This window comes from Podarcis filfolensis, assembly GCF_964270895.1.
Source record: "Podarcis filfolensis genome assembly, chromosome: 4".
NCBI lineage: Eukaryota > Metazoa > Chordata > Lepidosauria > Squamata > Lacertidae > Podarcis > Podarcis filfolensis.
In genome coordinates, this window is record NC_139607.1 from 26,471,991 (window position 1) to 27,394,559 (window position 922,569).

Below are 922,569 nucleotides of genomic sequence, written 5' to 3' on the forward strand. Positions count from 1 at the left end.
CAGACTGGTTGTTTTCATCCTCACATCAAGCCTGAGGACAGAAGCCTTAGGTTTTGTTAAAAGGTTTATGGTAAACCCAACTGGTTCTATTAACATACCTTGATCAGAAATTGTCTGGATTGTTGCTGTGTGGCACCAGAGGGACTGCCTGGTATTAGACCAATTTTGTTTCTTTTATATATGTAAAAGAAAAAAAAATCCCAGTGTAGATGATTTTAATTTTTGTTGACTTCTTGGAGAAATGGACAAAAAACAGGGCTGACAGCATGACTTTACTGTGAAAATACTTTAATCTCTGCCTGTCGTCTTGGGGCACAAACCACAGAAGCTGTGCAAGAGCACAAAAGTGCTTCCAAGCATACCCCATCATTTTAAGGGGACTTAGACAGAATAATATTCCAATGTAGCCGACCCCTGAAATCTAATTTTCAGGACTCTTCCTGATTTGGTGTCAGAGACATTTTACAGGGCTGGACCTAAACATCCCTGTAATTACACTTTATGATCAGCAGTTCACCTGATCAGCAAAGAGAGAACGTCCTTTCTCCTGCAGAGGCACTGGTGTATTTTTGCTAATAAAAGCATCTGCAGCCATTGTTTGCTTAGCTGATTAGTTTAGCTATGTTCCTATGAATACTTACTTGGGAATAAGTCCTACTTTCTTCAGAGTAAACAGCAAAGAACTTTCTTCTGAGCCAATGTGCATAGGGCAGGGCAGTAATTCATAAACTGTGTGATTCTGAGTAACCATGCGTAAGATTGCACTGTTCAATCCACATGCTTTAAAACCTGATTCATTTGTATATGTTCTGAATACTGTACTGAAAAATGGTTAAAGCGGCAGCCTTACATACACTTATGCGGGAGTCAGAAGGACTTAATTCTGGATAAACATGTTAGGCTCCTTTAATAATAATAATAATAATAATAATAATAATAATAATAATAATAATAATAATAATAATTTATTTCTACTCCGCCCATCTGGCTGGGTTTCCCCAGCCACTCTGGGCAGCTTTCAACAGAACATTAAAAACAGAATAAAACATCAAACATCAAAAACCTCCTTAAACATGGCTGCCTTCAGATGTCTTCTAAAAGTCAGATAGTTGTTTATTTCCTTGACATCTGATGGGAGGGCATTCCACCATAGCTGTCAACGTTTCCCTTTTTTAAAGGGAAATTCACTTATTCCAAATAGGATTCCTCGCAAGAAAAGGGAAAAGTTGACAGCTATGGCATTCCACAGGGCAGACACCACTACCAAGAAGGTCCTCTGCCTGGTTCCCTGTAACTTTGCTTCTCGCAGTGAGGGAACTGCCAGAAGGCACTCATTTCTGGACCTCAGTGTCCGGGCTGAACAATGAGGGTGGAGACACTCCTTCAGGTATAATCATCCTTTGTAAACATCAGAAGAAAAGCCATATTTAATATATATTTTTACCACACTGGAGCAAAATCAAATTTAAAGGGTGCTTTTAACTCTCAGTTCCATCAATTAATCAGCTAACCCTATAGGTCATTAATCTAAAACTATCTGAATCTTCAAATTATTTGGAGGTTATTGTCTCATGGAAAAGACAGTCTCACAGCTTAGCATTTCTGATTGCTGTATTATGAATGCTGCTACCTTTGATCCTGTGAACAACTGAGAGGAGGGTGAACTCTGGCAGGCTGATGGGCTTTTTCCTTCTCTAGTTCTAATGCAACTTCAAAAATTTGTTTCCTGGAACTGAGCATTTCAAGTCAAGTCAAGTGCCTCTTTGATCTTGTCTGTATCTTCCACTGCCTGGAGGGACAGTGTGATTGGATCCTCTTTTATATGACATTTTTCACTGGCTTAAGGTAGAGTCCAGCTCATATGTCTTTGAAGCAACTGGGCTTCTTTTTTTGGTTGCTTCCTCTTATCAGTTCTGCTACATGAACAGTGAGACTAATGTAAATATGTCACGGTAGGGCAAAGAAAATAAATTAGGCACGCCCCTGTGCTCATGCACGCAAAGTTTATTTTCCTCTGCTCTCTGTTTCAAAGTGATTCGTGATTTTATCATGGTCCCATATTGGTTGTATAATGTTGTTTTCAGTGGGATTTTATTTGTATTATTCCCCGTTAGCCATCCAGGAATGTTGGCTACAGGGCAGCCTATAAATTGCATGCATGCATGAATGACAGCAGTTTTACCCTGCTCCTTCCTCCCATTGTTTCCCCAAATATATAAATTTTAAATAAGTCTTATGCTGATTAATCAAGTGAGTCTTAATGCATACATTTTAGTACAACTCAAGCAATAGCTTTGAAGGAGAAGAAAAGCATGCTTTCTCTTGGTTCTTCATATATATATATATATGTCATGCAGTATGTTCCATTTGGGGATAAATCTGTTACTTGCACAGAAATCTGTTACTTATGAAAGAAATATGCCAAATGTTGTGTGACATGCAGCATGAGCCTTTACTGAACTATTGGACCACACCCAACTGTTCCCTACTGTTAAAATAGCCATCTTTAGAGCACTTTCCCTCCCAGTTACAACATGCACAAGTAAACAGTCCTTCAGCACTTTGTGCTGGGTGAAAACATGGCTACATTTGACAGTGAGTGGAGATCAATTGTCTGGCTTGTGTTTGTTCGTTGCCCATAAAGAAAAGTTGAAGAACTACTCCAAGAACAAATTTATAGAAGAAGTTATTGACTGATGTGGCCAAGACCTTCAAGGATTCCAGATTTTGTTTAAAGAATGACCCACTTTGTGTATTATTCTCCTTTATGTAACGTACAGACAAGCATTTGTTGTTGTTGTTTAGTCATGTCCGACTCTTTGTGACCCCATGGACCAGAGCACGCCAGGCACTCCTGTCTTCCACTGCCTCCCGCAGTTTGGTCAAAGTCATGCTGGTAGCTTCGAGAACACTGTCCAAGCATTAACTCCCCCCCCCCAAAAAAGTTAATCAATCCAAGACAGATTCTGTGTAAAAGGTGTGAAATTCAGTTTTTAATTTGACTTAGTATTGTTGTTCAATGGACAAATTGTCTTTCTAGCGCCTTACTCTGTTGTTGCGAAATGGACAAATAAATCAAGTTGTTAGAAGTTAGTTCTGAAATGTACAATCCCATGCAATGCAGTAAATCACAAACAACACATTTCTCATTGCCTCATTGCTTCTCTTTGGCACCATGTTATAGCATGAGGGGTTCAGTCATATAAACTGCAAATAGTCAACAACCTGTAGTTACAAGTAATAGACCTTACCTGCCTGCACTGGACTTTTGGGTGGGGACACTCATACTATGTAGACTGCATTCCAGTAACCCAGGACTGATGTAACTAAGAAATGTCTTACTGTAGCCATGTCTTACTTTCTCAGGCATGTGTGCAATGGGCACAGCAACCAGGCAGAGGGACTTCTTGGTAGTGGCGCCTGCCCTGTGGAACGCCCTCCCACCAGATGTCAAGGAAATAACTAACTAACTGACTTTTAGAAGACATCTGAAGGCAACCCTGTTTAGGGAAGTTTTAAATGTTTGATGTTTTATTGTGCTTTTAATATTCTGCTGGAACCCAGCCACATGGGCGGGGTATTATTATTATTAATAATAATAATAATAATTACTTGAACTGAGCAGAGGAACTCTTGTTCTGACCTCTGTTGCCACCTGGTTATCTCTGTGTAAATCTGATTCCAGAACATTCCCAAACTGATAACATGTTTTTCCCCCCACACCATCCAAACCAGATTGACTCTGGAAAAGGGTCTCAATCTTCCTCATTCTTGTCTGTTTTTTGTTTTGGAAAGTTTATCTTCAATCTCATTTTATAATGTATATAAAACAGAGGAAACAATTCTAACAACAAACAAAAAAACCACAAAAGTATAAAATAGGCAGGTAGAATGAGTACAGTTGCACATGGGTTAAAATAACAAAGTCCAAGTAAAGACTATCAATGTTATCAGATTCTTATCTGTTTGAACTTCAGTTTGTTAGCAGTAATCCAGATCATTAACACCTTCAGGTGGTGGTTAGAACCCCAAAAGCTTTATTTGTCCCTGATGTAAAAGAGAATTAGAATGGTGTGACATCTGTATATTGATGCATCTGCATAGTAGGCAGATGCCCTGAAAACAGAAGGGATTCTAAAGGTATTTCTGAGAGGCAAAAATCTCGCTCGGTTTTTAGATTGTCATATTTGAGGATCTGTTGTTACTGGCTGGAATGCTGAAGGCATATAAGCCCCGAAGATGCATTTCTAAAATGCATTGCATTACATTGAATCAAGTCACTGAATGACAAAGGGGAAGTAATTGTCTGGAGCAGAAAGAAGATGCATTTCTGCTTCCCATACTCAGTGAGGATTCTTCCTGAGTAAATGTGAAAGGATCAGGCTTCTGAGTACTGTAGGTGGTGGTGGGGAAAGAGATTTGCAACAGCAGCAACAACAACAAAAAGGAATTAAACTACCACAGCACTGAGCATGTATGAAGAAGACTCAGCCAATCATGACTTATACAACTTGCCCATCAAACTGGGTTTTTCAGGACTGATTCCGTGGGGGTTTAACACTTCACCGGAGGGGTCAACTTGCTTTCAGCCCCTTCTGAAACCTAAGGCAGCTCAGGCAAATCACAAGTGCATCAACATTGTCAGTGTGAGGCTCTAGATCCAAATAGAAATGACAAAAACTGTTATGGTGAGGTTTGTTGGCAGCAGAGAGGGGGTGGGAAATCTAATAATAATTCTGATTTTGAAATCATGGCTGTGAATCTGCACAAGTTCAGAGGCACTCTTTTCATACTGCTTCATATTTTTCCTGCGTTAAGCTGGATACACAGAGAATTGTCTTACTCTGTGCTGGACCAGAAGCTGTGGCTTGGGATTTCCATGGATGCCTAACAAGGAGAAAAGATCTGTTAGGGTATTAATGCTGTGAGCTCTTCCATCCTATGCTCAGGTTGTATATATGTGTAATAAAAACCACATGCCCTAAAGACACCACAGTCTCTATTGACCTTCATTCCAAGCAATCCGAACCCTGGCTGAAACTCCTGGAGTCTCTCACTGCTCTGAGAGTGGTTGCACACAACAGTGTTTACATAAACTGAAGGAAGACAAATCAGTGACTTATATTTCCACATGACTTCCTCTGTGCTGCCTTTCTTTGGCAATCAAGCAGCTCTGTGCGATACAGTGATATTATTAGTAATATGTATCCACACACTGTTTATTTTCATGGTTAATCCTTTGAAACCAGAATCACTTTGTGTTATTCTTTCCAATATGCTTGCTGAGAAAGTGTTTGTTTTGTACCATGTGCATGGTAGCTTGAGTGTCCTTTTTCATCATGAATATCTGGACTGGAGAGTTGATTCATACATCAGCTTGCCATATAGTTCTACTGTAGCATCTTGTGGTGTAATCTACTGGGCAAGTGGTGGCATTTGCGTTTTTATATAATCGTTTATTAGTACTGCCAAGTGACTGAAAGTTTTTGAATCAATTAACAGACTTGCATTTGATAAATTTGTTCAATTAAATCAAAACGTTGTGGTTTCTCATAACGGAGAACATTTATGGAATCTTTTGTCATGTAATCGCTTAAATTTATATAAATAAACAGCCAGGATAAAAATAAAAAACCTTTTTGAGAAACCAGTCAATCCAATTGCCTATGAAGTGTATCTAAATTGACAGTATCTGCATTACTGTTAAACTGATACTTTAAGAGAATCAGCTCTGGTTTAAAATCCTAGCAAAAAGATAAAACCCCCACAAAGATTAATAAACCCACCTATGCCTTCAAGTACAATTGTTTACTCACATGGGGCAAATGCTATAGGCTCTGAAAGACAACCCATTCATTCTGAAAGGCTGGTAGATTCCAGGACCGTGTCTGAAAACTCCCCCACCCCATCTTCCTATTATTTATACTGAAAGTGTATTGATTTCTTAAAATTAAAATTGCAGATGTGGAGGGTGTAATGGCACCTGGAATGGGACATAAAAGCAGTGGTTCGAGAAGGAAATGAGGCTAAGCAGATGCTTATGAAAGCCCATGTTTGATTACAAAAGTGGAGGTTCTTATTTGTCCTTATTACCACAGTTGCTGGATCCACTTCCAGAAATAATGTGCCTTCAGACATTCCAAGGCATTGCACCTCTCACCAGTCCTCTTTCCCATCTGCAGTACGTAACAGGTCCCTAATCTTTGCCCCAGCAAAACAAGTAGAAACCCTGGGAAACATTTGAGTATACCCACAGAAGTTTGAGGGACAAGCTTCTAGAATAGCGTTTCTCAGATAGTGGGAACGACCACTGGGGTTCAGGGCACTTTCAGGTTTTGCACCACAGCCAGCACAGTGCCTCTTCAGAAGAAATGCTGGGTACCTGCGTCATTCACCACCACATCCTCTTTAAAAAATGTCCTTCCTTCCCTTCTGGTTAATGTAGATGTCTGAAGCTGTGTGTTGTTATTGTGAGGACTCTCTGAGAGAAGAAGGGAGAAATATTCAAGTAGTAACCGGCTGCTCTCCTACTCTAGAGGAAGATTAAGATTCCTTTCCCATTGTGGCTGATGAGGGCTGGTGGTGCATATATTTATTAGCTTGTAAATTCTCAGAAGTTGGCTCCTGTAATATATGTACCACATTATTGTTTTCCTGTTCTAGAAATCTACAAGGCCGCCAAGACAGTCTTCTCTGCCCTGGAGTTCCCAGGAGGCTCAAAAGCTTTCTAGCAGCACCTCACCTCTGATGCTCTCTCCAGGGGCTCCAGCTGCAACCTAGGCAGCCGTCACCTAGCTACTGCTACCTCTGTGGTGGCGAGGGGAGTGATCTCAGGAAACAAACGGAAACGGCCTGTTGGCAGCAGGTCCCCTTCTTTATAGCCACGCTTCCCTGGCCATTTTCTCAGATCTGCAACACATGAAGCCTTTCTCGTCTTCTGTGCATAATTCCCCCTACCATCAGCGCATATACGTTCCTGGAGTGGCAGTTTGGACGGAAGTTGTTGCGGGGATTGTTTCTCCGCCCCCACTAAACGCCCCCACTGGCCGAGCCAACAAAACAAAAAGCAGCTCTCACAGCTTCCTTGTAGAAGACACAGGGCACAAAAAGGCTTTTGATGCTCTCCATTTATTGCAACACACACACACACACACCGGCGGATGTGGAACAGCTCATCCTTTCCTTCTCGCCTCTCCACCTTTTTTTAATTTTTGCTTGGCCGGGTGACTTCTGTACGGAGCGAAGCCCAGGCTCAAGCTTCAGGTAATGCGCTCAACGTTGAGCGCGCCCGTGTGCAAAATACATACATTACAAAGAGAGAGGGGAGGGAGGCGTAAAGGGGTGTGTGTTGTTGTATTGGACAAGTTCGGAGCGCGCATGCTCGCCCGCACCGTATGACGTGAGCTGACTGGCTAAGCAAGGGAAAGATCAAAGCGCGAGTGAGAAGAACCCGAGGCTCTCGGGGAGCTCGCCACACGGAGAGCCATTGCGCGGGCAGCAGCCGGGCTTAGGGGCCAAGTTTCCTGAAGCACTGAAGCGCGGGGGGGAGCCGGCCTTGCCGCCCCGCTACCTGCGCAAGTCTCCGAGCAAAGTTGCCTTTTGTCCCCCCCCCCATAATCCTCCTCCTCCTGCTGCTGCTCCTCCTCCTCCTCCTCCACCGCCGCCTTTTCGGAGCGAGCTGCCGGGGACGGCTGGCTGGCTGGCTGGCTGAGCGCACATGGGCAGAGGCAAGCGAGGCGCCCCAGCCTGGCGCACGCATGACTGAGCGGAAGAATCGCCCGCCAAGAATCCCCGGCAGGTCAAGGCAGGGCAGGGATGTGGCCGCGGCTGCCATGAGACAGAAACTCCGGCGTGGTGGTGGATGTAGGAAGTAGCAGAGCGGCGGCGGCGACCGAGAGGCAGAGAGAGAAGCTCCCCCTGGCTGGAGTCTCCCGCCTGTAGCAGAAGGAGCAGGCGGCGCAGGAGGAGGCTGAGAGCCGCCTGAGCAGCTGCCCGTCGCCTCGCCATGGATTGCAGCCGCCTCAGGACTCTTATTAATAGATACGTGAGTATCCGGGCAGGGGTCGGCGCTGCCTGCCGTCGCCAAGGCGTCCTGCCGAGCGCGCCAAAGCAAAAGAAATGGGAAATCTTGCCTGGCTTTTGCTCATAGCGTGGAAGCGCTCCCTTGCGCGCAGGCATGGCGCGCTGGCACCCGAGCCTAGCGAAGATGTCGCTTTCTTTAATTTCAGGGCATCGCAGACCCGAAGGGAGCAAAGCCCAGCGCGTCCCTCTTCGTTTCATCTCTCTGTCTGTGAAATGTTGATCCCCGGAGACAAATGATCCGCCGCTCCCCTTAGATTTTCCTAGAGATAAAAAGGAAGGGTTGAAGCCCTCGATGATGCGTCTCCTCCTTCCCATTCATAGATGTGCCTGATCTACGGTTGATAGTCCTATTACACTTGAGTGCAGTTTGCTTCTAAATAGGTGAATTTAGGAAATCGGCCTCCCACCTGCTTTTAAACACATTTACCTGGAAGGCTCAGTGGCGCTGGCTTACCTGCAGCCTGATGCTGGGCATGGCTTAAACCTAAATAAATGGGTTTGGGATCACTGTTTTGCAGCCTGGTTCTATGTGCATTTTTTTGGCAGTAGATCCCACTCCTTGCACTCCTTGCTTACTACCAAGTTACATGTAATAGGATTACTTTGTGCAGTGCTTTTTCTGGGGGGACGCAGGGGTACACATACCCCTAAACATTTTGTGAATCTAAATTTGGCCTCATTGAGGGGCAGTATTTCAAAATGAGTAGGAAAATGAGAGTACCCCTAAGCATATATATTTTTTTAGGGAAAAAGCACTGCTTTTGTGTAAACAAGCATAGGCACAACCATCATCTCTTTTTCAACTTTCTAATTTACTTTTTTAAAATTATGCTTTATACAGCATTAAAGTCTTACAAATAATATAACTGGGATCTGTAGAAAGAACCTTATGGTCTGAAAATAGAGATGCTGTATATACTTTTGCAACCCAAGAAAATCTCTAATAAAAGCAATTAAAAAATATATATATTTCACTGCTGGCAGCACAGCTTCCTTCTCTTGGCAACTGGAGGCTGAAAACTATTTGGAACTGATCAAATAACATTAGATTACCCTTCTACTTGGCCGGGCAGTGTGTGGCCATGAACATTTCAGTCCAGCATATGATTTGCTTGCTGTAATTCATACTTGGGGAAAGCTAATAGGCCAGCAACACTCAAAATTAATTGACATGTGTTGCCAGCGCTTTCTTAAGCCTCTTTAAATCGAATTAAGAAAATGGTTCTCAACAGTTGCCTCTGAAGGTCAGCAACAGATGACAATTGGTTGGATAGCTGCACTAAACCATCGCACTAATCCTAAATACTACTTGCATCATATACTCCAGTGGAGTTTACTTTCAGAAAATTGACTGCCTACAGTAACTGAAGTTACTTCCAATTACCATATTTTATCCGTTATAAGACTAGGTTTCCCCCCTAAAAATTAATGTAAAAAATTAGGGGGCATCTTATACACAGATAGTGCCGAGGGTGGATTTTCTTAAATCTGAGTTCCCAAAAATAGGGGGTGTCTCATACATGGGGGCATCTTATAGTCAGGAAAATATGGTAAATATGTTTGGTTTGAGGTGTGTATGGATGTAGTGGGAAATTAGTTCAGCTGAAAGCCAATGGTAAGCATTGTAGAAATGGGGTGCCAGTTTGTATTTGATCCTGTACTTCATTAGGAGTCCTGTGGAGAGAGAGAGAGAAAACCTCTTGCTACAGTCAACGTTTTGAAAAACCACAATGTAAACAGATTGACAGAAATGCACATTTTATGATGCTCGTATATGTAATAAGGCTCTGGAGCCTGTCTGTTTACAAGCTCCCCTTCTTTCTGAAGCTTTCCAGTAAGTGATCTGTCATGAGTCTGATAGTCTCATGATTTGCGCTGAGGTCAGAACAAAAAGCCCTTGAGGCATATTATACATTATTGTCTCCAGCAGGCAGCCATTGCTTAGTTGTTTGCGTTTTCCTGAGCATGCTGATACAATGTGTGCCTTCTTATCAAAGAAAGTGGAGGGAAACCCATGTAAAATAGTGTGTGTTGGTTGGTTTTAGTCCGCAATCCAATGCATGCTTACCCATTGAGTTCAGTGGGTCTTCTGAGCACACATTTGCAGGACTGCTTTGTTACTTACTTTGTTTGGAAATGCTGAAGAACGGTAATGTGGTAGGTCAAGATGAGCATCAAGTAGCTAATTGTATATTATTTAGGATTTTGGAAGGGCTGTGGTCGTATCAGTTGTTTCTTGAGTTGCTAGCCTATAGAGCAGGCAAAGTTGTGTGCATACTCCATTCTAAATAAATAAAGACACAGAAATTTTGTGCCAAGAAAGTCTTAAGTGTATAAACTATGGAAATGATGCCAAAAAATGCACTTGGAGTGGACCCATTGAAATTAATAAAACTTTGTTAGTCATGCCTATTAACTTCAGTGGATCTATTCTGAGTAGGGCTAGCATTTGCTACAACCCATAATTTGTTACTGTTTTGGGTAAATTTTATTCTAGTTTTACCACTTCCGTGACTGGTAAAAGGATTTCCCAACCATTGTAAATCTTATTCAGGCATTCTTTTGGCTTCTGGGTTGTCAGCACAGTGGTGAACTTCGGGCTCTCAAATTTCAGTGGTGTCCTATGCGAGACTAACATTTGGTGGCCTCCGCCTCTCGTGCTTCATTCCACAATCCACAGCGTTGTTCTGGTGCCCCCTGCAGTGCGGTACCCAGGGTGGCTGAAATGGTCTCGCTACCCTAAAATTGCCTCTGTTAAGCAGGTGCTGCCCATACACTGCCCAGTGTATCTTGACAACATAAGGGCCAGATATGAGATTATTGGGAAGCTGAGTTGTTCACCCATTACAGCATCTCTGCAGGCTGAGCACTCCTGTAGATTTGCTGTAGCTCTGAATATGCGTTAATGCTCGCCAATTTGCCCTCTTCTTACAAAACAACCACTTCCACAATCCTCTGTTGTCACAGATAAGGATAATAACATGCTGCCATATCTATCTCCCACCCACAATCAGGCAAGTAGAAACGTTTTCTTGGTGGGCTAGCATCCACACATACACACACATACCCTGCACACTTGAGTGCGAGGTGGAAATAAAAGAGACTTGCTGAACACAACAAAGGGTATAATCTTAAAAGACATCATACACACGTTTTTAATAATAAACAATGTAAGGTAGGGCTATGGTTTTCCCAGTAGTGATGTATGGAAGTGAGAGCTGGACCACAAAGAAGGCTGATCACCATAGAATTGAAGCTTTTGAATTATGGTGCTGGAGGAGACTCTTTAGAGTCCCATGGACTGCAAGAAGATCAAACCTATCCATTCTGAAGGAAATCAGCCCTGAGTGCTCACCGGAAGGACACATCCTGAAGCTGAGGCTCGAATACTTTGGCCACCTCATGAGAAGAGAAGACTCCCTGGAAAAGACCCTGATGTTGGGAAAGATTGAGGGCACAAGGAAAAGGGGACAACAGAGGACGAGATGGTTGGACAGTGTTCTCGAAGCTACCAACATGAGTTTGACCAAACTGCGGGAGGCAGTGGAAGACAGGAGTGCCTGGCGTGCTCTGGTCCATGGGGTCACGAAGAGTTGGACACGACTAAACGACTAAACAACAACAGTACACACACACACACACACACACATGCATATGCATATACATATACACACCAGGATCAATTCCCAGGCTCCAGTGGGACACTCAGGCTTTCTTTGTTTCTGTGAAGATGCACAGTGCCACAGCCTTATCGTAAAGAAAACCCTCTGATTCTTCATCTTAATGCGCGCGCACACACACACATACACACACACTTTTCACCAGTAGTCAAGCACACTTCATTCAGTATACCAGGTGTGTGTAGAACCTTTGCCCCCTCCCCCCGAATTTGCTGAGCTACAACTCCCACAATCCCTAGCCATAGGCCATGTTTGCTGGGGCTGATGGGAATTGTAGTTTATCAACGTTTGGCAGGCCCAAGGCTCCCCAGCCCTGCTGTGCAATGAGCTTCCAGGTGCTGTGGCCAAACTTAACAATGCTGCAGGTTTTGTGGTGCAAGCTATGTACTTGAGCACTTTTAATTTCCAAAGGATTTGCACCCTGTTCAGCCCCATCCTGTATTTGAGTGAATTGAAATGGGCTTAAAATCAAATAAGTTGCCTAGAAGAGCAACCAAATAGAAACAAAAGCATTTAAAAAGGCTTGTGAAGAAATTTACAAGCTGGCGTTTAGACCTTTTAGATAGCTTTCCAAGTAAAAACTAGGATGAGGTAAATGGCATATTTATTGAGCCGATACACTGATGGGCCTGTGTAAATAATGTATGTGTTGGCTTACCAAGTTACGTAGGAAAAAGTAGACAGATACAAGCCTCCAAATATCTTACAATTCAATAGAGACAACTGGGAAGAGAACACAGGCAGGAAATAGAGAACTTTGTGGCTAGGTTGCTTGTGGGCAGAAAACTCCTGCCAGCATATATAACACCATGTTTGTGGGATTTGAACTGGCTACTGATCTGTTACTGGGCCAAGTTCAAAGTTTTGGTGCTGTTAATGTTCTTATTTAATATAAGGCAGTCCTCCTCGCTTTGTAAGCCCAGACAAAGTCAGTTTATTGATGAACACAGCTGTGTAGGAAAATGAAAGTAGCTGCAGGAACAAGCTAAAAGGTGGAGTCTTCACTACAACCTATAATAACTGGAGACAGTGTTTAATTTTGTCATTAGAAGAAGAAGAAGAGTTTGGATTTGATATCCCGCTTTATCACTACCAGAAGGAGTCTCAAAGCGGCTAACATTCTCCTTTCCCTTCCCCTCCCACAACAAACACTCTGTGAGGTGAGTGGGGCTGAGAGACTTCAGAGAAGTGTGACTGGCGCAAGGTCACCCAGCAGCTGCATGTGGAGGAGCGGAGACGCAAACCCGGTTCACCAGATTACGAATCTACCGCTCTTATCCACTACACCACACTAGTGTAGTCATTACTACAGATACTAACTTATAAGGCCCTGTACAGCTCAGGCTTGAAAGATCGCCTTATCTCTTCTGCAGGAGAGTTACACCTTCAAGCCCTTAAAATATCAGAGGCCTGGTAACTCAGAGCAGGCCTTTCTTTCAGTGTGGCTGCCCATGTTTTGTGGATCAGCATCCCTGTGGAGATAAGTCAGGCACCCCACTCTATATTTTCCAGAAACAATTGAAGACATTTTTTGTTTTTCACAAGCTTTTCCAGCTGGATAAAAATGTATGCTCTGTTTTTAAACCCATCTTTAGTTGTTTTTGTATTGTTTGTAAAACTATTTTTGGCTGTTTTTATGGAATGTATGTAAATTTCATTGAGATGGATATAAAAGGCAATTCATAAATAAGTAAATTATTTTAAAAACATGGGCAAATGCAGTGCACCACATTTGTATCCCAAGTCAACAAGGATGGATCCGTTTCCATTTTATCCTAGCAGCAAACCTATAAAGTACCGGTAGGTTGGGTGGAGAGACAAGGATTGGTCCCCGTAAGCCTCATGCTTGAAAGGAGACTTGAACTCAGGTTTCCCTGCATAAGTGCAAAACTCTAGCCTGGAAACAAATGTTGAGAAGAAGTAACTAGAAAAGAAAATACTTGGGGTATAAACAGGGTCTGTAGATAATGTCTCATGTAGGAAATTTCCTTGCATGTGTAGAGTAGGGAACTTGAATGCACTTATGCATACTAATCTTCATTAACTGCAATACTGAAAAAGGAATAACAGCTGAAGACAATGCAGGTCTCTGTCCAAACAGATCAAGTAACAGGATCAGGTATATGGGCTTATTTAATAATTGTGCCTACATAGGGAAGTGTTTCAGAGGGCCAAATGGAGAGAAGTATATGAAATGCAATTAATGATGGCAGATCAGGTTCATCAATAAAAAAATAACTGTGGATGGGATTCACCTAACTAGCCCCATCAGCAGAAGCCCTGTGCAAGGGCGTTTGAGGGAACATTAGGGCTTTCCCTTCTTTACCCCATGCTCCCTGAAATTGGCTTTGAGGCGGTTGGGAGAACCCCCTCTCTAAGAGCAGAGGGAGGACTGTTATGTATGGCAAGGTGAAATGCTTTTTCAGATGGAAGGTATGTCATAGCATAGCTTTGAATTCCAGCCTGTGTGTATAGAAATTTGTGCTATGACTTCAAAACTATGCAAACTTTGTGTTGTGTTTTATGGGGGTGACGTCCTATGGAAAAAGAACTTGGGCTGTTCCACCCATGAGCTATCACCATCTTTGAAACTGTGGTTGTTCTAGACATGAAAAGGAATTTAGTATTGTAATCTTACACTTATAGAATGCAGCAGTTTTATAGCCTGGATTGTAAAATGTCCATTCAGTTGCTCCAAATCACCCTGTGCTTTAAGGCTGAACAGGTATCTTCAAACACCAGTTTCACATTTAGTTTTTGAATCCCTGTGTTTGCTACTACGCCATTAGGGCGAGCGTAATAGGATGATCTAAATTTACAACTGCTGGCTCCTATTTGTATGTGCTATGGAGAAACCAGAAATGCAGGGCTGAAGGCTTGGGACACTTCTGTAGATACACAGGGACAGTGCTGTACCTGCTAGAAGCTGTACATGTGATATGCAGTACATGCAACTACCTTGCTCGTGTGGCCTGTCCAAAGATGAACTTGAGATAGAATTGCCGTTGTAGTTAATTGGTGTACATAGTGCTATAAAGCACAGGCAAAAAAAGGACATGTTTCTATTCCCTGCAAGGAGTGGGCAATATAAAGTTTGTTAGCTGGGGAAAGTAAATGTCACAGAAACTACTAAGACTTTGATGCGGGTAGGATGTAGGGTGGGTGGCCAGAGGGCTGCTGCACCTTTAGTTGTTGTGTGGAAGAGGGAATCTAACAGTTATTGCAGCAGGTATCTTCACACAACAATAGCAGAAGGCCTGCCTTCTTCTGCATCTCTGGCCATGTTTGCAGGATGAAAGGAGATGCTGTCAATAAAAATGGACATCCAGGTGTCCACTAACATGAAATTGGGTGGGAGGTATAACAGGGAAAGTTTTTAGGAGACCTTGTGTCTTTAAAGATTAAAACCCAGTCCAGAATTTCTTAACTAGCTGTTCGTTTGTAATTAACCTCCTTTCTTTTCATTGTCTGCAGTTGGCTTGGGAAAAATGTGAATATGTTACACAGAATAAAGGAGGGACGTGGGGAAGAGCTAATGGCGACTGTGGTGGGGGAAAGTTGTTGGCTAGGCTTATAAAACAAAAGGGGGGAAAGCCCTTAAATTGAATATTAATTACATTGTTTGTTTCAGCCACTGGCCACAATAATACAGTGATTAACATAAGGACAATAGGCATAAGATAACATAGAAATAATTTTACAAGCATATAACCAGTCAGCTGAAGTATAAAACTGCTTAATTAAAACAGAATAACAGCTGAACAGATGAACTTGAGGAATGACGATTGCCGAGTCAGAAAACCAAACAAGCAACAAGAATAACAGTTGAGTATACAACTGAGATAGCAACGTTTTCTGGAATTGTCAGAAGGTGCAGTAGCGCTGATGTGAAACGCAGTAGGGTGCTCACCCCCCCCTCCTGTAACCAATTTATTGGAATTCTGAGAGCTTTTTCCTGATGTTTCTCATCAGAAGCTCCTATCCTTCATCTGTTGCGCTCACTGGAGCTCTTGTGATTGAAGCAACATATGAGTAATATGAGATAAGAACAGTTGGTTATAGCCAATGCTAAAGTGAACATTCTGTCAGTGCAAGGATTTCTGCTTGTGCAGTGATATGTTCCCCTCCCCCTCTGATCCCCCATGTACCCCCAAATCTGTTCTGGGGGTTGCACCCAATGCTATGGAGCAGGTTTGTGGACAGCACATATATTCTTGATGAAAGACGCAATGGCAGGTTCAATGAGTGAAGAGCAAATAGAAATCCCCGCTTACAGGAGCTGCCGTTGTGTGTTGCATACATAAGCTTGCATGAATATAACACTCAGGTGAGCAGTTACTTGCACACAGTGGAACTACGTCAGAACATGTGAATTTAGTCTCTGGTTTTTGGATGATGATAAATAATGGAAGATCTTTATATTATGCATTATTCAGGTCGTGGAGGTAAAGTATAAAATTACATGAGGAGGTCATGGGTCTTTGAAGTGTCCTTAAGATTTTGGTCTGAAACTGCTAGGGCATACTGAATTTAAAACATTTTTGTTTCCTTGTACTTAACTACACTTGAAGTAATAAAAACAAACATTTGTTGTAGTTTCCTTGAAAATGTCTGTATTACGACACTGGAGCTATAATGTTGTATTTAGCTACATTATTCACTTTTAACATTTTAAATTGAAATATAATAGGGTTGGGTTGTTTTTTTTAAAAAAGCATATATTTATTATGTAATTTCCAATGTTTCTGCACAGTTGCAATGCTCTTTGGAGCTCTTTATTATATGCTAAAGCCTGTTTTGTTTTGTATGTAATTTATCCCACAGTGAAACAGTCCAGGTGCAATTGCTGATTGCTTCTCAAATGTGCAAAAGCAGCAGCACAATTTTTTAAAATGTGCAGCAGGAAGTATTTTGTCATCAGGAAGTATTCTGCAATTTTTTAATGACTAGCAGTCATTGCAGAACAATTTGATTTTGTATTGTCAGAATGACTTTGGCCTAGAAAAAAAATACTGTATGCCTATACCATTTAAGCTACTAAAAGTAACATTGACTTTCAGAATTCAAAGTCACAGTTTCCCTTCCCACCCTAATGGGTGGCTCTAGTGTCAAAGAAGAGCTGACAAGATACATTTGTGAAACACATTTGCAAAAATGGCCCGACTTAATCTCACTGGGCAATTTCTGTTTGTGGCAAGGTGTAGAAAGAAGCAGTGGTTTTCACGAACTGAATCCCTCTAAACATCAGGAGTAAACATCTGACTAAACATCAGGAAAAACCTTCTGACAATAAGAGCTGTTTGACAGTGGAACAGTCTCCCTTGGGAGGTGGTGGTCTCTCCCTCCTTCCTTGGTGGTTTTTAAGCAGAGGTTGGATGGCCATCTGTCATGGATGCTTTAGCTAAGATTCCTGCATTGCAGGGGGTTGGACTAGATGACCCTTGGATCCCCTTCCAACTCTACAATTCTATGATTCTAGAATTTTGGATAATGCGTCTTTCAAATACTTATCTGAGTACATTGCCTTCTGCTTCAGTAGACTACTTCCATGAAAGTCATGTGAGAATGGCAGGCAGATCTGTCTCAGTTTCAAACCCAAAGTGTTATAAAAATGTAGAAAACTGTACTGTTGTTTTAAGGGGGACTGATCAAAACAGTTCTACTATACAAGATCTATATGGGATTGGGAAATAATATGTCTTCAGTTACTTAAATACCAGATACAGGTTTTGTTTTTGTTTTGGAGGAGAATATGTTGCCTTCACTGCAGCCTTTTGCTTTAATATATATGGAAATATTTATTCAGTAGGGATTGCAGCCTAAATTGACTTCCTTTTAATCATTTATAAAGTGGTTCACTGCTAATGTATTCTTGCTAAGCTGCACTTGCTTTCAAAAGCAAAATATGCAAATACTGATATTTGTGGGGAAAATGACTTTTACTCAGAGCATAGCTACTAATTTTATTTTATTTTTATTTTGTTGTTTTCATTATGCAGTTGGAAAATGGGCTTATGCAGCAATATATGGATGAGATTTTTTTGTTGTTGGCCGTGAGCTTTTTGTGTTGGAGCAGCAGTGAAGTACACACTTTTTCCTTCTGATAAGTAGCTTCCACTTTAATTCAGTCAACAATAACCTGTTAGTATTGAGAGCTGAGCACGAGAACTCCTTCAGTCAATTTTGTTTGGTTTTCCAAATCTTAAGTTAAAACTTTTATCACGAATCTTTCCTTTTGTTCTGTTCTTTCATGGATAAGTTTGAGAGTCTTTAAGACAGGAAAGATACTTCAAAGTACTCCTTTAGTACTTAAATAAACAATACTTGAACATTCGCATGGGTAAGAACAAAAAAAATCTCTCCAGTTCACAGTCAGGTCCATGTGTGCTACAGGTCAGCTTGAAAGATGGGTCTGAGTTGCTAGTTGCCTTGGGCATTTAATGACTTATGCTCAGAAGTACCAAATGTTTACCTCCAAGCTGACATTTGGAAAATGTGCTAAATTGGATGGTCAATATTAGAATGCTCCTAGTGTTGTTACTAATTCATATTGCCAGGAGGAATTTCTGATTAAATTTCATCAACAACTTTCCTTCTGTAGAATGGGCTACTACTGTAACACTGTGAATATCTGCTTTGCATACAGTTTTAACAATGAAAAGTTCATTTATGGTAGGTCAACTGCTTTTTGCTAAGGTGCCGGGATTCCATCACACAGGGGCTAGTTAGTGATGAGTTAATATCCACATTTTGTTCTGGTTTTAAAATATAGCTTGATATTTTCTGCCATAGATGTCAAACACTATATCCGTATAGTATAGTCTGTGACCAAACATTGTATGCGGAATATGGAGCAGTTTAAATATGCAGTTGTTTGCTGTTTCGGGCAGTCTGAAAGATATGTCCCTTGCAGCATGCAATGATTCCAGCATTAAGTGGTCACTAAACTCCTTTGCAGCCAGTGGCAATTGCCTGTTCTGCCTGAATAGGACAGCTGGCTCTTCTCTGTTTAGAATGACTTGGCAGTTGTAGACCTTTGACAAGTTCATGGCTTCTGAAGTCTTCTATGTCTTTTGGAGATACGTTCTGCTGACATACTGATGCTTTGTGTTATTATGGGGCCAGGCATTTTGATCTCATGTGAGATCTGTTCCTTTTAATAATTCATCAGTTGTCGTTGTCGTTTAGTCGTGTCCGACTCTTCGTGACCCCATGGACCAGAGCACGCCAGGCACGCCTGTTTTCCATTGCCTCCCGCAGTTTGGTCAAACTCATGCTGGTAGCTTCGAGAACACTATCCAGCCATCTCTTCCTCTGTCGTCCCCTTCTCCTTGTGCCCTCCATCTTTCCCAACATCAGGGTCTTTTCCAGGGAGTCTTCTCTTCTCATGAGGTGGCCAAAGTATTGGAGCCTCAGCTTCAGGATCTGTTCTTCCAGTGAGCACTCAGGGCTGATTTCCTTACGAATGGATAATTCATCAGTAACATGTGTTTAGAAATTGGTCTCTTGCTTTCCAATCTTAAACGTCAGCCTGCAAATGGTCCTTTTTATTGTCATTAGCATTTACTTCGAAATAAGCTTATTTGGGTGTGCGTCTGATTGTTTTAAATGCACCCATATCCTACTTTGACCTAAAACTTCCCAGTGTCTGTTTGCTGGAATACTTTAAAATTTCAAGAAGGTAAAAAATTATAATAAGTGTGTAATCTTCCCAGTACAGTAGAAGTGATTTGAAAACACAGCTATGAATGGGAAAGATGATAGAGATTGCTACAATAATGATTACAAAAGGAAATGTACATAAGCCTGAAATACTCGCTTTTTAAAATCTAGAATTAATTCTGATTTCCTTTTGGGGTAGTTAAAGCCAATTATGAGCCAATTAAGTGTTTTCACATATTGCTTTAGGGAAAGTGCAATTAACACCCCATCTGCTTGTCTCAAAAATAATACTTCTGCTGTCAAGGGTTTTGTTTGTTAACACTTAACTAGAAGAAAAAGAAAAATCATGACCAACTTACAATTGGTTAAGCAACAACTCCACAGTTTGGGGTAATTCTTCTTGCCCAAGTGGATATCTATGCCCTGAGCTATCCCACACTGTTCAGGAGGGTTTGTAGCTTCCAGAGAAGTTGTTACTGGTGGTGCAGAGGCTATAGCAGATATGGAACTGTGGCTGTATAAGCCAGTTACAGAAAGCTCTAGCCAGTTGCATTCTACAGTCCAATTGCTATTGGTTGCAAGATGCTGCTCTGCTGCATTTTGTCTTAAATATACTATAATGTTCAAACCTTTTTTTTTAAGAAAAGAGACATTCATTAGATTTAATTTTTAAGTTGCAAAACTGTTAACACAAAGCTTTTTTTTAAAAAAAATGTGCAAACATGTTTACATTGATGTCTTACTCATAAGCACTAGATGATGTTATTCAGATGATGGGAGTTAGGAGTAAGTCTCTTTGTATTCAATAGGGCTTACTCTCAGGTAAGTTTGTACAGGCTTATAACCTAAGAAAATTTGGTGGGGGGGGGATATTTCTGGAGCTGGGACATTATAGTGTTGCATTTGAGGTAAAAATATGCCCAGGTCATTATTTTTCCTGCACTAGTAATTTATACTTTGAAGGCGAAAGAAAGAATAAGATTTTGCTTTTATTCTAGTTATGCTATAGGTTTTATTTCTCTCTCTCTCTTGCATGCATACACTCAAGAGATACTGTGGACTAGCACATCAAATTGTAGTTAAAACAATTCAGAAATGCTAGAACTGCTAAAATGTTCTTAACTAGAATGAATATGATGAACGTTTGAGGGAATTTTTGTGATACTGTAGTTATTGGGGTGGTGGACGCTTCCTGTGTGTGTGTTTTATGAAAGAGCAGAACCATGTTGCAATCAACAGGAATGACTGAGAAAATAATGGCATTATATCTTATCATATTGACTTTAGCTCAAATATAATTGGTGCTCTGAGCTGAGAGGTTAGCTCCCTCACATGCCAGCATATCTCCTCTATCTTGGCTCAGCTGGTACCCGGTTGGCTGAGCTGAGCCCTGCATATTTTAAGCCAGCATAATCCCTGAAGAAAGGGGAGTTCTGGGGGCATGTTCAGTAGGTATGCCAGGTCAGGAGCATCCTAGCTTCTGCGAGCTCAGGGCCCAAACCTGAGATCTAACAGCAGCCCTTGGTGATGTCATGGGGAGGCCCCTGTTGTTACGGTATTGGAGATGGAGGTTAATTGGGAGACGGGAAGGAAGAAGGGCAGACAATGCTATAATTTGCAGCCAGCACCTGCTGGGCTGAAGCTTGCATGCTGCATGTAAAGGGTAAAGGAACCCCTGACCATTAGATCCAGTTGTGGCCAACTCTGGGGTTGCAGCGCTCATCTCGCTTTATTGGCTGAGGGAGCCGGTGTACAGCTTCCAGGTCATGTGGCCAGCATGACTAAGCCGCTTCTGGCGAACCAGAGCAGCACATGGAAATGCCGTTTACCTTCCCGCCTGAGTGGTACCTATTTATCTACTTGCACTTTGATGTGCTTTTGAACTGCTAGGTTGGCAGGAGCAGGGACCGAGAAATGGGAGCTCACCCCATCACGGGGATTCGAACCGTCGACCTTCTGATTGGCAAGTCCTAGGCTCTGTGGTTTAACCCACAGCGCCACCCGCATCCCTATGCTGCATGTGCAGTGTCCTTAATAATTTCAAGCATTATGATTAAAGGCACTCTCACCCATGTGGAGATTCAAGCTCTTTACCTGCCACACGGAGAGGGCCAGACAAACCTGGAAACCTAATGACCAGAGAGGGGGGACTTAGGTGGAATCCTAAACCCATGCAGCTTCATCACTTGACTAGGCAACCTGGTGTAAAATAAGCCAGCAAAAAGAGTCAAAGACTATTTTAAAGGCTTGTTTTCCCATTGCCACACTTAGGACAGCTCAGCCAGCTGTAGGGCTGTAGCTGAGTAGAGTTTGGATCTGGTTTAACTTTACACCAGTTTGATTTACACCAGCTGCTTGTGCATAGGATTGCTCCCTAAGTCTTGTTGATTTAAGAGGCACGGACACTGAATTGCCGGTATATCAGCCTGCAGCAGCCTTGTACCTTTTACTCAACATTACTTTGTTGAAGTATTGCCTCCGATGATAAAGAAACAGGAAGCTGTAATGTTTCTATTGTTATAATTGTCAAGTGAAAACTCGGCTGAAGTTCAGCCTGAACTAGAAGGCAGAAGAACACAACAATACAGTTATCTCTCCTGCTTTAATTGCCATGGCAACAAATTCAGCGTAGATTAGATAAAACAAAGGCTTTTTTCTCTTTACACTGCACAGACACCAGTTTCTTATCTTAATCTCGATTATCCAAGCTTTGATTTAGTGGTATAGCCTTCAAAGATTGTTAAAGAGCTTACCTTACAAGTGTGTTTCTGTGTTTATTTTAAGCTGCATACACATTCATTATCTGTATTTCTTTTTTCTTTTTTTAGTTCTATCAGAAAACATGAATGAATTTGCCTTGTCCTTAGTTTCACAAGATTGTATGCAGTGTTCTCTCTGTTAGGACTAGCTGGGCTGGTTATAGTATATTGCCTTGAAGCAGCAGATGTTGATCTAAGAAGGCTGTACTGCCAACATTGAGGCGTAAGCATTAGCTTCTTCAAAGGGTATAAGTAATGCAGTTGCCTTTCCTCACTTGCAATTATCTAAATCTTATCCAAAGTCTATTGCCGGTTAACTTTGGATTTTTCACATTCTCAATAGCTGAGTAATTAAATTGCAAAGCAGTGGCGATTCTGTTGCCTGATGTCATTGAGTAATCTTCCTGCTTTGCTCAAAAGAGGATTTCATCTAACCTATTTTAACTAGAGGATTAAGGACAATTAGGTTCTTCCACTGCATTGTTGCTAAGATATGATGTTTTGAAATCCTCTGAAATGCACTTCTGCTAAAGCTCTAGAGATCTCTTACTCAAATTAATTAGCAACATTTTCTTTAAAAAAAATTTTTTTAGAAGTTGCATACTGGCAAGATATATCTTAAATAGATAGAAAAGTCTTCTCTTCATGCTTTTTAAGTACTATATTTGAATATAAACGCAGGGAAATAATTATGCATCATAAATGCATAATTTTATTGTTTCTGTGTAGAAAGCCAGTCTCATCGTAATAATCTCAAGCACGGTGTTAAATACCAGCTTCAAATGCAAGCCTTGTGATCTTTTAAGGATAGCTTCCAGAATGTGGGAGGTGGCACAGATTTGTGGTAATAGCTATTTATTGCTTATGCCTCCTTAATGCTTTGTTCCTCTGTACACACTTGGCAAATGATGAAGTAGACAGTCCACAAAAGCTCAATGCAGAACAAATCTATTAATCGTTAAGGTGCTGTTAGATTGTTGTTTTTCTTGCAGCAGACAAAATCAAAGCTCAGCAATTGGTGTAACTGTTTTTTGGATTTCCTCTTTGGACTGAGGTGACCAATTCAGTTTTGAAAAAAGCTCAGGTATATTTTGGAAGTAGCTGTCTATAGGCTATGCAACCATGTTTACTGAAAGTGGTGAAGGATTTGAGGGAACAGAACTTGGGCCTAGGCTTTAAGTTATATCTTCACTTTTTCCACCATTAGCCAGCAAATAAGTTGACTTTTTGCTTAAGTGGTAACAAGGATGTAACAGAGGTATTACTCCTGTCTGCTCAAATCCCTAAATGCTGTTTGCTAGCACTCCAGATCATTAAACTGGTTTCTATTACTCCCCAAAACACAGGTGTTGTTTGTCTAATAACTGAAACAGCCAAATAGCTTCCCAAGCAGAACCAGCCAGAAAGCAGACTTTTTTTGTGCAACGTAATGGCAGCACTAACTAGTGTTTTCTTTCTGCTTGCCTCCCCCGCCCCGCCCCCAGTAATGGACTTAAGTACTTACAGTACACTGCAAGTATATCTGACCAGAATGACACATGTGCTTTGGGAAACCAATGGCACATTATTTACAAATGAGATTAAATATACCAATCATTCATAGAAGAAATATTGCATATTGGGTGTGTTTGAGTTCCAGTCTTCTTCAAGATCAGCGTCCTTTAGAGCCTTAAGGTGTGTGTGAGGGGGAGCTTCTCTTTAGCAATCTCGAATTTTCGGCGTTGCTTTTTTTTGTTCTCCACTTTCTCATACTTCAGACAGCTCCCATGTCCTTTTGTTTTCTTTCCTTCTCCTCAACCTCGGTTGTCTCCTTTTAATGGCCTGTTTTTGTTTTTGCATCAGAGCCATTGAATGTCTCCGGTGCAAATCTTGCTCTCCTGTTTTGTTCATTATAAATTCATGCTTTCCTCCTACTCATCTGCCCTATTTTCTGCCAAGCAAGCTTGCGTATCTCATCTTACCCTTCTCGTATTCAATATCCATTTGCTACTTTAAAAAAAAAACCCAACCCATCTTTCTTCAGTCCTCCTTCAATTTATTCAGATAGTATTTTCCCATATTTTGTTGATAAAATTTCTCCCTGTTCATTACTTCCTGCATTTTGATCTGTTTCTTCCTTCCTACCAAATCCTCTTACTTTTTCATGTTCTTCCTCTCCCCTTGGTTTCTGCCTCTGACAGTGCCTCCCTTCTTTCTTCAGCTACGTAAATCTACCATTTGGACTCTTCATGTCATTTCCTCTTGCCTCTTAACAAACACGGTCCTGCTTTTTTCTTCCTCACTTGATCTTTGAGATTATGCAGTCCTTTCTTGCTTTAAACCTGCTTGTGACAGCCACTTCTCAGTCACTCCGGGTCCTGTGCCATCTGAAGGAAAGGAATTCTTGGCTCACAGAGAGTGTACCCCTCTCCTCAGTCCACCCTTCCCCTTGCTGCCACCAAACAGGTAAAGGTAAAGGGACCACTGACCATTAGGTCCAGTCGTGGCCGACTCTGGGGTTGCGGCACTCATCTTGCTGTATAGGCCGAGGGAGCCGGCGTACAGCTTCCGGGTCATGTGGCCAGCATGACTAAGCCGCTTCTGGCGAACCAGAGTAGCACACGGAAACGCCGTTGACCTTCCCGCCGGAGCGGTACCTATTTATCTACTTGCACTTTGACATGCTTTCAAACTGCTAGGTTGGCAGGAGCAGGGACCGAGCAACGGGAGCTCACCCTGTCGCGGGGATTCGAACCGCCGACCTTCTGATCGGCAAGTCCTAGGCTCTGTGGTTTAACCCACAGCGCCACCCGCGTCCCTGCCACCCGACAAGGGGTTAATTATTTCCACAAAGCTTCCCCCTTGCTAGTCAGCCTCCCAAGTTTCTCTGGGGGTCTCCCTGAAGCTTCTTAAAGAAGTGTGTTATTGTAGCTTCTGAAGCGTGAGGGTGTTACGCAGGTTTAAGAAACAAACAAAGATTTTAATAAGATGGGGGGGGGGGTGGAATAAAAAGAAATATATGCAGAGTATACAGAAATCCAAGCTATCCCCACTGGAATAAAATAGAAAACTGAAGTAAGTTAAAACACCAGCCACTTTCACTGGACTGAACAGTCCCGAATCTCACCAGGATCTTACTCTTGAGAAGTAGCCCTTTGTTTGCCCATCTCCCAGACTTTCAGAGCTTTCCCTTATCACCCTCCAGGCTTGGTACCTGTTGATGTGGATTCTGTCCCTAAGTAGGCTGAAACCTTTGAAACAGGAGACATGGGCCTTTCCAACATCTATAATTTCACTACCTCTGTCCTGGCTCCCACTCTCAGACACAGTACTTGAACTGTTGGGTTGAGAATTCCTGAAAGTTTATTCCAAAAAAGTCAGCTCACAGTTTAAACATAGGAAGATACAGGTTACACAGTCAATAGTTCAGAAGCAGAGTTCTAAGATACAGTCCAGGCTATGTCTGCTCAGCTGACTTACTACCCGGAACAGGGTCACATGTTTCTTCAGCTGCCGAAACAACTTTGCTATCAGTAGGTGGGCTGATGGCTGACTCACACGATACTCCCTTCTCTGCTGGGGCAGCCAAAGCAACTGGCTGTGGAAGTCTCCTGGAGGGTTTCTGGAACCATCCCCACCAACAGTCTCAGGCGTCTCTCCTCACATTCGTCCTCTCCCTCTGACAGATCCTGCCAAGTCAGTTCCTCCTTGCTTGTTGCCATGGGGTGAGTCAGGGCAGTCTTGATAGTAGGGTATTTGCTAGGTTTCCAAGTTAACACTGTAATCCCAAGTGGACAAACAAGAAAGATATGTAACATACAGTACAAGTAAAATATGCATTCCCACATACCATATGCGACAGTCTATACAAGTAGCCCGGGACAACCGTACCCAATGCCTTCACACTGCTATTGTTTTCCCAATTTATTTTTTAAAAAAGCTTCTTCAGATCCCTACCTCCTTTCCAAACCATCACATTCTTTCTTTCGTTTCATCTATGTGAACAGTTTGTCTATCAATATGTCAGTTGCCTGTTTTTTAATTCTTCTTTTGACCTCCTTCAGTCTCATTTTTTTAAGCTCCCCATGCTACTGAGACTGCTTTGTGTAAATGGTGTAATGGATTTTTTTTATAGGCTAAGTCACAAGGGCTAAATCCATTCTTCATTTCCCTTGATCTTTCTTCAGTTTAGGATGCAGCTGGTTATTCTGGTTCTTGATTCTAATTCTTTGGGATTTTGTGGCATTTGCTGGTTGGTTTCACTCCTAACAAAGAGTTCTCTTAAAGTTTGTATCAATGACTCTTTTTCTTCTTGGGACAAACCCACAGAATACTTTTAAAGTAAGCATCCGCCCTCCAGGGTAATGGGTGTAAAGGGTGCTGGGAATTGTTGCTCTGTGAAGGGGAAACTATGGTTCCCAGAATGCTTTGGGGGGAAAGTCATGTGTTTTAAATGTATGGTGCAGATCTGCTCAGAGTAGAAAAAAAATAATGTAATTGTCAGAAAAACCCTGAAAGAACTCTTTGTAAGAGTGAAACCAAGGAATGTCATCAAATCCCAAATAGTGAGAATTGGGGCAGGCTGTCTTCTTCTCTTCCTCCCATGATGAGAAGGGCTACTCCTGTTTTAGGCAGAGGAGGGTTTTGTGACCATCTCCTGAAGAGCAATAACAGGCATAGGCAAACTCGGTCCTCCAGATGTTTTGGGACTACAACTCCCATCATCCCTGACCACTGGTCCTGTTAGCCAAGGATGATGGGAGTTGTAGTCCCAAAACATCTGGAGGGCCGAGTTTGCCTATGCCTGAGCAAGAAACTTGGGAAAAGCTTAGAGGGGGCTGGAGCCAACATTAGAGTGTACAGATTCCTATTTAATCCACTTCTTGCACTTTTCAGAAAGAGGCAAAGTGAAAAGGTTTTGTTTTTTAAAAAGGTTCCCCCCACCAAGCTAAAATTAGCGATTTGGATTAGTATCCTATTATATTCCTAATTCTGTTGTTGTTTTTAAATTGTTTCTGGAAGAGCCATTACTTTTAGCGGAGGTAGGCTGTGAAAGCTATCGCATGTCAAACTGTCATTCAGCCTTAATGTGAAATGAGCCCCCACCCTCTAGAAAAATGCACTTTATTGGACATACAATACATAAATGGGAACAGAACTGCAAATCTAGAGATCTAAGATGTTTAACTTAATTATTCTCATAGTTTTAGCATTTTCAGTAGTAATATTATTATACTGCAGTTAGCAGTTTCAGGTCAGATTTAGGCCCACAGTTTGCTTTTCAGTAGAGCAGATAATGTAGACTGTTATGAGCTCATTTGTGTATAACCAGGTGGCAGAATAGTGAAATAAAATGGCCTCCTTGCATATTAGAATGTTTTTCCTTTTTTTTTTTTTGGTAACATTGTTACAAATTGCACAGATGTGTCAATCATTAAAAGGAGACCTGAACCAAATATTTTACGAATTTTCAGTTGTAGGGCTTGTTAAACCAAAAATAATACTAAAATTTTGAGGTTCTTGTCCTGACTTCACCAATAAATTCTGGATTGTTTTCATTGTTGCTGTTCCACTTGTGCAACAGAATTTCTCTTGCACCACAGAATAATAATAATAATATATTTGTACCCCGCCCATCTGGCTGGGTTTCCCCAGCCACTCTGGGCGGCTTCCACAAAGACCAAAAATACACTAAAATGTTACACATTAAAAATTTCCCTGAACAGGGCTGCCTTAAGATGTCTTCTGAATGTCAGGTAGTTGTTTATCACTTTGACATCTGATGGGAGGGCGTTCCACAGGGCAGGCGCCACTACCGAGAAGGTCCTCTGCCTGGTTCCCTGTAGCTTTGCTTCTCGCAATGAGGGAACCGCCAGAAGGCCCTCGGCGCTAGACCTCAGCGTCTGGGCAGAACAATGGGGGTGGAGACGCTCCTTTCAGCCTCCTCTGCTATCCACTGCAGCTCCCCTCCATGCACCCTCAAAATCTGCTCCAGAGGGTTGGGGAATCCTCCAGAGCAGTTTTTTTTTTGAAGCATGTGAAGAGAAAGGTGGAGGGGCATTAGATGAGCAAAACGTCCAAGCACTCTTAGATACAATGCTCTCTCAAAACTGGCTATGTCCTTAAACCTGCTCTCAGAGTTGGGTGCGTATCAGTTGCATTTTTTTAAACCTGAGTAGCTGGAGTGCAAGATTGTCCATTTTTAAAAGAAAAGGACAACTGATAGCTGGGGACATTTAAGGGAGACAGAGAGAGAGAGAGAGAGAGAGAGAGAGAGAGAGAGAGACAGACAGAGAGAGAGAGAGAGAGCTAAACTTGCTGAAATGCTATGTACTGAATAATGTTCCAAAACTTACATAGAGTTCCTGTAAAGCAGGAAGCAAGCGACGGATATGGGTCCTGGCCGTTTCCTCCAAACTTTTATTAAAAGGACAATGCTACATTATTTTTAGCTGCCAAAGTGGTCCATGGGAGGGGTTTGAACCCCTGGATTTGGCTGTTGTTTATGCTGATGAGCAGTGAAATAATATAGCAACAGAGAACACATACCATTCCTGCTCTCCCCTCCCTGCAATTTAACACATGGAGTGAAGAATGAAGTACACACAATGGATAAAGTCTAGTGCAGGTTCAGATGAGCCTGGAAGAATACAAGATAAAAATTTAAGCTTTGCAGCACAAACTTCTAGCACGTCTGCCATACACAATGTCTGGTGAAGAATCATCAGCCTGAATTGCAAACAAATCCACAGGTCTGTACATACCTGTGTGTCACACTGACATTTAAAGATAGAGACAAAGAACCTGTTCTTACCCAGTTTACAAAATCTTCCCTATCTGGTCACCTAGTGTCTGTTCTCAGCAGATGCAAATAGGTGAGAATACAATTTGCATGGTTGGAATAAATGAGTGCAGCATCTCATTCCATTGCAATGAAACATGGATGTGTTGCAACTGAAGAGCGTGCGTGGATATAAGCCAGATCTGTGGAGTGTGTCCTTCATTAAGTGCTTTTGGTCAAGTCTTTATGGCTCTCAAGTACCAAGCGCAAGAATAGATTGAACTTGAGAAAATAGATCAGCTCTTTAGGCGCTCAGCAGTTCCTCTTTCACATGCATTATATCATGTTTTATTGAGAGAGGGGGATTTCTACCAGTAGTGCATCAGGACTGTATTACCATCCATACTTTCAAAAATGCGCTTTAGGTTCTTCCAGCGGTTTCCTGGATAGTCACCAGGGACTTTGAAAAAAGATTTATTTACTTTAATATTGATGCCAAATGCAAGAGGATCTAGCTGTGTAGCATCCAAATAACTCCCATATTGCATAGGAGTCTCTGACTGGCGTAGCTTAGGGAGTGGTGTGTACTCCCCCCCCCCCACTTGAGCTATGCCAGCTTGAGCAATGGACCCTGACCGATAAAACGATTTGTGTAAAACGCACAGAAAGAGGCCAAAATGTGAAGATCTCATAAAAAAATGTGAAGATCTCATAAAAGAACTTGAGGCCTAGTTTACATAAGTTATTTCACAGCGAATCAGAATTAATTGTCAGAATGTAGAAGGCACACCTGGTAATCTATCTATCAGGTGTGGTAATGAGAACTTGTGGCCCAACGTCTGGACCAAGTACTGTACCGAAGTGTAACAAAATGTTGCTTGCTACTTGATTGACAGGCTTCCTTAAGTTGTTACATACATACCATGGAAGAAGGTGGGTTTTTTTGGATGCATTTCATTTGAATTGCAGTCTTTTCTAGTACCTTGATGTGGAACAATTACTTCTGCCACTTCGGTGGAAGTGTAACTTCAATGGAAAACAAATCAGAAGTTGTCAAAAGTGTGAACAAGTGTGGGAGTATTATACCTGATCCCAGTCATTTCCTTCTAACATCAAATAACAGTAACAAAAATGCAACTTTTTTTTATATGGGTGTACTCAGCTTTTTTTTTTTTTTAAAAAAAATAACAGGTCTAAATCAACTTAGGGCTTAGGGCCCTCGTATCTACGGGACCGCCTCTCCGGGTATGCCCTGCAGAGGACCTTGAATAACCATAGTTTAGAAGTCCCAGGCCCTAAGGAAGTCAGACTATCTTCCACCAGGGCCTTTTCAGTGATGGCTCCGACTTGGTGGAATGCTCCGTCCCATGAGACTAGGGCCCTTCAGGATTTAATCTCCTTCCGTCGGGCCTGTAAGACAGAGCTATTCCGCCTGGCCTTTAATATGAATTCAGCCTGATCTTTTATTTCCCTTCTCTTCTCTCCCCCTCCCCTTTTATGAAGATCACCCACTCTGAGACCCCACAGCTAATTCTCCCCTGACCTCCTCGCTGGCCCAAGTAGGACCAATTCAGCCAGCTAGCCCTGGGGATTATCTAATTGATTTTTGATTTTTGAATTTTATTGTTATTCATGTTTTTATACTGTATTTTTTGCTGCTTTTATAATTAAGTGTTTTAAAGTGTTTTAAATTTGTTGTTAGCCGCCCTGAGCCCGGTTTTTGAACCAGAAAGGGTGGGGTATAAATAAAAATTTATTATTATTGTTAACTTTCCCCCCAAAGGAACTTTTGTGAAAACACTTGCAATTAACAGAAAACAAACTAGTTCTTCCACTTCGCAGGTGTCATAGTATTGTCTCAAATGATATGCATATAAAAGTTGGAAAAAGGCTTGATAACTTTCCTCTGACCATATTGGTTATAAGTTACTGAAGTCTGAACAGTGATTATACTGTAGCACGAATAATCCATGATCAAGTCTTAAGTGCTCAGCAAAAGTTCCTGGTTCCCAATTCCTGTCACACATTCATGGCCTGTAAATTGCTAGTTGGGTTTGATCAGGGTTGGACAGTGTTTGGAGAAGGGGAGAAATATTGCCCATATGGAATTATTATGGTGGCAAGTTCTAGGACACGAGTGGGCAGCTCACGGCCTACGATGTGGATTACAGAAGAAGAACAGGTAGCGAAAGACAACAACACCATGAACAAAATAGTCATTAAAATATAAGTAGTATATCTAAACAGCAGGCGGCAGCAGCAGCAGTCCCCCACAAATGCTTGGGTTTTCAGCTGGCGTTAAAAAGTAGACCGTAACGGTTCCGGTTGTAACTTGTGTTGCAGCACAACCAGGATTCTACAGCCAAGAATGCCTGCACTGAGAAGGGTTTGTCCCAGACCACTTGCCTTATTGCTGGGACCATCAGTCGGGTGTCTCGCACTGATTTCCATACACGAGCACGCTAATTCCTTTCAAGGATTCTGATTAATCTGAGCCACAATTATTCCCCATTTGCTTCTGTGGAAGGGGCTTATGCAAACTTCTGCACAGAGCAAACGCCCATCAGTTGAAGTGAATGGGAAACCATGCCAGTGCAGGAGGTTTGGGTGTGCACCGTAGCGCAAACAGGGCTTTGCGTCCTGGCAAATTGTCTAAAACAAGTTAAAAGTTTTGCAGTAAAAGTGAAACATAACCGTGGCTGGCTTCTTTTCTGCAAGCTGGAATGTCCAGTGTTTGCGTGGCGTTGGCAAACAATTATTGATTCGCTAACAGTTTACTATCTAAATGTATTTTATTTTATTTTATTTCTAAAGTGTAACATTTGTACGCTGTGTATTTTTTGCAAGGAAGTCAGAACAACAATATGGTAAATATTTAATAATCGTGGTAAAGACTCCTTGCTCTCAGCAGGCAAAGGTCCAGATCTAGAGAAGAGGAAATAGATTTCTAAATTATTTATAAAATGCTGCATGTAACAAGATTTCTGACTTTATGACTTTCCCTTATGTGGAAACATAGTAAATCTATGTGCTCATTTGTGAGGGATGCTGTTGATGAGACTACCTGAAGATGAATTAACAACAGCTGCAGAACAGCCCAATTTCAGGGTTTTGTTTTGTTTATTCAAATGGGGGGGGGGCGAGAGAACTAGGGATTGGATTGGCTGATTCTGCATTGTGATGTGGTCCATTAAAAGTCCCTTCCTAGCTGTGCCCATGCACTTCCCAGTTTTCCCCTGACCTTCTTTTACAAGGAAGCTCTCTCCATCTTTTGTCTGAATGTGGTACCTTCCTCTTTTCTTTTCGGTATCCAATTTTCTTTTCAGTGTACACTTTGCCTGAAGAGTTTGCTATGTAATGTAATGTGGCAGATCATAATCTAATAGCACACATCACGTGGCCTCATTGTTATGGCAATATAGAATCCTTTATACTATGTCTAGCATGGTGTTTATGTATGTCTTCTTTTCCAGTGGATTTGTAACTCTAACCTGACAAAATAATTCCCTACACGTTTTCCAGGATAACCGTCACTACCGAATTTTTGTTAGGTTCCTCACTACTAATTAAAGGACTAGATCTGGGAAGCAGTAAAGATAAGGTTATTATAGAGGAGTGTATCCATCTCTGGTGCAGATAAATGATAATCTTTCTGACAACCCTCTTTAATCTTCTTCTTTGCCATCCATTGTGTCAAAGCAGAAAAACAAACAAGACAAAATGGTGGTAATAGTCTACCCATCAGTCACCTTCTCTAAATTCATTGCAAACAGAGATGACATGGTTTCAAATGTTATAGCTGGAAGACAGGCTGCCGAGAGTGACAGGCTGCTCTTAAATATCTTGTATTTCAAGTTCTTTAAGAACACATGTACCGTATTTTTCGCACCATAGGGCGCACCGGACCATAGGGCGCACCCAGTTTTTAGGGGGGGGGGAATCAAGAAAAAAAATCTCCCCCCCCAGCCCCAAAGAGCAGCGTACAGGCTGCGCACAACCTCTCCCTGCCGGAGGGGTTGCGTGTGGCTATGGCACAAGCCAAGGCAGGGAGCAGGATGGATCCCGCTCGCTGTTTTGGCTTCCTCTTTAGCCCCGTGCAGCCGCTCCCTGCCGGAGGGGTTGCGCGCGGCTGTGGCACAAGCCTAGGCAGGGAGCAGGATGAATCCTGCTCCCTGTTTTGGCTTTCCCTTTAGCCCCGTGCAGCCTCTCCCTCCCGGGAGAGGCTGCATGGGGCTAAAGAATCCATAGCCCCGTGCAGCCTCTCCTTGCCGGAGGGGTTGCACGCAGCTATGGAGCAAGCCAAGGCAGCCCGCTTGCTGTTTTGGCTTCCCCTTTAGCCCCGTGCAGCCTCTCCTTGCCAGGAGACGCTGCGCAGGGCTAAAGAATCCATAGCCTCGTGTAGCCTCTCCTTGCCGGAGGGGTTGTGTGCAGCTATGGAGCAAGCCAAGGCAGCGAGCGGGATGGCTCCCGCTCGCTGTTTTGGCTTCCCCTTTAGCCCCGTGCAGCCTCTCCTTGCCGGGAGAAACTGTGCAGGGCTTTCCTGGCTTTCCTGGGAGGTGGGGGGATTCCCTCACCTCTCCCAAAAGCCCGCAGAAGCCGCACAACCCCTTTAAAGAGATCGCGGCTTCTCCTGGCTTTTCTGGGAGGTGGGAGAAGGGACTGATGCGGCCAGTCAGTCCCTTCTCCCTCCTGTGGAAAAGCCCGCAAGAGTGCACGGAGCTTGTGTGCGGCTCTTGGGGGCTTTTCCCGCCTGCCTCCCCCCCCTGCATTCGCTCCATAGGACGCACACACATTTCCCCTTGCTTTTTAGGAGGGAAAAAGTGCGTCCTATGGTGCGAAAAATACGGTAATCTGTGTTATCAGAGCAGATACCGTGGATCTGAAGCACTAAAATGCCTCAGTCTCCCACCGCATTGTAAGGCCTGTCCTACGCATATTATTGACATTATCTATATACTGCCTTTCATTTCAAGAAAGAGATGTCGAACAAACACCTACAGCAAAATAACAAAAAATAAAATCAATTATACCTGTAATTAAAATGCATTGTATAACAGCCACATTAAAGCACCCATAATTGAAATAAAAGAAACAGGCCCATAAAAATGGCATAACAGTTAAAATAACAATCGGAGCAGGAGATTCGTGCCAGGAGATCAGGGGCATGCTTGCCTAAATAGACGCATCTTCAGTTGCACCCTCCTCTGTCGTCATCTCTCCATCCTTACCTTAGAATTACCGTTGTAATCTGCAGCCCACCTAGGAATCCTAAATGAAGAGGGAGGAGCAAAGAGAATTCAGGATATTTGTGATTTACCTTGCCTCCAAGGGGTTAAGGGGGATCTCTTCAGATTAGATGAGATAGGTACAGGCATGTCCAACGGGTAGATCATGATCTACCAGTAGATCACCGGACGTCTGTGGTAGATGACTGGCTCCCCCCAGCAACTTTGACTCCCCTGAAAAAACGGGCTTTCCTCCTCCCCCAAAAAGCTCAACAACTTTGACCTGAACCCCCAAAAAGGGGGTAGATAACTGCCAGTTTTTAACTAGATCGCAGTCCCTTGGGAGTTGGCCACCCCAGGGCTATTCAGTGGCCTCTGCTGAGAGACCATCTGTCTTTGACTTTCCCTCAACTGTTACCAAGGGACAGCCATTCCACCTTGCTATCTGAAGTGTTTCCATCCCCAATAGTGACTTTGAGAACTCCCCTTCTTCTTCTGTCTCGTTACTTTTAGGTTGTAAACCCAAGAGCAGGAACTTAATAAGCTTCAATACACTATGCTTTCAACAATCCTGTGGTGTAGGTTAGGCTGAGAAAATAATCGCACCATTGCACTTCATGGTTAAGCAGGGACTTAAACCCTGTTCTCTGTGGTCTAAGTCCAGCACGTCTCTTGTCTGCTAGATTGCAGAAGGGCTCAAGAAGGTAACTTGCAATGATGCCTGCAGTGAAAATCAATCCAGTGGAGCTGACAAATATGCCTGAGCATTAAGTCAGGCCAGAATTCTTCACAGGAGAGTGAATAATACTAATGTTTTCTTTTGACTGCTGCTCTATTATATCATGACAAACAACCTTAGGTTTTATGGTGAGTTTTTATTGCTTCCCCCCCGTATGGTTCATTTTTATGTACTGTGTTTTGAAATGCTAATGATTAAGTGGAATATAAATGTCTTAAAAGAATAAATGAAACCTGTTAGTGTTTTATCTTAAAGTTAAGACACCATGTCTTGAAAAGAGGAATCTTAAAATCCTTTCATCTCTCAGTAGATCTCACAGTCCATTGACATTCTGTTTAATTGTCTATTTATTTTTAATTGTCCTTTAACATTCATACATATGTACATTCTTGGAGCTGTGCCATGTGGTAGATTGCATATATTGAATCCTCCCTAAATTTAAAACAAAACAAAACTGCTGCTGAGAAGATAGCATTTTGGGGAAAATATGGTATACAGTGGTACCTCGGGTTAAATACTTAATTCGTTCCGGAGGTCCGTACTTAACCTGAAACTGTTCTTAACCTGAAGCACCACTTTAGCTAATGGAGCCTCCTGTTGCTGCTGCGCCGCCGGAGCACATTTTCTGTTCTCATCCTGAAGCAAAGTTCTTAACCTGAAGCAATATTTCTGCGTTAGCGGAGTCTGTAACCTGAAGCGTATGTAACCTGAAGCGTATGTAACCCAAGGTACCACTGTATATAAAAAGAATCTTCCTTTGTTTTTTAACTCAAGGCTGTTCAAACACCCATCCTACCCTCCAGGTTCTGAAGTGATACAGTCCTATTTTTAAAACGTGTAGATCAGCTTGAACATACTACCATTTCAAGAAAGATTATTAAAGGCTATGAGGCACTAGAATCACGCCCACTTGAAGGTCACATAGCATTATCATAAATGATGCTATCTCATCTGAGTCTCTCTTTACAGAAATTATAGCCTTCATTTCCTGAGCTTTGCTATAATCCCTGTGGCCTCTAGCGACAATAGGCATTTGATTGCATTAAATGGTATAATAGAAAAAAATGTTGACTTGCATTGTTTCCTGTGGGTAGCATTGTTTGCTTTTCCCCATTACAACATTTCCTGAAATTACTGGACCTTCATGCTGCAGAGCATTCTGAATTTGGAACTGAAGTGCTACTCACTTAAATCTGCCATCTTAAATTAAATATATGAGCATCCAAATCTAGCTAAGGGATAGGTACATGCATAAATTGCTGGAGCAAGAGCTGAGGATCTAAACTGGATGCGTGTTTACTGCGGCTGCTTTGTGCATTCCATTCCATGAGATGCATCTTCAAACGTACATTTCAAATGTGCGTCTACATCCTGGTGCAACTATTTATTTAGAAAATTTATAAACCGCTTGATCAAAAAATTCTCCAAGCGGTGAACAGCTATGATTATGTATGAAACTTGGCTGAAATCCACGAGCCAATTAAAATCACATATCCTTGCTAAAGTGAAGATGAAATCGATAAAACAAATATAAGTAACTAAATTGTGTCCAGATAGTGGTAATGGGTGGGGTGGGGTAGCAGCGCTCATCTGGCCTCCTGACAGCTTGTCCATTGCTGCTTATAGGGAGGGGTAGGGAGATAAGTAAGGTGTAAACACATAGTCAGAGCCAACCCAGTGCTCTTGCTGCTGTGTTTGCACCACAACAACCTCTCTGCTGCCGCACTTTCCCAAACAGAAAAGCTTTCGGCATGTGTCTGCAACAATATAGTGTGTGTGCCTTCCCAACTAGTCACACCTTTTAAAAGTGCAGCTGAATTTAGATTGAGATAAAGATGTGTTCACTCTATAACTGTGTAAAGGTAAAGGGACCCCTGACCATTAGGTCTAGTCGTGACCGACTCTGGGGTTGCGGCACTCATCTTGCTTTATTGGCTGAGGGAGCTGGCGTACAGCTTCTGGGTCATGTGGCCAGCATGACTAAGCTGCTTCTGGCGAACCACAGCAGCACATGGAAACACCATTTACCTTCCCGCCGGAGCGGTACCTATTTATCTACTTGCACTTTGACATGCTTTCGAACTGCTAGGTAGGCAGGAGCAGGGACAGAGCAACGGGAGCTCACCCCGTCGCGGGGATTCGAACCGCCGACCTTCTGATCGGCAAGTCCTAGGCTCTGTGGCTTAACCCACAGCACCACCCTCTATAACTGTGTACGTATATTAAATTTACTTCATTCAGGCTGTCTTTGCCCCCTAAACCCTTCTTGATTCCTAGAATATACTCCAAAGCAGTGAAGCTGCTTTTGTAAAATAGTTCTCAGTATGCGAACCAGTGCTAGAGACTACTGTTTTCCAAGGTGATTTGTGCACTAGTTGCAAGTTGCACCCCATTCATTCTATGTTAGAGCTATGCTGGGATCAGGTCAAGCAGGTAGCTCAGAATCCCCTTCCCACGGTGGCGACCCAGATGCCTTTGTGAGGCCCTCGAGAAGGTCATGAGCAAAATGGCACTCCCTAGCTCATGTTCCGCAGCATCTGATATTCAGAGGCATCTGCTTGTGTTAATCTTGGTAACAGGATGGCATAGCCCCAGTGCTGAGCATGTCAGAGGCCTTTTTTCATCACTAATCAGCTTGCCTTTCACGTTGGAAGACTTGTCTTTAGCTGAGCCGCGATCATTTGGTGGTGCAGCGACATGCTATAAATTTAAGGTATCAGATGAAAGGCTTATTGAATATTCTGCCTTGTGTGCAATCAGCTAGCCAGAGGTAACCTGAAATTTACCTGCATGCCAGACATATTTTCTCGCCTATTCTAGATTATGGACAACTGACTCATATGTGCTGCTTAATGCCTTTAACCTTTAAAACCTCCTTTAAAATGCGCTTTTAGCCTGCTTATAACCTCTGGGTGGTATCCAGCATTACTCATACGCAAAGTCAGGCTGCACAGAGCTTGTCTGAGCCCAGGGCGGGAGGCCCTGATCAGCTTGGAGGTCCAGGGTCTTATTGGCATGACAGTGTTAGTTCGGCAGGCCCCTGGCAGGGCTGCCTAGCCAGCTTAACTTTCCAAGACCCTGGGCAAGTGTACCTGGATGTCCCCTCCCTTTGCACAGGCCTGCTCAAAGTATACTATTGAAATAACTGGTCAGTGTTGGTGCTGACCTTCAAAGTCCTAAATGGCCTCGGCCCAGTATACCTTAAGAAGTGTCTCCACCCCCAGCGTTCTGCCCGGACACTGAGATTCAGCTCCGAGGGCCTTTTGGCAGTTTCCTAACTGCAAGAAGTGAGGTTACAGGGAACCAGATAGAGGACCTTCTTGGTAGTGGCATCCGCCCTGTGGAATGCCCTCCCAACAGATGTCAAGGAAATAAACAACTATCTGACTTTTAGAAGACACCTGTTTAGGGAAGTTTTTAATGTTTGATGTTTTATTGTGTTTTTATTAAATTATTATTATTATTATTTAAGTGTACCAATTCCAGTGGATCTTCAGCTATCTTCCTCTAATTTTTGCAGACAGAAGCACTGTGTTTAAACTTAATTTATTTTCACTACAAATCAAGACCTATCCATTCCTATGAAAGTAAATTCTAGTTGGGTGGAGTGTCAGTATTAGTTATGTACCTCTCAGCTCTAGATACGAAGTAGACTACAAATCATTTTAAAGCCTCTTTTACACATGTATGATTCTAAAATAAAAACAAGCACACACAACTTCAGTTTGCAAAGGTCTACAAATTCACTCATGTACTAAAAAGCAAGGCGATTGAAAGGTAGAGTTCTTACTGTAACTTCTGAGCCACGTAAACAGTAAACACATTCTGTGGTCTTACATGAATAGTAGATTTAGTAGTAATTGCCAGATTTCATTTAGTTTGGGAAAGGAAAACCCACAGTTGAGGCTATTTCTAGTCTTTGTAATTTTGGAGCTAGCTCATCATATGCCTAATAAAAAAAAAATTTTTTTTCTTTCCAGTAGCACTTTAAAGACCAACTAAGTTAGTTCTTGGTATGAGCTTTCGTGTGCATGCACACTTCGTCAGATACACTGAAATAGAAGTATCTGACGAAGTGTGCATGCACACGAAAGCTCATACCAAGAACTAACTTAGTTGGTCTTTAAAGTGCTACTGGAAAGAAAAAAAATTTTTTTTTTTTGTTTTGACTATGGCAGACCAACACGGCTACCTTTCTGTAACTGGAACATATGCCTAATAGAAATTGAAAAACTAATAGTGTCTGACATAATTCCCTAAACCTGATGCTAGGAGCCATTAACCAATGAGAGTAATTTGTGATATATAGACTTGTGTTCACAGTAAATGTACCTATTTCACTAAGTAGAGTATCTCTTTGATAATTGCGTTGCATTTTAAGCCTTGGCAGAAAAAACGAACTTTTTTGAATGGGTTAATATGACTTGTGTAGGAGTTTCCGGTACTCTGTATTAAAAAACGAAAGGAAGCTTTGAGTGTCTGATTACTACAAAGTGGCTGAGGTTAACATTTAGAGTGCAAAGTTCCATGTATTTCTTTTCTCACTAGACCTATTGGCTGATCTTGTGTGCTAGAGTTCACATTTAATAACTGTGCTTGGACCCCTTTGCCTTCATGACCCAAACATCTTCTTTAGTGGGTATTCATCATGATTTGTGTTCATGATGTTACTAGGATGGTTTCAATGCCATTTTCATCTGCAGGAGATTTGGAGCGGTCATATAGCTTGCTTTGCAATAGGTTCATCTCCTATATATAGCCTTCTACTAAAATCCTTCAAATGTTCATGCCACAAATGTTCTGGGTGTGCGCGCGCGCGTTATCCTGCTTTTGTTGTGCTGTACAACAAAAGTTATCCTCCAGATGGCAATAACAAGGAGTGCAACTGCGCCAACTAGCCAAACCCTAGACATTGCACATACTGGCTTGCCCTATCCCTGGGGTTCACTCATTCAGTGCAAATGTCTGCAGGAGGAAGTCTTTGTATGTACTGCTATGTGTGCGAGGTTTCGTCCCTGCAGATTTGTGTGCTGCATGCATGGGTACCAGTGTGTGGGCCAAGCTGGTGAAGAAGAAGAAGAGTTTGGATTTGATATCCTGCTTTATCACTACCCAAGGGAGTCTCAAAGGGGCTAACATTCTCCTTTCCCTTCCTCTCCCACAACAAACACTCTGTGAGGTGAGTGGGGCTGAGAGACTTCAGAGAAGTGTGACTAGCCCAAGGTCACCCAGCAGCTACATGTGGAGGAGCGGAGACGCAAACCCGGTTCACCAGATTACAAGTCTACCGCTCTTAACCACAACACCACACTGGCTCTCATCTTTGGAATTACTTCCTGCAGTATTTACATATTAACTGAATGTGTGATTATTAGTTTGGGGTAGGACTTTATAGATGTAAAAAATAATGCTTTCTGGGTTGCAAGTAAAGGCCAATATTTTTCAAAATACTTTGATAAAGCATGTCTAAGGGTAGACACATGAGGTGTCTATGCAGTGGAAATTGTAAATGCAGCGGAAATTCATAGATATAAAATAAATATGTCTTTCTCAGGCACTTGTTGTTGGCATTTGTCTGTCTTGGGAGACAGTGGAAGAGTGTGCCTTCAGGGCTCGAGTCAAACTATTGGAGTTACAGTTCCTTCTGTGGCTGTAGAGACTGATATTGGAGAGACATGTTTTATTGCAGGTGGGCAGATTTTGCTGCTACAGGTGCGCCATGGTGTTTCTTCTGTCTGTGCTCCTCCCAGCAGTCATTCCTCCTCTGGCCACTGGCGAATATGATACAAGGAGCCAAGTAAAATACTTGAAATCTGCAGAATAGTAAACTGCTGCATTGGTGAGCAGTTTGATGGCATTTTTAACACTGCATTTGGAGACTTACCAGTGTTTAATTCTTCTGACATTCTCTTTAATGCTGAACCTTTGGAGCAAATAATAATTTCCCTTTCTTCAACATAACTGAATGTGCTTGCTTGACCTCAAGGAAATGTTTCTTTTTTTCATGAAGGCCTTGTTAGCTTGTGAGCAGTGGGCACTTGCAGAAATAGCTTATGACAGGATTAAGATTGCAGAGGGCAAGAACAGGTTTGCCTGTAGGGAATATCACTTATTAGGGTTGAAACAGATGTAACACAGACCACAGGTTAAAAAGAAGCCCATGCAGGCATACAGATGCAAACTGTAACATTTAAGTGCAATTATTGCATGTGACGGCCTATTTGCATGTAGTCTTGCACAGCTGCTTATGCTTGCCTACATGTCAGGCTTGAGTTCTCGGCAGTGGTCTGAGGTGATCCGGCAATGAGGAGCTGTGCCAGAAGGTCAGAGTCAAAGAACAAAGCCAGAAATCAGGACCAAAGGACACACCGCTTGATCCTTGTGCCTCTCACTTGCACCAGGGGAGAAGCGAAGTGAAAGTAATCAGGTAGTACACATCAGCCAGAAAACTTGGCTTGGCATTAAATATGAACATGGCCTTTATCCCTTGTGAGGCTACAGATAATAGATAGTTCCACCCTTGGGAACATCATTGAAATGCTTTATTCTGGACTTGTCTCTGGTATCTCATATCACCAGTGAAGGTTGCACTCTGGACTGGTGAGTTTGCTACAAGGCAGGTGTACTGCAGAGAGGGAAAACATATTTTTTCGGACGTGTGGCCAGAAAACAAATGGGACTTTACAATGAGCCTGATTATGATCCAATCCAATAGCCCCCAACATTCACCTCCCCCATCTCCTTCAACTGTTTTGTGTTATCAAACAATCTCTGGGCTTCTCTGTCCTTCTGACTCTGCCAAGCCTGAAAGCAGATACAATTTTAAAGTCTTTTTCCTCTAACTTCCAAAACTTGGCAAATTCCTTAGTTAGAAATTCAATAAAATTATCTTCTTCCACCTCTGGTATTGACCGTATCCTCAAGTTGGTCTCCCTGTTTCGCAGTTCTGTCATCAAAAAGTAAATCTGATGTTCTCCAACTTGTTTGCTGAGTGGTCTTACTTCTTTCTCAAGTTCTTCCAATCTTTGACTAGTATCTTCAGCCAGTTTACGATTTTCACCTACAGCCTCCTTTAATTCTCCAATAGACTGGGCATTCTGTGCAACTTGTCCAGTCAGCTTATTCAAGCTTTCTGTGTTCTGTTCAATTTTAGCTGTATGCAAATCAGCCTTCTTGTCCAGAGCCTCCAGTTTCTCCAAAATTTTCTCCAAGACAGAGCTACTTGTCCCTGAAGCCATATCTCCCAGGTGCAGCTCCTCTGTCTCACCCTCCCCTGCCTGTGTTAGGGAGGCCGCCTCTATGTCTGGAGGCAAAGTGGAAGGCAAGGCCGGCACAGAAGATCTACGCTGTGAGGCTGCAGATAAAGTTAGAGTTGTTTGTTTAGTCCTTCCTCTTCTCCTTGCGCCACTCATTCCAAAGTTATCTGTAATCCAAGGTCAATCCAAGTTGTTCCCATGAGAAAGCAGAGTCCCAGATGCAATAGTCAAACAGAGGCCGGGAAAGGGAAAGTAAAACAAAGTCACTGCTGTAAGTCCAAAATCCTCTAGAGGGAGCTTAATACGTCTTCAGGGAAAAGATCAAATCCAAGTTAAACTTATAAATTTAAATCCATGTCTATCGCCTCCACAATGTATTATTTTTAGCAGAGTAAAACTTAAAGCAAAACAGTGTTTCTTACAGTGCCTTGACTGCAACAGTTTCAAAATATCCAGTTCCAACTCAGAATGTTTCAAAATCTGAATTCAATGTATCCAAAGTTGCAAACTGGTGCTCATCCAGGCAGCTCCAGCACCAGAGATTCTTATTTATTTTATAATCCACTGGTGCCACAGAAGAAGGATATCAGTGCACCCCGAATATAACCAGCAAAAGTCAATAGCTCAAAGTCTTTCACTCAGAAAACTGCTTTAACAGGGTGCCAGCATTTAGTTAACGCATAACTTTTTGTCTCCACTCCTCCTGCTCTTTGCTTAAAGTTCAGTATAGCGGGAGATGGGCTTCCTGCTTATCCTCACTCCGTTTTCAGCCAGATTTCAACTTTTTTAAAAAAGTTTTAAAAGTTTCATAAAGTTCTCAAAAAGTTTCAGAAAGTTGACAAAAGTTTCAGAAAGTTTTCAATGTCCAAATTTACTCACGGGTTGTAGTTTCCAAAGTTCAGAAAAGTTGCAGGAAGAAAGGACAGCGCTGACCGGCAACAGCAATGCGGCTTCACTTCGCTGTTTGCGCAACGACCCACAGCGCCGCTACCCCCTCCGCGATCCGGAGCCCCTTACGGGGTCCCTTCAACGTTTTGGGGGCTGCTTCTGGCGCCCGCCGGGTCCCGAGACCACAGGCTTCTGCCACCTGTGGTTTTCCTGAATGGGTCTCCGCTTCGCCGTAGCGGACGACCCGTTTACAGCGGAGCTCCCTTCTCCTTACTCGGAGAAGGCAGCCATTACCGGTCGCGCCGCCTCCGGAAGTCCCCCCTCCTTCAACTGTTTTGGCTATGGCAGGTGAGCATTAAACACAGACATAATTTCCAAAGACGGCATCTACTGTCATTTTGGCTTGTGGAGATGTTCAAGCAACAGCCTGATTCTTATTTTTGAAGTCCCCAATATTCATAGTTACTGACTTAAGGATACAGAAACTTTGTTCCATTCAATTATTAAATGCTTATATGCGCAACAGCCAAAGCATTGTTAACATTGTCTGTTACTGTGTGGCTGTAGGAACACAAGGTTCAGCTTCCCTTCCCCATGCTTTGGGCTATTTATAGCAAATGTAATATCATAATCCTGTTACTAAGCATTGTGCTTGTTTGCTAAGCACTGAAAAAATCCCATGATGGATCAACTCTATGTTTTGAGGGGACAGTCATGAGCTATATACTGTAATAATGGTGACTTAGGATCTTTCTGCTTGTTATTTAATTGAGGAGTTTTATTACCATACAAGGAAGCACAGGAGAGCGCTGCCTTCTTCTCTTTCCTATGTTTTTATTCAAATCCTTATTTTCAGATAGATTTCATCTAGTTCATAAACTTGTGTCGGGTGCAGTACCAATTGCTGAAGACCTTAGGGACCCTTCCTGAGACATTTGCTGATTCTGCACCATCAGTCTATTGTCCCTTAGGGTGTACTTTCTGAGAAGGTTAAGAATATAGGTAGCTGCCTTACTTTGGGTCAGGCCATTGCTCCATCTAGCTCAGTATCATCTACATTGACTAGAAGCTGCTCTTCAAGGTTTCTTCAGGTGTTCTCCATCATTACCTAGAGAGGTCATAGGTTGAACATGGCACCTTTTTTGTTCAAAGGAAGTAATGCAGAATATGGACTTTTAGAGTTTCCAAGTACCTGAGGAGACCCTCTAATGTGTGTGGGAAAGAGAAATGTCGTAGCTTGAGCTGCTATCTGTTTTCTGTTTGCACACCAGTTGCTGCTTCTCCTTTTATTCCCTCAAAAAGGGGGGGGGAAGGTTCTTTCGAGGGAGGATGGAGAATCTGCTGCCCTCCAGATGTTATTGGTAGACAACTCCCACCACCCCTGGTGCTTGCCCCTGCTGGTTGGGGCTGATGGGAGTCCAATACCACCTGGCAGACCACAGGCTCCCCACCCTCACAGAGACTTACGAAGTGACTTACAAGTGGTTCTCAGGTGGTCTCCCTAATGGAACAAAGCCACAACTGAACAGCAGCATCTCATGACTTCAGAACATTCTATATCACGTGGCCTGCATGAAGCTTATTGCTTTATAAAGCAGTGATAATGTTAACCATCATGGCCTCCTTTCCCCCCTTCTCGCACACCCCCTGGCAGTAAATCAGAGCCCTGTAGTACACGCCACCTTGTGCACTGTTCTTGTTGAATAGAAAGCTGTGGTTTGAAAAGGTTAGGCAACCTTTCAATGTATCACTGAACAGCAGAGACATCTGGCAGTTGTGATTGCCCTTATCTTCCCACCCAGAAGCAACTTAAACAATTTCCCCATGGCATTTGCTATCAAGCTCAGCTCAGCGCAGAATGCATTAATCTATTATAAAATACGTCCCCCTGCTTATTAACGTGAAAGAAAAATAATTCCACAAGAGTATCTCTGCTTACCTAGATCTAGGGTCATAGCAGAGGCTTTCAGCTATCAAATGTACTTGAAATGCAAACCTTTATTCTCTTTACCAGTAGGTAGATAATTTATAACATTATTTGCCTCAATTTATTTTTGGTACATCGTTTCTAGTTGGGCGAGGACGTGTCTCTTTTACCACCCAACTAAAAAAGTGGTTCTATAGTACTGACCTTTTGGATTTAAATTGCAAATAAAAACATAGGCAGCACCACTTTGGTGATGGGGTATTTGGTTAACCATGTAGAAACTTTCTCGATGAAACTCTTTTTCTTTCATCTATCTGTATTGTACTTTGATGAGTCTGGAGTTTTTATCATTATGTTATTTATCTTTAATTTTATTATGTCTGCTTGTTTTTAAGGGTTTGTTGATTGTATAGGTATCTTTAATGAAAATGCCATACTATTTTGTGCAAGCTGCATATATAGAATTAAGTGGTCTATAAGTGATGTTAAATAAATAAAAATTAATTTTCTGCAGTATCCCTGTGTGATACTATGTCAAGGCTGCTCCAGAGCATTACAGTGGTATCTCTGGTTAAGAACTTAATTCGTTCTGGAGGTCCGTTCTTAACCTGAAACTGCTCTTAACTTGAGGTACCACCTTAGCTAATGGGACCTCCCGCTGCCACCGCGCGATTTCTGTTCTCATCCTGAAGCAAAGTTCTTAACATGAGGTAATATTTCTGGGTTAGCGGAGTCTGTAACCTGAAGCGTCTGTAACCTGAAGCATCTGTAACCCGAGGTACCACTGTATAGGAAGTTTTAAACGTGTGTTCCAAGGTGCCCAGTGTTCATCAGGGCTGTATTTTTGCTTCCCCTTTCCCATGGCAGGTAAGCTCACCAGGGTTTACTGGAGATGGACGCACAGTGTTTGAGGGGACTCATCAGAGAGCACTATGCCGACATCCCCCCCAAACTTCAATTGGCTCTGATTTATCTGTTGCTTCAGGCTTTCTGATAATCAAATCTTGCTTATGGCGCAGCATAACACTTCTTATTAAATTTGAAGAAGAAGAAGAAGAAGAGTTTGGATTTGATATCCCGCCTTTCACTCCTTTTTAAGGAGTCTCAAATTTGAGACTTGTGTGGCGTCATGTTTCATACGAAAGAAGTTCTGCAAGTAAAAGTTTTGCAATTCGAAATTGCTGTTCCCCATGTCTTGCTTCCTTGTCCTTTTTACCAAGGGGACGCATTGTTCTTTCGGATTTGCACGAGCTCCTCAAGTGAGAGTCCTGGCTCATGAAGCAGATCGGAGCCTAATGGGGTTGCTGTCTGTATGTGATGAAAAGATATGGGTCACAAGAAACTTCAAAAATAATCCTGTTCAAGTACCTGCAATGAGTTAGCATTAACTGAACCTAAACCCTTTTAGCCAGATGCTTGTGTTAGTCTCTTCTAAAAAAAAAAAAAAAAGCCTTCCAGAAGAGTGATTTTATTATTTTTCAAGGTATTTGCATGATTGGATGACCTTTTCCATATCTATACTGACTTTCTTCTGACCAGGCTTTCACGAAGGTTAAACCCACTGCTGGGCTTGATATTGGTTTACCTACTTGCACTTTCATAAAGTTGTTTATTTGCTATTTTGAAGAGGAGGTGGTCAGACCTTGCAGCCTGGCTAAATACTGCACTGCTTCTTCTTCTTCTTTGGCGATCACTCGTAGCCGAGTAAGATTGTCTTCCATAAACACGGTTTTAACAATGAGTCCGTAAGTGACTGTGGAGGTCAATTCTGGATCCACATGCCCTTCCACAGTGGGGACATTGGTTTCCGGGTGGGAGTTGATCACTGTGTGGATTTGCCAAGCGTGCCTTCCTCTTAGCACGTTTCTTCCTTGTGTCCTGAGTTCGAGTGTCTTCAAAGCCCATGACACCTTTGGTAAAGGCTGTTCTCCAACTGGACCGCTCACAGGCCAGTGTTTCCCAGTTGTCAGTGCTTATACTACATTTTTTTTAGATTTGCCTTGAGACAGTTTTTAAACCTCTTTTGTTGACCACCAGCATTACACTTTCCATTTTTAAGTTCGGAATAGAGTAGTTGCTTTGGAACACGATCATCAGGCATCCACACAACATGACCAGTCCAACGAGGTTGATGTTGAAAAATCATTGCTTCAACCTGGTGATCTTTGCTTCTTGCCAGTACACTGATAATAGTTTGCCTGTCTGTGCTGTGTAAAAATTTTCAGAGACACTGTTGATGGAATCTTTCGAGGAGTTGGAGATGGCGTTTATAAGTGGTCCATGTTTCAAAAGCATACAGTAAGGTTGGTAGTACAATAGCTTTGTAAACAAGCATTTTGGTTTCCCTGCGAATGTCTGCATGTAGCCTTTGAAAAAGTTAGAGCTATGGTTTCACAAGCCTCTAGGCAAAACACATTGGGTGTGATGGCGGGCGAGATTTCCAGAGTCTTTTTGTGTGTGTGTGGATGCCCACACTCTTTATTTATTTGTATCTTTTTGCCAAGTGTGCAAAGCTGAATGTGTAAGTTGCTGGCTAGTTATATTACGCTGATTATATGTGAGGAAGCAGTGGGAGATTGAGTTGATGAAATTATGGAATTAGGGGATAGGTTGTGAAATGATCCTGAGAGATAGAAGGAGCATGCGAATTCACTCGAAACAATGACTTAACCCTGAGTGGTGCAGCATCACTGTGGGAGGAGAGCATCAGCTGCAGGCTTTGCTGTGGGAACTTTTTTCTCATTCACACCAAATCATGGTTTTGCTCAGCATTATGTGCTGAGGTCCCAGTCTTTTAATTTTCACGTAGTAGCTGTGAAGTTGTGCATTTGGGAAACAATTTCCATTTCTTTTTATAATCTTGCTGAGTGTTCCCTTTGAGGTCTTTGAGCATCATTGGGATAAGCTGTTATCCTCTGAAATAATATTTTTTATACATAACTTATTGTGCAATGTTTACTGTGCTATTTTGAAAAGGAAATAAGATTCAATAGATATTCAGGACACCAAAGGAGTTTCTGAAGATGGAGCAATACAATACATGTATTCCCTTAATTTTGGGGCAGGGGGAGAGACTTTCTTCCTCTTCCACACAATGCAACACTGAAGCTACAATTTGAAGATCAGTGTGTGGGGAGACAGTGTGTCTTAATACTTTCCTTTTGTGCTGTTTTCCCACTGAAAATTATCTCCCCTGCCCCAGCCTCCTTTTATGCCCGCCAGGTAGAAGATCCAGGTATTCGGAGAAATACAAACCAGCTCTGTGTATGTATTATTTTCAGTGTAAAAATGATACAAGAGGGAAATGTTAAGAAACCACTCCCTGCTGCCTCCAATTTACTTCAAATTGTAGCACAAATAACTACATTCTGTCCTTCTCATAGAAGCCTAGATGACCCTCGGGGTCCCTTCCCACTCTACAGTTCTATGATTCTAAGCCAGTTATACCTTATTTTACAAACAAACTGGTGGTTGCTTAGAATTCAGTCCTGTTCTCTGCTATGCTTATGCCACGAGAGCAGTGTATCCGGGCTAAGGGATTAAGTACATTATTCTTTCCTACTCCCCTTCCTGTTAGCCCCTGGTCAAACAAGTGTATGCATAGAATCTTAGAGTTGGAAGACTCTACAGTACGGGAATCTCAGCTAAATCATCCATCCAACCTCTGCCATCCAATCTCTGCTTAAAAACCTCCAAGGAAGGACAGTCCAGCATCTTCTGAGGGAGCCTGTTCTACTTTTCTTAGCAAATCCCAGACCGCAGCCACTCTCACTAGTTCCTCAGCAGTTGTTTATTTATTATTATTTTTATCGTGTTCATATCCCACTTTTTTCTTCAAGATGCTCAAGGTGATGGATATGGTCCCCCCCCCCAATTCATCCCCACAAAACCCTGTGAGGTAGGTTAGGCTGAGAGGCAGTGACTGGCCCCCAAGGTCACCCAGTGACCTGGCTGAGCGGGGATTTGAACCCTGGTCCTAGACCAACACTGTAACCACTACACTAAACCGCACCACCAAAATGCCTAAACTATTAACTAAAAGCACAACTGGTGCTGTTGCAATAAAAGTGTGCTATTGTTCTCACAGTGCTCTGTTGACTACAGCCTATAAGATTACTGAAATATTGTTTGCTTCAGAGATGGTGGTGGTGAGGTGAGCATTCTTTGTTTAGCCATAATTGTGTTAATTATAGAATCATAGAATTGTAGAGTTGGAAGGGCAATATAGTCCAACCCCTGCAGTGCAGGAATCTCAACATGACTTCTCCCATCCAGTCTGAACCCATACTGGACCCTGCTTAGCTTTGCAAATGTGCTGGCAGCTTTATTGCTGCACACGTTCTAATCTTTTCCACAGGAAAACATGTAAAATGATTCAGTTAGGCAGCCGTGTTGGTCTGACGCAGTCGAAATAAATTAATAAATTAAAAAATTGTCCAGTAGCACCTTAGAGACCAACTAAGTTTGTTCTGGGTATAAGCTTTTATCTGCATGCGTATCGTGTGTTTCTGAAGAAGTGTGCATGCAAACGAAAGCTTATACCCAGAACAAACTTAGTTGGTCTCTAAGGTGCTACTGGACTACTTATTTATTTATTTTTAATTTTTATTTTGACATGTAAAATAGCGTAAAGCAATGTCTTCATCATTTCAAGGTTTTTTAAAAAAACCTTTTGCATAATCTTGGCCCCCTTAGGAGTGATATTGATTAGACCAATATCCAATATATTAAGATAGCCAAGTCAAGTTTACTCCCCCATTGACTTCTGTGGAACTAATGGAAGGGACTGCTGCTTGGAATTGTTGAAGAACAGGCAGCAGCTAGTCATCCATTTCTCCAGTTCCAGTGAATGAATAGACTTTATTTGCGTAGCCAACAGGCCATAGCATCAAAGGACAAACACCGACAAAAATACATTACGAATATAGTTACCATAAAATCTTATAACCTATTAAAACCCTAGGTAGAAGCTGGATTATCATTCATCCATGACCCTCTGTCCCATGGGCGGCGGCCTTTTCTCTGGTAGATTGTTCCAGGTCGGTTAAGTGAATAGACCAGCCAAATTGAAAGAAAGGGATGGTCAGGACAGGGAGAAAGATAATAATAACGAGATACAGATAAATTAATAATCTCAGCACTTAAAACTTGGCAGAGGTAATAAAATAATAATAATAAAGCGTAATGATAATAATAATAAGATCCTAGGCGAGGAATCCGGGTGACGACACTGATGTCATTCAGATAGCAGCTCTCAGTCTCATTGCTCTCTCGATAAATTTGGCAACCTTCTCTGTTGTCGAGCTGTTCTGGTCGGCTAGGAGTGAGAACAATTTGGCTTCACAAGAGCGGCCCAGGATGGCAGATGGGAGCGGCGTGATGGTCTCGTCCCTGAGATCTTTATATAGGGAGCAAGACAAGAGAACGTGTGACACAGTCTCTACGTAGCCAGCTCCACAGGGGCAGAGCCGGTTCTCAAATGAAATTTTTTGATATCTACCTTCAAGAACAGCTGAGGGTAACATATTTAGTCTGGCCAGTGTAAAGGCCCGTCTGAGTTTTGGAATGGTTAAGGTAGACAAATAAGGTGCCCGAAAATCAAAGTGGGAGGGGGGCAGATAAGCGTACCAAGCACTAAATTTCTTAATATAGGCCAAATTATTCTGCTGCTCAATATCCTTCATGCGCTGGTCAATAAAGGTTTTTGCCTTGGGGAGACCCATTTTCAGAAGATGCTGTGCTCTCCAGTTCCAGTTTTTTTGCCATGGTGCTGCTAATACTGGGTTAGGGATATTTCTATAGTAATGCTAAGGGACAAGTGTTTCCCACTGTGGGAGTGAAGTGGTGCAGTGGATTTTGTACCTAAGACAGAATAATTAATTCTCTACTCCTCAGTGCAGGGAAACCTCCAGAAAAGTCAAATGCTGTTGCAGATTTAGCCTGAGACTTCTCCCAAGAATCACACATTACAAAACCCAGGCTTTGGGATAAACAGCCTGGAGGCACAAGCTATTTCACTTTGGAGAAACATGAAGACATCACTTTCCAGGTTTCCATGGTTATGTGCACTTGCAGGCTCATCAGCGACCCAGTTAAACTAAAGTACTCACATTTAAGCTTATTTAGTTGCACGAGAGAGTCAGGGAGGCTAAGGTTCGCTTAAACCAAAGTACTCTGACTCCACTTAGCTGTGGAATGCCTTCGGAGCAATAAATGCAAATTAAATCCATCCTCACAATGGAGGTCTGAGGATTTTCAAGAATGCATACATAGAAAAAGAGTGAGTCAGAGCGACAGGGCAACTCAGCCCTATGGTCCCATTACAAGCTGTAGTCCTACACACACTTCCTTGAGAGATGGCTTTATCGATCCCAGTGGAACTTACTCCTTTGTAAACACGCATAAGATAAACCTGGTGGTAGTTACTTTGGCTCTGCTTGTGATGGTTCAGCTGTACCCTGTTCCGCTCAGCTCTAACAACAGTGAAATGACAATAAGGAAATCTCCACTAGTGACAAGTTATTCTCATAGCAACAGCACAGCTACCCCAACCAATCTCATTGCCACGTGTGGACGACTCCCCTAGGACCTACGCATGGAAGAAACCAGTTGCTATGCAGCAATGTCATGACAGAACAGTAGGCAAATATTAATTTGTTCCTTCTGGTCTCACCTGCTCTGTGACTAGTGATGTTTGCGGAGACAGAAGATAGCAGTTTTCTCTCTTGGAGAACCATAAACGCTGATAACATACAGCAGTGGTTAGGAATGCTGCAGCATAAGTAACTTGGAGACTCGAGTTGTTTGCTTGCTTATGCAGCGTGATCAGTGTGCATGGCACCTCACAGAGTACAGCTTCCCGCTCGAAGGAGTGAGTTCAGATCCTGCTTCAGGTATATGGAAGATGGTGCTATTTTTCTTCTTTCATGTCTATCAGGTTTCTATGTCAGTACCTCTCTAGCTACATCTAGTCAGTACCCAATGTTGCATCACATTCCACATGACCCAGAAAGGGAACCTAAGTGTGGAGAGAGAGAGAGAGAGAGAGAGAGAACTTTTCCATTCTCAGTGGCCCCAAGGGCACGGAACAACCTTAATCTTCACCCAACGTCTTCTCCTACATGCACCCATTTACTCTCATCCTTTTAGGTAAGTGAATGATTGCCATTCATTTCTGAGTAAACAAGTTAAGAGCTCCAGGGGCGTACCTAGGGGGTTGGCTAGATTGGCCTCTGCCAAAGGTGCAGGCCCATGGAGGCACAAAAATTGCCCCTCTCCACTCTGGCTAGGAACCTGATCTCCCGTCCATGTGCTCAGGCCAATGGACCGATGGAAGAGGAGAAGGGGAGGCAGAGCAAAACAGACCCAACTGCAATGGCTGTGGAGGAAGTCACTGGCAGAGTATGAAAGACGCCGAAAAGCAAACTTTTTGAGTTTCTGGTCCGTGGTCTCTCCCGGCTTCAGAGTCACTGCTACATCTCCTTGCCAAGGATGCAAGGGAGCCTAGGTAGGCCTCTCAAGATCTGTACTTGGGGACACTGCTATAATATGGGAAAGCTTCCCTCTCACTCCTGATACTTCAGAAATATGTAGAGCAAAAAGAAACACACTTTCCCAAAGGCCCTTGCCACTTTTCAGCTCTCCTTAGATATACAGTGGTACCTCGGGTTACAGACGCTTCAGCTTACAGACTCCGCTAACCCAGAAATAGTACCTCGGGTTAAGAACTTTGCTTCAGGATGAGAACAGAAATCGCTTGGCTGCGGTGCGGCAGCAGCAGGAGGCCCCATTGGCTAAAGTGGTACCTCAGGTTAAGAACAGACCTCCAGAACAAATTAAGTTCTTAACTCGAGGTACCACTGTACACAAACCACCATGATGAATGACACTTTGCTTAAAATAAAATAAAAAAAACTAATTTAGGTGTGAGTGTGTGTGTTTCACTAACACTGTAATGTTTGAGAAGGTGTCTATGAACATTTGTATAATATTTATTACAGTGATCAGCTCTGCAAACATTTGAGTTTCTTGCTGCTGTGCATCTTTCGTTTTGCTCCAAGAAATGCTCTTTTTACACACTTCAGTTTCACCTTTTGTTAAATTTTGAGTGCAGGAGGAGCCCGGCAGTCACGTTTTATATTTAAGTAAAAACACAGAGCAGCCAAATATTATGTGTCTCATGTATAGTTACGGCTTCCGCATGCCCTGTTCATGCCAGTCTGAATTCTCATGTATCTTGGCTGGGCTTCAAGATGACAAGTGATATATCATGGCAGCAACTTCTCCTTCTCTGCCAGGGGAAACAAACACCAGCGCTTTCTTTGCTTCTAGTAATCTGCCATAGTGGAAATATAAGACAGTCGAATAGTATGAGGCTAATACGATATATGTTTATTGAGGTGATGTTGAAAACGTGCATGCTTGGACTGCATGATTCTGCTGTGCTACTTAAAAAGTTATTTTGATGATTCTTTCCCTTATCCCTAGAAAAAATATTGTGGTGCACTGCATAGGGAGTCTTGTCTGGATGTGATGCATGATTGATGCAAAAACATGGTGTTTTTGATTCTGATTCTTTTATCTTATAAACTAGTTTGATGGCCTTTTGGACATAAAAGTGGCTAAAAACACAAAGACGACCAAGTACAAGGTTTCCTTTATGTCATTTTCATAAAATAATCCAAAACAGCAATTTTCCATGTTGCAAGTTAGTTTTGTTACAACCCTTTAATTTGTAGCATATATAAAGAAGCAGATTATGACCAATGTGAATTTATGTCATCTAAGATGCCTAGAACTGTTAATATTAGGTGTTAAAATCCATGGATACTACAAAAAAATGCATTAGCTCTCATAGTTTTATTTTAATTGCATATAATAATTCAAACATTTCAGTGTTTGTTCGGCTTCTCCAACAGACACTCTCCAAATATCTGCTTTCCTATTTTTACACAGAACAGAAGTACAGTGGTACCTCGGTTTACGAATTTAATTCGTTCTGGAAGTCTGTTCTTAAACTGAAACCGTTCTTAAACCAAGGCGCACTTTCCCTAGAGGCCTCCCACCGCCAGTGCCCTTCCGCCATTCAGCTTCCGTTTGTAGACCGAGGTAAAGTTCACTAACCGGAACACTACTTCCGGTTTTACGGAGTTCGTATATCAAATAGTTCGTAAACAGGGCTGTTCTTAAACCGAGGTACCACTTTAACTGTTGTTTCTTTTCTTTTCTTTTCCTTTACAAAATGATATAATAGCTAGCTAGCATTGAATTAGTTGCACTTCTTTAATGAGCTGCGGTTACCTACGCTTGTAAGAATTCTCATTCAATTGTTGGTTTTGCTCTGAAAGCAAATATAAAAGTTCAGGAGCAAACAATTACGGGTTGCAAGGTGGGAGGCGTAAAAGGCAGGGAAGAAAAAAAAGATAAGGAACATTACCATCTCGCAATAGAGCAGAATAGCTTTATAAAGCTTAGATGCTAAACCTTTCAAGTGACAGACTTGCCGGTTCTAACCTGAGCAGTAACTAACCCCTGTGCACACAGTATGTACCCGTTTCTGTCGAGACCTTAATATTTTTCCACTCCATGACTCTTTAAGGATCTAGGGCCCTAGCTCAGCTCCAGAGTGTGCAGAAATTCCCCGATTCAGCCCCTGACATCTCCAGCTATAGCTGGGAAAAACACCTCCCTGAAACTCTGAGAGTGCCCTTGCCAGTAAGTGGAGACAGTTCTGAGTTTGATGAACCAGTTGTATGGTTCTAGTAAATCCCTTCCCCGCACCTGTGACAGTTCAGTGCCCCTCGCGAGATGGATCCCTTAGAACTACGTTTTCCAAAATTGGGCTTCCAGCTGTTTTTGGACTACAGTTCCCATCATCCCTGACCACTGGTCCTGCTAGCTAGGGATGATAGGATTTGTAGTCCAAAAACAGCTGGAGACCCAAGTATGAGAAACTCTGCCCTAGAAGCATAAAGGATCCCGGAAATAAATAGAAATCGGGGGCAGAGGGCACATGCTATCATTCCTCCAGTGGCAGCTGTTAGGCTGTAGAGTCAGCAAAAATTAAGTGTCCTGTCACCAGACAGAGTTAGTGCCTGCGCTCTGCAGTCATGTTGCCAGGATTCCATAACAGCATATTGGGAGCTTGAATGTGCAGTCTCCTGCCTCCCTATTTTGCAGTGGAGGAGGCATTTGTCCCCTTCTTGTGGCGAATTGAGAAACCACTGTGTTCCCCACCATCACCTGCATAATCTCCAGTTGTGCAGAAAGTTCCGTCTTTTTCTGAGCGTCCCCTTTTTGTTGCCTTGTAGGGAGGGGGGACACTGGCTCGAGGGGGACCCCCACTTGGCTATTAGATGAAATAATTTGAAATTCCCTACGTACCTTTCTCTGTCTAAGTAGTGACAGGGATAGGGAACATTTTGAATGGCTATAGGAATAGTTATCGATCCTAAGTTCACCTGATCTGACTCCTGGAGACGCAATTGTCTCCCATCCTCAGCTAGCCTGTAAGCTTCACAGTTATAACAATCAGAAGCCTAGCATGACGAGACAGGACAGCAGCACCTAATGGGTAAATGAGATGTCATTCTTTGAACGTTAAATCAAAACAGGCCTCTTCGTTTCCTACACAGTGAGCTGCATCTGCTTTTAAGCAGTGAGTGTGCTCTCTTTGGTTGCAGATGAATCCGATGAGAACAAATGTAGAGGAGGGAGGAATGGTGTAGCATTCATACCGAGGGCAATGTGTGATTTTCTACATTGGCTGTACGGATTTTAGATGCTTAGAAGAGCAGGGGCTGCCGGTCTATTTCTGTGAAGTGACAGAACAACACGGTTTCAAGTGCAATCTGAAAAGCAGCGATAATTGCTTCATCAAGGTCAGAATTCTGCAGCATTTTTACAGAACTCCCATCATGTCTGCAAGCCAAGTGTTGTTATCTCATATCTGAGTATCTCAATGTATGGCATATCCTTGTGCCGGTCGCGTTGAATAGTAAACCGAGAGACGTTCATTCAGAGCTAGGCCAGGCACAGCTTTCAGTCAGCTTACCATCTGCCTATGTTCTTCCCTCTCCCCTTGAGCAAATGTTCAACAGTATAATGCAGGGTTATGCTGGTGAAAGGCTGGATTTCTAGGGTATCTGTTAGCATAGTGGCTGTGAGCCAGAAATTCTCTGGTTTGAAGCCATGAACTCATTGTATGGCAATAGTCAGGCTACTGTTCTCCAGTCGGTAAGATGATGCAGGGATACCTTTTCAAGCTGTATTGTGAAGCATTCAGAACACTCTCGATATATTCTTTAAAAATTATTATGGTCTTATTAACAATTTGGGAAAATACTCTCATTTTCAGATCTTAATCATAATTAACCCGATATTTGATTAGCTTGATCACATATTTTTGGCAATTTACAAAGCAGAATGCCTGATTTATGATTTTAAAAATTAATGGGAAGAAGATTTGCCTATTCAAGCTATTCGAATATTGCACTAAGGCAAATCTTCTTTCCATTAATTTTTAAAATCATAAATCAGGCATTCTGCTTTGTAAATTGCCAAAGATATGTGATCTTTGCAAAATCAGCAATGCACCCCCCCCACTAATGTGCGACATTATCCTGACAGATGAGAACAAGAGTGATATTTCAGTATCATATGGATGTGTGAGATGAAAATGGCATAATAATAACTGGCTCACTTTAGTGAGGCATAGATAGTGGCCCTGCTAGCACTTTGAAGGTTATAGTCTTTGTTAATTCTTTGTTAGTGCATATATGGTATTCCAGACAAACCAACTGTAAGAGATCCTGTCCGGCACAGGAAAAGGGAGACCGTTTTGGTGAGGCATGGTGCTCAGCTCCCACACTCATTGCAGCCATGGCTGATGGGAGAATGCTAGGCATTGCTGGGTACAGGGCAGGTTCAGGCTCTCAGACCATATCTCAGTGGCTGAGAGGAGATAGAGAAGGATGGGAAGCCAACACCATCCGTTCATCCCTTGGAATATTGTCTGATGGTTGTTCAAAACCACCAGCTGTGCCTAAGGACTAGACCAGAAATGATGAAACAAATGGCCAGCCAGATGACGCTGCACTCCCAACACCCATTAGCTCCAGCCTATATGGCCAATGGTTGGAGTTGGGTCCTCAATCTGTTTCCAGACATTAAGTCCACCTGGAAGAGATGTTCTCGCAGCCCAGTGCTGGACTCTGGGCTTGCATTGCCTGCGCATGCAGCATGCATGTAGCAGAGCCACAGGACTGCTGGATACCAGGTTGAGAATCATGCAGGAGCCATTCCCTGCTTCTGCACATGTGTGGTCTGCTGATTATATGATGACCCATCTGTTGGGAATTCCATTCCTCCCGTGCTGCAGATATGTGGGATTGTTACATGTCACATGTCTGTTTACATTCCAGCACTGATTATTGGAGTCTTGTGAGAGGAAAGTGAGATACAGTGGTACCTCGGGTTACATACACTTCAGGTTACATACACTTCAGGTTACACACTCCACTAATCCAGAAATAGTGCTTCAGGATAAGAACAGAAATCGGGCTCTGGCGGCATGGCAGCAGCAGGAGGCCCCATTAGCTCAAGTGGTGCTTCAGGTTAAGAACAGTTTCAGGTTAAGAACGGACCTCCGGAACGAATTAAGTACTTAACCTGAGGTACCACTGTATGCTGTTTCTGCTCTGTATAGCTTTTGCTTTTGCAGTTCTCTGTCCAAGGAAGAAAGACAAAAAGAGAAGCCATGTTTTGCTTTGTTCTGTTACGTTTGATCTAATTTGCAATAAATTAGGCTTAGATGTTACTCCTCTCTCTTTTTTTTATTCAAAATTATAACAAGACATATTATCCAAAAACATATCATCCTTGTTTCCCCCACCCCATTTTTCCTCCCCCACCCCCACCCCCACCCCACCCCAACTTCCCTCAGTTCCAGTCTTTGGTTTCTCTAAGAATGCTGTTTTCTGCATGTTACAAAGTTGTATAGATCGTCAAACTATTTAGCTGATTATTATCAATAAAAAGTTTGTGAATGTTTATTCAAAACCTGCCAAGGAGTCCAGTTCGCTTTGTTGCGTCTTCAGATACTTTGCAAAGCGAACTGGACTCCTTGGCAGGTTTTGATGTTACTCCTCAAGGCTAAGCTTCTGTTTGAACTCTGCTTGTCGTGTGCTCATGTCCCTGGACATGGGTCATATCAGCGTGATGGGAGACCAGAGTGATGAATTCTGGGCGATGCTGCGTTGGGGGGAGGCACCAGGCCTCGGCGTTATCACCCAGCACCATTGTATGATCTGATGGAAAACTCCATATATGTGTTGCTCATAAGGTTTTATATATGGGAACCAGCAGTTCCCTGTTCCCTGTATCTTTCCACATCACGCCATCCTCTTCCAAATGCATGACAAGATCATACTTTTAGTAACCCAGCAGAGTTAAGGCCATTGGCCATTCTTCTCTCAGTACCGTATTTTGATGGTCATTTAGCCCCTTTCCCCACCCCATCCATTTCATCACCTAAACTTAGCCGACACCATACCATCTACTGCAGAGAGCAAAAAGAATCAAAGCACCAGCTTAGAAATACTTCTAGAACAATTCATAAGATAAAAGCAAATGGGCATAAGATAAATTCATAAGATAAAAACAAATGGGCTTTTCATGTTAACAGGCGAGGTTTTATGCCAGTCTTATCTGGAGGACAGCTGGGATATTTCTTGACCTAATGTAAGTTAAGCAACTAAGCAAAATTGTTTGAGCCCCTTCAGGCTTGTTTCCTTTTTTAAATAATGTTTTTTTAGTACCTTGCCAGATAAACAATTGTGAGTCAAGGGACAGAGTATGAGCCCTGAACGCCCATCCTAGCTCATGCATTGAGCAAGTTGTTATAAACTTCTCAGACTTGTTTCTCAGAATGTAAAATGGCAATGCTTGTAACCTACCATATACAGGTTTTCCTGTGAGGATGCAAATGTGGACTTTGAATTCTGACAGCTGTAGCACCAGTGAGGTTAAATGTTAACTAATTTAGTGTACCATAAGATTTTGTAGACTTGCCCATTAAAGTTTATGCCACAAAAGCCTTAAGGTATCACAGGGTTTCTCTCCCCCCGCCCCCATTTTTTCCTGTTTGGGCTACAGCAAATCAATGTAGCTTTTCCCCTTGAATGGGATAATGGGGTAGTTATTCCATTGCTTGCATTTTCTTTTTCTTTTTAAAGAAACATTATTCTTCAGAAAACTGAATACTTCACTGAGTTATTTGTGAGTACTTCACGCCCCATTTTTAAATTTATTTTTAAAAAGTTTTCTATTATGTTAAAAGTTTCATGACCTTAAACTGAGACACAGAGTTGTATTTAAATCATCATTCAAAGTTGATGAAGCTAGGAGTCTTGAATATGACCTTTTGTATTTATTAAATTTGTATACCGTTCTTTATCCAAAGGTCCCAGGAAGTATACAATATTAAAAACATATTTTACATAGCATAATAATAATAAACAATATAACAATCTCAGAAATAATAACAACAGGTCCACCACATTTAAAAGGTCATAGGTTGTTTAATGGCTGAAGACCTGGATAAAGAGGAATGTTTTCACCTGGCACCTAAAGACATGAAATGATGGCGCCTGGCAAACTACGGTACTTTGAAGAGAACATTCCACAAATGGAAAGCCCTCACAGAAAAGGCCTATTCTCGTGTTGTCGCCCTCCGAGGGTGAGCAACCTGACCGTCGAATTTTGCTTGAGCTGAAGTTTCTGAACCGTCTTCAGAGGCACCTCCATGTATAACACACTGAAGTAATCTAACCTAGAGATTACCAGATCGTAGGACACAGAAGTGAGGCTATGCTTGTTTGATAGCAGCATAGCTGGGCCACCAGCTGAAGCTGACAGAAGGCACTCTATGTCATCAATACCACCTTTGCCTCCAGTGACAGCAATGGGTCCAGGAGCACCCTCAAGCTGCGTACCAGCTCATTTAGAGGGAATGCAATCCCCTCAAGAGCAGGCAGTCTTCCATCCACCCAGTCTAGGGAACCACCCACTAACAGTGTCTCAGTCTTAACTGGATTGGCTCTCACCCAGTCCAGTACCGAGGCCAGACATCTACTTCCATACCTGTAGATGTAAAGGGAAATAGAGCTGTGTGTCATCAGCATATTGCTGACAACAGACTCCAAAACTCCTGATGACCCCACTCAGCGGCTTCATACAGATATTAAACAGTGTGGGGGGGATATAATTGAACCCTGAGTGTGCCCACATTGAAGGCAAAGCAGTGTCCCTCACCCCCACCCACTTGGATAGGCTCCCCAGGAGGATACTGTGGTCTGTGGTATGTGAAGTAAAGACAGCATAATGGATCTTCCACCAGTTTTTGGGTTCTGCATTTGCTGACAGGGCTGAAGCAAGAAAAGTAATGCTTCATCATTGATGTGCCAATGGAATAGGGTTTCGGTACATTGAGCTTTAAGTTATTATTAGAAACTCATAATGCTTAGGTTTATTTATGGTTTCTTGGATGTACCTTTTAATGGGCTTAAGTAATAGCATATAAAGCAGTGGATACACTTCACTGCTCTTCCTACTTCGCTGCAGTACTTTTTCCTTTCCTTGCAGGGATATCAGTGTCATGGTCCAAAGGAAATCTAATACAGAGTGGTAGTTTGATGGGGGGGCGGGGAGTGCTGTCTTGGGGTGTTGTTTTTTTGGTAGACATAATAGCTGTTCGTATATAGTATATTTTATATCGATTATTGGCAATAAGCAGTATAAGAGAGCCTTTTTGTTCTACTGTCCTCTAAACTATGTAGCACCCTCATGAGAAGAATCAAGTTCTGTTGAATAATGCCTTTAATAATGCATGACTGCTTTTGTTATTCAGTATTACTTTTGTTGAACAAGGCACAGGTTGCCTTCTCTGTTCTTGAGCATGTGGTGTAAATTTCTTAAATCTGCATTTTGGAATACTTTGTCCCCCCCCCCCAAAAAAAAAACCGTTCTTCGTTCATGTTTTGTTATATTCTTATGATAAACTGCAGAACATGAAGTCTTTAGCAAAAAAATTTCAACAGGCTTATACAATCATCTATTTTTCCTAATGTGTTCTTTGGCCATTAATGATTGTCCCCTATGACATCATTGAGAGTTTGACAAGATCTGAACCCTGCCCTTACCTCTGTTCTGACCAGTTCACACCAGAAGGCAGGATGGTGGGTACAGCACCTTGGAGAACTCCAATTGAACAACTCAATCATACGAAGATGGACTGAGTTTTCAGGATGAGGCCCTCCCTCCAGCCTGCCGCTTCTCCCCTCCTCTTTCTTAGAAATGTGAAATCTTAAAGGACCTGGCTTTAAGGGGTGTGCTTTTTCTTTCTATGGCTTCCCATCTGGTGCAATCTCTACAAGACTGTCAGGAGCCAGAGTCAGCAATAAAAAAACACCAGTGTCAGTGAAGTTAACTATTCAGAGAAACCAAAACAGCACAGGCCTAGGGATCACAACAACTCTTCCCAGTAGGTCTTGCCCCAATGAGACAGTCGCGAGGACTGAAGGTCCCTGCCTCTCCTGGTTCCTTCCCCAGCAGCCTAAGGCTCCTTCGCCTTGTGCCTCATTCTGGGAAACCAGCGGGAAAAGGAGCTGGTCACAGCAGAAATGGGAGAGCCTGGCTTCCTTACCAGCCTGACTTATTGCTGCCTCTTGGCCCCCTTCCACTCCAGCCTCCACTTCTGCCTCTGATTCTGGACTGCTCTCTGTCCCAGCCTCTTCCTGGTCACTAAACCCATCCTCTGAATCGAGAGTTTGAGGCTAGGGCCATTACAACTTCCTTTTAAAAAAACACCATTTAAAATAAATTGAATATAAAGTCTTAACAACTCTTTCCTTAACAAGTCCTACTAATTCCATACATCCAAAATAATAATGCGTAGAATCATGTATACTTCTGTACATATGTATTTTAGAAGATTTCAGATAAAGGCCTTCTACCTTTTGTCCTCATATTAGGGTTCGCCATCCATACTTTATGGTTTTCATAATCTTTTGTAATCTGCCATGGCAGGAGTTTGCACCCCCGCCCCCAAGAAAGGCAGCATATAAATCTTTTGAATAAATAAATGTGTTACACTCCCCAAGTAAGCAGGGCTTCATAGCCAACCCCTCTTTCTAGAAGCAGTGCTGCAGCTATTTGTCGCATAGCTTCAAAACTTGGAAGAACTGCACAAGTGGCCCCTCAGCTTTGCAGTTTGCAGAGAAAACCCAAATATGCGCAAGCCCTGGCAGTCTCCTGAAATAGCTCCTTGGATTACAGTGCACATGATTAGGGAAATATGCTCAATATGTATTCAGAGAGCTGGGATGTGTCAGTGTGCATGCCTTTTCTTTTCTTCTTAGAGTAATATGAGGACAAAATATAAAACTCGCCATTTAGAGTAACAGATTTGAATTGTGTGGGTTTGCCTTTATTGCTCCAGGGGTAAGGGACTTGCTGAAGGCAATTAAAGGCAGGATTTTGACAGCTCACTCCTATGTGTCATCTAAGTATCGCTCAGGAGAAGATAGGCAAAGACTTTGGGGGGGTGGGGGCGTTAAGATTTTGACAGCTATTAGAGAATGAAGGATCAACTGATGCCAAGAGACGGGGCTATCCAGTTCAGTGTATGACTCATGTCTATGCAGAACTACAGACTGAACTAAAATGACACATTCTTTTTTCCACAGTGTGCTGGAGAAGAGAATTGGGTGGACAATCGGACTATTTATGTTGGGCATCGTGAACCCCCTGCAGGCACTGAAGCGTACATTCCACAGAGGTATCCGGATAACAGAATAGTCTCCTCAAAGGTAGAGTGTGTGTTTGCATAATTTGCCTAATGCTTTTGACTCTGCTCTGTCAGCTTCCTTTTTCTTTTTTCCACCAACAATTTTATTTTTTGCTTCCTGAGCTACCTTTGTTTACCAGCAGCTGCTCGGAAAGGAACTATAATAAAAAGTAGATGTTGCTTCCCGCCATTAAAATTTGCTTGCAGTCAAATTGTCACTAGTCTGTGGTCTTACAAGATGGTGCTGATCTGTTCTTATGATACACAGTCATAACAGACATTTTTCAGAAATATCTAGCAGGGCAGTTTCCAGAGGACCAGAAGAACAGTTTGCCGCTAGGCTGCTTTACCTGCGGCAAGTTGTAATTATCACTGCGTGAACAGCTGAATGACAAACGACACCTTCCAGTCTCTTCCCTTCCTATCATAATCACAGCATTCTTAACCCAGTGTCAGGACCCTGTGGGGTCAGGCCTGCAAGCAGTCAGTGGGAAGTGCTGGGTGACTTCAAATCAGTTAATTAAATCAAACAAGTCAGGATTGGGTACATCGTCAGGTCAGGCAGAAGTCCAGAGCAGCAAATAGAAATCAAAAGGATGAGAGGTGGGTGGGTGCGGTCAAAGGGTCAAGCAAAAGTTGGGAATCCAGGGAAAGGAAAAGGAAGCAAGGGAAGGCACAGGAATGTGCATGTCTAATCTGTGATGAGTGACCTCTGGCAGGGTCCTAGATCCCTCCCACCTCCTGTCCAAAGGTTGGAACGTGCTAACAAGGCTTTGGGAAGGAGGTGAGAGGAATCTAGGACCTCATGTCTCCTTCTCATCTAGACCTCCTTCCCATCTAGACCTCATGCCTCCTTCCCAAATCCCAGTGCCTCACTTACCTTGCTTTCGGAAGGCAACAGCACCGCAAAGGCTGATCACCAGATGTTGTTGAGGGCCCATTAAAAAAGGCCTTGAGGACATGCATTGGACTACCCTGTGCGAACACTGCCAGTTGAACCCATAAGAATAATAGACTCCCATGTTACATTTTATAGTTAATTTATCATTCTATCTGAATTTCCTATTAGCTATATTTAAAAGGACACTTTGCTTTAAGGGCCGTTCTCTGTATGTGTCAGAAGAGCTGTCTGATTGTGTTACTGTCTTAATATTTCGTGGAAATGCCACCTGCAGGTCGTATTGGAGCTCACTTGCTCAGAGGCATGTCAGTAGTGGCTAGCCAGCTGCAGATAGAATATTAATAATAGCTTTCTGGAATTTTGTTGCTAGCATTTGTGTGATATTGACAGATGTCACCCCCATTGTGAATCTTATCACTTAACCTGGTAGTTTCAAGTAGAGACATCTACTGCTGATGGAAGGTGAATGAAGAAGCAAGCATGAGTAGGAGGTATAGCAGGAATTGAGGATCGTGGGAAGGAAATATATTATCACCCAGGACCAATATGAGAAGAGAAGTCATTGGCCTATTCCTCTAGAATTAGATCTGACCAGAGGAGGAATAGCATGAAGTTCAGCAGATGGTTTCCCTTGATCCAGGCCTGGGTCTGCTGGAAAGCTCCCAATCTCATAGGTAACCATTTCTAGAAAGAGTCACAGGTGAATTCCCCTTGAATCTCCAGCAGATTTTCTCAGTCTTCTCCAACAGGATGGCAGCTACACCCGTGAGCCATTCAACCATGTAAAAAATTATTAAATTATTAAATTCCCTACTCAAAACAGATGTTCCTCCCCCAGCCAGGACATCTGTTATTTCCTTCTGGGTCCCATGCTCATTTGTGGTGTTAATTCTTGGTACATCATTTGCTGCTGGAGTAGACCATCCAAGTATGGTGTTCATTCTGCTACACCTTCCAAAGTTGCTCCATGAATTCCTTCTAATACTCTGCCCATCTTCCTCAAATAACTGTCAAATTCAAAAAGGTGAAGTTCATCCCTTCTGAAAAGCAGGGATTTGATATGTCAGTCTGCTTAATAATGCCAACTGCTTGCCTCAAGTTATGCAATTTACTTAAATTAATAATAATATTTGCAGATATGTTTTGTGTTTACTTAGAGCAGTTAAGTTTATATATGCCATTGATCCAGGCAAAGTTAATTCTGCCAAAGTTCTGTGTAAATCAAGATTTAAGCTTGATTAACTTTCTCAGAACTGGGATCTATATATAATTGATTCCCCCGCCCTTTTAAAGAAGCCATTAGTTCCTAATGTATACCATTTGATAAATTTGAGAGCACAGCATGTCATCAACAGTCCATTTCTGCCTCTCTTTTTCTTTTAGTACACTTTTTGGAACTTTGTCCCAAAGAATTTATTTGAGCAGTTCCGAAGAATAGCTAACTTTTATTTTCTCATCATTTTTCTTGTACAGGTAAGATATACACATTTCTTTCTTTAGTTCTTTCATTTAAAACAGGATATACATATTTGATATGGATGTCTAAAATTAAATATTTTGAGTCTTCAGCTATGTTTTATTTTTATAGGGGTAGAAAGGGAATTTGTCATAAAGTGTTTTTGTCTTTACAGTTACTTACATGTTTTATGTTGTGAACCACCCTGAGACTTGCAGGTATAGGGCAGTATACTACTACTACTAGTAGTAGTAATATCAGCCTGCCTTTCAGGAATGTACATCCCATATCCTCAATGTGCATTTAAAGTGCTATTATACCACTTTAACAGTCATGGCTTCCTGCCAAAAACACTGGGAACTGTAGTTAAGAGAGCTGAGAGTTGCTAGACTCTCACAGACCCCTCACTACAGTTTCCTGGGTGGTTTAACAACCAGGGAACTCTGGGAATGGAGCTCTGTGAAGAGGATAGGGAGGGTCTCCTAACAGCTCTTAACTACAGTTCCCAGGATTCTTTGGGGGAAGCCATGACTATTAAAGAGGTATAATAGCACTTAAAATATATGGTGTGGATGTGGGCTTAGCTATACATAGGTTAAATTAGAAAATGATAGGGGGGAGGGAACCATGTTACCTAATCAATGCAACGTACAATGGACTATGCAACAAGTAAGATGCTTTTCCAAGAGGCTAAATGGTATTCCACTGCAAGTGGAAAATTGAATACTTAACATTCCCCTTTCCAGGTACTGTATACGGTTCTGCTTAAGCTGTGTTGGTATTCTTTGTGTTGCTGTGGCTCAAGGTCACTTTATACTCTGCTGTGTGTACAGAAAACATATGTTTGCAAACAGTTGAATTGTGCAGGCTTATTGGAGGTCTGTGATTAATTTCAGATCCCTGTCAAGTGTACGCTCAGTGGTAAGCCAGATTTGCCTCAGGGAAAGCACAGCATTCCCCTGTTGTTTCTCCTTAATATCTAGTATTTTGAGGTATACCGCGTCCATAATATGTGGCGTAGCCGCCAGTACCATGCCTTCTGATAAGTTAATTAAGTTGAATTAGTCAACGTGGCCAAACTCTTCTAAGATGTTATGGAAGTGATGTGTAAATCACTGGTTATCATCTTAATGTTCAGATGGTTCAGTTTTAATGATTGCAGAGTACTTTATCAAAGGCTGCTAATAAGGCCATTTTTTAAAAAATGCTGTTCTTTAGAAAATGTATGCTAATTCTTTTTTCCGCCCCTAGTTAATTATTGACACACCAACTAGCCCAGTGACAAGTGGGCTTCCACTTTTCTTTGTCATCACTGTAACAGCTATTAAACAGGTAAGAGCATTGTCTGTTAAAAGTGAAAATAGTATAAATTCTGCATGTTTTTTTTTTAAAAAAAATTTTTTTTAAATTCATTTCCTGAGATATTGTTTTTCTGGATACCAGAAGTGTGAGTGCAACACCAACCAGGCAACCATCAGCAGTATGGTAACTTTGCACCTGATACACCATGGGTAGGCAAACTAAGGCCTGGGGGCCAGATCCGGCCCAGTTGCCTTCTAAATCCGGCCCACGGACGTTCCGAGAATCAGCATGTTTTTACATGAGTAGAATGTACTTTCATTTAAAATGCATCTCTGGGTTATTTGTGGGGCATAGGAATTTGTTCATGTTTTCCCTTCAAAATATAGTCCGGCCCCCCACAAAGTCTGAGGGACAGTGGACCGGCCCCCTGCTGAAAAGGTTTGCTGACCCCTGTGATACACCATTATGATCAGGAGCGGATGCGAATTGAGTTGGAGTCATGTCATTTTTAAAAAAGGAAGTCAGCAAGCAATCATCATAATTTTCGAACTCCTTCTCTGTTCCCCACCTCCGCCTCTTCCCCACCTTACACTTTTGAAATTACAGTTTCTCCAACAATGTTGTACAAGTCTAATACAAATGATAAACGGTTACCTTTTTGGGGAATTATAAATATTTAATTGGCTATTTCATTTAGGGCTATGAAGATTGGCTTCGTCACAAAGCCGACAATGCAATGAACCAGTGTCCTGTTCATTTTATTCGACATGGCAAACTGGTTAGAAAGCAGAGCCGCAAACTCAGAGTGAGTGCCATGTATTATTCAATATATTTCTTGGATGGAGATTACTTGAGTTGGTGTGTCAGAAAGAGAGAGAGTTGGATACAATTCTCCATGATATATACTCCATGAGTATAACTTTCTTCATTTCATAAATATTGTTTCTGCCTGCCTTTAAAAGAAAAATTAGTCCCATGTATCAGGTGGGCTACGGTAGAACACAGCAGAGTCTTTTATGACCCAGGGTGAAGACTTTGCTTCAAAAAGAGGATCAGGATGCAAATAGAGAAATAGTTATTTTGGGATCCTCATCTGTCACTAAAAATATGCAACAGTGGTGGCGGGAGCTAGGTGACCCATAAGAGAGCAGCATCACTTGTGGCCTTTTAGTGGTTGATGCTAAGTACTGAGTACAAAGGTGTATACCTTTAAAATTGGTTACTAAAAATCCAGCAGTGGCAGTGGCATGAGTGATAACCACCTTGGAAATGACATCTCATGTAGAGTGCCACAACTGCAGTTGGCAAAGTTTTAGTCAGAGGTTAGTCCTTCTTTAAATGGGGGAGGGACACTGAACAGATCTTAAGCTATCAAGCTTAATTGTATTAAGAAGTATAGGGTATTCCATATGTTTAAAAAATTCCACTTCCACATAGGAATTTCTGCCTTTCATTTCTGTAATTCAGAAATTGTCAGGAAACCCAAAGCAGAAAATGACAGCAACCCTAAAATAGCTCATTGAGTACTGAGTATGCTTAGTGAGCATGGAATGCTAACTAACTGTTGGAGTGGGAAAAATGAAAAACAAGGGCTGAGCAGGGAATAAAATGCACTTTTCTAGATGAGTGCATAGCTTGATGGCTGCCTGAAACCCTTGTTTTATTTTAGTTCTTGAAAGCACAGCATTCCCCTGTTGTTTCTCCTTAATATCTAGTATTTTGAGATATACTGCGTCCAAACATGGGTGCTCGTTAGTTGCCATGGCTAGGAAAAGAATTGATCACATCTTTGTAAATTATGTCATTTAAAATTCTTTGGAAGGTTATTTTGTTTGCCAAGTAGGTCAATGAGAAGGCTGTGCCAGATGATTCTGTCTCATTCCTCTGGAGAGAGAGAGAGAGAGAGTGTTTTGCATATTATTTTACTCCAACAAGAACATGAAAAATGACTGTATTTTTGGTAGAAATGTGCTCACATTTTTCATCCTGCTCTAGTTTAAGCAGAGCTTAAACACACACACACACACACCCACCCCCGCATAGAAGTACCTTGTTCTGAAATAATGCAATAGGATAATTTTGGACATTTGGTTGTTGTTTTTTTAAAAAAGCAACCTTTTCTTTTCTTTTTGCAGTCCTAAAAATGATAGTTTGTTGAAAGGTTACCTATGTTCATATAATCCACAGAAGGGTATACTAATTATGTTACAGCATGGATAACTTCTTATGCATTTGTAATTAATAGCTGTTGTTAACTCCCTTTTAACCTCTGTAGGTAGACTTGATAGCCATAGCCTTAGTAGGAACTGGCAGTGAATGTTTACTTGGAAGCAAGTCTTACCGCATCAAAGAGCACTTATTCTCATACAAGATGTATGGGATTGCTGCCTCAGTCCCTGAGGCACAGGCAACTGCAAGAAAGACAGAAACAACAGTGGATTTTCATTTTTTAAGACACTTGGGATTGACAACTTAAAATTCTTTCTTAAACATTGACTGATTACACTCTTCTCTTCCAGGTTGGAGATATTGTAATGGTGAAAGAAGACGAAACATTCCCTTGTGACTTAATATTTTTGTCCAGTAGTCGGGCAGATGGAACATGTTTTGTTACGACAGCAAGTTTGGATGGTGAATCCAGTCATAAGGTGAACAGCATTTGATGAAATGTCAATATAAGGGTTAAAGATAGGCACTGAAGGCTTCTGCACTAAATGATGTACATATGACTATTAGAGTGAATAGCTTAAACTTGTTATCCTTATACTGTTGTACCTTGGATCTCAAATGCCTGAACAAATCGGCTCCCGAACGATCGAAATCCGGAAGTGAGTGATCCGGTTTTTGAATGATTTTTGGAAGCGGAACATCTGACGTGGCTTCCAATTGGCTGCAGGACCTTCCTGCAGCCAATCAGAAGCCATGCTTTGGTTTCCGAACGTTTTGGAAGTCTAACAGACTTCCGGAACAGATTCTATTTGACTTCCAAGGTACGACTAGTGAATTTTATTTTGTAGGGTTGTAGATTTTGTCATTGTAAAAGAATATAAAACATTCCCCTGTGGCTTTACAGTTTTATCAAGGGCAAATAGAATATATTCTGTTAATAAACAAAACAATCACATTTGGGAACACGCTTGAAAAATTTGATTGCTCCTGTTTGTAAATATGGGCTGCTGCAACAGTTTAAAACTTGGTAATTGTAGTTTTCTATTAAGATTTGACTCACTTTGCAATGTGCTATGGAAACCTCGTAATAATTTAGAATTGCAGAATTTTACAATAGTTGACCATTGCACTCATGACAGAAGTTGGTTTGTATCCCCCCCCTTCATTTTCAAAATTCTCACTTCAGTTTCATAAACACCTTGACTTGATACTGAACTATACTTTCTTGTCCTTTCTAGACGTATTATGCTGTCCAAGATACAAAAGCCTTTCAAAGCGAACAGGATATCGACACATTGCATGCTACCATTGAATGTGAACAACCTCAGCCTGATCTTTATAAGTAAGAACATGTGGTAATTATTTTCCTGAATTGTCAATTGTCCCATAATTATGTATACTGTGTTATTTATATGATGTTAGCCGCTCTGAGCCTGGCTCTGGCCGGGGAGGGCGGGGTACAAAGAAAATTTGTTGTTGTTGTTGTTATCTAAGCAGCATATTTAGTACAGTTGAGTTGGTTCCTGTCTCTTTCCTTCTTTCTCTTCCTTTGGAGAACTCTGTGTGTGTGTCTCCGGACTCCCAGCTTAGTGCTGGCAGGCATAAAGAAAACACCTTAATTCTCACAGGTGAATGTGTGTCTATAACTGATAATTAGGTGAGAATGCTTTGAGTGACATTGTAATTGAGATAGATTGAGCAAAGGTGTGTAGAGCCAGGAACATCAACAACTACTTGCAGGTACCAGTTTTACCAGATGCCAACTAGAAAAAGAAACAGGAAGTGCCTCAAAGAAAAAGTGACTGCTTGCAGGCTGGAGCTGTTGTTGTTGTATGGTTGCTGCTGTCTCTCTGATACTCCATTTGATCAGCAGCGGGGTGGCGTTCGGAATCAGCAGAATGGTGGTTGTTGTTGTTTAAATAGTAATACAGTCATACCTCGGGTTGAAGTAGCTTCGGGATAAGTATTTTCGGGTTGCGCACTGCGGCGATCCGGAAGTAACGGAGCGCGTTACTTCCAGGTTTTGTCACTCACGCATGCGCAGACGGTCAAAATGACGTCACACGCATGCACAGAAGCGGTGAGTTGCGACCCACGCAGAAGCAGGTTGTGTTTGGTTCTGGATGCGAACGGGGCTCTGGAACGGATCCCGCTCGCATCCAGAGGTACCACTGTAATATTTTTGAGCAAAAGGGGATACAGTGGTACCTCGGGTTACAAACATTTCGGGTTACAGACTCTGCTAACCCGGAAGTAATACCTCGGGTTAAGAACTTTACCTCAGGATAAGAACAGAAATTGCGATGCTGCGGTGTGGCGGCAGCAGGAGGCCCCTTAGCTAAAGTGGTACCTCAGGTTAAGAACAGTTTCAGGTTAAGAACGGACCTCCAGAATGAATTAAGTTCTTAACCCAAGGTACCACTGTATATAAAATTCATAATGAAGAAATATTCCCATATAATTGCAGGTGTTAGGTTGAATCGGATCACAAGGCCTCAGCAATCTCTGAGGGGAAAACCCTACCTGGAAGCAGTCATAGGAACTCAGGCTTACCTTTCTCCTAGTATCTCTCTCCAGAATCTTACTCCATTGTCCCTGCGTAATGTCAGTGCACCCTTAGAGATAATCGCCGTTCACCATCCTGAAATTTTGATTTTCAACATCTTGTCACAGTATGTGGAATTAGAAGTCAGGATATGAATACAGTACTCCAAATGAAAGAAAACCCCTACTTTGACTGTAATCTTATAAACTGCTTTGAGGTTTTCTACAATCAAGCGGTATATAAATGCTATGAAGTAAACAAGTATATGATGAAACGAGGGAAATAGGTTTTGGGTGAAAGGGCAAGTTCATTTATTGTGGTGTTCCGTTTTGCGTTTGCATTGAGGCATCCAGGGACAGCTAAGGATACAAGCTGTAGAAGTTTTGCATTGAAGCAGGGGTTGGAATGCAATGCGTTTCAAAGGTGCATTTGTGATTCATCTCCCTAGATGCAATAGCTGAACTTATTTGCATGCAAGGCTGTACAATTACTGGAATACTCTTCTCTGCATTCCTACAGGCATAATGATATTGAGGTATTTCCTAATCTGTTTTTCCTCTTGCAGATTTGTTGGTCGGATAAATGTTTACCATGACAGAGATGAGCCTGTTGCAAGGTAGGACTTAAAATATGCAATGCCTGGGTTATTCAATCCTTACCATAAGCAAATACTATAGGACAACCTGCCAGGCAGTTTTTTTCCTCCACCCTTAAAAAGTTTTTAAGACCTGATGGTGTTTGATTTTATTGCTTAATTTGTGCTGCAATATATTGCATTTTAAGAACTTTTATCAGTGTCACCCAAAGAACTTTGGTATTGGGGTTGCGTAGAAATATTGTTTTTAAAAAAGCAGTGCATGCATGTGCACCTGTCAGGGCTAGTTAAATTCGGAATATATGCAACAAAACAAGTGAAACCGTGGCATGTTGTAGCAGAGAAAAGTAGATGCGAAGAATGGGCATGAAGACTATCAGGAGCATTGAGTTTTCTTTGAGATGGTGGCTTCATTATCCTGAAAAAGCTGGGCCAAGAGCCTGATGCGAATCCCTTTCTGCCCACCCATTATTATTTTTTGTTCATCAGTATCAGGGAGCAGATCATCAGGGAATGAAAGGCACATAGTTGAGAATGACACAAAAAGTACTTGATTATGTATGGCTGGGCACTGTGTATGGGGACAAAACTCTATGCGGCTTCCATTGAAGCTGCCAGTGGAGGAACAGATGCTAAAATTTTGGCAGCTAAATACAAGGTTAGATGATAGGATTGGTGAACATCCTTGTCTTGCTTTTACCAGAATGAAATTGTGGCTAATAATCTGCCCCCATCCTACTCCAACCCTCAAGTGCAACCAACCATAAAAATGAGTATACTCTAAGTGAGTCCTTTTTAAAAAGCCTTTAATGTGCTGTTCTTAGAATGCGCAGAAGTTCTTTTTTAGCTGGTTAACCGCACTACTTGAGTTTATAGAACATTTTGGTTTTTAAAGCACTGATGGTCTTAGATTAAAATCTTCTGCTAAGGTTGCCAGTGCTTAAGTGCTGAAATGCTAAAGAAAGATTAATGCCATCCATATTGAGTTCACGTGGCATTTCCTTTTAATATTTTATGGGTTTATACGCTGGTTGTAGTCTTCCTACTGATGTCATGCTGTTTTATTATGCATTTGTATGCTTTTTTAAAATGCCACCCTGAACAATTTTTATTAAAATACAGCTAATAAGGCTTGTACGTAAAAATAAGTATATTTTTTAATCCTCACATTTATGAGTAAAGCTCTTATCCTACTTTACTGGAAAGGACTTTTTAATAAGAAGTTTCGGGTTTGTACCAATTGCATGACCTGCTTTTAGCATTGAAGAAAACATATAACTTCCGTACAGGTGAATCAGGATGAATACTCAATATAAATGTCATCTGGAGGTGCCCGCCATTTCAGAAATGTGAACTTATTTTCTTTTCTAAACTTAACCTTATTTATTTTGTGTTTAAAACACTGCCTTCATGCTGCCACTTCAGACAGTTAATTAATATTATTACCTTTGTAGGCCATTGGGATCTGAAAATGTGCTTCTTAGAGGAGCTACGTTGAAGAACACAGAGAAAATATTTGGTAAATTACTATAAAAGCAGTAACAGTCCTAATTCAGAGATATAAATGAGAAGATTTAAGTTTCAGCAGCATCTTCTGATGTCGTACAGAGGATATTCTGCTAAAAAAATAAGAAGTGGGGAAAAACAACCCATTGAAAAGGACTGTTATCTGTTTTGATGGTGGTGGTGATGGTTTAATTTCTATAACACTTAATATATTAATATATATTATATTTGGGGGCTGAAAATAGTGTTCTTGAAATCAAATCATTCCTGAATAACCACTTAATTCTGCAAATATTCACTGCTTGTTGTTGTTCTTTCCCTGCTTTTTTAGTCTGTTGCCATTTTTCTGGGTTGTCTTTCCCCCAGATTTCGTCACACTGGCCATCTCATCAAATTGGGAGATGTCATACAGTAATTATGGCATTGCATTATGTAGCCAATCCGATTTGGTAATATGATTATGGAGGGAAAACAGATGATTCCTGCATCAGCATTGCCCTCAGTCTGAATGGATGAACATTTTTTGTGCCCTTCTGGAATAAATCTGCTAAAATGCTAGATGTGTTTTATTGCCCTAACCCCCCCCCTAAAAACTTGAACAAATATTTCAGTTTCAACTGAGCCCCGCAGCTGAATGTATGCAGTTGTTAATGCATCCATTAACAGACTCACTAAATCAGGCCCACAGCTGTGTCTCCTACACAATCCTATCCTTTTTAATAGAATTTGTAATTAGCTGCATTAGCTAGCGGTTGTGTGTAATATTACATAATATGCACATGCACCCACATCCATATTTTTTTGATGAAATAGTATTTCTGTTTGTTCCAGGTGTTGCTATCTACACTGGCATGGAAACAAAAATGGCATTGAACTACCAATCAAAATCTCAGAAACGATCTGCTGTGGAAAAGTAAAGCTATGAGTGCTTCTAATATGCAAATATGTGTGGGCAAGATCAGTGGGAAGCAGGAAAGGAAAGGAAATGTCTGCATGTTGTGAAGCAGTGAAAAACCCCTATCAGTGTTTGTTTGTTTTGGAAATAACTAATCGTGTCGTAAGCCTGCTATGAAGGTTTTGTTCTTCTGTTGTTTGTTCGTACACATTGGGATACAGTCATCACTTGATTGCCAGTTTAAAACTGCTAGCTTTGAAAAGGTTCTGATCCGTGCTATTTTTCTAGAAAAAGAGATGCCGGAACTCACCTTCCTTGTTCTCTTATGATGGCAATGGCACCAAACTGAGAGGTCCCGGAACTCAGTTCCAGCGAGTTCTAGCTGGGGAAAAAAGCCCTGCTTCTGATGCCATTCCTGTTTGTACTTGTCTTGTTCTTTTAGACAAGCATGAGTTTGTTTCATACATTATACTGGAAAATATTTGGGCTTATTTCTGAACCAGTCAAAATTGGATCCACTTCATATCCACCAATCCCCACAAACCCCTTCCCTTAAACCAGGGCTGCCCCAACTTTTTTCAAAGAGGGCCAGATTTGATGAAGTGAACCGACCTTTTTTTACGACTTTACCCCAAAGTTATTTTTTTTTAGGATTTGACCCCAATAAATAAACTGCCACAGGAGGGGTCAGATAAAACCGTCTGGGGGGCTGAATTAGGCCCCCCAAAAGGACTTTGGACTTGCCTGCCTTAAACCTTACTTAATAGGGTACTGGCACAGCCAATGGCAGCAATAAGCTATAGGGAGAAGAAAAGGAGGGGCATTCTGCTCTTGGGTGGTCTGCCATGCTGCAGTGTAGCACATGCCATTCTTCAAAGCCCCTAGTATCCCAAGGAATGGACAGTTTCCCCATAGGGCTCCTGGGTGCTGCATTGCAGCATACCAGTCTGTTAGAGAAGGGAGTGGGGAGGGAGAATCCTTTCCCAGTGACTTACCATCTGCAAGGAACTACCACTGCATCTGAGCTGGAGAAGAATTGGGGGAACAAAATGCTTGCTTCTTCGTAGCAGTCATGATTTCCCATCATCGGAGTACAAGTTTGGTGGCACCTCTTAACTATACTGGGTGATCAATGCTTGCCATTAACCACACAGTGGTTTATGCAAAATGCATGTAATATGACACAACTCTGAAAGGCCCACCAGTTCCTCCTCCATTGGTTTGCTTCTGGAAACAGCCAAATGTACAAATTTAAAACACCTTTCTGGATTGTTAGATCTGGACCGGGGAAATCAGATTATCGTTCAGTCTTGCAGCATATTGCATATTCATTTATGTACTTTCCGCTTAACCTCACCTGTAGGCTTGTTGTGAGAATGAAATAGTGGCAGTCCTATGTAAGAAACCACTCCCATGTTCCTGAGAAGAAAAGTGGGAGTGTAAATGCTTTGGAAATGCCTTTGCATGCACATGTTAGTACTGTTCAGACAAAGATTATGGTTTTGGTCATGGCAATTTCACAACTAGCCCTGTCATTCCAGAAGAATGAGCTGATCATAACTGGTGTTGAACCGAGGATGTAGAAAGTTTGGTTTATAGTGCGTAGCCTGAGGGATATTTGCCCATTTGTCCACTTATCAAAACCAAAATAATACATGTGGGTCATGATTCATCAAAAGCACTGATAACCTTTGTAATATGCACTGTGCAATCCTTTATTCCCTATTATGAATTGCAAATGCCTTTTCTGCAAAAGGTCTTTTGCTGCATTTGTTAGATATGTCAAATTTACATGGAGGGTGGGGAAGGCTTAGACTAAATCAAAAGCATGCTAACATATATATTTAAAAAAATCTCTTTTTTTACTTAAGCTAAACAGCTTTTCCTCTCATTTGTTTCAGATCCATGAATGTATTTCTTATTGTATACCTCTGTATTCTGATCAGTAAATCACTAATAAATACTGTCCTGAAATACGTGTGGCAAAGTGAGCAGTTTCGTGATGAGCCTTGGTATAATGAGAAAACAGAACTGGAACGGAAAAGAAATGTGGTATGTGAATGACTTGAGGTTTAATAAAAGATTTAACAGTTTTGCGCAATAGTGTCACTACAGCTGATGATAAGGTTTCTGTCAGTAGAATGGGAAAAGAAGTGATTTTCAGTTATTTCCCCCTCCCTCAGTGCCTCACTAAATTTGCTCTAAAAGATTTCCCATACCCTCTGTGGAGGAGGGAGGAATTGCTGAAAATGGCTGTTCTCCCTTGTTCCATTGATGGAAGCCTTACTGTCACCTATGTGGCAGTGCTGGATGCAACTTATGGCAGATGATGATGATGATGCAGTTTTGCTATATTTCTGCCCTTACATATCTCCAATAACTACATTGCTTGGTAATGCCTTCAAGAGTGTTCTTCCTTTGCAAATAATATGGAACATTCTTTGCTCCGCCACCCTTCCAATCCTACAGGATAATCTGAATAAAGAAGTTTTTTCTTTCTGTGTATCTTCTTTGGGGCTTCTGGTAGTTAAAAGCAAGTACTGGCAAAGTGCATGTGAATTGGGCTGCTCAAAAAACCACAGTTTTTTTAGCATATGAACAAGGGATGAACTGGAAAGAAGGAAATGCTCAAACCAGTTTCCTGCTTGGGAAGTTGTGAGAAACTAGTTTAAGAAACATAGAAGTCATGTCTGCAGCTCTGCACACAAAGGAACAGAAGGTTAGGCAAGGAGGAGAATGTGTTTGAACTTGTCAATTCTTCATGCACCAACAAGCAGTCGTTTATCAGAGTAAGCCCATTATGGCTGCACTGGGCCTAAGCTAACTACTTGCTTTTTCTTCATGATACACCTACAGTTTAAAAATATGTATTTTAGAATATAAACAATATAATAAATATAAAGATTTTGTAGAGCAGATCAGTGAATATTTTGGATGAGGCAGAATTTTATGCTGGGATAAAAGAGAGGGAGTTAAGTTCTATATCTCAAATGTCTAACAGTGCAGTCATTAATATGACTTATTCTGCAGTAAATGTACTTAGGATTGCAACCTAAGAGTGCAATCCTATGCATGTTTGATAGAAGTCGATCCAACTGCTTGATTGCACCTAAGATTCTTGCTGTTACTGTATATCCAAATAAATTCTTTGCTTTTGTCTCCCCAACCCTTACCCCGCCGCCTTGGCAGTTTATTACAGCATTTACAGATTTCCTTGCCTTCATGGTTCTTTTCAACTACATCATTCCTGTATCCATGTACGTCACAGTAGAAATGCAGAAGTTTCTTGGTTCTTATTTTCTTACCTGGGATGAAGAAATGTTTGATGAAGAAACAGGCGAAGGGCCACTGGTGAATACGTCTGACCTCAATGAAGAGTTGGGGCAGGTAACAAGTCACGTACAAATTATCCTACAAATCTTGTAGCTGTTTCTGATATTTAGATTCTTGCAGATATTGAGAAGACCATTTTATTTGGAAATACATCTTCCTGAATGGCTAGCTCTCTGTACAATGGGACAAGAAAAGGCAGTGTGTCATAGAATCATAGAACTGTGGAATTGGAAGGGACCCCGGAGGTCATCTCAACAAAAGCATCCATGACAGATGACCACCCAACCTCAAGCCAGTGTGGTGTAGTGGTTAAGAGTGGTAGACTCATAATCTGGGGAACCGGGTTCGCGTCTCCGCTCCTCCACATGCAGCTGCTGGGTGACCTTGGGCTAGTCACACTTCTCTGAAGTCTCTCAGCCCCACTCACCTCACAGAGTGTTTGTTGTGGGGGAGGAAGGGAAAGGAAAATGTTAGCCGCTTTGAGACTCCTTCGGGTAGTGATAAAGCGGGATATCAAATCCAAACTCCTCCTCCTCCTCCTCCTCCTCCTCCTCCTCCTCCTCCTCTTCTTCTTCTTCTTCTTCTTCTTCTCTGCTTAAAAACCTCCAAGGAAGGAGAGTCCACAACTTCCTGAGGGAGTTTGTTCCAATGTCGAGCAGCTCTTACTGTCAGAAAGTTATTCCTGATGTTTAGTCAGAATCTCCTTTCTTGTAATTTGAATCCATTGGATCAAGCCCTACTCTCCGGAGTAGGAGAAGACAAGCTTGCTCCATCTTCCATGTGACAGCCATCTGAAGATGGCTATTATATCTCTCAAATTCTTCTTTCCCAGGCTAAGCATTCCCAACTCCCTCAACCATTCCTCATAAGGCATGGTTTCCAGACCCTTGGCCATCTTGGTCGCCCTCCTCTGCACATTTTCCAGCTTGTCAATCTCCTTCTTAAGTGGTGGTGCCCAGAAATGGACATATTTCAGTGTCATATGGATAATGCCGAGAACTGAATAAAGAGTTCTGGTGAACCAGGTTAAGCCCATGGGCTGGAGGTTCCTATGCCTCACCTGGAAAAGACAAGTACTGCATGCTTTTTCAAGGACAGAGGAGAAAAAAGTATCACATAAAACCTTCATCTATTGAAATATCTGACTTCCTCTGCCTTGCCCCCCAGCTCTGTTATTGTTGTTTTAATTCTAAATTGTTCTATGTGTTTCTCTTCAGGTTGAATATGTCTTCACAGATAAAACAGGGACCTTAACAGAGAACAATATGGAGTTCATAGAATGCTGCATTGAGGGCCATGTGTATGTTCCTCATGTCATCTGTAATGGCCAAATTCTCCCCGATTCTGCTGGTATTGATATGATTGATTCTTCCCCAGGAGGAAGTGGCAAAGTACGAAAATTTTATTACTGTTGTTGTTGTTGTTGTTAAATACTGAAAACATGACAGTTGGGGGGCTCAGTTAAATAAAGTAGCTTTTTGTCAGGTAGGAATTTTGCTTTCAGAATGTTTCATTCCCCCTCCTTTGTTAATACGACATTCCTGCTTTGCTATAACTCAAGAACTGTTGCTCATAATATTTACAAATAATAGTTTGCAAAGCTGAAGGATACCCTTGCTCCAAACAAGCTAGCGAAGACAAAAACACTTCAAATTAAAGTAGCTTACAGCAATTTATCTATTCAGTATGCTAAATCATTTGCAATCCTTTTCTATTCCAATGGTAGCTTCTTAATAAAGTCACTGTTGTTCCAAGATGAACTGGTTTGAAACATAAATGAGAGTCCAGAGATAGGGAGGACTCTAGGGTACTAAGGGGAGACAGCAGCATCCTGCATTGCTTAGGAGGGTCCCACTTAGTCTGTAAAGGTAAAGGGTAAAGGGACCCCTGACCATTAGGTCCAGTCGTGGCCGACTCTGGGGTTGCAGCGCTCATCTCGCTTTACTGGCCGAGGGAGCCGGCGTACAGCTTCCGGGTCATGTGGCCAGCATGACTAAGCCACTTCTGGTGAACCAGAGCAGCGCACGGAAACGCCGTTTACCTTCCCACCGGAGCGGTACCTATTTATCTACTTGTACTTTGACTTTCGAACTGCTAGGTTGGCAGGAGCAGAGACTGAGCAACGGGAGCTCACCCCATCACGGGGATTCGAACCACCGACCTTCTGATCGGCAAGTCCTAGGCTCTGTGGTTTAATCCACAGTGCCACCCGCGTCCCTAACTTAGTCCGTAGAGGCCTTTAAAGCATCTCAGGTGACGCCAGAGTGTAGGATGGGCAACTTTCCTCCCACAAACAACCTTAACTTACCAAAAGAATTTAGTGTGTGAACTTAAATAATGCATGGCAATCTAGTCTGTTCAGCTGCTACTGTTACATGTGCAAAGTATTAAATGTGGTTGCTAATTCCCTTGGAGTTGGAAATCTGTGTTAGCAGCATTCTTCTTGGGAGCCAGCGTGGTGTGGTGGTTAAGAGCGGTGGACTCGTAATCTGGTGAAGCTGGTTCGCTTCCCCGCTCCTCCACATGCAGCTGCTGGGTGACCTTGGGCTAGTCACACTTCTCTGAAGTCTCTCAGCCCCACTCACCTCACAGAGTGTTTGTTGTGGGGGAGGAAGGGAAAGGAGATTGTTAGCTGCTTTGAGACTCCTTAACGGGAGTGAAAGGTGGGATATCAAGTCCAAACTCCTCTTCTTCTTTATTAGGACAGAGAAGAACTCTTTTTCCGTGCTCTGTGCCTTTGTCACACCGTTCAAGTGAAGGAAGATGACAATGTGGATGGGTTGAAGAAAGCACAGCTGTCGGGGAGGTCTGCCGTGTATATTTCATCGTCCCCTGATGAAGTTGCTTTAGTTGAAGGGATTCAGAGGTATGGACCATAATGCCTTTTTTCAGCTTGTGTGAGAGCTGAGACACTTTTCCTTTGATAGTAACTCCAAAGGCAGCCATTGAGGAGAAATATCTTTGTGAAGGTGTCCCTGAAGTGAGAGACGTGCTGAGGGTAAAATGAAAGTAAGGAGGACACAGGAAATGGAGAGAGGGGGAGAGGTCAGGCCTTGCTGCGTGGGAGGTGTTGTTTGAATGTCTCTGTTGAAAAATAAACTTTTCTTCTGCTTTCTCAAACCCGGTTACTGTTCCTGAAGAGAACTTGTGTGGCTCAGAGCTAGTAGAACTGTTAACATTAGTGGAAGGGGGAGGCATGCAGGGCGACAGAGGCGGTAGAGAGAGCATGGACAAGAAACAGAAAGGTAGAATTTCATTACAAGGTACAGCACAACAGCTGTACAGCTTTACAGGCCATATGTGTAATGGGACACTAAGGACTACTCTGCTATTCCTGCCAGCACAATATTAGAGCAGGTGGTCAAAGTGAGGGAGTGTTTTGCCTTAAGAGCTTTGAAGCAGGTATGTTTTGCAATGGGAACATCCTGGATTGGGGCAGGGATGATAACTTATCATATGGGGATAATCTACTTGTTATGAAGCAGGCTTTAATCAGGTCCAGGTGTCTGTAGGTCTAGGTACTTCTGTGCCCATATATTTTGGGGAGGAAAAGATTAATACCATCCTCATCGTATACTTACTTGATTGTTGTCATTTGGGTGTGGTGAACATGCCACAGGTGAGGTACTTAGGTGTGTCTGTATGTCCATGCAAGAGTACGGGGGAGCCAAAAGTACAGTGTTTTCGGAAAGCGGTGGAAAGTAATGGTCCTGAACTGTGGGAGCAGCTTATGTGGTAGGATTGTTCTCAAAACATTGAAATGAGAAACAGAACCACAGAGAAATCTTGAGCCAGCTTGAGCAAATAATAACTTGTGTGATCTGTAAATGAAATTTAGAGAAGTTTGTTTCTAGTAATACACAACCCGCCACACAGTTCAGTCTACTGTAAACTTGGTGGCATGCAGTTAGTTGTTGTAACTTCTGATGTGTATCTACGGTTGAATTTCAGGCTTGGTTACACCTATTTAAGACTGAAGGACAATTTTATGGAAATCTTGAATCGAGAAAATGATATTGAAAGGTAAGTTGTGCACTGTTGTCCTGTACATAAGTATGTTTTGTCTTTAATGCCTTCTAAAAAGTTAACTTTGAGAAAAACACTTTGCTTAGTTAAGTGTATGGTTTATTACGGGGGTGATTTGCAAGTCTGTCAGTTTGGATTTTGAGCCAAGGGTATGGAGTTTAATGAAACGCTTTGTTTATCTCACAGGGACCATGGATTTACATCTGTTTTACTCCCTGTGTGTGTGTGTGTGTGTGTGTGTGTGTGTATGGATATAAAAAAATACGTTATTACAACATGTCCTTGTTTTTTCCCCTTTAGGTTTGAACTATTGGAAATCCTTAGTTTTGATTCTGTAAGGAGACGAATGAGTGTGATAGTCAAATCGGCAAAAGGTACTTAAAGAAAAGAGAAAGTCTAGTCCCTAAGCTCTTGGGAACTTGGTTTAAGTCTGAAATCTATTATTTATTTATTTAATTTATATACGGCCCTTCATCCGAAGATCACAGGGCGCTTTATCAAATAAAAATACAAAATGAAAACACAAATACCTATCATAACAACAACAACAACAACTAATACCACTCCCCTCCCACAGACACATTTAAACGGCCATAGACTTTTTTATCAGCCAAAGACCTGGCTACAGAGGAACGTTTTTGCTCCTCACATAAAGATATGTAGCGAAGGCGCTAGGCAAAGCTCCCTGGGGAGAGCATTCCACAAGCGGGGAGCCCCTGCCAAAAAGGCCCCGTTCTCACCCTCCAGACCTATTGTGGAACATGTACATGAAGAAGGGCCTCAGATTATCACAAATCTTTAGCCTGTCTTGATTTTTGCCGTTTTCTACTGTTCCGTCATATTTTCGAATCCTTTCCGGAAGTCCGTTCGACTTCCAAAACATTGAGAAACCAAAGCATGGCTTTTGATTGGCTGCAGGAAGGTCCTGCAGCCAATCGGAAGACGCAGAAGCCCCGTCGGACGTTCGGCTTCCAAAAATAATTCGCAAACTGGAACAGTCACTTCTGGGTTTGCAGTGTTCGGGAGCCAAAACTAAGCTGTTAGAAAACCAAGGTACGACTGTAGTATGCTTGTAATTTTGACTCCGTTTGAGTCCATTTAATATAGAGTGTTATAATTCCAAAAAGCTGTTTCATAAGAAGACTTTTTAAAATATTTTGGTGGCAAGGGTTCTGAACCATAGGCCCAAAGAGGAGGGATCATGGGAGTGGTTGAGTGCAAGGATACCAAACAGTGATCAGTTCTAGTTTTTTTTATTAAGGAAGGCTTACAGCAAAGCAGCCTGCTAGGTCTCCTAGCCTTTGCAGACCCGGGGCAGACAAGCCATCTCCTTGCTGCATTGTCTGTCCTGCGTCTGCAGAGGCTAGGAGACCTGCCAGGCTACTTTGCTGTAAGTCTTTTAATAATACTAGAGCTAATCACACTGGTGTTTTTGACATCCTTCTTTGATATCCCTGTACCCAGCCACTCCCCCGTGCTATCCTTTGAACCTGTGGTTCAGAACAGCAAGGGCTTTATCTGCATTTAACCCACTTTTAAAATTTTGTTTTGCTTACATTTCCAGGAGAAATATTTCTGTTTTGTAAAGGAGCAGATTCGTCTATTTTCCCCAGAGTTGCAGAAGGCAAAATAGACCAGATTAGATCAAGAGTTGAGCGCAATGCAGTGGTAAGATCCAGCATTTGGCATTTATTATGTGCAAATTGTGTGCATTCAAGGCAGAAAGATGCAAAAGTCAGTTTGTAAGGACAAACTTGCCTAAATAAGGGAATGATAGCAAAGTGTAGTCATCGTTGTGTTGACTTCCATTCTCCTTCAGTGCATTTTTTGTGAAAGGCCACACACACATAGCATAAATTTTTAGAGATACCCAAGAATCTTGTAGTTCTGCTTGTCACATATGGGTTTTTGATGGAAGCCATAGTGGTTTGCCCACCTCTATCAACAGTATTTTCTTTCTTTCTTTTCCCCAAACTGTTGAGAAGTTGGTTTTTCAGCTTTCTCATAGCCTTCTCCAGAGGCAACATTCAAGTTAACCAAATTGTTGCCTTGCTCAAGGCAGTTGATAAACTTGCATGCTAACCTCATCAATTAAACCACTACACGAGGCAGAAACCTAAATTATAACCTGCAGAATTGAAAATCTCCAGAAGACTTTCAGTGAACACGTCTCTGTGCTTTTAAAATACTTTCCTTTAGGAGGGTCTGCGAACGTTATGTGTAGCGTATAAGAAATTCACCTGTGAAGAATACGAGAATGTGCAGAAGCATTTGCAGGAGGCCAAACTGGCTCTTCGGGATCGGGAGAAGAAACTGGCTGAGGCATATGAGCAGATAGAAAAGGGACTTATCCTGCTTGGTGCTACAGCAGTTGAAGACCGGTTAGTGCACTTCTTTTAATTTAAAGCATATATATATATATATATATATATATATATATATATATATATATTTATTAAATTTTCCATTTTAACAATCCAATAAAAACCACTCTTCAATGCCTCTTCGCTATATGTGCCTCCTAAATCTTTTCTGCGGTTTCCCCCTACCCTCTGGAGCAGATTTGGGGATAGCACGAGGGTAGGAGAGACAGGGAAGTCCCCTGGTGTTAACTCAAAAATGTATTTGAATACCTCCCTATCTAATAAACTACAGTTTCCCATTTTGGTTACTATGTTCAGACCACACCAGGATCATGAACATAGTTTGAAAACTGGTTTAAGGTCCTGGTTTCCTCAACACCTGTTAACCACAGTTTTCTGATTTGAACAATACAGACTTCCTTATCAAGGGAATGAGAGCTGCATGCAAGGGCAAAAGGCTCATACGTGTCTCAGTGAGACACATTGTCTGTAGTGTCTGTAGAGAGCCCAATTTATTTATTGTTTGTTTGTTTAGATTTATGGGCTGTGTTTCTACCACAACAGCGGTCAAACCGACATGCAGCCAATACACAAGAATGTAAACGTTTCCTAAAATAGATTTAAAACCAGTTAACAAACCAGAATTTGGAATCAAAGGGGGGGGGGGTGGTACAGAGCTGAAAGAAAAGAAACCCTGTACTTGTCTAATCCTTCTTAATGGATTTTTGCAAGTGTCCTTTCTCCCCCTCTCCTAATGGGGGAGCATCCTTTCTGGCCCACCCCCACCCCACTGCCCTGCCAGACCCATTAATCTCTTCTTAGCACATCTGACTCAATAACGGTCTTGTGGAAGCATTTAGAAGCAGTATTATAACAATTAGTAGTTTACAATGTGGCCACACAGTAATTAGCAGCACTACGAGCTGTTTCCACAACAGAAACTAATTGTACTGTGAAATGACAAAAACCTCAGAATGCATTGCACTGGGACAAAAGAATCTCTAAACATTATGATAATTATAATATATGCATATTTATTTAATATCCCACCTTTTCCCTGACAGCAAGTTTTCTGGTCCCAGTTATTAAAAATAACAACCTACTCACAACTCAATAAAAATGAAAGCAGGGAAATAAAAGACTATCCCACGCAAACTGGGCAAGACTTCCCACTCGTACATTGCATCAAAATGTTCCCACTTTCACCATGTGTATTTGCCTCAATAAAACACCAGGGCTCAGATGTTATTACATACTGTAAAAGAAACAAGGGTGCATTGCAAATAGGTAGCCCCACTGTCTCTCTGGCATTTAACCTTCACTGGAAATGGGGGGGGGTCATTAAAGTCCATTTCCATTGCTCTCCTGCGGCCACACAAAATTTGGTTGAGCTTCCTAAGAATACTTGTAATGTGCACTCAGTTTCTGAGTCAAACTGTGTCCACCCATCACTACTACTGCCTGCTGCATGGGGTGAAGACAGGAAGTCAAGTCCATGGTTAGTAATCGTAGGAGCAAGGAAGAGTCGTTATTGATATCACTCCTCCTTCTGCTTCTTCATAGTTGCAGCCACTGCCATCATCATTATTGAGCGGTCTCCATACACATTGTGATTTACAGAGCTCTGTAAGCAGTAAAGGTCCTGTTATGTACTGAAGTTCTCACCCTGGGCCAGCAGGGGGATACTGTAGATAGTTTTCACTCAGGTCCACATATGCAAATAAGGGATTGAAAGTGACGTTCAGTGATTGGATAGTTACAGAAAATGGTTACTGTTACGTTCTAGTGGAGCTCTATATAAGCAGGCTGGCTGAACCCTTCAGTTCAGTTCTGTTCTGGCCTGTGAATAAACAAGAGCTGTTTGAAGAATCGCTGTGTCGTCTGATATGTTCACCCACAACTTAACAGGTCCCTGACCTGAAAAGCTTGCAGTCTAAATTTGAATAGGAAAGGAGAGAGAAGGCTACAAAAGGATGATTACGAACAAGTGCAGTTGTTGTGTTTGCTCAGGTTTGGTTTTGTAGACCAGCCCTTAGTACAAAGTTCCTTTTCATTGTTTCAGGCCTCTTTTGCTGTAGTCAAGCTAAACTCAGCCTAATGGGAATAGAAACATATTGTTCAACCTGGAATGTATAGACTTAGCTTGCTTTCTATCTCTCTTCCTCACTCCCCCTTTCTTAGACTGGTCCTAATTTTTATATTTCTGGAGCCACCAGGTTTGAACCTGGGAATATGCTGATTAGCTGAAAACTGCAACAAGAAATGGCTTCTTTCCTACCAATTACCTTGCTATCAGTGCAGCTAGAAGTGTAGAATAAAAAATTTATTTATGTTCATGTGTGGGGTTCAGGAAACGCCCACGAATACTTTTCAGTGGACAAGACATCCAATTTTTATTATTTGCCTACCTAAGCCTTGTATATTTTTAATTATTTTACTGGCAAAGCAGATGAAAAACAAGTTTTTCTGTTTTTGTTAAGTTACTACGGAGACCAACTTAAAGCCAGTATGACATAGACAGTGTTAGTATCTGTTGGTTTGAAGCCTAAAATATACTAAGATTCTAACAAAAAATTTAATTCTTTTTCAAACTTCACAACATGAGACTGAGTTGTGAGCAATTCAAAGGCTTGCTGTATCTTGCCAGTTTAACTAAAAATGGCGTAAATTGCTGTGAAGCATGATTATACAGTATGTGCTTTAAATCAGACAGGTAAAGGGCACTAAAATACACTGCAGCTCCTCTGGACTGCAGCATCTGAACCCTTTAAATCAACGGAGAGAAAACTATTGACTAAATAAATAAATAAAATATTGCATGACAGCAAAGGCTTCTTAAGTCCAAACTCCTTTTTACCGTCATGTTTTCCAATATGATAGAAACCTTTTAGTAAGTGCCCTAAATTTTTAATTTAAAGTTTGTCAATAATTATTTGTGATTGGTATCTCAAAGATTACAGGAAAAGGCTGCTGATACAATCGAATCCCTGCAAAAAGCTGGCATAAAGGTTTGGGTTCTGACGGGAGACAAAATGGAGACTGCCGCAGCTGCCTGCTACGCCTGCAAACTATTCAGAAGAAATACTCAAATACTTGAGTTAACTACCAAGAAAATAGAGGAGCAGAGCTTGCATGATGTGTTGTTTGATTTAAGCAAGACTGTCCTAAGGCACAGCGGCAGTTTAACAAGGGACACCTTCTCAGGGTATGTATAAAGTACAAATTCAACCAAAGTCAAAATTTGCATCCTTTTTTTGGCATTGGTTCAGTAGCAGAATTGGAAACAGCTTTAAAAAAAAAATATAGATATACCGTATTTTTCCATGTATAAGACGTCCCCTATTTTGGGGGATTCCGATTTAAGAAAATGGGGGGGGGGGAGATGGCCCCCCATGGATAAGACACACCCAAATTTTGGACATTATTTTTTTGGAGGGGGGAACCTAGTCTTATACGCAGAAAAATACACAGAAAAACACAGTATGTATAGGTACACAGTCATTAGCTACCTAATCATTATCGTGTGTGATAAATACACAGATGAAATCAACAAAATTTAAAAGCCGATTTTAAATTATATAACTACGTAGGCTTTTAGAAGGCATCTGTAGGTCTCTATCTATCATCTATCTATCTATCTATCTATCTATCTATCTATCTATCTATCTATCTATCCTATCTATCTATCGAGGGACCTTTCTAATGTTAATAGGCAGGGATTTCCAGAACATGGGTGCTGCCATTCTGAAAGATCAACTCCTGACAGAAATGGAGCGAAACATGATCCATGTTGTCGGCTAGAAGGTCAGAAATCCTGGCCACTGGGTCACAGCTAACTCTAGTGCTCATCTTGGTCCCATTGGAGTCCTTGCCTCCCCTCCCCCAATACATTTTAAAATGGCATTGGATGTCAGTCAGCCACAGAGGCCTGGTTGAAGAATATTTTCGCCTGGCACCTAAGGGTGTATAATGAAGTTGCCAGCCAAACCTCCCTGGGGGAGAGCAGTCCTCAAACGGGGAACCACTGCAGAAAAGGCCCTCATGTTGCCACCCTCTGGACCTCACGTGGAGGAGGCACACAAAAAAAGGCCCCAGAGGATGATCTTAGGGTCTGGGTAGGTTCATATAGAGAGAGGCGGCAGATTACCCCACAAAATGTAAAAATAGCTTAGCTTTATCCTGGACACAGGTGGCGCTATGGGATGCGGGTGGCGCTGTGGGTTAAACCACAGAGCCTAGGACTTGCCGATCAGAAGGTCGGCGGTTCGAATCCCCACAACGGGGTGAGCTCCCATTCTTCGGTCCCTGCTCCTGCCAACTTAGCAGTTCGAAAGCACGTCAAAGTGCAAGTAGATAAATAGGTACCGCTCCAGTGGGAAGGTAAACGGCGTTTCTGTGCACTGCTCTGGTTCGACAGAAGCGGCTTAGTCATGCTGGCCACATGACCCGGAAGCTGTACGTTGGCTCCCTCGGCCAATAAAGCGAGATGAGCGCCGCAACCCCAGAGTCGGCCACGGCTGGACCTAATGGTCAGGGGTCCCTTTACCTTTACCTTTTATCCTGTGCAACAAAATTGGAAATTGAGGGAATAGATTTCTTGTGAGAGTATCCTAGTGCGTAGAGGGAATAAAAACCTAGTCGTGGGGTTTCTACTCTCCACGGGGGTAATTTGAGGCAAAAACAAGATTGCTGTATCAAGTTAGTTACTTCAAATGGCAAGAAATCTAAAAGACGGTATTCAGCCAAATTATCCTGTCAGCGCAAGGAATGGGACTTTCTCCCCTCTCCTCCCCCTGCATGCCTCCCTCCTCTGTCCCCAAATCTTCTCCGGAGGGTTGGGCTAACAGAGAGAAGAGAATTAGGATGCACAAGGGGGAACAAAAGGGGAAGACTGTTCCATTGCACACTGATAAATCCTTGAGCTGAAGGAACTGTAGCCTTAGCCCTATGTTACATGCAACCCAAAATACCCTGAGTGTGCTGCATTTCAGCATGTCTTTTGAAGTGACTGCTGTATAAAACACGGTTGGTTAAACTGCAAAACCAGCATTAATTTGTGTATTTTTGTCACTCAATAGGCTTTCAGCTGAAATGCAAGATTATGGTTTAATTATTGATGGAGCAGCATTATCATTAATAATGAAACCGCGGGAAGATGGGAGCTCTGGTAACTACAGAGAGATCTTCCTCGAAATCTGTAGGAACTGCAGCGCGGTTCTATGCTGTCGCATGGCTCCTTTGCAAAAAGCACAGGTTTGTGTTTCGCGTCTTCAATTACATGACAAATGTATATTTATATAAATATTGAAAGTCTCCGTGTAATGTGTTGTGTTTAAATACCCACCTTCCAGTGATTGATAATGGAAGCTAAAAATGAAAAAAAAACAAGGAGAAATGAGTGAAAGAATTTCTGAAAGAAAGCAATTAGTTAATGGTACATTAAAATGGCACCCTGCTGTGCCACTGATTTATGTGTGTTTCAAGCAGTTTTCAGGGATTGACATGCTACTTGGAAAAGAGCTCTTTTAACTAAGGAAAAGTGCTGTATTTTCAGCTGATGCTACATTGTGAGGCTACACATTAACCTCACATGGAAAGCTGTTATTTCTATTTCCTTGTGTTTTTGTGTTTAGGAAATAAGAATAGGTGTGTGTTGGAAATTCTTTTGATTAGGCTTTTATCAGAAGATAATTGGAATAACACTGGATAAAGATATAAGGATGACAGAAAGAAAACAACTAGGCCCATCTTGGGGCCTGTTCAGCCGTTACTTTCCTGTAGAAAAGCGAAATCTGCCTCTTCCTCTTGCTGTGGAAAAGAAGTATTAAGTGAACTGGGTTATGTTGCCAAATGAAATATTTCCCTGACTGCCTAATTTTTTATCAGCAAGAATAGAGATTTTCTGCCAAGTAGCTGTGGAGATTATCTGTTCAAATAAACATCATACAGTTATATCTTTGGTTGTTATTTTCTCTCCATGGTCAAGGAAGGGGAATTCTGAGTTTCCTTAGAAAGTAATATGTGAACAGGCCCAAATGCCGGCCTGTCTGTTTCACTACTGCCTGGAAAATAGTAGATTCCGTGAAGTGAATGTCCTTTCTCCTTACTTGGTTCAGTTTCCACCACCGCCAAAATATCTAGCAAGTGGAACATTGAGCATAATGGTGCAGTTTAAAAACATGTATGTAACATTTGCACCTTTTCCCCCTTCCAGATTGTAAAATTAATTAAATGGTCAAAGGAGCATCCAATCACGTTAGCAATTGGTGATGGAGCAAATGATGTCAGTATGATCTTAGAAGCACACGTTGGCATTGGTAAGTGGATTGTTATGGTCAAGTTTAAAGTTATTGTCATCATAATGTAATATTGAGTCACTGGTTATTATGGTCCTAGTACTTTGTATCATTGCCATTGTTTCCTTCAATCTATTGTGGAGGAGTATATACCGTATTTTTTGCCCAAAAGACTCACCTTTTCCCTCCTAAAAAGTAAGGGGAAATGTGTGTGCGTCTTATGGAGCGAATGCAGACTGCACAGCTATCCCAGGAGCCAGAACAGCAAGAGGGATTGCTGCTTTCACTGCGCAGTGATCCCTCTTGCTGTTCTGGCTTCTGAGATTCAGAATATTTTTTTTCTTGTTTTCCTCCTCCAAAAACTAGGTGTGTCTTGTGGTCTGGTGCGTCTTATAGAGCGAAAAATACGGTATTTTTCCCATCAGTAGCTAAGTCTCCATTTCACTGTTGGGTGGAAGATACTTTGTGAGCAGCAGAAACATCCTAAACATTGGGAGCAAATGATTCTTCCTCAGTTTATGATGATGGAGAGAGAAGATACTGGCTTGCTCTGAGCCTGCTAACCATAGTTTCCCAGTTCAAACGAAATCTAATGATAAGTATCACCAGTTCAGTTTCACTGCATCGTTTCACTTTCTGCCATTTTGTTTTTCTTCCAGGCCTTATTGGAAAAGAAGGCCGCCAAGCTGCAAGAAACAGCGACTATGCAATACCCAAATTTAAACATTTGAAAAAAATGTTGCTTGTTCATGGGCATTTTTATTATGTCAGGATATCTGAACTTGTGCAATACTTCTTTTATAAGGTATATTGGGGCTTTTGTATTATGGTTGTTAACAGTTTAGACGGAGGCAGATTATTTTGAAGCTTCTTGTCTTGGATTCCACCGTGTGACCATCATCCTTCCAGACCTCCATTCTTCCAGTTTAACTTTAGATTCCTCCTACTCTGCCTCCTAGATATGGGGAAAACCTGTTTTCTAAAACCACTTGCTTCCAGAATGTCCAGTAATGTAGTAAGTAAAAGAGCAAGTGGTTTGATGCCTGCAAATGTGAATCAGCTTCTAATTTCAGTTGACCAAGCTGAATGGAAGAATGATGGATTTGTTTTTATGTTTACACTGATAGCTGGATCATATTAGTGATAACTTTCGCCAGTGCATGCTTACAACAACAGAGTCTCTTGTGTTGTAAATCTAAAATGCCAACCTCAGGTGTTTTATAACAACAGATCAGCACATTAGGCATATGTATTTTGTTTCCTTCGGGGAGTAGCTCATCTCAGCACTACAGGAAGCCAAATCCTGTTTATTTCACCTTTTTGTTGCTTTGACATACTAATCAATGCACCAATTCACTGGTAAAATAAGATAGCCAAATTCACCAAGGACATCTAGCATCAACACCCCATAGGGCATAATAAGTATTACAAAGACATATAAATGTGTACCAATGTGAAGGATTTATTTCTGCCATGGGAACATGTTTACGTTCCGCTTCTAGCATAGTGTTGAATAACCATTTGAACTAGCCGAAACTCTGCAGCAATGCACTGCTCTCATAACATCAAGGCTTAGTGCAACTTTCATCTGTAAATAATCTGATGAGTAAGCTCAAATGTAGCAATAAAACTTATAAACTATTGAAATCTCTTAGTCCGAAGCGTATACTCTACTACGCAGGAAAAGAAAGAGCGGGGAGTAGTTCCTGGTTCCGAGCCAGTTTATTTGTGTATCGGTGTCTCCATGTTTCCTCCATTGTATCCTGAATATGTACAAGTGTAGAGAGACAGCTACACAGCATTTCAGGAATTCATGCCATTGCAGCGTCTCTACTTGGACCTGAAGTAATCTCAGGGCTCAGTCTAGAAAGCATGGTTCTGAGCAGTTTTCCCTTTGCCCTGCCACTTTCCTCCGGAAAACCTGCTCTTTATAGGGATAAATCAGAGCAAACGTATTTCTGGAGAAACCTGATTGATAAATTTGCTGTGATTCAGCGGTAAAGATATGGCAGGGCAAGGGGAAGTCTGGATGAGCTCTCGGTGACTGCAGTTCATTTCTTCAACCATCCAGTACTGCTTCTGCCTCCTCTTCCTGAGGACTGCATTTTTTGCCTTCTTTTTTGTGCTTGCTTCCGTATCACCAACAGCCATTTCTGCGACTGTTGTCCAAATCCTCCTCACCTTCCTTTTGCAGACTGTACTTTATGTTCCCCAGACGTTACCTTTAGACATGTATTTATTTCCCTAGAACCCTTTTTGCTCTTATCTCCATTTCCAGGGTGTGGGCAAGAATGCACAAACAAAAATCAAAGCATCGACATATTTTAATTGCTTGCCACTTTAAAACAACAGCTTTTCTACACTGCCATAATCAATGTAGTACTGAAGAAGGTGCCCTTTTATCAAGTTTTGTTTTTTTCAAAAGCTAAATTCTGTGTTCAGTTGAACTTAGATATGTGCTTAAATTTGTGTAGCTGCCAGTTCATTTTTATACTATGATAATGTTGTGCAACATATCTTGCTTTTGTCTTCCAGAATGTCTGTTTCATTTTTCCTCAGTTTTTATACCAGTTCTTCTGTGGGTTTTCACAGCAGGTATCTCAGAAAACTTTCCCCCCTTTATCATTAAACCAAGTTAATATTTTGAAACATGTTCTTTATTGGTCCAGTAGAATTTTAAATGTATCTTGATCAATTTATCTTGCTTTGCATGGTGTTGAATGAAAAAGTATAGCATTTTCTGGTTTATCGGAAGCGCAGATAATGAGATATGCTCCCTGAAGCATGCAGATTTTAAGTAGAACCCACAGTTGCAGTTAGCTTACAATTCAGCATAAAAACACACACACAGCTGTGAGTAAGTGACATGACCCTAAAATCTTTAAAATTCATTGCCCTTGTGAGTAAGGTTATAAGCAGTGTTAGCTTAAAGAGCACCTGAGAGGACAGGTCTTATTTCAACCAGCTGACCGCTGTCTCTTGTGCTCTTTTATTTACCTGAGATGAGAGACAGTGACCAATAATGACTCATCGTGTGATGTTTGACTTATAACAATTTCATGTTTTGAGGTTATCAAGTAGCAAGACGTATTTGTTGAACCTGTGAATTTGCCCTCAAGAGCTGACTTCATCCAGCACTTTTACATCCTGTGGGATTCAGTGGAAGAGGGAAGCAGGTTCTTAAACTTTCCCAATGGGAAATCAGTGTGGATCTAAGAACACTTACTATTGGTTGGATTGTGTCCTTCTGGACTATAACAATGTGCAGCGGCGGAGGAAGACGCCCGGGCGCCTGGGGTGGTGTGCCCAGGGGTGGGGCGAACTGTGGGCCCCCCAGAGTCTGCCTGCCTCCTCCCACTCAGCCGCCCTACAGCTGGGGGGGGAGGGAGCGGGCGGACCGTTTGGGCAGCATGGAGCCTGCGTGCATCCAAGCCACTGCATCTCTCCCAGAAGAGACGTGTGGCCCGGGTGTGTGGCAGGCCCCACGGTGAATGCCGCCCAGCATTTTGTCATCCCCCTCAGTGGTGACACCCGGGCCGGCCCGCATCCACCGCGCCCCCTTCCTCCGCCCCTGACAATATGACCAGTGTCCTTTTCACAAAATTTGCTAATTTAATGTTTTATCACTGGACACGCTGTTCTCCTTGAGGTGCTACATCAGGGTTTCCCAAACTTGGGTCTTCAGCAGTGTCAGATTACCAAATAGGCAGAGTAGGCACTGGCCTATGCCACCAATGCCTTTTAGGGGCCCTGCAACAACGGATCAAAATAATATTGATTTGATCTTGAAAGGAAAGGTCAAAGAAAAATGTATTAGGAGATAATTTGTGAGCCCCCTCCCCCCAATTTCAGTTGCAAAGGGGCCTCCATGGGGTTTAATCCAGCACTGGTCTCCAGCTATTTCTGGACAGCAATTCCCATCATGCCTGGCCACTGGTCCTGCTACCTAGGGATGATAGGAGTTGTATCCCATTATTACATATTTTTACATGGCTGTTTATTTGTATATATTTTAAAATTTTACATATGGATGTTTTATGATGGCCTATATTTGTAATGCCTAATAAAGGTTTGGCAAAGTAAGCGGTAAATATTCCAGAAACAGCTGGTCACCAAAATTTAGGAAATAGAGGAGTATGCAGTCACAGTGAATTTGGATAGCTGGGAAATACATACAGGACAGTGGACATGGCATTAAACAGGGTTACTTGCTTATTTCCCTACTTTAAATCTTTGCTATTACAGTACCGTAAAATTAAATTATAGCCGGTTAATATAATCTGTTTTTTCCCCCATCTGCAGCCTTTATATGATACTGCGTATCTTACCCTGTACAATATCAGCTTCACTTCACTTCCTATCCTGCTGTATAGTCTCATGGAGCAACATGTCAGTTCAGATACACTCAAGAGAGACCCTACACTGTACAGGTTAGAGTTCATAACATTCTTTGAATAGACAGTGGTGACCAGTTAGTGCCACTCTGCTCAACTTCCCTCTTCAGGGCATGGGGAAACAATGAGATGCTGAAGTAGGTCAGGGATGGGGGGAACCTTTTGCATTCCAAAGACTGCATTATCAGTCAGGCAAAAGAAGCTGTGGGGCAGCGGGGGTGGGGGGGGAGAGGCTGGGGGGACTCCTGAGGACCAGTGAGAGATACAGTGGTACCTCAGGTTGAGGACTTAATTCATTCTGGAGGTCCGTTCTTAAAATTATTCTTAACCTGAGGTACCACTTTAGCTAATGGGGCCTCCTGCTGCCACCGCGCCGCCACTGCACGATTTCTGTTCTCATCCTGAAACAAAGTTCTTAACCCGAGGTAATGTTTCTGGGTTAGCGGAGTCTGTAACCTGAAGTGTATGTAACCTGAAGCGTATGTAACCCGAGGTACCACTGTACCTTGAACAGGGCTTTTGCAGTGGGGTGTTTTGTAATCAGGAACATTTTCTTTGGTCTTTTAAGAAACAAGGGGAACGTACCATGTATTTTCAGTGAAAAATTATCTCGAGTAGTAAAATAAACGTACCAACACCAAAATAACATTAATACAGTGGTATCTCGGGTTACAGACACTTCAGGTTACAGGTGCTTCAGGTTACAGACTCCACTAACCCACAAATAGTACCTCGGGTTAAGAACTTTGCTTCAGGATGAGAACAGAAATCGCGCAGCAGCAGCAGCGGGAGGCCCCATTAGCCAAAGTGGTACCTCAGGTTAAGAACAGTTTCAGGTTAAGAACGAACCTCCAGAACGAATTAAGTTCTTAACCTGAGCTACCACTGTACATGTGAGCCTATTCACACATTGGTCTCTTTGTGACAAAGTGCATTAAGCAATTTTTTTTTATTTGCTGCCACCACTACCATTGGATATAGTATGTTGTGTTCCACAGGCGACCAAGAAAGGCAGCAAGATTTGATACCTGCATCTGTTCAACCGTCACAATAGCAACACCTTCCTGCATTTCCTCATTAAGGGGTTACTGTGTAAATCTGCTTTAAATGTCTTGTGGGAAAGCATTTCTACAAAGGGACTTTTTATGGACGTTGCCAACTTGCGTGTATGCAAAAATTGTAGCAATACCATTATACAGCATATATATAAGTGAAAATGTAAGTTAGTAGTTAATGTGTCAGATTAGGACCAGGAACACATGGGTTCAAAAAACTGTTCAGCCACAAGGCTTACTAGGCTATCTAGGGCCTATGTCACTATATCTCAGCCTAACTTTCCTCACAGGGTTGAACCGAACAAGATCACTAATGAGTAAATGACCTCATTAACGTAACTGATGCATGTCTCCTCAGGTTCAATGCTAAATGTAAAAGTAGTGTGTTTTTTAAAAATGCCAACAACGTGAAGCTTATTTCAGTTTACAAAAACCAGCCTCTTGAAACGAAAGCAAATCTTCTGGAGACCTCTAGTGTTACGTTTTATTATTTAAAATGAGGTCAACATTCGTGACAATATTGATTCTTCCCGTCTAAAAGGACTTGGGATTATAATTGAAGAGCTTTATGGTACACCTAAGTATTGGACATCCGTTTAGGAATACAGAGAGATGCATTATTGACAGGTCACCTTTAAACACTAGAACATTCCTGTCACTTAAGAAAGCATTGTGCAATTTCACATTTCTCTATTTCAACATGTCAGAATTAATAACTTTGTCGTTATTCAGGGACGTTGCCAAGAATGCTCACCTTCGCTGGCGTGTATTCATTTACTGGACATTCTTGGGAGTATTTGATGCTGTGGTTTTTTTCTTTGGTGCCTATTTCCTGTTTGACAGCTCAACTGTGACCAGCAATGGACAGGTGAGTATCTAGTTTGATTAAAGCTGCTCTACTAACATCAAGAAATGATGTGTCAATAATCTTAAGTGTTGCTTATGCCTTTTCCCCTTTTCACTAAGTATGATCCAGTATTTCATAACCTAGCTCCCATTAAAATGGTTATTTAGAAACAGGAAAGGTTTGTGGTTCTTATGGGGTGTTTGACAGGAAAATCTAATTTTGAATGTCAAGAAGCTGTAGTAAGTTGTTATGGTACCATTAAGGAGAAAAAAGTTTCTTTTATGAACCATTATATTGTTAATGTGGTTCATTTTGCCATTGATGCATATTTTATATTTTGGAATTGCTTGATTTATTCATAACTTCCATTTTAAGAAATGTGCATTCAGATATCATAGTAATAAACACCATGGTTAATTTGAAAAGAACAACATACATCCATTCAAAGCATTTCTATTTGTACTTGTTAAGTGACGTTAGATATAATTTTAAGGTCCTTCTGCTTTTTATTTGCATGTTGACATTTATGTGGTCTATTTGTGTCTTGCTTTTTTTCCTTTTTTGCTACTTGCTTCTCTTCCTATCCTCAGCTAATGACAGCCAACACCCACATGGTAAGACTACTGTAGTTTTGTCATGATGTGAGTTTTCCTTTTTCCCTATCCAACTTCAGTACAGATCAGATATTTCTGTTTAAAACCCAAAGTTTAAAATTTCTGTTTATTCCCTTCCTCCTGTGCTGAAATCATAATAAAGCAGCTTTTTTTTAATTTGCATTTTAAAAGTAAAGAACTTTAGGCTACAGGTTTTTAATATATACATATCTTGCTTCTTATAAGTGTGTACCTGCTTTTCTAGTTACTTTCTCTTCCTGCGCAGCTAATTCTTTATGTTTATTTAATTTTACACAAATTATATTAATCGATTTCTGGGTGGGCTTTTTTAAAAGTTTGGTGTTCAGAAATAAACAAACAAATGTACTGTTTATCTGAAGTCAGCTTCGGAAAATACATCACGGGAATGAGGTAGGTAGCAGAAAGAATATCAGAGAAGAGGAGAGGCGATGGGAAGGCAGATATCTGAGGCTTATTCCAGCTCATTCAAACTTGTACAAATTAGGGTAGACATGATTTAGTGCAGGGGTGGTGAACTGGCGGTCTGTGGACCAATTCTGGCCCATGGGATGTCCCATGCAGCTTTTAGGTGATGGGAATCGCCTCTCCATGTGCTGCAGCCCCACACCCTGCAAACCACAGCTCCTTGTACTGCAATTAGGCTTGAAAACAGGCTCCTATTGGTTGGGAACGGACCACAGCACAGTGATAGAGTATCTACACACTGCAAAGAAAGTCCAGTCCCTGGAATTTCCATGTAGGGACGGCAATGTCTCCTCTTATCCTTCTTTTTTCCAGGTTGCCCCATCTCTTCTTAGCTTCCTTGCGAGATGGCCTGACTTCCATATGCCCCTGAAATAACTCTCTGTTCTTGTTTACCTGAATGTAAAGGCAGGGAGGCCAAAGATATAACCTTGGTTTGCTACATAGTCATTGCAGAATATATTCTTCATTGCATATATTTTTTCTTGCTGTAATTGTCATGGGCACAGATTGTTACAGCTGCAGAGTCATCCTCATGCTACAAGCTCTCGTGAGGCAAGGTCATGCTAGATTATAAATAATTGGCTACCACAGGGGAGCTTAGTTTGTTTGTGGTGATGCAGGAAAAAACAGTTCAAGACTTAAGATGTTTGCATACTCTTTACGGATGCTTACCTATTTAAATAATTATAAAAGGGTTATCAGCTAATATGCTTCTCTTTAGGAAACGTAGGAATACAGAATGTTTTTTTATAGTAGCACATCTAGGCTATGAAAGGAGTGGGGTCAGTAATAAATTCAAGACCCATCAGTATTCTTACATTTCAAAGCCTAAATAAGTTTTCAGCTGACGACTGATAGTTTCAGGTGGCTGTGGTTCCTAATATTATAGTAAAAGCAATAAAAGGCAAATAGCAAAGGAATTGTTATCTTTAGGTTGTTTTTTCAAGTTTCTCCAAATAACTAAATATGTTAACTAGAAAGTCAAATTTTAATCTTTGTTTACAGTTATAATGGATATTATTATATTAACTGACAACAATTTGAAGCCCTAACTTATAAATAATAATACATATAATGTGATGGAACAATTTACAATGGTTAATTAAATAACTGAACAGTTTGTCTACAAGATTCAGGATCATCTTTCTACTTCTTCCATGAGCACTTAATAATATGATTTCCCCCCCCCCCCAACAGTGAAGGTCATGGAAAGAAGTAATAAGCTTCAACTTATAGGCAGTCGGTTAATTTTCATGTCAATCAATATGAATTACATATAATTCATTTTCCTAAATGGAGTGAATGGCAACTAGCTGGCGAATGTCTGTTTGTGGAATAATTTATCCCAAATGTGTAGAACTTTCAGCCATCAAGAATATTGTTACAGACTATAAAAAGACTGGACTCTCCCTACCTTGGTTCTACCCCAGCAAATATGTGTTCTTACTGATTTCCTGTTCTTCCAACTATCTTGGATATTCTGGGTTTAACAAGTGGAATGCCACAATCTGGTGGCATTTCTCTTTACCTGTGTGTCTTCCATGTATCCAGCTAAAGTGCTCAGGTCTTTTCTCAATCAAAGGGAGGACAGGGTAGTCGGGAGATACCTTGGATATAATTGTGTTTGGCTATGGCTATGCGCTTCAGGATATTACAAGTAGGTCCTACTGATAATAGTGCACTGTTATTGTTACTGGGTGTTGTTGTTTATTTAACTTAAGTAAATAAAAGAAAACACGGCACAGTATATCAGCACATCTCAAGTTTTCAAAGCTCTTTCTATATGTTACAGCAACCCTTTAAGGCTGGACAGTATGATTGTCCCTGTGTTACAAATCTAGTTGCTACTTTTTTGCGTTATTTTTTGAAGTTAGCATCAGGGGTACACCCTGGCTTAGTTGTCCTAGAATGTTCTATAGCAGGCATCAAGTTATCTTGATAAGATAGTTGTTGTTGTTTAGTTGATTAGTCATGTCCAACTCTTCGTGACCCCATGGACCAGAGCACGCCAGGCACTCCTGTCTTCCACTGTCTCTTGCAGTTTGGTCAGACTCATGTTGGTAGCTTTGAGAACACTATCCAACCATCTCATCCTCTGTCGTCCCCTTCTCCTTGGACCCTCAATCTTTCCCAACATCAGGGTCTTTTCCAGGGAGTCTTCTCTTCTCATGAGGTGGCCAAAGTATTGGAGCCTCAGCTTCAGGATCTGTCCTTCCAGTGAGTACTCAGGGCTGATTTCCTTCAGAATGGATAGGTTTGATCTTCTTGCAGTCCATGGGACTCTCAAGAGTCTCCTCCAGCACTATAATTCAAAAGCATCAATTCTTCGGCGATCAGCCTTCTTTATGGTCCAGCTCTCACTTCCATAGTAGTTCTCTGTAAAAGTGGGAAGGGGGAAGGGAAGATCAGCTTGTGTGATGGAGTTTGATTTTGTTAGTCCTGTTTTCATGGCTTTTTACAAAATCAGAATGTCTCATAGTTTTATAGTCAAGAAGGATGTACAGCCACAAAATAGCATTTTTCTTGTCCCTAGCATTAAAATACCTACGCAATGATAAATACTGCATTTTTGTTTGTTTTTATTATAACACTTTTACCTTGTGAGATCTGTGTTATATGTAAATTTAGTTTCCTCTAATATAGAAATTAGACTAATTTTATTTTTATTCATTACACAAAACACCAGCTTTGTGAGCCTTAGCTTGTTATAAATACAGGATTTTGAAGAATAAGGCATGATTTTGTGGCTTATATTCACTTTTAAAATGTTGACTCTTGTCATTATCAGCCACCAACCTTTTGATAACACCATGAAAAATAGAAGTAACTGAACTTAAATGATTGCCTTTTGCTTAGCAGAATGCTTTGGCTTATTCAGTAAACAGAAATTTCCTGAGATTTCATCCTGTACCCTTGTTTCTAATTTCAGTTTCTAATTCTTTCCAATTTTTGATGCTAATAGTACTATGGAAATTTTCTGGAAAAGGCAAGGTTTTGGAAGATTAAATATGAAAAGTCTGCTTGCCCAATTACTCCCAATTTTTACCTTCTCACTTTGGCCCCCATACTACATCCTAGAGGGACCCGTGGCCCTCAGGTAGAGTAGAGGGAGCTCTTAAAGGTAAAGGTACCCCTGCCCGTACGGGCCAGTCGTGTCCGACTCTGGGGTTGCGCGCCCATCTCGCTTAAGAGGCTGGGGGCCAGCGCTGTCTGAAGACACTTCTGGGTCAGGTGGCCAGCGTGACAAGCTGCATCTGGCGAGCCAGCGCAGCACACGGAAACGCCGTTTACCTTCCCGCTAGTAAGCGGTCCCTATTTATCTACTTGTGCCCGGGGGTGCTTTCGAACTGCTAGGTTGGCAGGCGCTGGGACCGAGCAACGGGAGCGCACCTCGCCGCGGGGATTCGAACCGCCGACCTGACGATCGGCAAGTCCTAGGCGCTGAGGTTTTACCCACAGCGCCACCCGCGGAGGGAGCTCTTACATGAGTGTAATTCCATTTGTGGTTTCTGGATCCAACTCTGTGGCTGAACAAAAGAGGTTGTGTTGGAATTGGCGGCCCATGAAATTGTATGAAATTTGTATAATTGCAGTTGTATAAGACTGCAGTCTAAACTTTCCCCCACTTTTTATTTATTTGTTTAAAGTATTTTTTATTTTATCCATACAACCCAGATAACAAAAGAGAACCTCACGAGACAAGCACATCATGACTATACAATAAAAATGTCCATTGCTCCCCTTTGTTGTTATGGCAGAATGATTGATCTCTTCATCTCATTTTTTTAAAAAGTCTGTAGTTTTTAAGATGCTTTCAGCAAGAGATCTAGTGGAGAGCAAATGGTAAGAGTATTCTGAAGGTGATGAAGGTGCAAGGGAGAATATATTAGTGGCACATTCACTATGCTTATGTTTCTTGCTATTTGAAAAAAAATGGGACCTCTGGCAAACAGGTTGCAGTGTGGAGTGTTCCTCTTCAGGTTTCCCCCTGCATTCCCCTTCCATGTGGTTTTCTGCCCCCTCCCCGCAGTCAATCAGCATTCTGTATCCACTAAGTATACTCAGTACCCATCATCCCCTCCACCCAATGTTAGGATTCCTACCCCCTCCCCATTTTTTATGTCTACAAACCTCAGAGTTTCTGCGAGCCTATGACTCCCTCTGTCTTGTGCATAGATGAGGCCATTTTGGCTACCTGAAAATCTCCCCTTGAATAATTGGGTTAATTCCCAGGAAAGTTTTAAATGTGTACACGTCCACATTTTTCGTGCATTACACAATACTAAACGAAACTCGCTATACTAGACTGTATAACCTGAAACTTTTTTTTCTTGTGAATGTTTTCCTTATAGATGTTTGGAAACTGGACCTTTGGGACACTGGTATTCACTGTGCTAGTATTCACTGTTACCTTGAAGGTATGATCTCCTACATGTGTGTTGAAACCAAATTGGCACCACTTCCTGAAGCATGTTCAAATATGGAGGAAAGCTAAAAAGTTTGGGACTTCCTCATTCCTAAATGGCCTCGGTCCAGCATACCTGAAGGAGTGTCTCCACCCCCATCGTTCTGCCCAGATACTGAGGTCCGGTGCCGAGGGCCTTCTTGCGGTTCCTTCACTGCGAGAAGCCAAGTTACAGGGAACCAGGCAGAGGGCCTTCTCGGTAGTGGCACCTGCCCTGTGGAACGCCCTCCCACCAGATGTCAAAGAGAAAAACAACTACCAGAATTTTAGAAGGCATCTGAAGGCAGCCCTGTTTAGGGAAGCTTTTAATGTCTAACAGATGATTGTATTTTAATATTTTGTTGGAAGCCACCCAGAGTGGCTGGGGAAACCCCACCAGATGGGTGGGGTATAAATTATTATTATTATTATTATTATTATTATTATTATTATTATTAATAATTCAGAAAAAAGACGGAGGTTTATAAGCTTATGGATTATATGGAAAACTGAATAGAGAAAGGTTCTTTCCCCTTCCTTCTCTTATAATAGCGGAATTTGAAAATATCCAGTGAAATATATTGGCAGTCAATTCAGGACAAAAACAAATATGGGTGAACTGAAAACAAAAATGTTTTCAGTTGTTTTCAGAGAGTACAAGTGGTGGTTGCTTGTCATGCTGTGAGAGAAATGCTGTTCCATAGAACAGGGGCCGCCACACAGAAAGCCCTTCTCTGCACTACTGTGGAGCAGGCTTCTGATATTTTAGAGACTTGGAAAAAACCCCTCTCCTGCTGAATGCACTGACATAGTGAGTAAATAAGCAATAAGGTGGTCTCTCAAGTAATCTGGTCCAGGGCTGTATGGGGCCTGGTATGTTAGCACCAAAACTTTAATCTTTGCCTGTTAGCAGATTGGGAGTAGTCTTCCCTCACAAGCAATCTAGCCACCATGTTCTGTACTAGCTGCAGCCTCCAGATTAACCTCAAAGGTAGCCCCACAGTGTGCATTGCAGAAATCCAACCTTGAAGTTACCAATACATGGAAAACTTGTGAAGCCACCCTGATCCAGGAACAGCTGCCATTGTCTTCCAGCTGAAGATGGTAGAAAACTTTCCTAGCCATTGAGATCCACTGCATCTCCAGTGACTGAGTTGGGTCTGGGAGCCCTCGCAGACTTTGTGCCTTCTCTATCAGGCAGAGTGTGACACCATGCAATTAATGATACTAAGGAACTTGGTGGACTTATGGGCCGGAGATGTGTCTGTTCTGTCCTATTCCCTTGTATAAGGATGGTTTGGAACCTTTACAGTAGCTAGTGCAGAATATGGTGTCCCACCTATTGACAGGTGTGGACCAGATTTTGTGTATCTCCCCTGTACTTCAAAGCCCTAAACAGAAGGAGAGAGCTTTCTGTATGTGTTTGGCTGGGTCACTGCTGAAAGCAGAATTCTGGATTAGACATTTGGACTGATCTAGCAGTTCTCTTCTTATTTCCCCCTGTCCCTGTTTCTCAGAAATATCTTCTCTTCACAGAGAATCTCGATAAAAGCAGCCACCTGCCTTAACCCATCTGCTTGAATAGCTTGTGGTGCACTTTTAGTTACTGTTGAATAAAGAACCAGCAATACTGCCCCTTGGGACTTGTTACTTATTGCACAAGAAACAGTCAATGTGTATTTCTACCAGGGCTTGATTTGAGGCAAGGTTCAGCCTATGGCCTGCTTTTCATTCATATGAACTACATGTGAAAACAAAAACACCTCTTAGCATCTGTTCTTACCAGCTTCTACGCATATATAATTACAGTGGTGCCTCGGGTTACACACGCTTCAGGTTACATACGCTTCAGGTTACACACTCCGCTAACCCAGAAATAATAATAACCCAGAAACCCAGGTTAAGAACTTTGCTTCAGGATAAGAACAGAAATCGGGCTCCGGCGGCGCGGTGGCAGCAGGAGGCCCCATTAGCTAAAGTGGTGCTTCAGGTTAAGAACAGTTTCAGGTTAAGAACAGACCTCTGGAACAAATTAAGTACTTAACCCGAGGTACCACTGTAAAGAGTAGAACTATCTGGCCAAAGCATTATTGTGTAGTTTCCAGGAAAACTTAATTCTGGCTTAATTTTGCTTAGGAAAAAACTGATCAATAGTTATCTCAATGGATGGATTATGGTCCCAAAATTGTTTTACGTAAGTGACACCTGAGAATTGAATTAAAGAAGAGCCATGGTTCAGTGGTAGAACATCTGCTTTGCTTGCATAAAATCCCTGATTCAGTCTCTGGAATAGCCAGGTAGGGCTAAGAATGTCTCTGTCTGAAACCCTGGAGAGCCTTACGTAGAACGCCGTGAAAGGAAGTCTGTTCCTAGCATATAAAGGAGATTGTCAGCTTTGTTGACTTGTTTAAGAGTTAATTTTCAGTGGTTGCCCATCACGTTTGTTTTGTATGTTTAAAGGTTATAGGAGGTACATGTCATGTCGAGTCCAACATGTTAAATGTATGTGTGAAACTGAATACACACATATTCATATTGCCATCTATCCTCAGGTGATGATCTAAATATATATATATACATTTTTACAGCTTGCACTGGATACACACTACTGGACTTGGATCAATCACTTTGTGATCTGGGGATCACTGCTTTTCTACATTGTCTTTTCCCTTCTCTGGGGAGGGATCATCTGGTAAGAAACACCTGTGAAGCATAATTGAAAATGCCACTTCTGGAATCGCATACAAGGGATGGCAGACTATTTATTTATGTTAAAATATTAATAACCCACACTTCAGGCAGCGTAGCCCTAGCCACGATGCCTCTAATCTGCCTCTGCTGTCTGAGACAATATGCTTCTTAATTCCAGTTGCCGAGAGTCACAAGGGGGCAGAGTGCTGTTGCACTTAGGTTCTGCTTTTGGGTGACCTGTAGAACAGCAGGATGGACTAGCTAGGCTTGACCCAGCAGGCTCTTCTAATGTTCTTGATGCAAAGAGAAATTTTATGAAACACTAATACCTTGAACCTAGCCACAATTTCACAGTGAGGTAAGAATAAGAATAAGAATGGCCACCGAGACCATATAACACTGGTCCTGAAAGATCTACATTGGCTCCCAGTACATTTCTGAGCACAAGTCAAAGTGTTGGTGCTGACCTTTAAAGCCCTAAATGGCTTCGGCTCAGTATACCTGAAGGAGCGTCTCCACCCCCATCGTTCTGCGCCGGACCTTGAGGTCCAGCTCCAAGGCCCTTCTGGCGGTCCTCTTTACTGCGACAAGTGAGGTTACAGGGAACCAGGCAGAGGGCCTTCTCGGTGGTGGCGCCTGCCCTGTGGAACGCCCTCCCATCAGATGTCAAGGAAATAAACAACTCTCTGACTTTTAGAAGACATCTGAAGGCAGCCCTGTTTAGGGAAGTTTTTAATGTTTTATGTTTTATCGTGTTTTAAATATTCTGTTGGGTGCTGCCCAGAGTGGCTGGGGAAACCCAGCCAGATGAGTGGTGTATAAATAAATAAACATCATCATCATCATCATCATCATCATCATCATTATTATTATTATATGCTGAAACCATCTATATTTTGAGTTCGACTTCATTTATCCACCATGGTTGTGTTCTGTTTTTCTTCTGCCCAATTAGGCCTTTTCTCAATTACCAGAGGATGTACTATGTGTTCATGCAAATGTTGTCTAGCGGTCCTGCATGGCTGGGTATTATTATGCTCATAACGGTGAGCCTTCTTCCAGATGTTCTGAAGAAAATATTATGCAGGCAATTATGGCCTACAGCAACAGAAAGAATCCAGGTAAACATCCCATAGTCTTGATAATTGATGATGGAAGTCTAATCTTAGATTTATAGCCCAATCTCAGAGAAGTCTGCTCAGTTCCACCGAGGTCAAAAGGGACTTATTTTTCCAAACAAGTGTGGCTGGATTTGCACGCTTAGGGTTAGTACTAGTGCCCCGCTGAAAACCTGCCCTCTAAGTCTCTTTTCCTCACCACCAAAATGGCTTCCATTTTTCTCTCGCGTTTTCAGAATTATTTATAATTTCAGTGAGTTCTGGTGTGAGCATACCTGATGGTTGTGAGGTGGCCAAGGGTGGTGTGTGAGGTTTGCTTTCCAATAAATTTGTATTTATTTATTTTACTCAGTTTATATCCTGCCCCCCCCAAAAAAACCCCATTTCGCTATCACCCTGCAGCATGCTTCCAGATATGAAACAGCCCCAAGATACGAGTTAACACAGACATTTAAAACTCACATAACCTCCGTTCTAAAACAGCTGCACTGGTTTGTTTCTAGTCCGAATTTAGGGTGCTCACATTAGTGTTTAAAAGCCCTAAATGTCTTAGCTTTCAAATGTCTGAAAGACAATCTCCTTCTCTACAGATGCCCTATTCAGATTAGCAGAGGTGCGGGCCACATGACAGTGAGAGCGGTCTTTTCCCTGTAGCAGCCTCTAAGCTGTGCTATTCCCACCCCCCGCAAACACATAGAGGTGCACCTAACACTATGCAGGCACCCTAATTTTCTGATTGTAAATTGCTTAACTGATTTTATTGTATTTTCATATTGTTGTAACCCTCCTTGGATAGGTGGATAAGAAAGTATAATAATTTAAGTATCTGGGAAAAGTGCAAGTTCAAACAGATGCGGGGCTGATATCTGTTATTTTTTTAATAACCTCCCCCCCCCCAAAAAAGTCCCCTTACTGTTACTTTCAGTGGCACAAAACAACATGAAACTGTTCAGCAGCCTGTTTTAAACTTGGTTAACTTATAATGGTAACCTATGCAAATTAGCATTGATAGCTTCAGCTCCCCCCTTCCAAACAACTCCACTAAGTTTTATATCCTACATTTATGTATCACTTTATTGCCCATTGTATTTGAAGAAGCTTTCAATCTAGAATACTGGCTTAGAATATAACAAACATGATTAAAAAATGAGAGGAAGCAAATTCAGGTATGCAAAGTGTTTTTAGTCAAAATAAATAAAAAAATCATTCATTAAAGATAATAACTGGAACCATCAGTACAATTTAGTACGTTGTCAATTTAGAAATTATAGTGAACTTTGAAGGATAACGTGTGTTGCATGTTTAACTAGAACACTGAAGCTGCTTGTTTCTGAAGCCTAGTTTCTAGAAAGATTGTCCTGAAATTTCAACAGATGCTTTTCTTATTAAAGACATTGTTTAATGAAAACTGCATCATATTTCTGTTAGCAATATTTCATCTCCTTCATTAATCTGTTGTTTCTTTAATTCCCTCTGTTTGATGAATAGCTAAAAATATTCTTGAATTTCAAATATCTGTGTAGATACATGATGAAGCGTCAAATTAGTTTCATACACCTGTGGCTTCTCTTCTTGTGTTGATAATTTGAAAATGAAAGTCTACCTGGTTTGGGCACTATTCTCACTTACCACTTCCTTATGTGCTGTGGGAGAAAATAAGATCACTCACCAAGTGCTCCTGTTCTAGCAGAATTTAGATACCCCTTTCCTGAATAAACTGTAGCCTTTGAGGAGGATGTACGCATGTAAAATCCAACTTGTGTGGTCCTAAATCAAGCAGATAATTCCTGGGCTTTTGAAGAGGAAATCAATTGCACAATTTGCATTTATATACATTGGATTTGCCTGTGTATAGCCTATTCAATTTGCATGGATCTCTAGTGGTGTTGGAGGCAAGGCAGACATACCTGACTGCTGGGTTGAAAGATGCAATTTAATTCCTCTTCTGTGTGTAAAGAGAGGTAGGAGAGAAGGACTAGGCCAATTAATTGTTCGCAAAGAATTGAAGATACAAAGCTTTTGCAGCACTGAAACAAACACTGCCATCAGTTAGCCGGTGGTTATACATAGTAAATAAATTGCAAGCCAGGATGTTTAAGATTAGTAGGCTTGCCATACGTCAGGAAAATTCCTGACATGTCCTTTATGGAAAAAGAAACAGCTCTGAAAGCTAAAAATCACTAGCTCAACAACTTTGTGGGTGTCAGAAATTTTACTTTTTGAAATATGGCGACCCTAAGATCAGAGTTCTTAGCCAGATTAAAATACCAGTATTTGGAGAGGGTTTGGGGGGCAAGGGAAGGTATTCTGATATCAAAATTTGGGATAAATGTTTCCATGCTATTCAGTAGTAGCAGACAACATGGTGGACCACAGCCACTCGCTTGGACTTCAATCATCTGTGTCACTGCTACTTACCAACACAATACGAACACACTGGTGGTGTAAATCTGCCGCTCCGACTGGTGTATTTGCACCACTCTGGCCTTGCCCCTTCCCCTCCTGAATATCATTGCATTTCTCCAAAGCAGCCTGACTTGCAAGGCAAAAACCTGACACTGGAATTTAAGCAAAAATGTAATTCCAGATATAGTTGCAAGTTGAACCATGGTTGTTCAGCAGAAGCCACTGGATCAGTCTATGTGTTAATTTAACACGTTCACCAAATTTGCCCTGCCAAAATCATCCCCACCCAGTATTGAATGCCTTGAGTGAGTTGCCTTCTTGTTAATCCCCAGCTGATGATTTTAGAGAGATCATCAATATTTAGATATTATGTAAAAGAAGTATTATGCTCGCCTGTATAATCCACATCGTACTGACTCTTATGTAATAATCTGAATGACCTAATTTTTAGTAATCATAACTGGACCATGGGAATAGCTTGAAGTTCAAAGCGAAGAACCAAATTAGCGTACTGTAGCCTGTAAAAAAAAATACAGGAATAGTATGGAAATAATTCAGTATGATTAGGAAGCTGAACAATCCCTTAGCATTTTGACAGTTGCCCTTAGAGTTATGGTAGTCACCTAACAGAAGCTGGTAAAAACTATTAACACACTGGATGTCTGTCTACTTGAGCAAGACATCTAGAAAAGGGCATAGTAAGGGAACTATGTGCTGTGATTTTAAGCAGTCTGGTATTGCAAGTTTTAAGTGACAACTCTAATGGGTGGAATAAGAACTGTCTAGTATTTCCTTCCTAGGCAACTTGTTGCTTGTATTTGTAATATGCACTAGAAAGCCTTTAGCGTTTAATCAGATTTATTCCTTGTGTTTCTTCTCTTCCCTCTCCCAATATGCTCCTGTCTTCCAACCTCCTTTTCCTAAATAACTGCTACCTTGCTTTAAACTGTAAATGATGTACACGGGTACTTTCTTCAACCTTCTGGGGGAAATCAGACTAAACATCAGTGCCTTTCTGTTGAGCAGTCCACCATCTTTATGCTTTCTCAGACTTCAAGCAGTCTAAGTTTCTAATGGAGCAAAAGGTGATTTTCCCCCCTCCCTTTCTGCATGCTTGGCCATTTCGTTCAGAGGACTTTAGAAAGTGTGTCCACAGTTCATATGACGTTAGTCATACTTCATATCCAAACTGTACGTTAAACCTCTTGGTACTTACAACACGTTCTGTCGACATTCCCTCTCTTCGCTTTTCTAAAAGTATCTGTATACCATAAATAGTTATGTGCACTTAACTGGTCATTCCTTGTATGTGAATAGCATAATATGCATTGCAAGAACTGTTCATTTTAAGTAATGATGGTTCTTGATAGATCAATGCACATTGTGCTTGCATTGTGAGTTGCAATCACCTCAGTGGACTGTTTGTCAGACACAAGTGTGATGGGAGCTCCTGAGCAATTGGGTAGTTCAGATGTACACAAGTCTGGTTAGATCTTGAGGCTTGTGTACACCATCATTACACATGTCATTTTGCTGTTTTATTTCCTGGTCTGAGGCAAACCAAAGTTTGAGACTTCATTCACACCTGCAAACTATGGTTTGTGCTTTTCCTGCAAACCCAGATCAGAAACCAGGGTAGTTTGTACATGACCTGGTTTGAACTTAGAAATTTAACTGTATTCTTCAGCTTTTCTCTTTCCATTTTAACAAACTCCCAATTCATTGTGTTTCTCGCTTTATATTCCTCTATCACCTCTATGTGGTGAGCAAGATCACTGTTTCATGACTCTGCAGGGTGTGGTTTTTTTAAAAAAAACAACCCCTGACTTTTTAAAGTCTTCTTTTGCTGTTGGTGTTTTCAGAATGTTTAATATTGGTATTTGTGCAAACTGCTTTGGGATATTATAATCAATGAATCTGCAAAAGCTTTGGAGGAATCTGTCTCTTTTGGTAAACTACAAGCCAAATCTTGTTTCTGTTTTCTGTTTCAAGAGTCATGACCCCAGTCACAATATTCATCTAATTTGAATATTTAGCTGGTGATAAGGCATGCATTCTTTCATTTCAGCGTATGCCTACTATACATAATTATCCTTATTTTGAATTACAGATTTGTTTTTATGTGTTAACTTTTCTACTTAATTCTTCTTTCCTCCTCTTTAACATTAAGACTCTTAGTGTAAACTTGATGCCAGTTTCAAACTTTCATACTTGAAGAACACTGAGTTGCTATGCCCTTTCCTCATTTACATGAATCTGCTAAAAACCTCAGAACGTTTTCCTTTAATTAAAATGTCAAGCAGTAAATATGAAACAATGTGATAAGAGTTTAAATCCTGTGATGGTGGTAGTTAAATGATACATATAGGGTGACCTTCATATTGGCCTTTACACGGACATATTAGAAGATTACCTCCTACTTAAGAAGTTAACTTCTCCAGAAGTAGAAAGGGACAGTCCATTTGCAACTGGGACAAATGTTGTAGGACTTTAAGGCTGTTGCAAACAATAATCTCAAATGCACTTTCCCCCCATTTCCACTGTAAATAGGACACGGGGGGTCTGAAATAATATACATCTGCTAGTAAACTCTAATACAATAACTGCTTCTTGTTCGTTTGTTCATTTCTTATTAACAGTGTTGATGATTTGGCATATGTTAGCCATCCTAACACTGCAGTTGTTATTTTCCTCTCCAATACCGCGAGATGTCCATATTGAGCAATAGTCTCAGTGTTTTTCCTCATCCTTGCAGAAGAGTACGAAACATAAAACTGCCCTTAATGCACTGGCGAACAACGATGGGCCACTCCTTGAAGGACCCCTTTCTGCTTCCGAGGCATAATTAGATCATTGATAGGTAACAGTATTGCACGTGTTACCGTTTGGTAATTTCTGTTGGTGTGCTGTGGTGTTTTCAAAGAGAAAACTTCTTCCTCCAGAGTTTTTGCTGTGCCTTATTAAATTAAATACAATCACTACAGTTTTTGATATCGTAGTCTGTTCTCAATGCATTTCAGAGCACAGGTAAGTTTTGGGGTTTTTTTTGTGTAGTATTTTGGGTGTGTCTTCAGGGAAGGTTGAGATTTAGAAGCTGCATGTTTTGTTCTGATTATTTATTTTTTTACTCTGATTCTAATAGGATTTATGTGCATGGTTGCAGCTTTAATTAAATATGAATTGTAAGCTGTTTTGTGTCAATCGCTATTCTTCAAATGAGATTCAGTGACTAAGCATAAGCCACAAGTATTTGGATTCAGATTAAATTAGTAACATTGGTTTGAGCAGAATTCAGAATCCCATTTGCCCCCCTCGAATATATCTGCATAATTTCCAAATATCATGAATCCATGATATTGGGTCCTGCCTTCTCAGTGCCCTGTCTTTTACCTTTGGATGTGGAAATATGATAAAGCAAAATTTCAAACGGCATCAGCTTTTAGCCTGGCTAAACAAATGTAAGGCAAAGGCTACAGACTCCCAAAAATTGGGGGAAAGCAGATGCACAAGGGCACATATATCTGCTAGAGTCTTCATATCTCCCCACAGGGAACATTTGCAACTTGGTTTTTTACAAGTCACAAGTATTAGCAAGAAGCAAAAGTATTTCATCTCAGCCACACATTTATTCAAAGATAAAAACAGCCCTCAGAAAAGGAAGTGCTTTAATTTCCAAAGTGACACAAATGCCCAGATGATTGGGATTCCTAAAATAGCTTCTATAAAGTAACACGCTCCATGGAGATCAGGAGAGTGTATTCAAATTCCCATCTGTTCTGGTGCAGAATAGCCTTCCGGACATTTCCTAAATACAGGCTAGGAACAGTAAGGACAGTATAAATTAACTTATCAATTTAAATTTATCTGCTAGCTACTGAGAAAAATATCAACCATATCAGTCATTCCAAATATCAAAAGATTATCAGACATCCAAAAGGCAGGATAAAAAGTGGTTCATATCCGAGTATCTTATTTCTCCTAAGCAAAATGTTAACAAAAAGTTGTTCTGTATGTAAAAGAAGACGAAATTGTGAATTAAAATAAATTGAAATTATTCCTCTGTTGAGGCTGTGTCTGCATTTTTAAATGAGCCAAACAGTGGCGCTCTATTGGCAATTTATATGTCTCCATCTGGCCATATTGCCCCTATGCTAGGTACCACCTTAAAGCCTTTCAGTTAATTACTATGATGACAGCTTCATAACCTATTACTTGTTTTCTTGGCAGAATAAATCAAGCCATGGTCGGGACCATTTTTCAGAATTCACACCTCTTGCCTCTCTGAAGAGTCCAAGATACAGGAGCAATGACTGCAGAAATACCCCAGCAAGAAGGTCTAGTTCTCATTCTAAAAAAACAATGTTTACGCATTGGAGAAACTATGATTATTCAGTACTCCCTTCCATCTTTGGCTATTCCAATAATAAGCGTTGTGATTCCAGTGCCAGGTACTACCACAGGGGTTCAGGTCTGGAAACATCCCTATGAGAGATCACCAACTCAAGCCTTTAAGAACTAGCAACTATTCCTCCCTCTCATTCCAACCCCCGCTCCTACTACATCTGCAAATGACCATTTAACAGCACTGATTGAAATTTTGCTGGCTTTAACTGTCCGATGTAATAGTCTGACAAACTGGATCAAAGAGCATGGAGTACAAATCTTTCCCAGGAGTCTTGCCCTTCCTTATTATGTTCTAAACTGTTGAAGCAATGGATTTTTCTACACAGTCTGGCACTGTGAGGATGAACAGCACTGTAATTTCACTCCATCCTGTCAAAAACCTTTATATGTTTATTGACTCCCATCATCTCTTTTCCTTTATTACTTGAAAGAGTCCTGCTTTAGTCAAACGTCCTCTTCTGAGATCAGTGGTTGAAATTTTGTCAGCCCTCTAACTAAGCAACGGTCTCAGACCCCCAGTGAAAGTCGCTGAGAACATATTTCATAGGTGCTGTTTCTGACTGGTGTTTGTCTTTTCTTTGCTCTCTCTGTAGAACAAACTGGTGTTTCCTCTGTGCAAATCTGCTTTCAAGAAACACTCTCTAATATCCATTTTATTGTAAGTCACCAAGTAGGCCGTCTATGTGTGATTTTAAGACCCAGCACCCTTCCCCACACTTTAGACCAATACAGTTTTACTTAGACTGCCTACAGACCTTTGGGAAGTCAAGCTGGCTAGCAAACGAGTGAAGTGGCCACTGTAGGTATTGAGTTGAAAATAATTACTGAATTTAAGAATTTAGTCTTAGAAATTTAAAGAACGAACCAGTATTCTACCATTCTGCTACCTCTAAAGTAGAGTACGGATGTATTAGGAAGTGCTTTGCTACCCGAAGTTTTTTTTGTTTTTTCCCCCTGTTGTGGAAAGGAAGTAATTGCTTCCATAACAGCTCAACTAGATAATACTGTATTTTAAATGCTGGTTTTTAATTTTTGATTTGAACTTTGAAAGGGAGACGGAGACAGAATGTTTAACAGAATGTCTACTTAGTGACTACTTATATTTGGTAATGACCACTAGGTTAAGTTTCCCCCTTCCTCCTCTTTGAATGTGAATGCAACCATTCTTCAGAAAAGAAAAAATATGTGCATGATTATGCAAACGCTTTATCTGTCGTTTTAAATCATTACAGCCAGCTTGTACTTCGGCTCTATTCGTGGCTCTAGTTTTGCTGTGTACTGGTTTTGATAATAGCATACACAGATCAGTTCTGTTTCTTTTCTCCCAGTGTTTTATTTAGGGTGTCAACTTTGCCGAAGGATTACTTGATAGGGAAAAAAAGTTTGTGTGTGGAAGAAAATGCACAGGTTCTCTCTCTCGCCTTCCCTGAACAGAGATTTGGGGGAGATGGGAACATAATGCTTTGAAAGGCAAATTGTGAACATTTTATTATACCAAAGATTACAGAGACAGAGAATCTGATGGTAGTTCCCATACTTCTCAAGTCTCACCCCCCCTCATAACGCACAACATCTCAGCATTTGTCATTTAAAATGAAGCACTTTCCATTTCCAGTGTTGTTCACATACTGATAGTAATATACCGGAAGTTAATATTTATTTGACATTACATACTTGAATGTCTAGTAGAAATGTCCCCTACATAAAACACTGGTTACAAATATATATTTTTAAAAAATTAACTTGATGTGAGTATTGATTTTATATCTGTAGTAGTGACAAATCTCCTGTTCGGGTGTAGTTAACAAAATTATTTTTAATGGGTTTTTTAGAAATCTTAAAATTGCCTTTGCACTGAAATATTTTTCAATACTGTAGCTATTTATATATCTGTTATATGCATACATTTGTTAACACAACATTTCTATTGTTTTTTAATTGTATGTTTTAGAGAGTTTTTTTATACCTATGAGTTTTGGATCAGAGTTTAGCTTATAGTGGAATTGTGGTTGAATGTTGAAATTCTGATGAATGTTAAAATTAGAAATAGGTTTGTTGTTTCAGAATCATCCAAAGCTACTGATTTTTTTAATAAAAAGTTTGCTTTTTTTGCTTTTGCTTGTGAATAATAGCTTTTAATGTGTTACATTCTGCTTACAACCAGCTGCTGCTATCTACTATTCTTACATTTTTATTCCATGAAGCTTTCTACAAGTTCCTTGTTTTTGTTTTGTTCATTTCCATCTTTTTAGCCTTAAGTAAGAAGACCCTTTGCTTGATGATTTGAAAATGCTGCATTCCTGCTCTGCCTACTAACAAAAATGGTTTACTGCAATATTCTTGCATCTCAACTGTTTCCTAAAAAGTGAATGATCTTTCAACAGGCTGAAATATTTAATGGTAGTTTTTTTTTTTAAAGAAAACAAACACTTATGATTGATTGTATTGCATTAGAAGGAGAAATCATAGAAACATAGAATTGTACAGTTGGAAGGGACCCTAAGGCTTGTCTAGTCCAACCCCTTGTAATGCAGGAATCTCAACACCCATCCAGTTTGAAACCATACCAGACCCTGCTTAGCTCTGCAAATGTGCTAGCAGTTTTATTGCTGCACCACTAGGAGGATATTTTTGAATTTAAAGGAGGAATTCTGCTTCCATTAAGCAATCAGAGCTTTAAAAATACACTGTTTAAATGGGGGGAAAAGAAAGGCTCTATAGGCCTTCATTTTCTTTCTGCAATAGATGTACAGGTGTAATACAGAAGCTAAACTAGTAGGCCTTAGATATTCTTGTGCATAGCAATTTGGTGCAGACATGCTGCAAAGGATGAGAAAACCTAGGACCTTCCAGATGTTGCTGGAACGCAACTTCCGTTATTCCTGAACATTGGCTATGCTCATTGGGACTGATGGGAGCTGGAGTCTCAACCACATCCGAAGGGCCACAGGCTGGTCACTCCTGTTCTACATATGAGGATTTGCCCAGCTGAATAAATGACTGATGCTGTCAGTGGTGAGGCATAACCTAGATTTACTCCATTACCCTTGGAAGATCAGAGTGTCTGAACTGTCGGAATTTGATCATCTGTTCAGCAATGTGCTTGTGTCACTGTTGGTGATGGATGCAGAGGGTTTTTCATGTGCATTTGGGGACCAAGTGAGAGAGGAGGAAATAATTCTAGAAGGATGATCAATGTACAGAAACATATTTCCATGCACCCAGCTGGATTAGGAGAATTAGTCAGGCGCAACAACCAACAATCAATAGTAGCGTTGCGACCCGAGTCAAAAATGTAAAATTGATAGAAATTTATATGAAATGGAAAACTCCATTCCGTGTCACACAAATGGCCTTGTCTGAATTGTTCAACCTCTAATGTGAAAACGTTTCAGATGCTTTCATAAATGTGTTGGAACTGGAGGGCATCAACCAAATATTCATTAAGACTAAAACATATACATCCATTGAAACTACTTATTCTTTAGAGTAGCTAGCAGTAATATTCAGATAATTTTGATGGCCCTCAGTAATTATTAATTTATTCATCTCTTTAATATACAGTATACCATTTATTCACTTGCTTGCATCAGCCTATTTATTCCACTGTAATGCAAGTATCAAACGAAGGAAACTGCACTTGTTGGTGATATCAGCGAGATCATGTTGAGAAGCTTTAATGGAATTCTGTCAAAGTATTATAAGAGAGAAATGTGTACATGATTGTACATTGCACAATTGCACACTTCAGTTTATACAGCTTTACCTTTGTCGAAAGAAGTACGGAATTTTAATTGTACATTGTGTCTGAACAAAATTCTGTCTTGTATGCACTATCAATATTCTTTCAGTCTGTAATGTGTAATTGGCAAAAACAAACAAACAGCTTTTTGGGAATGGTGGATCATAGTTATCAGTGCATTAATCATTAAAATATCTTTACTCATCAGCACCAAATACTGACATGTATTTTAAATGGTATAATGATAGGTGCACTTATCTGATGATAATTCAGCCTTCAAAACTACTGTTTAGACTAAGCTATAACACTTCATTAACTGGATCAAAGCAGTCTCAAATACTAAGAATATAAATAAATATAAATATATATGATATACATGTGCATTACTGTAAAGTTTATTTTCAGTGCTGTTTTTAAACTTTCTTTTCCGTAAATACCTAAACATGAATTCTTTATATTAATATTTTTGAACTTTCTGTAGATTGTATAAAGCAGTAGATGTTTAAATCTGCTTGCAATAAAATAAAATTTGCATATTTGTTTTGGAGTGTGTGCTTGTTTTTACTGAGCAAGGTAAGTCATTTAGAGGAGAAGAGGGAAATATATTCAATTCAAAATGAAAATGTTGCATTCAACAGACATTTCGATTTCTAATTGCAGTTTTGCCCATTTGTTTATACACTGCAGGCATATAGTTCCACATAGAGAGTTTCTGTTAGTGCACCAACTATGGGAGCTTTCAGTTAGTCACATTAAATCTCAAAACGGTGTGTACAGTGCTAGATTATTTTAATTCCCCATGGTGGTTGCTTTTTAACCAGTGAAGATGTGAGAATGCTAATTCCTGCACAGGGCAAACTTTCCTATACGGACTCACACATTATAGCAGGATTTTCAGGACCCAAAATCAGCCCTAACTTTGGATGAAGAAACTCAGAGAGAAGATGTAGGTGTTATGAACAGACTGAAAGAAGAACTACTTTAAGCTTCATATATAGAAACACTTCTGTTGTCATAACAATGAAATTTAGTTCCTCTTGATGTTCTTGTATGGACTAAAATCATAGCATGTCAAGAAAACAGCCCACTGCCGTATGTTAGATTGTGATACCTTAAAATCTAGCCGCTTGGGGGGACATGGAATTTGTTTTTTTTATCTGTGACATGACAGGGAGTGGCTGCCTCCATTTAAAGAATGGCAATTTGTATTAAGAACAGGAACAATGTAAAGAGCAGAAACCCTCTGAAAAAATTCAGTGAACAATGCAAGGTGAACAATGCACAATGAAAGCATCCTCTGCAAGAGCCCCAAAAGGCTGCTCACTCAAGACGTTCCCTTCGTGAGGGCGGGTTTTTCATGATCACGAGCACCCAATAATTGATGCTGAAAAAACAACCACCTGTAACACCTCCATCATTCTGCCCGGACACTGAGGTCCAGCACCGAGGGCCTTTTGGCAGTTCCCTCGCTGCGAGAAGCCAAGTTACAGGGAACCAGGCAGAGGGCCTTCTCGGTAGTGGCACCTGCCCTGTGGAACGCCCTCCCACCAGATGTCAAAGAGAAAAATAACTACCAAACTTTTAGTAGACATCTGAAGGCAGCCCTGTTTAGAGAAGCTTTTAATGTTTAATAGGTTATTATATTTTAGTGTTTTGTTGAAAGCCGCCCAGAGTGGCTGGGGAAACCCAGCTAGATGGGCGGGGTATAAATAATAAATTATTCTTATTATATAACCTTTGAAGAGGTAGAATTTTGTATTATCGTCTTGAGTTAAGACTCCATGCCTTGAACTTTCCTTTGTTCTGCTTTTCAGTATCAGTTGTACTCTATGCAGCCAGCAATAAAGAAGCATGTTGGTTTGTCTGAAGTGAGAAGTAAGAATTAATTCATTCTGCAGTTGTGATTAGCAGAGCAGGATTGGGTGCTTATTGCTAAAAGGGGAAATAAAGCGATAAAGTGATCTGAAAAAATATTTACCATAAGTTACCCTTTATTCTTTTACATTACTCACATAGTGGCTCCCCCCCCCCCTTATTTTTCATGAGTATTTGATGGCAAAGGATGAAAACAGCCCTAGAGGAACAGAAACACTGCTTTGTGTACACTACTTTGTGTACACTAGATGGTTCGCCATCTAGGCTTTAACTCTGGTCTAATTTCTGATTTTATCAGTGTGCACGGCTCAGCATGAAACCTTTTCAGGCTTTCTGGGCAGAAAATCAAACCAGCAACCAGTAAAACATTTTTTCCAAATGCTTTCCACAATTAGTTTCCAGATGCTTCTATAACAACCAGTTAAAAAGCTTTCCATTGGTTGTCGAACAGGAAGTAAAATCTAAAGGTCAGAAACAAGACTAGCAAGAGGGTCCTTCAAGGATGAGTTAACAAACACATCCTAAAGTATTTATTTTGTCTCTTCCCTACTTTTAGGGGACAAGAAAGCTTGCTTTGTTCTGCATATAGTTCTCAGCATCACTTCTCCTAAACACTTGACTATAGTCACATTGTCATCTGTTCTTACTCTATCTAACCCTTATTTCCCCCCCGAATCTATGGTGTCAATGACACATGGGTAAAACAGACTTTTGAGAAAGCAAGCTCTGCACTAGTTTTTAACTAGTGTAAACTGTTTTATTTGTTCTCATCCGCTTGTGCACTGTATCCTTATTCTTTCCCCCTGGTGTTCACACTATTTTTTGTGTTGTTAATTTGACCTTTATATAGCTCATTATGTACATTAACACACACTTTGCATGGTGAAGGCTAGAATTGGAAGGTCGCTGCCTTTCCATCCCTCTGGTCTGGACCTCACATTCTCTCTCCTAGTTTTTTTTTGGGGGGGTGAAATTGTCTGGTGTATTGTTTCCCTCTCTGCTCACCCCGAAATAAGCCACCTAGACATGTGGCTGACAAGGAAGGCTAACTGCAGTATGAATTGGACACAAGTTACCATATAGCACTTGTTAAGTTGTGGGTGAACATATCAGATGACACAGCGATTCTTCAAACAGCTCTTGTTTATTCACAGGCCAGAACAGAACTGAACTGAAGGGTTCAGCCAGCCTGCTTATATAGAGCTCCACTAGAACGCAACAGTAACCATTTTCTGTAACTATCCAATCACTGAACGTCACTTTCAATCCCTTATTTGCATATGTGGACCTGAGTGAAAACTAACTACAGTACCCCCAAGCTGGCCCAGGGTGAGAACTTCAGTATATAACAGCACTCTTGCAGCCAGGCAAGCTCACTGGAAGACACTTTTGCCCACACATCCCCTCAAACCACTGTGGCTTCAGGCAAGAACTCAGCTCTTGACAAAAACTTTATTTTGTTTCAGAGACATAGAGACGGATATATTCAGAGTAGACGTGTCATGTAAAGTGTTATGTTGAGATAGTGTGTGTCTGCACACATATGCATGCACACAACTCTCCATTTACACAGCACAGTCCTTACCATTGTGATAGGCATTTTGAGGTCTTAGATATATGGTAATGTTCATAAGTGTACCAACCAAGCACATACATAGATCAGCACAGGAAGACTGACCTGGAACCATTTTGATTCCTAAACTGAGCAAATGTTTTCTCTGCAGGGTCAAAGTGGGAAACCTCCCCATTGTCTCTTTCTTCACAAATCCTGTCTTAAGGGCACATTTAATATATGAATAGGGTGTGAGCCTGTGACCTGGCCCAGGAACGAAGTATTTATCATTACCAAAGACTGGCCAGGCTCCTCAGGAAATCAAATCAAGTAACCTGCCAGACAGGAGACAAACAATGACAGGAGAAAAACAACATTCAAATTTCTGTTTTAGGCCGCCTTTTTTGTGATGTAGGTGTGATGTATATTGAGGGTGGTCTTAGGTTACACCCCTTCTGTGATGTATGTATGATGTTTCTGGGGGTGGTCTTGATCTACAGGGTGGGAATTTCAAAAGTCTTGGCCTTGCACGCCATTGTTCTGGGTTCCTCCTCCTTTCCTGCGGGTGAGGGAGCACCCTGTTGCAACAGATCAATAAAGATCAAGCTTACTAGCTGCTTTGCTTCTCAATATTCTCTAGTTGGCCCCTGTTATTTTCTTGGACAGATGGAGAACCTACAAAGGACACTATAAGGGCTCTTGTGTTCCCCATAAGGGGAAAGGGCAATTTTTGTTTACAACACCATGTTTACTCAGAAGAAAGCTCTGTTGAATTCAGCTCCCAGGTAAACTGAGGTTTGGCAGGGCTGATGCTACACCTTCGGAACCGAGGCTTTGTGAGCGCAAAAGAGCAGCAGCTGCCCAGACGGAAAGCGGGAGGGAAGCTAGAATAACGGGTAAGAAAGAAGCAGAAGCAAGACCGAGATGTTATTCAGGTCTGCTCAGAAGTACGCGCGGCTGAGTCCAGCGGGGCTTACTCCCGGGGGCGGGGAGCAGGTACCAGGACTGCAGCCGCCTAAGCCTGACTCCATCCTGCAAAAGGAGAAACAACAGGGAGGGAAGAGCCGACGAGCCGAGCACAGGGCTACTTCCGTTTTCCCACCCGCTCAGGTCCCTTTTTTTGCTCAGTGCAGCGCATCCTCCTCCTCCTCTTCCCCCACCGGCAACAAAGGAGCCCTGGGCACCCCGCTCCCCTTCCTGCCCGGAATAGCGGTGGGCTGGAAGGAGTGGGCGGCGCTCGGCTTGCATGCAGGCAAGGCTGAGGAGGTGAGGGGCGCCGCCGCCGTCGGTGCTGCTACCGCTTTCCCGCTCGCGCCAACTCCACGCGGCGTCCCGGGCTGCCCCGGAGAAAGAAGGCAGGTCCTCCCCGCGCCGTAGGCTGGAGAGGAACTTGCGGCTGAAGGAGGGCGCGGCGAAAGAGGAAGACTGGTAGGCGAGGAGGGAGCACCTGGCCGGGGAGCGTCGCAGCCCTCAGAAAAAGCAGCAGCAGCAGCAGCTGCATCCCGGCCCTGGAGGTGAGCGCGAGTCATGTGCTTTGTGTGTTTGTTTGGGTTCAGGCGGCTCCTCCTTGTCAAGCGGTAGCCGGGGGGTGGGTGGGTGCGTAGGGGAATGATTTGAATCCCGGCTGCTCCCGCCTTTACCGGCTCTCCTGCTCAGTGCACGTTAGTCTGGGGGTGGGTGGGTGCTGTGTTTGTTTCCTCGCCCTCCTTTGCTGCGAAAGAAAGGTGAGGAGAGGTTAGCTGCAAAGCGGCTCTTCCCGCGCCCTCACGCCCCGCCGGTTCCTTTGTGAGTTTGGAGAGACTCCCAGTTTTGCTTCCAGAGCACCGGCTCGTCGATGGGGATTGGAGGCAAGGGCCGTAGCCCTGGGGTAAGAGAGGGCTTTGCCTTGCATGCAAAAGGGGCCGGGTTAAATTCCCTCAGGCTCTGTCTTTCCGTAGGCCTGGGGGAAACTCTTGCCTTGAAACCCCTAGATTGCTCCTGGCGGTCTGCAGAGACAATATTGGTCTGGCGTGGTATATGGCGACTTGCTATGCACCTCTTTCATCCGCTTGCTCGTAAGTCCCACTAAGTTTAAAAGGGACTTTCCTACCTTAGTAACTGTGAAAAGACTGCTTCCTGAAAGCAAGAGTGAGTTGTCCACCTGTAATGTCCATTGTTGTGTATTGGAGGGAATTAGACCAGGTGTGTCTTGCCATGTCATAGATGTTGGTGCTGCCGTGAGAAAAGATGCACTTGCTGAAATTCCTTTTGCTTACACAGCAGCTGAAAGGCACAAGGACAGACACCTTGGACTCTGTTGTGTGTTGCCCTTCCTCTTTCACATTTATTTATTAGCCATATCCCGCACTTCATCATAAGATCTCAGGACGGTTCCCAAGATATGTTTTTTCTATCAACTTTAATGTCCCAGCTGCAAGTGGGAATATGAGAATGTATTTTAACAAGTTTATATAACTATGTTAGAAACTGAGCTGGGAGCTAAATGGCATCTTAAACCTAGGTTACCGGCGCAACGATGAAATGTCTAGGCGAGCTTTTTTTATAACAAGAATACAGAGCTGAAAATGAATGAACTGCAGCTAAAATATTATGTTCATTTTTCACATGGTCTAGTCCTTCCCCTGCCCACCCCCTTAATATCCTTAGGGGGGTCTTTTCCCCAGTCTTCAGAGAGTAGCTGGAAGTGGGGAGGCAGAAAAAGCTCCTTTCCTTCCACTCTGAAGGTTTAATCTGAAATCTTAGGCACAGTACTGCATTCAGGAACTGCTCACGCTAATGAAATTCCCTGTTGCAAAATGCGCCTAGAACAATGGGAGTTTCGAACACTGTTAGATACTGCTTAGTCATCAACACGAACAAGCTGTTTACATGAAACAGACATTAAAATTGCCAGGAAAATCAGATGTTAAAAAAACTTAGGGAACCTTAAAAAAAATCAGAATAGAAATTAAATTAGTAGTTTCAAAAATGCACATTATAAAATAAAATTACATATTAAAATACACATCAGATATACATGTCTGAGTAGGCCTAATTAGAGTTGCATGCTTCAGTTATTGCATATTGGTATAAATTTGCGGTGGCTGGTGTCCATTGGAACTGGGAATATGGAAGGTAGAGAAGCCAAGAACAGGTCTTGGGAACTTCCTAAAAAATGTTCAGCAACTTTCGGGGTGTTCTGGTTTTTACTTTTTGAAATATGGCAACCCTAAATCAGAGTCAACAAATGGCAATCTGGGGAGCAGTGGAATGGGATGAAGCGTGTACAGCCATTGCTGCATAAAAAGCCTTCAATACCTGTCAGCCAGGTATAAGTTGTATACAGCACCTACCTGGATGGCATTCTTGGGCAGCCTTCTTGCCGCTGAAGCACCTTGTTTCAGGATCCTCTAATGGCAGTAGCATTGTCTCTTCTGTACTTTTTACTGGGTCCTTACCCTCCCCAGAGACATAGGGTGGATATTAGCACCACAGCCTAAAAATATAATTTATAACCATGGATAGTGAAAAAGCCCAAACCTATGTTATGTTGCAAGTTAAGTTCCACTGTATTTAACAGAGTTTACTCCCAGATAAGGTGTGCAGCCAGGCATACTTACTTGCGAGTAAATTCCATTAAGCACAACGGTGCATACAATATAACCCCATTAAATTTAAGCAATTGTTGAATTGATTATCTTGGTCTTGTATTAAAAAATGTACATTATATTTAAAGAAAGAGTCCTGTATTAAAAATCTATTTTTTTCTTCTTTCATAGAAGTAAATATTACAAAGAGATGGCAACCAGTAGGGTGAAGAGATATCATGTAATAACAATCTCTTTCAGGTTAATTGCTCCCTTTTTTCCTGTGTGGTTGGGAAAAAATGCCATGTCTCAATTTAATTCGCAATTACATTTTGCTTCGAGCTACTGAAGTTCTCTTGAATTGTTCCACTGGAAATTGTATACACTTTTCCATGTGTTTTCCAAATATGTGACTTTTTAGTAAGGTGCACAATAATGCAGGCTGGGGGAAGGTATAAACTTGATATCTTTAAATATTAAAGTATATTTCATACCCCTTAAAATTCATATCCATTTAATTTTTACAAAATTATGTGGTTTAGTTTGGTTGGATTTGTGAAGCCTTTGTAGTTCCTCAGAACCCTTTGGACAGCTCACAACATATAACATCAGTACCCATAACCATAAAAATACAGTATTTCAACAGCTAAAAACGAGAATCCCCAAACCTTAAAATAATCTGCAAGCAGCAAGCCAACAGCAGAATAGCCTTGTTCCATATATGCCCTCTGGAAGAATTTTTAGTTTTATTTGTCAACTAGATGAATAAAGTATTCATAGTAAACAGCCTGCCAGACTTTCCTGGGGGGAGAGTTCTAGATGATGGTGCTGCTACTGGAAATGCCCTTGGCTATATATGGCTTTTAGTTTGTCACCTGGTTAAAAATGGATGAAAACAGGGAATTTAATGCATTTTAAATGTCTTCTGTCTTGGGCAAAATTCATCTCTGCCGAGAATTTGTGCAATATGGGTATGTTATCGCTTTCTTGGTTTTGGAGCTGTTGCTTTTGAGACACAGGCTGCCAGAATGCTGAAAGACCCAGGATTTCTTTTAAAAAAACTTTTATTTATTTTAAAAAGCCTCCTGCCCTCAGCCTGATGACAAGTTTCTGAAAGGAAACCAAAAATAAAAAAGTACTCTGACTGGTAAATCATTATCCTTTTTTCATTTATTCAGAAGTAAACCCTATTCAGTTCAGTAGGATTTACTCGCAGGGAAGCAGACATAGGATTGTGGCCTCTGTGACTTTTGGCCTGATAATTCTTCAGAAAATTGAACATTTAGGCTAATCATTGCCAGCTATCTCTATAATCCTGGCAGGTTCAGCTTGTGAGAGGTGATTTGATGCTTCTCCATATGCCAGAAATCATTTTCTGAGAAGGAATGTTACATTATGAGATAATATATACAGAATTACAAAGGGCAAAATTATCAGCAGCTTGGTCTTTTGTCTAAAAACATTTGCACATATTAAATATTTGTTAGGCCTACAGAATACGCAAAATCTGTATTCCAGTTTTTTAAACAGTCCCTACAAAGTGGCCTCCAGTTTAGAATTAGGTGATGTGTTGTACTTTACAAGTTGCAGAAGACCTGGGGACATGAGCATGCTTGTGGAAGAAACTTTTTTTTCTTTTTAAATTGTAGGAATTGAAGTAAGATACTTTCATGTCTAATTACTGGAGGTTTGTCCTGTGTAAAGAAAATGGAAGTTGCAGCTGTTTTTCAAAAGACAATCAGCCTAATGAAGGGAAAGAAGATATGGATCACCACATTGTGGTATCGGACATCATCCGGCTTGTGCAAGATAAGCAGAAGATGCTGGCAGTACAGCCAGGTAAGGCAATCTGTGCTACACCTTAGAAACACTTTACAATAAAGCCAGTCTTCCTCTGTGTCATATATAAAGTCACAAAGAAAATGGGCAAAGGAGGGAATACATTTTTTAAAATGTTGCTAGGAAACTCAGTTCCTTTCCTCCCACATCTTTGACCCTGTGGCCTCTCACACTCACCTCTATATTCCTATTTCTCCTATTCATATAGAACCGGCACAGGAGAGGGGTGTTTATGACAGAAAAAGTGTTAAGAGCAGGAAGGAGGTAATTTGTTAACAAATGTGTGATGCTGTGCCAATAGCTTTTCAGCCTGCGTGTAATATGTGCTCTCTCACCTGTGTTCTCTCACTTCTGTGTCTCCAATCAGCACATCCATTTCCTGCTTCTGCAAAATGTTTTGTGATAAACTTATCTTTAGATTAGCATTTGCATCTTTTCATTGCATCTTAGAACTTCAGAACTTGCTTTCAATACGGTTATTCAGCTAATGTTTGATACTTTATAGCTAGGGTAATTAATTTGGCGTGCAGTAGACATGTTTCTGGAAAAATAGTGAGTCTCCCCCCTCCCAGTTGTCTACCACTTTGCAGATGTTTCCTCCCCCCCCTCCATTTATGCCATACACTGCAACTAGCTACTTAGAGCAAAAGGGTTGTCTGGTTTATTCAATGTAAGCAGATTTTAGTTTCCTGAAATCCACCATGAACATTCTGATTGTGAGCTGACAATAATACTGTCCAGAAACTCTAGGATGTTAACGTTGAATCAGACTCAAAACTGGAAGTATTGCACAAGGACACTAGCCAGGTTAATAAACTGTTTGAAAACAACTGAATTAAAATATCCTGGGATATTTTGCACACGTACCTACCCGCCCCGCCCCCAAATGATAAGTGGCTAAATTTGGAAAAAAATGCTTTAGGGAATCTGCTTAGTTATCTTGATTGCACAAACAGGCTTTTGAGTTTGCTGCAATTCCTGTACAGTTCAGAAATACTTGGTGGTGAAAATAGCTAGCAATGGATGGATACCATATACTGGAAGGACGTTATAGGATTCTGGTGAATAAAGTCATCTACATTTGACGATGTAAATTTGCAAGAGAAAAATCCATTTCCAGGTACCAAATGTTCAGGTGCAGAGTGAATGCACATGGGGGCCAGAGGGATCAGGTTCACATCCCAACCTAAAAACCCAAATGAAATAATAATTAAACCTTTACTCATTAGAAAGCCTCCGTAGGAAGCCTCTGTACTGAACATGGATATAAACATTTCTTTTTCATCACTGCAGATATTTAATTAGAAAAGGAATAATAATAATAATAATAATAATAATAATAATAATAATAATAATATATTTATACCCCACCCATCTGGCTGGGTTTCCCCAGCCACTCTGGGTGGCTTCCAACAAAATATTAAAATACAATAGTCGGTGTGACATTAAAAGCTTCCCTAAACAGGGCTGATTTCAGATGTCTTCTAAAAGTCTGGTAGTTTTTCTCTTTGACATCTGGTGGGAGGGCGTTGCACAGGGTGGGTGCCACTACCGGGAAGGCCCTCTGCCTGGTTCCCTGTAACTTGGCTTCTCGCAGCGCGGGAACTGCCAGAAGGCCCTCGGCACTGGACCTCAGTGTCTGGGCGGAACGATGGAGGTGGAGACGCTCCTTCAGGTATACTGGACCAAGGTCATTTAGGGCTTTAAAGGAATGCCTTGCTAAATGTACAAAAATAAGAAGATGTTTTGTGATTGGGAAACAAAACAGTTAAAAATTGATAATAGGATATTAATTGGGCTTATGATGGAAATACACCAAGAAAAATGAGAGCATATCAATCTGTAATAGCTGCAGTTAGATGTCACAATATAACCATGGTTTATTTTGATGGGAAGGAGCCTCTGTGAGCCTCGGGCTTGGGTGCCTCCTCCCCTCCTCCGTGGCATGACCCCAAGGAGGACTTCAGAAGCTTTTGCTTCTGTTTTTGATTAGCTGCAGCTTGTCATTTCACCCATACCTGACAAACTGTGGTTAATCTTAAACTATTGCCAAACCATGGTTCTGAAGCTACGTTGTTTCAATAAACCATAGTTCAGATTAACCACAGGTCAGGTTGTGTATAATGCTAAGTTGGAGTTATTAAAAAGGAAAGTAAAAGCTTCAGCTGCACTGAGGAGAAAATACAGGGGGGAGAATATGGTTTATCATGTCCAAACACAGCCAGTATGTGTGTCAGTTGTTCAACTTGTTTTAAAAATGCAAATTGTCACTTTATACATTTATGTAAATTTCATTTCACAGCTGCTATGTTCACAGGCTCTATAAATCTTGAGCAATTATATTTATGAGTGGGGGGGGGTGAAGACAGTCATCAGGCAAGCTGGGTTAAGATTGGGGGGGAAGTTCCCCTCAGTTTGACATCCAGCAGAGCTTTCTTCAGCAGCACACTGCTAGAAATGGTAATTCTGCACTCCAGCAGGTGTTCTTTAATTATCTTGGAACAGATTCAACTTAGCTTATTATCAATATAGTAGTCATTTTAATAATGTGGAAATTCAAATGAGAAAGGAAATCACACACCCTGGCAGAAAGTCGTCTGTTATGCATTACACATTTTGCTAAATCCAGTTATCAAGTACAGGCTTCATTCATTAATCCCATACTGCCTCCTGAAAATCAGGAGTATATCACAGAATCTTAGAATTGTAGGGTTGGAAGGGACACAGAGGGTCATCTAGTCCAACCCCCTGCAGGTGCAGAACTTGGATTTTCATTTTTTTGTGAACTAGTGATACGTAAGTAGTAATGCTTCCCATTTAAGTTACCCAAGATACAGGTTTTTATTTCCTAAAATAATTAAATGGAAGGCAGCTCGGATGAAAATTGTAGTTTTCATTGTTTTTAGTTAACTGCTTTGACCATCACCACTTAATTTTACCCTTAAAGGGTGTACTTAAGTAAGTGGAAAGTTTTACTGCTACATTTTGTGCTGATAATCAAATCTTTAGGATAGCCTGGCTCAACATAATAAATATGAAGTGAGGTATTCAAAAAATATTTTATGTTGTGTTTACTGCCAGCTTATATCAAGTTACGTGACCTTTTTTTTAGGAACTGACAGTAATTTCCCTGAGGAGACTTGCTTTACTTGATACTACCTTGGAATTAACCTTGGCTTTATTTAGTATTAGATTAGCTAACTATACTTCAAAGGAGAACCCCGCAGTACTTTTTAAAATGTGGTTTTTAATCCACATTTATATGCTGCAGTACCAGTTAGCCCAGTATACTAACTGGAGTATGCACACCATGGCTTAAACGATTGGGGTGTGTGTGAATTTGGACAATCGGAAGAAAGCTTTCCTCAACCAGATGAATGTAGACCAAGAATGTGAAAACATAGGTTTCTGTTAACTTCAACACACACGGTTCAGGTATTTTTTGGAACTGACATTAATTGACCTGAGCAATCTTTACCTGGAGATGCAAGTGATCTTGGTGGCTAGGAGTACAGTGGTACCTCGGGTTACATATGCTTCAGGTTGCTTACGCTTCAGGTTACAGACTCCGCTAACCCAGAAATAATACCTCGGGTTAAGAACTTTGCTTCAGGATGAGAACAGAAATCATGCTCCGGCGGCATGGCGGCAGCAGGAGGCCCCATTAGCTAAAGTGGTGCTTTAGGTTAAGAACAGTTTCAGGTTAAGAATGGACCTCCGGAACGAATTAAGTATTTAACCCGAGGTACCACTGTACCTATTTCTAGCTATGGCTCCTGTTGGGCAGGTATTACTTGGTTACTGTATTCTGTACTTTGCATGGCTTCTAGATTGCAACATACTCTACCTGGGGCTGCCCTTGAAAGCAATTCGGAAACTTCCAACTGGTCCAGAATGCAGCAGCTAGCTTGTGGTCTGTGGTTCCATTTAGAATTTACTTAACCCCTTTTTCTAAAACATTTGCACCGGCTGCAGTTCTTTTCTGGATCCAGTTCAAGGCACTGACATTAGTGTTTAAAGCTTCAAATATCTGAGGTTTCCCTACAAACTCTCAAAGTGTTCAGAGGGACCTTTCTTGATAGTTCCACCTTTCTTGGAGTGCTGGAAATGTTGCCCTGGGAGAGGTTTTTCTCTGTGGGCGCCCCTAAATTGTGTATTTCCATCCCTGCAGAGGTGCATCTAGCGCTTCTGCTGTATGCAGAAGATAGGCCTCTTTACTCCCCTTGGCCTTTGATACTTTCCTCTTCATTTTAAAAGCAAATTCAGTGGCTGAAATTGGTAGCTTATCTCCCTCATCTGATTCCTGGTGAGAGGTCTCTGCACAGACATGCTTCAAAGAAATTAGAGCAGTGATGCTTTTATAGCCATTGATTAAAATGTCTGTTTTGTGTCTGTCTGAGGTAATTTGGCAGCTTCTGGGTTCTTCTTGGTTTTGTGGATTTATGTCACTGGTATTTTGTGCAAGCCTTTTGTGGAGAGGGGAGATTTTCATTGGGGTTTGGGCTGTGGCAATGGGGAGGCTAATCACCCTGCCTTTGTCGTTCTGATTTGGGTTGGCAGGCTCTTGAGTTCCTGAGCTTTTTTGTGTAAAAAAACCCAAAACAACTATTCACAAAGGACTCGTCGGAAATGGATTGCTATTTTATGGCTTTGAAAGAAAAATAAATTGAACTTGGATACAAAACAGAAACTGTTACATTGACATAATCAAAGACCTAGAAGTCGGGTATTTTCAGATAATAAAGTGGACAGAGCACAGAAGGTCTGGAAGGTGCATTTCCCCCCGCTTCTGTCAAAGGAATTGTTTTCTTTATTTTTATTTCCACATAGGCCTTAAAATCTATGTGGACAGAATGTTTCTTACCATAGGCCTTGATGGCTAATTCCATGTTTTCACCAGTCGACACTGCCCCATGTATTTCCAGTTTATGTTTATAAAAACATAACGCAGAATCCTAATTCTTATAAACCCTGATTCGTGCAGGGGCTGCGTTCTAGGTCATCACTCACAACAACAGAGCATACATAAATTCCCTCACACATGAAAGTCGCATATCAAGGGAATGTCTAGGCTAGCTGGAATCCTTCTCCCTTCCGTCAGGAAAATATGGAAGATTGTGTGGAGGAAGTTCCATGATTTGAGCCCCCACCCGCAGTTTTAAGTGGTACAGTCAAGACCAGGGTTTTCGAACTTGTGACCCTTCAAATTTTGTTGGACTCCAACTCCCATAATTCTTGCTGGCTAGAGCTGAAGGATGCTGAAGACGCAACAAGTTCTGAGGACTACGGTTCCCCAACCCTGGTTTAGAACAGAAGGCTCAGCACACAATATCTGGTTTTGGTGAGAACCAGCCCAAATAATCAACCATGGAAGGATTAAAACATATTGGTTGTGTACATTTTATTTCAATGACTGTTTTAGAAATTGTATGGCGGTTTTCTTAGTGCCATCTAACCCACCAACACAGATGAGATGGTGAGATATTTGGTGTATGAACCCTTACTCCCCAGTAGGTGTTGCTGTTGAACCAATGTCGCAGGCTTGATGATGGAGACATGACTGGGAGTTTAAAACAGGAGGGAAAGGAGGACTTTAATTACTTATAGGAGTTGGCAGTGATTGTCAAAGCAGTGTATATACCACCTAGGGGGAGACAGAAAGCCTGGTGAGCAAGTCCTTTCCCCTTTAACTCTCCCTCTTTCGCCATCTGAGCAACAGACAAACGAAAAACATGCAACAAATCATATGACTTCTAAACGTAATACGTAAAATAGAATTGAGCCATCAGCACTTTTGAACAAACTGGATGTTACTTCCCGAAGTGAAATATGCCTGGTTATTAAAGTGTCCAGTAAATCTCTTTTGAGTGAATGAGGATTTCACTGTGTGAACTCCCTCCTCTGTGTTCTGTTTCCAAGGAAACCACTGCACTGCAAAGGGACTGCATGAAGTTGAATCTGTCAGTTATGCTGCTTGTTGGTTATGTGACTGCAGGTTTGGGATTTAGTACTTGCACTTGCACTTTTTCTTTTCCTGCTTTAGTCATGTGGTGGATGATACCTTCCTTAAACTTTATGAAGTAAATCTCTGTGGTGAAATAGGATTGCGCTTTTGAAGAAAGCTTCAGGAAAGGTTAGTCTGATTTCCTGGGGCAAGTGTTGGTTGAAAATACACACTCCTCTAATTCCCCCTTATAAATAATGGAAAGTTAATGTTGTTAGTATATAGAACCTGAGTTTGGAGAGTTATTGCATTTGCCTCTTAAAAGGGTTTTGATAGGTAACATCAAATGTTGGGATGGGATAGAGATTCGTGTTTATTGTGATTTTTAGCTTCCACGTCAATGTTTCCTGAACTTGCAGTTGCTCCTTAAGATTCAATCTAACCCTGTGTGAATGATAGCCAAATTAAAGCTTTTGAAGAAGATTAATAGCATGGACTTTTTATTAGCAGTATTAAAAAATTCTGTGGAGAATCATTATTATTACAGCATGTGGCACTTTAAGGAGTGTTGTAATCCAACAAAAACACAAGTCCCTGCCTCAGGGGAGTGTTTAATCTGAAATCAACAGTGAAGAAAACAATGTCAGGGCAGAGAGAGTGAGAGAGAGAGAAAAGATAGCAAGGGATGGATGTGAACAGTTTCATGTAGATGAAGTTGGTTACAGATGGGAGGAATTAATACATGTGTGTCTGTTTTAGTAATATTCTGTGTGATACTTTTGTCATGAAAGGACTCAGAACTTATATTTATGTACTTACCTTTATTAAAGTAATTTTTATAATGTAATTGTAAAATATACCACTGTTCTAGTGGCAAAGTGTGGAGATTTTCTACGTTTCATTCATAAAAGGCAATTTTAAAGGCTTGGGTAATCTACCCTGGCTTGTTTTCCAAGTAGGATCATGGCCTTAATGACCCTCTGCCCATTAAGACAGAGAGACAGACAGCAGATAACTCCATCGTCCATTCCTTTTAAAGTCTTAATCAAAGTCACCTGCATAAGACTTAGAAGAAGGATGGTCAGAGTTTGCCTGTCTAAGCTGTGCTGATCTAGACCTTGTAGGCCCCTGTATTCTGAACATGAATCTCACATTCTCTTTGCATTGAATGAGGATGCAGAACAGCAAAATGGGCATAGGGATTGAAAGTGCAGAATTCTCCCTTCCCATGGCCTCTCTATCCAAGCATTCTTCTCCCAGGTGCTCACACTTCCAGTATGAGGAGGCAAGTACTTGTGCGAGGGCAGACAGTGCCTGAAGGTAGAGAACCTATAGGTGATAAGGGGAGCAGTCTATACTGTTTACATTCAATACTTCTGGTGTTTAAAATTGAGATACACATCCCTTTCTATGTGATGGGAGTAGAGCTGGGCAATAACTAGTTTTCAACATTGCAGTAGTCTAGAACATTGTGATATACTGTGATACATCACAGTGCCTGATATGTCTGTATATTGCTATGTACAGTGGTACCTCAGGTTACATACGCTTCAGGTTACAGACTCCGCTAACCCAGAAATAGTGCTTCAGGTTGCTTCAGGATGAGAACAGAAATCGGGCTCCGGCGGAGCGGCAGCAGCAGGAGGCCCCATTAGTAAAGTGGTGCTTCAGGTTAAGAACAGTTTCAGGTTAAGAACAGACTTCCAGAACGAATTAAGTTCTTAACCCGAGGTACCACTGTAGAGGCATTGGCTGGCTTCACAGTTTTTTCTGCATCGTGCCTGCTCTTGTGAATCCCTGCCCCATTGCACGAGGCAGGGAACACCTGAACTGGCAGAGTTAACCAGGACTGCAGGAATCAAGAGAAGCATTGGCTTCACGGTTTTCCCATCATTTTGATTTTTGCATAGTGCACATACACAAAATGGTAGGCAGTTATCCTATAGAAATAAAAGTACAGATCTATTTATGCTCTTTTCCCATAAAACATCCTAAAGTGATTTAGAAAACCCCATCAGCAATTAAAAAAACAGATATAAAACAATTTCAAGTCCAATACAAATGCCAGTCTGGGATAAAAATAGCCAATTAAATAAAGAGAGGTAATGACTAAAGGGAGACAGTTGGGTGGACACCCCATGAGTTTCTATCTAGTTGCCCTTCACTAACATTAATGATAAGGGGACTATAGGAATGACTTCTTGCATTTTTGCTTCTGGTGTGTGATTGGGCAGAGCTACTGTATGTGGGATTATGAATGAATGCCTTTAAATTGAAAGCCCCTTTAAATGTAACTGTAGGTGTTTCAGTAGTAATCTTGCTTGGTTACACGAGGAATTGCAGATGTGAACACATTCCTGTTTTATTTATTTGAAATGGAATCTGAGAATATTCCCTCAGGAAGCGAGACCCAGATCTCCCAGATCCCCGTTTAATTCTGTCCAGTGACCACCAGTAGCCTTGTTAAAACATTGATTGAACCAGTAAATTCCATGGGCTCTCTTATATAATATGTCAGGGAACTGAACACAGAGGGGAAAAACTACCCTATAAGGCACACCGGCCCTAGGACGCACCTAGTTTTCAGGGGGGGAAATCAAGGGAAAAAATATGATTTCCCCCCCACAGCTCTGGGAGCAGCGGACAGGCGGAATTCCCCCACCTCATAGAAAAGCCCGCAGAAGCCGTGCACCCTTTAAAGAGTGTGCGGCTCCTGCGGGCTTTTCGACCCAGCTTGTGGGGCTGGCGATGGGGGGAAGCGCTGCTTTCCGCCACCGCCAGCCTCCAAACCAGGTCGGAGAGTAGCGCGAAGGCGTTGCGCGCCACCCTGCTGCCCCCTGATCCTCTGGGGCTGGCGATGGGGGGAAGCACTGCTTTCCCCCACCGCCAGCCTCAAAGAGCAGACTCTCCTGGCTTCAGCGAAAGCAACGCGAAGCCTCCGGAGCGCAGGCTTCAGAGGCTTCACGTTGCTATCGCTGAAGCCAAGGAGCCTGCATTCGCCCCATGGGACGCACACACATTTCCCCTTCATTTTTGGAGGGGAAAAAGTGTGTCCTATAGGGCAAAAAATATGGTAGATGCAATTGAGTTCTTTCAAAATCAAATGTATCATTTGATAGTCCCAAATTTTTTTCCCAGTATTCACACATCAAAGCTCTTCATTTTTTATAAAAGCTAAGATTATTTAAGGTTTTGACAGTTTTTGTAAATGTTTTAAAGAAAGGAGGAAAACTTAACTATATTGCTGGTATGATATAATGAGTTGCTTTCCTCCTCAAGGGTGATTTTTCCTTTTCTTTGATATGTACTCAAACTGACAAGGTACCAGTGATGTACTCTTGTTCGGTCCTAAAATACCTTTTGGGATTAATGCTATGTGATGATTAAATGTGGCATTTTATTAAAATGCCATTTGCTGCATTTGTTAAGATTAGCCTGACTTGCTCTCAAATGAATGCTCTTGATTTGTATGTTTAATCTCTTTACATGGGAGTCATAAGGAGTGTGGATTAAGAGAGCTTTATATCATCAAAGTTAATTTTAAAATGTACATGACTGCAGTTATTATATTAACAAAAAAACAACAACCTCGCAACCCTGCCGTTGTTGCTTTGTGATAAATATTAAGGATTAAAACTTAGTTTGCCTTTATTCAGTCTCTTTATAATTCTGTTATAAATAAAATTACCCCCTTCTGATGCCTTTAAATAAAGACTATACTCAATTATGAATCATAACTTTCAAGTTTCATTGGGATTGGAGGCAGTTCAGGAGCATATCATTATTTTCTAGACTTGGTGGTATCATTATCACTTCTTTGTGTTCACCATACTTGACTTGCAAAATAAACACTCCAAGTTATGTGCATCTTTGAGCAGAGTGGGGAGTCTACCTCTTCCAGCTACAGGAATTGAATATTGGGTCAAGATTTAGATTCCAGGTGTTCAATTTCTGTTCTAGGAAACCTTTGTTTCTCATCTCAAGAAAAACCTCAGTAATGGTGTACAGGCTACTCTAAAAGAAAGATTGCCCACCATTGATCTCCATTATGTTGTGTGTAGCAACAAGAAAGTTAGGTTTGCGTTAGGCTACATTGTGGTTAAGCTAAGCCAACATGGACCAATATGTTCTACAGATGCTTCTGCAACACTAACCGAACGTGTATTTTGGAACATGACCTTGAGTCCAATGTGCAGATGTTCCTTGACAGACAAACGGATAGACCAAATCTGAAAACAGGCATAAGGCAATTGTTCCACCCAACCCAAATCTAAGGCCCAATTTGCCACAGAGCTGGTATCTGCAATTATGAAGTGGAATAGTTTGTGTGGTCTGGGAGAGCTGGTGTACAGGTGCAGTAGTGTAGATTACTCATTTTAAATTGGGTAGAGGGCCTTTTTGACTCCCAAGGGCCATCTACCTATCAATTGCATGTTGTCATTATGATGTCAAATGAGTGACAGGTGGGCAGGGCTACCTCTCAGAATTCCTTGTGCTTTGCAAGTCTCCACACTCTTCCCTTTTTCAGTTTCTCAGATTAAGGACATGAAGGGGGGAGACTTCCAAGAGGCTTTAAGACAACCACTGCCCTTCTGTGTGAGCATGTGGGGGACTGGAAGTTCTTTTAAATTTAGGGGGAGAAACAGTGACCCATGCAGTGGGAGTCTTCTGTAGAGTCACGTAGAAACATACATAATTCTTTGGAAATAAACTTCTCTTTTTTGCAGTATATGGGGTATAACACTGGTCAACAACAAATTTGTTGTCTGCGTTTTTTCAGTTGATTTAGGACAAATCTGATGTGCTGAATCCAAAAAACACATCGGTTTTGCTCAATCAGGTCAAGTTTTTGAGCTATGGCCACATGCCTTTTTTATGTTTTTGTTCACATGTACGCTTGTGTGGAGCATTTTAGAAGAAGCTGGTGGGGGTAAAATGCCATGTCGAATAATTGTTTTGATTGGAAATTATTATTTTAATGATAAGAAGTATTCAGGTCCGATAGTTCTGGGTGATTATGTCGAAAAGGGATCAGTTTGAAGTCATAAAACCTCAAAATCTTCCATAAATTGGTGCGGCAAAGCATAAAGTTGCTTACCATGCTTATTTTGGTATTAAACTTGGTGACCAGGATAAAGCTTGGGCACCACACATGGTGTGCAAGGCATGCACCGAGACTCTACGTGGGTAGACCAATGGCAAGAGGAGTCTGAACTTTGGAATTCCCCTGGTTTGGAGGGAGCCGGCAAACCATGTCACTGACTGCTACTTCTGCGCTATTGATGTGACTGGGATCAACAGAAAGAACCGGAGCAGCCTCAAGTATCCTGATCTTCAATCAGCATGTCGTCCTGTAGCTCATTGTGATGAAATTCCAGTGCCTATCTTCGGAGAACTTCCTGACATTAGTGACGAAGATGCTTCCAGTGTTGAAGGACATGAAGAAGAAGAAGTGGTTCCTGAAGATGATGCTCCACATCCATTTTCCCAAAAGGAGTTGAATGATCTAGTTCGCGACCTCAGCTTGTCAAAGGACTCTGCTGAACTGTTGGCATCCAGATTGAAGGAAAAAAACCTCCTCTCTGACAGTGCTCGCATCAGCTTCTTCCGCAATAGGCATCAAGAGTACCTCCGTTTTTTCTCGGAAGAGAAGGACTTGGTGTACTGTGCAGATATTGCGCAGCATCTGCTCAAGCTTGGAGTGCCACAGTACGAACCCAAAGATTGGAGACTGTTCATTGACAGCAGCAAGCGATCACTGAAATGTGTTCTGCTACACAACGGCAACCAGTTTGCCTCTATACCCCTGGCTCACTCGACTACACTGAAGGAGAACTATGAAGCGGTGAAGTATGTGCTGGACAAAATTGGTTATGATCAGCATAAGTGGCTTATTTGTGTTGACCTGAAGATGGTGAACTTTTTGTTGGGACAACAGTCTGGCTTCACCAAGTACCCATGTTTTCTGTGCATGTGGGATAGTAGGGACCGTGCTCAGCATTACACGAAGAAGGACTGGCCTGTGCGGGAGGAATTGGTGCCTTGCAAAGAAAGGAACGTCATCAACGACCCTCTGGTGGACAGAGACAGAATATTCTTCCCACCGCTGCACATCAAGCTCCGCTTAATCAAGCAGTTCACCAAGGCTCTGGACGAGGATGGTGACTGCTTCACTTACTTGTGCCAGGCTTTTCCAGGATTGACCATGGAGAAGTTGAAAGCTGGCATCTTTGATGGTCCTCAGATCCGTCAGCTCATCAGAGATCCAGAGTTTGGAAACTCAATGGACGAAGTGGAACTGGAAGCATGGCAGTCATTTGTTCTGGTAGTGAAGAACTTTCTTGGCAACAATAAGGCCAGAAACTACACAGAACTTGTCAACAACATGCTGACTGCTTTCAGAAACCTGGGCTGCAACATGAGTGTCAAGATGCACTACCTATTTTCACATATGGACCGGTTTCCTGAGAACCTGGGTTCAGTGAGTGACGAGCAGGGGGAGAGATTCCATCAGGACATGAAAGAGATGGAGACCAGGTATCAGGGTCGGTGGGACGCAGTCATGATGGCTGACTACTGTTGGACTCTGAAGAGAGACCTCCCTGCCGCTGAGCATTCCAGGAGTTCCAAGAAACGGAAGTTCAAGCCCTGAAGTTTGAAAAATGGTGAAGCAGCATGCAATTTACGAGTACTTACCTTTATCAATGCCCACCATTCAGTTTATAGTAATCAATGTTTCTATCAGGTAATCAATATATGTTGTTGGAAAAACATTTTTTTCTCTTAAAAACATATTTAGGATGATATGTGTTGACAAAAATCAGCTGATAATGCCACAAAAATGTAATCGATTTTGTCACAAGATCTGATTTTTTTCAAATCAACATAGCACAAAAACCTGACCTGATGGAGAGAAACGGATGCCATTTCCTGATTCAGCAGTGCAAAAATACCCTAAATCAATTGTAGAAATCTAGACAACATTCAAAAAGTAAAAAATTGTTGCCCAGTGTAATCATTCATGGATTTTAGAATGCTGAACTCTTCTAATGTAATTTTCTGCAGCAGGTTGAGCAAAAGAAGCAACCCTATTTGTTGTGATAATGGCTTCCTCAACATTTATCAACTGGCCAAAAAAAAAAAAATGCTAGAAAAATACTACCTGTGCTGCTGATAGAAGTAGTGCGACTCATGCAACACGTTGGCGATTAATATACAAAGAACAATAATTATACATACTTTATCAACCTTCTGAGAAAAATACAAAACATTAAACAAAGCCACAAAGACTTGCGAACTACCCAGCCTAAGGCTAAGCAAATCAGTCTCTTAAGCTTAAACCAAGAAAGAGTATTCTCTATAAGATTGAATATCAATATAAATATCAAGACTTTGAGATTAGATCGCTGAAGAAGGCCGGAAAACTACCTTGGGAATGTGTACCTGCAAGCCCCAGTTAAAGGGCCCCATCAGGGGCGAACAGCGGCCTTTTGATTACTTGGAGTGCCAGAGCGAAACAGGTGCAAAACGCCAGCACCCTGTCGTCTACAACTTCATTGTCTACAACTTTATTAACATCTATCTACAACTCTACTAGCATCTCTTGGTATTGTGAATACAGTGATACCTCTAGATACGAACGGGATCCGTTCCGGAGCCCCGTTCGCATCTAGAAGCAAACGTAACTAGTGACGGCACGTCTGCACACACGCACATCGCTTTTCGCCGCTTCTGCGCATGCATGTGACGTCATTTTGAGTGTCTGCACATGCGCAAGCGGCGAAACCCAGAAGTAACGTGCTCTGTTACTTCTGGGTTGCCGCGGAGCGCAACTCGAACGCACTCAACCCGAAGCACATTCAACCCGAGGTATGACTGTATCACCGAACTTAGCTTTTGTTGGTATCTTCATGAACTTATCTAATAGACTGAGTTAAGCAGTTGAAAAATCCATTGAAACCAGACATTATAAGTTCATTTTAGTCTGGGTACTTCGCAAGTCTTTGTGGCTTTGTTTAATGTTGTGTATTTTTCTCAGAAACAAAGAAAAAATCTTCTATTCTCACCCTGGATAAATTTTATTATATTATACACATAGGAGAACTCAAAAGGTATACAGTATACCATGTACATACTTTGGTTGGATATAATATTACTGCTGATTTTGGGATAGGGTGGGGCTTTCAAATGGTTTTCTTAATACTCAGGCTGCAACCCTAGACAGAGGGTCAGACTTGACTACAGGGGATCTGAGGTTCAAAAAGCTGTAGATCATAAATGTAGCTGCCTTCTGGGTTGTGATCCAAGCAGGACCACTGGTAAGGCCATAATCTTTTAAATCATCACTTCGTTGTTTGACATGTCTTTTGCAGAGTAAAAATCTGGACTTGAATACCAAGTGGTATTGAGTTTTCTTCTATTCGCTACTTACTGCATCAGATTAATTTTCTTAAAAGGGAAAAAATAGCTAAGGCTAAAAAGGAAATAAATTTCCTGGGACTTAAAATAGTTGAGGCACATAAATAAAACTAATAGTGTGCTGTGAATTATGGATTCTGCCATCAGACCAGTTGAAAAATCCCACAGTTCAACTGCCTCTGGGTACTTCAAGTTTGTGTTATTTGTTGTAACTTCTGCTACAGTAAATGGAGAGTTCATTACTTAAAAGCAGTAAGGCTTTACTCTTGGGTTAATTTAACTACCGTGAAAGGGAAAATGTGGGTTTGGGTATCTTAAGAGGTTTCCTGGTGAGATTGCTGCCTTCGGGAAGTGGAATTTGTTAAGAACATGTTATTTATAGGAAGTACTCTGTTCTGCAAGAACTAAGATTAACATATCCTAGTAACCCATAAGGACAACAACAAAAATGCCTCATTAACGTTTGCAGTGTTAATCCTCACACTATTTGTGATGCAGGGACCGGGGCTCAAGAAATAATTAGTGGATATTTGAGCAAATCAGGCCAGCCTTCCAAAATTTTCGATCCAAATAGCTATTGAAGACACAGGTCTTGCACTTAGTCTGCATTCCTGCATGTGTGCTATCTCTAGTTCAAGGAAAGCCCATAATGCAGGACCCACACCATGCAGGGCTCCAGGCAACCTACAAAGGGTTGCGTATTTTTGTGGTTCCTCGTCACAGCCTTCCCACACATGGGAGCAAAAATCAGCTTGCATTCTGGTTTTGTAGAGGAAGGGTAGGTTGTTGTTGTTGTTTAGTCGTGTCCGACTCTTCGTGACCCCATGGACCAGAGCACGCCAGGCACTCCTGTCTTCCACTGCCTCCCGCAGTTTGGTCAAACTCATGCTGGTAGCTTCGAGAACACTGTCCAACCATCTCGTCCTCTGTCGTCCCCTTCTCCTTGTGCCCTCCATCTTTCCCAACATCAGGGTCTTTTCCAGGGAGTCTTCTCTTCTCATGAGGTGGCCAAAGTATTGGAGCCTCAGCTTCAGGATCTGTCCTTCCAGTGAGCACTCAGGGCTGATTTCCTTCAGAATGGATAGGTTTGATCTTCTTGCAGTCCATGGGACTCTCAAGAGTCTCCTCCAGCACCATAATTCAAGGGTAGGTTACTCACCCATAATTCATACTGAGTTGCCCTACAGCTTTCATAATTCCTGTTGGCTATTATGTGCTAATGGGAGGTGGAATCCAACAACTTCTGGAGTTCACCATGTTGTCTACCTCCTGGTTTATGCAGCACTTGACTGCTTAATCTCAGTCAATTGATTTCAATTTTCTAATGTTCATAAATCCAAAACTAACATAGTAAAAAATGGCTTCTAAGCAAGGTATTTTATTTAAAATGTAGTACTTTAAATTGTTGTGACTCTCCTTGGGACCTTAGGGTGAAGGGCAGGTAATAAATCAAATTATCATCATTATTAATAATAATAATTTAAAATGTGGCTTTTGTCTTAACTAAATAGTGCTCATCTGAAACAACATGGCTGTTTTTTTCTTTTTTGCAAAGATCATAACACTTCCGTCTTCCATTGCCCATCTCAAACTATAAATTTTCACCAGCACTGGGCCAAACTGCCTAGGTCAAGTAAGGCCTTTGCTTGTGGGAGTTTCTAATGTGAAGAAGAGGGAACCATGGAGTCCCTGGGGAATTTATTTTATTTTTATTTAATTCTAATTAGATTAATTAAATGCTGTTTTGTATTAAAACATTTTTTTACCACCCTCCACGAAAAATTCAAGCTTGTGTCATAGCAATATTAATGGCCAAGGGATTATGTCCAGGGAAACACACAAGCTTTAAGAAGGAGGTGGAATCTGTTGTCTATGTTCTGTGAAAAGAGCAAGGCTGAGAAAGAGATCTTTGTCCTCAGTAAATCAGAAAAATTGAGCCCAGGTCTCATTCTAAATCACAGGCTCTTCCCCAGTCCTTCCCAATCTTTTTACGGTTTAGCATGCTGAGTTCCAGTGGAAGGAGTGAGAAGAGTATATGTGGCCAGCGTTGTACCTTGTTAAGACCATCACAGGACTATGCCTACTTGAGTCCACCATGGCTTTTGACCTGATCTTACTGACTCAATGGCTGAGACTCTCTCAGCTCAGTAAACTTGAAGCCGTTCTTAAACTGAAGGCAGGGTTCGAAATTAGCAGGGCGCCAGGCGTATTTTGCTCCTAAAGATTATTCATTGCGAGCACTTCCAAAAGTCTGGGTGCCATATTTTGAGCCTAGCTGACACTCAAGTATTACTCAAATGTACAGTCATACCTCGGGTTGAAGTAGCTTCAGGTTAAGAATTTTCGGGTTGCGCTCTGCGGCAACCCGGAAGTAACGGACCGCGTTACTTCCGGGTTTCGTTGCATGCGCAGACGCTCAAAATGACGTCACGCGCATGCACAGAAGGAGCTAATTGCAACGCGCGGACGTGGGTTGTGTTTGCTTCAGGATGCGAACGGGGCTCCGGAACGGATCCTGTTCGCATCCAGAGGTACCTCTGTATGTGCTTTGAAGCCTCGAAGTACAGTGGTACCTCAGGTTAAGAACTTAATTCATTCTGGAGGTCTGTTCTTAACCTGAAACTGTTCTTAGCCTGAAGCACCCCTGTAGCTAATGGGGCCTCCTGCTGCTTCTGCACGATTTCTGTTCTCATCCTGAAGCAAAGTTCTTAACCCAAGGTACTATTTCTGGGTTAGCGGAGTGTGTAACCTGAAGCGTATGTAACCCGAGGTAGCACTGTATATGTTAAGGATAGACAATACGTTAGGGAGTTTTAACAATAAAGAGTAGAGTGTTTTGAAAACTGAAGTACGGTACCAATATGTTTTATTGTAAACACCCAGTGAAACATGTATTAACAATTTCTGCTAAAAATGTGGTATTAACAGTGTGTCACTTACGTGAATTGCATATTAATTCATGCTTATTAAAATAATAAATAAAAAGTGTTGCTGACTGTCTCCCCCCTCCCCCAGTGATGACTAGACAGTCTATTTATCCTTTTAGATTTGTCAGCAGCCTTTGACATGGTCGATCATGATCTTCTGGACCACCGCCTCGCAGACGTGGGGATACAGGGCATAGCCCATAACTGGCTGTGCTCTTTTATCTCTGGTCGGGGACAGAGGGTGGCACTAGGGAGGGAAATGTCGTCGCGCCACTCCTTGGTGTGTGGAGTGCCGCAGGGCGCAATTCTCTCCCCGATGCTTTTTAACATCTTTATGCGCCCCCTTGCCCAGATTATCCGGAGCTTTGGGCTGGGCTGTCACCAATATGCTGATGACACTCAGCTCTATCTGCTGATGGATGGCCACACCGACTCGGCCCCGAACACACTGACCAGATGCGTGGAAGCTGTGGCTGGATGGTTTCGTGGGAGCCGATTGAAACTAAATCCTTCGAAGACAGAGGTCCTATGGCTAGGTCGGGATGGCATGGGGATGAGGGACCAACTCCCTTCTCTTGCGGGGGCCCAATTAGTGCCATTGCCTTCCGTTAAGAGTTTGGGTGTAATCCTTGATGCCTCCCTGTCCATGGAGGCGCAAGTTACAGCAACAGCCAAGGCGACATTTTTTCCACCTTCGCCGCATCAAGCAGTTGGTCCCTTACCTTTCCCGCCCCGACCTGGCCACAGTGATCCATGTGACGGTCATCTCCAGGCTTGACTACTTTAATTCGCTCTACGCGGGGCTGCCCTTGAAGCTGTCCCAGAAACTCCAGCGGGTACAGAATGCTGCAGCGAGGCTCCTCACGGGGTCTCTGCCATGGGAGCATATTCACCCAGTGCTTTTCAAGCTGCACTGGCTCCCGGTGGAGTACAGGGTCAGATTTAAGGTGCTGCTTTTGACCTTTAAAGCCCTTCACGGCCTAGGACCCTCGTACCTACGGGACCGCCTCTCCTGGTATGCCCCACGGAGAGCCTCAAGGTCCATAAATAACAACACTCTAGTGGTCCCAGGCCCTAAGGAAGTTAGATTGGCCTCAACCAGAGCCAGGGCCTTTTCAACTCTGGCCTGGTGGAACGCCCTGCCTCATGAGACCAGGGCCCTGCAGGATCTGATTTCTTTCCGCAGGGCCTGTAAGACAGAGTTGTTCCGCCTGGCCTTTGGCTTGGAGCCAATTTGATTCCCTCCCTCTCTTTCTTTTTTCTTTTCCTTCTCCTCCTGCGATGAGGCTACATTTTAATATTTTAATGTTCAATTATTTTAATGTTGTATTTTATTTTTGTTTTTAAGTTGTAATCATTCATCTTGTTTTTATTATTGCTTGTAAGCCGCTCTGAGCCCGGCCTTGGCTGGGGAGGGCGGGGTATAAATAAATAATAATAATAATAATAATAATAATAATTATTATTATTATTATTATTATTATTATTATTATTATTATGGCTCCCACAACCCAGGTCCCAGAAGCCATTTGGCTCCTAGCTTTTCTATCCCAGTTTCCAACACTGATTAAAAGACTTAAGGGATACAGTACAACCAAATGTCAATAGCACTTGACCCACTGGATTTATGTTTTCATTCATTTCATTTTATTTTAAAAAGCCCAACCAGGCAGAAATTTAAAAACAACAAGTATTTCATCTAAACTAGGCTTCCTTGGCTGCTTCCAATGGAAGGGAAATTCTGTGTCCTCCCCTTTTTCTGTTCAGAGCTGTATTATCTTTCAAAGCTGTGTTAGCTTTCCTCTTTTTAAGGAAACAGCAGGCAGCATCAGTATAGATGTGCTGCTAAAGCAGAGCAACGCTGGGATGTGCTTTAACTCTTCCAGCGAGGGAGAGCTGGCTAATGAAAGCGTCGTGTTAATTCTGACATCTAATAGCGATTCAGCGTGGGAGCAAGGCTGGGTGGTGGGGTTGCTTCATGGAGGAGGGGATAACTTTTTTTTTTTAAGCGATATTGATGTAATTATCATTCGTGACTCTGCCTCTCCACAGCATCCCTCCTGTCTGTGCATTGCGGAGGAAGGGTTCCTGCACCTCCTTTTGAGCTAATATGGAGAAGGAGGGTGGGGGGTGTCTGTGTGCAGTAACTGAAATGCAGTGCTGTTGAAGCAGTGCTGTAGGTCCCCCCCATAATGTTTCTACTTGATGATGGGGAGAAGAATGCTTTCCTGTGCATTGCCTTTGTTAGAGAATGAGATGCTGGCTAAAAACTGAAGAAATGGCTTTGGAAGAATTGGACTGGAGATTGTATGCTGTTTCTCAGCACACTGGTAGGAGGAGCTGCAGGTCTTAAATACTGTAATGTGTTTTTGACACTTGGTGTTTCTAATAAGATTTTTTAAAAAAAAACCTGGTTGTAATTGGCATGATAATTACATATGTCTGTTGATGGAAACTTTATCTGCTGATTGATGCTAGGACCTGACCTTGCCTTGAACAGTCTTTGTTAGCAAATGAAGGTCTGTATTGAAGCATCCAGGGGAAATGTACACTTGTTCATAGATGGCTCCTAGAGATCAGGTACAAACCATCGCGATTCTCCCAAGATTGCTTTCTAAAAATACAACCTTGAAATTACTTGTGCGACAGAGGGACGCTGTGAGCTAATTTTAGCCTGGCTTCAGACCGGCTTTTTAAATAATGTTTTATTGCAGGACTTGTTTTCTGAATCAGGAAGACAGTCATAGATTCTTGAAAAACCTAATGTTGTTTAAGGAATTTTATCATTGTTTAATAGCTGCTTAGTTGTGTCGGAAGTTCCAGAAGTTCCCCTATGCATCTTTCATGAAACAATTAAATGGGCAGGTGCTACACTAACGTGTGTCGTGTGTAGTTTTGCATATCTGAAACTGAAGAGAAGATGTTGCTTAATTTGAAAACAAGTTTGCATTTCCCCCTGTATGTTCTTCACAAGCAATCCAGGGCTCTGGAACAAGAGTTGCAGTCCAATCCATGCAATGGGAAAGGAGCTCCATCTTATTTCAGTGGAAGAAGCTCCTTTCCAGTAATTGAATCGTCCGTGCGTTACCATTTTGCATAAAGATTTGACTCCGTACCAAAAATGCTTTACATATATTAGCCAAGTAATCCTTTAAACAAGCCTATTAAGTAGGCTAGTATTTGTCTTCCTGTTAATACACTACGTTGGGGAGGCAGCAGAGAGACAGCAGCCTGCCTAAGGCAAACTAGTGAGTTCATTGCTGAGCTGAAATTTGAACTACTGACTTGTTTGCCCGTGTTCTAACTACTACCATGGACCAGAGAGCATAGCAAGGATGGATGATGAAAGGGACTTTGTCACATTCATCCTTTCTCTCTAGGTTTACCCCCTGCATCAAACATGGTAATCTGTGATGCTTTTCAGTAGCACAGGAAACAGTAACATCACCCAGAAAGAAGGTTGGATACTGTACAGATTTTCTTACACCGATTTCTCCCCGTCCTTTGCTGTGTGAATAGGTATAAATGCCATACTGTAATAATATCCCCAGAGCCCTCCTCATATGTGCTATTAGCATAAGGACATAAAAACATCCTACTTCCTTGTCATTCCGTGCTATTAATGTTGTTTCCTTTCTGCCGGGGTTCCGAACTGTCCTTTCATTTTTTTCACGAAGTATCTGAGATAATTAACAAAATGGCTGATGATAGTAGAGCTGTACTGATTAGATGTATTAAGGATTTGCTTAAAATGAGCAAATGGCTGATAATCTTCGTCTGGTTTCTCTGCTGAACGTTTTCTGTTTCTTATTGCTTTGTTGCTGTTAGATTTTATTTGTTATTTTTTCTTGGATTGTTTTCATATTGTTGTAAACCACTCTGAGCTCTGTGAGTGCATTGAAAGGTTCTTCCTAATAAAAACATTTCTTAACCAAGTATGTTCTTAAGTGTTATACATTATTTATTAGTGCTAAGGTAGGGTTGTGTGTGCACACTGTGATGTGGTTTCTACTCTTAATTTTTGATGGTGCTTTCTATCTCTGGGTGCACAAAAATTGAACATTAAACTTCATCTGTGACTTGCTGTGCCTCGTAATACAGGTTTTGTGCTTCCTACTATGTAATATATTTTAAGCTCCCATAAAATATGTTGTGAAATGGGAATTTTGCTTTTATTTATAAATTTCTATTTCCTTTTTTTATTATTAAGGTTACTTGAGCAGTACATGTTGAATGAATTAGATACTTAACAGAGTTCTTTGGGAGGAAAGTGTGTCTGTTCCAGGAATGCAAATATTGCAATAGGACTAAATCTAAGGACATAGTCAAGGTCAAAAGAGTTTTGCTTTTAACTTCTGCAAGACCTGCTACATAGATAATGCTAGAAGTCAGTGTGATAATTTTTAAAAAGGCTTAGGTTTTTGGTATAGGCAATATGTTTATAATAGGACAGTTATTCGTCAAATTCATAACACTACATATTCATATAAGCTCCAGAAACCTGCATTTCATAAAATGTTATAGTGCTAATTATGCAGAAATGAGTGTAATTTATCGGGGGGGGGGGTGTACATACCCAGTACACTGAATGTCAGGCATGGGCAGACTTGGCCCTCCAGATGTTTTGGGACTACAACTCCCATCATCTGGAGGGGCGAGTTTACCTGTGCCTGCTGTATGTAGATTGGGCCCTCTGAACCACTCACAAAAGAGGTCTCAGATTTGCATGGGCTTTGTGCCATATGCAGATTTGTGTCCTCTTTTGTGGGCAGAGTGGTGTGCTCAAAAAATAAATAGTACAAAAGTCTTACTCTGTTGAATTTCTGCCCTCCACACAGCTGTTATAAGGGTGCATGAACCCCATAGGGCAATTCTAGGCTGAGGTAGTAATGGTTGCTGACATACCTGGCAGTAGGGCCTATTACACACAAACATACTTCTGAGCAGACATGTACAGAGAGAGAAGCCATTTTGTGTATGACCAAGACACACAGGACTGCTAACACGCATGCCACTTTCGGCCCCGGTATAGGACAGAATCAGCTTACACACAACCACTGATGAACGCATTGACCTGGAACACAACCCCCATGCAAACAGGGAGTTGCTTGTATATCATTGTACTTAGTAAAATGTCAACTGTACAATGGTCTTTAGCACCTACAATAGAAAGAGCCATAGCCATGTCTGCTGCTAAGTTTTCAGTTTGCATTTCCCATTGGCTGGGAGCAGGGAAGAATACTTTACATCCACCTGCCGTTGTGTAGTAGTATTTGCAGAAAATTACTATATTTACCACACAGTTCGCTGTAACAATGCATATTGGAGTTACTGGGTGAAATTTCTCTGCTGTTTTGTCTCCCGACAACTCTTGAAACTTATTGTGAAGTCATCAAAGCAATGATCATGTGCATGTATACAGTCTCTGAGTATACTTAGTAAAATACCAGTACTGATTTAACAGCCTTTTAAAAGGTTTGTGCATATTAAATATTTCAAAACAAATGAACCATTCTTAATAGGAAGGGAGAAATCCAGCTTTTCCCTATATATCTGATTTTAATGACATTTCCCTCTTTCTCAATAATGACCACACCGCTCCAAATTAATACAGACATAGCGAGTTTTCATTTTTTCCAGTAGTTTTACCTCTGCCCAACCGCTAGTCACCTTAACACATGTCAGTAACTTGAAGGATTGGAAGGGAGGGGAGCACATGCAGAATAGAGCCTTACAGTGGTACCTCGGGTTACAAACGCTTCGGGTTACAAACACTTCAGGTTGCAGACTCCGCTATCCCGGAAGTAGTACCATGGGTTAAGAACTTTACCTCAGGATGAGAACAGAAATCATGCGCTGGCGACGCGGCGGCAGCAGGAGGCCCCATTAGCTAAAGTGGGTACCTCAGGTTAAAAACAGTTTCAGGTTAAGAATGGACCTCCGGAAAGTATTAAGTTCTTAAGCAGAGATACCACTGTATTGATATGCCCAGTAGCACCAAACTATAATGGGGAAGGATGCTTTTCCTCCTATTGTAAAAATCTCCAACTTTTCAATCAACAATATCACACAGATTCCCATCGTCAGCTCCCAAACTGAATAGTAGCTGGCCCCTTCTGGAGTTAAAGCTACTGCAGTGAAGTTCAGCATAGAATCTAGTTGATAGTGCAGTGGTTTTAACAATGTGAAAATTGCTGCTGCTGCTGCTCCGTGGTCCCTATGCTTCTGGGACAGACATCCCAATTAGTTAACAGATGTAAATTACCCAAAGGGGGAGGGAAACGATGATTCCATCAGGGAGTGGGATTTACATAAGCTCATCTCTGCTTCCAGTAAAATGCCTTGTGGAAGTTATATTTAAAAACCCATCCACATTTCACAATTTAACAAGTGGGATCTGCAACCAAAGGTTGCTTTAGACCCCCAGCTTTAACAGAAGTTCTCCTGTTCAAGGTTCAGCCTACCCACCAGCCAGCCTGCCTTTTCCAGGGGGAGCAGAGGAAGGCAAGCTAGGTGGGCAACTGGCTCTATCTGTTGTTGTTTAGTCGTTAGGTCGTGTCCGACTCCTCATGACCCCATGGACCAGAACATGCCAGCACTTCTGTCTTCCACTGCCTCCCGCAGTTTGGTCAAACTCATCTTCGTAGCTTCGAGAACACTGTCCAACCATTTCATCCTCTGTCGTCCCCTTCTCCTTGTGCCCTCAATCTTTCCCAACATCAGGGTCTTTTCCAGGGAGTCTTCTCTTCTCATGAGGTGGCCAAAGTATTGGAGCCTCAGTTTCACGATCTGTCCTTCCAGTGAGCACTCAGGGCTGATTTCCTTAAGAATGGATAGCTTTGATCTTCTTGCAGTCCATGGGACTCTCAAGAGTTTCCTCCAGCACCGTAATTCAAAAGCATCGATTTTTTGGCGATCAGCTTTCTTTATGGCTCTATCTAGTGTGCAACAATTCCTACTGCAGTGATGAACTCAGATGGTTGGGTAGAGGCAAGGAAGGATGATTGGGTGGAGATGTTAAGAGTGGGGAGTGCCAAGTGAAATGGGTGATGGGCCTGAGCAAGCAGGCAGTTCAAGTGGTCTGTTTTGCACCACCTTGAGCCTCTGGACCAGGCTGAAGGATAGCCGCCCACAGATCACATTCCAGTAATCAAATCTTGAGGTTACCAGTGCATGGATCACTGTGGCCAGAATATTCCTGTCCAAGGTCGTCTGTAATTGACATATCAGCTGTAGCTGGTAAAATTCTAGGAGATTTGTAGTGATTTCTTCATTGACTTCTAATGTACTAAGCTGTCTATGATAATTTAAGATCTAAGACTGTTTTTAGACTAGTAATGTTTGGCGAGTTTCGCTGCCCTGGAGCAATGTTCAGGTTCTGGTTCCTGTGAAATCTCACCTTTTGTAGCACTACACTGACTATAAATATAACTTGTTAAAGCATATTTTCTCTTGGAAGACCCAAGTCATCGACCATATTAAAACCTCTAAGGCTGGAAGGCTAACCGTTCCCTTGGATTGGCTTTTAAGGTATCAAACAATTTCAGATTTACTCTTGATCTCATTTTAACACCTTGAACAACTGGAGTTGCTTGCATCTGTTTTCATTGGCTGCTCTTCTGCATATTTTAATTTTAATGTAACTGTGCAATTCTTATTCATTCTGACACTGGCAATCTCTCATGAGAATATCTATTTGTGTACATTCTCTGTTTTAAAAATTGCTGTGAGGATTGAAATAGGTTTTTTGTGCCTAAAGGGTGATTGGAAGCAATGGGAACTGAAGTGCTCAAAGGTGTATTTTTGTACACGATGATCTATTATTAATTTGGGATCTAATTCAGCCAATTCCTGGTCAGTGCACCAATGTTAAATGGCTCTTCCATTCAGGGTTCAGATTTGGTAATTTGCAGCCCAAAGAGATGGAGAGAAATTCATAGATTAAACACTGTAACTGAAACAAATCAAGTGGTTTATTAGTGTCCAGTGTTTCAGTTTAAGGCTTATTGTTATCTGCATATTACTGTGAAATCTGGAAAGGATAGCAACATAACACAATGGAATTGGGAAATATAAGTTCCTATGGTTTAAAAATGGTGTAAGAATTGCATTACAGTTGAGTTGACAAAGCAATCACAATTTTCTGTTTCAATCCCATCCTAACTGAAGATTTGGCCTTCCTTCCTCCAGCCCATCTTGTTGAGAATTTCAAAGTTCCCTAGCATTTTGGAATAAAGTTCATAGTTAATCCATCCAGGGCTGTGAGCCAGGATCTTGTGGCCTTCAGCAGATGAAGCTGAGTTGAATAGAGAGCAAGGAAAAGAGAGAAGAAATAATCCTTTGAACACCCTTTATACTGATCAGGAACTGAGCCAGGAGGATGGAATTTCCCATCTTCTCCCCTAATTTAATTACTAATGTAGGTGAACTCACATAAAAGATAGACTGTGGTTTACCACAATCTATCTGGGGGGAATGTATAATTGCGACCCTTGCTTTTCCAGCACATTCTTTGAAACATTTCATCAATATTTATAATTCCTTATGCATTATCATGCTGCTGTTGTTGTTTTTTTCTCCTTGTCTGCTTTGGTATATTTCCAAAGGACTCATGCCAACCTATTTATGCTGATAAATACAGTGTTGTATTCAGGCTCATCATCAAAGCAATTTGCCAAAAAAGTGTCACAGAACTTGTCATCCATTTTGGTCCTTCATGGATGTTCTGCTACTTGTTGCAGATAATGGTTCTGCAGTACTTAGCAGGGTCCAGATTAATATCTATTGTTAAATTGCTGGGAGTTTGTAAACAGTTGCTTCAAGTCACTTGGAGATGTACCAGTCAGATCCACCACCTTCTGCCTGCTGGGGGCATATTTGACTACTTAGTTTTGAGTTTTGTACACCTGATTGAATATCTATACCTCATTTTGTATAGCATAGTTGACTGTGGTGCATCCTAATGTATTTTGGCGTGTTTCCTTCTGTGCTTTTAAAAAGCATGGCTTGGCTTGAACTTTGTAGTCAGGGAAGAGCCATGTTTGGCATTGACAAATGCATTTGAAGTTGTTGCCATCTGGTATTGTTTTCTGTAACCTTGGGGAGCTAAGACCTTGCTTTTCCCTTCCTTTTATTTGGGAATTTTCCATTACTATATTTCCCATTTCTAAAAAATGCAATTTTTGCTAAATGTGACATAATGAATTGCTACACCACCAACTTGGGTGATTTCAAAGCTGTTATTACAACTTTTAAGAGAGTGGGGTCATATGCTCTCCCTTGCTTGCTTTGTTTGTAAAATAGGGAAAGGAGTGAATTCAAACCGTAAATTTGTGTTGCCTAAACATGCTGAATTCAGATTCGAAACCATGTAAGACATTGGAAAATGTTTGATTAGAAATGTTCAATTACAGTCTCACTGGGACTGTAAAGGATTCTGCATTTGCATGTCATGCTAAACTATGGTTTGTTTTGATTTGTTTTGGATGTTTGTATGTGATGCCAATAAAAGGTTTAGCATTTACAAGAACGAACTGCAATAAGCCTTTTGCTCTCTGCCCTTTCTTCCTCTGGTAAGGCCATGATGAGATTGGAACAATAAGATTTTCTGTTAGTTTGCCATTACGTCTGAACCATAAGCTGTAGCTACTTTGAAAGCGGCTTTGTGAATAAGCTCACTTGTAACCCATGGTTTGAAGGTGCCTTGTTTCAGCAAACCATAGTTAAAATTACCCAAAAGTTTGCCCATGGTTAGAAATCGTGGCAAGCTTCTGTTAATGAAAAGCAGAAACAAAAGTTTCCCAACTTCTCCTTATGGGCTTGCTGGGGAACAAATGGGGAGAGGGAGCCCATGAGCTGAAGGCTCTCTATGGCTTCTCTTTTTAATACTAAACTGTGACTAAGTGTTTCATGCAAGCAGGACCAGAATGTGACCAAATGTTGCAGGTTTCCTTTTTCTGTTCTAGTTTGAGTCTTTGCCTGTAACATGTTACTTCTTCTCCTTGCCTCACGACTGCAGGCAAGCAACATATTTGATCCCCGATTCTATTTCGAAAATGTCTCACCTGTGAGGACCAGGCATCCTATTGGTAGTTGCAGATCTGTTGCAGTATATCTAATAGCAGTGAAAATGTTCTCTGGACACTCCCTTACACGTCAGGCAGTGCCCAAATGACTTCAGACTTAAGAAAGCAACCACATTGGATTTTAGCGGCTTGACTTTGACCTGGGGTGGGATTGGAGACACGTCTCATTTTCTGCATTATTATTTATTAGATTTATATGCCTCCCTTCATCCTGGAGATCACACGGCAGTTTACAACATAAAAAACCCAAGATACACAACATAATTGGGGGGGGGGGGATCTGTGCAGAATCTGACTGGAGTGGTTGTTGAATATTGACGTGGATATGTGTGACTGCACAGAACACAGTCGTACCTTGGTTTTTTAATTTAATTTGTTCCAACGGGGGTCCATTTTACTCCTGGAACAATTTGAAAACCAAGGCACGGCTTCTGATTGGCTGCAGGGGCGTTCTGCAGCCAATCGGAAGCCACACTGGACATTCAACTTCTGAAAATCGTTCGAAAACCGGAACAATTACAGTTTCAATCATTCAGGAGCTGAAACGTTCGAGTTCAAAGGCGTTCGGCTTCTGAGGTTCCACTGTATTCTATCATATCTAAGGACCAACAGGCTAACTTGGGGCGGGGGTCTCAGGGGGAATGCAATGGTGGTATGTGAGGGGGTACTACCATAACTACTGCCTGAGGTAGCTTCCTCTGTCTAATTATAGGACTAGTTCTGATGTGGTTCAGCTGCAAGCAATGTTATTAAGAGATGAAAGATCCCAACAACTTTACTGATGTTTCCTCTTACATAATTTATCGTTATTTGTGATTGAGCGTTTGAATTGACCAGATCGCCTGAGAATAATCGTGAAGAGACAAAACAAAATATTTCTTCACTTTGCTTATCAATTGATGAACGATAAGGCTACAGTGGTACCTCGGGTTACAGATGCTTCAGGTTACAGACGCTTCAGCTTACAGACTCAGCTAGTCCAGAAATAGTACCTCAGGTTAAGAACTTTGCTTCAGGATTAGAACAGAAATTGCGCGGCGGCGGCAGGAGGCCCCATTAGCTAAAGTGGTGCTTCAGGTTAAGAACAGTTTCAGGTTAAGAACGGACCTCGGGAACGAATTAAGTTCTTAATAATAATAATAATAATAATAATAATAATAATTTTATTATTTATACCCCGCCCATCTGGCTGAGTTTCCCCAGCCACTCTGGGCGGCTCCCAATCAAATGTTAAAAACAGTACAGCATTAAATATTAAAAACTTCCTTAAACAGGGCTGCTTTCAGATGTCTTTTAAAGATAGGATAGCTGCTTATTTCCTTCACATCTAAAGGGAGGGTGTTCCACAGGGCAGGCGCCACTACCGAGAAGGCCCTCTGTCTGGTTCCCTGTTACCTCACTTCTCGCAATGAGGGAACCGCCAGAAGGCCCTCGGCGCTGGATCTTCTTAACCCAAGGTACCACTGTATCTTTGGCTACTAGCTGTTATGGCTGTCTTCTTGTTCCACCGTTCCACGTAGCCAGGCATTGGGTGCATTTTGCACCTGGCTTTTGACCACTTCTGCCCAAGTGGAGATGCCTGGGTGCGAGGATGACGCCTGACATCTCCACCATCTGGGGATCATTGGTTCTAGTCTGTTTTCCCAAACTAATGCCCCACCCTGTAGAATTCTATCCGTTACATTTCATCTGCACAATCGGAATGAATTTCTGGAACCAAAAATGCTTTTTCTGTGCAGCCTGAGTGGGTGCAGGAATGTCCCCGGATCAAGTGACTTTTCTCCTGTAAGTTCCCAGAGCTCTTAATCCAGTTCAAGGTTGTCATATGAACTAGCCAGGTGTTTTAACTGATAACCAATCACAGTCAGTCCATCCTTTGAAAAAATAAGGCTTTAGAGTTGTCTTGCCCAAATATGGTAACTAGACATTCCATTTTGGCAGTTGCAACCTTGGTTTAAGGAGCCATTTGGCACCTAGCTTATATATTTGAGTTTCTAACACTGGAGGTAGTATATACCACATAATACCAATTGCTAGGAACTGCAGCTGGGAAGAGGGCTGTTGCAGTCAGATCCAGTGGGCATTTGGTTGGCCACTGTGAAAACAAGAATACTAGGGCTAGAATGTGCCTTTGGTCTGATCCTGCAGGGCTCACCTTACGTTTTTATGATTCATCTATGCACATTCTTTTTTCTTCTGATTCTTCTTTGAACTAGAGAAGAGGATTCGCGGGATATTGCTTATAAAGCTCTGCTGTCGATGCAGAGGCATATTATTTTAAAATGTGGTTTTGCCAAACAGAGGCAGTCCCAGCAGTCCTTGACCGTAAGCTAGCTGAATGAAAGTCACTTTGGCTTCTCCTTGTACAACTTGAATGAAAACCAGCTCCTTTAAACTATGTAGACATAATGTCTGGTTCTCACCTAATCAGAACTGCCATTTATTTTTAGACACCTTTCTCACCCAAAGCTTTTTTTGCTTCTGTTTGCTTTGCTTTCCTCTGAGGAAATGGCTTCTGTATCCTCCTCCTTTGTTATAGGATTCTCTGCTTAACTAATCAAGTTAAAACAAATGCAGGTTTCATTTGAAATTTTCCGACTGGGTTTTTAATTTTTTTTAAAAAATAGCTTTATCACTGTGTGCCCCTATTTTGAGACTTCTTTGGGGATGTAGACTGACACATTCAATCTTGATTCTCAACTGTGTGATGTGGTAGTGCTTTCTGTTGCATTTAATGATGTACAAAAGGCCATAGAAATTCAATGCTGGTTTGTTTTTTATGTTAAAAAGAAATAAACTTGACCTGCCTTTGTGCAGCTGAGATGTTTTGCTAACTTTGCAGAACGATTGTGTGGGAAAAGTCATATTTATTTTAAAGACTTTATGCCATTTTTCTAAATATCAAAGCAGCTTAAGGAATATAAGTAAGAAAGTAATGTATATACCATAAAACAAATACCAAAGACGTAAGTAGCATCAACTGAATCAACAAAACACCTAACAACTAGCTTTTCAGGCAAAAAAAGCACCTTGCTACCTTTTCTGAAAGCAAGTAAAAAGACTTTCACTTTACAATGGGAAAATCCTACATTCAGCTGTCTGCCAAATAGGGTATTAAAATGATGGTGTAAAACAAATTTACTGTGAAGGTGGTTTTCTCACCTAGAACAAAAAGTGAGTAATAATTGTTACATTCATGATGTTTTGCAGTGTGGCAGATTTTGTTCTTTTTTAAATCCTGTGATATTTAAGGAAGAAAATACAGCCTATTCTGAAATATACTTTGTATTTCTGGCTTGCTGTTTTAAGCGAACAAAGTATTTTGTTCTAATGCCTCCTTAATCAATAGTGGGAGGGAATATGCTTTAGGGGGAAAAAAGAGTTTTCACAATAGCAAATGTTCTGGAAGGTGTATAGTAGTCTTCAAAATGGTGGATATAACATTTAAAAAGAGTTTTCAATTCTGTTGCTTTGTAGTATTGAACTAACGGTTCTATAAAATCTCTTACGGAAAAGACACTTTTTAAATTTCACACTCTGTAACATGACATAGGTTAGTTTTCTATGGTTTACATTGAAGAAATGGCTTTGGAGGCCTGAAAGTGAAACATTGCCAGCTAGCACTTCTAAACTGATCCTTCTTATGCTTGTCTACTGAAGTGGCATGTGTGATTTACTTTTCATGCAAATCTTCAGTTTAGGACTAATCATAGATGACTAAACTAATTTTTACTTAGAACAAAAAGCATATTTGATTAAATTAAGTCAGCTAGAGCTGAACCAGGCATGCCAATTTTGCCTTGAAATTTTTGGTAGAAAAAACTGGGATTTCTCAAATCAAATATACAGTGGTACCTTGGGTTAAGTACTTAATTCGTTCCGGAGGTCTGTACTTAAACTGAAACTGTATTTAACCTGAAGCACCACTTTAGCTAATGGGGCCTCCTGCTGCTGCTGCGCCGCCAGAGCACAATTTCTGTTCTCATCCTGAAGCAAAGTTCTTAACCTGAAGCACTATTTCTGGGTTAGCGGAGTCTGTAACGTGAAGCGTATGTAACCCGAGGTACCACTGTATATCATTTGCATCTTCAGAAAAAAAGGCCTGCTTGTATGTAGCATGGTAATTTTAAATTGAAGGAGATGCCTGTTATTGAGTATATAAAAGAAAATCAATATGCACAGATCGTTCCATGTGAAAATCAATTGTCTGAAGAACTAGCCTTCCAAGTGGCATTTTATATACAGGCCAATTCAGAGAATTAGGAGAACAGGCTGCAGAGAGCTTTAGGCTCATGAAATGAACCACTCTTGTTCAAGCTTATTTTTATTTCATTTTAAAAAACCAATTATCTTCTCAAAAGAACATGAAAAGTGCATTTTAAATGGAATTGAGACTTTTATTGAAAGGGTAAAAAAAAAAAAAAGGCTTTTTCCTACTGTAGCTTGGTCCTTCAATATCCTTGTTGGTTTAAGTCTTAAACCGACTCTCCCCTTTGCACAGGGGACAGATAAGATCAGGTGCAGTTTGCTTAGCATTTCCAATTAACACAGTAGGATACTGCTGTCTTTCAAGCTGCTAATTGGCTTGGTGGTGGTTGGGCAGAGACTGAAAAAGAAATCCTGAGTGGATATATTTTTGAACAGTAGGAATCAGCAGCCAGAAAAATATTTATTTTTCCCCCCTTGATGTTGTCACACCATCTGTTTCCTTCAGATTTCTGAGCAGGCACAATCATTGTTGCGACAAATTTCTTTGCACCTCAGAACTCTTGAGTACATGAAATGAAATGTACGGCCAATTTGCATCATCACTATAGTTTAATGTTATGCTTTTTTCCAAAGCATGCCAGTAGGTCATCTTCTTGTGGAAACTAAAGTATTCTGTAATCTTGCATTTTGATTATCTGTGTTTTTAAGCTAACCACGTTTGTACCATAGAGATTAAAAAAAAAAAAAGTTCTCACTTCTCCTGCCTGTGTTCAGGAATCACCAGCAGGCCTAGGTTACACACACACACACACACACACACACACACACACACCGCCCCTGCCCATTGTATTTTGGGTTGCTTTCTTACAGTGCTGCACACAGCAGAGACTGGTTGGGGATGTCTTCACCTGATGCCCATTACCTGATTTGTTTTCCCATGCCAAGCTCCAGTTCACTGAATCTGTCACCACTGCATGTGCCATCATCTGCACATGCTCAGACCAGCTGCCTGAAATGTACACACCTCAGCTTAACTGCAGCTTCCATCCTCTAATAGGCTGGAAGCTGGTTTGAGGGGGAAGCACATCTAATAGGAGTATTTCTCAAGCAGCTACACGATATGTATGGATTGTGGCTAGCGTTTTGTGTACTCCACTCCAAACACCAGCAGTCAAAGTGAACTGAAGCCAGAGTAAATGGCATTGTGTACATAGCCCTAGTGTGAATCAATGTAGAAATCTGCTTTATACAACACTATTGACCCATCCACACCGTGGTCTAATCAGCAACAGATTGCCAGAGTGTCAGGCAGAGCTCTTCCCCAACTTTACCTGGAGATGCCAAAAACTGAACTTGAACCTGGCACCTAATAGGAAGTTGCTACTAACGTGGAAAGTACACTTACCTGCAAGGTTTTACAAATAGCAACACATCAGTTTGCAAGGGTTCCATATATGTGTTTGACTGTATCGCAAATATGTTGTGATAAGTAGTTCCTGAACTACTTGCCTCTTTGTGTTTCCAACACTGAGTGATCCTATGTGCAGTTTGTAGAGCCATCTGTACTCTTCTAGCCAGGAAAAACATGTTGTACATAGGGATCATGAAACTGAAAAATAAGTTATATCTCAGCCACAATGCATCTCATGTTAATAACCGGAACTAAACCTTGGTCCTTACTTGAATTATTTGTGTCAACTTGTTGTTTTGTAATTCAGTAAGATACTACTAACCAGATGTGCAAGGTTTGTTGGTTGGTTTATTATTTTGCTTTAATTTAGACAATAACAGGCCAATCACGGTGATTTGCTATTGTGAGTAAATTCTGTTTATATGTCATATTTATCTAACTTTTCATTTCGTTATACCATAATCTTCGTTTTTAAAGTGGGGGGGGGGAGAGGTAGAAGAGTCGAGCAACCAAGTTCAGTTAGCGAGAAACCATTTTAAAGATTTGTATTGGAATATTGGAAGTGTTTTCAAGCTGGACCACGATGGATATTTAAGAACAGCAGTAGGAACAAAGTGACTTTTTAAAAAAACTGCTTTTAACTACTTTCTGCGATAAGTCTTGTGTTGAGGAACACTTGCTTAATATTCTCTGACGAAGAGTGTTATTACATTCCAAAGAGCTTCATTTAGTTGACTTTGATTGTGTGTGGACCATACGATCCAAAAAATACCTTGGACTCTGTAAACCACAAAGAAACAGCTGAGTTGCTTCGTGCATTGTGGTTTTCCTGTTACTAATTGTGATGAAAAAGTTTCATACATATTACAAAGCGTGAGGATTGTGTTTCTCAAATTGTTAGTGTTCGCTCCTGAGTCCAGTGTGTTGTTGGACCTGCACATACTTCTCTGAAAATCACACTGCACAGTAGTTGCAAGGATCGGTGTGCTGTTGTGGGAAAATACGAGTTATCTGAACACACCCACAGTTAAATTAGCCAAGTGTCTCTCATAGAAAGGGGTTCTTGCCAAGTAAAGCAACATAATCAGTTTCCCGCCCCCCCTCTCTCTTCTGTATTAAATAAGATGAAGAGACAATGCAGAACTTCCTGGTATGGTTTAAGACAGCAGTGGTCTCCCTCCCTTCCTTCCCACTGTAATTTGTGTGTTATTTGAATTTCCTTGGGAAGTGTCCTCTTAGCTTTTTCCCTTTTGAATGCTTTGAGGAAAAAGCCATTCTGACTTTGAAGAGCTCAGCTGCAGCATATCTTCAGTTTCTTGGGGCTCCAGCAGCAGTTAAAAAGAGGACCTGTTACAGGAAAGGTGCATAATTTGTTTATAGCATCCTACTTAGCATTGCTATTTTATTCTGCCCTGTTGAAAGCAGTGGAACAGTGCAAACTTCAAGGAGAGGGAAGAGATAAACCTGATGGGGCAGATGTGGGAGCTGAAAGTTTAGCAATTTAAGCAATAGATTTCTGCCTGGCTGGCTGCTGACATGAATCTATGAAGAGAAACTCCATGTGCCCTTCTACAGTGGAAGCCTAAGACGTTGCTTGGTAATTGCAGAATACCCCTGGGCATTAAGAAGGAGGTTGCAAATATGTAAATAATGGTAGAGGCGATTTGGAAATGAAGGAAAACTCCCTAATATTGTGGGAGAGCTATGTGGCAAGGAGATGGACTATAAAACTGGTTATGACCTTTTCTAAAAATGATGGGTTCTGACTGAAAACACACCTGGATCCAAGAACAGAAGTTAGCTACTCAGAAATTTCTGTACAGTATTATTTCTCATGTAGATTTCTGGCTTTACATGACAGCTACCTAAGAGGAGAGGCAGTGAATGTGTTCCGTGCATCAATATATTAGTTACATTTTGTAAAATATATTTAGAAGTATACAGTGTAATTTAGGTTCATCAAGAAATTGTCGCTGCCATCAAAACCGGAGTGAATTATCTACAGTTAAATCCACCAAGTGTTTTATTGTTTTGTTTATTAATGAGAAGTGAAATACAAAGAGTTACCCTTCATCTCCAAATGCTAAAGTCCTGGACAACTTTTTAAAAATGCTACCTTTTTAAGTAGCACTGGAGTGAACATTAAAGGCTACAAGAAAAAGATATTGTGGGTTCTCTTTGCATGAAACATTTAAAAAAAGTTTCATGTGGCAATAGCACAATGTCGCAACGTGTATATGCAAGAGAAGGACAAGAAAATCCTTTCCGAATTCTGCGCAGAGTGAACCACGTCTTTCACAGTGTTTCTTCAGCAGTACAGCGGTCTCTGACAAAGAGGCATGGGCGAAATTACCCACGCCACGCCTATTCTGGTAAGATTTGATTTCAGAATAATCATTTGTAATCTTTTAACCAATGTTCCAGAGTATCGGTGTCTGACTCACATGCCAATTCTTGTATGTGCCAGACACTTCACTTTTACTACATTACTCTTTTATTTTCTTTTAAGAAGCTCTCAAAATACGGCAACACCTTCCTCAGTTTTAGTGCACTTGTAATAGCACAACCTTATTTAATGGTCCCAAGTGATGCTGACAAATAAAAAATATGTAGTTTTTAAACAAGTGAGTGTTCAGTATAATATATATTTTAGAGTTTGTAGGTATCGGATCAGGTTTTTCTAACCTTTTAATCCTAGTGATTGAAATGGCATTTCAATGGGCTTCAATGGATATCAAAATATTCCACCTATACGTTTAGTCACGGTATTATGAGCAATGAATGTCACCCTTTATGTAGCATGTAAACTATGCATTGTATAAATAATTCTTGTTTAGAAAGTAATTGTTTGTGACAATGTACATTTCACAGTCTGGAAAAAAGTACATGCAATTAACCCCACCCAACCTTTCTACAAATGTCAGATATTGTACGTGTCCTGCAATATAACAGGAGTGCTTTTTAGGTTTCATATTTGAGGTGTGTGTAAGTAAGTGTCCATCCAAATACACCTTAACTTGTGTTTAGTACTTAATTGCCTTAAAGGCTTACAATAATTGGTGTAGAGACAAAGCCACCAGGAGCATTTAATTTAGAGGCTGAATGGCAGAGATAAAAATCCATCATTTGCTTCCAGTTCTGAGTTGCAATCTTGTTTACAAAACCGGGTTCACAAGTGACCGTGATTTACATCTAGGACTACAATCTGGGTAGGGTTTTGTTCAAAATACTTGAACTGTCTTTGCTCAGTGACCTGCTTGGGGGTGTGGGGAGGAAATACACACATACATATTGGCCTGGTTTTGTCAGCTGACAAGGGTATGGTGGCTGTAAATAGACCTTGGACAAATTTCCAACCTAGGATTTGTTTTAATGAATTTGACTTTTTGCACCACTAATGAAATCACATTCTGCTATGAAAGACGAAGCCCTATTTTAATAGGCACTGCCTCATATGTTTAGCAGTAATTTTAGACCGTGAAAATCAGAATTATTATTTTTTTATTCAGTCAGGATCATCCCCACCCCCTCACTATTAATTTTATAATAGGCTTTTGAGAAGCACCTGTTGATCTTGCTCAGGAGTGAATTAAGTCAACCTCAATCTCAAGTATTGAATAGAGATTAACAGCTGCTCCTTTTAACCTCTGTTTTAGAGTAGGCCTGAGGTTCAGAGGCTGTTTCATGAGGTTGTGTAAGGTATCCAATTCAGTAGACTCCTTTTGTTGCTTTCAAGATAATGGCCTTATTTCACCTGTCTCTTGCAAATGCGTATTATTAGTCCCTGAGTGTGTTTAAATCTCACATGGCTGGACAGCAGGTACCTTGGAATAATAAAATATCTACTCAACAAATTTGGCTGTGGTTTTGGCTAAGGGCATAATAAAACACAGCCAAGTAATCTTGAAGGTGCATGTGATTCATTTCATACTAGTATTGGTGTGTCTGTCATTCTGTAATTTCTTACCAAAAAAAAATGGAGAATATAGTGCTTGCACATTTTGTCTCATATTTCAGGTTCTACAAATGCTAGAAACTTCCTTTCTATCAAAAAACAAAAGGTGGGAATCAGGAGTATGAGTCATTGGTGGGTGAGCTACCCCCACCCCCGTTGAACTCTTATGCATGTTTAACATTGTTTTGGCTGCATAACCACACTCAATGCCTGCAGGTTGGAAAAGGAAGGGATTCTTTTTCTTGCAATATATTTTAATGATAGTTCTTTCAGTTCTAGCGTTTTATACATCTTCCTCCATCATGAAAAAAAACAGTCGTTGCTGCATAATTACAGTTCAATAAAAGCAATTAATTTACATATTGTCATTATATTTTTCCAAAGGTTCAGAAAGACACTCACGTATTTCCTGAGTAATAAATATGGTTTGCCACCAGGTAACCTGCCTCACCCTTTGCAAACTCGGCAAATTACATTTGATAACTCTATTCACATTGGCAGCAAGTGCTCCCCTAGGACAAATGTGTTTCTATTGAAAACATATTTTCCTGTCTGTGTTAGAGTTTACACAAGATCACTGAGCTGCAATGTATTGACATTAGGCAGAAGCCCTTGTGATATTATTTTAGGTGCCTGCTGAAAAGGTTTTTGTGCTGGCAAATCTACCCAGACACATACTTTAGTTACCTATATTTGTTTTAAATAATAATAATAATAATAATAATAATAATAATAATAATAATAATTATTATTATTATTATTATTATTTATTATTTATACCCCGCCCATCTGGCTGGGCCTCCCCAGCCACTCTGGGCGGCTTCCATAAAAACCAAAAATACAGTAAAATATCACACGTTAAAAACTTCCCTGAACAGGGCTGCCTTAAGATGTCTTCTGAATGTCAGGTAGTTGTTTATCGCTTTGACATCTGCTGGAAGGGCGTTCCACAGGGCGGGCGCCACTACCGAGAAGGCCCTCTGCCTGGTTCCCTGTAGCTTTGCTTCTCGCAAGGAGGGAACCGCCAGAAGGCCCTCAGCGCTGGACCTCAGCGTCCGGGCAGAATGATGGGGGTGGAGACGCTCCTTCAGGTATACAAAGTGTTACTGATTCTTTAAATCTTTGTTTCAGTGATGTTAGTTCTATGTATATCTGTTTTTTAAATTGTTTTGTAGTTTGTAGCTGTATTTTATCTGCAAATTTGTTTGTGTACTGCCCGGAGAGCTATTTAAGTGGTTCATACATTTTCTAGATTAGGTAAAGCCAAAAATATCAGTATCTTGTACTATTTCAGATCTGAAGCCTGTCCTGAAGTTTTAAAGGCCTGGTTTGTAGTAACCCGGTTGTTAGGTACCTCTGCTTTATGTAAACATCCTGGGTGACTGTAGACAATTTTATAACTAAAGAGAAAATAGCAGACAACAACGATGGGTGGTGGTGATGGAATTGCATAGTAACTTTGTCCAACTTCTGATAATAAAAGGAACAAAGGTCATTCCACACACAAAAAGTAAAGCCAGATCAAATAAGCATGATCTGTTGGAAGAGGAAATATTTCGCTCCTTGTTAGATTGGGTGAAGATGCATTGTATTGCAATTTCAGTTAAAGAAATGGAAAGCTATAGTGTTTTTTTGAGTTGCAGCTCCTGGTTAGTTTCTATGGCTCAAGGTAAGTAAAAGAAATTTGATTTTGTAGTAGAATGTGAGGACTGAAGTGTTTATATCACTTAGACTTGCTTATATGGCAGGTAACAGGGCAGATACTTGTAGCTTCTGGCATTTGCGGAGGTGAATTTTTACCATACAATTTTCTGCCAATCCCACTCTTCTAATAATTTACAGAGGCTTCATTAATTTTGCCAGAGTACAAGACCAGAGGTTACAGGTGACTATTTTTAAAGGGGTTCCAGTCACCACAGGCCATGCTGGCGCAAACCTTAATTTGAGATGGCATTTTTGTGTGATTCAAGGAACTATTGTGCCCGCCAAGTATCTGTTTGGGGAGTATAAATCCATCTAAACCCCTTCACTCTGCAATTGGGTTCTTTATTAATTAGAAATAATGTTTTCATTCTTTGAAATATAGTTTGCAAGGGAGTACCACAGGCTTAGTCCATAAGCTTAATAATGCCATAATTGCTTTGCTGGGTTCTAGATAAGAGCCAAACACACCTCAATAATGAGTTGGGATGAGAATCTGTACTACTGACTTGGTATTGCTGCTTTTCACTCCTCTGCAAAGGAGCAGTTTCTATGTATCTTCTGGGAAGAAGCACAAGTCAAATTTGCTCTTGTGTGCATGCACTTTCATGTGTGTTCCTGCAACTTGCCTCTGTACCAGCTTGCTTAAAACAATTTAATGCAGTGTGCTGTGATGTCGGTTTTCTAGGAAATTTTCAATCTGTCCCAGGAAATTTTCTGATGCCCTAGAGCAGGGGTGCTGTAACTTCTGCCCATTGAGATGTTGTTGTCCTGCAATTCCCTTCGTCCCCAGTCACCATGTCCAGTGGTGAATGATGTAGTCGAGCAACACCTGATGAGCCACAGGTTCCCCACCCCTTACTTAGAGAGTGATGTAATTGAGCATGTTATTTTATTTGTATTTAGCAAACAAATCTATAAACTTTGAAACTTCCATGCTGCTTTCAACTACTGTCTCTATTTTTTTCAGTGCTCAGGAACACCCAACCCTATTTTGACTATACAGTGGTACCTTGCAAGACGAAATTAATGCGTTCTGCGAGTTTTTTCGTCTTGCGAATTTTTCATCTTGCGAAGCACGGATTCCCATAGGAATGCATTGAGGAAACAAACTTGCAAGACGTTTTCGTCTTGCGAAGCAAGCCCATAGGGAAATTCGTCTTGCGAAGCAACTCAAAAAACGAAAAACTCTTTCGTCTTGCGAGTTTTTCGTCTTGCGAGGCATTCGTATTGCGAGGTACCACTGTACCTTTACCTCTTACTGCATAGGGTGGTGCTGTTAAATAGAACTGCAATGTCCCTTTCTCACAAGGTTGGAAGTTACTGCTGCAATATTGCAGTATAGGGTGCGGCTGGGAGAAGGCTGCAAGCTGCTATGTCTTTTTGCTTGCGTCGAGCCTAGAGAGCACCAGACTGCACAATGCTGGTTTCTTGCTACATCAGTGGCAGCCAACATGGTGCCTTCCAGATGTTATGGACTACAACTACCATCAGCCCCTGCCAGCATGATGTAATTGTCAGGGGTAATAAGACCACAACATTTTAAGGACAGCATGTTTGCTATCCCTGCACCACATATTGATCACAGGAGTAAGGGGAACAAAATTAATTGGTCCTTGAATCTCTTTCAAGTAGCACAGCTACGTACAGTGGTACCTTGGGTTAAGTACTTAATTTGTTCCAGAGGTCCGTTCTTAACCTGAAGCACCACTTTAGCTAATGGGGCCTCCTGCTGCCACTGCTCCGCCGGACCACGATTTCTGTTCTCATCCTGAAGCAAAGTTCTTAACCCAAGGTACTATTTCTGGGTTAGCAGAGTCTATAACCTGAAGCGTCTGTAACCCAAGGTACCACTGTATAGGAATACAGTCATACCTCGGGTTGAAGTAGCTTCAGGTTAAGTTTTTTTGGGTTGCGCTCCACAGTGACCCAGAAGTAACAGAGCACGTTACTTCTGGTTTTCACCGCTCACGTATGTGCAGTCAAAATTACGTCACGCGCATGCGCGGAAGCGGCGAATCACGCACACGGGTTGCGTTCGCTTCAGGATGCGAACGGGGCTCCAGAACAGATCCTGTTCACATCCAGAGGTACCACTGTATTGGAAACTGGGTAGGATTATTAGTCCATATTGTCTGTTCTTTCTGGCAGCAGCTCTTTCAGTTCTAGGTCAGGGGTGTCACATTACAGTCTACCTTTGTCTTTAAAAAAGAAAGAAAGGAGCCAAGGTATTGAGCCTGGGACATTCTACATGCAAAGTGTGCTCTGTCACTGATTCCATCCCCCAGACTGTACCAAGCAAAGCCATGGAAGGGAAGAAAGAAAGGAATGCAGTTAAGATATGGGTGCAAATGGAAAAATGTCATGGAGGGAAGAAAGGAATAATGTTGGTTCCATGCCTTACCCAAGACTGGAAAACCCATCAGAAGACTGGAGTTAAAATGGACCCCAAAGAGCACTGGGGGTATAAAAAAACAAATCACGGATGGGTTTCGGGACAGCTAGAACAAATGACAACCAATAGACATTCACAGTGAAAAGTAAGAGACAAACCAGAGAAGGAATGGAAATGGACTCCTAGTAGAAGCTGCAAACCTAACAAGGCAAATAATCATAAATGAAAAGATTTGGGTGCATAATGGGCTAGGAATTCCTCTGCCTCTGTATTGTATGCCTTGAATATTTGATGCTGCAAATGATTTTGAATGGCTGAAGACTGGTGTACTACTTATGGCTACGGAGGGCGTACTACTCTAAAATGACAATAGTGGAATATGACATGTAGGAGACTAAAGCAAAATGCCTTTTCCAAACAAGATCATTTCCTGTTGCGTTTTCTTTTAATGTTTGTGTTACCCCACCCATACTCAGTATGAAAGTACATAAAGAAGCAGCAGTGTAAACAACAATGTGGAAAGGGTTGGCTCTTGTTCCTGCACACCCATTACTTGCATGCAGAACTAAAACAGGAAGCACCTTAGGAAAGTCAAAACTAAAAAAAAGAATAGCCATTGTTCTAAAGTTTGGGATCGAAACAGAATATTAGAGGTAAGATTATGCTTCCTTTTGGATTAACAGAGTAGACAAGTATACTGCCATGCTGCTATGCATATTTTATGACCGGTGAGACGTTTTGTAGGCTTATATTTTTCAAGTGCATAGTTAACATATAGATTTAATTACTTTCAGATTATAGCTTTACATGCTCAGTCTTTATTTAGTGGGTTTAAGTACCAGAGTTTATTTCCTTTACACAATGTAGCTGGCAACAGCTGATTTAGGGGCCATGTTTTCCATTCATAATTTGGTGTAAAACAAACCCCACCCCAATTCTGTAAGGAATGCATCATAGCATTTTTCTGGAGCTCCCAGAAAAATGTTTAAGTGAAAGTTTGTGGGGTTTATGGGGGGGGGGGTTAATGTACACTGAAGTGTCTTGTTCCATTCCTGTTCCATGGTGAAGAGCAGGAGGTAGCTTGCCTTCATTCTTGTGACAACTTTCCCCAGCCATGGTTGGATTTGTTGTTGAATTACGACTTGCATCATCCCAGATCATTGGCTAGGCAGGCTGGGAGCTGTGAATGCAAACAACAACTGGAGAGGCATTGATTCCCTGTCCCCTTTCTGTGCAGTCTTACCACCTTAATCAGAGGCAGCAATCCTTCTGAAAACCAGTTGGTGGAAACTGGAGGAGGGAACAGTGCTGTTGAACTCAGATCCTGAATGCCAGCTTCCTGTAGGCATCTGATTGGCTACCACGAGAACAGGATGCTGGACTAAATGGGCCACTGGCCTGATCCAGCAGCCTCTTCTCATGTATTATGTTGGGTGTAATACAAATCAGTCCCTCCCTGCTTCGCACAGTTGTTTCATTGGGGAGCGGCCTGGACAATTTGATCCGTGGCATAAATGCTGGCGTGAGTGCAGATTAATTTCAACCCCTCTTTGCCATACGTCACGCCACCCATGTACATCAGGACTTGGTGGGCCAAATCAGAACCACAAGCTAAATCTCCACCCTGATGTCCTAGAAAAGAATCCAGGAAATTTGCATTGTTTTGAATAGGAACCGACTTTACAAATGTTTACAACATTAAAAAACAAATCACACTTGTCAGAGCTGCCCAAGGTCCCAGCTCACAAAGGACCAACGCCGCTTCGTTGTTAAGTACGAAAGTCTTTATTGAAGTTCAGTTTCACTTCCAGAGCCGCAGCGTGCAGCTCTACGTCTCAAACTCTAGATCGCTGATGCTGCGTCTGAATCTCCTCCCCCCAGACACCAGTTTAAGACTCTAGCCTTGCTCCACCTCTTCCTCTGTTCTTTCCGCCTCTGGTTCCGCCTGTCCGTCGGGGTCTCGCCCTTTCTAGACTCTTCTGACGCTGAATCCCCTGAGCCTTCCCCCTCCCTCCGGTGGGCTTTAGGAGCTGGTTCCCAATCCGGGTCTCCTGCTGTCCCCCGCGCCTGTACATTTGAACTTGGCGCACGTGCCCAGCCAGCAACTTTCCTCCTGACCGTTTCACTGCTGCTGTCACTGCTTCCCCCTTCGGGGGGGCTAGCTGCAACTGACCTCCCCTCCATTCCCCCACTCTCCGATGGAGGCGTGGTCAGCCCTGACTCATCTTCTCTCCCCGCTGGAGGAGACGCTGGTCCTGACACATGTGACTTTTCCCCCCCACTACGCTCTGGTGGGGAAACTGGTCCTGATCCCCCGCTGCTGTTTTGGGGGTCCCCGCTGGCTCCTTGTTTCTGGTGCGTCCCCCCTGGGACCCCCCTTGCCCTGACCATCGGCGCCCCCTTCTGGGAATCTTCTGATTCGCTGGAGAAGCTCATGGAATCTCTCGGGTCACTGTCATACTCCCCTACGCTACCCTCGGATTCTTCCCCTTCGCTCTCCATTTCCTCTCTCCCCTGTGCTCCTGCTCCCGAGCCCCTGACAACACTGAAAAGTTATATTGATGCTTCTGTTTGCTATTTTATAGTAAGGTCAAATATCTGTCTTAAGCATTTAGGCTAACCACATGGGTATTTGAGTAAATCCCACAGCATTGGATTTCTAGCCTTATTTGACACTGAGCAAATGCTACAATGCTTCCGGAGGGAGGCAGCACACACGGCAGTGTAGCCACATCTATCATAGCACAGCAGAAGTACAAATGAGAGAGAGAAAAGAAAATGGCCTAAAATCAACCATACACAGCATTTACATATTCTTTTAAAGAGCTGGAAAGAAACCCAGTGCCTGATTTTCTCTTAACTTATACAAACTACCGTATTTTTCGCCCCATAGGACGCACTTTTTCCCCTCCAAAAATGAAGGGGCCCTGAAGCAGAGAGTCCCGCACACCAGACAGACATCCGCAGCGTGTTGGAGCCCTGTGTGAGTTCCCGCAGGGCTCCCTACGCTGCGGATAGCAGCCTGCCGCCCGGCGCGAGGCGCACCCTGAAGCAGAGCGCCCCTCGCACCGGGCAAACATCCGCAGCGTGTTGAAGCCCTGCGGGAGTTCCCACAGGGCTCCGTACACTGCGGGTAGCATCCTGGCGCGTGGGGCGCCCCGAAGCAGAGCGCCCCGCGCGCTGGACAGACATCGGCCAGCCCCACAAGCTCGGGGAACAGCAAGGAGGCGCAGCGCTGCCATCCCGCTGTTCCTCGACCTGGTTCGGTTTCCCCGACCTGGTTTTGGGGGGGAAATAAAGGGGAAAAAAATTCCTTTGTTTCCCCCCAAAAAAACTAGGTGCGTCCTATGGGACGGAGCGTCCTATGGGACGAAAAATATGGTATATTAATGGTTTGTGGGGGTTCAACAGTGTGCTTAATAACCTCTAAGGAAGGCGAGTCCTTTCTTTCTCTTCTTTCCAAGTGTACAACCCATGGACGAGCTGTAGTGTCAGTGGACATTGGACACAACCCCAAATAGTGGGTTGGATGTACCATACTTTTCCGTCTGCAAGATGATGTTTTTTTACCCTAAAACAAAGCTTGAAAATTGGGGTCGTCTTATACATGGGGGGGACAGTGGAAATGATTTCTGTCTTGAGTAGTAGATTGTCACTGGCATTATTGCGGGTGATAGGCTGCTGCGGCAATGTCCATTTGTGATTGGGCACTGCTGCGGCAATGTCCTCTTGCGATTGGTTGCTCCTGTGAGAATGTCCGCTGGCGATTGGGCGCTGCTGCAACAATGGCTGTTGGTGATTGGGCCCTGCTGCGGCAATTGGGTCTGTGATTGGCGGCTGCTGGTGTCGATCAGAAATAAGATAGGAGGCTTCTGTGTTGCGTTAGATCGCAAGCATTTGGAATTTGGGTGATTTTTTTTCCAGCATTCCTCCCATTCTGGACAATCTCCTCCCCATTTTCTTAATATTGAGTCCCCAAAATTATGGGGCCCCCATGGGGGCGTCTTATAGATGAAAAAGTACGGTATGTTGTTTGACTAGAAATTAAGAGGGACTTGGCTGCTTGCAAAGAGGCTTCACTTTTACAGAGGAATTAGAGAACATGCAAGTGAGTGATGTCACATGTGAATGAGTCTCATGAGGACCATGGGAGGTGTGCAGGCACCATGTTCCAGTAAGGACTGGGCTTTTGCAAACTTTCAGCTTGTCAGGCAGGGCTTCTAAGAAAGGTCTCAAGGATATGTCATAGGAGGTACTGTGGATGGCAGGTAGACTGCCTTCTGTGCAGAATTTAAAGAACTTTAAACATTTGCTGGTTGATACATTATTGTCTACCACAAGTCGTACAATTCTGGGCTCTCTTCTTCTTAGCCGCAGGTGAGTTATATAGCCTTTGGCAAGGTGTTTCATCTGTTCATCTCTATTAAGTTTCTATGTGAAGCATGGAACATAATGAGAAGGTTTCCTGTTGGTTTCCTGAAGTCTTTAGACAAGCCCTTCTACAACAGTAAGGATAAAGACAACCATAATATGATAACAATGGATTGTCAGCTGAACTGTCAGGTGTGCATTCTGTGGTCTTATCTCTCCCCCACTATGTTTCAGGTGGGCTGCCTGAAACATCATCTGTCTCCCTTCTGCTGTCACTGATGCCCCCTCCTTCAGTTATAGAAAATTAAGCATCAGAAATGGGAAGCTCACTCATTCCCTGCAGTTCTTTTTGTGCTTTTTTGTTACCAAATTTATATTATCCAAGCAAATTCCTCATGGCATTAAAAGTAGCTTTGTTGGGTAAGTTGTTCATGAATATAACTAGGTAGAATTTATACTTAATGTGATTCTTACAAATTTGTACATGATTTGTGCACATAGTGGAATGCTTTTCCAGATATAAATGTACAATGAAGAAGAAACCTTACTGTTACTGTTTGAATAGTTGTAATTATAAATCCTTGAGTTATCCACCATGTTTTCATTTCTTGACCTTCTGGTGACTTTGGAAAGGCAGAGGTCTTCTCCAATAGCAGAGGGGAAACAGTGTGTTATATTCTTTGAGTCATTTAACAGTTGCTTCTGTCACTTTCATTTACTGTCCTGTTTATCTGTATTACAGAATTTGAGATTGCTAGTAAGTAATCTTGAGGTCACTAATTAACAGGTAATCTGCCCTGCAGCAATTACCTAAAAGGATCAAGTGAAGTAAGACTTTGCTTAACGTTTAATGGGTGAAAGTTCATAGGCATACTTGAACTGTATAAACCTTGGGCATCTTTTTAAAAAGTCCTTTTACACATATCACTACAATTTATTTTATTGTGTTTTGTTTTATTTATATCCCACCTTTTTCTCCAAGGAAGTCAAGGTGGTGTACATGCTTCTCCTCTTCCTCATTTAATCCCTACGACAGCCCTGTGAGGTAGGTCAAGCTGAGAGGCAGTGACTGGCCCAAGGTCACCCAGTGAGCTTTATGGCTGAATGGCGATTTGAACCCTGGTCTCTCAGGTCTTCATCTGGCATTCTAATTTCACATTGCCTGTTGTAATATTACTGATCTGCATGTATAACCTAAGCTTTATGGATTGACTATTCTGCCCTATTGTGTACAGTCTCTGAAAGTGTATAGCAAGTGCATTTTTTTTAAAACAGATGTGTGGATATCTGTTACTTTGAGAAAAGACAAAAAACCTAGCACAGGGATAGCTCAGCTGGTAGAGCTCAAGACTCTTAATCTCAGCATTGGGTTCGAGCCCCATGTTGGATGAAAGATTCCTGCAATGCAGCCGGTTGGACTAGATAATCCTTGTGGTCCCTCCCGACTTTACAATTCTATGATTCTAAGAAATGTAGCTGTCATTTAAAAAAATAAGAAACAAATCTACATTCATTTAAGGGTTTTTTTTAAACCACATGCAAAATTCTCAAGAGAATTGCCTTGGGCATATAAAACATGTTCTGGAGTACATGCATTTTAAATAAGTTTTATTATTCTAGCTGAAGAAAAGTTTTATCAAGCTCAGGAATGCACACATATTGGTGAAGATTTCAATTAAAGAGTGAATTGTCTTTTTCTGCACCTTTCCAGAAAAAAAAGTGAAAATAGGGATTTCCCCCCCAAAAACAAATGTGCAATTTCCCATTCCATTTCAAGGAATTGTCTCATTAGAGAGCTCTTTGAGAGAAGCAGCTGTCAGCTGACCAGTGTTGTTCCTTTCAGGCTAAAAAGAGATGGCTTTACTTGATAGGTTACCATTTGCTAAAGTAGGGTTCCTTAAGGGAGGCTTTTGACATGCCACTCCAGGAGAGTTTAGAAATTAATTTGTTTTAAAAACATGTTTTGTTTTTAACTGAATTTGCTCAGTTACTGTCTTTTACGTTCTGGGTAAATAAACTTAGTGTGCTGCATGTGAGTTCTCTGTACCATAAAATGAAAACGAGAAGTTTCCAGTCTTTCGCTAACCCTTTTGTGGACCTCTGATCCTGTTGAAAGACACACTGGCTTTGCATGTAACTTGAAGAAAGGTATTGTGTCCCATTCAGCTTGGCTTTTACTGTGAAAGGTGAAGTTTTGAGCTTTCCTTGTATGTTGAACGGCACTTTAAAGACAGAGGTCACCATCTACTGAGCAACTCTTCACAAAATTGATTTGTGGCAATATGACCTTAAGTCTGATCTCCTTGCTGTACAAGGATATTGCAGAACTGTGGTATCTTCTGAAGAAAAGAACAGGTGCGTCTACCTTTCATGTTTTCTTCCCTTCCCTTTCTTGTTTCCACTTCCAGTGACTTTGCTGAACTGAAATGACTGGTGCAATCTAGTAGTTCTTGAATGTTGTATTAAGGACCTGTTAGGGATCTTCCGGTCCGCTGCGCAATTCACACATTTGTATTTTTCATTTCCAGAGTGTCTATTATTACGTCAGTGCCACGTACATGTTCTTTGTGAGCTTTATCACACAGAATGTTTGTAGAATATATTTACTAAAGGATCACGAATGCTTCCTTGTTGTACCTACCGGTAGCTCCTTTAGAAACTGTTCCTTGTATCTTGCGAAGTGCTGTTTGACTGTCACTCTCCCTCCAAGGCATTTTATTACCTTTGTGAGAAGGCTAGGGCAAAGGAGGGGATTCCGCTACTACATCTTCTTCCAAAACTGTCAGTAGCAAAGCTTCGCTGTCATATCTTTTCTTACAATTTCTTTTAATTCAGAGCTTTCCACAGTAATCTCGCTTTATTCTGATAGGGTATGAATGATGCATTGGAGGCAGTCTTTGCTGTAAATAGTGAAGCTACAGTCCACTGTGAAACTGAAAGCTTGTTTTTGTGGAAATTGGGGAAGGGGAGGGGGAGAGAGAGAAACCAAATGCTGCTGATTCAGTTCACGTTGCCTGTCTTGTGTTCTGTTTGGTATGCATGACTGCTATAGAGGAATACCGGATGAACAGCAGTGACATGTGAGGTTGGTGATTTGTATTCTACCACTTCGGTCTCTGAAATGATACTTATTTAATGTTGAGTTTTAAGTGTTGGCGTGTATTAGGAGATGAGATGTTTTCCATTTAAAGTAAGTTTTATCAAAGGCTCTGGGTGTGCCTGCAGCATCACTGTGCATTCAGGAGAATTGTGCTAGGCTTTTTGTGGCTTTGTGTACTGCTGGAGACAAGAAGGAATGCAAGGTTGAAGTTAAAAAGCATTTAAGGAAACAGAATGATAACAACTAGAAAATTCAAGTCGCCCCTCCCTGCATTTTCTGCCATTGTGCATGAAATGTTTTGCTTGATACTATTATTAAAACCACTTTGTTTAAGCGAATGCTATTTGGGGGAAATGTACTTCTATGCTAGCTGCCAGATAGTGTTGTATGAATTGTTTTAAATATAGTTTAACTTAGGGTAATAGTAAGAATCCTTGTGTTTTTTGGGTAGTCCAACTTGTCTGATATTAAGCAACGGTAGCTCCTGGCCTAGAAACAAAAGTGTTGGCCTTTTTTGCCCATCAGCCTGCAGTTCATCAGCAGGTACTTGGGGCATGGAGATAAGTTTTCAGCTGCTGCTGCTGCTGCTGCTGCTGCTGCTGCTGCTGCTGCTAGAGGTATTGGGACATCAATGTGCAAAGAAGTATGCAATCTGAGGTAAATTCTGAGATTAGGTTTGGCTGCCTGTAAAACTGAGCAGTCCGGTCACTACACACATGCAAATAAAATGTGGACATGCTCTTACTCATCTCTGAAATTGCTTCCTGGTGGTAATTCATTCATTCCATGTCATGTGGAAGAAGATACTAGTTTTATGCAATTAAGATGCAATTAAGGGATGGGGAACCTTTGGCCATCCAAATGGTGGTGGTCTCCCAATTCCTATGAACCCTATCCAGCATAGCCAGTGGACAGGGAAGATAAGAACTGTTGTGAATAATATTGGCTTGCAGGTTCCCAATCCTTGGTGTGATTGATTGGCTTGAATGGAACTGTGAAGTAGGGATGGATATTGGATTTAGGCAAATCCTGGTGTGAAGTGGGATACATTGGAGGTATTTAGGACTTGTCAAAGTGGGATCTTTGTAAGGTGGCACAAGCTGAAGCAGAAATCCCTGAAACACTTTGCGACACCTCAGTGGTGCAGATATAAAAATAATGTTGCAGACAGGCATCTGTTGAAAGTGAAAGTAATGTGTCTAAGCTTACTATAAAGCCAAAAGGCCAAGATGGAATGATATTGGGGAGGAAGAGAAAACACCAGGGCACAGAGAAAGAGCACCATTGCGACTGATGGGTCTAGCTGGGTTATCGGAGGGATTAATTTTGCCAGTGCTCTCCATCCTGGGTTCTGTAGGAGAGGGAGCAACTTTGCAAGTGGAACGTATGTGTCTAAACTTAAGAGAGGTGTCAGAATTGGATTGGGAGAGGTTTTTTTGCAACTAACAATTCTAGCTTATAATCGACCAGACCGCCCTGCCCCCCCCCACAAAAATCCTATGTTGTTGCTCCCCAAAATGAACTGTAAAGGTCCCTAGACCTAAAGCCTAGGCATCTATTTGTGTACAGCTGGCCAGGTTTCTCTCTCATGCTTCTAATTTTCAGTCCAATTGCCCAGACAACATAAGGTGAGGTTAAGGGATTCCTTTTTCTGCCCACCACAAAATTGCAATGGCTGCTCTTGCATGAAAATCACTGCAACTTTTCTTCTGAAAGTGGACAGATTTATGCCCTCAGAATAAGCGACCTTGCCTACAAATTTCAGCCAATTCTGACCAAAAAATTTTAAAAAGAGGGCATTACTTTTTATAGTGATCTGCAAAAAGAAAAGTCACATAAGAATCAGCTGTACTTCCTGGATTAACTCTTTACGTAGATTGCTATACAGAGAGAAAAATAGCAAACCTGAACCAATGTTTCAGCATTCCCATCTCCACATGGACTTTTAGGAATTTGGAGTGGAATTCTCTTTAAAAGACCTTCAAGTACTGCTGAAGGCAGTATATTCAGTTATGCACTTCAGCAAACTCTCATACATTTTGTTAGATCCTACATCAGGAGGACCAGTTGGAAAACAGTCATACCAGGGGCATAGTTTCCTTACTGCGGACAGATTGCTCTGTTGTTCAGTATCAAAAAGACTTTGGTTCAGTAGGTATTTTGCTTCACTGGGACCTCAGTTTAATAAGTATTGTACTGGATGGCAAGGGAAGCATAACCTTAAGTTAATGTCTTTTATCCAACTGCTTTTGTGCAAATGAATCAGAGCTGATGGAAGAAAATTAGTTGGGGGTAAATTCAACTGGAGCCAATAGTTAAATGCAGTGCTTTTTTCTGGGGGGACGCAGGGGTATGCATACCCCTAAACATTTTGTGAATCTATATTTGGCCTCATTGAGGGGTAGTATTTCAATACGAGTAGGAAAATGAGAGTACCCCTAAACATTTTTTTTTTAAGAAAAAAAAGCACTGGTTAAATGTCCTGATTAATTTGTAGTGTATACAGTTCAAGCAAAACCATGCACACATTATATCAATGAAGGTTCTGTACTAGGGTCCCACTAAGACCCATTTCAGGGTCTTATTCTTCCCTTGCATTTCGTTTCCTACTTCTGGGGTCCTGCAGCTCTTTGTGTGGAGAGGGCACACCACAGTCTTGAAATTCAGTACCCTAGGTGGTAAGTTGCTTTGAAAGAGACAGCTGAAGTTGGCAGAAAGAGACCTCTTGCAGTTCTTGAACTATACTGACCTTAATAGTTATATGTGCTAACAGTCCAGTCCCATGCATGTTTACTCAGAAATAAGTCTTTGCTGCATTGGGAGCAATGCGTGGTGTAGTGGTTAAGAGTGGTAGACTCGTAATCTGGTGAACCGGGTTCACTTCCCTGCTCCTCCACATGCAGCTGCTGGGTGACCTTGGGCTAGTCACCCTTCTCAGAAGTCTCTCAGCCTCACTCACCTCACATAGTGTTTGTTGTGGGGGAGGAAGGGAAAGGAGATTGTTAGCCGCTTTGAGACTCCTTAAGGGGAGTGAAAGGCGGGATATCAAGTCCAAACTCTTCCTCTTCCTCCTCCTCCTCCTCCTCCTCCTCTTCTTCTTCTTCTTCTTCTTCTTCTTCTTCTTTGAGGCTTACTCACATGTAAGAGTACATGACATTGCAGCCTAAGTTCATTTGTTGAAGCAGCACTTGGTCAGGAAATTTTGATCGAGATCTGCTGAGTTGAATGACCAAAATGTTGCATTGTGGATGTGGGGTGATGGATCTGTTAGCATGTGGCGAAGCTGTTAAGCAACTGCCTCATTTGCATCCACTGCACAACTCAGATCTGAATCCAGTTTAACTGTGCTGACACTCTGTCTTTTTTTTTAGTAGCTTGATGGTGACTCAAGTAGACAGGAGTGGAACTGTAGGGTGGTGCAGGGCAATGGCACAGCGTTGCTTTGCCTGTATATAGAACGCCTCGGAGATCATCTCCAATTGCTAATTTTGTATTATTCATCGACCCTTGGTTTGGATGTTTAACTTACAACAAAGAAGCATGCTAGCAGCTATATAGGATCTTGTTGGTTTATTACAGTTAGTAAAGCGAAATTAGCATTGCTCTGACTGCATCTTGAAGAAGGAATGTTAAAGGAGCTTGCGTTTCCATTTCACTTCTCGTGTGTTTGGGCTGAAAGGTGGAGGTTGGTTTCTCTTTCGGCTGCAGCCTTCCCACCCCCGCCTGCTTCACTCAGTGCTTTACATCGTATAAAAATTAACCTGAAGTGAAAGGTATTCAGAGTTGTGAGATGCATTCAAAGCTGAGGTATGGGGTCAGCTCTGGTCACTGAACATACTTGCTACAGCTTATCCACATGCTCGTTTGTTGTGCTCTTTCAAGTGAGAGAAATTTGTAAAGATCAGCTACTGCAGACTTTATATTGTGAGCATACCTGGCTAGGCTTTGCCCAGTTGCTTGTAGCATCATATGCAGTGGTGCATTCAGTAGTAACTTCCAGTTTCTTATTGCCTGCCTTGCATGTGATGTGATTTCGGGGAAGAGTTATCCTTACCACTTGATCCCAGTGTTACACACACCCCAATATTTGAGCAGTGAGGGGTTCCAACAGAAACTTTGGTTTGGGTCCCTTACGATGTAGGTCATTGGAGGCTTATGACATTGCTGTGATACAAGGTTTATTTCCAAACACATAAATATGAGATGGAAGGCTCACCGCATTAACTCCCAACAGAACCTGTTTCCCCAGTAGGTTCTAGGGAAGCCCTCAAATGCCACAGCTTTGGTTTCTCAAAGACAGCAAGCCTTTTCCATCCCAGTTGCAAGGCTTACATTGTCTTTTCTTCCATTTCATGATACACTGATTACAATGCCACCAGCCAGAGGAAGGAGAGCATAGACATTCTGCTGTCCAGAAGGATCTCTGACCGCTAACCTGTGTGGCAACAAACCACCTATACTTGGTCAACTTTTTAGTCATAGGCTAGTAACTTGGACAAGCTTAACCTGGCAGATTTGTTGGGTCTTGTCCTAAGCTACTTCATAAACTAACAAAAATGCTTCCATTAGCGAGTACGTTCAGGAGAAAACCCTTTCTGCCATATTAAAAAAATTGAGGTACACAACTTAAGTCACCAACATTAGACACTGATAAAGCCCATTGATTTTTAAGCCTGTTCTTAACTATCCTGCAGAAATCATGTCTTTAGTTTTCAGGTACAATGTTTTGAAATGGTTACTGAAAATACTGAGGAAATCTCAGTTACTGTAGTGCTTTAACTGCGAAATCATCCTTCCAGGTTACAGATTAACCCAAGATACAAGTAATATATTGCAAGGAGGAGGAATGGAGCATGGAGTGCTCAAACTGCTTGTCCTTTCCTCTGGATTTCCTTGTGGGGCTAATAAAACTTATGTGTTATACAGAGTGTGTTTTTAAATGTCGTCATTTTCTGTTTCTTCTTGAATCTGTTAACTTGTTGAAGTGAGCTTCTAAGCTAAGAGGTCCGAAATGACAGCTGTTTCTTCAGTTAGTTAACAGTGGCGTGCAGTCATCTTCCGCATAAAGGGCCCCACAGTCTAATCTCTTTGTAATTCCAATCTTCTTACTGATGGAGCTGGACAGGCTATTGGTAGGGGGCAAGATAAAGACCCCAAAGGGATGAAGAATTAAGGATTTGCTTCAGGGTTACAACTCCCACTTGTAACTGATGAATGACATTAATGTCTATATTAGTCATAATACAGGGAATGTCTTCTTCTTCTTTTAGTGAAGATATCTGTTGGTAGACTACAATACATTCACTTGTGTTTTGTGAGTAGTAATTCACTTCCCAGACATAATTAATTTTGTATTTTGTGCACTTAAAATAGAGCATCTATAGCTCAAGCATTTTCTTTCGAATGCACCTATTTATATCATTAAGGATTTCTAAATTTAAAATTGCTGCTGAAGTGTAGAAGAAAGAGCAATTGCCCTCATTCTTAGTTTTCAAAAAATGGTTGTCAGTCATAATAATCACCATAATAACAAAATGTTGCAAGTAGTAGTGATTTACCCTTTAAATACTTCCACATTAACAGCAGTGGAGAAATCCATGAATACTATGGGTCAAAATGTATCAAAAGACTCAAAGCCCATGTGAGAGGCACTTCTTTTTAACCTGTTAAAACGAGGTCTGGGCGATATCAGCTTTTCAACATTGAGGTGTATCGCCAGCCAAACATGGTTTGGTGGAATACCGCAATATATAATAATAATAAATAATAATAATAATAATAATAATTTATTATTTATATCCCGCCCATCTGGCTGAGTTTCCCCAGCCACTCTGGGCGGCTTCCAATCAAGTGTTAAAAACAATACAGCATTAAATATTAAAAACTTCCCTAAACAGGGCTGCCTTCAGATGTCATTTAAAAAGAAGATAGCTGCTTATTTCCTTCACATCTGAAGGGAGGGCGTTCCACAGGGTGGGCGCCACTACCGAGAAGGCCCTCTGTCTGGTTCCCTGTAACCTCACTTCTCACAATGAGGGAACCGCCAGAAAGCCCTCGGTGCTGGATCTCAGTGTCCGGGCTGAACGACGGGGGTGGAGACGCTCCTTCAGGTATACAGGACCGAGGCCGTTTAGGGCTTTAAAGGTCAGCACCAACACTTTGAATTGTGCTTGGAAACGTACTGGGAGCCAATGCAGATCTCTCAGGACCGGTGTGATGTGGTCCCGGCGGCCACTCCCAGTCACCAGTCTAGCTGCCGCATTCTGGATTAATTGCAGTTTCCGGGTCACCTTCAAAGGTAGCCCCACGTAGAGCGCATTGCAATGTTGAAAAAAACGAGGTGCATTGGGTGAAGCTTCCCCAGCTCTTACCTCAAGAGCTGAGGCGGTTTCACCCAGGCACGAAGGCTGGGACAATGCAGCTTGTTTGTACCACTCAGCTGGGGGGGAGATAACCCCCCCCCCAGCTGAGACAGCCCCGGTGCTCTCACCGCTTGTTCATGAGCAGGTGGAGCCTCGGGGCTCCTTGCTTGCTGTGGCAACTGCACTCCCCTCAGCCGAGCAGTTTCACAGAGCCCCCCACCCCACCACCAGCTTGCAGGAGCCAGCGCCAAGTTGGGGGCTCCTTTAACTTCTCAACTGAGGCAAGGGCAGCTGCACACTCCTCAGTTGAGCAGTTTAAAGATGCAGAGGGAGGATCAAGCTGTATCTCCCTCTCCATCGTATGAGGCCAGAGTGGGATGGCGGCTTCACTCAGTGATGTATCTCTGGTGGAACCGCCACTGCTCTTGAGTCCCTCTGCTAGCAACACCTGCTGGAGGAAGGAACTCTTGGCACCCTCCAAGGGACGCTGCTAGCAGAAGGACTCAGGTGCAGTGGCAGTTTCACCAGCGATATACCGCTGAGTGAAACCGACATCGCAGTCTGCTCGTTATACTGGTCCTGGGCGATATATCGCCCAGGCCAAGTTAAAACAAATACATCAAGACTTCTACTGTGCTTTGTAATTTGCCTGTCAAATATTGCCTGTGTTGCTGTTAATACCAATGGATATTATTAGTTGTGTCCTTTACTAAACTGTTAATAGCAGTTTCATCATACCACACTCTAGCAAACTGCGGTTGGCTATTGATTTTCAAGTTAGTTATTAATTCAGGTATTCATATACTACTAAATATTCAGAATTACTAAAACAGAGGGACACTCCACACATGCCTTCATATATAATGCCTTCATTTAAAACATCAACTGCTGCCGAATACGATGAGTGTACAAGTCTTTTTTATTCTTTTTTTGCATTTACATTCCCAGGCAGACCTGATAGAGGGAAGAATTGCTGGGTGCCCATGTGGTGAAAGGTGCTCATGTGCTTGTCCTGTGTGACAAGGGTGCAAAATTTCCTTTATGAAAATGATGTCCTTGTAGGAAATGTGAAAGATGGTGCTGTCCATGGTACACTGTTGGTACGCTTGGTGGAAATGAGATGATCACTTAGATCTGGTTTATGCTTTTTAAACCTATCTTTGATTATGCTGAAGTAATTCTGCTGTTCTTGGTACTCCCTGCAGACTCAAATCCTGCATATATGATGTATGTATGTATGGTAGTAAACCTGGTTAATAGATGTTCTTTTCCATTGGTACCAATTTTCACATATGATGAGGATCAAGTAAGATTTGAAGGCTCCTCATGTACAGCTTAGAGATCAGAGGAGCACATTGGGTTATTAACATATGAATGTACGGTCAATATATGCCTACTTGTTCTACCCATTGCCTGCCTACATGCAAGACACATGCTCTTTCCAATGTTAGGCCAGATGTGGCCCATGAAGGCAGTCCTGCTTGTTCGTTTGTTTGCTGATTACACATATGTAGCATGTGCATTCCTGTGGTCTTCTCATACAGATACACATTAATAAAAAATAAAGGCAGATAATTGATGGGAAAATATGGTTATCCCAATTATGAAGCTGTCAGTCAAAATTCAGCTTAAGTTTTTTTCCTGTGCACCCAGCCCCTGTAAAAATGGACTTTCCTCCTTTTCTTTTATTGTTCTTCCCCTGATGCCCATAGGCTTCTCACATGGTGAACTTGTGACACAACAGTTCTGCTTCTTAATTTGATTTGTACATCAGCTACTTTCACTTGCTTTTCATCAACATTCCATCTTTTCTACACAGCCCAGTTCATAGCAGTAAATGCCAGAGGTAAAAGAAAAGGTGTCTCAAACTGTTATACAACAGGTTCAGTGGCAAAACCATATAGGCATTAATTTACTAGATAATACCTTCCAGTACCAGGAAAAAAATGTGTTTGGAAGAACCCAGAGTGGCATTCTACTTATTTAAAAGTTTCTTCCTATTTACTAAAATGCTCTTCTAATTAGGCTGATTGCCTAAGCATTTGGGGAACTTTATAAGAGAATAATGCTTTAATTTATGCATCTGAGCTGCCAAAATGTGTTCTAATATTTCCCAAATGTAACCTCAGAATCTGAATCTTGCTTATTTTATAAATCATTATATTGTTGTTTTGAGTTTTAATGTTCATGGCTTTGGTTTTTTTTATAGTGGTTGGATGAAATGTTTTTAATTAACGTTGAGTGCAGTCGTGAAATGGTGGCACATAAATGTTTTCAGTAAATAAAAATTGTGTGAGCCGAGCATTTCTACATGGGAGTTGTAACGAATTGTTTGTTGGGGGGATCTGTTTCAGATGAAATCATGCATCAAGATATTGTTCCCCTCTGTGCTGCAGAAATTGAGGACGAGCTAAGGAAGAAGTTTGCCTATCTATCAGGTAAGGGCTTGAATGTTTACATTAGATTTTTATTTTTTTTTAAAAGGAACGAAGTGTTGGCCAATTCACTTCTTATTCTGTGTATGAACCCTATAGTATATTTCTTTCCATGGTTCGTTTTGTACATGTTGATTTCTTGAATGGTACCAAATGAATACCGCACAAATGAAATGTTAATTCTAAGAACAGAAGGCCAGCCATTTAATAATAGCAGTTGAACATAAGCTACCTTATACTTAATGAGACCATTGGCCAATTTAGCTCAGTACAGTGGTATCTCTGGTTACGAACTTTATTCTTTCCAGAGGTCCGTTCTTAACCTGAAACCGTTCTTAACCTGAGGTACCACTTTAGCTAATGGGGCTTCCCGCTGCTGCCACACGATTTCAGTTCTCATCCTGGGGCAAAGTTCTTAATCCAAGGTACTGCTTCCGAGTTATCGGAGTCTGTAACCCGAAGTGTTTGTAACCTGAGGTGTTTGTAACCCGATGTACCACTGTATTGCTTACACCCGAATGACAACAGCTTTCCAGGATGCCAGCCGTGCCTGGAGTACCTCATAGCTGATATCAAAAGGTAGCCCAGGAATAGTCTTTTCAGGTTTGGATCTTTGAGATGGAACATCTTCACTCCTGTTACATGCTTAAAGAAGGAAAGTTGTCCTTGTTTGTCGAAAGGTACAACAATTAAGAGTAATTCCCTCCCCCAAGCAAAAGTGGGGTGCTTTTGAAAACGGATTACATAAAAGTGTGAAATTGAGTTCCAGGTTCTTTAATCCCTCCTACCCTTATTAGTTTAACACATCCACAAGCATAATGGGCATTCATCCACAGCCCAGTGGAGCATAACAGAAACAGCCCTCTCTCATTCCATTTTGTTTAATTTATAGTTAACTCTTTTGATTCTGTGGTGAGTAGATCTTATCATTTTATAAGTAAATGATGCTACACACACACACACACACACACACACACACACTGTATTATCTTTCTCTACCTCCGCCCCCCATATTGTTTTTTCCCCACTCTTGTCTATCAACATACAAGATAAACGCCAACTTCAGTGATATTACACTGCAGTGTGCCCTTGCAACATTTGAGCAGAATTTAATTGTCTGCCACGGGATTTATGTAGCAAATTACTTGCAGTTTTGATTCTGCTGATGTTCCAGTTTGGGTGTTCCTGCTGTCAGTTGTTATTCTGCACTTTTCTTAAGGGTTGCTGACACTGTAGTTTCAGGATAAACTAAAATGGATGTTGATTTAAAAACACAGCTTTGTTATTAAGTTAACTTTAAAATGTTATGCTGAGAGCAGTCAACCTGGTCAGAAGAACGTGATGTTGAAAGGCATTGGAGTCTCCTCTCCCAGAAGTCATAAAGATAATTAAGAATAGGGTTGGTTTAATGACCCATATAGTGCTGTAGAAGGAAGTGAGGGGCAGATGGGGCTCATCAACCTGGGAAGGTAGCCCACCTAGGAGAAGGAAAACTGATCCTAAACCTCCTCTGCCTTGAGGGACAGAAAAGGCTAAGGAGTAAACCAAACCCTACGCAAATCTGAAGTCCCTAAGATGGTTGGATGGTGCCTTGCACACCCCCTTCCCACAACTCCTGCAGCTAGGGTGGTGACAAATGCATTGCTCTGCTTTTCTTTGGACCATAACAGTAAGGCCAACAGGGGAGTTGTCTTGTCTGGACAGCTAAGGACCTCCATATACACTACCCAGTCATGTGCCCCAAGGAGGTTACTTGGGTTTGACTTTATCCTCAGAAGTGCACTCCATTCTCTCTCTCTCAACAGACAGATACCAACAACAACAATAGTGCAATACGTTGACTGTGGGGCTAAAAAAGTGAATGGGCTTGTTGCATTCTCCCATATTTACTCTTGAGGTTTTTGAAAACTTACCAGTCTTACTTATCACATAGCGTTAAGCTAAGGAATTCATTCCTGCAAGAGGCACTGATGGCTTTAAAAGAGGATTAGACAAATTTGTGGAAGGATAGGGCTTTCAGTGGCTGCTGACCCATATGGCTATGCTGTGCTTCTGAATACCTGTTGATGGAAACTTCAGGAGGAGATATTGCTGTTGTGGTCAGATTCTACTTTTGGGCTTTCCATAGGCATCTGGTTGGCCATCGTAAGAACAGGATGCTAGATGAGATGACCTGACCCAGGAAGCTCTTTCTTATGTTCACAGCTGGTTATCTACTCCTTGAAATTATCTCACTGGTGCAATTTCTTTTTTTAAGAACTTGGAGAACAAGCAGTCTTTCTAGAAGGCAGCTTGGGAGTATTCTGTTCTTACTGTTGTAATCCTGATTGTACTCATGCTCAAATAGTCAGAGAAAATGCAGAGATAAACAATCACATTATCTGGAAAGGTCATTTCCTAATTCACATTGGAAGGACGTTTTAAGTATTTCCAGGGACACAAGCGAGAGCGGCTCATCAAATCCAATGGAGAAAATCAAGATTTTACTCTACTAGTGTGTCCACAAAACCCCTTCCCTGTCCACCCAAAAAAATCCCCAAACCTCAATAATAGCAGAAAATAGAAGAGTTCCTGATTTTTATAACTCCATTCTTATTTAAAGTGAAACATAAAATAAATAAATAAATAAATAAATAAATAAATGCCATTCCTTGTCCCCATGGTACAGGTTACAGAGAGAGTGGCTTATGACAGCCCTGCAATGTAGTTCACACTGAATACTGCTGTTCCAAGTTCCGAACGGTTTACAAAAACCCTGCAGTTTTGTCTAGAGATATTAGGCCCCCATTGCAGGTTTGCAGTTCTATGTTGACAAGAGGGTAGCTTGCAAGTAAAGGCTTTGTACTTACCCAGCTTTTGAAATGCACGGAAGTCATATTTTCAAAGTTTGCTTTTGTACATTGCCTGTGTTTTCCTATGTTGTTTATTTCATCCATAGACAATTATCACAAACTGTATACATGTCCATAGTCCACACTTAATATTGTAGGGCAGAGGTGACGCCAGTTTGAATTTCCAATTTCAAAAAAATCCCATACTTTCTAGGTTGCAATAAAGGTTAAGTCATTCAACTTAAATTGCTCCTTCAGACCTCCCCCTAGGCCAAATCAAGCATGAAGAAATTTCATGCTCCACTGACTTGCATGCAGACTGGTTGTGCTTCTAAAATCTAAAGTATTTTTTTTCAGATGAAATAAGCACCAAGTTAGAGCATGGGCTCCTGTCTTTAAACTCTGCTGCTTTAACCCCCCTCAGCCAGAGCCTGAGGTAAAAAGTGTTGGACATCAGGGATATACTTATGTTGTGAGGCCCTACCTGTGTATTCTAAGTCTGATTCAAGTCTGATTCTATTGCACACGTAGCCAAAGTGTTATAACCCTCTTATGAAAATGCAGGTATCAGTATGCTCAGAGGAACCCTGAGGTTTGCAGAAAGAAAAAAATAATGGGGGAACCTGCTCAGAGAGAATTGAGCATGGAATAATGAATTTCTAACTTATGGTTGTGAGGAAAAACTGTAAGGCGGAGATAAAATATTCCCCAAAAGGGCATGGCTGCCTGGAACCTTAAACAGGACCATTCCATGCTGCAAAACTGTATTGTTAACCCCACATCTTACTGTTGTTTTGTATCTTCTGGAGCTGAGCATTGAAAAAAAAAACTCCAGAAATTGTGTTTTGGGAAGCTGTGGATCAAACCAAAAGGGAGTAGGAACAAGGAAGGAGGCACCTAGCAGTTTGCATGCACATGGGAGGGTAAATCTACTTCCTTGTCTCCTTATCAAGCTGTACATCTATTCGGCAGTTTTTGAGTTGCCGCTGGCACATGGACTTTTGCTTCCCAAGCCTAATTTTTTTCCAAGCTCAGCTGCATCACAAATTGTTGTTGCATTATTGCATAGTAGGTGGTTCCATTGGGTTCACTTTGTTTTGGGCTTGTTTATATTTAGCATTTCCGTTACCTGCAGCTGCATTACAGTTTAAATAAATCAAAGCACTCTGACTACTAGCAATTCCTCAGCCTCCTTTTTTGAGCAGCTTTCTCATTATCAGGCTCATAAGTAAATCACGTCAGATATTTGATATCTTAACTGATCTGTTTTCAAGTCTGAAAGTGATGTAGCAATTATAGCTTCTTTGTGAGGAATGAGTGGTGAGTAAATAATTTTCTGTGTTTCTTGCCAGGTGGGCGAGGAAAAGATGGCTGCCCTGTCATCACTTTTCCAGAGTGCTCAACGTTTAGCGAAATTCCAGAAAAGGAGTTTCAGAGTGTTCTGACATACCTCACTAACATCCCCAGGTAAGACGTGCGCTCAAGGAAATGAGAATGCTTATCAAATTAACGTTAATGCTTCGTTAGGTACATCACACACATAAGGAAGAGAGTTGGCAGATTGTAAACCGTTTAATAAAGAAAAGAACGTTATGGATATAAAGCAGGGATTGAAAAAGCATATTGCTGCTTTTAAGGAGAAATGAGCCTTTGGAACACCTTGAAGTATAAATTTTGGGTTCAAAGACCCCTTTTTATGTTTCTCTGCAGCTCTGAACATGCAAACATTCAGCTCTGCTCCACAGTCCTTAAGCAATAGTCCCACATACTCTCCATTCCAGTACTGCTAAATTCTTTGTCCTTTCCCCCATTCCTGCCAGGTGAAAACAGGGATTGGGGGAGTCAGTTCCTTAGGCCACTTCATGACCCAGACAGGAGTGAAATCTTTGAGGCCCTTTGTAAAGAACGATGGTAACTTAGTCACTGAGTGTTCTTTCAGTTGAATGCATATTTTATCAACCTTGTTTGCAATCTTGTGATACAGTTATTTTCTTGTGAAATATGAATACCATATTGGCCTGAATATAAGCCTCACTTCCCCCCCAAATTCCGACCGTGAAAAGTTAAAGTGCGGCTTATATTCGCGACCTTACGGTATGCAGCCAGGAGCATGGCAAAGCGGCGCCTGCCCCGCGTGTAGTCCCCCGTCCTCTCCCCCAAGGCCGGGAAGGGAGAGAGTGAGGAAGGGAAAAGACCTCCTGCAACACAGTGCAGCTCCCCACCCCCAGTATGCAGTGAGGAGTAACGAAGAATGGTGCAGCTTATATTCGGGTATTTTTTCTTTTTTCTTTCTTTCCCACTCTCCAATTTTAAAGGTGCGCCTTATATTCAGGTGCGGCTTACATTCGGGCCAATACAGTATGTATGAAATGGTAAATTTATCAAGAAGTTCCATGTTTATATGGTTCAGTGATGAACACGGACAGGTAGAGAATTAGCGGCAAAGGACTGGAACCCCACTTTCTGTGCATGTTCTGTTTTCACAAGAGCAAGCTGCAATTTATACATGTGTGCTTCCTCCATGACTGTTGTGGCATAAATTCTGTTCTTGTAATTGGGTTTCCAAATCCAAAACACAGGGTCTGCCCATGGAGTATCAACAAGACATTATAAGCATGCTGACAAAGCAACACGTCATCCAAACATCTTTCGTTACTGAAGTTTTGGCCTATTCCTGAATAAGTTGTGGCTCTTAAGCCAGTGTTTGTAGGAACCCATGTGGCTTAGCTGTGTTCAGCTATACACCCCAGCTCCCTTGAAAAAAAAGAGGATTACACTGAAACCATCTGAATCTCAGGGACATTGCTTCACACAACTGCTTCAAGCTGTTCAACTCATGCAACTATTGAACATAGCAAATCAGTCATCAGGCTTTGCTCCCTAGCACTCATCTGACATAGAAACATTACCAAGTGATCTCTACTTTTAATAAAGAAAGTGCATTTTGGCAAAAAGCCAGTGCTATTAAAGGCTCTTGCGGTATAGCTTTGTGAACTGTTGGATTTGCAAAGCTATATCGTAAGAGCCTTTTTAATATGCATCCATGAGTCTCAAGTTTGCCTTTTAATAGAAATGAAAATTGATCTCCGTGAGAGTGGTGTTGGGAGTATTTGCTTTGACGTGCCAAAGGGTATAGTCCTTGTAAATTACTTTGCAGTATCTGGTCTTGTGCGCTTTAAAAGCCTTTATTTCTAAATCTTCATGGCATGGTACACTGAACTGCTTAATTGTATGGCAGAGTCTTGTATCGTCTCTGCCCTTAGTCAACAATGTCATGTAAACTAGCCTTATTGGAAACTGCAGTGCTTAACCCAGTTTTACCACATAACTCCTCCATAAATCAGGAAGTAAAATAATCAAGACAGAAAGAACACTGCAGTTTCATACGCAGGGAAATTTCTTCAGAACTAGAATGCTTTGGTCAGCTGCTGAAAAGCTTCCTGTTCAGTTTTGTACAGATTCCTCCCCCTTAAAAAAAAAAAACAACCATTCACACATTAACAACAGCAACACTACTTAATTCTTGGAATTTCAAAACCGTTGGCTTGAGGTTAGAAGAAATAAGGATACGAATTATAAAGCAGAGCAGGGAAGGAGGAGAGCAGCAGAACCACCTGTCTGGTGGATAGATTGGAGGATTTTCAACGAAATGATGAATTATCCCTGGATGAATTTTCCTGCGGCTCCCTAAATGAAACACCAACAGAAAGCTTCCCATCAGTGCATACAGTGCATATAGTATGCAGGCCGATTTTAATGCTGAGGAAGGGATAACATGCTGAAACGTGAATACTGGTAACCCATGTCTAGCCGAGCAATATTGGACTCACAAAACTTCCCTTCCACTCTGGAGTATTGATCTTCTTCCGCTACCCTGTGTTGAGAAAGAGAGAGAGAGAGAATTTCATGTATATTATGTCCTGTGTTCACTGCATGGTATTTACCCAATGACTGAGCATACATTGTACAAAAGAGCAGGCAGCAGAAACATGAGCAGCAACAATCTGTGCCACAAAACGATAACTCGGCTACTCTTGTCAGCACAACTTAAAAATGTGGTGGAATACAGAAACACAAAGCAGCCAGGTACTGAAAGGAAAGGTGGTGAGCCTGCAGCCCACAGGCCAGATCTAGCATAGCAAGCTGCGGAAAGTGGCCTGCCGGCCCTGAAACGTTATCTCCAGATCCACTCCATCCAGTTTTTAGAGCAATCTCTAAAAGAACAGGGTACTTTACCTTCTGATCTCAGGAAGAGCCTATGGCTCATGGTAGAGCATCTACTTTGCATGTAGAAGGTCTCAGGTTCAAACTTCAGTAGACCAGGACATGTGTCTTGGCTTGAAATCCCAGGGAGTCAGTGCAGATACTACTGAGATAGATGAACCAATAGTCTGATTTGTAATAAGGCAGCTTCCTCTAACCATCCAGTGCCATTCTGTTGACAGTGCTGGGAAAAGCAGCATTGTGAAGGTGACAGGCTATGTTTGGGGAGCCTGGGAACTTCCTTCTTGAAGACATCCCTCATTTTATCCAAACCTATCTGCATTAATATAGCTACAAATCCTAGCTCATACTACCAAGCAGGCCTCCTATCTGTAAGCCATGTGTGAGGTTTACACAGCTTCCTTTCTCCTTGGAACTTCCTTTCCTCATTATTCTCTGTTCATCATCCAGTCAGGATGCTGTGAGTTTCAGAGGAACTACATCATTATATCCTGCCCACCTAGCTGTTTGAAAGCACGTCAAAGTGCAAGTAGATAAATAGGTACCACTCTGGCGGGAAGGTAAACGGTGTTTCCGTGCACTGCTCTGGTTCGCCAGAAGCGGTTTAGTCATGCTGGCCACATGACCCGGAAGCTGTACCCTCGGCCAATAAAGCGAGATGAGTGCCGCAACCCCAGAGTCGGCCACGACTGGACCTAATGGTCGGGGTCCCTTTACCTTTACATCATTATAAGTAACAACACAGAACAGCAGCTCTGGGTGAAATTCCATGATCAGAAATAATAAAAGAGAAGAGACTTCTAGAGGTGAAATGTTGAAGGCACACAGTGCCAACAACAAAGAAAAATGGGAGGCACCTAAGGAAACTGCTGTGGCTGCATAAGGAGCTTGCAGATGAGCTGAGATGTTAGAAGGACATATATAAGAAATGGAAGAAAGAAGAAATTGTGAAGAAAGAGTATGCACTAGTATCCAGCAGTTGGAGGGAGAAGGTCTGGTGGGCCAAAGCTCAGAATGAGCTCAGTCTTGCAAGAGAGGTTAAATATAATTTTTAAAAAAGTATCTTTGGCTATATTTGAAGCAAGAGGAAGAACAAGCCAGCAGTAGGTCCTCTGCATGGAGAAGAAGGAGATGATATTGGGTGACAGAGATGACTTTCAGGGTCCCTTGCAGCTCTACAATTCTATGATTCTGTGATCCAACCTCGCTTCATAAAATGTGATTGCATATACTATAGCTTGCATCCTGCATGATGCTGAGCATTTTCCCACCCTTGCTCCACATCATTGGCTCTTCCTGACAGGGAAACATGGCTGCTGCATCTGGATGCATGAAGCTCATGCGCATCTCTGTTTATTAAGCTGAGATTTCGACCATCTATACTCAGCCACTACTAGGACATTGGCTCAGTTGTGCTGTGTAGGATGTGGGGTGGAATTTGTCATAGGGTTTCCATTTTTGATGGCTAGGAATCTGTCAGTTACTCTTTGTCTCATTTTTCCATTCCTAATTTCATTTCTCCACATTTCTACATCAGCATGCCCGCCCCCAATATTTTTGTAAGGGCTTTTCCCTACCGGTACAGTCGTACCTTGGTTGTCGAACGGAATCCGTTCTGGAAGCCGGTTTGACTTCCAAAAAGATTCAACAACCAAGGCGCGGCTTCCAATTGGCTGCAGGAGCTTCCTGCACTAGACGTTCGGCTTCCAAAGAACATTCACAAACCAGAACACTCACTTCCGGGCTTGTGGCGTTCGGGATCCAGAACGTTCGAGTCACAAGGCATTCGGGATCCAATGTATGATCGTATGCATTTTTTGTTATTTTCAGAGACTATTGTTTGGTTGGAGAACTGCATATAGCACAATTCAGAGAAATGCAAAATTTGAAGGATAGCTGCATTGTGTTCCATGTACAGTGTTTTCTTTTTACAATCAAGCAGTGTATACATTTTATGAAGTAAATAAATAAATGAATTGTTTCTGGAAATGCGAATTACGTAGGTTTGCATTAAAATGCAAGCTGAACCAAATTTATCCCCCATCCCTGTGAGTGGCACCCAGTATTTTTGTTCATTTATCATTCTTCCCTAATTTTCTCAATGTTGTGAGTTTTTTCACTATTTTGGGATTCAGTTTTTGCATAAACCACTAGAGGTTGCTACAGAATGGTGAATATCCTTAGAATTTCCCTACCAATCTTTTTTTTTTTTAATTGCTGTCTCTTCTTTTTCATTCATGTTGGCATCCATCTGTCTCAGGAGACAATGTTGAATGTTCTAGTAATACTGTGAAAAGCATTGAGATTTAATTATTTTTAATTCTACAGGGCAGTTTAGGAGTTATTCGTAGGATTCAGAGGATTCTTTTTGTCCTTGGTAATGGATTATAAAAAGTAGATGGTGTTCATATTACTATTACAGTATCGTAAGAGTCATTAGGAATAGTTTGCTTAGCTTGTTCCAGTCAGACTAAGAAAAATGTTACTATAAAATAGCATACTTTTTATTTTAAAAATCCACAGAAGAAGGTAAGGTATCATATAATTGTCATGTACAAGTTATGGCAGTCAAGACAAATATAGCCTCAATTCAAGAATTATTGCTTGCAATAAATAACATTTTCTGCTGACTTGACTAGTTGACATGCTCCTTCAATAACGAGCAGGGCCACTTCTGCATGTGGCCACTTACAAAGCAACAAATCATACCGTTTCCCCTATAACTATCTCAATGAATAATTGTCATAAAGAATAATTTATTATAACTAGAAATGTTGTTCCTTTGGCATGATCTAAAGCAGGCATAGGCAACCTCGGCCCACCAGATGTTTTGGGACTACAACTCCCATGATCCCTAGCTAACAGGACTAGTGGTCAGGGATGATGGGAATTGTAGTCCCAAAACATCTGGTGGGCCAAGGTTGCCTATGCCTGATCTAAAGGTCCATTTGCCCAGACATTTTGTGGATATTTGAATATTTTACATCTCCCTGCTTTTGCTCTCCAACTCGGAATCAGCCTCTGGCTACGATTCCGTGCTTACTTAATATGTGAATGAGTTCAATTAAACTCACTGGGGAAAAGTGTAAGATTGCAGTCATATGGAGAGCAGCTGGAGGAGGAGGAGAGGTCAGATGGCGAAGAAAGAGTTGTGGGTGGAGGGTAGACTCTTTCCCCAGCTTCTGGACCCCTTGGGAAACACAACAAACCTGGTGTGCCTGGAATTGGAGAATGCAGCTGAATGGGGCACAGCGGTGGGCAGCCTGAGGAAGTAGCATCCTTCTTGGTCCTGACCATAAAAATCAAGTCTAGAGAGAGAGGACAACTAGGGTGATGTCCTCAGTTTCCAGAAACTCTTTTCAGTGCGAGACTTTTCTGGGTGAGCTGAGTTTGTCTGGATCCTGGGTGAAAACCCGGAGGCTGAGCGGGAGGGTGCGTCAGGAGGAAAATGAATTGATATTGAGATGATAGATAGATAGATAGATAGATAGACAGACAGACAGACAGACAGACAGACAGACAGATGTAACTTTGTATTAATGTAACTTTTTATATGTAACTGTGTAAGATTTTGTTGTAATTTGTCTGTTTTCTTGTTTTTTAATATATTAAGCGGTATACAAATCAAATAATATATTAGCCTGTCCTGGTGCTATATTTCTCTCTCTTTTTCTTTTTAATTACAGGGATTCTGTGTTCACTTACCTAAAGTTTGTTTGATTTATTAGACTGTTCATTTATTTAAAACATTTATATTCACCTTTCAGTTTAGAAAACATCCACAAGGGCTTGCAGATGCAAAAATAATAGTTCAATTTGAAGCGATACAAATGCATAATCTACAAAGCATCTTTTTTTAAAAATAGCACATCAGCTAAATAACCAAGCAGGAAAATAAATGCATCAGCACGTAAGCATTTTAAAAAGGCTTGGCTAAATAAAAATGTACTTGCTTAAAAGCCTAAAATGCATCCATTTTGTTACATGACAAAATATTGGCCCCTTAATTATGGAACTCCCTGCTTGACTCTACAGGCTTTACCTCCCAGCAGCCATTGCCACCATAAAAATGGGTGTTTGTGGGCTATTGGGGAAGGGTTGGAAGGCCGGATCTGACTGGTGGCCCCCTGACCTTGGTTTATACACTGAAAATGGGATATTCTAGTTGCAGGTGTGTGGAACCTCTAGATCAGGGGTCAGCAAACTTTTTCAGTCCACTGTCCCTCAGACCTTGTGGGGAGCCGGACCATATTTTGCAAAAAAATAAATGAACGAATTCCTATGCCCCACAAATAACCCAGAGATGCATTTTAAATAAAAGGACACATTCTACTCATGTAAAAACACGCTGATTCCTGGACCGTCCACGGTCCGGATTTAGGTGATTGGGCCGGATCTGGCCCCTGGGCCTTAGTTTGCCTACCCAGGCAACATCTAGAACAGGCTTCTTCAACCTCAGCCCTCCAGATGTTTTGAGACTACAATTCCTAGCATCCCTGACCACTGGTCTTGCTAGCTAGGGATCATGGGAGTTGTAGGCCAAAAACATCTGGAGGGCCGAGGTTGAACTACAACTCCACACATCCCAGGGCATTGGCCATGCTTGCTGGGACTTGCAGTTCATCAACATGTGGAAGGCCAAAAGTTCCACACACCTGTTCTGATACCGTCTCTCTTTTTCCTCTCCTCCAACTGAAAACCAAGTTGCCAGTTAAACTATCAAAATAACTTGATAGCTGACCAAGCCTCCAGCATGACGGTAGTAAAGCCTACTGTGCTGAGGCAAGCGTTCATAAGATTTCCACCCATTTCTGTTCATTAATCAGAATAATACAGCATTAGCTATTTTCTAATAAATATATAGAAACCATTGAACGTGACATTAGGCAGGCAGATATTTATTTGCTTCAACCGTATTGACAACAGCTTAACAGCAAGGAGTTGGGTTCTTTTTTTAGATTTGGATGATTGTACATTACTTTTTGTATGCTATATAATGTGGAAAATGTCCATCATAAGTTCTATAGCCTGTTCAGTGACTAATTTTTATTTTATTTTATTATCACGGTCATTTATAAACAGCTGTGTCCTCAGACAGCTGACCTCACTGACAATAGCACAGGAGCAGAATATGGCTTCAAGATATTGTTGTTCTCTGTCGAAACAGCTAAAACTCAGGTTATTTTTGTACCAAGATGGCATTCTTACTTACTAGAAGAGAATGACTCACGCTGTTTGCTTTTAGGGTATGCTGTGCCGACGTAGATTTGAACTGAAAGTTCTAGTACGTGACACAATTGGTATCTTGGTTGGGGATTTGTTATATAATAACATAAGATATAAGAGGCTGTTAGTGGCAAAAATGAACAGAACACAGAGTTATGGTATAGAATATAGGTTTAAATGAACATGGGTCATTTTTAATAAAACTCTGAGGCCATCTTAGGAAACTGCCTTATAGGCAGGACATTGGTCCTCCTATCTCAATGCTGTATTGCCTATACCAGAGTTTCCAAGACTTGGATCTCCAACTATTTTTGGACTACTATTCCCATCATCCCTGACCACTGGTCCTGTTAACTAGGGATGATGGGAGTTGTAGTCCCAAAACAGCTGGAGCCCCAATACAGCCCCAAACATCTGGAGACACAAGTTTGGGAAACCCTGGTCTACACAATTTGTTGGACTACACAATATATTGTTGGACTACAACTCCCATAACCCTCAGACAGCATGGCCAATGAATAGGGAAGATTGATGTTTTAATCCAGGAACATCTAGATGGCCACAGATTTCCCAGCTTGAACCACACCCACTGACAGTGGTCCTCCAGTTTTCCCTAGCCATACCTGAAAGGATTCAACCTGGAACATTAAGAGATGGTGCTGATGTTACATTTCAAAATATTTCCCCCTTCTTTTTCTTTTGAAAAGAAAAAAAGAGTCTCAAGTGCATGGGTAGGCAAACTAAGGCCCGGGTGCCGGATCCGGCCCAATTGCCTTCTAAATCCGGCCTGTGGACGGTCTAGGAATCAGTGTGTTTTTACATGAGTAGAATGTGTCCTTTTATTTAAAATGCATCTCTGGGTTATTTGTGGGCCATAGGAATTTGTTCATCCCCCCCCCCCAAAATATAGTCTGGCCCCCCACAAGGTCTGAGGGACAGTGGACCGGCCCCCTCTGAAAACGTTTGCTGACCCCTGCTCAAATGGGATATTGCAAAATATCTCAGTAGCAACCTTAATGATTAGAGATACTTATATTTTGTGATTTTTTTTCTAATTTCAAATGTAGCTGCCTAAATCTTTCTAGAGTCCCCACTCTGGCTGCTACTCATGGGACAAAGCTACACTCTCATATAGTCAGTCTCATTTAACTGGTGAGTAAATACTAAGGCAGCACAGCTATATTTGCGCAGGTAGATTAAAATGTAACTTCAACGGAGCAGAAATATAGGAAAGTGTTTTATTTCGTTGAGTTGTACTATACGGTATTTTGCTGGAAGTGTGTTTTGAGCTAGGTGTGCATTCTTGAACTCACAGTACTAGTGTTTGGGATTCCTAATGTGAAGGTTTCTACTCAGCCAGGATCACCCATATGGTGGAGGCGGCTTGCAGCAGAGAGCAGTGTTGGATAAAATACTCTTACATAATATTCTGTCAGAAGAAATATTTTTATTTAAAGGTGCCTTCATTGACCTTTTATTAAACACACACACACACACACACACACACACACAAGCTTGGCGAGATTATTCAAGAATTATCTGCAGTTATAGGAGATAAAATTCTTTTTAAAGGGAGGAATGAAGAAGAAACTATACTCATACCAGAAAAAATACTTAACTCATGATTTATATAGCATTTACCACCACCCATCCCTTCGAGGATGCAGTGATCTTCAAAATGACTAACAGATCATTCCTTCCACTCACCCTTTGGGAAAGTTGCTTGTTAAAATCCCCTGCATTATAAACTCCCACCCCTTCCCCTAGGTGCATGAGATCATTTGACTGTCTTCTCAATAAAAGGTCAAATGATATGATGTCTGTGGTACTGTTTGAGATCTGGGAAGCGTTTCAATACACCAAAACTGCTCGAGAGAATTTTTTGCTGTGGTGTGTTTTCGTCACAAAATATAGTATGGTATGGGGCTTATTTGAATATTTGCAAATTCATGTGTTTATTTTTTGGTCTATCCGCCCTGCTCTTTCTTGCCTAACTTATCCTTATTGCTTTATTTACATTGATATTAATCTTTAGTAGCTTTGCACTAGCATACTGTTTCTCAAACGTGGGTCTTCAGCTGTTTTCGGACTACAATTCCTACCATCCATGATCACTGCTCTTGCTAGCCAAGGATGATGGGAGTTGTAGTCCAAAAACAGCTAGAGACCCAAGTTTGGGATAGCACTGCACTAGCAGAAAGAATCTCTTCACATGCAAGACAAGGAGAACATAGCCCTTGTGGCCTGCAGCTGCTGATAACCTTGTCATCATGAATTTGTCTAATCCTCTGTGAGCAAATTCTATAGTGCAACTTTGTGCTGGGCAAAGTATCTTCTTCTTGTTTCTGTCCTGAATATTCTTACATTCAACTTCACTGTATGGCCTGACCATACACTGTAGGATCCCTGACCATTAGGTCCAGTCGTGACCAACTCTGGGGTTGCGGCGCTCATCTCGCTTTATTGGCTGAGGGAGCCAGCGTACAGCTTCCGGGTCATGTGGCCAGCATGACTAGGCCTCTTCTGGCGAACCAGAGCAGTGCATGGAAACACTGTTTACCTTCCCGCCGGAGTGGTACCTATTTATCTACTTGCAGTTTGACGTGCTTTCGAACTGCTAGGTTGGCAGGAGCAGGGAGCAAACAATGGGAGCTCACCCCGTCGCAGGGATTCGAACCACCGACCTTCTGATTGGCACGTCCTAGGCTCTGTGGTTTAACCCACAGCGCCACCCGCATCCCTTTCTAAACTAAGAAGCCCAAATATTGTACCCTTTCCTTGTTGCGGGGGGGGGGGGGGTTCTGATCAAAGGCTTGAAGCAACTTCCCAAACAGTCCCTTAAGAACTGAACAGCACATAATGTTGAGAGGAGAAAAGCCGATAGCTGGGTGGGTTGCAAAATGGAATTGGGAAAAAAGGTAAGAGAAACAATGGTTTTAAAAGGGCTCAAAAGAACTACCTTACCTTCTTGCAGTTACTTCCTGGTTCACATTGAAAATCTGTTTTGAAATGTCCCCATCTTGGAACAGAAAGTGACCCTTGGATTTGACATAACTTAGGGTGGTCTGTTCCCAGATACTAATGGAGTCTAAGTGATTCCTGAATGTTCTGGAATTTTCTTGGCACTTAAGGGTGGCAAGCTCTTAATGGTTCTTCAGAGTTTGCCCATGTTTAGCATTAACCAGCCCAGTGTAAATGCTAACACACAGTAATCTATAGTTTCTGTTTATTCTTTTTTTTCCTTTTGGGCATTGTTTAGGTACATATTCTGAATCTCAGCTACATCTAATGCTTTAGTTCTTAATGTTACTGGAAAGATTTGACAAAATGTTACAAATCACAGTAGAACATGGGTATTATGACAGGTTAGAAATGTAAATAAATGATAGTGTTGAGCACAGATATGCACTTGGAAAACTGCAGATGGGATAACAGAGTGCTTATATAGAATTGTGATAGTGAAAAGACCTAATGTATTTGATTTGGAATCGTCGTAATAGGAAATGCTGTTTTAGAAAGTAGCATTTACATATATGGCCAATTCAGTCACATACTTGTCACCATGTGAAATGCTATAAGCGAAAACAAATATGATGTCTGCTTCTGTAATCGGGAATATGCAGGGATCCTTGCACATATGTCTGTCGATTGCTATTATTAATATAATCCACGGTTTTGTTTACAGTAATGTAATGGGGATTAATATATATAAACTGCTCCAACATACACAAAACAAATAGAAATTCAAGTCATTCTGGCTTATAGTTGCCTGTCATTTCCATTACGTTGTAATTGGCTAGCAGTCAGCTGCCAGCATTACACAACTGGTTTGTATGTGAAAGTATAAAACAGGAGTGGAGCTCTTTATTTATACTCTGCGACTGTAACACATGCAGCTGAACAGAGCAAGAACACAACGATTCTCCTCCCAGTCCCCAGACGGATGCAAGCTTGTGTGCTGTCACAGAAACTCCCGTTGTAGAAACTGCCTCTTTTCTCACCTTTCTGATATATGACGTGGGGAAAATTCTGCTTTGGTTTACACAATTCCTCGAAGAGCAGCTCACGGAAATGCAGAAGACTAGAGAAATCTCAGGTTCCTTAGGATTAAAGTGATGCCTGGAATCTGGAACCTAAGAGCTTACATTTCAAGGGATGGAAACATATATATTGATGGAATAAAACCAGTGTACCGGCAAGAAAATGTTAAGAGGAAGAAAAATATTTTTCTCCTTCTGGAGTGACCCTTATTGACCCTTACTTAAAGGATGGATTATCACTGTACTACAGAAAACAGCAAGACAGATTCTGAAAGAATGAAGTGGAAGCATATTTGCATATCAAATTAATAAAGCCTTGCTACCTGTGGAGAAGGGTAATGGATGTTTTGACCAGCTGAAGCTATGTGTAATCCATTTGAGAATGTCTCTTTCTTCTAATGGTTGTGCATATTGCATTTGAGTTTCATCGGCATATTGATTTCAGCAGACTGATAACTTAGTCTCTGGTAGGAAAAGGTTCATTCCTGACAGTAAAATAATTGCTTGAGAATTTCAACCACTTGTATCATTTCCCATAATTGCTTCTTCCTTTTCTTTTCCCCCAATTAGTTCACAAGATGCTGGAATTGGATTTATACTTGTCATAGACCGCAGGCAAGACAAATGGACTTCAGTGCAAGCCTCTATTCTTCGAATTGCGGTGAGCTGTTATGCAATTAAGTCTTTCGACTCTCTTAACAATCCTACACGAATTTCATTCACCAAAGTATTTGCATGTTATCCCTTTGTCAGGCTGCTTTATATAATAATTGTCTGCTTCTGATTTCAACTCAGGTCACAGTATGTGCAGTGGTTTACAATGCTATATATGGCATAGCAATAGAGGCAGAAATGATCTGTGCCAATAGAAAAATATACAATGCACTAAAAATGGGATGCTTGTAGAACCTGCTGCTTTATGATGTGGTGATCGAGTGAATCCAGTCCTTTAGGGTTATGCTGATTTAAGGAGGGTGGGCTTCAAACGGTCTTGTGATTTTTAATTGTGTATGTGATTGTAGGGAAGTTGGGGGAAGGTCTATTTTATGATGCCCACAGGATCACTTGCTTCTAACAATGTAGCCCCCAAAAATGACAAATTAGCAGGTTTCAGTTAAAGCGCAATTGGTATTTCACATGAAAACCTTGAAGTATTGCAATTGTAGCATTTATTAGCTAGGCGTGTAGTTCATATCAAATAATACAAAACAGTAAATGGATTGATAAGCATTTACTTTATTATATTATATATACCAGGCATGGCCAAACTTGGCCCTCCAGATGTTTTGGGACTACAACTCCCATCATCCCTGGCTAACAGGACCAGTGGTCAGGGATTATGGGAATTGTAGTCTCAAAATATCTGGAGAGCCGAGTTTGCCTATGCCTGATACACACAGCAACAACCTTCTGGCTCTAAAATATACTGGCCATGTTTTCTCTTTTTGTTCTTACACCTAAGAAAGACAACACCAAAATAAGTAAACACAGAATACGTTACCGTAATCGTAAAATGTTCCATTACAAAGACTCAGTGTCCTTGTGTTAAAAGTATAAAAAGGTAAAGGGACCCCTGACCATTAGGTCCAGTCGTAGCCGACTCTAGGGTTGCAGTGCTCATCTCACTTTATTGGCCGAGGGAGCCGGCGTACAGTTTCCGGATCATGTGGCTAGCATGACCAAGCCGCTTCTGGCGGACCAGAGCTGCGCACGGAAACGCCGTTTACCTTCCCGCCGGAGCGGTACCTATTTATCTACTTGCACTTTGATGTGCTTTCAAACTGCTAGGTTGGCAGGAGCAGGGACTGAGCAACGGGAGCTTACCCCATCGCGGGGATTCGAACCGCCAACCTTCTGATCGGCAAGCCCTAGACTCTGTGGTTTAACCCACAGCGCCACCCGTGTCCCTAGTTGTTAAAAGTATATCATCATCTAAAACAGTAAATGATTTCCACTTCCCTAGAGCCAATTTGACAAACCATTTGCAGTTAATACAAAAGTGTGATCAGGTGTGTGTTCATAAGGCCACATTGTTGTTCCTGGAAGCAAAAAAAGCCAATACATATAAAAATTAGTGGCATTTCTCAGTTTGGCAGGGCAGAGCCTACTTCCTCAAGGCTTCCCCTATTTGATAACCAACCAGTGATTCCCCCCCCCCCTTAAATAACTGAAAGAGGTGTTACTTCTACAGTAGAGTTTTTTAGATGCTAGCTATTTAACTTGTGAGAAGTTGAACTTTTCAATCACCTGTTTATAGAAAGAACCTTGGATCCACAACTTAATTTATTATAGTTAACAAGCCTGAGTTGGCCAACGTTGACACCCTTGAGGATTTCCTTTTGCACCAACAAAGCCTCCAAGCCACCAAGGTTGCCACAGAGTATGCCAATTTTTGGTTGTGAAGACAGAGACCACAGCTGTCAAGTATGCAGTGCAGTGCCAACAGGATGGTTTATGAAGTATTGTCCTGTAGCATTATTTCGTGGTCAGGTGGGCATCTGGTTGTTTGGGTCTGCCCAGCTTCTGACCAAATTGCTGAAGTCCGCACCTCCAAGAAGATACTGATCCTTCCCTTTCTTGGAGCATCCAAACTTAACTAATGTTTATTCTGCAGAAGGGAGTTGGAGATTCATCCCTGAATTCGAAACAAAACAAACACAGATTGCAATATTGAAAGCGCTTATTGTATACTACAGTGGGTGGATCTCGTGTGGCCATCTGCTTCTCCACCTTTCACAGCTGCTAGTGTTGCTGCTGCTGCAGTCCTCCTTAGCTTCTTGCATCAAGCATCTCTTTGCTGCTGTAGATATGTTTAGGTTCATTGAAAGAAGGGGCTTGTGTTAATAGATGGAGCCAATAGTTTGGATGGTCCCTGTGACTAAATGCTCGTAGCAGGTAGTCCAAATGCCACTTATTTTGTTCTTTCACTCCTGCTAAACTTGTGCTTACCTTATCAGAGCTTCGAGGGTTCATCAGTTGAGAGGAACCAGTTGTGTTGTATTGCATTAATATTGTAAATAAGTTTGTGTTGCCTTTGAGGAAGTCACCATTTCCTAGAGGATCTGATGTATGACGATCACTTTCTGGTTAAGCTTCCGCAAGGGAAGAAAGTGCAGGGATGTTTGACCAATAGTGCTAATGGGAGGAGTGTTTTGTGTTTGTCCACAGCCGCCAGTACCTGTCTCCTCTTCAGTGAGTGCTGGGAGCTTATTTGTGGCTTATTTCCCAAATGGGTCTCCTGTCGTGCTCTGTGCTTGCTTACCATGTGTTGTCTTCCAAGAAGTCTGCCAGTTTCCTTTACTTTGGTGATGGTAGTGGGGATTCTGAATGGTCAGTGGTGGTGTACTGCCCCATACCCCAGTGTTTTCCAACCTTGGTCTCTGAATAATGTTGGACTATAACTCCCATCATCCCAAGCCAGCTTGACCCAACGTTCAAGAATGATGGGCGTTGTAGTCCCATTATAACTGGGGACACAAGGTTAAAAGAACACTGTCATTCTGTTCTGGGAATATACATTGTGGGGAGGAGATGGTTGGTCTTTGTGAACTTAGTTCTCTCATCTAATGTTGCTTATTCTTGTATCATTTTTAAGGTAATGGTAGTAGCTGATTGAAGGGACGCGGGTGGCGCTGTGGGTTAAACCACAGAGCCTAGGACTTGCCAATCAGAAGGTTGGCGGTTCGAATCCCCGTGACAGGGTGAGCTCCCGTTGCTCGGTCCCTGCTCCTGCCTACCTAGCAGTTCGAAAGCATGTTAAAGTGCAAGTAGATAAATAGGTACCGCTCCGGCGGGAAGGTAAACGGTGTTTCCGTGTGCTGCTCTGGTTCATCAGAAGCGGCTTAGTCATACTGGCCACATGACCCGGAAGCTGTACGCCGGCTCCCTCGGCCAATAAAGCGAGATGAGCGCCGCAACCCCAGAGTCGGCCACGACTGGACCTAATGGTTAGGGGTCCCTTTACCTTTACCTAGTAGCCGATTGACTTTTAAATCTTTTGGAAGTAGCAAATTGGATACCACACAAGAGAGATGCCAACATGCTTCCTCCAGCTCCCATTATCCCTAACTATTGTCCCGACTGTCTGGGGCTGATGGGAATTGGAGTCCAACAACGTCAGGAGGGTAACACGTTGGCTGCCTCTGCAGTACAACTCCTTGGGGGCAATATAACTTGATGAACCGAGAAATATCCAGCTGTGAAGAAAATGGAGAATGTGTCCTTCCAATTGGCAGTGCTTCCTGTATTTATTTTGGAACCCATCAGCTCATTATTTGCTCCGCATCTTTGTGTGACATGACAGTGTCCATAGCATGCCAATGTATTATGTATTGGAAACATGAACCGTGTGTTTTTTGCAGTTCAGAAGGCAGCAATTTGGTTTCTACTTTCTGCCTGCAACAAAGTTTTAAGTGTTTAGGGGTTTAGCGAGCAGAATGAAAGGCAATCCTGTAGGCAGCAGAAGCAGGGCTTAGTGAGCAAACGTAACACAGTGCTGTAGCTTGTTGCCTGGGGTGAAACATTGAGACAGAATCCCAGCAGCCTTGCACAGGTCTAAATGTGGAATCCATCTGTGTTGGGTTGGTCTGGAGATGGAATTGAGTGGAAATGTAGAGGCAAGGTCCAGGTCAATGTCTGTCTGTTCACTTAAGGTATTGTATACAGCTTACAAATTGTTTGATGTTATGTTTTTATATGTATTGGAAGCCGCCCAGAATGGCTAGGGCAGAACAGCTAGATAGGTTGGGTATAAATAATGAAATTATCATAATCATCATCATCATCATTAATATTATTACAAAAGACTTTAGAAGAAGAAAACAGCTTTGCTACCTGGATTTAAAGCAGGGTGTTTTCCCCCCTCTCTGCCAGACATCCATCTGTGGTAACGGTTCAATACCCACTTCAGACTTGAGTCCTAATAGCTGGAAGAACAACCATATTTACTGTGGATTTAGGCAGAATGCAACAAAATTAACTTACATTATCAGTTTAGAAACATTAATAATTCAACCTATGTCACAGTTGTCATCTCAAAATGGTTTGCATTAATAATATTGTGTCATTAATAAATACCAGCAGCTCAAGTTTACATATCACACCAATCCATGAATTGCACCAAACCACAAACTACTGTATGAGCTTCCAGACATAGACAAACGATGCTCTGAAGCTGCTTATCTGTTTTCAGTTCTATAGCGCAGGGGAAATGGCTGTAGCCATGGCCTGCCATCCTAAAATCATGTCAAACCATGGTTAGCACAAACCATGATTTGCCAATCCACTTAAATTCAAACAATGGTTTCTCTCCTTTCCTGATGGGATTTTACAGAAAGCTGGAACACTGCTTCACTGCTTTTGGCAAAAATCCATGAAGAGATCATTCCATTTTAATATAACATTCTTTTATTTCCCCATGGTTTTCGCAGGCATCGTTTCCTGGAAATTTGCAGCTAGTTCTGGTTTTGAGACCAACAGGATTCTTTCACAGGACCATTTTCGACATTGCATTCAAATTTCATAGAGATGAGTATAAGATGAAGCTGCCGGTTAGTGCTTAATTCATTTACTTCTGTTTGTGATTTGTTATTTGGGTAGACTTGGTAATATTACAGCTTGGGTCACTATTCTGGTTTTGGAAGACCTGAATTATAATAGTTCTTCACAATTGGCATGTGATATTTGCAAATTAACAACTGTATGAAAAAGATTGGTGAGTGAGATCCAATCTTTTTTGTATTTGGTAAATCCAAAACTCTCTTTCTGTGGGGGAAGCTCTGTTGTATCCATAGGTTTTATTCCTATGCATAGCATTTCAAGTTTAATTCTCCGGCCTTTTATCTCCATGTTGTCCCATTTATGTAGTGGGAGCTAACAGAAGGTATGAGTAACACATCCAGTGCTGTCCCAGGGGTTTAAATCTGTATTATGTCCTACATCCATTGCACAGTGGGTCGTTGACACTTTAATCAGCTCATCTTTTGTTTCCCATTCCAATAATAGTTTGTACATTTTAGACAATAGTTTTTCCATGTTCATCAATAGCAATTTTTGAAATTGTGAGCGTTGGTTTAAAATAATGTTTTTTAAATCTAATTCAAACATATCACATAATTGCTGATACTGTAGTCAATCCATAATTTAGCTCCTTCTTCCATTGGTTTCAATCAGTTCGCTCCCTGAAAAATCAAATAAATCTCTATAGGTTGCTCACCATCTATCCATGTTAATTCTCTTGATCGTTATTGTTTCAATTGGCGATAACCATACGGGTGTTTTTCCCCCAACAAGTTTTTATGTTTCTCCCAGACACTATACAAATTTCTCCTGATAGCATGGTTCATAAAACTCTTATATATTTTAGCTTTCCCATACCAAAGACATGCACGCCAGCCAAACTTCATATTGTGGCCTTCCAGATCTAAAATGTGTGCATCCTCCAGTACAACCCATTCCCTTAGCCAACACAAGCAAGCTGCCTCATAATACAATTGTAAGTCTGATAGGGCAAAGCCTCCTCTTTGGTTTGTATCAGACAATTTTTTGTGTTTAATTCACGGCTTTCTCCCCGCCAGACAAATTTTAAAATACCCTTTTTCCCATTCCTTGAGGCAACTTTATTTATCCATGATCAGGATTGATTGGAATAAGAACAGCATTTTTCTGAGCACATTAATTTTGATAGCTGAGATTCTCCCTAGTAGGGAAAGCTTCATCCTTCCCCCTAGGGCCAGCATTCCAGACTGCTATATCATGCACCACCACCCACCTCACCACTAAAAATGAAGTGACCCACAAGTGTGTTTTCTGAAGATCTTAGGCAGCCAGATGTGAGCATGCATGGTATGTGTGTATTGGAACCAACACCAATTTGTGAAGACATGAACCAATGGTATTAATCATTTCGTTGTCATTTGTTGATGCCTATGCAGGGGGTCGCGTTGCCTACACTAGGTGTGCATGAACCCCTCATGTTTTTGCTTGGTGACAGTAGCCACAAAGGGCAGCGTGACAACCAGCCTCCCCCTTTATCCTTGGACTAGGGGAAAAATACATTGTACTCCATGTCTGAATGAATAATACATTGCATATTTTATTAAAAAATCACTACAACTTATCTTTATGTATACATTTTGGTTATGCCTTTTGACTTAAGCAATTATTATTTTTTCTGTTACTGTCCCATGCAAAAGGAAGCATCGTGGCTTGATTGAAATGAAATTAAATGATTGCAAACTTCCAAAGCTGTCAAAATTTTTTTCCTAAAATAACCTTTTTTTCTTTTTTTGCTCCTGCTGCTTCTGTGCTATAGATCATAATGCTGAGCTCACTAGCAGAATTAAATAGCTACATTGACAGAACACAACTAACAGAAGATCTTGGAGGAACTCTAGATTACTGTCATAATAGGTGGCTGACACATCGCACTGTAAGTCATTTTCCTTTAACTGGTTGTATCAATGGTCCTTCTGTTGAACGATCTGTCACTGTGGGCATAGCCTTATGAATACAAATTGAAGTAGCGTATATGAGAAGATGTTTCAGAAGAACTTGGCCATCCCAGAGAGATATACAATGATTAATGAATTTGGAGTTGTGACTTTAAAGTTTAGGAATTAACAATATATTGTTAAAAGAGGGTGGCTTTTTTTGGTGATAACTCACGAGACAGGAAATAGGAAACAACTAAAGTGCTTTTAAAAGAAAAATTTAGATCCCTTAGGTGATATCCATCATTAGTCATAACTGGAGTAGACCTGGGTATCATCCACTGAAGTTTCAAACTATATTGAAAAATTCTCTTTTAGGCACTTAATGAGGTGAATAATGGTGGAGACATCGTATTTATAGTTTTTGACATTTAGTTTTAATGCAGCCTTTTAATTTTTGTAAGTGATATTTCTAAAAATGTCAAATGATATCTAACAATAGTCAAACAGAAATCAACGAATTTAAGTAACTTAGGTTCACTGATGTTAGTGGGTCTGCTCTTGAGTTTGACTTAGTTGGGTTTGACCCACTGATATGTCACTTTTTATTTATGCTTCTCTCTGTGTGTGTGTTTATATTCAATGGCATTTGACTCCTGAGTTTGACTGTGTGTAATGCCTTCATTAATCCCAAAGGCTATAGAGAACTTTGCTCAAATGGTTAAGCAGACTGCTAAAAACCTTCGATCCTTCGGGACTGAACTGGCAGAAACAGAGCTACCAAACGATGTGCAATCCACCAGTGCCCTTCTTACAGCACATACTGAAAACAAAGACAAAATGAAGGTATTCTAGCTGTGTTGTTATATGTGGTGTTAGCAATATCTGAGGACATTTTATTGAATACAGTGGTACCTCTGGTTACGAACTTAGTTGGTTCTAGAGGTCCGTCCTTAAGCTGAAACCATTCTTATCCCGAGGTGCGCTTTCGCTAATGGGGCCTCCTGCTGCACGCGCAATTTCTGTTCGCATCCTGGGGCAAAGTTCGCGGAGCTCGTAACCTGAAGCGTTCGTAACCTGAAGTGTTCGTAACCAGAGGTACCACTGTAGTTCAAGTAACAGAGCTTTAACTTGGTTTGCCATGCTTTTGCCAGATAGAATTCATGCTGCCTTTAAAATGCTTTGGGCCATCCTCTCCCCAGTTACCAGTACCAGCAAAAAGAATAGTAGCAATGTAAGATTTTAAAGTAGCTTGATTGTATTTTATCATTTCTTACGACAGCATTTCTTTCTTTCATCTCTTTCCCCCACAAAATCCCGAATCGGTGTTTGGATAATTAATTATTGATTAATTAGGAGAATTTTGCTCAGGAATTTTTCACTTTCAAGCAATGTGGTAAGAGAAGTTTTTCGGCACAAAGCTAGAGAAAGAGAAAGTCAATGAGTCAGAATAAAAAAAAGACACACTAAAATCAACTTATTGCAAATCTAAGTGATTGTATTGAATGTGATATGTTAAACAAAATAATTGCTAGATGTTTTGCTTTTTAAAAAAACAACAACAACGTAGTGTTGGTTGTGCTAGGATTTTGCCAGTGACTGTTTTCAAAATATACTTTGAAGTGTTTAACCCTAAGTGTTGGGCTGTAGGGAACAGCAGAACTTCAGTTGAAACTCAGAAGTCTAGCTTGGAGAAGAAAGGCAAGCTAGGTAGGAGCAGGATGGGGTGAGCACTGTTGACACTAATGATGCTGCTTTGGTTCCAAAGGAGATTCGGTTGTTTATTTTGGAGCCAGCCGAGGTCCCAAATCTCTAAAGTCTCTGTATGTATGTATTCGTATGTATCACCTGCCTTTGGGGATAAGTTTTGTGAGGATACTTAAGCGGTGGTGACCAGGGTTCAGGCTTTTCCTTCTCAGACAGTGGAAGGTGAACAAGGCATCCTTTTAATGATGCAGTTAGAGTGGCTTAGATGGTACAACAATAGACTACTCATCTCCAATCTCAGTTTTCGCAAAGCTTGAAGATACAGCCTGGTGGAATTCTTAGCGGGGGAAATTCATAGCGTTTTTAACTTTTCTACAGGAGGATCTGAGGATAGCATTAATACAAGGACAAGATATTCTCAAAAGTATTAGAAAACCGGTTTTTGAAAACTCAGAGTACAACATGAATCCGGATCAGCTAGAAAATCAGACGACTGTGGAAAGGTGAGGTAAACCTGGTGCTTGTAACATGTATGCTGTGTTGCATGCTTGTTTCCCCCCAAAATATAATCAGATAAGCAGCCAGAATTAATTTGTTTCCAAAATAAATGTAAATGTTCTATTTCACTTACAGTGTGCTGGATAGAGTTATTGTCCTTTTCTCTTTTAGGCTTCTAGCTCAGCTAGATGAAACGGAAGCAGCCTTTGATGATTTTTGGTCTAAACATCAACAGAAGCTTGAGCAGTGCTTGCAACTTAGACATTTTGAACTGGAGTTCAAAGAGGTGATGACTTTTAAATATACATTTAGAGAGAAAGAGACAGACAGAGGAACATAGAATTGCAAAGTTGGAAGAGACCACAACTGTCATCTAATCCAATCCTCTGCAATGCAGGAATCTTTAGCTCAACATGGGGCTTGAACCCATGAACCTGAGATTGAGTCTCATGCTCTACTGGCTGAGCTATCCTCAATGCAATTCAAAGTCAACACCCAGTAATATTTTGTGTGTTGTATTACTTTGCTATTGTCTTGCTCTCTCTCCTCTGCCATTCACTAAATTAATTTTGCCTTATGTAGTACTATCAAAAAATATGTCTGATTTCTTTCTTTCTTTCTTTCTTTCTTTCTTTCTTTATTTATTTATTGGTGTTCATAAGCTGCCATACGTTATAACAATCTCAGGGCAGGGTAGAATAAAACTAAATGTAAACCATAGCAATTCCAGTGTTGTAACTGAGATTACAGATGAATCAATATCTACAGACTATTATATGTACAATAATAAATTACATTTGTGACCTTCCGTAAAGTATGTCATTCACCATCTAAATATTGTTGATTTAAGTCCTACAGCTTCACAGCTTTGACTTCACAGAATCCCTTCTCAAAGTTTCAAATCAACGTTCTGTGATTTAAATATATTTGACACAAGAAAGCTGTACAGCATCAAAAAGACACCCTTTATAGTTCAAAGTATACAAGTTTCCATGATTATTACTCTCAGTGAATGAGATGACTGGTAGCTTTGCTTTGTTGGTGTGACTAAAGAAAATGAAGACCTTGTTATATAACTGACGATTTATGAAAGAGGTGAAACTTGTTCCCTCAGGTGTGTAAAATTCCACATTTTCATTTACATGTAGCTATCTCTCATTTCAGGTCAAAGCAGCTCTTGATAGTGTATCTGAGAGGTTGTCACATTTCACAGAAGTGGGAAATAGCTGTTCACATGTGGAGCACATTCTGAAAGATCTCACCAGCTCTGAAGAGAAATCGCATGTAAAGATTTGAAGTTTCTTCGTATGTCATTTTTTTTCCCCAGTAGGCTGCTCTTGTAAAAATGTTACAACTTATGCTTTCATGTCTTAACCAATTACTTTCATAGGAGATTTTGGGAAGGGCCAAGATGCTGATCTCTAAAGGTGACCAGTTTATACAAAACAACCATTATGCTGTGGACTCCATTCTCCCAAAGTGCAACGAACTCCAACATCACTGTGATGCCATTGCCACCGCAGTGAATAAAATCAGGGCTTTCTTGAACCAGTCGCATGAGTTGCACAGCCGGCTGGAGAAGGTAGGCCCAGCTTTACTGATTTTGCTCATCAAATTGCAGGCACGTGATGACCCTTCCTGGGGCAGTCACTGTTGACTACTGTAACACAGAAGGAGTAGCTCCCCACAACAATGGGGACCAAACTATCCAACCAAAGAGTGGGACAACTTCATTTATTAGAGTGACAGGCAACAGAAACATAGGAAGATGTGTTATACTGAAACAGACAATTGATCCATTTGCCTCCCCTTCAGCTAGTGGATCAGGACCCACTACAGTCATACCTCAAGTTGCGTCCACTTCAGGTTATGTGTTTTCGTGTTGCGTCCTGCGGCAACCCAGAAGTACTGGAATGGGTTACATCTGGGTTTCGCTGTATGTGCAGAAGCGCTAAATTGCGCTGCATGCATGTGCAGACACACGCTTTGGCTTGCGTCAGTTCCGTGTTACAGACAGGCCTCCAGAATGGATCCCGTCCATAACACGAGGTTCCACTGTACTGAGTTGCAGCAGTCCTGCCACCATACAGATCTAGATCTGAAAAGGTCTAAGATTACTGGTCTACACTGACTGCAGAATAGAGGTTGAGGCATGGAAATGGGGGTGATCTGTGTGCAAGGGAGAGTTCAGAACAGTAAAGAAGGAGGCTACAGGGGGAAATGGAATGAAGGTGAAAACGGGAGTGCAAAATGGGTTGCAAGAAAAGGGAGTAGGAGGCATGGGAATTGGGTTGAAAGTGAAAGCAGGGGTGTGAAAGGGTCTGAAGAAGTGGAGGGGATGCTGGCTTCATAAGTGTCACATGGTGAAGAGGCTGCTTGGTAGTTGCAATGTGTGGGAGGAGAAAGATGCAAGAAGTTACCATGGGGGTAGTTTCTGTGCAAGAGAAGGGTTGCGCAAAAGGAGGTGGAGGAGCCATGGGCATGGCGTGAAGGTGAAAACAGTTGCAAAGTGGGGCTGTGGAAACAGAAAAGAGAAGCGGCTTTGGAAATTGGGTTGGAGAGATGAAGCTCTAGGCGGTTCATATGGGGTGAATAGCAGGCAGAGTGAGTAGGGGTGCAAGCCTGGGTGTGCATGTGTATTACTAGATCTTTTTCCAGTTCAAGGATGTTTGCTGATGTGCCTTTTCTGCCTGCCTCCTTTGTACATTTACAGTCCATGAAGTGGTGTGATGAAGGAATTTTCCTGCTGGCTTCACAGCCTGTGGACAAATGCCAGTCCCAAGATGGAGCAGAATCCGCTTTACAGGAGATCGAGAAGTTTTTGGAGACGGGTGGAGACAACAAGCTCATGGGACTGAATTACTTGTTCAGAGAATATGAAGCCATCCTTAGTGGGGAATTAATGGTACTCTTAATGCCAGAACTTAATAATGAATGGAGTATTCAGTTATCATGCCAAGATAGCTTTACTTTCTCCCGAAACCTGTTTGTTTGAAGGAGCCAAAACCCGTGTCTTGCCCCATCATGAGGCACAGGTAGTCCAAGTCTGTGCCTAAATTAAAGCTGAGGTGTTAAAATACTTCTGCAAGCGTATCAAGACAGCTACAAACATGTGCATATGTATTAGAGCCAGAATATTGTGGATTCCCACTCACATACACTGGCTAACTCTGTCTGAGCAGAAGCACCTGGTCACATGGGATGACCAGTCACTGGTTGCTTTTTCTGCTTGGTGAGTGCCTAATCCTCCAGCGCACGAAAAGCTGTTCATGGGACACTCCAGAGCAGCATGTGGGGCTGCCGCTATGGGGAATTTCAGCTGCATATCTCTGTATGAAAGTAGGATAGAAGACTAAATGCAAGACAAATGAGTATCTTGCTATACGATTTTTTTGGACAACGAATAGGCATGCAGCTGAACTACAGAATCGGAATTCAGTTGCTTAGAGTATTGTCCTAAGAATCTTAAATGTGTGCAATGTGTGAAAATGTTATTTAATTTTAAACCCTTCGTTACCCATTTTTGTATTAAAAAAACAAAACGTTATTGTTCCAAATCATTATTGAATTACTGAAAATTAGTGCACTATCAACTGAGTTGTGTGTTGACAATGCAGGATTAAAGCAGTTCAATTTAAAAATAAATAAGCACCATGGACATGGTTTAAAACGATGGTTTAATTTTGGCTTCTACCACAGGAGCACATACAAAAAGTTCTTCAGAAGCAGGAAAGCATGGAAGAAATGTTTCAAAAGAGGCGCGTCAGCCTTAAGAAACTGGCAGCTAAGCAGATGCGTCCAGTTCAGCCCGTGGCCCCTAGACCAGAGAACTCTCTAAAGTCACCTTGTCCTTCTCCAGGTAAGCAGCTGGCTTGCTCAGAACCTGTTGAATCCAAAAGTAACCAAACTTATGACTTGACTGGCTTTCAATGGTTGGATTTGTTTTGCATACCAGGCCTTCAAAGAGACACTGAAGATTCGTCCAGCCCTGACAGTCTCATGGTTCGAGGAATGTACTTGAGAAGAATCAAGGTAGGTGTGTTTGTGTGGCTGCCCATGTGTGTTTTTAAGCATGTGTAGATGTATCAGGGATGGGGAATCCTCAGGCCTGGGGGTCAAATACAGCCCTCCAGACCTCTGTCTGACCCTCAAGACCATAGCCCCTCTCCCCAAGACATATCTCTCATCAGCCCTGCCCTGCACCCTCTTTGTATGTCTCTGGGTGGAAGGTGTCTTTGAACTCTGATTACGCTGGATGGAAGATATAGAGGGGGTGCATGTAGAAACTAACCTAACGCACAGAACTAGCATTCACATCCATTGCTCTGCTCCCTTTTGTCTCTGGCTCCACCTACTATAGGAATGTGGCCCCATTGTTTAACATGCAAGAAAGCAGTCCAGAATTGAGTGCAATCCAAAGGGCATAGCAGCTGAGTGCAGGTCCCAAGAGTCAGTCATGGGCAGAGAAGTTAAGTCAAGTTGCAACAGTCTGGGAGATGAAAGTCCTGTATTGTTCCAAGAACTACCAAACTAAACCGAAGGCTTACATAGTCTGGTCTTGGCAAATCCCACTCAAGACCAGCTACAAGGATTGAATTGTGCTCTTTGCTTCCCAAGAGCACCTTCCTTGAAAGTTGCTCTGTTCCCTTGGGCTTTCACAAGGCTGCCGTAGCTAGGACTTTCTGGTGTCTGTGCTGTCCGGGTCTGGGAGGCAGCTCTTTTGCCACAGATGAATCAAGTATCTGCCCTGAGGATCTTTCCAAGGAGCCAGCCTTGTGAAGTATCTCCCTAGATGCTGGGCATCAGTAGTGGGGCTAGAGGATTCCTGGCTCTCTAAGGTCTGAGTCTTGGTTGGAGGATGAATAGTCAGGGTCAGATCAGGGCCTGAAACAGCGTAGATCATTTTATTATTAAAAACATTTTAATACAGTTTTTCAGAGGATCAGTAAACAGATACAGTCATACCTTGGAAGTCGAACGGAATCCATTCCGGAAGTCTGTTCCACTTCTAAAACATTCAAAAACCAAAGCGCGGCTTCTCATTGGCTGCAGGAAGCTCCGGCAACCAATCAGAAGCCCCGTCGGACGTTTGGCTTCCCAGAATAGATCGCAAACTGGAACACTCACTTCCAGGTTTGCGCTGTTTGGGAGCCAAATCGTTCGCAAACTAAGTTGTTCGAAAACCAAGATACGGCCGTATAAAGATTTTTTTTCCTATTTTAAATCAGGAAACAATCTATTCCCATCGGAAAGCAGGAAAAGCATTTAATTTCAGTGCATCCTTGGTCCTTCTCCTTGTGCAAAAAGATTCCACAAGCCCACAATTTTCCCAGCAAAAATCAAACGCCATCATACTTGATTCACCCAGGCCGTGCAATACATTTTGTGTGTGTTCCATGTGAAGTAATACAAAGTGAGAACATCAAAACATTTGACCAAGTTTTGCAACTTTTGTATACCTGCTTGAGCCTCCACCTCTGCCTGTGTTTCTCAGTGCCAAACTAGATGTGGTGGCAGAAGATATATCTCTTTAAATATGGGTCTTCCCATTCACATACTTCGTAAAGGAGAGTGATTGCCAGTGTACCTGTAGCCATGTTAACCTGCTGGCTGCTCTTTTGTTCAAAAGTGTCCTCTGGAAAAGTGATTTGCAGTAGAGAAGCAGGACCGGGGGCACCATTCCTGCGCACCACTTCCCCCCTGAAACATTAAACACCTCTACTGTTGTGTTCTTGTGTTTTCAACTCCCAATGGAATTTCAAGACCATTCTTGCCTTTGCAAGTTTGGAACACCACATGAGAGAAAGTATCTGAGGAATGGCATTTAGAGTAAGATTGGCAGGTAGGCATAGGATGGAGAGAGTTAAAGACAAACATATTCACGCCCTACCTACTCTGTTGCAAATCTCCCTCCCAAAGGTACTTTGGAGAGGAGACAAGAGCATCAGGTTAATAATAATAATAATAATAAAATTTATACCCCACCCATCTGGCTGGTTGCAATGTTCCTTCTGGTTTGACCCTAAATGTAGATTTGTTGCTTTATCTATGGTGCTGTTGACTTTGAAAAAAAAATATATTTTCAGAGAGAAATCAGTGAAATCCATCAAAACAGAGGTGGATCTGTGATGGATGATGAAGAAAATCTAGCCGTGTTAAGGAAGTAAGTACTTTACATACCAGAGCAATACTGTACAGAGTCGGACACGACTAAATGACTAAACAACAACAAAGCCAGGGGTCAGCAAACCTTTTCAGCAGGGGCCAATCCACTGTCCCTCAGACCTTGTTGGGGGCCGGACTATATTGGGGGGGGGGGATGAACGAATTCCTATTCCCCACAAATAACCCAGAGATGCGTTTTAAATAAAAGCACACATTCTACTCATGTAAAAACATGCTGATTCCCAGACCGTCCACGGTCCAGATTTGGAAGGTGATTTGGCTGGATCCGGCCCCCGGGCCTTAGTTTGCCTACCCATGATCTAAGCAAATTCCCTGAACGCATCCCTGTATAACGCGGCAGCAACGTTTAGGTAGGGTGTTATTTGGTTTTGGTGGTACTAAGCTGCTAAAATACCATTACAGTTCTTTCATTTTTAGGAACTCCATGCAGCTCCTATGTAGTTGCTTGTATGTATCAGAGACTTACTCATGATCTCTATTGTCAGTAATCTAAGAAACACATGAAGACTGATTCGAGCAGCCACCTCTTGACTAATCTGATTCCTGTGTTCATAGACATGTAATGAATGAACTTCTTGAAACAGAACGAGCGTATGTGGAAGAACTTCTCTGCGTTCTTGAGGTAGGCATTTCAGCCCCATTGCAGTGCTACATTTAACTACAACCCTTGAGCAAATTTGCTATGCAGTGCACATTCCAAAACTGTATGTATGAGTACCAAATGGTATGAAAGGTAAAGGGACCCCTGACCATTAGGTCCAGTCGTGACCGACTCTGGGGTTGCGGCGCTCATCTCGCTTTATTGGCCGAGGGAGCCAGCGTACAGCTTCTGGGTCATGTGGCCAGCATGACTAAGCCGCTTCTGGCAAACCAGAGCAGCGCACGGAAACGCCGTTTACCTTCCCGCCGGAGCGGTACCTATTTATCTACTTGCACTTTGACGTGCTTTCGGACTGCTAGGTTGGTAGGAGCAGGGACCGAACAACGGGAGTTCACCCCGTCGTGGGGATTTGAACCGCCAACCTTCTGATCAGCAAGTCCTAGGCTCTGTGGTTTAACCCACAGCACCACCCGCGTCCCCCACCAAATGGTATTAGGATTGAGTTAATGAGGGGAGGGGGTTGTGGGATTTTTACAGTGAAAGGTTTTCCATGCTCCCCTAGAAAGAACACCCTTTTGTTGTGGAATTGGGACCTTCCTCCGCTCTCTTGACAAAGCACTTAAAAGAGGAGGAATCTTCTACCCAGTCAGCTTTACAAATTCCTTCACATGGTCATCCTTGAATGGCTTCTGCAGCCCCTTAAAGAGAGGCAGTCTGCACCTCTGTTTGGATCACCTCTGAGTGGTGCTTGTTAAAAATTGGTTTGGCTCTCATGCTTTACTTCACCTTCACCTTCACCTGCACAGCTTCCGAGTGCAGACCTGATCCTCCTTCCTGCCATAATATTTGGAAATACTTCCCATATAGGGCCATCACATTTTGCATCTCCCAAGTTCCTGGTGACGAAGGATGCGGAGGCAGAATGGCTTTCGTCCATGTACCTCCTAATGTTGTGGTATGGAAGGGAGATCAAAATGTTGTTTTCATCAGTGTGCCTGGTGACATAATGCATTCTATTGCATTTCTGCCTTGTTTCGCTTTCCAAGCCAAGTTCTTTATATGAACCCAGGCTAAAGGAAAATCTTGCCTAGCTGTACCGAAGGAAGAGCACATGAGTACTTAGAAGTGCAAATTAAAACAAGTTTGTGCATCTTTCCTGCTGTGTGGAAGTGCTAAAGAATAGATCTGGCTTTGTTGCCTAGAGCAGATGTCATAAACAGGAACTTAGGTCAGGAAGGAAGAAGAACAATTGGCTGGAAAGGTCACGATATGGGTATCCATAGTCATTGTGGTGAGCTCAGGAACCAAAACGCTGGAATTATCAGTTGGATGGATTTTTATAAATAGTCTTGAATTTACATGCATTTCAAAAATACATTCTGATTTTTGTAAACTTCCTTTTTAACTAGAATATTCTCCAAAACTGTTTATAAGGCGGCAAATATGTGTGTTTTTGTGGGGGTTTTTTTGTTTTTGCAGAACTGGGCTTGAATTAAAAGGGAGAGCTGCTGTACTGGACATTGAATAGTCTCTCCCCCTCACAATGATGTTGAAATATTGCTGTGTGTTTATCAGCTTTGAGCAGACGAGACTTGCTGAAGAAAGAGAGAGAGATGTTGGAACTAACTGCAAGCAATTAATCTGCTTGCCTTTTGTATTACAGGGCTATGCTGCAGAAATGGACAGCCCCTTAATGGCACATCTCATTTTACCAGGGCTGCAAAATAAGAAAGATGTCTTGTTTGGAAACATGGAAGAAATCTATCACTTTCACAACAGGTTAAGATTTGTGGCCCATGCAGTAATTTCTAGTCATATTAACAAAAAATTAAAACTAACACATTAGAATATATTCTTTGTGATTTTAAAAAAATCACATTGAAACCCCCAAATTATTTGGTTTTGCAGAGTCACAGTGGTTAAGCTCCTTTTTAAAGCAGTAGTCCACAAATCCATTGCTTCAGCTTTTTTGCATATTGGTTCTTTGTGAAAACCCCGTGGAAATTACTATAGGGTTTGCACCCAGTCTCTCTTGTGTAAGTACTTACTGTGGTTTGTCCCATTCCTTTTGCTGAAGCTTATTCATGTTGTACTAAACTATGGTTTAGTATGCTATGCAAATGTAACCATAGATTCCTGCAGGGTCTTCTTTATGTAGTGGCCAATGTATTTAAGTGTGAAATATGTAAAAAAAAGTAAGCAGTAATGCTACTTTGAACTTGGTGCTGTTTTAGATTCATCTTTGTTTAGTTTCACGTAAGGATACTACAGCTCCCTGCTTCTGAGATTTCAGACAGTACAGTGGTACCTCGGTTTACAAACTTAATGCATTCCAGAAGTCCATTTTTAAACTGAAACCATTCTTAAACTTAAACACAGCGACACAGGTGGCGCTGTGGGTTAAACCACAGAGCCTAGAACTTGCTGATCAGAAGGTCAGCGGTTCGAATCCCCGTGATGGGGTGAGCTCCCGTCGCTCGGTCCCTGCTCCTGCCAACCTAGCAGTTCGAAAGCACATCAAAGTGCAAGTAGATAAATAGGTACCGCTCCAGCGGGAAGGTAAACGGCGTTTCCGTGTGCTGCTCTGGTTCGCCAGAAGCAGCTTAGTCATGCTGGCCACATGACCTGGAAGCTGTCTGCGGACAAACGCCGGCTCCCTCAGCCAGTAAAGCGAGATGAACGCCGCAACCCCAGAGTCGGTCACGACTGGACCTAATGGCCAGGGGTCCCTTTACCTTTTATTCTTAAACTGAGGTGCGCTTTCCCTAATGCGGCCTCCTGCCGCCGGTGCCCTTCCACCGTGCGGATTCCATTCTTAGACCGAGGTAAAGTTCTCAAACCGGGACACTGTTTCCGGTTTTGTGGAGTTTGTAAACCGAATCATTCTTAAACAGGACTGTTCTTAAACCAAGGTACCACTGTATATATTAAAAGGTAGAGGAGCTGTAGATATTTATCGATTGTTTCTCCATATTTTTCAAATAAATTAAAATTATTTTCTTTGCAGAATATTCTTAAGAGAACTAGAAAATTACATAGAATATCCAGAGCTGGTAGGAAGGTGTTTCCTTGAAAGGGTAAGTAGTACGAAAGCGAGCGTCATAGTTATTGTGTTTGACCTTTCATTGGCAGAATAGTTTTCATTCTGGCACCAGCAATATGAGGAGAAATTAAGCCATGGTTGCAAGTTCCTAATTCAATCAAGAATAAAGCTGGTACATATAGTTAACGATGAAAGTCTTACGATGAATGTGACAAAAATCATGCGTGCACAACCTGTTTTAAGTAGTCTGTTGCAGGGGTGGGATCAGGATCTAGTGGAAAATTGCTGAATGACTTGCAGTAGATCCACAAAAGTTTTCGGCTCCCAGTTATGCTGAGCCACTATTTCGCATCTGTCTCTGGTTGGTGAACCTTGGGAGTTCTCATGAAAAGCGAAATAGATTCAACAAGCCTGAAGTATGCCCATCCCCTGATCGAGAGCATAGTTGTTTTGCTAACTTGATCTTTCTTCCTCAGTAATGTCTGCATTGCAAATGTCTACCAGTGGTTCCCAACCTTTTTGTGGCCATGCCGCACCTAAGCATCTCTAAAATCCTGATCCCCCACCCCCTGTAACATATAATCCTTATTATTAAAAAAGTGAACTCCTATTCACTTGGAGGAAGCCTAAAAGGCCATTAACATGGTCTAAGTCATTCTCAAATTGCCCCCCTTAAAAATCAAATTGCCCCCCTGTGGGGCGTGTGCCCCACGTTGGGAACCACAGGTCTAGGCCTTTGTGCTGAAACAAATGCATATAAGAGAGGAAGATTAGAATTCTGAGTTCTGCTAGCTTCTAGGAAATTACAGTCATATCAGACTTACCCAGTTGAGTTTCGCTGTTGTGGGTCATGTTGTGTAGTACCAGTCCAGTTCAAGGTGCTAGTGCTGGCAAACATAGCCCTAAACAGCTTGGGACCCAAGTACAGTGGTACCTCGGGTTAAGAACTTAATTCCGGAGGTCCGTTCTTAACCTGAAACTGTTCTTAACCTGAGGTACCACTTTAGCTAATGGGGCCTCCCGCCACGCAATTTCTGTTCTCATCCTGAAGCAAAGTTCTTAACCCGAGGTACTATTTCTGGGTTAGCGGAGTCTGTAACCTGAAGCGTATGTAACCTGAAGCGTATGTAACCCGAAGTACCACTGTACCTGAAAGAGCGCCTTCCCTAGTGTCAACCATCTTGGGCCCTACAATCAGCAGAGAATGCCCTGTTGGAAGTGCCACTGCCGGGTGCTGCCTGGTTGGCATTATTATGAGGCAGGGCCTTCTCAGTGGAGATTCCCTGTTTGTGGAACGTCTCTTCTGTGGTGAAGTGTATCTTCCCCCTCTTTATAACCTTTCAGGACGGATTTTAAAACATTCCTGTTTACCCAGACATTGGATGGCTAAAAATTTTCCTGGCAACATTTAAATGATTGTGAGAACATGTTGTTTTTTAAAAGACATTTTAGATATGTTATTTTACTTTTCATTGTATTCTTTTAACAGTGATGTGCTTACCAGCTGAGGCTCCTCAGGGAGGAAGGGTGGAGTATAGATATTAAATAAATAATACAGGGGTTTTTTTTGGAGTTCCCACAGGAACAAAGACATGAATTAATGGGGGGGGGGTGGAGAGTTACTTTGTGTGATCTAACGTCAACTCAGTTTTAGCCAATCGGAACAGCCATACATATTTCAACAGTCCGTTAATAAGAATGGTTGTTATTGAAGCTTTCCTCAAGAGTAGACCCATTAAAAGCAATTGACTTAACTTAGCCATCTTCTTTCATTTTAGTGGGTCTCCTCTGAGTAAAACTTAGTCGAATGCCCATTGTAAGTGTGATAGTTTACTTCATAATTGCATGAAAACTTAAAACTTTTGTAATAATTATTTTCTCTCATTCAGATGGAAGACTTTCAGATTTATGAAAAATACTGTCAAAATAAACCTCGATCTGAAAGTCTGTGGAGGCAGTTCTCAGACTCTGTATTCTTTCAGGTATTCTTTATCTTACTGTAAACACATAATTAGTTGATTACTATCTTTCTCATTGCATTTCATGGAAGGATTTTTTCAGTTCTTTATTCATTTATATTTATAGGAGTGTCAGAGAAAACTTGACCACAAGCTGAGTTTGGATTCCTATTTACTGAAACCTGTTCAAAGAATAACCAAATATCAGCTTTTGCTAAAGGTAAGGAGTATAATAATATTTTAACTATGCCTTTAGTTAATTTCTAAGTGACCTTGTTTGGAGGTTCTAGCAGAATGGAAGAAATTTAATGACTATTTAGCTAAATACATGAAGTTAAATTAATTGGAAAAAGCTTGCAATTACCAGCTAGGCCTAGGATTTAAATAAGTAATGCGAGGAATTATTATGTTTAATGCTGAATTGTGAAGAATGACTGATGTTAAGTGATTAAGTTAAGATTTTAAGAACTTTGATTTGGAAAACCGTTAAAATGATATTCATTGAAATCCAACTAGGGGGATATGAGGAAGTCACTTAACAATGTTGAGAAGATTCGTTTTAATAAGGTTATGATTTATGTTTGTATGTTTATTTGTTAGTGTGTTTTTTTATTTTGTGAAAACCAATAAAAAAATTTTGGGCGAAAAATATTCTAAGTGACTGTGATTTAGAGCAACTGACCGCTATGAGTAATTCCATAGTTTATAGCTTTGACAGTGTTTGCAATTTGCAGCATGCTTTACAGTCTTCCATTATAGTTGCCTTCAGCAAGATTGCAATGAAGTGAATTATTATGAGCTGACAAGCTGAGTCTGGTAGATAATGGGCAGGTTCCCAAATAATGCTGAGCTGTGGTTTGAGGTTATATGCATGAACCCCTTGAACTGGAGTATTCCCCTTTCTTCTTTTCTTCTCTTAGCACAGCTGGGAGGGGCATCAAAATGAGATTCAGTTTCTATTTCTCAATTTCCTGGTTTGCCGTTGCATCTAAACCAAGAATCGTGGTTCAGAATAAATTCTAGTTTAAGCAAGCACACATCACAACCCAGATTTTAGAGTTAACTTTGTTTTGCAGTTGACTAAAGTTTATTTTAAACCACAATTTCTGACTTGTCACCAGCCAACAATCCTAGAAAGAGATATTAAATTGTGGTTTATTCCTTCTTCTACTGCATGAGAGGTTCATGTAACATGTACAGATTAGGTTAATCATTGCATGTGAACCAGCCCAATGTCTTTACTAAGGTCATATTAGAAGTACTGAGAAAATACGGTACTTGAATTAAGGTCTTCCATCTTCACTGTCTCCAGTTCTGTCCTTCTCAGATTGTAACCTTATATTTTATATTGCAGTCTCCATTTACCGTATTTTTCGCCCTATAGGACGCACTTTTTCCTCTCCAAAAATGAAGGGGTGCGCACCGACCCCTCTCACTCTCCAGGCTTCAGGAAGCTATCCGCAAGCCTTGGGAGCCCGCGGGAGTTCCCGCCGGGCTCCCAAGGCTTGCGGACAGCAGCCTGCAGCCCAAAACCTGGGGAGTGCAGCGGAGCGCACCCTGGGCTTCGGGCAGCTCTCTGCAAGCCTTGGGAGCCCGGCGTGACTTCCCACCGGGCTCCTAGGCTTGTGGATAGCAGCCTGCATCCCGAAGCCTGGGACACGCTGAGCAGCGCGCCCCGGGCTTCGGGCAGATATCCACAAGCCTGGGGAGCCCGGTGGAAGTTCCCGCCGGGCTCCCAAGGCTTGCAGATAGCAGCCTGTTCTGGGGGCTGGGGGGGGGAATAAATATTTTTTTCTTTATGCCCCCCCCCCAAAAAAACTAGGTGCGCCCTATGGGCCGGTGCGCTCTATAGGGCGAAAAATACAATATTTTATGGCATATAGTAGTAGCTCCCCAGTTGTATCTAGAGAATTTTGTTGCTCTTGAGATTCATAAGGTGCTATATACTTACTTTTTTCACAGGAAATGCTAAAATACAGTAAAAATTGTGAAGGAGCAGAAGATCTTCAAGAGGCACTGACATCAATACTGGGAATTCTTAAAGCAGTTAATGATTCCATGCACCAAATTGCAATCACTGGCTATGATGTAAGTAGTAGCATTAAAATTTCACATTTTAGTGATACATAATGCAAGCAGTAGTGGCAATATTTTCTGCAACAGTTTTCCATACCACCACCACCACTACTTATCTAAAATGATGGTTAAAACTAATGAAAGAATGCAGAAAGAAGAAGCCAGTTATCAAAAATGCTATCCTACAAGATTTGCTCCACCTCAGTGCATTTCAGACTACAGCTTCCTTCTTTAGAAGGAATCTTAAAAGTTTCCACATATATACATACACACACACACACACACACACACACACACACCGTATTTTTCGCTCTATAAGATGCACCAGACCACAAAACGGACCTAGTTTTTGGAGGAGGAAAACAAGAAAAAAAATATTCTGAATCTCAGAAGCCAGAACAGCAAGAGGGATCACTGCGCAGTGAAAGCAGCAATCCCTCTTGCTGTTCTGGCTTCTGGGATAGCTGCGCAGCCTGCATTCGCTCCATAAGATGCACACACATTTCCCCTTACTTTTTAGGAGGGAAAAAGTGAGTCTTATAGAGCAAAAAATACGGTATATAGAATAGTTGCAGCAGCTCAAACATATATTTTTGCCCTGTCTTGCACTTTTACTAACAGTATTAGATGAGCTGCAATATGTGTCGAAGCTCCTTCTGCTGTTCTACAGAGTTCGAAAGTTTTGAGGTTGCTGCTGAAGAAGGAACTTGTTTCAAAACACATTGAGCTGCAGTATATTCTGTTAGTTGGCACTTACGAGAAAATGTTTTCCCTTCTTACATTATTTCTGGTGGCATGTCACTTAGCCTGTGTTTAGTGTGTGTCACTCGCCCACAGAAAGAGATATACACATTGATTGAATTTTAGAATGGAATAGAAAGCTGCAGGGTGGTGTTGCTGAGAGGACTTATATAAAATAGGTTTTTCTTCTCTCTACCGTCCCACACCTTAATTCTGGTTCCTGTCTTTTAACATTTAACTTTTGCCATCCACAGCCCTGAGAGAAGGGTAGACTAAAACTCTGAAACATTTTTGGTTAGTTCATGAGACCCAGCAGCCTTATGTAACAAGTCCAGACTTTGGATGTTCTCCATTTCTTCAGGAAGGGACTGTTCACTGGACTTAAGAGGCAAGACCATAGAACCAACCCACCCAGTTGCAGGAGAATAATGCAGGCTTAGGACCAGCTTCAACTAAATTGTTCCACCTGCACAAGCCAACATAACTTCTTCTTCTTTGGCGATCACTTGTAGCCGAGTAAGATTGTCTTCCATAAACACGGTTTTAACAATGAGTCCGTAAGTGACTTTGGAGGCAAATTCTGGATCCACACATCCTTCCACAGTGAGGACATTTGTTTCCAGGCAGGAGTTGATCACAGTGTGGATTTGCCAAGCATGCCTTCCTCTTAGCACGTTTCTCCCTTGCGCCCTGAGTTTGAGTGTCTTCAAAGTACATGACACCTTTGGTAAAGGCTGTTCTCCAATTGGAGCGCTCGCAGGCAAGTGTTTCCCAGTTGCCGGTGTTTATACTACATTTTTTTAGATTTGCCTTGAGAGAGTCTTTAAACCTCTTTTGTTGACCGCCAGCATTACACTTTCCATTTTTAAGTTCGGAATAGAGTAGTTGCTTTGGAAGACGATAATCAGGCATCTGCACAACATGACCAGTCCAGCAAAGTTGATGTTGAAGAATCATTGCTTTGACACTGGTGATATTTGCTTCTTCCAGTACACTGGTATTAGTTCGCCTAGTGCCCCTGGTGCAACAGGACTTTCTCCGCTTCTCTACCTCACCTATGTGCATCCCCAACACCTTCCCCAAATTTACTCAGGAGGATCAAGGGAACCCTGAGAACAGCATGTTGGGGGAAGGGGAGGGGAGATTGTTCTATCTGGCAAGTAGAAATGAAGGCACATTCTCCTTAGCACAACATTTAATTCTACTCATGGTGCTGCTCCCATTGCTGGTCTTCCTTTCTAAATATTATTAACAAAGTGTAAACAGTCTGCTTTTTTTTTTGTTTTAAGGGAAACCTGAATGAACTTGGCAAGCTTTTGATGCAGGGATCTTTCAGTGTATGGACCGATCACAAAAAGGGGCACTCGAAAGTAAAGGACCTGGCACGTTTCAAGCCAATGCAGAGGCACCTCTTCCTTCACGAGAAGGCAATACTGTTCTGTAAAAAGAGAGAAGAAAACGGAGAAGGATATGAGAAAGCACCCTCATACAGCTTTAAGAATTCCTTAAATGTAAGATACGGTTTTTTTAAAAAAATATAAACATTTTAATAAATAGTAGAGCAAAAATAATACCATTTTGGCTGCAGCAGCAACACACACACACACACACACACACAGCAAGGGTGTCATGCAGGATGTCAATTTAACATTCCTTTTGTTTTCAGATGACTGCTGTTGGAATAACAGAGAACGTTAAAGGTGACGCTAAAAAATTTGAAATCTGGTATAATGCAAGGGAAGAAGTGTATATAATACAGGTAACCCCCCCCCCCAAATTAAGCATTGTGCTGCCTTTTAAAGGCAGTTTTATGAAGGTGTAGATGTTTACTTTGAAAACATTGGTCCTGCCTGTCTCATTTCGAAATGGCGTAATTTGTGGCAACTAGTTGGCTGAATTTCTGCCTTTTTCTTTTTGATGCAGGCTCCAACCCCAGAAGTCAAAGCCACCTGGGTAAATGAAATTAGGAAAGTACTGACCAGTCAGTTACAGGCATGCAGGCGTAAGTCTTTTCCTTCTCCCTAATATCTGCCCATAGCAATGTGGCTATCAGTATGATGGCTGCATTTAGTTTCCCTTACAGACACAAGCGCCTTCCATTGTATTTTGTGTGGGGAGATTAAAGATGCTGCAATCGAGGATGGATGCAAAACTTTCCACCCTGTCCTAATGTTGGGGTTGCTGCTAATTTGCTCCCAGCTTGGAACCAAAGTCCCACAGTTACTGTCAAAGAGTTCTGTTCATGCTTAGTTTGTTGTAGTGTAACAGAAGCCTTATAATTTGTTCCCCTTCTGTATTTAGTGAGAGCTCCAAACTTTGCACAGAACTTCCAAAATCTGAACCAAAAGTTTGCAGCTTGCCTGAGGTGCTTTGATAGACAGGCTTTTTCTCTCTCTCTTTTCCTTACAGAAGCTAGCCAGCATAGAGTTCTAGAACATACACACAGTCTCCCTTTACCTGCATCGTCTAATAATACCAGGTAAGCTGCTATCTGTTCCACTAATTACTTTATAAAACATTGATTCATCAAATACGCTTCCGATTTCAGTGTTTTCTGCTTTGCCTGTCTCTAAAACCATTTATTTGCTTTTAACTTACTTGCTAAATATTGCAGTGTGCGAGTTTAAATGCCTTCTTAATCTACGTATAGCACCTTCTATATGGGTGCTTTTACAAACAGTAGAGAACGATGATGACCCCAACTCTTTTACACATGCATTTTTAGAAACTTTCAGGTTACCTACACCTTTACCTACCTCACAGGCAGGCAACCTGAAACATTCCCTGCAAGTCTCAGCTTAAAAATAACTGTGTCAGGTACAAATTTGTCCCTTCATTTTTGTTCTGAAATATTTATTGTAGATATGGAACGAGCTAGGCAAACACAGTACCATAGTGTGCAGTGTAGAACATCTCTCCCCGTACCCATTAAGTGGGAAAGTATGTCTAATTTGTAAGGTTGTGTCTTGCTTAAAAAAAAGAAAGGAAAAGAAAAAGTTTGTTTTACTTGCTCTGAGATTGTTGTGGTTATCTTGTAATGGGAACAAGTGAATTGGCCCTTAGTGTAGTCTTATATTTCTTCCATGAACAGTCCTTCAAGAAATGAGGCAAGGAACATCAGAAAACAGGAGGAGAGAAGTGCTGGTGTTGTAAGTCCTGATGGATGTATAACCTCAGTAGCATCAAAGTATCCTGAAAAAGGCAAAGGTAAATTTGAAGTACCCTTTGGTTATTAATGTGCATCAATTACTATAAAGTGGAATAATTTGTTGCATAAAAGGAGTTGTAACCATATTTTGGTCGTGTGATCATATTTTGTAATGTCAACTCTTGTCATAGATAAAACCAACAGGTGTGCAATTTTTTTTTATTTAATTTAGGTAGGTATAGAACAAATATTAGCTAGTTGGTTCTGTTTAATATCTGTTCAATAGCATGCCTGTCTTAAATCCCGTAGAAGAACCACACTGATTTATTTGCAGGAACCTATTTGTCTCCATAGGGTGATTTTTCATTACTAAATTATGATTCAAGCCCTTTAAAAAAATTAAATGATTCTAAAAGTGTAGTAATCATGTGGGAGATTCTGTTAATTTGTTCCAATTTCAATAATTAATTATTCATAAATGCCTTACTTTTCTGGCACAACCTTCTGGTTTACCTTTGACTCCTCTGTTCTTTCCCTCTGTCCTTTTCCTCTCTGTCTTCATTTTATTGAAGATACTATCTCAGATTTCTCAGTTCTCTCTCTCTCTCTCTCTCTCTCTCTCTCTCTCTCTCTCTCTCTCTCTCACACACACACACACACACACACACACGCACACGCACACACACACACACACACACAGTAATGTACAGTATTACTAATCCCCAAAGCCAGAAAGGTAAATTTTACAAAACTAGCTGGTTTATTTTTGTTCAGTTACACATTGTAGTTGCCACTGATTGTATGTGTAGAAATATTGGCTTGAATCCCAGGAAGAGGCCTATATGCACCATTCCAAAGAGTCCTTACACCCTCTAGATCAGGTTTTTGCAGGGAGTTGGCATTGAATGCACAGGAATTAAAAGACTTGGAAACTTTGCCCACAGTACTTAGGATTCAAACCATTAGGATTTGTGTATTTCCAAAATGGTTCTTGTAACTTCAAAGCCTTAACTCTTGATTTTTCAAAGCCCCAATTAAGGACTTGAAAAATTCGAAAGGACAGCTGTCAGGCCTTGAGCCGTGAAGCTAATGTAAAATATGAGGCTAAATAGAAGGATTGAAATGATTTTTGTTGACAAGATAAAGTTGCTTTAGCATCTTTTCATTAGAGCTCCCAGCCATAAATCACCCAATCTATTGCCTTTCTGTTCAGAAAGCTGTTGCCTTTCTGTTCAGATAGGAAGACCTTGCTCCTTACTCTCTTTTTCAAAATACTCTGTAGCAGGAGACCTGGAGCTGGGAGGGAGCTCCACAAAAATTGTAAGATGTGTTGCACACCAACCAGAATGCTTTTCTGTGAACAATGAATGTTCAAACTTCATTTGTGGTGGGGATTGGGGGGTGGGGGGCAGTATTAATCAATCAATCAATCAAGTCCTTCCTGGTTATTAAGGACTGAGATTGTACTTGGAGATAAACGCAGTGTCTAGGAAAGTAAGGTTCAAGCTCTATAAGTTGGAATTGGCTTAATTTTTGCCAGATAGTTGGAGGCAATTAATTCAGTTTTGGGATCACTGTCACGATGTGTTCCCAGTGGACAACTCCTTCCACTCTTTTCTCATGTTCCATGCTGTGTTCTGTCATTTCTAAAAACTTACCTGGGAAACCCAGCCAGATGGGCAGGTATAAATAATAAAATAAAATCATCATTAACTGAGTTTGTTACTGGAGAAGGAATGCACTTGCTTCCTTCAAGAAAGCTTTCTATCAAGATGAGCTGTTTTTTTAAAAAAAGAGACCCTTTTGAAATGTTATTTTCACAGGTCCCTAAGGAAAAGAGGTTGTGTGTTTTTCCACCACAGAAGGTGGGCTTAGTCTTGCTCTCAGAGCTGTTATCTCTGATAGCATTTTCCTTTGTACCATTTTACATGAAAGCGTTTTTAAGCCCTGCCCTGTCCTGGGCTGCTTTAAATTATTATTACAGTGCTTTGGTTGTGGGAGCCATGTGCACACCTATATGAATGCACAGTGGTTCCATGCTGATAGTGAATAACTTATCTAAATTATCCAGGAAGACATGTTGATATGTCATTCACACTATAACTATGGAACTATTATGAGATTGAAAGGAGTGACCAACATTATGCATCCATCGCGCTGATGAAAAAAGTCTCTTTTTTCTCTCTCTCTCCTTCTCTTTAACAACCCCATTACCTTTGAGTTCTTTCTGGAGAAACTGCCAATGAGTGCAGCCAGCTACTTAAAGTTCATATCGGTAAGCACTAATATTCCATGCTTGCCTTGACAGAAACAGCGTCTCCTACCGCTAAAAGCCAGACTTTGCCAATGATCCTTCTTTCACGACCAGGTATTGATCCAGGATTTAGTTTCATTGGAATAAAATGATATATGAATACAGAAAATAAAGAAAATTGCAAATTAATTATAACTTTGCTACCAGCTTTTTAATATTTGTACATATAACCATAAATATGCACTTTTTGATTATTCCTAGATTTTTAAAATGTTTTTTTCTTGCTTTCATGAATACCAGTTAAAAGTATGAGATTCTATTTTTGTTTTCCAGTCTAAACTCAAAGGTAATTTGCATGCAACCCACCTATTATTTCTCTCTCTCGAATTCTTCAATATCTCTTTCTTGTCTCTCTGTCTTTTTTTGCCTGTTTGCCTGCTGCAGCTTCTCCTACCAGCCCAGACAAAAACACTAAACGACATGAAGTAAAGAGTGATCCAACTCCTTTGGGTTTGAGAGGTAGAGTGGAGCCAACTTTCCAAACTCGAAATCGCAGAATCCTAACAGTAGCATGCACTTCGCTTTGACTGAAATTGCCACACCTGGTAGCCAAAAAAGCAATGCAATTTTCTGTACCTTCACTTAAGTTCAGGGACAAATGTGCCAGGAAACCTCATTGTGTGAAAAGCTGAGAGATGAGAACCTAGGAGTAGAGCTGGGGCTGATAGGTTGTTGCAACATAATCTGATAAAAAGATAGCAAAAATTAGGAAGGGTGGGGGAGAGAAATGATAAATAGAGCAAGGCTATTTCATTTTAATTATGATTGAGTGGAATCTAGTTTCCAGTTTCAAGCTCAGGGTGGAAGGTGGTATCACGGCAACAGCGTAATGCACTGGGAATATTTATTATTCAGTTCTTTCACAGATGCAAGTTCTGTGTTAACTTGGAACAGGGCCAAGTGGGTCAGCACTACTTATCTTTTACTAGCAGCCCAGCGCAGGCAAGGTAACGTATCTCTTCTGGGGCCACATGGACTTTGTGCATGGTGTGATGTGTGCTGTGACTTGTGGCTGCTTTTAAGGGCTTGCTTTGGCTTTCCTCTAACATCTTATACTGTCACGGATGACACGAAGCACAAGTCTTGCAGGAACTGCCCAAAAACTGAAAGCCTCATTTCGGGGAGGGGGGTGGTTGTTCCATTTTACTCATTTTTAGCTAGAATTGGGAATTGTTCCTTCTTTTTAAATTGGTTTTCAATCTGCCTAGAATCTTATTTGTATGCCATCCTTCCTCCAAAAAGCTCAGGACAGTGTCCATCCTGGTAGTCCCTCCCCATTCCATTGTGTGGGTTAATTCCACTGAGGACTGAGTAGGATAAAATCAGAGTTTCCAGCATTGTCCAAAAAGCAGCATGATTTAGGCTGGGGCCAGGGATCCTCTCCCCCCAAATATTGTGCCTACCTTTCCCTCCATGACTAATAGCAGCTATGGGGATGAGAGAAGGGTAACTTGCTTTGCAGAATCATAAAGGTAAAGGGACCCCTGACCATTAGGTCCAGTCACGGACGACTCTGGGGTTGTGGCACTCATCTTGCTTTATTGGCCAAGCAAACGTCCCAATGACCTTCTTTGGGAAGAGCAGATTCTGATCCACCCCAAAGAGTCTTGCCAACCGCTGCTCATTTAATTTGCCTAATTGTAATTAATGGAAGGCATTGACAATCAGACTTGTTTTAATCTGCAGAGCAGCACTGTAGATTTCATATCTTGCTCACACTAGGGGAATGTGACACAGAGAGAGTGCAGGGAACTCATACAGTATCCTTGTAGCTGTGTTGAAGTGGGTTGTTTTTCAATAAACAGATTTGGAAATCTGTTGTACGAGTTTTATTTGGGATTATTTATTTAGAAGATGAGATACTCAGAAATAACAGTAGCTTTTAGTCTACTCTCAGTGAGAAATATAAGTGTACCATTGCCAACACGTGCATGATTTGTTATTGTGTCCATTGTTGTATCCTGTTGTGATGATGATGTATGATACAAAAAGCACAAATGAAGAGATTTTTCTCATTGCAAGCTATTTGGGAGGCAGAGAGGGAGAATTGGTAATTTTTTGCAGTATAGAATTGTTCAGCTTTAAACTCAAGCAAGTATGCACACACCATATCTATGCTAGCTCATAGGCGTGAAAAAAGAAAAACAAAGACAAGAAGAGATCAAATTATATGCTGCTTTGTTGCGACATGGTAAACTAAATACATGTTTTATTCATTGGAATGGATATTCATGACCTTCCAAGGGATACTTTAGTGATCAACATGAAAGCATGGAGTTCCCAACCTGACGAACCACTAGCGGACCATTAATCTGTGTGAAAGTTCTTATCCTAAATTGCACTTGGGAGTAAAGTGTCGTATTCCATTGCATTTTGAGCCAGATAGACTTGGCAGATTAAAAAGTGTACCAGTTGGAAGCACATTGTGATGTGTTTGACTAATCACATCTGTCTCCCACTGTTTGAGTTACCGTTTGTGAAATAAATAGCAGGACCTTTTTCTTTTTTGGGAGGCCTTTTGTTTTCTTACCTTGTAAGTTTTTGTCACCTAACAAGACTTTGAGGAGTCATCAGAATGAGTTATCTATGCTAGCAGTGCCATAAAAAAAAAGGCTGAGGTTAATCACCAACAACCTGGAGTGGCTAACCCTTTTTGGCCCAAAGATTGCATTAATCCTTGTCTAGCGCTCCAGGGAAGCATGGCATCTGTGAATGTCACTCCTTGAACACTCTCATAGCCTCCCTGATCTATGCAGATCATTGCCCCCTCCCTGCTCATCAAATGAGCAATCGGATGACTTGAAACAAATTGCATCCCCATAAGGATGTTGGGATGAAGTGTTTTAAACCCTTCTGTTCACCCCAATTCTATATCTACATTGTGGGATTTTTAATTTTTTCTTGCAACCCCAAAATCAGTGGGGTTTCAGAGAACCAGAAAAATTTTCTTGAGATACCTGATACCTAAGGTTAGCCATCTCTTATTTATAGGATCTAATAAATTTAATAATACAGTCATACCTCGGGTTGAAATAGCTTCGGGATAAGTATTTTTGGGTTGCGCTCTGCGGCAACCCGGAAGTAACGGAGCACATTACTTCCGGGTTTCTCCGCTCGCACATTCGCAGAGGGTCAAAATGTTGTCACGCGCATGTGCGGAAGCGGCGAACCGCGACCTGCAGGCGCGCAGGCATGGGTTGCATTCGCTTCTGGATACGAACAGGGCTCCGGAACAGATCCCGTTCACATCCAGAGGTACCACTGTAGTTCGGCTTGGGGAAAAACATTGGATTGGATCCAGACTCATGGATTGAAATCAATGGGACTTAGTAATGGCAAACCTAACTTAAGTCCCATTGATTTCAGTGGGTTTACTCTAAGCTTGATTTAAGTCTGGATCAAACCATTGTTTTTTGGTTAGGTTCTCATTTCTTACCTGGCTGCAGTTGTTGATCTCACTAGCTGCCTATTAGCACCAAGACGGCATATCACTTAGTACAATTGAATTGGTTCAAAGGATATCTAGCGTTTTGTTGTAGCTGTTTGAAGTGTATCCCCCCGTTTTATATAGAAGTCGCAACTAAATGTCAAATAAATAAATAATACTTTCTTGAGTATTTTAAAAAACCCCTTCATAGCTATTATATCAAAACAGTTCAGTACTTGCTTGAGAAGCTTCAATAACAGTTGCTTGTTTGTTTATTAAGGATGGTCTAAAACATCTCAGTCACTTGATGCTTCTGAAGAAAATGATGGCTGGTCCAGTGCAGAGGATCCACTTAATTCCTCAGATGCAGAAGAAGAAGTAAAAGTAGAGAAGAAGCTGGTAACTAATATATTTTCATGTTTATAGGAGGGAGGAAGATATAATGTATGAACCTGGCCACAGTGACTAATCTCCCATAGACCCCTTGGAGATGGTGTCTTTGGAAATAGGTTGTCAGTCAGAATGTATGGTATGCGGCAGATGACAACCTTTTGTTTTATCTGTAAGCCCCCTTGAGTCCCTGTCAGAGGAAAAAAGGTGGGGTATAAATATATTAAAAGGGACGCGGGTGGCGCTGTGGGTAAAACCTCAGTGCCTAGGGCTTGCCGATCGCATGGTCGGCGGTTCGAATCCCCGCAGCGGGGTGAGCTCCCATCTTTCGGTCCCAGCTCCTGCCCACCTAGCAGTTCGAAAGCACCCCTAAGTGCAAGTAGATAAATAGGGACCGCTTACTAGCGGGAAGGTAAACGGCGTTTCCGTGTGCTGCACTGGTGCAGGATCGCCATAGCAGCTTCGTCACGCTGGCTACGTGACCCGGAAGTGTCTCCGGACAGCGCTGGCCCCCGGCCTCTTAAGTGATATGGGCGCACAACCCTAGAGTCGGACACGACTGGCCCGTATGGGCAGGGGTACCTTTATAAATATATTATTATTATTATTATTATTACTACTACTACTACTACTACTATTCCTATTCCTATTCCTATTCAGTGACACTGGTAGAATGAACAGTGAGTGAGTTGATAATAGTTTTGCAGCACTTATTCTAATGTAGCCTAACTCTGTAATTGGTATCTACAGTATGTTGTTATGGCGGGGGTGGCATGGGAGGGAAATGAACAGGGTGCACTTTGGTGTATCATTGGAGAAAGGCTAAACCAGAGAGAGTTAATGTGGTGCCCTCTAAACTTCAACTCCCACCATCCCTAACAATTGACCAGGCTGGTTGAGACTGATAGGAGTTGTAGTGGGCACCACGTTGGCTAATCATGGGCCAAACTGACACAGTTAAGTCCCATGGAATGCTGGTGAAATAATTCAGAACTCCATAACCCTTTCCCTGTTCTATTTCTTGGTTGTACAGGACTGTGACAATCCTGGAAAATGTATTTTAAATAAGGTTTTTTTATACGCATAGTCAGTCTAGAGGATGTGATTCTGCTTCTCAGTTATGAGGGAGAAATGCTCCACATAAGTCACATTTTTAAAAACTGATTTAGCTTTGGCACTTAGATCACCATAAAATCTGCCTCAGAGTTAATAGCTATTTGATTATTTCTCATTAAACCAATTGTATCTTCTACTGTGTATGTTTAGACTCCTGGTAAATACACTGTTGTGGCCGATCATGACAGAGGAGGCCCTGAAGACCTGGCGCTGAAAAGTGGAGAGTTAGTTCAGCTGATGCATGAAGGAGAAGATGGACTTTGGTATGAAGACCGATATTTTAAGACACAATGTCCGCAAAACCACCTTGGCCTGGTGCAATGTCCAGATGTGTAACTATAGTTAAGAGATTTGGAAAGGACAGTGAAATTGTTCAGTTCCCATTGCTGATTTCTCAGTATTCTTTCTGACCACTTTCAGTTCCTGAAACTGGTTTGCAAACCATGGATACGGTTGATAAGAAAGTATTCCCTTAACCATGGCTAAAGGTATCAGATGGATGGGTGGAATTCACTAGAAAAGGGGACTTCATGTGGAACTCTCTATAACTCTAACCTGGAATGTTGTTAATTTAGAGCAGAGTTTCCCAAACTCGGGTTTCCAGCTGTTGTTGGACTACAACTCTCATCATTCCTAGCTAGCAGGACCGGTGGTCAGGGATGATGGGAATTGTAGTCCAAAAACAGCTGGATTTTGGGAAACCCTGATTTTAGAGTATTACAATATGCATCAGAAGAAATACAAAAAAAATGTTGACTGCCTCCAAACAAGGGCTACTTTGCTTCCAAATGAGGCCTAATATTTTGATGCTATAATTTTTTTAATAGTTTAAAAGCAAAAAAAATAATAATTGTTCCCTAGGTATGTAAAGAATCTGACCACAAGCAAAGAAGGTTGGGTTCCAGTCAACAGTTTGTTGGTGCTGCTTGGCAACTCAAAATCTGCTATATCTCTGAGCAGCTCAGGTATGATTTTCATTGTAAATGCTTTGGTTTACCAGAGCGGCACTTAATTTGTCAAAGAGCCCAGTACCAAATTAGCTACAAATATACGTAAAGGGATCCCTGACCATTAGGTCCAATCGTGGCTGACTCTGGCATTGCGGCGCTCATCTCGCTTTATTGGCCGAGGGAGCCAGCGTACAGCTTCCAGGTCATGTGGCCGGCATAACTAAGCCGCTTCTGGCGAACCAGAGCAGCACACGGAAACGCTGTTTACCTTCCTGCCGGTGCAGTACCTATTTATCTACTTGCACTTTGATGTGCTTTCGAACTGCTAGGTTGGCAGGAGCAGGGACCGAGCAACGGGAGCTCACCCCGTCGCGGGGATTCGAACCGCCGACCTTCTGATCAGCAAGTCCTAGGCTGTGTGGTTTAACCCACAGCGCCACCCGTGTCCCAATAGCTACAAATATATTTCTCTGTATATTTGTGTTCCTTCCATCCAGAGTCTGCAGCTGGTTCCAGTACACTGAGCTCATCTTCAAGCTACAGTGAGAGTTGCAACGTCAGCAGCATCAGCTTCTCGGACATAAAGGGCTAACCTGTTAAAACCTCCATGAAGACTCTTGCGAAACTGTCGAACTTCTAATGCAAATGCTGGATGTTAAATGAAACAGAGAAGCTACCATCACTTGCATCTGTCTCCATTCCCCAACACACACACACACACACACACACACACACATATGTCTCAGTGGTAGCTTACAAAATCTTTTTTATTAAAAAAAAAAGACATTGAATAATAAAAAAATAAAATTTTATATAAAAAAATAAAAAGACATTGAATGAAGATGTAAAGGATTGCCAGCAGTATGGAGTAGAAGAAGTGCGCCATGTTGGGAAGAGAATCTTCTGGAAGGTGCATTATCATTTTCCTAGAAAAAAATGAACCTGGACAGGGATAATGTGGGAGAATACTTTGAAGAAACCAGGTTGTGTCCATTGGTGTGAATCTGTACAGTAAAACAATGAATATATGTTAATATATAATTAATATGAAGTTAATTGATCATGTAGAAGGAAACAGAAATGTGATCTTTACAGGTCATTTTACGTGAAATCCTCCTTGAGGCAATGTGTTAATATGCAGGAAATCTCTTACAGCATCAGGGGAATCCGTTTTGATCTGGCTGTGGTTTCTGGCTTAGTTTTTTTGAACCACTGTGCTTTATCTAGCCATGAGCTTGTTCGTAATCTTTGCTTCAAAAGAAATAGCAATTCCACTTCAACAGAGACTATCCCCTTTCCTTTCCTTTCCTTTCCTTTCCTTTCCTTTCCTTTCCTTTTTTTACACAATCTGTGGCGATAGCCCTTTTGAGGTATTTTTACCATCAAGGACAATTGTTTACAAGAATGCTGGTAATTTCATAAGTTGTTTGGTAAAACAAACCCCATTTTTTAATTATCAAGTAAATACCGGAACATGTTTTATATGGGTTGAACTTCCAGAAATTAAACATTCTATAATAGCAGGCAATTGTCTTTTACTGTTAGAAGATGCCTACAATTCTTCTAAATGAAACCTTTCTAAATCCTTCCTGGTGCTTAATTTTCTATGAAATGCATGAGTATGTCATTTGAGCAGGGAAAAATCATTGTGGACATGGTTTTAAAATAAACGAAGATGAAAACCATACGCATTTCATTTAACACGTGTGAAATAGAGCGATGCTGTGTAAACTGCTATTCCCCCTCAAGATACGATTTATAAATCTGCCTTACCAAAGGCTAGTAGTATGTAAACTGATGTATAAACAACATTGGATTCATCCATACACCTGAATTAACTTACAGCTCATAGCGTATGTACCTCATTCATATATTATTGAAGAAGTGAATGTTTGGTGGTCAGCACTTAATGAATACTAGGCAATTAGAATCTGGCAAGATAAAACTAATTTGGATTTTGCTTTTTTCTGAAGTATAAATAGCATCTCAGATTGTTGTTTCAAATGTCAGGAACAAATTCTGGCTTATAGTTAACAGTCAGACTGTGACTGGCTCTGGTCAGTGCAGAATTTTATATCTATTTGTATATGTTCATATTTATATATATATATTTGTGTGTGTATGTGTATTAATGTAAAATATGTATTTATACACTTCCGGCTGCTAAAGATGGCCTCTGTATGTCCTAAATTTCTTAATAAGGCAGCAATGTAAAGGTTGTACAAGGCTTTACTATATATATTTTCCAGCACAGAAAAGTGCATCTCTTGAAAGCATCTTAAACAAACGAGATTGTGCCAGCCAAGGCACTGTCTGTTCTGTTGTGGTCATAAAATAGCAATAGTCTTTTGTAATTTATTTTGTAAATAGGAGTTTGGGAGTGGGGACCCCTCTATTGCAAAATCATCCTAGAAGGAAGGATACAATTATGATGCATCCACAGGCCTTCATCATCATTAACACAAACAAACACACACACCACACCCCTTCCTCTGTCAGTGGCCCTAGCTTGGGATACTGCCAAAAAATCAATGACTTTTCTTGCATAGAATTAATAAATTGGTTTATTGCTTCTCTGGCTCAAGTGAGAGGAGTTATTATGGGGAACGAAAACCACAGAAAAAGCCCTTATATTAGAAGCTGTCTCTTTTTACATTGTCCCTGACAATGCCTTTTCCTTGTTCATGTGGTTGTACATATACCATTGCACTTTAATATGACCCACGTTTCAATTTTCTACTGCTGTTGTAAATTACAATTACAGAATCCGATGTCTTTATTGTATATGTATGAAACTTTGAATAAAATTCAGCATTTCTTGCTGGGTCTCCTCAACATCATGGCGATTTCTATTTTGTGTGGGTGTGTTAACATGGTACCACAGTGTGTCAGAAGTTGATGCAGCAAGTCTTAAGGGACGAATCCTATGTACAAGAAGCTGGCGTAAAGCAAAACATTTGTAAATTAAGCCAGCAGAAAGCTACACCAGATCCAAACCCCACTCAGCTTAGGCTTTTGCCTAAGCCTAACAGAGGGGAAACAAGATTTTCAAATAATATTCTGCATTGGGTTGCCAGATCATGTGACTGAGCCGAACTGGTTCAGGATCCAACCTAAATCCTCCCTTTCTGGTCCCAACTCCAGACCCCAGATTCTTTGCTCAGCACCAGCATATCTCTGGCTGAGCTAGAGATCCGGTGTATCCTCAGCTTCTCAATCTGGCAGATCTTGTTATGGGAGTGCTCCTTGAAGTGTGCCTGTCCTCTGTTTAATATATATATATATATATATATATATTTGTGTGCACTGGGCATCCTAAACACTAGCAGTAATATCCCTATCCCAGAAAAACTTTGGGGTTGCTTTTTGTTGTGAAAGATACCAAGTCATTGAATCCACGGCAAGTCAGGATTGAATTTGCTAAAGTGTACATTGCAGATGGAAAGGGACTTGATGGATAGCATTGGATAGACTGTTGAAGGCAGTGCTTTTTTTCTGGGGGTACGCATACCCCCAAAATTTTGTGGATCTAAGTTTGGCCTCATTGAGGGGCAGTATTTCAATATGAGTAGAAAAGTGAGAGTACCCCTAAACATTTTTTTAAAGAAAAAAAAAGCACTGGTTGCAGGCATCAGGCGAAATTATTTCAAGCCTCAACTTCTAACCAATATCAATGTGTTTTAACAAATTCTGGCAGAAAAGGGTTCTAAATAATAAAGGGGGGTTACCCTTCCATGCACATCCTCTTCCTCAGCTTGGGTTGACGATTCAATACTATTCAAATGGCATTCTTGCAGACCCAGCAATGAGCGCAAACAGAGCGCAAATAATGTCTCTTGCAAAGGGCCTGAGGTTAGCTTCACTCAGATGGCTCTCTTCATTCCAAGCTGCCTGTTTAAGGGCAGCCAATAAGCTCTCTATTACAGCTTTTAAATGGCTTTTGCACATTGAACATGGAAAGGATGCAAACCTTTAGCTAGTGGGTCTGTTTGGTTTTCTGTCTGCCTGGTAATCTTAGGCCAAGTAGAGGCTAGTGCTGGATGTTTAAGAGGAAATGCTTCGAATTTGTGGCCACCCAACTTTCAGCAATCTGCGTTGCTGAAACATGCAGGAAGGCATCTTTAACTGACCCATTTTCATTGGCAGCCATGGGGTGGGGTGGGGGGGAGAGACTGGCTTAGGATCCCAGTGCTCTGAAGGCAGCCCTGTACAGGGAAGTTTTTTTATGTTTGATGTTTTACTGTGTTTGATGTTTTGATTTGCTGGAAGCTAGCCAGAGTGGCTGGGACAACCCAGTCAGATGGGCAGCATATAAAAAATGAAATTGTTGTTGTTGTTGTTGCAGTCGGCAGGGAGATGCTGTTTTCCAGATTTAAATGCCCCTCTCTGCTGCTGTTCTGTCAAACTGGCAGTGATTTTTCCTGATAGGCTACACATCTGTATGTGTTTTAATAGGGGAAATGACATGATCTGATTATTATTACTACTTTTCATAAATAAAAACTGTCAGCATATTGTTATCCCAATCCAGTTCATGTTTTGCCAGATAGCTGCTATCGGGAGACCCTAATTGTATATTGTTCGCATGGAATCTAATTTGGTCCTTGAAGACCAAAGAAGTGGTTTGCAACCTGCATAGACTTCTGCCATCATCTCTATAATATCATCTCAGATGAAGAAAAAACATTGACCACCGCCACTATAACATTTCTCAATTCTCTTAACCCTACGGTCTCCAAAACTTCCTCTCGTCTCCTCTCTTGCAGAAATTCCCTCCCTCCCACTTCCTTTGTGCATTGTATTTTTAACCACCAATATCACAGACTAAACCCACAGTATTCTGCCACTGTATCCCAAGTTACTGCAGTACATTATAGATCTCCCATGTTGAGGCATGTTCATATTACCACTTGCTCCACATCCAATGCGCTCTCACTGGTAGTTTTTTGAAACCACATTCACATAGCATTAGTCACCATTCATATTGACCCTATCGTTTCTTGACAAATACTGCTGTTTGGTGGATTTTTCTCTTACACCAACTTCAATCTGACTAGAAAACTGGATGTGAAGTAAGTGGTAATGTGGACATTTGAGGCAGCCATCACAGCTTGTGCAGATCACAGCTTCATGACAGTAGGGTTGCAGGGTGCAGAAACACCCCCCCAAAAGGTTGTGTGTGTGTGTGGTGAAGAAATCCCCCTTGCCACCTCTTGATGTGAACAATTCTGTGCTAATCTGTCTGGAAACACAGTGGAGAAGAATAACCTCACTGCATTTTAAGCCACTGTTGTCAACATAACCTTGCACTTCTGTAGCTGTCTCCTGCACATTACAAATATGCTCCTTGTCCCAACTTTCAGAAGCATAGCCATGTTAATCTGTTTAGCAGCAAAATCAGCAAGGTACCGAAGCATCTTAAAGACAAGTGGATGAAAGATTGCATAACCTTCATAACCTTTTGTGGACTAACATTAACTTCATTGGGGGGGGGGAGATACTCCTGGTACCAGACAACCAAAGCATAGTCTGTACTTAACATTGCCTGGTGCAAGGAATGTATTTCGTACCAGGAATAGGAATTTGAGATAAGGAAAGGCCAGTTCATACTGTCCACCTAGAAAATTCCAGTAGTAGAATGGAAACATTCTTTGGTTTATGCTTCATTAGAGCTGTAGAACAAGTCTAAGGATTAATCATTCATTTGATAAACTCAAAGTGCATGGGTATTACGGGGTTTGTGTTAGAGGATCTGCAATGAATACAAAAAAAAAACCCAAGCGTCTATGTTTTCCAAGGACAGTGCCAGATTTACAAAAGCTGTCTCTGTTTCTGATTTGATCCCATAATGTCCCACTTTTCCTTAGGACGTCCCTATATTCATCAGAAAAATGTTGGAGGGTATGGAGTTATGTGACACCCCCCCCCCGACATAACAGCCCTGCATAGGGAAGGTTTTTTTTTTAATGTTTAATGTTCTATTGTGTTTTTATATATGTTGGAAACCGCCCCAAGTGACTGGGGAAACCCAATCAGCTTTGTGGGGTATTATTATTATTATTTATATTATTGAATAGGGCATTCCTATTTCCATCAGAGAAATGTTGGAGCATATCTCATCATCACAAAATTGCAAGGTTCAAAAATACTGTCCAGGTAGGTCCCCCACATCTGACCACCAAGAAAGACACGTCGATGACCCAATTAGTTATAATGGTGATACAGAAAAGCAAGTACAAATTGGGGTTGTTCTTATCATTGGCAGCCCCTCATTTCCTCCTAGATTAAGGTGACAGCGTTCACCAAGGTCAGTGTCAGACCCTGTTGAAAATGGGCTCCCCAAAATTCACCGTCCTATTTATGAGTGGCAAAATGAGGGAGGCGGTGAAGATTCTCCAAATATTCCTGGGGGAGGGACGGGTGGCAGAATTATCCCAACAGTTTCAGTATGACTGAAAAAAAGAAATTTCTCCACACACACACACACACACACAAGAGCGCCTCTCGGTGAAACGTTATAATTAGTTTGTAGCAGAGGACAAAGGAAGCTTATAGCCTAAGAAAGGACTGGAAGGAGTAAGGCTAAATAAGGGAAGGGAAGCAGTGTGGCCTTCATGAGGCGTACCCTTTTTGTCCATTTCTTAACAGACCTGCCAACCCCTTCCATGCGCTAGGGCTTGCTTGTTTTTATCCTGCGGGCCAGTCCTCTGGGAGTGCAGTGGAGAGGACAAAGTGAAGGAGCCGCTCTTCCCCTTCACAATAAGAGGACATGACTGGAGTCCCACCCAAATCTGAAGTGTTTTTGGTGGAGACATGCGAGAGGCCTTCTCAGGGCTGTATACCATATTTTCTGTGGGGAGGCCGCATGCTTGCTTTCCTTTTGTGAGGAGGCTTGTTTTATCTTTCTCATCTGCCGCCTAAGAGGTTTTAACGGTTTGGTGTCCTGCGATTTTCTTAAGACTCTTCTAATTTTACTTTACATACAGTGCCAGATTACCAAATAGGCCCTGCGATCAAACGCATCAAAACAATAACTGATTTGATCCCGAGAGGAAAATGTAATCGAGTATTAGGATATATATTCAGCTTCCTAGAATTTAATTCCAGCACCGTTTACGCACTTTAGATACTTTTATTTTCTTCATTGTGTTTTGCTGGTTCTGTTGTCAGCTGGCTTTCACACTGTGTAGAAAAGCGGGCCTTTATTCAGGGATAGTGTCGTAAACAAAAAATCTGCCCTTATTTCCTTATGGGGAACACAAGAGCCCTCATAGAGTCCTTTGTAAGTTCTCCATCGGTTGGAGGAAAAAAACAGGCCAACCAGAGAATATTGAGAAGCAAAGCAGCTAGTAAGCTTGATCTGTTGCAAAAGGGTGCTTCCCTCACCCACAGGAGAGGAGGAGGAACCCAGAACAATGGCGCGCAAGGCCTTATAAAGACTTTTGAAATTGCCACCCTGTAGATCAAGACCACCCCCAGAAACATCATACATACATCACAGAAGGGGTGTAATCTAAGACCACCCCTCAGATACATCATACCTACATCACAGAAAAGGCAGTCTAAAACAGAAATTTGAATGTTGTTTTTCTCCTGTCTGGCAGGTTACTTGATTGGATTGCCTGGGGAGCCTGGCCAGTCTTTTGTAATGATAAATAGTTCCTGGGCCATATCACAGGATCACACCTTATTCATATCTTAAATGTGCCCTTAAGACAGGATTTGTGAAGGAAAAGACAATGGGGAGGATTTTCCATTTGACCTTGCAGAGAAAACACCTGGTCAGCCTGGGAGTCAAAATGGCTCCATGGCTGCTCTCCCATGCAGCTTCAGACATGTGGCCTATATATCCATGTACCTGTTTGCCTGGTACATTTATGAACCTTTATTATATACATAAGACCTTAATTTATTTATTTCAGTAGGAAACCTCATGGTCAGAGGCTGAATGCAGCTGTCCAGGACACTGCCCTCGACCCTCTTCCTAGACCATTCATTCCCCTTCCCAGTCCACACACCCTTTTCCCAGACAAAAACCCTCAGCGGTCGGGCTCTGCAGTCTCCTCAACTGCTTTTTTTCTGGCTGGAATGTGTCCTCGAACTACGACAAAACCTCTTTTTGGAGGAATGAGAGATACGTATGGGATGTTAATATATGTAGAAATATATTGGCTTTTTGGTGTGCAAAGGCAAGAGTCACACCTGTTGCTCCACAACCTTTGCCCCTCTCCCCACTTTTCACCAGCATGTGGCCCCCAGAAGGTTTCTGATGAGCGACGGCGGCCCTTGGGTTGAAAAAAGTTTCTCCACCCCTGGTATAAACAGAAATAAATGAACTTAAATCTGATCTTTCTTGTTTGTCCAGCTTTCCGCCCATGAAAATTGGTTTGTTACGGCTTCAGTTTTCTCTCTTCCAGTGTTTCTGTTCCCCCTCCTATGAATGGAGCAATTGCAGCAGAACTTTGGTCACCGTGATCTTGCTGAAATATCAGCACACAATTTGGGACACAAGCATTTTGGTTTCATCATGATTTCCTGCCACTTCAGCATTTGGGTTTTCTTCCTTTTCCTGGTGTATCCGCTTTCACCGGCTGCAGGTATGACTCAATGAAAAACTGTCATAATGTATAAACTTGAAATGTTTCCTTTTCTTGTAATTTTCTTATTGAAAGTGCAGGGCAATTTTGAGAAAGGATTCCAATGCTTCTATATCTTCCTAAAACCAAACTGTTTTGTGTGACACAGCTGCTCATGTGATTACCATAATGATTTAGAAAAATCTGCTGCTAAGCTTAATGGTTAACCAAATTCCCCAGTGCCTCACAGATAGATCAAAAACCAGGTTTTAAACTGAGAGGTCAAAAAGGCAGCAAATCTGACCAACTCCTTTTTATGTATTTCTAAAACCACCATTATCAATTATTGCATCCATGTAGTTTTCTCTTTGTTGGTTATTGTTATTGTTTTTGTTTTGTTTAAACGGAACCTATAGAATAATATCATGAAGAGAGAAACCTATATCACTGTGTTGTCTCCACATTTAAGAATTCAGAATTTTACCAAAATTACTGAAAGGGGTGTGTGGGTGTGGGTGTTTTTGGGGGGGGGGGCAAATTTTCTGGCATTCACAAAGCTAAAGAGGAAAGGCCGTAATCACAAAAAATTGTGATTCTTTACATTTTGTAAATTATTAGTAAACAAGTTGTGTGAACTGTCCATTGGCTCAAGTAAGTGATATGTGAGTCTAGCTATAGACTAAACTTCTTTACAATCATAATCTGTAATTATTCAAACTTATGTATTATTTGTGATACACATCATTTGAAAATAGAGGTGAAGTTATTCTTTACTGGAAGGATAAAATGTGACTAAAGCTAAACATGGTAAATATTTGTTCCAGGTTTTTGTTTTTTTTGCTTAATCCTAAAATACAATTTAGTTACTAAACTATTTGAATGCAACATAACAGGAATAATATTTCTTGATAGAGTCAGCTCGTTATTTGACACAGAGTCAGCTTTCAGAGTGCACATTCTTTGTCAGACAGATGTTTGTTTAGGGGAAAAAGAAAAAGAAACCTTATGAAATATAGATATGCTGGGTTGTATCTGACAAGTCATGCTCAGAGTAGACCCACTGAAATACAGGGACTTGACTTACTTAAGTCCATTTATTTTGGTGGGGCTACTATGAGAATGACTTACTTAACTATCAGTCCCCACTATATTTAAGCCCACTATTCATGACTTTGAATTAATGAAGTAAATTTGAACACTTGCACTCAAGTGAGGAGCTAATCTTAAAAAGATAGACTTGGGGGGAAATTGCATGCTCACAAAGATGCACATGCCTCTTAATTAACAGTTGCTTGGATGCAAGGAGCTATGTTAACTTTGTTAATTTTAATTATATTTAATAATAATAATAATAATTTTTTATTTATACCCCGCCCTCCCCAGCCAAGGCCGGGCTCAGAGCGGCTTACAAGTAATAATAAAAACAAGATGAATGATTACAACTTAAAAACAAAAATAAAATACAACATTAAAATAATGGAACATTAAAATATTAAAATGTAGCCTCATCACAGGAGGAGAAGGAAAAGAAAAAAGAAAGAGAGGGAGGGAGGGAATCAAACTGGCTCCAAGCCAAAGGCCAGGTGGAACAACTCTGTCTTACAGGCCCTGCGGAAAGAAATCAGATCCTGCAGGGCCCTGGTCTCATGAGGCAGAGCGTTCCACCAGGCCGGAGCCAGAGTTGAAAAGGCCCTGGCTCTGGTTGAAGCCAATCTAACTTCCTTAGGGCCTGGGACCACAAGGGTGTTGTTATTTATGGACCTTGAGGCTCTCCGTGGGGCATACCAGGAGAGGCGGTCCCGTAGGTACGAGGGTCCTAGGCCGTGAAGGGCTTTAAAGGTCAAAAGCAGCACCTTAAATCTGACCCTGTACTCCACCGGGAGCCAGTGCAGCTTGAAAAGCACTGGGTGAATATGCTCCCATGGCAGAGACCCCGTGAGGAGCCTCACTGCAGCATTCTGTACCCGCTGGAGTTTCTGGGACAGCTTCAAGCATTTCCAATGAAACATTTCTTGAAACTGCATTCGAATCTGATGGGGAGTAGTTTCTCTGTGGGCTGGACAGAGAGGGTTGTTTTGTAACTCAAAAGAAAATTACAATGCCCCATAAGACAATGAACAGTGAAGTATTTTTCTGGCTTGAAGCATTTCTACTAGGACTGTGCTAAGTATTCCTCAATTTTGATGTTTACTGTATTTTGAAATTGCTCAAAACAAATTTCACCTACACTGCCCTCAGCCTCATTTCCCCTCACATCTGTTTCACCTGGTTGGTTGTGGTGATCGCATGATGTATATGAGCAGGGCTTTTTTTTTTTTAGTCAGAATGCCCCCAATAGTCAGGGGAGAGACCAGACCAGCCTCATCAAAGCCCTGCTGTGCCTCTGGTTCACAAGGAGCCCGAAGGGGACATCCTCTACAAGGATCCGGAGAGGGTCTCTGAAATATACTCGGAGTCGAGTGTGGATTTCATGCTCTTTATTCAGCTCATAGTAGTGAGGAATGAAAGTTTCCCCAAAATATCTGCTTTATATACATTATTTACACAATGGGTCGCACGTGATTGGCTAATTCCGGGATTCTCCTGTAGGCCAATCAGGTTGCGGATTCACTTCCACCTGGAGCTGGATTGGGTGGCTCCTGCGGACCAATCAGACTGCTGAATTCTGAATCCTATTGTTCTAGGACCAATCAGACTGCTGAATTCTGAATCCTATTGTTCTAGGACCAATCAGACTGCTGCATTTTGGATCCTATTGTTCTAGGACCAATCAGACTGCTGCATTTTGGATCCTATTCAACTCAGCACATAACAGTCTCCTTGTGAACCAGAGGTGTAGCAGGGCTTTTCTGAGGCTCTTCAGCCACCCAACAAACAGCTGACATGTGGGAAAGCTGTGCTTCAGCTGAGCAAGCCCCAGATGCTCTGGCTCACGTGAGCCCGAGAGGCGCAGTGGGGGCTCATTAAGCTGCTCATCTGAGGCATGGAAGGCTCCCCATGCCTCAGCTGAGCAGCCTCAACATGCCTCTACCTTTTTGTCTTGGAAAAAAGCACAGTTTACCAACATAGCTTTATGATACCCTTGACAAAAGTCATATGCGTTGCTACCACCAGTAAGGTGAAATAGCAGTGAAAGCAAATGAGGGCAAGAAGGAATTGTTGGGCTGAGAAACGGCAACCTGGAGACCAGGGGACACTGATCCACACAAAATCCCCCACAGAATGAATTTTATACTCTCCAAAATGGACATAAAATACAGTAATCTCGGTTTAGTTCCATTCCCTGCTTTTCTCATCTGTGGAGATATCCCTAATAACTGGTTTGCGGAGGCAGAAAGCCAATGATTTTTTTGTTTGTTTTTAAAGTCTTCTTAAAGCATGAGGAAGCAAGCAGTGTGCTACAAAGGAATAAGAGAGCCAACACCATCTTTGAAGAGTTGAAAGTGGGATCACTGGAACGAGAATGCATGGAAGAGAAATGTTCATTTGAGGAAGCCAGAGAAATCTACAAAGATAGTGAAAGGACTGTAAGTAATGTGAAGTAATGGAAGGGCATCCTCCCATTTTGATGACATTTGCCAAATCTATATTAGAATCAATGGTTTATAACAAACTGAACCATGGTTTGACATTACATGAGGAACCACTGGCTTCATGCTTTTCCTCCCTAATCCCCTTGCTCACTCCAATTCCTTCCCAAATCCAAACCAGCAAACTGTGGGTTGTGCTCACCCTCCAAACCAGAACTGCAGACCCTGATTGCAAGTACAAAGTGTAGCTTGCCAATTGAATGTGATTTGCAACTTCTTGTTTGGAGGAGAATCTGCCAGTTCTGATACTGTATAATAGCAAAAAGGTTCAGTCTGGTTCTTGTGTCTGGTAAAATACCTGTTCTGCCTTTGGTGAGAGATGTTTGGTTTTGGAGATGACTTGTTTTAAATGCATTAGTGGGAGTTGATAGATCTGAGATTCTTCAGTCTTTGCCAGGCCTTGGGGATAGATCTCTGAAGTGCATCATATCTCTTGTACAAACACACATAAATGTAATAAATGTACATACAGTACATGAACAACATGTGGTGTTCAACGTCCCATTTCCTATGTTGCATCTGATGGGACTCAATTTGAAATACTGGGCACGGCATTTATAATTTCCTTGTGAAACATTAAGCAAAAGAACACACGCCCAATTGGCTTTTGCATCACCAAAAAAGAACCTATTGCAGGTGAAATTAACAGAGCAGACAGAAAAGCCCCATCTGTGATACTGGGGAGTGTCTGAGTGGGATCAGCCAATTTAAGAAGCAATTTTTGGTTCAAAAATAGGGAAGTTACAAGTAAACCCAGAAGTAAACTAGTATTTTGAAGGTTATCATGATAGTAGATGACTTTTCCCAAACTGTTATAGTGTAGATGCTGTTTTACTTAGATATTGCTGTTTTTATGCTCATTTTGATTATTTCTCCTGTATCTCTGTCCTTTTCTACTCAGATGGAATTCTGGAAACAATACACAGGTAAGCCGACTCATGCTAAAAGAAAATTTGCTATTGGAGCTCTTCCTAGAATTTTTGCTGACACCTGAGTGTTTTCATAGATGCTAATGAGTGTGACTCCAACCCTTGTCAAAATGGTGGGACTTGCCATGATGAGTACAAGAAGTACAATTGTTACTGTCCTGAAGATTATGAGGGCAGAAACTGTGAAATTGGTAAGATATTCCTATCATCTGTCCGTCTGTCTGTCTGTCTGTCTGTCTGTCTGTCTCTATAACATTTAGAATATAATTCTGCAGGTCTTTTGCAAGGCATTTGGTGAATTAATATGTTCTAATATATTTAGGCCCAGAAACCAGACTGAAGTGCATTTATGACAACGGCAACTGTGAGCATTATTGCACTGATATCCCAAATGCAGTACGACAGTGTTTCTGTGCAGAGGGATATAGGCTGGGAAGTGATAAAGAATCTTGTATCCCAGAAGGTAAGGTATAGAACGCATCACCACACCAATTGTATTTCAGGTTACATCCATGTCCTGATAGATGCCAGAGAATATTTAAAAATCTTTTTTTAAAAAATAATCTTGCAATTTTAATTTAAAATAAAATGGTAGGCTAAAATATGATGGCAGAAAAAAAGATTCCTTGCTATTCCCCATTCAGATAAAATTGTTCTTTCCCACTTAGCAGTTGTATCTTTACTAGTTTACAAACTGAAATATTTACTTTAGGGCTTCAAATACTAATCCAGCTAAACCAATTTTAACGTCATTGTTCCCAGGATCTAACTACTGGCAGTGCAAGGAAAATGCTTTATGCTGAGTCAGACCATTGGTTCACATAGCTCAATAGTGTCCACACAGACTGGCAGCAGCTCTCCAGGATTTCAGATGGGCCTTTCTCCTTCTTGGAGATGTTGGGGATTAAACATGGCAGGTGCTCTACTGTCCTGTTCTCCATTTTCAGTAACGATACTGCATGGATACAAACGTGTATCTGTCATGCCGCAGCAGTGCAGGGTCATCAATTTGTGGCTGGCTGGAGCCCAGATTGTGACTTTGCTGGGATATATGCATCAGTTTCAGTCCATCTACTCCCGCTTAACTGGTTTGTTGACTAGGCCAGATGTGACTGTAACAGCCTGTTGGGAATGAGGCACAGACCTTAAAAAAAAGAATTGCATGTCACACTCTTTGAATGCTTTCAATCAGTGGATTTAAAGGATTTCACAATACAAAACTCCCACCTGAGAATGAGCTTTTTAAATAGGAAAGGTAAAGGTAAAGGGACCCCTGATCATTAAGTCCAGTTGCAAACGACTCTGGGGTTGCAGCGCTTATCTCGCTTTACAGGCCGAGGGAGCTGGCGTTTGTCCACTTCTGCAGACAGTTTTTCCGGGTCATGTGGCCAGCATACCGGTAACTAAGCCACTTCTGATGAAACCAGAGCAGAACATGGAAACGCCGTTTACTGCCAGAGTAGTACCTGTTTATCTACTTGCACTGTGTGCTTTTGAACTGCTAGGTTGGCAGGAGCTGGGACTAAACGACGGGAGCTCACCCCGTTACAGGGATTCGAACCGCTGACCTTTCAAACGGCAAGCCCAAGTGGCACAGTGGTTTAACCCACAGCGCCACCCACGTCCCATGTTTTTCATAGTAGTTAATAACAGAAGATTGGAAAGTTGCGCTAAAAAACATGGTCACAGTATTATAGTCTGAAAGCTCAACTGTATGTTTCAAAATATTATTTACTGGTGTTTCATGATACAGACCAAACTCAGAAGTGGGGAAGGGCTCATATCATGTTTCACGCATAACAAAAGCTACATCTTTTTGCAGTTGATTATCCTTGTGGGAAAATACCACTTCTGGCCAAAAAAAGGGAGGACCGACAGGGAAGAATCGTAGGTGGTTATACCTGTCCTCCAGGTGAATGCCCATGGCAAGTGAGTCTTCAAATAACTTTAGTACAATTCTCTGTCTGTCTGTCTTTGCATCAGAAACACTGAATTTTTTTGGGGGGGGGCACAACAGGTTCCTCTTGACTTTCCATACACTGCATGGTGCATTAGGGGGAAAGAAAACTGTGCCAGATCCCTACATTTCAAAAGAGACAAAACAATATCCAAACAAAACCTCCAACATAACATTCACAAAGTGGTAAAACATTGCAAGGTGTTCAGTGCAGACAGGAGAAGCTTGTCTTGTTTTTTAAATGGCTAGACAACCATTCCTATACTAAAAAAAAAAATCATTTTTGGAAAAGTTATAAAAATTAGACTGATAATAGGAATAGTTACAACACATTTTTTGCACTGCAATCAAACAGCACACCTATTCATGAGGTGTGGGCAGGGGTAAGAAACATGAGCAAGAAGTTGTATTTTGAATGTTGGGAAGCGCAACTGTCAGGGCTACCCTAGGTCCCAGCTCACAAAGGACCAACGCTGCTTCGTTGTTAAGTATAAAAGCCTTTATTGAAGTTCAGTTTCACTTCCAGAGCCGCAGCGCGCAGCCCCACGTCTAAAGTGTCAGACCACTGATGCTCCGTCTGAGTCTCCTCCCCCTTGACACCAATTTAAGAGTCTAGCCTTGCTCCACCTTCTCCGCTGCTCCTTCCTCCTCTGGGTCCGCCTGCCCGCCGGGGTTCCGCCCTTTCTAGCCTCTTCTCCCGCTGATTCCCCTGAGCCTTCTCCCTCCCTCCGGCGGGCTTTAGGAGCTGGTTCCCCATCCGGGTCTCCTGCTGTTCCGCGCGCCTGCACATTTGAACTTGGCGCGCGCGCCCAGCCAGCAACTTTCCTCCTGACCGTTCCACTGCTGCTGTCACTGCTTCCCCCATCGGGGGGGCTAGCTGCAACTGACCTCCCCTCCGTTGGAGGCGTGGTCAGCCCTGACTCCCTCTCTGGAGGAGACACTGCTCCTGACACATGTGACTCCTCCCCCCCACTACGCTCTGGTGGGGAAACTGGTCCTGATCCTCCACTGCTGCTTTGGGGTTCCCCTCTGGCTCCTTGTTTCTGGTGCGTCCCCCCTGGGACCCCCCTTGCCCTGACCATCGGCGCCCCCTTCTGGGAATCTTCTGATTCGCTGGAGAAGCTCATGGAATCTCTCGGGCCACTGTCATACTCCCCTACGCTGCCCTCGGATTCTTCCCCTTCGCTCTCCCAATCCTCTCTCCCCAGTGCTCCTGCTCCTGATTCCCTGACATCCATCCCCCCCCTCGAAGCCCCCCCTTCCCCCCTCCCCCTCTTCGGGTGTGGGTTCCGGGTGCTCCAGTCCAGTGGGTGTGAGTGCGGGATACCATTCTTCCCCCCTGGTGTGTAGCCGGTCCACTGGATCCGGCCCAACCGCAACGGGCTCGTCGACGTCGATTTCCTCTGCTTCCATCTCTCTGCTGATGTGCTCGAATCCAGGATCCTCCCCCAACACGTCCATGTCCTCCCCTCCCCCGGGTACCTCTGGTGAGACAGCTTGCAAAGGTCCCCGCAGCAGCTCCCTGCGCCACCCCACCTCCGGTTGAGTGTCCCACCAATAGGAGCGGTCTGTGGCAAACCCCGAGAGAGACCCCTCCGAGGAGCTAGTGTCTGGCGTCGTCTCTTCAGCTGATGAAAAACCCTGGAACGTACTGGCTGACAGTGTGGGCGTGAAGAGCCAGTCGTCGAAATACTCTGCCGGCATAGGTCTGTGTGGGAAGAGTGCATGGAACTCGTCTTTAAGATAGTGCTCCTCCACGGCATAGCACGGTACCCACCTGTTGGCACTGGCTGGGGTACCTTCCCTGGCGAGGAGGTATTCCACCCCCTCTTCCCCCCACCTCGAGTCCAAAATCTCCGTGACCTCGTTGAGTGGCGTCGCCCTCCGTGACCCCTCCCTCTTCGGAGATTCACTAAGTGTGTCTGGCGCGTTCCCTGTCGCCTGAAACCTGTGGGGTTCCCTGTAGGGTGTGAGCACTGACCTATGAAAGACTGGGTGCATTCTGGAGCCCTCCGGGAGTGTCAACCGGAAGGCCACTGGATTGATTTGCGCCGCGACCTGGTAAGGTCCCAGCTGCTTGTGCTTGAGCTTCCTCTTAGCTAGCGTCCTGGCCGGCACTGCCTGGGCTGCTAACCAGACCCAGTCCCCCACCTGGATGTCCTCCCCGACCCTCCTGTGCTTGTCTGCCTGCATTTTGTAGGCGTGTTTCGCCAGTTCCAATTGCCTGCGGAGTTGCTCGTGGACCTCCTGTAACTCTGCTGCTAAGTGCTCCGCTCCCCTTGGCTCCCCCTCCCCCTTCGTCTCTAACCCTGGGAAAGTTCTGGGATGCCGCCCATTATTGGCGAAGAACGGTGTCACTCCCGTAGACCCGTGCTTCGTGTTGTTGTAGGCAAACTCGGCCAGCGGTAGGTAGTCCACCCAGGTCGAGGGTTGTTGATTGGCGTAGCATCGCAGGTACTGCTGCATGATGGCGTTGACCCTCTCCGCTTGTCCGTTGGTCTGCGGGTGTCGTGCCGACGCTAAGTTGATCTTGACGTTCAGGATGCCCAGCAGCTTCTGCCAGAAGCTCGAGACGAATTGGCGACCCCGGTCGGACAGGATGGACCGCGGCAAGCCGTGAGCTTTGAACACGTGGTCTATGAACAGCTTGGCGGTCTGTTCCGCTGTGGCCACCTTCGCGCACGGAATAAAGTGTGCCATCTTGGTGAACATGTCTACGACCACGAGCACCGCTGTTTTGCCTCGCGAGCTGGGCAGATCTGTGACAAAGTCCAGGGCCACTCTCTCCCACGGTTCGAGCGGCGTCTGTAGGGGTTCTAGTAGACCCGCTGGCTTCCTGTGTACTGGCTTGGCCCTTTGGCAGGTGTCACACCTGGAGACGTAATCCGCGACTTCTCCCCTCACCTTGGGCCACCAAAAGTCTCTGGTTACTAATTCCGCCGTTTTGTCCTTGCCGAAGTGCCCAGCGCTGGGCGCGTCGTGTAGCTGCTGCAAGACTTTCGCGCGGAGGTCGTCTCCGGGCACGTAGAGAGCCCCTTTGCGGATGAGCAGTCCGTCTCGTATCTGGAACTCGTCGTCCTTCGCTGTGCCTCTTCGCACCTCCTCCATCTTGGATTGTGCGAACGAATCCGTCTGCAGCGCTCGACGCACCGCGTCCAGGTCCACGGCAGCTGAAGCGCACGCCCACGCTTTCGGTGCGAAAATGTGCTTGGCCGCCACCGGCGCCGCTTCCTCGAGATACTGCGGCTTCCTGGATAGTGCATCCGCCATGACGTTGTTGTCTCCCGGGATGTATTCTATCCGGAAATCGAAATCCGCAAAGAACTCCGCCCAGCGGATGTGTCTCTGGTTCAGGAACCGCGCCGTGCGCCAGTACTCCAGGTTCTTATGGTCCGTGCGGACTTGCACTGTGTGTCTGGCTCCAACGAGGAAGTGCCGCCACGCCCTGAAAGCTGCATGAATGGCCAGCAACTCCCTGTCCCAGATGGTGTAGTTCTGTTCCGCCTTGCTGAGTTTCCTGGAGTAGAATGCGCACGGCCTCCATTCCCCTTGCGGATCTTGCTGCAACAGGACGGCCCCCACTGCTCTGTCTGAGGCGTCCGTCTCAACCCTCATTGGTCTGCTGGGGTTTACATGTAGCAGCTGTTCTTCGGACGCGAAGAGACGCTTGAGTCTCCGAAAGGACTGCTCCGCCTGGTCCGTCCAGGTGAACTTCTTCTTCTTGGAGCTGAGGGTGTCCGTGATGGCCGCCGTCTCCTTCGCGAACCCTTTGATGAACTTGCGATAAAAGTTGGCGAAGCCGACGAACCTCTGGACCTCCTTCCGATTGCGCGGGCTCTTCCAGTCCAACACCGCGCGGACCTTGGCGCTGTCCATGGCGAGTCCCTTGTCGGACAGCTTGTAGCCCAAAAAATCCACCTCCGTCATGTCGAACTGGCACTTCTCTAATTTGGCGTAAAGTCTGTGCTCCCGTAGCCTCTGCAGGACCTCCTTGACGTCCCTCTCGTGAGCCTCCTGCGATTCCGAGAAGATCAGGATATCGTCCAGGAAGCAGACGCACTTCTTGTAGAGGAGTCCCGCTAACACGTGATGCATGAAAGCTTGGAAGGTATGGGAGCCATTTTGCAGACCAAAAGGCATTACGCGATATTCATAGGTGCCTAAAGGTGTAAACATGGCTGTCTTCCACTCATCGCCCTCCCGCATGCGTATAAGGTTGTACGCCCCTCGTAGATCCAACTTGGTGAAGATCCGTCCCTTCCTCACCGTCGCGAGCAGGTCGTCGATCTTGGGCATGGGGAATGCTGCGGGCTTTGTTTTGGAATTTATGGTCCTAAAATCAACTATGAGTCTCCGTTGGGGCGTGTCCTTCTTCTTCACGAAAAACACGGGACTGCCCCCCACTGCTTTAGATTCTTGGATGAACCCCCGCTTCAAGTTGTGATCTATGAACTCCCTGAGTTCTTGCAGTTCATCTTCAGACATGGAATACAGTTTCCCAGTCGGCAGCGTCGCTCCCGGCAGGAGGTCAATCTTGCAGTCGTAAGGCCTGTGGGGAGGCAGCTTATCCGCTTCCCTCTCGCAGAAGACCTCCAAAAACTCCTTGTACTTGTTGGGTACCGCTTGCACCATGCCTAGGTGTAGCTGCGGTTCATCCTCTTGCCCCTCCTCCTCCTGGCGGGTCTGGATGCAGTGTTCTGCGCAGTAGGAGGAACAGAAGGTCAACTGCCGCTGGTACCATGCCAATGCCGGGCTGTGCCTATCCAGCCAACTCATACCCAACACTATGGGCGTGTCCGACAGGTGGGTGACGTTGAAGCTGATGACTTCGCGGTGGTTTCCAATTTGCATCACCATCGGTGGTGTTTGCTGTACCACCTCTCCTCCCAGTAGCTTCCTGCCATCGACCGTGACGACGTTTAGGGGCATCGTGGCTGGCATGAGTGCTATGCGATGTTGCTTGATAAAGTCCACTCCAATAAAGTCTGCGTTGCTCCCAGAGTCAATGGTTATTGGTACTTGCATGGTGTGCCCATTGGGCAACTGGAGCGATGCGGTGAGTTGCACCACTGGTTTGGGTGGGAGGGGGTCTGTGGGCTGTAAAATCTCTGGGGACTGCTTCACTGACTTGCCTGGTTGGGCCCCAGTGGCTCTGTTTCCAACCAGGCTTCTTCTTCCCCCTGCAGCTGTTTCAGCTGCTCACCTGTTCCCTTTACTGTTGCTGAGGCTGCAGTGTGCTTCTGGAGCCTCTGGGGACACTCTTTGGCCATGTGCTGTGCACTGTCGCAGATGTAACACTTCCTGGTCCCTCTAGGAGCCTTCCCCTTGACTGCTCCCGGTGTTTGGGCTCTGCTGGCAGTCTGAGCCCTTGCACCACCAATCTCCATCGGCTCTTCTCCCCTTCCCAAAGGAGGCATGGACAGCGCCCGCCCCGCCTCTCTGGGAAAGAAAGGGGTTGTCCTGGCTGGGGTGCTTCCCTTACGTCCTTCCAGGCGCACACCAATTGCCAACGCTCTTTGGGCAACTTCTTGGGTATTTTGGGGTCTTTCTCCTCTTGCCAGTTCATCTTTCACCTCTCCACTTAGCCCCTCCCAGAACAGGTCTCTGACAGCAATGGAGTCCTTCTCCCAGCCCAGCACGTTCAGTAAGGCAAAAAAGCGCGAGTGATACTGCCTCACCGTCGCTTTCCCTTGCTGTAGTCCATGCATTTCCCTCCGAGCAATATCTACATCTACCGTAGATTTAAAGCAAGCGTCCATAGCTTTGATAAATGCATCGGAATCTTTGAGGGCAGGGTCCTTTTCGCGCCACAAATTCCGCAGCCACGCTTTTGCTTCCCCATGCAAATGAGTGATTATGAAGCCCACCTTCTCTTCCTCATCTCTAAAGTCTTTCCGAAGCAAATTGAGCGCGTAAACCACGTCAGCTCTGAAGTTAGGGTATTGCTGCAGGTTCCCATCAAAGTGCGCCACCAGGCTGCCCCCCCTCTTCCCGAGGTCAACTCCCTCCGGTTTGGGTCCTGGCAGCCCCTCTTTCCCCCAACGGTCCCACCTGGCTTGCAGATCCCGGCAGAGCGCTACTGCTTCTTCTTCTCTTTTCCTGGATGCTGCTACTTCCGCGTAAAGCGTCGTGACTGCTTCTTGCAGTTCTTTCACCTGGCTCTCTGTAGTCATCTTTGCCTATCTTCGTGAGCTCGCAAAACACCAAGTCTTGCCCCTCGCTGCACCAACTCACGCTGCGAGGTTTTTATGTGGGACGGAGCATACTGTCAGGGCTACCCTAGGTCCCAGCTCACAAAGGACCAACGCTGCTTCGTTGTTAAGTATAAAAGCCTTTATTGAAGTTCAGTTTCACTTCCAGAGCCGCAGCGCGCAGCCCCACGTCTAAAGTGTCAGACCACTGATGCTCCGTCTGAGTCTCCTCCCCCTTGACACCAATTTAAGAGTCTAGCCTTGCTCCACCTTCTCCGCTGCTCCTTCCTCCTCTGGGTCCGCCTGCCCGCCGGGGTTCCGCCCTTTCTAGCCTCTTCTCCCGCTGATTCCCCTGAGCCTTCTCCCTCCCTCCGGCGGGCTTTAGGAGCTGGTTCCCCATCCGGGTCTCCTGCTGTTCCGCGCGCCTGCACATTTGAACTTGGCGCGCGCGCCCAGCCAGCAACTTTCCTCCTGACCGTTCCACTGCTGCTGTCACTGCTTCCCCCATCGGGGGGGCTAGCTGCAACTGACCTCCCCTCCGTTGGAGGCGTGGTCAGCCCTGACTCCCTCTCTGGAGGAGACACTGCTCCTGACACATGTGACTCCTCCCCCCCACTACGCTCTGGTGGGGAAACTGGTCCTGATCCTCCACTGCTGCTTTGGGGTTCCCCTCTGGCTCCTTGTTTCTGGTGCGTCCCCCCTGGGACCCCCCTTGCCCTGACCATCGGCGCCCCCTTCTGGGAATCTTCTGATTCGCTGGAGAAGCTCATGGAATCTCTCGGGCCACTGTCATACTCCCCTACGCTGCCCTCGGATTCTTCCCCTTCGCTCTCCCAATCCTCTCTCCCCAGTGCTCCTGCTCCTGATTCCCTGACAGCAACCTTGAGGGAGAACATGCACAAGTGTGCTTTTTTTTGCACAGGAACAGAAAAGCCCAACGTGTAATGTGCTTGAATGGAGGTCAAACCCAAAGTTATGTGTGCTGTTTGTTTTGCTTTTGATATTCGGTGTGTAGTTCCCTGGGAAAGAATTCTTAACTTTGCACCTTTCCACAGTGTAAACCACCTCTCACCTCCCACTGTCCAAAGCTGCTAATAGCTTTGGGGGCAGAAAAAAGACAGGCATAGACGCTATTCACTCAGCTCTCCCTCTATGTACTAAGTTTTGTAACCACTCTTAGGATGCCTAGACCCTTGCCTTTGCTTTGGTATCTCAGGTGCTCTCCTTGGCCATAAGGACATAAGAGCCCTGCTGGGTCAGAACAAAGCCTGTCAGCTTCAGCACCCTATTTCCTGCAGTGGCCGACCAGATGCCCCTGGAAGCCCACAAGCTAGAGATGAGAGCAACAAGATGTTTTCCTGCAGTTATCTCCAAGCAAGTTAGTATTCAGAGGTGGTGAAAACATCTGATTCTGGTGGTAGTACATAGCTCTCACAATTTATCTTTCAGGAGTTCGTCTAAGCTCATTTTAAAGATGCCTAAATTGGTGGCCATCACTACATGTTCTGTCGGCAAATTCCGTAGTTTAACTATGCTGAATCGCCCTTTAAAGCTGTTTTTAAAGGACTATTATTTTTTTTGCCTGCCTTAAATCTCCTGCCATCCAACTTCATTTGATGCTCCTAGGGTTCTAGCATTATGAGAGAAAGAGAGATAGAAACATCTTTCTCCCTGCTTTTTCCACACCTTACATACATTTGTAGTCAGTCACACCCCTCCTTACTCATCTGTTTGTTTCCCACAAACATTGTAATTTTCCCTCATTTGGAGAAGTTGCTACAGCCTTCTGATTATTTCAGTTCCCCAAAATTTTAAGTGTCATTTAAACAACCTAACCATTCCACTCAGTTGAACACATTACTGGTAGATGTGTTGACGGGTCCTTCATAAATGCCAAGTAAATCATGTTTTTTGTAAAGGGTTTTGCAGTGATGGTTGTTGTATTTTCAGGCTCTCATGATAGAAGGTCAAAGGCAGAGGTGTGGAGGTGTTCTGATTGCTCCGTCATGGGTAGTTACTGCAGCCCACTGCTTCTCACAAACACGTCGCGAAACACTCAGGATAAAGCTGGGTGAGTACAGTCCTCAGTGGAATTGAGAAGATAAACTTAGTAAAGAGAGGCTTGCAATTATGATGTGCTGAAACTACATAGCGCTTGATCCATATGGTTGGACAGTTGGAACAAGCTTCCCTGGTAAAATGTGGAGAACGAGGTACAAGGTTTTAAAAAACAAAACAAAATAAACATTATTGTGTGCTATGCCATGCAGGGAGATCAAATGGCCAATAACTGGATCACTAGATATGTAGATCAAGTAAGACTGTCAGCATAAATAACTGGACATCAGAATCTGATCAGTGTGACACATTCCGCTTCTAGAAACACAGCCTGTAATATGAATCCATCTGTGAGGAGACCAGGGCATTCCATTATGCCCTTCCTTTCCTTGACATAACATCCAAACTCTCAGTAAAGTAGCTTAAACTAAATAAAATTTTACGCAGGTAGAATGCCAGCAGGGGCATCAAGGTTCCTGGCTCCCTGGGAATGTATTTGTTCCATTGAGACCAAAGTGGCAGACCTGGAAAAGCTAAAAGATGCAGAGAAGCTGGCAGATAAGGCCTTCAGGGATGTTACAGCTGTGTCCCATTCCCACAGTGATAGGTCCCCTGCTGTCAGGGAGAATGAGGTCCCAGGGAAGGAAATAATTGCTCTGGGGAAGAGTACCTGCTGGGAAATTATTCTGCCATGCAACAAGAAAATAATCGAAAACATAACCATTGACGATCATGCAGTGCTTCCAGACAACCTGTTTGTTGAGAGGTCATCCTGATTTGTTTCCAGGGAGATTAGACAGTGTTGGCTACAGAATAACAAATTCTGATTAGTTTGCATGGAAATTGGATGATGATGATGCATCAAAACTAACGTTATTCCACACATTCCAGCGCATTTTCCTGTGGCTTTACAAAATGTCCAGTCTTGGGAAAGTGGGTTCTTTGATGCAAAACCTCCCAATCAACTATAATTGCACAACCTAACTTTGCCAGTGTGTGACCCCAAAATAAGGACAGTCTTTGTGCTATTAATCCTCTCTGAATATGAGCCTAAAGACCTGGCTCGACTCTGCGATCTGTGCTATTAAGAAACCTGATACCTGTTGCTTAACAAATGTTCCTGCTTTTCCAGGTAAATACAGGATAGACCAGGAAGAAGAAGGTGAACAGGAAAGAAGAGTTGCTAAAATCATAATCCATGAAAAGTATTCTCCCAAAAAAGTTGAAAATGACATTGCCTTGTTGCAGTTAGCGACACCTGTCAATTTCACAGATTATGTGGTGCCCATATGCTTGCCTCAGCAGCGGTTTGCTGCAGATGTGCTGAGCTTCATTGAATACTCCACAGTGAGTGGATGGGGGCGTCTCTTAGAAGGCGGGGCTACGTCAGCCACACTTATGCAAGTGAGACTCGTCAAAATGCATAGAAAAGAATGTGCTCAGCACACTAACTTAAACATTACAAAGAACATGTTCTGCGCAGGATACCTTGATGGGAGTCGAGACTCTTGTGAAGGTGACAGTGGTGGGCCTCACGCCACTGAGTACAGGAACACATGGTTTCTAACAGGGATCGTGAGCTGGGGTAAAGGCTGTGCGGCAATGGGCACATACGGAGTTTACACCAATGTCGTAGAATACATTGGGTGGCTAAACAATCACATGCAGAATACCTCTAGCACGGCAGTTGTACATACACCCTCTCAGAATTAAGGCCTATTGAGTTCAATGGGATTTAATCACAGATAAATGTATACAGCATTGCAGCCTTCGTTAGCACTTTCCTTGTTGTTGTTTTTTGACACTTGTTTTTCAGCATTCTTCAAGCATTGTATATCAATTAAAGGCTATATACTGAATTAACACTTCCTTTTATACATTTTCACAAGTTTATTCTTCAGTATTATTTTTAACATTGCGACCAGAAAGGGAGCATACGCTGTTTATAATTGTAGTGTAATCTTTAACATTTTTCACTTACAACAAGAAAAATAAGAATTTGATTTGATTCTTGCAGTCTTAAAAGTTTCAGTACAAAAAAAGAGTGGACATGCTTAATTCAGTTTGCATAAGGCAAAGTATTTAAAGTGATAGGAGATGCTGTCTCGGCTTTGTTCCTTTCTCTCTACACGGTTTGTGAATGCTATGTACATTCCCATCCCCGCTCTTACGCTTTCAACAACTCTCCGAAATAGGTTAGACTGAGTTAACCCATATGCACATAGAGCTGAGCAACCAAAATGATCAGAGGATCACCTTGGGGCCACCTTCCTAATGAGGAGTACGGATGAAAGGATATGTCAATTATGGTTCTCTCCGTTGCTTACTTTTCCAATCTTAAATTCAGTTCTCCACGTTTCTGCAACAGCTTGCAATTTTTTTAAAAAAACATGAAAATTATTCAGCATTTTAGTGCAAATACCTCCTAGTAACCATGCTTTCGTGTGCAGTTTTGACCTAAGGTGCGCATTTTTGCAAGCATGTTTGAATATTATTTTCACTAACGTAATTCATTTTTAGGCACCTTCACCCCTAATATATGCATTTCACTTCTCTCTTACTTTCTTGTTCAAATACTGGAAAAGGGACACCCATGACAAAATGTTTTTGGAAAGGGGAAGGGGGGGGAGAGACTTCATTAGGAACAAATTGCCCAAATGGGTTTGTTTTGAATTTTGTTGTGAACAGAGGGCTTATTTCCGTAAATGTAATCAGCTTTTGACTTACAGACACACTTCCTCTGTGCCTGTCTGAGCAGAAAAGCAAGGGAAGCTGCTTTTTGAAACATCCAAGGCACCACTTTGCCTTTACTCTGCCTCTTATGACCTTACTTGGAAAAGACCAGGATGTCTTATCATTCAGCACAATAATTTGGAGAATCCTCATCCAAACACAACCCCGTTTGTTATGTGTGATAAGAGGTGCAGCCCAGCAACAGGAAGTGTGCTGTTTGAACCTTATTCACGACTAGCCCCTGCAGTAGAACAGTGTGTTGTTTTTCCACCGATAGGCACCATGGCTAGCCAGCTGTTCCTCATTCTGATTCTCACTTCTCTGTCAAGTTTCCTGAAGGCAGAAAGAAATGGTAAGAGAGCCTTAAATAATTTCTCTGTCTCTCCTTGCAATTGCTTTCATTTATTTCTTATAAGAATTATTATTTTTCCTTTGTGTGTAGGAAGAAAGTAAGGGTCACAAATTAGGAGAAGTCTTCTCCACTGAAAGGGTCTCAGTATAATGCATCTTGTTTGCCTGTGTATGGTGTGGGAATTAATTTCTAGGCTGCATATGCACCATACTTTTAAAGCACTCCCCCCCTCAATAGTCCTGGAAACTATAGATTACCCACTACAGAGCTACAATGCATTGAGGAACTACAGTTCCCAAAATTATTTTTTGGGGGGTGTTGCTTTCAATGTGATTTAAATGGTATGGGAAAGCACCCTGGAATGTAGTTCTGTCTGTGAGATGGTAAAAATACCTTCTCTTTCAGCTACAGGGGTGATGGGAGAGAAAATGATATACATGACAAGGGAAAGAGCCCTTCATATAGCAAATAAATGTTTCGGATGAGGAAGGCAGAAACATATATCTAATATTGTTCCCAGAAAAATAAAAAGTGTGACACAGAAGGAGTTAATAAACAAGAAACGGTGAGAATGATAGTGGAAGTAATGTTTCTATGAAATGAAGAAATGCACCTGGTTTTAGTTGGGGGGGGGATCATAACATTTCACAGATCAATGAAGTTGTGGCAATAAATTTAATATGTTTGTTCTCTCAAACACACCAATGCTGCTATGAACAGAATAACTTCATAAAAACTTCACATACAATATAACAAGACCCCACTGGCAATCTGGAACGATATTTTTAAACAAGTAGCTGGCTTTGGTGTTTTAAATTCCTTTTTATGTCATCAGCATAAGCAATATAGGCTTTATGAATGTTAACACCCTGTTAGTAAACACTTGGTTGGGCATGGAAGCAAGCCATGTTAATTTAACTGTAACCCACTGTTGAGTACGGTTGCTTAGGATTATAATGTACATCACATGCAATTGGTCCAGTCGAATGATGATCTGTATTTCTTCATGTGCTTTGGCTACAATGGGAACTGAAGTGGCCGATATGGGATGGGACTAGGGGCACGGAAGCAATAGCATCTAGTGAAAAAGTGTTGCTGCCCCATTTTGGGTCTTCTCTTCTCAGGAGTCCTCAGTGGTTGGCAGAGAATAGATCAGGCAAAAGGTAGTATTTATTCGCACCACAGGTAGTTAAATTTATGGAATTTGCTGCCACACACAATGTAGTGATGGCCACCAGTTTAGGGAACCAAGCAACATGATGTTAAGTGCACCTTTGCACTTGATGTGCAACTTAAATGCTGGGGGAGGTGGCTGATAATTATTAGCATAACAGCAGATGTGGAGGCAAAATAAGCCTTTCCTCACCTACCTGCCTCCTCCTCCACGCAATTGAAAACATTAGAGGAGGAATTTTCAGGGTGATTGGAGAAGTGAATAATTTGGGCAGTAGAAATTGAGGGATAGAGTTGAAAGGAACAAGGTATGAAAGGTGTAAGCCATAGAAAACAGCTGGAACAGTCAAGGTGGGAGATGACCAGAGCATGCAGCTGAGGTTTTAGCTGAGATTTTGCAGATGAATCGGTAGATTTCTGCAATGATTTGGGGAGGTGGGGAAAGAGGAAGAACCAAAGATAAGGCCAGAGCTTTGTGTTTGGCCATCAGACTTTAGAGGCAGAGCCCAGGGAGTTGGTGAGAGAGAGTCAACAGAGCACCAACAGACTACAGACCCTGAAAGGAGCAAATGACAAAAAGATGGAGTGTGTGCAATTTTGAAAGCAACAAGGTGATGCCTGCAGAAAGCGACTGCTTACAAGATGTGCAGAGTGGCAATCCCAGAATGCTGGATTTTACTTCCACATCTTCATGGCATGTAGTGAAATCCAATATGGTGGTCTAAGTAGGAATTTTGAGAATTCCTGAGACATAGACCAGGGAAGTCTCCTGATGCCTGTGTTAGCCACCCACCCTGCAACTACAGGCTATTATGCCACCTGTTTCTTCACCCCATGCTGTATGGAAAGAGAGCATCCAATGATCGTGGGAGGTTTCAGAGGGACTTTACTGCTGTGGGAGCAACTAAAGCTGTGTACACATTGCTGTTTCCTCTGGTTCCAGTGCACCCACACCACCTCCCTTTTTGATCCATGTACACATGGCATTACCTGCGATGCAGAGTTATCCTGTAGGTTCTTGAGCAGTCCTGCTCTTTGATGTGTTCTCCCTCAAACCAGCTTCATTTCAAAAGGAAAACTTAAACCACGTTCAAAGCTAAGCTGAGGTGTGTGGATTTGAGACAGCCATTGCTCATGCAAGGATTACAGCACATGCACAGATGGGGAGCAGGTTGCAAGGGGTGCAAAAACCCAACAGGTAGTGTGCATCAAGTGAATACATTCCCTCCTCCCACTCTGCTGTGTACAACAATTGCGAATGCCACTTGAATTGCAGTGGGTGGGCTGGGGAGGGGATGAGCTTGCTGTTTTCAGCTGCAAAATGGGAGTGGCTTTCTCCTTTCCCCCCAAGTGAAATATGAGAAGGCTGGAAGCGAAGTAAGTCAACCTCCTCTAGGGAGCAGCAGCCACCACAAGCACTGGGTGGTTTATCTTCACTCCATAGGCAAACATATGAGCCAGGCGGTCTAGCCTAAGAACTGAATCACTGTTGCCCTGTGGATACATGCACATGAGCTGTGGATATATGCACATGACCTCATACAACATGCACATGAGCCGGAAAGAGACAGAGAAAGAACCATGGTGTGCTTTCTATCACAAGCAGAGATGTGAAACCATGTGCAACATTTATCTATAAATGCAAAACAGTTTTCTGTAATGTGTTTTGAAATTTGCAAACGAGACATGAGTTGTTTGTTTGTTGTTGTTGTTGTTTTTCTTTAGTTTTTCTACAGGATAAAAAGGCAAACAATTTTTTGGAACGAGTAAAGCGGGCCAATTCTCCTTTTGAGGAGTTTAGGCAGGGAAACATTGAAAGGGAGTGCATGGAAGAGCGATGCTCCAAGGAAGAAGCCAGAGAAGCCTTTGAAAACCAAGAGAAAACTGTAAGAACAAAGCTGTCCAGTGTGTTTGCTTTGCCTTAATATGACTACTGGTTTCTGTCCTCTGTCCTCCAGAGCAAGATCAAAACAGGGCCGACAGCTATGTTCTACCAGCCGTGCCTTCACAGTGGAACTGTCAGCTGCATTTAACAGCTTCCTACTCCTGCAAATAGGGACGCGGGTGGCGCTGTGGGTTAAACCACAGAGCCTAGGACTTGCCAACCAGAAGGTTGGCGGTTCGAATCCCCGCAATGGGGTGAGCTCCCCTTGCTCGGTCCCTGCTCCTGCCAACCTAGCAGTTCGAAAGCATGTCAAAGTGCAAGTAGATAAATAGGTACCGCTCCAGCGGGAAGGTAAACTGCGTTTCCGTGTGCTGCTCTGGTTCGCCAGAAGCGGCTTAGTCATGCTGGCCTATGACCTGTACGCTGTACGTCGGCTCCCTCAGCCAATAAAGCGAGATAAGCGCCACAACCCCAGAGTCGGTCACGACTGGACCTAATGGTCAGGGGTCCCTTTACCTTTTTGCTCCTGCAATACCCTAGCGTTCTCTCCATGTGTTACTATTTTCCCTTCTTCCCTACTATTGCTTCTTCCAGCTGTAGAACAAACTGGAACCCAGCCATATCTCTCCATATCTCTCTCCCTAAGCCAGGAATGGGGAATCTGTGACTGTACAGACGTTGTTGGAATCCAACTCCCATTAGTCCCAGCCAGCAAAGTCAAGGGTAAGAGATGATGGGAATTGTAGTCCATTGACATCATTCTGCAGGCTCCCCATCCCTGTCCTAGACAAAGCAGAGGAGGGGGGAATTGTGGGTAATAATAATGAAAAAGGGAGTGGACAAGCAGGAAGGGTCAAGACTGTCTGTTGATTAATACCACTCTGACAACTCTGTTGTGAAGGTGCACTCAGTAGTGTGTGGTTGGCCCTGTTTTTATATTGCATCTTAAATGATACTTTCCCCATGCTTACATATATGTGTGCAACAGCTTTATTAATATTTTATTAACGTATTTCTATTATTTTTATTACTGTACAAAAAGAGCTGAGATACAGTGGTTCTTCATAAGATATAGAACGGTCAAGACCAAAAACATAAGCCATTAAAATCATTAGAAATATTTAGAATGTTAACAGTGTAGGTAACAAGGTATTAAGGACACTTAAGGCATCAAAGCTATGGTAAGTTAAGAAAAACAGAAACTTAAAACTGATGTGGCATATTTATTAGAAATATTAAAGTGTTACAAACATTACAGTGATGAAACAAAATTAACAATACAGCAGCTACCTTCTTTCTTGCAACACATCATCTCCTTGTTTAGTTACGTGCCAATTCTGCTATTCTGCTATGAAAGGAGAATCATAGAATCATAGCATTGGAAGAAAGGGTTTCTGTTTATCAAAAGAGAAATAAAAGAAAAACACCTTTACATTGCATTTCTCTTCTTCCCCTCTAATACTTTATGCTCCTCTCACACTTCATAATAAACTCAAATATTTTGTTTAACGCACTGAATGGCCAGAAACCATTTATTTAATTCCACCCCCTTATAATTCTCAGACTCTTTCATGAGTGGTCTGCTTCACCCTTACCTATCATAAATTATGGCCATCTGCTCAACAAGCCAGAAAGACAAGAGTAAAGGTAATAAAGGAATTCCACAGGTAGGAAAGAGGGGAATCTGCAAGTGATAAAGGGGGAACTCTGAAACAGCAATCCTCCCTCAAGTTGCCTTAGTCCAGGTAGTGCAATATTGTCTCTCAGTTAGCTAATGCTTCTTTTCCTTTAGTATTAATAATGGCAGTCAACTGCCATTACTAAATACTAAAATTAAACCAATTAAATTAAATACAATTAAATATTAATTGTACATTAATTTAATACTTTAATTAATACATTAATTAATTAATACATTAATTAAATGTACATTAATTTAAATGCAATTAAACCAAATGCAATTATTTTTTGCAAATACTCCCAGATCTGTTTGAAGTTGTGAATATATGCACAGCTCTTGTTGATACTTGACATAGTATTCTTCTTAATCTACCCGCCCTCCCACCTAAGGTCCCAAGGTGGGTTACATTACAACACAACATTAGTACTGTTTGCTAGGTCAGTTCAGGTGGCTTAAGCAGTTCCATTATGCTAGGGGGCATGCCGTAGCAGAAGTTGGCAGAGGACTGAAAGATGTCCTTAATTGGCAGACTCTGTCTATACTGTTGGCCAGTCTATACTGTTCCTCAGTTGGATCACAGCCTGACCTAAGGTGGATCACAAAAGCGGCACTGCTGCCCAGTGAATATGTGGTCTGAAAATTAACAAGTGGGTCTACATTTCTTGATGGGTTCTGCTGAGTCTGTTTGAAGACTCACTGGGGTGAGTAAGGATCCAAAGTAACAGGTACACCTGTGCTTGTGGGACAGCGGTCACAGCTAGAGTGAAGTATGGCATCGGAGCTCTAACATGGCCAAATTATGGGAAGAGCTACTGCTGCTGTTGGAAGAACTGCTATATTGTTGTAAATAAAATCTGCTGTTTTCTTATTAGGAGGAGTTCTGGAATGTGTATGTAGGTAAGAGATGCGTATGCTTTTTTCAACCAAGTCTTTCTTTAAAATACTGTTGATATCTATTAGATAAGAAATAAATTAGTTGATTCATTGGGTAATATCCAACTAAGGCAATAATCCGAGTAGATTTGAGTTGCTTGCCCTCTATGAGTCTACTCACAGTATGACTAATGTAGGATATACATCATCATCATCATCATCATCATCATTATTATTATTATTATTTCAGATTCAATTACACTTTTTAGCTAGGACAGTTTTTAGTTGTTCCAGGTTAATGTGAACTACTTTGATTGTGATAAAGGAACTGTAGCTCCATGTTTTAATGCTCCCCAGCCTGTATCTTAGTAGAAAACATGTTCAGAGATGCTAAATTGTGTGTTTCCACTCTCCCATGGCTGCATAAAACGGATAAAGGAAGACCCTATGCCACATATGGACTGATTGGTGCTTCAACATATATATATTTGAAACAACAGAAGCAAAGCCTGCTGGAAGAGTTTTACATTTTGGTGGGGGTGAGAGTGAGAGAGCCAAAGCAAACAAGGGATTACAATCCACGTTTGCAAAGGTGGCTTCCTATTTTCAAAGGATGGCAGCAACTCTTAGAGCTGTGAGCAGCTGTGTCAAGAGCTTATGATCAGCATTTTGCAATAGGAATGAAAGCTGAACCCTTAGCTCTTAATCTATATGTCCCACACATCGACAATAGGTGTGCTTATAAGACCCCAGTCCAACAGCAAGTTCTATTAATTTCAGTGGAACTTACTTCAATATAATGTGCAGGATTTAGGCACAGGAGCTGTAGCAACAGTGGAGCAGACCACCTTAGAAGCTGGTGGACTCTCCTTTGTAAGAGATTTCAAAGCAGAGGCTGACTGGCCACCTATCAGAGATATCATAGTGGTAGATGCCCTGTGCTGACAGGAAGTTGGACTAGATGAACTTTGGAGAGCCAGTATTAAAAGTGACACCGGGTAACCTCATATTCTTAACACATTCTTAACTCATTCTTAACACATTCATTAATACCTTGGATAACAAGAAATTATATTACAAAAATATATATATTTTCCAAATGCTAGATGGGGATCAGTGTGCTTCAAACCCTTGCCATGACCGTGGAACGTGCAAAGATGGCATTAATAAATATACCTGCACATGTTTGGATGGCTATGATGGGCCGAACTGTGATAGTGGTAAGTTGTGTTTCAGTTGCAAAATAGCAGTGGCTCTCTTATTTGTTGGTTTATTTCACTACATTCTCTGGCGGTGGGCTCCATACAGCTCCATACAAACATCCTAGGCTGAGACGATACGGAACAGCATTTCTAAATATGTTGTTATGAATGTGGGAACTGCCAATGCCATTTCTCTTTCTCTGTCTCTGCTAGTTTTCCTTCCGGCTCGAAGGTTGTTGGTCTTCCTCCCTCCATTTTCTACTTCAGGTGCACGTTGCTCCCAGGCCTTCTCTTCATGAAACACAGATCCCATTTTTAACAGGCCACCCCAATCCCTGCCGAACTGTGGTCTTTGTCCTCGACCAGAGTCTGTGTTCCTTTGGAGAACTGAAGACATGGCAGAGGCTGTCGTAGCTTTAAGAAATAGGATTTATTCACATATTTACACATGAATTTAGGTGGAGGAACTACAGATCTTACAGCATGTTCATCTCAAGAGGGACTTGTCCCTCACAACAGTACAGTATTCGAGTCCAAGGCATCTCTCCCAGCCAGCCAACCTAAATCGTCCTGCATTTTTCAGCTATTCCAAGCTTTGTGAAAGGCCCCTAAACGCTCCCTGTCTCATTACATCCAGTTACCCCGGCAACTTGTCTCTCTTCACACTGGAAACTTAGGAGCCAACTCCTGGCGTTCGTGGGGACTTGAGCCTCACAAAGTTGATGGACATTCCCATTCAAATGCTGTGTGTGCACTGCGTCATGTGATAGATTATGTGGGGCAAGGCTTACCCGGGCCCCGACAATATTTTATTCATGTTGGCACCCCGACAGTTCTCTTGCATTGCCAATAGCCCTCAGTGGCTCTACATTGTTTTGTAACAGCCCATGCTTGGCCAGGTACTTTTGCATAGGCTAGGCCAGGATTTACTTTGCAGCTTGTATTTCTCCCTTCATATCCCAAAATCTTACCATTTATTAATTTATTGGTTTAGGGGACTCTCCCCCCACCTAGGGACGCGGGTGGCGCTGTGGGTTAAACCACAGAGCCTAGGGCTTGCCGATCAGAAGGTCGGCGGTTTGAATCCCCGCGAAGGGGTGAGCTCCCGTTGCTCGGTCCCTGCTCCTGCCAACCTAGCAGTTCAAAAGCACGTCAAAGTGCAAGTAGATAAATAGGTACTGCTCCGGCGGGAAGGTAAATGGCGTTTCCGTGCGCTGCTCTGGTTCGCCAGAAGTGGTTTAGTCATGCTGGCCACATGACCCGGAAGCTGTACACCCGCTCCCTCGGCCAGTAAAGCGAGATGAGCACTGCAACCCTAGAGTCAGCCACGACTGGACCTAATGGTCAGGGGTCCCTTTACCTTTACCCCACCCACCCACATAAATAATATGCTGCACAGCACCAGCTGGGAACTAGAGGCAGACATCACCTATCATTTCAGTTCCCTGATCCTTTTAAATGTTCCCTACGGTGAGATCCTAAGGAAGGGGAGAGCTTATGCATCAGACTGCAGGGTTGAAGAAAAAGTTCCTCTTTAAATGTAACTTGAGCAAAACAGGATTCCCATATGTATTAGATACCGTATTTTTCGCTCTATAAGACGCACCAGACCGCAAGACGCACCTAGTTTTTGGAGGAGGAAAACAAGAAAAAAAATATTCTGAATCTCAGAAGCCAGAACAGCAAGAGGGATTGCTGTGCAGTGAAAGCAGCAATCCCTCTTGCTGTTCTGGCTTCTGGGATAGCTGCGCAGCCTGCATTCGCTCCATAAGACGCACACACATTTCCCCTTACTTTATAGGAGGGGAAAAGTGAGTCTTATAGAGCAAAAAATACGGTAAGTATTTAAGAATGCTTCTCATGGCCATCTTGCTGATCACTGAGAATAAGATGCTGGTATGATCCAGCAGGTTTGATTCTTTCATCCCTATGCATTTATGGTATCCACACAATGGTTGCATTTGCTCATAATGGTAGCTTGACTATCTGGCTTATTGTGTTTTATTGTGAATGAGCAACTCCTGCCAAATTGTTCCTACTCCGCTCCTCCAGGGATTGTGGTTTCTTTCTCCCTAGCAAACCACGATAGCTAGCCAGTCCTGACCCACGATTTGTTGTTCTTTTGTTGGCTTGCTGATCGTGGCTTGTTAGGGAACAACAAACCATGATTTCTGGTTCAAACATAAACGAGGCTTCCTGTTTTGTTTCTCCCACTGGAGCAAAGCACATAGTTTTCAAAATTGCTGCTACGTCTTGGAGGACGTTATGCTCAGGCTTGCGGTTATGAAATGGCTAGACTACAAACCAATTTTTCTGAAAAGCAGTTGGCTTTTCAGTGACCCTCAACAATTGCCCCATTTGTCCATTGATAGAGCTTTAGCTTAAACAGTAGAGAACACAAATATAACCCAGTGCAAAAAAAAAATGCCTTGAAGAATTTGCAACCTAGAGGAAAATGGCTCTGGCTCTAAGTAACATTTTAACCATTGCCTGAAGAATGTGTGTTAATTTATTCTTCAGCACTCATGTATTTGTCTTTTATATAGTCATACAAAGATCCTGCAAAGTGCAGAATGGTGGCTGTAAGCAGTTCTGCAAGCTTGTAGAAAACAATATTGAATGCTTTTGTGCCAATGGATATATTCTGGAAAACAATGGACAATCCTGCATTCCTACAGGTATGAAGCCATTTGTTTGGTTGAAGCAACTTGTTATAATTATATATTCTTATTTTGGGGGTGCATTTTTGAATGCATTGTCTTTTTTAATGCTACCAACAATTTAATTTTGAATTTGCTTTTCCCCTTTTTACAAGGATATTCTCAAACTTTCTTATCTCCATTTTTTCTCTTCATGTTCTGAAATAAATCCATAAATTTCAGGATTCTTCCCCCGTCTAAAGTTGTTGTGTCTTCTATTCACAAAATAAGTGAAAGCAGAGGAAGAGGGATATGGGCTGGCATATTGATGCTGACAACGTTTTCTGGCTACTGCAAAATTAAAGTCCTGCATGCATGAAGAGCACCCATATCACAATAAATAGCCATTCGGAAGCACCCATAGAATTTGTTCTTTTGACTTCTACCTTAAAATAAATCATAGTACCCCAAAAAATATATGTTAAGACAGACATTGGAGGGACTATTTTTCCCCCTCGTTTTTTCCTCACCCAACAATATCAGTGTTTGTTTTTTTAAAGGATTAGTTACCATTAGCCACAAAAGATGCATTTTAAAGTTAAACCCTAATTTCATATCTAAACCTCTGTGATGTTCCTCATTTATTTATTTATTTATTTATTTATTTATTTATTTATTTATTTCGATTTGATTTGATTTATATACCGCCCTATGCCCGCAGGTCTAAGAGCAGTTCACAGGATAAAATCAGAATATAAAAGCACAAAATACTTCTATCTACACTTTGCGTTCTGCATCCTTTATTATTGATATATACAGTGGTACCTCGGGTTACAGACACTTCAGGTTACAGACGCTTCAGACTCTGCTAACCTAGAAATAGTACCTCAGGTTAAGAACTTTGCTTCAGGATGAGAACAGAAATTGTGCGGCGGCAGCAGGAGGCCCCATTAGCTAAAGTGGTACCTCAAGAACAGCTTCAGGTTAAGAACGGACCTCCAGAAGGAATTAAGTTCTTAACCCGAGGTACCACTGTAGTTTGTTTCTAACTGTGAGTGCACAGATTCTGATGTGGTTTAAGGGTCTGAGAAAAGATTTTTTTTATCAAAAAGAATTTGATTTGACTATTAAATCTGAAGGTCCTTTAGCTGATATTTTCCTTTTAAGGTGACCTATGTCTTTCCTCTGTGCTTTTTAAATTTCATCATATTTGAAAGGTGCAATGAAAAGATAGTTGGTCACAGGAAAATTAAGTAATCATAGGTTGGTAAGGCACTCTTATGAATGTTTATTCAAAAATAATGCTCCATTGAGTTCAACGGGTCTTTGTCTTCTGACTTCCCTTCTTTACCTACTTTGTCCACCTTTCATCTTCCTGGATCCGAGTCACATCTGGAGCCAGTTTCTTGACCCAGGGCTGGTTACAGGGAGCATATGACTCCCTTTTTCAAACAGCTCCACTGGCGACCAATCTGTTTCTGGGCACAATTCAAAGTGTTAGTTACGGCTAAGAAAGCCCTAAACAGCTTTCGGTCAAAGCTGTCTGAAGGACTTATACGAACCTGCTTGGGCTTTGAGAACTTTGGGAGAGGCCCTTCTCTAGCTCCCGCCACCCTCACAGATATGCTTGGTAGGGATGTGGGACAGGGCCTTTTCGGTGGCTGCTCCCAAACTTTGGAATTCCTTCCCTAGAGAAGCTGGACTGGCTCCTTCCTTGTAAAACAGGTGAAAGCATTCTTGTTCCAACAGCCTTTGGAAACTGGCTGCTTTTAATGAGGGGGCTTGTGCCATGCTTTTTTTCTAATTTTTTGTAAAATTTTAATAGATGTGTGTGAGAGAGAGGGAGAGAGAGATTTAATTCTATAGATTCTAATTTTTAATTATTTTTTCTATGGTTTTAGTGCTTCTTATTTTTATCTGTAAGCTGTCTTGAGTATCGTCAGGGGAAAAGGCAGGGCATAAATAAATATAATAATAAAAAGAATATTTCAGCCCTCCGAAGGAAAAGGCATATTTTAAAAGATTGACTTTTTTGTTTCATTGGCGCAAGTTGGCTTGGTTGTGTTGCCTAATTTAAAATGCCGGTTTTGCAGTTCCATATCCATGTGGTCGGATTCAGAAAAAGAAGGTGGCAAAGAGAGAGGCAAGTTATTTAGAAGAGTTGGATTATAATGACACACAGATTTTCCCAAGCCCTGATCCCCAAGATGAAGAGCCATTGTATGGGGTCGAAGAAGATCCTGACGAGGACCGTGGTGTCAGAATAGTTAACGGAGAGGATTGTAAACTGGGCCAGTGTCCTTGGCAGGTAAGTTACTCTGTCATGTATCTTGTATAACTATTATATACTCACTTATTATCCATATTTAACAATGGACACTGATTCTATCATTTTTAACTGCTCCCATATTGTATTAAAGTGGGGAACAGCAAGGATCCCCACTCCAGGCTGTGGCTGGCTGGATTACCTGTTCTTAAACTTTTTTTTTTTTTAAGACAATAAATAGCTTTTACAAGAAGAGATTCAGGGCTATGGGCCTGCAACCTTCAGCCTCATCAGGTTTCCCACAGGACTTCAGATTCTGAAGTAGATTATGTAGCTCATGTTCCATCCTGACTGAATCTCTTTTGGAATTGAAGTTTGGCGATTCCTTAACCAACCCTGGGCTCTTCCCATCAAGGCATTTTGCTGCCTGAGGCAAAGGGCAAGATGGCATCTCCTCCATTCTCTGTTCATAAACTCTTACTTCAGCCTTAGTTGATGGGGCAGAGTTCGTCGCTACACCTGCAGGCAGCAGGCTGAGTTATGGGGCTCAGGCCAGGCTGTATGGCCCTCACAGCTTTTCCCACTCCTTGCCCCTTAGTTTTCCCCTGCTGCCTGAGAAAGCTGCCTCACTCTGCCTAATGGTAGATCCGGCCCTGCTTCCCATTAAACCCCTGACAGAAATGCACCACGTCACTCAGGCACTTAAAAGTTGCTTTTGTAAATCTCCTCTTTTCTTTTCTTCCCTGTCTTTGTATGTCCTTGTTTGGTTTCCCCCTCAATTTGGCTCTGCCTTATTTTGATTCCTACAGGTGTTCTAGAAAGAAGACTTAATACATCCTACGGTGTCATTTCTCCCTCAGAAAGAAAAAGCTACTTCCTCACGCAATCCTGATTTTTGTACCTGTTTCTTTTTTCAGGCACTTCTGATAGATGATGCGGGAGAAGGGTTTTGTGGAGGGACCATTTTGACCCCAATCTATGTGCTTACCGCGGCTCATTGTATAAATCAGACAAAAACGCTGAAAGTTGTTGTTGGTGAGTATTTTCGATTTTTGTCACCTTTTCAAATATCCTAAATTGTAACACACACACAAAAAAAATTCGTAGGTGAGGTACACTGAGGTAATCACTAATAGTCTTTAGTATCTTGCTCAATATCTCACCAAAATTCATGTTTTGTAAATAAGCCTTTGGATGTGAGCTGTGGCAGGGTGTGTGTGTGTGTGTGTGTGTGTGTGTTACTGATCTCATGTGGGATTTTTAAAAAAAGAAATCAGAAGTGGGCAGGTGGTGTGAATGAATTGGGTATGAACTGTGGTGCTCAAAGGAAGGTGTTTTTCCCCGTGGGGCAACTTGCAGCTTTGGAATATCAGTGGTAATTGAGAAAATACACTGGCGGGGGGTGGGGAGGATTAGCACCCACCTACAGAAGATGCCTGGGACTAAACCACAGAGCCTAGGACTTGCCGATCAGAAGGTCGGCGGTTTGAATCCCCGCAGCGGGCTGAGTTCCTGTTGCTCGGTCCCAGCTCCTGCCAATCTAGCAGTTCGAAAGCACATCAAAGTGCAAGCAGATGAATAGGTACCACTCCGGTGGGAAACGGCGTCTCCTTGTGCTGCTCTGGTACGCCAGAAGCGGCTTAGTCATGCTGGCCACATGACCCGGAAGCTGTACACCGGCTCCCTCGGACAATAAAGCGAGATGAGCGCCGCAACCCCAGAGTCGTCTGCAACTGGACCTAATGGTTAGGGGTCCCCTTTACCCTTTGCCTTTACAGAAAGTGCAAATCCCAATCATGAAACGTCTAGGGCCAGCCTGTCTGAGTCAGAGCTGCAAATGGTGAGCATATCAAGGAGCATAATACCCAAGCTGGACAAATTATTCTGTCACCTGAGAGAGCAAATCCCACAAGTACTTCCTCCCTTTCCTGGCAGGAAAAATGCAACAATAATACATTGCCATTGGTTTCCAACCTTTGAGTGACTGCCGAAATAAGCTGCCCTCGCTATGCGTATTGGGAAGACTGGTCCCAGAAATATTCCCAGTAGCAGACTACTGCAGTTCCCAGAATTCTTTGAATGAAAGAATGCACTTCAAATGCCCTTCAAATATTTAGCAGGAAGTGTATAGTGTGTACACAGACTTAGAGAAAATGCAGATCATCTTGAAGATACCTGGCGGGGCTTCCTTACCTTTCTGGCAATTCAGGAGGTGTGCGCAACCCCTGCTTACCTCTGGCAGCTGCCACAGAATCTCAGAAAATATTGCCGTTTTCATCCCCCTTCTCTGTTCTTCGTTTTTTCTTCCATTGAATTTTTTAAAAATCTATTTGTTAATTTGGTTAAATGTATTATCAGGTGTCAAATAATAGGTGTCAAAATTATTATCATTGCACATCCAGAAGTTGGGGTTCTGAGAGGGTGGAAAGACATAGTTTTATGAGCAAGGACTGGATGAGTTGGGAAGAGATCAGCAATTCTGGATCAAATGTCATGGACAAGTGTTGTTGTTTTTATTACCGTATTTTTCGCTCTATAAGACGCACCAGACCACAAGACGCACCTAGTTTTTGGAGGAGGAAAACAAGAAAAAAGATATTCTGAATCTCAGAAGCCAGACCAGCAAGAGGGATCGCTGCGCAGTGAAAGCAGCAATCCCTCTTGCCGTTCTGGCTTCTGGGATAGCTGCGCAGCCTGCATTCGCTCCATAAGATGCACACACATTTCCCCTTACTTTATAGGAGGGGGAAAGTGCGTCTTATAGAGCAAAAAAATACGGTATATTCTAACTCGGGGGGGGGGGGAGAGATTAATAACAACACCACCCAGTTTGAATACCAATGCACCTCGTATTTATATCACATAATAATTATACTGTGTTGTTCTCACACAGGGGAAGTGAACACAACGGTGAGCGCAAGAACAGGGACTGTTCATACAGTGGAGAAGATATACGTACATCAAAAATTTGTTTTGGCAACCTATGATTACGATATAGCCCTCATTCAGCTGAAGACCCCTATCCAGTTTTCCGAAAACGTGATCCCTGCATGCCTTCCCACTGCCGACTTTGCAAATCAAGTCCTGATGAGAGCAGGAAAGGGTATGATCAGTGGCTTTGGCCGCCTCCACGAAAGAGGCCGAGTATCCGCCACGCTCAAAAAAATTGATGTCCCCTATGTCGAGAGGCATATCTGCAAGCTGTCCAGCAATTTCCCGATCACTGAAAATATGTTCTGTGCTGGTTACCATACCGTAGCCCAAGACGCATGTCAGGGAGACAGCGGAGGCCCACATGTCACTCAATACTGGGACACTTATTTTGTGACAGGTGTAATCAGCTGGGGGGAAGGGTGTGCAAGGGAGGGGAAATATGGGATTTATAGCAAGGTGTCGAGATTCATAGGTTGGCTGAGGAGAATAATGCGTCCAAAGCTGTAACACGGTGGAGCGTGAGAGGACAACCATTGTCTCCCTGATCATGGTTTCTTGTCGTGTTTCACACAGGCATTTCCACGGGTGAATTAAATAAGTCGCTTTGCCTAAGACTTAAACCAGCCTCTGCCAACCAGGATTATTTTTGGACTGTAACTCCCATCAGCCTCAGCCAGCACAGCTATGCTGGTTGGCGTTGATGGGAATTGTAGTACAAAACATCCCGAGGGCACCAGCTTGGTGAGGCATGACTTACACTATGTTACTTTAATGGCCTCTTCATTTCAAAAGCCTTGTTCAGGTGTTCTTCCAGAACAAGAAAGATCAATATAGTATGTACTTTTGCCTAATGCAATGCATTTTTGTATGTTATTTTCATTTATATGTACTCTGTGCCCACCTAGTACATGCATTTTTGTGCACATTTACTTGTCTGGAGAACTGGATTGCAAAATTCGGAGAAGTGCAAGTTTTGAAGGATGTTTTGCTTCATGTATTCTTTATAGAAGCACAAATTCCATGTTAGCCTTTAAATGCTAACTGAACTGAATTTCTTCCCCTGTCCCTATAATGCCATAATAAAAGAAAGTGTTAACGTTTATCTGATGGGAAAACGCTATGCTGTTATACATCATTTTCAACAACGCATCCTTTACAGTAGCAACAAATTATATGCCTTGTGGACGGTGCTGGGTTTGTTTTGTTTTTTGAAAGCATGTTATCAGGCCATGCGAGTTGAGAGCTGCCACAGAAAGTTAGTATTCCAACCTGTTCAGAAATCACAAATCATCTGCTAGCCTGCATCTGAATGGGCCAACCTCCCTGTTTTTATCTGGCTAGAGAATGTACATAGCTAATACTTGATGATCTTTGTTTCATTCCATACACTGAATTGTAGCCCCATTTTCTAGTGACTCACAATCTCCCAGTCTATAGCTTGGCAGAAAGCCTGTCCACAATCTCCCAGTCTATAGCTTGGCAGAAAGCCTGTCCAAATTGTGTGTGTTCTCCCTCTTGTGGCCGCAAAGTACCAATGCAGAAACAGTGCTAGAAATGTGTATTCCCCTCCCAAAAAGTGCTACAGATGAGGGATTTTGATTCAATAGAATAATGTTCAGCATTTTCCAGCTTCCTAAAATCCTAACATCTATAAGCCAAATGCAAATCGTACACATATTTACAGTAATTACGCTCTTAAACATCTCAATTCCTAAAAACCATTTGGGTGGAACAAATTGCAAAACTGTAATCGCAACTGAATGTATGCAATCTGTTTTGGATTAGGGCAGACAAGTAGCTTCATGTGTCCTAGTTCACTGACAGAGTCCCAAAAGATCCATACAACAGGCTGGCGTGATGAAGTTCTAGGGTATTTCAATGTCCTCGTCCGTTTACAGAACCCAATTTGCTTTCAGCTGCTGAGGGAAGCGGGGGGGGGGGGGGTTGAGTGGGCTGAAATATCTTGCCACAACACGGAGTAAGTTTTGGTCAGTTGTAGAGATACCCTGGAATGCTTCCTGCCACTTGTTTTCTGTTTCTGTAGGGAAGAAGTCCTTTCTTTCAGAGCTCCCATTTGTAAACATTAGGTCCTGCCATTGCCCTTTTGTTTTCTTACTGGGTTCTTGAACTTTAAACTTTAGTCATTCAGTAACTTCACCCAAGAGCTAACTGCTAAACAGGCAAAATCCAATTAACTGTTCCAAGGGAACCAAAATGGGAACTCACAACAACTGGACAATATGGTTTCTCTTCCTTGCATTCATTTTTCATCAGGCAGAATCGAAAGGTATGGTGTTTTGTCCACAACAGTGTTAATTTGCCATATATATATATATATATATATATATATATATATGAGAGAGAGAGAACATGGGAGTCGGGGGCTTTTAGAATTGTCATTTAATCTGTACCTTTGAGAGTTACTCCCCTCCAAAACAGTCTTCTTCAGTTAATGTTTAGGTGAAAACTTAGTTGGTTTGACTCACATGGCAGATTCCATGATTTATATAGATGCAGTTTATTTGGTAGTGAAATTTGATTTGGTTCACATTTTTAATGCCAAGTTGACCAAATTTGCACTTTCTGAAATAATACGCATGTATATATGTGAGCTCTCAGCAACAGAGTCTGCTTCATCAGATGCAACCAAAATTAGTGGTTTGGTCACATGGTCTGTGAAATACATTTCAAAGTTCTGGAACACTTTTGCCTGTGGCACTACCCACCACTAGCACAACCTACTCAAAAGGGTGCCTGGAAAGGTTAAACAAGTTCCCCCAGCTTGACTCTACAGAAAGCTATTCTGATCCCTCCATGCATAGGAAGCGAAATGCACATGGAGAGAGATTGCTCCCGGTAGGTTTGTGGGCAAAATCTATTTGCTCCCCTCCACCTTTCCCCTCTTTTCAGTGTTTCTGTCGGCCGGGGATGCAAATCAAGTTGTTGCAAGGTCTAAGCGTGCCAGATTCATGTATTTCGAAGAGTTCCTCCAAGGTAATTTGGAAAGAGAATGCCTTGAAGAAAGGTGCACATATGAAGAGGCTAGAGAAGTATTTGAAGACACTGAGAAAACTGTATGTATTCTAAACTTTTCCTTTACGGGCATATCAATCAAGCTGTAGTCCCGGCAATGAAATCCAATTCATGACGCAATCATTGCTGAACCAATGATAAATTCTTAAGATATAATCATTCTTGCACTATTTTTCACAACAACCCTGTGGGGTAGGTTAGGCTGAGTGGAGATTAGAAATCTGGTTTCCCAATTCTTAGTACGGCACTCTAACCACTGTACCACATTGGTTCTCACCCCTTACTATTAAGGATCTTTTAAGCAGCCTTTCTGACCCCATTAACTTTTTCTGTCCAAAATCACACAGAGAAATCAGGTGGTAATCCTATATTTGGTACAATATGTTGCTGGGGGTGGGGGAGAGAGAGAGAGAAATGGTCCACTGTTAAAAACAAAAAACATTACATTTTTTTTCCCCAGGACAAGTTTTGGAATGGCTACTTTGGTAAGTAGTTTTTCATATTTCATTTTTTTTAATTGGATATTATATTAAAAACTAAGGGATTTATTGGAGTTGCTCATTATACTAAAGGAATTCTGTTGATAATAGAGTATATGTTATGAGGCTAATATAGCACTTCCTTTTGCTCTTTTGTTTTGTGGCAAGGAAAATACATAAATAACAAGTCCATTCAATTCCTCCAGCTCTCCTCTACTCTTGGACTTGCCTCATGAACTGGATGATCACAGAAGTAGGGTGTGAGCCAAATTATTGCAGAAAATTTGCCCTTGAAATAAGTGATGAGGCAAACCACTCCAGTTAGGCTTTGGTCCAATTAGTAATTTGGTCTAGAAAACCCAATTATTCTGTTTCAAACTTGGGAAGTGTTTAGATTTATTCCAAGTCCACTTATGAGCCAAATTGACTTATCTGGTACTTGGCACTCTGCTACAGCTGTGAAACAGATGCCAGAAGTGCGGGAAAATAGAGTTCGCACGTTTTTGCCGGGAAAGCTGAATTTCCCAGCATTCCTGGCACCTGGGCTGTAGCCACACCTGCATTCCAAGTGTCAGAGGGCCATAGCTCACTGGCAAATAAACTGCTTTGCATGCAGAAGGTCTCAGGTTCAATCTTTGGCATCTCCAGGTAGGAGATGTTCCCTGTACAAAACCCTGGTGAGCCGCTGCCAGTCGGCATAGACAACTGAGGTGGACCATCAAAGCTGCTTCCTATGTTGCAAAGGGTATAAATTTCCGCCCTTCCCACTGCAGGAGCAGCAGCAAGCAAGCAGGCAGAAAAATTGGGTTCAGAAGCAGTTTGGATACAGATTAACTTGATGGCATAATGCCTTCCACCCACAGTGGCGCTGTGGGTTAAGCCACAGAGCCTAGGACTTGCTGATCAGAAGGTCGGTGGTTCGAATCCCCGTGATGGGGTGAGCTCCCATTGCTCAGTCCCTGCTCCTGCCAACCTAGCAGTTCGAAAGCACATCAAAGTGCAAGTAGATAAATAGGTACCGCTTCGGAGGGAAGGTAAACTGCGTTTCCGTGTGCTGCTCTGGTTCGCCAGAAGCGGCTTAGTCATGCTGGCCACATGACCCGGAAGCTGTACGCTGGCTCCCTCGGCCAATAAAGCAAGATGAGCGCCGCAACCCCAGAGTCGGTCACAACTGGACCTAATGGTCAGGGGTCCCTTTACCTTTATAATGCCTTCCAAGAGTTGCCAAGATTCACATTCTGAAATCAGGACTACCGAAACTGGGCAACACCCCTTATTGAAATGTGGGTTTTTAGAGGGGAGGGAATGGGGTTCACAAAAACAATTTTGATGCAGCAGCAGAAGAGCAGCAGGAAATATTCTCACTATTCTATATGTACTTACTAATAATATTTCCTCTCTCCCACCGGCCCTAGAAGGTGCACCATGTTCCTCTAACCCCTGCCTGCATAATGGTGTATGCAAGGACAGCATCCGAAGCTACACATGTGATTGTAAAGATGGCTTTGAAGGAGCCAACTGTGCTTTTGGTAAATGGCAATGTTTATTTATAAAAAGGCATGTGCCACATCATTTCCTAGAATCTCCCTAAATATAACACTGTGCCAGCAGACGGCGATGTGGAATCCCATTTTTCTCTACCTGTTTTCCCTGTTTAAATTTACAATGCTTTAACCTGAAACGCTTCTTTGGTGTGTCTAGATCCAGCTTATGTCAAGTAATATCTTTATTAATTACTCATTACTAATCTCTGTCTTCCAACAATAGCTAACTAGGCGACATAGGAAAATTCACAGGGCGTTGTACACAATTGTCCCCGTTTCTGTCTGACAAGTGAGATATTACATATTTGATCCTTTTGCGGATGGAACTGAGATATAGGCAGATGCTTCTGCTTTAAAACAGATGGTGATGGGAGGTGATTTCTTTCTCTCTCTTTTTGGATGACAAATTCTTTATTGAAATTCATTAATGTTATTACAGATTTAACTTTATATATACACATACTGTACATATATATATATATATATATATATATATATATATATATTCTTAAATTAGTTTAACTTAGAATGTTAATTTGACCTTCTAATCTGACCTTAGATATCAGCTAAGCTAAAATCATATAATGGTACATAAAATAAAATAAAACAACAACAACAATCTGAAGTAAAATAAATATAGACTTCCCATCATTTCCTGATATAGTTGACATTCGTTATTTTGATGGGAGGTGATTTCCACCAATCGCCGCCTTCCTCCTACAGCTTCTCATGCCACCTCCATGCTGCTTGTGGGAGGATCTTAACAACCACATCCATGCATGGAGGGCTTCAGAGAGAATAAATTGATGAATCACCTCTTCCCTCCAGCTCTCTAATAAGAATATCCCATGGGTGCAGTTCTGAACCTAACTCGCCATTTCTGATCATAAAGGCAGTTGTTCTTTGGGCAAATGATAGATGTGTGAATTACTTTGTTTTTTGTTTTGTTTTAAATTTATTCCCAAGATAAATGGTAAACTCTTTACTTCCATAGTCAAAAGTGAAATCTAACTGTTACAGCTGGATTACAGCTTTAGTCTTTGCTGGAAAACATTGCTGCCAGGAATTAATGGATGCTGCAAGTGTCATGTATCTCACACAAAAATAGGGACTAGTGGTTAAGCCTGTAGATGCTGGAAAAATAATTGAGCATCAAAGAACAAATAAATAAATATTAGAGAAAGGGAGCCCATGTTAATTTTCACAAGATAATTTCAGCTGATTGCTAATTTGGGGTGAGATCTGCTATACCGTAGTACAAGCTGGCATCTGCTTGTGCAACATGACTTCTCCTTCACCTCTCCCTCCTGAAGTCCCCCAAAACTGCTTTGAAGTTTTGAAGAAGCCCTTAGATTAGATTTTGCGAGGTACACCAGAGGCTACAGCAGAGAGAAGTGAAACCAGAAGTCCTGTTGTGCCAGGATATTTCCTCTGCATAAGTGAGTGGACATCACTGGACATTGTCCTTTGTTTAAATGCTTGTTCTATAGTTTTAAATGTGGTTTTTCCCCCTGTAGCTAAAAATGAGTGCCGCCATGAAATAAACGAGGGCTGCCAGCACTTCTGCTATCCAGAACTGACGTCGTACCGCTGTTCGTGTGCAAAAGCCTATGAACTTGGGAAAGATGCTAAATCATGCCTTCCCCAAGGTAAGTCTAGAAAATGGAAAAGAAAATAATTATTTTAGGAGGCAACAATACCGACCAGTGTGCCATAGTAGTTAAGAAAATGAACTGTGATTCAAGTCATCGCATCAGTCATGAAATCCAGTGGCTGCTCTTGGCAAGGCTCTGGCTGCCTCATTCTTCCCCTTCTGTGAAACGGGGATAGCTGCCTCTCTTAGTGGGTTGCTAAGAATTACAGGGATCCCCCCCCCGAAAGCCCTTATGTACATTTGGTGATCACACAGGGTCCCCGGACGTTTCACTGTTTATTGATCCCTGTGCCACCACTTTATTTCTCGCTGCCACCACCCAGGCCCTGCCTGGTACAATACTGAGTCCAGTCAGGGTTAAATTGGAACATAAACTTCTGTTTATTTATTGCACTTTAACAAGCGTGTGGTTTCATAAACGGTATCGGTCAATTACAATCATGGGGTGCCGTTCCAGACCTATAACTTCTGCTATCTGCTCTCACTCACTAAACCACCGCTCAGATATTTACTTGTCTTCCTAGCTCCTAACTGTTCCTGACTCAGCTTATTTCGCTACACTAACTCAACCTACCCACAGACTCTATCTCAATTCACTCCCACTCCAACCAACCACCCAACTCCCAACGAACTCCTCCCTTCGCCCTCCCAGAGCTGGTTTTATTTCTCCATATTTTTACCTACCATTGTTAGATCAGTGTGCATGCGGCAGACATAAAGACCACTTACCAGTGCAGCTGGATGCAACCGAAACAACCCAGAGGGGATTCCCTTGGCAGGTATGTGAAATGTTGAACACAGCCTTTATCTAGACTTGCTGTAAATATGTGCCTTAGGCAGGTCTGCCCCCATTTTCCTTGCTCAGACCACACCTCGCTCTCTTCCCTCCCCTCAACTGCCCCTCTAAACTTTTGCCCAATTTGCAGTGCACTCAACATGCTTTTGACTGGTTGTGGTTACACCAGAAATGAGCTTTTCTTCTGTAATGGTGTGTTCCCTGACGCTGTGCTCTGAGCAGCAATGGGATGCAGAACAACGTACCCTGCCCTATGGACTTAAAATTACTAAATTAAAGGCATGTACTGTCTTCCGTGCTCTCAAGGTCCTGCTTTTAAACTCAGAAGGAGAATGGTTCTGTGGTGGTGTTCTACTGAAAACTAACTTTGTCCTGACTACAGCTGAATGTGCACGGCTGACTCCCGTCATCGCTGTGATTGGTAGGTAGCCAAATGATCCTTTTGTCAGTTTGCATTTCTTAGTACATAAAGTATTGATCTGATGTGTAGAGATCTTTCCTATTCTACTTAATTCAAAAGGGTTCTGGAAGCTTCTCTGTGTGAAAGAAACAAGCAGAAGGTTCATGATGTTTGGCTTATTCCTTCAGAGAAGTTGAGTACAGCTGGTTTAAACTGGTTCTGTTATCTCTTTCTGTCAAGGTCATGCTGACTATAATAATAGGCCAGATGGAGCCTGGGTTTCACACTTTCTCTATCTTTTCCTTCTGGTGTGGTGTTCTGTACATAGTATGCTTTGTGTTAAGTTTTAGACTTATTGCAAGTTATTGTAAGTTTGAGTTAAGTCTGCTGCAACTGGATTTCTTATAGACAGTGCCAATCCTGAAATGTACTGGATTTGTGACCATTATGCACATTTGCCTTCAGTAGCAGTAAAGCTCTGCTGAATGAAATGCCTCTGTTCTATTTTTGGGGAATCCTGCAAGGTGTTTCAATTTTTACTCTGCTAACTATACATTGGAATCTACTCTGGATCAATACTGAGTAGAATTTCAATGACATCTTTATCTCCGTTTTGAAAGCTCACAGCCATCTCAGGCATGTCTCCTCTTTGCAATGCAAAAACGCATGAAGGTACCTTTTCTGCACTTCCCGTACATTTCACACTGGGGGTTGTGCAGGAACTATTATTAACAAGACTGCAACCACTTTGGTTCAGGCAATTGGTGTAGATAACGAAGAAAAGATTACACTTCACCATTGCATTCCAAGATAAGCAGGCGACTGTGACACATACCCAACCTTACCAAATCCGTATTAAGAGTTGTAAGAATTCTAGAGAACTTTCCTAGCTTTGCAAAGTCAACCCACTCAGGATTTGACCTGGGCAAGAGTAAATGACATTTTTAACAACAGTATGGGACGCAGGTGGCACTGTGGGTTAAACCACAGAGCCTAGGACTTGCTGATCAGAAGGTCGGCGGTTCGAATCCCTGCGACGGGGTGAGCTCCTGTTGCTCGGTTCCTGCTCCTGCCAACCTAGCAGTTCGAAAGCACATCAAAGTGCAAGTAGATAAATAGGTACCGCTCCGGCGGGAAGGTAAATGGTGTTTCCGTGCGCTGCTCTGGTTCGCCAGAAGCGGCTTAGTCATGCTGGCCACATGACCCGGAAGCTGTACGCTGGCTCCTTTGGCCAACAAAGCGAGATGAGCACCGCAACCCCAGAGTCGGCCACAACTAGACCTAATGGTCAGGGGTCCCTTTACCTTTAAGGTTGTAGCATTCTGTGGTTTCTCTTCTTTCTGCCCCTATAAAAATTGGGGTGAAAGGGCTGTAATCATACACATGAATTACTGCGAGTTCCATATCAAATGTTTGCTCTTCTCACCAAAAAAGGATTTGCTGACAGTCCAGATGCATTTGGAAACTAACAGTATCGCCCAAGTATAACATCATTAAGGCCTATTGAGAAATGGCTATGTTCTTATTACAATTCAAGGCACTATTGCTATAATACAGTGGTACCTTGGGTTACAGACACTTCAGGTTACAGACTCCGCTAACCCAGAAATAGTACCTCGGGTTAAGAACTTTGCTTCAGGATGAGAACAGAAATCGTGCTGTGGCGGCAGTGGGAGGCCCCGTTAGCTAAAGTAGTGCTTCAGGTTAAGAACAGTTTCAGGTTAAGAACAGACCTCCGGAACGAATTAAGTTCTTAACCCAAGGTACCACTGTAACTGTTTGCCAGTGTGAGCCTATTCCAAGCAAATGCTATTGCAACAACTAATGGGTACATCATTACTTGCACAGGAATCAACAGGCTGCAAAGAGCTAGGCAAGAAATACCTGTGAAACAGATAAATATACACATCCGCTATGATAGCGACACCGGTGAGAACAACTTGGCTTTGCTTGAACTTGAACAGCACATTGGCTGCAGCAGCCACCACCTGCCCATATGCATTCCAGAAAGGGATTTTGCGGAGCATGTATTGATTTCAGAACGGGAGGCTACTCTCAGTGGCTGGAAAGCCGATGGAAATAACTCCACAGGTTCAACGGCGGAGCTGTCGGTTTCGTACCTCAAAGGAGACGAATGCAAGCAAATCCTCAACAGGACACTGATAACAAGGGAATTCTGTGGCTATAGCCGCGAAGTATCGGGAGAACTACTGGCTGGAGGTAGCTTTAGCGCTGTTGACTATAAAGGCACTTGGTTTCTGACGGGTGTTTTAGAACCATGGGCAACAGAAGCAACTAAGTGGGAAACACTTATATTCACTAAGACGACACGATACATGATGTGGTTTAAGCAAAAAATGGACTAACTGAAAGCAAGGGCAGAGGAATATGTGGAATGGCAAGGCCCGGCATTTGTATGTATTTGTGTAGAAGTCAGTTGTAAAAATTATGTGCGCTTAACTGTTGACAATAAAACTTTTTGCCCTGACCTATGCATTTTAACAGAACACATTACTAACATCATTTAAAAAATAATAATAATGTAGCTTTATTTACACAGTACTAGCTGGTCCTGAGATATTGCAACTGGTTGGTGCCTTTTGATTTTCATAGCTACATTTGCATGAGTTTTAGCAAGCAGGGGTGTGCCTGTATGACAGGATTTCAGACAACACTTCAAGACATTGTCCTACATGCAATCTTGCAGGGGCAATGAAAGCTCATCTGCGTATAAATGTCACCTGCATAGATTGATAAAACCATGGTGTAAAATCTGACTATAAATTTATGTGAAAGACATTCTTCTTATTCACCACTGTAGTCTCTTCAGTGGGAATTATCGCATTTATTTCTGTGACTCCTGGGATACACACTGCAGAAAGGAATCGGAATGCTTAACAAAATGGAGCTATGCAACTATTTTACAAAACCAGACCAACTATTATTCTTTGTAAATTCAATGTCTTTTTTTTTTTTTTTGCAGTCAACTATTTCAAAAGATGCTAAACGGAAGTCGCACACAGTGCATGAAGAAAGCAAACAAGCCACACCAAAGCATTTTAAAAACGTCCAATTAAATAAAGTTTCAATCCTCTCAGAAAAAAATGAGGATTTTCTAGCCCTTCTCTGTCGTTTGAACACACAAATACCACAAGATAAATGTTTACTGTTATTCAGTATTTAGTCAACCAGATACAAATGGTTGCAAAACACATTTTCAACTGTTCCAGCTACAGTAACATTTAACCAAAGGGTGTCAAAAGAAGACACAACTTTACAAAAACAATTTTTAAAAAAAGTTTTCTACAAGGCTTGGATCCAGCACAGTTCCACAAGGCAGCCTTGCCAGATTCTCCCGTTTTCCCTAGCCTCTGCCTGCCTGCTGTTTGAAAAGTTCCTATGACAGTGCAGAGTGGGTTTGGGTTGGAGGAATAAGTAGGAAAGCCCCATTTCATTATAGTAGTCTCTTAAATAGTCATGAGTACTCCCAACAGATTTGGTCTAAATTTACGGCCAGTTCCATCGTGCTCCAACAGCAACCAGCGTCGATGGACAGCACATCTCCATTTAGGTCACAGCAGATTCAACAGACGGTAGACAATGGAGGAAACGGGTTTTGCTTGCTGACAACAAGCTTTTGGTGCTGGTGCGATATATAGCCTTTGATGTGACCCTGGAACAGGAAAACGAATATTAGCATTGCAAAGGTGAAACCCTTTATAGACTTTTGCTGGAATGAGATATGTATTCAGTAAAGTGCACAGGGCTTCCAAATAATATCACGTTATAAAAGCAATGGTTTTTCATTTGCTACTTAAATGGGATGCTGTGTAGTTAACAGTGGATGAAAAGCCAGAAAAATGGCAAACCTTTTTCATTTTTTACAGAAAAGAAATTGGGCAATGTGAGAGGCATGCACAGGATAATAGACATCCTTTTGTACACGTATCGTGGTAGTATGTAAAACCACTGCTAAGAAAATGCCCCTTGCTTAATACTTTAATATTAGATTTATAAACTATTTGCACTGAATATGCACAAGTCTATGCATGCCACCATATATGCAAATAACTTGCCAGTGTTCATTAATGAATTGAGAGTTGGTTTTATATAGGCCTGGTACGACAACAACATGTTTCTGCAGAATGGTTTCATTTGTTCATGATGAATGAAAAACCACGATGCTCACCATATATATGAGGTTAGCTAGAATGCACTGGACTTCATCTGTATCCACATCATTAACTTTCATGAATTTCAGGGCAACCAGAAAGGCATCTAAAGACAGTTGGTGAGTTTTGAGTAACAAATACCTGAAAGAAGAACAAGTACACCTCAGTTACTGTAGCAAACCTAGATGGGAGTCCCACCATCTCTATCCTGTAAGTACCAATTCATATTTCTGTAAATGGGGGAGTACAAAATACTTTCTCTATCTGGGGAAACCATATTTGAGCCCCACCTAAAGGCCAGGCCATGCTAATCCAACCAATTTTTTTTTCCTCAGCAGAGAGTCAAAGCTGGGTGCGACCTGTTATAATACATGGACAAAGATTTAAGGGGGAAATAAACCTCACTTAGTCACTAAAATCTCAAGCTTAGCTGCATCCATTGCATCCTCCTTTATTTTTGAGGTGGGACAGAAACCTAAGGCTGTACTGCAAGCACAGGGTTAGGGGCCAAAATAATCTAGTTATGCCAGTTGTTCCTGAATCTGTCAACTTCTTTACCTTTTAAAAAAGGAAAGAAAACAAAGTTAACACAATGTAATTCACTTTTACTTCTTGCCCCTAACTTGATTTCTACAAGTTTTGTTCATATTCAGTGAAATGTTCCTAGAAATTTTTCCAAGGTAACTAGCATCATGGCTACCAAAAGGGAGAGTCGCCTAACAAAACGAACAAACAAACATGGCAGCCGGCTGAATCTTCGTATGCCAGCAGAACCAGAAGCAGAGTCAAGAGAAAGGGGTCAGAGTCAGTCTTTCCCCCATCCTGGACGGTCTTCCCTTTTCAGGTAAAACTTCCCAGGTCTTCAAACCAAATCTTAACAGGTAAATCTCAAACCAAGAAATGGATTTGAAAAGCAATAATGGCTATTACATTAACAACTGCTTCCAGGAATATCTGGCAAAGGTGTAAATCTAGGCCTACAAACAGGAAAATACATTTTTAATCAGCACTCTTACAGTTAGGAAGAAGAGAAGTTTGGATTTGATATCCCGCTTTATCACTACCTGAAGGAGTCTCAAAGAGGCTAACATTCTCCTTTCCCTTCCTCCCCCACAACAAACACTCTGTGAGGTGAGTGAGGCTGAGAGACTTCAGAGAAGCGTGACTAGCCCAAGGTCACCCAGCAGTTGCATGTGGAGGAGCAGAGACGCAAACTTGGTTCACCAGATTACAAGTTTACCGCTCTTAACCACTACACCACACTGGCTCTCTATTATTAGGCCCTAGGTGTAAGAGGAACCAATTGCTGTGAAGGAAAAACTTCAGCTTGTTTATTTTTGCCATTCAAAATGTCACAGGACTCTTTTTGTTAACGAAAATGGCAAGAACAAAAGAGGTAACATGATTTAAGCCAAGAAGGCTTTTCCCTATATTTAACACCAGAAATTATTATAATAACTCTAAGTACATATTCATCACAGACTGCCTTTTCAGACAACACGAGTGATACTCTTCTTACACTTTCTTGAAGAGATTCCTGTAGGTGATGATTTTCAGCTTCTCGAGAATAAGGAAGATACCACAGCGGATGAAGAATGTCTCATGTTTCGCCAGAGCCTCGTTCAATAAAAGAAGGTTCCCTTCACTAGAGGAATTTAAGATTAAGAAGCGTTTTGAAAAGGCTTGTTTTAAGGCAGACACATACAGCATGTCCTTCCTACATATGGTACATAGACATAGGGAAGGAGGTGGATGGGCAGGGAAAAGGAGAACTGTTTCTTCTGGACACAGTAGTTTTCTATGCAGTAGGGAAGGTTTATGGGGAGACGGAAGGAAGCTGAAGCCCTGTTGTGAATGTGGAAATCAGCTCATAAAAGGTCAGATTCTATCAAAGAAATGAAACTTACCTCACAGCCTTTGTAACTTCAGCAAACTGCATGAGGTCATATTTTTTTAAAAGCTGGATCATTGGCATGTGGCCCTGAAATCAAAGCACAGTCAGAAGTTGATTTGACAGCTTTAGGACACCCTGCTCTTGAAGAAGTCTAGCCCTCTGTTCTGGAATGGTTCTCAGCAGAGTTCCAACTGAGCCATTCTGCAATTTTCGCCATTGACTTGGTGATTCACCAAGCCAAGCATAAACTACCAGGCACTGAATACACCTCTTGGTTTTGCTGCGAACTAGGAACTTTAAATGCTGATTAGTTATCAAGCATGTGGCTGGATTTCTCCATGGGTGGTGGCGGCACACGTTCAGCTTGAGAGGTTACATGTTGTGCAGGTTCACCCTAGCCTATACTTGTCTGAACAGCCTGGTAAACACAGATCGTAGTTACAAAGCGCTGGCGTATGCCAAAAGGATTCTGATATGTTCAGATGCCACTCACCAGTAACATTTTCACAGGCAGCAAATAAATTAAAATCATCCTTTTGTTTTTCTGGCTGGAGCGGTGGCAGTGCTCAAAGGCAAAAGACAGATACTCTTCCGCTGAAAACACAGAAAGAAGGTTAATGCCATGGCTGAAACAGATACCCATATTTACCAATGGTAAGGAAACACTTTTTAGAATAATGGCGTCAAAGCTACCTGGAAAAGGTTCACGGCTTTTTGTCCTTTATTTTACAGTTTTGCAAGTATTCACACTGAAATAAAACCAGCCCCCGCCACTCCTTCCCCCACCCAAACCAAGTATTTATCATCATATTTGAGTGCAGCTTGTATATAGTCAAGCTTAATAGCATTTATTTCCACACTCACTGTGAGCTCTGTGGTATCAGCTTTCCTGAAGTGTAATAATAATAATTTATTATATATACCCCGCCCATCTGGCTGGGTTTCCCCAGCCACTCTGGGTGGCTTCCAAAGGAACACTAAAATACAATAAGCTATTAAACATTAAAAGCTTCCCTAAACAGGGCTGCCTTCAGATGTCTTCTAAAATAAGCTTTTGCCTTCCAATGTTTGCCAGAAACCCAAGTATTTGGGAAAGCAAAAGACTCTGATACACTGTTTTGGTTTTTTTAAGTATGCGACCTAAGTTGACTGAGAGCCATTTCACTTATTTTCAGGTCATTTCATTCCCCCGCCCCAACAGATATAACTGAGGCTGGCTTAATGTGAAGCCAAACTATCTCTTTTTTCCCCTCCTACTTTGAACACTGAAAGTAGTATATCAATAAAACTAGAGAAAGAAAAATATATATTTAAAATACCTACAATATTAATGCAACTCCACCCACTTTAGTTTCAGGTAGACATTACCACAGAACTAGATTTAGGACATCAGCAGTGCTTTGGGGCTTGTGCATTCTCCCTTCCTTGGCTCTCTCCTGGACAATCCCCTTTTCTTCTTTCAGCTTCAGGGCTAACTATGGGCAGTGTTACATCAACACAAACCACAGTACCCATTTCTAACCATGGCTGCCATTAACTATGGTTAATGAAACCACGCTGTAACCACCAGATGTAATACTAGCCATAGTTTCATCTGAAACTGAAAGGTTGGGGGGGGGGGAGATTATGTCAGTTTGCATTTCTTAGTACAGAAAGTCTTAATATGATGTGTAGAGATCTTTCCTATTCTACTTAATTCAAGAGGGTTCTGGAAGCTTCTCTGTGTGAAATAAACAAGCAGAAGGTTCATGTTGTTTGGGTTATTCCTTCAGAAAAGCTGAGTACAGCTGGTTTAAACTGGTTGTGTTATCTCTTTCTGTCAAGGTCATGCTGACTATAATAATAGGCCAGATGGAGCCTGGGTTTCATTCTCTCTCTTTCTATCTCTTTTCCTTCTGGTGTGGTGTTCTATATGTAGTGTTAAGATTTAGTCAAATTATAAGTTACTGCAAGTTTAAGTCTGCTGCAACTGGATTTCTTATGGACAGTGCCAACCCTGAATGTACTGGATTTGTGACCATTATGCTCATTTGCCTTCAGTAGCAGTAAAGCTCTGCTGGATGAAATGCCTCTGTGGTCTTTTGGGGGGGGGATCCTGCAATGTGTTTAAGTTATTACTCTGCTAACTATACATTGGAATCTACTCTGGATCAATACTGAGTAGAATTCAAATGACAGATTATAGATAGGAAAGAGTCGTGCGCCCCCACAACACTCTTAAATGGGCAGCAGTGCATCTGCAGAGAGATTTAGCTAACAAGGCTAACTAACCTACTCCTAGAACTTGTGGCTTGAAGATAGTTTGTACCTTCACCTTAAGCGCTATGTCACCAGTGCAACACATCACATCACAATGGCATTACAGATAAATGCACCAACACAAACTGCTTAAAACTGCACAAAACCACATCAATGCGCAGAACACTTTTGGCAAAAAACAAATAAACCAATATAGTACCTTGTTTAAAGTCACTGTCAAACATGGCTTTCCGTCCAACATAGTATCTGTATGTAACCCTCTGTGCCATACTGTATTCATCTTTAAGATTTGAGCTATCAATTGCTCTTATCAGCGGTTTGCACAGATGAAGCTTGTTGATCTGGAAACGAGCCTGACGTTAGCAGAGGGAAATCAACACAAAACGGCAGGATTGCTTTAGGAGTTTGGTTCAAGGCCGTACCTTAAAATAAATCTTGAACAGCTGATTCACCAGAAACAACATGCCCCACTTCTTGGAATCCTCAATGCCAGCTCGACTATAAAAAAAGTTTAAAATGCATCAGGATCAGATTGTATTTTAAAAGGCAGGATATTGTTTTAAACCTTTTTTAAAATACAAAGAAAATCCTCTAAGCCTCTGATGCACTTTTCTGCAACCCAACAAAAACAACAGAACCTAACCAAGCTGCCACCTATATACATATACACATATATACAGACACACACAGGCTATTCCTGGTCCAATTTAAACAGCGTATTCACTTACGTGTCACTGGCACATACTCGAAAACAGCTCATAAGGAGTTCTGCTGCTTTTTCCAACATGTCGCCAACTTTGCCTTTGCCTTTCTTCGCCAGCTGCTGGTCAGCCTATCGTGACACAAAGCAACCGAGAATCACAGTCATACTCCTACTGGCAGGCTTTTGTCTTTTCCTAACAGTAACCAACACAAAGTGTAGAACTCAAACATGCATTCGAAAAGAATGAATCAAAACCTCCCCCCGCCTTCCTGCCTGTTGCAAACACACGGCTGCACAATCAAGGGTCTAACCATTTTGCTCTGAGCAGCAGACATCTTCAACATGTCATTAAACACACCGTAAGCCAGTTCTCTCCTCCCAACCCCACGACCAACAAAATTAGATTGGCTGCAGTCAGAACAACTGCCCTGTAGGAAATGTCCTGCTTACACTGCAAACAAGACCCCAAGAACAATTTCTTTAACCAAATTTATATATTGCTTGAGTGTAACAAAACCTCAAAGCAATATGCAGAGCAAGCGCTCCCAAGGCAAGGCAAGTCTCAGGATGAGCACAGAAAAACCCCAAGGTTCTCCCCAGATCAGCTAGGCCTTCACCACCACGCCCAGCAACCTCATTGGCACCCAGTAACTTAGTCACTAGGGACGCGGGTAGCGCTGTGGGTTAAACCACAGAGCCTAGGACTTGCTGATCAGAAGGTCGGCGGTTCGAATCCCTGCGACGGGGTGAGCTCCCATTCTTCGGTCCCTGCTCCTGCCAACCTAGCAGTTAGAAAGCACATCAAAGTGCAAGTAGATAAATAGGTACCACTCAGGCGGGAAGGTAAACGGCGTTTCCGTGCGCTGCTCTGGTTCGCCAGAAGTGGCTTAGTCATGCTGGCCACATGACCCGGAAGCTGTACGCCGGCTCCCTCGGCCAGTAAAGCAAGATGAGCGCCGCAACCCCAGAGTCGGCCACGACTGGACCTAATGGTCAGGGGACCCTTTACCTTAGTCACTAAAGATACTACTTACACTATTAGCAAAAATTCGAAGATCAAGGGCAACCGCATACATAATAGGCAAAGCCCTGGAAAAAAATAATATACAACATAATGATGAATACAACATATCCCAAGTCTAACAGCTTACGGGGCAGTTTTAAGTTTGCCCGCAAGGGCATATAGCCTTCAGAGATACCCCTTTCATGGTACTGTTTGATACCAGCTCCCCTACACCATGCTCCATCTTCTCTCTTCACATTTGTCCTTTCAATCCTTCTTGCTTCATGATTTCTAATAGCCTTAGTTGGCCCTATGCACAACTAATGATGAAACATTTAGAGATGGCTTTAAATGCAATGGCATTTTTACCATCAACAGAAGAAATGGCATTTGCCTCTAGGTGTAAAATCCATTCTATTTAGCAACGGCATAGTTCTCATTAAACGTTTACCAGATACTTACCAGTTTTCTTCTTTGTGCGCTTGAAAGGCTCTCAGGAAAGATGTGCAAGGGTTAAGGAAAATTAATACATGGTGATTTATACAATGATGTGTTATTAAAGCAAACACAGACAACAATAACGGCAACAGCGACTGGGCAGCCTCATGGACCATGTATTTCAGTAATTCACTACAAATGTTTACCAGAGGGTAGCTGCCAGTAGCCAGGTTGTCTGTATCCAGGCTGAAGCTACCACACCACCAGAAGCTGGCAAGTCACTCCATGCCACCGATATCACTTAGATATCTAAAGCAAGGGATGGATATAACAGCACTACTAAACAACAAATGTGGTTTTTAAGGAGAAAAGCAATTCCATCCACAATGGGGTGGCAATTATGCAGGTACCTCGAAGTTAGGTGCATCCTTCCCTAACTTGAAGCTCTTCAGATGATGCTGGACTACAAATCCCATTAGTTGATGAGAGTAATGGGAGTTGTAGCCCACCAACATCTGGAGAAAACCAGGCTGGTGGGGGAATATTGTTCATCCAGTCAGCAACACAAATGTCCTATTTGTCCAGTTATCTAACGAAAGCCCAGCATCTCTCCATATCCTTCAGTTCAACATTATCTTCTCCTGGGAATGCAGCCAGCAGCCCATATTGTCATAACACAGACTTGTTTATTCCTTAGGCCATGCTGAAGGTTCTGAACTCAGAATTCCACAGCAGACTTTTAATGGAGTGAATCATAAAGGATATTGTACTATAACTGTCTGGCACTTGTAAGCTTCTACAAAATCGTGGTTGGCAACTGCGTAAGTACATCTATCAAGAGGAGAGACAAAGATTAAGATTCATGAGACAATAGCAAAGCTTTATACTATTTACTTTAGCTAGATTGATAAGTGCAATTCTTTGCCTATTTGCTCAGCAAACCCCCCCCCCCATATCTACCCAGAGTGCTTACTTGCAAGTACGTTTGTTTCAGCACTGAAGTGAAAAATTTGTATTTGGCAACAGAAGAAGAAGAAGAGTTTGGATTTGATATCCCGCCTTTCACTCCCTTTAAGGAGTCTCAAAGCGGCTAACATTCTCCTTTCCCTTCCTCCCCCACAACAAACACTCTGTGAGGTGAGTGGGGCTGAGAGACTTCAAAGAAGTGTGACTGGCCCAAGATCACCCAGCAGCTGCATGTGGAGGAGCGGAGACGCGAACCCGGTTCCCCAGATTACGAGACTACCGCTCTTAACCACTACACCACACTGGCTCTCAGGTAATACTTGTCTACACTAAAAAGATATTTGAGCTGAATATGAAAGGGTAACACATGTTATTTTTTACTTTCCAGCTTACAGACTGCAATCTTGTACAGACTGAATAAAGCAGGACTGATTTTCAAGTGAGCATACACTTAACATTATACAGAGCACTGGGGCTCCTCTTACGGTTTTTCTGATTTTACTATCACTGCTTCCAATGCTTATGTCCCTCCATTCTGCACTGCACAAAGTTCAATGGGTCTTACTCCTAGGTAAAATATGCATAGAACTTGTAGCCTGAATCTTCAAGAATTCAAGCCATAACCCCCAAAAAAGTTTTACCTTAAGTGGGCAGCAAACATTTCATCATAGGGTGGTTCCAGCACTTGCTGACATTTTTCTTCTGGAGATGAAAGCTAATAATAAATTAAATGCAATGAGAAATGTGATACCTTGTTACATGCAAAAGAAAGTAACAAAAAGGGCTAGATTTAGGGGAAAGAAACCACCAGGGGAACAGGGCTTGTTGGACACTGTGCAATCTATTACTGACTCAACAGCGTGAAAAAACAACAGCAACAGTTCTTAATTCACAAAGCTTGCAATAGTGGCCTGTGTGGCCAATTGGCCTACTGCGCTAACATTTTAAAATTGGCCTATTGAGCTAACATTTTTAAAATTATCTGTGAGAAAATTTAAAACGTCAGTGCATATTCAATAAATGGTGTGCATATGAGGGAAAGTGATCAGATCCATGCAAACACATTTATTATAATATGTGACAAGAAAAAATATGCATGTAAATCAAGTTCATAAAGTACAATAAAAGACAATGTATTCAAGAGCTGAACATAATGGGCAGGGCTGCTGAAGATCTTACTATTTGGTCTATGGCTTGCCTTAGTAATTAAGGTTTTATTTTGGTGGTTCTTATTTAAATACAATACTTAGATTCGTTTTTAATTATCTTGCTTAAAATGTGGAATTGTTATTAGTAGTAATATTAGTGGTACTGTTTGGTACTGAATGCAGAATTTGCATTATACCAATTCCTTTTTGTTGGGATAAGTAAACCATTTGGTTGAAATATGAAGCCGGTTATAAATTAACTAACCAAAATAACGTAACAGAATGCAATTATTTTACACTGGAAATGGTTACAACAGAAATTACCTTTTCAGTACAAATACAGCAGAGCAGTTGAGTTCCCTTAATGTAAATGCTAAAGATTTTCATGCTTATACATGTTTACTCAGAATAAATGCCCACCATGAACAGTGGGGCTTACTCCATAGTGGCACTGTGGTCTAAACCACTGAGCCTCTTGGGCTTGCCGATTAGAAGGTGGCCGGTTAGAATCTGTGCAACGGGTTGATCTCCCATTGCTCTGTCCCAGCTCCTTCCAACCTGGCAGTTCAAAAGCATGCCAATGCGAGTAGATAAATAGGTACTGCTGCGGCAGGAAGGTAAACGGCATTTCTGTGCGCTCTGGTTTCCGTCACTGTGTCCTGTTCTGCCAGAAGCGGTTTAGTCATGCTGGCCACATGACCCAGAAAACTGTCTGCGGACAAACGCCGGCTCCCTCAACCTGAAGCAAGATGAGTGCCACAGCCCATAGTCAAGTTTGACAGGGCTTAACTGTCCAGGGTTCCTTTACCTTTATAGTCTTACTCCATAGTAAACATATTTAATAAGCCCCATTCAGTTCCGCTAGTCTTACTTGCAGATAAAGTGTATACAGGATTGCAACCCAAATCTCTTACCTGAAGTCTAGGATTTGCAACATGAGGATGTTTAAATGACACCAACTCTGCACAAAACAGTCCATCTCTGCTGTCAATAGATTCTAACACCTGTAATAGGAACACACACAAAAAATATTATAGAACAAATTTCCTAACCATACCCACAGAAGCAGTAAGAAATATTCTCATTCCTTGTTTTGTCAATTGCCATTTTGGTGAAAAGGCTAGGGAGGAGAACCTGGTACTCTCAAGTTGTTGTTGGACTTCAGCTCAGATTATCCCTGGCCAGCAGTCATGCTGCCAGCAACTGACGGTAATTTGAGTCGAACAACATCTGGAGAGTGACAATTTCCCTCAACATCTGGAAAGTGACAATTTCCTGGTGCAAGAGTGGGGAAAGCTCCAAGTTTCACTGCAAGGCAATGTGACATTCATTCTTGCACCAATGCAGAGACCAGCCTTCTATATCCCCTGCAACTAAAAGAATACCAGTGAGCAATGGGTGATTTTAGTGAGGCAAAGAAAGGTAAAAATTTGAAGAGACTTTGTGCCCAGTCAATTAGTTACTTTCTAATAAGAGTTTTAATGGCTAGCTCAGTTGATTAGAGTGTGGTGCTGATAAGGCCAAGGTAGACTTGTCTACTCAGAAGTAAGCACCACTGAGTTCAATGGCACTTGCTTCCAAATAAGGATGTGTAAGATTCACCACAAAATTGTATCACTTACCTGTTGCAGATACTGATTTATACTGATATGTGCCATTGAAAGGGTGTTGCTCCAAAGCAAGTAAGCACCTTATACTGAAAACAAAACAAAAAAAACACTATGAATCATGATGACAAAATAGTTATTCTGTGGACCAGACTGGGGAAACTATCGTCAACCCTCCTCAAATGTTTGAAAGCTTGGGTAAAAAGGGGTGGGATAATGGATGTGACTCTTGCCTTTGCACAGCAGGCTATGTTCCAGCTAAATTAGAAGTCAGATGTTGCTATACACATAAGACTTCTAGATAGAAAGAAAAAGCAAAGAAACTGCAGAGAATATGATCCACCCCAGGATGTGATAATCTATCTGACGTGGAAGCTAGAACCACAACATTCCAAAAAGGAACTCTGCACATGCTCAGAAGTACATTCAGAAAGGAAGGAAGGTCTGGGGCACTTGAAAGGCTCAGACATTTATTACGAGAGAAGCTTTGTAAAGAAAAGGCCTTGCGGGTTTCAGGGTTGGAGAGCGACGAGCTTTCTTGCCTGATCCCGACGTGCAGCGCCCCAGAAGTCCTCCACGCTGCACACCGGGCATGCGCAGAACAACCACTCCATCGGACCCCTCCCCCGCGAGCCCCTTGTTGACGACCTACCGCCGAGTTTCAGCACACGCAACTCCTAGACGCGTCGCTTCGGCGGTTCGCGAGGAAGCCCAGCAGTGAAGAGTCGCACCGACAACGATGCGTTAGCTTAGAAAAAAAAAGAACTTCCTTTCCGCCGAGATCTTACCCCTTCGCGGATTGGCTATCGCCACCTCAAGGCTCCACCTACTCCCTCTGCTCACGTGACATGTTCGGCCATACAACCTGCGTCGCGGCTCCTCGCGAGGCCGGCAGAGGAGGGTGGGCGGGGCCTCCGCTCGCCGTTCACCTTAGATTGAAGGGGGCGGGGCCTCAGCAAAGCCTCCTATTTAAATCGCAACCGGCGCAGGGTTCGTCTTAGGGGCGGGGAAGGATTTTGTCCGATTTAAGGCGATATAGATGACAGGATCAGGGGTGCTAAATTCATCCCGTTCTGTTGTTCAATTTTTGTTGTTGCTGTTCCGCCCTACCTTCTAGGCGTTTGCATATAATCTTTATATGTACGTAGAAAATCACGTGTCATCTCTATACCTATTTATACAGTAGAATTGCAATTTGCAACAACCAGTGGCCCAGACTCTCGAGCGAACTATCCAAACCCGTGTTCAGCCTGTCAGAGTCTCATGCAAACCTGACTACAGTCCGCATGTAATCATCTAATAATATTTATTTATATGCCGCCCATCTGTCTGGGTTACCCCAACCACTCTGGGCCGCTTCCAACAAATCAAAACACAAATGTGGAAAGCAGCAAATGTGGTGGTGCATGTTTACCAGAAGTTAAGTCCAACTGATTTCAATATGACTTGCCCCCTTCAAAGGGCAGCCCTACATGCTGCACAAGTAATGAGTGAAGTTGCAAGCTGATGGAATACTTGAACCCAGTTGGTCTTCTTAATAAATGGGCCTTTCTTTTTAATAAAGGGGCCTAGACATTGTGCCAAGTGGGGATCATTAACAGATATGAATGTCTTACTTTGTGTTCAAACATATACTATCAACATAGTTCTAGCCCAGCTAAAAGGCCCTACCCCTTGTAAGCAACTGTGAAGTTGTGTACATTTGAGCAGTGTATACATATATATTATTTATACACTGAAATAGTAGTGACTGACAGGGAAAGAGATATTTGAGTTGTGCTAGATAGCTCAGTGAAAATGCTGACAGCTGTTCTGCAGCTGCAAAATGGCAAACCCCATGTTAGGAAAAGAACTGAAAATAAACTGTCAATGTCATGGCTTCATTATCTTTGCTCACTGTGAATGGTGCATCTGTAAACCACCCTGAGACATCTGGATATAGGGTGGTATATAAATTCATTTAATAATAATAATAATCTGCAGCAGCACATCCCAGAGGCTTCCACCTGCCCCGGCTGCAACAAAACATGTCTCTCCCCTATGGGTAGCTCTACAGCAGGCATAGGCAAACTCAGCCCTCCAGATGTTTTGGGACTAAACTCCCAGCGCTTTTTGTCTTCACCCCACTTCTCCTCCATTGTCTCCCGAGGCAGACAGAATGCCAACCTCGCAGCTTCTTCTGCTTGGTCTTGAGACTTGTAAATCCGGGGACTGTCCCCGGGAAACGAGGGCGTCTGGTGACCTTACTATACAGTATCAGCTTGTTCCCACGACGAATAAACCTGGCTTCTCTTTCTCTACTCAGAATGAACTTGCGTAGAGTTCAAAGGAGATGGGGGGTGGTTTGTTTGTTTGATTTATTTGTTTGACTGATTGATTTGTCGTTCCGTTTAATTCACAATGCAAAGAATCACACGGCGCCCTTTCACTGTGCAAAAAACCACACAACGTAAGAGCAAAACAAAGCAGAAATAGCGCCTCCCTCGCCCGCGCACCGCCCACCCCTTAGGTAAGTGGATATAGGATTGCGGCCTTGGCCTGCCTAACGCCGAGCTGCTGCTGTGGAAACGGCGGCGGTGTCGGAGGTGCTGCTTCGCCAGTTGCCTCCCACCACCCCCTCGCCTGGCCCCTGCCCGAGTCCCGTGACAGCAGGCTAGAGCCCTCCTCCGGGCCGAGGAAGTCGTAGGTATCTGCCCCGGCGAGGCGCATCCGCCGCCGCCGCCGCCGCCGCTTCGGCCTTGCTTTCAGCAGCCGCCCCGACCCGCGGCGGAGGCAGCAGCAGCTTCGGCCTTCACCCGAGTGGACCAAAGGAGCCATTTTGTGAGGCGGCATCGGGGGCGTCGTCGTCTGCTGCTTGCCGCTTCTTCGCTGTTCCCACACGCCGAGTCCAGCGGCCGGAAAGGGGGCTCCGCTCCGGCCTTTTCCTTCTTCGCTTTCCGTGCGCCCCTCATGGAAGCGCCTGGGTCGCTGAGGCGGCGCCCTGTTGGCGGCGAGGATCTTTACCGTTGTTGTTATTACCGTCGCCCCCTTTTGAGAGCCGTCGCTCAAAACTGAGAGGAAAGCCGGAGGGAAGGAGGGAGGGGCACCAAGGGAAATCTACACCCCACCCACCCCCGGGATTGCTGGGTCGAACATGGCCGGCGAGCCCCAGAAGAAGCAGCACTTGTCGGCGCTGGTGGGGCACACCAACGGCTTCACCAAGCCCGCTTCCCTGGCAGCTGTGGCCGGCGTCCGAAGCGGGCCGGCCGGCTCTGGAGCTGCCGGTGGAGGGGCCACGTCCAAGAAATTAGTGATCAAGAACTTCAGAGGTGGGTGTGCAAGCGCACCGAGGATGCTGGAGGTGGAAGGAGATGTTCGCGTGTGGGACTCGGCTCCCCTGTTGGTTTGGGTTTTGTTTTTTTGCAAGTGAACGTGTCGCGCTCATCAACACCCTCATTTCAAGCGTTTTGTTCTGATTTCTTTTTCGTCCCCATTTGAATAGCTCGTTTCGAAATGCAACCTGGTTTTGTTTTTGTTTCCCACCCCTTTGCAGATGTTGTCAGATTCAAAGGCGGGATTCTAAAAATGGTGTAAAAGTGGGTTTTCCTTGGGTGACGAGTTAGGGATACAAAATGGTTTCTCCTACACTGTCGGTTTGGGGTTTTTGTTTGTTTGTTTTTAATGTTACTGACCTGCCTTGTTGTGCACCTGGGGATATTAGGCGGTCAACATCACAAATGTGGATAGGGTTGTTGTTGTTCATTGAATTTATATACCGCTCTGTACCCCAGGGGTTCTCTCTTAATATCCTTGAAACCTGCCTTTCAGTGCAAGCCTACACACACACACACACACACACACACACACACACTCAGAAGTAAGCCCCACTGACTTCAGTAGGACTTCCTCCCAGGTAAGTATGCATAGGCTTGCAACCCTGGTTGCATTTGAGGATGGGGTTAAAGACAGAAGCTTAATTTCTTGTCCCCAAGCCTCCTGCTATGTTCTTATGGGTGAACCTGCAATTATGATGATGGGATGGGGCTCTCTAAAAAATTATGTGGAGTAAAAGGGTGTGATCTTGTGAATGTAGCTCAGAACATTTTCACATGTGGCATTAAAAGTGACATTTGACCTAACAGACAGCAAGCAATTTTAAAACTGATTGGTGAAAACAGTCTTACTTCTCTGTATCTTTAAGATTCGAATATTTTGATCGTAATGCTGTTGACTTATTAATATGAGTCAGCAGAATTCCAGAAGTGTTCCTTGATTTTAAAAAACTATTCAGCACACAAGAGTGTGAGTATGTGTGTTTGCTTGCATACCTACAAGCTTGCTTGTAAACATGCCTGAATGCAGGAAACTTGATATTTACCATACAGATGTACTTGCTGTCATCTTAAGCCTGGCTGGGGAGGGGTTGCTCTTTGTCAGGCAGACCAAGGACTCTAAGCAACTTTTCCTTGTTTGACATGCAGGAGTATAAGAGTGTTTGGCACTTTGCCTGGTCAGATCAGTCACTGGCAGCCAATCAGGAGCACAGGCCCCTTGGCTTGTGTTGACGTGTGACATCCATTGCCCTTTCCTCACTTTACTGTCCACATGGGACCTCTCTATAAGAGTGAAACTAGATTTTGTTACTGTTATCACAGAGGCAGTTTTAAGTCTCATATTTCCTTCATCTGTTGCTTGGTGTCCTGCTGCATTGTCTGAAGGTCCACCAAATGACAGCAAGCTGCTGTGTACTGCATGTTGTTTAATTTTGTCTAACCGCTATCCACTGCTTTCATACTCTTATCATTAACAAATTAGAATCTGTAGACATCACCTGAAATGTTGAGGAAGTTAAAGTATGCTAAGGAACAACTAATCCTTTCAATCTGAAGTATACACTCTCAAGCATCTATACCTCTCGTGCCCGGTTAAACATCTCCAAAAGAGAGATTTCACTCCTATGAAGCTGAGCTTTGTATTTTTTTCACAAAACATTATGTTACTTGCCTAAGCTTAGTTAGCCAAACCCTTCTTTCTCACCCTTGCCCACTTTAATGCTGCATAACAAATTCAGGAACATATACGTACATGACAGTTCATTTTAGAATATATGTGCAGCAACAGCTATTACACGTACAGGGGAATCCTATGCATATTTTCACAGAAACAAGTCCCAATATGTTCAGTGGGATTCACTCTCAAGTAAGTTTGCACAGAATTGCAGCCTTCATTTGTTAATAGCTTGTTCCAGTAGTAAAATTTTGGTGTTCCTCGTTCATGTGTGTTCCCTCATAATGTGAATTTTTGACCTTAAGAAAAAAATGCTGAATACTGGCTGTTGCATCCAAAGACAGATCCATAATTTTGCAGGTATTAAAAGAATAGCAGCAGAGAACATATGCAAGGTTAGAAACAATCCATTCCACATCCTCACATTTTGAAATTAGCTGAAAAAATTGGGTGATTGTGATGAATGGATACAGATGCACAAATTCACCTTCAACTTTTTTGCATAAGAAAAAACGACTCTAAAAATGAAAGGGCTGGAATAAAGGGCACAATGAAATGTTGGTCCAAATTAGTTATGAGGAAGCCAATATCCTTTTAATAAAGTACTGACTATTAACATGTAGAAGTGGAGCACTAATCACCGTCAATCAAGTGACAGGAAATGGGATAAAGTACAAATTACACCTGTTCCTTGTACTACATATGCAGCCTAATCCTATGCATGTTTAGTTGAGAGTAAATCCCTTTCAGTTCAGTGGGGCTTACTTCCAAGCATACATAGGACTGAAGTCTTTGTGTGAAAGAGTGATGCACAGAATACTCTCAATGCAGATCATGAGTATATAAGGGTACCCTTTTCTGCACATTTGACGTAGTAGTTGAATGACTGCTGATATGGTGGATTTTTGTATTTTTTCAGTGCGTGTTTATATGGAATGGTGTTTCATATAAAGTTTAAAAGGTGTGTGATCTTTTATTACACTGTTATTTCCTTTTAAAAAAGCACTTTCTTCATGTTGCCTGTTACAAAAGGTCGTAACCTCCAAATAAAAATAGAAAATGCTTTATTTATCGATTAAGAAACCACACTCAAAATTATAAAGTTGTGAAAGAATATACTATTCCTCACCCCTTGTTCTTTGTCTGTTTAACGCAGAGAGACCCACTTTGCCTGATAACTACACTCAGGACACATGGCAGAAGCTTCATGAAGCAGTCAGAGCAATTCAAAGCAGTACATCTATTAAATATAATCTTGAAGAGCTCTACCAAGTAAGAGTTTCGAGGTTTTTTAAAACACTTGTATGAATAAAATGGATATTTTAGAAGTAGCGATTTGGGAGAGTTTCTGTCTGTAACAAAGAATACATCATGTGGAAAACCTGTTCTTGGACATTTCTAATGCCCTGATGCCTGGATTTCTCCCTGCCTAGATTTCTGTGTGCATGGGGTGCATTCAGGTATTTTATCCTTTACCCTGCATCAACGCCCCAACTTTTTCCTAACTAAATTCAGAACATTAAATTCCATCCCTCACCCCCTGCTCTCATCACCCTCACTGCCCCCTCGCGCCACTCACTCTCACCCAGTGTTCTGGCGATCAGGAGAGTCATGCCACAGTGCTGGATGGGAAGGCGCTTTGGTGTGACACTGCTGACAATCACCAGAGTGAGTGTCTATTGGTCCAGTGCTTGAACCAGAGCACCAGACCAAAAAACAGAACATTCCAGGATCAAAACAGAAGACGGAATTGGCTTCTGTCATCTGCGATGTCCCAGTAGAAATGGAACAGTTGGGGGATCTGCCTGCAGTGTTGGACCTATGGCAAGAAGCTAAAAAATGAATCTTACTAAAATGTCAGGAGTGGTGTGTTATTATAGATTTTATAAATATACAAGGGGAGCCTGCAAGAAAAGAATGCATTGTGGAAGGCATTGTTGAGTCCAGCTAGTCAGGCAGCCATGCCTTCTCCCAGGACACTCCATTTCCCCCATTGCACCCAGTATTCTCATTTGGATCTTCTTGGATTAATTTTCTTTTGAACTGTCTGTTTTGGAGCATTTTCTCCATATTATTTTCAGTGCTTGAATAAACTGCTAGTATTCTGTCTGGTGAAGCAGTTGCCCAGAAATCTTCCCATAAGTTGAACTGTTCCAAGAATATAGTTAAGTAAGACAAAATAGGTTTACCTGGAAGAGGACGGGGAGATCTGTTGTCTCTCCCTGGGATATCTCTTCCAGAAGTATTCTATCCCTCCTTAAAAATTAAAAATAAAAAGGATCTGAAACCTGGGGGAGGGGAAGGAGGTGATGGTAGCTACCTTGATGATGTTGAACTCTTTCTTTCTCTGTCCTCATATCCCAGGCTGTTGAAAATGTCTGTTCTTATAAAGCATCACCTATGCTGTATAAACAGCTAAGACAAGTCTGTGAAGACCACGTGAAAGCCCAAATACTTCAGTTTAGAGAATATCCTTTTTATATACAAAAAACGCAGCTAAACAGTTATTAATAGTTTTAGTGTTCATAAAGTATACATTATGGTCTCACCAAAGTAAAAATGCTTCACAAAGAATGTAGTTGGAATCTGAAAAGTAAAGTCTTGTTTATGGTTTAGGTTTGTAGCATGTTGGCATCTTTTCACAGTGATATTGAAGTTAACAAGGCCACCTGCATTCTTAATTTCCCCAGAGTCTTGCTTAGGTCTTGCTTGATTTAGATTGTGTTCTAGAGTGGAGAATCTATTGCTGACAGTTCTTGAAGATTTGGGGTATGATTAATCATCAGTGCAATAATTTCCTTCGTTCAACTATACTAAGAATCATATATTTCCCCTCTTGGATGCTTGCAGGGAGACTCCAGATTCTTAAAGACTTGATGTGGTTGTCACTGTAAAAGTCTAGAAATTCTTCTAATCTGAAGCTTTAATTTCTTTCAGAAATGATAGCTCCAAATTCAGGCTAGAATCCCAATCTATTTTAATCTGTAGAGAGTAACCACTGATATATTGACTAAAAAAAAAAAAGATAGCTTCCCTTAACCTTTCTAGCACAGATTCTCTCGACAGTCTCCTGTTTTTAAAGAAAATAAACAGATGCTGGCAAGATCACTGCAGACAAATGGTAAGTTATATGTAGTTCATAATGCATATTTCTATTTTTATTTTTTTAAAAGTTGTATCTCGCACATTTCTTTAAGCAGTTCAAAATGATATACATCAGGAATAGGAAACCTGGTATATTTGGACTAAAAGTCCCATCCATTCCAGCCAGGATGGTCTGGGGTCTCAGGGGTGATAGGATTTGTATTCCAACAACATCTGGAGGTCTACAGGTTTCCCATCGCTAATGTATATGATTCTCATTTTTAGCCTCATAACAGTCCTATGAGGTAGGATAGACTGAGAGATGATTGTTGCCCCATGATCACCCAGTGAACTTTGTGGCTTAGTGTGGAATTTCAACCAGGACCCCCTAGTCATAGTCAATGACACTAGCTACTGTGCAACACAGTTAGCTCATAGAAGCAATTCAGGTTCACATCTGTTGCTTGACCCCATTAATAAAATTAAGGAAAATTTGTATTTGCTTGGCTCAACTCTTAGATTCTTTGTTAAATTAACTAAATGATATATGTATTTATGACTTGAAAAGGTTTTACAAAAACTGATTGAGAAAGCTGAAGCCAATTACATTCCTTTGGATATATAAACTTTGATCTTTGTAGCACTTTAGCAGCTTCTGACTGCTTGAAAAGCTATTGGTTAGCTCTTAATTCTGTTACTACAAAAACAGTTTATCACCAAGTTCCTATGAAATTAAGCATCTGCTTTTGAAAAATAGTTTGTAGCATGATTGTATGGGCAAACAAGAGTTTGGTGTTCTTTGCAAAACTGGTCATTATTTTGGTTTCTCTCTTTTTGTGTTGTGAGAGTTTGAAAGACTTTGAAGTTCACTTCAACTTCGTTTCCTAGCTGCATCCCTGCTTTTTTGCTTTTTCTTTTTCCAGAGCAAAGAGTGCTTGAGCTGCTACCTCGTTTCACAAATATGAAGTTGCATAACACATTTGAAGCTCGCTGGCTTCAAATTTAATTGCACATTGGTGCAGCTCATTAGGAACTAGCTATTTGACTATGGGGAATGTGTGAAATCCCCTTAAGTATTTGAATTACATAAAGTTGCCTTTTTCACCCAAGCAATAACGTTTTGACAAAACTGCAGGAAGTGAGTGGGTTCAAGCTTTGATGTTCCATTATGTTTTAAGTAACTTATCAAGTTTCTTGGACCAGAGATTGGCCCTTAAAAAAACAAAACTCAGTACAGCTGGCACAGACAAATCACAAGCTTTTTTGCTAACTCTCCTAAGAAAACTATTGGCTGGGAAAAGAAAAATTAATTAGGAAAATTAGAATGACTGTGTCATCACCAATTAATGCTATTTTGGATTATCTTATATATATTTTGGCTTTATATTAGCTAGAAATATTCATTTAACAAAATTTATATACTGTTTGATTATATATAAATTTTCACATTTAATGGTCATTTGGCCCTATGCATTAATGCCACCCCATATTTGATATGTTTTATGTTAAACTTTTTTAGCAGTCGTGTTCATAAAATATCAAGCTAAGATTATTAATTTTGGATTAGTAACACATTAATGTTGACTAAGATTAAGAAGTTATTGGGAATTGACTATGCAGTCACAACTGCTTCTGAACTGCTGATACTGGCTAAGATAAGCAATATTACTTCTATGCTGGCCCTATTTTACTGCTTTTCACTCCAAATTATTACAACTTTAGGAAACATATATACGTTTAAGAAAACTCCTTAAAATTCTTATTTGTTGGTGATCATATACTGTATAAATTCTTTCTTGGCTTGTAGATTCTCGTGATGAAACTTCAAGATATATTCTGAATGTATAATAACCCTAGGTATTGATGAGGATAGGAAATCAGGAAATGTGACATATATGGCAGAGGTAATGCATAAGCAAAGAAGATTAATTCTTTCTTTATGGGTTGTTTTTTTGCAGATCATGATTAGAAGCATTTTTTTGTTTTTGGACCGTACTTATGTTCTTCAGAATTCAATGCTACCTTCTATATGGTAGGTACAGTATTTAAGTAGTATGTATGTTGGTAGTGTGTGGATCTCTTATCACAGTGTTGGCCATTATGCACCTGCAGTGTGTAATGTGGATATATGGGCTGTAAAATTGCTAGTAAAACGTAAAATTGCTAGTAAAGGAGTCTTTGTACCTTTACACAGGAACTTGTGGCCCTTCATATGTTGCTGGATTGCTAATCCCACCAGCTCCAGTCAGCATGTGCAATGTTCAGGAATGATTAGAATTGCAGTCCAACATCTGGAGGGCCCTAGGTTCCACAAGCATATACTACTGTCTCTGCAAAAATAAGAATTTTAGCAGGTGATTTCTGCTCCCATTTAACTGATAACCTGCACCCTTAAAATTCTCTTAGAACTTTAATAGCTATGTAGACAGGGCTTCTGTTATGCCCCTTCTGGTTTCATAATCCTAAAACTGCAAGTAATGCATTTCTGCCAATCTAAATTTCAGCAAAAGGAATGGTTGTTACAGTGGTAACCAGTTCTCAAGCCATGCAAGCATCTATAGTTGAAATTATACTAGGAAGCAAACTCGGAGCCTTCACACTGTGGAATAGAAGCATAATATGATTTTAGGTCTATAAGAACATGTAATGTTATATAAAATCAAATTGTAATTAACCTGTTATAATTTTACAGGGATATGGGATTAGAACTTTTTAGAAGCCATATTATTAATGATAAATTAGTTCAAACAAAAACAATTGATGGAATCCTGCTGTTGATTGAACGAGAACGGAATGGTGAAGCTGTAGATAGAAGCTTGTTACGAAGTCTGTTAAGTATGCTGTCTGATTTGCAAGTAAGTATAAAAGCCAAATATGTACAATGCTACAGGCAAGTAAACAGACTCCTTTTTGTTCTGCTTTTCTGGATGGGAATGTGTAGAAAGTTGAGGCCTTCCTGTCAGTTTGCATTTCTTAGTGCAGAACGTATTGATCTGGTGTGTAGAGATCTTTCCTATTCTACTTAATTCAAGAGGGTGCTGGAAGCTTCTCTGTGTGAAATAAACAAGCAGAAGGTTCATGTTGTTTGGGTTATTCCTTCAGAGAAGCTGATTACAGCTGGTTTAAACTGGTTGCGTTATCTCTTTCTGTCAAGGTCGTGCTGACTATAAGAATAGGCCAGATGGAGCCTGGGTTTCACACTTTCTCTTTCAGTATCTTTTACTTCTGGTGTGGTGTTCTGTACATAGTATGCTTAGTGTTAAGTTTTAGACTTATTGTAAGTTTGAGTTAAGTCTGCTGTAACTGGATTTCTTCTAGACAATGCCAATCCTGAATGTACTGGATTTGTGACCATTATGCTCATTTGCCTTCAATAGTAGTAAAGCTCTGCTGGATGAAATGCCTCTGCTCTATTTTTTGGGAATCCTGCAACGTGTTTAAGTTGTTACTCTGCTAACCATACACTGGAATCTTCTCTGGATCAATATTGAGTAGACTTTCAATGACACTTTCCTCCTCCCACCCCAAACTCTCAGCAAAAGCTCACAGAAAAGAGCTGAAATTTCCAACTTGGCATGGTATTTGTAGTGGTGCTGATATGAAAAGACATACCATATCACATGACCTGCTCAATTAAGGAGCAACTTGCTTCATAATGGGCATTCCTATCATCTCATTATGCAGCGGCTAGACTGGTGACTGGGAGCAGCCGCTGAGACCATATAACAGCAGTCCTCAAAGACCTCCATAGGCTCCCAGTACATTTCTGAGCACAATTCAATGTGTTTGCGCTGACCTGTAAAACCCTAAACAGCCTTGGCCCTGTATACTTGAAGGAGCATTTCCACCCCCATCGTTCAGCCCAGATACTGAGGTCCTCCTCCAAGGATCTTCTGCTGGTTCCCTCACTGCAAGAAGCGAAGTTAGAGGGGAACCAGGCAGAGGGCCTTCTCGGAAGTGGCGCCCATCCTGTGGAATGCCTGCCCATAAGATATTAAGGAGATGAGTAATTATACAGCATTTAGGAAGGCGGCCCTGTAAATCTTTTTAAGATTTGATGTTTTACTATGTTTTTATATATGCTGGAAGTCACCCAGAGTGGCTGGGGCAGCCCAGTCAGATGGGCAGGATACAAATAATAAATTATTATTATTATTATCACTAAGGCAGTGTTTTGAGGTGGGAATGAAAGTCTTTTTGAACACAGGCAACCTCCCATTTACATGGAGGTTACGTTCCAAGGCACCCCATTCCGCCCCTTTTTGTGACTTTTTGGATCACTTCCGGGTTTGGCTCGATGCACATTTGCACGGTAGCGCACATATTGAAGCTTTCTTTAAACTAAGCATAACGTTAACCATGGTTCTGGGTTTCGACAGCACATCATACCATGAGCTCCTTCACTTGGGAGAGGTAAGGGGGGAGCATGCAAGGCTGAGAGTCGTCGTGGCTTGTTCTTCCTTAGGCATGTCACCCTAAATCATATCTTAGTGTGATTTGTGAATAACACGTTATATCCAAACCTGGAGAAACTCTGGAACAAACCAACTTCAAATAGCGTAGACTGTGCTTTCTGATCTCATACTGTTTTCTTAAACCATAGTTAAAATTAACCACAGTTTCAGATTAGAATGTAGCAGCAAACCTCAATTAGTAGAAAGAGGAAGTGAAAACTTTTGATTTTCTCTTTGTGCCCATACTGAAGGAGAATGAAAAAAGGAAATGCAATAATTTTGTAAAACTAGCTCAAGTGATATTCCTTCACTATTAGTTCCCTAATTGTAAGTAGGAATATTTCCTATGCCACAGGGTTGTTTGAAGAATGGATGAAATTAGTCTGCATCTATATTGGAACTATTTTTCTTGTAAAAACAATGTAAACATTTAAGATGTGGAATTGTTTTTAACACTTCAGTTGTTTTATGGTTGTACCTATTTTATTTGTTTTGTAACTATATTTTATTGTTGTAACCTGTCCTGGGATCTTATTGTAAATGGTGGGTAATCTAAATGAATGAATGAATGAATAAAACAGCCTGCAGTTAGAAGAAAATTGCATAGGAGCTACGTTTTATCTTTTACTGACAAATTGCTGTACAATTTAGGCACTAATCTGATAAACTACATTAATGTGTCTCTTAAATAGGTTTACAAAGATGCATTTGAACAAAGGTTTTTGGAAGATACAAATCGTTTATATACTGCAGAAGGCCAAAGATTAATGCAAGAAAGAGAGGTATGAAGTTAAACAAAATGTACTAGGAATTGTTCCCAATATGAGTTCAAATGGTTGAGTGGGAGTTGTATTTGGCAGAATTGTTCAATAACTCTATGCATATGAACAAAAAATGCATAGCAATTACCTTTTGAAACAGTTTTGTTGTTAAATATATGCTGTATATATAAACATGGGATTTTTGTATATTTGAGGGATTACAGGCAAAGGAAAGCAGTAAAATAGCATAAAAATTATTATATAAAGAGCTAATAATCTGGCTTCCACGTGACTGTGTTTGAGAACTTAGCTGTTTCCAATTCCATGCAAAGAAAATCTCACCTCGGTATATAGAGAGACATTTCTAAATATTTATTTATTTACAAATATTTATAAATGTGATTCTGAAGTTGTGTACAAAATTTATAAAACATGCAGTATTTTGTACCTCTCGTAAGAGAAGCTGAAGTAATCATGAATGTGAGTACTGAGATAGCATGGCTGAAGGCAAAAACCTCTCCAGAGAGAGGCTTCTTGTTGACATCATGGATGCCAGGTCAAGGTCAGCCGTGCTGTCCACAGCCTGCTTCTGCTGCAAACTTGCAGAGCTACCGTATTTTTCGCACCATAGGGCGCACCTAGTTTTGGGAGGCGGAAAACAAAAAATTATTCTGAACCCCAGAAGCCAGAACAGCAAGAGGGATCTGGCTTCTGGGATACCGTGTGGCTGTTCTGGCTTCTGGGGTAACCACGCCAAGCCTCCTCAGGGCAGCGGGATGAAGGCTCCCCCTGCCCAAAGAGGCTGCGCAGGGCTAAAGCAGAAGCCAGGACAGACGCGTCGCTGAAGGGGCACTGCGCCTTCTCTCTCTCTGCGCAGCGCCCCTCCTTCACAGGAGAGGTGCTGCGCAGAGAGGGAGAAGGTGCAGCGCCCTTCAGCGAAGCTGGAGAAGGAACAGAAGGAGACCCTTCTGTTCCTCCTCCGGCTTCCAGGACAGGCGCCTCGCCGCGAAGCCAAGGAGCCTGCATTCGCTCCATAGGACGCACACACATTTCCCTTTCATTTTTGGAGGGGAAAAAGTGCGTCCTATAGAGCGAAAAATACGGTATTTTTCTGAGAATTCAACCCTGCAGATGTGTCTGGACTGAAAGCAGTGTGTGCATTTCTGGATTGTTCCTACTGCTGTAAAAATATTAATATCTCCTCAATTCTCTCTTTTGGAGGGGTGGGGTGAGTATCTGGCAGGTTAGATTAAAACTGCCATTTGTGTATTTTGAGAATCCTTGCTGCAATAATTGCTTTTGGTTCATAGAAAAAGGACTGAAATCACAATGAATAGCAGTTTTACTTTCTCTTGTTATTACTGCCTGCCTGTTGTGATCGAAAGCTGGGGTGCGATAAAAGAATTACGACAAATAAATGAGCAGAGCCATCAATGCATATAGTTATCTATATGATTACATGAGCATATGGTCATGCTGTTTTACTCTTTAGTAACTTTTAGACACTGCTTGTCCTTTTGTAGAACAAAATTCCCTTCGATATATCTTTTTTTTTTATTTGACAGGTCCCAGAATACCTTCACCATGTTAACAAACGTTTAGAAGAAGAAGCAGATCGAGTAGTGACATATTTAGACCACAGCACACAGTGAGTACCTCTTACCTTTTTTCTTTAATACAAGGTTTCTGTTTGCTTTAAAAGTTGGTTGTATAGAAAACTGTACAACACTCTTTATATCTAAAGGGGTAGTGGTGACACCTTTTATAAATTATATTTAAATTATGTTCTTGAAATTATGCTCTTGAAATAGAAGCAAAAGGTATTTGGGTAAGCTTAGCAATGTTTGGAGTTTTGGAATTCTGTCTATTACATAACACTCAATTTAGATTATCTGTTCATTAATAATTAACTTTAATGATAACATCTGTAATTGTAGTTACAGATAGGGGAAGAGCTGTAGCTTAGTAGTAGTGTCTGCTTCCATGCATGGCATCTCCAGGATGGGAGAGAGAACCTTGTCTAAAATCTTAGGCAACTGCTGCCAGTCATTGTAGACAATACTAAGTTAGATGGACCTATGTCTGACAGTGTAAGGCAGCTCTGTGTGTTCCTAATTATCACCTGGTTTTGTTCTGAAAGTTACAAGAGGAGCTTTGGCTTACTGCAGCTGCAAGATAACATTTTGCTTTTTGCAATGCAAGTCTGAATTACACCTCCTTGTGTTTTTCAAATGAGGAATGTGAACAATTTGGTTGCAGCACCAGTTCCGGGGAGCTAGTTAGGGCAGTAAATATAATGCAGCCGAATATGGGGAGCCGTCAGCACCAGTGGAAAAGCATCAAGGTAGCAAGCAAGTTAGAAAGCTGTTTACCCTGGCCTCCTTACTGTGTTGTCAGGCTATTCCCGCACCACTTTTCAACTCCAGAAATCTGAAGCTCCATAGTAAATTACTCAGTAAACAACAGTAACAAGTATACAGGTAGAAAGCCAGCAGAGATTTGACTTATACACTGTATTGTACCAAATGTCACATGTAGAACTATATACCTGTTGGCAGGAATTGTGTTTGTGTGCTTGGTGCAATCAATGCATTCCTGGCACCCATGGGACAAGTTTATTCCCTAGAGGCCAACCAAGGTGGCTGCTCTAGACAAGCTGAGAGGTTAATAGATAAGGCCTTTGGGAACATCTGGCAGTGGCAGATTTTAAAGAACCAGGGTGGCTGCACCTCCGCTATCATGGAAGATGAGCGTCTTTGGCATGGAAGATGGGCTTGTGGGCTTCCCACAGACATCTGATTGCCCACTGTGAGAACTGGATGCTAGACTAGATGGGCTTTTGTTCTGATGCAGAAGGACTCTTCTTACGTTTGTGTATCCTTTTTGACTTTCCCCAAGATCTTTATTAATGAATGCTCATTACTGAAGCGTTGTATATCATCATTTCTTTTCATACTTAATTTGCTGGTCTGATTACTGTCAGTATGGCAGTGAAATGGGGCCAACTATAAATAAGGTACTGGTTTCTGCATACTTGAGAGTTATTCAGAAGTATACTCGTTTGTAAATTTCACAGAAAAAAGAAAACACAGCTGCTATCTTTGCTCAGTGGCTTCTAGAGCCTATGGAATGTTGAAGGTGTAATTTGGTCAAGGATTGACCTGCTTGAACTCCTAAAATCTTTTAGAAGCTTGAGATAGGGATTACAACTGATGTGCATCTCTCCTCTCTGCACTGCATGGGCAGTTTTCTGGAAGGAGGAAAGGAAAAAAGGACACACACACACACCCTCGTTTTTTATTTAGAAACTCTTCTATTACTTTACAACAATAATGTGTTCAGGTTTGAGCCTGGTATCCTGAACCTGAGCCCTTTAACACAGTAAAGGAAGGTTTCAGGAACATGGGACAGGGGAAAAGAAATACTTGCTATCCTGAAACTTTTCCTCTTCATAAATAATAGTAGGCTAGAGTGCTCCTGTAGGGAGCCAAGAATATACTGGGGATAAACTAACGTTCTGTAGCATATTGGAGTTCTCTGATGGTTCCCTCTCATGGTGAAGCAGAGCGCCATTATTACTAGTAGGGCAGCAAAATGGGGCCGCCCACAGACAAGGCAAATCTGCAGGTATTCAAGAAAAAGTACACAGGTGAAAAGAGAACTCCACAGCATAATTCAGGTGTAAGCCCTTGATGTGGCAGATGTCCACTTGTTGTCCTTCAACCTGCTGGACAGTTAATCTAGATTCTGTACACACTTTTCATGGGTGCTTTAAGTAGACAGCATAACACCACCTACAGAACTTTATAGTTATCCTGCTAAGTTCTATATATGTTTAGGATTAATACATAACAGTCAGTGCCTTCTTTCTCCTATTTAAGTTTCTCCTTTTGATTAGTGTAAAGATCACGTTGATGATTCTACATCAAGAATGGCTGGGTTGTTAACTGAATACTTTTGTTCTGCTATACTGTCCCTCTGTGTATGTAGTTAAACATAGAGTTGGTGAACCTAAGATTTGTATTTTACCTACAATTGTATGCGCAACCAAGAGTATACACTTGCACACCTTTTGAAGGCTCTTCCTCCTAAATTGTACAGGTATTCATAGATTCTTTTTCTTGCCTTAAACAGGAAGCCACTCATTGCTTGTGTGGAGAGGCAGCTTTTAGGAGAGCACTTATCAGCTGTTTTGCAAAAAGGTACTTTTTCTAATTAGCTTTTTTTTTATAAGCTGCATAATCTGCTCGCATTTTATGGGAAACTGAAAACAGATTGTACAGCTGCCTCTTTGGCCTGGGAAAAGCCACTGGAACAAACAAGTATTCTTAAAATACGATGGCCAATACACATTCCCACACACAACTGGCAACAAATAATGTAAGCAAAGCCATTTCAGAGCAATAAAAGTTAAGGGATATGTATAAATTTTCATAAAATTGTTCATAAAACTGGCTAACATTGTATGTGAAGGAATTGCCAGGAATGCTGGGTCACGGATAGTTCTCTGAAAACTGCTTATTTAATCGCAGACCTCTATAACTGACAGAGCTCTTTCTTGGTGCTATAGCAATAACAGGCCTGTATTTTTCCATGAACTAAAATCCTCTGAAATATTTTAAATTCAACAGGCTGATAGTTTTGTTAGGACAAGCTGTTGCAAATCTAGCCCATTAGAATTCCACAGCCAATCCATTTCGATATAGTATCTTAAAAATCTCTGTATATGAGAGACAGAAACTCAGTTTGTATATAAAGCACTTGTCAATCATATATTCTTTACAGGGAGGGAAAGTTGCATTGTTTGCAACCACCATAATGTCTAGTTGCTGTTGCTTTAAACTCACAGAAAGTTCTGTTCCATTTTCTAACAATACCACCTTATTTAACGTGTTAATGATTCTCGTTTTAAGGACTTGATAATTTGCTTGATGAAAACAGAATATCAGATCTCACCCAGATGTGCCAGCTTTTCAGCCGTGTGAAAACCGGACAACAGCTCCTATTGCAGCACTGGAGTGAATACATCAAGGTATTTAGAAACATGCTGTTTTGTTGAACTTTTTTTTAAAAAGTCAAAAATGATTTGCTTGATCTAGATTCTGAGTAACTTAGAATTTCAACCAATTCATAATAAATCCCCTTTTTATTGAATAAACAAAAAGATTGATCAGATACTGAAAGCAAGGCAACTCCTTGAGAAAGTGAAACTTTGCTTCATTTCAGTTTTCTCTACTGTTCAGCAGCAGTCCTATCGAAGTTGAATATGTTAGTGTACTTTGCATGTGGAAAAATATACCACAGGATAAGAAGAAAAAATCCTTCTTTGAACCATGGCTACTATATTTTGCAGTATTTGCAGTAATCCACTTACCATATTTTTCGCCCTATAGGACGCACTTTTTCCCCTCCAAAAATGAAGGGGAAATGTGTGTGCGTCCTATGGGGCGAATGCAGGCTTTCGCTGAAGCCTGGAGAGCGAGAGGGGTCGGTGTGCACCGACACCTCTCGCTCTACAGGCTTCGCGGACCTATCCGCAAGCAGCGGGAGCGCTCCCGCTGCTTGCGGAGAGTTGCCTGCATGCTGAAGCCTGCGCGCGCTGAGCTCAGCGCGTCCAGGCTTCACGGACCTCTCAGCAAGCAGCGGGAGCCAGCGCTGGGCTCCCACGGCTTGCAGAGAGCTGCCTGTTTGGGGGCTGGGGTCGGGGGAAGCTCGGGTCTCCCCCGCCCCAGCCCCGCGCCTGGGGGGGAAAATATTTTTTCCCCTTTATTTCCCCCCAAAAAAACTAGGTGCGCCTTATGGGACGGTGCGTCCTATAGGGCGAAAAATACGGTATAAGCAACAAACAGTTTGTGTGGCAGCCACCTACTTCTAGAAGTGCTATTACTGCCTGCAATCCATCCTCAGGAAGGCCACATTTGCATATTGAGAGGGAATACAAAAGAACCATGGGAGTAGTAAGCACAATTTTTCTTTTAGAAAATTGTATTTCTGGTGTTTGGAGTGTGGTTTAGCTTCGCAAAGAAGATCTGCCTGAGGAAAACCTAAACCACCTCATATTTATAAAGAACCTAGGAGTGGTAGAATTCTTTGAGGGCTTTCTCCTGATTGGTAGCTAGAATCACAGAGGCTGAATTCACAGATATTAAAAGACCAGAAGAATTACCAGGTTGAGAAGTGGATCACTCATTATGGAAGGCTAAAGCTGACAGTATGTTACCTCTGAATTTATGTTGTCAGCTTAACGTAGTGATTATTTAGGAGAAAGAAAAATTAAGTGGTGGGATAAGGATGGTGGGGTTTTTTTTGTTTTTTGTTTTGTATAATTACATTGCTATCTATTATCTTTAAGTCTGCAGTATTTTAGCATTGAGACATGCTGTCTAAACCACTGAGCCTCTTGGGCTCGCCCATCATAAGGTTGGCAGTTCTAATTTGTGTGGCGGGATGAGCTCCCGTTGCTTTGGCCCAGCTCCTGCCAACCTAGCAGTTCGAAAGCATACCAGCACGAGTAGATAAACATGTACCATTGTGCTGGCAAGGTAAACGGCGTTTCCATGCACTCTGGCACTTGTTACGGTGTTCTGTGCTCCAGAAGCAGTTTAGTCATGCTGGTCACATGACCTGGAAAAGCTGTCTGCCGACAAAGGTCGTATCTCTCAACCTGAAAGTGGAGATGAGCGCAGCACCCCATAGTCAAATTTGACAGGACTTAACTGTCAGGGGTCCTTTATCTTTTACCTTACCATTTTAGAATTAAAGAAATAAACAAAATGTTCAAAAATATTCTCAATTCAATAGTGGCTTGAGGTCTAAGACTGGAAACTTTTGAGAGCAATGTAACAAAAACCATCTTTGACCAATATTATTTTAATTGCTATCACTCCTCCTAACAGCAAACTGGTGGTGATTGCTGCTGGTGACAGGCAAAGCTGAGCCACCGAGAAATAAGAGGGAAGTGTTAGCAGGCTTGGAGGAACCCCAAAATTTGCAGACATACAAGAGCTATTTTTTAAAATGGGAACCTTCCAGCCTCTTTCCAGGATTGACCATACACAGTAGCCACAGAATATTTAGTGTCAGGAAAGAAAAATGAAAAGTGTGTGTTGTGTGTATATGTAATGCCTTGCTTGAGCTCCTTACATTTTAGTATCCCATAGGTGGATACTATAGAAGCACTTCAGCTAGGAAATGAGGTATACTGCAGCATGTTGTCATATAGCAATTCTTATTAATCAACAGCAGAATTATTAGATGTTCTGAATATTTAAGCTGCATTTGCCTAAAATGATGTGTCCCCTGTGTATATTTCCCTTCTCATACATGACTTACAAAGACTTCACAGTCTGGGAGTGTTGCTATTTTTTAAAGTTTCTTTTGCAGTTAAAGGTATGTTTAGAAGCCGCACCCCCCCAACACACCACAGCGTACTATTTTTCTGAATGTTCCCTAAACATATTTTGCCTTTTCATATTATATAGCAATGATCTGTGGCTGTATTCAGACATGCTGTGTGGCCACGAGGAGGCAATAAAATACTTCAGTTTCCAGTTTAGAGTAATCTTGGTTTAACATGTTATCTGACTCTCTGGACAATGGTTAATCTTGGCTATGGTTAGTGGAAGCAAACTAGCTTCATAGTTAAGCTAAGCACAGTTTTTTTGGGATTTGGATAGCCCTAGCAAATTGCAGTTAAATCAGAAACTGAAGCACAAGCTTCCAAACTCTTTCCTGTGGTTATGCTAAGGAAGTGGGGTTGGGGGGAATATGCAAGACTGCCAGAAGAGAAGACTTGTTCTTGTATTACTAAACTATAGTTTTGTATTGTGCCTAAACTAGTACTGTACAAAAAGATTTTCTGTGTCAATTAGCATCACATGCTGGAAAAACACTTAATAAGTGTCTATTTTTTTTAAAAAAAATGTAGTGCGATTTTCATGTTTTGGTGTTTTTAATGTTTCAGGTGCATTAAAGCAACTGTGATTTAAATGATTTTATTATCAGTGTAAATGGTGGGGGAATATTAGGAAATAAGAGAGGTAAGTACTATTGACTCGTTTGATCAAAAGTGTTTGTTTTGCAGAACTATGGGACAACAATAGTGGTAAACCCTGAAAAAGACAAGGATATGGTGCAAGAGCTGCTAGATTTTAAGGACAAAGTGGATCATATAATAGAAGTGTGTTTTCAGAAAAATGAGAAATGTATAAACTTGATGAAAGAATCTTTTGAAACGTTTATCAACAAGAGACCAAATAAACCAGCAGAACTTATAGGTATAACTATCTTTCTGCAAAAATATTGTTTCTAAAACTTATACTGTCTAGGATTAAGTTGCTAAATATGCCAGTGTCCAGCAGTACAATATCTATTCCATGAAAATATTTGCTTGTGTGTGTATTCTGATAAGGATGTTGCCTGCATTCTTAAGAGACATGATTGTTTCCTCTCCTTGTGCATCTTTGCTTTTTTTTTATTCTGACGTGACTGCGGTGCCATTTGCTCAGAAAACTGCATGGAAATTAGAGTGCTGTTACAACATAGTTTTATTTAAGGAAGCTCCAAAAGAGGCAGAGTTAACTTTGGTTGTGTTGCTTATTATTGGGGTGATCTGATGAAAGAGAGAAGCTAGGGCTATCTAAAGCAGTGGTCTTTCCTAAGGCCTCCAAAGTAAAGGCCTCAGGGGTCCAAAGCAAACACACCCAAACACATGCGCACGTCCAAAGAACACAAACCATAAAGCAGAGATGATTCATCCATGTGTTGCTGGACTCCAAATCCCATCAGCTTCAGCCAGCATGGCTAGTGGTGATGAGAGTTGAAGTCGACATCAGGAGAGCCACAGATTTCCTATCCCTGCCGTAGAAGTTGTGCCATTGTCCTCTAACATGGGGGGGGGACCACAGCCGCCTTAATATTGATTGGAAGTGGGACATAGAAGGTCTGGTTAAATTCTGGATTTGGCATGAGTTTGTATTCCCAAAAGCAGTGGATATAACAACAGGTAAAATTCTGGGAAGAGAGAGTTCAATGGGGAGTAGGCATGCAGACACTTCCTCCAGTATCTCTAACACCAGTGCTCTTGCAGTCCTTATCACATGCGGAATGGATTTTTTGGGCGGGGGGGGGGGCAGGAGATAAAATTCAAAAGTTTTAATGTTTAACCAGTTTCCCTTTTTGAAATAAATATGATCTAATTCTGATTTTACTCTTACTTTTATTTACCCTGCTATTTGGTAATATACTCTTGATTGGCTAACTAGCTTGGGTTAGTTGGGTGGGTGAAGTCTGTGGATGACCTCCATTCTGCAGTTTGATGTGGATGTTAAATAGCATCTGCTGAGTAGCAGGTTCCTGCTTTCTTTAATTGACCCTCGAGGCAGGAGCAGAACAACTGAAAAACTATCCCTGCAGTCCTTAACCTGGCTATCCTACTGCAGAAGTCTTGTGGGACATAGACTTCAGCTGATAAGCTTTTGTAATTTGGCCACATCCTGCATTTATTTATTTTCTTACTTAATCATGAACATTTTAAACCTGCCCCTTATCAACAAGCAGTCGCAGGTCAGAGTACAATAAAACAAGTTAAACATAATGGTTACATAAAAAGTGAATCACAGGGCAGATGAAAGCCATTGACAACCAAACAACATTAAAACAGCAGTAGAAGCAAACACAGACTACATAGCTGACTTTCCCCAAAGAATCCTGGAAACTAGTTTTTAAGGATGTTGGGAATTATATCTCTGTGAAGCATAAAGTACAGTTTCTAGGATTCTTTGGAGGAAGTAATGTGTTTTAAATGTTTACCATCTGCTCAGCATATGCCTGTTCAAACAAGTGTGTTTTTAGCTGCCTGCCAAAGATTCAACAGAGATGGTGCCAGTTATATATTTAGCATTTACACAACCAGGGTGTCACCATAGAGAAGGCCCTCTCCTGAGTTACCATCTAACAAATCTCATTTAGCTGCCCTACCGTCAAAAGAACCTGCACTTATTTTGCAGCTGCTGTTAGTTTCTGCATAAAGCATTCAGAAGGAAACTGTTGTGTCACAATTTATATCTAGATTGAGATCTGTGTAGAAATCTCTTAAGAGCTCTGTAATAAGGAGTGGAAAATTCTATTATTTGCTTTATTATGTGCACACCCTGCGCTTTCCCACGGGTTCAGGGATTTTGCATGGCTTATAAGAACTTCATTAGTATATTTAAAAACAGCTTGGTGCTATCTATATCAAGGGGCTTTTGGATCTGCTTTTACAGTGACTGCCTCTAACAACCATGAGTAAGGAAAGGGAGTGAAAGAATGAGTCCTCACCTTTTAATTCTTCCTTTTCATTCATTCTGCTTCTAATTGGAAGAGATGGTCTTTTTATCTTCAGATTCATGGTGTAATCCTGGGGGCTTTTTTTGGCTATCAAGCCATTGGAAATATTTTAAGCCATTACAATAGCTTAGAGTAAAAAATTAAAGAAGTTTAGGTCTTTCATGTAGTATGTTAATGTTGAAAAATTCCCTAACTTAATAAGTAGTGCGTAAATATATTAGTGCTTTTTATATAAATATTGAAGCTTTACAAAAATTCAGATTACATGGGTGGGTGGGTGGGTGTATACATATTCCACTGTACAGTAAAGAAAGGTACAGAAAGAGGAAATACTATTTCATAGTTTTGGTGAATGTGGGCATATTTTAAATTTCCCTCTTTTTAAATTTCTCTCTTTCACACTCTCTTCATCAGTTCCCCATATCTGCCAGTTTACTGCCTCTGTTCACTACTATTTTAATTTTATCACGGCACCTAACCTGTAATATTTTTAACTGGTTTTCCTGCTTCACACTGAACGCTTCAGATTTTTGTTCTCAATTCTGCTACTTGTATTATTATTATTATTATTATTATTATTACTTTTATTATTACTTGCCTCTCTGATAATATCATTCTTATTATCACTATCACTGGCTTTCTGTAGATTTGTATATTAATTTCAAACTGTTTATTTTTACTGTTAATTTTTAGCTTTGTCTTCATCATCATCATCATCATCACCATAGTTCTACTATCTCTGCCACTCTTTGCCCATAAGTTTCCCTTCTCATATTTCCCTCCTCTGAGTCTGGCACGGATTTGGATTTTTTAAAACCCTGTAAATATTGCAGTTTTATGCACAGACCGGATTAATCTCACTGAAGTCAATGAAATGCAAGCAGCCTACTTGTTTGCAGCATTATAACAGGAAAACAGCCACTGCTTCTTTTTTTGGCTTTTCCTTCATTTTTTGTGTCATATTTTTATTAGACTATACGTTTTTGGCATTGAGTGGTTTCTTTCAACTTTTATAAAACTCGTAGTGTAGTTTTAGATGTGTTAAAACTAATATGTGGAAACCAAGTGATCCTTCCCCCCCCCCTGCCCCCCAAGATTAGTTTTAAGCTGTTTATTTTTAATTATTTTTTAGCAAAACATGTGGACTCAAAGCTAAGAGCTGGCAATAAGGAAGCAACAGATGAAGAGCTGGAAAGAATCCTTGACAAAATTATGATAATATTTAGATTTATTCATGGTAAGGAATCTCTTTTTAAACAACTGTTTAAAGTGTATCATACATTTCTGCACTGCTGAGTTTTTAACCAAAATACCAAAGGCTTGATGCATGTTGCAGTAAATGACACCACACAGTGGTTTCATGCAGATGCTAGAAGGATAAGATTGAACTCTATAGAACTGCACAATGAAGGATTCACCCAGTGGTATTTTATAGCTAAAGGAATAGGAATTGTGGCTCCCTCTACAAACATTGCACTTATGACAAGATCTTTAGCTTCAATTTTTCTTTCAGCTATGCACAACACAATTTTCTGCTACTTGTTTTCAATAGAAATGGGGCGGAAGCATTGTTATAACTTCTGAGAAACCCAACAGACATGTAGGTTCTGCAACAAGTCTACATAAAGCACATTGGTACTTTTCACCAGAATGGGAAAGAAATATATATGTTATCTTAATAATTGGGGAGGAAGAGTCAAATTTTATATTTCCAGCACTTTGAAACTTGCTATATCTGTGGCAATTTTATCAGCTCAGTTTGAAATTTGGCACTTTCACAGGTAGAATGTGTAGGTCAAGTTTTAAGTTATTTACTGAACAAGTGCCATTTGTATAAGCTGTAGTATTTTGAGGTCTATAGTGACAGAGTCCCATGGACTGCAAGAAGATCAAACCTATCCATTCTTAAGGAAATCAGCCCTGAGTTCTCACTGGAAGGACAGATCCTGAAGCTGAGGTTCCAATACTTTGGCCACCTCATGAGAAGAGAAGACTCCCTGGAAAAGACCCTGATGATGGGAAAGATGGGGGCACAAGGAGAAGGGGATGGCATAGGACGAGATGGTTGGACAGTGTTCTCAAAGCTACGAACATGAGTTTGACCAAACTGCGGGAGGCAGTGGAAGACAGGAGTGCCTGGCGTGCTCCGGTCCATGGGGTCACGAAGAGTTGGACACGACTAAACAACAACGAAGTGACAGAATCTTGCTTCTGCTACTTCCTTTAAATATAGGATTATTCCTATGCTTTCTCACAGACAGACAGACACATATATATTTTCTTAGTTAATTTTTTTCTACTGTGGCTCAAAAAAAATATCACAGCACGTGCTTTAGTGATGTTTTTTCTCATCCTCAACATTGTCCATGCAGGTAAAGATGTATTTGAAGCATTTTATAAAAAGGATCTGGCCAAAAGACTTCTGGTTGGGAAAAGCGCTTCAGTAGATGCTGAGAAATCGATGTTGTCTAAGCTTAAGCATGGTAAGCATTTGTGAATTTGGTTCCTTCAGTTACAAGTTTGCGCCCTTATATAGGGGGAAATGGAACAGGTTAGTCCTTTTGGAAATCTATGATGCCAAACAAATGCACATTTTTAAAAAAAATCTCATGTTTGGTTTGCTTTACTCCTTCTGAAGAGTTTGTTACCTTCACTGTGTGCCTAAATTGACAGTTCAAGTTACTGCATCCATATTACTTTTTCTTGTTTTATATAACAGAATGTGGTGCTGCTTTCACCAGTAAACTGGAAGGAATGTTTAAGGATATGGAACTTTCAAAAGATGTTATGGTTCAGTTTAAACAGGTAAGATTTCACTTCAGTTGGATAGTTCAGTGAAATTTTGAGCTGGTTTGATATGACTAGTTTCAGACCTGATAAATGATGGTTTAGCATAACAGAAATGAGCTGCAATGAACATTGGACTTGCACACTCCCCACCCCCACCCAAGACGTCTGGCACAGCCATGAGTAGATCAGAAGCTTTCATTTTTCGTTAGCTGCAGTTTAGTGTTTGATATGAACCCTAAACTGTGGTTAATTTTAACTGTAGCTTCATAGCTCTTGATTTGAAGTTGGCTTGTGTCAAACAAATCACAGTTAAAATTGACTACATTTTCCCTATGTTTGGACAAAACTATAAGCAAAATATTCTGAACTCATCCTTGCAGCTGTGCTGAAAGAAGAGAGAGGAGCATTTGCAAATATAGTGGGTTATTTTGTCGTTTTAAAATCCACGCTAATTACTAATTTATGGAATATGCTGCCATAAGATTTGTCAATCAGTTGAATTCACTTTAACTGACACAGATATATCCTAATGTATTATTAGGAACTGGAAATGTTGCATTATTTAAAAACGTAGATGCATCAAACTTTGATTTTGAAATTTAATACTTCAGTAGGTAAAAATGCAGGTCAGAATTAGGAAACTACTCACACCTCAACATCAGCTCTAAATATTATTTTAAGCTCCTTATTTTCAGATTGTTTTGAGTTTTAATAACATTACCGTGCAAGTAGAGTATCACTGAATTCAACCTTTGTTAAATAACAGTTTTAAGTCATTGTTTCAATGATTAAATTCAATTTTGCTGTAAATATTGGTGGAAATTGCTACACTATTTGAATAAAGTTGACATTTTTGTAGAAAATAATAATAATTAGCAGCAGCAGTAGTGATTTCTTTCCTCCTTCCTTCTTTGTTCCCTGGCAAAACCTCTTAACTCATTAACATGACTGAAAATCCTTTTCTTCCTTTTTTTATCATAGTACATACAGAATCAAAAGGACCCAGGGAATATAGACTTAACAGTAAATATACTTACAATGGGATACTGGCCAACTTATACACCTATGGATGTCCTTTTGCCTCCAGAGGTAAGTCTTCAACTATACTTGACGTGTTGGGACATCCCCCCCATATTATTGATGTTCGTTGGTTTGTTGGATTTGATCTCTGGAAGCTCATACATTGGGATTTACACATGCACAAACCAGAGCACAGAAGCTTTCAGTGATTTTTGGTGAAAGCTGTTCCGTGTCATTAGATCAGGTATTCAGTCTTGCATGCATGTGCTGACGGACAAGCACTTTTCCATATGGGGCCCCGAGAAGTGACTCTAGTCCACATTGCTTAAAATTTTTGGGTATAGGAGGCCCAATTTGAGTAGCACAACTCAAATGGGTTAATTTTTTGTTGTATATATTTCAACAATCCCGAAGTCGTGAGAGTCAGTAGCACAGATGTTGTAAAGGTGTGGTGATCTGTCGTGGAATAACACCATTGGAGAAGATAGCCATGGTTACTCAGACCTCATTGCTGGTTTCCTCATGCTTCAGGGCCCCCAAACAGTAGCTTCACCACTGCTCATAAGAAAGCGTGTAGCTCCTGTAGATGCTATTAATTCCACCACCGGGGTGACCAGAGGTGTTTTGGCACATGAGGCAAAGCATCCCACAATGCAGGGACTGGGAGCAACCTCCGTAAGGACTCCTCTGTGAGATGCCCTTGCAGGGTCTCCCCTGCCATGGTGGCGGTGAGATCCTTTCTGGATTTCTCCCTCCCACCTGGCAGCGAGGCTTTACCCCAGCTTCTCCAGGTGGGGGTGGGAAAATCTCCCTCGCCCGCCCAGCAGCCAAGCTGGATGGTGGAATGCCTGCTCCCTCGCCAACTCTGGAGGAGGGGGTAACGTTCCTCAAAGATTGCTGCTGGTCCCTCTCTGCCCCAGAAGCCAAGGAGACTGGCTGCAAAGATGACCAGCGGAACAAGCACGCCACCCCTTGGGGGTGCCGCTTGGGGTGGTCGCCTCATCCCACCTTAGGGTTGGGTCAGGTCAGGTCTGCCCCAGTCTGCTTTCTCCCGAATGAAGTGAAGAGTGTTTGAGGACTGGGATATTCGCAGGGAAACCAAAATGCTTGCTTACAAAGCTATTGTACTACCAACCTTACTGTATGCTTGTGGAAACATGAGCCACTTATAAACGACATCTGCAACTCCTTGAAAGATTCCATCAGTGGTGTCTCTGAAAAATTATACATTTCACTTGGGAAAGCAGGCGAACAAATGCCAGTGTACTGGAAGAAGCAAAGATCACCAATGTCGAAGCAATGATTCTTCAACATCAACTTTGTTGGACTGGTCATGTTGTTGACCAGGATGCCTGATTATCACCTTCCAAAGCAGCTACTGTATTCCAAACTTAAAAATGGAAAGCATAATGCTGGTGGTCAACAAAAGAGGTTTAAAGACTCTCTCAAGGCAAATCTTAAAAAATGTAGTATAAACACCCGACAATTGGGAAACACTGGCCAGTAGTGCAGGGAATGCACATGGTAATTCTTCCTAGGATGCAATAACTTCAGACTGCAGGGGGAGAGGTTGAATACATGAATGTACTCTCATGTCGAAAGCTTCCTGAATGTGAAAACTATTCTATCTGGCCTATAATACCTTGTTCCTGAAACTTCTTGACATGGGAGCATGCACATACTCGCACATCATGAATCCTAAAGTGAAGTATCCCCAGAAGTAATGGGTTGTGTGTTTTGGCTGAATGCAGTAGTTCTGCATGAAATATAGGGGTGCTATGACAAAATATACCTTTCAGTATACTTTTATCTACTTACTTCCACTCCTTAGAACAGGGGTTCACAACCTATGGCCCTCCAGATATTTCTAGACTACAACTCCCATCAGCCCCAACCAGCATAGCCAGTGATCAGAGATGGTGGGAGGTGTAGTTCAACAACATCTGGAGGGCTGCAGGTTGTGCACCCCTGCCTTAGAGCCTACTCAATTCTGATTTAACAATTTTTAAAGCCAAATGTAACATCCTGGATAAATGCAGTGTATCTGCACGTTTTCCAAAACTGATTAAGGGCTGTTGAGTTCTTCTCCCCTAGTCATTCATATTAATGGGATGTTCAAGGAGAGTATTCATTTCTGTGCCACAAGCCGATATCCTGCAGTTGGAACAAATCATGCAAATTGTACAAATTTGCATTCTTTGCTTGGTTTTCTGCTTTACTTATAGACACGAATGAATACATGGAATGTTACTTGTATTTAGCTGCCATTTATGCCTGGATTTGTGTTTGCCTGGGTTTATTTTTCTTATTATTTCTTGTATTTCAGATGGTTAAACTTCAAGAAGTATTTAAGACTTTTTATCTTGGAAAGCATAGTGGTCGAAAACTTCAGTGGCAAACTAGTTTAGGACATGCTGTCCTGAAAGCAGAATTTAAAGAGGTGTGTTTGAATAACTTAATCTTTGCTCTTCTACCCCCGCTCCCATTTACAGCTTTCCCAAACCCTCCATTTCCCTTACACATAGCAGCCCAAGGGGTGGTGTCTGTGTGACTCTCTTGCTCTTCTGGTTTACCAGTACCCCAAGTTGCTGCTGCTTATTGAGAAGAAGTACAAGGCACAAGGAACTCAGTGCAGTGAATCAGGGTCATTTAGGTGTGAAAGAGTACTTGCACGTAATCTATGGAACGTAAACACTGGTTGTTTGGTGAACATTGGAGCATTCACGTTAAGCAACATTCTATGAGATTTTTTTATCAGTCCATATATATTATGCTGCAGCTTAGAGTCTGATTCTACTGTGCAAGCAAAAATATACTGGTAGTCTTCTTCTGATTCACGTGATATTTTTTTATCTTTTCTCTATGCATGGTGCGGGAATCAGATTGTGCCTTCTTGCCATGAAACTTGCCTATCTTTCTTGTGCAGACATTTAGAGTTCAGCATTTAGAATTGGATACATGTAGATCTGAAGCTTATGGTCATTCCAGAGATTCATTTGAGAAAAAATTAGCCATAGATTTAATGTCATTTTATCCTATTAAAATACTCCATCTGTGCACAGATGTTGAGAAGTGTCAGGTGGAATCTTGCTCCTTTGTTGCACATAGAGTGAGTCAGGGAGTGTATTGTTTGAACTGGGCCAATGACTTTTGGCATTCTGTTTGGAACTAAGGATGGAAAACAATTCTGGAAATAGCAGAGGTGGGTTTTGGAAATTCCTAGGCTGAATTTCACTTTAGCTCAGAATGGTTTAATGCCAAACCTGTCATCCATCAGTTTCCTTCTTCCTGCCTTTCTAACACAAAGGGAGCAACTCAAACCCAAGATCCTCCTGAATGAGGGGAGTTTAGAATAGTTGGCTCTCCAACATAGAGCCTGCTCATCTGGAGATACGTTGGCGTAAGTCCTTTATCCTGGCATAGCCAAGGCCAGAGTAAGTCCCCCTAAAGATATGGTAGAGTATGGCAGGTAACTTAACCCATTCCAGTGTTCAGCATATGTATATGATTTGTTTGTAATCGTTCTATCCAGCTGCAGATAAATGACCTTTGGTAAAGAACAGGGGACAGCCTCATTAACAGTTAAGCTAGTGTGTGTGTGTGTATGTGTGTAATGTTATAAATATAAATACTTTGTTTGTTTTAGGGCAAGAAGGAGTTTCAGGTGTCACTCTTCCAAACCTTAGTGCTTTTGATGTTCAATGAAGGAGATGAATTCAGTTTTGAAGAAATTAAAATGGCCACTGGTATAGGTATGTAATAGTTTTTGAGAAGACAGGTGTCTTGTGGATTTGATCTGGCATAAATGTGATCGGATTAAAATACAGTGGTACCTCTGGTTGCAGACGGGATCCATTCCGGAGCTCCGGTCAGATCCCGAGGTTTCTGCAACCGGAAGAGCCTGTTTTGCACACACATGCGGCGCAGTAGAGCGCTTCTGCGCATGCGTGCCTGGCGAAACCCAGAAAAATACTTCGGGGTTCGCCGCGTACGTGTCCTGAAGGTTACATAACCGGAGGTGAACGTAAGTAGGTACCACTGTACAGGATAATGACTTGTTAAAAGAGCTTTATTAATAAAGGTAAACATGAATACAAAGAGATACCAGTACTACATGTTACTACTGTTGTTTCAGAACATATTGTGGAACACATTTAGGCTGCAAATAGCAGTTTTTCCAATAACTGCCTATGACATACAGGATGTAGTTGACCCTGGGCTCTGAGCTGAATGGAGCTCTGAACTGAATATTGTGCCTATGGATTGCTTTCAATTATGGTAGCTGGCAATTCCCTCATGCTTTTTTCTATACTTAAGCATAGAAGAAAAGCCGGGGAGGCACACGGATCCACAATAGTACTGCTGTGTTTCCCCAAGCAAACTACTATGGTAGTTGTACAGTGGTACCTCCGGCTGCAGACGGGATCCGTTTCGGAGCTCCAGTCGGATCCCGAGGTTTCATCAACTGGAGGGACTGCTTCTGCACATGTGGCGGCAGACTGCTTCTGTGCATGCTTGTGGTGTAGCAGAGCGTTTCTGCTCATGTGCGCAGGGTGAAACACTTCCAGGTTTGCCACTTTCGCTACCCGAAGTTTACGTTACCCGAGGGTAACGTAAGCCGAGGTGCTACTGTACTTGTATATGGCAGGCTTGTATTTCCCAGTCTTCTGCACCATAGCAGAAGGGAGGGGGACAGAAGCAGTTTGTAATATCCTGTTTAATATCCTGATCTCCTAGGATATTGTTAACTCCCCTAAGCAAGTAGATACGTGGAAATTTTCAGGACTGAACTAGAGCAATCTCCACCTGCCCCTATCTCAACACTTTTCCAGCTCATTTCCTCTTCAGTCTGTGCTTTATGGCAATTGATACAGCAATTGTAAACAGTTTTCTATTGTGTGTTTGCATTTTAAACCCCTTTCACAGAGGACAGCGAATTAAAAAGAACCTTGCAGTCTCTGGCCTGTGGTAAAGCAAGAGTACTGAATAAAAGTCCAAGAGGAAAGGATGTAGAAGATGGAGACAAATTTGCCTTTAATGGTGATTTTAAGCATAAATTGTTCAGAATAAAGATCAATCAAATCCAGATGAAAGAAACGGTATGTATTCGATGCGGACAGCTCTTTGGAATAGTCTGTCTATAGTGTGGTGGTGTTTGGATTTAACCAAGAGAGGTTAAGACATGTATGAAAAATGTGCTGTATTCTCAGCTCTGAATAAAAGTGCTTTTGTTCCGGGCTCGACCAAGTATTGTAGTATTAGACTCAGAGAGGGGGGTTGTTTTGAGGGGTGAAAACTAAACATTTGACATGGTTATGGATTCAGCCAGTTAAATTTGTAGATAATTTGTAAATATTTATCTGACCTTTATTTCAGTCATACCCTGTGCTGCCTTTCCTTTCTGAGAGGAAAATTTACATGATGCAACCATTAGTTGACTTTTGTTTCACTCCTGCCTAATCCCCAAAAGCTGGCCATGCCATAGCATCAATACCAATTATTTTGATATAGATCCTCTCTCCATACTATCAATTTATTTTAATTAACCAAATAATATACATGTATGTATGCACATGTGTGTGTTTGTGTGTCAGGGTAATTGATGCATATTTTTCAAACTTGCCTTACAGGTCGAAGAGCAAGTCAGCACAACTGAAAGGGTGTTTCAAGATAGACAGTATCAGATTGATGCAGCTATAGTACGAATAATGAAGATGAGGAAGACACTCAGTCACAATCTTCTTGTTTCAGAGTTATATAATCAGCTAAAATTTCCAGTAAAGGTGGGTGAAATATTAATGTATAATACAGTAAGGGAGAGGCGAAATTGGGAGCACAATTATGGTAAAATTACTGTGATCACAGAATACATTATTGTTTTCAGAGTGTTGTCTCCATCTGTCTGTCTCTCTCTAGTATTTTATTTCCTTTGTCCTTACATTGCTAAACAGTGTCAACTTATTCTCTTATTACAGCCTGGAGACTTGAAAAAGCGGATTGAATCTCTCATAGACAGAGACTATATGGAGAGAGACAAAGATAACCCTAATCAGTACCACTATGTTGCATGATGAGGAGGAAACTGTTTTTATAAAACAGAAGGACATTAGCTTCCCAACAATGGATACTTGTGTTGTTCCCAAACCTTACTTTTAGCAGAACTGGGAATGATGTTCATTAAGCAGCTGCATGTACTGCTGATACTTGAAACATCCTTGCCTAGAATCTGTGGTGGTATTCAGAGACAATTATTTTTAGATCTGCTTCTTGATTTCTTTCAGAATTCTGTTCAAAATTTATTTTGGAGTTGGAGTGAATGGTAATTGTCCTCTGTATGATATAATTCTTTTGCCTGAAGAGTGGTTGTGTGTGTTTGACAGCACATCATAAAAATACTTTACGCTGCCATTTTTCGCTTCAAGAATTATTTGAGTTTCTTTTAAACACTGTTGAAGAACAATCAGTGGTCTCGGGGTACACTGAAGTTTTAACTATGCACCAAGAATTCTAGTTTGTTCTGTTAGATTTTTGTTTTGTTTTTTTGTTTTCTATACCTTATCCCTGTTTAGATGGATCAAGTGCCAAGAGGATAACTGCATTAAAAACAATAGATGAGCTTTCTAATGAGCTCAGATATTCATTGGTGAAATATATTTTCTTCTTGGCCACATGAAGGTGAACCAAATAAGCACTTTCTAGCTCTGGGATAATTGTTTATAACCTTTCGTGTAAAAAAAATGAAACTACAGGATAATATAGTTTTATTCTAAAAGTTACACACAGGGTAATTACAGTGGCATGATCTTAGAAAATTTCAAAATATTTTTTTAAGGCTTTTTTGCCCTGTAACGAAAACAATCCAGCTCCTCTTCGGATCATACTTGCTGAAACATGAGAAAACACGAGAAAATATTCCTATTGTGGTAGCTTTCCTCCCTTGTATCCCATACTGTGCATTCATTTGCAAAGTTTCTCTGGACTTTCTGCACGCAGGAAGATATGATTGTTCTCATAGTTTTACCTTGACAGATGAGGTAGCTTGTTTCATATCATTTACATGGAAATTCACCGAACTTTGAAGAAAGAAAGCTATGTTAACAGACAGTTGTAACTGCTGGCTTTACAGGATACGCATAATGATGTATGTTTAAAAGAAACCAAAGGGAGTTTGACCTTTTGTGTCATTAATGTTAGTAGTATCTTTATTAAAATGCTTTGCATAAAATTAGTAACTTGGTTTATTATATAAACTCCCTTGTATTATTTTGACTTCTGCAAATTAAAATCCTTTTCTCATCTGCATTACTATGAGTTAGTGATGAATCCAACATTCATTGAATTTTTCTTCGCATTTTCCTGTTTCAAGAAAAAATAATCATCTTAAGCAAATAGAAACTTTTAAATCTGATTTTTACTTAAAGCAGATCTCGTACATAGTAACTGCTTTTCCACTGTATGAATGTGACAATCTCTTTCCTATTTGCAATAGCCTGGAGTATTGTCTATCCAATATTAGTAAAATTGTGTTGCTACCTTTTTAATACTATAATGAGTATACCTCTTTCTAAAAGACAGGACCTTCATGACGATTCATACAAGGGATTAGTTCAATGTTTCAGTATTTTTACAAAGTACATCCTCATTTTTCTTTTCTTGTCTCCAGTACTGCTTTATTTCCTGAAACACTTGTTCAGTTTGGAAGCTTGCACAGAAGGCTGTTAACCAAGTTATGGGCAATATCTCTACAATAAATATAGCTACATTATTATTTAGACTGGAAAACAAAATAATAAACCAAAACAACATATATCAGTAACCAGGATCCTACTTCAGTTTACTAGTCAAAACTATTGATTGCTTGAAAAAGTATAAAGGAGAAAAATAAAAATATAAAAGTTAATAACATGCATTTTATAAATTGTCAACGCTACAATTTTAAATAAACATAGTAATTCTCCCAGTTAGTACTAGATTTTTGCTTGCACATCTGCCTATACTGATGGCCTGAAAATGGTTCAGTTTACAGCTTTCCAGTGTTCTGTGCCTGGTCATTTGGATGTGGGAGACAACTGCATTAGAGATGCATTTATAGAGAGATAAAGGGAAATATTCGACTCCAATAGTCAATCAAGGGATGGGAGAGGGGGAACTCAAAAGACTGCCTCCTGTTTGCAATCACTGATGCCAAGCTCATTTTCATATCTACCCTCTTCCGTTACAGTCCCTCTCTTGGCCTCTTTTTTGTTAGCGTCCTTTTTCTTTTTAAAGGCAGTAATGACCAGTGACAGCAGTAGCCATTTTAGTGAGGTTTCGTGGCATTGGTAGGTTGTCACCTCCATTTGCTGCAGGTGGCTTTAGAAGCCAGAGCAGGTCTTAAAACTTTCAGCTCAACGTAAAGCAACTTCAAACTTACGCAGCTTGTGTTTAGGTTTCTGCTGTCTCACTGGCATGTTATGTGACTTTCCCTGCCCCTCGCCCTAAAATGTCTGTAGTTGAAATGCCTATCGAGTCGCATTTGTGGCGACAGTACAACCGACAAGCCCGCATTTGTTAGGGGCTCTCTTGCTTTTCCTGAGAACCTTCCAGTAGAGGATTTATGCTTCGGATATGATTTGTTTTCCCTCTCCGCCCACACAATAATAAAATTTCTTTTAAAAACGTGACTCTATCGCGAGAGCTCTCATGTGACATCGGAGTCATTTCCTTGGCACAGAACCCGGAGCAGCTTCCCAAAGGAAACGAAACTCCTGCCACCAGCCGACCTCCTCGGACGACGCACGGGAAGAGCGTCGTATTCCCAGCCAGGATGGGCTGCGGGCCTAATAGCGATTATAATCGCCACAAGCTGATTCGAGCTTCCCGTATACAGTGGTACCTCGGGTTAAGAACTTAATTTCGTTCTGGAGGTCCGTTCTTAACCTGAAACTGTTCTTAACCTGAAGCACCACTTTAGCTAATGGGGCCTCCCGCTGCCGCCGCACGATTTCTGTTCTTATCCTGAACCAAAGTTCTTAACCTGAGGTACTATTTCTGGGTTAGCGGAGTCTGTAGCCTGAAGCACCTGTAACCCGAGGTACCACTGTATTTCGCTTTTAGCTGTTCAGCCCCGTGACGTGAGAACGAACAGAAATCGGTTAAAAAGCTACGGTTAAAAAAAGGGGGGGGCGAAAGCCCCTCAACGGCCTCAGCCTATGGCCTGCTTCTCTCCGTTCTCGCGAGATCACGGCTCTGGTTCTTCCCGTCTTTTCTCTCTGCCCCCCTCCCCACTCTTTATTAAAGAGGCCGGGCGTGGTTTATTAAGATCAGGTGACGGAGGTAAAAAAAAAAAAAAGCGGTGGGAGAGGCGGGGTGGGCCGACGGCGGCGACTACGTCGATCACGTGACCGCGCCTCTCGGCGTTATTCGGTGCTGCCGACGCCGACGTTCCTCAGTCTGCGTTCCCCGCTCAGCTTCGCGTTCTTCTGTCTGTCTCCCGTCTCGGCCCGCTCCTGTCATGGCGTCTCGGTACAGCTGGGGGTTTCTCCTGGCGGCGGCCCTGCTGGGTGAGTATCCGCGGCGGCTTCCTTTCGCAGGCCTCTCGCGGGTCTCCGCCGCTTCCCTGAGGAGGGAAGGAGCGCCCTGCCTGCCGCCGCCGCCCCTTGCCCTCCGCTCGAGGCCCTGTGCGTGGAAGCCCCGCGGCGAGGAAAAAGGCGGCGGCGGCGGCCTCCTCCCGTGTGGCGCTGGGCTGGCACCGCGCCTCTCCCTGGAGCCGAGCCCGGGCCGCCGGGTCGCCGCAGCCGCTTCCTTTCCCCGGCACCTGGGAAGTTAGCGGGCCAGGTGTCCGCGCCGAAGGGCAGGCGGGCCTCCCACGCGGCCCTGAGGGCAGAGCAGCCTCTACGCCTTAGGGAGAAGCAAGAGGACTGTTTTCCGCCGTGGGAAACGGTGGCGCAGGACACGGTGTACTTTAATGCAGTGCAACCGCTAACGCGGATTTCAGCATTTAAAGGAGCTGCCTCTCCTCCTCAGTTAGGCAGGTGTGAATTGGCTGTATACCGAAACCCATGTCGTCCCCCATCCTTCTCCCCTTATGTGCTGGAAGTCGCCCAGCTAGGGAAACCCAGCCAGATGGGTGGAGTATAAATAATAAAATTATTATTATTAATCACGGAGCTTTATCTAAAGAGCTGACCATCTACTTTTCCTCCAGGTCACTGTATTGTGAGGCAGTGACTAGTTGCTGCTGTAGCTTTGCTCCAACCTTTGCCTAGCTTGCACACCCAGGGTGTGGATGGCTTTGTAACCTTAAACCTTGACGCCTAATTCCTTTTGGCTGCAGCTGCATATCTTAAGAAACATACTGCCACTTTATTGTTCTCCTTCCAAGGCAACTGTGTTTTGAAGGCTGCTCAAATCCTGTGTCCCTATGTTCTGTTTTTCCCCCAGCAGCTCTGCAAACAACTTTTTTTTTTTTTTTTGGCGGAAGCGCCCTCTTCTAGCAACGACAGGTGTGAGCAAGAGAACTTGTTTGCCTTCTTGTGCTTGAGGCCTCGCATGCTGCTAATTTGAAATAGATAACTTTCACTGTTGGTATATTGGTGCAGAGAGCACTGAGAGTTTCCTCTCTGCTTGATTGTACCAACAAAACTGGCAATGCTCTCTTGAGGCCACTCTGGCTGACCCTCACTGCGCTGCTTTGCAGCCTTCTTGTGAGTATTTGGCTAAATTCTGATAAGTCGTCTTGTTTCTCTGGATGGAGGATAGGAAGGCTTGTTTGAGAGTGAGAGTGAACAAACCAACAAAGGTGAAATTTACATTTGTTGTTCTGCCCACTTTTACCTCTGGCCCCACCCATGTGGTTTAGGAAGGCTTCTCAGAAGGGAATGTGTCCTCCCATCTAAAAGAGGTTCTGTATCCCTGCTGTTTTGCAAGGCATTCCCCGTCTTCCCAAACTTGTTTTTTTGTGGAAACTAGATGTAGCAAATGTGAAGGAACTTAGAATGTAATAGGTGACCCAGCTGAAGGTGAAATTCTTCTCTCCTGATAGTAGTTGTCTTCTGCTGGTTTTTTTTCTCCCAAGTGGCATTGTCTAGTTTCAGTACCTTTATCACTGGCTGTATAACACTGGTGATATGAAGCTGTTATCTTGCAGAGATTTCTACAGGTTCTCTTGCACTCAGTGGGACTTTATCCCCCAAGTAAATATTCATAGGATTAGGCTGTAAATCATACAATCTTTCTCATTATAGCATGAGGTCAATGAGAAAACCTGGGCATCCCAGTAATGTAGGCCAGAGTATAGAATTTAGAACAAGTATGACTCATGAATTTGTGTCCTTCTGTGCTGCTTTGACTTGATAGAGTATGGATTTGTATGTGATTATTAGTCTGCAATCACTGGTCTGCCTTATTCCATCCCAACTCAGTACATGGTGGCTATGTATATCCTGAAGTGTTTTCCCCCAGGATTCCTTTTCTCACTTTTGTCATTAAAGTTAGCCTTGCCATTATAGGCTGAAGTATTTGGGCCTATTGTAAAAAAGCAGAGGTATGTTAGAAGTAAAAAGCTACATACCGTATAGCAAATTCAAGAGTGGTTTATTTACAATGTTTTAAAGGCATTATAACACAAATATTAGGAAAACCAGAGACAAACCTGGGACTAAGACTAGTCTCCCCTTTTACTGCAAAATAATGAATACTTATTTTACTTTAACTAATTATGTGTACTTGGTGTGTGTTTTTAATGGTTTTGAACTTGGATTCTTTAAAGATACATTCATGGATTTGATTGTCAGTGGATTTTATTCTGGGTGTGATACCTGCTTTTTCCTGAAATTCAACTTTAGTTTGCTTATATGATGCTCCCTCAAGTTTCACTTTGCAGTTTCCTGCTGTGCACCAAAATAAAGGTTTTAAAAGGACAGGAGAGTATGTTCTTTTACTGCCTACAAACAATATTTGTTGTTGGATGATTTAGTACTCTTTGGTCAACTGTTGTCTTCTCTTGAACTCTCATTCATGCCCATGTCTTCAAAAGACTTATGGGTGCTCAGTGAAATATAATATTAAACTTGTTAACTGATATCTAATTGTGTAGGAGCTGTAACTTTGACTGGTGGCTTCTTTTGAACTTGATTATTTCAGGACTTTGGAATAAATTTCCATAAGCAACTATAAACTTAGTACATCTTTGCCTACAAGAAAATGGCTGGCTTTCTTAAACTTTCCAGATCAGCTGTCAACTACAGTTGGTTGAACTAGAATCAGCTTTATGGCATGAGATGAGGTTTCTATAACAATTTGAAACTTTGGGCAGTTTGAATGGATTTGCATGGTAAGGAATCCTTGTGCATATGCACAATAATTCAGCTAACTGCAAGGCCTGGTAGATATCTCTCCAGAACTGCCAGACTCGTTGATTTACTAGGAGCAAACAAATAAGATAAACAAGGGCTGTAAAAGGAATGATAATCCTTCCAGTGCCCTAAATGAGGCTGAGGGCTCTGGATATGTAGATAATTGTTGGAGGGTTTTAACTCCCTTCTGCAGTGGACTTGTCCAGTTTAGGTGTTAAGAAGCTGTATTTGGAAAACATAGCAGGTGTTTCTTGCTTTAAATTAATGGCCACCAATTCAGCTTTTGAAAATTGCACAGATAGTGTTTTTAGAAAAGTGTGTCAAGTCTGAACACTGCAGTGCTGCCAAACTCTTGATATGCAAGTTAGGATCTTCCTAGTGCAGTGTTGGCCCAAAGTCCTTGCATATATTACAGAGTTGCTGACAAATTGGTGTCATCTAATCTCTTTCTAAAAGGCACTAACTTAAAAGGGCTCATGACGGAGGACGGAGGTGCCTTTATCAGATGAAAAGCAGTGGGGGAGTTCCTTTTTAAAATGGCTGCTTTATTGGAAGGGTAATATTCATTCCATAGGTTTATCTGCAGTTGCCCCATAGTCCCAAGGAAGCAACCTACATTGGTGAATAAACACTAGAAACATCTCTTTGTACCAGCTCATTTCACATACATATAATCCAAAACATGAAGCTTACAAATGACTTTCCACTAAAACTTGTGTTTTATGTTTATCCGTAGCATAGAATTGCTTACTCAGGAAGAGCTGATGCAGCATGAAATCTGGGCCGGGACAACTGTTTAGCAGGAAGCTGTAATATATTGTCTTGCATAACCAGGAACTTTTCCAGGAAGATTTACTATTAAATGATCCACTGAAACTTAACCTAGCCTTACTCTTAAGTTAAGATGGGGTGCACAATCCTAATGTGAACTGCTTTCCCGCATAGGTGCTCTTCACTCAAGTTGACGAGGTATCTCCATGGTTCAGATTCTCATTGCATGAAACATGTAGCTACCATTCTACTACTCTGAGCATGACAAACTTATCATAGAGTAGAGCGTGATTCAGGCTGCCCTGGAGTCTTCCTGTCTCTGCTCTTATCCACTGCATAAAGGGTTGGAACAGCCATTCTCCCATAGTGCGGTACAGTATTGTGAAATGCACAGGTGGGGCTACAGCCAGACTAGTGCCCTAGTTTGCTGCCTGCCTGCAGATCTTAAATGTGCTCGCAAATACAAAGAAACTTTCCATGGATCCCACAGGTTAAAAATTTCATTAGTCCACACAGTGTATTTAAAATGCCTCTTGCACCCTATTAATATGGTGTTGAGTGAGTAAGGCAGGTGTGTCTTCTTTTGATTTATATAGTCATCTTGTTAGGTTGCATATTGTAAAGCAGCTATCCTTTTCCTAATAAGCAGTTCCAGCTCTGTATTGCATAATGCTGATAGCTTCAAACCTGTGTGAATTGGCCAATAAAAAGGATCTATTTAAAAAGGGCCTTCGTGTTTTTTGGTTCTGGTGCATATCTTTATAAAACCAAGCAAGCATTTTGGTTAAAATATTATTTGCATAGGGTATGAATATTCAATGACAAGTCTTTAAAGAAACCTGGCATTGAAAATACACTGGCAGAGCAATCCGAACCCTGGTTGGGCAGCAGAAACACATAGAGCAGCGGAGCTTATACAACGTCTGCAGCTCTATTGCTCTCATTGCCAGGGTGCAGGGCAGGCAAAATTCTGCTTCTGGAGCTATTGTAGGGATGGAGCCTGGATCTTAGGCCAGCTTAGCCCCTTCCCATCCCACAGAGGCTGGTGAAACTGTTTGGCACATCAGGAGTTTGGATTGTGCACTAAGTGATTTAAAACTGCTTGAAACACCTGTTCTCAAAGTTGGATAAGCTAGACTAGTCTCTTGTGGAGAATATGTTCTATTTGTTGGATGCTGTTTTGGAAGTGTAGCTCATTGGTTTCTTTCTGAGTCTGCCATACAATTCAAACAATTCAGAGATGTAGCAGTGTGTTTGCAATGCAGACTTCTGTAGCAGTTTTCTTTCATTTTAGAGGAATCCCTCCATGGTATATACTCCCAATTAAATGTTAGGAGACCTCTGACAACAAATGGAACACAATTCTACTGCAGTAAAACTTGTCATCCAGAAGTACAAACAGCTTACAGCCTTCCTGCATTTTTAAGTAGAAGAGGAAAACATTGCAGTGGACTTTGCCCTTCTCTCTGCATTAAGCAGTTCCTGGGAGAAAAAACTTGTATGAATGCACTTTCATAATGGGCTTGAATTGCTGCCACTCCAGCATGTTCAAAAATGACAAAATCAACAAAATGATGGGGTATAATCAGGCTGTGAAACTTGCTCAATTTTTGTGTCTTCCAACAATGCTGCTTCATTGGCAGGTCACTACTTGGTATTCCAAGATAGTTGTTTGTGTTTTTGGAGAGGGAAGAAAGTCGCTACAGTTTGGAAGGAAAGGGGAAGCACTGGGGTTTTATTTCAATAGTATTAAGGCTGTCGGACAATTAAACATACCTATTAATGGTTTGGCTCTATAGCAATTGAAAACAAATTCATGTGCTGCATAACTTTTCAGTAGTCTCACAGCTTGCACATGGTTGTTGTGGAAGAGGACAAAGAAGCACAAATCAGTCATAGGCAATGGAAAGTTTCAGCAACATACAGCCAGTCTTAAATTCACAGTACATCATGTTTGTTCTCAAGTCAAATCCACTGGAGAAAAGTTAAGACATGCTGGTTGGGTGGCCTTTGGAGAGAGGACAAGAAGCTTGGTATACCAGACTCTGTGCCTGTTGAACAGTTGACTGAATGGTATCTTAGCCTGAATCATGCAATTGTAGAGTTGGAAGGGATCCTGAGGGTCATCTAGTCCAACCCACTTGCATATTGCTAGGCAAACCTGTATTCATTCAGTTCACTTCACAGAGAGTTGTTTAGTTTGCCTATCCAGTCCCCGTCCCCCCCGGCCTAGCTCCTCCCTAACCCTTTCCTGTCCTCCCCTCTGACAAAACATGTCACTGTTGTAGAAAAAGCCTAACAATGTACTCGTGTAAATCTAGAGGGGAAGCATATAAGATTCTAGCTTAAATTAGGGGGTGGGGTCCTGTTGAGACTACACACGTGTTATAGTTGCACAGTTTTAAAAAGGTGGAGGTTTAAAAAATTGTCCTTTGTGCAGATCTTCATATGTTGGTGCAATTTGAGTAAATCATTAGCTCCTGCAGGTGGTACTGTAGCAACTAGAACCTTATTAATGAAGACATCTGATAGCTGACGTCAACTTAATATTGCCTGACCACATTTTAAAAATACTGATCCCTGCCAGAGGTAGAATATACTCAAACACCTTTGTGGGGTGGGGATTTCTACATTCCTTTAATTTTCAGTAAAATGGGAGTGATTATTTAGATAGTATTTTTGTGTGTGTCGTACAGTCTTAATGTAAGCCATGGCTCAATTATTAAAAAGCTGTCTTGTACACTTGAGTATTGGTATTGTATTTATGAAAATATATACCACCCATTCATATAAACAATTAAAAGTATAAAAAATGGAAATGTGAGTTTTCTACTTTTGTATATTTTCAAATGAAAATGATTCTTTAGCATGTAGATAAAACTTGTTAGCTTGTGTTTCTCACATGACAAATTTAACAAGAATGTTTGGTAGTTTTGTAACAGGGCTCTTTATCAGTGTGTTATCAAGAGGACTAGATACAAATAAAGCCAGTGGAGATACAATGAACCATTTTGCAAACAAAGGTTGTGATTCTGGTTGGCATAAATTGACTTTCCTTAAATCATTCTCATGGTTGCTTAAGAGTTTTTCATCCCTTTGGAACATGCTTTGTATGAATGTAGGAACGCACTAATACATAATAGGTTCTTAAATATTGTGTGTTTTATAATACTGTAATGGCTTAGATTATCTTCACAATAAAATGTGTTGCGAGCAAGAGTTGCTACAGGGGAATCCTCGCTTATGCGGGGGTTCTGTTCTTGTTGGCTGCATGGGGGTCCCTTCTACCCCACCCCCTTTGACACCAAAATCATTTGTGTGCGAGTGGGGAGGTGCCTGTACTGAGTAAGTGTGGGCTTTCTAAAAGCAATCATATTCTGCTTCCACAAAAGTCATCTGGCCCAGTGAAGCCCATCGTTACATATGGATGTTGCATATATTCTTCAAAGCTGTCTATCGGCATTGCAATTCTTGATATTTATTGTTTTCTGTTTGCAGGATTTTTACAAGCATCTTCAGCGTTTGAAGTAAGAGATGGGAAAAACAAAACCTGCATATTAGCCAATTTTTCTGTGCTATTTACAGTGGAATACAACACAAAAACCAGTAAAGAGGTGAGGATGCTGAAGCTTAAATGAGTGGTGGGCCAGAAAGCTGCTTACAGAGACATAACTTTTAAGGTGCTATGTTGTGTGGCTAAAGATGCTGTTTAAATAAGATGCTGAAGCTGCTTATTTTGCACTCATGGTTGAGTCTGTTTGAAGAAATTTTGGATTTCTATATTTGATTGGGAGCGGCAGTTAAACCTTGGTCTCTGATTTGTTAGTATGTGTATATGTTCATCCTATCCACATGGTAGGAAAATAATTTTAAATGTACGCCATGAAAGTGATGCATGAATTGGCTCAAAACTCACTCAGACACTTTCCTGAAGTGTTTGTGGTCAACTGAAGGCAGAGCTTGATGGAAAACAAGTTTGTAATATCATTTACTGGTGGGAGATGAGGGTAAAATTTAGTTATACATAAAATTATGTCCTAACCCAATTCCCTGGGATCAGTAATAATGCCTCAAAGCAAATATAGGATTAAAAATAGCCCTGTTTATAAGGCACACAATGCTTACTTCACTTTTATAGCTGCTGAAACAACCGTATCCACCATGTGCTCCTTAATGGTCTCTGCATCAACCTTGAGCAGAGTTTCCCAGACTTAGGTCTTCAGCTGTTTTTGGTCTATAACTCCCATCATCCCTAGCTAGTGGTCACGGATGATGAGTATCGAGTCCAAAACAGCTGGAGACCCAAATTTGGGAAACCCTGACCTAGAGGAAGGTCCTGAGTGAAGTACTGCAAAGATCTGTCTGAGGCCCTGTGCCTTTTAACATCTTTATAAATCCCTTGGATGAGGGTATAGAGGATATGCTTATCAAATTTGTAGATGACAGGAAGCTTGGAAGAAGACAGAATCAAGACTCAAAGTGATTATCACTGGCTAAAACATGGTACCCAAACCAGCAAGATAAAATTGAACAGTGAGAAATTGTAAAGTTCTATGTTTACAAAATCAAGGCCACATGTGTAAAAATAGGGGAGACCTGCTTTGAAGCAATACATGTGAAAAATAGGTATCTTTAGTAACTAAAGGTTTGTTGGTCACAAATTAAACTCGAGCCACCGGCGCAGCTACTAAAAAAAAGCCAATGAAAGTTTAGGCTGCATTGGTAGCAGCACTGTGTCCAGAATCATACCATGTGAAGTAATAGTTCCACTCCATTCTGCACTAGTCAGGCTACAGCTGTGTACTGTTGTGGGCATCACATTTTGAAGAAGACACTGAAAGAGAAGAGTGTGCCTCGAGAAGAGTGACCCAAGTGCAGAGGAGTCTGGAAACCAAATTCATGAGGAATGGTTGAAAAAGCTGGGCGTGTTTAGCCTGAGACGAGAAGATGGGGTGTGGGCACAATAGCAGTTTTCAAAAATAGCATGCAGAAAATGGAGCTGATAGAGGGCAGAACTGGAGCTAATGGATAGAAATTGCAGGAAAGGAGATTCAGCTAAATTTTACAATTTTTATCCTGCCTTCCCTCCAAGAAGCTAAAGCCCCATTTTATTCTTGTAATACCCCTGCAAAGTAATTCAGGCTGAGAGACAATGACTGGCACAGTGTCACAAAATTGGCTTCATAGCTGTGTTAGGATTTGAGCCTGAATCTCCCTTGTTCTAGTCCAGCATTCTAATCGGTACGCCATTGGTTCTGTCACTATTGTTTTGCTAACTTTCTGTTGCTACGTATGCCTGCCTGGTTTAGGAATAGAGACAGAAACGAAATGTGGTAAGCCCCAACCTACTCTGTGCCAAATCCTTTCTAAAACATAGGGAGGGATTATTCTTTCCCCAACGCACACCCCACCTGCCTAACCTTTAGTTAATAAATAAAAAACAAGCAAAACACATTTTTACTTGGCATGGGATCCTTCCTTCCCACACTTCACTCTAAAGCCTTATCCTACATTGTAGAAATTAAACGGCAATTTGATCCTGACCCAAAGGTGCACCACTACAACTTACGTAGGTTTACTTTGTATTCCCACCCCCCACCCCCAAAAATCTACTATGGTTATTGAGTGCCTTGAAGCATTTTACTTACTTTTGATTGTTTGATGTTTACAACAGTTCTGATGCTCCCTATAACAGCAATACTGTTTTTTTCTGTTAGGTCAAGGTCTTTTCACTTCCTTCTAATGCTGTGGTACTGCCAGAAAGCACATGTGGCAAGCCAAACGACACTTCAGAAGTTCTTGCAATTGGATTTAGCAACAATAACTCATTAAAGATGGCATTTGTAAGAAATGCAGATGTCTACGTTGTCAGGAGTCTGACTTTCACCTACAACTTGTCAGATGCCAGACTTTTCCCCAACTCAAATGAAAGTAAGTGTTTTGAGGCTTTGCAAAGTACAGTATGATGAAGGTAGCTGGGTTGGTGGTACATAGGATGGTTGCCATATTTATGGAGAAATTATCTGAAGACCATCACACACTAATACAATTGCACACTTTTCTGCAGCTGGAGCAAGAAATGTGTCCAAAGACACTGATATTCGAGCGGGCTTAAGGACAACATATACATGTCACAGCAACAACACCATAATAAGCATGAAAAATGTGACTGTCCTTCTCAGCAACGTTACGCTTGAAGCATACCTTGTAAACAACACCTTCAGTGGAAAAGGTAAGCATTGTATTCTCAAAAAGCTTATGGCATGCCAACTCTTCCCACTGGAACTAGTCATACCCCAGGGACTCTCATTTTCTCTGTAGGTCTGGGGTTGTGCTGAAAGATTGCTATTTTGTAATGGTTTATGTAAAATGAGTTCCTGATTGGGGAAAGCCAAAACAGTCTTTGTACAGCATAGGATTTGAATGGCCAACAACTTACCATGCAGAAAGCCGAAGGGTATTGTTAATAAGTTGGGAAGTAGTAAGTATTACTGGCAAATGCAGCTGAAGCCTAGTTGGAAAGGACAAGAGAAGAGCAAACTGGGAGAACCTTCCTCCCAGTTCTCTCTTTCACTGGTCTTTCCGACAGTATTGTGTTTTGGAAGAACAGGAGGAGCCCTCTTTGCTGTGTGCAATTTGTGAAACGGCAATGGAGCAGCAAATGAATGAATTTTATCATGGCTTTTGAAATGGCCCGTTTCCAGGAAGCAAATTGCTATCACACTGAGGAGCCTGGCACCCAAGTTTAGTTTGAGACACAGCTTCCTTCAAAATACAAGGGTGAATTTGGAACAGCAGTGCCACAGGTAGGACAGCAGGAGATCTGTTTTGCCATCTGGTCTCTGCTCCTCACTGCTACCACACAAAAAACCCGGCTGGGGGCGGGAGCACCAGCTGCCACCATCCCTGCTATGAGACTCACATCAGTCCTCACAGCTGATAGAATTTGCTGAGAAAGGCCAAGAGCCTTCAAGCAAGGGTGTGTGTTTTGTTGTGCCAATGTCAGTGGAGGGGGTAGTATGAGGGAGATGGCTACCCTATTAACCTTTTAAGGGAGCAATTTAGTGAAGGAGTCATTTCTGAGAAGCTAGATGGTGCCTAGAGTTAAAGAAGGGAGAAGGTTTGTTGGCCATTTAGCTATTACTAACTGGGTGTTTGGGTTCACTGAGTCTTGGTGGAAATTTATCTAGTCTTTTGTGGGGGGGGGTGAAGTAACAGTTAATATCTGGTGGGTGGGTGTTCCTATCAAAGTGTTCTTTGAAATGGAGATTGAAAAGAAATGTTGACTGATGATGATTTATGCCTGTTTCCTCACACCTTTTACTTTTAGTGCAGTGCCTTAGGTGGGCTCCATAACACTGTCTGGTCCAATTTATTGCTTGGAGTTTCAATTAATGAGGTCTGAGGGTAGTGACATGGCTCTGGACTAGTTTGACCAACCACTTGTGTTAGGAAGGGGCTGTCTGCCTGGATCCAGGAGAATGTAAATTCATCACTGTGAGAGGGAGTGGATCCAAGCTATACAGCACCTGAGTGAGACAGGAACTTTGCCTAGGCTTAGCTGCTCCAAGCTCTCTTGGATGGCTCTGATTTTCTAGACCCACATTAGTGAGGCATTAGGACTGGGTTTGGAACAGAACAGAAACTGCCTGTGTTTCCCTATGAGATGGTCTCTGCCAAGACAGGTGAAGAGTGTGACCTAATTGATTCTCTTACCTGTCAGCATCATAGGCCCAGCCATTGCCAAACCAGTGTCCTCTAGATATTTTGTACTGTGGCTCAGGCTCCTCCAACTACAGCACAGTCATATTGGCTGCAGTTGATCATAGTCCAAAACATGTGAAGGACAAAAAGTTAGCTTGTGGGTGCTTCTAGATCCAGCACTCCGCTGCCCCCCTCCCCATGAGGTTTAGGTGGTCCAGTGATTTGGAGCACCTTTTATCAGTTTTGGCTGACCTAACTATGACTCAACAAAGCTCCTGGTTAGAATACAGCATTGTGCCCTTGAAAATTATCTAGAAACTTGAGTTGGTCCAAAATAAGAGTGGTCAGACTACTGATGGGGATTGGCAAATAAAATCATATTGCACATGTGCAGTAGCTTCCAGCCCATTTTCTGGGCCCAATCCAAAGTGTTGGTTTTAACCTTTAAAGCCCTAAATGGCTTGGGGTCAGGCTGCTTGAATGAGTATATTTTCTCATATATTTCTGCCCTGGGGCCTTAAGATTTTCATTGGCCCTTCCCCACATTTCCACACCTAATGTGGTAAGGTGAGTGGCTACCATGGAGAGGGTCTTTTTGATGGTGGCACCCCATTTATGTAATGCTCTGCAAAAAGGCTCACCTGTTGCCTATGCTATTGTCTTCCTGAGTTTTGTGGTAAATTTGCCCCTGCAAGCTTCATGCTGATGCTTAAATATTTAGCTCCTGTGTTCATCATATGTTTCGTATTGTTGGGCTTTTTAACGATTGCATTATCAGTAAACGTCTTTGTTTTTGAGCTTAACAAACTATGAATTGCCTTGAAGAACACAGTTGTACAAGGGATAGTAAAATATGTTTTCAAAAACGAAAAGGGGCTAAGTACACATTTTGTAGTTGGGAGCAAAGCGGGAGAAAAGACTGGACAAAGTGAAAAAATGAAGGTTGTCTGGGTGTTAATTGACTACTTTCCATGCTATGATTTGTGATCACTGCCTTCCAGAAACTGTCTGTAGTGAAGACAAAGGGTCTACAACCGCCGTTCCCACAACTACAAGTGTGGCACCAACTGCAGCACCAACAGCAGCCCCCAAAACTCCAGACGTTGGACGATACAATTTGACTGGCTGTTTGCTTGCTTCTATGGGCCTGCAGCTTAATATTACCTACACCACCAAAAACCAGGTAACTTCCATATTTATTATTTATACATAGCAATACATAGAGATATATGGGAAGCTAATGCACCTTAGACCAGACTAGTAGGCTTATTAAATCCAGGCTCTTCACCACCAGCAGCCACACAATAATGTGTTTCAAGGAGGTTAGTGTTGTCCATCCGTGCACTATGTCCTGCACACTTGGCCAGGATCTCTTATTCTTGCACAACTGCCAGTTAAATTTAGATTAATCATAAACATGGCAAAATCTGGAAAAGTTGATCTTTTCCTGAGCACCCCCACGGCACTATGGTTGTTACTGAAAAGGAGCCCAGCAAAACAATTAAAAATAGCTAAAATTTAAAAGCAATCAAGGAGATAACACTGCTGTGCACCAAAGGCTTTTTAATAATGCCCATTTCAATATCCATACAGATCATAGCCTGTACAGTAAAGTCATTCAATTTAACCCTATTGAGTACTGCTAGGAAAGTTGCTTTCCTGTTTCTGCGCACTGTTCCCAAAGCTGTTTACACAAAATTTACTGAAAGTGCATACATTATTGCTTGATCTCCAGTGAGAAGGCTTTTTAAAAAGAAAATGTCATGAACTTTTGTTTTTCTGTTTCCAAGACTAAGAAGTGGGAATTGTTGAATCTTCCAGCAAATACAACTTTCTCTGGGAATTGTGGGGATTCCACAGTTACTCTGAACTTGACTTCTGGGAGCACTGACCTGGTTTTTTATTTTGAGCAGGTAAGCATAGTTTGATGCGACACTTACAGAATGCTGATGTACTCCATATGGTATTGGTTTATGCCCCTCATTGTCCTTGACTTTTGGTTATGCTAGCTCGAGCCAGTGAAGTTGGGAGGACACCACATTGACTGCTTCTGATTGACAGGCAGAGCTGTGTTTGACATGTATAGATCATGCAAATATTACTCTATTTATGAGCATAACACTGCTTCTACCAGTAATTGGGAAGATCATGGATCAGGGCACAATAGGTTATGTGCAGAACTTCAGTAGCTTTAGACTGTTTTTAGAAGGTTTCTTTAGAGGTTTTCATTATGTTACTATTGGTGCGTTTATCACCCTAAAGGAAGGTGGTGCAAATTAGTAAATAAGTAAATGGCACTTATTAAAAAATAAAATGGCAATTTTAGATGACTTGTAATTTTGTGAATGAGCAGATTGGCATGATAGCCATTTTGTATTTTTCAATTTATTTACTTGAGCTTATGAAACAGCCTCACTATTTTAAAATCACCAATAATTCCAGTGGGATCTGGAGTTCACACCCTTAAAATAGGGCATTTCTTCTTCAGTGTTGTCTTTAGTGTTTAAACCATGGTTCTTGATCTGTAGTTGCCAGTGCTTGTGGGTTTTTTCCCTGGCTCAACAAAGGGAGTGAAGCAGGAGTGATTCAGCAGCATGTGCATGCACATAAGCCATGTTTTAATTATGGCTTGTCATGATATACAGATGTATACACTATGTATGTTGTCTCTTTCTATTAACAACTGCAGCATATTTTACCAGTGATATGGTGTCCCTGTAGCATGCATAGGCTAGCCTTTTAAAAGAAACCCAACCAGTGACTAAGATTTATCTTTCTTTTTAAGAACTCAACCACTGACAAGTATTTTCTGCACCGCATCTCTGTGAGCACAAGTCTGCCTCCTGAATCTATAAGTAAGTAATATATATATATGTATTTTAAAATGACTTTAATAGCTTAGATTTTGAAGGATACAAAGAATGTTCAAAATAGCAAAGAGTTCAAAGAAGATAAAGAGATGCAAGTATTCACAAACTGTGTTAATTGCCAGGGTTATTCATTCTTTAGCTTTCAGAAGGCTCACTAGGAGATAAGAGATAAAGCCATGAACCTTGAAGTACAGTCAACTGGTTTGATTGACATCCACACCATGATTTCAGGGTCCTCAAGCCCAGGAAAGCAAATAGCCTATAAAAGTTTGGTGCAATAGCTTGTCCAAGACAACGCTGTACTGACAGCAGGAAAGGGGTCCTGACTTTTGTTACTGCTCATCAGTAACTTCACACCACCACCTATAAAGACATGGTGGCAAAATGGGCTGGTGCCTTTACAAAAGAGTGTGGTCCTACTTAATCTCATCTGTGTTTTTTTTTAATACAGAAAGAACATTTAAAGCTGACAACGATAGCCTGAGTGCTCTCAAAGCGACAGTTGGAAAATCGTACAAGTGTTTTTCAGAAGAGAGTATTTGGATCTCGAATGAAACTTCTCTCAATATATTCAATGCTCAAGTCCAGGCTTTCAAGATCACAGGAAACACATTTGGAACACGTAAGCTGTATAACTACATAAACTTTGTTCTTTCAGAGCAATAGTAACTTGATGATTAGCTTGGCCATACTCAGTGGTGTCACCTGTACATATTTATAGGTTTGTTTCCCTACATTACTGTGGGTGAGCACATGATCTGTGACTTAACCAGTTAAATGTAGATTAATTTGTTCATCACAACCTCAGGGGTAAGTTTTATTATACGGTGGCTCATCTTCGCTCTGCCCAAACACTGAAAGTAGTTAAAAGAAGCTTAAATAAGTTTCAGAAGGAAGACTATCATTGATTCCTAGTCTGTCGTACCAGAACACTTCACAATAAGCATTCTTCTTCCTGTAGCCTCACTAATTTAAAGTTGACTCCCAACTGGTAAAGGAAAATTGCCATTTTTGCAGTTTCAAAGGGGGGGAGTCGGCACAGAGCAAGATGCCATATACAAAATGGTTTAAATTCACTTTCTGATAGTCAATGTAGATACCCTGACAGATAATTGAAGAGTAGGATAGATTGGGTCCTGGAATGATTATTTGGTGTTTGGCCTGGTTCCTTGCTATTTTTCTAACAGAATTTTAGGATTAAAGCTGCTTAATAGAATTGTTTTTTCTTTCTTTCAGCGGAAGAATGCCCAATGGATGAAAACAATATGTTGATCCCAATCATAGTTGGTGCAGCCCTTGCTGGACTTGTCCTTATAGTGTTGATTGCATATTTAATTGGCAGAAAACGTAGCCATGCTGGCTATCAAACAATTTAATGATTTGCACTTCCTTAAACCAGTGTGGGAGAACAGCAGTTGCAAGAAGCAGATACATCAATTCCCCCCATTTCCCCATCTTCCCCTCAAATAGATGAGGGAGCACAATCTCTTCCTTACCAACTGTTTCTTGCAGTGCCTGCTTTTACTAAATGTGAAATCCATCTCGTGGCATTTAACTATGCACAAAGGATAACTTCTATAATTCTGTTTAATTTTGCTAATGGGTTAAGTATTCACCCACATAGAAACAGGCTGAAGTTTTAAGAATGCTTTTCTGAATTGGCATGGTTTTTAATGTCAACTACTCTAAATGGATGTGATGTAGTTAATTCACATTCATTCACTTAAAATTCAGATTAATTATATCTAACAAAGGGAAATTTCCACTTTTCTGATACTACCACCCTGTGCTGAATTTAAACTGCTTAGGTGCAGTAACTACAGTAATGACTGACCAATCAAACAAACTTACACAATTCCCACTTTGTCTCTACCTAGGTATGTATCATTAATAAGCTTTAAATGCTAAGCCTGGTATATGCAAGGTGTGGAGATACAATTTGGCTGACTTCTAAGGTATTTTTGGTCTGTCAGCTTGGTAGGAGCTGGCCCTTTTTTACATAAAAAAAAATGGGTGTTACTTTATTTTTTGTAAAGTGAATTTCAGTCTCTTCTGTTGAAGTTCAAAGGAGGTCCTTTTTCTGCACACGTGTACAATAATAGACTTCAGTCTGCTAATTCTTGCTTTGATCTTGGCTGGGACTGTACACTGCAAGGATCAGTTATGGATGCATTGCCTGTAACAATGCTAATAAAGACTTTTCTGTATGTTTTGTCAGTGTCCAGTTGAGCAGTTGCGACATCTTTGTGTAAAGAGAAGTGGAAGGGGGAAGCGCTGCAAAACCCAAGCAGCAAATTTTGCCTGCCACCTTCATTTCCCTAGTCTGCCTCTGTGCCCTAGAGCAGCTCAGAAGCAGTTTCAGAAGATGAAAGAGCAGTTGGGTTTGCAGTGGCCAAGGTACCTACAGACAAGGGAATATGTGGTGGGCTGTTGTGTAAATGCCTGGCAGCCAATGCCAGCACAGCGTACCTCACTCCTGCTGTGCTGGCGGCAAGCTACCACCTGCCTTCCCCCTGCCCTTCTGGCTTGCGGAAGCCAGAGCTGTATGGTGGCTTACTCAGCTGTGGGGTTGGAGGCTTCCTGCCCCTTAGCTGAGCATTTTAAGGAAGCCCCCCCCCCTCTTATGCAAGGGGGGGCACGGAAAGCTGCCCACTCCTCAACTGATCAAGCCCCCATACTGCTCTTGCTCACGTGAGCCACAGCGGGCAGGGCAATGTATCTTGGCTGCTGCTTCTTCCCCTAAGGTGGTGAGGAAGCAACAGCCGAGACACATTTCAGACATCGTGATATCAGTAAATCATGGCATTTAGGTGCTGATACATCACAATGTTAATGACCATATATTGCCCAGCCTTACTTAACAGGTAGACCCTATCTCATAAAGTCACAACAGGACAAAGCGCACACAAGTTAAAGTTCAGAGGTGCAAACTGAAGCTGTGCGTGTTCTAGTAGCCATTCATTCGAAGATCTGTATACCAGATGGCTCCTAAACATCTAAGCCATGGCCAAATCATACAATTGATTCCCAGAGGAAATGCCTGGTCTACAACACAAGCAATTTATTTCAAGAGTCAGCCTACTCCTGGGGGGGGGTGGATACAGCAAAACCTCCCTGTGATCAATACATAGAACAAATTGGATTTCTTTAAGGTCAGAAGCATACTGAATATTTCCAGCTGCTGACGATTCATCTTAAATACTTCCGCTAGAGGTCTTAGGCCCATTCTACTATGCAAATTCAAGAAAAGGGGATTTCAAAATAGAATTTATTTTGCATTTTTATGCTGATACTTATAAATCTATGTATTTAAATATTACAAAATCTTCTGAAGGTATGCAGTGCATTTGTTCCAAACAAACAAAAAAGTTACCGCCACAGTGACCACATTTTATTCTCACATAACTTAAAGTTTTGTTTTTACAAAAAATAAAAAAAATCAAATTACCCAGTTCAACACTTACTTGAAAGGCTGGAGAGAATTGGTCATGTCAATCAACACCAATGAAAACTGAAGAAATGGTGTATCAGTGGAATTAAGTGAAGAAATGTGCCCAGTTTTTTTGCAGCATTTTGTCTATTTTAAATATTGTCCATTTATGTCTGAGCAATCAGATTTGCTCTACAAGTTTCTCGTAGTTTCTCTATTGTAGCCATCCTCAGACTTCCAGGCTCTGTAAATATTTTCTAGAATTAAGAATTTAGAAGTTGTTAGTGTAAGTCAGGACACACTCATTCTTTTTACAAGTGGTTTCTTCTTTTTACATCCTTGAGTATTCCCATCATTATAATGGATCTTTCCCTTGGACAACATCAGCAAGGCTGGGGAGCCCAGGACCACCTCCATACACACTGCCCAGGCTTGTCCCCCAGGCTGGTCACTTCAGTGCTGCAAACCATGGGTCAGATTCAGACTTGCACTTCTGTGAGCAGAAGGGAAGAAGATCCAGTGAAAACTCCCACCAGAGCAAAGATGGCGTCTCTGGTGCTGCTCCACAGGATCCCTTGAACATCTATCTGACAGCAGCTTTACAGGAGATTAGAGAGAGCATCAGCAAAAAATTGCCTCAAATTCCTCTCTCTAGTGGTGTGTCCTATAGTGCTCAACCCACTGTTAGTTATATCCAACCAACCCAAGTTCAAGAGCACCATGAAAAAGCACATTGAAGCAATACAGTTGTACCTTGGAAGTCTACTTGACTTCCAAAATGTTCGAAAACCAAAGTGTGGCTTCTGATTGGCTGCAGGAAGCCACACACTCTGGTTTCGATCGGGAGCCAAAACATTAGAGAACTAGGCTGTTCGACATTTCAAGGTACGACTGTGTGCAGAAAAGCAACAGCAAATAAAACTGAAGGCTGCCAATGCTCAGCGTTTCTAGCCAGTTTATAATTCTCTACAACATGGGACGCCTACCTGCATGAAAGTGTGACACTCAGTTACAAATGGTCCTTTGGTGATCTCTTTAAATCTATCACAGATATCTGGGAAGTTGGTGGCTTCCAAAATGAAAGCTTGGTGGTGCTTGATTAGTGTTAAGGCCACACGAAATATTATTTTTGATCCCTCGTAGAACAAGCAGTCCCAAATTCGAAGTACAGTCTGTAGGAGAGAGGATTTTGTTTAAAGGCATCACTAAAGCATGCATATAGCCTATGTCATTAACAAAAACAAAACCCACACAGCTAAAAATACCATCAAGTTCTCACTTGCCTCTACTGGAAGAATGTCAATGAACAAACATATAAACCAACGCGATACCAGCAAAGTCCACATGATGCCATGTTTCTCCATTAATTCTGCAACGGCAGGAACTTTCATTTTCACAAGCTCTCCAAGAACTTCTTGATCTGTTTTCAGACCCATCATTTCTGGACTATAATAATCTTTAAGAGGGGGGGGAGGGGGGAAACAAAAGCTAATCACCAAAATGATCAATTGCTATCATTCATTGAAAAGAAAAACAGTATATGGGGAAGGGAAAGAGCTCATTTTTCAAAAGGTAAAATTGCAGCATGTCTTTCTACTTCAAGAGTAAAGGGCTTAACTCCACATATTGTGACAGCTGTTAAGAGGGCTCAGATTGCGCTATAACTAGAAGAGGCTGTCAAAGTGCCCTGTGTTCCATGACTTGAGCAGACCCAACTCTAGATACACAAATGCACAGTTGACAGATAAACAGCTGTGTGTGACTATATGTGGTACCTTTTGGGATTTATCCTTCAAAGCATCTCAGGCCCTACCTATAACATGTGGGTCCACAAAACGTTTGAAGGCCACATGCAATTGTCAGAGTTATTTCAACACAAAAAGGTCTCAGTACGGCTCCATAAATTAGCACCAGCCTTAGTATGATTTGTCACCAACAAGGACCACATAGTACAATAGCTCCTCTCGCCTATTAAGTTCTGCAAGACTCTCCAAAAACTCTGGGGAAGGGAGGGTTCTTACTTTGTGCACAGTGATCAGGGGCAGCTGGTTGCAAGACTGGTTTTGTGAGCACTGGTAGTCATCAGAAACTACATTTGTGGGTCCCTGGGTCTCATTCTGGATGGGATACTGCCTGATAAGCCCTAGAGAAACTGCTCCAAACTAATTCCCAGTCCATCACAGGCACCTGAAAATATAAAGTTGCTAAATGTAATTCAAGACTACAGAAACTGCTGTTGGCACCGTAATAGGCTTGGGGGGAGGTGGCAAAAAAGTCAGATAGGCAACCAAGTAACCTCCCCCCCCCTTTTTTTTACATAAACTCAGTATTTAAAAGCAATACAGAAAATAAACATTTTCTTAAGGAAGTCTCCAGAGGGCGCTCTGTAACTTGGCATAAGTCACTGTGCATCATGTTCAACATTAATCACTTGATCTGTGGACAGGGAACAGCAGTTGCTGCTTTCAGTCTTCAGAGCAGAAAACGAATGGTAAAGCTCCCACAAGGCTAGCAGGGCACCTTTCCAATGTGCTAAAAAACTAGACTGAGGCTAGGCGTGCCATTATTGAGTTACTGGGCTTTCATGATCAGAAAAGACTAGAACCAACTGAGCACAGAGGTCAACTAGAAATTAAAAGTTTTCCAAGCCTGTGCCCCAGTGTTATATGGATTCTCTCTGGCATCACTGTGCCACGCAGTGTGCGCCTTATTGCACATGGAATATTACCATCCAGGCACAAAATAGAAAGAGGGAGGGCTCTTTCTGCAAAACAGAAACATATTTAAAACCAAACCACAAAAATAAAAAACAGCAAAACTTGAGATAATAGTACAGTGGAACCTGTACTATTACAAAAGGACATGGGTGGCACTGTGGTCTAAACCACAGAGCCTAGGACTTGCCGATCAGAAGGTCGGCGGTTCAAATCCCCGCGACAGGGTGAGCTCCCGTCGCTCGGTCCCTGCTCCTGCCAACCTAACAGTTCGAAAGCACATCAGAGTGCAAGTAGATAAATAGGTACCGCTCCGGTGGGAAGGTAAACGGCGTTTCCGTGCGCTGCTCTGGTTCGCCAGAAGCGGCTTAGTCATGCTGGCCACATGACCCAGAAGCTGTACGCCGGCTCCCTCGGCCAATAAAGCGAGATGAGCGCCGCAACCCCAGAGTCGGCCACGACTGGACCTAATGGTCAGGGATCCCTTTACCTTTACCTTGGTTTACAAACAGTCTGGTTTGCATATGTTTTGGATTAGAAACATGTCAAACCCGGAAGTGCATTTGCAAACTTTTTTTGTATTACAACCCATTTTTTTGGATTACAAACAAATTTGTTTGGAGGCCCCATTGGCGAAAGCGTGCCTTGGGTTACAACCTGTTTTGGTTTACAAATGGACTGCCAGAACGGATTATGGTTGTAAACCAAGGTACCACTGTACTGGAACTCGCAAGAGCCATTTAAATACTACCGAGCAGGGGTAGGGGTAGGCAGGCCTCACCCTGCAGAATTGATCACAAGACACAGTGCATGCACACCATTTGAATGGCAATGCCCATCAACTTTAGGGATGCCTGACCCCCAATATATTTTACTGGGGGCAGGTGAAGGGCCCTTGGCGTCTAGGAGTTGGCTCCTAGGGTACCAAGGAAAAGCCCAAAAATGAAGAATTGCTTTTACTTAGTGTTGGAAGATGATCAAGTAGAGCAGCAACAAAGATAAGGAGAGACATTTCCATAGTCAAGGCGCCACTATTAAGAGAGCCTTACACCCAGTAGCTACCTATTTAAAGAATCAAAACCTGTGAGTCAAGCCTATGATCAATGTTAGAAACAGATATGAAAGCTAGGAGCTAAATGGCACCTTAAACCTTGGTTATGGATGCAACAACAATATGCCTAGGTGTGCTTTTTTATAACAAGAATACAAAGCTGAAAATGAATGAACTGCTGCTAAAACATTACGTTCATTTTTCACATAGTCTGGTCCTTCCCCTGCCCACCCCCCTAATATTCTTAAGAGGGTCTCTTCCCCAGTCTTCAGAGAGTAGCTGGAAGTGAGGAGGCAGAAAAAGGTCCTCCTTTCTTACACTTTGCAGTTTTAATCCGAAATCTTAAGACGCAGTACTGCGCCCAGAGCTCAGAAACTGCCCACGCTAATTAAATTCCCTGTCACAAAATGCACCTAGAACAATAGGAGTTCTGAACACTGCCTATGATGGAGATCTTTACCAGTTGAGGCAGGCTCAGAAATGGTATAGGTGGTCCACTAAAAGACTATTATAGCACATCCAATTCTATGGAGTGGCTTAAGCTACAGAGACATTAACTTCTGCTAAGCATCAAACCATCCTGTGTGCATGGACTAGGTAAAAACTCAAAGGGAATTATTTTCATGGCATATGCCAGGCTTCCTCAACCTCTGCCCTACAGATGTTTTGTGACTACAATTCTCATCATCCCTGACCACTGGCCCTGCTAGCTAGGGATCATGGGAGTTGTAGGCCAAAAACATCTGGAAGACCAAGTCTGAGGAAGCCTGGCATATGTTGTCACCTACTGCAGCTCAGTGATTGGGGGAGGAGAGAGACTGATTCACAGCGGAGATAAAAAATTAACTGTGTCCTGTTTTTAACAATTATAAGCATCCTAGGTTAACTTGATTTATCCAGTTCATCAGTCAAATATGAACATGTTTGAGATTTATCCAACGTCCTGTATTACCTGCATCTTTCCCTTCTATCTCGTCATTACTTTGCTTGCCATTCCCACAATTTCAAATATCACCTAATATAATCAAATATGACCAATTAAAATATGACGCATCCACACCGGCCCTGTGACATTCAAGCTCCTTTGATTGTGAACAGATTTAGAATGTCCAGTTCTTGGAGCAACCAGCCTTTGAAGTCATGAAATAGCTGGAAGACTTGAGGTAGCAGGTTTTGTCATAGACCAAGTGAGTTGTATTAGGCACTACAAAAAACAACAACACAAAATACACAGCTGCAATAGAGACAAAGGAAAGCTAGCTCACTTAAGTACCAAACCTGTATTTTACTGAAATGGTTTTAGTATTTGTGTATCAGTTTGTTGCAGTGTGATGTTGACGTGTTACTTAACCAATTGTATTAACTGCATTAACTTGCAATTACCAGGTGAAAACCAATGTTTTCACCTGGAAGAGTTCAATAGCTTTTGAGCCTCTCTCTCATGCAATTTATGATATAGTGCAAAGATATCCTTGTGAGACATAGGCATAAGAAATTAAAATGAGTGCTGGTCATTGTAGGTTTGCACTGGCATTACAAAACAGTTGAAGCTCGATATGTGTTTGCTTCCTTTTTAAAAAATGGGTAAAAGTGCTCTAAGAGAGTATGTTCCCTATCCAAGTTGGGGAGAGAGAGAGCGAGAGCACTGCTTTTCTCAATGTGCTGGACAAGGTATGCTTTATACTGCTTCCTCTTAACTCACAATATATACCTCTGATTCAGACAACAGCTGAAAACTGCATCTGCTGCAGTACTAACAGAGGAAAAAGGCATGCGAGATCCCTATAGGGTTATAATGATGCTCAGGTTTGTGCATGCATTTCCCTCATAACTGGGACTCGGTATTTTCACACACACAGTGGCTTTTAGGGCTCACAGTTCAACAGAATTCTGCTTGCCAGATTTGCCTGAGTCTTGATATTACAATCTTTAATAAAGCATCAATGCAGTTGCAGCTGCTTTCTTGTCATATGGGAGAGCCAGTGTGGTGTAGTGGTTAAGAGCGGTGGACTCGTAATCTGGTGAACCGGGTTCGCGTCCCCACTCCTCCACATGCAGCTGCTGGGTGACCTTGGGCTAGTCACACTTCTCTGAAGTCTCTCAGCCCCACTCACGTCACAGAGTGTTTGTTGTGGGGGAGGAAGGGAAAGGAGATTGTTAGCCGCTTTGAGACCCCTTAGGGTAGTGATAAAGCGAGATATCAAATCCAAACTCTTCTTCCAAACTCTTCTATGGACCAGTAATGAGATTTGCAGGGGATAAGGAATAAAGATTATAACGGCTATTGTGGACTTGTTCTCTGCCACAAATGGATTAAAAAGAATATCCAGAAATAGAGCATGGTGCAGACCTTTTCTACTTTTAAATCTCCATCTTCAGATCAACAATGCAAAGAAGCTGAAGAATCATCTTTTAGACTTCAACACAAGGTTTCTGTACCCATTTTTGCAATAAAGTTTTAGAAAAACTTTGGATTTTTAACTGGGAAAAGATAGCCCAAATACTTAACAAAGAAGTCAAAATGAAAACTGGCAAGTTGCAGTCTATATTTGGAAGATTCTAGCCCTCCAACATCATCCCCCAAACACACCTCTTCATTTTCTACAACGTCAGTGTGTAGTGATTATTCACTCTTGTGAAGAAGAGATTAAGTGCTGCACTTGATGACATGGGGGGGGGGGTATTCCCCAATACTTGGCAGCCCACCCAACTTATGAAAGATGTGCATTTATTCAAACATTTTTTAAAGGAGAAAGAATCAAGGCTATGCTTGCTTTCACACTTTTAGGAGCATTTGTTTAAAGGCATCTTTAAAGGCATCTTCTCAGAACTCTCAAAACCCCAAAAGCACCTCAATTGTCCTGTCCACTACTGAGGAACTGGTCAAATTTCAAGGATGGTGCAAATAGATCTGCACCACGCTTGAAAAAGAAAAAAGGAAAGAATAAAAAAAAAAATACTTAAAACAGGAAGGCGCATTCAGATCCAGCAACTTTTAACTCTCTGCGAGGTTGTAGTTACACATTTTCACTGTGAATTGCTTCTTGTTGGGTAGAGCAGAAAGAGGGAAGAGAGAACGCTATCTGGTGTCATTATCTTTGGGATAATGGTTAAAAGACTATTTTCAGAAAACAAAAACAAGGGATGTAGCAAAAATAATTCAAAAGCAAACAAGACTTTCAAGGTGTCACAGGTTTTGTACCCAAGGCCTTCCTTCTAAAGACATGCTCTTAAAAAAAATCTAGCAGTTCCAGTTCCAGTCAATGGAAGATGAATTAACCACTAAAGATTCCATTTCCTTTTTAAGAAGCATGCTTTAGAAGTTCCTATTGTACTACACCTTAACTATTTTAATTAACATGCAAATGAACAGAGGCCTGCTGAAGTGCTCTGGTTCAATTTCGCAGATTCTTTTTATGTAGGTTTTTCCTTTCCTTGCTGCCTGCCTGCCTTTTGTAAAGGATGAGAAGTATAGCAAAACACCAACTATGTCTATGTCCAGACTGCAGCACTTTATATTGCAGGTGGGAGCTCACATGATGGAATGATGTACCATGAAGAAGACACTCCTCATTCACAGACAGACAGCATGTCAGAAAAGGCTAGGTGAGAAACATCTTCCAGGTTTTCTCTGTGGTACATGCTTTTTGGTATAGAGCAGTGGTTCCCAATTAGGGGCCCGTGGACCCTTGGGGGGCCACGGCCCCACCCCTTGCCACCCACCGCAACTATTTTGGGGGGCATTTTTGCATGGGAATATCACAAATTCTATGGTTTGTTTTAGCTCTGTGCAACTTTTCAATATATATCACTATCACTCTCTCTCTCTGTGTATATATATATATATATAGTGTGTGTATATATAGTATAGGATTATGTTGTGATAGGACGTACGGCCTCTTATGGAAGGAAATAACCCAAATGCCAAAACATGCTATGCTATGTGCTCACAGATAGTAAAAAGAGAAGAATATATCAACATGTATTTTGCTACGTATACAAAAGGAAAGTGTAAATAGAATGAATAGAGGAATGTGATTGCTATTTCCTACAGAGAACTGCTTTCAATGTAGTAATTGGGTAATTCCCTGGAGTTACAATATTATATGATTAGACTGCCCATTGGATAGTCACTCTTACTTAGCACTTAGCTCAAATACAGGAAATGATCTGTGACACAAAGATAGAAAAGGTGGGAGTTTGACCTACCAGGCAATATTCGACCAATGAGAGCATCTAATAACCAAAAGGATTCCTCTTCATTCCTTGTGATAAGAATCAGATAGCCTGCTATGAAATTCATGCCCTAAAACACAAAGGAACAATTTATCTAACAAGCTTGATATAATGTTGACAAAAGTAATCTTAAAAGGAGCCAAGATAATAAATGCAAGGGGCAGAGGGAGGACCTAATGGTAATTCATGCTTATCAAAAGTCAGTTTTAAAAGTGTTGTGAGCAATTTCTTGCTGCAGATGCAAGAGTAAAACACTTCAATTTCCGAGGCTACGTTAAAAGGAAAATAATGTTTGGGCCACTGGGACTTTAAAATCCCACAGACTAAGTCTCCATTTATAGTTGTGCGAAGTCTAGAATTCCACTGCCTTGAATAATGAAGGACGAAAACTGTTTGAATCACCACAAATGAATGCATAAAACAAAAGAAGTATTCAGGGACATGAATAAGCCCCATTTTCATTTATTGTTATTTATTAATTTATATACCGCTTACACGACAAAATGACTTCCAGTTGTGTTTTTCATTGAGTCTTCAACCCAAGCACACTCCTTTACTTTGAGCCAATGATAATACTCAAACCTTTCCCAGAGTAATTAGGTGTGTTTTTTTTAAATACCTGTTAGGAATTCTACAGCTGACTCCAGAATTACAGCCTGTTCACAGCTTGGCTATTTGAAGTATAACACACAAAAGCAACACAGGAAATACAACTGCATTGTTTGGTTTTTGCATCGTAAGATGTAACGTTGTTTTATTTTTGTTTCCTTACATTTATGCCCTACCTTTCTTTCATCACAGAACCAAAGGCAGGATGCATGTGGTCCCCAAGCATTCAGCCATGGACCAGAACCAGCTGAGTGCATCATCGCAAGCATTGTAAGGTTTTTTTTACACATATATTTTGAGTTAAGTAGCGAAATGGCAATTAACTCAATGATTTATGATGTGGCTAATTGGCATGGAGAAGAAAGAGCAGACAAAAGACAGTCTCTGTGCAAGAAATGCATTTTCAATGCTGTCTGTGTGGTGGGGAAGAGTAGGACTGCGTCAAGTTCATCATAATATTAGCTCACATTTGACGGCAACCCTAACCCTATTTACCTGGGAGTTAGCCACCAATGGATTCAATAAGACTTACTTCTGAGTAGACATGGATAGGGTTGTGCTGTTATTTCTATTTCTGCAACACACACACACACACACACACACACACACACAACCCGCCATGAATTTCTTTTGCAGCCATCCTAGTCACACTCACAGCAATTGCTAGTCCCCAAGTCTGAAGTATACAAGCTGTAAGATCGTTTTAAAACATTCATGGACACTAGTATCAATTGCAGTCTGTCAGATCCGGCCTTTGAATGCACCTCCTGTTTCATCTCTTTCTTTTGAAACCTCCCTGAACCTTTCACCAATCACTCTTCTTTACCATCTTCTTCCATGGAAAAGAACGGAGCGCTCTCATTTTTATTTCATAAACAATGCATCTGGTTTCAAGGAGAAAGATGGGGGGGACGACTCCTGGATAAATGAAGAGTTGTCCCACAACTAGTAGCTCAGTTAATCCAAAATAGGTCCAATTGTTTTGCTTTTTAATTCCAAGAATTCATAACCATCTGCTTGTGCCTAATGGGCATGGTTCAAAAACGTTTGTTTCCAATTTCCCCCGAAATGTAAAAAAGCTAACAGATGTTGTAAACAGCAACAACAAAACCCTCTATTCTACTTTATGGGGGTATTTGCCCTCCAATTGTGAGGGTACGTTTTCAGCCCTCAGACTGCCAGCTTGCTCAACAATAGCAACCATGGTGACAGAGGGTTATTTGGCACTGCAACAAAAGAGTGCCCCTCAACAGACATTCATGGAGCAAACTAAATTGTACATGCCAGCATAAAAGCTCATGCACTGAAGCATAGTACTGCAGCATACAATAGCAAGGCAACACTAACTTCAGAGTTCACAGTGATGTTTCTCAGGGAGTTAACTGTCAGGCACATTAACATTACAAGCATTAGGAAGGTCTTGTTGAAACACAAACTCGGGTGCCCCAGGTTCGCAAGCATTGTCCCACACTTGGTGGCTGTTTGAAAGGACTCAAAGCAATCTGCCCCCACCCCCCGGCGCGCTGTTTTCAGCAAGCAATCTTTTACCTTGCTGAAAAGGATTTGCCTTCTTTTAAAGAAACGTCTAATTTTTGCTTTAAAAAGGTCTGCCAACCAATGTTGAGGTTTACAGTGCATTTTAGAGAACAGTAGCAACTCACTTTATACCTACGGCAGTTTGATATGCAATGATGGTGTAAGTTCGATAGGTATTGTTCGCATGTGAGGTGGTGCGAGGGTCTCTGAGCACCAGTCACAAGAGGCTGTTTTGGATAGGGCTGGGAAGTTCCAAATAAAGGAACAAACTGGAAAGTACTAAACTATGGCAAATTTAAGATATTGACTAAGGACTAAAATAGAAGGGTGGGAAGGTTAAGTGCATGAAATCTACATTTCTCAAATGTTGCATTGCCATCAAGGCCACCCAAGTTGTAAATGCTTCGCTTTAAAAGAAGCTCACGATTGCATTCCGAATGTCACATACCTGGCAGTATCCCACAGACTGATTATGGTGCCCATATGCCACTAATACGTTGTAGAGTGTCTTCTGTAAGCAGGGATCAGCCGTTTTGCGGAACCTTACATTATCCGGAAATGTCCTATTCATGTCTAAAATGTAAAAAAAGGAAACAGCAAAAATTTAAAATGTATCTATAAAGCAATATGATTCATGGACCAAAGTCTTGGTATCTGAAGTTGCCTTCTCACCCATGAACTCAATAGTTGACAGCATGTTATCTATCTGGGATTCCCTGACTGATCAACAATACGTTTCAGCTGTCCTATTGAAAGGATCGAAACAGCCTTATGGATGCATGACTTGTGTGTGTAGGGGATGCTCAAATACAGATCTGAACAAGCAGAACAGGGTCATGATTTTAGCCCTGTCCTCAATATTAGGTTGTTGTTTTTAAACATCTGCACATTGAACATGGTTTTCGGTATGGGAAGAAGATCTGCATTACAGGCTTTAAGAAACCTTTTATTCTTCAGCAATGCAGGCAAAATGCTATATGTCTATAAACAGGGAAGGTTGACTCTAAACAACTCTGAAATAGACTGTAATTCACAACAGCTCATGCCATAATAAATTTGTTGTGTCTTTAAAGGTGCCACAACTGTGTGTCTATTTCGTCTGCCGACTGTCCATGGATTTAACATTATCCCATCTCCCTCAGGACTGCAGAGAAGTCTTTTATTGTTTCTTTGCATTCCAGGGATTATCCTTTACAAGATTCCAACGACCTTGAATAATCACCATAGTTGCTTGCCTAGAACATTAACTATGTGGTGGTATCGCTGCAGTCATCTTAATGTTTGTACTGCATTGCTTTTAAAGGGTTGCTGTACACTGCCCTGAAATTCTGAGAGGCTTGTTATACTTGCAGAAACTGGCATTTTATTCTAGAATCAACAGAGAAAGAGTATTCCCCCCCTATATAATCCACACATAATCTAGATCTCATTCATTCATTCATTCATTCATTCATTTATTTATTTATTGCCCCTGAAAAGCATTGCTTGTGAAATTGGTTTCACTCCAACAAGAAAAGTTCATTGCAGATCAGTTCTCTGTAACCCCTCAGTGTGAAAGCCAATGTGAGCAGTTCCAGCAATGGGATCAGGGAGGTACCCACACCAGGCCCAATGATGTTGTGGGTGAGCATCACCGCTTCCTTCTTCATTCACCTGTGGTGTGCACAGGGAGGGAAAGGCATGACTGATAAAGGGGAGAGTTTTAAAATGCATAGCCAGTAACCCTTGTGGACTACAGGATCTAGCAACAATCTAAACTGAAAGCAGCATGTTGAGGACAACCATGAATAATTCTGGACTGAGAAAAACTACATTTCTGTGCTATGGATGGGTCAGCGTATACACAACCTCACTTGAGACCTGTGGAGATACTGCTGGTACCAGTCTGGCAGACTATCAAGCCAAATAATCCATTTGAGAAGGAAAAGATATATACCAGTATATATATTTTTACACACACACACAGTACCTTGGGTTAAGAACTTAATTCGTTCTGGAGGTCTGTTCTTAACCTGAAACTGTTCTTAACCTGAAGTACCGCTTTAGCTAATGGGGCCTCCTGCTGCCGCCGTGCGATTTCTGTTCTCATCCTGAAGCAAAGTTCTTAACCCGAGGCAATATTTCTGGGTTAGCGGAATCTGTAACCTGAAGCGTATGTAACCTGAAGCGTATGTAACCCGAGGTACCACTGTATATGCATAGGAATTGCCAAGAGAATGTCCCACACTGAACACAAACACCATTGCTTCTGCGAAGGGTCAGGTTTTCATTTGTCTCCAAAACCAAGGCACAAGTCCACAAAGGCACCAGGCAAAAACGCTTCTCTATAAGCCAAGCCTTTGATTGATTAACATTCTATGGCATTTTAAATGCATTTGTGGGAGGGGTGTTACTGGTTTGTTTGTTTGTTTGTTTGATTACGTATTTTGTGTCCTGATTTTGTATATTTATGTTGTGAACCACCCTGTGGTCTTCAGATGAAATACAATATACAAACAAACAAATTCCCACACTTGTCTCTCTATCCACGGGATACTTGGCTACAGGCTCCTTGGTAAACAGCAGACTAGATTGAACAACCACATATGTTTAGATGCTAACCTGTCTTAATTGTGTCCACGAGTTTGTCATTTTTGTCTCCCTCAAGTAATTTCTGGTAGTATCCAGGGTTTTGTTCCATGTGGGACTGAGCACCACTCACCACCATCCAAACCAGTGCACGGTGCTCATTTGGAATGCCTTTCCTGATATAGCGTTTTACTGCAAAAGAAAAAGCACACCGGTTGATATTTCAAGCATTATTTTTTGGATACTTAAAATACAAAAAAAAAACCTCAAAGGGAAGTAAAAGGACATCAAGGTAATTAGTGTGGCAAGGACAACCCAGTCACTGATGGGCGGGGTACAAATGAAATTATTATTATTATTAACCAGCAATTGCTGATCATTCCACAAATAAGAGCTTGAAAGTGCAGAACCAACATTTGTGTGACCTTAGTAAGAAAGGTAGGAAACTTCAGTGACAAGAGGAAAACACAAAAAGCAGTCAAGTGCCTTTTTCAGATGACCACAAAAATCCTGAGAGAGAGGGAGTTTGTGTGTATCATGGAGGACGGCAAAAAGAAGGTGATTTGTTTATTTATTCCCATCTTTTTCTACCTTCCTTTATTTATACCCGCCATGGAAGGAGCACTTGTTTCAACTTGGGCTATTAGTACAACCAAACACTCCTGGGTTTTCCAGGTTAATCGGTTTTTAAGTTGATTAGTATACCTTCTGTTTTAATACTTTTTAGCTTTCCAAAACATTTTACAGATTCTAAATGATTGTACCCGCACCCTATTTGTGCTGATCTATGACCGTAATAAATATTTGATTGACTGAATTAAGTCGATTAGGAATATGAAAATCTTCCTACTGTTCTAAAATAAATTAAAAATCTGGCTCAAAAAAAAGCTGCCAATATTCCAATAGCCAAATGATTCCCATCTACAAAAAAAGGATTGGGTGGAGAATCTATTCATGCATTTTTGTGTGTGTATGGATATTACAGTATGTGGATATTTATAGTTAAGCAAAGCACCATATTTGAATATTGTTTCCATATTGTCTCTTGCATTTGCAGCTAACCCTTTCCCATCATGGCTATTGATTTTAAAAGTAAAGCCAGCTTAAAACACAGCTCAATCAGATGCTGCAATCGGATATAGCCTCATGACTTTGGTAGACAGTGGAAGGGGAATGCAACCCTGAGGTTACATTATTCTTTAATGTTGTTGTTGTTGACAGCAAAGCCACGAGTCCAGGGCCGGCCATACCATGATGTAGAGTGAGGTAGCTGCCTCAGGTGGCAAATTCAGAGAGCTGGACATTGGCTAAAAAGGTGTGCCATGTGGTCTGCCCTGCAGCCTCTAAGCTAGCTTCCTGCCCTAGCATGGCTGGCACACCAGTGACACAACCCGCCTCAGGCGGCATGCTCCTCCCACCCCACCAGGGCGTGGGTCTGGATCTGTGGTGATGGGGAAGAATCCATGGCATGCTTCAGGTGCCAGAAGGCCTTGGGCCAGCCCTGCAGAGGCCTATAATGAGGAAAAGTAAATTTAAGTTATGGAGGCCATGCATTCCTTTCTCAGATACTGTCCTTCATCTGAACATCACAAGGTTGAGAGAGAAAATGTCTATAAACCACAGCAACTCCCCCTTCCCAGCCCTCAAGTCTGCCCTGACGCTGCACTGAGTATCCAGGTGGGCACAGCTGTGTGAGACCAACTGCTCACCTACCCAGGTTTCAGTGATACGGACCAGACCAGCTTCCTCATCTACAATCAGAGCATGGAAGAGGGATGAGGGAGGTCTTACTCAGAGCCAGCCTGGCATTCAGCAACAGAAGTCATAGACCTAAGGGCTGGCTGAAGGGACAACAGCAATTCCCCAGGTTAGAGGAAGGGCTAGCACACAGCACAGTCACCAGTGGCCTGTGCTGTGTGCCTCTTACCTGGCCTGCCCCACTTCCCCGTACCCTGAACCACTGTGACTGGAGGCCCCTGTGTTCTCTCCAGTTCCTCTCCTCCCAGACACATCTGACTTCCCTCAATAAAAACAAACAACAAAAACAAACCCACACAAATTTAAAACAGTTAAAACAATTGTTAATTGTAGCAGTCTCTGCTTTTGAAGCTGGTGCTGCAGCCGGGAGACATACTATTGTATACCTCTATAATCTATCTTTTCAGGGTGCTTTTTAAAAAAAGAAAAATGTGTGTATACGTAGGGGAGAGCAGAAGAACCCAAAACACCTCTCAAACTGTTCTATTTTGGGTTTGAGCCAACTTCTACCTACACCCATTAAGGATTACAAAATTAAAACTTTATCAATAATCTTTTAAGGAGATGGTTGTTTTTTTACTTTCAGTTTAAATGGAAACCAAGTTTCACAAATTTAGCTCAGTGCTGGGGCAATGCCACCTGGGGTGCCTAGAATATTGTGCTGGAATTTAGAAAAGATGTGTAGAGCCAGCACCTAAAGAGACACAGGCGCAGAAAATATTTAAATATTTTGCCAGCTCTGATTAGCTTAATCACTTTCCAGTTTGGCAATAAGCCAGTGGTTGGGCCTAATTATGATAAACAGCCACTAATAATCAGTGGCATCTTACTCGCCCAACTGGTTATAGCAGTTTCGTATGTACAGGAAAACTGTATAATTGCAAGTTACTTGTTACCATTCCAGCAGTAAGCTGCAATTGTTGTGCAAACACCGAGTCATGAACTCGCCCAGTTCTCTTCACAGAGGAATAAGTTACGCATACCTGACTGTGAAATTCCCCTTTTCCTATTCAGCCCATGAAGGCTTTGAATATGCAAACGTGAAAATATTTTAATTAGCTTCAGTGTCATGATTCGTCCTCAAACTTTGTCCTACTCACTAAACTCACTAAATGAGTTTGATCTCATTAGCTTGGATTCCACCTTCATGACCAGAGTCCTGTTCCAAGGAATGGGGCCCTTTCATATCCTCTTCCTGCTGAATGCCCTATGTATTTCCTGAAAATCTGCCCCCAAGTGTTGGGGAACCTTCTAGAACAGTATGAGATGCAGCACAGGGGGAATCTGCAACAACCACCACCACCACCACCACCACCCACCAACAACAACAACCATAGACTAAGAAGAAGTGCCTTGTTGTTCATCTTGGAGGAACTTTGGAATCAATAGATATTCGGAATGATTAATTAATTAAACTTGATTTTAATGCTTCAGCTTCAGTAATGTACATTTAAAGGAACAAGCTTCTATACTTCGTTTCAGCATTTACATTTGCTTTTATAATGACGCATTTGAAAACCTACATTTCCAAACATGCCATCTTTAAAACATGGTGAGGGAACAGAGACGTTGGAGAGAAAAAGAGTGTTTCTATTCACGGCAACTCACTGTGCTGCATTTGCAACAAGTAGCTGCTGCTACCAAACATCCGTAGTAGCCGACAGATTATTTCTTACAAGGACAGAATTTACGTAGAAATGAAAGCAATTAATCAGCGATCAACTGTCAAAAACATGGGTTACCCTCCTTGCAGTTTCCCCATAAACTCTATTCATTTGGGCTGTAATTTGTATGCCCGCTTACCTGGGAGTAAGCCCTATTGGACTCACTAGAACAGGCTTCCTCAACCTCAGCCCTCCAGAGGTTTTGAGACTACAATTCCCATCATCCCTGACCACTGGTCCTGCTAGCTGGGAATCATGGGAGTTGTAGGCCAAAAACATCCGGAGGGTCAAGTTTGAGGAAGCCGGCACTAGAATATACTTCAGAGTAGATTTGTATAGGATCGCACTGTTTGTCCTGAAAGAATTAAAGTAGTAGAAGAAGAAGAGTTTGGATTTGATATCCCGCTTTATCACTACCCGAAGGAGTAGTCTCAAAGCGGCTAACATTCTCCTTTCCCTTCCTCCCCCACAACAAACACTCTGTGAGGTGAGTGGGGCTGAGAGACTTCAGAGAAGTGTGACTAGCCCAAGGTCACCCAGCAGCTGCATGTGGAGGAGCGGAGACGCGAACCCGGTTCCCCAGATTACGAATCTACCGCTCTTAACCACTACACTACACTGGCTCTCACGAGTAAGTGTGGTCTGAAGTGTGGTAGGTATAAGACATTGGCACTACAATAAATGTGAAGACAATGTCCACCTCCCCCTATTAAAAAGTCCTATTGAAAAGATTCAAGCAAGATTTCATACACGAGAAGGAAACAAGGAACAGCATCATATTGGAATATTACCTTTTAAGCTTTTCGGTACACCGCGGTTACCCTTTAAAAGCTTGGACCATTTAATTGCTCTCCTAGTGAGTATCACTAGGTATCTAGAAAAAAAATCTTCATACGATGTATAGTCAAAGTTTGCTGGCCTTTCAAACCCATATGGATCCACTCTGAAACAGAAGGGAAATCATTGTACACACATATTAGTTTTATGTAGTTATATAAACTTCACATACCTAAATTAAAACTCCCCCCCCCCCCCAGAAATGCAGCTTAGAGGGAGGAAAAACTGGACTTTAAAATGTCAGAATGAAAAATGTTTATCGACTGCAAATGCCAGAATGGGCTCAATAAACCTTCCGGAAGTTTAGAAGAAGAGTCTGCTTTTGTAGACACCCAGCTAACACCCATTAGCTTTGGTGGTGCTAATTAGGACTGATAGGGAAGAAGACAAAGAGGCCAACAGTAGGTGGAGCCAGAACAAATGACAGAAAGAGCAAATTTAGTTTTGCCCCCATCATCCTCCCTGCTAAGTCTGCAATAGCAACACTAAGGAGGAAGGTTACAGTTGGTTCTACACTGAGGGATAACCAGCCTCATATAACCAACATGCTTAAGTCTAATTAATGCGTGAAAGGGTTAATGCCATAGAGTAAGTGGTCTTGCCAGGCTTAGATAGGTCACTCCCACTCCCCTTGGGAGGAAGATAATTGGGCCTACTGCTGTACCTAAGTAGACCCCAGAAGCACAACATGCAAGGTCTGAGCTGGTTGCTCCAAGATCAGACCACATGGCTCTAGTAAGCCTCTTTTGAGTTCCCATACCAGTGATTTAGGAACTTTCAGCAGTGTAACTAAGCCAAGTTTAACTGCCTATGCTTTCTAAATGCTGTGTGGAAAAGAACATGAACCTAACCTTTGGAGAGTTTAACTTACCAAGTTTGTGGACTTTTTCTATGCTAAGGGAAGAGGGGGACTTTGGAAGGAACTTAGAAGGACATATTTTAATGATCTATTTCACACTTTACTTTGCTGCGTATTTTGTGATTTTTATGTCTGCTGGAGTTCTCTCACCAAAGAGTACTTGTCCCAAACCTGGATCTTGGCATCCAAGGAATTCTTTACATACTTACTTTTTCCTTCCAAGTAACACTTTCAACCTATCTTATAGGGCTGTTGTAAAGATTACACTGTACATAAAGCACATTATAACCTGGTAATTATTTTTATCTAACCAGGACATTAATGGACCATTTATACAGAGTAATATCATTGCATGTTTTGTAATTTTAATCCTGATCATTTTTCTTTTTATTAGTACTTGTTACAAATCAATGATCTTTTCACTGACCAGAGTTTTACCTCAGTTTTACAGTCATGGTTTACTCAGGCAAGTGATAGCACACTCTTGCAGAGAGTAGACAAGGCCTTTTTCAGGTCACTTGTGTGTTTTGCATTAAATTCTGAACCTCATCAAGCTCTTTATAATGGGACCAATATTGATTTACATGGTTGCTTATCTAAATGCATACATAAGGCAGGTCAATCAATCCATTTTCCGCTCCCTTTAGCCTCTGGCTATTAGCTGCTTGAAAACAGACAAACGAGAGAATAAAGTATCACCGCTTAAGACATTTCCAATAAATAATATCAGTTTCACCATGTACTTATAAAAGGAAATGTTCAGCTACAGGGACATGTGCTTAAGTGCCATTGGTTTCGACTGAACTTAAGCATGCGTAACTGTGCAGATTTAATCACTGCAAAAGTTCAGGAAAGCTCAGCGCTTCAGCACAAACAAGTTGTATATTTAGCATTCAAACGCAAAAGGCACAACTTTCTCAAGCCTCCCAGAAAAGCATACATGGGACTTGGATAATAACGTAATCCTTAAAAAGTACTCTTCCAAAAGAGATGGCTACAATACCTCCCAATTGCTCAACCGCAATTTATACATAGAGCAGTGTGGGTGAGAAAGCCTTTCCTGGACTGTACTACTAATACAATATGTTTCTATGCTGCACCGTTAAAAAAAAAAAGTATCGCACTGTGTTTCCTTGTAACTTAAGACTTCATGTTTCCACATTCCATTAGGTCTTTTCAGCCCTGCTGGGAGGATGGCATTCAAACAAGCCAGGTTCCAACTAGAACCCCATCGTTCTGCCCAAACACTGAGGTCCAGCGCTGAGGGCCTTCTGGCGGTTCCCTCCCTGCGAGAAGCAAAGCTACAGGGAACCAGGCAGAGGGCCTTCTCGGTAGTGGCACCCGCCCTGTGAAACGCCTTCCCATCAGATGTCAAAGAGATAAACAACTACCTGACATTTAGAAGACATATGAAGGCAGCCCTGTTTAGGGAAGTTTTTAATGTGTGACATTTTAATGTATTTTTAATCTTTGTTGGAAGCCCCCCAGAGTGGCTGGGGAAACCCAGCCAGATGGGCAGGATACAAATAATAAATTATCATTATAGAATCTGAAGTGGTACAGGAGAAAAGCTTTTATTACTGTCAGTGCTTGGGGTGTCAAATTAAAAAATTCAGTGCCTCTCATGCTCCATTCTAAATCGCAGCTATGGCGTCCCCAAGGCTGCACGCCTAACTGGTTGCGCTCTCCTAAATCTGCCTCTGCTACTGTATTGTATAAACCGGCTGTGCCTGATAATATGCACCAGGACAAAGAATACTGCAGTGGCAGTGTTACTCTGAATCCCAATTGCTAGGATTCACAAGTGGGGAAAGTGTGCTGGTGCACTCAAGTCCTGCTTGTGGACTCCCCATAAGCCTCTGGTTGGCCACTGTTGAGAACAGGAAGTGGAACAATTATGGATCTTTCATCTGATCCAGCAGGGCGGCTCTTCTTATGCTACATCCTTGCATAGCCATTAGCCACTGTCAGGTGATAAACAGGGAAATGCTGGTCAGGCCATCCTTGATGTCTCATTTATCTCTCTGTAGAAATTCCACTGAGCCTTTTTTCCAGCTACAAGGAAATTTATAAACATAACTTCCATCTAGACAGTATTCAGCCTTTCCATATTCTCCAGGGATTACCAACCTCTGCGCTCTTATTTATAATACTTCTGTATTTATAGAGCACTACAATACACAAATTGTTTTGATATTCCTTATAGTAACAAGGGCTTCTTGTTTAAAGTATTTTAGACTGCCTTTCTGGACAGAGTCTTTTATAGTTTTAACTTCTATTTTACAAATTAAGCGTTTACCTAAAGTTCTATGTGGCAATAACAATGGGGGTGATGGGGGGGGTGTTGGGGAGAGATTTCAAAGAATAATTAAATCTGCTATTTTATGAAGTTAAGATGCCGCTGAGTGTAAAGAACTGAAATAAATTAATTTTCAAGTGGATTGGTTTGAAAGCAGAAAGAAAAGTTCATTCTTTCCATGTAACCTTCCAAAGGTAGTAGGTGTTTACTGTGGCAGCTGTAAACGACTAATAATCCTGGCAGTGAAAGGTTAGTTTTATTACAAGAAAACCTGAAAGAGAGTGACAAAAAAAGATCTTTGGTAACAGGGTTTTGAAAGTTTAATTATGGGGAGCGGGAGCAGAATCAATGTAGTTAGCTTAATTAACTTATCCACTGAATTAAACAGCCATACCAACACTGCCAACTGAAACCTGAAGGGAAGAAACAACTGCCCCACTGTGTACTCAGTAACCAAAGGGGAATTCATGCGATACAAACTTTAGCTGAAAACCACACGCAAGAAGAGCTTTCAGTAGGGAATGGGGCACTCCCAGCATCGATTTACCCCAAACGTAAATAAGTTTTCTGGGTTGCCTTTCTTAAGCAAATCCTGCTGCTGCTACTGTTTTTGTTGGTTTTTTTAACTTCCTGTTGTATCACAGATACACCTGAGGGGCCACTTAACACCAACCCAGGAAGATGTGTGTGTGTGTGTGTGTGTGTGTGTGTGTATATATATATATATATATATATATATATATATATATATACACACACACACGTTTGTGCATGATATATATAGAGAATATTACTATATAGACTATTAAAGGCACACACACAAAAAGCAGGAGGGCAAGCCAAGAGCGCTCTCCATTATTCTGCAAGGGCGCAACCTACCTGTGGACGTTGCTCTCGCGGTTCTCGCGCTTCGCCCGCCGCTCTTCCTCCCCGTCCATGGGAAGGGAGTACGCCGGGTTCCTCCAGCACAGAATGGTCGAACCCCCGCCCGGCCCGGCGCGGCCTCGCCGCTGCTGCCTCCTCCTCCTCCTCCTCCTCCTCTTCCTCCTCCCCTTGCTGGAGACGAGTCAAAGTCCCACCACTCTTATCAAAGGAGAGCGCGCCTCCTCCCTCTTCTCACGCTCCGAAGTTGTCTGCGAAAAGAAGTGCCTTTGGCGAGGTGGGAGGGAAGGGAGCGGGCGGTTTCCAGAGCAGGGCAGCCTGCAGTAGAAAATGTGTTCACATTGGAGGGGGGTGGGAGGAAAAAGAAGCGTCCCCAAAGTTCCACAGCGTCGCCCTTCAAGGACAGGGAACAGAGCGGCGCACGGAGCTTATCCCTTTCTGTCTGCGCTTTTTCGGACCAGTCTGTTTTCTCCCCCCGCGCCTGTGAGGGAGAGTGTAGCTTATTTGTGGCTGCCACCGCCAGCCGCGTTGGGAATTGCGCCTCCTTAAGGACAGCGCCCGGGCAAACGGCTCCTGAAGTAGGGCGATTTAGGAGCGCAGCTGAGAAGCCTCCCTTTCCCCGGGTGGCTGAGCGCGCGACTGGCTCCTCCTCAACCTGCTGCTTCGCTCCTTCTTCGCCTCGGGTTGCGCGCGCACTTCCCCAGAAAAAACCTTGGGGAGGAGAAGGAATCCTCTCCCCACGTTCCTCTTGCTGCTCGTGTTGCCGGCAGAGGAGGCGGCGAGCCAAGCGGGGAGGGCAGCGTTTCAGTTTGCGGCAAGGCGGAGGGCCGGGACTCGTTTTCCGTTTTGGAGCAGGTGCAGTGGGAATAAAAGGAAGCAGCAGCGTGCATTCCTCTCGTGGGTCAGCGCAGCCGGTCCACGCACGTGCCGCTGGGAAATCCAGAGCAAAGGGTGTGACCTCAGCTCCCTAATTCCCATGCACGCCCTACTGTAACACAGCTTTATAACCAAGTCTGAGCGCATGCAAACAACTGCACCTTTGCTTTCATGTTTACCCCTGCCTCACTTCCTCCAGCTGTTTGTTTTAGACTGTAAGCTCCTAGGGGCAAGGACCTGTGCTCTTAAAGCAACACACACCCTAGGGACACTATAAACAACAAACCCGTCGACATCTACGCCCCTGGAAGTAAGCCCCATTGAAATGAAGGGGGCGTGGTTTGAGGCATTTACTTCTGTGTAGGAATTGGATGGAAACCTGTGTTGGTCTGTTCCTACATGCCAGATTCCTTGTTGGGGACTCTGCTGGTGTGATTTTATTTTATTTAGTTAGTTATTAAATTTGTATTTCACACTATAACCGTAGATCTCAGGCAGTTCACAACATAAATCGTCATACACTTGTTGGCTATGGTGGCATGTGAGGGTTTTCTGCAGATTTTAAACAGAGGTAATTTGGTACACTCGCCGTTAAGAAAGATGGCAAAATGGTTCAGTGCATCTGGCTGTTAACCAGAAAGTTGGTGGTTTGAGCCAACCCAGAACAGGATTCCTATACAGATAGGTAGCCGTGTTGGTCTGCCATAGTCAAAACAAAAAAATTTTTTTCCTTCCAGTAGCACCTTAAAGACCAACTAAGTTAGTTCTTGGTATGAGCTTTCGTGTGCATGCACACTTCTTCAGATACCTATATTCCTATATTCCTATATTCCTATATTGCATATATATATATATATATATTGCATATATAGGATTCCTATATTGCAAGGGGTTGGTCCCTTCCAACTCTACACTTCTATGGAAGATGAGCGCTCTATGAAAGAAGCTTACATCAGTGGCTACTCACCTGAGAGGCGTAACTTAAGAATATTGAGTGTATCTGCTTCCTTGAACAGACTGAGCTGCAAAGGTGCAATTATCTGTGAGTACCCCCTTTCTGATGTTACGTTGCTCATCCGAATAGGCTGCTTACTAATGCAGTTGCCACCTAACAGCTAGCTCCAGGCCAGATAGGGATTCAATTGTTTTGGGGACCAGTTAGTAGAAAGGCCAATCCCTGGTGGGATTTGAACACAGGACTTTGCCTCTCCGAAGCCAACATCCCACAGAGTCACAAGTGCTTCAGATAAGAAGCAGAAGCTGAAGGAAGTGGCTGCTTGGAATGGTTGCTGTGCCTGTAGTCTGAACCCGAGATGCTGCCTGCGGAGTAGAAGATACAGATCCCACTAAAGAAATTCATTCAACAGAAAACCCATTTTCCACTTCCTCCTCCTTTTGTGAGTCATTGACCCAGTAGATGCTGAACTGTACTGCTTTGGGGTTTTTTGTATCCAAGTTTCATGCTTCTGGCAGTGTCGGCTCCAGGGTTCTTGCCCAAATCACATGGGATTAGGTTGATCAGGGAGTGTCTCAAGATCAGTAAGAGCTAAGATCGTTTTTTTAAGTAGCTTAAGAATTCCCCCGGCTCTAAAATAGATGACCTCTAAATAACAGCATTTCACTAACACTAAAAGCATAGCCGCTTAAGCTTCTGTGGGGCAAGTTAAGGACCCTGAGCTATGTTTCTGTGCGAGGGTTTACACACTCAGAACGGTCTGTACGATAACAAGGATTAATGAGATCTCTACTATTGCCTTTTTTTTTTAAGTGAAATCAAAATGTGACTTAACGTTTTGACTTGCACGCTTTCCTTTGTCAAGCTCAATTAAAAACTCTTGCATTGACGGTCTGTTATAACTCTTATTTTCTGCTGTTAATTGCAGATAATTATTGATAGACACACACCTTGTGAACGATACGGCTTTTGAAAGTGCTGGTTTCCTAGATAAAAATATATAGCCAAATTAGAGGTCTAATTTGCAAGACTGCATCATATATTGTTTCTGCTGTGTTCCCACATTGTGCACAATAAAGTGAATTAAATGCTTTAAAGTCCCACTGATTTCACTGGGAGAGGTAAATACATTATTATTATTACTATTACTCATTATTATATATTTATTTCTATCCTGCCTTTTTTCGTTGGCAGGGAAGGTGGGGTACTGGTAAGATAGGAACAGCTAAAAAATAAAGCGAAAACTGAATTAAAAAACAATTAAACATTAATAGAATTAAAACTCTGTCTGTATATAAAAGATCTAATAAACGCATACAGATAATTAACAATAAATGCAACACAGCATTTATTCATTAAAAGCAGTCAGTTCCCCAAATCCTGTTGGAATAAGAAAGCCAGAAGGAAAACAACAACATGGTTAACACAGCTGTACCATGCATGTTTATTCAGAAATCTCACTGTATTCAGTGGCACTTACTCCCAGGTAAACGTGCTTCCAATTGGATGTGCTATTGAATGTGCAGCTCCATCCATGGCACAACTAGTCATACACAAAGGGTTGTATCCCATGGCGGCTTTTCACTGGTGCAACTAGGGCTGGACCCTGGGGACAAAAGTTCAGGATCCTATACCCCTGGGGCTTCCCAGACAACCCTCCGAGGAATGGCAGGTGATGATGGACAGTGACATGCAGGCCTCATGGTCAGAATCCTGCATGCCACGAGCAGTGCTATTTTTCTAGAAAAAGAGGTGCCGGGACTCGTTAACACCTCCCTTGTTCTCTTATAATGGCAATGGCGCCCAGCTGACAGGTGCCAGAATTGAGTTCTGGATGAAAAAAAAGGCACCATGGGACCCATCAGGGCTGATGCTGGCCAATGCAGCATCCTTGCTTTCTTATTTTTTTGTGAAGGGAATAATAATAATAATAATAATTTATTATTTGTACCCCGCCCATCTGGCTGGGTCTCCCCAGCCACTCTGGGCGGCTTCCAACAAAGATTAAAAATTCTAAGCAGGCGTTTAGACATTCCCTTTTCAGACATTCACCCACTTATTCTTGAGGAACTCAGGACAGCGGAAGCAAACCCCATTTTATAACACTGTAAGAAGGGCATTTTATTTCTGCAGTCATGGTGATGCCATGGCTACTGTTTTTTTAGTGAGCTTAAAATGCATTTCTTTCTTTTTATCAGAGTTGGCAAATTTTCTTTTCTTTTTTACCCTAAGGAATACAGTTTGTAAAAGAATGAAATGGCTGGGGCAAGGGTTTTGAGGCAGAAGAGAAATGTCAGTTGCATGCTTTACAATTGAAGTATTACCCCATGGGCAGCTGTAAAAGTCTATGGTCTTGCTGTACCACCATGAACTGGCAGTACTGGCCAACAGCTTCTACCTGTCAGAAAGCATATCCGCTTGTTCAGGTGGGTTGGGCACCTGATGTTATTTTTACCCTTCTCCCCCTGCCTACTGCAGCCTCTTGCAGTGTCCTTGCCCCCAACCCTCAGGAGCAGCTTTGCATGGGGTACAAGGGGTTGCACTGGGTTAAGCAAATTAGCAGCAATCAGGTGTTTTGCACAGGAAGATGTCCTTTCTGCTAAAGCAGGAGTAGAGAGCCTCTGCCCTGTGGCCCAATCTTGCCTTACCAGGGAGTTCAGTCTGGCCTAGGAAGCCATTTCACCCAAACCACACCCATCAGCTGTTGTCACTCGAGCAGAGGGTTAAATCCTGCTCACTTTGGCTGCACATGCCCCTTCCCTTTATATAACATGCTCTCTGAGCTGAGCATCCGGCTTGGGGACTAGCAAGTGGTGATAGGAAAGGCCACCAAAAGATTCTCCAAGCACAGAAATAAACAAATATATATTTCTTTTTTGTTGTTTTTTGTTGCTTTTGTTTTGCTATTGGGCACTTCTGATCTCCAGTCTTTGATGTCTGAAATGTGAATGGCCAAAAGCAAAAATAGCCCTCAAAAATAGAGAGCAGATGTTGTTGCTGTCAGATTATGTATTGCATTTCCTTTTAATGGCTGCTTCATTGATGAAGGCATGTTTTTTAAAAAAAGAACTTGCCCATGCTAGCATGCTTAACAAGATGGAAGTAAATCTGTTTCTCTTTTCTCTGTAAAAGTTGCATACAAAAAGAGCACATATTAATGTTTCTATTCCTCTGTCCCTGCAGTTTGCAGAGCTGACAAATCAAATAATACTTCAACATAGACACACCGACTGTAGCAAGTAGGTGGATAGTAGGCCAATCCAATTCCTCTATATTCCCCCCCAAAAAGCATGGTGCTAGCAAGTCCAATGGCCCCACCTTTGTCTTTGCTATGTTACCCTGGAGGGGACAAGTAATCTCAGGGAGACCCTTGGGATTGCCAGTTGCTGAACTCTAAGCAGATATGTGTTTGCTCCCTTATAATTTTCAGCCATCACCCGAGAAGGAGAAAGCAGTAAGATAGTTTCCAGACTTGTCACCTGATGCAATATACTACGAATTTCCTAATTACTGTAAAACATTGAGAAGAAGAAACACGCAGCCAAACCTCAGTTCCAAAACGCCTCCATTTTGGAACGCTTTGCCTCCCGAACCCAAAAACCCGGAAGTAACTGCTTCCGGTTTTCAAACAATTTTCGGAAGCTGAACATGCTATGCGGCTTCTGTTTTTGAGTTTACCTATTGTATTGAGTCTTCCACTTTCAGTTTTCGGTTGTCAAACATTTTGGAAGTCAAACGGTCTTCCGGAACGGATTACGTTTGACGACCAAGGTTTGACTGTAATGTGTTTTGGGAGAAGAAATGCTGGGAAAAACCCAGCTTTAAAAAATGGGGAGAAGCTTGAATAGTCTGTGCCATTCTCTATATGAAGATTAAAGGAAGCTGGCATGAATGAAAAAAGCACAACTGCACCCAAGTTCCTCCCGCCTTATCAATATTGATATGTTTTGCATGCAATACACACAGTTTACCTAGAACAAAATAGCAAACATAGCCAGAAGTACAGTGCAGTTATGCTGAACTTCCCACAGAGAAAATTCAGAAGTGGTAGCACCACTTCATTACACCACTGTATTAGCCTAATTACACTGCATTGTGAGTATTTATTGACTTAACTCTGCAGAGAAGTTCCCAGGCAAAGAGGGAGTATTCAATATTTTTCTCATGAACTTCAAGTTCATGAAGGGGACCATTGTTTGCAAAATGTCTTGGACATGACAGATAAAAGGGTTTTCTGTTCTCTGGATCAACACTAAATGAAAATATTAGACTCCCCTCTGGCCTCCGCCCCCACAAGCACTTACGTGAATAAAACCAGGCAGGGGGCCTTTTCGGTAGTTGTGCCCAACCTGTGGAACGCCCTCCCAGCAGATGTCAAACAGATAAACAGTATGTGATTTTTAAAAGACATCTGAAAGCAGCCCTGTTCAGGGAAGTTTTCAGAGTGTGACATTGCATTGTGCTTTTATTGGTTTTTTTTTGTTGGGATCAGCCCAGAGTGGCTGGGGCAACCTAGTCAGATGGGTGACATATAAATTGTTGTTGTTAACACTGAGACTTCTGTGTGACCACAACACCTTTTTTTATGCATTCAAGAAATCAAAGGCAAGAGAGAGACCCAGAACACATCTCACAAATTAAAACCCAACTTTCTTTCATCTATGTCACAGTGGGGAACAGTTTTTAGCCCGGGGGCCGCATTGGCTTCCTGGCAACCTTACAAAGGGCCACATTCCTGTGGTGGGTAGGGCCAGAGGCAAAAGTGGTTGGAACGATGAAAGTAAATTTTACCTTGGTACATGAGGCTCGTTTCTGCCCAATATTCAATCCAGGCAAACAAAATAAGGTTACCAGATTTTTTTGAAAGAATCCGGGGGCACTTTTCAACTTCAGTGGATTTTGTATGGGGTAAAGGTAAAGGGACCCCTGACCATTAGGTCCAGTTGTGGCCGACTCTGGGGTTGTGGCACTCATCTCACTTTATTGGCCAAGGGAGCTGGCGTACAGCTTCCGGGTCATGTGGCCAGCATGACTAAGCCGCTTCTGGCGAACCAGAACAGCACACGGAAACGCCGTTTACCTTCTCGCCAAAGCGGTACCTATTGATCTACTTACACTTTGACGTGCTTGACTAACGTGTAAATCCGGGGACTGTCCCTTAAAACAAAATGCATTCAAAGGCACATTCCAGCCATTTGGGGTGAGAGGCAGGTCTGTGTTCCCCACCCCTGATCTATATATTTGCTATATCCAGGGAATGAGAATTATCAACGTAACTTTGAAAGCTGCTACTGAAAAATACTTCCGATTCCGCAATTTAGTTTAATCTCCATGTGACTTAGAGCTTCAAAGATTCCTAATGTACTGTGGCATATATAAGGTTGTTCTGGAATCAAGGAATAGCCTGGGGCATCAACATTACTCTAATAATTCTATGTAGAAAAGAAGATTGCATATAAAGGCGGCTCTTTTTTAAAAAACAACAACACGTTGGGACGGTAAGAAAGGAAGCGGAAGATGAGGCGAATACTGTCACTGTTAAGTAAGCCACGTTGAGCTTACTTAATATGCATACAATAATAGTGTAAGATGGTAAACAGAGCCATTCAATGGACTTCAACTCTTTGTATCACTTGCAAGGGAAGGGATAAAATTAGTTTCTATTTGTCTTCATGCTAGAGATGAGGCCTGGCCAGGGCGGCTTTCGTTTTATACCTTCTGGGCTTGATGAGACATGCGACCCTCACCTCCTCCCCAAGCTAGCGAGCCCCACCTGGGCTAGTGAGCCCCACTTGGGTCCTTGCCTGCCTTAGCCTTCGAGTGTAACTTCTATTGCTCAGAGGTCACTTTGTTCTGGCCTGAGACCAGTAGCTGTGAGTTGCGCTGGACCTGCCTCCTGCCTGGTAGGCTGACCAGTTCCATCTGGCTCAGGAGGACAGTGTCTTGGCAGACCACAGTTACGAAAGACTGTGACCAAGGCTGGTCAGCACCTGAGGGGGGCAGGGCCCGGACAGACTGTTTGACAGCAGCTGAGGCCCTGACTGATGGATGAAGTACAGCTGAAACACCTGAATGGACCTTGGGCTTGGGGTATGCTAGGGCAGGTTCCAGCACAGTTCCAGCAGAGAATGGCTGGGGCAGGTTTCACAGCGGGGGAATGCATCAGGAGACCCAGTCTCAGTGACCCCAGGCAGGAAGAGGAGTTACGCTATGACCAGACCATGTCATTACCAAGGAGGCAAGTTTAGTCGTTGTCTGAGTCTGGTCCTGACGAGAAGGATACATATCAACAAAGGTGTCCCACATGACCTTAAGGTGCTGCGGTGCAATGCTAGGTCAATGATTCACAAGACCACCGCCATCCATGACTTGGTCGAAGACGGATGAATTGACCTGGCATGTGTAACAGAAGACTTGGTTGGGCATGGCAGATGGGCCTGTTCTTGCCGCTGCCTGTCCACCAGATTTCCCTTACACACTGCAACCCTGGGCATGTGGGCAGGGAGGCAAGGTTGCCGTGATTTTCAAGAAGTCCTATTAGAGAAACCCAGTTTTCTGAGTGCATGTTCTGGAAGTTGGGCAAAAGGGGCAGTACAGGATTCCTATTGGTGTACTGACCACCCTGCTACGCCAATGATTCCCTGCCTGAGCTGCTTTAGGTTTTTTTGCCCTTGTGAACCCAGCTTGAATGTCAGTTTCTCAGTGTGGGGGGCCACGCAGAAGGCAGGGCTTATAACATAAAACAGCACTGAAACAGCATGCCTCTTTGGCACCAGTTTGGAGACAATTGGACAAGGTTGGGTTTGGGGGTGTCCCTATGGCCCCCAGTTTGATTGTCAATGACTCAGTTTAGGGGGCAGCACAAAACGTGGGGTTTGCAGCACAAAACTTTGGCACCTGTTTGGAGTCCATCAGACAAGGTTGTATTTTTTTGCATTAACTTGTGACCCCGATTTGCTTTGCCAGTTACGTGGTTTGGGGGCGGAGGCACAAAATACGGGGTTCACAGCACGAAACATCATAAAACCAGCACAAAACTTTGGCATCAGTTTTGGGGGGCAGGATCCAGAATTTCAGGGTCATATGTTAATGAAGCTGTACCAGAGTGAGAGGAGGAATAGGAAAACATGGCATAGCTTGAAGACGGGGAGAACCAAGTACAGTACTACACTAGGAGACATTTTTGTCCAAACAGTGTTGGACATCTCAACAGAACAGGGAGAGCCACCTGCCCCAGCCCCTGTTGCTTTGAACCTGAAATACACAAATGACATGCGCAAAGGGGGCATGTCAGGCGTTGAGACAGCATCTTAGCTTGTGCCAACCATGTACCTTAGAGCTCTGCTTTGAACTCTTGAACCCTGTAATCAGTAATCTGATCTATGTTTAAACTGTGTAGTGATTCTTAGAATAAAGCCATCTGGAATAATTGAGCTGAGAGTCCATATCCATGAGTGGGAGCTAGGGCAGGTCCTAAGAGTGTGCATGTGTTGAAGGGGGCATCTTTTATTTTAAGATGATTTCATAGGCAGAACTTAGAAGACACAATACAGTTTCCCTGAGCATAAGCAAGCAAGTTCTGTCTATGGATCATCACATAGGAAAGTCTCCCCACCCGCCAATTTCATACACATCCTATGGAACCTATGGGCAGAGTTTTTCTTGGAGCAAGTTATTGCGTCCTTATTGCATCCTTGAGGTTGAAGGAACAGCACATGTTCAGCTGGGAGCAGGACATACAAGAGGGTGAATGGTCATACAATAGGAGACAGTCCTTTAACATGTGATCTGACTTGGGTCTAATTGTGACCTTTAGCTGTTCAGTTTCATACGTCAGAAGAAGAATTTTATTTCAGCAATATTGATTTCAACTGGAATCAGTGGCAAATTTTATTTTTGCTAGATTTAAGAGACCATAAGAAGAGCCTAGATCAGGCCAGTTGTCCATCTAGTCTGGCATTCTGTTCTCCCAGTGGCCAACTAGATGCCTATGGGAAGACCCCAAGCAAGATCTGAACACGAGAGCACTCTCCCCTCCTGTGGTTTTCCAACAACTGGCATTCAGAAGCTTACTGCCTCCGAACATTTTCTCATCAGAGAGAAATGGTGGATGTTGTACATGATATGAAAAATAGGAGGGTGTGTGGGTGTGGGTGTGTAAAGCAGGCATAGGCAAACTCAGCCTTTTGAGACTACAATTCCCACCATCCCTGACCACAGGTCCTGTTAGCTAGGGATGATGGGAGTTGTAGTCCCAAAACATCTGGAGGGCCGAGGTTGCCTATGCCTGGTGTAAAGACAAGGCCTTGTCTGGTTGGCTTGCCATTTTGAAGACTGAGAATTTTGTTCTAGTGTGGCTGATTTCCTGCAGTGAAAATGGGCAATGCAATCAGATGGGTGTTTACCCTGAAGCAACTTACAAATGTGCCGGGGGTGTGTGTGTGTGGTTACCTCATATAAGCGTGCCTAGGATTGCAGCCTCAGTATAGGTTAAATGCAGAACATGTTCCTGGCTGTGTGTACAGCTGACCACCAAGAATACAGGAAGCAACTGCCTGGACCACAGTCTAGACAGTGCTATGAAGATGTGGATTTTGGAGGGGGGTTGTTATTGACCACTGCACAGACACCTTTGTTTTTAGCACATGTTGATGTTGTTGTGACTAGATATGGTACTTCACAGCTTCCCTCCTTTTATTTATTTCTCTCTTTTTTTGCAGCGAGTTCCCAGGAGATTACGGTAGTCAAAATGGCCTTTCAGTGTATTTATGTAAGCTTATGCATGATGAGTTGGAGTTGTGCAACACTGCTATCTGCTTTAATGCCCCAAGTCTGGTGTTAGTTTGTTTTTTTTTTTAATTACTATGCTCACCTTGGAGACTATAGAGGCTGATGTTTGCATCGGAGCAGTAGTCACCCCCTTCAGGCTCTTGCAGTAGCAAGTACTGTAAGGCTAGTTATTCCAGTCTGGTGGTAGCATATCGTGCTTGAGAAAGAAGATCTGTAGCTCATCCTAAGAATCCAGAGAAATTAAAAGATGCATTCAAGAAGATCTAGTTCATAGGGAATGTTTAATAATAAGAATAATGTATATAAGAATAATGACTGCATTGAGATGAAGTGCAACAAACACCTTTACCTGAATCCCATACTACGCTGCATCTGTTATTAGATGTAATGTGTTCCTGTGCAATTTTATGAATTGTGTGTATGTGGTCCTGTGACATTCCACTGTGGAATGTTTGTGGCATTCGCTCCTTTTTTTTTAATGACTGGTTTGCTAAGTACTTGCAGGCAATATGCAAAAGCGTAATTGGGTAACTACATTGTTAAGGAAAGTGGCATCCGGTAATAATTTCACAGGAAGAGGAAGAGGAGGAATGGAATGGATAAAGTGGGAAATACAAAAGGAGAAGGGAAACTCATTAGGATATTTATTTATTTTTTTGAAACGCTTGCTAAGAGTATTTATTTATAAAGTATTATTTTCCCTGTTCTTCAACCAAAAAGGGCCCTCAGAAGAGCTTGCAAATGTTAATGACAGGACAGTAGATTTGCCGTGTAAAATGCTATTTTAGATCCCACCTTTCTTCCATTCATGAATCAAGGTGGTATACAAGATGGGGTTGCCAGAGAGCCTCCCGTTCAGGCACTGATCAGAAATTGAGCTGCTCAAGGCTTTTTTTTTTCCATCTGGAACTCACTGGAAATAAGTTCCGTCACCTCTCAGGTGGCCACCATTGCCATTACAAGACAAGAAGGGAGGCGTTCACAGTGAGTTCCTGCACCTCTTTTCCTAGAAAAACAGCACTGGACCTGTTTATCTTTAGCAAGGTTGTTGTATTGTTTACCTTCTAGCCATGTCTTGAGACTGGGGCATAAACCAAATATTCAACACCCGTTGTTGCTGTTTTTCTACTCTGCTTGAACTCATTAGTGTCTGTTCAAACCTGTCTGGTTGTTCTTTGGTCACAAACATTTTAAAAATCAAATATAATTGTATAATTGGACGCGGGTGGCGCTGTGGGTTAAACCACAGAGCCTAGGACTTGCCGATCAGAAGGTCGGCGGTTCGAATCCCCATGACGGGGTGAGCTCCCGTTGCTCGGTCCCTGCTCCTGCCAACCTAGCAGTTCGAAAGCACGTCAAAGTGCAAGTAAATAAATAGGTACCGCTCCGGCGGGAGGTAAACGGCGTTTCCATGCACTACTCTGGTTTGCCAGAAGCGGCTTAGTCATGCTGGCCACATGACCCAGAAGCTGTACGCTGGCTCCCTCGGCCAATAAAGCGAGATGAGTGCCGCAACCCCAGAGTCGGTCACGACTGGACCTAATGGTCAGGGTCCCTTTACCTTTACCTTTATGTGGGAGGGCTGCAGAACCGGCATCACACAGAAGGTAACAGAGCCATGCAACATCAAGCAAGTGTGGATTAGCTTCTGGTATCCATAAAAGGAAGCAGGCCTTCTGCCTGTCCCTGGTCAAGAAAGTCATGTTTTCTTCTTTCTGGGCTCCAGGGCTCAATTCCTAGTTCAAGACACTGACCTCATGAGTCACTGACTCAAGAGTCTGGAGACCCTTCAGGGCTAGATTTTGATACTAGCCTGACCTTGGCATTCTGCTAGCTAGCTATAGTTGCATCTACTAAATATAACAAACTTTTGTGTTAACACATCTCTGTGATCGTGGTTTTCAGGTGGTCCAAATACCTAAAAATGAGATCGCTCAAAGCTAAAAAATATTTGACAATGCATCTCTCTGTGTATCTACATACTCAGAGATGTATATATGCACATATGCACACACACACACATATCTGGATAGCATCTGTCAAAATGAACCTTGCGTCATGGTTCAGAGATCACAGCACATGTTTTCAGAGAATGTAGTGAGGTGGAATAATTGAATCAATAGCCTAGATGCTACATGTATGACAGGTCTCTTTTTAGAGCTGGTATCTCAACTTTAACCAGCTGGAACAGACAGCTTAGTTGCAGCTACATTGTAGAGTACAGCTGTGCTGTGCTAACTGGTTCTGAACCTAGGCTTGCCAACAGCAGGGAAATGATAACATGCTTGAAAAATTCATATTGTGCAATTATTTCTTTTTCTTTACCTATATGCAAATGTTCTAAGGAACTTAGATACCCTGTGATGCGTCTTTCCTGCTCTACACCCAGATTGTTCTGCTAAATGGAAAATGCACCATCTAGAGGCAGAAAATTACACTGCAGGGGAAAAAACAGTCTGCCTACAAAAGAAAAAAGGACGCCACCCATTCAAAGGTTAAGTGATTTATTGTAGTACGGTACTTCCAGCAGTAAGGCAGAATAAGAGAAATCTAGAGAAAATGAAAGCCCCTCCCCCCCAGTTCCTTTCAGCATTGCCTAAATTTTATGTCTAAGTTTTCCTATTAGCATTATATATACACCAACCTCCTAAATCCCGCTTTCTAACATATTTGCCCCCACAGTATTCCAGTTTTTAGCTATTACAGTCCTAGCTGCTGTAAGCTGGAACAGTTTGAATAGCCCATCAGAAATCATATGTAACGTCAATTGAAGGCTTGGCAGAATCGTTTGCTTATCTTATTTATTTCTCCGAAAACAGTTCGCTGGTACTCTGCAGTTTCCTTGCATGACCACCACATGTGGAGAAAAGTATTCTGCTTCCCACACCCTCTCCAGCAATTTGCTAGATTTTATGGTTTTGATGCAAGCTGTGGGGACAGGAGGGCTTTGCCCTGAAAGGAGGCGTTTACCTTTAAAACAAACAAATAATTATGCAAAAACTCCATAGAAGCTGCAGTTTTGTCTGGGAGTGAGACAGACCGGGAGAGAATCGGAGAGAGGATGGAAATGAGCAAGATGCTCCTTTTGTGTATGTGGGGGGTGCTTCTCTCTGTTGGGGGGGGAGGCAATGGATTTGGCTCCTATTGGAGTGTCGTAGCCTTTCTCTACCTGTGGGTCCCCAGATGTTGTTGAACTACAACTCCCATCACCCCTAGCTAGCAAGGCCTATCCTCCCATCAGGGATGATGGGAGTTGTAGTCCAACAACATCTGGGGACCCACAGGTTGAGAACGACGGGAAGCCATGCCTCAAATACAGAAAACACAATAAGCCTTCAGTGACCTCTTGAAGATGACTTAGAAACTTCAGCTGGTTCAAAATGCAGCAGCCAGATTACAGATTACAACTCAGAACTCCTATAACCCCTGTTCTAAAACAGCTGCATTTGTTGCCAGGTCTTTTCCAGGTCTGGTTCAAGGTGCTTACATTTGTGTTTCAAGCCCTAAACAAGGCAGGCCCCAAATCTCTCTAAGACTGCCTTCTTCCCTACAGATCCCCTCAGGTGTTAAGATCAGCAGGTCTTGCCTACCTCTTGGTAGTTCCACCATCCTCAGAAGTTTGGAGGGTTCGTGTGACAGCCTGGAAGAGGGCATCTTCAGCGGCAGCTACTAAGTTGAGGAATCTCCTCTTCCTGGAAGTGCGCCTGGTACCTTCGTCGTGCAGTTTCTATTGCAAGCTGAAGATCTACTTATTTACTGTATTCTTTGACACATTGCATATAATTGTTGGCATCCGTCTGTCCCTACAGACAGTGGAAGAGTGCGCCTTCAGGGGTAAAGGCAAACTGTTGGAAAGTTACTGTACCTGCTGTGACTGTAGAGAGGAATACAGTGTTTTATCGCAGCAGGGGTAGATGAATAGATCCTGTTTTCCTGCTACAGGTGCACCGTGGTGTTTTTCTTCTCTCTGCAGTCATCCCTCCTCTGGTCACTGCTGTGGGGATATGTATATGTATATGTATATGTATATGTATATGTATATGTATGCACCCACCCACCCCTATTCTTTCAATTGCATTTGTTTTAAACCGATTTGAATATTGCATTTTTAAATTGCTGGAACCACCCACAGAACATCGAGGTAAACGGCTGGTAAGAAATCAACCAGACAAGCAAACAAAGTGAAATTTAAGATTGCATATTCACTGAGGTGGCAAACCGGTGTCAGGACTTTACCATGCCTAGATAAATGAGCCTCCTTACATAATCCATACAGGAATCCTTGCATGTAAAAACGAACAAAACAAAAAAACAGTGATCAGCAGAATGGGTTCCAGGCTTGCCTAGCCTGCTCCCTGATACCAAGTCACCTGTGTGCAAGCATCTATTTTTTACTCTGAAGAGGAGCATATGAGCTACCCAAAGTGGTACAACACTGACACAGTTGTTACCGCCCTTTTGAGAAGTGGACCTGAGTCAAATGATGTTGGGAAGTAGCGGAGCTCATCCATGCTTCTGCTTGCCTTGCCTCTTCTCCGCCAAGGGGACCTGATCTTTAGCACTGAATCAGAGAAAACGCCAATTGGGTTTTCTCTGGATTGACGTTTGCTCCGATTTAGTGCCAAAACAGCAGGGCAAAGGCAAAACCGCTAGATACAGCACTGGCCAAGTGGCAAACTGCTTGGAACCATGCTTTCTAGGCACAGAACATGTGGAATTATGAAAGAGCCCTCTGCTCTATTAAAAGATAAAGGGACCCCTAACCATTAGGTCCAGTTGTGGCCGACTCTGGGGTTGCGGCGCTCATCTCGCTTTACTGGCCGAAGGAGCCGGTGTACAGCTTCCGGGTCATGTGGCCAGCATGACTAAGCCGCTCCTGGCGAACCAGAGCAGCGCACGGAAACACCGTTTACCTTCCCGCCGGAGCAGTACCTATTTATCTACTTGCACTTTGACATGCTTTCGATCTGCTAGGTTCGTAGGAGCAGGGACCGAGCAACGGGAGCTCACCCCGTCGCAGGGATTCGAACCGCCAACCTTCAGGTTGACAAGTCCTAGGCTCTGTGTCTTAGACTGCAGCGCCACCCGCGTCCCTTCTGCTCTATTAGAAACTCCCAATTCAGACACATTCAAAGTTTTATTATAAGCATAGCTGTGCACATAGGAAAATAAGAATGCTAGCTCGTTATTTATGTTTTTTAAAAAAAAGTATAGACCAGCTTTCACTAAAAGCAACTCGATGTGTTCCCCCACCCCACAATCAAGATTTGTACCTCTGGGATTTGAACGTCTTAATTACATGTAGTTGCTAATTTCCATTATTGCCTTATATCCTGCAATATAAATGAAGCCACATGATGGAGCCTCCCCACTGCAGCTGATAGTTCCTGTACATAGCAAAAAAAAAGGGGGGGGGGATGACTGCTTTTACTAATAATACCCACTGGTATCTGTTACAGTTTCTGTGGAACTGAAACGCGAAAGGTTAAACCTGTAAACAGCAAAGGTATCTTCGGTGCTGGAGTCAGTGTGGTGGTTTAACGGATAGCTTGTGTTGTTAATAGGCAAGGAGACTCAGCAATGGAGCTTGTTGCGTGGCATTTGACAAATTGCTATAGCCTGGCCTACCTTGTTAGGTTGGGAATAACCTTAGGGGAAGTCACTGGAGGAAGAGAGGAATGCAAATGGAAGAAATAAATAATACTGTTTTCCTTATCAACAGTGGACGCATTGTGTGTAGAAATGCACAATTATGATCATAACAATAATTTTATTTTATTACCGCCCTTCATCAAAAGATGTCAAGTTAAAACACAAGATAAAAGCACAAATAAATAGTTAAAACAGAAACAACAAAACACTAATGCCCCCACCTACAAACACATTTAAAAGGCTGTAGAATATTAATTGGCCAAAGGTCTAGGACGTTTTCACCTGGCACCTAAAGATATACAATGAAGGCACCAGACAAACCTCCCTGGGGAGAGTATTGCACAAATGGGGAGCCACTGCAGAAAAGGCCCTTTCTTGTGTTGCCACCCTCCGGACCTCAAGTGGACGAGGCACACAACAAAGGGGCTCAGATGATGAATGCAGAGTCCAGGTCAGTTTATATGGGGAGAGACGGTCCCTTGAGGCATTGTGGTCCTGGGACATTTAAGGTTTTATAGGTCAAAACCAGTGCTTTGAATTGGGCCTGGGAGCTAATTGGCAGCTAGTGCAGTCAGGCCAGGATCGGTGTAATATACTCAAACTGTCTTGCCCTGGTAAGGCACTGAGAAGTCAAGGAGAATTAACAAAGGCATATTTTCCCTGTCTCTCTCCCAACAAAGAACATCATGGAGGGCAACAAAAGCAGTTTACCGTATTTTTTGCTCTATAAGACTCACTTTTTCCCTCCTAAAAAGTAAGTGGAAATGTGTGTGCATCTTATGGAGTGAATGCAGGCTGCACAGCTATCACAGAAGCCAGAACAGCAAGAGAGATTGCTGCTTTCATTGCGCAGCGATCCCTCTTGCTGTTCTGGCTTCTGAGATTCAGAATATTCTTTTTCTTGTTTTCCTCCTCCAAAAACTGCGTCTTGTGGTCTGGTGCGTCTTATAGAGCGAAAAATACGGTAATTGCCAAAATCAGGTCAAGACCCCGATTGAAATGGCTCTAGAAAATGAGTTTTTAATGAAACATTTGTTAGGAAAACCTTTATAGAGAAATTTGAGTACAGTACAGTATGCATAAATTAGTTTAGTTATCTTCACTTACAACTTTAATTCTTTCAGAAAACTACAGCAGAAAAACAACAACACTTTCCTTTAGGTCAATGCTTTAGCAGTTCTTCAAATCCTGGAACTGTGCAACAAAACTTGTTGCATTTATTATAATTATTTATTGCTTAACACATTGACACTCCGCTTTTCCCGAAGGTTCAAATCTCCTAACCAGGATGCACAAAATGCAACCGCAAGAACGATGAACAAAAATAAGTAAAACAAAACAAAACAAAACAAAACACATCTAATATTTGCTTCAAAACAACGAGAAACATTAAAACCAACAGCTGGAGTTACAGGCAGTGAGTAAAATCAGTCTTGGAGTAAAACAACAACAATAAAACAGCTGCAATAAAATCGAAAGGCAAAAGTTGAAGGTCTTCCTAAAATGGAAGGCTAATTCAGAGGAAGACCTCCCTGAGAAGGAGCAGTCTAGCCCCCTCTTCTTGTTTTGAGACCTGTATACTCTGCTTGAATATTTTTGCCTGGATGGAATGTGTCCTTGAATTGTTACAATGCCACATGCATGCCTGGATGGAGACAGAGGAAGAGAGAGAGAGGCAGCGACTTCTGTCTTTCCATGGCTGGAATGTCAGCAGCACTACAAAGATAAGAGTCACATCCATTTGCCGTGCCTGCTGCACTGGCCCACATCTGCCATGGTCATTTGCCCATGTGGCCCTTGGGATGGAAATGTCCCCTCTCCCTGGCCCTAGTGGTAGAACTGGAACATGGTCTTTCAGGTGCCATGTAAATAAAAGTTGCTCAATTCTCTGGTCTGAACACTCTTTCTAGCAGAAATATAGGTAGAGGGCCTTCTTGGTAGTGGAATGCCCTCCCATCAGATGTTAAGGAGATGAGTAACTATATCACTTTTAGAAGACATTTGAAGGCAGCCCTGTACAGTACAGTACAGCTTTTAAATGTTTTATTATGTTTTTATATATACTGGAAGCCATATGCTGGGGCAACCCAGTCAGATGGACAGGATACAAAAAATTAAAAAAAATTATTATTTAAAAACAGCTAAATGCAGCCTTTTTTTAAAAAAGGCCTATGTCTCACCTGCAGTCTGCTGTTTGGACAGAAATAAGGAACCTGGGGAACTGAATCTGCTCCCTTCCTTAATAGCCAGTAAATCAGATTTTATCTTTTAAAAAATAAATTCCTATAACACTGGGATCCAGGGAGAGGAGCCTTATACAATGCATATTTGTTTGTGTTGTGTATTTAACAAAGAGCATATTGTCCCATATTGTATATTTGCATTTTTTAAAAAAAGGATAAATATGAGACACTGTCTTAGTGACTAGTCCATGGATAGGCAAACTAAGGCCCAGGGGCCGGATCCGGCCCAATCGCCTTCTAAATCCGGCCCGCGGGAGAGAGAGAGAGAGAAATTTATTACGGCCATAGGCCCATACAGGTAAAAACAACACCTAAATAACAGCTTGTGCCATAGGGAAATAAAAAACAATCGCTAAAACACCACTATAACAATAAAATACTATAAAATGGAAAGGCATACTACGCCTTAATTTGCTTGTAGTGCTCCTTGGCGTCGCTTTTGGGAAAGGACAGCAACTAGGAACCTAGCCACCTTCAGGGTCGTGTGGGTATCCTTGCCCTGCAAGATTTGGGCAAGGTGGAATTTTGGTGGGGTACCCTCTAGTTTCTGTATGATTGATCCCAACAAATTTGCCCGTGGCACATTGAACAAGGGGCAAGTGAACATAATGTGCTGGAGCGACTCCGGCGTCACCTTATCACATTCGCACATTCTCAAAATTTCTCCGGCCCGCGGGCGGTCCGGGAATCAGCGTGTTTTTACATGTGTAGAATGTGTCCTTTTATTTAAAATGCATCTCTGGGTTATTTGTGGGACATAAGAATTCGTTCACCCCCCCAAAAAAAATAGTCTGCCCCCCCACAAGGTCTGAGGAACAGTGGACCAGCCCCCTGCTAAAAAAGTTTGCTTTCTAGTCCTTTTATGTCAGCTTATTTTGCTAGAGTCACTTCCAGGTAACTTGCTATCCCTGGTGTAGAGAGTTGCAGCTGAATAAAATTAGCTGAGAGGTGCTGAACTCAGAGCACAGGTCTCCCTCTACCCCCCCCCCCAATCCTGATCTATGGCTGTGGTTATTCCATAGGGTTAGGAAGGCACTCTGCACATGTGGTACTCCCAGCCTGTGGGGAGGTGGGCAGGGGTGGGGGGAGAATTGGCAGTACAGTGGTACCTTGGGTTAAGTACTTAATTCATTCTGGAGGTCTGTACTTAACCTGAAACTGTTCTTAAGCTGAAGCACCACTTTAGCTAATGGGGCCTCCTGCTGCCGCCACGCCGCCGGAGCATGATTTCTGTTCTCATCCTGAAGCAAAGTTCTTAACCTGAAGCACTATTTCTGGGTTAGCGGAGTCTGTAACCTGAAGCGTATGTAACCCAAGGTACCACTGTATAAATGCTGGAGTATGAAACAGATTTTGAAGTCTGACACTTGTGAGCCTTGAAACTAAGTAATTGTTGTATTCTACTATAGTGTAGTTCTAGCTATGGCAAGATGGAGAATACCGGTATATAACATTCCCCTTAGTAGGAACCAACAACCAAAGCGATGGGTATATATTAGAAGATGTAGTGAATACCTTTAAAAGAGGCTTAAACCAAGTCATGGTGAGTACAGCTATCAGTGGAACAAATACAGTGGAACAGATTCCCTCAGGTGGTTGTGGACTGTCCTTCATTGGAAGTTTTTAAGCAGAGGCTGGAGGGCCATCTGTCATGGATGCTTTAGTCGAGATTCGTGCATTGCAGAGAGTTGGAATAGACGATCCTCAGGGTCACTTCCAATGCTACAGTTCTATGATTCTATCAATATTTTAATGAGGAATGGCAAATCTGTGTGCCAAAAACAAACAAACCAAGACGCACAACGAGGCAGAAAGCTCTGCATACTGATATATTACAGCTAAAATTGTGGAGCGGTGGGAGAGAGAGGACAGAAATATTTTCAGAGCACTTGGGATTGTTACGCTTCTTTATCCTTCACAATAATGGCAGCAAGGTTGTCAACACAGATCATCTTCTTTAACCACAAATAAAAGGGATTTATCCCTTTGGCATACATACCTTCTAGCAAAGCTCATTTTAACTGTTGGCGACAATAGTGTGTACAACAGATGAGCTATACTCCCGCCTTAAATACCCAAGGCACAGAACCTCTATCCATTTTTAAGAAGTACCAAACTTAGGAAATAACTTTATCTCTAGATAATCCAGTGGATCAATATTCTGGCTTCATATATTCAGGTTTTGCCGCTTGGCATTGGACCTAGATCCTAAGGCTACTGTCCCAGTGAGCCCTGTTTTAAATTAAGCCCGTGTTTATGAGATGTGTAGGCCAGGGGAGGGGAATGTTTTTCTGATGCCAGGAAGACCTGCTAATCCCCCGACTTTGAAAAAAAATGTAAAACTGACGCCTTACTTAATGTCCCAGGGAACAACGTGTGCTGTGTCATGTCTTCAGTATTCCTGTCTTGTCTGTCCAAGAGCTGTAATACATATATGTAACTGCTCTTTCGGTCTTTGATCAAGGGTGAATCTGATAAACTTTTCCACCTTTTGACAGTGGCTGTCCCAATATTTTGAACAATAACAACAACAAGCTAATAAAAGACTGCAGATTTCATTTGATTGTATGCACCATTGGCAAAAAATACTGAACTCTGGCAAAGACTGCATAGATCTTGGTCTGATCCAGCAATGGATATTTATATCCTTAAAGGTAAAGGAAAAGGGACCACTGACCGTTAAGTCCAGTCGCGGACGACTCTGGGGTTGCGGCACGCATCTCGCTCTATAGGCCGAGGGAGCCGGCATTTGTTCGCAGACAGCTTCCAGGTCATGTGGCCAGCATGACTAAGTCACTTCTGGCGAACCAGAGCAGCGCATGGAAACACCATTTACCTTCCTGCCAGAGCGGTACCTATTTATCTACTTGCACTTTGACGTGCTTTTGAACTGCTAGGTTGGCAGCAGCAGAGACCGAACAACAGGAGCTCACCCCGTTGCGGGGATTTGCTGTGGTTTAGACCTTAGATCCTTATTTATAGTATAAAAAAGGTGACAAAAATTAAGAATTACTCTTTCCTATAAGTAAATTATTTTACTTATTTATTTGCTGTACCTTGTGGCTGTCTAAGGGTACACCTTTGTTAAGCTTGTTATGAACCACCCTCCCAATCTCTTTGCACTCATGCACCTGCCCTTCATGAAAAACATCTGAAACATCACATAACACCATGGGGCCCTCACTGAGGTGGTTTATTGTGATGATCTGCAAAATGGTGGACTGTGTCACGGCATTAAAAAAAAAAAGTTCAAATGTGATTCCCACAAGAACCCATTGTTATCTAGGCCTGGGTGGCTATGAAATAAACTTCAGAATAAATAAATAAATTCCTATTCAACAAAACCACATACAAAGATAAATCATTACAGTACTATATAAAATGGGGATTTTAAAAAATACAATAAATAATACAATAAAATGAGAAATATTTGTGTTTCAAGACAAATTATAAAGTCTGACACATGTAATAGTCTGATTCCAAACTACACAAACAAGTTGTGCAAAAGACTTACAATTAAATACATTACACGAGTCCAGATTTATAACATAATTCATACAAAACTTGCTGTCCACAATAGTATCTGCTTTGAGCTTACTGTCGTGTTCTTCAGAAATACTTCCAGTTGAGACTGTAGTCGTGCAGAGATTCTCCATGAACAGAAAGAAGTCCGTCTCCTTCTCATCAGTGTTGAAAAACAGTATCTAAACATAAGTACCTACTTTGATATAGCATTATAAAATGAATTACAGTATGTGGTTGTCTCCAGTTGGTTTCTCAAAGACCCTCCATAGTAGTTTCCTGAAGACTGGTTCAAAGATCATTGCTCCACCCCACGTACGAAATACAGATAGCTGAAAAAATTTGCATTGCCACCTAGAAACATTTTCAGTGACATCCAAGTATAATGGAATGAGCCCTAAGCCTTATACTCAACTAGCAATTCCAAATAATTCATACAAATAACCATCACAGCAAAGTCCTAGGATTTCCCAGAGAACATTTACCAGAGAGGTAGCAAAAGAATATCGGTGCACAAACGTTGCATTATATTATCAGTAGTAAATGCTTCAGGGCCAAACTAAAAGGAACATTAATCACATATTTAATGACCTGGCCACTTTTATTTTATTTTGTAAGACTCCAATCCTGAAAACAGTTTACTAAAACAGCCCCTAAAACAGTTTACTGCTATTCGATCTCAAAGGTGTAGTTTACAGTAATCAGCACTTTTTGGGGGGGGTGCAGAAAGCAGCCAGAAGGGACCAATTTTCAGCCGAAAATTGTCAACCCCCCACCCCTGAATTGCATGCATATTGTGGATCGGTGCCCCTGTTTCCCCCGCCCCAAAGTAAAAGCAATGTGGTTAACTACAGGGCTTTTTTTCAGCTGGAACTTACAGGAACTCAGTTCCAGCGCCTTTCAGGTGGGTGCAGTTGACATGATGAGAGAACAAGGAAGACATTCATGATGAGTTCCGGCACCTCTCTTTCTAGAAAAATAGCACTGGTTAACTATATGTTTAAACATATGACTAACATCACATCTAGATTTGCCCCACAGACTGCCAATAAGCAATCTGTGAGTCTCCGTCCAGCACTCAACTTATTTACTAGGGTGAAAGTTCCACGGAGTTTAATGGTTTTATTTCCTTCTAGGCACGCACAGAAGTCCACTGCAGCCTTAGACTTATTACCTGGCAGCAAATTTAACTGAAATCAGTGCAGTATATTCCTGCTCTAAGAGACATTGTGATATCTGACAATAATATCTGAAAAGATAAAAGCAAACAGAACCTTCCAGAACTTGACAAAATGTATTTCTTTGGACAGGGGTTACAGGTGTTTGCTTTTTGAATTGTGAAAGTCACCTTCTTTTAAGACAGTTCAGAGATCCTGGTTGCTTATTATGTAGTATCAAGTTTCATTTTGTAGACCAGAATTCTGTTGCTGTAAGTCTTGACCTTAATGTGACACCTGGGTCCTGTCTTGGATTTTTATCCTTCTGGTATGTTCACATTACAGAAGTATCTCAGGGAAAGTGGGCCTATTTCTTCTCCTAAACAAGACACTCTCCCTTTGTCGACAAAGAAGTTGGAAGAAGGGAGACCAAGAAGATGATCCTTTATTCTGTCCCATAATTTTAGGCAGTGGATTCAGGCGCTTTTTCTTGTTCCAGATTTCACAATAATGACTTTCATTATTTTCTGCAGCGCCTTTTCTGCATATTCCAGGCAGTGCTAGGATCTGGCATGCTTACAACATTCCAAATCTTTATTAATAAGTTGATCACAATGAGGAATGTAATAAACGTTGAAAGATAAAGCTATACAGGAATCTGAATGCATTGAACACATGGAAGATACCCAATTACCTCTGCAAGAGATTTGATCGATATTTTCCCCGTGATAAAATATATTTCATTCAGGATTTTACTGTATCATCCTGTAGAGATGTATTTGTAATTTAATTGTCACAAAGAGCCTTTAATTACAATACTCAAAAATGACTTGCGGTTTATTACATTTTGTAGCATTGTTAAGACCTTCTTACAGGCCTCTTCTATCTTTATATGCTTGTCTTATTTATGCACACTATTACGCATCACTGTTTTCACTCTTTTTTTGTTGGGAAAACAATTAAAACACACACACAAATATATATACAGGCATGATTTCAGTGGCTGCATAGCCTGCAATGTCCAAAGCCTTCCAGAAGCACTAATAAATAGCATTATATTAGAATGAGTAATGAGTAATTAGAATGAGAAAGTGCACTCTCAAAAGGGTCACTTTAGTTAGTTATACACTAACCTCAGCCTTTAGCAGAGAAACAAACTTTGGGTACGATGCAGCTGAAGTTAAGCACTTTTTATGCCCCACTGGTTTCGCACCCAAGACCTGTCTAACCCACCATCCTGTTTCCAAGAGTAAGATGCCAGCTGCCTCTCACAAAAAGTGAGAGACTGGGAGAAAAGAAAGCAAAGTCCTAAGGACAGATCTTCTAAGCTGTCATCCATCATGATTAATCCCAGAAAGCTATCTGGCAAAGACTTGTGAAACCTTAAAGTCTGGCACCTTTTATTATAGAATCATACAATTTCAGAGTTGGAAAAAGGATCTTAGAGGTCTAATCTCCTGCTCAGTCTTGTCTAATCCCCTAATGAGGGCAGAACCTACAATGCAACCATGACAGAAATATGTGGCCCTCCAGGTAGTATTGGACATGAACTACCATAAACCCTATAATTATAATAATTATAACATTTGTTTGTTTGTTTGTTTGTTTGTTTCCTGCCCATCTGGCTGGGTTTCCCCAGCCACTCTGGGCGGCTTTCAACACAATACTAAAAATAAACAGATGTCTTCTAAAAGTCAGATAGTTGTTTATTTCCTTGACATCTGATGGGAGGGCATTCCACAGGATGGGTGCCACTACTGAGAAGGCCCTCTGCCTTGTTCCCTGTAACTTTGCTTGCACGCAGCATGGCCAGTGGTCTGGGGTGATTTGTAGTCTGGCAATATCCACAGGTTCCCAACGAACTGCTGCAACCTTGACAGATTCAGCCTCTGTTGAAAAACCTCCACTGAAATATTTTACAAAGAATAACAATTATAATTACTACTTTGTCAGCTCCACCTTATCTAAGGATGCTTGTTTATGTTGTAACATTGTCTCCTTCCTGCATTCACTCTGTATTCTGTTTTGTGTTTCTTCTGTAGTTTTATGGTTTTGACCTGTAATATACCCTCGCAAAAAAACGCAACAAAAAACCCAACCCCTTCATTGAAGGAAATCATCTCCCAAGGCAGCCCACGTCAGTCAGACAGCTTATTGTTATGAAGTGTCTTCTAATCTGCTTCCTTGCTATTTCCACCCATTTGTTGTCGCCCTGCCCTCTGGAGCAACAGAAAGAAGTTGTGGCTTTCATGGAAATGCCTCAATAAACTGGTTGCTCTTTAAGGTGCCGCAATACTTTGTTGTTTTTACTGTTTAAGTCTCTCCCATTAAAAGTGCTTAATTTTGGCTGAGGGTTCCCATACAGCAGAAACAGGAGGCAGCATATTGAGGAGGCAGCGTAAACACAATCACTTCCATCTTCCAGGCGAGGGGCACAGTTTTAGTAAGCTTTCCTCTGTTAAGCATATCTGGAAGAAAGGTTCTAGTCTAGTCTTTGCCTCCTGTGCTGCTTATCTGTTTATTTCTAACATAAATAAGTGTTATGGTGGCATGAGGCCACTTTATTCTGCCACATATCTTGACCGGGCCTTTGTTCCCATAGTTATTACATCTAAGAGTTACCATACACAAATCATTGGCTTCTGATTATTTTGGGTTGACATGTAATATACTTGAGGTTCCAGGTGGCACCAATTTTAATGACTGCTAAAATCCAAAACTGATCAATGGACAGCCAACTCAGTGTGATTTCAATGCCATCATTTAAAGCTCTGAAGTAAAGCAGTGGCCAGAGGATGAAATATTCAGGTCTATATTCCAGTCAATTGAGCTGCATTTAGTTATCAAGCTTAATTGTATCAATCACACGAACAACCATTGGTTTAATAGACAAAGGTACTAGTTCTTCACTGTAGCTTTCTGCTATGTATTTTTCCAAGGCTAGCGATCTAGCTTTCTGACTTACTGCATCAGCCCCGAGCTTTTGAGATTCCCCTCTTCCTTGCTCTGATAGCACATTTGCTGACAGAGTTTGGTACTTGCCAGGAGGACTACGCTGTGGTTTTCTCTGTTCTGCAGGACATGTCTTGTTCGGTGAGCCCAATTTGGGACCAGTATCAGTCTCACATAGTGTTTTCTTCTTTTGCACGGTCCTATCGTGACTTGAAAGTGGAGCCAAGGAACCCTTCCTTTCACTAGCATTCTTTTCATGCACTCCCAGTTCATCTGAGGCAGGAAGACGATACTTCTCAGATTTATGATGCGTATGCTTTCCATCTCTTATACTAGATTTAGGCTTGACATAATCTTTTGGTGGTTGTGGTTGCTGCTGCTGTTTCCCTGCTGTGACGCTATATTGATGGCTCTCCTGTTTCACATCTGATAAGGGTAGCTGCTGGTTCTTAGAATTCCATGAAGCCTGTTTTTCATTCTTAGCAATATCCTCATGGTTTCTAGAGTCATTCAAGGATGGTTTCTGCGGCTCCCCTGCTGCAAGATTTACTGGCTCAGTCTTTGATTCATTTGGTGCTGGTATCTGATGTTCCTTAAGGTTGCGCAAAGTACCTCTCTCCCTTACAGTAGTCTCTTTGCTCTTTGGAAGTTCATTTCTAGAGTCACCTAATGATGGTTTCTGTGACTTCTCTGCTGCAGGTTTCAGTGGCTCAACCTTTTTATTCTTTGCAAGTTCATTTTCCAAAGGTAACTGGTTTTGCCCAGAATGACTAGTCTTCTCTTTTGTCTTCCCCAATTTGCTTACAGTTGTCTCTTTACTCTTTGGAAGTCCATTTCTAGAGTCATCTAAAGATGGTTTCTGTGACTTCTCTGCTGCAGGTGTCATTGGCTCAGCCTTTTTACTCTTTGGAAGTTCATTTTCCAAAGGTAACTGGTTTTGCCCAGAATTACTAGTCTTCTCTTTTGTCTTCCCCAATTTGCTTTCAGGTTTCACTTTCTTGCCAGATAATGGTATTTTGTCACTCTTAGTCTTAAGGCTATCCTGGGCATTTCTTTGGTTAGCATTATCATCACATTTCACTGGTTCTTTGAGTGTGGAGAGCTGGTGTTTTGCAGTGTTTTCATCTTTTGATGCAACAGTTCCACCTTTTTCTGGATCTCTTGATGGTGTTTGACATTTTGAGTTATCTGGGGAATGTAACACTCCCGGCCTGCTAGGTTTATGCTTTGGTGGGGTCAGATGCTGTGATCCTGCTCTTTCACCACCACCCTCTGCAAGGTCACTTTTTATTAATTTCTGGGGCATATTGGAGTTATGCACCAAATTCTTACCTCCCACTATAGAGTTTTTCTCTTCTGTTACCTTGTCATCTTGCTCCTTTCTGTCAACAGATGGTGGAATTAGACATTGTACTTCTTTCAGTAGATTTCTTTCTCCTCCTTCACTGTTCCCCTGCTTCGCTGTTTCATTTGGGGAGGGAAATCCGCTTTTCTCAGGCTTTACTTCTGCCATCACTTTCGTGCTTTCATGCTTCCCAGTTTTGTTTCCAAAGGGCACCTGCTGCTTCTCCACATTGTGGAGAATTGCCTCCCCTACAGGACTAATTTCACGCTTTCTAGTCTCCTTTGTTGAGGCTGGTTGATACTTCCCGGTCTGGGGACTCATACCCTCAACTTCTACAGCATGGTTTTCACTCTTAATTAAATCATTGCACAAATTGCTTGTTGTTGGTTTGCTGTCTTGCCCAGGTGCCCCCTTGGGCTTCAGCAATTCAGCTGGAGAAGGGAAGTGGTGTTTCTCAGAATTAGGACTGGCTGCATTATCTCTTACAATACAGCTCTCTTTCTTTTTCACTGCATTTGATGTTGGGCTATGGAGGTTTCCGACACTGCACCAAGGTCTGTCGACTTCTGGAGTATCGCCTTCTGGATTTGCTGAGTGGGTCAGTGAGGATGAGTGAGATTTTTGAGAAGGAGGTGCAGGATTCTTTTCCAGATTGCCAGTTTCGTGGCTGATGAATTCTTCCAGCAGCCTCTGAGAGGTATCCAAATGGCTCAAGCTACTCTTTCCCTTTTTGCTCTTGTTTTCAGAATTTGTCTTTTCATTATCTGAGTGCAGTTCGGCTTTGCTAGTATTCTCTGCTGCTCTAACGCAGCTGGATTTATCTAAATCGCCAGTCAAAGGGCAAAGCTCTTTTTCAGAATCATTTCCTTTTACATCATTGTTGTCTTTCTGGCTCCTATTTGAAGTAGGAGTTTGGTGTGGTTGATCTATAGTCTGTTTTGATATGTTTGAGCTAGGGTTATTTTGTTGGCTCAGCTTTGGTTGTGCTTGTGGCTCCTTGGGCAAATGCTCACTTTCTGCCTGATGATCAGATGGCTCACCTTGGCTTCTCGATGGCTGTTGCACTCCCTTTTTTGCTTTACCCGCATGGTCGCTTTTATTAAATAGTTCCTCTTTATCAGGCAGCTTTTCTTTGTTCTGAACCGTGTCAGAAAACGTGCTCCCCAAACTTTGTGCGTTATCTTGACTTGGCTTAAGCGGAGGCATTTTGTGAACAGCTGCAGGTTCAACACTTGATTGCTGGTCCTTTACTGGAGGCTCTCTGTTACAAGATGCCTGAGCTACAGGAGAGAGAAATGGTGGAATATTTTCCAACACTTTCTTTTCAGAGAAACATTTTTGGCTGGTGAATGGGGGATCTTTTATAGGCTCTGCTAATTCTATTTCTGTCTCCTTTGGCCTGAACATGCCTTCTGGTATGCCAGGAATCCCATCCTCTTTCATTTCCTGGTGACTATGTACATGAACTCCTTCAGCTGGATTAGAAGAGAGGTCGTTAGTAGGTATGTTTTCTCTGCTCATGATTTTTGCTGCATTTTTGTCTCTGGACCTGGAAAAGGTGTCATCCACAGGCGGTATGATGTTCTCTTTGTGATCTAAGCTGTCCTTAGATAAAGGAGGAATGCAATCAACAAGGGACGCATTTTCACGTGAAGGAAGAACACTGTCTTGATTAGAACCTGGGCTTGTAGGAGTTACATTACTCTCGACAATGTCCTTTTTGTCAGCCACAACCTTAGGCATTTCATGATGCTTGTTTTGCAACTGTCCTCCTAGTTGCCCTTTAGGTGCCATGCTTTCTGGTATCCTGCTGTCATGAGACCCAATGCCAGGTGCTTTCTGGATGTCTTTTGGTCTCCCCACTTCAGAAGGCTGAGTGGCGGACTTGGCATTTGTAGCCCAGCTCCAAGGGTGACTAATTTCAGTAGCAACACAGAATTTAGGTGTAGGGACAGTTGTGCATACCAGCTGTTGAGGCTGAGGGCTATTGACAATTGTGGTTGTCCTCAGTTTCCTTTCAAGCACTCTGATTTCAGGTTTGCAAATCTTTTTTCTCTCTGGGCCCTTTTTGCTCTTTTTCTCGCCTTTGCACGGCAGCAAAGATTTCACCTCAATGGCTGAACAGATATTACTGCTTTGTTCAAACTTTTCTTTCAGTTTGGACAAGACAGAGTTTTTGTTGATTATCTTGGGCAGGTTATCGTTTGGTGTCTTCTTTTTTGGAGCCACCTGCTTTTCTCTTTCTTTAGCTTCTTTTTCCTCAGCAACTAAGAATTTCTTCAGGATATTCTTCACAGTATTTTTCCCAGTTGAGCAGACCCATTTGACTTTATCGTGGGGTGTTATCTCTGGGCTTTCTCCTTCCTTTGAGGAGCTTTTGTCCAGCTTGCTTACAATGGAGTTTAGCCCGTTTCTGTTCTGCTTTTCTTTAACGACCAGCTTGCCAACCTCTCTCGACCTTTTCCTGTAGGCCTCGCGGTTGTTGTTCATGAACCTCGATTGCAGAAGCTGGAATTTGGTGGGACGAATGCCGCCATGTGCGCTATGGCATTCCCGCCTCAAGTTCACCTTGTTCTCTATCCCTTCGAGCCATTTGGCCTTCTTGCTCTCGACCTGGGGTCGGCTGGATAGGAGGTCTGTGAGGTAAAGTAGAAGGCTGCTGAGGACAGCAAATGCACCTAGTTCTGTGGACATCTTACTGAGCTTCTTCTTCAGCACTATGGGGTCAACCAGCAACTTATCACTGCCCAGCTTTGTACCTTTACTTCTGCTGCATAAAAGAAAACGAATGTTGTTGTTTTTGTCCAGGGAAAGTCATCAACATTGCTTTTACTTCCTTACTGGTTTTAATGTGTTTATATTTATTAAACAAGATTATATACCACTTTATTTTTTATTTTTACACAGGAACCTGTCTGAGTCAGGCAATAAGTCCATCTAGCTCAGGACTGTCAACACTGGCAGGAAATGGCTGTTCAGAATTTTAGGCAAGGGTGTCTCTCAGCCCTATCTGGAGTTGCCAGGAATTGACCTTGAGACCTTCTGCATGAAATACAGGTGCTTTACCACTGAGCTACAGTCCTCCTCCTTAAAAACACACACACACACTATAAAATACTCATATTACCAAGAAAAGTAAACTTAAAAACAGGTAGACATAATAATGTGTATCAAGATATAAATAAAATCAACAGGTTTTTTTTAAAAAAGTGAAAAACCACAATATATGCGTAATAAAAAATGATCAATAATTTTAGAAGTAAAATTACATCGGCACTCCTCTTAATGTGCCAGGCACATTTATCCAGTGCAGAAGATGATATACAACAGTTGTCTTAGCCATGACTGTTATTAACAGATGATTGCTGATACCTGTCCAGGAATGGCTGTTATGAACAGTAAGCATACATAGTATTAGCACAGAGTGTTTTTTTACTTTCTTTGAAACACAGGACGCACCTCTGCAGGCACATCCCAAATAATGACATAGTGGCTTAACATACAGCTGAAGTACCAGAAAACAAAATATGACTATGTGTCATGTCTGGAGCATGACACTATGTAGTGCAAGGTTCTGTCTGTATTTTTTTTTTTTTTAATCGTGTGCATTTCTGAAAGGGGCAGAAACCAGAGAGGAACAGGATACTAGCAAAAGATTACATAGTTCATTCATTCAGTGGGGTTTAAAAAACAAAACAAAAAAAACTTATTTTATTTCAACCGACTCTCATGCCATACTAGAAATTGCTATTGAAACCCTCAGTTTCTAATGCAGTTTGTCATCTGAGAGTAGGATGTGATGAAGAAACTGTTTGAGAAATGAAAGCCCAAATCCTACTTTTTAATGCACAGAACCCTTTGGAGCCTGGCCTGCTCTCTTTCTACAGGGAGCTAGCAAAGTTTGAAAGCTTGCAGCATTCCACTGTGTAATAAAATCCATCTAGTCCTAAGCGAAAATCTGATCTGCTTTCCCATCAATTATGTGGGGAAATGTTCTCTTAAAATCCCTTTTCTGAATCCCAGTGAAACCAGGAAAGCCAGAGATAAAAGCATTGTATGCCATGATATCCAACACAATATCAATTGACCTCTCTATCCTTTCATTTATTAACATGGGTAGAGATAGAAGTCTGGCAGGGTTATAAGCCTACTTCTGTTTGAAGAATTAGGCCTACAGGCAGCTGAGGATTTAGGAAATGCATTAACTGGTGAGGATCAGTTACTAAATAAAATAGTGAACTCAGTGTGAAAGCTACATGGTGAAGTCAACAGTAATAGACAATAGCCCAGAGGGGGGGAAAATGCACCAGAGGTTTCAACTTTCTAGCACCATAAAAAAACTTGGAAGGTTAATTCACGTAATAATAAAGTAGTATGTGAATGGGATTCAGACTGCATACCAGGACAGTATTAAGTTTTTATACCTCTTCATATACAAGCAAAAGCAAGACAACAAATCGCCTTGGGATGAAATCCTGGCACTGGTGAATGCAAGGGCAAATGCCAGCTTTGATTCCAGCAGATCAGGAGTTCACCCTTACCACGTAAGATGCCCAGACCATACAATGAAGGTGCTTTTCTGATTTCGAGAAGCAACATAAGCTGCTAAATTCAGATAGATTCTGCCATCCACATAAGAGAGTCAACCATTTATTTATTTTTTTATTTCTCAACAAGCTGTGGCATTTTATGAAGAGTTGTTGTTTCTTTGTGGTTTTTTAAAAAAGGTACTTCTAATGGTCATGTCCTATCAACAGGGGTGCCAGCTCAAGTTTGAAGGAGGGAGGAGCAGAAAGAGATTTCACAGCAAGAATCAAAAGACTGCTTTTTGGAGAGATAGATCTTCAGACACGAATACAACAACATTGCATTGCACATGTTATGGTCCCTTTTTTATACCTCACAATAACCAGAAATATAGATGTTCCTGAAGAACAGTACCACATGGAAGTGGCAAGACTGCCCCTCACCCCTCTGCTTGTAAATGAAGATGGCAAAATCTAGGCCTCAGAGCTTTTCTCACAGGTAAACATTGCACACAAGAACATCTGAATGAAACAGTTGTGCTCAACATCACAGGTTCTGCTTATAATTACCATTGTCATAATGGGGGGGAAAAGACAACAAAGCAATGAAAACTTTGACAGTTGGCCAGCACTGAATACAACAAACAATATGCAGCATATGAGGATAAGGATGAGCAGCTAGATGTCACCGTGTTTTGGGGTTTTCCCCATTGCAAGACAACACATGTATACAACACTATTTATAAAAAGCAGCTTCTGCTGAGGCCATGCCTGACGCACACATGAAAGAATGGATAACGTCACTGATTCGAGGGTTGGATTTATTGGAACCGGTGTTAATCTCAAGCCATGTCACTCACTGGATTCTCTTCCCATTACCGAAGTATGAATTCAAGGATGAATATTAAATATACCCGATGATTTAAAAAAATTGCCTTTTCAAGTTATAGGAGTCTTCAGATGGGAAGAGCACATCAAGAGTTTTATTTCAAACAAAGACTATGATGCATTTATAAATCTAGCTTCGGGAATGAAGGGGAAATATCTGTTCCCCATTTCTTCAATCCCTCCCCCATATGATATCCTTGTTTCATCAATGCCCACACAAAAAAGGTATATTCAGGAGGTCTTGAAACCAACATTGTGGGCCAGTGCCTCATTTAATTGTCTTCTGGTGTCACGAGGCAGAAGATTTCAATCTTAAACAAAGAACTCACACTGTGGGTCAGAGTCCATAGGAACCACTTAAGTATTACCTCAGCGGTGAGGAAACTCTTTCCTATGGTGCTGTGGTAACATAAGAACCCAAAGATCACATTAGAGATTTGCTAATGATAAGGCAAATTCCTTTTTCTTTCCTGGCCAGAATTAAATCAGTGTCTTGTCATGAATGACCTGTTTGTATGTTTCAGCACTTATATTCTTCACTTTAGCAGCTTCAACAAATGAAGGCAAATTGCATATACTCTTAGGGCAACTAAGTATAGCTGCTGACAAAGTTAGGAATAGGTATTCTATGGAAAGAATTAAAGTTATGTGTTAGGAATGCAATCCTATGCATGATTACTAGGAAGTAAAGTCTCACTGAACTGTGGTGGCTACTTCTTAGTAAAAGTACAAAGGAAAGGGGACTGAGGCACAAAGTTGATATCAGAAATCAATCGGACTTCAAAGCGGTTTACTCAGAAAGTTAAAATAGATTGGGGGCGAATAAACTGCCCAAGGCACTGCTTTGAAACCAAGGTAATAATATAAAACAGCAAATGGGGCTCCATAATTTGGATCATATTATACAGAGATTGTTTTGTAGGCTGCCTCAGTCACTATTCATAGTTACAAGGTTACTGTTACAACTTACAAGGTGACTGTTTAAGAGAGTACGTTCAACATGGAGAATGAGAAAGAGGCCAGCAGTGTATTTTCATTTGGGAGTCAACCTCTGACTGGCCCCAAAACCCCCCAAAACCCTTAAAATTTCAGGAGAGTGAAGGACCTGGCCACAGTGAAGAACTAAGGTGGGAGATGGCAGTGTATGTCAAAATTTACACAAAGGGCTGGCCCAATACATTTTGGCACCTGAGGCAAACCACAAAATGGCATCCCTCTTACCACCAGGGAAGAAGGGGTGAGTGAAGATCTACATCAGGAGCAACGGAGGGAATAAAAATCTACACAAGGATCTGCTGCCTTGGTTGTATCTAGACTAGGTTAGGCTGCAATCCATCCTACTCACCTGGAACTTGTAAGCCCAATTGAATAGGACTTACTTCTGAGTAGACATGGTAAGACTTGCACTGTTTAGGTAGTATTCAACTAGAGTCAACTCCAGGTAGACCGATTGAAATTAATGAACATGACTAAGCGAGGCCCATTCATTTCAGTGGGTCTACTCTTAGTAAGACTTAGTTGAGTGCCAACCTTGGTCACACTTTAAGTCCAATGGAAATCAGTAGGACTTAAATTAGTCATGACTAACTTTTTATATTGATTTTAACAGAATCTAAATGCTCTTAACTTATACCACAACTACCAGCCATCTCCATATTTACTCAGAAGAAAACCACACTGAAATCAACAGAACTTACTCCAAGTTGAATGTATGTAAGATTGCTGCCTCAGTCTGGATCCAACCCACTAACTTTAAAACTCTTTATCTGCCACTATATATCCTACATCTTTCTACACCAGAACAACACTTTCTAGATTTCGTAGTAGAAGAGATTCTCAGCACCAAGAAACTCACTGTAACCTTGACCAACAATGACTTAGTGACAACTGCAAGCAAGAATTCCAGCAATGACACAGTAACATGCAATGCACACAATGTCAAAATAATGAATGATGCTTATGAAGAGGCATAAGATTAATTTATTTACAAGTATTTTAGCCACCCAAATCATTAAAAAGTTTGTAAAGGTTTTGGGGGGGGAATCACCAAAAAAAAATATAGGAAGCCAGGAATAGTTGTAGAGTTGTGTGTTTTGAATGTTATATATTTGTGTTCTGCTAAATCTCAGATAACTTCCTAGAATATTTAGGCACTACAGTTCTGAAAAAGGATATACATTTAATTGATTTTTCAGTTAGGTGATATCACAGAAAAGTCGATATTACGGAGTTGAGAGGAAACCGGAAAGAGTGCATAAAAATGGACTGAAAAAATAGAATCTCAGACATACTTCCTTCAAAGGGTTATAAAATTAGTTTGCCTTAAATAGGTGTGCAGACAGCATTAGTTTTGCATATATATTATTGGCATATGTGTACATGCAGTCACATTTTGATGTGATGCAGAATTTTATAACAAAAATGAGTTCTTAGACTGCTTCATCCCCCAAAAATTTATAATGCCAAGGTGCTATAATTAAAGTAGTATGATTAATATTAATTAATATTAGAAGACATTCTTAAGTATTGAATACTGACAGAATTTAAATACCCTTAATCTATTTTATTTACTATACCCTTTCCTTCAAATAAATTATTGGAGTGGCTTACAATAAATTTAATAGTATAATTCTACTATTCTACCTCTGCACAGCATTTTATAATGCTGCCTGCAACAATATTGGCATAGTTTGGGAGTTTTCCACACATTACATGGAAATATAGATTTGCAACCCAATGTACACTTAGCTGCCGCTGATTCTGTCCCTATATTTGCTAACACTTGTCTCATTCATACATTACATTTTTAGGGGTCCATTAAAAAAACTCAGATGTACCCAAAAATGTAATGTGTGGACTGGCCCTTGGGTCGGGTCAAGAAACTCCTAGCTGTGGAGTAGTGGGAGTACTTCAGAGTAAATGAATAAAATAACATCATGTTAAAGACAGTGTGACTTCACTGAGACTTAGGGGCACACAATTCTTTTCCTGAATTGTTACAAATCTGTTTAGAGTTGCTTCTTAGGAATTTGGCTGCAGGGTATAATATAATCTTTTTAAAAATAAAATGAAATGGCAAAAACATCTTTACTTTTCCTCTGAAGACAGTCGGAAGAGAGCCTCTCCCAAGTTTTCTAGCTTCTCCCTCTGTTCAAGATCCTGGTACAAGCCTTTAGGAACCTTGTTGAGACCATAAAGCAAGCCATACAAACAGCCAGCAATAGTTCCAGTTGCTGCACTCTCACCTGTAAAATAAAGCAGAAACGAGAACCCAGTTGCATGCCCTTTTAGCTTCTCCGTGAAATAATATCATCTATATTAAGAGCAATCTCAGTTCTCTGAGCGCTGGTCCAAATTGGCACCACCAAGAGACAAGTATCAGGTTGGCAGAAACATTTTAAAAAGTCACGGGGGGGGGGGGGACAACTCTAAGGTGGAAACAGCCCAAAGAAGACACGCCCTATCACCATGCTGACAATTGGTCTTTCATGTCACAATTACATCATACATTTAAAGCACTCTTAGGCTACTTTAGCAGTCATGACTTCTCCTAAAGAATTATGGGAACCACAGCTTGTTAAGGCCAGTGCCTTTAACAAAATTTGCCCATCATCTCCTTCTTGAAACACCCCTGCTGTAAAACTAGTTGTGAAACATAGGTGTAGACCATATAAGCTTTCGTAGATTAAAAAAAACACCTCACAATTCCTGTGGCTTAACTTTTCTTTGATAGTAGGATTGCCATTTCCTTTATGGGAATAAGAAATGAAGCTTTTCCCAACCAGCACAAGATTACTGCAATAATTACTAGTTGGAAAGTACAGCAAGTGCTTTAGATGCAAGATACTTCAATGGATGTAGTAAGTGGAAAGAGCTAGAATTATTAGTGAGTCACCTAATGTAGCCAAACTGACCCTAATCAAAAATTATAATGGTCTGTATGCCGTATATAGGAACTACTAGATTACTCACCACCATGGAACATTGCCCGGTTGCAAAGCTCGGTCCAATCACTACCACATCCTAAGAGAGCATCATATGCAATCATGGGAGCATCATGACCTCTCCTTCCACCACGACCTTCAGAACTCCATCTCCTGTAAGTCTGAATGGATAATTAATGAGTTTGGTTGGGTGAATTTGATGGCAAGGCAACCCAGAATATACAGATTTAAATGCCACTCTTTTACTTTGCCTCTTTTCTTTTTCTTTTCATAGCATGGCACAGAAACATGAGGTAAATTGCAGATTGTGCTTTAAAATACTCCCTTTCTTGTTTCTTTTTAAAAACATTGGAGCTACATTTGCTCATTGCTTATTTCTGTGTGTAGTCAAACCTTGCTTTAGCATACATTAAATATTTCTTTAAAAAAAATTAATCTGAAACAAGACAGAAACGGCCTTTCTTGGCTTTGGGGGAACCACACTAAGGCAATCTCTTAGACAGTTCATCTTTCTTGGGTTCCTTCACAAAAAAGGATTCCATTTGCCTCCATCAGTTTATCTGAGATTATGATGAAGATGGTGGTGATGGTGATGATGATGTCATTTGCTTCTCTGACATAACCCTGATGGCATGTGCAACACTGCCTATGCGTTTTCAGAACTTGCCTACAGTTTATCACCTAAGTCTATAAAAATGTGGAATCCCACAAGGTTTCTTCCTCAGAGAGGGAACTGCATGTTACCGTTTTTGTTGTTCTTGGCAAACCTTTTTATTTCATTCACTGACCGTTGAACACTTTCTGTAAAGAGGTGGAGAAAATAGAGAGACAGAGAGACAGTGTGTGATCCAGAAAGTTTTAACCGGAACTTGTCCTATCTGCTGATTGAAGGTCCTTATTGCACAGATGATGTTTTCCTGCATGGGTATCACATTATACTGAGCATACATGTATATTTCTACAGAAGGTCACAGTTAGCCAACGTTTTTTGAAAGCTGTAGCCTTCACAGAATGAGCAGCAAAGGCTATATAGAAGATCTTAATGTCCTATAAGTGGTGCCCCAAGTAAACAAGCGAACAAACATCCTGACCGCTAAGCAATTGTCACATCTACATGCAGTAATGATACTGGAATTCTTAGTACAGTAATAGTTTTTCTAACAGCAGCTTCTGCTGTATTGCAACTTCGTGAAATGCTGAAATGTAAGTAGATACTACTATAATGTTCTTGGCAAAAAGTGCTGTTGCCTTTTACTTGGGTGCAATCTGTTTGGGGCAAGTCTCCAAGTAACAGAATGGATTGTGCATATTGTAACTTCATATGGAATACTGGTGAGGAAAGGGCTTGCATGAGTGACAAGAGAGCCATTTCACGAGGTAGGTCACCTGATCTCGTGGAGAGTCTTTGTACACCGGGATAATGCATTAAAGAATACTGGCATTGTAATGAAGACTTTCTATGCAACCCAGATGAGACAGGTGGTGAGGGGGTTTCAAATGTCAGAGGCACCCTGTAGAGTCATTGTCATGCAGGAGTACGATAGTCATAGCATTTGAATCAGCTCTCAGTTAAGAAAATAAAGAGAGCACAGCAGCGCACGGGTCTGAAGAAACTGCAGCTTTCATAGAGTGCCTGGGATATATAACTGGAGCCACCAGCAAGCAGACATTGACATCTTACCTCTTGTGCCACCAACTTAGCATGTCTGCTGAAAGAGTGGTAGGCAGAATTAGATTGCTAGAGGCACGTTGACAGTCCTTGCTACCCAACCTCAGCATCTGCTTGGTGACCTGGGCAGCTAATTCAGTTCCATCTGACCCTATAAAACCTCAGCTTTGTTAAATTCTGCTCCCCAATCTAAGCATATTGTTTTTCTGTTGAGAAGACTGCCATAATGTCTGCTTTCCACCATTTCCCACATTCTACCTCTGTAACCTGATCTTTTTCCTGCTTTGAACTGCAATGTTTGTCATTCTAGTCCATCTGCACATTAGCTGCCACATCTGGAACCCAATATTATGACCGCCTTAAGCTACACTGCTGGCTCTTCCCTTCACCTCCAGCTGCAATGGTGTGACCTTGGATCTCCTATTCCCCTTCTCACATGGAATATGAAGTTGATCCAGCAACTTCAAGAGCTGCTGGATCCCAACTTCCATCATCCCTGGCCAATGTCTATAATGGGGCTGATGGGAATTGGAGTGCAATCATATCTAGAAGCCCACCCCTACACTCAACCTAGCACCAATCTAATATTTGTCCCATAGGCTTGAGACATTCAGTAAACTTATACTACTACCATGTTATGGTACTTGGTTGCAATTGTTTCTAAATTAAAGAAAATAGGACCCTCTTTCAGATGGAAAAGTATCAGTTCATATTTGTCCCCAATACTTTTAGAATTTTTGGTTGAAGAGTTTACCTTTTCTCTTTCCTCAGCATCATAATTGTCAGGAAAGTTGGGTTTATTCTGGTTGTCTTCATTGATTTCTCTCTCCTCCAAGTAAAATTGCCATTTTGCTTCAAAGTAAAACCAATGCTCCTGATATTCTGAATGAAAAACAAATTAATTATGGTACATTTAATCTTGAATAGGTTCTTTCAGTGCAACAGCATGAATGACAAAATCCAATTCACAGAACTCTCATGAAGAAACTTAAATAAAACCTGTCCAACTATTCTTAGCCTCTCAACAATACTAATTAGCTTATCTTCACAATGTAGAAAGGGGGGGATAGATTTTAATTTTCTATTGTAAATACAAATAATTAGGGCCACCAAACACACATTTTGGAAAGCCAGAATGTAGATCACAGTGTCTATTAAACATACAAACAAACTTTTACTGTAGTCCATTCAGCAATTACTACGGGGTCCTGAATACTGAGCAAAAGCATAAGAAGCCCTCCCAAGTCTCAACAGGAGCTATTTTGAGTGCAGGCTGTATGCTACCTGATAAGGCAGCTGGCAGTAACACCTTTTTTTTTTTTGCAGTATGATCTTCAGAAGGCAGCCTCTGCAAATAAACTAAGATGGGCATCTCTACCCATTTGTGCAGCTTTTTCCGAGTATGCACCCAAAAGATGCTTAAAAGTAGAGAGGGTGCACTTTGTAAACTGGTGATGCTTCACATGAAACATTTTCCTACAGGAAGCAACATCCCTGCCACTTCTGCAGCATCCATTGCTGTAGCTTTGTTTCCACCACCACTATTCAGCATACCTTCCTGAACCACTGTATCTGTAGCAAAACAAACATTTGCAGCACAGTTTATATAGTGAGTCTAGAGCAGCTGTTCTCAACCTTTGGTCCTCATATGTTGTTGGAATACAACTCCCATCATCCTTAAACTAGTAGGACCAGTGAACAGGGAAGCTGGGAGCTGTAGTCCCAAAACATCTGGAGACTCAAGGTTGAGAAAGGCTGGTCTGGAGGAAAACTTTTTTCCCCTAAACACGAGATTGCTGCTGATTATGAAAAAGTCATTTGTGAAGTTGCTTCAGTTTAAGAAAGGCAGGCTATGCTCATTTTCTCAGTATGTGTACCACTTGCACTTTGAAGACAGGAACAAAAACATAATTTTCTTATCCCCCTGCAAATAGCTTACTGATCCCTGCTGACTGAAAAGTTACTTTATCTCTTGTTGCAATCTGGAGGGAGCCAGGGATACCTTAGGTCTTTTAAGTACGTGAAACTCTGATGTCGCACATTCTGTATCACAGCTGATCCTGGAAATCCTTGACCTGCCAGTCATTTTCATCCACCTACCTGACTATTTGCTCAGTCAGGATCTTCCCTCCCAACACCTGTTCCCTCACAATCACATTGCTCAGCTTTCTGCATTTGGGGTCCCCCCCAAAGGCACTTGAGAGATGCTTCTTACTAGCCTCTTGTTATTTACCTACGGCCTTAGACATGTGGTTTTCCTCCCCATCTTTCCCTTGCTTCATTACCCTTCCTTTCTTCTTTACAGCCCTGAAACCCTTTGCACTATGCTGTCCCTGAGCAGAAGGCTGACTTTTGTCAAAGGAGTACTACACATCATCTTCTGCAGCATATAGCAAACATCTGTCTATACTTAGTGCTACCACAGGTGATCACTTGTGGCTACCTAGCAGTAAAGCTGCCTCTGAGAACTACAGGGTGAGAATATGCAGAACAGGGAACATTAAATGAATGTGCTTTTGCTTTTTTTTTAGAAAAGAAAAACAAAAGAAATTGACTGAATAATTCAAAAGGAGAAATCCCTTGAGAAAAGGGGCTCACATTTGTTTCAGGCAGGGTTTTTAAAATGTCGTCCCCTTTATTTATTTCTAAAATAGCATTGCACTTCACTCCATAATGACAGATGCATGCTTTAGGAGTCTTGCATATTTTAATCGTGCAAGAAGAGTGACAGCATCCTTCTGTCAAAAGCAGACCAGACCTATACAACTTAATCCTGCACCTGGTCTAGTCAGGAGGAGGAGGAGGAGGAGGAGAAGAAGAAGAAGAACTTCAGCTAAAAGCCAGAGAACTTCTGAGAAAGAACACAGGGCCTATTATTTGTCAGTAGTCGCCTGCATCACTATCCAAATATGGGTTTCGTTTTTTAAAATTGTGCATATAGGTATATTCCTAGAGCAAGGATTCAGAGAAGAGGGACAGGTAGCAAATTGACAAACACAAACACCTTTACTGGCATTATGAGTTAAAACATTTCAAAACACTAGGATACATTTAAAAGGGACAGGAGTGAGGCTGTTGAGGATCAGAAGGCACTTGATTGTTCTTCTTCACCCTGTCTATTCCCTAGAGGGGTGATGCATTAAGAACCCTTTCGGGTAAGATGGAGATTAAAAAGGAAGCCACTGGGGCAGTAACGTCCTTGTCCCTATCCGCTCATTTGACAGGTAGCATCTCTCTTTCTCTAGGCTCATGATAAAACCTTCTGAGTTCAAGACTGAAACAGACACCTGAAATGGCAGTTAGGGAAATTAAGCTACCAGAGCATAAACACTTCAGTTATGCAATTTGCAATTGCATATTGTGCAATGTTACCTGCCATGTGCCGAATCGTCTTCTTGCAGTATTCTTCAGCCATTGGGACAACCTTCATCATTTCTCTTCCCCACTGCACCAGTGGCTTTCCTTGTATTGCATATGAAACAAACAGAGCTGTGCACAGTGATCCTAAAAACCCTGAAAGGAGCATAGAAAAATGGTGATGACGATGGCACCAAGTAGCACCAAAAAGGAGGAGAAATCAGCGTACCGATGCATAAGAAACTACGTTTATTAAGCTCAAAGAAAGACAACATGCACACATTTCAAGTTATATGCCTTTCTTCAGGAATATTTTTTTGTTCCCTATAAAACAGGTATTAAACTTCAAATAGCATTACTGTATGTGTATATAACTGACTGGTGCAATGCCTACTCAGAAGTCCTGTTGAACCCAGAAGGGTTTATTCTTAGGTCAAGTGGAGTTGGGATTGTAGCCTTCATCACTACTTTCAACCCCTGACCAAAGAGAGGCGTTCCAGAGAGGGTGCCACTACCGAGAAGGCCCTCTGCCTGATTCTTTTACAGAGGGTATGTGTGGAGGTTTCTCCTCACTTGGGTAGGTTCTTTTTCTATTTGCTTATTTTAAATGGGGATTTTTAGTTGGAGGTTTCCCCTATGAAATGCTGGTCAAGTGTTGGTGGCACTGCTTCGGACAATTACTTTTCCTTTTTGATTCTGGCATTGATGTCCTCCAAAGAATGAGCGATTTGGCTGTTGTGTTAATTACAATGTGCCTGTTATTTTAGTGATGTATCGTGTTGAGATACTGTGCCTTTATAACACAGAAACCTTTTTCATGTGAGCCTTTTTTCCACCATTTAATCTCCACTGGAGGAGATGCTTCATCTACTCTATTCCTGAGAGCTAGACTGCCAATAAAAGCACATGAGTTTAAAAAAATAAATAAGGTGACAATTCTGATAGATTTACTGAATCCAATTAATCACTGTCATCCTTAGCATTCAATACAGATCCTTCATGCAGTGTCCCAAACACTTAAAAGTCACATAGTCTGCAACTTTATTTTGCCGTTTTAAAACCTAGAAAACAAGCAAGACTGTGTGAGCATTATCATTTAAAGTAATTCAACTACATTGGGGCAGACTGGCATAATGGAATACTTCAGCAAATACCGTACGTATGACTTACAACTTGTGTCTCTACTTAGGAGGGAGCCATCTGATATGTGATGATTGTTGGCTGAGATTAACATTCCAGGGTGATGACTTCTTTTACATGTCTATATCCAATTGATCTTAATGAGGATAACATTAGAATGGTGCATAGGTTTAAAACAACTGCTTTTATGGCCCTTAGAGCTACCGAAAATGAAAATAATGAAAACGAACTGCTGAAAAATAAAAGGAATTCATAATATGTTGCATGTTGAACTCTGTATGAACAGCCCTAAAACAGATGGATCAGAAGTTTAACCATAACAGTTTCTTGCTCTGATTAACCAGCGGTTTTGCACGGTGTGACTGTTTTCATGTCAGACTGGACTACAGCCTAACCTGGTCTCAGAATGCAACTGTTTCTGGTTATTGCTTCTACTGACCTACAGTAATTTTGCAATTCTGATGGTGGGCATATTGCATTGTTTCCCCCCCAGACTGATGGCAGGTGAAGCTGCAGAACAGATGTGTGCCCCAAGCAATGGCTCTCAGATTGCAAACCACTGCTGTTCCACTTAGCAGGCTAGTGGATAGAGAAAGAGGAAGAGTCATAAATGAGTGTGGCTGGCTGGCTGGCTGGCTGGGAGAAACAACATTTCCTCATCCCCCCCAGATCTCAGAAGTAGGAGATATAGTCAAGCTGAGGTTTTTCTTTACTGCCAGTGGTTCTCCAACCTGATCCTTCTTCTTCCTATTGGTCCAGCCATCCCATTAGCACTTTTCTTGTCTTTCCTCCTCCCCCTTTTTTCCTCCAGTGCTCCCACCCCTATTCCCATCTTCATGCATCAAGAATTGCAGTTGGCTGGTGTGTGCTTTTAGTGCAGAACTTGAATCTGACATATTGCAATTGTGATATGGCACACTGCAGAATCCTTGCAAGAAAGAGCCCCCAAGCACTTATGCAGGCTAAGCTCCAGCCACAACTGCCCTGAGCAAAAAGCACCTTAAGTTTGCTACAGGCCTATGTATGCTAATTTGAGAGTTATGCCCACTGAAACAATAGGAGCTTCTAAGTGAACATGTTAAATTTGTTGTGTATGTACACGCATTTCTTTCCCGTTTCATACTTGAACACTATATTAGGTTTCCTCTGTCAAAATGGTACTGCAATCCACCCACCCCCAGCCCCTTGACTGGGCTTCCTTCCAGTTTAGGAGCCCAGATGAGGACAAGGAACTATTAAAAACTACACAGGGCCACTTGCAAGGGGAAAGTGAAGGGCAGAGAAGGGTTAAACACCTCTCCCCACCCACAAGCTTTCCCCTGCAAGTGTCTCTTCACCCCTGCATTATGAGGAGAACACAGGGTAAGTGTGGTTTATTGAATACAATTTAGTTTATTGAATTTATGTGTTGCTTCCCACCATCAAAGAAGTCTTGAAGCAACTTGCAAAAGAAAGAAAGACATGTCCATTTAAAACAATGCAACATACTAAATGTGTTCACCTACAATAATCACTTGCAAGCAACCATACCACCCAAGAATGGTCCCAAAAGAAATAGCTGCTAAAAGCCAGACTGTTATTGTTGGGTAAATGCCAGAAAAATAAATACATCTTCTCCTGGTGCTGAAAAGATGACAATGTTAGCAGCAGACAAGCTTTCAAGAGGAGAGTGTCCCATAAGCATAGGACTACCACAGAAAATATCTGTTTTCCTATTGCCGCCCTCTGAACATCTTTGCAGGGAACATACAGAGATTCCCTTCTTCAAATCGAGGTAGATTCATATGGAGAAAGGTCGTCCTCGAGATACTGGGCTCCCAATCCATGCAATACTTTGAAAAGTCAAAACCAGTACTTTGAATTTGACTTGGAAACAAATTGGCAATTAGTGCAGGTAAGGTAAAAAGATAAAGGACCCCTGGCTGGCTAAGTCCAGTCAAGTGCGACTATGGGGTTGCGGCACTCATCTCGCTGAGGGAGCTGGTATTTGTCCACAGACAGCTTTCCTGGCCTGTGTGGCCAGCATGACTAAAAAGCTACTGGCACAATGGGACACCTTGAGTGCCAGAGTGGACGGAAACACTGTTTGCCTTCCTGCTGCAGTGGCACCTATTTATCTACTTGCACTGGCATGCTTTTGAACTGCTAGGTTGGCAGGAACTGGGACAGAGCAACGGGAGCTCACCATGACTGATGTTTTATGTTGAGATTGCCCTGTCTCTGTCAACAACTTGGCGACTGCGTTCTGTGCTACTTGCATTTTTTTCAATTGTCTTTGTGCTGGTCCCGGGGGGAGGTTACCGTGGGGCGAGGTCCAGGACCTGGGTTGAGGGTCAGTAGACTGTCCTCCACGGGCGAAGCGGGGTCCAAAGCGAGGAGCCGGGCAAGGACAGGAACTCTGGAGGAACAGGACTGGGTGCTGGCCGAAACAGCTCTTCAACGACGTTGCTCCCGCAACCTGGGACCAGGCTGACTGGCCTTTATCTTCTCTGAGGCCAGGGGCGGTCCCGGCCCCCAGGTGACCCGCCTCTCCTGGCCTTAAGGCGAGCTCTCCTCCTGGGAGAAACCAGTTCCCTCTGCCTCTCTGCCCTGAGCCTCTGCAGCTCAGGAGAGGCCGGAGGGTTACTGGACCCAGGGGGAGACTCACCTTCCCCTGACAGGGCTGGGAGAGGCACACCTGTAGGCAATGCGTCCTCAATCGCCTCCGGAGCCAGAGTGGATTCACCTGGTGCCTGATCCTGAGGATCCGGCACAGGTGCAGGCGCTTCAGAATCAGGGCCCTGCCCCAGCTCAGCCGGCCCTGGAGGCGGGGACTCCTGTGCAGGCTGGGATTCCTCCAGTTCAGCCTCTGAATCGGATTCCCAGGCCGTCACAGTCTTCAAATGCTGTTAATTAGACCTCAAGCCGCACACACAGATCGACCAGGGCTTTGGCAGGAGTGCCAGTCTTGCAAGGGCAGGGCAACCCAGAGTCAATACATCCTAACCAAAATAGGTCGATTTGCCTAGACGTTACCTGTAGGATGGTTATGAGTCATTCGTCCAACTTCAATGCTCACTTCAATGAGAGTTTCCAGCCTGTCAGGCTTCCAGTATTTCATCCCTAAGCACATGGCCTTTGTGGCTGCTCCAAATCCTGAACCTATTGTCAACAGCAACAAAAAGGCAAATGAGTCATGAACAATAATTTGAATCACGTTTGATTGTAGCTGATGATGTTAGTGAATTTTGAAAATGATGGTAGTGAATTTTCAAAAGAACACCACTTGGCGTCAAAACCTATCTGAGATCCTGGTTAGATACACCCTACCGGAGTTTAATATTCTCAAACTGTGGAGCCCGGACAAAGTTTGGGAATGGATCCTGGAGAGAGACGCTCTGTTAGATATCACAAAAATACAGAACCCAGGGTCCTCCCACTGGCTTCCCCGACTGAAAACAGTCAAAACCTGCGCCAATTATTAGGCGAATATCACCAACCCCACCCTTCAGAGAGCTTTCACCATGGCCCGTTTTCAAACCATTCCTACGGCCTATTTGTCAGGCAGATATGCAAAAATCTCAGTAGAGCAGCGTATATGTCCTTGTCATATGAGAACCAAAGAGGATCTCACACATTACATGTTGTATTGTCCCATCTATTCGGCCTTCAGGGATGCGATGTTACAAACTATTCCCAAATCAATAGCCAACTCTGAGGACCAAATAAAGTTTTTACTGGTGGACGCTGATCCACGGATTTCTCACGTGGTAGCGGTCTTTGTGGTGAAGGCTATGAAAACTAGGGTATGGTTCCTGGAGGAAATGGTGAGGTTCCTCCCATTGCTCTCCTAACCTGTTGCTGTATCTTCTTTCCTGAATGGCGAGGTTCTTTGGGTAGTTTCCTTGCTGGGACAGCAAGGCATGAATTTTAGCTTATTTTTATAATTTTATTGTTTATCTTTTAATAATGTTTTATGGTATTTTGTGTAAAGGCATGGACCTCACAAATCTAATAATAAACTTTGACTTTGACTTTGACTTTTGACTTTGAAGTGGTGTGGGAGCCAGAAGGCTGCTGGGAAGTTGATAGTTAGAGTCCAAGAACTCTGAGGGTGGGAGGCAGGCCCGTGAAGAGGGATGGGGGAAGACAGGTACACTTGCCCCAGACCTCACGGGGCTAAGCTGACCAGGGCCCCTCCACCAGGGGCACGCCAGACTTAAATTGTCATGTCAAGAATGCCCCATACCTCCCAACCACCCTGGACCTGAGAGAAGCGCTGCACGGCCCAGGGGCAACAGGTGGCTCATCGCTAAGCTGGGAGGAAGATAGTAATTATAATTCAGTATACATACGTATATAGGGTGTGGTAATCCAAAATGACACACCTTTTAAGTCCTGCTGATGTTAACATGAGAGCTAAGGGTGTGACCAGGCCCGTGCAGAGCTTGTCTGAGGCCCTAGTTGGGAGTCTTCTTAGAATAAAGTTATAAACTCCCAGTACGTTTCCAAGCACAATTCAAAGTGTTGGTGCTGAACTTTAAAGCCCTAAATGGCCTCGGTCCTGTATACCTGAAGGAGCGTCTCCACCCCCATCGTTCAGCCCGGACACTGAGGTCCAGCGCCGAGGGCCTTCTGGCGGTTCCCTCATTGCGAGAAGTGAGGTTGTAACGAACCAGACAGAGGGCCTTCTCGGTGGTGGCGCCCACCCTGTGGAACACCCTCCCTTCAGATATGAAGGAAATAAGCAGCTATCCTATCTTTAAAAGACATCTGAAGGCAGCCCTGTTCAGGGAAGTTTTTAATATTTAATGCAGTACTGTTTTTAACATTTGATTGGGAGCCACCCAGAGTGGCTGGGGAAATTCAGCCAGATGGGCGAGGTATAAATAATAAATTATTATTATTATTAACTCAAACAAAAAAGCAGCCGGTCCCTTGGCAGGCCAAACTACCCTGCCCCCCCCCGGCCAGCCAAGCCCTCCAAGGCCCAGGGCTAATGTACCTAGCTGCCCCCACCCTGCTCTGCATAGGCCTGGGTGTGACTATATATTTCTGTACCCCACTTATTTGGGAGTAAGTCCCAACAAACTCAGTGGGACTTGCTTCTCAGTAGACATGTTCAGTGTTCTCCCTAATGAAATCAATTCAAGAAAACATTCACTTTCGCTGGATTGTTATATATGTAATATATTTTGAGTGCATTTCTGCTTATATCCCATTTTTTCCCATTGAAGTAACTTACAATATTTTGAAAGAATTATAAAAGCTGGAGGTTGCTGATTTGGGGTCTCAGAGGGAAGGAAAACAACAACTTTTACACCAAGCCTAGAAACAACTCCTAGCAGTGAGTTCCCTCTCCCCAAGCACCAACGTCCATTGCTTAGGCCGCAGCAGGGAAGGCAATCACACCCCTCCATTATCCAGCTGTATTGCTACCCAGACTATTATTATTATTATTATTATTATTATTATTATTATTATTATTATTATTACATTAATTGAAGTGAGTTTTATCTTGATATTGTTAGATGACCTTTTGCAAGCCACCTTGGAGGTGTTTAAAAGGCAGGAATGTGGAAATATAAGTTAAAACAATAATAAAGACATAAAAGCCAGGCTGAATCTACACACATATATTTTAAAAATGCTGTGAAAGTGCTTAAAAAAAAGGTTTAAAAATATATGTGGAATTTGCCATTAGCTCACTAGAGCCATCTAGTGTCACATTTGTAGAATGCACTTAAAACATTACATTTGCAGCCATATAGCTGAGTCCCCAATCAAAAAAACATCAATTAATAAACAGCAGATTAAACAACAACAATAAAAAGCATCCACAATAAGCAACACCATACAAAAATCCCACAAAATCCAAATACTCATGTAGGCCACCTCTTAACACAATATAGCTTCCATCATATAAAGTCGCAAGATAAGCAAAACATTTAAAAAATTGTAACAGCAGCATTGAAAACAGTGGTAAGAATAAATAACAATAAAATAATTAGCTGTCTATAGGAAAGCACTGTCAGTGCCAAGCAGCCCTCTTTAAGGAGGATTTTCCAAAGACCCAGGACCATGACAGAAGAGGCCCTGACTGTCTCCCTTCACCACTCACAGTATCTCAAAAGGCCAGGCGTCTGAAGCAAGGCCTCTGATGACAACTCAAGTGTCGTCAACCTAAGTTCATACAGGGGTAAATAGCCATTCATTGTTATACATAAAGAAAACAAGTAGCAGAGTTCATTTCCATACCAGAGATACAGAGACAAGGTTTCCAGGCCGGAGAATAAGGTTGCCAGGATAACCTGAAACCCTGACCCTTTTCAAAATTCAGCACTAGGCCTATGAGGCCTTTTTCTCCATAGAAACCGTGGCTGCCAGCCGTTTTTAGGAGTTTGGAATGCCAACTGTGCTGTGTCCAGCTTGTCAGGCACAGGAACGTGCTTCAACCCTAGTAGTGGAACTTAGTCCTGGTATTTGCTTATTAGTTTAATGCTTCACACCCGACTGAATGGCTTGGTGCATGTTAAGCTATGAATAAGATTAAGCTGTTAGAGCCTCATAGTCTGTTGTCACCTCAAAAGGGAGAGGCAGGGACTAGGTAAAAAGCTTGTTGTTATTACTATAATATCCCCTAGCCAATGTAACCTTTAATTACATTTTAACAATAGTCTTTTCTATATTTTTAGCTTGTTTTATTATCATATCGTATCATATCGTATTTAAGCCTGGGGCTACACAAAAGGCGTCTGGCTGTTGAATTGGTTGCCCCCACCCATTTATATATGTGGTAGTATGACATGAAGCTGGAAAGAGAGGGAGGGGCAGAGGCTGACTTTTTAAGGGACAAAGCCTCTAAACCCAAGTCTCCCATAGTCCATGCTTTATAGAAATAGAAATTACCAACCAAATGTCTGCTAGCATTCTAGTGGCTATGAATATAGCCATTTCTCATTTCACATGTCTTCATATACATCATTTAAGAAAGCAATTCCAGAAGACAGCCACCTTTACGGCACCATTCCTACAGCCTGGCTTATATGGGTTTAGTTGTTCTCACCTTATATACGTGGAATCTCAAATAGCTATTGTGATTTTGCTTTGAGAGATACACATACTTCCTCAAAACACTTTCTAAGGTTTCTATTCAATCTATGCATGAATGAGAGCAGCGTTCTTGGAACTGCTTCAATACCAACCTGCTATTCATTCCTGGAATGGGGCCAGAGGGGGGAAAGTGAGCTAAAACTGCCGGGTACTGGTATTTTTCTTTTCTCTTCCAGAAATTGCCATGAGAAGGACATAGTGGGGAGAGAGGCAGCAGCACTGTCAAACGAGGTTGATTGCAGAGAGACAAAAATAATCATCGTATTGCATTACAATGTTTATGCCATGAAGTTGCATCAATATATGATGCTGGTGTTGAGTGGTTCTATATTCCAGTGATATAGTGTCACATCAACACAGTGCTGGGCCTGGAATCTGCACTTTCCTTGTGAGGCCATTCGCAGCCAGTGAAGAAGACGTACAATGCCTCTTCTAAATGGTTAGTACTAAAGACTGGAAAGTGATCTCTCTGCAGAATGTACGGTATATGTTGCATTTGAAGCCTGAATAATACAATAACTACCACAGTGAAGTTGCGTCTCGGCCCATACTCTGAGAGGCATCACATATGCCTCGTTTTGCTCCCTGGGCAATTCGGTTTAAATAGATTACTTTACATCATGGGTAGGCAGACTAAAGCCCGGGGGCCGGATGCGGCCCAATCACCTTCTCAATCCAGCCTGCAGATGGTCCAGGAATCCAGCATGTTTTTACATGAATGGAATGTGTCCTTTTATTTAAAATGCATCTCTGGGTTATTTGTGGGGCATAGGAATTCGTTCATCCCCCCCCCCAATATAGTCTGGCCCCTCACAAGGTCCGAGGGACAGTGGACCAGCCCCCTGCTGAAAAAGTTTGCTGACACCTGCTTTACATGGACAAAATGTCCAGGTTAGTGCAGGCCCTTAAAAGGATCCACGACAGATTGTACTCCTGAAAAGAAACACAAATTCCAGAACAAAAAAATCTGGACCAGAAGGCATCGTGCCAAGAGCAAAGACGCTTTAAATAGACATTTAAACTGGACAGAGATAACTTACAAAAGGACGCAGTGCCCTACAAAAGGAATTCCTGGCAGCTTGCTTTTCGCATCCCAGGCAAATATGGAATTGCTGAAAAACTATACAATGAGTACAATCTTTCCCCACATGGTCATAGTGCCCATACAAGGAAGAAACCTGCCCTTACGCATCAACACGTGTAACTATAGGCAACTTATAAAGCATGTAAAGAATCAAAATAATTATATACTTCATTACTGAGCGAGGCATTATTGTCAGAAGTAGATTAAATGAGAATGTAGGGGGAGGATCATAGAATATCTATTTTGCAATGCAGAAGGAATCCTACACGCAGAAGTAAACCCACTGAATTCAGCAGCCCCCCTAGCCTCTGCCCTCAAGTGCAGCACAGGAGTAGGATTTTAAAGCATAGGTTGAATGGCCATCTGCCATAGATGCTTTAGCTGGGATTCCAGCATTGTAGGGGGTTGGACTAGATGACTCTTGGGGTCCCTTCCAACTCTACAATTCTATGAGTCTACCAGTCAGATTGGCTTCTGTGTATGCATTTGGTGAGGGGGCTGCCACCTTGTCCTTTGCCTCAGGCAGTAAAATGTCTTGAGCTGGCCCTGACTTTATTGTTCCTTACCAATCCACTGTAGGTTACTTTAAAGTACAATGATGTAGGATAAGTTTCAACTCAGAAAAACCACCACCTTACCTTTCTCATTAAATGGTGTGTGCCAAGCCAGGAGATAGTTGTCTGGCTTCAGTTGGGAGCAGCCTTCGATAGTAGCAGGATCTGACCGTCTCCCAGGAAGTTTGTCAATAGCATCCACATAACGTTTTACAAGTTCCCGATATAGGTCTTCTAAACACCAGTAATCTGTTCAGGGGAAGAAAAGTGTTATATAGTCAGATGAAGCAGCAGGGAATGTTCTAAAGGAGAAAAGGAAATCACTCCTCCTCCTGCTTTTTCATTTGCCAAGGTTGCTAAAGGTGGATCAGTGACACCTTAACACCCTTGAACTACTCTGTCGTCAGTGCTATTTTTCTAGAAAAACGAGGTGCTGGAACTCACCATAAGCGCCTCCCTTGTTCTCTTATAATGGCAATGGCACCTGAGAAGTGCCGGAACTGAGTTGTGGTGAGTTCCAGCTTGGGGGGGGGGGGGAACCTGCCCATCACAAACACAATTAGGAGGTTAAATAATGTATAGTGCAATTCTATGCATGTTTACTTAGAGGTGTCAGGTGAGAGAAAAGCTGGAGCTGGGGCATATATATTTACATCCTACCTTTCTAGGCAAAATGCCCACTCTGTGTGGCTTACACAACAACATAAAGCAGGGGTAGCTAACATAATACCATCAAACACAATACCATAAAATTTAACAAAAGCAGAAGAGCAAAAATTATAATCAGAGGGAAATTAACCTTTAAAACAGTTGAAATAATATACAGTGGTACCTTGGTTCTCAAACGCCTTGGTACCCAAACAACTTGGAACCCAAACACTACAAACCTGGAACTAAGTGTTCCGGTTTGCGAACTTTTTTTCGGAAGCCGAACATGCTCTGTTTTGAGTGTTAATGAGAGCGCACCTTGGTTTTGAAACGCTTTGGTTTTGGAACGGACTTCCAGAACGGATTACCACTGTAGCTTTTATTGCAAGGCAATGAGGGGACAACTGTAACTCTTTGGGGTTCTTACTCCATAAACTGGATACCATGGTGGAAAAAAACTCTGTATATGAACAGGGGCACTTTTGGGATCTCTGTATCCAAAAAAATTTGTAGAAAATGGAGTGGCTGAAACAGGGATGCAGTTTTATATATTCATCCTGGTGTATTTCCAGAGAGACTAGATAACGACGACATTGGTTATTTAATGAGCTTTCATCCTGATGTGTTTGTAGGGATGTTAAATGACCTTTCACCAAACAAGTGCTGTCCTGTGTGTTCCAATGCATTTCCCTATCACTTTCCTTATTAAAGAAGTGGGTTTGTTGCACAAGACCTCTCCATCAGCTATAAAGGTACAACCTGAATTAGTCCATATGTGCTTAAAACCCACTCCAAAATAGCACCAGTCTGGAATCGCCCTGCAAAGCCATTTTTAAATGTTCCAACAAACAGAACTGAGAGATACATATAGAAAACAATGAATAAATAAATAAAAATTAATGTAGCTAGCACTGGGCATCACCCATCCCTCTCCCAACCCTATCCAAAAGTAGTCATGTTGAGAAAGAACTCTACCTCGCCCCCCCCCCCCATGCAAATTCCATAGCAAATGTAGCCCATTATCCCATATTGCAGGTTGAAAAGAACTCTGGCTGGGAGAGATTGATTTATGTCAGCACGGCAGAGTATTGTACACTGAATACTTCAGGTCAGGCTCTAAGTCACTTATAACAAACTTGCAATGTTGGACCACTATCACATTTTCGAATGAAGCTGAGAGAGTAGTTTACAGTCAGAATGCATTGTTTTTCCATTGGTTTTATTCCCACATTGCAGGTTGGGGTGAGATACAACAACCCTGCAGTGGTTCATTGTTATAACAAGGAAAGGTAAGTCGGGATAAGCTCTAAGTATTTTGCCCTGGCATTAACATTCCTCACCCTGCGGTGAAGTGTTAGGTAAGTTAGGACGCTCCTCTATTTATAGTCCTGATTTTAGGTTCCATTACGTCTTCCATAAAGAAAACTTCCCTTCGTTTCCCTACTTTATTCACGTGAGCCATATTATTGCTTGGTACTATCCTATGTGAATATTAAGAGGCAGCGAAGAACGGTGAGGATGGAAAGATCAGGAGATTAAAGGTTTGTTAAGCCATTCCTAATTCATCTCTAGTCAAGATGCGAACATCTTTGCACAGGGTAAAAACACCCTCAACCTGGTCGACACTTCTGGATGTGTACACAAACAGAAACAAATCCAATGGAGCCAGGCTGATGGGAATAGCTTGGGGGCAGAGCGCTGTGAAACATTCTGGCTGGGAAGGGGGGAGAAACAACTTTACTGCACTCTAAAATTTCCCAGACATAGCCAAGATTCACCCATCAAAAATGGTGTCTGGGTGGAATTTTCAGCAATCACTTGAAACGTCTTTTTCTTTTAGATTCTGGAAGGAAAAAAAAAGGCTTTTGTGTCCAGATTTTCACTTTTAGTATAGGGCACATTTTGGATAACATCATGTGACCGCAGGATAAAAGCCCAGCACTGGAAATGCACTGAATGCATAGTAAAAGTAAAGGGACCCCTGCCCATTAGGTCCAGTCGTGGCTGACTCTGGGGTTGCGGCGCTCATCTCGCTTTATTGGCCGAGGGAGCCGGCGTACAGCTTCCGGGTCATGTGGCCAGCATGACTAAGCCGCTTCTGGTGAACCAGAGCAGCGCACGGAAACACCGTTTACCTTCCCGCTGGAGTGGTACCTATTTATCTACTTGCACTTCGTGCTTTCAAACTGCTAGGTTGGCAGGAGCACAGACCGAGAAACGGAAGCTCATCCCTTCGCGGGGATTCGAAACTTTTGATCAGTTGACCTTTTGATCAGGAAACCCTAGGCTCTGTGGTTTAGACCACAGTGCCACCCGTGTCCCGAGTGCATAGTAAACAGTAGTATAAACACAGCCAAAATAAGAAGGGGTACACAGACTTAACAGTTTCCAGTTCTGTTTTTCTGTTAACTCGATATATGTGCCTGAATACAGAAATGCTGGAGGTAGCTTCCAGGAGGTTCCCAGGGCATGGCTATCAGCTTCAACCATATGTGTGCACCTACTGCCAATATAAGGAGGCAGCCACAAGTTTTTGAGCTTGCGTGAGCAGCTGCTTTCATAGTGTGCAAATTGCAGCTAAAAGGTTCACAACCATGTTCACTGGTGCTTTATCTACTAGCTGGGCCTTGAACTTTCTCATCATCAGAACTGATGCAGTGCTAACGCTGAAAAGAGCCAAACCCTTGGAGATTCAGACAGAATTGTATTGGCCATGATGGGGGAATATGCAGACCTGTTTGGCCTCCTGCAACTTGTTATATTTGTAATTTCAAGGCAGCCCATCTCACTACAGCCCTTCTGCCCATTGCACTTGTTGATTTAGGTCACACTGAATCCTGCAGTATGAATACAGATACACCTGATGCACACCACCTGGTCAATGGCTCCAATAGCATCATAGGTCCTGGGCCACTCTGCCATGAATGCCAGTGGTCCATATGCCTTGACGTAGGAGAAACAGATGATCACATGTCTACATATTGTTGCACGCCACCACAATCTCTCAGTGACGTGAGATTCCAGGGGCTCCAGGCGCTAACCCAGGGTTGTTTCCTTTTGGAACGAGGCACAGTGCAGACTATGGTTCCTTTATACGGTTTATTTATACGTACATACAACCTGAGCCTACAATGGATGGGTTTGCAGCATTAGCAACCCTAGAGGGTTTTGTTTCTCCCATAGCTGCAGCCTTGAATTCAAACAGAAATCAAACATTGATCTGACTCTCTCCCCAGCTTGCTGTTTTCCTTCTAGGTCACATCTCAACTCTGCTTTTCCTTCTAACCATCCCTTTCCCATCTCACATATACCTCTTTCCTTTGTTTCCTTTAACGGCCCATCACCCAGGCAATCACCTCACCAGGAAGCTAGCTTGGCTTATATTATAACACTTGTGGGATCCAGGGGTTAGGAAGGTCTCTGCATACATCTTACTTTTTTACCTTACCCCCACCACAAAGCCATAATACTATCCTGGCCAAGAGATGGCACAATTGTTTTGATCAATGGCAGCTATATATTCAACTTTATGGTCTAGACACTATTGATTTTTCACATTTGGAAAATGGTAAGGATATGCAAGGAAATAATATTGTATAGCTGCTTTAAGGAGGGAGGCAACTGAAAAGTGCTGTTACCTGCTCTAGAAAACATTAGGACTGTGAAGCTGCAGAAGCAGCCACTCTGCAGTCCAGCCTGAGATTTTTATGTTCTGGTTTCAACAACCCTAAAAGATAAGTTATGGTAAATCAATTTAGAGATCACCAAAGGACAAAGGAAGATAGGGTTCAGATAGATGCCTTACACTTAAGATAAAACCAGATGCCATTATTAGATTTCAAATTATCTTTCATTCAGTGCTCAGTCCAGTAGACACAAAAGGTGATACAGGCAACCTCCATTTACGGAGGGGAGGGTTACATGAAATTGTGTATATTTGAAACACAATTGGAAAAGCCTGCAAAAACCCTGTTCTGCCCCCCCCCACCCCTTTTCGTGATGTTTTTGGGTCACTTCCAGACAATCATGCACATATCGAACATGCGTAAAAGGGGGCTTGTACTATCTCGACCCATGATGAGCAAGTTAAGGTGCATTTTGCTTTTCAAAATGGGAAAGCATGTATTGTCTTAAATGGCTAGAAACTGATTTTATCATGTTCCTATGTCTAAAACAGGAAGACCATGCAGCATACATGTATTATAACAACCGGTGCTTGCAATTGCAATTGGTGGAATTCAGACAGAAGTTCAAAAACGAGATTTAGAAACAGCAGCTACCCTGCTGTATACGCTATAGGCAGAGGGATATGTATGTAGCTTGCTTTTGTACAGCTAAAAATGGTTGCAAAGCAGCTTGATAAGCCTTGCAGATAACATTTATGCTCATACAGAGGTCAAGAAGCAGGAAACATGTGACATGCATTTAATCACTGACTATATTCAGAAGTATGTTAGTCATCCTTTTCCATGATAGGTTGACATCTTGCCATTATCTTTAGGGTATTAGCTCCTGCTCACATCATTGGCTAACCAGTAGCTAGACACGAAATATCCCAGATTCTCTTCAACAGGCCTCTGGTGGCTAAATTTAGAGCATCTCAGCAGCAGTCAGATAAGAGTGGAATGTCAGAGAAATTTCATTGACTTTCCCGATTCTAGAAAACACACTGAGAAGTGCAACACATTTGGAGAGCATTTGTCTTCAGTGAAGATACAGATGTTTTGTTCAGCAGTTATCTTGAAAGTATCATAAAAACAATACATAAATTGGGTTGTAAGATACCGTTGCATTCAAAAACTTGACAATATTGGATGCTTTTTATGCAAAGGGAGTTGATACTTACTATGATGGGCAGCTGTCTATATACCAGTCAGGAACAGGCAACTCTGATAAAGGAAAATGGCTTAAGGTTTTCTTTTCCCCATCCATGTTTCATTCAAGGCAAGTTTATGCCAATGCATCCAGTGAAAGAAAAATGTGTTCTAATAAATTTTATATAACCAACGAAGAGACTATGTAACCTTCTTACTGTGAATGGAAATCATATTCATTCTCATATATATATATATAGTGTGAGAACATTGAGACTCAATTATTCTCAGTAATAAGGTAGACCAGTATTCTCTTCTCCATATTGAAATAGAAAGATGAGAAATAGTTGGCCACCTAGCAAGCTCACACTTCAGGTGGTATTTGAAGGGAAGACTCCTTGTATCATTTACATTCTCAGCAACCATGCTAGTTATATGGCAAAACCAAGTTATCATTTGCATTGATAACTGAAGGTAGCATGAATTTCTGCACAAACTGGCTGCTTAGGTAACAGAACACAATAATTACAGCTGTTCTCCAGTTTTAGCCTTCCCCTCCCAGCTTGCATACAACCTGAAGTTTTTCCTACCTGTGACGAGAGCCTCAGCTGTAGCCATGTGCATAAGAGTATTATCACTGATTGGCCATTTGTCAGATGACAGGACCAGGTTCTCGAGTCCTCCAATTTCTTTCAGTTCCCCTTGAATCTTTGCACCTAATGCATTATTTTCCCGCGTGAAATTTCGATAGCCCAGAGCGTCTCCTACCCCTGCCAGCAACAGAGCAGCTTTAAATTTATCCATCATAAGGGGACTTCAATGCTTCTTTGGTTCTCAAAAACTGTCACTTGTTGTTTCTTTGTTCCTTTGCCTTCCAAGCTCAGGTCAAGCAACACTTTATATCGGAGCCATTGTGTCATTGCACAGAGCTGTCTGTATAAGGCAAGCCTTTCCTTTTCTGGCTTTGCAGATGCCACCACTTGTCCGACATCCAATGAAGGGATAGAAATTGCTAGTCCAAGAATTTTCTGACTTATTTTTAAGCTGCAAGCTCCCAAAGTGTGCAATGCACTAGTCCATGCAAGTAGCAAAAATCAAAAACCCTCCTAACAATCCTGGACAAAGCAAGCCAAGAAATATTTTGGCTATCCAGTTCAAGTAACTCTACACTTAGAAAAACACATGCTGTAATCAGGAGGTTTATTTTTACAGCTGTGCAAATGAGCATATTTTTCTTTGACTTTTGTAGTACTGTATTCAGTTACTTTGGGGGGGGGGGACTGAGAAAAACACAAAACAAGGACAGTGATTATAGACACCAGAGGAAGAAGACCATAAAGGTGAGAAGGAAGCTAGCAATAAAAAGTAGAAAATGGGAAGCCAATTCATCAATGAACTGAGCTGGCTTTAAGTTTGCTTGCTGCCCTGCAGCACACTCATAAATGTTTTATTGCAGTGAAACAACACTGGGCTATACAGAAGTAGTTGAACAGTGTTTCCTTCCTAGTGTTCCTGCATGAGAATCACATTATGTATACACATAGTTACCGTATGTTTTGCTCTATAAGACTCACTTTTTCCCTCCCAAAAAGTAAGGGGAAATGTGTGTGCGTCTTATGGAGTGAATACAGGCTGCGCAGCTATCCCAGAAGCCAAAACAGCAAGAGGGATCACTGCACAGCAATCCCTCTTGCTGTTCTGGCTTCTGAGATTCAGAATATGACTTTTTCTTGTTTTCCTCCTCCAAAAACTAGGTGTGTCTTATGGTCTGGTGCGTCTTATAGAGCGAAAAATACGGTAGGTTATTCTGGGGCAACTAGGCATTCCCCAAAGGATGCTTAGCTTTGGTTTCTATTTCCAGCATAATTCAAGGTTCTCTCTCATTAAAAAAATCTCTGGCAGGATTCACACTTGAGCATGTAGGTAGGAAAATACTTTTACATTTTATCCACTGTGGGAAAATACAGAAGTGTAAACTTTGAACAATTTGTTTTAAATAAAATGTGACACAAAATTTCACAGGCCTGTGAAGGAAAGGGGTAGTTCTGTAAGGCAACTCACAAGCTAACAAAAAGGTGCTACTCATTGCTAAAAGGAAAGGCCATCTTTTAATATTCTCTTCATTCCACCTCTGAGAATATAAAATTATTTCCTAATATATTAGTACAAAAACAGCTTTACAAGCCAAACAAGATGATGATCCATCGGTATTTTGGTAGATCCATATTTAAAAATATGAATTAGTTATGGCAACTGACCACTTCCTGTTTTAATTCCCTGAAGTGCATTGGGTTAGAAGAAAAAAATCTGGCAGTTTTAACAAAGCATGGGTTACATTTGTGTAAGATAGTCCCAAAACTTATTTTCAGAGATTACAGTAATCTTCATTCATACATTTTCTGCAGAGAATTTAGCACTCAAACAAAATTTTGGTGTTACTAATTAAATGAACTTATTTCATCAGGTAGTAATATCTCTTTTGCCATCAAGATTGCTGTTACTCAGTTGCACAACTGTCATGTACATACTAGAGAGTCCAACTGACACTACTGATAAATCAGCTGCATTTGCTTTGTACACCTGAGTTCGGAGTCGTTGTTTGTTCTTGAGCAAGCCTTTTTCATTCCAGCTTATGTTCCTGTTACATGTACTGGAAATTATAACCTGATTCAAAAGTTTGCTGTGATTTGAAAATATTGTTATATTGTGTTTTGTGCTTATTGCCTTTAATGTATAAATCCACCCCCCGTTTTATGACTTGTTAACTATCATTTTTGGTGCACAATAACAAGTATTTTGTTGGCTCTTATGAATGGAGACAGTGCTCTCAATCATCATTCTCTTCATTGCAGTTTTAAGGTTAACCGAACACTAGATGTTGCAGAAAATTTTGCAGCGTATATTTAGGAATTTGGCCACCATTAATTAAAATCTTGTCCCTCGATCAACTCTGGGATCCCCATGAAGTTCCAGAATTCTCAATGTACCAGGGATATGTTAAATTTTGCAAATAATGCCCATCATACAAAACTGTATTAAAGACATATATCCTCAAAATATAAGAACAGGAGAACGTAAGGGTTGTGATAACCATCTGCATGCTCAAATACATTAAGCTGCTAGTTAAATTCTAATACAAAGTATCTACATGCTGCTAAGATTTTCATGTTTAACCTGCAATACATGTCTGTATCCAATATCACATTTTAGCTGTTTAACACTTAGATTAAGAAGCAGTAGACGAATGTAACTGGTCATTAGAAAAAAGCAAGGGTTTAACATTTAAAGTCAAAGCATTTCTATCCCACTGATCTTGCAAGGACAGTTTCAAACCTAGTGCAACCTGTTAGGGTCTTTTTTTTTGCTGTAGATCACAGATAGCTAATCTGTGGCACTCCATATGGACTCTTAACTACTATCAGCCTCAGGCAGCATGGCCAAGACTCAAGGATGATGAGAATTCTAGTCCAGGAACATCTAGAGAGCCACAGATTAGGAAGGTCTGCTGTAGACCCCATCTGAAGACATTTAATGTCCAGATACATTTCTGGGCAAATGCATTAAGGTAGTTGAATGACGTTTTGAGAATACTGTTCCTGACTTTTTCACAGTTCCTAGCCTAACCACCTGGCTAGAAAAGTAAGAGATATCTAAAAGCTGTCATACTGGCATCTAGTGGTGAAATGAAAGATAGGCAACATTCAATTCACTACTGTTGTTTGTAGTTTCTATTTTCCTTACTGAAGTTTCACCTTAGCAGAACACAGCGGATGATGTTAACCTAGTCTAAAAGTGAAACAGGTCACCTTGTACTACATAGCTTGACATTACCCTCTATTGGCTCTTTTGTAACTCAAAAGGAAGGCTTCTGAAATCCACCACTTTACATGCTTTCAACCTTATCAGATGCAACATGGGACCCAATTTAATTTATTTACTTTATTTATTGCAAATGTTCACCTTCCTCTATTTCTTTCTAGGATAACAAGTTACAAGGAAGAGATGGGCTCCTGGAACTTCGACTGCTATACAGAGAGGAAATTTAAGAAGGGAAGTCATGCAGGCTGAGAAAGATATGTCTGCTGAAATCACTCCTTCTACATAGGAGGCACAACAGTCCTGTCTTCGTTTGCATCTATATTATTAAAAAAAGATAAAATGATGCTGGTACCATTTGTGGAACCCACTTTAGGTCGAGGCGCAATGCATTTCTCGGTCCTTAATCTATGAGTTGACAATCAATACACCTTGAGTTCTTGGCCACGATTTGGCAATCACTCAGTATCAGACTGCTGCATATATAACGACATAATCAAATGAACTTAAGCACTTTTTAAGTGACTTTGATTTCAGTGGGAGAATTAAGCATGTGTATGCCTTGCTTCCACTAATATCAGAGGAACTTAAAATGGTCTTGAGCCAGATCGTATACATAATATACTTAGAAAATTCAATAGGCAATCATGAAATATCAAATGATTCTTGAATGTTTCCTCTACATTCAAAATATTAACAATAGCCACAATACAGATACTTGGTTGCCTCATTATTGATCAAGTAGAAACAAATTCCCATAAGGTCAGTGTGGAATGAGGAAATCAATTTTAAAAAATGGTTCAGCTTGGCCTTTCCATAAATTTAGAATCGTGGCACCATGCTGAAGAGATGTGTCAATAAACATTTCACTGCATTCTTTCATCAGCTTTAACTTCATATAAAAATACCACATACCACATACTTTATTTAGGGATTTAATTTATATACCACAAATACTGCTTTTTAATATAAGTACAATATAATACAGTTGTAATTATGTAACTGCTGGTGTTCATGAACTGAATGGCATGCTGTGCTGTCAAAACTTTTACTAAAATGGCCTCTAGTTAAACTTCTCCAAAGTATAAAATCATGCAAAATCTACATCCTATATGATACAACCAGTACAATAATTGAAGCCAATATCCTACAAACAGCCTGGGGCTATCTTCTGAATTTCTTCTTGCAGTGTCCATGAGTCAGCCATCATTTTCTTGAAGCAGAAGTAGTGATTCCTGTTTCGTCAGTGGCATCCCACCACGACTATCGAAACCAGTGACAGTGCGCACAGTTATTGGCCAAAATGTCTTCATTACCTGATGCAGTTCAGACTGCAAACTTATTAAGTCCACTGAGAAGAGTCTATGGTTAGGAAGCTTTACGTTTTCCTCCTGTGACTACTGGTCGTGCGTATTCCACAAAATCGTCTATTAGAACTGGCCATGCTCCTAAAAATAAAAAAAAAGTTAAACAGCTTTGAGTCAAAACCTCTGAATGTTTAAAAAGCGATGCATTTATCTTTGCACACATGCTCACAACTCAGATTTTATTCATATGAAATCCTCCAGAGGGAAGCCAAGTTGAATAGCCAAGTGCAAATTACAAAATGCTTCAGCTACATTTTAGGGTCAACATTATTTTGCAGCACACACACACACACACACTTCGCCTAGTGGACACACAGGGCGAATGTTTATGGACAGTATTACTTCAGCACCACTCCATTTAAATTTGAACACCCACATCAGTTACCTTCTTCGTCGTAGTTTGACATATCATCTGCAATCATATTTCCAAAGTCTAAAAGAAGATTCCAAGTATCTTTGGGGATTGATCTTTTATGATGCTCCTACACAAGAAAAATAAGCTGGTATAACCTATTTTTAGATTTTGTCACAAATTTTGTAAAATCTCAACTGGGCACAACATCTGAGTAAAAAGTCATAAGGTCAGCAGATCAATCCCAAACCTGGCTTGGGAGCAGCAGATCCACTGCTGCACCCAAAAGCCCTGCTGCTCATGTCCAAGATGGTGGAAGGGAGGGCATGTTTATCCTCCCTTTTTTGCTTTGCCAGATCTGACGTGCCCAAGGACCAGGCCCCTTAGGGGATCCAGGGGGCTTTAGATCAAGTGCATCCAAAGCTACTAATGCCTCTCTCACACGTATGAGGGTTTTCTGCTGCCAACCTCCAGAAGGAGCTTATCACCTGCTTGGAGAAAGCTGACATATTCACTGCGACAGAACCCCTGCCAGCAGCATTCTTTTCTGCCAGGACACTAACACACCATCCTGAACCCCCTTCCCCATCGGGGAGAGTAGGACTGAGCTCTAAGTTTGTTGCGCTGTAAATGCTTAATATGCAAAGGTAAAGACTTCAGATGCCTCTATGGACTTCCGATATTGTACTTACCAATAAAAATTTATTCCAAAGATCTAGAAATTTAAATCTCCCTGATAAAACTAAATTCCAATATGCGATTGCCATTTCTAGATCTGAAATACATAAGCATAACATACAATATATAATCATATGAAAGATGTTGCACTCTAAGCCAATATAGAATGAGTAATTTTTTAACCAAGTTAAAAAAAAAATTACCAATATAGGTTTGTAGAGACCCTTTCGTGATTCTACAGTAAAGCCTTGCTGTTTGTATGTGTGTGGCACTAGTCCTAAACATGGAAGACTTGCTTTTAAAAACACTTTTTTTGGTATTCATTGTTTACCACTTTAAGTTTTGAAAGAATAAAGTACCTCTGGCATAAGAACAAGGCAATACAACTCATTGAGGGGGAAAATGTTGAAAGATTTCAAGTTATTAACTTTTAGCAAAACACATAATTATCCCGTACTAATTTCCAAATGTGATTTTAACCTGTGACTCCGAGTGATTATACCAAAATAATGTGCGTGGCCAGGAGAATAACCTTGTTTGAACATCAATGATGTTTCAGTTTATGTAAGATGCAAAGGCAACAATTCTTCATTTATAATTCTTATAAACCAATCTTATGTATGTTTACTCAGAAAAATTTCCCATTGAACTAAGAAACAGAAACAGGATTGTAGCTTTATCTTGGGCTTTGTTACAACTAGGTTTATCAGAGGTCAATGACATTTTGATGCAAATGATCAGTGTGGTCATAGATAGCCAGGAGTTTGGCTGCTTCCAAATCTCATTTATGGAGTAAGTTAGGCTCCCTCCATTTAAACCTATTTTCCCCTCCATACCAGCATCCACTAAGACAACATGAGAACCGAATTTAATTCTGTACTATATTTGCTTCTAATATTGCTTCTTCTGAGGTTTATATTACTAATTCTAGCTTTGACCATTTCCAGTTTTGGTTACAAGAAAGGCTGGGTTAGCAACAACAAAACTACAGTTTTGGTTCTCAGAGCATGAACACAAATATTTCCTTCTCGAGATAGTACACATTATCGTGTTTGCCCTCCAGTATACGATCTTCACAGCTACTGTGTCTGAGCCGCAAAGATAAAACTAGCATTCCTTTGGTGTGGTAGATAAATTTAAAGACACATTAAAACAAAACTTAGAACCAGACTATCTTCATTCATGTGTACTCATGATAATGGTGAAATACAGAAAAGTAAAGTATATAAGTCATAGTAAAGCATATAAGTCATATTTAGAAAAGACTATTGCAACCCACATTTAACTTCTTATTCAAATGTGCTACACTATTGTTCTGACAACATTAAACATAAAATAGTTGTTGAAGATTCTGCATTCCCCTGTAGACCTGCAGGTATAGGGAGATATATAAATTTAATTAATTAATTAATTAATTAATAATAGTATAATCCACATCCAGGAGCACACCTAGTAAATAAATTTGCTCACACCAATGTGTGTTCTCCCTCCCAAAACAATTTGGATATGGAAACACACACCTAGCAAAATTTGAAAAAAGGTTGCCAACGTTGGCAAGTCTAGCCTCCTAAGTGTAGATGAGGTACAGTCATAGCTCATGTTACGTTTTTTCAGGTTGCTCTCGTGGCGACCCAGAAGTACCGGAAAGGGTTACTTTCGGGTTTCACCACTCGAGCATTCGCAGTAGTGCTAAATCGTGCTTCGCGCATGCGCACAAGCGCCAAATCACACTGCGCACCTCCGGAAGAGATCCCATTAGCAACCAGAGGTACCACTGTATCTGTATTAGCAATAACAACAGAATAACACTTTCTGGAGATTGTGCAATAGCTACAATCAATTTGGGGTATGATTGTGTACGAACATCCTTTGAAACATTCCTGTATCTCTGAAAAATTACCCTCATATGCTACTCTAATGGAGCATATGAACAACTGCAGTTCTAAGATGATTCTTGGCATATAATGTCATTTTTCAATAAACTAATGTGGTCATGAACACATTAGTCTTATTGTTCAAAAGTGTCTTAATGTACACATCTCCCATTTGTGTTAATTAGAACAAAAATTTTTTTTCAGGCTTACTTCCTTACTTAAAGGTTTCTTAGATAGCAGTTTACTACTACTACTATTGCTGGCAGTGACCATTTTAGGTGTGTCTGATATGTGCGTGACAGCACAGATGTGCATTGCACCGAACCTGGAAGTGTCCCCAAAAGATTCTCAGGCAACCTTTTCCTGAAATTGTTTGCAGAGAGTAGTTGCAACGAAACTGTACAGTGGTACCTCGGGTTACATATGCTTCAAGTTACAGACTCCGCTAAGCCAGAAATAATACCTCGGGTTAAGAACTTTGCTTCAGGATGAGAACAGAAATCGTGCTCCGACGGCGCGGCAGCAGCGGGAGGCCCCATTAGCTAAAGTGGTGCTTCAGGTTAAGAACGGACCTCTGGAACGAATTAAGTACGTAACCAGAGGTACCACTGTAATCTAAAGATAATGCTACTTAAATTGAAGCCACAACTGTACATCTGAACTTTCCAGCTGAAGATGAAAACTTGGGGAAGGGAACTGATTACAGAAAGAACATTGATTTTTATCTTCAACTTAAAAAAACCGCACAACATAACTCACCTAAACCTTTTTGTCCAGGGTTCTTAGCAAAGTTAAAGGTAAACTGATAAAAATCTTTAAACTTCATTGGATCCTTTAATTCTTGTTCCAGCCTTGGCAAAAGAGTTTTTAGCTTGTCTGTAGTATCACACCTGGTGAAAATATTACATTCTTTTTATAACAAAAAACCCTACAGTTTAAATACACCAACATAAACATGACAAATATGCTCCCACTGTTCAAGATAAAATACATTCTTTATTAAAAGAGTGTAATCATCTTCATTAAAAAGTTTTTATATACAAGGCAAGGATCAGCGTAAGACTAACTGGCATGATAATTTAAGATTTTAACAGAACTAATGACTATGAATTATTCCACAATTCTTCATTAAAGTGCTGTGGCTGGGATGCAAAAAAACCTGCACAACTGCTTTATTTATTTTCATTTTCACCCTGCCTCTAGGCCACAAAATATGCATTTAAAACAGCTAAAAATCAATAAAATGTTATTAAATCCATTTAAAACTACATGAACACCAATCAGCATTTACCATGGTAACATGAATATTGGATTGAAACATTTGTACAGGAAAAAAATGGCAGACAGAGGAATGTTTAAATATTCTCTTGAGCCTGCTAGTTGTCTCCAAGTCCACATTAGCATTCTGAGACAAATACTTGGTTAACTTTATATATTATTTTTACCACACATTTCATCATCATCATCATCTTGTATGCCACTTTTGAACAAAATTGTGCCCTGAGTAGTCTCCGATGTATCAAATGAGTGATAAGAAAAACAATTTTTTAAAAAACCCTATCGGGTAGAATCATAATGTTTCTAAATAAATACCAAAATATTCATTCAACAATATATAAAAGTATAAATAAAATAAGCTGACAGCTTAAAAACACAAACAGGAGAAATAATACCTAACATAGACATAAAACAGTAGTACTTTACTACTATTTTCAGCGCAGGGAGACTCAAAGTGGCATATGAGATTAAAAATAAAACACAAAAACAACCCAGCAATTTAATACAGCAGCAGATAAAAAGCATTCAGCTATTCTCCACCTAAGCTATTTTTGGTGATGGTTAAGCTCAGCCTTCCTTGGCAAAGCCCAAGCAAAGGTTTGCTACAGCACTGATAAAAACTGATGTCAAATTGGCAACCCTCCTCCAGCAGGCTACTTGACTTAAGCCAGAATTTTTAGGTCCAATAGGACTAACTTAGCAGCATGAATGTCTAATTGAAACAGCTCTACTAGGAACAATCAGCAATATACAAGTCTGGGGAAAGGCTACACCCAGAGCCTTCACCCCTTTGTCATCAGGCACTACAGACACCCTAGCTGTCCATGTGCGGAGATACTGTCTTCCAGCACCTCTAAAAGGTAAAAGGTATAGGACCCCTGACAGTTGTCCAGTCGCAGACAACTCTGGGGTTGCGGTGCTCATCTTGCTTTACAGGCCAAGGGAGCTGGCGTTTGTCCGCAGACAGTTTCTTCCGGGTCATGTGGTCAGCATGACTAAGCCGCTTCTGGCGCAACGGAACACTGAAACCAGAGCAGCACACGGAAACGCCGTTTACCTTCCTGCCGCAGCAGTACCTATTTATCTACTTGCACTTTTTTGGCGTGCTTTCAAACTGCTAGGTTGGCTACTTCCTCCTAATTCTTTCATTCATTTCTGCTTCATTCTTGCACCATGCGTAGAATATCTACTTCATGTATTATAATTCTGTATTTATTTTAACTCCTGTTTTAAATGTTAAATTCTACATCTGTGGGGAAGTGGGAGAGCTCAAAAACCATTCAAGGTCTCACTGCCCCAGGGCAACAGAGGAAAATAAATTCAAGCAGGCCTTATGAAGAAAATATAAAATCTAATTACTGAACAAAACAAAAACATCAAATTTTGTCCATCTTGTGATAAACTAATTGCATGGGTAAGAATGGGAGAATTTTTGACCTTTTTTTGTCAACAAAGCCAAATATATGTTTAGTGACTTCAAATGACATTTTAAAAAACATTTGGTCACATGTTTGAAAGAGGCAAGAGGACATTAGAATCATTGTAAGAAGATGAGGAGGATGAAAGCACATGCTAGTGAGCAAGTACTGAGAGAAGCATGTGCTACTGAGAAAGATGAGCCTGAGCATTGTCATCTTAGACATTTTTATGTGTTACATAACAGGAAGAAATGAACTGTCTTGCTCTGGTTCTGTGGAGGAGCCAATGGAGCAAGGCAGTTGTCACAGCACCATGGAGAGCTCCTAGTGAGCAATGTATTTCAAAAGGGGTTGAAAGTGAACTGGGACGTTTGGGGCGTCTGTTTCCAGCCACCTCTCCTAGGCTCCACCCTGTTTTGGAAAACTATACAGAATCATAGATTTGTAGAGTTGGAAGGGACTCCGAAGAACATCTAGTCCAACTCCTTGCAATGCAGGATTCACAGCACGAGGTTCCTCCATCCAAACTGAAACCATAAGGGACCCTGCTTAGCTTTTCAAATGTGCTAGTATTTTTATTGCTGCAGCACTAAAGGACCAACTCTTAAATGGGTCACACCTCTAGTTGGAGGTCTTCTGTGTCCCACAACACTTCAACTAAATCCAAAAGAGCCATAAATATGGTCTTCTTAACTGAAGGGAACAGACTAGAAGGACTGGGGAACGAAATTGTCCCTACTAGGAAAAGCTCCAACTCTAGAAATTCACATACATCTAATGAAACCATGTGCATGGCTAAGAGCATCTTTGGGTAGTTTTTACTAGGACAGTTCCCACAGTGAACTAGCAAAGCCAATGTTCGATTTTAAAAGTGTCTACAGTTAGCTATAGGAGATTGAGCAGCAAATGAATGCTACGCAAAAAGCTCTGGATACATGCACAGTTTGTCTGATAACAAATAGTTTCTCTGGACCGCAACTCAGGTTATATGTGTGATAATACAATTGTTCAGTATGCACATCTTTGAAATATTTCAGAAAGTTCCTTTTGGTCTACTAAGAACATTTTGAAGTCCTATTAAAGAAAGGCATACTCACCCCAGTTCTGTCATGCCATCTACGAATTCTTTTTTGCTGAATTCACACTGCGTGGCTGCCCTAAATTTCCATGCTATGACCAAAACACTGATACTAGCAGGGTCCAAGCTTAAATCATCACAAAACTGTTGAATCCCATCAATGCCAATTTTATTCTCATCTTGCGGATCTGTATATAGGGGAGGAAAGAATGTTATATTTTTTCATGAAGAATCACAGTTCAAAGAATTGCAGCTCTTTAACCATCAGAAAACATCCTGCTATTCCATTTTTCACAAAACCGAGGGGGCCGGGGCTCATGCACACCATGGGGCGTGGTGACGTTGCACGGCCACGGCCCCCTCAATCATGAGGGCAGAGCAGAGCACCTGCCTAGATCTGCAATCCACAAAGTTTTTAAGTTAAAGCACTTGAAGCCAAGTGGTCAAAAACCTTAAATCCAACTACTCTAGCTTAGCCCACCTACAGATGCGGCTGTAAACACACAGCTTTAATCCAAGAAACTTCCAGACATACTTCTGTTTCCTGTGTCTGATATGAAAGCAATTTCAGACTTTAAAGAAGCTCACTCCTGTTGTCTTCTTTACACTTAAATGTTTCATATGACAGAATGGAATTATATGAAGTTACAAAATTCAACTGGGTTGTGAATCTAAACCAGGTATCCTCCATCTGAACAACATGATGTCCTCCAGACATTGTTTTACCAGGACTCTCATAATCCTTGGCCTGCCTGGAACTGATGGGAGTTGTAATACAACAGCTAGAGGGCACTACATTTTTTCTATCCAATCTAAACTACACACCTTAACCTTACTAACCAACAAGACCATCCTCTCTGATTTTCTTTAAAATTGAGTTCCAAAATTTAAATAAATAGTATGTCAACATTTTATAGTACAGTATATGTTGAAATTTCAAAGAAAGACAGTCTTACTTTTAAAATTCCAACTGAAGAGTTGTAATGATATTTAAAATAGACCTTTGTACTGGATGTGTTTCACATCTCCACAAATCTCTTAAGGGCTTGAAAAACAGATGATTGCTGTAAGAGGTTATTAGACAATCATACACACAAGAACAGATTTTCTAACTTAAATTCTATGGATCACTCTAGTCTTTCATCCATCTCTCTGAGAGCCTGCTTTTGAAGCAGTTAACTACAGGTGCAAATGAAATGTCCTCTTCAAGTCTGCTTCTGTTTAAAGTCCTTATAATAAAGGACAATAAGCTACCTTGAGCTCTCCAATTTTCTGTATATGCTTAGTGGAAATGTGATCTACAACTCTGCCATTTGTGACATAGTTGTTTTTTTTTAACAAGTAAAACTAATAACGTCTTTCAGACACCAACATATTATTATAACACATTTCATTGGAGCTGTCAGCTGATTAAAGTATTTTGGTTTGTTAACAATCTGTCTTTTAACCAATTGCTTAAGTAAATTTGCATATTACCCAAACATCAGTACGTTCAGAGATAAAGTTTAGCAAATGATTGCTTACTGAAGACTGAGTAAGCTACCAAGCAATTTAGAAGAAAAGACCATATTCAATCTCTTACAATAGTACAATAGAAGTGTTAACACCAGACATTTAAATCCCAGAATCCTGGAAATTGTAGTTTGTTACAGGTGCTGAGAGTTGTTAGACCTCTATTCCCTTCTCAGAACTAAAATTCCCAGAGTTCCATGGGAAGAGGGATTGAGCGCTGTTCCTCTGCTAACAGGGAGGTTTAACAATCAGATTGCATCCATAGTACTGGGGGACACGAGTAAACTTTAAAGCACAAACACTGATAAACATTACACTGAAAGTGGCAAGGATTCAAGGCTGAGTGAAAAATCTTACAGATTTGAACCTTCAAAGGACAGTGACTGATTTATTTTTATTTTTTAAAAAGCTTTATAGGGACAAACCTATGGCAAGATGTGCCACTTATGATACAGATCTCCTGCTCAGTCAGGTTGAGATGGCATAAAGTCCCCAACCCTGGTTCAGTCAAGATACACTGGTGTAGCTTGCACATCCCAGCTCAGCCAGTTGAGCTATGGCTGGTATACATCCCCAAAAAGGGGTGTTATGGGGCTAAGCTCACTGAAGTGCAGCAGGAGCAGGAATGAGGGAGCAATGCAGCCATGATCTCCTCTGCAGGAGCTTGCACACTGGGCCATGTTTTAGCTTTGTATTACTTGTGAAAGAGAGCACAGAATATAAATCCAAGCAAATTACAGATTTAAATATAAATAATTCAACAGTGATGGTCTCACATATAACTGCAAAAAATTAAGTAAGTTTTCACTCCTTCACTGGATACTAAGCCTTTTTAAGAAATTCATATTGTTCTACCTCCCAATTTGCGTGCATCCAATTGACATGCGACTGGATGCACTGCATCGACCCGGAAAACAGAATGAACCGGGGTGTAACGTGCTTATGTGCACTCTGCCATTGTGCACGATTACCCAGAATGCAACACCCATGTAAATTGGGGGTTGCTTGTACAATAATAAAATACAGACAACCCCAAGTGTGCACGGGGGTTGTGTTCTGGGTGATCACGCATGTTAGCAGAGTGCACATAAGCCCCACCCCTACTTTCAAAGGAGTTGTTGGCACCTGTCCTTCTCAAGGGACAATGGAGTGCAACTCCAAGGGTGGAGTCAAATCACTGTGTTAACAGCACCGGTGACTTCCCCAGGGTGCAAGCCTGAGCAGTGTGTATGGAGGCCCTGGGCTGCCCAGATGACAGGACCCACTCAGCCTCGCAGATGTGGTCCAAAGGGAAGCGGAGCAATACATTTGGCAACAGCCTGGCTGCAGGAGTTGCCCGAAGGAGGTGTACAAGATGCCATCTAACCATTTTAGGGACTCTGCTCTGGATTTGTGTAGGGTTTGCTCCTTAGCTTTTTCTTCTCTTGAAGATATTTAGCATGGCAGCCGAGGTTTAGGATCAGCTTTCTTCTAGATGGGCTACCTTCCCAGGTTCACAAGTCCCATCTGCCTCTCACTTCCCTCTAGCATGGGTAGGCAAAATAAGGCCTGGGGGCCGGATCCGGGCCAATTGCCTTCTAAATCTGGCCAGTGAACGGTCCGGGAATCAGCGTGTTTTTACATGAGTAGAATGTGTGCTTTTATTCAAAATGCATCTCTGGGTTATTTGTGGGGCATAGGAATTCGTTCATCTCCCCCCCCCCAAATCTAGTCCGCCCCCCCCACAAGGGCTGAGGGACAGTGGACTGGCCCCCTGCTGAAAAAGTTTGCTGACCCCTGCTCTATAGCATGTGCAGAATCTGCCTTCTTGACCAGTGGACCCAATATTGTCTCGTCCGTTCAATCCACCAGAGCCTGTCTTCCTATGCAACGGAAGTCCCTAACTCACCAGGGTTTGAGACCCATCGGCTACCCTCACCTGGTTTCAAAGGAGTATATACTTATATAACCATCAACATATGCATTCCAATGTGAATGAGAATGCACATTAGAACACACATTCTATGGAAAACAATGCAGGGAGTATAAAAGCACCTCCATTCTTACGCCCGTAACACCAGCAAGTGATTGACAATAGAAACTGGATCAGGGTGATGCAATTTAATTATAAAAAGTCTTCAGTTCATGTGTAATGAATCAGATACTACAAGATCCACACAGTCTGTAGTGGCTGACAGGGTAGTGTGGGTGGGGCTGCATTGCGCTCCCGTTTTTCCAATTTGCTCTGCAACATGAGGGGGCAGAATTGGGATCATTGGATTGACCCTGCAGCTGCACCCAAAACGTGCTGATTATCTCACTACGTTACCCCTCCCACCCTTGGTAACCAGCAATGACCTGTTGCACTGGGAAGGCCAGAGAGCAACACATATGACCCTGCTAGCTACAGCTATATATAGCACTTAATATACTGCTAGTACATCTCACACATACAAATTTAAGCAGCTAGATTGCTCTTCCTTAGCACGCATGCTGGATTTGCACTTACAGTGTTTTCAATTTTAAAATAGAATTATGTCATATTGAATGGCAAAGATAAAGCAGGGGGGAGCGCTTTATACTTGGAGGTTGTGATTATTACAGTAGTATATACAGAGATCATTAGAACAGAATTCTACATTCACATTTAGTTTACAGCCTGATACTATACCCAGAACCAAATGCACTGAATTCAATGGATGTTGCTTCCAAGTAGATATGTTCAGGATTACAGATTCCCCAAACCCCAAAGATTTAGGCAAAAGCTGAAACCAAGTCCAAATGAAATAATGAAAAAGTAAACCTTACCTTTGTACCTGTTATACAATTGTTCTAATTTCTTTCTGTCTATTGAAATTTTCATGGATTCTTTGTAGTACAAGTCTGGGTTCTGGAAGTAGTTGTCTGTTGCCACTTCTAGTTTCCACTCATTCTGCATTAAACAGTATATAGCAGTCCTTTCACCAGCCTGGGTAACTGCCATAAACTGGCGGACCTTGTCCTTCTGAGACGATTTAAGTTTATGCTTTGGGATGCAAAAGAAGCAGGAAAGCCAATGAAGCTAATCCAGTCGTTTGTTTCAGAATTCTACTATAACTGCCTATCTTTTAAAAGGGTTTACTTTTCTTGTTGGGTAACAAATTTCACTCCAGAATAACCCAAAGAAATCCTTGTTCTTCTGTAGTTAAAGACAGCACTCTCTTCTGAAAACTGAAATGACAGCATCTATATGTACATTTTTAACAAACAAACAAAATTCTGAGTGCAATTCCTTTCAGTCTTAGCATTACAATTCTAGATACATCAGCTTTCCTCATTAGAATATCCAGTTTTATCTTCACAGTAGCTATTCATTAAGGGCGCCAAATCCTTAGTCAAGTAACTTTTAAGTAGTGGTGTTATGATAAACCTAAGAACAAAACTGTGCCCTTATAAAGCATGAAACGACATGTAATTACACTACCATATATTCAAGGGTCTAAAAACACTGAAGATACAATCCTTTACACATTTACTTGGGAGTTAAGTTCCATTAAAATGAATGAGCTACTTGAAAGCAAACATGCATATGATTGCACTTAGTTGCAATATCAGTGGAGATACATAATCATGATAAAAATCAGAAGCCGGCATTCTAAAAGTATTGTTTCAGGTTAGAAACCAAAATAAATAATAAATAAATGTGTCATCCAAAAACACAGTAACATGAAGTCACTTTAACAGTACATTCCTATTGCATTAATGTTTCATTTGCATTTCTTTACTGCCAGTACAGTCTTGAATTATCTCTCAGTAAGATGAACGCAGTTGTGATATTTTGTGTCACCATTCACGATGGCATTTTCTTTATAAAATCCTCTTAGCGTACGAAACTGCACGACCAAAACTACAGCAAGACTTCTCTCCTATTCTAAAGAAGCCCCATGTAAAAAAATGTTTGTGAAAGAGTCCAGAGAACCACCACATTGGAAAATAAATTCAAGTAAAACATGGCTCCTGTATCCTTACTTGCCAGCCAATTTCAAGATCCAGGAATTCAAGGTTTTATCATTGAAGTAAAGAGAGGCTTGCTTGTTTTGATTCATCATTCACTTTTGGGGATAATGTGAGTTGAGCTTTCACAGGCAAGAATAATGAATAAAATATAAATAAGTAAGCAAGCAAGCAGTTTATTGAACTTCCTGAATCAGGGTTTTTTATTTTTTAAATACATTTATTCTGATTCTAATTTGAGATCCTCATTTAAACTCAGCTTTCTCTCCAAATAAACCACTCATTATTATACCTAGCAGGAGACAAATGAGGGGAAATTGAGCGATGCCAGATCCTAACGGAGTGTGTGTGGGAACGATTTAGTCTCAGAAGCGCAAAAAGGAAGGAGGGAAGAGCACCTTAGCGGCTCACGGGCAACTCATTCACCTGCGGCTCCTTGCCCCCCGCGGGACAGCTCACCCCGGCCTATATCCCCCCTATAAAAACCCCTCTCCCCAGAGCCGCTCACAGAACAGGTCGAGGCAGTGCGGGTGGGAAGAGAGGGAAGAAAGGCAAAGAGAGAAGTATAGCTTTGGGGGCCGGTCTGTAAGAAGCGGGACAAAATCGGTGTGTGTGTGTGAGAGAGAGAGAGGTCGTCAGGCTGCAGCACCCTGCCAGCTTCTCCCCTGCCCAAAAAAGGGAAAGGTACGTGGTGGAGTTAGTGGTGGTGAGAGCCCGTCAGCCAGCCGTGGTGGCAGTAAGTCCTGTACTTGCGGTGCTTCTGCTATTAGCTTCGCCTCAAGAATCCCATTACACGCACGCACAAAAGAACAACCTCCCTTTCATTCACACGAGACGCACACCCGTGTGTCCGGCTTAGTGTTACAGGATCGCCTCGGGGCTTGGAGAGCTTCAATGACGGGGAAGGAGAGAGGGGGGAGAGAGGAAGGCAGACAGGGTTAAGTCTCAAAAGAGCCTTTGCCCCCCCCCTCTCAAAAAAAAAAAAAGCCGGCCGCCTCGTGACCTTCCTTGACTGAGGCGCCAGCAGACGGGAGAGACCTAAAGGGGAAAGAGAGCAAGGTCGCTGGCTAACACTGCACTTTGCCCTTAGGCGGCAGCCCGGCGGGAGGAGCTTTTATTCCGCTGCTTCCTCCTCCGCCTGCTTCCCAGCTCGCGGAAGCGGGAAGGTGGGGGGCTGTTATTAACAACCGGCGCAGTTTTTCCTCTCTCCTCTCCCTCCCCCCCCCCCCCGCGCGCAACCTACCATTTTATCAGCGGCGCTTTCAACCAACTTCACTATCCAGCGCCAGCGCTGCTGCTGCTGCTGCCGCCGCCGCTACGGCGTCCTCCTGCGCACGCGCGTACCGGGCCGACTCCCCCCCCCCCGCTCCCTCACGACCCTCAACCGCCTGCCATCGCCTAGGATCTTCTTCGGAAACTCCCGCCCCCGAGTTGTGTTCTTCCCCGCGGTTCCAATGTTGAAAGGTGCGACGCTACCGCGCCCGTGAGGTAGCGCTGGGGGGAATCATGCAAGGCCCGACAAGAGCGAGAAGGGGAAGGAGGAACTACGTTACCCATGGTGCACTCCGCTATCAACCGGCTGCTGCCATAGATGTGTAATTGTAGACTCGTGCGTAGCGTCTCACTTCTGGGCTAACTTTTTTGTTTGCTTGCTTCGAGCGTCACAAGGGGGACAAAAAGCTGGAGAAACTCGAGATTTCCCGTCCCCTGTAACTGGGCAACAGCAAGCCCTCTACAAAGGATTTATTGTCTTTTTAGCGCTGGTCTTGCCATTTCTTTTTAAAGTTATTAACCATTTTAAAGTGAGCAATGCACTCGTATGCAGCTTGTTGAAGCACAAGACTTCTGCACGCAGTTCAGTGCTGGATTTGGGCTGAGAGGAGATCTAAGGTGGGGACTCTTTTTTTTTTTGCCGTAACCTGGAAAGATGCAGCCTCCTTTTTTAACTTGCAGTATTATAGATGGGGATGCTGAAGCCAGTTTGCATTACAGCCTCAAAAATATCCCTCGTACAAAAACATCATGTTGCAACAAGGTAATCCCGCCCTCAGCTCAGTTCAGCGCAGAACTGCATGTAGAAGCACAGATTTGAAGGAGGATACGACGGCTGTTCTGGTACAGTCAATGCAATTCTAAGCATTCCCACCCACATTTCCCACACAAAATAAGAGCCGAGTCGAAAATAACATGCCCTTTGCTGTTACCTTCTGTTTCTGGCTAGGCATACTGCTGCTCAGGAGCAGCTATACCCAAATACTGCCTTTCCCCATTGTTTTTCTACCGACGCCTTCCCCTTCCGTCATATAGTGAAGCGGCAAAAAAGAGCGTCAAAGGAAACCAGGAAGTCCCACCTCCATTCTATTGTAGCTCTATAAATATCTTACCTCTATGGCCGATGCGAGCTTGGGAGGGGTGGTGTGGGAATTCTATACTTCCCACAATGCACCGCAACGGAGGCGGTTGCGATTACTGTACTCCTCTCTATATATACTGTACATGTACATATAAACAATCCCGTTCACTACATTTCCCACAGTCCACTAGGAGGACTACATTTCCCACAAGGCGTTAAAAAAAGAAACGAAAACGCCGGCGAGTCGCTCCGCTGTGCTCCTTCACGCTGAGAGAAGCCGAGTGGTTGTTTTTGACGGGTGAGGTAATGGCAGGGGGTTCGTTATGGAGAGGGGGCGGAGCCCTCCGTTCTGGTTGGCTGAGGGCGGGGCGCGAGCTTGGCTAGGCGGCTCCTCCGAGGGATTCTATTGGTCACCTGAGAGAACGAGGAAGGGAGGCGGCGTGGAGGTGAGGAGGATGGGGACGTGGCTCGGCTTCTCCGGCGGTGGCTCGGCTGCGGTGGGACCTTCCCGTGCAGGTGAGGCGATGCGAGGTGGGGTAGAGTGGGGGGGGGCGGGAGAGAGAGGAAGTGCTATGTCGTTCGCCACTCCCCCCCCCGCTTCTTTCCCTCACTTTCCTGTCGGCCCTGACGAGACTGAGGGATCCAGGTTTGAAATGAAAGAAGGAAGAGGCTCCGAAACTGGATCCTTCGGCGGCCCACCCTCACGCGTGACCTCATGACACGGTGCATGCGCACGATTTGAGTGGCAGTGTCCATCAACTTCAGAGCCGGGGGCCCTTTAGACCCATAGGGCTGGACCCCCCCCCCAAAAAAAATCACGTAAATAAATAAAATAACTGACCAGTTGCGGCACAGATAACTTGGTTCTGCCTCCCCTAACATCATGCCTGCCCCCCCAAAATAAATCATGGTTACACCCAAGCCTGGACCCCTCCAATGTTTTATTGGGCGGGGGCCCTGAAGTGACCTCAGCCCCAGGAGTTGGCTCCTAAAGTGGCGTCATAAAGGAGGCAGTGCTGGACCTGCGTTTGTTATTTTGAGTATGGGACCAAAGGGTGGTGGTTAGCGAGTTGGATCCTTCCCCCCCAAAAGAGGGGTGGTGTGGTGGTGGCGGCGACGGCTTCTTCGTCTCCCTCCCTCCTCCCCACCAAATCTCCACCATTTGTTACATCTTTAGCACCAAGGGAATAATGGTGTGTCTTGCTTCTCTCTCTTCTGCTGGACGTGCCCTGCCCTTTAAAGCAAGCGGGGTTGGGAGTTTGGGAAGTGGACGCCGCTTCAGAATTTCTTCCTTCCAATGGATGGAAAGGATATACACCTTTATGCACCTTGGTCAGGGCAGATGTAAATGGTCTGCTATAACTAGTGTTTAATGACCGTTTCATAAACGCCTTTCCTGGGACTAGATGTTCTCCCATATATATGTAAGTAGTTGGTGGCAGCAGCAGCAATCAAGGTCATCAGACTACTCCCTGGGGTCCATAGATGTTTGAAGGGGATGCTGAATTGAGCCATAGCTCCAGCACAATCTTTAATCTACCCTTCTTCCTCTTTTCCCAGTATTTAGTGAATTAAGTATTATGGAAGTAAGGAATGTGATCTTACTGAGGAAGAAGTCTTGCTTGGGAGTACCTGAAAACCTGGAGCTATCCTTGACAGGATTGATGGATCTGAAGTCTTAATGGCTATCCACTGCTGTTTAGCACACTTGGCAGGGCACTTGAGCAAAAATATGTGTGTCCTTATTTTATATGTATAGATGCCTCTGGGAAATTAAGACAGTGGGTACATTGGGATCTCACCAACACGATGATCAAAGTAAAACAACAACAGTTTTTTTGGGAAGAGCAAAGAGCAGGAGATCAAGAAGCTGCCCCAGAGTTCCAAAACTCAGGTCTCCAGACCACTCCATAACAGGATTTGCAGCATCACATATTCCTGGTTATTGTGCAGAAGAAAGCCATGCCACAGCCCTTGACTTTAATGGGTTTACGATCTATGTTAACCAGAGAGATTTGGAAAGGTAGAGGTCAGGGAAATGTTCACTATTGTTGACTGCAAGAAGGAAGTTGCTTGATAAGTAGAGAGCATGAGGTGTTGCAGGCAAAAGGAGGAGCACAATAACCAAAGCAATGGAGGTGGGAGAAGTCAAAGGGAGGGAAAGTAACTGATGATTTATGTGGAAGACATGGTAACTTGTAAGAATTAGAAGCTTTAATGTGTATATGGCTCTAAGGAAGGACATTGTGGTGGTAGAGAAAGATGAGAGAAGAGAAGCAGGAAGGGCCCTGGGATTATATGGTGCCGTTTCTTCATATTGTTTTTTTTGTACACAGCTAAGTTAGTTAATAGGAAATTAAAATATTGTAATCAATTGTACTTTATTTTATTAATTTAACATTTAAATACTGCTTGATTGTAATATAAAAAAGTAAGTAGCCATTTTACTTTTTTTTTTTTAATGCAGAGTTGGGATCATCATTTATTGTCCATATAAGAAGATCAAGCAACCATTCCATTAGTGAAAATTAACTGAAGAGTATTTGATATAATTCAAGGAAAATATATTAAAATATTTTTCAGTAGAACCTCTTTCCATCTTGATAGATGTTAGCTAGTGCTATGTTTTGGACAAAAAGCAGACCAAGAAAGAAGATGTTTTTCATAAAAAGCAATGTAACCTTGAAGAAAGAAGAATGTGCAATGCTTAAGGTATTTTCATCTCCTGGCTTCTGGAATTTGAATTCATATTTGTTTCAGTGGTTCAGCAGTATACTAAGAATGACAGCTAATTTTTATTAATTGATCACACTGCATATATATTTGAGATGCAAAAAGCATATGATGGAAAGTTTGGGATAATTTCTGACTGCTTTCCTATGATTGGTAATAATTGGACCATGAAGGTAACTGGATTTATTTCCTTATGGGTGTTGGCTTCATTGTTTTGCTGTCAACTAATAACACCTGTGGAACATGAGGATATAGTGAAACATGCAATAAAACTGCATCGTGGTAGAGGAGTTGCTGCTACACAGAAGAAACAATGGCTTGTAGAAAACTGCAGAAAGCTATCTGGACTCCTGCGTCAAAAGAATGTGGTTCTCAACAAACTAAAAAGTGCAATAAGAGCAGTAGAAAAGGACTCGGCACTGTCACTTGCAGAAAGAACTTTTCAAGTCCACACATTTGAAATTTTTCAAAAGGAGCTGAATGAAAGTGAAAACTCTGTATTTCAAGCAATCTACGGACTCCAAAGAGCTTTACAAGGTGATTATAAAGATGTTGTGAACATGAAGGAAAGTAGTCGGCAGAGACTGGAAGCTTTGAGGGAAGCAGCAATAAAGGTTAGTTCTCTGTACAGTTGAAAAATTACGGTAATGTTCTAGAAACTAAAGGATGTCAAGGTAGCTACTGCCTATAGACAGGTTTCAACAAAGTATTAGGTTGGTTTCAACAAACTTGCCAGCTGTGCTTGGTGGTGGAGGGGGAATCACACCCATCACATTAATTTTGAGATAATGCTTTGCATAGGGCAGGCTTCCTCAACCTCGACCCTCCAGATGTTTTTGGCCTACAACTCCCATGACCCCTAGCTAGCAGGACCAGTGATCAGGGAATTGTAGTCTTGAAACATCTGGAGGGCCGAGGTTGAGGAAGCCTGACTTAGGGCAATATCTGGTGTTAGTTATACTCTGAGTAGACCTATTAAGTCTGTTTATTTCAATGGCTCAATTCTGAGTATGATCAACATTGGATATCATTCTTAGGGCCAAAGTTGCAAAAAAAGCCAATGCGTGTAGAAGTTCCCATATTATCAGTGGTCATATTTGGGCCATAGATGCTTTGCAAATGGCACATCTATGTATGATGCCCAGAGACAGGACAGGGACTCATGACTGATTGGGCAGGCTGCTGCATACTCCACAACCAAAAATACCCAGTAACTGACCCATAGTGAGTTCTGACATTCAGTAGTAAGAACTACTCTTCTGCTTTCAAAAGCATTATTATACTCTCTAAGTTCTTGTTCCGTCTGTCCAAATAGGAGACAAAATATTTCTCAAACGTGTTCAGTTCTATCATTTGTTATGCTCATAAGCCTTTGATAGGAGCAAACTTCATTAGCTCTTGACAAGGTGGCCAAAGCCCCTACGTTAAATCATCCAGAATTAAAAATCTGTTACTTCCGCTGTTGCTGGGCAAGGAGATGCCTTTCTTAAGTAAGGAAGGAAGAAGTGCATGCATGCCCATAAAGGTTGCCATGTCAGCAGAGGATATACAATCAGTGACACTGCTCTTTTTTCATTGTAACTCCTTTTCCAGCAGTGTGGTCATCAGAAGGGGTGGCTGCAGAATGACAATAACCACATAATGAAATGAGAAGAGAAATATTGGCTTGCATTTTTATACCTAGAGAGATGTTACGTTGTACCCCATAGTTCCCCATAAAATCACTGGTGATGTTGAGTAAATTGCTATATTTCACCCTTAAAACATATATGTCATCTTGTACTTTGTGGGTGAAAAGTGGGATATAAATACAGTTAATAAATAATGGCTACTGAAAGGAGTAAACATTCTGCATATGTTAACTGTCCTTATTATAAAATGGCCTTTTAAAGGATTTCACTCCAGCTTCATTGAGGATCTAGAGCTGAAAGGCAATTCAAGGACCTCAGGAAGCTTTGTATGAAGTATTTGTTCTGCAGCTTTTAAAAAGTTTTGTAAGAACTTTGACAAAATGAAATGTTCAACTTGTGAATTTCAGCTTTGAAAAAAATCTGATTTTTTTTAATGAATTCTAACAGGAAGAAACAGAATATGTTGAACTTCTAGCAGCAGAGAAACACCAGGCTGAAGCCCTGAAAAACATGCAGCATCAAAATAAAAGTTTATCCATTCTTGATGAGATTCTTGAAGATGTAAGAAAAGCAGCTGATAGGCTTGAAGAGGAAATAGGAGAGCATGCCTTTGATGACAACAAGTCAGTAAGTTTATCTAGAGAGGGATTTTTATAGCTATTGAGTTCTACTACTTACTATCTTATATAACAATTTATCAAAAGTATTCTTAAGTAGTTTTATGTTATGTTCTCCAGTTAAGTGGCATATTGGCAGAATAAATAAGAAGACTTTCATTTCTTCTAGTTGCAATATAAATTCTAATTTGAAATCCAATGCAATGGGGAGGATTCCAAGACAGCAACTGCAAGTTTTCTTCAGTGGTGAGAGGCGAGAAATACATAGTAGCTTGTATGTAACCCACATAACTGCAGAAATTAAAAGTAGCAAAACTAGAAACTTTTAGAATAAAAAATGGCAATGTAACAGATACACAAGATTGATATCGCTGACCTGGAGGTTATTAAGGCAATACAAACAATTTATAAAAATTGAAATCCTGGTGTTGTAAGAACAGCTTGGATTACTGCAACGCGTTATATGCAGGGCTGCCTCTGAAGACTGTTTGGTAGCTTCAGCTGGTGCAGAATTCAGCAGCTAGGTTGCTCACTGGGGCAAAATGGTTTTAGCATATTAAACCGATCCTGGCTTCTGGGCCCAATTCAAAGTGTTGGGTTTGACCTATAATGCCTTAAACAGCTCAGGACTACAATACTTCAAGGACCATGTTTCCCCATATAAAACCACATTGGAGAGGTACCAATGGACGTTTCTTCAGCCACAATCAGAAGGCTTCCAGGGCCAGATCTCTGCCCACAGAGAGGGAGGTCCACACTGTTCTGTGACCTGAGGATACCTTCTGAGACCATAGGATTGCTTGCTCATTATTATTATTTCCTTTTGAACCCTAAAAACAAAGAAAAAATGGCATAATTAATAGATGACAATAATGAAAAACCTTTGCTTCCTTGATAGGTGAGGGGAGTGAATTTTGAAGCTGTTTTAAGAGTAGAAGAAGATGAAGCAGATACTAAAAGAAATATTTCAAAACGGGTAGTAGAAGATGATTTGGGTCTAAGCATGCTTATTGATTCACAAAACAATCAGTACATACTTACTAAGCCCAGAGACTCTACCATTCCACGTGCGGATCATCATTTTATAAAGGTAATGTATAAAAATAGGGCTGAGCATATTAATAAAACTTAAATTAAAAGTGAGTATTGTCTGTATACTTACATTTCAAAGACAGAAATATAAACAACAATTATGAACATATCAAAGTTATTTGCCAATACCAGTTTGTAATCGTGTTATATCCGGGTGTCAGGAACCTTTTATTGCTGTCATATCTTAAAATACTACTGGGTTTTCCCAAATTAAAAATGCTGGTATTGAAACCTGGCAAAAATGGCAGAAAATAATGAATATTAATTTCCTCTATTTCTGAGAATTAAAAATTGTGACTTTAGGTGCTACATTGGACTGCACTAGCTTATATGATTATCTCAAGATCATTCTTTTATCTGAAATACTGTGAAGCATCTTCTTAGACTTTGACTTGGATGGTTGTTATAGACATTATTCAACCACAAACTTGTGTTTGCCACCAGCAATACCCTCAACAGGATGATAATTGCCATATACAATGTAGCTATTTCATGTAGATATCACTCTGCCTTAACTGAAAGAGACTTCTAGGTAGGCTCCATTATTAAACACGTCAACCTTTTTACAGTCCCATTATATATATATATGAGATGTCTGAGTTCTGGTACTAAAAGTAGTATAAAATACTACTATGATCCCTCCATCTGCTTTTAATGCAGAAAAAATTCTAGGTTGGATCTATGGCTCCAAGTCAAAGCTCTTTCCCATCCCATCACCCTAATTTTTGCAGAAGCTGAGTTTATTTTTGAGTTGCCCTTGACCAGGCATAGGCAACCTCGGCCCTCCAGATTTTTTGGGACTACAATTCCCATCATCCCTGACCACTGGCCCTGTTAGCTAGGGACCATGGGAGTTGTAGTCCAAAAACATCTGGAGGGCCGAGGTTACCTATGCCTCCCCTTGACACTAAAGGCAGCAGGGAGGTCCTTGCTCATATAGGAGCTCCTGCGTATGCAAGAGCTTCCGATCTGAGCTCTGTGCGCCATAACTACAGCAGCTGTTCTTATAGAGCTGTACTGGGTTAGATTTTAGTGACAGCTGGTATAAAAAATGAATGTAGAATTTGTGATCTGATTCCATTCACAGCTATGGGAAAAAAATTAAACCCAAATAAGAATGTGATATGCCCCATGAATGTCATTGCATCCTGGGCTGCTCATCCAGCTCACAAATGAAACGGAATTGTTGTGAAACCAGTACCAACAAAGGGCAATATTAGTAGTGGTTTTTTTCCTAGAGAGAAAGGTGTCGGAATGCACATCCCTCAGCAGAACCCACCTCAGAGATCCTCTTGGGGGTGGAGATCTCCTTCCCAGCCAGAGGCTTGTTGAGGCGGCTCACCTGAGGCAAGGGGAGCTTTCCACACCGCAGCTGACCAGCTTAATGGCCCCCCTCCCCATGCACCTCTCCGGCTCAGCTGAAGTGTGGAGAGGCTTCTGTGCCTCAGCTGACCAGCTTAATGAGCAACCCCCCACCCATATGTCTCTCTGACTAGTGTGAGCCAGAGCAGCTCGGGGCTTGCTCAGCTGAGGCATGGCTTTCCCACACATCAGCTGTTAGCCAGGAGGCTGAAGAGCCTCAGCAAAGCCCTGCTGTGCCTCCAGCTCACAAGGAGACCCTCTCCAGAGCCCTCATATTCAGGCTCTGGGGAGGATGTCCTCATGAGCTGGGGGTGCAGTGAGGCTTTGCTGGTCAAGCCTCTCCCCCAACTTCTGGGGCCCAGCTGAGAGGTGACAGAACGCTGTTCCGTTAGGGGGAAAAGCCTTGAATATTAGTATTAGGAGTTAGCCTGAACAAACGAAAATCAACACTTATAAGGACTAATGACAAAAACACAGTATTTTGTTGTTTTAAAAATGTTGGTATAAGCATTTTCCAACTGATATTAACACCAGCTTTATCTCCATTTCATGTTTCATATGCATAATGAGTGATAGTTTTTTAATCTCTCCCAAGAGGTTTCACTCTCTTGGAGAAAGAGCAGAGGGAAAGCATGTGAGCCCAAGGCTTGCTCCTCGTCCCACTCAACTCCAGGTAGTGTTTCAGGAATGCAGTGTTCCATGAAAAGGCCCAGTGACGATCCATGAAACCTCTTCCTTCCTGGATCAGTAGTATGTTCCCTTGCTTTGCATGTTGACATATGTGTGTGGAACATTTTTATTTTATTTTTGTTTTATTTATTAGGATATTGTCACCATAGGAATGCTATCTTTGCCTTGTGGATGGTTATGTACAACAATAGGATTACCAACTATGTTTGGATACATTATTTGTGGAGTACTCTTGGGACCATCAGGATTAAACAGCATTAAGGTAAGATTTTGGAGAGGTACAATGCTACATAAGCTGATATTAATTTATGCACCAGGGCTACTCCCCCCTCCCAGTCCTGTACAGCCCCAAAATCTGCTCTGGAGAAGTAAGGGAATTAAGGGGTTTATGTATGCTTTCCTTATTGTGGAAGTAAGATGTAAGCAGATACTGTATGTATAGCATGACTGAACTTCTAGTTACTACTTTTGCAGAAGCTGACTATATTTTGAGACAATTAAAAAGACTTACCTGTGGCAACTGAACAAACTTGTGTTTTTCAGTCAATTGTGCAAGTAGAGACATTGGGAGAATTTGGTGTGTTCTACACACTGTTCCTCGTTGGCTTGGAGTTTTCCCCGGAAAGATTAAGAAAGGTATTGCTCCATACAATGTATGTGCATCGGCATTGCAAATAATCCAAGAGAAAAACAGCATTTTGGATTGTTCAAATTTGCATGATTTTTAAAAAAATGTTGCTTGACTAGACATTTTGTTTTAAGAATTTTTTGTTTGTTCTTTTAACACCTCTTTTTAAAAGACTTCTACAGTTTCTGGAGGGTTATTTTTTTGAAAATAAACACGTGTTCTCCTAGAATACAAAGACACAGAGGCCTAGTTCTCACTGAGGTGGCAGATTTGTGTCTGGGTTATACCACTTCAGATGGCACATGTGGGCTCAGATGCTCTTCTGTCCAAATTAAAATCCTTGCACGTGGAAAGCTAGCATGCTGAGGAGAACACTGTGATAGAGCCATAGTCTGAAGTGGGTAGGACTCATATTTAGGGCATGATTGGCCCCCAGGTGCAAAGGCTGCAGCCACCTAGGGACAAAAAACAGAGCTAGAGACTGAGAAAAGAGAGGCTATTGCGACTGCATCATAACTAGGCAAGTCAGAAGAGCAGTAAGGTGGATGCTACAGAAACAGCTCTGAATGGGAAAGTACCTCCAGGGCAGTGCAAGAGTCTTGAAAGTCTGAAAGTGGGATAGGCAGAGTGGGTGGTGTTAACCTGGCAATTTAATATTGCTCTTCTGCCTGGGTTCTCACCGAGGTGGCAAACCTGTTTGTACCATTTTTCTTTCTTCTCAATTACTCCTTTTTACATTCTCTTTCCGCTGACCTTCCAGCTTGCACTCAGCTTTTAATTCTTTCCAAGCTTCTTTGCTAGAGCATAGCTGTGTTCATCACAGCCCCTTTAACACTTCGTTGGGTTGTCATTCCACATCTTGCTTTGCCTCTGGACTCCACTTTGGGAGCTGTGAGCTGAAAGAGTCCATCAAGCTACTATAAATAAATTTTATATGGGAATGCTTGCATGCTAAAGAGTTATTGCCTTACTGACAGCTTATTTACTGTTTGAACACAAGTTAACAATTTACTCAGTAGTGTAGGATTGTTTGTTTTCTGCTTGTAATAATATATATCCTAGCACTTTTTTCAGTTAAACATCGAGGACAAGGGTTGCATTAAGCAGGAGTGAGTTTCCCAGTTCATAATCTATAGCATAATATAATCTATTTGCCGGGGAGGGGGAACTCTTATTTTTTTGGAATTCATATTGTTAAATAGATCCAGAAACAAAGTTTTGGTTGTCTAAAGAACTCTCAGGATCTATATATTCTGAAGGTGTATTGCATAAAAATTTAGCATAATATTTAAAGGATAAATACAGTTGCAATGTTGAAATAGTATTATGCTAATCTAAGTGACCATTATTCTCAAAGGTGTGGAAGATATCATTGCAAGGACCCTGTTACATGACATTCCTGATGATTGCATTTGGCTTGCTGTGGGGACACTTGCTACAAATTAGAGCAACACAGAGCGTTTTCATTGCTACTTGTTTATCATTATCAAGCACACCATTGGTATCCAGATTCCTTGCAGGGAGTGCTCGGGGAGATAAAGAAGGTAGGTGGATCCTTAACCTACTGAATTCTTCCATTTAATTTTAGCCCAGACACATGGGCAAAAAGAACTAACCTTAAAAGGTACTGATGAACTTTTAATTGTCGTAGAAGGGTGCTCTTAACTATCAGTTAACTTCCAGTTAAATAATGAGAGTTTCGCATAGTGATGGTCCTGACCTGAGTTCTTTACCCATTAAGTATTGTATTGATCTTTATTACGGCCATTGGCCCATCACACGACAGTTTCCCATACCAACATAATGTACTTAAACCTCCAAATTTAAAACCGCCAAAACTTACAAACAACAGACAAAAACCAAAGCAAAACAAAAACAAAAGACCAACACCATACATTACGATAAATTTGTAACATAAACATCGCCCTCTGCTCATAAATTAGTAGAAGACATCAATGGTGATATCACCTAATTACAACCTAAAACATAGATCATAGTTTAAAGGGATTATCCGAGCTGCACAGGAGTCCGTTTCTCTTCTTTAGGGATAGGACGCTGATCAAGAATCTGGCAACCATGAGTGATCTTAGGGGGTCATCATCATTTAATAGATATCTCAGTTTGGCTTCATTCGATTACCCATTAAGTTATAGAATCCATTTATTTTTGCCGAATTTTCGGATTGCCCTTCACTTTTCATCATATTCTCCAACCTGGTACCCTCCAAATGTTTTCAACTACAACTTCCATCAACCTTGGTAAGAATGACCAATGGTCAGGAATTGTAGGAGTTGTAGTCCAAAGCGTCTGGAAGGCTAGGTTTGAGATCCAGTGCCTTCCATGCAGTTAATAATTTCTGAAGATTCTATCCCTAGTTTCTCAGCCGATATCTGAGTTAACAAAACTTATCCTGCAGCATATCTAATCACAGCACTCCATAATGCTTTCTGTGCGAGATAAGTTGGTTTCTATGAAATGCAAGCCTCAAGAGACATGTATTGTAATAGACTTCTAGAAAAGCATAGATGCAGGCTTAGATATAATCTACTGAAAATATAAAAGCTTGAGAATAAGACATCTTAATAGAATCCTGTTAATACACCTACACGTGTAGCTTTATATTTTCAATGATATTTTGTCATCTGCCTGGTATGATGAATGGGCTAATTATGGAACTGAATCATGAGTTGCGTACAGCTGTTGCAGATGAGAGCTAGAGGAGTTTTTCTTCCTCTCCCATAATACTACAAACTGAATTGTAGGAGATTCAGGACACCCAACAGGAAACAATAATTTACACAGCACATAGTTAAACTATGGAATTCATTGCCACAAGAGTGTGGATGGTCACCAACTTAGATGGCTTTTAGAGGAAATTAGACAAATTCATGGGGGTTAAGACTATAAATTCCTACTAGTCATGGAGATATGCTACAGCGCCGGACTTAGGGTGGTGTGGGCAGTTCCCCTGCACAGGGCACTGAGCCAAGGGGGCACTAATAATAATAATAATAATAATAATAATAATAATAATAATAATAAATTAATAATTAATAATTAATAATTAATAAAAAACAAATCAATATTTATGCTGGTACCTACTCAAAGTTAGGCCCTGGTCAGGCAGGTGATTGAATTTCTGCAACTATGATGTAGTGCACTTGAGAGCAAAATGGAAGGCAAGAGGGGGGAGGGCACCAAATAAATATTTAGGGAGCCAAATTTTGTCCTTGCTCAGGGCACCATATTACCAAAGTCCACCCCTGTATGCTAACTCCAGGTTCAGAGAAAAGACAGCATGCCTCTGAATGTAAGCTGCTGGGGAACTACTGGATTTGTAAAATTTCCAGGAATTTTGAAGCTGCAAAGAAACCCATACCTTTTAGGGAGTGGGGGTGAGGAATGGACATTTTCAGAAAAAAATGCAATACATTTTAACAGTACTCTTTACATATTGAAAGTCAGTTTGATACTTTAGGAACATAAAATACATTATGCATAGCTTGGTTTACCACAGAAATATGACTGGTATTTTAAAAGAAGATTTTATTCAGACAATAATTACTAATTTGTTTTTTAAAGTCTTTGTTCCAAATGGAGTTACAAGCTGCTCGACTGTAAGGAAGTTCATCTCTATGATTTTGCAAGCTTATGTGGAGCAGGCAAAAATAAGAAGAAAAACCATCAAAATTATTGTGAAACAAATGACTATTCTGAAAACTATTACGTCTTCTCCAGTCCTCCACAGTGTTAAGCAGACATAAAAAGAGCTGAGAAAAAGAGGGGAGGAGGAACAAAACTTACTGAACCCCACGTGAAATTTAGTCTTTATTCTATCAATAAGTTTCAGTTTCTTCATATTTCCCATCATATTTATCATGGACTTCTAAAAACAGAAGGTTTGCCCAAGCTGAAACAAGCTTCTACCCTTCCACATGTCAGTTTATTTCTTGTTTTGGTGTGTTTCAAAACATAGACCAGCTTCTTTCATGTGCTACAGAAGAGGGAGGAATCTGAAGTCGGTAAGAGACAAGAGATGTCAGAGGCTGTACAGTGGACACTCGGGTTGCAAACATGATCCATGTGGGATGCAAATTCACAACCCGCATCTGCGCATGTGCGGGTTGCGATTCAGTGCTTCTGAGCGTGCGCAAAGCGCGATTTAGCGCTTCTGTGCGTGCGTGACTGCCAAAACCCAGAAGTAACCCGTTCTGGTACTTCCATGTTTCGGCAGTCTGCAACCCGTAAAAACGCAATCTGAAGCGGCTATAACCCGAGGTATGACTGTATTGTGTATAGGTCTTGCCACTATGTTGCAGGAAGGTTACACTTGGCAGAATCCCAGGTGCTCTGTCGAATATGTTGGCCCACTAGGTTCTGTACTCTGCAGAAAGAAAGCTTTCCTCATCAGACCCTAATTGTGCTGCTTGTTTTGTAATGGAGTCAAACACAGAAGCAGTGCGGTCATCACCTACATTTCTGCCCTTGAATCTTGGATCCAGCAGATATGCAGCAGCATAAATTGCATGGCAACAAAATTATGTTGGAACTTGGCTTGTATTTTTATTGTACTGGCTTGTATTTTGGGGCTCAAAATGACCTTCCCATTGATTTGCCATTCAATAATAGATATTCTGAAAGTCATGCCTTCTTGCGCACATTTTCTTAGACACTCATTTTATTTTTCTTTCTGTAATACTTTCACATGTATGACTTCGGTCCAAATAGATATTATCTAACAAGTTCATGATAAGTGGCAAATCATTATCAAGGAAACGGACGCTATTAATACTGTATTGCAGTTCTTGAACATATTTAACATCTGTCTCTCTTTTTTTTAATCTCCCAGGAGATATTGATTACAGCAGTGTTCTGCTTGCAATGTTGGTTATGCAGGATGTACAGCTTGGCTTGTTTATAGCTGTTATGCCAACTCTTATTCAAGCGGGTGTTGGCACACATTCCAGGTAACAAAGTTCATTTGTTTGCTTTTATTCATTACATTTTTAGCCAGCCTTTTCTCTAAGGATTTCAGGACTGCGTCCGTGGTATGTTTATTTTCCTTCATGCTGCATGTCTCTTAAAGTGTGAATGCAATGAAGTGTTTGATCATACATACTGTTGACATATGGTACCTAATTACTGGCTTTCCATGCTGCAGTTCAGAGGTGCAAATGAACTGGAACTGTAAATACATTGGAGTTTCTGTGTCAACTTTCTTTTCATTAGTCTGGCTCTTCTACCTTCAAACTGCTCTTTGAATTTCACTGAGTTTGATCTGTAAGTTCCTGAAGAGGGTACTGGCCAATAAATTGGTGCATGCTATCAATTGTACATGCATAGGGCTTAAATCTTAAATACATCCTAATACTATTTATATTGTGTCTCAGATGTCAATTTAATTAGGTTATTAATATTTTTCGTAGCTCATTTAGTAGCTCATTTTTAGTAGCAGTTTTGAATGGTTCAGTATATCAGCTGGATCAAAATGGTGTCCGGTGGTATCCAAATATAGACCAAATTCAACATGGGAACTGTCATGCTGAATTGGGCAACAGTAACTTCAGTGACGTCCAAACTGGTGCAATTTATACAGTTCATCCTGACATCTGGATTCTAAACGGCACGTGACAGTATCCAAATGCAGGCCAAAGCACACTCCTCATTCTCTGGAACCATTATGCCAAAGTGGGCAGTGATATTTTCCTATCCTTTGGCACTGGTGCAGTGTGGAACATTTTGGTTCATCATCTTGATTCAAAATGGTGGCCAGTGCTAAACATAGACAAAAAACTGGCTCCTCCTCCTCAGGAACTTCCACATGATATCTCAAGAGGCATTCAAATGCTTAGAGGGCAAACAGACACAACACTTTCAAAAATATTTATTAGATAAGGCTCAACTTTTATTCTAGCTTAAATATTCCCCAAGTCTGCTTTTTTTTTAAAAAAAAAAAGACCAGGTGTGGCTAACCTGTGGTTCTCCAGATGCTGTTAGACTCCAACTTCCATTAGACCCCTTCAGTGTGGCCAGTGATTAGGAATGATGGGAGTTGTACTCTAACATTTGCAGGAATTGCGGGTTAGCAAATTGTAAATGACAGATACAGATTTATGCACACATTTTCCTGTTTAACAAGAAAAATCATTTTAAGAGGGCTTTTAGAATGACACTGAACGTGACTTTTTCTTCTTTTTCCCTAGCACCATCAAGGAAATACTGAGAATATTGATGCTGATTGGACAAATTCTCTTTTCTTTGGCTGCTGTCTTGCTTATATGTCTTGTTTTAAAGACTTATCTAATAGGACCATACTACCGCAAGTTGCATACGGAAAGCAAAGGAAATAAGGAAATTCTAGTTCTGGGAATATCTGCTTTTATGTTCCTTATGTTAATGGTAATTTTCCCAAATATTTCTTTATTTTTAACTTGCATGTGATATGGTGATATATTAATTTTGAAAATAACTCCAGGAGAAAATGTAGATTTCATTCATGGAAGCTGGCTTCATAGGTGAATATGTAAATTACATAAAAAATTTATGTCAACAAATTTAATAACCAATTTAATAACCAGTTTTAAAGGAATATTGGAGCAGTCAGAAAGCTGGCTGCTCATAAAAATGCTTGTGCATAGCTTAAAATGCTTATGCGTACATAGTTCCTTCATTGTATAGCTGAAGTTCCACCCATATAGCTGCCATTATTGCAGACATCATGGCCTGCCATGTCTGAGTCAAAATCTGTTATCTGGGTTGTCTTTGGGAAGTTATGTCAACTTGATGAGAAGGAGATTCATTAAATCTCCTGGTCCCCCCCCCCCCCCCAGTGTTGGCTGGTACCCATTTGGGCCAGTAGGACAGATGACAGGGAGGTCAACAGCAGGTGGCGCTAGAGCCAATGACAGGCAGAGCCAACTTATTTTCTGTTGGGTTTTACAGCTAAGACTAAGGAGGAGGAAGCTGATAAGCAGTGCTACCTCTCCTTCCTGGATTGGCTATAAGAAGCCAGGCAAGTGGGGTTGGAAGGTAACTGCAGGGTAGAAGAGAAGAGCCAAATGTTAACTGATTCCATGTAGACTAGTCCTTCCATGCAACCAGGCAGATTGAAGAAATGCGTGAGGAAGAGGCATAGAAAGGTACAGAATATAAGCAAATACTTTGATGCTTTGACTGGATCTTATGTTCATTTTTACTCTTCAGTTATTTGACATGCATTAGATCAGAAGGTGTATCTAATCATTTTGCATTGCCTTTGGCCTCCCTTTCTTAGAAAATTATTGTTCTCTCTGAATTCATAACATATTGTCCATTTAGACAGTTACATCATGCATCTGAGAAAGTGCATTGTTGCTCAGGAAAGCACATGCCACAATAAACTAGCCTTTTAGATGCAGGAAGACTCTTTGTCCTTGCTGCTACAGATTTACACAGCAACCTCTCTGTAATATAAAACAAGCTCAGTGCGGGATGCAAGTCTGTGCTTCTGAGCATGAGCAAAGCGCAATTTAGCGCTTTTGCGCATGTGTGACCACCGAAACCCGGAAGTAACCCGTTCCGGTACTTCCGGGTTTCGGTGGTCCTTAACCCGAAAAAACGCAACCTGAAGCGTCTGTAACCTGAGGTATGACTACATTTCTTAAAATCAAGTGTGCATGGCCACTTGCAGTTAGATCATTGCATTGCCATCCTAAATCATTAATATGGTAAGTTTCCTTTGTTTGTATTTAATGAGAGGCGCTAGTGTGACTAGTTTGGATTTCAAGTGGATTTACTACAGTGAAATTGTGTTTAGGAACTGGGCTAACAGGTAATCAAGGATGGTAGAGACCATTTTATAACTCACAAAAAGATTACAATTTTAGAAGTCTTAAAATTGCTTATTTCCTCTATCTTTAATTATTGAAATTATAGTGCTTTCATTAAATAAGGATAGTGTTCTAAAAGATCTGCATGTAATATTTAATTTTTAAGCAAGGTGGTTAATGAAAAGTTAATTAATAGACACAAAATAGTAATAAAAATCTTTTCCACCCCCTAACAGATCACAGAGCTATTGGATGTTTCAATGGAATTGGGATGTTTTCTAGCAGGAGCACTTATATCTTCTCAGGGTCATATGGTTACTGAAGAAATTATGTCCTGTATTGAACCAATACGTGACTTTCTTGCCATCATATTCTTTGCATCTATAGGTAACTTATTACAAAAACATATAAAAATGATTATTATTTTTACCAGCATAGCAGCCAGAGGGAAAGGAATGTACATTTGTAATAACTAGGATAAATTTCAATTGCATTGTGCTTGTGAAGCCTATTGGCATCAACTGGTGATGGTGTGAAGGCACAGAATGTTTATGAGTATACTAACTATTCAGGTAGACAAAACTATTGGACTAGACTCCGAAGAACTATGGATCTTCCAAAGTCATTAGGCTTATTCTTGATCTGTAACCACCATGATACATGACAAACTACCTATGAAATTAAAGTGACTTTCAAGCAGTTTGTGATATAGCATGTGGAACTGTATAAAAAGAAAAGGAATTGAAGAGCTGGATTGATAAAAGTTCCTTATGTGAACCTAAGTAGCTCTTTATGTCCCAGAGTGTTTGCAGTTCACATTCTCTGAGGGAAAGGGGAGTTGTCAGTTTGTAACTGAACTGAAATATCACACAGCTCAGGGACTGGAAAGAAGTCCCAATAGTTACAGGAGCGAAGGTGACACGGTATCTAGGAGCAAGGTAGATCAAGAAATTGGAACCTATGTAACATCCCTCAAATCAGCTTCTATACCTGAGGACTGGAAAGTGGCCAATGCACCACCAATTTTTAAAAAGGGCGATCTTGGAAATTTGGGCTGGTTAGCTTTATGCATGTCCCAGGAAAACTTGTGGAAAGTATTCTTAAATATATAATGGCCAAGTAGATAAAAGAGCAAGTTGTTGCTAAAGCAAAACCAGCACGGCTTATGCAAGGGTACACCCCATCCCATTAACCTATTACTTAGAGTGTCAACAAGTATATAGACATATATGATCCAGTTGCCAGAGTGCATCTGAACTTTTAAAATGCTTTTGGCAAGGTACTGTACCTCATGAAAGACTCCTGAGTAAGCTTAGCAGTCATTGACTAAAAGGCAAGGTCCTCTTGTGGCTCAGGAACTGGTTAAATAACAGGAAGCAGAGAGTACGAATATATGGATAGTTGTCCTGATTGACGAATGTGGGAAGTGGAGTCCTCCCAAGGATCTGTATTGGGCCATGTTCACAAGCAATGTAGAGTTAGAGGTGAGCAGTGAGGTGGGCAAGTTTGCTGATGATTCAACACTGTTTGGGGTCGGTTCAAAGGGATTGTGAAATGCTTCAAAGGGATCTCTTTAATGAGTGAATGGGTGGTAAAATGGCAAATGCAGTTCAATATAAACAAGTGTGCAGTGATGCATGTAGGGGCAAAAATATCTTAATTTCACATATGCGCTCGTGAGGTCTGTGCTGGCAGTAACTGACCAAAAGTGAGATCTTGGGTCACAGTTGACCCACAGCTCAGTGAAGATAGTCACCTAGTAACATCACTGACAGGATTTTTTTTTTTTACCTAATTCAGGAACAACCAGCTAGTAAGCATCACTACTATGCTTTAGAGACAGCATCTACAGCAGACTCTGTAGGCTGAAATACTGCATCTGGTGGATGGTACTTCCACCTGAATTATGCAACCTCTCTAATATCGTGGGTAAAATGAAAACATCTAAAATATTATTCTTTAATATGGCATGCTTAACTCAGCAACAAGCTTTAAGAAAGATTCCTGTCAGTATTTCATCACTGTGCTCTTTTATAAATATTGCAATGTTTAGAAAAAAGTCACAATAGCTGTAAGATGCTTCTTTTTCTCTTGCAGGCCTTCATGTTTTCCCTACATTTGTAATATATGAACTCACAGTCTTGCTGTTCCTTACATTTTCAGTGGTAATAATGAAGGTATATATATATATTCAGTACTTTAGAATAAAATTGAATGAGGTTGATATTTTGTATTATGTTACTATGGTGACTGCAACCCCACTCCCTGCAACTGGTATTCTGTGGCTTAAGAATGCTAGATGATGATTTTTTCCCCACAAGAACCTAACCACAGGTTTCTATTTTACAATGCAATCCTATCCATGTCTACTCAAAAGTCCTAATGAATTCAGTGGGGTTTACTCCCAGTTTTGTCAAATTAGGACTGCAGCCTTGGCTCTGGTTCAGGCTGCTGAATGCAGATTGTGAGAATGCAGTAGTAATTTATTAATCATTACTACAGTGGTACCTCGTGTTATGTACCTAATCCGTTCCGGAGATCCGTTCGTAACCGGAAACCTCTCATAACATGAGGTGCGCTTTCACTAATGGCACCTCCCGCTGCCACCACGCTGCCAGAGTACGACTTCCGCTTGCATTCCGGGGCAAAGTTCGCAACAAGGGGCATCTACTTCCGGGTTAGCGGAGTGCGTATCCCAAAGCATTTCGTAAGGGGGGGGGGCAGTACGTAACACGAGGTACCACTGTATCTGTATTAGTCAAAGAAACAACAACAGTAAGATACCAATGTGAGATATATAGGCTGAAATTCTATATTAAACAATATAATATTTAAAATGTTATCAGATTCAGTTATCAGAACAATTGCCCAACTACAGAAGATTACTCAGATAAAATGTCAGCAATGACAGCAGGAAAATTAGCAACTAAAAGTCTGGGAACAGAGAAATATATTCACGTAGTACTGAAAATATATCTGTATCGGTGCCAGGCAAGCCTCCCTAATATATTATGTTTAATATATTGTTTTGATCTCTAATGTTAGTATAAAGCCCTAGATTGGCTTAAAATCTAGAGAACAAAGAGAAGCTATATTTAATCCCATCAGAAGTGTACAAACTGCTGAAAGAATTGCAACTCACAAGCCAGTAAGCTTTTTCTCTTATTTCATATACATTTGAAGAGGGTTTTTTTTACCAGACGGAAACTTTTCCAGAACTATAAAATTTAAGCAGGCATTCTGAGTTAAAGCCCATGTTTATTGGAATTAATGAGAAAGAATTGTGTCCAGTTTTTCAGGAGTTGTTCCACTTAAGCAATAACTTTCTTATGAAGTCTTCACTACTGTTGCCACCAGCATTGCAAAAAGCTTCTCCTGGAAGCTGGAATGTGGTGCAGGAGTTGCAGTGGAATGGGAAAATTTGTTTGGAATCTCCCCAGTTTTCACTAATTCCCCTGCACCACATTCCTGGTCTCACCTGTGGGACGCCTTGCCCCTCAGCAGAGGCTCTGGAAGGCACAGTGTGTCTGCAGTGGGAAAAAAGGACAGCCTTATTGTGTGAGCAGCTTTCTCATTGTTACAAAGCTGAGATACAACCCTAAACACTTTAAATTTAATCTAGTATGCTGTGTAAAGATCACCTAGATTACAATCTGACCTGTTCTGTTCTGCTAATCAGTATAAACTAGATAACTGTGGTTAATTAAATAACTTCTTAACCTTATTTTATTTTAAGCAACATAAACTTTCCTGTTTTTTCCACTGCATTGTTAAAAACACTCTCTCTCAGTTTTTCCTGGCAGTGCTTGTCCTTTCTATGATTCTTCCAAAGAGCAGTCAGTACATCAAATGGATTGTATCTGCAGGCTTGGCTCAAGTCAGTGAATTTTCCTTTGTCTTGGGAAGCAGAGCACGCAGAGCGGGTATAATTTCTCGAGAGGTAAGCTATGACATCATAAAGCCATATCATGGAGAGCCAGGCTGGTGGTGTGGCACCAGACTTAGGGGTGAGGAGAGACCACAGTTCAAATCTCCACACAGCCATAAAGCCATTTCACACTTTGAAGCATGTAATAAAACCATATGGTAAAATGGTCAACTTAAGGGATGTTGAGACTGGGTGCTATATACGCAGTTGTCGGTAGTTTCTTTAAGCTTTTTTCCCTTTTTAAACAGAAACAGCTTTGGAGTCTTAATGCTTCATTAGTAGAAGAAAGGGAGGGGGAAGAGCTGGTTAACGTTTTGCCTCCATTCTATTTCCTTTTCAAATCCACCCAGCTGCTTTCCCCCTTGCAAAATAGTGGCCTGCATTCCCCACCCATGGGTAGAAACAAAAACTTCAGAAGGGAGAAGAGATTCTAGTTCCTGCATTTGTTTTACCTTGCAACCTCCCAAGGCGGTTTGGGGGTTCATTCGTCTTTAATGGGAAATTTGCACAAAAGTTGCATTAGGCCATGTCAAATACATGTATTCCAAAAGCTGGACTCCACCAGCCTCAATTCTAGTAGCATTTTAGCTGTAGATTGACAAATATTAAAGGGCATGTTGGATGGGTAATAAAGGAATAAGGAGGTTGCCATAAAATGCTGCTTGTTGCATATTGAGCTTGGTTGTGCTATCTTCCAAGTCCTGGTAATAGAGCAATAATGACAATCCTTTTAAGCATTGTGTGGTGATCTACTTGTGGGGTTGAATAAGTATCTGCTGCATAAGTGGAGTGGTAGGTTACGTTGTCTATAGTGGTAGGTTACTATTGTCTTAGTTACCTTCATGCTGTAGCATCAGAAGCAGCCTAATGTTTCTGTGAGTGAGACGCCTAAGGATGGGTCCCAGATAGATGAAGAGGACTGCTGAGATCTTAAGAGTTTTCATTCTGAGGTCCGTAAGCAACCTCTGGTAAATGAAACTATATTAATAATGCTGGCAGATAATGGGCAACCCAGTGGAGCAGTTTCAGAGCCACTTGATAAAAAAGGGATTAAAAAAATATAGAGCGAAGACTGTCAGATGGCCTGTTACACTTCATTACTCCAGTAATATTTACTTCTTCACTTGATCTCTCAAACTCTTTTGTTGATGTTGATCTGTCTGTGCGTTTGGGTAGGTAAAGATGTCATGGCTCCTCCAGATGGAACTTTTATGACCTGCCAGTTCTGAGTATTATTTTAGTACAAGAAAAATTTCCACCCATTTAAGTGATGCCTTTGAAAAGTATTGTGGCAAAATTATTCAAAGGCTACAACATGGCAAATGTCATGATTTTGAAAAAAAAATGGATTAAGACTATCACAAGTGTGCAAATATAATTACGTCATATAATGTACTTTGCATGCACAGGAGCATGGCTGGGAAAGACCTTTGCCCAAGACCCTAGCCTAGAGCCACTGTCAGAATAGAAGACACTGGCCTTGGTGGAAGGATCTCTTTGAATACTTTAGTGGGTTTCTGCTAAGATTGTTTTTCTTCACAGAAATAACACATTTTGCTTCCCAATTTTTAGGTCTACCTCCTTATATTGAGTGTGACTACTCTAAGCCAATTGCTCGCACCAGCACTCTGGAGAGCTGCTATTATGAAATGCGTACCAAGACCTGAAAGACGATTAATTTCCTAAAGTTACTTAGTACAAATATTTCATGAAGAAAGCATCCTTATAATCAACAAATGCAGAATTTCCCACACTACATAGCCTGAATTTGGGAGGAAGATCCTGTGTGTCCGCCCCCACAAAAAAGCTTTATTTCTTTTACAAAAAGTCTGCAATTCCAATAACTGACTGGTGTGCCTTTTTGTGAGAATCAGGCAGAATCCTGCACTGCACAAGAAAGACACTAATCACACAACGGGATTTCACCAACCTTTCTTTCCCCCTATGCTCCACCCCAATCATTCCTGGAGCAGATTTTGAGGTACACAGGGGCCTGCGGGAGAGGAAAGTGAAGTCCCATAGTGTGAGCAGAAGTCTATTCCACTTGCACATGTGTGGTGCTGGATACAACCTGTTATTTACAGTCAGTGTAGTAAGTTTAATTAACATTTATAGTGCCTGTGGCACTGTTAAAGAACTATGTCATAAGTTAGTATCCAAATCTAACGGCCACAGTATATATATATATATATTTTCAGTGCTATACAAACTTTAATTTTTTTCATTCAAATATAAGCTTGAAAACTACTACAGCTATCAAAGGACTGAAAGTTAATATGCCTAAATTTACACTTAATTGATGCATTTTAAATAATGTAGTTATTTGTAACATTGATCTGTCTCACATTTTTTTGACAAAAATGTTTGTTGTGATCAGAAATGACTTTTTAGTATGAATAGCAAGAATTTATTGTGTTGATCATGTTAATAGTTCAAAACCAAAACATAGACATTGAAACTAAATTAAAACTATTTTTGGAAGATATATTTAGGTTTGTGTTGCTTCACTGGATAAATCATCTTCTATATAGCAAGAAGGAAAAACTCAGAATCTAGTCACATTGAATAAATACCAGAAAGTCCATGTCTTTAATTCTTATAGACACATACTAAATGGTGAACTATTCCACCTTATTTGATTCCAAGTCTAATATTTAAAATGTGATTCTTTAACAATCTCTGTGGTATTCTATATGTAGCTATAGTGGCTCTGAGCAGGTTCCAAAAATCCATACTTTGTTGCTGCATGTGCTGTGTGGCCAGTGGTGTAGCAAAGTCAGGTGGTACCCGGTGCGGAAAATTTGTGTCCCCCCAACTGAAATTATTAAAAGAAGGCAAAATAAGGTACTTACCGTTGCAAGTTTTATTTTCTGGTTTATTTACCTAACATTGTGAGCATAAGCACTTAAAACCTTCTTTCCTAACTTTATTCTCTGCAAATTTTGAAATCACATCATCAAAATCAATTCCTTTCACTACTTTTGGCGGAAAGAAACACCCCCTGTGATTTAGTTGGCTTTTAACCACTGTCCTAGAACCTACTAATGCCCAGAGAGATAAAGATGTCTGTCCCCTTGCTCACAACCTGTGCAGAAGGTGGCCTGGGCGGCGGGCCAGCTTCCTCCTCCTCCTCCTCCTCCTCTTCCTCTCCAGCCCCAGGTTTGCTTTTGTGCTGCTCTGCTGCTCACCAGGGCTTCCCTCCTGCTCTGTCTGCTACATACCTCATTGAGGGAGTCCCCAAAACTGTCGAGTGTAGACAAGGGAGCTCTGTGACGAAGATCACGGCAACTGCGGATGAAGAGGGAGAAGTAATTTGTGTGCCATATAACAGCTCTTTCCAAAATATAAAAACCAGTATCATGAACATTAAAATGCAAAAGACAAGCAATTAAAAAACACAACCAAACATTAAAACTCAAGGCACCCATAACTGAAACAATATAACATCGGCATAGCTAGCTGCTCAGGTGCCCGGTGCAAGGCTTGCATCCTGTGGAAGGGGGGGCGCTGCGTGGAGCCTCTCCGCCGCCTCCCCCTCAGCTCTAGGGTAGCTGAGGGAGAGGCGGTGGGCAGACACAAGCCCCACGCTGCCGTTTCAGGCAGCATTGAGCTTGCAAGCACCCAAACCACCACATCACTCCCAGGAGAACAGTGTGGTTCAGGCGCGCTGCAGGCCCCGCAATAAGTGCCAGCCCCTGCAGTGTGGCGCCCAGTGCCAGCCGCATTTCGTTACGTTAGTTGATGCAATTAAAAAGTTTTGTGAGCCCAATTTAATTGTCTTTTTTAACTCCGCTTTTTGCCATGTTGCCACCCCCTCAATGATGACACCCTGGGTACCCCACACCCTCCCTTTCTCTGCCACTGCAACAGAATAAAATAAGGACTTCATGGAGAAGCAATATCTGTTGGGTTGTAGATCCTCTTCTCAGGTTGTACTTGTGCATATAAAACCATGCATCCTGAAGACAACCACGGTCTCCACTGACCTTCATTCCAAGGAAACTGAACCTGCGTCTGCAACTGGAACCCTTCACATTCACATCTTTGCATTTATTTGTGGATGTGTGGAAACCATAACTGAAGCAAGAAGTGAAATCATTCTCCATTTTTTTGACCTTATAATAACTTATATTATTAGTTCTCACTCCTGAATGTGGAGCGATGGCTTGTGTTTCCATTTAAATTTCATTCCTTATTCCTAAATCTATGGATACCGGGGATCCTGCTTGGGGGTTCCCCCTTTGGGCATCTCGCTGGCCACAGTGAGAACAGGATTCTGGACTAGGTGGGCCATTGGCCTGGGTGTCCGTTTTGTTACTTTTTGAAATATGGCAACCCTATTTAAGGGCCCACCGCCTCAAATTTATGCGCCTCTTCCAGGCCACTCCTGGAGGGGCCCCTCTTCCTCTTCCATTTCCTGAAGCTGTGGGATAAAAACAAAACAAAAATAGCAACACAAGAAATATGAAGGACAGAGCAGGCCAAGATGTCCTCAGAGGATCTCTATTTCCTAAATAACTCGTAGGAAAGATCTGCCTAGTCCAGCCTCATGTTTCTCACATTATATAACCTCTTCCCTCCTCATTCCTCTTTCCTTTTGTGTTGCATCTTTCAGTTTGACAGGCTGAGGGCAGGGGAAGTGTATTGCATTTTACTGAGCTGCAAGCTGCTCTGGGAGCCTTTTTACTGAAGAGGGGGGTAGAAGTGATTATCGTGGTAGTATTAATTAATAAATTAATATAACCGTGGGGAGGGGGAGAGGTCGCCTTTGAAAGGCCTCCAGCTGCCTTCCATTCTGCAGTTGATATGCCGCCTCCCCTTCTGCCAATCACGCCTTAGGCCGCTGCCACCTACCCATTCAGGACTGAGCAAATCTGTACACTGGGGTCTCGGGGTCTCCTCCTTGCCTTTGCCTTCCTCCTCCAGGGGGCTACCTGGCTCTTCCTTTGACTTGTCCTCCTTGCCAGCCACTTTGTTGCTGGGATCTCTGTCCTCAGAGGATGACTGTTGGCATGGACAGGATGGAGGAACCAGCCCAGAGGTGGTGGCAGTGGTGGTGGGGAGAGGGGAGATAGACAGCAGCCCAAAATGAGACAGGCAGGAACCCAGAAGCCAAACTCTCCTGCCCGCTTTGAACCACTTTCCAGGGAAGCCCTAAAGCCCTGGCGCCATGGGGGGCTGGTCCACCAGGACGAGTGGGGCAGCAAGCACAGCACATTAACTCTCAAAGAACCCAGAATTGAAACAACAGAAGAGCAGCATAACTAGCTGCTCGGGTGCCCAGTGCATTTTGGGGGTCCTGCGGGCGGGGGGCGCTGCATGGAGCCTCTCCGCCGCCTCCCCCTCAGCTGTAGGGTGGCTGAGGGAGAGGCAGTGGGCAGACGCAAGCCCCATGCTTCTGTTTCAGGCAGCACCAAGCCTGCAGACATCCAAGCCACCACATCACTCCCAGGAGAGACGCGTGGCTCGGGTGCACTTACCCCATGGTAAGTGCTGGCCCCCGCCATGTGGTGCCCAGTGCCAGCCGCGTTTGTTGACTGAACTAAAAAGTTTCATGAGCCCAATTTTATTATATTTTTAAACTCGTATTTTTGTCATTTTGCCACCCCCCTCAGTGATGACACCTGGGGCGGCCCCCAACCCCCGCACCCCCTTCCTTTGCCACTGCAACAGAATAAAAGAAGGACTCAAAACTCCCTTAGCAATTTCCTGTTGGTCCCCTCACCATTTTCCCAGACATTAATCTTCAGACTTTGCTGATTGTCACTCCCGCTTTCTCGCTGTCTAATATGTCGTGATTTTTAAAATAAAATAAGCCCCCCGTTTTTCCGATTCTGTCGCAGCTAAGCCACCCAAAGGCTGTTGAGCCAAGGCTGGGTTGGCCTCAACTGCCAAGTGAGGTTGGGATTCTGAGCTGATGTCACAGACAGGTTCCGATCAGTCCATATCCTGTAAAGGGGGGGGACCTGTTTTCCCTTAGGGTGACCGCTTAACACACCACCCAAGAGAAAAAGGAGAAAAGTGGATAAATCTTTTAGTTCTGTAGCAAGAAAGAATGAGTGCCAGGAGTTTTGTTTCCCCTGCCCTCCTCCATTGCAACACATGTTATTTATGTAATAGCAAGGGGGCTAACATCCTTCTGTCTAATTTGTAGGATGTCCTGTTAAGCCCATCCTAACCTTAAAACTGGTATGGGAATAAAGATAATTAAGATCAGTAATCTCTTGTCAATATTTGTAGCATGAGGTACTATTATTAGCTCAAATGAAACATACATTGAAGGGGCGGCTGACCCCCTCCCCCACCCATCTTCTTTGTACAGTATTTGCTTTACCACTTAGCTGATGTATACTGTAGTTGCTTTGGACAACTGTCCACCCACTTTCAAAATAGTTTGTTCCCTTCCCCACCCCATGTAAGTGAACCATCTCTGTTCTCTCATGTCCAAGTATGTCTCGTACATGCTTTACAAAGTGACTTTTACACAGCTCGTTATGCATGCTTACTGGCAGCAAATAAAGGTGGAGAAACATCATTCTGTGCAAAAACATGCATACTGTGTGAGCTCAATGCAGCGGCTCATTTCTGCAAAGGAATAAAAAATGGGTTTAGATGGGGGGGAGGCGAGATAGGTCGTTATACAGAACACTTTTTACTGCCTGTATTATGGGCACGAATTATACATTTCCCCCATGGGAATGGCGGGAAGAGTGACGCAAAAGCGGAAGCCGTGAGGTCCCCGAGGGCGGCTCAACGGCCGGTCTCGCGCTGCAGCTTCCCGCGCTCTCAAGGCCCCGGGAGGAGCAAGGCGTGAAGGGAATCCCGAAGGCGCGAAAACCTCGCGCATGCGCGGGCCTTTCGCCTGCGACAGCCCAGTAGGCCGGCCGAAGCGAGCGAGCGTGCGGCAGAGCGGCGATGGGATGTGGGAGGGAGCTCGCTCGCCGCCCCGCGTGTGCCTATGTGGGGCACGTTACAGCCCCGTGACGTCAGCGCGCAGCGTCACGCCGGGAGGGACGCACGAAAGTGTAAGTTTCAATTTTTTTCCCTCCCCCTTGCCTTCCTTCTGTGCCAACCGCCAAAAAGCCGAGAACCGCGGGACCGCCGGCGGAGGGGGGGAGGGCGAGCGGAGGCAGCGGCGAGCCCCGTTCCTCCCCATCCGCCCCATTCCGTGCAAGGAGCGCGAACAGGTGTGAGAAGGGGGTCAAACCTGCGGGTCGGCGCCGGGGAACCTCCAAGCTTTGGGGTTGGGGGGAGGAGGCAGCAAAGCGAGGCAGGAAGGAGAGCGCGGCTTGGCTGGGTGAGCTTTGGCAGGGGCAGGGAATGATGGCGCTTTCGCGAGGAGGAGGAGCAGGAGGGGTTGTTGCCTGCAACCCGATCCCGTGCATGTTTACCCGAAAGTAAGCGGAGGGAGAGGGGGGGCTTGCTTCCAAGTAATCAGCAATTGTGCATCGGATCGCAGCTCTGCACCTCGAGTACGGTAGAAGAAGAAAGAGCGGCTAATTTTAAGTGCGATTTACTCCCAGGTAAAAGCTTTGTTTAGGATTGCGGCCGATCCTTTATTATTATTATTATTATTATTATTATTATTATTATTATTTTGCATGTCTGCTTTTTTATCCAATAAGCATGCAAAAGTCTCGCTGGAGCTTGCTTACAAGTAAGCCTGCACACGGCTGCAGCATTAAGGGATGGCTGAAATGTACTCGTGTTGTGGGGGGGGGACGACGACACCCCCCCAAAAAAGTGTTCCCTCCTTTGCTTCAGGAAAACTTCACACTTTCTGGAAACTGTTGGAACCAAGAAAAGAAAAGAGGCTTGCAAAGCGAGGGGTTGGGGTGGAGAGGCGCTGGAAGGGGTGAAAAGACGTGTGGGAAGGGGGGCAACTTCTTCTTATCATTTCCCATGCACACTTAGGTCGCTTCATAATTATTGGCAGAGTTCATTCTGGTGCAGTTGAACGAGTGTGTGTATGTTTGTGGCCGGAGGTTGTGTTGGGGGGGGAGCAGAAAGGTGCCCCCCCTCAACCTTATCTCCCCACAAACACAGCTGCTTTGCCTTGCAAGGGGAGGAGGAGGAGGAAGCCTAGAGGTGATGGTGTTGCTCCTCGGCTGCTTCTCCCCACCCCCGAGGGGGTTTTGAGGAGGGCCGTGCATTGCACATGTGCAGTTGGCATCTCTCTCTCTCTCTCTCTTTCCGTGCAAGAGCGGCGCTGTGGGTGGGGGATTGCTCGGGAGTGTGTTGTGGGGGATGGAGTTTGCTCCCTGCTTCTCCTCCTCTAGTTCCTCAGGTACCGTCGGCGCCTTGGGCAGGGGAGTGGGTTGCAGGGACCGAAAAGGAAGACAGGTGGGAGACGACGAGGAGGAGGAGGCAGCGGCGGTGGGAAGCGCTTAGGCGGGACGGTTTAAGGCGAGGATCCTCTTCCTCCTTCCTCCCCTCTCTCCTTCTACCCCGGTCTCTTCCCTCCCCCCTTCCCCGGGGCGGGCGGGCGAGGAGGAGGGTCTGCTGAGGGTGAGGTTGGTGCCTGGGTGGCCCCCCGTCTCTTCCCTCCAGCCTCAGACTCCCCGGGCTCTGGTCGGGCTTCTGAGGCCCTGGAGAGGGGGCGGGAAGGTGCAGGAGGCGGGGGCTGGCGGGAGTTGTTCTGTGGAGCGCAGATGCTGCTTCGCCTGGTTTTCACAGGGACTCTCAGGACCAGTTTCCTCCCCCCGCCCCCGAAGCAGCATGTAAATTTCCAGGGCCTGCTTGCATGTTCGCATGGAGAAGCAGTGTGTGTTTTGTTCAGCGTTGGGGGGGGGGAGTGTAGTAGGGGGTTGGGCCCCTGAGGCCTAGCAACTGTTCTGCAGTTAATGGGTCAGGAGCAAAGCCCCCCACCCCGCTCCCCCTTCTTCTTGGAAGGGGGTTGCGTGCAGATTTATGCAGGAGGCATATTTATGCTTTTCAGTCATCCAGCGCATAGCTGGACAGGGTGCAACTCCCCATCCCCACCTCTATGATCCTGTCAGTTCAGGCCATCTTGCCTTTATATTCTCAGAAGATGAGGGGCCAAACGCTTTGGAGACGGACCTGCTCTTAATTTATGAAGGCTTTAAGTTGGGTCTTTCAGGCTGTAACTTACTTTTACAACCCCGTGCTGAAAGTCAAGGAAATGTAGCCATCTCAATTTTAAAATGTGTTTCCCTGCAATAACCAAGTTCTTTTCTTTTAATTTATCGTTTTTAGAATACAGTGCTACTGTTCCTGTACCTGTGGGAATCAAGCAAGTAAAGAACTGATTTCTTGGGTTAAGTAACATGGCAAAAGATGTAAGTATATTTGTAAGTAATGGTCCTACAGATAATGTTTTTGTTTATTGTATTTGTATCCCACCTTTTTTTCTCCAAGGAGCTCAAGGTGATGTATATGGTAATCCCCACAACTACCCGGTGAGGTGGGTTAGCTGAGAGGCAGTGACTGGCCCAAGGTAACACTAGCATTAATAAATATAGGAATTCACTGTTACCCTATGTATTCATGTAGCTGCATCTACACAGCAAATAAGCAGGTGTTTATCCAGCTGCATTGACTCCATCCTGTGCCGCATAATGGCAGTGCAGCATATCAGTAGGAGCATATCACAAATATGTGTGGCTACATCCCCATCATTTAGGCTAAGATGCTTTTAGCATAGTGTCATAGAGATGACAAGTCATCATCTCTTCTAATGATGAGTAGTGTTGAATCTGGTATATTGTAGTGGTGGTATATATGCACATAGTAGCAGCATCCTATACTGCTGTACTAGGGTAGCATGAAACACTTAGCAGAATTCCGTAAGTCACTATGTTGTGTTCTCACTTTATTCCAAACTAGGGAAGGCCAGTTACATGTTTGTGGATCAGAATCAGTTTTATTTGAGTCAGCAGCCCCCAAATAATTATGAAGGTATAATTTTTTTTTGCCCACCATTTCACATGTGAATAAACTAGGGAAGGCTTCTACCTTTCAGGATGTTTATTGCTAGCCGACTGGCTCCTAGTATAGCTCCAATAATAGCTTAACACTTGCTTTGCTTTGCTTTCTTAAAAGCAATATAAGTAGAAGGTTTACACTAAAAAGTTATAGGCTTGAGGATCTGTAATAAGCTGTTTGTCCATCATATGATTTTGTGTGATGCTGACTTTGATCATCTATGGCATGAATGAAAAAAATCTTTTTAGTGTTGTCTTTTTAAGTATGATGCAGTGAATTCTTACTGCTTTTGTTAGTACTCTACTTTCCATTATATTGCCTGGCTGAAATAGAAGGTACACCTTTATCCTTCTATTAATCTAGCCCTCTTCTAGCAGAACCACACCTTCAGCATTGAAAAGCATATGACAGTTTGGTTGTTTCTTTGTGCCCTATTCTTAAAAAAAATAGAGTTGTTGAATTTCCTATTAAGGTATTTATCATAGACTCAGATCGTGACCTAAAATTGAAATTGCAAAAAAACTAGCTACTGGAATCTATAATTTCCTCCCGTTGTTGTAATTGTCCTGCAAACTAGAACAGTCAGTTCAGTTTCATCAATGAGCATAAGTTTAATCAGTATGGGTAATCCCATTGATTTAGAGCAGGCTTCCACAACTTATAACACATCAAGCTAAACAATTCATCAACCATGTATTGTAGGCTGGTGTGTACTTAACAAACCCTGTTTTACAATATCACTCGGATATCACAAACAGACAGAGGGCTGTGCTTAGTTTGGCAGGTCCCAAATTCTGCAGTTAATTTAAATTAGGCAATTAGTGCAAAGAAAAGACAGAAAAATATTTGTTTTAAATCAAGTTTCCCATTTTGAATTTTTTCCCCTGAACAACTATGCATGCTAACTAGTTAACGACAACAAAACATGTTGGTTGGCAACTAAATTGAGCCATCATAAATGCTATAAGTAAAATGGAGAGCTTTTGTGGTCTTGCAGCCCATATCCACTGCAAAAATAATGTGGGATTAGAGACAAGTAACAGATCTTTGTTTGGATCTCTGTAGAGATACAGAAACACCAAGGAAGGTCACTTACAGTCATGGGAAAAAGAAAGTGACCTTCTTTGAATTCTGTGGTTTTACATATCAGGACATAATAGCAATCATTTGTTTCTTAGCAGGTCTTTAAATTAGGTAAATACAACTTCAAATGAATAAAAGTACATGACGTATTACACCGTGTTATGATTTATTTAACAGAAATAAAGTCAAAATGGAAAAGCCATATGTGAAAAACTAAGTACACCTTATGATTCAATAGCTTGTAGAACCACCATTAGCAGCAATAACATTAAGTAATTGTTTTCTGTAGGACTTTATCCATCTGTCACATCATTGTAGAGGAATTTTGACCCAGTCTTCTTTACAACGTTGCTTCAGTTCATTGAGGTTTGCTGGCATTTGTTTATGCATAGCTCTCTTAAGGTCCCAGACAGCATTTCAGTTGGGTTGAGGTCTGGATTTTGACAGGGCCATTGCAACACCTTGATTCTGTTCTTTTTCAGTCACTCTGTTGTAGATTTGCTGGTGTGTTTCCTTGTCCTGTTGCATGCCCCAATTTCAACCAAGCTTCAGCTGTTGGGAGATGGCCACACATTTGACTGTAGAATACTTTGGTATACAGAGGAGTTCATGGCCAACTCAATGACTGCAAGGTTCCCAGGTCCTGTGGCTGCAAAACAAGCCCAAATCATCACCCTTCCACCACCGAGCTTGACAGTTGGTATGAGGTGCTTGTGCTGATATGCTGTGTTTGATTTTTGCTAAATGTGCTGTGCATTATGGCCAAACATCTCCACTTTGCTCTCATCTGTCCAAAGAACGTGGTTCCAGAAGTCTTGTGGTTTGTTCAGATGCAACTTTGCAATCCAAAGTTATGCTGCCATGTTCTTTTTAGAGAAACCAGGCTTTCATCTGAAAACCCTTCCAAACCATACTTGTTTAGTCTTTTTCTCTGGGTACCATCATGAATTTTAAAATTTAACATTCTAACAGAGACCTTTAGAGCCTGAGATGTAACTCTTGGGATTTTTGCAATTTCTTTGAGTGTTGCATGGTCTGACCTTGGGGTGAATTTGCTGGGTCGTCCACTCCTGGCAAGATTGGAAATGGTCTTGAATGTTTTCCACTTTTGAATAACCTTTTCCGCTGTAGAACATTGGTTGGAGATGGCCTTGGAACCCTTCCAGTTTTATGGGCAGTAGCACTTGCTTCTCTAAGAGTGTTATCTTTCCTCCTTGGCATTGTGTTAAAACACACCTGAATGCTCCAGACCGGCAAGCTACTAAAACTTTGGCTTTTATGGAGGTGGGCACACTTGCTGATGATCAATTAAGCAAGGGTATTTGATTAGCAGCCCCTGTCTGCTACTTATCCTCTTAATTCCTATGGAGCAGTAAGGGTGTACTTAGTTTTTCACATATAATTTCTCCATCTTGAATACAAGATCACCTATATGGACTCTGGATCATCCTGATGAGATGCAAGATGGCATCTCTAGAATACTACAGTATCTGTGAAAACTTGCTGCTTCCTGGATCCAGTAGGCATCAACAACAATAAATTCAGTATATTGCTTTTATGATACTTAAAACTAAGAAGTCATATTTTCCTCTATGGGTCTAACTAAATCTGTTTGATAAACTGTTGTGATTGAGTTTAAGAGGTAAGTGTGGACTTAACACTTTTGTCTTAAATTCAGATTTCCTTTATAAACATACACAATTACAAAGTCTTTTATACTGCAATTTCTTCCTGCCATGTTTAGGGCCTCGGGATATTACATGTAAATGCAGAGAAATATGAGGCTTGTTTTTCTTTTGAAAGTACATTGCAAATTCTAAAATGTATTGCTGATATCCGTGTTCAACTTAAGATTTGTTTTTAAAATTACAGTCCCATTTGGTTTTCGAACGTTTTGGAAGTCGAACGGACTTCCGGAACGGATTCCGTTCAACTTCCAAGGTACGACTGTAGTGACGCTGTGGGACTCAGCCCTATGGCAATTATACCATGGGGTCCTGCAGGGATCTGTGCTATTTAAGATCTGCATAAAGCTGTTGGGAGCCATTATCAGGGGAATTGAGGTGACACATCATCAGTACACTGATTGTACCTTGCCTCATCTCTTACGTCTATTGGAATCGGGAGCTGAAGGGATAGATGCAGGCCAGTAAGCTGAAATTGAATCTAGAGAAGACACGGGCCCTATGGATTGGTTTCTGGGTCCAGAAATTAGGATTGGAGTGCAGTTGCACTCCCCCTAAAGGAGCAATTGTGTGATCCAGGGGCACTCCTAAATTTCACCTTATTGTTGGAGACTCAGATCACCAGATACACCCGATTCCCTAGCTGTTGCCATTCCTGGATAAGGATAGCTGGAATTTTGATGACTCTACATTGGGCCTCCTTTGGAGGTCGCAGCTGTTGCCTGGGTGCTGTTGAGTTTAGGTGCCCCAAGCATATTGAACCAGCTCTGAGGCAACTTCACCGGCTGGCTATTTGTCAAGGTGTTGAGTTTAATATATGAAGCTCAAATGGCTTGGGGCCCACCTACCTGGAATAGCACCTTCCCAGGATCATCCTGCCTCTGAATTGAGATCTGCGGAAGATTCCTTATTGGTTGTGCCATCAGTGACAGAAGTAGGTTTAGTTGACCCAGAGCAGGGCCTTCTTGGAAGTAGCACCTTGACTTCAGAGCTGTCTTTCCCCTTGGATCAGGCCAGCTCCCACTCTCATTTGGTTTTAGTGGCAGGTTAAGACATTTTAGTTCTGCCAGGCCTTTGTGTTGTTTTCAGGCAATTTTTGTTTTGGATGAAGTGTATTTTAACGGCTTTTTATTCAGTGATATATGCCATATGATGTTGTGGCCCACCCTGTGACCTTCAAGTAGAGGGTATAGAATAAATGCCCACAAATGAAATACACAATATTTGATACACAATATTTCAGTTTACCCATACGTTTATTTTAAGTGAATTTGCAATATGTTAATCTTGTAAGAAGGGACGCGGGTGAAAGCCTAGGACTTGCCAATCAGAAGGGCGGCGGTTCGAATCCCTGCAACGGGGTGAGCTCCCATTGCTTGGTCCCTGCTCCTGCCAACCTAGCAGTTCAAAAGCACGTCAAGTGCAAGTAGATAAATAGGTACCGCTCCGGTGGGAAGGTAAACGGCGTTTCCGTGCACTGCTCTGGTTCGCCAGAAGCAGCTTAGTCATGCTGGCCACATGACCCGGAAGCTGTACGCCGGCTCCCTCGGCCAATAAAGCGAGATGAGCGCCGCAACCCCAGAGTCGGTCACGACTGGACCTAATGGTCAGGGGTCCCTTTACCTTTACCTAATCTTGTAAGAAGGAGTTCTGTATCCTCTGAGAAAGCAGTACCTTGCACAGTTTATAGTTTCTTGCTTTTGTACACTTACGTTTCGTGTGGCCAGGTTCCAAAGAGCTGCTCAAGTAATCAGTGTGCAGTAGGAGTCTTTGCAGTTCTATTCTTTGAGTAATAGCGCACATCCTTTGCAGCATGGCAGATTCCTTTGAAACTGAGGGCACTTTCCTAAGGAGGTTGTGTGTGGCATTGGTTGGTGGTGGTTTAAAGTAAGAACATCCCAAGTCCTATGACATACTTAAAATAGCTTTTGAATGGTTGCTGCTATGACCGACGGGAGCAGAACTGACATTGCTATATGTCTCTGAAGATAGAGAAGGGGGTGAAGGTGCCAGTCCGATTGACAAAGAGGCAGTGTAATTAAAGGAAGTGTGTCAAAGTGGGCAACGGACTGACAGAAACTGAAAAAAAATAATTTCTGATGGATCTGTGATGATAGGAAAAGCCAAGGAGATTGTAGGGTTGAGGGACAGCCTCAGTAAGGCCCAGGAACAGAATAAACGATGCGCTATTGGCAGGAAGGAATTTGGTGGGGGCAGTAATCCAGGAAGTCAAGGGGGGTCAATTTGCTACCTCTACAGCCTAAACTTTGCTAGCACTATTGTACTTTTGAGTTTCGTAAAAGAGGACTCAGTTTTAAGGTAGCAAAGAGTGGCAAGTTGTGGGGGCAGTCTGAGGACACTGAGGTCCAGCGCCGAGGGCCTTCTGGCGGTTCCCTCATTGCGAGATGCGAGGTTACAGGGAACCAGGCAGAGGGCCTTCTCGGTAGTGGCGCCTTCCCTGTGGAACGCCCTCCCTTCAGATGTGAAGGAAATAAGCAGCTATCTTATCTTTAAAAGACATCTGAAGGCAGCCCTGTTTAGGGAAGTTTTTAATATTTAATGCTGTATTGTTTTTAACACTCGATTGGAAGCCACCCAGAGTGGCTGGGGAAACTCATCCAGATGGGTGGGGTATAAATAAAAAATTATTATTATTATTATTATTATTTATTATTTAGTTCAAATCAATATGTTAACTACCGTATTTTTCCGTGTATAACACGCCCCCTATTTTGGGCGACTCCAAATTAAGAAAATGGGGGGGGGATTTCCAAGAGTTGTTAAGCTTTTCTTGGGGAGGATGGCCCAGAGTTGTTAAGCTTTTGGGGGGGGGGATGATTGCCGAAAATCACTTACCTGCCGCTAAAAATCGTATGCATCGTTGAAGCCCCGCAGCTGCCAATCAACCGCCCTATTGCCACAGCAGCAGCCAATCACCATCAACCCTTGCAGCAGAGAATCTCCCGCTTGCTGCTGCAACAAATCAGCCAACCCCCTCTGCACTACCTGTGTATAAGACGAGCCCCAATTTTAAACCTAATTTTTTGGTAAAAAATCCTCGTCTTGTACACAGAAAAATACGGTAATTAAATACATCATTTATAGAGTTATTATTGTTGGCAATTCTTTGTTGCTCAGCCAGGCTATAGAGTTCAACTGTGTGCTGTTATATAATTATGCCTTGTGTTACCCTGAAGTAAAAGGGCTTTTTGAAATGTTGCAAGTTCTCTAGTGCAAAGAGATTGTACTCTCTCAGAGAGGGCTGCATACTCTGCTTATGCTGCTTATATTATCGAGTTATAAAGTAACAATTGAAACTAAATAATTACGAGAATCATTGGAAACAAAATAATTTAAAATCATGGCTAGCCATTATGTCCAAACTGGGAAACATGGTTTGTTTCTTTCAAATCATGATCAGTATGTCAAGAACAAACATTTGCAGGAGTGGAACAAGCCACAATCCCCAGTTCTGATGCAGCGCTAAGTTGTTGCTTCCGCTCACTGGCGAGGAAGAGCAAAGTGAGAGTAATCTGCATATTCATGTTAAAATATTACTCCTGGCTTACTATGGGGTGTGAATGCAGTCACTGTGTGCTGAGAAGACTTGAGTTAAATGTAAGGGACATAATGTATATTGGCGTATGTGTTTTAGTATCCCCATAGCAGTGCATGTATCTGTGGCCAAGAATGTGTAGTACTTAACAAAAAGCATAGATTCTTTCTGTATGTAGCTTAATTGAATTTACCATTAAAGTATATAGAATTTCAAGCAATGTGGGTTGGGTTATCACTCAAACATTTTTTTGTTGTTGCTTTCTACATCTAGCTCCAAGCAAAGCACGGCAAATAGCATTTTTTTTTTGCAATTGGAAAATAGATGCATTCAATAAATGTCTGTGGAGTAATTTGTTTGTTTATGCAGCTTCTAGAGAATTATGTTCCATATCTAACTGGTATATCAGACTTCTGAGGGAATTCAGCTGGTTTCCTGATTTTGATAGAAAATATTTGTACAGATCAAGTCTTTTCTTAAAATTACATCAAAGCATTCTTTTTTTATTCCAGTTAATTAGCCTTTCTTAAAGGAAGGTTATACCAATGTTAAGAAATTTGGGAGGTGGGGGTTATACATTGAAGATTTTGCATTCTGGATTTGGGCGCTGTTCAGTCATATCTGCTTGAGGAGAAGGGCAAGTTAGAAGACACTGCATGAAAGATGTGAATGCAACTAACTGCTCAAGTTTTCGTGTAATTTCTCACCCTGCTGGAGCGAGTGCAACTTTTAGCCTGAAATGATTCGGTGGGAGAGGGGCTTTATCTTACAGCAGGAGTGGTAAATTCAGATTTCTTTAGAAGTGTTTTATATGCCTAATGGGTCATGTTTAAGATACTTGGTTCATTATCTGTTGTTGCATTTTGTGGAGTTCAACTAATGAAGGACACTTCACATATTGATACAAAGGACGTCTAACCCCCTGTTCTCTTTCCCTCAGTCTCAATCATTGCAGATAATTTATTTGTGTTGAGGGAATTTCATTTCATTTATTATATTTCCATGCCACTTTTTACTCACATGAGATAAAAAAATTAAAATTTTAGATTTAAACTTACTTTTGATCATTCAACAAGTGTACAAAATATGAACAAAATTGGATGACATGAGGTAAAAAAGTTGGATCACTTGATATGGAATGACCCACTGGTAAATGATAATATTCAGCTAGTCTGTAGTATTGCATTCTTGAGTGAGGCGATTTAGCATTCAGTGCCAATGTTCTTCGTTGAGCTGGATTCTCCAGATTCATTTCAATCTAACTTTGTCTGCTTGTTGAATGGAGATAACTTTCTCTACCCTAGTGCACCTGGAACTGGATATGGGGATGTGTGTCCCTGAAGTGTCTCTAGCCCAGGGGTTGGCAACCTAAGGCCCGGGGGCCGGATGTGGCCCAATCACCTTCTAAATCCGGCCCGTGGACGGTCCAGGAATCAGCATGTTTTTACATGAGTAGAATGTGTCCTTTTATTTAAAATGCATCTCTGGGTTACTTGTGGGGCATAGGAATTAGTTCATCCCCCCCCCCAATATAGTCCTGCCCACCACATGGTCTGAGAGACGGTGGACCGGCCCACGGCCGAAAAAGGTTGCTGACCCCTGCGAGTCTAGTCCTTCTTGGAGATGTAGTTCCAGAAGGTGGTGTTGGGGATGGGGGTGACTCCTGCTGGACATTTTGACCGTAGTGTCCTTCAAGGTTCTGTCTTGTACCACATGCTGTTTAACAGCTACATGAAATTGCTGAGAATGCTCAGGGTTGCGAAGTTTAGTCCCATTAATATGCTGATTAAACCTGGCTCTCTCTCCTTTCCATGTAAATCCAAGAGAGCTGTTTCAAGTTTTGATTGGTGCCAAGCATCAGTAACCAAAGTGAAATACCTTCTTAGTTCTTTTGCATGCCTAAAAATGGTAAAACTTCTCATTTACTAAGCCATCAAATTTCTTATTTTAGTGGCTTTCTATCCTTTAATCTGGGCTCCATCTTTGCCGTTAACATGTTGACTTATTCCAAATGGTATTGTTAACTAAATCATTTTATTCCGTTTCTGGTTGCCATAAGGAGCTTTGACTTTTAAAAAATCTCCAATGCTAATTTAAAAAGTGCGGAAATTGTTGCCCTAGGGAACCACAATAAAAGTCCCACCTTTGAAAAATGATGGGGTTTTTTTGGGGGGGGTAAGGTAAGAAAATACAAGAAGTTGATAAAAATTTATTCCCTTGTGCTTACAGTACTTTTAATTTTTGCTCTGCTTGTAAGCGTGCTAAGGGTTGAATATGTAGAACTTTATAATGCAGGCTGCTGGCTTATTTTAAAGATATGCTTCTCTTTATTATACCTACATTTTGTTTGATTCAGTCCTAAGAGTTCACAGCAGTCCTGTCTTGGAGAAATAATTCCCTAGTTGCTTTGCTCATGTGCTAGTCAACAAGAAGCAAAATTGGTGAGTTGGCTGGCAGTGCACTCTAGGGTACAGGGTAGGCCTATAAAGAGCTAGTAAACAACTGTGTGTACTTCAGATTTCCAGTGCACCTGCTGTGAAGTTCTGGTGATGGCAGTCAAATCCTGGTCTGACCCCCAGGCTGAATTCCTATGAGGTTTTATGGCAACTGTATTCCTTGTGAAATGCAGCTTTGATGACATTTTAAAATGGTTTGCTTTCCTAAGTTGAAAAAGAAACTTTGAGCTAAAACTCCAAAACTCACTTTAGGGCCAGAGGGAGGCATTTGAAAGGAAAATGTATGTGATAGTTTAACTCCTTTGGTGTAGGTTGCTGATAGAAGCCCATGACCCTGGTAAAGAGGACAAATGTCAACCATGTATTGATCAGAGCAGTCTACATAGTTGCTTGCTTCTGCAGTGTGTATGTGTGTGTGTGTGTGTGTGTGTGTGTGTGTGTGTGTGTGTAATGGGTCGGAATATTGCATATTTTGTTCTTACTAAGAGCTGGGTTACACAATTGCCAGCTGATAAGTCTGTATGCATAATGGGGCATTGGGAGTGTGTATGTGCCTATGTGCAAGTTCCCCAACTCCTTAGGACAAAACAAGGTGCGGCCTGAACTAAGGGGGAAGGCTAATGGGGATTTTGTGTATAGCTATATGCATATAGGTAGACCTGGAGCAGAGTTCTATGATAAGCCTGCACAGTAAACATCACAGATCTGGTGCTTGCCAGGACCACAAAAAAATCCAAGGCACAGACCCTCATGGATCTTAATTATTTTTTTATAGAGAGTGACAACAGTACCACCAACAAATCACAGAATACATTTGTGGACACAAAGGCAACCTATAACTTGATGATGGATTTGGATGGTCCCTTGCAAAACCTATTGGGACCTGGGAATGTAATTTGTTTGCAAAGTACTTTACATCTAAATAAAATGTGTCTTCTCTTGTAGGCTGGTCTAATTGAAGCTAATGGAGAATTAAAGGTTTTTATAGACCAAAATCTTAGTCCTGGAAAAGGTAAGAAACTCTTGTTGTCATTGGCCTTCATATTTAATGAAGTAAGACTTCTGTGTGTGTAGTAAGGCTGGCTTCAAGTTTGAGGAGTATCCTCTGGTGGGTCTCATTCCTCTTATCTGAAGACTCTGGTAGGCTCAACTTGGCTGCAGTGGCTGTTTTCTTAGCCACACTTGACACCTGGGCCTAGTCTTTCTCACAGTGACCCAGATCTATTAGTACTTTGTAAATTTCTTTAAAATTTCACAGATGAAAGGCAGCATGTACAAATTTTAATCAGAAAATATATCCTAGGCATGTAATGCTACCTGCACAATGGTGTTTGTTGTAGAAGAAAGCATGCATATTGACCATTCAGTCTTTCTTACTTATAGGTTTTCACTGAATTTTTGAAAGAAATACTTTATACAAAAACAATACAATAAACAACAATAATTTTTTTAAAGTGCACATGATCAGTGGCAGCCAATACTGTAATCAACCATTGCCTGTTACACAAATGAATTTGTGTAGGGAGTCCGTGTGCCCAATAATTTTCCATTTTCCCCTTGTGGAAAAGGCATCTTCTCATAGGGGGTGGCTGGTTTATTTGGTCCATTGTATGATTAGGGAGAGGATCTCTCCTTCCATTGTTGGATTATTATGTGTTTAGCTATCAAGAGTGTCCACAGCAGCCAGTCACATTGTACCTCACTCAGATTCCAGAATGGTATGTAGTTCATCAGCAACATCTTTGAATCCCATGGATGCATCTAAGGCCTTATTTATGCAGCTGTTTATCTTTGACCCAAAGGGTGCAGCTTCTGAGCAGGACCATGTTGTGTGACATAGAGTTGCTTGAGGGGAGCCATAGCGGCAACCTATATCTGTTTCATACTTGTTTATGAAAGAGACAGTGTGTTACTCGGTACTCTCTGAAAGTGAGGCTTTGGAGTCTAAAGTCTTTAATTGAAGTGACCGAAAGGGATAGTACCCACTCAAAAATCCTAATGTGCCATAGGCCTATAAAAAGGTTGTGACCCCTGTTTTAACAAATAAAGCTTCAATTTATTTACTAATTAATGTGTTTGTATCCCAGATTTTTAATAAAATTATTTTTTATGGGACAGGGCATCCAAATGTGAGTAAGAATACGTTTGAGGCTGATACAGTTATTTCTCAGCAGAACCATTCCACTTTCGTTCCGAGCACAATTCAGAGTGTTGGAGCTGACTTTTAAAGCCCTAAAATGCTTTGCCCCAGTATACCTGAAGGAGCGTCTCCACCCCCATCACTCAGCCCAGACACAGGTCCTCCTCCGAGGGTCTTCTGCTGGTTCCCTCACTGCGAGAAGTGAAGTTACAGTGAACCAGGCAGAGGGCCTTCTGAGTGTTGGAGCTCAGTTCCCTCTGGAACGCCCTCCCTTCAGATGTCAAGGAGATAAAAGAATTATACAACTTTTAGAAGACATCTGAATGCAGCCCTGTATCGGGAGGTTTTTAAAGTTTAATGTTTTTATTATGTTTTTAGATATGCTGAAAGCCGCCCAGAGTGGCTGGGGAAACCCAGCCAGATGGGCGGTGATAACAACAACAACTATTATTATTATTATTATTATTATTATTATTATTATTATTATTACAACAACAACAACTATTATTACTTTAGTTCCCTGAATCAACTTATTGACTTATATGACAAACATTTCATCAGGATTTGATTGCGGCTGCAATTTTCTAGTTCTCAAAAAAGGCGTATTATGCCATCTGGACAAAAGAAAGACAATCAACTAGGCTATACCGGTGTCTCATAAAGATCACGCTTCTAAAAAGTTGCACACTAGAATAGTTAATGTTAAAAATCTCTTCCAATCTCAAATGCTACTTGCCAGAAACTGATTGGTATTTTCTTATTTCCTTTAGTCATCAAATCCCTCCTGAATTATTTCAGACAACACTGCATTTAACTCTTTAGAAGGGTGGGTGGGTAATTGGCTGAATATACACCATCCTAATATTCAAGTGAATAGAATATGTTTTCACTTTACTTTCTACCATTCTAAAATTTTACTTCTATAAAATATTTTGTACCACAGGGTGGCAGCATTTATACAGAAATGCATATAGAACTTTTAAAAACTTCTGTCTTCATGACAGCTTGGAGACACAGGCTGCAGTTCTGTGTATGTTTCACACTGACTGTTTCCAAGTAAAAATGGATGTGATTGTAAAGAGATGTGGAAGCTTTCTTCATACTGACTTGTGGCCGTCAAGATTTATCCAGAACCTTGGTAGGGAACCTATGACCCTCCGGTTGGCATGGAAAAGGATGATGGGAGTTCAGTCAGTAGATTTTATGGTTTATAGCTAATGGCCATCACAATACAGTATGAGCACAGATCACACAACTACAAAATGAAAGGCATTACTAAAGGATGATGGGAGTTGAAGTTCAGAAATATCACGAAGGTCATAGATTCTCCAGCCTGATTTAGAAGTTAATCTTCAAGCAAAGCAGATGTTTCTGGTAGTAGTTTAAGTCAGTATGTCAGATAAATTATAGTGAGGGATTCTAATCTTGGCACGTTGATTTCTCTGTCTTCAGAGAATTAAATCGAGCTATTATGTTTGAGCTCAATGGTTTATCTCGAGGACTTCATCCTAACATTTGCTCAAGTAAAGAATGTCTCCCGGTCTCACATATTTAAAAGCATTTTAACTTGGATGTGTGCAACAGAATTAGGTTAAATATTAGACTGACCTCTTTAGTTTGCCTAGTCAGATTCTAATTGTGTTGCCAGTTATTTGTTACCATTTTGTAACTTTTCAATTTGTGTATTTTAGGTGTTGTTTCATTAGTAGCCGTTCACCCTTCCGCAGTAAATACACTTGGAAAACAACTCCTACCGAAAACATTTGGACAATCTAATGTCAACATTGCACAACAAATGGTAAGAGGCCTGTTGGGGAACCTACTGATTCATTTGTGATATGTAACTTGTAGATTTTGAGGTGCCACATTAATCCTTTGCTGGGGTCAACCCCAACATTGGGACGCATTCTTAGAAAACATGCATAAGATTGTTCTACGTCAGGGGTGACTAAACTGTGACCCTACAGACGTTGGTGTGCTGCAGCTTTTATCAGCCTCTGCTAACGCACCCAGTGATGAGGGATGGTGGGAGTTTTATTTGGAAACATCTAAAGCACCACCTCTGTTGTACATTAGAAATTTTTGAGATCTACATAGGAACCATGGGGTTCACTTAAATTGGCAGCTTTCAATGGAGAAGAGCACCATTAGATGAGGTTCTTTCAGAAGCATGCCTATATACAGTGGTACCTTGGGTTACATACACTTCAGGTTACAGACTCTGCTAACCTAGAAATAGTACCTCGGGTTAAGAACTTTGCTTCAGGATGAGAATAGAAATCGTCCTCCGGCAGTGCGGCAGCAGTAGGAGGCCCCATTAGCTAAAGTGGTGCTTCAGGTTAAGAACAGTTTCAGGTTAAGAACGGACCTCCGGAACGAATTAAGTACGTAACCAGAGGTACCACTGTAATGTAAGTTAGAGTTTGATTCCAACTTAAGAGTTTCCTGCTTGGGCAAAATATCCACTAAAAATGTAAATTGCGGTTTGACTTTTAAAAATGTATCTAGTATAAAATTATGGCTTCCATACTAAGGAAGCTAATATAATTAAAGTGTTACCTCAGTTTTTGAACGTCTCAGAAGCCGAACGTTTCGGTTTTTGAACGCTGAAAACCCGGAAGTAAATGCTTCTGTTTTCGAGTGTGCCTTGGAAGTCAAATGGCTTCTGCTGAGTTTTTTTCAGTTTTCTCCATTGAATTTGCAGACCGCCCTTTGCGCCTCGGTTTTCAAACATTTCAGAAGTCGAACGGTCTTCCGGAACGGATTATGTTCGAAATCCGAGGTACCACTGTAATCTGAATAGGAGTGGCATTAACTGACATTTTGTATTAACTGTAGGTTATTGGTACACCTCAGAGACCTTCAGCCCCCAATACTATTCTGGTATCAAGTCCACATACACCCAACACACACTTCGTACCGCAGAACCAGACTGCAGATTCTTCGCCTTGGTCTGCTGGGTGAGTAAAATTTAGTTAGGTTACAACATATTCACAGGAAAACGTTACAACATATTCACAGGAAAACGCATGCCCCAAAAGCTTTATTCTTGGTAACTAAAGTTGGGCCTCATATCCAGCTAGTTAGCTAATAGCTGAAAAATATTGGGCCGAATCCAGTGATATCCCTGGAGGCTTATGTTAGCAGAATCGGGGAAAGAGGTAAGTTTTTGCCAGTTTCCCTGACAACTCCCCATGTGATCCAGATACTTGGAAGACCCTTCATAACACCATGGGAGGTGATGGAAGGAGCTACAGGGGAGGGGGAGGTTAGTGACAATCACCTCACTCCCTGTCCTGCTAGCAGAAGCCTCCCCTGGACCAAAGCCCTTTCCATCCACTCAAGGACATAATTGCATTCAGTTCTCTTAAACTTTAGTTCATTTCTTCCTCACATAAAGGTTGGTATCTGAAGGTAGATATGGTGTGTATTTCTATAGAGTTTCCTTTGAATGACGTTATAAACAAATCCAAAATGTTTTGTGTAATGGGAGTGTATGCCTATTGTCATAAAAGGCCTTCTCGGTAGTGGCACCCTCCCTGTGGCACGCACTTAGATGTCAAGGAAATAAACAACTATCTGACTTTTAGAAGACATCTGAAGGCAGCCCTGTTTAGGGAAGTTTTTTAGGATTGATATTTTTAGATATGTTGTAAGCCACCCAGAGTGGCTGGGGAAACCCAGCCAGATGGGCAGGGTATTATTATTATTATTATTATTATTATTATTATTATTATTATCCTCATATTTTAACTGTGTGTGTCTAGGTCAGACGTGGGTGTCCAAACCCAACAAATTACGTTCATTAAAACAATTTCTTCAGTGCCTTTGCATTTCTTAAAAAATACTGTTTTGAGGCGTTCTGCTTCAGTTTTTGGCTGTTTTTGCATATATTTTATAATTTTATATATGGACATTTTATGAAGGCCTTTATTTGTAATGCCTAATAAAGGTTTGGCTAAGTAAATCTTCTATGCAGACAAATTCCTAAAGGCAGTGGGCCAACACTGCCACCATTAGAACATATTTTATCATTGATGAAGCCTTCTTTTGCACAAGGTTTAATGAAACAAGTGATTTGGGGTATCGGTTCTCTTAAAAAAAGAAACCCACCCTAAAGTCGTCTCATTGGTTTTGGGGATTTGTGTGTGTGTGTAACTCATTGTATCTGTATTTACAGGAAGCGCAACAAAAAGGGTGAGAAGAATGGCAAGGGTTTGCGGCACTTCTCTATGAAAGTTTGTGAGAAGGTTCAGAGGAAAGGAACGACCTCATACAATGAGGTAGCAGATGAGTTAGTTGCAGAGTTTAGTACCGCAGATGCACACATCTCACCAAATGAATCGGTAAATATATCCATGTTCTGAATTTAGTAGAGACAACAAACCCATTTCCTGCATGCTACAAATACCTACATGCAGACACAGTCCCTTTCTTTTTGCTTTCTCTCTTAGGGATCATTCCAGTGTGTGTAATTGTGCGTTATGAAAAATTCAAGTTCTTGTTTTCAAGATTAGAAATTCTACTCTGTTAACCGACAAAGTTGTGATATTACCTCAGCTGTTCCATGACTGGATAAAATCTTTAAAATAGTTTAATCAGAGATGTTCTAATACTCTTAATTCAACAGCAGGCTTATGATCAGAAGAATATTAGACGACGTGTCTATGATGCCTTAAATGTCCTTATGGCCATGAACATTATTTCCAAGGAGAAGAAAGAAATAAAATGGATTGGCCTACCTACTAATTCAGCTCAGGAATGTCAGAATTTAGAGGTAAAATGCGGTGTACTTTTCTCATTTGCAGCATTTCTTTAATCTTGTTTTCTGATTACTCGGGAGGAACAGATTCCCTCACTTCCGTTCCAAGATGGTGGCATGCCTTCGGTTCCACACAGCGTTTCATTCTGGTTGGAGACCTAGATTTTGGAGTGGTGGAAAAATTCATTCTGCACATGTGGCTTTCAAAATCATAACTTTCATTACTTGTGCATTTGCAAAATTTCATAAGTAAAAATAAATCTGCAGGTAAAGAGCCTCCCAAGTGCTGGCGGAAGACAGAGGGAGTAGACAGTTGACAATTCCTCCCAAGTTCTGGAAATATTCCAGAACACTGTAACTAATAATGAAAATTTGAGTTCCACTTTAGGGAATATTTACAGTGAAGTAGAACCTTGGAATCTAATAGGGTCAGATTCCATAAGCACCTCTGTTTAATACCCCTTCAGTCTATTAATGACATCACTGTATGAAACAGATACATTTTTGGTTGAATTATTTTGATTGTCTTTTAAATAATCTCTGAACAGGCTTATGTATCATTTGATGGTAGTTAGATCTGGGTGGGTGTTCAAGATTTTCTTGTATGCAGAGAGAGGGTTTATGGCTGTTGCCACACTGTCGTTGTTGTTTAAGAACAGCAAATGATGTTTGGAATTCATTTCAGCAGATATGAAATCTTGGATATTAAAAAAAAATCTAAAACAGCCGATTCTCATGCCGCCTTGTGAACTGCTTTGGAATCTTGCCTATGTTTCAAATGTATAGGGTGCTGCTTTTTGAGAACCAAGTATAAAGCCCCCTTAGATTCACAGAATGAACTTCTTGGTTCCTTGGTGTGATGGGATGATGAGCTGCTTGTGCGTAAAATCCTGATCCCTCAGAGTTTGGCTAAGTTCCCAAACCTCTGTCTGTGATGGAGCTCCTTAAGCGTGGCTCCATCAATCGCTCGTTGAATCGGACAGTGGGCGTTTACGGAACTTCTTCCAGCATAAAAGCTCCTTAACGGAAACACGTCTTCTGGACTCTCGGCGTGACAGTTTCCGCCGAGGAGTGGGTGTTCCTAGGGGAGGTCCTGAAACCCCCCCACTGTTCTCGCTAGAAGTATCTCTGAGCTCTCCCTCCGACTCACTTTCCCTTGGAACTCCACTTCTCCCCCTGCTGGTCCCCTCCTCCGCTGAGTGGTCTCTCTCACCCTCCATGAGCCCTTTCACCTCCTTCGTCTCAGATGACAGTTCCCTGACATCCACCTCCCCTCCAGGGCCCCCTTCACCCCCTTCCCTCCCCTCCTCTGCGGGAGGCGAGGGAGCAAAACCCCTGAAGGAACCTCCCTCATCTTCCGAAGTTTCGAACACTTCCCTCCACCTTTTGCTGTTCCCGGTTTCCAAGTACTCCTCCTCCTCGGAGTCGGTACCTCCTTCCAACTCCGATTCCCTGAATCCCTCCAGTTCCTCCTCATCGTCGGTGGTGCCAAAGTACTCCCTTCGGAACCTCGCTACTGGCTGAGGTTTCCTGGGGAACCTTTGGTGGAACGTTTCGATCAAGACCTCGTCATGGATCTCCTCTGCCTTCACCCAGGTGTTTTCTGACTCTGGTTCCCCTTCCCACGCGACCAAATACTCCACCTGATTCCCCTTCCACCTGGAGTCGATGATTTCCGCCACATAGTTGCGGCTTTCCCTTTCTTCTATGGCTGGCCCCCGTGTGGATACCCCTTCACCTTCCCCCCGGTATGGTGACAGTAATGACCTGTGGAATACTGGGTGCAGTTTCATGTGGTTCGGTAACCGGAGTCTGAAAGCCACTGGGTTGATCTGTTGGATGACCTCAAATGGTCCCAATCTTTTGGGTCTCAATTTCTTGCAACCCCCCTTGTACGGCAACCCTTGGGTTGATAGCCAGACCCGACTCCCCACCCTAATTGTTTCACCTTCCCTTCTGCTCTTGTCTGCCTGCCTCTTATATTCTTCTTTGGCCCTTTCTAAGTGGTGTTGGAGTTGACGATGGATCGCTTCCATTTCTTCTACAAAAAGTTCAGCGGCCGGAACACTCCATCTCTCTCCTCCTTCCCCTGGAAACGCCCTGGGGTGGCACCCATAATTAGCCAAAAATGGGCTCATCCCGGTGGACACATTCTCTGCATTATTGTAAGCAAATTCCGCTAGTGCCAACTTTTCGACCCAATCGTTTTCTCTGTCATTGACATAGCACCTCAGGTATTGTTGAAGGATACCGTTTGCCCTCTCCGCCTGCCCATTGGTCTCAGGGTGCCTGGCAGTCGAAAAGTTGACCTCTACGTGCAACAAGCTCATAAGCTTCCTCCAGAATCTGGACGTGAACTGTTTCCCTCTGTCGGACACCAGCCTCAAGGGGGCGCCATGCAGCCTAAAAATATGTTCTACAAACAATTTCGCTGTCTCTTCCGCCGTGACTGCATGTGAGCAAGCTACAAAGTGACCCATCTTAGTTAACTGGTCTACTACGACTAGTATGGCGGTTTTCCCCTGGGATTTGGGCAGATCAGTCATAAAATCTATCGACACCGCCTCCCACGGTCTTTCTGGTGTGGGTAACGGTTCTAATAAACCCGCTGGTGCCCGCCTTTCTCCTTTGGCTCTCTGGCATTGGTCACACCTTCTCACATACTCCCGTACATCCTCCCTCACCTTGGGCCACCAAAACTCCCTGGTCACCAACCACATGGTCTTGTGTTGCCCAAAATGCCCCGCTGTGGGATTGTCGTGCAACTGTTTGAGTACTCTCCCCCTCAATTCCCCTTCGGGTATATATAGTGCCCCTTTGTAATACAATGCCCCGTTTCTTTCTTCAAAACCTCCGGGGTCTTCTCCCTCTCTCCTTAAACCTCTGAGCTTATCCTGGGCGTACTCATCATTGACCGTCCCCTCTACCAGTTCTCTTTGCCCCACCCAGGCCGCACCACACACCCAGTGGTCCTCTGGGATAATATGTCTCTCTTCTGGCGCTCCCTCCCCCTCCAAATATTCAGGTTTGCGAGAGAGAGCGTCCGCTCTGATGTTTTCTGGACCTGGCACGTAGCAGATTTCAAAATGGAATTTGGAGAACTCCTGGGCCCATCTCACTTGTCGTTGGTTGAGCACTCGTGCTGTTCTCCAATACTCCAAATTCTTGTGGTCCGTACACACTTGCACCTTATGCTGTGCGCCAATTAGTAAGTGTCTCCATCTCCGGAACGCTTCGTGAATGGCGAGTAGTTCTCGGTCATATACCGTGTAGTTCCTCTCGGATTTGTTCAGCTTACGCGAAAAGAAGGCACACGGTCTCCATTCCGACTTATTGCTCCCTGGCTGAAGCAGCACTGCCCCCACCGCCCGGTCTGAGGCATCAGTTTCCACTCTCATGGGTTTTTGTAAATCCACATGCAGGAGCTGTTCTTCCGAAGCGAATGCCTTTTTCAATTCCTCAAAAGCGTGCTCCGCCTCTGCCGTCCAAACGAATTTCTTCTTGCTGCTTAGACAGTCCGTGATGGGAGCCGTTAAGTGGGCAAAGTTCTTGATGAATTTACGGTAAAAGTTCCCAAACCCTAAGAACCTTTGCACATCTTTTTTGGTTTTCGGTGTCTTCCATTCCAGCACCGCCTGGACCTTGCCTGGATCCATGGCTAATCCCTTGTCTGATAAGCGGTACCCCAGGAATTCCACCTCCTTGGTGTGGAACTGACACTTCTCCAATTTCACCCACAACTGGTTTGCTTGCAGCTGGCTCAGCACTTCCCTGACATCCTTCACATGCTGCTCCTCATTCTCCGAATATATCAGCACGTCATCGAGGAATGCCACGCAATTCTTGTAGAGCAAAGGTCCCAGTACATGGTTCATGAGCGATTGAAAACAGGCGGAGCCTGATTGCAATCCGAATGGCATAACGCGATATTCGAAAGCCCCTAGGGGGGTGAACATCGTTGTCTTCCATTCATCCCCCTTCTTTATTCGTATCAGGTTGTACGCTCCTCTCAAGTCCAGTTTCGTGAATATCTTTCCCTTCCTCACCCTGGTCAAAATGTCATCAATCCTGGGCATGGGGAAAGTCACTGGTTCTGACACGGCATTCAGGGCCCGGTAGTCCACGACCAATCTCGGTTTATCCGTGTTTTTTTTGTCCACAAAAAACACTGGACTGCCCCCCACCGCTCTGGACTCTCTGATGAAACCTCTCTTCAGGTTTTTGTCAATAAACTCCCTCAACTCCTGCATTTCCCTGTCTGACATGGCGTACAGCTTGCCCACGGGTAGCTGGGCCCCAGGGACCAGGTTAATCTGGCAGTCAAAGTCTCTATGCGGTGGTAGTTTATCTGCTTCCCTTTCGCTGAAGACCTTGCTCAGGTCAGCGTATTGTTTGGGCACCTTCCCTTTGTTCGCCACTTCCGTCCCTGCTATGGAGGCTTTTGCCCCTTCTGGCACCTTTCCCTCTTTGCAGTGTTCCAGGCAATGTCCTGACCCAAAGGACACCACTCTCTGATGCCAGCCCACTAGCGGGTCATGCAACGCTAGCCAGCTCATTCCCAAAATGACTGGCGCCCCTCCCAGGGTGGCTACATTGAACGCTATCCTTTCGGTGTGCCTTGCCACCCTCATAACCATTGGGACGGTCTGTAGGCTAACTTCTCCCCCCAACAGCTCCCTCCCATCGATCGTGGTGACCTGCAGGGGGTTGCTTAAAGGGATTGTCTGTATCTGGTGTTCCGCTGCAAACTCCTTGCTCATAAAATTACAGGAGCTGCCTGAGTCTAACAGCGCCTTGGTCTTTAGTGGGTATCCGTTTGCCAGCTCTAGCAACACCTCTATTACTAGGGCTGGTCTTGGAGGTTCCGGAGTGGGCACTTTTACTGCTCCTTGGCCTGTCTGCAGTGCCCTGACAGAGGCAGACAGGCGTTGGCTTTTACTGGCTCCTGGACTTCCTCCTCCTTCCCCCCAACAGCCCCTGCCATCCCTTGCCATTCCTTTCTTTGCGGGCAGACTCTGGCAAAGTGACCTGGCTGCTGGCAGAGGTAACATTTCTTGGCGCTCTTTCCCTCCTTCTTCCTCCCTTCACTGGGATTTGAAACTGCGCGCGCGCGCGCTGTTCCAACTTCCATCGGCTCTCCGGGCGGGAAACTTGGCTCTGGAATCTCTGGAATGCGGAAATCCCTCCAACGCTCTCCTTTCCCCTCCCGCTTCTCCAAGGCTCTTGCCTCCTGGCGCGCTCCAATGGTCAGCGCTGATTTGGTCAGCTGGTCCATAGACTCCGCCCTGGGCGCCCGGGAAAGTTCGTCTTTCACCGCCGAAGAAAGCCCCTCTTCAAATAGCATTTGAATGGGTTCCGCCGATAGGTCCCACCCCAATCTATGTATCAACATTGTAAACTCAGTCCAGTACTCACGAACCGATCGGCTCCCCTGTTTGCAAGCCATCAATTGTCTGCGTACCAGTCCCTGTTCAATCTCGCTGGAAAACATCAAATCCATGGCGCGAAAAAACTTCCTCGCGTCCTTCAGCATGTCACTATTCCCTGCCATCAGGGGCCTGACCCAGTCTCTCGCCCCTCCTTCGAGATGGCCAATCACAAACGCCACTCGCGACGCCTCATCGGGAAAGTCATTAAACTGCAGTTCAAGAGCATACTGCATCTCTGTCCTAAAGGCTTGGTAGTTCCTGGGGTCCCCCCCAAACTTCTGCACCATTCCTGGCATCTTTCTTGCTAGTGTAGCGCCTTTTGCCTTTTCTGCATCCTGCGCCCTCCTTTCTTCTAGCCTCGCCGTTTGCATTGCTAGCTGGAGTTCCAACATTCTGTACCTTTCTTCCAGAGTTGGACCTCCTCCAGCTCCTCCTGCTCCTCCGGCTCCGGCTGGGTCACTCATGATGCCTCTCTGCACAAGCTGCTTTCAGGGACTGTCCGATTGCTGTGATGGGATGATGAGCTGCTTGTGCGTAAAATCCTGATCCCTCAGAGTTTGGCTAAGTTCCCAAACCTCTGTCTGTGATGGAGCTCCTTAAGCGTGGCTCCATCAATCGCTCGTTGAATCGGACAGTGGGCGTTTACGGAACTTCTTCCAGCATAAAAGCTCCTTAACGGAAACACGTCTTCTGGACTCTCGGCGTGACAGTTTCCGCCGAGGAGTGGGTGTTCCTAGGGGAGGTCCTGAAACCCCCCCACTGTTCTCGCTAGAAGTATCTCTGAGCTCTCCCTCTGACTCACTTTCCCTTGGAACTCCACTTCTCCCCCTGCTGGTCCCCTCCTCCGCTGAGTGGTCTCTCTCACCCTCCATGAGCCCTTTCACCTCCTTCGTCTCAGATGACAGTTCCCTGACACTTGGATTTTACCCCACATACAGAGCAATATGTATCTATGGTTCCTTCTCAAACTCACCCAGCTCCTCTCTAAAACTAACAAAGTTTCTTTTCTTAAGGTGGAGCGACAAAGAAGACTTGAAAGAATAAAGCAAAAACAGTCACAACTACAAGAGCTAATACTTCAGGTATTTTTGGAACAGTTGTTTGCCTTACCAAATCACTTTATATTTATTTATCAATTGTCTAATGCATTAAGATGAGCCGGTTTCCCCCTGAAGAACTTTATCCTACATAAGTAAATGACATGACTGGTAATAACAGGAGAATGGGCTGGACAAGTCAACTAAGCAGGTGGGCTAGCAGAAGCCAGGGCAAGGGCTCCTGCTACTGCAAAGGTGCTCCCCCCCTTTTTTTTTATCTGCCTCAGATCAACTCTGGAGGGTTGGGAGAACTCCCCAGAACAGTGCATGGGGATTGGAGAGGGGAGATTTTTCCATCTGGCAAGGCAAAATGATTTCCTCCCAATGGTTTTAATTCACTTTAGCAATAAGGCATTACACAATTTTCGTTCTTGATTATTGTAGGCACCTATATGCAACTTCATCTGATTCTGTCCTGTATGCTTTGTGTCTCCTATTTTTATTTTAGGCCTGCCCTAAAAGATAGAGTAGAATTAAATAATAGAATAAAAATAATTAACTGGAACAACCTCAGGGGTGTTTATTAGACAGTCTTCGTTGCATTTTTCTGGGGTTTCAAGAACAGCAGCCTTTTTACTTCTGGAAAGTACTTCCTCTTGGTAACCAGGCAGTATCTGCATATATGAAATGGCACCAAGGGAATAGGCTTTTCTTCAGCTTCCTGGTCAACCCTACCTGATTAGGCAGATTTTTCTCTTCCCTAACCCCCCACTGTCTTTCCTCATCTTATTTTACTTCTATTTTACGGATGATCTTATGTTTAAAAAGTTTGTGCAGAGTTTATTCACTTTGTAGAAGTTAGATTTTTTCCCATGTTCTGGACTCTGTTTTGGAGCTGGAGGAAAACCTTCCACTTGGGGGTGTGTGTGTGTGTGTGTGTGTGTTTGTTTGTTTGTTTGTGTGTGTAGACTTAAACACATACCACCTAGTAACCAAAAAGGAGGCATTTCTCAAAACTTTAGAGTGCCTAATCCAGAAATGCTTGGTTATAGATACTATTGTTACTTGTTTAATTATTCTTAAATATTCTTATTTAAGAATTAATGCCAAACATGCCTTCACAATTGTTTTCCTATTCTTAAAGAAAATGAAGTTGTTTATATTTAAATCCCTTAACAGCAAATTGCCTTCAAGAATCTTGTTCAGCGAAATCGTCAAGCAGAACAGCAAGCAAACAGACCACCAGCTTCTAATTCTGTCATTCATTTGCCATTTATCATTGTGAACACCAGCAAGAAGACTGTGATTGACTGCAGTATTTCTAATGACAAGTAGGTTGCTAGTAGGGAAACGGGTGTATTCTTCTGTCCTTGCGAATACACTGGCTGCATTTGCATGATAAACTATAATAAGCGATTGGCTCGTGCTTTTCTCCTCCCTCTAGTAAGCATGGGAGCAACAAGCCATGGTACTTGTCTTAGCATTATATATGAACTGGGGAACATGGTTTGTTTTGCTCAAACCAATGTCCGGTAAGCAAAGAAGAAATCTTGCCCTTCATGTTGTGGTTTATTTGAAGCAAAACAAACCAGGACCCCCAATTCGATCATAAGACAGTAAGCCAGGGAACATAGTTTCATTGCTCATGTTCTTGCAAGGGGAGAGCAAAGCTGCAACCCGCTGCACATGTTCATGGAGCTAGCTTGAAATTTATGCAGGAAAATGGACTAATCTCTTAAATACTGACAAAGTTGGGGTTGCAAATTCTGGTTTTATTATTTTCTATTTATATACCACCTAATTGCCTAAGTGGTTTCGAAGTGGCTTACATGTATAAAAACCAATAGAAAAAATACAAATGCACGTAATGAAAATCCACACTAAAACAGTTCATTCAAAATGTTAAAATAAAAACTCGCAGTTAAAAATGTACAATAAAGTAAGCCCATTAAAGCAGCACAGAGGTTAAAACAGGAGGTTCAGTTCAGGAGATTGGGCGTGCGGCTCCTGTGGGATTCCCCCACCTCCCGCAAAAGCAGGGAGAAGGTCTGGGAGAAGCAGACAGGCTGTGCGCAGCCTGTCCGCTGCTCCCAGAGCTTGGTGGGGGGTCATATTTTTTCCCTTGATTTCTCCCTCTGAAAACTAGGTGTGCCCTATGGTCAGGTGCTCCCTATGGAGCGAAAAATATGGTATCTTACTAATATATGAAATATTGAAATATTTGAGACTGCTGCTTCCTGATAGTGTTGGAATTGTATAACAGCATCAAAATGTGCTGTATCTTTTAAAAGTTGCGTATTAGTAGAAGATACACTTGGAAGAAAATTTTATAACCCTATGTGCATAGTTTTTTGACCAGTTTCTACCCATTTTCTGTAGGTTTGAATATCTATTTAATTTTGACAATGCATTTGAAATACACGATGATATAGAAGTGTTAAAGCGCATGGGAATGGCTTTTGGGCTAGAATCTGGAAGTTGCTCAGCAGAGGACCTAAAAAATGCAAGGAGCTTGGTTCCTAAAGCTCTTGAACCATATGTGACAGGTAAGGTTCTGTGAAAGATTTCCTTATATTTAAAACGTGCATGGAAAAGAAACCAAACTGTCATTGGAACTTGACACAACTGCAATATGCAGCGCTATAGGATACAAGTAGTTTGCAAAGCCTTTTATCAGTACAGTTGTCTAAGCAAAGCATTTTCTGAGTGAAAAGTTCTTAAGAACTTCCCTGCTCCAAATGATGGAAGTAAAAGTTCTAATAGTGCAGTAACTTCCAAATCAATGTGGAGTTAGCTTCACCAACATAGAGGTGGATTATCAAGCAGTTGATTGTGAAATTTTAGGTGCCAGGCCAATCCTAGACATCATTGCAGAAAGGAACTGTTTGTAAAGTGCTATGGTGCTATCCTCAGTTGGTGTCAAAAAGAACAGCAGAACATCAGAATTAACAAGGCTGTCCTTGAAATAATTGTTAACTGGATTGGAGTGCATTCTAGGAGAGCTCTGGCAGCCACAACACTATATGGCTGTTTCGTTCTCCACTGCTGGCCTCCATTGATCATGCAGAACGAAAAGCAATGGCTGGCTTGATAAATATGTACTTGTCAGCTATTAGAACAAATTTGAACCAAGTCTGATTTTGTTTTAGCACGTTTTCCCATACTTTTAAATGTAGCAGTTATGAATGATCAATATTTTCATAGGAAAAGTAAGCTGTCATATTCATCCTTGCCTCTGCTGTTCTGTAGAATTGGTTTTATTTACTAAAATACAATGGGGTGTTTTAATGATACACTTAATTTTGTATGCTGTGGAATCCCTTTAGAGAATTAGGCTTTGTACACCCAAACTTATTCCCCCGCCCCCATTTTTCTTCTGCTTTGTATGCACTTCAGAGATTATTCAGTGCTCTTATATTTTAGTGGGAACTTTAATAGGCCGTGTAACTTCTTTTTTTTCCTTTTTTTAAAAAAAATTGTAATGGGCACTTTGTACAAAATTTCACTACATGTAAAAAATATTTGGATTAGATTTGTGTTTGGTACAGAATCAATGCTGCAGAATTCATAATGCTTTCTTCCTTTACAGAAATGGCTCAGGGATCAATAAGCAGTGTGTATGTCTCATCCTCATCAGGTTCAGCTTCAAATGGGACAAGATTTTCAAACAGGTTAGATGGGATTTCTCTTTAAATACTGATAAACCTGGCAAATGGCAAGCACCGTCATTTTTAGAACCCACCCCATTGATTTTAAGGCAGAGCAAAACTGTATTACATACGGCGATATAGGGAAAAACAAAAAGAAACCATAGGGATGAAAGGTGGCAGAAATCACATATATTAACAGTTCACATTCACATAACTAAACAAAAGTTAACTCAAAAGTCCAGATTTCCTGGGAAGCTGGTGTAAGTTGTTGTAAGTGGTGTTCATTTGTATACAAAATAAAATCCCGCTTGACTGGATAGAAGGTATCCGATGTGGCTGTGCTTTGCAAAGTTCAAAGATGGTGTGTAACTTCTTCCGAAACGGCAATATTCCAATTTCTGTATGGTGGGCAAGCGTGCAGTAGCCCAGGCATAGGCAAACTCGGCCCTCCAGATATTTTTGAGACTACAATTCCCATCATCCCTGACCACTGGTCCTGTTAGTTAGGGATGATGGGCGTTGTAGTCCCAAAACATCTGGAGGGCTGAGTTTGCCTATGCCTGCAGTAGCCAATAAAATATATAACGAAATCTTTTAATATAATCATCTTATTGTCATGCCCAAAAATAGGAGAGCAAGAAGAGGGTGTAATTAAGTTGACTGCTTAGTTCCATTAAAAACCAGGGACCAAAAATGTATATACCTACAAATGCTTTCACCAGAGGTAGAAGTATGTTCCCCTAGCACCACAGCTTTGTCAACGTGAGAGGCCTGTGACATTTGCCCTGCGGTCCTTATACCACGTATGATACAGCTTAAAAGTGTGGTTTCCTTGATATGGACCAAAATCGACTTTATTGCCAAATAGAGCATATTACTGTATTGGACCGAACATAAGCCTCACCCGAATATAAGCCACACCTTTAAAATTCGAGGGGGGGAAAAGAAAAAAAGACAATATCCGAATATAAACCACTCCCTTAAAATTCCACAGGCACTCACACCCGTTCCGTTTTACCGTATGTCTGTTTCAGCTGCGATACCGTAAAAGCCATTTTTTTAAGGTCGTGAATTTAAGCCGCACTTTAACTTTTCATGGTTGGAATTTTTTTTGGGGGGGTGAGGCTTATATTCAGGCCAATACAGTACATTCCAAATATCACCACCTGTATTCTCCCCAATATCTCCCTCCCCAGAATTTTTAAACCAACTTAGAGCCTGCAGTGCAGGTTGATAATTGCTTATATGAAGCTGCAACCCAAGCTTTTACCATAGAGGAACAGGGTTTTTGTAAGAGGTCTAGTGACCTGTGCGCGGGTGTGGATCAGCCAGAAAACATGTTACCCAATAAAAATGCAACCAGCCGATGTCCTTGATGTGGGAGGCTTGCTTGGTAGCGGGTGATGGATTCTGGTGGGTTGGATTTTGTTGTTAGCCAGATAAAATCTTAACAGCAGCTGCTGAGACTTCCTAAGGAAAGTGCTTCTTTCATCAAAGTGCACATTTCGCTTTTTGTTTTGCCTAATAGTTTCGCTACGGGACGCAGGTGGCGCTGTGGGTTAAACCACAGAGCCTAGGACTTGCCAATCAGATGGTCGGCAGTTCAAATCCCTGTGATGGGGTGAGCTCCCGTTGTTCGGTCCCAGCTCCTGCCAACCTAGCAGTTCGAAAGCACATCAAAGTGCAAGTAGATAAATAGGTACCGCTCTGGTGGGAAGGTAAACGGCGTTTCCGTGAGCTGCTCTGGTTCGCCAGAAGTGGCTTAGTCATGCTGGCCACCTGACCGGAAGCTGTACGCCGGCTCCCTCGGCCAATAAAGCGAGATGAGCACCGCAATCCCAGAGTCGGCCACGACTGGACCTAATGGTCGGGGGTCCCTTTACCTTTAATAGTTTCCCTAATAGGCATTTTGAAGGAGTTAAAGCCCAAAGGGCGATAATGGTGTAGAGCAGCCATAGGGAAGTGTTGAGAAGTTGGTCCCAATTCATACCCACGAAGGTTTTTTCTTTTCTTTTGCCATTGTGTCCAGGAAGGCACAGCAATTGATCCTGGCATCCTGAGCCAAAGATACGAGCAAAGTCCCTGCGGTCCAGTAGCAACCTTGCATAACTTCAGTTAAAAAAATTTTTTAGGCACATTCCTTTTCTCACCCTTCCTCCTGCATAGTTGTGTTGTAAAAACTTAATGCATTAATGGAAAACCAGTTAAAAGTATTGATCCTAATTTGCTTTTGTTTCAGTGACTACTCAAATGGAGGGGATGGAATGTTAGCTACAAGTTCCAATGGATCTCAATACAGCGGCTCTAGAGTAGAGACACCAGTGTCTTATGTTGGAGATGATGACGATGACGATGACGAGGACTTTAATGAAAATGACGATGACGACTGATATTTTTTGCGTGTAGACTTTTTTAAATGTTAAAATTCAGCAAGCTTCAGGAATAATTCTAGGAAGAGAATTGTCATAAAATTGCCCCATCAAGGAGATACTGGTAAGAGTCCTGAATTTAGAAAATGCTCCTCCAGTAAAGTAAAAAGAATTGTTTGTTTTATGTAGATTTTTTTACATGTGGTGAGGATGTGTGTGTTGATACCAGTGTGTTAATGCAGAACCTTTATTTACTCTTTGCTTAGAATTTTTAACTTGAAGGAAAATGCATTTTGCCCCTAAGTGTTGTTGCTAAGTTTGAAAATGTAGCCACATTTAATGGAAAATAAAATCTGTCCACCTGTCAAAAATGCATACACTGAATGGCATTTTATTTAGAGTGCATTTAGTTGACACTTCGTACTGAAGCATAGCAAACAAATGTTATATTTTGCTGATCATGCAGAGTCCAAAGAAACAAACAAAAGAGCCTCTTTTTAAATGTTAGTTTGCGGAAATTGTGTGAATTTATTTCCCTTTTAAAAATTATTCTGATCATTGTAATTCCATCAAATTTATATATTGTGTTTGCTGAATGTTAGGACATATGAAATACAATTTTTGGCAAATGTTTACTGCCAAGCTGGCACAGCTGTGTAAATGTCTTGAAGGTTTGGGATGAGTTTTGCTTATGATAAAAATTTGCCTGATTTCTTACAGGCAGATTTTGAAAACAATTTGTTATATAGTTGTTTACATACCTATAAGTCTATCATATAAAAGACATGTACTGAAACAAATGTTTATATTTGTTTCTTAAACATCTTCCAGTAATCTATTATAAAGTTGAAATTAAATATAGAGAATGTTTTATGTTTAACTCAAAATTTGTCAATCACTTTTAATACTTCATTTTTTTATAAAAGAAATTTCAGGGCAGGTGGTAGTCTTTTAAAATTTATTCACAAAGAATTAACTGCACAAATACTGTCAGCTGCCTGTTCTAAGACAGTAGTCTTTTTATTGAAACACAAATAAACTTTTCTGTAATATTTTATGGAATATAAGCAGTTTGTTTTACTTGTTTAATTGTGGCACTATTAGTTTTTATTAATAAAAAGCGCGTGGGCATTTTTAACAAGTTCTTTGTTTCTCTAATCAAGATTATTTTCACCTTCTGCTTTGTTGTGTTTTGACTTGTGATATAGTTCTTCAGTTTGGAAGAGTTTCAGAGCTCTTTAAATGGGTAAGTAGGTAGGTATTTATATCTCTACATAAATTGTGAGACAGACTTTAACAGCACTGCATTCACAAGCAATTAATCCCTAGGATAGTGCCTCCGATCATAGAAATGTATAAGTGGATAAATGATTGAGATATGCCTGAAATAAAAGGGAGCTTTAGTAAAATGTGTTGGCTTCTGTTTTCATCAGTAAATAAAAAAATTGCCATTTTTTAAAATGGTTAGTTAGAATAGTATTTATTCTGATGCATCTGATTTGATAAAAATTGTGTATTCTTGTGGTGCCTCTCAGTACCATATCCTCACTGAGATTGCTCTCTCCTGCTTGGCTTTTGTAAAGGGAGGAGGTACAGTGGTACCTTGGAAATTGAACGGAATCCATTCCGGAAGTCTGTTCGACTTCCAAAACATTTGGGAACCAAGGCATGGCTTCCGAAAGCTCCTGCAGCTGTTTGGGAACCAAGGCGCGGGTGCACGGAAGTCATGTCGGATGTTCGGGTTCCAAAGAACATTCGAAAACCGGAACAATCACTTCCGGTTTTCGATTGTTCGGGAGCCAAAATGTTCGACTCCCAAGGCGTTTGAAAACCAAGGTACAACTGTACTTGTATATCTATTCTAAGCTTCCTGGTGATTCCCATGCCTAGGAATTCAGTGCACTTCTGTTGGAATAGATTTTCACTCTTTTCTCTTTCTCACCTGCCACTACTCTGGGTCTTTTAACCTCTGGAGTTTTGGTGGGGGTGGGATTGCAGCAACTAGAGTCACTAACAGAGTCAGCCCTCCAATGTTTGCAAGGATATGCTTTCCATCTGCACAGGGTTATTTTTTTCATTAATTCCTTTTGTTTATTTAAAACACCTTTGCAGTTTGAGGCATCTTTTTTTTATAAAAAAACAACAACCACAATTTAAAAGAGCGAAAATGTCGATGTAATGAAACACTAATCAAAATAATCAGTGGCATACAGTGCTTAAAATTACAAAAATTGGCGGTCGCAAACATCACCCTGGTAACGTAGCTCACCATTAGGCCTGTTGTTGCAGATGTAATAGGCTAGCTTGCTTGTCGAAGCATGCACAGGCAGAGACAGTCAGACAGTGTAGACCCACATCACTATTAGAGTTTGTAAGCTGTGACCTTGCTTAAGGCCACTAATCATTATTAAGAGAGACTTCCACTGTGAACCTTCTGGCTCACAGTGTGCAATTTAGTATTGGTTTTAATATAAATTATAAAACTAGAATGTTTACTGTTGCAAGTTTGTAGAAGCTTTTCTTAGTGCAAAAGATAGTTTCATGTTCTAATTAACTTTTTTGTGCTCAAAAGCACTGCACCAGATGCAGCTTTTAAAATACGCTAAGGAGCCATCCGCTCTTCAGCTCCTAATAGGATTCTATTGATGGACTGGCCACCTTCAAAATAAAACTAAAACATAAACTACTAAAAGATCCCAAGAGCCCATACCACTTGTTCTGCAAGCCCACCGGTGGCTTTAGATTCATGTTCCAACAGCAGCTTTTTTTTCTCCTCTACTCCATGACAGATCAAATATGTGTTATGCATGGCTTTTTTTTCAGCCGGAACTCAATTCCAGCACCTTTCAAGTAAGGTACCATTGCCATTTTAAGAGAACCAGGGAGTTCTAGAAAATAGCACTGGTGTTATGATGCAATTTGCAATGGGACTTTCCCCTGTTTTCAAATTTTAAACTCAAAAACCCCACATTGTGTGTCCAAAGTAGCTTTCAACCTGTACCAAAGTGTATTGCATGAACAGTGCCACAAATAATAGTTTTATTACTATTTAATTTTTTTGCATCACACACATTTACATTAGGTAGTTTTAAACGTATCTATTGAAATGACACCAACATGTTTTCATTAGGTAACATTTCTTACATTGTGTTTAGTAAATTTAGTATCCAGCTTGGCCTTTTCAGGGAGTGAGTGGAAATCACATTAGCATCTGCGATAAAGCATTTGTATGCAACAGACATTGAAAGTAAGTTTTGTACAGTTGAATATTACAGTAGTGACTTGTTTTCGAATGGCTTTGCGTCTTCCAAAAGTTTTTACGTAGTTGCCCTCTGTCAGTACACAATAGAAGTTTTGTATCAAACTGCAGACATTCAAATGGAAACCATACACTAAAATATTATACAGCGTGTTAATGACTGTTCAAGCAATTATTAAATTATTTGTTTGTATCAATTCAACAAATACAAAACAAAAATGAACTTTTTTTAAAAAAAGCTTTTGAGTGGGAAAAGGGGGAGAGGTGTGGATTAGCATTCATAGGTTTTGTTCGTTTTTCAAATTACAGGTGTATAATAAACAGTTACGCATAAGCGTTGGTGTAGACTTGCCATACGACTTGTTAGCATCTGGGTCATGTATTACGAGTGAGGAATTGAGTTGAGTAATCCATTGCTGGAATTCTGGATTGTTCATTTTTCTGCTGTCGTAAAACAATAATACATTTGACAACCAACAGTGTGACTTAATCCATTTCTGCTGTCCTGGATGAAGGTTCCAAACAACAAGGAGTTATCCTCAACGAGCTCGGCACTCGCGTTGCTCAATTTTGTATCCTGACTTTGAATTCCACTTTTCCTTCGTACGGGTCGTGAGGGTTATCTGAAGTAATTCCAGTACCATTAACTCTACATACAATGACTACTTCTTTGTTTATGGGCATTTTGAGAAGCTTCACTGCCACCAATGGATTGCTGTAGGTAGGCTAAAATGAAAGTGTACAGCGTTAGATCCTTCCATTTAAAGTATCTGTGAAAGTCAAAGTGAACATGGTCAAAAAAACCATACCTGTGCTTTCAGTCCATAATATGGGAAGTAGTGAAGGGCAAAAGTACCATTTGTAGGATAATAATCTACCTCCAGCGGACTGGCATCATCCTGTTGATCATAGGCAAGGCAAGTGTTAGGACTAGCACTTTCTCTCTAATTACAAGTTGCTTTGTGCTTTAGGTATGTTACGTAGCCATACTTCACTAGTGCAGTTTGCATGTTGTGAGCGTAAGAGCACTACTTGAAAATAAGATTCAGTCTGAGGTGAAAGTAGGAACTCCCTCCACCGTTATTAGATGACAACATAGAATTATAGAATTGGAAGGGACGCTGAGGGTTATCTCTAGCCCCAACCACCTGCAGTGTAGGAATATGCAGCTGTCCCATATAGGCCTTGAACCTGCAACTTTGGTATTATCAACACCACGCTCTAACCAATTGAGCTATCCAGGCATAATATCAAAATGTTTAGCTTCAGTTCTTCGACTGATTCTCAGACATTGGCAAGTACAGAATGGCTTCCAAATGTTTCATTGAGGGACATAACGGAAGCCCTAGCTATGTGTTTGTAAAGTAAATATGTTTTTGAAACCTTATGAGGTTTTTGACCTCGTGGCTCAGGTGATGATAGGGAAGCAGGGTAACAGTGAAGCACTCTTCTCCAAATTGCCTCCATCCTGAAATGGCTTTGGGTAGCAGAAAAAGAAGAAACCACTGGCATTTTGGTAACGTGCTTCTCTGTATAACATGAAGTTGGAGCCGTAAGACTGTGGCCCTTTGCAAGCTTGAGCCGTTGAGCTCTAGTAAGACTTCTGGATAGACGTACATACCGTATTTTTCGTCCCATAGGACGCACCTAGTTTTTTTGGGGGGAAATAAAGAAAAAAATTTCCCTTTATTTCCCCCCCAAAACCAGGTCGGGGAACAGCAGTATGGTGGCGCTCCGCCTCCCCGCTGTCCCCCGAGCTTCTCCCTAGCGCCAGCCTCCAAACCAGGTCGAGGAACAGCGGGATGGCGGCGCTGCGCCTCCCCGCTGTCCCCCGAGCTTGTGGGGCTGTCCGATGTCTGCTTCAGGGCGCCCTGCGCGCCGGGCGGCAGGCTGCTATCCGCAGGGCTCCCCACGCTGCGGATATCTGCCCGGCGCGCGGGGTGCTCTGCTTCAGGGCGCCCTGCGTGCCGAGCGGCAGGCTACTATCCGCAGCCTAGGGAGCCCTGCGGGAACTCCTGCGGGCTCCCCAGGCTTGCTGATAGCTTCCTGAAGCCTGGAGAGCGAGAGGGGTCGGTGCGCACCGACCCCTCTTGCTCTCCAAGCTTCAGCGAAAGCCTGTATTCGCCCCATAGGACGCACACAGATTTCCCCTTCATTTTTGGAGTGGAAAAAGTGCGTCCTATAGGGCGAAAAATACGGTACATTTTTACTGTGTATTAGCTAAATGGAAATAATTTCAATACAAGAACATTGGGCAATATATTCTTACCAGTGTTGTGCAGTTCACTCTTGGTGCAGTGCCATTGCCAGGGAGAAAATTTATAATCTGTGAGGTAATAATTTTTCATGTTAACCACCGAAACAAAAGTAGCTTTGAATTTTTTTTAATTTATTTGTCATGGACCTGGAAAGTTCAGGTGCAGGGATGGAAAAGAAGATCCCACTTGCGCTGGGATGCTTGTCTCAGCTGTTGGTTTAAGTCCTTGTGCTATACCAGTTATAACTATCCTGCTTTCTTACACTTGGCACCTTATTCCCAATCTTGTTTTCCTTTCCCTAGGATATTGGGAGTCGTCTTCTTGGGTGGGCAATACTTTTTATTAGGACCAGCTAAACAACTTTTGTGAATAAGAGTTCTGAAGAACACGAAAACTTCCCAGTATTTCATGACATTTCAGTTGGTATTTCCCAACTGTCAATTTTAAGACTTCCTTTCCCTTATGGGTCAACAAAGCTACATTTGTGTTTCTTTATATCCCTTGTTGGATGAGATTCTGCTGTTAAAATAAGACCTTTTCAGTTCATGCCTATTAGTCCTTCAGAACACTACAGATCAAATAAGGCTTCAGGTAGTTATAAGTTGCCTCCCTTTGTTTCCAGGTTTGAACTCAATAATGTTTGAGATAATAAATTATTCTTTTAAATACCTGTTTAAGTACTTACTCTGTTCATTTTTATTATTAAGCAAGGGCTTCCTTCTGGAAAACCAAAATTAGAATCCGCCAGACCAGAGCAGTTTTGAAGCATATCTTGTGTAAATTTGCAGGAATATTTTGTGTGGTGTGGAGCATCAAAAGATTCTTGAAAATAGTATTTTCCCTTAGTACAGTTCTCGTTGGCATGCTGTGCAGTTTCGTTGTAAGCTGTATATTATTGATAGAAAAAGTAGGGGGGAAATCAATTTCTATTGCTTTCTTTTGGAGCACCTTCTGTTCCAGGTTACCTCTTGCCATTGTTTTTGTAAGAGAATAATTGTGCTTTCTTCTTAAAATAACATTGCCTCTAATGATTGTACAATCCTGCTGTCTCTTGATATTGTTTAGAGAAACTTGGAAAATGTTTCCTAGTTCATCCAGAAATACATACAAGAGTTACCTTTCTGCATTCAAACCCAACTCAAGGTGACCCCATGCAACTCTATTTCAAAGTGATGTCCTTCTACTGTACTTCAGGCCACCTTTATTGTGATATTTTCCCACATACTTTACCTGAAAGAAAGCTGTGAAGAGTTTTAACATAACGTTCCCAGGAGTCCGGGTCAGAAATATTGTAATAAATTTCCAGTCCTTTTTCTCCATACACATCTGGTCGTAATGTCACGCCTTCATGGAGAGTGCAGTTTAATATACAGGTGAGGAAGAGAGAAGGATCCCATTACAGGCAGTTTATCTCAGTTTAGTTTTAATAATTGAAGTAATAAGTATAAATTGAAAGTCTCCATTTCCAACAATCAGGTTACTAGAAATCAGAAATGTTTGACCTCAGTTACATTAGTCCTGTAGTGAGCCTATTTGTGACATTTCTTGGTTTGAGAACCGAATCTTAGCAAAGAGTTCTTTGTCATCTCAGAGGGTCCCCCCCCCCCCCGCACACACTTTAATCCTCAATTGGGAAAAGGGGATGGTTAAAGTTATGCATTCAAGGGCAAACCACATGATTCATTTAACTGGTTGTTAGGGCCTTACTTGCTGCTTAAACAAAATATAACCTGGGATTAAAGGAAGGAAAACTCAGATATAAGCTTCAATTCTGTGGCTTCTGTGCCATGGTATATTGTCAAGAAAAGTAAGCTTCTATAAGCTACCATATTTACTCAAATGTAACACGCACCTCTTTTGGCAAAATTACGTCACGAAAATCAGGGTGCACATTAGATTTGATGGCGCGTTAAATTTGAGTAAATACAGTACAGTCATACCTTGGAAGTTGAATGGAATCCATTCCGCAAGTCTGTTCATCTTCCAAAATGTTTGAAAACCAAATTGCAGCTTCTGATTGGCTGTAGGAAGCTCCTGCAGCCACTGAGAAGCCCTGCCGGGCATTCGGGTTCAAAAAGAACATTTGCAAACCGGAACAATCACCTCCGGGTTTGTGGCATTTGGGAGCCAAAACATCCAAGGTACAACTATATCATTCCATCAGTTTTACCTCTAAAACAAATGAAGCTGTAGCCTTCCAAGTGGTAGCCATTAACCATCCTAGCTAGCGCTAAAGGGAGTTAAAGTTCAGCAACAACTAGAGTACCACAGATTCCCCATCCCTGCTCCTAAAACTCTTAAGCACCAGGCTATACTTCATTAGAACTCAAACCATCATGTTATGTGTCGATAAGTTGATTTATGCAGTGAGTGTGTATAGCACAACTTGTAACAGAATGGGCAGGAATGTGTTAAGTACCTGGTGATTTTAATCGATCTTGGTAGTCCGGTGTATACGGATTGAGTGTCTTCATTAAAGAATATATAGCAAGTGCAAACAGCCCAGTCATTACCACATAGAATGCAACATAGTAAAGACTGATCCAAACTATTAAGGGAAAAAAATTAAGTTAAACTTTTTAAAAGCATGATATTCATTACTCTTATGAGGCAACCTGTTCTGGTTCAGTAACTAATCATAGCAGCAACCAAGTACATGACAACAGTTAGGTGAAATATTTATAATAGTAGTTTTAAGGCATTTCAGCACAGGAGCTTCTTAATCTCCCGGTTAAGCATTCTAGTGCTAGAAAAGGAGCACAGATTTTTGTAGCACTGTGATTCAGGAGAATGCTACACTCAACGGGGTGATTTGGGGAAGCTGACTACAGTTGCTGCTTTGAAGATCATCAGTAGAAGCTGGAAATTCAATACCATTTGGCTTTCATAGGGTTGGATGCACTGAAATAAATATCCCAGCACTGAAATTACGAGTTGAGAACTTTCTAAATTTCCCATAATAAGAATTACAACGTATACCGCACAACTAAAGTTAATTGCGTCAACTACCGAGTAAGGATGTTGTGGAGGTCTTCAGTGCAAACTTACAGAGAAATGTACTGTTTAAAATTTATACTCTCAAAAGAATAAAGGGACAATGAGTATGTCGCTGTTGAAGTCTAATGGGCAAAAATGCAATTTGCTGTTTCACATCACAAAGTAAAAACGCATGTTGAGCTGGAGCATAAATTTTGTGTGCACACACGTGTGTGTGCACCAGGCTTATCCACACTTTAGCGGTGCTCTTTCCAGGTCCAGTTCTGCACTTAAAAGCTCTGTGTCCAAAGTTTTTTTTTGCCCTGGAGCTTTTCCCGTGAAAATCTGCTTTTTAGCTCTCAATTGGAGCAAACATCCATTCAAGTTTACCATGAATTGCATTTTGGTCCAATTGAGCTTTAAAGAGGGAGTTTTCATGGGCAAAGCTCTGGAGAAGAAGAAAAAAGGTAATTGGACACTGAGCACAAGTCATGCCTGGGAAGAATGGAGGAGAAAGGAAAGTGTGGATAAGCCCACCTACGAAATCTAATGAAATACAAGTAGCATATATTGAAATTAGTCACAGAATAATAACCAATAAATTGAACATCTTATCAATGGCATTTGTAAGCTGCTGTGGCTTATGATTGAAGAAAGGGATAAAGGTGTTTGAAATTAAATTTTCCATTAGCTGTACTTCAGAGACTTTTAAAAATACATATATATATATGTAACGGCACCCTCTGAAGACAGACCAGATCCAGTGAGCTAATTTAGGTGCGTCTAACCCATTGCATGCACTTTGAACACAATCTTAGCAGCTTTCCGTTGAAGAGCAGACCCCTGTGCCATATTACAAACCGCTTTTGAAACTCCCCTTAGTTTCTTAAAGAGGTTTGCACCCAGCACTCAGGGCTGCTGTGGAAAAACTCCCTTGGATTCACAGAACTAGTTATGTGGTTCTTTGGATCCACATCAAAAAGAATAAAAGTCATGTTCCTTCTATTGTTTCTGCCACAAACTGGCATTTCTGTGCTTGTCTAGTAGGAGTTCTGGGTTTTGTTAGTCTGTTGCAGAGCAAATTGCTTCCTTGTAAGCTATTTTAAATAAAAGGGAAATGAGTGTTTCATGCTAAAGTCAACAAATTTGCAAATCGGTATTTTTAAAAAAGTAGTTTGTGGATTCTCCAGGCTTGTAGCAAGTAACACAGTTATATAGGAAGCATCTTGTCAACTTAAGACGTTTAATCATACAGAAATAATGCAAATTACCAAATCCCAACAGCACAAAAATGCCTGAACGACATTCTCTTCTGTGTGTTTGGCCACATACCCCAGTTAATCAAGGTTCTTCCCATTAACTGCCCTGTTTCCGGATTCCATAAGAAACGCTGGAAGTTCTCCATTCTTTGGCTGCATGTCTTCTTTTCATTTAAAGTTGCCATCTTTGCTGAAAACCAGGAGCTCCTTCAGAAAACAAGCTGTTCAGCTGCTGCCCAAAGAGTTGATCAGGTAACCATTTTGGTTTTATACCCTTTTAGCCTGAAGGTTACACAGATTAATATCCATCATCATCAGAAGCTGATAACGGCATATATTCACCCCCAGTAACTATCGTTCTGTTAAAACAACTGTTGATAAGCAAAACGTTCAGTTGGGCATGGAAAACGTAATTATCAAATGTCCTTTTCTCTCCCTCCTTGGTGTTGCGTATTTTGCACAGAACTTGTGGTACGTTCAACACGATAGACGTTATCGCAGCGGATAAAATTTCACTGCCCTTGATAACCCACAACGTTGTGGTTGCTCTGCTTGAGCTCCTCCTTCCTCGGTCAACAGGTTTGTGCAGGTGCTACTAGGCTGGACAAGCATTACAATGATTATTCAGTTTCATTTGCAGCCTCAGAAACAGATGGGCCTTTTTCTGCCTCCCAGTGGGTTGGATCCTGAGAAAAGTGCAGAAAGAGACCAGTGGAAACGCATTCTCAGACTTCCCAGGCACCCAACACACTTAAAAGCTCCCCTAAGAATTGGGAAACCCAGTTGAATGAGGCAAGCTGAGGGTGAAGGCAGATCTCCAAAATAGAGCAGAGGCAACATCTGTGAGTTAGAAGTTCCATTCACAGAAGTTGCATCGGCCTGAACCTCAGAGACATTATAGGTTCAGGCCGATGCAACTTCTGTGAATGGAACTTCTAACTCACAGATGTTGCCTCAAGTGTACCTTTCATAAGAAACCAGAGGCCTTTCTCCTGGGCATGGTGGGCCAATTGGTGTCAAGGAAAGACAGGACGTTCTTTATGTATGCTACAACAGCAGCAAGAGTTCTTTTAGCAAAGTATTGGAAGACACAAGAACTACCCACGCTGGTAGAGTGGCAGACGAAGGTGATAGATAGTGGCAGACGAAGGTGATAGACTATATGGGACTGGCTGAGATGACTGGCAGAATCCGCGACCAAGGGAAAGAGACGGTGGAAGAAGATTGGAAGAAATTTAAAGTTTATCTTAAGAACTGTTGTAAAATTAATGAGTGCTAAAATGTCATGGGTAATGTAAAACAGAATTGCAGTGATAAATAATTGGGTAAGAGAAAAAGGATTAAAGAAAGTGAATTATAAGTAGTTGAAATTAGGGGTTGCTGGAAAAGTTTAAAACAGGGATGCAGAAAAGGGAGGTATGGGGAAGTCGTTGAAACAAGGTTTAAGGAAAAGAGGCTATGAAATTATACGTGTTTATATGTTTGTTTGTTTATGTGTTGTCAGTTGTATTGTGTTTTAATATATGTTGGAAAATTAATAAAAATTTATTTTAAAAAAAAAGAACCTCAGAGACATCATAGCCCAGGGTCCCCTAACCCCCCACGAGAAGCGTCTTTTGGAGGAAGAAGGCAGTTAGGACAACTTTTTTTTAGGATTTCACAGATGTTGCTTTTGTGGGTCTTTCTCAGGGTCCAACCCAAAGCCAATCAAGTGAGAGACTGGCAAAAATATGTATTTGCTATACAACCAATAAGGATTTAATTCTGTGCTTTAATGGGTCAAGAAATCAGGTCTCAATGAAATGCATGTGTGAGTTCATAGGAAAGCCTGGTTCCACTTCAACAGATGGTTCAAAGGGGCAAGTAAATCACAGTAACCAGACACTGTTTATTTTGGGGTAGCAGCCTGTGCCCTTCACCAGTGTTTACTTAAGCATTTGACATTGGACTTCTCTTTCTACCAGAACATCCAGGGCAGCAGCAGACTTCCAGCAGCCTGTTAATAACTGCCCAGTATTCTCCAAGCCAGAGAGATGAAATAACCTTGAAGCACAGGGGCAAACAGATGCAACTTGATGTTAGGCGTCTCTGACCCACCTTGTTCTGGTGACTGTAATCCTGGCATAGGCAAACTCAGCCCTCCAGATGTTTTGGGGCTACAATTCCCATCATCCCTGACTACTGGTCCTGCTAGCTAGGGATGATGGAAGTTGTAGTCCCAAAACATCTGGAGGGCCGAGTTTGCCTATGTCTGCTGTAATCTGTTTTAACTGTTTTCAGTATTGTATTTCTACATAGTTGGAACCCACCAAGAGACCTCATTGTCAAAGGTGGATGAGAACCCGAAATATCTTGGATGTAGGGCTGCATTCCCTTTCAAAAATAATTTGTAGGGTTGTGCAATCGCACTAAGGTGGAATAGCATGACTTAACATTTTTTTAAAAAGACATGCATGACCACAGATTCAAAATTGGTGTTACATACACACACACAATGTTAAAATGGTTGTGAAAAGCACCTGTTTCAAAATGAGATGAGGGGAACTATGAAGAGTCACGGAAGGGGAAGGGACAACATTGGCCACTAGACTATATTTTGCCCGCCAGGTGGATAAGACAGCAAGATGCCCACACTATATCCCTGTGAATGGGAATTCTGCTTTTACCTTATGGAGGTAAAAGGTAAAGGGACCCCTGACCATTAGGTCCAGTTGTGGCCGACTCTGGGGTTGCGGCGCTCATCTCGCTTTATTGGCTGAGGGAGCCGGCATACAGCTTCCGGGTCATGTGGCCAGCATGACTAAGCCGCTTCTGGCGAACCAGAGCAGTGCCCAGAAACGCTGTCTACCTTCCCGCTGGAGCGGTACCTATTTATCTACTTGCACTTTTGACATGCTTTCGAACTGCTAGGTGGGCAGGAGCAGGGACCGAGCAACGGGAGCTCACCCCGTCGTGGGGATTCGAACCGCCGACCAAACACACTTCCATCTCATGTTCCATAGAAGTATTTGGGCTGCATACTACCTGCACATCTTTTACTGTAGTGTAGAGATGTAGCATGGGCGAATCTCTGTGGTAATGTGTCAATAGAAAAGACCTCTGGGGTTCTCTCTATCTCTGGCAAGTATTTGCCCTGTTGTTGGTTCCACTGTATAGTCAAAGTAATTGCAGGACCCTGGAATATATTTATTCTGTCTCTTGTTAGACTCTGCCCCTGGTATTCTTCAGTATATAAAGACCCTTTTTCTAAACTTGTGGTCTTCCTCATTCAGTGTTGCTCTTCCAACTTCAGTCCTCATTTGAACTGTTTGTTGTCCTTCCATGAGAGTTTCAGTTCTGCTTCTTGCCTAAGAGGAAAATATCTTGTGTGTGCACACTCAAAGACTCATGGCTCTTAGGTGTTTTGCACACAATATTTCTTTGTTGTACTTTTAAAATTATTTGAACATGCTGTTTACTTTCCAGGTGGCTTTATTGCCCTTGGGCTCACCAGTGAGATGAAGGACAGCCAAACCTCCCTTTTGAAGGTTAACACAGGGATTCTAGGAGATGAGAGAAGGTAAAAAATAAATAAATCGCTAAATAAACTAATCTAATATTTGCTCCTGCTAGATTTTCCTAGTGTTGCAAAATCAGAACGGTACATGGGTGAGTGTGATCATATTGTCTCAGTCATTCCTACCACCTGAACTGGGTCCAAGACACGCATCAATGTTGTAACTTACCCCCAGGGAACAAATGAAGACCCTCTTTGTACGCCCTCTGTGAAGATTAAGGCAGCTGTCAGCACTGCTATGTAAAAATAACAGGAACATCAATGTAGTGCCAGCCAGACAAGCCTTTCCAGGAATGTCATTCCATAACCAGAGCACCAATACTGCAAAGAGTTGACAACATTTGCCTGCACGAGCCAGAGAAGAGTCTCTGATGGACATCTTAAAAGGTCAGGCAAGTAGGTATGGGAAGAGACAATCCTTCAGGCAACCTGGCCCCAAAGAGTTTGGGGATTTAAAGGTTGTTGTTGTTTAGTCGTTTAGTCGTGTCCGACTCTTCGTGACCCCATGGACCAGAGCACGCCAGGCACCCCTGTCTTCCACTGCCTCCCGCAGCTCGGTCAGACTCAGCACTTTGAATTGCTCCGGGGCCTGGAAACTGTTCAGACACAGATGCAGAAGACAGAGCAGCTGTACTTTTCCAAATTGCTTTCCAAGGCAGCCCCGTGTATAGAAAAATGGTAGTAGAACCAAGTTCTAGCAGAAACCCAGTACAAAGTTTGCCTAAGTCAGGACGGAAGGCAGTGCTTTTCCAAACACCAGGCAAGTTTGGCTTCCATTGTTTTTTCTGCGTAGTGCATCATGTAACAATCTCCTGCTTTGCTAATATATAAAAGACTACCATGCTTTTCCTTCTGCTCTCTCCTACAACACCTTGTGGCGAATTTCAGCTGGTGCTAGAGACAAATCTGAAGGACGACTGGCAGTCATATTTCCAACAGGTTCCTGGTACCAGCAAGCTTTAGTAAAAACCTGTTGAGTCTATAAAAAATAAAAAATAAAAAAATCTGAATCTTAAGACTGTAACAATTGCAGATGGGACATTAGTATAACCTACTGGCAACCATATATTTTTTCTCAACACGTTACTTGTCAGAGGCAATAGCGCTTCTGAATATCAATTGCTGGAAACGGCAGGAGGGGAGAGTTCTTGTGTCTTCCAGATTTCACACAGGTATTTGTGGTTGGCCATTGTGAGAACAGGATGCTGGACTAAATGGGCCATAGGCCTCATCCAGCGGGCTCTTCCTATACGCCCCCCCCCGGATGTGTTCTTATATGTTCCCACCCCACCCCCCGGATGTGTGTATGTTGACCATCAAACCTGAGGAAAACTGTGAAATTCAGAAGTTCACTGTTTTGTGAGTTTTATGGGGGGGGGGTTGTATATACAGTGGTACCTCATGTTACATATGCTTCAGGTTACAGATACTTCAGGTTACAGACTCCGCTAACCCAGAAATAGAGCTTCAGGTTAAGAACTTTGCTTCAGGATGAGAACAGAAATCGTGCTCCGGTGGTGCAGCAGCAGCAGGAGGCCCCATTAGCTAAAGTGGTGCTTCAGCTTAAGAACAGTTTCAGGTTAAGTACGGACCTCTGGAATGAATTAAGTACTTAACCCGAGGTACCACTGTAATTTTTTAGTTAAAAATTTCAAACCATTTCACAATAACCTTGAAATCAAGTAAGTACATTGTTTCATAAATTGACTTCCCACCCTCACTTCCACCGTGTTTTTTTTACTCAAACCTTTTCTACTGCATTATATTTTATCTACCACAAAAAGTTTATCTGTTACAGTTATTTGTCATTTTTCTCCCGCTTCTTTTATCTTGAGTTCTGTCCGCAATTTCATTTGAATGTAATATTTTTTTTTAAATAGTCCATGGAAGGCCTCCATTCTTCTATAAAAAGTTCATCATTTTTATCTCTTAATTTCACTGTCAGCTTTCCCATTTCTGCATAGTCCACTACTACTGTTTTGTGAGTTTTAGTTCATACATAATTATGTTATATTAGATGTTTCCGGTTAGAATTTCAATAGAAAATGGAGATTGCCCTTTCTTCCTAATTTATTCCCCACTATTTATTTATTTGTATAAATTTATAAACTCGATGAGATCTCTCTCTTTAAAATGCTTCTTTAAAGCAGCTATAACGGAATAGGGAAGCGAGATCTGGAGTGTGGTGCTTGGGGAGCGTCTTTCTTGTTGTATACCCCCACCCCAAAGCAGCTGTTTTACTCTCTTTGGGGGAGACATATAGATGTGTTTTTCTAAACAAGGCAAACAGCAGCTTGTAAAGGTTACACTGGGGAAAATAGTTCAAGGAAAATGGCTTCCCCTCTTTCTCCAGTGCCACAGCCTCATTTCCAATTTTAATTAAATGAACAAGATGAAAGATCCAACTGGGTACCCTAACTCATCTTTTCAGAGCGTGTATCGAAAGTGGAAACACAATGGATTAATGCAGCTGCTGCTTTTGAACTTCCCTTATTCCCTTGATTACAAAAACATTAAACTGAACTATCTTCCTCCTACCAGTATAGTAGTATATAGTGCCCCCTTGTGGGTGACAGGAATACATACAGGGATGTGGATCTTCGATTTTCCATGCACGTATATTACAGTGGTACCTCGGGTTACAGACGCTTCAGGTTACAGATGCTTCAGGTTACAGACGCTTCAGGTTACAGACTCCGCTAACCCAGAAATAGTACCTCGGGTTAAGAACTTTGCTTCAGGATGAGAACCGAAATCGTGCTCCGGTGGCACAGCGGCAGCTGGAGGCCCCATTAGCTTAAGTGGTGCTTCAGGTTAAGAACAGTTTCAGGTTAAGAACGGACCTCCAGAACAAATTAAGTTCTTAACCTGAGGTACCACTATATTAGCAAAGCACTTACTACACAGCACTAGTTGGCAAACATTTTATTAAAAACATTTATTTTTTTGCCACCATTCATGGTCTAACGGTTATAGATACAGATAAATAGGCATTGTTTTAACCCAACTGTTTTGAAATCAAGAATGCAATAGGCAATAAGCCTTGAATTAAAAAAATAAAATCTTATTACTCTCTGTGCCCTGAACCTTGGTGTACTCTGAGGTGGTGGCAACACTAGTCAAAATGGTCAAATGCCAGTCCAGGCCCGATACAGTGAGCAAGGTCCCAAGTCATTGTGCAGGTTAAGTTTCTGCTTCTGTAGAAGATTCAGAGTTAGGGTCAGTCCTGGAGTCACAGTCAAAAAGTGTTATTTATGTATGCCACTACTGCGGCTCGTGTTTCATTAGCCCCACAAAGGAAAACGAGCGAGGTCCCAACCAAAGAAGAATGGCAACTTAAAACTGATGGAATATGCGCAGCTTGCGGTCCTAACATGTAGAATAAGAGGACATATGTTTAAAGAAGATTGGAAAATATCTATTGAATATACGGGGGGCGGGGGCGGAAACTATGTACACTTGAAAACAATGGCAGCATTAAGATAAATTCAACAGTGTAAATAAATTTGCATGGATGTAATAATGGAATACTGAATGGTTTAATTTTATGCAAAATATGCAGGGGTTTATGTTACGCAAAATGAACCATGGAAAGAAGAAGGGAAGTCAATGACATTTTAAGGTTGTTTAAAGAAGATTCTGGGACGCGGGTGGTGCTGTGGGTTAAACCACAGAGCCTAGGACTTGCCGATCAGAGGGTTGGTGTTTCGAATCCCTGTGATGGGGTGAGCTCCTGTTGCTCGGTCCCTGCTCCTGCCAACCTAGCAGTTCGAAAGCACGTCAAAGTGCAAGTAAATAAATAGGTACCGCTCCGGCGGGAAGGTAAACGGCGTTTCCGTGCGCTGCTCTGGTTCGCCAGAAGCGCCTTAGTCATGCTGGCCACATGACCCGGACGCTGTACACCAGCTCCCTCGGCCAGTAAAGCGAGATGAGCGCCACAACCCCAGAGTCGGTCATGACTGGACCTAATGGTCAGCGGTCCCTTTACCTTTACCTTTAAAGAAGATTCTAAACTGTAAAACAGAGAATTTAATGAAAATTATATTAAAAACCCAGAAAAAAAGTCATGAAGTCACAGTCCAGTAGAATTTGCAAAGCAGCCAAGCCATGGTCCGTCAACAGAGAAAGTTGAGCAGACACAAGAGTTTCTGCCTTGCTTCCCTGTTATCCTTCCCAATATTGATTGTTGCCCCAGAGTTTGCTCCAGCGGAGCAGCTGCGTCTCTCCCCTTAACGGAACATGTGATCCTCACCTGCCTTGAACTTAATCCAGCCGAGTGACCACAAACCTCCTCCTCCCAGACCTAATGAGCCCCATGATCTTCACCTGGTCAACTAGTGAGCTGGGCTGTGTTCCCTTGCCTGCCTCAGTGTCATGGCGGTGCACTTCCTGCTGTTCCGGATGCCTCAGACCCTGCCGTGTCTGTGGAGACAGGTGCATCTTCAGTTCTGGCAATATGTCCCCTTCCCCTGGCTTCTTTGGTGTCCTCTGATGTGCTGTGAGTACCTCCTATGTCTCCAACCTCTCCTTCCCCCTCTTCAGCTTGTCCTTGTTTATACCAATCGCGGTTCCCTCAGTGTCCTGCTAGTTCATGGAGAGTTGGCATCAGGAGAGCTGGAATGAAGTGTTGTCAATATGTAGATGACAACCAGCTCCGTATCTTTGTTTCATCTGAAAGGTAAAAGTGCTTGGAAGCAGAGGTGGGGAGGATTAACATATTGGAGCCGCCCTTAAAGATGAATCGGAACCTTCAATTAGAACAGAATACAGTCGCAAGAACATTAACCAGTGCAGCTGGATGGAATTTCATTACATGGGTTCTAGAGAATTAATGTGTGTTTCACTGAGCCCACAAATGGATTGGGACCCAGATACATAGAGGAGATTGCCTCCTTATAGCTCCTTATAGCTTGGTCTGCTAGGGGATTGGGCCTTCTCTGTGGTGGCTCCCTGCTTGTGAAATATGACAGGCACAGATGTTAGCACTTCATTGTCAAGTCAAAACCTGCCTGTTTAACCCAAGCATTTTAAGTGGTGTTTCAGCTTTCTCTGTTGTTGTTTTTAGCTACTTTTGGTTATTTTTATGTGCTTTTTCCTAACATTTCATCCTTGTTTAAATGTCCCTTGTACCCTGCCCTGATATCTGTACTGATGAAAGATGGGCTGTGAATATTTTGACATAAATATGGCTACTCAAAAGTAAGTGCTATTGATTTCAATGGGGCTCACTCCCGGGTATATATATGTGCAGTGCAGGACTGTAGCAGAAGACATGATTTAAACAGAGATGTTTCGTCCTTGGTAAGCATCATAGGGCACCCAAATGTTTGTTTGCATACCCTGGCATCTTCCACTCCCCCAGCTTGAGGATACTGGCATTTAACTGGGGGGGGGGGAGCGCTATTTTACTGTGATTGCAAATCAGGGCTTCATCTACTGTAAACATTTGCAGTAAATTAAATCTTTGCATTGTTCAGACCATTGCCTTCAGTGAGATTAATTAGTTTCAAACGGCGGCGGCTGGCAATTTTCTAGTTTGGAGGAGGCACAGAGGAGCAGAATTCTGTGTCTGATTTACAACTCATAAAAGTGAAGGTTGGTCTTCTAAGTGCAATAATGATTGCCTGACCCATCCAGCAAAGGGATATTGGCTTCCTGATGAATTATGACTTTATTATCTACAGCTACACGCAAAAAAAGCAGAGTCAGTATGTAGCATTTCATGTCTGTGTGACAGTATATTTGTGTTCCAGGAGGCTGCAATACCAATATTAAGTAACTGATAGGCTGTCACTGCTTCAATGAGCTTCACTAATTCCCATCTTCCAGTACAATCACTCCTATTTTCTTGGATTGTACTTTCTTGTCATATGAAGAAGTATGAGATGAGGTGAGCTGGTGTACCAGGCTGGCAAGTCCTTGCTTTCTATCCTACAAAGCAGGAATCTGCTTTGGCCAGATATGTTCAGAGAATATTTAGTTAGTTAGTTCTATTGCTAGTTTAGATGGCTGTTCAACTTAGGGTGGTTTTTAAAATTGTGTTTTAATGTGGATGAAGAAAGGTTGTGAAGATCTTTTTGTAAACACCTATCCGTCCTGGTTCCTGCCAACCTAGCAGTTCGAAAGCACATCAAAGTGCAAGTAGATAAATAGGTACCACTGTGGCAGGAAGATAAATGGTGTTTCCGTGCGCTGCTCTGGTCTGCCAGAAGCGGCTTAGTCATGCTGGCTACATGACCCGGAAGCTGTCTGCGGACAAACGCCGGCTCCCTCGGCCAATAAAGCAAGATGAGCGCTGCAACCCCAGAGTCGGTCATGACTGGACCTAATGATCAGGGGTCTCTTTACCTTTACCTATCCGTCCTGGTAGATCTCCTTGATTCCCCCCCCCCCCCCCGCCTCCCAAATGCAAGTGGTGGATATCAAGCCTCCATCGTGTTTTTTGTAATGCCTTTATTTATTACATTTATATCCTGCCTTAAAAAAAAAATAATTCAAGCCAGTTTACATGCTTCTCTTTGCTGTGTTATCTTCACAACAACCCTGTAAAGTAGGCTAGGCTAACAGTGACCGGCCCAATGTCACACAAGGCGGTATTGAACCATTCATAATACAGTGGTACCTCAGGTTACATACACTTCAGGTTACAGACTCCGCTAACCCAGAAATAGTACCTCGGGTTAAGAACTTTGCTTCAGGATGAGAACAGAAATCCGAGGTACCACTGTATCAGAGGTGGTTTTAGGGTGGCATGAGCGGTGCAGTTGTACTGGGCGCCACACTGCAGGGGGCACCAAAACAATACTGTAGAATGGAAGCACGAAAAGCCAGGGTGAATTTTAGCATTGCACAGGCTGATGCTGAAATTTGATCACCCAAAATCTGCCACTGATGTCAGGATGTACAGTATATGAAGAGCTGCCCCATTCATTCACTAATGGGCCTGTAAACAAAACAAAACAACCCACCATTTTGGGCCAAGAAAAGCTACTTTGCATCCTATAAAAAGGATGCAGCTAGATAATATTTGCTTGCTTTCATTTTGCTTCTGCAATGAACTGTGGCTCTGGAAGACTCTCTTCACCTCAAGTGGTATACCTAATGAAAACCAGAAACAGGACTCCTCAAGAAAGGGGAATAGAGAGCTGAACTCCCCTTTGAACACTGCCCTGCCAGGCTACGAGGTTCCATAGACTTAATCACTGGAAAACTTATTCTGGTGCCCATTTATTTGTTTATTTGTCTCCTGCTCCCAAAGGATTCCAGGGCAGCAAACCAGTGATTGCAAAAACATCTTAGTTCAGTTTGTTAGAGTCTGCTGCTGATAATGCCAAGGTCACAGGTTAAATCCCCGTACGGGCTGCCTGCATAATCCTGCATTGCAAAGGGGTTGCACTAGATGACCCTCGAGTTCCCTTTCCAACTCGACAATTCTAAGACAACTTGCGCGCGTTCTTACGAAATCTTAATTCCAATACAGATCCAGACTGGGAAAGATCTCAGCTTAAAAGACTTGATGAAAGAGAAAGGTATTTAAGGCAACAGAGATGCTGCCTGTCTATAATATTCAGAGGACGGGAGTTGTTTTGTTTGTTATTATTATGTGTTTTTTACACTGTAAATTGCCCTGTGATCCTCAGATGAAGGGTGGTGTGCAAATTCAATAATTAAATAAAATAGATAACACTCCAAAGCGTAGGTGCCACAACACTCTAGGCCCGGTTCTTAATATTGTGCAGGACAAGGGCCTCTTGATACGACGGTATTCTGCAGGAAGCCCTCACCTGCACAGCAGTGATTTGACTGACTGGAGGTATAATTTCCAGGCATATCATTACTAAAACTCTACCTATTAAAAGCAAGTTAGCAAGATGATATTCTGAGGAATCTGAACTCCGTATACAATTACTGACCTTTAAAGCCCTACATCATGCTTGGGTGCATGAAATAACATCTCCCACACTGACCTGCCTCTGTCCTGAGACCATCTTTGTACGTTCTCCCTGCCCCTTCCGCCTACTCTGGCAGTCTGAGATGAGGCAGGTAGCAAATGCGGGGGGGGGGGGGTTATTGCCATCTCACTTACAGAAGTCCCTCCCCAGCAAGGATCACATGATGCCTATACTATTATCTTTCTACTACCACATAGACCTATTTTAAAGGTGTCCAGGGGCCTTTTTTAACACCTGAGAACTTCTTAATGCTGCTGCTGCTTTATAGATTGTTGCTTTACTGTGTACTGTATTTATTCCTGTGTTGTTGTTTTTTATTGTGCCTTGTGTTTGTGACCTGCCCTGGAAATATCTGTCAAGCCGGTGGTACATATATAGCTTTATATACCATATATGCTATGATATAACATGCCTCTCTTTTCTTCTTCTTCTTCTATGTAAGCAAATACGGTTACACGTTCTTAAATATTAAATTTGGTTGGAGATAGAGACCTAAGAAGTTAAGCCATAAGTTTAGTGGAAAGGCTTTTGGTGAGGATTTGAAGAGCATATGACTGATTTCCCTTGCTTTTCCTTCACTAACTGGATACGTCTCTTTCTACTTACACTTTCAGAAGCACAACAATTGAGAGGCTAAATGATAAAGATGCGGTTGTAATATTAGGCAGCATATGTCAAGTGCTAATTCAATATAAAGGCACAATTACATGAGCAGAAAGTATCCCATTGGGAGCTGATATTAACAGCATTGCAGACGTCAAACTAAATAGAGACTGGCACTAAGAAATTTCCTCAGACATGCTGCTGTTATGAATATTATTGCATACCCCTGGATTTTTCCTCAACATTTTGGGTTTAACAGATACTGCCCTAAGCTATATATATATATTGTACAATCTACAGTAATGAATCTTAAGTTAAGCTTGATTCACAGTATAAATTGCAATTCTTTTCTTAATTTTGAGATCTGTTTTTCCCCCCCTGCAGCCAAGACAAAAGTTGCCATGTCACTTGTGTAATGAGCACTCGGTAGTCACAAATACCCCAGTGGAGTTTCACTTTACTGATTTCAGAAGGTAATTAGATAAATAATTAAAGTGGTCGTGCTCTCTGGTCGTGGGATTTCTGGCTACATACTGTTGAAGTAAACTGAGCAACATCTGTTCTCGGTGGCTCATTCTAAATTAAAAATGGTGAGTCATGGCCAATCCTAATTTCCCTAAACATCCTAACTTCAGCATTTTAGAACATGGCCTACACTTATTAGCTGCCTTTCCACATCTATTTTCCCCCACTTTCATTATCAGGTGAATTGGAGATTAGTCTAAATCCCATTCTTCTCCTCTCTAAGCTCCCTCCTCCTTGCAAGATAAGGTAGTTATAGAAAATTATGGTCCAAGTGCAAGTTGGAGCAACTTCCCACAGGTAGTTTAAACTTTGGGATTCAATTATTGGTCCTGGATTTGTGGAGACACAGCTAGGTATCTTGGATGTCTTGTGATAACTTACGTAGGATCATCTGGAGATCATGCAATAACAAAAGCTGCCATGTGTTCTGTAGAACCATCTTGCCCATTACTTCTGCCTCTGAAAATGGTGCGCCTCATTTTGTGTCTTCTAGAAACGCTCTTGGGAGATAAGCTATGTAGTTGCATTGTAACAGGTTTTGTAATGGTTTCTCAAATGAATAATTGCTGCAGTATGAGTCTTTCTTATCTACTTGCAGGACATCAATACCAGGGAAGATTCTGGAGCAGATCATTAAGCAAACAGTCTGTGAGCACCTAGAAAGGAATGCTGTGATCACCAATAGTCAGCATGGATTTCTGAAAAATATGTCAGACTAACCTGATCTCGTTTTTTGACAGAATTACAAGCCTGGTAGATGAAGGGAACGCAGTGGATGTAGCCTACCTTGATTTGAGCAAGGCATTTGACAAGGTGCCCCATGATATTCTTGTAAAGAAGCTGGTAAAATGCAGTCTTGACTATGCTACCACTCAGTGGATTTGTAACTGGCTGACTGACCGAACCCAAAGGGTGCTCATCAATGGTTCCTCTTCATCCTGGAGAAGAGTGACTAGTGGGATGCCACAGGGTTCTGTCTTGGGCCCAGTCTTATTCAACATCTTTATCAACGACTTGGATGATGGACTCAAGGGCATCCTGATCAAATTTGCAGATGACACCAAACTGGGAGGGGTGGCTAACACCCCAGAGGACAGGATCACACTTCAAAACGACCTTGACAGATTAGAGAACTGGGCCAAAACAAACAAGATGTATTTTAACAGGGAGAAATGTAAAGTATTGCACTTGGGCAAAAAAAAATGAGAGGCACAAATACAAGATGGGTGACACCTGGCTTGAGAGCAGTACATGTGAAAAGGATCTAGGAGTCTTGGTTGACCACAAACTTGACATGAGCCAACAGTGTGACGCGGCAGCTAAAAAAGCCAATGCAATTCTGGGCTGCATCAATAGGGGTATAGCATCTAGATCAAGGGAAGTAATAGTGCCACTGTATTCTGCTCTGGTCAGACCTCACCTGGAGTACTGTGTCCAGTTCTGGGCACCACAGTTCAAGAAGGACTCTGGCAAACTAGAACGTGTCCAGAGGAGGGCAACCAAAATGGTCAAAGGCCTGGAAACGATGCCTTATGAGGAACGGCTAAGGGAGCTGGGCATGTTTAGCCTGGAGAAGAGGAGGTTAAGGGGTGATATGATAGCCATGTTCAAATATATAAAAGGATGTCACATAGAGGAGGGAGAAAGGCTGTTTTCTGCTGCTCCAGAGAAGCGGAAACGGAGCAATGGATCCAAACTACAAGAAAGAAGATTCCACCTAAACATTAGGAAGAACTTCCTGACAGTAAGAGCTGTTTGACAGTGGAATTTGCTGCCAAGGAGTGTGGTGGAGTCTCCTTCTTTGGAAGTCTTTAAGCAGAGGCTTGACAACCATATGTCAGGAGTGCTCTGATGGTGTTTCCTGCTTGGCAGGGGGTTGGACTCGATGGCCCTTGTGGTCTCTTCCAACTCTATGATTCTATGAAAAAACAACAACAACTGGAAGTCAGTACAAGAAAACACGATGGCTGTTCAACTTAGCTAGAAATTAAACAAATGATGAATTGTGTTTCAACATGTGATAAAAATAACTCAGCTATCTTTGTGAGCTATTATACAAATGTACATTTCTTCTCGGAAAGACTTTCCTGTTGTCTGTTTCACCCCTGATTTATATGAAGATTAGTAATATTACACCACACAACCATCAGCAGTGAATATCTGATCTTATTATGGAAGGTGCCTGTATGGGAGAGCTTGGTTAATTTTAAAATAAATAGTGTCACAAATTCATAATGATTTTTTTTTTATTTTTTTACTTCTTGTTATAGCAAATTCAGGTGGCTAAATGCCTATTATTTTTGAAACAGATCAAACCCAAAATAAGGAAGTGGTTCCTTGGAACTTTCTAGATATGCTGAATTACAGAAGTTTGTTAATTAAAAGCCAGAAGGAGCTGTTGCTTTTAAAAAAAACAACAAACGGTCTGATGGGGACCTGTGAGGACAGAAAGTCACTGATGGCAGAAAGATAAGAAAACCCTGGAGTACCTACCGTATTTTTCCATATATAAGACGTCCCCATGTATAAGATGCCCCCTACTTTTGGGGACCCCAAATTTAGAAAATGGTCATGTGCACTTTCCGTGTATAAGACACCTCCAGATTTTAAACCTTATTTTAAAAGTCAAAAAACCTAGTCTTATACATGGAAAAGTACGGTAACTTCATGTCTACAACTAAGCCTGTAACACAAGTACCCAACAGTAAGCAAAATCATGTATTATTTCACTGTTTATCCTGCCTTCGCTATGTTATTTACCCTATGTCAGATTTTAGATTGTATACTCCTCAGGGCAGGGATCTATCCTGCTCCATCATGCATACTAATGGTAAAATATAAAGGAAGTGTATCTTCCAGGTTCACATCGAGCAGCAAAGACAGAACTGTCTTGTGCTGCCACCTTTGGGTGGGGGTGCAGCATGACAACCAGTCACAGGTCCACTAAAATCCTGCCTTTTTCTACGGGCAACTCTTGCTTCCAACCTGTGTTATGTGTGAAAAACAGGAGGTTTAATGAAACTCAAAGTCTGACAGACTGTTAAGTACCAATTTAGGCTGTTTACACATTACTGCATGGGTAGGCAAACTAAGGCCTGGGGGGCCGGATCCGGCCCAATTGCCTTCTCAATCCGGCCCGTGGACGGTCAGGGAATCAGCATGTTTAAAATGAACCTCTGGATTGTTTGTGGGTCCTGCCTGGTGTTTTTACATGAGTCGAATGTGTGCTTTTATTTAAAATGCATCTCTGGGCTCTTTGTGGGGCATAGGAATTTGTTCATCCCCCCCCAAAAAAAATATAGTCCGGCCCCCGACAAGGTCTGAGGGACAGTACACCGGCCCCCTGCAGAAGGAAAAAGGTTTCTCATTTCCTTCTTCTCCTAACCCTGCCCCTCTTCCTTTTGAGAAGCGCTACAAGATTCCTGTTCCTGGCTGGCGGTGGGGTGGGAGATATACTGCAACATTTTGTTGCAGGTTGCAACGATATGTGTCTTATTTTAGATACAGATCTCAAAAAGATCTTGGGTTTGAAACTATGGCTGAACAATTACACTGTGATAAGTGAGGGGGGAGTAAGGCAAGATTGGGGAGTGTAGAAAAATTAAGACATATGATTCTGAGATATCAAGGAGAAGTGAAGGGGGAGGAGTAATTCAATTTAAAAAAACCATCTCTAGACAACCATAGCAGAACCCCTGTTATGTAACCTACAAGGAAGTTGGGACAAAGGGTTATAAATTGCCATTATAAGAGTGATGAATGTCGTGTCTCTAATTCTTTTTAAAGTTGGCTCTTACATCAGCTCAGTTGGTACTGGAGAGGCTGTGAAAAGATCACAGGGGTCACCTTTCGAATCCTTCCTTGAGATTTTCTGGTATAACCACAACATCACAATTAATAAATAATAACTACTTTGTATGCAAGCTTTAATGACTCAAGCCCTGCCCCCTTTTTCTTTCCCCTCAGCAATCTCCTTGTGCCCCATTTTCCCCCTCCCTCAATGTTATTTTCATAATGAAAGCCTCCAACTTGTATTTCTCCCATAGGAAGGAATAGGTAGTAGCCTGGCCACAAAGAAGGATGGCAGTAATTTTGCTACACACAGGTTTATGTTAAATATCTGCAGAGAGAAATTATCAGCACCATTCAGATTTGTGTTCATTCTGATCCTTAATTGGAAAAAAGTCAGCAAGTGTCTAACATTGATATGCTTTACAAATCCCATTGAGCTTATTCCATGGGAACTCATGAAATCATATAATTGTAGAGTTGGAAAGGGACCACCAAGGGTCATCTAGTCCAACCCCTTGAAATGCAGGAATCTTAACTTAAAGCATCCATGACAAGCGGCCATCCAAACTCTGCTTAAAAGGAAGGGGAGTCCACAACCTCCCAAGGGAGACAAACCACAAGCTTACAACTAATTTTTAAAGTTACTAAAAACATTTGCACACAAATTGTGGATGAAAAGAGAAATTATAAATTAACAGAACAATAACCTCCCCAAATAAATATTTATTGTTCAGGACCTTAATCTCATTTGCTGCCATTATGGGTGAAGCATATTATTTTCTTTGCATTATGGAACACTTTATTTTACAAACTGTGTATTTAACTCCCCCCGCCCCTTTCTGCTGGAGCTAATCCAACCTCAGGATTAATATATTGATTTCAGTTTCCTTGATCGTACATTCTCTATTTTGTAAAGGATGAACGTGAGGTCCCCAAAAGTTCCAGTTGTTGGATACTTTGAATGACCAGTGCACCAGAGTTACTCTGAGCATTCAAAACTGCATTCTGGACCAGAGATGGAAGAAAGAAAAAGTTCCCACCAGAAAGGAATAGCAGACCAAACTGATGGACTATGCAGAGATGGCGAAAATGACAGGGGGGAATCAGAAACCAGGAAGAACAGAATTTCAATAAAGAACGGGGAAAATTAATAGCTTACCTTGGAGACCACTGTAAACAGTTGAGCTCTTTAGCAGGATTTGAGTCACACTTGTAACAAGAACTAGGGATACATGGGGTATTTAAAAATTGGAGTGACTTACAATATGAAGAGGACTAGTGACGGGACCCTTGGAGGGGTGGGAGGGAAGTCCAGAGATTTGGCTGAATCTTTGTTTGCTTATTTTTATTATTATTCATGATTTTGAATATACATTTTAATTTGTAAAATTAAAAAAGAATGCAGTTTTTAAACTGCATTCTGGAGTCAGTTGCAAACTAACAGTGCATTAATCTGTGTCAAACTATACTTAACTATACTGACCTGAAAATAAAATCAATCTACAACGCCTATCATAAAATAAGCATGCATTGGTATATTCACAAGTTCAGAGAACTTCCAATGAGCATAAGAAATTAATCTAGCTGGCCAAAGAAGCTTTGCTCAGGTAAGCATGTTCATGCAAATTATAGGGAAATATCTTCTGTGTACTGGAAGGTAGAGGCAGCTTCCTCCAAAAGTTAATTCAAAAGGCTGCCGTAGTCTGATGGTCCTGAAGTTATGCTTTCTTACGGTATTTATTTCATAGACAGATTTCTGTTCTATGCCAAATCCCTCAATCCACTCCAAGCTAGTTCACATAAAGTCAAGTCCCAATTAGAAGCAAGTAATAAGGACTGCATTCATTGAACATATAGCTGTTTGTATACCTGGCAGAAGGGACGCGGGTGGCGCTGTGGGTTAAACCACAGAGCCTAGGACTTGCCGATCAGAAGGTCGGTGATTCGAATTCCCGCAACAGGGTGAGCTCCCGTTGCTCAGTCCCTGCTCCTGCCAACCTAGCAGTTTGAAAGCACGTCAAAGTGCAAGTAGATAAATAGGTACCGCTCTGGTGGGAAGGTAAATGGCGTTTCCGTGCGCTGCTCTGGTTCGCCAGAAGCGGCTTTGTCATGCTGGCCACATGACCCCTCAGCCAATAAAGCGAGATGAGCGCCGCAACCCCAGAGTCGGCCACGACTGGACCTAATGGTCAGGGGTCCCTTTTACTTTTATACATGGCAGAACAGGCTTGTATAAGAAGATTTAAAAATATATACATTCACCATATGCGAGAGCTTTAAGATCTTTATTACCCCTGCTGCTGTACAGAATAGTAAGGAAATATTTTCAACAGCAAGTTTCTTTTCTCTTTTTTTTTAATGTTCACATGAATGCTCATATTATGAACAGAAAAAGATGGTGGCCAGAGCACATTGCCAGCCAAACTGAATGGCTGCAATACAGACAGTGCTGTTTCTTAGACAAATGATATGCTTAACCAAGCAGCCAGAATTGCTGGTATTGGGTTACATTAATATATGCATGTGTGCTTCCATTAGCATTTTAACAAGTACAGCAGATACAGTTTAAATATTTGTCAGGTACGGTATATTTTTCTCCCGTTTATCACCCTGCACAATAAAAAGCTGTCTCATTTCATCTAACAAAATTGGTAACGTAGGACGAGATAACTTATCTATGATCTTCATAGTTCTTATTTGTCTTTTTTGCCCAGTGTGTAAATTTGTTCGTCCATAAGGTACCACAATAGTTGTTTTTGCTGCAACATTGTAACACAATGATTCCCTCCTAACATTCTGTGTAATCTTTGGAAATTGCCCCCTCCCCTCTCTCATACACATCCATTTCGTATCCCCCTTTTGCAAAATTTATCTGTGGTGATGCTAGACAATTCTGCTTATACCACACAAGACTGAGCCAGGTAAATAAATTATTCTCCCCCCACCCCGGACCTTTTCAGATGATCTGTTTTTAAAGCAATAAATGCAAAGTCAACTATTTGTTGTTTTCAGTTCACATAACTCCTTCAAGACTGAGCAAAAATATACCACCCCAAACCATGGCTGTTCTCTGTTTACCTGGGAAAGTGCAACTCTTTCTAATGGGATATTTAACATGGTATCTAAATAGCAATAATAAAAAAATATCTACAGGGATGTTCCAAAGTTTTAATTGCTATAGTTTCTGAACTAGGACTGTGATAATCTCCTGTACTTCCCTTTAGTCATGCAAAAACTGCATTTGCCAGAGGTGGATAACTTGATCAGTAGAGCATGAGACGCTTAATCTCAAGGTCGTGGGTTCGAGCCCCATGTTGGGCAAAGGATTCCTGTATTGCAGGGGGCTGGACTAGATGACCCTCGTGATCCCTTCCAACTCTACGAGTCGTATCATTGTAGACAGATGACACGAATAGCTCACAATCATCATAATGGAACAGATGCTTTTATAAGCCCACTGTAAAAATTAAATTTCAAGGGACACCCCTTCCTCGATTAGCTTCCATTGGCAGATGAAGACAGTATCATTCCTGGTATCTGATCACTGATGGCTGGCATATATTTTATGCGTGAATTTTCATTTTTGTTGGTTGTTTTGGGTTAGCATGATAAATAGGTTATGTTTTAGCTCTATGTTTTGCATAGTCTTAAGTACCTTCTGGTGGTGAACACAGCTGATAAATACAATAAAATTAATCTTGTGGTGATAAGGTTCCACAAATCTAATTTGTAACCTGCCATTTTAGTTGTGTTGCGAAGTGGAAATTATTACGGAACAAAACTGCCAACACTGTTCTTTTACCTGTTAATATTCTTCAACTCTAACCCTTATGGTTGTGTTGTGTTTCCTCTTTATCTGTGTTTCTTCTAATGACAAACAAGCTTGTAAGCAGAAACTTATAGATGATAACTAATAGATGATCACTACTCACAGATTTTAGGAAAAAAAGTTGCCCCATAGCTGTTGAAAATTTGGAAGTTGTAGAAAAAGGTTCTGGCTATAACCATTGCTTTCTGTTTGCCTTTATCTCTGCTAACAGCTGCTGTTACTTTTATGCTTAATTAATTATGCCTTTTTTAAAAAAGAGCAACAGGCAGGGATGGAGAAGGGCAAGTAGGAGCACTTTTTCTCTACTGCGAAAATGGTCAAAGGATAAGCTGACATTTTATTTTTTATGATTCAGAAGAGCTTCTGTAGAAATGAAATGTCACCCCTAACTTCAGTGCCTTCTAGGCCACATCCGCAGAGGAACTATTCTAGAATAGGACTGGCCTAGAACATGGCTTGTTGGGTACCATATTCATTTGTTCCTGGGAGCTTTTATGTCTAAAGGAGGGATGGGGAACTTGTGGGCCTCCAAAAGTTGGACTCTCAAGTTCCATCAGCTCCAACCAACATGGCCAGTGGTCTGGAGTGATGAGAGACTTGTAGTTCCACAACTTCTGGGAGATCACAGTTTACCTCCCCCAGTCTAAACCAAGATACTTGGTAGTTGGTTGTGATTATTTATGACTTTTGATACAGGATATTAAGTGCACTTGTGAGCTTTTCTCTCATTTTCCCACAGTTACATTTTATTGTTTCAACGTTTTTTAACATATACAACCAGAATGCAAAATCAAAATTTTGTCTTTTCTCTTACTTTTGGCGACTTCCCACCCCAATTTCCATGGAGTTGTTGTTTCTCCCCTCCTGCTGTGCCCTGTCTTCTTATCTATCAAATCACAGTCATGATATTATAATTTAATCTCTTCGGTTGCCCATAGCTCAAATCTTGCTCGTGAGTTCATCATACTTCTTAATACTTCTTAAGGGATCCAAAAAAGGAATCCATTCTCCCATAAGGGATGGAAGCACTGAAGTCTTGCGAGCTTTTCTCATGCTGCTTGTGTGGAGGTTGTTAATGCAGGACAGAAAATGAAAAGGGTGGCTTAAGAATCCTAGGCAATCTAAATACTATATTTGCCTTTTGGATGAAGGAAAAGCAAAAAAGGGGGGAAATATTGTTCGGTTTTCACATGGAGACTAAAATGTACTCTTAATTAAGCTGAGGTCAACTGCATGTGGAATATAGTAGTGTGGGAAGGGGTATTGGGTCGTTGCTACTGCTTAGAGAGAAATGGTGGTTAACTATTTCTGCCTGCTTCTTTGTCTTCTGTCTGGACACAGTTGCCAATACAGTGCCCTCCATGCTGAAGTTCCTTCAGACCCAGCCAGCAGAGCCAATGATCAGGGAATGATGGGAATTGTAGCCCAACCACATGGACTACCCGTCACAGAGAGCTGGTCATGGAAGGAGAAGCCAGATCTCTCTCACACACCTGTGCTTTCTTTCTGGATAGCATGATCATGATTGGATCATGTTGAATGATCTTGTTGGATTGGATCCAGCAAGTCCGTTCCTCCACACCACATGGCCCAGTGAGAGAGGCTAGGCAGACACCTGTTTTTTCTTGTTTTCTCCCCACAAAAGGGTGTGGGGAGAGGGCAGGTGAGTGATCAGAGACCACCTCTTGCTCAACCAGGAGATGAAATGCTGGGTGATGCTGTGGATGGCCAAACTTGGCCATCCAGATGTTTTGGGACTACAACTCCCATCTAGCTAACAGGACCAGTGGTCAGGGATGATGGGAATTGTAGTCCCAATACATCTGGAGGGCCAAGATTGGCCATGCCCGCGTGTGGAGGCGGCCACCATGCCCTCTTGGGTGGCACAGCAGGTTCACCCAGTTGAGCCTCCACTGCTGGAAACCCCTCAAAGGGAGAATCCAGGAGTTCAAGAGAGAGAGAGAGAGGATGAGGTGGCTGCTCCTTGCATGACCCGTGACCAACCATGTTATACCACCCAGAGCAAGGTCGGGGAGCCATTTTCAGTGCAAGGGGCCCACTCCCATCCGGGCAACCAAAACGCATTGCTCAGGTCCAAGGACGAATATACTCGCGTGGAAAAGCAGCACTAGTGCGGGATGTGACCCAGGCACTCCATTCCTTTTGTTCCATCCCGCTTGCTGCTGCATCTTCTCTGCCCCACAAGAAAAGGCGGGAAGTTGACCGGCGGCTGCCTCTCCCCTTTGCACCAGTTTAGAGGCGAGCGGGCTGCCCCTGAGCCCTCAGCCGCCGCCCTCCTGGCAGCCTGGAGAGGCGGGATCTCTCCCACTCCCCCTCCAGTGGCGCCCAAGGACCCCGGGGAGAGCGACTGGCTCGCTCGCTCCTCCTCCCTCGGGCTCCGGCGCCGCCTCTGGTCCTGCCCTCCGGCGGCGGCGGCGGCGGCGCCTGCCTCCCAGCTAGCCTCCTTTCCTTGGGGCCAGTTTATTCCCGAGGCGAGCCGTGCATGCTGCCCTCCCGTGTGGCGAAGAGCGCGGCGCTCGGAGGATGCAGCCTCCCGCTGCTCCGGTTTCCATGACTGACCCTTTGGCCGTGCTGGACCCCACAGGTAAGTCCTGCGGGCTGAGGGCGAGCAGAGCCGGAGAAGCAGGTGGGTTTTTTATTCCGCCTTCTTTCTGTACCCGGCACAATTTTACACCCTGGGGAAACATATCTGCATCTGCCGTTTTTGCTTCGAGTAGTTTCAGAGGGAGACGTACTACCTCGCATGCACATGGATAAGTGAGAAGGGAATATAAGATTTTCTTTCCCGCTCCAATTGGGGGGTGGGGGTGGGGGGGAGGAGACTGCATTTTTCTCCCCTTCACAAATATTGGATCCTCTCGAGCCCAGCTCACTCGTGTTCTGCCTGCTGTGAACTTCTAGAATGGGGGTGTCTCCCCACCCCCTGAGTTGGGCACAGGGCAGATTTCACACGACCAAGAAGACACGAGTTCAGAAGAACTTGCGCGTTGAGCTCTGGAGGGAGAAACCAACGGAGCCAAAGAGTCAAGGTAATTACGCCAAACCTTCTTCCACTTTGGAGAGACTAACAAGTGTTTGCAAAAAAAACAAAAACACCTCCCACCGGAGTTTCTAAGAGCTCTCCATGTTCTTAGGAAGGGCGATTCATTCTGCACAGTGAAGGTTCCCTAATGCCATTCATGTCTTTGAGCTCATTCCTCCTAGGCACGTCTGCTGCAGCCCAACGTGGGAAGCTGACTTAAAGCGAGTTAGACCTTGAGTCCATGTGGCTTAGTATTGTTAGCGTTGACTGGCAGTGGCCTTCCAGGATTTTAGGCAGGGAAGCAGGGCATTCCCACGCTTGCCTGGAAATGCCAGTGAATGATTTTGGGGACCTTCATCACCCAAAGCAGATATTGTATAATCTGAGCTACAACCCTTTCCTCAAAGACACGTTCAAGTAGACTGAATTTTTAGTACGTCTTTAGTATGTCTTGTTCTCCTCCCCCAACCCCAATATCATAGAGATATATACAATGCTGTTTTTCTAGAAGAAGAGATGCCAGAGCTCACCATGAACTTCCTTGTTCTCTTAGAGATAGACAGATGATAGGTAGATGATAGATAGATAGATAGATAGATAGATAGATAGATATGGGGATGGGACGGGACTGGGCGGCGATCTGAGTTTCTCTGCAAGGATCTGTTGTCTGCCTCCCTGTCCTGACTAAGGAGACTCCAGTGCGCAATCAAGCTGTTAACTTTTTCCCGCCCCCTGAGAGGACTGCAGTGTACATAAATCTATTCTTAAATATATATATATAAATAGATAAAAACAAGGCCACGGAATCATGCTGCATGCTTTCATCTGAAAATTAGTAGTCATTAAATGTATGTAATTACTTTCGAAATCTTGTGTAGACATGGTGCTTGTTTTACTGCCTATTATCATATGTCTTTAAACAGCAAATTGGGGCAAGCAGCTTATTACCGAAGAGTCCCATGTTATGCTTCTCAGTGACAGAGTTTGCCCAGCGATGAAAGAAAGAACTTGCATACAGAAAAGAGATGATATCCCACAGGCGTCCCATCCATGCAGATTCATACATGTGAATTTCACTCCAGGAATACATACTGTTGACCAGGCACCCCCAAACTCAGCCCTCCAGATGTTTTTGGACTACAATTCCCATCATCCCTGACAACTGGTCCTGCTAGCTAGGGATGATGGGAGTTGTAGTCCCAAAACATCTGGAGGGCCGGGTTTGGGGATGCCTGCTGTTGACCAAGGTCATGTGGAATTTTTGCTGTGTTAACATACACACAGGTGTTTTTTAAAAGGAATTTTGTCACGAGGTAGCCCTCAGATACTGATTGGCGTTAGATAAAATGAAGAGTGGCAATATGATTCATGGTTTCTCTCATAATTTTTCCACACGTTGTCCAAAAAGCCTGGAGTTTGGGAGAGCATTTCTCTGTCCAGGACAGATACACTCCCACTCCTTTAGGAACAATTCATATACAGAAAACCACATTATGTCGAAGCCTGCCCATCTATGGAGACTTATGCATTTTCCGGCATTGAAATCATGGTACAAAGGGTTATGAAGTAGCAAAAGAATAGGAGTGCCTTTGAAAATGTGAAGAATGCATTTCGTTCACCACTGAGTACCCACGCCTATATAGAAGGAAATATTTGTCCTTTCTGGGCAGCTTCTCCCATCTCTTTGAAAAAGAAATTTAGGGAGCCTAATTGGATTTAAAGAAAAGATCAGGGAAGCCCTGTGTGGAATTTAACTTTTGCAGTAAAGTTTCTAATAATATGCACACTTACCTAGGAATCTTAAAACAAGAAGAATGAATTTCCAATGAAGGAAAGCAATTAATTGGAATCGTCCCTCTGATTGCAACCGACATGTGTGAGCACATCTTGTATTTTAGTTTTAGCCGTGTCTTAAAGAACACTGTTCTGACTTAAAATTGTAGTGTGTTGAATTGTCCTACCTTTGGGAAACACTATTCCATACATTATTTTACGTGGAATAGCTATTGTATCCTGATTCTGTCCTCATTGTTTCAAATATAAGACTAGAACTGTAATAAATAGATACGTTGACAACATTTATAGCCCATGGTTTTGCCGCTCTTTAATCATCCTGATTGTGTGGGCAAACGGAAGCTAAATGATGTTTAGATAGATGTAGCTGCACATTGTTTACTGGGGGGAATGGAGGTTCAGAAGACCACATTTCAGATCTTTCTAAAAAAAATTTTTTTGGTACATAATTTGCAGAATGGACAAAAATCTGGCAAGGGAGCTTATAGCGATGCATGAGACTAAAATAGTGGGAGGCAAGCAACTTGTTCTGGATCCTATGGTTGATTGTTATTGATTGCCATGCATACGTTTTTTTAAAGCCCAATTACAACTCCCTTTAAGTATTTTTAAGTCTCATTGATTACAGTGAGAGAATTCTGTACTTCGAGCTTCTTTATTGGAATTCCAAAGGGACCACTGGATCATGCCTTTTTTATTTTTGCCCTTTTCCTGCTAATCCACTTGAATGGTAATGTTGCATATTTACTAGTTCATTTGTGCAGTGCTGCTGGTGGCTGCAGTTAATTCAATTACTGCATGCATAGAGGAGTCCTAGCTTATCACCTTGTTCAATAGCAAACTGGAAAACATGATACAATGTGCTTCTGAGAACCTTAAGGGAAGAGACTGTTTGGAATGTAAAGGTTCTCTTTTAGAATCCTATTGAAGTCTGTTTCAAGCTATGATATTTACAATCAACTTCCATTTTACCAGCAGAATTTCCTTGCAGTTTACCTTTATTTGGAAGATATGTGCTAGTGATTTCAGTCAAATTTCCTTCTAAGGAAGCACACTTAGGGCTGGGACATCATTGTATTTGGAACAAGGAAGAAAGAGTTTAAAATAAGAATAGGGTGATAGAACTGTTACCGTGCAGCCATTCAGAGTTATGGCCCGCTATTTCAAATATATTAGTTTCCTGTCTTTCCAACATCTTTTTACGCTGAATTGAATCTCTCAGTTCTTTTGACAAAAGCAATGCCAGCATCCAATGATGTCCTTCTGCTCATGCAACAGAGATCAGCTTGTGCAATGGGACTTCCAGGTTCTCTTTCTCCTTCCTCCAGCTCTCCCATGTGCCCAAAAGTCTGCTCTGGAAGGTCCGCTTATGCCATAGAATAGATAGATAGACTGATACTAGCCTTTCGGTAAAAATACCAGGCTCTTCAGGCTCTTTAGGTCTTTAGGACTGTTTGTTTAGACCATGCAAAGCGGGGCATGAACAAATGTTGCATTGTGGATTTCCTCTTCAGGACCTAAGCCAGCCATGTCTGATTCCAGGAACTCCATTCAATTCCCTTTCCAACCAGGTCCCTTCCCTCAGCAGACACTATTATCTGGCTACTGAGCATTAGACTGATTACTTTTTGGCCCATTAGCTTTCCCACCTAAATAATTGCACTTCTGCAAACTTTGGGGTTCCTTTGAGCATGCTGGTATATCCTTCTTAATTTTCAGTGGTCGTGTTTTAGCTACAAACATGTTAGCACTCACCATCTAAGTTCTTACACTGATGTATAAAGTGTTAGGTCTCTTCTGTTTGCAAGAGGGTTTTTAATAGATGCAAGGGTTTTTTTTAATTTAAAAAACCTCTGTCTTTCCTGATTACCACAGTTGTGCTATTCACATGACAACTGGATTTATGTTTCCATTTTAGACATCCCAGATTACCTATTTGATAAAATATTTTTCACTTGCCTTTTTTCTGCCCTTAACTTGTATTCTCATAAAGTAATATAAATGGCACATAAAAGTCAGATCCAATACTTTATTGCTTCCATAACATTCATTAAAACCTGTACAATGTAAAATATCTGTACTGTATACTGATTTTTGTTTGAATAGTATGAGGTAAGCTATTCTTGCCATCATGACACACAATAAAAAATACATAAAACAAATATTTCCTGTTAATTTTGTTGTTGTCTTATCCACTTGACTTTGGGTGGCATAATTAAAAACACTACCACTCAGAGAGATTTTCATTAAAACTTTGAAATAAAGACAAATGAGGATTCTGTTACCTTAACCAGTCATTAAATTATTTATTGGAGAAGTAATTGATACCAAAGCAATGGAGTCAACATTAATACTGTATTACTATAGCTAAATTATTGAGAACATAAAATCAGGGTTTCTCTCCCCTCTTCTCTTAAATTCAATGAGCTAAGGATCTGCATATATAATACACACAACCAGGTTCTACCACGTAAATTCGTAATAGCCTGTCTTGGGGTTTGCAATAGCACCTATTTATTAGTTTCTCTACGTGCTGGACAAATCAAATATTTTTTTCCAGAGGAAGCAATTGCCAAAAGCATATTGTGGACTATGCACATTAAGCCATCACATATAGTATGAGGATGCAATGTATAATGCACCATTCTTTAAATTTACCTGTACAACTTGCCTCCCCCCCATGGACAAATACAATTCTTTAAATGTTGGTGTTGCTACCAAATATTTGGATGCTGAATGTCATGGTACTGATAGTATTCTCTCTGTGTACATATTTTTTCTTTTAATAGCTGGTTCACCGTGTTAAATGTTTAGAACATTTTTTGTAACACCATGCAATTTAGAAAGCTGTATAGTCTTATTCTCAAGTGGAATAATCCTTACTTATCTAAGTAATACCTACTTTCTGTAACTCACTGTGCATGGCGTTTGTATATGCTAGGGAGTCCAGTCCTATGCATGCTTACCCAGATGTGAGTTTCACTGAATTAGTCTAACGGCTTAGTCTAAGGTGAATGATATAGGATTGCAGCCATTGTTGTTCAGGTATCACAATGCCCTAGACAGCATTGTAGGCTTGGTTTTGAACCCTTTACATCTGTTGGTATGAAGGAACTCCTCATTTTCAAGAGGTTGAAATGCGACAAAAAACAAGACAGCAATACAATTAAAAACCATATAGCATCTATCACAGAATATTACAGGTATCTAGCACAACATACAACAGATGGGGGGACGGGACATTTAGTAGTTGGCCAAGACCCTCAGCAATTTTCAAGTGGTCCATGGGGAACCTCTGTACTAAATAATTTCCCAAGGCAGTAAATGACATGAGAAATTCCACTTTTTGTTAACTAACTACTTTAGCTATTCAGTTTCCTACCTCTTGGCTGGGCTATGAAACAGACCAGGTAGTCAGCTATACTTGCTGAAATTTTCCACTTCTTCACAACTATTTGCAGGAGCCCTGTCCCCCTTTCCATCTAGAAACCATAATCAGGCAAGGGGTGGGTACTCTCTGATAGAACAGTCCTATGCAATTTAAACAACTCTTGGTGTGTTCAGTTGGGTTTACTCACACGGGATTGCAGCCCTAATCTCTCTTTTCCCTTCTCATGGATACATCAAATTACTATTTGAGGTGTGGTCAAACACTCCTGAGACAAGGAACTTGTAGTGCACAGCACAACAGTTGAGATGGGACAGAACTGTTTATTGAAAGAAACTGCACGACTCCGATGAGAAAAGAGAACAATCCCAAAATGTGTATTGCATAACATGCAAACTGAACCATGATGAACACACTATGTTGGCCAGAGTGTTCTAATGTGTCCTTATCTGACTTATAATAAACTCAAATCAGTAGTTGTGGTGGCAAAATTATTTGCCTTCTAAATTTGTGATATGGCGACTTTCAGTGAGCTATTCAAGTGCTACTATTACCTTGCCAACCAAAGTAGCCAAGCAAAATTTATAAGTTCACTGTAATGGGTCAAGAACTCGTTTTTCCTAGGTTTTTCTTGATTTATCATAGAGCTGAAAGTGCCTTACAAATGTTGCAAGTAGTAACTTAAGTAGCAAATTATGAACATTACAGGGTTGCGATGATAGGCAAATTTGTGAGTTCCGGGTGGGTGGCTACTCTTTAAGGCGAGTGGGTAGTAATGCTTTTATGAAGAACAATACACACATGCATCTATCCTACTCTTTGCCAAAGAAAATGCACAAATCTTTTTTTTAAAGCAAGCTGCTTCAAGTTGGTGATAACATGGGCTTTAGCCTGCAGGAACTCACCACAACTATCTTTTTCTGGACATGCTGAAAACATGCAGAACAATTGTTTTACAGTAGAATCCATCATACTGAGTTTTGTGGGGTTTATTGGAGGGGATTGCAGCTTGAATTCCCTTGCTCTTTGTACATGCAAGGTGTTGGAGATGATTTCAAGGCAACTGTGCCACAGAACGTTAACTTCTGTCATTTCAGATACCTGAGTGACTTTTGAAATCCAGCGTCCCACTTTTGTACCTTTCACTCACATTTAGTCACGGGTTTGTAGATGCTTAGATTTCTGCTGATGTAAATCCAGCAGATGTTTTCTTTAAAAACATCTCTTCAGTAAATCCAATAGAACTTATACTAAAACTTATTTCTTAGAGCTTACAAACACATTTTTTCTCTCTAAGTAGGTGGTGTACAGGGACTTGTGCATTATAAAATACTGTAAGCCTGGATGTAAAATATTGTAATACTGGACTTAACCAAATATGAATGTAGTGGTTTCTAGAAGCATATTGAATCTGGAGAGATAGCAGGAGGAGGAAGAAACTCTTCCTATTTTCTGGTGTGGTTCTTCTTTCCTTAGCACACTCTTCTCTTGTGTGTGAAGGATTACAAATTCAAAGCACTAGCCTGGACCTTTAAAATGCCTGACACTTGGAGTTATGCTTCAGTTCTGCTGGTCCTTTGAACAGAAATGTCATTCCTTTTTAATAGTATCATCCATTGAAAACCCTGTGCTAGAGAAGGAGACGGGGAGAGAGAATATGAGATACCAAAGAGACCTTTTTCAGATTACTCTTGAATCATGGCTGCTCTTGCGTGCAGTTTGTCTTTCTAGAGAGCCTAACTAAATGTTCCATGCAGATGCAGGCAATAAAATCCTAATGGTCAATTCAAAGAGGGGGGGGGGGAAGAGGAGAGAAAGCGAAGATAATTTGTAGAGGGGGTAAGCAGCTGGGAAGACAAAATGCTTTAGCCTAGCCCTTTCCTGTGCCTTCTGATTCTCTTCTTCAGATCACTCTCCCCAGCTGCCCTCCCTCCCCAGTTAGAAATGCATGGGTGGATTGGTGGAAGTGAAATCATCAGTATTCCTGGTGGTGCCCTTGTGGAAAGCACCATCAGGCTGGGGCTGAGCCAGCTTGGGATCTGTTGGATCCTGAGGTGGATTTGGAGCCTGCTCCAGGCTGGTGCAGCAATTTGTCTCGCTCCCCTTACACTCACTTCTCCAAATGGTCTACAAAAGCATGCACAAATAAATCTTAATAAAAGTTTAAGCACAGAATAAAAAAAACCCAGAGTTTTAATTACCTTTAAACTGTGCAAAATATTACTAGAAATGATCATGAGCTAATCAGGAGCATACCAAATATAGACCCCAATACAGACCAGCCATAAAAAGATAACAGCCACTTAAAGATGGAGGGATGTAACCTCTCTAAGCTCATGAAGAATCGAGAAGGCCCTATTTCAATATATTTTTTTTCATAACAGACTAACAGTGTCTGTGTGTACATGCTTTAGTGGAACTCTGAACATTGTCTACTTGAAAAGCTCTGTCTAAGAGTTATTGGTTCTTTGGTTTTTCTGCTTTGAGAGGGTTGGTGAGTAGACAGAACCTAAACGATGTGATTCAAGAGAACTTTGCGCATTAGCCCCTCCTCAGCTAATATCATCTTCAGAAGGGTAATTTAAGCTGGGAAACAATGAAAGGGGACAGTTCTAAGGCCCCCAACAAAACAGCTCTTCACCAGACTCTGATCATGGCTCTCTGGCACATTTTGTTTGACCCTGGAGTGTTGGGCTTGGCTATTGGGTTTTGAGCTGAAAGCCATGCTCACCTACAGGGTCAGCCTACCCATGTCGCATGGTAAAGTGGTCGTCTCAGGTGGCAGATCTGGACTCCTCCTCCGTGGGCATGCCACACTGCTCCTGCCACTACTTTAGATGCCCCTGAAGTAGATGTGTGCCCACAGGAGGCAGTAGTGTGGTGGGGGCAGAATATTTTGCCTCAAGCAGCAAAATATCCTTAGCCAGCCCTGCTCACCTATAAAACCAGGGCTGGCCCTACCATTAGGAAGAGTGAAACAGGTGCTTCAAGTAGCCAGTGCTGGGATGCGGGAAGTGGCAGTAGGATGTTGGACAGCACATCTTTCTTTGCCTTGCAGACTGCTCTGCATTTTAAGCTGGCTGTTCTCAGGTACCCTGGAGAAAGCTGTCCTGCCACTCATGTTGAAATAAGATTTAGTTGTCAGTCCAGTTATCTTCTGCACACAGAATCATAAAATTGTGGAGTTGGAAGGGACCTCAATGGTCATCTGGTTCAGCCCCCTGCAACGCAGAAATCTCAGCTAAAGCATCCATGATAGATGGCCATCCAATCTCTGCTTAAAGACCTCCAAGGAAGGAGAGTCCACAACCTCCCAGGGGAGTCCATTCTATTGTCAAACATCTCTTACTGTCAGAAAGTTTTCCCTGATGTTTAATGGGAATTTCCTTTCTTGTAACTTGAAGCCCTTGGTTTGAGTCCTACCTTCCATAGCAGGAGAAAAGACGCTTACTCCATCTTCCATTTGAAAGCCCTTGAGATATTTAAAGAAAGCTATCATATCTCCTCTTAGTCTCCTCTTTTCCAGGCTAAACATACCCAGCTCCTTCAACCGTTCCTCATAAGGCTTGGTTTCCAGACACTTGATCATCTTGGTAGCCCTCCTCTGCACACGTTCCACCTTGTCAACACCCTCCCTAAATTGTGGTGCCCAGAATTGGAGACAGTATTCCAGGAGTGGTCTGGCAAAGGCAGAATAGAGTGGTACTATTTCTTCCCTTGATCTGGACACTATACTTCTGTTGATGCATGGAATGGGGGAGGGGGTGCCACCTAGCCCTTTGGATCAGGCAGCAAAATGCCTTGATCTGTCCCTGTTCGAAACTCACTGGAAAGCCTTAGGTAAGCTGCTGTTTCTTAGCCTACGCGACAGGGTTGATTATAAGGTTAATTCACCATTTTTAGTTCCTTTGTGGGAGAGTAGTGTTATGTACTGAAGTTCTCACCCTAGGCCAGCAGGGGGATACTGTAGATAGTTTTCACTCAGGTCCACATATGCAAATAAGGGATTGAAAGTGACGTTCAGTGATTGGATAGTTACAGAAAATGGTTACTGTTGCGTTCTAGTGGAGCTCTATATAAGCAGGCTGGCTGAACCCTTCAGTTCAGTTCTGTTCTGGCCTGTGAATAAACAAGAGCTGTTTGAAGAATCGCTGTGTTGTCTCATATGTTCACCCACAACTTAACAAGTAGGATACAGGTGTAGCACATTGCTGCCGCCTTGGGATTTGTGCATATGTACTGTGGTGCTTATAATAACATTTCCCTCCCCTCGCTCCACAGGGCACTTTGCAAAAAGGAAGAAAACTTCTCTATGGTTCACAATCGCCCTCTTGATAGTGTCTGTTTTCATACTGACCATAGGCCTTGCAGCTACCACCAGAACAGAAAATGTAACTGTGGGCGGTTATTATCCAGGAATAATCGTAAGTAGGAATTATATTTTAGGGTTTCAAGTATTTACAGTGCTGTGTGCCATGCAATGAAGTAACCACTGTGCAGAATTATCTGCCCAACAAAGCTTTTTTGTGGAATTTGACAGCTCAAGCAATGTTAACCTGATTGTGTGTGTACGTACGTATGTTTGTGTGTGTATGTGTGAAAGCGAAGACAAGCAAGCTAACACATCCTGAGTAGATTAGAACAAGATACTGGTAGATGGATACAGGGCTCCACTGCAAGTATTGTTTGGAATATTAATAACCCATCTATCTTCAGTTCTGAATCTCTGTCATGAGTAATATTTCATGGAGAGAGCTGCCTAAATGTCCAATATTTCCTACTGTGTTTCACATACATAGATGCATGTTGCACAGACTTGGGGAGTATAGAACAAGCTCAGATTGATATATATGTGTTGGAAGATAAGGTCTTACGTGCAGCAGCACGTAAAATGCTAAAATCCAAAATGCAAGGTTGGAACAACCATACTTGTGAGAAATTTTAATCGGGAAGTAAATTCTGTACTCCTGCCTCATTTTCCGCTGTTTCCAGAATTTTAGATATTTTATTTACAGTAATTAGTAAACGTTTCTTCCTTCCTATATAGTTTATATATTAATAGCTGCAGTTGCCATAAGCCTTGAACCTGTACATACTGCTCAGTTGCCTGGAACAACTGTAAAACAAGATAGAATCCCAGGCTATGTGTGATCTCCGATATGATTTTAAACGTTGTTTGTATTTTTAAACCTGTAATGTGCAATCTTTAACCACATTTAAGCTGCTGGACCGGGTTTACACATAGTGATAGCATGGTTTAATAAATGATCGTTAAACAAACCATGGTTTAACATGGTGTGAAAACCAGAACACTATCTTATATACACAGCTAAGTTGACCTGCTGTTTCTTTGTTCTTCGCCACAGCTTGGTTTTGGGTCCTTCCTAGGGATTATCGGTATCCATCTTGTAGAGAACCGGAAGCAAATGGTAAGCACATAATATATTTAAATGTTGTTTTAAAAAATCTATAAGATTAAATATGTTATTGCAGACCTCAGACATTTCATTCTCCAGGTATCCTTCAACAGTCAAGTGGTCAGTTCACCTGTTGTGTTTCAACTCTCCCCTCTCCTGCGTTTCAACTTTTTAAAGGGGTATACGAGATCCCTCCCATTATTCACCATGAGACCAGCATTTTACCTAGGCATGTTTTGGTTTCTGGTTTGCTTTTTCTCCCGTTGTTTTTCCTCCTGTAACTGATACCCCAATGCTTTTTTGTGTAAAATAATAAAAAGTTAACTATCGTGTATCTCACCAACTTTTATGTTACTATTCTTTTGTCATGGGATACTAAAGCATTTTAATGCAGTTTAATAAATTAAACTGTTTATATTTTGAAATCAAATCATCCCCAGCTACATCTTCAAAGGGCTCAGCTGGACTCTGACAGCTACTCTGAAAACAAGTGGTTTTGGGGGGGGTTAAAAAGCTTACCAAATTCGCAACGTTGCCTTCTCCAAACAATGAGGGTTAAATCCTGCAGTGCTTTTGTTGTTCTGTATATATATAAAAAATCTATTGATATCCAGAAAAGGTTCAAATTAATCAGAGCTGCAAAAACCAAGTCATTGATTTTGTCAGCCTGCCTCACCTAATTATGATTTTAAAAGCTCACTCTTCATACTGAGCTTGAGTAATATTTCAAATGATGCCCGAGTATATATTTTTTTAAGAAGCATATCTGTGGAGAGTCATGAGCTCAGTATATGCACCTCTCGGAACTGGGGGAATATCTACAGAGGATGCTGCTGCCCTAAGTGCTCCATCAGCTTCAACCACACACAGCCCTTGTAGAGAGATTAGTAAATCATTGTGCCTGCCTGCTCACACATTCTTTAAAAGGTTAGCTCTTGCACGCAGAGAGCTACAAAGCCACCTTAGCAATACCAAAGCAACTTGCACGCTCTTGTTTAAAATTCATACTGATGCTTCCCTGAGGTTTGTCCAGCTCAGGCCTCCTACACAATGTGTCACCTACCAAATATAAAAGCAGCCTGCCGGTTTCATATGTGGTGCTTGGCAAACCCCATCCCCTTCATTTGCAGTCCTAGGCTGGTGAAAACTGGAAGTTTATTTAGACTTGCTGGTGAGCAGACATAAATGGCGGGCCTTGCTTCATGATTCATTGTTAGTCGTTTAGTTGTGTCCTACTCTTCGTGATCCCATGGACCAGAGCACGCCAGGCACTTCTGTCTTCCACTGCCTCCTGCAGTTTGGTCAAACTCATGCTGGTAGCTTCGAGAACACTGTCCAACCATCTCGTCCTCTGTCGTCCCCTTCTCCTTGTGCCCTCAATCTTTCCCAACATCAGGGTCTTTTCCAGGGAGTCTTCTCTTCTCATGAAGTGGCCAAAGTATTGGAGCCTCGGCTTCAGTTCCAGTGAGCACTCAGGGCTGATTTTCTTAAGAATGGATAGGTTTGATCTTCTTGCAGTCCATGGGACTCTCAAGGGTCTCCTCCAGCACCACAATTCAAAAGCATCAATTCTTCATGATTCATAGCAGGTGGGGAATCTCAGGCCCAGCAATCCTTCAGCTCTCTGCATCTGGCCTTTGACATTTTCTACAAGTGCACCAAGGTGAGCAAGACCTGACAAGCATTTCATAGGTTTCCAGCTACTAGAGATCTTCCATTGCTTTGGCGAATTCTGAACTGTTTTGAGTCTGAAGTAGCTGCAGTTGCTTAAAGCAACAACTCAACAGCAAATCCATCTGTGTGGATTTTGGCATTGCGATGGATGCTCATGACTGAGTAGTTAATCTAGCTGACCAGCCTCCCTATTGTATACAGTAGTTGAATCAAAAGTCAGCTATTTGTGGGACTGGATTGTTATCTAGCTTTGTTACATCGTATTTGGTATTGATTTTGAAATATTAATGTTGTATTTTCACCAGCAGGTCTCAGTGCAGGTTACAACAATGTAAAGTTCAAAATTCAGAACATTCAAAACAGATCACAATCACAGAAATAGGGTGGGCTCTGAAAACACACATCTCAGGTGCCGAAAGCCAGGGCAAAGATACATACTTGTTCACATCCTAGTAACTAGACTTTGATAATATTTGTACTCCAGGTTAGGCTTTTGCTGTTCTTCAGGTTTTCTCCCCCATGTTTAGGGCAGGGGTAGCCAGTGTGGTTCCCCCAGATGTTGTTGGGTTATAGCTCCCATCTTACATTTATAGTCCATTTTTCTTCTTTCGTGTTTCATAAAATTTTAAAATCACATTATTATTATTATTATTATTATTATTATTATTATTATTATTATTGTTATTGTTATTGTTATTGTTATTATTATTACTATTATTATACACCTCAGAGCAATAGAACCCAAAGCAATAATCCATCCAGACACTGACCAGACCTAGATCTGCTTAACTTTAGCAAAGTGGTGGTAGTGTTATGTTCCTTCAAATCATACCCATTCTGGCCACTGACCATGTTGGCTGGGCCTTATGGGAGTTGGGGTTCAACAGCATTTAGAGGGTACTTCATTGACTACCCTCAACTCATGGGGTTATTCTTATTTTTTAAGGTCCCCAAACCTACAAATGGCCTCCCACTCAACAACACTACCGTTCCCTGTTGCTCAGAGCATGCGAAAAAGATCAAGGCTACATTTGTGTGCCTTTTCTACGTGTTATAATAGATTGCCTCAACTTTTCGGAAATGGAGAACTTGATGAATTTTTTATCTGCACCACTGAGTTAAAACATAGCAATGCAGTGATGGTCACTTGCCTGCCTGTGCAATTATACAGTGCACGTGCAGTTTTATTCCTGCAGATGTTAGATTTTTGTAGGAGGCACAGATGGTGAATCTCACACTTTAAGCTACAAACCCAACCCTTCATAAAATATTTTGATGGGTAATATGCTCTTCATAAAGTGCTGATACCAAACAATTTGAAGAACCAAAATATGGCCATGATTTATTGTTCTGATTCAGTGGTATCGACTAAGGAAGCTGAACTATGTTGTTTGGTGATGCTTCAGGTACTCTTTGGGCATTTTCACAAGTGTCTGTGAGAGCTAGGGACTGACTGTGGTGGGCACCCCCAAACCTCAGAGCATGCAACAGTCCTCCCTTATACCAGAAGACAGGCCTTAGAACAGGCCTTAATCCCACCTCTTGGATCTAAGAAACCCAGCCGATCGTAAGATAGGTAACACGAGAAGACATGCTCCAACTCTTCTATAGAGCTGTTTCTGGAGCACAGGATGGGTCGGAAAAAGAGGAGGAAGATGCAGGTCAGGCAAGTGAAGGACCAGGTGCTTCCCCACCCTCTCCTGCACCAGTGTCTCCCAGAATCAGGAGGGAACTGAAGAGGGATGAGCAGAGAAAGATTCCACGCAGGCATAGTCTCCGACTGCGTGCACGCAGCCCGTCGGGGGGGGGGGGTACAGAAACTGGTGGAGGGGGAGTGACCCCCTGCTGCTGCAACTGCTCCAGAGAACGCAGACCTGGGAATAGTTGCCTGGACGCTAAACTGGGATGCGGGTGGCTCTGTGGGTTAAACCACAGAGCCTAGGAATCAGAAGGTCGGTGGTTCGAATCCCCGCGACAGAGTGAGCTCCCGTTTCTCGGTCCCTGCTCCTGCCAACCTAGCCGTTCGAAAGCACGTCAAAGTGCAAGTAGATAAATAGGTACCACTCCGGCGGGAAGGTAAACGGCGTTTCCGTGTGCTGCTCTGGTTCGCCAGAAGCAGCTTAGTCATGCTGGCCACATGACCCGGAAGCTGTACGCCAGCTCCCTCGGCCAATAAAGCTAGATGAGTGTCGCAACCCCAGAGTCGGTCACGACTGGACCTAATGGTCAGGGGTCCCTTTACCTTTACCTGTCTGCTGTTTGCGTTGTTTTGGCTGGGGAACACCCTTCACAATATATATCAGCAAAATAAATTAATATTATTATTATTAACAACACATGAGATCTGATTAGGGCAGTTAAAGTCTTGTACTCTCCAACTCTAAGTAGCTCAGCCTGCGTTTTTCCTTCCCTTCGGCGGCATTTTCTGCTGAAATAGCAGTACTCTGAACTACAGCCATGATGACCTCTGACAATGGAACTGGCAGGCTGTAGCGGGATGTTACACTCTCCTGCTGCTGTTGTATAGTGGGGTCTTAAGATGACGCTATTAGTTAAAATAGACTGGCTGTTTTAAAAAGTGAATAAGCGCCCATTATGATAGACTCCCATATTACGTCAATTGGAAAAATGCCTGCAATTGATAGCACCTTTGGGGGTTGGGACAAGGCTGGATTAACCATTAAGCAAAATAATCACATGCTTAGAGCTTCAAGGGAAGGGAGGGGCACCACAGAAACTTTCCATTGCCAGATTTACCATGAACCAGCAACTCCACTTTTCAGTTTACAAATTCTGAGATAAAATCCGTCTATATTAATTAAAGCACAAAAGCACAAGATTCAGCTGTAAGCTAGTAATTAAATAGTTCATCTCATGGAATTAAGTGGAAGTATACGAAAATAAGCATCGTTTTCCATCTCACTGTAGGTTCTCTTTCATTTTGAAAAAGAGGTTTTCATTTTATGGCTTATTATTTTGTTTGTGTGTGTGTGCGTGCGTATATATCCCATATACATACATATATATATATATATATATATATATATATATATACACACACACACACACACATATATATATATATATATATATGTACCCCTGCCCATACGGGCCAGTCTTGCCAGACTCTAGGGTTGTGCGCTCATCTCACTCTAGAGGCCGGGAGCCAGCGCTGTCCGCAGACACTTCCGGGTTACGTGGCCAGCGTGACAAGCTGCATCTGGCAAGCCAGCACAGCACACGGAACGCCATTTACCTTCCCGCTGGTAAGCGGTCCCTATTTATCTACTTGCACCCGGGGGTGCTTTCGAACTGCTAGGTTGGCAGGCGCTGGGACCGAACGACGGGAGCGCACCCCGCCGCGGGGATTCGAACCGCCGACCATACGATCGGCAAGCCCTAGGCGCTGAGGTTTTACCCACAGCGCCACTGCATCCCCCCATATATATATATATATGGGATCAAAATCTTTTAAGTGTATAGGGCCTCTAAAGTTCTTAATCCGACCTCTAGGTTGGGGGCAAAAGGACCACCTCCTGGTCCATGTGTTAAGACAGGCAGGGGAACATGTTTTCTAATGACTTCGACATTCCCAGTTGCTGGCTTTCAGAAAACAGACACTCAGCTGCTGCAGCATAGTAGTGGTGATGTGCCTCATCCGCTGGCTTTAAGGCCAGTTAGTCCCTACACCCTCTGAAGCAGTGGTGGGCTTTGGGCCCTCAAATTTCAGCTGCGCCCTGTGCGATGCTAAAATTCAGCCTCCTGCCTATTGTGCTCTGTTCTGCAGCATTGTTGTGGCTGCACTGGTTGCCTAAAACCACCTCTGCTGTGAAGTTGCCTTTCTTATTAGTTGTTCTAACATGACTGCCCTTGAACCTTGAAGTTGTGTTGGGCGTTCAGGTTCCAAAGAACATTTGCAAACCGTCGTTTGGGAGCCAAAACGTTCGACTCGCAAGGTGTTCAGGATCCAAGGCTGTATTTTAAAAGAGTAAACAATAGAATTTATCAACTTTGCTTTTCCTTTTTAACTGCCAAAGGCCTGTGCAGAGAGCAGCAGGTGATACCCCTGCCTGAAGCCCTGGAGAGTGTTTGCCAGTCAGAGTAAACATTTCTGAGCTAAACAGATAAGCCTTCTAACTTTTCTGGAAGGGCACCTTGGAGGAACACTGACAGACCGCTTTAGGAATGCCGTTCTAAAGCTTTTGAGCTTCGATTCAGAAGGGATTGCTCTTTCCGACAACAGTTTACAGTACAACCCTAACCATGCTGGACAGTCAGTGTGATTTAGTGATTAGTGTGTTGAACTAGGATCTGGAAGCCCAGAGTTCGAATCCCCACTCAGCCGCGAAGCTTGGGCCAGTCACGGTCTCTCAGCTTAATTTACCTCACAGGGTAGGTTGTGAGGATAAAATGGAGAGGGACAAGAACCTCCTACACCACCTTGATATCCTTTGAGTAATGGTGGGATAAATATAACAATTTAAGTGTCTACTCAGAAATAAGTCCTATTGAATGCAATGGGGCTAGCTCCAAAGTAAGTGGGGGTTAAGTTTGTAGTCTCTCATAAGGGGAAGGCTTTTGGCCACATGACCTGGAAAAACTGTCTGAGGACAAACGTCAGCTCCCTCAGCCAATAAAGCGAGATGAGCGCCGCAACCCCAGAGTCGTTCGCGACTGGACTTAACTGTCAGGGGTCCTTACCTTTACCTTTTCAGGAAAGGCTTGCTTATGTGATAAGGTTTATTTGAAGAGACCAGGTTAGTTTGGGGGAATTTGTGACTCCTATCCAGATTTCCCTAATCCTGAGAGCGGAGGAAAATAACCTCATCTTTCTTTTGTGTACATTGTGAGACAAATATATGGCAGAATTCCCGAACAGGTTTCGTGTGCCATCTCCATCCACAATGCACAAAAATTGTGACATTTGTTACTATGGCAACTAAACAGCAAAATAGATTTAATATCCTGGTAAAAGGGTATTCAGTGATTGAAATTCATCACATTCTGCCTGAGTGGTTGCTGTTGGTGTTGAGGCACCTGTATTGTCAGCTAGTGACAGGGTGGTGAAACAGGATCAATAATTATCATCCTGTGGATACCATGCCATGTCTTGCATGCAGCAAACTCCCCGTCCCCATTCACAACTGTGTTGAAATGTGGACTCCACCTCTGCAGTAATTTTTATTTTTTTAAAACACGAGTTCTTGCAAGGGTGCTCAGTCCTCGGTCATTAAGGCATCTTATCGCTGCAGTAAGCAGCAAGCCTCACAATTTATGCCCTGTCAACCTATTCTTTCCAAAGGTCGGTGCCTCCGTAATAGCGCTGCTGTAATTGAGACGACACTCGAGGACTGTCACACTAGAGGAGATATGATTATGTCATGGGTACTGGGTGTTCATTATTCATTCATGTCTATTCTAGCTGTCGCACTTGCTACAATTACAATGGCTCTCTAATGAGAAAAGGGTTTTGTAGCTACCCAACTATAGAATCTCTTCCTAGGGAGGGGAGGGGGGAAAAGCTATTCATAAAGATCTCTTAATGAGTTTCTCTTTAAAGTCCTTGAAGCATCCCCTTGTTCACATGGTCACCAAGACGGGTAAAGAATTATTTCCTTTCCGCCATTCAAAACAACACTAAAAGAGCAAAGTGCTATAGTTTATCATTACATATAGTCAGGTGGTGAAGGTGCCAAAACAGACAAAAATTAAGATGACACTGGGATGACAATACATTGGAAATGGTGAGAATGGGGGAATCAGTGTGCCTATTGCATATGACTAAACAATTTTGATTTTACAAACAAAGCAGAATCATTTATTGTTGTTGTTTAGTCGATTAGTTGTGTCCGACTCTTCATGACCCCATGGACCAGAGCACGCCAGGCATTCCTGTCTTCCACTGCCTCCCACAGTTTGTTCAAACTCATGTTTGTAGCTTCGAGAACACTGTCCAACCATCTCATCCTCTGTCATCCCCTTCTCCTTGTGCCCTCAACCTTACCCAACATCAGAGTTTTTTCCAGGGAGTCTTCTCTTCTCATGAGGTGGCCAAAGTATTGGAGCCTCAGCTTCACGATCTGTCCTTCCAGTGAGCACTCAGGGCTGATTTCCTTAAGAATGGATAGGTTTGATCTTCTTGCAGTCCATGGGACTCTCAAGGGTCTCCTCCAGCACCACAATTCAAAAGCATCAATTCTCTGACAATCAGCCTTCTTTGTGGTCCAGCTCTCACTTCCATACATCACTACTGGGAAAACCATAGCTTTAACTATACGGATCTTTGTCGGCAAGGTGATGTCTCTGCTTTTTGAGATGCTGTCTAGGTTTGTTATCGCTTTTCTCCCAAGCAGCAGGCATCTTTTAATTTCGTGACTGCTGCCACCATCTGCTGTGATCATGGAGCCCAAGAAGGTAAAATCTGTTGCTGCCTCCATTTCTTCCCCTTCTGTTTGCCAGGAGGTGATGGGACCAGTGGCCATGATGAAGCTGAGGAAATGGTGCAGCTCTTGGGTTAGTGTTAGGCTGCCAAATGGTCTCTCCTTTTCCCACTCACACTTCCATTGTAAAGCTTTATCTCTCCTCCCATGGGCTCATTCCTGTTTGGTATATGATGAATGTTTTGAGCTGCAGCACTTAATAATAAATACAGGGGTTTTTCATTATAGATGTACAGTACTTATCATCAACAAGTGAGAGTTTGGCTATGCAGAGCAGTAACAGCAGAACTGCTTGAGAATTTTTCATTATTATTCAGTATCATAAGTAGCGATAAGCTTAGGAAAAGATAAGCTTAGCAATGAAGGTGAGTTTATGAAGAGAGAAGCGTATCATTTCATAACTATGATCACTGCAAAGTGAGCTGGTAAAATAGGCTATGCCACTTCTGGCTGGCACGTGGGACATGGCACTTTTTAAATTAAAACAAACCAAACCAAACAAAGCTACTTGCAAGTAACGTACACATTGTTGAAAGAGCATCTGCTTCAGCCAATTTGCTGCTGTGATTGTTTTCTTATTTGTAGGGATATTTTTAGGTGGGAAAGTGTTACAAAGACTGGTCCTCTACCTGCAGCCTGAAATAGTTCAGTCTGTCTTACCTCCTTGTAGTCTATTACTTTATTTCCACCTCATGCGTGCATTCTCAGCTAATTAGTTCTTAGCTAATTGTGTGAAGTGGCCCTAGAGCAGGTGCAGGCAAACTCGGCCCTCCAGATGTTTTGCGACAACAATTCCCATCATTCCCGACCACTGGTCCTGTTATCTAGGGATGATGGGAGTTGTAGTCCCAAAACATCTGGAGGGCCGAGGTTGCCTATGCCTGCCCTAGAGCTAATATGGGAGTTAGCATTCTGTTCTCATAGTAGCTGTATGAGGTAGGTCCTTACTGTTCCCATTTTATAGAATGGGCAATTGCAGCTGAAGAAACCACCCAGGATCATTCCCTACAATGGAAGTCCCCCAGGTGCACCTACAACAAATTTATCCTATTAAATGTTTTAAATACCCCAGTGCATTGGTGTGGTGCGGGAAAAGGTTGCTAGCCCTTTTGAAGTGCTGAATGGCCTGTTTGCTATTTATTGGCACAGACCATTTACAGATTTAAACGATTCCCTGGTACGCATCTCTGTGGTGTTTGCTTAGCCATCCACAGGCTTTATTTATTTTTATTACTTTTAAAATTTATTTTAAAATATTCATAGACCACTTAAACATCAAAATGTGTCAAACTGGTGCACAAGTGAACGAAGGGCACCTGAGGCCAACAGCTAACAATAAAAGAGCATTAAATACAAAAATACTGTAGTAGTATTAGTTTTATATAGCATGGTTTGAAGAGATATTCTGACACGTTGGATTAAATGCCTGTTCAAAAACATTTGGAGCTTCCTAGGGAGTCAACTTGAAACAGTGCAATTTGGATGACCAAGTGTTTCATAATCAGGTTTCAGTAACTGTGTGAATATATAATAATCTAAGTCCACTTTTCTCTTTCTAGTTGATAGCGTCCATTGTGTTCATCAGCTTTGGAGTGGTAGCAGCTTTCTGTTGTGCAATCGTTGATGGTGTGTTTGCAGCCCGACATATAGTAAGTATGCCTTTTTAATATTCCTCTCTCCCCTGGTTAGCTTTTAATTTGTGCCTACTAAGCCATTTCTGGTTGTGGTGAAGATCTAGTGATCCACTTCAGGTTCAGCGTGTGAGTGGTGTACTTGGACCATTAGCAGTTATGGAACACGCACTTCCATGTGTTTAGTGTGGTTCGCATGTTAGGATCATTAGGAAAGGGACCGAAAATAAAACTGCCTATATGATAGTGCTTGCTTTGCAATTTTCTGGTGCAGCAACACTGCCTATGGTTATGGACACCACAACTCAAAAAGGATATTGTATAGCTGGGAAAGATGCAGAAAAGGGTAACCAAAACGATTAAACGAGGGTAACCAAAACGAAAAGCTTACAACACATGGGTTTTTAGTTTGGAAAAATGGTCTGTAAGGGCATTGGGGAACATGACAGGAGTATATATAGGGCAGCAGTTAAGGGCAGCATTCGAAACTCCCATTGCTCTAGGCGCATTTTGCGACAGGGAATTTCATCAGTGTGAGCAGTTTCTGATTTCTGGGTGCAGTACTGCGCCTAAGATTTCAGATTAAAACCACGGAGTGGAAGGAAAGGAGGACCTTTTTCTGCCTCCCCACTTCCAGCTACTCTCTGAAGACTGGAGAAGAGACCATTTTAAGAATATTAGGGTGGGCGGGCAGGGGAAGCATGCCTTTGGGTTTTTTTGCAGTCTTCAGATGGGGACTAGAACCGTGTGAAAAATGAACATAGGATTTTAGCTGCAGTTCATTCATTTTCAGCTTTGTATTCTCATTATAAAGAAAAGCGCGCCCTGGCATTCCCTTGTTGCACCCATAACCTAGGTTTAAGGTGCAACTGAGCCCCTAGCTCTCATATCTCAGTTTCTATCACTGGATAGCTGGTGAGCTGACTGAATTGCATTCCACCATTATAAAATTATGTGTGGTATGGAAAAAGTGGCGAGAGAGAGTTGTTTCCTTCTCTCTCTTTCATAATGATAGAAAACAGGGCCATTCAATGAAACTAGAAATGCTGGACGGTTCAGGACAGTACAAAATAAATGACTTCAGCGTGCAACACATGAGTGGGGAAATGCCTACTGTGCTCATAATAAAATAATAATAATGAATTTTATTTATACCCCGCCCTCCCCAGCCAAGAAGCCATGTCATGCTTGCAGGCTTCTCATACGCATTTGTTTGGCTGCTGTAAGACTAGGATGCTGGGGTTTTGGTATAATCCAGCACGGCTCTTCCTATGTTCTTATTATTTCAGAAATGTGTGCAGGGAAGTCAGTACTCTCCTGTACAGCAGACAGGGGTCTGAGGCAAAGTGATGTTCGATACCTAGGTAGGTTACTTCCTGAGTTTATGTCAAAACTTGAACTAGAGTAGGCTTTCCCAAACTTGGGTCCCCAGCTTTTTTTTTTTTTTACTACAGTTCCCATCATCCCTGACCACTGGTTCTGCTAGTTAGGGATGGTGGGAGTTGTAGTCCAAAAACAAACACAAGTTTGGGAAACCCTGAACTAGAGTCTTCCTGGTTCATAGTCTTGGTCCCTTGGTGCTCTGAAACTGTTGGGGAATTTAGTGAATCTGAGGGGGTGAAAGATGTGGAGATAATAAAAATTATATATAAAAAAATATAGAGCTGGAAGAGAGAAGTTAATTTCAAGGTACAGAAGTTTCACATACAAGTGTTGTTTTTTTCTTTTTTGAAAGTTAATGAATATATGGAAATATGGAAGAAAATAATAATTATTATTATACTCACTTCTTGAGGCTCCATAATTCCCCCCCCCAAAAAATGGGTCAGTATTGTGAGGAAACCACAGTATAAAAATATATGAAGTGACAGGATTGTGTGATGGAGTACTATTCATGTCAAATATAACTTAACCACCCTTGATCACAGTGAAATATATAATGTGGCATCTTATTTTTATTTCAATCATGTTTTCATTAGAAAGAGATGGCAATCGTTTATAAGAAATAATGCACAATCTTTTTCACTGTGTGCCTGTTTTCTTTTCTTTTTTGCCTGTTTTCTTAATGCAGATAATTTATTTCTTTCCTGCTTTTCTTAAAAAGTCATGAGCAAAATAATGAAAGTTAGCTATGTTCTGCCTTTCACAAAGTACCTCCAGCTTTTTAAAAAATAAAGGAGGGGGGGATCCATTGTTATCACATGTGAAGATGGCATAAATTTGGCACAAACACTACTGAAGAAAAATGTATTTCAGGATATATAGCTCCACATGATTTGCCCCATTCAGAGGAAAAAAACACTTCACTTAATAGAAAGCTCTATAGAAAAGCACTTACAAAAATTAGAAGCTGATGTAAAAGGGACTTGATTTAAAGTACCCCTGTCTCGTGTGAGAAACCGTAATACAGATGTCGTTTGCTTTGTTCACATTCATCCCAGCGTTTGTGTATTCAAAACCACTATTCACCTCCCCCCCCCCCATTTTTAAAAAAAGTGGAATGCCTGGATCAACTGAAACAAATAAAGGTGGAAGTAGTTTGTAATGATGTTAGTTCGGGGCAGGGCGGGGGGAATACAGATATTACAGGAATCCATTATCTGTGAATCATGTTTGTTGGCGGTATATTGTTACACAGCAGTAGAGCTGGCCCTTGCATGTAACTTAATATCCTTTCAAAACAACAAAACAACCTTTTCACCAGGCATGTAGAAGACAGTTGCTCCCCCTTGTGATTCTATAGCTTGGTGGGGGGCGGGGGTGAGGACAAACTTTCAAGGCAGGTCTCTTCATCCAAATACAGTGGTACTTCAGGTTACATACGCTTCAGGTTACATACGCTTCAGGTTACAGACTCCGCTAACCCAGAAATAGTAACTTGGGTTAAGAACTTTGCTTCAGGATGAGAACAGAAATCGTGCTCCGGTGGCAGCGGGAGGCCCCATTAGCTAAAGTGGTGCTTCAGGTTAAGAACAGTTTCAGGTTAAGAACAGACCTCCCGAACAAATTAAGTACTTAACCCGAGGTACCACTGTACTTAAAAGGGAATGGTGTGGGTTGGGAGGATAAGGTATTTATTTTGCAATGCGCTTCTCCAACCAAAACATGTCTAAACAAATGTGAATATTAGTGGGGAGGTGTGCATAAAATGTATCTATTAGTGAAAATAACATACAAAATGCATTCTATTAGGGACGTTGCTTGGGGGAAAAGTGCACGTTAGGGAAAGAGTGCACACACACAAAAATGTATTTTTGAAGAAATTTATACTATAAAGTGCTGATGAATGCTGAGGATTACCGGTAATTGCAATCTAATGATGGCATGTGAGCAGAATTTAAGACTGGGAAAATGAGAACCTGAGGGAAGTCAGATTTGACAGTCAAATTCAGTGTAGTTTGCTTCTGAGTAAGTGTCATAGGATTGTACTGTTAGGTACTTTTCCTTCTGGGATATGGGTGGCGAGGTCTAAACCACTGAGCCTCATGGACTTGCCAATCAGAAGGCTGGCAGTTCGAATGTGCACAATGGGGTGAGCTCCCATTGCTCTGGCCCAGCTTCTGCCAACCTAGCAGTTCAAAAGCACGCCAGTGCAAGTAGATAAATAGGTACCACTGCGGCGGGAAGGTAAATGGCATTTCCTTGCGCTTTGGTTTCCTTCACGGCGTTCCGTTGCACCAGAAGCGGTTTAGTCATGCTGGCCACATGACCCAGAACGCTGTCTGTGGACAAACGCTGGCTCCCTCAGCCTGAAAGCGAAATGAGCGCTGCACCCCATAGTCGCCATTGACTGGACTTAACTGTCCAGGGATCCTTTACCTTTACCTTTTACCTTTACTTCTCCTTCTCCTTCATCAAATAGTAATCAGTATCAGTTAATTTTTAAGAGTCTGGCAAAATCCTGAGTGGGGAGGCCCTTACTAAAAGTTTAACCTCTTTCATTATGGATCCTTTTTTTAGGAATTTGTGAATTCCATGGTGCCATCTGGTGGCTTTTTTCCGGAACAGGAGGGCATTTCTGCGAAGAACCTCATCCTGTTCCATAAAAACCACAGTATCATACATAGAACATGCTATAAAATGAAGATTTGGGACAGCATGATGCATGAATCATGCTAATTTTAGTGCCAGGGAGCTTTTGACGCTAAAAATCCCACAGGGCTGACTTTGTTAGTCTGTTGCCTTAGAAACAAACAAAGAATCCTGTGACACCACAGAGACTGATAAATTTGTTATGGCATAAATGGTTGTGGACCTCAGGCCATTTCAAATAACCAGAATGGCGCCTCTTGTTCACACATGTCTACACTTTCTCCACTTAACCGTATTGACATAGTTTTTGGAAAAACCAATGCTACCAGTAAAATTCATTCTATTTATTGGCTCTCTGTAAAAATAGAAGCAATTCTGTTGATAAATGGCAAGGCAGTAGGAAACCGAACTCAAATAATATGCAATGCCTCCCCACAATTAAATTAGCCAATCGCTTTGAAGGAAAACGTTAGGCCTATTTTTCCTTCTCCATGGTGGTGCAAGATGCAAAATCATAACTAATTACCTTTAATATCATTTCCTGAGTGAGTCATTAACGTAATTGCACAGCTCATATGGTAATTTCTTTTATAAAAAAATTAAATTAGCATTCATCATTCCGAATGGGAAAGTAACTTTAATTCACTTCTTGGGTTTAGATTTTCTTTGTGTTTAAAGCTCTGCGGCCTATTTTATAGCTTTGTTTTATTTTTCTCAAGAGCTTTTACATGATTGGTGATGATTAGTTGAAGGGACAAAGAACTTGCAGCTGTCCAAATGTTTTTTAACTACAACTCCCACCAACCCTAGCATAGCCAAAGCTCAGGGGTAATGGTACTTGTATGCCAACAACATCTGGAAGGCTGTAGGTTCTCCTTTCCTGATTGAAAGCAAATATCTGGGTGTTTTCCTAGAGATGGTATGAAATGTATATGCAATTTTCCTGGTATTTCTGTATTTTGAAAATGTGTCTCAGGCTACGCGGTTTGCTGCAACTTTTATGCCATTAATTCCTTTCTTCCAAATGGGGCTGTGCTTACAAGGCTGTAGCCTGGACCCAGATTGTGACCTAAGTGCAAACAGTTTCTCAGGTTGCCAGCAGGACCATTTCAATTAGCAACAAGCCATCAATAACATGATGGAAAACTGGACTTTTCTCAGGCAATAAGCATGTTGATACAGTTGTAAGGTGTAGCTTCCAACTTACTGGAAAACAAAGTTGCCCATAGGACACAAAGGCTTAAAACTACAGTGGTACCTCGGGTTAAGTACTTAATTCGTTCCGGAGGTCTGTTCTTAACCTGAAACTGTTCTTAACCTGAAGCACCACTTTAGCTACTGCCGCGCCGCCGGAGCCCTATTTCTGTTCTTATCCCGAAGCAAAGTTCTTAACCTGAAGCACTATTTCTGGGTTAGCGGAGTCTGTAACCTGAAGCGTATGTAACCTGAGGTACCACTGTACATATTAAGAGTCTTGGTTAAGGCTCTTTTTGTCTAGGGAGACACATTAGAACTTTCCATACAGAAGCACAAGATTGGTTGCTGAGGTGTTTGAACACCTTGTTTATTACTCTTATATTTTAATATTGTATTGTGAGTGACACGTGTATTGTTTAAGCGCTACGTGCTTTTCTGTGAATTTGACAATTGTTTATTTTGCACCAGAAAAATAGTAGCATCCCTTTTTAAGAGGGGTGAAAGAGATTAATATATTTTTTGGATATGCAAGTAGGAAAAATCCAAGTCTGAGTGGCGTTAGAATATATCACCATGGCATCACTGTTTGTTTGAAAACTGGCTTGAAAATAGTGCTGTGTTTTTCAACCCAGGAACATATGTTCCATGTCATCATAAAATCAAGCAAAGTTGAGTTGGCAGAAATTACTTCACAAGGACTTTACAGCAAGGTGCTTTATTTTAACGCTATTTGTAGTGATGTTACAAATGTGGATTTTTTTTTTATGCAGTGCCATGACAACAAATGTATAGCAGATAAACAAAAAAAGTGCTTGGCCCAAAAAAAGCTACGGAGAACATGGAAGCATTCATAATTCTTATAAATATATCTGATCACTTACCTCTCCTGATTTTTGCAGTAATCACAGTGATCTGCCTGGCTTAGAGCTTCAACTTACTGGCCTTAGTATTTTATCTCAAAACTGCTGAAGAAGTGTAACTTAGACATATGTTTAGAAGTTTCGCTATATAGAGGGGTATCTGCCAGGAGCTACTAATTTCATAGTCAGCAGCAGAGAGTAAAAATAGAAAAATGCAGATACTGCAAAGGAAAGATGAATTCTCTGCCTGGCAGCATATAGAATCCCAAGCTCAAGACAAAGTATACCCCAAATACATTATAGGTTTTGTGGCATTGTCTCATAAGTTCAGATCCACTGTGAGCACATTCAAATCTAAATAAAGGGGATATAATTTTTTTGCACGTGAGAACAAATTCTGCCAACCTGCTGAACTATTGGGTAGTTATGGGCTGTAACCAAGGTTGCTTCTCAGATACTTGTAAGAAGTACCAGTTGCTTTGTCTTGCTTTTAAAATATCAAATTATTTTGTTCTGTTTTTAAAAATATACATTAGTGCCCTTGGGGTGTTAGAGGAGCAGTAGTACCTGTGATGGGGGACACATTGTGCTCCTTCTGGGGTCGTTTGTCCACCTTTGGTCCCCACCCAGCTCTCACCTGTGGCTCCTAGAAGCTGTCAGCATGCAACAACAGCCAGACCCCGAGAAATGGCTTCGACTGACTGGCAAAACTGGGTGAGGCCAGCTGATGGGTCTCAGACTCTTGGTGAATTAGGGACTTCACCCAGCATGCAAAGGCAGGATCCAGCAGATTTAGCATAGTGGGTCCAACGGTCAAGGAGCCAGTTTCTGCATGTGCTGTAGAGGGAAGTGAGGGTGAAATATACTCAGAGTCGCAAAGTGATTTCATGCTCTTTATTCAGCTCATAGTGGTGAGGAGGAATGAATGAAAGTCCCCTCAAAGTATCTGCTTTATATACATTATTTACACAATGGGCTGCACATGATTGGCTAATTCCGGAATTCTACTGTAAGCCAATCAAGTTGTGGATTCACTTCTATCTGGAGCATGATTGGGTGGTTCCTGCCAACCAATCATACTGCTGCATTGTTCTAGGACCAATCAGACTGCTGCATTCTGAATCCTATTGTTCTAGGACCAATCAGACTGCTGCAGTTTGGATCCTATTCAACTCAGTACATAACACCGGGGCAGATGGGACTCATCAATCTGGAAAGGTAGCCCGTCTAGGAAAAGGAAGCTTTGTTCCCAAACTTCTGTTGCCTTGTGGGATATCTTCAGGAGAAGAAAAGGCTAAGGAGTAAACCGTATACCGTACAAATCCAGAGTGGAGTCCCTAAGGTGGTTGGATGGTGTCTTGTATTCCTCCTTCTGGCAACTCCTGCAGCCCAGCTGGTGCCAAATGTATTGCTCTGCTTTCTTTTGGACCACATGAGCGAAGCCGATGGTCTTGTTGTCTGGGCATCCCAGGACCTCCATACACACAGCCCAGGCTTGTGCCCCAAAGAAATCACTTGGGTGCTGCTAACACAGCAGTTTGGCATCACCCACAGAAGCACACTCTGTTGTTTGAGGCAGATGGATGGCTTTCAATCATATTCTCAGGGCAGTTGAATTGTCAGTTGGTTTTGGATTTCTAGCTCACTCAGTCTCAAACATGGGCAGTGAATGAAAACATTTAAGCTCGGGGTAGGGAGCCTTTTGTTAGATTCCATGTGCAATCAGATGAAAGTCTGATGGATCATGCAATGTGTGTCCTTGCTTTGGAAAGCTAGTGTAAGCTTTAAAAGATCTGTAGCTTGTGCTTTCTGATTTCACACTTTCTATGAGTTGTACATAGAACTCTAGCTACATTCCTCTAGAGGGCGCACATGCTCTTCCTAATATTGGAAACTTTTATTTTAAAAAAGTAGTTCAGCATTCTGTTCTCACAATTGCCAACTAGATGCCCATGGGATGCTGACAAGCAGAATGTAAGTGCAGTAGGAGTCTATCATTCTGAACTGATGTTCAGGGGTCACTGAACATGACTAGTAGTCTCTGAAGGCCATATCCACCATGAATTTGTCAAATCCCCTTTTAGAGCTGTTCAGACGGCCAACCATCACTACATGTTCTAGTGGTGAATCCCAGTTGTTATTATGGATCTATGTCAGAGGATCAGAGACCCTTGTATATAAGTCAGCAATCAGGATTTTCACCTAAGTCTATACACAAATGAATACTGGGGGCTATTGAAAACTCTCCCAACACAGAGGTTTTGGACATTTATCATTGCAGGGCAATGACATGAAGTGAGATTCTCTTGCACCATTCTGCAGGTTGTGGAAAGCTTGTGGTCATTACTGTGGGTGTCTATGTGAGTTTTGATGACACAGTATAAGAGATATTCTGCTTATGCACACGTTGAAATAAATGATTTGTGGACGTAGCATGTGTTGGACAGCAGTTAGCAAATAAAGCTGTCCAGTGAGTTCTTTATAGACAGTTCAGTAGCAGTATTATTCTAGCTTTTAGATTTGGTCCATTTCACTTTTCCATTAGATTTGGTCCATTTCACCTTGCTGCTGTTAAGCAATTATAATGCCTATAGATATGCACTGTTTGTATTACTCAGGGTAAAGGGTGTGATTCCATGTGATTTATGAGCTACTTAAAATAAAATCAGGTTTCGTCTCATTTTGATTCCTTATCTGGGGGAAGGGGTTTGTTAGAAAGCTCCATTTACAAGCAAAGCTTCCCACACTGATTTTTTAAAAAGTAATCTAGTTTGGAATCTCTGCAAGTTTGATTCACAGAGTTAAGCTTGAATTTAAGCTAACCACCAAAAGCAACAACTTTAAGCATGGTTTGTGGCACAGTAACCAAATTCTGCATGGTTTGTGTGTGTAGCAAGACAAGATAGAGTGTTTGGTGGGGAACAAAGTTGATTTGATTGTAATTGGAAAACTGGTTTGGGATATCCTACTTTTCCTGAAGACTCAGGCTGTGTTCACACATAGACTCTGAAATGCACAGGGGTCATTTCCCCCCCGTGTTATTTTGTACATAGATGTTTGCGGTTGTACACACCTTCATCTAAAGCAGCAGCTACTCTCTGCGTTGTCTGTACCCACAGATGGTGATGTTTTAAACTAGTGTGCAATTGTGTTTTCTATTCCTCTCTCCTCAATTAGTGTTTCCCCATATTTTTTATTTTTTTTAAAAGCCAGTCTTTTGAAAGGTGCTGGAAACTTGTATGTTGATATACAAATGATATATATCAGTATAAAGAAGCAGCTAAGTTACTGTACTGCTTCCTGTTTGCCTATTTCATTCATAGGCAAGTCAAACATACATTCCCGGCACAAGATGGATTATAACTGTTCATTTAGACTGACAGTGTCAGTCAAAGATGACATGGGGATGGCATGTGTACAGCACACCCAAAAGGTGCCTGCCTCCATCACTGAATGCATATTGCCATGCGGGGTATGCACAACCTCAGGCTTGCAGTCTTGAGTCAGCGCTTGGATCCTGCAATGCTCCTGAATGCACAAGAACTTTGATCAAACAAAGAATTCGTTAAGCATGTAACTGGATAAAAGAGGAGGGAATGCCCAAGCACAGAGTTTATTTCCAATATTCCTGACTATGCTTTGGAGGATGACATGTAGGAACTGTTAGGATTCTTGCTTCGTGTTTGCAGTCATGAGATTGTTGTCTATCACATGACGGTGTATGTTTTCATTCCACAGTGTGGGAAGTGATGGAGACAGGATGTTTTGATGTTACCGTGTTACTGTGGCACTATTGCGCTTTGTTTCTTTCTCTCTTTGCTGTCTGGTAAGAAAGAGGAAGGAGCTAAAGCAGAATGCTCTGAGTGTTATTATATGTAAATAAAGTAGATTAGCCAAAATGCTGTGCTGCTGAGCTTTGTTACGCGAACTGCCAATACTCTGCAGGATCGTAAGTGTGCTGGTGCCTCTTGGTATCAGTTGCTGTGATGTTTGGGCTGAAGAAAGCTTTTGAAGCTCCCGAACGACCAGGAGGGAGAGAACATGCCAGTCGGGCATGTGTCTCTACCAGGGTCCCACATGAGAGTAGGATGATCCTAACGGGAACTAGTTTTCGTTACTGCCCAACTGCTCTTGATATTAGGAATTGTTTTAGGAGATCCTATCTAAATCCTATCTAAATGTTTATTTCTATAACTTAAACCTTCAAAATTGCAGTGTATGAATTGCCACCAGGGTAGAATCAAGCCTTGCATATGCATCAGTAAGGATGATTATATTTTCCCAACACACATTACCCTCCTTGCTGAACATAACCACTTATGTCTTGCTTCCAAGCCAACAATTGTGTGTTAGAAAGGAAACACGTGGCAAAGTGTTCCTTGGCTATCTAATTATCTAAATGGACTTAACAACTTTACAAAATTGATCCAGTTTGTCTGGGAGATAATTGCAATAATGTATCTCAAAGCCTTATCTTTTTTCCTCTTCTTTTTTGCAGGAACCCAGGCCTTTATATAATAAACGGTGCCAGTATTATTCAAGTGGAGTTGGATTCTTATATGATGTTTACCAGACCGAGGTAAGCTATTATAGTGTAGTTTTTGTAGCTTTATGAATGGGGAAAGCCACTTCCAAGATGACTAGGAGTATAAATGTTTTGCAGTCAAAGCACTCAGCCACTTTGGATTTATTTTCCAGACTTAAAACACACTATCATATTTGTAACAAGAATATTTTCTTTGGAATCAGAGCTATTCTCATTCCATTCTTGTTGCTTAATGGTCCCTTGGAATGCATTCCTTAGACATAACTCGTTTTTTTCTTCTTTCTCTTTTTTACTGAGTGGCATATTGTCATATATACCCAAGTTCAAGTTAATAGGTTTATACTGGCCCCAAACTACTGGCCCCAAACTACAACTCCACAGTGTAATAGTCTGACACGGTCCAACAATGTCTGCATTTCGTATTCAGATTTATTTTGGGTTGTGGTTCTGCAGCCAAGTACAGGAGCAGTTGTGGGCAAATGGACTTTTGACTAAAACCTTACACTGAATACATATTATTTTTGGTCTGTGTTACTGTATGTTTTATGCCTAGCGTATATATGTTGGCAAGTTCTGAACAAAAGGCCCATCTATTGTTTTGCAAGCAGGACAAGGAACAGAAACAAAATCGGCCCCAAGGAAAGATGAATTCTGTAAAATAAAACAGAACAAGGCTACCTAACGAAGTGGAAGGGGATTTGAGCAGCCATTTTGCTCATGGGGATTTGTTTCCAAAACAGCTCCTTGATAGATCAGGGCGAAGCACACTTCTAATTTCTGACCACAGTGCATGGTGTAAACTTAGTGGACAGAACTTCAAGTCTCCCAAATGAAGATTTGCTGCCTCCTCTTTCTTCAGGTGACATGTTACACCTTAAACAGCAAGTGTCAGCTGAAAGTGAAGAGTAACACATGCTACTGCTGCGATTTGTACAATTGTGAAAAGTAAGTACCTGTGGACAGCAGGTTTGAAGGACTTCTGTCAGTCAGAGCCTCTTCAGCCACAATCTGTTGTAACCCAATGGATGCTGCAATCTGTAGTCTTATAAAGCAGACACGTATCTTCCTGCAAAAGTCACTATTATAGGAGGAGCCTATTCATTTGTTTTTTCAGCCAGGCATGTGTTTATAATGTTAGTCATAAAATCTGGGGAGAAACTTTGCTTCTCAGTAGCATTACCTGGCTCTCTAATACAAACCCACTCAGAATGAATGACGCAGTAGAATACATCAGCCAGGCCTCTTTTACTCCAGTTCTGATGATCTGCTATTAAACACAAGTTCAGTGGGGAATGGGCAAATGACTAGGTTTTCCCCCTGTGATTATTATTATTCCACTCATCTGACTGGGTTACTCCAACCACTCTGGGTGACTTCCAACAAATTAAAACACAGTAAGACTTCAAACATTTAAAACTTCCCTATGCAGGGCTGACTTTAGATTTCTTCTAAAAGTCAAGATAGTTGTTTATTTCCTTGATCCAAAACACCCTCCTTTACTAATATGCATGTTAGCACTTGTAGAAGAAAATGCCATGTTTTTGTGAGAGACCAAAGTAGAGTGGGCAGAAGGGGAACCCAGTTGGAAAGTAGCTTGTAGATTTTGTAACTAATAGACAGAGGGCCTTCTCGGTAGTGGCGACCGCCCTGTGGAATGCCCTCCCATCAGATGTCAAAGAAATAAGCAGCTATCCTATTTTTAAAAAAACACCTGAAGGCAGCCCTCTTTAGGGAAGTTTTTAATGTTTAATGCTGTGTTGTTTTTAACACTCGATTGGGAGCTGCCCAGAGTGGCTGGGGAAACTCATCCAGATGGGTGGGGTATAAATATGTTGTTGTTGTTGTTGTTGTTGTTGTTGTTGTTGTTGTTGTTGTTATATAAACAGATTCATTTATTCTGCCTGCCCCAAGCAGTGGCTTTAATTTCTTTGTATGCTTTCTATCCAGAATTTACTTAGGTTACTCTCTTTGCTTGGGCCACTTCCTGCTCAGATGCAAACATTAGGATGACTTTCAGACATTTTTGTTTTCATTTTTTTTTGTTTTCAAATTTCTAGTCTACCCTATACCTAACCACAGCCATTCAAAAAAAAATAATAAAATCTAGCCACCCTCCAGAAGTAGTACACATTGGAAAATTCCTTCCATCACAATGTCTGGCGAACTGCTATATTTTCAATATCAGAAATGTCATCAGTTTTTCATTGTTTGAATGAGAGGACGAAGGGAAAAGTAGGTGCATTCTGGGACATCTGTGTGCAAAAGTCCACACGGATGTGCTCTGGGTTTTCTTTTTGTAAATTGCTGCTGATGTGATGTTCTTCCCTCCCGCCCCACCCCCTTCTCACCAGCTCAGAACACTCTACCAGCTATTACGAGTTCCTTGGCGTGAACAGCTGTCAGGATGTGGTCCACTTGTACCGGTTGCTCTGGTCCTCCACTGTCTTGAACATCATCGGGTTGTTTCTTGGCATAGTCACAGCAGCCATACTTGGGGCATTTAAAGATGTGGTAAGTCTCAAAATGCTAGAGGCATTTTATACCGATGGGAGTCTACGCAGTAGGCCTCGGCCTTCCATGCAGAACATGTGGTTGGGGCTATTGCACAAGGAATGTCTGGAGGGAGGGGATTAACTCTTTTGTTGTCAAAAGTACATTTACAAGTTAGGAAAAGGCATGTCCCCCAGACCAATGTGCCTCGGCTGTTGCTGTAACTGCCTTATCGGGTGCACACCTAGGAGTAGCAGAGAGACCCGAGCTGTGGATGAGCAGGAGAAAGATTATGCCTGCATGTAACCTGTTTCTGCTCCTCCCTGTTCAGTCCTCCCCTGGTCCTGTGGGAGGCAGTAGAGCAGGAGAGGTGGGGACAGCAGGAGAAGATGTGGAAGCCCTTGACTTTACACCAGCCTGACCTCTCTCTCCTTTCTCTTGCACATGTTTTCCACTCTCCAATCCTACAGCTTCTCCTGCTTCTGCCTCTTGTCTCCTGGCTGTTAATGTCTCTTCCAGATCACAGATCCCTTCTCCCAGTGCCCACTCATCAAAATTCAGCCACCACCCCTCAGTGTCCAAACAGTCCCTGACATCTTGTATTTTGATGTTGTTGCAGCCTAGCCTAGAACTTTATGTGAAAGGGCAAGTAATAAAAATAATGTTTGGAGGTGCTAGGTGTGGAGTGCTAGGTTTACCCAGAGATTCCAGGGTGTCTGTAAGTCTTTGCTTGTGCAGCTGTATGTGTGAAGTCCCCACCCCTATAGATGTTTGCACTGTACATGCAGACACCATGGGGTGAGGCAGGGACTTCTTGACACATGTAGCATCAGGGGTCGTGATATTTCGTACAGCTCTGCTCCCATGTTGTTAGAACACCTGAAGGCTAGCATATCGTCACCTTGACACATCAAAGGTGCCCTGCACATGCAGATGTCTAGCTGCATGAGGAACTGCACATAAAGTTCCTGAGTCTTAAAGCAGCCTTCTTCAACATGATGCCCCCCAGATGTTTAGGACTACAACCCCCTAAGCCAAGAGTTGTAGCAAGAAACGTCTGGAGGACACCAGCTTGGTAAAGGTTGCATTTATCGTTATGGTTCCATGAGTGCTGCTGCAGTAAGGTGTTTTTGTTTTTGTTTTGCCATAATTATTTTTTGACTGCCGGACCCAGTCTTCTGCCCCCTCTCCCCTCAAATGGCTGATGTCATTGCCCAAAATCTGTCTATTTACACCACAGATGATGGGTTAAAGTTGGGATTAGGGTACATGCATGTTCAGCAGCCCACTGATACTGAACGTCCAGAGCTGCTCTGTGCAGTGAGGCCTTGAAAACCCATGGATTTAAACAGAATTTAAGCAGCCTAATTTTGTACAGGATTTTTTGCACTTTGCCATTTTTTGTACTTATTTTAATGACGAAAGTTGTCTTGGTTTAGTCTCCCCCAAGCTGCGTATCTGCATTTCATGCAGCTGGTTGATACATTACTCTCTGAGATGCTCTTGATTCCTCAAAAGACAGGCAGACGCTTTCTAAATTATTCATTTAAGGCATACATGTTCTTTTGTGACCTAGATGCCTGAAAATATTGGTTGGAACAGTAATCTTTAGGATGGAAGCCACATGCAGGATAAATAGAACTTCCTTAGTTCTCTGCTTGTTGTGCTCATGCTGGATTTCCATGCATCTATTAGCCGAGGATGATGCCTGAATATGCCAGCACCTTTGAAAGTCACACTGAATTTGGAGGACCTGTGTATGCACCAAATATCACGTAGTGTAAAGTTTCACGTTGAGCTAGCATTTGCCATCTTGCAGTTTAATGTCAGGTGAAAGAAAGGCAATTTGAACCAGTAAATCTTTTCAGAGTTTCAAATCCTTATTCCTGGATTTGGTTTTTATGAATACAATCCAGCTGGAGACGACTGGCACAAGGTCCAAACAGTGCTATTTCCAAATCCTACTTAAGTTGTTAATAGGGAGCAATTTCAGTTTCCCACAATGCATATTTTGTCATGGTGCCTTCCTGCTCCTCAGGCCACAAAGAGAATCGTAACCATTTTTTAATTTGAAGTTTGCATGCCAGTTCATTACAGCTTGCTCAAAGTATTGTTAGAGATTTCGTTGAGGTTAGCATTCAAGTCCCAAAGCAAATGGCAAGGAAATAAATTGTGTCAGTTGTATTTCACTAGCGAGTGAAAAGTACGGATAAATGGTTTCTTGAGGCTAAATTCCTGGTATCTACTTTGCTTCTGGATTTCCATGTTTGTTTGTGTGAAGTAAACTGCTAATAGATTTGAGTCACTTCCCCTCTCCTCCCTTGAGCAGTGTCAAGGGTCAGCACTGGACTGGGAGAAGACATTAAATAGAGCAGGGGCAGGCATCCAAGAAGAATGCAGGGAAGTAAGAATAAGTGAGGGGAAACGGAATTGTTCTTCTAAATGTCATCATCCCCTAAAGCTCTTAAAAATAGCTCTTGAATTTATGAGCTTGGCATGATAGTTAAAAACTGTGCACATGAGTAAAAAATTGCTGCATGTTCTTTGAAAATTTGACATTGAGAGGCTGGAGAAGGGGTGGCCCTTACGCTGGCCTGGGGTCTTACTGTGGAGGAATCATAACACTCAATGCACATTTGAAAAGAAGAACTACCGTATTTTTTGCTCTATAAGACTCACTTTTTCCCTCCTAAAAAGTAAGGGGAAATGTGTGTGCGTCTTATGGAGCAAATGCAGGCTGCGCAGCTATCCCAGAAGCCAGAACAGCAAGAGGGATTGCTGCTTTCACTGCACAGAGATCCCTCTTGCTGTTCTGGCTTCTGAGATTCAGAATATTTTTTTTCTTGTTTTCCTCCTCCAAAAACTAGGTGCGTCTTATGGTCTGGTGCGTCTTATGGAGCGAAAAATACGGTATTTACAGGAAGCCCCACTATGCTTCCTTCCCATCTCAAGCACTCTTGACTAGTGTGTGGTCTCTGAAAAAATGTTGAATTTGGTGTGTTACCATTTGCACTGCATTCTGCTACCGGGCTGCTTTTCTCGGGTAGTCACAGCAGTCAGACGAAATAGAGAGAATGCTCGGTGAAATAATTTCCCCCAAACAACATGCCTTTTAAAAAGAGGAGCTTGGTGCATTTGTTCCACAGATGCATTTGGACTTCCACAGAGACATTTTTGTAACTATTTGTAGTCCTTCAGAGAAAGGCATTTTCCTTACACCGGCAGCTGTGTGCTCCTTGAAATGTGTAAAAGTGGAAAGCTATTCCTATTACACACATTCTGGTCTACGTTGAAAGTTGGGCAGGGGACACAATGCATTCTAGTGTGTTAAGGTCACAAGCAGGGGATGTGCCTGACTCAGCTCCCTTCCTTAAAAGTGTTTTGCAAGGAACAAATAGAAGCAGGTTTGGCACCAAAGTGTTTTGACATTTTTCTAAGGTAAAAGGTGTGGGAGGCAGTGGAGGACAGGAGTGCTTGGCGTGCTCTGGTCCATGGGGTCACAAAGAGTCAGACACGACTAAACAACAACAAGGTAAAAGGAAGAGATGGGAGTTTTATCTTGTAAAAAAGTCTTCTGCAGGTGTGGGATAGCATTTTGCCTCAACTTATGCTGCTTACGAAGGTGTCATTCAATGGATATGGAAAAAGTAGTTGATGAATATAAAAATTAAATGTGGGGCATAAGCAAAATGTACTGATCTAGCTGTCTTCCACAGGTGCCTCTCTCACAAATTGCCTTCAGCTCTGGCCCTCCACCACAGATTCTTTACAATCCAGCTCAGCAGATTCTGACATATGCTGGGTTTTGCCCTTCTGCAGCAACTGTTCCTCATTACGCTTCCTACCATCTACCCCTTCAGGTACAGTAGAGGAAGAGTTCCACGTCTTTTAACTGTAAATCAGATGCACTGTTATGGTGCTGCTAGACTGTGTTCGTGGTGGGTGTTTGTGTATGCGTGTGGGGGTATGTATCAGACTAGCACTGAAAGTAGTTTTCAGCACTTTTAAAATAATTCTTCACAAATCAAGTGCTATATTGTTTGTTTCTACTACAATTTAATAAGTTATATTGCCAGTATCGTAGGTGCTCTGCTGAGAACACAGAACCAAAATTGGAAAGACAAGCCAGAGCTGCAGGAATGACATACGAGCCGACAATTTGTGTGTGGCTGGGTGTACACAGCAGTGATAGGGAACCTGTGGCCCTCTAGAAATTGCTGAGCACAACTCCCATCAACCCTGACCACTCAACCATGCTGATTGAGGGTGATGGGAACTGGAGCTCAATGTTGGAGGGCCACAATTTCACCTCGTATTCAGTGTTGGTGAATTAGGCCACAGAATCATAGTGTTGGAAGGGACCATGAGGGTCATAGAGTCCACCCCACTGCAATGCAGGAATCTTTTTGCCTGAAGTGCGGCTTGAACCCATGACCCAGATATTAAGAATCTTATGATGTACTAACTGGGCTATCCCATTGTGAGTCTCTCTGTGTATACCAGGGGTCAGCAACCTTTTTCAGCCATGGGCTGGTCCACCATCCCTCAGACCATGTGGTGGGCCAGACTATATTTGGGGGGGTGGGGAATGAACGAATTCCTATGCCCCACAAATAACCCAGAGATGCATTTTAAATGAAAGCACACATTCTACTCGTGTAAAAACACGCTGATTCCCGGACCGTCCGTGGGCCGGATTGAGAAGGCGACTAGGCTGCATCTGGCCCACAGGCCTTAGGTTGCCTACCCCGATGTATACCACCTTTTTCTGTGTATAAGACATCCCCATGTATAAGATACCCCCTATTTTTAGGGACTCCAATTTAAGAAAATAGGGGGGGCGATTGCCCCGTGTATAAGATGACCCACAGTTTCCCACATAATTTTAAAGTAAAAAAGCCTAGTCTTATACATGGAAAAATATGGTGTATTACTGCAATTATGCATAAGTGATGGGTTTTTAGTTGTTGTTTTTTTACATATGTTTATATATATGCCTAATGCTCTTTTGAAGTCCAGTTAGCAGCTAATCACCGAAAACCTTTTGTTTTGCTACAGCCTACCAATAATTTCCCCACAGCATCATCTACTGATATTTCTTTATCCGACGACACTCAGCCGCCATCTCAGTCCAGCTCTAACTATGGCTTGCCTCCCAATGCTCCTCCATTATATACACCATATTTCCTGTCGGGTGAAAAGCCTCCACCGTACGTACCATAGCCAAGACACCAATATCAACAGGTAGCAGGTTTAAAAACAAAAGCCTTGGCAGAAATGTGTGCTAACTAGCTAGTGGTCTTTCAGGAGTGTCATATTGTGTGGCATGTTATTCATCAGCTTTAAATCCAAATAACATGTTAACAAGATAATGATTGCAAAACCAGGCAGGCATCACAGACAGTTGATTGATCAGTCAAATATTGCATGCAGTCCTTTTCAACCTACCTTTTAAACTAACATGCATCCCCCTGCACCTACAAAGCAACTATTATTTTTAAAACAGAGCTAAGATCTAGGTAGCCACATACAGCCTGCATTTGGATATTAATGATAAATCTGGTTTATCGTAATGGAAATGAATTAGGTGAGCCTTGGGTTCGTGACAGTCCTCATCCTCTTCTAATGCAGCTGCAATGAGAAGTTTATGGTTTTGTTTCCGTTTCCAGTTAACACAGTTTAGTGTTGTCTGAACCCTAAAGTATGGTTAATCTTAATCATGGCTTACTGAAAAAAGCCCCCCAAAAGCCCCAGTTAAGACTAACCACAGTTTGTTTGCAATTGCACGTAACACTACTATGATTTGTCAAATACAGAAGCAAGTTTTTGATATCCTTCTCACCGTCATACTGATTATGTGGGGACACATGAACTAGAAGCTTACCTAGATTTGTTCCTGAAACAGTTTATGGTTATGTCTGAATGCAGGCGTTGTGTGCTTGGTGGCCCAAGATACTAGATGCAAATAAACAGCCTTTATATTGCAAGGGGATGTTCATCTCTACCCAGAGAGAATAGCTATGCAGATACACATCTGAGCTGCATGTGCAGCAGTTCACTGCACAGCGGCAAAGCCACTTTGTATGTAAATCACTTCACAAAGCTGCAAAACTCTGGCTTCTTAGTTTTATTTCCTTATTCATAATAGTTGGGTTTACCTCCAGTTTAGAATCTAAAAGGGAAAGATACTGTTATCTTTCTTTCATAGCATTAATATCTTCTTTTGGGTGGATAGGTCTTCCAGAAGACTGTGACGGTTATTTTACAATAAAATATATTGTGTGTAATATATTTGTACTTTTAGTCTATGCATGTTATAGATGAGATTAAATATCATAATTTAATATGAACTGTTTTTCCAAAGGGTTAAAATATACTGAAGGAGCAAAGTATTTTAAAATATTTGGATTTATTCTCTTGTCTCAACAGTTGTACTGTGCAGTAGTTACTACTACTAAAAATAAAGTTATCTTTTCCATATGCTACAGATTCAACAAGCGATGCAGTATTTAATGTTGGCACATAACAAAGGGGGGGCTGTATTAAAAGCTTCTGTTGCTATTTACAGGGAGGCAACCTTTGGCAGAGGTTTGGAATGAGACAGGGAGTGGCTTTGGTTTCAGGATTTATCTCAGGATGGAGTCCACAGGCTACCCATTTCTAGCTAGTTTTTCGCATTATGTAGAATGAGACAGCGGGGTGGGTGGAGCATAATGATGAAGAAAACTTGGGAACAGAGAGGAGGAAGGAGGAATAGAAAGCAAGCAGGACATGGAGGCGGTTTATACCAGGGATGTGGAACCTGTGGCCCTTGAGATGACATGGGACTCCCATCAACCACAGGCAACATATATCTGGACAACCACAGGTTTCTGAATACGGTTGATGAAATAGAACAGGCAAATATAATAAATGGGATTTTTAATGAAAAGTTCAGAATTCAATGTAAAGAAAGGAAATGCACACTTTTTTTGGTTGGGGAGCTGTAACATAAAATTTGCTAATTTTGGGAAGTATTAATTAGATATGCTCACATTAAAACACAAACCAAACTGAATTTCTCACCCATCCCTAACTATGAGCAAATTGGAAGCAAGTGGGGTGAGCATTAAAAGGGGAATAAGTGCCAGGGCCAGCCCAAGATATTTTGCTGCCTAGGGCACAGCAGCCACCCCCAGTGTCATGGCGCATAGGGACCCTGTACCCCTGTTCCATACTTACCTCACTACAGAAGAGAGTTTGTGTGACAGACTATAACAGCTAGAGGAGAGAGGGCAGGCACTGGGGATAAGTAGAAGTCTTTATTCTCCATGCTCCATATGTAGAAGTTTTGCATGTAGTGAGAGGGTGGGGGAGGGATAAAGTGCTCTGTTCCATTGCTATTTTTGCACCCATGCTGAAAATGCAAACCATCTGTCTCCAATACTCCTAAGTGGGAGGAAAAGCCTTGTCATTTCCACTGGGGAGAGTAGAACATACCAAACATTGTGCGTATGGATGTGCTAGAGAATACATAAAGTGAAGCAAACTATTTCATAACAGAGACTAGCACCACCCAAAGGACTTAATGCAAGAGAGCAAAGTATTCCCACCCCACACAAACAACAACAACCACTCCTGCAACATATAGAGACAGTTCCAGTTTGTAGTGATCTATTCTGCCGTGATTGATAGCACTTGCTTCTGGTTTAAATGCCAACAGCTCCATTGCTCATGAATTCTTAAAAGTCCATCTTCCCCCAATAACTGCTATCACTCTTTGCCTTTTCAAAAAGCCTCAGACAAGTTTTTCTGCCTAGATTCATTAGAAAAAGACACAACCTAGTTGCCGAATATCATCAGCCAACAAAGTAACCAAGCTTTGATATAAAACTCTAATATTGCTCCAAATCAACATGAATAAAGTAAAATTCCATCCAGAACACAGACCATCATTGCTTCAGCTAAGTCCAAAAAAAGTTCTTATATTTTATTCTTTCATATTTCATTAAGTCAGTAAGCAGCATTTGGTAATAAAAAAATACAGAACTATTTTTTAATCTTCCAGTCCACTCAGAATATATTACCAGTTGCCACATGGCAGGTATGACCTGCCTCTTAACAACTCACCTTCGGCAATAATTTGCAGCTTTGGGTTATTAATATCAGTTTTCTCAACTATTTACAAATATATTACATCTTTGAAACCCTCCCAAGCGAAGAAATATTTCAATAATTAATCTGACACACGAGTTTCAGTAGCTCCTACATAACTTCAGTGTTCAAGAGAACTATACACGCAGTGCTGGAAGTCTGAATAATTTATATCTTATTTATATTTATATTTATATATTTATATATATAAAGGAAAGCATTGAAATGGGACTTTTCTGAATATAAAACGTTTGTGTGTGTTGCAGTGGCATCTATTGACCAGTCTCTATTGGAGGACAAGAATGAGATGTGATGTCATTGGACTTGTAGACAGCTTCATCTAGATCCACAGCTTGCTTGTTAACTTTCACTGTCATGCAGCCACGGTAGAAAGCGGTGACTGGAGTTGAAGTGACAGGAACATCTGTATGTTTTGTTTTGTTTTTTTTTAAAAAAAGAGAAGGAAAACATATTCAATAAAGGTTACCACCAAGTTCCTTATTCTTGTTAATTCTAAAACAAAACATTTTTTTTCCATTTAACATTCTAAGCTGTATGTGGGGCTATGACTAACACAGGCTATGGGAATAGCTAAGCTGCAAAATTCAGGGAAGCTTTTGCAGAAGGAACTTGTTTCTGCATACAAAGAATTAGAAATTGTTCTGGGATGTAGTGTTTCACTGCTTCTTCTCTTTCTCGAATTTTGTCCTTGTCTTCCTTTCCAAGGTCTTCTGTTCAATTGCAAGATAAGTTTTGGCACCAAGGCAAGTTTAGCCTGCAGGCCTCTTCCCCTCAGGACAATCTGCACTGATAACAGCTTAGGGTTCTGTCTGGAAAAAGCTCCCCCTTGTAACTTAACTCCTAGACAAAAGGTCTGGATTAATCATTACATAATTTAGGACAGAGGCGACTTCTGATGAAGTGTACTTATCTGATAATCTCATTCTGTGGAAGATGTTCTCATCCCGCTTGCCATTCAGTTTTGAATTATCTACAGCTCAGCACAAGCTGGCTGATGTTATCTGAAGGTATGGATGTGTTCCCAGGGCTTGGGGTATGGTCCAAAGGAGATGGCGGTCACCACCTTCCTGAAGCTAAGTAGGTTTGTGGTTGGTCAGTGCTAGGATGGGAAACTGCCTGGGAACTACATATACACCACCTTGGGCTCCATGGTGGAAGAAGTGGGCACTCATTCCAGTAGACGGTGGCTAAGTGCACATGTAGCATTGTGTGGTGAGGATGCAGGCAGAGTAGTACAGGAACCGAGATAAAGATTTAGCAAATGACTATGTGCCTAGTCATATGTGCCTAGTGCTGTTTGATAGAGGGATGACCACCCTGTCAGGCACAGAACATGCAGATAGGCTATGGAAATATTTTCCTTACTATTATTGGGAATCAGCCAAATATTTTTTTTTTTTTAGTAAAAGGGGGAAAGGCAAGCTGCACTAGAGATGTTTAAGATAATATATCTGTCATACACCTTTGATCACAGCTGTGTTGGAATTGGTAAAAATCTTTTATTAGATGCCTACCAGTATCCATGTAAACACTGAAGCAGGAAGAGAGAGACAGGATTTTAGTATAAGCCAATACATGAAGAAATCAGCTTATATTAACATTACTGCTATGTCTAATTTATAATCCACCTGCAATTTAATCTGCAGAGAATCATTCTCTCACTCACATTTGCACGCACACACCATGGTTCAGTTTTTGACCTAACAACCTCTGTGGCCGTTCCTGTGTAGCCTTGCCTGTAACACAAGCTCGATCTGCAGGAATTAACAGTGAACCTTTTGTGGCAAAGAGAAACACAGTCTGCAAATTCCTGCAGAGCAGGGTTCTGTTAAAGACACAACTACAAGACTTTGATCAAAAGTTGGCAAACGTAAAATTTGCAAAAAAAAGTAAGTATCGTGCTCTGGAGGTCATGTAAAAAACAAACAAATAAACAAGCTATGCATTGACATCTAATGTAACAAAAATTGGCTTAAACAAAGTGCTTCTGTGGAGGAAACAAAAAAAAACGCATTGATTTAAGAAAACCACATGACACTTTTTGCAGCAATACCTTTAGCATTCTAGAAAAGTAAATTTGGGGGGAATTTTAAGGTATGATTAGGTAAAGATTTATCAGTGGGGTTGTAATTTGCCTCTTAACTATCCCTTTTTGAAGAAGAAAAACTACTTTAGGAAAAGACTTTGCAACCAACAAAGGGGCCACTGCAGGAAAAAGACAAAAAATATAAAAAGGAAGAGCTGATGAGATGAAGGATCCCTGTGTGCACATTGTACTAAGCTGAGCTACCATTGTAGAAAAACTGAACAGATAAGTAGTATTTATTAAATATATTCTACTATTCAAATTATGCTGCTGTCATATTCCCTAAAGCACCACCAATGGACAATAGTTAAAACCGAAAAAATAACCTATTGGGAAAGATCCATCTACTTTGCATGCTTACAGCCTTCCAGATTTGCATGCACTGAGAGACTTTCCATAGACATTTATTAATTTATGTTTCTTGCTCTTCAATATTGAATAATAAAACCAGCTAAATAAAACCAAAACAAACAGCATTAAAGCTGTTTGAAACCAGAGCCTAGAATGATTAAAAAACCTATCAAAATAAACATCTAAAAGGCCCGGGCACAAAGAGAAAAAGGAGAAGGGTCTTCAGTTGCCAAGCAAGCCTTCCTGGAGATGACAAGCCAGGGCACCAACACTAATACATCCTCTTTCTTATCACTGCTTCCCTCACTTCCAAAGGCCTGTAGAAGGGCCTCTGAAGAAGATCTCAACATCAGAGCAGGAATATCAATCCTTTAACCTTTGCTGGTCCTAAACTATGTGGGACTTTAAAGACCAGCACTTGGAACTGTGCCTGAAAATGGAAGCATCCTTTACAATCCATGCCTTCTCTCGCTGAAGTTATTGCTTAGGGCTTGGTTGATGTCCAGAAAAAAAAAGTCAGGAAGAACTTTGCACTCCTCAAAAAGACACCGGCTACTTGGGAGAAAAATAACCGAAGCATAAAATATTTTTGGTGGGGTGGGGCAGGAAACATTCCTGCAGATGCAGACATCTGGTGGTATTTCCATTCCACTCCCCCAGTACACTAGAATTTCTCTGCAAACCAAAACATTTTAACCCTTGTGTCTCTAAAAGCAGACACCCAGATTTTATCACTCCGAAAACAGAACAAAGGGTGATGCCTGATCATGTTTCCACACTGAGGAAGTCTCTTATTCCAACACTATTTTGTATGAATAGACCAGATTTAATTCATCAACATGAATGGGACTATACCTTTGCATTCAAAGTGCCTGGAAGCAGCCAGACTGGATTGTTAGCTTTCACTCCTGTCACATTAGAATCATAGGGAGGATCTGCTGGCCTTTAAAGGGAGATCTATATAACACCAATCTTTAAGTAGTATAATCTTTCTAGGAACATTTCTCTGGCCTTTCATGAACATAAAATGTATGTTACCTTCTTTTTCAATAGTTCTATGTGGCCCCTTATCTAAGCAACCCTCACTTACTACAATGGAATGCAATTTAGAATAATGATCACATTTGTGATTTCTGCTTGGGAACATACTATTTTCCTTTCCCATCCTTTCCTGATAAAAAACACCCCGCAGGTTCAGTTGTGCTTCATTCTCCAAACAGGCAAAATTTCAAATGGCAGGCTATAGATGTCACAACAAGTCATGCTTTATTGTGACAGGAACAAGTTGCAGCAAACCTCAGGCTCACAGAAACCCCTCTTTTCTCATCTGCAGCCAGGAAGACAACTTCAGAAGTTTTTGATTTCAGTTTGCGTTAACCTGTGGTTTGTTGTGTTATCTGGCACAATGAACCGCTTAACACAAACCAACATACTATGGTTGGTTTAACAAGCAGCCAACTTCAAACCAAAACAAACCACAGTCCCTAGTTTGGACGCATCACCAAGACAGGGATCATAGTATGTTACTCCTGTATGTACTAGATAAGAAGCAAAGTGAGAGTCACCTGTGGATTCATTGTAAACTATTAACCACAGTTTACTGTGACATGTGAATGCTGTCCAAGCAGAAGGAGAACATGGTCACTTCTAGTGACTGTTTGGCAGTCTACATTCTGGACTGCAACATTTGATACTCACCTGGCAATCCTCCCACATAGGTCTTCACAGATGATTGCAGGTAATTATCCAAGAGAGACAAATTTTCTTCTAGCTGTGAATGGCTTAGTTCACTCTGTCCTGCAGTGCCATCCACAGTCATCAATATTTGACCTCTGTCAATGGAGATGTCAATCAAGTGTTCCTGTTCATCACAAATGCTTACTGCCAGTCTGCACACCACTGTGTTCTTCACTGCCAAGACAACGAACTGAATAGCAAGAAAGAATAAGGAACGAGATGGAAAATGGAAGTTATAGGTATTTATAGGAAAAGATAGCACCAACACACCCTGTTACCTTAGAAATATTTGAGGAACTTAAGATACTATTACCAAATGCAAGGATTGTTCAAAATTGTAGTGGACAACCGCTCCCAAATACACTGTTATCCCCACTCAGCAGAAAAGGCTTTGGGAAGGTTTGCTTTGAAACTAGCCGACAACTAACTCTGTTTGAATTCAAATGTTTCTCCTCAGTACATTAACCACATGAACTGCTTTGCTGGGTAGGTCCTAGCACTGCAGTGGCTATCTAGCTATTTCTGGAAAACCCATAAGCAAGACATTAAGCTAGTAGCCAACAAACACAGCTTGTTCTGCAGAATGTGGTTAACCAGTGGTGTACTACATCTGAACATGGGACATGCCACTTTAGCTATTATGGTGATAAGAAATGGGCAAGAAGGGACCTGCATAATTATGGTGGGTGAAGTGACCAAAGAAAAGCAAGCTGAGGAGGTGGATGTTATCTTTCACTTTTTTACCTCTTCCACCATCACTGTCTAGGTCTGTGAAACGCTACTGGCTAAGAATTTATTTCTTGTTATAAAACATTTAATACTAGTGTCAAGGAATGCCCTCCCATCAATGCACAATCCAGTGCCTGTTTACTCAGAGGTAAGCCCCACTACATTCAATGAAGGTTGTAGTCTTACAATATAATCCTGTACATCTCTACTCAGAAAAAAGCCCCATTGAATTCAGGCAAGAGGGTATAGAATCACTGACTGTATGATTACTAAAAGTAGATTCCACTGAATTCTGTGAAATCCAGTGCCTAGCACAGCCTTAACCACTCTATTCAGTTAATTATCATAGCCCTGAGTTCTGTTCCCACTACTTTAGTATTCTGCTTTGTGAAACTTCATTGTTAATGGATATAAATCTCTGGCCATCAATTAAATTTATGTATATATTATGTTGTGGGCATAGTTGGAAATCTGCTGGTACAATTTCAGTATCTCTCTTGAGTTCAATAAAACCATTCACAACGAATCAAAAGAGAAAATGGAACAAAAAGGCATAGGTTGCAACTCAGTGAATTAGATTATGGGGCCTTAAGCTCAGTGATAGAGCATCTGCTTTGCATGCCTATGTTCCAGGTTCAATCCCCAATGGCATCCCCAGTAGGGCTGGGAATGCCCCCTGCCTGGAATCCTGGAGAAGGCCCTTCCAGTCACTGCAGAAGACAATACTGAGCTACATAGAAGAAAGGTCTGGCCCAGTATGAAGGCAGCTTTCTATGTGTCTACCCATAGAATTCTATTGTGATGCATCTGACAGTGTGGACTCCATGGCCTATGAAAACCTGCTGTTGCTTTGCAGCAGTTCCTCACCACAGCAATGTGACTCCTTATTTGTGTTATTCTCAACTCTAACGGCATCAGGTAACATCTAGCAAAATAAACTTTCATGCCTGATTTGTTGGGAGTATTTAAGTGGGGGACATCAAGTCTGAGGTGGGGAACCTCAGGCCTGGGGAACAAATGTGGCCCTCCAATCCTTGCTATATAGCCCTCTGGACTCTCCCCAGAACACACCCACTCCCTCCGTGCCACATCTTTCACTAACGCTACCTCATACCCTTTTTTTTTAGTGTTTTTGGCTGGAATGGGTCCTTTGAACCCTGATAATGCCTCTTGGATGCCTGGATGGAGGATAGAGAAAGATGATGCTGTGTGTGTGTGTGTGTGTGTGTGTGTGTGTGTGTGTAGAAAACATAACTATTGGAATTGCATCTTTAGTCTGGCATGCTGCCTTCTCATCCTGGTCCTAAAAACCTCAGCCATACACCAAATGAAAACAAAAAACTAAAATAATACGTATTTACCTGTTGTTTAAGTTTCTTGGTGGAATGATAGTCAATCAGAGCCACCGATAACGGGACTGTTGCTTCACTGCTGATGAGGGCAAAGAGCACCCCAGTATCTGTGGCTGGTCGAATCAGAATATTTACTTTTACTTCCCATTGCTTCACTGTTTCATTGGTGTCAAGTGGTTGGGCTACAGAAAGAAAAACAGAACTTAGGTACATAAAAGTTTCAAATAGTCAAGCACAGATAAGATTTCCTCATCTGAGGGGGGGGGGGGGACGGGACAGATAGCTACATATTATTAAATCACCAGTATAAAGGAGAGTGCCATTCTATACGAAACTATTTTAACTGCTCTGTTTCATCCATCTTACAGAAAGTGCTATGGCCCTGTAGATTGCTTGAAGCCAAGGTTAAGCTTTTTAATCAGCAGGGAGACTTCTGATTGCCAGAGGCTATCAACCCGCTGTACTTGGGGATCCTTCAGTGTGAGTCATCCAGCTTCTGCATCAGCCGTGAGCTTTAGGAAGTAATTGAGTGATCTGATATCAACGAACCCAAGGGGAAAACAAGATGACTTTCACAAAACTCACAGCAATATAAATGTATAAATAGAATGTGGTCCGCATGACCTAATCGTAGCCCCAGGTTCTGTTCTCACTTATTTCAGTGTTATGCTTTGTGAATGGATGCAAACTAGCACAATTTGTTTTGTTTCTTAAAATGTCAATTATTAAACTGGGAGCAGAACGCCTTTTGCGGGGCTATTATTTGCAGCACATTTTAATCTTCCTTGTTGTTGTGGCACAATTCACCATGGAAAATTTGTGGTGCTCGCTGCTGATAATTCCTGCTATAAAGCGTCATGGGGACAGGATGAGTCAAATCACCCAGCACACCTGGGATTGTGTCTGACTGATACCTGTCTGCACGTACAACAAAGGAGAGACAGATCAGGGAACTGGCTTGGAGACAGGTCAATATCACAAAGATTCACCAGTATGTTTTATAACCCCAAAGGAAGGGCCTTCTCTGGATAATAAATAATAATAATAAAAATCTGTCAACTGATCATCTATCCTCTATAAAATTAGTTTGTTAATTTCCTTAATAGGGCATCTGGCGCCCTATTTTTTTTAAAAAAAAAACCTGGCAGAAAAACGTATTGATAGCTTTTTATTTTTTTATTTGAATTCCTATCCCATCCTTGCTTTCAAAAGAGCCTAGGGGGTTGATGGCATATGTATACAATATATTGAATTAACTTTTTTTTGTACTTTGCATTGCTAAATTTAGGGAGAATTCAAAACGACCTGTTTAAAGATGCAACTGCTACACAGAAAGAAATGATCCCGTACAACAATTAGATATTTTAAACTGCTTTTTAAAGCCTTCTATATCTTTCCTTCCATCTATCCATGCACACAAGTATTTATGAATGCATATATTAACATCTGATTTTAAATGCCAAGGTTTCGCTTGACCCATTAATTCTAGATAGTCTTTTTGGGTATGCACTTCCGCATTAGACTTTCTTCTTGTGAGTAACACTGAAATAACACAATATAGTATATGTTCAGGGAGTAAATGCCAATTTCAATCTTGGCTGAAACGGATGTGTATGTAAATCACCTTCCTAAAGGCCTCTACTGTGTTCAGTCTGTGCAGGATTATTAGTCTCAACTCGGCACATGTCACTGAGAAGGTGACCACATTGACTCTCAGTGTAATTAACATTGCCAGAGGGGCAGAAATGACCCTCACCATTGCATTTTAACCCATAGGGAATGTTTCACCAGATAACAAATCATGGAAGGCTTTGACCTGACCAACAAAAGTCCGAAGTGAAATATAAAAACACACTGTGAAGTGCAAGCAGCAAAAAGTAAAGCAGAGTTTTCTATATTGTGCGGGGTTTAATATACCTAACATTTTTTCTCTTTTACTACTTGAACCTCTATTTCAGGTTGAGCTTTTTTTATGAAGAGGATATGGCAATTTTAAGACAGCACTCCTCAACTGATTCTCTTTCTCTGCAAAATTTAAATGCGTATTTTCTGCAGCATAATACTACCAGACACTTACCATAGCTGAAATTAAACACAGCAAAACCATTGCCAGGGTAGAAGGAGCCTCTTCCTGCCACCGCAAAGCACTGCATCTTATCATTCACTCTCACTGTCTCTTGGATGGTCATATCCTCGCCATTCAGCCAATTCCAGCCCCTCATGCACCCGTCCATTCGTGGGTTAATCTAACAAGATTAAGTGCATGGCTTTACTTTCAGTTTTTTGCTGAATTTGTAATGAGGGATATGGGTTAAAAACATTTTATAAATTATTTTTTAAAGACTTGAATACCTCTCTTAAATATAAATATTTCCAAGGTAGGGCACAGAAAAGCAATAAATTCATAAAGTAACAGCAAATCCAAAAAGTCAGGTTATGTCTTTCAAAGATACTGAGATGGCCTTATGTTAAAACGAATCATTATATAAATCTGTGGTACAGCCGCACTAGGAACACTGTGTAGAATCCATGTCAACCTATCTCAAACAGGGTATCACAGTAATGGAAAAAAATTATGGCAGCTTCCCTATGATAAAAGGCTAAAACACAAGAGGCTTTTTAGTTTAGGAGGGAAAGACAATGAGGAGAGGGGCTAATAGATGTTTGTAGACGTTAATGGGAATTCATCCCTTACTGAACACTGACATCTGGAGGGCACCAAGTTGGGGAAAGGCTAATCCATAAAGGAGGACTCCACTGTCCCGAACACCTGAGCCCAGGAATACCCACAACACAACATACAAAATCAAAAAGAGAATTGGAACATTTTATCTTATGAGAGAAATTGGGCATCTCATCACTGCTTAAATACAAATTCAATAAGAATGCCAGAAACCAAATGAATTTGATTCAGAGTCTGGATCTGACCTATGGGCTGCCAGCTGACCACCTCACACCAGTGGATTACTCCCTATATATACTTAACAGTAGTACTTACAGGCTGGACAAGATCTTTAGTCTTAAAAGGAACACCTCCCACTGTTAGGTTCAGCTGATAAAGTCCTCTGTCCAGAGTAAACAAATCTCCTGAGACAGCTATCTTCATAACTGCATCCTTATTGACTTTTATAACCAAACTTCTCTCCAGCTCTTCCACAGATATCTGAAGGAGAAGGTGGGGGGGGGGGAGAGATACAAACAGGTTCAGAAGTTTGGTTTAGTTCAGAAGTTTAGTACCTGCATGATACAAAAGGCATCCACAAAAGAAAAGGGAAAAAAGGTGAGGGAGCTAACATCACATCATCAGGTAGTAACAAAGCATTCTTGTCTCTCCAGAAACTTAGGACAGAGTTCACATAGCTATGATCAAGCCTCCTTTGACTTTTCATGTACAATAAGCAAGCCCAATTTATGTGCAAAAGTGAAGGCAGTATTACAGAATGCTATGGCAGTTTTATATTTGCATCTTGACTATGATGCAAAGGAAGAAGACCATATAGTTCGTAGTTTCCAACACTATTGCAAGGTAAGTCCTTAATCCCTTTATCCTGGGAACCAGCCCCATCCTCTGCACCTGAGAGAGTACAATGGGTTATGGAGGCAGAGTTCTGTGTCATATCTTATAGGAAGGTATGCACCATGTAGTCTTGCACCATGTAGGCGCTGTGGCATGTGTGAGGAATATGGCTTCTCTTTTAGGATGAAATCCTGTTTGATGGCCATCTGATTGCTCCAGTGCATTCCTTTGATTTCTCTGCCACAGCACAAGATCCCTGCTTTGCTGCTGCCCTCAAATAGGAAAACAAACCATGGAATGGCAGGCTTAGTGTTAAGTCTGAACCAATGGTTCAGGCTTGTTTCTTTCCAGACAAACCATGATCTGAATCCAAGATTTGTTCTTGACTTCCTGAGAATGGTTTGTTTGGGAGAAACAAATCACATGTGCTGGTTCAAGCGTAAGCACCAAGGCAGCTGCAGCAAGGTGGTTTCCCTGTTTGGCTAACAAAGAAGCAAAGTGGAAATGTTCAGCCTGCATGTACCAGGAAGCAGCCCATGTAGAAGCTTGCTTGCTTATTGATTTCCTGCCCTATCTCCCAAAGGAGCCCAAGCAGCAAACACTAGACTATGTTACACAGGAATGAGGATCATATGAAACATGGCAAGTGGAGATGGTAACATTTTTAAAGACACACACACAATGGGAAGAAGGGGAGGGGACACCTGAAGGACTGCATAACTCCAAAATGTTTTAAAAGGGAAAGGCGTTTGGAGAAAGACCTCAAACTCACAAATACAGTAGTTTTAGGGGAAGCTTTGGGAGCAATCCAAGTCAACGAATTCTAGCTGGATGAATGCAACCGACTGCCAAGAACTGTTCCTTTTTCTTCTAACAGCATATAGGTAGATATTTACAAATTTGCTCTGGCTTTTTATTTTTGTTCTTAACACCTGATCCTATTTACCAAAAAACCCCAAGAAGATATACCAAGCCTCATGGGCATCAACATTTATACATCACTTGTGGAGTTTTTTGCTTGATCGTTTTTATGCAGAACTATGAGGAAGAACATGAATTACAAGTCATCAAGTACAACAGTGCAACTAAAGGAACAATTTTTGGCAGAGTAAAGAAGATTAACAGGGATTAAAACTACTTCCTAGTCAGAAAAGCTCTTGCAATTACATCAAATTACAAAATAATTGCATTTGCCAGTCCACATTTCTTCCATCCAGTACTAAAAGCACCGGATTCTACACACACAACCACAATGATATCATACAAATTCATCGCTTTACCAATCAATGCAGTAAAAATCTGGAATTAATTTTGATAAATGCAATGTTTTCTTTTTTGGTTTTGTAGGCTGGCATTACTTTACAATGAGGTTTTTTTGGTCAAGATGTTCATTATGTAACCCAGAAATTCTGGTTTTACTGCTGCAGCTGACAAGCCTGTGCATGTTAGCTGCATTACAGTAAGTCTAAACTATTTATAAACAAAAAAACATTTAACTAATCCATCATTTTACATGCGTGAGAGCACTCTATACTGTTAAGGTATTATTCCCCCCCCTCATTTTGGGCCAGATTTAATTAACTGGTCCTGCTAGTTGAAGCCCGTGCAAGCACATCCACTAGTGCAGTAAGGCTTCCTCCCCTTTTCCTCCTGGTCCTTTGGTTCTGGGCAGCGTTGGGAGAACCCTAGAACCGCATGCAGAGAGATGGTTCTGCTGGGCAAGCAGAAATCTTGGCACTGATAGAACATTTCTAACAGCATGGCGATGAATTCCTCCTATAATGCATACACACAAACAAACAAACTATATTCAGTTTGCTCCACTGAATGGAGGAAACTGTTTGTTTTGATGGTAGTTCAGGAACTGAACCAGACATGAATGGGCGTAACTGGAATTATGAGGAAAGCACTGCAAAGGATGTGTTTTATCCATTAGTTCCTTAACAAATAAGGAGTCTCTCTCTCTTGCACACAATAATATTCAAGAATCCTTCCAATTTTTTAAAAAAGCAATGCTTTTAGTATTTCTTAAAGTGTCCTTTAAGGGTTAGCAATTGACACCATGTTATAGAAAAATAAAACAATACTCTGCATTAAAATATTAGGTGTCAGAATTCATCATTTGAGAAATACAGAGAGCTCTAAATAAACAGTTGGGAGGTGTGGGATTGAAAGAGTTATAAGGCATGAGAACAGCAGCCTGTACTATACCCACTGTCTGCCACATTCCATGGTTGATCATTGGTCCACTGCTGGTCACACGGCCTATTCCATTGTACTTCAGCTGCAACTCTAGCCGTCCATTGCGCAAAGCCAAGACGATCCACGTACTGTCTCGATGGCCTCCAGCAAAGAAAAGGATGCCTTCAGGATCAAAGGTTCTAAAGTCGAATTCAGCCACAAGTCTGGCCACAAGGATACAAGAAATAAAAATCAGTTATTTATGCAGTGTTTCAGGAAGCAGGAAACATAGTGTGCTTTCCATCTAAATGATTCATTTCAGAGATGCAGGTACTGACTATAAAGGATATATAATCACATTGTCAATGACAGCTGCCATTCGTAAGTGCACACACATACAAGGGTGCAGACATCATCCAAAGGCATGCCAAGAAATGGTAGGGGTTTGTCCACTTAGGTGACAAACATGACTGCAGAATCCTCTAGTACCTTAAAGACAGGGATAGGGAAATCTGTTGTCCTCCAGGTATTACTGGACTCCAACTCCCATCAATCTTATGCAGTATGGCCGATAGTCAGGTATGTGGAATCTTTAGTCCAGAAAATATCTGAGAAGCCACAGGCTCCCCATGTCTGCTTATGAACACTATGTTATTGTGACATGGGACTGCAAGTGTCATGACTGCTGCCTACAAAAGACCATACAGTCATACCTCATGTTACGTTTGCTTTCAATTTGCATCCTGCGGCGACCCAGAACTACCAGAAAGGGTTATGTCAGGGAACTGCCATCGGAACTAGAGGAGGAGGCGAGGCTCCACAGCGATGCTGGAGAGGGGCCAAGCAGGGAGAGAGGCAGGTCTCCGGCTGGGGAAGAAAATCAGCGCAACACCAGGGATAGAGGGGGGCCGATGGGGGAAGCAGAGAGGAGGCTCCAGGACTCTTCGCAGGAGACCAGCGAGGAGAGCACAGGTCCTCCGCTGCCCACACCCACCCTGCGCAGAAGACTTCCGCGCAGGGAAAGTAGGCGGCGACTTGGCGTCAAAGAACTTCTTTGCTGGAAGAGGTTCAAGAAATGCCCACTGACGGATTCTGCTAGCGACTGAACAGCCACAGAGTGGATGGTTGTCCAGACAGAAACGGTTTAACCAGGCAACTAGCCCAGAGCGGCGGTAACTTACGCACAAGCAACCCCTAAAGCCGTTACAGGTTACTTCCAGGCTTTGCCGCTCACGCATGCACAGACGCACAAAATGACGTCACACACATGCGCAGAAGCGGCGAATCACAACCCAAACGCACACATGTTGCGTTCTGCTCATGTTGCAAACGGGGCTCTGGAACAGATCCTGTTTGCAACCAGAGGTACCACTGTACTGTCTGTCTGTAGCCACAAATACTTTTCTAGAATTCAGTCTACAATAGTGACAGCAAGTTATTGATCATAGAAAGATAATCTGTTTTAACCCATACCTATCCTTCAGTTTAGCATGTGTTTAGAAAAGACCTTTCCTCTTTAATTAAAAATGGATTCTCACCGCGTTGGCTGTTTTCTTTTAAAACGTAGTCTGATAACAGGTGTGCCACTAAACATTCTTCCAAGATAGAGGGATTTAACGCTTTTTGCAGCAGCGAAAGATACACAGGGCAAAATGTCCTGCAGGAAGAAAAGCAAATCACACATATACAGACATAAAACTTTAAGACAAGGTTTAGAAACAGTGATTTTCTTTGATTTCTTTTATCTTCAAAACACTGATAATTCAATGCCACTGCAACTGTCCAATAGTAACCAGGGGACTACAGTCACACAGGTGGAATCTACACACATATAAAAAATGCTGTGAAAATACTTTTTTAAAAAAATGTTTTGAAAAATATATATTGACTTTGCCATAGTTCACCATTGCTATCTAGTGTCATATTTGTATATCACACTTTACAACACACCTAAAACGTTTTATTTGCAGCTGTATAGCTGAGTCCACTCCCAACAATCCCTCCTCATTCCAGTTAGCAACTGCAGATTAAGCGGTCACCTACTTCCACACTGAGTTTGGGCATAGAAATGTATGTTTAGACACAGCTAAAGAAGAATAAGTTGATTATGATGCAGCTCAGTGAGCGGGCACAAGCAGATGGTCCCAGGTTCAAACCCTGGCATGTCCGGTGAAAACCCTGGAGAGCTGCTCTCAAGCAGAATAGACAATTATAAGCTAGATAAACAAACAGCATGCCCTGAAAAAAGGCAGCTTCCTATGTTCCTATTTAATATTTCCTTTTGAGAACTAAGGGGAGGGAGGAGAAAGCAGGCAACAAATACCAAGTTAATTACATTCCTGGAACTGAAATCCACTGTAGGCACACACTGTTTTTGAAGTTATGCTGGTCTTTTAATGGGTTTGCCTCCAGTCTTAAGGAGTCTGAGCCAGTTGGACTATTTCCCTTTGTAAAGAGTTGTTTCAAAGCTTTGGGACTGCATTCTTTCGTTCTTATCTCGTTGAACAGAAGTAAGAAAGCTACCTCACAGGTGTTCATGTTCTTGGAAAGTTTTACTCCACCTCTTCCATTGCAGTGGCAGCTGTAACTTCCTGGCAAATTGACGCATGCTTGCTCACAATATTTCTGTTCACACTCGTCCACATCTATACTCCAGCAACAATGGAGAAAGCAGAGACGCAGATTCTTACATTCCTTTTTAATATGCTAGGCTTAAAAACAACAATAACAACTGTTGTCCAAAAGTAATATCTAGCATGTCTTATTCCCTCTGGGGCAGGTGGAGGGGAACATAGGGCACTCAAGGTGCTCTGCTTTAATATCATCAATAATTTCATATATTACAGACAGCATTTTGGGGGGACTTTGGAGTTGCAATGAGTATTACAATTCTGAATGGAGTCAAGGGTCTGGTGGATTGCGAAAGGACAATTTGGGGCGGTGACAAAGTGGGTGATCTGGTGCCTATAAAGCCAACACTCCCTCTTCTTTCCCAATTTTGTTGACAGTTGTTCACCTGTTAGGGGTATGACATTGTCATAAAAGTCCCTAATTCTATATAATCTCACACTTCTCCAATGAATCATTTGGTTGGGTCCTGCCTGTACTGTAAAATTGTGGATGAAACATAAAGGGATCAGAGGTGAGACTAGGGATACTAATTTTGAGATCCAGGAATGAATGCCACATCCAAGATCAGTGCTAGAAAATGGGTTAGTGAAAGCATAGAAAGCATGGCCAGGATGTTAATATGATTCAGTTTGTCCTATTCCATGTCTATCTACTGATCTCTGAAATTGCGTAGTACGTTTATGACATTATGCAAAAGGGATTGCTTCATAATACCAAGTTCTCCCTAGTCACCCTAGTTCCACCCTAGTGGAAGGTGTTCCACTGAGATTGCTGAAAATTTTTTGGGCTAAAATTGGTTGTTAATTTTGTCCACCAGGGGAACCTTCCAAGACTCATTGTTGGTTATGTATTTTTTTATTTTAAAAAAAAGATATTTATTGAAGTTTTACAAAAACATAAGTTTACAAAATGAAAAAAGGTCATATAAAAAGAAAAAGATACAAAAAAGAGAACATAGAAAAATACATGAAAAAGAAAAAAGAGGAATAAAAATACAAAATACAAAAGACAAATAGCTAAAAAAGAATTAAAAACAAATCCGTTTTTTGTAACTTTGAACTCATTAGCTTATTTCCTTGGCCTCCTCACACCTCCCCTTTTTGTATTCCCATTTAAATAATCCAATCAGCAAATCCTTACCCTCTTTCGTTTATCTTAACTCTGTATCTTAACATATTATAACTCTATATTTTCATCCATTATCAATTCATTTTTGCATATTCTTATTAACTTTGTTGCTAATCCCACTTATTTTCAATCCAACATCATTTTAACATTCATTAATTTTACAGTATTTCTGAAGATAGTCTTTAAATTTCTTCCAGTCTTCTTCCACCAACTCTTCTCCCAGGTCTCGGATTCTGCCAGTCATTTCCGCCAATTCCATATAATCCGTCACCTTCATCTGCCACTCTTCCAGGGTAGGTAGCTCTTGTGTCTTCCAATACTTTGCAATAAGTATTCTTGCTGCTGTTGTTGCATACATAATGAAAGTTCTATCCTTCTTTGGCACCAATTGGCCGACTATGCCCAGGAGAAAGGCCTCTGGTTTCTTCAGGAAGGTATATTTAAATACCTTTTCCATTTCATTATAGATCATCTCCCAGAAAGCCTTAATCTTTGGGCACGTCCACCAAAGGTGAAAGAATGTACCTTCATTTTCTTTACATTTCCAACATTTATTATCGGGCAAATGCATTGTTGGTTATGTATTGGCATTCTGCAAGGGGAAGACTCAGACTACTGCATCTTTAGGGGTATTATGAGGCAACCTGTTTGCAGCATTATCAGCGCTGCATTGATGATGCTAAAAAATGTTCAAAAGATAGCAGCTCTCTAGAACAAGGGTTCCCAAACTGTAGTTCACGGACAACTGATTCATACAGGTGGTACGCAGCACTGTCCGCACTACATATTCACATGGATTTTAAACTGTATTTCAATGGTCTTTTATTTCTTATATTGCATTTTATTATATTAGTTTGAATTCTTTGGAATGCAAACTGTAATATAAAAAATGCAACATATGAAATAAAAGAAGCAATACAAAGAGAATTAAAAATCATGCCACATCTTGCACCCCACATTATGATTGCTACAAAGGGCAAAAATCTTTAAGAGGTTCAGCAAGACCACCAGAAATTTTCAAGTGGTCGAGGGTGAGGGAGGAATTTGGGAATCACTGCCCTAAAGACTATCGGGGTGGGGGGACTTTACGACAGCAATCTATCAAGCCTCAGAATTATCTTTGTGGAATTAATTCCTTCTACTAACCTTCACAAACCTTTCTGACATCATCATAAACATAGCCATCATCACAGACACACGAATAAGAGCTTATCACGTTTTTACACTGAGCTTCTCCACAGATGCCTGGTGATACTGTGCATTCATCTATATCTGAAAAGGAACAAAAATCAACAGCAATAATCAGAATGTCAACATTCTTTCAATGCCTATCGTTCCCAAGTTCCATCTTGGTCCGGAGTCAATTCTCATTCCATTGTTACAACTAAATAATAGAAGTAGGAAATGACTTCAGTCTTCCCAGAAACCAGAAGCTGCTGTTTTGTAAGCCGTATAGCACCTTGGGTAAAATGCTACCACATTATTGAGAGAGGAAACATCGAAAAAAATCACAGGAAAAATGTGACAGCAATATAAAGTAAGGTCAGAATTTGTGGGACAAAAAGGATCACAGAATTAGGAAATGACAAACTGTTTGTTTTGCTGAGGAAAAAATTAAAACATATTTTCAAAGCCTTTTCAATCCAGTAACACACACACACACACACACACACACACGCACGCACACACACACACACACACACACACACGGGAGGATGCTTCTGCATGTGATTCTATTGATGGAATCATGCGCACAGATCTTGAGCAGATTTATATCCAAATTCGCTATTGCATACTAATGTGAACGAGAACATGAAGCATATATGACCTTTGTTTGCAAAGCAGGGTGTGAAAAATGATGTCACCTGCACCCCCTTCTACTCTCTTGGTCTGGATTTTAAAATGTGTGTTTAATAGAGCTGATCCTGGAACTGCAGAGCCCCAGCTAGCGTGGTCAATGGCCAGGGATGGTGGGAGTTGTAGTTTGGCAACAACTAGAAGGCACCAAGTGAAACTTACGCTATAGGACAACCTTCCCCAACCTAGTACCTCCAGATATTTTGGGCTACAAATCCCAGTAGCTTGAGCCACCATGTCCAAGAGTAAGGGTTGATGGGAATTGTAGATATATGTGTGCATGTGTGTGCTTATCTATCTGATAGGCACCAGGTTAGAAAGGCTGCCAAAAGAGAATGCGTACGGGGCAGGGTTTTTCCCGTATGCAGACTACAACAGCATTACTCTGTTGAAAAGACAGAAGTCTTACATAGTTTACTAAAAACACAGGCAGGAAAGAAACCCCCAGTCTTACAGCTACTTAGCCACTGTTCACTATTTCTTGAATAAGTCTAAGGAAGATTCTCACCAAATATTGTTGAAATATTCATACATTTCCAAACTCAACTCTATTTCATGAGCTAATGCAACGCAATATATAGAAAAACTTTAAAAATCCACACTTCACAAGGTACTATTTTTCAGAGTCAAAGTAGGCTGGTTAGCTGGGGCACGCTGGCACAACCCAACATGCAAATCCTTTGTGAATCACCACTTTGCTATGGTGCTGGACAGTTCTGTGGTATAACTACAGACATGCCTAGACATGCACACTTGGCTTTTCGTACTGGAATCTTAAGCCATAGTTGTAAGAAACTAAGAAGTATTAGCAACAGTTCAATTTAATTTAGCCGTCAGTGGCAACATGCTAATAAAGAGAACGGAGTGTCCTGTGGCACCAAGACTGGTAAATGTATTGTTGATTTGTCTTTCATGGATTAGAACCCATTTTATCAGATGCAAAAGAGTTCACTTGAACAGCTTGTGCAGAATAAAATTGTCTTTAAAAAAATATTCAAAAGTTAGAATACAGTTACAATACAATACATTTTCAATCAATATATGCCCTCCCCTGTCTTATCTCATCACCTTCCCCCACTCTCCCTATTTTTACTACGACAGGCCAACACGGCTGTGCCTCTCGGGAGCAATCGTCATATAATGTTGATGTTATCGAGCTTTCACTCATTCCAATGGTGTTTGTGCAGTAGGCTTCTGGAAAAGCACTGGAGTCATGACTAACAACAAAATGAAATAATAATAGCCCCATAGTACATAAGGGTGTGGGATGTTAACATCCAAAATGCACATCACATGTAAAGGGTTAATTGTAAGAGCTGTAGAACTCTGTGATGTCATACGCTCTGTGGCAGTTATGGCAGTTGGTTCAGTTATGGCAGTTACTTGTTGCAGACTACTATACCCCGAGGCAGAAAGCAGCACAACATAGCATAGCTGCTGTAACAGTTAAAGACTGTTCAACTGTTACAGCAGCTATGCTATGTTGTGCTGCTTTCTGCCTCGGGGTATAGTAGTCTGTAACAGTTTATGCACCCTGTATTAGCAATTTAAGAAATATCCACCTGCACAGTATATTTAATCTGTATCTGCAACTACACTAAGTAAAAGTTATTTGTTCTTTAAACTTTAAGAGTCTTGTGCAGTTTTTACAGGAGGGAACAAATTAAAGGGTCAAACAACCCAGGGCTCTCTTCTGCAAAACTCTGCTAAATGTTCAGTTCCCACAAAAGGGAGCTTAAATCATTGGGGCAGTTCAGTCGTAACACATGCTTCCTCCTCTTCCGCTTGCTTCCTTGCTCCTGGCATTCCTCCTTCCCTGGTTTGATGCAAATCCTAGTTTGGCATTTCTTCTGAATCAGCGAACTATCGGTTTGCTTTAAATCAGCAAAGGAGTGAATGAACCAACATGCATGAAGAAGTTCACGTAAGTGGTTTAAGCTTTACTCTGTACTCACATCTTACCTTTGCAACTTTTATTGTCATCCATGAGTTCAAACCCATTATTACAAGCACAGCGATAGCTGCCAAGTGTGTTGTAACAGATATGTCTACAGCCACCATTCCGCTCGGCACATTCGTTAATATCTGGAAATAAAGAAAGGATAAATATTGGGTATATTCACTTTGGTGCTGCAAACACAGTAGATGGCTGTTTTCAAACTTCACTGTCATGTGGGAAAGGGGGGTTTTCAGCAGAAAAGTTGGAGTGCATGAGAGGGGAGGGTAAACTTATCCCACCCCAGCTGTAGACACTCATCTCCAAAACTCACCCTGCACCATAGAAAAAAGCCTCCTTTTGGTGTCCATGAAAGGTTGTTTTCAGGCCCAATTTCTGTGCAGGGTAAGGAGAAGCCACGGGGACTGCATCTGTCACATGGGAGATGGATTCACTACCCCTGATTTACACCGACTGGCAGCAACTCTCAAGGATTTCAGAGTGGAGTCTTTTCCACCACTACCTACAGATGCATTTCCAAGCATGATTCAAAGTGTAGGTGCTGACCTTTAAAGCCCTAAACAGCTTTGGCCCAGTATACCTGAAGGAGCATTTCAACCCTCATCATGCAGCCTGGAAACTGAGATTCAGCTCCGAGGGCCTTCTGGCAGTTCCCTCATTGCGAGAAGTGAGGTTATAGGGAACCAGGCAGAGGGCCTTCTTGGTAGTGGCGCCCGCTCTGTGGAAAGCCCTCCCACCAGATGCCAAGGAAATTAACAGCTGTACCTGTCTTTTAGAAGACATCTGAAGGCAGCCCTATATCAGAAAGTTTTTAATGTTTGATGTTTTACTATGTTTGATGTTTAAATTTGCTGGAAGCCGCCCAGAGTGGCTGGGGCAACCCAGTCAGGTGGGTAGCATATAAATAAATAAATTATTATTATCAGTAGTCGTAGTAGCAGTAGTAGTAGTATTGACCCTGGGAATCTTTGCATGCAAAGCATATGCACTGAGCCACAACCATTCCCCATCTCATTATCCTCATTGTAAACACAGAGCCACAAGCAGCACAGAACAAGACTTACCTTCATTGCATCTTTCTCCTTGCCAACCTGGTTTGCAGCGGCAAAGGAATCCGCCTTTCAAGTCGTCACATGTTTTCGTACCGTCTTTATGACACGGACTAGGCAAACACTGATCTGGCAAATCTGGGGGTGGAGGGAAGGGTTGAAAACACAACACATAAAACTTTTACCCTGGAATCAAATTATTTAAGACAATATTGCTATTACCATTCAAACAAATTCTGGAGGTGGCAAATGCACTGTTTGCCTCTATAAACAAAAACTGATGGAGAAAGGAGGCAGTTATTAGTTTTGTAAAGAAAGATGGCAGCATTGGCGCAAGACACTGTTTTTTAGGCCAGAGGTTTTCAACCTTTTGGAGTCCGCGGTTCATTTGACCAACTGCATACTTTCTGCAGCACCCCTGTGGGACTCAGGAGCCCAGTTATGTCACCCCTTGTCTGCAGAGCTGGCAGCCTCTCACCCTTTTTCAAGCACCCTCCCTTGTGGAGGGTTTCCTCAGCCTCCTCTCCCCTCTCCTTGGGAGTCCTCTGGGCAGCCGCCGCCACTGCCCCTGGTCTCTGAGCTGCCCTTCTTGCCCCAAAGAGAGCTGCTTCCTTACACTGCCTTACACGGGCCTGGGAAGAGGATGCCCCCAGCCTTAGTGGCCCAGTGGAGAGTGGCCAAAGGTGAATGTGAGGCTAGGACCTTACTTTGGGAGGCAGCAGTGGGCACTGCTGGGCCTGCATGGTGGAAAGGCTCCCTTTCAGGACTGGGCACTCAGCTCCCTGGCAGGCATTGCACACAGCAAGCACAAGAAAGGCCCGCACAGTGCCTGCCTGCCTACGTGTCCATTCCCAAAAGCAAGGGCTGGCAGACTAGCTGGTTTGGCTCCCTCACCCACTTGCTTGCTTACTCCCAAGGCCACCTCAGCTCCTAGCAACCAGCACCCCCTGGCCAGTCCCAGAGGCACCATTTGCTTGGGAAGCTTGCAGCCAGGGCAGCTGCAACAAACAACTGTGCAAGCCTTTAGGAGGCAGAGACGTGAGAGGGCATCAGAGGAAGGAGGGAAGGAAAGAGGGGAAGAGAGTTGCCCATGGCACCCCTAACCATCCTTCAAGGCACCCCAGGGTGCCACGGCACACTGGTTGAAAACCACTGTTCTAGGCAATTTGCTCAATTACAGAAAAGCTAATACACTTGCCAAGCTAAATGAATTATTGTCCTGGAGAGCTCACTCTTTAAAGAAAAAAATGTGGCAACCATTTACTTTGCCCATTCTGACTTGACATCATTCCATTCTGACTTCCAGACATCATTCTGGAAGAAAAAACATTAATTGCAGAAATGGTATACAATCATTACCGTATTTTTCGCCCCATAGGACGCACTTTTCCCCCTCCAAAAATGAAGGGGAAATGTGTGTGGGTCCTATGGGGCGAATGCAGGCTTCCACTGACGCCTGGAGAGCGAGAGGCATCGGTGCGCACTGACCCCTCTCGCTCTCCAGGCTTCAGGAAGCTATCCGCAAGCCTTGCAAGCCCGGTGGGAGTTCCCGCGGGCTCACAAGGCTTGCGGGCAGCAGCCTGCAGCCCCGGCGGGCGCGCGAAGCCTGCCGCCCAAAGCACGCGGAGCCCTCCGGAGGGTGCCCCGTGCTTCGGGCAGGTGTGCGCAAGGCTTGGGGCGGCAGCCACGGCTGGGGGGGAAAATATTTTTTTTTTATTCATTTCCCCCCCCCCAAAAAAAAACGTCCTATGGGCCGGTGCGCCCTATAGGACGAAAAATACGGTATATATGTTATGTCCTAAGCCTAACAAGACAGAGCTCCAGGAATTCTTCTTCTGGAGATAGGAACTTATCTTGAGTTGTAGCAGAATGTTCTGTTGTAAGAAAGGGAGGAAAGAACGCTTAATTCTTAAGGAGTGGCATGTGACTATCCTCTGCCAAAGGGAAGCATACCTATAATATTCGCTAAAATCTTGAAAGCCATAAACTGTACGTCTCTACAATAAGACTGTTAAACACTAAAACAAAAGAAGCCTTACTGAAGGCACAGACAATCCCCATCACAAAGTCTTCTAAGTATGTAATAGTAAGCAAGACCTTGAAGAAAGATATAGTTGGAGGCAGGATACAGGAGCACTCCCAAACCGCACATTTGAGCTTTCTCTAGTGAAGCCTTCGTGAATTATCACAGTCTCTCTAATCAGTGGAATGCAACTCGGCAGCCACAGGTCTGCACTGTAATGCAGCAAATACCTGTATCATCAAGATGCAGACAAGACAGTAGAGCAGTGACGTAACATGGTATTCAAATATTTCAGGTGAAATGTTGCTAATAGTGCTTACTTGTCTAAACCATTTGAGATATTCACAAAGTCATATTGAAAACAGCCAATGCAGCAAAACAGATCCCACAGAAGCACACAAAAATCCTTTGGCTGCAGTAAAATTAAACCAAGCTAAGCTGCCACCTCCACTTTGCCAAGTCAGTACTCATTTGAAGAGTATTATGTTGTTTCCTGTTCAGTTGCACTTTACTCTCCTCTTAAAGTAAGTATCCCACATAAATCAGAAAGCCAGGAGTTCTATACTATTCTATGTAACTCTATGGCACAGGCATAGCAAGGAACCCTAACTTTTCCTCTTGACTAATTATCATGCCTACCACCTCCCATAATTCATTTCAGGCATAAATCTTACCATGGGTGAGATCTGTGTGTCAGCTATGCCAGTGTTAAGAACAATAGTAGCAGAGGACAAGGGATTCTAATCATCCTTTTACTATGATGCCCACACCAGTCCTCAGTCTGTCTCTTTTCCTTGTATAAATCTGTTAGCCAAGAATGCATGCTGCGAGGTTTCTTGTTTGTACCCTGTGAACTCAATATGTTGCCTTAGGCAGGCTTGCTATCTCTCAGGCACAGCATAAGCTTTTCTAAGTAAGAGGTTCCCTGCCAGGATTTGAGAGACAACAGATTGCCTTAGGCAACCTAGTGAGTTCATAGCTTTACATACCCAACTTTACAGGTGGTTGTTGTTAAGATAAATGTTATGTGAAGCATTTTTCACGCACAGGAAAAACACTGCATCTGTTCTATTCTTCTTCCCTCTTGCTCAGCAGATGGCATTCTTTAAACCATGCTTTCCATTGCTCGGTCACCACTCCCATTCTTAGCCTCATTTCCAAACAATATGTGCCCATTGTTGTCCTCTGAACAGAGACATTTTGCACATGGGCAGTGTTAAACTCCCATAGTTCTAGGTGCATTTTGCGACACAGATTTCTGAGCTCTGGGTGCAGTACTGCGCCTAAGATTTCAGATTAAAACTCCAGAGTGGAAGGAAAGGAGGACCTTTTTCTGCCTCCTTACTTCTAGCTACTTTCTGAAGACTGTAGAAGAGACCCTCTGATGAATAGTAGGGGCGTGGGCAGGGAAAGGACTAGACCATGTGGTAAATGAACATATTATTTTCGCTGCAGTTCATTCATTTTCAGCTTTGTATTCTTGTTATAAAATCCCCCGCACCTAGACAATCCGTTGCTGCACCCAAAAACTAGGTTTAAGGTGCCATTTAGCTCCTAGCTTTCATATCTCAGTTTCTAACACTGCACATAGCTAGTCAAAAAGTTAGCATGCTACAGGCCTTCCATATCCAATCATCTCACCTTTCTCTTACCTTCCAAAGGATTTCTTTCCACAGTGCTTTGGATATCTTTGCTTTCACTGCTTCACTCTTACTTTCAACGGTGAAGGTGACCACCATACCAAGAGAGCTCACTCTCATTATCCCAGCCTCTCCAGCAATGTGTTTAATGTCCTTAGCACACACATACAAGAAACTTCTAGTAGTGCTAACTAGGGCTGGGCGATGTTGGGTTTTCAACATCACAGTGTATCGCCAGCCAAAAGCTGCATTGGCCCCAGCCAGCGAGATGCTGGGTGAAACCACCTCAGCTCTCATCGTGGGAGCTGAGGTGGTTTCACTCCAGCGCCTCATAGGCTGTGGCCAATACGGCTGGCCCCAGCCTGCTGCTCAACCAGGGGGTGGAAAGGCTCCTGGCCCCAGCTGAGCGAGCCCTGACGCCCCATGGCCAGGCTCCGCTGCAGGGCAGGAGAGCTCCTGCCCCCAATGGAGCCAGCCCTGAGCCCCCTGTCACTTGTGGTGGAGCAGCAAGGACCTTGGGACTCCTTGGCCAAGCTCCCTCTGCCTTTGCTGGCATGGGGAGCGGGCGAGCTACCTTGCCCGCTTGCCCCCCACTCCCCGAAGATGGACCAAGCGGCAGTAGCCAAGCACCTCGCTGATTCAGCTTGATTCTCCCTCTGCCGGGGAAGAATATGATGGCATATCGCTGGTGAAAGCGCCGCTGCTCGAGTCCCTCTGCCTCCAGCTCTCAACTAGTTTGTTTCTTCCTCAGTGCGCTGGAGGCAGAGGGACTCAAGAGTGGTGACAGTTTCACCAGCGATATACTGCTGAGTGAAGCTGTCATTGCGGTCTGCCCCGTCATACCAGTCCTGGGCAATATATCAATATACATCAATATACCAATATATCACCCAGGCCTAGTGCTAACCACACCTTGAAATACTATGAAAGAATATTGGACCCTAGTACCAGAAATGGACAGTGGGGTGGGGTCATGTTGCTTTCCTGATCTCTGCTGCTGTTGTATATCACAATGGAATGGCGGGAGGAGCAAGGCAACAGTGAGGTCAGTGCAGTGCAAACATGCCAGCATTCTAGCCAGCCCATTTGCACTGCACTGACCTCACTGCCACCTCATTGTTCCCCATCCCAATATGCAGCAATGCCCTGAACTGCAGGACGGCTCATGGGAGTGTTTGGGTGCAGGGATACCAAAGAAGGATGTCAAAAACATCAGAGTGATCAAGTTCTAGTGCTTTATTAAGAGAAAGGTGTATACTTACAGCAAATCAGCCTGCCAAGTCTCCCAGCCTTTACAAACACGGGACGGATACTGCAGCAAGGAGATGGCTTGCCCACACCCAAGCAAATGTTCAAACATTCTTTATACACAAAGCAGTGTGTGCCACTTTGGCCAGGACTCACCATCACTTCACCTGGCCAGATGAGCGCATAGGTGGCAAAGAGCCACATCTTACAGATAGCTCTCCTTTCTGGGCTCAGAGCCCAGCACCCCAAGCCCACAGTTAAGGATAACATCAAAGCAAGCCAATTAGCTCATATGAAAGCAAGTGAATATAAACATATATGACCTCATGGTTACAACTACTACCAGTTAATTGTGGGGTTATCTTGACTACCAAGATGGCACTAGCGGAGCTTCCGCAGCAGTTCACTTTTGGCTCAATATAAGCAGCAATTGTGTCAGGCAAATGGCGCAGCTCCCACCATGCCATCTGCCTAGCACACAAATAATTTGTTGATTTATTTCATCGCAATAGAAAAATAGAACCAAGTGTGTTCTATTTTTCCTTCAAATCTGAAGTATTAAGATGTATATATTTACAATGCTTGCCAACCGCTTCAATTAGAGCCAGGCACTCTGTCCCCCTAAGCACGTTACACTGTCACAAGGAAAACACTCTAGCAAAAAAAATATTAAAAAAATTGCAGGTTGTAAAGATGGACAACAGTAGAAAACTGTCAGGAACCAAAAAGTTGTATTGAAAAATATGACTTTCAAGTCGTCTGGCCCCAAAATGGCTACTAGGCATTATGTTTTGGCGACTGTAACTCTGGTTAAAGGAGCCATTTGGCACCTAGCTTATATATCTGAGTTTCTAACACTAAGTAGGGGGTATGGTATGATTGTGATGGTGTTTTTTTTAATGTAGAAGCTAACCACTTCTCATCACCTCTTACTGTCCTCTCAGGCCCAAAAGCCCACCTGGCCACACATACAGTCTGGTTTCAGGTAGGCATAATAACCCAAGTCAACTCAGCTCTGCATCTGCCATATTACTCATCTACACTCTCCCCCTGGGCCCAATCCATGGTGGTAGATGGCAGTGGCAATGAATGGAGGAAGAGCTGTCACTGCTGCAGATACTAAATGGTGGCCACAAAAAAACCTGCAGCTGGAACTTTGTAGCACAACCACACGACTGAGCACTCATAGCAGAGAGGCTCTAAAATCACTGCAAAAAGGGTTATTCTCCATTGAATAAAAAGGGTTTTGTAGGCAGCAATTGCTGAGATTTTGCATATTAATCCCAGAATTAAGTTACAGCCACATCTGTTAACTTTTAGGTGAATCTTTCACAATGTTAATGGGTTCTGATCTTGAAAGATAAAGTGAAGTGTAGGCTGCATGTCATTTAGTGAAAGACTCCCTACGTTTGACAGGATTACATGGCCTGTTTGACCAGATTGTAACAAGACACTTAGACTACAATTCTATATATCAGGGATAGAAAACCTGTGCCCTACAGGCTGGTTCTGGCTTCTCAATATCCACAGAAATTTGGCAATTTAACTTTTTAAAAAATCTTGCTTTGCTTATTTTGCTTGGATGCCCTCCACTGTGATCCTGGAGGGCCCAGCAGCACTCCAACAATCAGAAGCCTCTCCCTCAATTTACCTTGCAATGGTGCCTCGACTCCATCCAGTGTAATGCCATTGCAAGGAGGTCGGTGAATCCCTTCTTGTTTCTTAAGCCCCAAGACCTTCTTGCAATGGCATTACACTGGATGGAGATGAGGCACCGTTGCAAGGTAAGATAATATTTGAATCACTATGGACTCCATTCAGCAAAATACCGTATTTTTCGCTCTATAAGACGCACCAGACCACAAGACGCACCTAGTTTTTGGAGGAAGAAAACAAGAAAACAAATATTCTGAATCTCAGAAGCCAGAACAGCAAGAGGGATTGCTGCGCAGTGAAAGCAGCAATCCCTCTTGCTGTTCTGGCTTCTGGGATAGCTGCGCAGCCTGCATTCACTCCATAAGACGCACGCACATTTCCCCTTACTTTTTAGGAGCGAAAAAGTGAGTCTTATAGAGCGAAAAATACAGTAATTCTGCTATAGTGCAAGCACTCTTGGCTGCACCATTGAACTTCCGCTTGTTGTCCTCCTCAGGTCCAATGCTAAACTGTGCTGAACTGAAAAATCAGAACTTAGAGGTTTCCCAATAGTTCCTCATACTCGGACCACAGAAGAATGGGGGAAGGAGACAGAGAGAGGGGTTCTTTGGGGGGGGTTGGAGGGAGGTTAGACTTATTCCTGTCACCTATGGCACAGTGTGGAATTTTGAAGCGCATGAACTTATCTTGACAGTCCCCATAGTCACCTCCCCAAAGAGACCTACGCAGGTAGGTCTCTTGATCCATTCTATCTATATACTACAAAGCAGCAAAACATGGTTTTATACCCAAGTGTTATAGAAAGGTAAAAAAAAGGTAAAGGACCCCCGGATGGTTAAGTCCAGTCAAAGATGACTATGGGGTTGCGGCGCTCATCTCGCTTCAGGCCAAGGGAGCCAGCGTTTGTCCACAGACAGATTTCTGAGTCATGTGGCCAGCATGACTAAGCTGCTACCGGTGCAACAGAACACAGTGACGAGTGCCAGAGTGCATGGAAACACCGTTTACCTTCCCGCCACAGTGGTACCTATTTATCTATTTGCACTGGCATGCTTTCGAACTGCTAGGTTGGAAGGAGCTGGGACAGAGCAATGGGAGCTCACTCTGTTGTGGGGATTCGAACCGCCGATCTTCCGATCAGCAAGCTCAAGAGAGGCTCAGTGGTTTAGACCACAGTGCCACCCGCGTTATAGAAAAGTGAGCTGGCAAAGGTTGGTGCAGTGATTAGCATGCTGCGAAAATTTTTGTTCACTGGGTAACACTGGGCCAGCTGATCCTAGCCTACCTCACAAAGGGATCACATGCAGGGAAGAGCCGTCGTCTAATCCTGGCAGATCTTACACAAGTGATGAAGCTTGCTCCAGCAGATGATGCCATCACTAATGACAAAGTACCAGAGCTTCACTCCTCCATGTTCCTTCTCCACTATATCATTGCCCACCATAACCATAATTTATTATGAAATTCAAATACAGGCAATAGTTTATCCAATGGAACAAAGTGCATGTCTGATGGGAAGAATTATAAGGAGCATTGGACAATATTCACACGGACTCGACTTGCTCTTCACCTAAGCCAACAACCAACAATACTGTATTCCTTTAGTAACATAGAAATATGAAAAATACTTACTATGCACACATGTATGGAAATTTGGATTTCTTGTATATGGTGACCCATACCTCCTAATACATCCTGAAGAACAAAAACAAACATCGTTAAGCAAGTTGGCATATTAACTAACTTCTGATTTCCTGGTATTCTATTCAGCATGTTTGCTTGTTTGTTCTATTTAGACTACAACTGCCTTATTAGAAAAAAACACAATTCGAATGCTATAAACATTATTAATTTTGTCAAAATATATTGTTGCTTTGAAATGCAGATGTCGCAATGGTGCTAAAGTTTATTAGGACCTGCGATTAATCTAGTTTGGGGGGAGGGGAATCTGAAGAATTTACTCAAAACAGAATATAGTTTTTTGAAGATTCTAGTGTTTACATGTTCAACACAAATTTAATAGGGTAATAGTCAGATTTTGAAGGGTCACAATTCTCTGAATAATAGCCAGTCATTATAACTGTATTACTTTGTAATTGTAGGCAAATAAAATGTGCCTCTTTTTGAAAAAGAAGAATCAGCAACTTGATCTCTTTTAAGATAAAGAGATGTGCTCTGTTACACGGCACATTTTGGGGCAGATATTAACTGTGCCTAGAAAGTGACAACAAAATAGTACGAAGCAAAGGGTATCACTGCAACTCACCCAAATATCCCGGGTAAAAATAATCCTGTTGGAAAGAGAGAAGGGGGAGGGGGAGCACACAATTATTAGATTTGGTCTACAATTGAATTCATATTAAAATAAGCTCCTGACAGTTTGATAGCTGAGCAATGTGGTCTTAATGGAGGTCATAAGGTATGTGCTTTGCAACAGTTTTTTTAGATCATCAGAAGCAAGATTTCCCCAGAAGCCACCATTTCTTCTTGTTTCTCGAGCAGCTGCCTCAAACCACCTGATGGGCAGGTAGGCTGGCTGGTAACCCTGCCATTTTGGGTGGCTTACCCATTTAGCAGATCTGCTGGCTCAGAGGGTTCCAGCTGCCCACTTGAAAACTGAATCTTTCCCAGCAGCTCTTGCAAACTTGCTTCAAGAGCCAAATTCTCCTTCAACACTTGAAATGTAGCTCTCCCAAGCAGTGGTGTTGTGAAGAAGGAACAAGGGAAAATACAGTTCCAGGTCTTTTTCCACAGAAGGAGCGAGGGCATTTATTTTTGAGAGCACCACAGCAATATACCTGAGAGAGAAGCAACCCTCTTTGCCCTCATAACAACCCTATGGGGTAGGGTTCAACACCCTAACACTTTTGCCAGTTTATTCTACAATAGACAGCGTGTCCTAATGATTTGGATATCATACTATGTGCTGCAGTGCTTCTCTTGAGTGGCAAGTATATATGTTTATATATAGATATAGATCAGGCTTCCTCAACCTCGGTCCTCCAGATGTTTTTGGCCTACAACTCCCATGATCCCTAGCTAGCAGGACCAGTGGTCAGGGATGATGGGAACTGTGGTCTCAAAACATCTGGAGGGCTGAGGTTGCGGAAGCCTGATATAGATATAGACACACACACACAGCTGCTTGCATTCTTGTTCACTTCTGTTGAGCATGGCTATGAGCTTGCCTTGGGAACATGGCTATGGGGATTGTCAGTATGCTATTCTGCACTTAAAATTACCACTACACCACTGAGCCCCAGCTCTGCAACACAAATCTACCAGATGGGGAAGACACCATTTCAATTAAGAGGCAGGAACTCTCCCAGCCAACAAATCTGAACATCACAAGAAAAGTGAGCTCTTCTTTTTTAAAAAGACAATTAAAAACCTTGAAAACAAACAACCATACAAAAATACCAATTTTTACATGCAAGAAAGCAACGGTAATAAAAAATCAGTTGCATAGAACAATGAATTACAAGTGTTAGGCAGTGATGGTGGTGTATTCACAGAATCATGTAGCATTGGAAGGAACCATGAGGGGCATCTAGTCCAACCCCTGCAATGCTGGAATCTTTCATCCAACATGGGGCTCAAACCCACAACCCCAAGGTGCTCTACCGAATGAGCTATACTATAAGGGCTGAAATTTTCTTGCAGTCATTTCAAGCAGGTCTCTCCAAAGCCTTCCATGATCCCCCAACTGGATGTATGCAATAAAGCTATGCTATGTACCATAAAACGAGTCAAAGTTTGTTAGTTCTCTGGACCCTTTCAGTTTGTACAACAGCTCTTTAGCTGAAGCAAGTGTCCAAACCCATTCACACCAGGTTTTTAGTGACAATCTTTTCAAATCCCTCCAAACACCTAGTAATTTCCAGTGTCTCCGTCACCAGGAGATACGGTTCTTATTTTGCAAGTTCTCAGTTATGCCCTCAAAGACACTCAATTAATCTACAGGTGAAACAACTGCCTGCCTACATCAAACTTTGGAGTGGAGCATCAAACATAGAGTTCCAATCAAGGCTTGTTACCAACACTATAAACTGTTCTCATTATATATTCCAGGAAAAGAAGCTGGCCCAAAAGTCAGTGCACCTTAAGAGTCAAAGGTCAAGTAAGTAGCAACTGGCCTAGCTTTTAAAGGAATTTAAGACCTGGAAACAGTTACTGCACCCTGACAGATACCTGAAGCTCACCTTAGCTTTCACCTTTCATTTCCAATAAATGGGAGAGATTAAGAGGATGAGACCATAATTGAAACAGTTGCAACAGCCATATGCAATGCTTTTCCTAGTGTATGACACCAAAAGCAAACAAAATGACTGTAGAATCAGCTGGAAGGGACCTTGAGGGTCTACGCGATGCAGGAATCCTGTCTACAGTCATCCTTGGGTGGGCTTGAACCACCAACCTTCTGGTTAACAGCTAGACACGCTGCCCCACTGCCCCACAGAAACAAAATTATATGCTTGAGACTTTTAGCTCCCAGTGGATATTAAGCAGCAGTTGTGGGGTATGAGGAGGAATTCAAGGAAGAGAATGGAAGATTTTTGCATAGATAAAAGCGCATGGTAGGTAGGAAGGAGTGATGAATAACAAACAAGAGTGGCAAAAGTGGTGTTTTACACAAATGGTAAGCACTTCTACAGGGTTATGGAGGCTGAGGAGGGCTTTTAAGGCCAAGATAATGAAAGAATGCACCAAGATGCCCACAACAAAACTATTGGTACTTATGTTTCTGATGCTTGAATATTTCTAATTTCGTTAAGCAGCTTAAACTTCCATCCACAGCCCATTTAATCCAGAACTGTTCTATGGGAGAGAGTCAAATGGGCTGCTCAGAAGGCATTCATCTGTGACTTTAAATATCTGCAAAGCCCAAAGAGTTTTGTTTACTCTTGAGAAAAACAAAAAACGAGAACAAGAGCTGAGCTGGAAATAGCCTTTTCCTGCACATGACATTTCTATTTATTCGGGCTTCCGAAACTCTGTAGATTGGTATTTCTGTTCAGCTTATACCAAAAGGATTAATCTGACAGGAAGAGCAAATTGCATCCCATAGAGGAAAAAGTCAGCTGAGGTTAAGGTGGCAGCATCATTCAGAAAACAAAGGTGAGCTTGCCCTATAGAGGCACCAGACTATTTCCTCTGATGTCTGGAATGAGAGCGTGCAGCAACATTTAGAAGAAATGCTATGACTTAAAACTTGAAAAATATTATACATCTTTTTCTGGCCCAAGTCCTTAGAAGCTGTCACTTTAAATAGAACTCTATTTCCATCTTTGTACAGTGATGATCTCAAAATAACAAAAACAACAACTAATAGAATCACATTACAGTGGTACCTCGGGTTACAGATGCTTCAGGTTACAGATGCTTCAGGTTACAGACTCCGCTAACCCAGAAATAGTACCTCAGGTTAAGAACTTTGCTTCAGGATGAGAACAGAAATCGCACGGGGGTGGCACAGCAGCAGCGGGTGGCCCCATCAGGTTAAGAACGGACCTCCAGAACGAATTAAGATCTTAACCCGAGGTACCACTGTAATAAATATCAAACCACACTCTACATAAAACATGAAGACTGATTTTAAAAATGTTTTGAAAAAGGTGGCGCCTCCCAGCTTCAAACTCCTGATAAACAATCAGCTACATCAGGCTCATTTACCACAGCATGAGTTGCACAATTTTTATGGCTTGGGCACTGGTTTATGGCTTGGAGTTGCCCTGAAACTGAACCAGTTTCTGAAGACCAAAAGCAGAAGTTATGCACAGAAGCCTGTAACTAGTCTCCATTTTTTCAATGAAAAGCAGCCTTAGAAGGTTGTGAGCATGACGGAGCAGATGGGGGCTGGGGGGGGGCGTTGCTGAACTCTTCTTCTGTCAGCTGTTTTTCCAGTCAAAATTGTTCTCCAATTTACTTTCCTACTATGGGGGTTGATAGAATGCAACTAAACAATTCTGTCACATCATGCTTCCTTGCAATTTACTGAAACGCCCATTAATGATAAAAAAACATTTGCTGGTCCTGTGTACAAAAGCCAGTTTTCTGGCATTTCTTCATCACACTGCAGTGTGACAAAAATTTACCAGTTCCTCAGTTCAGGTGAGATGTATGCATCACCTGCAGTTGCTCATACATGAGTAGACCTAAAGCTTTAGCCAGTCCCAGGAGGTGAGCTGACATAGAGAGGGAGAGGGGGGAAAGTGGAAAAGAGCTAGAGTTTTGCCCACCCAACGAAGTTGTTGTGCATTTAAATTATAATGCCATTTAGGGAGCACTTCAGCAACCTTATTGTACTAATGAAAACTGTTCCACCCATATTTGGACCTGGCTAAACTGCTGCCAAGTCCAAATCAGGGGGGATTCTGCTATCATTGGGCAAATACGGTGGAGGGACTTGAGGTCTCAAATTTCAGTGGCACTCTGTGCAACACCAAAATTCCCCCCCCCCCCGATTCTCGTGCTCTATTATAAATAGTTGTGGCATCCCCTGTGGCGCCGCCGAGGCTCGGCACCCAATACTCCCTACATATGCCTCTGGCAAATGAACGACATGTTCCCATACAGCTTCCTAGCACTATAGTTTGCTAATGGTCCATTATCCTTGAATGCTGAAATGCGTCTAATCAGTGTAAAGCCATGGATCCACACAGGAACGTTTTAGTAAAATCCTCCAAGGAAATGCAATGCTAAAATCTTCAGGAGAATTTTTTTACCAGATCTGAAAGATTTATACCATTTAAATCAAAATAGTAACGGTTGTTAGGATGGCTAGACTTAGGTTGCATTTCCAATGATATTTATGTCTAGACGACTTAAGTTCACCAACATAAACCAAAGACATTTTATATTCTCTTAATCCTCCATTCCCTCACCACGATTACATTCTTTCCTCATTCTCTAATGTATTAATAAACATTTAGATAGCCATTTATATCTTTATATCTAAATATTTCCATTATTAGAAGTGGTCTCATTATTGTGGCTGCCAAACTTCCTTTGTAGAAAAGAAGAGTAACTGCTACTATATTTATCATTTGGTCAGCAGTGCATTATTAGGAACCCGCTACAAAAAATAATAACATACTTTTTAAAAAAAAACAACCCTGCACAAAATGCAGTTGCAATGCTTAGATGATCCTTGGCCAATGAAGTCCTGCTTGCACATTCAAGCAACATTTGCCACAACCATCACCACACCCCCACTGCCCTGAATCTCCCACATTGAATGGGACAGTATGAAGGGGGATTCCCAGCACATTTGGATAAATGTACCACCTACAATCAGGGTGTACAAGCCTCTGTACAATCAGGGAAGCCGGATATTGCTGGGTACCCAACAGTGTTCAGGGGAAGCCTCCTTCAGACCTTCCCTTCTCAAAGCATGAAGGTCCCCAGCGGGAATGGAGTCATGAACATATACATCTTCGCTGCCTTCTTCGCGTATTCACTTTGGACACCTGAAGAGAGCTATAGTGGTCCTAAGATGAACCCAGCCAAAGTCAAGCATGAAAGCCCCATTGATTTCAATGTGAATCGCTAAAGCATATCTTCAGCTTTCTCCTTTTAATATCAGTACGGCTTTAAAATGCTTCGTTTTGATTGGATCATGGCCACACAGACATCTTACACACACAAAAACACCCCCCAGTGAACAGGATTTTTCCTCCACACCCTTTTTTGTGAGTGGGATCATCACCGCTTCCTTCCACTCTTGCAAGCAAGCACTCTCGTTTACATGTACATTCGCCTCATTTGCCTCCCCCTCACTGGATTTCTACTAGACACTAATGCGTGAAATGCCTTTACATGTACATGAAATGCCTCTTACATGTATATGCGTGAAATGCATTTGCACAGGAACTTGACAATAAAGGAATTCTGTTGGTGTTGGTAGATCTAGTAGGTCATTCACAAATCTGAGTTATTATCAAGTGACTGCATCATGCTAAACTATGGTTTAGTAAGGCATAAGCAGACCTAGCCTCCTTCCAGTCTCATATGTTCTCCCTTGCCCTTTTTTCCTCCCAGGCAACCAGTATGAGGAGTCTGAATGTTTTTGGTTTTGTTGAACCATGGTTTGTTATATCATCCAGATCAATAAACTGTGGTTAATTTCAGAAAGCCAGAATCAAACCAGAGTTACTGGAACTGGTTTTGTGATGTAACCATTGTTAAGGTTAACCATAGTTCCAGGCCCAGACAACACAGTAAACCGTGGTTAAAAAAAAAGAAGCCAAAACTTCCAAACTCCTCCCATTGCAAGGGAATAGAAGAGGGAGTTTGTGTGAGCCCAGGAGGAGGATACACTCATTGTTATTACACCAAACTAGTGTGATTTCTTTTGTTCTGGTTTCTATTATATATTTGTGTTTTGATCTTGTATTTTTATGTTGTGGACTGCCCTGAGATCTATGGATGAAGAGTGGTATACAATTTTAATAACAAACAAGTTTGTGTAATTTCCAAACTTAGCCAGTGATATAAAGTCATACCTCGTGTTGCGTTAGGTTCATGTTGTGTCTTTTCGGCTTGCAAATGCAGCAAACCCGGAAGCACATGCACATAAATTCTCTACCGCGCTCCGCGCTTGCGCAGAAGTGCCGCTCTAGTTGTGGACTTTTCAGGGTGCGGACAGTACCCTGGAATGGATCGTGTCCACAACTAGAGGTACCAGTGGTACCTTGGTTTACGAACTTGGTCCACAACTAGAGGTACTAGTGGTACCTTGGTTTACGAACTTAATCCATTCCTGAAGTCCATTCTTAAACCAAAGCGTTTTTAAACCAAGGCATGCTTTCCCGTAGAAGCGGGGGACTCAGTTTACAAATGGAACACATTCAACAGGAAGCGAAACATGTTCTTATTCCAAGGCAAAGTTCACAAACCAAAACACCTACTTCCGGGTTTGCAGTGTTCTTAATCTAAGTTGTTCATAAACTAAGCTGTTCTTAAACCAAGGTACCACTGTACATGCAAGTGTGATCCAGGTCTTAGCTTACCACATTCATTTTTCTTGCCCTTTTAATTACAGTGGGTTGTAACCAACTAACTTCTACTCAGAGTAAACCCATCTGAAATTAATGGACACAAGTCAGATATGTCTATTAACTTCATCAAATCTTCTCCGACTAGCACTGGAAATAATCCAATGAGAAATAATAGCAAAATCAAGTAAGTTGCTCAAAACTCTGGCCTTTTTTGTCCACTATTTTAGTTTTTTCACAAATCCTTGATAAAACTCAAAGTGTGTAGGGAGAAAGATGACACCTCTCTTAATTAAAACAAGGAATCACTTGACTAGAGCTGTCAAGCCTTGACTAGGCTGCAATTGCCTTTCCTGTTATGTAAAACTGCTTTATCCTATGCGTTACAAGGCCTACAGATAAAGTAAAATAAAATAATACACAATACTGTAACTTATAATTCTGAGATCGGTCTTGTATCCTCTCCACTGAGTTACAGATTTCTACCCTTCCTCCTCAAAGAGTGCTTCAAAGCATCTTATAAAATTTAAAACTAATATATAAAAGGATAAAGCCATGCAAACAATTGCAGCATTGCAGCATTACAATAAAAAGCAGTTAAAGATTAAACAGCAGTGAACATAAACTTTAAAAAACCCTATAAAAGCAGAACGTCTCAAAAGCTAGTTTGAAAATATTTGTCTTTCACCTTTTGTTCTGCATCACCAAATGATGCTATGTTTATATGTGGCTCTCTAGTCCCGGATTATTACCAGAGAGCTTCCCCCTTCCCATCTACCTACTCAGCAGCCTTTGGTATAGTGGAACAGGTCTCTCAACATGTGGCAAGCCTATTCTATACATGACTGACAATTCATGCTCATCTTTGATAGTCAGATTTTCAGTTTCACTGTCGGCATGTGCGCGTGTGTGCGCGCACACACACACAAAATCCAGAACTGGAAGCACATTCTTAATCCTGTCTGGTACTAAATGTTGTTCCTACTAATACTAGACATCTGTTCAAGAGAAAATGTAGTTGAGAATCACAGTGCCAAATATGCAATCACATCTAAAAAGAACATAGAGCTGGTTGGCTGAGCTCGGAGGACCCTTGTTCGAATCGTATGCCTATTATAGCCTCAACTAATGGGAATTCTGGACTCTGAATTAAGAGATCTAAGCTTAGGTTTCAATGAAATATGAAATCCTTTCTGTAAGGAGGGACTGTAGCTAAGTGGCAGCACACATGCTTTGCTCTTAAGTCTGGCCTGCTTTAAGGCAGCTTCCTATACAGTGGTACCTCGGGTTACATACGCTTCAGATTACATACGCTTCAGGTTACAGACTCCGCTAACCCAGAAATATTACCCCGGGTTAAGAACTTTGCTTCAGGATGAGAACAGAAATAGTGCTCCAGCGGCGCGGCAGCGGCAGGAGGCCCCATTAGCTAAAGGTTAAGAACAGTTTCAGGTTAAGAACGGACCTCCGGAACGAATTAAGTACTTAACCTGAGGTACCACTGTATTCCTAATTAGACAATCCACCATTTCCCCTCCCCCACACTACAATATGGGGTTGATAAAACTGCACTAATTTATGGGGTTTTTATAACAGTTAAATCAGGAAGAACTTTCTGACAGTAATAGCTGTTTGACAGTGGAACAGACTCCTACAAGTGGTGGTGAACTCTCCTTCCTTGGAGGTTTTTAAGTAGAGGTTGGGTAGCCATCTGCCATGTATGATCTAGTAGAGATTCCTGCAATGTGGGAGGTTGGACTAGTCCCCTCCAAAAATAAAAATCCCAAAAGCAGCAACTCTCGTGGGGCATTTTCTCCATCCTCTTGATCATTTTGGTTCCCTTTTCTGACTCTATAATCTCTTTGAGATAAGGGAACCAGAAGTATTTCAACTATGGTTACCCCATAGGTTTCTATAATACCATTACGATACCATGAGTTTTATTTTCAATTCCTTCCCTAAGGATTCCTAGCATGCAATTTGCCTTTTTCACAGCTGCCATACACTGGGTCAACACCTATCTTCATCAATCTATCCACTACAACCCCACGTTGGCCATCTTCAACATAAATTGACCCTAGACTTCCCAGCACTGGATAAAAATTGTGCATGATTCAACCAAAGTTAAGCCCTCTTAGGACAACATGTGTATACATATTAGGAAGTCTCTCTAGACGGCCCTCATTTAAGCATTGCTTAATAACATCCCCACAGAAATCAACTAATGTGAAGATCAGTTCACAACACAAACTACTAAAATGAACTGTAACTGCCATTGTGTAGCAGTCCTTGAGGAAAACAAGAAAGTGATCTGTAACCAACTCAAGCCAAGTTGAGAACATTTTAAAAGACCTAATAGGTGTCCGACTGCCCTACACCTCGTGATGGTTTGGCAATCAGGCGGCAGCACTAAGTCTGAGCCAGGTATTGATGCAATCACTCCTAAGAAATCTTCTAGTTTCTTCCCACAGAAGCCTTCAGTTTTCACTCAGATGTTTGTTTAGGAAACATTTTTTTACATTGAGGTCAGCCAAATTCCACGGCAGTTTCTGCTGTTGAGCTTGTGTACCTGGCTGAACACTAAAAGGTCAATTATTTCTTTCTCTGCACATTGTAACCACCACAGGCTTTTGTAGCACAATCTTCTCACTGAGAGTTCACTCTGCTCAGTAGAAAAAATCTGGAATATATTGTGTTCCTAGTAAATCTGAAAACATTCTATAACACTGCAACATACTTTCTTGTAAAGCTTTGTATCCCATATGTTTTTTCTCAATTTCAACCTTAGTAATAACATCTAGCTTACTTGTTAATGTGTGCTCCAACACTTACTTCTGTACCTTCTGACCCAGGTTCTGTTCTTTCTTTTTAAAGTGAGTGTCAACTGAAGTGAGGAAAAGCAGTTTTAAAAGAATTCCCACCTGGCACTTTACACCTGTGAAATGCCACAGGTTAAGTTCTCCTTCAAGTCCTTTATGTTTGAGAGGATGTTAACTCTTAGGTTTATATCTCTGTAAGTGATGGGATTGCAAACCAGTACAATGATTTTGGAAAATGGTCTTTGAATAAGTTTCTTCTAATGGGACAGGTGATACAACCTGATCTGAGGTTCACTTTATTAAATATAAAAAAAAATTTTCCTTCCAGTAGCACCTTAAAGACCAACTAAGTTAGTTCTTGGTATGAGCTTTCGTGTGCATGCACACTTCTTCAGATACACTGAAACAGAAGTTGCCAGATCCTTCTATATAGTGAGAAGGTGGGGAGGGGTATTACTCAGAAGGGTGGTGGGAATGGGTGATTGGCAGATAGCTGTGATGAGCCTGTTGACGACTCTTAACGACTGTAATAGGTCTTACAGGAAAAAGCAAGGGGTGAGAAGGTGAAAAATGGCTTTGTCATGTATAATGAGATAAGAATCCAATGTCTTTGTTCAGACCAGGTCTCTCCATGGTTTTAAGTTTGGTAATGAGTTGCAATTCAGCAGCTTCTCTTTCCAGTCTATTTCTGAAATTCCTTTGTAAAAACAAAAAACAAAAAACAATTTTTTGTTTTGACTATGGCAGACCAACACGGCTACCTATCTGTAACTGTTTATTAAATATGTTAATAAAGGTAAAAGTAAAGAGACCCCTGACCATTAGGTCCAGTCGTGGCCGACTCTGGGGTTGCAGCGCTCATCTCGCTTTATTGGCCGAGGAAGCCAACATACAGTCAATGGCTAAGCCGCTTCTGGCAAACCAGAGCAGCGCACGGAAACATCATTTACCTTCCCGCCGGAGTGGTACCTATTTATCTACTTGCACTTTGACGTTCTTTTGAACTGCTAGGTTGGCAGGAGCAGGGACTGAGCAACAGGAGCTCACCCCGTTGCGGGGATTCGAACCGCCACCCGCGTCCCAAATATGTTAAAAGATGACAACAATAATTTACTGTTTAAGGACCTACTAATCTTTTTCATGTCTGCAGCTAGGAATATGTTAACACAATATTGGAAAACAGCTACTAACTTAACTCTAGAGGCAAGGTGGGATAGACTATGGAATGCAGCTCTTTTGGAGGAACCAACAAAGTATTGTATCTTAGAGCACCAAGAATCATAGAATTGTAGAGTTGGAAGGGACCACGAAAGTCATCTAGTCCAATCCGCCGCAATGCAGGAATCATATGCCCAACGTGGGAATCGAACCCACAGCCCTCATGTTCTACCAACTAAAACACAAATAAGACGCTGAAACTGCACGGTACATGTTTATTCAGTAAATGACAATGTTGTTCCTTTGCTATCAGCTACCAACAGCTCACTGGGACAATCTGTTAGAATAGAGTAGAAGACACTTAACTGATATACCTCGGGTTACATAGGCTTCAGGTTACATACACTTCAGGTTACAGACTCCGCTAAACCAAAAATAGTGCTTCAGGTTAAGAACTTTGCTTCAGGATGAGAACAGAAATCGTGCTCCGGCGGCGTGGCGGTAGCAGGAGGCCCCATTAGCTAAAGGGGTGCTTCAGGTTAAGAACAGTTTCAAGTTAAGAACGGACCTCTGGAACGAATTAAGTACTTAACCCGAGGTACCACTGTAATCAACTCAAAACTATTACACAAACCTACTTAATGTCTGACTGCATCATTTATATTGTTTATGCATGGAATGTTTCTTGGGGCTATATAGGTATTTGTTATATTTTCAGAAACTGAAAAATAAAGTTGTTTTTTTTAAAAAAATGTTATTTCCCTTTTTTCTTTCTGCTGCATCCAAATTATCTCTTGAAAATCCCTAATGACCTAGAAGCCTAATACTTGCTGTGCCAGCATAGAAATGCATAAACTGGGATATAACGGCTGCTGTGACAGCATGGCGTAAACAGGATTGACAATATGTCGTGCTTTTTTCAAAACATTATTTAATCCCCATGATAAATTGTCATTCTCAAACAAACGAACCATCTCCCCTGCGGAGAAGTTATATCACACAAATCAATGTCCTTGCATCCCAGGACACATGTTAATTGCAGGGATGCATGACCAAATATCTTACATTTTTAATTTGTCAAGCAGAGAAAAGACTCCACAGCCATGTAGAGAAAGAGCCAGTAGTTTCTACTTCCAAATATGAAAAGTATTTGTTGTTTAGTTGTTTAGTCGTGTCCGACTCTTCATGACCCCATGGACCAGAGCACGCCAGGCACTTCTGTCTTCCACTGCCTCCCACAGTTTGGTCAGACTCATGTTTGTAGCTTCGAGAACACTGTCCAACCATCTCGTCCTCTGTCATCCCCTTCTCCTTGTGCCCTCCATCTTTCCCAACATCAGGGTCTTTTCCAGGGAGTCCTCTCTTCTCATGAGGTGGCCAAAGTATTGGAGCCTCAGCTTCAGAATCTGTCCTTCCAGTGAGCACTCAGGGGCTGATTTCCTTAAGAATGGATAGGTTTGATCTTCTTGCAGTCCATGGGGCTTGAGAGTCCCATGGACTGCAAGAAGATCAAACCTATGAAAAGTATTACAGCCGTAGAAAAATCTTGTGCACCCTAAGTATTTATTTTGTTTAAAGCTACAAAGCTACATCCTCAAACTGCCAATAAGAGTTATCCACCCTTTGCAAGTAGCCAACACAAAGGAACTCAATTTGGATGGGTCAAAGAGCCACTCTTCCATGGCCAGGGTTATGGTCTAGATTCCCCCACCCCCACTTTCTTCTATGTAAAATAATATTACCAGACATCCCTATTTCCTGGGGACAGTCCTTGGATTTACAAATCAGTCCCCATACAAAATCCGTTGAAGTTGAGAAGTGTCCCCGGATTCATTGAAAAAAATCTGGTAACCGTAATGTAAACCAGAGTTAAAGACATGAGTAATGTCACATCTAGCTAGCCCTGTAGGACCATTTAGAAGCACAGTCTCAAATACCTTTTGGGAGTATCAGTATCAAACTTTATTTCAGTCACAGACCAGCATACCTTTTGGGAAGAAGGTCCATACAGACAACTGCACAGGTCATGACTCTGAACAATAGAGCACAAACTTTTGCTTTGCTTTCACCTTTCTAATTCTAGCCTAATTCAAACACCAAATGAAATGCAGCATTATGTATTTTTAGGAAAGGCTGGAATAAATAAATGTGTTGACCTAAACAGCAATTCTGATGTTCTTTTTCAGTGCTGTGCTATGATAGCATGTAAAACCTGCAAATTACATGATATTGACATAAAAGTTGTAAAGTGGCATTAATTCCTAGTAACATTCATAGGTGTGTTATAATTTATCTGCATTTATACAGCACATACTATTCAGGGAGTGAGGAAAGGAAGACAGACAGAGGTTTGCCTAGTACTACCCAGTACAGTGGTACCTCTGGTTAAGAACTTAATTCATTCTGGAGGTCCGTTCTTAACTTGAAACTGTTCTTAACCCGAGGTACCACTTTAGCTAATGGGGCCTCCCGCTGCCGCCGCGCAATTTCTGTTCTCATCTTGAAGCAAAGTTCTTAAACCCGAGGTACTATTTCTGGGTTAGTGGAGTCTGTAACCTGAAGCATCTGTAGCCCGAGGTACCACTGTAGTTGATCACTGAGATGGCGTTTGAACCCGAAGTATCCCCAGTTCAGAGCTCAGTCACTGCATTAGCTTTCATTGTGCACTGAATGCTGAACTCCAAAAATACATCTCTACCTCTTCAAGCTCACTGCATTTCCATATTTGTAAGGGACTTTACCCTCCACTCTCTACTTTCCCCGGAAGCTTAGGAGAATCCCACTTCCTCTCTCTCCTCCTTAGTCAAAGAGAAATGATAAAACGATTTTAGCAAATCGAAGGTGTTTAAGAAGAAAAGTAAAATGGCACATGGTGGAAGTCAAACAACGGGCACAGAGAAACCAAACCCTTTTCATAGCTGTATGTATTTTAATAAATGCAATAGCAGAATCGAAAGCACTGCATCTTCTTTTACAGTGGGACACAACCATTTTATAAGGGCAGTTGAAACGTCACTACGGTAAGGTAAAAAAAAAAGGTAAAGGACATCACTACACCAGACCTCACCGTTGGCTAACAAACCCAGCATGCTTGGTATGCTTTCTAATTCATAGCAACCTTCTTGGCTAAAACCCAATGAGCAAAGCTGTGGTGACCTCAGAATACTTCTTTCAGATGTTCAGATTTGAAGTTTTAAAAGAATTACTCCATGTCCTACCATGAATTATTTCAGCAAATCTGTAAATGTGAATTTCAGGAGAATTGTCTGTGGTGGGTGGAGCCATTCTAAGAGGGTCGTGAAAGATTAGAATGGCAGAATCAACGCCATACTTGAAGCCCCGCCGGTTCCTGACGGTCATAGCAAAAGGGGGAGGCATTTCTTTCCCTTTTTGCTGTCCTAGTTCCAGGTCTGGCACACAAGGCCCAAGGACTGAGTCCCTCAAGGATCTGCAGGGCTTTGGATCCCACAGATCCCAAGCCTCCAGAACCCTGGCTTTCTACTGGTTATTGCTAAAGGCAGACGTTTTCAGCCTTTTTGAGTCCACAGCTCCCTTAACCAACTACGTTCTTTCTGCGGCACCCCTGTGGGGCACAGGAAGCCAGTTATGTCACCCCTTGCCTGCAGAGCTGGCAGCCTCTCACCCTTTTTCAAACACCTTCCCTTGTGGGGTGTTCCCCCAGCCTCTACTCCTCTGCCCTATCATTGGGAGTCCCCCAGGCAGCTGCTGCTGCCATCCCTTGACTGAGTTGCCCCCCCAGTTCAAAAGAAGTGCCTCTAGAGGCACCATTGGCCTGTGGACAGTGCTGGATTTATGTATAGGCTAAGTAGGCTGAAGCCTAGGGCCTCTAAATCTAGGGGGCCTCGCTAGCCCTCCCACTCACCTGTGGGCAGTCTCCCGTCTCCCAAAATTGTAAACCTAAGACTTCATGTAATGGCAGGGCAACTCAGGCCCAGCAACTATTAGACCCAGGCCTGCCCACCATTCTCCTAAAAAGGAGAAGCCTAGCATGGAAGACTTGTGTATAGTACGCAGATCTGAAAGGGCCACAAAGGGTAAACCACCCAAAAGGTATGCTGAATAGTTTGCTAAAACAGTCATAGCAGATACAGCTGTTGTTAGTAACTCAGAGAAGGTTTGGGAACCTTCAAGCTTCCAAGAGGTCCATAGTTTAACCTCAGAGGATGCTGAGCCATGGTTAAATGCCATAAAGGCTGAACATGGTTCCTTAGAGAGGAACAAGAAATGGGAACTAGTTCCAGGCCTGCCCAGGCCACAAAAGGTTTATGAAGTCCAGTTATTGCAAAAGTTTTTCAGTGTTAATTTTATGCATTTTTGAAAATCACCGTGGTATTTAACAATAATATCTTATGTCCTTTAGAGGAGAAATTGTGAATTGTAGAATTTTAAATACCCATCATCAACCTTGGCTTCACCCAATTTTGTTTATAACACTCTTCCATTTTCTTCTACAGTAGTTGGGAGGGTGGGGGATGGGGAGGGGGCCTCACAAGTGGAGTAGCCTAGGGCCTCTCTTCATCTAAATCTGGCCCTGCCTGCGGATCTTATAGCCAGGGCTGCTGCAATAAACAGATGCTGAAGCCTTTGGGAGGCAGAGACGTGAGAGGGCATCAAATAAAGGAAGGAAGGAAAGAGAGACAGAGGGCAGTGTTGCCCAAGTCACTCCGACTATCATTCAAGGCACGCTGGTTGAAAACCACTGGCTAAAGGGAAAACCACCAGGGATGGTGGTACCAAAAACTTTGGCTTCCGCTGCGATGAAGAAGCCCGCATGAGCAATGCTCTTCTCTACCAGTGGAGGCCAGGAGAGATGAATCCACCCCAAGCCTTACCAATGCAGCTCAAGTGTGGCACTTACCGTATTTTTCGCCCTATAGGATGCACTTTTCCCCCTCCAAAAATGAAGGGGAAATGTGGGTGCATCCTATGGGGCGAATACAGGCTTTCGCTGAAGCCTGGAGAGCGAGAGGCTCTCGCTCTCCAGGCTTCAGGAAGCTCTGCGCGACCCTCTGGAGGCCGGCGCGGCTTGGCGCCGGGCTCCGGAGGGTCACGCAGAGCTGCCTGCCCTCCCGGGGTCCGCGCAGCTCTGCGCGACCCTCCGGAGGCCAGTGCCAAGCCTCCGGAGCCCAGGGTCCATGCAGTTCTGTGCAACCCTCCAGAGCCCGGCGCCAAGCCGCGCAGGGCTCCGGAAAGTTGCGCAGAGCTGCCTGCATTCTGAAGCCTTGGGCGCGCTGAAGAGCGTGCCCGGGCTTCGTACAGCTGGCTTCGACTCCCTAGGCTTGCGGACGGCAGGCTGTTCTGGGGGCTGGGGTCAGGGGAAGCTCGGGCTTCCCCCGCGCCAGCCCCGTGCCTGGGGGGAAAATAATTTTTTCTTCTTTATTTCCCCCCCCCAAAAAAAACTAGGTGCGTCCTATAGGGCAGTGCGTCCTATGGGGCGAAAAATACGGTAATATTTAAAAGTTAAGAATGTACAAGTATCAGTAAGTAATTTATGAGATCAACTCCGTGAGAACACAACCGTTAATGAGTTTACTCTGCAATGCTACCCAACTTTAAGGTAAAAGGTAAAGGGACCCCTGACCATTAGATCCAGTCGTGACCGAGTCTGGGGTTGCAGCACTCATCTCGCTTTATTGGCCGAGGGAGTCGGCGTTTATCCGCAGACAGCTTCCGGGTCATGTGGCCAGCATGACTCAAGCCACTTCTGGTGAACCAGAGCAGCGAACGGAAATGCCGTTTATCTTCCCGCTTGAGTGGTATCTATTTATCTACTTGCACTTTGACATGCTTTTGAACTTCTAGGTTGGCAGAAGCTGGGACCGAGCAACGGGAGCTCACCCCGCAGTGGGGATTCGAACCGCCGACCTTCTGATCGGCAACTCCTGGGCTCTGTGGATTAACCCACAGCGCCACCCGTGTCCCTGCTACCCAACTTATAAAGTCTTAATTGCACACCATTAAATAGGAAAATGGGGTGTGGGTGGCGTTGTGGGTTAAACCACAGAGCCTAGGGCTTGCCGATCAGAAGGTCAGCGGTTCGAATCCCCGCAACGGGGTGAGCTCCCGTTGCTCAGTCCCTGCTCCTGCCAACCTAGCAGTTTGAAAGCATGTCAAAAGTGCAAGTAGATAAATAGGTACCGCTCCGGCGGGAAGGTAAACAGCGTTTCCGTGCGCTGCTCTGGTTCGCCAGAAGCGGCTTAGTTATGCTGGCCACATGACCCGGAAGCTGTACGCCAGCTCCCTCGGCCAATAACGCGAGATGAGCGCTGCAACCCCAGAGTCGACCACGACTGGACCTAATGGTCAGGGGTCCCTTTACCTTTAAATAGGAAAATAATATCCCAGTCTATTTTGCTCTTTAAACAAAAAAACCTTGATTTCACCTGGATCTTGGTGTTGAAACCTCACAGTAAACACTTCTAGCAGAAGTTACTTGCTGCATTTCCCCCCCTATTGTTTTGCAACTATTCTTCATGCTGCGATAGTTCCAAGTCTATTAAAAGTATACATGTCAAGACATGTTTTGCCTTAAATACGAAACATTAACTACTCCAAGAGAAAACAGCCAAGTCCCTCCCATTCTCAGTACTTTTGACCTACATAACTCTTTCCCTACCCACTTGCATCAAATCATTAACGGGAAAGCACAGCCCTGTGCAAAATCACCAGTCAATTTCTTCTCCAGGAAATTTATTCCCTAAACTAATGCCAGATAATCCGAGCAATAAAAGAGCCTATTCAGAGCAGCACATCTGGAAGATGCAAGCAAATCAGGAAATCATTTTTAAGCGGCCATTCAAATGCCATTCTATTTATGCAAAAATACTAGCCAATCTGAATACTACAAGCATAACACAAACCTATTGATGACCCATTTGAAACACAGTTTATTTAAAACGCATTCTTTACACTTTTGAGAGTTTTAGAACTAAACAGCTGTAGACCTATGACCACATTGTTCTCACTAGGCAAACTACTTTAAAAAACCAGACTCATTCTACATAAGGTCAATGACTGCTTACATTTACAGTGGTACCTTGGGTTAAGTACTTAATTCGTTCCGGAGGTCCGTACTTAACCTGAAACTGTTCTTAACCTGAAGCACCACTTTAGCTAATGGGGCCTCCTGCTGCCGCTGTGCCACCGGAGCATGATTTCTGTTCTTATCCTGAAGCAAAGTTCTTAACCCAAGGTACTATTTCTGGGTTAGCGGAGTCTGTAACCTGAAGCGTATGTAACCGGAAGCGTATGTAACCTGAGGTACCACTGTACCTAGTAACAAACAAGCTTTCATCCAGAAAGGGGGGGGGAGGAGAATCCCAATCCAATAGGAGATTTTGATCACTCATCTAAATTAGAAAAATATGAAATGCTTCTTTTCAGGAGATTGTTTCAGCAAAATCCTTGGGGCTTACAAGCATTTTAAACCCTTAAGAGTCCAGGAGGGGTGGAAGAGTGAAGCAGAAAACTAAGATATCCCAAAGGATTCTCATAAGTACTATGACAAGTTAAACTCTCTCCCTACCCCAGTAACACCCCCCACACACAAGAAACTCGTATTAGCAGATTAATGCCAATTTAGTCCAATATAAACAGCGCCTCCCCGCCGCTTTCTTGGCCTAGAAATCCAAACGCAATCTTGTTAAGCGAAGTGCTGGTTACCCTGTGTGGTTTCAGTTATTTATCTAATGGCTCCTCCTCCAAACAACTTCCCCAGCTGTGCGAGCAGCTGGCGCCCTCGTTCCCCACTCCTGCAGCTTGCAGCAGGCCTGAACACTCAACTGCTCATTTAATTTTTAAAAAATAAATTAATTAAATTAGTTATCGCCGGCACCTCTCTCCCCCTCCCTCCTTACCGTCTCAGGGTCGTTCTCAAACACCTCCCGGGCTTCCTCTTTGTTGCAGAGCTCCTCCACACACTCTCGCTCCAGATGGCCTTGCTTGGTCTCTTCGAAAATCTGGTAGGCTCGGCGGTGCCTCTGCCGAAGGAACTGCGAAGCCTCCTCCCGGGTTCTGCGGAGCAGCATAGCTGGGGCCCCGAAAGGAAGCAGGGAAAGGAGCCATTAGCATTGGAAAATCACCACCCGCCCCCCCCCCCGCGATGGTATCAAAAGAGCGGAGCGTGCAAAGCTGCGCTGGGGTGTGGGGAGGCGCGCGCGCTCGCGCTCGGGGAACAATGGCCCCGCCGCGCACTTGGCAGCCGGAGGAGTCTGTGAAACTGTCATTGGGGGGGGGCGGGGAGAGTCCCGCTGCGGCTTTCCCTGTCCCCTCAGCTCACAGGGGGCTAGACCAGCTCCTCCACTGACGTCCCTCTGCCTGCCTCCAGCAACCAAAACAATGCCCAGCAGCAGCCAGGGCGCCCAAAGCGGCGCCACCGAGATTCACCTCACCGGGCCATAAACAATGACATCCCTGCGCCCCTTTGCCCTCTTGAGCGCGCGCGCGCTCTCTCTCTCGCTCCCCAAGAAACAATGCTTGGCCGGGGATGTGGGTGAGGGGGAGCAGAGAGAGTGTGTCACCACCCACCCTTTTTCTGGAAAATGGTAAAGTCAGCCCTTAAAGCCCAGCAGCAGAAGGTCTCCAAAAAGTGATGGGGCGGGGGGGAGGTTTGAGAACATAAACATTTGTTTTGTTTTGAGGCACCCTTGAAGTGAAAGGCAGGCAGGCAGGCAGGCTTGGCCGGGTGGCCCATTGGGTGCAACCGGCTCCTTGTGAGGAAAGGCGTTTGGGATGTCCTGACCTTGAGGGGCAATGGTTAGAGCAGTAAAAGGGCTAACATGTCTCTATATAATACTGTTCTTTCCCCAGTCCGGAGAAGCTGCATTGCTCGTGTGGAGACTTTGCTATATATCGATTAATAATCAAAGGAGGGGGGCTAATTAAAGAGTGGGGCGGGGGGTGGAGAGAGCAATAAAGCCGAAGTGAGATTTTTCTCTGCAAGGAGAAATTGCAAGAATGGCGGGTAAAAGAGGGGTGTTTTCTTTCTCCAGTGAGGGCGGGCGGGAGGAGGGAAAGGCGAAGCCCCCCGAAGTACTACTCACTCTGCGAGGAGTCTGTAGCCAGCAGGACTAGCAAGAGGGCAGCAGCTGGAGCCGGCGGCTGCTGCATGATGCGTCTGCTGCTGCTGCTGAGGCTGGGGCTGCGCCCTCCGAGTGGCGGAGAGGAGCAGGGCGGTCTGGTGCAGGAGGAGCGAGCGCAGCTACTGTTGGAAGGCAGCGCGAGCTCCGCCGAGCCCAGCGGGGGAGTCGCTTGTGCAGCTGAGCCAATCAATTGAGAAAGTTCGCGCTCAGGGCTTTGCAGCCACAGCGACACACCTCAGGCTTCGCGCGCCCTCGGTGCAGGGTCGCTGGAAAGAGGGGCAGAGAGAGGCGAGGCCCGGAGGGAATATGGCAGGACGAGCAGAGTGACCCGTGGGGTGGGGGCGGCGGAACATGCCCTCCGGTGCCACCGAACCAGTTTCCGTGTGCGCCCCAGGTTCCTTTACAGTTACGAAGTCACTTGCCCTCCGGCCTTCAGGTTTGTGCTTCGTTTGAGGTGACAACATTCGTACGTGGACAGCAATTTTGCGCGCGAAATAGCCCACGTAAGGATTATTATCGCATTTAAGTGGCAGTCGTTGCATATCCACAATGGTGTGCGTGCCTCATGGCGTGTGTGAGTGCAGGGATGCCAGACAACTTGAATAAAATATTGGGGGGGGGGGAATGTAAGCCCCAACCCGCATAATTGATCACATGACGTGGTGCATGCACGCTATTTGAATGGCAATGCCAATCAACTTTGGGGTGGGCAGCCCCCTCAAATATTATACTGGGGGTCGAAGGGACCTCAGCCCCTTGGAGTTGGCTCCTGTGTGTGGTAAAGATAAAGGGACCCCTGACTATTAGGTCTAGATGTGACCGACTCTGGGGTTGCGGCGCTCATCTTGCTTTATTGGCCGAGGGAGCCGGCGTACAGCTTCCGGGTCATGTGGCCAGCATGACTAAGCCGCTTCTGGCGAACCAGAGCAGCGCACGGAAACGCCGTTTACCTTCCCGCCGGAGCAGTACCTATTTATCTACTTGCACTTTGATGTGCTTTCAAACTGCTAGTTTGGCAGGAGCAGGGACCGAGCAACGGGAGCTCACCCCGTTGCGGGGATTCGAACTGCCAACCTTCTGATCGGCAAGTCCTAGGCTCTGTGTGTGTGGTAGTGGTATAGCAATATGTACATAGTCACTTGTAGACGGCCCATTTATTCAGCATTTATGCTTATTTGTTTGCAAGGAGGTTAGACGACGTTGGTCATTGAACGTTCATCCTGATTTGTTTTCAGGGAAGTTAGACGATGTTGCTTCAAAGCAAGTGTCCCCCTATGATTTCCCCGTGATTTTTTTCTGTCACTTTCCTTTTTTCAGCAAGTCCAGTTTTGAGGGAAGCGAGTTTATTCAAATCAACTTTAATTGCGCAACCTGAATAGCAACAGCCTAGCACTGCCCACAGATTGCACACTTTCATTCTAAGAACTTGCCATTGGTCATCACTTCCTCAGAGCATGTATGAAGGCTCCGCCCAAGACATTCTGTCGCCTGAGGCAAAGGACAAGACAGATGCATGCACACTCTACCTTCAAAGCACATTTGTCTCCTCAAAGAATTCTGGGCACTACCGTTTATGCCTCGCGAAGTTACTGTTCCCAGCAACCCTTAACAAACTACAATGCCCAGAATTATTTGAGGGTAGAAATGTCTTTCAAATGTGCTTTAAAAGTATGGCATGTATGCAGCCAGTCAGTGGCGTAGCGTGGGTTGACAGCACCCGGGGCAAGGCAAGTAATTTGCACCCCCTAACCCGTGGATTTGCGCCCCCTAACCCGTGGATTTGCGCCCCCTAACCCTAAGCCCCAGATGTTGCGCCCGGTGCGGCCGGCCCCCCCTGCACCCCCCACGCTACGCCACTGCAGCCAGTCTCACCCTCCCATTTCACGTATAGGTGCCCACTAGACTGATAGTTGAATCTTACTTTTACACTTGCAATGGAACAGCATCACTCATTCTTACTGTGGCAGAAAGGGTCGGTGTGTCTGGCAGTTAACCAGAAGGTTGGTGGTTCAAGCCCACCCAGGGGCGGCTGTGGGCAAGATTCCTTCATTGCAAGGAGTTGGGTTGGACTGGATGACCCTTGGGGTGCCTTCCAGCTCTACAATTCTATGATTCTTATGATCTCACCTGGGGACAGCAGATTAGTTTAAGGGATGCAGGGTGGTCTTATGGCACTCATAGCTCTGTCTTCCATTCGTACATGTTTTGAAGTGGTCCTGTGAGGGTTATTGTGGTGCCACACAAAATAATACTGTATTAGAACTATTTCATCACTTGTATAGCACTCCTCTAGGTAGTTTTTAAAACTTTCTATACCAACAAATGCTTAACTTGGCTTTATTATATCTGAGTGATGAAGGGAGTGCATTTTGTAGCCTGGCAAGCATCACTTCTGAAAGTTTGTAACATTCCTGGAAGAAAAAGCCTATTGTTTAATGTAATGTACATACTAGCTGAGGCAGTTTTTAAATTTGATTTATTAAAGGAGAGGAAAATCCATTTTGACAAACATGACGTAAAAATTCCCTTCAATGGAATGTTACTTACAAATGGAGTGAAGGAGCTGTTTGCATGGTCCACTGCAATAATGTGATATGGGTAAATGGATTGTTTGCTTCTTATTCATGCTTTGGGGAAGGGGAATGAAGTGCCCTCCTCTGTCCCTTTAGTGATATTTCACCTATGAGCAGATCTACTTAACTGCAAGGGCATCTCAGTGCTATGCAGCTGCAGTTCTGTAGGAACTCATTGGGACTTGCTTCTAAGTAAACATGCATAGGATTGGGCTACATGCCTGCTTCAGAGTTGTCTTGGCTGTGCTTCCTTCAGTTTATCAAGTCTCTGTAGCTGGTTCAGGCTTGTACTAGGTCAGCCAGAAAGCAAACCAATAAGAATTATGCATCAGTACATATCATTGCTGGCATGCAACACATTTTATAGGAGGAAGGGTTTTTTGAGCAGAAGAAAAATATTAGACTTACTTACAGTAACTGCAAATTGGGTACTGGTAATTTGAGAGAACACAGCGCAGTCTGGGAATGTGTCAAAATATGCCTTAGAAACATTCCGATCTGGAACTTGCCACTTTAGTTTTCTAATCGTATTTTCCACCCAGGTGCCAGGAAGTACAGCATGGTTCTGAAAGACAGGAAATGCTGGACTGTTTTGTCCCCACAATGTGTGCCTTAGTTAATTCTCAGTGTGATTTCCTTTAATTGGAGGTCATATTTGACACATGAAATTAGCTTTTAAAATCAGCCAGGACTTGTGCATCCAGTTCAGGAGAGGTTTACAATGCTTAAAAGGAAGCTGTTCTGAATTTAAAAGGGTTCTTTAAGTTCCTGCAAAATGTTCCTCTGGCTGCAACTTCACCCGACTCTTTTTAAAACCTTGAAAAAAAATTACCTCCTTTTGCTTTTATGCATAGTTACATGGGAGTAACATGTGACATTGACACATAATGAATTCTCAAAATGCTCTCTCAATACCAAGAAGTTCCAGAGGGGTAGTTATGTTTGTCTGTTGCAGCAAAAATGACGAGTGTGTCCCGTGTTAGCCTTAAAGTCTAACTATTTCATAATGGCAAAAAGTTATTATTATAGCATAGTCATATGGATGCATGTTTTAGCTCCTGTGAAGGATCCTAAACCTCTTGGAAGTATGTACAGGGATACATGTATGTGTTGGACATGCATGTGGGTTAAAATGTATGCTTTGTAACAAAGGCAGTTTTTCGCAATGTACTGTACACCGCAGCCCATAAATATTTCAATTATGCCAATAAAGGTTGGCTGAATGCAGTGGTGTAGCGTGGGTTGTCAGCACCCGGGGCAAGGCAAGTAATTTGCGCCCCCTAACCCGTGGATTTGCGCCCCCTAACCCATGGATTTGCCCTAACCCCAGATGTTGCGCCCGGTGCGGCCGGCACCCCCTGCACCCCCCACGCTACGCCACTGGCTGAATGAATAATATTTCATTTTAAGAAGAGTTAGGAGTGTTTCATAAGGTTTTTATCAATATTATTGGGTGGCTTTGAGTTCTTCTAGCGTGATGAGTGGAATTCACAAAGTTGTATCCACTCTCTTCACATCCTTTATCATTGTATCAATTTTCACCATACTGTAGCCTACTTAGTCATCTTTTTTTCTAAACTTCGTAGGGAAGGTGTCCCAACCTATGGCTATTTTAATAGATCCTTTATTTCTCTTTCGCAGCAACTAAATGAGGCAACTAGAATCCTGCAAAGACCTCCACATTTGTAAGTACCATATATTTTTCTATATCACCTGTGGTTTTCTTCTCCATATTAACTTCTAAAACTAGATTTGCTTTTATTGATGACACACGGCACGTTGGCCTAGTTCTGACATACTGGGAAACCATAACTTTCCCCTCTGTCAGGAGTGGAGAGCCTTTTTCAACCCAAAGACTGCATTCCATAATGAACAGCTTTCCAGGGGCCAGAAGATTAGCAGAAGAAAAGGGGGAAAGAAGATTCAGGGACAACACGTGAGTGGAACAGTGGATATGATTCTAAGGCTGTGTACATCCAGCACACTCCCATGGCTGGTTTGGGAAGTGGTTGTACACATAAGGTTAAGCACAATCCACAACTATCCTGCATCTATCATGTTGTTTCTTACAAAATTCTGTGTTTTGACGTGTTTCCCCCCAAGCCAGCTTCAATTCGGAATTGAGAAAAAGAATGGCAAACCTACATTTTAAGTCAGCGATGCATGCATTATTGCAGTATACACAGTACATATATAGTACAATGCTTGTACTATAGGTTACCTTATGGACACTCAAAAGTCAGAGGTTTCCTGTTTCCACACATGCACTTCTTTATAAAGCAAAAGACATTATCACATTTCAAGGACGCATTTTAGCCAGGCAAAAGCACTTAAGGAGGGTGAAAAGCATGGATAGTAAGGAGTGTGGCCCTGGGAGAGTCTTTAGGGCCTGACAGAGGATGGCATTTGCCCCCAGTCCCGAGGTTTTCCACCCCTGCCCTACATGAGAAAGTTGCAGTGAGCCTTAGCCTGGATAGGGAGGCTGTGAAGGTTGCATTTGGCTACCGAGCCTGAGGTTCCCTGTTGTTGTTTAGTCATTTAGTCGTGTCCGACTCTTCGTGACCCCATGCACCAGAGCACGCCAGGCACTCCTGTCTTCTACTGCCTCCCACAGTTTGGTCAAACTCATGCTGGTAGCTTTGAGAACACTGTCCAACCATCTCGTCCTCTGTCATCCCCTTCTCCTTGTGCCCTCCATCTTTCCCAACATCAGGGTCTTTTCCAGGGAGTCTTCTCTTCTCATGAGGTGGCCAAAGTCTTGGAGCCTCAGCTTCACGATCTGTCCCTTCCAGTGAGCACTCAGGGCTGATTTCCTTAAGAATGGATATGTTTGATCTTCTTGCAGTCCATGAGACTCTCAAGAGTCTCCTCCAGCACCATAATTCAAAAGCATCAATTCTTCGGCAGCCAGCCTTCTTTATGGTCCAGCTACCTTTGGTTTAAACTAGCCAGGCTCTGAAACCATGGTTTGATCATAGGTTGTTCTCAGAAACCTAGCTGTCTCTCAGTCTTCCCTACTGATTGTGTCACATAGTACGTACAAGCAAGGAGGTGGAGATTTCCAGGCAAAGGACCATTGCAGAGCTTTTGTTATATCCTTCATCATTCATTCTTCTTTGTCAGGTAGAACCATAGTAATATGTCAGTTCACATTAACGGTAAGGAAGTAAAAACAAAAAAAATTTTTTTCCTTCCAGTAGCACCTTAAAGACCAACTAAGTTAGTTCTTGGTATGAGCTTTCGTGTGCATGCACACTTCTTCAGATACACTGAAACAGAAGTTGCCAGATCCTTCTATATAGTGAGAAGGTGGGGAGGGGTATTACTCAGAAGGGTGGTGGGAATGGGTGGTTGGCAGATAGCTGAGATGAGCCTGTTGACGACTCTTAACGACTGCAATAGGTCTTACAGGAAAAAGCAAGGGGTGAGAAGGTGAAAAATGGCTTTGTCATGTATAATGAGATAAGAATCCAATGTCTTTGTTCAGACCAGGTCTCTCCATGGTTTTAAGTTTGGTAATGAGTTGCAATTCAGCAGCTTCTCTTTCCAGTCTATTTCTGAAATTCCTTTGTAGTAATACAGCTACTTTGATATCTTGTATAGAATGTCCTGGGAGATTGAAGTGTTCTCCTACTGGTTTCTCTGTCTTGTGATTCTTGATGTCCGATTTATGTCCGTTTATTCTTTGGCGTAAGGTTTGGCCTGTTTGTCCAATATAGAGAGCTGAGGGACACTGTTGGCATTTGATGGCATATACAATGTTAGACGATGAGCAATTAAATAAGGAAGTAAGGTAGATAGTCACAGAAGCTGTTCCTCATTCCTGAAATTCCCTGCCGGGAGGGACCCATCAAAATGTCTTCCAGAAACAACGTAAAGCCCTCTTTTTGAAACTGAAATGGGCATTGGGTGACCAGGGACAGATTAGATAACATGGGACTTAATCAATATAAATTGGGAGCTTTGTTAAGACCGCATTGTTTACCCCTCAGAGCCGTTTGGGAAATAATGGCTAGAAATGGGGCATTTGTAATGAATGCTTGTCTTTTTGCTTCCGTAAAAGAACAAAATGGGACGGGGGGGGTGACAATAGAAGTTGGAGATGTTATGACTGTTGTTCTTCCACTTTGTTTAATTTTGTGGGTTTCTATAAAAGCACATTGTGGGGCTTATCAGTGAGAATTATGTTTGTTATCAGCTGCAGATGGGAAGGGAGCATAGCACATGGCATTTATCCTTGTTGAACAAGGACTTTTACAAGAAACATTGTGAAATTGTTGCATTAGATTCAAAAGGCAATTAGGCCTTGTGTTTTTCCTGTAGTAATAAAATAACGTGCTCAGACCAAATTGAAGAAAGTGGAATGTTGGCTAAGTAAGCCATTTTTGTCCAGTTTTTTCTGAAGTGACCTTACCAGCACATAGGTTTGTTTTTTAAAAAAACAACAAGCAATTTGCTCAGCTAAAAACAGAACTAATGAGATAATTTGTGGCATATCTCTTGCAACCAAACTTCATGCTCCGCATTGCTTTAATTTGCTGTCGCAGGTAAGAGGAATTTAGGCTTCATTTAAAGGTCATGAGCAGCCTTTCTGAGTGTAGAGTAAGGTAAAGGTAAAGGGACCCCTGACCATTAGGTCCAGTCGTGGCCGACTCTGGGGTTGTGGCACTCATCTCGCTTTATTGGCCGAGGGAGCCGGTGTACAGCTTCTGGATCATGTGGCCAGCATGACTAAGCCGCTTCTGGTGAACCACAGCAACGCACGGAAACGCTGTTAACCTTCCCGCCAGAGCGGTACCTATTTATCTACTTGCACTTTGACGTGCTTTCAAACTGCTACGTTGGCAGGAGCAGGGACCGAGCAACAGGAGCTCACCCCGTTGCGAGGATTCGAACCGCCAACCTTCTTGTTATGTACTGAAGTTCTCACCCTGGGCCAGCAGGGGGATACTGTAGATAGTTATGCAAATGAAGGATCGAAAGTGACGTTCAGTGATTGGCTAGTTACAGAAAATGGTTACTGTTGCATTCTAGTGGAGCTCTATATAAGCAGGCTGACTGAGCTCCTCAGTTCAGTTCTGTTCCAGCTTACAAATAAAGAGCTGCTTTGGAAGAATCGCTGTGTCGTCTGATATGTTCGCCCACAACTTAACACTTCTGATCAGCAAGTCCTAGGCTCTGTGGTTTAACTCACAGCGCCACCCGCGTCCCTCTGAGTGTGGAATTGAGGCTAAATTTCTATTCCTGTTTACCTGGAAATAAGCCTCCACGAGCACAGTGAAACTTACTTCTAAATAGACATGTGGAGGATCACACTGCTATATAAAACAAGGCAAGTGATGCAGAATAGCATTGTGAACTCCCTCTTCATGCAAATTTTCCAGGATGACTTTTTTTTAGGAAAAATGGTTCCCTTTCCACACACATAGACTCAAAGAAAGAAATGTGTAGAATGCAGGTGTGATTAATCTTACTTTTTATTTTGTAATAATAGTGGATCTTGACTGTTTTCACACACTAGCAACACATCCTGTAGAATTCTATCCATTATATTTTATCTGCACAATCAGCATGAATTTCAGGAACCAAAAAGTCGTACTGACAAATAGGACCTTTGAGCCGTCTAGCCCAGAAATGGCAACTTGACATTCCGTTTGGGTGACTGTAACTCTGGTTTTCTATACAACTTGCTCAGAACTAGTTTTTATTTTGTCATATCTGCACCTAACTGCTGTTGAAAACAACAAAAAATATTGTAGCAACATAAAGGTGAACCAATTTACTATTGCATACATAATAATAATAATAATTTAACAATAATTTTAATATTTATGTCCCTGCCCATCTGGCTGTGTTTTCCCAAGGACTGGAGTCCTTTTCATCAGTTGTTGGTTATGCCTTCTATCATGGGACAGAATCTTTCAAAAGCTGTTTCTTGTGAAAGAAGAACTAGTTGAGGTTTTGTTTTTGACATATTCTCACTTCCCCATAGCAGAAGGAAGGATTAACATTGCCAGCTGAGGGTTTCTAGTTTTCTTTTACTTGAAAGGACCTAGACAAGTTCTCTGTTTTCCCGTTATTAACCACGGGACATTTTGTGCAGTGCTTTTTGCCTATAAAGAGATAATCTCCAGTGGTTGATTTATAAGAAGAGACTGTGCTGAGGTTGGGCCGGTATACCTGGAAGCTCTGCCTCCTAGAGGTGAACTGAAGATTGTGCTTCCTTTTTAGCATGATGGCTCCACTCCATTGCAAACAAACTATTGCTGGAAGAAGCCACTTCAGTAAAGAAAGCGAAGGGACAATGCATTATCACCAGGCTTTCGCTTGTCAGCCACTAAAGCATCTGTGTGGTTGTTCCTCAGGCCTTTTGCTTTTGAGTTGAGAGATCTAACATGTACCATCTCTCTGTCTGTCTCCTGAACATATAAATGTGCCACCTATATCTGTTGGTTCATGTAACTGTCATTAGAAATTCAGCTTCTACATTTATGAAAATCATGTTATTTAAAGCCAGCACAACCTGTGATCTAGCAAGTTAAACACAGTCCACTAGGCATGTGTGGTGGTCCTTTGGGTGATCATTATTTTTTTCTGACCTAACTGGGGCCGTGGGTGGCGCTGTGGTCTAAACCACAGAGCCTAGGGCTTGCCGATCAAAAGGTCGGTGGTTCGAATCCCTGCGACGGGGTGAGCTCCCGTTGTTCGGTCCCAGCTCCTGCCCACCTAGCAGTTTGAAAGCATGTCAACATGCAAGTAGATTAAATAGGTACCGCTCCGGCGGGAAGGTAAATGGCGATTCCGTGCGCTGCTCTGGTTCACCAGAAGTGGCTTAGTCATGCTGGCCACATGATCCGAAAGCTGTCTGTGGACAAATGCTGGCTCCCTTGGCCTATAGAACAAGATGAGTGCGTAACCCCAGAGTCGTTCACGACTGGACCTAGCGGTCAGGAGTACCTTTACCTAACTGGGGCCACAAAAGCAGAGGAGACGTGAACTGCTCTATGATCCTCAGATGAAGGGTGGTATAGAAATTCAATAAATAATAAATAATAATAACTGGCAACCCACAATTTATGTTGGGGCTTGGGGCAGTGTTTGAGCTGTGCTATGTGATGCGACCACATTCTAGGGCTGGGCAATATATCAAGATAGTGTCCAAAACCAGTTTGAAGTCCATATCGTGCTATCGGTTTCATAATTTTAAACCTGGCAATATATTGTGAATCATGGTGTGTGGGTATGTGTGGGCTATGCAAAAATCAATGTGGGGAAAACCGTGAAGCCAGCCAACACTTCTCTGAATTTCTGCATATCACAAGAACAGGTGCCGGCAAAAATCTTGATGCAGGAAGAACCGTGAAGCCAGCCAAGGCCTCTACATAGCTCCGTCCTTATTTCAGACATTGTGATACACACAGCAGCTTTTTGCAATTTGCCCCCTATTTCCTTTTGTCAAGATTCTGCAATGATTATATCCTGCACTACCAATATTTAAATATCTGCATGTCAGCTTTGAGCCATAGGCAGCCACAGAGCGGGAGCTGAGGGGCAAAAAACAGGAGGCCAAGCCAAGGAGAGGCCATTGGTAGTGAGTACGCCAGAGCCTTTGTAGGTCTTCCTGCTGAGGACAGCTAATGGCCAGCATTTGTGGGCAAAGTCCCTTTATCTTTTTACCACCCAGGGAAGGTCTTCAATCTGGCGCCCAGGTGGCTTATTACGTGAGACAGCTGTGAGCTGTGACTTGTCAAGGAGCTGTCAGACATGGAATGTCCAGAGGGAGGAATTTCCTCTTTATTGCCGAAAGTACACTTGCAAGTTAGGAAAAGGCATGTCCATCAGCACCTGATGAGATAGTTGCCGCAACAGTTCTACTTCTGATATCATGTATCCATATCTGAGTTTCAGTTTATCAGAGTCACATGCATGTCCAACTCAGTGTGTCAATTTGGGTCTTGTTTTTATTTTAGTTTAAGGATAGACTTGTCGGTCTCCTTTTCATCATGGTTTTGTCACACTATAATTTTCTGTCTTAGGATGTCATCAGCAAATGATTCTCTTGACTGAAAATGTGTGTGGGCATGTTGCTTGTGTTACTCATATATCCAGTTTGCTTTTTTAACTAGTCCGTCAGTTGTACACAGAGCATCAGTTCCAAAGCACGGCAGAAAATTGCCTGTAGGGGCCATTCACAAACACCCATTGTAGAAACAGCTCGATAGATTGCTGTTGCTGCACAAGCTAGCTTTCATGATGCAATTATTTCCTCTTTGTTCCCCCCACACATTTTTTCCATACTACTACAACTATGGCTAATAATTTTATTATTTATACCCCGTCCATCTGGCTGGGTTTCCCCAGCCACTCTGGGTGGCTCACAGCATATATCAGAACATACTAAAACATGAAACTTTAAAAACTTCCTGATATAGGGCTGCCTTCAGATGTCTTCTAAAAGTCAGATAATTGTTTATTTCCTTGACATCTGAAAGGAGGGAGATCCACAGGGAGGGTGCCACTACCAAGAAGGCCTTCTGCCTGGTTCCCTGTAATCTCGCTTCTCGCAGTGAGGGAACCAGCAGAAGACCCTTAGAAGAGGACCTCAGTGTCCAGGCTGAACAATAATTCTTATTAAATTCAGTGGTTTCTGAGTGAACAATTTCAGGACTGGGCTGTTAGAACAAGTATGATGGTGGAAGTTGTTTCACAATTGTGAAAACATCTGGATAAATATTTTTGAGTACTGTGCTGAATACATGGATTTATAATTCTACAAGAGTAGCAAGAACACACTTCATTTGATTATTTTGTGAACAAAAATAAATCCACTCTCCTGGGATATATAAGCTTCATGCAAATGTGTAAAGCCATAAAGGCATCTTTCTCAAACAAACCTGAATATTTTCTGATACATTTGACTTTTCCAATTATAAGTTTTAATGAAAGAGGAAAATGCCTTAAGGTTGCAGTTCTATGGGGTCTGTGTTTATAGGATTGCCATTTCCTCTTTCATTTCACTTACCTAGGAGTAAGCCTATTGGACACAGTGGAATCTCTGAATAGAGGTGTGTAGGATTTCACTATACTTTGGTTGTATCTTGTTTTGCAGTTCGGTGTAAGATGATATCCATTCTATTTACACTTTAAAAAACCCTGTAAATGGATACTGGAGCCCAGAGCTAGGCATGGGAAGGAGTAATAGATACAGTTTTTACATTTATGGGAATGTATTAGAAACAATTCGCCCCAGCACCATCTGTTTATCATAATTCGTGTCCATGCAAGTGTTCTCAAAACACATCCACTCCCATGTGTTACTGGAACTGCTACAGAACCAACAAACCTGAGGAGAAAGCCAACTCTTTCAACATCTCATTCACGATATGACAAATAATAAAACACCCTTATAAACTTTTGAAGTCTCACAGCCAACCTACCAAGTCAAGTCCAGCTTGACAGCAGGTTTTTAATGGCTTAAGGCCAACCAATAGGATGAACAGGTTTAAATAATTTGCTTCAAGAATTTGTTATTTGTTTGCAGTGTTAAAATTCAATGAAGCGGGGCTTATTTATACTATAGAGTCAGTACATCACTTAGAGAACCGTCTGTACTCAGAATGGGCAGCAAAGTTAGACATAAATCTAGATATTTACAGACCAGGAGCTCAATACAAAATGAGCCTCGTGTTAGATTTAAAAAAATCATTTGATTACTCTGCACACCACATTTCCCCATAAGTACTGGGTGGTTTCCCACCATGGTCTGAACAATTCATGTATTCAATAAATGATTTCCACATACAGTTGTACCTTGGATCCTGAATACCTTGGTACTCGGAAGTTTTGGCTCCTGAATGCCACAAACCCAGACGTGAGTTTGCGAGCATTTGTTGGAACCCGAACATTTTGGAAGTCGAATGGACTTCTGGAACGGATTCCGTTTGACTTCCAAGGTACGACTGTATTATAAAAGGAACAGGGGTTATGCTTACCCGTAGCCACTCTGACCTGACATGTCAATTTATCTGCCAATGCCATTGACCACACCCTGATGTACAAGGAATCAAAGTTAAGCCCAACCCCAGTTTTCCAACATCCAGCAAATTCCATATGTGCAGCGGTCAATAGAAAGGCTAAGATGTCATCATTAGGATAATCTTGAGTGGGTAAGATTTGAAGCCCCAGCAGCACGAGACATTTCAATTGTTTTGTTATATATAAAGCTCAGTGCTATTTTTCTAGAAAAGGAGGCGCTGGAACTCGCCACAAATGCCTCCCTTGTTCTCTTACAATGGCAATGGCGCCCACCTGAGAGGTGCCGGAACTGTGTTCTGGTGAATTCCTACTGGAAAAAAGCCCTGATCAAGCTTATTTCTTTGAAACAGTGCTCCAGAAATGTTTGAAGGTGTCACAAAACCACCACATATGAGGATATGTACCTTTGACTGCATACCGCCTGCAACAATTAAGGCTGACATCTTCAGATATCCAGAATAGCCTCACCAGTTATAGTGCCACCAATGCAGCAATTTTGTCTGATTTTTGCAGAAATTGTCTCTTTTTTATGGTCTCTTAGACCATAAAGCAGACCATTTTTCGTTTGGTATTTGCCACTCCCAGGTCCTTTTCCCACGGCATTTTTGTGTACAATACGTTGCCGTATTCTAGATTTAATAGTGCTTTATAAATTGAGGAAGATAAGGCCTTAGAGGACAGAGAGATGTGAACAAAGATATGCTCTATTGCCGTGAGACTCTTGCTTGCCTGAGTGGAAATATCTGGGTTTAGCAGGAATCTTAGCAACTGATTGAAATGGTACCATGACCATTTAAGATTTGGTATGCCGGTAATGAATTGTTCTTTTCACAATGGAGTACCATTTGTGTAGAAGTCTTTTAACTGATAAAATTCCACCTGTTCCCAAGCCATTCCAATCTAGGCATTGTCTTGCTTCTTTAAAATAGTACTTTTGCTTTGTTAACTTTGTTATTGGTTGGCTGGTGTTGTTGGTTGTTGTTTTTTTTAATTATCATTATAATTAAACTTCATGCTTGTTCTAACTCTATTTTTTGTAACCCATCCTGGGACAATTCAGTAAAGAGGAGGGCTGTAAGTACAGAGTATATATAAATAAAATTCATGCCACAGGGTCCCTCTACCCTGTCAAAGTTTTGTGTGATGGATTCAAGTGTAAACTGGAATTTTAGGTTTGCAAAATTAAAGTGATGAAAGGGCTCTGTTGTCCTAGCAAAAGAAATCCACTTAAAAACAACAACATACATTTCAGCTCAGAAAGTGACAGCAAAATGCCCTGAAAGATGTGGAATGAATGAATAACAGTAAGACATGTAAATACAGTGGTACCTCGGGTTAAGTACTTAATTTGTTCCGGAGGTCTGTTCTTAACCTGAAACTGTTCTTAACCTGAAGCACCACTTTAGCTAATGGGGCCTCCTGCTGCCGCCTCACCGCCAGAGCACGATTTCTGTTCTCATCCTGAAGCAAAGTTCTTAACCTGAGGTAATATTTCTGGGTTAGCGGAGTCTGTAACCTGAAGCGTATGTAACCTGAAGCATATGTAACCTGAGGTACCACTGTACTTCAAAAGTAAATCAGGATAAATCCAGAATGAATGCTCTTTGTCATACAACTGCCACATAAACAAATCAGAATGATACTCAATAAGGACCATATGTTAGATAACCACCTGCCCTGAATGCTTTTGTTGAGATTCTTGCATTGTACTAGAATACCCTCAGGATTCCTTCCATCTATACAGTTCTGTGATTCTATGATTAACAGGCAAGTGTCCTTTTCATTTACAACCTGTGACTCATCATGCCCACACCTGACCAACTCCCACAACTGACCCAACACCTCTTGTGCCCTGCCATGGGATTGATAGCACCCCAACTAGGCCACAAGGGTCAGGGGTTTATCAGGTCTTGGCAAGTCACCAATCATCACTGGGTGGTGTGTGTTGTGTGTGTGTGTGTTTTGTTTGATGAGTCACATGTTGCGCAAGCCTGGCTTGCACACATATCTATGCACCTGCACTGATAAATGATAAACTGTTCCCATAATAGCAAATTGAAAGAAGATGCAGTTGACTTATCCACACATACAACCCAGTGCTAATTCATCTGTGCTCCAGAAGTCTACAAGTAGAGGGTCTTTTCACATTATGTAAAAGTATGGTGTGAAGTACCTGTTTACAGGTGAGTAAATGCTGCTGTTTCTGTAAGCATAGTGACTTGGCAAGGAAAAGCCATTCTAGTTCAGTGGCTGTAGCTGTCCCCGAGTAATTAATTCAAACTAATGTTTGCATACATAGCTGTGTACCTGAGTACATAGAAAATATCAGTGATGTGGTAAGCAATTTCTTAGGTACAAGATTCCCAACATGATTCGAACACTAAAGAGTTTGTTAGCTGGGGAGATGCCTTAAAAATAAACAAACAGTATTACAATTATTCTGAAAGTCTCTACAAGTTTAAAATAAAATACTTTATGTGGAGCATGAAAAGGCACATTCGACTCTACCTTGTACTGATAGCTAACGCACCAGGGAAGGTGATTAATTAGTTCCTTGGGTGGTCCAAATAAAACTAGAGTTCACATCAACTGTTGTTATGCAAAACTCCAAGTATTCTATGTATAAGTATTTGATTAGATGAGTAAAGCACCAAAATGTGAACATAATTTTGGCATTTTAAAAAAATGAGAAAGGAACACCGCTTCCAATTACATTCCTTTGTTTCCCTCCTTGTCCAAGAACTTCATTTGTGAGGGAAACAACATTGCACAACATTCCACATTATTTCAAGTGTGATTGTTCCCAGGAGAAATCCTTCCAGGCATTTAAAGTATATCTCATGCATCATGACTAGATGTTAGCTGCTGATAAATAGTTGCAGAAAATGCTGTCAGGACAAATATCCATTGAAGTATTAAACAGGATTTACTGGCAATCCATCTCTTGGGCCAAAAATGCCTGTGTGTATGGATTTTAGAAATGCAACAAGAGCTAAAGCTACTAGCCAACTCTTCCTCACTGGAAAAACCTGAGGAAGCAATGATAAGACTGTTGTCTGCCCAAAGTTGGCCTCTTTGCTAGAGGAATGTGTATTCGTTTCTATTCCTGGGCAATTCAGGTGTTAATTGTGTTGCCATAGTATCAGCAGCACATTCAACTTATACAGAAGACTCAACTTTGTGTGCATTTAGATTGCAACTTGGCTGAAAAAATAAATACATAAAAAGGGTGCAGAAGTGTGGGGCTAAGTTGAAAGGGGATAGGAGAGAGGGAAAATAACTTTTTTTTTAAAAAAGGGAGTGATAAGCAGCCTAATGCACTGTTGTTGAAATTGTGGATTGGAATCCCTGCAACCGGGTCCATCAGTAAATCATTCACCACCTCCTCCCATTGCCTCCTCCCTGGAAGAGCATTCAGAAGTGCAGGGAGAGTCTGTAGTGGCCTTGGGAGAGCACAGTAAGTGCTGCACTGTGCTTTTTACAGTTTTAATTTTGGCTTTAAATGCTATCCCAAGAACCTAACCCCCAACATAAGTTGAGAGTCAAATGTGCTATTAAGGAACCTGTAATGGTACAGTCCAGTTTCCCCTTTGAAATTTGCCGCAAGTGGTTTAGCCACAATGAGAATGGCGTACATTTGTTCCACCTCTGCGTGCATATTGGACTACAGGAGCTCTTAACTGTTTTCTTACATCATCTGTTTGATGAGCACTTAATTGAAAACCTCAATCAGCAAATACAGTACAATGGTACCTTGGGTTACATACGCTTCAGGTTACAGATGCTTCAGGTTACAGACCTCGCTGACCCAGAAATAGTACCTCGGGTTAAGAACTTTGCTTCAGGATGAGAACAGAAATTGCGCGGCAGCAGCGGGAGGCCCCATTAGCTAAAGTGGTGCTTCAGGTTAAGAACAGTTTCAGGTTAAGAACGGACCTCCGGAACAAATTAAGTACTTAACCCAAGGTACCACTGTATATTTTTTAAAATACAATTAATTCTCATGGGACCTACCAAAGGAATTTATGTTTATCAGTTTGCAGATGCTCACTTTCTTTGCACACATGTGGTGCCATGGCACATCATTTGAAATAGCTACTCAAAGGAGGAACAACCCATGAAATCCCACTCAGCACATTCAGTGCTTGGCCATGACTAATGATGTATAGATCCCAGCCACAAGCTTTACAATTATTTCATGCGATTGGAAAAAGAGAAGAAGAGTTTGGATTTGATATCCCGCTTTATCATTACCCTAAGGTGTCTCAAAGCAGCTAACATTCTCCTTTCCCTTCTTCCCCCACAACAAACACTCTGTGAGGGGAGTGAGGCTGAGAGACTTCAGAGAAGTGTGACTAGCCCAAGCAGCTGCATGTGGAGGAGCAGAGACACGAACCCGGTTCACCAGATTACGAGTCCACCACTCTTAACCACTACACCACACTGGCTCTCTGCAGCCAGAAACCTCTTCAGCCCATTTTGGGCTGCTCTCATTCCAAAGATTGACTTAAAGTTGTGTCAAAGATGTGTGGCCAATATTTTATTTCCTGAGAAATAAAAATAGTTTTGAAATTTAGAAGACGTTTGTAAGTTCTTCTCTTTGGTAACTTTGGAAAAATTAGCTGTTATCTAATAGGAGATTCTACTTGATAGATGACTGTTTTTAATAATAATGACAACTGACATTGAAATCCCATACATAATTTGCTCAGAACCGAGTCCCATTCGGTTCAGTTGAACCTACTCCCAGGGAGTCAGCATTATTGCAAACAGTGGGACTTACTTCCAAGTAAACATGCATAGGATTGTATTGTATTGCACAACTGTAATTCTGTGCACACTTCTATGAATGTAAGCTCCATTGAACATAGTCGGGCTTACTTCTGAGTAAATATGCATGGTATTGCGCTCCACAAGAATTTGATTATTGCTTTCTGGTAAGAAACTTTATAGTTTCAAGGACACTGATTCAGTCCTAGCTACTGAAAGATGAATTGTGTTGTTTGGTTTTGGTTTAACACTACCATGCTATGAAGTTTGTAAACTTGATTGCAACCAGGATATCGATTTCTAAGTTATAAAATGCTGCTGCTGTCAATTTTGCCAAATTCTCCAGTTCTTGAAATTAGTTTATCGAAGCACATTCTATGTGCTGTTAAACATCTCCACATGTCCTATTTCGTTTATAAGAACATATCATAGGTATCTTGCAATGTTTTCACAGTAAATTCTGAATCGTGCAAATACTGCTTTTTCAGAGCCAGTTTCTACTATAATCTAGGTGGAACCTTAAGATATTCTGTTTGACCAATATATGCAATGCATACTAAGGTTTGGCATACACTGAAGTTACTTTTGGTTTTGAAACCATTTCATTTCTATGCACTATCATAAAGGAATGCGGATGATAAATTTGTGGTTATCCACAGTATCTGTGTTCCGATTCTGGGAAGAAATACTTGACTACTTCCAGCTTGTGAATATATTTAGGTTTTTTTCAAGCCGTGAAGGAAGGGAAACTGTGGACAAGAGTGATACCTCTTGGATTGATGCAGCAAAAGCAATATAACCACAGACACACTTCTAACAATATATTGCTGAGTAATCAGGTCAGTGAAATAAAAAGCAGATGATGCTGTAAATAAACAGATGATGATTATTATTACAGTGGGTTTAACAGAAGGTTGCTTGTGGGTTACAGCCACAATAGTTTAGGCTATGTCCACACCAGTGTTTGTGTGCGGATTGGTTTAATACAAACAAGCATAATGGACTTTTTCAAAGCAATTTATGGGAATTTTCACCGATTGCAGGCAGCCGTTTGCCACAGTGATCCAGTGATACTCATCATGTAAATGTTAAAAGGTAGATTGCCATAGCATGGAGAAAACAGTTGCCTTTGCTGAGAATGTGAACTGGCTAAAAGGAGTGACCCACACGTAGGGTGCATCTACGCAACCATAATCTACCTAGAATTGCTATTCCTTTAAAGTATACTTAATGGAATTTGCTCTTGTAAGAAGGTATGGGATAGAGGATAAATTGGTTTCAGTATGCATTTAAAGCCGAATTATCAAATTGTTGGTTTCTCAAATGCTATCTGAACTGAAACACAGCTGTCCTTTGAACTTTGCATGCACCCAAATTTTGTTACATTTACAAAAATGCATATATTAGAGGAAAATGTACATAAAATTATTTGTTATTAGTGAAAATAACATACAAAAATGCATTATATTAGGGGAAAGATATGTATATTAATCCAAGCTACATATAAAAATGTGTTTATTGGGAGAAAATTGCACTAAGATGCTAGTGAATTTTCATTAGGATTCTTTTCTTAAAAGATAAAAATAAAAATGACAAATTGCTGCAAAATATGTAGAACCGAACTTAAGATTAGACAAATGAGAAACTGAGAGGCCCAAAATGGACAGGCCTTTTTCCATCCCTAGTGATGGCCATCTTAGATGGCTTTAAAAGAGGATTAGAAAAATTCACAAATAAGACTGTTAGTAGTTATTAGTTACAATGTAGTTACTATCTCCATTGCTAGAAGCAATATGCCCTTGAAGACCAGTTATAAAATCTTGCGCTTGGCTGAAAATTAAATATTAGATTTAATGACAGGGGAGGGTGCAACTCAGGGGCAGATGAGTTGGGTCCAATGCACCTTCTATTTGAAAGGTTTGTCCTTCCTGCCCCCCACCCCCCAGTGCGAACAACTGGCAAATTGCATAGATATGGTTTGGCTGCCTTCAAAACCACACTTTTGCAAACAACTGTACTGAGAGGAGATGCAAGTCAGGCAGGAGGTCCTTGTGAGCCAAACTTTGAGCTGGCATTACCCTGGCTGAAGTTTCTTACTCTTGCGTCATTTCTTCGCTGGACTGAAGCTGAGTCCCCATATCGCCTTTCTCTGTCCCTGTTCCGTCTGTTCCCTGTATTCTTGGAATTTTACATAGATTCCATAGATGTGTGACAAGTAACACCTCATTCAGAGTTCCTCTTGGAGTTCCGCTCAGCTACAATTGTGTTTTGGTTTGGAATTTCATCTAAAGCCAGCTTCGTATTTATTTTACGTTCCATGGTTGGAAATTATCATGTAAAGTCTAGGTGGTAGACCACCCCTTCCTGTTGGTCTCCCTTCCATTTGCAACCAAAAAAATGAACTAAAATAAAAACAACTCATATTTCTCAAGGGGTGCAGACATCCAGCAGCTTTCCTTCCATTGTGAATGGCAGGCTCAAGATCCCCCTATTCTGATTGGCACTGCAACAGGAGCAAGGTGTTGAAAGTCCCCTCTCTCTATGCCGCAGTCCCTCTCCAGCTTTCCCTCCATCCCTGGATTGGCTGTTTGTTTATACTGCACACCCCAAACAAGATGAATAACATTGCATCTAGTTCTGCCCTATGTGAAGCCCTTCTAGATCAGGGTTTCCCAAACTTGGGTCTCCAGCTGTTGTTGTACTACAGCTCCCATCATCCCTAACTAGCAGGACCAGTGGTCAGGGATGATGGGAATTGTAGTCCAAAAACAGCTGGAAACCCACTGTTGCCATATTTCAAAAAGTAAAGTTCCTGACACCCACAAAGTTGTTGAGCTTTTTAAAGGAAGTTTTTCGCCATTTTTACACCCAGAAACCAAGCCTAAGATTCAATACTGCTGTCTGCACTTGCAGATGAAGCAGGGAAGAACAGCACAGGGGCAAAAAGATTGTGGATTGCTTAGTGCAATCCTATGCATGCCTACTCAGAAGTGGAATGGTTAAACTGAGATAAACAATACTGTGTGAGTGAAAGAGGGATTGCCCAAGGTTGAACTAAATTAATACAATCAAATATTCATTGGCATGGCTTGCACACAACACTAAACCATGGTTTGTAAACCATAGTTTAGTTAACCATTATTAAAGTTGATTGTCTGAACCTGGCCATGAGGCTAAACTAGGGTTAACTATGGTTAAAGGACACACATAAACCAAGGTTGGTAGCTGGTTTATCAACCTTGGTTAACACTAACCATAGCTTAGTATTATGTGTTTATTTTTAAGTGGATTTGTTGTGCCAGGACTACAGAGCACTTCCAACTGCACAAACCCAAAATCTCAGTATTAGCTTGAATTCTTCCCACAAAAGTCTGGAGGCAACCTCTATGAGCAAAACCCTGGCCTCTATGCTAGGGAAGAAACTGCCAGGTTAGAAGGCAACTCTCTTGTGGGATTTCAGAAGCTATAACAGCATGTGGAATATTATCATTCAGGAAATGGCTTATGTGGCAGAGGATGAATGCCACTGATTGTATCTCAGTTTTTTTTTAAACTTTGCAACACAGATACAGTTTGATTGCAGCCTTCACCATACTTTTGAAATACAACAGTTCAGACTAGATGCATAGCTCAACAGCAGAGCACATGCCTTGCGTGCAGAAGATCCCAGATTCAATTCTTTTTTTAGGCACTGGACCTGCAGTGAGCCCAAGCCGCGGCGTCTCTCCTGGGCGCCCTCCAGCAGGAAGGTGCCTGGGAGTGACACGGTGACTTGGATGCCTGCAGGCCCCGCGCTGCCTGAAAAAGCAGCGCGGAGCTGGCATCTGCCCACCACCTCCCCCTTAGCCACCCTCCAACTGGAGGGCACCTGGGAGGAACATGGCAGCTCAGGCTCCAGCCCCATGTTGCTTTTGCAGGCAGTGCTGGGTTGGCACACATGCAACATGCCCATGTGAAGTGTGCCTGGGAGGGATACATGGGTGGCACACATGTAGGGTGCGTACGCCCATCCTAGGCACCCCAGAGACTTGCTACACTGCTGCTCAGTGCTGAAAAGTGAGATGGCATCAAAAAATAATGGCTTTATACCAGCCCACTGGAGAGAGCCTATTTAAAGAGCCTTTAGGCTTCTCTCTGCAGAGTGGTCAGGCATTTTGTCCTTTAAAAATACAATCTGGTGTTTGCTGCATTTAATTGATGTGCAAGAGACAGATATGTGGCCTAGGTCCAGCTTATATTAGCCACAACTACATCTCATTAAACCCAAAGATACAAGTAAGTCACTAGGCTAGATTGGAGCATATGTTATTAATTTGGCCGGGTAAACTTCCAAAGCCTTCACTCAGCAGCAACTTGATGCTACATTTCTCCAACGTTTTATTAGAAGTTGGTTTGCATTTACATATCACTGTATTGGGCACATGCTGTAGCTCAGAGCTTTCCAAGCTTTTCATGTTTGTGGCATACTTTTCTAAGCCATGCATCGTTTCATGACAGTCATTCAGTTTTACTAGCAAACCGGAGGTTAAACTAACCCCTTTCCAGCCCCATGAGGAGCGTGGGGAACGTTCGCACAACACACCTACACACTGCAGCCGACACACTTAACATGTCGCGACACACAGTTTGGAAAGCTCTACTATAGCTAGCTAGTTGCAGAGAGTTTTTGTAGCACTGTAGCTGATGAGTTTAAATATTGGGAGCGAGTCCTAATGACAATGCAGGATTTTGTGGAGGATGCATACTTATAGAGCAGGGGTCAGCAAACTTACCGCGCCTCAGGCCAGTGTCTCCAGCACCGATCGCACGGCGGGCTGGAGGGCGGGGGAGCGCGTGCCCATACGCGTGTGCACACACTATTTCTGGTGCACTTCCGGGTTGGAGAAGCACCGGAAATGGCTTGTGCGCATGTGCACGGACCTCCTCCGACCCGGATGTGCACTGGAAATAACACTTCCACATGCGCAAATAACGCTTGCGCATGCACACAAGCTATTTCCGGTGCTCCTCCGACCTGAAAGTGGGCAGCCGTGCAGCGTAGCGCTGGTAAGAGCGGGCGTCGGCAGCGGGCGGTGGGGGTTGCTGCGGAGCTGGATAAACGAGACCCTCGGGCCTAGTCTGGTCCGCGGGCCTTAGTTTGGGGACCCCTGTTATAGAGGCTTTGCAAAGTAATATATGTCTGATATAACATAAAATAAAATAGCATTCTTAGGCAGGGTCATCATCACCATCATTTTATTTGTATGCCGCCTTTCCATAGTTAAAACAAGGCGCTCAAGGCGGCTTACAACATCAAAAGATTTACATAATTGAAATTGAAAAACTTTATTGTCACTTGTACAACTTGTATACAGTGAGATTACATGAGCACCCCCCACTCAGCTCTCTTAGTCTTAATTCTCCTCGTTTACTGACACACACACACCAAACCTGAAAGTCAGTTGCCCTGTTGTTATCTTTTCATTCAGCAGCCTAACAGCCGACGGATAGAAGCTGTTCTTTACCCTGTTGGTGCGACTAATCATGTTTCTATATCTTCTGCCTGAGGGCAGGAGATCAAGGAAGTGCCGACCAGGGTGTGAATCATCCCTGAGAATTTTCCTCACTCTCCTGAGGCAACGTTCTTCCGCTATTTCATCCAGCGGATTCAGGGGACAGCCCATAATAACTTGTGCTGTATTCACCACCCTCTGTAGGCACTTCCTATCAGTTGATGTCAAACCAGCGTACCACACCGTGATGCAGTATGAAAGGACACTTTCTATTGTTGATCGGTAGAAGGAGATCATCATCATGTCCTCCACAGCTTCACACCATTGTGTTTAACTAGGAGCCTGTTGTTGGATTCCTAAACAACAGCCTAACTTAGACAGAGTTTCAAAGGTGCCTCTTTCAGCTATAATGGGGGGGGGGGTTAATACCTATTCAATCTAACCTATTTATGCTCCAGGCAGATTCACCTGCCCACAGTTGTTACCAAGGCTCCCCCTCTCACACACAAGAGGGCATGAAAGAAAACCGAAACTTGGTATCTTCAAAATCTTTTTAAAAGGAATGCTCTAAAACATATTGGAACGTGCAGAGCACGTAATTGCAGCAGCTGCAGAAACAACCCTGGCACAGGCATGGCTCTGCCCTCGTTGTACTGGAGATTGAGCAATACGGAAAAAGTGAGTTCATTTGGCATTCCTTAAGAAAACGTACATTGTCTTTGAACCCGGACGCCGGGATGATACTGTGATGTCAGCCAACCTCTATGTTAATTTCCATCCTTCTTTATTATTAATTTTAACCCATCAAATAACTCAGGACTAACACTATACCTGTTCTTTTTCTTTTAACATTCATGGTGGGGGAAAGCAGGATTATTTAGAGCAGGGGTTGGCAATGTTTTTTAGCCGCAGGCCGGTCCACTGTCCCTCAGACCTTATGGAGGGCCAGGGAAGCGGCACGGTGGGGGGGGGAGAGCTGGAAGAAGAGGCAAGGGGGGCAAGTAGTCCTCCTCTCCAGCCCCATCTGCAGCTGCTGCACTTACCTTCCCAGGGGCGCGATCCATAGTGCATTTTATCTCAGTGGGCTTGAGCAGTTCTTCAGGCGCTGAACAAGCGGCCTTGAAACAATTGCGGCTTACTTGCGAGTAAGCGCATCTTTAGGGCTGTTAGTGTCCGTGCATCAAACGGCAGGGCAGGGGGCAGCTACGCGCCGAGACGTGGCATCTCCTGGCGGTGCAGGAGGGAAAGGGAAAGCGGATTTCCGGAGGTGGCAAGACAGGAGGAGCTGGAGCTGGCGGTGGGCACTGCCTTGCCTCCTTGCGATTAGAGGATGAGGCCGAGAGGTGGCGGCTCTGCCAATCAAACGTTGCTGAGGTAAACCAGGCACAGCGTTTGATTGGCAGGGACGTCCCCGCACTACGCTGAGGTAAACCAGGCGTGGCGATTGAGTGACAGAGCCACCACTGCTCGGCTTCTTCCTCCCATTGCCATCACTGGGAGTCTCGGCTGCAGGGTGCGGGCTGGATTTACGACCCAGGTGGGCCTGATCCGGCCTGTGGACCTTAGTTTGCCGACCCCTGATTTAGAGGTTCAGACCTAAACCGATTTTACTTCCAAAAAAATCTTCCGGGCACACAGTTCAGCCCTATGCACATTGGCTCAGAGTCAGTAGCAAGTCCAATTGAGTTCATTGGGTTTATTATTATTATTATTATTATTATTATTATTATTATTATTATTATTTAAAATATCAATTTACTAAATCATAAAAAATATCAAAGTGGTTTACAATGTCAAAAAGATAAAAGCCATACAATAGGTTCCCTCATATACTCTCAGGTAAGATTTGATGGGATTGCAGCTTGAAAAAAATGGGAACAAAGACAATAGATTGCTTGGGTTATCACAAAAGTGGCCATCCTTATATGGTGCTGCGCAAGTTAATCTTGTAACTTAACGTAGTAAATTAACCATTGTTTACTTAAACCATAGTTTCATCCTTTCAAGTCCCATTGTTTACAGTTTCTGCTTAACTCTTCTATTGAAGTTGGGGATTTAAAGAGGCTTAATTTTGATTTAAAGGGGTTGTTGCTTATTACTATGGTATTTTTATATTGTGAACCACCCTGTGATCCTTGGATGAAGGGTTGTTTGGAATTTAAGAAATAATAATAATAATGTCAATAAAGCTGAAAGCTGTGTATTAATAGTATTAGCTGGTTCTCTTCTGCGTGGCCCGTCAGTTTGACCTGTTGTGAGAAATGCTGAAAACATTTCCAGCAAACTCACTTCAGGTCACAGTGAGGACAGCCCTTATCTGAACCTTTACATGTAAATCCCATAAAAATCAGATGAGGTCATTCTGCAACTGTCCAACAAACAACTGTTTTATTAGGAAACTCATAACAGCATCTACCAGTGTGTGGGTTGTCCTGAAGTAATACCTGGCCAGTATCTGTAACATGACAAAAAGAGTGTTGACAGGAAGAGGAGATGACTCATCTTCATGATAGATAATGGGGAGGAGCCAAGGTGTCTCTGTGTGAAAAGAACAACAGTCAGACAAACAACCTGTTTATTGAGCATCCTGATCTGTTTGCAGGGAGGTTGTGAACTATTTATTGAACATTCATTGCTGTTTGTTTGTGGGAAGGTTAGACATTATCCCACTTTAATAACTGCAAAAGTATGAACTTTTGGGGGAAGTGGGTTTCTTGTGCAAGACCTCCAAATCCACTTCAATTTTGCAAGCTGAATTTGCTGATATGCGATGGAGCCCTTCGCATGAATAGCAACTGTCTGGAAGTGCACCCATAAGGAAAAACAAAGAGCTGAGTTTGGACATTTCAGGGTACTGGCTCTCCCTTGATATGGGAACAGTAGACTTTTCGTATCTTTCGGATCACTAAGCTGTGTTCCAACCTATGCTCAAACTGTAGTTGTAAATAAATGCAAATATTACGCAAAGCACCAATAGGTTTCCAAACAAAAATCAAACCCAGGTTGATTTGGAACTTCTCGCTACTCAGAGAAGTGGGTTGTCATAGCAATATTTTCCTCCTAAATGCCTGGCTTTCAGATATCATCATCATCATTTTATTATTTATCTACCCCACTCATTTGACTCAGTTGCCCCAGCCAGAAATGCTTCATCACTTTTACATGAGAAGCATAATCACACATCAATTTCCACTGTCTTAATTTTACAAAAATGGTTTAAACAAACAAACAAATCTAGGGACATCAACTGATTAAAACATTTTGGATGTCAAATCTCCTGTCTTTTAATTAGTTATTAGTCAAATTTAGATAACTTTACATATTGTCAGAACAGTAATATAGGGAGTATATATTCAGTATTTTTGAAATACTGAAGAAGAGTGGAATACATTTTGATCATTAAATTGTAAGTTACCACCACTTGTTCATGGAATATCATCTTTAATATTTGTCTCTATACAGTGGACGCTCGGGTTGCGAACGTGATCCGTGCAGGATGCACGTTCGCAACCCGCAGCAGCACGTCTGTGCATGCACGGCTTGCAATTCGGTGCTTCTGTGCTTTCACAAAGCGCAATATAGCGCTTCTGTGCATGCGCGACTGCTGAAACCCAGAAGTAACCCGTTCCAGTACTTCCAGGTTTCGGTGGGTGCGTAACCTGAAAAAACGCAACCTGAAGCGGCTGTAACCTGAGGTATGACTATAATTCCATATTACAGTAATACACCAGAATTATTGTAGAGCCTGAATAAATAAGCAACCTCTCTGATTTAGTATCTCCCTCAGTAATTAAAATGGGTCTTTCTTTCTTTCTTTCTTTCTTTCTTTCTTTCTTTCTTTCTTTCTTTCTTTTTGCTGCCCATAAGCAGTCATTTTGTGGTGGCACCCATGAAATTTAGATTAAGATAAGAGTACTGGCACCCGATATTCTTTTAACAAAAAAACCCTACTATCAACTACAATAAATATTCTTTTGTTTTTTGTAGCTATGTGAAAACAAATGGTTTTAAAAACTTAATCCGAGGTGCTGCTACTATTCGAATCTACCTAGCAATTCGTTTCAAGCTCTGAGTTAGATTGCAGGTGCAAAAGAAACGTATTTTTATTATGTACCTTCCAGAGCTGTTATGTAAACCATTTAAACAAAGATTGGACTGCCTCCAACTTCTGTTGAATATGATAATAAGAAAAGTTGTTACTGGAGAACTGAATGAAACAAAAGAGGGCAGCACCATTACTACAGATGTAAAATCATGATAGCGTTCCTGTTTTGTAAAAAATTACAGACAGGTGCTGACACGTCAAACGGGCAAGTGACTGACAGATCATACGATCCATAAAAACTGCCAGTTCACTCACACGGTTTGTACTCTTAACCTCCTAAATCTAGCTTTTAAAGAGCCATATGCAGCAAATAGATGTAAGTGAAGAAACAGTTTCCAGTTTGTGGCATTCAGACATGTTGAAGATTAACTAGTAATAATTGTTGATGCTCATAACATGTGACGGACAGAAAAGCAGCCACAAAATGGGCAATGGTGGCTGCCTGTGTTGTTGTTTGCCTGAATGTTGTCCCTGGAGGCAAAGCAACCTCAAGTTATGAGCCTTTTTGTACTAGGCAGTATACCAACACAGTCAAAATAAACATGGGAGGAAAATGGCAAAAAAGAAAGTAACCTGCTCAAGGTTATGCAGCAATCCGCAGCAGTCAGGTGCTATTTTGTTAAGACAGATCCACACCGCAAATTTGAAGCCTGTGCAATGTACATAATATAATAATAATAATAATAATAATAATAATAATAATAATAATAATTTATTTATACCCCGCCCATCTGGCTGGGTCCCCCCAGCCACTCTGGGCGGCTTCCAACAAAACACTAAAATACAATAGCCTATTAAACATTAAAAGCTTCCCTAAACAGGGCTGCCTTCAGATGTCTTCTAAAAGTTTGGTAGTTATTTTTCTCTTTGACATCTGGTGGGAGGGCGTTCCACAGGGCGGGTGCCACTGCCAAGAAGGCCCTCTGCCTGGTTCCGTGTAACTTGGCTTCTCGCAATGAGGGAACCGCCAGAAGGCCCTCACCGCTGGACCTCAGCGTCCAGGCAGAACAATGGAGGTGGAGACACTCCTTCAGATATACTGGACCCGAGGCTGTTTAGGGCTTTGAAGGTTAGCACCAACACTTTGAATTGTGCTTGGAAACGTGCACATGACTTCCCCCAAAGAACGTTGGGAACTATAGTTTCCCTGTCCCAGAATTACAGCTCAAACTATAGTTCCCAATGTTCCAAATTTCAGGATATATTACTGTTTTCATTTATTTTTTGCTGATCTGCCTGCTTTTTGTCAATTGTGGGAAAAACTAGCAAATAGCATTTTAAATTGCCCTGCTTAAACTGAAGCCAAGATAAAGTGTCCTGTTTATGCACTTATACAAAGAAAAGCATATCAAAGACAAAATGTTTGAATCTTCCAATTGTAAACTCCCAATTGTAACACATAGATGACCCATGCCTGCATGTTTAAACACCCATGTTCACACATCAGGAACTCCTGGCCCAATCGGCCAGGTGTTTAAAGATACGGATTTGTTTGTTCAGTTTCTTACATTTCTATCCCACATTTCCTCCACGAAGCTCAAAGTGGAGTACATGATTCTCTTTCCCTGTTTTATTCTTACAACCATCTTCTGAGGTAGGTTAGGCTGAGAGTGAGTGACTAGCCCAAAATCACCCAGTGAGCTTTGCAGCTGAGTCAGGATTTGAACCCTGCTCTCTCAGGTCCTGTGTGGTTTGCTGTGGGTGAACGGTGATACAGCATCAAAATACTGTATCTGCAGCAGCTGTGTGGCATCAGCAGTTGTGTGTAGACAGAGTAGTATGTTTGTTTTAAAACACCACCTGATACAAGCAGAGATGTTTTTGCAACTCTTATGTTTCCTTTGACCAGCAGATGTCTCTGTTGATCTATCTGAGACCTTGCCAAAAAACCTAACATCAAGCTTTCCATAAATTACAAGTGTAGACACTGAAGATTGGATGGAAAGTCTTGTTGGACCATGTGTGTAATAAAGAGGTGAAGGCATCCTGTTTTATTCGTCCCCATTTTTGGTTTGTTGGTTAGCTTTTCTAGTAAGGCTGTTTCCCATACAGTTTGGTACCAGTGGTCCATGGTTCACATCTGACAGGTCCCTCTATGGTCTCGCTATGATGCTCCTGGCTTTGTGGTGTGAGTGTGTGCTATTGTCTTGGAAAATATTCAATAGAGCCAGTTCTGGGGTGTCTTCTAATACCTCTTTCATTATGTTGCATATTTCTTATAGGACTGATGTCCAAAAAGGTTGCAACCCAAGATAATTTGTAATAAAAACAATTGTATTTTTAAAAAAATTGGATAGAAAGTTGATGGCTGTGTTCCTTCATTGGGGCAACCCCATTAACAAAACGTATTGGTCTTTCTGGGAGAAGGAAATTAACATCTAGTCGAATAGAATTAAAAACACTTCAGCATATTAGAATAGGGCAAGTGCTGTACCAGAGGGGGCCAACATTGGGCTCTCCAGATGGTCCCATGATAGCCAGAGTTGATGAGATTTGTAGTCCAACATCTGCAAGCCACAAGTTTAGCTACCCCTGAGGTAATGCAACGAAAGTGAGATGTATTTATTTCCCACATCTGCACCTCAGCCTTTCTCCAAGGGTGAGATTATTTCATAGGTAATCTATGAAAAGTAGGTTACGTTGGCTTGTTTAAGGCCAGCCATTGACTTCTCTGGTTAAGTAGAACCTACAGGTTCTCAACTTGTTCTCTTGGTTCCGTATATTCAAGGAGCTTGCTTTCTACTAAGTACAGGACCCAGCTATCCCTTGGCGTATGGGAACAAGAGATTACCTATGGATGAGCCTGCCTGGAAAGAAGCACCATATTATGCACTTCTGAATTAATGCAGCTCTTCTTAAACAAGTCCTCTTGGATCCCCATCACCACCAGTTTACAGTAGAGTAGAATCAGGCCTATTGTTTTCATATTCTTGCCAGAAGGAAAGAGGACAACGTGTACCAGGAAATGTCAGGGGTTGTCTGAATTACACTGTTTAAACTTTAAATCGAGAGGGCTGGTGGAGATCCTATGTCTGCACGTCTGGCCGTAGTCTCTCTCCATATCTCTTTCCGAAACGGCTCTTCTTGCTCTTTGAAAGAGAAGTGTTCTGAAGAGGGGAGGGGAGGGAGATGTAAGGAGTCCATTTAGAACCCAGCTGTGAACTCTATTAATTCCCATGGTTACTGGTTCGGTAAAGGCTATTTATATATCTGTATCTAGAATAAATATGCCCTGCACAGAAAGGGTCTGAAAATGAAATTTTGGAGGGGAAGGAAAGCAAGACCTTGTTTTTCACTCAGGAAATGATGAAAGTGTTGCATTTCACGCCTTAGGAATAGGCATTTTCTATACACTCTCCACATCTATGCTGGAAGATTTCATGTTTAAAACTAGTGTGATGGCAATTGTGGGCAAGGGATTGATTTTAGGTGCAAAAGTTGGTGCTTCAGGAAGTAGGGAGGTGAAGGGTCTGGAAAAACAACAACCCCAACCAACGACATTTATTCTCTTCTTTCATGCCTTTTCATGGCTATTTCCCCTTAGTCTGATATTGTCTAACTCGAAATGGCTTCTTTACTACTTGATCATAACCAATCATGGAACATGCAAGCTCTCAGATTTTGCTGTATGACAATGCCACTGGGGTTAAAAAAAAACCCCATTGGTCTCACCCTGACAGCAGGAGTGAGGGAGAAGTAATGTGCCCTTATTTCCAGGCAATGCTGTATTGGATATTTCACTGCAATAATTTGTCAGGATCGAGCTCTGGTCATAACATTTTATTTAAGTTTAGATGAGTCAGAATGTGAATATAGAGATGCACATTTTTCTGATGTGGTGCAGTATAGATGGACAACACTCTGATTCAGATGGGCATCTGAATAGGGATACAGTCCATTTGCACGGCATTATTTTCTGTGGTACAGTCATGCACACTCCCAACTACCCCAGCTAATAGTAAACAACATGCAACGGGGCAGAAGAGTGTCGTGTCTCAGCAGTTCCCTTTGCTTCTTGAGACCCACCTCTTTATAAAGTTTTACACCTTTTTACAAAAGTGTGCAAACATTCCCCAAACCGGGAGGGTAGGGGCTTTGCCTTTTCTGTGTAAATGAAATGATCTCCCCAATTCAGCTCTGCTAAATTATCTAAAACTCCAGTTTACGACTTTGAAAGCCTGTATGTGCACCAGCACTGCAAACAGAATTCATATCCAGTGGAATTGCTTCGAGGCTAAATAAGCTTTTCATAGCATTTGGAAATGAGGCTTGTGTGATAGCAATGAGGGCGTTTTGCAACTTTCTGTTAATGAAACACCTTTTCAGCTTGATCCATAGCCTATATATATATATATATATATATATATATATATATATTCTTGATTTTAAAACAGATTTAGCTGTATTAAACACCCTGGTACTTGGAAAAGAACTTGCATTGCAAGTAGGTTTGAATTGCATAGATAAGAGTGAAGTTTTAAGGAGATAAATACCGCACATATGTCAAGTTCCTCTGGAAAGATCATGGAATTTAGTTACCTGACCCACAATCTGTGCAAGGTTTCCTTTGTAACAGCCTCTTTCCAACACCCATTAAAAGCAAACTTCTTTGCACTTAATGTAGCATTGTGAAAAGACATTCCCTTGAGATTTGCACCCCCAGGTTACATCAGTTTCACAACAAATTCTCATGCAATTTTAACTTGTAACATTTTAAACTTGTTCATAAATAACCTGAAGTTAGGGTAAACTTTGAAAGCAGACAACGCTGAGATATGTGGACTAAGGGTCTAATGGTCTTAGATTCACTGCTTTGTATGTTCACATTTACATATACATGACCAAACACTAAGGACTGTTTTTCTTATACAGTGGTGCCTCGCAAGACGAAAAGAATCCGTTCTGCGAGTCTCTTCGTCTAGCGGTTTTTTCGTCTTGCGAAGCAAGCCCATTGACGGCTTAGCAGATTAGCGCTATTAGCGGCTTTTAGCGGCTTAGCGGATAAGCGGCTTAGCGGCTTAGAAAAAGGGGGGAGGAAAAAAACCCCGCAGGAACTCGCAAGACATTTTCGTCTTGCGAAGCAAGCCCATAGGAAATTCGTTTTGCGAAGCACCTCCAAAACGGAAAACTCTTTCGTCTAGCGAGTTTTCCGTCTTGCGAGGCATTTGTCTTGCGGGGCACCACTGTACAGTGGTATCTTGGTTTTCGAGCATCTCGGAAGCCAAACATTTCAGTTTTCAAATGCTGAAAATCCAGAAGTAATTGCTTTCGTTTTCGAATGCGCCTCGGAAGTAGAACGGCTTCTGCTGTGGTTTTTTCCAATTTTCTCCATTGACTTTGCAGCCAGCCCTTTGTGCCTCGGTTGTCAAACGTTTTGGAAGTCGAACGGTCTTCCTGAATGGATTATGTTCAACAACCAAGGTACCACTGTATTTCCACACCAAAAGTGGATCTTTTGAATCCACTGTCTCTTATCAGAATGCAAAGACCGGCAGCCTGTTGTGGTACCTCAGATAAAGTGAAGGAACAACTAGTCTAGTTCTGAATTTTAGTTTATTCGTTGCCTATTCATCAGCTGACCATTCCGCACTGGTCTTCCTTCCATTTCATATTGGGCCTTGTATTCTAAAAAGCTGGAGTCCTGTATGGACTGAAGGACATACAGAGTAATCAGCATGTACAACAGAGGTAATTCGACTTTCAAACAGATATACCCAGTACAAAGTTCCTGCATCTTTGCTGCCCTGGTTATCTTCCACTGACTCCACTTGGGTGATTCTGAGATGACCAATAAACATTTTGAAACCATGAGCTCACCATTGAAACAAACCTCTTCTTGCAAATATATTTTTGTGGAATGGATAGGATTGCCAGCTGGCCAGAATTTTACTGGTCTGGTTTGTATAACCGGTCTTGTCTAGCAGTTTAAAAAGTGTTGAGTCAGTGAACTTTGGAGCCAGCATGAAGAAGGCTTGTTGTAATTTCTATACAGTGGTACCTCGGGTTACATACGCTTCAGGTTACATACGCTTAAGGTTACAGACTCCGTTAACCCAGAAATAGTCCTTCAGGTTAAGAACTTTGCTTCAGGATAAGAACAGAAATTGTGCTCTGGCGGTGCAGTGGCAGCAGGAGGCCCCATTAGCTAAAGTAGTGCTTCAGGTTAAGAACGGACCTCCGGAACAAATTAAGTACTTAACCCGAGGTACCACTGTATTACAGTAAAAGCAAGAGTCATGTGGTAACTTAAAGACTGAGGATTGTATCCAACTAAGTTCTACTCAGAACTTAGCTGGTCATGTCCATTAATTTCAATGGGTCTACTCTGAGCATGACAAGTTATCGTAGATACAACTCTTATCAAATTTATTGTTAGAGTTGGCACCTTGCGCTTGGCAGAATCTACCATCATAACACACCAGTCTGCTGAATCCTTCACCCCCCTGGCCTCTCACCTGGAAGGCTAGTCTTTTTGAAATGAAAAGTTGGCAACTCTAAGACTAAAAGAGATTTATTGTGAGCACTTATAATCTTTAAGGCAGGCATAGGCAAACTTGGCCCTCCAGATGTTTTGGGACTAAAGCTCCCATCATCCCTGACCACTGGTCCTGTTAGCTAGGGATGGTGGGAGTTGTAGTCCCAAACCATCTGGAGGGCTGAGTTTGCCTATGCCTGTGTTAAGGGGAAGGGTGAAAGAGGATTCTGACTTAATGTTTGCACCCATTATGCTCCAAAAAGCACACGCAGGTACAAACAAAATACAAACAAAACAAAATTAGATGGAAACTGTTTTATATCTTTTACATTCAGCTTGTTTGAAGATTGCTCCAAGCGAGTCTAAAATGTGCAAAAGCACTGAGGGCATAGGTTAGGGTCAACACAGAATAAAACATGTTCATAGGCATGCTTAACTGTGTAACCTGGTTTGAAGTTTTTTGTTTTTTTATAAGATATTTATTAAGATTTTTTAAAGTATTACAATAAAAATGAAAAAGAAAAAAAATAACAAAAATACAAAGTAAAAATAGTTAAAAACACACAGATTTTCCATTGCTTATTTTCCTTTAGCTTGTTTCCCAGACCTCCTCATACCTCCCTTTTTTTTATTCTACTTCAAATTGTTGGTTCAGCAAATCCTTACCATTAAGTTTTTACCTATTTATAACCCTTTTTTTCATATTCTCTTAAAGCATTACAGCTGGAAACCACTTAATTTCTATCCAACATCATTCTAACATTCATTAATGTTGGATTTGTTAGGACAAACCATAGTTTGTCCTGTTTAGCATAAGGCAGCAACCTGAGGTTAGTTGAAAACAAAAGTGGATTCTTCCAATCTCCTTGTGGCTGTGCCAGAGGATGGTAGGATACAAGTGCACAAGCCTACCTGCTCCATGCCTTGCTGGTGCCTCTCACCCTGAAATCTTACCAAAGGGTGGAATGGTATGGGTGGCTGCGGCAGCAAATGGCAAAGGGAGACTGGTGGCAGCACAGAAAGCAGCGCAGCTCCAGCTGCCGAAAACTCCCTCAGCCCAGTGCTATAGAGAGGAGCTGAATGAGGCTGTTACAGCCGCCACAGTTTCCTTCCTTATCCCCAATGCCTCGGCACCCCACCACCCCCATAAGTATCTCATATATTCACGCCTCCCAGTGCTACCCGCGTGGTGATATTAACCATTTTGTGGCTACTCCTGTTTTTCCTTCCGCTTCTTCTGCCTCGTCCAGATGGGAAAACAGCACAGCCAGCTGCTTTCGGGCCTACAAATGTAAATTCCCACAGTTCATTTCTGCATACGACACGATTTCTGCAAGGACACGATCTGGAACAAAGGTTTCTTAAGAGTCAAGAATGTAACTCCAAAGGGGAAACCAACTAAATTAGGGCAGCCTAAAGGCAAGGGATCGATACCCAACAAATACAATAAGGAAAGATGAAAAGAACCCAGTCCTGAATTGAGAATATTCCTCCATGGACCTCTCAACAAGGTCCTGCAGCACATATTTTTTCTTCCTTTACCTATCTGGCTTGGTGACAGCAGCAGTGTTGGGGAAGGAGATCTGGTGGCATAAGATACTTATATTTTAATATTCATATTCTGCCCTTCCTCTGAGTCTTAGCACAACCTCTGTGGTTCTTCCTCACTGGCTATCTCTATTTTATCTCCACAACCAACCTGTGAGGTAGGTTAGGTTGAGAGGGGATGACTGATGGTTCGAGTGAGCTTCATAGTCAAGTGGGGATCTGAATGTGGATCTCTCCACTCCTAGTCCAACTCTCTAACCGCTACACCATGCTGGCTCTCCCTGTATAATAGCATTGTGTGAGGATCCCATCTGGAAGAACACAAATAGCAAATGCCTAGTATCCATTTAAGTGGACCCACACTATTCTAAAGGCAGGTGGAATGAGTCAGCATTGTGCGGTAGATAGTGTTGGACTTGGACAAAGCAGAGCCGGGTTCAAATCTCTGCTTAGTCATGAGGTTCACTGGCTTACCAGTGGGTGAATCACTATGTCTCAGCATAACCTACCTCATAGGACAAATGAGGAAACCCCCAATCACAGTGCCCTGACCTACTCAAGAGGAAGATGTGTTACAAATGTAGTAATGGATAGTAGTAATACATGTGCTTGCTGGAGGAGACTCTTGAGAGTCCCACGGACTGCAAGAAGATCAAACCTATCCATTCTAAAGGAAATCAGCCCTGAGTGCTCACTGGAAGGACAGATCCTGAAGCTGAGGCTCCAAGACTTTGGCCACCTCATGAGAAGAGAAGACTCCCTGAAAAAGACCCTGATGTTGGGAAAGATGGAGGGCACAAGGAGAAGGGGACGACAGAGGACGAGATGGCTGGACAGTGTTCTCAAAGCTACCAGCATGAGTTTGACCAAACTGCGGGAGGCAGTGGAAGACAGGGGTGCCTGGCGTGCTCTGGTCCATGGGGTCATGAAGAGTCGGACATGACTAAACAACAACAACAATACATGTGCTGGATGAGAATTTCAAAGACTGAGTAGCAGCCCTGACCTACAAGCACACAAGCCCATCCCTCTCACAGACTAAGGCTATAGAGTGATGGTTACAATCCAGCACCTATTGAAATTGTCAAAAATAAATCAGTCCCTTTGATTTGATTGACATATGCTCAGAGGAAGGATCATGTAGCTCAGAGGCAAAGCACCAATAATGCACCACTGTTTTGGGAACCCATCATATGACAGAGCCATATTCCTGCAAACAAATTACCGAGTTTTCTCACATTATTCAACTGTTGGCTTCACTGACTCATCTTAACAAACAGAAGCAAGAAGTCAAGTGAGACTGCAATTGTAGGCACACTTAAAAGCAGAACACAACTTGTTCGGGGTTGTTGTTTTTTATAAAAAAGAAAGCAAGTACCGCTAAGCAGAGACAGCCGTATACATTTTACTGCCTGAGGCAGAGCAGCAAATAGCATTCCCTGCCCCTCCTCAATCAATTCAAAGTGTGTACCCAAGTTATTTTGGCACCTGAAGCATAAAATCTTATTGGAACATAGGAAGCTGCCTTAAACCGAGTCAGACCATTGGTTTATCTACCCCAGCATTGCCAACACTGACTGGCAGCATCCCTCTAGGGTTTTCAGGCAGAGGACATTCCCAGACCTCCTTCGGGATGCTGGGGATTGAACCTGGAACTTTGTGCATGCAAAGTGCATGCTTTGCCCCTGAGCTACACAGACACCTGCCATCCTCCCTGGTAATAAAATCAGGTAAGCCAGCTATCTAATGAAAGGGTCGGCCTGCAGCCCTTTGACGACAAATCTGAACAACCACAGGCAACACGCGGCTAATAATGTTCTAACAGAATATTTGTAACATGTATTATTTGAAGACAAAGAAGTGTACATAGGCCATAACAGTTAGCATATGGGACCTGCTCCTCCTAGTGGTCAAAGTATCTAGCAATCAGTGTTATCAGGAACGGATGGATACCGGGGAAGACTGGGATGGGAAAATATCAATCATTTACCAGGTTGCTGCTATTCCAAATATAATTTTTGAAATGTTTATAACCAGCCACTAACAGGAGTTCTGCATGAGCCCAATCAGTAAGCCCATTTAATAGCATCTGATTTATTATCCCAGATAGTCCAACAGCCACAGAAACCACCTGGGTGTGGAATCTAGATGCATGTTAAAAACGTTGTGAAAAATGCTTTTTAAAAAAATCGTTTTGAAAAATGCGTTGAATTTGCTGTAGCTCACAGTCGCCATACCTAGTGTCACAATTGTATATTGCGCTTTACCACAATGGTTGGCCGTTGTGAGAACAAGATGCTGGGCTAGATGGGCTTTTGGTCTGATCCAGGAGAACTCCTCTTATGTCCATAGAATCATAGAATTGTAGAGTTGGAAGGGGACCCCCAAGGTCATCAAGCCCAACCCCCTGCAGTGCGGAATGTCCCAGCATTCTGTGCCCACAATGCCTATGCAAAGCCCACAAGAGGGCATGAACACTCTCCCTCTGATGATATCTAGCAACTGCTGTATGCTACTCTCTGAATAGTAGCATCATGTAGTAACACCTTTACCACACCATACATTTAAGGCATATTTAAAGCACATGACTGCCCTCAAAGCATTCCTGGAACTGTACAGTCATACCTCGGGTTGAATATGCTTCATGTTGAGCGCGTTCGAGTTGCGCTCCGCGACAACCCGGAAGTAACAGAGCGTGTTACTTCTGGGTTTTGCCGCTCGCGCATGCGCAGACGCTCAAACTGACGTCACACGCATGTGCAGAAGTGGCGAAAAGTGATGCGCAGATGTGCCGTCGCTAGTTACGTTTGCTTCTGGATGCGAACGGGGCTCTGGAACCGATCCTGTTCGCATCCCGAGGTACCACTGTAATTGCCCTCTCAAAGAACTACATTTCCCAGCAACCCTGAACAAACTACAGCTCCCAGGATTCTTTGGGAGAAGCTGTGTGCTTTACATGTACATTGAGCGTGCTTTAGGTGCCTGGTATAGATCTGCCCACTGTTGTTGTTGATTGGGAACCACAAGTAGCATGACACATTTTCCTGCATATGAACAAATGTAAACACCTTTTTTTTTTTGCTAACTGGGAAAGATAGCATGCAAAAAATGTCCAGAGAGCAAAACCTACAGCTGTTAGTCTAAGGGTGCTTTACTAGGAAGTAAGCAGCAAGGAAATTAGTATGTCAAAAAGAGCTAAGCAAACATATTTGGGATTTAGGAATGAAATGCCTCCCACTATTCTGGACCCATAACCACGTTTTTGTAAAATTAAGCATTTTTAAGCTGGCCTTTCCCACCAATGTCTTGCACAACAAGTTAAAATACCACCATACAGCGTTTCAGGAGATTCCTCTTCCTTTTCATGCTGCTTCTCCTCTGTCAAGATTTCTTCAGTTTTCTGAGAAATTTTAAGAAATAGTGAATTCTTTGTTAATGCTATAACCTAATAATCTATAACAGTGAAAACAAGCAGAGTTCTTTTCTGGGAAACTTTTTGCTAAAAAAAAACCTTGCTCCAGGGTCATGCACAGTTCAAAACATGTGACTTCAGTGAAACTGTTCCTTAAAAGAAGAAGAAAAAAGCTTCATTGCATTGCTAGTTTTGGACAAATGGTGTATTTAATTCAGGCCTCTCTTTGTATGTCATGGAAAAGTGCTTTCGGTTCTGGCTAGGCAATGCTGAAACAATTTCTTTCTACTTGCAAGGCTCGATTGTTTATGATATGTGAACCTGAGGCAATTCAACTAGACTTTTAGATTTAAAGTTCTTTTTGCCAAACATGCTATTATAATTCTGATAAGTTTCATTCCTGGCCCCCCCCCCACTGGTAAAGTTTTATATTGCTGACATTTTAAAATTATCTTCACATTTTGTATTGTAAGCTGCCTTAAGGGTCTGACAGAAAGGCAGGTAAAAGTGTTCGTATTTAAGTGCAACAAGGCATTTACCCTGAGCCTGCAAGAAAAATTGGTTATACAACCTAATCAGGATGAATGTGTTTATGGATACAGACAGATGAGTGCCTCTCCATCCATCCAAGACTGTTGTCAGCTAATCCTAAACTGAAGTTAGGTTTACGCTGCATACAGTGAAATGTGGAGTCATCACGTTTTGTATAAAGTGTGATGCCATGTTTTCTACCTTCTCCCACAAAAAACATTTCACAGTATTCACAGTGACATGAATTTTGTTGCATACTTTCAGGTATGTGTGAACATACAAATATGACTTGAAAGATGCCTGGAGGATTGGCGTATAAATGTGAGGCGCAAGTCTTTGACAAATCAAGAGCTCATGAACCTAGTGCCGCAATGCTATTTTGGGATTAGTACTGTGTCAAAAGTCACCAGGCATCACAGTATCTTAATAAGATAGCTGTTGTCTTGCTGGATCAGACCCAATGGTGTCTAGCATTCAGTTTCCAAGATGGGGAGCATACAGGTCTGAGGGTCACTTAGGCTTTTTGTCATATTTCTGAACAATATTATGTCCAAGTAGCTCTATGAAGTAACAATGCAGTGTGGAAAAAATACTTCCTTTCTCACAGTTGTTGGATGACATACTCTCCAACATATCTCTGATGAAAATAGGGACGTCCTATTCAATAATAATAATAATAATAATAATAATAATAATAATAATAATAATAATTACTATTATTTTATTACTTATACCCACTCATCTGGGCGGCACTCTGGGCAGCTTCCAACACATATAAAAACATAACTAAACATTAAACATTAAAAAAAACTTCCCTATACAGGGCTGCCTTCGGATGTCTTCTTAAGGTTGTATAGTTACATATCTCCTTGGCCCCAGGGTTACATAGCTCCAACATTTCTCCGATGAAAATGGGGATGCGCTAAGGAAAAGCAGGACTTTCTGGAATCAAATCAGAAACCAGGACGGCTTCTGTAAATCCAGGACTGTCTCTGGACACTTGGAGGGTTTGGGATGAATGCTTTGGCAGCCATTTCTAGGCCAGCGAATTCAGCTGCAAAGCAGCAGCTGGAATATTGGAGAAAGTTCCAGCACCTTCTGCATCTGCCACCAGAGCCCAAAGCTGTGAGAGACATCAGAAGCAGGTGAGGAAGTCCTGCTCTGTGAACGACTAATACCTGGCTGCTTCAGGCAGCCATTTCCAGGCCAGAAGTGCTGCAGAACGGCACTGGAAGACTGGAGGACTGGAGCAACTGCTGTCCAGTGAGGAAACCTTGGCCTGTGAGGGACTAACAGCAGTCATTTTGAAGAAACTTAGGGGACTGAGGGGAGGCTTCTGACACCTTTGTTGCACTAGCTCCTTCTGCATCTTTTACCACTGCCAGAAGGCAAGTTCAGCAACAGCTGGGTGAGGAAGCCCTGATCTGCCATCCAGCTGCTTTGGCAGCTGGGCCAAGGGAAGCTTATATGCTCTTTTTGTGATCATACACTTAGTTTACTATATTTAAAATATATTGGAAGCCCCTCAAAAACCTCAGTTAGTAGGCAGGGTATAAGGCAGTCTGAATAAATAAATAAAAATATTTTTAAAATTCCTTCACATTCTTTGCACCATTAGTAATTTCATGACTATCACATTCCCTTACTTTCAGGTTGCCTGAACTAAAAAAAATTCCCCACTTCTTAACAATTTCTTCCTAATAATCAACACCACTGATCATCTTTCAATCAACAAACTTAAGATGCTTCAGAAAGAGCCCACTCAGCTCCTGGTGAATTAGTGCTCTTTATAAATGCCAAGGGAGTTTGAATTCAGCTAATGACTTCCCACGATCTGCGTTACTAAAAATAAATGATATCTAAAATGGGAAGCATTCTGGTCATACTGCACGCTACAGAACATAAGTGAATGATGCCTCTAATGTTGCGTTTGGGGCTAGGACAGGATATTTTATATCATCAGTCCCCAGAAGCCTTCATCAATTATCACAGCCTTTAAGAAAAACAACTTGTTTTCATTCTGTGGGTTTTTTTGCCACTTACCTTCAACATCTGTTGTCGAGTAGAAAGGCAGGATATAAATATTTTCAATAAATGAAATTTAATAAATGAAATTTAACATAGCAGGAAGAAGACTCCATGGTTGCCTGCATGCAGGGCTTTTTTCCCTAGCCGGAACTCAGTTCCGGCCCCTCTCGGGTGGGTGCCATTGCCATTATAAGAGAACAAGGGAGGCTGAAAAATAGAAAAACAGCACTGCCTGCATGTATCCATTCATCACACTTGCAGCTCCCCTTCACGAAAATATAGCAAGTCAAAAGTATGTTCACACAACTTATACCTACCTCTTCGACTCTATCTCTCAAATCAATCTCCACAAATGACAAGTCTTTCTGCAAGAGGAACATAAAATAAGAGAGAACCAAGTTGTAAGATACCTTTAAGATGAAACTACACATTACACACATATGGGTGTAAGGAAAACGTCACAGGTGCTCTTCCTAGGGAAAAACATATGACGGGCTTATGTTACACGGCTTGCATGTAAAGTGAGTTAGGCCCTTACAAGAGGACCAGAGAAGTCCTTAAGGCTTTTATCGCATGTGTTTGTGTTAAGTCAATGTCATCATCTGTTAACACTGGCGGCCTTGGGAGCAAAATTGGAACATGGTGGTAGTGCAGCAGGGTATTTGAGGTCAGCAAAGCTACCTTCATAAATGGTATCCCTGCAACTTGCAAAATAATTGTTAAGATAGATGGTATCAGGACAACAGTGGGGTGTGGAAGGGGCAGAAAAGTGGCTATGGCAAAGGCATTTCAGCCATCACCAAGCTTATCGTCATGTTTTTGGCTTAACTTATTTCATTGCAGGCTTAATGCTTAAATGTTGAAGGATTGGGTATTAATCTCTTAAATCGGGGATGGCGAACGTTTGGCCTTCCCATCAGTCCCCGTCAGCATGACCATTGATGAGAGATGATGGGAACTGCAGTCTAAATATAAAATAAAATAAATCAGCAGAGCTGCAAGCCTACACATTTGGTATATAGTTTGAAGATTTTTTATAGGATTGGAACTAAAATACAAGAAGATAGAATGTACCTATAATGACAGCATTCTGGACAGAGATATTCTTACTTCTCTGGTTCTCTGCTTAGAGGTACATTACATATATTTGAGCATCTTTTCATTTATAGCAAAATACAAAAGATTTTTGCCATCTTTACTGCAGCTGAGTAAGCTTGATAATCAGCACTCAACAGTGTTCTATTGCATTTGTCTGGAGTTTTTCTCTACTTTTTTCAAGCTGCACACCAACTTCATTGGCCTCAGCTCTGGGGTGTATCAAGGGGCCAAAATGGACTCTGTCACACAGGAGAAAGTGCTCAGGGATCCTACTGTGATGATTGGCAGCAAATTTTTCTGCACCAACTATCTTAATTGTAAAATCAAAGTTCATTTCTGCTCTGCATTACCAAACGTTACACTGGTTGGTTGTATATTTTCCTTGAGGTTGTTATAAACATGATCAAGAAAACGGATGCAGAATTTGCCCCATATTTTATAGGACAGAATCTGTGTCAGGTAGAAAAGGTAGCTATCCTATTTACTGCGGAGATAGCACAGTCTCTCGGCATACACACACACCAGACTAATAGCCATGAGAAGGAAGCACTCTGTGGACTGGAACAGATTTGAGAAATCTTCTTTCAGATTCCATCCACGCCCTTGGTATCTCTCAAAACAATCCGTTTGCTTCACTGCCGATGAAAGTAAAACCGAACATTGAGCCATTCTTTCTGGGAGTATTACTTGCCTTCATCTCCAGAAGAACGTCTTCCATTTCAGCATCTGACTTTGCTTTCTACAGATTTAAAAAGCAGAAGGTTAAGTGTGTTGCGTTTTTAAGAGGCAAGCAAGCCTAATTTCTCTAGTCTGGGCCCACTATGAACTTGTAGCACAGGCTCCCTTTCCCCATGCTACATAAAAACCCTTGTGCATTTTGGGAAAACTAACAGAAAAATCTGTGCTGTTGTATTTATGGCGACCTGGTTAGTGTTTCGAGCCAGCCATAGCAACATGGTGTGTGTGTGTGTTTGTGTATAACCCACAAGTGACAAATGCCCTTTAGACCATGTTCCTGGGATCTATGGGGAGCAGAGGCTGGACTCATTTACCCACACCTGTTGCAAGGCCTGTCAGTTCAAGCAGCCACGCTGGCTCCCTCTGGCCCTGAAATCTCAGTTAAACCCCTTATTGCGGTCACAACCTATTGGCTTCTCCTTGTCTGTGCACAGGAAAACTGCCTGGGACTGAAGAACTCTGGGACTTGTAGTCCTTGAAGGAGCACGTTCTGCAGGGAAAGTACATTTCTCCCAAGAATTGCAACTCCTAGAGTTTCCCATACAATCTGTATTTCCCCCTTTCCCCTCTTACATGTCTGTGGTGGGCCTGATCCAACAGGGCCCTCCCTGTAGAATGGCTGTAGGGTTGCCCTATTTACTTTTCTATCCCGAATAGGCTTTTAAGAAAGTTCTTTTTATGATCGACTTTATTTGGACCACTGCATGTTTTTGAATTTTTCTTTCTATGTGCACCACTTAGAAACTCCAGTGATTTAGTGGCATATAAATAGCTCAAATAAATTAAATATCCGGGGTGGCCTTGTTGAGCAACATTTTGTTCTGAATGCTGCTGCTTTGGTCTGATGCTATTTCTATTTGGCTTCAGTAAAATACTTAATAACTGGATACATCAGGAAAATAACAGGCCCTCCAAGTGTCCCTATTTTCCAGGGACAGTCCCAGATTTACAGAAAGCTGTCCCAGTTTCTGATTTGATATTGGAATGTCCTGCTTTTCCTTAGGACGTCCCTATTTTCATTGGAGAAATGTTGGAGTGTATGGAGTAACGTGGCACCCGAGCCAAGGAGATAAGTAACTATACAACCTATAGAAGGCACCTGAAGGCAGCCCTGTACAGTGGTACCTCGGGTTAAGAACTTAATTCCTTCTGGAGGTCTGTTCTTAACCTGAAACTGTTCTTAACCTGAGGTACCACTTTAGCTACTGGGGCCTCCTGCCGCCACCGCTACACAATTTCTGTTCTCATCCTGAAGCAAAGTTCTTAACCCAGGGTACTATTTCTGGGTTAGCAGAGTCTGTAACATGAAGCGTCTGTAACCTGAGGTACCACTGTATAGGGAAGGTTTTTTTAAAATGTTTAATTATGTTTTTATTTATGTTGGAAGCCACCCAGAGTGGCTGGGGCAAACCAGTCAGATGGGTGGAGTATAAATAAAATATAATACTAAATAATAAATAAATAAAGGAATAGGACATCCCTATTTTCATCAAAGAAATGTTGGTGGGTATGAAATAATTCTGGATGACTATCCTATAACATGATATATAATCTAGCTGTCCACACACACACACACCACTTATGGGAATGGGTTTGGAGTCCAAACTGGAACTCCAAACTGGCATGTGGTCCTTGGAAGGTTTCCCACTTGAGAATGGAAAAGTTGCCCAACCCCTCATGTAAACAAACACAGAACTACTTGTACTTAGAATTTTTGTGTTTCCTGACCGTTTTTTCACTGATTTCCGCTTTAACAGATTCATCTTGCTCACGACCACTTTCTTTATCCTTTTTATTGTCATACACTTTCTTCTTGATCTCTTTAAGACTGCACAGGAAGAGATATTGACATATCAACAGTTTTATTATAGTGATCTGGTTGAACAACTGAACGGAGGTATTTAATTCACAGCAAAAAGTTTCCGCTGGCATTTCTCACCTTATTTAAACAGTCATCTGGGGCAAAAAGAACATGCTTTTAAATCTGGACCCTGCTCATTGCAACTTACACATGTTTGTGTGTGCAAGAGAGGAGATGCTAACCATCCTGATGTAAATACAATTATAACATTAGGTGTAATAATTAAGCACTTTGCTTGCATTATAATGAGATAATCTTACAACAACTCTGTACGCTCACCAAGATTATAATCTTGTATCATAGAGGGAAGAACTGAAGTGAAGAGCAAGCAACTTTCCCAAGACTGCCTAGTGGGTTCATGACAGAGGCAAGATTGCAACCAGGGGCATTCTGATTCATAGCTCAGTCTCTGAACTACTGCACTACAGGAATTCACAGCACCTAGGATGTGTCTCCTGCTTGTCGTGAAGCACACTGAACTGAGGCAAATGGCTCTTTACTGAAGATTACTCTTTATTCTAGTCCCCTGCACATAACTCTGTTTAGACTAGGCTGAGCTACACTCTGTTACCAGCTAAGGTCTTCTTCTGTCCTCTGTGCTCCTTTCTCTGTGCCCGTAACATCTAGAAAAGGGGAAATAAAGGTTCCATAAACAGTGTCACATATAGGCAGAAATCGAGCTTTTTCTTTTTGAGGGCTACATTCTCCCATCATAAAACAAAACAACCCAAAGGTACCCTAGTAGAGCCAACGATGTAGTGTGCATCATGAATGGTTGTGGAAGATGGTAGTGACTGGACAGCAGATGGGAAGCTATACTTACTCTAGTAAAACCAAGAGAAATGAAGCCTTCCTCACCTGCTGCCTTGGTTGATAATAAATCAATGGAATTTGTAGAAACCTAAGGCCCGAGGAAGGCATAGAGCACAGGGAAGTGGTTAAAGTTGACATGCTGCAGGATAGGAAAATGCTTACAGGGACCCAAGGAGACAGAGATGTATATATATTGCTGTCAGAAAAGTGGCGGGAAGAAAAATATTTATACTGGCTACTAGCAAGAGATAGTAGTTGGGAACATGAGTGAAACAGGGCAGACTAGATAGAGAGCAGGAGGAAATTCAGGGACCTGAAACAACAGGAGTGGAAATGCAGAAAGGAGGGAGCAAATCTAGAACGTTTACATCTTGTGTTGGATGAGCTGGTTCGAGATTCTGCTGGTGTACTGCTCAACCTGCTGCCTAGCAATTTCCCTGTCTTGAGATGACAGAGGTGGCCTCAGAAATAGTGTTGAGGACCCCCTTCAGATCAGAAGGTAGTGCTGTGGGAAGATAATTCAACCCACAGAGCCTTCCTCGTGGGGTGTGACAGAAAAGTTTGTTTTGCTGGACAGGTTGGGTCACCAGGTATTTTCTTTTTCTTTTTCCCTGCCAGCAAACGGTTAATGAACAGCAGCTTCTGGTTGGCCAGGGTTCCAGGAGGGGGAGTTGAAAAAGGAGAGGATTTGGAGAGACAGGTTTCAGGTTGGGAGATAGGGAGTGAGGCAAGAGAGAGTTAGTTCTGGGTAGAAACATCCACTCTTGAGGAATGTATCACAAGCTAGAGAAAGGAGTCTCTGCGCTTAGTGTGCAGGACAGTGTGTGGTGTCTTGTAAGAGTAATAGGTCAGGAATTAACTGGGAGGCTGAGCCAGGAGAAGTAGAAGCTGGAAAGATACAGTCTACTTAGGTCTCAAAAAGAGAAAACTCCCAAACCAGTTAAGAGGGGTGTGGTGATCCCTTTGGGTCTGTTACTTGGAGTACCTCAGGAGTAGGGTTGTCGAAGGGGTGTGTAACTGACAGGAAGTACCACCTTGTCTAAGAACCAAATTATTAAGCGGCAACAGCTGTGCAACAACTGAGAAAGAACTGAAGTGAAATAACTAGAAATAAGCCGAGCATTTACCCTTTAGTCTAAAAACCTGTAACATCTACCTGAAGCGAAGTAACTGAACATAAGCAACTGAAGTTTAAAAGAAGCTGTGCTTGATTAGAAGTCCATAACAGCAGTTAGATTTAGTATAAATATTATTAGGTGAACGGTTACCTGAAATAACATAACCTGAAGCATCCACTTTGTGTCATAAACTTCCTTTGTTTAATAAAACCTTTCTTGTTTGTTTGCTCAAATCCCGCCTGAGACTCCAAATCATTAAGTTTTCCCTCACAAAAGTCCCCCACTAGATAATCTGGGGTAATTTGTAGAAATTTGTGCAATTGGTGTACTGTGACGTGGTTGCACTATATTTAAGTGAGGGCCGGCCCAATGGTGCCAGGGTGAAAAAGTGCCGCCACATGGGGTTCTGCAGGGTTCAGCCTGGTCTCCCATTTTATTCAACATCTACATAAAACTGTTGTGTGGGAGCATCGGGAATTTTGGAGTATGTTATCTATCCGCATCTGTACTGGAATTGTTTCCTCCTGTTTTAATTGTATCATCATTTCTGTGTTGCCCACCCTGGGCTCCATGGGAGGAAGGGCAGAATATATTTTAATCTCAAGTGGTGGTGAATATGCTTCACTTTGGTGCCTGACTTTGGTGTTGGACTGAATAAGGGCCATCAAACTGAAGCTCAAGATTGACACTGTTAATAGGTGGTTTCTCTGCCTGGGGTTGCACTACCCCTGAAGAATCAGGTTCATTGCTTAGGGTACTTTCCTCCCAGGCATTTGATAGTTAGTGTTTTGTTGTTTGCTGCCTTTTAATCTCTTGCATGATTTTTGTATTTTTGCCGTAAGCTGCCATGAGATGTTTTTTGTATAACAAATGAATAGCGCATCCTGGGGCTTGGCAACTGATGAACTATGGGCCTTATCTGCTTCTGGAAAAGATACCTGGCCTCCCACATGTATCAACACAAGAATGAGAGAACCAGCTAATGGTCCACTTTGAAGGTGGAAAGTGTGACACTGGCCAATCCCTTCTCAGATTTGCTCTCTGGCAACACTAATTGCTTTCCAGGACCGTAGGACAGTAAGGAAACAGAGAGATGAATCAAAAGCTATTCCTTTCTCAGATTTTGTACACAAACAGATTTGCTTGCTAAGTTACTTACCAGCTTCCTGCAATGTCTTTTCGATTAGGCCAGCTAGCTCAGGCTTAAGCGTGTGACCACTGAGCCTAACCGTCTTGCATTTGTGAAGATCTGACGTTTCTGCAATCCGGTGGGACCCTGGCGATAGTTTTGTTGCAAAAGGCACACCTTGCAAACGCTTCCTGTGTGCTATGCTTGCAGCCTTTGACATCTTTTGGTTCTTCATGTTAGCTGAACATGGAGAAATGATGTAGGACTCTCTGTTGATACATTTCTTAAATGTGTTGCCTTGAAAACATGTGACTTTTGTTCACACAGGGTTGTCGTGAAGCTTCTATGACATCACAAATGGTAGACTGAAACCATTGCCTCATCCACCAAGGCTGCTTCGCAGATTGAAAGATCACCTTACACATTCTTCTATGTTTGTTTGGTAAGTACCCATACCAAGATTGTTCCTTTGGCCACCAAGCGCTGGGGAAAGCTCTTTTAACTGTTTGTGTCAGCTATGGCTCTAATTGGAATGAATTGTGTGCTATGGTGGTACCATGGTTCTCCATATGTTGTTGGATCCCAACTCTCACCTGCTTCAGCAAGTACTGTCAGTGATTGGCAGTAATGAAAGCTGCAGTTTAGCAACATATGGAAGACCACACTCTCCCCACCTGGCGCCATCTTTGTCTATTCCAGCTATCATCACTGATGAATTATTTTTATTTTATTTTTTTTACAAAGTAATCTACATGGTCCTACTCCCACAGCTTTATAAAATCATTGCATGATCTTTAAGGATGCAAAAGCTGGTGTGAAAAGAGGATATTCCTGAAACTGGGCAATATTAAGGGAAAGAACTTTTGAACTGAAAGGGTGGGAAGCAAAAAAGGAGGCAGGTTTTCCATGTGAGGACAGGCAGAGAGGCAGGATCCAAGAGGATGCATCTGACACCAACCCCTTTTAGACTGCTAGATTTGCCCAAAGCAACAGCTACTGACCAGGCTAGCTGCTCCCTGGCCTGGGGCCACCCATTCACACCTCCATCTCTGGTTTCCTCTTCACCCTCCAACATGGCTGCAACTTTGAGAGCCCAGTTTGTCAAACACACTGTAGTTTGCAGTGCTACCTATCTGTGGCTGACAAAACGAGAGCATTATTTCTTTAAATCTATTTTTATATTGCCAAAATTTAATATAGGTGCTTTTGTTTAGATACTGAAGGGAGTGGGAGAGATTATTAGGTAATAAAAGATACGACTCGTGGTAAGAAGGAAATACCATCTTTAATATTTTCCTTTTTGTATCCAGTATCACAGAAACAACGTCCCAGAACCAAAGTAGCCTCAAGTAAAAAATAAAGTAAAAATGTGCCTTCTAATCTCAGTATGCCAATTCAAACTGGCTCTCGCTGTTACCCAAAACAGTGCAAGTCCAACCCTAATTGCTTGCAAGGAAGTCCCACTGAATTCAATGGTGCTTAACTCCTAGATTAAAGCTCGAAGCCTTTCCAACTACAAATAACTTTTTTGCTGCTGTACCTTAGAAAAATGCAATAAGCATCAGCCTTTCCTTTCCAAAAAAAAGGCCTGGCACTATTTAGCGTATAACATATGCACACATACACTTTTCAGAAATAAAACACTTCTTTTAATTGGCAAATAGAACACACATTGCAGGTCATTAGTATTTAATTAAAAGACTATTAAGTTACAAATACACTTTTTTAAAAAACAAAAAAACAAGACTGGCATTCAAATGGCAGTTCACGGCACATAGTACAGTTCTTTGTCCAGCCTTCCTGTTGGCAACCGATAAGATATCAGTTCTCATAGGCTTCTAATATACTCAAATGCTAAGAAGAATAAAATCTGTAACCACTAAAAAACAGAGGTTGTGTAAAAGTTCTCATTCCATTTTTCCATGGGATTTGAGCATTGTGGGGCTGGATTGCCGACATTTGTTTTCTATATTTCTTTTCTGCTTCAAGTGCCTGGCGAACATTACAGACTTGCTATTATGCAGAAGTATGGAATCTTCTCATCAAGCTGAAAGCTCATTAATTATGGTCCAAAAATACGCCCACACGCCATAACTTCTGTTACATTACTTAGACTTTCATCAAAGCCCAGCATGCATTGAACCAGACTTTTAAGGAGGCTATGACATATAGCTAAACAGCAATATACTGTGTGTGCATATATCTATAGATAGATAGATACACACTCACACAGACACACAGGGTTGGATCAACACTGTTCATTATACTTAGGTCCACTGAAATCCATGGGACTTCAGATAATCAAGATTATTTTTTCACACTGATTTCAATGAGACCTAAGTATGACTTCGTCTGAATCCCAGTCACTACATACATACATACATCACACACACATGCACACAAGTCATCTTCACTCCTCCTCTTTGACAACATTTACTTGTTTTTTTATGAGGTTTATAACTCAGTCCACTTCATCTACACGCATATTAACAAGATACACCTTTGTATCGATGCAATTTAAAACAAAACAAAAAAATGAAACACATCTCTATTATTGAAACACTTTTGTAAAAAGTACAACTCTCGTCCCAAACAATCGAGTAGTGCTAGGAGAACATGAACTTCAGTTTCAAACATAATTCAGTCCAAAAAAAAAAGCCTTTACAACTTTTTTGTTATGGACTCTGTATGCCCTTCCCCCCAACACTCTTCTCCTGCAGAGTTAAGGCAGCACTATTTCCTAATTATAACAAGCTACTCTTAAGTTACAGCTCTGTTCATCTTCAGCCTGCTTTAAAAGGAATGTTTTCCTACGTGGATAATACTTCTTTGTAGGTTGTGCAAACCATGTGGTAGAGAGAATCAGAATGCAGGAGTCTACTTCCGTCGCATCCATTTCCCTGTCTGAAATGCATTGGTATTTAGTTTGCAGCAATCAAATCTCTCTGGTAAAGTTATTATGAGAGAATACAGCAGTTCCTAGCTTTTTTTTTCTTTCAAAATTTCCCTGAGGAAGAACCTGCTGAGGTTCAAAAACAATTTAGGGCTACCGTGCTACACAGCAAGACCACTTTCAACTATTGATTTTAACTCTGCTTTCTTCAGCATGTGCGCAGTTCAAACAGAACACGTGTTCTTATCGCACATGACAAACTGCTCACGGCACAAACACTTTTTTTTCTACATGGAAATACTTTTGATATAGAAAAATTGCTGCATTGTAAATGGCCCTTAGGAACATGGAAACAAATAAGAGGCAGTAATTCAGAAATGCAAACCAAACTTTCTAGGACCAGTCTTCCATGTATTCTTGTACTATTTACACTTTGAATTAATTTCCATTATTCTTAATGGCACCACTATATAGCAAAAATAGAAATCGACAGAATGCCTTGGTGGAAACGATTTTGTATCTCAAAAATATCAAAGAGTACCATTTAAATATTAGAATTTTACCTTAAAAAGCCAGCTCTTAACCAAATATTACACGGCTGATGTGAAGACCAAAATACCCTGCTTTTCAACCTGCTTGTGGGGAGACTGCACTAAAAACCAAAAAAGAGCTAATCTCCGCTTAAGTTTTAAACATAGCCATAAAAAGCAAGTGCTGCAAAGCCTTCGCTAATTGCTGTGTGGCATAGAAAAGAAAGTAGTCAGCAACCAAAAAATAAGAAATCTAAAAGAATGCTCTCAACCATGTACAGGACTGTGGAAGTTGTCAATATGAAATCCACACACCTTGATCATTGAACTGATCACTAGATTCCAAGAAACCAGAGCAACATTTTTTTAAAAAAAGAAAAAACAGCTCAAACACAACACATACAATGAAAATTGCCTAGAAGGCAGAGTTCCTTCATCTGTTTGTTATCAGATGAATAAAGTGCATAGCAACTATTGTAACAGTTCTTGGAGAGAGACAGAGAGAGAGAAAACACTTAGCAAGCCTCAGCGAGCTCGATGTTTAGGTAGGTACACCCCGCTACTGGTTGGCTTCTCTTTGTTCATTTCATTCTTTTCCTTTCTCTCATTTCGACCCGTCAACAGCACCGCCTTGTAAATTCCTTCAGACCTCAAATGGAATGCGCTGAGATTTCCGACTGCTGCCTGATGTAGCTCTGGAAGCTCTTGTCACCGATGGGGTGTTCCCTAGAGAAGGAGGAGAAAAGCGACAAAGGAGAAAACAGGGAGGTTTTGCTTCTGAAGCTGCAGATTTGAAGAAGGCAGACCTGAAGTGAAACAACAAACCCCCAAAATGGAGAAGGGTTTTTACCTTTCACCCTCTAGGTCATGATACTTTGGCCTTCCAAATGTCGCTGAACAACAACTCCCATTGGCCACGGCAAGCATGGCCAATGGTCAGGGATGATGGGAGTTGTAGTCCAGCAACATCGGGAAGACCAGTTCCTCACACACGCTTTAGGAAAGAGATCTGGCCTGAGTGACAGCGTCGTGGGAACTCGTGAAAGCGAACAAGAGACAGCTTTGGTTTCCAAAATTACAGGCTGCAGTTCGTTTTAGATAGTCGAGGGGCAGGGGAAGCAACCAGATAATACTGCAGGTGGCATTTTGGCAGGAATCATAGAATCATAGAGTTGGAAGAGACCACAAGGGCCATCGAGTCCAACCCCCTGCCAAGCAGGAAACACCATCAGAGCACTCCTGACATATGGTTGTCAAGCCTCTGCTTAAAGACCTCCAAAGGAGGAGACTCCACCACACTCCTTGGCAGCAAATTCCACTGTCAAACAGCTCTTACTGTCAGGAAGTTCTTCCTAATGTTTAGGTGGAATCTATTTCTTGTAGTTTGGAACCATTGCTCCGTGTCCGCTTCTCTGGAGCAGCAGAAAACAACCTTTCTCCCTCCTCTATGTGACATCCTTTTATATATTTGAACATGGCTATCATATCACCCCTTAACCTCCTCTTCTCCAGGCTAAACATGCCCAGCTCCCTTAGCCGTTCCTCATAAGGCATCGTTTCCAGGCCTTTGACCATTTTGGTTGCCCTCCTCTGGACACGTTCCAGTTTGTCAGTGTCCTTCTTGAACTGTGGTGCCCAGAACTGGACACAGTACTCCAGGTGAGGTCTGACCAGAGCAGAATACAGTGGCACTATTACTTCCCTTGATCTAGATGCTATACTCCTATTGATGCGGCCCAGGACCAGGGAGCAAGGTGAGAACTGCAGGATACCCTGAGCCCGTGAGTAATTTTACAGGAGGGTGCTCTACTGCATAGAAAATGTCTGCAGGCAGGAAGTTGAGGACCTTTATATTTTGAGTAGGAAAGGGCAGTGGTGAATTGTGGGGGCTGAACTGCCTAGCTTGGCACAGGAACATAGAAAGCTGCCTTGTCAAAGTCAAATCACTGCTCCATTTAGCTCTACACGGAGTGTTTAGCAACTCTTCAGAGTTTTCCAGCCCTCCCTGGAGAAGGAACCTGGGGTCTTCTGCCGGCGAAATGTGTGCTGTAGCATTTGAACTGCAACTTTCTCCAACCTGAATGACTAGCCAGGTCTGGATGTAGAACACACCAAGCTACATTTCCTCTGAAAAATGCTTTCTGTGCATTATTAAAGATCACAGCCACCCAGAGCAACCCACACTTACTGGCTTCCATATTTTGTCTTCTTGAATTTATCCCTCTTGTACTGGGCATGTTCTTGCTCGAGGGTTTTAACATTATCTACAATCTGCTTTAGTGTCTTGTAGGTCTCCTGAGGGTCATCGATAACAAAGGTTGAATACTCTTCCTGCTCTGGTCCATCGTACACAGATTTACTGCCACAAGCCTCTGTTGAAAAAAGATGAAGAAAAATCCAGCTCTCATGAAGGTCAAACAGCATCACCAAAAAGTGGTAAGACACCCCCCCCACACACCCCAAAGCAAACTTAAAAAGAGCTCTGCGAGTTCAGCCCAGGGGCCAAGCATGTCTTGGAAGCTCGGTCAGTAGAGCAAGAGACTCTTAATTTCAGGGTTGTGCAAAAGATTCCTGCATTGCTGGGGGCTGGAGTAGATGACCCTTGTGGGCCCTTCCAACTCTGCAGTTATATATGATATGTCTACAGTGGGCAATCTAATGCCTCTGGGAGCGCGCAAATAGGGAACGAAGACAATAGCCTTTGACAATGTGTCCCCAGCATCTCATGTTTAAAGAGACACTACTTCTGAACCCTGAGGTTCCTTTTAGCTATCATGGTTTTCACAGCCATTGAAAGTCATATTTTCCATTAATTTGCCTAATCCATGCAAACTAATAGCTACAACTACAAATGTGAATATCTGGAATAGGGAATAATTGCAGCCAATCTTTCATTTAAGATGGATTCAGGTGGAGAGCTACCTTTGGGTTGAACACATTTCGGCAAAAGTCAGCAAACATACTGCTGAAATATTTTGTGTGTGTGTGTAAACCCAAATTATTCTCAAAGCAGTCTCGGGCGCTGTCGACTTTTGCATGCGTGTGTGGGGAATGAAATGCTTCATCCTGCTATCTATTGCATTGGGATGCCTTTGCTTTTTGCCTTGCTCTTCACACTTATCTATGTTGGGCCAAAGTAAGGAATGAGTCCTCCTGCTCCTATCACAGGCCTGTTCTGAACACTTCCCTCCCATGCCTGCTGTTTGCATCAAGGAGTAAGCTCCCATTGGTGACAATGGGAGCTTTGCTGTCAGGGTAAAGGGCAGCCACAGTAGTGGGGGAACGATTTGGATTGGGACTATGGTGGACGCTATAGTCCCATTCCTGACCCAGGGTCCTCCATGGCTGCATACAGGGGGGTGGGGATCATGCAAAGGCCAGTCATATGATTAACTTGTTCCTAAGGAGCACACAAGTGCCTGAAGCAACAGTAGTTCTTCACTGGCAAAGTGCTTTTTGTATTCAAAGCAGAGAACTAAGGGCAAATGGATGGCCAGCTCAGAGATGGAAAGAGGTCACAGGTTTGCAATTACATGGGGTCGGAGGAAGTTTAAATATATCTGGCACTATTGGCTTACATCCTACAAAGTTATATTTATATTTTAGCTTAAGATATCCTGCCTCTGTCCCTGTGCTGAAGCAGAACCTGAAGTTTGGCTGAACTGCTGTTCAAAAATAGCTTTCTAGAATGCCAAAAAACGCAGTGGTCATGTGATTCTTCTACCCTCCTTTTACATTCATTGAATACTCGGTCTGCTTGACACTCAGATTTCATTGATTAATGTGCAAAAAGAAGTCTATTGAGACCTAAAAGAATTAAGGAGAAATGCAGGCATACTAGCAGATAAGAGAAGTGCGTACTACAAAAATATATTAGCTGCTTCTTTTCTTTATTTTTTATGTTATTAAAATGCAGAACCAAGCATAGAACAAAATAATCACAGAAAACAGGTGTGAAATATTGAAGCAGACACCAAAAGGTATCATTTGCTATTCTGAACAAACTACCTGCAGTGTATAGCTTAACAGTCGTAGGATTTTGTAAATAAATAACATTCTTTAAAATCTAATTTTAATTTAAAATGACATGTACAGACAAAGGAATGATTCATTTGTATACCCACCTTGCATTTTCTCCAGTTTAACCATATACAAATTGAAAAGGGAATAGATGCGTTCAGTTTCTCTGTCTCCATCTATGTCTAATTGGATATTTGCTGGCAGGCCCCTGCAGAATAGTTTAGAATAACACTTTAAGAATCATATGTTAAGAAACTGAGGGTTTCTACTTTTCCATTATGGTTTAAAAGGGCATCTGATTAACAGAACAGCAAGATTTCAAAATGGTACAATATGAGATAACGGAAGTATAATCAATTTTAAAGAGAAGGGGCGATATCTAATGTTAATTGTTTGCAAGGCAGACCTACTGAAATCAATGGCTTATTTCAGTGGGTCTACTCTTCAGTACAGCTAATGTTGGGTATTAAAGTTAAAAGTTATCATTCAGTTGGAGAGGCATTCCAAAACTGAACCATAATAGTGTGGGGTATTCCTATTGCCAGAATCTTATTAAAATAACATATCATTTGCAACCAGCCAGAAGGTGGCTTAATGTCTATAAGTATTTTCATGTCTTTTTAGCTCAGCTTGTGAATCATTAGTAACGAGAGCTTAATTAACAGTTGGATAAATTGGTTAAATCTGCATAAATGTGAATATGAATAATCTAGCTTTGCAAGACCCAATGATCAGCTGATTGTTGGCGCTTTGCCTGCAGGTTTTGTTTTGACTACATGGGTTTGATGTCAGGTGGCTGACAAATCCACTCCAGCACCCTTGCACTAAACCATGGTTTAGCATTCCGTCCCATTGCGGTTACTTGTCTTGTACTAAAAACCCAGCAGCACATTTTCATTCTTATTCCTATATCGCTTAGCTACAGAGATTTGTAAGTGGTGTAAACAGGCAGGGAAAACCAGGCTGAGAAAACAAGTGATTGCATTGGACGCTGACATAGATTCAGCTTCCTACCACTTAGAATCAGCTCTCTCTCTCTTTCAGACGTCTGCAGGATACACATTTCATCACCAAGTTGCTTCAAAGCCAAATTTAGAACAGGAAATATATCCTAGAAAGTCCTTACCCAGTGCAGGGAGTACAGCCAGGGGTATTATCTGCTGTCGCTTTGCAGCACAGCCAGTGCCCATTAAGGTATGCCGAGGGGTGGTAGACAGCGAGGCGTTTCTTGTTACACTGGCTAACTTTGGTGAGGATATCAATCCAGTCCTTGGCTTCAACACAATTATTTGCCTGGATATACAGAACTCTTTCGGGCTGAATTACTTGGAACATCTGAAAGGCAGACAGAAGAACAACCAATGACCAACAAGAAAGTCCGCTTAAATTCTTATCTTTTACAGAAAGAAACCTGGAAGGGGGACCCTATTTTAGACAGTATGGGGTAAAAGAGTTAAGAACGTAAGCCAAGGAAATCCTTGCCCAGAGATGAAGCTCAATAGGTAGCTTTAGGCCCATCAACCTAACACAGGTTTGTTGCAATGATAAAAACGCCTGATGTTTTACAACTGTTTAGAAGAACAAGCCGACACGGCTCACAGAAAGTCACAGTTCAGTATGCCCAGTTTCTTCTCATTTAATTACAAGCAGTTTAGGATTTAAAATGCTTGTTTATTTAAACAAATCCCACCATTGTACCATAGAAAACAAACTGGCTACACGGTTTTAAAAACAAAACACATGAAACCCAACGTTGAAAACAATATAATCTAAAAACAGTGGTGTTGTTGTTTAGTCATTTAGTCGTGTCCGTCTCTTCGTGACCCCATGGACCAGAGCACGCCAGGCACTTCTGTCTTCCACTGCCTCCCGCAGTTTGGTCAGACTCATGTTTGTAGCTTCGAAGACACTATCCAACCATCTCGTCCTCTGTCGTCCCCTTCTCCTTGTGCCCTCCATCTTTCCCAACATCAGGGTCTTTTCCAGGGAGTCTTCTCTTCTCATGAGGTGGCCAAAGTATTGGAGCCTCAGCTTCACGATCTGTCCTTCCAGTGAGCACTCAGGGCTGATTTCCTTAAGAATGGATAGGTTTGATCTTCTTGCAGTCCATGGGACTCTCAAGAGTCTCCTCCAGCACCATAATTCAAAAGCATCAATTCTTCGACGGTCAGCCTTCTTTATGGTCCAGCTCTCACTTCCATACATCACTACTGGGAAAACCATAGCTTTTACTATACGGACCTTTGTTGGCAAGGTGATGTCTCTACTTTTTAAGATGCTGTCTAGGTTGGTCATTGCTTTCCTCCCAAGAAGCAGGCGTCTCTTAATTTCGTGGCTGCTGTCACCATCTGCAGTGATCATGGAGCCCAAGAAAGTAAAATCTCTCACTGCCTCCATTTCTTCTCCTTCTATTTGCCAGGAGGTGATGGGACCAGTGGCCATGATCTTCGGTTTTTTTATGTTGAGCTTCAGACCATATTTTGCGCTCTCCTCTTTTACCCTCAATAAAAGGTTCTTTAATTCCTCCTCACTTTCTGCCATCAAGGTTGTGTCACCTGCATATCTGAGGTTGTTGATATTTCTTCCAGCAATCTTAATTCTGGCTAGGGATTCATCCAGCCCAGCCTTTCGCATGATGAATTCTGCATATAAGTTAAATAACCAGGGAGACAATATACAGCCTTGTCGTACTCCTTTCCCAATTTTGAACCAATCAGTTGTTCCATATCCAGTTCTAACTGTAGCTTCTTGTCCCACATAGAGAGAAGAGGCAGAGGAACCAGAGACCAAATTGCAAACATGCGCTGGATTATGGAGAAAGCCAGAGAGTTCCAGAAAGACATCTACTTCTGCTTCATTGACTATGCAAAAGCCTTTGACTGTGTCGACCACAGCAAACTATGGCAAGTTCTTAAAGAAATGGGAGTGCCTGATCACCTCATCTGTCTCCTGAGAAATCTCTATGTGGGACAAAAACAGTGGTAGTATAATGTAATTCATAAATCAAGCTTTTGCAAAGGAAGTGCTACTATTCTGGTTGCTTAGTGCACGTGCTCTCTCTCTCTATATATATAAATGTAAAAAATGTATACCCCAGCCACCCTATAAAAATATACAAAAAATGCACAAGAGTAAACATGAAACTCATGATTTACGCTTCCAGATAAAAGAGGCGCGTTTATATTGGTTGTGAATTCACACAGAAACTTTCGTCTCTGCACTCTCATGAAATAACCAGAGGGATTTGTTGCATTTATACTCTGCAACTCCTCTGACTTGTATTGTACAATGCATGCTCTCCAAGACTAAATGGTGGAATTTCACCCCCATATATGTAAGCCAGGGCAATTTCAAAAACACCACAATTACATAAAGTTCAGATATCATAAACTTAGTTATTACAGAAGAGATCAACTATAAGCAAGCCAAGGTTTGTAACAATTTCATCCGAATGGGCTGTATTTTGGGATATTGTTGCTAGAGCGGGAGCAGAGGCGTTCTTGCTGTGGTCTTGTGATTCCTGACATGGTTGTGTTTGAAACACCTGTTCTCTACAAGAACTGACATAAGCTGACATTAATAAAGACATGGTTCTTAAAAACAGAAAGAGGGGGGGGAGTAGCTTACATTTTTCATTTTGAAGGACTCCTCCTCCAATTTTTCTACTGCCAGAATGTTTTCAATTGGAATGTTGCACAGTGGATGGTCACCTGCAGTAGGGAAATGCAGAAAATCAGGATCAGAGAACTGTAGGGTTGGAAGGGACCCCGAGGGTCATCTAGTCCAACCCCCCACAGTGCAGGAATCTCAAGTATCCATGGCAGATGGCCATCCAACCTCTGCTTTAAAAGAAACACTTGGTATGAAGGGGGGGGGCACATTGCCTCGGGCTAAGGCTTCCACAGCATCCTTTCTGTAGTAACTGTACTGCACGTCTGAGTCCAAGCACTGCTACTCAGAGACCCCTGGCTTCCCCCACGTTTGCCAAAACAGCCCACAACCAAGGGCAAAGGATGGCAGAGGACACACGCCAGCCCTTTGCTAGGAACTGGCGCCTGATCATAATGAGCAGAGACCAACTGTAGCACTCTACCTGAACAGCCACCCTCCTCTCCCCCAGATTGTGCTTTTATCCTTAAACACTGATTTTATGACCACCACAGGAACTAGATAGAAACGCAGCGAGTAAATAAAAGCTCAGCTTTTAAAGGAAAACGCTTAAAAAACACATCCTCAAATGCATTGAAATGAGTCCTTTTTCCTTTGTACCATAGAGAAGAGAGTACGACGTCACAACAGCATACCAGCACTGCATTTTGCATCATTATAAACATTTAAATTAGCTAAGCGTTAATGAAAATGGCAGCATCTTTAATACCTTTGCTTTTCTGATAGGTAAATTCATGGTTGGTAAGTCGAAACCACCTCTTTTTGAAGTTCTTCATACCAAATCGTTTCCTACCTTGTGCCCTCTTGATCATGAACCTATTGCAAAGGAGAATTATATTTTTATTTATATTTATATCTATATTCCCTGGTAGTAAGCAAGAGACTGTACCCTCAGAGACAAGGGGACACTGTGACATATGCCACAATGAGGATGCACTGAATGGAATAGGCTTAACCAATAGGTGCCAAGTCCAGTTTTAGGAAGGTTCCAGGCAACACTTAGTACATCCATTTAACAAGTCACTCCTCTTACATAACTAAACAACATCATATTGCTTGCAGGGGGTTGCACGTTTGAAAACATCCACGTTTCAAACCAGTACTTTACATGGGTAATTAAGAAACTTTCCCACATGCAAGTTGCTGGCATGGAAAATTTATGGAAGAAGTGATTGCCCACAGATGTTCTGCATTGGTAGAACTGCATGCACATTGTAGAGTAAAATGTGTTCTTGTTTAAACTTTCAAATATTCTCTACCCTGCTTTTCTCTTTGATTCGTTCTGAGAGACAGGCCCAGTCGCTAAAAGTAATGGCTATGTCAGCATACTCTAATACAGAGCATGTAGAATTTTGTAAATAAACACCAAGTCACTTGTTGCACAGGTAGTTTTTATCTGGTAAGTTAGAAAGCAAGAGTGGCTGTTGAAAGGAAAGAAGAAACCAACCCAACCATTTTGCAGTGCACTCAATGTTGCGAAAGCAAAGAGCATACTTTTGACTACATTCTAACTTCTGAATTAAAAATAAAAGTACTCTAGCTATGATTAATCAACTTATGAGTGTAAGGGATCATGAAAATACGAATCTAGGATGGTAGGGGATCATACTAGATATTGAATGATTGTAATCTCTAACCATTTCGTAACCAGTCTGAAAGGTAATTTAACTTGGGCACAGAACGGTTCAAGATAAATCACAGTTTTAAGAAATCACGAAAGCCACTTTGATTGTTCTTGTACAGAAACGTAAATAAAAATAAGAAACTAAGAAGAAGAAGAAGCTTTTTTAAAAAAGCAGGGGCGGAACAGGAAAGAAATGTCAAAATGTTTCGGGTCAACTCTGTATCATCTACCAGCAAGAAAAAATCCTTATCAAAGCTTCCAGCTCAGGATGGACTAAACTACCAAAACTCAGGTAAAACCCAAACATACAAAAACATTTCCAGACAATCCTTGAGGTAATAAGGAGAGGCAATCGTGACAAGTCCCGCCTACACTGTAGTGTCATATGGACTTGGTACCCAAATACAGTGGTCTTGAAGACGACAGCAGCAGATTCTGATGGGAAGTAGCAAAGAGGAGCCCTATCACAGCTAAGTCAGGCTGAAGAACCTCAGGAAAGCCCCGCTGCTCATCCGTCTCACGAGGAGACCCCTCTCCAAAGGCCGTACATGATTCCCCTTTGGGCTCCGGGCGGGGGGGGGGTCTCCTTGTGAGCCAGAGGTGCAGCAGGGCTTTGCTGAGGCTGGTCAGGTCTCTCCCCCCACTTCTGGGGGCCAACTGAGAGATGCTGGAATGCTGTTCCGACTGAAAAACCACACCGATTCTAATGGATTTTTAAGAATGAATGCTAAATGTCCTTTGATGAGGCACCTTCCTGCGTGTTCAGTAGGTACTGATACAGCATAGAGAAGAAAAACATCCCCATCTGATTTTTCAGTCACCCTGCATGGATATCCAAATTTCTCCCACCCCAGTTGAATACGCTTTCTTGATATTGCCATGGACAGGTAGCTGTGGCTAAGTACCAACTGCCTTCACCATCTTACCTGCATGAACTATTATCATCAACTTTCTTTACTGTTAGTTTAAGAGTCCTTAACACAGCAGGCCAAGCAAGGAGAGACAGAAAAAAATCAGACAGAAGCAAAAGAAAGATGTAGAAATTTCACATTTAAGAGTTAGGAGGGGACAATTACGAAAATCATACAAACTTATTTTTAAAAAGCAAAAGGAAGATGAGCACAAATAACTAAAAGACAAAAATTAACTTAGGGGGCAAACAAGATGCAGGAAAATTATTCAAATTATGTTCAGAAATAGGCAGCTTTCTATCATGTACACTTATTCAGCTTTTAGGTAACTCAGAAAATGTGAAAACAAATTTGCTTGTATTTTCGGTTATTATCATATCCTCTAAGGTACTTCCATCCCTAACAATTTGGTAGCATCTCCTATTTTGACAAAGTGAAATTTCCCTTTGCTTAATGAATATATACTAGAGAGCACTACAAAAAAAAAGGAATTATGTTCCACCCCAAGCAGGTGCTGAACTATTTACTAATTGAATTTGCTCCAGGTTTTGTTTTTAAAGCCTGATGCATACTCACCCTTCTTTAAGTAGTATCGCCTGCTCTATACTTTTGTGGTCTCTTCTTCCAGAGGATGAAATTAAATCTAAGAACTTGGATGAGAAAATATATATATGAAATAAGGATTTCATACTGATACCGGTTGGCAGAGCTGATAAAAAAAAAGCACAAATGGAAATGCCTGAATTTCACAAGGTTAATTATTTGACATTTAATGAGAAGAAAAAGAATGTTTAAAAGCTTTATATGCAAGCAAATCAAAGATCCATGTCCAAATTAAATGCGATTAGAGCCTTACGCTGAATCATATTGTAGGTCTTCACATCGGATATATAACTCAGCCCTTCGGCTCTGCCAACATTTGCAGAAACATATGTGTACACACAGAATTAACTCCCCTCACAGAGACCTCCTTCAGACATTCTCAAAGGTCATAGCAAACTGACTGGCTGGTCCTCCTAACTCAATATTGTCTGCTCTATATCACACCTCCCACAGTTGTTTGGTGGGCTGAGGGGGGCGTGATTGCCAGCATGGGACGAGAGGTGGTAGCGGCAGCTGGGTAACCTAAGGAAGGTCTGCAACAGTGTTGTGCAGCCTGCATGTTACCCATATGTGATCTAAAGGCTTGCTGCCTGAATGAGTTGCTGATCGATTATGAAGGGGAGATACATACTTTTATATCATGGGAAGGATGCAGGATTTTTGTTGTGCTGACCTTAATTTCTAGGTCACCAAATGGTGTCTGTATCTACAAATCATCCCCCGGTCACCTGCACTCTGCAACCTTCCTAGGTGCCTGCACTTCAAAGTTACCATGAATTAACTCCTCCCAAGTTTTTTTCAAAAAAAATATTGGAAAGTGAGGGCAGCCAGGGAGGCTGCAGATTGCTGGAGAAATGTTTACTGGAAAGAAAAACACCCATACCACCCTTGGCCACCTCGCAATGGCAAGTGAAACTCAAAACCCCACACTCACCAGCAATCTAAAGAAATTCTAGAACACCCTGAGAAGACATAAAAAGGAAGCTTTTTTCACGCCTGCAGAAAACGTTTCAGAAACTAGAGGGCAGATTTTGGTATGGCACTAATAATTAGGCCACAATGTGTTTTCCACATAGCTTGCTGTAACCCTTAAGAGGCCTATGGATGGAGGCAAAACCTCAAATCTATGTCCTAAAGCAAAATCATGGATATACTTCTCATGTTTTTCAACCTTTTCCCTTTCAGCATGCTTAATTTTCATTTTTAGCTGATTCTTCAGGATATAGATATGCAACCTAATTAAGTATTTATTCAACTGGCTAATGTTATTAAGCCTACAAAGTATGCAAGAGTTTGTTGATAACACTTACATTTTTGACTGCATCTGCATATTTCTGCTCATTAAAGTAGTCATAAAATGTAGCCATATATGATTCCTTGAAAGTGGCCTGAAATACAAACCACCATCAGGTTTTTATCTTGAAATACAACAATTTACACAGAAGTTCAAAACACCAAAGTCAGCAAAAGGCTTAAGGCTCATACATTCATGGACATATGTCTTTTTTCCTTGTAGAATAGACTAATTTATTTTATTTTTTTGCAGAGGTACTGGTACACATGCCAAGTTCACAAATCAAGACATTTCTTTTAAAATTTTGGATATAATTCAAACTTTGTTTACTCAGGTTGGCCATTCATTCTAAACTGGCAATCGGGGCTTGGTAGAGAAGGCAAAAGATGCAGTCCACAAGCAATTTAATGGCCAAACTCAGGACCAATTCACATGAACTCTATGTGTACTTGTACCTGTATGAGACGCACTGTATGAACTCAATGTGTACTCATTTTAAGAACACTCTCAGTGTGGCATCACCTCCACTCTGAAACTGCCTGTTAACATCAGGCAGGTCCCTTCCTTGTGCTGTTTTCAGAGCCTACTTAGAACATTTTCGTTTAGGCAAGCCAATCCCGATATGGAGAATGCTGGCAGGTTTTCCAAACTTGTTTTGCTTCCTGTTGACTTTAATTACCAATAGATTGTTGTTATATACCTGTTTTTAATGGTCTTTTATTGATAATTTGAATGTTTTAATTTTTAGGCTGTTTTTTTGCAAACTGCTTAGAAGTTTTTATTACAATCATGCAATATTATTGCAAAATAAACAAATTATGCAGGAACCACTTTTGCTGGCCTGGGTTGCCGTTTTCTCTTGCCAAATGTGATTTTTGTTTTGCAAGGCTTCACCACAAATGAGTGTACCGACTCCTTACATGGTGTGTATAGTAGAAGCAAACTTCAACGGCAAGAAAAAAAATGGCTGGCTGTGTTGAGTGGTCACATGAAGCAGTTCTCAGAAACTTATTTCACCAGCCCAGGGAACTGTTAGATCACAGATCATGCTCCTTGAATACCTGAATACATATCCTAGTGCATTTCCCTCCTTGGTCTAGGAACATTAGAGCTCATATTCATGTGACAACCAACTAAAGAGGGAAGGCTGGATGATGGGGATACAGGAGGTGGAATTGGCATTCCCTAGAAGTGTCTGGCGCATTGCCCGCACATATGCAGAGAGGAGAGGACATAGGTTTCTATCGTTCTCTTTTGAGGATCCGTCTCTACAAGGATGCTGTGCCCTCATAGAGAAGCGCTGTGCCCCAAGTGTTTCATCATCATAATCAATTGAACACACATTTAAAAGGTGGGTGGGAATGCCCAAGAACCCAGAAAAGGGAAGGGGGAAAGAATGCAAAATTCTTACAGACTTAGATTTCGATAAGCTGCCTAATGTTTGTATGGTCTTGGAAATTAGCGTCAGAGTTCTTGAGGTTTGTGGATCCTGAAAAGGAAAAGGAGAAAACCATTGTATTATAGTTAAAGAGCGCAGGAGACCACAAATGCTGCACCACACTTCCATGCTTTTTTCTATTTTACACATAGAATAAAGCACTTCCCTGCCCTGGAGCACAAGAGAAACGAAGCTGGAAGAGACAGGAAGGGCTGAAGTTCAACCTCTTGCAAGTGGCAAGGTCCTCCAGCCTCCTCACCTAATTTGCAAGTGCATGCTGAATACTTTGGATAAATTCCTGATCTCTCTGGGGGAATTCTAAGGGTTCCTCCACTCCTTCAGAACCTCTTATTTATTCATTTCAAAAGCACTTTCTGAAGGAACAAACATGGAAATGAAATTATTAGGCTCTCAACAGAAGCCTTAAGGTGCTTTAAACATAGTAAAAGATCTACTTACTACATTTTTATTTCATATCAGTAGGTATTAAAACTCATTTTAGAGTTCAGGAACTCATAGAAACATAAACCTATAGGTGGGGTTCACCTATAACCAGCGTAAAGCAGTTTCCAGCCCACCATCTGAAAGGTGGTGGGCTCAGCTTGGTTTCACGTAAAGGCAATTCTTATCTAGCAAGATCTCTTTGATTTATTGTGAGAGCAGAACTGGTCTAGCAGCATGTCACAAATATGATTTCCAGTGCAGTTATTACTCATTTAAAAAAAGAAAAAGGAATAATTGTCATTTTCTTAGGAATGGTAGCATTCTACAGCATCTTCAAAAACAGAGGGATGGTTCTGATAGCGCCCTAGGAGTCTTGACCACATAACAGTTTTTGATTTGGCAGAGTGTGGCGTTTGCCCTCCTAGGTGACATCATGCTGGGTCATAAGGAAAGGGTTAAATGAGTGTGAAGTGATTGGCTAGTGGGAACCCAAGGGGAGAAGTTAGAGTTAGTGTTATTAAGGAGTCAGTCAGGTGTTAGAGAAGAGAGAGGGAGGAGAAGTCTGTGGGTTGGGACAGTTTGATGTGAGTGAGTGAGAGAATCTGTTAGGAGGAGTCAGATAGACAGTTGGGATAATCAGTTAGAAGTTATTAGGAAGGTATAGGCCGGTAAGAACCTAAGATTAAGAAACTGACAAGAAAAATTATCTGAAACCATAAACTTGTTAAGGCTTATAAAATAAACTTGCTTATTTGGTTTAATGTGAACAACTGTCTGGACTCCCTGTGTACCCGAGAGAAACGGGTTGGTGGCAGCGGGGAAGCAATCACAGTGGTGGCACAGGGATCAATAGACCGTCAAATGTCCGGGGACCCTGTGTGGTCGCCACACAGAGGCATCCGCTAATGGAAGGGGAGGTGGCGGGAGTTTTAACTGCTTTACCAACTTCCCAAACTAAAGAGTTCCCTAACCCTCTGGAGATGATTTTCAGGGGCTGCAAAAATCTCCCCCTCCTCCTCTTCTGTTCCAAAGAATGGAAGGACTCCTCCTATTTGAGGAATGGCATCACTGGATGCAACCCAGCGTTCTTATAATGCTCTGTGCCATCCACTACCTTGATGTTTCATAGTTCAGAGCTACAGCTATGGAAACAAATCATACATTGTCAGATTGGCCGTTAATGCTCTTGAACTATTGCGAGGAGAAGGAGTTTCAAAGAGACAGAATCTTCCTTGCAACTGGTTGAGGTTTTAAGGCCCTGCAGTCAAATCTTCTTGTCTCTCTGCACCTTGTGACATGTCCAAAATGAAAAGGATTCATCTGTTGTGTATACATAACCAGGCACAACTTTTTATCCTTATTTACTCAAGAGGCAGACTGGAGAAAAACTGCCAACAGTGGAAAGCAAAGCACAGGGCTTCCAGCAGAGGACGGCAAGATGCAACACTCACCGGGTGATGAGGTGTAAGATGAAAGAGATTTGGAGAAAGAATTGCAGGTGCAAAGAATCTCAGAAAAATGAAGCTGCTTACTGCTGTATACCTAACATCTGGATCATCTGCAATTTTAAAAACAGAACACAAGCCCATTACAATTCCCCTCTTAAAACGCTTTAGATAAAGTCACAAAGAGTGAGTAAAGTTGCCTGGATGACACCCGACATCTCTACCATCTGGAGGTGCATGCCAGGGGATCCTTGGATCTTGACTGTTTTCTCCCCCCCCCCTATTATTTTTATTAAATTTTCTGTTTTACATTTTAGAATATTCATTTAAACAACTTTAAAATATCAGTGACTTCCCATCTTCTCTTTCCATGGTTCATTTGGCATAGCACAAATCCCTGCATATTTTACATAAACCATTCAGTATTCCATTACATCCATCAAAATTTAGTTACACTGTTGAATTTATCTTAATGCTGCCAACGTTTTCAAGTATACACAATTTCCCCCCATATAATCAATAAACATTTTCCAATCTTCTTTAAACATATTTTGTTGTTCTTCTCTTATTCTATATGTTAGGTCCGCAAGCTGCGCATATTCCATCAGTTTATGTTTCCATTCTTCTTTAGTTGGGACCTCAATTGTTTTCCATTTTTGGGCTAACAAAACACAAATACAGTGGTAGCTCGGGGTTACAGACACTTCAGGTTACAGATGCTTTAGGCTACAGACTCCGCTAACCCAGAAGTGGTACCTCAGGTTAAGAACTTTGCTTCAGGATAAGAACAGAAATAGTGCAGCGGCAGCGGGAGGCCTCATTAGCTAGTGGTACCTCAGGTTAAGAACAGTTTCCGGTTAAGAACGGACCTCCAGAACGAATTAAGTTCTTAACCCAAGGTACCACTGTAACCCTTTTTGACACATGGGAAGAATCCTGACTGTTTTCACACACTAGCAACACATCCTATAGAATTCTATTCATTACGTTTTATCTGCGCAATCTGAAAGAATTTCAGGAACCAAAAAGCCGTATTGAAAAATACTACTTTCTGAGCCGTCTAGCCCCCAAATGGCAACTAGGCATTCGGTTTTGGCAACTGTAACCCTGTTTTAAGGAGCCATTAGGCGCCTAGCATATTTATCTTAGTTTCTAACACTGGTCAAGCAACATGTTACGTTTAATGTGTTGCATTCATGCTCTTGTTTTTCTGTACAGTGGTACCTCGGGTTAAGAACTTAATTCGTTCTGGAGGTCCAGTCTTAACCTGAAACTGTTCTTAACCTGAGGTACCACTTTAGCTAATGGGGCCTCCCACTGCCGCTGCGCCATGATTTCTGTTCTCATCCTGAAGCCAAGTTCTTAACCCGAGGTACTATTTCTGGGTCTGTAACCTGAAGCGTCTGTAATCCGAGGTACCACTGTAGTTACCTACAGGCTTGGAGAGGGGGTGATTGTTACTGGGACAGCAGCTACAAGCGCAGCTATAAGGCTTACTTTTTAAAAAGTCCCAAATGAAAACTCTTTTGCTTAGCTTCACAGCTGTGTATGAGAAGGTGGGCGCTGTGGAAGGGGCTGTGGCTCGGGAGGGCAGGGATAAACTTCCACAACCCATGCTCTGCAGTCTTGAGAACAAGCCCCCTCCATACATATATGTAATTAATTTAAGAAAAACCAGAGAAATAGCTGCATGCTTCACCTTGAGAGTAATGTGTAGTTCGGCCCTCAGTCAATGGCTAGGGGTGGAACTTAAGTGACCAGAGTTAACTCAGCAACTTACACTGTTCTTAAGGTGAAAACGGAAAATGAAAGAAACCACTGGGTTGGCGGGCTGAAATAACTCGGAGAAGAGCCAGAGTTCTTCAAGAACTGGAGCCTGACTTCTTCATAACAGAAGAAGAAGAAGAGTTTGGATTTGATATCCTGCTTTATCACTGCCCTAAGGAGTCTCAAAGCGGCTAACATTCTCCTTTCCCTTCCTCCCCCACAACAAACACTCTGTGAGGTGAGTGGGGCTGAGAGACTTCAAAGAAGTGTGACTGGCCCAAGGTCACCCAGCAGCTGCATGTGGAGGAGCGGAGACGCGAACCCAGTTCCCCAGAGACACACACCGTGTGTGGCACGTCATATTCAGGCTATTGTTGTTGTTTAGTCGTTTAGTCGTGTCCGACTCTTCGTGACCCCATGGACCAGAGCACGCCAGGCACTCCTGTCTTCCACCGCCTCCCGCAGTTTGGTCAGGCTATTAGCAGCACACAATCACTGCACATACATTAGGAGTGTGTAGTGTTCTGGTTGGTGCAACTGCGATAATCACCTTAACATTCTTTTTGGAGATTTTTACAATTTTAACTTTACACAGGAACGTACCTTGAAAGCGTATGGCAGCAGACTCCCTCAGTGAAAAAAAGATATCACACATCACTGTAGGGCAACGGACCCCAGACTTTGTAATGACTGTGAAAATCCGGTCTACATATTGCCTAAGATTTTCCTAGGAGGGGAAATAATAATAATAATAATAATAATAATAATAATAATAATAATAATAATAATAGATAAAACAACCGTGCAAGCACTTCTAACCTAAGATCACGTATTATGGGATACCCACAAATAAGGTGCTTGCATGAAGGAAGCCCAAATAAAATTGACATGTGAAATGATCCTACATGTGTGGAAAAAAATTGTTTGCTTTGTTTCGCTGTGTACACAACCCACTTTTCATGTTCGAAATTGCAACTTTCCAGCGTGAATCAGTGCAGTGAAATACCCACATAGATATCATCTGACATTATCATCAGCATGTTCTTTTGTTTTATATATGGACATGTTAACATATGAAACAGTTCTGGTTGTATTTATATGGCAATATCTGCCAGAAAACTTCTGGAAACTGTTATAGATATATCATACAGCCCAGTACTGTATAGAAGAGTAGCACATTTACTCACTGCCGCTTAACCCAGCTGCAAAAAATGGCCTGTACAGCACCTAGCACACAACTGATGCTAAATGCATATCAGACAGTAGTAAGTGAATTAACTGGAAACCTGGGCTTTCATCTACAAAATGAACTGCATACCCGGTTATTATCCAAATTTTCAGCATCTTTCAACTTCACAGGATCAATTTCACAAGATTTATGAACTTGGCAAATCTAGAATAAATTGAAATAATTGAAAATCAATATACTGAATTATCTTCGGGTGAGATTTGACCCCTTAGAATCAGTTATTTATTTAACAAATTGCAATTTAACAGCTTTGGGCTGGTTAGCTTTTTGTTTTGTTTTTACAGCATAGAATTAATTTTTTCTTAGCTCCTCTGAAGATTAATTTCGCTATATAAAACAAAACTTTTTTGTTCCCAAATCAGGAATAAGCCCCAGTCAAGTGAGTTTCTGTCTTTTCCTTATGTTTTTACACGTGGCTTAGTAATTCAACATCACTAACCATGGCTGCTTCGTCAAGAAAATTTAACAAACATACTTCAAACCCTGGTTTAAAATACTGGTTAAGATTGGAAGTCCTCAACTGACCATGGTTAGTGACATTACAGATAAACACTGTGATATGTAATTAGTGTTGACATTACAACACTAAGAGCACACACCTATACACAGAATTAAGCCCCACTGAGTTTAATGGATTTACTCTCAGGTAAATGTGTACAGGTGTACAACCTGTATTTTGGTTAGAGCAGATGAAGGAAGGTGGAGGAATTGAAGCAGGAGGGAGGAGGGGGCTGGCTACCAATTTAGAAATCATAGTTTCCAAGGAGCCAGCTAATGCGAACATAATTATCCGCACTGAAAAATTAGTTTCTGGATAAAAAGGAGATAACACCAAGTAAGCATTTAAGGAAACAGTATTTTCCAATCTCCCTTTTGTTTATGAACAACAATGCTGCAAAACTATTTTTAAGGTTGTGGGGGGGGGGGGGCAGGGACACACATACAACTTCTTGATAAGTTGTGGCATTTGCAGATCAGTTAGGAAAGTGCTGAATCAATTAAAGGAAATTTGTGGTCTGTTTATTTGTAACTTCAGGAGGACAGGCTAACTGCGCGGCAGAGATAATGAAACGCTGCCAGAGTGTCAAGCAAGAACACGTGCACCCTCTAAAAATAATCACAAATTCAAATGAGTTGTTTCTTTTTTTAATGCACATTATATGCCTATCCAGAATCAAAATGCTTTGCTTTTATAATGCAAGGCTTGCATCTGAGGGGCGCCGCAGAACATTAATTTCATATAAATCCATGGTATTCAAGTGTTATGACTGACTCACTAGATAAGTACCGTATTTTTCACCCTATAGGATGCACCGTCCCATAAGGCGCACCTAGTTTTTTTGGGGGGAAATAAAGGGGGGGAAAATTATTTTCCCCCCCAGGCATGGGGCTGGGGCGGGGGAAGCCCGAGCTTCCCCTGACCCCAGCCCCCAGAACAGGCAACTCTCCACAAGCCGCGGGCTCCTGTGCCTTGCGGAGAGCTGCGCGAAGCCTGGGTGCGCTGAGCTCAGCAAGCCCAGGCTTCAGCATGCAGGCAACTCTCCGCAAGCCGCGGAAGCCCAGCGCCGGGCTCCCGCGCTTTGCAGAGAGCTGCGCGAAGCCTGGAGACCCCTCTCGCTCTCCAGGCTTCAGCGAAAGCCTGCATTTGCCCCATAGGATGCACACACATTTCCCCTTCATTTTTGGAGGTGAAAAAGTGCGTCCTATAGGGCGAAAAATACGGTAACTACCACATGAGTCTGTCATAACCTCCTAAACCTTAGGCATAAGCCCCATGGAACAATGACTAGTAAGACGATGTGCATGCTTCTCTTAAAAGACTGTACATGGTTTTTGAACGTGCTCTTACCTCATCAATAATTGGCTTCAGGGTTACTTGAAGGTAATGCATCCCTGCCAGTTTCATGGTTTCATCAATGCACTTGGAAGTTAATGAGTTTCCTCTGAAAATGGTGTTTGGGTCTCTGAAAGCAAACGGTTTCCAAACATTTAGCCTTCTTTTGATAAACCACCAACATGATGAAATAAAAGCAGCAGTTGGAGCAGATGAACGCACATAAACCATCTTCTCTGAATGAGACCAGAGACACGGGTGGGGGGAATTTGCGGTTGGGTTCCAACTCACACCAGCCCCAACCAGCACAATTTATGGTCAGGAATGATGGGATCTGCAGCCGGCAATATCTAGACAGTCACGGGTTTCCCATTCCTGACCTAAGATGTGCATAAGAAAATTGCTATCCGCTGCCTTAGGAGTTCATTACAAGTAGAGACTAATGGCAGCCATCGACTTCAGCATGCAACAAAGGAAGTAAAGTAGCAGGTGTTTGCAATCCACTTCTTGCTCCTAGGAAGCTCACGCAATGGCTCCCAAATGAGGTGATTTAATATAGTTTTCCTTTTTGAGTCTTAAAAACAGCAGGGAAACTGGTGTGCACATCTACCAGCTCTAAGCAAGCATGCACACTGGAGGTTTTAAAGCAGAGGTTGGATGGCCGTCTGCCATAGATGCTTTAGCTGAGATTCCTGCACTAGATGACTCTTGGGGTTCCTTCCAACTCTATGATTCTGTGTGTTTTCTTCTATCGCAGCAGCGGGATAGAAGATAGGTGCACCTGTGCTCTCTTCTATCCCAGTTCTATTCTGGGCAATGGGATTAGAGGGAAAAGGTGGGAAGAAAGTAAAGAGCAGCTGTCTAGTGGTTAAGCCTGCACAACAAAACAAGAGCATCCTTTTAGAAAAAGTAAATGAAGGAAGAAGCTCCCTCTTTGAGAGGGAGATGGTTGGGTAACTGGCTGTAAGACAAATAAATGCACAGCTCAGTAGCAGCCCTGATGGAACACAGTAATCAGTCGTACTGCCTTGTGGCTGTCATAGTTATCTATCACATCTGCACCCCCTTCCTTCTCCAAGGTTATCTCATTTGATTCCTAACACTAATCATGTAAATCAGTTTACCAAGGCTACCCGGCAGGTTTCATGGAAGAGTGGGGCTATTAATCCAGGTCTCCCCAGTCCTAATCCAAGGCTAGCCACTCCATCTACCATACCAGGTCTAGGGTGCGTGAAGATTTGTTCACAGGAATAGGGACATCGGGAAAACATCAGAAGGGGCAAGTTATACTGTACTGCTGTGCTTTCTGTCTTGTGTTTCCCTTACACTTTGTATTGGGAAGAAATCAACACATAAGACTGTGATATGGGGCAGCTCAGTTCATAAACCAGGGAAACCTGGTTTTTAAATTTCTGCATTTAAGAGAGCTCTGTTATAGAGCAGAGAAACAAAGAAAAATCTTTGATTCCCTAGGATATTCCAGTTGAGTTTTTTTGTGGAGGGGGATTTAGAAGTAGGGACCAGTGTGACAGATAGGAAAGGAAGGAGTGTTGAACTGGCAAGCAGAGAGCAGATTGGATAATACCTGAGTAGTAGAAACATAATGTAGGAAAAGCATACATAGGGCTGCCCCCCCACCAAATCCACCTTCAAAACCCAAGTGAAGGTGTGCAGGGGAGCCAACTTGGATAAAATATGGGGAGCTAAGTCTCACCTCACACAACTGATCACATAACACAACACACCATTTGAATGGCAATGCCTACGAACTGGGGGGGACCTGGAACCCTTAAATATTTTATTGGGGGTGAAGGGATCTCAGCCCATGGGAATTGGCTCCTATGACTCTGGATTCAAATGTATTTTAAAAGCTGCAAAATCTTGGGGGGGGGCGGCTTTTAAAGTAAGATCAGCCATTTTAAAAAATGCATCTTAAGACTAATTGGAAGTAGGTTTCATTCATTTTATAGGTGCTTGCATTTAAATAAACACGCCTTAAGAATTGCACCACGAAGCAAAAACCTATGTCTGGTCGTTTTAGCCTAAAACGAATAGTGTTTTGATTTTCTTCAAACCATTCAACTAATAGCTGCAATGTTCAAAATTCTGCTGTCCTCCCCCTGCTGTAACGACTCTCATGTAGATTTCACACACACCCCGAGGCCGTGGGCTCCCCTCTCAGCCGCTGCCTTCGTTCATATTACACATAGTTGCTATCTAACCCTTATAAAGAAGTAGTACTGGGGGGTGAGCTCTCTTTTCTCCCCCTCTTAAGTGGAAGCCTCATAGCCAACACTTCCCATTCAGTCTAACATATGTCAAAATAAGCACACTGCTATACTTACTGAGTTCTTTTTATTTCAGCGTTTGCAATTGCACTGATTAAAGGCACAATTTTGCCATAGTGTAAGAAGAGTCGAACAAGGGGTATGGCTGCCTCCTGCTTTTCCCTGCAGACTTCGCCCAGTATATGGGCAGTAGATGCTGAAACAGGCTAAACACGGAAAGAAATAAAAGCTTCTGAAGACTGTATCCCTCTAGAGAATTAACCCACTTTTTATTGATTCAAGCCAGGCTCCTGATATATTTGCTGCAGTGTTCACTTAACATAGATGCCTATGAGGCACTTACCAAGGGTTGGTTGTGTGATTTAATCACAAGAGGGCAGTAAAATGAAAACTCTTAAAAACTTGGGGACACTTTAACTGTGGTGAAATTTGCTCCAAGGAGGGAAGCCTCCACAGGAAGCTAATGCGTATTCCAGAACCCGATATCTGTTAACTATGGTTAACAGAGAGGTAGGGGGCACTGTCCCCTATGGTTGTAGTAATATGTCAAGTATTTGTGAAGGATAAAGATGGAACGGGGTAAGCAGCAAGCAAAATTTACCTCAACATCTGCAGATTTGAATAAGAGGTCTCGAAGAGGGCTGTAATAATCTGAAGGGAAAACATGGTCTTCTGTGTAAACCACATTTAACCTCAAGGAACCCAGGTCATCAGGTTTCAGTGACTTGTTTCCATTATCTCTGGGTTGCAGAAAATACCTAACAGATGGGAGAAAAACACATAGAACATGGTTTTTTTAGAGGTTTTTTTTAAGAGATGTCAAACAAATGTCATGTCACGTTTTGGACAGGGTGATATCTGGCTTTTGACATTGTGATATATCACCAGCTAACCATCACAATGTAGCAATAGATCACGATGTCTGAAATAAGGAGGGGTGGCTGGGCTAGGGAGGGAGGGAGGAAGCAGGCAGCCCGCTTGTTCCAGCAAAGGTAGGAGGGCGACCAGTTTCTTGGGCTCCCTCTGCTGAGGGAGGGAGTTGGCGAGCATTGAATGTCCTTGCAGGGCACAAGCATCGCACAGAAGTGAAATGAGCTATGTTGGCTGCAGCTGTGGACTGAACAATATACTGCCAGCTCAACTACTATATTGAAACTGGGTAGCTATGATGGCAGTAGTAGTAAAGGTAAAGGGACCCCTGACCATTAGGTCCAGTCGTGACCGACTCTGGGGTTGTGGCGCTCATCTAGCTTTACTGGCCGAGGGAGCCGGCGTACAGCTTCCGGGTCATGTGGCCACCATGACTAAGCCGCTTCTGGCAAACCAGAGCAGCGCACGGAAACGCCGTTTACCTTCCCGTCGGAGCGGTACCTATTTATCTACTTGCACTTTGATGTGCTTTCGAACTGCTAGGTTGGCAGGAGCAGGGACCGAGCAACGGGAGCTCACCCCATCGTGGGGATTCAAACTGCCAACCTTCTGATCAGCAAGTCCTAGGCTCTGTTGTTTAACCCACAGCGCCACCTGTGTCCCAAGTTTATAGTACTGTAATGATAAAAAGTATTGGGAAGGAAGCAAAGAATAAGGCATATTTATGAAGTACCATGCTTCATAAGAGCTGGACTGCCGGAGAAATTTCAAAGGTAGCCTTAGTTCCCCGAGAAATTCATCTCCAAACTTCAAGTTGCTTGCATTCCAAAGGTCAACTCTGTAACATAACCAGAGAGAGGGAGAGAATATGAAATAGGAAATGTTTGTCTGTGTCTTTACTACTTTCATCTCCCTGTCCCCTGCCCAAACCTACCACTGAGACAGAAAATTATATCTTTTAAAGTTCAAAACAGTCTGCGTTGCTGTAGGATCATTCGGTGAAGGAGGAAATGATAGCACGGTGCATTCACAGAATTTGTATGCACAAATGCAGACAGTGAAATGGATCAGATATTGCAGCAAATTGCATTTGCAGTATTTCATCTTACCATTTTATAATGATTGATTTGCTCCACTCTTGTATGTTTGTAGTAAGTTTTGTTAACCCTGAATTTTCTATATTTATATACTTACTGAATATTTTTTTGGGGGGGCTGGGCTTTATTTGTCTTGGGCCATTACATCAAAACATCTTGTGCTACATGGTAATATCTGTAGGCAAGGAAGGGTTGGAGACCCAGCACTGAACAGCTAAAAAAGGAAATTACAGTTTGATATCGACTCCTAAATCATAATGAAGGTTGCCTTGCTTCACACCTATCACAGCTAGAGAAAGTTTACACAAAGACACACTAACAGGGCCGGATTTAGGTTTGATGAAAACCTAAACTACTAAAGGTAATGGGGCCCTTTATATGTCCAGCTGTCCTTTGTCAACAACAAATTGTCACTGTTTTTTGTGTTGAATATATGTTATATGGTAATTTATGGACCTACCGTAATAGGTATCTAAAGCCATTTGCACATAACAAAATATGTATTTTATCAAAGTAATAGTTGAACTGAAATACAATTAAGAAGAAGTATATTAATAGTGAAATACAATGTTTTAGGGGTTGTTTTTAAAAGTCTGGAACGGATTAATCTGTTTTGCATTACTTTCTATGGGAAAGTGTGCCTTGGTTTTGGAACGCTTTGGTTTTGGAACAGACTTCTAGAATGGGTTAAGTTTGAGAACCAAGGTACTACTGTATATAGAAATGAGCAAACCAGTGATATTTTAGTGAGCAGGCTCGCAGGCAGGGCCCATTACTTACATCATAGGAGCCTACACAACACAAAACACTGTTGCTGTATGTAGCTTTTATTTTATTGGTTTTTTATCTTATATTTTGGAAGTGTACATCCAGGTTTTTTTCTCTTTACCTTTTTTTGGGGGGGGGCAAGAGAGTGGGGCCCCTAGCTATAGCTTATACGTAAATCAGGCACTGGACACTAATATGATCCACACATAGACCAATTCCTGACAAAGATATGAGGGGGACTGGAGTCCACTACTGAACAATGTAACAAGACAAACGCAAGTCTCTAATAATAATAAATAGGCTGATTTAGGCTCTTTTGGATGATTGGTAAGAACTGAATCCATTTGTAAATAATGAGCCATTCTGATCAGAAATGCTTATAGCATAAGGAGTCCTGTAATGCTCTGGTTTGCATACCACAGTAGGCCAAACTATGATTTAACAGGATGCTAATGTGCTGGCTCCCAAACAGAAGCTTGTACCCACTTTGCTCCTAGCTTAGCTCAGGGTAGCTTAGTATATCATCTGAATTTGGGGTGTGGTTAAGGCTTCTCCTTCTTAACTATAATCTGTAGCCAACAACAAGCCTTTGTTTAGCACTACTGGCAGACATAGTCAGTGATATACTGATGGTCTCTTTCCAGTAGTTATATTTCTGTATGCTAGTGCTTTTCTTCCCTCTACAAATGTTTTCCTTTTCAATTAAAAACACAGATTTCAAAAACAGGCCTAAGAACAAAACGGCAGCAAGCATATGAGAAGTGACAAGCATTCTTAAAGTATGCAACTGATTTGTTTTACGAGGTGTAAATAAATCTGCGTAACATGAGTCGGCTGCAATTAAAGGCTTAGTTTACTAACAGGGGAAAGAAAAAGAAATTCTTAAAAGGAAGTAATGTATTCAAAGAGTCACCAGAGCGCTCAGCTGAAAATAGCACAGGGTAGGCCTGTTCAGCAGAAAGAAACAGAAGGTTAAAAAATAAGTACACCACTAAAGCAGCTCAGCAGAACCTATTTGGCGTTTCACCCAGTAACCATTTTAGCACGAGGCAGCCAGTGTATGATAAGAATAGTGGAAATCAAAGTTAGAGTTTCCTCTCTTGCTAGGTGGGTTGAGAAATAAGGAAGCAACATCAACTCTTTGCAATAGGTTTGCATTTTAAAGCATGTTTGTACTGCATCCCTCTTACAATGAGACCAGGGTAGTTTGAGGGGCACTCCTGTTTTATCCTCACAATCTCTGGTGTGGCTGGTTAGGATGAGAGAGAGAGAGAGACACAGGCCCAAGTCCTCGCTGTGAGTTGCACTGGTGTGGGTAGGGGAGAAGATGGGTTTTAAAACCAGGTCCATCAGCACCTCTATATCCACTACACTACACTGCCAGTTTAGCTTTTATCTTCCCTTCTGAACATTATATTCTTAATGGCTTAACCTCCAGCCATTCACTTGTCATTTTGCTTGCTTTGTGCTGATCTCTGCTAGGAACCAAAAAGCTTTTAAAAAAAAAAGGAATAGTAAGTTCAAAGCGAATCAACACTCAGAGGAATACAATCTACTGAATGAACATTTACAAAACAGAACTTCCCATTATTTAAAGATAAAACAAACAAAAAATCGGGAGTTTGCCCTACCCCCAAACAACTGCCAATCGGTTTCGTTATCTATTATCACTGAAGCACCATCTCATCATTTAATAAATCTCTATACAATACAATCTTTGTGCTCCCAAGAAGACTCGGAACTGCTTTATATTGTTCTTAGACACAATGAAAGAGTCTTTTCAGATTCTGTCATATAAAGATAATTGAAACAACCTTTACGGGGGGGAGGGGAAGCGGAACACACCCATCAAGCTCCAAAACAAAGAAACAACCTTTGTCGTGACGATGAAACTACTACCTGACCGGTTTTAACCAGCCGGTTCAGGTTCCAGTATTTTTTTTGGTGCTGGATCACCACAGCAATAGACAACGAGTTACCTAACATTTGGTACACAAATACTCTAGCAATGGTCACCGGAAGCTGCAGTGACTACATTGTAGTTTGTCGACTGTAGTTGCTGCCATTTTCATTCACCCACAATGCCTCTGGGCCACACATCCAACCTAGCATTCCTCTGCCCAGAGCCATTATGATGAACTAAAGACAGTGACAACTTCAGCGCCTCTTCCAGGTTTTTCTCCCCTTGGTGTTGGGCCATAAAAGTAATATTTGTTTGTTTGTTTGTTTGAATGGGTGGTAGCATCAGCCTCGGCCCAGTATACCTGAAGGAGCATCTCCACCCCCATCGTTCTGCCCAGACGCTGAGGTCCAGCGCCGAGGGCCTTCTGGCGGTTCCCTCAATGCGAGAAGCAGGGAACCAGGCAGAGGGCCTTCTCAGTAGTGGCGCCCGCCCTGTGGAACGCCCTCCCATCAGATGTCAAAGAGATAAACAACTACCTGACATTCAGAAGACATCTTAAGGCAGCCCTGTTCAGGGAAGTTTTTAATGTGTGACATTTTTGTGTATTTTTGGTCTCTGTGGAAGCCGCCCAGAGTGGCTGGGGAAACCCAGCCAGATGGTTGGGGTACAAATAATAAATTATTATTATTATTATTATTATTATTAGCCATGGCAGGTCTCCCTGTGGCCCTAGCACTTGGCTGGCCATGTTGTATCCTGACGCTGGGCTCAAACCCATACCATACTTTCAGAATACAATGAGCTCCGAAAATGCTCAATGCACAATGCCCAGGAAACAAAAGTAATAGTTATCTCAGAGAAGAAATACGAAAGAGAAACGACCTGTTTAAGGTCACGAAGAAGTGGAGACTGCTCACACTTTCTGCACAACCCTTATGGGGATGGGAGTGCCTTTGTTTGTGCATGCAATGAATTTACCTGATTTCCATCTTGTCAACTTCATCGGCATCTTCAATATCAAAATGAGATTTCTTGTTATAGCTGCAGGGTCTTGTAACCTAGTGCAGGTAAGAAATGTTAAGATAGTAGGATCTCATTAGGTAACAATAATCTCATTAAACAGTCACTATATATAGGGAAGCACAATCAGATCACGCACTGCTCTAGTTTCACAGGTGTAAAGCCCCTATTGTTTCACCATATCCAGAAGCTTTTAGAATAGGTAAAAAATTACTGAACACACATACTTAAGTATATCCCACTTTCCAGTTTAAACCACATAATGTCAACCATGCTAAGTGTTCCCTTGAAATCTGGCAGCAAGAAGAAGAAAGTGGAGTCCCACAATCTCAGATCTACAACAATTTTATCATGATGATTGCTAAACCTCAAAATACAGTGTCCGTATTTTCATACCATAGACTTACTTCTTTAACCAAAAGGAAAAAGGAGAAGAGCTGACAATCTGATTTGGAAAATGGTTTCTCTGCAGCTATTCACTTATTTTCAATGCAGTCCTATACATAACTACTCAAAAGAAAGCCACATTGGAGGTTCAATGGGCTTCTTCCCAGCTAAGTAGAGGTTTTTAAGGATGTTGATGATGCATAACTTGCTTTTGAGAAACCTGTGCTGGGTTTTAGTTATCACAGCATCCATTTCTAAGCGCTCACAGCGACTGCTAAATTATCTGCTCTACAACCTTTTCTGGTACCAATGACCGGGTGTCACCCTTGACAGAAACAAGGGTGGCAGAAACAAAGCCCTACCAGCACAAGAGCTTAGCTACTACCACCCTAGGTGATGCGGGTGGCGCTGTCATCTAAACCAGTATTCCCCAACCTTGGGCCTCCAGCTGTTTTTGGACTACAACTCCCATCATCCCTCGCTAGCAAGACCAGTGGTCAAGGATGATGGGAATTGTAGTCCAAAAACAGCTGGAGGCCCAAGGTTGGGGAACACTGATCTAAACCACTGAGCCTCTTGGGCTTGCTGATCGGAATGCTGGCGGTTCAAGTCCCCATGACGGGGTGAGCTCCCATTATTCTGTCCCGGCTTCTGCCGACCTAGCAGTTCGAAAGCACGCAAGTAGATAAACAGGTACCACTGCGTTGGGAAGGTAAACAGCATTTCTGTGCACTCTGGTTTCCAACACTGTCTTCTGTTGTGCCAGAAGCGGTTTAGTCATGCTGGCCACATGACCCAGAAAGCTCTCTGTGGACAAACAGCGGCTCCCTCGGCCTGAAAGCGAGATGAGCATCGCAACCCCATAGTCGCCTTTGACTGGACTTAACCACCCAGGGGTCCTTTACCTTTAGTACCACCCTAATTTAAATTTCAATCTCCCACCCATGTGTCTCCAGGATGGCATATAATAGGTGTTCAAAAGGAAAAGGATTTTTTCCCATTGAACACATTAAAACTAAAGATTAGCCTGGAAATCTTAATTGTGAGCCACTCTGAATGCAGTATCTTGTGGGAAAGTGGCAAATCTAACCTAAATTCTAAAAACCTTTAAAATTGTTGGATGTTTATTAGGGAGGGAAGATATTCAATATAGCTACCAAAAATCACCTGCTGTGATGACATCAGGATAAAAAGGGAGGGGAACAAGCTCACTATTGCACACATTAAACAAAATAAATACAGGTTGCCTTTGTTAAAAATGGAATGGAAACAAAAGGAGCAGGTTGTTTTTTACACCTAGATTACACCTGGAGTGTCATAGTTTCTTTTTCTTACCTTATTGTTGAGGTAAAACATCTGGTGAAGGGGGGGGCAAAGGACAGCAGAAATAGTATCAGGGTAAATTGCTTGCCAGTTTACCCATAGGTCTTAGAGCCAGTCATTACAGGGGTTTCAAAGACAGCAAACGACATTTATCTGTTTTTGTTTTCCTTTTGTTGAATTCATCGTATTTGGGACATAAGTTAGCCAAACCAATACTGTCTGCAAATTTACATGTTGATACCTTGACTCTCTTGGATCGAGGTAAATATCCTAAAAGCTGTTTTTCTGATTTAACATAGATGTTATCTTCTGAATATACTAACAGCACACACTTCACAATGCACTTATAATAGCACACAGGCAGCTGCGTGTGCAAAGCATAGGAGGAAACGGTTTTAACATTTGGGTTATCTATAGATCTTTCTCATAACATGATTGCAGCAACAAAAGCTTTGAGGTTTTCAGTTCTAACCAGAGGATGACACAGAAACTACCACTACAGTACCCCACCCAGCAATAACCACAGGTTAAACTGTACTTGTGAGCGAGATGTGAATATACTCAAAGGCTCCTCCCTGTTGTAAAACAGAAAAATGTTTCTATGGGTCAGAAGTGGTTCTTTCCCACACACAAAAGTAACTTTGCGATACATTTTTCTCTTTTAAACGTATTACCAGAATGATTTAACTGATTTAAAAAAAAAAATCGAAGAAGGTGAAATTACTGTTCCAAATACAAAGCCACACAAACAGACATTTAAAGGGTATTTCCCGCAAATCGTGAAAATAACGGGAAGTAGAAGCATTGGAAACAAACAGTTCTAAATTATGTGTTTAACTTAAATGCACCTTGGAGCAACAGAGTACAGTAATTCAATATACCAAACTATGTCAGCATCATTATTGCACTGTTTTGTAAAACCTCTCCACAGCTACTTACAAAATTAATTTCATTTTGGACACATCCACACTATTACAGAGGGCAGACTCAGAGGTAATTTGATTTAATTAGAGCTTTAAAAATTGGTCATAGCCTTCTGAATTCAAGTCTTTAAGGTTACAGACACAGCCATCCTTATGGCCTCAAGATAATTTGCTAGGATAGACTCTGATACGGCCTTTCTTAGCTGCTGCCTCCTTGCGCCAAATACCAACTTGTCTATCCCCTCCACCATTTCTAGTTCTGAACACAGATGCCAAGACAAAAGCAGCTAGGCCCTGTTATCAACTCATGAGGCAGAAATAGATGGTAGGGGTATCAACATGGAACCTTTGAGATCGGCAAAAAAACCACCACCAACAAGCTGGACATGTTCCCAGTTGGGAAGAGGAATGTGTGTGTTTGAAAAGCTAATAGTTGATGGGAAGATATGAGGCACTGATTGTCAGACTGTGCCTCTCAAAAATTGCCGGTCAATCAGCTAAAAAATGCCACAACTGGCCCATAGTTCTGAGGAGGACAAAACACCCTTACCTCACGCTTTAGAGCAGTGTTTCCCAAGCTTTTTTTGGACTACAACTCCCATCATCCCTAGCTACCAGGACCAGTGGTCAGGGATGGTGGGAACTGTAGTCCAAAAGCAGCTGGAGACCCAAGTTTGGGCAACACTGCTTTAGAGTCTTAAAAGGTAGCTCTGAGGCACAATAGATGATATTGGTGAAGGATGGAGAATCTGTAGACCTCCAGATGTTGCTGGACTCCCAACACCCAACAGCCCCAGCCATGATGATGGGAGTTGTAGGCCAGCAACATTTGGAAGGCATCAGGTGCTTGGCCAAACGACTGGTTGTGGATGATGGGAGCTGTAGTCCAAAATATCTGAGGCCAAGAAGTTGGGGGAGGCTGGAACAGACAACAACACTGAGCTAGATTAATGATCTGACTCAAGACAAGGCAGCTTCATGTCTGGTTAGCAGCTGCATGCTAGGCAATGTGAAGAGTTATTTAGACCTAATGCTAAAGCTTGCTTTACAACAAGCTCTTTTAGAACACAAATGCAGGGAGGAAAACAGTATTGTGAACTTCATTCAAGGTTTGGATTGAGGTTCTGTTACAAGTTTGCATGTATTCCTACTGTGATCGCTACCAAGACAACAACAAACAAGTGGGTGGGAGTGGCAAAATTTTGAATGACGCTAGGCTTTGCCCTGCCTTCATTCATCTTTTTTTTAAAGTCCTATTACACAAAGTTCTAGGCATTTCCAGTGGAATGGGAGTGCTTTCTATTGAAGCGAAGAGAGAGCTTTTGTGTTACAGCATGTTGGCAAGCAACCAATACCTTCAGATTTTGAATGGGTTGTTGCTATTGCCTTTAAAGCTTTTTTACATTTCCTGTGAGACAGTCCTCCCACCATTGACCAAGAAACACAGGGTGGAGAGGCTATAAAACCACAGTCTAGAAAGCACTCACTTATCAGCACTAATTCAGAGCTTGGATGAGAGGTTCAGAAGGGCCAAGTTGCGGAGGGGGGGATGGTATTGCTATGCAGAAAAACTCCATTCACCTGGAAAAGTGATGCACTTCTGCCTCAACAGACAGCTACCTCGGGCTCTGTTTTGAACACCCTCTAAAAGGTTGCAACTGGCCCAACATGCAACAGTGGCGACAGCTCAATGCACACAGCATTGCAATTTATCACCCCTACTTCTGAAATACCAACCTCAAAATAAAACACTTCATCGAACTGTGGGTTGTTTGTCTTCTTTTTAACTTTAGTCTTCTTGACATCTGATCTGCAGGAAAAAGTAAAAGGCAGAAAAAGCGATTACCCAAAACACAGCCAGTTGTTTTGTACCTGTGAAGTCTGCTGCTTCACTTTAAAAGTACTTAACTCTGGGCCTGTTTGGATGTTGCATCTACCTTGACCTCTTGCACGGCAAGATTAGGAGCAGGGCCCCTGGGCTTGGTCTCCTCCCTTAAAAGGTAAAGGGACCCCTGACCATTAGGTCCAGTCGTGACCGACTCTGGGGTTGCGGCGCTCATCTCGCTTTATTGGCCGAGGGAGCCAGCGTACAGCTTCCGGGTCATGTGGCCAGCATGACTAAGCCACTTCTGGCGAACCAGAGCAGCACATGGAAACGCCGTTTACCTTCCCGCCGGAGTGGTACCTATTTATCTAATTGCACTTTGACGTGCTTTCGAACTGCTAGGTTGGCAGGAGCAGGGACCGAGCAACGGGAGCTCACCCCGTCGCGGGGATTTGAACCGCTGACCTTCTGATCGGCAAGTCCTAGGCTCTGTAGTTTAACCCACAGTGCCACCCGTGTCCCACACATGGTCTCCTCCCTTACTGCCTGCTAAATGAGATGATTCTCTGCCAAGATTCCAGGGGGTTTCAAATACTCAACCAGGGTCTGTGGTTCCTGTGAGAATCAAGATGCATCAGAGACCTTCGTGCCTTTAGAAATACGGTTGAATTGCACATATTTACACCTTTACATGGAGGGAGTAATGCTCTTATGGCATGGTCATCGCAGGAGGGGCTTGTTCCCCACAGCAGTGCAGCACTGGAGTCCATTGAATCTCTCCCAGCCTCCCTTCAGGCAGCCTGCCCAAAATGGTTCCTTCTCCACTTCCTGGTACTATCCCTCCTAATTCTCCTGCTCCTAAAAACTAAGCCCCCTTTATTCATTTGCATTCTAATAATCAGTTCTTTTGGTACTTTGACGTATGAATCGTTAATCCCCCCGGGCATCACCTAACAAAGGAGTTCTCCTGATTTCATCAACATTTGTTGATTGAATAGGATTAAAGGCTGGTACACACTTAGGATGTGTACCAGTAATTTTGGACAAGAGAGAAATCATTCTAGACCAGAATAAACGACGAAGTACTAACCTGCATGGTCCTGTTAAGGTAACAGTTGCATAAGGATCACACTGCCCATTCACAATTGGCAAGCCTTGGCATTCAAGAACTCTGAATAAAAGAAAAAAAAATCATTATAGAATAACAACACAAGATACCTGGAGATACAACAGAAGATGACTTTTTCAAGTCTTCCTTTTACTTCAAGAATACAGAACGACAAATCCAGCCAGCAAGGTTTTCCTCTCATAGAAAGAAATCTCACAACCCACAGACTCTAAGTTAAATGCCACAAGCTGATATCAAGGATTTATGACAAATTACTGCTGATAGGGAGGGACAAAAGATGCATCAGTGGAGTTTTGTAAACAGCATTTAAAAACAAACAAACACAGAGTTTACTCTTAAGACAGGGACGGGTAACCTGTGGCCTTTCAGCTTTTGGAATACAGCTGCCATCATATTTTTATTATTAACTTATCATTTGCAAATGTGATGGGTTGAAGGATAAGCCTAGTCTACTACTGCTGAGAGAGGCAAAAAGATGAAGAAGAAGACAGAGAAAATTAAACATCACATGCATTGTATTCTCTTTTCACCTGTGCCAGACTACACTTCACCTTTTGCTGTGATATAATTTTCAGTTTACTTAGTAGAGATTTGTAATGTAAATTTACCCAACATTCACCCATAAACTTTTATTTGCAGCCAAAATAATATGTCCACAGCAAAGCTATTCTGAAGTGCAGAGAAACAGCCCACACTCAGATGTTGTGGTAGTGATGAAAGGAAGAGATGTGGAAAGACATCTGTGTGATCCACAACATGTGGGAGGCCTTTTTCTTTCTAAAAGAATAGTGGACTTCCCACTGAAAGTTGATAAAAAGACTTGCTGAAAAACTGAAGTGAATGGCACGGTGCCACTGATTTAATTGGCCAAAAGAAAAGAAAAAAATCATTTTGAGTATGTCATGTTATTTAACTCCAACACATCCATTAAGCTGCTGAAAATTGGACAACTGTTTTAATGTGCACAGTAGCTTTCTAATTAAAATGCTAATTGCAATTTCAACTTAAAAACCACAAAGTTTACATGCTCTTCTGCATATTGAATTAGCCATTTGTTTCATAGAAAAAGCTGAAGCATGCTACCTACAGCTGCCCAGGGAGATGTAGCCTCACAAAAATGTATGTGGTTTTTTTTGTAGGTGAATGTTTGCCAGAACTAGCTTATTTCAACACAGTGGATTCTGCATATATCAGGTGTGGGCAACCAGTTGCTCTCCAGATGTTGGACTCCAACTTCCATCAGCCCCACCCAAGCATGGCCAATGGTCAAGAACAGGAGTAGGCAACCTAAGGCCCAGGGGCCAGATGCGGCCCAATCACCTTCTCAACGGTCTGGGAATCAGCGTGTTTTTACATGAGTAGAATGTGTCCTTTTATTTAAAATGCATCTCTGGGCCATTTGTGGGGCCTGCCTGGTGTTTTTACATGAGTAGAATGTGTGCTTTTATTTAAAATGTATCTCTGGGTTATTTGTGGGGCATAGGAATTCGTTCATTTTTTTCCAAATATAGTCTGGCCCACCACATGGTCTGAGGGGTGGTGGACCGGCCCACAGCTGAAAAAGGTTGCTGACCCCTGGTCAAGAATGATGGCAGCTGTAGACCATCAACATGTGGAGGGCACCACACTGGCCAGGCAAAAACATACCTCCTCTCTTAGGCCTTTGGCCATTGGCCAATTAAACAATCTATGGCCTTTTAAACTCTTTGCAAGGGGGCTATTGTTTCTGTTTGCTCCTATGGTATGTATTTTTGCGTTTTTATACTGTAAATTCCCCTGCGATCCTTGGATGAAAGGCAGGATAGAAATTTAAGAAATAATAACAATACCTCTGACAAAATGCTTGATTAAAATATACATTTTTCAAACATCAATGTAGTACGCCACAGAAACAGGCTGTCTAGGGCTGCTGGACAGAAATTTACTGTATGTTTCGATGCATACACAACCTACCAAATATTACTGACAGTTAAGTGTTTGGTCACTGTTGGAAATGCAGGGACCCATCTTCTGTTGTAAAGCATGAAGCAGTCCTCAGAAATATGCTTTGACAACATGAAGCACCATCTGGGATGCTTAATAGACGGCAAACAAATAAAACTGTCAATCATAATATTGTCCTAGTCAGTCCATTAGTAGCTTAATTGTTTTATGAGCCAATTATAAAATGGCTCTAAGCTTTTTATTATTATTTTTTATAAAGACCATTCAGAAAGTCTCTCCATTCCAGTTTGTTATTATAGAAGTCAGATTACATTTTCTTCACTGCAGATGTGTCAAGAATTTTAATGAACGCACGTGCACTAAACAGATGCTTTCGGCATAATGATGATTTGGTGAACTTTTTAAAATACATACAGAACTAGATGTAATGTATCTACTATGGAATCAGCTTCTGCTAGATTAATGCAGGTATTTTTGTTTTGCATGAGAGAACAATTCAAGAGCAGGAAAACAAGAAGAGATTTCTAACATTTAGAATGAAGAAGAAGGAAAAAACTACAGGGAAAAGGCTGGTTTCTAAAACAGCCTCAGATCCAAGGAGAATGTGCAAAGGTATAATGTGAAGACCTCAGAATGCGCACTGTTAGCTGAAATAAAAACACTGAGAGAAAGAAGACACATAGCACAAGCAGGAGAGCTGTGTAGGGTCATGATTTTTAACCCTGGTTAGGCTAGCAGACTATTAAAATATTGAAGAGATGGAGGGAAATTGGTCTGATGAAAGGCACTGAGGTTTCAGAGCGATAACAGCAGGAAATGCAGAGAGGAGAAAAGCAATTAAGAGACTCGGCTTTACTGTCATTTAATGAAATGTTGCTAATCCTTAACTCAGTTGTGGGGTTGAATTTGTTTTACAATTGTTGTTGTTTTTATTATTGTTTAGATTTGTTACCCAACCTTCCCCTTATATGATCATTGGGAGGATAGGAGGTTGAAGTATATTAATTAAACATAAGGAATAATCAGGATCTATTTCCTTATCCCAATTAAGGTGGAATTCACTTTCTGTCTCAACCTTGCAGCCTTAGAGTTTCCCTTTAATTCTCCTATACAATTCTAGTCATATTCAACATTGTGTTTAAATGATTGAATCAATCTAAAAAGACATATGTATAGATAGATAGATAGATAGATAGATAGATTAAAAGATCAAGAGAAGTACTTGACACTTCAGAAGCTTCATCAGTTGACCCCACTGGCTTATAAATGTTCTTCTGAATGGCTTGGTAACTCAGTTATAATTACCATATTTTTCTGTCTATAAGACGCCCCCATGTATGACAACCCCTATTTTTTGAGCCCAAAATTAAGAAATCAATATTTTAAACATTCCATGTGTAAGACGACCACCAATTCTAAACTTAAAAAATTGGGGGGGGGGGGGATATAGTCTTCTACATGGAAAAATACAGTATTTGGTAAAAATGCTAGGAGTGTGAAATTTTCCAAGAGCTGATCCTTTCAAGATCCTCTCAAAAAATCTTAGCACAACGCCAAAATATGAGCTCATGAGCTACGGCCTTCCAGCTCATCTTCCTAATATTCAGGGCTTTTTTCCCCAGCTAGAACTCACCGGAACTCAGTTCTAGCACCTCTCAGGTGGGCACCATTGCCATTCTAAGAGAACAAGGGACTCATCTATACTGTTGCGTTATAACGTTATAAACGCTTTAGAAATAAAGTGTGGCACCAGGGGGCGCTATACAGCAGTCAATGGAAAATTCCATTGAGAGATGTTAAACTTTTTCTTGGCATTGTTGTTTTTTCAGATCAGTGTAGATCCAGCCAAGGAAGGTATTCATGATAAGTCCCAACACCTCTTTTTCTAGAAAAATAGCACTGCTAATACCCAGTTTCCTCTGTGATAAACATGTTGCCTACTCTTGAATAATCCACAAGTTGGAGAACATCAAATAAAAACTGTATAAAGGTTTAATCCCAGTTGTGTGCATATAATTAAAAGTGAATAAGGAAAGCGGGGAATCAAAGGCTGTGCGTTGACTCCTCTGTAAATTCCAGCTAAAGGTCAGTTATTAAAACATCCCTGCTTCAGTGCATTAAGTATGAAATCCCACAATAAATCCCAAGTCCAACATTTTGATAACCAGTGAATGAATATGAGACCTTGGGACCTGCTATAGCTATTGCTCCATGGGACAGAGTCAGAAGCTCTCTGAAGCAAAACAGTGCATCACGTATTATATTGGACAGACTGGGGTTGCAATATTCACTGAGATGGAAACACAGACAATTTGTGCTTGCCATATACCCCCCATCCCACCCCAGTTTAAAAAAAAATGCTGAGATGGGGAAAATAAAAGAAAGAACTGGAAAAGGGAATGTTTACCGACCAAAAAAGATTAGTTGACCAAATTAATGGAGTACACGGAGATGGACAAGTTGACTGGGCAGATAAGAGATCAAACAAAAGAGAAATTTTAAAAAGACTGGAACATATTCAAACAATATTTGAAAGACTATTATGGGGAAATTGAAATTTTGACTGGTTTAGAATAACTTCTGTAAGAAAAAAATACTAAAATAGGAAAACAAACTCAAAGACGTGTGAAGAGAGGCATTCAAATAAGTAAAACTGAGGACCCAAGTTTGAAGGGGAGGGAGGTCAAATATAAAAGGAATACAAATGAATCACGCGATTAAGTACAATTTTTTGTTTTTGTTTTCTTTATTATTATTTAGAAATACATGTTTAGCCATAAGAGAACTGAGATGTTATAATGTGATTCTATGAATGTAAATTAAAAGAAACCAATAAAGATTATTGCGTTTCAAGGCTGTAATCTTATGTACACTCGGGAGCAAACACTACAGAAGTGAGACCACACACATGCGGTATCAAAGAAAGGAGTTTGCGGCCATTTTGCTCCTCTTCAGGCCTTTTTGCTGCCACAGCAGCACTGAGCAAACCCTTAGCGCATGTGTGGGAAGTACCGTATTTTTTGCTCTATAAGACGCACCAGACCATAAGACACGCCTAGTTTTTGGAGGAGGAAAACAGAAAAAAATATATTCTGAATCCCAGAAGCCAGAACAGCAAGAGGGATCTGGCTTCTGGGATAGCTCCTTGCTGTCCTGGCTTATGGGATAGCCGCATGCAGCTTCTCCCGCGTGAAGGCTCCCCCTGCCCGGAAGAGGCTGTGCATGGCTAAGGCAGAAGGCTCCCCCAAGAGCTGTGCTCCCTTTAAAGAGCTTGTGGAATGTGTGTGCGGCTCTTGGGGGCTTTTCCCTGAGGAGGGAGAAGGGCAGCCCTTCTCCCTCCTCGGGGAAAAGCCCCCAAGAGCCGCACACACACTCCACGTGGTTCTTTAAAGGGAGCTCTGAGCAGAGCCTCCCACCTGCATTCGCTCCATAAGACGCACACACACACACCCTTACTTTTTAGGAGGGGAAAAGTGTGTCTTATAGAGCAAAGAATAGGGTATCTGGTCCACTGGGTGTTGCTGAACTACAACTTCCCATCACCTTGGCCACCAGCTTTTTCAAATGCACTATCATCAAGACCCTGCTCTGAGGGCAGTCAGCACAAACACACGGTCTCAGGGCACATGTGACAGGTTCCATTTGAACCAAGCTTCTCAGGGACAGATTGGTCTATCAACAGTTTTTTGTTTTGGTCATGGTAGAGCAATGGAATGGCTTCACATCCAGTGTGTCTGTAAATATCAGATGCTGGGGACAGACAAAAGGAGAAGGCCATTCACCAGTTTTGCAGATGCATTTGGCAGTGTTCATATATTTCACTTGTTAAGAGTAATAGACTGGATGGAGCTTTGGGTTTCACCACAAGTGGGGAACCAGATGCTGAACTACAACTCCCATCTTCCATGACCAGTGGCCATACTGGCTGGGACTAAACTGGGAATCTCACAACATCTGCAAGGCAACAGGTTCCCCATCCCTGGCCAGTGCCATCCAGGTTCTCCTTATGATTTTTATTTTAACAATTTCCACACCAATTTCCAGTACGTAAAGTGTATTATACTTGAAAATTATCTTCAGGCAAGCTCTCGGGTTTATGCTTCAAAAAGTATTTAGGAAGAGCCTTTTATTAGGTAGCGTTAGAAATAGAAGGCAGGTCAACCACGTCTGTTTTAGGGCAAACCTTCCATCAACACTAATGCTTTTTCACCTCATAATCACTGTTGAAGTGAGATGTGTGCGGAAATATGTGGCATCTGTTAGAAGCCAGCACTGCCTCAGGGCTCAAACAATAACAGCTTAACTATTTAGGCCAAAATGCATGTGCTGATTTGGAGACACAGAGAGGGAGAGGGCAGGAGATGACATTACTGTCTGCGAAAGCTGAAATCCTGCCTTTTGTTTTAACTCACTGCTAAGGCTTATGAAAACTGCTCTCACCTGTCGCAATATCACACTGAGTCCTGGAAGCGCTAACAGCATGTATGCAACAATTCAGTTGCTCAGTGATGTGTACTAGGAACGATGGAAGTTGCCGTGTAGCAAATCAGACTTGCTGGCTCACCTTGCTCAGTATTTTCTACAATGACTGCCAGTCACTCTCTAGGGGTTTCAGAAAGGTACCTCGGGTTAAGTACTTAATTCGTTCTGGAGGTCCATTATTAACCTGAAACTGTTCTTAACCTGAAGCATCACTTTAGCTAATGGGGCCTCCTGCAGCTGCCGTGCCACCGGAGCACGATTTCTGTTCTCATTCTGAAGCAAAGTTCTTAACCTGAAGCACTATTTCTGGGTTAGCGGAGTCTGTAACCTGAAGCTTATGTAACCTGAGGTACCACTGCACTTAAAAGAAGCTGGATTAAACCTGCAATCTTCTGCATGCAAAACATTTGCTCTAACACCGAGCCGTGGAACTTCTCCCCCCAAGAACTGTGTGCTAGAACACCAAAAGGTCAGAGACGGCTGTAAATGAAGGTCTGGGAAATGCACTAGAATCATAGAATTGTAGATTTGGAAGGGACCCCAAAGGTCATCTAGTCCAACCCCCTGCAATGCAGGAAAAATCAAAACTTGTGGGAGCTATTTGAGCATGTCTACGCTGCAGTTCATTCTGATGCCGGCTCATGCAAGTTTGCTTATCTTTGCTTCCCTTTCTTCCCAAATTGACTGGGGCTGCTGGGAGTCCACATCTGGAGAGCCGGAGGTCCCCCCCCCCCAGCTTTGCACTGCTGTGCTGAGAGGTCCTGATCTTATTATATATCCTGTCTTGTTGTAGTTGCCTTTTAAAGCTTATCTGCCCTGGGCTCCCATTATCTCTCCTAGACTTTTACACCCACGACATGAAGCAAAAGGGCCATTGAGCCACTTTACAGGCCATTCACTCCAGGAAAGGAATGCTCAAATCAGCTGAAGATCAAATAAAAGAACGGAAAAGGCCCTCCACAGGAAAAGGAAGCTGCCCTGGAGTCTCATCTCTTTGTTCCTGACAGCTAGTGAGGAACTGAAAAATTGGCTGCTTGACACAGTCACTGATAAGAGCTCCCTAGTTCAGGATTCAAGGTATCTGTGGTGATCATCTCAGACATTTTTCCCTGCTTCAGATTCACAGAATACCTCATAACCCTGCCTAAGATATACTTTCAGCATAAAAAGGTATAGAAACAAACTGACTCGAAGTCTCACTGTAATGAATAGCAGCAGTACATTAGAACATCTGTGCTCTCGCACCCCTTCCGATCTGGCTCATACACAAAAAATCCCCAGTGAACGGTACCCAAGATTTCAAGGATGCATAAATATGGGTCTGAACAGAACCATCAACTCATTTTTGTCAGATTTCAAATGCTCATCATTAAAACAATGGGAACTAAACATAGCAGCTGGGGGGGGGGGGAAAGGGCTGTGTGTAAGAGGAAGGATCATTTGTGGCTCCATTCAATCTGCTTACCAATCTGAATTACTACCTTGCAAATAAGTCCCAAAAACTTACTACCTCACAAAAATCTCGCCAGCTCATCAGCTGATACATGCTTATGCTATTCTCCACACAGAGTGACCTTCAAGAAAAAGGGGGAGTGGTGGAAAACAGCCACTTTTCTACCAGTCATAAAAACTGTGTTGCCTGGTCACTAAAGAGAATGACTCACATTTGCTATAGATGACCAAGTAAAAATATCCTTACAAGCATCAATAGCTGTCAAAAACGCAAGGCAAAATTTCCATAGGCAAACCACTTTCTTGGGAAGACACAAAGCATATTGCTTGTTTTCAAACTGTGGCAGTACTAATGGTCTTTGCATGCAGAAGGCAACACTCATTTTAAAATGAAATATTATGAATCCACTTTTTAAAACATGCAGTTAATAGATTAGCCCAATTAACACTTTTGAGTTTAAATTGTCTGTGATTTAAAAAATATATATGTCTGTGATCGCAGTTATGGTCAATTTGTCCCATTTTCAACACTGCAGACAGGCTCTGTATGTCCTCAGTGTTTTTAAAGGTGGAGTAAATAAGGGCATGGCAACACTGGCAGTTAATATTCCTTTGCAATAGTGTTGTTTGTGCTAAGTTGCATCACTACTCATTTTATAGTGAAGTGTGTACATGTTAATATGACGGGTTCAAGGATATCTTCCATCTATTGCAGGTTGTAAAATCTGCATGGCATCTAGAATTGATGCAGGTAATTTAAGCTGACTTCAGTGGCGTAGCGTGGGGGGTGCAGGGGGGCCCGGCCGCACCGGGCGCAACATCTGGGGGGGCACGCTCGCACTCGCAGCTCTCTGCCCCTACCTGGCTCACTCACTCTCTCTCACTGCAGTGCTGGCTGTGCGAATCCGATCCGAGCCGCTGGGTCGCCGCCCACTGTGGAGGGGGTGGGTGCCAGGCGTGCGGTGCGGAAAGAGAGCGAGGGACTATCTGGGGGAGGGAAAGTGCAGCGGCCGCCCAGCGCAGCGCTGAGCGCGGGAGAGAACCACACCAGACCAGCCCAGGCAGCAGCAAGAAGCTGGCAGCGGCGGCAGGTTAGGGGTTAGGGGGCGCAAATTACTTGCCTTGCCCCGGGTGCTGACAACCCACACTACGCTGCTGGCTGACTTTTAAAAGTTTGTAAACTTGAAATATATTCCTGCAAAATATAATGTATGTGGAAAGTTCATGTACTGTACTCATGAGCAGCAAACAGGTTTGCAAAGATGTCCTTTCCGCTAGCCCAAACTGTGATGGTCATGCAGTAGATGGTTTCTTGCCAGTTTCACAACAACCACCCCAGCAAGAACACCTCACACACAGCACAACAATACCAGATCCCTGGCTGTCCAATCTTCCAACGCAGGCTGATCGTGCCCTGTAGCCTCGCTGTTGCTCGCTGTTGAAGCAAGCTGAAGCGAGCGCTGAAGCCACAGAAGTCTAAGGGCATTAGCAAGTTCTCAGAGGTGGCTGAAGCAGCAGCTTGCAAATCCGACAAAGTAGATGAATGGAGATTGCCCTCCCCAGTCGCGCTGCAGTTAAACGCCACGTGGCCGTCCCCCGGCTAACCCGATTGGTCAGCCGGGGGGTGTGACGCGGTGGCTGGGAGTCCTAATGACACGGGCAGCATCCTTCCGCCCACAGCCGGGTCACTGGGAGGTCCTGGGTCGCTGCCCACAATGCGGTCCCCCCCTCCATTTTCTGTGTGTTGCAATGGGCCTGCTGTTCGCAGAAAGACTAGATGAAAGCCCTATTGAGATCACAGAAGTAGAGTCTTCAGATTTGATATTCCTATTTATATTTTAGATGCAATAAACTCGCATAAGTTCACAGTTGTTGTAATTAATATTACAAAATTCTAGATAAGGATCAGTACCAGTCTTACCGCGTAGCGAGCTTATGGCAAATGACCCCCGTGTCTGTTATGACTTCACTCAGCCTCAGTTCTAAGTGGACCTTGCCCTGGAATATAAAATAGCAAAGCATTATGGAAATTGCATATCATTAATGTAATTCTTAAAACAACCAGGCATTGTTAACTGTTACCAAGTAAGTTTCCCTCATGAGTCTCATGATATACACAGCATATATGGCTTGTGTTGGTGGAGCAGAGGATATTGTGACAGCTACGCAGACAGGCACTCTGTGTTATTCCTATATGGAGCATGCTATATTTGATTTACTGTATTAGTCGTAATTTCACAACTTTGCTGATCTGACGCAGATCCGTGTCTGGAATGAAACAGAGTCTTGTTTTGATGCATTTGCCCCAGTCCAAATAATTGGCACATGAGGCCTGAGCACATGGAAATGCTACGCAGTAGATTGTAACTATAGAACCAGTCACAGTAATGGATTTTCAAAAGACCAATATAACGATGAGTCAGAGGGAAAAGCTACTGGGCTTTTTTAGAAGGAAGAAAAATCAAAGGATGCCGTTTAAAGGATACCATTTATATGTCGAGATCTGTGTTCTAAGATTAGCAGAGAACGAGAAGATTTATTCTAGAAAAGGTTCAAGCTTGCTATTGTAGCAGATAATAAAAATATGATTGCACTTGAAAAGACTGTTTCTGGAGACTCTAAAACATGGGTAGGCAAACTAAGGCCCGGGAGCCAGATCCGGCCCAATCGCCTTCTAAATCCGGCCCGCGGACAGTCCGGGAATCAGTGTGTTTTTACATGAGTAGAATGTGTCCTTTTATTTAAAATGCATCTCTGGGTCATTTGTGGGGCATAGGAATTCATTCATCCCCCCCTCAAAATATAGTCCAGCCCCCCATAAGGTCTGAGGGACAGTGGACTGGCCCCCTGCTGAAAAAGTTTGCTGACCCCTGCTGTGGAAATTATTTCCCCTACAAACACAAACTAGGAAACATAAAATTTTAAAAGCTGCCATATGTCAAGTTCTCAAGGTCAACAACTACATGCACACACAGATGCGGGCTGAAATGATTTGGGTTCACCCGGAAAAAAATCAGTTAATGATAGAGTTGCCAGAAGCGCAAAACAGACGTTACTGGAAACTTATGATTGTAACTGAAAATGGCAGCCATGTGTCAAGTTCGCCATCCAAATTTACTGAACTGCATTAGATGGTTATCATGCTTTCCCATCTCCTTCGATTGCCTATTACAAGGAGGAAGGATGGCGAAATGTATAATGGAGAGACTTAGTTCCCTAATGAGACATTGTATCAAGAGCAGAGGAAATTTGATACATGTCTATTTTTGGTAGCAAACCAAAAACATCCTTACCATAATGTATGGTTTTGAACCGCTGCGTTTCATTCAAGCACAGATGCTGGCATGTTCATGTTGAGCAGAGAGTTTCAAACAAAGCTTTGCGCTTATGCAGTCCATTTCCATCACACCAAGTCTTTCACATACAACATCTTAGAAATCTATTCCACAGCCTTGTTAGGTAGGCAATCTTATCATTACAGATGCACAAATCACTCTGCTTCTACATGCGTTCACTCAAAAGTCTGTTTCAGACTATTTCTGCACCTACCTGTGCAATTCTTATTTCTACATTTAAATTTGCATTTTAAGCGTATTTTCTCTCAAACTACACATTTCTGAACTTATTATTGTTTCTAACTGTATATTTTCTTATAATGCACATTTCTAAACCTATTTTGATATCTATTTTGAGTTAAGAACTGTGTTGGAATATTTGGAATGAGTGAAAGCTGGTAGATAACCAAGTTCCATTCCACATGTTTGTTTGGGAGACCTGGATCAAGTCTGTTGACCCTGGAACACACAAGGATTGAATTCCTCAAGCATCACTAATTATTAACTCCATATGGTGGGGAAGAGCTAGTGATTGTGTTTCCCCCCAAGGTCACCTACGGCAGTAGTTCCCAATTAATTAACTACTGCAGAACCCCTGTTTTTCAAAAGCCAAGCCATGGACTTTTGAAAAAGTTGATATCACTGTGGTAGTTTTTTTTTTAATTGATGTGACTGGTACCACAGAGCCCCTGGGTGGATTGGCAGTCACCCTGGAGTTCGTGAACCACCAACTGTGAACCACTGACCTAGGGAGTATATGGCTAAGAATCTGAACTATGGTCTTTCAGGCTCACAGCAACTGCTTTTCACGTGCACTGTTACACATAATGTCAGCATATACTCTCACATCCAGTGTTTCTCAAACTTGGGTCCCTAGCTGTTGTTGGACTACAACTCCCATCATTCCTAGCTAGCAGGACCAGTGGTCAAGGATGATGGGAGTTGTAGTCCAACAACAGCCGAGGGCCCAAGTTTGAAAAACACTGCTCTAAGCACTGTGCCTTGGGGTGGTGATTCCTTCTTGCAGCTTTCTAAATAGAATCAAGTGTATTTATGCAATAAGAATACTCTTGAAGGCAACTGAAGTGCTATGGCATCACAATAATATAATTATTCTTGAAATACTCAGTTACTTCCAGTTCCAGAACCCAGGTGTGGATTTACAGTACTTTAAAAGCATCCTTCTTGCAATAATATGCTTGGATGTGTTGTGCACTAAATGCTACTCCCGTGTAAACAGCATGCTCCTAACCATGTCAATTATGCCCTTAGGGAAAACACAAGGGACCATTAAATAATTTTCTCATGGGTGCTCTGATTCAAATTGCCTCCAGACTACTAGAGAACAGCAGATTGCTTTGCAAATTTACTTCATAACCAGGTCATCCAAAAATGTTTACATTTATGACTGAAAAGTGTATTTTTTGATTGATCGGCCCAATCTCAAGCACATGTAGAGCTAGATAAACAGTCATCAGCTAGATGACAGTCACCAGAATCATATAAATGTATATATGCTATAAGATAGTAAAGGGGAAAGAAATAAACAAAATTACATCTACAACACTTAAAGCAGAGTAAAATGTATCAAGTCAAAATTATTCATTGCATTAATCGACCACTTTATACAAAATGACTTAACATACAGCACATCAAGGACATGCAAGTCCAGAAAAATTTAAAGCAATGTACAATTAAAAAATACATAAAATGCTCATCCAGAAACATGTTAATTAGACCAAGTCTTACCCACCCCACTAAAAGACCACTCACTACTTGAGGAGGCAATGTTTTTGCTCTATAAGACACACCAGACCACAAGACGCACCTAGTTTTTGGAGGAGGAAAACAAGAAAAAAAATATTCTGAATCTCAGAAGCCAGAACAGCAAGAGGGATCGCTGCACAGTGAAGGCAGCAATCCCTCTTGCTGTTCTGGCTTCTGGGATAGCTGCGCAGCCTGCATTCGTTCCATAAGACGCACACACATTTCCCCTTACTTTTTAGGAGGGAAAAAGTGAGTCTTATAGAGCAAAAAATACGGTAGCCAAAGGCCTGGGTAAACAAAATGTGCCTGAAGACAGACAAAGATGGTGCCAGGTGCATCTGCCTAAGGAAAACCACCGATTAAAAAGTCTATTCTCATGTGACTAGCCTCCACACCTCCCTCAGGTGGGACACACAGAGAAGGGCCTCTGATGAAGACCACAAGGTCTGGGATGGTTCATTTATTCTATTCTATTCTGACTGGATCAATTGCATACAATGGTTTGGATCCACAGAAATAGAAGACAACCATTTTTCGCTGATTTTCCCCTTCAGCCCCCCGTTTCATTAAAGTCTGTTCTGAAGAGTTGGGAAACCTTCCAGAACAGTGTGGGAGGTGACATGAGGTGCTGCAAGAGAAAGGGAGAAATCACAAAAAAAACCTTACATCCTCACTCCTGCCGCCCCTGATAAATCAATGACTCTTCAAGCTATGGTAGGCTCGGCATTTATTTATTTTTAAGGGCATTACAATAAGTGAAGAAACCAATAGGTGTTGCCTGGAAACACATGTGATTAGTCTCCCCGGGCAAAACCAGGAACTGGCTGTCGTAGCCAGGCAAAGCACACACTAGGCAACTCCCTGTTCCAAATAAATGATAGGGGGTGCGTTGTTTAAAGAAAGTATGGAAGAGGGAAGGAAGCACAATGATAATTTGACACATGTACTGCAAACTTTTCCTCATGACTACTGCCTTGTGATACAGTAACCTCAAGAGCTTGGATTAGCTGTAATACTGTACTACTGATTTTTACTGACATTATTGCAATGATGCAACTGCTACCACGAATCCATGAAATAAGGCGCTGCATGGTTTTCTTGTTCCTGAAGACACGTGAAACATATAGGTTGCATTGCATAACGCAATGAATTTCGTTTCTCTCGCCTCCTTTTTCGTAACTTGAATCCACTGGTTCGGGTCCTGCCCTCCGGAGCAGCAGAAAGCAAGCTTGCTCCAGCTTCCATCTAGCAGCCCTTTCGATATTTGAGGATAGCTCTCGTATCACCTCAGTCTTCTCTTCTCCAAGCTAAACATATCCAACTCTCTCAACAGTTCCTCATAAGGCTTGGTTTTGAGGCCCTTGATCATCTTGGTTGCCCTCCTCTGCACACATTCCAGCTTGTTGATATCCGTCTTACACTGTGGTGCCCAAACCTGGACACAGTATTCCAGGTGGACACTGGCCAAAGCAGAATAGAGTGGCACTATCACTTCCTGTTAACTGGGCACTATACTTCTGCTGATGCAGCCTAGAACTGCATTAGCGTTTTCCCCCTGCTGCATCACAATGCTGACTCATGTGGTCTACTAAGACCCCCTAGATCTTTTTTCATATGTACTGGCAAGCCAGGTGTCTCCCATATGTACACCTGATTATTCCTGCCTAAGTGCAGAACTTTAAGGTAAAGGTAAAAGGACCCCTGACCATTAGGTCCAGTCGTGACCGACTCTGGGGTTGCGGCGCTCATCTCGCTTTATTGGCCAATGAACAAGAGCAGCACACGGAAACGCCATTTAGCTTCCCGCCGAAGTGGTACCTATTTATTTACTTGCACTTTGACGTGTTTTCGAACTGCTAGGTTGGCAGGAGCTGGGACCGAACAACGGGAGCTCACCCCGTCACGGAGATTCGAACCGCCAACCTTCTGATCGGCAAGCCCTAGGCTCTGTGGTTTAACCCACAGCGCCACCCGCGGAACTTTACATTTGTCCTTACTGAAATTCATTTTGTTACGTTTGGGCCAGTTTTCCAGTCTGTTCATGAATCATGATTCAATCTATCTTCTGAGGTATTAGAGCTACCCCTCCCAGTTTTGTGTTGCCTGCAATTTGATGAGCATCCTCTCAATTCCTTCATCCAAGTCTTTTATAAAGATGTTGAACACTAGTCACTTTCCCAGGTTGATGAGTAAGCATTGGGGAGTACTCTTTAGGTTTGGTCAGTCAAACAGCAACAAATCTACCTAGCAATAACATCATACAGCCCACATTTTACTAGCTTTTCCACAATAATATAATAGGAGACTTTGTTGAGTTCCAGTATAATTCTCCTTTCCCCCACATTTGCCTTGGCATTGCAACAGCTCAAGAGCAGTGAAGAAGCCTTGTCAATCCAGTTCAGTGCTGGCTCAAGGATTTTGGTGATCCTGGAACCTACAGCAAGTCTTTTAACCTGGAAGAAACCAAGAATATTCACATGCCATTTCTGATCCTAGGTGCTCATTGCAAAGCCACATGAGTGTTGCTGAATAAATGAACACAGAGCAGAACTAGGTGGTAAATAGCCTTTGAGTGATGTGTAATTGTGGAGAGGGTGGGGCTCAGAAAGTATGAAAATAGGGTGGTTATTTTCATCTGAAATGTTGGAGGGCTATGTATCCGGTTACTAGACTTGCAAACAGCATCTTTCTCATCCGACAGTTGCTGTGCTGAGCCACAGAAATTATAAGACTCCCCCCCCCCCTTCCAGTTTAGCCTTTAGCTGACGATTGCTGTGTGGTTAAAGGAGAGTTTCCTTTGGGCCATGGTGCTGCATTGACATACAAAGATACTGCAGTGACATGGGGCAATCATCTCAGTTGTGGTCTACGACAACTGTTGAAGTTCGTTTGCAAACTGTTGGTTCAAAGAAACTACACATACGTTTCAAGCAGTGAACTGTTGGCACCACCTAAGGCCTTGGACTCCACTCTTACAAGGGAGGGAACGATTAATGTCTCAGTAGAAGCTTTTGTGAGGCACCTGCCTTCAAATACTTGGTGGGTTGAGATTTCTGCTTTCCACAGGGTTGGAGTAGATGATCCTTAGGGTTCTCTTCCAACTACAGTGGTACCTGGGGTTAAGTACTTAATTCGTTCCAGAGGTCCGTTCTTAACCTGAAACTGTTCTTAACCTGAAGCACCACTTTAGCTAATGGGGCCTGCTGCTGCTGCCGTGCTGCCAGAGCACAATTTCTGTTCTCATCCTGAAGCAAAGTTCTTAACCTGAGGTACTATTTCTGGGTTAGCGGAGTCTGTAACCTGAAGCGTATGTAACCTGAAGCGTATGTAACCCAAGGTACCACTGTATACAATACTATGTGGGGTGCAATATGAAGGAAGAAGAGGAGGAGGAGGAGGAGGAAGAAGCTGCTCTCTCTTGACCCTGAGTAAAAAAATGGCAAGACTGCCAAGATGCTTCCTACACACAATGAGCCATCAGATTGCTCACTGGAGAGTAGAGATAGGTCAAGGGCCTCCCTTCTCCCAATATCTTTTCATCTGCGTCTTAGCATGCCCACCCCCATTTCCATGCCCTTCCAGTTAGGAATCTATGCTACTTCCCCTTATGTGAGCTTTTTAATCCCATTCACCTCAGTCAGAACAGTAATAGGTTCCATCTTCACTATATATTTAAAGTGGTATTATACCACTTTAAACTGTCATGGCTCCCCGCAAGATTCTTGGGAACTGTAGTTTGTTAAGGGTGCTGAGAGCTTTTAGGAGACCCCTCTTCCCCTCACAAAGCTATAATTACCAGTTTAAGAGTTTATCCCCTTCTTCCTAGAGGAGGGGCAATTTTATTTATGTCGCATACTTCCGATACCTAAAGGAAGGAGCTGCAGTTTCCTCTGGGTTGAACGCTTGCGGGATTATTGCTGTCCAGCGTGCAAGTCTCTCTCCCCTCCCCTTTTTGCATGGCAAAGGCAGTTCCCGCCCAGTATTAAAGGAAAATATCTCATGTGCATGAATTGTTATTTTTTAGCAGGGAATAGCGAGGAAAATCTGGTTAGCCTTGGAGGGGCGCCGAGCCAGACTGAGCCCCCAAATGGTTGCTGAGGGTGGCAGAATCAGAGGGGTTCAGTGGGGAATCGTTTAAGGGGACCCCAAGACGTACACACACGTCTCCTGCTTGCAAAGTGGACAGAGATGTTCTCTCCTTTGACGTCTCGAGCGGGAGGCGCTCTTTGGCGTGGGGCAGTTTTTTGGACTGACTCCGTTTGTCACTTTCCGTTGGCAGAATCTGGTGCCAAGTGCCCCTGGGGTGTTGGTGGGTCCCTGAAACACATGTTTGAGACTCAGAAATCCTCTTGCAGGCATGTTTGTGAGTCTGAATGTTTCAGGCAGGGTCTCCCTGCTCCCCACCCCCCAAACACTTTTCTTTTACAGCATCCCATTCTCCAGGTCAGGTCCCTGGTTTTCTGTGCTGCTTGGGAGGAAGTGAACCTCCCATTTGCCGAAAATGTTAATCTGGTAGCCTCCTGTGGCTCCCTTGGCCTGGCTGGGCGATATCTTAAGTCCTCTGGGCCTTCCTGGCTGGCGCAGCAGAGCTCACCTCCCCGCCGTCCCCTCTTCTGCTCTGAGTTGGCCGGGCAGCGTTCAACTTGAGTCCCTGCCTTGTTGTCCCTCAGGTTCTGGGTTTGAGTCCTGCCATAGCCCTCCCCGAATGCGCTCTCCCCGGCGAGTTACAGCTGGGCCTCTGGGCCGCTAGGAAGTCCCGTTCCAAGTACATGTCTGCTTACACTCCGCCTGTGCCATCCTTCTTCCTAGGGAACTCTGGGAATTGTAGCTTGGGAGGGTAACAGGGGTGTCCTAAAAATTCTCAAGACCCTTAATGAACTACCGCTCCCAGAATTCCTTGGGGGGGGGGAACCATGGCTGTTTAAAGTGGTAGGATACTGCTTTATATGTAAAGTGCAGATAGGGCATAGAGACAACTCTGGCAGCACCTTCCATATTATTCATTCCACCATTAATATCTGCCTGTCTCTTGGCTCAAGCATGGGAGTCTGGGTAAGGAGGAAAACTACTAAAACCACAATGGGGAGCAGGAGGTAGCCAACAGGCAACACCAATAGTCCTCTTTTGCTTTATGCAAGTTACAGCCCCATTGTACAGTTTGGGAAGACGAAGGTGTCAGGACCTGACTGCTGGGTGAGAGGAGGAAAGGCAGGGGGCAGAAGGAAATCTGAAAGCAGCAAGACTAAATTCTTTGTTCCACAGACCAGCAGGAAGCCTAGTCCAGATAGGGGTCAAGGAGTTATCAGCTGACTGCTCTGGTCAACTGGAGCATGGAGGTTTGCTTAGCTGGTGTTGCAGTCACCTTGCAGTTCCCTCCTTTGCCAGACCCTAGTGGGACACACAAGCTAGGAAAATCACCTGCCACGACTTAGGTCATCCCTTCAAGACTTGTTGCAGTGGGTTCAATTCCTGACTGAAGCTAGAAAACAGCCTCCCAACATTACTGCTAATATGAATTGCCCCATAATTGTTTGGGTTGAAGAGGATCAGCACTGAGTAAACAGGAATGCATTAGCTTATAGCATGAAAAGCTGCATCCCAAACTGAAATGCCAGACTCAAAAACTGCATTAGTTTTCAACATCTCAGAAACTTTCTTGCCCACGATACATGCACACTTAACACCCTACTACTAACAAAGCAAGAGACATGAAAACTATTGTTTGTTAGATAAAGTGGTTACACCCTTTTGTTTCCTGGCTGGGTAACGGCCGGGGGGGGGGGGCGCGGAAATAGCTTTTTTCACTTTCACATCATCTGTGGTTACATTATAGTCAACAAGGCCTTTCTGATCTTGCAAATGATTAACTCGGTTCAAATAAGCTCTCTGCTAGATACATGTAAATAAGCTGAACAAGCCTTATTACGGCAACTACTGAACAATACCGACACTATGTGTTTTTAAAAAAACGGTTTACAGTGGTCCTAAACACACCATTCTGCAAAGGATCCAAATAATTTCTCCATTAAAACAGCCCTCACCGTTTTCAGTTATTTCTTAGCATACAAGCGAGACTACATGAGATACAAATCAGAGATATAGACTATAATCAAAGTAACATAGATGTGCACATTTTAACACCAAAGCATGCAAGCTACAGAACCTTGTTTTGATAGGGTAGTTTCCTAGGAGAGTTGCATATACAACATTAAAGAAAATAAGGCAAAAGGCTTGCTGAATGTTGTCATTAACTTCTTTGGAGCTGCTCCAGAGCCTTCCCATCCCCTGCCAGGCCCTTCTGAGCATGCAGGGCTATGGCCAAACCAATGATTTGAATACACGTCCCAGCCAACCACCCACAAGATTGTTCTGTCCCAGCGAATGGCTCTACTCCTGCTTTCCTTCGGATCAGTCTCTGTGCCAAGGCCTGTAGACAAGAAAGAGCTTGCAGAGGCCTTTAGGGGAGGTGTGGAAGATTATGCCATGAAATCAAAGGCCTGAATCTCATGCTGCATGTCCAGCAATGGTGGCTCAACAGAGGGGATCTCTACCAACTCTTATGGTGGAGCCTCCACATTCCGCTTTGTCCCTGGCAGGGATGACCTAATGCAAAAATTGAGAGGGTCAGCTTTTGAACTGTTTTAAACTTGCAGTTTCATCTACTGTTTTCAATCGTGGTAAGGCTTTTTTTCACTATAGGTCTTTCCTCCTGTTCAACTAAATACAGTGGTACCTCGGGTTATATACGCTTCAGGTTACATACGCTTCAGGTTAAAGACTCCGCAAACCCAGAAATAGTGCTTCAGGTTAAGAATTTTGCTTCAGGATGAGAACAGAAATCGGGCTCCGGTGGCGCGGCAGCAGCAGGAGGCCCCATTAGCTCAAGTGGTACCTCAGGTTAAGAACAGTTTCAGGTTAAGTACGGACCTCTGGAACGAATTAAGTACTTAACCTGAGGTACCACTGTATGCTTTTTGGTGGTTTGAATCTTTTCACAACAGTAGATTCCATGATAACTCCAAAGCAGGAGGGTGCAATTATTTGCCTCACGTCAGATTGGAGAGAGCAATGCTCCCAAAATCAATAAAGTATATAACAAAATTCAGGCCTCAAAAAAAAATTAAAATAGTTCAGAATCTGTTATTTCTCATTGCCAATTAATCAATCTGGACTTTTACCATGTCATGCATCCAACTACTATTCTATTTATAACCATGACTTCATGTGGAACTAATAGCTATCTGGGGATTTTTCAGAATCTGGTTTTATTTGCCAGGGACATCCCACAGCAAGGGAGAGGAGCAAAGGGCACGGGTGCAGCAGTTCATAAATGGTAGTGCTGGAACTGGGATAATTTTAAAAAAATGTTTAATGTGAAATTACAGGGAAACTCATAATTACCTTGTTCCGTCACTTCAAGAAAGCATGTTCCAATTTAAACTTTTGTTTTCTGCCACGAGTGTTGAAACATGTTTTAATATGAAACCTAGGGTTCTGAAATCCTGAGTAAAAACATTTCATGCATTAGTCCACTAAATTCCACCTCTATCATTTTTAGATGTATGTTACATGCTAGCTCTGAAGGCGTCCTGATGGGGGTAAAGATTATTGTGGCAAGAATCAGCCCAAGCGATGGCTAATATCTGTTTGCACCATTTTCTCATTTCAGTGAATGTCAAGCAGGCCTTGCATTAATTTCAGAATCATATACTTAGGAGGCATTAGTGACACCACAATGTCTGGTGGTAAGCAAAATGGATGGTGTGTGGGTGTGTGGGTGTGAAGAGGAGGCAAATCCTCTTGCTCAAGGTTTGTGCATGGTTCCACTTTCAAGCAGCCCATTGGTCCTTTCTGAAGTGGTTGTAAATGCTTCCAGGTCAGGTATATGTCTTTTGTCGAGCGTTTGGTTCCTTTTACCTTCCTGTGGCATCTGACCCAAGCCTGCTGGTTTCTGCCTGCCACCCTCCCCTGCATCCTGCTTCTATGTGCAGGTTACACCAGGTAATGAAGAAGCAATCCCAAGCAACAAACTCTCTTCAGTCACACGTGACAAAGAAGAGGATAATTTGCAGCAGAAAAGAGATAGGAGAAAGGGTTATCTAACTCTTACCCAGACACCCTGGAAATCTTCTCCATCTTTTTCCTACCACACAAGACGTTTGCCTGCCAAACACGGGCCCAGAACCTCATAAGGGAAAAAGCAACCCGTGAGGCATTTCAGGGGAATGCAGCTGGTAGGGGCAGGTTTAAGCACCCTCTTGTCCTTCACCTGCTTCCCCCCCCTTTTTAGAGCCTTTGCAATGAAGAAGGAACCAGTGGGACAATATGGTCCTCCCTATGCTTTGATCTTCTGACAAACTGTGCTTGGAACTTGTTAGAAACCCCCCAAGTCTCCTTGCCAGTACTTGGCTCAACTTTGTTTCAGCTGCCTGCAGCTCAGCCCTTAAAGCATCCAGTCAACCCAGAGTCTAAGGTCCTAGTAACGTCGCACTTGGTGCTGGAGGAGACTCTTGAGAGTCCCATGGACTGCAAGAAGATCAAAGCTATCCATTCTTAAGGAAATCAGCCCTGAGTGCTCACTGGAAGGACAGATCCTGAAGCTGAGGCTCCAATACTTTGGCCACCTCATGAGAAGAGAAGACTCCCTGGAAAAGACCCTGATGTTGGGAAAGATGGAGGGCACAAGGAGAAGGGGACGACAGAGGACGAGATGTTTGGACAGTGTTCCCGAAGCTACCAACATGAGTTTGACTAAACTGCGGGAGGCAGTGGAAGACAGGAGTGCCTGGTGTGCTCTGGTCCATGGGGTCATGAAGAGTCGGACACGACTAAACAACTAAACAACAACAATGTCGCACAGCGCTGTTGCTTTGGTATAGATACCAAATCGTCACAACTGCATGAATGAGATTTACTTTACAAAGAAAAACTCTTAGGAAAATATAAATTTAGTATTTTATTTTAGTATATATCTTCTCCTGCTTTAAGCATCCCACTCAACAGTACTAGAAAGTTGTACTTTTCTGTTAGGAAAATAGGCCAGCACACTTTACACATAATGGACAAGAACACTGAACAAACTATTCCACTCGAAGTAAACGCTTATCACTGAGCTCCAAATGTAGCTTCAAGAAGTTGGGCTTTTACAAAGCAAAAAATAGAGGAAGTGATAAACAGCACAGAAATAGTACTGTGTTTATAATTAGGATTTGGAGCCTAACTAGAATTTTAAACACAAAACATTTGTGACAAGACACAAGAGCTTGAGTTATAAATAGCCAGCGGTCTCCTGGAAAGTAACACTGGACAAACAATTCCCACAGCTTCAATATGTTGAGATGGTACAGCAAATATCAACAGTGACATGGGCTGTATAAATATTGGCTCACTCCACATGATAAAGAGAAATCTGCATTTCCCACAGGAAGCAAACATTAGCACTGTCTGGGTCTGTGTGTGTGCCCGTGCATGAGCATGTGTGTGTTTAACTACTGCTCTTAAAATTATCTGAGGCCAATATCCAGTATCATTTCATGTGCACTGAAAAAAGGTAAAGGTAAAGGACCCCTGGACGGTTAAGTCCAGTCAAAGGTGACCATGGGGTACGGCGCTCATCTCGTTTTCAGGCCGAGGGAGATGGTGTTTGTCCACAGACAGCTTTCTGGGTCATGTGGCCAGCATGACTAAACTGCTTCTGGTGCAATGGAACACCGTGATGGAAACCAGAGCACACGGAAATGCCGTTTACCTTCCTGCCACAGTGGTACCTATTTATCTCCTTGCACTGGCGTGCTTTCAAACTGCTAGGTTGGCAGAAGCTGGGACAGAGCACTCCGTTGCGGGGATTTGAACCACCAACCTTTTGATTGGCAAGCCCAAGAGGCTCAGTGGTTTAGACCACTAATTACCCCCTCACACACTTTTCACAGCCTTTTTTTTTTTTATAGATAAAAAGCTCGGCGTCCTTCCGAAGGAGTAGCTGACCTCCCCCGTTTTCACAGCCTTTTTGAACAAGTAACCTACATAACTGATTAGTAGTTACTCGTTTACATAATGCCACCAATAAACATGGCACTTTAAGAGTAACATAAGGGGGAAGAGGGGAGTTCCCTAGAACTTCCCCTCAAAATTTCAGCTTCTAGAGAGGTTCTTGCAATTTTGAGCAGAGACCACTGTGTTGCTCTGGTTGTACTCCAACCTAAAACGACACTTCCAGAAGATGGCATTGGGCAATGCCTGCTCAGTCTCTTGACTTTTTGGCTGCAGAGTGCCACTGTGGTTTAATTCTGTTCCCAACAGTGTTTAGCATCTATAATATGGAACTGACGGACCAGTCATTACAGGCTTTGGAGTGAGAGGTCATCAGTGTACCAGTTATATCTGGCTCTATTTCTCTGTACAGAGTCGGGCGAGGCTGTGCAGGTCTTGAACCAATGCTTGGTTTGGTGAGAGTGAATCCTGATAAGACAAAGGCCCTGTGGGTAGGTAGTTCCCAGATCTGGGACTTGAGGAGGCTGCTGTCTGTCCTGGATGGGGTTGAGCTCCCTCTGAAGCCACAGGTCTGGTAGTCTGGACGTGCTCCTAGAGCAGGAGTGGGGACTCCTTGGCCCTCCAGATGTTGCTCAGCTATAACTTCCATCACCCCGATGATAGGCCATACTTGCTGGGGTCTATGAGACTTGTAACATCTGGAGGGCCAAAGGTTCCCCATATGTATCTTCAATCTTTTCAGACCCAGGTCCCACTTTTAACCATTTGGGGACCCATTTCTTAGTCTTTTACCATATATTTGCAAGGTGGTCGTGCTCCTATTGTGACCCACCTTGGATCAAGCCATGACCCAGCTATGGATCCCAACCCATCAGTTGAAGACTTGTGTGTTAAGAGGCTTCTCCTGTACAGACCTGCCTGGTGAGTCAGGTCTACCAGGGGATCTCTCTTGGCAGTAGACTCTTATAGCAGTAGCTGAGGTCTGCTATATGCAAGGGAGAGCCTTCTTAATTATGGTGCCCCAGTTTTAGAATCCCTTCCCCTTCGTGATATGGCTTCTAACTGTTCTTTTTAGATGAAGACCCTGGTTATGCCCAGTCTTCTTCTGGTGGAATACCAGTATTGGTATTTTTAAAGTTGGCAGCTCATCACGTACCTGCCTTGTTTATAGTAACTGTCTTGTGAATCTGAAACTGTTTTCCTTGCAACCTGCTCTGAAATTGCCATGCAATGAAAAGCAAGTAAGAAATGCTTTAAATAAGGAAATTATTCTACATAATAATAAAGATTAGTTGCAGGCTGCAGCAGCTATTTAACAAAAGCAAGCACACAATGTTATCAGAAGCACTGTATGATTTCCTCTTTCCACGCAGAAGGAAATATGGTTGTTTGTGCAGATACCACTACCAGATTAATATATGCTTCTTACAACATTTTATAAAATTAACTTCTTGGAGCTAGTCTGCATGAAATGCTATTATGCAGAGAGTACTTGAGACACCCTACAAATAACCCCCACCTGCTGTTCTCAACTAAAAAAATAAAGGGATCCAAAAGCTATTCCATTTGAACTGCTAAGCTCACAATCACTGGGCAGCTTATGATATAGCAATGAAAGAAACAATCTTACCTGTACTTCTGAATCAGCATCAACATGTTGCAGCTGAAACCAGGTGTCTCTGTTATGGTACTTTTGCAAATCTTCTTTCAATATTGCTACTTTTCCTGAAAACACATCAAATTATAAAATATCATGCTGAGTACATATAGGCATCTCGATATACATTTCAGGGGAAATGTTCAGTTCAGAAAAACAACTGCACCAGTCTTCTACAGACAGGACATACTGTATTTTTCCGTGTATAAGATGCCCCCATGTAAAAGACGACCCCTATTTTTTTAGCCCAAAAACAAGAAATAAATATTTTAAACACCAAACAGAACAACTTTGTTATTTTATTAAATATTCAAAACACTGGTATATTTAGTACTGTATAATTAAACATCAAACAGAACAGCTTTACCAATATATTTAGTATCGTAATTACAGTAGGTAATTTTTTTTTTATTCTGGGGGGCTAGTCAGCATCGGGACGCAGGTGGTGCTGTGGTCTAAACCACAGAGCCTAGGGCTTGCCGATTGGAAGATCGGCGGTTCGAATCCCCGCAACGGGGTGAGCTCCCGTTGTTCAGTCCCAGCTCCTGCCAACCTAGCAGTTCGAAAGCACGTCAAAGTGCAAGTAGATAAATAGGTACCACTCCGGTGGGAAGGTAAACGGTGTTTCCGTGAGCTGCTCTGGTTTGCCAGAAGCGGCTTAGTCATGCTGGCCACATGACCCGGAAGCTGTACGCCGACTCCCTCGGCCTATAGAGCGAGATGAGAGCGCAACCCCAGAGTCGTCCGCGAGTGGACCTAATGGTCAGGGGTACCTTTTTTTTTAAAGTCAGCATTAGGATAAGAACTGGAGCAGTGCAGCAAGAGCGTGTCCCCGACGGCCGGGAACTGGTTGGTGCTGCAATGCAAGAATCATAGCTAAAGAAGCCTTTAAGAGGGAATTTGTATGCTGCAGAAGTCAAACTGCTTTTTTCTACACTCTCAAACATCCAAGGGAACGAACTGCACTCTGCCCCTTGGGCCCAAACGGTCTGCCTGGCTGAGTGGAAGGAGGCAGGCAGACACTGGAGGCCCCGTGGTGAACCCTGTCGCTGTGAGGAGCTGCGACTGCCAGAGCTGCCTGATTGAGTGAATGGGGGGTCTGGGTAGCCAGGGGGCAGCTGAGGGAACCGGGTGGAAGGGACAGTGTCCGGAGTAGGGGCAGCTGGGGGGAGGAGTACCAGACCAGGGTTTTTTCTGAGGCCAATAGTGAGGGGAGGCTGGGGGAAAAGAATATGGATGGCGGCATGTATTTATTTATATATTTAATTGCAACATTCTGTGTATAAGACGACCCCCAATTTTAAACTTTGGGGGGGAAATATCGCCTTATACGCGGGAAAATACGGTAACTTAAACACAGATTGTTTCTTACAGGTCTCTCTACACAGTAAACATTCCTTTATTTGGCAAGTTTCTCCCTGCTTTTAAAACTTACTTAGACACTCTTATTTGTAAGAGTGTAATGTGTAATCTCATTGTATACAAGTTGTACAAATGACAATAAAGTATTTCAATCTGAAGCATTTTTTGTTGCTGACTTGACTTCCATCTAATGGTACTAGTTTCGCCTCTCCAAATCATCTCGTAGATCTCCTTCACCCCCCCGTCGGACTTCTGTTCCAGTTCTCTTAGTCCCACTTCTTCAATAAACTTTACCTCAACTCGCATCTTCAACATCATAATGTCCATGCGAAGGAATAAGGCCCCCGGCCCAGACATGGTCCCGTTGGACCTTTTCCTGACTGATCCTATTTGGTGGAGCGAACAGCTGACTCCTGTATTCTCCGCTATCTCCTCCGCCCTAGACATCCCCGACTCCTGGAGAGAAGCTATAATAGTTCCGATCTTCAAAGGCGGCCAGCCAAACATCCCTAGGAACTATCGCCCCATTAGTTTATTATCTATTCCGGGAAAAATATTTGCCGCTGTTTTACTGGAAGAACTTCTTTCATGGGTCCAGGAGAGGAATATTCTACCGCTAGAACAGATTGGCTTCCGAAAGTCAGCATCAACCATGGACCACTGTCTAACTCTTTATCACCTTGCCAGTAAATACACTGCACCAAGGCAAGGCCACTTATTTGCCGCTTTCATGGACCTGGAGGCCGCCTTTGATTCCATTCCTAGGCAGAGATTATGGTCCAAACTTGCCCGTCTGGGAATTGATCCACACCTCCTCTCCCTAATTATTTCCCTTTATTCAAACACCACAGCTTGCGTCCGAAGTGGTCCCAACGGCTCCCTTACCACCCCATTCCCAACGGCCAAGGGCGTCCGACAAGGTTGTCTCTTGGCCCCTTTACTGTTTAATCTCTATCTTCATGATGCAATTTCCCCTTTGAAGCTAGCAACTAAGTATCCACCTCACTTAGCAGGTCACCCCGTTGCTTCCCTTTTCTATGCAGATGATGCTGTCATCTTATCCAGAACAGCTGCGGACCTAGCAAATGCAGTTAATGCATTTATCGCCTATTGTAAGGCGGAAGCTCTTAATATTAATTATAAAAAATCAAAAGTCCTTCACTTCACTCGTTCTCGCAAACTCAAGCTGGAGCCGCTTAAGATCACAGGTGGCTACTTAGAAAAGGTAAAAGCCTTTAAATATCTAGGCTTAATATTCACTTATAATCTCTCCTGGACTACCCATCTACAATCTGCCTTTTTCGCCGCAACCACGACCTCCAATGCCATTGTCCGATTTTACCACCAGAAGGGCGGCAAACACCTTCCAGCAGCAATTCAAATATTTAATGCTAAAGTTGTTCCTAAACTATTATATGGCTGTGAAGTATGGACTACAGCAATATCAGGTAATTTGGATCGCCCACTTCATATGTTTCTGAGATCTCTTTCCGGTGTCCCGAGATGCGTCTCAGGTGCAGCCCTACGACTTGAGTTCGCCCAGCCCTCAATTGTAAAACGAGCATGGTGTCGAGCCATTTCCTATAGCTCCCACCTACTAGCATCGGATGCTCGAATTAGAGGTGGTTTTTCCAACCTGATCCTAAGAGATATTCATAATTCCCCTTGGAAAACTACAATCAACCTCAAACTCCGCTCTCTTTCTAATCTGAATTGCAAAACTGTTCTTAAATTAGAGTGTATCAGTCCGGCGGCCCTACCTTCAATTAAAAAGAAGTTACAGCTACTTGACTTCTCTAACACAGCTGCCGATGCAAGAGGGCCGTGTTCAGGCCTAGCCCTAGCTATTCCTCCCCCTGAAGGAATCCCTCTATACTGCTTCACAATTTCTTCGGAGGCTAAGCGAAGGGCCTTTACCTGTGCCCGTCTCAACTGTTTTCCTACAGCAGTTCTGTCGGGTCGTTATTCCAGAGTCCCCATCGCAAACAGAACATGCAACTGTAATGACTCGGCCCTGGAGACTATGGAACATGTAATGCTCTTCTGTCCCAACTGGACAGATGAAAGATCTCGGTTTTTAACTCCTCTCATGAACAAGCTTCATCTCCCAATCCAGCCCTGGATAGTGTCCCTCTTTTTGCAAGATTCTGATTGTTGGATCACTGAGATGACAGCTAACTTCCTGCTCAGTGTGATGAGGAGGAAGGCTGCACTGGCTTCTTTTTCGGCACCACAGCTGTAGTCGATACTCTGCACAGTCGGATGAGGTTCCAGGTAGCTTTGTAGTGCAAGGACGGTGGAGCTGGGACGGATCCGGGGAGCTGAAGGACCCCTTTGATGATCCTCCTCCAGCCTCGGCAGTTTTTTGTCTTTTTGTTCTTGAACTATCGGTCATTCGGTGTTTTGGATCCCCTGTTGTTTCTGTTATCTCCTTTCCCCCCCCTTTGGGTATTTGCCCAGGACGATGTCTGCCTTTGCCTCCCCACCCCCATTTTATGTTATGCTGTTATTTCTATGTATGTTGTGCTATGGCCACACGGCTAATGCAATAAAATCTATAATGGTACTAGCATGACTGACAGAATTAATCAACCATGCTGTTACAATTCATTACAAATTTGTTCAAGATTCTAATATATAATATAAGCAAAGTTTAAAGGGAAGTTTTTTAAAAAGTTAATTGACATGGCTTCCTATCCCAAACGTCAGGCTAGGGAACTAAGTTAAAGATAATTTTATTTTGGCGGGGAAAGGCATAAACTTGCTATTGACACCACCTATTCCCAGGTCATGATTGTTTGGTGTTAATTTCAGGTTTAGCACTCTGCAAAGGGACGTGGGTGGCGCTGTGGGTAAAACCTCAGCGCCTGGGGCTTGCCGATCGTATGGTCGGCGGTTCGAATCCCCGAGGCGGGGTGAGCTCCCGTCGTTCGGTCCCAGAGCTTGCCAACCTAGCAGTTTGAAAGCACCTCTGGGTGCAAGTAGATAAATAGGGACCGCTTACCAGCGGGAAGGTAAACGGCGTTCCATGTGCTGCGCTGGCTCGCCAGATGCAGCTTGTCACGCTGGCCACATGACCCGGAAGTGTATGCGGACAGCGCTGGCTCCCGGCCTATAGAGTGAGATGAGCGCATAACCCTAGAGTCTGTCAAGACTGGCCCGTACGGGCAGGGGTACCTTTACCCTTACCTAAAGTTATGCATTCAGATATGCTGTACTTAAATTTCTTTTCCTTTATCACTCGCTTCCGTAAACGAATCTGCATTTTACTACGGTCCGGAAGGGAAATGGTAAAAGAAAAAATAGAAAATAGAACCAGCTTAGCATGATAAAAAAAAAACTTAACTACGGTATGTCTGAAGAATTCCATATATAAAACGAAAGCAGGCGCCTCCACAATTTTGAAAATTAATTAGTCCAGTTGAAGGTTCTGCCTCACTCAAGCTTAGGATTTTTCTTATGTGGAACCAAGGCATCTATAAACGCAGCAATGAGCTTTTCAGTTCCTATAGCTTTCCTACGAAAGCACAGGACCCAAGTCAACAGACAAATCTTATCAAGTGACAGGCCATGCTATCTATATTGGCAAGTACTGCATTCATGTGATAAGAAACCTGCCTGCAATAGCTGATCTGAGATAACCTTTTCACCATAAAACCAAGTGGAACGGATGTCACTTGAAAGAATATCCTTCTTTCTTCCTGACTTCTACTTTCCTTGGGTGTTCTTCTGTTTTGTTTTTAAATCACAGATTTCAGAGGGTCTTGAAACCAAAGATCGTGTTTAGACAGGTTTTTTTTTTAAATTTTTGCTGTGCCAGGTTCCCCCCCCCCCACACACTTTAGGTTTACATTTGTTTTTGCCAAAAAGAACATGGCTTTTTCTTTTTAGCAGATGGGGCAATGTTCTAACCAATCCAAGAGGTCCATATTAAAAAGGGTGGAGGGGAGACTGCATAATATAGTTATATGGCAGTGAAATTTTTATTATTATTATTATTATTATTATTATTATTATTATTATTATTATTATTTATATACCACCCTATACCTGGGGGTCTCAGGGCAGTTCACAGAATAAAATCAAGATATAAAACCACAAAATACATAATAAAAATAAAAGGAACAAGTCAATAGCTCCCCCCTCCAAAAAAAAAAACATTTTAAAAGGGCAAAGGATGTAAATCAGATCAACCAAAGGCCAGGTTAAAAAGGAAAGTTTTTCCCTGATGCATAAAAAAGGTGTATAATGAAGGCACCAGGCAAACCTCCCTGGGGAGAGCATTCCACAGACGGGGAGCCACTGCAGAGAAGGCCCCGTTCTCTTGAGGAGGAGGTACACAAAGGAGGACCTCAGAAGATGATCTCAGGGTCTGGGTAGGTTCATATGGAAAGAGGTGGTCCTTGAGGTATTGCAGCCCTGAGCCATTTAGGATGGTAGTTAGACATGTTGTTGTTTAGTCGTTTAGTCGTGTCCGACTCTTCGTGACCCCATGGACCAGAGCACGCCAGGCACTTCTGTCTTCCACTGCCTCCCGCAGTTTGGTCAGACTCATGTTTGTAGCTTCAAAGACACTATCCAACCATCTCGTCCTCTGTCGTCCCCTTCTCCTTGTGCCCTCCATCTTTCCCAACATCAGGGTCTTTTCCAGGGAGTCTTCTCTTCTCATGAGGTGGCCAAAGTATTGGAGTCTCAGCTTCACGATCTGTCCTTCCAGTGAGCACTCAGGGCTGATTTCCTTCAGAATGGATAGGTTTGATCTTCTTGCAGTCCATGGGACTCTCAAGAGTCTCCTCCAGCACCATAATTCAAAAGCATCAATTCTTCGACGATCAGCCTTCTTGATGGTCCAGCTCTCACTTCCATACATCACTACTGGGAAAACCATAGCTTTTACTATACGGACCTTTGTTGGCAAGGTGATGTCTCTACTTTTTAAGATGCTGTCTAGGTTGATCATTGCTTTCCTAGACATACCCAGTGATAATACCTTCAGAAACTGCATTTCTGCTAGGTATCTTTTTGGATGCACAAAGCTGTCAGGATTTCGTAGAATTTCACAAGGGAATCACATGGCTATTTTCTCATACATAGATCAGCCACTGCATCAGCTCCTTTGAGATGCTGATAGGACATAATGCGCTATCACAGAGTCTGACCTGCAAGTTACAGTGATTGGGCTCTAGGGTTGACCCAACCAAACCAGCCCGTGGATTTCCGACAATGCTGTCTTCCAGCACTTTAGAAGGCAGTTGCTACAAGCAGTATCCTGTTGAACCCAGGCTCTATCATAAGCCAGTCTAAAAGTTATGGTGAAGAGAAAAGTCTCAAGTTTGGACTTGGGGGATTCCAACATGAATAAAAGCTTTAAATTCTAATTTGGCTCTCTGCTTTGTAAATTAGGCCAGAAATAATTGCATATCTGTCACATGAAGGACACCCAGTATAAGGATTCCTTTATTCCTTCAGAGAAGTGCTAAACAATCAGATGATGTAGCATGTTTCCTGTTTTCAACTGAAGGTCACAGATGCCAAACTGTTTATTGAAGCCCTGCTGAGAATTTTGTTATTTGGCTAATCTCTAGGTTTGGCCTGAGGTTCTTCTGAAGACCCTTCCTGAAACATCTAAGTTTTATACTGATTTTCTCTTGAGCGGTTTGCCAGATTAATAAGGGGGCATTCAAAATACATTCACATGTAAAGTTCCCGATGCATAGGACTGATATAGATCTTTCTTTCTTTCTGTTCTAACACAATGGCCAAGTTCAGAAGTTCCAATCTTGACTTAACTCAAGATATGCACCAGTTTAATATGAAACAACATGAAGCCACACTGCCCCTCCATTCACATGAGCAGCGAACCAACTCAGGACACCAAAGTTAATCATACATCCCCATTACACATGAATGGGGAAACTATGGTTAATGGCTTCCAAACAAAGCCAGAATATGGAAGTCAACTTTAAACCACAGTTTCATACTCTGGGCTTGCTTGCAAGCCATTAACCATAGTTTTGCAGTTCAGATGTAATGGGCAGCTATGGTTAGCTATGGTTTCCTGGCTCATGGAAAGGAAGGAAGGAAACAGCTGAAGGTGCCTGAAGCTTGCATGTTATCTCTATTTATGAAACCCAAGATTTTGACTATCTGAACATAGGCTGAGAAAACACACACACATTTTATTTTGGGGAACAAGAGCAGTTTTTAATATTTAGAATTTAAACAGAAGTTTGGGATCGCAGAGTGCTTTTTCCAATTTATCACATTACAATTCTCATGGGAGCTGAGAGTCTGGAGAAGCCAGTCATCAGTGGCATCTTGTTAGCGAACATATGAAGCTCTATATTAGAATAAGACTATTGGTGGTTCTAGCTCATTACTATCCACTCTCTCCAGCATGGCGTTCCAAGACTCAGGCAGATGCCTGCCCTGTTCCAATACATAATACCTCAGATTCTGGGAAATGAATCTAGAATCTTCAGCATGCAAAGTATAACTCTGTCATAAGCTAAAATGATAATAATGTAATGTGTGCGATGGCTCTCCCATTCAAGTCTACTCTGAAAGTTGGCTATTGGTCATTAATGTCACAACATGACATAAACGGAGGGGAGGGAGCTGGAAGAGGTTCACACATTGTGATCACACATTGCAGATAACAAAGTGACTATCTATTAAGTCCCTGTGAACACTTTGATAGCCACATTTCAAACTATTTTCCTGAAATAATGAAGAAATAATAATGGCATTTCTCCAAGCAACAACACATTACACAATTTGATCGCTGTCAAAATGCTGGTGTGACTTCCTCAAGACAGAACCACCTCCTTAAGGAAGGCATCTGGAACTCCACATAACAAATACACAAATACACATTTGATGTTGTTCTATAAATCAACAGCCTTCATTGTCAGGAAAATGAAAGCATATTGACAAATAGCACCATCAATTCCGGGTCATCCATCGTTATCTGTTCGCCAACCAGCTTCTCAATTTTTGGATTTGTCACTTATGTTGATTAAGCACAGGAAATGTGATCAAGTTCTGTTTGGGGTTTCCATGTCTGACTTTGTATTCCTCAGTATGCAAACCACACCACAATAAAACTGGGTGGGGTGGCGTGGGGGTTGGCAAAGAGATCAGAGAGGAAACAGGCAGCTCAGCTGACAGTCAATGAAGCGACACTGAATATTTCACTGTTCTCAAATTGTCTTTTAATGTGTTGGGTTTCCCAATAAATACAAAACTTCCTTAGACGGTAAGGGCAGGTTTTGATTTTGATGGGAAAAGGAAGCCTTTGCAAAATTTCACACAACGGGAAACAATTTTTAAAGATGCCTCCTACTGAAAAATTGCCCTATATCTGACATTAGGAACTTATGGGCCCTTATAAACCAACTCATTATGCTTGGTCATGGCAATAATTTTAGACACGATGCATTTTTACCTCTTTCATCCTGTTCCAGAATACTGAATGCTGATTTCTCTTTCGTTTTATAGTTTATGTTGCAATACCTGCTGCCTTCCTCCCACCACGCCCTCTCCAATTTGGTATCTTACAGGCTCCTCAAGTGCCAAAGCAGAATGTTCACACACAACCACCCCCATGCATTGCTTTACTATGAAAACACACAATGATTACAGAGCTGGATTTATAGTTTATGTAAGCTGTAAGGAGAATCAAATATTTCAATTACCAATTCTGAAAGTTTATGCTTATGAAAACAAGAGTTTAAAATCAAAGCATCCATTCAGCAATAAGCAGGGCTGACTAATCCCTTTATCCTTCTTAACAGATAAATTTAAACCGTGCAGTTAATAGCATGTTCAAGTAAATTCTTTCATTTTTTTAAAAAAAATGTGTTTTAAAGTTGTTTTTACGTCACACCGAAATAAGAAAAAATCTTGAACACCCTGGTTTTGAATGCACTTTTCTTCTTCTTTACCTCTATTATATAGAATTTTCTTTAAACCCACACAAGGCTACTTAAAACTCGACCATAATTAACAGCATGCTGAAATATTCATTGTACCCCTAAAAAGAATTCACAATCCTAGTCATGTTCACTGCAACATGTAAGAAATGTCAGAATTCACAGAACTGCTCCTGCTGGGGAACAACTTGGAGGTTATAACTGAATTGAAAGTAACAAGGAAAAACCAACAACACATACCAATAATTGAATCCCTGCGGAAGACATCTCTATCAAAAATGTAAAATGACAGATGACGAAAACTTCGTGGAATTTCACAGTAGAAGTCTTCTCCATAAAAGGGACTGCAAAAAACAAAAGAAAAAAAATGAGAGTATTTAGAAACAGGAAATCAACAACGAAGTTCTGGTCTACGTAATGCAGTTGCCTGGTGATGATAAGCTACTCTTGCTGTACTCCCATTCCTCTCCCCGCCCCCAATACATTTATCCCACTTGCTTCCCTATAGGCCATCAATGCACAAAGACCCCGCCCAGATTACCTGTATGCACAGGTATGGTATTGAAACAGACATGCCTCTCTTCCCAACTACTTTGCATGTTTTAGCCAAGGGAGAGGGGGAAGCAGTATGCCCTGAATGCATTGCCTCCCACATCAGAAGCCAGCTGCATTTTCTCCATCATGCTTCGTCTTCCAAGTGAACCCAGCTGCCTTTCCATAGATGTTATGGAATACAGCATGCATGCAGTCTTATTCTTTTGCGCTACTGCAAAGGCTGAGATGCAATGCAAAGCGATTTGCACTACACAATATATTTTCATAATTAAAATATTACCTCAGGTATTTTTTTCCAATGAACAAAAACTGAAGACAAGAAAGAGGAATGCTTACACAACCAAAATTTGGCAACTGTGACATATCAGGCCATATCCAATGAGCCATATTCAACGTTCCAGTGGTGCAACAGACTTCCATGAGTGCAATGGGGCGTTTTGTTTTGTTTTGTTTTGTTTTGTTGGAGAAACTTTGGAAGCCCCACTGCTCCCAGGGAACCCTACTGGATGCGACCTGAAGTGATGCATCACCACATATTTTATAATGATGCACAAGTGCTACATAGACAGAAGACAGGGCACAATCAGTTAGGTTTAAGAATCAGATAGAATTCAGATAGAAATAAAACTCCATCTAGACAAGAAAAATGTTAAGAGGCTCAAATGGCTTTCCCCCCTTGAATTCTACTAACTGAGGGCAGGGCAGGGAGACGGAGACCCCCAACCCAGAGAGATTATTCAAAATTTTAATGTGAAATAATTGTGCAAAAGAAGACTACAAATAGCTACGCGCTATATGTTAGCAGCACATTGCTGCTAACATATTCCAACAATATGAGGCCCATCAATAAAACCAAATCATGAATCAGAAGCAGCTGTTGCGAGTCTGCAAATATGCATTTAAAGTAAACAAATTCTACTGAATAGGTTGTAAAAACTGGCCACATTTGGGCAACCCTCTATGTCGGGTTTAAAAGACTGAGAGAAGAACAAGCCATTCGGCCACTCACATGTCCTCTGTAGAAACTATGGCCAACAGCTTTGGAATAAATAAGGCTATAAAAAGCCATGGTTTCAAGTTGGCATAATATCGTGACTTGTTCTGAAACCATGAAACACAATTTTCTGGTTAAGAAGAAAGGGGAATTATAATAATTATTGGCTTGTTCTCTCCTGTCACGAGGAGAGGAGTTGCTGGCAGAGTAAAGAGGTGTGTGCCTTGAGTATTCACCAAAGATTGCCAAATGCACCTCTGCGGGAAGGGAATTCCACCATTGAGGGGCTACCACACAGAACGTCATCTTCCATGTCACATACATTCCAACTTCTAAGGGTGGCAGAACTAACCCCTCTGCTGATCTTACCACCCCAGTGATAAGAGATAGGGAAGAAGGTGGTCTCTCAGGTATTTGGGGCCTAAGTTGTCCTAAAATATAACCTAACAATCTATATACAACCTGAATATTATTTGTAAAGCATTGATAGCAGTCAATAAGTTGGAATCATGTTATTGCACACTGGAGTGGGGGGCGGGGCACAGCATATATATTTTTTCTTTCTGGCTTCCAGGTTGTTACAGATTTTACAATGATTATATTCACTTGTTTGAAAAGTTATGCAGCCGAACTTTAAAGAAACGATAACTAGCACTCATTGGGCACAAACTCACATTAACTTGTTTCTGGGAAAATCCCTAAAATTACTGGATGTTCAATGGAATTTAAAAGCGCCTAGCTTTCGCTGCATCATGCCCTTAATTTTAAGCAATATTAATGACCTATCAAAACGAGACCTAGTTTAACATTTTATTTGTTTGCACCTTGATAATTCAAATTCATCTTTATCAGGATGAATGCACATTTCTGGGACAGAATGTTAAATTTCAATTCACAATTTATTTATTCATCTATTCCCCAAGGGAAGGAAATGCACTAAAATGTGACATCTGCTTTGAAGACTGGATATAAGAATAAATGTCGGAATGTACGTTTGTGACATAAATGAAAATCAAACATCCACTTTATTTTCCATGTGTATATGGACAAGCAAATTAGCAGCAAGTGCAAGCCAGGAATTTCTGCAGGCTTATCTGCAAATCTGTCTTTAATTTGAAAGTTATTTCTCATCTTGATTGTGTCTGCTGCTCTTGTCAACAGCTGTCATTGCCATCATTCACAGAAACTGAAGGAGCTGTGGCTGGGAAAACAGTGAAAGGTTCTTTTCCCATTAAGTTTTTGTACACTTAAAAAAAAAATATATTGATGATCCAGCTTAATTGAAGTATTAGTCAGGTGCAATGATAGAAAACAATTAAATATGTGGGTGTAACAGTCTGCATTCCTCAACTGCAAACCTTGTCAGAGTTAATCTTCTAACACCAGAAATATAATGAAATTTAGCAATTACAGGTAAATCCCACAACTGACTTCTTGACGGAGTCTATGGAATTACTCTCAGTATTAAGTGGCTTCTTGCAGCGCCTTAACCAAAATGGTTTAAGGAACTTAAAACTTTAATAACGCTTAAAACATTTTGCATGACAAGCTCTCTCACAACATTCAGTCTCTCAGACGACAACCATTCACACCGTTTAGGAGTCAAAAAACATTGCATCTAATTCTCAGCTAGAGATTTAAAAAGCAGACTTGATGTTTATTGTGTTACTCGTGTTTGGGATGGAAATGAGGAAGAAAAAAATGTATATATATAGTGACTAATAATGGAGCATCCCAAATAGAATTGCTTACATGTGGATTTTAAATGTGCTTTAAAAAAAAAGTCATTAAAATGCCACAGAAAATATTACATCCTCTGACTGGTCAACAATGTTTAGAAATGCCTGATTCATTCTCTTGGAACAAATGAAAAGTACTTCCTAGCAACTGTGAGCTACATGCAAATATAAAGAAAATTAACAGGGCTGTGGAAAAGGTGCCTCCTGCAACTCAAAGTGTCTATGAGAAACTTCCATTCATACACTCATGACCTCAGTCCAACTCCTGCTAGCGACTAAGTGGCTTCAGTTAGGGGTGCTGATCTATGGTAGAAATTGAGAGATGTATTCTGCCAATTCAACAGGTCTCAAATAAGCTTCCTCATTGAAGTAGTAGCAGCAGCAGCAGCACCCCCCCACTCCGCAAAAAAAGTACTCTCCCAAATTCAGGAAGGGCCCTCTGAGGTAGCATTCTTAAAGAGAACAAGGGGCGGCCTCGGGAAGTCATTTTTGCCTTTTCACTCCATGGACAAGCAAAACAAGGCCACTGAAGCTGCTGTAATGTTGAATCCTAGGTTCCCCACAAAACTGTCAACAGTCAGGCTGCATCATTCTAAAGGGGGGGGGGCATACATGAATGAATAAAGAACATGAGTTTCACAAAAGATACGGCCAAAATTAGAGATGCATAAAGGTAAAGGGACCCCTGACCGTTAAGTCCAGTCGCGAACGACTCTGGGGTTGCGGCGCTCATCTCGCTTTATTGCCGAGAGAGCCGGCGTACAGCTTCCGGGTCATGTGGCCAGCATAACTAAGCCGCTTCTGGAGAAACCAGAGCAGCACAAAGAAACGCCGTTTACCTTCCCACCGGTGTGGTACCTATTTATCTACTTTGCACTTTGACGTGCTTTCGAACTGCTAGGTGGGCAGGAGCAGGGACCGAGCAATGGGAGCTCACCTTGTCGCGGGGATTTGAACCGCCGACCTTCTGATCGGCAAGCCCAAGCGGCTCAGTGGTTTAGACCACAGCACCACCCGTGTGACACTAGAGAAATATGGCATCCCCATATTTGGCTGAAAAATGATTTTAAAAATTGCAAATATTTTCCCCCCTAATCATGCTGAAGATCCTTTGGACAAGCAGGTCTTGGTGGGCAACGTTTCACCCCACACTTGGAACACTCTTTTTTAAAAAAAGAGCTGCACATTTATTTGCTCCCAAGTCTCAGACACTGAGAGAAATGCCAGTATCCATTATCGTAAGGTGCAAAAGGCAGCCAACCTAGCATAGCCTGGAGGGAGGGAGGACTGGCCTGGGCAGTCTTGGAGCAGAATGGAGTAAGCCAGCCTCCTCAAGGGGACTGGAATTGCCTCGATGCTGCTGGACATAATTCAAACGCCATTTACTTCTAATGCTCACTACAACCCATCAAAATATCAAAGGACATGGTAGAATCTTTGAAGCTTTTCTTCTTTACTGAAGCCGAAACCAATCCTATCAGTGGCCAAAAAGATCTGTTCAGAGAATAAAATCCTTTAAATAATAATCATAAAAAACCGCTCTTGAGTGAATTTACCTCTGGACTAGCTCCAGCAATGAACTCATGTCCTTCCCAGGAGAGCTTCATTATAAACGGGTTAACATTAATTTCTTGCGAGGAGGGAATTAATCTCTTAAAAGAAATTTAGATCAAATGTGAGTGTTTTGAATTTTGCAAAAATGAGGTATTCATTTGAATTTTATTAGCAGCGTTCAACAGTAATGCAAGAGATGAAACGCCATGGTGCACCTATAGCAGCAAAACCCGGAAGCCTCCGTCTGCCCCAGCTGCAACAAAACATGTCTCTCCCCTATCTACAGCCACGGCGGGTGCTGTAACTCTCCAACAGTTCAACTTTACCCCCAAAGGCACACTCTTCCATCGTCTCCCAAGACAGACGGATACTGACAACAATATAACTTGTAAATCCTAGTATTTTGAATATACTTTTGCTTTCAGTACTATTTCTTCCCTGCTCATCCAGCTACTTTTGAATTCTGGATCGCCTCAGCATTTCCCATTGCAGGATGAATGAATGAGAGAGAGAGAGAGAGAGAGAGAGAGAGAGAGAGAGAGAGAGAGAGAGAGTACATACACATACACGCACCCAGCCTTGGATAGCAGGACTGGAAAAATCTGAGGTGCTGAGGGGTTATAAAAAAGCAAGGCAGGATAACTAGAAATTTATGAACTACAAAGTGTCTTGTGGCATATTAAAACAGTAACAAATTTATTATGGCATAAGCTTTCATGGATTAGTTTAAGCATTTTCTCAGCTCTGAATAGTGATTGCTCCTAAATATTTGATAGTAGCTTCTGGGTATTTGAAATCTTTTCAGCCCTGTTGTGACACACTTTCATAAGCAGTTCACCCGTTGGGCATGATGGTCTGGTTCAGAGCCAAGTAGAACTACTAGACAAAGTGGGAGGCAGGAACCAAAGCTACAGCTTTTGCAAAAGCTTTCTCCAGTATTCTTCTTTTCGCCATAAGACGACTGACCAGCTACAACGTGAAAGAATACACACCTAGAGAATCAATTTCTGCAGATGAACTTCACAACATGTGGCAATGTTGATAATTCATATGGGCAAATGTATACAGTGGTACCTCGGGTTACAGATGCTTCAGGTTACAGACTCCACTAACCCAGAAATATTACCCCAGGTTAAGAACTTTGCTTCAGGATGAGAACAGAAATTGTGCAGCAGCGGCACGGCAGCAGTGGGAGGCCCCATTAGCTAAAGCGGTGCTTCAGGTTAAAAACAGTATCAGGTTAAGAACGGACCTCCAGAACAAATTAAGTTAACCCAAGGTACCACTGTATATGCTTATTCACAGGAGTTCAATATTTATGTATGATTCCACTTAACTTCCAGATCTGGTCCAAGCAGTTTATACAGCCAAAAAAAACCCCAGACTAACAATGAAGGAAAGTCTAATTTTATATTATATTATTTGCAACTGGCTTGGCTGAGCTATTAGTGATGCATTCATTTGTTAAACCCATTTTCTTGGTTAAATCCATCTAGGAGAAGGAAAACTCTTGATCCTTAACCTCCACTTCCTTGCAGGTTATCTTCAGGAGAAGAACAGGCTAAGGCAAGGGTTGGCAAAGTTTTTGTGGCTTGGGCTAGTTCACGGTCCCGCACACGCTGCGGTGAGCCGGAGTGTGTGTGTGTGCGTGCACGCATGCATGCATTCGCAAGCGCTATTTCTGGCACTCCTTCTGGCACGGAGGAGGCATGCACAGCTTCCCATTGGCTGTAGGAGCTTCCTGCAGCCAATGGGAAGCCAGCCAGCGCCCCCGGAAGGAGGTCCCCGCTCTGTTCTGCACTGGTTTAGCGCAGCACACAGGAGCCGACCGAGTGGGGGTCCCCGAGCGGACGGCGGGGGTCCATGGGCTGGTTAAATGACCCCCATGGGCCTTAAGTTGCTGACCCCTGAGCTAAGGAGTAAACCCTACACAAATCCAGAGTAGAGTCCCTAAGACAATTGGATGGCTTCTTGTGTGCCTCCTTCCAGCAACTCCTGCAGTCCAGCTAGTGCCAAATGTATTGCTTTCTTTTCCTTTGGAGCATATCAGCAAGGCTGAAAGGGAGCTCGTGTCATCTGGGCAGCCCAGGACCTCCATACACACTTTCCCAGGCTTGTGCCCCAGTGTGGTCACTTAGGTGCTTCTAATGCAGTGGTTTTACTTCACCCCCAGAGGCACACTCCACAGACTCTCTAGATGGACCGATGGCTCTCACTTCCAGCACCATGCAACATGGCTATCTGCCTACCTGCAAGTACTGAATAAGGATAACCTGATGCCACTATGTACCTTAGAATCCAGGAAGGAGCAATGCAGATGGATGTAGCATTTATCTCTCCCATCTCTATTTTTTAAGGGTCTTGGATGGGATTTAGGGTGGGAAAGGGCTGAAAAAAACGTGGAATCTTCCCAGGGAAAATGTCAAAAGTTTCCAGTCTGTACAACCCTACCCTTAATGACATTCGCAACAGAATGTGCACTCCTTAAAGCTTTGATTCCAATGGAGTGAAGACTGCCTAGATGTCTGCAATCTGCCCCAGTGAAGTGCGACATTAAGTAATTACCACTGGGTCAGTCACAGCCAAAGTTCCTAAAGGAACTAGAGAACAGATGCAATTTCTGCTATCTGTCCAGGGTAAAACATGTTCTGCTTGAAGGTACCATTCTGCACCACCTTTTGAAGTCAATAATTGGTTAAGAGGTATGGACCGGAACAGATACCTGTGCTCATCACTAACTTACATTGACAGCTACAGAGAGAGAGAGGAATGGATCATGTGCGATTGTCAGCCTGCTGCGGAAAATTACTCTGCAGTAGATAGTGGAAGGAAGCATGTATGTCCTCGAGCCACAAAAAGTTTTGCCTGCCTGTTAACTTGCTGTATAATTATTTACACACCAATAGCAACTTACAGGAAGCTTACAGCATTAAAAAAAAAAAGATAGAACATGCTCCTGCTTCATGGAGCTTAGCATCCAACATAAGAAGAAAACATAAGCATCCAACATAAGAAGAGAGAGAAGAGTGGCAAGGGATGTGAACAAATATTCACATTCTTTCATTGGGATGGAGATTCTATTCTTTGATTCCTTAAATATAATGTTGAGCATGATGATCCAAATGGTCTCACCGATGAGTAAACCTTTAACAAAATCTTTTGTTCCCTCTTACTGCACTTTGCAGAGACCTCTTAAACTCACTAAGGTTGTAATCCTGCGTGAGGTTAAATCAACAGGGCACAACTATGCTTAATTGCAGCCTAAATGCATTTCAGCAGTTTCTGCAAGTAGTGACAGACAACCTTAATCATCCTTTCCTTTCTGATTCCTCCACTCCACCCTTGCTTGAAAAGGAAAGGATGTTCATTCTCAGAAAGTGGGTCAAGTCAGCACTGCATTCACCTGCTCTTGAGTGGTTCAAATTCTGTTGTGAGTGTCAGGTGTGGCCATCAAAAAAACTGAAGGGCAGACCCACTTCCTTGTGCCCCACCTCTGCCTAATTCCGTTTTGTCAGTGTCTTTCGCCACTCCCATTTCTCAGCTCACAAGAAGCTCAGGAGGACAGAATGCATGTGAGAACTCAATCTGGGGGTTGTATTTTGGGCTGGGAAGTTAAAGGAAAGTGGTGGGTCAGGCACAGGTGTAGGTGGGAGACAGAAAAAAATAAGCATCGTGGACAAGTCATTAAAGGTAAAGTTAAAGGGACCCCTGACCATTAGGTCCAGTCGTGACTGACTCTGGGGTTGCGGCGCTCATCTCGCTTTATTGGCCGAGGGAGCTGGCGTACAGCTTCCGGGTCATGTGGCCAGCATGACTAAGCCGCTTCTGGCGAACCAGAGCAGCGCGCGGAAATGCCGTTTACCTTCCCACCTATTTATCTACTTGCACTTTGATGTGCTTTCGAACTGCTAGGTTGGCAGGAGCAGGGACCAAGCAACGGGAGCTCACCCTGTCGCGGGGATTTGAACCGCCGACCTTCGGATCATTAAGCCCTAGGTTCAGTGGTTTAACCCACAGCGCCACCCGTGTCCCTTGGACAAGTCATTAGCAGTTGAGAAAGTTATCGCATTCATCATACTAAAGCAAAGTTAGATGAAACCTGGGGGAAATTGCTTCAATAAGGGGCAGAGGAGACATGTTGGCGAAAACTGCTGCCTCTGCTGTACACAGATTTCTGCAAAGGCTCTTACAGTATAATCCAGCACATGTCTATACGAAATAATGCTTTGCTCTGTTCAGTGGGCTTACTCCCAGATAAGTGTGCACAGGATTGCCACCTTGAGCTTTGCAAATTTGGTCATCCCTGCCCTCGCTAAGTTATTAGGAAAGGGTATGCTAGAGAGAAAGACATGATGCTTTGGGGGGGGGCAGGGGGAGAGGAAACATTCCCTGGTGGCATCTTGAGAGCTAAACAGGCTTTTGCTAGAAATAAGCACATCATGATTGCAGAGAAGCTACAACGCACCAGTTTAATGTTATAGGAATGTCTAAAAATAACATTTCCCCCCCTCTTCCATCCACCCTCAAAGGACTTATTTTCTCAATAGGAAAGGGTTATTGGATTAGTCCAGCAAAGTGATGTCAATGAAGACAATAAACCCTCCTGTGGGCCATTTTAATGATCTTTGAAATGTAAAAATACGTGGAGCTTCATCCTCTGAGAAAGAGAGAAGGATTCAATTGACAAGAGAGTTAAGGATTCACTCCTACACCCATGTACATGGGAATAAGATTCACTGAACTCAGTCGGACTTACCTCTGAGTAGACAACTATAGGAGTGCTCTGAAAAAACCTGAAGCATTTACTTGAAAGTTCCATGGATTTTCAACAGATAAAGTGAAACCGTAACCACTCGACTACACTTCCCTTTGTCACGTCTCTGGCAGCCCCGCTCCCAATACCCACAATCCACACTTTGGGTGGGGGGACACATTTGTAAAGGGGAACATGCGACACACAAACAAGCTCCCCCCCCCATGATGCAAAATTCTGTATAACCGGGTTCTATACATCTAGTTCAGCCCTACCAAATGGGTTTTCTCAAGAAAATAACATTTTGTGTGTGTTTTTTTACAAGGAAAAATACAAGATGCCAGGATTCTGAGATACTACTGGGCAATTTATACAAGCGACAGACGCTTGATGCAGCTCTTCTCCAGAAAGCAAAATAAAGTATCTTGAACTCCAAATAAATGTACAGTAGAAAACTGCTAGGATACTTTTTAATTCAAAATAAATGTTGTTACCATAGTGATTTCTCCACTATTTTGGTCCTGAAAACCTCTTCCTGGTCCAGGTTTACAGTACAGTAGCAATCCCTCATCTTGTTTGGCCCTGGATACGTAGGAAGATTTTTAGCTTCTCCTAAAAAGAAGAGGAGGAAAAGAATTAGGGAAACGTATTTGGAGAAACAATGCATGGTTAAATTTTGGAATTCTTAAAATGTTGTCCCACTTGCGGAAGCTGGGAGGCAATCATCACCTAAAGGAGATGTTTCTATTGAATATACCCGAGAACTTTTCAGGCTTTTACTCCTATTGAATATACTTTTAAAATACCTAGTATTGTGGTTCAGCTATGGGATTACAATGGGGACTTGGGATTGGCCTCTTGTCTAAAACCCCTGAAGAGGTAACAACATTGATAGGACTGGAGTACAGTAAACCCACAAGTTACACACTTTTACCTTCCATACATTCAGCTTTACATGCTTGGCAATTAAAAAAATAAAATAAAATTTAAAGGAAGTGGGCATCGAGGGAAGACTTTAGCAACTCTACCCGCTATTGAACCCAATGGACTTTGACTACAGTGGTACCTCGGGTTAAGTACTTAATTCGTTCTGGAGGTCTGTTCTTAACCTGAAACTGTTCTTAACCTGAAGCACCACTTTAGCTAATGGGGCCTCCTGCTGCCACCGGAGCACGATTTCTGTTCTTATCCTGAAGCAAAGTTCTTAACCTGAAGCACTATTTCTGGGTTAGCAGAGTGTGTAACCTGAAGCGTATGTAACCTGAAGCATATGTAACCCGAGGTACCACTGTATATGCGAATTTGGAGCAATCCCCAGAACATAACCCCTGTGTAAGTACTTAATGTACTCACTTCACACACACACACACAATCTCTGACCAGTTCAAACATTATCTAAGGCTCTATTGTGTCCCCTCCCCTTCACAGATGACAAAGCATACAAAGGTGGGAAGAAGTGAGCTTCTTTTTTTAACAAGTATCCATGTGAAGATATGCACTGTATTAGGTGCATAGTGAGACAGAGAAGGTACACACACACACACACACACACACACACGGTAAAATCACATTTGACTGGGAACATAGAATACTGAGCATGTAATTTTAAAATGCCATCTCATTCTTAAAACTGCACCAGCTGAAAAAGCTGAAAAGCATCTTCATGTATGCGACAACGGCCACGAGAGTTCTAATAGCACAAGGATGGAAGACTGAAGAAACCCCAACTAAAGAATCATGGCAGCAAAAATTTATGGACTATGCAGAACTGGCAAAACTGACATATAAGCTATGAGACAAGGATAACTGTGACTTTAAAGATGAATGGGAACCCTTTACAAAGTATTTGAAGACGCAACAAAGCAAACTGGACTCCTTGGCTGGCTTTGAATAAACATTCACAAACTTTTTATTGATAATAATCAGCTAAATAGTTTGAGGATCTATACAACTGTGTAACATGCAGAAAACAACATTCTTAGAGAAATCAAAGGCTGGAACTGAGGGAAGTTGGGGGTGGGGGTGGGGGGAGGGAAGGAAAACGGGGGGGCGGGGAATAAGGATGATACGTTTCTGGATAATGTTTTGTTTTAATTTTGAATAAAAAAAGTTTTAAAAAACAACAACTGTACCAGCTACCGCCCTAAACCGTTACTTTTGACAACTGCCAACAGTAAGCTATCTGAACTGACAAAACCACACTCCTTTGCAAGTCTCAACGCCCACCATCTAGGAGAGGTCCACAGTGCAGCAGCTTCTCAAAGCGGCATCAACCACTCCTGCCACAGGAAAAAGTGTAAAAACGTGGATTTGTCCCACGTTTCATAGGGCTGGTGCCATTTTGCCTCCACAAGAACAAGGAGTCATAGCACAGCAGCTTCCATGTCAGAAAGGGTCCACTAATCAGTTTGGTGCAGTAGAAGTCAGAAGCCCGTTAGAAAACGAATTTAACTTTCCCTTTCACTCCTTAAAACTTGCAAATGGTTTTTTTCCAAGCCTTTTCTGCTCCCTTGAGGATTTCCAGAAGCAAGCGCTCTATGTTTTATTGTGTTTCTGCAGTAGAGAGAGAGATTATCATCAGGTGATACACAAAACCCAGAACACTCTCTCCTGATAAGATACCAAGGGGTAGCAGTTTGTGAACGGATGGGTGAATCTTATTTGCAACCACGTCTGAATGTGTTAAGATTCAGGTCTCCAGTTGGAACCGTTGAGATGGCAGGCATGGATCCACTCATTACCACCCAGTTTCAACGGAACTGGAGGAAGGAACTGAAGAGAGACTAGCAACAGCAGCCGATAACTACGACAATAGGCCCAAATGAGTCAAGCGATACTACCTAACTATGCACAATACCTGCTGTAGGCAAGGTGGGGAAAATGTATCTGGCTTGAATTTTAATGAGAAACTATCTATCTTGCAATTCTTGAGCTAATACCTCCTAATACCATTCCTTTTAGGTTCTACCCAAGACTGTAAGTCCTATTTGAATGTTCTTTTTACTCACATGTAAGTAAACATAGGGACGCGGGTGGCGCTCTGGGTTAAACCACAGAGCCTAGGGCTTGCCGATCAGAAGGTCGGCGGTTCGAATCCCCGCGACGGGGTGAGCTCCCGTTCCTTGGTCCCTGCTCCTGCCAACCTAGCAGTTCGAAAGCACGTCAAAGTGCAAGTAGATAAATAGGTACCACTCCAGCGGGAACGTAAACGGCGTTTCCGTGCGCTGCTCTGGTTTGCCAGAAGCGGCTTAGTCATGCTGGCCACATGACCCGGAAGCTGTACGCCGGCTCCCTTGGCCAATAAAGCGAGATGAGCGCCGCAACCCCAGAGTCGGCCACAACTGGACCTAATGATCAGGGGTCCCTTTACCTTTATGGGCATGCTGCCAAGCCCCGCCTCCTCCAGCACATCTCTTTTCCCCAGTCAGGGTTTTGGATTGCATGGGGAATTGCCACAAGTAGAGGAGATTCCCTGCTTCAATGTTTACCCTCAAATTCCAGGAGAGTTGTAACATGGGATGAGGGCGACACACTAGAGCTTGCTCCCCTCTTGCACTGATGTTTACATGCAAGTAACCCGAATGCCCACATAGGGCTTGCATTTGCTTAACTGTTTTGAGAATACGTTTCCATCCTATTCCCCAAAACATTTGAATGAGTCAATTCAAAAGGCCTATGTCAGGTGAATGCTTTCACGCTTTTCATCGCAAGCCTGAAACCAGAACATTAGTAAAAGAAAGAGATTAACTTTCTAACAAATGAGTGCATAAAAAAGGAAGTACCACGTCATCTTGAAAAACGAGACAGTCTTTTCAGTAATGTGTGGGAATTTGTCAGTTCTTCAGTGAGATATTCTTGAACGCTGAAACCATTTCCAGTTTCCATGGATTATTTTAGTGATGCTCTGAAATCCTGGAGACCGCCGCCATTAATAAGACCATCTTGCCATGCAGCGTGAACTGCATAGATGTTGCCTCAGGCGCTCTAGAAAATTTGAAACCAGTGCCCTAGTGTTGGTGAATGCTTTTCACATCGACTTCTCTGCCACAGAACCTGTGTGCACTTCTAAAAAACAAAAAACCTGTGACAGAGCGGCCCAACTTTTCATACCAAGTGGGGCCACAAGAGTACTTTGACATGGAACCCACAGGTCGCACATGGCCTTGTTGCATGCTCAGGGGGCAAGGCAAAGATCTGACCCCACCTCTCTGCCCAAACCCACCTTCCCAAAGCCAGCTGAGGCACCAGTCTTTGGGAAGGAGAAGCAATGCTCTGGCTGGACCCTAGAGCCTTCCAACCCCTTTCCCAAACTTGGGAAAGCACTGACTAGGTTTCGGGAAAGAGGAAGGAGGACTTTAGGACCCTGTCAGAGACCTCACAATGGAAGAATGGTGTGATATAAAAGCACAATCAATCAATCAATCAATCAATCGATTGACTAAACCCCTGTGACACAACTGCAACACACAAGCAAGTTCCTTACAAGCGAGGGAAAGGCATGTGCTTAAATGTTCTTAAAAGGTAAAGGGACCCCTAACAGTTATGTCCAGTCACAGATGACTCTGGGGTTGAGGTGCTCATCTCGCTTTACAGGCCGAGGGAGCTGATGCTTGTCCGCAGACAGTTTTTTCCGGGTCATGTGGCCAGCATGACTAACCCCCTTCTGGCGCAATGGAACACCAAAACCAAAACATTGAACAGAAATGCTGTTTACCTTCCCGCTGGAGCGGTACCTATTCATCTACTTGCACTTTTTGGGGGTGTTTTCGAACTGCTGGGTTGGCAGGAGCAGGGACCGAGCAACAGGAGCTCACCCCATCGCAGGGATTCGAACTGCCTACCTTCTGATCGGCAAGCCCAAGGCTCAGTGGTTTAGACTACACCGCCACCCGCGTCCCACTGAAATGTTCTTATTAAGTCCCAAAATTGGGTGCTGGTAACTTCCGGCTCCACTTAAAAGCCTGGATTCATATCCTATCCCGGGATGGAGTGTAATTCGGGAAAGGGGGAGGGAGGAAGAGAATCATAGAATAGATATCCAAGAAGTGAATTCTCCTTATAAATCATTTTCTTATGAATAGCAGGCGAGGAGTTGGATTTTTATGTGTGTCATAGGAAGGCATGAAAGACAAACCCCTGTGTGGCGGAAGCCACACACTAAACCTCATAATTTAATCTGCTTCACTACATAACAAGGTGCTGGCAGGCAATGCTCACATTAGGAACAGGTCAGTTGAAAATCTAGGGTTCTGGCTGCTAAATCAGTATGCAGATGGCTATGTGCATGACCTGATTTAGAAACCTAATACTGCCTGCCTTTCAACAGTTAGAGGCTGTGTGTGTGTGCGCGCGCGCATGCATCCATTCACACACATTAAGGATTTTTGCTCTATTTAATATCCAGAAATAAACCACCAGAGATAATCCCAGTTAAGGAAATGCACTAATTTTAATCACAACTCTTATTAAAATGAACCACCATTTTAATATGACAGCCATGGGCAGCCGGGGGAAGGACAGGGAGGGGCAGCTGCCCCCCCAATCAACAAAAATAAATAAAAATACATAGGTAACTGAGGTTCTGCTCCCCTCCAACAAAAGGCCAGCACCCCCAGCAAAAATCCTGGCTACGCCCATGATCACAGAGGATTGCATTTTGCTTGCAAAGATACACCTCCTGGAATGAAACAAAAAAGAACTGGGACCGGACAGCATTACATAGGATGTGAACCAAAGCAACATTAAAGCCAACATGCATAGATTTATTTTAAAATGAAGCACATGTGCATTATCTCTTCGTTTTGTTTTCTGTGGCAAGCCGCAGTGGCTTTTCCTTTCAATTCTGACTTAATATTTCCTGCATGTGCAGTTGGGAATTGGCCCAAAGGAAGCAAAGGCGGGTATGGGGGTGGGAGGTGAACTCTGGGCTGCTCAAGAAGTACAATCGCCTAATGTAACAGCATTGTATTCCTAGTAAATGCAATGAAATATTGCTTCTCGTGGTCTCCTCTAATGGAGCTCCTTTGCTATCCAAGTTCAGACATACGTGAACCAGTTAAACAACTTGGCTCCCCAGCCCCCTATTTTTAACTTGTCATCAGCATTGCCCAAAAAACTGCATGGGGCTTAAAAGCCTCCGCTGTTCTTTCATTTCCACCACCAAGCCAGACCAATAAATATCATTCCAAACTACTCTTTCACAGCTTGTATGCCATTTTAGCATTTCCACTGTTCTTGATATCGACATCTAACAGCATGGAACTGTGATCTCATTTTCTATTTCGGTCAGATGTTCTTGTTAGAAGTTTCACAGCAGTGCTTGGCAGCAGTTATTTAAAAAGTGGAGCGTGTTAATTACACGCATAGCATTAAAGCTTGTGAAAATCTTCTCAGTTCATTTTCATGCGAACAGATAGATACACATATATTAAGCTTTCCTAATCATGCATTATCGTGGTCTCAGCTTGAAGGCTTTTTTACAGATGCTAATTTCAGTACTTTAAAGCTCTGGGCTGAGTGAGGAAAATACATTTTCCCTCTTGTATTATCTGATTGCCTAGACTAAGATGAGATGGGCATCTCTCACATTTTGCACTACTTTAAGATTAGCTGTTATGGATGCTAAAAGATAAGGAGTGCACTTTTATCTGGGAATAAGCCCCACTGGACACAAGAGACTTGGTCTAGTTTACTTTGTTTGACATCTATACCCTATTTTCTTCTATTTAAAAGGGTTGGAGTGGTTTACAACAAAAATACAACAAAAGCAAAACAATTAAAGTCACATAATTGGTTAAAAACAAAAAGCAGAGTATGCTTTAACTAGGTCTCCACAAGAGAGCATTTAGAGTTCTGTAAAAAAGCAATCCTGGTGCCACAACCAAAACAGCCAGGGGAAGAGAGAAACTTGTGTTTGTGGGTATTCACAAGAAAACTGATTTCACTCTGACATTCTTTAGACCAAGCTTATGAATCCAGCAATAGCATGATTGGTGCCCAATGGTCCAGAGGATCAGAAGCAGCTTTTGGGTACCAGGCAGCAGATATCCTTAAGCAAGGATACGGATGATGATGATGATGATGATGATGATGATGATGATGATGGAAAGCTTAAGGCTGCAATTGTATACACCAGGTGCAAGTGAATCACAACTTGGATCATCCCCAGCAAGCCAATATTAGAGATTATGGAAGTTGTAGTTCAGCCACATCTCGGAGGGACGAAGGGTCTCCACATCTGATATACACTCCTATCTGGAGTAAGTACCAGTTAATTCAATGGCAATTACTTTTCAGTAGACATGCATAGGATTGCGCTGCTAATGACTTATTTGAGCCCACAATAAATGTCATACGCTGTCTTGCCATTTTATGGTTTCTCTGACTTAGCATAATAACCACGCTGGCGCCCTCTTGAAGTTGGCTGCGCATTTCCTAATCTGTGGTGTGCATTCCAGCTAAGCTTTTATTATAGTGGTTTTAAATGATCTTCAAGATCCAGAAGAGATTGGATCCTCCCTTCCAACTTCCTTTTAACTAACCTGCTTCTTCCCCCTAGAGGTTTCCTCTTTTGGAATTAAATGTGACCACGTTAAAGTTATTTTTAGATGAACGGTTTGAGACAGGAAACTTAAGCATCTACTAATGCATGCCTAAATTTGACATAGATCCAAACTGCAGGCATTCAAGAATTTCTGACTACAGTCCTAGATCCCCAAACTGACATTTATAAGAGGATGGTGATCAGAAATACAGCATAGCTGCATGAGAACAAGAATCCCATCTAGTCCAGTATTCTCCTTCTGAGGCATAAAGGTAAAGGTAAAGGGACCCCTGACCATTAGGTCCAGTCGTGACCGACTCTGGAGTTGCAGCGCTCATCTTGCTTTATTGGCCAAGGGAGCTGCCGTACAGCTTCCGGGTCATGTGGCCAGCATGACTAAGCCGCTTCTGGCAAACCAGAGCAGCGCACGGAAACGCTGTTTACCTTCCCACCGGAGTGGTACCTATTTATCTACTTGCTCTTTGACGTCCTTTCGAACCACTAGTTTGGCAGGAGCAGGGACCAAGCAACAGAAGCTCACCTCTTGCCGGGATTCGAACCTCCAACCTTCTGATCGGCAAGCCCTAGGCTCTGTGGTTTAACCCACAGTGCCACCCGTGTCCCTTCTGAGGTATAGGAAAGATAAAGAACTCAAAATCATGTGATTGCCTTCCTATAACTCTCAGAGGAGATCTGCCCCTGACATGCCAAGCTCCTATCCACAACTTCATGAAGCTATAAATTTCAGCACATTGCTTTGAACACAATGACTTCTTTTTGGCGTCCAGTGGAGGTTCCCCATGTACAGGAATGGCAACTGCATATGCGCTGGGCTCTGGGACCTGTGTAAGTAAAGCTGCCCATTTTAGAACACGCACAGCAGAGGTGTGTGTGTGTGGGAAATCATTTCCTTAATGGGATTCTGAGCAGAGCAGCAACCTCCACATTCCTGAGTTCACATCAAATTTAGCAAAACCTGCTCTAAGACAGTAGCTACAAAATCACCAAGTTTAGATCAAAGGGTGTAAGAGTAAGAATGTGAACTTATGAAACCATACACTGACAGGAAACTACAAGTCAAGAATCAGGAAGACTTCCTAGACATGATAAAAGCTGTAAAATGTGGCCCCTGCCAGCAATTCTTCTCTTGCTAATTACGCATCCCACCTGGTAAAAGTTTTAGCGGTGGCTGTAATTTCCAAATCTTCTCAGAGATGTTTGCATTGAACACTTCATGCTCTCAGAGAAAGAGCCTTTTCTCTAACAGAAAATGCCACAAAAGTGAAAAGCAAGTGAACACCAGGCGTTATTATGTTACTAATTGTTAAATTGCTTTTGTTTAAAAATAAAATAAAATCCCGCAGTTTAGTTAGCTAGGGTTGCCTTACGTCAGGAATTTCTCAGACATACCCGGAATACTGCAGTCCAAAGCAGTGTCTGGGTGGAAATCAGCAAAATGTCCGGGAAAATCCGTACATACTGGCAGCGTCCCTTTTGCCAATTTCCCTTAAAAATAGCAGGCCTAAGTTAGCAAACCCTGCTAAAAGGAAGTACTCATATATGTGTATGGCAAAAGCTAGACGTTAAGAGAGCCATACAAATACTTTGCTTACTTCTTCTCAATTATCTGCTAAAGCATCAGCTTTGAGCTTCTTCTCTTTATGAAGAGAAGGCAAGTGGTATAAACAAACACATCTGTACCACAGTGAGGGAAGTCATTCGGTGGTGGTAGGAACTACTGCTATAGCTAATGCTACACTGGGCAAACAGTCTAGCTCATCGCTGATCACATCATTTAATGTGGATAGAGTTTTGTAAAGACTGTGTGGGCCAGAGATGCATCATTTCATAGTGCCAACTGCACAAAACTCATAGCACCCATGTGGGTGGGACTCCATTGCTTAGTGAAACTTTGAACATACCATATTTTTTGCTCTATAAGACTCACTTTTTCCCTCCTAAAAAGTAAGGGGAAATGTGTGTGCATCTTATGGAGCGAATGCAGGCTGCGCAGCTATCCCAGAAGCCAGAACAGCAAGAGGGATTGCTGCTTTCACTGTGCAGCGATCTCTCTTGCTGTTCTGGCTTCTGAGATTCAGAATATTTTTTTTCTTGTTTTCCTCCTCCAAAAACTAGGTGCGTCTTGTGGTCTGGTGCGTCTTATAGAGCGAAAAATACGGTAGTTCTTACCTGATAACTGACTCCCAGACTAGATGTATGGGGCGGGGGGATGTCCATACAGTGGTACCTCGGGTTAAGTACTTAATTCGTTCTGGAGGTCTGTTCTTAACATGAAACTGTTCTTAACCTGAAGCACCACTTCAGCTAATGGGGCCTCCCGCTGCCGCCACGCCACCGGAACACAATTTCTGTTCTTACCCTGAAGCAAAGTTCTTAACCCGAGGTACTATTTCTGGGTTAGCAGCGTATGTAACCTGAAGCGTATGTAACCTGAGGTACCACTGTACACATGTAACAATTTACGATCTCTCCTCTCCAGTGGCTGCTTTCATCGTATGAAAAGAACATAATAAGTGAAAAGCTTATAAGACATAACAGGAAGCCAATATATGACTAGTCTTGTAAGATATCAATAAATTACTTCAGGCAACTTGGCCCTCCTGGGGAAAAAAAGCATGTAATCTTGCATATAAAGACCTATATACTGTAAGATTAACAATGCAATCACATGCATGCCTATTCAGAAATAAATGCTATTGAACTGAACAGGACCAACTCCAGGAATTCATAGTTCCCTGACTATGGAATAAGTGTCCATTGCTATTCTCCATTGTTCCATATACCAACCAAATACATCTCCTTTGTGGAGTATTTTTTTTTAAATAAAGTATCTTTTGCCCCACCCACTCTTCAAGAAACGCAATGTCAATTTTATTTTTGTAACAGCTGATAAAGTTGAACGTTGACTTGCCCAGATCCACTTATGAGTTTCTCACATCCAAACCCAACAATATACTTACTTTCCTCATTATTATAGCAGCTTTCTAGATGCAACAGGAAAATTCATTCTGAATGTTAATGACATTCATAATGTTGATGTTTTTTCTTTTCTTCTGCTATTCACATCATTTAAACTCTTATTAAAGTACTGCAACAATGTGTAAACATCTTCATAGCAGTAAACTGCTTTAGTGGATACCATTATTTTTTCCTAGAAGACACTTATATGCATCCAACTAACATTTCAGCTTTTGTTATATTTACAATAAAAGTGTGCATGAATTTTACAGAACCTAAATTATAAACAAACATCTGAATATCAAATTTGTTGTAAATTATGAAATGCAACATGATAAAATCTCACTTTAGCAAAAAACCGAATTGCACCATAAAATACTATATGATACAAATGCTGTTGGAAGGCAGAATAGAATTAATCTGGGTATTCAGCAGTTCTGGCTAATTTTTCATTTAGTACTCTAATAATTTCAACCACTTAAGCTGTCCTGCATTCAATGGCCCACTTTCAGAGGAGATAACTGCTTCTCTGCCAATGAACTGCTTTGTCATGGATAAATGAACTACATAATCAGGACAGGCAAAAATCAGACTGTATTGACCCAAATAAGATATATTTTCTCATAAGTATAGGGCGCTGCCAAAATGCTAAGAGACATCACTCCTTTCATTCAAAAGCTAGCAGGCAAGTTCAAAGCCATTCAGAACAAAAGAGAACAACAGAAGGACTGAGGTGTTTTGGTTTTAAAACAGAATAAAGCAAATTCTTATTTTTGTGGCTTTGAAATGTACACAAACTTCACAGTGTTTCCCATGGGATAGGTTTATCACAGACAGTCAAACCTCGGAACTCAAACAGCTCCGTTCTCGAATGTTTTGGCTCCTGAACAGCAAAAATCTGGAAGTAAGTGCTCCAGTTTTCGAAGGTTCCTCAAAAGTCAAACAGCTTCCAAGGTGCATTTTTCTCCCCCCCCCCCATTTACTTTGCAGCCAGTCCATTGATCCTCAGTTTTCAAACGTTTCAGAAGCCAAACAGTCTTCCAGAATGGATTACGTTTAAAAATGGAAGTTCCACTGTACAGGTTTCCTTCCAGACTGCCAGGTTTGGATTGCACAGGATTTGCCAAAATGTTTGTACCCGACAGGCTACTGCCATTTCAAATTACCAGATTATCTGGAAATAGTTGCAATAGCCTGAACGGGCAGTTCTATGGATCCAGCCTTCAATAACTAAACAGAAACCAAACGGCGGCATATTTGAAGGAAGTGGAATCGAAGGCTGACATTTCCCAAAAGTATGGTGGTGGGCTCTCGTTTATTTTAACCACAGAGTCTCTATGTCACAATCGTAGTTTATCATGACAGCTGGTTTTAAGTCATTCTTGGGGATATATATGGAAAATTATTTTCCTGTGTCTATGTACCTGGTGCCCAAGTGTGTGTTTTGTACATGGCAAAAAAGCTTCCAAATGGGCCTTGGTGTTATTTCAGAATTAAAAATAAAGCTTTCTTCCATGAGTAATGGTATTGTACTTAAGGGATGGGATCGTGTGTGGGAAGGGCCCTGCGTAACAAGTTTGTACAGGGCCATCTCAAGAATGATGACTGGACTCTAGCTCCTGTAGCAAACACAACTGCTGCAAGAAATATGGAGTCATTATCAGTTTCATTTATTTATTTCTAAAGGCACACCTATAAGAACTTAAATCCCAGCTTCATTCTGCTTGAATTCAATGTTGGAATGACCTCCTTGCAACAGAAGGTTTTTCAGACATTGGCTAGTTATAGAAGCTGACTTTGTTTTAGAAACCAGTTTTTTAACCATCCCTACCCACGGAATTCATCCAAAGTATACATTTCTGTTTGCATTGTCCACAGGCTGAATGAGAAGAAACAACCAACTGGAGGTATTTTTTAACTTCTAATGGTTGCCAGTTTGCTTGTATACACTTGATGAGGACAGTGGTCCCTGTCTGAAGCTCCAATCCTATGCACACTTACTTGTGAGCAAGTCCTGTTGAATAATATGGGTCTTCCAAGTAAATATAGGCTATACGTAGACCCACTGCTTTGCTCTTCTATAGTCTTTCCTATATGTACTATGGTGACAAAAACAACTAGGGAACACTAATATTTATGCTGCATATTAGGAGAGCTTTAAAAATAGTGATATGGAATGAAGGTTCATGTGCACGAAGGCAAAACATTCCACTTGTCAAATATAAAAACATAAAAAGGATATTATCATGCAAAGAGCAACCAAATCGTGTTCCAAATTTACAAATAAGCAGTTTTTTCCTCTGCCTGAAAGCAGCAGCCATAGAAACTCAACACATACTGTAAATCAAAGACCAAATAACGCACAGCATGATGCATTTTTAACGCAACATTCCCCCCAAAAGTGACTAATTTGAACTCTGCGAGAGACGAAATATCACATGAGTCTTGATCCGAGAAATGAACTCCAACCAAGACTGATTCATCCTATAGTATACTGAATGTGATGAAAGCCAAATGCTAAGATTGTTTTGCTTCACAAATGTTCATTTATCTCTAAGTGAAACATGAATGTGTTTACTTACTCTTTCCCTCCTTAACTCTTTGTAGTCAGGAAGTAAATTGTTTACCACTAAGGCTATTAGAACAGAACATTTCAATTCAGATTGGGCGGTGTGTGTGTGTTACTTTTGTTTTTAAAGAGGGACAAAAGTCAAAATGCATGCATGTAAAGTTTGTGGGGCTGTAGTTCAAGACAGCGCTTTCTCTATGGTGGGCCCATGTTGTGGAATGCCCGCCCTTCCAAGACATGCCTCCCCTCATCACTGTATACAGTGAAACCTTGGGTTAAGAACTTAATTCATTCTGGAGGTCCGTTCTTAACCTGAAAATGTTCTTAACCTGAAGCACCACTTTAGCCAATGGGGTCTCCCGCTGCTGCCACCACACCGCTGCTGCGTGATTTTTTTTTTCATCCTGAAGCAAAGTTCTTAACCCGAGGTATTATTTCTGGGTTAGCGGAGTCTGCAACCTGAAGCGTCTGTAACCTGAAGCGTCTGCAACCCAAGGTACCACTGTACATTTCAACCACGAGTCAAGAAGCATCTTTTTGCCTAGGACTTTGGGGCGGCAGAGGATGAGCACAGAATCTCTCTCTTGATTCCTTTCACTAGCTTTGGTTGCTGTTTGGTACAGTTTAACTGATGCGTTTAGCAGGCATTAAGAAATTTTATGTGTTAATGGACCGCACAGTGAATGGCAAGCTGTAAATGCACAGAAACAAACTGAAGGTCAGCATATAAAGTACTTTTAAAACAAAGCAAAGCAAAACAATTTTGTTTATCAATTCATCTTTGCTTAGGGCTAAAAGAAGCTTTGAAAGCATGCAGGAGAAATGAAGCATGCAAGTTCTCCTATGGTAGAGGAAAGACCTGAACCTGCCATGCCTAGATATAATGGTGAGAGGAGGGTTTTCTCTCTGTGTTGGGCTTGGCAAGGGGAGATGTGTAAGCTCAGCACTGGACAGTCAAAACAAGTATGCAAGGAGGAAGATCAAATCTTCCCACTGGTTTACCAAGTTTGAAGTCATTCTCAGTGACACATTAGGAATTGGGGCGGGGGAATCTGGTCTAGAGGTCATCAACACAATATGATATGAAGGCATGGCTAGTTAAATATGCAAAGGACAAACAGCAATGTGGCATAAATAGTATTTAACAAATAATATTTAACCAACTGCAAAAGTGTATTTAACCCAACTTGTTTGTTCTTTTCAGGTTTGATTTCCTTCATTTTGCTTTACTTTGGTTACATACGCAAACCAAATTCTTGGCTTGTATCTCTCATCGTTCTGTAACTGAGTGGTGGTGTTTCTGGAAGATACTGAGTATCTGGATCCACTTCCATTGGGGTTTAAGGCCTGGTTTGGGGGCAGAACTGGCTTTGGTTACCCTGACAGGTGTCCTGTATTGGGAGAGTGACAAGGAGAGTGTAACCCTGCTGCTCTCAGCAGCTTTTGATCATGGTATCCGAGTGGTATTGGTATCGGAGGAAATGTTCTACAGCAGTTCCATTCCTCAATTCCTACCCAATAGAGTAGCATTGGGGGAGTGGCTCTTCAACCCCCTGGCACTTGCGCTATGGGGTTCTTTGGGGCAACATTTGTCCCCCTGTGCTTTTTAAAAATATCTATATGAAGCTATTTGCACAATGGTCATTAGGAGTTTTGGAACATGGTGCCATCAGTAAATTGGCAACATGTAGCTCTATTTCCTCCATAACAACTGAACCAGGAGAGGCTGAGGAAGCTCTGGACAGGTGCCTTAATGCAATGGTGGCCTGGGTGAGGGCCAATAAACTGAGTTTGTACCCTGGGAAGATGGAGGCTTCATAGGATGGTGTCATTGATTCAATTCCTTTTTTCAAGTCAGATAGTTACACTGACAAATTAGAAATCCGATTCAGACCTCGAAGGAAATTGTGACATGAAAGTCGATTTTAAATATGAACTTTATATGAACCTGTGGTCCTGTGCAGACATGTTTTAAGAATTTTCTATATTGGTTAATATAGCAAATACATACATAGGGTGGTATTGAGCTAAATTTTACTCAAGAGCAGACTCGTGGAAATGAATGAGCATGACTAAGTTATGTCCATTAATTTCAACGGGTCTCTTCTTTGTAAAACATCACTGAATACAACCCATCATGCTTAATCACAATTAAAAATAAACTACAGTTATGGTTTATAGCTGCACTGGACATTTATTTCCAATCCCTTCGCAAGTTTTGTCCTCATGTTTCCAAAGGGGTGTCCCACAACTGTGAAGGTCAAGTGCTTACAGTGTGAAAACGGAAATGGCAGTCTCAAAACAAGAATTTCTGAAATTGTATCTAATTTGGCTCATTCACCACATTTTAGTAGTTCTTCCTGCTACTGTTTTAAAGTTCTTTCTATATATTTCAGAGGCACACAGTGTCGCTTTAATTAACACTTCAATAATAGGAGATCCTGGGATAATTGCTTAGTTACTTTTGCTAGTTCATTGTCTCCTTCAGATATGATAACCTGGATTTTAAAAAGCCTGCACAGCTTAGTATATGCACTGATAAACTGTTTACCTTTTCTAGTGTTCCACAATTAACTAAGTATAGTTAAAGTTATCACCTACCTTTCACCATCAGGTCCTAGTGTGGGTTGCAACAATATAAATTCAATATTTAAAACAAATTATGTGGCCTGGTAGTGGATGCAGCTGGCAGCTGGAGTGCTAACTGGGAGCAAAACCTCCATGAGGCAGGGTGTGAGTGTGTGTTTGCCTCATGGACATATGGTGACAAGGCATTTAAACACTTTAGTGCATCATACAGACACATAACAGATTGGGACTCGCTAACTCCTGGCTCAGACTAGACTTTGTAGGATAAAAAGGAGGTGGTTAGCCACAATCTCCAAGGCATACACACAACATTCAGAAGCCCAATCACAATGCTGAAACCCTACAGTTGTTTCACCACGTCACCACCTCAAGAGATAATCTGAAGCCACCAGGTGATATTGGGTCTTCTCCCAAGACAAGAGAACCCCCTGTAGAAAAGGGGAAAGATAGCTTAGTTCTGCTGTTTCGGAATGATCCCATTTATTAAGGTTGACCCCCCTTTTAGCAGACAAAAAAAAAAAGCAAAATGACAGGGATCAATCAAGAGCCTGAAGCTGTTTATTTTTTCCCAGCTGGCTGCCTTTTAGTAGTAGATGGCTTTCTAAATTCTACATGACTGGCATAGTATATAACCAGCCACAACAAAAGTAAAAACAGTAATACAGTGGTACCTTGGTTCCCAAATGGCTTGGCTCCTGAACAAATTGGCTCCTGAACGCTGCAAACCCAGAAGTAAGTGTTCCGGTTTGCGAATGTTTCTTTGGAAGCCGAACATCCATTTCAGCTGTCGCCGTTGTTTCCAGAGCCAATCAGCCAACCAGAAGCCGTGCCTTGCTTTGCGAACATTTTGGAAGTCAAACGGACTTCCAGAACGGATTGAGTTCAAGAACCAAGGTACCACTGTCATCTGGTACCCTTGCTTAGATGTACAGGGGCCAACTTGTGCCTTTTTCCAGCTTTGGCTGGTACTCTAAACTAAGGCATGCATTGAAAAAGACAGTGACCTTGCCAGTGACCTCCAAAGAGAACAACTGCAACAGGCTCTTGGTGGGAGTGCCACTGGCTTTCACAGCATTCCATGACAAAAGTTCCCAAGCGTTCCAACTATATACATATTTGTGTATTATTAAGAAAATGCATCACACCCACTATTTTAGTTGAACCGATATTGTGCAATGCAGAGTTAAGCTAGACCCGAAAAGTGCACAATTAACTTGAACTGAATTACTTTTCCCTTCATTTAACATATCTCTGTATTGATGTACATAAAATAACTTCCATTTCTCAAGCATCCAAAAGCTGGTAGCAGTTCCCCCCCAACCCGGTCTTCAAAAGAAAGATATCCAGAGAAAAGTTCAAGTATGTATAAAGCAGTATGTGTCAGGGCAAATAAAAAGGGGGATAGGTTACAGAAATATATGCTACGCAGGCATAAAGGTAGAGATAAAATAAGTTTTATGAACATTTGTCATCAGTTTCCTTTGCATAGGCAGCTTCCTCTTTAACACCATAGGATAACTGAAAAGCAGGCTGGATTTGTTGCTGCCATATCTATATTTATATCTATCAATCTATCAATCACACAAACTCTATATAACATTAAATAAGTAACCACTGAACAGCAGGAAAAGGCAGGACACACTACTGTTGGGAAACAGTCTTTCAACCACACAGAAGATCTTGTGACATTTTAAAACCTAACATTCATTAAGCAAAACTACATTAAGCAAAAAAGTAAAAGGTAGAATTTCTGGCACACAAGTGAATAGCCTCAACTATGTAAAGCATATAATCTGGGCTGCAACAGAACACATTTATGGCCTGCATGCTCAGAAGAGACTACAATTTTGTTTCTTTTAAAAGGCTTGCTAAAAATAGGATAAGGAATAAATGTCTCTGATCTGGGTGTGTCACACAGAAGAGATAAACCATTAACAAACCAAGAATGTGGTGGCTCTAGTCTGTCATCATATGAAAAATACCCTAGAAGACTGAAGCCCATAATCTGCCCTTCAACATTCTGCAGCAGTAAGGCCTGCAAAGCAGAGAGGGAATTCTAAAAATGTCTCCACAGAAAGGACAACGTGCATCAAGGCTTATATTGGCATCCTGCTTCGCTGCCCAGCAGGACTCTCCCTTCCTCAGCTGGTCTTGGAGGTGGTGTTCGAAGACTGCAGGTTCTGGGCCTACTAACTCCGTGGCAGGACTTCATGAAAACCATGGGCTGTCACAACATATCACTGGTCCAAGCACATGTGGCAGGCCACACTGGATTGTTTACCTGGAAGAGAGTAATCTGGAAGTGGGCGGGTATTAACTTCAGTCCCTTGTCATGGTCAGATCACCTACTGTTGAAAGTCAGCCCTTTAAAAAAAATTCCCGGGAGGACCTATGATGATGGTGATTAATTAAAGTTGTATACCGCCTTTCATCTTTTGAATTATGGGTGCTGGAGGAGACTCTTGAGAGTCCCATGGACTGCAAGAAGATCAAACCTATCGATTCTGAAAGAAATCAGCCCTGAGTGCTCACTGGAAGGACAGATTCTGAAGCTGAGGCTCCAATACTTTGACCATCTCATGAGAAGAGAAGACTCCCTGGAAAAGACCCTGATGTTGGGAAAGATTGAGGGCACAAGGAGAAGGGGACGACAGAGGACGAGATGGTTGGACAGTGTTTTCGAAGCTACCAGCATGAGTTTGACCATACTGCGGGAGGCAGTGGAAGACAGGAGTGCCTGGCGTGCTCTGGTCCATGGGGTCACGAAGAGTTGGACACGACTAAACGACTAAACAACAACCACCACCCTTCATCCAAAGAACATGGTCTGCTGTGGGAAGTTTCTTAAAACACTGAAGTGAGATTTATTTTCTATAGCTATCAACAATCTCCATAGAAGGAAGAAACAGATGGCACCATAACAGGCAGGGGTAGTTGAATTTAGGCGCCCCCTCTGTCTCATTATTAAAGCGACTCCAGGAGACTGAGAGATAGGATGAAGTTCGTGTATGCTTGCATGTAGCATGATCCAGTAAAAAAGGAAATAAAACCCCACTGATTTAATGAGTTAAGCAAGTGTCTGAACAGAAATCTTTACTTTTCACTAGATGAGGCTCTGTTTATTTTATATACAAAGTTTGGAGTGGGGGAAGCACCCAACGGATGCTACAGACCTTTCCGTACCATGCTGGTCTCAGCTGTGACTCTGCCTACACAGCAGCAGAACTCAGCCACAAAATGCAATCTGGCATTATGACAGTTGAAACAGCCCTGATCACTTTTGGCAAAACAATGAATCACAAGTGAAGCATGATTACTTTGGACCCTGTGCAGGACTTCAGCCTGCAGTTAGTGGGTACTGAAATAAAAAGCATCACCACCAAGCACTAGCCAAAGTAGGCAAATTCAGCGTTAAGAAAAACAAAAGCGGCAAAAGAAGCCTCTTGAACAGCAGTAGACTAGGATCAGTGTTAGAAACCCATATACAAACTAGGTACCAAATGGCTCTTTAAACCAAGGTTATTGTTGCCCAAATGGAATGCCATTTTTGGGAAAGACAGCTCTAAAGTCTTTTTTTTTTTTTCAAATGATGGGCCGACTGTGATTGATTCTCAGTTAAACACCTCAGATGACAGCCTTGAGCTAAGTTAAGAGCTTTAAGAACTTAAAAAGAAGAAAAATCACTTGATCCAGGGATAGTCCACATATATATTGGCCTACGGTGAAAAAAGCAAGTTGGTTCCAGAAATTCATTCCGATTGTGCAGATAAAACTTAACACACAGAATTCTACAGGATGTGGTATTAGTGTATGAAAAGTCAAGATCCATGGATCCCCAGGCACGCACCTCCAGATGGTGAAGATGTGAGGTGCCATCCTGGTGCTCAGGAAACTTCACCTGATCACAAGTGGCCAATAGCCAGGTGTACAATGCACCTTGCACCTAGCTAATTTCTAACACAGACTAGGATAAGACACATTCTAAGGCCTGGCCCCTATCAAACTCTCTCAGGAGATAAGGCTTGCTCTTTCACCTGAGCAACTCTTCCTTACTTCTACTTTGGCTGAGTTTATCGCCAACAAGACTTACTCTGCCCTGTTCAGCCTTTTCGTCTCCCTCCCAAGACCTCACCCGATGACTGGACAGGGCCCACCCAAGCCTGGCAGTTCCATTAAGTAGCATTTGGTCACACAAACTCCATTGCCTATTTAGAATAAACTGAAAACTTAAAAAAACAACCCTGTGTGAAACATTAGGAGGAGGATGGATCCTTCACTAGTGTTGGGAGTTTATTCTTCCTATCATTTCTGTTTGAAGATGTTGGCTTGTGAATCAGTCTTACGAATGATCTCACCTGAGGGCAAGTTGCATGACCTGTATTTGTGCTTCTCCTACTGCGGCTGGTTATGTGTATTAGAATGCAGACTTGCATTCCCCATTCCTTCATATATGCAGTTCCCTCCCCCCCTTTCAGGTATGCTGTGGTGTTACTTGCAATGCACATAAATTGGCAGTAGCAGAACCTATGGCACATTAGTTCAAAGAACAACCAACATGCCAGTGGCTGAGATTATCTGTGGTTTCCTTGTCCAAATTGGTCTTTGTCTAGGGCAGGGGTTGCCAACACAGTGCCCACAGCTATCACGGCACATGCAAAGGTGGTCATTTGTGCTCCCAGGCAGGGATGTGTAGGGTGGATGTTAAAGAATACCCCCTAGTAATTAGCCTCCTTAACCCCCCCCCAGGATTGTGGGGGGGACGGCCCTTGCCTGCTGTGCCCTATACCACCCCTGAATTTGTGGGGGTGGGGGCACTAGGCACAAAGCCCTCCTGTGGGATTCCGGGACTCCTGGACGCCGTCCCTGATCCGCGCCACTAGTTGCAATAATCTTCAAAAGAAACAATTTGGACGAGATAAATTGCACATACTTCAAGGAAAAAGGGGGAGTAAAGACTGCTGACAGAAGAGATCTCTGATAACAAGACAAGAATAAAATATGAGAAGATACGTCAAGATACGGTACGACAAATGACTGAGGGGGGAGGGGGGAAAAACCTGCCTTTCCTTTTTTTTATGTGATTAAACAAGAATCCCCTCCCCTAATGAGTCAGAAAAGGACTTAAGCTATGGATTTAAGGCTGTGTGGAGATAAACTTTCGAACCAAAGCAATGTTTCAAGACGAAGCTGGAAAGCTAAGAGTTTTGGAATGACGCAGTTAAAAATGCCGTCGCCATTTTGGGAGGCATTGTTGGAGCTCTTGGGTCTGGGAGGAGAAAGAGAGAAATAGAGCTGTTTACATCTCGTGGATCAACTCCTCGGTGGGACTTAAGAGTGACAAATGCCTAATTTATGATGGAAAGAGCGATGTTATCTACGAAGGAGATATATGGAAACCATCTGGACTTAGATTGGAGGAACGGGAAATTCACACAGGATTATTATATTTGCTTATCGGCTTAAGGAGACTAACAGAAGAGATCGTAAAGGAAAAAGAGAAATTATATGAACAAGATATGATGTGGAAACACCAAGATAAGACTGGATAGAATTATGAACTTTGTCTGGACTGATTGGGACTGATTTGGACATTAACGCAGTAATAAGAAGATGATCTGAATCCCCCTTTGGATCTTGAAGTATGGGTTCCCCCAACAAAATTTTAAAAATTGGCTTTGTAATTTGGAATTTATGTGATGTGATTTAATTTGATGTGATTGGCCAGTTAATAAAAATTATTTAAAAAAAAAATAAAAATAAAGAATACCCCCTAACCATGGCAAACCTGAAAACTTTGCAAAAAATGCTCAGGAATGTCTCCTACTGCTAAAGATCAGCCACGGTTTCAGAATTCGCTGTATAGTTAACTTGCAGGGCAATAGAATATATGTTGAATGGGGCCAGAGCATGCCAATACTCACCTCCCTACCCTAATACCCAACAAACCAATAATGTTGGTTAACAATACTGACAACATTGTTTATAAACTTTACACCCAACAAAAGCGCCACAAAGGCACTTGACAGTGTCTCACTGGCCCACCCCTTTCACAAGCAAAAGGGGGGGGGCAACCTGTTCTCAAACAAGGTCATCCATGCCAGCTGTGACACAGGACCAACCTGCTGGGAGTCAAATGGCCCAAGCTACGCCGAACAAACGACCAAACTCCCACTGATGATCATCCTTAAAGCCTTTGATTGCTTAGAATGGAAACATCTATTAGCAGTATTAACTAACATTAAATTTGGCCCCAACTTCCTACAAACCCTCAAACAAATTTACTCCCAAACCTCAGCAAAATGCAGAATTAACAGTATGGACTCCAATGTCATAGCAATCCAAAGCGGCACAAAACAAGGATGCCTACTGTCTCCCTTCCTATTCATCTTGTCCCTGGAACTGCTAGCAATCTGACTCCGAGCAGCCCAAGGATATGGAAATAAAAGGTAAAACCTACAAACTAAGGATCTGCGCAGATGACCTGATGGTCACAACACCAGACCCCATAAACACAGCAACCACCCTAACTAAAGATCTCAACACATTCACAATGGTGTCAGGCCTACAGGTAAACTTTGAAAAATCTGAGGCTACCTTCCCAATCTGGATTCCCCTAACCCAACTCCAGAAGCGGCGGGGAAAAACAACGTGAAAAAAAGAGGCAAAACATGTACTTTTGTAAACCAAGAAAATATTTTTTAAACAAAAGGAGATAAAATTTGTTACAGAAGCAATGATATGATTTGACACTGAATTTCTCTGGCCATGAAGAACATTGAAACGAAACAGAGAGTATCAAACTAAGTCAGAAAGGGAGTGAAAAAAGATGCCTCTAGCAAAACAGAAATGAACCCTGAAGGTTTGGAAGCTTTGGGCATGTATACATTCATCACTATGATCAAATTGGAGGATTTCCATGGCCTTGGTCAAGAAGCTTAGGAAATTTATTCCCCAGCTGCCTCCTAAGAGGTAGTGAAATGAAAGTAATTCCTCCCTAACAGTATCTCCAATGCACAAAGACAAAAGCAGGGGAATTCTGAATATATAATTCCTATACGCAGACCAATCCTTGTGGTAGAATATCCTAGTAAACAATAACACCCTCTGCCTGTCCTAATCCAATCTCAGATTAATGGCTGCAGAAAGGTCAAAGGAGTTAAGGCTCTCTCCAGGATTTTGTGGGCTGCATTACCTTAAATAGCATACCTTGACCTTTTCTTAGAAATAAATTATGTGATTTTGATTTTTGCCTGCCCTCTCTCAACGGACTGAGCCAACTAACGCAACTTCAAAACAAGTAAATCAATATAAAAATCTGTGAACAAGATTTTGACAGGGAGGGAAACTCAAAACAACTGAGTATGAAAGGGGAAAGCAGCTGCCATTAACACCATAATAACAGAAATTGTGTTTCTTCTTAAAAGCCCAGTAATTCTAATCAGAAAAGTAAGAGTGCACGCAGATTGCAACATATCCAAATATCGTACAGGGGTGTCGAATGTTGGAACATCTCTTTCTAATGTCACCAGATTCTCTGGTGCTCTGGCCCATCCAACATCAGAGCTCCTGCATCAGTAGGACCCTAAGGCGGGCATGTTGGGGTTTCCTGGAAATATCTTGGATCAGAATAATCCAAAGGCATCCCAGACTCTCCCGACAAGCCCCCAAGCCACAGAGCTATCTGGTCTCATTACTTAGGCACTGTCCCAAACACCTGGAGATGTTTGACATGGGCAGTGTGTTATATCTGGCTGCGTGTGCACCTGCTTGCACACACCCCAGCTCATTTTTCCAAGGCCACAAGGGTAGCAAAAACAGAAGTTTTATCAATTCCTTGGTGGACCACTAATATATGACTGGTGGCAAGTAGCAATCAGGCTGGTGCACCTAAGTTATGCAGGCCTATAATGATACATTGAAGGGTGAATTCTTTTTTTTTAAAAAAGAAAAGAAATGCAAAATATTGCTAATGAAAATAGTGGCCAGTAATCATATTGCTGAGTTTCATTCCAGCTGTGAAATAGGATTGAATTTTGTGACTTGCCAGACAGATTGCACAATACGCTCATGACCTCAAGTGAGCCTGATCAGTCCCAGAGATACTAAGTTCTTTCATGGCTCTGAATCAAGAGCTAAACATGAATCACCACTTCCTCTATTTATGGCAGAAGGAATATTAAGCGCAAGGCACAGAGCGGCATTTAGCACCTACAAGTTTCATTTCCACATTACAGAACTATCTCCTGCTCTCACTGCACATTTACCACGGTGGAAAACATATCCACACATTCACCGTTTAAATAGGCAGCTATGGTGAAATACTGAATGAATGAATGCAGCGAACACTTCACTTAATGGGAAAGATTCTGTAAGAGACCCATTTTTTAAAATGGTATGCATTCAAGAGACGTGATTTCCTAACACTGAAGCAAGGGAGGGTTCTTAGAAGGGCAACATCACCTAAGGAAACCCGTAACAGTTCTGGAGCTCAGCTGTCAAAGAATTACAGAATAAAAGTTAATATGTCATTTGCATCCATGTGACTTTCATTTGCCATTTTTTAGCTTACCACCATAAACCGCACAATTACTAGCAATTTCCAGAGGGAAATTGCAGCCTATTGTGTATTGTGGAACCTTAAAGGCTAGCAATATTTCATGAACTATAGCCTACCTTAGCACATGCATGGAAATATTATCCTGAGATACTGATTTATGTATGCAGAGTTTAGGAGGTGGAGGGTTGCAAATAATGAGTTCAGAGGGAAATAAAATTTCTGATCTACTTCATGGCAAAGAAGCTAAGAAAAGGAGCTATTTAGGAGTCTCTGCTAAGCCCTAGCGCAAATCTATTTTTTTTCAGACAGTTGATTTTACAATATTTGGATATGAGCTACATTCATTAGTCTGCAGAAAGGTTACAATCCCAACTGAGTGTGTAGCGCTGTGTGCAAAAGATATCTTGATCTAGCAGCCACAGATCTTGGTGGCAATATAGCACAGGAAACCGCCATGATGATGAAACTGAGGACACAAACAAATGAAGTAAAAAACCAGATTTCCAAGCAGGAGGAGAGAGATCCGTCTTAATAGTGGATTGTCTTCCACACAGCAAAGAGCTGGCAAATCTGCAGTTACAGTAATCCATAATCAAACAGAATATACTTCGTATCAATCAGTACTACTGCTAAAGTCCTCCACCAGTGGGACTACTAATCTACAGTAAATATTTGTTATTAATTAAACTATCTTACGTCTCTTCCACATAAGATCTGCATAGTTTTCCTTCCTTAAAGGGAATAAATAATACCAAACACTGTATGGTTTATTTCTGAGTAAGCGTGTGTAAGATTGCAGTACTGTATATAATTTCTGCTCTTTCACTCACACTAAGGAGTGGGAACCTGTGGCTCTTCAAACATCATAAAATGGAGATGGGGAGAAAGTTATATGCTACCTTGGAGAAAGGTGGGATATAAATGTTATAATCAATCAATCAATCAATCAATGTACCCCAATGGGCATGGTTAGCAATGGTGGGATCTGTTGTCCAACAACATCTGAAGGACCAAAGGTTACCTACCTGTTTAATAGCATTCTGTCTCAAAGCATCAGATTTTCCCTCCAGCCATATTCAGGCATGATCTAAGAAACAAAATCTGGATGCTTCGTGATGGCATTCATTTTACTGCACTGCAATTACTATACTACAGATGTAAACCCATGCAAGTCAGTTTACATTGCCTAAAAATACTGTCCATTTTCAAAGAATACACATTGCTGACTGTTCAGCAGTTACTCAGTATTAAGAAAGGAGTCTTTCATGCAATTTAGCAGAGACTGTTCTTCCTCCTTCTACCTAAGGCTGAACTATTGCCAGAGAGACTCTAAGGTTAGCTCAACTTTGACTAGAAAACTAGAAGAGACACATTTTCGACGTTTAAGAGAACAGTAGAGCTATACTGTAATAAGCACAAGATAAAAAGATTTGACCTTTTGAGAGTATCAATGGAAACTACAAGAGGTATTCATTGGAGAGGATTACCCTGCAAATTCAATGTCAACGTCAAGAAATCAACGTACAATGCTACAAATGAGGCAGGAAATGATGAACAAAGAAAGGAATTTCATAGATTCCAGATGTACCCTAACACCAGCTGTGAGGTACAAGCCAGAAATCAAATTAAGGCCTTATGAAGGCCACTACTGTCCATTTTCTTAGGGGAACTTTTGTTTTTAAAAGGAAAATGACAAACCAAAGATAAACGTCTTAATGTTTCCACAATGAAATCAGCATCTGCATTCATCTGCGGTCAGTTACCAAAAAACAAAAACACATTGGAGAAGCTATGGAGGAAAAAGGGTTTTAAAGATTATGTCAGCTACTTTCAAAACAAACCTCACTATCAAATGCCCCTAGGGTAACTGCTAATTAGCTGTTTTGCATTTTCATGTGAGAAACTCATTAAGTTTAGAAGTATGTACCGGTATATGAGGGTAACATTCTCCTTCCTCCAGTCACCCTGTAGCAGCGGACAAGTAGGACATTAATCCATCACACACATGTACTGCCACCTTCTAAAGGTAAAGGTAAAGAACCCTTGGACAGTTAAGTCCAGCCAAAGGCGACTTTTCAAGCCGAGGGAGCCGGCGTTTGTCTGCAGACAGCTTTCTGGGCCATGTGGCCACCATGACTAAACCACTACTGGCACACGGAGGACTGTGATGAATGCCAGAGCCCACGGAAACGCTGTTTACCTTCCCGCCACTGCGGTACCTACTTATCTACTTGCACTGGTATGCTTTTGAACTGCTAGGTTGGGGGGAACTGGGACAGAGCAACGGGAGCTCACCCCATTGCACAGATTCAAACTACCGATCTTCTGATCAGTGGTTTAGACCACAGCATCACCCATGTCATACCTTCTAACATCATATCCACACATAAGTGGGCTTTGTGCATATATTAAATCATAATCTTTAATATCTGTCTTATTTATCAAGATCATAGAATTATGATCATCTTCTAAAAACATACCCAGTTAAATAAGCAACATGTAATCATTGAATATCCTCCCCTCTTTCTGTCATCTCCCCTTAACAGAGAACTGAGTAGCAGACATTCTTATTGATGATGAACCTAAAAGGGAGAATGGTTTTGAGGAAGGCAGCACATAAGAGTGCCTGCAGCACTTTTGGCTATTCTTTCCTCTTCCATTGATGTAATCTAATGCGCTTGAATTTTGCAAGTTCTCTTCCAAAACAGGAACACACATGCGCAAGACATGGAGGCTTCTAGAACAGACTTTGCCAATCAAATGCTGCTGGTTATGAAACCATCTCGAAAACAGCACAGTGTCAACAGGCCTGGCTCCAGGGCAAAGTGAACTAAAGATGAAGCAAAGTTTTATTATCTATAAAGGTGCAGTAACAACAAAATGCAGTGCTTTTCAGTTAATCATACCATGTGAACTAAGACAAGGATGTGTGTGTGTTTTGATTTCAGCCATGTAGAAGCTCAAAACTACATTTTCCAGAATACAACTGGTCTGACCATCTGCATGAGCAGAATAACGTTTAAATGAGATTGTTTTCCCAATCACATGAAGCCTTCATATTTGCTCCTTCCATCTATACTTCACACCAGTTTTTCTAGCACCCTTCCCTGACTTTAGTCTCAGGGAGCCAACAACCCAACCGTCTTTCACCCTGAATGTCATACATCAAGCAAGAAGAGTAACAGAGTTGTGAAAAATTATAAACAATTCTAACTATAAAACAATTATCAAATTATTCAATATTGGCATATATGTGTTTTCTTATTTGGTATATCTATTGGCACCAAGCACTAACAGATCTCTTTAACTCCCCTTGAATTTTACACTTTTTCAAAGACCTTGCACTTGTCTTGGCCTTCGCCCATTTTCGTCTCTTTTCCTGTTCCATTTCCAGGGTTTTTTTGGGGGGGGCTGCCCTGTGCCTCTTAGCTTTCTTCTGCTAAGCAGGTCCTACCTACACAACCCCCACATCCCTACACCCTCTACTTCTAAATAGCTTCACAAAAAAAGAAATACTAAAAGCCCCAACCTGTTGCTAATGTAGCTCGATGCGCTACGTTTTTTAGCGCAGGAACATTCCAATAAAAGAGGACCTTACTTTCCTTAGGCATAAGACAGAGAGCTTCGTTTACACCAGTATCATTTCACCTACCTTGTAGCAGGAGGTGAAAGTGCCAAAACAATATTCCTTCCATGTAAAATACAAAATGAGTTACACATTACATCTATTAAAAATTTATGCTAGATGTGTCGTGCTACACAACACATACTCTAGTACAGCCTATCCCAAAGGAACCTAGAAGTGATAGGTTTATATTTAAACTATTTTAAAACTGTGCCATACTTCACAATACAGTCCCTCAGTGGAACACCTTAGCTGAGATGGTGTGGGCTGCTCAGTAATTGCGGGCGGGGGGGGGGAAGCTCTCTGTACTTCATTGTCAGGCTACAACATAAATCTACTGTCCCATTGTCTGTATCTAGAGTTGAATCTTGGGAAACTAAACCTCTCTTTTCCTGTTTAGGATCTGGGCATTGAAATACAGCCAGATTACACTGCCATAATTTACACATCCATTTTCTGTAGGAAGTGCAGACACACAGGTGACTTGAAGAGGGTCTTAAATGCAAGCGTGCTTGTTCAGTAAAGGTAAAGGTAAAGAGACCCCTGTCCGTTAAGTCCAGTTGCGGATGACTCTGGGGTTGCAACACTCATCTCGCTTTACTGGCCAAGGGAGCCAGCTTCTGGGTCATGTGGCCAGCATGACTAAGCCGCTTCTGGCAAACCAGAACAGTGCACGGAAACGCCATTTACCTTCCCAATGGAGTGGTACCTATTTATCTACTTTGCACTTTGACGTGCTTTCGAACTGCTAGGTTGGCAGGAGCTGGGACTGAGCAATGGGAGCTCACGTCGTCATGGGGATTTGAACCGTCGACCTTCTGATCGGCAAGCCCTGGGCTCTGTGGTTTAGACCACAGCGCTACCCGCGTCCCTGCTTGTTCAGTAGCACCTGATAAATGGGGGGGGGGGTGTCACTAAAACGTTTAATCAGCCAGAGCCAATCCCATTTCACTTTTCTTCCTCTTTTCCGAAGAAGGTAAGAGTTATGCCCCAAATTCCACAGGCAAGGAATGGGTGATTCTTCAAACCAAAACTGTAATGATCAAGACAGTGTCCTTTTTCCAGTGAGCCAACTGCAGCAATTCCTCAACCCACGCTTGCCGTTCAATAACAGAAGCTTCGATGGACTGGGGAAATGCTTCAGGACTGAATACCCAGAACTAGTACAACAAACTTTCAGGCTTTGCAATCACGGAGAAAGAGTATGCCACCTTAATGCACTATTTTTAAGGACAGTCCCCAAGATGACATAAATGCCAGTGAAACACAAAAATATTCTCCTCACTTGCACCTGAAATCCTATATGGTTAATATATTGTTATACTGTTTAGATGTATTTATGCTGTATATATTTTAAAAAATCATAATAGAGGCCTCCAGTCAGATCAATGCCATTGGCCAAATCTCTGCCTTTGCAACGAGCTTTCTGCTCAGTTTCCACTGCGCATGTCTCAACACATGTGCAGCTACTTCTCCTTATGCTGATTATGCACAGACCTGCTGGCACAGTACCCTGTGACGGATTTGCCCTCTCCTTCCTGACTTAGAAGTATACTAGCCTCATCTTTCTGATAATACACAATACCTCCTCACAATACCCAGAACCGTAGCTAGGTGATCTTGCGCCCCTGGCAGAGCCGTCCAGATTGCGCAGCCTAGCCACGGACAAATTAGCTCTTCTTTCAGCCTTTCCTCCAACACCCCCCCCTTCCAATTCACCCTCTATTTAAAACCATTCCTTATGAGGCAATAATCAATACAGTGGTACCTCGGGTTACATAGGCTTCAGGTTACAGACTCCGCTAACCCAGAAATAGTGCTTCAGGTTAAGAACTTTGCTTCAGGATGAGAACAGAAATCGTGCTCCAGCGGCGCGGCGGCAGCAGGAGGCCCCATTAGCTAAAGCGGTGCTTCAGGTTAAGAACAGTTTCAGGTTAAGAACGGACCTCCGGAATGAATTAAGTACTTAACCCGAGGTACCACTGTATTGATATTTGTGGACAAATTTTTAGCCAATTTTACGCCCCCCCCTCCAAATCGCCTGCACTCCTGGCAGGGGCCCACCTCACCACCCCCTAGCTATGGTCCTGACAATACTCCCACATTCTGACCTATTCAGTTCCTGCTTTTGGTCAAGTTGCAGAATAATTCCTTGCTTCTTGACTGGAATTATTTGTTGTTCCATTCCAGCTACTCCTGATACTGCAGAAGGATGACTCACATCCTAACACAACCACAAAGGGCCTCACATTGAGGAGAAGAGAGTCTATAATATATTTTTTAATCATCAGTAAGAGCTGGGCTATGAGTTACATTTGTAATAGGAAAACTGCCAAAAATGGTATCCCTGTGGCAATAACTCCCCCATCCTGTTCTCTACAACAGAAGCGGGAACACTATGGCCTGCAGGCCACACCTGGCCTATGGAAGCTTTTCAGCTGGTCTTTGAGCTATTTGGGAATACAACCCTATTGTCCTAGGTGGGACAATTCAGACTTCTTTTCCACAGGCACACTGAGCCAGCTGCGGGACCTAAGGAAGTAGCGATGTTGCCAAATCAATAGGGGTCCTGGGAAACCCAATCCTGTGAAACATGGGTGTCTTGAAGAGGCCAGCTGCCTCCCACAAGACAATGCGGCCCATCCAGGGTGGGAGTTGTGTTGTGAACGGGCTGTGAAAGACAGACTGTTCTAACTTGAAATTTGCTTTGAAAGCGCACTACAAAAGGAAATATGCAAGCCTGAGAGCTGGCGAACTATCATGGTCGAAAATGTGTATTCCAGCCATGAACTTAGTACACGGCCTCATGCAAATCACTCTCATTCGGCTTCAGTATGAGATGATAATAATATGGGATAATAATACTAGTCTACTTCATCACGCTGCTGTATGGATGATTTTTAAATTTGTATATCGCTTACATGTCAGAACGGCTTCTAAGTGGTCTACAACTATAATCAAAATATGTCACATTAAAGCATCCTTAATTAGAATATACAATAAAACAATTTAAAACTGTAACAATTTAAACATCATCATCACAAGTTCAATTCAGGGGGGTGCTTGCCTAAACAGGAGTGTCTGGCCCACTCCTGATCTTCAAGATCCTATCATGTGGTAATAATAATAATAATAATAATAATAATAATAATAATAATAATAATTTATTATTTATACCCCACCCATCTGGCTGGGTTTCCAGTAGCATCACATAGTAACTGTCCCAGGTCTACAATCATAGTGGACATGAGCACAGAAAGAAATGCTCACTTTTTGACAGATGCAAGTTGCACAGAAAAGTACACATAGATGTTATGGTCAGGAGGATGAGGGCCCACCACAGAATATACCATTCTCGGTAGCTTCCCTCTCCAAAACGTAACATGTAGCTCAGCTGGCCTTCCAGGCATTCTTAAGAACACTTCAGCGGCCTTTTCAAAACATTAGGTTTTAAGTAGCTTTACCCTTTTCTTTTTACATCTAATACTGAAGTCATTTTCAGTCAAAAAATAAATTAAAAAGTTTTGATGACTTCCCCCGCTTTTTAAATTCAGTACTTCTCTGCAACGTTCATAAAATGCCATGCACACCTGAAAGTTCCTAAAGAGCACTTGCCATTTCAGTGACCTTGGTTCATACTTCTTCACAGTTCTCCCAGGTGGGAGCAGCAAAACTCCACGGCAAATGTTCCTGTCCACCATGATTAGTGTCACAGAAGAAACATCTTTCATTCTGATAGGTATTCTTGGCTAAGGGTGGGCGGGGGGGGGGGAATCCCTTGATCTCTCAAAATAGAAGCCTGAATTAAAACTGAAAGCTGTGCAAGCAATCCTACATTCACTAAAGACATCCCACTCTGATGACACAGACAGCAGCAACTTCAAATTTCACATATCCATTCCGACAGCCCCGCAATTTCATTTTATTGCCATAAACAGAGTGGTAACAAATAAAACCTGCACTCTTCGCTTCATGGAAAGAATTAAATAGGAAAGCTTGCCCTTATTTGCCTATATTTGTTTTCCAATTAACAATAGCCAGTCATTCAGATATTTGAAAGAGGAAAAAAATCCAAAGAATCATGAAATACAAGAACAATACATATATATTTAATATGTGCACATATTATATATTTAATATTGCAAGGGTGATGTGTAGACGTTTTGGTTATTTCACAAGCTGCATCAGGAAAAAATGTGTTATTCTAGTCTGCCACCATGTAAAGCACAGCCAAATAAAGGTTTTAAACACTACCATGTATAGATTTGTTTGGTGCCCGTTTCCCAAAGCTGTTCACCATGTAAACTGGACCAGTAAAAAAACCCAACCTTGCCAGGTAGTACAGCCACCACCTCTGTAGTCCCACAATCCTCAGCCAGGGAAAGCTCACGTTGTTGTCTGGATGTTCTTGGGATTCACAAGGCAAGAGCCACAGCCCCAAGCCCTTAAGTTACTCAGCAGCATATAGCCAGCCAGATACATAGATTCAAAGCCAAGCTGACTTCAAGAAACCACACCAAAGTAAATGCAATACTTTATTAAGGAGGTTATAACCATAAGAACCCTATAGCGATAAAATACAGTTAAGCAAGGCTAATAGCGTAAAGCCACCTTTGGGAATTCAAGAGCGGAACAGAAAAATAACAGAGCTATTTTGCCTCATGCATTAGACCCATTAGACATTAGGCATCCAGCTTGTGGTTGTTGCAATTCAGAATCCTTCATCAAAATGGGGACCATTCTACCTTAGGCCGGGACTAATTCTTTCTGATACCAAAAAGATTTGGTTTCCTGCCAGTGGTAGGAAACACTCACCATAACCAATACTTCTGGGCCTTTATATTTTAACTTACTGACTCTGCAAACACTTAGTCATCACATCCTTGTGGGTTATATGGGGTGCAGGTGGAGGGGTGGCACCTCTGGTGGGTGACACATTGTGCTCCTTCTGGGGTTGTTGGTCCACCTTTGGTCCCTGACCCTGTACCTGGCTCTCCCCACTGGCTCCTAGAAGCTGCACAGCATGCAACAGCGACCACACCTTGGGAAATGGCTGTGACCAGGCTTCCTCAAACTCAGCCCTCCAGATGTTTTGAGACTACAATTCCCATCATCCCTGACCATTGGTCCTGCTAGCTAGGGATCATGGGAGTTGTAGGCCAAAAGCATCTGGAGGGCTGAGTTTGAGGAAGCCTGGCTGTGACTGACCAGCTAAACCAGGTAAGGGTAGCCAATGAGCCTCAAATCCTTAATGAGCTAGGGACTTCACCCAGCATGCAAAGACAGTCTCCAGCAGATTGAGCAAGTGAGACCAAGTGTTAGTCCAACAGTCAAGCAGGCAGTTTCTGCAATTGCTGTAGAGCAGGCACCCCCAACCTGCGGCCCTCCAGATGTTTTGGCCTACAACTCCCATGATCCCCAGCTAACAGGACCAGTTTTCAGGGATGATGGGAATTGTAGTCCAAAACATCTGGAGGGCCAAAGGTTGGGGATGCCTGCTGTAGAGGGAAGTGAGGGTAGCCCATCTAGGAGAAGGAAAACTCTGATCCTAAGCCTCCGCTGCCTTGTGGGGTATCTTAGGGAGAAGAACAGGCAAAGGAGCAGGCCTAGACAAATCCAGAGTGGAGTCCCTAAGATGGTTGGATGGCGCCTCCTTCCGGCAACTCCTGCCGCCAAGCTGCTGCCAAACGTATAGCTCTGCTTTCATTTGGACCACAGCAAGGCTGAAACCCCTTTTGCTTTTGTCTTGTTGCTTGGACAGCCCAGGCCCTCCATACACACTGCCCAGGCTTGCACTCCGGGGAGGTCACTTTGATTAGGCGGAAGGCGCACTCCATTGCCTCTTGCTTTCCGTATATTGCGATGTACTTTTCAACAAGAGGGTTTACATTTAATTCTTTCAGCAGCAAGATGTTACCAGTGCAGAGTAACATGATCCAAGAGGCAACTTTCAAATATTCCATTTTGGAGTCCCAGGGCCATTAAGTACCTCAGCTCAGTGTTATCAGAGCATGTGATTTTGCACACAAAAGACCCAAGTCCTGTCCTGACATCACCAGGTGGGGCCAGGAAAGACCCCTGCCTGAAAACCCAGAAAGCCACTGACGATCAGTGTAGGCCAGCCTTTGCCAACCTGGTGCCCTCCAGATGTTGTTGAACTATAACACCCATCATACTGAATGGGGCTGATGGGAGCTCTAGTCCAGCAGCATTGAGGGCACCAGGTTGGCAAAGGCTGCCCCAGACAATCCTGAGCTAGATGGAACAGTGGTCTGACTCGGGATAAGCAGCTTCCTGCGTTCCTGAATTATTAATTCATCTGGTGCACTTAGTACATGCAATTATACATGCACATCATTTTAAAGATTTATTGCCCTCCGCTTCTGAGAGTATTGCCACATAACAAATTAAACTGCCTTCTTTTAAGCACAGTGTTTCCAAACTGTGCTTATTAGCTTTTCCGTTCCTAGTTGCGACTCAGCACAGGTATCTACCATGCCAAGCTACATAATGAATGCTCCACCTACACAAGTTTTGCTCTCAAGGGAGCCTTATTTAATTCAAGGCATCAAATAAAGGATTTGATCCTACACCCTTGTTACGAGAGACTGGGAGAGCTATGCAACACATCTTAAGAAAGAGGGCTGCGGTTGTTAAGTGCAATGGAGAAAATTAAGAGGTAGCGAAAATCACTGTGAACTGCAGATTTTGCAGACCACCCACCAACACAATAGAAAATTATGCTACTGAGAGAATAAGTTTAAATTTAACAACAGTGTAGAATGACTTTTCGCTTGTTTCCACTGTACAAAGTCCTCCACAATGAAGATGGCTGACACTTCTGGCAAATCTCAAAAACAAAATGTAGAGATCCAAGGGAGGGAGGGAAACCAGCAAGGACTTTCTCACTCTATCTGGAAATTGAAAACCTTAAGTTTTAATGGTGCCTCATAGTTTAACATGGTTTAGCTAGAATTTTTTTAGTAAGAAGGAAGACTTCAGGTGGACTATCCACTATTGCATTTCACAGAATAAATTTATATACTACTTGATTTTTAGGAGGGCGGGAAATGACTCAATGGCCATCAGAAGTTCACTAATCACCAAGAACTCACATTGCATTCAGTAACCAATGAATGATGACAAAACCTATTGCTGGCATTGCTACCTCAACTGGGCATGTGAATTCTACCATTTTATATATCAACAGTATAGTTTAAGGCAGGGATGGGAACCTGTGACCCTACAGTTGTTTGTTGGTCTATAACTCCCATCATTCCTAGGTTTGATATAAGCTGGAGTCTAACATCTGGAGAGCTGAAGTTCCCCATTCCTGGTTTAAGGTTAATAAAATTAAAGCTACAGAAGATCTCTATGGCAACGTAACTTGACTGCCTGGAAGTCTCAAACAGAGCATTTCAAGACAACCACAGAATGTTAAGAGCAAGGTCAATGATGGTTCTCTACTTCAAGTTATAGGTTTTGGTAAAACTCCCCAGAATTCATGTTACACTTGTACAATTACATCAAAGAGTATAGCAATTAAGGAATGCCTAATGATATTTATTAACAAGTTAAGTTGCCAAGCAAAAGTAACCTCTTTGTAGTTCTCCCAACCAGTCATTTGCCACATGCCATATGTTGTTTTCTTTGAGGTTCTGCTACACTGACTCATAGAAATGTCACAGCCACACACTTCCAAAAAGTGGCAATCTTGTAGGAAGTGTTTGCTTGCCTCACATGACACGTCTGTCTTGTTTATGTACAAGGAATTTGAGCAAAAAACCAACAACAAAATTCTATTTATTTCAGCAGAGAAGGAGCATATCTATATCTAGAGAAGGCTTTGAAGACAAACAGCACCAGCGAAATGTAGTCATATTAATCCAAAACATGATCTAGATCTTTTTTAAGGCATGCCCTTCGCGTTCAGTCACATTTGCAAGATTTTTTTTTTTTAAATCAGATGGCAGAGCAAACTTATTGCTAGCAACAAGCACGTCTATTTTTAGGGCTCTGCTTTTAATGGGGGGATAATACTGCGCACTTGAATTATGGTGCTGGAGGAGACTCTTGAGAGTCCCATGGACTGCAAGAAGATCAAACCTATCCATTCTGAAGGAAATCAGCCCTGAGTGCTCACTGGAAGGACAGATCCTGAAGCTCAGACTCCAATACTTTGGCCATCTCATGAGGAGAGAAGACTCCCTGGAAAAGACCCTGATGTTGGGAAAGAGAACAGTGTTCTCGAAGCTACAAACATGAGCCTGACCAAACTGCGGGAGGCAGTAGAAGACAGGAGTGCCTGGCGTGCTCTGGTCCATGGGGTCACGAAGAGTCGGACACGACTAAACAACAACAACAATACTGCGCACTGTAGCCATTTAAATTTCACTTACGGAACCATTCCACTTTCCCCCAAACACCACACAATATTGTACTTTCTGTAGGCTACTTGTAGAGCCAATATGTTCACATGGAAGTCAGCCCTCTGCATTTCGACAGAACGAAAACAGTTTCAGAAGTTATTGGGAGAACATTGAACAAGCCCTCCAGCTACATCTCCGCCGTAACATTGAAAGAATGTTGCATAATGTGTACAAGCTTTTTTTTTTCCGCATCCAGAGTTGGCTCATACTTAAAATTAAAGCAACTTTAATTTAAGGTCCCATGGCTCAGGACTTGCACTTCAATAGCGTTGCACCATAATGTTCAAAGCCACTCTTGCTGCCAGGTACACAAATGCTTCAGGTGCAGCTTTGAGATTACCTCACTCTCAGCAGAGTGCAAAGAGGTGGGTGTAGAAAGCAGAAGTGAAATCCTAAGGATTTTAAGGGCTGTAGATTAAGAACAGTTGGCACAACACTGGAGAATGAAACCTCTGCACCTGTCTTGATATTTCCACCTACTGATAGCTGGGGGAAATGGAGCTTATCATCTTGAAATGTGCTCCGGCTATTACTGCACAACACCTATCACTTTCCGTGCTGGTTATTGTAAATTGCTGAGATCCCTGAAATGGACAGCAATGCTAAAACTCTTAGCATCCATGGCCTGGAAAAACTCGGGTAGCCCTGCTACCACTGGCACACCAGGTTTGTTTGGTGTTTTTTTTTTAATGACATTTATTAAAATTTCAGAAAGAGTTACAAAAGTAAAAAAGAAATAGAAAAAAGAAACAGAAGATACAAAATGCAGAAAAAATAAAACAATTAAAAAAAAATGAACCCATCTTTCCATGTCTTGCCTTTCATTTACTTATTTCCCTGACCTCCTCACACTTCCCTTTTTTGTATTCCAGTTCAAATGGTTAATTCAGCAAATCCTTTCCCTCTTTGTTTTTATCTTAATTCTTTATCTTAATATATTATAGCTTTACATTTTCACCTGTTAATAATCCATTTTTACATACTCCTTTATAACATTGCTGCTAAAACCACTTAATTTCATTCCGACATCATTTTAACATTCATTAATTTTACAATGTTTCTGTAAATAGTCTTTAAATTTCTTCCAATCTTCTTCCACCGACTCTTCTCCCTGGTCTCGGATTCTGCCAGTCATTTCCGCCAATTCCATATAGTCTATCACCTTCATCTGCCATTCTTCCAGGGTGGGTAGATATTGTGTCTTCCAATACTTTGCAATGAGTATTCTTGCTGCCGTTGTAGCATACATAAAGAAAGTTCTATCCTTCTTTAACACCAATTGGCCGACCATGCCCAGGAGAAAGGCCTCTGGTTTCTTCAGGAAGGTATATTTAAATACCTTTTTCATTTCATTATAAATCATCTCCCAGAAAGCCTTAATCCTTGGGCACGTCCACCAAAGGTGAAAGAATGTACCTTCATTTTCTTTACATTTATTATCGGGCAAATGATAGATTTTTGCAAGCTTGACTGGTGTCATGTACCACCTGTATATCATTTTCATAATATTCTCTCTTAAGGCATTACATGCCGTAAATTTCATTTTTTTTTTTTTAAATAATATTTATTGAAGTTTCCAAAATACAGAAAGAGAAGAAAAGAAATTATGAAGATACATTCAGAACCTTATTTTCAAACATCCACTTTCTGGGACTCCCCCCTTCCCCCACCCCTACCGTATTCCCCTTTCATATTGTTGTTTCCACAAGTTCTGTTTCTGATTTAAAGCACAATTTATATACCCCATTGTTCAAATTTAAATTTATACAAACCTTATGCAACACCCTTGATAAAAAAAGCAAAAGATCTCTCCCCATAGCCCGCCCCCTTTTCTTTCCACAATGTCCCCCTTTTTTCCCATTAAAGTAAAAGCGCACAGAATAAAAGTATAAAAAAAATAAGAAATATATTAGAAAAAAGAAAACCAATTCAGAAAATAGTTGCAAGCCTTTGGATTCTAATTCTCCCTCCCCTTCCCCGGTTTAATTTCCCTTATCCTCCAATCTATGTTTCCAGCCTGGAAGTCTTAAGTCCATCAATCCCATTTTTCCCCCAACTCCTTGCAGAATTATTTCCCATTTTTAGGATTACTTTTTAAAAATTAATTCCTAAATCTTTAAAAATGTCAAATTATAAAATTCCCCCCATTGTTCTTTCAAGGTTATAGTCCAGCTTCCTCTTGTTCCGCTGCTAAAACTTTCTTATTCAGAAGTTTAGTAACTCTACATGGGTTGTTGTTATTCAGGAACAAAAACTTGCGTTCAGTCCCTTCCTTCTTCAGTAAAGTATTCTGTTGTCTCCTTTTAGTCTAAACACCCTGTAGACGAGATTCAGTTTCAGTTTTGCAGCTTTCCCAGGAGATAACCAGTTCTGTGAAATTCCGAAGTGTTGTATTTTTCCCGGCTTACGCCCATCTTTGTAATGTCCCGAAGCTCCTCTAGGGGGGTTGTTGTAACTTTGTTTCCAAAAATCCGATTGTTCTCCGTATTTTCGCCATTTTGTATTCAAGTCTTAACAAATTATATCAAGTTGTAACAAATTTGACCAGCAAGGTCCTTGTAATAAAATCCTCTTTAAAATTCCGACTTTGACAGCTACTTTGACAGCTGTCAAAATCACCGGCTCTTTTCACCAGGCTCACTCCTCAATCGCCCCGGTTCCCAGGGAGGGGGGTGCATTTTCCTTCTCCTTCAATTCTTCCTCCAGCACAATTCTTGTACTTTCCCATCATGGAATTCTTGATTTTAGCAAAGATACCGTTCTTTTTGGGCCTTGGCTTCCCAATCCTTGTTTTAAAATGTCTACAATAGGGAGGGGGACTGACTTCCTTTTTAGATCCCCCCCCGCTCGTCTCAAATCCAAAAAATTTTTCTTCTTTTAAACCCGATTTCCAATTTACTCACGGGTTGTTGTTAAAAGTCCAAATTCTCAATGGAAGAAGTCAGCGCTCTCCGCCGGATGGCATGCGGCTTCGCTCGGCAGGGGTGGCAGAGGACTCAAAGCACCACGCTTCTCCCCGGCACCCGATCCGTAGCCTTTAAAAAGGCTCCTTCACGAGTCGGGAGGGCGCTAGCGGTGCTAGCCGAGTCTCCAAGTCCACGGCCCCCGTGGCCGTGGTTTCTAAGGGTCCCCGCATCGCCGGTGCGGTAAAACCCAGCCCCTGCCGAGCCGGCTCCCTCCGGAGCTCGGAGGGAGTCCGCCATTCGGCGATGGCGCCAACCCGGAAGTCCTACATGCCGTAAATTTCATACCTGTGGTCCACAACTGTTCCCAGTCAGTAAACATAATGTTATGTCCAACATCTTGTGCCCATTTTATCATGGCAGATTTTACCGTTTCATCCTGAGTATTCCATTTCAACAGCAAGTTATACATTCTTGATAGTATCTTAGTTTTGGGATCTAACAGGTCTATTTCCAATTTTGATTTTTCCATACTTGAGCCATACTTGAAAAACTCACAGCAAGTGAGAACCTGTCTTCATTCGTTGACCATTACTTATTATGCACCAAAACAGAAGGGCTCATGTTTGAAAACAGAACTCAGTATCTCCTCTGAGCAGCATACAAGCAAAAGCATGCAGACAGAGGCATACCTAGGCACCCTTGCACCCTTGGCAAGAAGAGTGGACAGACATGCAGGCTCCAAGACAGAGTGGAGAGGCACCATTTTTGTGTCATCTCGCCCTTAGTGGGAGTCAACCCAATCGACACCTAGGTACACCCCTGAAAATACGCTCAGGGATAAAAAAGCAGGAAACCAAAGAAATGCAACTGTAAAATAATTCTCCAAAAGAGGGTTAGAATAAGAGCAAGTTCATCAACACTCAGCTACACATGACTCTGTGTGCGTAGAACAACAATTACAGATCAGACGCAGCTTTCATATTACAACACATCAAAGACAGAGTGGTTTTCAATGGCAACAGTTCTAATAATCAGCTACAAGAAACTTTCAGAGACAAACCACTTCAGGATGAATTATCAAGTGATGCAACAAGCTTCTGAATCAATCCTTAGTCCAGACACTGACTACAGCTTTATCCACACAATACATTTAAAGCACATACCGTTCCCAGGATTTTGGTGGGAAGCTAACTCACAGAGCTACAATTCCCAGCATCCTTAAACTACAGTGCCCAGGATTCTTTGAGCTTTAAATGTACGGTGCAATGGGACCTATTTTTAGGGCACATCTTTTCACATCAAAAACACACACACACACACTGTATTTATTTCCTTCATCCTATAGATCCCAGAAGGGACACGGGTGGCGCTGTGGGTTAAACCACAGAGCCTAGGACTTGCCGATCAGAAGGTCGGCGGTTCGAATCCCCGCAATGTGGTGAACTCCCATTGCTCGGTCCCTGCTCCTGCCAACCTAGCAGTTCGAAAGCACATCAAAGTGCAAGTAGATAAATAGGTACCGCTCCAGCGGGAAGGTAAACGGCGTTTCCGTGTGCTGCTCTGGTTCACCAGAAGTGGCTTAGTCATGCTGGCCACATGACCCGGAAGCTGTACGCCGGCTCCCTCGGCCAGTAAAGCAAGATGAGCGCCGCAACCCCAAAGTCGGTCACGACTGGACCTAATGGTCAGGGGTCCCTTTACCCTTTACCTTTATAGATCCCAGAGTAGATTAAAACAAAATATATAACCTGAACCAAGCAGAACACCACGAGTCCAGAACAACATAAAACATGCACAATAACTTTAGAAAAAGTTCCTTATACAGCAAGCAAGTGCAGTGCATTTATGCACCAGAAAGTATAAAAATTCCAAACACTATAGAACTTACGGTTAGTTGCAAAACCACTTCAGAAAGCCAATATAGCAAGGAAGTCAGGGAAATTCAGACAACTTCTCCTTCACCCTCAAGACAGAAAAAATAGAGTCCATCCAGCCCATTACTGCCAACTCCAGTGCTTTGGTTAGGAGGCTTCCCCATTGTTATGGCAAAATCCTTTTGACTGGAGTCGCTAGGAATTGAACTAGAGACCTCCTGAATGCAAAGGATGTTCTCTATCGCTACAGTTGGATTTCAAGGTATGAAAGCAGCACTGCCTGCGGAAAACAATAAATGTCATTTCATCACTACAGCAGATGATTAAAACCGGGGATACTCACACCTGGAGCCATTCTCCCCCCCCTCCATTTGCAACCATCAAAGGTCCACTTCCCACATTTACCCTGGTGAGTGTCCCAGAACATTGGAGCAGGTGAATTTATCTCCAGCCCCTCTCTCCCTCTCCATCTTGGAGCTGATGAGTGGGATAAGCAGACAGTGAGAAAGAGGTGGTCTCCAAGGTGCCCTGCAGCACTGCTGCAGATGACTACTGGCCTCCACCTCAGCACAAAAGGCAGGGAACAAAAGATGGCACTACTTTTCACAATGTGCTTCCAGAGAGAGTTTTAGAAGATGGCTCCTAGTGCCTATGGAGGTCAGGAGCAAGACTGCTACACAGGGAAAGAGGGGGCACTAACGACCACAGTTTTCCAGTTTCCTACTGGAGCAAGTCAAAAATTTGTGGGCAAATTTTAGCAACTGTTAGCAATGTGTGAGAAAAATCTCCATTACAACGAAGGTGACAGGGTGTGTGTGTGTGTGTGATATTTTGGAACTGACAAATTTTGTAACGTATTTCAATTAATAGACTGTGTTACTTTTACTGTTGTTAGCCGCTCAGAGCCCGGCTTCGGCTAGGGAGGGTGGGATATAAATAAAAAAAATTATTATTATTATTATTATTATTATTATTATTATTATTAAGAAGTCACTGAAGCTGAATGGCATCTGGTGGTTTCGTTTTTAAAAAGACACTCTCAATTGGTGTTTTTTGTTTGCTCTTTAAAAAAATCAAATTATACCATCTGTAAATTGACAAACCTACTTTAAAAAATGATAATAGAAGGCACAGAATTTTTAGCCTAACTTCTAGCTCAGGTCAATGGGCAGAAAGTGTTGTTTAAAGGTCTATTAGACATATATGCAATCTATATATCCAAATCCAAGGTGCAGTGACTTCAATAGGTACAGGTGAACAGAGCTGCTGCATAAGTGGTATTTAACGCAGCACAAATGCACACAACTCACAGAAGGGAAGTCCCTTACCCTCTTCTCCCCTGTTTCCCTCTGCAGCACAATAAGCTTCTTCAGAGGGGAGGGGGACTCTAAGGAAAGGCCAAGGATGTGAGGGAGGTGGTTGCAATGGGAGAGGAGAACTGGGGGAACTTCAGTTTGAGGCAGGTAAGCAAGTAAACTCTGGCTGTAAATCCTATGGAGGAACAGGATAGGAATAAATGGGCAGTTTTCACAGCCGAGGTATAGTTTCTCCCAGACACAGCTTTGTAACTTAGTCAAATTATTATTATTTATTTGCATTGATTTATTAGCTGCATTTATATAGCCAACCCAACAAGAGCTTGGGCAGGACGCAAAGTTAGCTATGTTTTTAGATGACACCAAATTATTCAGGACGGTAAGTATTGCAAAGCATACTGCAAAGCATCGAAATTCAGTGTGCACTGACAAGAGAACAGCATAACTAAATGAAATGTGAAATGCTGCACAAGGAAAGCGGGGGGAAAATCCTATCACCACAATCGCTGTAACCACTGGGGGAAAGTGTAGATTTCAATGAAAACTCTCAACTCAGGATGCTGAAGCCATAAAAAGAATTATGACGATGTAAAGTTCAGAGGGATGAATTAGTTACTGGGAAAGTGTCAAGAAAATCCAGCACAGTTACAAGTGACTTCAAAAGAAGAAGAAAAACTTTCTAAAAACGAGGAGATAGCTTAAAGGGAAGTTGAAAGGGAAAGTCAAGAGGATCAAAGCTCTACAAAACGCTTCGTAGTTGTTTTAAAATCACAACATTAGACGCTACAGTGGCGTAGCGTGGGGGGTGCAGGGGGTGCCGGCCGCACCGAGCGCAACATCTGGGGTTAGGGCAAATCCACGAGTTAGGGGGCGCAAATCCATGGGTTAGGGGGCGCAAATCCATGGGTTAGGGGGCGCAAATCCATGGGTTAGGGGGCGCAAATTACTTGCCTTGCCCCGGGTGCTGACAACCCACGCTACGCCACTGCTCAGCTAGAATGTGTATGGCAGATCAAGGAAGGCACCAACAAGCCAAGAAGTTGTCTGTGTGGTTAACGAGCAAATAAGCAATAAGTCATTTAGAAAATGAAAATCTTGTCCAAATGAGGACAGCAAAAAGGAACACAAATAAATGCAAGGAGCCAGAAGTTCAGCTACAAATTATGTGCCTTCTATTATCATTTTTTTAAACGGCTAAATCCAGCCACCTTTTTCCTTAGGTCTGTACCTCTTTGCCCCGTTTTCATATTTAGAAGAGTATGCGTGATTGGCAGGAGGAGGCTCAATGTATCATTCACTTAGGGAATTAATGATCATATACCTCTTCTGGTATTATAATGTAGTAAACATGTAGGGATGGGGCTTTCCACACTGGCTCTGCTACCCTCATCCTTGCCATGTTGAGCAAAAAGATCTGAAGTGGGCTTGTAAGGACACTCACAATTGCTGGGAAGTTTTAAGGACATTCGGGAAAACATGCTTAAAAGCTCCTTTCAGGCACTGACCCTCAATGCAGCAAGGAGTCTGTGCAGGTGGAGTCTGCACATTCAGTCTTGCGCCACACCCACCAATACATGAATAGCACTGTTCAAAATTAACCAGGCACCCGGCACATTTGCACCTGGTATAACAATAATAACAATAATAACAATAATAATAACAATAATAACAATAATAACTATTATTATTATTATTATTATTATTATTATTATTATTATTATTTATACCCCGCCCATCTGGCTGGGTTTCCCCAGCTACTCTGGGTGGCTTCCAACAAAACACTAAAATACAATAACCTATTAAACATTAAAAGCTTCCCTAAACAGGGCTGCCTTTAGATGCCTTCTAAAAGTTTGGTAGTTATTTTTCTCTTTGACATCTGGTGGGAGGGCGTTCCACAGGGCGGGTGCCAATACCGAGAAGGCCCTCTGCCTGGTTCCCTGTAACTTGGCTTCTCGCAGCGAGGGAACCGCCAGAAGGCCCTCGGCGCTGGACCTCAGTGTCCGGGCAGAACGATGGAAGTGGAGACGCTCCTTCAGGTATACTGGACCGAGGCCGTTTTGAGTGAAGATGTCTGGGTGCCAGGATATGGCACCTGACATCTCCACCATCTGGGGATCATTGGATCTGGACTGTTTTCACAAACTAATACCACGTACCATAGAATTCTGTCAAGTTATATTTTATCTGCACAATCGGAATTAAATTTTGGGGAGCAAATTGCTTTTTCTGTGCAGCCTGAGCAGGAGCAGTCACCATTAAGAAAAAGAGGTTGGAATATGCCACTAAATATGTGGACTGAACCTGGATCAAGTGATTTTTCTTCTTTTTAAGTTCTTAAAGTTCTTAACCAAGCTCAAGGTTGTCATCTGAACTAGGCAGATGTTTAACTAAGAATCAATCACAGTGATGGTATTGGTAATACTAAATCAAAAATAGAGACTGAGTTGTTAGATAGTAAAAGTAAAACATTGTCGAGAACGTATAAGTTAATACTGGAATGGCATACAAAGGATGAAGAAGTAAAGACGGTTGTGATTAAATGGGCTCAAGATTTGGGTCACAATATTGATTTTGAAATGTGGGGGAAATTGTGGACAAAAACAATTAAATTTATTGCATGTACGGCACTTAAGGAAAATTTAATGAAGATGATGTATAGATGGTATTTGATGCCGTCTAAACTTGCTAAAATGTATAGAAATCCAAGACAAGGAATGTTGGAAATGTAAGGAAAAGGCAACTAGACATTCCATTCTGGGGACTATAACCTTGGTTCAAGGAGCCATTTGGCACCTAGCTTATATATATAAGTTTCTAACACTGATGGTTAAACCACAAAACAAAAAATGACTAATGTCCAGGGATAATAGCAGTTTTAGTCCAGTAGCTTTTGGGTGGCCACAGGTTTCCCATCCCCCATTAAGTAAAACTACTTCTGAAAGAACCTGGGGGAGGACTCATGAACTGAAAATGTAGGCATGCGCACATGTTTTAAGAAATACTCCTTCTCCCACTGCTCCTGGAATTGTGGGACTGAGATATTATAACCATAAGCATCTGAAAATATGGCCATTGCTCCAATTAAAAAATATATAGTTCTCATTCTTCATCAGCCAAGCCTTTCATTTTTAACAAGTTTGTCTTTTCTCTGCATCCGTTCTTTACAGACAGGCTCACCAACCCAAAGTGATCACTATGATGAGGTCTTCTTTCATTTGTGGAACCAGAAGGCAATACTGGTTCATCAACATTCTGAAAGGCATGGGTTTAACAGCCTTGCACAGACTACTTCCAATGTATTTAAATGGCATTTTTACAAAACAACATATGCTGAATCAAAGTACTCTGGCGAAAGCTCTCACATCATCTTTTTTCCAAACCAGGGTAATGTTTCCCTCCCGGATTTGCATTATATGATGGGCGTGAATTTGCCTTTACATGCATCAACAAGTCAAGCTTTCTGCAAAAAAAAAAGGGGGGGTAGCAGAATGGAGTCCTCCCACTGGATTTAATTTGTTAAGGGTATAGCACTTGCCCTGTAACCCAGGACAGTCAAAATAATACCAGAGAGAGTTTTAATCTACAACAGCGACATCTGTCACTTACTTTCTAATGATGTGGTCTGGAAGTCATTCAACAGTCAAAATAATAGCACATCTCTGAAACAAATTAAAACTACCTTCTGTGAAAGCCACAGAGCAACTGCTTGCTGTGAATTGTCAATAGCAGACTGAAGCATTGGCAGCTTGGAATACAGGAAATCTTTATTATGTTTACCACTAGTCATTTTATGTACACTTTCCCAGGATCCGTTCAGTACATTAAGCACAAAACTGGTCCAGCAGTATTATTTGTATATGTGCACCGCATACAATTCAAACCAACTTGGCTGTGAACAGCTGGAAGTTTCAGAGAATTACAGCCAATACTGTAGAATTGGTACTACACATGTAACACTTTTTTTTTTCCTGACTACTGTAGTCAGATGAAGTAGGTTTACATCACTACAAAAAACTTGCAAAAGTTTGATCAAAAATCATAAGGGGATTTTTTTGGGGGGGGGGATGTATGCATTTCAGGCAGGAGCAGCTCTGTGACAAAATTACAGTGGTACCTCGGGTTACATACGCTTCAGGTTACATACGCTTCAGGTTACAGACTCCGCTAACCCAGAAATAATGCTTCAGGTTAAGAACTTTGCTTCAGGATGAGAACAGAAATTGTGCTCCGGCGGCGCAGCAGCAGCAGGAGGCGCCATTAGCTAAAGTGGTGCTTCAGGCTAAGAACAGTTTCAGGTTAAGTACGGACCTCCGGAACGAATTAAGTACTTAACCAGAAGTACCACTGTACTGTACATACAACCCTTGAGATGCTGATGACTCCTACCATTTCTGGCCACTGACCCTTACTATTAGTTAAAAGTATTGGACTAGCACCTGGAAGACCAGACTTCAAATCCCTACTCAGCCCTGAAACACAAAGAATGGTCACATTCTCTCAGCCTAACCTACCTCACAGGGTTGCTGTGTTGATAAAATGTGGAGGAGAACCATGTATGCCTAGGGCTATCATACGTCTGGGTTTTCAAAGAAAAGCCCCCCATAAAAGCTCAACAACTCTGTCCGGATTTTGACCTTTGGGAATATGGCAACCCTTGAATTTAATGAAGGAAAGCGGGAAATAAATATAATAATAAACAAACAAAAGACCTTAGCACAATGAAGAGCTATTCGAGGATATAGGACACAAACTCTGTTCATCTAGATTAGAAGAGGAGAGAGAGAGAAAGGGGGGGGTGAGTTTCTTTCAACCACAACTGTCAAAGATGTCCCAGAAACTGAAGCAGATAAGTTTGTGCTCAAAGTATTATTATATGAAGAAATCACCATCTATATTTTAAGATAGATACAAGAGATTTATGTTGCTTTGTCCAACCTATGTCAGTCATTTGATAAAGACTTTGCAGATGAATATCAGATTGGCCATCACCAGAGGGAACTCTGAGAAAAGCATGAAAAACAGTGTAACGGACAACAAAGTGCAAAATACAACAAATAATAATGAAAATTATATTGTGGCAGCAATCCTATACATCTGATTTACATGACTGTAAGCCCCAAAGAACTGAATAGACATACATAGGATTAAAGTGTAAATGACACAGACTTTAAGACTCATGAGTGACAGTGGTAACAAAGAGGAACCAAAATTGACATTTCACCATATCACACTGTGCCAACAGGAAATGGCAAGAAGATGGGTTGCCTCTTGAGCATATAGGATGCAGGAATGCCAACAGGAAGCTACTAAGCAGCAGTGGGATGACATTGGCACAACGAAGAGCAGGACTGAAATTAACTGTACACCCATTGGCAAGCAAGAACACCCCACAGACTTGAGCATGCCACTGCCGTACTTGGCAATCCCGCCCCACATATTAATTAATTAAACGGCATTTTAGAGTGGCAAACCGAGCTTCTGCAAGAGCACGAGCCACATGCAACGACTAGAAAGACCCAGCAAAGCAATTCCCACACTGCAAATTGGGCGCGAGCCACTTGCCTTACATCTTGCGAGTTGACAAGCGGCGACAACCCCCCCACACACACACCAGTGGCGTAGCGTGGGGGGTGCAGGGGGGGCGGACCGCACCGGGCGCAACATCTGGGGTTAGGGCAAATCAATGGGTTAGGGGGCGCAAATCCACGGGTTAGGGGGCGCAAATCCACGGGTTAGGGGGCGTAAATTACTTGCCTTGCCCCGGGTGCTGACAACCCACGCTACGCCACTGACACACACACACCCGTCACCACAACCACACTTCTTCTTTTTACACTTTACTGCCATCCCTTCTTCCGCTCCTTAGCATCCTCGCCCGCCTCTCTCCTATGCCACCATCTCCCCCCACCACCACCACTTCACCCTATATAAACTTCAGGGCCCCCTCTCCAACACACACCCAAGCCATTCATCCTCCTTTCCTGAGGAGGACCCGTCGTTTCTCCACAGGGACGGGTTGCACGGGAAGGAACAAACGAGGGGCCGGATAAGAGCGAGCGGCGGGCCGGTGCTGCCGCCTCAGCTGCTGGTGGGGAAGCCCAGGCAGCCGACGGGGCGCCGCTGCCCGTCCCAACCGGGCTGCAGCGGCTCCTCGGGGGGGAAAGCCCCTGCTCGGCTTGCAAGGAGCACCCAGCTCCCGTCCTTCCCTTTGTTACTCCTTTCTCCTTCTTCCCTCCGCCCCGGTACCTATTTTAATCCTGACGCTCTGGAACACCCGCAGCCCCTCTTCTTCCACCGCCATGGCTTCTCCTCCTTTCTTGCGGAAAGCTCCCCCGCCGCCGCCGGGAAAGAGGGCTGCCTTCTTAGCCCCGCGACTGCAGCGCGCGAGCCGAGAGATACAATGCGCGGTCTTGAAGCGGGACCCGGGGAAAGAGGGAGGGAGGGAGGGAGGGAGCGCGCGCGCACTGGGCCGCCGCCCCCACCCTCGCGCTCCACTTCGCAAGAGCAGAAGAACACACGGCTCCGGCAGCGGCCGCCCCCACGGCCGCCCTCCCATTGGCTGAGCGGGGCAAGGCTGTGCGGCGCCCTCCATTGGTCCAGCCCGGGCGGGCCGCTCCCTATTGGGCGAAAAGAAGGAGAAACGCGGGGAGAGATTTGTAAGCGCAAAACCAAACAGCTGGAGGTAGAGAGAGAGAGAGGAGAGAGCTTGGTGGGTGGAGGGGAGGGGGGGCGGGCGTCCTGCAGCTTTGACTTCTGTAGCGCCTCTGCTTCAGTGCGCCCGCCCAAATTGGGAGCTGAAGGAGGAAGGCGTGGTGGTGGAGAGTGGGGAGAGAGGGGAAAGTAGCCAAATAAATGGCCCGCAGCCAGATATTTTTGATTTATCGCCTCCCGCTTATGAAACCTGAGCGGCGTGCCTCTCGCGAGTAAAAGGCTGCCCAAGGAGGATCGGGGTCGTCTGTGTTTCCTTGAAAGCCCCTTGGAGTGCACCGTTTGAATGGTAATGCTCATCAACTTGAGGGGTGTCCGTCCCAGCCCCCTAAAATATTTTATGGGGGACGGACGAAGGGACCTCGGCTCCTGTTCTTGGAAGGCTCTTTCGCCCTACCACTACCCCGCACTTCCACAGGACGGTTCGCGGGCTGTGAGTCAGTAGGACGTGGAAAAAGGAGTCTTCCTGTCCTCTTCCCACATCCCACTCCATTCTGCAATATATATAGAGAGAGAGATTGCATTGCAGGGGGTTGAACGAGATGTCCCTCGGGGTCCCTTCCAACTCTGCGATTCTAAAATTCTGTGCATGGGATGGGCCCAGTGATTCGATTTTGCCACTGAGCTCCGGTCATCCGGAGTCGCCTGATGCCAGAATATCCTAGCAACAGTGTGCAAAAGCAGTAGAATGCTGTGGGCGAGGCGGCGGCGAGGAGGGGGGAAGGAACAGCACACTCCATCGAGTGGTGGAAGAGGGAAGTGCAGGGGAAACGTAGTGTCGGAACCCACCCAGGCAGAGAGTCATAGAATTGGGGAGGGTCATCTAATGTAACCCCCTGCAGTGCAGGAATCTTTCTCCCGACGTGGGGTTCCACGACCTTGAGATTAAGAGTGTTATGCTTTGCTGACTGAGCATGTCAGGTGGAGTCGCACCCTGTGCTTTAATGTAAACGGTTGGAATAAGTTTAACAAACAGAAGGGTGACACTTGTATTCCCCTTGTCAGTCAGTATGAGGCTGGCTCATGCTGCCTCCACAAAGCAGGCTTCGCATATCTGCTCAAGGAGAGCAGGGCGTTTTCTGCTTGTGAATGAAAGATTGAAGGGCTGAACTGGTCTGTAGAAAGGCTTCACTCAAGGGATTGCTTAAGCTTCACAGGCTGAACCAGTACAGTACTGGCTAAAGTTACTATTGTGGAAATGCACCTAGGAGGAAAAACTTAGAACTATCTTAAACCTGGCTTGGCAATTCCTATTGGCTTGTAGGTGCAGAGCCACAGAAACCATTCTCTGCTGCCACCTGTTGGGGTTCCCTCTTTTAAGGCACCATTTGCTGCTGCAGCCTCCCTGCTACCACCGTGGGCTGGTTGGAGTTCCTTACTTTGCCACTGGCACATTCTGCATCTAGAAGATCTCCAGAAGAGTCACAAAAAGGACAGAGGAGAAGTTAGCTTCCCACAGGTGCAGTCTCCGATTGCTTGAGGGGGGAAACCCTGGAGAGGAGAGTACTTTGAGAGCTGCGGGGAGGCAGGGACTTTCAGCCACTGCAACTGATCCATGGGCAAGACCTACTGGGGATGAGCTGCTGTATTCATTTCGGCTGACACTCTGCCAAGTCTGCGCAGATCAGGTTCTTGCTAACAGTTCACTCCAACTTGCACAGTGTGATTTACTACAGACTTGTTTCTGACAGAAGATTGGTGTAATTTTATGGATATTGATCCCAGCAAAGCAATATTGGTCACCCAAATAGAGTACTGTAATGATGGTAAAGGTAAAGGGACCCCTGACCATTAGGTCTAGTCGTGACCGACTCTGGGGTTGCGGTGCTCATCTGGCTTTATTGGCCAAGGGAGCCGGCGTACAGCTTCCGGGTCATGTGGCCAGCATGACTAAGCCGCTTCCAGTGAACCAGAGCAGCGCACAGAAATGCCGTTTACCTTCCCACCAGAGCAGTACCTATTTATCTACTTGCACTTTGATGTGCTTTCGAACTGCTAGGTTGGCAGGAGCAGGGACCAAGCAACGGGAGCTCACCCCGTTGCAGGGATTCAAACCGCCAACCTTCTGATCGGCAAGTCCTAGGCTCTGTGGTTTAACCCACAGCGCCACCTGCGTCCCTTGTAATGATGGTACTGATAGGGAAAAGCAGCATGCTGTTGATGCTTTGTCAGTGCCAAGTGCACGAGAAAACAAAATTCGTATTGGTATGTTCAGCTAGGATTAGCTGTGGCTGTCTGTTGAGTGTGCACCCAGTGGTAAACATAGGCTTGTGTGGCTGTGTAATATGCAAGTTTCCCTTTCCAACCAAAGTACCAAACAATCCAGGGAAAGATAAAAAATCATGGGAAAGTTAGCTGTGAAAAATTCACAGAGGAACTAGGGGGTTATAATTATTCAGAAAAAAAATGTGTTGTTAAGATTTGCAGAAGGACGTCAACATTAGAAATAAAAACGTATCCTTTGCTTGCCCCAAAAGGAGCCTAGTATTAAAGAAAGCAGGAAGTGCCATGGAACAAAGTGTACTGGAACTATAAGAAGCAACCTCTTAGGTACTACAGCAAGGAACACTAATGCAGGCATACCCTTAATTTATTTATTTTTAACTAGCAACAAGAAATTCAGCCACAGAGCATAGTGAGAAGGAATTACATGCCATGGTGCAAGATTCAAGATTTATCAGTTGAGGGAGGTACAGGCTCAGAGGTTATATCTGAAAATGTGCTGGAGTTGTTCATCCAGCATTGAAAGAAAACCCCAATTCTCTCTTGTGCCCCTTAGCGCTTGCAACACACACTCCCAATCAGCTGAGCACATCAGTGCCTTATCAAAAAGTTCGTTTAAAAACCAGGTCCAAGGTAATATGTGGTGCTTGCAAATCTCTCACTGAAGTTGCTTGTTTGGTTGTGCAGGCTGCACAGTACACAGTGGCCCTGGGCTTGCCCCAATTACAGAGCAGGTGGGTAGAAGATCGCTGCACAAGCTGGGGACCTGTGTTGTGGGCTGTATCCTCATCCCAGTCACTCATAAAATGTCAAGAACAACACAAGAGGTGAGAGGGACATATATTGCACAAGTTGTTACCCTAAGAGAATGCGTATTATCCTTTTTTAAACAGAGGTTGGATAGCCAACTGCCATGTATGATGTAGCTGAAATTCCTCCTAGGATTCTATGACATTCTGATCATTCATATTATTTTTCTCTATGTCAGTCAAGGTGATTTGGTTGCTGTGGAATGTTTGCATCCCTTAGAATGTGTTTGCTGTAGCTTTTTGATTCTCAGAGTAGCGCCAAGAAATTAGATTCAAGGACTGGATTCCTTAAGTACACTTAAGAGAACGCAAATTCTTAAGCCAGTGTTTTGTTAAGGGGGCAGAGGGGAGGCACTCTAGGGGGTGCATGAGAATTTGTTATATATACTGTTAACAACTGGGATGGAGTGCAAAAACATTTTTGCATATACAGTATTGGTAAATAGGCCACTGTTGGAGTTTACAGATTTTGTGAATGGTTTTTTTTATATTTTAATTTTTAATAAATTTTTATTCAATACAAGTTAAAATACATATTCACAACAAAAGAAAATACAAAAGAGAACAACAAATACATCTATCCAAGGAAAAGGAATTAGAGAATATTTTGTCTCTTTTCATATTTACAGTTATTTATACCGCTATAAAATGCTATTCATGATAACACAGTGAAATGAAATGTAAGATTTCAGAATAAAGAAAAAGGGAACAAAGAGAATAAAAAAGTAAAAGAACAGATCATATATGGAAATGTTTTTAAAAGTAGATAAGCACTCACAATACATAGCCATTTCCCATCTATATTTACATTCAAATGTATAATTTCGTCTTGTCCTTATCTACCTTAAATAAGTGGTTTTATTTAAATAAATGTGAATGGTTTTATTAATTGAAAAGTTCAGGTTATCTGACTATTATAAGTTTACTGAAGAAGGTGGGGGGGGGAGAGTGAGGTGGCAGAGAAAAGCAATAGAAAGAGAGAGAGAAAAGGTAGTGCAGAGGCAGGTAGGGTTGTCCTCAGAATTCCTGTGCACATCCAAACATAATAAAATCCGCAGCTAAAAGTGAGGTGGCAGATGGGTAGCTCCACCAACCTCTGGTGGGGATGAAGAAAGATGGAGTACAAAAGGGGCAGAATAACAGGAGGAGATGGTGACTTTGCAACTGGACAGATGAAAAGGTGCGTAGTAGTTGCAACGTGTGGGAGGAGGAAGATACAGGACTAATGGGGTGGTCTGAGTGTAAGGGGGGTTGCACAAAAGGAAGGGACACGGGGGTGAAGATGGAAACAGGTTCAAAGAGGGGCTGCAGCACAGAGGAGAGAAGTGGCTTCAGAAATAGGGTTTGGAAGGTGAAAAGGGGGTGTAGTAGTTGCCTGGGGTGGGAAGGGAAGCTCTAGGGAGTTAATGGGGGGAATGGCAGGGGGGTTGGCATGTGCAGTGAGCAGGGGGCAGAGGCCCCTTGTCCAATCATATCTTAGATGCGCAAGTATCCTCTCTGGCACACCTTTCGCCAGCAGAGGCTAGCATGCAAACTGTGGCCTCTTTAGGACAGAGGTCTCTTGAACACTATTATTCACGTGCTGGTAATACTCAGGGCTTTGTTTTTTTCTGCGGCTGCCTTTGAAGAGTTTGGAATATTCAAAATGCAATGGCTAAAGTGAGCAAAAGAAACTTTCCTCATCAACCTTAGTACAACTGTACTGATTCCTGTCCATTTATGAAACGGATCTTACCTTTTAAAGCTCTTAAGATTTATAGTGTTTGAGGGGCTGGCTACTTTTCCCTGCCCAGTTACTAAGATCTTTCTTCTTCAAACCCACCCCCTCCCACTTATTTTCAGAGGCAAGATGCTGGTGACTAAAAATAGGGCCTTCACAGTTGTGGTATCCTGACTATAGAATGGTTCCTCCAAGGAGGCTCACCTAGTGCTGAGCCTATTTGGGTGGTGGTGTTGTTTTAATTACCTTTTTAATTCACCTTTTATTTCACTAAGCTTTTATTTGATTTTTAGTCTATCTTGTTCCATTTTGACCTCCTGCTGCTTTTTAGTTGTTCTGGGAGACCTCTATCTGGAGATTGGGATATAAATATCATAAATGGCAGAACAACCCAATGCTTTCAAGATTCTGTGCTATGCATAGTGCAGTTCTGTTTGACAGCAAATCCTGCCGTCCACTGAATTCCAGTGCAGTTCCAAAGATTTGTATTAAAAATGGTTCCTATTTTTGAAGCAGGAATATACATGTATAATCAGTGGTGGGACTTAATTAAGGGCACCCTATCTCCCCATATAATTTTGCTGTGTAGCTCTCTCAAACAAGAACCTAAAAAGAATACAGTGGTACCTCGGGTTACATACACTTCAGGTTACATACGCTTCAGGTTACAGACTCCGCTAACCCAGAAATAGTACCTTGGGTTAAGAACTTTGCTTCAGGATGAGAACAGAAATCGTGCTCCGGCGGCGCGGTGACAGCGGGAGTCCCCATTAGCTAAAGTGGTGCTTCAGGTTAAGAACAGTTTCAGGTTAAGAACGGACCTCCGGAACGATTTAAGTAGTTAGCCTGAAGTACCACTGTACCTCCTTTCCTGACTTCAGTATCCTATAAACTATTCTGTACTTAATTCTGCTGAATTTATACAGTTTCAGGGTCGAGGCCAACTTTCACGGCGGCTGTGTATTCAGAACTACATGTGTCCATATTATAACACTGCAGAGGGTTCTGAAATCTAAATTAAGCCACAATTAGACTTACACAGAAGGTCGTTTTCTGTGACTCATTCCTGCCAGGCAAGGAAATCACTTCCTTTCAGTGATCTAGATGAGAGGTTTCCCTTGAGAGGAAGTAGAGTTAGGAGATTTTCTAATTACCTAACTTTAACATAATGGAAACAGCTAACGAGAACACAGCACATAACACTCTGTACATAACTGAACATATCAACATTTCTTAGATATAACATTTTAAATGTAGTTGCCAGAAAGAGGTTCTCCAAATATATTCTTCGAGAACATGGAGCAACAGTATAATTAATTTATTTTTTAAGTATTCCTATGCTGAAAGGAAACACAGGTACTGTTTCCTGCCTCAGAAAGGATTCATACGTCTATCCGGGAGGCAGTGTTTCTACGCCCTCTTCTGGTTAGATGTAAATCTGTTTTGAATGTCAAATCTGGAAGTACGGTATAGCAGAAGTAGAGTTTCTGGTTTCTCCAATCTTTTTTCTGCGTTTCCACATGAGTTTGCATTTTTTAAAAAATAAGGTCCCCATTAAAATTTGTCAGTATTTTAGTGTAGTTTTCTCCATATATATTGCTGTTGTTGTTAGCATCCATCTGTCTTGAGAGAAAATGGAGGACGCCTCCAGGGGTGAAGTCAAACGGCTGTGTTAGTAGCACCCAAGTGACTTCCCCAATATGGAGGTCCAGGGCTGCCCAGTCGACAAGAACCCCCTCTGATGTGGTCCAAAGCAATACATTTGGCACCAGCTTGGCTGCAGTTGCTTAGGGACTCCACTCTGGATTTGTGTAGGGTTTACTCCTTAGCCTTTTCTTCTCCTGAAGATATACTGCAAGGTAGTGGAGGTTTAGGATCAGTTTTCCTTCTCCTAGATGGGCTACCTTCCCAGGTTGACAAGCCCCATCTGCCCCTCACTTCCCTCTACAGCCCGTGCAGAAACCGCTTCTTGACCGTTTGATCCACTGTTGGTTTCATTGGCTCAATCTGCCGGAGGCAGTCTTTGAATGCAGAGGAAGTCCCTAACTCACTGAGGGTTTGAGATCCATAGGCTACCCTCACCTGGTTTAGCTGGCAAGTCAAGGTATACAGTAGTACCTCGGGTTACAGTCGCTTCAGGTTACATATGCTTCAGGTTACAGACTCCACTAACCCAGAAATAGTGCTTCAGGTTAAGAACTTTGCTTCAGGGACTTCCGGTTGGCGCCAGCGCTAATGGCCGCCTCTCGCTGAGCTCCGCTCAGGGAGGCTCTTCACGGGTTCGGGTCCGACCGCTACGGCGAAGCGGGGACCCCTAAAATCTCAGGCGCAGAAGCCTGAGAGCAAGGAGGCTCGGTGGGCACCTAAAGCGCCCCTCTTTATCGCAAGGGAGCCTTTTTAAAGGCTCCGGAGTGGCAGCGGGGGAGCGCTGGGCTGAGAGCCGCTACCCAGCCCGTGAAGTGAAGCCGCGTCGCCATTGACTGAGAGCGCCGACTTCTTCCTGACATTTGGATTACAAATTGGACTACCGTGAGTAAGATTGAGCAACAAATTTACAAGGAAATAATCGTAAATTGGCTGAAAGCGGAGAAGGTTTAAAATAAGGAAGTCTGCCTTCTCCGGACTGCATGTAAATAAAGCATCGAAATAGGAAGCTGCAATTGTCAGAAAGGCTTTAAAAGTGAAGGACCCAGGCATCGGACCCAGCTCCCCCCTTAGCAAGCAGGGGCAGGGGGGGAAGATTTATGAACTGTTTTGCCTGCACGAGAGAGGCTTGGAAGGGAAAGTTCTGCCGCTTTAAACCCTTGGGGAGGACTGCCTGGGAGTGAGCTACCGGGACTGAGAGCTGTCATTTGAGACTTGCTACAAAGTAGGTGTTCTGCTGGATTACAACTAAAGACTTGATTTGACAGAAGTTTGGAATTTTGGAAAGATACTTTGGAAAGATACAACTTGGCTACTTAGAAGAATATAGGACATTTGGTTGCTACCTTTGTTTGCTTGGGAAGGGAACTTTGTTACTTTGCACTGGAAATTTTGAACTGCTCCATCTAGAGGCTAAAGGGAAATAACTACTACTATTTACTGTAAGAAACAGACTTGTGGAATTTTCCACCTGAAAGTGATTCCCGTGGGAAAGACCTTGGGATATGAGTGGCCCAATAGAGGAGAGAACAACAAGGGCCAAAAGCAAAGCTGAACAAAAAAGAAGAGGTTCAATTGTACCACCTGCAGCTCCTTCCATGGATACAGTAACAATAACCAAAGCATTAGTCAAAATAAATGAAACCCTAGAAGTGCTAACAAAGCAGAGCACTGAAAACTCCAAACAGCTGAATCAATTGTCAACAAAATTGGATTTGAATACAGAGACTATAAATAAATTAGTTCAAGAGAACGAGATAACTAGAAAGATTGCAGAGGAGGCAAAAGTTTCGGCAGAGGAAGCAAAACTTTCTGCAGGAAATACACAGGAACAGATAGTACCAGTCTGTAAAAAGCTGGAAGAACATGAGGCTGCTCTGTCTCTACTGGAACTACAGAGAAAAAATAAAAATTTAAGACTGAGATCGATTCCAGAAAATGAAAAGGATAATTTGATAGAATATTTGACAAAAGAATTTCTGGAATTTTGGCAGGACAGCTTGAAAGAGGAGGAATTTAAGATAACAACTGCTTTCAGACTGGGAAGGAGACAGAACAGAAAGAGCCCAAGAGATTGCCTTATAACTCTGAGATCTCAGGAGGAGAGAGATAAGATATTGAATTTGCATTTCCATACAGCCCTTGAAATTGGAGACTCACGTGTGCAGATTTTTAAAGATATTCCTAAAAATATTTTGGAAGCGAGGACCCACTATAAGGACTTGGTCACCCTATTGAGAAAGAACAACATACTATTTAGATGGGAGTTCCCACAAGGTCTGTCTTTTAACTACAAAGGAAAGAAAATTAAGATAAAGACAGTGCAAGATAAAGAACAGTTCCTGACAAGAAACGAGGAGGACCTTTTTAAGGAAACGGCGGAACCTACGGACCTAGAAAACCTACCAGACATTTCGAATTTATCTTTTGGAGCTAGAAAATCAACAGAAGATCTCCTTGGAGCCGTTGGAGGGGCAACTGAATAAATAACAAGATGTCTTTGAAATTCTTAAGTTGGAATTGTAATGGCTTAAACCTTCCTAGGAAGAGACGAGAAGTCTTCCACATTCTGAAAAAAGAACAATTGGACTTGATTTGTTTACAGGAAACCCATGTGACTAGGTTACATCGAAAATTACTTATCAACAAAAGATTAGGACAAGAATTTATCTCATCGGATAAAGTGAAGAAAAGAGGAGTAGTGATTTATGCAAAGGAGAAGTTGGCCCCGAAATTAATATTCAAAGATGAACAAGGAAGGTATATAGCAATTGAAATTCGAGTACAAGGAGAAAAATTATTGATAATAGGAGTCTATGCACCAAACGAAGGGAAGTCGGAATTTTTTAAGAAACTGCATGAGACATTAACAGACTTTCTGGATTACAATGTAATTTTAATGGGAGATATGAATGGAGTGGTCTCTACAAATATGGACAAAGCACAAAAACAGGTGATCTCCAAGGACGGGAGATTACCTAAGACATTTTTTGAAATGACTGACAATATAAATCTGATTGACATTTGGAGAACAAGGAACCCTCTAGAGAGAGAGGGAACCTTCTTCTCTGAAGCAAAAATGACATGGACAAGAATCGACCAAATATGGATAACTAGTGGGATGGCATCAAAGGTCAAGAAAGTGGAAATCTGCCCAAAGACTTGCTCCGACCATAACGCTGTAAAGATGGAAATGAACTCAACAACAGCTGGTTCCTTTAGATGGAGGATGAATGACTCCCTATTTAGAGATGAAGAGGTATATAAAAAGGCCCAGAAGGCAGTTAAAGACTACTTTGAGATAAATCTGAGAACAGAAGTGGAAAAAAGAGTGGTTTGGGACGCAAGTAAAGCTGTCATGAGAGGATTTTTAATACAACAGAATGCCGTAAAAAGGAAGAGACAGAATGAGAGAAAGGACAAGATCATGGATAAGATAAAAGAAGGAGAAAAAAGACTGAGATCTAAACCAAAGTCTCATGAAATCCTGAGGGAAATCAAGTTTTATCAGAGACAATATATGGAATTGATGAATCAAGAGATTGAATGGAAAATAAAACAAATGAGACAAAAGACATTCGAATCGGCAGACAAATGTGGGAAACTTTTGGCATGGCAGCTGAAGAAGAGACAAAAGCAGAATACGGTTACCAACTTAGAAGTTGAGGGAAAAAACATTTATAAACCTAATGAGATTAGAAACTGTTTTCAGAGCTATTTCAGGAGACTTTATGCACAAGGGCCAGTGAACGACAAAGAAATTGAAGAATTTCTTAAAAAATATGGATTACAAAAAATTTCGGAACAAGATAAAGTGATTTTGAATCAGAAGATAACTGATCAAGAAATTGAGGGAGCCATTCAAAATATGCAATTGGGAAAATCTCCAGGACCGGATGGACTGACCTCCAGATACTACAAAGCTTTGAAAGAATGGCTTATGCAACCGTTGAAGGAGGTCTGTAACGAAATTTTGGAGGGGAAAAAGGCACCTGATTCGTGGAAAGAAGCATATATTACGCTTATACCAAAGACAGAGACGGAGAAGAACCAGGTCAAGAACTACCGCCCTATATCATTACTCAATGTGGATTACAAAATCTTTGCAGATATTTTGGCAAAAAGACTGAAAAGAGTTTTGGTGGGGGAGATTCATAAAGACCAAGCGGGCTTTCTTCCAGGAAGACATTTGTCAGACAATGTGAGAAATATAATAGACATTATGGAGTTATTGGAAGTTAATATTAATACTAAGGCAGTATTAATATTTGTGGATGCGGAGAAAGCCTTTGACAACATTTCTTGGAGTTTTATGAAAAAGAATCTCCAAGGGATGGGGGTAGGCCAAGGTTTTGAAAATGGTATAAGTGCAATTTATTCTGAGCAAAAAGCAAAACTGATTGTAAATAATGTGGTCACTGAAGAATTTGCTATTGAAAAAGGGACACGACAGGGATGCCCAATATCCCCACTACTTTTCATATCTGTCCTGGAGGTTCTATTAAATATGATTAGAGAGGACCAGCTGGTTAAAGGGATTCAGGTCGGAGCTAAACAGTACAAACTGAGAGCATTTGCAGATGACTTAGTTTTAACCTTACAAGAGCCAGACACTAGTATGAAAAGAGTTTTAGAACTAATACAAATATTTGGTCAAGTAGCAGGTTTTAAGTTGAACAAACAGAAAACGAAAGTACTGGACAAAAATCTAACAGCTGTTGAAAGGGAAAAGTTCCAGAGTGAAACTGGTTTAATGATAGCAAAGAAGGTGAAATACCTGGGGATTAATTTGACATCTAAGAATGTGAATCTTTTTAAAGATAACTATGAGAAATGCTGGACAGAAATTAAGAAAGACCTAGAAGTATGGTCAAATTTGAGACTTTCCTTGTTAGGCCGTATTGCTGTTATTAAGATGAATGTCTTGCCTAGAATGTTGTTTTTGTTTCAAACATTGCAGATTTTAGACAAAATGGATTGTTTCAAGAAGTGGCAAAAAGACATATCTAGATTTGTCTGGCAGGGCAAAAAGCCCAGAATAAAGTTTAAGATATTAACTGATGCAAAAGAAAGAGGGGGGTTTGCCCTGCCGGACTTAAAGCTGTACTATGAATCAGCGGCGTTTTGCTGGCTGAAAAGTTGGCTGCTTCTTGAAGACACAGACATTTTGGATTTGGAAGGGTTTAACAACAGATTTGGTTGGCATGCATACATATGGTATGACAAGGTAAAAATCCATCAAGGTTTTAAGAACCATATTGTTAGGAAAGCATTGTATAAGGTTTGGACTCGATACAAAGATTTGCTGGAAAACAAAACCCCCAGGTGGTTGTCACCAATGGAAGCTAAGGAAGTGAAAAAACTTAATATGGAATCCAAATGGCCAAAGTATTGGGAAATTATAGAACATGAGGAGGGGAAAGTGAGATTACAGAGTTATGAGAAGTTGAAGTCTAAAGTAAGAGACTGGCTACATTACCACCAGATAAATGAAGTTTTTAAACAGGACAGGAAAATTGGCTTCCAGGTGGAGAGGTCAAAATTAGAAACAGAGCTTTTGGAACCCAATACTAAGAATTTGTCAAGAATGTATAACTTGCTGTTGAAATGGAATACACAGGATGAGATGGTTAAATCAGCTATGATTAAATGGGCACAAGACATTGGCCATGACATTATGCTTGCTGACTGGGAACAGTTATGGACTACCGGTATAAAGTTCACGGCATGTAATGCCTTAAGAGAGAACATCATGAAAATGATCTATAGGTGGTACATGACCCCAGTCAAGCTAGCAAAAATTTATCACATGCCCGATAATAAATGTTGGAAATGTAAGGAAACTGAAGGTACTTTCTATCACCTTTGGTGGACGTGCCCAAGGATCAAGGTTTTCTGGGAAATGATTTATAATGAAATGAAAAAGGTGCTTAAATGCACGTTCGTGAAGAAACCAGAAGCCTTCCTCCTGGGTATGGTAGGCCAATTGGTGTCAAGGAAAGACAGGACGTTTTTTATGTACGCTACAACAGCAGCAAGAGTATTATTAGCAAAGTATTGGAAGACACAAGAACTACCCACACTGGAAGAATGGCAGACTAAGGTAATAGACTATATGGGACTGGCTGAGATGACCGGCAGAATCCGCGACCAAGGGAAAGAGACGGTGGAAGAAGATTGGAAGAAGTTTAAAATCTATCTTAAGAACTGTTGTAAAATTAATGAATGCTAAAATGTTTTGGGTAATGCAAAACAGAATTGCAGCGATTAGCAATTGGATATGAGAAATAAGATCTAAAGAAAGTCTTATATGGAAATTAGGGGATGCTGAAAAGATTGATAACAGGGATGCAGAAAGGGGAGGTATGGGGAAGTCGCTGAAAGAAGGTCAAGGAAAAATGTTAAGAAAGTATACGTGTTTATATGTTTGTTTGTTTATGTATTGTCTTGTATTGTCTTTTATTATGTGTTTAAAACCTAATAAAAATTTTATAAAAAAAAAAAAAAAAAAAAGAACTTTGCTTCAGGATGAGAACAGAAATTGCGCGGCAGTGGCGCAGCAGGAGGCCCCATTAGCTAAAGTTAAGCTCAGGTTAAGAACAGTTTCAGGTTAAGAACGGACCTCCGGAACAAATTACATTCTTAACCCGAGATACCACTGTATATTGTTAAATGCAATTTTGCCTCATATACATGCTTTTGTAACAAAAACAATGCCTTGCTGTTTGTTGTTTTCAGTAATACATTATTATTATTATTATTATTATTACAGTCATACCTTGGTTTACAAACAGCTTAGTTCTCAAACATTTTGGCTCCTGAACTCCGCAAACCTGGAAGTGACTGTTTTGGTTTGCAAACTATTTTTGGAAGCCAAACGTCCAATGGGGATTTTGCAGCTTCCAGTTGGCTTTACCCCTGTGCATACATTTTTGTACACATTAATTGGGTGGAGAAGTGCACTGCAAAATTCAGAGAAGTTTGGATTACTAAGGATATGTTGTGTTTCAGTTCGCACATCATTTCAAGGAGTGTGAGTTAGGGAGGTATGCAAACTAAGCCATTTTTCTCCCTGTCCCTTTCTATGAGGCACTTTATATGCTTTGTGGGAACAGTGACTAGAAAAAGTCCTAACTTCAGTGTGGAATGAAGGAAGGAGGGGAGTGACTTTGGCTAGGTACAAAGGGAGGGGTGGGTGGTTTTGAGAGGGGGTTTGGCAGGGGTAGGTGGAATTGGCAAGCAAAATGAGCAGCGGCACAGTCCCTAATATAATACGTTTGTTTTCTTTAGGGTGGTTCTTTAATTCCATGCTTTCTCTGATTCCTAGGACGATAATTGCATGTTACACAGATAAATTACAGCTGTTGCCAATCTGTGTCAATTATGCAGTCTAATCGCTGTGGATAAAACAAGTCACAGTGCACAATATTGCTATATAAATAGATAAGCAAGCCATTTCTACCTAGATTTCTACCACCTGCTGGAAATGGTGAAACCTCAAATAAGTTTCAGCCCAAAAGATAGCGGTTAGTCTCCTATGAATGAAACACAAACATAAGAGCAAACACACAAATAAGCACAACTGTATCATTTTGCACGCAGCGCAAACAAAGTAATACTCATCTGCCGATGCAGGAATAGATTTCTCATTATCAAAAAACAAGGATAAGTGGTATAAACATGGGCTGTATTATTATATGCAGGGAGTATCACAGCACTGACCGTACTTCCACATCCAGCACTGAAAAGCCAGCACACTGAAGATTTGGGCTGAGTTTGTAGGTGCACGTTCACCACTTGAATAAAGGTAATATGAAGTGATGCCTTGCTTCTGTCAAAGACCCATCACCAAAGCCAACCAATCACATCCCTGACGAAGCTATCATGTCACCTAATACAGCTTCATCACCTAATATTTTAATGATTTAACACAGTCTATTCATTCACATGATGAGGCAGAATGAAACCCGTGGCATTTGCAACTCTGCTGTACATTATATCTGTATTTCTTTTAGCAGAATGGGCAGAAGATGGGTATGCAACAACAATGTGCTGTTACGGCACAGATAGCTAATGGTATTTTTAGGTTGTATAGGCAGGAACATTGTTCCTGTGACTCAGTAAGCAATAGTAGTACCTTGGGACTGGCATGGTCTCATTTGGAATGCTGTGAACAATTCTGGGAGCTTACCAGAATCTTGCAGATGAAGTCTGTCAACATACTGCTTGGATAAGGAGGTCTGCTTTGGATTAATTCTGTGTCTGTATTTGCTGCAGCTTCTGCTGAAGCTTAAACCGGTTAAGAGATAATCACTTCTAATATTCTCCTGTTTATCATCAGAAGTCAAATCAGGAATAGCCAATTTCTGTATTGCCTTGGGCTACTCTGTTCTACAAACAATGTTTTGTGGAACAAAAGCAATTTTGCTGCACAAGCTGAACCACTTGTGAATAGTCACATTGCACAATGAAGATGCCACCCTCTAGCAGGAATGGGTTTCTAACTGTGGGACACTTGCACTCAGGTATAGGATGACATACAAATGTCTACATTTACATATTACATGTAAAATAAAAAAGAGGTGTAACATCAATTGTCACCATCAATTGCATTTATGTACTCCCACAGAAGTCACAACACTCCAAAATACAACCATCACAAAACTATTAAAACTTCTAAAATACATATTTAGAAAATGAAGAATATAGTTCAGCAGACAGTGATGCTAAAATTGTTGATTCCTTTTATGTCCCAATAGTTCATACAACACATGGATCTTCAGTTGACACCAAAAGGTTTTTAACATGGAGGGAAGCACATTTCCCCAGGAGGAACTGGGGCACCACTACTAGGAAGGCCCTCCCTTGCATAACAAAAACCGTCCCCTTACTCCTGTAGACTCAGTCACAGCCAACCCTAATCTCACCTGGGAGTGATCTGTCTATGACAGGGGGTGACACTCACCTTCTCGGCACTGGATCACTCCCAGTCTGCTCTGTACTGAAGACCAATTGAGAGTATGACCTGCAACATGTGCTTGACCCGTGATGCATTGAGGCAGATCCACAGTTATTTTGATGACCATGAAGTCCAGAGCCAGACCAGATAAGGTGGACTCCGCTTCTACATTTAAGACTCCCGGGATTATTGTTCAAGGGTTCTCCAAAACCACAGGATTGACAGTACACCAATAAAATGTCCTTCTGGCACAACAGCAAGTGGAGATTCACATCTTGTTCCCAGACAGGTTGGTTTCCTAGTGAGGAATGTGTAATTTCTATGGATGACTACAAACTGCACACACACCCTTCCAACCTATGTGCTTCCCCAAGAACCCAAGCAGGCAAAGTTGAATCAAATCAGATCCACTCGGGTGTCAGTAACGTCTACTAAAAACAGCACCAGGTGGGAGAGCAGATAGACATGCAAGAAATACGGTATAATATATATTTTACACCTCAAACTTGAAAACAACTTTGTTTTCCTTATAAATAAAACCTTGGATTAAACCTTTCATCACGTCTTATTTAGAATTTGGTAGTGGCACCAATAGCCTCAATCAGAAGCCAGAGCTAACCCATGAACTTGTAAGCTGCCTGCTCTTTAAATTATGCCATTTAATACAATGGCTCTGAGGTAAAGTTGGCATAAAGATGGCTTGTGAATAATGCCTTTCCTTCTCTAACATCAGTTAGACTAGGAATATCACCCACAAATGTAGAGGACCTGTTATGTGTGTCTGCACAACATTTCTTTTTTGATGCGTGGGGCAGGAGCTGTTTTCCATACTCTTTCAGTGCCTCTAATCCTGCAAAATACAATGTGTTAGATTCCAGTCCTGAGGAGGGTGGGAAGACGCATTTAAACACGATTATGAGTGCATGAATTGGGAATTCAGCCTTTCAGCTGTGGAATGCCATTAAATGCAATGGGAAAGCTCTGGTGTAAAGTTTTACTATAAATGCACTGCATTGCCTGATGTTCAGCAGTTCTCCACATCAAACCGCACAGCAATGTTCTGAGAATTTAAAGAAACGGAAAGAGCAAGAGAGAGAAAGCACCTAGCTTAGTGTTCCTGACAGGCACTTAATCTCTTTCCCCTTTGTACAAAGTATTCCCATTCCAGCAGGGAGAGTCAATAAATGAACAAAAGACACATGGCTGCAGATACCTCTGTGTGGGGCCAGAACTAAGGCAGGGTAGAAATACAGTCCCGTGGTGTGGGGTGAAAGCTAGCGCAGAAAAGAATCTGGGAGATTGGGGATGGAGCCTGGAGGAATTGGGTGGATTTAAGGTGGAGCCAAGGCTGGAATTTGATAAATCAACATCAGTTCCAAAGTGAAACCTGGCACTATCCAACAAATTTTTGGCAGAATCTGGCAGAATCATGCAGGGTGAGTCCTATCATGAGTCATACTGAGCAATGCAGTACTGGTAGCAGATGGTGTGTTGTCCCTATACTGCCTGCAGGGCCATCCTCCTATAATTCATGGGTGACATCTTACACTATTGCTACTGCCTCCTGCCTGCCCACTGCTGCTGCTACCAATTGTCTCTCCTCCTTTCTAGTTGTCTGGGCAGTCCCAGCATGAATCTGAGAAGGGGATAATTTGCAGCGCTTTGAAGTATGGTTTCCAAATTCCTTTAAACTTTTAGAGTATGTGCTCACTCACAGCACCTCGTTCTAAGGAAGGGATAAAACATGTAATAAGTAAATACTCCCTCTCCTTTTACTGGTTTTCTGCAAAACGTTTAACTTCTATAAAAGGCCGTTCATCCCTAGCTACCTAGGGACATCCTAAACTGCAACTCTGGTAGCAAACTGAAACACGTGAGGCAGCTGTACCAAAACACAAGGGTTCCTGACTGGTCTTAGCCCTAGTAGCTTCTGATACTCTGGGACCATTAAAAGTAATCACAATTCATGGAAGTTAAGGCTACCAGTGGCTTACTAACCATGATGAATATGCTTTACCATTGGAGACAGCATGTCCCTGTATATCACCTGCTGGGAATCAGAACTGGGGAAGAGTTCCTTTGCATTCAGGCCCTGCTTGTGGACTTTTCATTGGCATCTGGTTGGCCAATGTGAGAGCAGGATGCTGGACTTTTCTGATGTCATCCTTAAATAGGATATAAAGGTTTCTAATATATAATTAAATGTCGTAGGAAGTGCATGCACACGTTGCAAGCTTTCTATATGCAATGCAGATGTGTGTGACAATTATGTGGGTTTCTCACTGTATGTGCATGTGCTTGTTGGCGGTGGGAACCAAGACCCCATATATGTGGAATTGTCACACACAATGATCCTACAGGCTGCTTCACATTATTTCCTACCTAGGATTTTTTTCCACACAATAATGTGTAATATAGTCTTTAGCAGAGAACCATTTTTAACAAATGACAGAGGGCAAATTTCATTATGTGTCTTGGATTTTGATATCCTAGGTAAAGGTAAAGGGACCCCTGACCATTAGGTCCAGTTGTGCCCAACTCTGGGGTTGTGGTGCTCATCTCGCTTTACTGGCCGAGGGAGCCGGTGTACAGCTGGTACAGCTGGTCATGTGGCCAGCGTAACTAAGCCGCTTCTGGCGAGCCAGAGCAGCGCACGGAAACGCCGTTTACCTTCCCGCCAGAGCAGTTCCTATTTATCTACTTGCACTTTGACGTGCTTTCGAACTGCTAGGTTGGCAGGAGGAGGAGGAGGAGGAGGAGGAGGAGTTTGGATTTGATATCCCGCCTTTCACTCCCTTTAAGGAGTCTCAAAGCGGCTAATATTCTCCTTTCCCTTCCTCCCCCACAACAAACACTCTGTGAGGTGAGTGGGGCTGAGAGACTTCAGAGAAGCGTGACTAGCCCAAGGTCACCCAGCAGCTGCATGTGGAGGAGCGGAGACGCGAACCCGGTTCCCCAGATTATGAGACTACCGCTCTTAACCACTACACCACACTGGCAGGGACCGAGGAATGGGAGCTCACCCCATTGCGGGGATTCGAACCGCCAACCTTCTGATCGGCAAGTCCTACGCTCAGTGGTTTAACCCACAGCGCCACCCGCATCCTACTTTTGTGCAAATCTATACTTGCTTGCAATGCTATAAAAAAAAATTAGAAGTGTAATTGTTCCAGAAATTAAAGTGTTGAAAAGGATATCCTTTGGAATCTTAGTTTTACAGTTCAGTCCTATACATATCTACACTCTCAGTAAGCAAGTCACATTGTTTTCAGTGGGGCTTACTTCCTTAAAAGTGTGTACAGGATTGCAGTCTTAGATTCTTGGTTCTTGCTTGCTACTTCCCAAACATATTGTTGAAAATGCTATCACCAGCTATTCACTTTTTGCCTCAGCAATACCATAGCAACCACCACATGACCTGCTGCAAACACACCACAGTTGTTAGAGCTTCGCTCAAGAAGCTTCTGGCCAATGATGCACTCTCTTTGAGATTATCTCTTTAGAGATAATTCATGTTGTTTTAAGATGCACCGATCCTACCAGCCAATTTTGCCGTGTGGCAATAAATACCTTCAGCAAAAGTGGGACAAAGCGACGTACAAAGAACACAAGAGAAAGGTAAGTGTGGCGGCGCTCTTATAACATTGCAAGCTGCTTCGTGCACAAAGCCAAACTTGTTGAGAGGAAATGCCTTTGCATTTCTGCCAAGGACATAACAATTAGCCACTGCTCAGTTTGCTGTTTTAGTATGCACTGTACATTGCTCCCTCTTGACTCCCCTCCACACTTTAAACCAAAGAATTGCTACCATGCCAAGAATTTATTTACAAAGAAACGGTCCAATCTCAAAATCATTCCAAGAAAAATTAATAAGCATTTCACACAAACGCTGTGGGCCACTTCCTACATTCCTTTAATTTCCGTAACGAAAAGGGATTGCATTTATCAATGGTTTTTATCAATGGGTGTTCTTTTATTGCACAAATATAGATCTGGGGGCTCCCCCAAGCTATGAGTCCGCAGGGAAAGTAAAACTCATACCACTATTCTTCTGTTACAAATTATACAGCCACACACACACAAAGGTTAATTAGTGTCAGAAAACCTACATGAGAACTAACCATTGGAGAAATGTTAGCTTTCTAGAGTTTATAGTTTTTGGGTGATAGCCAACATTTGTCATACTCAGAGCAGACCCACTGAAATCAATGAACTCCTTGGATATCACCCTTTGTAATATTTTTTTGCTGTAAACTGATATAAACAGAAGGAAATATGTCATTGAGTTTGGCACTCAAGGTGAAAATTAACCTTTTTGATTTAGGGCTTTTCCTTTGCTCAATATGGATGGCTTTTGCGTTTAGATTATAACATCTCCCTCTTTTTTTCAAAGTTCAGAGGTGAAGGCTGGTCCCTGGGTAGTCAAATAAGTAGGTTGCTCTGGCACTATCGTTTATTTGTGCTAATCTTTCTGTTTGTTTGTTTTTGGCATTGCACCATCGTTTATAATTTCTACACATTCCCCCCCCCCACCTGCTGACTAGATGGTTAAGTAGGACGTTGCATTTTTCTACCCCTCTCATAACACTAGCAACTCAAGGACAGCCAAAGAAGAGAAGAAGAGTTTGGATTTGATATCCCGCCTTTCACTCCCTTTAAAGAGTCTCAAAGCGGCTAACATTCTCCTTTCCCTTCCTCCCCCACAAAACATTCTGTGAAGTGAGTGGGGCTGAGAGATTTCAAAGAAGTGTGAGTAGCCCAAGGTCACCCAGCAGCTGCATGTGGAGGAGTGGAGACGTGAACCTGGTTCCCCAGATTATGAGACTACCGCTCTTAACCACTACACCACACTGGCTCTCAAAGAAGCTGAATGTTGTAAGATTCGGGACAGGTAAAAGAAAGAGCTAATTCACAGAGCACATAGTTAAATGATGGAAGTTGCTTCCACAGGAGACAGTGATGGCCACCATTGGATGGCTTTGAAAGAGGACTATCGATGGCCATGTCTGCTATGCTCTACCTCCACAGTTGGAGGCAGTAGTGCTCCTGTGCTCATGTTCTGCTTCTGGGTTTTTCTACAGACATCTGGTTGGCCACTGTGAAAACAGGATGCTAGACATGGGTCATTGGCCTGATTCAGCAAGCTGTTCTTATGTGGATCCGTCTTCATGTCTGATATTTGTACTTACTTATGGGGTCATTGTCATAATAGAATCAATCAGCAAAGATTACGGAGAGGGCATAGTGTACAATGGCTTTGCCGCTTAAATCACTAAAGAAATTCCCTTCTATTCTATAGGCACATTTAAAGAATAAAAACCAGGAGTGTTTTGTTTTCCACTGCAGATTCAGACTACCAAACCTGTGGTGGACACCTCTACTCCTCGAACATATGGGCATCTTCATTTGAAGTTAAGAAAACTTAAGGTATGTTGCTGCTTTGATTTTTTAATGAAGTTTATTATTATTATTAGTAGTAGTAGTAGTAGTAGTAGCAGTAGTAGTAGTTGTTGTTATTTTATACAAAAAAGGTCTCAAAGTGACATAAGATAAAATATTAACAGGTAAAATGAATTCAAAACCAGAATCTTTAAAAGAATGTACAATACAAAATTCCTACAATGCTCACAGGTAAAGGTAAAGGGACCCCTGACCATTAGGTCCAGTCGTGGCCGACTCTGGGGTTGCGACGCTCATCTCACTTTATTGGCCGAGGGAGCCGGCGTACAGCTTCCGGGTCATGTGGCCAGCATGACTAAGCCACTTCTGGCGAACCAGAGCAGTACACGGAAATGCTGTTTACCTTCCTGCAGGAGCGGTACCTATTTACCTACTTGCACTTTGACATACTTTTGAACTGCTAAGTTGGCAGGAGCAGGGACCGAGCAACGAGAGCTCACCCTGTCACGCGGATTCGAACTGCCGACCTTCTGATCGGCAAGTCCTAGGCTCTGTGGTTTAACCCACAGCGCCACCCACGTCCCACAACGCTCATAGAACAACACAATAAGAAGCACACCCCACTAAAAGATGAGAAACACACTATAGACTAACTTAACTACCAAAGGCCTGAGTAAAAAACAACAACCCGAGGGACTCTAGTTAACCGACTACTGTTGGAAGCAGGATACTGAATGAGATGGGTCTTTGGTATGATTTAAGAACACAGTTTTTATTTCCCCTCCCCCTTATTAACCCTGATAACTTTAATAGTGTTCTGCATTACTTAAGACTCAAGTTCAGTAAGTTCTAAGTGTGTACAGAGCTCATATACTTTTGAATTTCATCCTGAAATATTGCATTTCTACCGTCATATTCCACAGCATGCAAAATTACAAGCGTGAAGGGAGTGGGGGAATCAAGTGCTGTAACTGTCCTTGGTTAGAGAGGATGTATGGAACATAATTCATTTCCCTAAGTATCCCCCTGTCTTTTAAGCTGGAGAAGGACCGCCTGTCAATCATCGAGAGGGAGAACCGTTTGCTGCTAGAGAAGATGTCTTGTATCATGAGGACCAAAGGAAGAATTGATAACAAAAATGAGTATGAGGCCAAAAGGTACGGCTTGTAATCAAACTGGTATAAGGCTATCCAGTTACATTAACAGCATTGACCATGGCACTTAATAACCTACGCTTTAATGACCTGTATAATAAGAAGAAGCTCTGGGGCTGTTTTACAAGCATGCCTTCTTTCAGATGTTTGTGTAAAGGCCACTTCAGCTGCCATTCCTGGGGCGTGGGGAGTTTTGACAATTTAATCATCCAAAGAAAGGGGTCTTCAAACATAGAAAATGTTAGAAAGTGACACTAAGCTTTTTTCCTTTTTTAAAAAACTTTTTAAACCACAAAGGTGTTTTTTTAAATGTGCATAGTCTAAAAACAGAGCAGGATGGTAAATGTATTGGTAGAGAAGGGGAACCAACGAAAGGGTGCAGTTAGATTCAGTACTAACTTGGGACTAATACAGGAGTTGTTCTAGCCCAATATTATATAGTGTCTCCTACCTGTGCACAAAATTTTATAAACAGTTAAAAAATAAAAATAAACTGAGATTTTGGATTGTTCCCTGTTGAGACCTCCAATAGTACAAAAGTGTATTAACCAATAACATATTCCAAGTGATGATTGGGATATGTCACAATATCTATATGATATCCAACTGTGGATAGGCACACAGAGGCTGGTTGTTGGCTGTCCAGAGATTTCCTTACGGCAAGGAACAATCTCATATAAAACTTCTGGTACACAAGCAGCAGAACTCAGAGTGAACCACATCAATTTGACAACTAGCAAGAGACAGGGGAGCCATGATATAATTTTCCCTTAAGGAGAATGCTAGGCAGAATTTTTGAATCCATTATCCGGGGTGGGTGGGGTTTTTCTTAGTGGAAGAAATTGTACTATATATACTACTATCTTTCTTATAAAACTTATACTCAATTACTTATTATAAATTGGTTTGGTAAGGCAAACCATAATATGCTGCTCATAATATATTAGTACTCTGTTTATACATGTATGTATGTATATGGTATTTATGTCTGTGTTTTTTCGATTGTACTAATCTTCGTTTTCTTCTGCACATGAAGCATTGTAGCTGCCAAGAATATCTATAGGTGTATTTCCCCTCCATGCTGTGGATAGAGTCATTATTTCAACAGTATATAATACCGCCCCGCCCCCCTTTAGCTTAAATAGAGAAAGACGAGAACGAGAATTTCGAAAAGTAAGCCAGGAGAATCATGCCATCCTGGAAAGAATTATGAACTGCAAACCTCAGTATACGGTCCAAAAGTGGAATGAAGAGTGGCAAAAGGCTGAAAACTACATGAACAGTATTGCAAGATATCCTCGTGGGTTGTGCAAGTTGCAGGATCAAAAGGTAAGTCCAGTTTTAAAATATGAACACATTTATTCAGTTTGGTGGGTCCATATCTCCTGGTCTTCTGTTTCCAGATTAAACAAATAATCAATTGATTAAACGTTACAGAATCATACCACAGGTCAAATTTCTGAGCCAATTTAATTAAGCTAGAAAGGATGGATCATAGGTAGGAAAAATGCACATGGACCCAAATCTGTTTGCAAGAATATTGTCTACATCATTTCATAGACACAACTCCACTTAACAGTTGGTTCAGTATTATGAACTACATTTTGCATGTGCGTGGAAACAGCATTTGCTTCCAGTATCAATTTTTGCTTAGCCTTGTTATTATTTCTACTGTTGGGCCAATTAATATGGCAGTTTGCAGAAGCTAACTGATAGGCAGTGTTGAGATTTTAAATGATGCAAGATGAAGCTCACACTGTTGACTAGAGGAAATAGGACACAGAAATATACTATGCTCAAAACTCCATGCATATGCACCAGAGCATCAGAAAACTATTTTTCTGAACAAAATGAGTACAAACATGGATTAAAAATCTGCAAACTCTACCTACACCAAAGGGTATTTCAATGTTCTTAGGTAGCTGCAATGTTTCAAACTTTCTGGATGTCCTATGATCATATTATAAAGTAGTTGTGTTCTGTGTTATAAATGAAACACTGCTAGGATTTTTTTTTTTGTTTTCCAATGTATTTCTTATCAAGAAATATTTGGCATGGCACAAGCAAATTTTTCCCCCTGAAAATAAAAGTTTGAGAACCAATGCCCTACATCTTAGAGTTACAGTTTGCACATACACTTTTCTCCTTAGTCAGAGGAAGAACGTTTATCTTTCTAACTCCTGCTTTTTTCCTTTCTGCTGAAGTATACCATTAGCACCAAAATGAGAGTCCATTTGCCTTCCCCATCCCTCTAAGGTCAGCTTTTATGTTCTTGAGTAATGCTTTCAGGTCTGGCTTCAAAGATCAGCAGAAGCAATTTTTTAGACGTTGGAGAAAAGGAAAGGCACCTTCCCCTAAGAAGGATTTAAGCCTGTTATCTTCATGCAACAAATGGAGATTTAAATGCAACACATAAGAAACGAATTTCAAGTTGCAAAGCTGCCATCTATCTTACATTTATCACAAATTGCAAAACGTCTTGAAACTCAAATTCTTCAGCCCATGAATCACTGCTTTTACAAGAAAACTAAACTAGTAATCCCCACACCTCAGGTGTAAATACCATATATTTCAATTCAGATTGCAATGGCATGTGCTTTGAGAAAACTGGTCTGAGCAACAAAAATGATAAAGAAAAGCTCAGTGCAAGATATAGCCTAATGTGACGTCTAAAGGGCAAATAAAGAGAACAATTTATTGATTTAAATTCCTTGGTGTTTAATACATTGGTGTTTTGTTTTGTTTGACAGTTGTGATTAATAATATTTTGTTCTTAGAGTTTAAAGGGTCTAGTAGTTTAGCATTTTTTGCAGCAGTCGTATAAAAATCTACCTAAAAATATTCATCTAAAAATATTCATTCTAGTAAACATGAATTTATCATTTATTTGTCCCTCCATAGGAACTAAAATTAAAGAAAACAACAGCAGAAAGAGACAGAAAGAACAAAAGAGATCTGAAAGATAGGTGTGTGACAAACAAAGCAGAGGAACCAGAGGAAGAAGAACTGATTCATCAAATAAAAAAACCAAGTAATGATCACCAAAGAGAAAATCCAGTAGAAAAAGTGTGATTCCATGCATTAAGATGACACTCTGGATAATGGATATTGCCAAACGGAAGACCTGATATAAGGGGATGCATAATTAAGAAATTATCTTGGTTATAGTAAGGGTAGATATTAGAATCTTTATTTGTAATAAGTTCTAGACATTCTTCTTAGATATAGCATATACATAGCTGTCAACTTACAGATTTGAAAATAAGGGACCAGCGGCCAAAATAAGGGACCTGCAGCCTCACCTGTTCCAGGCACTCCAGTCTTCCTGTCCTCCTGCAGTCTGGTCAAACTCATGCTGGTAGCTTCGAGAACACTGTCCAGCCAACTTTGTAACCAGAGGTTCAACTGAATAGAATCTGAATCACATGCACCACAAGGCCTATGCAGCCTCAACTTAAGATGGCTCCCCAGCCTGGCTTTGCACTGCAAAGTTTGCAGCAGCACGTGCAACAAAATGGCATCCAGTATTCAAAAAACCCCTCAGCTTGCATTAACTAGCCACACACAAGGCATGCAAGCTCCACCCCCAGTCGTTCTTAGACTTCTTATTGGGTGAGCAACACAGCCAAGCAACACAGTTGGAGCCTCCCTCCTCCCTGGCCGGCAGGGAGGGAGGGAGAGGAGCTGCTTCCTTTGAAATTTAAGGGACATCATTTAAGGGACATTTAAGGGACATCCATCAATAAGGGACAGCAGCAGGACATGGCGCTGGAATAAGGCACTGTCCCTTCAAATAAGGGACACTTGACAGCTATGAGCATATAAGCAAGCTGGCCAGAGCAGCAATCCTACATGTACTTGGAAAGTATATCCAATTGAAATCAGTGGGAATTACTTCAAAGAAAGCATGGTTGGGTGAATTATATAGAATCACAGAATTGTAGAGTAGTAAGAGACCACAACGATCATCTCGTCCAACCCCCTGCAATGCAGGGATCTGGGTTGTGACTACAGCCAAAGATGAAGAATTTCCACCAAAACAAAACTTGCAATAATAATAATAAAATTACCAGGGGGAAAATGTTTTCCCAAATAGTTATAAACAGGGTTTTATTCACGCTTAAGGGAGATTCTCCATTCATGAGCCAACTTCATTCAATTATCACTGAAACATCTTGCTTCCATCCGTTATGATTTATACATCTCAGATATAATCTGTTTAACTATTCTGAGTGCCTGGTTTGGGGGGCACTGAGTTAGTCTACATTATGGATGGTCAACCTTTTTCAGCCTGATGGTGACATTCCCATCTGCACAACCCTCAGTGGCCGGGGCACATGCCTCTGGTTCTTAGGGTTGGGGGTTAGCTGAGCAGGAAATTAGTTAGTGCTCTTCAACCAGTCTCAACCTAAGATCCACCTTTGATTCTCAATCAACATCATAGGATTCCCTGTGTCAAGCTATGCAGAGAGAAATTAAGCAACTAAAGAAGATATTCAGCCAAGAAATAAAATAATGTTGACATCCCCACATACTACATGTTTTGTGGTGCCAAATGAAGACCTGACTCTTAAGATGACTTTGGGAAAAGATGAACTGATGATCTGTTCAGTTCATTTGTAGTATTATTGGTATTACTATTATTATTCTTTTATCATGCTTCTTTATATTTGTCTTGATTATTTGTATCTAATGTTAGCTGCTTTGAGTTCCCTTAGTGGAAGTAAAGTGGCATTGGATAAAAACAAAAGTTGAAACATACTACTTGAAAGTAAGTGCTATTGAAATAAAGGCCAGTTGTCTTCATAAAATGTTTAAAGTCTTCCTCCGGTGACAATAAAGATGAAGTGTTCTCTTAGGAGTCTGCTACAAAAACTTAGGTGGTAATGTAATGGCCCAAACCTGTCCAGCTTCTGAGACCCCATCTTGATTAATCAGGTTACATGCAGACGAAGGGCTGCTACCAAAACAAACAGAATAGACTTGGTTGTAGAAAATGGGTGCACAAAGGATGGGGCACTGGTGCCTCTCTAAACGTTTTTGGATTCCAGCTTCCATCAGCCTTAGATAGCCAGTAGTCAGGGATGATGGGAGTTAGAATCTTATCACCAACTGGTTTCATCACATCTTTCTGGGACTGCTGCTATTAAGCCACGACTTGCTTCATTCTTTCATCCTGTCCTGACAGTAGTCTTTTATCTGTGTGCTGCCTTTCCATAGTTAAAACCTCGCTCGTAGTGGTTTACAACATAAAAAGATTCGCGTAGTCACCAACAGGACAAAAGTAGTCATAAACCATAAATAAAACACATCAAAAGTACACAACCGAATCGAGCTCAGGACCGCATTACCCTGAGGACCTCCTCTCCCCATATAAACCGCCCAGAGGGTGGCAACACGAGAACGGATCCTTTTCTGCAGTGGCTCCCCATTTGTGGGATGCTCTCCCCAGGGAGACTCACCTGGCGCCTTCATTATATGTCTTTAGGCACCAGGCAAAAAAATATTCCTCTTTAACTAGGCCTTTTGCTAATTGATATCCTCACAGCCTTTTTTTTTATATGTGTCTGTGGGAATGGGGTGGTGTTATCATTTTGCTATTTTGTTTTACTTCATGTTTTTTATCCTGTATCTGTGAACAGTGCCGGATTTACGTATAAGCTAAACAAGCTACAGCTTAGGACCCCACTCTCTTGGGGCCCCCCAAAAAATTAGAAGGAAAAAAACCACTGGATGTACATTTCCAAAATATAAGATAAAAAACAAATAAAATAAAAACTACAATATTTTGTTATGTGCAAATGGCTTTAGATACCTCTAAGGTCCATAAATTACCATTTAGAATCTATTCAACACGAAAAACAGCGACAATTTGTTGTTGACAAAGGACAGCTGGACATATAAAGGGACCCATTACCTTCAGTAGCTTAGGGCCTCATCAAACCTAAATCCGGCTCTGTCTGTGAACTACCCTGATGAAGGGCGGTATATAAATCAATTCATCAAATAAATATAAACAAACCAATATTTCATAAGATCTGGGGGGGGGGGGGATACGGAAAAACCAATATCAACAGCAGCGATAACCCCGTCGCCCGCCTAAACAAAACTTTACCCCGCCCCTTAGCTCGCTCTGTGCAAATTTAAAAACGCCAGCGGTTTGTTTGTATTTTCCACGCCTCGAGGAACAGCCGGAACGTCGAGCGCAGGGGCGGCGTTTCCGAGGGTGCAATTATGACTGTTGCACCGAGGCGATGTCGCGGGGGAGCGCTATTGCCGACGGACCTTGTCAGAGGAGCCGCGAGCGGTGGTTGTTTAACGGGAAGGAGCTCGAGGCGAGGCGGCGGCTTGGCCGGCCGGCTTCCCCCGAGGGGTCTGTGCGGGGAAATGAACCTGGAACGCCTCCGGAAGCGGGTGAGGCAGTACATAGACCAGGTGAGCCAAGGCGAGAAAGGTGGGGAGACGCTTCCCCCCCCACGTCGTTCTCTCGGGGTCCCCAACGTCCCTCCTTAGCCGCCACCGACGCCCACTCTTTTTTGGACGGGAAGCTCAGCCTCAGCTCACCCTCCTCTCAAACCCTCCCCCCCGCCAACAATTGCCTGCCTTCTTCTTACTTGCAGGCAGCCTAAGGGTTGGTGCAGGCAGTCAGCTGCCTCTTCCTAAGGTGTTGCCCTTGTAGATCTCAGCAGGGTCGTGGGTTCGAGCCGCACGTTGGGCAAATGATTCCTGCATTGCAGGGGAGTCATGACCTAAATGAAGTACAGTGGTACCTTGGGTTACATACGTTTCAGGTTACAGAAAGTTACAGACTCCGCTAACCCAGAAGTACTACCTCGGGTTAAGAACTTTGCTTCAGGATGAGAACAGAATTGTGCTCCGGCAGCGCGGTGGCAGCAGGAGGTCCCATTAGCTAAAGTGGTGCTTCAGGTTAAGAACAGCCTCAGGTTAAGAACAGACCTCCGGAACGAATTAAGTACTTAACCCGAGGTACCACTGTACAGTGGTAAAGGTAAAGGGACCCCTGACCATTAGGTCCAGTCGTGGCCGACTCGGGGGTTGCGGTGCTCATCTCGCTTTATTGGCTGAGGGAGCCGGCGTACAGCTTCCAGGTCATGTGGCCAGCATGACTAAGCCGCTTCTGGCGAACCAGAGCAGCGCATAGAAATGCCGTTTACCTTCCTGCCGGAGCGGTACCTATTTATCTACTTGCACGTTGACGTGCTTTTGAACTGCTAGGCTGGCAGGAGCAGGGACCGAACAACGGGAGCTCACCCCAACGTGGGGATTTGTTCTGGAGGTCCATTCTTAACCTGAAACTGTTCTTAACCTGAAGCACCACTTTAGCTAATGGGGCCTCCAGCTGCCTCCGCACCACTGGAGCATGATTTCTATTCTCATCCTGAAGCAAAGTTCTTAACCCGAGATACTATTTCTGGGTTAGCAGAGTCTGTAACCTGAAGCGTCAGTAACCTGAAGCATATGTAACCCGAAGTACCACTGTAAATGAGTAGAAATACTTAACTAATAGTTCGGTTCTGCCCGCCTGCCCGCCAACATAAAGCCTGTTTCCCCGACATAAATCCCGGCTACGCCCATGCAGGGTGTTGGGCTAGATGACCCTCATGACCCCTTCCAGCTCTACGGGTTCTATGATTCTATCAAACTAGAATTAGCTAGATGTGCCTGTTGTTGGCTCTGGCTCCACCTATTGTTCACCTGTCTTGTCTTTCTCCCTACCAGTCCCTGGTTGCCACCGCCACATTACTTACCTGTTAGAAGCTATGTGCCTTTCCTAGCGGAGAGAAGTGGTTTCAGTGAGTGGCACAGTTTCTGTCCGACATGCTGTAGTTAAACGTACAGGAGGCCCTTCCAATATAAATTTACAGTCCTTCTCTTGGTGATAGTTCAGTGTCTCAAAGTGTTGATTGTTCTGGGTGGGTCATTTAGCTTCAATTCTTCATTTGCAAAATGATCAAATGGATTGTATATATAGTAATACCGGATTGGTTCTCTCCTGGTGGACAAGTAAAAATTCATTGCTTATTTGTATGTGCAATAATCCAGTTTTGTTAGAGAAAGTCTAAGGAGACAAAGGTTGAAATCCCCACCCATCTATAAAATTCTCTGAGTGACTATGAGCCAAGTCATACTATCTCAGCCTAATCTACCTCACAGAGTAGATAAAAAGATAAAACTGGGAGGTGACAGCAGGGGAGGGTACCATGTATGTTGCCTGGAGTCCCTTGGATAAAGGGTGGGAATCAAATGTAATCAATACAATTTGTTATAGGAGAAACATGTGTAATGCTTGTTCTTTCTTTGCCCCTAAAAATAGCAACAGTATCAAAGTGCTCTGTTTTGGGCAGATAAAGTAGCTTCATTGTCTCATGGTAAGTTACATATTTAACTTTAATTATACAGCAGTCAACTTTTCTAAAACTATTTTTGGGAAGTGTCTTCTAAACGAATTTTCCTTTCCTATATTGTGTTTATTTTTCTTCAGAAAGACCATGACATGTCTTTCAGGCTTGGATTGCTTGGGTTGATACCTTTGAAGTACTGTATTTACAGCAGAGGTGGGAAACTGGATCAAGCCAGCAGGATGGATCCTTACTTGCTCCACCACCTGCAGGCAAAGCTTGACAGGTGGGTGGGTCTGCCCACCTGTAAGCCAAACTCCTGTTTGCACTTTGCAAACATCAATGATCAGCTTTTCAACAGCACTTGCATAGTGTAGCACTTTTCAGGCGCTCATGGTCAGCTGATCAGTGATGGGTTGTGCTTGCAAATCCCACTTTTATCAGGGAGAGAAATATCGACCAGCCCTACAACTGATGTCATATAGAACATCACATGCAGAGCAGGAGGGTGTGACTTGTTGGAAACCTGCTGGTGGGCCAAATGGGGAGGTTTGGCAGGTCCACATCCAGAGATTTCCCATAACTGATTTATATGAATAAAAACTTCCAACATTGTGGTGTTTCACCATCATTGAGATACAGTAACTCTGATCTGGCTTGCATTGGTGTAAAAAAAATGACAGTGAATTTGCAGGGTAGTATATCTATTTCCCTAGTAAATGTTTGTAATGCTTGTAAATGATGCACATTATCTCCAAAATTGCAGTCATGTGGCCATTGTTTACACCCTTATGTCTAAAAGACTGTTAAATGCAATGCAAAATTCTAATGGTTGGTTTAACTTAGTGCTTAGACATTTTTCTCAGGTTGATAAAGATAGGATTTTTTATTGTTCTTTAATTTATCAATTATAGAAATACTTGCTTTTGGTAAATTAAGTGTTGCTGTTTTTTTAACGTGCTGTGAACGAAATATATTCCATACAAGCAAGATAAAGCACGTGAGTTTTGTGGGGGATCATATTGGATAAAGTTGTGTGGCTATTTCTTTTTTAGAAGACCCACAGGATATCTATTGGCTGGCTCAGTGTCTTTACCTCACAGCGCAGTACCACAGGGCAGCACATGCCCTTAGGTCAAGAAAACTAGATAAGGTAAGATACTGCAGACCAGTCTTGTTTCTTCCATTTTAGCCTTTTCAGTTTGTTGTACAAGTTGCTAAGTTGAGCATTGTCAGACATGCTGGTTGCTACACCTTCTGTAATAATTTATGAAATAGGTAACATATGAGAAAATAGTCAAAGCACCAAATGGGGATAAGATGGAATGGAACACGAGGAACTATTGAAATTATAGGTGCTGATAGCAGTTAAGCCAATACTGCAGAAGCAATGGGAGTAAAGTAAGAAATACAAATAGCATAGAAGTGGTAACATAAACTGCTAACCTGCTCACAGGTGTCTTGCTGAAGCCAGCGGTGGGTAGTGGTTACAGAAAAGCAAAGTAGCGTAAGACAATTTTTATTGAAAACATTCCTTCTGTTTCCTAGATTTTCTTTCTTTCTTTTAATACATAGATAAATAGGATTCTTTCAAGATTAATTAAGTCAGCAGGATCTATGTTGGCAGAAGGGAGATGATAGAGAGCAGTTCAGTTAGAAAGGCAATGGAAGAGTTGACTCTTGGCATGCAGAATGTATTAAAGGAACTGGACAAAATATGATAAACAGACTTGTGAATTGAAAGTACAAAGTAGAAGAATCACAATGCTATGCCAGGCATCACCATCTTTATTCTTTAAAAAGTTATACCTTTTCAAAGTGCAAAAGTATTTACACAATTTTAATTTCTCCCTTAGTTATATGAAGCATGTCGATACCTCGCTGCTAGATGTCATGTAAGTATTTACTTACATTAGAATGATTCTTCACTAAGCAGCCAGTATGTATAAGAAAATCACATGGCAGAAGGGATTATTTCTGCAGCTGAGATAGAAATGTGAAAACCTGAACTATTTTTAACTGCTAGCTTAAAATATACTGCAATTCAAATGGTAGTTTAAATGCTATAATTATTTTAAAGCTGTGCGTATTGAAGATTCAGGACAGTTAACACTATTGAATAAAGGAAACACACATTCCTTTCTTGAAAGCTCACATCTAAATAATATGCAGTAGGAATAGGGTGGGAAACCAGGGCCGTCTTAAGCATATCTGGCACGTGGTTCAAAGATCCCTCCGGTGCTACTCCCCCTTTCCCAGAGTTGTTGACCTTTCCCCAAGCCTCTGTGGGGATTGCTCTCCTCCCACGGAGGCTTGGGAAGGAAGCTGCACGCCTGCCAGCCATATAGTTGGTGGGGCGCAGCTTCCATCCTAAGCCTCTGCAGGGATTGCTCTCCTCCTGTGGAGGCTTGGGAGGCAAGCTGCATGCTCCCCAGCCATATGGTTGACAGCGCACAGCTGGCAGGCCTGCAGGGAAAGGGGAGGCCACCGGCAAAACCATGCAGCTCCCCCACTCACTGTGGCGCCCCTGAGAGGCCAGCACCCGGGCACAACTCGCCAGTAAGCCCAGTAGGAAATACAGCTCTGTGGGAAACAGAAGAACAAAGTAATAAGCACAGAAAGCTAGTCTTGGTATGGTGGCAAAGGTTTAAAGGGAAATAGAGAATGTAGGGACTAAATGAAACTAACAAAAAAGAGGCAGCTCTGTGGACGTTGAGGTTGAAATGGCTTTAGACTTTGTATGCCTGTATAACAACCAAAAGTGGTATGTGTGTTTATATGTGTAAAGTTGTTGTTCAGAATGAATTATGTCAGACTGCTGGTGGATGAGCTCTTTAAAAAAATATTACTTTTTGCATTGCCACTTTAAACATAACATAACTTTGAGTTTCTCTGTACAGTATGCTGCAAAAGAATATCAACAGGCTCTTGATATTCTTGACATGGAAGAGCCGATCAACAAAAGACTGTTCGAAAAATATTGTAAGGATGAAAGTGGTCCAAAGGACTGTTCCAATGACTGGGAGGTTTCACAATCTTCAGTGAGTAACATATTGACAGATATAAATTAATGTAAGCATATGATGTATTCAAGGCTGCAGGAAAAGTAACTAGAAGGCTTTGTGGTGATGTTAATTTGCAATAGCCTTGTGTTATGTCTTTAAATTTTAGCTTTGTAAAAACAGTATTTCATCTTTAAAAGGTTCGTGTTTGTATAAATAGAGTAAAGACACACATGAATCAAGTACACACCTCATGGGCTATGCCATGGTTAACCACTGTACAGATGTATAACACACTTAACTATTAATTTTATGCAGTGTGAATGGTCCAATCTGATGAATAAAATTCATTTTTTTGTTTCTAAGTTTTAATTTGTGCTCAGAATCAAACTGCAAACACTAATTCCTTCTCTGACCTCCACCTATTCTTTCCCATCAGATCAAGAGCTCTATTTGCCTTTTGCGTGGGAAGATCTATGATGCACTTGATAACAGAACCCTGGCAACATTCAGCTACAAAGAGGCCTTGAAACTCGATGTTTACTGCTTTGAAGCATTTGACCTTTTAACATCACACCATATGCTGACAGCAGAAGAAGGTTTGGATAACTCTCATCACCCCTACAGTTTTAAAACATTATTTCTCTTTGTCCAAAAAACTGTTTTAATCAACAAAATATTAAATTATTTCAGCCATTGAATAGAGATACCAGTTTTCAAAATAAATAAACTTTGCTGGTTATTCTCCAAAGCCGACAGAGCAGCTCAAACTCACAGTCTTCCTTGCTGGAGGTTTTTTATGTTTTGTTTTTGAAGTGGAGGTGTCCCTCTGCCCAGCACTGTCTGGTGCCACCAGCCTCCACCAATGAGGAAACTCTGCCCCTGGCAGGGAAGTCCTGTCACCATGGAGCATCCCTGTGTGCCCATCCAAACAGAGTTTGGATGGAAGATGCCAGCAGTGGTGTTCCTAGTGGCTGTAGACTTCAGAATGCTCCAAAGCAGGGTGTTTTTGTGGAGGAAAGGCTGGGCTGACACAGGATCTACTGGATCCTCAGCCAGCACTGCTGCCATCATGTGATAGCAACATGCTCAGTGTGGTAGCCCTCGGCTCAGTTGCACCCGTGCATGCGGTACTCTTTACTTTCCCTTCCTTGTATTAGGAAATGGCTAAAGTACGTTTTATTCCCCCCATGAAAATGAATTTGAAGGCAATGCTGCAGTTAAAGGTAAAACCAGCAGCACCTTCCCCCACTGATGGTGATCCTGCAAATCCTCTTTTACTTCTTTTCTGCCATAATGATAGGCATTTCATCAGTCCGAATATAAAATACAGCCTTCAAACTGGTGTGTGAATGCCATTGTCATCCTGCTTCCCTACCATTCCCTGCAATGAATAGGCTAGTGTTTATTAAATTATGAAGCAAGCCTCCCTTTTGGGGTATGGTGTTTCTAAGGCAGAAGGAATTACAGGAAGAGAGAGAGAATTTCTAGGAACCTTTGACCCTACCAGCTAAGATCTCATGCCTCCCTGGGGGAAAAAAGACGGTGATTCACATCTCTGCTATTTTATCATCCCGAAAAGGAAGTGCTGCTGAATGTGATTTTTAGGGGGGAAATCTTTTCCCCTTCTATTTTCCACCCCAATCTATCAATGGTACATAACTGCATATGATGGCACATAACTCCACATGCTCACTTCTGGAATGTGTTATTGGTGTCAGATTGTAAGATTTGCAGGACAGGAGAGAGGAGAAAGGCACAGGGCAGAGGAAATTCAGAAGGGAAGCACAGGCTCTAAAAGTTTTGGAGACATATTTATAGAATAATAATAATAACTTTATTATTTATACCCTGTCCATCTGGCTGGGTTTCCCCAGTCACTCTGGGCAGCTCCCAGCAGAATAGACAAAGACAGGTAAACATACATAGGAAGTAGCAGAGTGTTCCTAATTCTCTAGAAAGATTGACTGTATATCAGAACCTTATATCTCAATGCAACATGTTTTATGATGCTGTATGTGGTAGCAGTTGAAACATTTTTACCTGAGCACTGCTCCTGCCGCAAATCTCATGTTCAGTGAAATAACGCACCACATTTATACCATTGTACAAATATGGAAAATTTCATCCCAAACAATGTGTAATTTGATCCATATGAATTACACCATACAAATGCAATGCCACGAAGTATATTGTATCACTTACCCTCCCTATTTAGAGAAGTTTTTAATGTTTGATGTTTTATTGTGTTTTTCTTATTCTCTACCATTCTTCTGGAATTCACTTTTGTAACTGATGTGTTCAGAAAAAGAGCTGCTGGAATCTCTACCTCTAGGAAAACAGTGCACAGAAGAAGAAGTAGTATTGCTACATTTTCTGTTTGAGAACAAATTAAAAAAGGTAATAGTACTGTAGTTTAAAAGAAATCTACACTGATTCAAATGTAAATTTGATAACATTCTGTTACATATACTTTACTGTAACCAATAGCCTGTATTTTGCATCTTAGCACCTACGATTTGCTTCTTTTTGTGTCTTAGCAGTTTGCATCAGTTATTGTGGCCTTGCATACTATTTATTAATCAATCAATCAGAATTCACCCCTCGAAAGCTTTCAGTGTATCCAAATATGATATGCTATGTATATTTAATAATTCTAGAAGCGTCATAATGGCTATAATGGAAACAGTTTTCAAAATATGAAGCTAAGATCAGGTTCAGATTATCATTTGGAAAACTCTGTAGCCCTATGTATGTATTCTGCTCCTCACACAATTAGAACCTCATCAGTGGAGAGCATAGATGCTCTCGCTAGCTATGCGCCTTTCACTGTGTTGCCATCACATTTCCTTGCCGCTTGTCATGCATTGAAGGGCAAACATCTGCAGCAGCAAGTCTGCTATACTCATGAAGGCTCCCTACACAGTTTAGAACCTTAATTGTAAAATGTAGCTGTTGATATGAATAGCAGGAAGGGCAGCTCTAGATGCCTTTTCCCTACTCCCACCCTCATTGTGTGAGAAGACTACCTCCTAAACCATACAGGTCTATTCAGGCAATCTGGCTATTATTGTAGAAACAAAGACCCATGGAAGAACGGAATGATCCTGGTGGATTGTCTTTCATGTGAACAGAAAGGATGGCAATCTCCGCCCCACCCCCACCCACCCCCGTCGCCACCCTTAACAATAGGACTGCTTGAATTTATGAGGCTTTTACAGTGTTTTTTTTAAATGTCGATACCCTGTCTCAGGGCACTCGGTAAGCCAACTGATAGGTGATACAGCATGGCCTTGTTTGGATTAAGAACCGAGTTTAATGGACACTCCGTCATCCATCTGAAAAGAAGGTGTTAGAGCAAAATGCATTTGCTGGTTCTTGCTATCTTGTTAGGTCTTGCCTGCCACCTTTCCAGACAAAGTGGAAGCTTCTGAACCAAAGCCTAATAGGGGCGGGAGGAGGTATGTCATTGCCCTCTAGCAATAATGGTATTATGGATCTGAGCAACCACATGGTTCTCTATTGACCTTTCTTCTCTCTTTCAGTATAATAAGCCCAGTGAAACGTTGATCCCTGAATCTGTAGATGGTCTCCAAGATAATCTGGATGTCGTCGTGTCTTTAGCAGAAAGGCATTACTATAACTGCGATTTCAAGATGTGCTACAAGCTCACTTCTCTGTGAGTACATATATCAACAGCCTCTTACAAAATAGCATTTATTTGAAACCACTCAATTGTGGAAGCCAGTAGATAATTGTTCACTCTTTACTGAAAGCATCTTTTCATAGAGCGGAGATGAATGTAAAGCCTGGATGTGTTAATTGTTGGTTGCTACCGTTTGGAATCCCACCAGCTGTCATTGTATCACTTACACCTTGCCTGTTAGCCTTTTCTCAGTCTTTTACTAAAGGTTTGGGGGATAAATGTATGATAGTTTTGATGAGATAAGATCAGGGTTGCGGAGGTTTGTCCCCCAGATATTGCTGGACTACAACTCCCATAAACTGCTGCCAGCAGGGACAGTAGTTGGGTATAGTGCAAGTTGTTGGGTTGGTTTTTTTTCCAATTTTTTTAATTGATTTTCCAAAATTTTTAAACAAACAAACAAATATAAATCTTAACTGTACTTAATCCAATCTTAGTAACATTGTTAAATAACTTCCTCGAGTCCCCCTGCTGAGTTTCAGTGTATATCATTGTAACAGTTTTCCAAAACCAAATTTCTCATAAAATTAACTTAATCCTTAACATCATTCTTTCTTTTCATTTTAACTTTAAACATATTATTCTCTAACATCACATATTTAAATCCTAAGCCTATCTGGTATTTTCAAGTTTTTCCAATTAAGTTATCTTAGCATATTTAACTAAATAGTCTTTAAATTTCATCCATTCCTTCATCCATGGTGGTCTGGCAACATCTGGAGGGCCACAGGTTCCCCAGCTCTGGGTTTAGCTATTCATTTACCAAATATGTGCATTTGGAAGTGGATAATTATAAGCAGGGCACAAAGAAAGCTATTTCACACAATGTGTTTTTAAGTGTACAGTATGTCTAGCAAAGTAAAATAGTAGAGTCGTACCTTGGAAGTCGAACGTCTTGTGAGACTAACGTTTTGGCTCCCAAACGCCGCAAACCCAGAGTGATTGTTCCAGTTTGTGAATGTTCTTTGGAACCTGAACATCCTTCACAGCTTCCACGGCTTCTGATTGGCTGCAGGAGCTTCTTGCAGCCAATCAGAAGCCACGCCTTGGTTCTCAAACATTTTGGAAGTTGAACGGACTTCCAGAACAGATTCCATTCGACTTCTGAGGTATGACTGTATTCACAGATAACATTTGTCAGCAAGTCATGACTGGATGGAGCGAATGACTGTTGAGCGAATGCTGAGTCTAATCTTCTTTCCCCAGCGGCGAAGGGCCGTGGCTCAGTTCCTCATGTTCAGAATGTCCTGGGTTCAGTTTCCCAGTATCTCCAGGTGTGGGTGGGAGAGACTCTTGCCTGAACCCCTCAAGAGCTGTTGCCAGTCATTGTAGACAATACTCAGCTAAATGGATTAATGGTCTGATTCAGTATAGGGCACCTTTCTATATTCCTATTTTACAAAAATTGGGGGGGGGGAACTTTAATATCTGGAGCTGAAAACTACAGTCTTTTAGTGCCTCTCTGAGTACTTTGTATGATGGGAAGGATACAAAGTAATAAGCAATTCTACCATATTTTGCAAGAACAATCATCTATTTGCGCCTTAATTTTTATTAAGTTACTGTCCCTTGAGGGTTTTTATTTCCGCTTATTTTTAGAGTAATGGAAAAGGATCCATTCCATGCCAGTTGTTTACCTGTGCATATTGGGACACTTGTGGAGCTGAATAAAGCAAATGGTGAGAAGGTGTTTTAATACAAATTGAATATTAATTATTTTTAAAGGGATTCCTGGTCTATTTTTATTTATTTATTTATATTTTGCATTGACTCCTGAATAGGCCTTTCAGCTCTAATTCAGGAGTTAAGAGCTAGCATGGTGTAGTGAGTAGAACAAGGACCAGGGTTCTAGAGCTGTGTTCAAATTCCACTCCACCCTGCAGCTCATTGGGTGGCCTTGGTTAGTCTCTAAATCTCAGCCTAACCTATTTCACAAAGTGGTTGTGAAAATAAAATAGTATAGGAGAGAACCATGTCTTGCCACTTGGAGGAAGGATTGGCTCCATAGGCCAGAATTCAACACAGAACAAGCAGATTTTTTACTCATTCAACAGGATTTAACCCTCATCTCCTTCCTCCTGCACACCCCCAAAATCTACTCGGAGGGGGGTGTCTCAGCCTTTTGGAGCAGAATTTTAGGATGCAAGGGAAGCTTTAGGAGAAAGCAAGAGAAGGTGAAGTCCTGCTGCATGGGTAGAATTCTGTTCCTCTCCTAGACAAGCCGCATTGAAGGCAAGCCTTAATAAATAAATAAAATATGAGATTTTGTAGACAGATATTGATGGGTAGTCATAAAGAAAGCATAAGGACCCGTATTTGTGTGTTAATCCATATATGATGGATTTGATATTAACTAAAATTAATATAGCTATATTTCACTCTTTCATTGAGGGGTTCCTGCTACACATTTCTGCTGGTTCTGCAGTAGAAATGAGTCCATTTTCTCATTTAAAGGCAGAAAATTATTCATCCTGTTAGACAGTATATTTGCATTTTATGCCTTTATAATTTGCAGCTATTAAGATGCTACTTAAGTAGTTAATATTATACAATTCTTAAAATCAATTCCTCCTTTTTTAATTTTTAAAGGAGAAATGTGTATGCTTTCAGTGGAGCGCCAGGAAAAAAATTGTAACATTGAGTCATCCGTAGTGGAAAATAGTTAAATGAAATGTGAAATCTTGCTCAGTGGAAGGCCCACCCCAAGGGATGAGGACTACTGATTCCCTTGTTTCTAGCGACAAAGTTGGCTTCCTATTGTAAAGAAAACTGGCAGCCACACTACTAAATGCAAAAGCTGCTATACTGAACTATAACATGTTAAGTAAAAATTATCTACGGAATATTTTATGTTAAGATTGTCAAATATGCTGACCAGGCTAGAGTAGCTGTCAGTAGCCTGGTTCATATGGCATGGTAAGCCGACTGTGACTCATTAAAGGGTAAAGGGGACCCCTGACCATTAGGTCCAGTCGTGACCGACTCTGGGGTTGCGGTGCCCATCTCGCTTTATTGGCCGAGGGAGCCGGCGTACATCTTCCGGGTCATGTGGCCAGCATGACTAAGCCGCTTCTGGCAAACCAGAGCAGCGCACGGAAACACCATTTACCTTCCCGCCGGAGCGGTACCTATTTATCTACTTGCACTTGGACGTGCTTTCGAACTGCTAGGTTGGCAGGAGCTGGGACCAAGCAATGGGAGCTCACCCCGTCGTGGGGATTCAAACCGCCGACCTTCTGATCGGCAAGTCCTAGGCTCTGTGGTTTAACCCACAGCGCCACTCGCGTCCCTTCTGTGACTCATTAGGACCTCGCAAATGTCCTGGCTCCTGGCGCTCCCCCACTGACCCAGAACTTTTAGCATGTAACAGCTAAACCATGGTGATGCCCGAATGCAGGATTGTGATTAAGATCCTTCCTCCTTAGCCATGATCTCTAGCCCAGGTTTGCTCTATGGTTAATGTGGAGACCTTAGCCACAATCCTGGGTTCACATGGCATGCTAAGCTAAACCCTGGCATGGCTGCCATGCCACGCTATGGTTAAAGGACTGTCAAGAAGCAAAACGGGTGCCCGTTGTCTCCAAGAGCCAACACATTTGCATGGTTTTGGTAAACCATAGTTTGCCTTAGCATGAGTTGTGAATGAGCGCCTTTGAAAATAGACTTGAAAACATAAGAATATATTATATGGGATAGTTTGAGAGAAACAGCTGACAGCTTTATTCTGATTATCATTTTCAATCCAATAAAAATGTGAACAAAAAGGCATAACACTTTATTTTATCAACATTCAAGACGAGCTGCTACATATAAAGTATTGTTTAACATAAATATATTTCTTCTTCCTAGAACTTTTCTACCTTTCCCATAAACTGGTGGATTTATACCCAAATAATCCTGTAAGTTGTACTTCTGTTCTTTGTTTAATAAATGTGCTATGAATGCCATCAAAAAAAAGTTTAAAAGTAAGGTTAGGACCCATATAGTAGCATATACATCTAAAGTGAAATGTTATTACCATTATTATGGTAATTAACAGTTTATTATAATGTTAGCCTTATTGGTAGTACCACTTTTCTGTATAGGCTACATGAATATTCCTCAGTTTAATGGTACATAAAATGCTTAGCCTTCGACACCCCCCTTCCCAATCTTTAAAATTTCACAAATAGAGTAGGCATGGTAGAGAAGGGATTGCACTACTCATCACGCATGGAATCAAATTGGCTATCCACAAGTTGTTGAACCACAGTGTGCACAGCACCGACAATCACAAATTGTATACCTGCTGCTCAACAAAGTCACATTTTCTCAGCCACTAAATATTGTGGACTCCGTGCCACAAAAATAAAGAAACAGTCCAGCAAACCATTTCTTTTGGGAAAGGGATAAAATGTTGGTAACTGCAGTGCACTTGTTGCACTTGCTGAAAGGTTGGTTGATTGATACATGTCTCTTTGCTACCTTTTGAAAAAAGTGATAATAAAGGAACGTATTTCTAATGCTGTTTGCTTGAACCCACGATGTTCCTACATTTTAAATGGAACCGATCCCATACATTGGCCTTGTTTTCATGACACAGTAAGCCAAACCAAGGCTTACCAATTCGGATCCATGGAAAATAGCTTGCAGCCACCTTCCTTCTCCTTGGTCCTTTTTACTGCTGCACCAAGGCTTATTTTGGGCTACTGCTTGTGGTTAGTGAGGAGAGAGTTTAACCGCAAGTTGCAGTTCAAACAGCATGCTAAGCCAAACCTTTTCCTTACTCAGCACGGCACAGTATGTTTGCATGTTTGCACAGTCTCAGTAAGTCATAGTTTGACTTACTTGGTCATACAAAATTGTCATATCAGTACAGTACAGTACAGTACAGTACAGTACACTGTACAGCACAGTACAGTGATACCTCGGGTTACATATGCTTCAGGTTACAAACGCTTCAGGTTACAGACTCCGCTACCCTGAAATAGTTCCTCGGGTTAAGAACTTTGCTTTAGGATGAGAACAGAAATCGTGCTCCGGCGGCACAGCAGCAGCAGGAGGCCCCATTAGCTAAAGTGGTGCTTCAGGTTAAGAACAGTTTCAGGTTAAGAACAGACCTCAGGAACGAATTAAGTACTTAACCCGAGGTACCGCTGTAGTGTGCTTTAACATGTCTTGAATTTTATCTGGCAATTAGGTCTCCTGGTTTGCTGTAGGATGTTATTATCTTATGGTTGGCCATAAAAATGAACACGCCAGAAGATACCTTAGGTAAGTTTCACTTTGTCTTCTGTAGTCCTAAGGGTTGCTGTCTTGTAAGTTTACCATTTTAAGAAACCTTGTACTGTTAGCACTGATGAACTAAGTAAGGTCCAGGAAACCTTCTGTATGCCTGAAGACTGGAATTGGCACACTTCAGTAAATAACTATTCCCGGAGTAGTTGTACTTCAGAGTTACAGCTTTAAGTATTACGTTTAACATTGCAGGTTTCGTTGGCTCTTATTTCACGTACCTGGTTTTTATGTTTCAGCAAAGCCACCACCCTTGAGAGAACATATGGACCAGCATGGATAGCATATGGGCACTCATTTGCAGTTGAAAGTGAGCATGACCAAGCAATGGCTGCTTACTTCACTGCAGCCCAGCTGATGAAAGGGTAGGTCAAAATTAGATTGCCAGGGAATAGGGATGTAGTTCAATAAAACCATCTTGGCAAACGGGTATTAATATTGGATGAAAAATAAACAAAAATAATAATTTACTGGGAAAACATCTGCCATCAGAGATGTATTCAGTATTTGCAGTGAAATTAATATTTCTCTTAGAAAGTAAGCTTTACATTAGTTACTAGTGCAATATTATGGATATGCTTGTCAAAACAAGGAAACTTAACTATTCTGTCTCCCCCCCCATTTAAAAGTGTTTGCAGTATTTTTAAAACTATAGATCAAAGAGTTGTTTAAATGAAATGCAGTGCTGCCTTAAATGTCCTCATGTATTAGTTTTTTTAAAATTACTGTTTGTGTTCTTTTTTTTGTAGCTGCCATTTGCCAATGCTGTATATTGGGCTGGAGTACGGCTTGACCAACAACTCAAAATTAGCTGAGCGGTTTTTCAGCCAAGCTTTAAGTATTGCACCCGAAGACCCTTTCGTGATGCATGAAGTTGGGGTGGTAGCATTTCAAAATGGAGAGTAAGTTACTATTTTTAACTTTGGGTTGTCTTTGTACCAGATATCTGCACATAATTTCCTTTCTTGCATAGCTCCCCCTCCAAAACCTAGAAACCATTATACTGCCCACTTGTGCACTTAATGAACTTAGTACTAGTATTAATGTGTCACTTCAACTATTTCATATATAAACTATATCATGTTGACAATGCAATGGCAGTTACACCACTTATCACAGTCACTGATCACTGTAGTTTAGGAAATATATTATTTTTTTCCTTCAGTGATCAGATGCGGTTTTCAAAAAACAGCTAAGTACTTATCACTGCTTTTGTATCTCATGGGAATTATTTTTACATTGGAACAGTAAGCATCATTAACAAAACACATCTCTGCCTTTTTAAAAAAAAGAGAGAGATCCCATAGGCATCTTTCAATGCTGCATGCTAATGGCATTTTCTGCACTCAAGGCCCTATAGGTAATAAAATAGATAAGCTGTTAATTTGAAGAGACATATGCATAAGACATAGACATCTAAATGTGTTTTATCTTAGTGACTTATTTTCTTTCAGCTGGAAGACTGCAGAAAAGTGGTTTCTTGATGCATTAGAAAAGATCAAAGCCATTGGAAATGAGGTATTTTATTTTTATTTTTATATATAGATATAGAGTTGGCCATAATTTCATCTCAGCTGTTTGTGTTTTGAAAGTAGGACCCCAAAGTGCTATATTTGAAGAATCCCACCAAGCATTCTGCTTAAAAGCTACCCATATCCCAGAAGCAATACATATGCAGATCACCACCTTCCCACCTATGGTATTGCCCAAAAGTTTTCAAATAGCAAGTCATCCTTTGGTTCATGGGTGTTCATATTTTTTTTAAATAAGCCAATGGAATAGCTTGTTTACTTCAATCAAGATTTTGTTTTAGAGGCATTAAAATTTTGTCTTTAGATGTGATTTTGTCTTTCAGGTGACGGTTGACAAGTGGGAGCCTTTATTGAATAATCTGGGGCATGTGTGCAGAAAGCTTAAGTAAGTGGAACAGCGATTTTTACCAGTACTTAGTATTTTAAGTATTTATCCTTAAATGGTATGGCATTCCAGTTTTACTAAACCTTCTGTATGCATTTAATTATATTATCTGGCATGTTCATATTATATATTGAAGTGGAATGTATTGTGGAATATGGTATTCTAAACATCTCAGCTATTGCATTTTTTAAAAAGCAAGCTTCTAGTCTTTATGATAGAACAGTGAAAGCTCAGAGACCTGAGGTACTTCATAGAGTTCCTGAGGCCAGGATGTGAAACTTCATTGTCCTTCAAAATTCATAGTTTTCCAACACCTACTTGCACACCTTCACACACCTCCCCTCATCTCACAGCTTCCCTTCCTTCCTTCTGCATTCTTCTTTTCACCCTGTGGGCTGGTTTGTGTGAATGCTAAGCCATTGTTTTAGTAGCATATAGGACAAGCATCGCTAAAGAAATGTCAGGCTCATGCACTCCCTCCTTTCCTCTTTTCTCATGCAGGTGGTAGGAAGACTACTGCTGAGTTTATTTTCAGTTTTAAATAATTTCATCTTCGCTCACCTTACAGTGTGAATTCAGTGGTTTATTTAAAAGCCAGCTTCATAACTCATGGTTGAACAAATAACCATTGTTTGTTTTTAACCAGTATTCCTGGTTTGCATGGAATGCTTAGCTGAGATTCTTTGAAATGGCCAAGAGAACTACTGCTAAGATTACTTTCCATGTTAGGAGGGTGCTTTAACATCTGAACCAGCCCAGTGTACCATGTGTTTTTTATGGCCAATTGTTTACTATTTATATTTCCTAATAATGTGAATGAAACAATATCCTTGTCCATGTTTTTCTTAATAGGAAGTATGAAGAAGCTCTTGAATACCATCGTCAAGCTCTAGTGTTGATTCCTCAGAATGCTTCTACTTATTCTTCCATTGGATACATTCACAGTCTGATGGGAAATTTTGAAAGTGCAATTGATTATTTTCATACAGTATGTAATCTTTATAAAATTGGGGGGGGGATTGGTGTCAAGCTTGATGTGCTCAGTATGATCTTTCACTTTTCTTGATTTTGTAATTTGTCCTTTTTAATCAGGCCCTTGGTCTTAGAAGAGATGATACGTTTTCAGTGACTATGCTTGGACATTGCATAGAAATGTATATTGGTGATTCTGAAGCCTACATTGGTAAGCTGCGATTTTGTTACTGCTCTATAGCTATTCAAATGTTCCCACAGCGCTACGGCTGTCAGTACAGATGTGCATTCACGAAGAGCATTAGCACATTTTTTCTTGAAGAGCACTGGCACACTTATAACTAGTAAACCATTTGCTAAGTCCCCCAGAAGGCAGAAGGTCAATGGCTTTATTAAATTATTTTGGTAAGAAATTACAGCTTGGTTTAAGAACAGAGGGAGGCTGCTTACACCAGGTCAGACCATTGGTTCACCTAGCTTAGCACTGTCTAGCTAAGCTGTCCACCACTAACTAGTCATAACTCTCCATGGATTCAGACAGGAATCTTTCTTAGCCCCATCTGAAGAATCTGTAGGTTGAACTTGGGAAACATTAGTTTTGCTCCTCCCTACGCAGTAGAGTGGGACGCGGGTGGCACTGTGGGCTAAACCACAGAGCCTAGGACTTGCCGATCAGAAGGTCGGCGGTTCAAATCCCCGTGATGGAGTGAGCTCCCTTTGGTTGGTCCCTGCTCCTGCCAACTTAGCAGTTCGAAAGCATGTCAAAGTACAAGTACATAAATAGGTACTGCTCCAGCGGGAAGGTAAATGGCATTTCCATGCGCTGCTCTGGTTGGTCAGAAGCGGCTTAGTCATGCTGGCCACATGACCTGGAAGCTGTACGCCGGCTCCCTTGGCCAATAAAGCGAGATGAGCGCTGCAACCCCAGAGTCAGTCACTACTGGACCTAACGGTAAGGGGTCTCTTTACGCAGTAGAGTATGCATTGCATGCAGTTCTTCCACCACTGCAATTGCCAAAGTTTAATGATGATGCTGCCACTGGGGGGCCGTTCCATAAAATAAATACCAACAGAAGATTAACTTTCTTGACATAGGAATTACTGTGCGCATTCTGAATTATCTAAAGACGTACAAGTTACAGTCAATATGATGTATTTAGGGCCAGGGTTTAAATCTTCACTCAGCCATGAAGCTTATTGGATGACCTTGGGCCAGTCACCGTTTCTCAGCTTAAACTATGTCACACAGCTGTTGTGAGGATAAAATGGAAAGGAGCAGAACCATGTACATCACCTTGAGCACCTGGGGGGGGGAGTGGGATAAAAATGTAATAATAAAGTAAAAAATGAATCATAGAGGGGTGTACTTGATGGTCCCTGTGGTCCATTCCAGTTCTACAATTATGTGATTCTATAGATAGTGAACTTCGTCTTTTAAGAGTCTATGGGACTGGACAGAAATAGTATTTTTATATGGAAGCAATCTCATGGCGGAAATTAACAATCTCTTTCAGGAACTGCAATTAAGGATAAATTAAGATGCTATGACTTTGATGTGCATACTATGAAGACATTAAAGAACATTATTTCACCTGCGTGGGACGTGTTGGAATTTGATATAGAAAAGCAAACCTTAGAAGAAAGTAGTATCATGGCAGTGGAAGCACCACATCAGAGGAGAACTACGGAAGCACCCCCTCCATTAGATGAAACCTTTGAAATTGAAATGAATGAAAGTGATATGATGTTAGAAACATCAATGTCAGATCACAGTACTTGACTTTAAAATGCTAGAATAGATTCATCATCATGTAATGTGCATTTTTGTCACCTCATGCCTTCTTCAACTGCTGTTGACATCAGAGAACTGCCCACGACTGTGACAGTGTGTTTGTTTATACCAATTTTATTATGCAAAATAATCATATGTATTTTTAAACTCTTCACTGCATCCTGTGATATCTGTTACTAAAAAAGACTGTGAATGTTGAAAAATATTTAGTTTACAACATGTTTTTTTTCTGTGTCCAAGAGCTGATGAATTCCTGCCTTGGCTTTCTAACTTTCTATATTTCCATGTTAAATATGTGTCATAACAACCCCCTGCAAAATTGATGATTTGATACTATATTTTATTCTTTAAACCAGAATTAAAGTTTTCATTGCTTTGTTTGACTCATACACACAATTGTAAAAAAATATTCTTATCACCTGAATGCATTTCCCCCCTCAGTTTAATTGTTGCCAAGTCTTAAGTGTGGAAGTAAATACTCTTGTCTAGCCTCATTTGTCATTTCAGATTCCTTACTACTTCTTCACACTGTCTTCCTGACACAAGTTACATCCAAACACAGGTTATTGGTTAAATGAAAATTCAGGTGCTGCTGCGCTACAAACTTTTACAACAGGCATAGGAATCCTTCAGCCTGCAGGCCTACGGTAATTAGAATCCACAGATCCAAATTTAACTCCTGAGGCTGTCTCCTAAAAGCTGCACTTTTAGGACATTAGATGTGTGGCAGATCCAAAGTACTCTTGGGAGCCTCAGTGTGCTTTGATGGTTCCCTGGCACAAGAGACTTCTTATTGTCACCTATCTAGGCTATACAGTGGTACTTTGGGTTAAGAACTTAATTCGTTCTGGAGGTCCGTTCTTAACCTGAAGCTGTTCTTAACCTGAGCTGCCACTTTAGCTAATGAGGCCTCCTGCTGCCGCCGCACGATTTCTCACCCTGAAGCAAAGTTCTTAACCCAAGGTACTATTTCTGGGTTAGCGGAGTCTGTAACCTGAAGCGTCTGTAACCCAAGGTACCACTGTATACACATTAGTGGCTTAAAATGCAGTGAGGTTGTTTCCAGCCACTGTGTTTCAAGTCACTTTATGTTGCTGTGCACATCAGAGAGGGAGGCAGGCAAGATGTCTTCACCCAATGAGCATTGCCGAATTTATTTCCCTGCACCTAACTCTTCAGTCAAACTGTTGTCTACACATGCACAATGGCTGACTCAAAGGTACACACTACAGCTTAACTGCTGCTTACACTTTCAAATCAGATGGGAGCACATCAAACAAAAGTATTTCTCAATAAACTACTACAACTGGATTGTGGTTAGTTAACATTATATGCTTGGCTTCAAACCCCAAAGGTGGAAACACACTGTGTACATATACAGCCCAGAACTACCACAAGAAGTTACAGCAAATCCCCAATCCACTTTGAAAACATTCTTACAGTATTCTACAATAATACTTACATGGAGATACTGGATAAACTAGAGTATTGAAGGCACACAATGTGTCGTGCTTACAACATTTGCAGCCTAATAATTATGAATTGCTTTGGTGAGGCAACATAGGGCAGTGTGCTTGACAATGAGACTCATTTCTATGGCATGTTGTAGGGGATGTCTACCTGGTGGTGTGGCTATGTCATGCTTATTTTGTGCTGCCCAGCTTCAATTCCCTAATTCAAAACTAAGGTCATTGCATATTAATGTACGTTGCTCAAAAACACTTTTTGCCAGCCACATTTCTAAAGTGAGCCTTTTGAACTGAAAGGGCTGCTTATCACATTATGCTTCTTTAACATAATCTCTTATCAGGGATGGGGAACCAGCTGAGGCAGCTGTCCAGATGTTGATGGATTACATACTCTCCTGATCCCTGAGCATTGTGGCCTTGTAGGCTGGAGCTGAGGGAAATCAGAAGCCCAGTGACATCTGGAGAGCCCCCACCCATTCCTCATTATGCAAAACAGCAAAATGAACGTGGTGGGGGGGAGAGAGCTGCTCTTGCACAAGAATTCTGAAAAGGCAGCAGTTAGGGTTTTTGCACTTCGATCTGTTCTGCTGCTATTGAATGTCTCAATATGTGATTTCCTGTTATTGTGATGTAAGCTACTTTCAGAACCAAATATTATTATTCGTATTAATTTGTATGCTGTCCACATAGAGCTCGGGGCAGTTCACAGATTAAAAATGCAAGATAAAAAAAACACACACAAAAGACATAATAAAAACAAGAACAACAAAAACCCCACCGCAAACAAATAATTTTAAAGGGTATAACCCAAAGCTCTTCGATTCTTCTAATCAAAACCCTGTGCTCTAAGCCCCGCCCCGCCCCGCATGAAAGTGAGGCCGAATAGATGCGCAGGTGGTAGTCGCATCTTTGAAATAGACTCGTGGGCGGGGCGGAAACGGAGAGAGATTCGGAAGGCGCTTATAGGCTGCCGACCCCTTCCTTTCACCTCTCGCGAGACTTTCTTGAGGAACGAGGGGTCTGGCTCTCGCGAGACTTCCCACAAAGGGTTGGCGGTTGGCTGACTGGAGTTGGGGGGGAGGGGGAGGGGGGACGAGGATGAGGACGCTGAGAGAGGTCGGAGCGGCGCTGATGCGCGCTAGAGACGCCGTCGCTGACGGCCGGCGGAGGGCTTTGTGAGAGGTCCCCCCATGGAGGCTCCGCTTCAGCGGGAATCCCCCCGTCGGGTACCAGAGACCCCTCCGACGTCCCCGGGGCCGCCGCCCCCTCCTCCGCCGCCGCTGCCGCCGCCCCCGCTGCCACCACCGCCATCCAGCTTGCCGCCGCTGCCGGGCAAACCGCAGCGGGAGGAGAAAAGAGCGGCTCTGAGTAAAGTGAGAAGCTGTTGGGAAGGGGGGAGGGGCGGGGCGGAACAGGTGGGCGGGGCTCCCTTCCAGCACCAGGGACAGCGCGCGAGGCAGGGCGGGGCAGTAGCTGCGGGGGGGGGGGTATGTGTGCTCGCGCGCGCGCGCGCGCCCGCACCAAGGTGAGCAACGCTTAGAAAAGGGCCGGCGGACAGGTAAAAACGCATGCGCAGAGAGGAAGGCGTTTTGCGCGCTCCTCCACCTGCTGGCCCAGCTTTTTAGCCAAGGGGACTCAGGACCTTGGTTAATTATTATTATTATTATTTATTTATACCCCGCCCATCTGGCTGGGTTTCCCCAGCCAATCTGAGCAGCTTTCAACAAAATATTAAAAATACAATCAAACATCAGACATTAAAAACTTCCCTAAACAGGGCTGCCTTCAGATGTCTTCTAAAAGTCAGATAGTTGTTTATTTCCTTGACAACTGATGGGAGGGCATTCCACAGGGCACGGACCACCTTTTTCGCCTTGGACAAGCCACGGTCCGTCTCAGACCCTCCTCCGCATCTGGTTAAAGAGGCAGGCAATATCTTAGCCACCATTACCCACCCCGTTCACTATCGAAAGGGGATTCCAAGTCGATGTTAAAAGAGTATGTAGTGCTGTGTAGTGAGCAGTTGGGGTTCAAATCCCCACTGGGCCATGGAATTTCGTCCTAACCTGCCTCACAGGGTTGCTGTAGGGAGGAAGGGGAGCCAGTATGCCACCATGTAATGCATGCCAGGAATTGTGAGAGTTGACCAGAGGCAATTAATATTTCATCCAACAGAGCTTTACTGTTACTGAAGGCAAATGAGCATAACGGTCACAAATCCAATACATTCAGGATTGGCAGACCATTATGCTCATTTGTTTAAGGTTTTACTGTGCTAACTATACATTGCAGTTCTGCTCTGGAGCAATATTGAGTAGAATTCCATGACAGGAATACATGTGTTGAGGCCAGACCTGGGGACTAGAATCATTTTGTCTTCCATGAAATTGGCTGCAATTCTGAGTAATACTAATGGGAGGTGTTTATTTACCCAGACATGGAATAAAAATAATGAGACAAATACTCCTGAATGATTGCCCTCAGTTTTACATGTGATGCTTTCTAGGTAGTTATACGGCGGCTACCTCCTAGCTTTACCAAGGAGCAGCTGGAGGAACAGCTACATCCACTTCCTGCTCACGATTATTTTGAATTTTGTACCTCTGATCCCAGGTGAGAACATAGTCAATTGTCGCTATGGGGGGGGGAGGAGGCATTTTAAACATGCTTGCATCACGCTATTAATACCAACAGGATCCAGATTCGTCTATACTACACTTTAAAAACAAACAGAATTATGAAAAACATATATAATATTAAAGCATTTTAACGAGTTGAATGTGTGTGAAATGCAGCTGCCTTATTGTTGTTATCTACCATGATGTATGCCTGTGACATCATGGATTTCTTCCCACTAGTCTGGATGTGACACACTGACCTTTGAGAATATGATGAAAGATTCTCTAAAAATCTACTTTATATATTGTGGTTATTAGAGCCACACTCTAGCTACTTGTGTGTTTAAGGACATTTAGGGCTAGTTCACATGTTTTCACCTCCCCTCGGGGCATACAAGTCCTTACAAAGCCTCTGAGAAAGCAGGTGTCATCCTAGTGGTATTTTATTGAACAGGTGATAAGAGTTCTGAAGCTTGGATGGCTCTTCTTTTACCTTCCTCTCAGAGCTCATGTTCTGTGAGTTATCAGCTCTTCTCTTTCTTCAAATAGAACAAAATGTTTAGGCTATGAGAAAGAGCAAAAATTAAAAACACTGCCAACATTTGCAAATTTCGTAAGGATATGAGGCTTTTAAGTTACATGATTGTAGAACTGCAGTGGCCTGGTCATGTAATCCCTGCTGAAAGTGGGATCTCAGTAGCTTTTGTTATGTCATTTTGGGATATATTGGAAGCCCAAATTAGGGGCACCAAAACAGCGCTGGTGTGAAATAGAAGTTCTGATCCAGACATATAATTTGGTCTTGTTTGATTTTGCTGTGGAGTCTATGGCTGCTATCCTACATCCTGCATTCATGGAAAGCAAGGTGCAGAGATGATTCATTAGAAATATCCTTCCCTACCATTCTTCCATGTCTGCTGCAGTGCTCTTCTAGGCACATTGCAATGAAACCATTCCATTATCTTTCATTTGAAGCCCTCTCATGTCAGATCTCCCAGCATTCATGGTTTCTCAGGCCCTTTGTACACCCAAAGGATGAGTGGATTCACTGTATCCTTGAAGGCAAGATGCAGGAGGACAGTGACTAAAAGATGGGCTGGTTGAATTACAGCATACTTGGACACTGAGTGGAAAGTTATACGTACTGAACTTAGGCTCCAGACATTCCACACCTTAGTCTGTGCATGTAACAAAGCATCTCATGGCTTTTAAGAGTTTTTAGCTAAGAAATTTCTACTTCATTATCATTTTTTATTGTAATCCATGGGGTCACGAAGAGTCGGACACGACTAAACGACTGAACAGCAACAGTCACTATTTCATTGTTGTGAACTACCCTGAAATCTGCGGATGAACGGCAGTATAAAAATAACAACAAATTCATTTGATGTGGAGGAATATAAAGCATGCCTACTTTGAAATGCCAATCTAATGTGGATAAACATCAATATTAATAGAATTGATGTAATTTATACTTTTACCTTTCTTCCTTTTAGAAGATAAACATAACTAACAAAACATTCACTTTTGTTTCAGTCTTTATCCTCATCTCTACTCAAGAGCATATATTAATTTTAGAAATCCTGATGACATCCTTCTTTTTAGAGATCGCTTTGATGGCTATGTCTTCATAGACAGTAAAGGTAACCCATTCCTTATTATGGCCAGAAATCTAAGACCCACACAACTAGTTCTACATGCTCAAAGGGTAGATAGTTTGTTTTTCTTAAACAATAGCTAATCTTTCCATGTAATGAAGGAAAAGATAGGTCAATATTTCCAAAGTTCAAACTTGCCACAGGTGTACCATGTTTTAGAAATCATGTTTGTGTATGCTGCAGTCAAAGTTTCAGAGAATTCTTACTTGACCTCCAAAATGTTGCATGATGTTTGATTATGGTAAACTCAGAAGAACACAAAGTTTGATGGGGCCTCACTGGTTCTCATTCAAGGTTCTCTCTTTAGCAGGAATCTACTCAAAGCCATCCTTTTATGCACATTCATTTCCACTGATGGGGCCCTTGTATATATAACTGGAAATTACCTTGATAGGTCTGTGATTGAGAAAGACAAGGTTGTACTTTGAAATCAGTTGAAGTTTTCAGATAAAGTTAATGTCTGTGTAGTGAACTGCTATTGATATATTTTATCTGTTTATTAAATGATGTATCCCTCACCCTTAAGTAGGAATGCTATCCTATGAATTACAAGAGACTGAATAAATCACTTTAAAATGAAGTATAACCATACCATACATTATCTAAATGTTTTGATCATTCAGTATTGGCATCTTTGTTGATATATTAGTTATTTTGAGCTATGTTACTTTTTTTTTTGCCAGGTTTAAAGAAATAAAAATGAAAAGGTTTATGTGCCAACTGTTTAAATTGTCTCCAGTCCACCTCTACTTATAAGCATACTAGTGACCATGGATTGAGATTTACATTTGCACTAAGAGATGTATCTAGCTAGAGTAGTGAAATTTCAATAAACATTGTGATGCAGATGTGACCAACCCAACACATATCTATCTGCATTGGCACTATCTGTGCTTGTATTTGCCTATGGTTTTTTTCTTCTGGATCAAGACAGTTTGTCATAAACTAAGTCAGTGAAAAGTAAAATTTCCCATTTCAATTCAGGTTTTTATACTCAAGGACCTGGGAATAAGTTCCTCTCAGTCTCAAAATGTGCATATTATTTACTTTTAGTCACTCAACCAATGTGTGGTTCTTTCAAGGTTTAGAATATCCAGCTGTTGTTGAATTTGCCCCATTCCAAAAGATTTCTAAAAGGAAACTGAAGAAGAAAGATGCAAAAGCTGGAAGCATAGAAGATGGTAAGCTCATTTTCATGGCGAAAACATTTTCCTGATTTACTGTGCTTAATGGATAATTTCTCATGTAATATATTTGACATGCAACGCTTAACTTTCTTTTCAATGGTTTTTTTTCTTTCATAGATCCAGAATACAGAAAATTTCTAGAAAGTTATTGTGCAGAAGAAGAAAAAATATGTGCTAACCCTGAGACTCTGCTGGGAGAGATTGAGGCAAAAACAAGAGAACTCATTGGTCTGTTAAGCTGATCTCCTGCATTAGTGAATGCTTCTGAATTATATGATCATATTTTATTAGTCCCACATTAGCACTCTTGAGGTTACATTCATTAAATTATGGTTATCTCTAGCACCATTTCAGAAGTTCTTAATAAAAAGAACATCCCCTGTTTATTTTCAAACATTAGCTGAGCAACAGATTTGCACTCTGCAGGCCTGTACTATGTCCATATAGCTATGAGGTTTGTGAGATATCATTAGTAGTATTTTATGATCATGAACTGTTGGTGGGCTAAGGGTATAAATGTAAAAGGTTTTAAACCTAAAACTCCTTAATTTCATAACTTATTATGTGCAGTGCAAGTTTTGTGTGTTACACTGGCCTCTATAACACTGATACTTATTTGAGATCATAAAAGGCACCAGTTGGCTATCAGAAATACACAAAACTTTTCCCCAACCTGTGCCACTTCTCCTATAATCAAGAGATTATTCTACAATAAAGAAGAGGTTGCTCTGTTGTTTCAGCCCTGTCTTCCATTATGTTAATTTTAAAATTGAAAGTTTCACTGAAAGGGAAGTTTTGCTGAAAGGGATTTGTATTGGAGTTTGATCCCAATTAAAGTGAATGAGATAAAAACAAACTCTTTGCAAACTCAAGGTCTGGAATTGGAGGAGGGGCTCAAAATGCTACCAGCAAGGTAAAATAATTCATTTAATAACACAGTAACTACTCCTTTATATAGATTCAGCAGTTAATAAGCATTCAGTATTGAATGCTGAGGATGATCTCTAGGATGAAACTCCTGGCTTGTTATTAGTAACTTTCCTAATTATTAAAAACGTTATACAGACCATTACTGTGGGTATTTATAATATTCAATACATACTGTAATCTTATTTTACCAAAATTGTGGAAGAAATCCTAATTACTTTGATAATCAGATGGTTAATAAAATGGAGTGTGGAAAATATCTAAATAATATGCAGTGCAATCAAAGAGATAACAAGGCATTTCCATTACATCTCAGTCCCAATAATGTACATATGAGAGGACAGATTTGTGGATAATGTGACTCATACCCCCATAAGCCCCAGACAGCATGTTCAAGGATGATGAGAGTTGTATTCCAACAATATATGGAGAGCCACAGTTCCCCCTCAACCCATTATCCCATCCTGTATTACATTAATAACACCTGTAAAAAGGGAACATGGGTCAGCTGAACTGACAGTTTTACCTATCATTAGGTTGCTGAACAGTTTATGTCTGCCAAAGAACCATACCATTCAACAAACCAATGTAGGTGATCTGATAATGTGGAACTGCTTTCCATGCTGCTCCAATAATATATGAATTCGATGTTTATAGGATTTGAGGTAGAGTAGTAGTTTTGATATCCATTTACACAAACTTATATTTTGATCCAAAATGTATACATTTTAAGGACTTACCTATACAGATAATTAACTATGGGTCAATACAGCATTAAATATGAGTGTGCTGGTGTAAGCCGGTAGATAAGAGCACAAGGTATGCTCAACATATGTGGTTCAAATCTTTAGCCAGTTGTGGATTCACTGGCTGCCATTAGACCATTATTTCTCAGCTCCAGATCTATAATGTTTATTACAACAGACTGCCTTACACGTTTGGTGTAGGGAACCTTCTGCCTGTGGGTCTGTTTATATAGATGATTTAGGCTCGCCAGACCTCCCCATTTAGGCCACGAGGCCATTTCAGCCAAAGCATAGGCACCATCCCAACAGCTGTCATATGCAATGTCAGATGTGGGGCAGATAATGATTGTGCTCAGGTAAAAGGAGGTTTGAAGTTGATTGTCGGGTGTTGCCAAGTCTCATGCAAAGCACTCTGCAAGACCTGTGTTCACACTGTATCATTATCATACCATCATTGTATCATCAAGTGATTGACAGATAGACAGTCCTACCTACCTGTCAAACCTGACCCACTATGAGTAGGGAGAGAACAATCTGACCCACAGGTCAGAATCAGTTCTCCCTAATCCACCTGTCGTAAGGATTGTAGAGAAAATATATGAGAAGTGTTTTGAGCACTTTGGAAATTATTATTGATTTTACCTGCAACTGACCTGCTGTGTCTACAGTGAAAACGTACAGGAGTCAGTGTAGGCACCACCAGAAGCTAAATTTTACATGACACTTAATCAGAAAAAAAGTGTGCAGATTGATGTTCCAATGATTTTGCCACTAGTTTCTATCACTATTTGGTCAAGATTAAAATTATGGTTGTGTACACAGGTAAATCTTTCCCCCACTGTTTTCAGGAGTTTAACCATTAACTAGATGCTACTTTTGCACAAATCTGTAGGAAGAATTTTACACAAATGTGTATTTCATTAATGGCAAACTTCTCAAGGCTAATTTAAGACCACTGCATGCAATCAAAACACTAACCAGTCAGGTAGAAGATGGTATAACAGTATTGTGCAACAGTATTGTTCATTGTCATATAGTAATTACATTTTTAAAGCTTGAATGACAAAAAATCTCATTTATAATCAATCTTACGTATTAGAAACGAGATACTATATCACTTTTTGTGTTTTAGCTAGAAGAACAACACCACTTTTGGAATATATTAAAAATAGAAAATTAGAAAAACAGGTATGTTTGTGTTTTGGAATAAGCCCTATACTTTGTGCTTTAAGTTCTTTTTAATATTTCTACAAATCTACATAAAACATTTCCAATGTTTTAGAGAATCCGAGAAGAGAAAAGGGAAGAACGAAGGAGAAGAGAATCAGAAAAAAAACGCCTAAGGGAAGATGAGAAGCGGAAGCGCAGAGAGGAAGAAAGGCGTAAAAGAAAAGAAGCTGAAAAGCAAAAGAAAATGGCTGAAAAAGAAATAAGGATCAAGGTATTTTTTCCCTGCTATCTCCCATCTTTCAGATGTACCAGAGTTACAGTAGGTTAGCTTGATGTGTATCCTTACCCTAAATGCATGCATGTGGAAGAAGTCTCATTGATTTCAGTGCTTCCATGTCAGTGGCTTAGGACTATAGCATTAGGAACATAGGAAGTACTGTATATTCAAGTCACTGAGTTCAGCCATGTATTTGGATTCCCTATTACAGAATTTTTATTTTTAGAGGGGTTTTTTTGTAGAGGGCCAAACCCATCTGACCACTTGTAGAATCTGACTTCTTGAATCTTGCATTAGGCTTATGTCTTTCATTGCAAAGTAGATGTGTAAATTTCCCACTCCTAACTCAAGAAAGTAGTTACCATTTTGAAGTTCTTTAACGGAACCGTTTTCACTGGCAGTTATCTGTGTCAATAAAATATGGTTTCAAATTCTGGAAATTCTGCAAATCATGAAAGTAAAAGCAGAATTAAATTTTATGTTGCAAAACTAATAATCAGATCTTCTTTTTTAAAGCTATTTCCCCCCACTAATATACAGAACAGAGAAACATCACAACAGTGATTTGAATTCTAAGATAAGTTAACTTAAGGAAGGTTATAGAATGAAGTTTTCCACCTCTCTTTTTACCCCTACAGCTGCCTGAGTCCCTGCCCCCAAACCTTTTGAGCAAGGGAGAGGGTGATGTGGGATGGTGGAATTACCCAAAATTAGGCTTGGATCAAAAGATACATTAAGGAAGCTCACAAATGAAAAGTTTTCAATTCCATCCCCCACCTAGCATCTCCTGGTGCCATCATACATTGTTCAGGAGGGCCCCTGGGTTTCCAGAGAGGCTTTTCAGAGGTTATGGGGGAAATGTGAAACTCCTGATGTGAACTCCCTACTGTGAGCTTCCTTAGATTATCTTACATTAGGATCAGTGTCAGCATATAAAAAGGCACATAAAAATCAGGGACTGAATAAAATATATCTTTGCGTGAATTAATACATGTAGTAATAATTGTGGTTCCCTCTTGAGATTCTTTAGAAAAAGTCCAGGGGACAGAGACATCATCCCATCTCTGGCAGAATGAATTGTGCCCATTTAAAAGCAGACGGATATCTTTCCACATACTTACATATGTATACACACACAATATCATACATTTATGGTGTATTCATTGCATTCTAAACATTAACCGTATACTATTATAGTTAAACAATTCAATATATTTGAAGAGCATGTTTGAACAGAGAATGCCAGAACATTAGAGGGAGTTAATGCTTTGTCAATCAGTTTCCATATTATCTATAATTGATTTATATATTTAGCTGAATTTGTATTAAGCGACGCTGGTAACTTTTACAGTTCAGTTATTAGGTCTAGATATGACATTTCTTCTTGATGGTTTCTGTATATTTCAGACCCACAGCAGCAGAACTGTCTTGCATCAAGAATGTGGAAACTCTAGATTCTTTCATCAGTGCTAAGCTGTTATAAAATGTAGTTTATTTCAATGGGTGATATCTTGGTCTGTAGTTAATTCTCTCACTGAAATTAGGCATACTTGTTCAAATGCTTAATTGTCGCTGGATCGTGATAACTTCTTTTTTAATTGGTTTTGAAAGCTGATGTCGTATGGGCGGGGGTTTTTGGGGGGGGTTAAGGAAACATCAAGCAAGTATGCCATAAGTAGATTCTCCTGCACACCAGTGTATTCTGCAAAATGTTAACATTTGTAAAGATGTAGAAAACACATTTATAATAGTCATATATTTTACAAAAATATTTATTAGCTTCTTAAGAAACCCGAGAAAGGCGATGAGCAAGCCACAGAAAAGCACAGAGAAAAAGAAAAAGCTGACATAGAGGAGAGTAAATGGGAGAAATCACCTGGGCACGGGAGTATAAAATCTAAGCCCCTGGAAGGTTCGCTGAAGGAACTTAAGGAAAAGTAAGTAGTGCTTTATCTTGAAGATGGAGTTGCATCCTCAAGGCAGTTTAAATTGACTTAAAACCTCTGGGTTTTTCCAAAAGTAACCACAGCACGTCATCTGAATCCAATAAACTATATTAATAGTCTTAATTATGGTTTGGGAAACAAACGAACCTTAATTCATGCTTTATGAATTTTTTCTCGGTCATCCAACATGCTCATATCACACTGCTGGGAGCTGATATTATTCTGTACCCCCCCCCCCGCCCCGAGAGCTTAGGATGAAGGGCATTATATCAATCAATCAAATAACCAACATTTGACATCCAAAGCTAGGCAAGGAGTAACCAACTCTTGACATTCTGGGACTCCTAGGATCTGTAAGTCTTTACCTTATACAAAATAAATTATTGAATTCCCAAAACCCTTCCTTTTTTACTTTAATAATTATAAACAAGATATGTAGCACAATCCTGTGCATACTCAGAAGTAAATACCTACTTATCTAGGAGTAAGCCCTATTGAAGGAGATGGGACTTACTTCTGAGTAGACATAGTATTGCACTGTTGGCATAGCTGGCCCTTACTCCAACACCACTAAATAAACTGGGAGCTTTGTTTAGGCATCATATGCCTTGTTACCTGAGTTTTAAGTAGTTTATTTTTTATGTTTGGATTTTTCATTTTTTTAAACACAGGTCTCAAAATGATAGTGATAAAGAGCAAAGAGATTCAGAGAGAAGATTTCGTGAAAAAGAACCTGAGAGACAAAGGTATCGCCTGGATGATAGCCGAAAACACAGAAGTCACTATGAATTTGACAAGTTTGTGAGAAGGAATGAAGATGAGGTGAAGTGGGGAAAAGGATACAGCCAAGATCGAGGGAAGAAAGTGAACTACAACTACAGCTTCACTGTGGACACAGTAGACAAACTGGGTAAAGAGGACAAGTGTGATGACATGGCATCCAAAAAGGAGCGCATAAGAAATAAGGTTCTTTTATTCATTTAGGATAATCTTTCATTAGTAAAATTACTTCAAGGTCATACAAGATTTGCTTTTGACATCTCAGCATGAACTTTTTAAACATTTGATTTTCACTAAAATGAAAACCTCCATTTTTTTTAACTCAGCAAAAGCTGTTAAAGTGATGGAATCTGTCTTTGCTGCTAATGATGCCTCTGTTTGCATTTTTAAAATGCATGCTTTTATGAAGCACAGTTCTTAGAATCTGGGTTGTTTTTAAAAAATGTTTATCTGTTTTAATAAACACATGTCAGAATGCTTATGCTCTCCCTGATAACCTATACTCATCTAATCACTCAAAAATATTGTGCCCTTATGTTTGGACCTACTATATTACTGCTAAGGGAATCAATAGCCCAAATGATCTAAGTTGAAGTAACGTTGCTACCAGTTGAATAATAGGAGGTAGAAACCATGATCATTACTTCAGTTGAGTACATAGTTATCTTAAAAAAGAAGCAGAAACTAATACAGCGGTACCTCAGAAGCCGAACAGAATCCGTTCCAGAAGTCTGTTCGACTTCTAAAATGTTTGAGAACCAAGGCACAGCTTCTGATTGACTGCCGAAAGCTCCTGCAGCCAATCGGAAGCCACAGAACCGCAAAGGAAGTTCGGGTTACAAAGAACGTTCACAAAACGGAACAATCACTTCCGGGTTTGCGACGTTTGGGAGCCAAAACGTTCAACTGGCAAGGCGTTCGACTTCCGATGTGCGACTGTATCATGAAGATTTTCAAAGTAAAGTAATTTAATAATTTAGCTGTTGTTAATATTGATGTAGCCCAACAAATTGGTAATTTACACATGGGTATCATTCTTGCACTTGACCCTGTGGATATGTGTAGCTGTAACATTGCAAATAATGAGTTCCTGTGACCCAGCAACAACAGCATTCTTCATGCATTTAATAATCCGGCTATGCTACTTGTCATTTGGAATCCCAGCTCCATTTACCTGGAAGTGAGCCACATTTAATTCCTTAGGACATACTTCTGAGTAGACGTGGTTGAGATGGTGCTGTTAACTACAATTTATCAGGGATGTGCAGCATGATTCTTAACAGGTTTACTGAAAATCAAGTCCCACTCACTTCTATAGGGCTTGTTCCCCAATAGGTTTGTTCAGAATTGCAGCTTTGGTCTTATGGTACTGTAAGGCCTTGTCATTCACTGGTTGGAGACAGAGGAATGGTGGGAGGAACAAGCTAGGGAATCACCAAGGGAAGAAGGCCGAGAGCCTGGGGAGTGGTGGTGGCACAACGATGAGTGGTCAAAGGGAAAAGAGGGGGAAGACTGGGAAGAGGAGGAGTTAAAGCTGAAGAGGTAATAGGGCTTAGTGAGCTGGGAGAGTTTGTGTCAACAAGAAGTTATGGTTAAGCCCTTATTGGCTAGCCAGATTATTAAATCAAGCTCTACTTTGAAAGGTTAGCTATTAAGTTATTATGCTACCTTTATACCTTGGAAACTGTGGACTGTCTTCATGTTTGAAACTGTTTGTGCCCATATTTGATTGCAGCCAAATTTCTTCTAGTTGTTATAACAGATTAAAATTTTGTGAAATTTTTCATCTTTGGTACTGTGTTCTTAAGCATCACTTTCCTCCCAAAACAGCAATCTGAATTTGTCCAGCATTCTTTTAATTTGCTTAAAGTACTTGGCTCTCAGGGGCTAAGAGTGAGGTAATACGTGTTAGATATTTATAACCTAGTTTTCCCATTTGTTGTTAAATCAGTTTGTCAAAAAACTCCTCTTTTCTTTTGCAGAACAGTTAAGACATTTTGAGATCTCCTGTCTTTTTCTCCAAGTCTTAAACTCCTTTCTTCTTATTTTCTGCACAGGATCGGCCAGCCATGCAACTATACCAGCCAGGAGTTCGCATTCGAACACATACGGGGTCTACAAGTAGGTCCTATGACTGCACTGAAAAGTCTTCAGAAGAAGCTTATGATAGAAAGTATGAAGCAGACAATTCACCTGGAGGTGGTTCTGAGAAGAGCGAAGAGGCAGAATAAAACAACATGGACAGAAACTTCAGCATTTAAGATTTAGTGTCCCGCAAAATATTATATGTTCTCGGAATTGGCCCACCATTACCAAGAAAACTTTTTTTTTTTAGTTTTCTAGTAGAAGTTTAGGCCACAGGCAACGTTACATAAATGTTACAAGAGAATATCATCACTGTGCACTTACTCTGTTTCTAGCTATATGCATGTGAAGGCATCTTTCATTCCAATGCATATAGATACATATTTGATGGTATGTTATGATAGTAATAGCATGACTTTTAAAGGCTGTTCTTCAGGTGGATTTCATTGCCATTATCACTGACATGTTACGCAAATACGTGCCTCTATACATAATGGAGTGATGGCTCACATAGGCATAGGGCATACTGTGGCTTGAGAAGTGGGAAGGGTATTTATGACACAATGTTATTGAATATTACAATAGAATTCAGGATTTCGAAGCTTCTGATAGTACCAAGCATATATTGAGGTTTGTGTTTTGCATAAAACTTTTCTGAAATGTTCCACTCTAGGGGAATTCTTTAAAGCATGCATTTCCATCAGTTTTAACTGAGGCATTTTATGTTCTATGAATTGCATTAACAGGTCTCAGTATGACAAGACCATGAGAATACGACATTATACAGAGTGTAACTGTATTTAGATCAGTCAGGAGAATAACACACAAGTACATTAGCCTGGTCCTGTAAGGAGTTAAGTCCCAGTTTAGTAAGTGCATTGCTGCATAAAGAACTATAAACAACAAATTACCCTTGTAATTAAGATAATGTTTAAATGATTATTACAGGACAGTACTCAACTGCAGGATCATGGGTCATTAAAACGCACAATTTGCACATTTGTGTCCAGTGTCTGCAGGCCTCAGTACCTCAATCCATTTACATTGGTTTTCAGGGGTAAACGAGGCAGAAAGGCAGCATGATCCATCTATTATATTTGGGGTTGTGCCAAATTCCAGTGAAGGAGAGTGGGAAGATTTAAAGCCTAGCAAGTGCAGGTGGGATGGGAGTGCTAAAGCTTTCCTCCTCCTCGCCAAAAGCTGCTTCTCCCTCCCAGCAAGCAGCTAATGGGTTGCAGCTTTGGGTCAGTTGCTCCTGCCTCCAAGTGCTTTTCTTCCACCAGGAGTTACTTTCAGACTCAAAACCCCATCTGAAGAAAACCAGCTCTGGGCAAGCAGTTTCAAGGGAGAAGGGGGGGGGAGTGGGTCATCACTTTCTGCCCATCCTGCTTTATAGGAATCCAGAAGCAACCCATGGGTCTGGTGCTGCAATGTCTAATTTGCTCTTTCATTTGCTAGAACATCAGGTAAGTGTCTGTGTTCTTTTGTTTCCAAGTTGCTTTTGCCTTGTAAAAGGTTTTGTATGTTTAGACCAGAGAAAAGCCTGAATATTTAATGTCTGTCATGAAACAGCATATTTAAAGGTTTCGCCACTTTTTAATATGTGATATAAGTGACATTGTTTTGTATGTTAATATTTCATATAGTATGTTTTTACATAAGTCACCAGTGGGAACACTTATGTTGATAGGTAAAAGCTATGGAAATAGAATGTGTTTGAGGGAATAAACTGCTACGACCGTTCCCTCTGTTTATTGTGCTCGTTAAGAATCCATTTTTTGTGTATATATTCTTGTTCTTAGTAAGCAACTGCACAGGCCTTGATATCAGAGCATCACTCTGACAATACTGATAAGCTTTTTGTTTACCTGAAACACAGATCTTCTTTTGACTACTTTTTTACATCATGTCCTCAACCTTTTTTTACTGTCCTCCTATCAGCATTTGATTGTTCTAATGTAAATAAAGGGGATCATCTGGACCTTCAACCACTAGAATATTAAACTGAAATCTGATAATCTGAATAGTGCTTTGCCTGATGTGTTTTACTACTATACCAAAACAATTAAAAAATAGGATTCATGGATTAAAAATAACGAACCAGCTTCAAAAGTACGGTGCTAATCTGACTCTCCACTCGATTTCAACTATTCTTTTGTTTCCCAGATGATAAACCAGAAAAACTAGACCAAAAGTTAGTAACAACAATAACAAAATTGATGTATTACTGTCTTTCACCCTAAGGCGATTCTTTTAAAAGAATTTAAAACAAATTACTCTCACAATAATGTGATGGGGCCTAAAAATTTACATCTCAAGTGTCAAAGGCCAAGGTAAAGAGTTGTGTCTTCAGCATGATTAAAACTATATTGTGCACTTTCTCCTGGAAAGGCAGAAACATAAGGAACCTACTGGATCTCACATTACATTTATTATTTATACACATGATTCTCTCTTGCTTGTTTCTCTGAATTTGAGAAAAATTGTGCAATTATTTGCAACATCTTAACATGTTTTTTGAGAAGTAAACAACACACAACTTGAAAAGCCATTTCCCTACATTTACTGCTGGTGAACTGAGCTCTTGCCGCTTCTAGAACACACACGCATAGGCATCTGAAAAGGGAAATGCCATGTGCTTCTGCATCACGAAGAGTATTTATGTGCTCCAAAGCTCACTGGTGCTGTGAAGCGTTTATTGTCCAAAAACGCCTATGAATTACTATGGTGTGTGTTCTTCATTATGAATAAGATTTTACGATGTCACTTTGTAGCTTTGGCTTTGTCTTCCGTATATTGTTACATGCACCACTGGGTACAGACTTTTTCATTCCTGTGTACCAGCTTGGTGAACTTTTGAAATAGCAAGTCTTGCCTCTGAAGACAGTTTTTGTACCTAGATTATTTTAGCTGAAGTGGAATGCAGGAGTCTTGGAAGATAATCTGCAATCATTTTCAGAAGAATGTGGTCTGCCTTCTTTGCATCCGTGGCAAAAAGCCTGGTCTTTGTCTGAAATTAGTTGGCTTCTTGTAAGCTGAAACCTTGACAGTTTGTATATCAAGAGTGTATTTATCTTGCACTCTTTTTCTTCGTTCCCAAAATTCTTCAGTATTGCATAGCTAAAATAAAAATATTTGCAATATATGATACATAATACGTGTGAGTAGGCCAGATTCTAATTTTCTTTACAATGTATTTGTTTGCTTTTCAGACTACAACATAACTTGCAAATCTTTTGGTCTACTCTTAAGCTCATATTATTCTGGTTCTACATGGTAACTGCCACTGGTAACTGATCGTACTTGCTACTTCTGTAAAGCTAAAATCATTTAGATTGCATCAAGATTACACATTTGTCAGAATTTTTACCTGCCGAAACCTTTTACATGTTTGTGACAATTGCCTTATATCCTCTGTATTAAGAAATGACAGGATGTATATGATCAAATGGTCAGGAATTCGATGGAGGAAGTCATAGTGTCCTTGACATAAGCTGAGAATGTAGTCTAGCGTTTTCTTCCCAAAGACAGCTTGCATTTGTTCTGAGTAAAAGAAAAAATAAACAAGCAAACAGATTTTAAACAGGAATACTGCCAAAGTAAAAGGCACTGTGCTAAGCTAAATGGGAAAGGGCACATACAAAAAAAGAAATAGAAACTTCATTCTATTGCTGTTTCCTAACTTACCTGGAAGTAAGGCTCATTGAACTCAGCATGGTTTACTTCTGAGTATATATAAGATTACATGGTTGTTCTGTTAATAAATATAATTAATATGATAACCAATGACTGTGAAGACTGAAACTTAGGCTACTTCCAGATGACCTGTTTATTGAGCATTCATTCTGATTTGTTTATAGGAAAGTTAAATATCAAGCAATTGTTAACTCACACTTTCCAATGCATTTCCCTCTCACTTTCCTTCTTGTAAAAAGTCAATTTTTGTGGGGAAGTGGGTTTCTTGCACAAGAGCGCCAAATCAGCTTTAATTCCGCAACCTGAATTTGCCACTATGTGATTGAATCAAGCCTGAATACAGCAATAGTCTGGAAGCACCCATAAGCCAGATAAGGATAAGTCCTGTGCGTTGGTGGAAAGCCTGATACAAGAAGGGCAATTCAGTCTATCATACTAAGAATAGGCAATTTAGCCCAGAGTAAAGGGCAAGCTGCCATGATAATCATTAAGTAGAATACTAATTCTGAATTGCCCAGGCATGTCATACTGAAAGGCATATTATTTGCACTCATGTTTAAAGCAATTCTTGTTCTTAAGCACAATGCACACACTGCAGCCCTTTGCACTTTGGAAGCCTTTTAGGTTCCAAATATAAATAAAAATTGTCTTGAAGTATAATTATATAAATCAGAAAGGCAGGAAGGCTTGCTGTGTGTGCTTAAGGTATTAGGAATGATAAATGGATTTCTCCATAGCTACCACACCATGTGGTCTAGCACTATTCGTTAAGTACATAACCAGAACAAACAGCTAAGTCTATAGAAGGAATGAATGTCTTAAAAAGCAACAGGGGACAAAACAAAATTAAATTTAACCCTATGGAGTAAATGTACTAACTGCTTGGCAGTTGATACTGCATTCCATTAATGTGAAGTATTTCCATGGAAAAAATGAGAGATTTGGGCAGATCTGTACCATCCATTTAAAGTACATCCAACTGATGCTTCATACACAACTAAGGCCACTTTCAGATAACCTGTTTTAAAGTCTTCATCCTGATTGGTTTGTGGGGAGACTGGATGGCACTGGGTGAAGAAAGAGTTGTCCCATGCTTTCCTTTCCACAAAAAAAACTCAATCCTCTGTCAAAGCAGGTATGCTACGCAAAAGTTCCAAATCAACCTTAATTTGCTAGTATATGATTGAATCCCTCCTGAAAATAGTGACATTCTGGAAGCACTCTAAGAGTTAAGATCTGATTCTACAAATGTCATGGAAGAGCCATGTGCAATGGGCATTTGGTAAAGGGAGAAGTAGTGACAATATCAAGAAAGAAAAAAGGTTTAGTGTTAACTTGCCAAAACAAACCAACGAAAACTCTATTGGGATCAAATGGTGACCACCCCAAGATGGTTTGCTTATGCTGGTTAAGTGCCATTAACACACGTGTGTACTCAAAAGTCAATGTTAAATCCAGTGCTTTTTTTCCGGGGGGACGCAGAAGTATGCATACCTCTAAATATTTTGTGAATCTCAGTTTGGCCTCATTGAGGGGCAGTATTTTGATACGAGTAGGAAAATGAGAGTACCCCCAAACACTTTTAAAGAAAAAAAAGCACTGGTTATATCTGTTTCTTGGGTAGTTTACAAGTTGGCTCTCTCAGCCCCAGGTGATTGTATCAAGGCTAGTGCCACTCACAGCACTTTTCCTGGACTGACTTTTCACACACTGCTGCAAGAGTTGCTTTTTGAGTGCTTGCAGCGACTTGGATGGAGTTATGCATGCAGCATCAGCCTGTCGTACAATTGGCAGAGGACATGACACCTGCCCTGACATTATGGCACTGGTGGTTGTAAGAACTGATGTAGAGATTTGACTTTTAAAGCTCTTTTAAGACATATTTCTCCCACTGAATAAAAAATAATGTTTATTTACATATTTGGGATTGCAATGGAGCTAACAATCCATTAAGGCACACCTCCCATTTTCATTTTCCTTCAGAAATTCCCTGCTCACCCAAGAAGCGAGGAGAGATTATCAGTTGCAGCAAGACTAGTTTATGCCTAGTTTACGCCTAAGCATTACCTGACAGCAGGCATATGGCTCGATATGGCTACTGATGATTTTTTTTGGCAAATTGAGGGTTACATTTTAAAAATCTGCTAGAAGTGTTCTGTTTTTCTCTGACTAAATGTTCTGTTCTACTGTATAGCATGACCTTGGTTGATAACATTATTCAGCATACTGCAATACTATGCTATTTGCCAGGAAACAGGAAGATAAGGAAGTAAGCCAATGCGCTGTAGGTCTTTACGTCATTCTCCTTGGGGTCAGTGAAACTCTTTTGTTAATAATGCAACTGCTGAGCAGGGATAACGCCATTTAGCATGGGGTATAATTTCTAACTAAATAGAAATAATTAAACTGTGATTTAGTAGGTGACAAGGAATTAGCAGGGTTTTTATTTTAAAAATTCCTCTATATCAGGGGTAGCCAACATGGTACCCCGCATATGCTCCTGGACTACAACTCCCATCATCCCAGACCACTGGCTATGTTGGCTGCAGCTGATGAGAATCTGAATCCAATGACACCTAAAGGGCTACATATTCCCTGCCCTACAGAATGGAATATTAGATGATAATTTCTATAGACCTGGTCCATCAATAGCGTACACTTGGAGGAAAAAAAACCCTTTTTAGTATTCATGTAAGTTTGACATTTAGTACTAGCTTCCTTTTTCACTTGTTTAAAAGTATTTTGATGCTGCAACTTAGTATGTTTAACCACTGTGTATTTGTCTCCCCCTGCATTTTAATAAGTAATTTTACTATGAGAGCCCAATGCAGTCATTCTCAATTGTTTACCATCCAGTTTATTTACATTAGCCATCCAATATTGATCTGAAATTCAGATTGACTTCTTAAACCATAATTTGTAGTTTCAATTCTCTATCCCCAGAAGGAATGTAAAGGCAGTTAAACAAACAAAATCATTGAAAATCCAAAATATAAATACAAAAATAAAAACAATGAAATGGACTACTCGGGAATTATCTGAGGTTTTCAATTACACTCCTGTGATCTCACTTTATGTTTCAAACTGCCAACCTAGCAATTCGAAAGCATACCAGTGCGAGTAGATAAATTGGTACCACTGCAGTAGGAAGGTAAACGGCATTTCCATGCACTCTGACTTCTGTCACGGTGTCCTGTTACACCAGAAGTGGTTTAGTCATGAGAGCCACATAACCCAGATAGCTGTCTGTGGACAAAAACCGACTCCCTCGGTCTGAAGCAAGATGAGCGCCGCACCCTATAGTCAAGTTTAACTGGATTTAACCATCCAGGCGTCCTTTATGTTTCTAGTGCACTTGGAGCATTTAGGTAACTCTGACTATTCACAAACAACCAAGGCTGCAATCCTAACTGTGTCTACCCAGAAATAAGTCCTATTGAATTCAATGGGTCTTACTCCCAGTAAGTGGATGGAATTCAGTGTTTCACTTTTACGAATGTTCCACTTGCACGGCCAAAGTTTATTAATAAGAAAAGTCAAAAGAAATTTAACACCTGAAATCCAATCCTGAGCAAGTTTACTCAGATGTAATACCAAACTGAGTTTCATGGCACTTCATCCCATGGAAGTATGCCTAGGATTGCAGCCCAAATATTCATCCCAAGGTTGTATGATCCTATGCACCCTTTCTTGAGAGTAAATCCTCTTCAACAATGCAATGTACTTCCAAGTAAACATACATGGGATCAGTCTGTTATAAGACAGTCCCATTGAATTCACTGGGGTTTATTTCAGAGTCAACGTGCACACAATTAGGTTGTAAAAGCAGGAATATGGCCATTGGATAGAGCACAACAACCTTTTTTTCAGAGGGGTGGGTAATACAAATTCTATTATTTCTTTGCCCACTCAATACTTGCTGTGTAATGGTTCATCCAAGAGAAAATCTTTATGGGGTTTCTTCACTTCTCTTGGGCAAATCCTTTCTCGATCTGGTCGAAATGTAATCCTCCAGGACTGCCAGATAACCTAAAGCATTCAGGTTTAAAAGAATGAGTCAGGTTGGGCATTATTATGTCCTATTTTATTTTGTCAAAAGCCTAGTCAGTCCAGATATAAAGCAGAAAATGCAGGACTTTGTCACGACCTAGATCTGTGCAGTAACTAATTAATTGCATTGCATACAAAAAGAAAAGCAAACAATGATAGGATTACCACCATTTGTTTGCTTTCCCCTAGCAGATCTGCCTGAACAACCATGCTTGGGGTTGCCCACCTTTTTCTTCCTGGCAGAGACCCTGTGCCTTTATCAGCTATCCAACAAATGCAGATTTCTCACCTCTCTTGGGCTTTCTTCAGTAAAACACATTCCAACCAGGGAGAGCAAGAAATCTCTCTATTTTTTACCTCGTTTTTTGTGATGGTCAAGTGATGGAAGTCTTTGCTGGGAGGAGGTGCCTGAGTGTGAGCTTCATAGAGTTTCTCCTGCAGCAGGGAAGTCATTTTGACACTGTCTACTTGCTTTCAGCTTGCAGTAGAGATCACAGACTCCCAAGGTTGTTTCTATGGACTCTATACGAGAAGGACTTGACTTCAGCCCACTCCACGTACTCTATAAATACATGGCTAGTGTTTGCATTCCTGAACTCAGGTTCTTTACCCAAGGAGGACTCAGGTGTTCAATATTCATATCACCAGGAGGATAATATTAAAAACAAACAAAAAACACAGCCTAATTCTATGCATGCATTGTTTTTTTTTCAAGTCCCACTGGTTTCATAAGCATGTTTTGCACTCCCCACTTTCCAGGAGTAGTATTACAGATGCCAGAGAGTCAATTACCTTGGAAGAAGACAGCACTTTTTGATTTTTATTTCTTTTTAAAAAAGCAAAAAAAAAACTTTTTTTCCCTAGGCTTCAGACTGAGTATTCAATATCAAACAAGCAATCATTAACTAATTCACACAATGAATTTTGTTAAAGGAACATCAGTTGTTGTTGTCGTCATCCCAAAAATACATAGCCTTAGAACAACAAGCTGCAAAAACTCAGATTTTCATCTCGTTCACTGGTTAGCTTCTGATGGCCAAGCTGCGACTTTTAGCCCCCACCCAAGCAGGCAACCTACATCTAGTATGTAGTAGCTGCTGCCTATTAAAAACTTATATTTTATACAGTATTGAGTCAACTTCAGTTTATTAGTCATTTATTTATTATAGGTAGGAATATATAACAACCATATTACGTAACCATGTTACTAAGGAATATGCAAGTCTCCGTAACTGCAAGTAAATTATTTTAAACTTACCTTGTAGTCTGTGGTCTGTTTTATTGAAAAAGGGGGAAAGGGAGCCAGCTGCCCTAAGGAGCTGGAATATAATAAATCTTTTTGTTAAAAAAAAAGGTTAAAAAACCTATTCCTATATTTCGCAGCATCTGCCCAATGATGGAATGTAAATTCTGCTACTTTATGTGCAAGCCCCACATATTAAAAACAGGTACACACCATTTTTCTTTGTTAACCTACACACATGGATTTGTGGAGGATTAAATATGGTTAATATATCCTCTTACTGATATCCTTCAGAGCTAAGTACCAAAAGCCTTGCAAAATAGGTATGTTAAAACCACAAAACCAATACCCATTGACAAGAACATTTAAATAAAACAGATACTCCTAAAGCCGATAAGCTAGTTATTGAACTCATCCACACTCAAAGAAACAGATACATCTTCACCTGACATCTGAAAGCAACCAATGGGGTGGTGTCTCCAATAGAAGCGAATTCCACAACCAAGACACCATGACAGAGGAGGCTCTGCACTGCAGCACTGCACAGATCACATCTGTCAATAGCACTACAAGCAAGGCCTTACCTGCTTGTTGATAATGGGAAAGATGCTCCTTTATGTGTAGATCACTCAAAGTAGCAGAAATAATAAATCACAGCATGGTTTTGGCTTTTTAAAAGCAACAGCAAAACAGCAACACAACAAAGTAACAAAAATAGTTTCCTTTCTTGTAACATAAGAACACCAGATGATACACTTTTAGTTGCAGAAATATATTATTTCTTCCCCATACAAATAAGGATGTTTCAAATTTTCAGCTCTGATTTGTTACTGTTGTTTTTAGGTTATCAGCCGGTAGAGGTCAGCAAACACTGCACTTTGAAGAATCAATGTGTGTGTGTGTGTGTGTGTGTGTGTGTAATGAATACATGTATAGACTTGTGGCACCTTAAGAACTTAACAGGAATACTGAGGTATAAGCATTTAGGAATTAGACTCTAATTCATCAGATGCATGATTATTTTCAGGTAATATTATCCATTGCCAAATATTGAATATATATTGAAAAGTTGTTTGTCTTATGCATTTGGACGGCTGTTAAGAAATTATAACCAAATTTTGTATAGTTTATGAGATACGGAGCAGGTTTTTTTTTCCATTTAGATACTATTGCATGCCACTTTGTTTTTCTTTTTTCTTTTTATTGAGTTTCACTTAAATAACCAAAAGACAAACCAAATCAACAATTACAAAAAAAAGACAAAAAATAAATAAACGGATGTCCAATCATAACATAAGAATAACATCAGATTCCAATACAGTTCTTTATCTTCACACTTAAATCTTCATATCTTCATATGCTTAAACCAGTCCCCTACACACCTATTGACCTCCATCCCTCCCGATTTCAGGCTTCTTAGTATAAATAATTTCTTTCTCCTGCAGCTAATAATTATTACTGATTTACACATCATAAGATCTATATCGAACCTGCTATAGTTTTTAGGTTTCTATAATTCCCTTCAATATATATCATAAATTTATTCCAGTCGTTAATGAACTTTGTATTTTTTTGGTTTCTAATTTTTTGTGTCATTTTTGCTAGTTCAACAAATTCAAATAATTATTCAAATTATTCAACAAATTCAAATAATTTATTGCATGCCACTTTGAATCAAGACGGCAGACTGAGCCTTTCAAAATTGCACTAATTTTAACCAAATTTAGTGTGGTGGTTCCTGAGATCAAGGTTTTCATCTGTGTTATGTTTGGATACAATTGGGCACCATTTTGAATCAAGACTGAACCTTTCAAAACTTCACAGATTTTTCGGTTTCTTAGAGTTCCAAAGCAATGCTGGGTACAAGCCTGCTAGTGTGTATATATATTTTTATACACTGTATTCATTATGGAGAAAAGCTGTGGCGCCTCCCCTCCCGCAACAAATGAAATGTAACACACATGCATGTGCTATTTATATACGAAGTTCAAATGCCAGGGCCCAGACTGACTCCAGCTACAAAAGCTGAGGCTGCTGAACACTCTTGGGCTGAGATATAGTTTAGGGGATTTTGTTGGGGCGGAGTTTGTTCCCGTTCTTTTTTGTATATTTTGTTTTAGATCTGATTATGACTTACGTGGAAATCATTCAGTTTGGTTGTGTACTTTTTGGTGTTTTATTTAGTGTTTATGACAACCTTGGTTATATATAAAATGTGTTTTTTGGGGGGACTATTGGGTTGTTGTTTTTATTTTTATTATGTATTTTGTGGTTTTATATGTTGATTTTATTCTGTGAACTGCTCTGAGACCCCCGGGTATAGGGCTGTCTAAAGATTCAATCAAGTAATTTTAAAAAATGTTGTAAGCAGCCTTGAGCTTGGTTTTAAGGCGGCATACAAATGAAAGGATGTAAAGGTATGTCCATTCCTCTGCAAAATGCAACAAATGCTTTCGCACCCCAGGACTTCCACAGCAGGCTGGTGAATGCAGGTAACCTTCCCTTCGGTTGTAACATATTGAGAGGCTGCCATACAATTTAGGTCTAGTTCTCGCCTGCATTTCCTATGCATGGGAAACTGAAAAATAACACATCAAAGAACCAGGAGCCAACCTTCTGCTTTTCTATCATTATTCATACAAACCAACACACAAATGCCAGGAAAAATATAATATGATATGATATGATATAATATAATATAATATAATATAATATAATATAATATAATATAATATAATATAATATAATATAATGTAATGTAATGTAATTATTATTATTAATTAATATTATAATTATTAATTCCAATCACGTGAGCCCCCAACTTGTAGGATGGCTACCTAGTCACGAGAACTAAGCAGCATGCAATCTCTGTCAGGTAAACACCACGACGGAGGAGTCCCAACTCCCATCTCCTCCTCACGGGAAGCGTGGGAAGATGGAGGCATCATGGCGCCTCCAGCAGTCTCTTTCCTCCTCAAGAGCGTCATTCCAACTACGTTCCTCGCTGCCACGCGCCTGCGCCGAATTCTACAGCGGGGCGGGGGGCGGGACGGGGCGAACTCAAGTAGCAGTTGGGCAGCGGCTGGACGGCGCGAGCCAATGAGAGGGCGCCTGTGTGGCCGCGCGGCCTACCCACCGCTCCGCCTCAGTACCGTCGCCTGGCGCCTTCAGCCGCCGACGCCTCCCCCCCCCCCCGCTCCCGCGAGCGCCACAGTCTCCGGCGTCTCTCCGGCTTGTGAGAGCAGCCGCCATTGTAGTGCCTCTCTCTCCGTCGCCGTTGTTTTCTCCCGGGTAGGTACTTTGCCGTTTCTTCAGCCCCCCCCGCTTCCTTCTCCTCCTCCCCCACCTCGACCGCCCAGTTTAATAGGGTAACGGACAGGGACGTCTTTTCACCTCATGTGTGAAAAGCTCGGCTCGCCTCCCCGCCCTTTTTTTTTTTTTTAACGCACCACAGTAGCCTTTTGTCCCCTCCCCCTTTCCGTTCACATAGCGTTTTGCGCGCGCTCGGTTCCCTTCCCCCGTTCTCTGCGCGCGCGCACAGCTCCTCTTGTCTGTCGGCTCTCTCCCTACCCCGCTGATACCTCCCCCTCATTGCAAACCGCTTGTTGCTGGCAGACTTGTACGTGCACACGATCAAACGATTTCTCTCCCCCCCCGCCGCGCCCGTGTTCAACTGTGCTTGCCGTCGGCCCTAAGCTCTCAACGTTTATGCGCAGTATCACAGTATCGTTGCTGTTTCCTAAAGGCTGGACTATGAGGCTCAGTTATTTGGGATTAGGAGTAATTCCTGCCTAGGGGTTAACGGGCCCCATTAGGTGTTGGGGACCACCTGCATCAGGAGAGCCACAGGTACCCACCCCAACCTTGGTGTAAAGCCAACATCGACTTGGATTTTTTTTGCCTAACTGCAGCAGTGGGATGCACATTTCAAGACATGTTTTACAATGGTACCTCAGGTTAAGTACTTAATTCGTTCTGGAGGTCCGTACTTAACCTGAAACTGTTCTTAACCTGAAGCATCACTTTAGCTAATGAGGCCTCCCGCTTCTGCTGCACCGCTGGAGCCCGATTTCTGTTCTCATCCTGAAGCAAAGTTCTTAACCTGAAGCACTATTTCTGGGTTAGCGGAGTCTGTAACCTGAAGCCTATGTAACCTGAAGCGTATGTAACCCAAGGTACTACTGTATTCTGTTGGTGCAAATACCATTGCTTAAATAGTCTCATGGAAAGCATATTATACAGTGGTACCTCGGGTTACTGATGGCAGAAAGTGAGGAGGAATTAAAGAACCTTTTAATGAGGGTGAAAGAGCAGAGCGCAAAATATGGTCTGAAGCTCAACATCAAAAAAAACTAAGATCATGGCCACTGGTCCCATCACCTCCTGGCAAATAGAAGGGGAAGAAATGGAGGCAGTGAGAGATTTTACTTTCTTGGGCTCCACGATCACTGCAGATGGTGACAGCAGTCACGAAATTAAAAGACGCCTGCTCCCAGTGGCGTAGTGTGGGGGGTGCAGGGGGGCCAGCCGCACCGGGCGCAACATCTGGGGGTTAGGGTTAGGGGGCGCAAATCCACGGGTTAGGGGGCGCAAATTACTTGCCTTGCCCCGGGTGCTGACAACCCACGCTACGCCACTGCCTGCTCCTTGGGAGAAAGGCGATGGCAAACCTAGACAGGATCATTAAAAGCAGAGACATCACCTTACCAACAAAGGTCCGTGTAGTTAAAGCCATGGTTTTCCAAGTAGTGATGTATGGAAGTGAGAGCTGGACCATAAAGAAGGCTGATCGCCGAAGAATTGATGCTTTTGAATTATGGTGCTGGAGGAGACTCTTGAGAGTCCCATGGACCGCAAGAAGATCAAACGTATCCATTCTTAAGGAAATCAGCCCTGAGTGCTCACTGGACGGACAGATCGTGAAGCTGAGGCTCCAATACTTTGGCCACCTCATGAGAAGAGAAGACTCCCTGGAAAAGACCCTGATGCTGGGAAAGATGGAGGGCACAAGGAGAAGGGGACGACAGAGAACGAGATGGCTGGACAGTGTTCTCGAAGCTACAAACATGAGTCTGACCAAACTGCGGGAGGTAGTGGAAGATAGGAGTGCCTGGTGTGCTCTGGTCCATGGGGTCACGAAGAGTCAGACACTACTAAACGACTAAACAACAGCAACAACCTCGGGTTACGGGGACGCGGGTGGTGCTGTGGGTTAAACCCCAGAGCCTAGGACTTGCTGATCAGAAGGTCGGCGGTTCAAATCCCCGCGATGGGGTGAGCTCCCATTGCTCGGTCCCTGCTCCTGCCAACCTAGCAGTTCGAAGCACGTCAAATTGCAAGTAGATAAATGCTGGCCACATGACCCGGAAGCTGTACACCGGCTCCCTCGCCCAGCAAAGCGAGATGAGCGCCATAACCCCAGAGTTGGCCACGACTGGACTTAATGGTCAGGGGTCCCTTTACCTTTACCTTACCTTGGGTTACAGACGCTTCAGGTTACAGACTCCACTAACCCAGAAATAGTACCTCAGGTTAAGAACTTTGCTTCAGGATGAGAACAGAAATCGTGCTGTGGCGGCGTAGCGGCAGCGGGAGGTCCCGTTAGCTAAAGTGATACCTCAGGTTAAGAACAGTTTCAGGTTAAGAACGGACCTCCAGAACGAATTAAGTTCTTAACCCAAGGTACAACTGTACTGCCATTTTATTAAGGTGGTTCTGTTTGCTGTTTCCAAAGGCTGGAAGCAGTTAATTCAACAAATAACCAAACAGATAGTTTGTATACACTGAATGGTTTGGCTGATGCTTGTTCATCTGTTGAGGACAGATACAAGTAGCCCCATCAAAACTTTAAAAAGAAAGTTCATAAGTTGCATTGTGATTTCTGATGTGACATGTTTGCCTGTGGAGATGTGATGTTCTGAAACCAGGACCAGGAACGCTGGAAATTAGGCAGAGAGAATGGTGGAATAGAGGGTAGGGTAGGAAGAGTAGAATTCATTTTTCAGCATGAGGTGACTCTTGAAAGGGGTTGGCTTTGGTGCATTCAGTAATGACAGCATGTACTAGGCTACCATTTGGCATACCATTCATCTAATCCTATTAAATATTCCTAGTGTGGTGCCCTGATTCTTATAGTAAATATGTGGTGTTCTTAGATGAGGGGAGATTTCATCCCAGTCAGTTAGTACAAGATCTTATGTTTAGTTGTTACATGTGCTTTGTTTTTAACCGTAACTTCCCAAACCATTTTTATTTTCCTGATGTATCATGAAGTACTAGTACTGCTATGGGCAATCAGACACAGATCATAGAATTGTAGAGTTGGGAGGTACCCCAAGGGTCATCTAGTCCAGCCCCCTGCAGCAATCCTGCCCACAGCTGTCCCTGGGTGAGCACGAACCACCAACCTTCTGGTTAACAGCCAAATGCACTGACCCATTGTGCCACAGGAGGAACATTATATTAATGTTAGTATTTCATATTATTATTATTAATTAAATTTGCATACCACCCTATACCCACAGGTCTCAGGGCAGCTACAACATAAAATCACAATATAAAAACTCAAAATACATAATAAAAATAAATATTTAAAAACATTGTAATAAATACTACTGTTTATTTAAAGCAAATAGTACAATCATTTCACTTTATGATTCTGGGACTTGGACTGATTCTGAGACTTAACCTTTAATTTTTCCTAAGACATGTTTCTAATATAAAATTATAGGGTCAGAATCCCTAATATACATTTTATAAAGGGGTTCAGATTCTTGGTTTTGAGTGACATTATGTTTATTAGAACCCAACTCTGTGAAACTAGATCTTTCAATATGGGGTCTTTTTATTTGGTTGTTCTATTCTCAGCTGTGGAAGTTCATTTCAAGAGACCAACCTGTGCTGAGACATAAAGATACTTTAAAGCCCAACATCAAAACATTATTATTAACTTTAATAATGTAATAATAAAGCTTGTAGGATAGAAAATTCAGTCTAGCACCTTGTAGTATTCGACTTGTTTAACATTTTATATGCTGCCTCTCCAAATGTTTAAGTGGCTAGTGACAGTCATAAAAACAATCAAAATAAAATTCTGTAATTAAAAATAAACCAAGGCACTGGTAAAAATAACTACCAGTAGAATAACTTCCAGAGGTCACCCAAGCGTGATATACTTTGCACTTCTTTCTAAAGCAAGTCTCAATTTCCTAAGGGTCATATCTGTAGGTAAGCAGTGATGTGTACAGAATCTCCAGGAGAAGAGATATATTGTGAACTGTGGTCCTCACTAATAAATATGTTTGCAGTGTATGCACCTGCCAGTCTTAAGAAAACTCAATTGTGGCTTCACACCTATCTGTCATCAAGAAAACAGTATTTTATATTTAAATATTTAATAGTTTGTATTTATGCATCATTTCCCCTTAGTGTTCAGTGTGCTTCAGATGCGTTATCTCAGTAGTCCTTAACAATCCTGTGAGGCAAGCCAGTGCTATGGCTTTAAAAGAGGATCAATGGCTACTAGCCATGATGGCTGTGCTCTGCTTCCACAGTCAGAGGCAATAATTCTTCTGAATACCCATTGTTGGAACTGGCATAAGGAGAGAGTGCTCTTGTGCTTGGGTCCTGCTTTGGGGTTTCCCACAGGCATCTGGTTGGCCACTGTGAGAACAGGATGCTGAACTAGATGTGTCAATGGCCTGATCCAGTGGGCTCCTCTTATGTTCTCACGTATCCCCATTTGCAGATGGTGGGCTGAGAAATAAAAAATACCCAGCGAGTTTGGGCTTATTTGAGATTTTAACTGGAGGCTTCTATTTCACAGATTATTTTCCTGCTACACTATACAGTGGTACCTCGGGTTACATACGCTTCAGGTTACAGACTCCGTTAACCCAGAAATAGTACCTCGGGTTAAGAACTTTGCTTCAGGATGAGAACAGAAATTGTGATTCAGGATGAGAACAGACAGCAGTGGGAGGCCCCATTAGCTAAAGTGGTGCTTCAGGTTAAGAACAGACCTCTGGAACAAATTAAGTACTTAACCCAAGGTACCACTGTACTAGCTTCCGGAAAGATATGGAGTCAGCGTGCTTCTACATTGCTAATAGTTTCAGTGTCAAATATTTCAATATTCTAAATACTCTGTGCAGTATATGGTACCTTGAGAAATGGCATTAAGGTTGCATCCTGGGGTGTCCCATGTAGCAGTGAACATGGAAATCAAAAGTTTTGGTTAGTTTTTATTTTTGATGAAATACTGAATGAAGGTTACTGTGACCCCATGGCTTAGCATGAATGAAAAAATATGCAGGTTCCTAGGGGGGAGATTGCAGTCACTGTGCTCCTCCTGCCTCCATGCTACCTCCAGAACAAATTCATTCTTTGACATAGCATTGCATCTGAACCTGGGCTTATGGTTTGCCTTGCTCTAGCTGTGACTAAGACCCCTCCACCGCAGCTGTCTATGCTATATGCATAAGTTTTTGGGGAATCACTGGATGGAGTGTGTGGCATTGGGAGTGGGACTTATCTGTGTGGCTCATTTCCTTGCTTCCGTGTTGCTGTACATGGGAGATAGTAACACCTGCAAAGAGCTATAAGTTTAACCCTTTTAAGAGTGAATGTTACTGGCACATAGCAAAATATTCATAATAAAAATTATTTTTCCATACCTTACAACTGTGGTCTACATTACTATGTAATGACCCTTGTGGGTTTTGACTGGTTTAGTTGGTATACAGAATGAGGAAGAATACAGCATAATTTAATAGTGAAATCAGGAAGATCAGCTCACTTCAGGCCAAATTCACAACCCATATATTTGCTAGCTCCATTCCATTGGAATTTGCCTGTAGGATTTAAATAAAAGGGTCTGGAACTAGCAGGATATTCTCTGCAGATTGTGTGCTTTGTTAGGCTTTCTGCAACAGAAAGAACCATCTGGAATTGGTAAACAGATTAAATTGCCATCAGCAAGTGCTGATGGTTTTGTAAACAATGAAGAGATTTATATTCAGAAGTATTTGTACATAGGGTGATTTCCCTCCGAAGTGGAAGATTGTGATATACAGCTTAACAAGATTAGATGATTTGATTTTTCTTAGGAGATATAATTATTCAGCTGAGTGTTCATTTAGTTAATTTTACTTTAATAAGAACAAACTTTTCTGTATGTTATGTGCTAACTTTTTAACTTTTATTTCAGGAATACTGGAGCTTACAGTCTGAAACATGTGTAGTGTTATGCAAGTTGACAATAGAAAAATGGACATGTTGAAGATCCTGCGTAAAACAACAGAGCGCTTGGAATGTGATCACTGCAGTTTCAGAGGGTCTGACTATGAAAACATACAGATTCATATGGGTACTATCCACCCCGAGTTTTGTGATGAAATGGATGCTGCAGGACTGGGGAAACTTATATTTTACCAGAAAAGTGCAAAGTTATTCCACTGCCACAAATGTTTTTTTACCAGCAAAATGTATTGCAATGTTTATTATCACATCACAGCACACCATGCAATGCCTGACAAATGGAAAGAAGAGCAAAAAGATTTGTTAGCAACAGGTGCAGAAACTGTAAAGAAACCTCTGTTTGTGGAACCTCAGAAGTCTTCTCCGCCTCCTGAGTCACTGAAACCCACTGTTTCTCCCGAATCTCAGAAGCTGGCTCCCTCTGAAGCCCTCAAGGCTGACGTTGGGTTACCTTCCAAGATACCAAAGTCCATCTCAGTTGTATCCATGGAGCAACCAAAGGTTGCTCCAGTTGCATCCGCAGAGCCACAGAAACCCATCTCTGTTGCATCATCAGAGCTGCCAAAACCTATTCCAGTGGTGTCATCAGAGCCATCGAAACCAGTCCCTTTTGTGGCTCCAGAGCCCCTGAAACCCACTCCAGTGGAGTCCTCAGATGTATCAAAACCTGTATCTGCTATCTCCCCTGAGCCACAGAAACCTGGCACAGTCACATATGTTGAGCCACAAAAACCCTTCTCTAATGTACACCCAGAACTGCATGTATCTATCTCAGAGTCAGAGAAGCCTGCACCACTTGTTTCTCTAGAACCACAAAAACCGCTACAACCTGTATCCCCAGAACCTCAGAAGTCTGCTGTGCCTGCATCTCCACATGTGGCTGCATCTGAACCACAGAAATTTGCTCCGGCTGTGTCTCCCGAGCCTCGCAGGCATTCCCCGGCTGTGTCTCCTGAACCTCGCAGGCACTCTCCAGCTGTGTCTCCTGAACCTCGCAGGCACTCTCCAGCAGTGTCTCCTGAGCCCCGCAGGCACTCTCCAGCTGTGTCTCCTGAGCTAAAGAAATCTACATCGGCTATATCCTCAGAAACTCGCAGGCATATTCCTCCGATGCGGAGGCCTGCTTCAGCGCTTTCCCCTGAACTAAGAAAACCTGAACCACCAATACCAGATCACTGGAGGTCTGCTCCTAGTATTGCTCCAGAGCCCTGGAGGCCTGCTCCTAATATTTCCCACGAACAACAGAAGTCTTCTATTAGTGTGTCACCTTGGTCCCCGAAACCTCCCACTTCTATGTCAATGGAGTCTAGGAGGCCTGCCTCAGAACCTCGAAGACCAGGTTCTATGATGTCCCCAGAGCCTCAGAAGTTTGTGCCAGAGCCTTGGAAATCTACCTCCTTGCCTGAGTCTCAGAAATCTAGTCTTGTTTCCTCAGAGCCCTGGAAACCCATTTCTTCTGTTTATCCTGAAGGCTGGAAACCTGTCTTGTCTCCTGACACATGGAGGTCATCACCAGCAGTACCACCCTCTGCACATCCCATGCCAACAGAGCTTAGAAAGTCTGGTCCCCCAATGTCACCTGATCTTTGGAAACCTTCATTCTTTCCTGAACAACGTAAGCCAGCTCCTGTGTCTCCTGACCCTTGGAAATTCCCTTCTGACTCTCGGAAGTCTCCTTTCTTTTCAGACACTCAGAAGCCTGCTCCTTTTGTTTCTTCTGAGTTCCAAAAACGTGCTTTGTTTTCCGAACCCCGAAAACGGGCACTTTTTCCAGAGTCTAAGAAATCTGTTCCTCCTCCTACTTCTGCTGATGTACAAAAACGTCCATTCTTCCATGAAACTCACATGTCTTTTCCTGAAGTCCAGAAACATGCCCTGTTTTCTGAACCTCACAGACCACCTCCTGTTTCACCTGAGGCCCAAAAGCATGCCTTCTTCCAAGAGCCCCAGAAACATGTTGCAGTTTCTCCTGAAGTTGCAGAGCATGTTCCCTTTGGAGAACCTCAGAAACCACCTGTTCTTACTCATGAAGTGCTGAAGGCTTCTTCAGTTTCTCCTGAAATTCAGAAACATGCAAGCTTCGCTGACCCACAGAAGGCACTTCCTGGTTCCCCTGAGAAACAACGGCAAGGTTTCTTTGCTGAGCCTTCAAAAGGTTCTCTTTCACTTGAGCTCCAAAAACCTACTCCTATGTCTTCTGATCCAAAGCAGAACTTTGGTTCTGATGTCCACAGACCACTGGAAGCAGCAGGCAGAGAAGTTCACAAAACTGCTGTCTCTGACTTCGGTCAGTCTGCTGCACCCATTTTTTCAGACTTGCAGGTACATTCCGAATCTGGTAAAGATTTCTTCACTGAGCAGCCAGAAGGTGAGAATCCATTCAGTAGTCTGTTAGCTCCAAAGGAGCAGCTTATACAAGCCAAGGAAGCTACAGAAGTATTATTTTCTTGTCCAAAGAAGAAACCGAAGAAGGAAAATCAGGAAATTGCAAATATAGACCTAAATAACAGTGGGAGTGGAAATAATGAAATGGATACCTCTGAAGTTAAGGAGCAGGAATCAAACAGTGATCAAGAACAGTTTGATCCAGAAACTTCTGACCTCAATAAAGACACTAAAATTGATTTAGCTAGTCCCACTCAACCTCAGTGTGTGCTGCAGTTTACTGAAGAAAAGGAAGCTTTTATCTCGGAAGAAGAAATAGCAAAATATATGAAGCGTGGCAAAGGCAAATATTATTGCAAAATTTGTTGCTGCCGGGCTATGAAAAAAGGTGCTGTTTTGCATCATTTGGTTAACAAGCATAATGTTCACAGTCCGTACAAGTGTGACATATGTGGAAAGGCATTTCTCTTGGAATCTCACCTTAAAAACCATGTTGCTGCTCATGGTCAGAGTTTGCTTAAATGTCCACGTTGCAGTTTTGAATCAAACTTTCCTAGAGGCTTTAAGAAGCATCTAACCCATTGCCAAAGTCGTCATAATGAAGAGGCCAATAAAAAACAGATGGATACCATAACTGAGCCACCTACTCAGAGTGAAGAGGCCAATAAGGTGCCAGTTGATGGCACCGAACCATTGAACGAATCACTTATCGAATCACTTACTGAACCACAGACTTAATCATATTTGTTTGGAAGTTGAAGAATCTCCAAAAATGTTAGCTTGTGGTCAGTAATGCGGTTGAACTGTCTTATGCAAGTATATCAGCATGTCACAATAAACATGATGGCCACAATTAAATGCAAAATTAAGTGCACTTAATTCATTTATTTGAATGGGCCCTAGTTTGCTTAACTGTGCTATATTGTAGCCATTAGTTTGCAGAAATAGTTAACACCGAACTACCAAAGTAATAGGTCTGTACTGGATTATATGGAGTGCTGTTTTTAAAACAAAAAATGGAGATTAAGTCATGGACAGAGCAGTCAATGGGTTATTACAAATTCTCTGGCAACAGAATTATCAGATTCTGAGCCCTGACAGTACTTCGCTACCCAGAGCAGAAGGTTGGAGGTGGTGAGAGACAGAAGCAGAGCTCAGAGGTGGTGTACATCTCCCTCCACCCTACATCCTGGGTATGCATCCAGGGAATGTGGGCTTTTGATTCCCTGATCCACATGCCCCCACAAACAGCTCCTTTTTGCCCTCTCCACTGCAACAGTAGCAGTCCTTTCAATGGTAGCTAGAAGGGCGCTCCTAAGGACAGACGACTTTGCCTGCAAGAGGGAGACAGCTGCAGAATCCTCTGACTCCTGTGATTGTTGAATATTTGTGAGCATCTTTTCCATCTCACAAGGTGTCCAGCATGCTCCTCTGCATGCTCCGCTCTGCGCAGCGTTGTCAAGCCTTTTGTGGAGTCAATCACCGATGCAATAAACTCACTTCACACCCACGGTACAGGCAGCAAGGTTTATTTCTGGTTTACAGCTTAATGATTTTGTACTTCATTAACCCATGCATCAGTTGCTAGCATGCTGCATCTGGAGATGGTTCTCCCCTTCGCGGCAGGACAAAGAGCAGAGAGAAAAAATGAACAAACTCAACCCTTTCAGTCTTATCTAGGCCCAAAGACTGAACATGAACATTACCTCGTGCTTCTGACCCTGAAGTCATCTGCTTCTATATTGTTTACATTATACTGTGTAGATACGGAATGACTACTAGTTTTAGTTTCACATATACAAACACCCCCCTCAGTCCTTATCGGAACTAGAGCATACACAAAAAACTTATACAGTACAGTGGTACTTCAGGTTACAGAGGCTTCAGGTTACAGACTCCGCTAACCCAGAAATAGTACCTCGGGTTAAGAACTTTGTTTCAGGATGAGAACAGAAAGCGTGCTCCAGCGGCGTGGCAGCAGCAGGAGGCCCCATTAGCTAAAGTGGTGCTTCAGGTTAAGAACAGTTTCAGGTTAGGAACGGACCTCCGGAACAAATGAGGTACTTAACTCGAGGTACCACTGTATGCTTATTCAGACTCAATTGTAAACACATTTCTCATGTTTCTGAAACTTGAAAGCCTTGGTTATGCCATCAGCAATATTCTCACTGGGGCAATATTTCAGTTTCACTAGACCTTGTGAGACATGATCACAAACACTTTGAAATTTAATTTTAATATGTTTTGTTCTGTTCTTAAATTGTCCAGATTCTGCTAGCTACACCTTGCTTGCACTTTCCAAACCCTCCCAACATCATAGGTTTTCACTATGATTTACTAAATTACTAAAATAAGGAGCTGGAATAGCAGAAATGCGGCAATTCGCCCACTCAGTTAACTCTCCAAATCCAGTTTTTTATTTGAAATATATTGAATAGCTCAATATTTAGTGTAAACATCACAAAACTGAAATTGTTTTAAATTGTGCATGGAATAGTATAGTAGTTTGTCTTGAATCACAAGTAGTGATCATTTTTATAAGTATTGCAAGGAAAAATCAGTGTTTGCACCTCAATAAATTTGCTTGTTTAGATTTTTTAAGTAGTTGTGCTTCTGCTCTCACTCTATTTGGAGTGGAGATTAATGTGTGTGAAATAGCTGGAGTAATGTCAGATGTATTGGACATATATATGCTGTCTTGTATTATTGTTCTTTATAATTTGGGGAATGTGTTTTAAGCATTGTTTTCTATTCTAACAATAAAAATAATCTCTGCATTGAAATTGTTAAATTGTATGTATTAGGTAATGTTTCATCAGCTTTTATTACTTCAGATATTTATTACTGGAATTAGTACAGATTTCTGTGCATTCTCTAATGCAGGTAAGTGATAGCATTTACAATGTAAATAATATTTTTTTTAAAAGAAAATTAAATGGTAATCTATACAAATCTCTTGTGATTCAAATTCAACACCACATGTGGTTACATCATACATGATCTGCTTGTTCTACATGAGAAATGGATTTAGATGTCAACAAAATTGTGTAGGAAGTGGCAGCCGTGCCATTCAGCTAGTAGATAAATTGGCTCAATCTTTCCCAATCAACAGTACTACTTGTGTTCATGACCCATAGCAATTGAAATCTGGCGGCTCTATCCTTTTGTCGTTTGAGATGTGAAGGTGTCATATCTCATCCTTCATGGTGTGCACCCTTTTATTTTACCAGAAGTGAAATGAAGTCCAAAGATACTGTTCTGCTGATTCAACCTTTTGAATAAGCAGAGCATAGTAACTCTTAAAGAACCTATGTATTATGGCACTGGATAGATTTTTACATTTTTATTAAAACTTTTTTGTTGTAACTTCTGGTTGACACTTCTTGCTTTATCATGTAAGGTGTAATAAAATGGAAAAGTTCCAAAGGCATTAATATAATTCAGCCCAATGTAAGCATTGTTAAATATTACTGGTATAATTTTTTTTTAATAATAATAATAATAATAAATTTTATTTATATCCCGCCCTCCCCAGCCGAAGCTGGGCTCAGGGCGGCTAACAACAATAAAACAATACAAAAGTACAACACAAACAACACTCTAAAATCATTCATTATAAAATTAATTAAATTCAAGCCACTGGCCACTATTGGGCCAGAGCTCCGCGAAGATTGCCGAGGGAGGGAGTCAGGCTGTGCCCTGGCCAAAGGCCTGGCGGAACAGCTCTGTCTTGCAGGCCCTGCGGAAAGATGTCAAGTCCTGCAGGGCCCTAGTCTCTTGTGACAGAGTGTTCCACCAGGTCGGAGCCACAGCCGAAAAAGCCCTGGCTCTAGTTGAGGCCAGCCTAACTTCTCTGTGGCCTGGGACCTTCAAGATATTTTTATTTGAAGACCGTAAGTTTCTCTGTGGGGCATACCAGGAGAGGCGGTCCCGTAGGTACGAGGGTCCAAGGCCGTATAGGGCTTTAAAGGTGCCAACATGAAGTGGGGATTATCTTTACAGTGCATGGACATGATCCCATGATTTGTATGTACATAGTAGGAGAATTTGGACAGCCTGAGATTTGTTTGAAGCTCTCATTACAGCTTTTTGCTCTGCAGAAGAGACAAGCTGGTTGCTTAAATTGCAACCAGGGTTTTCAGAGGTGCAATACAAGCAGCTATAGGTGAAACGTTCACCTATATTTGAAAATAAGTTGTTTCATCTGCTCTTCAGCTTTGCTTAAAAAATTGTGGCTGTCTCCTGCCATAAAACTTGCATGTAGAACTATAAAAATAATTGGAGGTGCCCATGCCAAGCATACTGTGGTCAAGATGTAGAAGAATTAAATTGAATCTGAAAGTAATTTAGCTAAGTGAGAAATGAAAACATTGTCTGTGTACCAACATATTTACACAGCTTGAATTCCCCAAAAGGTCAATGTGATCCTTTATATAAGAATAGCACCTAATCTGCATTTTGTTTTCATCATAGACTAGCTTTTCAGAAGCATGTAAGGACATGTGCCCTTGGGAAAAGTAAAAACATTCAGGTCTGGATTTTTCCATTACTATGATTTGAACAGATGTAAGTGAATTATATTGTATTTATAGTATGCAGAAGTTGGATGTTCCATGACAGGAAAATGTGTACAGATAAATATTATTTTGGCATTTATGCCTTGCTATAATAGTTTTTTTCTAAACATAAACACAGCTGCTTACAATACAAAAACAAGAGGATCAATTCATAAAATGTAACTTATTAGCAAAACTTGGAGGGTGTGTGCATGGATGGGATTACATGACACTTTGTGGTTTCATTTGCCAGCTCTCTTTCAGGGAGCTCAATGGATTGAATTTGGGTATTCCATGACCTAACTAACCACTGCTAGGTGAAAACATGATAAGTTAATTTAGTAGTATTTCCTTTGCATTAACTGGACTGGAGCTTTGTTAGTAATGTCTAATAATCTTTTCCATATCCCACAATACATTTTATGATGGGAATCTGTAACACTTTGTACAGTACGAACTGTTGATGCAGGGACAGAACAAAAGTTATTTTTTTTTAAAAAAATAACATAATTTCTAGCCTGCCCTTCTTGTGCATATCTGTTACTCAGGGCAGCTGTCAACAATTAAACTCACAGTGTCATGAAACAATATCAAACAATATTATGCAACAGAGGTAGGTAGAATAAAAACAGATAAAAACATCATCCGGGCCAGGCAAAAACCTGCTGGAATAAATATTGAACTATTGAGCAGAGGATGGTTAAAGAGGAGCTGCATAGACATTGTTATCACAGACACGTATCTTCCTTCTTAGGTGAGACATAGAGATGAGCCTCTCCACATCTTGGGCAGCAAAGCAGAGTAGTGGCGAAGGATGTAGCTGATTCTGGATCCAAACCCTTTAGGGCTTTAAAGGTAATTAGAAGCACTTCTGCCCCCAACAAAATAACCTGGATATGACACTCTGCTTGTCCTGTCCTCTAGGACAGTGGCTAAGTTCAGCTGCTAGATGGCAGCAGTATTTAGCATTTAGCTTGCATTGGAGTTGATCTACTGCTTCCTAACTTTTTTCTTTTTTACAAAACTAGGAAGATGTTGATCTATTGTTGCTAGCAGAAGACGAGGCAGACCATAATGTACATGCGTGACACGTGTACATGTATTACTTGATCACATTTGTATCATTCAGAAGCATCGTGTATAAAGTGATATGCAAGTTCTGTCTGTGGTGTTTGATCCCTAATGGCTCCTTGACATACAAAGCCACAATTTGCTGCAGGCATTGAATGTGCATGTGTCAGGTAGCCCTGGCAACCGTGGCAAACAGCATGCTCTCACGTTAACTCTTAGACAAAAAAAAAATCTCACAGTTCTGCCAGTGGCATCTTTTCCTAGGCGTTTATAGGGTTTGCTCAGATCCTATTTCTTTTTTTATGTATTGTCAGGGCAATCTCTAAAATTCAAGCTACTTCCCCATTAATTTTTATTTTAAAAGCTGTGCTCTCCTGAGCCAGGTGTTTCTCTTTTTAATATACCTCTATTAGCCGTCTACCGTTTCCACTGATGAGAAGACATAATTATGTCTCAATTTTAAAATTGCAAAAAAATGACTTCAATGATCTAGACTTTTTCTAGCCTGCCTATGTTAAAAGGTAAAGGGACCCTTGACCATTAGGTCCAGTCATGGCCGACTCTGGGGTTGCGGCGCTCATCTCGCTTTATTGGCTGAGGGAGCTGGCGTACAGCTTCCAGGTCATGTGGCCAGCATGACTAAGCCGCTTCTGGCGAACCAGAGCAGCACACGGAAACGCCGTTTACCTTCCTGCCGGAGCGGTACCTATTTATCTACTTGCACTTTGATGTGCTTTCAAATTGCTAGGTTGGCAGGAGCAGGGACCGAGCAACGGGAGTGCACCCCGTCGCGGGGATTCGAACTGCCGACTTTCTGATCAGCAAGTCCTAGGCTCTGTGGTTTAACCCACAGCACCAACTGCTTCCCATCCTGCCTATGTTAAAAGCCTGCAAAAACTTTATCAATGAGCTACTTGAGCAGCCTTTCGCTTCTTAGGCACTACTGTTAACATCACTCAAGACATTTTTAGAACTATTCATACAACACAGCATTTTTCTTATAACTGCCATTTAAATTATTTTATCTTACGTGCAGAAGCCAAAGTAGTGAATATTTTGCCGGAACGTGGGAGTCTCTTGCAAAGGAATTTCTAGGCAGGCGATGCCAGAGCACTTAAGAATGTTCAGCTGTGGAAATGGACACATATTTGCTTGTAACAGCATTATCTAAAGGGGTCAGAACAATCTGACTTCATTTTTATGGTCCAGCAAAGTTCTTTTAAACAATGAGAAAACATGGGATGTTTGGACTTTTCTGTTCCTAAGCATGGCCAATCTCTTCAACCATCTTCCACTTTCAGCCCACAATCTAGGATTTAAAAGTGCTGATGGAAAGGCAAAAACTAATACCAGTATTTCTCATTCTTTTTCTGAATATATTTAAATGGAATTTAGCTGTAGAATGAATCTGGCTCACAGCATTCCATTATATTCTTAGTGTGACCAAGGAATGACACAGGATGGAACTTTACATGTAGGGAAATGCTACAGTTATTTGGGTCACCAGGGACACCAATGGCTCCTGCTCCATCTGTGAGTGCACCTCTATTTTTCACAGTGTAAATAATGCTTTGAATTCATTCAAAAACCAAGTGCTTCTAAAGCCAAAGTCTAGCCAGGTCTGCTTTTAGGATTGCTGAAATGGCAATAATGGGTTCTCGGAGTGTATGCGTGTGTACATGTAGTATATACATTCTCAGTGCAAAGAAATGGACTGAATTTAACTGGGTATCAGAACAAGCCCTTTGCCCACTCATCCTAATCATGTGTATTTTGCTATTGATGTTTTTTTAAAAAGCAGTTTCACTAATGATACATGTTCTAACCTGATGATGAATGTACACTGTCTTCCTTCACACATGCTATCCTTCCTTCTTTGGTACAACTTCATCCTTCTGGGACAAGAAAAGAATGATGGTATATAGGGCACTGAGTGAAACGTCAGCTATAAAAAAATTTTCTGCCAGTAGCACCTTAAAGACCAACTAAGTTAGTTCTTGGTATGAGCTTTCGTGTGCATGCACACTTCTTCAGATACTTCTTCAGATGGTATCTGAAGAAGTGTGCATGCACACGAAAGCTCATACCAAGAACTAACTTAGTTGGTCTTTAAGGTGCTACTGGCAGATTTTTTTTTTGTTTGTTTTGACTATGGAAGACCAACACGGCTACCTATCTGTAACGTCAGCTATAAAGGGATGGTATATTTTCTTGTGTGCCTCCTGGAACCATACTGTCACCATCTATTCCTTGGCAGAGATTATGGCTGGATCATAAGCCACAATTGGTCTGGCTGTTGGTTGTAGCAACTGCTAAAGGCACAGGGATTTAACCAATAAAGGACTTCTTGGTGTGCAGCAAGGAGATCCTCTACCTCTCCTCTCCCTGCACACCCTCCTTAGCCACCTCCATCTATATTGGAGTTTCCCCCACCAGAGCAGATTTGGGTTGGAGGCAAGGAGACTTACCGGTAAGTCCCATTGCACAGGCAAAAGCCCCTGCACTAACAGTATGACATTGCAGTGTCCTAAACTTCAATATACCTGCCTACCCATCTAAAACATCCTGGCTTTTGCTTTCTGATTATAGCAAAGTGTTAATTCACCATAGCCATCTCATATCAACAGCCTCTCAACCATATTGTCTATCCCTGTGTTGTTCAATAACAACTGCTTGAAAATAAATCCTGAAATCTGTGCATGGAGATTGTTGACAGGGTCTGTATGTTCTCTTTTGAAAAAGCATAAAATAGTTTAATTAGGTATGCTGTTTATTGGCTATAGGCCTTTATCAGCTAAAAGTTTTAAACTTAAAAAGAGAAATTGCTGGATAGTCATTTCAAATTATGGAATTTTTAAAAAATGCTAGTTAGAATGTATGTGAAATAAATACACAACTTTTAATAGATACCATCTGTCCTGTCAAACTGTTCTGTTTTTCTTGCTAGGTCTGGTTAATTATGTGACTGGCAACCATTTCAGTAAGGAGGTGTGCTAAAGTCAAATGACTCTCCTCTTTTGTCCTTTGTAATTCTCAGCAAACAATATGGTACTGTCTCTGGTGACCTTTCGCTGTTCTTTCTTTTAAAAAGAATGCTATTGAGGCTTTGGTGACAAAAGACTTAACCATTGCACCCAAAATCTTGAACGGCTTCCCAAGAACATTTACAATGTTATTTTAAGGAGCAAAGGAAATTATAAACACAAATGACATTCTTATTCAGGGTTCAGTTGACCAATTTCTTTTTAAAAAATAATGAAAAAAGTTATGACAATATATTGATAAGTGAGTTTTAAATAGCAGTTGCCAGAGTATGGAGGGCATGGTGTACATATATTCACCCTCACTTTTCCCTAGTCAATTACCTTTGATGGTTAAGTTCAGCTTGTGACAATTACTATTTATACCCTTCTCTATCTCATACACTCTAGGTAACTTGCTGAAATGTCATCAGTATCTGGCTCCCAATCTGGGCTTGTCTACAACAGAGCAAAATGTGGGTTTTTATCCTATTTTTGGTCTAGTTTTACTCTCAGAAAGAAAATGTAGGATAAAAATGTGATGCACAGATGCCCTTAACTCTTAGGCTCAGTGATTTAAAAGTGGCCTCATTGTTAATCAGCTTCAGGCCATAATTCTCATGGAATTAGGTAAGCTTAAGCAAAATGCATTTAAACATTATTGTAACTTTAGTGATGATCTATAACAGTTGTAGCCCTGATAAATTATTATATTACTATTACTTTTTATTATAAATGGCTGTTCTAATTACTTTCCAGCAAAAAAATCACAAGCTTTTAAAACCGTGTTGCAGCTTTTAACATTTATTTTTACAGCTTAATTCTTCATATATTATGTTCTATTGTATTATTATTTTATTGTTGTATATATAACTTGATACTTTTAATTCTGCCCAGATAGCTTACAACAAAAGGTTAAATAAATAAATAAATATGATTCAGTAGTAGTAATGAAAATAGGAAATGTACTCTGGTGCCTCATTCAAAACGGGTATGCCACGAGGATATACACCCTGAGAATAGTGCAGATCCTCCTCAGTCTCAATGAAATAACAGTTCCATGTAAATTTCATAGTATGTTTAAAGGCTGGTTCAGGAATTGTGATAAAGAGTAAGACAACAGGATTAGAAAGAGAGATTGTATTTTGATTTACACAAGGATTTAGCTAGGCTTTTTTCCCTGGCAACTAAGCTAAGAATATAATCGGTACTGTAAACAGACCAGCACAAATTTCTGTATGGTATGGCGGGGAATTCGGAATAAACTAAACTGGCTCCAGATCAAAATGTGAATATTTAAATATATTCAGAAATCTGAAGTGCTATTTCAAGGTAAAGTTGTATCCTTCAGTCGGATCCTGTTTCTAGGAAGGAAGAGGGAGCGTAATTGACTGTGTTAACCAACAAGTCTTTACTGATACCTTTTTGGTATGTTCACTACTATAGGTCAGAACTAGCTGTATATCACTATCAATAGTAACTGAAACAGGGTTCCTGTCAGGTGCAACTCTGTGTGGTTGCAGCTCCTGTGATAATTCCCAGAACTTGTATGATTCAGGGCCTTGTCCCCAACGCAACATAAATGTTAACGGAAACTACAATGCTATGGCAAGGAAGCAGGGAGGTTAAGGAGCAGCTGTTTTAGTTAAGAGATGGTCATTGTAGTCACTTCATGGCTGAATAGAGATGTGAACTTGTGTCCTCGCATTGTGAGATTGTCCCTAGAAACATTATTCCTTGACAAGAACAAAAAGAAAAGTAGATAGCAAAAAACAAATGAATGTGTTTCTGCTTAAAAGTTTTAACTTTGCATTTCTCTTTTGAAGAAATATAGCCCTACAACTCTTCCATTTTGTGTTATGCATTTTATTTTTGTTCACACTTATACAGTGGTACCTCGGGTTAAGTACTTAATTCGTTCCGGAGGTCCGTTCTTAACCTGAAACTGTTCTTAACCTGAAGCACCACTTTAGCTAATGGGGCCTCCTGCTGCTGCAGCACCGCCAGAGCACGATTTCTGTTTTCATCCTGAAGCAAAGTTCTTAACCTGAGGTGCTATTTCTGGATTAGCGGAGTCTGTAACCTGAAGCGTATGTAACTCGAGGTACCACTGTAGCTTAAAGCAATGTCCCAAATGCTGCCTTCAGAGTGTCTATGAGCTGTCTTTAGAGCAAACTGTGGAAGGAATATGCAATAATGGTGACCTTCTTTGTTCAATGAGCAGACAAGTTCATCTGCTTAGAGATGCAGTTTTGTCTGAAGGAATGTGTCCAGTTTGTGCTGTCTCATTGCCATCTCTAATGTGAAGCATTCCAGGATAGTTAGCAAGTCAGCATTTGTTTTGGAGTAGGGAGTACTTGGATAATTCTACACAAATATTGCAACAACCAGTTCATTCAGTTTTACAATCAATATGTACATAAACTCAAACCTTCTGAAGGGGTGACCCTTCTTTACACTAATAATACAATTTTCTTAATTTTTCACTCAATCCCTTTATCTGAGAAAACTTAAAAATTCTGTGATCAGACCCTAATATTAATATGTATTAATATTCTTATTGTACAGGACAGATAAAATATTTTCCTAAGCTCGCATAGTGCTGCAAGATCATCACCACCAAACGAACTAACGCACAAACACACCCACCACCCACTTCACCATGCATTCTTCATCCAGCTTTGGCTGTTCTTTCTGGTGCATATTTTTGATGCACTTACCCCAGCTAATCAAGGCTAAAAAATGCTATTCACTTTTTAAAGATTCATTTTTTTAAGCTTGAGAAACAGTGTACAAATACAGTGGTACCTCAGGTTACATACGCTTCAGGTTACAGACGCTTCAGGTTACAGACTCCGCTAACCCAGAAATAGTACCTCGTGTTAAGAACTTTGCTTCAGGATGGGAACAGAAATCGTGCGGCGGCAGCAGCGGGAGGCCCCATTAGCTAAAGTGGTGCTTCAGGTTAAGAACAGTTTCAGGTTAAGAACGGACCTCCGGAACAAATTAAGTTCTTAACCCGAGGTACCACTGTACTCCTGACTGCAGGGCTGGCCCACCCATGAGGCAAGGGGAAGCAAATGCCTTGAGCAGCAGGATCCATAGGCACAACAGTTCCAGCCTCCAAGGAATGCATCACCTGCTGTCGCTGCTGCTGCTGCTGCTGCTGCTGCTGCTGCAGGAGCAGTGACAGCTGTGGAACGCTCCTTGGAGGCCAGATCTGCTGCCTCCTCAGCAACCTCCCCCTACCAAAATACAGTGACCTTTTGGCGAATAGGAGGCACTGCTGAACTCCTCCCATCCTCATTCTCCATATAGATCTTCACTCCCCCCTTCCCTGGTGCCGGAGGCATTTTGTGGTTTGCCTCAGGTGCCAAAATGTCTTGGGCTGGCCCTACTTGACTGGCAGGAATGTTAGATTCTTAAACTTTTATTGGCAAACGTACAAGATTCCAGTAGGGTTCAGCACCAAAAAATCCAAAAAACAAAACACCACTCACTCCCCCACAAAATCCCTCTGCATCTAAAACTTAAGTTAGTGTTGTATACCATTCATGAATCCTCATTGCATGCTGCAGAAACCTGTCTACACTCCATCCTATCCCCATCCTGAGTAAACATAAGGAAGGCTACCTTGCATTCTGAATTCCACTCCCTACTAGCAACCAATTGATTAATAAACTTAGATCAAATTGTCTAGTACGAGTGCACAAGAACATGTGTGACTGATTCTATTGGCCTCTGTCTACAAGGGCGTAGTCTCTCTCTAAGTGATGTTTTCTGGACTCTCCCCTGTAGGTAGTACATTGAGTCTTGCCAGTGTGTAGGCCCAGCATTGATTCGCGTTGGTCAAGTGGGAGAGAAACAACACCATTGGCTGCCCATCTTGCTCCATCCCCAAACCCTGCATATACACTACTCCTGATTTGTCTGCTAAGTTCCTGGAATTCCTTGACAAGAATGTCATTTTTATTACATAGGAAGGTAATAGCCGATGGCACTGTAGTGCCTGGGGCAATTTTTACCTGTAACTATGAAAAGGCACAAAATACTCCCTAAACAGCACACCCCAATGTCTCTCACAATTCTTTGCTAGGTCCATATTCACTCTTCTGGGAATGTCTGGTGTACACTGCTTGTTACCATCTACAGCTCTCAGCAGAAATAACTTCAGTGTGTCACCAGTTATCAGCAAGCCAATCTGGACAGTGATATTTTTCACATTGGATCACAAGGCTGTCTTTCCGTGGAAAGTAACCCAAATGATTAATTAAACACACATATCAAGACAAGATTTGCATAGCATGGATGAATTATTGACTTATAGAAAAACTCCATGGGAGAGCAGACTGCTAACTTAAACAGAATTATCACATGGGAATAAAACTTTAATGTTACAGGGTATGTTTGAGGTCAAACAGAATGGCCCGTTTTCCTGTTTTGAATACGCTCTTTATTTTCCATCTTATTTATAGTTAACAGAGAACACTGCCTCGACTTTAAAAAAAAAAATTGCTGGCGTGGTAGCTAGCTATTAGAAGTTTCATTTCCAATAAATCCTGCCATAATGGAATTTTTAGGCATGACAGCTTCCATCTGCTATGCAAAGCAAGCACAGCCTTGCTTCCTTGGGTGGGGCCCTGACTCAGGCAGCAGACAAATGCCTGGCAGCCTGAAAAATGGAAAGACAGCCCAGAATATGAAAGTATTTAAACACATGCACAAATACAACAGAAATGTAAAGATTCTTTCTAAAATCCAAATAACTCACATGTCTGCTGGAAATTTGCAAAAACAATAAGATCAACAGTGCTTGTTCACTGGCATTTCTTACATTAGGTTTGCTGGACAGCCTGCTCTGTCCAAGGGCTCAGGGGAAGCAAAAGTATTAAACAAGTACAAAAGCCGCAGGCCTGATTCACACATGCACGTGTGCTATTCCAAGTGCAATCCTGTGTAGGTCTCCTCAGAAGTAAATTTAAGATGGAATTTTCTTCTAGGCCAGCACGTATATTGTTGTTTAGTCATTTAGTCGTGTCCAGCTCTTCGTGACCCCATGGACCAGAGCACGCCAGGCATTTCTGTCCTCCACTGCCTCCCGCAGTTTGATCAAACTCATGCTGGTAGCTTCAAGAACACCATCCAACCATCTCATCCTCTGTCGTCCCCTTCTCCTTGTGCCCTCCATCTTCCCCAACATCAGGGTCTTTTCCAGGGAGTCTTCTCATGAGGTGGCCAAAGTATTGGAGCCTCAGCTTCAGGATCTGTCCTTCCAGTGAACACTCAGGGCTGATTTCCTTAAGAATGGATAGGTTTGATCTTCTTGCAGTCCATGGGACTCTCAAGAGTCTCCTCCAGCACCATAATTCAAAAGCATCAATTCTTCGGCGATCAGCCTTCTTTATGGTCCAGCTTTCACTTCCATACATCACTACTGGGAAAACCATAGCTTTTACTATATGGACCTTTGTTGGCAAGGTGATGTCTCTACTTTTTAAGATGCTGTCTAGGTTTGTCATTGCTTTTCTCCCAAGAAGCAGGCGTCTTTTAATTTTGTGGCTGCTGTCACCATCTGCAGGGATCATGGAGCCCAAGAAAGTAAAATCTCTCACTGCCTCCATTTCTTCCAGCACATATAGTACAAGCTTAATTTCTCTGCGCTTGTTATCATACAGTTGGTGACTGAAAGCTGAAAAACATATTTAAGGAGATATGGAAAAGATCTGCTTGTGGTGTTACATCAAGGATGACCCATTCGTACATGCAAGTCATCACTGCATGCTGCTGTCTTCAAGTTTATGGATATACAGTGGTACCTTGGGTTACAGACGCTTCAGGTTACAGACTCTGCTAACCCAGAAATAGTACCTCGGGTTAAGAACTTTGCTTCAGGATGAGAACAGAAATCATGCGCTGGCAGCATGGCGGCAGCAGGAGGCCCCATTAGCTAAAGTGGTACCTCAGGTTAAGAACAGTTTCAGGTTAAGAACGGACCTCCAGAACGAATTAAGTTCTTAACCAGAGGTACCACTGTACATGTGTTAACTATCCCACAGTTTCCTGACTTGAACAGTCATGGTCCACAGATAAAATGAGGAACACATAGCCCAAACTTTGTTTCAAGGAACCCTGGTGTTCCAGCAGAATGAGAAGTTTAGTAATTATAAGACACATTTCTTGGGAGACACAAATCGCCTGCAGTGCACATCACAGGAGAGAGTCCTAGACATGGTCTTTCAGTTCACACAGGGCAAAAATGTGACCAGAGAGCCTTGCCAAGCTATGAAACTCTGTAAACTGACTGTGCACCCTTAAACATGCCCAGGAATAATTGTACAGCCATTTTACAGCAGATAAGATGATGTGGAAATGGTTTCCCAAAGGCAGAATGTTTGAGAAACCACCGAATTGAACCATCCTAATCACTACCACAGCTGATGCCTGAGGAAGTCTCTTTCCAATTAAATTTTCTGGCTTCAGTTGTTAAGGTGGAAAGCTGAAGGCATGCTGCAGTGAAATATATTTCTGCTGTCCTGAGTCCCAGTAGTCTCTTCTCCAATATGTAAGGAATTGTAAAAAGGAGTAAGCGTTTACTCTCCTATTCTTTTTGTTTGGAAGCTGTGTGAAAAATACTAAAGATCATTTGTTTTTTGGAGGGGAAACGGAATAATCCAGTAAAAGTTCAGTAAAATTTTAAATTCCATTGGAGGAATTAGGTATGTGCTTAACACTCAGTTGATTTTAACAGAACAGACAGTACTTAACCTTGGCTGAATCATGCCCATGATATGTACAGTGTATACCTAGCCTTCCTGTAATATGTGAATTCATTTCCTAGTTAACTGAAAACACCATGCATGCTATGTTATTTCCTCGGGGAAAGGGTAGAATATAAATATGAATAACAATACTTAATAAAAGAGAATAACAGCACTGAGAGGCAACCCCTTAATCTGTTTGGTTTTCATTTTGAGAATTACATGCTTCTGGGTAATCATTTTAATCAAGTCTACATTACTTAACCTAAACATATACAGAACAGGAAGTAGGAGGCCTGCAGTGCTGTCTGGCCCTTCTTGGTTATTTTTAAATATACATATAATTTAAGGTACGCATCTTACAAAATTAGAAGCTGGCCTGACAACTCTTCTACATTTTACATAACCACCTGGTTTTACGCAGTTCAGTAAACACACCTGACCAACATGCAAGAGGAAAATAGGTTGATTATATAATTATCCATTGTTTGTAATTTTGCTAAGTTTGCCAACTCTTTATTTATGAATAAATTTGTTACGCTTTTACCAGGAAGAACCCAACTACAGGCATTGCAATAATCTAATAGGTCGTACACAAAGAGAATGCTCAGAAAATATTACATGGCTCATTTTGTTTTCTTCTGTTTTTAACTGAGCTACCCTCCTTTTTTCAAATGGAAACTGGAGGAAATATTCAACAACAATAAACCTAATTTAGAATATGAAAGGAGGAAATTTAGTTATGGTTTTCCATCAAACTGGAAACATGGGTATGATTCAGCCAAACTTGCACTCATTAAGAATGTATTAAAATTTCTTCTGTTGATATCAAAAGGATTTAGAAGCACTTGTCTTTGACTGAATTTTGTCCATTGCAATAATTGAAGATGTTATTAATTCCAGCTCTTGGTGTCCTGCTAACCAGAGTGAGTAACACAGACACTTTTCTATAGGAGCACCCCTCTTTATACATATAAGCACTCAGGAAATGTTTCACTTGGGAGGGCCTTTAATGATTAGCTTTAATATGTGCAAGCTAGCATGATTTATAAGAAGACATTTTAGTGGCACGTTTCAGATCATTTTGTGACTGAATTGCTTTTCCTGATTATGTGATACTTTCATTGCTTTTGAGTTTTGTAATCCATCTTGTAATTAATTATTGTAAAAGTCAGAACACACACACACACCAGGGCTTTTTTCCAGCCAGAACTTGTCAGAACTGAGTTCAGGCACATCTCAGGTGGGCGCCATTGCCATTATAAGCGAACAAGGGAGGCTTTCATGGAGAGTTCCAGCACCTCTTTTTCTAGAAAAATAGTACACACAGACACACACATATATGCAGCTGTTCTAAAATCATTTAAACAGAAATAGAGGAGTTGTCTAAACCACTGAGCCTTGGGCTTGCCGATCAAAAGGTCGGTTCGAATCCCCGCAACGGGGTGAGCTCCCATTGTTCGGTCCCAGCTCCTGCCAACCTAGCATTTCAAAAGCATGCCAAAAGTGCAAGTAGATTAATAGGTACTGCTCCAGCGGGAAGGTAAACAGCGTTTCCATGCGCTGCTCTGGTGTCAGTGTTCTGTGGCTTAGTCATGCTGGCCACATGACCCGGAAGCTGTCTACGGACAAACGCTGGCTCCCTCGGCCTATAAGAGCGAGATGAGCGTGCAACCCCAGAGTCATCCGCGACTGGACCTAACCGTCAGGGGTACCTTTACCTTTACCTAGAGGAAGGATCTAAATTCACATGCACTTATCTTGAAGTATAAATACACTAGAATCCTTGGCCTCCACATTCATTCAACAATATCTGAATTAAGTTAACATGAGCATGGGCAGTTATTTTTGTGTTAAGGCAGAGCTCTGTCCTCCCTTTTCTAGTAAATCATTTCCGTACACCTAATTATGTAAGAATGAATTAGGAATGCTTGGTTGGCAGTTCTCAGCTAAACCTATGAAAACACGACTGCTTGGTTGAATACCCTCTTATCTGAGAAATAGGAAGGGTGAATGTCATTACCGGCCTTATTAAGGAACCCTGGGGCTGTGGTTTGTAGGATATGGCACATGCTTGCTGTAATAGTCAAAAGGAAGGACTTTACTTTCCCTTGGGTGGGTGTGTATGTGTTTTTGGCAGCTCAGGGTAAGCAGGGAAGGATTGAAATAGAATTATAGAATCATGGAATTGTAGAGTAGGAAGGGCCCCTGAGGATCATCCAGTCTAACCCACTGCAATGCAGGAATATGCAGCTGTCCCATATGGTGATCAAACTTGCAACCTCGGTGTCATCAGCACCACGCTCTAACCAACTGAGCTAAGCTGTGTGAAAGATGGTGTCTAATGTAATAACTTCCCGAGCAGCAGAATCGGGAAGTCGTAACTGGAGGGGATAAGAAATGAGTCCATTGGGCCTTGAGCCAAGAATAAACAAAGGACGAGTAATTAGCTGCAACTCAATGGGGGTGAAACTCACAAACAAGTTGTGGCAGCAGCAACTTTAGAGCCCTGGCACTGCTGTCATCACTTTATGAGATTTTAAAAATCAAGATTCAACAAGCTCCATGGCCATATGGGATAGGGAAGGATTATTTTGCTGCAGGATCTGTGCTTCAAGATCAAGGGTTTTTTTAAAAGCAGATTTCCTAAATGCGCAAATTGCTTGTCAGTAAAAAAATAAAAAAGCAAATGAACATAAAGCATGCTTTGCTCCTTGGTTGCATCCTGTGTCTGTGGCAGTTTCTTCCTGGGAGCCAGTAGTTCTTATGCAGTAATTAACAGGAAAATCCCATGGCCCTTGCAATGACCAATGTAAATCCTAATTCTGCGACACCCTGGTTCAAAGGCCATTGGATCATCCTGAAAATTATCTGTCTTCTCCTGCTGCCTCATCAAACTTGGGCAGCCAAAGTTGGGGTCTCTCAAACACAGGACTTCTCTAGTTTTTGCCCAGACTGCTTGTTAAGCACACAACTTGGTTGTTCCCTTAAACTGGTCCATTTTACTGCAGTCAATAGTAAAAGGTAAAGGTAAAGGGACCCCTGACCATTAGGTCCAGTCGTGACCGACTCTGGGGTTGCGGCGCTCATCTTGCTTTATTGGCTGAGGGAGCCAGTGTACAGCTTCCGGGTCATGTGGCCAGCATGACTAAGCCGCTTCTGGCGAACCAGAGCAGTGCACGGAAACGCCGTTTACCTTCCCGCCATAGCGGTACCTATTTATCTACTTGCACTTTGATGTGCTTTCGAACTGCTAGATTGGCTGGAGCAGGGACCGAGCAACGGGAGCTCACCCCATCGTGGGGATTCGACCCGCCGACCTTCTGATCAGCAAGCCCTAGGCTCTGTGGTTTAACCCACAGCGCCACCCGCGTCCCCGCAGTCAATAGTACACTGCTGCAATCATCATGGGCATGTCCCCTGCAAACCCATCATGCTGGCATCGAGAGGCTCACAAGTGCAAGCACTGTTCTGAACAGAAAAAGCAGGGCCCAACTATCTGTGGAAGCAGAAAACTTCCATCTTTACATCCGTTATAATGTGCCACCATTGGCTGAATGGGAACCCCAGACCAGCTGTTTTGCACTGGCTGCTGAAGAAGGAGCACAGAAGGCAAGACAGGCCTTGCTCAAGGCACAAAAACATTTATTAATATTGCAGAGGGGAAATGGATGATATGAAACAAATATTTTAGTAAAGATGACAACTTTCTATGATGCAAAAGTTTGTCAGAAGAAATACAGAAGACCCTTTCTGCCCTTGAGAGAAGCCTTTATTCTCTCATTCAGAGGAGCTTTAACAAAATGCTGCATGCTGAAAAAAAGGGAAACTTAAATAGTTCTTTGTACCATTGTGAAGTTACAGGGCCTGAGAGAAAAGCTCTGCTCTTTACACAGTCAAGGGTGCTAAAGTACTGAGCTCCGTGGGGTGGGAATATCCATGTGAATTTTTAACTTTTACTGCCTGGACACAAGCTGACGCAAAAGTGGAATAAATCAAGAGGGTTTATCCTGTTTGTACTGCCTTAAGGACTCTAAATATGGTTTCAAATTTGTATCTTCCAGGTGTACATATCCAGAGGAATAAATAACTTGAATCATTTTCTGACTTGCTTTAATCAGCAGCAAACCCACACACTTCATACATTCCTTCGGCTTTGAAGAATGTGTTCCTGATGTCACCTGATTGCCAGATAACACTTTGTGCATCCTTGAACTTTCAGAACACATTCCTTGCTTTAAGGTTGTCCCCTCCTTGCTCAGTGCATTCTCCTTTAGCTTGTTCTGAAATCTTAGCACACTACCTCAGCCAAAATAACATCAACCGGTGAAACTCCGCCTTGTATAAGCACCAAGCACATCACTCATGCATTGTGGCCAGCTAGATGCTAGGTAAGTCTCTCTTTTTTTAATCTTGGCAAAGCAAAGATAGTAGGTTTATTGAGTCGTGATGGGGCATTGTACATGACTGGTGGGTTTCACTTGGCTTGGTGGATCACAAGTTGTGAAGTTCTAGTTTAACATGAGCCAGGACTCTGAAGAACATAGACCCAAATAATAAAGAGGGGAGACCTCTGAGCATGTGTGAGACAGCCTAAATACATCCCTAATATCTGCATTTAAAGCATATCTCCCCCCCCCAAAGAATCCAGGAACTGTAGTATACCTGTTAAAGGTAAAGGGACCCCTGACCTTTAGGTCCAGTTGCAGACGACTCTGGGGTTGCAGCGCTAATCTCGCTTTACTGGCCGAGGGAGCCGGTATACAGCTTCTGGGTCATGTGGCCAGCATGACTAAGCCGCTTCTGGCAAACCAGAGCAGCGCATGGAAACGCTATTTACCTTCCCACCGGAGCAGTACCTATTTATCTACTTGCGCTTTGACATGCTTTTGAACTGCTAGGTTGGCAGGAACAGGGACTGAGCAACGGGAGCTCACCCCGTCACAGGGATTCAAACCGTTGACCTTCTGATTGGCAAGCCCTAGGCTCTGTAGTTTAACCCACAGTGCCACCCGCGTCCCAGTATACCTGTTACAGAGGTACTATTCTCAGCACTTTTAGAAACTACAATTCCCAGTATTCTTTGGGAGAATCCATGTGCTTTAAATTTATGGTGTGGATGTAACCCTAGGATGAGGGTGAAGGACTTGAAACTGCTTTGACTTCCAAATAAGGGTTGCGTGTTAGGTGGCACCAAACACATGCCTGGCTTTTCTCCTTAAGAATAATTTGAGAGAGCCTAAATGCATCCCTAAAATACTTGTTGGAGCCAAAAACACTGAAAAAATGACGACTTCACTGAGAGAAGGAGCTGGAGAAATCTCTGGCACTTGTCTGCAATTAGTTACACTTCTACAGGCTATTCTAAGCGTTTTTTTTGGACTTGAGGTTTGCTGAGGCAAAAGAAAAATTTAGTTTGCTGAAGTTCTGCTCTTGGAAAGAAGCTTCAGTATTAAGAATTTCAAAAGCTAAATCCTTTTCTTCTACATAAAGCTGAAATATATAGATTAGAATATTGTTTGTTTCTTTTTGTTTGTTTGTTTGTTTTAGCAAAAAGGGGAAGTTAGAATGTTCCAAACAAATCACAGTTAGCATCGTTAGAAGATTATGTGCTATGATTTATTAGGAGGCTATCATCAGTTAGTCTCTCCTACTTGTGAATGATACTGAAAGTTGGCTAAGCAGCAAGAGGAAAGGTCAGAATAAGTAGGTTTTTTTTTTCCAGGTGTTGCAATCTTGTTTCTAGGTGTGAATGAATATAAATACAATGAACTTTGGCCCTATTTGGGATGTCATTTCACCATGTGGTTGGGAAGTTAATCTAACTAATATTTTCGGGAAAGGAAGCATTCAAGTAGCATCATGTCTGTCATGCCACTGGTGTGTTCATGCAGCAGAGGCTACTGTGCTGCTTGGGTGGAGCACATAAAGTTACTATGGTAACCACACAGTCTGACTCAGGGCTTTCAGCTTGTTTTGTACTGTTATTATGATATCCCTCCACTCCCAGTCTACAGGGAGCTTGTGTAAAACAGAGTTAGGCAGGTGTCAGGCTCGTGGGATCCACTTTGTTTTCTACTAAGGCCACAAGATCCACCAATGAAGCCAATGCAAAGAAGCGAATGGGGGTAGAATTAAGGAACAGAATATTAATTCAGCATGAAGAAGTCTTGCCAATCTACCATCCCGGATCTGTCAATAGACCCCATTCACACACACACACGCCGCTGGCACAACTTTTAAAATCATGGGCTAAAGTAATAAATAAGAACCACCTCCCAGTATTTGTCATAGGGAGAGTACAAGCACGTTGAATAACTCCACTTCTTGTCCATTAGATAACTTGGGTGTGTACCCAGAAAGGCAGCTAAGTACTGTACCAGATGCATTGCATGAACCATCCAATACATGTTTATGCAAGGCAGAAGTAAGCCTGGTTGAGTTCTATGGAACTTACTTTCAGGTATGCATTTATAGGATTGCAGCCTTAAGCCTCCCTTCCTTGCCCTGTAAAAATAATAGGTTCTGCCTAGACTCACCTTGCTAGGAATTTGGTCAACTGCAACCACAATGCAGATTAGTCACCCCATAACTTACGTAACCAATCTTTTATTAACCCAGAGATTATGCAATATGGTTATACTGCTGTAAGAAGCAGGGCATTTTGTATCTATCCAAATTGTATATAAAGCTGGAGGGACAGAATTGAAGTGCACTATCCCATTGGGAGATTTTGTATTGGAACAGATTAGAAAACCAAACAAATTCTAATCTACTGTAGCGATAATTCCAAACATCCCAAGACTTTTAAGAGGAATGTGGTTTTATGCAACAACAAATACTCTGCCATAAACCTTAAAAAAATTAAGCACTTTTAAGAACCATTGACTTAATTGAGGAATTTATATGCCTTTCTTCTTTCTTCGACACACGTCCCATTTGTCTTAGAAGCAAATTAGATTCAACAGGCAAAGCCACATTTGCTTATTCATGTCTCTACTCCATTCACACCTAAAAGGAAGAGACAGTGGTCTAGTTTTTATAATAAAAGTTGTGGACACCAAGGTGGGGAACCTGTGGCACTTCAGCTGGACTTGCAACTCCCAGGCAGCATTGTCAAATGGTCAGGGATGATGATGGGTGCAGTTCAGCAGCAACTGTAGGGCCACAGGTTCCACTTCTTGGACGTACAGTATGTAGGTGAGGAAGCTGAACCATCCCCTTCCCTCTCCTTACTTTACCACTTCAGTTCAGGTAGTTTTCTCTTCTGCCCTGGCTGAGAGAGAAATACTTTAAGCAACAGTGTGTGGTGCCATAGCAAGGTGATGCAGGTCAGGGTTGAGCTCACCTCACCTGCAAATAAAAGGTAAAGGGACCCCTGACCATGAGGTCCAGTCGTGGCCGACTCTGGGGTTGTGGTGCTCATCTCGCTTTATTGGCCGAGGGAGCCGGCGTACAGCTTCCGGGTCATGTGGCCAGCCTGACTAAGCCGCTTCTGGCGAACCAGAGCAGCGCACGGAAACGCTGTTTACCTTCCCGCCAGAGCGGTACCTATTTATCTACTTGCACTTTGACGTGCTTTCGAACTGCTAGGTTGGCAGGTGCAGGGACCTAGCAATGGGAGCTCACCCCGTTGCGGGGATTTGCACTGCCGACCTTCTGATCGGCAAGTCCTAGGCTCTGTGGTTTAACCCACAGCACCACCCATGTCCCTTCACCTGCGCATACCTTTGGTAAAAATCGGGCACCTTTCACCTCATATTCAGACATGTGAAGAACAAACATGGCTGGCCTCATCTTGCCTCCATTGATCAATAGCAGTGAACATGTTAGTCACTATAATTCAGAGACATATTTTCAGCACTGCTTTCAAACTCTTCCGCTTTCACAGTGTAACCAGCGTGCAGATCTCTTAAATATGTTAAACGGGGCCCAAGGAAGGTACACTGGTTGCTAAAGGAACAGTGAACCCTTTTCTCTTGGGTTTTTCTGTTACTTTGCCTCTGACAAAAGCTCCCCATAGCAGTGCTCCCCCCCCCTCCATACCAGTTAACATCAAAATGCTGTCTTTGTTTAGAAGAGTAGGTGTAGTAGTAGTTTCCCAGAGATGGGCAGAATGAGGGAATTGTAAGAGCGTTTCTGCTTTCACTGTTTATAAATTCTGTGGCGAACCCTTGTTTTAATCAGTACAATTGTGCTCTTAAGTGTTGGACTAAGCAAATAAAAATTTTGCTTTCAGAATAAACTATGGGAAATGGATTTGCTCTCTGACTACTATAAGGTGTAAGCCAAAGTTCTTTGGGTTTCTGAGCTTTCAGCAGAAAGTAGCGTGACCTACACGTTACCAGAATTTTCTCTAAAGCCATGGAATCTTGCTTTATTCTTAATCTGAAAGCTAGAAGCCTCAGGAAGATTTTGCACAGCACACACATACCTGCCTGCTTTTCCTCTTTGAATGGTTGTTGACTAACCATGTTTATCTGAAAGCTGTCAGGGAGTATCTTCAGCTGCTTTGTGTTTCCAGCACAATGTCTTAAAGCAGCAACTGTGACATCTTTATGGAGAAATGTGCAAGTTCCACAGTTTAATGATGCACATTAAGCTCATGCATATCTTTTCAGGAAAGATGGATACCTTTTACAACTTGGTTTTAATATTGTATTGTTGCACGCCACCCTAATCTCTGAGCAGTGCTGGATTCCAAGAGTTCCAGGGTTTGGTTCCCTTGGAATGAGGGACAGTGGAGACTGTGGTGCCTTCAAGATATATGGTTTATTGACGCAACCTGAGCCTAACCTGAGACATAAAACACCCCAAGAAGGTATTCTCCCCTAGCCACAGCCTTGTATTCCAGCAGAAATCAAGCATGCCTCTCCTTCAGCCTGCAGCCTGCAGCAGAACACACAATTCTGACTGACACTTATCCTTTTAATTACCAGCCGGTTGAGGGAGCTTCCTTTGTTACCTTAACAACCCATATTTAGGCCATTGCCAAGAAGCTGTCCTGGCAATTCCAGCAACTGAATACTTGTTGAATCCAGGAATTGGAAGGGATTCTGGCTCACAACATTTTTAAATTGTTGCAACCTGCATTGGGACTTCAGTGTGAAGGGCAGGTAAGAAATCAAGTAAATTATACATACATACATACTTGAAATTAAACTGGAAGTTTTGAAACATACTGTGTGTGAGTCACTCTGGCACACATTCAGAGAATACTAAGCACTGTAGTTTGTTAAGAGTTGTTGGAAACTGCAACTCTGTAAGGGGCAAACTACAGTGCCCAGAATTATTTGAAGGAAAAAAATATGCCTTAAACTTATAGTATATACTCATTTTAAGCTCTTAATGTGTACACAGCCTCCCTACACCCCAATAACTTCAAATGTGCTTTAAAGCAATACAGTATTGTTCTTTTTCTCAATTCAGATTGAAGCTGGTTTGGGGGAGGGAATGCATCAAAGTGCAGTATTTAATAAAAACAAGATAGATATTGATTGTGGTTAATGCCTTGTGTATACTGCTTCTTATAGCAGCAGTAGGAGCACACAAGCTGCAAAGTCAACGAGAACATGTACACAGCCTAAGAGAGGATGCAAGTAGCACAGAGAGACCTTTATCAGTTGCCAAGTCAGGTTGTGTATCCAGAGCAATGTCCAGAGGAGGAATGACTATTGGGAGGAGCGCCGAGAGAAGAAAAGCCATGGTCACCAGTAGCAGCAAAACCGGATGCCTTCATCTGCCCCAGCTGCAACAAAACATGTCTCTCCCATATCGGTCTCTATAGCCAGAGCAGGTGCTGCAACCTTCCAACAGTTTGAACTCACCCCTAAAGGCAAACACTCTATTGTCTTCCAAGTCAGACAGGTAACAATACTTATTAATAATACTTTTATTATTTATTATATAATTTATTATTTATACCCTGCCCAGATGGCAACAATGCAAGACTATTTGAATATACTATATTTTTTTCCTGAGAAAAATCAACTCCCACACTCCTGGTTTTCCACATTTGGGATGTTTTCTGTACCATTTTGCACTACTATGAGGGGCAGCAAACTAAAGTTGCTCACAGCAAGGAGGACTTAATATACCTAGGTTCCTTAGAAATTCAAAATGTGGTATCACCCTCACTGTAAACATTAGAGAGCTTCTATGGCTCAGTAACTGCAGGCTATCATTTAGGGAAGGTAGTTCAGACCACAGGAGCTCTTAAAATGTTTATCCCAAGATAAATCTAAACAAAAAGTAATGTCAATCAAATAGTACCTTTTTTGTTTTTGCAATTTGCTCTTGCTAGTGCGCACACACACACGAGGCCTTTCTGTGAATAGTTCCACCAGTACATACTGAACACTGAAATAACAGTGCAGAGGGATTGGGGCTTATTGACGATGGATTAAGAGTTAAGGCTTGCTTATCTAATTTAAAAGCTGTTGGGGGCGAGATGCCAGATCCCATGCTGATGGTTCTGTGACTCTGACCAGCTGTCTACTCTGTTTAGCTTTCTCAAAAGGCTGTTGTGGCCATAGTAGCATTCAGAATTGCTTCCACATGCAAAACCTTTTCAAACAACAATGGGTTTGTTTTCCTTCCCCTGTTTCTGTTTAAATAGCTGGGGGATCCCACCAATTCTAGCAGGTCATGCTTTGAATGTTCACTGTGTTGTCATATGGGTTGTATCTGGGGTTTATCGAATAACTGCAGGGACCTGGCTGCTGAAGCCTGCTTCTCAAATCTTGCTCATTTGAATACTCCCAAACAATCACGCATCTACTTAAGAGCTTTGTGTGCCTTTCCCTGATGGACCCAGCTTTATTTTGGAGAGGAATATTGTGCTGCTTCCCTCCTTAAACTCTCTTTTCTCATAAGTTTAAACAAAACAGAGATTGAGCTTCAGCTGTCACTTCAAATCAAAAAAGAATTATGTGAATATGTAAATGAATGTGCATTGATTGGCTTTATACACCTTTAAATAACATTCTGGGAATCTCTGAAGAAGCATCTATGCAAATATCACACAAGACCAGTCCTTTGAGGGCAGATTTCAGCAGTCGGGGAGGGTACAGCATCGTTTTGAATATCCATCCTTTGGCCAAGTTGATTGCCTATAATATTCTGGGGTTTCAAACAGTGAGTATTATTAGGCAGCTGAAATGATCCTAATGGAACACAGTAACATAATTCTCATAAATATTGGAAGTGCACATGTAGTAACTATAGTACCCTATACAAATAGATAATTGTACCAATTCAGAGCACACACATATTTATGGTTTAAGAGCTTACAAAAGGTGTGGAAAATCAGAACACCTTGATATATAAATGCTCGCTGGACAAAAGCTGTGTATGTGTCACTGTTTCACTCCCACCAGCTACCTCCACCATTCCAAGACTAGCTACAATGCAATCAAAGGCAATTCATAGTAATAGGCAATAGTGTTCTTCAGACCATGTTGAGTTCATCAGCCAACTGATTCCAAAACAGCTACTCTCCTGAAGACCCAACTGCCTTTTGTTCTACAGTTATGGCTGGCTGGATGGATATTTTTATTATTATTATTATTATTATTATTATTATTATTATTATTATTTACACAACACCATACAATAGGAGTTCAGTAATTTGATGTGTCAGTTTACAGAATATATATACTAGAGAAGGCACAAAATTGCTACCTAATCATCTTCTCCTTTACAAATTTTGATTTCCGATTGCCTCCAGCCATTCTCAAATGCCAAGCATTAACATATTTTATATTTGTATATAATAAATAAATATTAGGTATGTGACATCAAATTAGATTTTATATAAGTATTTAACAGTATGGCCCACAAAAAAATGTGTGTCTCTTATAGCATTAATAGCTCATACAACAACATGGCGCATCTCAGTGGTTTTTATACTTGGTGCCTTCGAGGAACCATGCTTTACTTGCCTGCCAACTTAGAACCTGCGCACATGGCAGAGGAATCTAACAAAAATATGTCATTTGACTGAAGTGTCATAATCAGAGGCTGCCATTCTGGTACAGAACAGCCTTTGTCAACCTGGTGCCCACCAGATGTTTCAGAGCATAATTCTCATCATTCCCTGATGTGTTCCAGCTGCTTTAGAGCTGTAGTCTAAAACATATGGAGGACACCAGGTTGGCTAAGGCTGCTGCAGAAGGAATAATTGTAGGCTAGGGACTTAGAAACAACACCACTGTGCTTCAACCCCCCCATCCCTGCCTTTTATTTTTTTTAAAGAAAGATAAGCTGTGACCTTTTCAGTGAGTTTACAAAATGATTTCTGAACAGCAAATAGTCGTAATCAACACATTCCAGTAACTATATTATATATAAGTGCTCTTTGCATGTTCCAGCTCAGAATTGCAACATATCAGCAAATGCTTTCTGTCTGGAACATGAGTGGTGTTCTTTTTTCTGCTTTTTGGTATTCATTTACTGACCTCAAATATTCCCAGACTCTTACGGGCAGAGTGCTGATTCTTAATTCTGAAAAACTGGTTGGCGGTTATGGCTCTTATAAGAATTCATGTGTACATATGCACACAAAATCCCAGATGTGATCAGGATGGTTTTTTTTAAATCAGAAAAAGCCACCAATATCCAACACAAAACATGTTTTGAACCCAGGTGGATCATCTTCAAAAACTACTTGCTGATGATTATTATCATATTTAACATTTGTATAGTATTTTCAACTGTTCCAAAGCAGTTTCTGTGCACCATCTAGTTGTAAGGCCACAGACCACCTAGTGAACTCATGGCAGAGATAAGGCAAATTAGGCTTTAGGAGGTACTTTTTTCGTATGTCTATTAGCCACTGTACTACACCCATTCTTCACTGAGAGCTAAAGAATAAGAAAAGAGAAAAGGAATCAATTCAGCCTGAAATTCCTTACAGAACACGCAGCAACACTCAAAGCATGTCAGGCATAAGATTCTATTAAAATAAATTTCTAAGCACCTTTGGGACGTTCCTTTTCGGTGTGTGGTTTAGCAATGCAGTCCTATATCATCAAAATAGTTGGGACATGCGGTTGCCTGCAGGACAAGAGACCAAAGAAAACCCAGGTGCTTAATAAACCCTTATCAACAATGTTCCTATGGATTACCTAGTGGGGATTTTTACAACTGCACTTAGGGGAATTTCAGTTTTGTTTCATTCTCCAGCAACTTCTCCCTTTGATGTTCCCTCTCCCTGGTTTTCCAGCACCTATACATAACTGAATCACTGGTGATAAACAAAAACAAGTATTTTTAGAGAGCATGTAGCAGGAAAAAGCTGAAAACATGCAAGCCGACGTTGGCAAAGAAAGTAGGTTAGAACAGGATATAGTTCCACATATCCTATTTATTTATATGTGAACGATTAAGTCTATGTTACTACTAGTTTTATTTTCCTAACATCTGTGATGCCAAAATTATTAGTACATAATAATCATAAATGTTCAGCAACCTGAGAAATTGTATATATGGATGATATACAAAAGGAAGTGAAAAAAAGCTTTCTGGACTCATTCCATTAGATTTATTGAGAGCTCAGGTAGAAAATTCAATTTATTGCTATTAAAAGCCTATTCAGGTTGCTCATCGGACTTAAGCAGTCCCTGCCAAATCAGGCCAATGGCACGTCAGACTCCTATATTCTTGACAAGCAGGTTTGACTAATTTCCAGGTGGCTACTTGACCAAAACGCACCGTATAGTTTCATTAGGAAAGAATGTGAGCTGGAGCTGTTTTTATTGTGGCTTTCTTCAGTAAAATTTACAGGAGAATGAATTAGAGCCTAATCAGGGTTACACACACACACACACTTAATAAAGTTGACCTTTAACATAATGGGAAGCTATTCAACCTTTGGCTAGGATATCAAACATCTCTTGTTCATCGCCTGCATGTTAGGAAATGCTTGCATTTTTCATCAGTGACTCATGCATTCTATTTAATACAGAATTAATGCTTAAATGTGGCTTTTAGATGTATGTTGCCTTAGGATTACAGAACTAAAGGGAGACGTACTCTGGCCTCTGCCACCAGCCAGTGTGCTAAGGGCCAGTGGAAAGCTGCACACAGCTTCCCCAACAGATTTCCATGGCAAGAGTAGACACCAAACTTAACCCATCCATTAGCCAATGAAGGAGCAGCTGCCAGGAGCTTGCTTCCTCTTCCCCAATGAGAAAGAACACACTGCTCCAACTACCAGTTGCTTGGGACTGCAGAGCTGAATCTGAGCTCTTCCTCCAGGCAGGTGATTTGGGACTGAAGTTGCACCCGCTGCATCTCAGGAAGATCATCATGGCAAGAAACCAACCTGGTCCCATCCATTGGCCAGTGAAGGAGCTGTTGCTTAGGTGCTTGCCTTCCTATGCTCTTTTTCATTGTGTTATGATACGTCTATGGGTGGGGATTGCCTGAACGTTTTAATGCATGCACTGTACTTTATAAATGTTGAATAATAATTGCTTGAATAATTTTGCACTCAACAGTACATGTGAATCTAAAACCAGTGACCTAATTTTTGAATGCTGAAAACCAGAATGGAACACATAAACTTTAGCAAGTGTTGCTCCTTTCAATTGTGCAT

At 42.0% G+C, this 922,569-nt stretch overlaps 23 protein-coding genes and 5 long non-coding RNA genes across 94 annotated transcripts; 18 read left to right on the top strand and 10 right to left on the bottom strand.

The window, feature by feature from the left end:
* The first annotated feature begins 7,088 nt into the window (after positions 1-7,088).
* On the top strand, positions 7,089-116,953 carry ATP11A (ATPase phospholipid transporting 11A). 5 transcript variants are annotated; one of them, XM_083610495.1, is made up of 30 exons: positions 7,089-8,044; positions 62,723-62,845; positions 65,108-65,197; positions 66,432-66,512; positions 67,180-67,287; positions 69,002-69,130; positions 69,890-69,993; positions 71,762-71,812; positions 73,246-73,310; positions 74,129-74,210; positions 76,094-76,244; positions 77,382-77,579; positions 78,743-78,916; positions 80,228-80,391; positions 81,477-81,548; positions 81,852-81,925; positions 83,116-83,219; positions 83,751-83,932; positions 86,868-87,119; positions 88,993-89,167; positions 90,129-90,231; positions 90,870-91,015; positions 92,746-92,805; positions 94,513-94,640; positions 96,392-96,527; positions 101,959-102,024; positions 104,639-104,742; positions 105,697-105,862; positions 109,262-109,350; positions 112,493-116,953. In XM_083610495.1, the coding sequence occupies exons 1-29, from the start codon at positions 8,006-8,008 to the stop codon at positions 109,337-109,339; spliced, it is 3,405 nt and encodes a 1,134-aa protein (XP_083466621.1). In that variant the 5' UTR covers positions 7,089-8,005; the 3' UTR covers positions 109,340-109,350; positions 112,493-116,953. The 5 variants fall into 5 exon arrangements, with proteins under 5 accessions (XP_083466621.1, XP_083466619.1, XP_083466617.1 ...); XM_083610493.1 differs by lacking the exon at positions 109,262-109,350 and adding an exon at positions 111,021-111,125; XM_083610494.1 differs by lacking the exon at positions 109,262-109,350 and adding an exon at positions 111,021-111,125 and having other exon boundaries at positions 7,395-8,044; positions 83,751-83,936; positions 86,875-87,119.
* Positions 116,954-120,355: 3,402 nt separating this feature from the next.
* MCF2L (MCF.2 cell line derived transforming sequence like) lies at positions 120,356-237,297 on the top strand. Of its 21 annotated transcripts, none has more exons than XM_083610476.1 (33): positions 120,356-121,352; positions 125,054-125,243; positions 182,476-182,559; positions 186,740-186,854; positions 199,448-199,538; positions 204,307-204,426; positions 206,190-206,306; positions 207,004-207,153; positions 208,393-208,517; positions 208,684-208,798; positions 209,677-209,796; positions 209,903-210,094; positions 211,226-211,417; positions 212,212-212,371; positions 212,468-212,544; positions 214,599-214,675; positions 215,254-215,320; positions 216,963-217,078; positions 218,307-218,376; positions 220,232-220,324; positions 220,428-220,520; positions 222,263-222,388; positions 224,407-224,628; positions 224,784-224,876; positions 225,041-225,119; positions 225,527-225,596; positions 226,209-226,324; positions 228,574-228,633; positions 228,964-229,038; positions 232,287-232,405; positions 233,663-233,775; positions 234,374-234,477; positions 234,960-237,297. In XM_083610476.1, exons 2-33 carry the CDS (start codon positions 125,075-125,077, stop codon positions 235,052-235,054), a joined length of 3,615 nt encoding a protein of 1,204 aa, XP_083466602.1. In that variant the 5' UTR covers positions 120,356-121,352; positions 125,054-125,074; the 3' UTR covers positions 235,055-237,297. The 21 variants fall into 21 exon arrangements, 18 of the variants coding, with proteins under 18 accessions (XP_083466602.1, XP_083466595.1, XP_083466607.1 ...); XR_014547213.1 differs by having other exon boundaries at positions 121,106-121,352; positions 228,964-230,025; positions 230,130-232,405; XR_014547214.1 differs by lacking the exon at positions 120,356-121,352 and adding an exon at positions 121,361-121,705 and having other exon boundaries at positions 228,964-230,025; positions 230,130-232,405.
* A 3,911-nt stretch (positions 237,298-241,208) lies between these two features.
* On the top strand, positions 241,209-259,626 carry F7 (coagulation factor VII). Of its 4 annotated transcripts, none has more exons than XM_083610815.1 (9): positions 241,209-241,344; positions 242,880-243,059; positions 246,405-246,565; positions 247,530-247,554; positions 247,635-247,748; positions 247,880-248,020; positions 249,380-249,486; positions 257,656-257,776; positions 258,896-259,626. In XM_083610815.1, exons 2-9 carry the CDS (start codon positions 242,903-242,905, stop codon positions 259,474-259,476), a joined length of 1,407 nt encoding a protein of 468 aa, XP_083466941.1. In that variant the 5' UTR covers positions 241,209-241,344; positions 242,880-242,902; the 3' UTR covers positions 259,477-259,626. The 4 variants fall into 4 exon arrangements, with proteins under 4 accessions (XP_083466941.1, XP_083466942.1, XP_083466943.1 ...); XM_083610816.1 differs by lacking the exon at positions 241,209-241,344 and adding an exon at positions 242,225-242,316 and having other exon boundaries at positions 242,828-243,059; XM_083610817.1 differs by lacking the exon at positions 241,209-241,344 and adding an exon at positions 242,418-242,777.
* A 772-nt stretch (positions 259,627-260,398) lies between these two features.
* F10 (coagulation factor X) lies at positions 260,399-276,603 on the top strand. The gene is made up of 8 exons (XM_083610782.1): positions 260,399-260,848; positions 263,747-263,907; positions 266,460-266,484; positions 267,567-267,680; positions 270,209-270,340; positions 272,395-272,609; positions 273,485-273,602; positions 275,461-276,603. The coding sequence occupies exons 1-8, from the start codon at positions 260,671-260,673 to the stop codon at positions 276,006-276,008; spliced, it is 1,491 nt and encodes a 496-aa protein (XP_083466908.1). The 5' UTR covers positions 260,399-260,670; the 3' UTR covers positions 276,009-276,603.
* Positions 276,604-277,476: 873 nt separating this feature from the next.
* Positions 277,477-285,895, top strand: PROZ (protein Z, vitamin K dependent plasma glycoprotein). The gene is made up of 8 exons (XM_083610872.1): positions 277,477-277,788; positions 278,412-278,575; positions 278,995-279,019; positions 280,429-280,542; positions 282,075-282,206; positions 282,905-282,990; positions 283,314-283,428; positions 285,256-285,895. The coding sequence occupies exons 1-8, from the start codon at positions 277,716-277,718 to the stop codon at positions 285,771-285,773; spliced, it is 1,227 nt and encodes a 408-aa protein (XP_083466998.1). The 5' UTR covers positions 277,477-277,715; the 3' UTR covers positions 285,774-285,895.
* Positions 285,896-285,930: 35 nt separating this feature from the next.
* PCID2 (PCI domain containing 2) lies at positions 285,931-298,432 on the bottom strand. Of its 3 annotated transcripts, none has more exons than XM_083610876.1 (15): positions 298,140-298,432; positions 297,613-297,686; positions 296,905-296,994; positions 295,484-295,557; positions 294,642-294,707; positions 293,901-293,942; positions 293,470-293,524; positions 292,461-292,564; positions 292,155-292,230; positions 291,932-292,073; positions 289,967-290,067; positions 289,487-289,560; positions 289,099-289,224; positions 287,597-287,720; positions 285,931-287,080 (listed from the first exon to the last, which is right to left on the bottom strand). In XM_083610876.1, the coding sequence occupies exons 2-15, from the start codon at positions 297,646-297,648 to the stop codon at positions 286,991-286,993; spliced, it is 1,200 nt and encodes a 399-aa protein (XP_083467002.1). In that variant the 5' UTR covers positions 297,649-297,686; positions 298,140-298,432; the 3' UTR covers positions 285,931-286,990. The 3 variants fall into 3 exon arrangements, with proteins under 3 accessions (XP_083467002.1, XP_083467001.1, XP_083467003.1); XM_083610875.1 differs by having other exon boundaries at positions 293,901-293,940; positions 294,640-294,707; positions 298,250-298,425; XM_083610877.1 differs by lacking the exons at positions 293,901-293,942; positions 294,642-294,707; positions 295,484-295,557; ... (1 more) ...; positions 297,613-297,686; positions 298,140-298,432 and having other exon boundaries at positions 292,461-293,086; positions 293,445-293,483.
* A 1,667-nt stretch (positions 298,433-300,099) lies between these two features.
* On the top strand, positions 300,100-332,323 carry CUL4A (cullin 4A). The gene is made up of 20 exons (XM_083611176.1): positions 300,100-300,905; positions 303,740-303,855; positions 304,948-305,053; positions 305,637-305,704; positions 307,626-307,699; positions 308,360-308,522; positions 310,814-310,903; positions 312,448-312,530; positions 315,017-315,084; positions 315,796-315,914; positions 318,966-319,158; positions 322,344-322,448; positions 323,584-323,694; positions 323,931-324,016; positions 324,983-325,090; positions 327,348-327,461; positions 328,668-328,773; positions 329,948-330,120; positions 330,652-330,804; positions 330,997-332,323. The coding sequence occupies exons 1-20, from the start codon at positions 300,731-300,733 to the stop codon at positions 331,090-331,092; spliced, it is 2,307 nt and encodes a 768-aa protein (XP_083467302.1). The 5' UTR covers positions 300,100-300,730; the 3' UTR covers positions 331,093-332,323.
* Positions 332,324-334,240: 1,917 nt separating this feature from the next.
* Positions 334,241-350,908, top strand: LAMP1 (lysosomal associated membrane protein 1). The gene is made up of 9 exons (XM_083610871.1): positions 334,241-334,563; positions 341,626-341,741; positions 343,845-344,058; positions 344,195-344,359; positions 346,833-347,014; positions 347,622-347,744; positions 348,617-348,686; positions 349,153-349,323; positions 349,938-350,908. The coding sequence occupies exons 1-9, from the start codon at positions 334,515-334,517 to the stop codon at positions 350,075-350,077; spliced, it is 1,230 nt and encodes a 409-aa protein (XP_083466997.1). The 5' UTR covers positions 334,241-334,514; the 3' UTR covers positions 350,078-350,908.
* A 1,043-nt stretch (positions 350,909-351,951) lies between these two features.
* On the bottom strand, positions 351,952-373,780 carry GRTP1 (growth hormone regulated TBC protein 1). Its single transcript, XM_083610968.1, has 8 exons — positions 373,142-373,780; positions 369,059-369,210; positions 364,879-365,037; positions 362,726-362,850; positions 360,106-360,202; positions 353,415-353,587; positions 353,118-353,303; positions 351,952-352,388 (listed from the first exon to the last, which is right to left on the bottom strand). The coding sequence occupies exons 1-8, from the start codon at positions 373,198-373,200 to the stop codon at positions 352,299-352,301; spliced, it is 1,041 nt and encodes a 346-aa protein (XP_083467094.1). The 5' UTR covers positions 373,201-373,780; the 3' UTR covers positions 351,952-352,298.
* A 21,058-nt stretch (positions 373,781-394,838) lies between these two features.
* On the bottom strand, positions 394,839-431,478 carry ADPRHL1 (ADP-ribosylhydrolase like 1). 7 transcript variants are annotated; one of them, XM_083610346.1, is made up of 8 exons: positions 430,943-431,478; positions 424,975-425,139; positions 419,176-419,301; positions 415,036-415,176; positions 412,418-412,545; positions 410,023-410,155; positions 409,142-409,295; positions 394,839-403,406 (listed from the first exon to the last, which is right to left on the bottom strand). In XM_083610346.1, the coding sequence occupies exons 1-8, from the start codon at positions 431,157-431,159 to the stop codon at positions 399,176-399,178; spliced, it is 5,295 nt and encodes a 1,764-aa protein (XP_083466472.1). In that variant the 5' UTR covers positions 431,160-431,478; the 3' UTR covers positions 394,839-399,175. The 7 variants fall into 7 exon arrangements, 6 of the variants coding, with proteins under 6 accessions (XP_083466472.1, XP_083466473.1, XP_083466476.1 ...); XM_083610347.1 differs by having other exon boundaries at positions 394,839-403,403; positions 430,943-431,468; XM_083610350.1 differs by having other exon boundaries at positions 394,839-396,152; positions 430,943-431,465.
* On the top strand, positions 421,713-434,610 carry LOC310761331. The gene is made up of 4 exons (XR_014547393.1): positions 421,713-422,338; positions 426,574-426,646; positions 426,775-426,827; positions 434,333-434,610. It is a non-coding gene; the product is annotated as an uncharacterized lncRNA (long non-coding RNA).
* Positions 434,611-435,090: 480 nt separating this feature from the next.
* DCUN1D2 (defective in cullin neddylation 1 domain containing 2) lies at positions 435,091-450,226 on the bottom strand. 8 transcript variants are annotated; one of them, XM_083611057.1, is made up of 7 exons: positions 450,082-450,226; positions 446,513-446,914; positions 442,233-442,401; positions 439,199-439,329; positions 436,580-436,662; positions 435,921-436,017; positions 435,091-435,616 (listed from the first exon to the last, which is right to left on the bottom strand). In XM_083611057.1, the coding sequence occupies exons 2-7, from the start codon at positions 446,685-446,687 to the stop codon at positions 435,537-435,539; spliced, it is 735 nt and encodes a 244-aa protein (XP_083467183.1). In that variant the 5' UTR covers positions 446,688-446,914; positions 450,082-450,226; the 3' UTR covers positions 435,091-435,536. The 8 variants fall into 8 exon arrangements, with proteins under 8 accessions (XP_083467183.1, XP_083467185.1, XP_083467178.1 ...); XM_083611059.1 differs by having other exon boundaries at positions 446,513-446,729; positions 450,082-450,209; XM_083611052.1 differs by lacking the exon at positions 450,082-450,226 and adding an exon at positions 449,902-450,030 and having other exon boundaries at positions 446,513-446,729.
* On the top strand, positions 450,150-473,024 carry TMCO3 (transmembrane and coiled-coil domains 3). Of its 7 annotated transcripts, none has more exons than XM_083610674.1 (13): positions 450,150-450,566; positions 452,518-453,397; positions 454,862-455,041; positions 455,930-456,121; positions 458,309-458,437; positions 458,719-458,811; positions 460,161-460,347; positions 463,653-463,770; positions 465,007-465,202; positions 466,848-466,998; positions 468,709-468,788; positions 470,402-470,551; positions 472,112-473,024. In XM_083610674.1, the coding sequence occupies exons 2-13, from the start codon at positions 452,879-452,881 to the stop codon at positions 472,223-472,225; spliced, it is 2,109 nt and encodes a 702-aa protein (XP_083466800.1). In that variant the 5' UTR covers positions 450,150-450,566; positions 452,518-452,878; the 3' UTR covers positions 472,226-473,024. The 7 variants fall into 7 exon arrangements, 5 of the variants coding, with proteins under 5 accessions (XP_083466800.1, XP_083466801.1, XP_083466798.1 ...); XM_083610675.1 differs by having other exon boundaries at positions 450,246-450,348; XR_014547224.1 differs by having other exon boundaries at positions 450,348-450,566; positions 470,402-471,418; positions 472,050-473,024.
* On the bottom strand, positions 454,515-476,803 carry LOC310761271. Of its 4 annotated transcripts, XR_014547290.1 has the most exons (5): positions 476,265-476,803; positions 475,394-475,543; positions 474,754-474,962; positions 473,761-473,827; positions 458,823-459,699 (listed from the first exon to the last, which is right to left on the bottom strand). It is a non-coding gene; the product is annotated as an uncharacterized lncRNA (long non-coding RNA). The 4 variants fall into 4 exon arrangements; XR_014547289.1 differs by lacking the exons at positions 475,394-475,543; positions 476,265-476,803 and adding an exon at positions 454,515-455,861 and having other exon boundaries at positions 459,557-459,699; positions 474,754-475,268; XR_014547291.1 differs by lacking the exons at positions 474,754-474,962; positions 475,394-475,543 and having other exon boundaries at positions 476,265-476,799.
* Positions 476,804-477,278: 475 nt separating this feature from the next.
* On the top strand, positions 477,279-509,792 carry TFDP1 (transcription factor Dp-1). Of its 9 annotated transcripts, none has more exons than XM_083610862.1 (12): positions 477,279-477,564; positions 479,756-479,838; positions 490,210-490,276; positions 493,096-493,202; positions 494,243-494,364; positions 495,585-495,750; positions 496,035-496,181; positions 502,609-502,677; positions 503,812-503,963; positions 505,012-505,178; positions 506,222-506,303; positions 508,522-509,792. In XM_083610862.1, exons 2-12 carry the CDS (start codon positions 479,827-479,829, stop codon positions 508,670-508,672), a joined length of 1,242 nt encoding a protein of 413 aa, XP_083466988.1. In that variant the 5' UTR covers positions 477,279-477,564; positions 479,756-479,826; the 3' UTR covers positions 508,673-509,792. The 9 variants fall into 9 exon arrangements, with proteins under 9 accessions (XP_083466988.1, XP_083466991.1, XP_083466987.1 ...); XM_083610865.1 differs by having other exon boundaries at positions 477,281-477,564; positions 496,038-496,181; XM_083610861.1 differs by lacking the exon at positions 477,279-477,564 and adding an exon at positions 477,590-477,752.
* Positions 509,793-511,685: 1,893 nt separating this feature from the next.
* Positions 511,686-518,610, bottom strand: ATP4B (ATPase H+/K+ transporting subunit beta). Its single transcript, XM_083611032.1, has 7 exons — positions 518,477-518,610; positions 516,588-516,716; positions 515,399-515,512; positions 514,854-515,053; positions 514,180-514,236; positions 512,720-512,809; positions 511,686-512,636 (listed from the first exon to the last, which is right to left on the bottom strand). The coding sequence occupies exons 1-7, from the start codon at positions 518,586-518,588 to the stop codon at positions 512,475-512,477; spliced, it is 864 nt and encodes a 287-aa protein (XP_083467158.1). The 5' UTR covers positions 518,589-518,610; the 3' UTR covers positions 511,686-512,474.
* Positions 518,611-521,820: 3,210 nt separating this feature from the next.
* TMEM255B (transmembrane protein 255B) lies at positions 521,821-581,461 on the top strand. 3 transcript variants are annotated; one of them, XM_083610985.1, is made up of 10 exons: positions 541,161-541,265; positions 543,499-543,579; positions 551,167-551,309; positions 552,252-552,314; positions 561,976-562,065; positions 572,635-572,715; positions 573,542-573,627; positions 575,034-575,193; positions 578,889-579,032; positions 580,231-581,461. In XM_083610985.1, the coding sequence occupies exons 2-10, from the start codon at positions 543,576-543,578 to the stop codon at positions 580,393-580,395; spliced, it is 936 nt and encodes a 311-aa protein (XP_083467111.1). In that variant the 5' UTR covers positions 541,161-541,265; positions 543,499-543,575; the 3' UTR covers positions 580,396-581,461. The 3 variants fall into 3 exon arrangements, with proteins under 3 accessions (XP_083467110.1, XP_083467109.1, XP_083467111.1); XM_083610984.1 differs by lacking the exons at positions 541,161-541,265; positions 543,499-543,579 and adding an exon at positions 521,821-521,962; XM_083610983.1 differs by lacking the exon at positions 543,499-543,579 and having other exon boundaries at positions 540,671-541,265.
* Positions 581,462-583,120: 1,659 nt separating this feature from the next.
* On the bottom strand, positions 583,121-632,637 carry GAS6 (growth arrest specific 6). Of its 2 annotated transcripts, XM_083610691.1 has the most exons (15): positions 632,504-632,637; positions 631,319-631,491; positions 612,735-612,759; positions 612,101-612,163; positions 603,917-604,039; positions 602,858-602,980; positions 600,185-600,310; positions 597,803-597,924; positions 596,818-596,936; positions 595,314-595,503; positions 592,580-592,744; positions 591,659-591,827; positions 589,591-589,763; positions 587,462-587,690; positions 583,121-583,729 (listed from the first exon to the last, which is right to left on the bottom strand). In XM_083610691.1, the coding sequence occupies exons 1-15, from the start codon at positions 632,568-632,570 to the stop codon at positions 583,578-583,580; spliced, it is 2,019 nt and encodes a 672-aa protein (XP_083466817.1). In that variant the 5' UTR covers positions 632,571-632,637; the 3' UTR covers positions 583,121-583,577. The 2 variants fall into 2 exon arrangements, with proteins under 2 accessions (XP_083466817.1, XP_083466818.1); XM_083610692.1 differs by lacking the exons at positions 602,858-602,980; positions 603,917-604,039; positions 612,101-612,163; ... (1 more) ...; positions 631,319-631,491; positions 632,504-632,637 and adding an exon at positions 601,964-602,177.
* On the top strand, positions 600,982-601,483 carry LOC310761383. The gene is made up of 2 exons (XR_014547452.1): positions 600,982-601,255; positions 601,296-601,483. It is a non-coding gene; the product is annotated as an uncharacterized lncRNA (long non-coding RNA).
* A 160-nt stretch (positions 632,638-632,797) lies between the features above and the next one.
* Positions 632,798-698,506, top strand: LOC310761273. The gene is made up of 6 exons (XR_014547296.1): positions 632,798-633,045; positions 636,757-636,800; positions 680,596-680,710; positions 685,972-686,127; positions 692,107-694,668; positions 697,403-698,506. It is a non-coding gene; the product is annotated as an uncharacterized lncRNA (long non-coding RNA).
* LOC310761239 (uncharacterized protein) lies at positions 665,052-680,596 on the bottom strand. 2 transcript variants are annotated; one of them, XM_083611105.1, is made up of 8 exons: positions 680,299-680,588; positions 677,780-677,831; positions 677,076-677,175; positions 675,301-675,348; positions 673,829-673,876; positions 670,876-670,940; positions 667,193-667,275; positions 665,052-665,158 (listed from the first exon to the last, which is right to left on the bottom strand). In XM_083611105.1, exons 1-7 carry the CDS (start codon positions 680,501-680,503, stop codon positions 667,203-667,205), a joined length of 591 nt encoding a protein of 196 aa, XP_083467231.1. In that variant the 5' UTR covers positions 680,504-680,588; the 3' UTR covers positions 665,052-665,158; positions 667,193-667,202. The 2 variants fall into 2 exon arrangements, with proteins under 2 accessions (XP_083467231.1, XP_083467232.1); XM_083611106.1 differs by lacking the exon at positions 670,876-670,940 and having other exon boundaries at positions 680,299-680,596.
* RASA3 (RAS p21 protein activator 3) lies at positions 681,895-809,986 on the bottom strand (the record flags this gene model as incomplete). The annotated part of the gene is made up of 24 exons (XM_083610580.1): positions 681,895-684,417; positions 685,880-686,063; positions 687,816-687,919; positions 688,838-689,046; positions 691,339-691,421; positions 692,090-692,196; positions 694,492-694,565; positions 695,829-695,906; positions 697,224-697,301; positions 699,146-699,252; positions 701,510-701,633; positions 702,225-702,299; positions 704,005-704,119; positions 706,335-706,483; positions 706,879-707,035; positions 707,881-707,985; positions 711,894-711,973; positions 716,306-716,378; positions 717,484-717,564; positions 727,322-727,398; positions 742,123-742,217; positions 751,686-751,789; positions 761,535-761,652; positions 809,677-809,986. 24 exons carry the CDS (start codon positions 809,984-809,986, stop codon positions 684,342-684,344), a joined length of 2,763 nt encoding a protein of 920 aa, XP_083466706.1. The 3' UTR covers positions 681,895-684,341.
* A 238-nt stretch (positions 809,987-810,224) lies between these two features.
* On the top strand, positions 810,225-835,299 carry CFAP97D2 (CFAP97 domain containing 2). Of its 2 annotated transcripts, none has more exons than XM_083611102.1 (5): positions 810,225-810,427; positions 830,840-830,920; positions 831,932-832,050; positions 833,184-833,376; positions 834,949-835,299. In XM_083611102.1, the coding sequence occupies exons 1-5, from the start codon at positions 810,425-810,427 to the stop codon at positions 835,117-835,119; spliced, it is 567 nt and encodes a 188-aa protein (XP_083467228.1). In that variant the 5' UTR covers positions 810,225-810,424; the 3' UTR covers positions 835,120-835,299. The 2 variants fall into 2 exon arrangements, with proteins under 2 accessions (XP_083467228.1, XP_083467227.1); XM_083611101.1 differs by lacking the exon at positions 810,225-810,427 and adding an exon at positions 828,756-829,111.
* A 3,014-nt stretch (positions 835,300-838,313) lies between these two features.
* CDC16 (cell division cycle 16) lies at positions 838,314-857,564 on the top strand. 2 transcript variants are annotated; one of them, XM_083610689.1, is made up of 18 exons: positions 838,314-838,482; positions 840,383-840,437; positions 841,463-841,560; positions 842,264-842,302; positions 843,308-843,448; positions 843,849-844,008; positions 845,715-845,809; positions 846,955-847,088; positions 848,715-848,794; positions 850,965-851,014; positions 852,295-852,368; positions 852,629-852,754; positions 853,139-853,291; positions 853,844-853,907; positions 854,245-854,306; positions 855,159-855,294; positions 855,399-855,489; positions 856,793-857,564. In XM_083610689.1, the coding sequence occupies exons 1-18, from the start codon at positions 838,435-838,437 to the stop codon at positions 857,056-857,058; spliced, it is 1,872 nt and encodes a 623-aa protein (XP_083466815.1). In that variant the 5' UTR covers positions 838,314-838,434; the 3' UTR covers positions 857,059-857,564. The 2 variants fall into 2 exon arrangements, with proteins under 2 accessions (XP_083466815.1, XP_083466816.1); XM_083610690.1 differs by lacking the exons at positions 838,314-838,482; positions 840,383-840,437 and adding an exon at positions 840,551-840,693.
* Positions 857,565-859,539: 1,975 nt separating this feature from the next.
* Positions 859,540-873,957, top strand: UPF3A (UPF3A regulator of nonsense mediated mRNA decay). 2 transcript variants are annotated; one of them, XM_083610794.1, is made up of 10 exons: positions 859,540-859,912; positions 861,046-861,152; positions 862,694-862,800; positions 863,898-863,996; positions 864,120-864,230; positions 866,808-866,863; positions 866,958-867,116; positions 868,902-869,059; positions 869,740-870,034; positions 871,906-873,957. In XM_083610794.1, the coding sequence occupies exons 1-10, from the start codon at positions 859,730-859,732 to the stop codon at positions 872,077-872,079; spliced, it is 1,449 nt and encodes a 482-aa protein (XP_083466920.1). In that variant the 5' UTR covers positions 859,540-859,729; the 3' UTR covers positions 872,080-873,957. The 2 variants fall into 2 exon arrangements, with proteins under 2 accessions (XP_083466920.1, XP_083466921.1); XM_083610795.1 differs by having other exon boundaries at positions 869,740-869,978.
* A 388-nt stretch (positions 873,958-874,345) lies between these two features.
* On the bottom strand, positions 874,346-880,450 carry LOC310761244 (F-box only protein 36-like). The gene is made up of 4 exons (XM_083611115.1): positions 880,037-880,450; positions 879,550-879,658; positions 875,304-875,476; positions 874,346-875,053 (listed from the first exon to the last, which is right to left on the bottom strand). Exons 1-4 carry the CDS (start codon positions 880,130-880,132, stop codon positions 874,889-874,891), a joined length of 543 nt encoding a protein of 180 aa, XP_083467241.1. The 5' UTR covers positions 880,133-880,450; the 3' UTR covers positions 874,346-874,888.
* Positions 880,451-883,967: 3,517 nt separating this feature from the next.
* Positions 883,968-895,348, top strand: CHAMP1 (chromosome alignment maintaining phosphoprotein 1). The gene is made up of 2 exons (XM_083610558.1): positions 883,968-884,213; positions 890,131-895,348. The coding sequence occupies exon 2, from the start codon at positions 890,157-890,159 to the stop codon at positions 893,301-893,303; it is 3,147 nt and encodes a 1,048-aa protein (XP_083466684.1). The 5' UTR covers positions 883,968-884,213; positions 890,131-890,156; the 3' UTR covers positions 893,304-895,348.
* A 1,193-nt stretch (positions 895,349-896,541) lies between these two features.
* LOC310761311 lies at positions 896,542-898,691 on the top strand. The gene is made up of 3 exons (XR_014547368.1): positions 896,542-897,096; positions 897,876-897,976; positions 898,150-898,691. It is a non-coding gene; the product is annotated as an uncharacterized lncRNA (long non-coding RNA).
* The last annotated feature ends 23,878 nt before the right edge of the window (positions 898,692-922,569 follow it).

Coding starts and splice junctions, on each gene's coding strand:
- ATP11A (XM_083610491.1), top strand. CDS start 8,006: ATGGATTGCAGCCGCCTCAGGACTCTTATTAATAGATAC. Junction 73,311..74,128: donor GAACACAGAGAAAATATTTG/GTAAATTACTAT, acceptor TGTTTGTTCCAG/GTGTTGCTATCTACACTGGC. Junction 104,743..105,696: donor CTCTGGGGAGGGATCATCTG/GTAAGAAACACC, acceptor CTGCCCAATTAG/GCCTTTTCTCAATTACCAGA.
- MCF2L (XM_083610479.1), top strand. CDS start 160,420: ATGAAACATTTAAAAAAAGTTTCATGTGGCAATAGCACAATGTCGCAA. Junction 206,307..207,003: donor GGTGGCTGACACATCGCACT/GTAAGTCATTTT, acceptor TTAATCCCAAAG/GCTATAGAGAACTTTGCTCA. Junction 207,154..208,392: donor AAAACAAAGACAAAATGAAG/GTATTCTAGCTG, acceptor ACTTTTCTACAG/GAGGATCTGAGGATAGCATT.
- F7 (XM_083610815.1), top strand. CDS start 242,903: ATGGAGCAATTGCAGCAGAACTTTGGTCACCGTGATCTTGCTGAAATA. Junction 246,566..247,529: donor ACAAAGATAGTGAAAGGACT/GTAAGTAATGTG, acceptor TTTTCTACTCAG/ATGGAATTCTGGAAACAATA. Junction 248,021..249,379: donor AGAATCTTGTATCCCAGAAG/GTAAGGTATAGA, acceptor ATCTTTTTGCAG/TTGATTATCCTTGTGGGAAA.
- F10 (XM_083610782.1), top strand. CDS start 260,671: ATGTGTGATAAGAGGTGCAGCCCAGCAACAGGAAGTGTGCTGTTTGAA. Junction 266,485..267,566: donor GTTCTGGAATGTGTATGTAG/GTAAGAGATGCG, acceptor TCCAAATGCTAG/ATGGGGATCAGTGTGCTTCA. Junction 270,341..272,394: donor ACAATCCTGCATTCCTACAG/GTATGAAGCCAT, acceptor CCGGTTTTGCAG/TTCCATATCCATGTGGTCGG.
- PROZ (XM_083610872.1), top strand. CDS start 277,716: ATGGGAACTCACAACAACTGGACAATATGGTTTCTCTTCCTTGCATTC. Junction 277,789..278,411: donor TCATCAGGCAGAATCGAAAG/GTATGGTGTTTT, acceptor CCCTCTTTTCAG/TGTTTCTGTCGGCCGGGGAT. Junction 282,207..282,904: donor TAAATCATGCCTTCCCCAAG/GTAAGTCTAGAA, acceptor TACCATTGTTAG/ATCAGTGTGCATGCGGCAGA.
- PCID2 (XM_083610876.1), bottom strand. CDS start 297,648: ATGGCACATATCAGTATAAATCAGTATCTGCAACAG. Junction 296,995..297,612: donor TAAATCAGTATCTGCAACAG/GTAAGTGATACA, acceptor TTCCTATTACAG/GTGTTAGAATCTATTGACAG. Junction 287,081..287,596: donor TAGCTAACCTCATATATATG/GTGAGCATCGTG, acceptor TTCCTGTTCCAG/GGTCACATCAAAGGCTATAT.
- CUL4A (XM_083611176.1), top strand. CDS start 300,731: ATGGCCGGCGAGCCCCAGAAGAAGCAGCACTTGTCGGCGCTGGTGGGG. Junction 305,054..305,636: donor AATACTTCAGTTTAGAGAAT/ATCCTTTTTATA, acceptor TTTCTAGCACAG/ATTCTCTCGACAGTCTCCTG. Junction 323,695..323,930: donor GTTGTCTAAGCTTAAGCATG/GTAAGCATTTGT, acceptor TTTATATAACAG/AATGTGGTGCTGCTTTCACC.
- LAMP1 (XM_083610871.1), top strand. CDS start 334,515: ATGGCGTCTCGGTACAGCTGGGGGTTTCTCCTGGCGGCGGCCCTGCTG. Junction 348,687..349,152: donor TCTGCCTCCTGAATCTATAA/GTAAGTAATATA, acceptor TTTTTAATACAG/AAAGAACATTTAAAGCTGAC. Junction 349,324..349,937: donor AGGAAACACATTTGGAACAC/GTAAGCTGTATA, acceptor TCTTTCTTTCAG/CGGAAGAATGCCCAATGGAT.
- GRTP1 (XM_083610968.1), bottom strand. CDS start 373,200: ATGGACGGGGAGGAAGAGCGGCGGGCGAAGCGCGAGAACCGCGAGAGC. Junction 365,038..369,058: donor TGTACCGAAAAGCTTAAAAG/GTAATATTCCAA, acceptor TTTCTTTTGCAG/TAAAACGCTATATCAGGAAA. Junction 360,203..362,725: donor AGTCTGTGGGATACTGCCAG/GTATGTGACATT, acceptor TTTGTGTTTTAG/GGCATGAATTTCATAGCAGG.
- ADPRHL1 (XM_083610346.1), bottom strand. CDS start 431,159: ATGATGGATAAATTTAAAGCTGCTCTGTTGCTGGCAGGGGTAGGAGAC. Junction 419,302..424,974: donor CACACCATTTAATGAGAAAG/GTAAGGTGGTGG, acceptor TGTTGACAATAG/GTTCAGGATTTGGAGCAGCC. Junction 412,546..415,035: donor GACGATTCGGCACATGGCAG/GTAACATTGCAC, acceptor TTTTTCATTCAG/AATATCAGGAGCATTGGTTT.
- DCUN1D2 (XM_083611052.1), bottom strand. CDS start 449,922: ATGCCTAGCCAGAAACAGAAG. Junction 436,018..436,579: donor TTTGGAATAAATTTTTATTG/GTAAGTACAATA, acceptor TTTCTTGTGTAG/GAGCATCATAAAAGATCAAT. Junction 435,617..435,920: donor GTCAAACTACGACGAAGAAG/GTAACTGATGTG, acceptor TTTTATTTTTAG/GAGCATGGCCAGTTCTAATA.
- TMCO3 (XM_083610672.1), top strand. CDS start 452,879: ATGCAAAAAGCATATGATGGAAAGTTTGGGATAATTTCTGACTGCTTT. Junction 453,398..454,861: donor TGAGGGAAGCAGCAATAAAG/GTTAGTTCTCTG, acceptor GAATTCTAACAG/GAAGAAACAGAATATGTTGA. Junction 465,203..466,847: donor TTATGTTCCTTATGTTAATG/GTAATTTTCCCA, acceptor ACCCCCTAACAG/ATCACAGAGCTATTGGATGT.
- TFDP1 (XM_083610862.1), top strand. Junction 503,964..505,011: donor TGCAGTATTTCTAATGACAA/GTAGGTTGCTAG, acceptor CATTTTCTGTAG/GTTTGAATATCTATTTAATT. Junction 505,179..506,221: donor TCTTGAACCATATGTGACAG/GTAAGGTTCTGT, acceptor CTTCCTTTACAG/AAATGGCTCAGGGATCAATA.
- ATP4B (XM_083611032.1), bottom strand. CDS start 518,588: ATGGCAACTTTAAATGAAAAGAAGACATGCAGCCAAAGAATGGAGAAC. Junction 515,054..515,398: donor TCTTCACAGCTTTCTTTCAG/GTAAAGTATGTG, acceptor AATAATATACAG/CTTACAACGAAACTGCACAG. Junction 512,637..512,719: donor ATTATGGACTGAAAGCACAG/GTATGGTTTTTT, acceptor CTTTCATTTTAG/CCTACCTACAGCAATCCATT.
- TMEM255B (XM_083610983.1), top strand. CDS start 541,205: ATGCAGCCTCCCGCTGCTCCGGTTTCCATGACTGACCCTTTGGCCGTG. Junction 551,310..552,251: donor GTTATTATCCAGGAATAATC/GTAAGTAGGAAT, acceptor TCTTCGCCACAG/CTTGGTTTTGGGTCCTTCCT. Junction 562,066..572,634: donor TGTTTGCAGCCCGACATATA/GTAAGTATGCCT, acceptor TCTTTTTTGCAG/GAACCCAGGCCTTTATATAA.
- GAS6 (XM_083610691.1), bottom strand. CDS start 632,570: ATGCAGCAGCCGCCGGCTCCAGCTGCTGCCCTCTTGCTAGTCCTGCTG. Junction 600,311..602,857: donor TGACAATAAAAGTTGCAAAG/GTAAGATGTGAG, acceptor GTTCCTTTTCAG/ATATAGATGAATGCACAGTA. Junction 589,764..591,658: donor TGTGTTTAATTTCAGCTATG/GTAAGTGTCTGG, acceptor TTCTTTCTGTAG/CCCAACCACTTGACACCAAT.
- LOC310761239 (XM_083611105.1), bottom strand. CDS start 680,503: ATGAAGAACCAAAAGATGTCAAAGGCTGCAAGCATAGCACACAGGAAG. Junction 677,832..680,298: donor AAAGACATTGCAGGAAGCTG/GTAAGTAACTTA, acceptor CCCCTTTTCTAG/ATGTTACGGGCACAGAGAAA. Junction 667,276..670,875: donor GAGGAATCTCCTGAAACGCT/GTATGGTGGTAT, acceptor TTACATTTGTAG/GCCCGAAAGCAGCTGGCTGT.
- CFAP97D2 (XM_083611101.1), top strand. CDS start 829,019: ATGCACCGATCCTACCAGCCAATTTTGCCGTGTGGCAATAAATACCTT. Junction 829,112..830,839: donor ACAAAGAACACAAGAGAAAG/GTAAGTGTGGCG, acceptor TTTCCACTGCAG/ATTCAGACTACCAAACCTGT. Junction 830,921..831,931: donor TGAAGTTAAGAAAACTTAAG/GTATGTTGCTGC, acceptor CTGTCTTTTAAG/CTGGAGAAGGACCGCCTGTC.
- CDC16 (XM_083610689.1), top strand. CDS start 838,435: ATGAACCTGGAACGCCTCCGGAAGCGGGTGAGGCAGTACATAGACCAG. Junction 843,449..843,848: donor GGGAGGTTTCACAATCTTCA/GTGAGTAACATA, acceptor CTTTCCCATCAG/ATCAAGAGCTCTATTTGCCT. Junction 853,292..853,843: donor GTAGCATTTCAAAATGGAGA/GTAAGTTACTAT, acceptor ATTTTCTTTCAG/CTGGAAGACTGCAGAAAAGT.
- UPF3A (XM_083610794.1), top strand. CDS start 859,730: ATGGAGGCTCCGCTTCAGCGGGAATCCCCCCGTCGGGTACCAGAGACC. Junction 859,913..861,045: donor AAAGAGCGGCTCTGAGTAAA/GTGAGAAGCTGT, acceptor GATGCTTTCTAG/GTAGTTATACGGCGGCTACC. Junction 861,153..862,693: donor TTTTGTACCTCTGATCCCAG/GTGAGAACATAG, acceptor CTTTTGTTTCAG/TCTTTATCCTCATCTCTACT.
- LOC310761244 (XM_083611115.1), bottom strand. CDS start 880,132: ATGACTTCCCTGCTGCAGGAGAAACTCTATGAAGCTCACACTCAGGCA. Junction 875,477..879,549: donor CTTGGATGAACCATTACACA/GCAAGTATTGAG, acceptor TCTTTTACTCAG/AACAAATGCAAGCTGTCTTT. Junction 875,054..875,303: donor CATGTAAAAGGTTTCGGCAG/GTAAAAATTCTG, acceptor TTTTTATTTTAG/CTATGCAATACTGAAGAATT.
- CHAMP1 (XM_083610558.1), top strand. CDS start 890,157: ATGTGTAGTGTTATGCAAGTTGACAATAGAAAAATGGACATGTTGAAG.